Source organism: Hippopotamus amphibius, chromosome 6 (assembly GCF_030028045.1).
Source record: "Hippopotamus amphibius kiboko isolate mHipAmp2 chromosome 6, mHipAmp2.hap2, whole genome shotgun sequence".
NCBI lineage: Eukaryota > Metazoa > Chordata > Mammalia > Artiodactyla > Hippopotamidae > Hippopotamus > Hippopotamus amphibius.
In genome coordinates this window covers 119,863,782-120,840,423 of record NC_080191.1, presented here as the reverse complement: position 1 = coordinate 120,840,423, position 976,642 = coordinate 119,863,782, and the positions used below count along the sequence as shown (strand labels likewise).

The window sequence follows — 976,642 nt, the reverse complement described above, 5'->3', positions numbered from 1 at the left end:
AGAGGAGATGTGATGACGGAGGGAGAGAGGGAGAGAGGGAAAGGAAGAGAGGGAGGGAGGGATGGAGAGATTGAGAGACAGACAGACAGGCAGAGCGACACAGAGAGAGAGAGCGAGAGTGGGAGAGAGATTACATTGGAAGATGTTACACTGCTTGCTCTGGAAATGAACAAAGGGGCCATTAGCCCAGAAATGCAGGCGGCCGTTAGAAGCTGGAAAAAGCAAGGAGAAGGATTCCCTCTGGAGCCTCTGAAGGAATGGGGCTTGCCAACACCTTGACTTTAGCCGGGTGAAACCCATTTAGACTCTCTGACCTCCAAACCATATGATAATAAACCTGTATAGTGTATTTTTTCAAGACTTTTTTCGATATGGACCATTTTTTAAAAATTAATAAATTAATTAATTGGCTGCACTAGGTCTTCATTTGCTGTACCTCGGCTTTCTCTAGTTGCTCTTCGTTGAGGTGCGAGGGCTTCTCATTGCAGTGGCTTCTCTTGTTTCCCAGCACGGGCTCTAGGCGCGTGGGCTTCAGTAGTTGAGGCGCACAGGCTTAGTTGTTTCGTGGCATGTGGGATCTTCCTGGAGCAGGGATCGAACCCTTGTCCCCTGCATTGGCAGGTGGATTCTTAACCACTGCACCACCAGGGAAGCCCCTAATGTGGACCATTTTAAAAGTCTTTATTGAATTTGTTACAATATTGCTTCTGCGTTATGTTTTGGTTTTTTGGCTGCAAAGCCTGTGGGACCTTAGCTCCCCGACCAGGGATCGAACCTGGATCCCCCTGTATTGGAAGGTGGAGTCTTAACCACTGGACCACCAGGGAAGTCCCCAAACAGGTAGTTTTAAGCCATTGTTTGTGGTGCTTTGTTACAGAGGCAATAGAAAACCGATACTGGCCTGCTGTTTTCCCTCTCTTAGTATCCGTTAGCTCATTTCTAATAAGAGAAGAGAAGGTAGGCTAGGAATTGCTTTCCCTTAAGGTTGTTGTGTGGGTGAACGAAGTAGTGAATTTGCAGAGGTCGGGTAGGTGGGGAAGAGGAAGAAGGAAAAGGGGAAGGCCTGTGGCATCGGTACTCAGAACAGTGCTTATCACACTGCCGGTGATGAAGCCCCCCTCCCCCCTTTTAATAAATTTCAATCCATTGTGGATCAATACTTTTATAAAATACAATAAAAATGAATCATTAGAGAAAGATGAAATCAAAGACATACAAAAGCCAAGCCTCACTCTTTTATTATTACATTCAGCAGTCATCACATTCTTCTGGGTGATTGCTCTGAAAGTTTCTCTGCACTGACTCTCGTCTTCTGTCCTCGCGTCACTTTCTGTGGGCGGGGAACGGACGGTTTGGTGCCTGGTCCCGGCCCACACCTGAGCTGATTGTTACCTGGAGGTGAGTAGAAGTTGCAGCCGAGGCCTGGGGCAGTCAGACTGCCTTATGGATGAGGTGACGGCCAGGCTGAATTCTGAGGTATGAATAGGGATTTACTGGGAAGAAAAGAGCAAAAACAGAACAGGGGAAACAGCATGTTGAGAGGCACGGAGGCAGGCAGAGAAAGACCGATATCGTGATGTGGCTTATATGTGGAATCTTAAAAAAGAGATACAAATGAACTTATTTACAAAACAAAAATAGACCCACAGACATAGAGGACAAATTTGTGGTTACCAAAAGAGGGGGGGTAAAGTAGGAGGTTTGGATGAAGATATACACACTACTGTATATAAAATAGATAACCAACAAGGACCTACTGCTTAGCACAGGGAATTGTACTTAATATTTTGTAATAACGTATAAGGGAAAAGAATCTGAAAAAGAATACACTCACACACAATTAAATCCCTTTGCTGTACACCTGAAACGACCACAGAATTGCAAATCAACTATACTTCAGTTTAAAAAAATCTTAAAAAAGAGAGGCACGCAAGTGAGGAGTGCTTTGTATCTCAAATATGAATTTACCTGCTCGTGTCTTTGAAGGACAGCGGGCTGAAAGTTGACCGGTTCTTGTACCTTGATAAAGAGGAGATTACAACGTGGTATAGTGTTAATGATTAGGACATGACCTCTCAGCTTAAAATCTTTCAGAAGCATCCCCCTGACTTTGGGGTCAAGGGACAGCTCTCAGTGGAGCCCTAGCACTGCTCCTTGATCCAGCCTCACCTGCACCAGACCCTGTGCTCCAGGCCCACAGGACTCCCTGCCCATTCTTCCAGACGTGTCCTTCCCCAGCATGTATCATGCTGTTCCTCTGACGGGCATGCTCTTCTCCCTTCTCCTTGCCTGGCAAACACTACCTGTACACTTCCTCAGGAGAACTTCTCTTCCCTCCCAGCTTTGGTCTCGTTACAGGTTCCAGTGAGCGCCTAAGGCAGGATTTTGCCTGTCTCAGTGCTCAGTGAATATCTAGTGGTTGAATGAATTAACACACTGTATTTCTCTCTCCCCAGCAGGTACCACAGTTCCAAAGAAAACTTTTATGTACTTATCTGTTTAATGTTAATACTCCCACTAAACTGTAGCTATATGGAGTCAAAGATCATGTCTGTTTTGCCCTCCACAGTGCGTCGAACACAGTAGATGCTAAAATACACGTTGCATGGACATGTGAGTGATTGATTGAAAGGGTAAGTGATGGGAGTTGGGTGGGATTGATGGGGTAAACCCTACAGGAGGAGTTTGATAATCTTCTTTGGAGTTGCCTGTGATGGGGGACAACCATAGCTGACATGCAGAGGGCTCCCTCACCCCTCAAGTCTCCTGCTGCAGACAACGGTGAGACCCAGTGATCACAAGAAACAAAGGAACTTTTCAGATCATGAGCGGAATCGGTGAGTTGGTTACATTTTCTAGAAACAAACATTTTTTCCAATGTAAGCTACTTCTTCATGCTCAAAGATTTTATTGTAGGAATGTCTTGGACATTTTCTTCAGATAGCCATAGAACTGCCACATTTGATACGCTATGTTCCATAATAATAAGACAATAACCAGCAAGCAAACAAAACCCACAATAAAAAAACAGCAATAACAGCAACAAAACAGGGCTTCCCTGGTGGCTCAGTGGTTAAGAATCCACCTGCCACTGCAGGGGGCACGGGTTCGATCCCTGGTCCGGGAAGATCCCACATGTCGTGGAGCAACTAAGCCCGTGTGCCACAGCTACTGAGCCTATGCTCTAGAGCCCATGAGCCACAACTATTGAACCCACATGCTGCAACTACTGAAGCCCGTACCCCTAGAGCCTGTGCTCCGCAACAAGAGAAGCCACTGCAATAAGAAGCCCGAGCATCGCAACAAAGAGTAGCCCCTGCTCACCACAGCAAGAGAAAGCCCACGTGCAGCAATGAAGACCCAACTCAGCCGATAAATAAATAAACTTATATTAAAAAAAAAGCAACGAAACAACCAAAGGACTCAACTGTAAAAGCAGTTAATCAACCAGAAAACATCAGCAACTCCTAGGACACATGTAATGCAGAGGAGCTGGTTCTCACATATATTAATTGCTTTATATATATTAGTGGATGTGACTTTTCTTAGATGCAGATGGCGTTCCATGGTCTTCCTGACTTGGCAGGATCTGTGGCTTCTTGGAGCAGACGTAACAGCTGTTGGGTCCTTGGGGAGATGGGGCTGAGTTGGAATTGCAATTGTTCGATGTGCCTGGTGTGCTGCGACGTGCCATGATGGCTGTGAGGATGGAGGAGGACCACTTGGCCACCTCCCAAGGACCCCTCTGAAGCTGTCAGCTCTGGTTCTCCAGATGGAAATAGGTTTCCAGCCAAGGGTGCACAGTCATAGCCTCTTCCTCTGTTGGTGACAAGCATGGCTTCATTGGAGTGTGATTCCTCAGGCTCAGCAGGCAGGCTTCTCTTTTGACCCTCAGTGGTCTCTCAGGTAAGGTCAGCACTCAGCTGTGCCTGTTAAAGGCTCGCTGATGGGCTGTTCCCTGTGGACACCAGTTCATAGTCCTGGAGAGCAAAAATGTTGCTGTGGAAAGCAGCCAATAGGAGGGGAGTTGGGAGAGCTGGGACCTCATCCTAGATCTGTAATCACTCAGTTGAAGGTCTGAATGGAAGAAAAAGGGTGAGGAAGAGGGAACTCTTCCTGCCTGACTTTAAGTAAGACACTGCTTTTTTCCTGCCTTTGGACTTGAACTGAAACATCAGCTCTTGCTAGATATTGTCTGATGGCTTTTTTAAAAAAATGGTGGATTAATAGTCTATTTTTAAAAATTTTATTGGAGTATAGTTGATTTACAATGTTGTGTTAGTTTCAGGTTACAACAAAGTGATTCAGTTATACATATGCATATACCCATTCTTTTTCAGATTCTTTTCCCATATACGTTATTACAGAATACTAAGCAGAGTTCCCAGCGTGTCCTTGTTGGTTATCTATTTTATATATAGTAGTGTGTGTATGTTAGTCCCAAGTTCCTGATTCATCCCTCCCCCAAAGCCTGATGGTTTTTGGACTGGAACTTTCACCATGGGCTTTCCTGGTTCTCAGCTTTTCAGACTCAGACTGGAGCTATACCACTGGCTCTTCCAGGGCTCAGCTGGCCGATTAAAGATCTTGGGACTTGTCAGCCTCCAAATCATGAAAGCCAATTTCTAACTATAAATCCATGCCCCCCTCCCCCCGCTTCTACACACACACACACACACACACACACACACAGATGCACACAGTTGATTCTGTTTCTCTGGTGAACCTAATACAGCAGAGTTATAGAGTGATCAGCATGGTGATGGAAGTCTGAGTGCTCTGTCACAGAGTTTCCACCAAGACAGGAAATTGGGCCTTTGATCCCATTGCTTGGGACTCCTTGGGATCCCATGAACCCTCCCTAGCATCAGAGCAGGCCCCAGAATGGAAGCCTGGCCTGCCCTGCCCTGGCAAATTCCGTAGGGTCCAAAGTTTGAGGGGTATTGACAAATGCACAGAATTGTTTATTTAGCAAATGTACATCAAGCATCCTTTATGGGATGGATGTTGTTCCAGGAATACAGTCATGAAGAATGCAGATGTACAAGGCTCCCTTCTCATGGGGCCTTTGGTACAGCAGGGATGGGAGAGCAGGCAGTAAGGAAACAGTGATGTGTGAAGACATTAGGCATCTTGTTGGTTTCTTGAGGCAGTAACATTAGGTAAGAGGCACATTCCAAGCAGAGGGCAGAGCTAGGGCAAAGGTGGGTGCAGAAAGGGGGGTGATGGCGCTGGGCCTGGTGAGCATGACAGGGTGGTCTTTAGTGAGACTGGAGGTTCTGGGCTGGGCCCCAAAAGATAGGTCCAAAGGGCATGGAAAGGTGCTTAGACTTACTCTAAGTGGGAAGAAAATTCTTTGGAGAGTCTTGAGTAGGGGGCATTGTGATCTGGTTCATAATGGAATACAGCGTCCCTCTGTCACAGTTGTCCAGTTGAGAGCTGATGGTGGCCTGGACTGGGGTGGGGGCAGTGAGGAGGGACAGGCATGGGAGGTGGCGTATATTCTGGAGTTAGAAGAGAGAGGAATTGCAGATGCATTTTGGGGGGAGGGAACAAAAGGAGAAACGGTTTGGAGGAAGGTGCCAAGATTTACTAGGAAGTGGTAGTCTGGCCATCTCTGAGATCAGCAGAGGCCCCGGACTGGGGTCAGTGATGACATGCACCACAGAGAGGTCAAAGCCTGTCGGTTTTGGGCTGAGGCCTTTCCCGGCCCCTCCTTTCATCTCATCTGACCCCTGGGTTAACGTCCGCTAACCTCCCCCTTAGTTGCCCTCTCGGCTGGCCAGAGCCGCGCCTGGAAGCACCTCAGGTCACTAAGGAAACTCGGGGCTACTGTCTGTTTCTCTTGTCTTCAGGCCCACCTGCCATTCAGGGCACCCCTGCCTCCCAGGACAGGAACGCTCCTCAGTTCCTGGGCCTCTTGGGTGCTGGGCGGAGGTCACCGCCTGCCCCTGGGCGAGTGGGCATGGGTGGAGATCTCCCCACGGGACACGGTCTCCCCCCAGCAGGCCAGGCGCACACCTGTGCCCTGTTCATGCCTGCAAGGCCTTCCCCCTCTTCTGGAAACTAACCCTGCTCATCCTCAGAGTCTTTTCTGCCAGCCCCTCCCACCCCAGGTCTCTCCTCTAAGTCCCCACAGCCTCTTGGTTAAAGTGAATTGCCTCTTTACTTGAGGGCCATCCTTCCTGAGCTAGAGAATTCCTTCAGGGCAGGCACCATGTCTCACTTCTATTCCCAGCCGCCACTGCAGGGGGCTCCGTCCCTGTTTGGACCGAACAGCCAATGAATCCATCACTGGCTACAGCAACAGGAGGCTGGGGAGAGAAACCTGCCTCTTCCAGAGGTGTCTGATTTCCCTTCCACACACAACACAGCACACCAGCAGGACAATGATAACAGACTCCAGCTCTATCTTCGTTTTCTGATTAGGCAGACCTCATTCTGAATTCAGGTTACAAATGAGATGCCGTGATATTTTCTTAAATAAGAGACCCAAATTTGCTTGAACTTAGGCAATAAGCATTCTACTTTTCTGACCTGTTTGGCATTAGGTTCAAAGCAGAACACATCAGATGTTCTAGCATACAGGCTCAGTGTTGGGCTAAAATTCAAGCGTACTTATACTAATGGGAAAAGTCTGGAGGCTTTAATCATAGCTGGTGATTCAGCCTGATTGACAGTGTGTCCATTTTGTAAAGTCCCTGTTTTTCATGTAGAATGAAGGACTCTTTTTTCATTTTGCTCCTGTAATAGGAAATGTTCTCATTGTGGAGGGAAATCTCTACAAGCAGCCCATTAAATAGTAAAATGTTACTGCGGTGCCGGCGTGGAATTATCACCCACGGGAAGCATCCGTCCCCGAGGGGGACCATCCTGCAGGAGGTTTACCCAAATTGCCAAGCTGGGAGGCAATTTGTTCCTCATGTGGGGAGACATGCATTCAGCATCAATGTCTTTCCTCTCCCCACAATGAAACCTTGGTCTGGGCGTCAGCTCCGGAAACTCCACTCCATCTACTTCAAGTGAAAAAGGACTTGGTTGGAAGCATCTCGGGTGTGTTGCTGAATCCAGCCTCAGAGATAAAGCCAGGCAGCAGGACGAGAGCTGGCCCAAGCTGGTCCCAACCTGGGAGTCTTTACTCCGTGCCCCTTCTTCAGTTTCCTCTCTTTGTCCTTTTGTCTTGCTGTTGTCCAGCCTTCTCTGTTCCCCACTTCTCACGGTGGGACCACTACCAACTCCCAAATTTATGAGCTACACCCAGCTACCCAGAGAGAGTCTGACCCCTCTCCCAGATGCAGTGCCCTTTCCCTGGACCATCCACAGTGAGCAGGGGGTAGATTGCATTATCACGTGGAGCCTCTACTACAACCCTATGGATGGGATGGGAAGGGTCAATTCTGACCAAAGTCATAGTAGGAAGACCATCCAAGAGGTGTCCGTTACATTAAGAGCAACAGCCTAGGGTCACCCCACAGTGGATAAGAAGTTCAGGGGCTCCTGCAACGTTGGAATTCAAGTTCTGACAATGAGCCCTGTAAATATCTACTTATGAAAAAGGGGGTGTGATTCCATGTGAAACTGTGACGAGACCTAAGTCCCAGACACTTACCACCTCATTCTGAGAGCTTGTGCTGCTGATTTAGTCTTGGATGGGGGCCACTCCTCCCCACAGACATGGTTCCCTTTCCGTCCTCAGACTGGCTCCTCCTTACCTAACATCTGCAGCAAACCAGGAGCTCCCAGCCACACGATGAGGCTGCTGTCCTTCAAAAACACTCTTTCTGTACATGATCTCTCAGTCTGCCAACAGCCCCATCTTACAGATGTGGAGTTGAGGCTCACAGAGGTTGGGGCACTTGTGAAGGTCACATCTATAGGAAGAAGGGGGACTGGGACAGGCATTTGCATGTTTCTGGTTCTAAAACCTTTATCTCTTTTTTTTCCATTTAATTTTTATTTTATATTGGTGTATAGTTGATTTACAATGTTGTGTTAGTTTCAGGTGTACAGCAAAGTGATTTAGTTATGCTTATACATATATCTATTCTTTTCCATATTCTTTTCCCATATAGGTTATTACAGAATATTGAATAGAGTTTTCTGTGCTATACGGTAGGTCCTTGTTGATTCTCTATTTCATTAAAACCTTTATTTCATAGCACACACTGACAGCATCATCTACACAGCATCACACCTCAAGATCAGGTTGTTAACAAGGAGAAAACAGAGAAATGATGGACGAGAAAATAGACTCATAATGAGACAGGATGTAGAAAAGCATAGGTGGACCAGGTAGGATTCCTGGCCACTGGGACCTCAGATGGGCTTATAACCTATTCCATACCTTGTGGAAGGTCATGGTCCTCCTCTGGATGTTGTGAATTTCCAGGTCCTCTTGTCACCCAGGTTCTTGGGCCTGTGGGTGCTTTCTCCATGTGACCCACCCTTGCCCCAAACGTAGAAACGTTTCTTTTTTAGGTAATGCCCTGAGCCTACGTGAAACCTATTCACACAAAGTGTTCACTCATGTGCATGTAGGAATGTAATCCTTCCTTGAGGATTGGGAGGTGGTTAGAAGATGAGTTTCCAGCCAACCGTCCAGATAATCTAAGGTTTGACATAAGCCACTCCCATTCTTTCATTGTGTATGGTAAACACACCCAGGGACATTTCCAGGCCCTCCTCACCCCAGAGAGTCCCCTCACCTCTCACCATCTGCAGATATCCCCTCTCCCCTTTCCTACCCTCTCTTGAGTTTCAGAGAAAAACACACAGTTTTCCATTTTTTTATGCCAAGTAGCTGCCGGGTGCAAATCCTTCTCACTCTTCCCCGCCCCTTTCATAGTCCTTGGGTGGAACTAGGGCTTCTGTCCAAGGAAAGCCCCACTCCCCCGTCTGCCCCGGGGCTGCTGTCTGCATTCTCCCAGGTCCAGCCTTGTCTGTCCACCCGGGGCTGTAGCCACCCTTTACAGCGGCTTCCATCAGTTTCTGCTGTTGAAAGTCATTTTTCTCTGACAGCCCAGCACGAGCTCAGTCTTCCTGCCTGGAGCCTCCAGAAACGGCCATTCTTGAGGGAAGAGGGAAGGCTTTTCCTGCAGGTGGAGCAGCCAAGAACGAATGTGGCGTGGCGGCAGGACGGAGCACAGGTGCCCAAGGAGCAGTGGGGAGTGGGGCAGGGGGAGCGGTGGCTTGGGGGAGTGAGAGGGAAGCTGATGCCAGCTCTGCCAGCCTGGGAGAGGGCTCCGCGGTCTGTGTAGGAGGAACTGATGGCAGCAACAGACTTGTCTTTGTCTCTCTGGCCATGCATGGAAGGTCGGGGCTGGTCCTGAGAGATTTCCATGTCTCAGCCCTAAGCATAGTTCATAGAGGCAAATGGTAAGTATGTGCTGATGAATAAGTGCAGGAATAGGTTTTGTCAACTGTGAAAGGGATTTAAGGCAATAGGGAGTAGGCGGGTCCAAGGGACCATTTTATAGTCCCTGACATCCCAGTCTGCACACACCTGCTTCAAGGTCAGCTCTGGGCTGCAGAAAGGCAGTCCCTGCGGACCGTAGTTGATGGACTAATGAGGCTGACCAGGCTGCAAGCCCCTTGACGGAGGAGTTAGCTTGCCTTTGATTCCTTGTATTTCTACCCCTAGCACATACAAAACGTGCCCCAATGGAAACTCTTCCAGCTAGGGATCCTTATGGCCACAAGGTGGCGCCATTGTTCTGGCCAAAGACCACAGAGCCTGTGGGCAGGACCCCCTGGCTTGGAACTCTGAGTTGAATCCAAACTCCTCCAACCTGTCAGGCTCTAATCTCAACGCACTGATATATTCTAATCCCATAACAAGGGGATTAACAACACCACTGTAGCTAATTTGAATTGAGAAAATCTGTTTCAGAAAGTGAATTCCAAGATGCTTCCTTCTCTCAGCTGGCAGAGAAGGCAGGAGCAGTTTCTGCACAAGACTCTCGAATTCTTGCAGGCTGAGCTGCTCACACAGGTGCAGGTGCGCGGAGCCACGGTGCTCACTGCCTCCAGCCCCCGTGCGCCATCTTAGTGGCCGTCACACAGGCAGCTGGGGACAAATGGGGGAAGGGTCCCTGACCTAAATTCCCATCCCTCCTTCCCTCTGCACCAAGTTCTTGGCATTGATGCCCCTCTACTCTTCTCCATGTGTTCACATCCTATCCTCTCCTCAAGGTCCAGTTCCCAAAGAGACTCTTTGTACACCTCCTGCCCCGAGGACTAAGGCCTTCTCTGAATTCTGGAAGCGTTTCTGACTTGATGAGCACTGAGAAATTGGACTGGGATCCACCCTTTTCTCTACCTGTTTTTTTTTTTTTTAATTTATTAGTTATCTATTTTATACATATATATGTCAACCCCAATCTCCCAATTCATCCCATACCTGCTGTTTCTTGACTGCACATCGAGGTGGTGATTCCTCTGACACCACACTCCATACCTCAGGCTTGTTGTTTCCTGCACAGAGCAAGCACTTGGTCAATATTTGTGGATGTGGAAGAGTGAAGTAAAACATTGCTCCCATATTCAAGGAGCTGGGCAATGTTTAATAGCAAAACATAAAAAGAGAGTGCTAAGGGTCATTACTCTTGTTCTCCGATGGCTATAGATTATGATTTCAGATCGCAGTCTATAAACTAGCAGCGTGACGTTGTATTAACACTGTTATAAATAACGTTAAGAACAGGTGCATTTACTGAGTTCCTGATATACAGTAGTCACTGTGCTATGCCTTTTACGTATGTACTTCATTGAGTTTCCCCAACAATCTAGGAGGCATTATTTCCATTTCCACATGAGAAAAAGTAAGGTTCAGGAAGATTAAGCAACCCACTCAAGTTTCTAAGTTAGTGCTGACTGAGCTCTGTAGGGTTGACAGTGGGGTTGGAAAACTCAAGTCATTTTCCTGGACTCTTGTCCAGAGGGACCAGGTCCTGCAGTCCCTATGGGACTCACAGGGACTCATATGCTGGGGCCATGTGTGGCTACACGTAATCAGATCTGACTCTCAAAGGCCTCCCGGCCACAGAGAACATCGTGGCTGGAGGAGTGGCCTGGCGGAGGCCACAACAGTGCATCTCGGGACCTTGATCAAAGTGAATCCCTCAGTCTGTCCTTCAGTAAGAACCAGACAAGGCCCAAAGTATTTGCCCAGTAGAATACATGCAAAGAAGGTGTATCATTGACCACTTGGTATGATTTCGGGGTCACCTGACGTATCTGCCCCCAAATATCTCCCTCTCTGGCCTGTTATAGTGCCCCAAAAGTCACCATTCCTTCTTATTTCCTTTGCGTTTGAAATGTTTTTCAGTCTCTCAACATCCTCTATGATCCATCACACCTGGCAAGAGATGAGTTGAGAGCCACTTGGGAGGAGGATGGGTGCCTGGAAGTGACAGGGGCTGGGGACAGCTTTGGTTCCCTTGTGCTTTCATGGCCAGGGCTAAGGCCAGCGGGAAGGCCGCAGGTCACTGACTGGGCCCCTGTTAGGTAGGGAGAATCCCACTTTTGGATTTGGACCACAGGCAATTCCTTGGCGGTCCAGTGGCTAGGACTCTGCACTCTCACTGCTGAGGGCCTGGTTGGGGAACTAAGATCCCACAAGCCGTTTGTCACAGCCAAACAAGACAAAACAACACAAAACAAAACAACAACAAAAACAAAACAAAAAAACACCACGAACAAGAAAAGAAAGAAGTGATGCTTCTGGATTTGGACCACAGAGTCTTCGGGACCCTGCTTTTCAGCTGTTCCCGGTACCCTGGTTCCCAGAGGCTGCCCCTCCTGCCGCTGGAGTTCCAGATACGATGGTCTGTTAAGCAAGCAGAGCAGGGGTCGCTGGCGATGTGCGATGGAGGAGGCAAGACAAGTCTTCAGCAGAGTCTTCACTCGGCTGAAGAGGCCTCAATGGAAATGCATTTCCTGGGGGAAAGACGTCTCTGGCTTAACACTATTTCCTTCTTGGAAGAAAATCTAAAAGGGCCTCACTGGCTGCCTGCATGAGAGGAAGGAGGACCCCAGTTGGTCTCTGATGCTGGAAATTCCTTCTGCAGAGGATAAGGCCTTTTATCCTACTATTAAAAACTAGGCTCAGTCTGCAAGTCCACTGGCAGAGGAAATTCTGATACCCTTTTCCCTGGAGAGTCCACTGCTATGGAGGAAAGGAGGAGAGGACTGAGCACCTGGGGAGCACGGGCGGGTGGGGCAAGACAGGCTGGGGTATCAGGGATGTCTCCGCACTTGCTGATTTCATGAGTGTATTGTGGTTGGCCTCCTTACACAGGTCAAAAGTGTGTGCGTGTGACTGACTTGGCTTGACTATTTAGTAGTTTTCTGGGTTATTTTTCTAGAGTGGCTCCAAACTTGGTTGGCTTTGTTTGGCTTCAAAAAGTCTGCAAAGATATCCAGCCCTAATCCCTGGAATCTGTGAATGTCAATTTATATGGAAAAAAGGGATTCTGCAGATATGATTAAGTTTAGGATCTTAAGATGGGGAGATGACCCTGGATTATCTGGGTGGCCCCGATATGTAATCACGGGTTTTCTTAGAAGAGGAAGGGAGGGGAGACTTGGCTATAGACAAAGGGGAGAAGGTCATGTGACTGAAGCAGAGGGAGGCAGGTCAGAGTCAGAGAGATAAGATACTGGCTATGAAGATGGAGGAGGAGGGCTTCCCTGGTCGCGCTGTGGTTAAGAATCCGCCTGCCAATGCAGGGGACACGGGTTCGATCCCTGGCCCGGGAAGATCCCACATGCCAAGGAGCAACTAAGCCTGTACACTACAACTATTAAGCCCACATGCTGCAACTACTGAAGCCTGCATGCCTGGAGGCCGTGCTCTGCAACAAGAGAAGAAGCCACTGCGCTGAGAAGCCCACACACCACAATGAAGAGTAGTCCCTGCTGGCCACAACTAGGGAAAGCCTGCGCACAGCCATGAAGACTCAATGCAGCCAGCCAAAAATAAACTAAAAAAGAAGAAAATGATGGAGGAGGGGCCACGAGCCAAGGAACGCGGCTGTAGAAGAGACCAGAGCAGGGGTCCTCCCTAGAGTCTCTGCGGGGATACGTGGCCCTGCCAACACCTGAGTTTTGGCTAGTGAACTTATGGCCTCCAGAACTAATGGCTTTAAGCCACCAAGTTTGTTGGCGTTTTGCTACAGCGCCACAGGAAACTAATACATGGGCTGAGGTGGGAATTTTCATCCTTGGGATCCTGGCCCTTAAGGGGCTTCTGCTTTAGGAGGTGAGATGGATCCCGCAGGCATCTTCGGACACGAGCTGCAGCATATTGTTTCCCACTACCCCTAACAGCGGAGTGGAGTGGTGCTGGGGCTGGGGGGATGGGGTTAGGCTCAGAGACCCCAGTTCAAGGTTGGTGCCACCGTCTCTCATCTGATCGACTTTGAGAGTGTTACTTGAACTCTTGAATTCCAGTGGCAGAAAATGGAGCTGAGTGCAGGCTGTTGTGAACATGAAATGAACTAAGGGCTGCAATGGAGTTGTGGTGAGGTCAGTACCTGGTCCATTCATCTTTTTTTAAAAAAAATAAATTTATTTATTTATTGGCTGTGTTGGGTCTTCGTTGCTGCCCGTGGGCTTTCTCTAGTTGCAGCAAGCAGGAGCTGATTTTCGTTGTGGTGTGTGGGCTTCTCACTGTGATGGCTTTTCTTATTGCAGAAGGTAGGCTCTAGGTGCATGGGCTTCAGTAGTTGTGGCACACAGGCTCAATAGTTGTGGCTCACGAGCTCAATAGTTGTGGCTCACGGGCTCTAGAGTGCAGGCTCAGTAGTTGTGGTTCACAGGCTTAGTTGCTCCTCAACATGTGGGACCTTCCCGGACCAGGGATTGAACCCATGTCCCCTGCACTGGCAGGCAGATTCTTAACCACTGTGCCACCAGGGAAGCCCCTGGTCCGTTCATCTTAAATTCCTCATCCTTCTCCCCACAAATACATAAGGTATTGATGTTCTGAGTAACTGGGGAAGTGATTGTGAATTAGTAATAAGAAAATCTGAATTCTAGGCTTTTGGTAAAAAAACCCATGATTTTACAGATGGGGGAACTAAGGCTCAGAGAAACTCCTGGCTATATCTCTGGCCCTGCCAGCTGAGTGCTCCTTCCCACTAGTAAGATATGTTCCTTCCTACTTTGTCAGTCACCAAAGATGCAACTAGTTCTTTGGCCTTTAGCTCTCCTCCCTCCCACAGACACAGGTCAAAAAAGAAAAAAAAAAAGATTGTTCTTAAATGAGCCTTGCATGGGCTCTGCTGACATTGAAGTAGACTCGAAATTTTAGTGATGTAATCTACTGTAGCATAAGAAATAATGTCATCTAAATCAGACCCTGATGAGGCTGAAAAGGACAAATGCTTCATTTTCCTTGACTACAGTTGAGTTCTTCTATGTGGATAAAAAACCCTGAAGGATCCAAACTGGTGTGTGAAGTAGTGCACCCATGTCCAAGGGGGTGCGGGTGAGTGTGTGTGTCAGCTCCCATATGAGCTGGCGTGGGTACCATGCCCTCTGTTAGCTTGGACTAGGGGCCTCAGAAAGCAAAGCCCGAGGTAAGGGTTTGCATGCAGGTAGCTTCTTTTGGCAGGTGATTCCAGGGAACAGGAGTGGGGAACTCAGAGAAGTGAAACAGAGAAGGTGGGAAATTCAGCCCGAGGCTGTGTCATCAGGCTGGTCACTGCTGTGGACAGTGGGCTCAAGCCTGCTGGGGCCCTGGGTGGAGGGTCCAGGATGCACCTGGGGCTGGTTGCCCCTGAGGGGTGGGAGAGGCGGTCGTTGTCGGTGGTGTCAACAGCCTTCACCCATCTCACCTGGTTCTCGTTGCCAAGGTGCTGATCACGTGGCCACGTGGTGGTTCACAGGCAGGGGTGGGGTGTCTGGGGGCAGGAGGGAGACACACAGCTGGGGAGGCAGGTGTTTGCAGCTGGTGGCTGCCATAAGGGGGTCAGTGAAAGCGCAGGAAAAGAGGATGTGAGGTGAGGCTCAAACATGTGACACTTCCTTCTACCAGAATGTCCTTTTGTGTTGGTGTTGAAATCTCACTTCTTTCTTGTTATTAAAAGCATCTTCCATATCCCGCAAGTAGAAATCTGATGGATTTTGTCCAAGCTCAACAAACTATTTAGAACCTTTCTGAGCTAATTGACATATCAAGGGAGTGACATTGGGCAAGGATCTGGGATGTGTCATACCTTGTGCTAGAAGAAAGGATGAGGGGATGAATACAGCATGAGTTCCTGTCCTTCAGGAGGTACCATAGCTGAGGGGGTGGTGCTGACTTGTGACAACTGTTGGGGGTTAAAATCTCAGCTCCTCAACTGTTAGCTGTGGACCTGGGAGCCCCACACCACTTCTCTGACACTCAGTTTCCACACTGACCTGATGGAAATAACAATAACATCTCCAGAGGTAGGACATCAAAATTAAATGATGCAATGGAGGTAAACTGCTGAGCCCAGCCCCTGGCCCATTATACATACTTCAAATGGGGCTGATGAGAAGCTCGTTTGAAGTGGGAAGATACTGGTACATGGGTAATTCCTGTCCATGTGCTAAGTGTTGTCTACATTTTTTTTTTTTTGGAGTATAATTGATTTACACTGTTGTGCCAGTTGCTGCTGTACAACAAAGTGAGTCAGCTGTATTTATACATATATGCCCATATCCCCTCCCTCCCGTGATTCCTTCCCACCCTTCCTATCTCAGCCCTCTAAGTCATCACCCATCATGGAGTTGATCTCCCTGTGTTATGCAGCAGCTTGCCACTAGCTATTTTACATTTGGTGGTGTATGTATGTCAGTGCTACTCTCTCACTTCGTCCCAGGGTCCCCTTCACCCACCACCCCACGTCCTCCAGCCCGTTCTCTACATCTGCATCTTTACGTTGTCTACATTTGAGGGAAGTGGAGTGAGTAGTTCGTGAAGCCTATGCACAGATAAATTGTCGATATAATCGTACAAGAAAAGACGACATCACATGGAAGTTTTAACATAAAATTCAGTCAAGGCAGTCGAGAAACCATCAGAACAAGTAGCAGGTTCAGAAGTCTGAATGCTGAGATTATATGACGAGAAGTTACATGCGAGAAGATTCCAGAAAAGCAGACAGGCATACCATGTAATTAGATTGGAGGAGACGATGTTTTAAAGATGGCAATTCTCCTCAAATTGTGGCATAAACTCAGTACCTCACGTTCATTGTCAGTATGAGACTCGCTGCTACTTCACGATTGGAAAGGAGTTTGGCCATACCTACCCTATCACACCTTTGACCTAGCAATTCCATTTTTAGGAGTTTGTCCTCCAGCAATACTTAAACCAGCACGAACATGTCCAAGTTTCATGGCAATAGTTTGTGTTTGCAGAAAATTGGAAACTGTCTTACATTCTTCAGTAGGGGATGATTTTATGATGTTATGGAATGCGGTGTAACGGCAAGCACAGTCTGTGGGTATTGACAGGGAGCTTTGCTAAGACGGCGAGTCACGGGATGCTGGGCAGAGTATGGTTCCAACTGTGTGTAAATGAAAACGTGGGCCTGGGACGTCATTAATTTCCCTGGGAAGGGGGGAAGATTAAAGGGGGACTTAATTTTTTTCAAATGAAAGAATATTGTGTTTGTTAGTGTAAAAAAAAGGTGAAAAGGAGTCACAGACATATTTTCTTTATAAAATCGTCCCAGTACAGTTTTGATATATAATTGTTCCAAAATTTGACTCTTAAGTGACACTCCTAATTTTGTGAAAATAGCCTAGTCATCAAGTAAAAGCCTAAATGAGGCTATTCATTTCTACTTTTGTTGACTTACAGCTCAGTATTTAAAATATAGCTTTTCATCATGATCATTGAATATTGACTTTTCCATTTTCTTATACTTTTAGATTAATTTCCCTATTCATGTAAAAATCAATGGGGGACTTACTAAAGTTTTACGTTCTTTTTCATTCCTTGATTCCCCATAATTTTTTTCCTTTTTACATAAATCACACATGAATGCACTCTTGATTTTCACATTTCACTTTACAGCCCACTGTGCTGGTTGAATTTGTTACCTCTTAGGCCACGATGTCTGGGAGTCTTTGTCTTTGCTGACGAATCCTGCACTCAGACTTTGGGGCCTGGATGCAAACTGTCCTCATGGGCGGGCGATGGTCTCACATGTGCTTCATGGTGGGTGCTCAGGGGCTCCCTGGGTTCAGTCTTCCCATTTCTTTTTTTTTCTGGGCTTTCTCCGTTAGGGTCACACCCTCCTGGAGGTCCTGCCCGAAAACTTTGAGTCTTGTGCAACTGGGCAGGGAACTTAGAGCTTCCAGACTCTTCCATGGAGCCCCACAACACAAACAAGTCTCTTTTTCTTGGATCAACGGCATTTCCTAGCTGTCATGATATTAATGTCTTCTCCGGGAGGGGGGTGGCTGGAAAGAAAAGAAAGCCAAGGAAGGAAAAGCAAACCTCCTTATGCCACAGCAGTTGAGAATGTATAGAGGAGCAGGACTGTCAGATGGAAGAGGGGGATGGGTGGTCCAGGCAGAGAAGGTGGTCAGAGAGAAGGAACAATTTGGGGAGGGTGTGAACTTGCCAGGGCCCCCCTTCTCACCCCACCTGCATCTGCTTCATCAAAGGCCTGTCACGGACCTTGTCAAAGGGTGTAGATCTTGACCTCACAGAGTTTTTCTCTTTGCCTTAGTCCCTTCATCTATAAAATGAGGCTAATTGTAGTGTGTAGCTCATCGGATTATTGTGAGGATTTAATGAGTTAACATTTGTAAAGTGTTTAAAACAAAGTCTGGTGAGCCGTGAAGGCTGTGTAAATGTAGATAATATTATGATGAAAAATCTGTAGGTTTTAATGTTTTTTTCTTCTTTTTTTAAAAATTAAAAAAAATTTTCTTTTCTTTTTTCTTTTTTTTTTTTTTTGGCTTTTCATTACAGATGGGCTATCTGTTTTTAAATTTTCTTTAGAAAATTTTCTTTTCTGTTCAGGGACAGAGAAGAACCTGTCAGCTTTGCACATTTAAACAACAAAGTGGTTTTATTTCAGAAATGGTCCCTGTCATCCTGTCCTGGACAAAAGTTTTTTGGCATTTGCTTTTCTTTTTCTTTTCTTTTTTGGCAACACCGCGCGGCTTGCAGGATCCTAGTTCCCTGACCAGGCAGTGAAAGTTGTAACCACTGAGTTGTAACCACTGGACCACCAGGGAATTTCCAGCATTTGCTTTTTTTTTTTTTTTAATCTTTATTGGAGTGTAATTGCTTTACAGTATTGTGTTAGTTTCTGCTGTACAACAATGTGAATCAGTTATATGTATACATATATCCCCATATCCCCTCCCTCTTGAGCTTCCCTCCTATCCTCCCTATCCCACCCCTTTAGGTCTTCACAAAGCATCAAGCTGATCCCCCTGTGCTTTGTATTAGCTTCCCACTAGCCAATCTCTTTTACATTTGGTAGTGTGTATATGTCAATGCTACTCTCTCACTACATCCCAGCTTCCCCTCCTACCCTCCGGTATCCTCAAGTCGGTTCGCTATGTCTGTATCTCTATTCCTGCCCTGCCACTAGGTTCATCAGTACCATTTTTCTAGATTCCATATATAACAGCATTTGCTTTTCAGTTGGGTTCATCTGATCTGATAAAAGGTTGGACGGCCTCTGGGTACATGTTCTTTTTGCTGGCTTTTCCTCTTGTTGGAGAAGCCACGATGGCCCCATGGGATCTGTTGAGAAAACTTCGTATAGTACAGAGGGAAGCTATGCCTTAGGTCCAAAGTTCCCCGCAATGTCCAGCACCCTGCACGTGGGCCCTGAGGGGGCCTGGTAAGCAAATAAACAGGCTGCAGGCTGGGAGCTTTGATGTGTAACATTGCCGGATGGGAGCTTTGACGTGTAACATTGCTGATTGCCATAGTGTAAACACTCCTACTGTGGCTGATTTCAGAAGGCCAACATGAGGTCCCTGAACGTGGAGCTGGGAGGAGATGATGCTGGTGGTGTGAACCGGCTTGCAAACTGGTATGAGCCAGCTGGGGCTACCACCACCTGCTTGGGAAGGACATGGATGGAACAGAAGAACCCTTACTCCCATAGCAAAGGGGCTGGGGCTGGTAAGGTCGGGAATGTTCCGGTGAGGATTTCTTTCCAAGCAGGGAATGTTGGAGGAACCAGAAATGGATTAACATTGGCGAAGCATCTCCTGAGTACTTTCCGAGCTCTATGCTTTGTAGACATGATCTCATTTGATCTTTGTGATGACATTGTGAGTCAGCTAACGTCAACCCCATTTTCACAGGAGGAGACAGAGCCTCAGAGCTTTAAGTAACTTGCGCAAGGTGACGAAGTGGTAGAACAGGGATCGAAACAGTGCCGGTGAAAGCATAATGACTCCTGGGGTCGAAAACAGCAGAGAATAACACTAACGAAGAAAATATAGGTAATTCTCTATGGGTGAATCCATTTTCACTACACTCCGTCACTCTGACATAAAAATCATGGATTTAAGACTTGGGAGGAGGCTTTATTGAGTTTAACCCCTCATTAAACAGATAAGGAAATTGAGCTAGAATAGCCGAAATGGGGATAATACGAGCGCATGCGCAGCAGTAGTTCAGAAGGTGGCCTGTGCTCTTGGGAGGAAGCGGGAAGAGGCGATTTTACTTCCCCAGGGCCCTTCCACCCCCCACCCCCCACCCTCCAGGGCCAGAGGCAAGGGCATCCGTGCCCTAATTGGGGAAAAACAGAGTGATCCCTGGAAACAGGACTGTAAATAAGCCCAGAGGAGAATGTGCACCTTTTCTTCTCCGTGGGTTCAAACCCAAGGAGGGGGCACTGCTTGAGGATGCTGATGACTTCACACCCGCAGGCGACCATCCAGCTGGGCACTTGAGGAGGGCTGCCTTTGTGAACAGTCCCTGGCACTGTGATACTTTCTGGTTTGGCTGTCTCTTCTGTGCAGAGGGGGTGGAGAAATTTCTGACTCTCATCTTGCATTTCAGCCTTTGTTAGGGAGGAGCTGAGGGGAGACGTTTCAAACCTGCTGTTCATCCTGCTTTGATTTCCTCTGTGAGTGTGATAACTGAGCGCCTGGGTCAGATGGGGCCAGGTTGCTAGGGGAAGGGTCACCATGCCTTAGGCCTGCAGGCGTGCTTCCCCTGCCACGTCCTATGTCCAAGGACAGTGGGCTCTCTCTCTCTCTCCATGGCCCCGGGGCAGAGCCTGGTCAGTTTAAGGCCACACCATCTTTTCTCCACTCCAGACAGTTAAGAAGGTAAGATCATTCTACTGGTGGAAGCATAAAATAGGTGCTCAATTGAGATGAATAGATTAGTTCTTTTCCTACCATACTGCCTTTTGGGGGGTGTTGCATATACACCTATAAAATCTGCTATTGTGCTACCCACAGTTTATTCACTCATTCATTCCTTTCTTAAAAAAAATTTTATTGGAGTATAGTTGATTTACGATGTTGTGTTACTTTCTGCTGTAGAGCAAGTGAATCAGTTATGCATATACCCACTCCTTTTTAGATTCTTTTCCCATATAGGTCATTAAAGAGCATTGAGTAGAGTTCCTTGTGCTATACAGTAGGTCCTTATTAGTGATTCATTCATTCTTTTACGCATCGATCAACAGGTATTTATGTGCTGGGAGGGCTGAACTCCTAAAGATGTTGGCGACAGGGCTCTTCACTTTTCATCTTGCATCCCTGTAGGCTCTGACTCACACTTGGTTATAAGGGAGGACTTGGCCAAGACTTATGGCGTGTCCTGGCCTTCAGCATCGGGGGTCCCTTGGAGTTAACCAGTTCTCCTCAAACTCCTAGTTACAGGTCCTGATCACATGTACCTTCCCCCTTGCCTGCTGCAGGCATTAGATTGGACTGTGAATCCCTGGGATTTCAAAAGATTCAGGCTTCATGACCCAGCTCTGGCTCATGTCTATGAAAGTCAGGGAAACTTAGCAAAGCCAGTCAGCACAGCAGGCTGGGACACCCACGGAGAAACGGTGGCCCAGAGTGGCAGGGGGAGGAGGGAAGCTGGGGAGGAAAGGACCCAGAGCAAGACTGTCTCTGCTCCTGGCAAACCCCGGGTCTGGGCTAACACAGCACAAACGGGGCCGGTAAGCCAGCCTCAGGGATGGGCGGGCCTCACTCTCTGCGTGGGCAGAGCACGGAGCCAGGGGCTTTAGTGGATGGAGCTGGAGGTCATTTCCCTTTCCAGGGAAAGGGTGACCAGTCCATGTGGAAAGGAGAAGGGAATTATCAGCATGTGACGTTCTCAGTTTCTTGAGGCAGAACGGCCGGGACATGGTTGCCTGGGGAATCCTCACAGCCCCGGCTGATCTGAGGAGGGCCACAGGCTCAGAAGCCCGCTGTCCTGAGTTCAAGCGCTGGCCTGGCCACTCTGTGGTTTTATGATCTTGGATAAACACATAATGTCTCTCAGCCTCGTTTGCTTTCTCTTAAAAACGGGGGCAAGGACACCTATCTGGGGTTGGTGCAAGGACTCCATACGGTGACATTTTTGAAAGGCCTGGCACAGAGCAGGCACTTGATAGATACTGACCTTCCTCTTCCCATCCTTAATTTATTTATTTCTGTGGTCCCTGGTCTCTAAACATGGCACCCAGTAAGCAGGGCTTCCTGATGTTCACGTCTTGCCCAGGGCTGGCCTGGGAGTAGCTCTTGGCCTGCAGAAGGCAATAGGATTGATCCTGTGTGATTTCCAAGGCTAGGTTCCTAGAAGCTGAAGCTGTGCTGCTTCCCCTGGGTCTCCTGGAAGCCTTGCTCTTGGGGTGCGGCTTCTCAGAACCCAGCTGCTGCGATCATATGGAGAGGGCAAGGGGCGTTGCTCTGGTCCACAGCTCCTGCTGCACTCCTAGGCAGTCACCAGCATCGACTGCCAGCCATGTGAGTGAGCCGTCTTGGACCATCTTGGTCAAGCCTTCAGATGGCTCCAACCCCAGCCACTGCATGGAGACCCCAAGTGAGGGCCATTTAGTCAACTCGTCGAACCAAGAGAATGAATGAGTGAATGAACACACAAATAAGTAAGTAACTAAATAACCTTGGTGTGGTTTTGTTTGAAGCGCTGTGTTCTGCATTGGTTTGTTAAACAGTAACAGATAAGGGGAAGCATCTAGGGTTCCTGCTGTGTGGAAATTCCGTCGCGGCTGACTTGTGAGTTGGGGTGAGCTACCAGGCTCTCTGGAATTCCCCTTTTAGGATGCAAGGTCCATCTTCCCCTGAGTTTTACTGGGCTTAGTGTCCAGCATAGCCTGAAGCCTTAACCACGTGGGTGAGGGAAGGTCACGGGCAGAGAGGACAGCGGGGGATTCAACGTGGGGCCCAGAACGTGGTCCGAGTGTCCTGGCTCGGTTCTCAGGCTCAAAGAGGCCGCAGCTTCTGCATCATGAGTGCCCGCAGGGAGTCCAGCGCTTTCCAGCGGTGGTGTTACCTCATCTTCCCCAGAGCCCTGTGAAGCAGAGGTGATCACACCTGTTTTATAGATGGATAAAGAGAGGCTCAGAGATGGGAGACAGGACTTCACCCAAGGTCACAGAGCCAATGAGAGTGGAGTCAGGCTTCGTGTCCATTTCTGCCTGATTCTGAGAGCTGAGACTCAGAGCATTTTTCTGGGGGTACTTCTTCTCCTGTTCCGAGAGCTGCCCTCTGGCACCAGAGACCTAACACACACGTTTGGGTGGTGGAGGAGGGGCAGTTTCCCCTAAAGGGCTGTAATCAAGGCCTGCTGTCCATCCCCTCAGAGGCCTGTGGCTCCAGAGCCAGGTCAGGTGTCTCTCTCTGCTAAACTTCCAACCTGAGCGCGTGTTGTCATTCTCCCTGGAACCCCGAATGTCCCAGCAGGGCTGACCGGGGGCCACGCGTGGGCAGGTGCCTGTGGGGCAGCCGGGCGGGAGCGGTGCTGCTGCCTGGCTGTGCCAAGGTCTGTCCACTGCCTTTCCACACCACTGCTGCTGTCCCCAGGATCCCATGCCCATCCTGGGCCTCTTCACCCACAAGGGCAATGGACTTGGAGAGATTTGAACTGGGAAATGTCTGGGCACCTCTTCTCCCCAATATAGGAACTTACATTTCCCTACTAGTGGGCTCTCAGGGTGCCTGCTTTATCTTCCAGAAACTAATAAGATGTGCTTCAGCCCAAACAGCTTTCCATTTCAACCTATTATCAGATGGCCTGCCAGTCACTCCCTGCCTACCTGCCTAGCTTTCTGCGGAGGCGGCACCTCCTTTAAATTCCAGAACAAACTCAGTCTCCACAGTCAGACCTATGGGCTTGGTCAGACTCAGAAAAGCTGTTGGCCACTGTGGGCAGAGGGAAGATCCTGGCTCACCCAAGGGCAGAGGGGGCGCTGCCCATGCAAGGGGCTTTCATGGGGGGCGGGGAGCTGAGCGTTGCTACAGAACAACCCTTGATGGGGGGAGCATGGTCCAGGCACCACTTCCTTTCATTGTCATGACAGCCCGGTAAGGGGGGTATTATTATCTCTGTTTTTGGTCAGGAAATTGAAGCTCAGAGATGTTAAGTGATTAAGATTCCCTTCATTCATTCATTCATTCAATCAGTCAGTCAGCAACTCTTTACCCCCTCAGTTTGGGTTCCCCTGAAGCAGAGCCTGATGCAGGGGTTTGGGCCCATGCAATGTAGTGAGGGATGCTCTCAGGCAGTCTGGGGAGAGGGCTGAGCAAGCACATGGTCTCAGGTGTAGTCTCACCTTGGCCTGAGCCACTGCGGGGGCTCTGGAGCATAAGGAGCACCGCAGAGTTGCCTCACCTCAGACAAGGGGGCTGAGCTCCTGTACCCTTGTGTCAGCTGATCACTGCCCGAAGGGTGGTGATGCCACCTCCCAGTGTCCCTGGGTGAGACAGCTCCTGTCATCCCAAACTATTCTCTAGGGACGGTCACATGTGTAAGCTTGCAGCAGGAGCTGGTATAACTGACACTGTGTGGTGACCTACAGAGACTCAATTCATCCAAGAGGACCAGGGTCACTGTAGGGTGACCTCACTTTGCTCAGGACTGAAGTGTTCCCAGGCTGCAAGATATTCAGTGCTAAGACCTCGGCAGTCCGAGGCAGCCGGACACTAGTACTGCCCCCTTCCTGGTGGCAAAGGACTTCAAGTGGGGCACCGACCCTGTCTCCTGGATTGACTGAGGGTCGTGAAGTGTAAAAACCCTCCTTGGTAATGGGGAGGTAGTGGTCAATGGTGAATAGACATGGTCCCTGTCCTCAGGAGCCCAGAGTCTTGTTGGGGAGACCCACAAAAATGAGAATGGCTGCACTGAGTGGAAACAAGCACAGGGGACTCAGGGAAGGCGGGGTAGGGCCTTTGGAGGTGGACAGATAAGGTTTCCCAGAGCTGATACCCAGTATGAAGCTGAAAGATGAGAAGGGCTTAGCTAGGTGAAGAAGGTGGGAGAACAAAGGAAAGGTGATATCCTAATAATGGAAATTTCAGATGTAAAGAGAGAAACCCAACTCAACTACAGAAAAAATATGGGATATCCAAGCATGGACTTGGAGATGCTTCACGTATTAGTTACCTAATGTTGAGAAACAAATTTCCAACACTTAGTGACTAAAACAACAAACATTTATTATCTCGCAGTTTCTGAGGGTCAGGAATTTGGTAGTGGCTTAGGTGGGTGGTTCTAGTTCCAGGTTTCCTATGAGGTTGCAGACAAGACATTGGCTGGGGCATCCCCAGGCTTGAGTAGAGCTGAAAGGTCCACTCATGTGGTTGTGGACAAGCGCTCTCCGGCTGTTGGCAGGAGATTTGGGTTCCTCGCCACATGGGTCTTTCTTTAGGGCTGCTTGAGTGTCCTCTGACATGGCAGCTGGCTTCTCCCAGAGCAAGAGTTTCAACAGAAAACAAGATAGAAGCCACAATGCCTTTAAGATCTACCCTCAAAAGTCTCACCTTGTAAGTCCTACCACATTCTATATTATTAGAAGTGACTCACCAAATCTGGCCCACCCAAAATTCCCTAATTAAGCGCTACCTGTCAAAAGAAGAAGTGGCAAGTAATTTGTAGACATATTTTAAATTAATCACACCAGATCTGACTGGATTCAGAGATGCGAATGATGTCCCCCCCCCGCAACCTCTTTCATTCTTTCACTTCTGCTTCCTTTTCACCAAAACACATGTTAGAAATGCCTTGCCTACTCCTGTTAAACCCTTTCCCTCTGTTCCTCATTTATTCAATCAATGTTTATAAAGCATTTACACAAAGCAATGATGAAGCCAAAGGAATGAATTTCTAACAATAAGATATCAGGCATCGTGTCAGGTTGGTAGGGGAGATATTTTGGAGTAAGAAGCATAACTATCTCCTTGTTCCAGGCAGAAAACTATTTCATCCCATAATAATTAAATGTAAGGGATCATTGCTTTTCATATATTTTTCTTCTTCATTTTATCCTTACAGCACTTACTGGCTATGCCCTCCTACATGAGCACCAAGGCCCTGGCTGTATGAGTGTGACCATCAATGCACAGAGTTTAACACCAGTTACAGACTTGCAGAGCTGGGCCAAATAGCACCACCACCAACAGCAAGAATAGCAATTTCAGGCATTGGTCTAAGTGTTCTGCACATGTTATCTCATATGATTCTCACAATAGTTCCAAAAGGTAAGTACTGGTATTATTGTCATTTTGCAGCTGAGGAAACTGAGGCTCAAAGAAGTAGAGGCAGTTGTTCACAGTCACATGCTAGAACATGGTGGCTTTGAACCCAGGTAATGTAATTCCAACTGCTCTGCTCTCTGCACTCTGCTGAGCTGACTCTGGTTAACACACCACGGTCTAGGTCAACGACATGACCCTGTGGGTGGAGACTCACTTGCGTGGGTTGCATGTGGCTTCTCCATGTGTTCTATGAAAATGGAAGATGGATACTATTGTCAACTGCCGTACTGCCCCCCCACCCCCACCCCCAGGCCCCGGGAACATTTTGTTCTCCGTGAATCTCCATGCAAGGTCAGGGTTTCAACCACTGTCACTCCCCTGGGGAATATCTTAAAAGAAATAGCAAAGAAAAGCTTACCAAAAAAAAAAAAAAAAATACAGCATATTAGAACAGGAGAATATAGCATAAAGGTGTGCATTTTCTCTCTGCATCTTCATACAGGTACACTGCATTGAGAAGGGACTCTGAAAGTATACTTGAGCAGAATCCTGGGAAAGGCCAACCCAGGTGTGGTCATTAGGAATGCGGTTCTCTGATTTTCCTCTTTCTAGGGCATGGCAAGGTCAAAGCTGCACACACCTGCCCCTTTGAGGTCGGCTGTGGTCATGTGGCTTGCGTTGGCCTGTGGCATGTGAATGGATGCAACATGTCTCACTTCTGGGTGGAAGCTATCCCCCTCCCTCTGCCGCAGGGCCAGCCAGGAGGCAGACGGCGCTTGCTCTGTCAGCCCCGGTCTCACAGCCGCAGAGCCCAGCCGACCTGTGATAGGCACGCAGTGAGAGAGTTATGCTTTTATTAAGCCATTGATTTTGGAGTTGTTGGTTACCAGATGGTGATCTGGCATGTCATGACTGATACATCAAGTCTCTCTGTCCCTCTCCTGAAGGAACTACCCTAGGTCTCTGATTGAACTGGGTCTAAGGGACAGAGCATGCTTTGGAGACTGCTGTAGCTGGACCTGGGATGGACCCATTGCTGACCTCAAAGTCACAGTAACAAAAGTAGATTAAAAATGGGAGGTTGAAATGAGGATCGTAATGGCACTTGATAGCTGCAAGGACATTTAATTTTCCAAAGACTTTCTACATTGATTATACTTTTTGCCCAGAATAACAACAAAAACAATATGTGACAGATTCTGTTTTTCAGTATCTACCATCCCATTTGCTCTTCTGCAACGTGACCTTGCCCTTCCTCCAACACGAGATGAGGTTGATTTCCCAACCCTTGATTCTAGGCTGGACTTTGCGTACTTTGACCCATAGAATAAGTCCAGTGGAATTTGTGCTTTGCCAGCTCTGGGAGTAGATCTTAATTGACTGCATCTTGCCTGCTGTGTTTAGGCTCTGAGGTGAGGGACCATGTGGAGAAAGAAAGAGACAGAGAGGGAAAGATTAAGAAGTATTATCGTGCCAGGTATGTGAGTGAAAAACCATTGTGGAACTGGATTCTCCAGCCCCCGAGGCTCCAGTTGATGCCCTGTAGGGCTAAGATGAACCACCCTGCTGGATCCTTCCCCAGATCTGTGACCCATATCATCATGAGTAAAACAGATGGTTGTTTTTAGCCACTGTGTTCTGTGGTGGTGTGTTATGTAGCACTAGATAACCACAACATGAAAATAACCTGCAGGTAGCTAAGGCATGCCTTATTTTCTTATTTTAAAGATAAGAGGGACTTCCTTGGTGGTCCAGTGGTAAAGAATCCGCCTTTCAATGCAGGGGATGCAGGTTCGATCCCTGGTGGGGGAACTAAGTTCCCACATGCCATCGGGCAACTAAGCTCTCAACTACTGAGCTCGTGCGCCTCAGCTAGAGAGACTGCATGCTGCAACCTACGGCTCCCCCTTGCCCTGGAGCCCACGTGCGCCACAAGTAAAGAAGAGAAAACCCACATGCCACAACTAGAGAGAAGCCTGTGAGCCACAATGAAGAGCCCACACGCCACAATGAAAAGATCCCACGTGCCTCAATGAAGATCCCGAGTGCCACAACTAAGACCCGACGCAGGCAAAAAAATAAAAGGAAAAAATAAATAAAGATAAGAAAACTGATGCTCAATGACACTAGCTCCTTTGCTTGGGATCACAGAGCTCCTTGGTACCATAGGAAGGGCTAGAACTCATATCTTCTGATTATCAGCCTCGTTCAGGGTTTTTCCACAACAGAAGCCATCCTGGCATGTAGGATGCTTGGGGCATATCTTGCAAGAAGGTCTACATGAAAGGAAAATGCAGCCCAGAGATACTGATACTGACTTTTCACCTGGGGAGTCTGGGCCACTGACCAGACAAAATCCCCCATCTTTTGACTCCAGGGTCCAGTTCTCTGCCCTACACTCTTCTGATTTCTCTATTATTTGAAAGAAGAGGAGCCAAATTGCTTGAACAATTAAAATGTGTTTTGTTGCCTTTGTTTCTTGGTAATACCCTGTAAAAGCAAACGATCATTCTCGGGGGGATGTTAAATAAAAAGCTATAAAAGTATCTCATTGCCGCAGGCTGAACATTTGAAGGGAAATTTGCTGAGCGTGAGCTGTATTGTTGGAGCCAAGGGAACTGAGGAGAGAAGGCAGCGGTCTATTCCTACAGCTGGAGACCTCTGCCTGGCAGACAGCCTCGCTCAGACCCGTCCTTGGCCATTTATTTTCTCAAAATAGAAATAAAAATACAAATAGCTTGACATGCTTAATATATAAGATTTAATAATTATATAAATTATAATTTATAAATTATGTAGTTTATATAATGGTGTAACCATTTTATCCCGTGGTTTAAAGCCCCATTATTGTCTCCAATATGTTCTGTCACATCCTTCTCCATCCATAATGTTACCGCTAGAAGATTTTATAGCTTTCTGGTCTTCTTGGTCACAAGAACCCTGTTTTCAGGTGTTAAAAGGTTTAGTCAGTTCTAAATAAAAACCCTAATCTCACATCTCACTTCTGCCAGGTTAGAATGAGCCAAGCTGAGGGATCTCCAGTGGGAAAGGAAGGTGTGGTGATGTTGTCATGCTTCCTTGATGTCCTTCCATGTCCTTGCTGCTGGCTCCTGCTCCCATTACTTTCCCCCAAAGGTACACCCACAACCTGTTACTCCACCTGGCAGATGCTGCTTTTGAAAAAGATTCCATCAGACTGCCTCAAGCCCACTAACTCCTGTGTCCACTAGACACATGAGAACCTCATACATCCTTGTCCCACCAAATGGTGGCAGTGCAGCCACCAGCTCTGTCCCATCTCTCTTTGTCCTAACATTATGGACAGCTTTTGCCAGGCTCTGGCCTCATAATTTTCCAAGCATGAGTCTCTAGGCTCATGCATCACAATTCCCAGAGTAAATTATCAAGGTGTCTGAAGAACTCTCACCATTGTATCAGTTAGCTAGTGGTGCAATAATGCTATATAACAAACCATCCGCAAACTCAGCAACATGTAGCAATAAGCATTTATTTTCACAATACAAGTTTGCTTTGTCTGGCAGCTTAGCTTCAAGTGATGGTTCTAGGTGGTCTTGGCTCCTTGCTGCTGGTTGGGCTCAGATTTGTTCCATGGGTGTTCTTCAGGGCCAAAACCAAAGGGGGAGCAAATTCCCTGGAGAAACTAAACACAAGAGATGACAGAAATACAAGAGAACAAACCAAACCATGCATGCACACTTCACATCTCTGCTAATTACCATATCTGCTATTTCTCATTGGTCAGAACAAGTACCATGACAGTGCAAATCCAGAGGTGAGGAGGTAGGTATAAACAAGTTACCATGGGGTCAAAACAAGTCACATGATCAAGTCCAAAATCAATGGGGTGGGGAAGAACACTCCCATGGAGATGGTTGATTGGAGGGAATGTTTGCTCAATAGAAATCTAGTTTACCACAATCACTGAGATGGAATTTCATTTCTGCAACTCAGCTTCCAGTTGGAGAGCAAACTGCCAGCCTTCCTTCTTGCAAGCACCCTCAGCCTCTCCAAGGAGTTCTCCTCTTCCTCTCTTGAGTGGGGCGTACCTTCCCCTGCACAGCAGAGGCAGGAGACCAATTCTCTAATCCTACTTTATGTCCAATGAGCTCTCTTTGAATGACTCATCATCTCTGTTATAACCAGGATAGAGTAGTAGTTACTGGCTTGGTTTTGCTGTCTTTTAACAAAAGTCCTGCATGGATGTGTCTAGGGATTCTTTTTAGAATGGGTATAAACCTATCACCTTTTGTTCTCAGCTTTGGAGCTTCGACCAACCAGAAGAAAAGTCCAATTAACTCATTTCTTTCCACAGGATTATGCTATAATTCCTCTCAGATTATCTGTTTCTCACCCCCCCCCCCGCCCCACCAGCCTCAGCACCAATCAGTAGACACCTTTCCACTCCAACACATAAACTCTCATTCCTTTTAATGACCTTAGAGTATTTCGAAGTATGGAGATATCATTATTTAAATACCCAAGCTCTTAAATGATAGGTATTTATCTTGTTTTTATTGTTTTGTTATTTTGAACAGCTTTGCAATAAGTATTCCTGTCATGTATCTTTATACACTTGTTTATTTCCATGGAATATATTTCTAATAGTGGGATTGCTGAATTAGCAATAAACTCCAAAAATAATTTTTATTTTGTCATGGAGAAATTAAAACCTAACATAACATTTCCATACAACATTTCTTTACAACCAACATTGCTGGAGGCGTTACTCTTTTGCATTTTTGTAGACTGGCCATTCTGATGTGAAAGTGGAAAGTCCCAATGGTAAATCTGATTTAGAGTCAAGGAGATATAAGCAAGAAAAACACCTCCCTTTCCTTTCTCTAATTTTTTTTATGCATGCTGATCAGTAGTGCCAGGTTGAAGACATTCTGTCTTAAGACCAAAGGAGAGACCAGTCACTGGAGTTTCTGGTTCTTTTCAGGGTCTCCAGATCCTCTGCAGCAGCAGCATTTGGTGTCTTCTGAGCCAGACTAACATGCCGAATGCAGGAGTGACAAGGATGACTGTTCAAATAGTAAATAGCCACTTAATGGGATGGACAAGCTATAGATCATGATTGCATCCGGATTTCCTGAATTCATCATGTACACCATGGAACATAAACTCTTATACTGAATGGTAATAAAAGGTAATATCCCAGCATTTATTTTTCTGTCTTTGTTCTTTGTGTAATACTATTACTTTGTAATAACTTTAAAATGTTTTCAATTTATTTCTTTTCTGATTATCAGAGAAATATATTCTCTTTTGAAAGTAGAAGAAATGTGTAAAGATGCAGAAAAAGATTTACCCCATAACTCACCATTTAGAGGTTTATAGAAGAAATGTTGATGTTTTGGCCCTGATTAATACAAATATTACTGCTGAGTCTGCAAAAATGGAGTATCACCCCCTGGTGGAAGCTTCCTGAATTGCAGGTAATGCAGGTGATCAATCATTTACTAAGAAAGAAACGGAGAAAAGAAAGTGATAGATTTGTTCACCTTTATTTCAAGACAAACGCCCTTGGAAGATTCATTAAGAGCTGCAGAGAGGGGAGGGAAGAAGCACAGGCTTGGAATCAGAGGAGGAACACAGAGGTGATGGAGAGGCCTTCAAAAAAAATCTTCATTTATTCAACTCTCTTGCCTTAAGGCATCTCTGCTTGTTACTATTATTAGATTTCTTCATGTTTTCATTGGCTACAGTATAGTAAGTTGGAGACAGTGTAAACCTGCTGTTTTGATTCAGTAGCTCTTTGGGAGCAAATTGAAACATAGGCTTCCCACATCTGAAAATCAGGCAAAACTATTTAATCATTTTAACTTTAGTTTCCATGAATTTAAGAGAGCAAGATGAAAGAAAAAAGAACCAAAGACAAACAAACCAACCCAAACACAACCTTTCTCTTTGTGTATGAGAATCTAGGTGTGAGAACTGGCAAAGTGGCTGTGAGGAGAATCTGTGACTGGGGACCCTGGAACTGGGATTTATTTGCAGGAACTAAATAAAGGGGCATGAATCTCTCCCATTTAAACCGTGCTCTAAAAGGTTTCCACTTTAATTATATTAGTTGCCACAGGAGGCCCAATGCTCAGGCATTGCTAGGCAACCCTCTGTCATGGATGCTGATGCTGGGCTGGGGCTGGGGAAGGACAGCTGGACCGTAGCAGGGATTTCTGACCTTGTCAAGTTTGAGGGTGTCCCTAAATGTCAAGCTATTTCTGGTACCTCCCCAGGCTGGTGCTTGTGCTTTCAGAAGCTCTTTGTATTTTGCATTTGCCTATTGCCACAGCAGCATCAAGTTTGAAAAATGCAAGCTTGCTTGTGGAACAGATGCTGCTATTTTCTCAGGTTGTGCTCACTGCTCGGTGAGCACGCCGATTCCAGGGGCTCTTTAGTTGTTCTGTGGCCCAATACTGGGCCTTTCTGGGCCAGGAGACCTCAGTAAGTCATTCACAGCAGCGATGGTGACAGGGCTCCCAAGACTGTCCTGGGAAAAAGTGCAAAGAGGCCCTCTCACCCTCATCTCAGTGCAAAATTAAAGAGCTCAGAGACAGGCAAATTCTCCTGGATGCAAGGCCTTTGAACTCAGAGACCCTGGACTCCCACATGGCAGGGCACGAAGGTGGGATTAGGCACTTCTGGACTGCATTGAAATCCTGTACCAAATCTTGTGTGTATATGCTTTTTTTGCCAAAGTGTGTCATTTCTCCGGATTCTCAGAATCTAGGGATTTGGAAAAATTTCAGAAATGCTCTGCCTTAAAGGAGGCAGGTCTCATGAAGACACAGTTAAGTGGAATGATGACAATCGCATGGATTATTACTGCAATTGTAGCAGCAAATCCCAGTTACTGGGCATCTGCCCCAGGCCAGCACTGTGCTTGAGGCTGTGGGGATGTATTCTCCTTCTACACCCCGTGGTCCTCATGACTGTCTTTCCCAGTCTGTGTTTCTCTCCCCTTCTATGAAGTGAACTCCTGAGACTCAGAGAGTGTCAACACCCAACCGGGTCCTGCAGAGACAGAGTGGCAGAGACAGGACAGGGAACCAGGTCTGGTGACTCGATGCTGGTGCTTCTCTGGGGTATCACCCTGGGAGGTGACAATTGCTCAAATGAGGTGTCCTCCTGGGAATCCCTGCAAATGTGTGAGGGATTTCCCCTTCCCATCCTGGCTGTCCCTGGAGAGCTGGGAGGGAGACTTTGTTTTTGGAGTTAGCGTCAATCCTCTGAGAAAATCCACATGTCACAGGCAAGGTCTGAGGTGAGATCCCTTCAATAAGCAGGTGGATTCTTACCCGCAAACCCACAGAGCGCTGGACTGGTCCCAAGAGAAGGTGCCTCATTCACTTCTCGAAAGCTTAGCCATTCAATTTTGCCCATAGAAGACCTCAGCTGCTTTTTTTTTTTATTTTTTATTTTATTTTTTTTATTTTTATTTTTTAGGCACACGGGCTTAGGGCTTAGTTGCTCCGTGGCATGTGGGATCTTCCTGGAGCTGGGATCGAACCCATGACCTCTGCATTGTCAGGCAGATTCTTAACCACTGCGCCACCTAGGAAGCCCCTCAGCTGCTTTTAATATGGGAAGCAAACACTTGAGTTCGGGGCCCTAATGTCTGACACTGGACATCAGTGGCCCTTCTGTCACTGTCCTTTGTGGGGGACAGGCATCCAAAGCCTCTGCTGAGATGAGACAACAAGACAGGAGAAGAGCCTGTCTGGACTTGTCACAGGGTCCTGGTGGGTGTCTCTGGGTCCAGGCGAAGACCTGGGCCCCTCTTCCAGAGTCTCTTTCCCCGGGCCACCTGGTAGACTCCACTCACCCTCCATGCCATCCCTTGGGAATCACCAGCCTCCTCTGGGAGCCTTTCCCTACTCCCGGGGCATCTTTGCCCTCCTCCCACCACAACCTGCTCTGCCCTGCACGCACCGTGCCCTTATCACAGTGCCTCCCTCATCTCCGTGTCCCCAACATCTGCACTGAGCCTGGCACTTAGCAACAACTTGGTAGAGAGCTGCGGAGGGAAGCATGGTTTTCCAGCTGAGGAAGAGCTCCAATCTGAAGACAGTAAACAGTGAAGTGAAAGCATTTGTGAGTGGCAGGACCCCTGCTGCAACCAGAGGATCCAAGAGGGCGGTATGGATTCTGATCCAGACCCAGGAGCATCCCCAGGCCTCTCTCAACCTCTCACCTTTCAGCTTCATTTGCAGACTAGCTCTGCATGAGACAGGGTGCAGGGTGAAGGCAGGGCAGACCTCTCACCCATTACACGCTCCAGGGGAGGGCTGCATTCTGTCTTAACCTCTCTGTGCCACTTATAAGCTGTGTGACCTCGGGCAAGTTACTTAACCTCTCTGTGGCTCAGTTTTCTCACCAGTAAAAGGGAGATAATAGGGCCTACTTTATAGGGTTTTGTGAAAATTAAATGAGCCTGTACGTGGAGAATGCTTGGTACAGTGCCTGGAATAGAGAGTCGTTAAGTGTTAGCTCTTTCGGTTATAATTAGTATTATTATTTTCAGCTCAGCAACCTATTTATGCTCCCCATTAGTCACAGGATAAACTTAAAATTTGTTTTCCATTGACCCCTCTAATCTGGCCACAAATCCCCATCTAGGCTTATCACTCATTGAAGAGGAAAAATACATTCCTGTGTATTTTTCCTTCTCACACTTCTGGTCACCAAATGTGTGAGGGCTTTCCCACACGAAGCAACTCTCCATGACACCAGCTGGGTGTCCTTTAAATGACTTCAAATCTGACATTGTCTACTTGGAGTCAGCTTCAGATCGCACCAGTGAAGGGCTTGGTCCCACAAGACTGCCCCCACTCCAGACCCATCACAATCCCCAGGTCTTTGCCTGCATTTCTGAGCCACTGGCTAGACATCAGGTTCCCACAGCCCCTCCTTGGGTTTGATCATTTGCTAAAACAGCTCACAGAACTCAGGGAAACAATCATCTATGTTTACTAGTTTATTATATAGTAAAGGGGATCATAAGGATATAGATGAATAGCCAGATGAAGAGATACTGATACAATAGAAGAGGTCTGGGAGGGTCCCGAATCCAGGAGCTTCTGTCCCCTTGGAGTTGGGATGCATCACACTCCAAGCACACAGACGTATTCACTAGCCCGGAAGCTCCTAGAACATGTACTATTGGGATTTTTATGGGGCATCATCATGAAGGCATGACCCTCTGCCCTCTCTGGAAGATGGAGGTGTGGTGCTGAAAAGTTCCAAGCTTCCAATCATGGTTTGGTCTTTCTGGTGACCAACACCCATCTGAGGGCCGCCCAGGAGCCAACCCAGAGTCACCTCAATAGAACAAAAGATGCTCTCATCACTTAGGAAATTACAAGGGTTTTAGGAGCTCTGCTTCAGAAACTGGGGTCAAAGACTAAACATTAGAATGAAAAATCCTCCTAAGACCCCTATTTACAAGGGTTTTAGAAGCTCTGTGTCAGGAATGGAGGGCAGAGACCACTTTTTGTTTCACACTCATGCATTTGACACACTAGTCCAGCTTCTGCTCCTTTTTTTGTGCTGTTCTTTTACCTACTATGCCTACTTCTTGTTTCTCTGTTCCTTTAATTCCCTCCAACTTTCATGACCCCAGGGATGTTCCACGCCTTCCATGAAACCTGATCTGGACACAGAGCCCAGTGCCCAGACCAGGGGTGGCCTTGACTTTCTTCCACTGCTTCAGGTGTGGAAGCCCATGGAGGGCAGAGCCTCTTCTATATGCTTGTCCATTTGGCTGGTTCAGTACTTGGTCAAATTTTATGGAGTGAATTTGTTGTCTACTTTGGTGCTTGGAAAGAAACTGCCTATGCCTGGCTTTATTAAGATGAAAGACTCCCTTTACCTTGATTTTCTTAGAAGGCAAAAAGAAAAAAATCAAAGAAATAAATCCTGAAACATCTACAGTTTTATATACAAAGCATTATTTCTGAGCTAAATGATTTTTTTCCTAAAGGGAGATTTAGAAATTGTAGCTCCTGGTGGAATTAAAGGAATGAAAATGAAGTCATGTATAGATTCACAGCAGCTGAGGAACTCTGTTTGGGATTCTATTTTGCTAACTTCTACAATTCAGTTTAAAAAATTCAAGCTTCTGGGCCCAGTTCAGCTTTGCAGTAGCCTGTGTCCCTTGGGTCTTTTCCCCAAATTGCATTTTTTCCTAGATTCAGTCAATTATTGGCCTTGGAGTGTATTCATTTTTCTAAGAACTTCTACACAACCTGACTCTTCTGGTTGTTCACTGGCAAAGAGATCCTTTGATTTGAAAACAAAATGTCCTTACAGATCATTTGGAAACCAGGGTGACAGGGAAATGTCTCACCTCATCCCTTCCATCATGTCAGCCCCTCCCTTCCTCTCTGTCCCTTTCCTGTTGCAGAGCTGTGCCTCTTTTTACTTTATATTGGAGTATAGTTGATTTACAATGTTGTGTTAGTTTCAGGTGTATAGCAAAGTGATTCAGTTATATATGTATATATTCTTTTTCAGATTCTTTTCCTTATAGGTTATTACAAGGTATTGAATATAGTTCCCTATGCTACACAGTGGGTCCTTGTTGTTTATCTATTTTATTGATATATATATATATATATACCATACATATATATATAGTAGTTTGTATCTGCTTATCTCAAATTCCTAACTTATCCCCCCTTTTCCTCTTTGGTCACCATAAATTTGTTTTCTATGTCTGTGAGTCTGTTTGTTTTGTAAATAAGTTCATTTGTATCATTTTTTTTAAGATTTCACATATAAGTGATATCACGTGATATTTGTCTTTCTCTGACTAACTTATTTCACTTAGTATGATAATCTCTAGCTCCACCCATGTCGCTACAAAGGGCATTATTTTGTTCTTTTCTATGGCTGAGTAATATTCCATTCCATTAATAGTCCAGTAATATTCCATTACACACACGCATATAAACTACATTTTATGTGTGTGTGTGTGTGTGTGTGTGTACACATATAGAATTTCACTGACCTTGGAATGGATGACGTGGTTCAGATGCAGGGAATGTGGAGTCCTCGTGTGCATGTATGTGTGTGCACGTGTGTGCCTGTGAGCATGAGTGTGTGTATACTAGTGTATGTGTGTGTGTGCTGGTAACACAGCTGAGTGTGTGGGGCCAGGTGCTGCTGATCGTTTATACCAGGAAGACATGGCAGTGGGCAGGAACAGGGGTACTTGTGTGTAGCGGTGCTCCTGCCATTTGGGGGTTCATATTATCTCTTTGTTCCCTGCATATACCCCTTTATTTATCTTGGAGCGGAGCAACTGTTGAAATGATATCGATAAGTTAAATGATATCAACATTTCCCCACATACCCTGTTTCTCGTTGTCTCACAAAGAGAGATACATAGCACAGGGTAAACTCAGAGCTTAACAACTCAAATCAGTGAGCATTTTCTGAGGACCTGTTGTGCCCAGTTCCCCATTCCCTGCCTCCCTGCCCTTTTGCAAGCCATCCTTGGGGTGGCCTTTCCTCTGGCCTGTGCCTTATCCAATTCCTGCCTATTCCTCAAAGGCTAACTCTGGTCCTACTGCAGCTGGGAACCATCTTCCAACAACTCAGGTCACCATGTAGGGAGTCCCAAATGCTTGCCAGTCTGGGAAAGGGCTGTTCGTCACAGTCACACAGAGGCTTTTAGGAAACACCAGTGCCCAGGCCCCGTGCTATATAATCTGATCTGTGGCTCTGGGGTGAGCCCTGGGCATCTGTCTTTTTAAAAAACTCCATAGGTGATTCCAGTGCTCACTTGGGGAGGGGGTAGCTCTGGAGGCCAAGCGATAGATTCAATGCCCCGTTGTTTCCCAGTTGGCCTTGTGGTTAGGAAGCAACCTGAAGATGGGAACTAGCTTTATGTCTCTCTGGTCTCCCCTGCAGAGCCTAGCTGAGTTGGGGACAACTGGTGTCACTAGCATTCTAGCAAATCACAGAGTCACATCCACTGATGGTTCTTGAGTTTGCATCCCCATCCTATCCTTTGGGTCCTAGTCTTACATAAAACTGTGCCAGTTATTAAGCTGGTGTCTGTCAGCCCCTACCCTGCCTTTCTGGACTTAGTCTCTGATGCTGAGGCTGGGTCTGTGCAGACAGCATTTTCTTTTTTTTTTGCCAGCTGGCTCCATGGGGCTCTGCTACTAAGGGACACCAGAGGAAGACTGGATGCCTTGAAGGGCATAAAGAAAAGAGTTTCTTTCTGTCTTGCTCCCTCTTCCAGGTGGCATCACTTTAGCAATGGTCCTTCCCAGGCTGTGGCAGTTTAGCTGTTACTGTTGGTTTTCAGCTTTTTCTCCCACACTCCTAGCACTGGTCTCCTGGAACTCCCCCAGAGACACTAGCACCAGCCTGGCTGCGACCGTTGCTCAGAGATCTGGGTCCCAGCTCAGCAGGGCTCCTGCTCTGAGCCTCTGGTTCTGATAACCCCACTCTCTTCCCTTCTTTCCCCAGTCCTAGGGGTGGCAACAGCTCCTAGGGGTGATAGTTGCCGCCTCTGTGTTATCCCAGTGTCCCTTTTCTCTCCTGAGTCCTCCAACATCTATTGAACCCATTTCTATGTTCAGTTCTCTCTGTTAAAAGGACTGGTGCGGTTCCTGTTTTCCAGGCTGAATCAGGCTGCTACAATAACTAGTTGCTGCTATTTGATTCTGCTCACTAGTCCCTCAAGCATCTCTGTTCATCCCAGGCAGAACTTTGATGTTTCCCTGAAGCTGAAACTTGTCTATTCTTCCTTGTTTGGTCCTCCACCCAGTGCTTCATCCAGGATCTTCGACACCATCCTTGATTACTCTCTCCTGCTCACCCACACACACCCTATTGGTCAGAAAGGGCTCTTGATTCCACCTTGAATCTGTCCTCCTCCCAGCCCAGGGACTCATGTTTATGCTAATAGTCCTCCTGCCTTCTCTCTTGGCTCCCTGCAACTCACTACCCACACAGAACCGAAAGTACCACTACTGAAATATAAACAGGGTTGTAACATTGCCTGGCTTACAGCTTCCTGAGATGCATGGCCTCCGTGACGGCTCACAAGTTCTGTCATGGCCATTTACCTGCCCGTCTTTCCTCCTTGTTTCCTGCAATCCAGTCTCCGGGGCCGTGTTCCTATTTTTTTCCTGCCTCAGGGTCTTGGCACCTGCTGCCGCTCTCTCTGTAATGTCACAAGGCTGGTTCTTCTCCATTCTTAAGGAGACAGCTTTAAATTCACATCCTGGGGAGTCCTTCACAGACAGCCTCCGTCTTAGTCCATTTGGGTGGCTATAACAAAGTATCATAGCCTGGGTGTCTTATAACAACAGAAAAAATTTTTTAAGCTCTTTATTGGAGTATAATTGCTTTACACTGTTGTGCCAGTTTTTGCTGTACAACAAAGTGAATCAGCTGTATATAGAAATTTATTTCTCACAGTTATAGAGGCTGGAAGTCCAAGATAGGGTGCTAGCATAATCAGGTTCTGGTGAAGATGCTCTTCTGGAGTTTGGATGGCTGTCTTCTCATTGTGTCCTTAAGTGGTGGAAAGAGAGTGAGCTAGTTCTCTGGCTTCATCTTATAAAGGCACTAATCCCATTCTTGAGGGCCCCTCTCATGACCTAATTACCACCCAAAGCTCCACTTCCAAACACCATCACATTGGGGTTAGGGTTTCAACACACGAGTTTTGGAGGACACAAAATTCAGGCCATTGCACCCTCTTTAGAATTGATACCTCCCAGCTCCTTGCTCCTTTCCTCCCTGGCACTTTTCATCATTTCTAGTCATCTACATACTTATATCTTCATCTGTCTTTCTCATTAGACTGTAAAATATGTAGGGCAGGGACCATGCCTGTTGAATTCCCCACTGTGTTCTTTGCACCCAGGTCTCATTATAGATGTGTTAAATGAATGAATGAATTTAGAGTGAGTATTAAAAAAAAGAAAAACAGTAAGGAGAGGAAAAGTGCAAGAAAAGTGCCATTTTCTTAGCTAGCAACTGTACTAATATACTATAAGCTCTTTTCTTTCTTTTTAAAAAAAAATTTTTTATTTATTTATTGGCTGTATTCGGTCTTTGTTGCTGCGCACAGGCTTTCTCTAGTTGTGCCCAGCAGGGGCTACTCTTTGTTGTGGTGCGCGGGCTTCTCATTGCTGTGGCTTCTCTTGTTGTGGAGCACAGACTCTAGGCGTGCAGGCTTCAGTAGTTGTGGCACGTGGGCTCAATAGTTGTGGCTCATGGGCTCTGGAGCGCAGGCTCAGTAGTTGTGGCGCACGGGCTTAGCTGCTCCACGGCATGTGGGATCTTCCCGGACCAGGGATCAAACCTGTGTCCCCTGCATTGGCAGGAGGATTCTTAACCACTGTGCCACCAGGGAAGCCCTATAAGCTCTTTTCAAGTAGATACTGCCACTAATTATCTGTTCCTATAGCCATACACTGTTCTTTAAAGAAAAACTGATAGGGATGTTGAAATACATAGATATGCAGAGAGAGTAGAGTTCAACATAGTGGTGTATATTTATGAATCTCTTGGTTATATTTGGCATATATATATGTTCTACTATGCACATGCAGAATTACAAATCACTATATTGTATGCCTGTAACATGCAATATTGTACATTATACTTCAATTATACTTATACTTCATTATACTTCAAACACTTCCTCTAACAGTATTTTCCACTTTGTAACAGGCTTCTCTGTTATTACTCATTTGAATTTGACAACAATCCTAAGAAGCAGGGAAAGGAACATTATTCTTATTTTATTAAATATCAGTAAAATATCTAATCAAACCACATCATCATATAGACAAAAAAACTGACATCCAGGGTGACAGAGGACCTTGATCAAGGCCATATAGCAGGTTAGTAAGGTGCTGGTGTTACACCAGATCCTTGGCTCCCTTTTTATACCACAGGAAGGGGCCTGGGAGGGTGCCCTCTGTATGAGTCATAACCTCAGGGACCAAATGATGAGCAAACCTTTCTGCACCATTAAGAAATTTCATCTCGCATTTGGAAGAATAGTTCAGCTACCGGTTAAGTGGGCCTCTCAGCGAATCCCACTAACCGTCTTGGTTGCTGAGTGCAAGCTTACATGTTCCCTAGAGAGGCAAGATCGGGGTGCCGATGCTTATCTGATTCTGGCCATCCTTCTTGGTTCTGGGAGTAGGTGTGAGCATTGTAATGCTAAATTTGTGTCGTTCTATTTTTTTTAAGTTTAATTTCATTTTAGTTTATCAATAGTAAAATCCCCACTGACATGTCATTTAATTTGTTCCCTGTGCTAATGATGATTTTGAAGGCTTTTACAGAAATGATTACATGGTAATACCAAATCTGATGGTGGACTCAAGCCATCATTTATAGTAATAGGATCATAACGAAGCTCCCTGGGGTATTCCTTCTTGTAATACTGTTGGGGGGCAGGGCAGGAATCTGCTTGGCTTCATCTCACATTATTAAAAGATTGTCACTAGGGAACTTTCACAGAGAAAGGGCCTTTTCTGGCTCTGACGTTGAGCCTCTGGGCAAAATAATGGGTTGCAAAACCATGGTCCTCTGGGTGAAGCGAGATGGGCTGGCCACATCTGCCACAGGACAGCTCATGAAAAGGATGGGAATAGAGGAGGTGGAGACCACTGACCACTGGTCCCTTTCCACACCCACTCCCACTTCTGTGTGTAAACCCTCATGGTGCAAATTGACGTGTGGGGGGTGGGGTTCACAGGAGGGTCATTCTGTGTGCCTGCCTTGCAGCAGTAGTTCCTCTGTTCCTGGTACTAATGTACAGTGTGAATTTCACTGAGACAGCCACTGGGAAAGAATAAATGAGATGCTGTCTCTGCCCTAAGGACTGGGGGCCAATAAGGCATCTTGAGCATCACTGGCTGGAATAGATGTCTCTATGGGGGATGGTGTGGGGGAAAAGGGCTCTGGGTTTAGTGAGAACCCAGGGGAGGAAGGAGGTAGCATCCCCACTTAGACCACCTGGAGAATCAGCAAAGGCTTTCCAGAAGTGGTTGAGCTGGGTCTTGAAAGACTGGTGGTGTTTTCTAGGCAGCAATGGGGTGGAGTTCAGGAGCAGGTTGTTCCAGGCAGATAGGTCCTTGTCAAGCTTGGGGGCTTCACATTGTCTGAAGGGCCTGACCAAGTTCAGCAAGGCTGGAGCTGTTACAGGACTCTGCTATTCTTCCCTGCCTTACTTCAAAGAACCATAGGGGGGCCTCCCACCAGGCATTCTACTGCTCCTCCCTTGTGCTGGGCACCAGGAGGAGTGAGGAAAAGAGGGAGTACCCTCATTCTTTATGGTTCCGAGGCAGACCTCAGACCATGGAGCTAAAGTTATAGGAAGGCAAGTTCAGGCGCGGTAATGAGGAAGCACATTCTAACAATGTTGGCCTTCTCGTATTAAAATAGACTGCATAGTGAGAGAATGAGCTCCCCATCAGTCAGTGACCTTGCCCAAACACCGAGAGCTAGTTAGACCAGGGTCAGAATGAACACTCAGTGGGCTTGACTTCAAAGAGAGTGACCTTTTTTTTTTTTCAAAACCAACTTTGCCTCATATAAAACATCACAAAATTCTCAGCCAAAGGATTAGGCCTGAGCACATGGAAACATAGCGACTTGCTGACTGTTTTGTATTTTAGTTTCAATTTAATGAGCAAACAGCAAGCCATGACATCAGGCATTTCCTTTTATTAGCTCTTAGTAGACTCCTGCTGCAATGGCTCAGACGTCCCAGGAACATCGTCTACAACCTCATTGAAGAATGTGGTGAGAAAAATACATATACGTGTGTGTGTCTATATACGTCTATTTTGTGGTGCGTCTCTGAGGTTGCTGCCTGCTCTGCGGGGGCGCTCAGAAGCGTTTCTGGAGGGCAGTCTGGATATTCTTCAGCAGGCCCCACTTAGCTCGGTTCTTCCCACGCCCATCTGGTGTTACCACCTGCAATCAGAAGCAGAGAGCCGTGGCACCAGCTACAAGGGAAACAGCAGCTCCCAGGAGCCTGGCCCTGACTGCGGGCCAGATGCTACACACCATCTCATTAGCTCCTCTTGTCGACAACCACATGGGGCAGGTGCCACTAACCCCATTTTACAGATGAAAAAACTGAGGCTCCGAAGAACCAGGTAGCTTTCCCGAAGTCCCACAGCTAATACGTGGTGGGGTTGGGATTTCACAGACAAGGTCCCCCTTCTTTAAGGCAGCTCATAGGACTGAGTGCTGGTTACTGTGTTGCGGTTGTGACCCCAGGTGGGCTTCACCAGAGAGTAGCCCTGGGGGTCTGCCCCCCGCCCCTGGAAATTGCTTCTGTCACCGTTCTCATCATTTGTAAATGTCAGCGAGTGTGTTTAATTTTCTTGCCAGACTAAGCACCTTGAATAGGGTGTGGAGGCAATGACAGTCTTTCATCTCTGTAATCCCAGCATTGGTTATGGTACCGAGAAGTTTCTTAGACAAGTGAAAGAAAGGTGACTAGAGCCATAATTTGTGCATCTGCCAACTGTTTCTCTTTGATGCTGCATACTATCTCTGATCACTATGAATAGTCAGTGCTCCCTAGAAAAGGCAGCTTGCACGGGGTAGCAGGACCCTCTTAGAAGTCTCACCAGCTCCACTTAGATGTGGAGCTCCGTGCCTTACCTTGAAGGTGGTGGACTTCTCCACCACTCTGGTCTGGCATTGTTCCTGTCCCTTCCTAATACATGTTTACTGGGGAGGCACTTAGGGAGTGAGGCTGAGATCCAGGTCTGAGAGACAGCCCACAGGCTCAATGAGCTCTGTCTAGGTGAATCAGGACTCATGGGGCGGATGGGATGGGGGCGCAGCTTGGATGAGAAACAGCAGTGTTTGTACAAAGTCCAAAGTCTCTCTATATAAAGTTTTCATGTTTGTATTCAAAGGGAAAGGGCAAAAAATAGACACTATAAGCATTATGCTCTCTAGTTTTGCAAAATTTATTTTTAGTTTTAGAGAAAACAGAGCTTCATGCAATGTGAAGATCAAGATCACGTTACATGTATGATGTTCGATTATAAAAAGGGAAATAACACACAGAGACATCCCTGATAAGGTCGATATACGTGTGTAAGATATACACACGGAGCTATCAGGCAGCAATGAGGGAGGAATAACAATGTTGTGATGGGGTGGGAATTGACTCATAAAAATAAGGAATTTAAGTTCTGCCTTAAAGTATAGTCAGGATCTCCAGAGATAAAGACTTGAGTGTGACATGTGAATGGGACAGTGGAGATCGAGGTGTGTCTATGAACAAGAGGATACGATGGAACAGGACAGAAGAAACAGAGAACAGAAGTTGAGATACTAAAGAAATTGAAATGATAGTCGACAGTCCCTTCCCTGCCCAAAGGGCTCAGATGGTTTTCCAAATGAATTCTATCAAACTTTTAAGAAAGAGTTGTTCTAGAAAATAGGAAAAAAGCAATAGTGTCCTAGTTCATTTTATCAAGCTGGTAAAATACTGATTCGAGAACCAGATAAAACAATATAAGCGAAAAAATTATAGGTCTGGTTCATGTATGATCATAGATGCAATATTGCAAAACAAAATATAAACTAACTAAAATTAAGTATATTCAAAAAATAATACATCATGATCACATAGGGTTTACTCCAGGAATGCAAGTAGAGTTTAGCATTAGAAAAAGCAATGTAACTCACTGCATTAATGCCTAAAGGAGAAAAATCATATGATTTTCTCAAGTAACACAAAACCTTCATAAAGTTGCACAAGCTCTCAGAAATTTATAAGTAGAAAGAATTTTCCTTAACTTAATAAGGATTATATATCAAAAAAACTACCACTGAATTATACACTTCAAAAGGGTGGATTTTTTAGTAAGTGAATTGTATTTTAATAATACTTTTATAAAAAAATTAGAGTCAGAACACTGTTTAAAAAAGACTAAATCAAAAATCATCATAGCTCAATAGGGACACATTAAGATCAGGAATAAGACATGGATATTAACTCTCACAGCCACCATTTTTTGTAGGCCCAATGCCCTGGCCAAAGCTGTAAGGAAAGAAAGAAATCGAGGTTCAAGAATTGTAAGGAAAGAGATAAAATAAAACTATCATTATTTATAGATGACAGGGTCATATGCTTGACAAAAAAATCAACAGATAGACTCAGAATAATGAAACATTATTGAGATTTCTGGAATCAAGACTGATCTATAAACACAGTAGTTTTTATTCTAAACCAGCAATACATTAGAACGTATAATCAAATATAAAATGACATTAATAATATCAACTAAGTCTGTAAAATGTCTGGTTTAACCAGGAATATATAGTACCTCTATGGGAAGAATTTAAAAGCCATAGTAAAGCACATAGAAGATGATTTGAATAAAAATAGGCATATTACAAAAATATTGTCTCCAAATTAGAGACTCAGTGCCTCCCCAATCAAATTCTATCCGGATTTTTTAAAGGAATTCAATTTATTTGACAATTTTTACAAAATTCATATGAAGGAATATATTTCTGTAATTAGCTATATAAACCTTGAAAAAAGAAGGAAGGGTAATAGGCAGACTTACCACATAGCACAAAGCTGAGGTTAAACAACAATAAAACCAGTGTGGTATTGATGTAAGAACAGACAAACTGACCAATGGAATACAATAGAGAGCTCAGAGACACACCCCTAAATATATGGCAATTTAATACAAGATCAGAGTGGCACCTTTTTTGTATTCGAATGGAGAGGCTGATGATACTGGGAAAACTGGCCCACTAGATGGCCAAAAAAGTACATCTCTACCTAGCGCTACGTGCAAAGGTGAGCTCTGGGTGGATTAAAGTCCTAAATTTGAAAGGCAAAACTAAAGTTAATAAAAGAATATGTGGAAGATTACTTTTGTGATCTAAGCCATTTTAAGGACTTTTAAAATAAAACTTCAAAAGGTCAAACCATGAAAAAAATAACTGATGACTTTGATCACATCAAAATTGAAGATCTCTGCTGTTTCATGACGTACATGATGAACAAAGTTAATAGACAAATGTCAGAATGGAGAAGATATTAACAGTGTCTAAAATCGTCATCTAGAATGTTTAAGGTCATGCTGCAAATCACCTGGAAAAAGAAAAATGCTATAGAAAAATGGGCAAAGGATATTTAGCAGGCTATTTACAGAAGATGAAATCCTGAAAACTAACAAGCATATGAAATGAGATTTTAAACAATAAAGAGATGGCACTTTATACCTATTGGGCTAGCAAAATAGTAGAAGCTGGGTCACGCCAAATGTCAGTGGGGCTTTGGATATAGGAGCCCTCACTCATTCCTGATGCAAGTGTACATGCATGCAGTCAAGTCAAGCACGCACATACTCCACCTCCCAGCAAGTTCACTCCTTGTGTATGTCTGAGGGCAAAATTGTGTCCTCCCAAAATTTGTGTGTTGAAGTCCTATTCCCAGTACTTCAAAATGTGCCTTAGTCAGAGATAGGGCCTCTAAAGAGGTGATTCAGTTCAAATGAGGTCATTACGGAGCATCCTAATCCAATCTGACTTTTGTCCTTAAAAGAAGAGGAAGTTTGGACACACAGAGACACACTGGAGGTGCACTCGCCTGAGAAAAGGCCCCGTGAGGGCACAGGGAGAAGGCAGACACCTGCAAGCCAAGGAGAGTGGCCTCAGAAGAAACCAGACCCGCCAATACCTTGATCTTAGACTCCTGGCCTCCAGAACTGTGAGAAAATACATTTCTGTTGTTTAATCCACCTAGTGTGTAGCATTTTGATGTGGCAGCCCTAGCAAACGAATACAACGTTCCAGAGAAAGTCCCACACCCGCATCCCACCCACAAAATGTCATGAATGAGGCTGTTCACGGCGGCATTTTTGGAGGTCACCTGGGTGTCCATCCTGGCTGTACAGACAGGTAAAACGTGGTGAACAAATGCACACTGTAAAGGATGAGGCAGCATCAGGAGGAAGTGACTAAATGTGCCCAACAACATGGATGCATCATAAAAACACAGTGTTCAGGGAAAAAAAGGTAAGACACCACGTAAGTTATGTAACAGTACTATTTGTGCAAATTAATAACACATTCAGTACAAGACACATCATGTAAGAATAAATAAAAGCAACATGATACACATAAAAAAATTAGTATGGATATCTAGGGAAGAATGGTCACAAACGGGAACAAATACATAAACAAAAAGAGGGCCTTGCATAGACCAGTGTTAGTAAATGACTATGAATTGAGATGTCTGACTAATTCAGCCTCCTGAGTATGAGGTTAAAAATGACAGGTCCAGCTTGAGCCTAAATTATACCCACTCCAGGGTTCTAACCTATCTTCAGGGTGAGTAGGGAGGGACCAATAGGGTTCTATTTATGTGAAGGATCAAGGAGCCCTTTGGAAAAGAATGAATTCTAAGGAGATAGAGAATGCAAATCATTTTGATTTCATTTCAGGACATGGAGTCACTATGTGTATGTGGGTGGGGGTGCAGGTAGATTTGGGGTAGTTACTCTGAATGTGGACTAGTGTTGATCACTCAAATCGTCCTCTAACCCCAGGCCCTGCAGATATGTGTCTCAGTCTAAGGCAGAGCACCTGCAGTGGACACAGAAGAAAAACCAGAAGGGGGATTTCATGAACCCCTGGCAAGATGCCCAGGAAGGCCAGGCAGCTCTTCTCCGTGGCCTGAGTTCCAACCTGACTGTGGCCTAAGCAGGTAGGAAGCAGTACTGCAGATGCTCAGGGTATCTAGCAGGACCAATTCCTGAGCACACATGAGGCACAGTTGTGGGAGTGGGACCCAGTACAGACTGAGAAGGAATTCCAGAGGATGGCTGCAGGCAGGGGTTGGTGCATTTCCTGAGGAGCTATAGGGAAACACCCAAAACAGTACCAGTTTGTGACTATTCTGGGGCCTGAATGTTTATCTCCAAACCTTATGTATAACCTGGCACATCTGGTTTACATCAGATTGTGGTAGGTAGAATAACGGCCCCCCAAAGATGTCCATGTCCTAATGGCAGGAACTTCTGAATGTGTTATGTTACATACAAAGGGGGATAAAGGTCGCTAGTCAGCTGGCTTGAAGACAGGGGGAGATTATCCTGAATCATCAAGTGGATCGAATGTGATCACAATGTGAGTCCTTCAAAGTGGAAGCGAGAGGCAGAAGTGAACCAGAGAGATGATGGTGTAAGAAGCCTAACGTTACTGGCTTTGAATACGGAGGAAGAGGCCATGAATCATGGAATGTGGGCAGCTGCTTGAAACCGGAAAAAACAAGGAGATGAATTTTCCCCTAGAGCCTCCAGAAAGCACATAGCCCTGCTCACACCTTAGATTTCTGATCTCCAGAACTGGAAGTCAATAGCTAAATTTGTATTGTTGAAGCTACTAATTTGTTACAGCAGCAATAGGAAACCAATGCACAGGCGGAAAGTTAGATATTTCATGGGAAGACTTCCTGGAAGTTAACAGAGATTTGCGGTCAGAGGGAGACATTGAGGTGAGGAGACTATTTTCAAAAACGAGGGCAGTGGTCATCAGGTACACTTAGGACTAGAGGAAGAGCAGGAGGAGGAGCTGAGGTCACAGGGTACATGACTTGACTAAAAACACACTTCTCCATTCCTTCAAAAAAATACCAGTGAGGCTCTGGGATGTTAGCGGCTCTCAGCTGGGGCCTGGGGGCCAAGAAAGGTGAGTAAGGCCAGCATGATGCCTGTCCTCACTGACCTTGCTGCCCAGTGGACTTGGGGCTTGGACCCAGGTACACCTGCCCGAGTTCAATGCTCTTCCCAATGCCTGATCTTGCCTCGTAAAAAATAAAAGTCCTACTCTCACTGCTGTTGCTTTGACAACATTCTCCCAGAGTGTGATGCCAGGTCACCAAGGCTGAGCCCACCCTGCCCAGACTTTGCTACATCTGATTGTCTGATTATGGCGCAGGGGATGAAGAGCTTCTGCCTTGGGTGAGACCTAGGTTCCCACTCAACTCCTTGGAGTTGCACGAGGCCAGACACTTTCCCTCTCTGAGCCTTGGTTTCCTCCTCTGTAAAATGGGGGCAGTAATTCCCTGCCTTCTGAGAGGTTGAGAGGATCAGAGATAATGAAGGCACTGTATCCGACACCGAGTCAGCCTTCAATAAATGAGACCTTTAAAAAGCGTTAAAGTTCACTTTCTTGCTTCGTGTATTAGACTTCAAATAAAATCCCTTAAAAAAACAAGCCACAGACTATGAAAATCAAATATAAAAACTGTTATTTCACTTCCTTTACAAAAGGATGTATGATGGAAATATTGCCTTTTGGATAAGAAATGATGGTGCTGCCTCGTTACAGCATTTTAAAGGAAACCTTTCAGGATTACCTGCACAGAACTGATGCCAAAGGAAAAATATTTCGATTTTATAGGAAGGAGCTAAAGTCATTACTTTTATGAAGCTTTATAAATGTCATTCGAACACACCATCTTATTTTCATTTGCTATTGAAGCCTTTACTTATGCAAATCATGACAAATGTTAAGGAAAGCCGAGTTTCCCCTGGAATGCTAATATACTCACAAAGAGAGAGGAAGAATTACTTCTGAAGGAAAAATCTATATTGCAGCTCTGTGAGTGAGATGAAAATGAAGCTTGCAGAAAACCTCATTAATTAGTGCTCTGCTCATTTAGAAATTGTGTTAAAAAGCGAAGAAACTGGAATGAATTTCCTTCCCTTATAGGGGGCACGAATTCACCACATAAACACAACATCAGGGGGATTGTTATTTCTTGATTGATTGTAAAAAACACTTAACAGCTCTCAGCCATCTTATGGTACTTTGTATAAATTTTATTTATCAGTTTCTTTCTTCCCTCTTTAATTTAGACATTCTTTCATATATTCATTTGGTCACATTTTCTCTCATGTATTCATTCAATAACCATTAAGAACCTGCTGTATGCACAGTGCTGTGGTAAGCATTGTGGGAGAAAGAGAGATGAATTAGATGTGAATTTTGTTTTCGAGGAGTTCAGAGTTTAAGAGGGATGGCAAAATAGCTACCTGAGAAAGGCTGACACACTTCAGTCTCTCCACCCCTGTCCTTGTCCCAAGCATCTCAAAATGACTTAAGATCCATGAAAAAAACAATGAGTAACAGCACCGAGTGCCCCTCATGGGCAAGACATTTCTGAGGAATTTCTAGAAAATGAGAAGGCAGATGGAATTAGATTGTAGGAAAAATTCATAGGCAAAAGGACGTGCTGTCAAACACGGCAGCAGCTGTGGGTGTTCGTGCTCTGGAGAGAAGGCTATCCACAGAATTGGGCTGTGGGGCAACTGACGGACAGGGTACCTGGCTGGGGTCTAACAGGAGGAGCAGCCAGATGACTTTCTCATCCCACTTCCTGCCCATGTGAGTGTCTGACCTCTGTGCAGGGGGAGGGGAGGCACGCGGGTGCCGGACTCCAGAAGCAGAGCAGGGGGATGGAGCAGAGAGCCCCCACGCCAGTCCAGGACACTTGCTTCTAGTATATCGCCAGCAGCACAATCCTGCCCCACCCTACCTCCTGCTTCCCTCTGTCACCAGAGGCAGCAGCCCGTCAGATTCTCTTCTGCAGACATTTGACCAGAGCCCAAGAGCGTGTAGCTAGCTAGTCAGGTTGAGTTGGTCGTACAGAGCTTGGGCCAAGAACCTCCAAAACCACATGCAAGTTGAATTCAGGGGAGGAGAAATGACGGGCTAGCTGAAAATGGCGCAAATTAGAGAGAAGTAGAGATGGGAGGAGGGGCTGTGGGAGAGAGAGAGGGAGAGAATAGAGAGAGAGAGATTGATTGAGAGACTGAGAGAAACTCATCTGATGACTTTCCAGTTTTCTTGGGTATCAGATGTGTGTCTTGGCTGGAAATGGTCTCATGAGACTCCCCTCTCTCTGTACCATAAATTCCCCTTTTCAAAAGCTGAAATGAATGGATTTATTCTCTTTACTTCTAAAGAATCTCTGATTAAGACATAATCTACTCTGATTCCTAAGAACACCATCATGGTTGTACAGTAAGATAGCTCTAGGCAGTCTTAATATTTTCTTCCCTTTCTCCTTTGAATATCAATAAAATTATACCCATGAATGTATTGCCTTGGGGATATAAAGAAGAATCAGCCTTGCATCACAAAAAAGATAGGAATAATCTTGTCCCTTCCTGTTTTTGGAGTCCACCCAGGCTTACTGACTGGCTATTCCTTACCTTTCAGATAAACAACAAATGAATTTTTTTTGTATTGTAAGTATGTCCTAAATATTGCATGGGACATACTAATGCTAAAAATGTATTCATTGCATGTGTCCTGTATTTATATTGGTTAAATCTGACACCTTATCCTTGTTTTGAGTCACCACTGAGGCTAATACATCACTCTTTTTTTGTCCTTATCACACCACAATTATTTGTTTACTAGATCCTGAACTCCTTGAAGGCAAGAATTACATCTTATTTTCCTTGGAACCTCTACATCCTAACCCAATACCTGGAACAAATGTTTTCTGAATCAAAGCGACCTGACGATTCTCAGGCCTCCTTTGCAAAGTTGATTGAGGCTGGGGACCTTCTCTGTGCCCTTGAGTTAATGAGTTTTCTGGGAGTAGAGGGGGCTGTCATATGGTGGGTTCCATGATCTCACGATCATCCTAACAGAGCTGCATCCAAAGCTGATCAAGAACACCTGTGTGAGAAATAACGTGCACGGTACCTTGCAGATGTCACTCCACTGCCCAGGACCGTTATCGTTGATGGCTCTCACTTTAAACAGATACTCGGTGTTGGGGGTCAAGTTGTGCAGCTCCAGATTCTGCTGCATTATGTCCCGAATTTGTCCACAGAGCTCTGTCCGCACGTTGTTAGGAGGGGAATTAATGAGTTCGTAGAATTCCATCTCAAAAGAGTCCACGTCTTCTGTTGGGCATGTCCAGTAAACCTAGGAAGCAATGAACACGTCAGTGGGGTACCAGCACACGCCATTCACCTTTCTTTGCCGTGAAGATCTGTGTTGTTGACGCTCTGGCATGAGTTTAAGTGACTCATCCCTTCTAGCTGCTGAAGACTTTGAATTAGACCTTGTGCGACAGTCTTGGAAGGCTGCGTGATGAGTTCTGACATGAAGCTTGCAATGCGTTTCAAGAACAGAAGAATGCTCCTCTGGCTTCTGTTTCTGTCAGTCAACGTGGAGGTGACCTTGTTGTCCTGACACCACTAACTAGAGTGACTACCATTTATCGAACACCTATTGTGCATCAGATTCCGTGTCAGACATTGCCTGACTCATTTAGTCCTCACAACCCCCTGGGAGGGAGATTTTATTATCCCATTTTACAGTGGAGGCTCAGAAAGCTTACATTCAGCAATTCCAATGGAACCACAGACTACTGAAGTTGAAAAGTGCATCTATTTCAACTCTCTATTTCATGCACAAGGAAGTAGAGTCCCAAAGAGGTAAAATGACTAATCCAAGTAACAGAGAATATATGTTCACACTCAAAGCATAAAATGTCAACTCTTGGGAAGGGGTATGTTAACAAGTGTTGATTAGCATCAATTGTGCCTGGCATATAAATATTTTATAATAACTGTATTTTTAAACAGATATTGCATGCCTTATTTAAATTTTAATAAATTTAAATGTTATAGTGTATATAGTTAATTTATAATTACTCATAAGTATGTAAATTTTAAAATTTGTATAAATTTGTATAATTAATTTATAATTATTTTTATATATTTACACTTTTAAAATTGTACATTTATATGACTTAATAAAAATTAACATCTTTTCTAATTATCAAAACACTCATTTTAAATATGTACTTGGAAAATACATAACAATTATAAGAAAGAAAATAAACATCTCTTTTAATCCCACAATTCAGTTAATAATTCATTATATTTCTTTCCAATTTTGGAATACACACAAACACACAACTATATAAAATTTGGATTATATTGCTTTGATTCCTGCTTTCTTTCACTTATCACATTTTTAAAGAACTTTTATTGAGATGTAATTGACATACAATAAATTGCACATATTTAAAGTGTACAATATTACATTTTATATATGTCCCTACATCATTAAAAATTCAGTAAAGCACCACTTTAATAACTGCCCCATAAATGATATATTCCTTCTATAGTTGAACATTTAGGTTGCTTCTAATTCTACACGCTAATAAATAATGATGCATTGAACACTTCGGGGCATGAATCTTCATTGAACTTTTTTTTTTCTTCTTTTTTTTTTCCAAGACAATTTTTGGTATGCTTTAATCGACAGAATGGAAGTACACAAAAGAATTTCAAAATAAAATCTATGCATCCAAGAGGAAGATCTAGCAAGAAAGTACCCACACCTCACAATTAGAATCTGGTCAGATGGAAGAAGGCCAACATCTAAATCAAAGAGTGAGAAGGGAATGCCTGAGAGAGAGGAAGGGCCTTGGAATCTAATTATCAAGATATGCTCAGCTGATGTCTTCAACTTCCAGGCTCCCCAGGCCTTAGCTGGTGGTTTGGGACAAACATGGTATTTGGTCTCAGAAGAGCAACAGTAGCGATGGGCTGGAACAGGGAGGGAGCTGAGAAATCTGGGGAGAAGGTACATACTCTATGATAACCAGGACAGAGGTATGAAAACATGAGCACTAATGAGGCTCTGTGCCCCCTTCTGTCAGGTGCTAACCAAACCACAGCAACGTACTACGAAAAATGACTCGAGTTACTACTTTAGTGGAAGATCTGAAGTAGCTACAGGAAACTTCTGTGGAAAAGGTCCAGCTCATACAGAGAAAATACACATTCAAGCACTGGATTAACTATAGTGCCACATGCAGAGTTGGTGGAGGAAAGGAGTTCTTTCTGGGTGACTTGCAGAAGACCACCTTTTCTTCATGGAGAGGACCGAAGCATTCAGTTCTTTACAAAGTTCTGTTAGTCTTGATCTTGTCCTGTTTCGCCTTGTATTTGGAAGCATCCCTGGGTTCACTGCTGGGAATGCTCCAATCGTCAGCTTCAGGTGTGGTCTTGTAATGGCGCCACGCAGACTTATTAAAAACTGGAAGTCTCTCAAATGATTCACTTGAAGGAGCCTTCAAATAAATGACAGCATCAGTACCCACGCCTTCCATAGAATAGAGTTTTAGATCTCCTTGAAAATATCTAGCATACAGGCGAGAAATTGGCAAGCCATAACCAAATCCAGCCAGCGGGGCGGCTCTTGCAGGCTCCAGGCTAGGTCTCGGGGCAGTTGAATACATGTAGTTAAAAAGGCGATCTATTTTTCGTAGTGAGACCCCACCACCTAGGTCACTTATCTTAATGGATAAGTCTTTACCCAGAGTAACAAGAGTTTTAACAGCTGGGTAGCCTTCTTTCTATCTTCATATAGTTCAACTGTCGCTCTCATGGAGTTCTTGAACAACTCAAATAGCATGTGAAACAGATGTGAGGGCACATAAACTACCTGAATAGGTTTGTCTGGAGCTTTGGCATTGAATTCTTCAACTTCCAGCTCTGGAGCTACCAAATAATACTGTTCACACAGCATCTTAGCGGTTTCATATGCATCTTTCACAACATCAGCCACATTGCAGGTGGGATCAATGCTTCCTATGTGTTTGGGGTGTGCAGGATTGGTGTCACCTCCAAACAGAAGTGTGTGCTGGTTAATGAGCATACGGAAAGAGATGCGGTTGGTATAAAACCGGTCCAGAAAATACTGGATGTTACTACTAATGAACAGATCAAACCCAAACTTCTCCTTGTACTCGATCACTCCTTGGGCCATTGTAGGAACCACATCCTTGTGTCTATTTCTGACTTTAATTAGAACTTGTAGAAAGTTATCCAAGACCTGTGGATCTTCAGGGCTCTTATTTTCATATTCTATAAGCTCAAGAAAACTCTGCGTATACGAACTCTGAACCAATCCCACCGAGGGCGGTTAAGCAAGTTATCTGGCAGAAGGTTAACTTCTCTCATTGTGTTAGCCAGGCGCACAGGAAGCTCCTTTCGTAGGAACATATATGAAGTTTTCTCACACGCATTATCTCTCCCGAAGTCCAGGAACTGCTTGATGGAGAGCGGCGATGGCGAGAAGCGCCAGTAGCGCTCAATCTGTTTGGGCACCGGCTGCTTCAGCAGCCACCGGAACAGCCGCATCCTCGCCGGGGCAGCGCAGAGACCAGCCGAGACGCTCGGGCTGCCGCAAGGGCCGGTACAGCCGAGCCGCGCGGATCCGGTACGTTCGCCAAGCGCTCACCCCGGCCTCCGTCTCGGCCTCGGAGCCGCGGGTGCAGCCGCTGCACCAGCAGCAGCAGCAGCAGCTCGCGGGCCGCGGCAGGCCGCCCGCGGCTTCCCCAGGCCCCCCGCGGCTTCCCCAGGCCCCCATCATTGAACTTTTAATCATTTCCTTGGGAGCGATTTCTAGAAATAAAGTTGAGGTTTTATAAAAAAAACTCTTTAGGATTTTTAAGATACACAGTGACAAGTTACAAGACTAACTTAAAGAATATTCCCCATGCCAAAAGAGCACTGTTAGTCAACCATCACTTGAGAGAAATGCCAACGCAGATTTCGTCTTCTGCATTACTGAGCATGATGATTCCTGTGTGAATTACATCCCATGATCCTGAAACAAGGATCAGTGATATTTTTACATCAAATACTGCTATCTGGCGGTAGGTTTAGGTGTCCTATCTTGAGAGTCAATAACTTGACTGGATTTTTTTCTGTGTAAGCCCTTTCTTGAGCTCATCAAGGGACCATTTATAGGTGACATAGGGTGACTGTTCTCCAAACCCAAGTATACAGCAGATATCACCAGTTCTTCCCCTCTAGAGCAAGATACTGCCCACCTCCCAAGTGGTCTCTGTTGCATGGAGATGAGACCTAATGCCATCCCTGATATAATATCACATATACTGCAGGTTTTGCTGATCTAATATCATTTGGAAATACAGGTTCAGCTGCTCAGTTGTGGGTATCTGTTATGGGAAGGGCAGAGATACTTTTGCTGTGTCTGACGGCCCATGGGAGGATGTATTCTATATGTTCTACCTTGCAACCTAAGGTCATTCTTGGAGTCAATTATAAACACCAAAACATAGATTATGATGTCTCAGGAGAATAGAAAAGTAAGGCTTGGCCAGTGTCTTGCTTTCATTTTCTTGTTTTTAGACCCTTGATACTAAAGTGTGGTCTGTAGACTGGCAGCAATGCCAACATGTGGAAGTCTGTTAGAAGCGCGGAATCTCAGGTCCCACTGAGACCCACAGAAGCAGAATCTGCATGTTACAAGATCCCCAGGTGCATACTAATGTTTGAGAACCACTAGTGTAGGATTCAAGGATGCTAAAAGTCTTCATGGGTGTTCTCAGATCATGGGGACAAAAGATGGGCTCTGCCACATGGAAGCAGGCTGTGGGTTGGCTTGGGAGATATCCCTGTAGGGACCCCAAGAGGAGGCAAGATAGGCTCTGATAGAATATCTTTCTTCCTTCCTGGACTTTAATAAAACATTCTACAAACAATTCAATGTAGGGTCAGCTGGGTTTGAAAGGAAAATGAAGAGATGGGCCATGTGTTCATGTTAGGCCTAGAAGGTCAAAGAAGAGTCCTGTCCCCTGGAGCTGGGTGATGGCAGCTGTAGAGGTCTGTGAGAGAGCCACACCCCTCCCACCCCCCCAACGCCCGCCCCCCCCCCCCCCAAAAGCTGAATCTCAGGAGATAAGAATTAGAATTCCATTGGCGATTATCTTCCTAATCGTTCCAAATTATGAAGAGTCTGGATATTTTCTTTAGAAAAAGTATCAGTTTAGAGGAATCACAGCTGATAGACCCCTGGAATCTGCTTTTCTAATTCTCGTTTCTGCACTCCCTCTACTGCTACAGGCTTTCCTCTGGGAAATATTACTCTCTCCAAAAGTCTCTTCAAATTACTTTGTTTCCCAAATTGTGTTCTCTTTCAATAGAGAAGCTGCCTTTGAAGTGGAATTGGGGCTTTCAGATGTATTTCTGACTATGCGTTGAATACATTGTTTGGTTTAAGCCAATCTTGGACCGCTTAAGATTTCAGGAACTTATCCCTTTTGAATGGACTGACCACAAAGAGTCCAGAGGAACAGATTTGAGTCACTGGTCAAACAAGGAAGTGCAACATTTCCTGACTACCCTGCTCCATTCTATAGCTCACACCCTCCCATCTTCCCTATGGGTCCCAGAGCCTTTCTTACCTTGGCAGCTCTTGGATACACCAGAGTCTGGTAGATAACAATTGGGCCTGGAGTCTTCACAGAGCTATCATTGAACGAGTACCAGTTGTGGAAGCTGCTGCTGTTCTGCACAGGCTGGTTTTCTACCCCTGCACTCCAGTAAGTGTAGAGGCCATCTGTGGGCTTGGCAGGTGCAGCTGACTGGGCTCGCCCATAGGCCTCCAGACCCATCTTCGTCTTCTCACAGCCGGGGGCACTGAAGGACAATAAGGAGGAGCTTCGCTGGTATACCTGCTGGTTGCCGAAGCTGTGGGTACTGAAAGTGACCTTCCTGGCAATCATCATTTCTGAGTGCAGGGGGTAGGGGGATGGCAGGGAGTCCCCTGAGGAGCACACCTTCTTGGGTCCTGTGGGGAAGAGTTCGTGGATGGCATTGGAGAGCTCAGCAAAGTCCAAGGGCATGCAGTTCAAGGAATGCAGCCGGAGCTGTGGGTCGGGCCTGTAGGTGCTCTGGATGCCGTCCTCGATCTGGTCCACCAGAATCTTGGCCGACTGCAGGAACGCCACTTGGCCTGTCTCCTTCAGCGCTTCCTTGGAGTAGGCGATCAGGCCATCCATTTCATCCACTTTCTTGGTGGTGACGTACACGTATTTTTCAATCTCCTTCTGCCTGGACACTTCCAGGTTCTCTATCTGCTCCATGATGGTTTTCTCTTTCTCCTGGAGAATGCTGCGCAGCTTGAGGAATCCAGTTCTGATCTCTTTTCGCTTCACCTCCTTGTCAGCTTTAAAGCTGTTTTTCAAAATGTTGAATTCCATGAGGTCATTATCGATTTCATATCGGACTGCAAAACAACAAAGTGAGTTGCTTCAGTTAAATTTTTCATTTCTCCAGAAGTCAAAGCCAGTGGCAAACTGGAGCAAACTAACTTGCTCTCCAAAGAAGCGGGTGGGAAGGGAGGGAAACCACTTGTCGCAGGGCTGCTAGCCGCTAGCATAGGTTGATAAAGTGAATGTGGTTCCCTCCACACTCCCCTCTCTTCCTTCTTGTCTAATACTTCCCTCGGGCATAACAGCATCCTTTCCTGGCATCCTTCTATCTTGTAACAGTAATCCCTGTGACCTTGTGTCTCAAGGTGGAAGTTCAAGGCCACCCCTGATATTAGTTTGCACCAGATTTCCCTTGTCAGCAAGTTGGACTTGAGATGAGGTGATGTCACAAAGTGATGGGTTTTCCCTGTATGAAAGCTAAACTTTTGCAGGGGTGGGAGCAAGAACTAAATTTCTGACGATGACTTCTAAATATTGCCTTGTCTCATTCACCAAAACCCAGTCCTAGACAATAATGGCAAATCAGCAAAGTTCCCCTTCACTGTGGCTGCTCCTTGGCATGTCCTTTTTCTCTGCTGGGGATTTGACTCCCTTGGGTTCAGCTGGGCTTCCTCTCTTGCCTACCCCCCACTACCTTTCCAGAAAGGGTCTGCTGTTGCACTTCAAGGAAAACCAAGTTCATCCTGCAGCCTCTCACGTGGCATTTGGATTTTAGGTTTACCCAATCATTCAACAAACATTTATGGGACCTCTGTTCCATGTCACATGCTTTTCTAGGCTCTAGGATACAGATATGAGTATGAGAGGCCACTGATGCTCCAGCACGCATAAACCCAGTGACACTGCAGGTTGGAGAATGCCGGGGCAGGATGAATATGTCCCACCTCTGTGAAATGGCAACTTCATTGGCTTTATAGGGTTTTAGGCATTAGGCAGTAATTTCAAGACATGTCTACCTTCTGTGGCCTATTCTAAAGATAAGGTCCTCCCCATGAAAGGCTGACTCTGCAGTGAATTGCTGGGCTATAATCCTCTCTAAATTTTACTCAGTAGTAGGGGTGACCAGGTCTTGGTTCGTAACATAGCCCTGGGTCTACAGTAAGCTGGATCTCTGTGGGTGCCATTGTCACAATGATGTACATTAGAGTAAGAGAAACCCTAGGGTTCTGGCAGACCACAGGAACAGGACCACAGCTGTCTCGGTTACCACTGTGACTAGGGTGTGTAGAGGTGCTGGAAAGGTGTTTGTTGAGTGAAAGCCATTCTGTCCCGTTTCTTAACATCTTTGGGGTGAATGTCAGCAGTGTTGCTCTCTGGCCTACGTTCTGAAGTTCCCATTTCCTCTGCCTACCTCCTCCCACAACTGGCCCAGAAGGGGTGGAGAGGCCTACGGATAAGGGCTGAACAGGAGACCCTCAGGATGTGATTGCAGTGGTGCTGAGAAATGCTCCCTGCCCTCCCCACATGCAAGCCCTGCTGTGACTCAGGGCCGCTGAAATTCCACTTTATGCATTAATTCCTTTGACTCTTCAATAGTTACTCACTATTAGAAGACATTTGAATAGGAAATTCCTTGCTTTATCAGGGATTACTTAGGCATCTATAAAGCCGAGCCTGGAGAGGTAGGATAAAAATGTCTTAGATGAGGGGAAAGAGGGAACACCAGGAGAAGAGAAAAGAGAGAGGAGACCAGGAGCACAACCCCACCAAATGCCCCTTACAAATATGGAAGCTTTGCAAGATCTGGTCTTAGAACAAAGGCAGAAGATCTCTTTTAGGCAATATATTTAAAACTAGCTACTATTTATTAAATGTTTATTATAGATCCAACCCATACATTGTCATGTATCACACGTATGGATCATATCTATATATTATCATACGTTATGCACAACTTTCTAAGAGGAAGATATTGTTTCCATTTATAGATGAGGACACTAAAGCTCAGAGAGGTTAAATGACTGCCCAGTGTCACACAGCAAATACCTAGAAGGAACCAAGGCCTGTCCCTAATTCTATTTGTCTAACTCCAGAGCCTATGTTCTTAATTGCTCCAGTTGCCTTCTCGGGCCTCTGTGAGCACCAGAATCACCTAAGGAACTTAAAAAACAAACAAACAAACAAAAAAACCACTCTTCTCTTGGCCTCACCTGCTGAGTGAATCAGCCTGAGCTGGGGCTCGGGAATCTAGATGAGACAGTTTGCAGCTAATCTAACCCAGGGAAACTTCTGGAGATCTTGTTAAAAATGCAGATTCTGATGGGGTGGGGCGTGAGGTTCTGCATTTCTAACATGCTCCCAAGTGATGCCCATGCTGCTGGTCCTTGGACCACACTTTCAAGGCATTAAACTTCTGAGCTCCCTTTAAGCCAGTGATTCTCAACCTTGGTATCATATTAGAATTACATGGGAACTTTTAGAAAATCCTTATTGCTTAGCCTGTACCTCTATGGGGTCACGATATGGGCATAGGTTGTTAGTAAAACTCCTTACTGGTCCCAGTGAGCGTCTGGACATTAAAGCTTTCAACATCAACCCAAACTGGATTTTCTCTCCAGGGCCCAGAGCTTCTCAGAGTGTGTTCTCAGATCACCTCCTTTTAAATTACGTGGAGATCTGTTAAAATGTAGATTTATGGCACCTCCCCAGGAAGCGAATTGAGTCCTTAAGACTAAGTTTGAACCCTGATTAAAAAAAAAAATTTTTTAACATGGATGGATAGGCTAAATTCTTTACCTATATCTGAATGGATGTGCCACGAAGGTGGCCCTTTCCCAATGGCTGGGCTCCCTGGAGTTTGTACTGATGTCCCCTCATTGTCTGGCTTTCAGGTGTCCTGGACTTTGAGAAAATGATCCCAGGTTTCTCCTGTGTTAGAGACCCAAGTTTCCTGGGGTTGCATGAGGCCCAGAGCAGGCTACAGGCAGCAACCCCTTCCCTAAACTGAGGCTCCAGAGAATCCAGCCAAACTCAGGCCGTGGGTCAGACCTTAAGAAAACCTTCTGGAACCAATGGGGCTTCCATTGGCCTGGCAACATGGCTTTCTTTAATATAGGGGCTTCCCTGGTGCTGTTCCCAAGCTGAATAAATGTCAATTGAAAAACAATGTTCTAGGCATGGACCAATTGAGAAATCAATGTATTCCTGAAATATTCATGCTGATGAGAGGTCCTGGGGAACATATTTAGCAAAGTCTGTCTCTGACCCACTTCTATGTCCAATGAGACCTTCCTGTGCAGCTCAGGGGAAAGCTGCCCCCTTGTCAACTGTTCAGACATGTTTGTAGAGACACTGAAATATCTGACAGGGGAGAGGCGAGGTTGATTTGGTGCACGCTGGTCCCTTGACTCTAGGCCACCACTTAGGGAACTAGACCACAGGTGTGGTGGTGGTGGTTGCCATTGTTTTTCAGTCTCTCTATCTTCAGATGCTGGTCACTGTTTAGCAGACCAGGCTGTCAAATGAATGTTGTGGAATTAACATGGGCTTTGGAGTCAGAGAGACTCCATCTAGGGTCTGCCATCTATTAGGAGCCTTGTGTCAATTACTTCTTGGAATCCAAGTTGTCTTATCCTGGGAGGGAATTTTAATGCTTATACTGTAGGATTATTGAGAAGATTAGACGTAATTCTTCTAAAAGTCCTGTAAAGTAGGCCTCTGTTCAAGGAAGCTATTTCCAGGGGCAAAGAGCCTAAAAGGATCTCTGAGATCCTCATGTCGAACCTGGTGGATATACACCCATAAATTATGGAGCTCTTTGCTGAACCCTGTAAAATATCATTGTACTACGTTCCATCATGAAAACCTGAGTCAATTTCCCTTATAGAAACTATAACTATATTATATGTAGCCAATATAAAATAACCGTGAGCAGGCATGCAATGGAAAAGCAAGTCTTTGACTAGAACATTATTGGATATTTCTGGGTTTTCCCATTATTATGTATTTGCTACTAGTTCATTTACTTTGTTAATTGCAACTCGGGGGGGAATTTAAAATCGAGGTAACTCTCAATATCAACTTAATTCTTTTCCCCTTCAAATTGGGAAGATACTGAAGAAATCACTCTTTAGTGACAAAACACCTTAGAAAAGCTCACAGAACTTCAGGATACTACAGGATCAAACTCTTCGTTCTCCAAAGGGGAAAATGAAGCCCAAGGTTGTGAAAATTATAACCAAGATTACAGAATCTTTCTGCATTTATTATGTGCCAGATAGTTTTTGTGCATGCTTCAGGTAGAGTAACTCATTTAATCCTCGCAACCACCCAGTGAGGGAGTTACTCTATTGTAACAGGGAAAAATGAATCTGACTTCACATTACATCTACTCCTTTTGCTTTAACCTTTGTGCTTTGTTGACCTGTGCTTAGTCCTGCTGGCTCTGCACCTTTTATAAAAGAATGTTTCCTAGAGCCTGAAACATACAGGATACCCTGTTCTCAAGGCTCTGACCTTTAAAAGTCCATTGATATGATAAAGAGTTGCAGAACAGAGAATAACATTTGTTTTGTTGGAGGTTTACAGGAACATTGTGACCTGACCTCTGTGGAGAGCTACAAAAACAAAGGATACAGGCACCTTGCCCCACCCTCCCCCTTGCCTTTAAAAGTGCTTTGCTGAAACCCTTCCAAGAGTTTGGGGTTTTGTGGGGCAGGAGCCACCCTCTCCTTGCATGACCCTGCAATAAATCTTTCTCTGCACCAAACAGCCAACCTTTTGTCTGTTTGTTTGGCCTCACTGTGAGCTGGGCACAGGAACCTGCATTGGGTAACACTATCATCCCCATTTTATAGATCAGAAAACCAAGGCACAGGGCGGTTAAGTGGCTGGTGTAGGTAGTTGGCCAGCTGTAGATTCCAGGCCACTGACCTGCAGCCTGGCTCAGTGTCTCCCAGGGCTTAGACTGCCCCACCTGGTGGAGGTAAGGCTTTCTCTAAAGAGATCCTCCCAAATCACCTTCCCCGTCAGTTCTGAGCTAGGAGCGGTGGTGATAGAAGGGGACCAGGACCTGCTTTGAACTTGGCAATGGCGCTGAAGAGCGCCGCAGCCCTCTCGGAGCAGGCGTCGATGAGGCTGATGGTGTCGTGGCCGTTGTGGAAGGCGGTCTTGCAGAAGCTGCAGAGCAACTCGTTGTCGTTGCGGCAGTACTCGATGATGCGGCTGGACGGGTGGTGGATGCAGATCTTCTCGTCCTGGTCCTCGGTGCTGGTGTCCACGAACACGTGGTCCTGCATCGCCACGTCCGAGTGGAAGGTCTTGAGGCATTCGTTGCACAGGTTGAGGCGGCAGGTGATGCAGCGCTTGTAGGCGATGCGCTGGCTGCGGCAGACCTGGCAGACGATGGGCCCGCTGGAGCGGTCGAAGCGCCACTTGAGGTAGCCGTGCTGCTGCATGTAGCGCTTGGTGAGGCGGCCGCGCAGGTAGTTCTCGGGCAGCTGCATCTTGTGGCTGTACGGCATGCAGTGCGAGCGGCTGCACACGGGGCAGATGAGGATGAAGAAGTTCTCGGTGACCTCGGCGTGCTTCTGCAGCTGCCGCAGGCACTTCTCGCACAGGCTGTGGTGGCAGGGCAGCATGAAGGAGTGCAGGCGCAGCCGGCTGCAGATGGGGCACGACAGGTGGCTGACCAGGTTGCTGTTCGCGGGCATCATCTTCACCTCATCCAGCTGCGTGTCGCTGCTGCCGATGCGCAGGGCCGTCTTGGAGCTGCAAGGGGAAGCAAACGCGGGACTTCAGAGGATGGGCTCCGTTTTTCCATCTCGGAAGGAACCCGAGCATCACTGAGCCGCAAAGCGGTGTGACGGGGAGGAGCATAGGCTGTGCCGGGTTGCCGGGTTCTAAACCTGCCTCCACCATCGTGTAGCTGAGCAACCTCAGGTAAGTTAATTAATCTCCCTTTGCCTGTCTCCTCAAGATAAAATTAGTACTTACCTGATAAGAGTTTCTTGAGAAAATGAAAACTGAATTGAATACCTGCATGGCCTTGGAACGGTCCCTGGAACACAGTAAGGGCTATACAACTGCTTGTTGTTATTTTTGAGCAAGAGAAAAACAGCGCAGAGGGGCGTGCACTGTGAGCTGGGTCTTGGGGTTCTGTTGGCCGTGGATAACATCACAGAACACCCACAGCAGACAAGGCCATTCTGGGACTGTGATGGAGCAAAGTAAAACCAAGACTACTTGTTCATGTTTGAACTCAGACAAAAGCAAGAACATTGCCCAAACAGCAAAAATGATCAAACATCCCCTGTCTTGGTTTAAGGCAGTGACTGCTGCTTTTTCACCAGTTGCAACCTCTGGCTCAACTCTGTTCTTCTCACCTTCTAGGCAAGATTTATTAAGATACCCTATAAGAGATTTACCCCTGTGTCCTCATTTAACATGAGCCTAAATCCTCTAATAACTTTTGGATGCCTTCTTACCGAGACACCTCACACTTGCGGGTGGTGTGTCTCTCACTTGTTGCCATAGGCCAGTAAATCCAATCTCCTCCAACTACAGGTGTGTTCTTGGTGGGTTTTGCCTAGAGGGCACTGACAGCAGTATTATTATTGTGTGTGAGATGGAACACAGAAGAAGATGGGCAAAGTGTTCTTCCCAGGACACCAGGAGGTTAGTCCCCGAGCCAAGCCCAGAACTCATGTGTTTTGACCACCAGATCACAACTATGACACAAGGAGCTAGGCGCTAGGGGCAGGCTGCACATGGTGGGATGCACCACCTTAGAGTTGCAACTTCGAGATGTTTCTTCACTTCTCTCATCGTCAGTTTCCTCATCTGTAAATCAAAGCTCACAATCCTACTTCCTTCATGAGGATTTTAAAGTTTCCATGATATAATCTGTGATAAATGCTTAACTGCCTGGACAGAGTAAGCTTTCACTAAATGGCAATTGAAATGTCTCCCCTCTATTCCTAGCCAGCTCATGTCCACAGAAGAGGAAAACAATGGTCAAGTCCATGAAAAGGGTGTGCATCTACTGTGTGTGTGTGAGTGTGTGTGTGTGTTGACTCTTTATTTGTTTAATACCTGAGGCTGATTTCATGTATTGTAAGAACTACGGATGAAGTAAATGCATACTTGTAAAATTCCAGTGCATGTTTGAAGAAGCTACAATCAGGGCCAAAGCAGTTTCTGAAAATAAATGAATTAGACGTGGAGATGGAAGTATAAAAGGATACATAATTTGTGACTGTTCCTATCTCTTCTCTGTTTGTGTTAGTGATGCCTGGGGTGAAGTTTGACATTGTGGCTATGTTCTCCTTTACTTTTGCCTTCTTGCGGTCCCTGTGTGCCCCTGGCTCCTTCCCCATTCCCTTAACCAGGGACCCAGGTTTCAGAGCCCAGACAGTCAAGGTAGATGCCCAAACATGCTGGACTGGAGTGGCCCTGTGGTTACAAGTGCCCCTTAAGGAGACTCAGGCATCTGGAAAGCTCATTCCTTAGAGATTTGGATGCTGGTGTCCAAGCCTGGCAGCCTCCGTGTTCTCAGCCTTGTTCCTTCTGTGCTTTCCCAGTCTCTCTGCTTTCTCATGCTCAGGTTCTGAATGGGGTCACCTGGAGGGGGAGGGCAGATGTATACATGATAGCTGGATGGACTTCCCTAGTTTGAAAAGGTGAGACTCTGAGACTCAGGGTGTAATATAAAGGGAGACAGCGTGAGAAATTAGAAAGGATGGAGGGAGGAGGGTGTTGGGGAATGAGAAAGAGAGGGCAGGGTGAGGAAGCAGGTGTTAATGGCCCAGGGAGCTGGGTGGAGGTGAAAAGGAAATGAGAAAAAGAGATGAGTAAGGCAAAGAGGGATGAATGAGATCAGAGTGAGGCAGGATGAGGAAGATGCTGAGCAGGAAGTAATGATAAGGAACAGGGGAGGCAGTGGTTCAGACACCACGAGACAGAGGCCAGATGAAAGATAAGCCTCAGTGTGTCCAAGGCCAACCTCCTGACACTTGCAATAGCATCTCTGACCATCATCAGAAAGCCTTAGGCTTGGACTCAGGCATTCAGTGGTCATGATTCCATACCAAAACAGTCACCAAGCCCAGCAGCTTTGTCTGCTTGTTGAGATAACTGGCCTCTACTCCTCTGTGCAGCGACTGCCTCCTCCCAAATTTAGGCCTGTTCCCATCATATCACCTGGCAAGTCTCCTGGCGTCCCTTCTTGTTCCCTCCAGGCCATTCTGCACTTTAGCATCACCTGGGGGCAGGGGAGGCTTTTAAAATTCTGATGCCCAGGTGGTATCCCAGACCAATGAAATCAGAATGTCTGGGGGTGGGGCCAGTAGTTTTTAAAGACCCCAGGTCATTCTAATGCAAAACAAAGTTTGGCAGCTACTGGCCTAAGCATCTTGCAAAGCACCAGTGTCATCCCTCCCCTATTGAAATGGGCTTGGTGACTCTCCATCGCGGATGTGCAGAAAATGGGGCAGTTGAGAGGAGAGAGGGGTGTGGGACCTACTTTCTGCACCTTAGAACTTCTGCACTTGCATCTAGAACCCCTGGGTTCTCTATTCACACAAACACCGTGAGAGGTCCATGAGCCGAGAATAACCTATACTAAGCAGCTATTAAGTGCTGAACTGTGAAAGAGGTCATATTTGTCTCTTGAATTCACTGAACCTTTGCTCACAGAATTGTTTTTCCAGCCTTCAAAGGCTTCCAACCCACCTCTCATCTTTCTGCCTCTCCAAATGCTGAGCTTTGGTCTTTCCCTCTAAAAAGTCTGCCTCTGCTCCTCCAGACACCCCTCACGTGTGACCTAAAGAGACCACCTTGGTCAGAGCAGGAAGGAGATATGCAGTGCCTGACCCAGAGGGTTAATGCCTTGAGTGTGTAATTGAGACCCTCAGTGCCGTGACTTCTGGACAGGAACAAAGAGAAGGCTGGCAGGAGTTCGCGGCCATCTGGGGTGCTTACACGGGCCATAGGGGTCAAAAGCGGCCTGTGGAAATGACTGCTTTTCCAATGAGTGTAGCAGATACCAGGGGTTCAGAGGAAGAAGAGCAATTTATGTTTTTCTATCACATAATAGATTTCAAAGCATATTAATCCACATACCCCTTGAACTCACTGCAGGTATCTTACCCTCTGCTTTGCAGGACAGCATTTTAAAATGAAGCACACAGACTCAGTGTTGACATTCTGACTGCATCTTCCTAGCTGTGTGATCCTGGGCATCTTAACCTCTAAAAGGCTTAGTTTCCTCATTGGTGTGGGGGGCATGCGGTAAGGATTACCAGGGGTCACCCATACATGGCAAGTTGCTTTTGCACTAAGTATTAGCTATTGCTGTCTTGTATGGGTGAGAAAGATGGGGTTCAGGAGAGCTCAGCCCTCACTCATAGAGCTGAGGGAGCTTGGATTTGGAACTCAGGTCTATACTGGTTAGTGGCTGTTTAGGACACATACACTTAATTGCTACAAAATTCTTCCTCTTTTTTTTTTTTTTGCAGTTGAAGTAAATTTTATTGCTACATTTTGAAACACAAACAATATTTAAAATAATTAGCACCACTGAATATTTGTTTTTACTGTTACATTAACTGCAAAGCAGATTATTTATGGTATTTTTTAGCTCTTTTTTCCCCCTCTAGCTTTATTGAGATATAATTGACATACAGCACTATATGAGCTTGAGGTGTACAACATAATGATTTGATTTACAAACATCATAAAGTGATTATCACAGTAAGTTTAGTGAACATCCATCATCTCATATAGATACAAAATTAAAGAGAGAGAAAAAAATAATTTAAAATTAAACAATTTTCCTTGTGCCAAGAACTCAGGATTTATTTTCTTAACAACTTTCATATATAGCTGACAGCAGTGTTAATGATATATATCCTGTTGTACATTACATCCCTAGTAACTTATCTGTCTTATAACTGGAGGTCTGCACCTTTTGACTGCCTTCGCCCAATGCCCCTCCCCCACCCCCTGCCTCTGGAAACCGTAAATCTGATCTTTTCCTGTGAGTTTCTTTATTTGTTTGTTTTTGAAGTATAACTGACCCACGACACTATGTTAGTTCCTGTTACACAGCATAGTGATTTGATATTTCTAGACATTTCAAAATGATCACCGTGATGTCTAGTTACCATCTGCCACCATGCAATGACTATGTAACATATTTGTACCCGGACATATTGTAAGTGGTTAATTGCTACCACGTTTTGGGCCTCCCCTTTCCAGAAAAGGAGGTGGACTTGGGGTGGGGCTGCGGACCTGCCCTGTGCCCCCTCCCCACAGCTGGCAGGGGGCCCCCAGTTTCCCCGAGCCGCCGTGGCCCGCCTTGGGTGCGCGGCACTTACGAGGTGCGGATGCTACGGAGGCGGCCCCTGTGGAAAGTGATGGTGGCATTGCGGCAGCAGCGGCTCTCGTAGTAGTAGCACTGGAGGTTGCTGCTGGCCGTGCAGCAGCACTTGCAGTTGGGGTCATTGGCCCAGGAGCAGCAGCACCAGTGGCAGTTGGGGTTCTCGGAGCAGGTGCAGTGGCAGCACTGGCAGTTGCGCTCATCCTTGTAAGGGCAGGGAAAGCAGGTGCAGTTCCGCTCCGAGGTGAAGAGGAACTTGCAGCATAGACAGGAGCATAACCGGGGACAACATCTCTGCCATGTACAACATGGAGAGCAAACACACATGGCGGTCTCCATGGCGCCTACATGATTGCCACCCGCTCCCTGGAGCTCTTGCTGCCTCCTCTACCAGAATCCTGCTGTCAGTTCTCCGGTGGAGGGGTCCCTCCTCCCCCTGATGAGGCCTTCAGCTTGGAGGTTGCAAGAGGTTGGCTGTTGTGAGGGCTTCACAGGCGGTGTCCCTGCTGGGAAGCTCCTGGGCTGACATTTACATAGATCAGCCCCAGGCCATTTGCTTATGTCACAATCCCTGTCTCCCCCCCCCATATCTCACCACACAGGGTAGGAGGGAGGGTGGGATCTGGGGGGTAGTGGCAGGTGGGCTGACTGACACTCCCTGTTTCCAGAGGACCAGCTCCAGAGGAGTGTCTATGCAAAGAGCATCCTAGAGGTTTAGCTGTCCTGTATCACTTTCTGGGTTATTGGGTGGATTTCAGATGCTATTTCTCTTGGCTTGGTGCTTTTTCTGCAGCTTGGGCAAGTTGACTTTGGGGTATGTCTTCATGGGCTGAAAGGCCTGGGTATGATTCATTGGAAAATATAGACTGACATGATACTCCTCTCCTTGGGCTTTTTTTTTGCATTGATAGAACTCTTCATTTGATGAACAAAGTACAGTGCTTACAAATAATAATGCCATATATAAAGGGAATCAGCATTTGGAGAAAGAATTAAAGGAAAAAAGATATAGATTCTTTAAGGTGCTTCATTCAGTAGCCATTGAGTTTGTCAGTCACTGCATAGTCACTGCTGATTTTTATGAGGCTTCAGGCATAAGTCACTGTGAATATTTCTTGGCATTTTTTGTAGCCTTATGGGGTTTGGCTGAGACTCAGACTGTTTCCTATGCCCCTGCCCTCCTCCCCAGTCCCATCCCACTGTATCTCTTTCATCAAGAAGCTGGAACTCCAAATGAGACTCTTTATCTCTCTTTTAGTATATGCTCAGTATCTCTAGAAATGACCTTCTATTTTAGGAGAGAATTTTGCTTTCCACTTAATGCAGCTTGCAAAGATTAAAAGAGCAGAAATTTCATGATCATACCATATATATGGTATGAGCACTGTCTTATTTTTTTCCAAAACAGAAGTGGGAGCTGAATTTGGCTGCAGGAATTTATTGCATAATGTATTATCTGTCCCTATGATTATCACCTTTATAATAAGAAAGAACATTCACTGAGTGCTAACTGTTCGCGCCACGCTTTGATTTTAGATTCCTACAGATGAAAATTTTGGATCATAGGCTATGTGCTTTATATGTTTATGTATCTATTTATAATTACTAAATTGCTTAATTAAATGAATATGCCAGTTCATCCTGACAGCAGTGGTGTATGAGAGACACTTTCCTCCCCCATGTTTTCCCAAACTAAGTTTTATCAATATTCTTATCTATTCTCCAAGCACAGAGGTTTGAGTTTCACTCCTGAATTTATTTTCATCATTGGTCTGTGCAAGACTTCCTCTTTTAAGAAAAAAATAAAAAATTTTTAGTAGGATATAATTCATTGGCCATTAAACTCACTGTTTTAAAGTGAATAGTTCAGTGGTTTTTAATATATTCACAAGATTGTGTAACTATCACCATGATCTATTTCTAGAACATTTTCATTACCCCCCAAAAACACCCTGTAGTCATTAGCTGTCTTTCTCTATGCCCCATCCCCACAGCCTCTGGCAACTATTAATCTACTTTCTGTACCTATAGATTTGTCTATTCTGGACTTTACATGTAAATGGAATCATATAATATATGGTTGTTTGAATCTGGTTTCTTTCACTTAGCATAATGTTTTCAAGGTTCATGCATGTACCAGTATTTCCCATCTTTATGACTGAGTAATATTGTATTCATATACCTCATTTTGTTTATCGCTTATCAATTGCTGGATATTTGGATTGTTTCCAATTTTTGGCCAATATGAATAATGTTGCTGTGAATATTTGTGTACAAGTTTTTGTATGAACGTGTGCTTTCATTTCTCTTGAGTGTATACCTAGGAGTGGTATTGCTGGGTTATATGGTAACTGTGTTTAACTTTTTGAGGAAATGCCAAACTGTTCCCAAAACAGCTGCACCATTTTACATTTTTACATTCCCACCAACAATGTTATGAGGGTTACAATTCCTCTACATTCTTAGCAAAACTTGTTATTGTTTTTTGAAAATAATTATTATTATAGCCATCATGGTGGGTATGAAGTGGAATCTCATTGTGATTTAGACTTGAATTTCCCTGAATGACCTATGAGGTTGAGAACAGTTTGATGTGCTTATTGGTTATTTGTATACCGTCTTTGGAGAAATGTCTGTTCAAATCCTTTGCCCATTTGAAAATGAGTTGTATTTTTTATTGTTGAGCTGTAAGAGTTCTTTAAGTAATATAGATAGTACACCATTACCAGATATATGATTTGTAAATATTTTTTCCATTCTGTATTTATTTAGTCTTTTCACTTCTTTTCAGTGTCCTTTGTTTTGTTTTTTTTAAATTTTTATTGGCGTATAGTTGATTTACAATATTGTGTTAGCTTCAGGTGTACAGCAAATTCACAGTGCCCTTTGAAGCACAAAAGTTTTAATTTTTATGAAGTCTAATCTATCTATATTTTTGTTGTAATCATTTGCTCTTTTGGTGTCATTTAAGAAAGCTTTGCCTAATGCGAGATCATGAAGATTTACACCTATGTTCTCTCCTAATACTTTATAGTTTGTACTATTATACTTAGGTCTTAAATCCATTTTGAATTAATTTTTAAATTTGATTTGAGAAAATCAATTGACTGTAAATGTATAGTTTACTACTGGACTCTATTCTATTCCTCTGATCTTATGTCAACCACACTGTTTTGACACTGCAGCTTTGTAGTAAGTTTTAAAATTGGGAAATGTGAGCTCTCCACTTTTTTTTTTCTTGTAAAGAATTATCTTGGATATTCTGAGCCACAGGTATTTCAATATAAATTTTAGGATCAGCTCTTCTATTTTTTCACAAAAGGCCATTAGAATAGGGATTGCACTTAATCTGTATATCACTTTGGGGAGTATTGCTATCTTAACAATATTAAGTTTTCCAATCCATAAACACAAGCCGCTCTTGCATTTATTTAGTTCTTTTAAGATTTCTGTCAACGTTTTTTAGTTTTCAGTGTACAAATCTGGCACTTACGTGGTTAAGTTTATTCCTAAGTATATTTTTTGGATTCTACTGTAAAAAAAATTTTCTTAATTTTACTTTTGGATTGTTCATTGTTGGTGTATATATAATTGCTGGTGTATATATGACTGCTCATTGTTGGTGAAATATAACTGATTTTTCTACATTGGTCTTGTATCCTGCAATTTTGATGAATGCATCATTAGCTCTAATCTTTAAAAACTTTTTTTTTTTTACTTTTTAAACTTCATCTGTGAATAGAGATCCTTTTACATGATTTTTTTTGAATATGACACCAAAAGCATAGGCAACAAAAGCAAAAATAGATGAGTGGGATTACATCAAACTAAAAAGCTTCTGCACAGCAAATGAAACAATCAATCGAGTAAAGAGGCACACTGTGAAATGTGAGAAAATATTTGCAAACCATATATTTGATAAGGGGTTAATTTCTAAAATATAAGAAGAAACAACAAACTCATACAACTCAAGAACAAAAAAACCCCCAGATAATCCAACTAAAAAATGGGCCAAAGACCTGAATAAACTGTGGGAAGACATTCAGAAGTCTTTCTGAAACCTTGTAAATGTTACTAAAAGTAATTAAAGTATGTGGGCCGAGTGACTGGATGCAGAATGTCCTGCTTGAGCAGTGGAGGAGCTAAGGGTGCTGGGCGTGGAGACCATGGGGGCATAGGCTACCGTAGAAACAGAATATTGACCCTCTCTGGGGGCACAGCCCTTCTCACTTGCACACCTCATATCACCCTGTTTGGCCCTGGAGGATGGCTGGTTAGCCAGAGACGGGTAAGATTCCTCAGGGGAGGAACAACCTAAGACAGGCACAGTCGCAGAGGGGCCAACAGGGGTGGGGCACAGACCCCTAATCCTTCTGAGAGAGGTCTCCTGCCCCCAGGGCTGCTTTGCTCTCCACGCCCAGCTCAAATCTGCACCCTGCTCAGATCCACACCTGCTCAAATCGAACCCAGGAGGCAAACAAAGATCATTGCCCCAGTCATGTGAGGCCTTTGTGTGTTTATTTCAAAGATAGCCTTGTTTATGGGACTAAACTGGAAGTGTTAGACCCTTAGGCTATGCCAAGAACTCAATAAAAGCAGAGTGGGATCAATCAGCAAGGCTCTTGATCCTAGAGGTCTTGAGTCCCCCGGTCCCATCTTTCTCTTAAATCTGTGTCTGTGTTTTCTTTAAGCTTGCGGCACCCGTCACTCACCTCGAGTCACCGAGCTGCTCTCGGCAATAAACATCTTATTTTTCCAAAGAAGACATACAAACAGTTAACAGGTACATAAAAAGGTGCTTAGCATCACTAATCCTCAGGGAAATGCAAATGAAATCCACAATGAGACATGAGATTTAATTTGGGTCGCTATTGTCAAAAAGACAAGAGATAACAAGTGTTGTTGAGGATGTGGAGAAAAGGGGATCTTTGTGCAATGCTTGTGGGAATGTAAAATGATATAGCTGCTGTAGAAACAGTATGGCGGCTTCTCAAAAAATTAAAAATAGAACTAACATATGATCCAGAAATCCCGCTTCTGGTTACACAGCTCAAGGAAAATAAGTCAGTAACGAAGAGATGTCTGTGCTCCGGTGCTCACTGCAGCGTTTTTCCCAACAGTCAAGATTTGGAAACAATTTAAGTGTCCATTGGCAGATGAATGGAAAAGGAAAATGTGATACACACACTCACACCGGAATATTCAGTCATAAAAAAGGAGATCCTGCCATTTGTGTGACAACATGGATGAGGCTACAGGATATTGTGTTACATGAAGTGAGTCAGAGAAAGACAATTATCGTATGATCTCACTTATATGTGGAATCTGAAAAAAAAAAAAAAAAAGCCAAACTCATAGAAACAGAGAGTAGAATGGTGGTTTCCAGGGGTTGGGGGTGGGGGATATGGACAGATGTAGGTTAGGGAGTACAATTTCCATTTGTAAGATGTATAAGTTCTGGGGGTTTCATGTACAGCATGGTGACTATAGTTAATATTATATACTTGAGATTTAATGAAAGGGTAGATCTTAAGCATTCTCATCGTACCAAAGGTTATTAATTAACTTGATTGTAGTAATCATTTCACAGTTTATATGTACATCACGTCATCACGCTGTATACTTCAAATATATACAGTTTTACCTCTCAATTATTCCTCAGTAAAGTTGGGGAAAAAACAAAATCAACATACAAAAATCAGTGACCTTCCCATATGCAAACAAAAACAGAAGATGTAAAAGGAAAGACTACCCATTTACATTCACTAAAAAAAAACAAAAGCAAAAAACAAAGAAAGTACATAGGTATAAACTTGCCAGAAAAGTTCAAAAATCTGTATCAGGAAAGCTCTAAAACACCTTTGAAAGACTTAAATATAGACTTGAGCAAATGGAAATATGTACCATACTTATGGATAGAAAACAACATCGTAAAGATATCAGTCTCCCTAAATTAACACATTCAGTGCAATTCTAATAAAAATAGAATTTTTTTCTGAAGCAAAAATGTTTATTATAATGTTTATTTAAAGAACAAATAAGCAACAATAATCAGGAAAATTCTGATGGAGAATAGAAATAAAGGGCGTACTTGTACTAAACATTTAAAAAAATTTTAGTGCCTCTATAATTAAACAGTATTGGTGTTGGTGAAGAAATAGACTGACACTGAAAGAGAAATAGAAAAATCCAAACAGACCAATTGCATACGGAAATTTAAGATGTATGTAAAGGCAGCATCTCAGGTCAATGGGGAAAAGACAGGGTAAAGTATGTGGTTAGGCGGACTGGATAGTCTTCTGTAAAAAAATAAAATTGAATCCATTCTTCACAGTAAGATAGATGCTCAATGGATAAGAGGTTTAAATGTGGTGAAAAATTAAATTACATAAATAATAAAAGGAAACATGGATTAATTGTCATAACGAGAGTGGGGAAAACCTTCCTAATTATGACAGAAATGCAAAAGCAATAAAGGAAAAAGATTGATAAGTCTGATTACATAAATACAAATATTTTGAAGGATTGAAACAAAACACAAACAAAAAAATGAAACAAAACCCCCACGAAATTACCAAACCCACCCACCCATTAACAAAGTAGAAAGACAATGAAAAGTTGAAAACAATGGGTAACCTATGGGCAAAGATTTGATATCTTTAACATCGAAGGAGCTTCTAAAAATTTTAGGTGGCAAAGATCAAGTTTCCTTCAGAAAAATAAGCTAAAAATATGAAGTTTATAGAAAAAATGTTAATAGACGTCAATCAATATAAAGATTCTTACCTTTGTTCCTCATAAGTGAAATGCAAAATAAATCAACACTGAGATACAATTTTCCACCCATCAGACTACCAAAATTCCCCAAAATTGAAAACGCTCTCTCAGCAAAGCTCTCGATGAACAGAAGTGCTCATGCATTATTGGTGAGAGTGTTGTAAATGGCATAAACACCAGGGAGGGGAATTGGGCACAATTCTCAAAATATCATCTATGTGTTGACTCAGCAACTCCAGTTCTAAGACTTTCTCCCAAAGATATGCGGACAAAAATGCAATAAAGATTCGTTCATGGTGTTATTTATTACGGCACTACTGGTAATAGCACAAAACAAGAAACCATCCAAATGTCCGTCATCAGGAACTGATAAAATAAAGTAATCCACACAGTGGTGTCTAACGCCATTATAGAAAAGAAGGAGAAAGACCTCTGTTGACTGTTTCAAAATGATTTTTAAAATATGTTACTGAGTGCAAAAAGGTGTGGAAATGTGTTTAATATGCTACCATTCATCTCAGAGAATATCTTTTTTTTTTTTATTGGAGTATAATTGCTTTACAATGTTGTGTTAGTTTCCGCTGTAAAGCAAAGTGAATCAGCTATATATATACATATATCCTCTCCCTCTTGGAACCACCCGCCCACCCCTCCCCCCATTTCCCACCAATCTAGGTCTTCACATAGCTCCGAGCTGAGCTCCCTGTGCTATACAGCAGGTTCTCACTAGCTATTGTACACATGGTAGTGTATTTATGTCAAATCTAATCTCCCAGTTCATCCCACCCCCCGCTTCCCCTCCGCCCCGCATCCACATGTCTGTTCTCTACGTTTGCCTTTCTATTCCTGTCCTGCAAATAGGTTCATCTGTACCATTTTTATAGAGTCCACATATATGCATTAGTATACAATATTTGCTTTTCTCTTTCTGACTTACTTCACTCTTATGACAGACTCTAGGTCCATCCACATCTCTACAAATGACCCAATTTCATTTCTTTTTATGATTGAGTAATATTCCATGATATATATGTACCACATCAGAAAAAGTCTTAAGTTGTTGGTTTATCTTGACATTTGAGATAGAAGGATAAACCAAAAATTTAGATTTCTAAGGGAGTGCAAGAATAAGTTTGAGGGGGAAATATATCTTAATTTATAGCATTGATTTAGAAACCACTTAAATATTTTACATAATTGTAACACAAAATTAAACTAAAAAGAGCAATCCTAACACTTAAAGCAAAATCAAAAAAATGAGCCTGTGACTTGAGTTGGTGGCACAGCCATACAAAGAGGAATTTTAAGTTAGTTTAAAACACAGTAATTTCATTATACATCCACGGTGGGGTTTATCCCTAAGTAGAAACAAAACAAAACTAAGAGAAATCTTATGTTCTTTCAGTAATCATATTGTTGATGGTAGTGCTGGTATTGTTATTCTGAAAGGGTTGTGTGTGTATTTTTCAATAAAATAAACGAAGGATTTTGTTGATGTCATTAAGAATCACAATTTTTTGGCATGGGAGAAAGCATACAGAGGGATGACTGCTGAAGTTAAGAAAATCAGGGAGTCCTGATTTGAATTAAAAATATCAATATCAACTCATGATGTACTTTACCTGAAAAAAAATTCTTAACTCTGATCACCGAAAAGGCCCAGAAACCATGACTTACCCACTAATAAGGAACCCCCTTGTCTTCAAGACTGTGGTCTCTGAATTTCGGCACAACGAACCAGGGCTCTTTGGAGAAATGGGTGATCCCAGGTCTGGGGCAGGAAATGTACAAGACAGATGTGGGTTTGAATCTACATTTTACAGAACTTGACAGGTCCCCTTTGACACTAGTTCATTTAGCTTTGCTCGAGGATATAGAACAAGAAGAACAGCATGCCAGCAGGGCAGGGGCAGGTGTGACAGCTCAGGTTATAAAGGAATGAGACCAAATGAGTGGGTACAGTGATGGTGTAGTGCACTGTCCAGGTATCCTTGTTAAGACTGAGATACTCGTTCCTCTTGCTGTCTGGAGCGTTGGCTGTTCGTAGTCCACACCTGAATCTTCCTCTGGAAATTGCTTTCAGTGGAGGGGAACTGCCTTGCCCAAGATTACACCCCTATTCAGGGAGCAGTCCTGCCTAAATTGGGACCACTTTATAAGGGCCATCCCAGCTACTGAGGAAGTCCTATTGGATTGGCTGTGGTTTCCAGTTGCAACTATATTACAGTTTAGCTTTTCCCCCTGCACAATCCTGTTCCCCTCACTCCCCAAGAGCCCTCCCCAGTGAACCTCTTGGGCATAAATCTCCATCTCATAGTTTGTTTCTTGGGGAACCCGGCCCAAGTGACGGGTATAGGAGCCATTCTGGCTTATGAGCCCCACTTCCCATAATAACCAATATGTTTTATTTCCTCCCAGGGGAATAGCTTCCAGGGGTCCTAGCAAGGGATATGTACAGTTACAAGAATGCACTGTATTCAGAGAAGCTCAAACTGTGGATCCCCCCTAGGTATTGTATTTATCGTTAATTCATAGTCCTCCCAGGCCAGGTGTAGTTTACTAATTAGAAGTTATTTTGTAAGCAATGTTGCCTGGTAACACCACCTTTATTATGTTTCCAGGGGAACAGAACTAGGAGGTTAACTCAAGGTCATTTTTTCATAGAGAAAGAGAATGAGTTTGTTAACCCTTCGGTCACATTGAAAAACCCACGAATTCATAAAGATAACCTAAACGAAACAAAAATCCCAACAGCCCTCACTTAGAGGATGCTAGGAAACCTGGTAATAAAGGGAGAGAATTTATGTAGACTTTGTTGTATGAACTATGCTTCAGGATAATGAGTTGATAAGGGGAAGTTTCTCTTTATAGAAGTATCCCAGCTAGTAATTGAAGAGGGATGGAATTGAGGTACTATCCACTGCAACTCCTACTGAAAAGACAGTGGAGAATCTAGACAGTAAAACCAGGGACTGCTAATAGCGCCAGAGACCACCTAACATTGTGTGCCCTCTGATGGAAGTACACAGCCCTACCTATAAAGTATTGCAAAAAGTTCTCACTTGAATCTGACCAGACTTTGAGATCTAAGCACCAGTTGTGGAGGACAGTTGATATCACGGTGAAGCAGTCTGCAAAATGCAGATTGTGGAAAACTGTACGAGTGGCCTGGTTTCTTCAACAGTGATATTGCAAGGGAGACACACACACATACACAGATATAATGGGGAAAATTTAGAAATTAAAAGAGACCTAAGACACATATTAACCAATTGTAATTTTTGTCTTATTAAGATCCTGATTTGAACAAACTATAAAAATATTTGTTATTCATAATTCAGTTGAGGGATTTGAACACTGCCTGAGGATTGGATGATAGGAAGAAATGTGTAGTAATTTTTCAGGTTTGGTAATGGTGTTGTTATGTTATTTAAGAGAGTCCTCAACTTTTACAGATACAGACAGATACATTTATAGATTAAGTGATAAAATATCTATCCCCCCCCCCCAAATAATCTAGACTCAGGGGAAGGTCGCTAAGGGATTACATGAAACCAGATTGCTCATGACTTGATAATTGCTGAAGCTGTCCAGTAGGATTATGGCGGTTCATTATACTATTTCCATTACTTTTATATATTTGAAAATTTTCTTTATAACAGATAGAAGCATATATACATTTACTTTGTTAAAATTAATTTTTATTGGAGTATAGTTGCTTTACAATGTTGTGTTAGTTTCTACTGTACAGCAAAATGAATCAGCTATACATATACATATATCCTCTCTTTTTTGGATTTCCTTCCAATTTAGATCACCACAGTGCATTAAGTGGAGTTCCCTGTGCTGTACAGTAGGCTCTTATTAGTTATCTGTTTTATACATGGTATCATAGTATGGCAACAATCTCACTACTGGGCATATACCCAGAGAAAACCATAATCCAAAAAGATGCATGCACCTCAATGTCCATAGCAACACTATTTACAATAGCTAGGAGATGGAAGCAACCTAAATGTCCATCAACAGAGGAATGGATAAAGAAGATGTGGTACATATATACAATGGAATATTATTCAGCCATAAAAGGGAATGAAATTGGTCATTTGTAGAGACAAGGATGGACCTAGAGAGTGTCATACAGAGTGAAGTAAGTCAGAAAGAGAAAAGCAAATGTAATATAATAACACATATATGTGGAATCTAGAAAAATGGTATAGATGATCTTAGCTGCAAAGCAGAAATAGAGACACAGAGGTAGAGAACAAATGCATAGATACCAAGGGGTAAAGTGGTGGGGTGGGAGGAATTCAGAGACAGAGATTGACACATATACATTATTAATACTATGTATAAAATAGACAACTGATAGAAACACAGAGAACTCTACCTAACGTGCTATGATGACCTAAATGGGAGGAAAGTCCAAAAGGGAGAGGATATCTGTATGTGTGTGGCTGATTCATTTTGTTGTGCAGTGGAGGCTAACATAACATTGTAAAGCAACCATACTCCAATAAAATTTTTTTTTTAAAAAGTTGAAACAACCCACATGTCCACTGATGAGTGAATAAATAAAACAAGGTATATTTAAAAAAAATCCTGGAAGCAAATGGAATACCCAACAATGACATGGTTAAATAAATTGTGATACCATACAGTATTAGAAAGGATGATTTAGAGCCAAACCAGTTCACCTGGAAGTTTTGGAAATATTGCTGAATGAGAAAAGCAAGATGCGCACATGAATGTATTGATATAAGCCCTCATTAAAAAAAAAAGACAAAAACTTGACATGTGAATGTTTGTATGCTATGTGTATATGAGAGGGTGTCCAGAGGGGTGTTAACATGGGTTCCTTGGGGTCAGGGGAGTGGGAAAATGTTTTGGGTGGATGGTGGAGAGATGCAGCTGCTGAAAAACTCTGGTAAAAATAAGAGGAAGCTGTGATGTCCACTGGCAGGTTGAGCTCTACATCACGAGCATGAGCCATAGAGCTGCGTTCTGGTCCAGCTTTGCCCCTTACCAGTGGTGTCACCATGGAGAGTTCAGCACTGTTCATGGAGCGCTTCCTGTGTGCCCAGCTGGCCTAGGAGCTGTTGATACAGCAGTAAAGATGCTGTTCCTGCCCCTTGGAAGTTGCCGTGCTAATGTGGGAAGGAGAAAGGTCAACATGTATAAGTTGCAGAGGGTGCTGTGGGCTTATTGCTTAACTTTTATGAACCTCAGTTTCCTTATCCGTAAAATGGGATTACAACGTCTGCTTCACAGGGCTACTATGAGGTTTAAATATGTGCAACATGAATCTAACTGCACCTTCTTGGGCCACAGTTTTCTCACTGTAAGGCCCTAGCAATCTGCTGGTATTTTCTCCAGGGGTGGAAAGATGGACCCTGAGAGCCCATAAGGCAGGAGAGGGGTGTTGGTCAGGGAATGTCAGAGAGCTAAGACAGAAGAGTGAGGCAGAATTGTATGATGGTTTCTTTTTTTTTAATAAATAAGTAAATAAATTTTTTATTGGCTGGGTTGAGTCTTCATTGCTGCACGAGGGCTTTCTCTAGTTGTGGTGAGCGGGGGCTTCTCTTGTTGCAGAGCACGGGCTCTAGGCACGTGGGCTTCAGTAGTTGTGGCACACGGGCTTAGTTGCTCTGAGGCATGTGGGATCTTCCCTGACCAGGGCTCAAACCCATGTCCCCTGCATTGGCAGGCGGATTCTTAACCACTGCACCACCAGGGAAGTCCTATGATGGTTTCTTGAGAACACAGAAGAAAGGAGGCAAATGTGTGCACTTGTCCTTCACTTGAAAGCATTCACTTAATGCTTACTACCTTATACCTCAGTGAACAAAATAGACCAAGAGCTGTGTCCCTTCAGAGGTAATAATCCAAAAAGGGGAGCAGACGATAGACACTGAAAGGAATAAGGTAAATTCTGTGACGCATTAAATTTCCATGGAAAAGAGAACAAGGAGAACAGGGGAGTGTATTAGGTAGCTAGGGCTGCTGTAACAAAGTATCATAGACTGGGTGGCATAGACAACAGAAATGTATTGTCTCACAGGTCTGAAGGCCAGAGGTCTGTGATCAAGGCCATGGTCCCTCTGCAGACTGTAGGGAAGGATCTGTTGCAGGCACCTCTCCTAGCTTCTGGTAGTTCCCTGGCTTGTGGCAGCTTAACTTCATGCTTCACGTGGCATTCTCCCTTTGTGCATGTGTATCTCAATGTCCAAATTTTCCCTTTTTATAAGGACTCTAGTCATATTAGATTAGGTGCCTCCCTACTCCAGCATGATCTCATCTTAACTAATTACATTGACTCTGACCCTCTTTCCAAATAAGGTAACATTCGGAGTTGTTGGGGGTTGGGACTTCAACATATGAATTCATAGAACAGAAAGAGAGATTGAAGCGTACAAGGGGGTGGGCAGCCTGCAGTGTTAAATAGGGAAACTTGTTGCGAAGGGGACATTGGAGAGAAGATTTGAAGGAGGTAGGGAGTGAGCCATGTGGGTATCTGGAGAAGAGTGTCCCAGGTAGAGGGGACAAACCAGTACAAGTCGCCATGGCAGGAATGTGCTTGAGATTTTCCAGGAGCAGCAGGAAGGCAGTGTGACTGCAGCAGAGAGTATGCGGCCTGAACCAGGAGATGAAGTCAGATGGGATCAGGCCCAGATCATGTGGCCCTTGGAGGCCTGTGAAGGATGTTGGCTTTTACTTGGAGCGTAACTATCAGTGGTTCTAGGCAGAGTGGCTATGTTGATAGGACACTGTGCATGGATGGGGAAGTGGTTAGGAAGCTGTGGCTGTGACCCAGGTGGGAGATGACTGAGATAGGAGAGAGGGGAGAATTGCTGGAGCAACATCCTGAGTGGAGAAGGAGGGATGGGTCTGGTGTACAGGTAGAGAGATTGGCATGGTACCAGGCCTCCATAAACATGTATAATTTAAATACTTTTCCCTTACTGCATATTTAAAGAATCTAGCAAAGTACGTCGTGGACAGAAGATTCTCAGTAAAGATTAGTTTTTCTTTCTTCTCCCTTCCATCCCAGAGTCTGGCCTCCTCTGTGTCCACCCCACTGTTTTCCATTCCCCATCACTCATCTTGATCTCTATTGGTTCTTTAATCCTTAAAGAGTGTGAGCTGGCAATGGCTTAAAGAAATGTTTTGAATGGTTGTCTGATGAATCCTAGGTTTTGAAAACAGTGCCTTGGGACCCATGTGAAGGTGAAGAAAATCCTAAATGGGGGAATTCCCAGGTATTCCTGCCCATTCCCTCTTCCCCCCTCTATTCTCCACTTTATCCAGAAAATTCAATATCTATGGTTTGTATAGAGGAGCTCATTAAAGAGTTTCATTTAAAAGCAAGAAGATTTCTGTTTCTTAAAAATAACCCATTGTCTTAAAGCACTTCTCCTGTATGAGATATTTTAAAACCTTCTAACTCCAAAGAAATGAATCTCTAATGGTGGAATTTTAGATCATGGTTCTGCTTTTTTTTGCTACAAATAGACTTGTTTATTTCATCAAAGAATAATGATGATGGCAATGATAACTAATATTAATTGAAGGCTAAAGTTGCCCTCGTTTAGAGTCCTGCCTAGGAATTATAAAGAAAAAAGCTATTCATAGTCAAAGTCATAGATTCGTGAAGCCATTCATGCTGGAGCTTGGAGAGCTCTAACAATATTCTAGTTTAAACCTTCTCATTTTATTTACAAGTAACTGAGAGAAATGTTGACTTAGTCAAGGTCATCCTAGGACAACTGGGTCTAGAATCCAAGTGACCTACGTCCCAGGTCCCCAATTCACCCATTACATCCTGCTGGAAAGCAGGTGTCCTCAGACTAGGATAAGGAGTGCTATATCACAGCTGTTGAAACAAAGGGTAGACTGGAAATGAACGCTGAAGACATTTGATGTGACATTTACCGTCCCTGGGAGTTCAGGTTTATAAACTCCACCACATTTAAGAGCCTTTTAAAGTCTCTAATTGCTCATTTATCTGATGTTACAAAAACAGTCTCCACAGATACAAACTGGCAGGTAAATAGCTTGTTGAGAATTTATTCAAAGTGATAAACTAACATAATGCATCTTCTCTTGAGAGAGTTATCAAAAGCACAGGATTGTACCACGGTTTGTAGTAATATTTCTTCTGGAGTCATTATTGGCTGTGGCCTCCTAATTTTCTGGGGGAATATTTCATTTCTTGATCCACAAACTACTGCACTGTAAATAAACCTGCCAGTTCCCATGGGGACAAATGGATCAGAGCAACCTGGTGGAGGGTAAAGGAGATAATTTGGGGGTTTAGCCAGATCTAGGTGTGAGTTCTGCCTCTGCATCTCAGATCTGTCTTACTTGGAGTAAGCACGTGAGTTCTCAATGCCTCAATTTTCTCTTTGGTAACATGGAGGTTATAATATCTACCTCATAGGCTGGCTGTGGGAATTAAGGGAATGAAGGCTCTAGGGCATTCTGTGCCATGCCTGGCTGTAGTAGGTGCTAAACAGTGAACCACTCTATCGGGAGGCAGAAGAGAGATGTGACTTGAAAGCCAGGTGAAGGCCCTGGACCGGCAGCATCAGCACACTCCCGTCTGGGGGCTCTGGATTCAGTCTGATTGGGCTCACGTTTCAGTGTGGTTATGAATTAGCTATGTAGCTTTGGAGGAATTCACTTCCTCCAAGTTGCTGTTTGTTCATCTATGAAATGGGAAGAACAGCATAGGAGTACCCAATTTATGGGTCATTTATGCATCAATGAGATGCTGCAGAGTCTCTCTCACCATGTCTGGCATGTGAGAAATCACTACTAGGATTTTCTAGAGCCTGCTGTCCAGAAGCAGCAAGGCTGTGGTAAATAAAGCTAATAGATAGTTTGGGGTAAGGAAAGCTATTTCTGTGCACTTGCTTCAAACCAAGGTTTGATGCATCTTTGGTTTCCAGACCACAACCTACCACCTGTTTGTCTCGTTACTAAATCTTATTAGTGTTTAGCACACTTTGGAGGCAGAAGAGGGGAGGGGAGGAGACGGCTGGCAGCTGGCTCTAGCATATATTAAGAGAGTCATACCAGCAGGCCTGGAATAGACCTAGTGGTCATCTGCTGCAGCCCCTGTTGAATCAGCAACACTCCACCAACATCCTTGACTCATGTACCGTCAGCCTCTCCTTGTACTCCTCTGGTGTTGGGAAGCTTCTTCCGTCTGCCTGAGGAAACCTATTTCAGTTCAACTGGGGAGATCTCTAGTTGTTGGGGTGCTCTTAAGTTGAGTTAATATGTAGTAAGACTCAAGGAAACACAGTCCGTTTGGAACTGCTGTAGACTGAATGTTTGTGTTCCCACCAAAGTTCATGTGTTGAAACCTGATCTCCAGTGGGATGGTATTTGGAAATGGGGTCTTTGGGAGGCGATTAGGTCATGAGTAGTGGAGCCCTCACGAGTGGGATTAGTGCCCTTGAAAAAGAGACCTCAAAGAACTCTTTGCCCCTTCTGCTGTGTGAGGACACAGCAAAAGGACTGCTATTGATAAACCAGGAATGGGTCCTCATCAGATCCCAAATCTATGCCTTGATCTTGAACTTCCCAACCTCCAGAACTGTGACAGATAAATGTTTGTTGTTTAAGCCACTGTGTCTATGGCATTTTTGTTACAACAGTGTGCATGGACTAAGACAGGAACTATATCTCAGGGTTGGGAACAAGGTTCTTGAATGTATTGCTTTCTTCTTATGAAATCATTATGGTTGATTTTTATTCACTAATCTATTTGGGGGACATTTACACTCCCAAATGGTGAGACACATTTTTTTCTATGACACATTCACATGTTTAATTTGCCATAAAAGTTTTTTGAATTCCGCAGGAAAATAAGTAGTTTCTTGATTGGATTAAGTAAACAACCTATTTACTTTGTATTAGCTCCAACCTACACTCAAAACCTTAGATTCCTCTTGTGCTAATTATATGAAAGGGAACATTAGCCTTATAATTCATAGCCCTCATTTTTTGACAGTCCTGAGTTAGCGTAACAGTAACTGGTCAATGTCATTTACTTGAACAATCTGAATCCCTGCCAGACCTGCAAAACCTGTCTTTATTGGGTAGAAAGTGTTCAGTAGTTGGGTTCCAGGCATCAACACTGCCTGTAGCAACCAAATTTCGCCTAAATAGTTAGGATTAATCATCCCAGGCAGAAGAGTAATCCACTTCTTTGCCTGTTGGATCACTAGCACGCAGAGTTCAACTTGCCCAGCTCTCAGTCTTGACTTTCAATTTAAAGGAAGTATTGTTGTGTCATCCAGTGGCAAGTACAAGAGGGAAAGACTTGTAAAACTAGTAGACCCCAAAGGTATAGGGACAGCAAGTAAAAATTCTGCAAGTGGATTTTCAGGTGTAATAATGAGAAGGGCTACTCCTATTCTCACCTTGTGATTCTCAGACGCATGTACACTAGCTGTAGGGGAAACTACCATATATTGGATACAGGTTCAATAACATCCTTTAGGAGGGTACCCCAATCTTGCAAGATATTGTTTCCCAACTGGCTCTGTGCTGAGTGTTCAGCAGGCTGTTCTGTGATTCTATGCGTTCAGTTGCTTCTAGGTGACGGGGTAGGTGGTAGGATGGGTTGGAATTTCTTGAGTGTGAGCCACTGCTATACTTCTTTTGCCATGAAAATGAGTTATTTGGTCAGAAACCATGTTGTGAGGGCTAATGAGACAGTGAATAAACATTTAAGTTCACAGATGGCTGTGCGCTCTGTAGGGCTGCTCCGTACTCAGTAGAAGGACCTATTTCAGTGAAGGCACGTTGTTGCCCCTCTAGGATGGAAGGGCAGCACGGTAATCACTGTACCACCACGTGACTGGATGGCTCCCCAGGGAATGGTGCCACATTGGGCTTCCAGCATTGATCTCTGCTGTTGGCAGGTCACCACTTAGCAGTGGCTTAGGCGGGTTAGGATTGGTGGAGGTGGTCCATTTTGAGCTCACCTGTAGCCTCCATCCCTGTCACTATACTCAGGAGCCCGTTTAGCAAGCGCTAAGTGGCTGGGGAAAGAGGTTGACTGACATCAACAGATTCTATTTTGTCCCCCTGATTATAACAACCTCTTTTGAATGAGCAGTCAGACAGACACACATACCCAGACGTGCCATTTTTAGGGGTCCATCCACATACTTTCCGCCCAGACTTCCTGGTCACCAATTCTTTTCTTTCCAAACACTGACCTTATAGCCAAACCATTAGCCACTGCCTCTTTCTGTAAGGTGACTCACCAGGCTCCTTCCTGCCGGACCTAGAGTATTTGCAGCTATGTAGATACATTAATTCTTCAGTAGGTTGTCAGACTCTTTCATTCCGAGGGATGGTGTGATCAATTATCCATTGCCAAAAGTCCCACGGAGTCAAAACATTGATAGCCACCTTGTCTCAGTTTCCCAGCGTGCTGGTTACACCAGCCTTGTTTCTGGTGATTAATTTCTGCCACCTGGCCTCTCTGCTACTTCCAGATCCTATTATTTCCATTAAAAAAGTGGAGCCATTAAAATGGCAGGGGTATTGCACATCTTATGTTAAATTTATTCCTCAAGGAATAAGTTTGTTGACTGCGTTGTAACTGAAAATTTTAATTTCATTTTCCAATTGTTTTCTGCTGAACTTGATTTTAGTATATTGAATTTGTATGCTATGAACTTGCTAAATTCACTTATTAATCCTAATAATTTCATTGTAGATTTCTTAAGATTTTCTACACCATCATGTCATCTGTGCATAAATATGTTACTTTTTCCTTTTCATTTTTTTTTTCTTTCTTACCGCACTGGCTGAGACTTCCAGTACAATGCTGAACAGAGGTGGTGATAGTGGACATGCTTGCCTTCTTCCCATTCTTAGGGGGAAGGTATTCAATCTTTTACCCTTGAGAGTGACGTTGACTGTAGTTTTATTGCTGTTGACTGCAGTTTTTAAAATTATATTGCTTTTATAAGTTGCTTCTATTCCTAGTTTTAAAATTATTAATGGATTTATTTCATCAAATAATTTTCTGCTTTTATTGGGACAATCAGATGGTATTTTTAAAAAGTGTTCTCAATTCACGAATGAGACCATCTGTCTGTTGAGTTTTCATTGCAGGAAAATTTTTTTTTACTACAAATTCAGTGTCTCTCATAGTTACAGGACTATTCATACTATATATTAAATCTTCTCAGTTTTGGTAGGTTGTGTTTCTGAAGGAACTTATCTGTTTTTTCTAACTTGTTAAATATATTGGCATATTGTTCATAATCTCTTAGTTTTTAGTATTTACAAGATCTGTAATGATATTCATGCTTCAGTTTCTGAAATTGGTAATTTGTATTTGTCTCTTTTTTTCTTGTCATTCTTACAAGGGATTTTTAAATCTATTAATTAAAAAATGGCTTTATTGCTGTTATTTATTATTTTTCATTTTATTGATTTCCATTCTTATTTTTTTATTGTATCTTTCCTTCTAGTTGCTTTAGCTTAACTTGATCATCTTTTTCTAGCTTCTTAAGGAATCTTAGATTACTCATTTAAAACTTTCATTTCTAATAATAGCAACTGAAGCTGTAAACTACCCAATAATCACTTCTTCAGCTATATCCCATAAATGTTATCTTGTATTTTCATTATTATTCAGTTTTTAATATATCTAATTTTTCTTGTAATTTCCTAATTTCTTTTTTGACCTAAAAGTTATTAGAATTGTGCTGTTTAATTCATAATATTTAGGGTTTTTCTAGATATATATTGCTATAGATTCTAATTTTTTCTTCTTTTAGAAGACGATCATTTTTATTGGAAAACAATATCTGTCAGACTATAATCAAGATATAGATTCTAACGTAATTGTATTGACCACAATATGATTTCAATTTTTTGAAATGTCTTAAGCCTTATATGACCCAACATATGGTCTAGATTGGAAAGTATCCCATGTGCATTCTTCAGTTGCCTTATAAATATTAATTAATACAACGTGCTTGATAATATTCTTATCATTTGTATTTTTAGTGATTTTTTTTGACTTGTTTTTCCTTAAATTACTCAGAGAGGTGTGTTGTACTATGATCGTGTTTTATCTACTTATTTCTTTAGTTCTGTCAAATTTTGCTTCATTTTTTTAATTTTTATTTTTGGGGGGGTACACCAAGTTCAATCATCTGTTTTTATACACATATCCCCGTATTCCCTCCTTCCCTTGACTCCCCCCCGCCACCCTCCCTCGAGTCCCCCCCACCCTCCCCGTCCCAGTCCTCTAAGGCATCTTCCATCCTCGAGGAGTTGAACTCCCTTTGTTATACAACAACTTCCCACTGGCTATCTATTTAACAGTTGGTAGTATATATGTGTCTGTGCTACTCTCTCGCTTCGTCTCAGCTTCCCCTTCACCCTCCGCCCCCTCCCAAACCTCGAGTTCTCCAGTCCATTCTCTACACCTGCGTCCTTGTTCTTGTCACTGAGCTCATCAGTACCATTTTTAGATTCCATATGTGTGAGTTAGCATACAGTATTTGTCTTTCTCTTTCTGACTTACTTCACTCTGTATGACAGACTGTAGGTCTATCCACCTCATTATATATAGCTCCATCTCATCCCTTTTTATAGCTGAGTAATATTCCATTGTATATATATGCCACATCTTCTTTATCCATTCGTTTGTTGATGGGCATTTAGGTTGCTTCCATGTCCTGGCTATTGTAAATAGTGCTGCAATAAACATTAAATTTTGCTTCATTTTGAAAGCTCAGATATTAGGCACATACACATATATGATGGTTATTAGCTCCTAATGAATTCGTTCTTTTATCATAATAATAGCCCTCTTTTTTCCTGTAATAGGTATTTTTAAAGTATGATTCTGTCCTATATTAATTAACCACCAATGTTCAGTATTTGATGGAGTATCTTTTTGCTTTTAACTTATTTTTTCTTTATATTTAAAGTGCATCTCATGTTGACAGCTATAGTTGGTTCTTGCTTTTTTATTCAGTCTGACAACTTCTGACTTTTTTTAAATTGAATTATGTTGGTATATAATGTTATATAAATTACAGGTATACAATATAGTGATTCACAATTTTAAAGATTATGCTTATTTATAGTTATTATAAAATACTTGCTACATTCCCTGTGTTGTACAATGTATCCTTGTAGCTTATTTTATACCTAATAGTTTGTACCTCTTACTCCCCTACCCCTGTGTTGCCCCTCCCCCCTTGCCTCTCCCCACTGGTAACCACTAGTTTGTTCCCTATATTTTTGAGTCTGCTTCTTTTTTTCTTTAATAAATTTATTTATTTATTTATTGGCTGTGTTGGGTTTTCATTGCTGTGCACGAGCTTTCTCTGCTTGTGGTGAGCGGGGGCTACTCTTGGTTGTGGTGCATGGGCTTCTCATTGCGGTGGCTTCTCTTGTTGTGGATCATGGGTTCTAGGCAGGCGGGGCTTCGGTAGTTGTGGCATGTGGGCTCAGTAGTTGTGGCTCGAAGGCTCTAGAGCACAGGCTCAGTAGTTTCAGTGCACAGGCTTAGTAGCTCCGAGGCATGTGGGATCTTTCCGGCCCAGGGCCTGAACCCATGTCCCCTGCATTGGCAGGCAGATTCTTAACCACTGCACCATCAGGGGAGCCCCAATCTGCTTCTTTTTGTTATATCCACTAGTTTGTTGTATTTTCTTAGTCCATTTATATTTAATGCGATCATTGATATTGGATTTAATTATACTATCTTATTGTTTTCTATTTGCCCCATCTGTTGTTTTTATCCTTTGTTCTCTCTTTCTTGTCTTTTTTTGGGTTAATCAAATATTTTTTAGTATTATACTTATGTTCCTTAGTAAGATTATTATTATTGGGTCTATTTTATCCCCAGTCCTTTGTGCTATTCTTATAATATATATTATATTTACTTATGTTAAAAGCCTGCAAAACAGTTATAATTTTTGTTTTAAATTGTCATGTGTCTTTTAAAGGAGTTAAGATTTGTATTATATCTTTTATTACACACATCTTTGCTTCAGTTCTCTTCAGTCTTTTTGTGTAGGTTTGAATTTCTATCTAATATCAGTTCCTTTCAGTCTGAAGAATTCATTTAGCGTTTCTTGAAGTATTATTCTCATGACAACAGTTGTTCTCAATCTTAGTTTATCTAAAAATATCTTTATTCACTTTTGTTTTGGGGGAATATTTTCCACAGGCTATAGAATTCTGAATTTTTTCTTTCAGCACTTTACAGATGTCACTTCTTTGTACTTTGGTTTTGGTTATTTTTTAAAGAGAACTGGCCATTTTTCTAGTGTGTTGTTTTTCCCTTTATCTAGTCTTTTGTTTTCTGTGGCTGCTTTTGAGATTTTCACTTATCTTTGGACTTCAGCAGTTTGACCATGGCATGCCCAGCTCTGATTTTTTTCAGTATTTGTTTTGTTTTGGCTTCTCTGAGCTTCATGGATCTATAAGTTGAGGTAACCAAATATGAAAAAATTTCAGCCATCATATTTTCAGATATTCCTTTCTTCCCCATTGTCCATCTCCTCTCCTTCCGGTACTGCGATTGCTTGTTATTATCCCATAGGACACTGTGACCCTTTCATTAAAAAAAAAATTATTTGTTCTCCCTGCTCTTCGCATTGGAAAACTGATATTGATCTCTTTCAAGTTCAATGACTCTTTCTCTTCTGCTATTCCTAATTTGCTGTGAAGCCTATCCAGAAAATTTTCATGTCAGATATTATACTCTTTAGTTTTTAATTTTCGATTTGGTTCTTTTACATAGTTTCCATTTTCTCTGAAGAGGATCCTCCTCTGCCCATCTATTTTTATACTTATGTTTAAATGTTTGAAACTATAATAGTGGCTTTAAAGTCCTTATCTGATAATTCCAATGTCATCTCAGAGTCAGTTGATATTGACTGATTGTTTTTTTCTCAGCTGTGGCTCACATTTTCCTGTTTCCTCATATTGTCTAGTAAGATATAATTGTATACTGAACCTTATGGATGACACATGATTGAAACTCTAGATTTTCTTATCTCCCTCCCAAGATTGGTGATTTTTATTTTAGGAAGCAGTTTGGTTGGACTCAAGCTCCAAACTTTGTCCCTTCTATGAAGGGCAACAGCTGAAATATGCATTCAGTTCTTTCTGCCTTTTAACTGTTGCTTTCTGCCAAGGCTCTGGGTGTTTTCACCCATGCGTGTGTAATTCATGGGTCAGCTGAGGATTTGGGGAGGCTTTACATGCAGATTGTAGGCTTTACCTCGGTGGCCCCCTTGCTTTCCAGCCACCCTGGCAGCCATGAACTCCATCCTCTGAGGCCTTAAAGCTTCAGGACTGTGGATGTTTGCTTGACTTCTAGTCCCCCTTTGTATGGATTGGGGAAAGCCTGCGGATGAAAATCTGCACGAACCAATATCGAGTGCTGTCCCCTTTTATCAAGCTCCTCCAGTATCTGCCTGTTTTTGGTTGCTCTTTAATGCTTTCAGGTAGATTAGATTTTCCCCAAGTTTCTCCGAGTTTATAACTGATATCTGTGGGAAAGTTTATCTGATATAAGCTACTCTTGTTACAGAAGCAGTACCTGAAACTTTTAATTTTACTATAAAATATATACTTGCACACAAATTCACCAAGGTTCTGAGTACAGCCATGGCATTTTTTCTTCGAGTATGTATCTTTTTTTGAGTGTGTATGGCCATAGTTTCCAGTTTGGATTTCTTCAAGAGTAGAAGAGGAACTTAAAGACACTTGTAAAAGACAGGCTTGTCTTGGTGGTCTTAGGCTCAAACTGACAATTATACTCACCTGACTCCAGCAGGTACAGTTGACTTCAGCTTCGACCAGAGGATATAGGGCAGTAAATACAGCAGGACAGCATCTGGTATACTTTTTTAGTGGTGTTATCATAACAGTCAAAAGTCTATCTTTTTAGAGCTTTGAAGGACAGTTCAGGTACTACAAAGGAGACCAGAATTGTGGGTATGAAAGTGAGATTGTATTTTCCAATTGTGGACATAGTGTCTCCCATCATATATGCTCTTTTTAAAATGTGAACCTGTGAGTTCTTTCACCTAGTGGTAGAGAGTTTACCCCCTTTCTTTGGACCTACTTTAGAACAATTTTGGGGAAAAAATGAGGATTATCTGCCCCTGAAATACTTGCTAGAATTCGTTAGTAAAATCATCTGGGTGTAGTATTTTGGGCAGATGTGAGATCTGGATGGGGTAGCTCTTTGACATATTTTTTTAGCTTCTACCATGGTTTTCTCCTTAATTTGGCAGTTTTGGTAATTTATATTTTCTTTTAAAAAACATATATTCCCTTCATATTTTCAGAGTTACTAATACAGTGTTGGGCAAAATGTTTCTTATGTATCTTTGAATTTTTCTCTGCATATTTGTTTTCTTTATTCATTTCTAATTTTATAACTTTGCACTTTCTTGCATTCTTGATTAGGCTACCTAATGTATTAGTTGTGTTGATTTTGTCCTCTAAAGAACCTGATCTTAAAATCTTTAATTCTATTATTCGTTGATCATAAAATCATTGTTTTTCCTTGAACTTCTTTTTTTCTTTCCCTTTAAACTTTCTATGTTGAATGCTTATTTAATTTTTATTCATCCTTGTTTAATTTTGTATTTAAGTATTTAAGGTTATGAATTTCCCTGTGGGTACAATTTGAATGTATCCCAGTTTTAATTCGTGATGTTATTATTTTATTTTTTAGATATTTGACAGTTGTAATTTATCTATTATCTTTGACCCAATAGTTAATTAAGAGTGATGGTTTTCCCCTAATTTCCAAGTGTTTGGCGTTTCTGTGTTTCCGTTTGCTACTTATTTATTGTTTTATTGTATTGCAATCTTAGAATACAGTTTGTGTTATAACAGCATCTTGGAATTTATGCCTAAAGAATGGTAATTTTTATAAATGTACCATAGCAATCTGGAAAAACAAATTTAATCATATAGTTCATGTATTTTATAGCCTTATTTATTGTCATATACTTGATCTGTTGGGGGTCTAAAGAGATATATTAAAACCTTCTATTAGTTTTATATTTTTGTCAGATTCTCTTTGCATTTCCTGTGGTTTTACTTTACAAATGTTGATGCTTTGCTATTTGATTCCCAAGGATTCATGAGGGTATTATCTGCACTGTGGATGGTAGGCTTCATCGTTACAAAGTGACTTCTTCTGCCCTCACACAATGCTTTTGACCTTGAATTCAACTTTGTCTAATGGCTGAGTCACAATTTCTGCCTTGTTTCCATTCAGGCTTCTGCTCCAGGTTTCGAAGCTGGTTTGGGGACAGGAGAAGTGGTGTGGCTGCCCATCCCTTTCTCTCTGCCCTACCTGCATGGTTTCTCTGTGTGGTGGAAGAAGAGCCTCCCACAGAGGGCCCTGCTTCTCCCCTGGCTCACCCAAGCGCAACGTCTCCACCTCTCCTAGGTGAGAGCTCTTCAGGTCCCTTGCCCTGATCTTTTCAAGTTTCCTAAGCGCTGGGGATTCACTGGTGAATAAGACACAGACCCTGGGTCTTAAGGCCTCTCCCTTTAGTGGAGACATTCAGAGGGAGAAGTCACACTAGAGAATAGCAAGAGTTACAACTGATGCAGCCTCTGCTCTATGTAGGTGGATGCTGTAGGACTCAGACACCCCAATCCAGTCTTCCTGAGGGGGTCACAGGTGACATAGACTACACAGAAGATATCCAGGCAAATGGCAAGGAATATGTGGGCATTCAAGACAGAGAGAATGCGATGATCAAAGGCATGGAGATGGGTATTTATATACCTATGTCACAAAGAAGGTAGTTGAGCTTCAAAGGAGTGAAGTAATTAGTAACAGTTAGTAGGTAACAGAATCATGATTTTGAATCCAGGTCTCTCTGACTCCAAAGCCTGTGCTCTGCCCACTCGATTGTGCCACTTGCTCAAATGCCATTTTGCCCTCAGTGACGTCCCCTTTCCTCATCCTGTTCATGTATTTGTGTTCCTAATTATCACACTTTGGGGGAATTCCCTGGTGGTCCAGTGATTAGGACTCTGTGCTGTCACTGATGGTTGGGGAACTAAGATCCCACAAGCCATGTGGAGTGGCCAAAAAAAAAAAAAAAAGGAAAAGAAAAAGAAAAAAAAAAAGGAAAAAGACTAATTACTAATTATCACACTTTCTAGTGACAAAGTGACAAAGCTTTCACAAAGAAGAGCAAATGACGGACAACAGTTTCAAGTTTGAGCTATTGTCTCTCCAAAGAGATCTGTATTTTAATGAGATTAAAGTCAGAAGCTAAAAGAATGCAACTCCAGCAGTGCCATTCCATTCCTTGCTAAGAGAAAGGAGTCTTTCAGAGCCTGAGAAGCGTCACCCTGGAGCTGAACCAAAGGCTGGCCTCACTCTCAGCACCCCTCTTTCCTTTGCTTTCCTGTTCTCGTTATTCCTTTGCTCAGATGAATTCCCAGTTCCTTTGTACAAAAGAGTCCTAACCCATCTCTTCTGTGATTGAATCCCCACAAGAGCCCTGGCCCTCTGGGAGGAAGATGCTGAGAGGGGACACAGGCTTCAGTGGGTGAGAGCCAAGCTTTGTTCATTTTACAGTTTTCTAAAGCTGTTCCTGCTTACATATAGGTTCTTCCTTCATTTCCAGGTCTGTGAGGAGTCCTCTTTCTTGGAGCCCAGGGCCTTCCTAGTCTGAAAGGTGTTGTGAGTTGCCAAGGATGCTTAACTCACCAGCGTCAGGAGGAAGCCAGGCGCGGCAAGAGTTTCTCCATAAATTCATGCTGCCCTTTTTATGGCATACCCTCACACCCCTCTGAGGTGCGAGGCACTCTCAGGCCCTGAATCTGATTGTTCCCTGCTCCAGGGGTGCATCTGCAATGGGGAGATGGGAGTGATATCTACCAGGGTTGTGGGCCTTCCCCAGGCAATAGAAATTGATGAGATGCCAGACAAGAAATTCAGGCAAGGCTCTGTTGGGGCTCCTGCGGCTGTGGGAGGGAGCGAAAAAGTAACAGGTTCCCTTGCTTGATCCCCAAGGTGGGGAGAGCTGGTTGCTTAAATGGGTGAGGGTGGGGGTGTGTCCAGGGGCTGGGCTGAGGGCGTGGCTTAGGTGGTTTGCCCACCCCTTTGGTGGCGCTGAGTGCCGGGAGCGTGGGCAGTACCCTGCTTTTGCTCCTGCGTTTGCTTCTAGCTCCTCAGAAGTGGCATTGGGTTTTTTTTTTGGTCTTTTTGTATTTTGTTGTCCATAATTTGTCCCAACTGCACATGCACGCAGTTACTTTTAGTCCTTTATAGTTACTTTGTATTTTGTTACTTGAGGAGACGTTTGTCCAGGTGCAAGCACTGCAGCAAAGGGTCCCAGGTCCCAGGTCCCCAGCCTGTCTCAGGAGATGGGGGCCCTTCCCTTAAGGGGGAAGTTTATCTCTTCTCTTTTTCAGGGAGACAGGTGGCCTCATCAAGAGTCTGGACAGCGAGAGCCTTCTTCCACACAGACATGTTATTGTGTGGCTCAGCCTTTCTTGAGCTCTGCTCTTTCAACGTCGATAGGCAGTTGCATGTTTACACTGGAGATTCCGAATTCCAGTGATTCTTGTTTTGAAACCCAGGCATTTCCTAACACTTGACATGAATTATTCTGGACCTTCCTTCTGTGTCCATTCATTCAATCAGTCCAACAGACACCACACACACTATCTTGGGAGGAGTACGGCCAGGATGTGCTAGCTACTCTAGGAAATGTAGAAATGCAGGCTCTTTGTCACTCACTCAGTTTACACTTTTACCTTCACTGAATGTATTTTTCAAACTTAAAATCAGGGTACATGATGGGGCACTCAGGATTTTTTGTTTGGTTTGGTTTTGAAGTAAAAGAATACCCAATCAGGGACTTCCCTGGTGGTTCGGTGGGTAAGACTCTGCATTCCCAATGCAGGGGGCCTGGGTTCAATCCCTGGTGGGGGAACTAGATCCTGCACGCATGTCTCAACTAAGAGTCCGCATGTCGCAATGAAGAGATCCTGCGTGCCACAACAAAGATCCCACGTGCTGCAACTAAGACCTGGCACAGCCAAAATAAATCTAAATAAATAAATATTTTAAAAAAAGAATACCCAATCAAAACCTGCTTAAGCTGAAAAAAAGGAAATTTTGGCTTATTTAACTGAACCATCCAGGGTTACAGATGCTTTCAGGCACCGCTGGATTTAAAGATTCAAACAGTGTTATATCAGGACTCAGTTTCTCTCCACATCTCAGCTCTGCCTTTCTTTCTTGGCTGCAGTCTCAGATTCCATATGGTAACATGATGGTGGCAACAAATCTCAAACTCTTTCCTCCTTACAGTTTAAATCCAGAAATGAAGACACTTATCTCTCCCTGAGAAGCCCCGGCAGCATCTTATTGGCTCTTTCTGGTTGGGTCATGTGACCATTCCTAAGCCAATTGCTGTGGCCAGGGAAATGCAGTGTGCTGACTGGCTTAGATCCAAGTTATCTGTTCACCCCAGAGGTGGGCACGGGCTGAACCCATCAGGAGCACACGAACTGAGTATGGGAGGGGATGATTCCCTAGAGAAAGACAGGGAATAGTTACCAGCACGGCAAATGGATGGTAGGGGGCAAAAACTAGAGATATTCACCACACTTGATCTGACCAAGAATTTTTGAACTTCCAGACATAAAACCAGATTGAGAGAAGTAATGCGATGCTGCTGTATTGTCACTTCTGGAACATATTTTTTGTGCAATGACGAGCCTGTCACAGAATATCGGTGATTTATGGTCACTGAACTGTTACCTCAGTCCCTATGGTCCTTATAATTAGTTGGTAATATCTCCCATGGGAAACCAACAGAGAAAAAACAGTGTCTCACCCAGTCTAGATATTGTTGGTAATTTTAAGAGATATTGTTCTGAAAATCTATTTATTGTAAGTGCTGAGAAAAAGTCCTTAAAAAAAAAAGTGCTGAGAACCTATACATTGCTCTCAACATTTTCCAGAGAAGTGTGGAGTGCTCTGAAAGCCTGCCAACAGAATGTCAAGTCAGCCAGAGAAAGGAGGAGAAACCTTCGGAAAAGACTTTATTTTTTCCCATTAGCTTTCATTCCGTCTGAATCTGAACAGCTGACCTAAGGAAGGAAGCAGGAGAGAATAAAGGTATGAAAAGCCGAGTAAGCCCTTTAATGGTTTCAGTGGGAGAGATGCCACCTTCATTTTTGTAATTCTAAGGGCAGCACCTATAGTTTCAAAGACTTTGGAGTGTCTCTGCTTGCCGAGCAGAACTTTACAGTGCGAAAAAGAGACCTCAGCACGAGTTTTTTTGGGGGCATCTTTTATGAGTAAATTCAAGCTAACCAAGAGATTCCCCCAAAGCTCGTTAGATTTCCAAGAAGGCAAGCAAAATTATTAATCATGAAATACTCATTACTCTCATTGCATATATTTTAGAATGAACATGAAACAACGAATTTGTTCCAAGATAGTGATCTGATAGTTTTGGGGAGAGAGAACTGGACTGCATAGACCAGAAAGCAAGGCAGCGGAGGAATGGATACAGTTGAGTAGAAGCCATTCAATTCAGGAGCCTCCCCTAGAAACTTCCATTCCACTAGAGGAAGGTTCTCCCTGCTGGCGAGGGGAATTACTTGGGCAAACTCATTAAAGGCAAAACCATGGTAAGTTCCTAGAGAATCATAACCCCATAAACTTGAGGGGGCCTATCTCTTGGGGCCTTGGGTGGTAAAATCACTGGACTGGTTGGTTTTTGTTTTTCATTTTGTTTTTATAAATTAAATTAACATGATGTATTACTTTTTGGAAGGATTTTATGCCAAAAGGCCAGTGGTCATTCCTATGGTGCTGAGGTCTTCTAAAGGACAAGCCTAGGGACTTAGATGGCCAAGTAAAAAAATATTAGAAGCAGAAGATGCTAGTGGCTTATCTTATCTGATCTAGAGCTGTAAGGCTTAACTGGTAAGGTACCAGTTAAGTTTTATCTCTCCTTTCCGCCTTCTCTCATGTCTCATGTGCTTATATATAGAGGTCAGGACACCTTCTGCCTAGAAAGGGCCTCACCTAGAAAAGGGTGGTGGTGATGACCTGAGAAGGTCAGCTCTACTCTCGGTGTTAGAAATTCCTTTCCAGCTATTTTTGGGGTGGCTTCCTTTGAGAATACTGTTCCTTTCCTTTGGAGAGAGGTGAGATTCTGAAAGGAAACATCTCAGATGACTTGGGTTACAGCTGCCTGTCGCTCAGGTAACAGAACCCTCTACATGGTTCAGCCTAGTTTACAGAGTGGAGTTTGGGGCCATAGGCTCATAGTAACATATAAGGTGTCTCTGCAGGAGGTTATCCCTGGGATATATGACTCCTGGGATATACACAAGAAGGAGGGGGGGCTGAGACAGATGGCCATGAAAAAAATGGATCATGAATATTTGGTACCTTCGTTCCCATTCCAGACATGTTCAGCCTCTTTGCATCATTCATAACTACCCTAGGTGGAATTTAAACCCAAGTCGGTCTGACGCCAAACTTGTGCCCTTTTCCCTAAACTTTTGCCACTCAGGAGTAGGGCCATGAAGTCCGGGCAGAATTTAGCAAGGTAGAGGGGTGGGGAAAGAGGGTCCGGCGGAGGGCAGAGGAGCAAGAAAAGGCACAAGGATGAGAAGGCCCTGGGTGTGCAGGGGTGGAAGGTGGAAGGGTGATGGAGGAGGCCTTCGTTGCTGGGCCTGGAGGCCCATGGAGTAGTGGGAATGAAGAGTCATGGTGGAGAGATGGCGACCGGGAGGGGGCTCTGTCTTTGGGAAGCAGATGGATAGTCTGGGAGGTTTGAGGAGGCATGGGACACGGTAGTAGCAGAGTGTCAGGGGCAGGGGCCTGCTGGCCACTGTGGTCATCAGTGACCGAGCTCCCTAGACTCCTTTTCAGACAGGAAGCCCATCCACCGGGCTCCATTTCCATTACCTCCACAGAGGAGGCTGTGTGGTGGGCGCGTCCTGCTGCCTTAGGGACTTGTGGGCCCATGGCTGAGGAGCTGCAGCTCTCAGCCTGCCTACAGCACGGTCAGTTAGGGGAGGCTGAGAGTCCCAAGGCTCTCGGTGGATGTTCCAGAGTCCCCAGTACCAAGTTATGGCCAGATTTAGATGACTCGTAAATGTGGAAGAGATCCTGGAAGTAGAATACGGGGTGTAGAAATTTAAAATGGCTCCTTATTAGCTAGTCTGTCACAAATGAGCAAAGGCAGCCCCTGGAGGTAGGGCAGCATGCTGGATAAACAAATGAGGAACAGAGTTTCCGAGAAATAAACTGCCTCCACCTCGCTTACTTATCTTTGGCACTTTGGGACCAGTAGGGTAAGGATGCATTTGGTTTCCAAGTAATGGGGGAAGAAAACTGGTTAAAACAAATAGTGATTCACATGCCTGAAATGTCCAGAGGTAGAAAGGGCCGCCTTCAGGCTCAGTCTGACCAGGGTGCTGACTCCACTTCTCCGGCATTCTTTCTGCTCTGCCATCCTGTGGGTCAGCTGCATTCCCAGACTGGCTTGCCCTAGAGCTCAAGACAGCTGCAGCAGTTCTAGGCTTCACATCCACACACCACTCCATCCAGAGCAAACCATCTGAAGTCCCAAGTTTTATTCTAATTGGATCAGTTACTCTGGTGGAGGGGAGGGAGTTATGCTGATTGATTTAGGACATTTGGGGCTGATATCAGGAATGAGAGTGGTAGGTCAACCTCACTCAGACCCTGTGCCTGCTATACAATGGGGATGGTGAGGGATGTTGTGGGGGGGAGGGGGCAGCTGACGGTGTCCTCTCCAGGGCTGGTCACTTTCTCATCAGGGCGAAGGACAAGTGCATCCATTTTGTGGTGAGTGTGTGGAAGAGAAAAACAAACAAACAAACATGCTTATACCAAAAATACAAATCCAGGGCCACAGGTGGAATGGGTGTGGCATTGCACTGGAAATGCCATATAATTCACAACCCATCATTCTTTTTTGAAATTAATGAATTGCCTTATAAACATATAGTAGTTCTCAGAATTCATATTAGGTAGTTGGTCTAAATGTGGTATTTATAAATGAGCTGCTTGTTCAAGGTAAGCTATTATTTGAGTACGTAATGGTGTTTGCCAAGTAACTGAATACTTAAAGTGAGTAACAAAAATTTACTGGGAAAATGAAGTGTTTAAATAAATAACATTTTCTCTCTTTTTTTCCCCCACAAAAATATACCACTTCCAGCCAAGGCAATGGCTACAGAGTCATCTGCTCTATGACATTTCCATAGTCTTGTCATAGAAACAGATAGATAGATAGATGATAGATAGATAGATAGATAGATAGATGATAGATGATAGATAGATAAGTTGGCAGAAAACGTGAATTATCTCCCTTTGCCATGTTTTTTCCAAAGATTTTGACAGACATAGGCTTCCAGTTGCTTCCCTCTTGATGGGATGCAAAAAAATTGATGACATCTGTTTACCCACCCAAACTAGAGCATGGCGTCTCTCTATGTAAAATTCATTTGAAAACTAGTGTGTTTCATCGCACTCTCTCTCTGTCTTCATGGTGATCTGACTCATGTAGGGCAAGTCATTGCAATGGCCCCGGCAGAGGCAATAGAGGACACACAGTCCCTCACTCCTTCCTGGAAAGGAGAAACTCAGGATGGGCCTTTCCTGTCGGAGGTGTGGAGAGACTTCCTTCACATGTTCAAGGGAACCAAAATGAGAGGAGTTTGCAATGCTGTTGGATTTTTAAGCCCTTTTGGAATGTGCAAAAGTTTCATCGTTCCTGATGTTGGGATATAATTATCAACACCAGCAAAATAACACCTCTGAAGAGATAGGACTGAGCCATGTGCTGGAGCCAGAACAGTGCCAACAAATCACCTAGATGGTAAAGTTCAACGGTTTGTAGCTTTGGGTCTAGTCAAAGTCACAGCTGCCTTTTTTCTCATCTGTGGAAGGGCTCCGAGGAAGCACCTGGGATCCCAAATCTGTCCCCTACTAGTCTGTTTCAAGAGCTGAAATTGTATTTAAAACTGAACTTTTTTTTTTCGTCCGTTAAGACCCATGTCCCCAGGCTTTGTTGATCATATGCTTCAGCTCAAGGCATATTATCATCCCCTGTTTGGTGCACGGATCCTCTTTTACTTTATTTCCATTTCCCCCCTTTATCCCACAAGCCCGTTTCATTTCCCTTATCCTGTAGGAGCCCATTCCAGAATATTTATGTCCATCCATTCAATCCACCTTCCATGTGTTTATTCAGATAAGTCTGTTCCTAAAGATATATAATGCAGTGTTTGTTTTAATTTATGTCAGTGACTCTGTGCTATAGATCTCACTGTGTTGTTTACTTTTTCTACTCACTAGTTTTTTAGATTTACCCATGTTGCTGTATTAAAATCAAATCTATTACTTTCTCCTCCTGCATAGCGTTCTATCGCAGGCAAATCCCACAACTATTTATCCAGCAGGACAACGAGGTTGCATTCTTCTCTTTGCTATCACAAACAACACAGTGATAAACATTTTTGCATGTTTCTCTTGTACTTGGATTTGTGTAAGAGTTTCTTCCAGGTAAGCATCAAGATATAGGGCTGCTTCTTGTCACTCAGATCTTTGAGATTGCTCTCCAACACAGCAACACCAGTTATTCCTCCCAGCCAGGTGCTAGATTGTAATGGTTTAATTTATGTCAATAATTGGGTGTTTTATCATAGCATCAACTCTTGTATCCCACTGAAAGGGAAGCAACCAGAAGCCTGTGGCTATTGGGCTCGCTGGGTAAAACGTGGTGTTTTCTTATTTTAATGTGCAACTCTCTGATTACCAGTGAGATTGAGATATACTCATCAGCAATTTGGGGATCCTGTCTTGTGATTTTCCCACATCTTTTGTCTATATTTTTTTAGGTTTCTTACCTTTTTATCACTGATATGGTAAAGAAAATAAGGGAGAAGGGTATGTGTAAACTACCATTTGTTTAACCATTGTCCGATTGACATGTGGGTCATTTTCAGTTTGGGATAAAGCAGCAGCTTGGTTTATTATTTGAAATCTCTCAGTATAAGTCACCATAGTAGCAGACTAACACAGACAAAAATTTATTCCTCTTAATAGGTACAGAAAAAATATTTGACGGAATTACGACACATGATGAAAACAGTCGGAAATTTAGGAATAAATGGAATTTCCTAAACTTGATAGAGCATTTATGAAAAACCTGCAGTTGACATCATACTCAGTGGTGAAAGATCGAATGATTTCCCTCTAGTTTGGGAAACAAGGGCAGCATGACCACTCTTACCACCTCTTTTAACATTGTACTGGAAGTTATAGCCAGTGTGATAAGGCAGGAAAGAGAAATAAGAAGTACATAGATTGGCATAGAAGAAGTAAAACTGTTTATATTCACAGATGATATAATTATCTCCTTAGAAAATATTAATAAATCTATAAAAAAGCTATTAAACTACTAAATGATTTTATAGGCTTGCAGGACAGAAAGTCAATGTACACAAATAAATTGTACCTGTGTATACTAGCAACAAACACATCAGAATTGAAATTAAAAATACTATTTAAAATAGCATTGAAAACAGAATTATTTAGCGAAAATATAAACTATCTAGGGGAAATTTTTAAGATACACACAAAATCTGTATTACTGAATACATTTTTAGTATACTGAAAAATTATTGCTGGGAAAAAAATTAGAAGACTTAAGAGACTTCTAGTTTCTGGTTCTGCACGTAAGAAGCTTAGAAGTCATCATTATTCCATCCTAACAAGTAAAAAGCTGAACAGGCTGAAAAATCAACAACTCTTCTTGAATCTGAAAGAGAGGAGGGGAGACAAGGCAAACTGCTGCTCCTGAGATGCAAGAGAGGGGGGAATGCAGGGAGTCACGGCTCACTGGAGCAGAGACTCAGGAGAGGAAACTGCCAAGGGAACCAGTGCCTGGGGCAGGAAAACCTGAACCGTAATTGACTAATTGCTAGAGGCTCACTGTGGACAAGTATGACAGTTAAAATCTCTAGAAGAACACAGTCATAGGGGAAACCCCCAAAATCTCATGCTTTACCTCCAGGAGCTTGACCAGCTTCCCACAGTGAGTATCAGAGAAAATCCCCTTGTGCTTCCCAGAAGAGGAGGGGAAGGAACCATTCTCAAGTCTGCAGAGCACTCTGCTCTTCCTAACCACGCTTGCACTCAGGGGAAACTAGTTAACCAGAGCTTAACCTGCTGGGGGGTTTTCAGAGCCTAACTGACTTGGGGAAAGAAAATAAGCAAATCAGCCTAGTTCTAGCCCATCCTGTCCCGCCTAAGGGGAGAGAAAAAAACTGAGAAACTCTTATGACATTCATAGTCCGGAGATAATAGGCTCACTAAAAGACCGAGTCCTAGTTGTAGGACTATTGAACACTTCCTCTCCCCCACACCTTCCCATTACTTCACTAAAGGCCTATTTACTAGAGTTCCTTTTACCCCGTAAATCATGTCCAGCTATCAAGAAAAAAATCACAAGGCATACAAAAAGGCAAAGAACACAACTTGAAGAGACAGAGAAAGCATTAGAAGCAGGCATGGCAGGGATGTTGGAATTATCAGACCAAGAATTTAAAACCAGTGTGAGCAATATGCTAAGGGCCCTATGGACAAAGTGGACATCATTAGAGAACATGGGTGATGTATGCAGAGAGGTGGGAATCTTAAGGGAGAACCAAAAATAAATGCTGGAGATAAAAACCACTGTAACAGAAGTGAAGAATGCCTTTGATGGGCTTATTAGTAGACTGGACATGACTGAGGAAAGAATCTCTGAGCTAGAGGATTATAGCAATAGAATCCTTGAAAACTGAAAAGCAAAGAGATCAAAGACTGGAAAAAACAGAACAGAGCATCCGAGGACTGTGGGACAACTACAGAAGGATTAACATGCACGTAGTGGGAATACATGAAGGAGAATAAAGGAGGGAACAAAAGAGATATTTGAAACAATAATGACTAGAATAGCCCCCAGTTAACATCAGACACCAAACCACAGATCCAAGAAGCTCAGAGAACAAAATTACACATAAGCATATCGTTTTCAAACTATAGAAAGTAAGAGATAATAAAAAAAAATCCTGAAAGAAGCCAGAGGGGGGCAAATGTTATCTATAGAGGAACAAAGATAAGGAATTACTTCTAACTTCTCAGAAATCATGAAAGAAATAAGAGTGAAGAGAAATATTTAAAGTATTGAGAGACAGCCATAAAAAGGAATGAAACTGAGTTATTTGTAGTGAGGTGGATGGACCTAGAGTCTGTCATACAGAGCCAAGTAAGCCAGAAAGAGAAAAACAAATACTAACTCATATATATGGAATCTAAAAAATGGTACTGATGAATCCAGTGCCCAGTGACAGGGCTAGAATAAGGATGCAGATGTAGAGAATGGACTTGAGGACACGGTGGGTGGGGGGCTAAGGGGAAGCTGGGATGAAGTGAGAGAGTAGCTTTGACATATATACACTACCAAATGTAAAATATATAGCTAGTGGGAAGCTGCTGCATAACACAGGGAGATCAACTCTCTGATGGGTGATGACTTACAGGGGTGGGATTGGGAGCGTGGGAAGGAGTCAAGGGAGGGAGGGGATATGGGGATATATGTATAAATACAGCTGATTCACTTTGTTGTACAGCAAAAACTGGTGTAACAGTGTAAAGCAATTATATTCCAATAAAGAGCTTAAAAAAAAATAAAGTATTGAGAGAAAAACCTCACCATGTGAAGATTCTATTGATATATCCTCTAGCTCATGGTAGAATTTTGTACCATGAGAGGTTAGCTTTCAAAAGTGAAGGAGAAATTAAGACAAACAAAAATTTGTTTCTCACACAAGTAAAAATTAAGAGAATTTGTGGTCCGTAGTAGACCTACCTTGCAAGAAGTTCTTTATAGAAACAATACAGCTCAGTAACTTGGGTGTACATAAAGTAAGGAAGAGCACTGAAGAAGAAATACATGAAGGTAAAATAGAAACTTTTATTTTTCTTATTCTTAATTGATCAAATAGATAACAGTTTATTCAAAATAATACCAACAGTGTATTTGATTATGTATGCTAATGTATATAACTTATGTGTATATATATGCGTATGTATACTTTAAAAAGACATAAGAAATGGAGTAATATACTGTTTATCAACTTGAAGACTCAATATTGTTAAAATGTCAGTTCTCCTGAAATTGATCTATAGATCCAAAGCAACCCCAGTTGAGATCCTAGAAGGATGTATAGCTTCTTTAAGAAGCAGATGCTACAATTTTCCTAGAAATGCAAGGAACCTACAATAGCCAAAGCAACTTTTATAGAGCAGAATAACAAGGGAGGACACATAGTAACTCGCCACATAGAACTACAGTAATCAAGGTAGTTTGGATTTGGCATAAGGATAGAGATATAACTCAGTGGAATAGAATTAGAAGTCCAGAAATGGACCAATGTGTATATGGTCAATTGATTTTTAACAAAGGTGCAATGATAATTCAATGAAGGAAAGCTAGTCTTTTCAACAAATGGAGTGGAACCAATTAGATAGTCATATGGAGAAACAAACGAACCTTGATCCTACTCTCATACTATATGTAAAAATTAATCCCTAATGGAATGTGCTATAATATAAAAGCTAAAACTATAAATTTTCTAGGAGTAGATATAGGAGAAAATATTTATGATCTTGGCTGAGGTAAAGATTTCCCAGATAAAATACAAAAAGTAGAAACTATGAAAGAAAAAATTTGATAAATTGGACTTCATGAAAATTAAAACCTTTTGCCCTTTGGAAGCCCTGTTAAGAAAATAAAAATGCAAGTCTTAGACTGGGAGAAAATGTGTGTAAACCATGTATTAGATAAAGGACTTGTATCCAGAATATATAAAGAATCCTTAAAACTTAGCATTGAGAATCCAAAGAATCCAATTTTTAAAAAAATGGACAAAGATGACTCTTTACAAAAGAAGATATAGGTATGGCAAGTAAGCATTTGAAAAGACACTTAACATCATTTGTGAAAAAGGAAATTCAAATTAAAACCTCAATGAGATATCACTACACACAAATTAGCATAGCTGGATGAAGAAAAACTGATAATACCAAGTGTCAAACAGGATATAGAACAATTGGAACACATAAATTATGGGAGGGGGACTTCCCAGGTGGCACAGTGGTTAAGAATCAGCCTGCCAGTGCAGGGGACATAGGTTCGAGTCCTGGACAGGGAAGATTCCACATGCCACAGAGGAACTAAGCCTGTGCGCCACAACTACTGAGCCTGTGCTCTAGAGCCCTCGAGCCACAACTACTGAGCCCATGTGCCACGACTACTGAAGCCCACGTGCCTACAGCCCCTGCTCCACAACAGGAGAATCCACCACACTGAGAGGTCCACGCACCTCAACGAAGAGTAGCCTCCGCTCTCTGCAACTAGAGAAAGCCCTGCACAGCAATGAAGACCCAACGCAGCCAAAAATAGAAAGAAGAGAGAGAGAGAGAGAGAGAGAGAGAGAGAGAGAGAGAAAGAAAGAAAGAAAGAAAGAAAGAAAGAAAGAAAGAAAGAAAGAAAGAGAAAGAAATTTAAAAAATTATGGGAAAGGAAAGTTAAACATACATCTACCGTATGAGCCAGCCATTCCAATTCTAGATTTTTATCCTAGAGGAATGAAAACATATTCCACAAAAAGATTTGGACATAAAGTTCATAGCAGCTTTATTCAAAATCGACAAAAACTGAGAACAACGCAAAAGGCCCTTAACAGGTGAATGGATAAATTGTAATATATGCATGCGATGGAATTCTATTCAGCAATAAAAAGGAACAATCTGATGACAGATACAACAACGTTGCTGAATCTTAAAAGCATTGCATTAAATGAAAGAAGGCAGACTCCAAAGAACATATACTATATTCTTCCATTTTATGACATTCTAGAAAGAGCCAAACTGTAGTGACAGGATGCAGATCAGGGTGGCCTGAAGCCAGGAACTTTGAGGGATGCTAAAGGGAACTCTGCGGGATGATGAAAATATTGTGTACCTTGACTGTGGTGGTCGTTACAAGATGGTATACCTTTGTTGAAACTTATCTCATTGCACACTTAACACGGGTGACTTTTTCAAAGTTAGACTTTAATAAATCTGATTTTTCAAATTGTCATCGTGTTTGCTGTGTTGGTTGTCATGTTTTCATGTTGTTGGACAGTGGATCCGGCATCAGAGTGCTGGAGGGCCAAGGTTAGGGTGTGAGGGCAGTACTTTGAAGAAAGGGGAGCAGCCTAAGCTGCAAAGGAGTCCGTGGCTTTAGGGAAGTCACCTATTTCCTCTGGCACCGATGGGGTAATGTCACATTTCTTTCTGCTGGAGCCCCCATCAGCACCCTGGGATCCACCTGCGAATGCACAGCTGAGACTCGCCGCTTCTAGCTGTGGTGCAGGAGTAGTGGCCCAACAGGAGTTTAAGGAAGTGAAAGGAAAAATAACAACGTTGCTGTGGAGGGGAGAGAATAATGGTCTGAGAGGCAGGCCAGGGCAGTACTGGCTTCTCTGAGGTGGGCTTTTCCTCTGTTGATGGACTGACTGATTTGGCTGGGGCTGGCTGAGCACTTTCCTGGGCCCAGCCCTCTGTGATCCCACAGGGCTCCAGTGGGCACTCCCACGGGTCCCTCATTTCAAGGTTCTCACAGCCTAGGAGGAGAGGCAGACATGGGCATAGATAATCATGAGGCGTGTGGCAGGTGAGATGATAGAAAAACATATTCAGGGGAGCACAGGGGCTGGGACTCTTGTATCTCACCACTTTCACCTGTTAAATGTGGGTAATAATAATAGCAACCTCCCAAGAGCATTGTGAGAAATTAACAAAATATCTAAAAACATTTCCAAACCATCCATTACACAAGTTGTGTAGTGAAGCTGCCTTCACAGCAAGTTTCCGATCTCCACTAGGCCCCCCTGGCATCAGGCCCATCATTTCCAAGTGGAGCATGGCTTCTCTCTGAATAAACAAATCATAATAATAGCTACCAGGTGCTGTGCAAACATTATACAATTTAATCCTCATAAACATCACGCGGGATCTGATTGCATTAGCCCCATTTTACCCAGGAGAAAAGCAAGGTTCCTGAAAGTTATAGACCTGTCAAGTCACCCGGCCAGTGAGCTTTGGAGGGAGGGAAAGGCAGTTAGGAAGGCGGGAGACCGTGTTGTTGTTGTTGTTTTTCTCATATGTAGTTTTATCTTGTCTTGGCTGTCCTCATGTTGTTATCAAGAATCACAAACTCGGGACTTTCCTCGTGGTCCAGTGGCAAAGAATCCGCCTTCCAATACAGGGGACGCGGGTTCGATCCCTGACTGGGGAACTAAGATCCCACATGTTGTGGGGCAGCTGAGCCTCTGCGCCCCAGCTGGAGAGAGAAAACCCCGGTGCCGCAATGAAAGATCCTGCAACGGAGATTGCGCATGCCGCAACTAAGACCCGATGCAGCCAAAAATGCAAAAAAAATGAATCACAACCGCAGATGTTGTTAGGAGTCAGGTAGGTAGGTAATGTAGAAGAGGGGGAGGGCTGGGTGTCAGACTGCTTAGAGTGGAGCTGTGGGGAACATGCTTCATCTAAAGAGGTAGGAGCTTCTCGGCTCCAGCCAAGTTCTGCCGAGCAGGGGTGCCAGCTCTGTGTGGCCAGCTCCCCTGGTTTTCCAAGAGAAGCAGATATCTGAATTTAACAGTAGTCTTTAAAGTGAAATATCCTGATTTTTCATTTTTAGTTTGAAAATGCAGAACAATTTTGTGTAGACCTAGCTAAACACTTTGCGGGTTAGATGTCTCCCCAGATTTTGCAACATCTGGCCTATATAATTTTCTTTTAATCTAAGATTAAGAACCAAAAAGAATTTTGCCCTATGCTATATTTAAAGATCTGGAATAGTGTATTGAATTTTTTGGATGACTTGCTACTTGAAACGTTCTTGGCAGGTACATGAGTCAGAATTTTCCAGAGAAACAGAACCAATAATATATATATACATATATATGATTGAGAGATATATTTATTTTAAGGAATTAGTTCATGTGATTGTGGAGACCCAGGAAAGAGCCAAAGTTGCAGTTCAAGTCTGAAGGCCATCTGCTGCAGAATTCCTTCTTGCTTAGGGGAGGTCCGTCTTTTCGTTCCATGCAGGGCTTCAACCGATTGGATGAGGCCCACCACCCTGTGAAGGACATTGTGCTTTACTCAGAGCCTACTAATTTAAATGTTGATCTCATCCCCCCAAAAATCCTTTCACAGAAATATCCAGAATAATGTTTGGCCAAGTATCTGGGTGCTGTGGCCCAGCCAAGTTGACACATAAAATTAACCATCCCAGTTGGTAACATGGATAATGGAGAGGCAGTTTTGACAGGTAGGGCTGGGCTTCCTTTGGGGTCTGGAGCAATGATTATTCTGGGGCTGTGATCAGCTGTCACATTTGGGACTATGTTCTGTACAAGCTGTCTCTAGAACACAACCCAGAAAAACACCCAGGAAACTGGAAACAAGGACAGCCTGTCCTTCAGACTCAGCACCTTCAATACGATAACTTTCAAGGAAAAGGCTGAAGTCGGGCATTTGCTGCTACCTGGAACAACTCTGTTAATCAGTACAGACCTCAGGGCTAAAAGCCAGGAAGTTGAAGAAATTGAAGGCTAACACATCTGAGTCAGTGGGTGAAGATTTTAGCTGCCTGCAGGTCTGTTGGTCATGCTTTGGCCAATGGACAGAATGCCTTGATTTGCATGCATATTATAAACCAAAGAATCATTTATTGACTGATTCAGGCTTCAGATGGAAAAAGCAGCTGCCTCAGGGGCCGCGTGGTGTGGAAGCGTGGGTCACAGGGCCAGGTTTGGACCCAACCACTAGTGTTCAGAGTCTGAGGGGTGTCCCTGTGTACAGTGTGTAGGTGACTCTTGAAGATTAGGAACGAGGCCCTGTGCTGAGGCATTGGAGATCTAACTTCCAGCTCTGATCAGTTTCTCAGGTGTGGGGGTCGTGCTACAGCCACTCTGGCCCTCGGCATCCTCATCTCATAAATAGGAGCATTTCCTGAGCTTGTCTTGGTACATTTTTGGCTACATGCTCTCTGATGGTCTTTTCATTTATCAATAATTTTGTAATATTTTTTACAGAGTAAATAGATGGTAATTCGGTCTTTCCTCCAGCATGGTTGATCCAAATGTGCTTTTTAATGTTGATTGTTTTAAACACATTTCTTTCAGTTGAAGAATTTATTTTTGGGAACACCATGTAAATTTTTAGGGTTATTGTCACATTTGGGGAAACTTCAAGCTTTTTTTTCATGTATGTCTCATCTAATGACATATTTGCTTAAATACTTATGCATAACATCACAAAACTGGACAGTTTGGTCCTTTATGTAATTTCTGTATTCTTTGAGGCATCTTCTTCTACCTTGTCTTCTTTAATGTTTCAAAGAATTTTACCAAATCAAGTTGAATATCCTTAGAGGAAGTGACTAAAGCATCCTTAAAATTCTTAAAAATAAGAAAAAGAGAAAAAATAATGAAAATGAAAAAAATGCTTTAAAGGAGCTGCACAGACTCCATTAAATATGAAGAACTGCACATGTGATAAAATCCGCATCTACCACAGATGCACATTTAGGGGAATTGCCTACCTTGGTCAGCTGTGGCTTGCTTGATGGAGAAGCCACATAGCTGAACATTGCTCTGTGTTCCAGCCTGAATGCTTCAAAGCCTTCAGGAGATCAGTAGGGAATCCGGTTTCTGTGACTTAACACCTGCCCACCCTTTGGCTTTGACACTATAGAAATGGTATTAAGGGTGGGAGCAAGAAATAACTTGCAATAGGGTCCTGTATCCCTGACTTCTGGGTGGAAATGCTTCTCCTTGCCAACTGGTACACTTCTGTGTTATGGAAATTATGCACGCTGACTGAATATTTCTCTTTTCGCTTTGTACACTTGGAAGCTCCAATCAAACCATATGACCTTAGTAAATACGAAGGACTATGTGATGTACATTTTTAGGCTTTAAGGCTTCAATGCCTTATTCTAATGGCAGCTAATCAATTTCTCTTTTTTTGGTCTATTGTATACAGATATGAAAGGCACCACAAATCCTATTTAGAAAAGTAATAGAGGTATGAATAAGAGCAGGATGATGTTTTGGAGAGAGAATGGCTGACATGCAGTTGAGCAAGAGGGGCTAGGAATAAAAAAGCTGAAATGGGGAGGGGAATGGGTTTTGAATGTTGAAGAAATGTGGAAAGTGCAGTGGGGGAAGATTAGGAAGTTACAGACAGGATCAAGATTTGATAGGGTATTATTAGCCAAGACAGTGTGAAATCAGGGCAGTAAGGACAGCTCAGGGAGAAGGAGGGTCGCTCCCAGCAACACCCCAGGGCTGTTTAATTACCACATCTTATTTATATTTAGTTAGCAATCCTTTTTTTTTGTTTTTGTTCTGGGTATTTTAAGGATTTTTCTCTTTCTCTTTTTCACTATGATATGTCTACTTTTGGATTAATTTGTGTTTATCTACTTTGTATGTAGAGCAAATTTTAATTTGAGAACTTACGTCTCTTAAATCCTGGGAATGTTCTACTTTTATCTCTCAAATATTACTCCTTCATTCTCTTCCATGTCTCTTAACTGCTCTTTTTGATAATTATCTCTATTAGGTTATCCTCTGGGTCATTTCCTCTCAGAATTCTTTTTTTTTTTTCATTTTTTAAATTGCAGTTGATGCACAATATTATATTAGTTTCAGGTGTACAATATAGTGATTCAACATTTATATACATTATGTATTGATCACCGCAGTAAGTCTAGTAACCATCTGTCACCATACAAAGTTATTACAATATTATGGACTATATTTCCTATGCTGTTCATTCCATCCCCATGACATATATTTTACCTCTGAGTCAATTCTTATTGACCCAGTGTAGCATGTACTTCCTCTATTGCATTTATTTTAATAACTACATATTTGATATTCAAGATTTCTAATTAGCTTTTCAATGATTTACTATATTTTAACTTCTGCCTATCTCATCATTTCTATCTTTTTTATTGATGATATTTGTTGTCACTGAGGATCCTAGACATATTTATTTAAAGTTATTGTCAGACTGTCTAGAATTTTACTTTCCTCTGGGATGAATTTGTGTTTGATTATTTATTAGCTTATTTTGTTTTCTGTCTTCTATTGCATTTGGTTTCCTCATGTGTTTTGGAAGACTCATCATCATCAAGAGGGCAGTCTTGTCCCATCTCCCTGTCCAGACTACATTTCAGTTAGGATGCATTTGACTTCCTGTAAGAGGAAATCCAACCAAGTCTGGTTAAACCATATGACATTTATTACTTGCTTTAGAACTACAGAGGCTGGGTGGTCTGGGGTTCGTTGAGTGGTCCAGCATCAGGATTCCAGGTCATCTGCTTTTCCTCAATAGTTGCAAGATGCTGTGTCAGCTTCAGGCATCCTGTCTTTGCACAGTAACATCCCAGGTAAGATGGGAGATGCAGGCAGAAACTGGAAACTTTTTCCCATGAGTGCTTTATTTGGAACAAAATCTTTCCTAACAGCCCTGAGCAGTGAGCTGGTTGAGTCCCTCATCTGGTGTTCAACACATATACTGCCTATTCAGTCTGCAAGGATGAAACTCTCAGACATCCCAGACTAATCCAGAGCTTGGCGAGACAGCAGCTCTAGCTTCTACTCACCACTTTGGATTTCTCTTCCATTTCACATCAGTAGGCGTAGTCATCCTGATTTTGAACTTGGCTATGATTTTAGCAGTTTCCTTTTATATTTCGTCTGTCATTACTATGTGCTCAGATTGGAGGAAAGAAATTGGGTTTCAAATTATGTAATTAGAATGCTACATTGATCCAAGTCCCACTCTTCTTTCTGTTTTAAATTATGGAATGTGAGCACATGTTGGGTAAATGATCAAACTCACACAACTAATGGAGATAAAGTTTACTTGGTTTGCAGGATGTGGGCCGGAGTGGAAAGGAGAGGCCCAGCTTGTACAACGCTTCTGGGTGTGTGAGGCACAGGTGAAGCTTAGAACAAGACATAAGCAAACACCTGCCACAGGATACATACTTACCCAGAAAGGACACACCTGCTTATTCAGCCTGTTAACACTTGAGGGCAGAGTGTGAGCCCAGATGTACTTTCCATGTGAACCTGAACTAAAAATCAACCACCATAGCCAGAATTTTTGTTGCTTAAACCTGGAATTAGCTATGCTATGACGGTTGTGGAGAGTATCAATATTTCACATTAATTAATTTTCACATTAATTAACTGTAATGTGATTTACTATTTGGGTAGGATATCAACCTTTGACCCCTAAATCCTTTTTTCCTACCCAGTGGGACTTTATGTCTACTCCACAAGGCATGGGGTGAGGAGGGGGTTGGCAGGCACAGGGAATTGGAGGGTCTTTTCTGTAACTTTCCCACCTTTTTAAAAAAGAAGACATCTTTTTTAAGAAGAGGACTTTTTAAAAATTTTAATTTGATTGAAGTATAGTTGATTTATAATGTGCTAATTTCTGCTGTACAGCAAAGTGATTCAGATATATGTATATACACTTTCTTTTTAATATTCTTTGCCATTATGGTTTATCACAGGATATTGAATATAGTTCCCTGTGGACTTTGTTTTTGTTGTTTACCCATTCTTTTTTTTTTTTGGCCACACAGCATGCAGGATCTTAGTTCCCCAACCAGGGATCAAACCCGTGTCCCCTGCAGTGGACACGTGGAGTCCTGGACCACCAGGGAATTCCCTATCCATTCTATATATAATAATTTACACCTGCTAATCCCAAACTCCCAATCCATCACTCCTCTACCCCACCTCATGGGAGGACATCTTTTACAGATTAAGCTATAACACAGCAAGCAAATAACACTTTTAGTTTCCCTTGTACCTATTTGTTTATTAGACTGGCTGGACTGGTTTTGGAGCAGAGGTGGGTTGTTTCAAAGACTTTCTTTCAAAGGCTTTGTTTTCAGAACTCATTTTCTCCTCTTTCTCTCAAAGGAAAAAATGGTAGCTCTGTACAGTTTATTTACTAGCAGCTTTTTCCAGGGAATTGAAGTTCAGCACTTCAAAGGCTTTGTTTTCAGAATTTCTTTTTTCTTTCCACCATTTTTTTTCAAAGATAAAAAGTTAGATCTCTACAGTTTAGGAAAGAAGTTTTTCTAAGGGGATTTGAGGGCAGCTTCTTACAGGGCTGAAGCATACATTGCCACATTTCCCCCAGCTCCTAGTCTGCTGTGTTCAAGCAGAAAGGGGCTTCAGCCTGTGACTTTGGAGGGGGGCGGGATGGGGGCTGTAGCTGCCCTCTTATCAACCCTTCCTCCCCATCCGGGGTCCAGCTTTACAGCTGCTTAGCTTCTGGCTGCTTCTCAGGCCCCAACTCAACCTCTGGCCACATCCACCTTCATGTTCATGTCCACACGGGCCACTGGCCTAGTTTGGGACGGGCCAAGGACTGCCTCAACCCCACAGCTCCTCCGTGAGCTCCACAGCCCTCAGCATCCACACCCCACTTCCTCTCCCCATCAGCTGACGCTGCGCCTTAGAAGCCACCTCTGCAGGATCTGACTCTTTCTGATGCATTCACTTGTCACCAGAAGCGCTAAGGCTCTATCTCTGCAGCATCACACTCTCCCAGCCTTCGCATTTCCCTTGCCCACGTCTAAGGAGTTATTGTTGTGTGCAGCCACCCAGCTGCTGCCCCGGGGGAGGGGATGGTTGTGCTCATTGAGTGTAAACAATGGCTCTCACACAGATGGTGGGAAAAGCAAACCCATAGTTTACTTCGCTTTAAGGGTGTGGGTGCAGCGTGTAGGAAGTGGCCTGTCGGGGCCAGGCAAACGTGGGCGGGTGTTTCATAGCAGGAAGCCTGCTCTAGCCTAGGGCAGGGGTTGGTGAAATATAGCTCATGGGCTAAATTCAGCTTGCCACCTGTTCTCATAATTGACTGGACCACAGCCACAGTTGTTTGTTTACATATGTCTATCGCTACTTGCATGCCAAAGTTGGGTCGTTGCAACAGAGGTCATATGACCCACAGACCCCAACGTATTTACTATCTGACCTTTTGCATCAAAAGTGTGCCAGCCTCTGGTCTTCAGTCTCTTGAGGAGAAGAAACGTGAGGCTTCCAGCAAAGCCCTGAGAAATTCAAGAAGGCTTCCTGAAGGCTATCTGACACCCCTTGAAGTATCTGTTCTGGGTGTGTGAGATACGAGGGATGCTAAGCCATGTACCAAGGTAAATCTAAGTGAGTGTCACTTTGCCTGCGTATGACAGCCTTAGTGAGGTTCCTAGCTGATCTGTGCCCGTTAATCTGCTCCAAGGGATGCTATGCTCATTGGAAAGGACAGAACCAAAGATGATATTGTAACAAAAAAAGTATATTTGGGATTATTAACATCTTTGTGAAGGTTTTGGGGCGTTACATTATTTGCTTGGTGACACTTCATTAGACATAGCGAGGCCATAAACTCTTTGACCACTCATCCTAACCCATTTGTAGGAAATCAAACCCCCTTGCTGGCCCCAAGGTCAAGGAGCACAGCAGAGCTGTGGGCTGCCACAGTCTGAGACACAAAAAGCCACCACATTGGGAGAATGAGTGATGCCTTCCTCCTGGTCGGGTTTGTGCCACTCAGCCCCTGCCCTGGGGGAAACAGCTGAGGCAACACGGTGCACAAAACGTGTGGTTTATTTACCCTGGGGGACCACACATGTGGGAGCATCACCAGGTGTGCTGTACCTAAGCACTTCCTGAGCACGCAGATTCAGGATGTGATTTTTCCTTTACAACCCAAGACTATTCTCCACGACTGTGGTGTATCCATCAAATGACGGTAAAGAAAATTTACTTCAAGCTTGAAAATAAGGCAAAGATGTAAGATGTCCTTTTACTGCTAATAAGCTCAACCAAGGATTATTTGATTATTTATGAGAATGTCCCTGTGTTTGACCTTGCTATTTGCTATTTATTAGAGTCGAAACAGTGTAGAATTACATGTTGACTTGTAATTCTGTTTGATAGAGAATTGCTCCCCTCCCTCCCTCTGTAAAACAGTAACTAGTTTTACATCTGGCACAGAAACTTGTCTTTAAAAAATTTTTTTTCCCTTTCTTCCCTAGCAATTTCATTTCAGCATTCTTTTTTAAAAAGAGTTTTGCTGATGAACTATACAAACCCTGTTCCTCACATCCTCTTGTGAAGCAGCTATACCATTTTACTGGCCTGTAGTTAGGATGCAAGGTGTGCCCCAAGCCTGTAATTTCAAGCCCCTCCTCCCTTAATTGACTTTCACATCCCATTGGCCAAACCAAATCTCTTCAAACACAAAGGAGGTGGGAATGAATAATAGCTCAAGTATCTAACCTATTGGGATGGTTAGTTTCATGTGTCAACTTAATTGGGCCTGGGGATGTCCAGATAGCTGGTTCAACATTATTTCGGGATGTATCTGTCCATGAGGGTGTTTCTGGATGAGATTAGCATTTGAATTGGAGGCCTCAGTAAAGCAGGTGTCCCTCCCCAGTGTGGGTGAGTGCCATGCAATCTTCTGAGGGCCTGAATGGAACAAAAAGGCAGAGGAAGGGAGGGTACTCTCTGCCTGACTGAGGAGCTGAATGTCAGTCTTTGCCCTTGACACCCCTGGTTCTCAGGCTTTCAGGCTTAACTATAATCTATATCATCGGCTCTCATGCTTATGGGCTTTTGAACTATCTACCATTGGTCTTCCTGGCTTCTCCAGCTTGCAGATGGCAGATTGCGGGACTCCTCAGCCTCTGTTATCTCATGAGCCAATATCGCTTATTTATCTACCTGTCTAATCTATCTATCTATCTATCATCTATCTATCATCTATCATCTATCTATCATCTATCTATCTATCTATCTATCTATCTATCTATCTATCTATCATCTATCTATCATCTATCTATCTATCTATCTATCATCTATCTACCTACCTATCTCTCCATCTATCTATGCCTACATCAGTATTTAGATCTATATCTGTATCTATCTCTATATCTCTATGTATCTTCCACTGGTTCTATTTTTTTGGAGAACTCTAACTGATACACCTACCACAGTGGATAAACTGGGGCATTTCATTAGCAGGACTCACTGCAATGCACTCATTGTCAGATTCTTAGAACCAATCAAAATGATCATGTACTATAGAAAGTATAAAAGCATGCAAACTGAATGCTCAGCAAAAGTGCTGATTGCAAATTGCACCCCCATGAATGGGTATCACAGACTTGGTTGAGCCGATTGGAAATAATAAGTAAATTTAACCAATTCAAATATGGTAATGCCATAATCCTGCACTGGTATCACATATGAGATTTCTTTTCTTTTTTTTTTAAAGAATGCCACTTATCACAACTTTGTAGGTAAATGGAGCTGATACAACCATTTTCATAAAAGACTAAGGTTACACCCATTGCAATAATATCTAGAATGGAATAGAAAATTTGAATTAGAGCTGGGAGACTCCAGAGCCTAGGGGTCAAACCTGGCCCATCCCCAGTTTCATAAATAAAGTTTTATTGGAACACTGTCATGTGCATTCCTTTACGTGTGATCTTATGGCTGCTTTTGTGCTACAAGGCACAGTTGAATATTTGCAATATAGAGCCCACAAAATCGAAAATATTTACTTTTTGGCCCTTTATAGGAACTATTTGCTGACCTCTGATCTGGAATAACCCAGGTCTGATTTTTGCCTGCCTCTGGATACACCACAGTCCATAAACAGCAGGGTAACAGAGAGGGCAGCAGCGCAAGCATTGCTAACCCCCCAGCCCCAGAGAACCAGCGCCTCCTCGGAGCTGTGGGGACAGGAGTCTGTAAGTGGACGTGCTGAGAGCTTCTCCCTCCCTGCTCCTTTTCAGGCTTTCTAGAGCAAAGTTTTCTGAAGGGAAAAATGTTCTGGGTGTTACCATCCCTCAAAGATTGGAAAGATTTCCCTCTCTCATACACCTTGAGCTGAAAACAGGAGATATTTATTTGAAATGTGAAAACTTCCATTTGCAGTGGAAGCGACAGGCACATGCAGCGCCAGGCTGCTCTTTCCCCGCTGACATTGTCAGGATTAAAAATAGCCGTTCTGTTTGTCCTTCAGCCTTGTATTGAACTGGAGCCTCTGAGCCAAGTTCTCCTTAGCTTCACGCTTAATGAAGCATAATTTGTATTAATAGCAGCTATTAAATCTAGAGTGCTTAATAGGAATTTACAGAGGGGGCCCTGAGTCACCGAGCTCCTCAGATGTGGTCCCCAGAGAGCTGAGCTCAGGCCTGGATGCCGGTGGCGATGAACCTTGGGCCCGGTGAGGTGAGGCAGCTGTGGATGAGCAGGAGAGAAGCAGGGCTCAACCCTCTCATCGGCTTCAAGTTTTCTCAGGTCCCAGGTCCTGTACAGTGGTCCCTGAGTCAGGTACTGGCTACATTCCAGAAAAGGCAGTGTTGGGTGCTGGGGAACAAGTGGACTTGATGATTTTACAGACCGCATTCAGATTTGGGTTCTGCTGTGTGACCTGGATCTAGTCTCTGAACCTCTCTGAACCTCATGTTTGTTTTTTTTTTAACCTGAGAAATAGAGATAATTGAATGGGGATAATATAATATAATAGGAATTGCTATGAAGAATAATCAGGAAAGACAGATAGAAATGAACATTCGATGCTGGTTCTGTACCTCTGTTTTCCCATCCTTCTTTAAAACTATCCACATTTTAAATGTCCTATGGAAGGATTTCTGTAGAAAATGATTGTGGGAAGCAAAACAGCTCCTTTTCAGGCCTGCATTAGCAAACATTTCTTTACTTGCCCAGGCTTCCCTCCATTAACACACATTATGTTCATATTTCCACTGTTGTAAATCCCCTGCTCAAAGGTCTGTCCTCCCTCTCCACACCCCGCCCCCCCATGAACTCCTTAAAGGCAGTGGTAGAAGAAAACTGTCCTTCTCATCTTGGACTCTCCATTGCCTTAGCACAGGGTCTGGCACTAAGTCGGTGTGCAGTCGTGTGGCTGCTGCCATCACTGTCACTGTACAATTAAGAAAACAGTGTTAAACACAGGGTCTGTCTTTTATAATATTACTGCTTGCCTTTGGGCAAATCACTTAGTCCATCTGGGCCTCGATTTCCACATCTGTAAAATGGGGTTAATAATAATACAACTTCATAGGTTGTTAAGACAATTAACCATAAAAATAAAGCATTTAGGTTGGGCTTGTGACCTATAGTATTAATAGTTATTTTTACTAGAAGTGCCGTATAGTTATTTCTACCAGAAGAGAAGAAGCTGAGGAGCCTTCAATGCACAGCCTGTAGCTTTTTCTGACAATTGCACGCTCGGTGTGAGTGTCCTTTTCTGCCCTGGGCTGTGGGGTTGGTCTACATGGTGGAGGTCTGGCTCCAAGCACAGCTTCTACTCAGCACTTGGGTAGCAGTGAGAAAGCAGCAGAATGTGAACCTTCAAAGAAATGATGAAGTTGGCAACCTCCCTTTGGAAAGTACTGTTTGAGGCAAGTCATTGCAACCATGTTGCGGAGCCATTTAAACATGCCCAGGACAGAATGCTTTTAATGATCTACTAAAGCGCCTTTGCCCACCTCCCCACAAAACAAACCAACAAACAAACAAACAAACACTCTACGAAAGCGCTGAAGCAGGAGGATTCAGAACAGCCTTTGTCTAGGACTCAGGCAGCCACCAGGGAAACCTGGCTGTATGGGAGCCTGAACATCCTCATGGAGCGATCCTTTCCAAGGAGCTGGCGTTAGGACAGGAGGAGACTGCTCACTGTTCTGTTGTTTTAAAGAATAAGTTCACGAGCCTGTCTGTAACTGTCCACCGAGTGGGAATGAAGAGGAAAGTTAGAAACTTACACTCAGCTAAAGACAACTCCATGCTTGTTTTGCTTTTGTGAAATATGCTTGCTGCACCCAGAAAAACAGAAAAACAGGATGACCTAACAATCCAATGTAACTTTAAGATGTTTTGCTAAAAGATGGAACGTTCTGCACCTGCTCTTGTAAGTTTCTGTTTGGAAACGTCCATGCTCTGTAAACATGTGCACTATAAAAGTAAAGCTCACCCTGAACTCAGGGCCTAGAACTTTGGAGCGTTAGCTCGTCTGGTGCCGCCGGCTTAATAAACCTGAGTTCTCCAGCCCTCCGAGTGTGGTGCTTGGTTTCTTGAGGAACCGATTTCTGCAACAGGAACGCACAACAGGGGATTCTGTTTCGGGGGATTATCCATTTCTACGACATTGGCTTACCTGCATTGAGCCCACCACAGAAGTGGGGCTCTTTGCTGGACCATGTACATCCAAACCAGACTTCCCAGAACATTCGCTCATCTGTGGAGTGCAGGCGGCTTCTGCAGGGTGGATGACCTGGCAGGAGTTGAGGCACATCCCCCAGCTCCAGGTTACTTAGCCTTTGGGACAAGAAAGGACTATGTGTTTGCAGAGGAATAAACTGTGGAGTGACTTAGGGAGTCACAGGGGCAGGGTGATAATAATCCAGCAGGCTCACGAGCTTGCCCTTCTTTCCTTTGCTGAGCAAGTGCCGAGGTGCCAGGCACCAGCTGAGACAGTGGATATGAGACAGGCTGGGACCTAGGACCGAGGACCCTTTACTGCAGTGCTTGCACCAGGACAAATGTCTCTTTGAGCAACAGAAAACAAAGGAACTATAAGGCAGTGGTCCCCAAACTTTTTGGGACCAGGGACTGGTTTCATGGAAGACAATTTTTCCGCAGACGGGGGGGTGGGGGGGTGGGGGGAGAAGGAGGCGGGGCGGAGCAGGGGTGGGGTGGGGTAGGGATGATGGTTCAGGTGGTAATGTGAGTGATGGGGGAGCAGCAGATGTAGCTTTGCTTGCTCTAACAGGCCATGGACTGGTACAGGTCCATGACCCAGGGGTTGGAGACCCCTGCTATAAGGGACTGACAATAACCGCATGCGTGCTGCAGCATGAGTCCCAGTAGAGCCTTGCTTGAATTCCCCTCATCTGACCTCTTATCAATTTCTATTGATGAAAAAGCCCAAGGACCCAGGTCAGTAACACAGAAACTTGGAACCAACAAGTTTCCCCATCAGGGAGTGGATCCAGCTTTTGCTTGCTCTTTACTACGAAATTAGGTAAAAAGTGGATATTTATTTAGAATAAGAAAGAAATTGCATAAGACTTCTTATTTTTAAAAGCTGACAAAACCAGAAAAATAATATCGTGCTTGAATCAACAGTCAGACACAGCTCTATAATGCTTTTTACTAACAGATTTTGATAGCGTATTCTTTGATCATCTCTTCATGTGGCAACAATTTTATAATGTTATTTTCTAAGGAGGACAGAGATGATTCAGTCATTCCTTTTGCATTGTTTGTCAAAAATTGCTTTAGATTAGTGGCAGTTGAGGAAATTTTTTTTCATCCTCATGTATCAGAGTAACGGCATGTAAATGGGAGAATTGTAAATTTGGGGAAAAGTAATATCTCCAGTATATGGATTGTATATTCTATTTCTCTTGCTCTTTTGTTTCTTGTTTGGTAGCTTTCTGATTCTCATCATCTCTTTTATCTCTCCTGCTGTTTTGTTATCTATACATTTTAGATATCACGATTCCTTCCTTAACTTCCTCTGGACCATCACTTTTTTTGTCTTGTGTGATATAAGAGGTTTTGACATTTTGAAACCTCTGTTAGTCTTTCAGTTGATATTTTTGGCTTCCCCTGGGATAATTTCCTCCCCTCATATTTTATTTTTAGAGTGATCATTAATTCTGAAAAATTATACACAATTGATCTGTAATTAAGAATCACACAAAGGACATTCAGATCCACTTCTGAATGCCAGTACTTTGTATTTAACTGCATAATTGTGAAGTCAACTTACTTTTATACTCCATATATCGATTGCATAGGAGTTTGGCCAGACAAGTTTCTTCAGGTCATTTTCTTGCATCAGTGGTAATTTTTATGCAGTTCTATCTGAAACTTCCAGACTTTTTGGAGGACAATTGCATCAGCTACACTAAGCTGTGCCCTGATACATGGGGATGTTTAAGACATGCTATTTCCCACATAGACGTGTTCTCTGTTTGCATTATTGCTACAGCTTTGTGCCCTATAACACAAGAATCATGACAAAATTTACTATTACAGCCCATGCAAAAGAATTTTCAAATGTGTGCCAAGTTTATAGTTGTGTATACAGCGTTACTGATTGCAATCCTGAGAGGAGGGACAATTTTACCTGGGTGTGGATGAGGGCGGAAGCCTTTGCTTACAGTTGTTTTCTTCCTGTGATGATAAGAGTATACACATCTAGCTCTGGCTCCATGCATTTTAACTTTGTTTCTTTTTCACCTGCAGGTGCTGTGCAATGTGTTTATACTGTCATCCCATCTTTGGACCTTTGTACATGATGCTGGAGGAGTCGGCACATGTGGTCGGTAAGAGTATCCCACAGAAAAAAACTGTGTAGCACTTTTGTAAAACACCCCACTCAATCCAAATAAAACCTATCCCACACCCACTCCAGTGCCACCTACATGAAAGGAAATGACACAGGGGGGTCAGATGGAGAAAAACCGGCAGTGTTAACCCATTGTGTTTAACTCTCTTATTTCTGGCAAATCATGTGACCTTGAAGACACATTGTTGGGGCCCCTGGCAGAGCCTTGGGAAGGAGCTGGGCAAGTGAGGAGCCCTGAGGCTAGAGCATCCTTAGCTTCATGGAGAATCTACCTCTGTCCATCCATAGAGAGGGAGGGAGGAGGAGAGGTAGGCTAGTAGACAGGCTATGGCAGGATGACCTGATCATTCCATGTTAGAGGAAAGCACAGGGCAGTGGAGAAACAGAGAGGAGGGGACCTGGGTCACCGTGGGCAGCAGAGAAGTTGTCTTTGGGGAGATGGTGTCCAAGGTGAAATCCGAATGATAACCAGCATTTAGCCAGACGAATCAGTTGAAAGAGACGTTTCAGGTGGAGGGCACCACATGAGCAAGGGTCCAGAGATACGGATGTACATGGAGTCCAGGGATGCACAAGCAGCTTACACTGGAGCTCAGAGTGTCAGGAGAGGAGGGGACAGAAAAGAGGCTCAATAAAAAAGCAGGTTGAAGTCACAAAGGGCCTGGAGTACCATGCTAAGGGGACTCTACCCTGGGTGGTGGGGAGATGCTGAGAGAAGCCGGTGAGATTTGCATTTAGGAAGCTCACTTAAAGCAGTGTTGAAGTTGGATAGGAATGGGATAATTAAGACTGGGGCTGGTACAGTAGTATGGGTAAGCATAGCTTTGTGTGAGAAGAGCAGGTCCAAATGTTAGGAAAAAATGAGAAATAGATGAGAAAAAAGACTTTGGATGAGCGGGGATTTCCCGGGATGATGACCCACGTGTCTGAGCTGATGCGATGTTGGTAGAGGGGCAGAGGAAGAGAGGTAGGTCTTTAAGGGAAGGTTGATAAGCTGCTTGAGGTTCTTACAGGACCTCTCAGTGAAGATGTCCGGTGAATAGGCACCAGACGCATCCTCAGTGCTGAGCACCTGCCACAGCGGTGACTTTGGAAATCAGTGGAGCCACAAGCATGCACGAGGTCTTCAAAGGAGAGAGCATGGCACGGAATCGAGCACGTAGCACCAAGCCCTGAAACAGTAACACGGAAGGCAAAGAAGTGGAGGAATATGCGTCGGAGGTTATGAAGAAACGGTCAAAATGCAGGAGGAAGATCAGTCTCTAGGGAAATTTTCTTGAATTTGGTCATGAGCCTAGAACAGGATAGGATCAGACAGCGCTTCCAAGGAGCCCTTGGTGGCTGGGGGAGCCCCCAAAATGGCAAGCATGATTTCCATTTTACAATTCTAGGTAATTTTCTGTGTTGGCATCATCTGGTTATTGTACCAGTAATTTAAAGGAGAAAACAACTTCCATTTTCTTTTTCTTCAGGGGGACTCAAGGAAATACAAAACCAGAGGACTCTCAATATCTGAGGCAGACATCCATGCAATCAATAGAGAACATAGACAAACGATAATTGAGGTTTTGCCTAGAATTATCCTATGCCTTTCTATCCCCAAGCCTTAAAATGTAACCCTAGCTTTTGCATATACCTGTGTATTTACCAGTTAGGTTATTTAACTCTTATTATAGTTTTGTGCTGCATTCTACTTAGATGAATATAGTTATTCTACTCATTCTTTCAGTTAATTAGCCAGAATAATGCTATGTAGCTTAACACAACAAAGGTTTATTTCCCACTTGTACTTCACATCTACCACAGGTCAATGGGAGCTCTGCTCCACGTGGTTACTCAGGATCCAGGCTGGCAGAAAGTCTACCACCTCGAAGCTACACCATTTAGAACATTTGGCTTCTGTAGTCACTTTAGTAGGGAAGAAGAGAGCTACTTTGTCACGTCCTGGCTCTACAATGCTCTGTCCCAGAGGGACATGAACCACTTTGAGTCATAGCCCTGTGGCCAGGACTAGCCATGCAGCCCCATCTAACCGTATGGGGCTGGGAAATGGGGGGGAGTATATAGTGCTGGTACATGTCTCTGTTGTGCTCCGTATTGTATAAATCCAAAGCCCATTTACATCATAAAATATATACAAAACAATAATAAAATACTTTACAATTAATATTAGTGAGTATTGGTAAAAGGCTTTTATTGAAAATCTAAACAAACATAAATGGAAATGCATCTATGTCTGGTTTCATTGGAAGCAATTTACTTTTTAAAAACCCTGGTTATTTAGATGTTGGCATATTATCTGTAACATTACCACATTGACATTACATTTATATATTTTCCAATATTTATTTAATTGAGTAACTAGAATTTTTTTATTGTTGCTGTTTTTATATGAAAATAAGTATAGGAAATTCAGAAAATTATAGTCGTAAAAAACCTTGGCTATTTTGCCTTTGATATAAAACCTAATCTATGCATAATTTAAGCATGTCATGATATGTTTCCATCTTTGCTTCCTGTAGTAAGTGCCCAAATACTACAGAGATAAAACACACAGTCACTTATAGAGAATTTTCTTCTCATTCCAATTTATAGGGAAATTACTAGACTATGGAATATTAAATTTCCCAGTTTTATTATCCAACACTTTTTTTATTTGGAACTAAAAGTATTCAATACAGAGTTTCCAAGTTTGGAATTCCCAGTTATTTGGAGAAAATAAAGCTCATATGTAGGATTTTTTTTTTTGAAGAAAAGTCAGGCGATAGTTTTGTTGCAGAAATCGGTCCATCGAGAAACCAAGCCCCACACTCAGACAGTTGGAGAACTCAGGTTTATTAAGCCGGCGGCCCAGACAAGATAATGCTCCAAAATTCTGGGCCCTGAGCTGGGGGTGAGCTTTACTTTTATAGGGGTCAGTGCACATGGTTACAGTTAGCATTGGTAGATTGGTTACTTGGTTTACAAAGCACGGAAGTTGCTAAACAGAAACTTACAAGAGCAGGTGCAGAACATTCCATATTTAGCAAAACATTTTCTGGTTACATTTGATTGCTAGGTCATCCTGTTTTTGTTTTTCTTTTTCAGCGCAGCAAGCATATTTTACAAAAGCAGAAGCATATTTTACAAAAGCAGAACGAGCATTTCATTTCATATTTACATTTCCCAGCTTTGTTCCATAACATGTTTTAATTCCTTTTGAACTTGTTCATGTCAAGTCCAAAGCAAGTGTTCCTGAGCAGTGGGCAGGTCTGCCCTAAGTGGTCCATCTCCTGGTTCTGCCATCATCAACTGTTGCTTCCAAGGATGCATGTTGATCTGCATCCAATGGCAGAAGGGAAGGAGCCTACAGGACTGACTGTTCACAGCCAGTTTCTAAGGGCCAGGCTTGGAGCGACTGGCGTCACTTCCATGCACATGCCATTGGCTAGAACTTCATCTTAGGACCACACTAACTGGAGCCCTGTTGCCAGGAGGCAGCACTGTGAACTGCTTGCTAGGAAGAAGAGCAAAGGGGTTTGGGAAAGAGAGAGCTGGGCTCTGCCACACAGCTGATTGTGCTGGTCAGAAATTACCTTTTGGCAAATACTGATTGAGTCTGGCAATTCGAGGTTGGTGGGGCTCTATTTCCTTCCTCCACAATCTGCTGCAGAAGAACAACAGAAACACGTTCTAAACTCAATTCTGATCAAAGTACAAGAAGTCATGAAACAGCCACATGAGCTCCGCTTGTAAACAAAGTCCTCACTTTCTATCCTTAGTGACTACTATGAATGCCTTGAATGAAAGGTTCACTCTGGGGCAGACCCAGAGATGTTCAAGACATTCTGATGGCAGGACCTGCCAGCCGTAGAGCTGGGGGCTGGATGGAGTGCTCTGGAAAGTGGGGGCTCGCGGGGCCATTGAGCTCTAGACCTCAGTGTTGGTCTGAAGGAAGTGGGCTGCCATGCTTGCTTGCTTTCTTGTTTTAATACAAGGGCCATGGAGATCCAAGCCATCTTTGTAGGCAGCCACATATCCTGAACCACCCGTCACTTCATCAATTCAAGTTATTTTACAGTTATTAGTAAGAGTAGTAGTAGTACTAATTTAGACCTCAGGTGCACAAGGGCTGACTCAGTGCATCCTTCAGCTCATGTCATGCTGTCATCATTGGTCTCTGTTCAAGGCCCCATTCCCACTCGCAGAGGTAAGCCATGTAATATGTCCATGTGTGTTCTTCTATCTGTATGTGTTATTGAAAACATGTATGGTTTGTGTGCATTACATTATATTGATTCTATTGGGTTAGAGGTCTCATTCTGCTATTTTTTTTCTTCCGTTGTCACTGTTCTTAAATGATAAACCTATGTTGCTATGTGTGTTAGGTTGGATTTCCCAGGAAATAGACTGAGATAGGGATTAGTGTGAAGGAAGTTTGCTGGAAATGTTCTGTGCTTCAGGCTCAACCCCTGGGAGGAGGGGAGGGGCGAAGAGAGAGAAGCAGGACTGGGCAACGAGAGGAACTGACCTGTGATGCAGATGGTGGGGACCTCGTGTGGAGCTCTGGAGCTGGGAGCTGGCAAAGTTGCCCTGACTTAAGTCAACGGGCCCAGCCTCAAGGCATCAACCAGTTATTCGACCTGGGTTGCCCTGGAAGTATGGGTGGATGAGGGACTTGCTCGGGCTGAGAGCAATTTTCAGAGGGATGTGGGTAAGAGCATCAGGGGCCAACAGTTCCAGGGGCTGGAGGAATAACGCTTCTGTTCTGACAGAGGCCGGGGAGCATACTCTACTATCTGCTACTGTACACGTTGAATCCAGTCTGTTATTTCTAAGCCCTGCTTCACATTCCCATCACGTTTACTTGTATGTCTTCAGATGGCCTCAACTCCCTGGTACCGCAAATGATGTTGCAACAAACATCTGTATATACCAGGTGGATGCGAAAGAGCTCCCCTGGGGATTGTCAGATTGGAGTCCATGGTCCTGGGTGATGGTGCTGGTTGCCTGTGTTCCTACCAGCGGTGCACAAGGGTGTTTGGGCTCCACTGACTTAACGCTATCCAGCTCTCTAATTTTTGCCAATCCGATGAGTCTGTGATGTCTGAATTTGGTTTAAATTTGCATTTCTATCATTGCTAATGAGTTTGAGAATTTCTTTATATGCCTTTTAGCCCCTCGAGTTTCCTCTTGTTTGAATTATCTGTTCATATTCTTTGTCCATTTTCCTCTTGGGGCCTGAAAAATATTTCTGATCTCTCTTTAGCTGGTAAACAAACCTCCTGTATAGATTTTAATAATGACATCTAAAGAACTTAAGCAATCCTCTCTGGAGCATGGATTCTGTTCAGAATATTTCAATGTTAACTAACCATTCTCTCTCTCTCTTTCTCTCTCACATACACAATGTCTTTTATTATGAAGTATTGTTGAAGAAATTATCACTTTGATTATATAGCAGTTGTCTAGTTAATTTTCAACTGAGGATTTCTTTGGAGTGGCTGATACTCTGTGTGTGTGTGTGTGTGTGTGTGTGTGTGTGTGTGTTTAACCCTTACTGTTTTCTTTGTGTCTACTATTATTCCTTTTATATCTAAATTTACAAAAATTTACAATATTTTCTACCATTTTCTGGTTAAAACTCCCAACTTAGCATCAATTGAATCTATAAAGGAGCTGAAAGAGGTTGAAAGGCAGATTTTCTCACTTCTTCTCCCTCCCGCCCATCTCTCTTTGGTATATTGGTCAAAATAAGAGTCTTGGGATCCCTGGGTTCTATCATTATGGGGATGTTTTTAAGGTGCATGATTTTTGTCTAAAACAGAGTACCCAATTTGAGGGAAATGGCTTTCATCCCAGAAAACGTAAAGCCTTTCTAGCCACATGACGTGCACACAAGCCATGCCGCCATCCTGGGCGGGCACATCTTTGGACTTTTCTTTCATAGCTCACCTCCCACACGGGGGAGAAACACCCTCAGGCTGGTCTGCTTCAGCTTTCCCCAGGGGAAGTTTATGTCGGGGGAAGAATCCATTCACATCCATCTGTCTTGGGTTGAGATTTTCACTGTGTACAGACCAAATCCTCCCGGGGTCCTTCCTGCAGAAGCTGAGATTGCCTTCAAGATGGGCTGACAGTGCAGGCTGAGTGTCCCTCTACCCCCAGGAAAATTCAGATTTTCCACTCCAGCTAGCTCACAGTTCTGAAACTGGTACCTAGAGTTGATTTCCTCAGCTAGAAGTGGGTATTCTTCCACCTCATTGGTATCACCTTTGTCCTTGAGTCTGGACACCGTATTTCCTCTGGTATGGACGAGTGGAGGAAATCTGACAGTACAGCTGTTCTGTTGCAGGTATGATGGACACACCCCCAAGTTGCTCCTCTCTGAAAGGTCTCGCCAGAGTTTCCTGGTAGCAAGCAGTCTGTCCCACTGCCCCTCTGCCAAACCCAGTCCAAGCTGGAGGTACCTTCTCGTGGAAGAAGCATGCTTTCAGTTGTGTTTGGGTTAAAAATCTGCTAGCACCAGGCTTTCATGCTACCCTTCTGACTACTGTTGAGAGAGAGAGAGAGAGAGAACAGCAGAGGGTATTTTAAGTCAAAGTGCTCTCCTGCCAAGTGACAGAGTTGGCATATATTTGTCAAATGAAAAGTTACCTTATCATTGATTAACAGGAGGAAAATATACAATGTAGTTTTCAATTCTTTAAACATGTCATGTCTGAGAAGGCTTGGGGCTGCCCATCACCAGTGTTGCAGATAAATAGCTACATTTTTTCAGAAAACAGCCTGCTCCTTGAGATCACTTCAGGCTGCCCAGCTGCCTTACCCCATGCTTAGTTAAGTCTGATGGGCACACTGACGAGCTCTGGACTGCAGGATTCCACACAGGAAGGAGTGGCAGATGTGTATCTGTTACACGTAGGTGGTGGCCAGCTCACTATCTGTATCATGAGCTGTGCGCTTGGGGTTTCCTTTATCTTGAGGTTATGGAGGTCTCTTGGTAGGTGTTGAGCAGGCAAGTAGCATAATTTTAATTGACAAAATCTGAGCCCACGTGGATTAGAGTAGCCTCGTGCCTGCTCTACACACTCACTGACTCCCCATCACGTGGCTTATCCTGGCTGAGACACAGCATCTCAGGAGGTGGAGTCACAGGGAGTTTTTGGAGTGAAAGTCTTAGGGGAGAAAATGGAGAGAGGAAAGCAAGATGGGAATCCTTCCAGATCTGCAGCCCATCTCTGAACTCAAGCCTCAGTTCATTTGTGCTGGAGAAGGCGCTGCTGGGAGGTGTTTTTGGAAGCTAAGATTCTCTCGTCTTCCCGATGATTCTGTTCTTAAATATCTGCTGCTGCCTTCAGCTAGCTAGAGGGGGCTGTCTCGTTTGCAACTAGGAACCTTGACCAGTACACTTCCCTTTTCTCCCTCTTCTCTCAACTTAATCATCACCTCCTTAGGGAACTTTGGCTTTCTGATGTTGGCAATCCACCCTAGCACAGATGCCCATAGCTCCAGAGGTGCCGTTTTTGCAGTGTTCGAAAGTGCAATTATACCCTTATTTATGGGTTATTTAATAATTATTTCTGTCCTCCACTCGACTGGTCATCCAGTGAAGACAGAGGGCTGGTGCTGCTGGTATTCTGGTGCCTGGCTCACAGGAGGCACTGAGTAAGGACTTTGGGCAACGAATACACAAATGAATGAATGAAGATCCAAATTGCTCTCAGGATCGTCATAGATGCCAGGACACATAGATACCATCCCCAGCAGAGACCTTGGGGATGGCTTGCTGGTGTTACTGCTCTGGGAGAGGAGACCCATTTGCTCTTGTTTGTAAGTGTGTATTTCCACATAGTTTGCTCTCCTGTTGGTTTTTAGACTCTCTCTGGCTTACATAGTTTTTAGCACTCATTTTATTTTTGGAACTGTAGTTGTTTAACCAGGACTTCTCCGTTCCTATCTGCTGTTTGCTTTGGGACTGCTGGTAGCCCAAGGTGCTAAAAAGGAAAAGAGCGTTTGTCACTGGGCTCCGGCACTGCCACACTTTGCTTTCTCAAAGGCAACATTTCACTCTTTAAGGTGCTTATTTCCTAGCCGTTTGGACAGACGCTTGATTCAGCAGCCCAAGCGCGGTGTTCAAAAAATCACATCTGTGTGGGAATCTGGGCTCTGCTGAAGAGGAAAGTTAGAAACTTACACTCAGCTAAAAACAACTCCATGCTTGTTTTGCTTTTGTGAAATATGCTTGCTGCACCCAGAAAAACAGAAAAACAGGATGACCTAACAATCCAATGTAACTTTAAGATGTTTTGCTAAAAGATGGAATGTTCTGCACCTGCTCTTGTAAGTTTCTGTTTGGAAACTTCCATGCTCTGTAAACATGTGCACTATAAAAGTAAAGCTCACCCTGAGCTCGGGGCCCAGAACTTTGGAGCATTATCTCATCTGGGGCTGCCAGCTTAATAAACCTGAACTCTCCAACCCTCCGGGTGTGGTGCTTGGTTTCACGACAGACCAATTTCTGCAACACTGCCCCTCACCAGCTGTGTGACCTTGACAGGAGACCTGATCTCTCTGGAATCCAGTTCCTTCATATATAAAATGAGGATGAAGATGCTTTCCACATGGGGCTGCTGGAAGGATTAAGTTAGAAAATACCAGCGAAGTGCTGGTCCAAAGCAAAATACCAGCAAAGTCCCCTTGCCCCTTCCCCTCTTTCTGAAAACCTATTGAGGAGATAAAGTGGACGCCACCCATGGAGAGCGTTGTCCAGGCTGAACCCCAGAACCACCGAATGAATGAGTAAGTGAGTAGATGAAGGAAGGACTGAATGAAGGAGGGTGTGACCCACACCATATCTGACTAGGGAAGATCGGAGATCACAGCTGTGGTGTAATTATTCATTGACTGCCTAAAGGGCTGGAACTTGTGGCAGACTCTTAATGGAAATTATCTCATTTAATGATCACAAGAGTCCTTTAAGACCGGTACCATTATCAGCATTTTATACATGAGGGAATGAAAGCTCAGGGAGATTGTCACTCACAGAGGTACCATGACTAGTAAGTGGTATCATGAAAATGGAAGGCCCTAGATATGTACGTGTGCACCGAGGTATATTTGCAGGTATAGATATGCACGTGTGGTGTTTAACTTCATCCTGAGAAAATGGTAGGCCCTCATGACACGCTCGTGTACTTATTGGATGACTGTGAATTGTGGTAGTAATTAGAAGGGTAAAGGCAGATAACGTGAAGGGTAGAACAAGAATAGTGGTTGGAGAGTGCGGCCTGGAGGAAGGGAACTCAAGGTCAACTCACAGGGGGCTTCTGGGGCTGCCTTCCTGTCTTTTAGGGAAGAGAGACCTGGGCTGGAGACCCTAGGCAAGGTCAGAGGGCTGTGCTTGTGGATCCTGGCAGCCAAGATTGGGGGCCTGTGTCCAGCAAGGGTCCTGGCGAAGTTCACGGGCGTAGGTGGAAGTCCCTGCCATGTGACCAATGTCCGTGAGCACCCAGATGTTGTCCTCCTAAAGGTTTCCAGGTAGCTCTATGAATATAGAGCTTGCAGAACATAGGTACCTGCTTTTGGACAGCTATATGGGTAAAAAGCACCAGCTTGAGCCCGGGTGACCCTGAACTTTAGCATCGTCACCTCAGATTATGCACTTGGCTTCTCTGCACTTTGCAAATGGAGATATAAATCTAACTCTTGTGAGGTTAATATAAAATAAGGCATATGAAACACAGCATAATTCCAGGCACCTAGCTACAGCTTAACAAAATACTTATATTAATAATGATTCCCATGACAAAATTGGTTGGAATGGAAAATAGGAAAATATTTCTAAGCTGTAGTCCATTCAGCTTTATTTTAAGATTATTACAAAGGCCCAGAGAGGCTCTTTGGAAGATTTATCCCTTGATTTATTTTGCTAACATGGTCTGGTCCCAGTTGGGTGGGATTGACCCAGAGTGATTTTCAAGCTAGGCTGTTAACACGGTGACCAACCAGAGGAGAGGAAGAGATTTCCCAGGGATGCCGCGTGCTGCCCATGGTACCCAGCCTTGGAGGACAGCGTTGGGCCTTTCACCTTTTCCATTTCCCTTTGGCAGCCCAGCATGTCAGCGTGCGTGACACCAGCCAGCTCCAGCCTGTAGGTGTCACCCCTCTGCTGGACAGGGTGTCGCTGCCAACATCACGCTCCCATGCAGGCGCCCTCTATCAGCGGCAAGTCCTACATGCTTGGGCTCCACAACTTTTCTTGGCCATGAAAGTGCGCTGATTGAAGCTGAGGTATTCCCTTCATGCGCACGGTCAAGAGGATACAAACTGGAAATTTAAGACATGATTTTAAGTGGGCTGTTGGAGTAGATAGGCTTTGAGGGAAATAGAACAGGGTCTCAGAGGCGTCGTGCCTAGGATGAAATGAACTGCTTGGTTCGGGACAGTTCCCCTCGATGAGGCCCTAACAAAGGGGAGAACTGTGGGCTGGACTCCAGCTCCTTATCTCAGGATGAAGGCAACATTTCCCAAAGTGAATGCTGGCCAAGGATACTTTAGGAGGTCAAACATTCCACAGTCAAATCAGTTTGAGAAACCCTCTTTCCTATATTCTCTTCTAGATGATTCCCAATGCAGGTCCTGAAAATTCCTGGCCTTAGGTCATGGGTAAAGGTGCTCCCAGGTTTCTCTTGATACCTGGCCTGTAAACAGTGGTATGCGAGAGCTGCCTTGAAAAAGCTCACTGTTAGCATCTCTTCCCAATTCTGAGTTCAGTGATGTCACACTGGTGGCTTCAAATCACTCATGGTGGTAGTGTTCACACCATGGGAATCAACAAATGCTGCAAACTAGATCTCCTCCCCAAAACTGCTTGTTAGCCATCTGCCAGCGCATCACTGCCCCGAAACATGCTCGCCTCGGTCATGCCTTTGAATATCCACATGGCTAACCTTTGCTTCTCTCAGCTCTGTTCCTTCTGCCGCCCTTGCAGTGGCATTTGTGAGTAGCCATGATCCACAGGACCAAATAATCTGAATCAAGAGTGTTGTGATGATTTTGTTTTTCTCATGGGTTGGACTTAGACCGGATCCACACTAATATGGTCTAGAATAGAGGTCACAAAATGGTCCTGAAGTCAGCCTGCTAATCCACTTTTGGGAGTCCATACAGCATTTGTTAAAACAGGAATTTGTTGCCAAAATTTAAAATCTGAATTAAAGATTTCACATGAAAACCCGGGTTTCTGACTGTCTTGAAAGAGAAAATCAGAAGATCTGGCGATCATGGGCAACCATGCCCGCATTGAGACAGCCGGCTGGGGCTGAGGGGCACTTACCCCTCTGAACGTGCATGCATTTTTCTTTACACCGAAGGCCCCATCCAGGTAGCTGTGCTCACTTTGCTACCTGCTTTACCTCTGCAGGCATTCGAGTTTGGCTTAGAACACCAGTCCTGTGCCCTGGTCCTCCCACTGTCCACTTAGGGCACTTTATAATAATGCAGGCCACGCTCCAGGGTCCAGAGGATGGTAGGATCATATTCCACTGGGGAAGTCAAGGATGGCATGCCTGATCAATAGCCTTGGACCTTGGGAGTGGAACTTCCTATCAGAGATCAGATTTCCATGGTCTCGGGTATAGGAGGAAGGATGGCATTCCAGGTGGCAGACTAGCAGGAGCAAATGCATAGAGACAGAAATGTTCACCGTGTGCTTTGGGAATACCAAGACCTAGGATTCCTGCTGGGCCATTGGGTGATATAAGGGTGAAAGCGTGGGCTGGACCAGGTCATGGAGCACCTTGGATGTGAGGTTTAATTCAGTTCAGTTTCATACGTTTTCTCGGAGCCCTTTCTATGTCAGGTTCTCCACTAGAGCATAAACACAGATCTGATTGAGATGAAACCTCTGTTCAGGACTTTTATCCATAGTTTAGTCATTTATAAGTTGGTTTTTGTTGTAAGCTTTTGGCACGGACCCTCTCTCAGGTTTACCTGACATGAAGCCTTATATTCAAACCTGATAAATCAGGACTTTTTCGGGTTAAAGAGTCTAGCTCCTTTGCCCTGAGAGACGGGGGAATCCCTGGAGCTCCAGGGGCCTTGTATACCAAGGGTAAGTTCCTGTAGCCTGTCAGCCTGGGAGGTCACCTGTCAGCCTGGGAGGTCACCTCTCAGCGGAGCTTCAGTCTCACTCAGGCACAGAGTCAGAGAGGGAGGCTGGGAGGAGGCTGCTGTGGGGGCTGAGGCTGGGGGGGTGCTTTTGAAAGAGCTGAGAGGGAATAGATGTGGAGAGAAAATGAAGAGTCTGTTTATCAGACAGCGAGAACGTGGGTCCCATTGTTTCTGGTGGAAGGGAATGGTGAGAACTGTCAGGGCCCTGTACGCTGGGCTTCAGAGAAGCCCAAGGATAGGGGTGTGTGTGTGTGTGTGTGTGTGTGTGTGTGTGTGTGCGTATTATCCAGGTGAAGATGGAAGGACCCCCAAACAGACAAAGCCTTCTCAGGCTTCTTGCTGCCTCTCTGAGAAGTAATAGGGAAAATACAGTTCGATGGGATGAACACGCTGTCTTCACATCAGGCAGAAGAGACCCCCTTAGGCTGTGAACAGTCCATATTTGGGAGAAGATCATGATGGACTTCTTGGGATAGAAGGATGAGCGTGGGTTTGGGCAGGAGACCAGGGCATGAAGAAAACATGATGAAGTTGCTCATCAAAGAGAAGAAAAAGAGATTTTTTTTCTTTTAACTGCCGAGAAGGATGGGGGAGATGTGAGCAGGGGTAGGAAAGGAAGGGGAGGAGAGGACAGGAGGAGGGTAGCCAGAGGCGTTTAAAAAAATGACAACGCCTGTAGGTGGCATTTGCTGTGTCATGTGCAATACGAATCCCCTCCGTGACCCCAACAATTTCAAGAAAACTTTGTTTGACTTTTCCCTCCATTCTTCTGGAAGCAAAAAGCAAGACTTAACCCCTGAGTGAGCCCAATTTGAATTAGGAGGGAGAGGCCGCTGTACCTGCGACTCACATAAACCTGGGGAAGAGCTGTGGATCTCCACTGGCTTGGGTGGGGAGGCAGCCCATCTTTCAGTGGGCTTCAGGGACAAGGTGGCCCTGGGTGGCACCTGGGTGTAAGGGAAGGTCAGCAGGAAGGCGGGAGCAGGAAGGAACAGGCTTCGAGAGAGAGACAGCTGTGCTCAGCACCACCTGCCCTCTGCAATGCCCCCAGCTCCTCTGGGTCCCATCTTCTTCATCTTAATTAAGATCACACACATCAAGCTCAAGCTTTGTAGGTGCTCAGTAAATACCTTAGCACTGTCGTTGTATTGGTCTCCAGTACAATGCTGCCGAGTGCGGCTCTGGGGGTAAAAGGGTGTCCTGATGGAGCCCGGATAGGGGCCAATTTGCCATACCACCACCCCGCACGTCCCATGTCCCTCTCTTTCCCATGCGTGGATTTAGGACGGGGCCCCAGAGAATAGTGACCCAGACAAAGCTGCTCCTGCCATCTCATTTCATCAAATAGTCGAAAACGAAAACTCTCCGAGGTCATCTTTACTGTGAAATTCGAAAATCATATTTATTCACCAATTCACAGAAAGTGTCGTCCATGACCACCAACATGAATCAGTTTGTAGGCATTTACAAGCCAAGGCTGAAAATAAATATCTGTCTGTGTTGAATAGGCATTTAACAAATTACTTGGAAACGGCAAGAATTGTTGGAAATTTAAAGTTTGTGATTCAAACACGGGTAAGATCACAGTCATGGGAAGAAGCCCAGCAGATTCTTGCGACGGTTCTTATTTCTTTCTATATCTTTATATACATACAGATTCTCGGAGCCCCTCACTCTGTGTCAGCCTGGAGTGGACAGGACAGCTCAGTCAGGCAGGGGAGGGGTGCTGAGAGAGGGTGGGGGGATGAAAGGGCACTTCCTCTGATCCGCTGGGACTGGGCAACCTCGTTCACTGAGCAAGATGTTAGTGTGCGCTCCTAAAACTAGTTTCAATATTCTATAAACACGCACCGTCCTTCTAACGAGACAGGCCAGAGTTTGCCATGCATCACACTCATACCCACACAACAGTATATTTAGCAAATAAACACATTTTTTTAAATTGAAGGAATTCACTCTGAGGCAGCTGGAAGATCTAAGAATTCTGACATGTGTCAGGTACACACTGGCCCAGCCACGGAGATGTAGACAGCCACCGCAAGAGGCATTCTGGCCACACTGGCAGGAACTGCCCAGACAGTAACTGTGATCGAAGGTGATTCTAGAAAATGATGCTGCCGGTCCTGCCTCTGTCTGTAGTGTCAACACACAGAGGTTCTGAGGAGAGAAAGCTTACCAGACCTTTTCCTCACATGCTGTGGTTGGGCAGCTGGAAATAAAGCCATGCAAGGCTTCTAAATGGTGGTGGCATCTCTAGACAAGGGAGAAGAGAAGGGCTGAGAGAAGGAATCACGAGACCTTTCAGACTGGCTGAGTCCAGAACCTTTACATTTAGTTCCATAACTGAAGCTGGTGAAACTCAACAGCATTTTATTGAGTATTTCGGAAATGGCAGAGGCAGTAGGAGGGGAGCCCCTGGCCCCGTTCCCTGTAGAAAGAGCTTGCTGGGAGTTATGCAGATGTGGTTTAAGTGGCATCAACTCACTTAATGTAACATCCCATCACCGATCACTACCAGAGAGCCCAACAAGACCTGCAGCTGGCTAAACACGGTGGCAAATCTGGGAATCCACAAAAACCTTTCCTCAACCAGCTGTGATGATCTAGAGGAGGAGGTGGCCGACCTGCTTCTCTGCAGCTCTTTTAACTTGGGGTATAGTGACACTACTGAGTGTCTACCAAGTGGTGGCAAGCCGGACCTTCCACTTCTAAACACTTAGCAAACGCCTACTGTGTGCCAGGCACTGTTCCAGTGCTTGGAGAGCTAGAAGGAAACAACGATAAGAAAAAATCTAACATCCAAACCAGGGTTTCTAAGGAATTCAAAATGTGAACCATCGACATCGTTCTATATTTCACTTATTTCTGCATTACAGATATGTATATGACACTTATATTTAGCTGTCCTTAGCTACTTGTCTCTGAGAGTTTATATTTAATATATTAATTTTCCAAATGGATCTCCCACCAAATCATTCTGTCTCTCACCTTACCGACATTATAATGTCCATGCCAATAACATAACATGCCCACTCTAATTCCTACAGATTTCTTTGAAAACAACTGATTTCTACATGCAGTTTCTTTTTTAAACTCACCAACTGGTTTTTTTCAGTCTCCTCCTGAGCCTGTCCAGCTCAGGTCACCAACAACCCTTTCTGGAAGCAATGAGGTCAGGCTGGAAGCAATCAGGTGGATTGATCCGTCATGACTTGTTCAACGGACAACTGAAATCACCTTCAAACAGCTCTGACTTTGGAAGCAATTGATCTGATTGCCTCTGTGGTCACATGGCCAGACTCACCCATACTTGGCAGAAACCCAGATGTGGCTGGCTCCCAATCCAGAGCAGTCCTCTGGCTTCCCCGGGGAGGGGTGTCCCTGTTGTTGTCACTCCTGCTCAGCTTCACCTGTTCCCTCTCCAACTCTGAGTCACCTTACCCCTCAAAATCTCTTCTCTTGCATTTTGAATGATCAGTCCTGGGTACTGGTCTAGCTCGCTGACCTCCAAAATGCTTCTGCTTTATTTCCATCACCTGAAATTGACTAGTGAAGATGCGCACGACCTCTCCCAAATCCCATCCCCCAGCGGCTCCTCTGCAGCATGTCAAGGAGCTGAGGGGGGGAGGTCGGAGTGGGGGCTCCAGATTCTTGCATTCCGTATCCACCAGGACGGATGTACTTTTGTCTCTGGGGTGGATGTGCACATTATATTCATATCTGTGACCCCCAGGCACAGGCGGAGCCCCCCATCAGAGCTATTAATGAACCCTTTCCAAGGGCTGATGCCTCCTCAGCCCTTTCACTCCCTTTTCTACATCGGGGCTGGAGGATGTAGCTGAGACCCGCGGTCGATTCTCTGCTTCTGCAAATAGACACAACCTATGGGCTCATTTCTCTGATGGCTCTTCCTACTGGGGAAAAGAACCCTCCAATTTGTGTGTGTGTGCAATGCGTGTGTGCATGCGTGCGTGTGTGTGTCCCATTTCTGTTCTGAAATGCTCAGGAAAAAGGATCTTGACAGCAGAGATGCATTTTTGTCTCAAGATAAAAGCAAACAGACATTAGAGCCGACATGTTTCTGTTGCCTGTGATTAACACACACCGTCTGCATTTCGGCTCTTCTCATGTCTGTTGCCCTCTTTTCATTAGTCTGTTGGGGATTGTGCTTCATCTTGATGAATCTCCTCTGCAGTGAATCTGATAAAAGGGCCTGGAGAGCAGCACGGGGCTGGGGCATTAACGGAGTACGGCTTTCTCTCCTTGGTCGGGATGCTGCCCGTGACCTTCAAGGAGGAGCAAGTGGGCTCGTCAAGGCCCACCTACCCCTGCTCCTTGCCTAAGGGTTCCTATTACCGGTTATAGCTGGGAGGGGGCCCCTCTCCAAACAACCCCACTCTCTTTCCACTGGGGCAGCAGAAGTGTTGCCCTTCCTCTATCGCACGTCCATCCTCCTCCACCCAAATTTACAGAGTCCGAACGTGCACACGAAGAGAAAAGATGGCAGCGTCTTCCTCCACTGGAGCATCTTCATTTGTCAAACCCTAGGCATTCACGGAGGTTAAGTGATCTCTGGTGTTCCATTTACTTCAGCATTGATGGACTGCATGCTGTGGGCCAGGTGCCCTGCTAGACACCCAGGGTGTGGTGATAGACGAGTTCCTCTTCTTGCCTTGAGGGGGGGCCAGTGACAGCAGAGCAGGCAAGAGCTGGGGGCCATACTGGACTCACACATGTTTTCTAGTGCCCTGGTCAGGCACCCCATCAGGTGCTGAGGAGGCGAGGGCTGTGGTTTCTTTCACTCAGCTGAAAGCTCTCATGGCGTGGGCCCCTGATCCTGGAGATGTGTCCCCTCAGTGGTCCAGGGGTACCAGCTTCCCCTCGCTCCTCAGAATGGGAGGGACTAGCTGGGGTCAGCACACGATTCTTTCTCTTGTTTCTGGCAAATGTAAGTGGCTGGTATGTCCTGCGCAGTGACACACCGTGTGTGTCTCACCTGTATCCAGGCTTCCCAATGGACACTCCCTCTTATTCACTCACTCCACCCGGTGTCCTGACTGGGTCTGACCTCCTCACCCTCAGTCCACAACGTGTCCCTATGCTGCCTGCCAGCGAGAGCAAAGCCCACCCTGCTTCCAGAACCAGTGAAGCCCTCTCTGTCTGCTTTCTGCCATCCCACTCCATGTGCTTTTGTCCCACAGGAGCCTTTGTGATCAGTGACTAACCTCAGGAAAACACATAACATGGCCCTAAGGTTTTGGGCGAGAAATGTTTTATGAGAGAATTCACAGAGAGGCCAGGATGTGAAGAAAAGCTCTTCTGGATCTAAGCAACATGAAGAAATGCTTTACCGCTAATTCCCACCTTGGGTCAGGCTGGTTCTCCCCATGCTCTCTCCCCAGCACACAACTAGCCAGCCCTATTCGTGCTCGTTAGTACTTTCTAATCTGTTAGAGATGAGTTATTCCCAATATGATCTCAGTGGTCTCAGGAAATTGGGTGTTTAATCAGAAGACCTTTTCCAAGCTGGGCTGGAGAAACAGAGGTGTCCTGTGGGGCATTTGGGAGGACTTAGTGAGGAGCCGGCTGAGAGGACCAGGAATGAGTCTGATCCGGAGGGGACTAGGATTCCTAGGAACGAAACATCAGAGGCTGGATCTCCCAGGCCTTGTATCTGGACTGTTTCCCAGCCCATTTCTCTTCTGTGCTTCCACCCCAAGGCCCAGCACCTCAGTGCTCTGACTCCCAGAAATCCTCACACGAAGACAGATTCTGTACCCCACAGCTAGGTGTAAATGACTAACAGGGCACCAACTACTTCTTTCCAAAGGTTTGTGGACCTTCACAGAGTTTAAGCCGTAAATCGAAAAGCTAAATCAATCATTGGTGGACCTCAGGGATCTGGTCGATGGGGAAAAAGGGCATTGGTGTAGCCTGGCACCTTTGCAGGTCTTAGAAATTCAAGGGCCAAGACATCGTCTGTAGGGAAGGCTGCAGGTTCGTTTTTGGGTTTTGCTTTCTACTTTCAGTAAGATCCAGAATGGGTTACTGCCCTAAGAAAAGCCATTCATTCTCCACCCAGTTTTGTGCCTGCATGGTGACGCTGCGTGCTCTAGTCTTGTTACAAACGGAGCTAGGCTGCAGTCACCTGGCAGTGTCCTTAACTGACCCCGACCTACTCCTGTCAGGCCCTGGGTGGCTCCACCAGCTTAGAGGCTGTGTGGAGACCAGTTCTCCTGGTGATGCAGGGTCATTGCTGCAGTTTAATTGTTTCCCCTTAAAATACAGCTGTGGAGGAGGCTGCTCAGCTTATAGGAATCTGGACAGTGGCCTTCCTTGGGCTGGGTGGCCTCACTACAGCTTCTCCTGGGCTGTGCCTTTCTCTAGGATGAATGGGGCCAGACCAGCAGGAAGTGGCTCATGCCCCAGGGGAGGAGTGGAATGGGGACTAGGACCAGGGTTCCCTGAAACCACTGCTTCAGGGAGCGTGGGTTAGATCCTAGAGGGTCCAGGATGGGGGTGAGGTAGTCTGCTTTGGTCCCTTCTCATCACTACACAATTATATTTTTATCTTGTTAACAGTCACCTGCTCCCGGTGCCAGCTTAAATCCTTCTTCTTATCCTCTACATCAATGGTTTTCAAACCTTAGTTTGCTTCAGAATCAGAGAGCTCGTTAAAACACAGATGCTGGACCCCACCCCCAGTTTCTGGTTCAGCAGGTCTTGGGTGGGGCCCGAGAATTTGTATTTCTCATTTGTTCCCAGGTGATGCTGCTGCTGTGGTCCGAGGACACCTTGAGAACCTGGGATCCTCAGGATGGGGTGTGAACCCGCAGCGAGCCCTCCTGAGTTAGCCCTTCTTCCCTCTTCAGCTCCAACCCGGGCCGCCAAGGTTCTCCCTCACTCAGGCTGGTCCCTGCACCTGGTTACTCTTCCTAACTTCCGACATCTGGCTGCCTGCTGTTGGTACATGAGAACTTCCTTTGGCTGATTTCACTGAATCTTAGCCCTCAGCCATGTTATTTCTGCTCCGAAGTCAGTGTGACCAGCTTGCATCTACAGATGAACCGAGTCAGCCTGGGGTGGGATTAAGAAACACATAGGGAAGCACTGCCTGCTTCCCTAGAAAGTTCTCCATTTGGCCTCAGCAACGTGGCAGAGCTCCCAGAATCACAACTACCACCTGACTTAAGGCAGAGAACTGTCAACCCGAAACTTCTGTCCCCATAGTCCTGACTGCTCGTGGACAGCCTCTAACAGGGCAGAGGAAACATCCCAGCAGCTTGCAAGACCAGGAGATGCTCACGGACAGGACCATGTCTCATCCATCCTCCCTTCCCCATTCCTGGCACAGGGCCTGGCACAACACGGGCGCTGAGCAAGGGTTTGCCGAATTACATTGAACAAAGCTGCAAACATGGAATCCCATCTGTTCACTGATGCCATACGGGGGATGTCTGATTGCTTTATGAGGTGCTGGTAGAGGTAACACCGTCTGTCTCTTTCTGTCTTCCTGGGATAGTCAAGTTTGGCTTTTAACCCACTTCTTACCAAGTCAGCTAACTCTTCTTTCTGGTTGGTACTCAAAGGAAAACTAGAGCAAGATCTATAAAGCAAGTACAGAATAAATGTATAAAGTAAAGCAAATAAAGGCAGGGAAATGAAGGTGCTGGAGTAGACTTCAAAACTTTCATTACTCATTTCCTTTGCCTACAGCTGGACAATGGAAAGTGGTTACATGAAAATTAAATTGTGCCCAGGGCTTTGGCTTGTCAGCCTCGATAAATGTCTGATGCACACAGAGAATGGTGCAGCATCCGTAACCTGCCAGAGTACATGGCAGGAGGCTTTGGGGATCCCCCAAAGACCCCAGAATGATCTTCCTTGAAAAGCACCTACTTTGCACCAGTAAATTTTTTCAAAGGATTAGACCAGCTCTCTCACTTTTTTGTAAAACCGATTTGGTTAATTTAAATAAGGCAATGGTTAAGAAAAATGTCCGCTTTTTCTTCCTTTGGCTAATATTGAATCCCATAGCCAAGAAGAATGCTAATTTTGAAGTGTGCCGGACCTGGCTTTCTACTGATTATGTTGTATTGATTCAAACAGTCACAAGTCTTTAAGATCATTTTTAGAGCGATGGTTATGAGCAGGGCTGAATGGAAATCAGTCTGAGATAATGAACATTCCTGCTTAGAAATCATTACGGGCTGAGTCACTGGGGGAAGGCCCTGCGCCTGGGAGTTAGCCCTAAGCTCAGTGGGGTTCATGGTCAGCAGATTCCTGGACACAAGGCTTTCCGCTCTTGAGGAACGCTTGCGCACATTTGAGTCAATTCAACAAATAGTTTTTGGTCTTGGTCTTTGTTTTCCCCCGGAACATAGATTTTTAAAACAGCTTAATTAAGGACTGTGGCATTATTTGCTGTTCCTTTTGGAGGCCAAGACCACTGGGTAGTTGCTGGGAGGGCTTAGGAGTGTAATCTGCTTTCCCTTGGCAGATGGAAGGCTGCTTTCCGTGCCTGCATGGTCGGGGTGTGCAACCGGTGGCCCCTGGGCCAAATCTGGCCAGCTGCTAGCTTTTGTAAGGCTTGTGGGCTCAGAAAGGTTCTCCATCTTTAAATGCTTGAAAATAGAAATCAAAAGAGTAATAAAATTCTGTGACATGCAGTAATAATATGAATTCAAATTGCCTGCTTTTTTTTAGCATTCATAAATAAAGTTTTTTGGGAAATATAGCCACATCCATTCATTGAAGTATATTGTCCGTGGCTCGTTTCATGCTACCGTGGCAGGGTTGGATACTTGAAACAGAGACCACATGGCCTGCAAAGCCCCAAATATTTACTAACTGGCTCTTTACAGGTGAAGTTTGCCAATCCCTGTTGTATAGGAACAAAGGACATTGCTTTCCCTCTAGGAGCCTTCTCCCTGCCGGGACCAGGTCCGCCAGGCACACCCCTTGCTACAAGCAGAGATGTGTGAGCTAAGCCCTGCTTGATAGCGTGATTATGTACATTCAAGAAAGAGGTGGTGAAAGCAGAACCCACTGAAATCACATTTTTGGTAACCAGATGAATTGGGGCCTTGGTCATATTTATAGCATTTGATTAAAACTACTAGAATGTGCTTTTCGTATTCTGTAAGACAGATGGCCATCCAGTTGATTGCTTTACTCCACTAGGGCAACCCATTCTGTACTGACTACTTCCATCTCAACCTCCCCTTTCTCTTCCTCCCTGTCACCTGAGTCACGTGAGAGGTTTCAGCCTATGTATTTTCAGCCTCCAGAGAGCAGGATCTGGTCATCCACCTGGCAAGACAAGCACTAGTCTGGCCTGTGGCCACACTGGTTGGCTGTTCCTGCCGGTACGAATGCACATCTGCTGTTGCTGCTGTCTGGGTGAGAGGCCACAAGGTATCTGGCCACCTGGGCATATCTGGCCATTCCCAGATGCTGGCAGATGGAGCCTGGACAACGCTGGGCTGATGAATGGCATTTTCCACCTGTGGTTAGAATCCCTGTGAGAGGGCAAGTCGCACTGCTCACCACGCACCTGGACACTCCCTGAAGCTTCTGCTACTTTCATGTAATTGTCCCTTCTTGTTCTTGCCCATGGTACTGAGCAGGGCGCTGGGAGCATGATCAATGCCCACTGACCCAGCAGCATCATTTCTAGTGCCTTGTCCTCAGGCCTGGCATGTAGGGTGACCTCCTACGGCAAGAGTTGATAGAAAGAGCCCAGATTTGACCCTGTTGTTTCTGTACATATGAGTCCTGTCACAAATGAATCAACTCTGCTGCCCTGCCCAAGTGCTACTTTCACCTGCTCCCTTCCCCCCCACAAAACTCCCCAAACATATAATGGCTTCGTGTGCCCCAAACAGTTCACTCAGCTCACTCATTGGAGGCAGCGGTGGGGCACAAGGACCACCTTCCCCACCCCAGCCAAACCGGAAGACCTAGCAGAAGAAAGCACTCTCCCAGACTTAAATATTTTAAATCAAAATCCAATTCAAAAAGAATTGGCTTTAAACATTTAAATACAGTATTCATTTTACTGCCATAATTTTGGAAGAATTCTGTGAGCTCCTAAATGCCCGGCTAAAGAATCTCTTTTTATTTAACTAAGGGGATTGTGAGGATGAAAAATCCAAGATTTTCTGCTTGTCGATGTGCAGACACAGCCTGATAGAAAAGGGCTATTTGATTGGGAACATTCACAGAGGTGTCTATTTCCATTCAATGAATATAAAACCCCCAAACTTCTGCCAGCGTTTTTTCTAAGAAGGGAAAAATTAGAGCTTGGGTTGAGTTTGCGAATGTGTCCCTCTTCTTCCTGTGACTTCTCCTCTCCCTCCCTCTGCATTTCTCTCTTGTATGATTTCTATCCCTGACTGTTTCTCCTCTGCAACTATCAAGTCCTCTGAGGGAGGGCCTTTTCTTCTGCTTTCTCCCTTTCCCACAGCTGCTGGTAGAGAGCTCAGCACATAGTAGGTCCTCAGCAATGCCTCTTAGCTGCATGAATATGAATAAATAGAATCAGGGTGGTGGGCACATGGCCAGGAGGGGATGCTGGGAATCCCATCTTGTCTATGCCTCAGAATGACTCTGAACAAGATGCTGAATCTCTGAACCTCAGGTTACCCATCATGAAAATGGGTCTAACAACAGATGTTCCCATTACCTCACGGGGTTATTGTGAGGCTCAAAGGAGGGAACAGATGCAAAAAAAACACTTTAGGTGATGGTGATGGAAAAAGCTGCCTGAGGTGGTTTCCTCAAATCCGAAGATTGCAAAGACCTGTCATGGATCCTCACTGGGGGGAGGTCAGACTAAAGGACATTGATGGCGGTCCCCCTTCTTAAGCTTTCTCTGATTCGGTGACACAGGGAGTAGGATGAACAGATTCTGAACTTTCTTTTGAACCTCATACCCTGTGCCTAGGGACCAGCTCTCTGCCTGTGCCAAGACAATATGGGATGGGCTGGGGGATGGGGCGGGGGGGGAGGATGGGGACAGATCATACATACTGAGGACAAAAAAAGCCCAAGACGTTCAAAACAAAGATGTTCTCAGAGCCTCGTGGAAGTCCTCTAACAGCCCTAGTTTTTGCCTGCTATTCTCTTGGCCACAAAAGATCACAGACCAGTTACTATAACCACAATTTTCCAAAAGTGTCCATGTTAAGATGGAGATGGAAAAGATTTCCTTATTAAAAAAAGAAGAGAGAAAGAAATTAGGTTTTTGGATATATTTGCCCTCCACCTGAAGCATTGCTCCTTTTCTGAGAAGAAGAAAGAAGAAGCTGTTATTGTGGCAAATAGGCTTCTAATTTCTAACAGTTAAATCTCCACACTCTTACTTTAGACTCAGCGCAGTTCATGCTTGTTCCAAAACATCCAAGAGGAATGTATCTTCTCAAGAGACAAAACTGTGAACTAGGGCACGAGAGGCTCTGAGACTAGATGGTGAGAGCCTTGTCACCCTCGGGGCCGCCCTCTGGCTCTGGGAGAGCCCGGCCACCCCCCTCACCCAGCTCTGCCCAGCCATGGCATCTCCGCAGCCCTTCCTTCTGATCCCTGGCTGTAGGCGTGTCACAGCTGTCACCCAGGGCAGTGGCTGCGTGCAATGCTTCCTGGCCCCCTTGGTGTCATATGGTGGGACCCCCCCTAGCAGGGCAGCCGTGCGGGTCTCAGCGGCTGCCAGGAAGGCAGAATCTCAGGGAGCTTTGGCTGGAACCAGGCCCTGCTGTGGTCAAGGACCTATTCTTGGTTTCGGACTTTTCATGTAAGCGTCTGTGGCCTCAAAAAGGACAAAGAGAAAGGCTCTCCAAAATGGGAGAGTACGTGTGTGTGTCGGGGTGTGGGGAGCAGTGGGGCAGCCTAGCAAACCTTTCCCTGCAAACTCAGCTCCCCCTCGGTAAGGACGCTCCTTTGAAGTGCTGAGGACCTAGGCCTCCAGCGTGTGGAGTCGGACCCCCGCCGCCCGCCTGTAGGAAGCAACCTGGAGAGTCAGGTGAGGAGAGCCTGACCGTCTGTGTGGAGAGACCACGGAGTCAGGGCCCGCACAGTGGGTTGCAACCTAAGGGCCCTGGGGACGCGGAGCCTGGGTAGGGGAGCGATAGCGAAGGCTGACCTCCTCCCGTGCAGCGAAGAGGAAAGACAGAACCCACGGATCCGCCGGCAGGATCCTGGGTGAGCCCAGCGCAAGAGAAGTGGGGGCCACAGGACAAAGTCCACCCTGACGACCCCACGGAGGATGACCCTGGGCTTCCGGGAACCACCCTAGGTCTGGGACATGGGGCGTGCCCAAGGCATAAAGGGCGGATCCCAGGATGCCGGGGAAGGCCTGCTGGGACCTGTCATAGAAGTCAGAGGCGACATGTGATAGGCCGGGGCGTACATCAGGGTGGGGCTTACAAAAGGGACAGGAGGGTGGCGCGGAGCGGGCGCTAGTAGGGGAGGGTGGAGTCGTCCCACTCCAGCTGGGCTTGCCTGGCTCCACTCTGCCCGTGTCCGCCCCTGCCCGCCCCTCCCTCCTCCTCCTCCTCGTCGCTGCCCTCAGAGTCGCTGCTGCTGGAGCTAAGGTCTTCCTCTGCTTCTTCCTCCTCCTCCTCTTCCTCGGTCTCATCTTCCCCACGCCCTGGGGCTCCGTGTTTCTGGATGTCAGGGAGAGAAGGGAGACACTCATCAGGGATCAAACGGAAGCCACTTTGGAGCTTATGTTTCTCCCTCCATTAAGGAGACACTTAGGGCCCCTTGGAACTCCATCCCTTAATGCTAAACCCTTGGGCCGGGAGATAGGCTTTCTGGAGGGGAAGTCCTCTGGTGAAAGACCAGTCGGAGGGCTGAGGACAAAACAAAGACAAGAAACGGCAAACTCCAAGACACAAACTCAAGGTAAATTGTTGTGTTTTCAACACTGGACATTGAAGCCGATCCCATCCAGCATTCAGTGAGCCTTTCAGGCCAAGGTTTGTTTCCTGGAATTTCTGGAACCTGTCTATGTGGAACTTTCCAAGTCTTTAGTGGCTTGCTTCTCAATGAGAGAATGGCATTTAAGCTTGTACCCCTTCTCCAGGTGGGAAAATAATGTCTCTGGGCAGAAGGTTTTCAAAGCCAAGACACAGGTGTGCTGCCCCTCAAAAATACAGGACAAAGTTCTTGGTCCTCACTTTCCACGCCTGCCTCTCACCCCCTGACGTGTGTCCTCAAATTCTACCCTCCTCTTTTCCAGTCCCCTCCCCCTCCCCCCAGCTTTTCGGTGATTCCAGTCAAATCTTTCTGGATTTATGTTTTGAGTTGATGAACCAGCCATAAAAGATGTGAGCCCATGCTTGGCTACATCCTCTCTCTGGAGTGTTTTCTCTTCTACCTTTGCCTCCCCCAGATCCTACCCATTCTTCAAGGCCTCTCTTAGGTGCAAAGAAATCTCCCTTAGACACTCCAGCCCCAAAGTCTTGCCCTGCTCATGCTTTACGGACCACTGGCATCTCCAAGTCAGCCCTTGGTAAGCACACTCTGGCCGGGTACTCAGACTGCTCCAGGCATAATGATCTTGCCTCCCGTGCCCAAGGCTCAGCTCTTGGAGGGTGGAGATGCTGGGGCCCCCACAGTGGTGTGCCCAGCACTGCACCTACAGCGCACGCTGGGAGAAGCTGAGCTGCATCAGCGCTGGCTCTGAAACTGGAGCGTGGGGCCAGGTGAGGGGAAAGCTGGGGGCTGGCTGGGACACTTGTCATTCCTCAGTGGCTCCTCCCGACGGCCAGTGACCCCCTTGCTTTCCCCCTCCTGCCTTTCCCTCCACCCAGCACCCGTGGGCAGACCAAAGGGTACGATGGAAGTAGAATTTCTTGATAATCCTATGTCCAGATCAGGGGCATGTGGACGTGCAAGAGTGGATTCTGGGGGCTGATGACCCACTGGAAAGATAAGAACTTTAGAATCAGACAGCCATGGCTTTGAATACTGGTGCTGCCATTACCAGCTATGGGAGTTGGAGCACTTTACTTTCCCTCTCTGAGTTGGTCCTGCCGTGGCAAAGTGGGAGGGTGACTCCCACGTCACAGATTGCTGGGAAGATTACATGAGGTGATGTGTATTGAGGACCCTGTGCAGTTCTGGCCTGATGGGGGCTCAGTAGATGGCAGGTATTACCACTGGGTTTTTGTATTAACCTATTCTGAGCCTTTGAGTGAGCTCTGCAGGCAGATGAAGCAAAGCCATCTAATTTATACTGGTAGCTAACCAAAAATTCAATACTGAGTCCCTGAGAGTGAGTCAGCTCTGAGCTAAACACTACAGGGGAGGCCAGGGACAGACACCACAAGGCTGCTTGCCTTAAGAAATGTCTGGTTCTCTTTTTTGGGTGAGAGTGATTCACACATTTTTAAGCCGTGAATGCAGTTGATGGTTAAGTATGGTTCATTCAGGTCGAGAGGGCTGGAGGAGCCCAGAGAAGGGAAGGGTGGGTGGGGCTGGGCTAGCTGGGCAGGGCTTCCGGCAGAGCAAGGATGGAGCTGGGTGGAGGAGACGCATCCCGCTCCAAGCTCCCAGCCCCTGCGTGAGGATCACCTCCATGGGGTTGACCGTGATGGTGAGCGCAGAGTCGTCCCAGTCCATCTCGGCTTCCTTGGCAGCCTCGGCCTCCTGGGTGAAGTGCTGGTGGGCGATCCGGACCCGGTACACGCCCATGGCCACGACAAACACTAGCATGCACACGGAGATGATGGTGACCACCGTGGCGATGCTCGGGACCACTGGAATGAGGACGGAATTCGCGTGACGGGGTGAGCATAGGACTAGCTCACCGTTGGGGTGGAACACGATTGAAACATCCATGCGTAGGTTAAAATCTGCGCTCACTTCCCAGCTGGAGAACTCTGGGTCAGCACCTTACTCCATCTGGGCTTCACTCTTGTCATCTATACAACAGACTTAATCATTCCTACCCCGTGGGTAGTTGTGAGGAGTAAATGAAATCATCTACATGAATTTCCACAGAGGCACACAGTAGGTGTTCAATTAATGCACGTTCTCTTTGATCTCTTGCTTTTTCCCTCAAAGTACAGGGCAGCCCTCCTCCCCACTGCACCCCCACTGGCAAGAGCCAGGCACTGTGGAGTTGAGCCAGGATAGAAGTGCCCGCCAGACAGGAAGACAACATGGCACGTGCCAGAACAGAAGTAAGGGTAGGAGACTTTGCAATATGGTGCATGTGTGTGTGGTCAAGCATATGTGCAGGGTTCAGGAAAAGCCCCGCACAGCATGTAGCTTTGAGTTGGGCCTAAAAGGACTTGCAAAATTTTACCTTTGTATGACCATCTTTTATTATATATTGCCTATAACTTCTTGTGTACTTGACCGACCCCCTCCTGAGGCTGTGAGAACCTCAGAGCCTGGCCCATAGTGTCTCCATGGCTGGGCATCTCCTTCAGTTCTGGGCGCCTCTGGCTGCTGCATCCTAACTGTCTGTTGAGCGGATGGTCTTGAGTCACAACAACCACCTGGTGTCCTGAGTCCTCCCCGCCACGTGACCTACCTGAACTGCGCTGGATGCTAGTCTGGGACTCCGGATGGTGGATGGACTGGAGGAAGGGCGGCTGCATGATGAGGTGGTTGACGTGCTCCTTGTCTGAGACTCTGGCCTCATGGAGGACGCTGACCTGGGTAGAGCAGGGAGAGGTGCTGTGGACCGGGAGTGGCAGGTGGACCAGTGGCGGCAGGTCTCCTGAGTAAATGAGGGAATGAATGGGCGAGCCGGGGCTTCCCTCAAACCTGTAGGACTCACTCACCTCCAAGTTGAACTCATTGCTGGTGTAGCGCCCATTGAGTTCCGAGCACTTGATCCTGAACCGCCGGGCCTCCAGGGCAGCTGGACGCCAGTTGCGGTAGCGGATGTGACGCAGCACCTGCTCATAGCGGCTCATGGAGCCCACACCTGTGCCAAGAAACCACACCTGTCATAAGAAGGCAGAAGAGGAGATGCTGGGGAGACAGGCTGCAGCTGCCGGGGGTGTGGGTCTCCTGAATCCCGCCAGGGTAAGAGCTTGGGGTGTTTAGGGGCAGACAATATGCTGAAGCAGAGATTCGAAGGGGCCAATTAAACTGAAGCACAGAATTTCCACATAGATTGGGCTCTGACCGGAGTGTTTGGCCTCAATCTGCCAAATGTGGCTGTAATACTTGCTGAGATCAAACATGATAAGAGCAGGCATCCGCCTAATTCCTACAGAAGACTTCCCCAGGAGTGGAACGGGAGCTAGGTCCCCAGGATGCAGAAGCAGCACGCCAAAGGAGGGGCTGGAGGCCCACACTTTGAGGTCAAGAGTCCCCTCCTGACCCACCTCCACAGGAGATAGAGCTGCCACCACACTCATGACTCCCTGGATGAGGCCACTGGGAGGGGACCCCTGGGTGCGGGGCTGAGCACAGCCTTACCGTAGATGGAGTAGCCGGCCGTGGAGTTGGTGGCGTCCAGGTGTCGCTGGTGGAGCTCACTGTGGTTGAGCTCCAAGCACTCCTGTCTGGGGTCCAAGTCCCCTCCCAGCACTAAAATGTCACAGAAATCTAAGTTGTGAAGCATTTCCTCTAAAACTGCTGGTTTGGGGGCTGTGGGAAGACAGACACATGGAGAACACAGGGGTGAGCACAGCTCCGATGATGGCCGGGCACATCCCCTCCTCTTCCGTGATTGCACCCCAGGTTCAGACTGGGCCAGGAGCAGAGGCTGTAAGACCCCAAATATCACCTCCACTGCTCGGATGGATGTGCAGGCAGCCCCTGAGGCTGGGCGGCATGAATTTGTGTGAAGAGCAGAAACACAGTGGTCAGAAGATGTGAACTGGAATAGCAGTGCTGCCCCGGGAAGCCGTATAGTTACCCCTCAACTTCCTCATCCATAAAGAGGACAAGGGCAATGAGAGGACTGAAAACAGTGTCTGGCACAGAATAGGTGTTCAAGAAGGACTGGTCTCCTTTGGGACCAGAGATGAGTGCCCCTCCACCAGGCTCTCACAGCTCTCCCCGCATGGTCACGGTGTGTGTTTCTGTCTCTCGCAGCAGACGCTGAGCTTCTGAAGGGCAGAAGCACTTTGCGTGACTGACTCCTGTATCTGACCCAGGGGCTGGCATGGAGCAGTATTATGACACGTTGCTCAAGTGGAGCTGCACTGCTGATATAATTAAATAGTAAGTTGGTTAGTCTAGTTGGCAAGCTGTTGGTCAGCCTGGCTCTCCTTGCTTGATATTATGACCCCAAGTCTCCCAGAAGAGGGTCTGTGTATTTGAATGCTGGACAGGTTGGCAATCCTAAATTAAAATCCTACTTTAAAATAAAAGTATTTTATTAGTATTAGTATTTGTGGAGTCCTTGCTATATGCTAGGCACAGTGCAAAGGAAACCCTAACAGATAGATACTAGATGGGGTACTATTTTTTATTTATTTATTTTTTTGGGCTGCACTGGGTGTTCGTTGCTGTGCTTGGGCTTTCTCTAGTTGCAGTGAGTGGGGGCTACTCTTTGTTGCCGTGCACGGGCTCCTCGTTGCAGTGGCTTCTCTTGTGCAGCACCAGCTGTATGGGCTTCAGTAGTTGTGGCTCGCACGCTCTAGAGCACAGACTCAATAGTTGTGGTGCACTGGCTTAGTAGCTCCTCAGCATGTCGGATATTCCCGGGCCGGGGATCAAACCCATGTCCCCTGCATTGGCAGGTGGATTCTTAACCACTGCACCGCCAGAGAAGTCCCTACATGGGGTACTACTATTATTCCCATTTCACTGATGGGGGAATGGACAGTCTGTGGGAGGGCATGAATTGCCTGGGGTTACACAGACAGCAGGGGAGGAGCTGGGACAGCAACCATGACTTTCTGATTCCACAATTTGTGCAAGTCTCAACCCCTGGGCCAGTGGTCTTCAAATAGTTTTGATCTTGCAGGCTTTTATTGAAAATTTTGTGAACTGAGATCATTTAAATAAGTGTATTTACTCATTAAGCGGACTGGTGTATTTTTTGCATGATAAAACATTTATGAAAACAGAAATTTTAAAAGGATTCACAAAGGATGAGAGAGCTATTTTAAATAATTATTTTATTTTGTTTACTTTTTAAGGGATGCCAAAAATATTTTTTGCTCTCACTGGATATATGTTGTTATAAGGAATTTCGTATACTTAATTTTTAAATGCTTGCCAATCTCAACGGCTTCGTACATCGCTGGCAAAATCTAAACGCACATTAATATACACTTAACAAGGTCTGTCATTAATAATGGTGCACGTATAGCTCTCTTTCAAATGGCCTGTGGTTTCTGGGTCTTTTGGGAGCCATATTCTTGTCAGGTCAGCTTGGGTCATCCTAGCTCCTTCGACCCTCATCCTAGGTAGCAGGTGAGTTGACCCCACCATTTTCTCTTGTTCTCTTGTGCTTGCATTACGGGCAACACCTTCCATCGGCAGTTTCCCTGATTCCCACTGTGCTTAAGGGATTGTACTCGGTTCAGGGACGTATTGGCAAATCAGTTGTGGTGGCTGGGCCCTGGAGGAGCTCCTGGTCTGGTTTAATAAACAGATAGTCACCACTGAGGGCTCTCCAATGTGTGCGAGAGTGAGCGCTGGTGGTTGGAAGCGTACAGAGTGGTTGGGCGTGTACAGTACCAGTCTGGGGTCAGGGTGCTGGGGGGCTGCCTTCTGGAAGAGGTGTTGAAGGTAGAGATTTTTTTCAGCAACAATGGGGAATGGAACAGAGAGGGACCTTCCAGGCTGAGGGTAGAGCGTGAGCAGATGTGTAAGCTAACACAGAGGTGTGAGGGAGAGAGGGGTGTGCGCGTCGTTGGTACTGAAACAGCACAAAGAGTGAGTCAACGGGGGCAGAAGATGGTGATGGAGAGGGTCGGTGGTGGAGAGGGTCGGTGGTGGAGAGGGTCACTGGTGGCAAACGCCATTAGCCTCTTTGTTTACGGCACCCATAATAGTGATTTCTCTTACAACGATAAAAGTGAAATTTTAAAAGTACTAATAATAGCTCTCGGGCACTTGGCTGTGCGGTCTGCATGCACCTCTCATAAACACAAGGTGAAATGTAGATCCAGATAATTGCTTGGCCCTGCGTTGCCTGTAGGCTGATGTCAGCCCTCGCGAATCCAGATACTCTCAGCTACGGCCTGCAGCCACTGCAGTCAGAGGCCCTTCCTTTTTCTGTCTGATTTTAGCCACAAATGAGGGCAAGAGGGAACATCGCATGACCTAATGCTCTTTGGAGTGTAACTGGGAAACGGTCCTGCCCAGACAGGCGGTATAACATCATCTATTTTTGTGAGCTAAGAAGGTCTGAGCTGCCAGGCATCCCATTCGCTGGGGACCAGCGTGGTTTAAGGCAGTGGGTAATTAGGATTATTACAGAAGCAGCCCTTCAGGGACTCACGCCCACCGGCACTAGCACATCATTAGCAGCTGCTTTTGGAGGAGGAGAGGCAGAGTTGCAAATATTTGGAGGAGGCCACGAAAGATGGTTCTCAAACTCGTATCTCCCCTGAAGATCTGGGCCCCAGGTTTTCCTCCCGTCCTTCTTTATTCTTCCAGCCCTCTCTCCCCTCACCAGCCAAACATACTGTAGCTTCCAGTGCAACTCAGTGTTTCTTCCTGGCAGACAATTCAAATTCCTTTCACTGAACGGCCCTCCCAACAATGAAACTGTTGGAAAGAACAACTGGAAAGTTCCCTGAGAGTTGAGAGTGATATTACTAAAGGAGATTTTATGGTGTATATATATTAAGATGCAGCTCTATTGTTTTCTTCATGCTTCTTTAGCTTTTCTTCTCATTACCAGAATAATACATGCCTACTATAGAACACGTTGCAGTTGTAGGAAAGCGAAGGGGAACAGAAACAAATTGGTTCTTTTCCTGCTTCTCAGAGAATATCACTGTTAGCATTAGATATGTTTCCTTCTGGGCGTTTTTCTACCCATTTTTTTTTCTTGACTTAGTTGCAATCACTCTATGTGTAGATACTCTGTAATCTGCACCTTGCTTTTTTTTTTTTCACTTACCGTTTGGCATAAGCGCCTTCCCTCCAACATCATACCTCTTATATGGGGGTACTACAATTTGCTAAGCCATTCACGCCCCTCTGGTATTTATCTGCATTGTTTCCAGGCCTTTTTGTTCTGTTATAATAATAAATTTATAATAAATATTAAATATAAATTTATAATAATAAATTACCCTGCTATGGTGAACAATACCTCAGTTGTCCTGAAATGTGATTTGATGAGAATCATACTTCATGTGAGAATACAAGGTCCACGCCCCCCCCAGCCCAGTGTTCACCTGTGGTCTTCAAGTCACCAGCGGCCTCGGCTTTGGCGAAGGTGCTCACAATCTTGATGTCGGGGAAGAGGATCACCCCTCTGGCACTTTCAAACTGGGCGGCAGGTCTCCAGAAGCGGTCTGTGCCATGGAGGGTGATCTGAGGCTCGACGGCCTGCAGCACCATCACGTAGGCATCCACGTCGGGGATGCTGATACACACGTCTTCCCCAAAGCACCTGGGAAAACAGCAGTCACGGCAACTGAAGAACAAACCCTGGAATCATCCGGCATCCACCATGGACAAGGATACATGCTGCCACCTCTAGTCCTTGATGAGACATCCTGCTGCCTGAGAGCCTCTGAGGATGTCAACAGACATTCAAATTCAAAACCACATTATAGTCAAAACTACTAGCAATCTAGGGACTTGAAAAGATTAGCTCTTGGGAGAAATGGGAACTTTCTATACCAGCAACAAGTAACCATTAAACCTTTAATTATCCTTTAACAAAGTAATCAATGGCAACGTTAATTAGACAGCAACTATTTGTTATGTGCATAAGGATTTGGTAAACAAATTGTTGTCTCGCTGGTTAGTTACAGCCGTCTTACTAAGTGAGACCCCAGGGCTAAACTCCCCTGCCTGTCGGAGCAGTGTATATGTTCTCTGTCTACGAGGATATCATGCCAGTGGGGTCCCTGTTCCATGGGTGCCAGTGGACTGCTATTGGAACCACACTCCTTTTTTCCGATACACTCCCACAAGAGTATCTGGGAGCCAGAAGGGTGTGACAACAAGAGCAAAGCCTGGGAAGTGAGACGGACAAGGGTCCATGCCTGGCTCTGCCGCTCTTGGGCTGGGAGGCTCTGGGCAAAAAGCATGACTCTTGTGAACCTCAGTCTCTTCATCTATACAGTGGGGATAATAATAATTAATTACCTTATTGTAATAAGGCTTAAATGCAGATGATATTTAGACAGGAAGCTGTCCCAGAGCCTGCATCATGGTTGGAGCTCAGTAAATGTTGACAGATCTGATGCTCTCATCAGACCTCATCAGGCATGTGTGTCACTGGCACTCTCTGCTGGTCTTCTATGCCAAAGACCTAGGCTACATGGAGAACCCCAGGGTGTAGATGGATGCTCTGGGAATGATGGTTGAACCCCAGCTGGTGGCAGCCATCAACTTGCATCCCTTGACGAAGTTTCTAGGGGAAGGGTAGGCTGAGCCATTCCATTCTTTTCTCCAGGGTGGGCGAGGTATGGGAGTAGTGGTGGGCTCCAGCTCCTAGGTTTTCTGGACTTTGTGGCACCAGCCCTACCATTTACAGAGGACACCCCTCCCCTTGCCAGTTTATGGAAACCTGGTCCTAGAGCTGGAGACTAGCCAGTCTGGTCCCTCTTATTCATTACAGTGTGGAGCTGACCTGAAGGTGCCTGCTCCCCACCCCCAGCCTCCAGGGGTGCCCTTTAGTGTGGAGGTGGGAGCACTTTCTCCATTGCTATAACTGTTGAATGTAATTGCCATCTGTGGGCTTTATTCTGGCATCTGTCCAAGGACCCACAACATGGCAGTCAGCAAACCCATCTGTTCCTGTTTTTCTGGGTCCTTCTTCTGGATCCAGATGCCAGGTGACTCCCTTTCTGCTTCTCAGGAGTTTTTCTGGGGTCCCCTTCCTAGCTGCCTCCCAGGCAGCTGTTTGGCTGAGAAATGATTTGATAGGCCAGTAAGGATGTTATCTAAAGGTTTCCTTAATTTAACTCTGATCCCTGGGGACAAGAACTGTGCCTTCTCTTTCTCTTGCATACTCATGGTATTTAGGAGCTCTATTAAGGCTAGGTTGGTTAATTTAATTAAATTAATAAACATTTGTTAAGCATGATAATATACATAGAAAAATCCTAAAGATACTACCAAAATCTGTTAGAACTAATAAATGAATTCAGTAAGTTGCAGGATACAAAATTAATATACAGAAATCTGTTGCATTTCTGTACACTAATAGCAAGCTCTCAGAAAAAGAAATTTTAAAAAATCCCATTTACAATTGCATCAAAAAGAGTAAAATACCTAGGGATAAATCTAATCAAGGAGGTGGAAGACCTCTACTCAGAAAACTACAAGACATTGATGAAAGAAATTAAAAACATTACAAACAAATGGATAGATATACCATGCTCATGGATTGGAAGAATTAATATTATTAAAATGACCATAGCACTCAAGGTAATCTACAGATTCAATGCAATCTCTATCAAAATGCCAATGACATTTTTTCACCAAACTAGAACAAATAATTCTTAAATTTGTGCTAAACCATAAAAGATCTCAAATGGCCAAAATAATCTTGAGAAAGAAGAACAAAGCTGAAGATATCACACTTTCAGACTTCAGACTACACTACAAAGCTAGAGTAATTCAAACAGTATGGTACTGCACAAAAACAGACACATAGACCAGTGGAACAGAACAGAGAGCTCATAACTGAACCCATGCATATATGGTCAATTAATCAATGACAAAGAAGGCAAGAATATAAAATGAGGAAAAGACAGCTTCTTCAATAAATGGTGTTGGGAAAACTGGACAACTACATGCAAAAGAATCAAACTGGACTACTTTCTCACACCATACACAAAAGTAAATGCAAAATGACTAGGACCTGAAACCATAAAACTTCTAGAAGAAAACATAGGCAGTATGCTCTTTCACTTTGGTTTTAGCAATATTTTGTTGGATCTGTCTCCTCAGGCAATGGAAACAAAAGCAAAAATAAACACATGGGACTATATCCAACTAAAAAGCTTTTCCATGGCAAAGGAAACTATCAGCAATATAAAAAGGCCACCTAATGAGTGGGAGAAGATATTTGCAAATGATCTATATAGTAAGGGGTTAATATCCAAAATAAACAAAGAATTCATACAACTCAACAGCAAAAAAACAGATAACCCAATTAAAAGATGGGCAGAGGACCTAAATAGACATTTTTTCCAAAGAAGACATACAGATGGGCAACAGACACATGAAAAGATGTTTAACATCACTAATCATCAGGGAAATGTGAATCAAAACCACAACGAGGTACCACTGCTCCCCTGTCAGAATGGCAAATATCAAAATCAAAATAAATGTGTTGGCAAGGATGTAGAGGAAAGGAAACCTCTATGCACTATTGGTGGGAATGCAAATTGGTGCCACCAATATGGAAAACAGTATGGAGGTTCCTCAAAAAAGTAAAAAATAGAACTGCTGTATAATCTAGCAATTTCACTTTTGGGTCTTTACCCAAAGAAAATAAAAATGCTAATTTGATAAGATATATGCACACTAATGTTCATTGCAGCATTCTTTATATTAACCAAGATATGGAAGCAACCTAATTGTCCAAGTATACATGGATGGATAAAGAAGATGTGGTTTTATATATTTATGGTGTGTGTGTATATATATATATATATATACATATACACACATATATAATATATTTAAAAAATATATTTATATATATATTTTTATGTATCTATTTGTAATATACTATATATTTAATACATATACTAATACTGTAATAATAATAAATGGGTGTATATATATACACAATGGAATATGACTGTGATAAGAAAAAATAAAATCTTGAAATTTGCAACAACATGAGTAGATTTAGAGAGTGTTATGCTAAGTTAAATAAGTCAGACAGAAAAAGACTGTATGATTTCACTCATATGTGGAATCTAAAAAACAAAACAAAAACAGACTCAGAGATACAGAGAACAAACTGGTGGTTGCCAGAAGGGAGGGGGCTGGGGTGGGGTGAAATAGGTGAAGGAGATTAAGAGGTACACACCTCCAGTCATAAAACAAAAAATCCACAGGGATGTAACATACAGCATAAGGAATATGGTCAATAACATTGTAATAACGTTGTACAGGGACAGACGGTTACTAGACTTACCATGGTGATCATTCCATAGTGTATGCAAATGTCAGATCACTATACAGTACACCTGCAACTAGCATCATATTGTATGTCAAATATACTTCACTTGAGAAAAAAAACAGAAAGTAGAAGGAAAACACAAATTCATTGGGGCATCCTTATAGTGGCAGCAGAGAAGCTGCTAACAGCAGAAGAGAGGTGAATCCTGTTTTGCAAGAGAACATTCCCCAAGGACTATCCCTGTTGCCTTGGCTGGGCCCCAGGCTGCCCCGGGGTCCACTCACTGGACTTTGGAAGAGACTTTCAGGCGCCGCACACCCGCAGTGGGGAACTGCCTGGAGTTGATGTAGGAGACCTTCTGGAGCGCACGGTTGATGTTTCCAATGTCATCACCTTCCATCACCAGGACGGACTGCGAGGGGTTGAAATGATACTGGAAGACAGAAGGGGGTGTCACAGGAGAGAATGACCAAGCATGAACCCAGTCTTACAGAGACCCTTCATCTCCATGCAAAGGCCACTAAGGTCAGCACAGACATCCCCAGAGCATCTGCAAGTTCAGCAGCTGTGTGCACAGGTAACTATTTTAACCCTTCAAGCAATCTCTGCTGCCCCCGGTGAGCTTTGGCACCCTCCTCTGTAAGATTCTCCCTGGGATTATAAACTCCTGGTAATACCACCCAGAGCCACAGGATGAATTCTGAAATCCCAGGCATAGTGCTCTTTGTGGGCTTATGCTCTGAGCTACTATGGGTTCCTTTCCAGAAGCTTTCAGCTCTTAGACTGCGCACCCCCTCAACTGACAGCCCAGAAACCTGGGGCTTTGGTTCCGTTTGCTGTCTTGACTTTGGCCTTGAACTGGTCCTCCATTCACCCTGCACTGTGCTTTCTGACCCATGTTCCGTCTTTTTAGCGTCCCACCTTAAAATTCATTTTTAAGTTAACGGTCCTCCTTCTCTCTTAGATCTGATTCTTGATCTTGCCTTCTTGGTGTTAAACTCTGGTTTCCCATGAGTTTGAATCGCTTGCTGTTTACACACCTGCCAGTTGCCCTAGGTTTGTTATCTATCCATCCCATCCTGAGTCCCTGGTATCCCATACTTGGTGAAGGCCCAGAGGCTATGAGGCTCCCCACTGAGTCACTTCAGTCCTCAAACCAGAGGAACTAGATCCGGACTTCTGTCTCTCCTGTGGTGTCCCCAGCAGGTACCCTTCTTTGAATGGAGCAAGGACAACGGCTTTTGTACTGGTCTGAGTTACCGACCTTGACACAATTCTGAGTAAGAATTATTAGGAACTGCTCTCAGTAAGATGTCAGGAACTTATTTGTGGATTCAGATTTTGTATCCAATACTCGCGTCTTAGGAAAGGGAGACATGGATATATTTTTATGTAGCTACTTGCTAACAATTATTTATATTTTTGAATAGATAATATATCCACATGGTTCAAATACACACACACACACACACACACACACACACACACACAAAGTGAAAGTGTCCATCTTATTCCTATCTCCTATCCAACCAGTTTCCCCAACCCACAGGTGATCACTGTTCCATTAATTTCTTGGTGACAAATTACATTATTGTTCATAATTAGTTGTTTCCCCTCCCAGTGAGAGGCTTAAACAAGTCTGTCAACAGCCTTGATCATGTGATTTATGGTGCTCTTTCCTACAGGACATACATTTTTGTCCTGCTGCACTCAAAAGTGGTCATGTGACTTGCTTGGCCAACAAAAAGTGGGCAGAAGTATTGTTTGGTTTACACCTGGGTGGAAGATTTAACAGCCAGTTAACTCATGGTGCCAAGTCCCTTTCCCTCTGCCGTGAAACCTGCAAAGTTCCCCAATGGTCTATCAGCCTGGGTCTCACAGTGAGGTGGGTAGAGCTGCGGCCAATCTTTAATGGACATGAAGTGCACACAATAAAAATAATTGCTGTATAATCCACTGAAACTTTAAAGTCATTTGTTACTGCAGCATAACCTAGCCTATCTTGACAGTTATACTTAGGCATTTTATGAATATATAATCAATGAATATAGATTCCCATTTTTCTCCTTTCTTACACCAAAGGTAGCTTGTTACATACTATACTGTATTTGGCTTTTTTCACTTAGTTTGTGTCTTGGAGATCTTTTATTTTTTTTTAAAGTTGTATAATATTATTTAATATTAAATAAATCATTTAATCAGTCTCCTAATATGAACATTGGGTTATTTCCAGTCTTCTACTAATAATGACACAATGCATAATCTTCTATATATAACATTTCATAAGTGTGTAAATATATCTGTAGAATAAATCTCCACAAGTGAAATTGCTAGATCAAAGAGTATATGTAGCTTTAATTTTGACAAATGTTGCCAAATTTACCATTGCTAGTGATTATATCAATATACATTTCCTCTCACAGTGTATGAAGTTGCCTCTTTTCTCACAATCTCAATGTCATACTGTGGGACCTCTGCCGATCTGATAGGTGAAAAGTACTATCTTAGTGTAGTTTTATTTTGCATTACTCTTTCCATGAAGTAGATTGAGTATGTTTCCAAGGGTTTAAGGGAAAATCTATCTATATTAGTTTTTCTCTGACATGACTCTGATGTCTTCACAAGGGTTTCTCGTTCTGTGTCTGGACTCTATCAGGAGGTGGATGTCTCAGGAGTACTGTGATGCTGTTGTCCCGCATAGTAAGTTCCTTGCATGGTGGCCCCCAGCCAACTGATAGCTCAGTCTTTGTCTCTTTCAATTATCACCTGAGTGTTTCATTTTTTACCTCCTCCTTGAAGCCTCCCCAGCTTCCCAGCTTCCCTCCCTTAGGTTCCCACTGGGCTCCTATGGTGCTTATGAAATGGTAGTATAATTATTATAGTGCAGTGACCATGAGCTCACGGAGGACAGGGGCTCTCACTCTTATCCCCAAATCCCAGACTCTCGTCCTAGTGCCCTGGAAGCCCCTGTTAGATGAATGAGTGAGGGGTCTCCTGGCCCACATTTTACACAGCATCATTTCCTGTTACTCCCCAAAAGGACTTTTTTCAATCACTTGGCTTTTCAGTCAAGCCTTGGTGCAACTCATTATCGAGGCTCACCAAACCCTGTTCTCTCTTCCTTCCTGGGCTTCCTGGAGGTGGCGCTTGCAGCTGCCTTGAGCCGCCTGCAGACAGGCCATGTGACTGAATCTGGCCAATGGGATGTGAGGGGATGTGAGTGGGCACTCCGAGCTGAGCTTGGGAAGAGCCCTGCTGGACATGCCAGTCTTTTTCTTTTCTCTGTTCTCGTGGCCTATGGTGTTCCAGACAGAAACCCCACATCACTTCCCTGGCTTAGTGTGAGAGAAAAACAAACTTTTACGCACTAAGTGATAGAGCATTTGCTACTGCAATCGCTTGATTCATTGGAAGAATTCTGCCCTTCCTTCCCAGGTATGAGTCACGTCCCCAAGGCTATGTAGTACCTTTGAGAGGTCATGGGCTGTGTGGGCCACACCCTAGTTCCAGCACAAGCTACAGAGTACAGCTTGGGACTATTCACTTCCCCTTTCTGGACTTTATTTCCTTATTTAAAATAATGGGGATATTAATATCTACCTGTCTGGAGCTTAAATGAGACAATGTATATAAAGTATCTAGCACTTAAAAAGATGTTCAATCTATAACAGCTTTTATTATAACTCTTAATATTGTAATTATTACTGTGCTGGGTCTCTGCCTGTGCTGGTACCTCTGCCCTCACTATTCTTCTTTCCCTATGATCCAGTTTCCTTCTGTCCTCAAAGCGCCGAGCAGGGTCTCTCTGAGCTGTGATGTCTGTGTGTTCCCTGTGCTGGATTCGGGAGCCCCTAGGCATATGCACAGGTGATGCTACTGTAGGCCTCTGGTTGGCTTCTCTCTTGCTGGGCCTGACTCACTAGCTTAGCGTGCTCTGCCTTGGAGATGCTACGCACTGGTGAATCATCAATAGTTCTGAGTGTTTTACAGATCATCCATTTCTAATCTGAGCAGATTCAAGGTTATCCTTCTAAATATATCACTTCAGTTTCCATGTGTTTTCCGCTCCCTCCGTCCCTGCCAATCCCTGCTATAGCAGTCTTCTGGTGCTTTTGCTGTCTGTCTGTCTGCCTCCCCCAGCAGACTGTGAGCACTTTGAAGGCAGGGTCTACTGACTTTTTTAGAATCACCAGAGGGTCCAATACATGACAAGCATGAGACAAGATGATGTCCCCTGCAGAGAAGGCTGATCTCCAACCCTTGAATGAGGGCTGCACAGGAAAATCAAGCAGTTCTTCCAGAGGGATGGATTGGTAGCAACCTGTGGCATCAGCAGAGGGCATTCCCACTGCAGCCCCTAGGGCGAGGATGGCTTAGGGAAGGTGTTGGACCTCTAGTGAACACCCAAGTCTGTCTACCAGTGCATCCCAAAGACTGCCACAGGGCATGAGGTGGGCACTGGCCTAGCCATCAACACGGTTCTTGCATGATCAATTAAACCCTCCACTAGAGTAGGTTTTGCTTGTATGTTTGTGTTGTCTTTTGCGGCATAACTGAGGGTTGGTCTCTGGTTCTGTGGGACACAGGGTGGTACTGGCATTCCTGCAGGGGCAGGGGATGACTTTCTGGGGACCCAGCAAAAGGTGACAGCACTCACTCTCCCTGGAAAACTGGGCTGTAGCCACAGTGGTCCCTTTCTTTGAACCAAGAAGCAGTGAGACAGGTGGCCGTTGTAGAATGGTCAGCTGTCCTGGAGGGTCAGGTTGGGACATCAGTGAAGTCCCTGGCCTGTTCTTGGAAGACAGGCTGGCCATGGCCTTCCAGGCACCTCACCCTTCCCTTGGGCACCTGCCAGCTTCTCTGGGCTGAGCCAGATGAAGATTCACCACAATAGAGGCTCTTCTGTTGCAACTGTCACGCAGGCTTACTTTTCAAAAGAAGCTGGAGCAGCACCAAAGCCAAGTGCAAGGTCAGGCCAGCAGGAGAAGGGAACTGTGATTTATTGAGAGACTAGTTATCAGGTTTTCTAGAGGATATCTATATCTATATCTATATCATCTATATCTATATCCATATCTTTGTTATATTAGATATATATCAAATATATATGTAAAGATATATAAATATATATATGTTATTCAGTTCTTACAACACTTCAAAATAATATTAAGTCCATTTTACACATGAGGAAATTGGGGCTTAAAGGATTAAAGTACCTTTCCCAAGGTCACCTAGCTCATGAATACCCGTACTGTGCTTTGAACCCAGGAGAGTTTCGTCCCAAAGTTCTTGCTCTTTCCCACTCTTCCACACTAGAGATGACAAATTGGCAGGGATGATGCTATGAAAATCCTCAGGAATGTGGCGATTCCACAGTGTCTTGTATGCGTACATAACAGCAACCACCTCGGTCATGTAATGGAGAAATAGCCAGAAATATGCATGATCCAGGGGAAAACAAGTGAGAAGAGGAACCTGCGTGGGGCCCTGTGAGCAGACAGGACATTTCCTTAATCACGGGAGGCCCTTGCCTTTTTGGATCAGCCAGAGAGGAGGGAGGAGGCCAGGAGCCAGTAGAGAGAATACTAGTCATTATTCAAAAACGAAATGAGGGATAAAGGACGGAAGGCAAGTAGGAAGCAGTTTTAGTAATTTTTAAGAATGCCTTCTAATCTGAGTTGCTGGTGTGGAGGAAAGAGCCTAGACTTATTTTGGCCAAGTCCCTGAGCCCCAATCTCCTTATTTCTGAAATGGGGTCATAATATTTAATTTGTTGTGAGAAGTCGGGATAATGAACTTAAAATAGCCCCCAGTGGGTGCACCATAAGTCGTGTGTGTTATCATTAACTTCTCGTACAGTGATCTAGTTCTTGCCCGCTGAGCCCTAAGGATGAAAAAGGATGGTTCTGAGCAGGTGGTATTCTAAAAAGTCAGATTAACCTCCTCCACCCCCCACAGCTCTCTTCATTGAGCACTTCATCTTTCACAGGCTAGGACCACTATGTAGGAATTGCTATGGTTCTTAATTTATAATTCTAAGAATGTGTGGTTTTTAAGTCTGGCATCTTTGGTTTATTTGTTCTGTGGTGCTTGGAATCCTGAAACTGTGGCCCCATGGGATGGTCCAGAGCAGAGAAGATCCACGCAGAGGCAGGGAGCAAATCCAGAATCAGAGAGGGGACAGATTCTGGATCTGTTGGAGGACAGACTTCTGCATCACTGGCTTGACAAAACACCGAGGGAACATACGAACAGTAGATCAAGGGTCAACCCCGAACTCTGTCCGTGAGGATATCTGTGTGAAATGTGCCATGAGGGGCTTGCCTGGACCAGCGGCCGTGAAACTGACCAATGGACCTTGTGTGTTTCCTTCAATGACAGATGATTGGCTAATTGAGAGCCTGTGTGTGTGTTTCATGCATGTTAAACAATGTTCTGAAAAGTCATTCATGCTTTACCCTGCCTGTGTTCTCCTCCCATCTTCCCCCTCTGACCCAGGCTCCAGGGTGAGCATTCTGACCCCCAGATCAGAATATCCAGACCACGCTCCCTTGCATGGAGCCCTTCAATGGCTGCTTGTTGCCGACAGAAAAAAAAAGTACACACCAGATATTAACAAGGCCCCATGACACGGTCTCTGCCTACCTCTCTGGTCCCACTTTCCAGCTTTCCTCCTCCTGCAATTTGGGCACTTGTGACGCCGGCCTTCTGCCTAGAGTGACTGCCCTACCTTCCCCACCTCCACCCCTCCCCTGCCACTGCCTGCCTTTTTCCTGGTTGGCTCTTACTCATCCTAAACAATACGCTCAGACTTCACCTCCTCCGAGGAGCTTTCTCTCACTGCCCTTCCCCCGGGTTTGTTTTTTTGTTTGTTTGTTTTGCTTTGTTTTTTGTTTTTGTTTTTGTTTTTGTTTTTGCTATACAGTAGGTTCTCATTAGTTATCTATTTTATACACAGTATCAATAGTGCATACATATTAATCCCCGTCTCCTAATTCCTCCCACCCCTCCTTCCTCTGTTGGTATCCATACACTTGTTCTCAATGTCTGTGTCTCCATTTCTGCTTTGCAAATAAGATCATCTGTACCATTTTTCTAGATTCCACATATATGGGTTAATATACTGTATTTGTTTTTCTTTTTCTGATCTACTTCACTCTGTATGACAGTCTCTAGGTCCATTCACGTCTCTGCAAATGGTACTATTTCATTCCTTATGGTTCAGTAATATTCCATTGTATGTATGTACCACATCTTCTTTATCCATGCTTCCCCAGGTTCTGAAGCTCCGGGGCAGAACTGCCTGGGTTCACATCCTGGATTTGCTCATTACTCACTGTAGGATCCTTGGCAACGTTCCTTTCTCTTCCAGGCCTCCATTCCTCATGTGCAAAATGGGAATTTCATGGTACTTTTATAATCATGGGGTTAAACCCATAAAGCTTCGAGAGCAGTGCCCGGCACCTGGGAGCCCCTCAGTCACTGTCAGTGCTCGTAATCATTGGAGCAGTCACGGCACTGGATTACAGCCATCTGCCTGGGCCATTGAGTGCCCCAAAGACAATAAGCTTGGAACGTTCACTTTTGTGTCCCTCTACCTGGCCCAGAACCGAATTATATGTGTATGTGTCCATGCGGGTGCCCATGGAATGTTTGTTGAAGTGACTGCAATGTAAAGAAAAGCATGATGTGCCCAGATCACTGGTCCCTCCAAGGCTACCCTATGTCAGAGCCCCACAAGCAGTTGGCCACTGAGAGCATAAATGAAAGGGCTCTTTGTTGGGGGATGACTCCCTGTCCAGGGGAGGCAGACCTGGGGTGGGGAGGCAGGGCAGCTCCATGGGCAGCGCAGAGTGGGCACAGATGGGAGGTGGTAGGAAACCTATATTCTGATCACTCCTTCCTTTGGAAAACTCCATAGCTGGTGGGGCCTCATGGGGCTGTCCGGTGTCCCTAGGGGCAGAGGGTGAGCCACCCTGGCTCCCATAGAGGAGGCCGAGGGGCTGCCTGCTGTCACTGGGGTCCACTGTGATGGAGCAGGGGCTGAATTGATGTGTCCCCCGCTCCTTGCTCAGGACCCCGAGGCCCAGGGCTGGCGGGTACTCCTTGGTCAGGGTGAGGCCAGAACGATCCCTGCCGTCGTGGGGAATGGGGTGCTTGATGAGGACAGTCAGCCACATCCTGCCCTCCTCAGGAGGAGCTTTCCTCAAAATGTAGCTTGGATTCCCTTGGAACACTCTAGTTTTATTTAGTCGTATTTTGCATGGATGACGAAAATCATGAATCTGCTCATGTTCCCTCTGAGGACCAGACATTGCCTGGAGCCCAGTCTGGGCCTCAGCTTAATAACGTGAAGACCCAGTAACCTCTGTATTTGCTTTCTAATTCCACCCCTTTCTTTATAATTAGTATTTTCCATGGTCCAAACTTTTAATTCTACTTTGCTGTATTTCTGAAAAAGCATCCTTGCATGCTCCTTCAGTTCCTTTGGGCAAATAAACAACAAAGCAACCCACCAACTCAGGAAACAATGAAATATAACAGCTCCCTCCAGGTGGACACTGAACGTGTGCCTGCTTTTGTGCACTGAATTGATTACACTCAAAGGCTTCATCGAGGAATTTCAGGAAACGGCACCACGTCTGTCGTGCAGTCATGGTCACGAATCTCCTGGCCGTGGCGGCACCTCTGCCACGCGCATCATCTCTGTGTGATGCGGCAGGAAATGACTCGGCTTCCAGGAATGCACTGGTGCTCAGCAGCCCATGCCTCTCAAAGCATCGTCTTGCGGGGGGCAATGCTGGCTCCTTCCTTACCTTTATTCCCTGGCCCAGGCTTTCCAGGGAGTTGATATCCAGTCCTTCCTTGCAGGCCTGCAGGCAGGAAATCACTTTCTGACTGTCCATTTTGCCTGGGCGGATGGTGAGACTGGCCAGGCTGCCGTGGAAGAATTGAGCAAAGCGTGGCTTGGTGACTTCTCCTCCTGAAAGATAAAGAAGCATTGTTATTTGCCCTGTGGAGACTGCGTAGGAAACATCGCTTCAAGGCGCCATCTGGTCAGGGAACCAAGGACACAGTGGCTGCATCTCCTAAATCTGAGCTTTTCCTTCCAAGTGGTGAGCACAGAGTTCTGCAGCCAGAATCTCAAGAGGATGTTATTGGCCACCAAGACCTTGGCACACCTCCAAGCAGCACCTATTTAGGATTCTGGAATTCATGAATTTAAAATGCTTAGTTTCAGAGGCCATGGCATGTCTTATAAGAGAGAAGGGCCTATGAAGTAAATGTAGGAAAGAGGGGATCTATTAGTGATGAAAGCCATGCTGTGCACCAGGCTGTCTGCTGGGGACTTCACCCGAGTGAGCCTACAAAGAAGGGATCATTGTTTCCAACTGACAGATGAGGAACCCTGGGAATCAGAAAGGTTGAGGGACTTGCCCCAGGACACACAGCTAAATGCTGGAGCTGGTACTCTAGTCCTGGCCCATGTGACTGCAGAGCTGACATTTGCTCCCCTGTATTCACTCCATAGAGAAGCTGGCATGCAATTGAGGGGTCCTAGAAGCCCCATGTCCCTGGGCTCTGGCTCTCTCGCAGTGAGTTGATTTCACATCTGCTCAAATTCAGGCTCTTTGACATATACGGGCTTCGTTGATTCTGTTCTACCTCTGACCACCTTCTCATTGCCTACGAGTTCTTTACTATTCCCTCTGCTGATTATGCTGAGTCCTTATCTGAGCCAGGGCTGGCTCTTCAGCATGTGAAATTGTTCAACGCGGCTTGTGTTGCAAAGGCAGCCCGGAAGCTACCTCCTCCCATTTTCTCCCTCATTTTCCAAAATTCCTTAAAATAAAAGTGCCCCCTAAGGTCCAATGGAAGCCTTATCTCCCCCAGGAGGACCTCCCCACTGACTTCACTGAGCACAGACCCCTTCCATCCCTGGGCAGCCTACGTAAATGATCTTAGTCTTGATCTTACACTTCTGTTTGTTCAGAGAGGCAGCTGAACCTACAAGAAAGATAGATCTGGGTGGAACTCGAGGTGTGGCAATTCCCCAGGGAGGTTCTGTAGCCTCTCTGAGCCTCCACTTGCTTATAGGGGATATTGCTCGGTTTTGCCTCCTGGTTCTTCTGTGCTGTCTCAGCAGCGCCCCCATTGGTGTGCTCCATAAGAAACCTCCCTGTGAACAGCTTTCCCCAGAAGGTTCTGCCAGAGGAACACCACAGAGACTTCTCTGCCCATCAGTGAGCCACGCTGTCTCAGCAAAGTCTGGACCTCAGCCTGGGCTGCAGAGGGCTCTCCACCAGGTGCTCTTTCTCAGCCCTGGGGGGTGGGTATCCTGATATCTGTATTCCTATTGTATTCAGCGTTCTCCCTACTGGGCAGCCAATCCTTCATTATTCTAATAGTTTGTTATAGTTAATGATTTGTTACATTTCCTCGTTGAAATTACCGTGTGGTTTCTCTCTCCCGATTGGGTCCAGACTGATACACCCTCTAGGTTTGCACACATACCTTTGCTCACACCTGTTCCTCTCACACGGATACCACCTCCCAAACTGCTCAGATCAGGCAGATCCCACCAATTCCTCAAGGCCCCTTAAGCTCCCTGCCCACCTTGCCCTCTTCCTGTTCTGAGCCTGGAACACAAATAGTTCATTTTAATGCGCCCTCACAGCTCAGCATTGTTAGTTAATGTACCTGTGCTGTATGTCTTCAAGAGCCTATAAAGGGTGGCTCTCGACTTCGGCTACACATTTTAATCACTTGGGGATCTTTAAAAAGATAAACTGATCCTGGTGCGGGGTCCCACCCTCAGAAATTGTGACCTAACTGGTGTGGGGATTTTTTTTTTTAATTGAAGTATACTTGATTTACATCTTTATGTTAGTTTCAAGTATATAGCACAGCTCTCTCTCTCTCTCTCTCTATATATATATATACACACATATATATTCTTTATCAGGTTCTTCTCCCCTATAGGTTATCATAAAATATTGCAAAATATTGAGTATAGTAGAGGTCCCTGTGCTATACAGTGGGTCCTTGTTGGTTATCATTTTCTATATAGTAGTGTGTATATGTTAATCCCAACCTCCTAATTTATCCCTCACCCCGCTCTTTCTCCTCTGGTAACCGTAAGTTTGTTTTCTGTGTCTGTGAGTTTCTTTCTGTCTCGTAAGTTCATTTGTATCTTTTTTTTTTTTAGATTCTACATATAAGCGATATTATAATATGATATTTGTCTTTCTCTTACTTCACTTAGTATGATAATCTCTAGTTCCACTCATGTTGCTGCAAATGGCATTATATTTCATTCTCTTTTATGGCTGAGTAATATTCCGTTGTGTGTACGTACCACATCTACTTTATCCATTCTTCTATCTCCTTTGGGTGAATCAAACATGAAGTCAAGGTTAAGAACCATGAGGCTATACACTTCTTGAGGCTGGGCTTCTGCATACTCCTTAAGTGATCTCTCTCCTTTATGCCACTGCAGGCTTACTCTTGGCCCTCTTCATACACTGGTAGAATTGATTGTTTAAGTCTGTCTCCTGAATGTCAGGGAATACTCATGCATGAGTATGAAAACAATACTGTGCAGGTTTTAGGGGCTGAGGGCTGCCCCAGGCACTTTGCATGAGTTGGCTCATTTACACTCTCAACAACATGGGCCCCTGTCCCTGTGTCATTGGGCATCCTGTGCCCTCCCTGGCATACAGTGGACACTTCATAATTGTTTGCTAAGTGGAAGGAGATGGTCCAGCAGAGCAGTGGACCTGTGGTGTCTCTCCAGCATCCATCTCGCTCCTGCCCTCTTGCAACAGCAGCCCTGAGGTTTGGGGGGTTGACTCTAGTTCCAGGGATGGACTCTAGTCCAAGCTAATCACGTTATCCCATCTCCATTGCTCCAGGGACTGAATCAGGCGTGTACTTGGGACCCTCGTACCAAGATGAAGCCAATCAGCACCCAGCATCCAAAAAGCCACAGGGGTTGGTCCAAGGATAATCACGAGATCAAATTTAAGCCAATGAGATGAGTGCAGAAATTGACCAGCAGCCTCTGGGAAAAGAGCTTCCATCTTCTCTCTAGAAAGTTTCTGGAACCTACTCTTGCTCTCTTTCCCTGCAGATCATTATGTGAAGATAGAAGGCTGAGAGCAGCTGCAGCCAACCTACAAGCAGACCAGGGACAAACACGGCAATACCTGGAGGCAGCGAGCCAGGAGGGCACAGCAGGCTGAGCGAATCCTGAGCGGACCTCCTCCCTGCTTTACCACAGCGTGTCCTCAGCTGTGGGAGCCAATCATCTTTACAGCTTAAGTTGCTTTAACCCAGACCTTTGTTACTTGCCACCCAGAGCATCTTCACATTGGAAATGAAAGGTGAAGACATTATTGAAGTGTTCAGCCCACAGATTTGGCTTTGAGGGATGACCTGAGGTGGCCATGGCTTTGGGTACGGGGAGCCAAAGTGGGGTCTTTGGATTCAGGCCCTCGAAGCCCTCATGGATAAGGTGCTCCTCACAGCTATTAGCATGTCCCTGCCCTAGCAAAGGGACACTTCTGTTGACCTGCAGGAAGAAGGGTGTGAGCCTGGATCTGAATAGTAGGGCTACTACCCTCCAGGGCATCCAGGTGGTCATCTCTTCCCCGTCTTGTCCCCCACTTAGAGCAGCAGATCCAACAACAAGTCTCAATTACTGGGCACAAACTATGTGCCCAACACTATGTGAAGTCTGCAATGTACATCATCTTGTTGAAATGTTCATGAAACTCTTGGGAGGTAGGTACCCATTGTATAGACAGAGGAGCAAACTCGGGCTTCGAGAGGAGAAAGAGGCCAAGGCCACACGAGCAGGAATTAGTGAAATCTGGGCTTCTAGAGAGTGAGTACATCCATCCATGCTCTGGACCAGCTGGGCATCCTGGTGGTACTGGGCAGCCCCAGCCTAGAGTGTGGTTGAGAGAGAGCCGCGGTGCTCTGCCATCCAGGCCCCATCTGCTCACTCGGCAGCTCCATCCTTAAAGACCACACTCTGCGACTCTCCTGGATGCCAAGACATCTTCGTACATACTATTTTGGCTCAGCAAAACATCCACGTTTCCTATTTTTAACTCAAGAATCCCAGATCTGTGATGTACTCTATTTATTAATGACGCAGCTCCAGGAAAGCAATTCAATTAGCATTTTGCAATAGGAGGCCAGCAAAAATTGGAAATATGTTTGCACTCAGAGGTAGTTGTGAGGTAGGATTTAAAAAAAAATAATGGATACATTGAAAAATCTCTTTCTATTTAATACCTAGGGTGTCTGCACACACCACATGGCTCCCCTGCTACCATTTAGACATACGCATGCTCGTGAATTATTTTAAGAACAGAAAATAACCTGATTGCTAACACAAAGAACCTTCTCTAAATATTTGCAAACATGATTTTGGATTCCTGAGGCTAGATCTGCACACATTTTAAAAGTGTTTGCTGCTTGCCTCGCCTTCTGTTCGATTCAGTTGATTATAAGATTGGGACCGTGTTCTCCAGGAGCTCACGTTCAGTTGGGAGAATAAAGTATAGATACTGGAAAAGTAAAGTAAAATTATGAGTAAGTTTCCAGTACAGTAGATGTTCTAAGGCAGTGCACGGTTGATTTCCAAACACTTGATATAAATAATGCGTCCAACAGATCAGAGGGGAAAAATAATAGCCATGATTTATTATTGAGTCCTTAAAACATGGCAAATTCTTTCATATGCTATTTTATTTAATGATTAAGTGGCAAGATAGTACTTTTGAGATCGTAGCCTCTCTTATTCTTCATTTTTTTCTGAAGCCACAATTTTTTACTAAAAGACTTCTAAAATCAAATCTGGCCTTCTGGGCCGTAATAAAGAAATATTCATCAGGTGAATAAGAATATGCCTCTCTTCTGATTTCTCCCATCTTCTGCTCCACTTAGGTGCATCTCTGCCTTGTACTTATTGCCGCAAGGAGGGCTGTGATGGGGGAAGAGCAGATGGGGATTGAAGCTGAGTCTCTTCTTTGATTTCATCTGCAGAATCCTAAACCTTTAGGAGGGTAGGCAAGATGTGGGTATCTTCAACAGCTGGGGAAAAATAGAGGAAGAAAATCTGCCTTCCGCCCAGTCTAGGAAATGATACCCTAGACTGGGGGGTGGCAGGGAAGGGGTGGGGGGACAGGACGACAGAGATGTAGAATGAGGGCACCTGAGGCCCGCCACCTGGGCTGAGCGCTGAATCATGTGTGTGATGTTGGGAGGGAATGCCAGCCTGACACATCTGGACAGATGGACCACGGATGGTTTTACAGAGAGCATGAGAAGCAGCAGAGATTATTTCTGTGCCCCTAAGTAAGGCAAGGAACTACAGAGAGCACTGATGGCCCTGAAGGACCATTAATGACTGCGGCCCAAAGAGATGGGCATCATCTCAGTGAATACCTGCATGGAAAGATGGCCCTCTACACCCTAGCACCTTATGCAATACAGCCCCCTGAAGTCAGCTGGCACCCTACGGACCTGGGAGAATTCCAAATTTGCCAAAGTTAAATGTCCTCCACTCAGGTAGAAGAGGGGCTTGACGTGAAACTAAGTTGGATGTGGAAAAACTACTTTTTTCTTTGTGAGTCCAGATTCTTACCTGCTAAACTTACAACTCTTTCTACAAATGATGTTTTCAAAGCTAGGTAACTTGCCTAAGGCCCCACAGGCAGAAGTTAGTGAAACTGATTCAAACTCAAGTCTTGCTCCTCCCAAGCCTTTGACCTGCATGCTATATGATGTTTATGGCCATGAGGGTTCGAGCAGAACTTCTTGGAGGATGTCATGACTGGGCTGCTTCAGAAAGATGGGGACAGGTTGGGACTGACACAAGACTGGGGAAGAATGTCCAAGTACACTGGGTTCTGTAGACACTGAATGATTTCAGCAGCAACTCACAATGATTTGTGTCAAGTTTGCTGGGAAACACAGTTGTCTTGAAAAATAATAGCATTTGGCAAATGTGATTTAACGTAGCCTGTGTTATTCTGAGCTGGACTTTGCATTGGGAGTGAACTCTCCATCAGCTTTCTTTCCACTGAGAGTTGGGCCCACCCACTATTCACAGAGCTTTAGAATCAGTAATATTCACTTTCCTCTGAGTATGAGATCTGTGTTGTGTGGACGTAGTAAGTCTCTTCCCTTTGCAAAGTGTGTGCGGAATGCCGCTGTTTTTTTTTTTTTTTTTTTTTCCTGCTGTTACCCCACAGCTATTTAGCCTGAGAAACACATGGAAAGGAGTGGGGGCCACGCTCCCTCTTGCCTGAGTTGGCTGCTGCTCTGTGCATGGCTCGTGCATGGGGATGCTCCTCAATGAACATAATTTCACGGATGGTTGGATATCAATTTCGAGCAAGGCAAATGGTGAGACCGTCTGAAATCTTGCTTTCTCTCATTTCCTCATTTCAGTGATGGAGACACCCACGGAATGCAAAGACTAAGTGAAGTGTGTAATAGACCTCATAAGCTGCAGCTTTAAAGCTGTCCACACACATATATACACTGGAATATTACTCAGCCATAAAAAGGAATGAAATGGAGCTATTTGTACTGAGGTGGATGATGGACCTAGAGTCTGTCATACAGAGTGAAGTAAGCCAGAAAGAGAAAAACAAGTACCGTATGCTAACACATATATATGGAATCTAGAAAAATGGTACTGATGAACCTAGTGGCAGGGTAGGAATAGAGATGCAGACATAGAGAACGGACTTGAGGACACTGGGGGGAGAGGAAGCTGGGATATCGTGTGAGGGTAGCATTGACATATACACACTACCAAATGTGAAATAGATGGCTAGTAGGAAGCTACTACAGAGCACAGGGAGATCAGCTTGATGCTTTGTGAAGACCTAAAGGGGTGGGATAGGGAGGTTGGGAGGGAGGCTCAAGAGGGAGGGGATATGGGGATATATGTATACACGTGGCTGATTTACTTTGTTGTACAGCAGAAACTGACACAATACTGTGAAGCAATTACACTCCCATAAAGATTTTAAAAAAACCAAAAAAACTGTCCACACAATCCCAGGGGGTTGAACTCCAGCTGCAGGGACTTGTGGACAGGGGTGCTCTGCTTTCAGGGCTGGACTTAACACATTCTCAGTAGGCTTTCTCCATCCTTCGGTTTTTCTGTCTCCATCCCTTCAGCCTTTCCAGCAGACATTTCCATGGCATGTTCTAAGTGAGCGAAATATAGAACTTCTGGGATGACCCCAAAAGTCAGTACTCTGAGACTGGAGACCTAAATTCATGGAGTTGGAAAGGCCCTCATATATCACCCAGGATGGCCCCTCCACTCTCCAGGACCACAGAGGCAAGGCACTATCTTCAAAGACCGAGAGCAGATAAGCAGCAGCATTGAGGGTCTAGAATTCTCTTCTGACTCCAAACTCAGCCCTCCCGTTAAACCATAATGCCTGATGGGCCAGTTGTTACCTTTGGCCTTAGCCTGATTTTGTCTGATCTGTAGGAAAAATGCCCAGGGAGTTTGGACAAACTATTTGACCCCAGATTCCAGAAGCCTCTCATCTTCCTTACTTGGCTGTGAAATGCCATCTGACTTTACACATCCCTAGAAGCAGAGGTGGTGTAGCAGAGTAATTAACAGTGAGGGCTCCGGGTGGCACAGACCCGGGTGCAAATCCAGGCTCTGGTTGACCCTTCCCAAGGTCCTTATGTCTCTGAGTCTCAGTTTCCTCATCTGTACAATGGGGATGATAATCACACCCACGCCATAGGGTTGTTAAAGAGCAGACGAGTGAGAGCTGAGCACAGTGCAGGAACTCTAAACTGGCCACTAGTTCTGGTGACAGCGAGAACCAAGGAACTCTGAGATGAGATGATGTCATGTGAGTTTTCTATCTCTTTATTCAGTGGCTTCTTTCTTTTTTTTCTCCCTGCCCTGGTGTGTTTCTCAGAGAAGCTAAAATGATACTATTTTCGCTCTAAGATCCTTGTCAAATTTCCTAATTAACATAACTTTCAGAATAAGAGTCAAAGTTAAAATTGTAACTCAGTTATCCTGGGTTTCCACACATGAATCCCTGAATTTTAAAGCTGATTTCTTCTGTGTTGTCTTTAAACCAATATACCCTCATGTCAAACGAACTCCAGGTCCTAGGATCATCTTTTCTTGATTTTTTAATAAAAAGAGTGCAAAGAGACACCCTGTAAGTCATCCCTGTGTGTCAAACCATGAACCATACACCTTTGTCAAAACAGACTCAAAAATGGGATATAATTCAGTAAGCATTAATTATTGCCCTCCAGGACATGAAGTAGGAGGAAAGAGGAGGGGGGCAGCATCTTTGAGAGCAGATAGTCCTTGCCTTCTGCAAACTCACGTCCTAGAAGGGGATGGAGACCTGCATTAATAACTTCAATGAGGTGTTTCCCAAACGGTGCTCCAGGAACACTATTTCACAAAGAGTGAGTTCCATAGTGAAATAAGATTGAGAAACATAGGTTCAGTAATGTCAAACTGATTGCTTTCTTGGTGGGCTTTTGAGAGATTTGAATAAGCGAATGTGCACTGTGACTCTCCAGTGTGGTGCTGTGGGGATGGTTTATGTGATTTCCCAAACTTGACCTTGGCCTCCTTGTGGAACTCGTGGGACCTGAGCTTCATGAAGCTCTTGGGAAATGCCGCTTGAATGTAAGGCAGACTATGCTAGCACGTGCCTCTCTCCTAGCAGCAGAGACCCTCAGGGATGCAAAATAATTTCAACACAGACTTTATTAAGAGAATCTGTATTAAATTAGACCAAGCTTATTAAGTGACGGCATGTACTCCAAGTCTCTGCACTAATTTTAGTGTCTGGTAAAAAACTGACCTGAAAATGTACACCAGATCTCAGGACCACGTGTGGCTCCAATCCCTCTTTGTCTGAGGAACAGATGCTATTGATTACTGCAAACCTTAGGGTTATTTTTGCCTTTTTATTCCTTTTTTGGCAATTCATATTCTTTGCCTTGGCCCCCAAAGCCACAATGGGGGTTCTGTGTCCATCCCTTAACAGGCTCTAATTTTTAGAACCATCCCCTTCTTTATCTCCTGCTGCTTTATTTGTTAAGTATGGGGTAGGACTTAGCTAGACAAGAGCTAGGGTAGAAAGCCCTCCCCATCCACAACCAGGGGCAGGTGCCATTGTCGGGAACAGGCAAAGCTGCACGCTCTAGGAAGGTCAAGGTCCAAAGCACTTCAGGAGAGTCCCCAGGAGAGGCGGGGATGAGGTGGTCGCTGGGGACAGAGCCACAAGCAGGGAAGCCTATGATGAGCTCCACCAAGAGCAGATGCGGCTCAGGCAGAGGGAGGGATGATGTTTTCTGGGGTGCATGTCTAGAACTGTGCTTCTTCAAGCATGTTTAGCCATTTCATTAAAACAACCCTTGCGCTGATATCATACAAAATAGATAAAACAGAGATGCTCTGGTGGTCGTGTTGGGGGAGAGGTGCCCTGCAGTGTGACCTGCTGGGGCATCTCTCTGAAACTCCAGGGATTCCCTAAGTCCCTGATCTGACACATCAGCAGCCTTCCCGACTCACTCCCATGACAGCTGAGTTACAGGCCCTGGGTGGTTTGGTCCAGTGTAGAGGTCCAGGTGCAAAGCAGATATAATTATACAATTTTCATCATACGTGAATAGAACTTGAATTTTTGTTGTTAGAAGTGGATGAGTAGGGACTCTAAGGACACGGACACATTAATTAGTCTTTTAAACGAACTTCTCCCATGGTGTGACCCAGAGAGAGACAGGGACCTGGTATTTGTTTAAAAGCAGCAGTTTCTGAGTCAGTACAGACTGAGCTCGGCCAGGAGAGAGGGTCTGATTCCATCCTGAGAACACTGACAAGGAGCACAGAGGTGATGGCCAGGTGATGTGCAGCGGCCACACAGAGGAAGGAGGACTCTTTTGAGATGCAAGGACCATCCTGACTTCAAAAGCCCTTCTCTAGAATTAAAATATGCTGCCTGTTCTAGGCCATACTGGTGGCATTTCTTAAGTGTAAATGAAGTCTCAATTTTTTTTTTAATTGCTGGAAAAAAATACCAATGAAAATGAATTTCCACTGATTACTTTGGCCTTCACATTCGTGAACAGGACACACTAGGCTAATTGGGGCTGCAGAGCACTGCCCAGCCTCAGTGCTGGAGCCTGGTCCAGGGAGCACCCCGCAAGCAGCTGCTAGCACATTATATTCTATTCTCGTTGTTAAACCCCGATTGGAAATTTCACAACTGGGAACCAGTTCCCTTTCCAACCTCAAAAGTACCTGAAAAACTCCCCACAAGTACAGGCCCAAAAGGGTTTGTTCACACAGTGGGCTTATAATGTGTATATAAGTGGACTTCGGAAGGTTCAGAAACATGCCGAGATAAGGGCTGCATCATAGGCCATCAATTTCACAGTGCTTTTTTCTGTTGAAAGACCTTTTGATGTCTCTGTCCAAGACAAAGACATGGCCCCAGGGAACATGTAAATATCCACGAGAGTCCATGCTCCTAGCAAGGCAAGATGGTGTCCTATGGTCTGGTCTCAACTCCTTATCTCAGCCTCCTCGCCGCTCATTCTGGTCCATGCATGTTCTGGTGATAAGGCACCCTGGGCATGCTGACATCGAGCTTCTCTGCCATGCCATGTGCTGTTGCTGTCTTTATTTCCTTAGCGAACTCTTATTCATCCCATAAAGCCCAATTTTAAAGATTTTAAAGGATTTTTCTCCCATGCTGAAAATTCACCAATACATTATCATTCCTCTCAAAGAAGATACCCAAATCCTCTCCATGCCCAGAAGCCTGGATGATGAGGTTCATGTCTATACCACCATCTTCCAGTACTTGTCTTCTGACTGACTCTTCTCCAGCCTCAATGACCTTCTTTCTGACCTACAGATGGACCTGGGAAGGCAGGGTCTGTGTCTGAGGGTTTGTCCTGGGGAAGGGGAGAAGGTCAGTGCATTCAGGGAGTCATGGGGAAACCGGAATCACAGAGGCCAGGGTGTACCAAGGTCTTGAGGACAACCTGCCATATTGGGTTTAGGTGCAAGGAGCAGAGAAGGAGGTGGAGGAGGCGATGAGCAGATGTTTTCAAATTTACACATTCATTCGACTGAAACATGGCAAGCACACTCCATGCACCCAGCACCTAATCCTTATAATAAGGAGTAGGTATTACTCTAGATTAAAAAAAAAAATAGATGAGACTGCAGGGGCTCAAGGAATTTCGGGATTCTGCTGGGTCCACACAGCTAGTAAGTGGCAGGGCTGGAATTTGACTCAAACTCAATTTTTTATGACTCCTAAGCCTCAACCCTTTTTTTCTTGCTCTGTAGAGGGTTAATTGAAGTATATAGAAAGAGATTAGCAAAGGGAATGCAGAGTTTCTGTGGCTTTTTGATTCCAGAATTATCAGATATTTCAGAAGGTAAAGGTTTTATAGTATTTATATCAATACATATCAGTTCCTGCATTTTCCCTAACACATAATCACATCAACAAGATGACCAACCAGCAACAAGGGCAGCAAGCCACAGTAGAAGGAGAACAGGCTCTCAAGAGTTGGGGTCAGGCAGATTGATGGGGTGACCTTTGGTAAGCTACGTCAACTTTCAGACTCTCAGGTTCTTTATCCACAAGTGGGGACTTACTAGTGCTTTCTCACAGGACTATAAATATCCCATGTGCATAAAGGGCCTCCTTGCAACAGTGGCTCTTAAAATTTCCTCCAGGAAATGACATAAGGCACTCTCACTCACATTTAATCGGCAAAAGCAAGTCACATGGCCACACCTTACTCCAAAGAAGAATGGTCCTAACATCTATCTGAGAAGAGGACAGAAATACTTAAATACCCTAGTAGCCATTCTTTCCCCCACATTCTTATAAAATAAACATGTACTTTGGTTTGAAAAGCATTTTTGTGGAAAGCTTTTAAATAAATTGTAATCAGGTATAATATTGGAGCTTCTATTTATGGAGTGACAATGTCATATTCAGATGTGGCCTAGGGGGATATTGAAGAAGGAATCACCTCTCAGAGAATCAAGTCAAAGATCACAAAGAACATGTCCCACCCTAGGGTAGGGGCCCTTACAGCATCTGCCCAGAGGGATTTCAGAATTGCTGTGGACCAAAGACTGAAGTGTTTCTCTAATTATTCCTCTTACTTAGTGGAAGTGTTTTTTGATTATTCTGCCTCATTCCACTACTGTATCCTGTGTGTGTGTGTGTGTGTGTGTGTGTGTGTGTCTGCGTGTGTGTGTGTATGGAGAGGGTGCTGGTTGTGGTGGAAGCACATCCTTCTACTTGTTAGTGTATAGGTCTCCAGATCAAATGGAGCCACATCTGGGCCTGTTATAGAGCCTCCTATGCATCTCAGTCTGATGAAAAGATCATCAGGAATCACTCAGAGAACCTGTACATTGAACTTGGAGTCAGTAACAGGGGGAAATTTTGGGTTGTCTCATTTAGAAAAAGGTGGTTGTATTTTTAATGTGGGAAGGAAAGTCAAACAAATATTGTTGACTAAGTGAACAGACCATGGTGTCCATAAGTGTTATTTATACATTTTCAGTTTCCCTTCCAGACACATGGTAGATTTCACTTTCTGGCCTTGTTGGAGTTAGGTGTGGTCATGTGACTTGCTTTTGCTGGTAAATGATTGGTGTCATTTGCAGGCAGAAGCTTTAAGGGCTTGTGCATCATCCATCATGCTTTGTTTTTCTTCTTACTCAGTGTGCAGCAGTGTGGCTGCTCTGTCTGCTTGGGAAAAGCAGAGAGGAGCCCCCATTTTTTTGCAGTGAATATGAAGTGAGAATTATTTTAAGTAACTGAGAACTGGGGCTTGATTGTCACTGCAGCACAACTTAGCCTATTCTAACTGATCCAAAGACATCATCTTAATTCTTTATAAAATCATTTTTTATTTTGTTGGGACTGTTCTATCCAGTTGGCATGTAACTGGGAAACAGTGGTTTCAGCTGGCCTTATAGAGCCGAGGGCAGGCTAGGGTGACAGGGATCCAGATGTGGTCCCTGAGGGCCTCTAGGGAAGAGTCATGATGAGGACATGATTAGGGCCCCCTTATTTTGTGGGCAGCATCCAAGCTATTTTCCAAAATATCCACAGGCTGGCTGTGGTGTCCGGCTGGGGCCCTGAGCCACATGAGAGGGCCATTGCTCTAGCACAGCTGTGCTCAGTGACTTATGATTTCTGTGCAACCTCTGAATCGGTGTCTTGCTCTACTAATTAGTTTCACGGACTCTTGCCAGATGACGGAGTCTTCCTTTCCTGATATCCTGGGGAATTCTGCAATACTGAGGAAGCTCTTATCATGTTCTACTGAAATGTTTGAGAAGCTTTTTACTATCATGTAATGTACATCAAACTTCAAGTAGGCGACTTCCGCTCAAAAATACACTGTCCTACTCAGGCATAAAAAAGAATGAAATAATGCCATTTGCAGCAACATGGATGTACATAGAGATTATCAGACTAAGTGAAGTACGTCAGACAAAGACAAATATCTTATGATATTGCTTATATGTGGACTCTAAAAAGAAGAGATACAAATGAATTTATGTACAAAGTAGAAATAGACCCACAGACAAAGAAAACAAACTTACCTGTTACCAAAGGGGAAAGTGGGGGAAGGGATAAATTAGGAGGTTGGAATTAACATGTACACACTACTATATATAAAATAGATAAACAATAAAGACCAACTATATAGCACAGGGAACTCTACTCAATATTTTGTAATAACCTACAAGGGAAAAGAATCTGAAAATATCTATGATGTGTATATATACACTAATGAATCACTTTGCTGTACACCTGAAACTAACCCAACATTGTAAATCAACTATACTTTAAAAAAGAAGAATTTCTCCTGTTGCCTCATTCCTGCTTTGTTTCCTTTCTGGGTTTTGCATTCCTAGGGCTCTCAGGGCTGCACCATGTGCTCTTCTTTCCATCTTCTCTTACATGGAGCTGCCCAGGACTCATTTTTTTGTCCCAACCCAGAGGGGTCTATGTCTCCCCTAGAGGGAGCCTACTCTCTGAAGGTATATTCTTATACCATGGCCCACCTTTCCCCATAGCCCCCATGGCCAATGGTCAAGGTCACAAATCCTGGTAACTTTCAAAGAATCCATCAATATGAGTTTAAGTCATCTCAAAGTGCTAATCTGTTTATTTGGGGAGCATTTTACCTCCCCTCAGCTCTCTCATTGGTACTTCAAAACACCCCAGCTGTTAAGGGAGCAAAAACAAAGGTGCCAACAGATCTGTATGGGGAACAGAAAGGCTACATGCAAGCTTAGAGCGCTGGTTTTCCTGCTTCTAAAGAGGAGATCAGCCTGGGTGTGGGGACTGGAGGAGAGGAAGCAGCAGCAGAAGTGAGGAGAGGGCAGAGACCTTCGAGTGAGAAGACAGCAAGGAGCCTCTGTCCCTGGGGAACAGGGAAGGGGCTCAAAGCTGAGCTGAACTTGAGAGTCACCTCTCATGGCCTTGATCTGTATGGACAATCCACTCCCTGACATCCTGCATATTTGTGAGTTCCCGGAACAGAGGGTTGGGGTCTTGGACAACTTGATTGGGGACAAAAAGAGATCCTTGGCTCCTGACCAGTACAGTGATCAACAGAGCCAACTGGCAATTTTTTTAAAATAAATAAATAAATTTATTTATTTATTTATTTAATTTATTTATTGGCTGCGTTGGATCTTCGTTGCTGCACATGGGTTTTCTCTAGTTGCTGCAAGCGGGGGCTACTCTTCATTGTGGTGTGCAGATTCCTCATTGTAGTGGCTTCTCTTGTTGCGGAGCATGGGCCCTAGGTGAGTGGGCTTCAATAGTTGCGGCACGTGGGCTCAGTAGTTGTGGCTCACAGGCTCTAGAGCACAGGCTCAATAGTTGTGGTGCACGGGCTTAGTTGCTCTGTGGCATGTGGAATCTTCCCAGGGCAGGGCTCGAACCCGTGTCCCCTGCATTGGCAGATGGATTCTTTACCACTGCGCCACCTAGGAAGTCCCCAACTGGCAATTTTGATACAAGATTCCACATTCAGCCTTTTTCCTACACAGCCCCAATTGGAAACCAGATAAGGTTCCAGAACAATAAAAGTCATTAGCAGCTCAGAGGCAACCCTGAAATTGTTCATGTTGATCTAAAATCAAAATCTGGTCTCCAGTCAAGCATTTTATTATTACACAAGCTTAGTGCCTGGATTCATCCTTATTTTTATAAGTCCTGTTGTATTAGTAAGAGATAGTCAATTTTCCTGGCTGATTCTCATACCACTTGCTTTGCTCTTTTCCCTGTCAGTACCTTTCATGGACTATACACAGATGGGCCAAGAAGAAGGGCTGGACTTAGGGTTACCTTGCCAACAAGCGCCGACCGTAAGTTGCATGGCTATGTGAGATGGATGAATGGGCCAATCGTTGGTCACCAGGTATGGTTCATAAGTTGCTCCATCCATGTATAAGGTAACCACAGGAAACTCCACATTGATGACATAGTAATGCCATTCTTTGTCGCAAATCTGGTGGAAAGAAAGAGAAGTAACACTTAAAATTGAATATGCACTCAAACAGCAAACAGACTTTTATTCTAATTTGAAAGAGGAAGAAGAGATCTTTAGGTCAACAATATTTATTGCAAAGAACTCAATGAACATAATGGTTGATACACACTGAGGTTATAGAAACTCACGTCAAACATGATGGGGCAAACCATGGGGTAGAGGAACACCCGAGAATCCAATCATCAGGCAAATATTTGGCTATGGGCATATTATCTTGGTCACATATTTACCAGCTCTCTAGGCTGGCAAGTTCTTGGTGGACAGGTTGGGGTCCTGTATGAAATAAATTTGCTCTGTATGAAATTTTCCTTAGTTCTTCAAAAGAGAAAAAGTTCAATTGAAATTGTTTTTCTAAGATTGGGGATGGATGGAGCTATAAAAAGAAAGATGCTAGACTGGAAGTAGAAATGAAGATGAAAATAGAGAAGGGGCAGAGGAAGGGAAAGGGAAAGAAGAAAATAGAAGAGGAAAAAATTAGGAGTTAGAAAGGAGTAAGGGGAAGGCAATGAACATGGGAAGAGGAAGACGAATGAGTTTCAGAAGAATAGGAACCCCCACCCCAATTCCTTTGTCTCTATATTAAGGCTCGTCTGAGGAGCTGCTTTGGTCTCACGCTCCCTTCAACTCAAGCAAAATAAATTCTGAGACAGACAGTCCTCCCAAGAGGACTGTTTCATCCTTCCTTAGAGTCCCTGGGGAGTGGAGAAGGATGGCAAATGGGTCTTCCTGGCCGGACGTGGTGCACAGCACTCTTGCGCTCATGTTCCCCTCAGAACTTCTGCACCTAAGACCTAACCTTAACGCTTAGGTAGAGACATTGGGGCCCGAGATAAAGTCACCATTCCTGACCTCAAGATACTCAACTCCCACAGCACGATCCAAAATAGAAACCAACATGGCGCATCTTGGGAAAGGAGAGGAAGCACAAAAGGTGACAAGACTGGGGACTGGCGCCCCCTCCCTCTGATCCCCTAAGCAAGTGTCTTGGAAGTCAGGTTAGGCTCTCTCTCCTCTCCACGCCCTCTCCCTCAAATCCCTCTGCACCCTGTGGAGTCCACCTCGGAAACGTCTCTCATCTGCGTCCTCTGGTCTCCATGGCCCCTGCCATCTGTGGCAGCAGAGACAGATGAGTTCTGCATGAAGGTGACCCCAAGTGAGGGCATCAAAGTCCTCCCTACACCCCACTCTGGATTAAATGTGCTGTTTCTCATGAATAGATAACACCAATGGAGATGCTAAATGATCTTTTCCCTTTCATTTTGGAGTCAGATTTTTTCCCCTTAATGTTCTTTTTATACTGTCCTGTCTCATGTCTCAGAAAATTGCTCCTTTTGAAGTCCATTAACCTCATAAAGCCTGATGAATATTTTAGGGGCCTTTGGAAGGTAAGCAGGAGGGGTCCAGGCCGATGTCTCCCAAATCCTATCACACTTCACTGGGTGTACAGTTCTATACCTGCTACATCTCACTAGAGGTCCTGACTTGATTTACACCCACCTCCTGCTTGATGCCTGAGACCAGACCCTGGGCTGGGTGTGGGGGTCTTGGGGTGGGTCTCTGACCCAGGCGAGGTTGACCTAAGAGTGTAGATGTGGCACAAAGGAAGATCTGGAGACAGAGTCTAGGGGCAACGGAACAGTGGGGAACCAAGGAGAGTTTTGAATGAGGAAGTATCTTATCCAAGGAGGCCCAGTGCACCCTGGACTTGAGGTTTGCGATCAAGGATGGCCAGTTAAGAACATCCTGGGGATGGTCTCCGAGGCATCAGGAAACCTCTGACCAGTCCCGGGTGGGGAGGGACAAGGTGGCAATGCCGTGACCCTGTCCACACCCCATGCCCTTTGAAGTGTAGGCAGAACATGAGAGCCAGTCAGGCAGCACTGGGGGGCTCCCGTGCCCGGGCTGCCATCACCACCCTTCCAGTGGCCACCCTCTTGGGCCTGGCTGCCACGTTGAATCCCCATGCTGGCTGACTCTACAGCACGCTGTGTCTGTCGAACCTGAATGGAGGCTGGTCCTCTGGCCCGCTTTCTTTCACAACACTTACGGCATTTTTGTAGGACGATACAAAAAAATTCCAAGGAAGAAGTAAAACAAGTCCATAACTCAATAGGAGCAGCGACCCCTGTCAATGTTACAGTCTTCTCCTAGGCAGCCCCCTCCCCCAGCTTTTCTGAAATGCGCTCCAGGAACAGCAGCCCTTGTGATGACCTGTGTAAACACAGTGACGCTCAACACCAAGCCTTGGTTTCTGTTTTTGTTTTTTGATTTCCCATCATTAGCCTATCCAAGGCTCCCAGCAGCCTCCAAGTATACACCTGTAACAACGTCTCAACCTTTTTGGAAAACAGAACTTTTCTATTTATAGCATCCCTAGGCATATCCTGTGAAACAATGCTTGGGAAAGGGCTATTTGGATCACACTGTATATACAACGTGAAAGTTTGCTTGTTTCACTTAACATTGGTATTAAAACGTCTTTACCACCTTCATTTTAGGTGGCTGTAAAATACGGATATACTACATTATACTATACTATATATTATGCTGCATTATTCCTTCTTATCAGGTACTCATTGTGTACCAGCAATTATAAATGATATGATAATGAATTTCTTTTTGCATAAATATTTGTCTGTATATCTGATTATATCCTTGGAAGAGATTCCTGGAATGGGATTACTGGAATGGAATGGGCCAAACGTTGGAGGTATTTTTGAAGGCTCTTGACACATTGTTAAATTTTTCTCTGCAATAGTTTGTGCTTATCTGTAGTCCTGCCACAGTGTGAGATTGCTCGCGCATTGTACCTTTACCTCATTAAGTATTAAAAAAAAATAGAAAATCCTGGCAATTTGAAAGTGGGATATGTTTTATCTTATTTTAATATGGGTCACAAAAGGTGGCAAGATTTATATTTTTCCAAGGTCAGAAGGTAGGGCCTTCTGGGAGTGTGGAGCAGCCTGAGTGACTCAGAGGTAGGAAAGACTGGGAGCTTCCCCAGTGAGTTCCTAGCTGGGCCTCCAAACAGGCTTCCAGCCCAGACGAGGCTTGTGCCTGCAGACTTCTTGCACCAAGTAATCTATGAAGGCAGCTAGAGGAAACGCCTAATTAGGGTTTCATAAATGTGGACCTGCGGTCAGGAAGACATCTGCATTAGCCCTCTATTAGAACTGCAGAGACAAACTGTAACTGAAAAATGATCAAGCCAGAAGGCAGCAAAAATAAATGTGTCAAGGCAATGGCTCCACCACGAAAGAAGGAAATTAGGCAAAGTGACCATTCCTGGTGGGGGGAGAGAAGAACTTTAATTCCTGACTGTCTGTAAATCCCTGGGAAACCCAGCTGGCACCAGGCATGTCCGATGGCATCCCCTGAGATGATGCCCAAGTCCTCAGCTGGACCGAAGACACTGTGCCCTCTGGGAACCTGCAGGTGGTTCCCAAGGTGGCTGGGGGCAGCTGCTGTTTAGCTGGGGAATGAATCAGAGACAGAGGCCCAGGCACTAATGCTGAGGAGGGTGGGTAGCAGGGACAGTGCCAGGGAGGTCTGAGCTGGGAGCAGGCTGGTTCTCCAGGGTGAGCTGGGAACTGGGAAAGCCTCCCACGAGAGAGGAGGAGATCAGGCTGCCCACAAATTGGTCCAAATGTCCTTGAAAGGGCCACACTGGAAGTTCTTAGTTGCTTTTCCCAGGAAATCAGGTATTTTTGAATGCAGTTATTCAATGTGAGATACGTTTACCTATGAACCAACGTGCGAGGGAGTGTACTAGGGGCTGCTTGGGATGCAGCACTTAGCAGATATGTGCTTTGCTTTAAGATTTTCAATCTGGGGCGGGATGGTGGTGGTGGTGGTGGTTAGGTATCAAATACACAGAAGACTGAAATGCAATCGGAATTGAGATAAGTCTTACAGACCAGGTACAAAGCACTGTGAGATCCAGACTTCGGGCTGGGAGAAGGTGACATTTAGGGTGGCTAGAACTGTTAACATTCCACTAGGAATAGAAGGCAAGGAAAAAATTCCAGGAAAACGGAGCAGAAATCTTTTATTCCCTCATTCATCTGTCCTTTCTATTGGCAAAGAAGCTACTAGGTTTGGGGCAAATGGAGATTCACTCATTCACTCACTCCTACAGACATTTACTAAATGCATATCCTGCTTTGTGAAGAAAAGGAAGTACCTGTCCTCATGCAACTTCCAGTCCGGACACAGAATTGATAGGAAGGCTTAAAACAGATTTGTGCCAGGCACCAGGGTGACACAGTAGAGGCGGGTGGGCATCTGATTGCACGGGGAGGAGGGAAGGAGCACAGACACAGAGCTTGAGGGGGGTCACGTTGGTTTGGGAAAAGTGAGGAACGGGAGATGAGGCTGCAAGGAGAGCTTGGAACTGAGGCCCAAGGACTTGGACGGCTTTTCTTCTGTAAGAAACACGAGGTACGAACATTTGGGGGCTGCAGGAAGATGGTAGTCATAGCAACAGTCAGTCTTGGAACATGATTCTTAGTGTCAAAGCAGCTTTTCCTCTTTCTTGTTCTAGTTAATCCTCACTGCAGCCCTATAAAGCAGGAAGACCAGTTCTGTCTTAGGCAGAAAATTATCAGAAAATAAAGAGAAAGAAATGACATGGTTTCTAATCTCAAAGAGTTTCTACTGGAAGTTAAGTGAACCACACCCCCCACGGTGGGCTTCTGAGATCCACCTCTTATCTTTCCACTCCACACACAACCAGTGACTCAACTTTGCACGTTCACTGGCAAAGGAGCATCTTGAGCAGATACTTCTGTCCTGAGCGATGGACTCACATGTCATATTGCCCCTGAATGGTCCACTAGATCAGCAGTCCCCAACCTTTATGGCACCAGGGACCGGTTTTGTGGAAGACCGTTTTTCCACGGATGGGGTGGGGGGAGGATGGTTCGGGTGGTAACGCGAGTGACGGGGAGCAACGGGGGGCAGCAGAAGAAGCTTCGCTCACTCGCCCACCGCTCACCTCCTGCTGTGCGGCCCGGTTCCTAAAAGGTCGCGGACCGCTATCGGTCCACAGCCCGGGGGTTGGGGACCCCTGCACGAGACGTTCTACAGGCACGTGAAACTCACCATGGCCAAAACTGAGCTCTACAGCCCTGTGCTCCAGCCTCACCTGCTCCCTGTCCTGTGTTCCCTGCCTCAGCAAATGCTTCCTCATCCGATTTGTCACGCAGGACAGGACACTAGGCATTGCTTTTGACTTCCTCCCTCTGTCCCTCTCTCCAGCTAAGTTACTGCCAAGGTCTGATGACGCTTCTCTTGTCCACGCTCACCTCTCCACCCTCACTCCTACTCTGAACCTACCATACGTACTAGAGAGGGGAAAGGCTGAGAAAGCGTGTGTGGGACAGGCGGTGGCGAGATGGAATGCATTTCAGCAGGGGAAGGGTGAGAAAGCTTTGGTACGAGTGGGGGGCGGACAGAGTGAGGGGATGCCCTGGGGCTGAAGGCAGCCAGAGAGGGGGGATGAGCAGGGCAGCCGAGGAGGGGGCGGAGAGTCCACGCAGACTGAGCCTGGGGCTCATGGGTTGGGTATCACACGGGCTTTAAGAATTTCAGCGGAATCATGTTCTGGACTTTGGGAAAATACTTAAAGCTTCCTAATCCTCAACTCCTTCATCTGTAAAGTGAGGGTAATAATAATATGTACATCATAGGGTTATGGTGTGAATTGAGCTAAAATAAAGCACCTACAACGTTTAGAGCATATTTTCAATCTGAACAGACATGAAACTCCTTTCCTTTTCCAAACACATTGAGATGCTGCATAAACTATAACAGCAGCAATAACGAAATAGAACAAAAATAAGAGAATTAGAAAGGCCCAGCCTATCAGCGGGAATGAGGAATGACTCAGGTTCCCTGCACAAAGAAAACTCGAGTTGGCGTGTCTGCAGCCTGGGTCTTGGGACAACCACCAACATCAACCTAGGGATGTAGGGAGAAGCCAGCCAACCTCTCTGGCTCGCGTCTCCCCTGAGACGTTACACCCCTAAGCCCTCTCTGAGCGCGCACACTGGCTTCAAGTGTAAACAGCCCACATGGTGTGGAAATCCAGAATTCCGATGCTACTTTAAAAAATGCATCCTTGAAGTCTTTAGGCCTTTAGCAAAGACATACTCAGAACCTCTGGACAGACGTGCCCACAACCCAGGGCATGAGCAGGACAATTCCTGCCGGAGTTGAGCTCATAGTAAAAACTGATAAAACAAAGAGGGAACCATCCTCTGCATGTGTGAGAAAAAGCAGACAAAACAGATGATCAAACTCACATTCCAGCAACCAAAGAAAATGGAGCGGTTGGAAAGGGGAGAGGGGAAGGCAGGTTTGAAAAAGAACCAAAGAGAAATTCCAGAAATAAAAGACATAGTTGTTGAAATAAAAAAATAAAATCGAGAAAGCTGACAACAGAGTTAGTGAATTGGATGAGAGATGAGATCAGAGCAAAATGAAAAAAACTGATAAAGCAATTAAGAGAGATGGATTCTATGCAAGATAGAAGGATTCATTCTAGCCAACATCATGTCAGATGTGTGTGGCCGGAGGTGCGGCTGGTGGAGAGCAGTGGGGCTGGGATCCTGAGAAGCTTGTACATCTGCTAGGGAGTGTGTTACTTTATTTTACTGCCTTGGGTTCTAGAAAGCCATTCTTTATTGCAACAGCCTTACCACATGTTAGATTCAGATGACAGTGGACACAAAAGCTACATAATCTTCTGCCCCACAGGACATATTTGAAAGGTAGGTCAAAACTGAACTTTGGCTCCTGAAACAGAGAGCTATTGAACCAGGAAGGTGGAAACAATGCAAATTGGGTTCTCACTGAGGACTTGCAAGGCCATCTGGCCTCAGGCCACTGTTTTGGAACATTAGAAAGATGAGGTTATGGTTAGTGCCAAGATCAACCTCATGCCAAAGCAAAGATGCCACTCTTATTTGCAAATCTATTTAAGATTTCCCCAGGCAGTTGCCTGCACTTCTGAACTGGCAGGAAGAAGTTCAGTGGGTTTTCAGCGGCAGGTGTTTATGACAGCTCAGAAAGCACCCGCTGGGCCTTCTGTCAAAAAGCAATTGCTGACTCAGGGCAGCGGAGCACAGGGGAGCAGGAAACATGAAATGTTGCCCGTGTCAAAGAGACCACCCCCATTTGCAATTTGGTTGGGCAAATCCCCCAAACCATCCTGAAAGACTGGCCTCGTAATTTGTGCTTGGAGAGTGTAAATCGAGACTTGCTAGCACCCGGGATTTAAACTCATCCATGGGGAGAGAAAAATACCTTTATTATGCATCCGTGATGAACCTGATACCCTGGCACCATGCTATGATTTTTGCCTACATAATCAGTTTACTAGAGCAGCTGGTTTATTCTTTCCCACTACAACCCAGCATGACAACTTGGAAGATCCCTTAACTTCCAGGTCTTACTGATAGGCTTCATTTCCGTGTAATGAAAAAGCACACTTCAATTAGTCTCTCATCCAGGCCAAAGCTTCTCTTGCCCAGTCTGGCGCTGCTTGGCAAATTCTGCAAAGCCCCACAGAGGTGGGGCTGGCTGAGTTGATGTGGGCGCCAGAGGTTAGGGCAGAAATCCCGTTCTCAGTGAAGTGGGGATTGTGCATTCTGAGGGCTCTGTCTCTTGCAGGAGTGAGGAAGAGGGATGGGATCGGCCAGTGGAGATGCGGCCCCTCACTAGCCATTGCTCAGGAAAATGTTCTCTGCAGACCCTTTCAGGCTTCTTTTCCAACTGGGTTTTGTAAAACCCTGTCCTGTAAGATGTGGCATGAACAAATGGTGTCCAGGGACAAGAATGTTTTGGAATAGCTTCATTCAACACGGTAAAGCTGATATCTTGTTGCAAGATGACTCAGAGCAGTGGTTTTCAAAATGTGGTCCCTGGACAAGCAGCATCAGCATCACCTAGTGCTGTGAACTGAAGGTTTGTATCCCTTCAAAATGCATCTGTTGCAGAGAACAGACTTGAGGACACGGGGCGGGGGCAGCAGGGGGGTGCGAAGGGGAAGCTGGGATGAAGTGAGAGAGTGGCATTGACATATATACACTATCAAATATAAAATAGATAGCTATTGGGAAGCTGCTGCATAACACAGGGAGATCAACTTGATGATGGGTGATGACAGAGGGCTGGGATAGGGAGGGTGGGAAGGAGTCTTGGGAGGGAGGGGATATATGTATAAATACAGCTGATTCACTTTGTTTTACAGCAGAAACTGGCACAACAGTGGAAAGCAATAACACTCCAATAAAGAGCTTAAAAAAACGCATGTGTTGAAGGCTTAATCCCCAATGTGACGGTGTTTGAAGGTAAGGTCTCTGGGAGATAATTAGGTTTCAATGAGGTCATGAGGGTGGGGTCCCCATGGTGGAATTAGTACCCTTATTTGAGAGGAAGAAAGACCAGAGGCTCCTTCTTTTCTCTCTGTCACAAGAGACAGGGAGAAAGCCATCTGCCACCCAGGGAGTTGGCCTTCACCAGGAATCAAACCTGCAAGAACCTTGATCTTGGGCTTCCCAACCTCCAGAACGGTGAGAAAATAAATGTCTGTCGTCTAAACCACAGGTGTGTGGTAGTTTATTACAGCAGCCTGAGCTAAGACACTGAGGAGCTTCTTAGACATGCAAATTCTCAGGCCCCACCCCAGACCCACGGAACAGAAACTCAGGGAGTGGGGCCTGGCAGCCTGCGTTTCAACAGGCCCTCCAGGTGGTTCGGGTGGGCTAAGTTTGAGAACCTCTGCCTCAGAGAACTGCATATGCTAATGTGGGGGACAGAATAGTCAGTTTGCCAAATTTTCTGACCTCCTTTATTTTGTTTTCCTGTTGGGCACCTACGAACATCACCTGGAACAAAAGATCTCAGCAGACACATGCTGTGAGATTCACTCAGTTCATTCAACACAGACTGACCGAGTGCCCATTATGTCCCAGGCGCTCCTGGGCACTGGGGATGTGACAGTGAACAAAACAAGAAGATTCCTGCCAGTATTTCCCACTGTCCACCATATGCCACCGTCTCCAGCCGCCTCCCCAACAACCCCCATCCCTCCCGCCCCACCCAGAAGTTTTCGTACCTCTGATCACACATTTCTCCTGGTCTTCCACTTAAGCATTAGGACTCCCTTGTCTCCTCCCCGCCAAAAACAAAAAGCCTCTCCAGCCCGCCCAGCTTTCTCCCTCCTCCCTGGTTTTTGTTTCTGGGATGTACCATGGAATTCATCTGCAGGTATTTTCCTCCTGAATTTCCTGAACGGCTGACATCTGTCAGGGCCCTGGGGCTCTGATCGGAGCCTCGGAGGCACGGCCTGCCTGTTGTAGGTTGTAAGAGACCATGTACGGAGTGAGTTTAATATTTTAACAGGCCGGGGAGCACATGTCTTCAATTTGACAATTAGGATAGAGACTATTTCTCTTCTGGTGCTCTTTCCCTGGTCATAATCGACTGCACAGAGACCAAGCAGCTGGCTCGGCTCGAGAAAGGAACTATCTTGAAAGCAAGTCACTTTAGAATGGGGTTGAGGTGGTTAGAGTCTCATCCTATGGCTGTGACCCCTCCTGCAAAAGACTGTGAGCTTCTCAAGGTATGGTATAAGGGAAATGATGGCCATTTGACAGTTACTGAATGAATGAACGAACAAATGAATGATTATAGTAAAAGCCAGTGACAGTGGAACTGGTTCCTCTAGCAAAGGGTGACAAGAGTCCAGCTCAGGACACTGGAGCATGGTCGAGGGGATGAAGCCACATCTGTGTCAAACACTTGGAGTGCTGGCCACCTCACCAGGCTGGCAGCCCAAGAGGAAGGGTTGCAAAGGTCCAGCAGACATGGAGCTCTCTGGAGAGAAGGTGGGAGCCTCAGGGGGTGAAGGAAGGAGGGTGAAAGTCATCAGATATGGGTGAGTCCCAGTAAGAGCCTGGCCAGTGAAGGGTCCATGCTTATTGTTCAGGCCTCCCTGCAGCCTCTGGCTTCGATGCCCACCCTGGGGGCATTAGTACATCCTTGCAGTCCCACTGAGAGGCAGTGGCTTTGGAGTGAACCAGCTCGGGGGAAATTTCTGCTCTGCCCTCTTATCTGAACTGGGACCTGGGGCAAGTTCCTTAAATGTGCTGAGTGGCAGTTCCTTCATCTGCACAGAGGATGGAACACCCATGTTGCAGGAAGATTTGATTATGTATTCACGGATATTTATTGATAGCAATTATGGGTCAGGAATTATTCTAGGTGTTGAGTATAAAAAGTGAGCAAAAAATAGACACAGTGCCTTCCCTAAGGGAATAAGCAGAAAATAAAACGCTCCCATAAATAAATGTAACATTATATCTAAAAGAGATACTATAAAGGGGAGGTACCAGGTACCATATGAGCCCATAATTGGGAGGTTTACCTAGTTATAGAGGCCAGAAGTGATGGTGAAAGGAAGGAGGCAGGTGAGGGGACCAGTGGGGGTAAGAATGTTCCAGGCAGAGGGGACAGCGCAGGCAGTGGCCCTGTGGCTGGAGCACAGAGGGTGAGGGGAGCTCAGGATAGGGTGGGCAGAGAACCTAGCAGAGCAGGTGCCATGGAAGCATCTGCCTTTCTCCCAGCCCTGCTGCCCCCAGGTTAGCCTTCCTGTCTGCTCAGACTGGGCTCTGTGCTGCCCCAAACCTGTGGCGGTGGCCACTTCCCACATGATGCTCACTCCGCAGCCCAGTCCTAGGGAAGGGCTGTGGCAAGTTCAATGCTGAGGCTCTGCAGTCAGGCCTCCAGGGTTCAGATCCTCATTGGACCACTTCCTGGCTATGTCATAGCACAAAGTCACAGGTGACAGGCACGTCTCAACCCCTCTCTGTGCCTCAGTTTCTTCATCTATAAAATGGGAATGAGAACAATAGTAACCACCTCATGAGTCCCTCTTTTATATGACTTAGTGCACATAAGACACTTAGAACAGCGCCTGACCTGATGAGCGCTTAAGAAAGGGAGGGGTCACGGTTGGCGATTGCCTGCCCCACACTACCCTCAGCTGCTTCCATTGTTCCTGGCATGAGCCCTCCGCCCTCCCCGCATGTGGTCCAGGATGCGCCTAGCCCTCTTTTGCTGCCTCTCTGCCTACCCTGCCACCCAGGCTACTCTGTGCCAGCCCACGCCATCCCCGCCCACCTCCACCCTCCCAAGTCCCTCTCAACACTCAACGCACACCTGCAATCCCACATTTCCTAGTAGCTACATTAAACAACTAAAAAAGAAAAAAGCGAATTAACTTTAAGACTATGCTCTATTTACTCTGATACATCCATTTATCATTTCAACATGTAATCAATAGTAAAACTTAGTAAGATATTTTACATTATGTTTTTCTTACGAAGTCTTTGCCATCCATTGTGCGTGTCACACTAGCGGCACATCTCAGTTCAGACTAGCCACCTTTCAAGGGTTTGAGAGTCACACATGGCTAGTGGATATCCTATTGGTGAGGCCAGTCCTTGACTCTGAGATCCATGAGGGCAAGGACCATGTCTGTCTCCAGGTATGTGGTAGGTTCTTAGTAAATGCAGAATGCATGAGTGAAAGCATGGATGGATGGATAAACAGCTGTCAAGCTCTGCAGAGCTCCGTCTGCTTCACGCTGAGGCCTCTTGTTCTGTTACTGGGCACACAGCCTTTCAGCCATGATGGGGACCAAATCCTGGGTACCAGAAGCCCAATGACCTTTCTGAAAAGAAGGTGACTTGGAGGCCCAGCGAGCACCATAAGGAGGGACGTGGGAAGAAGGAGAGGTGGGTGGTGAAGATTCATACTGTGTCAAGGAGGACAAACCCCATCCTAGGGAGCCCTCAGCCTCCTGCCTTCAGGTAGAGAGGGAGGGATGGATGTTTGTGGGGAGCTGCAGAAGAGTAGGTGGGAGGGTCCCATGGAGCCTTTGACCAGCCTTCCAGCCCAAAGAATATCAGGGACTTGTTCAAGGTGAAAGAGCTTGTTAGTGGTGGGGCTGGAGTCCAGAACTCCTGTTTCCTGTCCTCAGGTGCCTCTGAATGTTATCTCTTGGCAAAGATGAAAATGAATCATAGACTCTTCGAAGGGGACCCCAGTATATTAAACAGGCTGCTGGGATGCAGCTAACTATTCAGTAATGTATTTGAAGAAAATTATTTTTTCATTCTGCCACTCAGAATATTGAGGCTGGCTATCCAGAAATGCACAGTTTGACTCTTCCTTGAAGGTTAAAACAAAACAAAACAAACAAAAAAAACCAGAGGCATCTCAGTGGATATCTTTAGAGAAACATAATTATAGTTTAGTTGACATATATCTTGGTGTAGGTGAATAAAACTCCCCTGAATAATTCAAATAATAAATTCTGCCCCTTTGGAAAATTGAGCTGATCTTGAATAGAATTGGTTAAGTGTTTCCATCTCCAAAGACACAGCACATGACAAGTCAGCCAGCACGTCCTGCATGTCAAATCTCACAGAGATTTCCTCATGTATTGGCTCCGTAAACCAGGTGCCATGTGGCTAACACGTCTCACCTTTGGCTACATACCCGCCTGGAGTGTATCTGTCAGCTCTCCGGCAGGGCAGCTGAGACAAGTGTGCCTTCCAAATGGAGCGGCTGAATCTCCAGCACAGATGCTCCACTGTGTGGGCTTCCCACACCGATCTTGCTCTGGTGGCCTCTGGAGTGCCTGATTATAATCACAGACTGTCCGTGGGCCTTGGTTGTGAGCATCACATGGCTGCTGCAGAAAAGATCCCTCCCGGCCATGCGTGGGTCCCCTGTTACCCCTGCACAGCGTTTTCTGTAGAGAAGCCTATTTGCATTTCACAGGGGCCTCCAGGGAAGGCATGTGAACAGGTTGCCTCTGCTTGGAATTCCACAGCAAAGACATTGGGTTCTTTGTATGAACTACAAGTCAGGCCATTAAGTTTGGGAGAATTTGTCGCAATCTTTAGGGAACAGTTGTGGTTTTAAATCCATGAACACATCCAAGATCTTAAGACCAGTCTGTTAGGGAGATTTGCCTTGTGGAATTTTCACACCTGGGTTTTAGTCTCTTACAAAACTTTGGGAACAGTTTAAGATCTGGCCATATCTCTTCTCCCTCCCCACTTCCTCTGCCCCCCTCCACCGCCACCGCTGCCAAAAAAAACAAAAAAAAACAAAAAAACACCCAAAGAAACACAAAAACCTGCCAGCACCAACCTTCCCTTGCTTTGGAAAGAAGGGGGGGTGGTGCTCTGACCAGCGCCAAGCCCAGGGTAGTCACTCAGTGTGGACTTCCAAGCACTGATGAGGTGCAAAGCACCTGCTGGGTCCAAGCTTGGGTCTGATTGTAGATGACAGAAAATACAAATGGCTCTCCACATCAACAGAGATAAGTGTAGCTCATTCATCCTGGCTTCTATCCAAGCTACACTGTTTAGGGACCAGGTTTTACAAAGTCTTCAAACAAGACTGGGAAGGTCTAAGCCCACGATTCTGTGTTAGCCTGTGTATTAGTTTGCTAGGGCTGCTACAATGAAGGATCACCCACTGGTCTTGTAAGACCAAGAACTATTGGTCTTACAGTTCTACGGGCTGAAAGTCTGAGATCAAGGGGTCTGCAGGGTTGGTCCTTCTGCAGGTTCTGAGGGAAGGTCTGCTCCATGCCTAGTGTCGGGTAGCCACGGGCCCTCCTGGGCTCACAGATGAATCCCTCCAATCCTCCATCTTCACATGGCCATGTTCTTATAAGGACACGGGTCATATTGGGTTGGGGGCCCACCCTGCTCCAGGATGACCTCATCTTAACTCATTGGCAATAACCTTTGCAAATAAGGTCATATTCTGAGGTATTGGAGGTTAGGACTTTAATATCTGTTTTGGAGGACCCAATTCAACCCATAACAGCCTTCTCTTATTCCTGCCATGTTCCCAATATGTAGGGCTGGGACCTAGAAAGTGCTCTAAGGCTGTGCCCAACAGTCCACCCTACCATGCCCCTGACAGGAACAGCAAAGTGGCCACATAGGTCACCACTGCTTTTTCGTATGAGGAAAGAAAATTCTTTGAATCCTGTGTAATAATGGTAAACTGTCAGATGTTACAGGTGTTCAGCAAATGTACATAACAGGAGAATCCCTAATCAAATAATTTAATCCCACTGAAAGGTCTGCACACTATATTCATTCATTCATCTATCCATTCATTCATTCATTCATCCATTCAATAAATATGCACGCAGCCTGCCATGTGCTTGGCACCCTGCCTCGTGTGGAAAAGGCTGAGGTCCTGCTCAGGGAGCCTGGAGCCTTGGCTCTGCCAGGCCAGGCCGCTGAGGTTCCCTCACTTGTGATGTGGCAGAAGTGGGGGAGATGCTCAGACTTAAAACCACTTCATAGGGCATTTATTCTTATGCCTGAATGTAAGATAATAAGATATATATATATATATATATATCTACCTCTGGTTCCTGATCTAAAATCCTTGTAAATAGGGATGCTGGGAGAATGTTTTGTTCTAATATTTAGTCTTTGACCCCAGTTCCTGACACAGATTTCCTAAGACCTTTGTGATTTCCTAAGTGATAAGAACATCTGACCCTAAGCTCCTAACCTCCTTGGAATTTCGTGTGTGATAGAAATGCCATTTGTTTTAATGAGGTGACTCTTGGTAGATGAGGGCCACTCACCAGAAAGGCCAAACCATGATTGGAAGCTTGGAACTTTCAGTCCTACCCATCATTCTATGGAGAGGAGAGAGAGGTTGGAAAAAAAGTGAATAATCTATCAATCCTACATGATGAAACCTCCATAAAAATCCCAACAGTACAGGGTTTGGAGAAATTCCAGGTTGCTGAACACATCTATGTACCAGGAGGGTAACACACCCCAATTTCACAGGGACAGAAGCTCCTGAGTTTGGGACCCTTCCAGACCTCACCCTATGTATCTCTTCATCTGGCTGTTCATCTGTATCCTTTATCTGTATATTTTATTATATGAAACTGATAAACATAAGTAAACGTTCCCCTGAATTCCGTGAACTGCTCTAGCAAATGATCAGATCCAAGGAGGGGGTCATGGGAAACCCCGATTTATAGCCAAGCTGGACAGAAGTGGTGGTAACCTGGGGACCTACGACTTTCGATTGGCATGTGAGGTGGGGGTAGTCTCATGTGACTGAGTCCTTAATCTCTGGGGTCTGTGCTAACTCCAGTTAGTGTCAGAATTGAATTGAATTGAACGGTAGTTCAGCCAACTGGTGTTGGAGAAAATTGCCTGGCATGGAAAACAGAAAATCACATCTGGTATCGGAAAAGTGTGGGTGAGTGTGGTATAGTGTGAGCGTAAAGGAGAAGCCCACAGGAGAGTTTCTCCTACGTACACTCAGGTTCTAAGGGAGTTTTTGAATTTATCAGGTAAGGGGAGGTTAAGTGCTGAGGCGACGGGGGGAAGGCCAAGGACGAGTGCTCTCCCAGGTCCTCATGGCCTGAAGGCTGCCTTACCTCTCCTGATGAAGGCAACTCTACCAGGATGCCATGTATGACCTTGGTCCTCCATCCCTGTGTGAGGGGGAAGTCCTCCTTACAAACCTGCTGATATAGCTGGCTCATGAAAAAGAATTTTTCCCTCTGTCCCAAACTCTTGGATAAACTTTTTCTTTTTCAGGAATTTCCTTAGTAAGTTGCATTTCTCACAAAATCCTGGGAGAAAGACATATTTAAGTAGCCCCCAGTTTGCAGGCAGAATAACAGCCCCCAAAGATGTCTATACCCTAATCCCTGAAATTCATGACTATGTTCCCTTACCTGGCAAAGGGACTTTTCAGAAGTGGCTAAATGAAAGATTTTGAGATGAGAAATTAGCCTGGATTATCCGGGGAGGGAGGCAAGAGAGTCAGAGGTGATGTGATGAAGCAGAGGCTGGTGTGGTATGACTACTGACTTTGAAGAAGGAGGAAGGGCCATGAATCAAGGAACGTGGGCAGCCTCTGGAAAGGGCAAGGAAGCCCACTCTCCCTTAGGGCTCTCAGAAAGAACACAGACCCGCCAATACCTTGATTTTAGCCTCAATTTCAGACTTCTCACCTTGAAACTGTAACATAACAAATTTGTGCTCTTTGAAGGTACTAACTGTGTGGTAACTTGTACAATAACAATAGGAAATGAACATACCCATCTCACCCACCTCATCATCCCTTCAAACACGCTGATTTCCTCATGGTCCTCTTTTGGTTCTAGGCTCTATTCTTGCACCCCACTTCCATCACATGCACCTCCTTCTCCTACTTCTCCCACCCTGGTTGGCCCACCCAGGCCAGCTCCCACTCCTCCACACCCCACTCCCCATACCCCTCTCCATCCCAACCCCAAGTCCTTCACTGATGCCAGGTACACTTGCTGTGACTCCTGAATGTCCTCAGTATTTTAAAGAGCGTTCCTCATTACGTGTAACTGATGGCCACTTTAGATAAACAGTCAAACAAGAATCCCACCTACCTAAAAACACTTAAATGGGTGAGGCTGGTCACATACAACACAGCTGGAGACCTGCCGAATCTCCCCAAAGCTAGGTTTCCCCATGAACTAAATGCTGTTTAATAGGGGCTCATTTTCCTGAAATGCTAACAGTCTTTGCGTTCAGAGGTGTGGAATTGGTTGGCCTTGGTTTCAGGCAATGCTAAGCATGAATGATGTGCTCTTCAAAACCTCTGAAATGTCTCCTCAGGGAAAGGCACCCTTAGGAGAAGGCTCCCACTTTGCCATCCTGTGATCCCCACTCATCAGTGGTGCTGTAAGTACCACCCTTTCTCATCTGCTTTGTGCCACTTGCTGGGCTAAGAATTTGGTACGCATTGCCTTATTCCGTTCTTCCAACAACTCTTGGAGGTGGTACTATTATTTTCCCCATTTGATAGATTCACAGAGGCTCAGAGAGGTTAAATAACTTGCCCAAGATCTCACAGTGAGTTTGTGTCCAGAGCCCAGCTGGAAAGCCTTGCTGAGCAAAGTGTGAGCCATCCATTGGCAGCAGCACCTGCTAGCAGCACAGGTGTGCCCTGGGAGCTGGTTAGAAAGAGGAATCTCAGCCCCCACCCCACCCCTCTGAATCAGAATTTGCATTCTAACAAGATCTCCTGGTAACGGGCCTGCACATTAAAACTGAGAAGCTCTGCTCTAAACCACCATGTGGCATTATTAAGAAAGAAAGAAAGAACAGGACTTCTCTGGTGGCGCAGTGGTTAAGAATCCACCTGCCAATTCAGGGGACACAGGTTTGAGCCCTGGGCTGGGAAGATTCCACATGGCGTGGAGCAACTAAGTCTGTGTGCCACAGCTACTCAACCTGCACTCTAGAGCCTGTGAGCCACAACTACTGAAGCCTGAGTGCCTAGAGCCCGTGCTCTGCAACAAGAGAAGCCACTGTAATGAGAAGCCTGTGCACTGCAACAAAGAGTAGCCCCTACTTGCTGCAAGTAGAGAAAAGCCCATGGGCAGCAACGAAGATGAAAGGAAGGAAGGAAGGAGGGAAGGAAGGAAGGAGAGAAGGAAGGAAGAAAAGAGAGAGAGAGAGAAAGAAAGTCCATTGTTGGATGTGAATTTGAATAGTGTGTCTGATAGGGGTTCCTGCAGGTCAAGCGGAAGTAGGCTCTGTGGGAGGCTGGAGGGCCATAGGAGAGGAGATGAGGCTTCTGGAAACATTCCATTTTAATCCCTAAGCACTGAGCTGCAGGGTGTCCCTCAGACTGGGCAGGGGAGCTGCTCCTACAGGTTTGCTGGAGGACTGACACCGCATGCTGGTCCTCGTGTGGTGGCTGCAGGCGGGTGACCTGCAAAGGGTGTTAGAGTGTCAGAGTGATGGGGACTGCTCTTGCAAACACCCCTATTCAGACCACGTCTTCAGTCCCTGAGCCTAAGGAAGAAGGGATGGCAATTCAGCTGAGCTAGTTAGTCAGAAGGAGAGAGAGAGAGCAGAAGAAAGCGGGAGACAGGAGGGGGTTGGGGGGAGGTGGGGGTGTGAGGGGTGTGTGGAGTGTGGGGAGGGGATGGGTTGCTTTGGTGAGGAGGTGCCTCATTTACCAGATGTGTTGAGTGCAGGGCTGGCTTTCTCAACAACCAGACTCACTCCATTAAGCAGGGTCAGGCGGTCTCCCCTCCCCCCAGCACTCACCTAGAAGTGAGAGGAACCAGGCTGGTACTCAATCACTATCATTACTGTCTTTAAACCCACTCATTTAGATCTCATTTATTTATTTATACCCACCTCATTCCTCATTGGATTTAGGATTAATTTGTATTAATAATAGATACTTAATAACCATCATTAATGGCAACGGCACTCAACATTTTCCATTAATGAAATAATACCTTATTATTTTCAAAGTACCACCATACTATCCCACATTCTCCTCAGAGTCCCTGGGAGGATGAATGGGTGGGTGTTATATGCGTTCAACAAATGAGAAAAGCACATGCCTGCAGAAGTACTGTGATTTCATCAGAGGCAGCTTATGGAGTTGGCGGTGGGCGGAGGGGTGGGGGTTGGTCTCCTGATTCTAGAAGGCACTGCTTCCTTGGTATTTCCTCCAACCCACTAAACACACATGAAAACCAACCCAGCAGTAACAACACAACACTAGCCCAACGCAGGCAAAAAAAGAGAGCAGACCACCCCACCCCGGCCCCCGACTCTGATTCAGGAACACTTTCCCCAGTTCCGCATCCTCTGAGTACAAGCCATGTTTTAGATTCACTGTGGACTCCTGCTTGAATGATTTGCTTTGGTTCCATGGTGGGATTGCCCGTATCTGTTAGAAAGTCTCTCTCCCTCACAGATAGGAGTGTATTCCTAATTTTCAAGTATACTTTTTTCTTTCTTTTTTTAATTGAAGTATAGTTGATTTACGATGTTGTATTAGTTTCAGGTGTATAGCAAAGTGATTCACATACATGTGTGTGCGCACGTGCACACGTGTATTCTTTCAGATTCTTTTCGATCATAAGTTATGACAAGATATTGAATATAGTTCCCTATGCTGTATAGTAGAACCTTGGTGGTTATCTATTTTATATACAGTAGTGTGTATATAATCCCCAACTCATTTACCCCTCCCCCTTCCCCTGTTGGTAACCATAAGTAAGTTTGTTTTCTATGTCTGTGAGTCTATTTCTGTTTTATAAATAAGTTCATTTGTATACTCAAACACACTTTTATTTTGTGGTCATCTGTATGTGTGTACATGCTGCTTGGTTTGTTTGCTCAATTCCCAGATATTTTCTGTGTCCTTAAATAATTACCAGCAAGACTGATTTGGGGACCAGCCTCTGATATTCAATGAGAAGAAATGCCTTCTTGTTATACTGAGTGGATGAAGAAGGAGATATTTACGTTCAGAATCCTTGGGCTCATAAGCTAACTCTGAATTCCTGAGCCCCCAGTTAGGGACCCCTAACTTGGACCTTCTTAGCTCCCTATGAAATGCCCTGATATCCACACCCTGCCCTCCCCTCAATGAGAATATTTTTACAGGGGTCTTAGGTATTTGTACTCCATGCAAGAGAAGAGGTGAACTTCAGGCACCTAGAGAGGCCAAACGGAGATTCTCCATGAGAAATGTTTAGAGATGGAGAGACTGTACCACCCACTACACAGAGGGCACGTCTGCCAGCAAGCAGAGCTGCTGGGCACCAAGACCAGCCCCTCCATCTCTAAATGCTGCCCCAGTATCCCAGGCCTTAGTGCAGCTTGTCACCCTGCTGGGTCTTTGTTTGTGGTGCTGCAGTTCTCAGGGCATCAGACCAGGAAAAGAAAGAAAAGAATGCCCAAGCAGAAGGTGTCCTCCCATGTGCTTGGCTGACCATTTAATTACAAGGTCCAATCAAGCTAATTACACTTTCGGGACCTTGAAGACATTAGGTAATTAAAGGCTGCCTCGCTGCTGAGTTCCAGAGAGATAGATGGTTTTCAGTGCAGTCAGTAGATGGGGCTGTGAGTCACACAGTGAAAAGGAAACCTTGAGACCAAGGCATCAGGAGAAAGAGAAGCATCTGGAGATGGCAAACTCTCCAAGGACTCAATATTGGCTTGACATTTGCAGAGTCAGAGAGGTAGTATATGAATTTTATTTTTCTAGCAAAAGCCATCATCATAGAAATCTGATTTTGTCATCGATTATATATGACTCAGCCACAGATGGTAGGAGCTGAGTTCTGTGAAAATTAAACAACATAAGCCAGTTCTAGGGCAGGGTTGGGCATAGAGTAAATGCTCAATAAATGGTTATTATTATTTCATAATCATTGTTAATTATTTGAGTTAGTGCAGAAACATTCATCAAGTGCTCAGTGTTGGGGACTCCAAGGAATGCTGTTCTTGCAGGTTCTTGGGATTTCCAATAACAACTGTAACCAAGGCTTAGAGGAAACACTTCAGGAAACCAAGCCTTACACTTGGCACGAGATGTGAGTTCAAGGCTACTTAGTTGTGTAGAGAGGTGGTGACAATGGTGAGTGGTTGCACCAATTCAGCCTCAAGCATCCACTTTAGCCACCCTTGGGGATGAAAGAGAAGGGCTGCCTTGAGGATATGACTCTTATTGGAGAGACTGGATCAGCACACAGCAAAGATTATTGGATTTTATTTATACCTCGGCCCATCCAAAAGAAGAGTGGATATGGCTTGTGAGGATAAAATCAATACAGGTTAAAAAATGTCAAGAAATAGGAAGAAGCCATAGAAAGGAAGATGTGGGAAGGAAGGTCTATCAGACACCTGTCTGGACCAAGGTCTCGGCACCATCTCTCTGTGGGAGGCGGGGAGGGGCATGGCCACACATTGGTTCCAGCTGCCACTGTGGCAACTATCTCTGCCCAGCTGCTGCCCAGTGATGGGTTTCTCAAGGGCACAGCCCAACGGCCCTCATCCTGCTGTGGGCTCCCTGGCCATCTCTGAGCCGTGAGCCACAGCAGGACTCACAACACCCAGACATTCAGGGGAGTGAACACTCTTGGCGCAAATGGGAGACAGGTGCCTGTGGACAAATTCTTTTCCCTTTCTCTCCTCACCTAAGACAGAGTAGTTAATTATTCATAGTTAATAAGTGCTTTGGAAGAGCCATCAGCTGAACTTGATCGCAAGCAGTGTCTAAGCTTAGTAACACACCCTCTTTTTTTCAGTTGTAATATTTTTTAAATTGAAGTATAGTTGATTTACAATGTTGTGTTAATTTCTTCTGTACAGCAAAGTGATTCAGTTATACATATATATACATTCTTTTTTTAAATATTCTTTTCCATTATGGTTTATCATAAGGTATTGAATATAGCTCCCTGTGCTATACAGTAGGACCTTGTTGTTTACCCATTCTGTGTATAAAGGCTTATGTCTGCTAACCCCAATCTCCCATCTCTCCCCCAACCACCTACTCCTTGACAACCACCAGTCTGTTCTCTATGTCTGTGAGTCTGTTTCTGTTTCATAGATAGGTTCATGTGTGTCATATTTTAGATCCCACGTATAAGTGGTATTGTATGAAAGCTGTCTTTCTCTTTCTGAGTTACTTCACTTAGTATGATAATCTCTAGTTGCATCCATGTTGCTGCAAATGGCTTTATTTCATTCTTTTTTATGGCTGAATAGTATTCCATTGCATATATGTACTCTATCCATCTATCCATCCATCTGTCCGTGGACATTTAGGTTGTTATCATGTCTTGGCTAGAACACACCCTCTTTATTTATTCCCTCATTCCTGCCTCACTCCCTTTTCCCTCACTGTCATCTCCCTGGGCTTACACTTCTTATTTTAAAGGAGAAACATACATTTTTGCCTTGGGCTTTGCTTTCTAGGGATTTGGGCTAAGATGGAAAGTTAAGATGATGCTTTGGAGGGAGTATATGTGGTTTGTCCCTAAATGTGTGCTGAAAGGATACACATTCTTTAGCAGGGGGGCTGCCAGTTTATTCTATACTTTACAGAAACCTATGCACAGAGGAAACCTGATGAGTTCTATTGCTATACCAGGCCCATGAAATGAAGAGGTAGATTTGTCAAAGAGAAGCAGAGCTCTTCCTTGTACTGAGTCTAGACAGAAATCTCTCTTGTGGCTTCTCAAAAGGAGACATTGTGCGGTGTAGGCATCACTGTCCCCAACCCCACCCTTTATTAATCTAATAATGAGTTTGGGGGGCTGGTTCTTATAACAGCCTTCAACGTGGTCTGAAAGTGGAACATCCAGGTAGACTCCATAAGAACACAGAGCTAGAAAGATAGGGTAGTGTGAGATTAACAACAAGGACTGTGAAGTGTCATGGACTTAGATGTGATTTCCAGTGCTGCCACTGACCACCTGTGTGAGCTGGGGCAAATTAAACTCCCTGAGTTTCAGTGTTCTTTATCCATAAGACAGGTCACAGTGAAGCCAAATAAGAGAATGCACAAAATGTGCTCAACACGACATTCAGCACACAGTGAGCAGTCAGGAGAAGTTGCTACTGATAAAAGTGTTCTGAGAGGGGCCCTGGGATGAAGCCTGGGTATGATGTGGTTCTCAGATGGTCTGTCTTAATTCAAGGGCTAAGTGTAGAGTATTTTGAGTTGTAGCTCTCATATTTTTTTCAAATAATCATACAAACAGCAATATATTTTAAGTTGTGACAAATGCTTTGAAGGAAGTGAGCGAGTTTTCATAGGAGACCTCTAGTCTGCGGGTTGGAGAAGGCTTGCTGAGAAAGCCTAGGGCCCTGCTTCCCTCCTCTGACCAGCATGATAGGCATGTGTGACTCACAGCTGTGGGTAAGGCCAGCCATCATGGATGGCTCTCTCTAGGAGGCAGTATGCTGTAGTGGAGAGGACACAGGTTTTTAGAGAGCTCAACTAAGGAGCACTGTGCCTTAGGACCAGCCACATCATTGCTCCGAGCCTCCGGTCTCCCATCTGTGAAATGGGGGCGATGGTTCTTCTTTGCAGACTGCTGTGATGATTAAAAGGATGAATGCAGGCAAAGCACCTAGGGCAGATCCCAGCACAGGGAAGCTCAGTAATGTTCAGTCCTGCAACCCCTCCTCCCTTTAGTTGAATTATAACCTGGTAATGTCATCCAGCTCCTGGGATGATAGGTCAGCAGTTTTGCCAAGTATTTCTTTGTGACCCCCACAGAACCTAGCTTAATGACTGGTATGAAGCAGGTATACGTAGTAGGTGCTGTTCACAACATATTTGACTGAAGAAGCAAACTTGTCACATTGCCCTTAGGTTCCATGACTAATGCTAGTTATAAAAACAGCACGACTGAGATTCCAAACAAACCCTGGAATGCATGTAAATGATTCTCCATCATCTAAATAATAACACAAATCTAATTAAAAACACTTTAAAGACATCCTTTCAAAGCCTCGCCCCATCCCTCTGTTCCTTTATCAGTCTCTCAGTTTGCTGATTAGAGTGTGATTTTTGCTGAAACCTCTGAATGGCAAATCACATGTTCATCCCAAAGTGTCAGAGGTAAAGCCATGCAAGAGAATAAGATAATTAAAGGCCAAGGAGGTAAACCCAGCTGGGAGTGCAATGGGAAAACGTAAGTGGGCTGATGATGGTCACAGACTTTTTTTTGTTTGTTTCTGGTTAAACCAAAGGTCTTCCCTATAAACTAGAACTGTGTTCTCCTGAAATATTAATCTAGGTCTTAAGTGAAAAAAAAAAGTCCATGGCTGATTGTAACAATTCAAACTGCTGGTGAGCGTCCTTGACAGAGATGAGTAAGGTTTATCAAACTCTTTGTGGAATATTCCTTACATGGTGGGAGCCCCCTACCTCCAGTGGGAGCAGAGTGTACCTACAGACTACTGACCTCTTCCCATCTATGGTCATTTTCACCCATCCATCCATCCACCCACCCACTCATCCATCCATCCATCCATCTGCCTACCCACCCACTCACCCATCCATCCATACATCTATCCATCCAGCCACCCACCCACCCATCTACCCACTCATCCATCCATCCATCCATCCATCCTTGCATTCAGCATATACTCCCTGAGCCACTGCTATGAGCCAGGCACTGCTTTAGTCCTGGGGGACACAGCAGGAAATAAGACAGATGAGATTCCTGCTCTCATGGAGAGAGATTACATAATTACATAAACAAATAGTTACAGAATATAAACCAGGGTTGTCCATATGGATATTCATGCAACCAAATGTCCTTGAGCGAAGTGCAAAAGGCCAAGATCGCCTGGTTGCCAAGGAAGTGTCTGTTTTTCCAAGAGGGCGAGCCCCATCTCTGATTTGGCCCTGCATTCCTAGTGCCTAGCATGAAACCCAGGACACAGTTCGCACTCAGGAAAAGTATGTTCAATGAAGAGACACTACTCTGGGGCCACTCAAGGGCAGGGACACTGTCTTACCTGCCTCTGCACAAAGCAGTCCGGATAGGTTTTCATTCATTCATTTTCTGAGACCCGTTCATTTCCCAAATATTGTACACATCTTTTAGTGAACATATGTATGTGTTTTTTCTGGGTAGAGTACTAGGAGTGAAACTTCTGGGACTACTAGGAGGGCTATTAGGAGATACTGCCAAACAGTTTTCCAAAGTGGTTGTACCAAGTTACATTCCTATAAGCAAACCACAAGAGTTCCAGTTGTTCTCCATGCCTGCCAAATCTTAGAATTGTCTTTTTTCTTGTCTTTCCTTTTTTTCTTAGCCATTCTGGTAGATGTTTAGAACAGCTCATTGGGGATTTAATTTGCATTTCCCTGATATCTAATAAAGTTGAGCCCCTTTTCAAGAGTTTACTGGACATTCGAATAACTAGTGAAGTGCTTGCTTGGGTGTTTTGAAGGTCCAGGATTTTTGTCTGCTTTGTTCACTGTGTATCGTCAGGGTCCAGAGTAACTCTTGTCATGTACTAGGTGCTCAAAGGAAGTATTTGTGAAATAAATGTGCATATTCACACACATTTTCTACTGTTGTTTTCTTAATATTTTTTCTTTTACGTCAACTCCCTTTTACTTAAACTGACTTAGAAAGTAATTTAATATCATCTCATAGCTCTGAAATCACAGTTGTAATGTGCAAGTTACACTTTCTTCTTACACATTAAAATAAACGGGTGACAAATTTTTAAAAATCCATTCATCTATTTCTGTTTTTTAAAATATTTATTTATTTATTTTGGCTGTGCTGGGTCTTAGTTGCCGCATGTGGGATCTTTTTACTTGCAGCATGCAGGCTTCTTAGTTGTGGCATGCAGACTCTTAGTTGCGGCATGCATGCGGGATCCAGTTCCCCAACCAGGGATCGAACCCAGCCCCACTGCGTTGCGAGCGCGGAGTCTTAGCCACTGGACCACAAGGGAAGTCCCTGTTGGTGAATTTCTAATTTCTCCCCCTTAATGCCACTGGTGATAGACTAATATCTCCCGAATTAAATGAGTTGATTCCATGAAATATTTCAGTGCTCTTATAGGTTGGCTATGACCAGCTTTCCTGTATACTAGTGGTATGTGAACCAAACCAGCAGAGCCAGGGCAAGGGTGAAATGGGCGCTCAGGAAACGTGTAGGTCAGGCAGTGGTGCTGCAGCCCCCATGACGTCTTTGGAAAAATGGCCGAAGCGAGGTAGCTGATTGGACAAAGGGCTGGAGGAGGGGGGCCAGATGGGTGAGCCACGTGGAGACATGGGAAGACAAATTAACACGACTCCGGGTGTGCTGTAAAGTATATTTTTCAAGATTTTAAGTGACCAATTGTGCTTTCCTCCATGGATAAAAAGCCTTAAGTCTATTAGGGACAAATGACTTGCAGGGGACTGAGACTGTGCTAAAATCTTATTACATGAACACGATTTAAATGTCCTGCCTCTCGCTCCCTAGATGAGCGGCCGTTAGATGAAATGCAGAAATGGAGCGGCCTCCGGCGATGAAGCGTAATGAGGAAGCCTTCTAGGAGTCCTTAATTGACCACATGTGCGCTTTCCCTGACATCACAGCGTGTAGGCCATGCTGTGGGACCTTTGTGAGGTGTGGGGTCTGCCCTCAGTGACTGAGCCGATGATGATACCAGTGTTCATTCCACGACACTGCCCAGTGAATAGACTGCCTTTACCCGAAAGGTGGCAAGTCACAGAGCCCTGCTCTCAGAAGCCAGGTCTGCTCAGAACATACTCCTAGGGAAAGTGCCACATTCTGAAGTGGTCCAGGGCGGTTCCGGCAGCGAGGATAAAGCCTTCTCTGTGGCTCGGCATTAGGGTTCTGGAATGAAAGTCAGTGGGAGCCCCTACTCTGTGGGGCAAATGATACCCTGGTATTGCCCATTAGCTGCTTCTTCTGGGAGTGAGTGTCTAACACACAGGCACCGAGGGCACTCACGTACATCCCTGGCTCCAGTAGGAAAGGATCCTTCCTTCATAAAATTTAAAAGCCCCTTTCCCACCTCTGTGGAGGTGGAGACATGCACAGAGAAGAAGTGATTGGAGGACTTCCCTGGCGGTCCAGTGGTTAAGACTCCATACTTCCAGTGCAGGGGGCACAGGTTTGATCCCTGGTTGGGGAAGTTCTGCACGCCATGGGGTGTGGCCATAAATAAATTAATGATTTTTTTTTTTTGAAAAAAGAAGTGACTGGTGTGGAGCCCATATTGTCCACAGAGCAGAGACCTACGTGGCCATGCCCCTTCAAATGGGCTGAGCAGTAGAAGGAAGCAAAGACTTAAGCCTTTCATGTCTTTAGCCTGCGCTGAATCAGTGCTTAAGCAAAGGTCAGAACCTCTGCAATGGTAACAGGAATTGAGAAGCCCCCAGGTAGCCTGTGATGCCCGTGGAAGGCTCTGGTCAGACTGATAAGGATGCAAAAAGCCTGGAGTCAGAAAGCTACGCAAGGCGCAAGGCATTGTATTGTTGTAAATGTTGTAAACGTATTACCACATCTAATCCTCCCAACCCTGTGGGGTGTTATTATAGTCCCATTTCTTACAGAAGGGGAAACTGAGACACACTGAACTTACTTTCTCAAGTTTAAATATGGCAGAGATGGGACTCAAACCCAGAAACTCAGGTTCAGAAATCTGTGCACTTAACCACTAAGCCAGGCTACCATCTACTGCCAAGCACACTAGAGGGCACAGCTTCTTGTTTTCATAAAGCCCAGAATTCCAGAATCCTCCTGGACAGACTCAAACTGGCTAAACCAAGACTCTGATCTCCATACGGGCAAAACAGAGTAAAAATAAGGACAAAGATAAAACAATGTAATTTATTGTCATCTAGCATGAACCAGGTGCTTTACGCACATATCTAAAGCTTATTAACCTATTTTTAAGATGAGGACACAGGGGCTTGGAGGGGTTAAGTAATATTCCTAAGTTCCCACTGCTACAGGGTAGCCATGGTACAATGTGAACCTGAGATTTTCTGTTCAAAATTCATGCTCTTGGGACTTCCCTGATGGTACAGTGGTTAGGACTCTGCGCTCCCAATGCAGGGGGCCAGGGTTCGATCCCTGGTTAGGGAACTAGAATGCCACATGCATGCCGCAACTAAGGAGCCTGCCTGCCGCAACCAAAGAAATAAATATTAAAAAAATAAATATTAAAAAAAAATCATGCTCTTGCTTCTATATGCTTTTTTCTGCCCTCATGAGGTTGTATATTTTCTCCAAGTATACCACGCACACATCTGTCCTTCCTCTGCCACGGGCATCTGAATGGTAAAGCATCACCTGTCACCTGGGAAAGGAGGCGCAGGCCCCTGGATGCCCCAGGCAAGCCTGGGCTGATTCACACGTGCCCCAGCAGCATACGTGTAACATACCCGTACCATGCTTGGTGCTCTTATTAAAACAAAAAAGCTGTATTATTTTGCTGTTTTACTTGGTAAAAATGACTTTTTAACTTTTATCATTTGTGTTTTTCTGTTGCCCATCCCATCAACTCCTGGCCTGACCAATCCCACAGACATACCAGCTCTACCTGTCAGGGAACCCAGACCCATGACTTCCCTGGCAGAAGAGTGTAGGTTTGGTTCAACTCTCCGCCCTTCTATTTACTGGCCAGTTTGACTGAGGACGAGTTGTTCTGTATACCCTGTCTAAGCCTCAGTTATCGTCCATCTGAGTAATGGGGCAATAATGCCTTGCAGGAATTAATGAGACACAGAGGAGAAGTGCAAGGCAGGGTGAACAGCCCAGCCTACGAGCAGCTTATCTGCACACATCCCCCCAGCGAGCCCACACTCGAGCTCCTCTGGAGTCAAGACAGAGTCACCATCACCCGTGTGTTCACACTGGGCCAGTGTGTGGTCGGCGTTGAGAGCTGTTAGGTCCTGTCCTTGTCATTCACTCCAAGCCTTCGGCTGCCTCCGAGGGCTGGCTCAGTCCCCCTCTCTGCCTGTCTTTTCCTCTGTCCTAGCTCTGATCATGGTAATCCAATGACCCTTCTCTCCCACTCAACTCTAAGCTCCTTCAGGGCCAGGCTGGAGCTTCACTCATTGCCATTGCACCTGGCAGTGTCTCCAGCCACAGCAGCCCTCCACCAACACATGCTGCTTCACTTTAAAGTTAGTTTTAAAATCACAGCATGAACTAAGATCTCAATAGCCACACAAAACAAGTGTAGAACCCAACGAACCATTAAAGAGTGAACATCCTTCCAGTCACTGTCCAGGCTGAGAAAGAACTTTACCAGCTCCCAGAAGCCCACCCTGGGCCCCACCCATCAGAACCCACTTCCCCCTCCTAAGAGGATACAGTGTCCTGACTTTTACAGTCTTCACTTCTACAGTTTTATCATTCAAATCCGTATCCCTAGACCCTGTGGTTTAGTTTTGTCCATTAAAAAAAACTAATTTGTTATGTTTTAAGGTCTTTTTTTTTCTTTTTTTCTTTTTTAAAATTATTTTTGGGGGGTACACCAAGTTCAATCATCTGTTTTTATACACATATCCCCATATTCCCTCCCTCCCTCAACTCCCCACCAAGGTCTTTTTTTTAATCTACAGATTCCTTCTCCATCACTTTCTTTTCCTCACAATTTATCTGTGGAAGAATGCAGGACATTGACCTGTGGAGTTTCCCAGTCTGGATTTTGTTAATTACACACTCACATGCAGCTCAAAATGCTGCTCTGTCCCAGTATTTCCTGCAAATTGGCAACTGGATCCAGGCTCATAGCGTTCATTTTCCACCCCAAACCTGGGATTAGCTATTTCTTCAAGAAAATCTAGTTTCTTTTGACACAAATGATATGCTAAGACCACAATTTGGATAATGAGAGCAGAAACCTACCAAAGTTCTGTTCACCAGATCAGCGCCTGGTATGGAGAAGCTGCTAAAAAAAAACATGTGTTAAATGAATTTAGAAGTAGGAGAGTGCTTATTCTACAGTTTATCATCTATCTATCTATCTATCTATCATCTATCTATCTACATATCCATGTATCTGCATATTGACATGTATGTATGTATGTACGTATATATATTATGGTGGGGCTGGCCCTATACCACATTTCCATGGATCAGATATTCTGCTGCCACTCCCTCACTGACCTTCCTTTACAGTCATTATATCATTTAATCCTCACAACCAAGCCCGAGGTGTTTACAGTTATCCTCCTTTCACAGAAGAGGAAACTGAGGCTCAGAGAGGTGAACTGACTCATCAGGATCACACAGCTAATAAAGGCCGCTCTCAACCACAAACTCGGGTCTCATAGACTCCAAAGCCTGTCTGCTTTTCACTGCTCCTTCATGAATATTGGCCCCTGAAATATGTTTGTTCCTTTTAAAATTTAATCTTGATTGAGATTTGTTATAAATGAGTGAGTGAACAAATGCCTGACTTCATGGGGCCGAGTGTAGACACAGCCGGGCTTTGCACTCTGCCCACAAAAGAATCGTTCTTTCCTCATTTTATTTTTGGTTCCCAATGTGACATATTTTTGCTAGGTATGGCAGAGGGATATTTTTAGAATTCTGGAATAAACCAGAAGGTATATTTTTGCTCTTGGCTTGTGAGGCTCATTTTATGCAAATGTTTACAGATACAAAAATAAGTGGATGGTATCTCCAAATTATTCAAGTCTCAGTTTACATGTATACCCCACTTATGGGCTCACTTTTTATCTGAGTCTAAATAATAGGCGTAAGAGTTTCTCTTTGCTTTGTGCCCACATAGCGAAAGCCTCATTGTCCCCTTATATTTGTGATGGTAATGAAACCTTTTGAGAAGGTTATGTTTGATGGAAGGGTACGTGGCCCTTTTAATAGAAGCAGAGCACACTATGAAAGTGATACCAAGCTCTGTTTCCAGGGAAACCTAAACAGAATGACAAAGGGTATTTGGTGTCTAATGTTTCATGCAATGTCATGAAGGCAGATATTAGACTTTCCTATTGGGACAGGAAAGAGTTCTCTTCTCCATGAGCACATGGGAAGTTACCATCTACCCACCAAAGAGAAGAAGGCAGTGAATCTACAGGGTCAAGCACAGGGGTGGCTCCAGCACTCTCCTGTCTTCAACTCGGACAACGGAGTCAAGACAGGATTAGGAAGAATAATACATCTCCTCTGGTAAAGAGGAGGGAAGGCCAAAATATGTACCTTTTATTTAGATTATAAGGACATTGACTGCAGAGCCTCCACTGGGCTGTTCTTAGAGGCTAGTTTGGCTCTTGGTGGCAAAATGGCCACAAGGTCTGGAGGTGAGAGATGAGGGTTTAAGGTAATACCATCCCTCCTGATGCAAATGAGGGATCATTTCTGAGACCTTTGAAGATACCCTAATTCATAAATACTATTATAATTTTCCCCTTTAAGTTCTAATTTATGGCTTAAAATCATTGCTTTTGCAGACCTCTTCACTTTATTCACTTTCATAACCAGCATAAACAATTTGGGAAATTGCTGTATAACAAAGGGAGATGAACTTGATGATGGGCGATGCCTTAGAAGGCCAGGACAGGGAGGGTGGGAGGAGTTGCCAGAGGGAGGGGATATGGGGATATATGTATAAATACAGCTGATTCACTTTGGTGTACCTCAAAAGCTGGTACAAGAGTGTAAAGCAATTATATTCCAAAAAGGAGCTAAAAAAAAAAAAAAAAGACCTAAGTTAAGGGAATTCCCTGGTGGTCTAGTGGTTAGGACTCTGTGCTTGCACTGCCAAGGACCTGGGTTCAATCCCTGGGCAGAGAACTAAGATCTCACAAGCTGTGTGGCATGGCCAAAAAATAAATAAATAAATAATAAATTTAAAAAAAGAAAAAAAAAACCAATTTGAACAAAGAGTGGTATTTCTGTTAAACGGGGAAAAAAGGACACTTACTCCATCCCAGGTATGCTGATTATCAGATGACATACATAGGCCTCTAGGCCCCTATGGTACACAGTTTTAAAATGCATCTAAGACTTGTTTTAATTAGGTATGGTAAGAAACACCAATGAAAGAAGAGGTTTTTATACTCATAGGTACCTACAAACAGGAGGCATTGCACACTGTGAAGGGCCACACAGGGAAGCACCAGAGTTGCTCAGGAGGCAGAGTGGGTGAGAGCAATAATTAGCTGAATAATTCCAGTGGGCTCTGGGCTGTAAGGACAGTCCTTATTTGTGCAGTATTTGGCCCTGGAATGACTTAGGGTTAGTGTATTGTGTCCTGGTCTGCAGGACCCCAGTCAAAGGGCAGGCAGGGTGTGAACTCAGGATTTATTGGCTTTCATAGCAAAGGTGTGCTGGCAGACAATTCATTTACTATTTTCCAGGAATAGTTAATTCTCCAGGAATGAATTAATTCTGGGAGAAGCACTTCCTTCCTGGGTCTGCAGGCCCCCAAATATCAAAGCATCAAAATATAGGGGAAAAAAGCCATGACTGATACACAAAGAGACAAGGTTGACACCACTGCTTGAAGCCATGAGAGCAGCAAATTCCACCTTGCTCTCTATCCATATGCTCCTAGGTCATTTTTCAAATCTCTTAAACTTACATCTGCTGGTTCTCTTGGTTACTTTCTGAAACCCAAACCTCAGAATTTTCTCTCTAGGCCCTTGACAATCCTGTTTCATGGCAAACAGACAAACCTACATTCTTAAATATTATGCCCAATTCCAAGTCAGGGTTGGGGGGGTAAGATTGGGCCCTCTTTTATCATTCACACCACCTCTTGAGCACTTTCCTTAAGCGTTGTCTAAAAATTCCAGGTTCTATTCCTCCACTCCTGTTGGGCCCATGCACATCAACTGTTCTTTGCTATTGTCACACCATTGCCCATTTGTTTGTCTGTTTCAAGAAACCTACAACATCCTGAGTTTCTATTTTTTCCTGAATATCCCTTCAAATCTCATGGTCTCTACTCTAAAGTAGGCCTTCTTTCATATGCATCTTTAGCTTACCATAGTATACTTAGAGCTAACATTATAACACTTTACATAAAATGTGAGAATCATGCAATAGTATAACTCCATTTCCCAGACTTATCATTTGTTCTACTGCGTTGATGTAATTTAAGTCTACCTACATTATATGCCCACAATACACTGTTGTAATTGTTGCAGTAAAAGTCATGGTCATTTAAAGAAATTAGGAGGGAAGGAAAGATGGTCTTTTATGTTCACTCACATATTTACCATTTCTAATTCTTTTATTTCCTTCTTATAGATTAGCTTTTCCATCTGATGCCATTTCCTTTCTATCTTGAAGACTTACTTTGTCATCCCATTGTCTTTTGGTCTCCATCATTTCCAGTAAAATGTTAGCTATAATTCGTATTGTTGTTCTATCATATGAAAAAAGAATATTTTTTTGTTTTGCTCTGAGTGCTTTCAAAATTTTCTCTTTATTTTTGGTTTTTAACAGGTTGAGGATGATGTGTTTAGGAGTGGTTTTTGTATTTATCCAGTTTGGAGCCTGCTTATCTTATTCAAACTTTAAAATGATGTTTTGCACCAAGTTTGGAAAATTTTTCGACCATTATGTTTCAATTAATTCTTTTATGCCCCATTCACTTATTCTTGTCCTTTGGTCCTTTTAAGACTTTTCTCTTTTCTCCTCTACTTTCTTTTCCTCTCTCCCTTTCCCTCTTACTGGCTCTAGAGTTTAAGAAATCTTTCTCCTCTCCCCTTCCCTCTTCATATTGCACAATTGCTTTTGATCTCCCTTCCAGTTCATTGACTCTCCTTCTGTCTCCAATCTTCTGCTAAATCTTTCTTTTTCATTTTAGATATTATATTCTCCACTTTCGATTTTACATTTCTGTATAGTTTCCATATCTTTGCTGGTATTCCATATCTGTTCATTCATTGTGACAATATTTACTTTTAGGCTTTTTAAAACATCTTAAAATGGCTGCTTTAAAATTGTTTTCTGAAAATTCCAATATCTGTGTCATCTCAGGGTCTATTTCTCTTGAATGAGTTTACTCTGGACCTTAGGTCACATTGTTTCCTGTTTCCTCACAAGTCTAATAATTTGTATTTCATACTGGGGACTGTGGATTGTACATATTAGAAACTCTGGATTCTTGTTATCTTTCTCTGAGATTGTTGATTCTTGTTTTTTGACTGGATGGTCACCTTGTACCTGTAGAGTTTAGTTTTATATTATATAAGGGTATTACTGTTTGGGTTTATCCTTAATCTTGGACAAGTCCCTTAATCCTGGCATATGATCTTTATGACTAATATATGTCTCTTCTGTCATTTCATTGGAAAACTCAGGTGTTTACCTAGTCCTTGTAACTTGGAGGAATTCCAAAATTTGTCTCATTTGAAGTAGGCAGTAACTAAAATCTTTGATCAGTTTTTTTCATTTTTTCTGCTATTGCTTTTCACTGGGTTTCCAAAGTCTCCTCTGTGTTTACTCAGTTCAAGGGTCAGCCAAGGATATGAGGGAAGTTTAATTCAGAGTTTGAGATCTTTCCCTGTATACCCTTCCTTTCTGGTATGAACTCCCTAAATTTCCTGGAATTCTGGCATTGATGAACTTCATTCTATAACACCTCAAGCTCAAAGAACTGTGGCTTGCTTTCTTTGTTCCTTCTTTCCTTCCTTCTTTCTTTTCATTCTTCTTTGTTTTTTTTTATTTTAATTCTTATTTTTAATAGCTTTATTAAATAGGTAAAATTCATTTTATATATCATAAAATTCACCCATTGTAATTGTACAATTCAATAATTTTTAATAAATTTATAGATTTGTGCAACAACTGTCACAATCTAGTTTTAGAACATTTCCATCACCCAAAAATGGCTGTGCTCATTTGCAGTTGACTTCTACTCTGACTTTGAGCCCTAGGCAACCACTGATCTATTTTCCATCTCAAAATCGCCTTTTGTGGACATTTCATGTAAATGACGTCATGGAATATCTAGCCTTTGTTGTCTAGTTTTTATCATTTAACATAATGTTTTTGAAATTCACCTATGTTGTGTAAATGAATATATTGTATATGTTGTTCCTTTTTATTGCCAAACAGCATTCCATGTACGGATATACAATAGGTTATTTATTCATTCACCTGTTAAAGGACATCTTGGCTTTGTTTTGTTTTTGGAAGCTTTTGATACTTACATAGCCAAACTGGTGCTTGTAGGTCTATGGACCAGTGTTTGGGAATCACAGTTTAGATCAGATTATGACATTCAGATAAGGACTCATTTTTTTAAATTTAAGAAGCATTTGTTGGACAGGTATTGTGTTAGACATGGTGTTAAAGGTTAAAGAGGTGAATAAGACATGACATCCCAGTAGTGAAAGAAAAGAACCGACAAACAAGTGTATAAAGTGTGAAAAATGGTGTGATTAAATTCTGGGGCCCCCATGGAGTTAAGGTCAGTTCTCTATGGGAGAGGGAATTACAGGAAAGTCTTTACCAAGGATGTGGGCCTTAAGTCTTGAAAGATGGTCTTGAAATATGATCGGGTAACTGGTCAGTCAGATAGTGAAAATAACTTGCCTTCCCATGACACATTCTGTTTTATTCTTAAAATCCACGCAGATAGGTGCACATATAGTGTTGTCCAACTGGTCTGTGCCTGGGAAATGTATGGAAGCAAATTATTCCTGCAAGTGCCTGCTGAGATTAATGAATGGAGAAATATGGTGAAAACTTGGCAGATACCCCATTCTGCCAAGCTATGTAGATACTTCTCCACAAGGTAAACACATAATGGAAAAGAATACAAAGAATTGGAGAATGTGGACTTGGTCCAACACCTTAGACAGATTACTTAATTTTTCAGAGCCTCCATTTCAGTATCTATAAAATGGAGTTAAGAAATAACTTCAAAAGTAACTGGGCAGCTTAGACTTAATGTATGCAAAACAATGAATTTAGGGATCAGCACACAATAGGCTCTCAAAAAATGCTAGTTTTCCTTCTTTCCCTCACATATAATGTTCTTGGCTGTTTGCCATTCTTGCACCTAAGGGCTACAAGAAGTTAATGCGACTACAAGGCTTATTTTTCTTTTGATTCTGATTTCTATTGTCTCAAGAAAGCTACTGTCTTCTGAGTAACCAAGGGATGCAGTAGCTGTTTCATAATGAGGCCTTGCTTCCTTCTAAATATGCACTAATTGTCAAGGTGATGGAGGAGCTTCATTATTTAAAAGCATAATTAAAGGGCACTTCCTTTAGCTAAACTAATGAGCAGAAAGTGCAGCAATATTTGCATGTTTAGACATTAAGGATGGAAAGAGATGACTCATAGGAGAATGGAAGGAAGCAGGGAAGGTAGGGGCAAATTAATCTCACTGCCCAGGGCCTCCAGGGTTATTGCTTTGCAAGATGTCCTTGGAGGAGTGGTCTTCTCTGGGAAGTCAGCTTCACTGGCTTCTCTGTTTTATGGGATGAACAGCCCACTCACCACTGTACCTCAGGAACAAACTGATCTTTACTTCAAAAGATGCTAAAACATGATTCCTGATAAGCTAAGCTTGGAATATATTTCTCGCTGGACATCCATGCCCTGTTCTAAACACTTAGGTATCAGCATGCATATTGATTCATTCTTGTCATCCTGTGTATTCACTAAGATTGTAAATTCTCCCAAGTCAACAATAGTGTCTTTTACCCTCTTGGTATATGTATGTCTTGAGGTCATATTCAAGGTTCTTCCATTTACTAGATAAGAGATGTGAAAGCACCCTACTATTTCTCCTGTTCTTCATCCTTAACCTGGGTATTTTGCCTAAACTAGATTTTGTTAGAATTAAAAGAAAGTGCCTGGCACAAAGTAAGAATGGAAGTAATGTTCAATCCAATTCTCCTTCTTACTATACAGTGACTTCATGGTGATCAGTGCCTCTGCCTCGTGTCTCTTCAATGAGGGTGTTAGCACCAGAATGTGCCATTTTATATTAGGTTTCAATTTTGGCAATTTCTTGTTTTCTATACTGTGGAAGTGACAGAGAGAAAAGATATCTTTCATGTAACAAATGCAGACGCTTGGGTTTGATGCCAAGGAGGAGTCTCCCTCCCCTCCCACTGGCACCTAATCCCCAAAGCAGTCTAGAAAAACAGGAGCAAGGCACAGCCAGTGGGGTGACTGAGTAAAAGCTGCTTCCATTGGGACCACCCCAAGGCTTGAGCATCTTATTACTGAAACGGTGATTTGACTTACTAAGCACTTATAATTGTGTTGACATTGTTTTCTTCTCTTTAACAGTAAAATGAGACTCTGGTTTTAAATATGTATTACAGGATGTCTACTGAAAAAAATGCATTTGTTGCCTCTGGGCAAACATACAGGCTAAGACACAAATAATGATTTCACGGGAGCAAAAGGAATTGCTGAGCAGATGCTCATCTGGGGAAAAAAGACCGGAGAGGAGCCAGGTCAGCCAGCAAAGGGAGAAAAGTATAGAATAATCAACATCTTTGATTTGTTTAAATTTACCAGTGGTATAGCCTTCCACTTCAAGATGGAATGAGAAAGTGGGAGAAGCCAGTGAGACTGCAGCAGAGAAGAGAATTAAAACCGAGCAGGACCCTATGGGACTTTCCTAGAACAGACTCCCCCCTCCCTACTCCCCACTCCCCCATCCTTTGCTTGCCTCTTGTCTGTAGAAAAACTTTAGCCTCTTGGGCCTTCCCTGAGTTCCAAAGAATAAATTTAATCAGAGAAGTGAGAAAATGCAGAAAGAAAGGAAAACAGTCGAGCAAGACAAAATAATAAATAGTTTAGCCATTAAACAAAGTCAAGGACCTTTAGTTCCTCCTCAGGAGCCATAGATAATATTCTAAGAAACGTCCTTTGAGAAGTTTTGCAGATACGGAAACCCCCACCAGTGGAAGAAGTTAACTGTATGTTGCCCACAAACACTCAGACCCCAGACAGGTTGGAACCAGAAAGTTAATGATGTTGACTCCGGATTACCTCACCACCAACCAATCAGGAGAATGTCCAAAAGCTGATCAAGCACCCCACAACCCTCCTCCCTCACCCTGTCTTTAAAAATCTTTCCTTGAAAGCCATCAGGGAATTTGGGTCTTTTAAGCACTGGCTGCCTGGACTCCTTGCTTGGAACCCTGCAATAAATGCTGCACTTTCCTTCACCACAACCCAGTGTCAGTAGATTGGCTTTACTGCTTTTGGGTAAATGGACCCAAGTTTGGTTTGGAAACGGAATGACATTTCTGCAGCTCTCAATTCACCAAGAGTTTGGATTCTTCCTTAGCACAGGCTCTTCAGAGTAAAAATTAAAGAAAATACTTTGAGTAATAATAGAAATCCAAGAAAGCCTTGAGAAACCAGCTCTTCAAGCAAATGGCTCAGGATGTATTGATGAGTAAGGCCAGGGAAACCCTCAATGGGTTTGTGAAGACTATGTCACCAGTATGACACAGATGGAATTATCTGTCATCAAAAGTGACTGTTGGTTAGGCTTGCAATCAGCTCCACTCACATCTGGCAGTACTCGTCTACATCTTGCTAAACTTCCCTTCCTTCCTTTCATTCACCTTACTTTGGTCTCTTGATAATTTCCTCCTTTGAGTCATGGTTCTGCCCCTGAAACTCTGCAGAAGTCCCTTTCTTTCCAATAATAATAGCAGTGGCTGTTTGCTAACTGCCCATCGTAGATCAAAACTCTACCGGTGCTAGCCAGGTGAACCAGAGCAGAATTCATTTGGGAGCTGGTCCTAGGGAGGAGGAAAGAGGAAGTGGGATAGTGAGTTAGGGACAGAGAACAAGCCAGTACAGGGGCCAATGTCAAGGTCATGGCTGTGGCAGGTGGGGTAGGGGAGCTCCTCAGAAGAATACGGGGGCTGCCCATAAGTGCTCCCCGTCTCCATACCTGGCTGCTCCCATGCCCTCTGGGTGATGGGTGCTCCCGTAGTGGTAAGGCTGCTGCTCCTGGACTGTGCTTCCAGGAGCCAGCAGGTTCCTCTCGCCTGGGAGCAAGCCCTGGGGCACAAAGCTGAGAGCCCAGTGAGGTGAGAACTGCAGGGGAGACCTTCTGGTGAAGCAGGATTCTGTGCTTCAGGGGAAGGACAGGTACTATCCAGAGGATCTCATTCATGTGTCTACTTTGTCAATTTTAAGCTTCCGGGTGAGGCTCTGTCAAGAGAAAGAGGATTTTCTAAGTTTGTTTTAGCATTTTTAGAACCAAGTATAAAGGACTCAGTGTTTCTTCCCTAGAGGCAGAGAAGTACCTTTCCCGCTTATCATGGCTGGTGAGGGGGCTGGCACCTTAGACTAAAGGAAGAATATGGTTTAGGGCAGAAGGAAAGGCTAAATCTGCTCCCTGGGAATCCTAGTCCAGAGGCTTGTGAGCAAGCAGGCTTGGTGAAAAGCAGAGCAGGCAGTGAATGGGGGATGTTAAAGGCAGTGCCTTTTCCTCCCTCCTTCCTCGGGCCACGCCTCCAAGGGGAGGGGCTCTGTAGAGACCCAGGGCAGAGGCACCACACACTGCGGGTACAGAAGAACCTGCCTGGAAATCTGGGCCCAGGGTCACCTCAATAAAGCGTGGGGAGATGGGCTCGTGCATGATGTATGTGTTTCCTATTGCTGTGATAAGAAATAACTTCAGCCTTTGTGTTAAAACAGCACAGATTTATTATTTTATAGTTTTGGAGGTCAGAAATCTGAATTAAGTCTCCCTGGGCTACAGTCAAGGTGTCGGCATGGCTGCGTTCCCTCTGGAGTCTGTAATGGACAATCTGTTTCTTTTCTTTTCTTTTTTTTTTTTTAAAGTGTGGCCACATACCTTGGCTCATGGCCTCACACCACTCTGACCTCTGCTTCCTGTCACATCTCTGACTCTAACCCTCTCGCCTCCCTCCTATAAGAACCCTTGTGGTTGCATTGGATCTTCTTGGCTAATCCAGGATCATCTTGCTAGTTCAAGATCTTTAATTTAAACACATCTGTAAAGACCCTATGCCAAAGGTAACATATTCACAGATTTCAGGGATTAGGAGGTGGACATCTTTGGGGCCATTATTCTGTCTACCACAGGTGGCTCACTGGGGACGCCGAGGAGCCCAGGTGAGGTGCTGTGGTGTGGAGGTAACCAGTGCCGCAGAAATGGGGCAGGATGAAAAGCTGGCAGGAAAGGAGCTTTAAGGTGGGAAGAACACGGCTCAGGCAATGGGTTGAAGTAGTGGATTTCCAGAATGTGGGCGCCCTCTCTAAAGGAAACAGAACAACTGGGCTCACTGTGTCAGCAGTCACCTTTCCAGAGAGCAGGAAATTCAGTCACTGAACAGTCCCAACCCAAGAGGACCAAGGGTGTCCTGTGTGGGTCTGAGGACCCTTCTCTGCCAACACCATGAAGTCACGGATGCCCCCTCTCCCCAAATGTCTAGAAGCTCTTAAAGATGGGAAGAGGCAAGGAGAGGGACTCTGAGAGAAGTGGGGCCTATCAGGGGCCCTTCTGCATTACAGAGAAATAAAGAAGTAAGAGGCACTGTATTTTTGGCTCTCCCCATGTCCTTATCCATTCAGAACAACCCTGAAAGTTGGCATCTTAGAAAAAGTTATTTGGGAGTCCAACAAAAGGAGAGGCAAAAGAGGTTGTGGACATTCTTCCTCCCCCTCTGTTTAGGACATATGTTCCTAAAGGAAAGCAGGTCTCACTGAAGGCCAGAGTACGGGGCAGGACAATGAGTGGAGTGGTGTCACTGCTTTAAAGGAAACACAGCTAATGCATCCAAGAGTTAGTCTTTAACTGTAGAATTGGAGCACAGACAATGCCCAGTTATTTTGCTCATGAAGATGACTGGTCTGGACTGGACTAACCATTCTACAATTAACTCCTTGGCACTTGGCTATAATAATGATTGAACTGACTCATTTGACTCCCACTGTAGCTGAAAGAGCAGATGTGAATAAACTGATTCTGTACCATTCTGACACTCTTTTCTCACCAAGAATAAAGGATTGTGCGTCTTCCAGGAGTTTTAAATTCCTATGCAAGTAGAATGGACCTAATGGGCAAAGGCATTGTCCTGACAAATGTGAGGATTTGGCTCAAACCCCGGCTCTGTCATTTGTTTCTGGGGGAACTTGGGCCTGTGACTTATTCTCTCCTTTATGCAGGAGGAAAGAAGACCATCTGTGTCTAAGCAACCCTGCCCCACTTACACCTGCCCTTTCCCTCTGGGTGTGGTGAGGGGCCACTGGGGACCAGACATGCCCCCTACTCCCCCTGATACTGGGAATCCAGCATTCTTCATGGGGGTGGGGCAGGGGGCTAGGACAGGAAGTGCTTAGAAAGGACAAGTGGGCCTCGTTGAAGAAGACGCAAACTTCTCAAATAGCCATGATATGGGGTGGTTTTCCTGTGTCCAAACGATAGTGGGGTTTTTTGGGGGGTTGTTTTTCTGTTTTGTTTTTATCAGTGACCAGCGTGTAAAGGTATGTACTACAGAACTTTTGTTTGGTCTGATGATATTTTTTGTTTGTTTGCTTTTTTGTTGTGTTTTTTTTTTTTTAATATCACATATTAAACTGACTGAGAAGTTTGTCTTTTTTTAAAAAAAATTTATTTGCTTATGTATTTGGCTGCACCAGGTCTTAGTTGTGGCACACGGGATTCTGACCAGGGATTGAACCCGGGCCCCCTGCATTGGGAGTGCAGAGTCTTAACTGCTGGACCACCAGGGAAGTCCCTGATGATATGTTTTAAATGAGAAAAAAGCAAATATTGGAAGCTTTCCTATGGAGGTCTGACTTCCCACTTCTGAATGGCAGGAAGTGCAGCACCAGGCCTGGATTCTTGTGTGGCCTGGAGCTGTGTGCTGGCTGAGTCTGAATAAGGACCACACTCAGCCAGCCAGGCATCTGCACTCACTTTGGCTGCTCCTCCTGCCCATAATCATTAGAGTTCAGAGCTCTTGCAGGAGAAAGCTTCCCAGCATCCCTAAACTGGGCGTAATCTGGGCAGCACCATGGGCTCCCAGGACAGGGTCGTTCGTAGCCTTCTTCTCTGCCCCGGTGCCTGCTACAAGTTCTGGCACAGAGAATGCGATAGCCAAGAGAATGGATCTCACCTCCGCTTCCTGTGATCCTTGCGATTTTTCAGAGATGCATCTTTTTCCCTTGTCTGACCCTGGGGCACCTGTCCTCTTATTGGTCTGTTAAGGCTGTCGCTCATGCTGTGTCTTCCAATAAGTGAACAGGCTGTAAAACATCAGCAGGTCTCCCTCCCAGCACCAGCAAGTCCAAAGGGAAGATCATGAGAATTCGTGATGCTGAGTCCATTGTAGCCAAATAACATGAAAGCCAGGAGGGGCTGCAAATGAATAAAGCTTTCCCATGTGAGCTGGCAGCAGGGCCTTCTTCTCCGCTCTTGTCTGGGTTTGCACATGACTAACTGCAGACATGAGGGATATGCATTAGCAGCTCATAAGTAAAAATCCCATTAAAATGACAGGCTCCTCATCGCTATGGTCCCTTTTCAAGAGGCATACTGGATTGTCGGGGCATTTCTTGGGCTTTTCTGGTAATGGATTTACCTGGTAGCCCGTGTACCCTAGCAAAGGCCTTCTGAGGTATAGGACAAAGGGCTGGGCTTTTTGGAAGCCCTGAGCTCCTCCGTGACAACTACCACACTCCCTGGGCACACACCTGAAGAGCTATGTGGAAGCTGGCCTGCCTATCATGTCCTGGTTTCTGTGCCAATAAGCAGCATCTGTCACATGCTTGATCTCCTGGCTGTGGAAGGAGAAGGGGGAGACCCTGATTCTAATGAAGCCCCTGCTACTGGCCCCATTGAATGGCCTGCTCTGGGTTACGTTTGCTTAAACGTGATACATTTTATGAACATCATACTAGCATTTGTCACATTTACATCCTCCAAATTCTCCATCTTCTATCGAAAAACCAAATGCTTTGATTCTGTCCCATTCTTTTGGGATAAATTACCAACTCAATAATATAATATAAAAAGCCTCTTGGCAGGCTTCTCTGGTGACTCAGTGGTTAAGAATCTGCCTGGCAATGCAGGGGACACAGGTTTCATTCCTGGCAAGATCCCACATGCCACTGAACAACTAAGCCTGTGCACCACAACTACTGATCCTGCGCTCTAGAGCCTGTGAGCTGCAACTACTGAGCCCACATGTCACAACTACTAAGCCCGTGTGCCTAGAGCCTTTGATCCTCAACAAGAAAAGCCACCACAATGAGAAGCCTGGGCACCGCAAAGAAGAGTAGCCCCCACTCTCTGCAACTAGAGAAAGCCTGCACACAGCAATGAAGACCCAACACAGCCAATAAAATAAATAAAAAAAAAAAGCCTCTTGGCATTTAATTCCCACCTGCTCCTCCAAACTGGGGTCCTAACACCTGTTGAAACTGTACCCAAGCCCCTGTGTCCCTGTCCTTTGAAGTAAAAGTTTTTGCTTTAGTCTCCCAGGCCTCCCTTGAGTCTTAAAAGAATCCCTAAAGTGGGCCAGGAATTTGAATACACACAATATGTTAGACTGGCTTAAAAGAGTTCATGATTAGGAAATGTGAAGATGCAAAAACAAAGAATAGCTGTTGGGCCTGGAAACTGGCAACAATTTAGACTATAAACCAGCCACATAGCAGAGTCACTGAACTCCCAGTTCCCTGAAAGATACAGATAAAACTCTGACACACATTCCTAAGTTGTTTTACAGGAAGCAGACCCCCACCAGGTGAAAACTGCTGACAAAGAGCATGTAGACCCCAGACTGGTTGAAACTAGAAGATTGGCAATGCCTGTAACTTCACCTTGATGCCAACCAGTCTGAAAATTGTGCATGAGCTGATCATGCACCCTGAGTGCCCCTCCCTCACACTGCCTTTAAAAACTCTTCCCTGAAAGCTATCAAAGTGTCCAGGTCTTTTGAACATGAGCTGCCCATTCTCCTTGCTTGGTGTCCTGCAATAAATGCTGTACTTTCCTTCACCATAACCCATGTCAGTAGATTGGTTTTACTGCACATAGGTGAGTGGAGCCAAGTCCAGGTTCCATAACACTGTCAACATCTTCCTCTTCCACCCTGTCCTTGTGCCCTGACACACAGACAGCTTACAGTTTCCTGAAGATGGTCCCCTCCTGCTCATTCCCTGACAGCTTAGCTACCTGGCTCCACACCTCTGGGCCCTCCCTCCCCTCCCAGTGGCTTTCCCAGAACTATGGCAGGTGCACTCAGAATGGGCTCCCACACTCCCCCCACCTGGGCCCCTGCCTTCCACCCCAGCACACATTGCATAGGATTGTACACTATCTGTTTATGTGTTTATTTGCCCCATTATTGTGGATACTTTCAGAGAGCAGAGACTTTAGTTTAGCTGCTAATCTCTGGTACACAGCACAGATCCTGGCACATAGTTTATGCTCAGAATAAATGAAGTCCCATCAGGTGGTAGAACATTTATTATGCTCTGGAATCCCTAAGATGGGCCAGGAATTTGAATACACACAATACGCTGGACTGGCTTGAGTCCTTTTTGGCCAAGGCCAGAAAGTTCTGTAATAGTTACAGAGCCACTGGTGGTAAATTCAGTGAGATCTTTGAAATAATATATCAAGATCAAAGCTGAACATTTGAGATCCACAGAGTTAAAAATGGCAAAATTTTAGAATTTTAAAATGTTCCATAAAAATGGATCAGAAGATCAATTAATCACCAGGAGGTTTTAAAAGATCTAGACTTTCCTTCTCTTCTTCCTTCTCTTCCTCCTTTCACTTCATCTCTCCTTTCTTTTGATCTCAACAGCTATTCATTGTTATGCAGATAATTACTGGGCACCAGCTGTGTGCTCAGGGCTACAATCTGCACTGAGAAATTTGGAGAAAGTAAGACCCAGTCTTGCCTTCTAGGGTCTCAGCACAAAGTGAACAGAGAGGCAGGACAAATGGCTAACTGAGGTACAGTAAGTATTGGGGTTGATTCTGCATGGAGTTTGGGGAGCACAGGGGACAGGCAAACTACTCAAGAGGTGACCCAGGATGGTTTCCTGGGGGAGGAGACTTTATCAGGTATACATAGTTTGGGCATCAAGTGATTTACTTCCAAGAAACTTCTGGTAAGTTTCTGTCTACATAGGGAGCTAAATAGAGGACAGAGAAATCTGGGCTGGTTTGTATATACTATTGGATTACTAGCATGAGTATGGTGGAGGTTTCCTGTATCCCACCCACTGTGGCTCCCTTCAGGGCGTGGGCAATTGTCCAAGTGAGCTGGGGCTTCTGATCATCAATAGGCAGCCTTTACATTTTTTAATGTTAATTTCTTGAGTAGAAGAATGCTATAGATTGAATTATGTCTTTGCAAAATTCATATGTTGAAACCCTAATCGCCAATATGGCTGTATTTGGAGATAGGGCCTTTAGGAGTAATGAAGGTTAAATGAGGTCATAAGGGTGGGGCCCTAACCCAATAGGGCTTGTGCTTTATAAGAAGAAGGAAAGGTACCCCAGCTGTCTCCACCATATGAGGACACAGTGAGGAGGCTGTTGTCTACAGCCAGGAAGAGGGCCCTCACAGGGGGATGAAATTGGCTGGCACATTGATCTTGGACTTCCCAGCCTCTAGAACTGTGAGAAATAAATGTCTGTTGTTTAAGCTACCCAGGCTGTGGTATTTGGTTATGGCAACCCAAACTGACTAAGACAAAGAAAACAGAGCTTGAGCAAAGTGAATATTTGACAGTTTCGCAGGGTTTCATCAAGGCTATAAACATTTTGAGTTTTGCATAATTCTGATCTCTAAATTAAAATTATTTTAAATTAAAAAATGAAAACATTTAAAATTTTAATTAGTAAGCTCACCAAAGTGGCAGCACAGCATATAGAAAAAGCAGGTCCTAGCCATGGTTTGCTGTATGACCTTGGGCAAGTTATTGGACTGTGGTCTCCTGCCTCATATTATCCACCTGGCAGGACTGGGCCAGAGATGAGAAGGAGTCACTCAAGCAGGGTGCCTGGCACTGAGCAGGCACCCATAAATGGTAATAAATGAGATCAGAGTAGTTTGGAAGGTATTCAGTGACTCTCAGCCTCTCCTTAAATTCGCCACTTTGAGAACAGATTTCAGAATTCCTAGAGTCACTATATCTTTTATCTATAGAACCAGAATTCCTTCCTCACCTGTTTTAAATTCCAAGCCCTGTGACTTCATTTGCCTGTATCAGTGCTTCTCAATTCCGTTTTAGGAAACGCTGCAGGGCATCTGTGATGATCTCAGCCAGTATAGCAATGTTTTTATTAAAACCCCTCATGCTATGGAATTTATTTTAATTCACCTCAATTCATATGATGTATTTATAAAAACATCCCATATAAGCCATATGGCATTTTAGAAGGTAGCAGAGAGGTTGCTGGGAAATCAAATAAACAATGTCAAGGTAACATAATTTCTGCAAGACCCAGAATTCCTAATTCAGAGGAACATATATTAACCCAAATGCCATATTTCCAAAACCCCGGGGTCCGGCAGGATGGGATTTATTGAGAATGGATTAGGCAGTTGCCACAGGGCTCCCTCAAACATCTTTCCCATCAGCCTGGCATCCTTGACCTTGTCATGGTGCCTGATGTTCCACCATTGAGATATTCCCTGAGGTTAATGAATGTCTCTTTTAAAGAGCATATGTCAGTACTTCTGTGTGGAGGAAGGGGTAGCGATCATCCCCATCTCGGTGGAAATGAGCTCCTTCGGGCTTGCTTCCCAGTGACACACTCTGAGATCAGCCCCACTGGGGGCCTGGGGCTTAAGTAGAAAAGAGAGAGAGTGGAGTAGACACAGATAACAGGGAAAGAGAACGGAAAGGATTTTGAAACGTTCAGTCCTAGACAAGGCGAGGCAAGTAGCACCCACAATGGGGTTTGGAGGGAGAAAAGAAGACTGAGGGCCCCAGAAGCTCCCAGAATATGGGTTGGGCAGAAAGAAAGCAAAAAAAGAGATGCAGTAGAATGAGCATCATTTCACCTGCTTCATTAAGCAGCCGCATTCTATGACCCTCTTCTCTGCCGACTGGCACTCTCCCTCTTGACAATGTAAAACCACTGAACAAAATTCACCGTCCCCCCTTCAAATCTAAGCAAAGGCAACTCTAGGCTTGCTGCACTGACACTTCTTCAGCGGCACGGCCACCCAGAGAAGTGCCACCTCCACAATCTCAGTGCTGCACAGCCCTTGGAAACAGACACTTCAAAGCTTTCGATTCCAACCAGACACTTCATTTGTCATTGACAAGTACGACAGAGCGGTCCTTGTGATCACAAGTCGTGAGGCTCTGGAGTGAGTCAGAGGTTTTCCCACTTCAGAAAAGAACATGTGCTGCTCGTAGGCCACTGTGTCACTGATGACTTCAAAGTCCTCAGGTCCCTGTTCTCAACCTGTGTCACCAAAAGCGCGGCTGCACCGTCACCCAAAAGAGAGCATCAAAGAGGAGACACGGAGCATTTATGACATAAAGATGTGCTAACAAAGATCAGAAACTGGGCCTCAGGATCAAGAGGATCAGCTTTCCAGGAGCTCCATGCGGAGCAAGTTGACAAGGTGCACACTGGCAGGTTCACTGATGGGTGCAGGTCCAAGCCGGGAAGTGTGGCCCTCCCCACCTCCGACTGGTCTTTAAGGCGGCAGTTTCTATCCTGACTTAAAGATGCTGTGTATCTCCCAGAGTTGATTTCCCCCCAAATCAGCAAGTGATCAGAACCGTGAGATGCCTACCCACTGCCACCATCCCTGGACCACACCAATCATCCCTGCATGGGGGTGGGGGGTGGGGTGGGGACGGGGGGCAGGTGAGAGGTGAGAGCCAAACCTGGTCCAGCTTCCAGTGGAACTCAGCAGGGCGGAAGGTGTCTGCCTGGTCGAAATCTTTGCGCAAGAGGAAGACAAGGCGGCAGTTGTGCACGTACAGTGCGTAGTGGTGCCGGTTCATTTCTGAAAAGCAGAAAGAGGATTTGAGGGGTGCCAGAATTCCTGTGCCAATCTCCACTCCATCACTTGGCGCACGTCAGAAAACAAAGAAACAGGCCTTCCGGTTTTCTATTTTACAACTGGGTCTAATAAATAGTTCTAGAACACACATAGCTGAGCTCTCTGAAATGAAAGAGGAATTGTCAGGAAAGCTCACAGCAAAACTTCTGCTGAGAAGCCATTTGGACTTTAAATACCAACCTAACTTACACTCAGACACTGAATCAGATCCTGGGTAAAATTATATAGGTTCACAAGCTCTTTTATTTTTATTTGTTTTGTACATGTACTTCTAGGAGTGTCAAGGGGTCTCTCTGACAATCCCATCGGCCACTCTGGGTTCCTTTAACACAGCTGGATTCTCCCAGGGTTCTGGGCTTTTATTTTATTTCATCAGGTTTGACAACAGTAACCACTGAGCATGTCTCTTTTCTTCCTAATCTGTGTGTAGTTAAGGAAAGCTGCCTCACTTTTAGTTGCTGGAAGGAAGGGACAGATTAATTTCCCAGCATTAGACATAGTTCTCTGAATTTCCAAAGCAATGAATAAATACCCCTTTCCCCATATACAGACAACAGATGGGACTTTCTCTCCCCTGATAAAAACTTCCTCTCCTACTTAAAAAAAAATTCATGTCATGGGTCCCAGACATGAAGTCCTATAGTCACAAGATAACAGCCACCGGGAGAGGAGGAGCTGTTCTTTGACCAATACTCAGAAAACTCACACCCAGTAGCCCAGACAGAAATCTAATATGATACACATGTTGCATAAATAGTGGTCGAATGAGCAGGTGATCAGATACAGCAGAAAAAGCATAGGTCTTAGATTCAGACAGACTTGGGTTGGAAATGTACCTCTACATGATGCTGGGAAAGTTATTTAACCTCTTAGAAGCTCAGTTTCCTTCACCGTATCATGGCAGGGATGCTGGATTATCCTAATGTATCATAAGAGTAGGATGTTGTGATTGATTCTTGTACATCCTGCACAAACTTTGCCCATGAGGTATGAGTGGGAGGAATCAACACCAATCCTGCTTCTAGGCATGGGCTCTGAGTTGGTTTCAGCCAAATAGGCTCATGAAAAGTCCCCAGCCACAGTGATTGGTTCAGGACTCAGGCCTGAGTTCAGCACTGAAGGCCATTCTCCTGGCCATGGGGCTTCTGTCTGGAAAGTGACTGAAGACAGGCCAGGGATTCTGGAGCTGCTCTGAGTGGTTCTAGGAAAGAACTCTCTCTCTCAGCAGAAAGCAAATAGAAGAGATGACCACCTTTCTCTCTAGAAGTTGCAGTCTTCAACTGGGAAGCTCGGAGCTGCTGCAGCCACATTTGCTAACATGAAATTGATACATATATGGTGGCAGATCTGAAACATTGCAGAGAAAAAGACCCAGGACCTTGATCACACTTTACCTGAAGCTGTCTAGCTCTGGCCACTTTTAGTTTTAAGAACTCTACACTCTTTATTATTTTGACTTTTTAATCATCTGATAGTTTGATCTGTATTTCCCGTTACTTGTAACTTAAAGCATCTTAATTGATCCAATGAGGAAATGTGTAAAGCATCTGTCCAGAACAGATGTTCAATGACTGTTAGTTATCATAAGGACTATTACACTGCCTTGTGACCATGGCAACATGACAAAGTAGTGTCAGATGCTGTTTGCACAAGAGCATTACCATTCTTCAGGATTCAACCAAAGGATGGAAGGAAGGAGAATGGTTAGTTGCCACGTGTGGCAGTATTGGCCAAGGCTAATGTTTGAGTGACCACTCTGCCTTTGCATTGATGAAACCCCTCAAGCCTGGTTATGGGGATTTTACTAAATATTTCTTGTCTCCCACACTATTGCCTAACTGATTTCTTGTAGTTTCTGTGGTTAACCATCAGGAAGATACAGAAAGACGATTTCTCCCCTTTAGTTTTATTTGGAGCCAGGAGATGTGGTGAAGAGGTGGACAAAGAACGAAAGGACAGACTTCACAGGAGGTTTAGAGCATCTCCTGGCCTCCCTCCAGAGGTTCCTCCCTCCCCTGCCCTCCATTAGCTGAATCCCTGAGGTCGCCACCCACACCAGGGTAACTGGTTCTTCAGTGGGCTGGTGACATGATACACTCAAGAAATCAGCTCCACTTCTTTTCCTGTCCTTCAGTGTTCTCCTGGCAGCTCCCCTCCCTCTCTTTGCCCAGGTCTCTGGCTGATCCTAAAGTCTTCTGGTCACTTTCAGATGTTGAAATAGTCTGGAAGGGTTCTCTCCAGATCAAACACCAGTGTCTCATCAGTTAAAAGATCTTCCCCTCTTCGCCACTCAGTCTTGCCCCATGGCTTGGTGGCCACCAGTGGGGAAAGGACGAGGAAGGTGTGTTCTTTTGCTCATCCTGTGCCACTGCCTCATTCCCCCAAACTTCTCCCAGCTCCAGTCATGATCAGGGGCAAGGGGAGGCAGATAAGAAGGAAAGATGTGGAGTCTCTTTAAAGAGGCAGTGGATTTTGCCATTTTCCTAGGAATGTCCAGTGTGCTTTGTCACATGCATGTCTATACATGGACTCCTTCATGGGTGCACTGGCTGGTTTTTGGAGAGGCTCTGCAGAGATTACCCATGGCCACGGAAGTGGGTTTGGGCCGTGGTAAAATATATTTCAGCCCTTTTCTCCTCCCACACCCCGACCCTCAACCCCCACACCCGCCATAAGAAAGGGCCCGTTAAAATCTTTACATAGGAATTGATCTGATAAGTGATGCAGTTCCATTCTGGATGGCTGGGACATTCATCCCAGCTTCAATCCCACCTTTGTTGGCTCCTACCTCCCTATTCCTGGTGTAAGTGATGCTTTTCATGATTCCTTTCATGACTTTCATGGCACCTTTCATGATTCCTCTGAGCTCCTGCCCTTCCTTGGTCACTTCACCCCTGTCCCCAAATCTGGTCCTTCTGCTTGATCCCCTCTTCCTGGCATGCAGCCCTTTTGGCTGTAGCCATGACCATTTCTCGATGTCCATTTGGTTCCCACGAATAAGAACAAAAACACCTGCATTCTGCCAAACTATAGTAGGGCAGCCCCTCCCCCTGCTGCCCCGCTCTCCTCACCCCACCACTGAGGCAGGCCCCATCAGCCTCGTGCCTTCAGACCCCCTGGGCAGGAATTAGGTCCAGCTTTCATGTACCCTAAACTCCTGGGACATGAGTCAAACTTCCCCAGAGCTCTCCTGGGCTCTGCTCCAGCACCAGCCTGGAGCAGATGTATGAGTGTTTGCAACTCAGCCAACAGGCAGCTGGGAGTGAGATTCCCACCTCCTTTCTACCTGAGACAACCTCGGTCCCTCTGAGTGCTTTTCTGGGTATCTCTGGAAGTGTGGGAGCGCCCCTTTCTTTCCCAGCAGCCTGGGGGACCATCCTAGTACTCTCTACCAGGCTGGCACCTCTGCCGCCATCACCTGGTGATTGCTGGACCAGGCTGGCCCCTCTCTCTTGGAAAGCACTGTATAAAAGTAGCTAGCACTGCAGGTGACACACATCATTCAGATGAAACTCAGAGCTAGCAAGAGGGCTGCACGCCAGGAAGACGGGATCCCACAGGAGGAACAGATGTACGTGGGGAGAGAAGTTTCTAAGAGAGGGCAGGAAAGTACCTGCTCACACCAGGAATGGAGAGATAAAGGCCAATAAAGGTGGGGTTGGAGGCAGCACAAGTGCCCCACGCAATATCCTGGCGGTGGAGCCGTTGCTGTGTATTCGGCTCACCTTGTTTCCTTTGCTCCTGGACGCACAGCTTAACTTATATCACTGCTTCTGCCATGGTTAGGCGGGGCCATGGGACCAAATTCTGGCCAAGAGTGTGAGTAGAAGTGAGGCACACCACTTTCTGGTCTAGCTGATAAAACCCTTCGCTGTTCACCCCTCTATTCTAACGTGCTGTTCTGTGATTCAGAATGGCAGCGACAAATGATGGAAGCACCTTGAGTCCCTGAATGTCTGGGCAAAGCTGAGCAGCCTCATACCCCAGCCGCACCTCAGGCCGCTGGACAATGGCAGGAGGAAAAACGAATGAAAGGGTATTAGTCACCAAGATGCTTCTTGTCGTTGGTGGTGAGGGTGATATTCTTTCTTTTTTAAAACTGCAATTAGCCCTTGATGACTAATCAATTCTGTTACCCAACTATTTATAAATTACTTCATGATAGTCCAGCATTGGGAAGTTTTACTCAGTGAACAAGGCAGAAACTCGTGCAGTTTTCACTAAGGGCAGCCTGGTAATTTACATCAACAGCCTTCCTAACATTTATATTCTTTGACTCGGTAATTCAACGTATGTTCAGGAAATAATCAGAAGTAACCAAACAGGTATATATAAGAATGCTTATTACATATTACAAGAATGCCTGTTACAGCATTGTTTTACTTGCATTTAAAAGGAGACAATCTAAATGTCTAACAAAAGGCAGCCAGTTAAATGAAGTATAATAAAGCCTCATAACTGTCATGCAATTCATATTTTTAAAGAATATTTTATCACACAGAGAAATGATCTGGATATATGTAATGTTATTTAAAAGGAACATAATGGTATCACATGTATTATAAAAAATAGATTGAAAATTCTAAGAACATTCTACATATACACAGAAATAAAAAAAAGATTTCCTTTTGTAGTGAAATATACTGTTATCAGAAAATACCTCCAATTATTAGAATTTTAGGTGACTTGTATATTCTTTTATACCTTTCTGTGATTTTTAGGTTGCCTACTATAAACACGTGTTGCTTTTATAACTTGAAAAAATTTTTCTGATATATAAAAGCCCTAATCAAGCTTTAATTTATTCCTGATAAGTTTTTATTTAGGGCAAGGAGATATTTTTTTTTAAGTCAGAGAAATTAGAGAAAAATCTTCCCCATCTTTTTTTGTGCCAACATTGATCTGATTTGCAAAGTGTTATTTTATACTGAGGCCAAAGCTGAGCAGCACCAGAACTTGCTGGTTGGAGGGGCTGAAATGCCTGTTAGGGGTGCTGCTCTGATGAAAGTGAGGCATCATCATCGAATGCAGAGTTTTCAGCCATGGCTGCACAAAAGAATCCCCCAGACTCTGACTTACTGAACTGGGGCGGGGCCCTGGCATCTGTGTACCAGGTCACCAGGTTATTCTAGCACATAGCAGGGTTGAGAGCCGCTGGTGCAGTAGCATGGACCTGAACATGGGCCAGAGGCGCTAGGGCTAAGCCTGTTTCTTTGGCAGTCATTTGTGCTATCCTAAGCCAGCTGCTCAACCTTTCATATTCTGCTTTCCTCCTGTGTGAGCCAGAAGGTCTATGTCTGTCAGACCTGCCTCCCAGGGGTATTGCATACATTTCAGAAAGGACTGTATGTGTGTGGCTGCGGACCCCAGCCTGGGCTGCTTTGCATGTGTGTGTATCCTCCTAAGCCATCGTCTCGTTGATGCTGACTCTGGATCTTGGTGGCGCATCCCCCCCAGGCACTGCAAAGATGGAGCCACAGGGTGACTCCTGGGGTCCTGGGCTGAGCTCTGAACCCAGTCCCAAACCCTAGTGCTACCTTCAGCAGGTCTGCGGGGTCCTTCCTATATGAAGGTCCAGGAAAACAAACCCTTGGCACTGGCTCTGACACAGATTTGCGTTACCACCAGGAAAAGCTGGGCAACTTCCTCTGTCTCAGTTTCTACATCCAGAAAATACGTTAATATTTACTGCACAGATTGACTGAAACAGGAAATATGGGGTCCTGGTAGTAGCATAATGTGGACTAAAACCAGAAATAATAACGATAATGGTCATAACAACGTCAGGTGAGTTAGTCGAGCCCAGATTTTATTACACGTTTACTGTCCCCATTTTTACCTATGGGAAAACTAAAGCTCAGTGAGATTAGCAGCTCCTAGATTTTCCTTAAGTAGTGGAAAAGCTGTGATGTGAACTTTGCCCAACAGCAGAGCTGAGCGTTCAGCTGTTCTTCTAGACTATCTTCTCACTGCAGTATCTGCTGTAGTGAGAATGTAGTTATCATTTATCTGGGGTATTTTAACAAGAATAGCATTTGAAATGGGAAATTGTGGAATTATAAGTTAAGATAGACATGACATTTTCATAAGATATCAGCGTATTGTGTGTGTGTTTGCAATGTGGGATGTGGTGACCAGAGCATGGGGTTGGAATTAATTGGATCTAAGCTTACATTTCTGATACTTACTGGCTGTATAAAGTGGGACAAGTTACTTAACCTCTCAGGGATGTTTCCTTACCTTAAAACAGGAAGCACAGTTAATGCTTTTGTAAAATTGTTTGTAGAGATGTGAGGCACTGTTTAGAACAGGAAGAGCTAACAGATTACACTTCCGGTGCATGAGGTACTGTTCTAATGTGCTATACATACATTGTCATTTAATCCTGATAAAAACCCTACAATACTAAAATGCCCATTTTATAGACTGGGAAAGTGAGGCACAGAGAGGTTAACCAACTTGCCCAAGGTCACAGCTGATAAGTGGTGGAGTGTTTTTAACCACCAAGCTGTGAACTACCTTACACAGGCTCAGCGTGCCGAAAAATGCCCAGCAAAGCTTAGCTGTCATTATTACGCACAGCAGGGATTTTCAAACTACTGGTGTAAATTAGCGGGACCTTTTCATTGAAAATAAACTTTTGGAAATCTGTCTGTATTTAACACAGTGAAGATGGAGCTGCTTTGCTTGAAGTAAGGATGAAGCCTCCCCCTCCCCCACCTCACACAGCAGCCCTAAGTTACTCCTGGGGAGGCTGGGATTCTGAAGAACCCAGTCTGGAAACCACCAGTTCCAGCTTTTTGACTCTTTCTGTCTGTACCCTGCCTCCCTTTCCTGGTCCTGTTCTACTCCAAGCCGAGGAAATCAGCAACCAGAAAACCAGAGACCAGAATATTTTCCCAGGGTGCCTGTCACACTCCCACATTTCTCCCATGCCCTTGGTGGCCGTGGCCGTGCTTGACCAGCTGGGACATAAGGGGAAGCTGCTGGGAGGGCTGGATGCCAGAGGCTCACCGGTTTTATCTGAGTTGCAGAGGATGGTTTCCTTCTCGGCTCTCACACCAGGACTGGGGCCGTGCTTCATCCACATGGTGATGGTGAACTGGTCTGTCAGGTTCTTGGGCACAACCCCATCAGGGATCTTGGCACCTTGCCTGCCATCAAACTTGAAGATCAGCTCGCTGCTGTCCACCAGAAGTCCTGCGGTCCAGTTGGTGGCAGCGCTGGGGGATGGCAAGAGGTCGATGATGCCAGAGGAGGCTCCTGCAGGCGATGGGGACAGAAAGAGCAAAGGGTCATTCCTCCCAGAGCGGGCATCCTCATTTTCTGTTTTCTGCTCCTCGGTCAGAATTAACTAATAGACATACCTACCCAGAGCTAGGTGCTCAGCCCTGAGCTAGGTGACTTGAGAAAAGAAGAGTTAAATGTCATCCTTGACCAAGTTGCTTATGGTCGGCTTGGGGAGGCATCCGTGACTTACAGACAAGAGTATTGCATGTGGGAAGACAGTGCAATTAACATTATAGAAGAAAAAAGTGCTGGAAGAATTTAGAGAAATGCAATTACCCTGGGGGTTTTGATAAGCAGACAAGGTTCCTGAAGAAGGCCAGGGTCTGGCTCAGATCAATAGACTCATTCATGCGCTCATCCATCCATTAACCTGTCAGCCATTTATTGAGCACCGGCCAGGCGCCAAGCTCCCTGCTGGATGCTGGCAAAGTAAAGGTGAATCAGCACAGTCCCTGACCTGGAGCTCAGACCGACAAATGGACAGATGCCTGGGATGCAGTGTGATCACAGCTGTGACGTGGAAAGTTCTAAGTTCTGATCTCACGAGAAGGAGTGTGAGTCACTTTGTCCTCACCACACTTTTTTCCAACCATTTGTTTAGGCCAAATGGTACAGCCGTTGAGAACACGGGTTCTGAAGTCAGCAGAACTTGAATGTGATGACTTGTGACAGCCCGGCTTGCTAGCCTTGTGACTGTGAGCACTGAATTCACCTTTCCGACTCTCTACCCCTTTCTCTGCCACCTGCCCTCCCAGGTGTTGTCCCAAGACACAAATCTGCCTCTGACATTCCCACGGCCTCAGGGATAAACAGGGCACATTAGCTATAACTCTGTCGTTATTCTTAGAGTTATTATTTCTGCTACACTATGATTCCAGGCTAAGGATAACCTGAGGCCGCGGAGTGTCAGAGGCAGATTTGTGTTTTGGGAGAAACACACCAAGGCTTTGTGGACGGTGGAGCTGACTGAGCTGGACAGGCTGGCCCAGAAGACAGGACGGCTGGGAGGGTAACTGGGCCCCCATGGATTTCTCGCTGAAGCCCAGGTACTGTCAGCAGTGTTCTCCATACCCTTACACTTCACAGAGGAGCAGGCCTCAGCTACTCAGGGGAGAAGGAGGGACAGGGGCTTCCTGACACCAGGGAAGAAGGCCCAGGGAGTCCAAGGTGTGCTGGGTGCAGGGGACAAAGGGTGTGGGGGCCCCCTCCTGGCACAGCACTGAGCAGGCAGCCGTAAATGGGTTTAATGGACAGTGGTTGTGTGTATTACCTGCCATTTGTCAGGGATCGTTGGACTTCTGAATCCTGTATATCAGAGCCTCATCTCACCTAGGGGCTGTGTTCCAGACTCAGCCACCACAAACATCTCCTACAGTTAAAATGACCCATGAAAATCCCTCAGGAAGGTGTCATATTGGAAACCAATGTACTTCTTTGATAACCTTTAACTCAGCCAGTTTTCCCTCCAGCCTTGGAACAGATGCCTATTGGTTTGCAGTTGAAGGTTGGCTGTGTGAAATATTTGTATCCTTAGAGCCAGACGCTCTGCTTAGCACTGTGAGGAGCTTGCGGTGGGAGAGGCCTTTGGGACCCGCAGTGTCTGAGATGTGGGAGGGTGGGAGGTGGGGGTGGAGATTCTGGTCTCTTAGTTCACGATCACCCTGTAGCTGTGCTGATCAAGAGGAGGTGTGGGCAGGATTGAATGCATTATTAACATGCATTTGTCTTGAGGCTTTTGCCTGGTAGCGTGCCTGACACATAGTAGGTGCTCCATTAATGTTTATAACTGCCTTTCCTTCTACCCAGTGCCTCCGCGAGACGCTTCTGGACACCACTGAATGCTCACATGAGCCTGTTCACCCAGCCTCTTGTCCATGCCCCACACCTCTCGTCAATATTACTCGTTCTCCTATAATCCTTGAGACTTATTTGATGTCCATTTTACTTAACTGATAAGCTAATTCACACTAATGTTTTAATGACTAACAAAGCCTTAAAGGTTATCACCCTCCACAGGTATTTGAAAGAAAGAAATCTATCAAGGTGGCAACAGGTAGAAGATTTGGGGGTGCTGGGGAGTGGGAGATACTTGGTCTTTGGACCAAGTTCATCTTCCTACAAGCCCTCAGAATCATGCAACCTGGCAACAGCTTCTCTGCCCCATGAGTAACTTGGCTCAGACATCAGGATTTGTGCAGCAGGATGACAGCCGGTGACTAGGGCACATACAGAATGTGTGGGTTTCTGAGATTTCAGGTGGCTGGGGAGACGCAGGCTGACCACGCAGGGTTCCTGACTTCTAGCTCGAGCCAGTGCAGCCAGCACAATCTAGCAGGGCACAGTACAGGGGTGCGTGTCTGGCGGCCGCCAAGGTCAGCTTCACCACCACACAGAGCCACAGGCCTGCGCACGGGGGAGCCAGGGCGCGGTTGACAGGGCTCAGAACTCCTTGAGGTTCCTTTTTGCCTGAAGACCTTCCTGTTGTTACAGAGCAAATGTTCCTGCAGAATTCATGCTGTAATTAACACCTTCGACTAGCAAAGGAGCTGATTGTAAATTTTCCCCCAAACAAGCCTGGATGTAGGGAGGGAAGTGCAGAGCAAGGACAAGTCGGGGTGATGGGGGAGAAGACAGAAAGAGAAGGTTAGGAGCAAAATTGGTTACGTCTTGCCAAAGGCCAGCCCTGGTCAGGGTTATTCTATACACGTATATTTAGGGAGATTTACTGTTCAGAGTTACAGACACTTATTCTTTTTTTTAATTGATGTATAGTTGATTTACAGTGTTATGTTAGTTTCAGCAGTACAGCAAAGTGACTCAGTTATACATATGTATACATTCTTTTTTTATATTCTTTTCCATTATGGTTGATCCCAGGATATTGAAAATAGTTCCTTGTGCTATACAGTAGGACCCTGTTGTTTATGCATTCGATATGAAATAGCTTACATCTGCTAAACCCAAACTCCCACTACATCCCTCCTCCACCCCCCTACTCCTTAGCAACTCCGAATCTGTTCTCTATGTCTGTGAGTTTGTTTCTGTTTTGTAGATATGTTCATTTGTGTTAGATTCCACATTTAAGTGATATCATATGGTATTTGTCTTTCTTTTTCTGACTTACTTTACTCAGTATGACAATCTCTAGTTGCATCCATGTTGCTGCAAATGGCATTATTTCATTCTTTTTTATGGCGGAGTAATATTCTATTGTATGTATGTACCACATCTTATTTATCCAGTCATCTGTTGATGGACATTTAGGTTGTTTCCATATCTTGGCTATTGTAAATAGTGCTGCTATGAACATAAGGGTGTATGTATCTTTTTGAATTACAATTTTGACAGAACTTTATTCTTATTTTCCTTGAAACATTTTATTGGGCACTAAGTGAGTACCAGACTTGAATTAAGTACTTCAATGCTTTTTCTGAGTGACTCATCTATGTGGTGAATACTATTACCATTCCAGTTTACAGATAAGAAACCCTAGGCTCAGTGAGCCCAGAATCAGAACCAGCTAGTGAAGGGACCCGTCAGCAGGGCTTGCCAGCCCCAAAGCCCACACTCCCGCTGCACCGCCAAAATCAACCTGGAGGAAGTTCTTGCAACCTCCTGCACATTTTTTAAAAATTGAAGTATAGTTGATTTACAATATTGTGTTAGTTTCAGGTGTACAAAGTGACTTGGTTACACACACACATATATATCCTTTTTTAGATTCTTTTCCATTATAGTTTATTACAAGATAGTAAATCTAGTTCCCTATGCTACACAGTAAAACCTTCTTGTTTATTTTATATAAGGTAGTGTGCATCTGTTAATCCCACACTCCCAACTTATCCCCACCCACCCCCAACCTCCTGCACATTTTACAAACATGGTAACTGAGGCCCAGAGAGGGGAAATGACTTGACCAGGATCACACAGCCACACAGTAGGCCAGAGGCAGGCCAAGCTCTCAGACATGCAGAAATATTCTTTCTACCACATAGCATAGTCCCGCCAAACCCAGCCCAGCTCCCAGGACCCCACCTCCCTGTACAGGTGGCTGTCTGCAGAGAGGCATGTGCCCTGGCCGGACCATCGATGTGGAGCCCCATGCCTTCCCTGGTGAGGGCAGCAGTGTGCCACCCTGCCCAACCCACAGATGTTGCCTCCCGGAAAGCATCAAGCTGCATGTCACCAGATGGTGCAGGCTTCCACAGACTTAACGGATTGCCTTTCATTTTTCAGTGCACTTAAATAAACTGAGTGAGATTTCCTTTCTCCTGCAGTTCTCTCTCCTCTCCCCGGGGGGAAATGGGATGCGTAACTCGCAAAGATGGCGCAGCATCGTCTGCACGTTAGTGTGTACTTAAGATATACTTCGTCCCCGGGACCCCCCAGGCTGCTGAGAGGTCACCCTGGCCTGGTGCACAGCATCTGCTGCCAGAGTGCAGGGGGCTTGCAACCAGACGAGAGGTCTGGTGTGAGGTCCCTGAGCCCTAGCAGGGTGGGGAAGGCTCTCTGAGCCAGCAAGTAGATAAAGACAGGGGTGAATTAGGCAGATTTCAGGACATGTGGTGGAGTAAGAGTCCACATGGAGCCCGGGCACAGTGGTCACCATCTGGACTTCTTAACTGCAGGCTTTACATGCTGCTCTGCGTGGCCTTGGTGAGGACAGAGTGTCCTTAGCGTTTCATGGTGGGCCTGTGGCCGTGGTGACAGACATGGCACCTTGGCCTGTCTCCTCGTGGTCCACTGTGGGGCACTGAAAGGGATGGGGAGGAGGGGAGAGTCTCAGGGGAGAGGAACCATTGTAATCCAGGACAGAAGCTTCATTCTAGAGTATTCTCACGCTTAGCAAGAGCAACTCCCTATTGCTTCATTAAATGCTTATGTAATGTCCAAGGTATGCCAGGCACTGTGCTGAGAATGCAGAAATGAACCAGACAGAGATGGGCTCTACCTCTAGTTACCCAGTAGAAAGTCCTTCAGTTTTGGTAGGTGGAAGAGTTCATGGACAGAGAGTCTCAGGGGAAGCCAGGGAGGCCCTCTTGACAAAGGCTGTACTTGAACTACATGATGATAGAAAGCATTCTGTTCTCAACATACTTTTCTGACCCACTGATAGCACTTGGCTGTGTGACTTGTTCTGATCAATGAAATGTGAGTGCAAGTGACGTGTATCTTAGGGCAGACGCTTTAAGAGCCAGTCCATGGTTCACCACATGTTTTTTACATCTGCCATGAGATCAACAATGTTCTAGATAGAGGCTCTTCTGTTAGCCTGCATTCCAGTGGGAAACCAACATAGAACAGAGCCACAGTCAACCCAAGAAGGATGTATGGTAGGAATGGAAAATAAACCTTTGTTATTTTAAGCCAATAGATTTTGGGATCATTTGTTACTGCAACATAACCTGCCCTATCCTGACTGCTAATCCACATAAGTGACTGACATCAGGGGCTACCATTCCCACTTCTCTATCTGTATACCTTTAGGATGGATGTGGAAGACTTTCTGATGTCTTTCTGGAGCTCACACCCTGTTGATCCTACCATCAGATGATCATTTCACCTCTGGAATCCTAGACAAGAGGTGTTCCTCAAAGACCTTAGAATCTCCAGGGGAAGCAAGCTGGGCTTTTGATGAGGATGGTCAGCAGGCTCTTGGGGGCAGGGCCTTGAATACCCAGTTGCTGACCAGCCTGGGCAAAGCCACTGCAGGCAAAAGCCTTCTCCCCAGAATAAGAGGGCATGCTAGATGGTAGCTGATTCATTGACCTCAAAGAAATCAGCATATCCAGAGAGAAGTCTACTGCCCACGGTCATCATGCATGAGTCAGTGTGTGCAGCCCTTACTCATGTGTGAGTAGTGATTTAATCAGATCCCCAACACGTGTGCATCAATTTTTCCTTAGAGTCAGAGGCCCACTTCAGCTCCCTGAGAATGGAAGCACTGGTTATGACTGGTGGACTTGTGCTGCCCCCCACCCCAGAAGCTCCAGCTCTTTAGGAGCATCTTGGAGGAACTGATGATGGCTCCCCATAGTTGGGCTATGCTGAGGGTGTAAAAGCCTCGAACCATGATTCTTAGTAAGGACAAGCTCTGTTAAGCTGCACGGTGTAGTAGAAAGCCATGGGCTGAACTTTTTTTACATGTGTCTCCCCCCCGCCAGGAGACTGAATTGTTAAGTGGTCTTATTAACTTCTAGATAACCTCATGAGTTTGAGCATTTGGACACAACAAATATTTGCTGAATTAATAAATTCATGCATGAATGAATGAATGGATGGATGGATGGATGGATTCTCTACAAAAACCTCTTGGGCTTACAAGTATATAAATCCTGAGAACAACCCACTGTCTGATGATCTGAACTGGTCTGATGGATCAATCCCCTGATTGAACTGCAGGCTCTCACTCTGCAGGCTTTCCTTCAACAGGACCCATCCTCAGAGCTCTTGACTCTACATACAAAACAGCTGATGCCAGGCGTTGTATGGGGAGGTGCTAGCCAGATGCCAGGAGGCTGTGAGTCCAGGGAGGAGCAGCCCTGGCCTTGGGGCCCTGAAGGACACGGGTGTCACAGACTGCTTTGCTGTTTATTGTAATATGCAGTGACTCAGGGGCATGGAAGCAGGCCTTTTCTTGGGCTCTGGCTAATGTCACATTTAATTTGGCCACAGTGCCTCACGGGGGCTTCACTGTGCATTTCATTCTCAAGGCAGTTCTGTGACACTTCACCCCGGGAAAGCCTGGGACTGAGATGGCAGAGCCCTTCATCTTGAATCTCTGAATTCAGAGCAAGTGATGAGCAGCTTGTCCAACTTCCCCGAGAGGCCTGGCTTCATGTAAAGGGAGGGTGGTGGGGGACCATGTTAGGCCAAGTCTGGTCCTACCACAAGTGAAAGGGACACAGGTGCAGGGCCCTGCATCGTTTTTGTTTCAAGGTGGAATGGACGTGGCTCAGTGCACAAACCGCAAGGAGCAATATGCCTGATGTCCGGTGCTCCCCTGGACACAAAGAGGCTATTTCTGGTGCTGCTGCACCTGCCAGATACTTTCCGACAGCAGCTTTGCCCAACTGTCGTCTGATGGCCCCTTAGGCAGGATTCCATCACTGCTCCTTGGGAAGCGATGTTTCAGGAGGAGGAAGCAGGTGGGCAGTGACCAAACCTCCACAAGATGCCTCTGGGGAGACACCCTTGCCTGGGCCACTGCACAACTACAGTGTCACAGAAGCAACACCAGAACTCAAAGGCACCAGGAAGCACAGAGGGCGGGCAACTATTGACTTTAGGGACCGGTTTGGAATGGTGAAGGAGAGAGATTCTAGCAGGAAGAAAACATGAACCAAAGCCTAGGGATGGGAATGAGCTGGGAACGGGGACAAATGGGGTGCCCTAGCCAAGAAGAGACAGGACACCTGGAAGAAACGGGTTATAACGATGGGTCAGAGGGATGGAGGTGGGTCCTTGGGAGGGTGGAGAGTCAGTCTAGAGCTGGGCACCCACACCCGGATATTGCACAGGTTCCTGTCATCACTGGCCCCTAAATCTGCCCTTGCCCCACATTTCTAGTTCTGGTTGGTGGCACGCGCATCCAGTCAGATGCTCACATTAGAATCGTCTAAGATTCCTTCCTTTTCACTGCTGACAGCTAATCAATGACTGACTCTTGCTGATTTTGCCTCCTACATCCGTCTTAAATTTATCCCTACCGCCACTCCCCCGGTTCAGAAATCTTTATCTCTTGCTTAGACTATGGCCATAACACCCTAATTGGTCTCCCTGTTTCCATCCAAAGTCAGTAAAGATTTGTAGAATGAAACATGCATGAACGCTGAGGCTTACAGTGTCATGGTAGCTCCCTGGCTGGGAAATCCCGCCAGCGACGTGTCTACCGTCCACTGAAAACGCAGAAGTGTTTGTCTTCAGAACCAAAGGTGCCCCATGGGAGTCAGGAATTACAACCCAGACCCTACTTTAGAAGCCACCCGCCCGCCTTTCCCTCACGTTTTGGAGAGCGCGTGGGGCCTGAGGAAGTGGACCCCAGCACAGATAGGCATCCATCTCATTCAGCTGCCTCTGCCCTTTCTTCCTGAACTCTCCCGCTCCGGATTCAGGAGTCAGGCTCCTAACCTGGGGGCGGGAGTGGCCCTGCCCGTCAGGCTCACTCAGGGTTCCCAGAAGCGCTTCCAGCGGGTGGCACTGCCGGGAAGGTCACCAGAAAGACACACAGACTTCTCTTAACAAAGGGTCGCTCCCAGCACCAGATAAGCGCGCATCTCAGGGGAACGTGCTTTCCCAACTGAATGAACCTGCCTTCCTGCCAGGCGAGGCTGGCAGCCCAGAAGGAATGAGCTACATTAACAACCAGATGCAATTTGGCTCTAAAGTTTCTTCCCTCAGAAAATCCTCCTCACGCTCCCTATCTGCTGGTCTCCCCCCAGCAACATTCAGCATCAAATCACCAGTGCGTGCCCTTGGGCCCATCTGATCTTTAACAAGCCGATTCTATCATCTCCTTCTAACCTGGAGGAGTTTAGGAAATGACCATCACCCGCGGTGGCGGGGGAGGGGGGTTGAGTTGACTTATAATTCAGGTGCGCGGGGAGCGAAATGGGATCTTCATTCACAGTAAGACGTCGTTGGAGCTGACCTCTTTGCATGTGGAGTGAAGGAGAGCACCGGAGGCAGTTTTCTCAGTACTGCGGGACCTTCATAGCCATTTTCACAAGAGCTGTTTGGAATACTGAGCTTGTGAGGTTTTCCCCAATCTCCTGCATCATTCTGGAAAAACCTGCCTTCCTGCAGGCCCTGCTTGCCAGCCTGGTGACATGATAAATGGGACATGGTGATACCCTAGCAGGGCGTACTTCACATTCGGTTCTCAAATTGTCACTTGGACCTTTGGTTGAGAGCTGTGTGGGTGAAGGGGTGTGTGTGTGTGTACCTGTGTGTGCATGTCTGTACCTGTGTGTGTGTCAATCTTGAGAGAGGAAAACGGCCCCAAAGAGAGTAGTGGAGGGGTCCCTGGGAGGGGATGCCGGCTACACTGTGTGTTCAGGAGCCTCCTTTTCCTTTGATGGAGAAGGAGTTACCCCCAAGTGTATGCCTCGTCTAAGAGTAAGCTCTTTCCTAAGCTGCCCACAGCCCAGCTGGAGAGTCCATGTGAGGGCCTGAATATGCTTGGCGTGACCAGGAAAAACTTGAAATATACGTGGTGGGGATGGAGGAGGCCCGTCAACCCACCCATGGTCTGGTTTACCAAGCACAGGGGACCATTCCCACCGTATTGAGTGTCTTATTCCACAGCTGACTTGAAAGGTTCACATTCCAGCTCCAGAGGCCTGGCCCAGTGTCACAGATACTGAGCCAAACAGCTCTTCATTCCCATAGACCTGCTTTCAAAGTCTGGCTCTGTCCCTTTCTATCTGTGTGAACTTGAACACGTCATTTTTCCTCTCTGGGCCTCAAAACGTCCATCTTTAAAACTGGATGAATAAGACCCCCCTCGGTGTGGATGGGGAGGTTAGGGTAGGGCATGTGAAGATTCTGGCAGGATGCACACTGCAGGTGCTCAAGAAAGCTAAGTAAGCTTCCTTGTGTAGAACCTCCGCCAGCCTGGCTCCTAGTTCTGGCCTGCTCCTTTCTTGGGGTGCCGTCTCTCAGCCTACGGACAGCAAGCCCTCTGTCCCCCACACTTGGACCCTTCACTGCCCCCACCTCCACTCCCACCCCATCTCTTCTTCTTGCACATGGGCAGCCAGGCCTGGCTCACTGGCACATGACCTGAGCAGTCGCACGGGGCCCCAACCTTGGTTTAATGCTTTGCTGTTGCTGCCTTAAAATTCTTAATAATTTTAGAAAAAGGATTCCACACTTTCATTTGCACTAATCCCTCAAGTTCTGTAACCGGTCCTGGAGAGGAGCCCCACCTCTCTCCAAGTGGCTGACACCACACCACCCTTCATGTTGGCCCCTAGGCAGGCACACCTCTGTAAAGCATCACAGCAGAAAGGAGCTGTGTTCCTTCAGGCCCTGTGCTCGGAGCTCTTAAATACATTGAGTCATGAATCCTTATTTTACTCATGAAGAATAGAGGCTTTGTCACATCGCTGGCCCACACCCATACACTTGGTACATGGTGGGATCTGATCAGGTAGGGCTGATGCTGAAAGCTATGCCCCCCAACCCTTTAACTGTAATAAATAAACAATATGCATCCAGGGATGACATATACCAATGCGATGGGGAGGGGCTGCTTCTTTCGCAATATAAGAAGATATGCTTTGTATGTATTGTTATCCAATTAAAAACTAATCCAAACAGGGAAACCTACCACATAATTTCTGAAGGGATTTCTCGGAGTAGGTCTCGCGGTCACAGCCCTTCCCGATGTAGTTGGTCTGCAGCTCCGTGGTGATCTGGATGGAGGACACGGCCCCGTCGCACGTCTCCAGGTGGATGCTGGGGAAGAGGGGCACGCTGCCCGAGCCGGGCTGGTACTCAATCCTCTTGGTCCAGTCTGAGCAAACAAGGAAAGGATGACGGTAAGTCAGGGACAGGCAGTTGCACTATAACACGTGTTTTGAAAATGTGAATTTGTTCCAACACTGTTGATATATTAGGAAACAGCTTGGGGATAATGGGAATTTCACATGTGCTTATGCAAGATTTCCTCCATGAGAAATACGAGGTATATGCAGAAACCTGCACCCAACTGAGCTGAGCTGAGCCACGTAGGAATGTACAAAACAGGCTCGGGCACCGACCTCAAACTTCTACACTTACTCCCTCCCCGTGTGTGAGGAGCCACACCCGCCCGCACCACAGTTACAATTTCCCATCCCGTTCAGGAAACCCTCTTCACAATAGTGCATCAGCAGCAACCTTTCCTGTGTCCCCTTCCGCAAGCAAACCTCAGGTCTCTTTGAGTACTACTTACTGTAGTACTTATCTACTTCCTAACCACGTAACCTGTGTAAAAATAAAACTGTGCTAATGTTTTCTCTTGTGTGCGTTTTTATGTGTCACTGATGACGTTTCTGAGCGTCGAGCCCCTCGCCTCATCTTCCCCATTTTGCCCAGCAAGGTGAGTTTTAGGAACATATACCTCTAGTCACAAGACAAAGGATAGCAAGGTGATTCAGGATTACATGAGGCCACAAGGTGAGGTGCAAGGATTCTTTCCTTTTCAGGGCCGTGACCTACTAAAGTAAGGCTGATGGTCTCATCCCTGCTTTTTAGTGGAAAAATGACTTGGAGACAATGAAGTATTGGAGAGGAACAAAATCACAATCAAAATGCACCACACAAAACAGAGCATCAACAAAAATAAACGCCGAGAGTGAGTGTACACATGAATTGATTGAAATAACAATAGCAGCCATTGAACGTCCAGCCCGGTCAAGGCCACGCTCACGGTGACGGGCAACAGCACTTGCTGACAATGACGCCTGCCTGAGAGGTCTGTGCAAGCCTGAGCCAGACTCATGGGTAGAAGTCTATATCTTTGAGGAGCGTGAGTTGTGGATACTATCAGTTTATGGATCTCAAACGCTTGCCTCATTGCTAGGTGGTATCCTTTTGCTGAAGTAGAAATAAAAATCTATGGCCTGCCTGCCCTCACCCTTGAGAAATTCAGAAAGCCCTGCATTTAGGGTCATTCAGCAGCCACCAAGGGGCTCCCCTAAAGCACCCCGTGGGCCACTGGCCGCCATCTCTAGGAAACCAGTGGCATGGAAGGGCTGGGCTGAGGGCCTCTGTCAGATGGCTTTGTTCAGCGAGCAAGCATTTGTTTGGGGTTCTTATGCACCTGGCTCTGCTTGGAGCAGCACGGATACAGCAGTGAAGGAGTTAGGAAGGGTCCCTGCCTAGAGAGAGAGGCAGACAATGAATACCATCCGTGCTGTCCTATCGGGGAGGGTAAGGGCTATGAAAGGAAAAGTGATGACGGAGAGGGATTTTTAGATGCGGAGAGCTCCTGTCTGAGCTGAGGTCTGAATGTCAAGGATGAATGCTCATGGGAAGCCTCCGAGAAGTTTGTTTGAAGTGGATGCAGCAATGATCTTGGCTTGACTCCATCAGGTCAGGAAGTTCTGGGCAGGTTAGGGAAGGCCTTCTAGCCTCAGGCACCTCATCAATGAAGTAGGGACCACAGTGTGGGGGTGAGGAAGGACCAGGTGCAACAATGTGGGCCTGGCATGCAGTAGGGCCCGATCCATGTTATTCCTGCCCCAGAGAGGAAGGGAGATGTTCATCCCCTCTGCACTACAACCCTGCAGCATTCTAGATAATGAGGTAGTTTGGGTTTAGCTCTGAATCCCCACATTAACCAGCCACACTTTAAGGGGTTTCTCTGAGCCATAAACAAAGATCGCACACCACGTTGTGAGGTTCATCACCAGGGAACTTGCCATGGGAGGATGTTTAGATGACAGCGACCACGGGTAAAAGAGAATATACCCAATTACATGTTTTTACTTAGAGCCCCCAGGAGCTGTGTCCTCTCCTGGAGGATGAGATCATGCAGCTGCTATAGCCCATGCTCTAGAGGCCCCAAGGTCAATCTAAAGGACAAATCACTGGTGGACAGAAGGGCTTTTTTCAGGTGTTTCTGAAAGTCACAGTGCTGTGAGCAGAGGTCCACACATGACCGTCTCGTCGCATCCGAGGTACAAAATATTTCATACCATTGTGCATTTGCTCATGCCATTTCTTCTGCATGCAGCTCTCTTTCTATTCTCTTCTGTCTGTGTACCCTTTCAGGATTTCTCCAGTCTGGGTAGAAACCCTCCGCTATGCTCTCACAGCATCTTCAACATTAGACTACGGCATTAGACTCCAAGCAGATGATTACTTGGAATCCCCATCGTGCTGCACAATGCCCAGCACAGAGCAGATGCTCACTAGACAGTGGTAGGAAGTGTGAATGGATTCTGTAGGATATCATCTTGGAATTATCCATTTGTGTGCCTGCCTCTTCCTGTAATGAGGAACTCTTTAAAGGCAGGAATTATGAGTTTATGTTTGATTCCCTCCACATCTAGCTCTGAGCACAGAAAATATTTGCTGGGTGGATCTGAGGAGCCCCAGAGACCTAACCTTGACTTTGGCCATGGCAGCCCTTCCTGAGCCTGTCTGTAGCTTCTCTGGTACTGCCTCTGTCTGCCCTTACCCTCAGTCCTAAAGAACCATCCATCCCAACACATGTTTGGTTCTCTTTGTTTTCAGCAAGGAAATTGGTCCAGAATTAATAATGGAGGAGTCTCTTCCCAATAACAAGACATGGTATCATGGAAAAGACCTCTTTCCTTCCCTTCCTCCCTCATCTCTCCCTGGATCCTCCTTTTCTTTAGAGATGCAGATTTAAAAAAAAGATGCAGGGGGACCTTCGTATGGCCTTACATCAGCAGTTCTTGAGTCTTTCCTCCTGCTAGTGGGTAAAAGATCCCCCATAACACCTCCTTCCAGAAGCCTCTTCTATTGGAGAAGCCCAAGACATCCTTGGTGTTGATTCCCTTTATTTTGTGGGGGCTGTGAGCATCTCTTTCTCATCTAGGTATTTTAGTGGTTATCTTTGTTGCAAAATTCCACCTCAAGTCCTTTTTAGAGGGAGTGTAAAGAAGCAAATAAATAATGAAGGAAAGTCAGTGGAGGTACAGTCCTAGCAAAGTTTTCATTCCCTTTGCCACCCCTGGTTGGGGGGGACAAGTCCCTCTCTGGAGAGAAATCAGGTACAAAAGAGCTTTAGGAACATCACATCTGCCAGTTGCTTTGGTGACCTCATGAGGCTTGTTTTTGAGGTTTTATGAAGAGCAGGTAAAATTGTAACTATACAGTAAAAGAAAGCAATGAAGCTTTCTGAGTGTAGCATCCTGGAGAGAGTGGGAAGCTCACACAAACATCTTTCGTTTTCCAAGGAGTTGGGGTGGGGATTAAGAGAGCAAAAGGCAAGTCATCAAATTCAGCCTTTGTCACAGGAAATATCTATTCATCTTCATTTTCTGGAGGGTAGAATGGCAGGATGGCTAAAATTATGACCTCTAAATTCAGGATGCCTGGGTCCAAATTCCAGCCCTCCCACTTCCTATCTGAACTCTGGGCAAACCACTTACCCACCCTGAGCCTCAAGAAAAGTAGCACCTACCGCCCAGGATCTGGGGATATTAAATGCAGAGCTGTCTCAGCCACAAACACAAGGAACCTATTCAACAGATACAGTATTGTTAAATAATCATTTATTCAATAACATTTATTGCAGGAAATAAGAGGACATACAATTATTAGTACCTGCAAGGTGCTAAGCACTTTTATGTCTGTTATTTCATTTAATCCTCCCAGCAACCCAGTAAGTGAGTGTTACCATCTTAATTGTGCAGATGGCAAAACTGTGGCTGAGAGTTGGTGTGACTTGCCCAAGGCCACAGGGCTCTTTTACAATAGCTCCTCCATGATTCTGAAGATTTGGTGGAACTGAGAATGGTGATTTTTACAGATTCATTTTTGAATATTCAATTTGCACTAGTATATTAAAAAAAAGATGATAATCTCTGATGCCGGTAAAGGATCAAGGAGTGTTGTCAGTTTCATCATTGCTTGACCTTGGGGGCAGTTTGTGGGGGCTGAGGGCTTGCTTTGATACCAAAGACTTGGAGTGATCTGGACTTGATTCTCATCTCTCCCAAATTCGGGTCATGTGACCTTTGCAAAGCAGTTGTCCTCTCTGGGCCTCCGGGGCCTTGTCTGTAGATTCAGGATAGTTACACCTCCTCGTGGGCTTGTCGTGAGCATTGAAGGCTAACGGCCCAACACAGTGACCTTCCTGCTGAAACCTCATTGTAGAAACATCCCACTCCCTGGTTCACAAGCTTCCTAAACTTCTCTGAGCCGTCCTGTTTGGAAACAAAATCTTTTCAATTTATAAGGGACCTAGAGACTATTTAATGAACTGTGGTTCCATTTTTTTCTCAAATGAAGAGAAAGGAAGTAGACCACCTGTTGTTTTAATAATCAGGCTTGATGACATCACAAATGTTCCTGAAAAGGTTAGCACTGGAATACCTTCAGGAATTAAATTCCTTCGTGGTGGATTACGGATTTAGAAACAGGTTGATTGTATTATAACTTTTGCTGAATTTGGGGAACATATATTTTCTCATCAGGAAAATATTAACCACGTGGAACTCTTTTATGAAACGCCTGGAAGTGGAAAAAAGCTAATCCAAAACCTCTGGAAAGCACAGACTTTGACAGCTCTTGTAATCCAAGACAATCAGGTCCATTGTTCCAATTCTGCACTCAGAGGTGACCCAGGTGGATGAAAGGGAAAGACACAGACGTGTCCAAATACTTTCTCTATCAGAGGAAGAAGCATCAGGTTTTCTAGGAAATTGCTGCATTCATACTAGGTAAGTGGCTGGATGTGGGCAGGCTGGGGAGTGGGAAGGATAGGAAAGGGGTCCTCCTGATTAGGGCTTGTTCAGGCAGCTGACACTCTAATCAGTCTCTGCAGGCATCAACCACCTGGCATCATTCCAGTCTTTCTTCTAAAGACGGGTGACTTTGATTTGGCGCCAAGGGACTTCCTTTCCTACTGGGAGAATCTAGGGAGGTACCTATGCTTAACAGCAAGCATCTTTATCTCCACTGGCATCCAGTGCGTCTGAGTTGGGGGTGAATGAAGAGGTAGAGATGGATTGGAGTGGTAAGTGGAGGTCAGATGATAGATGCTGGCTAAGAGGTTTGGGTTTTATCTTAGGCCCTGTGAAGAACCATAAATGGGTGTTTGGTGAGGGCATGAAGAATCCAGATTGTGCTTCAGATTCTACCACTCAGCAGCTGGCTGAGCCCTGGTGTTCATTTTCAGAACACTAGAACATTCCTGATTGCCACCTCTCCATCAACCCGCACAGAGGGTCACCTCTGACAGGGTCACACAGTGGGGAATTCACTTCACTTCAATTTAACTAAATTCAAGAGTGTTAACTCTGCAATTAGAGAGACTCAGCTCTGAACCATGACTCTGTCACTTTTTGGCTTTGTGTGGCCTTAGGTAAATCACTGAACCTCTCTGAGCTTTGTTTTTGCATCCATAGAATGATGACAACACAAGCTTACCTTGAGGAGTTGCTTTGGGAATTGGAGAAAAGCTATGCAAAGCACTAGGAACAGAGAGCTACTGCTACTACTACTATCATCAGTCTTGTATCATTCTTATCATTATTCTAGATGCCATGTGTTTCTTGAGCACCTACTGTGTGCCAGGCAGAGCCCTAGGCTTGGGAGGCAGAAAAGTGTGACTCACAACCCCTAACTGGATGGCGCTGGCGGTCAGGACAGTGGCAGCCACATAGCCAGCTTTAAGGCAGTCAGGGAGACAAAAAGCAGGTCCCAGAGAACAAAGAGGAAGAGGTAAGTTATGCCGACTGGGGTGATCAAAGGGGACTTCCTGGGGGAAGCGACCTGGGCTTTGTTTTAATACAGGTTGTATTATTATTTAAGTGTGATAAGGCCAACAGGTCAGGATATGATTGCCATTGAAAAGAGACTTTGTTATACTCACAAGTCCCAAAGAGAGGGGGCTCCACACCACTGGGGACGCATGGAGAAGCACCAGGGTCAGTCAGGAGGCAGAGGGAGAGGGGAAAACCATGGGCAAGAACCTTTATTATGTTTTCCATGGGAAGGAAGAGGCAACACAGGGTAAGCAGCCTTAGGAGCACCTAGTTTGTACAATTTCAGTGGCCTCTGGGGTGTAGGGGCTGTCCCTAGGTGTCTGGCACCTGGCCCTGGGGTGATTAGGGCAGGTGAATGTTGGCTGGAATGTGAGACCCTGATAAGAGGCGAGTGGGGATGTGGGTTCTGGGTTGGCTGTCTAGTGTTTGAAAAGCAAAAATTCCTTGCTCTCTCTAGGAATTAGCTAATTGAGAGGGGCAGTTCCTCTAGGCTGAGCAAGGCCCCAGTTGTCAAAGCATCAGGATGCAGGCAGGAGAAGGTGTGGCTAACACAGCACTATACAATGAGGGGCACTCGGGGGCAGAGAGGCCTTGGGGCTGTACAATGCCAATGGGTGCTATTTAGACGGAAAACAATGTGAATGGTGCCCCACTCAGGACTTAGAAAGTGTGGATAAATGTAAGGCCTCTAGGAGGCCTGGTGTGAGATGGGCCAGAAAGGAACTTTGGGGCCAGATTACAAGGGACTTAAGTGCTAAGCCAGGGAGGGGGCTTTTCTGTAAATGGGAGTGACAAGGCCGGCTTCTGAGACTCACCTTCTCTCTCCTCTCCCCACAGGGCACCTCGGGCGAATTCCCAGCCTGACCTTGGGTAGGGCTATGGTGACCCTTAGACAGCAGAGCACAGAGATGAGGGGTGAAGAGTCAGATGCCTGCCTCCTCTGCTTACCAGCTAGTGCTCCTTGGGCAGGACACACCCTGTGCCTCGATTTCCTTGTCTGTAAAATGGGGAAAAATTACAACTACATCTCATGGAGCTGGTGTGAAGATGAGGTAAGATCATACAAGTGGTAGAGCCAAGACTTGTGCCAGGCCCACGTGACTCCAAAACCCAACCCCCAAAAGGATTCCCAGCCTTTCTGCGTTCATTTTCTTTTAACATTTCCTTTACTGCTCTTGTGGGTCTATTACCGTGAGCTGGGACATTCAGCCAGAAGGAGGCAGGAGGCGATGAGGAGTCCAGTCCAGGCTCCAAGACCAGCTCACGCACAGAAAAGCCCTGTACTTGGGGTAACATTCTGCTGTTGTTGTCTTGAAAATCTTAGTAATTTTAAAGCAAAAGGCTTTTCATTCTCATTTTGAACTGGGGCCCACAAATTACATAGCTGCCTTTCTGGCTGAATAACCTCGGGAATGTTCCTTAATGTTTCAGAGCCTCAGTTTCTTTATCTATAGAATGGGAATATAAATTAACTACCCCAAAGGGAGGAGCCCAGGATTTAGGGTCAGACCCAGGTGTGAGTCCCAGCTCTGCCACTTTGTACCACACAATGGGGGCCAGCCAGTTTCTTCCCTGCCTGAGTTTACTAATGCAAACACTGGTGATCTTATCACCTATTTTAGAGCTGTTGATAGGGTTTATATCAGATAACAAATGCAAACCACTTAGCCTGAGCCTGACACATAAGAGGCACATCTATTTTTAAGCATTAAATTATGTGGCTTCTCCAATTAAAAACAATTACACGCAGGCACAATTTAAAAAAACAAACAAACCCAAAACCCCCAAACTCTCTGAACTCAATTACAAATATAAGGAATCCTCTCCCGCCCTTCATTACTGACTCCTTTCCATTTACTATACTTTATCTTCACAAGAGTATTTTACTACCTTTTAATTCTTACTGAAAAGAGAGATCTTCATTAACTACAAAAGAGGAGAAGGGAGAGAAAAAATACCCATGGTTCAGATCAGGGGGTACAACTCAGGTCAGCCCTCTGCCTGGTGCTCAGCCCCTGGCCCCTCTGTGGCTGGTCCTTCTCTTCCTCTAGCTCCCATCTCACACGTGACTTTGTAAGGAGGTCGTCTGGGTCTCACCTTGATGATGAACCCCCCCAACCTCCACCCAACTCCTGCCTGGCATTTCCCCCTCCCCAAGAATTATTTACTTATTTGTTTATCAACCATTCATGCTCTGGAGCATAACTTGTACAGGGCCTGGCACATATTAGGTGCTCAATAAATATCTATGAAATGAGTGAGTGGTTAGATGTATGAAAATCTACAGTCAGTCACACACACACACACACACACACACTGCAGTTTCATCAAAGGCGAAGAAGGCAATCATCTGGAACCCAGGGAGTCTGGACTGACATGCATTAAAATGGGAAGGATCCAAGATGTGATATGTGTGTGTGTGTGTGTGTGTGTATGTGTATACACATGCATACACCTCCGCCTGAGTTTGAGTGTCTGTAGACAAGTGTGTATGATGAAACTGCACTTACATATGATTCCAATTTTGCAACCTTCATGTATTTGCAACATTTATAATCCCCTGAGATGTCTCAATAAATGTCAAATGAAACAACTAGTAATTTGTCCTTAAATTTTGTCCTATCTGTGAAGTTCTTTCTAGTTTCCTAATGACAGAAGGGGTTTAATTTCATCCCAAATCATAACCATGATTAATGACTCCTCAGCCTGATCAAACCCTCATATCTTTTTTTTGTAAGCTCTCTATTGGAATATAATTGCTTTACATTCTGATACCAGTTTTTCAGGTACACCAAAATGAATCAGCTGTATTTATACATATATCCCCATATCCCCTCCCTCCCATGACTCCCTCCCACCCTCCCTGTCCTGGCCCTCTAAGGCATCATCCATCATCGAGTTGAACTCCCTTTGTTACACAGCAACTTCCCACTAGCTATCTATTTTACAGTTGGTAGTGTATATATGTCTGTGCTACTCTCTCACTTCATCCCAGCTTCCCCTTCGCCCCCCTCCCCCTTCAGTCCCGTGTCCTCCAGTCCATTCTCTGAATCTGCATCCTTATTCTTGCCCTGTCACTGGGTTCATCAGTACCATTTTTTTAGATTCCATATATATGAGTTAGCATATGGTATTTGTTTTTCTCTTTCTGGCTTACTTCACTCTGTATGACAGACTCTAGGTCTATCCACCTCATTACATATAACTCCATTTCATTCCTTTTTATGGCTGAGGAATATTCCATTGTATATATATGCCACATCTTCTTTATCCATTCATCTTTTGATGGGCATTTAGGTTGCTTCCATATCCTGGCTATTGGAAATAGTGCTGCAATGAACATTATGGTACATGTTTCTTTTTGGATTATGGTTTTCTTTGGGTATATGCCCAGGAGTGGGATGACTGGGTCATATGATAGTTCTATTTTTAGTTTTTTAAGGAACCACCAAACTGTTTTCCATAGTGGCTGTACCAACTTACATTCCCACCAACAGTGCAGGAGAGTTCCCTTTTCTCCACACCCTCTCCAACATTTATTGTTTCTAGATGTTTTAATGATGGCCATTCTGACTGGTGTGAGGTGATACCTCATTGTGGCTTTAACTTGCATTTCTCTGATGAGTAGTGATGTTGAGCATCTTTTCATGTGTTTGTTGGCCATCTGGATGTCTTCTTTGGAGAAATGTCTATTTAGGTCTTCCGCCCATTTGTGGATTGGGTTATTTGCTTTTTTGGTATTAAGCTGTATGAGCTGCTTGTATATTTTGGAGATTAATCCTTTGTCTGTTGCTTTGTTAGCAAGTATTTTCTCCCATTCCACGGGTTGTCTTCTTGTCTTGTTTATGGTTTCTTTTGCTGTGCAAAAGCTTTTAAGTTTCATGAGGTCCCATTTGTTTATTCTAGATTTTATTTTCATTATTCTAGAAGGTGGGCCAAAAAGGATCTTGCTTTGATGTATGTCGTAGAGTATTCTGCCTATGTTTTCCTCTAGGAGTTTGATAGTGTCTGGCCTTCCATGTAGGTCTTTAATCCATTTTGAGTTTATTTTTGTGTATGGTGTTAGGAAGTGTTCTAATTTCATTCTTCTACTTGTTGCTGTCCAATTTTCCCAACACCACTTATTGAAGAGGCTGTCTTTTTTCCATTGTATATTCTTGCCTCCTTTGTCAAAGATAAGTTGCCCATATGTGTGTGGGTTTACCTCCGGGTTCTCTATTCTGTTCCATTGGTCTTCCTTTCTGTTTTTGTGCCAGTACCATACTGTCTTGATCACTGTAGGCTTGTAGTATAGTTTGAAGTCAAGAAGCCTAATTCCACCAACTCCGTCTTTCCTTCTCAAGACTGTTTTGGCTATACAGGGTCTTTTGCATTTCCATACAAATTGTAAGATTTCTTGCTCTAGTTCTGTGAAAAATGCTGTTGGTAATTTGATAGGGGTTGCGTTGAATCTGTAAATTGCTTTGGGTAGGATATTCATTTTCACAATGTTGATTCTTCCAATCCAGGAACATGGTATGTCTCTCCATCTGTTTGTATCGTCTTTGATTTCTTTCATCAGTGTCTTATAGTTTTCTGCATACAGGTCTTTTGCCTGCTTAGGTAGGCTTATTCCTAGGTATTTTATTCTTTTGGTTGCAATGGTAAATGGGAGAGTTTCCTTAATTTCTCTTTCTGCTTTTTCGTTGTTAGTGTATAGGAATGCAAGAGATTTCTGTGCATTAATTTTGTATCCTGCTACTTTACTAAATTCATCGATTAGTGCTAGCAGTTTTCTAGTAGAGTCTTTAGAAACCCTTATATCTTCACCTGGGCAATTTCAGAGTCAGGCACATAGGTGGGCAATTTCAGACCTTATTCTGGGAGCACCTGGGAAACTTCAGACAGTTTCCTGGCTAAGGGCTTCTTGATGAAGCCTGAGGCTTCTATAGTATCCTCTTCCCTGGCCTGTCATTGTCAACCAGGAGAACTGCTGCTGCGAGGTAAGGACCATGTAAAGATGGCTTGTGATCTGACCAAACTGGAAACATAATCCAAGCCTGAAGCATTTCTGATTTTGTGGAGGGCAAGGGCAAGTTCTGGGACAATGCTACTCATTGTGGTCTACAGACTGGTGTGGCCTCGTAACTGCTTGCTGTAGGTCTACTGTAGAAATGCAGGGTAGCATTTGGAAACTTTAATAGCAATTTGACAGAGTAATTTTACATTTGTTGAATCTAATAATACTTTAAAAATTGGCCTATATTTTGAATCTTTTTGCTACTTATTTTATTTTTCTAGAAATTTGTCTCTATTATATTTTTGCAAAATCATACTCCATGATGACTGGGAAAAAACTGCTCCTTCACCACAGATGATTTGAGAAGTGCAGCAGGGAGGAACACATCTGACTCTGTATTAGATCTATTTCTTTTACTTTAACCTTTGTATTCTATTGCTTTTTCTTCCAGTTAAGAACGTTGCCTATAGCCTGAAATATACAGGATAGTGTGTTCTTAAGGCTCTGACCTTTAAGGACATAGCATTTTTCCATTCTTATGGTGATAAAAAGTTGCAAAACAGAGAATAACATTTGTCTTGTTGAAGGTTTACAGGAACATCTCAACCTAATCTACCTGGATAGCTGCAAGAACAAAAGATTCCAACACCAGGAACTTTGCAACAATGAACCATGCCCCTCCCTCACTTTGCCTTTAAAAGTGCTTTGCTGAAACCCTTCGAGGAGTTCACAAGTTTTTTGGACACGAGCTACCTGTCTCCTTGCATGGCCCTGCAATAAACCTTTCTCTGCTCCAAACTCCGTTTCAGTTTGTGTCAGACACTAGTGGCCTATCAGACGTACATTGTATACCTACTTTAATTATTATAAAAAATAGGGCACGTTGACCAGAAGTAAACAATGCCCATGTTAAAAATAAAGATTAAATGCCTCCCTTCCTGGGATACCAATACTGGTCCTCCTTTAATAATAAGACTCCCTTCCCAGGTGCCAAGGCCATACTGACTCGCTGTGTACATGCTGGTCTGTTCTTTTTGTTGAAACCTTGAAGAAATGTAACTTTGACTTGTTTAACATTCTTTGTTCTGACAAGATATGAAACTGTGCTGAAAACCCTGCTTCTCCAGAGCAATTTCTCAGAGTAATCTGGGCAGCTCATTTGGGCTCAAATAGAACTCTTTTCTATTCTTATGATTGATTGTTTATTGACTATTTTCATTGACACCCTCCTCCGGCGGAAGGAGTACACATCGCTGCCCCGGTGATTTGGGGGTTGGGCATGTGACTGGCTTTGCCCAGTAGACTAAACTATTCATTTATTTCTGTGACTATTTTCCATCTGAAACTCTCATCCCCCCACCCCCATTCCCATCTACCTTCACGAGTTTCACAAGAGGAGGGACTAGGTCTCTTTTAGTTACATTTTAAATTTCCGGTGCTTGATGCAGTTCCTGGAACATGGCAGGTTCTCACTAAATATCTAAGGAATGAACGACAAGGATGCTTCAAAGAAGGTGTTTGTGCCCAGGTCCTCGGCTCCGGAAATTCCCCTGGTCAGACTTTCCTCCCGCTGCATTCCTGTGGATTCTCCTGCTCCTTCCAGCCTCTCTGAATTGAAGATGCTGCTGCTGCTTGGCCAGGCTGGTTTGGGGTTCACTCTGTGTGCTGCTTCTCCAGGTCATTTGGATCTGCACACAGCCCTTGGGCAAGTTCTGCTCTGCCCCAATGCCTAGCACAGGCCCCCTGGACATTGCACCTCAATCTGGTCAGCCCCTGGCTGTCTGCATGCTATGAGGGGATCCTTTCACTTCAGCGTGGCTCTCTGATGCCCTTGTGAGTGGCTGAGTTTTCCAACAAGCCTCTGAGCTTGCTGATGTGGGCACCACGTTTTAAAGTCTGGGCCCTCCCCTTTCACCCTGGCTCCATGATGTCTGCGGTTGTCAGGGCAGCGGTCGATGCTGTCATCCAGGACCCCCACCCAAAGTTTGGTTGCTGCTTTCTCCCCAACCTTTTAATCCCCAAAGATCTTCATCTCACATGCTTCTCAGCTCCCAAACAGAAACACGTCCAGCAGAATAGATGCTGGAAAGGTGCAGAAACCAGGCAATTTAAGATCAGCCATTCTGGAAGACAGTTCTCCCAAGGAGGGAATCATTAACTCGACCAACCAGGGTACTTTCTCTTGGATTTGTAGAAACTCTTCTCTCTTATGTCCAATAAACATGAGCATTTTCCAGGCAATTTTCTTATCTTGGGACAAATGCACTATTGGTACAAGATGGAGTTGCTATTCTTCAAGAATCTTTACTTTTATAGCCTTGAAATGCATTTACAATGCAAGAGTATGGTTTTTCATGCACACATTTTCAGTCTTTTTGTAAAGACGGCTTATGTAAACTTTGCATGCTCCAGTCACGTAAATCTCTTTAATCAACAGATCAGTTGCACATGGTTGCAGAATTTATTTTTTTAAATAAAACGACCAGGACTTCAGGCAATATTAGAGGACTGCAGGACTTTTCATTTCACTGAGTGGCTTTCTAAAATTAGAACCAAATTATCATCTCTTTAGAAAATATGGCACAAATATGCAGACTCCATCAAATACACTGGCAACCTGAGAGTCCAAGTGCACAGGGGTGGGGAGAGGTGTCCCGCACACAGCTGAGGGCAGTGGAAGCCATCACAATTAGAGAGGTGGTTGGCCAAATGTATCTCAGGCTCAAAATGCCCATGCACTTTGCTTCAGATAATATACTCCTGAGAAAGTAATCCAAAATGCAGACAAAGACTTTTGCACAGATATTCACTGATGCACAGAAAAGAGAAGTGGAAGTAAGCTAAAGCCAGACACTCACACTGCCCTATCTGACTGCAAGGACCCTGTCAAGCATGTTTGACGTTTTTGGAGAGAATGTCACGCAGCTGCTGAGAGGATGGTGAGGTTTCCTGACGTGGGACAATACATGCGGCACAAAGTTAGGTGGGAAAAACACAAAGTTCAAATGACTGCATGAAAGGAGAAAAGTCTACTGTAATATTGAGAATACTGCATTCACTGGATCATGGGGAATTTTTATTGTAAGTGTTACCCTTTAAAAAATTATTTTCAAATGAGCATGAAACACTTTATTATTTAAAATATTTTACATTAAAAAGTCTCAGTGGGGACTTCCCTGGTGGTGTGCTGGCTAAGAATCCGCCTGCCAATGCAGGGGACACAGGTTCAATCCCTGGTCCGGGAAGATCCCACATGCCGGGGAGCAACTAAGCCCGTGCACCACAACTACTGAGCCTGCACTCTAGAGTCTGCGAGCCACAACTACTGAGCCTGTGTGCTGCAACTACTGACGTGTGCCTAGAGCCGGTGCTCTGCAACAAGAGAAGCCACCACAATGAGGAGCCCATGCACTGTAATGAAGAGTAGCCCCCACTTGCCACAACTAGAGAAGGCCCAGGCATAGCAACAAAGACCCAGTGCAGCCAAAAGATGAAATGAAATGAAATGAAATGAAATAAAAAAGTATCAAAACTTAAAAAAAAAAAAAAGTCACAGTAGCCCAGTTGCTGCCTATTACACAGAACTGGTAAAAGCTGCCTGAAAACCATCCTCTCCCTTGCCCACCTGGGCCGACAGACAACCTGCCTCTTCCCTTTGCCACAAAGAGCTCCTGCTGGCATCTCTGAGCGCTGCCTACACACTGGGTGGGTGCTTTGTCTTGCGTTGGGTAATGAGGGGTGTTATAAATCCATGGGGCTGAGAGCCTGAAGAGCAAAAGCCTTGGAGGCTGGGAGGGGGTGACGTGCTGTTACTATTTGCTTCTGGGCCTGGAGCCTGGAAGAAGGTGGGCGAGTCAGCCCGTGTGAGGCTGCCATTAGCCAGACCTCAGTGGGTGGACGGGCCCCTGCTCTTCGCCTGTGGGTGCTGTCTGTGTGCTGCTGGCTGCCCTCACCCAGGCCTGCAGAGTCTTGGGCCAGAGATAGACACTGGTGCTGGGAGACACAGAGGGGCCTCTGGTCTCCAGTAAATGCCTCATTGCTGAAACAAAACTAAACAACAACCCACTTGTCTTAAACTGGTTGAAAATGCGGTCATGTTTTACTGTTAATACTAACCCCCACCAACCAGGTTATCAGAAATTCGTCATCCTCAGAGTCTACTAGTTTCTAGAGGCCTCAGACAGTTCCCCACATTGGCCCACGGTCTGATAGGGCAGCTCCAGGTCCCCCAGGCCCCTGAGCTTCCACTTTGCCCTGGGCCCATGTGCCTGTGCCTACTGGTCCCGTGGGAGGCCTTGCCCAGGGAAATCAGCAGCCCGGCTGAGGGTACCAACGACAGATGCTCTGGCATCCAGGCACCCAGACCTCAGCGACTGAGGTTGGCTGGGCTCCATGGAAAGGGAGGGAGAAGGGACCCTCCCCGCTGAGACACACCACACTCCGTTGGGCCAGGTAAACACTGTTGTTACAACCACAGCCTTACAGAATCTCTTTGGAAAGTTCTGTCTACTTCATTCACCGTCCGCGTTGGAAATCTTGCTGTATGTCTCATGAAAACAAACAAGGAAACACACACTGCTTCATCCACCTCTGCAGAGTTTCTCCACACCCTTCCCTGAAACTCAAACTCTTGTCTCCCGTCAGTCATAGAGGAGGGGATGCTAAGTAGGACACGAACGTAAACCGACCGCTGGAAGGTGCAGCTGTTAAGCACCAAGCTCTCCTGACGGTACCCGCCCCCCCCCCCCCCCCCCCGCCCCTTCCCGTCACGGCCTCCATTCCCACCCCTCAGGGCACCTGGCGAATTGTACTGACCCCTCAATGCAGCTTCAGTGCCACCTCGTCTGGGAAGCCTTTCCAAAGGCCCAGGCACTTCTGCTCTCTGCTCTTCCAGCCCCTGGGTCCCCCTCACTGCTCTGACCTCCCTGGATGGGATCATCTATTCAGGATCTGGTCACCGGCTTGCCCTCACTCCACTACTCCAGCTCACAGCCTCAGGGCTCCCTGCCCACCTGGTGCAGGGTAGGCCCTGGGGGAAATTCCCTGAGTTGAAAGGAAGCTTTGAGAGCCTCTCTTTTGCGTGGGACCACGGTTGTCTGTATGTGTGGTTAGAGTGGGGTCAGTGCTCCGGGCCCCTGTCCTAGTATTTCTAGGGTCATGACACACTCCACAGTGTGAGTCCAGGGCTGACTGCTTTCCAGCCTGTCACTCAATCCCCCAAGAGCCATATGACAAGGATGCAGAGAGGAGGGGCCAAGTGTCTGGTTGATGTGCTGCTGATGATATCAGTGTCTAAGCTAATGGCACTCAGTAATGCAGAGCAAGGAGGAAAACATCATTTAATAGACTCTTGGCTGGGCCTCTTATGTGTGTTATCAGTCTGCCTGGCGTCTACCTGAGGAAGGAGGGCCATTTCGCGGATGGGACAACTGAGGCTGAGATGTGAAATGACCTGCCTAAGGTCACACCCCCAGCAAACGGCCCCAACAGGCTGGCCTAACTCCTAAACACACTTTAGATGCCTCTGTTTCCTCATCTGCCTGGTGCATCGCATGGAGCTGCTCCTGTAGGCCAGGCACAGTTCTACCTCAGGACAACCCTCTGAGACAGGTACTACTATTAGTCTCATTTTGCAGATACCACATCCGAGGGCTCAGAGAGGTAAGAGACTTGCTCAATGGCCCTGAACTAAGGCATGATGGAACCTGGATTTGAACCCAGATCTTTCTGGCTTTGGAGCCAGTTCTCTGAAGCCCTACCTTTTGCTGACTCCCTGCAGAGAGAAATTCAAGCAGCCTGCAAATATTTAAAAGAACTGTCCGTGGAAGAGGGAGTAGGTTGACTGTGTGTGGCTGCGGGGCAGACACGGGTCCCCGGAGAGATGGGGTGGAGTGTGGGATTCTGAGTCAGGAGACCTACACCAGCCATGGTTCCATCTCTCAGCATCTGGGTGTCCTTGGGCAAGCCTGTCCCCTTATCAGAGTCCAAGGGGTCATCCAAGAAGGCTAAGAGATGCCCTGCTATCCTGAACAAAAGCAAGCAACAGCGATGGGCTTGCGTGGCACGAGTGATACCTCCCCCTCACCCGCTACACTGCAAGCCACCGTCCTCTCTCATGGTGCCCTGCTGTCCAATGACACATTTTCCTTATAACATGAGAGAAGGGTTCTAACTGCAGGATTCTCCCAAGACAGCTTTCCTCCAATGGTCTCCCAAGGAGGCCAGTGTCCTCCTTTGCTTTGAGACACTGCAGCTGAATGGGCAGGAGCCCTGTGTCTGCAGGCAGGTGCGACTGGGGTTGCAGGCTGGTCCTGGATATCACCAGCTGGGTGGCAAGAGTCTCAACCTCCTAGTCCTTCTGCAAAATGGGAAAAGAGCTTTCCGTGTGTGGTGAAGAGTGAATACCCGAGTACCTGCATCACACTCACACAAGGCATGGCGCACAGGAAGTGCTCGGGCCGCGGTGGCTTTATTGTGGCTGAGTGCTGTTTGAGGGGAGTGCAGTCCACCCATGTTCCTCCCCCACAGGGCTGAGATTATGGACCCAGAAACCTCGGGACCCATTACTCCCCAGGCTCACACGGAGCCACGGGGGAGCCAGGCTTGCACGTGGGTACATTTATTCAGCACATCTTTAAGTGCATTAAGAAGCCACCGAGTAGGTAAATCAGCATCCTGCTCAGAGCCATTTGTTGCACCTTAAGGACTGACTGTGTCAGTGGTGTCACAACAGGTTGTTATTCACGGAGGAGGAGAGCCCCACAAAGCCTCTCTGGCAGCGCGGTTGCTCACCTGGCATATCAGAGCTAACTCAAGAATGGTGGTCCTGGGGTCATGCCCGCTGGAGTTAGTGGAATTCCAGTTACTGGGGTTAGGAGGAAATGCTCCATTCTGATTTTTAAAATTGGAATAAAAGGAACTAAACAGAGCTGCTGTTCCCTGAGCCCTGCTGTGTGTGGTTCTGAGGGCAGCGCTGCACCTGCAGCCTTTCATCCCATCCTCACAAGAAGGTATTGATGTCCCCGTTACACTTGGGGAAGCCAAACCAGCAGGAGTGACTTTCCTGAGATTGCAGACTGTGTTGGAGCTGAGCTGAGTCTGAGGTTTGGGTTCTCAGCCCCTGAGACTGTGCTTTTCCCTCCCCACCCCACGGTCTCCCTTTGGTTCCAGTCTTAAGCTCCAAAATCAAGGACGTGATGCTCAAGCCACACAGACTTATCCAACTCTATGGATTTCAGTGTGTGCGTATGCATGTGTGCTCATTTGTACGACAGTACCTATTTTGTCAATTTTGATCATAATATTATTTACATGGTGATTAAATTTTTCAAAGCATTTCCACACATACAGCCTCTTATGGTCTTCTTAACAATCCTACAAAATAACTGGGCCAAAGATTATGATTCTTAATTTACAGCTGAAAAAACCCAAGCTCAGCCAAGGAAGATGTTTTAGCAAAGCCTGAGGATCACGATGGAGCTAAGTGCTGATGGAGCCCTTCTTATCCCCATCCAGCTCCATCTTCATTGGTTTGTAACTGACTCCTGCATCCCTGTGCCCCCATCACCTTCCTGACTCCTGCATCCCTGCGCCCCCATCACCTTTCCCTGTGTTGGGTTCAAAGCTACACTTGGGAAAGGTGGGGGGAGGAATCAGAGGAAGAATGTGGGAGGAGTAAAAGGGGGAGGAGAGGAAGGTGGAGAATGGGGATACAAGGGAGTACAGAATTCTGATAAAGAGGAGAGTCAGGAGGGCAGGAGGAGACTGAAAGGAGAGCATAGGGGATGAAGTAGCTTAGCCCCTGGGTGAAACTCAAATAAAACCAGGTTCTGCTCTGATGAATGGAAGGGTAGATGGTGGGTAATTTTCATGCTCATATCTCTTATAGGAGAAGGTATATTCCTGCTCTGGTGTGAAAAGCTGAGCTTGGGCCTGATATCTTTGTGTTTGAAGCTTAACACCCAGGTCACAGGCTCATGCCGGGTTTTTCTGGCTTGTGAGATCGCCAGGGGCAACTTTAGTATGCAATAGCGGGACAGTCTGCAAGTGTGGGTTTATTTTCAAATGAGCTGTAACCTCAAGGGGACAGTGTGCTGGACCAGGCTCAACCAAGGAAATGTGAGTTGGACAAGGCAGGCAGAGGTGAGAGAAAGAATACCGGGCACTTTTTAGATGGAACCTATAATTGCTTCATTGAACCCTAGCTGCCCTTTCAAGGTAAGTCTCATTACCATTTTGGAGATAAGGTGAAAGGTTAAATATGTTCCCTAAGCACACACAGGTTGTGTCTCTTCTGAACAGCTTATTGAGATGCCCTTTTATAAAGCTGTTTACCTGGCCCCTTGGAAATTCCCAGCCTCCTTGTTCTATCCTCCTCCTTCCTCCTCATACCCCAGTCCCTCTGGGATAGACTGACATGAATGTGAATTCCATCTCTGCCATTTACCAGCTGTGAGGTTTGGGGCAAGTCCCTCAATCTCTCTTGGCCTAAGTTTTCCTCATCTGTAAAATGGGCTACAATTGTTTCTCTGTCCTCTGTGCAGTGAACCTTGCTTTGGACTTTTGTACTTTATTGCCTCTGTCTAGATGCGTCTATTTGTTGTTCCATTTTTTCCTAGGCTGTCCTAGGTACTCCAACAAACTACCTCTCACTAAGCTGTCATTAGATAATAATAGCTCCATGAAAGTGTCAACAAACATTTTCTGGAAAGGACCAGATAGTAAATATTTAGGCTTTGAGGGCTATCTGGTCCCCATGAAACTACTCAAAAACTGCCATGAGATAATATGTAAATGAATGAGTGTACCGTGTGCCAAAAAACTTATGGGCACTAAAATTTGTTTCATGTAATTTTCATGTGCCACAAAACATTATTCATCTTTTGATTTTTTTCAAGCATTTAAGATGTGCAAACCATTTTGTTGCTCACAGTTTCGCAAAAACAGGTTGACTAGATTTGGCGTGTGGGCTATACTTTGCTGAACCCTGGCTTGATAGTGACATTCAGCATTTGCAATTTAAGTGGAGATTATCCTGTTAAAGAAGAAAGCCACAGGTGCCAAATGGCGTCACTTGTGCTAAAGCCCATGATATCAAACCTAGATTTAATACCTGACCTAACCGCAGTTTCAACCTTCCCAAGAAATGTAATCTTAATCAGCCAGTCTGGGATTTTATTCTCAGCACCAACAAAGTAATCTGTCACATGGGTCCCTTTCATCCCCCCAAAGAAAGAAGAGGCAACCTGTAGGACAGACCCTTGCCCTCCGCCACCCCCCCAAAAGGTGATCCGGTCTGAAACAATTCTTTCTTCTTTTTCTTTTTTCTCTTTTTTGCTAATAGCCTCCTTGCCCTACACTCCTTCTATGAAAAGCCTCTGTTTTGTACAACTCTTTGGAGAACCTGTCTATTTACTAGATGAGATGCTGCCTGATTCATGAATTATTGAATAAAGTCAATTAGATCTTCAAATTTACTTGGTTGAATTCTTTTTTTTACCAGATTTGGTGACAGCAGTGGGATTAAAGCAAACTTCCAATGGCATTTGGGGACAACAGGAAACACACGTATGGTGTCCTGTGAATATTTTTTCTTCTCACTGTTTCCAAAGGCCATTGGTAAGTTCCTCTCACTTTGAGCTCCATTCACTTTGCTTTCAAGCTTCCAATATAATTGGCTTTCCTTTATAAGGCAGGTCAACTTGAGCTGCTAAATGATTCTGCCCAGAGCCAACTGAGCTGACAGATGATTCTGCCTGGAGCCAAGCCCTTAGCCTTTCAGAATGCAATTTCCAGGGTTTTTAGTAGAAAACCCCAGCCCTTGATTCTGTTCCCAGATTCCACATTGGGAACTGATGAAGGTTTAGTGTGCAATTCCCCATTTGCTTGGAATCCTTCCCCAGATTCCATGTTGGGAACGGTTGGTGGCAGCTGTAGTTCTCCTTTTTGTTTGGAATCAGTCCTCATTTCCTCAATCCTTGGGATTTGCTGGTTCAATCCTTTCCCCAAGGCTCCATGGAAGTTGTTGGTGGTGCATACAGGGCCTTCTTTTAGCCAGGATGCAGAAACATCTCCTGGTTACTGCCTATGTGTTAATGTGCACGTTTGTCTTCTTTGTGTAGATAAAGACTAATTGCTAATGACGTCCTTTACATCCAAAACTTGAGTGTGCCACTTCCGGCATACCTTCTTATTTTATGTCTGAGAACTGTGATTCCAGAAGCTGTAGGTGTTTACAAAAATGGCAAAATCTTGCTAAGGTTGTTCTATATCCTGAGATCTGGGCTTGGTAGCCATCAGGTTGGGGGTTCCAAAATATGGCCAAATAGAAATGTGAATTACACTCCATTTGTGGCTAAACAGAGCTGGATAGAAATATGGGTTAAACTCCATTTGTAGCCAGAGACCTACCAAACTGTTGTCAGCCCTTAGAGGAATTACAGTGGCCATTATGAGGAATAGACAGATCATTTAAAAAGAGTACATAGGGCTTCCTGGGTGGCACAGTGGTTAGGAATCTGCCTGCCAATGCAGGGGACATGGGTTTGATCCCTGCTCCAGGAAGATCCCACATGCCGTGGAGCAACTAAGCCTGTGTGCCACAACTATTGAGCCTGCACTTTAGAGCCCATGTGCCACAACTATTGAGCCCATGTGCTGCATGAAACTACTGAAGCCCATGCTCCTAGAGCCTGTGCTCAGCAACAAGAGAAGCTACCGCAACAAGGAGCCCGCGCACCACAACGAAGAGTAGCCCCCACTCATCGCACCTAAAAGAAAGCCCGCACACAGCAAAAAAAGACCCAACACAGCCAATAAAATAAATAAATAAATAAATAAATAAATAAATAAATACATTTATTAAAAAAAAAGAGTACATAAAAGCAAGGACTCCCAAATCATACAAACAGAATGGGATACCTATTTTAATAGGTATGTAGAAGTCTACAAAAGTGTTTGAAATTCCAAAATAGCTTCATTGAAGGACTTATTGCAAAAGCCTAATGAAAAAATTAAAGACATAAAAGGTACCTAAAACAAAAGCTACACCCAAATCTTTGGGGAATTGGAAACAACTGTCTTTGTCTTGAAAATCTCTGCAGGGCCAAAGGTGTGGCTCTCTAGAAATTCACAGTTCACCTGCCTTACAGGGAACTATATTGAAGACACAAAAGACCCCGAATAGCCAAAGCAATCTTGAGAAAAATAATGGAGCTGGAGGAATCAGACTCCCTGACTTCAGACTATACAACAAAGATACGGTAATCAAGACAATATGATACTGGCACAAAAACAGAAATATACATCAATGGAACAGGATAGAAAGCCCAGAGATTAACTCATGCACCTATGGTCAATTAATCTATGACAAAGGAGGCAAGGATGTACAATGGAGAAAAGACAGTCTCTTCAATAAGTGGTGCTAGGAAAACTGGATAGCTACATGTAAAGGAATGAAATTAGAACACTCCTTAATACCATACACAAAAATAAACTCAAAATGGATTAAAGACCTAAATGTAAGGCCAGACACTGTAAAACTCTTAGAGGAAAACATAGGAAGAACACTGTGACATAAATCACAGCAAGATCTTTTTTGACACACCTCCTAGAGTAATGGAAATAAAAATAAAAATAAACAAATGGAACCTAATTAAACTTAAAAGCTTTTGCACAGCAAAGGAAACTATAAATGAATGAAAAGTCAACCCTCAGAACGGGAGAAAATATTTGCAAATGAATCAACAGACAAAGGATTAATCTTGAAAATATATAAACAGTTTATCCAGCTCAATATAAAAAAAAAAACAACCGAAATCAAACAATGGGCAAAAGACCTAAACAGGCGTGTCTCCAAAGAAGACATACAGATGGCCAAGAGGCACATGAAAAGCTGCTCAACGTCATTAATTATTAGAGAAATGCAAATCAAAACTACAATGAGGTATCACCTCATACCGGTTAGAATGGGCATCATCAAAAAATCGACAAACAGTAAGTGCTGGAGAGGGTGTGGAGAAAAGGAAACCCTGTTGCACTGTTGGTGGGAATGTAAATTGATACAACCACTGTGGAGAACAGTATGGAGGTTCCTTAGAAAACTAAAAATAGAATTGAAACAGGAGGGAAGGGGGCAGGGCACAACCTTTAAGAGAATGACATAGCCTGAGGACATGACATAAACTGATTAGAACGAAATGGGATCAAGATGCTGGACAAGGATAAGTTGACTTCCAGGCCCCTTGACAGTTCCAAGGCTGACCATAAAGGTCAAAAAGTGGGTGGTGGCCCAATTCCTGGAAATCCCCACCCCTTCCTGAAATAGCTGGAATACTCTACCCACTCATTAGCCTATGAATTTACCCACCTTTACAAAAACTGACAACCCCCATACCCTGGTGCCTTTCTCACCTTCTGAGATGGCCCACACTCTGTCTGTGGAGTGTGTTTCTCTCTAAATAAATCTCTAAATAAACATCTAAACATCTTACCTATCACTTTGTCTCTCACTAAATTCTTTCTTTCATGAGACATCAAGAACCTGAGCTTCATTAAGTCCTGAAACCAGGTATGTGATCTCAGTTGGAAGATCTTGGGTTTTGGCCAGGTTTGAGTCCCAGCCTCATGGGCTCAAGTTCCAGCACATGGATTCAAGTTCCAATTTGAGATGCACGGTTTCAGAATTACCATATGACCCAGAAATCCCACTACTGGGCATATACCCAGAGAAAACTGTAACTCAAAAAGACACATGCACCCCAATGTTCATCACAGCACAATTTACAACAGCCAGGTCATGGAAGCAACCTAAATGTCCATTGACAGACAAATGGACAAAGAAGATATAGTACATATATACAATGGAATATTACTCAGCCATAAAAAGGAATGAAATTGAGTCATAGAATCATGGATGGACCTGGAAACTGTCATACAGAGTGAAGTAAGTCAGAAAGAGAAAAACAAATATATTAACACATATACGTGGAGTCTAGAAAAACGGGACAGATCAACCAGCCTGCAAGGCAGAAATAGAGACACAGATATAGAGAACAAACATACAGACACCAAGGAGGGAAAACTGGGGGGCGGGGGGAAGGGGGGAGAAGGGGTTGTGGTGGGATGAACTGGGAGATTGGGATTGCCATATATACATTAGTATGTAAAAACTAGATGACTAATAAAAAAATCAAGTTGTACACTTTAAATATGTGCAATTTATTGTATGTCAATTATATCTCAATAAAATTCTTCTTAAAAGGAAAAAATAAAAAAAATTTTTTAAAAACCCATAATGGAAAACAATATGAAAGAGAACATATATCTGAATCACTTTGCTGTACACCAGAAACTAACAACACTGTAAACCAGCTTCACTTCAATTAAAAATAATTAAGCAAAGAAACAAAACCCACGAAGTTCACCTGCCTTTTTTTTTTTTTTTTTGCCAATCCCCAAACCTCACCTAATCCTCTCAAAATGCTTACAAAAATCAGGACATTGGAAACAGAATTGTCCTTCACTTAACCTGTGCCTTTGTGATGTAAATTTCCTACTCCTATTTTTTTAGGACCAAAGAGCCATTCTTTGAGATGCAAACTTAATAGGGAAGTCTCACCAGAAGAAAAAGGAAAAAAAGAGAGAGAGGAGGTATTTGGAAATTGGGCTAACTAGAAATTGAGGCAGGAGACAGATGGGCCCCCAGGGCAAACAATCTGAGTTCATTCCCTGTGGACCGATACTCTGAGACAGGAATAACAGGTCAGTTGGGAGAGGAGGTTGGGCCCTGTCCAGATAGAAGATAAGAGACCACATATTCCTCATTCTCCAAGTCAGCAGATCTCTCCCGACTATAAATGCGCAGAAAGCCTCCTTGGAGGTCAAAAGGGAAGTGATGCCAGGTGGCCGAACCTACCCATAGACCTCTTCGATGGAATCCATCTTGGCTAAGAGATGCGCATGCACACGTGGGAAAATCCTGAGATACACCAAATATGAACTTTGAACCAGGCAAATCAAAATGATTGGTCAAAGGAAACACAGAAGAAATGCCCCATAAAAGTGATTCAAACTGCCACAAGGGTGAGACTCTCTTTCTGAGTCCACCTGTGTGTCTATCCACACGTAATCTGTCCTTTTTTTTCCTAATAAATACTTTACTTGTTTCACCACTTTCCGTCTTTGTGGGAATTCTTTTCTGCAAAGCTGTAGGGCCAGGGCCTTGTCACTGCCCACTGGTCTAGTGGCTAGGATTCAGTGCTCTCACCGCTGCTACCCGAACTCAATCACTGACGGAGAGCTGAAACTCCGCTTCAAGCCGCTGCGGGCCGAGGCCACCTGAGATCAGAAATCTTGCAAATCTTTCCCACTAATGTTAGTAACTATAAGCTCTGTTTGCAGCTGAATGTTTGTCTATATATGTATATGTATCAATAGAAAAGTTTTTCTACATTCAGATGGTATTGCCAAAATTAATTTGTAAAAGAGCTCTATTTAGTTGGTTTCATTTTAAAGTTCTCAGAAATATAACAGAAACTAACTCAAATACTTCTCAAGTTCACATGATTTAGGATAATCTTTAGTAAATTTAAGTTTCTTGGTTTAATTAAAACAGACATATCTTTCAAGGTTATTGACATTGAACATATTGCAGATAAACAACTTTTATTCTATTCAGATTTACTAGTCATATTCATGTTTCTCTCTTGCAAACTTTGTCAGCAAAAAATAAAATAACTTAAAATGATGGCTGATTTTGTCTAATGTCTCATGACATTTTTGTGGGTAATTTAAATATGATTGATGGCAGCAAATGTTTTGATAGATGTAAATGGGATAAGAATTTATACATAAACTTTTTAGCAACAATTATATGTTATAATGTATATACTTAAAAATAGCCTTTGAAATCTTTTTTGCTAACTTGAAACTTTTGAGTTTTCTTAAGTTAAATGATAGAAATGTGTTAAATATCTAGGTCATTTATAAATGAGAAAATTGTGAAACATTAATTACTGAACATAGGTTTATCTACTTTTGGATTCCTATTGTAAAGAAACTCAAGATAAATTTGATTCTATTAGTGATAGGGATAGAGTAGGATGGTTACACAGGTAGTTGTAGAAGTCTCAGTAGGGGGTTATAGGTAGAGAGAGAAACCTAGGGAACTTTGGGAGACCACTGTAAGTTAATGATTGCTAAAGAAAGCTATGGGAACATTGTGAAACGAAGTAGGCTTGCTTAACTATAAAGCCACAAATAAAAGCATGAGATAGGCCCCAGGTCATTAAGTGAAAGAAAAAAATGAGGCCTGCAATATGCTTATTGAGTTCAGCAAGATATCAGCAAGATGATCCTTAGGACCAAGGAGAGGAATTTAAGGGAACGGTGACATTCCAAAGTAGGAGACCCTCATTATACGGAAACCTGAGATGATTCAACAAATTTTAGTACAGGTTACCACCCTTCCACTGATTTGAATAAGTGCTATGACAGTCCTAGTTTGACCTCATAGGGTCAAACACTCTTCTGCCTGATACGAAGGAGGAGCTAGTGATGTAAGCCCTACATCTATTCAAAGAATGAGGAAGAAGGCGGTCCTTTCCTCCTCCCTCACTTTGCTTTGATTATAAAAATGTAGCCCGCTTAATCCTTGGGGCAGAGCTTCCTCGCCTGCCCGCTTACATCCCTCACAAGCATCCTATATTAATAAATCTAATTCTTGCCTGTCACTTTGCCTCTCGCTGAATTCCTTCTGCACTGAGACACTAAGAACCTGAGCCTCAGTGAGTTCAGACACTAGATGAGTGATTCTAATTAAAAGACCATGGGTTCAAGTCCCAATCTGAGTTTAGGCTGGGTTTGAGTCCCAGAACGTGGCTTCAAGTCCCAAACTGAGATGCACGGTTTCATTAGTAAACATGTTTTGTGTCACGCTGAAAGACTGTAATGTGAAGAAACACGTTTCTAGAAATTATGAAATGTATTCATAAATTTGTCAATTGAAAAAATATGCTTGTCTGACGTAGTTCACAATTGCTAACTTAGTTTTCACTAGAAATTAAGCTTTCTAAGAGTTAAGAATTCTAATTAAAATATGTAATTAAAGCTATTAGTAATAATAAGGGACACAACTTTACATGCAAGGAAAGTAGGATGTGTTTCTCAGTTGAGTGAAGAATTTGAGGTATGGAAATGTGTTCCTATTAAGGGAAATGAGAGTAATTTCGCCTAAACTAGAACTTCTGGTTATGAAGGACAAACTAAATGTATACAAAAAGTTGAAGTGACAGAGAAAAAGGACTTTTATATAATCCATCAAACTGGCTAAAATTGAATCGATATTATAAGGGTGTTAAAATATGCTTTAAAATCAGTACATGGTCAGGCCACTTAAGATGGCTGTTCTCTTGCTCTCTGGACACCCCCTGCCTGGACCAGTGCCTGCTTCACCTACACCCCGCTCACAAGGCTGACCTTCCTGCGTACTTGCCCCAGGCCCCAGCTAGTGACAGCTTATCAAAGGGGTGGTGAGGGGTGTGTCCTCTGATGGTTTCCCTGGTAACTAATGAGCCAACCTGACATCAATTTCCCCTATAACTGGCAATCTCCCCTTCCCCTGGGGAGCAAAGACTGCCACCATGTCCTGCCTGCCATCGCCCGCTGCACAGGGTGGGACGTCGCTGCAGGACATTGCTTCAGATGAGTAAGCTCCCCCATCTATTAAACCACTGGTGTCTCTGTTGCTGATTCCGGGCTCTTTCTTAGGTCTTGAAGCTGAGCAAGCACAGGCCTTAGGGGCCTGTGGGGGGCAGCCCAACAATCAGGAATATATTCATGTGAAACTAAAACCTGGTTTTCTTTCATCTGCTAAAATGACAAAGGAGATTCTCTCTCCACAAGCACTAAAAACCTGACTTACCCTGCATCGAGCAGTAAATGCAGGGAATAAATCCATCCCCTGGCTGGGAGTAAATACAAAAGAGATATAATCAGATCTCTCTCCTTAACTCTTGGAGACTTTGCAGATTCTGTTGCAAAAGCCCTAGCTGCCCAGCAAAGATCCTTAGACTCTCTGGTCAAGGTTGTTCTTAATAATAGAATAGCCTTCGGTTATCTTTCAGCTGAGCAAGATGACTGTGCTGTAGTCAACACCATCTGCTGTACCTGGATTGACACTTTAGGGAAGGTGAAAATCAGTTACATAGGATTACTGAACAAGCCACTTGGCTTAAGAGGGTGCCTGCTTCAATAGGGTCTTTCTTTGATTGGTTTGGGTCTTGGGGACCATGGCTCTGAAGTGCACTTGAGAATTAACATTGAGAATTATTCTGCTTATTATAATCATCATAATAACTCTAGTGTGTTGTATTCTCTAAAAAGCCTTAAATGCATGTTTGCAGTTGCTAACTACCAAGGAAATGACCTCGCTAAGACTGGAACATCAGCAAAAAAAATGAAGAGTATGATCAATTTAAGGATTATGGGCCTGGAACTGTGACCTGTGAATGTCACAGGGATTAAGCAAAGACATTGTGACCTATAGATACTACCCCAAGGATCAACAAAGCTGTGAGAACTGCAGAGCAATAGGTGAGAGTGGTGTTAATGCCTTAACTTTTGATCATATCTCTCAGTTAGGCTGAGAGTTTGACCAAAAGGGGGAACTGTTAAAGAGAAAACCACAGGCCCAAAAAGGGCACTACTTGTGCTAAAGCCCGTGATACCAAACCTAGATTTAATACCTGACCTGACAGCAGTTTTGACCTTCCTTAAGGATGTAATCCTTTCTTTCTTTCTCTCTTCCTTTCTTTTCCTTTCCTCCCTGTCGCCTTTCCTTCCTTCATTCCTTCTTCTCTTTCTCTCTTTTGAAGTATAGTTGATTTACAACATTATGTTAATTTCTGGTTCACAACATAGTCCAGAGATGTAATCTTAATTGGCCAGCCTGGAATTTTCTGGTCAGCACCAACGAGGTGATCTGTCATGGGGACCCTTTCCATCCCCCAAAGGAAGAAGAGGTAATCCGAATAACAGACCCTTGCCTTCCCCTCCAAAGAAGGTGACCTGGCCTGGAAGAATTCTTTCTTTTCTTTCACTAATAATTTCCTTGCCCCTCCTCCTTCAATAAAAACCCTCCATTTTGTACACCCCCTCCGGACACTGGTTGGGATGCTGCCCGATTCATGAATTGTTGAATAAAGCCAATTGGATCTTCACATTTACTACACTGAATTTTGTTTTTTAACAGTCCTTTAGAACAAAAAGTTAGTACCCCAATGGAGGTATCTAGGACCCCCTGGGAAGACAGTGAAGGGGGAACTGAGGGCAAGGAGACATCCTTTCTTCTGTGTTTCCGGCAATGCCATCATGTGTCAGCCTGCAACAAGGATGACATCACCATAAATCCTCCAATGGACACACCTCCACCTTCTGAGCCCTGCCTGTTTCTGTTTCTCTAAGCAAATCTGGGTACCTTCATCGGCTGATCACTCTATGATTCGAAATCAATGCCTCTCAAGAAGGAAAACCTAAGTCAGCTCTTTGTTGTACTTGATCAATAATTGATCTGAGTTTTGCAAGGGGCAGGGTGAAGCCAGCTGACCCCTGGGGCCTGGGTATTTTTCTCCTTGGCAGGGTGGCAGGCAAGTAGACAGCTGCAGAGGGGACGGACCATATACTTGACAAGGCTTAGCAGGGGTCTTTTCTACCCCAGACATGCCTGACTGCCAACCTTGTCCCCTAGCCTATGGGACCTCATGGGATTTGCCTGAAAATTTAACCTCTTTTTCTGATCAGTACTTTGAATTGGTTTTGGAATAAATACATGATTTTAGATACTTTTCCAGAAATGCTCTGCTTAGTACCCTCAGGAATAACGATCCTTTTCAGCTGGTCTCCCTGTCCAAATTTCTGCATCCCAGCCACCATCTATGTGGTTGGCCAGACAGTCCTTCTTCTCCAAGATCTCCCTCCACACTGCCTCTGGGCTTCCCACTGCCCTTGGGGTAACACAGGAGTTCTCCCTCTTGATCTGGTCCCCACTGGCCTGTCCAGTCTTCTCTCCCACGCCCTCGCCATATCATGCTCCCTTGCACATTCCTGACATCCACTCCCTAGTCTGGAACACTAGTCTTCTCTGTGCCAAAACTATCATCCTTCAAGATTGACCCCAGGTGCATCTCCCCCAGGGCCCATGCAAGGTTAAGTGTCTCTCCCTTGTGTCTCCAATGCTCCCTCCAGCAGAGCTTGTGTCCCCCATGTTGCCTTCTATACTATGAGTCCTGGTAGGTCTCTTTTCCTCTATATCTCCAGGCTTCAGCACACAGTGGGCCTTCACTAAAGGGTGAATGAATTCATACAGAATATCTCCTACTGTGTCATGCGTGTGTCAATTTCAGTTATCTCACAATACAAATAACTAAGGGAAAATTAATCTCAACCAGCAGTTTTCAGGCTGCTGTCTTTTCAACACAAAAATCTTAGACACACTTAAAAATACTTTCTGCATGACATTCTTACTCCAAGTGAAGGCCATAGACCAGGAATATGCAGATCTACCTAGACTTACTAAGTCAAAATCTGGATTTTACCCAGCCTTTCAGGTGCTTATGTGCACATTCAGATCTGAGAAACATTCCTCTAAAAGACACTCACCTCCTTCCTAACGAAGGCCTGATTTGTGGAAGGGTATAAACACTGAGACAGTTTGATACACCTGGAGATTTATTCAAGCCCGAAAGAAGGAGAAGAAATGGTTCATTATGTGGCTGAATCTCCTTTTCTTTCTATATTAAATAGGACACCTTACTGTGAAGGTAAAAGGAGCAGGAATTGAGCCCATGGGAGAAGCTCTAGGAACCGGTGAACTGATGCTGGGCAAGGTATAATTGGCTGCCGTGGGATGGTGCTCAAGGATGAGCAGGCAGATGAAGATGGGATTCTGTGGGGGCTGAAGTCGGGAAAGCTGATTTGATGTGAGAACTTCAGATCCAGAATGGCTGGATGTCTGGTCAGCATGCCTGGGAAAGAAAGGGCCAGCGGGAAAGTCTACAGTGATTCTCTTCAGAGGGAAGCTGTTTTGCATAAAGGGGACAGTGACAGATTGAACTTCAGGTCTCAGCTGGCAGGAGCAGGTAATAAATACAAAATCAGGCTTGCAACAATAAAAGGGAAAATGTCCTACGTGTTCGGCAGACAATGTTTTCAGCATGAAAGATACAAAAAGATGGGCCAAGGGATTATAAAGAACAATAAAGGAAGGGAAAAAGGAGAGATGGGTTTCTCAATGTAATGCTACATACCATAATGTAAAAACTAAACAAAACAAAGCCTCCAAGCCAGCAATTGAATTACAAATGCTCCTCTAGGACACAGTCTGTGGCCCCTGTAAGGGGTGGTAAGCAGTGCCCTCTCTGACTGTTACTGCCCCTATCACCCTGAGAGCCTCTGAGGGCACTGTATCCTCTGTTGTGCTCTGACCCACGGATGGATGCAGAAGTCCTCGGGCATGGGGATGGATAACCGCTTGGCAGGAGGCAAATGGACACTAAGAAGACTGCAAGTCCACATGCCTGGCATGAAAGGCACAAGCTCGTATTTAGCACGTGTGCTGCGGGCACACCTTTTCCCCAGTTCCTATTAGAATCGTCCATCTCCATGAATAAGAGCTGCTATAGGGATACTGTGAGTTCTCAGAGCTCAGGACAAAACACAGAGGTTCAGTTCTCCCCTCCACCCATACAGGTCTAGCTGATGCTTTGAGGACCCTCTTCTTCTCTGGGCAGCTGAGAATGGGAGTAACATTTGCTTAGGCAAATCTCCACCTACCCCTGCAGAGTGAGCTGACCCTTACCACCTACTCAGAATTATGATCTCAGAATATAGCAGAGAAGACAAAACTCACATAAGAGCAATATGCATGCACTTGGTACCCTGGGGTCATTTTCCAGATGCAAAGCCTTCCTCCCCTTGCTGCTAGCTGAGCCTCTGATAAGCCTGCCTCTGCCACTAGTGAGTGATGGTGGTAAGCAAGCTTTCAGGTGATGCTTAGGTGATGGACAGACAGTTCAGTGAGTGCCAGGGGCTGTGAGGAGTGTGGTTTTGCCTTCAGGGAGCCCATATCATTTCTGGGAGGACAAGGTTCGCCCACAGAAAAAAGCCAGAGGATGGAATACCATAGCCTGAGCAGATGATGCTTTAGCCAAGGTCTGAAGGGCAGGTGGCAGCAGACCCGGAGGGTGAGATGTCCTTCATGTACAGCTGGGAAAGGCCAGCCTTGCCTTGGGAAAGCTGCAGTCCTACATTCCTGGAAGGGGTTATTATGGTGAAAAACAGGGCCAATGCCCTAGGGCATCACTGGAGTGTGGGAGGAAGGGAGGGCTCTAGCTGCAAGCAGGTGGGGACTAAGGAGAAAACGGGGAGCGAGTTTGGAGAGGTCAGAGCTGTCCTGTCCCTCCAGGACAGCTCCCTGGGAGAAGCTGACTGCAGCAAGGGCCTGTGGTGGTGCTGATTGGGAGTGAGGGGTCCAGGGGAGACAGAAGGCTCTGAGCATGATGGATTGCTTTCAGTATGATGCAATCCCCTCCTGCCTGGAGGGAAATGACTTAGAACAGCTACAAGAATTTGCACTGTCAAACTGCGTTTGCTTGGTGACTCTTGTTGCTTGCAAGAAGCCGGCTCGGGGAGGAGCCTCTGCTCTCCTGGTCAATTACGCTTGGCACACGTCTGCAGAGCCCTCACTCACAGCTGGGTCTGAGGGGCTTGGGGATCATCGAGGCTCCTCACCCTCACATCCAAAATCTTGACTACCAGCCCTCCACTCCCCCGACCTCTGATCTCTCCAAACTCGCTCCCCATTTTCTCCCCAGTCCCCACCCCTTCCACAAGCCAGACCGGCTTCCTGACATTGTTCACTGCACCCTGAATGGCCTCCTGTCTCTTTGCTCCTCTCTTATTGTATACAGTGCAGCCTTCACCCTACTCCTGTTTCAGGAAGAGCCAGCCCTTTCCCCTAGGAACCCGATGGCCTCTCTCAGTGAGGGGCAGCCTGCTTCATCTGTGGTTAACAAAACAAACAAACAAAAAACAACCCAGTAAAACATGTCTCACTCCAGTTTGTTCTACAAAGCTGGGAGAGGGGGCTGGACGGGAGACACACACCTGGGACCGGTAGTTATGCTCTTCCCTAGAGAAAAGAGCACTTCCAGCTCCAACGCTGCATCCCTGGCCAGGAGTAGAAGAGATCAGCCCCAAGATGGGTCAGTCAGAGATGGCAGTTGCCATAGTGGAGGAGTATAGCGGATCAGTATGGTGGAAGGAGGGAAGATTTCTCTCTAGTTCTAGGGGCTGGGATAGGAATGTCAGGAAAGCACATTGACTGTCACCACACATATCTGAGACCCTGGACGACCTGTCTGTGATCTGAAAGTCTGCTGGGATGATGGCTGGGGAGACAGACCTAATGGCTGTCTACAGTGGGTGAGCTGGAGGGAGGAGGGGAGTGATGCAGAATCCAGCGTTGGCTTCTACCACCTAAGGCTGGCAGACTTAGGCAGGGAGCCACCATCAGGTAGTTGGTCCAGATGTTACATCTGCTTACATCGCTTTGCCTGGCACAGTGAACTGATGCCGGGAGGTGGTGCTTGCCTCTTGTCTTTGTTCCATGGAAAGGTACATTTTTAACCATTCATTCATCTGTTCAGCACTTGCTGATCACCTGCCTTGTGCCTGGCCCTGTGCTGGGCGCTGCAGATACACCAACAGATGGAGAGCGTCCTTGCCTTCTGGACCTCCCTGTCTAGAGCTGAAAACAGCCTTGTGCCCTGAGGTAGGGGCCCCACACATTCTTAACATGCAGAATGAAACATTATAAAAGTGTTTTACTTTGCATACATTTAACACTGACATTAAGTAGAAACTCCGTTAGGAAATTACATTTAAATATAGGTAACAAAAATGTGATTCCAAATCTGCAGGTGTCTCATTTATCAAAGACAAAAAAGATTGGACTCATTCCCCAGATACGGCTTTGTGTATTGCTTCCCTCACTTAAAAATCCCATTGTGAGCATGTCCCATGCTTAGAAACATTTTACATTCTTTCCAGGCTTTCTTTTCAAAAGCTAGACTTTCACTCGGGCCAGTTGTTATGTGTCAAAAGAAAACAAGGTGAGTTCTTCTTTATCTAAATAGCTTTCCATTCATTCATTCATCCAATGACCCTTCCTTCCTTCTTCCTTTCATCTTCTTTTTTTTTTTTTTGCTACACTGCGTGGCATGTGGGATCTTAGTTCCCCCACCAGGGATTGAACCCTTGCCCCCTGTATTGGGAGTGTGGTGTCCTAACCACTGGACCACCAGGGAAGTCCCTCTAATGACTATTTCTTGAGCACCTATCATTGGGGCCAGTCATGTGCTAAGCCTGAGAAATTCCACTGTGAATGAGACAGAATTCTGTCCTCAGGACCCTCAGGGTCTAGTGAATTACACTAAACCAGAGTTCAGGCCCCCTGAGGTCGGGAACACACAGTTTCCCATTCTGGCCTGTTCCTTTCTCTCTGTCTCTGGCTTGATCCTAAGTAGAGGGACACAGCAATGACTCTACTTTGTTCTTTATGTTTCATATGTCTTCGCTGTGCCTTCTATACTGAGCATTTCATCTTGTTTACTTTGTTCAAAGGCAAACGGCTCTGGCTCTCTCCAGAGGTGGATTTAATCACCCCTCCCATCTTTCTAGTTGCAAGATTAAGGAAGATAAAGTTGTGCAGGGGACGATCTGAGGGCAGTGACCCAGATGGGTGCTCAGATGTCCTTGCTTTGCACCATGAGATCCTGCCAGTCTGGCCTGCTGAATTGGATTAGGAATAAATGCCTGACTAAAAGGCAGTCATTCAAAGTCTGACCAGTGACCTATATGTGGTCTGGCATCAGCCTGCCTGGTAGGAACATGAATGACCAACACAGCTAATCACACCCTCTCTAGAGGACTTGAAGAATGAAAGATATAGAGAGAATATAACAGGAGCCCTGAAGCTTAAAGACATATAAAGGACAGGCAGCAGACAGAAGCCACAAGGCAGAGAAGTCCATGGAGCAACGTGGGTTATGAATAAGCAGAAGCCTGCAGCAGCAACAACACAGGAAGCAGAAACAGGAGAAGCTGAACAGCCAAAATGGTGGCACAGGGATAACTCCAGCATCCCTGCTCAGCCCCCGGAACTGTTGTTGCCACCACTAGAGCTCTTGCAATTCCATAAGCCATCCAATCCTCTGTGCCCTCCGACTCCGCAGCTAGCTTTCCCATCCTTATGTCCCCTTAGTTCACTGCTACCCCTGCATCCTCTAAGGGTAACCTGAACCTTCTGTCTTTGCATCCTAAAAGATCTAAACTAGCACCAAAATCCACCTCCATCTAAGGCCATTGCTTCTTCATTCCCAGAGCCAACACTTTAGAAACCCCCTAATCCAGCAGAGGCTGGATTCTGGATCTCCGATCTCTGCCTGTGCACCCTCTGTGCAAGCCCAAGACGCACGCAATCTCCCCCAGGTGCTGAGTGATGATCGGAATTTGAAATGCACCAGCTGGACTCCGCAACCCTTAGATAAAGTGAATAGGCTGGCTGGCCCTTTCTCCTGAGCACTGCGGGATAATTACTATTGACTGGAAGATGTCATGAGATTTGAGAAAGGGCACACTGGACAAACTGGGCGCATGAGTTAGGTGGGTTGCCTTGGACATTCTTGGCTGTAAAATGGGGATATTATATCACCCAGGAGTTGTGAGAATAAACAGGCTACTCTATTTCTTGCAGAAGAGTGCCTGCGCTTTACAAACTCCTCTAGCTATGCGTTGTATGACTAGAGGGCAGGTCTGGCACCTCCTATACTGTACACATGGTCAAGCTGCCTTCATCTGACAGGACTGACGAGAGCAGGCCCACCTTGCCAGCCAGGCTTGCAAACTGGCTTCACGTCCACCTGCACCAGGGTGTCCTGTGCTGCGGGCTTCTGTCCACAGTCGTAGGCGGTCACCAGGATCTCATACTGGCGTTGCCTGTCATAGCTCAGCTTCTCCGTGTTCCTGATGTTGCCTGAGGACACAGGACATTTAAAATCATTTCAGATCTAGTAAACCATGTAGCAGTTCTTCAAAATTCCTTCTGCCCTCCTCCAACCTTCACCAGAATAAAATGTCCCCTTCCCCTATCTCTTTGTAAAAACAAGGGCAAGTAGGGCGTTTGCTTCCACATGTGGCATGCTCGTGCCTTGGTGGAAGATTCTCAAGAACCACCGGCTGGAGCCACTCCTGCTGTGCGATGGAACTGCCGGGGAATTGTGCGCACACATCTGGAATCTAACTGGTGGTGTTAAGTACAGGATTGTCAGAAGACCACCCTAAACTGCGCCCATGTGGCTGTGTCCCTAATGTAGGGCATCGTGTGCTCATCTGATGTCAAGTCTCTGGGAAAAAGATGGAATTCAGAAACGTTCCGACACATATTTTTTAACATCTGGGCTCTTCGCCAGGAATGTCCACTGCCTCTTCTCACATTATTTTGCTACCAAATAGGAAGTAAAATCAATAAGAGAAAACGTGTGACCTCTCTTCTGAAAGCTACACAGAATAACAGATTCCTTGCCCTGGTGACAAAGACATTTTTCTTCTCCAAGAGAGACCAGACATTGTTTCTGAGCCATTTTTGTGTTTTTGCTCCTGTGGGTTTGATATTATGGTTCAGAAATAAATATTTGACAGTTAATGGGCAAACTTCCAATTGACTATTTTTGCTGAAATAAAATTTTGGTTTCAAAGAAACGAATCAAGGCCTGATATGCATTTAATACTTTTTACTTTTTGATTGCTAGAGATTAAAGTCTTCCTTTGTTGAGAATAATTTCATTTGGCTTTCTTTTTTTCTGATGGTGGAGCTGACAGCAAATTAGAACACAAATGATATCATCATTCTTGCCAGAAGCAAAATCAAGAAAATGGAAATTAAAAAACAAACAAATCAACAAGCAAATACATAAACATGGTGTGGCTGACTCAGGTGTATGTATGTGTGTGTGTGTGTATATATATTATATAACACATATATCTTATATATATAATTTTTATGTGTTTCCACCTTTGTTAAATTTTTTAAAAAATTTTATTGGAGTATAGTTGATTTATAATGTTGTGTTAATTTCTAGTGTACAGCAAAGTGACTCAGTTATACATGTATATATTATTTTTCATATTCTTTACCATTACAGTTTATCAGAGGATACTGAATATACTTCCCTGTGCTATATAGTAAGACCTTGTTGTTTATCCATCCTATATATACTAGCCTGCATCTGCTAATCCCAAACAACCCCCTTGGCAACCACAAGTCTGTTCTCTATGTGTGACTCAGGTATATTTTTATATTTCATCACAACTAAGGGGAAACTCCTTAATGAGCTTTCTTCCACTCCAACTGATGTATATTGTTCATGTGATTTCAGACAACAGGGACTCACTCAAGAAAATTCAGAAAATAAGAAAAGCCACACCATGTGTTACAGATAGGAAAAATTCATCCACCCATCACGCAATATGAGTAAAAGATTACTCAGCACAAGGCCATGAGCAGGTGCTACGAACATGAGCGTATGTGAGGGTGTGGAGGCAGAGGGGGTACGACGTCGCCCAAGACATTGGACCAAGAATTGGCATCATTTCTTCTGCTATCTGCTCTGGACTGTTTCTAAAAATGCACCTGCAGCCAGTGATTGGAAGTCAAGTTTCCTTTAACAAAGCCAGGAATCTCTGAATAAGAATGGACTTGCTGTATCTTTGGTCTTGTGGCCAGTGTTCAGAATCCCTTTCCTTTTTCTCCAAATATTTGTTTCCGTCTCAGCTAGGGGCCCGGCGGGTGCACATCTGGAACGGCTCAGTATGGGGTTGGTAACACTCTCTGTGGCTTCTGTTAACAAACTAGTTCATGGTTTTAGCCATCACAGGGGAGGACTTCTGCCGGGTGGAAGCCCTGTAATAGGACCCCGAGAAGTATGTTTCAGCAACATCAAATTGAATTTTGAACAAAAAGTTTTAACTTTCTCTTTCTTTAAAGTTAAATGGCTCTCAAAAGATACACCTCGTAGAACAGGAAGGCTCAGGGTTTACCGTCCGTGCGGCATTCAGCAGACCAAACACTATTGATTGTGGTAGAAAAATAAACACACGAGCCCGCAATCCTTGGCTCAATTTACCACAGCTCCACTTGGGTAAGAAGTCTTAATGAAACTGTCTGAGAAACTAATTTACTTTCTCCACCACCACCGACTTCACGCATGGGAGAATGGGTTTCAGAGCACTGGATTTGAAGCATTCGGTAAAAATGAGAGTATACTGCCGTCTATGGTTGTAGGGGAAGGGTCATGTTTGGCTAAGTCACACATTTAAACTTTTTTTGAAAGATCAGAAAAAGCCATCATTTTTGCTTCTGTGACAATTGTATTATTTCCCCCACATGTGAATGATTTCTCCTAGCAGTGCCTTCTCAGGAGACCTGAGTCCACAGTTAACCCGGGTGAGTACTGGTCCCTGGGCTTATTTCTCTGTTCCAAATGAACCTGGGAAGGTAACGCTCAAAGAACAATCAGTACCTACTATGTGTCACAGTGAAGGTATTTTTTAAGAACTCAGATGGGGTGAGGGATGCAATGAGACAAGTGCACTGACCTGCACCCTCCTTCTTTTGGCATTTAAACTGGAGTCGCCCTTTTGGAAAGCTATGCAGGCCAGTCACTTTGCAAGTGTTCATATCTTTTGGCCATGCAATTCCATGTCTAATGATTGACTCCAGGAAAATGATAAAAATTGCAGACAAAGGTGCAAATATGTTCATCTAAACATTACTTATTACATTGAAAAAGAGTAAAGAATTGGATGCCCAACAGTAAGAGACAAGCTAAGCCTGAGTCTTTGCTTAGATGGACTGCTGTTCACACTAAACGTGTTAATTATGAAGCGTTTTTATGGGTGCCAAAAAATCCACGTAATCGAATGTTAAGTGATAAAGGGAAGCTAAACAAAAGCAAGGAAAGCGTGGCCTTACTTTTGTTTAAGAACTTCATAGAAAAGGGGATGGTAAGGTGTCAGTAGCGGTTGTCTTCGGTGGGGTTACAGGTGACTTCCTTCTTCACATCTTTCTACGCTTCCCTAGTTTCCCACAAAGAGCATGTGTTTCTCTTCTATTCAGGTGGAAGAGAAGCGTTTTCACGTACTTGGAGAACAAACAGACTCGAGGACACACTGTGCTTGTAGGCGTCCAAGGCCCGTTACGCACCAGGGCAGCCTGCGGAGGGCTCGGTGGAGGCTGCGTGAGACCAACCCCTGCTTGGAAGGTAGAAAAGTCTGCCAAATGGAGACGGGTGTCATCGAGCGCCCCGCTGCTCCCTGGGCCGTCATTCCCACCCCTGCCCAGTAAGCTTGCTCTGTGCTGACACTCTGGTGAGCATCTTGTTTGCAGTGTATCTGCCCTCTTATACAGGCCCAGTATTTAATTCCATTTTACAATGAGGATCTGAGGCCAAGTTTAAGTAACTTTTCAAGGACCTCTCTCTCTCTCTCTCTCTCACACATACACACACAGGGCTGTGGGCATAGGATTAAGACACAACTTCGTATTTTTGAACTTAAATACCATTGCTATGCATCCCTGTCAAATACCACCGAGGACAGTAATAATATCACTGGTGACAAGGCTTTGGGACCAACACTCGGGGGACCTGACTCCAGTCTCCACTCTGCCACTGGGGTAGCAGGTGCTGTTAAGCCAGCTCTTTATGCTTTAGGAATCCGTTTTTTCATCAGTTCAACAGAAGTGAGGATCTAGGCCCTACCAATCTCAGAGAGACCAGCCAAGTGCTAGAAGATGGGTGGCTGGAAGTTGTCTGAAATGGACCCAGAACATCCTGAGAGAGAGGTAATCCCACCAACGCAGTTATTTGCCCATAATTTCGGCCTGTAAATCCTTGGGGAGTGAATAACCTCCATGTCTCGGTCACCCAGGTAAATATCTAATAATCACGACACCACGAATGGAACACTCTCTATATGCCAAGTACCCTGTGAACGTCATCCCCAGGCACTGCCTCTCCCCGAGGTCTCACCACCCCACCATGGGGCAGGGACTGTTACTGCCATGATTCTTCAGGGGAGGAATTCAAGGGAAGGGAGACTGAGGACCTCTGGCTGGAAGAGGTTGCGTCTTGCGTTAAGATGGGTCCAGCTGACTGCATGTAACGTCATCTATCCTCCCTGCTGCCCTGTCCCCCTGCTTTTCCCCTACAACCAAAGAGCCTGGCAGGTGGGGGGGCCAAGGAACCATCTCCCTAAAGGCCTAGGACCAGAAGGAGTGGACCCCAACTCAGCAGTACTTTTTCTAATGTGCATGCAAAGAACTTCTTCAAGGAGCTGGGAAGGTCGCTGAGGAGTGATGGATATAGGCCAACTGGGAAGCTCATTAGAATGGGAGCCGCTTCCGCATCCGCCCTTAGGTCCTGCCTTCATTACTTGAGAACTGCTTTTGTAAACCTCGCTGTTGGGGGCCCACGTTCCCTGGGAGCGCTGGCTCTCCTCTTCATCTCAGGTTGTAAACCAACGGTGGAGGCAGAGGCCTGGCAAAGGACCATTACTCACTTTTAATGAGACAGCTAGGGAAATAAATTGGCATATGTTAGGAAAATGGCTCATCAAGGTGAGTAATTATCTTCATGACTAGGGCATTTTACCCTCCGATAAAGGAATTTGCATCTCCTCTCTCCTGGGGCAGTGGCTCTCCAGAACTAAGGCAGGAGGCCAAGGGCAGCTTGACCACTCTTTCAAGATACCCTTCCCCCTATCCAGTGCAGCTCTTCAGCAAGGGCTTGTTACTCCCCAAGTTCCAAAGCTCTTGTGGACATAGACTGCACAGCTGATCATAGGGGACCAGAAACATACAAAGCAGGTGTTTCATATTTTGTAGAGTGGCGTGTGTGTGTGTGCGCGTGTGTGTGCGCGTGTGCATGTGTGTGTGTTGTGTGTCTGTGTGGCGGGAACAAGCCAGCCACTTCATAGGGCTTGTAGGAAAAGCAGTCAGGAGCAGTTCTACTAATTGAAATTACCTCCTTCTTAGTCCTGGACCAAACTTTAAAGTCCGGTATTGTCTCCTTTACTTTCTCATGCATTGATCCTGTGTCCCACACAATTAGCATCTAGTGATGTCCAGATGTATAATTCACACCGGCCATGTGTCTGAGCATCTTATAAGGAAACTTCCTTATTTCCATTTTGTCTGTTCTATGAATAGTGGTTTCATCTTCCAAGACAGGATCATAAACTCCTGGAGGCCAAGGATGAGGGTGTCTCCTTGGCATCCATGTCCTGTGGAATCTGCTGCAGTTCTCAGGATGCAGAAGACTCTGCCATAGGGTATGTTTCTCCCTGACCTCAACATCAAGAGGCACGGGAAGCACTGAAGATTTGTGAGATGGTGTTTTCCTCTAGGCATTGGCTACCAGGAGGCTCAGGGCTAACTCGCTGTCTAACCCTGGCTCACGGCATGCTTTGTGCACACCCTCACCCATGATGCTGCCTGACTTTCTACTTTTGATTTTGATTTTTTTTTCCCCTAGATAGTAAGCTCCATGTGGGCAGGCCCACTTCTGTTCTGACTTCCCCTCTATCCCTATTCTCGGTTCCCAGCACTGTGCCTGGCACTTAATAAACATTTACAGAGTGGATAAACTTTCTCATCTTTGAGCAGTTAAATCCTATCTGAAACAAAGTGAGGATAATAGACATATACCCACACACTCATGCTAATAATGAAACACTATACTTGGCAAATAATTATCATTTGATTAGTATCAAGTTATTGAGAATTACAGTTAAAGTGCGATGAGTTGATTGGGCCTCTGGCTGTGGTGTTTACACTGTGATGAGCTTTTGAATAATGGTGATGGGGAAATAAGCAAATAGCTTTCTAGGATTGTTTTCAGTTCAGTAAGGTTAGTTTGAGATGGAGTGTGGTGGGAGGGGTCTTTCATCCTCATTCGCACTGGGGTGGAACCTTGGCAAGAGCTTTAAAGATCCCTGAATGGATCTACAGCTTAGAAAGTGTTTCCAAAATCTCCACCTTCTCTTTTAGCGTCTCTTTGTCTGGGAGCAGATTGTCGTGGTGGGAGTAATGTTACAACTTGTTATGTAGGAAACTCAGATGTGGCTGAATCGATGGCATGGTTCACATCTGGATGACAGCAGAAAAATTCTACCAACCTGTCTTCAGTGCCCAAATGGATGGCATTGTGAGTTCCATAGACTATTCACTGAGGGGGTTTCTGAGGTGTCTTGGGGTGTCTTAGACCTGGCTGGGCTGTTAATTATGTAAGGTCATCCCTTCTAGGGCAGGGCTGAGTTCTGGGTTGCAGAGCCTAGATCAGGGATAGCAAGGGAGGCATCACCTGCCAAGCACTTGGCCTTCAGAGGGGCGGGGGGTGGAGCTGTTTCCCTGCTTCCATCCACTGGGGTCTTCTCAGGACACTCACCGTTTCTGTCGATGGCAAAAGGCACGTCAGTTGTGACGATTTCATAGTTGCAAATCTGGCTGTACTGGGGGGAGCAGTCCTCGTCGACGGCCTCCACCTGCAGGATGCTGTCGTAGATCTTGCCCTCTGTCACAACGGCCTTGTAGGCCGGCTCTTTGAAGGCGGGAGCAAACTCATTGACGTCCTTCACCTGGATATGGACCACAGCCCTAGGACCACAAGCAGGAAGGAAGAGATGGCGGTAAAGAAAGAATCACACCATCCTCCCACACCTCCCACAGGCACTGACACAGGTCCCAAGGTCACAAGAGTGCAAGAACCATACGACAGTCGGGGTGGCTGTTGTCTGAGTGCTCTTTCCTCCCTCTCATTGAGACCCCTCCACCTGTCGTCTCCCCGATCCTCTAGATGAATCTACCCCAGAGAGAGAACTCCCCTTCCTTGACCACCCTCGTTACCCAGCTTTAGGCAACACATTTCCTCTAGATCATCTGCCCATTCCCTCCCCTATTCATTTACTCCATCTAGTAAGAATTGAACCACTCTTACTCTGGGTTAGGCGCTGAGCTAAACTCTATTTGGGAGAAAGTTACAACCCAAAATGAAAAGTGCTGTGACAGAGAGAAGCACATGGCCTGACAGAAGTCCAGGGAGAGGTCCCAACTAGGTCTGCAGGGATGGGCTGGCTCACGGAAGGCTTCCCGGAGGAAGTGACAAGTGAACTCAGTCCTGATAACAAAACAGGAGTATCTTCATGTGCAGCAGAGGAGTAGAGTATTCTAGGGGCAGGAAGTGGCCCGTGCTGATGCCTGCAGGGACCTGGGGACCTGGCCGGCAATCAGGCAGCCTGGAGCAGCATGGCTACCACCAAGCATGCGTATCTAAAGAGCAGTGTGGGAACGGAGACAGGCAGGCAGGCGTGGGAGGGGTCCAGGGAGCTCCATCAGGTCACTCACTTGTGCGACTTCTTCCAGGCCGTCTCCCGGGGCCCCGCGCCGCAGTCATAGGCCTGGATGATGAACGTGTACTCCTTCTGCAGCTCACAGTCGATGGGGCTCCTGGCGCGGAGCCGGCCCTCTCCTGACGTCTTGTTGAGCACCACCGCCTCGAAGGGCAGCTCCTGGCCATGGATCTTGAATGCACAGATTTCCCCTGCAGAAGGATGGAGGGCAGAGAGTGGGGATCCTGATAACCGGACACAGCTTTTCGATTGGACCAGGTTTACGGACCCAAAACCTCCAGGCCATTTCCTCCACACAGATAATTGTCAAACTGGAAGCGGCCTTCAGACACCCAGACCCACATGTTCATTTCCTGGATGGTAAAATGAAATGCCCCCCATCCAGTGTACCTGGCAGAAAAAGTGGGGGTGGGAGTGGGCATCCTGCAGGGGAGCTGGCTGTTATCCCAGCTTGCCTAGCAGGTTTCTCCCTTGCCCCCTGCCCAGCATGAGATGAAGGAACTTGCCCACAGTCAAAAGACAAATGACTGCAGAGGAAAAGAGAAAAAGGGCAAAGTGTCCATTGTCTTTTGTTCTGTGACAACGTCCTCGATTCTTGAACGTGTGCTCTGTGAAGCAGTGCCCTGGGCATCCCTGGGGAGGGGAATACAGTCTCCCAGGTCCCACCTGGACCTCCTGAGTCAGGATCTGCATTTTTTTTTTTTTTTTTAGTATGTACATGATATCTTTTTTTAAACAATTTTTTAGAGTATAGCTGATTTACAATATTGTGTTAATTTCTGCTGTATAGCAAAGTGATTCAGTTATACACATATATACCTTCTTTTTTATATTCTCTCCCATATGGCTTATCACAGGATATTGAATATCGTTCTCGGTGTTACACAGTAGGACCTTGCTTATCCATCCTATATATAATAATTTGCAACTGCTAACTTAACAGGGGTCCACAGGTGATCTGCTTGCTCAATAAATGTGAGCGGCACTGTCCTGCCCTGTCCTTTACTCCTGGTTTAAGCACCCCATGTTGCTGCAGCCCTCTTTCCCCTCTCCCCTCCCCCTTCACATCTCTCACCCCCCACTTCTCTGTGGGGACAGGGACGCCACTCAGAGATGCCATTTTCTCTCTAAACAGCGGGGGTGAGTCTATGTGAGTTCCAGGATCCCCGAGGAGCCTGAAAAGCCACCTTCTTAAAGAGCCCACCATGTTGTGAAATGAATGTGTTTCTCTCCCTCAGCTGGATTTGTGTATATTGTAACTATTTCTCTGCATTAAGATCATAAGGCCATGAAAATATCTTCTTTATCTCAACTGATGGATATTTATTTCTTGAACCCCGACTGTAAGCCCTGTAGTACGTGTCCCGGAAAGTACTGAAGATGTGAGACATGTTCTCTTTCTGTGTTGAGGAGGCTTGCAGGCTTGTTGGGGAGTCGATGTGTAGATGTCCAGAAAGACCATTCATAGTGCAAAGGGGTGTGTGAACATCACGTTATGTGGGCAGCAAGGTGCTCTGCTAGGGGCTGCTGGGGTGTAAAACGCAGGCTTGAGCCCAGGGGCCTGAGTCACGTGCCAGGCTCACTACTTACCCACTGATTTAGACAAATCATGTTGACTCTCTGGGTTTCAACTATGTCACCTGTAAAAGGGCCCAGGAGATAACGTCGCAGGGAGAACATCTACCTGACGTGCTCCAACCCTGGTCTGAAATTGTCCCAGCTGCACTGCTGCGACCAGGGTGAGGTGCATACAGTCTACAATTTAAGGGGGTCCTCAGGCTCAGGGTGAGCAGGCACCTGCCCAGCTGTTAGGCACCGTGAGGAGGAGGGATAACGAGATTGCCTGCCTGCTCTGCGTCAGGCATCCTGCTTTGTACCTCCGCCCAGGTGATCTGGTTTAATCACCATCACAAGCCTGCAAGGCAGATGTTTTGTACCAATTTGTGCAAATTAACAACACAACAGAAAGGATCAGAGGTGTTATTACTTGCTCAAGGTCACAGAGCGAAAGTTGGTGTAAACCCCAGGCAGGGCTGAGTGCTCACTCCACGCCCTTTCTGCCTTGCTACACCACCTCCAAAGGCCGCGTACCTTCTAAGAGGACCACTGCGGGGACTGCATCCGGTAACATTCGACATTCCCGCTCAAGCCTCACTCAGGAGAGAAAGCCCCCATTTTACATACAGGAAGCGTGCCCTGATCTCTTACTAACCATGCTTTCTGAGATGGTCAATCAATACCAATTTTACCTTTAGGCTTTTGTTTTTTATTATTTCATCGATCCTCAATTTCATTATGAACACTCCATTTTCACTACATTCCCTCCTGGCCATTTCTCAAATGCAGTTGTGGAATCATGGACAAGGCAGACAGCTTGTGGGCCAGGCTCTAACAAGAAGGCTGGTTCTCATTCTGTCCCTGTCGCTCAGATCTGCACTGCCTCGCAAACAAGGCTACGTCCGCAGCCTTCAGGATGGGAGAATGGGTTTCATCCCATCCTCAAGTTTCCTTTCTGCTCTGAATTGGCCAGGGTTGAAGGGATAGACTTCTGACGTGCCTGCCTTGAGATTCTATCCCAAGATCAATGCCAATATGGGAATATTAGCAGTGAATGTGCCCAGACTGGTTCTGGGGTGTTCTCTGGAATGCCCAGCTACTGCCACGGTTCTAAAAACCCATCAGACCATTTCTCTTTGAAGAGTCCAATTACACCGAAAATAAATGAGGGTAATTTTCTTTTGGAGATATTTGATCGTAATCTAAAGTTGTTCTCAAGACTCAGAAATCCCGAACAGGAAGAAAGGAGAGGAAGGAGGAAAAGGCAAAGGAGGAGGGAGAAATGCAGACACAAGAGGAGGGTGAGATAAAGTAAACCTTGGGGCGACATATTTCCATTGAACTAAATTCAGCTCAGTTCAACTCAACAGAACCAGTAATTTTTAAGAACAGAGTAAGTGCGAGGCACTGCGCTGGGCCTGGAGACAGAAAAAAACAACTTGGAGACCTGAAGGCATAAAGATCCTCAAGTCCTCGGTACCTCCTAGAAGAGACGGTGACGTTCACATGGGCTGTGCCCACTCACTTAGTTTCTACCAGCTCAGACTGAGGTGGGACTTAGCCCCCTTTGACCGAACACTAGAATTCACGCCACCCTCATTTATCCCACCTGTTCATCTGACACTTGTGTTCCGGTCGCAAAAACATTCATTCATTTATTCATCTATTCACTCATCTCATGAATGTTTGCTAGGCACTATGTTCCCAGCACTGACGAAGCAATGATGAACAAAACCCACCCCCCAGTCCTGCCTATAAGCTGCTGGCAGTCCAGTGCACGTGGGAAGCAAGGAATCAGATAGTCACCCACCTTCATGCAGGATGGTGATGGTGATACCACACTGAAGGAGGGCTGCTTGGTGCTGAGAGTGTTCTGAACCGGGCCGGCCAGGCAGGAAGGTCTAAGCTAAGGATGTGCTGGCTGAGCTGAGATCACAGGAGGAGAAAGAGGGAGGCACTCAGGCCACGAGGGAGGGGACTGAGTTTTAGGCAGAGGGGGTAACACACAGTAGTGCCCTTCAGCAGGAAGGGACAAGGGACTGCAGAGACCTGTGTGGCCAGAGTAGAGGCAGCGGGGCAGGGCCGGCTTCATGGGTGTGGGACCTGAGCGGCACATGAGGGCCGTGTGTCTTAGAGGTCCCTGAGCTTGGTTGAAATCTCTGCTGTCACCATCTTGAAATTCTTCATAATTTTATCTTTGGTTTTGTAAATGAAGCCTGATGGGACAATGGAGCGTGTCCTGGGTGGAGGCCTTGGGTGTAATATGCATGCCTGCCTGTTCCTTGCTCCCTGTTCGTATCTAGCCTTCAGGATTTGCCATAAGCACAGCATCGCGGTGGACCCACGATGGTGGGGGTGGGCGGTGGGGAGGGGGCGGCGTTCAGAGGGACTCAGAGCCAGAACAAGGTAAGCATGTGACATCTATGACCGAGTAAGCCACTCAGCAGGGGGCTGACAGCTCCGAGAAGCTGCCCCTTCTGTTTGAACCAAAATTGTTTTGAACACAAAAAGAAGGCAAGCGAAGGAAGAACCTTGTCCTATCCTTTCTTACTGTTACTTCCCTGTAGTAGCCAATCACTCATGCTGAAAATGATGACAGAGGGGAAAAAGGAAAGACAAAACAATCCATTATTCCTTTTCTTTTCACACCATTCTTACTATCAGCAAGTCAAAGGTAGAGAATTTTGGTAGAAAGTGTGTATATGAGAAGAGTGGACTGTTTGTATAGCATTTACAATGCTCTGGTAAAGAATTAAATATATATGCATATCTGAGCTAGGACATGCAAATTCTGTAATTTTCAGAGATTCGGCACAGCAGTTAACTGCTCTTCTATTTGCATTTGAAACCGGCATTGCACAGTATAAAGATGAACGGTAAAATCTATGCTAATAATTAAAAATTTTAATTTTTCTTTACTTAGAATCACATCAAATAGCAAATTAAAAACACAGCAAGTTGAGAGAGAGAGAGACTGTGGAAGGAGTGTCCTGGGGTGGCGTCCTGAGGAGGAAGGATATTTAAAATTGCAGTTTCCAGCATCTGTGAGTGACCCATTGGGCTGTCTTGATCTTTTGTGAGGCCTGTAGCTAAATTTGTTCTTACTAATAAAGGACTGTAGTGGACAGTGATGTACAAGTAAAAGATCAGACCTAATGGTTTTCATATGAAAGGTATCACTTTTAAAACTTTGCTGTCCGATCTGCTTTCTTGGGTAGCAGATGTGATGTCCTAGGACCTGTGTGTGGGAGTGCAACGCACAGACACACACCACTTAGGACCATCAAGGGGCTCTGTGGGGAAATGGGGCCAGCAGCATGGGGCCATCTTGCAACGGCTGTGGCCTAAGGTGGCTGAACCGAGAGGCCCCTGGAGGGGCCAGACCAGAAGAGGAGCCCCCGCAGGGTCTGGGGGTGGGGGCGTGGCTCATGGCTCCAGCCCCTCATCACCTGCCTCTATCTCACAATTACCTTTCCTCTTCAGTAACGTGCCTCTGACATCCCAGCAGAAATTGGTGTAGTTGTCTCTTAAGTCCTCCCGTAAGATTCTGGGGGAAATGAATGAATGAATGAAATTGGTGAATGAATGAACGAAATTGATTTTTAGAAATGTATTTTGTTCCTACGCTTGAATACACCCAACAGATTGGGTTGATTCTATTTTTCAGGTGAGGAAACTGAGTCTCAAAGAGATTATGGTTGTTCACCCAAGGTCACTTTGATAGTAAGGAATGGATCAAGGACTGATGTCTAGACCCTTTGAATCTAAATCCTGTGCCCTTTATTCTTTCATGTTGCTTATCACTGGGTGGGTGTGATGTTCTAGGAGAGGGATTCTCAAAGTGTAATCTGTAGACCCCTTGGATGCTCAAGGTCGTTTCTGCTAGGTCCACAAAGTCAAAATCATCATCATATTAATACTAAGATGTTATTTGACTTTTTCCCTGTGTTGATATTTGCAATGATGGTATAAAACCAATGTTGAATAAAAGTGCTGTGCCTTAGTAGCACCTGACTGCATTCTATGTGACATACAGTCACCATAAAAATAAAGAAATAAGGCCAATTTCACTTAAGAATGATTTTAATGATGTGGTAAATATTACCAATTTTATTAAATCTCAATCCTTGAGTACCTGCATTTTCGGTGTGACAAAATGGAAAGTACACACAAAGCATCTTTGTAGAGCAAAGTATGCTGGTTTGCTTCCAGGAAAAACATTCGTAAGATTTAAGTTGAGTGGGAGCTAAACTAGGACATTTTTTTTAGGGGATGCTAATTTTACTTGAAAGAATGATTGACAGAAAAACCATGTTTATTCAAACTTAACTGTGTGGTAGACTGTTTTTTTTAAAGTAAGCCTGTCACTTCAAGGAAAAGAACTCATAGTAGTGGTTGCCAATGACAAAGCTGAGACTTCAGTTTGGGAAAATTTGTGTCTGCCACGGAGAGTGTGAAAATTTACCAACGCTTTAATACTTTTCTGATGAAATGAGTAGTGCTATTAATGAGTATGACTGTTTGATACTGTATAATGAAATATGTCAAATTTTGAAAGGTCTACTTAACCATAAATCAATATCTTCTAAATGACTAATGCATATTGTTATGCAGGATGTACAGGTGAAAGATTCATTCAAAGTGCAAAACGGACCCATGGATTTTAATGCAGCAGTGTATAATAAGCTCACTGATGTAATTTCAGATACTTTATGGTAGCTAAACTTTAAGAAACCATTGCTTATGGAGTTCTGGTGAGCATCAGAGAAGAATAGCTACAATTATCTGAAAAAGTGAAAATACCCCTGCCTTTCCCAACTTTATACCTAGGTGAGGCCATACTTTCTTCTTCACATACTTTGACCTAAACAACGTTACACAGCAGACTGAAGGCAGAGACGGCATGAGGATCTAGCTGGCCTCTATTGAGGCGGACATTGAAGAGGTTGCAAACGTGCAGGATGCCACTCTTTACACTAATTTTGTTTTGGAAAATGTATTTTTTGGCGTCAAATTATATTAACCTGTAAAGAGTTTACTATTGTGATTTTAAAATAAGTGAATAAATAAGCATATGAAAGTTTCTCAGTTTTAGTTTCTAATATAGTAAATATTGATGGATATAACCCACATAGACAAAAGCTTTTCAGGGTCATTAGCAATGTTTAAGAGCACAAAACGGTCATGAAACCAAAAAGCTTATAATTTACCAACCACAGTTTCCACCCAGATCGCAATTCCATATTCTATTCCTGAGACTTGAAACATGACCCACGACGTCTCAGAGAACTCCTAATCTCAGAGCAGCTCAATTTTCTCTGTGTCTCGTAGCTGGGGCATTTGTAGTGAGAGGAACCAGGCAGAGCTTGATGCCCACAGAGTGCTGGGGGCGGGGAACTTCATTTCCACACCCTCGTCCAAGCACTGATGGTAAACATCTGGCTCTGGAGACACAGAGGCTGGGCTCGAATCCTGCCTCTATTAACTACTTGTGTGGCCTTGGGCAAGTCATTTAACTCTCCAGGCCTGCTTTCTCATCTGTGAAGTGGGATGACATTTGCAATAGTTACTTCAAAGCATTCTTGGCTGTTGGAAGCATTAAATGAGTTAAGTGCTTAACAGTGCCTGGCATGAAGTAAGTACTACATAAGTGTCAGCTCTCATCACTGTTATTATGTTGTAGAAAAGCCACATACTTCTGGCTAACTCCCTGTTCCTGTTTGAGATTGGAAGAGGCCGAAGGTGGAGCTCATTTCACCATCAGAAATATTTTGAATGTGTGTCACGTGTGTCATTAAAAAACAGTTTAGGATTTCCTAGGTCGTGCAGTGGTAAAGAATCTGCCTGCCAATGCAGGGGACACGGGTTCGAGCCCTGCCCTGGGAAGATTCCACATGCCACGGAGCAACTAAGCCTGTGCGCCACAACTATTGAGCCTGTGTTCTAGAGCCCGTGAGCCACAACTACTGAGCCCATGTGCCACAACTATTGAAGCCCACGCGCCTTGGGCCCGTGTGCCACAACAAGCGAAGCCACTACAATGAGGAGTCTGCGCACCACAATGAAGAGTAGCCCCCGCTCGCAGCAACTAGAGAAAGCCCGTGTGCAGCAATGAAGACCAATAAATAAATAAAATAAATAAATAAATAAAATTTAAAAAAAACCCAAAAAACCATAAAACAGTCTAGCTCCTTGAAGTACCTTACACTTATCAGCCACAGCTTACACATCTTTCTTTTCCTGACTGTCGTTGGCCAGTGACTGCATCCTGCGAATCTGCAAACTTTCATCCAGGACCAGTATTATCTCGTGGTGAGAGTTTATTGAGGGGGTGGAGGATGTTGCGTGTCTGTCTGAGTTCTCTCGTCACAGTGACTGGAGGTTGTTAATGGTCTTCATTGGGCAAGAGTCAAGGGTGCTAAATGTCCTGCCTTGAGAAGGTCGGTCTTATACCACTGAGAACCATCTCACCTGAAATGGCCGTAGCATCCCCTTGAGAAATACGGTACCCTAAGCATGTAGCTAGAATTGTTGGAGCAAACACCAGGCCAGGTTCATGACCCCAGAGGATGGTACCATCTGCTCTCAGCTGCATGCGCTGTCGTCCCTGTACACACACTTGGCAGGTGGGGAACACTGACCATACCGCCGGAAGGTTGGGCGGAAGGGTTTCTCTACACCTATATACATGGAGTCAACTGTAGTCACTTTAGGTGTAATTGAATGGGAAAGGACAAATGCTAATCATGTCCAGAATATCAAATTAGGGCTAAACTGAGAAATCTATTCTTAAAAAGAAAAAAAAAGTCAATTTTAAACCCTCCCACTTCAGATTAAAAACTTGAAATTTCCAAAAGTAGAAAGCTAAAGGGAAAGGTTCACTGGAGTGTGCTTGAACTTGGCTGATCCCTCATGTGTCTGGATAGCAGGGAGATCTCTGACAGGCAGGTAGATGGCCTTGGTCTGGGTCCCAGTTCCCCTCTTCTCAGCGGTATGACCGTGGGTGCTTCCAGGTTCCTCTTTTTCACAACTAAGGATATAGCCATGCTTAATCCTGAAAGTACAGAGAGGCTGCAATGACACCCTAAATGTGAAAGAACTTTGGGACGTGAAAGGTCTATCTACTTTTTATTATTACAATTATAATAAATCCTGTCTGAAAGCCTGAAGTAGCCAGAAGCATATTGGCAACTTTGTTTCTATTAGAAAGCAAAGTGTATGGGGGTGGGGGAGGAGGATGTCACCATTTGCAGCTCACTGTCTACTTAGTATTGAGTGAAAATAAAACACTCTTTCATTTAAAAACTCATTTTCCTTTTCCTAAAGCTTTGTGCTGAGATCAAAATCCCCCTCCATTCGGAAGATTAATGCAGCAGTTATTTTGTTGCTGAAAAACAAATGAAGTTAATGCACTTTTCCTTCTTTGGCAATTCTGTTGAAAGAATAAATGATGTAGCAACTAATTTAGATGCTGAGAGATTTGGAGAGGTCCCCAGGGCTCAGCCAGTCACAATTGGGTCATGAAGAGCTTGAAGAGCTGTCCAGCAGCCATTTGGTCTGGCTGGTGCCTATGGTCTGGATGTGAAGGACTCCAGGTACAAAAATGTGCTGTAGTCATCATTCATACAGCAAATCTTCCCTTGGCATAAAAAATACAGTAAGAAGAAAATGAATAGTAATAATTTACAAAATACACTCTAGCTCACATTCATTGGGCATTTACAATGAGCCAGACACCTAGTTAAGGTTACAGTGAAAACAAGTGGCCTGCTTCACTCTATGTGCTGACCTGCCCCGCCAGGGGTGGGAGGTTTAGATGAACTGGAAACCACCTCTGTCTTAGGAGGCGGAGGCACAAAGAGGTGAGTGTGATAAAGTACCGCTGAGGCTGCAGTGGGTGTGTGTTCTGGGTGTTTGTGTCTGGAACACAAACGATGATAGATCAGTCAATCTTGCCCCTAAATACTTCCAGAAGCAGTCCTTGCTGTCAAGGACCCATCACTGAGGAATGCAGTAGCTGCAAGAAGGAAAGCGTTTCGGTCTAAACAACTCTGCTGAGATAAGACCCTGTCCTGTGAACACTACCATGTCTTTCTCTTTGCAATGGTGTTTCAGTGCTGCTTTTCCCAGCAGAAGGTAGTATAGGTTTACCTGCCTAAGAGTCAGGTAAATCTAGATTCAAACTCTGACGCTTCACTTGTCTTCTCTGAAACTTATAAAAAGTTAATCTTCCCCATACATTCATTTCCGCATTCATGAAATGGGAATGCAGCCATCTCCCTCCTAGGGCCACCATATTATAGTTAGAGTAATACTTTTTTTCTTTCTGAATCTGAGAATTTACTCTGGCATCAACTGGGTTGAGAGATTGGTGGAAAGCTATAGAATGGAATTCTCACCAAAGCTGGATGAGAAAGTCAGCAGAGAGCGATGGCAGGCCATATCACACGGGTTCTTTCCCAGTTTCACTGCCGTGATCTTGCCGGTGTTAGTGACTCCCAGCCCTCCTGCTGACCTCACTGGCTGATCCGGAGGTGTCCACAGTTCGGGTCAGGCGTGGACAGGTGGCAGGAGGAGGGAGGGAGCAAGAAGACCGCATTGACCAGGACAGCGACTGTGTTTCTAGTGGCTGGATTTTTAATATTTAACAAGAGAAGGTTTTAAACCCTGTGTCTCAAAAATTACTGTTCTGGATGCAATTACCACATGGGAGTAAATATTTTTCTTTCCCTTTCTTTCTTTCTTTCTTTCTTTCTTTCTTTCTTTCTTTCTTTCTTTCTTTCTTCTTTCTTTCTTTCTTCCTTTCTTTTAGAACTTTTATTGTGATACAATTGACATACAATAAGCTGTATATAGGGAATAAATACCTTTCTGACTGCCAAGCAGGAATGGGGACTGCCAAATAAAGCTACAGAATCTTGTTTAAAAATGAAGAGATCTTGTTTGCCCACAGCTGTTGGGTATAGGTGAGTCGGACCCACAACCATTACTCGGAATCTTATCTGAGAAGCTAACTCCCTCTTGGCCCTTAGGGAAAATAATGGATGTTGAATCACCCTGGAGAGTGAAAGAGTCCCATACAAATACAATGGCCCTTTACTCCTGTCCAATTGTCTCCATCGACAAAATTTTTGTAAGCATCTACTTCCTACTGGGAGGGAATCTTACTAGGTGCTGAGGTCCCCAGATGCCTAAGACTCTGTCCTTACTCTCCTGGGGCTCACAGTTGGGTTTCAGAAATAGAAGCTATGGCTTCCCTGGTGGCGAAGGGGTTAAGAATCCGCCTGCCAATTGCAGGGGACGTGGGTTTGAGCCCTGGTCTGGGGTGATCCCACATGTGGTGGAGCAACTAAGCCCGTGTACCACAACTACCGAGCCTATGCTCTAGAGCCCATGAGCCACAACTACTGAGCCCACATGCCACAATTGTTGAAGCCCACCTGCCTCGAGCCAGTGCTCAGCAACAAGAGAAGCCATCTCATTGAGAAGCCCACACATCACAACGAAGAGTAGCCCCCACTCAATGTAACTAGAAGCCCGCAGCAATGAAGACCCAATGCAACCTAAACAAACAAACAAACAAAGTGCCCAGTGGGCAACCTAAAAAAAAGAAAAAAAAAAAAAAAGAAATAGAAGCTATATATTGGACCAAATAATTAAAGGTATTTGAGGTTAATGAGTGCTAGTGAGTTCTTATTGTATAGGGGCTGAATATCGCAGCCTCCTTAATTAACCAGAGGAAGACTTAATATTCAAATAGAGTTGTTAGAATCATGCTGACAGCTAAAATCTTTGGAATCTATTCCTGTCCCCTTTTTCTCAGTGTCCAGACAGGGGGCTCACATATGGTCTCAAGATTGAATCAGAGGTTCAAACCCAGTTTTTTTTTTAATTTATATTTTTCCTCTACTTCATTCTGAGTTTTCCTCATCTACACTGTCTTTTGGACTTGAATAGACACAGGGTGAATGTTTCTCTTCAAAGACTGAATTGTTGAATGCTCTACTCTACACTTTTCAACGTGGAAGCCACCAGCCACAATGTGGCTCTCAAACACGTGACACGTGGCTGATGTGGCTGAGGAACTGGATTTTTAATTTAATTTTTATCATTTTAAATGTAAATTTATGGACAGATACTCCATACACTTACTGGGAAACATTTAAGTATGTTCCGATATGGATTTTAAAGATTTTTTAATGAAAAATAGAATGTAAAATTTCTCATGAATAATTTTCTATTTGCTAACATATCAAAATGACAATATTAGATATTTTGGGTTATATAATGTGTATTAGTAAAATCAATTTCACCTGTTTCTTTTTATTTTTTAAACGAGGCTACTAGAAAATGTACATTATATGTTTGGATTATGCTTCTGTTGGACACTGCTTCTCTACATTATTAATAATATACATCATTAAAGGCTAATTTTCCCATAAAAATAAATGTAAAGTAGGGAGATTCATTCTACACTAACTGTAGAGTTGTTTTGCTTTAATACTGATTTTTATTTCTTAGCATGATTCCTAATATTGAGGAGAATGCTCCCTCTTAAAAAACAGCCCATTTCGCCTTCTTCAGATGATAAAGCCAAAGTTAGCTCACGTTCTCACTGTTGTTGGCAAAGCCTTGATTTAGTACTGCCTCTTAATGATGGCTTGGATGGCATTGCTATAGTACAAAAAACATTTTGAAATTTGAATGACATTGAATATTTAAATAATAGCACAGTGGTCATTTATACAAATTCAGATGTGTGTACTGACAAATGGATTTTATTAATTACCAGCTAAGGTAGAAGTCTGTGGGCAATAGGATTCTACTTTATACTTAGTCACAGGAATTGAAAACTGTAATCCTTTATAAAGAAAAATTTTAGAAAAATTCAGATTCACACAAAATGTAATGCACTGTGCTCATTTCCCTGCAAATAAGAGGACAGAACACTTGTGATTGTAAAAGGTACAAGTAAAGGGACTTAAGGGGTTCTGCTTCTGATGAGGAGGAGAAGGCTTCTAACACACAGACTCTCTCACAATAACATCCATAATCCTGGGAAAATACCACTCCTCCCTTAAAAGAAAAAATACCGAAGGGTCTGGAAAGTGATTAAAAATCACCAGATTTTGGAGAGGAGTAGAAAATTGGAGGAAGCTACCAACACTGGGTGACTTTTCTGTTTTTAAATCATTTTTAAAAAATTGTGGTAAAATACATACAACAGAAAATTTAATATCTTAACCATTTTTCAGTGTGCATTTCCACATTACGAAGTACATTCATGAGTTTTCTGTTTTAATCCTTTGCCTTGAGGGCAGCTGTGGCCCTGGTGGAGCAGCGGAGCTGAAACTCTGATAGAAAGCTTCTTGTCTTTCTGGCTGGGTACACAGGACTGTGGGAATGGGAGGGAAGAATCTTAGAGAGGAGTGAGTCAGGGAAGGGGAAGCCCAAACTCTATGTTTAAACTCCACCCAAGTGTCTGGTTGGCCCCAGAATGATACATGTGGGGGGACAGACTGAAAACCATCTGTACTGAGATCTGAACTGCTGTCCACAGCAGGCAAGAGAGAGTTTACAGTTGGGGTTGAACTAAGTTAATTGCCCCCCAAACAAAACATCATCAATTTTGGTAGGGATATAACAATCCAGAATCTTCTAGAAATAACATTCAAAACATCCAAGATGCAATCCAAACTAACTTGACACGTGAACAGCCAGGAAAATGTGACCCTTTCTCAAAAACAGGGGCCAACCCCAAGATAACTCAGATACCTGTATTCTCAAACAAGAATACATTAAGTTCTCATAAGGTGTGTAAGGCTATAAAAGAAAATATTCTTGTAATGAATGAAGAGACAAACATAGAAAAAAGAATCAAGTACAAATTCTATAACAAAAAGAGATAATATTTGGAATAAAATATTCCCTGGATGGACTTCATGGCAGAAGGCAGATGACAGAAGGACAGGTCAGTGAATGCACGACGGATCAGTATTAAAGGAGCCAACCTGAAGAAAAGAGAGAACACAGATTGGAAGGAAAGAAACAGAGCTTTCGTGACCTGTGAGAAATTGGAAATAGAGAAGAAATGCTGAAGAAAAATATAACCTCAGGGCCCTGTGGGCTGCTATCAAAAAGTCTAATATTACAAGTAACCGGGGTCACAGGAAAGAGAGGAGAGGGAGAATGGGGCAAAAATAACATTCAAAGAAATAAGGGCTGAAAACTTTCCGCATTTGGTGAATGACATATATTTACATGTTGAAGAGGCCAAAAAATCCCAAAAGTTCTAAATACGAGTGAAGCCACACCTGTGCACGTCAAAGCCAAAGATAAAGAGGAAGTAGCCACAGAAGAATGGCATTATATGCAGGGGAACAATAGTTAAAATGTCTGTGAACTGATCACAAACCACGGAAACTAGAGGACAGCAGAACAACATCTTTAAAAAACTGGAGAAAAAAAAAAATCTATCGATCTCTAATTTTAGAGCAAGCAAAAATAACCTTCAAGAAAGAAAGTGAGATGAAGATATTTTAGTTCATCTCCACTGGACTAAGCCTACTAGGAATGCTGAAGGAATTTTTTTCTGGCAAAAGAGAAATAATATTGGAAACATGGGTCTTCAGGGATGAAGGAAGATCAATAGGAATTATAAGTATCTGAGGAAAACTAAAAGACTATTCTTTCCTCTTATTTGTTTAAAATGTGTATTTTAAAGTATTGCTTAAAGTAAAATTATAACCTCGTCTCTGGGGCTTATGTATAGATACAATACACATGATCACTGTAGCATAAAGGATGGCAGGAGAGGGCTGGTAAATGAACTGTACGGTTGCAGGTTTTCTGCAATTTTCACAAAGCTACAAAATATAATTCTAGGAAGACGTGAAAACTTATAGATATATATATAAAGAGCATGTAACCATTAAAAATGAACAAAACAATATAGCTAAAACCTCAGTAGATAAAGTGAAATTCTAAAGAATATTTTAAAAATCCCAAAGAAGGCAGGAAAAGGACAACAGAAAAACAAACATCAGAGGCTACCCAGAAGACAAATAATAAAATGGTAGATGTAACTTCAACTGTATCAATAATTACAGTAACCATTCCAATAAATAGAGGTTATCAGAATGGATAAAGACGCAAGACCCAGCTATGGGCGTGCTGTCTGTAAGAGATACACTCCAAATATGAAAACACAGATAGGTCAAAAGGGGTGGGTGGGGAAGAATCCGATACAAACAGTCAGCATAGGAGGCTGGAGCAGCTAAGTTTGTATCAGATGAAACGGATGGCAAACAGAGGTTATTGCTAAAGGAGGACATTTTATAACTGTGACGGGAAGAGATAGGGATCGTTAAAGCATATGCACCTAATTATAGATCCTCAAAACACAGGAAGTAAAAATGGACAGGATCAAATGGAGAAGCACACCATTCCACTACCACAGTAGGAGAATTTTAGTAACTGATAGAACAAGACAAAAAACAATCAGTAAAGTCATAGGTGATCTAAGCAACACTATCAACCACTTTGTCCCAGCTTATATTTATAGACCGTTACATCCAACTGCAGAAAACACATTCACTTCAACCCCACAAGTCATGTTCACAAAGTCCATAGGCTAGGCCATCAAGTGACCCCATCAAGGAAAAAGGCTGAAAGCCTAGAGTCTGTTCTCTGACCACAATGGGGTTGAATTGGAAACCATTAACGTTTAACAATAAGAGATCTAGAGAAACCCCAGATATTTGGAAATTGAACAATACAAATTTCAACAGTATGTGAACCAAAGAAGCAATTGAAAGGAATATTAGTAGGTAATTGGAACTGAAGATAATATAAAAACAATATATCAAAATGTGTGGGGATGCAGATAAATCTATGCTCAGAGGAAATTTATAGCTCTAAGTGCATGTATTATAAAAAAAAGATCTAATATCAAGAAGCTAGGAAGGAAGAGTAAGGTATAATTCAAAGTATATTTTAAAAACCCTATTGATTATTATCATACTTAAATCATGTTAAATAATTTGTAAATTTTATAAAAACATTTTCACACAAAGAAAACTCCAGGCCTGGATTGTTTCATTAATAATTCTATCATACATCCAAAGCAGAAATAATGATAATTATACATAATCTGTTTTTAGAAAATTAAGGAGGGAACATGTTTTCTTTCTAAGAGGCTGATGTTACCCCAATAATAAAACCTGACACATTACAAGCAAGGGAAATTATAGACCTCCGTCATGAACATAGACACAAAAATCCTTAACAATATACTAGCAAATTTCATCCAATTCTAAAAAAGGATTATGACTAAGTAGAATTTCTCCTAGAAATGCAAGATTCAGTCAATGTAATTCACCACATTAAAGGATAAAGGAGAAAAACCATACGGCAATTTCAATAGATATAAAGAAGAATTTGCCAAAATCCAACACCCATAGGTAATACAATCTCCCAGTAAACTAGAAACAGAGGAAACTTGTTCAAACTGTTAAAGGGCATCTATGATAAACATACAGTCATTACCAAACTAATGGTAAAATAACAAATCCTTTCTTCCTAAAATCAGGAACAAGGTAGCAGGCCTGTACTTGCCACTTAATAGTTCTTGAGTACTTATTTTGTGCCATGTACTGGGCCCGTTGCTTTAGAGCAACTTTTTGTGCAAGTAGAAATGAGAAAACTGAGCACAGAGAGGTTAAGAAACTTCCCCAATGTCACAGAGTAATCACAAGCCAACATTTACATTCAAATGCACCTGACTGCGGAGTTCACCTCTGATCACAATGGTCTTCTCAATAGTATAATAAGTATTATTACAGGAATCTAGAGGTGGGGGGAAGCCTCTGCTTCTGGCTTCTTCATGCTTTCCCCTCCCACAGTCCCAGAGGCAAAAATAACTGCTGACACTTTTCCACCAGGGATGAAGCAGACACCTGCTAAAAGGTACGTGGTTTCCAGGAGATGCTAGAGAGAGCTGCTGCCTGATTTACACCTCTCCATCAAAGACGCTGTGCTATCCATCAACAGCAATATTCACATTACTGTGGCATTTTCTATTCAAAGTGAGTCTAATTTGCTCATTTTCATTATTTAGAGGCAGTTAATTAAAAACCCAGCCGATATTTATTTTGCTCCCTTCACATCAGTAGTGATTTCTTGCTGCTGTGCTTTCACTGCATTACAGTTTTATGACTTGACATGGCCTATAGTGGGTTTCTTATGGTTGTGTCTCCCATTATTTTAATTTCAAGCAAGACATTAAACCACTGTAAGAATTCAGCTATTGCTGGTGAAGCATGAGGAACAACCGTGGTGCTTATCTTAATGAAAGAGCAGGCACTACTGTGTTATATATCAGTGAATGCACTCTCGTCCCTTCTACAAGGAGAACAGAGGGGTTTGGCTTTGGGGCAAGAAGAGGACTGACCACAAGTGTTTTACTGGCCAGAAAGTGATGAGCTTAATCCCAGTCCCACTCAGCTACTTCAGGATCACTTAATGATAGAGAAGGAATTGCTATGCAAAAAAGTGGCCCGTGTCAACGGTGATGTTTCTAACAAAGCTAATGTTTTATTTCTTGAGAGTCATGCTAATTTTGCAATTCACTCTGTAAAATATGTAAATGTGTTTAATTATGAAATAAATGTTGTTTATCCTTGCCTCTTTGAGTACAATTGGTATTCTGAGAAAACGTGTCATATTTATCTGGTGACTCCAAACCTGCCTGGCAAGGGCCAAGAGAAGCTCTGCTCTGAAGTTGCTGGTTGAAGGTTAAAATATCAGAAAGCCCAACAGCAGCTAATGCACGGGCTTTTTAATCTGGAAATCAAGAATTAGCAAAAAACACCCTAACAAGCAGGCTTTTTGTTGATGATATGCAAACGGGAACCTGTGGAAACAGAAAGGCTTGCAAGCTGCCTTTTTTGAGAAGCTAGTAAGCGGCTGATATTACCATCAGCAGCCTTTGTTCCTATGAAAAGGGGGCACCCTAGTTGCTCTTGGTCAGTTAACAAAGAACTCTCTGTTACATGTATCTACCGGGAGAACTCTCACATAAGCTTCAGAACCCAGTTTTAAGCTTTATCTCTTTTGAGGAGCCTGCTCCGGCTTCTCAAGTTGACACAGGCACTACCTCCTTGACGTTCCCCCATACCCCATGTTTCCCAGCCTCTCGGCACTTTTCCTCCTACATTGTCAATTGTTTCCACACATCTTTTCTTTCCCCTTTGGAGCTTCTGGAGGCAAGAATCTATACTTATCTCCCTGACTTTACTGCATAGCTTAAGGCCTGACTTAATACAGATGCTCAGGGAATGTTTATTGGATGTCCAAGTCTCAGTCAATTCAAAGGAAAATGGTATGATGGTTAAGAACAGAGTCTTTGGAATCAGGATAATTTGGCTTCAAGTAGCAACTCCAACATTTCTAACTCTGTGAACATGGCCAAAATGCATGAACTTCTCTAAACCTCAATCTTCTCACCCACACAACGGGAACAATAATGTTAGGGGAAACACAGATTGTAACCGCCCACTCTGGGCAGGCAGATTTGCATGGGAACTAACAAGTTACCACCAATCAGAAGAATACAAGAAAGGTCAAAAGGAAATGCCAGCCCACATGTCCTACCCACCTCCCAGAATTCTCTTCGCCAGAGTGCATCTGGGCTAAAAGGTGCACACGCCACCAGAAAGGACCCTAAGTCAGAGTGATCGGCCAGAGACAACCTGGAAACCCACCCCATCAACATAAAACCCGAGATTGCGAGCCACATGGCAGAGCAGTCCTTGTGGGTTCCTGTTCTCCGCCTGGGCGCACCTTCCCAATAAAGTCTCTTGCTTTGTCAGCACCTGTGTCTTCTCGGACAATTCATTTCCGAGTGTTAGACAAGAGTCCCCTCTAGGGGCCTTGGAAGGGGTCTCCCTTCCTGCAACAATAACAGAACCTACTATATTGGGCTATTATGAAGTGTAAAGCAACAAGGCAAAATGCAGAAAGCACTTTGCAGGATGGAGAAAGTGCACGGTAGGTGTTGGCAATTGCTTACATCAGTGGTGGCACCTTGGTACTGAAGCTAAAACTCATTTTCTTCTGATTTTGACCTCCCAGGAGAGAAAGAGCCTCAGAGAAGGTCACCATCTGGTGTCAGAAAGATCCCAGCAAGGCCATCACCAGGACTCCGGCTCCAGGTTTCTCTTTGCCAGTTGTCAAGCCCCTTCCTCTGTCACCTGCAGTACTTGTAGTAGTTTGTCAATGTCAGAGGTCTTGCTGTACAAGGAGGCAGCTTGGTGTGGAGTCTGAGCAGCAGAGCCAGGAAAACATGGGGTCAGATGTTCAAGGTCTGTTTAGTCCCTGCCCCAGACCCCAGTCTGTTTCTGGGGCTCTGTTCTGTGAACCATCTTTGGTGGGCTCCAGGTGCCAAGGCTCCTCTATTGCCTGAAGCTGTCTCTAAGCTTACCCTCTGGCTGGCTTCTTCTGAACTGGAAACACTGTTACATCCTTCCCAAATTTACTACTGGGCACGGGGCACTCTGCCTGCAGGAACTCTCACTTACTAACAATCACATTGCCAGCAGGTATTCGTCCCATTAGATAGATGAGTCAGTTGAGGCACAGAGCAATTGAATGACTTGTTCAAGGTCACTATGGGATCTGACCCCTTGTTTTCTTGGCTCTGCTGCTCCAACTCCACACCAAGCTGCCTCCTTGTACGGCAAGGCCTCTGACATTGACAAACTCCTGCAGGTATACGGGACCTCACATTTTCGCTTCTTGACAAGGTCTGCCCATAATCCATATCTTGCACTGAAGTTCCCAAATGTTTGGGTGGGGAACCCCAAAGGGGCAGAGGCATATTTTAAATGTTTAATTCAAGTTAAGGCAAGTGTCAGGAAAATCCATATTTCCAGCTGCAGAAGAAAGAGAAATGGCAGCCCAATCAATATTACAGAAGTATATGGACTCTTTTACTGTTCTATCAATTCTTGGAGCTAATAAGTCAGCATCTCAGGGGATAGCTTCATAGTTTAAAACCAAAGTTCAGAGTCTACTGCCTGTCAGGCGTGACTCCAGCTTTCATTCTGATCAAGGTGAGTGGGAGATGAAGGACCTTCTTACACAAGGACCAGACGACCCCAGGGCACCTCTCATCAAGACCAGGGCTGCTTGGCTGGTAACAAGCACCTCCGATGCAGCTGGCTAGTTCTTCATTTCCTTGTCATCAATAGTGCCTGCAAAGCTCCTACAGAAGGCGGGCAGATTAAAATGTTAAATCAAACTCAGAAGAGAAATTTGAAAATCAGCTTGAGGTTCCTGAAGAAAAGGCCGGGGAGGATAATTAAGACTCGTAACTCCCAGCTTCAGCTGCTTCATTTTCTAATTCTGGGCCAAAATAAAACCATCACTTTTCAAGGAATCGGACGGAGCAGGGATGCAATGGTAGGTCTGAGCCTGCTCCCCAGGCTGAGAGCCACCACGGTCAAGGCGTTCCAAGTTCATGGACAGGACGCGCACCCCAGTGAGCTAGCCGTTCGGCAGGCTGACTGGAAACAACTCTCTCATTTTCTTTTCATGTACCTTTTTTTTTTCCTGGCAACAGAAAGCCAATGCAAATAGGAAAGGTTGGCTGCTTCCAAGTTTACAGTAAATAACATGAAAGAGCTGTAGATTGCCTGGGCCCTTGGTGTCAGGAGCTAATGCATTCTAAATGTAACCCATTTCCAGCAGAACCAAACTCTGCTTTGACATTTTGCTTCACTGCGCATGGATATTTATACTATTGATACTTTGCTCTGGCTCTAATTTGTGATTCACAAGGACCAGCAATGCTAATAGGATGCTTCATTTGTCCCTTGGGCCAACATGGGATAAATTACAGCTTTGTGATCCATCTCACTGTACAGTAAATACCCCTGTGCTTCTTCGTACTTTCCATGCAAAACATATGTGGATGTAGTTCACTTTTTAAGCTACCGAGAAATAGAAAGAGAGATGGAATTCCTCCTTCTCTAGGTAGGGGCTATTTGTAGAAGACTCAGGAGAATTTAATTCCCTGGCTCCCAGCAGTGAAAGTCACATAATTATACCATCTCCAATGAAATCCAAAATTCTGCATACCCCAGGAAAATAAAATTGACAGAAGGAGTCATTTCTGCAGCTACTCAGAATTGCCTATGCTTTTCATTGATTAGGAAGTCTCCGTTGCACCTTTCTGCACAAAATTATCAGCCTTAGTTTTTCATCCTCCTCCTGCTTGGTGAATGGCATTGGGCCTAGAACTTCCATGATCAGCTTAAAGTTCAACTACTTACATCTTTTGTCATTTGTTACTCTGCCAGCCAATTATACTCATGCGTGGGATACTAGGAAGAGGTAATGAGCACCTGTTACAGTCCAGACATTGCAGGGGAGGCAAAAGCCCCCGTGTCCAAGCTGACATCTTCTTAGGAAGAGGAGCTGGATGCACACAGCAACACGAGATTTTAGACCAAAGAAAGATGCAGAGCTTTTACTCGAATGTTTCTCAACCTCTGTTTTCCAAGGATCATCTTCATGATTTTAGCTATAATCCACAAAGACATAACATTTTTGCTTGATTTTTTTTAACATCTTTATTGGATTATAATTGCTTTACAATGTTGTGTTAGTTTCTACTGTACAACAAAGTGAATCAGTTATGTTTGTACATATAACCCCTCCCTCTTGAGCCTCCCCCCCACCCCACCCCCACCCCGCACTGTTCCACCGCTCTAGGTCATCACAGAGCATTGAGCTTAGCTCCCTGTGCTATACAGCAGCTTCCCACTAGCTATTTTACACATGGTAGTGTATATCTGTCAATGCTGCTCTCTCACTATGTCCCAGCCTCCCCTCCCCCCCCAACCCCCATGTCCTTAGGTTCATTCTCTATGTCTGCGTCTCTATTCCTGCCCTGCCGCTAGGTTCAGCAGTACCATTTTTCCTAGATTCCATATATATGCATTAACTTACAGTATTTGTTTTTCTCTTTCTGTCTTAAATTTATTTTTAAAGAAGATTTTAACTATTACTACAGTTTGAAAAACAACACAATCATTCACAAAGAGAAGGCACTGTTCAGCTATGATTTCCAGTGTGACAGTGTTAGCCTCATAGTGAGGAACTAGACACGTGTCCACCTATTTAATATAGAGTCTGGTAAGTACAACAGAGACAAGCAAGGAGGGAGCAGTTAGCCAACTGTAAGGATAGGGGAAGGCTTCCTGGAGGAGGGGACGTCTAAGTTGGGCTGGAAGGATGATTAGGAGTTCATCAGGAAGACAAGAAAACCTTCCATATCCCCCGTGGTCTTCCTTGTGTCTCTGGAAGCAGCCAAGATGTGTTGGTGTAAATTTACCTGCGGTCCTCTCTGGAATAATGCAGACACAATAAATTACTGACTATCCAACATCGACATCAACATTGATTTGGACCAGCAGTTTTCAAACTGCTTAGGCAGTTGCTGTGACACCATCTGATTATTTCTTGGGTGAAACAACTCGAAAACATTGTCTGTTCTCACACACATCATCTCTCATTTGTTTTGATTGTTATGATTTATTTTAAAGACCACATTGTTGGCTACTCCCACTTTCTCCAGGTTCTGATCCTCTGCTAGAGTCAGAAGCCCCATCTCTCTAGCTTGCCACAGACGTCCCAGTTTTCAAAGTGCACCGAGTTTAATGATGCCTGGAGATTTGGTTGCAGTGACCTCCCTCCCTCAGCTGAAGAACCCATTTCCTGGTCACCTAATTGTCATACAGAGGAAATCCCCCAAAGCCTTTTAGTTGCATTGCCTTCATTTTTCCTCCTTAGGGCATAGAATCATCTCATTTCTCACAGAGCCTATGCGAAGCACACTTGAGGTTTACGCAAAGAATAACAGCCTCTGATCTTTCCTCTTTTTCTGATATCACTTCTTTGTGGCAGGGAGGTTTTCAGCAGCGTTATCCTAGCAATCTGAGCCCCACAAGGAATGAGGTAGAGCACAGCCCATGCATACAAAGAAAGATGGTGTTGGCTGCAGGGGTGCTTGTCAACTTTCACGAAAATGAACAGACTTCCTTGGAAAATCACATTTGATTAAATATCACTCAGCAGAAAGCAGAGACTAGGAGTCATTCATTTTCCCTCCATGATCAGCCTCCCTTGGTGTTATGGGCCCACATGTTATCTGGAGGAAACACTGGCTGTTTCCATCCATTAGAGACTCACGAAACAGTCCCCAGCACCTGCTGTAGGCAAGGCCCGAGCTAGGTGGGCAGTAACCCATGGAGAACAAACCTGGCAGGGACCCTGCAGTCTGGGGTCTGGCCTAATGGTGAAATTGAATCTCCTCGAAAACGAGTTCCTCTGCCAAATTTACGATTAACCTCCTTGTCCCTCTCTTCCTGTCCCCCACCTGTTTTCCTCAGGAATGAGGAGTATCACGTCAAAGAGGGGGACTGAAACCCAGCAAGACCCTGCGGGGCCTTCCTGGGGACAGACCCCCACCCCCCACTGCCATGTTCCCCGTCTCTCGTTTGTAGGAAAGGTTTAGTTTCCCAGGCCTTCCCCGAGTCTCAAAAGACTGGCTCAGGAGTCAGTGATTGAAAGCACATGAACATGTAGTAGCAAAAGAGAACAGTTGGGACAGGAGAACTGACAACAATTGAAACGATAGGTCAGCCATGTTGCAGAATCACAGAATCTTTAGGTCCTTCCTGAAGGACATAGAACACAGTGTCTGATGCACAATCTTGAGTTGTTTTTGTTTGTTTGTTTGCTTGTTTGTTTTTACAGAAATCAGACTGCCACCAGATGGAAACTGCTGACCACAGCACATAGACTCCAGACCGGTTAGAACCAGAAGGTTGATGATGGTGACTCCTGACACAGCACCTTGTTACCCCACCACGCACCAGTTAGAGAACTGTGCAGCACGTAATCACACAGCCTGAGACCCCCTCCGTTTTCCTTCTTTAGTCCTTAAAAACCTCACACCCTAGGCAGCCAGTAAAATGCACCTGAGACAAACTGAAGTTTCCCATCTTCCTGGCTGGCGCCTTCTTGTTCAATAAACTCCTTTCTGCTTTGGTTTGTTTGGTCTTACTGCGTGTCACGCACACGAACTTGTGTTCCACAACAATCAAAAAGGCAGGTATCAAACGAATAAGTACAAGACTGAAGATGTGGTTACGCATTGGGTTTAATGTTAGGGTGGGAATGGATAGGAAAATAACTGGGCGTGGGGGGATGGTGGGTGAGAAGAGAAGAAATTCTCTTAAATTCTCATTAAAGAATGAGAAGAAATTCGTCAGACAAATTGGGAAATTGGGAAGAGGGGTGGAGGGTAGATGCTTAGTACATTTGGGGTAGAAGAAACAGTAGTGCAAAGGCCCTGACACAGGAGTGTGCAGGCCTCCTCTTATGGACCCAAAAGGGAGTCTGAATACAGTGAGGGTGGGGTCAGTGGCAAGAGAAGAGTCAGAGAGGTGAGTATGGACATATCATGTTTTCTAACGCAAGGCTTTCTGACCCCAAATTTATTCTTTAAAGACCTCTTACTTTCTGTTACCCGGCAGGCCTTGTGGCAAAGTTGGCCTCTGTGAGGTTGTTTTAAAATGGCAAGTTCTGACTGTTCAATTCAACAATCTCTGGTGCGTTACCAGCCTTGTGTCTGGCTCTGTGGTCCTGCTGGGGACACTTGGTCAGCCTGGGAGGCTCCTGCTGGCCTGCCACCCTTGGAGCCCTGCAGCATGGAGTCAGAGCTGCAGTGTCAGCCTGCTTGGCTTGGCCAGGACTTGTCCCTGAATGCAGGAACTGCGTGGCCAGTAAGTACAGCTTGATAACAACACGAAGTACCACCTAGGATAAACCAGGCATCACGCTGTGTGCTTTACACACAGGACTTCATTTAGACCTTGCAATGACCTTGGCATTAGGTGCCTTTTTCACACCTATCACCTAGGAGGTGGCAGAGGTGAAGAGGCATTGGGTGATTTCCAAGGCTACACACAGTCCATGGCAGAGTCAGCCATAAAAATCATTGAGGGTTGAATTGGGTCCCCCTCAAAAAGCATGCTGAAGTCCTAACTTCAGAATGGGACTATATTTGTAACTAGGGTCTTTCCAGAGGTAATCAAGTTAAAATGAGGTCATTACAGTGGGCTCCAATTCGCTATGATGATGTCCTTATAAAAAGGGAGAAATTTGGAGGCAGAGACAGATATGCATGGAAGGAAGACGCCAACCATGTGACTGCAGTGATGCACCCACAAGCCAAGGAATGTGAGGACCGCCAGCAAACACCAGCAGCTGGAAGAGACAAAGAAGTCTCTTCCCCTAGAGCCTTCAGAGCCAGCATGCCCTGCTGACGCCGGATTTCAGATTTCCAGCCTCCAGAACGGTGAGACAGCAAGCTTCTCTTGTTTTTTGCCACCGAGCTTGTGGCATTTTGCTACGGCAGCCTTTGGAAACTAATATAGAAATCAAACACGAGGCTGATACCCTCTGCCTTCTGAACAGCAAAACCCACAAACACACTTTTGCTCAGCCGCTCTTCAAGTCCACTTGGTGCTGTGTGGGGGGCATGGAGATGCAGAGGGAGAGACGGTTCCAGAAGGACACGCAGTCCAGCCATGAACTGTCAAGTATGTGTCCCGTTCAGCTCCACTAGCCCCGTGGAGCACACAGTGCACTCGGGGTGGGTTTGTTAAATACATGAGGACCTGTGCGTCAGAGTCAGCCGCAGAAGCCCAGCCAAGGGGCACAGACAGGAGGTGTTTTGGTGGGGGGATGGGGCGGGAGGCTGGGGTCAGCAGGAAAAGCCCTCCAGAGTTGACTGATGTTGCTTAACTAGGCTTTGTGCCTCTGATTAGATTTCTTTCAAGAGGAAATGAAAATAATTCTTTCAGTGTTTCCAAAATTTGGAGGAATTACAGACTAAAAAAGAAATCAAGAACTTCAATAAAAGTGCTATAAATAAAACTGTTATTATTTCCTTGTTATGTGCTGTCCCTCAAGGTGGCCAATCTGATAAACATTCCAATTTCCACCTGGCTGCACAAGGCTTGGCATTCCCATGGATGCCTCCGTTGTTCTTCTCGGGAAATAGGGCCAGGCCGCCCTAGGGACCCTGCTCCCCCTCCACCAGGGCCCCATGACGCGCACTGATTCTGATGGGGTCGCCTGGCTCTGTGACAGGCACGTACTCCCAAGCGCTCCTCACAGACATCTCTGGCTGTTCTCAGAGTCCATCATTGTCAGAGTGGGCTCAGTGGTCAGGCACATAGACCGTTGTCAGGGCCGGGTCATTGAACAGACACAAGGCTCTCATTCCAGCACACAGAGCCCTGCTGGTGCCTGAAATTCCACCAGCAGAGTCCATTTCCTTAGGCTGGCATCTCTTGGTTTTATTTTTGTTTCATTTTCAATTTTTATCTTTAGGCTCAGTAGATAAAATTTAGAAATACAAAAGGGTAAAAAAAAAGATGGGCAATCCTACTTCAGGAAGCAATCGATAGTAACTTTTAGGGATATTGACTTCCAATCTTGTTTCGGTAAACTTTTTTCAAACAGTAGATCTCACACTTTATGTACAATTCTGTATCCTGTATCTTTGTTTCATATTATAGGAGCATTTCCCTAGCTTATTAAAGACTCCCTGCAGGCACTACTTTAATGGTCGCCTAATATTCCATTGTATGGGTAATGGCAAACATTTTTAACCTGTACTCAAATGGTTGAAATGTAGGTTGTTTCCAATTTCTTACAACCTTAAGTAGTACTGGGATAAACAGTTTAATATGTTTTAAAAATATCATTGGCACAATGATGGTGAATTCTAGGAAGTGGAAATACTGAGTCAAAGGGCATGAATATTTTAAAAGTTCCTGCTGTGTTTTGCTATTTTACTTAGAAATGCAGCCTCCCATTCCCCCTTCCCCAGGAAGAGAATGAATTTTATCACTAACATTCCACTATGCTAATGTCGATCTCCTAGGAAATGGAACCAGCCTTCCCATACGCTGGCTGAATGACTGTTTTATGGCCCCCAGGATGACTCAGCCAATGAGCTACGCTGAAGAGCCACTCTCCTCCTCTTCCCTGGGACTGGTCCCCTTGGGTACTCTGGGAACACATTCCTCTCAACATGCTCCGGAGATCAGAGATTGTCTGCTTGTTTTTCGGCCAGGCTGGTACCCAAGACGGTTAGCAAGAAACTGCAGGCTCCTGCCTGCTAAATGAGATGGTCTCAGCTCCCGCTGGCAGACACCCAGAGGCGACTCAAGGGGAAAGTGACTCATCTTTGCCTTTTCATTCCCCTAGAAAGCAGGGCCCTTTGGGGATTTTCAATTAGCACCTCTCCCTCTAGACAGTAGGGTGGGAATGGAGTGGAAGGGAGCAAAACGAGCTGTCGCAGGGGAAGCCCAGCTGTTAAACTAATGCTGACAGTCAGCAAAGACTGCTGAAGACATCAGGCCCCAAGCATATGTCAGTGGGTAGCAGGCAGGCTCAGGCTATGATTTAAGTCACACTGATTGCAATAAGAAGGGGGAGGAGGAAGGGTAATGCCATCTATAAGTGAGCATCTACTAGACATCAAACACTAGGTGTGACATTGCACGCATCTCAGCACACTTAATTCTGTCTATACTTTTGAGAGTTATTTTACCATATTTTAGAGAAAATGAAACTGGAGCTCAGGGAGGTTTTGTGACTCACTCAAGGCCACACAGCCAGTAAGTGACTCTCAGGCTTCAGACATAGTCTATGTGATTCCCATGCTCACGTACCTTCTGGGTACCAAAAGAAGCCCTTCCTGGTAGAGCCTCAAGGCCTCCCTGCTGCCTTCCTCACAGATTCCAATAAGTGAGAGTGTCCCAGTGCCAGTGAGAACATCTAGGTCTCAGGTCTCAGGTGTCTTACAGCTCCAATGATAGATAAGCACATTACAGTCCTTGTATTTCAAGCTCCACCTTTCCTAGTTCCAGCAGAGAACTCTCAGTCATTGGAAAGACTCTATAAAGTCGGGAAGGTTGCAGGCAGTGGCCTTGTACAGGTTGAGTGTGTACAGTGCCTGGAACATAGCAGATAATAGACACATACTGGTATTAGCTCCCTTTCTCCACTGGGGTCCGATGGCTCTGCAATTCATTCATCACGTATCTACTGAGCACCTACTATTTGCCGTCCAGAGTAATTCCCGTGAGGATCTGCTGCCAGGAGGAAGGAATAGGGGAACACTCACAGCAAGACATGCACTTTCCATTAGTGCACTTGGCAGGAATGTGTCAAGCTTTAAGACCTCATCAAGACATGTTGATAGAACGATCCCAAACCCAGCTCGTGCACCTGATGCTTACCTCCTAGGAGTCTTAGGGGAATAAGACTACAAATAACGTGATGGCTTATTTTCATTAAACAGAGACACTGCTCTCCTGTTGGCAAATCTTGCCAAATGTCCTGGGATTGTATAGTCAGACAAGATACCGGCTTTACAGCACAATTCTTCACAGGGATTTGTACAGCGATATGAAAGAACATCTTTTTTCCAGCATTTAAAAGCAAAATCCAGCTAGGCTTTACCTCTTCAGAGGGGGATTTGGAATTTTGGCCAGTTGCTTACTGGATTACTCAACTAAGTACTTTGAAAGTATTTGGTTGAATACTTAGTTGGATAAAGAAGAGATAGAGGGATGATGCAGATGGGGAGGGATCTTTGGGGTGGGGGGAGGTTGCAATGTTTCAGTGGGATCATTTGGAAGGAGAAAAGCATCTGGCCTCTCTCCCTTCCCTGTCCACCACTGGCCTTGGGTAAGGAACCTGCCTCCTGCAGCCTAGAGAGTGCAGCCTTGGGTACTACTGGCTTCCATCCTGATGGCTAAGCAGTGGAGGTGGAGCAAGAGCTGGAAGTCGGAAACTGAGCCAAGCTGAACGGCCCAACCAGAGCCTCTCTTCCTGGTATGTGGAATTGATTGACAGTGACTGAGTCAGTTTGATGGTAGTAGGTTCTGGACTACAAGGCATACAGACTTGAGCTGGGTGCTTGGGCTGGGCCTTGGGAAAGCAGATCTCAAGTGTTTAAAGTGGGCACACAAAACAGGAGTAGAGAGGAAGAAACAAGAAACCCCAGCGTGAGAGACAGACAGAGGAGGTAGTTGTTGATGACAATTTTCCATTTCTAATGAGGCTTGAATATCTTTACTGCACTTCATTTCTCTGCTATTTGCCTGTATCCTTTCAATAAGCCTTCACTGTATGGAGATAGCATGAGTGGGTTACTGTTTCTGGCCACTCAAGATGTCCTTTCTGAGACACCAGACAACCCTCACAATGGGTTGCTTCACAACTTTTCCTCAAACATGCCATTTGGTAATTAAAGAGCATACAAGACAATAAAGTAACAGTAGGCTATCAACAAAAAGATGAATCAAGGCAAAATCCATTTAAAACAGCATGAAAGGCAAATAACAAGGCTAAACTAAAAATGAACAACATAAAGATAAAGCTCAAAATAAAAGTTGACTATGATGAGAGAACTAGTAGATAAAATATAAGCCAGGGATAAAAGTACAAAGGAGATAAAAGAAAGTCATTAAATCCTACATCGGCTGAGAAAAATTAAAATACAAGAAACAAAAGAGCAAAGTGAACACAAAGAATGTAATCTACAAACCATAAAACTAGGATAATCAGGCAATAAAACAAAATGGATAAGAAGATAGAGCGCATTTGGCCCCAGCACACATGCCAAAGGCTTGAGTCTCCAGGAACAAAGACCATCAGGGCCTCTCCAGCCACATTAGTGGCAGCTGGGACACAGGCTCGAAATGTTCTCTGGCTAGAGGGCCCCAGGGTCAGAGAGCAGGACATCTGTCCTCTCCTTGTCCCTTTTCCCTCTCTCCTTCAATGTGTGCCTCATCCCTATGCCAGCCTCTTCAGGGCACCAGGGTGAAACCTGGGCCAGGGCAGCTGCCCTCCATGAGTCCTTCAAGTACATTTTGTGGGCAGTTGAGCACAGTGCCCATTCATACAGTCCACTAAAGAGTCCAGGTGTCAAGATTCGGAACCACTGGAGGTGGGGGGGTAGGAGACCCTTGTGCATTGTTGATGGGAATGTCAACTGGTGTAGCCACTATGGAAAACAGTACGGAGGTTTTCAAAAATGTAAAAATAGAATTTCCACACAAGCCAGCAATTTCACTTCTGACTCTTTTTATGAAGAAAACAAAAACATTCATTTGAAAATATATATGCACATCTGTGTTCTTTGCAGCATTATTTGCAATAGCCAGGATCTAGAAGGAACCTAAGTGTCCATTAATAGATGAATGGATAAAGATGTGTGTGTGTCTATATCTATATCTATATCATCTATATCTATATCTATATCACCTATATCTATATCTATATATCTATCACAGCATATTAGCCATAAAAAAGAACAAAATGTCACCATTTGCAACAGAATGGATGGACCTGAAGCACATTATGCTAAGTGAAATAAGTTAGAGAATGACAAATACCATATGATGTCACATAGAAAACAAATGAACAAACAAAACAGAGACAGACTCGATACAGAGAACAAACAGGTGGGTGCCAGAAGAGAAGAGGGGGGACGAGTGAAATAGGTGAGGAAGATTAAGAGGTACCAACTTCCAGCTGCAGAATAAATGAGTCACAGGGATGAAATACACAGTGTGAGGAATATAGTCAATAACTTCCTAATATCTTTGTTATTAGGTTTTTCATGGTGATTATTTTGTAAAGTATAGTATTGAATCACTATGCTGTGCACCTGGAACTAACATAGTGCTGTAGGTCAATTATACTTCAATGAAAAAAAAACAAGATTCAGAACTGCCACCCTGCTCCTAGATGGGCAAAGGGAGCTGGAAGGCTAAAGGCCTTGTCTGTTTGAAATTCTGCAAAATGCACAGATGGCTTTGGGTTGGGCTGGTGTGGCCAGAGGAAACCATCAGGGCAAAGAGTTGTCTGAGCAGCTGGCCTCCTTCTCCCAACGCTCACCAGGGTGCTGAGAAGGGTTGGACAGCCAATCTCAGTCCGGTGATACTGAGATATAGTCTGATGCTATCAAGGCATTATCAGGGAGCATCCCTGCACAGTCAAAGGGAACAGGCATCTGACTTTGAAAATTACTGGTTCCATTTATTTAATGAAGAGTTATTTAGGTTTTCCATTTCCATTTTCATAAATTTGAAAAGCTGTATTAAAAATTTATGTCAGTTGCATTTTCAAATTTATTGTCAGTCATGTTTAATACCATTTGATTATCATTTAACATCTTCTCTCCTCTCTTTTCATTCTTGCTATACATTTTGTCTTCTTTCTTTTTAGCTTGATCAACCTTAGCAGAGATTCATCAATTGTCAGTGTTTTCAAAGAACCAGCAAATCCAAAGAATAGGAATTAATGAAATAGCAAATAAACTTACAATAGAGAGGCTCTTCTGGGCAAAAAAGAAAAAGATATCTGTAAAACATAGCTAACAACATGGAGAGGAAGGCTAATGCTATGAGAGTGTTTAGTAGTGGGTCCTATCGGAGATCACTCTGAAGACACACCAGACAGGATGTGGTGCTTCAGGTGGGCTGTGAAAAATGACAGCATTTGCACAATCTGAGGAGGGAAGGAGGGGGAGAAGGAGGAGGAGGAGAAGGGGGAGGAGGAGGAGGAGGGGGAGGAGGGGGAGGAGGAAGAGGAGGAGGAGGGGGAGGAGGAAGGGGTGGGGGTGGAGGGGAAGGCCCAAGCAAAGGCATAGAACAGACAGGTTCAGTGACTTGGTTTCTTTCCTAGGATTTAAGGTCACAGAGTTACACAGCAGCTAAGGGCCAGATCGCAAAGGGCTGTGGTGTGAAGGCCAGTGGACAGGGGTTTGTGGCACAACCTGAAGTTAGTGGGCATTGAAGGTGTCTGGTGGATGAAGGATGCAGCCCTAGAGGAGGACCTCTCTGCAGAGGAGTGGAGGGAAAGCAGCCGGACAGGGAGACTGCTGGCAGGCCGTGGAGGCCATCCAGGCCCAGGATGGGGTCCAGCAGCGGGAAATCTGCAGAGAAGATGGAGAGAAGGGTCTAGAGCCCAAGCAATCGCGAAGGGAAAAGAGCTGGGGGCACATAAGATGTCCAGTCCATGAGGGAGGGCTCCAGAAAGTTCTGGCAGGGATGAATGACTCATTGTAGCACTCCAGTGATGACAGGGAGCCTCAGCCTCTTTGTTCTGACCCCTTTGCCTCTGGCAGATTGGGAAGACAGGCTCCACCTCGCTCTTCAAAGAGAAGACGATTACACCTCCCTAAGTTTCCCACTGTCAGAGCCTCACTTGTGACGGTGCATGTAGGTCAGAGTGATTGCTCCTTTGCCCTAAAATAGCGTTCTCTCTCTCCTGAGCCAACCGTCCTGATTGCCAGCACCCTGAGCACTTAAAGAGCTCTTCCCGCTAAAGACAGTTGCTCACCCTGGCTACACGGCCTGATGGCTCGAAACAAAAAAGGCTGCAGAGATTCCTTCTGAGCTGTTGGGCTCTGATTCTCCTGCTCGATGTGACAGCACATAAGGGAGCAGGACTCAGGATGGACCTTTTGTGGGAGCGCAGCGAAGCAGAAAGCTGATCATTTTCCATTTGTAAATGTAGTTGTTCACATTGGGCATGTTTTTATGCCCGGTGGTCACTCAAGGAGCAGTCGGGGGGAAGAGGTCATATTTCCCTGATGGCTGAGCTGAGCTTCTCCCAAGAATAAGGAACAACAGTCCTCAAAGTTTCAATGAGATTCTCTCTTACATTACCAGTGTTAAAGTAGTATTATGATCATGTTTGCTAGAGTATATTCTGCCTTTTTTTTAATGGATACTATACACACTCATAGTTCCTTTTACGGCTATAACCTATGTTTGGAAATTGCTGAGTTAGAACAGGTTTCTTAACTGCAAGGCTGCTCAGAAACTTTAATATGCTAATTTGTACTGAGGATTTCCAAGAGAACCAGTGTTCCCAAGACTACTCCTTCTTGGAACTGTCTTTTTGTAGAGCATCTCCCGCAACTAGAGCTTCATGGGGTACCTTTAGGGAAGACTGGATTTCATCCTGGAAACTATGGAAGCATTATGGCTTGAGACAAAGGCATGTGTGTTTAAGTGTGGAATTCCAGGCAAAACAGTAGTAAAATGAGTTCCTGTTCCTCCCTCCCCACTTTGGATTTCCTAGACTGGGGCCGTGCCCACCTGCTGCACACCTTTTTCCAGATTCACCCTATCCCCTTGCAGTCACTCCTTCTCCATCCAGACCCCCAATTACAGACTCTCCTGCCATGCAGCTATTACTAGGTTGGTCTCTCTGGCCACCCATGGTCCATCATGAAACATCAACGTATTCCAACATCCAGGAAGGGTGCAGTGGACATCATGGGTGTCCCTCTAGGGTTAGGGTTGGATGAAGAAAGCATGCCCACTTACTGGCAATGTCACTGTTTAATGTGAAGTCCTCTGACCACAGATTTGCTGAGCATATGCTACTCAGCCATTGTACCATAACTGGTTTGATGCAGAAACCCTGAAATTAACGAATACATGGTCCTAGGCGAGTCCTATAATCTCCCTGAGTTGCAGTTACTCAGCTGAAAGTAAAGATATAATTTTCTTCTCTGGCATTCTTTTGTTTTTGTTTTTGTTTTGTTTTGTTTTGTTTTTGATGTGGACCATTTTTAAAGTCTTTATTGAATTTGTTACAACATTGCTTCTGTTTTATGTTTTGGTTTTTTGGCCCTGAGGATGTGGGATCTTAGCTCCCAGAACAGGGATCGAACCTGCACCCCCTGTATTGGAAGGCGAAGTCTTAACCACTGAACTTCCAGGGAAGTCTCATCTGGCATTCTTTAGGAAGGATTACATTGGATGATGGACGTTAAGCCTCTAGTCTGAGCTTAGACTGAACTCAATATGCCTGGACATAGGTGGCCCACTGGAGGGCAGGCATTGGGATGATTTACAGGAAGGTTCCAGGGCAGCCACTTGGTGCCCCTGAGGAAAGAAAGCCAGGGTTGGAGTGTATTTGTTTGGTCATGTTGTTCCCCAAACTGAGTGGCTTAATCAACAGAAATTTATCATCTCACAGATCTGGAAGCTAGATGTCTGAGAGCAATGTGTTGGCAGAGTTGGTTTTTCCCATGAGTTGGGAGGGAGTATCTGTCCATGCCTCTCCCTGAGCTTTTGGTGATCTGCTGGCATCACCCCAATCTCCACCTTCACCTTCACAGGGTGTTCTTCCTGTGTGCATGTCCATGTCCAAATTTCCCCTTTTTATGAGGATACCAGTCACAATGGACTAGGGGTCCACATGCTGCAGGATGACCTCCTCTTAACTAATCATATTGGTAAAGACCCTATTCCCACATAAGGTCACATTCCAAGGTGCTAGGGCTTAGGACCTCAGTGAAAGAATTTTGGAGGGACACAATTCAACCCACAACAGGGAGGAATGTGGGCTGACCCAGGAAGTTCATACGAGATCTGGGAACTGCATAACTTTGCATGGTCTGCAGCCTGCAGTGTCATGAGCAGCCTCAATGTCCTGATCATGTATGTTGACAGTATGTTACTAGTTACTGGTGTGGAGGCCCCATTTGCACCAAAGACTAGTGAGGCCTAGGGAAACTAGCTTGTGTACAGAATGCCTGGCACGTGTCTGGTCCTTAGTCTACAACATCTCCTTGTCACCCACCCCCTAACTCCCTGTGTTTCAGCTGAGCACATTCTCCCCTTAATCCTCTGTAGATTTTCTTTTTTGGCAACCACCTTCCAGAGCTATGTCTTCCAGGCCCAGCCCACCCCTGATTTCAAAGATCAACCTACACGCTTCCTGTGGATGAAGCCCTCTGCTTCCAAAAGCCCTCTCAGATCCCTTCCTCCAGGGGTACCTGCCAGGACTCATAGAGGGCACGCTGTACCTGACCCCCTTTATCTTTTAGCAGCCTCGGCACCAGGGGAATTGCCAGGTGAAATATGTCACCTCTGAGAAGTGAGAAAATTCCGGCAGAAGGTGTTTGCCAGAAAGACAGCAAAAGGTGTTGTTTTCACTTAGCAGGTGTTTAAATTTTTATGAGACGCACAAACTTGTGGAAATCACAGACTTTCAGATGGGTGTTTGATATCGAGTCACCACGCTTTCCCAGCCAAGACGCTGGAGGTGGCGTGCTGTGTGTGTTTGGCTGGGTGGGGTGGCACTAGGGTTCTGATGGAAGGAATAGCGTGTGCTTACAGGTTAAGCATGGTCCCTGCTGGGAGCTAGGCCTCAGAAAAAGTCTTCAGCGCTCAGAAGTCAGTACATCTTTGAAATGTTGTATTTTTTTTTTCTGCAAGCTTGAAGGATTCTATTTTTTTTTTTTTTTTCACCTATGTGTCCTTTCCACGTAAGACTCCAGAATGCCCAGGGCGAGGGCATGCTGAGAAAATATGATTCTCTCAGGCCAGTAGAGTTATACTGAGGTCTCCTCCTTCCTCCTTCAAACCTGACACAACAACCATATTCTAGAACCACAAAATCAGGACCAAGCCGGGTCATAAGCGTTCTGTAGCAATTCCTTCTTTGCCTCCCTTCCTTCCACAAGTGTATACTGAGTATCTAACATATGCCAGGCACTGTGCTGGGGGAATACAAGGAAAGCACCAAGCTATCTTGGGTCTTTGGTCTGGTGGGGCAGGCAGAGCCCCCAAGCTTTCAACCCAAGACCGGACTTCAGTCCCATGATTATGGACCTTGAGAAGACAGACTTCCTTGGGACCAGTGATTCTCTACCTTGACGGCCCATGAAAATCACCAGGGGAGGTTTTAAATATGCTGGTTGCAGGCCTCCCCTGAGAGCAGCTGAATCAGACTGTGCATTCTAACGCACAGCCGGGGTTGGGAAGCTTGCCCTGGGCCACCCAAGGGTTCCTTTAGACAATCTGTACACACATCCTGTCCCCTATCACCCACCCTGGTTAGTTCCCATGACTGACAGGGGTGTTTCTGGACCAGACATGGAAATCAACCCTCCCTGGTATAGGGGACTCTCAGACTGAAGACGTGATCTCACAATCCTATGGCAGTAATCCTTATTCATTCCCAGAATAAATATGCAGTTTTACATTTTGACACACGATACACATTTGTAACAATAAATGACCCCCAGAAACAGCGGTTCCACTGGTTCTACCCATGGCGAGGCCTGTGTGTCCTTCTCCAGCCCTGATCCTCAAAAATCCACAATGGGGGATGTAGACTCCGGCAGAGAATACTAGGCTGGGTAACAGAAGTGAGTGAAGCAGGCTGAGTTAAGGGTGACAAGTGGTGGTGGGCGCTTGGCCATCGGAGTGCTGATGCCAGGTCCAGAGTGGGTGGGCTCTCATTTACTCTCACTGCTTGTGGTCAAGCAGAAATTGAGGACCCATGCTGGCATTTTTCGATGCTTTTGCAGATTTTTATGCGAAATCTCCCTATTTTTAAATACTAAAAGTCAATCATTTAAACAATATTAAAAACAAACAAGCAAAAAACATATTGGGCATTGCAAGTCAGATATGCCAACTGATCAGATTCGATTTCCAGACCAAAGAGACGTCAAGTGTATTGGCCAAGCAGGGCCCTATCCCCGTACAGACTTGCTGTGAGGGATCATCACAGGGATGATGGATGACGTTAGTGGCTCTAGAGGCAGGAAAGCCCCACAGGTGGCGTCCCTCTGCTCCTCTCCATGAAATGCAAGTATGAAGTTCATAAAGCTCCATGACACGAAAATCTCTCTCACTGACTCAGTATTGACTTACAATGACTGCTGAGGGATTTTACACAAGACAATTAAACAGGAAGCTGCAACAACTGAAGTGCCTAGCATCCAACTGATGCATTTGCTAATTACTCTTCCTCATCTCAACTACTGGTCTTAAGTGTTGCCGGGTAACAGTGCAGCCACAATCTAGCCAGAAATGTATTTGTTTACTTAAAAACTGCTACTGAACCTCTACTTAAGGTGGGTACTGTGACCCAGATGGCAAGTCCTTGCCCTCGGGGTCCACACTCTCCTAGAGCAGAAGAGTCAACCGTCAGTCAAACTGTCTCAGTGGCTGTGAGGGAGGCAAGCCAACCCTGGAAATCTGTACGGTAAACTGCACTCTTTTGTGGGTGAAGTGGTCCAGTATGTGGCTTACGTTTCATTAGAAGTCAATTATGGGCTCTCTGGATTCATCCTCCATGCCCTAGAGATTTAATGGACAAAACTCGATCTAGTGGGAGAAATTTGCAACATCTTTGTTCTAAAGAAATATTGAATCTTAGTTAATTTGTTTTCTAGGAACTCTAATAAGCACGGCAAATTTAATATTTTAAATGTCTTGAATGTATTTAAGAATGTCCAAGTGTTTAATAAAGGTCACATTGTATTTCATAAAAAAGGGAGTCATCCAACTTTCTCTCTAACTGCTTTCCAGATTGTTCTTTTCATTTAAAGCCCACACAGGAACACTGTAAGATAATCAATGAATGCTGAAGCTATAAAATAGAATTCTTGGGACTTCCCTGGTGGTCCAGCGGTAAAGAATCTGTCCTGCAATGCAGGGGACGCTGGCTCTATCCCTGGTCGGGGAGCTAAGATCCCACGTGCTGTGGGGCAACTAAGCCCACACGCCACATTACTGAGCCCGTGCGCCTCAACTAGAGAAGAGAAAACCCACAGGCCACAACTAGAGAGAAGCCCGTGTGCCACAATGAAAGATCTCGCGTGCTGCAACGAAGCCCCAACGCAGCCAAAAATAATAATAATTCTTAAATTTCCATAGTGAATGAACAGCTGGTGGCAGGCACTCTGGAGAGAGAGGGCAACTTCTCTGCTCTCTGACTACAGGCAAGACAGAGGCGGAGGGAGGCTGGAGGCGCAACGTAGAGACCTGGGTCTGCCTGGGCACCAGCACTGCTTTTTGACACCTCCCATGGACCATCTTGGGGGCCTTCAAGCCTAGGTAGAGACAAGGACTGGTTAAGAATGAATGGCAACTTGGAACCAGCAGGAGAGATGAGACTGTGGCCCTGACCCATTGAGGAATGGGGCCCCATTCAGGTCAAAGACTGTGTCCTCCCACAGGGTCTGGATGGCTCTGGGTCCCATCTGCCCTTCCCCCAACGCTGTCTCCTCCAGCCTGGATGGCCTCTGTCCTTCTGTTGGGTTTTTCCCACATTTTAGCCTCTCCTTATGGAATCACAGAGGATTCCACATCCTCCTCTGCATATCCCCCAAAGCCACCTACCTCTGAGGCCAGCTTCCATCCCATGGAGCCTTCTCCTCCAGGAAGTCCTCCCTGTCTACTTCAGCTCCCTTCTGGAAGCTCCTGCCCACAAGCATTTACTGACTGCCTACCACACACCACGGGCTTTATCTATAAATTAACCTCTTTCATTCTCACCGCAACCCAGCACAGAAGGTCTCCTTCACAGATGAGAACACAGAAGGTCAGAGACGTTCACCATGATATGTGGGGCCACCCAGCTACTAAGTGGTGGATGTGGGCTCTGACCTGGTAAGTGGACCTGGTAAGTGTCTTTCCCTTTCAGGAGAGGAGTCACTTGTTTTCTTTATGGTGCTTCCTTCAGTCTTTCCTTCAGGGACAGCTACACCATGTACAGAAAAAAATCTAAATTCTTTTTTAAAGCATTTTAAAAAATTTTGAGGGCATTTTAGAAGGATTTTTAAGGATTTTAAAGATCTTTAAGGATTCATTTTTAAGGATTCATTCTCTTTTAAAACTTCTTTTTTTTTTTTAATATCTTGATAAATGGAATTACCATCTACCAAGGGTTTTGATCCCGTATTTGAACCCGTGACAGGTTTAGTTTGGGGGCTCAGAGAACGTGCATTGAGAACGTGTATGAATGTATCTTTTTACATTTCACTAGTGGCCCATCTCCTCTCCATCTTGGGGAATGAGTTTCACATATTTACATTTTTCTACCTCAAATAGGCTTTCTCTGATTTGTTTTGCCAAAAATAATTACCTGGAAGGATCCAAAGCCCTCCATGGTTTAGATTTCAGAGTTGGGAAATTCTTAGATTCAGGATTCAGGAGGGTCTTAATTTCATTGTGATTCCCTCTTCACCCCAGTGATGCCACATGTAACCATGGCAACCTCCTCCTGTGCCCAGACAGGAGTAATGACAGCCCTGAGCACTCGCTACATCCAGGCCCTGCGCTCACAACTTACAGGCTTACCTAATTCATCAAACATCCTAGGGATAGTCACACCATTCCAGTCTGACAAATGAGGTTCCCAGCCATAACCAGTGCCACCCATTTACTAAGTGGAAGAGCCAGAAATGGGGTGAGAACGTCAGGAGCTTCACGTATTAAAAATTCTCTGCAGCCACAAACTTCCCAATTCAAAATATAAATAACACAAAACATTGACACAAAACCAATGCGGGTGGAGCTGGACTTGTCTCCCTTTTGTGTGTCCCCCTCCTTTGCTGATGCCCGAAGCACCGCTTAGTGTCCCAACTGGGTCACCCAGCGCTGGGTGAGAGGGCTGGAATCTGGGTGGTGGGCTCAGCATCCGTGTTCTTAACCACCAGGCCCACTGCCAGGCAGCCATGGTAAGCACTCCTTTGAGGGCAGATTGGCCTCGAGTATTTCTTCCTGGCTGCAGGTAGCTGTGCCAGTCATGTGAATTTGGCTTTGCCTTCCCTCCTACACACGCTGCCCAGGCCCCACCTGGTGCCGCTTCTGCTCTGGGTTGCTCATTGAGAGCACCCGGGTCAAACCCAGCTCTTAGATCATGGCATCTTCCACCTTTCCCAGGCGCCAGCTGGTCCCAGAGGACAGAAGGGAAAAAGCCAAATACAGTAGTTCCCACTTATCCGCAGTTTTAGTTACTTGTGGTCAACCATGATCTGAAAATGTTAAATGGAAAAATTCCAGAAATAAATAATTCAGATGTTTTAATTGTGCATGATGAAATCTCATGCTGTCCCACTCTGTCCGAGGTCTCCAACCACCAGCATTGTCTGCTCCAGACACCCAACCTTTGACACCATTGTGGCTCAGTGATTCAGGATCACCCAAAGCAGATGATCCTCTTTCTGACGCATCATCAGAGGGTCAGTAGTAGCCAAACGCTACATCACAGTGCCTACATCATTCACCTTACTTTATCTCATCATATAGGCATTTTATCATGTCACATCATCACAAGAAGAAGGGTGAGTACCGTATAGTAAGATATTTTGAGAGAGAGAGAGAGAGAGAGCACATTCATATAACTTTGATGACAGTATATCGTTAAAACTTTTCTATTTTATTGTTATTGTTATTAATCTCTTACTATACCTAATTTATAAATCAAACCTTACATATATTCTGTATTCAAGTCCTTTATCAAACGTGTGATTTGCAAGTATTTTCTCCAAGTCTGTGGCTTGTCTTTTCATATTTTCAATGGTGTCTTTTGAAGCACAAAGCTTTGTTAATTTTGATGAAGTCCAATTTATCTATTTTTTTTTTTATGGGTCATGCCTTTCATGTCATATCTAAGAATTCCTTGCCTTGTTTAAGTTCATGAAGATTTTCTCTTGTATTAGTCTAAAGGGTTATAGTTTTCTCTCTTACATTTAAGTTAATTAATGACTATTTTGAGCTAGTTTCAGTGTATGCTGTGAAGTGAGTGGCTACCCTCATCATTTTCCATGAGAATAGCCACCGATCCCAGCACCATTTGTTGAAAAGACTATCCCCTTTCGCACGGAATTACCATGGCATCTGTGTTGAAAAGTCACTTGATCGCAAGTGTAAGGGCTTATCTCTACACACTTATTCCTGTTCCATTGACCTATATTCCTACCCTCCCAGCCCAGTATTTTGATTACTGTAGATTTATAGTAAGTTTTGAAATCACAAAGTCTAAGTCTTCCAATTTTGTTTTTCCTTTTCAAATTGTTTTGGCTATTCTGGGTCCTTTGATCAGCTTGTCAATTTCTGCAAAAAAAAAAAGAAAAGCCTGCTAAGATTTTTATAGGGATTGCATTGAATATATAGATTCATTTGTGGAGAATTGTCACTGTAATAACAGTGAATCTCACAATCCATGAACTTGGATTTATTTAGCTATTTATTTAGTTATTTATTTAGCGATTTCTCAGTTTTTTCTCATCAATTTTTTAGATAATTTTCAGTGAACAAGTCTTGTACGTCTTTTGTTAAATTTGTTCCTGGATGTTTTATTATTTTTGATGCTATTTTGAATGGAATCATTTTCTTTATTTTTGTATTGTTCATTGCTAGTATATAAAATACAATTTTTTTTAATATTGATCTTGTATCTGTGACTTGCCAAACTCATTCATTAGTTCTAGCAGAATTTTATTGATTCTGTAGGATTTTCTACATCCAGTTTCATGTTGTCTGTGAATAAGGATGATTTTTACTTCTTCCTTTCCAATCTGAATGTCTTTAATATCTTTTTTTGTTGTTGTCTTATTTCACTGACTTAGAAACATCAATTCAATGTTGAATAGAGGTGTTGAGCGTGGACATTCTTACCTTGTTCCCAGTTTGTGGGGAAAGTGTTCAGTCTTTCACCACAAATATACATATCATTAAATATAATATTAGCTGTAGGTTTTTTTTTTTTTTTTTGTAAATTCTCTTTATTAGGTTGAAGAAGTTTCCCTATTTTTAGTTTGAGTGGACATTGAGTTTTTTCACATGCTTTTTCTGCATCTATTGAGATAACCATGTGGCTTTTGTTCTTGCCAATTTTTCCCATTCTAATAAGATGGTGTAGTATATTAATTGGTTTTTGGATGTTAATCCAGCCTTTGATTCCTGGGATAAATTCCACTTAGTCATGATGTATAATCTTTTTTATGTGTTGCTGGATTTGATTTGTCATATTATGAGAATTTTTGCATCTGTGTTCACGAGAGGAATTGGTCTGTAGTTTTCTTATGATGTCTTTGTCTAACTTTGGTATAATACTGGTATAACATAATAACATGAGGTGAGAAATGCTTCCTCCTTCTTTAGTTCCTGAAGAGTTTGTGAAGGACTGGTGTTATCTTCTTTAAATATGTGATTGGATTCACTAGTGAAAATCACTGGGCCTGGGTTTTCTTTGTGGGAAGATTTTAAATGACTAACATTATGTTTGTTTGCTAGGAGTCAATTCAGATCTTACATTTCTTTCTGAGTCAGTTTTAATTATTCATGTCTTTTTAGAGATTTTCTCCATCATTGAAGCTGTCTAATTTATTGACACAAACTTGTTCATAATATTCCCCCCATTTTTTGTTTGCCTTTGGTCAATTTCCAGAGACCAGAAATGGTTGTTATTTATAATATTTTTTTAGTTTTATTGTCCTTTAAATTTTAAAAATTATCATTTTTATTTTTTTATATATTTTTTAATTTTATTTATTTATTTATTATTTTTTGCAGGGTACACTAAGTTCAATCATCTGTTTTTATACATATATCCCCATATTCCCTCCCTCCCTCAACTCCCCCCCACCCTCCCCGCCCCAGTCCTCTAAGGCATCATCCATCCTCGAGTTGAACTCCCTTTGTTATACAGCAGCTTCCCACTGGCTATCTATTTTACAGTTGGTAGTATATATATGTCTGTGCTACTCTCTTGCTTCGTCTCAGCTTCCCCTTCACCCCCCGCCCCCCTAAACCTCGAGTTCTCCAGTCCATTCTCTGTATCTGCGTTCTTGTTCTTGTCTTGTCACTGAGTACATCAGTACCATTTCTAGATTCCATATATGTGAGTTAGCATACAATATTTGTCTTTCTCTTTCTGACTTACTTCACTCTGTGTGACAGACTCTAGGTCTATCCACCTCACTACATATAGCTCCATCTCATCCCTTTTTACAGCTGAGTAATATTCCATTGTGTATATATGCCACATCTTCTTTATCCATTCATTTGTTGATGGGCATTTAGGTTGCTTCCATGTCCTGGCTATTGGAAATAGTGCTGCAATGAACATTATGGTACAAGTTTCTTTTCGGATTATAGTTTTCTTTGGGTATATGCCCAGGAGTGGGATTACTGGATCATATGGAAGTTCTATTTGTAGTTTTTTAAGGAACCTCCAAATTGTTTTCCATAGTGGCTGTACCAACTTACAGTCCCACCAACAGTGCAGGAGAGTTCCCTTTTCTCCACACCCTCTCCAACATTTGTTGTTTCCAGATTTTGTGATGATGGCCATTCTGATTGGTGTGAGGTGATACCTCATTGTGGCTTTGACTTGCATTTCTCTGATGATTAGTGATGTTGAGCATCCTTTCATGTATTTGTTGGCCATCTGTATGTCTTCTTTGGAGAAATGTCTATTTAGGTCTTCTGCCCATTTGTGGATTGGGTTATTTGCTTTTTTGGTATGAAGCTTCATGAGCTGCTTGTATATTTTGGAGGTTAATCCTTTGTCCGTTGTTTCACAGGCAATTATTTTTTCCCATTCTGAGGGTTGCCTTTTAGTCTTGTTTATGGTTTCTTTCACTGTGCAAAAGCTTTTAAGTTTCAAGAGGTCCCATTTGTTTATTCTTGATTTTATTTCCATGATTCTAGGAAGTGGGTCCAAAAGGATCTTGCTTTGATGGATGTCATAGAGTGTTCTGCCTATGTTTTCCTCTAGGAGTTTGATAGTGTCTGGCCTTCCATGTAGGTCTTTAATCCATTTGGAGTTTATTTTTGTGTATGGTGTTAGGAAGTGTTCTAATTTCATTCTTTTACATGTAGCTCTCCAATTTACCCAGCACCACTTATTGAAGAGGCTGTCTTTTTTCCATTGTATATTTGTGCCTCCTTTGTCAAAGATAAGGTGCCCATATGTGTTTGGGCTTACTTCTGAGTTCTCTATTCTGTTCCATTGATCTTCCTTTCTATTTTTGTGCCAGTACCATACTGTCTTGATCACTATGGCCTTGTAGTATAGTTTGAAGTCAGGAAGCCTGATTCCACCAACTCCATTTTTCCTTCTCAAGATTGCTTTGGCTATTCGGGGTCTTTTGCGTTTCCATACAAATCGTAAGATTTCTTGCTCTAGTTCTGTGAAAAATGCCATTGGTAATTTGATCGGGATTGCATTGAATCTGTAAATTGCTTTGGGTAGGATAGTCATTTTCACGATGTTGATTCTTCCAATCCAGGAACATGATATGTCCCTCCATCTGTTTGTGTCGTCTTTGATTTCTTTCATCAGTGTCTTAAAGTTTTCTGCATACAGGTCTTTTGCCTCCTTAGGCAGATTTATTCCTAGGTATTTTATCCTTTTGGTTGCAATGGTGAATGGGAGAGTTTCCTTAATTTCTCTTTCTGCTCTTCCGTTGTTAGTGTATAGGAATGCAAGAGATTTCTGTGCATTAATTTTGTATCCTGCTACTTTACTAAACTCATCAATTAGTGCTAGCAGTTTTCTGGTAGAGTCTTTAGGGTTTTCTATATATAATATCATGTCATCTGCAAAGAGTGACAATTTTACTTCTTCTTTTCCAATTTGGATTCCTTTGATTTCTTTTTCTTCTCTGATTGCTGTGGCTAAAACTTCCAAAACTATGTTGAATAATAATGGTGAGAGTGGACACCCTTGTCTTGTTCCTGTTCTTAGAGGGAATTCTTCCAGTTTTTCCCCATTGAGAACAATGTTGGCTTCTGGTTTTTCATATATGGCTTTTATTATGTTGAGGTAATTTCTTTCTATGCCCATTTTCTGGAGAGTTTTATCATAAATGGATTTTGACCTTTGTCAAAAGCTTTTTCTGCATCTATTGAGATTATCATATGGTTTTTACCCTTCAATTTGTTGATATGATGTATCACATTGATTGATTTGCATATATTGAAGAATCCTTGCATTCCCAGGGATAAATCCCACTTCATCATGGTGTATGATTTTTTTAATGTGCTGTTGGATTCTGTTAGCTAGTATTTTGTTGAGGATTTTTGCATCTATATTCATCAGTGATATTGGTCTGAAATTTTCTTTTTTTGTGACATCTTTGCCTGGTTTTGTATTATTATTTATTTGTTTGTTTGTTTTGTTTATTATTGTCCTTTTTCAGGAGAGTATTTGCCAAGCTTCTCATTCCACTCTTCTCTTCTGGCTCTGATACTATATCCTTGTTTCTCAGCAAAAGACTTATTGTGGATGACTCGGTCAGACAGTTGGGTTTCTATTCAAATGACAACTCCTCTGAGAGGCTTTTCTTGGTCATTCTCCTCTCAAAAGCCTCTTCACCTTCCCCTTCCCCCGGGTACTTATGATCACATCAGTCAGCTTTAATGTATCATAGCGCTCATCACTATCTGAATTTATTCTACTTATTTGGTCAGTTTTCATTTATTTATTGTCTGTTTCCTGCCCTATGCTTCCCTCAAGCCTCTCTGCCAGAATATTAGTGCTGTGAAGGCAGAGGCTGCCCTCAATTCTATCAACAGCATCTCGGCACCTCGAGGGGCCTGATAACCATCTGGTGATGAATGAGGGAATGAAGACGGAAGAAAGGAAGGATTACAGGAGGAATAAGGCCTTGCTTTCCAGACCAGTGGTTTCCTCATCCTCTGCTCTTCCTTCCTAAATTTTACATGTGTTGAGGCCAACTTTCTGCCCAAGAGAGGAAGCAGACATTTATAAGACTCCTCTTTCAGTTACATTGAGGCCAACTTTCTGCCCAAGAGAGGAGGCAGACATTTATAAGACTCCTCTTTCAGTTACGTTGAGGCCAAGTGACTAGCTCTGGCCAGTAGAATGTAACTGCAAGTGAGCATATTACATCTTGACTGTCCTAACTCAGCAAGATAGATATTTAAAGATGAGGCTGCTGAGGGTCAGAGGTTAAGCAAGATGACCAGCCTCACTCAACTGATAAAAGGTGAAGCCAGCCTTCTTTTTAAACCTAGTTTAAAAGATTTGTCGTCTTTCTGTGTTTTCATTATTCCAGGCAACCTACGTGGGAGTAATTATGTCATTAAGTTATTATAAACAATTAACACCATAAATGGTTTATTGTGAGTTAGGCAGAGAATCAAAAGCCCCATTTCGTTTTCCTTTTACTTCCTTAATGTGAGTACACATAATGTTTAGCATCAGTGCAGCCCTGGCTAACTATCAAAATGATTTTTATGCTGACTTAATTAAAATTTAGGACAGAAGAGCTAGTTGAGTGTGGAAATGGTTTCATTATATGATGTTCAAGGTTTAAATTTAAGCCTTGTGTTTGAGCACTTCATGCTTTTGTTTGTTCACTAAATCACTCTCTCACCCACCAAACATTTTTTTTCTGGTTTGATTTCCTCTAACCTGCCTCTAGGAGATGAGGACACTTGGCCCCTGCCCTGAACGAGCTGAGTCCAGAGGCAGACAGGACAACAGGCTGCTTCACTTCATAGATACCAGCAAATGTCTCCTGCCTCTGCACTAATTCCCATGGCAGTGTTCGTGGCAGATGTGGTTGGGGGGCAGGGGTGGAGGTGGTGACTGCAGACTTGGAGATGACATCTTTGATTGACAGGATCTTTGCTCTTGGCATAGATGCCTGGATGTCAGAAGGTTTGGTTGCTGGCCTGCCTCGGAGGGCCATTTGGCTATGGCCTCCATGCTTCATTTTTTCTTGCCTCCTGGCTACTGCCTTGGTGTGTACCTGTGCGAGGAGCCCACCACTCCTGACCTCACTGCATCAATACCTACAAAACCAGGGGCTGGACTGAACCAGCCTTTCCCTCGCCAAGTGCACATCATCTGTGGCATTTAAAAACCACCCATGCTGTTATCTCACCCCCAGACTAACAAGATCAAACTACAGGAATTGGGGGATTGGAGTGATGGGGTAGGAGATGGTGGTATAGGATTGATACTTCTGAAAAAGCTCCCAGAGAGGACGGTCATGAACTGCCAGGATTGGAAACTAGAATAATATTAATCTAGAATAATCTCTAGGGTCCCTGACAGCTCTGTGCAGAGGTTCAAATATGCAAGACATGTTCCAAGAAAGGGTCACAGTCTCGAATCATTTCCATGGCCAAAAGGCATTCTTAATGCCTTGCCTTTCATATCACCTTGTGTTTTTCCAAGTGCTTTCATGTTCATTAAGGGAATGATCTTTAAATACTAATACTACAGCAAGATGGGTTATTTTAGGCATTTTTATAGGTGAAAAATTTTGTAGATGAAAATATCCCCCTCAGAAGGACACTTCCAAGTCTCTCCCAAGGTCACCAGTGATTGATATTTAGCCACATAGTAGGACCAGAATCCAGCCAGGCTTTGGACCCTCAGCCCAGAACCCCCTCCAGGAGCTCTCACTGTTCCTTAAGCCAGGAAGCTTCTGGAAAGTTTTTCCAAGGGGAGGTGGAAGGGGGTTTGCCAGGCTTCCCAGACTTCCCAGTGGAGGAGACCCCTTGATGGCCCACCTCCTGACACACAGCGTGGGGAGCCCCAGCCTGCCCAGCGGGCACTCCGCCAGCCCTCGGTCTGATGGAGGAGCAAAGACATCTTAAACCCGATGTGGATGTGGCGAGAGCAGTCTCCCTCGGTGTCAGCCTGGCTCATGCTGTAACAGGAAGAGACATTCTCTCTAGGGCACTTCATACTTAACCCCTTGCTATTGGCTAATGGGCTGTCAGAATCTATAAAAAAGCCTGCATTTCTGCCATGCAATCCAGAAATGCATCATACTTTCTTCACTATTAAGCAGCCGAGGCTGGTCAGCTCAGCACTGGATTTAATGGTTCAGACAAAGTCTGAGCCCCTGGAGCACCCTGGTGACCCTCGGCCGGGCTGGAAATGATGGCACCCAGATGCCCCCAAACCACAGTCCTCTGTGCTCTGTGTGAGACAGTCTGGGTCCCAAATATCCCTTTTCCTGAATCTCATCCTTAAAGCACATGGAGAAAATACAAAATGAGGTGGGTCACAGAGTCTCTGACCCCTGCAAGCAGCATCTCCTGCTGCCTCGTCTCTGCCTGGGCTCCGAGTCCCTGTCCGTGCTTGCCTCCCTCACGTAAATGGACCATCTTGGGTCAACAAGGCAAGTGCCAAGTGACAACAATAGTAAAAATCTCTATGCCACAGGGGCACATACCCAAGGCACTCAGCCCAGAGTGAGACCTGGAAAGCTTCCTGGAGGAGGTGTCCAAGCAGCAGGAGGAGCACATGGTGCTCCGTGATCTTTGGCGGGGATGGAACCATTAGCAGCTGTACGGTACCCTCCTGAATGGTACCCAGCTGTATGGCACCCTCCTAGCAAAGGCTTGCCCTGCTCCATGAGGTGCCCATGAACTTTCCTTCCATCTTTAGGAACTGCAGGTAAGTCATCTCATCTCATATCACAGCTGGCATCTGGGGATGGTGCCACAGGTCAGGCCTGAATAGGACCTGTAATTCTTATACTTGAGGGAGGTAGGGTGATTTTGTGCTTGGAGTCTTCTGGGCCACCCCCAGAACTGGGCTTCAGGAGTCTCTGGAGCTCTGTGCTCAGACCAGATCTGCTCTCTTTTAGGCCCTTCGGGGTTTTTGCCGGAAACTGCTGAGCCCTGAGAACATCTGGCTAAGTGTGTAGGAGGGCTGGCAAGGCCCTTTCTGGCTGCATTCACCTTCAGTCAAGGGCTGTCCTGATTGCAAGCAGCAGGCTTCCCGGGAGGCTGCAGCCATGGTCATTGAGATGCTGGTCCTTCACGCTCCAAAGAGGGGTGCCTGGCTTTCTGTCTACCGCTGGACTCCTGGAAAGCTTCTCTGCTGGGGTGGGAGGAGAGAGGAACACTCCAGATTGTGGTAGCCTCTCCCAGCAGAACTCCGTGGGTCTGTCCTCACATCTGTGTGTCTGGATGTGAGAGTAACTATGTCCGTGAGAAAAGGTGTCTGGAGTACGAGCTCATGGAGGTGGCTCTGATGTTGCTGGTCCAGGGACAGTGTTCAGACATGTGGGCTCAGTTCATCTTTCTGGCCCTTTCTGGCTGGGCAGTCTTCAACCGTCTGATGTTAATATCCCTTCGAGGGTAACCACTGCTGCCACTTTAGAAGATTCATGCCACCAAGTAAATTTAATTGGTAACATTTCAAGCAATTTAACAAAAACTAAGATCTGTTAGACACCCACTATATTCCTGCCTCTCTGCTAGGAACTTTAAAATAAAATATCTCATTTCATCTCTATTTTCCAGATTGATATGTAGGGAATGACTTGAGCAAGACCTCAGAGAAATGAATTTTATTAAGTGGTTGATCGGAGCTCCAAGCCTGGATCTGCTTTGCTTCATACTGATCGTGTGTCCTGGGACCATGTTCCTCTGTAAGCCTGTTTCCTTGTGGACTGAGACACCACATGTAACGTGGCTTACAGAGTAACTGGCACTCAGTTCCTAATCATTCTCAGTTTCCTTTCCCCTTTTCATTGTGTGAAATGATAACGTAAACAGTACAAAGTGTTTTCAAGTTTTCTTTGTAACGAAGAACAATTGCTTTCCTAGGTATTACTCAGGTCCATAGGGAAAAGCCCTCACTCTGGCTCGTAGGGAGTTCTGTCAGTTGCAGGAGCTTTGGGTCCAGGATATCTTCAGGGACCTGCATTGTGGGTCCACTCCCAAACTGTCTATTGGGGGTGATCTCTCGCTGAGCCAACTCCCAGCTCACTTTCTGTTTTCTGCTCCCTCTGATGAGGGTCTATGTCAATATTTGTCTTCCCTTTAAATTCCCATGCTTATTGATCTGTGGGTCCAAGGCTCTTTGGGCTGTGGGCCATAATCTCTTCTCTGGAGGAGCTCACGGTCAGTGGGAGAAACAGATGATCAGAATTCTGTGTGGCAAGTGCGGGAGGCCCAGGGACTGATGAGGGTGGGAGGGGCCCTATCATAGCCTGCAGGACCCAGGAAGACTTCTGGAAGGACATAATGATGTCTGAGCTGTGTCTTCACTAACATGTGTTTTATTAGATGCTCAAAAAATACTGATGGTCACCTTTTCATTCATTCTTATTCAAAGACAAAAGCTTACATTAATTTACAATTTTAGAAGGCGACAAACAGATGTTCACCTACCAGGAAAGAAGTGCAGCCTTGAGTGAAATAAACCTCTTCTTGTCCTGGACCCTCCATCTCCACTCCTCCTGGGAGTAGGAGGTGCTGCGAGTGGGAGACAGGAAGCAAGGCCCCTGCAGCCTGCCTTCTGTCACCTGCACCATACTCAGGGCTGGCCAGGCTACCTATCATGCCCCCAACCCACAGGGTACAGACAACACCCTCCTTATCCAGGACACTTTCTGGGCTGTGCCAACCCGCACTAAACGCTAAGGGTATTTTCTCATTTTAGCCTCACAACAGTCCTCTGTGGTTGATATTAATATTCCCATTTTACAGATCAAGAAAGAGAGGCCCAAAGACTCAAAACAAGCATGTGAAATAGCAGACAAATCCCCTGAGCCAAACTATTTATTCAGGAGAGTGAAAGCTCATATTTAAGTTTAAAGAAAAAAATAAGAAGTGCCAGTTTAAAATAAAAAAATGCCATTCTAAGACAGCAATTCCTATATCCACGCACAATTTAGTAGCAAAGCCCCTTCTTTCGGTAAAACACCTCAGACACACATTAGCTTATCTGCTCTTCTGATAACGTAATGGAGTTGGGTGTGCAGCCTCTCCTTACTAATTAACTCTGAATCTCGCAGGGATGGGCTGGGACCAGGCCTGTGTGTCCTCAGACACCTCTTAGAGGGCTAGAGCACATGATGGGGTCTGAAGAGATGCCCACCCCGAAGAGCATCTGCCAGTGAGCAGTACACCTGTGCAGTGGGCAGGCCTCCCCCTCCAGAAGTGCATCCTAGAAAAGCTAAGTATGAAGATGGAAAGGAAGATGTGCCAGAGGAACTGGTGAGAAAGCAAAGTCTCTCTTTGAGCCTCTCTTGCAGAAGAAAGTTAAAAGGGGTCACTTTATGTGCTTGATTCCCACCAACCACAGGCCACTCCAGATTCACCCCTCCCACATTAAAACACAACACACCTGTAGCCACAGGCTGGGGCTGCATGGCTTGGAAGTGGACCCTCACAGTGTCTCTGGAGATGCCCCAGGGGCCGGGGTGGGGTGGGGGACTCAAGGAGGATGCAGAATAGGCAGAAATCCTCTTCCCTTGACAGTGCCACCCAAAGTGCTAGGACACTGGCCTCTGTGGTCTGATTTGGGGGCAATCTCACATGGAATAACACGGAAATGAAGTTTATGTGTCACAAGTGTGGCAATGTGGTGGATACCATCGACTGACAAAGGCTGTAAAGTTTCTTTACAAAGTGCACATTTAACCACACAAAGTATGTAATCTTACAAAGCTAGGTACCCGAACACTCCGGGATGGAGGTCCAGCGTCCTCCTGTGGCCTAAAGCTCTGCCCTGATCTGTGCAACTAAGGGGGCGCCATCTTGTGGAGGCTGGACGGTGTCAAGCGTGAGACGCTCCATTGCCATCTTCAGGAGGTCTTTCCTGTTTCCAGTCTCACCTCCTCCACCTCTCCTCTCTCCTAGATATCAAGGCTATGTGCCCAGCTACTCTCCATATACAAGGAGCCATTGCAGAAGAAGCCAGCACGTTCCTGAGTGGCTGTGCGTGATGAATGAACGGGAGGCTGGTTGCCCAGGCTGACCGTTTTCCAATGGGCTCAGCCTTCAGACCTGCCTGAGATCCTCTCCTGTAGTTCAGAGTCTGCAGTGTGATGCGGACTCAGCACTTGGGGCTCTTCCTCTGCCTGGGATCACCAGGTAGCCTGCTAGTTTGAACCCAGGCAAAGATGGACAGCACTGTGTGGCATTTGTATCATTACTCTGACAGTATTACTATTTAGAAATGAAGAAAACATAAATGACCCTGAGTAAATCCTTTATCACTATTATTTATTATTATTTCATTGTGGCCATCTGAGTAAGCTTTAGAGCTGCTAACAGAGAGCAGATATTGCTAGCAGCCTGAGCCAGAGGAGGCTCCCAGAAAAGATGGACGTGGCTGAGGATGCCAGAAGGTTGGTGGGAGACATGAATTCCTCTGCTCTGAAGGAGATAACTGGGGCCAAATAGGAAAAAAAAAATCTAATAATAGGTACAATTTTAAAGAATGGCTTTGAGTAAGTGCGGGACATTGCTGACAGCGCCATAAGTGAGAGGGGCTGCTATATTTCTTAGAGAATCTCTTACGGCTTTAACGAATGGGTAGGAAACATTCTTAATTAGCACATGCGTTGTGGGAATGCAAATGCAGCTGCCAGGCCAGCAGCTTTGCTCAACGTACACTAACTGTATCCTTGTTTACAAGGTAATTGTCCCCAGAGCCCTGTCGTTTATGAATTGCTACAAGGGGTGGGGGGTAAGGAGATTCTTAATAGGAATTCCAGGAAAGCCTGTGGTTCTAAGCCCAGCTGGGTATTGAAGGGAGGGTTTGAGTTGGTCTTAGGACGAAGCCTCAAACACCAAAGACCTTAAATGGCAAGGAAGTACGCAATAGGACTTTCCATTATGTCTTCACAACAAAAGATTGTGGATTCAACTGTAGCCCTAGGACCTCCCTTTGGCTTTGATTAATAAAGAATATTAACGATGATTTTATAAAATTAAAACCTATCATTTGTTGAGTAATGGGACATGCATCATCTCTTTTAACTGTCACGGCAACCCTCTGGTCCAATAGTATCCTTATTTTTTTTTTTTTTTTTTTTTTCTTTTTTTATTTTGGTAGTATCCTTATTTATTTATTTATTTTTTAGAACTTTTATTGAGATATAATTGACATACAATAAGCTGCATATATTTAAAGCCCTTATTTTCTTTTAAGATTTTTTTGGATGCATTTTTGAGCATTTTTAAAGTCTTTATTGGATTTGTTACAATATTGCTTCTGTTTTATGTTCTGGTGTTTGGCTGCGAGTCATGTGGGATGTGAGCTCCCCAACCAGGGATCGAACCCGCATCCCCTGCATTAGAAGGCGAAGTCTTAACCACTGGACCGTGAGGGAAGTCCCTATCCTTATTTTTGAGGCAGGAAAACTGAGGTTTAGTATGATTCACTCAACCCTCGCAGGTCACTCTTTGGGATTAGAACCAGGTCTGGCTCACTTTCTTGTCCAGGTGTATTACTCAGGTACACTTGTTGCTACAGGTAAAACGATGACTGATTTCCTCCCTAAATTACCCAGCTTTATTGTTCTTCATGTAGCTGATACACCTATATCAGTGCTCCAGGAATTTTAACTTGTTTATAGTCCCCAAATACAATTTGTGAGCTCATGACCTATGCCTTTGTACTTACTGTTTCCTATACTTTAAACACATTAAGGAAAAAATACCAAAACTTGGAAATAAGTTATTAATGGTCATGTGATCCTTTAAGATCATGATGGAGCAGATTCTACAGCTTGTGGGCCAGCTAGCTAACCACTTGTCTTTATACATAAAGTTTTATTGAAACACAGCCACACCCATTTATTTAACTATTGTCTAGGGCAGTTTTTGTGCTGTGACAGCAGAACTGAGTAGTTACAATAGTTACAAAGTCTAAAATATTTACTCTCTGGGCCTTTATAAGTATAGTTTGCTGACCCCTACCCTAGGGGACTTGGCTGTGCTTTTCTTACTGCTTACTATTGATTAGGACCCAGATATTTTGTATTCTGTAAAGGTTGGAGGTTAACATACAGAACACATTAGTTTTCTGATGAGGAAGAGATGCTGGTAGAAAAGAATCTCTAAAGTTTTAAATTATAGTTTCATTGCCCTGCAGGAATTACCCAGCTTTGCATCTAATTTATCAATCTCTTCTCAGCATTCCTTTTTATTTCGTAGACTGTATAAAACCCCAGTTCTCATATTCTCTTTTATACTGATTTTGTCATCTTGCTGGTTCACTCATTGAAAAGTTAAATGAAACTCTGATACATCCTCTCTTCCACAACATCTCCTACCTTCCCCACCCCCACCCCGCCCCATATTGAGAAATGTCTTTTGGTAAGCTCTTTGATCCTCTTCTAATCATACTTCAATACTTAAGTGAGTTGTCTCCCTCTCTGGGCAGTCTTCCCTCATCCCATTCTGGTTACTGGCCCCTCTCTGTCCCTGGAGCATCCTGAGAATCCTTCCCCCAGCACTAATTCTCTTAGGTTGGGAGTGATGCAAAGGATGCTGGGCCAATAAGGACTAAGCTTTCTGTGGGGTCTGAGAGAAGAAACGGCCCAGGTGTTGGCAGGAGAGGGTCGGCAGAGATTGGTGTTAAGGGGTCCAGGGTTTGTGAAACACCTCATCAGCCTTTTGATAACTTTATTCAATGATATTCTCCATCTCGAGCAGCTCATCTCTCACTCTCCAGAAGTACCGAGAGCCCCAGGCTTTAGGAACCTGGAGTCCAAGGCAGAAATACTTGATTACTTGGATGAAGGAAGAAACCAAAATAAGTAGCGCATTCTGCACATACCATCTGCAAAAGGCTAACATGAACTTGAAAGCATCTTATGAAAATATCTGGGAGGACAGAACCCAAGAAGTTTCTAGTAAGCAAGGAGTAAATGAGTGAATGGAACAGAATCACACAGAGCACCCACTGTGATCACTTTGGGATGGCACTACGTCACTGATATGCTCATTACTTAACGTGTCCTTCATTGCATTACTTTTGGAAACTTAAAACATGTAGAGGGGCTCTCACAAGTCACACCCCATCCCTACCCTGCATCTTATCTTCTGCATTAGGTCTGGTCCCTCACTACTGGACTTTTCGGAACCCAACAGCTGTGACAAACCTTTGTGTTGAAGGTGGAAATCTGTATCTGGCTTTTCAGCGTCCGCATAATATCTGCATTTGCAAGTTAGTTTTACGTGAGTGAAACTCTTCTAGCTGTTATCATCTCCTGAGATTAGTGTGGATTTCTAGCAGGTAGTGTTCTTGGCATCGTTAAAGAAAGATTTGCTTTTCTGGAATGTAATCCTTTCAGCTTTCCAAAGTTATTATCTTTCTTCCTAAGCTGCCACCAAGCCAAGAGGGAGGACCTCACTTACGGTTGCAGCCAGCTCATTTCCCTGGGGGCAGCAGGGTGCCTGTGTGTAGGAAGCAGTTTGTTAGCCCTCAGCTAACTCACTCTTGGCTCTCCCCCCTAGACTTCTGACAAAGTTTCAAAAATTGTCACCGAAATGGCCCTCTCAGTCTCATGGGAGATGTCAATGAGGCGAGAGGCAGGCAGAGTCAGAGAAAGCTTCAGAGAGAGACACCAGGATGCAGAATGCTTGGCTTCTCCCCTGTTTGCAAGCCAGCCAGCGGCACAGAGTGATGGATGGGGAAACGTGTGGCCGCTCATTCCCCCTTAACCTGTGTATCTCTAGAGCCTTGTTAGAGAGGGAAACACACACAGAAGGAGAGCAAGCAAAGGGTACATGGGTACTTGTTGCTTCAACTCTGGGTCCTGTTGTCTTGCAATTAGATTCAAACACCTAGACTTTCAAATGTCTGAATGTACATTTCAAAGACATTTCAGTTTCAGAGATTTCAGATCTGAACACTCCTAGCCCTCAAGCCTCACTCACTACTGCAGCCATCCATAGATGGGACTCCCACTGGAATGCCATCTACTGTCTTCTTGGTGAATCTAAAGGATTACATAGAAAAACAACCAACAGATATTTCTTGAAGGAATAAATGAGTTATTCCTGTGGTGAAAGGATTTTCACTTCATAAAAGGGAACATGGGCTTTCCCCCACCATGTTAAATTCCTTCAGTGCATTCTAAAAGTAATTGGATTTGGACCCAATGGTAAAGTAGAAGGTATATTCATGGTACAGAGTGAGGAAAACACAGTCAGCCACACTAATGACAGATGGCCAGTCTAGGCAAAGTCACCGGGACCCTATTTGTGCCATAATAAGGAACAGGAAGAGGTGACCCAGAAGAGGGGTCTGCGAGAGCAGGTGGAGAGACTGGCTGGAATTCTGGGCTACAGAGAATTTACCTGTACGCACGTGCACCCCTGTGTGTGTGTGTGTGTGTGTGTGTGTGAATGTGTGATTGACACAGTGGAATCTTCAGGGAAGGAACTCCCTCCAGCACAGGTCAGACAGTAGCAGAGCTGACCTCATGTATTAGGCAGATTAGGCTATTAGATATGTGGTCTGGTGGTCTGACTCGGAGCATAATATAAAGGCCTTCTTGTATGAAATGAAGTCCCCCATCTGCTACTGTGGCCTACCTTCCTGCAACAGGGGTCTTTCAATCCTCAGAGAAATTTCAAACTCTGATTCTCAGAGAGAAAGAAAAACAGTGAAATTCATGCTGAGATGTAAATGGCTAATAGCACATCCTTTCTTGAGAGTGATGCCTGGTCGGCAGGAAAATTGCCCTGCTGACAGGGACACAGGGACAGAGGAGGGAGAAGGCAAGGCAACTGTAGACAGTCTTTGCTGATTGACCCTAAGTGGGGCCATGAATATAAAGGTGGTCAGAGAAAGGAAATGTCCTTTTAACTTGAAACAGATGTTTTAAAAGTTAAAAAACTTGGTCTGGGGCTCTAGTGCTCCAGAAAGGAAACTACAGTTCAGTTCAACCTATCCAAGCCTGTGGGATTAGACTGAATGATTTCATTTCTATCTGAGAGTCTCAAGCCAAAGAACTACAGCTACATCCCATTTTGGTAATGCTACCATTTCAAGAAGAACTTTTCCAAGGGCCAAAGCTTAACTTGACCACAACTGATTAACTTTGCAAATCTAGGAGACAGACCCAATACCCAACACCTGTGCCATGACTCCCCCTTTCTACCCAAGTGACAGTCAATGCTAATTCATCACTGCATCCTCTGTACTGAGTCAGTATGAAGCATCAGATCCTTCTCAACACAGCTCTTCAAGCTGCCAGAATTAATTGATTGGACTTGGCTCTTGGGTCAAAAGCAATGAAGAGGTTCCACATAAATTCTTCAAAGGTTCCATCTCTATGCTTTCTTCCCCAAAGAAGCAGTTCAGGGTAGATCATCCTAGTAGATATGCAGTTGGTCTATGATCATTTGATGAAAACTCACGTGAAAACAAGCACACACCACTGACCCCATTAATAACAATTCCTGAGAGGCAGATTGAAGGAAGCACTACCTGCAGATCATAAAAGTATATTGCTATGACTGCCTACTCTCTGTTGCTTTGAGAGGAGAAATGATTCACGGAGGTCTTATCTACACAGAGCTCCAGCCATGCCCAGCAAGAAAGAAGTGCTGTAGTCTGTGTTTTAGTGATTAATCAGATGTTTGCTTCACCAAAAGCAGAGGAACCATGATGAGAACCATTCTAGGTGGCTCGCCTTCATTCACTCTCTCATTTAGGACTCCAGGAAAATGACTGGAGCTCACCGATCTGGTGGACTCTGCAGTACCATCTTGTAAATATCCATCAAGCAAAACCACAGTGGGCTCAAGATTAAGCAAAAACCTCTTTGGGATCTCCAGCTGGCTCAGGTTCCATGTCATTGGAATGATTTAATCTCTCCTGTTCCACAAGGAGAAGTTCAACAGCAAAACATTTTTTGTGTTTATTTTGTTTTTTGGTCTATTAATAGGAGACTCCAAATAACACATTTTACTCAATGGTATTTTGTGAGAAAAGCATCAAGAAAATGACTCTGTAAACAATTTTTTTTCAAACTGTTTTCTCTGTTTTCTTAGGAGAAAACAGAATCTGGACCCCTTGAAAGAAAATAAAACAAAACTTTAGTAGAGCTGTGAAGTCCCTCCCAGGAGAGAAAAGTTGTAAAAAAGTTAAGGTTAGATAAGATATTCTTTCAGTGTTCACTATCTATGTATTAGAAGAAAATAAAAATATGGTGACCTAAGGGACTAGCACAGGGAAGTCTATGATACTAGGTAAGGCAGGTTAAGTGGATTGGTAGACAGAGGGTCCCAATTTACAACCATTATTTCAGATTCCGGATCATCTAATGAGGGCCACATGCATTTCACTCTCTATTCATTACCCGTAATCCTTACGGCCACGTTCAAGATTGTCATTATCTCATTTTTGCAGGTGAGCACCTTATGATGCTCAAACATAAAGTCACTGGCTAAGAGTCATTGGGGAAAGTGAGAGGTGACTGTACAAAGAGACTCAAATAAAGTTTTCAGCCCCAATTTTAGATAAGTAGGGATTGAAAATGGCTCAGTTCAGAGTTTCTGCATATTTGACTCTTGTTCCTAAATGTACTTAATTCTCATAATTCAATCCTACAAGCTTATTGAATAACTCCTCTGTGCAATGCTCTTATGCTAGAAGGGAAGGCTGCCCAGAAGATCAGAATGGGCAGAACTGAGAAGGTGGGCAGGCAAAGCACCGCCCAGAGCTGTGGACGCATAGAGCAGGTCGAATGGGAGCAACAAGCAGAGCAGGTCACTGAAGACAAGACAGAGGTGTTGGACACACCCTGTACCTATCCCCTAAGTTCTTGTATAGCTCCCTGTAGCCTGTCTCTAAATGAGAATACCCAGAAGAACTTGTTTGTGCTAATCTATGCAGGGTGGCTGCATGGTCTCGGGTACTATAAAATTCTAAACTTGAATAAACAATGCGGTATCTCATCTGATGAATTTTACGGCCAATTCAACTGGCATGGAAAAAACCCCATTGAGATGGCGAGACTCATCTGAACGTTTGCATGCCTAGGGGAATTAGAAATGACACAAGAAGAGATAGCAGGTCCCTGCCATCTCTCACATTCTGTGTATTGATTTGGAAAAGACTTTTGAATGTCTCTACTCACTTCTTTGGATGAAGAGCCAGCCTGAGAAGCCACGCGTGGTTTCAGAAAGCTGAGATGATGGGTTATTATATCTAAGAGTACCATATTGAACTGGCAAACACAGATAATTGAGTTACCTTCAGATTGATCATTCACAATGAAAGGCTTTGGATTTCTTTAAATGAGGAGCAGCTGTGACTTTCAAGTGCCACCTGGCAAACATAGAAATTCCCATTTCCAGCCCCATTCTGAAGAAGCTGAAGTGGGTTGAAAGCAGACTGTAAGTCTGTCCCCTCCACTCTCCTTACCACCTCTGGAAAATTCCAAACAGAGACAATGGCAGCCACACATGCTACTGCCTTTAACCACACGCATGGCCTTCTGCTCCACATTCCCAGCCCCACCCCCTTTACCAAAAAAATCAACACAGGACACCAATGACAAATTGATGACAGATTCTGCAGAAAACAGCCCATATCTACCTAATGACTCTTGGCCTCAAATCCTCCAAGCCTACTCCTTGGGGAGCAAACTGGCAGCTAATCAGACCTACTCCCCATCTAAGTCAGGATAGGAGGAACAAAATTCAAAACGGGCAAGTGAGGATCTGATGCCCTCCAGAACAGAACCTAAGCTGCACTATCTACACTGATTTCCCAGCCTCCACATGCCTCCAAAGCAGATGGCATTTGTTGGACACAGTTAGATGTGCCCAGACGGTTCAGACAGTTCATTCCAAATGCGGCCCACCCACTAGGAAATGTCGAAACCCCAGTTCTATCTGTGCTTCTTCCCCAGAGCTGTCAGTGTAGAGAGATCATGACCACCTCAACCAATGTCACAAACACAGCATGCCTTTGCTTTTCAAAACCTTTGAGCCTTTGCTGTACTCAGGGGAAAGAATGGTGACTCAGATGTGGTTCAACACTCATGGATGGGATGGTGGGGGTGATAGAGACCAAAAGATACATCCACTTGGTTCAGGATGTGCAGAATATTACGGGAACCCAGAGAAGAGTCCAGGAACCTAAGTGTGTTATCAGGGAAGGTGTCCCAGAGGAGGTGGCTCCTGCCTGGAATCTCAAAAGATGAGTCACAGAGTGGGTTAGTTTGACCTCCACAGGTAGAGTATTTCAGGTCCAGGGGATGGCATATGAAGGCCCAGAGGCAAGAAAGAGCATGACACTTGTAGAAGAAGTACTGGGTTTCATAGATTAGGTCACTACTCAGTAAATATTCAAGCACTCTCCTCCTGCATCTTAGGAGGAGTCTACTGGCATGCAGCTTGACTTTGGGCTGAGAATATGACTTGTTTTGGCCATTGGTATGTTAGTAGACATGACATGAGCAGAGGCTTCAAATATGCTTGTACAGTTAGATTTGCTCTCTGTGCTCTTGCCTTTTGCCATGAGAACAGGTCTTAGATAGCCTCAGGCCCAGTCATGAGATATGTGTAGAGCAACCTTAACCATATCTTAACCGAACTCAGCTTAAATCAGCCAAACTCCAGATGATGACAGACAACTAAGTAGTAAACAAATGCTTATTTTTGTATGCCAACAAGAGGTGGGGTGGCTTATTATGCAGCATTACCAAAAATATAGCAGACTGATACACCAGGCAAGGCAAAGAGTGGGAAGAGAGAAGGCTGGAGAAGAAAGAATATGCTCACCATAACCAACTGGAAATAAACACAGCAGATAAACAAAGGAAGCAAGAAGCAGCCCTGAGACTTGAGGGCAGGGTCTGCCTTCTTTTGGATGGTCATCCATGCCTGACACTCAGCATAAGTCTGAGCACACAGCAGTTAGTAAAGACAATTGAATGATCAAACCAGTGAGTCCTCGGCCAGGAAAAAACAATGGGCTGCACGTACATCAGCAATGCCAGACTACTTGCAGCTCCGGCTCAAAACTATCACAGGCAAAAATTTAGCTATGGCCGCAGCTGAGAAACTCTATCAAGTTAACAGAATATCATATGAACTTACTCAATGTAAGCAGGATTTGCATGAGGATTAAAGAGGAGTAAAACTTCATATTCTATTTCTATTTTGTCTAGATCTTCCATGCTTAAGAAAAATCTCAAAAGCCTCTAATATAGACAATACTGAGTATAATAAAATGCATGGTCACTGAGGTCAGAAACACTTATTCAGTAAACATTTATTAAGAACCCAATGTGTGCACTCTGGAAGACACAACACTCTTTAAGACAGTCTCTTAAATGCAAAGATTTGTGTGAAATCTTATTTCAAGTACATCAGTCCCCAAATTATTTATTGAGTTAACCTCACAGTAACCAATGCTGTGGTTTTACCTTAAAATGAGCTTTTTCAAGTTGAAATGGAGTTAGCTATTCTTAAGACCTATTCTTAGCATTCTCTAGAATTGAGAATCAAAAGGTTCTCAGAGCCACTGGAGATATTGAGAGGGAATAAACCAAACAAAACCCCAGTATCATCCTTTTTAGCTGACCTGCAGGGTAATTCCAACTCAAACTCTTTGATTATGGGGGAACCTCTGTGGTGAAATAAAGGAGAACAGAGGGTCTGAGAGAAGAGAGTCAGGAGTCAGGGCCCACAGGATGGGGTGGGGAAAACACACTCTTACAGAAATATAAAGTCAGAGAGGGCACAGGGGCAGAAGCGACAATAATATACCCCGCCCCTGTGCTCTTCATACAATGTGACTTTGACACCCCTCCCATCTGGGAGTGCTTCTGACCGCAGTGCAAGCTATGCCACGTGAGTTCCACAGCCTGGTCACAAAAGGCAAGACAGTTTCCACCTGGTTCTCTTTTGATGGTCGCCTTTGTAACTCCAAGATACCATGTAAGCATCTGAGTGCCCTGGGGCTGCCATGTTGTGAGGAAGCCCAGACCACACGGAGAGGTCACAAATAGATGTTTTGGCCTCAGTCCCAGCTTAGTTCCAGATGACAGCCAGCATCGACTGCCAGGCATGTGAATGAAGACAGCTTTGGATGATTCCAGGTTCTGAGGGTCAAGTTCCTCCTGGCCTTTGAATCTTCCTACTGAGGGCGTTAGACATCCAGTGCAGGGACAAGCCATCTCTGCTGTACCCCTTCTAACGTCCGCAGCATCCAGAAATGGTTGCTGCCTTATTGCACCAAGTTTGGGGTGCTTTGTTCCATGGCAGTAGATAACTGGAACAGGAACCATGACGGAGCCTGCCTCTCAGGTTTCAAACCCTTGTACCCTCTGCAGTTATTGATGAGCAAGTCATTTGACCTACACAGGCAGGAAGGGTCTGTATCTCCCAGACCTCAAGCAGAAACACAAGCATACCCAAGGGGTGTAAATGTGTTCCATTGTACAGCACCTAGACAGATACCCACCCCTTTACAACCGTGATTCTCAACAGAAGGTGATTTCCTCTCGGCTGATATTTGGCAATGTCTGAGGACATTTTTGATTGTCACAGCTTGGGGGAGTGGTGCTACTGTCCTCTTGTGGGTAGAAGCCAGGGACGCTGCTACATCCTAAATGCACAGGACCGTCCCCCACAACAAAGAATTATTCTGTGCACCATGTCAGTAGTGCCAAGGTTGAGAACCTCTGCAGGAGAAGACAGCAGCCACCCAGACCTGCGAAATCTGCAGAGAATGTTCCACATTCACAGAGGACTGCTGCCTGGGCCAGGAAGACAGGCCACGGCAAGGTATGAGCAAAGACTCTGTTCTTCTCTTTTAGGTGTTAAACAAACAAAGTGCAGTGCACAGGCCATCCAACCCCCCACAGGCCATCCAGCCCCCACAATGTCCTTTCTGAACCTTGCCTTCTGCACCAGGCTCCCTTTAAAGCAGAGCAATTGGCCATCTGGTCTCAGACGCACTCTGGAGAACTGTGTCTTTCACAAAACAAACAAACAAAACACAAGGATAGTAAATCTCCGGACAGTGTGGCTGCGGCAGGTGGGCAGGAAACAGGAACCATAGGAAAAGTGGTCTCATTTCAATGCATCACTCTCCCTTCTTTGACAAAAGGCCAAGGATGAGCGAGGAAATTGATACAATTTACTCGTTTATCCCACTGAGAATTGGACACAATGTGCCAGGCCTGGGGCGGCCTGGGGCAGGGAATGGGTGTTTCCATTGGCAGAGGTGTGGAGCAGGTTGCCTTCCAAGCTGCTGGGGTGTTTTCAGGTGGCTGGATAAGAACTCCTCCTTCAGCGAGATTTATGCCCTGCTTACCTCGGGCAGCAAGGAGAAAGTGTGACTGAAAGTCCCCTTCACTTTTACGGCGGGAACAAGGCTCCCAGCTGATTTATGGGACTTCTCACGCAGCACCACTGGAAGTTATGCTGCATGATACATTCTCCACGAAGCCAGCAGCAGGGGCCAAGGTCAGGGTCACACTCAGCAGGAACCGAGGCTGCAACCAGACCACTCCTTGCAGGGACTTCTGGAGGAGCCATATGCAATATTGTGAAAAGCGAGCCACAGCAACAAAGAAAGAAAGGACGAAAGTCTGATGCGTCTTTGTCAATTTTTTTTCCAAAATGAAAATATCTTTTTTCTCCCTGATTATCAAAGTAATTATTTTCACTGAAAGAAAAAAAAATAACTTCCAAAAACATGGAAAAATAAACAAAATAGTATAGTATGGAAAGAGGGGGGTGGGGATACAGCTATTATATTTACAGTGGAGAAACCTGACAAACACGGCCTCAGCCAGGTGATCAAGGTCAAATTCAACAGTGGCGAGTCAGGTTGACAGTATGTGCCCTTGACAAGATGTGATGAAAATGGCCCTTGACCTCTGTGAGCATCCCCAAAAGTCACAGCCGCAGACGAATCAGAGAAAACCATGAGACAAATCCCAATCAAAGGGCATTTTTCAATATATCTGATCAGTCTCCCTCAGAACTGTCAAGGTCACCAAAACCAAGGACAGTCTGAGAACCTGTCTCAGCCAAGAGCAGCCTGAGGAGACAGGATGACTGAATGTAATGTGGTGTGCTGGATGGGATCCTGGAACAAAAAAGGACATTAGGTTAAAAGTAAGAAAATCTAAAGTGTGGACTTTAGTTAATAAGAATCTATCAATATCGGTTCATTGTAACAAATGTACCATATTAATGTGAGATAATAATAAGGCAAACTGAGAGGGGGGTTTATGGGAATTCTCTGTACTATCATTTGAAAACTTTCTGTAAATCTAAAACTACTCTAAAAAATTAAGTTTATTAAAAAACAAAAAGGAAATGAGAATCCTCTGTAATTGCACCCTCCAGGCAAAACTACCATTAATACCATGCTTTAAAGCCTTGTCTTGGCATATACGACCTGCATATATATTTTTATTATTTTCATTTTATTTTATTTTTTTACAAAAAATAGGAATATTCTACAAGTTTTTAACCCTTTTTATTCATTCTGTGGCACTCATTTGCAAATCTAGTTAGCATAGATTATTACAATGTTCCATATGTAGGGAAGGTGAAATTCGTGTAAGAAGTGCGTTAGAATTCCTGGAAGTCAGGTCCACTTTACAAGGTAGCTTGGACAAAGATGCAATGCGTGCTTTAGGAAGACATCTGCTAGGCAAGTACTAGTTTCAACAAGACCATAGAGGAACACATCCGAGCTATAGCCAAGGGAGTAGGGGAGGGACCCTGATGTTTCACACACCACTCACTTCACAACCACCTTCTCTTTGAATTCTCACAGAAATCCTGCAAGGTCAATCTGCTTGTCCTCATTTTCAGGAAAGGAAACTCGGGGACACTTGTACCTTGCTCAAGGCCAGACAATTAGTAAGTCGTGGAGCCAGTGCCTGAAGCAAGTCCACCCCCCAAAATTGGGCTCTTTCTCCTGCATAATACAGTGCTGTCGCTTGGACCAGGTCTGACTTTCAGAGATGAGGAAACTGTGGCCAGATGGGTGTATGAGCAACTGCACTGCAGCTGCTGGAATAAAGCCCGTTAAGTAACATATGCCCCAAGCACTTGCCTTGCATAGTTTGAATACCTGAGTGGTCTAGGGGTTCTATTCTACTTGTGGGATCCACAGGGCACACGCAGTTCGGCTAAAGATGAAAACTTCTAAGCTCCATTTCCAGGCCCCGATGGCTCTGAGGAAGCACAATGCCAGGCTGAATGCAAAGACTTGTGGGCCCCAGTCCCAGGGATGTCATGTAGTAGGTCTAAGTTGTGACCTGGGAATTGGCATCTTTTTACAGTTCCCCAGGAGATGCTCACGCACAGCCGGATCTGGAAACCACTGAGTTGGATGGTCCCTTCTGGCTTTAAGATTCTAAGAGCAATTGATTAGCAAGCCAAATGCCTGTAATTACTCTTCACAAATCTCACTGTAATTCCAAAGGGCTCTTCTGGTCTTCTTAATACATTTTCCTTGGAGAATGGGGTGGTGGTGGGGGAGAGAGAGAGAGAGAAGGAAAGAGAGAGAGAAGCATAGTCAGCCAGCACAGAACATTGGTCATGGGGCCAGGGCTCTTCTTGGAATTTCAAAAAAGTACAAATAATCCAAATGGAAAAATCTTGAGATGCTTCAATCCAGCCCCTTATGGGACAGACAAGGTATCAATGTTCTGAGGGCCACATTCAAACCCGGACTGCCCTCCTCAAATCTACACACCGCTGTCCAAGAAGCGGACGGTGTGGTGCTGCTGGTCACGGCCACCGCATAGCATGACACATCCCCATTCCCTCCTAACAGAGCAGCATATGCGGGCCTGTCAAGTGGCCAGAACCCTCATCTCTGCTCCCACCTCATTAGCTAAGAAGAGCCCATAACGCCCCACTGTCTGTTTGGAAAAAGCAGACAAGACAAGCACTGTGCCCATCAGATTAAGAGAGCAGCTGGCCAGGCTGAGGATGGGGAGGACCTGGCATCTGTACACTGAGAACCTTCAGGCCACACTGCCCGCGTCTGTCCTACTAGGTATGTGTCCTCCCGGGTCTTGGATGGGAAAAGCCCCTCAGGATCTAGTGCCAGGCCTGTGAAGTAAAGGGCACTAGCCTTTGCATAATTATTACACATGCTTCTAGGGCCCAGCAAATATGAGCGCTCTCATGAGTTTGGGGTCACACCGTGCTGGCATTTCCGAGGGTGCGCTTACCGTGAAAAGCGCCTCTGACTGAGCGCCCCTAGGGGCCAGAAGTGGAACTGGACACGTTCCGTGCATTGCCACATTCCGTCCTGGCAGCCACTCTTATGGAAGTGATGTTACTATTGCTGCTTTATAGATGAGGCTCAGAGGAATTAAAATACTTGCTGCATGGGCAGAGCTGGGACTCACACCCAGGCATGAGCAGGGGCGGCTCCCGGAGGGCCTGTGACAGAGTTATGGATGCAGGTTTTATTCCAGGAGCTAGGGGGTCACAGACAGATCTGTGGCTCCAGGTTTGCATTGCAAATAGATTCCTCTGGCTGCTGTGTGGAGAAGAGAGTGGAGTGGGTGTGGATGGAGACCCATCACTACCTAGCTAAGAGGAGAGAGACAGCAGTTGGAGAAGTGGGAGGAAAACCAAGGTGCTCAATCTTGCCACCCTGAGGCCTGCAGATCAATGACCTTATCAGACAAAGTCATTTCCATGGAAACAAGAGGACGCTGTCTACCCATGTGTGGACCATGACTCTGCATCAGAATCACTACAGCTGCTCTGAAAATTCAGATTCCTGGGCTCCATCTCAGATTGGCTAAATCAGAAGCTCTGGGTGGTGGGGTGGGGGAGGGGGTTGGAATCTGCATTACCAAGAATTTCGAATTAAGGGCTTGGGCCCTGGAGTCGGAGTGCCTGAGTTTTCATACCAATTCCGTCACTTCAGTGAGTCCAGGAAAGTTACTTGCTGTCTGTAAAACAGGTTTCATGCTAGTATCTACCTTCTATGGAACCTATAAGGGTTATATCAGGTGATAAGGGTTAAATCAAGTAACAGTTCTAGGCCAAGAGTATGAGCTCAATTAGTGTCCAGCTACCTCTGGAAAGGATAATGCAAATGGTAGAGGCTCAGTCTCTGTTCCCCCACAGCAGAGACACTTTCTTCGCAGGCTGGTCCAGGGCTTAAGATCTCAGAGTGAAGAGAAGTCTATTCTCCATCTCAGATGAGGCTGCCCCACACCCTGAGTGTATCTACATCAGCTATGGCAGCCAACACATCCCTGGCTCCCATGCAGATTCTGACACAAAGGCAGCATCTCAGCAGTTACAGGTTGCTTGTGTTCCCCCAAAGATGGTAAAGTCCTAACTGCCAGTACCTGTGAATGTGACCTGATTTCGAAATAAAGTCTTTGCAGATGATCGACTTAAAATGAGGTCATTAGTGTGGGCCCTAGTCCAACATGACCATGTCCTTAATAAAAGGGGAAATTTGCACATAGAGTGAGATACGCACAGAGGGAAGATGATGTGAAGACACAGGGAGAATGCCATCTATAAAGCGAGGAACGCGTGAGGCCACCAGAAACCAGGGGAAAGACTTAGATTCTCCCACACAGCCCTGGGAGGAACTGACCTGCCAATGGCTTAATTTCAGGCTTCTAGCCTCTAGAACTAGAGGCGATAACTTTCTGTTGTTTATGCCATTTGGTTTGTGTTTGTTACAGCAGCCCTTGGACATTAACACATCTGCCAACACAGAATGGGCAGTAACTGGGCCCTAGAGTAGGGAGAGAGAGATGAATGTCAGCTCCCAAGAAGGAAGCCCTACGTTCCGGAATTTGGAGCCTGGATTTGGCCAGTTGAGCCCCAATGGGCAACAGCCCTTTTGGAGACAGTCATGTGGCTGCTGATTGGGAAGAGGTAGCTGCTCCGTGCTTTCCTCAACTGCTCATCTCCAGGGAGGTGGGGGAGGGCGAGTATTGCAAAGACCACTATCCCCTTCCTCGCTTGAGAAGCTGTGCGATTTGGTTCACGATGCTGGGGTGTACTCAGCAGCCCCAGAAGCCCATTGTCCAGTGAAAGCTGCCAAGGGACGCCTCCGGCAGCTGATTTTCTGCGGCACAGTTCACACAGAGCAGTGGCAAATGGCTCCACAAAGAACACACGAAAGGCCACCCTCCCCCACCCCCCGCCCCGCCCAGGACTTCAGCTTTTAATCCATTGTGAGCAGGTGGCTTTCAGCGAAATCTTGGCATGCCTGCGCTGGCTGACAGGCGTGAGGAAAGCTGGGGGCTGTGCGTGTGGCAGAGGGTCAGCTCCCAGCCTCACCTTGTTGGGCTGGGTGCAGGGGCTGGGGCTCTGTGCCTCCAAATCTGAGTCCTGAGCAGTGGGGGCGCTCTGCCACTCCACGGGGCTCGTCCATACCTCAGGGGATGCTCGGCAGAGGCCAGTCCACAGGCAGAGCCTGGAAACTAGAAAGAAAGGAAGGCCGAGGCCCCTGGAATGATACCCAACACCCTTCATACTCATCTCCAACTGCAGGCTCCTCTCATCTGCTTCCTCCCCTCCCCACCGGGCTCCAGAGAGGCTGAACAAGGGATTATTCCTGAATTCAAATCCTGTCTCCATCATGCACCAGTTTTGTGTGCTTGGATATGAGCCTGAGCCTCTGTTTCTACCTCTGTAAAATGGGGAGACAAATATCTATTCTTTCTGGTTATTGTAAGGATTATATGAGGTAAAATGTTCAAAGGGCCTCATGATGCCGAATGCGCAGTCAGCACGCAGGAGAAGCTATTACTGACCATCAGTAACTCATGTGTCAGTAACCGAATGCAACAGTAGTCAACCTACTAATAACTCTGCTGATTGACAACAGAATTATCAGAATCAAGACAGCAGTAATTGGCTCATTGGACCTCACTCCCCTGTTGCTTCCAAAGGCGCAATCGTGATACTAGAAAGGACGAAAGAGCAGTTTTCTGGTATCTAGTGTCTAGTTTAGCTTAGATTCTGGTGTGGCCTGGAGCCTCAGGTCTAAGGGAGGGGGAGGGGTTCTGAGAGCCATAAAGGTTGGAGACGAGTAGGCCATTCTAAGCCTCCTGCCCCTCACTGACCACACACACACACAGACACACACACACACACATCACACATCACACACGACACAAAGACACATGCAGAGTCATATCTGAGTCTTTTGCAAATTCATTTTCCCCCTCCGCCTGGAGGAATTGACTTCCCAAAGCTCATGGCCTCCATATTTTAGGTGTATGATTGAATTAATATCAGCATGCTAGGAATCAGCAGCCATCTGAGAAGATCTTTTTACATAATTCTATTCTCCCTCTGTCTTTATTACAAATAATGAGAACCAGTCAGAAATGCAGTCTTGAAGGCCTCTCATCTGATTTAGCCTGTCTTTAACTATCCTTGGGACTCTGGCTGTCTCAATCAGGGGCAACAAGACAGCAGGCTTCTGTCTTAGAGCACGGTGGACCCGGGCCTGCAGAGGAAGAGAGGGCCTCCGAACTCAATGGGACTTTCTCTGCCTTCCTCATCTTCTAAGCAAGGACACACGGCTCCGAGTTCCCTTGACAACTTCTTCCCACCTGCTGCCTGCCATAACTGATTTTTTTTAAGAATTAGAAGGTTGCACTGAAGTGTATATCTCTCTAACCACTACCTCCCTCATAGTTCTTAAAAGTTGAGTCCTCCATGCGTCTTGCTCCATTTCCTGCCATAGCCACCAAGTAAGTCACCAGGACGAAAGGACCTGGGTGGCCAGAGGCAGGCTGCCTATCACACCTGGATTTTAAGATCAGGATGCAAGTTATTATCCTCAGAGCAGGACACTCAACAACAGTCCCATTTACAGGCGGAAGATGCCCCAGGCTTCGAGTCTCTGCAAGGCAACTTGCAGCCAAAGAAATATCTGGACAGGGTCAGGAGCCAGTCACTCCTTCAAGAACCCCCCATGGCCACTCCTCTATTGGCCTTTATACCCTTATGAGCATAAGCAGCTCCGTTGGACACTCAGGCCCTGTGCCTGCCTGCCCACGAGGTAGCACCAAGTGGTAACAATGCCAGCACATCCCTGAGGCTCTGGGGTAAAGGAGAGGCTGACGTTCAGGGTCATCAGCCAGACTGCCGCCTTGGCTTTACACTTGCCTGCTGGTCGATTCCTACACTTTCCTGCCTACGTCTGTCTGTTGTTGACATTCAGCCCAAATTCAAGGCTCACCTCCCCTGCTGCCTGCTGGCTCCCCTTTAGCTTCTGCAAATGCCTTACGCATCCTGTAAGACTCCTCTTAAATTCTACCTCCTCTGTGAACCTTTCCGGATTCCTCTGGATGATGTAGTGATCTTTCTCTTGGCCTCCCATCCCTTCATTCCTTCACTGATCAGAACATATTGCAATTGCTTTTTTTTTTTTTGAAGCTCTTTATTGGAATATAATTGCTTTACACTCTTGTACCAGCTTTTGAGGTACACCAAAGTGAATCAGCTGTATTTATATATATATATCCCCCTATCTCCCCATATCCAGCAATTGCTTTTTGGTGGGCCTCCCCACGTGGCTCGGAGGTGCTCTACAGCAGGACCCTGGCCTCCCATTCATGCCTCCACAACTTGGCCCAGGGTCTGGCACAGAGCAGGGCTTCAGCAAATGTTATTGTGTGCACACTGAATGAACATAGAATAGTAAATGCATGAGTAACACGGAGCAGAAACTTGCAGTCGGGCAGTGACGAATGGGGCCACCAGGCTGTTCTTGCATTTTAATGTTTCAGAGCTGCTATACTTCCTCCACTTATTCAGGTCACATCCATGAGAATGAGTCATTTCTCAGCGGCTGGGGTGGATGACCAGGTTTGCTCACTCTACAAAGCCTTTCTGTAATGGGTGATAAGCAGTAACTTCAGATACTGCCTGCTCCCTTTGGGGTGGTACTTGGATGCTTTTTCCCAATGGACCTTTGTATGCAATGTCTCAATCAGGGCACCCTCCAGAGATAAGAGCACCTTCGTTTTGCAGATGAGGAAGCTGAAGCCCAAGAAGTTGAGCAGCTAGACTCAAGGGCACATGGCAAGCTAAGACAAAGCTGAAAGGAGGCTTCTACCCCTGCCTTCTTCTGTTACACCACCCGCAACTCCAGTCTGCCCGTCCTCGATCAAAGTGACGTATCCAGACATAAAATCCATGTGTAGTTTTTATTTTATCTGCTCTTAACAGTCTCAACAACAGGCTGACTGTGGAGCTGCAGGTACTTCCGGGGCCAGTGTTTCTGCCCTAACAACTGTGCAGACGGCCCAGTCTAGTGACCTCATCAACCACATCTCTGACTGTAAGCTCAGGCTTTCTTTGTCTTCCCCTCAGTAATACTCATAATAAAATTTCAAATGAACTCAGCAGAAAACAAAAATATTGTATGTCTCCTCTGTTAGTTGCTGTGATGAAACAGAATGAGTGAGGGGAAGATAGTGTGATAGGGTTCCTAAGTGGTAGCAGAGAATTCCACTGGGGTGAGCAGGCAAGGGACTGGATAGCGGAAAAGAGAAAAACAGGGATGGTGTGAGGAAAAATGTAGTCAGACCATGGGGCGGGGGCCCTGGAGAGAGCTTACCTGCAAGGCTAAGGCATTTGGTTTTTATGTCCTAGACAATGCAGAGCCATGGAATCATGGCATCTTATAATGTTAGAGCTGGGAGAACTCTCAGAAATGATCTGGTCCACTCATCCATTTTACTGATGGACACACTGAGGCCCAGGCAGGGAATGTGATTTTGGCAACAGTCAAAGGGCGAATTACTGACAAATTAAGTGCACAATCAGAGCTCTGATTCAGCAAGTCCTCACTGGCGCCGACATGGAAGTGGATTAACCTGTGGAGAGATGGATGAGTTGGATGACGCTATCACACATTGGCATAGAGCTCGTGTATTTACAGAAAGGAAGGCCAAGAGAAGTGGAAAGAGATGCCTAAAGGAGGCGCAGGTGGTTAGGAATGAGCCAACATCCAAGGAACTCCATCTGGGGTCATCCTCAGAGTCAGGCTCTGGGCCAGGCACTCTGCATTGTCTCTTTTTAAAAAAAAATTATTTATTTATTTATTTACTGTGTTGGGTCTTTATTGCTGCACAGGGGCTTTCTCTAGTTGGGCAAGTGGGGGTTATTCTTCACTGCAGTGCACGGGCCTCTCATTGTGATGGCTTCTCTTGTTGGGGAGCATGGGCTGTAGGTGTGCGGGCTTCAGTGGTTGTAGCACACAGGCTTAGTTGCTCCGAGGCATGTGGGATCTTCCTGGCCCAGAGATGGAACCCATGTACCCTGAATTGGCAGGGGTATTCTTAACCATTGAGCCACCAGGGAAGCCCTGTATTGTCTCTTTAATTGTCCGAACAGCCCAGTGAAGGATGGACCATGAACTCCCTTGAGATTTGAGGTTTATAGAAGATTGATAACTTGTTTGAGCTTGAACCTGGCTTTGAATAAAGGTCAGTACAACACAAAGACCTCAAGCTTTTCCTGCTCAACTGAGCCTGCCTAAATTTTACAAGGTCATGCTAAGATCTTGAGCAAACAGGGATTGGACCCCTCCTGCCAGCCCACTGCCAACCCCCTGTCTGCCTCTCTTCTTGCTCCTGTCTCATGCCTGTGTCCAGAAGAAGGGCAAGGAGGATTTGTCTATAGACTTTCTCACCAGAAAAGACAATGAAATTTCCCTAAGAGATGTGTAGACCAGAAAACCCAGTGTCCACTGTGTGAAAGGGACGGGTATCAACAGAGGTAATCACAGCCTCTGATCTTCAGGACTCAGCACCTTGCAAGTGGGGAAGACCAGGTCCACATCCATGACATTTCTCATCCACTCACTACGGCCAAGTGTTCATTCCAGCCCAATGAACCCCCACCCCCCATGCCTTCCCATTCAGGAACACAGGTAGATTTGGGGGGAGAATCAATTGAATTTCTACTATTTGCAAAATATAAGTAAGAGTGAAGCTCTTGTTGAGCACCTGGCGTGTCTCCCTGTTCCTTACAGCGTTGATTACTATAAGCACCTTACTGGGCTTATCCTGCAGTTCAGGGCCTAGCTTACCTCTGCTCATTGCAGTCCAGCCTCATCTCTCTCTTTTCTCTGCCTCCAAGTTTATACTCCAACAACACTGAACAGCTAGAGTCCCCTGTGGACATTTCTTGTCCCTTTGTCCTTGAACTTGCTATTCTCTCTTGGAATGTCCTCCACATCTCCCACCCTCCACCTTTACCTTGTGTGAAGACAGCTATCTGTCACTGCCTCTGCCCCAGGCTGGGAGAGGAATCCCTCATGCTCCCAGAGCCCCTGTGCATTTCTCTGTCACTGCACTCATCACCAATCTATCTCTGTCTGCTTGTTTGTCCCTCCCCAGGATAGGGGTTGGATCACTTCATATCTGAAGACCCAGAGCCAAGTATATTATTAGAAAACACTGAATACATTCTTGAAGAATAAGTGAACAAATAGATGACTTCTAATAAGTTTACAATAGTGAGCCAAGTGAGCTTGGAAGCTTACTAGAATGAGCAAAGACTTAAAGACAAACACTGGAGGACGTGGGAGTACCTTTTGGGAGAAAAGTGAGGGAGAAAGTCAGCATTAGCCAAGGGCAGATGCAGAAATAAAATGTCACACGGGGCCTGGGAGAGAGACTGGCTTGTTTTCAGTGTTAGGCTTGTGGATAAAAGTAGTCAGACCTAGGGCAGAACGCCAGGTGACTGAGGACCGCAGCTGGCCTATAAGATCCTTTGTGTGACATAGGAAAAGGTACCTTCTTGGTACAGATGCCAACCTGAAGCCACATGGCCTGGAGAATGAGTGGTCAGTATTCTGTTAAGAAACAGGAATCTTTTATTCTGCTGGATGCAGCCTAGCACTTGAGGGTGTGGCCTGGTGAGCAGGACAAGTGCCAAATTTCAAACACCTGTGTTAGGTGCCCTTGCACAATACCTGACCTGCACAGCTGTGGCCTGACCTTGACAGTCAGAGTATGATGTATAGAGAACAAGAAGCACAACTGAAGCCCAGTTCTTTTCATAGACCCTGACTTTGAGAGGTATTTGCTCTTTTTGTCAGTTTCCAAGCCTCAAAGTTCACTTCTTCCAGAAGTCCTTCCCATGTTTTCAGGCTGTGTCTTGACATGGGTGCTCCTGAAAGCAGAGCCTGAGACAAAGACTTGGACCAGGTAATTTCCTTGGGAGGTGTCTCAGGAAGGGGAAGTGAGAGGGCAAGGAAAATAGGACAAGGAACCTTGGAAAGGTGCAGAATTGGGCTAGTTACTGCTGTGGGCAAAATGGGGCTTGATCCTTCTGGGAAGCTATTGAGACTCGTGTAGAATGCACATGGAGATTGTCCCTTTGAAGGATAAGCAACTGAGATATGTATTATCCATGCCCATCATGGGACCCTAGGAAAGGCATCCTCTAGCCATGAACAATAAAGATGCAGGCACCCACCAGTACTTGGGGGTCAGGTGGGGTACTAAAGTCCATTCCTCCCTGAAGAGGGGAAGGAAAAGGCACCAGCTTGGCTCTGGCGCTTGTGTAACATTGAATTACTTACACTTAATATTTTATGGCAGACATAATGATATAAGCTTCATTCTTCAGCATCCATTAGAAATGAAGGAACATTTATATTTTAGTGGCACCCAGCCATAGATTTCCCCATGCCTGCTTTTCTGGGGCCATGCCATGAATACAGGAAGCAGATGAGAAACCATTGATCAGAGCTTGGATCTTAACCCCATAAATATGACCTGAAGTGCTTACACCTATAAAACCAAAGGAAGAGGCTGATTTTATGAGGTTGGGCTGAATTTCTTTTTTAATTCAAGGTATGTCACATGCATTTATAAGCCCAAATCACAATCCTTTTAGGGAAGGTTTGGAGATTGTCCTGTGAATACCGAGTACCTAGCCCAGAAAACAGACATGAGAAGGAGGACCCGAGGAGGGTCCTGGGCAGCAGACCCCTGGACCAGCCATTTCTGCCACATCAAGCAGAAAGTCATAAAGTCAAAAGATATAAAGGACAACTTACGCTCATTAGGATAACCACTATCAGCAAGACAAAACCAAACCAAACCCCAAACCCAGAAAATAAAAAGCGCTATGAGGATGTGGAGAAATTGAGACCCTTGTGTACTGTTGGTAGGAATGAAAAATTGTACAGCTGCTAGTCAGTCCTCAAAAAATTAAAAATCAAATTACCATACAATCCAGCAATTCCACTGCTGGGTATACACCAGAAATAATCAAAAACTGGGAATCAAAGGGACATTTGTATATTAACGATCATGGCAGCATCATTCACAATAGCCAAAAGGTAGGAGTAACCCACATGTTCATCAATGGATGAATGGATAAACAAAATGTGGTAGATACATACAATGGAATATTATTTGGCCTTAAACAAGAAGAAAATTCTGACACGTGATACAATGTAGATAAACCTTAGGAATGTTATGCTAAGTAAAATAAGCCAGTCACAAAAGAACAAAATTGCCTTATTACACTTACATCAGGTATCTAGAGTATTCAAAATCCTAGAGTCAGAGAGTAGAATGGTGTTTGCTTAGGGCTGGGAGAAGGAGGGAATGAGAAGTAATTGTTTAATGGGCACAGAGTTTCAGTTTTGCAAGATTAAGGGTTTTGGAGATGGATGGTGTGATGGCTGCACAGTGATGTGAATGTACTTAATGCCACTGAACTGTGCACTTAAAAATGGTTAAGACGGTAAATATTATGTTATGTATGTAAAAAGATAGATGTAGGAGGGGAGATCAGGATGGCCAAGTAGGAGGATGCAGAGCTCACCTCCCTGCATGAACACATCCAAAATAGATATACACGTGGAGCAATTCTTGCTGAAAACAAACTGGAAATTGGAAGAAAGTCTCTTCTACAACTAAGGCTGTAGAGAAAGATCTACAGGGAGTTGGGTAGTAAGGGAGAAGAAGTGATCAGGTCAGGACCTGGGGACCCTAGCAGGAGACACAGAGGAGAAGGGGCATATTACAGGCTTGGAGATCCTCCTTGAGGAGTGAAGGGTTCAAAGCATATACTGGGCACCCCAGCCATGGGGTCTGACACTGGGAAGATGAGTCCCCTGTGCTGGTTTGAAAACCAGTGGGTCTTACTGGATAGCTATAAGAAGCCAAGATTCTGCTCATAAAGAGTGTGCACACACACTGGCTTATTCCTGGAAATAAGGTGGAGGAAGCAGATTGAAAATGGCTTGGGGTTCTGGCCAGATTCCTGAGACTGTCCCAGCATGCACAGCAGCCAGCATTGGGTGCCTGCTCCAGCCCCTCTTGCTTTGGTTCAGCTCTGCATTAGGGAGAAGACTGCCACTGCCAAGGAGAGTGTGCACTTGGGGGGTCAGAACTAGCTTGGACCTGGCCCTGCATCCGAACAGGGTGAAGGCAGCTGTTGCTGGCAAGTGTGTGGAGGCAGAGCCTGGGGCTCTGACTGGCTTGCTGGGACCATACCAGCCAACTCCTCAGCCCACACTGGGTGTCCACTCCAGCTCCTCTTGCTTTGGCACTGCTCTCCACTAGGGTGAAGGTGCCATTGCTGGGGGTGGAGGAAGAGCACATAATTAGAGGCAATGGAACCAACTTGGATCTGACCCTCAGGGCTTCTGCTCCAGCACTTTGGATGTTGCCCCTGCCCCTGATAGGGTAGTGATAGTCACTGAGCATAGGAGAAGCCCTGGCCCACACCTCACATTAGTTCTAGCCACTCCATCTCCAACCCTACCTTTCACCAAGGTAGTAGCTGCCGGTATACCCAGAGGGAAGATGTGACCCATGCTCACTTCAAATCCAGGTCTCCCACCAAAGCTACTGCAGAGGGATAACCCCATATAAAGACACACCTTCAGGACCAAGATAGGTAACTGTTTCAGCTAATTTCATAAAGACAGAGAAAGGTAAATGAAATGAGAAGAAAAAAGTTTGTTTCCAATGAAAGAACAAGAAAAAACCTGAAAAAACAACTAATGAAACAGAGATATATAATTTATCAGATAAAGAATTCTTATTAGTAATAGGAATGCCAACTGAACTTGGGAAAAGAATAGATGAACACAGCAAAAATTTTAACAAAGAACTAGAAAATGTAAAAAAGAACCAGTCAAAACTGAAGAACCAACAATAACTGAAATGAAAACATAATAGAAGGAATTATCAGCAGACTGGTTGATAAAGCAGATGCACAAGAAATCTGCAAAATAGAATAATGGCAATCACCCACTCAGAACAGCAAAAAGAAAAACAAATTAAAGAAGAAAGAGTAGTTTAAGGGATCTCTGGGACAACATCAAGCATAACAAAATTTTCATTGTTGAGGTCCCAGAAGAAGAGCGAGAAAGAGATAGATAATGTATTTGATGAAACTATGGTTGAAAACTTCCTGAACCTCTTCTTCCTGAAGAAGAAAACAGATTTCCAAGTTCAGGAAGCACAGAGAGTCTCAAACAAGATGAATCCTAGAGATTCACACCAAGACATATCATAATGAAAATGGCAAAAGTTAAAGAGAGAACTTTAAAGCAGTAAGAGAAAAACAGTCACTTGCCCCCATAAGGCTATCAGCTGAATCTTCTGGAGAAACTCTGCAGGCCAGAAGGGAGTGTAATATATATTTAAAGTGCTGAAAGGGAAAAACTTACAACCTAGGAAATTCTAGGACACTCTACCCAGCAAGGTTAGCATTCAGAATTGAAGAAGACAAGAAGAACTTCTCAGACAAGCAAAAACTAAAAGAGTCCATCAATACTAAACTGACCTTAAAAGAAGTGTTAAAGGATCTTCTCTAAGTGGAAAAGAAAAGACTACAAGAAGAAGTAAGAATTTATAAGAATTGTCCAGCCTTAGAGGACTGGGGCAGGGAGGGTGGGGGGGACTCGGGGGGGGGGGGCGTCAAGGAAGGGAGGGAATATGGGGATATGTGTATAAAAACAGTTGATTGAACCTGGTGTACCCCCCCAAAAAAATAATAATAATAATAAAAAAAAAATCCAAAAAAAAAAAAAAAAAAAAGAATTGTCCACTAATAAAGGCAAATATATAGGAAAGCCTATGGATCAACCACTTAAATAGGCAAGTACAAAGATTAAAAATTGTAAAATCAATCATAACTACAATAAACAATTAAGGACAGACAAGAAGATGTAAAATATGACACCAAAAACAAAAAATGTGGAGGAGGGGAGTAAAAAATTTATATTTTATGTATATCTTTTAGAATGTGTTTGAACTTAAATGACTATTGGTTTAAAACAAATAGATACAGTTATAGGTCAACATGTATTAACCCCATGGTAACCACAAATCAAAAACCTACAATACATACACAAACTAGAGAGAAAGGAATACAAGCATACCACTAAAGAAAGTCATCAAACCACAAGAGAAGAAATTAAAAGAAGAAAAGAAGAGAGAAGAACTACAAAAACAATTGGGAAATAAATAACAAAATGCAATAAGTATATATCTGTCAATAATCACTTTAAATGTCAATAAACTAAATGCTCCAGCCAAGAGACATGGGGGATGATTAGATTAAAAACCAAGACCAATGTATATGCTGCCTACAACAGACTCATTTCAGATCTAAAGACACACACAGACTGAAAGTGAGGGGGTAGAAAAAGATGTTTCATGCAAATGGAAACTAAATGAAAGCTGAGGTAACAATACTCATATCAGATAAAGTAGACTTTAAAGCAAGATCCTTTTGGACCCACCTCCTAGAATCATGGAAATAAAATCAAGAATAAACAAATGGGACCTCATGAAACTTAAAAGCTTTTGCACAGTGAAAGAAACCATAAACAAGACAGGAAGGCAACCCTCAGAATGGGAAAAAATAATTGCCTATGAAACAACAGACAAAGGATTAACCTCCAAAATATACAAGCAGCTCATGAAGCTTAATACCAAAAAAGCAAATAACCCAATCCACAAATGGGCAGAAGACCTAAATAGACATTTCTCCAAAGAAGACATACAGATGGCCAACAAATACATGAAAAGATGCTCAACATCACTCATCATCAGAGAAATGCAAGTCAAAGCCACAATGAGGTATCATCTCACACCAATCAGAATGGCCATCATCACAAAATCTGGAAACAACAAATGTTGGAGAGGGTGTGGAGAAAAGGGAACTCTCCTGCACTGTTGGTGGGACTGTAAGTTGGTACAGCCACTATGGAAAACAATTTGGAGGTTCCTTAAAAAACTACAAATAGAACTAGCATATGATCCAGTAATCCCACTACTGGGCATATACCCAAAGAAAACCATAATCCCAAAAGAAAGACATACCATAATGTTCATTGCAGCACTATTTACAATAGCCAGGACATGGAAGCAACCTAAATGCCCATCAACAAATGAATGGATAAAGAAGATGTGGCATATATACACAATGGAATATTACTCAGCTATAAAAAGGGATGAGATGGAGCTATATGTAATGAGGTGGATAGAACTACAGTCTGTCATACAGAGTGAAGTAAGTCAGAAAGAGAAAGACAAATATTGTATGCTAACTCACATATACGGAATCTAAAAATGGTAATGATGAACTCAGTGACAAGAACAAGGACGCAGATACAGAGAATGGACTGGAGAACTCGAGGTTTGGGAGGGGGTGGGGGGTGAAGGGGAAGCTGAGACGAAGTGAGAGAGTAGCACAGACATATATATACTACCAACTGTAAAATAGATAGTCAGTGGGAAGTTGTTGTATAACAAAGGGAGTCCAACTCGAGGATGGAAGATGCCTTAGAGGACTGGGGCAGGGAGGGTTGGGGGACTCGAGGTGGGGGAGTCAAGGAAGGGAGGGAATACGAGGATATGTGTATAAAAACAGATGATTGAACTTGGTGTACCCCCAAAAAAATAATAATAAAAAAAAACACAGTCTATAACAAAAGACAAAGAAGAGTATTATATTACGATAAAGGGATCAATACAAAAAGAGGACATAACACTCATTAACGTATATACACCCAATATAGGAGTACCTAAATATAAAGCAAACATTAACAGTCATAAAGGGAGAAATTGACAATAATACAACAATAGTAGGTGACTTTAACACTTACATCAATGGAAAAATGATCCATACAGAAAATCAATAAGGAAAAAGTGGTTTTAAATGACATTTTAGACCAGAAGGACTTAATAGATATTCACAGGACATTGTATTCCAGAATAGCAGAGCACACATTCTTTTCATATGTACATGGAATGTTCTCCAGGATATATCAGATACTAGGCCACAAACCAAGTCTCAACATATTTAAGAGGATAGAAATTATATCAAGCATTTTTTCTGACCACAACATGAAACTAGAAACCAAGTACAGGAAGAAAACTCAGAAAAACACAAACAGTGGAGACCAAATAACATGCTACTAAAGAAAACAATGGGTTAATGAAAAAATATAGGGGGAATCAGAAAATACCTTAAGATAAATGAAAATAAAAACACAACTTTCCAAGGTCCATGGGACACAGCAAAAGCAGTTTTAAGAGGAAAATTTAAGTGATACAGGTTTATTTCAAGAAATAAGAAAAATCTCATATAACAACCTAACCCACCATATAAAGGATTTAGAAAAAGAACAAAAAAAGCCCAAAGTCAGCAGAAGGAAGGAAATAACAAAGATAAGAGAGGAAATAAATAAGAGACCAAAAAAGTCACTAGAAAATTTCAATGAAACCAAGATCTTTCAAGATATCCCATGTTCATGGATTGGAAGAATCAATATTGTCAAAATGTCCATGCTACCCAAAGCAATCTATTACATACTTAATGCAATCTCTATCAAAGTACTCATGACAAATAATCCTAAAATTTGTATGGAAACACAAAAGATCTGAATGGCCAAAGCGATCATGAGAAAAAAGAACAAAGCTGGAGTTATCATGCGCCCTGATTTCAGACTACACTACAAAGCTACAGTCATCAAACCAGTATGGTGCTGGCACAAAAACAGGCAAATAGATCAATGGAACAGAACAGAGAGCCCAGAAATAAACCCACATACATATGGTCAATTAATGAATGACAAAGGAGGCAAGAATATACAAGGGGGAAAAGACAGTCTCTTTAATAAGTGGTACTGGGAAAACTGGACAGCTACATGTAAAAGAATTAAATTAGAATATTTTCTCACATCATATACAAAAATAAACTCAAAGTGGATTAAAGGCCTCAATGTAAGACTGGAAACCATACAACTCCTAGAAGAAAACATAGGCAGGAAACTCTTTCACATAAGCTTGTAGCAATATTTTTTTTAGATCAGTCTCCTTGGAAGGAGGAAACAAAAGCAAAAATAAACAAATGGGATCTAATTAAACTTAAAGGCTTTTGCACAGGAAAGGAAACCACCAAAAAGATGAAAAGACAACCTACTGAATAAGAGAAAATATTTGCAAATGATACATCCTATGAATCCAAAATATGTAAACAGCTCATACAAATCAGTATCAAAAAACCCTCAAATAACCCAATTAAAAAGTAGGCAGAATACCTGAACAGACATTTTTCCAAAGAGGCCATACAGATGGTCAACAGGCACATGAACAGATGTACAACATTATACATTTGTACAACTGTCAGAAAAATGAAAATCAAAACCACAATGAGATATCTTCTCACATCTCTCAAAATGGCTGTTGTCAAAAATATCACAAATAACAAACGTTGACAAGGAAGGATATGGAGAAATAGAACTTTAGTACACTGTTGGTGAGAATGTAAACTGTGCAGCCATTACAGAAAATGGTATGGCGATTACTTAAAAAGCAAAAATAGAATTACCAACTGATCCAGCAATTCTACTCCTGGGTATGTATCCAAAGAAAACAAAAACACTAACTCATAAAGATATATGTACCCCAATGTTCATAGCAGCATTATTTACAATAGCCAAGATATGGAAGCAACCTAAGTGCCCATAAACAGATGAATGGATCAAGAGGACGTGGTGCACACACACACACACACACACACAAACACGCACAATGGAACATTACTCAGCCATAAAAAAGAGTCAAATTTTGCTATTTGCAGCAACATCAATGGACCTGGAGGGTATTATGCTTAGTGAAATAACTCAGACAGAGAAGACAAATACTGTGTGATATCACTTATAAGTGGAATCTAAAAAATAAAACAAACAAATATAACAAAACAGAAACAGACTCATAGATATAGAGAACAAACTAGTGGTTACCAGTGGAGAGAGGGAAGGGGAGAAGGGAAAGACAGGGATACAGGATTAAGAGGTACAAACTACTATGTAGAAAATAAATAAGATACAAGGGTATATCGTACAGCACAGGGAAAGTAGCCAATATTTTATAATAACTAACTTTAAAAGGAGGATAATCTATAAAAATATTCAATCACTATGTTTTATACCTGACTGATATAATTTTTATAAATCAATTCTATTTTAATAAAACATATATAAATAAATAAAAGATATAGATGATAGGAAGCCTTATAGATCTACTTCAACCCACTGATGATACAATTGCGAGAAACTGAGGCCCAAAGAGCAAAGGTAACTTCACTAAAATCACACAGCAAGTGGATGGAGGACCCAAAACTAGAATGTAGATCCTGCATCTCTCAGTCCAGTGCTCTTTCTACAATACCATGCTAACTCATTTCATTATAAAACTCTGTGCAAAGTGTCAATGAGTAGTTTATGGAACACTTACTACATGCCAGGCACTGTTCTTTACCAGTGCTAGCTTACTGAATATCACAATGACCCTGTGAGGAAATAACTACTATTATTTCAATTTTACACATGAGAAAACTGAGGCAGGGAGAGGTTAAATAACTTGTCCCAAGCCACCCAGAGACAGAGCCAGAGTTTGAACCTAGAGTATTTGACTCCAGATCCCATTGTTTCAACCACTCTACTGTCCCACCTTCTCATCAGAATTCATACTATCCCATGTTTCAAGGGAGCCTTCCAAATACAAACAATATAATGAACTGTTCTGTGAGGAAATGTCTCAGTTCTATTCTAACCATCATGTATATGTTGAGCTCCCTAAGGCTTCTAGCTTAGGCAAATGTAGGAAAAACGGAGGAGTTGAGAACTGTGGGAAAACAGGCAAAGATATGATCCCTCCCAAATTCCAGATGTTTTACAATCCAATGAGAGGTCACTGAAAGAAGAGTCTGTGTGGACTGGGAAGCTCAGTGAAACTTCTCTGTGGAGGGTCAATCTTCCCTGAGTTTTGAAGAAAGAATGGTACTTGGCTTAAAGGTATGGCCTATGTGCTGAATACGTGGTGTGCAGTCCCATCCTGGGAACCGTGTGGAAGATCAAAACACAGATGCCATTTATTTACTTTCCAGGATACCAAGAAATGTCTGTTTGTACTCATTGGGTTGGAAACAGGGTCCATCTCCTGGAACTTTCTAGTTTCGGGCTAGAGAAGACAACTAGTTTCTTTCTGAAGAAGTTAAAACAGTCACAAGCCCAGTGTGGGTGGAAAGAAGACACAATGAGTACCCAGAACAATTGATGAACCATCCTCGGGAAACCTGTGATTCCCACGGACTTCTGGGACCATCTCAGAGTATTGGGATTGAAGTACGATTGGGCTGAGGTGCTGGAACTCCAGGTCTCGCACCCCCACAATTTCACTAAACAAATGGGCCTGTGGCTAAATATGTCTGAAAACTATAGTAAGAAATTAACATGCTACACTGGATTCTCAGATCCCACAGTATCCTACGGATTGGCAAGTAAACTAACATTTATTGAGTGCATGGTACTAATTTCAATTAATCCTCACAGAAACACTAGGGGATAGGATTTAAGACCATGTCCACTTTATAGATTATGGTGAATGAAGGTAAAGTGACTTGCCCAAGATCGCACAGCTGTTTGTCAGTAGAGCCAGTACATGAGTAGAAAGCTGTCTGACTCCAATACCCATACTCTCTTGAGTACATGAAGCATCACGTCCAGAGTTTTTGCTGACTCCATCTTCTAAAGTTGGGGAGAAGTATGAGGGAGGTTTGGCTATGGAAGACCTACACCCCAAATGTGAGACCAGCAATGCACTGATCCTACATGAGTTCAAAGAGGCTTTCAGTTTTTCTCCTGCGTGAAGGTACTTCATAAGTTGCACCTGCTGCCCCAGCAACGGGGGCAGGGTGTGAGTGTCTGAGGTTATCCTCTCTGTTATTGTCCCTCTGGAGGGCAGAATAATGGCTATGTTGTGAAGAGCAATAAGAGCATTTGTTACCATAGTGAATGGTAGAGCATCAGATTTTGATTGGGTACGAGTAAGCCTGCCTTCAATTCTAAAAGTTCTCAGTTTTCCCCATAAGAATGAGTCCTGGCTCATTCAGGGATGACACAAGATAAACTCATCCTCTTTTTCTGCTGTGTGCTTTCTGGTATTGCTTTAATGATACTGACCCATTTGCCAAGAGCTATATACACAATTTCTTTAACGAGATGTATTTTTTGCTACACAATAGATAACCTTATTTGACTACATTTTTAGTTATTCTTCAGGGCAAACACTTTGTATTAATCTTAGCAATGACAGAATAAAGGTCATGTATAAAATATTTCACATCCAGAAAGTTGACCTTTCACTCTTAAAATTGATGTCTAAAGCAAATACAGTTGTAGAGAGCACTTTGGGAAAATGTCACACCAAATTGCACAGGTCAATGAGAGAGTTTTGTCTGAAGGTGCAGAGGCAAAAAGAGAGCTGCGGATTCTAACGAGGACCTGAGCTTTCATTCCTTTGGTCCTTCGTAACTGGCATAAAGTCATGGCATTCAGTACCACAGCCAGCACCATTGCATGTCCTGCCTGGATAAAACTGGCAGCTGATCAGAAAGGGTAGTGGAGAATTCTGTCTCTCAGGCTCTCGAGTCCTTGCCAAAATCTGCCATATGTAAACATGCAAACTTCTAAGTTTCTTAACTAATCAGGGCTGATTTTATTCTGAAAATGAAGAAAAGCTGGGATGATGAATTGATGTGTATGGAAAATGCTCAACACGTTCTAGTTTCCCTGTTCCTCAGTTCCATGGAAGATTTAGGTAATTCACAGCAACAACAAATGAGAACATGATCTCTGGAAGCTTCAGGAAAAAGACATGCATTGTTGAGAAGATCCTGCCTTTTGAAGCCTACTTCCTCCTCTTGTCTTGCCTCTCCAAATTCATATCTAGACACTTTCCTTATTAATAGTCAACTACTAATCTATGAGATGTTCTGACAGTCACGTAAAGCTTTATCTCCCAGAGGGAAAGCATTGTTTGGGGAATCTTATGAAATGAGAGGCTATTCAAGGGTCAAAGAGTAAAGCAATAATGGTGGCATTTCAGGTATGATGCCAAGCAGCAGGGGAGAGTTTGAATATGAAACATGGAGGGTGGAATTCTGACACACCCAGTGTTTGTTACAATGCATTAAAATGGTACTTCTTTCTATGGCTAACACTTCATTGTGGGGTAGGACTATAAGGAGGAAAAGTATACATTTGGCTTCTTAAAAGCTTTGATCCAGTAATAAGCTATGGATGAGGCATTTGGAGAAGGGGGTCGCTTTTCATAAGCAATTCACCCATCATGAAGTGAACTGCACTGTCCACTTAGACTTTAGACTTGTCTGGAAACCTCATCTCATGCTTTCTGATCCATTTCATCAAACTTCTTGTCTTGGAGGCAGCTTCAGCTCTTTAATCTCTTTGTAATCAAAAGAAATGTTTTGATAAAGATGCATGCCAATCCTCTTTAACTTGTCACAGATGTTAACTGTGGTTTCCCAAGTTTTCAGCATTTTCATGACACGTTTGCAGTCTCAGAAGGGTCTCCTAACCTGCATTTCTATGGTCACTGTCACCATAATATCACTTCTAGTTTATATAACCTGTTCTCAGGGCAAAGAGGTCCTCTCCCTCATCTCTCACTTGTTTCAATAAATCTGTTAAAAATGCATGAGATGCAGAGACTTTCCCACACAGTCTGGGCTGTCTTTTCACATTGGTTTTGACAGAATAGAGAGATATAAATATACATGCAGATCCATGCCAAGGAGGTATTCTCTGTGGTCAGGCTAAGCACCATTATTTTTTAAAATTCTTTTTCTCCCTTCCTGTTAAAAGAGTAAACAGGTGAATGGCATTTAGTACCACAGCCAGCACCACTGCATGTCCTGCCTGGATAAAACTGGCAGCTGATCAGAAAGGGTAGTGGAGAATTCTGTCTCTCAGGCTCTCGAGTCCTTGCCAAAATATGCCATATGTTAACATGCAAACTTCTAAGTTTCTTAACTAATCAGGGCTGATTTTATTCTGAAAATGAAGAAAATTTAGCAATTTTGAACACTGTAGTGGAAAAAAAAAAAGAAATCCAATCAATCAGCCTCCCATACCTTAGAAAAATCAGTCAATATTTTGGTCTGATTTCTTCTAGTGGATTTTTTCCTATACATATACTTTTATTTTATCAATGTATGTTTGCTTTCCTTAGTGGAAACAATATGGCGTATATGCATTTTTATCTTATGATACATTATAGAGAATTTTTATATGTCATCTCAAATCATTTTTAATACTTCAGAATTAGAGGTACATTATTGATTTTTAAACCATTCCTCTATTGTTAAGCAATTAAGTTGTTTCCTTTTCTTTCTTGCTTTTTGCAATTATGCCATAGTTGACAGCTTTCTCCATGAAGGATAAACATTATAAGTGTGATAGTTTTTAAATAACTGAGTGCTCCATTAACTGTTTTTAATTAGCAGCAACACTTTAGTGAAGGCCTAATGTGTGCATAGTCCTTGTCAAGGTGGTATGAGAGAGATTTGACAGTATGAGATCAGGTCCCTAACCTTAAGTGTTGTTCAAGGAGGGATGGCACAGCCTCTTATCTGGCTGTTCCTCAGAGAACTACCCATTTTCCTTATTGGTAGATTTCCTAGTCTATTGATATCAGGAGGACATCCCCTTTTGGGTATGGCCTGTGAACACTGTTAAGTGGGGGTGTGATGCTGGGAACGGTTGCAGCCATCTTTGAAGAAAAGCAACAAACCAGTCTCAGGATAGAAGTGAATTTGGATCTTTGGTGTTGTCACTGAGTTGGTACTCAGTTCAACCTGGTGCTGTCCTGATCCCTGACTTCTAATTATATGAGAAATAAATTTTTCTCTTTCTAGTTTTTTTTCTAGTTGAATTGGACTTTTTATTAATTGCTGAAACCATCCTAAATAATAGAGTAAAATCAGCACGTCATAATAATGGCTACCATTTATAAATTTATTGTACAGACTTTAATTGAACAGTAATTCTCTTCATTGAACAGATAAAGAGAATGAATCTCAGAGAAACTAAGCAACTTGGCCTAAATCACGGACCTGGGATTTGAATCCATATTTCTGTGAGTCTGCAGCCTTGTTGACAGGGAGATCAGAGAAGTGAAGAGTGTCAAGCATGTTGTTCATGAGGGTAAATAGGAAGCAGGTAGCTTCCTTAGCATCTGTGCCCTTTGTTGAAATGTGCATGTGTGGAACTTACTGCTTTACAAAATCTTTTTGCATCTATTAATTTTAGTCTCCCCCAGATATCTTGTGGAAGAGGAGACAGGTCCACAGAGGTCTAAGTGCCCTTGTCCCCACAGAGGTTTCAGTAGCTGTCATCAGAACCGGAAGCTAAGTTCCCCGACCAGTGGGCCAGACCTCCTCCACTAGAGCCCACTGCTGGGGAAGCCTGCTCGAGGGAAGAATCCCATCCTACTTGCTGGTTTCCTCTCTTTAGTCCCCACATTCAACATTCTTATTTTTTCAAGCACAGCATCTACCCTGTGGCGATGTTAACAAACATAATACATCAGAGAAAGAATTACAAATATTTATGGCTGTAATAACTTCCCACCCAAAAAAGGGGCAGGGATCAGATCATTAGAGAAAATCAGCCCAGCATGAAGTGTGCTTTTTATTTCTCCCTTCAGTTTTAATTCAGATATTGTACATGATTTTCTGGGAGTGAGAAACTTTGGGGCTGAGGGGCACGTGCTCACCAACTGGCTGGGCAAGATGCTACGTCACAGGTAATTATGCAGGAGATTGCGAGATTGATGTTGCTGGCAGGAAGTGTTGAAGGTGTTGGCAGAGGGGAGAGAGGTAGGCTGACGGGGCTTGAGCGTGAGTCTGGGCTGACCCTGGGCCCAAGGCTATGGAGGGTCCTGGGACACGTCCTTTCTAACCTCATCTTCAAGACCCCAGGCCCCCACTCTGGAAACAAGCTGTGCTCTGCCCAAGGTATACCCATACAGCCAGGGAAGCCACCCTATTCCATACTCATTTACCACAATCACTCACCATCAGGTACCTGGACATCCTTGCCCTTTACCCTTTGTAACCAAATTGTTGATTTCAGCTTCACACCTTCCAAAAGATAAGCAGGCACCCTGCGTTCTCCCAGTGTATCCTTTGTATGGGGCCATTTGGTGGAGTGTTGCTCTTGGCACCTAGTAGAAAAGACTTCAGAGACTTCTCTCTGTTGCCTCTGCTCCCTCCCATCAAACAAACAAGCAAACTAAGTAACCCAGTTTCTTAGGAAATGCGTTTACTTTCTGTTTCTGCCTTCTTGCATGTCTGCCATCTATTCTTGCATTTCTGGAATGGCTTAGGGCTATAATCACCTCCTCCCAAATGGCATTTTCCTACTTGACATGGTTCAGAGCTCCAGCTAATAATGAGATACTCATGAATCTGGTATAATCCAGAAGATACACAAATTGAACTCCTCTCAAATAAAAAGGTAGCATGGGCATTACTTATCTGAAGGTAGAGTCTGGTTGGCACCCACTTCTCAGGAACACTGCCAGACTGATGGTGTGGCCAGGCCTGAGGTGTCCACTCAATGCCAACAGTGTACCCTGGAGCATGTGATGCCTGCATCTAAAATCACCCATCAGGACCATGTCTTTTATCACGCCATCATTTTCCAGCAATCCTATCACACCCTCTTTCTCTCCTTTGAGAAAAGGTGATAGGGTTGTCACTTTCAGTTTTGGACCCATGCTGGGACTCCCTTTTCTGTGTTTCCTCTTACCTGGTTTCCCCATCCCCTACCTGGAAACTAAAAAAAGGGGTGAGTTCTGACATGGCCCCCCAATACCAGATCTGTGATGCTCTCCAAGTGGGAGGTTGTCCTGGCAACCCTGCTCCTCCGCCCATCCTCAGGATCTCCTGGCTGGCTTGGACTGTGCAGGGCTCCTGCAGGGAACCCAATAACAAGGGCTGTCAGAGCAACTGGGCAGAGGGAAGATGTGAAGCACCGTTGCCTGCGGTCAGACCCTGGACGTGCATCACACCTTGAGATGACACTTCACATGAGAACACATCTTACGGCAGGACAAAGACATTTGTTTAGGACACTGGAACACAGCGTTCAGACACTATTGAGAACGCACTTGCAATAAAGTATAAAAGCCATAAAGCAGTAGCGAAGTGTTTGCAGAGAGAGTGGCCTTTTCTCTGAGCGGAAGTGGCTCAGATGCCACTTCTCCAAAGCATCAGCGTAGTGCTGTGCCCGGGGCGTGTTTCAAAAGAGCAAGGCGATTATTATTTGAAGCAGAGACAGAAATTCCTAGAAGGTTTGTGCCTTTGCTCATTATTAAAGTGATCTACAATCATGCTAAGGTGCAAGCTTAGAACTTTCCAAGTGTCATCTCTTTATTCTGTGTGACAAACCTCGGTCATGGTACTTGTGCTGGACACTGTTGTTGGCTGCCTTCCCAGTATCCATGTCCTCACCCCCTTTCCTAATTAGATCCTGATTTGACGTGCAGGCAGCCCGGCCCCAGCCCTACAGGGGCAGCCTGATTACTTAAGAAGCAAATCAGTGCACGGTGTTCCTCTGGCCATTGTAGCTCGACTGGGAGGGGCCTCAAGGCCATGGCCCAGACAGACTGAGGATAAGGACACATGCAGCGTGGTTGGGGAACTGATTCTCTCTCTCGCTCTCCCACAGGGTGAGAACAGAGTGGCACACAGACCGACGTGCCACCAGTGGCTACCCTGTGCTCTCAGGGAACCGCCCTTAGCATGGCACCCATGCTCAGGACAGCAGAGCAGAGGGACAGGAGACCTGGGCCCCTGACACCATCACTGAGCTGCTGGATCTGTCCCCCCCCACCCCCACCTCCAGGCTTCCAGTAGTGGGAAACAAGACATCTCCTTAATTCCTGATTCAGGGTAAGGTGGAATTTCTCTTGCACTGAGGAAAGTCCTGAATGATGGAGGACTATTACTTTCTTCACTTTACTGATGAAGAAACTGAGGCTTAATTAGCTTTCCTAAGGTACTACAGCTAGTACACAGTGTAAAATCCAAGAATAATTTGACTCCAAATTCTAAACTCTTAATTACTGTTACATATAGGCTTTTATAATAATATGCAAAAATTTTATAGTTCACCTGTATTGAAAGGAAGAAAAATACATTGTCAATATTGTCCCCCAAGAACTCAGCATAAATTCTTTTGAAGGGAGGGTTGATTTTAAAAATTATTTTAAAGTTCAAATCTTCCACTTTACTCTTTCTTCCATTTCCATTTTGGCTAGGTACAGGGCAGCCATGCAATCTGTGTTTATTAAATGACACGCCTCAGCCCCCCAGTAGGGAACAGTGGCTCCAAGGAAAGGTGTCATGTCCCTGGACTCTTTCTTGCATCACAGTAATTTTCTGGAACTCCAGCACGTAGAGACATTCATGCCAGCATGAAGAAGCTAATCAGCTTTCAACAATAGCAACGCGTTCATCATTAATCACTAATATTTAGCTCACAGCCTGAGACCTGAGGGGCCCTCGTTAATCTCCTTGGAACGGGTGTTCCAGAGGGGCTCTTCAGTAACTGCTCTGGCCCGCTGGGTACCATGAGTCGGCTTCTGCAGAAACCCAGCATCCTGACACCATTCTTTGTTGGAAAACAGGGATTCCTGATTCACCTGCTCTGTCTCTGCTGAACCTGACCCCACCCTCTGTTCTCCCCACCACCCTGGGATTCATCTCACTGCTTAGCCTCTCAAGGCCCCTCTTTTCCCCTTCTTCCTGTCGGAAGGGATTGGGCGGTCACTGGCCCACAGGTCTGCCTCTGCCCAAGGTATCTGGGGTTTTCCTGGCTAGCACCATGCCTGCGAGACTTCCCAAGTGACGATGTAGCTCGCACAGGTGCTAAGAGCATGGCCTCTGGAGCCAGTCCACGAGGCTCCGTCACTCACAAGGTGAGAGACTTTGGAAAGGTCACTTCACTTCCCTGTGCCCTGCTGTCCTTCTCCGACATAGGAGTTGTAACAGTCCTTGCCCCATACGGCTGCTATGCGTTGTCCCGCAGCCGCACTCTGAGCTGCACAGCTCCGGGGGGCTCTGCTGTGTGCACAGCTTGCACAGTGGCCCTGACTTGCTCGTAGCAAGCAATTAATACATGTTTCCTGTTAGGTATTATTATTGCTATTATTATAACTTTTGTTGGCTAAATTCCCTGGGATCCTCCCTGTCATCCACGCCATCCCAGCTGGCCCCAAGCAGCTATGTCCTTACAGAAGGGGACAAGGGTGGGCAAGAGTCCCCCAGTGCTATGTTCAGCATAGATGTTACTGTAACAGTGTGTGTGGGGGGGTAGTTTCAGTCTCTAGAAGCCTTGATTACAAGAGGAACAAAATCGTGGGGCTTCCTAGGGAACTAACAAGCCTGGGATTAAATGTGCAAGAGGACAGAGCTGCATCTTTAATGTGAATTTTGGAGTTTCTCACTTCTCTAACAATTGGACAATGAGTCAGGTATCCTTAAGGAGCATTTATTTATTTATTTACTTAACTGAAGTATAGTTGATTTATAATATTGTGTTAGTTTCAGGTATACAGCAAAGAGATTAAGATATACATTCTTTTTCATATTCTTTTCCATTGTGGTTTATGATAGGATATTGACTATTTCTCTGTGCTATACAATAGGTCCTTATTGTTTATCTCTTTTATGTATAGCAGTTTGTATCTGCTAATCCCAAACTCCTAATTTATCCCACCCCCACCCCCTTTCTCCTTTGGTAACCACGAGTTTATTTTCTACATCTGTGAGTCTGTTTCTGTTTTGCAAATAAGTTCATTCTTAACAAGCCCTTTGAGTACTGGGGGAGCAAGTTATTACCCAAGACATCACCTGCTGTCTCAGCTGAGCCTCCTCATGTCCCTGAGAGAAAATCAAAGCAGAGAGATTTCTTATTTTGCATGTGAGGAAAAGGAAAACTCTGAAGACGCAGTGACTGCTGACACAGCTGAGCACTGGTGGGTCTGCTACTGGAACTGGGGGCCTGAGGCCACCGGGCTGCAGGACAGGCCTGGCTGGGAGGCTGCCAGCAGAGGTCTCTGGCCTCTGAAGCCTCACCCCTTAGTTCTGGTTGCATCAGAAAGCCATAAAGCTGCAGCTTCCAGCCACCGAGGTTACTTATTAGATGCGCCCTCCCAGAAGATTCCTTACACTTTACCACCTGCACTTTCCAAGGATGACACAACCCTGCTGATAATTGAACCATCTGGTCGACTCAACACTTCTTGGGTATAATTCATGGAGACTGTTTTCTTTGTTTGTTTGTTTATTTTCTTAAAGGCTCAGCTTCATTACAAAGAAGCATTGTTCCCAGAAGATCCGCTAATCGGGGAAATCACAGAAACTCTCAAATGGAAATGCCTCTAATAATTCACTTTGTTATGACTCTGACTAGCACTAAGAACTGATTTTCTTGATTTCCTCGTGTTATCCCTAAAGTGAGACAATTTTCCCATCAGCATGCTGACAGCCTGCTCCGCATTATTCCATGGCAGGCTTTATTTGCATTCCCAGTGAGTTTAAAACTTGGAGTAGTTTGATGAGATTAATATGAGGTGTCTCTTCAAAAGTTGAGTGGTATAACAATTTCGCAATGCCTCCGCTAACTATGTGAAATGAAATATTAACTTCACAAACGCAGTGACAGATTAGAATATCATTGGCCTCTAAGGCAATTACAGCTTCTGATCACACATCACCACCACCCCTGGGAAATGTGTAAGCCTCTCTGTCAATCATTCCTCAGTCAGCATTCAGTGAGCACGTGCTTTTGTCCCAAGCAGCTCTGGGAGACACGAGACACAGTCCTTGGCCTCAGGGAGCTGACATTCCAGCGGAACTAACTGATGATTAAAATGGTATGTGATTGAGACGCAAAATGGGTGACACAGACACCAAGATGTTGAGAAAAGAAGACAGTGTGGGTTGAAGAAGTGGATCCACAGAAAAAGTATTGAATCATTATAAGAGTACAGGCACCATTTACCAAACGCTACTGTGTCAGCACCACGCTAGGCGTCTGACATAGGCCGTTGAATTCAGACTTGATCACAGCTCTAGAAGTCTGAGGCTCACCCAAGCTCAAACAGCTGCCATTGTTGCAACTGGCATGTCCATGGTTCTTCTTCAGGACCTAAGATCTGGGGTCATGCGTCAAGCCAGGTGAGATCCCAGTCCTTGTGCTGCCCTCTAGAAAGGTCTTCTCTCCTTGACACCACTGCTCACCCGAACTGTAGTCATATGTTAACCTGTCTGTCCCTGGAATGGGCTGTGAAGCTCATAGCTGGGTTTCATGTATCACCACACCCTGGCCCCTCAACAGAGCCTGACACACAGCTGGAACTCAGCAAATGCCCGTGGAATGAGTGAGTCTAAAAACTTCCAGTTTCTCCAGAGCTGGGATAGATGTACACTCAACTTTATAAGCCCATTTTGCCTCTTTCTCTCTCCTCCAAGCTCCCCTCCTCCCTCGCCCATTGACTCAGTGAGATGGAAATCATCTTGGAGGCAGTGACCAAACATTCTACAATTTTTATCCCTCCTCCCCTCTACCCCAGACCCTGTACCACGCTGAGCCCAGAGCACAGGCTCTGGAAACTGACTTGGGTTGTGACCTTGATGAAACACATCAGCTCTGACTTGGGACTTTTGCTCAGACCGATGTGGCAGGTGGGTCCCCAGGAAGGCACGTTGCTAGGAGGAGCCTTCATACTTAGGAAAGAACCACTCCCTGGAGTTTCCCCCCAGGACACGGGAACCTTTTAATTGCCTTTTACTAATTGAAAGCCAGTTTGATAACTAAAGGACTTGAGCAAGGGAACAACGGAAGGTCTCACATTTGGCACACGGGGAAGGCAAAAAAGCCGCGGTAGTGAGTGTATAACAGCATCCACACGCACAAATAAACATTTTCATAATTTGCCTACTAATTAAAATAGCAAATACAATCAAATCCAATTAACGTGGATTGGTCTGTGGGGCTTTAAATCAGAGGAGCCTGGTTGATTGTTCTGGAGTCATTAACTAGGTCTGACGCGATTTCTTCCAAGCAAATCCTCTTGGCTTACGTCTTTCCCAATTATGAGATTCACAGCCGGCTGGGAAATCACAGGTGTCGTCCAGACCTGGACTTTGGCAGGGGCCTGTTTCAGAGCTTTCGTTCCCGGAGTTCAGGGAAGGCCTTTGAACCTGGTCGGTGCAGGTGGCAGTTCTGGGGTCTGAGGCAAGATCAGTGAGTGAACGTCAACCCCCTGGGTCTTCACCGCTTCCCTTATCAGCAGTGCTTTTTGCTGTCCACATCCTGCCCCCTCCAGGCAGCACCCACAACCTTCTGGGCCACTGTACTATTTCCTCGGCTTAGGCTGGAAAGCATGAAACGCTCCCAGCTAACCGAGATAAGCGGAAACTTGGTTCAAGCTCGGGTTCCCTGAAGGATATTTCTCGGGGCTTGCTTTGTGCTAGAGGGTGGTCATACGTGAGCAGGGGCCCCGCCCTAAGGAACACAGGTGTGTTTCCTTTGGGAAGACAGACATTTACAGAGGTAGTTACTCCAGCGCCCCCGGAGCCAGGCCTGGCACAAAACCAGGGAGTGGGCCTCCCGTAAGTAAAACAGGGAGGGGTGGGACTAACGGGGACCGAAAGCTCCTTCCTGACGGGGTGGCCACTGCTAACTGGTTTCCTGTCAGGGACCTGCACCCCAGTTCCTGGATGTTCTGGGTTTACTCAAAGGTTAGAAATCCAGAATGTTAAGCAAAAAATCCCTGTTAGTGTTGTTTGTTTAGTTTTTCTAAATTGGCTTATTAAAAAAACAAACACACACTGGAACATGGGAATACGGAAACGTGGGTCCCTGCCAGGTTTATGGAGATAAAGAGAGGAGCATCCAACTCCCCCATGTGGGTAGCCTCATGGGATCTCCAGGGGAACAGCCACATGGATTAGGTCTTGACAACAAGCAGCTCTTATCCAAATTGAGGGGAGGACAGGTAGGAAGCATAAGAAAGCACACGTGCAAAGTCATGGTTCAGAGGGATAACCTGATTCCTTCCCCGTCCCAGGGGTCTTTCAAGTGAACAGCCAACCCAGAAGCAATGCCAGGGCAGCAGCTAAGGGAAGCACCATGTCAGGGAGTCTAGGGTTTTTTGTATATCGTGAAAAAGTTCAGGGCTTTGAACTAAACTCATGAGATTTCCTTTTTACCCAAATCCCTCCCTAAGAGCTTGGCTTTCAGGATAACTATTTAATTTCTCAAATTAAAGGTGGAAGCAAGAAAAAAAAAACCCACTGCATGGTACAGTTGTAGGGATCCCATGAGACCATACTCAGGAAATGTCCAGGGCCTATCCCCTGCCGATGTATGCCCTGCAGGGTGGCCCAAAGCATTCCCTTTCTTTGAACTAGGCTGTCTGTACTGCATACTCTAATCCCTTGGCTCTGTGGGCACTCAAGGACTGGGATGGAGATGAGCCAAAGGGCAAAGGGGGCAACCCCAGAAGGTAGGGCCTGTTTCTGTTCCCACTTTGAGCTGCCCTGACATTCCCAAACTGGCAGAGGTAACTTCCCAAAGGCCTGAGGACCAATGGCAGAGAAAGTTGCAGGTGCATTTGCTGTGATTTGGAGATGGGGGCACTGTGTTTCCTGTTGCAAAGCCAGTGTGATGTCTGGACTCTTTACCAATGACACACTTCACACTGTGAGTACAGAAAGAGTCCCTGAGTAGCTGGTACTGATGTACTTGAAAGCCGTAAAAGCCTCCCTGTCAATCTCTGAGTCGTCCCACTCCTGGAATCATTATGCCCGTTTGCTACAACTTTATAACCCATTTGTGCTTCTTCTAAAGCGCTGACCGCAGCTGCTGCCTCCTCCAGGCGTTCTCGGCTCGCCTCTGCTCTCAGCCTCTCTCGGAGGTAATTTGTCATATAATTCAAAATGACACTGTGCGCCACTGAACTGCCATCTCTTCTGTGGAGTTTTCAGGAGGCTCCTCCCCCAGCAGAGAGGATTTGGCCTCCCCTTAGGGCACGGAGGTTACACTGGAGAGAGGAAGGAGCGAGGGACTTCAGAGTTAGAAAGCTCTGCATCCAGTAACCCAGGCCGATCTCTCTGAGCCTCAGTCTCCTTAGCTGTAAAAAGACATAATAGTCCTTCATTTACAGGGTTATTATGAAGATCAAGTGATGAGAAAGGTACTATGCATGGCATCTGACATACAAAGGGATTCACTGAAGGGCTGTAAAATGATTTGTTGCACTTGTCTTTCTGTCTCTTCTGCTAGGGGACAAGTTTCCAGATGGTGGTGACAGCTCCTGATTCATCCATCTTTATAACCCCAGCACCTAGCACCACAACTGGCACATGATTGGATTCACTCAATGTAATTGTCTGAACTTTTTTCCCCCAGAGGCCTTACATTGCTTCTTTCAAATGTTTTCTTTATGTTAAAAAAAATTAATAAATATACCAATAACACAAAAATAGAAATTGCCCGGGATTAGGGTGGAGACCTTTGGAGACAAGCTAACAAAGAATCCAATTTCCGGAAATGTCAACCCTTAAGAGGTTTTGCTCTCAATTTTTAAAACAAATGCAAATTCCCAGTGCTATTTCTCCCATGTATCCATTGTCAGGCTCTGAAACCAAGGCAAAACAAATCGTGGTCCTCTAAACACCCCCCCCACCCCCCCCACGCCCCTGCCATTTTTCCCTTGACCCCAATTAATTACAATTTCATTGTGGTTTTACAGAGTTCACGTCACTGCTGGCTGCAACTTGCTGACTTGTCCTGGCTCTTGACGAGGCTCACGTGAGAGGAGGAGGGACCCAGAAGATGGTCAATTTCCACTGTTCTCATTACAGTAAGTCCCTTACATAAGAACGCATTCCATTCTGAGATCGCGTTCATAAGTCCAATTTGTTTGTAAGTCCAATAAAATTAGCCTAGGTACCCAACTAACACAATCGGCTATAGAGGTACTGTACTGTAATAAGTTTACAACACTTTTCACACAAATAATACATAAAAACAAACACAAAAAAATAAACATTTTTAATCTTACAGCACAGTACCTTGAAAAGTACAGTAGTACCAGCTATATCACCACTGTTTTTAGCCTTGCTTCTGGACATGCTGGGCTTGAAATAAAGATACTGTACTATTGTTCTCTATACAGTATTGTACAGTAAAATACACAAACACACAATCACTTGTAGAGGATGCATGCACATGACAGTGTACGCCAGAAACATGAACTAACATGTGACTGGATATGAGAACACACGTTTGCATCTTTGAAAGTTCGCAACTTGAATGTTTGTATGTAGGTGACTTAGTGTATCTTAAAAGACAGCTTAGAATTGTCTTGCATGCTCCCAAGACAAAGCAATGGTCTCAACCCAGCTCATGGTTCAAACCCAACGGAAAGAGTTGCAGACTGAAGGGGATAACCGTGGCTGTCAAAACAGTTTCCTATTTCCCTGGGGGAAATGAAAGACAAAGAAGGAAAGTCAAACTCCTCACGTGCAATAATGAAAGAGCACGTCAAGGGCCCAGCACTGGAGAGAATCGCTGAGTGACAGCTCCTCAACCAGCCTGAGGGAGGAAGGTCACAGTGCCCAGAACACGTGGCCCCACCGGAAGGGAGGAAATCGTTTATTTCTGTGTAACTGGGATCCCAATTTGTAGAGTAATGCCCACCTAGCGATCTGAAACCAATTACTTGTTAGCAAAACTAGCACAGAGCAAACTAGCTACCAGCAGGAGATCTCAGATTCACGTCCTAATGAAACTCTTGGCCCTCTCATTAAAAATAAATGTCTACCTTGCTTCTAAGCATTTGGGGAAGACAGACACAGACTGTAGGGGAGAAAGGAAAGCCCTGTGGGTCTGGATGAACTGCAGAAAGCAGAACCGGGCTTAATTGGATTACCTCTAATTATGTGCCTTTGATGAGAATGGAGAACATTGGACGCACGTGTAGAGAAGTAACTGCAATAATCTTCATAATTAGAGATGCAACTTTAGATAAGGCTTTTCATTCCCTGAGTGGTTTGTTAGTACAAGGCTGCTCCTCCATATTCCATCCACAGAGCCCAGGATCTGGGCCCGTGCCTGGGGAGAAATCCCGGCCCACACTCACTAGCAAGTCACTTAACTCTCTGTGTCTTTTTTTCCTCATCAGCTGGATGCAAATGATTAAACTAGCACTTACCTCATAGGGTTCTAGTGGGGATTATAAGGGTTATTACATATAAAGCCCTTAGGATAGTGTCTAGAACATAAAGAAGTATTCATAAACCTTAGGTGTTGTTACTATTAATGCACACATCCACCGATCATCTATTTATTCAAACAGCATTTATTAGGTATATTCAATGTCCCCAGTTCTGGGCTAGACAAGTCTGGTTGCACCAACCTAATTCAGTGGCTTCCCACTAATCTTTTTCTTTTTCTTGAAGTATAGTTGATTTGCAATATTGTGTTAGTTTCAGGTGTACAGCAAAATGATTCCGTTTTATACACATACGTATATATATAACTGAATATATACATAATATGAATATTTATATTTATATATATTCTTTTTCAGATTCTTTTCCATTATAGGTTATTACAAGATATTGAATATAGTTCCCTGCGTTATACAGTAGGTCCTTGTTGGTTATCTATTTTATATATAGTAGTTTGCATCTGTTAATCCCAAACTCCTAATTTATCCCTCCTCCTTTACCTTTCCCCTTTGGGAACCATAAGTTTGTCTTCTAAGTCAGTGAGTCTATTTCTATTTTGTACATAAGTTCATTTGTATCATTTTTTAGATTCCACATGTAAATGATATCATATGATATTTGTCTTTGACTTACTTCACTTAGTATGATAATCTCTAGGTTCATGCATGTTGCTGCAAATGGCATTATTTCATTCTTTTTTATGATGAGTAGTATTCATATATATATATATACACACACACACATACACATACGATTTCTTTATCCATTTATCTGTCGATGGACATTACTTCCATGTCTTGGCTATTGTGAATAGCGCTGCTGTGAACATTGGGGTGCATACATCTTCTCAAATTAGGGTTTTCATCTTTTCCAGATATACGCCCAGGAGTGGGATAGCTGGGTCATACGTAGCTCTGTTTGTAAAATGAGGACTCTGTTGACCTGCAGCCACATCTTGCTCACCGGTTCCTCCCTGTCTCTGCTGTGGCAGCACCGGCCTCCCTCCAGGCTCTCACCAGCCATGCCCCCCACTCCCCAGGGCCTTTTCTCAAACTCTTCCCTCAGCCTGGGATGCTCCAGGAAGCAGAGTCTGTAACTGTTGTTGTTTGTTCTTGAACCCACAGCAATGAACATAGAGGCTGGTTTGTATCAGGTTCTCAATTAATAGCCATTGAACTAATGAATAATAAGTCAATGAATTAAAGACTAAAAATAACACATAAGACAGTGTAAGGCATGATGGTACTAGCTAACAATTATTTAGTGCTTGCTCTGTGATGGGCACCGTTCTAAATGCTTTTCTTGTATTATCTCATATTCATTCCAGCTTGAACAGCATGAAATAGAATAGCTGGAGAGCAATGCACTGGAATAGGACTGGGTAGGAAAGGAGATCCCAGCCTAAGTCAATAACGGAGGGAAAGCTGGAAACAGACTGCTAGAATCAGTGAGTTAACCCCATGGTAAGGGAGAGCAGCAGGCATGGCAGCAGCCCAGAAATGACCTCTCAATTGTGTTAGCAGACCCTGAGGAAGAACTCACCAAGGTGACCAAATCCTGAAATGAGGGCTGAAGGATGAGTAGGGAGTTCTACTTCCACAGGAAGTAAGTAGGGCCTTTCCAGAAAGAAGAACAGAAGCTACAAAAGCGTGAAGGCTCAGGAGAGGCTGGGAACCCAACCAGTATATGAAATGAGGCAGTGGAAATTCACCAGGCAGTGGTGGGAAAGGGGCTGGGGAGATGGGGGCAAGCCAGACCAGCCAGAGCCTGCATGCCAGCCTGTGTTCACAGAGGGCTTTAGAGTAAATGACCAGAGGTAGATTTCATAAACATATCTCTGGCTGAAGCACTGAGTTTAGATGGGATGGGACAAGGCAGGAGAGAGAAGAAAAGTTGGAAGACCTTTCTAGTAGCTCAAGGGACAGATCTTCAGACCTGAGCTCCTGCAGCTGTAGCAGTTAAGGGGAGGAAGGCCAAGTTAGAAGGAGATGGAGTTGGAGCAGGAGTGGAGGGAAAAAAACATGGACGGTTAGAACCCCAAGGCCAGACATTCCCTCTATTCCAGGTGATAGAGGAAGTTCAGGGCAGAGGGGCCCAGAAGGGTGACCATGCCACAAATAGCAACAGTCAGAAGCATCTGTCCTGCTCAAACTCCTAGGCTTCTGTCCTGGAAGAAAGGGGCATATGTGTTTGCATGTGCATGGTGGGAGGGGAAGGAGGCAAAACTCAGGCCTGAGAAAGTGGAAGGATGCAGACAAGTGCCAAAGCGGGATGCAGACATCCAGGGCATTGTCCCATAGTAAAGGAAAGAGCAGAGGGGCTGAGGAAAGACTTAGTCACTGGGGGATAATTCCTAGTAGGGCCCATGGGGGTGATTCTTGTAGCTGCCTGGTTCTTGCAGCTGTGACCTGAAACCCTTGACTGAATGCCCCAATTGCAGAGGGGCCCTAGTATGCCCAACATGTCTGCTGGCACCCCCAGGTCCTGCATCTTCTGGCCTGCCTACCTTGCCACCAGCTATGCCCTGCTTGGGAGAGGACCAGGCCTCTGGAATACTGTGGCATCTATGGTAAGACTAGTCCCAGAGCTTCACCTCATCCCACTCCACACCCAGAGCCCTCTGGGCCACCTACCTCCTTGCCCTCGTCAGGCACTCAGTGCCCAGGGTCTTTCTCACCTTCTCCTGTCTCAGATAGGAGCCAATTTACCAATGCAGACCACACTCCTGCTCAGGGCCTGCCAGGCCTGCATAATCTGGGGCCACCTCTCACCAGCCTCACATGGAACCACCCTCCCATGGAAGCAGCAGGTAGCCCAGACATCTTCCTGGTACCCATGTGTCCCGAGCATCTTGCCATCTCAGGCCCTTCACAGGTGTGTCTTTGGCTGGCTTGCCCCTACCTCCTACTCAGCCTTCAGCTTGGGCCTAAATGGGCCTTCCTCAGAGAGGCATTCCCTTGGACCCCACTTACATCCTCCTAGTACCCTGTACTTCTGCTTTGCCTCTCTTGTCAAGATTATAATTCAAATAATCAGTTGCTGAATCACGTACTTAGTGTTTGACTCTCTCACCTGACTCTAAGTTCTATGAGGGCAGGGACCAGGCTGGCCTAGTCACCGCTATATCCCTGGTACCTGAAATAGAGCCAAGCACACAGCATGTGCTCAATTAATACTTATTGAATAAACATGAATGAATAATGAATGCAACCATGGCTCAAAGATCACACAGCCAATAAAGGTTAAATCAGGATGCAAATCACCTATTCTGTATATGCTTTGGGCCAATCCAGTTAGGAACTAATTTTTAGTGGAGAATTTGCCTCTACCTCTATGTTATGCTGGTGCTTAGGGCAGCAGTGGGATGGGGGAGGGAGAGAAGGGATCTGACATGCATACTGATTTTCTGAGCATGCTGGATGCTTTAGCACAAAACTGGAGTGAAGATGATGCTTCTGAAATGTTAAACACTGTTTAATAATTTGGCGCCATGTGATGAGGGGTTTCTGTCAACACGGAACGTGCAGCACTCCAGCTGGCTGAGAAATGAGCACAGTGGTTTGAAAAATTCACCGGTTCCCTTGAGAAAGGCCGACTAATCTGACTTTAACACCTCACACAATGATTTGGAATTGCGTTCATTCACTGCAAAAATGTGCTTGCCAGAATTAACTAGGTAAGCTCTCCCAGAGGAGTTGCAGAAGCCTCCGTCAAGACCACATTTATCTATCAGAACTCAGCGTGTGTCCCGGGGGGGCTGCCAAGGATTGGTAACCATCCGGGTCGTTGATGGCGAGGCTACTGCGCGCCAGCCCTTCCCCCGCGTTTCCTTCCTCAGCGCTGAGCAGCGCTCTGTGATGGTGATCCTTATACCTGTGTTGTGGTGAGTTCTGACATCTAACAGGAGGGCAGGAAGAGGGGCAGACTTGATCTCATGGGGTAGGTCACAGTCGGTTCATTGGAGAGGATTGGGGAGATGTCCCACAGGGTGAGGGACTCTGAGTTACCCAGCGATGCTCACGCAGAAATAGCAGCAATGAAAAAATAAATTTAAAAAACAAAAACAAAGCAAAAATGGATCCCAGAACACCAGAAATCTTATGGGGATGAAACAAAGGGCCCTGAGTAGGTAGAAAACCACTTCTGCAACTGAGACATAAATTTGCTGGAAAAACCACATTCTGTGGGTGCTGAGACCAGAGGCTGAGAAGTAATAGGACTGTGGGTCTGGAGCAGGCGCAGTGACCCAGGGAAACCGAGCTCTCTAGGTAGAGCAAGAGTAGCACACAGGGGAGGAGGGGGCAAAAATGTGTGGGGCCAGCGTTCTTCTCATTACATTCATTTTCTCTCACTCGCAAATCCTGCAAATCAGATTCTGTGTTTTGCTTCCACTTGACAGAGGTAGAAACAGAGACAGAGTTTCAGCAATTTGCCCAAGGCCACAAAGAGGTGGAGTCTGGGTGAGTGGGCGATGGAGCCGGGAGCCATGGTCAGTAAAGCCTGAACAACTGCCGTCCTCTTAGAGGGGTCCTGCTGTGGGGAAGAACTGTATCTTCTGATGGGAGAAGTGGTGGTGAGTGCTTGTAACAAAGGGAAACAATCAGAACAGGAGGGATTCTCCATGGCACGTGGGTCATTGATCCAGAGTATTGATGAGCGCCGGCTGTGTGCGCGGAGCTGTCCTAGGCACTCTGCATTCATCACCAACACGATGGGAGTCCCGTGAAATCAGGGCAGTGCATGGAAAGCGTGCTGTGAGTCTATTTGTCAAGGGCAGTCTGGCAGAGACTGGGTCTTGAAAGATGAATAGGATCTGGATTTGTGTAGAAAGGAGGAGAACTTTCTGTGGTGGGGAGGAGCACAGCACGAGCAACTGATGGGGATGGGGATGCCTACAGCCTCTACCGCTCGCTCTTATTCGAAGCAGAGAGATGGACACTTCAAAGCATCATCCCCTCCCTGATTGTAAAAGTCACACAGGCTCACTGCAAAAATCCTTGGAAAGGCAGAAAAGTATAGAGAAAAAACTAAAAAGTCATCCGTCAGTTTATGGTGTCTATCCTGCCAGACAGGATAGACAAATTCTGCTCATTAAAACCAAACCAAACCAACCAACCAACCAACCAACAAAAAAAACAATGCATGGTCAGACTGCACATACAATCCCTTGGCTTGCTTTTCTTTTTTTTTACTTAACAAAATAATGGAATTATTTTGTTCTCCTAAAATATTTTTCAAGAATCTGGGTTCCCATGGCTACATGGTCTTGGTTTAGGGCCTCCTGTGTTCTTCTTTGGCCCCGTGAGCGTACTGCCCTGTGCTGGCTTCTGGAATGGTGAGGCTGGTTCACCAAGGCCTCCTTGACCTCCTCTTGGAGGCACTGCCTGAGGGCTCGGTCACCTCTCCCTGCGCCCTGCCATGCTCCCTTTCGCCTCTCCTTCTACAGTGTCTGGCCTAGCTTGGGGTGATGTAAAGGAAACAAGAGGAAGTGTTTACTTTCCCTTAGGAAAAGGGCCCCAAGATGCCTTCACCCCACCACACTTGCAAACACAGCAACTAAAGGATTTTAGAAGGTATTCTCTAGAGACAACAGAGTTAAAGGACTGTTTCATGTTTCTAGAAGTATTAAGAGATGTGATTTCTAATTCAACTCCTATTGGAAATGAGCATATCAGGCTACTACCATGAAGCCCCTTTTGACCCTGGCTTTTGTGGCGACAGCTTGAATCCATTTACAAGGTCCTCAGCATAGAGTGGAGAGGCTGCCCGTGATCAGTACCGGAAATGGGGAGGGAGGGGGCATCGCACAGGTGTGTGTGTGCGCGCGTACCTGTATGAGAAACAGCTCTTCTGATTCTGTCCTCCAGGGAGAAGCAGGCTATCATGCATCCCTTACCACTCACAGACGTGCAGGGCACCAGGCACTTGATGTAGATAATTTTTCTTTGGGTTTATAACAATAGGCATGGAAAGAACATTGTCAGCTTTTCTAACCTGAGGAGACAGAGAGCTTAGCCTCTTGCCCACCTATGCAGATGACACACCTACTAAGCGGTGGGGTGGGGTGGGGTAGGGACTCAGATCTGCCTGGATACAAAGCCCGCTTTCTCTCCAGGACACCCCCGGCCCCTGCGCTGGCTCAAGAAGGGTAGAGGTGTCCTCCATCTCCATCACCACGGCCCCAGAGAGCCAGCGGCAGCCTCCAAACCTCCAAGAGGGACTCAAGTCAGAGCTCCACCATGCACAAAGGACTCCATTTGGAACTGAACCCGGCATTTGGGAAGATTATTAGGGATGAAGAAAGAAACGAGAAGGGCTTTAAGGTTAGCCACAGTTATCAGAAAATTCAAAGACTTGAAGGTTCATATAGTTACAGTCTGGAGTCATTTAATCTTCTCCCTGTCAATTTCCGAGGCAACCACCTAGCTTGCATATATGCTTTTCTGAGTTTTACATACATTGGCCATTTAATCCATGCAAGTCCCCTAATAAGTAGGGTTTCTGATCACCATTTCAAAGATAAAGAAGAGGAGACTCAGAGAAAGAAGCAACTCACTTAGAATCAAAGAGAAAAAGTGGCAGGCACTGCTGTGGACTTCATTTCCCCCAAGATTCTGGATTCTCACGGTGCTAAGGCCATGAAGGTGACCCCATGCAAGCCCAGAGTGGGAATTTTGGTCGTGGCTGGTCTCCTCAAACATGCAGCCAGGGAGGGATGACACCTCCTAGGACACAGGGCAGTGTTCCCTCCTTTAGAACATCTGAGTTAGTGGAGCCAAGTTACAATGGCCAGCTGGGACTCTGAATGATCTTTCAGGCTCAAATTTGCTTTGACACCTTTTGCAGACATCTCTAGAGACCTACCCTGTCTGCCCCAATGGACTTTCAGCTGGATTCATTTTAAAATTTGGAAGTAAACTTGTTTTGTAACCTGTAGAAAGGTCTATGCTGGGAGGATATTATAATTACACTTGGAAAAAATCCTGGAAGGATTATTTAGAGATTATTCCTCTTTTATAAATGGAAAATCGTCCAAAAGAGCTAAAAGATTTGTCAAAGATGGCGAGGTTGGGCAATGGCAGAGCTGAGACCAGAGCCTGACCTTTCTTTTGGATCCAAGTCAGTGAAATACTAATTGAGCACCTACTGTGTACTCAGCCTCTTACCAGGCACATGGGAGAAAAAGAAGATGCCAATCTCTGAATGAAGGGGAGCACAGCTCATCTTCTCTGGTTCCCAAAGCCTAGTGGTAGGCTTGGCACCAAATACGCACTTAAGAAATACCTGCCGAATGAATGGCTGAACTCATGTATGCTCATACGCTCGTTTCCTCTTGTGAACATATAGAACCTAAACTGCCTACCTGAGGCCTGAATGCATCCAAGAAGGCCCCAGGCTTTCCTGTCATCATCCCCCCTGTGTTCATCTGCATCCCAAACAGGATCAGATGCCCTTCAACACTGCAGACTTGCTCTTGCTCTAGCCTCCCCTGCTGTGTGCACCGCAGGGCTGGGCAGAGCCTGGGGACTCAGCAATGGCTGAGGAATCACAGTGCTGTACCAGGTCTGGGACCTACAGCCTCACTAAGGCAGACACACCCTTGGCCCACAACAGAATGCCAGCATCCTCACTTGGAAACCTAGCCCGCTTGGTTCCACACTGGGCCACACCATGCCCCTACCATTCCCACCCCACCCCACCACCTAGCCTCCCATAGGGGAATACTCCCTTGTCTGCTCTACCTACCTGCCTTACCCCCTGCTGGATAGTGGGCCACACTCGGGGCACTCTTTCTGTACCTCCAACCACCCCAACACCTAGATTGGGGTTTTTCACAAGACAGTTACTTGATAAGCTTGTGTTAAACACAGAAAACAGTTTAGCCACATGTGTTTGGCTTGTTTTCAGCGAAGGTTTGCTGGCCTTTGAGGGTAAATGCTTTGAAGACCATATTTTTCGAAGAGCTCCTATGTGAAGCCAGAATTAATAAGCATCTAAATTACAAATCTCACCATGTAGAACAAATTGGATTTCTTTTCATTAACAGCAAGGAAGCAGAAAACAAGCCCAATCCCAAGGGAGCCAAATGAATACAGTTACTCACCATTTTCGCTGGCATTCTTTTTTTTCCATCTCTAAACCCATCTTTATTCAATTATGTGGCTCATAAATATGGCCCCTGTATGTCAGCACAGCTAACAAGTGGTCTCCAATGTCAGGGGCCTTCTGACAGCTCACCCAGCCTTGCACTGACAGAATCATGGCTCTGAGTATGGGATTCTTTTTCTTTCTTTGCCTTTGGAGAAAAAAAGAAAAAACTACAAAAGCTAGCAAAACCAACCAAGCCTTAAATGATCACAATGTTCCAAATATTAAGATGTGGGCCTAGTGGCTTTTTAATCAAATGAATGTTAATGCTGTTCTTTATAATAGCATAGAAACTCTGCTATTGATGGAAAACAAAGGCCGGTCCATGCACAGAATATTTTTAGGTATGCCTTCTTAAAAATGAATTCGCTTTAAAAACAGGCCTCTTTTGCAGAAATCTGAGAACCCTAATAGCAAAGGCTCTTCTCTGAAACAATTCCTGTAAGAGCTGGAGGAAATTTAACCTTTGTTCTGGGGTTGCGCTTGTACATTCCCCATTTGCCCTGCTGGGCAGGAGGTGGGGGTATCTTCCAGGAAAAGCATTTGGTGCCCTGCTTTGCAGAATGGAAGCCCAATGCCTAGCAAGTTAACCAGTCATACATCCTTGACCTTCTTGTCTCCAAAACAGAAATTCTCCAAGTGTAATCCAGGGACCCCTGGGGTTCCCTGTGACCTTTTGGAGGAAGAGCCCATGAACTCAAAACTATTTTCATAATTTCATGATGTTTTTGTCTTTTTCATGTTTAGTAACTCACGAATATACAGCGAAGTTTTACAAAAGCTATACCAGGTACAATATTACAACAGATGGAATGAAAAAGCAGCAATGAGAATTCTGCTATCTTCTATTAAGCTAGATCTTAAAGAGATTCGCCATCAGGTAAAACAATGCCACTCTTCTCACTGGATTCACTTTGTTTTGGACAATATAGTTATTTTTCAGAAAAGATGTTATTTGTGTTCACATCTAATGGGTTTATTATTGTTGAATGAATAAACATTTCTAAAATAGGTCACCTTTCATTATAATAAGGTAAGTGTTGATAGACAGAACCTACATAAGTTCCTAGTGGTCCTCAATAAGTTTTAAAAAGTGTAAAGAGGTCCCAAGACCAAAGAGCCTGAGTGGCCCCGTCCAGCGATCCCCCTCAATTCTGCATGGGCTCCTACCCTGATTCTACTCATCCTGCAGACCCATCTCCAACACCTCTCCTCTGGAAAGCCACTTCAGAGGCCCCACTCTCCAGGTGAGCCCAGGCTGGCCTCTATAATTACACTGATTACCCAGTATTGTATCCATAGATTTCCTTGTCTGTACCGCCCAGTGTCAACTCTATAAGACAGAGCTGGGGACTTTTCATTCTTGCATTCTTGGTACCCGGGGAGAATTTAGTAAATGCTGAAAGAAGGAAGAAAGGCAGAATGAAAGGAGGCAGGCACGATCGTCCTTACAGAGGTTTGGGTCTGAAGGATGTCAATTACCATCAAAGATCCAGTAAGGCCCATAAAAGTCTCAACTACAATATTTCCCTGAAGGCCTAATCTTTGCTCAGCCCTGTGTCAAGGTCTGGGTTTCTATATATTATGCATAAAGCTACACTGATGTATTTACTAAACTGCAGACTTGAGGACCCTACCTCCAGAGGTAAACAGCAAATCCCATAGAGCTGGTGAAAGGTGGAAGGATGGAAGGGAAGTTTGCTTTCAGGGCAACATCTCCCAGTGAGCAAGCCAAAACTAGTTTTCTGAGCAACGAGAGGAAACATTTGCAAGTTGTTCACAATTTGGAAGTTCTATCAAAAGGCAAGGCTGCACACAAAACCAACATCCTGTGTTGCATTCTTCTAACCATAAACAGACACCTTATTATCACAGGAGAGGAGAGAGAAAACTTTCCCTGAGAGCTTCAGCATGCAAATTCGCATCATTCATGCTAAATTCTATGTGGGTGAGTCAAAAATTATCCGCACTCTGGCTGTAGCATTTATTTTAATTAACTTTTAGAAAAGACAAACACATCATTTTTTGACATAATCTCTGCTTTTCAACACACTTTGTCCATCTGTCAACAAGCTTTTGCATTCCCTCATTAAAAAACATTTTAGGCTGAGCTGTGAGCCACAAATGCGCCGCTGTCTTCATTTCTTCATCAGAAGTGAATCTTCATCCTCGTAGGGCTGCTAACACTAGTGCGAACTTCCTTGAACTTCTCTATCCATGCATACACAGTTCTTCGCAACAAAACACCTTCTCTATCCATGCATACACACTTCTTCACAACAAAACACTTTCTCCATACTGCGCACAAAGTTTTTGATAAATAACCGCACCAGGTACACCCTCAGACCACAAAAAACAAATCACTGCACGCTGCCCTTCTTCTGTGCAAATCACAAGTGGAGCAACCATTTTTGCTTGCAGAGCAGTTACAAATGAACTGAAGTAACACATTCACACCTGCACAGCAGTAGCTGGAGAGACTGTAGCCTTGAACGGAAAGTGCTGATAAAACGGTGCAGCCAACAGAAGTTTTAATATAACTGGAGTGCGGATAATTTTTGACTCACCCTCATAGAATGGTACATGTCCATGCAAACTGAATTACAGGGAAACCACTAGTGTGAGAGAACACGGCCATGATCGACAGAGACAGACATCTCTGCAGCGCCTTTATGACTCAGTGAGGTGGGATGGAGGGCTGCTTGTAGTGCAGACAAAGCTCAGTGGCTGACACAAAAGACACAGTAAGAGAAGAGGAAGGGGCTCTGGACAGGCTGTGGACCTACACGCACCTCCCTCTACCTGGCTAAGGATCTTGCCACTTCTCTAATGAACAAGGATGGCAGGTAATACAAGTCCAACGTGATAGTTGGACTTAAGCATAAATTCTTTCTGCGAATTTGTATGCAGATACACGCATGCATGCATGCTATGATATGACAGTGGTTTAGTAAACAGACTAGAATTTATTACATAATGTAGTTTCATTCTCAACTAATCCTTCAAACAAACCTTTTGATCAAGGACTCCTGTAGGTTTGGCTAAGGAAGAGGGATGGGAAACGGGGGTGCCCATGTAATCACTCTACATCAGGATCTGGGGAGCAGGTGGCTGTCCAGGCGCACAGCCCCATCCAGGGATGTGGATGCCAGGACGGGGCCTGCTCCCATTCGGTCGGGTCATGTACTACAGTCGTTGGAAACTTTGTCTTGGAGTAATTTGGGAGGGCTTCCTGCAGGAGGAAGCACTCAGCACTGGGCAGTTAGGAACCAGTAGTGTTAGGCAGAGTGGAGGGGAAAAGTGGGCACCTCACCCCGTGGAGGGTTCAGGTGATAGAGAGGGTCTGAGGCCAAGGAGGAGGGGGAGGTTGGAGGCCAGCCTTGAACTGGGTGCTCACTGCCTCCACCACCTGGCAGGGCACTATTCAGAGAGTCTCTTTATTGTAAAGGGGCGACAGATATTTCTGTTCAGCCCATGCCTGGACCTCGCATCCCTCAGCCCAGCTTTTGCTCGGGCCTGAAGTACCTTCCTCACCTCTTCAAATCCCTTCATCCTCCTAGCCCAGCTCTGATGCCCCCAACTCTCCCCATTCTGCCCAGTTGGGTTTCTGCCCTCCTGCCTCCTCATGCCAACTGCAGGTTACTTGCGTTTCCCCTTAGGTCAGACTTCATAATCTGGTTCCTTGGGCGCTCATCCCTCCTTGTCCCCCTCCCACTGCTGCCCCACTGGACAGAGCATATACAGGAAGCACATTGTCCTCTGACTGCCTGATAAACATTTCATGAATGAATGAATGAACGAACAGCTGAATGAGTCTCCCCGTGTGATCCTAGACAACTGACCTTCCCACCCTGGGCTTTGTCCTCCCCATCTATGGAAACTGGCCATTGACTGTGGCCTCCCCAGTGGCAGGTAGGTGGGCGGCCAAGCGGAGCTTCTTGATTTCTCAGTGCTTCCTGCTTCCTCTGCACAGTCTGTTCCTAGTACAAATCCTCCTCACCTCACCAGACAGAGCACAAGCATCTTCTCCCCGCTGACCTCTTTGTAGCCCCTCTGTGTCCTCAGCATTTCTTATCACATGTACTGCAGCTATGAGTTTCTATGCCTGTCTCTTTCCCTAGACAGTGAGCTCCTTGAAGGTTCATGTAAATTACAGTTATTGGTATCATTACTATAGTTATTCGCTTCCATGTAATGGACACCACATTTGAGGCATTGTTTTAAAGATTTTACATAGGTGATGTCCTTAAATATTTACAACAGTCCAGTGAGCTAATATCTGCATTTTACAGGTGAACTATATTGTGCCCATTTTACAGAGGAGAAAAACTGAGGCTCAGAGATGTTAAGTGAATCCCAAGGTTATGTAGCATGTATATGGCAGGCCTGTCCAAATCAAAGCCAGAACTTTATCTTTTTATTTATTTATTTATTTATTATTTATTTATTTATTTATATTTATTTATTTATTAGCTCTTTATTGCAATATAATTGCTTTACACTGTTGTGCCAGCACTGTTGTACACTGTTGTGTACAACAAAGTGAGTCAGCTATATTTATACATACATCTCCATATCACCTCCCTCCCGCGACTCCTTCCCACTTTCCCTATCCCAGCCCTCTAAGTCATCAAAAGGCAGAACTTTAAATGACTGTTCTTTACATCAACCCACCTCTTATCATGAGGCCTAGCACATAGGAAATGCTTAGTAAATTGTAGGTAATAGGTGAATGAATGAATGACTATTAGGTTGAGCCATCATTATTAAGCTTGAAAACCCTACATATTATTCTCTATGTTCATAAAAAATGATTCCTATAAAGTCACATCGCTTCTTTGGGCCTCAGTTTCTAGTCACCAGTCATAAGGCTGTATGGTGGGGGTCAGCGAACTGTGGCCCCCAGGCCAAACTCAGCCCTGTGTCAGTTTTTGTGCAATCTGCAAGCTAAGAATGATTTCTATATTTTTAAATGTAAAATGTAAAAAAGAAAATAACATTGCAAAAAAAATGGTTGCTCAGTTTTGCTCTTTGGCCTGAAAAGCCTAACATATTTGTTTTCTGGCCCTTTACTGAAAAAAGTTTCCTGACCCCTGTTCTCTGTAGTAATTACTTCATAAGTTTATTGTGAGACTCGAGTAAATGTTATTGGAGGAAATCTTCTGCAAAGGAAGATGTAGTAGTAAAGACATTCCTATGAATAATACCTATGCGTATTAGGTATAGTTTCCAGGCCAGAGGTGGCCATCTCTCCCAAAGTCTTTGCATCTGTTTAAAAACAGCGGGCGTGAGAGTATCTCCCTCAACCCTCTGAGTGGCTGTGTGATTTCTGTGCAAGGTTGATTCTCAGCGCGGACACAGAGATCACTTCAAGGACTGAGGCTGGCTAACTAAATGCCAAACTGGCCAAAATACTTGACAAATGAACAAATCAAATTGGGTCCAAATGTTTCCTAATTAGTCAAAATATTAGTAAGAAGTTGATTACTCTAAATAATGTCCAGAGTGCTCTGCATAGAGGAGCAGCTGGAAGGTCTAAATTTTACCTGAAGGAGCTGGACACACCCAGGAGATAGCTCCAATGGTCCTGCCTTTGTCTGTCCCTCCGCCTGTCCGTCGGGCAGACTGACCACTACTGCTGGCTCCATCCCAGCTTGCTCCTGTCTCTCTCCTGAACCTCAGTTTCTAAATTTGAAAATGAACTCAAGTTACCTTTTCCTCTCTACCTAACAGGGTGGCTATGAGGAACCAATGGAAAAATGGATGTGACAGTATAGACTGTGCTAGGATCAGAGAGAATAAAACACAGTCCTCACAGGAGAGATGGTCAGAGCCAGAAACCATAAGGAAAATATTGGTAGGGTCGACTTTATTAATTCGACATTCAACTAATATTTATGAAGCTCCTATTACGTATCAGGCACACATAAAAATTCACAAACTTCTATAGGGAAAACAAACTTAAATGTCAAATAAATTTTAAAAATGTTTGCATTGTATATGACAGACAAAGGATTGGTATCATTGATTTATAAAGAGCTCTTTATAAACCGGTAAGAAAATGATGAACATCCCAATTAAATTACAAAATGGTGTGAATTACACAATCCATAAAAAATAGACCAAGCAACCCGCAAACATCTGCAAGGATGCTCAGCCTTACTAGTAATCAAAGAAATGCAAATTGAAATGACAATGGAATGTTATATTCCATTATAGCAATGAGGTAAGGAGTTAACGTGCCTGATGTGGGCAGAGGTGTGAGGGGATGGTGAGAATGCAAACTAGTTCAAACTTCCCAGAGGGCAACTTACTGGTACACACCAGCATCTTCAATCAACATATCCTGTCTCTACCAGCTTTCCGACAGGACGGTTTTTCGGGAACTGATACAGTGGTTCTAAAGATTCTAAAGATCATCTTCGAGAATAAATATGTAAGGACTGCCAGGGAGCTTCAGAACAGAAGGTCTTTCCAGATACTAAGATAGTTAAAAGTAGAAAGCTGTGAGTTTTAGGTACAAGAAAAAACAAATGGATCAGGCTAGGAGCATGGAAAATTCAAAAACAAATCCAGGTATAAAGGCTGCGTTGGAAATCAGGGAGGGAGGGGGTCAGAGATGACTATTCATCAGAGAAGGGTTGGAGCATTTGTACAACTCTTCAGGGAAAAAATAAAGCTATGGGACTTCCCTGGTAGTGCAGTGGTTAAAAATCCGCCTGACAATGCAAGGGAAATGGGCTCGATCCCTATTCTGGGAAGAGCCTACATGCTGCGGAGCAACTAAGCCCATGCACCACAACTACTGAGCCCACATGCCACAACTACTGAAGTAGAGTCTGTGCTCCACAACAGGAGTAGCCACTGCAATGATAAGCCTGTGCACCGCAAGGAAGAGTAACACCTGCTCTCTGCAACTAGAGAAAGCCCATGCCACAGCAACAAAGACCCAACGTGGCAAATAAATAAATAAGTAAATAAATTTATTTAAAAAAATAAAGCTAGATCTTTACATCACCCTTTAAACCAAAATAAATTTCAGATAGATCAAAGATTTTTATATAAATAACACAAGTACCTAAATATTGAACCAAAACATGGGTAAATCCTCTTGTAAGTTTTTAGAAGCCTTTCTGTAAAGGAAAAACTATGATACGTTTAAAAGCTGGGGGAATATTTTAACGTACATGATGGATAAAAGGGTAAAATCCCTAATATACAAACTGATCCCAAAGTCATGAGGAAAAGTTCAATACCCTTCCCCCTAAATGGACAAAGGAAACAGATAATTTACAGCAGAAATATAAATAGTCATCCTTGCTTATGATAAAATAAATATAAAGAAAAACAAGGTATCATTTTTTTTCCTAGAAAACTGGCAAAACAATATATTGGGTTGGCCAAAAAGTCCATTTGGGTTTTCTCCAGAAGATAGTATAGAAAATCCTGAACAAACTTTTTGGTCAATCCAATATGTAAAGCTATGTAGAGGGAGGGAAGGAGAGAGAAAATGAATGTTCACTGATGGCAGGGTTTGATATACTCACACATCGTGGGTAGGGATGAAAATTGGTCCCCAACTTCATGGAGTCCCTGCTTCCCCACTGGCTAAAAATGAAAATGACAATAGCTGCCTGCAAGTGCTATTACTAGTTGAAATATATGGTATGGAAAGTACTCTATAATTTTATAAAGCACAATCACACACCTTATTGTGTGCAGTTCTCCCAGCAACCCTGTAAGTGATAGATTGTTATTCTCACCCTCATTTGGCCATGATGAAATTGAACCTGAGAGAGGTTAAGTAACTTGCTTAATGTAACTTGACTAATAAAGGTTGGAAAATGGATTTACACCCAAGTCTTTGGACTCTGCATCTTTTATGGTTTTCTTCTCTGTGTAGCACTTATTCTAATAGGCGCTCAGGAATCCTGGGGTAAGTAGAGATGGATGCTGTAGCAGGTTGGTAGAAGTGTCAAACATTTCATTCTTCAACAACAATTTGTGGAGTCCGTGCACGGCCAGCACAATGTGAGATGCTCGGGACACACCTGTATTCAAGGCAGATGATGTTCCTGCACAATATGGGGCTCTATTATAGTGGGGCAGATAGAAAAGAAACTAACATCAATGGCATAGCTAACTGGGTGAATCAGAGACTGCCCGATTGAGGAGGAGATACATGTATTTGGGCTAAGATGCTCATAAAGGGAAGGAAGTAGCTGAAAGCTGCGAGATGGACAGAGCAACAGCATCCCAGGGAGGGAGCAGCAAGTGCAAAGACTCCGCTTGTTAGAGGAACAGAGAGAGGCCACAGGGTCTGAGTGTCCCGAGCAAAGACAAGATCAGCAGGAAAAGAACACTGGAGGCAGGCCTTCGACAGGCCCCGGGGGGTTTGCAGGTCATGGGGGAGGGGCTGGTTTTTCTCTTAAGGACATTGGAAAGTCTTCAAATTGAATTAGAGAGAAATATGATCTGGAATTTGCTTTAAGAAGACCCTCCAGCTTTGAATGGGGAATGTACTGAGGAGAGGCAAGAGCTGGAGCAGAGGTAGACCAGTGGGGAGGCTCATGGGGTCCTCCAGGTGGGGGACGATGTGGCCATGGTTGTGGATGGGCAGGGAGGACTCAGCGATGACTGAGTGTCTGAGTGGTTGGGAGCTTGTGTTTTAGATGGTGAGGACAGAGGGATGCCCTTATGAGGTGGGAGGAGGGGCAGAGCTCTGCTTTTGACATTGGATTCAAGGTGCCTGGGAGACAGTGGAGCAGAGATGACCAGTGAGCAGGGGAATATTCAGGCCTGGAGTTCACGGGAGGTCTGGCCTGGAGAGGGTGGACAGGTAAAAACAGTGCATCAAAGACTTTCCAAAATTTGGTGGCAGAAGAGGAGGCTGCAAAGGGACTGAGCAGGAACTTGTAGAAATACCATGGAATCCCAGAGTCCAAGGGAGAAGTGTTTCAAAAAGGAAGAGGGCAGTGGACATTGTTGAATTATGTTGAGATCCAGCAGGGAGCACATGGGAGCGTTCATCTGATTGAGCTTCGTATCATCTGCAGATGACCTTGACAAAAGGATTTCAGCTGCACATTAGGAAGGGAGGGCAGATTAGAAGGGAGTGAGGGGTAATAAAGTGAGAAGGCTGGGCAATGAGTACGGGTAACTTACTGGAGACTAATACCTGCTAACAAACAGTGAAATCTCATCTTGCACCAGGCCCTTTTCACGTGCCTCACACAGATTCACTGATTTGATGTTTCAACAAGCCTATGGGACAATTACTAATGACAGCCCCTTTTTATAGTTGGGGAAACTGGGGTGTAGAGAAATGAGCATTGCTTTGCTAGGAAGGGTGGTAGAGATCTTTGGGTGCAGCTGAAGGTGAAGAAAAAAAGAGGGATTTAATTTTTCCCTTTAATATCAGGTACTTGAGCCTGTTTGTATGCTGATGAGAGTGGTCCCTTAGCGAGGGGTATGAAAAAGGGTATCATTGCAGGTCAGCTGATGGATTGGCCCTGAGAGGAGGAAGGACTTACCTCCACTGAAGGGTGGGAAGGTGAGGGAACTGTCTTCTAATAGCTTCTACTTCACAATAAAGTATGGGGTGGGGTCCTCAGCTAGAGAAGTAGAAGCGAAAGGGGGTTTGAGGACAGAAGAAAAAGTGTGGATCAGATTCCTTACGCCTACACTTTGCATTATCTATGCCACACTCTCAAGTGGAGGGTGAGCCAGCACCCCACCAGCACCTCAACCAGGGAAGAGCCTTCCCTGCGTTACCTTGGCTGCGCTATGGTTGAGTGCGTTTGGGTCTGTTTCCCCCAATGGACCGGGAGCTTCTCAAAAGACACAGGGATGCCCCTTTCTTCCCTCCTCCTTCTCTTCATTTGCAACAATCTCTCCACCTGTCCCTCAACCTCATCTTAGAGGCCCCGCCTCCAAGAGGACTGAACTGGTCTTCTGTAGTCCAAATCAAAGAACTCCTTCCGGAGGGATGCTCTTCAGCACCTTGCAGGCTCCTTCTGCTATATTAGCGCTCCCAGTGATAGGAAGCTCCCTGAGTTCAGGACTCTGTTCTCTTAGCCACCTCTAAAGCTCTATTACCAGTCCCCCGAATCACCACCCAGGGCCGACTGCAGTGTCTGCCTCATGGGAATGGCTCAGTAAATGACTGCAAGATGAACTCAATCCCATCCCAAACCAGGCTCAAAAAAATTCATAAAATGGGAGTTTGGAGACAATTCCAGAATCTATCATTATCTTAAACATGCAAAAAGATAATGAAAGTCTTTTCCAGTGTCTATTAGCAAAATTAGAGCACCAAAGGGACTTCTGATCTTTATTTTTCCACCTTTTACATAAAGTCTGATTTTAAAAGCCTTGAAAATGTCTGTTCAGCATCCAGTAGTCTGGTCAAAGAGGCTTCGGAGACTATTATACATGCCTCTCAAGCCCTGTTTCTAACCTGAAAACACAATTTCGCCTGACTCAATATGAAAATTTGTCATCATTTAGCATATATGAGATCCTGATAAAATCCTATGCTTTGGGTCCTTAAATCTTGTCTGATGTGTAAGAAACTTATGTATGAGACTATTGACGGGGCTATATTTTTAGTTCATGAGCAAGTTGGCAGAGATGTGATTCTAGAAAGGCGACAATTGCTAAATTCTGTCATTATATAGGTGTGTCTTTTGGTGTATGCATGTGATCATTTCTTCATTCATTCATTCAAAAAATGTTAATTGTCATCTATGATGTGCCAGTCATTATCTGTTGAAGAAGGAAGGAAGCAAAGGTTTATTCAAGTGTTTGGCCTTGACTCTGAAGGCAGTGAGAAGGGACCGAAAGAGGACAGAGGCATGGTGCCACACCTGGAATTGTGCTATGGGATTAGGCTACGGTCCCCATAGGTACTGTTCCTTCAGCTTAAGTTTTTGGCCCATTGCAAACAGATATTAACTAGGTACCTGAGAAAAGACCTCAATTTCCAAAAATAGAACTCAATGTATGCCAACAAACTTAGAAATTGGATTCTGAACCAGGCTCTCTGGGTTTGAATCCCAGCACCTCTGTTTCCTAACTGTGTGACCCTGAACAAGTAACTGAATTGTTCTGTGCCTCAGTTTCCCCATCTATATAATGGGCATAATACCACAACTCATAGATTTCTGAAGATTAAAGGACTGAAGTACAGGTAAAGTCCTTAGAACCATGCCTGGCACACAGTGTGAACACATACTGGCTATCTTGGGGTTACTTTGTGTTGGGTCCTGTGGATACAAAGGGAATAACTATGGTCCCTCTCCTTAAGGAGCAACCACTAGAGATCCCAGAGGGCTTTAGCACAGTGTGCTCGGGGAAGTAATGCAATAGCAGCAACATTGACCCAGGGGAGGAAGAACAGGGTAGGGGAGGAGAGGTGCCTGGGGAGGCTGCAGGGGCCAGGGGAGGTGGGTGTGAAGGCTGGGTAGAAGGAATCCAGCTCACTCGGAGGCTGTGGAGAATGCTTGGCCTGGATTTTCCCCACTAATAGATTAATTCATTAGCGTCCAAGCCTAGTTCACAGTCATTTTCGTATAAATCCCTTGGAAGGTGCTAATGGGACCTTAAGCTGCATCGACGATGGCACTGAAAATGATAATTAGTCAGTGGTGTTGGTGGAAGCAGGAGCTGCTAACTGGAGCATAGTGAGAAGGAAAATCAAAACGATCGATCAGCATTTCCTCAATCCAATTTTAAAAACCTCAGAAATTATGTGCTGGACTGGGGAGGCTGAATGTCACGACAAAAATCAGGGAATCAAAGTATCCCAATCAACTGCGCTTTTTCTCAGCCAGCATGAAGACTCTTCCCAAAACATCCATGAAATGGTGTTCAGTGATTGCAATAGAATCTTCCTCCAAAGAGCTGGGTCTCTGGGAGGATTCCAGGGAGTTGGCGTGATCATCACTTCTTACCGCCAAGGGTCTTGGGTGAGAGCGGAAGGGCCAGGAGAATGAGTTGGCCATTCACTGATTTCAATGAACGTACTGAAGTAGAGACTTTTCCCTCCATCTCTTCCTCTCGTTCTCTCTCCCTCCTTCCTTCTTCCTTTTACCTTTCTTTCCACTCTCCTTTCTCATTTTCCTCAAATTTTCTATTTTCATGTGCATGTGTTCACAATTAAACGTTCAAAGAGTACAGTAGGGATATATCTGAAATGTAAGTTGCCCATACCTATCTCTGACTCTCCTGTTTCCTGTTCTGCTGATTGCTTTTCACACAAAGGTTATGCCTTTTCTATTGAGACGAGGAAATGATTAGCAATCAGTGGTTGAGTTCAAAATTTGAGCTAAGATCACCTTGCTAATCATCAGGTACGATCCTTCCCCATCCAAACCCGTTCTGAAAATAAGATGCCAATGCTTGGAGGTTGTGGAAGTGCTGTTTGGCTCACCAGTTCATCCCTCTCCTCCTGAGCACTGGGGAGGCTCTCAGATAGAGGATCCAGTTTGAGAGGCATAGATACAGTACATGGCATAGTCATATGGAGATCAGACCGGTCTGTGTTGGAATTCTGGCTCCACCCATTACTCATAAGCTGTGTGACCGTGAGTAAGTCACTGAACATCTCTGAGCCTCAGTTCAGAATTTGTGAAATGGGAATTTAATACCTACATCACTGGGCTGCTTGAGAGGATTGCATAAATTAACATTTATAAAGTATTCCTTTTTGCTTAAGGAAATATACTGTATTTTCTCCACTTCCACTGTTGTTATGGATAACCTTTTTTAAAAACAGCTTCAGTGAGATATTGGGTTGGCCAAAAGTTCATTCGGGTTTCCCCAACATCTCACGGAAAAACCCGAACAAACTTTTTGGCCAACCCACAATATGCTTGAAGTGTAAGAAACTGCACACATTTAAAGTGTACTTTCTGACCGTTTTTCGCATGCGTATGTAGTGTGAGACCATCACTGGAATCAAGATAACAAGCATTTGCATCAGCTCTCCACATTTCCTCATGTCCCTTCACAATTCACCCACCCGTCTGCTGCCATCCCAGCACCCACTGATCTGCTTTCTGTCTTCAGAGATGAGTTTTCATTTTCTAGAATTTTATATAAATGGTATAAATGGAATCATGCAGGATGTCCTCTTTTTTTTCTTTTTTTTTGCCTAGCTTCGTTGACTCAGTATATCAATGATTTTGAGATTCATCCTTGTTGTTGGGGTCTACCAATAATTCACATCTTTGTATTGCTGAATAATTTTTTACTAACTGCACTCTTTTAGCTATAAAGGCCATCTTAACAAATCACACAACATCCTGGAAAAATCAGGAAGCCAGAAAGACTTGATTGTCTCTGATTCTCAGAACTCTTTGCTTACTATTTTATTCTACTTTGACACCTGATGCCTATTACTCAGCTGGGCTGCTAAGGCCCTTCATTATCTGCTCCTTGGATTGAACCAATCTCTTTCCCCTCTGTTGACCAGTCTGATCCCTCACTCCAGCCAGGCTGGGACCCTCCCTGTTTCTAGGGTCTCTCCAGCATCCGTGCCCTGGTTATGCTGTTTCATAGCCAAGAACAGTCTCTTATCCCCTCGCCTCTAAAAAGTCTACCCATCCCGATGGCCTAGTGCCCGCCTTACCTCCTCCAGGACCCTGCTGCTTCCTCGGCTACCATTCAGCCCCTCTTCCCGGCTGAACTCAGCATGTAGAGAGGAGCAGACTCCTCCTTCCTCCAGTAGCAGCCTCCAATTGGTAGCTCCCTGCCAGGCTCTGAGCTGAGCCTGGGAATAGGGAGAGAGGCAAGATGGTTCCTGCCCTCAGAGGGCTCACAGTCTGAGACTGGGCAGAGAGGCAGACAAACACACCATTACGCCCAAGCGTAGACAGAATGTAGAGTCAGAGAGAGAGGCCATGCATACATCTGTCTGCCATGGGGAATTGGCCATGGACATCATCAAACCATTCTTTCCTCCCCAGTTTGTCAGGGACATCCTAGAGCAGGGAGCAAGCTTTGTGCCCCTCCTTTTCCCCTCTTCCAACCCAACATATCTATACAGGGCTGAACAGAGATGACAATTAATTGATTTGTGAAGGAGAAATGATCCAAAGAGTCTCTCCTTGAAAACATCACACCTAGCATGGAAAGGAATCCATCACCAGGTGGGAATCAAAGCCTCCGAGCAGAGCTCCCCACTAAGGTTCATTCCACAGGCCATCAGGATTGCCCCAGGCGAAACAGGACCTGGACAGGGAGATTACTTTGTTTACTGGGGATGCACTTCCAGATGCTGCTCAGAGGTTGGGGATGAAATCAAACCTCTTGCTCTGGAGACCACCTGCACCCTCTGCTGTTGGAGAAGCAGCTCATCTTAAAGCCGACACTAAAATTTCCCAGGCATCACAGACCACCCTGATTCTCACAGGCACTCTGAGGGATGAGTAGGACTGGGACTAAACTTCCCACTTGGCAAAGTCACTGAGCCACAAGTGGCCAAGGGCCAAGCTGCCTCCAACGAGGGTGATCAAACTGTCCCAGTTTTTCTGGGACTGTTCTGGGTTGAACACTGAAAGTCTTATGCTCTCAGTGCTGGGTGAACCAGTACGGTTAGTCCCTTCAGCTCCAACAAACATCCTCTGGCCCACCTTTACCCTGAGCCCCGGGAATCTGGAAATGTGGTCACCTGACCACTGGCATGGGCATCAAAAGCCCTCAGGCTGGCCATCAGCAATCTGTTTTAACAAGCCTTCCTGGAGCTCCTGGAGCACGCTTTGATTTGAGAACTATTGCTGTCGGCACATCTGTTGTAAATAGCCTCACGCAGGAGCATCCCTCAGCTCCTGCCTCAGCTACACCCCTCCCAGAGCCAGTACTTTGCCCCTGTGGCTGCTCTGATGCAGCAGTAGCTAGGAGAGGGGTACTTGCAGGAACCTCCTGCAAGCACACAAGCTGATGGATGAGTCCAGTGGGGTATAACACCCCCTGAGGCGACAGGAGACAGTCAGTGGGTAAATGACACCCTCTGCAACCCCTTGGGCTGGCAACGTGAAAGCATAGTCTGTACATAATCAATAAGAAAAAATAATTAAAATGCAATAAATGTAAGAAATCAGTTCCTTAATCTCACAGGCCACATTTCAGATGCCCACCAGTCACATGTGGCTCGTGGGTGCAACAGTGGACAACAAGAGAACACTCTCAGCATCAGGCATCACAGGAAGTACCCCTGGGCCCCAGGGTGCCCACAGTGGGACCACCTGGAGGGCGTTCCTTTGTATTGGCTTTTCTCCCCTTCCCTCTCACACTCTGCTTAGCCTCCTATCTTGTTGCCTGGAATCAGCAAGCCTTTGTCTCAGTTTTCTCCAGGCAGGGTGGGAGGTGGGGGTGGCGGGCCAGGACCGGCAGCTGTGAGGACGAAGCCCGTCCTGACTCCGGTCCTCCGCTGGCTCTGTCCATCCCTCTGTCCCTGGTGTCACGCTGAGCTGGCTGAGCTTGTGGAGGCTCTGTCACCAGCCCAGCAAACAGGCTGTTGACAGAGGGGGCCTTTATACTGAGAAATGTGACCTGAAACTTACTGGAGAACAAAGCCTTTGGCATGAACCATTTCAGACAGAGGTTTGCATTGACCTAGAGAGGATTTATGCTGCTAAAGCCTTTCTTTCCACAGAAAGTGGGCACCCGAGGCAGGTGCATGCAGGTGGGGTGGCTCATGAGGTCGGAGATCCACAGGGACAACAGGCATCCCTGATTTGAGAACCTGATCCCCGCGATCCCCTGCAGTGTGTGAGTAATGTGATTTTCTTAGAAAAAAAACTCACTCATATTTTCTTTAGGAATCCATCAATATTATATATGTGGCACAGCCCTACAACTGCTGTTACCTTAAAGACTGGTTAAGGGTAATGGCATCTTGACGTCTTTTCAATTCAGTTCAATTTGACAAGCATTTACTGAGAAATTATGGTGGGCCTAAGTATGGTGCTTTTTAGCCCAGCAGTAAATTAGCAGCCCAATCTATTCCTTCACTTAAAAAAAAATCTAACAGCATTTACATTTTAAAGTACATGTAATTCTTCATTTTGACAAAAACCCACCCGGTTTTCACACGTCATTACTGCATCTTTGGTAAAGGCTTGATTCCAATAATAAATATCTTGCTGCTTTCTTTTTAAAAGAAAAAAAGATCTGTTCTTTTGGATGACAATCTTATTTGATCAATAATTGCATCAACTCCTGCCAAAAGCACATACGAGCTGCCCAAGGTGAAATTTACCAGCTTCCAATTTTTAATTAGCCTGTATCTCCTTTAGAGTTGGAGCTTCTCTCAGAGAATTAGAGCAAAGTAACTCACTGAAGAAAGGCAAATCATGCAGAAAATGCCAATATCAATTTCCTAAATAAGTCATAACTTAAATGCAACCCACCCAGCTCCCAGCCCTAAGCTTTAAAGAAGGGAACAATCAAAGAAACTGATTCGGCAGGGAACATTATCAATTAATGGGAGAAGTTAAAAGGGAAAAAGAATGTATCACATAAATTGGAAAGACAAATTTCAACTGAGGCTTTCCATTTTCAGTCTGTGGAGGAGTGACTTTTCTGTTTGGACTCATCCACCTTTGCCTGTGACCGAGTGGCCCAGAACAAAGCAGAGTCCCTGATGTGGCCCGGGTTGGGGGGTTGCCCTAGAGCCAGGCAGGGGAAGCCCAGGTGCAAGTCTGGCTCTGCCATCTGGGAGAATCATGTCCATTTCCTTGAAGTTCTTATTTCTCCTCCAAAAAGTGAGGGTAATGCAATCAGCCCACTTACCCCAAAGGCTCACCGAAGAGACCAGACAAGATCTGGGGCAGAAAGTGAAGCGTGAATCAACTGTAAGGAAAGGTGGAAACTCTGCATGTGGGTGTGGGTACATGTACACATGTGTATATATACGGTGCACATGTGTGACTGTATGTGTGTACCAGTATCTGTGTATGCATGTGTGTAACCTAAAAAAGTACATAGACTTTGGCTCTCAGAAAAGTGGGAAGATGCATGGAAATGATAAACACCAACTTCCCGCTGATGAAATCTGGAAGATTTGCTCAGAGAGGGGCACATAGGACTTCATCTGAACTGGTAATGTTTTATTTCTTAGGCTGGGTAGTAGGAAAACATGGTTTAGCTGTACTAGTGTTTAGAAACTTCTGTACTATGAAATCCATCTATCTGTCTATCATCTATCTATCATCTATCTATCTATCTATCTATCTATCTATCTATCTATCATCTATCTATCTATCTATCATCTATCTCTATCTCTGTATCCATCTCTCTATCATCTATCATCTATCTAGCTAAAGAACAAAGGGATAAAAGCCTCCACTTGCAATAGGAAAATCGGAGGTCTGACACCATGACTTAGGAATTGCACCTCATCCCCAGCTGAGGATCCCTGTATGTCATTTCTGGGGGAGATGACAGCTCAGTTTTAGAGGAGAAAGTCATGTTGAGGGGTGATCATTACTTTCCCTCTGGAAACAGCAGCTCAAAGACTCTTTTGCAATGGAACCCATCCTCAGCTTGGTGATATTTTAAAGCAATACACACACAGGGAGAGAAGCGTAACTCTCTTTTAACTCAGGCCTAGTTGCAAAATTCAGTTCCTCTGACCATTAGCTCTGGGAACTTCAGCAAATCACCCCACCGCTCTGTAAGTTGGTTTCCTTGGTGTACACAGGATAAAAATACCCTTCCAAGCAGATGGAGATCACACATGGGGAGATGGGGGGAAAAAAGGAATTTTGGAAAAAAAATAAAAAGGTCACGGGCAAGGTTCTTTTGTCCATAGAGTGTTTTAAAAAACTGAATTAGTTGCCAATATTTTAAACTCGGGAGACTGCACAAGAAGCCCCAGTTCCCAGCTTCTTGGAGGGTCAGAAGTTCTTCCTCACCCAGCCCTCTTTCCGATGCCACAGAAGCCTGCAGTGCTGAGGGCACCACAAGCTCTCCAGCCCGCCCAGCCCCTGCAGGCACACTGCAGCCACTGTGCCACCTGTCTGCACCTGCGCACTCGAGGGTGAGGCTCTCTCTGTGATGTTTGGGGGAATGTGTGGGAAGGACCTAGCTCAGCAGTGCATCCCCACCATCCTTTGCCAACAAGGATATAGAGTTTCTGGCTGGTGTGTTTACTGCCTAAAGAATCCCAGTGCTGAGCTTTATTTCTCTGGGGTTGGCACAGCCAGTTGCCTGCCTCCTCTAGCAAGCAGCCCTGTCCCCACACCCCTGTCCTCTTTGGACCAGTTAGCCAATCTGATGCGGCAGCTTGTGCCTGGAGGGTCAATGGCTGAGAGGGGTAGGCAGTTCCCCTAAGGCTGGGCTTTCATTGGTTTCATGTCCTCTTTCCTGCTTGTGGTTCCCAGGCTCATCTCTGGCTGTCTCTTTGATAGTTTCTTTTCTAGTCTTGATCAGAGGGCTCCCTCTAGAATTCTCCACTTCTCACCCCCAACTTCAAAACTTGTGCTTCTAATCAGTTGTGGGTTGAGGAATCAGACTGCCAAGCTTTCAAAACCAAAGACCTTTTCATATAAAATCTCAACAAGTGGACTATGAATGGGGCCCTGGGAGCACTTCTCGGAGTACATTAATCAGGTAACAGGAAGTGGCCCCCCGCCATGTTTCTGGATTAAGAGATATGGGCAAAAGAGCGGTGATCGCAGAACCCCAAACCTGCTCCACCTGTAGTGAGCAGCTACCAAGATACATTTTCTCAGCATCAGTTGCCCTGAGGCTGATGTGATCAAGGTGAGCTTAATGTTTTTTGTTTGTTTGCTTTATTTTTTTCATTTCTGAAAGGTCCTCAAAGTCCAGGAACTCACTAGGGGCAGGAACACTCTCCCTTCCTGGTATCTTTCACTGTACCTGCCACCTTATTGGCGCTAAATCAATATTTGTTACAATGAAAAGAATTTGTTCCTATTATGTTCCAGTATTGGAGGCACCCATATGGGTTTATTTGAGAATCCACTCAAGAGCATTTACAAAGTTCCTACTCTATATGAAATGCTCTTTGAATAAGATTTTAAATATGTAACGATGCTGCCTCCCAACCATTTGTGAGGCTATATCCACCACACACATGGACTCACACTCACACTTCGACCTTGAGCCTTAAAACGGGCCTCAGGGAAACTTTAAACTGTGCTCTCCGTGGCATCCAGGACAGATACCGCTAGTCAATTACGTCAATCATGTCACCTGTTCTTACTGAGCTCAGATCCTACCTCAAGATCCTTCTCCATCACTCCCCCGGAAGACTCTACCAATTAAGCCTAATTGGCTTTTGAATGAATGAAAGTTATTTACCAATCGCAGATCAAGTTCAGTGTACCAAAGCCCTCGTTCTACCAAGACCGGGGCTGACCCCAGACATGTGAGGTCGCTAGCACCGATTCTCAAAATCCCCCCAACACAGCCCTGGCTCTCCTGCCCCCCAGTACACCTCACCTATGACCCCTAGGTGTGTCACATCTACATAAAGCAGCCTGCCTCCCCCTCCCCCCCCGCCAATGCATCACGGCGCACGGGGAGGTATCCCATCTCTATACCCGAAACAACTGAACAGAAATGCAAGTCTCTCCTGAGCTGTCTCAGGAGCTGTCCAAGGAGAGTTCATCCAGAATGCACAGCAAAGCATCTGAATAGTCTCTTTCTCTTTCTCAGTTCCTCACAGGCATGGAAGCTGTTTCTGTTACTGTCCTCACCCTCCTAGCTCAAAAATTGTCCTCTCACACTATAAAACTCCTTGAGGAAAACATAGGTGGAACACTTGATGATATACATCAAAGCAAGATCCTTTTTGACCCCACCTCTTAGAATAATGGAAATAAAATCAAGAATAAACAAATGGGACCTCATGAAACTTAAGAGCCCATAAACAAGACAAGACAACCCTCAGAATAGGAGAAAATACTTGCCAACGAAGCAACAGACAAAGGATTAATCTCCAAAATATACAAGCAGCTCATGCAGCTTAATCCCAAAAAAGCAAATAGCCCAATCCACAAATGGGTGGAAGACCTAAATAGACATTTCTCCAAAGAAGACATGCAGATGGCCAACAAACACATGAAAAGATGCTCAACATCACTAATCATTAGAGAAATTCAAGTCAAAGCCACAATGAGGTATCACCTCACACTAGTCAGAATGGTCATCATCACAAAATCTAGAAACAACAAATGTTGGAGAGGGTATGGAGAAAAGGGAATTCTCCTACATAGTTGGTGGGACTGTAAGTTGGTACAGCCACTATGGAAAACAGTTTGGAGGTTCCTTAAAAAACCAAAAGTGGAACTACCATATGACACAGTAATCCCACTACTGGGAATATACCCAGAGAAAACCATAATCCAAAAAGAAACACATACCATAATGTTCATTGCAGCACTATTTCCAATAGCCAGGACTTGGAAGCAACCTAAATGCCCATCAACAGATGAATGGATAAAGAAGATGTGGCACATATACACAATGGAATATTACTCAGCCATAAAAAGGAATGAAATGGAGTTATATGTAATGAGGTGGATAGACCTAGAGTCTGTCATACAGAGTGAAGTAAGCCAGAAAGAGAAAAACAAATACCGTATACTAACTCATATATACAGAATCTAAAAAAAAAAAAGAAAAAAATGGTACTGATGAACACAGTGACAAGACGAGAATAAGGATGCAGAGAATGGACTGGGGGACACGAGTTGGGGGGGGCGGGGGCTGAAGGGGAAGCTGGGACGAAGTGAGAGAGTAGCATAGACATATATATACTACCAACTGTAAAATAGATAGCCAGTCGGAAGTTGCTGTATAACAAAAGGAGATCAACATGATGATGGATAATGCCTTAGAGGGGCGGGACGGGGAGGGTGGGGGGGGGAGTCAAGGGAGGGAGGGAATATGGGGATATGTGTATAAATACAGCTGATTGACTTTGGTGTACCTCAAAAACTGGTACAAGAGTGTAAAGCAATTATATTCCAATAAAAAAAAAATTGTCCTCTCACTGGCCCCCTGCCTCTGGCCATCCCTTGTCCTTGTACCTTCTAGACATCTCCTACTCCTTCCATCAGTCATTTTATGCCTTTTTCAATGCAAATAAATCCAGCCCCTCAATTTTCCCACTTACCCATTACCATGATTCTGTACAAAGAAGCCCAGGGCCTGATATGACAGTCAGCATCCTACTCGTGGTCAGGGGACAGGGAAAAACGTGAATACGGAAATGGTAATATTTATTTCTTTTCTATATATTATTATGTAAGATTCAGGGATCTCAGGAAGTCACTAACTCTGCACATTCCTTTTTCCTTGCTAAAACTTCCCTTTATTTAAGAGAGGACATGAATATTTTAGTTTGATGCCCACACAATTCCCTTACTCCCTCCTCTGGTCCAGCCTTGTGCTGGGGCTGCAGACACAGAGGTGAATAGAGCAGGACCATGGCTCTGGGAGCAAACAGACTGCCTGGGGACTGGCAAGCCCAGGGCTGGGTTCACGGCCAGGGGTCGCGGCCAGGGGATGGCCTGCATTGCTCCAGCAAGGCCTCCTTGCCTCTGGGACAGGCCAAGAGGGCACTAATGGGTGTGGATCCCCCAGGGCAGTGTGAGGAAGGAGGTCTGATCAGCCCTTCAAGGCAGGACTATTTGCCATCTTTCCCTTCCTTTGGTCATTTGGCAGCAACGTTAACTGAGCATATACTGTGTACCAGGCATCTGCCAGGTGCTGGGGACACACGGCGCTGCTGGTCTTGAGAGGCTCATGTCCACTTCAGTTAAGTAGATATCATCTGCTCTCCCAAACTCACCAAGCTGGACCCGAGCAGAGACTGAGCTGCGTTGTTAAGTGATCAGGAAGGCAGGTCACTTTGGAGGCAGTGACTTGATTGGCAGAGCAAATCAGGGGTTTCCTGAGAGCACAGCCATCTGCCGATATCCATCATGAAGGCTCCATCCTTCTCTGTTTATTTCTCTACCCATCTCCTGGGAGGATGCCCTGAGCTGCCTCTTCTCAAAGAACCAGAGCCCGTGGCAGCTACAGCCCACAGGCTGGTCACCCAGCAGTGACCTGGCCACCGTCCCCGTGCCCTGAGCTTTGGTCCTGGGCCTGCAGCAGCCGGTGGGAGCTCTGTCTGAAGCCCTGGGCTCATCTCTGTCTTCCACAGTCAGAGGTCCCTCCAGTGGGCATCAAATAGGGGAGCCCTGCAGGGGACGAGCTCAGGGCACATAAAATGCCATCAAGATGAGCCTCGCAGATATAACACTGAGGGAAAGAAGCCAGACACAAGTGTCCCTGCTGTGTGATTCTATTTCTATAAAGACTGCAACAGGCAAAGCTGATCAATGGTGATAAAAGTCACAAGAGTGGTTACCCTGGGGCTGGGAGGCAAGAGAGGGCTTTCTGGGGTGCTGGAAAAGTTCCATATCTTTATCTGTACCGTAGCTACGTGCTTGTGTAGATATGGAAAACATAATCCTTCTGTGCTTGCGAGATTAGTGAACTTTATATAAATATTACCTCAACTGAAAAAAAAAAGCCTTTGGGGGCATCGGCAAAGAGGTCATTGTAAATATGCACAGATGAGCTCCCTGGAGTCAGCAGGTGGCCTGGCACTGCCCTGTGCCACGCTCTGCAGGGGCCCGGGACAGCATGACAGCACAGGGCTGATCCTTGCAGAGTTCAGGGACTGGCCGGGAGACAGCCACGTGCTTCTGGGAAAGGAGGCAGCTGCAGGCCAGTCCTAGAAGGGGCGTGGCGACTGGCCTGGAAGCAGGAGAGGCAGGCTTTGTGGGTGAGGGGCTGCGTGGCTGAGAGAAGTGGAGGGGCGGTGGGGGGTGGGGGGGGAGGTGTGGCATGAAGGCAAGGAGCGCGGGGAGGGAGGGCAGGGAGGGCAGGGAGAGCAGGGCCAGACCTCAGAGGAACACCTGTGAGTGCCTGGGTCTGCCCCCACTTATCTGGCCTTATTATTCAGGCCAAGACCCTCCAGGGATCTAGAGGATGATTTACTATAATCCAATTTAGAGCTGCCAGTCTTGCATACTAAGTAGATGCAGGAGCTCAGGGATAGGCCATCTCAGACCACCCAGATCACGCCCTCTGCCTTGTTTCAGCCTCTGCCTTATTTCAGGGGGCCACAGACTGGAGGGGCAGGGTGGGGGTTTCCAACAGGGCGGGCCTCAGACCTCATGTCTCCCAGCAGAGCAGCGAGAGCCTTGGCTGCTTGTTTAAGATGCAGGTTAATCCTTCCTCTGAAAGCACTGTTGTCACAACCAACAAAGAATTATTCCTTGTCTACATGTATTGTTTATTTCCTCTTTCATTAAAGCCTCACGGAACAAGAATATTCCTTCATTTCCATTTCTATTAATTGCCGTGTCTTTGAGCTGAATAATAAGGCTGGGTAATCAATAGCAATGATGGAACCACTGAACACAAACAATATCGCCTCCACCATCTCTCCCCCAGCATCCATCTGCTTTATTAAGTGGCAAACTATATTATTTAAAAAAAAAAAAAAGTGCACTCGTAGGGGAAACAAATCTACAAATAATTATTTAAAAAAATTAATCGGTGGTATAATTCAATTATGCAGCATGCAATGCAGAAAAGTTCTCTTAATTACAATGGAATTGAATAGAACATTCTTCAGCCTCAACCGTGTTATTTTTCAAGGTGAGCTGTTACTAACTCAATTCTAGGATGGCTTTCAATAGCCTCCCTCTGCAGCAGCCTTTGCAGAACTACTCAGAAGGGCGATGTCTCGGGCTGGATTCAGCTGGAGATGGATGGGGAATAAGCAGACGACTGGAGGCTGCAGGCTGGACACCCCTTGCCACCGGAACAAAGCCAGTCACCTGGGGGGAGGCAGCTTAGCGCCTCAGACCTGCCATTTGCCTCGTCGCCCCTGCCTTGCAGAGTTCCACACCTGAGACCATAGGTACTGGTAGCTGACCTTACTGATGCTTCTACCCACATCCTCCTGACCCCCATCTGAGTTCACCTGCAGCTCCATTGGACTGTTGGGTGTATGCTGATGGCTTTCTTACCTCTAGAACTTGCATCTCCCAGCTTCTCTGCCCGAGGGCTTTCCCCAGGGTCGTAATGGCTTGCTCAGCTGCTATTGGGGGCGGCCCAGGAGAGCTGATCCCCAGAGGCAACGCTCAACCGATGAGGGACTTGTGTCAATAAATACTCCAACCTCCCCACCCTTAGGTGCATGTTTGCATGATATCAGTGGCCGCCTTGGTCTGTAAGGGGCTGGGGGATTCCCATGCTCCATTCCCTGGCTGTCCTTCTTTCCGTCCCATGTCCCCTACCCCTGTACTTGAGCTTCCTGGGGTCACCCTCCCCCCCTGCCCCGATAAACCACCTCCTTCCTGTCTCAGTGGAAGCCCAGAGGTCGCATTCAGCTGCCAGGTGGTTCTCTTCCCTCTACTCCTGCTCTTTCTCTACTCCAGACCCTTGTGGGCTGAGTGTGGGCTGATGAGGTGAGCAAGACCAAGAAGGAAAGGCTGCCTGCCAGAAGTTGAGGGGAGTCCCGAGACTTCATTTGGGGCATGCCGAGGGGACACACATCCCACTGCATCCTCAGTGACCTGTGAATGGTTACGGTGCTGCCAGCTGGCTTGTTCTCCATATGCTAGGACCAGCTTGCACATTCCCTAGTGTTCCTGTGCCTATGGAGCTACACTGGGTGGGGAAGAGAGAGGTACATTCTTTGTTCTCTGGGTGGAATAGGAAAGGCAGGTCTCTGGTTTGTATCCAGGTTCTTTAACCAACCCATGTTACATCCCAGGCAGCCGAGCATCCCTTGTCTCTTGTCTCTAGTCCTCCGGTGCTGGCCGCTGCCTCAGCATCTTTGCTGATGTGTCCCCCTGCTCACATCCTCCCGTGGACTCTCCAACTCCTACCCTTCAAGAATGCCAGCGCATATCATCCAGGAAGCTCCCCTCCAATGGTCACAGCCACCCTGACCTCGATCTTTCTACAATTATCTGCACCACTTCCTGTGCACTCACTGCAGCTTGCGTGCTGTTCTGCCGTGCCCCCTGCTGGGGGTGAGTGCCAAGCGGGTAGAATCTGAGCACAGAAGTGTGAACTGCTGGGGACACACAGGGAGAGCTCAGACCTGCTGGGAGATCCATGGGCCATCATGGACATGAGTCAGATACCTCCTAAGGGGGCTCCTGAGAAGCAGACCCCGAGATGCAGGTTCTCGTGTAAGTTATTCATTAAGATGTCCTCCCAGGGGAGACCTATAAGGAAATAGGGTTGGCCAGACAGGGAAGGGAAGAAGTCAGGTGAGGATGCAATTTCAGGCAGAGTCCCATGGAGGGTGGCTTCACCCGGATCCTGCAGGGGTCTCTGGAGTGTAAGATACAGCTCAGAGTTGTCCTGACCTGAGGCAAGGGGGCTGGACTTTCACACCTCACTAGATAGTCACTGGTTCAGGGCACCCTGGGGGGAGATGCAAGCACCTCCATCTCTCTACCAACAGGCAAAGCACTCCCGGGACCCCAGAGGCAGCGCTCCAAAGAAGATATTCAGCGGCTGGCCACCCAGAGCGAAAGCCAAGGGAGGCCCCTGCGGCTCATGCTGGCTACCTGGGCACATGAGCCTCACACTCTACACACGTTGTTGCCTCATAAAGGCAAGTGTCTGAAACTTGCCCAGTTCCCAGCCTGAATTCTGAGCCCCAGCTCATCTTACCCCCTGTTCTGCGATCCATGCCCGTCCGTTGCCCTGTGACTCCCGACAGCTTTTCCTCGCTCCTCCCACCTGAGGAAACCGCTGGCTCACACGGAGCTCTGACTTGCCTCCTTAGAGACGAGCACGCTCCCCACCCCCTCCCGGAATCAGCTCCTTCCAGCAGCCCTGAGAACTGTCCACGCGGCGTCCCATCCCAGGACCTGGTGCAGACACGCCTGCCGGGTCTGCCCTGTCTCAGCATGCTGGCCGTCCCGGTGTTTCAGGACACGTGAACACAACAGTCTGCCCTTCTGTCCTGTTACTGTGTGAAGAGGAGGCCCATGCTTGGAAGTTTTACAAAGTAAGTAAGCCCTCATAGGGTCAGTTTACATGCGTGCTTACTATCCAGACGGGTTGACGGGACAGAGTTGGGGTCGCATCAGGTAGACTCTGGGGAGCTGTCCCAGCCTCCCTGACAAGCAGCTGAGCCTGTGCCTAACTTGTCCTCAGTCAGAGCTTTCATTGCTCAGGAGAAGCAGAGCCAAAGCCCCCATCCCCTGACGGTCCTTATCTGGGAAGAGAGCCTTGCATTCACCTGCATGGCCTCTTCTTGGCGCATGTACGGTTTGTGCTCTGACCCGCCCACGAGGGGCCTGTGGGAGGGCCCCAAAGGCCACGGAGCCCCATGTGTTCAGCTCAATGTCAACGAGCAAGTGCTGGGAGGACAGAGGTCCCCGAGGTGAAGTGTGCAGACTTCTGCTGGCGCTGACCCTGGAGGTGGGCGGGCCTGCACGGCAACCTTCGCTCAACACCTGTCACCTGAGCTCGCCGCCGGCTGCATGTCCATGGCATTGTGAGTTCAACCAGCAGACATCCTTTGAGGCTTTTTGAGCTGCTCCAGCCCTGCCTCCTTTAGGAATTAATCCAGATCCCCGCCTCCCAAAAGTCACAGGCGCTGACAGGGAGTGAGTGAGGTGGCTATATATCATACCTACAAAACACCTTCGTAATCAAAAGTATGAAAAAAAATGTATATATATGTACAACTGAATCACTCTGCTGTGTAGCAGAAACTAACACAACATTGTAAATCAATGATATTTCCATAAAAAAAAATTAAAAAAACCACCTTCCTACAACTAAACAGCATTTCAACGTTTGGTCAGGGCCAGCGCTCCATGACTCCACCACCAGCAGTCAGTAGAGGGGCGGGCTATCCTGAGGGACTGCTTCTGGGGCCGGCCTGGCCGGGGGTGCAGGGAAGCCAAGGGTGAGCATCAGTTGGGACCCGACGTCACACCAGGCCTGGGGCTCTGACACGATGGCGTGCACAGATCTTTCTCCTCTGCATCTTGATACTGTTAGCTGTATAATGTTTATACATTTATAAAAATATGAACCATTTTCTATGTGACATGGGAAAAATATGAATTTGGGAATCACCCTGAGGCCGCGTATACCGGTGAGGCTTCAGTTTCCTCAGCCGTAACGTTGCTGTGAAGGCTAGTGGAATGAACACGAGTACAGTATCTTGCAGCATCATGGGTGATCGATATTTTTAAGGAAAAGAGGGAAGTGAGTATATTTTCGAACCAGCAGGAATTCAGAGATGGGGAATCCGATTTCAAAGGCACATTGTTGAGGAAGTTTGCCCTCAAAAGGTAAGCTCAATTCCTTCATCTCGGGTGCTTTCTGTCTTCCCCTGAATATGTCACACATGACACGGGAGTGAGAGAGGTAAGGGGAAAATGGCGGTGGGGGTCTGAACCCCAAAAGAACTGGTTCCATGTGTGTAAGAGCTTTTCCTTCAAGGTTTTAAAATGAACCAAGACTGAAAGGAAGGCTGCCAATCACAATCTTCCTTAAACATGCTATGATTGTCCCATCTGGAGAGCAACACAATGAAATGCAAAATACTGAATATTACATTTTAAATAGTCGTTCCAATTATAATAATCACATTAATTGGCTACTGTGTTTCGGACACTGTGCACACCCCTTCCCATAAAAGATCTTATTTCTTTTCACACACCCTGTAAGATCTTAATTGCTGACTTTATACATGTCTTGCACATATTGATTAAATTGTCACTCCGCGTCTCATATCGGAGGGGAAGGAACCGAAGCCAGCAACATTAAACAACTTTCCCAAGATCTCTCAGCTAGACTCAGAGGAGCTGAGACGTGACTCTAGGTTTAACATGTTCAAAAACCTCTTAAGTTTTCCTTTCCCACATCACTCCACAGGATTTTATGGATCGCGGTATGAGCCAACAGGGTAGCTGCTTTAAACACCGTGCTATTATCATGACGAGCAGGAAAAGAAGGCTGGAGAATGCAGAGCTGGTCTCTGTCTGTACTTTTATTCTAGAAGCTGGATATTCACTGGTTTGAGTAAACACATTTCTTCTCAGCTGGGAACCCACACATTTGTGTGTCTGCATTACACCAACACACTTAGTTTGAATTTCACAAGCTTTTCTTCTTTGGAAACTAGTCAGGCCTTGCGAGCAGCTTCATGTACTATTAAATGGGCAGATCTTTAGATGAAGTCAACACTCAGCCTGCAGAGGAGGTGAGCAGACAGAAGCACCCCAGATAACCTGCCATGGGCCCTTTCCTGCCTGGACTTCGCTGGCATTTGGGTTTCTGCTGTCTGGGTGTCTGGGGCCCTGATGAGCAGAGGTGACCTCCGGGAGATTCGGGGATAAAGGATTACAGAATGCAATGGCGCTCTAAATCCATATGACTGGGGGCAATGATGCACCAGGCCATCAGCTGTTTGGTGAGCCAGGACAAAGTGATTACGCTGCTCCCCGGGAAGGAAATCACCCAGAGAGGCTGGCAAAGAATTATCTGGCATGAGGAGGTTAGGGAGTAATTTCTCGTAAATTATGACTTTGTTGCAAGGGTGCTAAATTGTTTCCATGCTAGGATGAGAGGTCAAAGGCAGACGCCTTACTGGGTCTGTCCAAGAGGAATGATGTCGGGGGAAGGAGCTGCAAGCCCTCCCTTGGGACCTCTCTGGACCGCACGTTCCAGAATTCTGCTATCGGAGCCAGGTGATGATGCATGTGGTTGCCAAGTAAAGTGAAGCTCCAACCATTCTGCGGGCCGTAATGAAATCATCTGGAAGTGCTGTGTCCCTGCAGCACTTGCCACCTCCTAGACCAGGGTTTCTAATCGCAGATCCACAGACCCACGAGGTGGACAAGGTGGATCCCTGCACCCTAGCACCCTGCCCCTCCTGCACCCATATAACCTGGCCTCGCAAGAGAAGATCCTGTTCTTTACGGTCCAATGTATGAATCGTTCGGGCGGGGACACTGGGGTTGACATGGAACTGACAGCGGATCACACACATTCTTCTGTTCTCCGATTTCGAATTCCATCCTCACAACCAGACTGCAGGTGCATCCTAAGCAAGGACCTTGTTTCATTTTGTCACAAGGGTGGCTGACACAGAAAGTGGGTGACTGCCATCTTCCGTTTAGCCTCCTCCCTCCTGTGAGCACCCCCAGGCAGGGTGGAGCCAGGTGCCCCTGGGCGTGAGTCCAGCTCCGGCACAAACTCTCACTCTTGACCTCCCTGAGTCTCCATCTCCTCCCCTGTGTCAGGAGGTCCCAAGTACTGCAGGTGAGTGAGCGAGGCAATGAACGAACAGTGCCTAGTAGAGACCACGTGGTTGTCCTCTCAGTAAATGGGAACCATCAATCCTCACTCACGAGGACATCTAAGCAGTCCCAGTATTTACTCTTCTCCAATTTCCTTGGCTTGTTCATCTGTGAAGATGGGCTTAATAACGTGCACCTCATATGTTGGCTCTGAGGCTTAATCGTGCCCCTGTCTGTAAAGATGGGGGCCCAGTAAGGAGCATTTGCTCGAGAAACCATCCTGCATTTCCTCCCCTTTGCTTTCCATCTTTCCATCTTCACCACTGTAAAGTCATCATATCCTCACAAAACTGCTCTGATATGTGTACAATTATTATTATCACCATTTTACAAGTGAGGAAACAGAGAGGTTAATTAACTTTTCTGAGATCACACAGCTACTGAATGATGGGGCTGGGATTTGAACTCAGGAGTAAGCCCCCTCTCTTAATACAACCCCAAGTTCCTATGGGGCCAGAGGCACCTGGAGACTCAGGTCAGGAGCTTCATGTCACCCGGCCCCAATTTCTTACAACACTTGGTTTGATTCCCCAGTGGTAATAGAATTGTGCTATGCACAGAATTGAACTCACTAATAATGAAAGCTTTTCCTTCCAGAAGGGTCCACTGTTTAATTACCTCCATGTCTGTGAACGAAGTGCAGGCAAGAGTGTCGATCATTAGATTCCTGTTAATTAATATGGAATTTAATCTTCTTTGATTGCAAACATTGATTGTTGCTGATCTTTCAGCCATCCCTGCCGGCGGGTCTGTATCTGAGCTCCAAAACACTCAGGCACCATGGTGCCAGGAGAAAGGTGAAATGAAACATTAAGCTGGGTTTATGGTCAATTTAATTAATGCAAATTTGCAGCTCGGTTCATTTGTCCCAATAATGCTTTCCAATCAAGCTATTGGGAACCAACGCTTCTTGACTGTTTATTTTCTGTGTCCTCTTAAAAAATCCTTTCTGCAAAAAACTAAGCAAGGGAGGGCCTAAAGGACACTGTTAAATTGTATGCAGTTCTACGACTCCATAGAAAACCTGCCTCTTGACTAAAACTCTGCAAACAAGGATAAGAGTCTCTCAGCAAGGAGAGCCTGTGAATTGGCAGGACTGATGGTGGAAGGTAGGTGTGAGTGTGAAGGAGAGATGGGGAGGGGAGGGAGGGAAAGAGAGAGAAGAAGAGAGAAGGAAGAAGAGGTAGTGAATATATCCACTAGCAGATTTATTAAAGATCTCCCTGGTCTGTTAATCAATAGGCAGACCTCTACTGAATAATAATATTTAACATCTGTGTAGATTCTTCCAGGGCCGAGGGCACCAGAACACACACTAACATACCCAACAATCAAGGTAGGTTTATTATTATTATGGTTTCCATCCTGCACATATAGACAATGAGACTCTGAGAGCTCAAGAGGGCTGTTTAAGGTTTCACAACATCAAAGTCAAGACACGGGCTGTGTGCTTCTAGCCCATTGCCATCAGGGTGCTGTGTACAGTTGTGCGGGTCACACACTGCACAAGGATGCCTGGGCACTCCCATGCTTCACAGGTTAAGTCAACACCATGGCTGGGTGTGGACTCAGCCAGAAGAATGGGACTCTTGCTGATTTTCACGATGACGCTTCTGCTTGCCAAGCCACATGCCTGTGGGTGGCATCTCTCCAGAAGAGGTACCATTCTCTGATGTGCCCCAGTGCCTCACGGAGCAGCTAGCGCAGCCTGCCCACCCCCTTGCCCATCAGATCTGTCCCAGCACCCGTAACACTACCATGTGCATATATTTCTCTACATGCCTTCCCTGAACTACGTAAGGGGTAGAACTGAGCTTTGCTCGCCTCTGTGGCCCCAGTGCCCAGCATGGGGTTGCTCCACCCCATGTATTAAAGGTTGGTTAAAGGGCTGAAGGAATAAATGCATGAAAGCATATCCAGCACCCCTTTCACTGCATATTCCTCGCCCAGCACTCTGCTGGGTGAGCCCCCTTCCTCTGAAGACCCAGAGCCCCCAGTGGCTCCCCATTGGGTCACAGGTCATTGTACTCTTACTAGACAGTCAGCTACGTGAGGGCAGCCACAGAGCATGCCGGGGAGCCTTTTCACCACCGAGCTCAAAGCTTGGCATCTCATAGTATTTCCTTCCCCATTCCTCTGCCTGCAATTCATTCCTTGTTTTTATGCAGTCTGTTTCTCAAGGACAAATGACACACGCATGTGACAGGAGCTAATGGATGTCAATGTGGATGTAATTTCATTTCACAGAATCAATCAGAGTCCAAGAAGAGCTACCCCTTCCAGGAATCCAGTCTTCTGTGCTGTTCTTCTGAAGCTTTTATTCACACTATTCTGTCCCTACGCTGGGACTTCAGAGCCAAACCAAAATTCTGCTGCCTACAAATCCGTGCAATGTGAAGTTGAGGTATCAAAAAGATGGCAAAGCCCTTCCTCAGGCCAGCTGAACTGGAAATCACGGAGATTTTCTCTTGTACATTCAAAGGCTTACCTGTCCACTGGCAGACCACCTGGACTTCTGCCTGAAGGCAGCAGCACAATGATTTTAAGCAGCTTGAACCTCGAGAATGTAGGTATGCTCCTGTCTAACAGAGGATGTGTCTGCACACCTTCAGCTTCTTTAGGTAATTGCTCTTGCTTGAGTCTTTCTGTTTCCACAAGGTTCAGCTTTTCTCCCTGATCTACAGTGCTCCCTCAATACCCATAGTGTTTCGTCTTGCTCTGAAATCCAGAAATATGCAGTAGACCTGGGGATTGGAACCTGTGGATGGAGATACTTAGGCCAGGGCAGAGACATCAGAGAACACTTACAGAGGGGCAACGTGGAGCTGGGTTTCTTCCAAATCTCATTTATCTAGATTTGCTCCTTAGGATGCATTCTCTTCATCCTCCTTGTTAAAGAAGGATCTGAGGCTTCTAGAGAGTGATAGATGCTCAGAAGAGCCTTGGCGGCTTGAAAGGGGGACCCAAGTGTTGTAACAGACAGGAAGATACACAATCTCCCCCAGTGACACACTCAACTTGATGCCCTGGGAGGAACCTGGTCCATCTTCCATCCTCCTAGGATTTCCCAGTATAGTTGGTTTCCAAATGTTGCAGCTCTACTCCAAGAAGGCAAAACATGGGTCTCACGTGTCCCAATTCTCTCCACCTGCACTCATGGTAGATATCGCTAATTGATCGCGATACTGTTCCCTACTGAGCCAGTTTCAGCCTTGGAATTCTTTCCAACACAGTGTTCCAGACAATCAGAGTTGGCACACAAAAAGCCACAGTTCTCCTCACGCTCTCCATAGAGCTAAAGACAAGTCATTGGTTCACATCCACAGCCAAGAGGGACAACCAGTGGACCTACGAGTTGGGTCTATTTAAGCTTACTGTGAAGGATGATCACTTGTTAGACTAATCAAATACCATATGGTGACCATCAGCTCCACACTACATTGTCAGAGCTTTAGTGCCTGGTCCAAACAAGATGGATGAAATGAAAATTTAGCAGTGGAAATCCAGACACATTTTCATTTATTCAGCCTCTACTCAAGGCAGAACAACCTACTTAAATCAAATGATGGGTTTAAGCAATCAATATGTAAACAGAATACCAATAGATACATCTTCAAATTGTTCTTGAGTAGCTGAGAATAGGAATTGCTCTTTAGGCATGCACACGTGTGGGCGAAGCCAGGCATTTCTTACACTTAAAGCAGAAGAAAGTTGGAAGACGCTCTCTTAGTTTTATAAGAACATCAAAAGTACTTTACATAAATGCACTCCATACTTTTTCAAGTTTGCTGTGGTTGTTTTGGATCTCTCTGTTGGGTGTGATTTCCAGTGTTAGTTGCTTTTCTCTCTTCTACCCATTTACACTTTTATTCGTTTTATTCATCTATAAGATGGAGAATTTAGGAGCATCTACTCAGGGAACCATATCTTCTCTGCGTTCCCTCTGAAGATTGGAAAAATTAAAGGACAAAGGGATCGGGGGGTCAGCAAACCAACACTGAGTGCAGAGAGAAGGACCCGTTGGTAGAATGATGGATGAAGTCCCCCTCAGCAATCCAGCACCCCTCTTTCTGGCATTAGGCTATTGAAGGGCATCAGATGAGGTACTGGAAGATTTGTTAAGAACACCCATGAGTCAAGTGGATCCGCCATAGCAGGCTGAGCAGAGGCAATGCAGTATTACTGTATCCGCTATGCCACCTAGCAAGGAGCCCAAGAACCCTAGAGCTTAGTTTGTTCCATGCGGAAGTGCTTTCTGAATGTATTGCTATGGTTCACAGGAGGGAAAACTCAGAGTAGCGCTGGTGCCGCTATCTGCCTCATTGTCCTGGGCCTCTAGCCCTGACCATCTCTTTGATGTGTATCATTCTTGCTGGCTGACACACTTCCCTCTTCAGGAGCTCTGTGTGGGAGTGGGAAGAATGAAGAAAATCGAGCCCTTACCTAAGAAAACTCAAAGCACCGATGCTTTTCCTTTTCTTCCAGATAAAACTGGCTTTTATTTCATATCGGCAGCAGGAGAATCACTCTTAAAAGTCAATGCTGAGGGAAAGTGCATTCAAACTGCACTTAATCACACTCAGTGGGCACAGGCTAGCCTGAGTCCTTGCCTTTTCTTGACTAAAGCTTGTTTTCTTGCAGGCTGGCCTCAAGGAGCCTCGGGTGGCCCACGTACAGCTGTGGTTTAGAACTTGACCCCCATGGAGACTGTGCAGTGCCCCAGAGTCTCTGAACCCCCTCTGCTCTGTTGAAAAGCTGTTAGTCCACAGTTTCTCTCTCCTACTGCTGTCTAAGCCTCTGGAGGTGACACTGGCCTAGGGCTCCCTCAGCCCCTGTGAGCACCCCCAGCAGGGAGCACCTTTAACCTGGACCTGTTTTTGTTTCCACATCCATCCCCTAACCAGGAAGGGAAGTGCAGAATTGTGGTTGAGGGCCTGAGTGTCTGTAGCTTCACTGTTTGGACCCAATTCTTGGCTCTGCCACGTGCTGTGTAAATTCAGGCAAGGTGCCTGACCTCAGGTGCCTCCTTTACAAAGTGACAATAATAACAGTACCTCCTCATAGACTCATCGTGGAGATTAAATGGACTACGATGGTGATGTACTACATGACAGCCAGCACACGCCCCCAGTACTCTGTAAGTGCTGGGGGTGGAAAGGTAGGGATCACAGACAATCAGCTTCTCGGGCGCAGGGCCCTGTCTAAGTCACCTCTGTAATCCTAGCATGTAGTCTGACACAGAGAAGGCCCTCAGCAAAGGTCTGCATGTGGAAGCAGGCCTGTATGCTTCCATCTCCCCCACTGGCCTAGTTCCTCATTAATAGGCCTTGTTCAATGAGAACCACCAGTTTTTCAGTTGCCCTAAAAATCCCTGATCAGGCCTCACTTTCTTCTCTCTGTCTGATGCTCCTGGGGTGCTTCCCTAACAGGCTAGAGATGGTCTCTTGCTGGCAGGTCAGAGGAAGGCAGTGCAAGGGAACCATCCTCAAAGGAAATCGTCACCAACTGTAGTTGATTCTTGTGACTGGCAGTATAGTTATAATAAATAAAGTCACCACAAACACTGAATTCGTGAATACTGAATCATTGTCCTTCGAGGGAAATACAGGATTAGGTTCCTGAGGTCCTCTGGTCATAACATTTTCATCAACTGATAAACATGTAAACTTGTTTTAGACCAGTTTCTATTTAAAGACACCGTACTTAATATATAACATTGATTCATTAACATTGAACTCATGGCCAACAGCAGCAGAACGCACACCTGAACAAAGCTCATCTGACACAAGTATTTTCTCCATAAGGCACATCACCACCAACTTGTGCTTAGGGACACTAGAGAGCATTTCAACGCTATGCTTGGAGGCCATTTTAAACAGCAAAATCACCAACAAAAAGCACAAACATGCAAAAAACACAGCACTCAATCGACCATGAAAAGGACACTTGTTAACAATGAGCTGAAACACAGAGGCAGAGGATCGCCTTGCTCCACCTCAGCTGGGAACTGCTGCATTAGGCGACTCAAATTTTTGCCACTTTGCACATACACACAGATGACCGTGAAGGCATTGTGAGTATTGATATTGGGATTGCAAACAATTTTCAGCAAGTAGGTGAACTTGAAAATATGCAATCCGCAAAAGATGAGGATGCATTGTGTATGATCGTGAAATATATAAAGAACATACTCAGTGTGGCATTTGTAACAAGTGCCTGTAAACTGCAGCTTCGAATGTTCTCAGACTATCAAGTTCAGCTTTAAATTTTCCTTCGGGGATGTTTTTCCTTCTTGAAACCATCAATGAATAGTTAATCTGAATGTTTCATTGTTTGAATAAGGGACAGAAAGATGTGTCTTTATTCTTCTCAAAGGCCACCCTCATCACTCACATACTGAGTCTGATCACCATTTGCCTTCATCCCAGGCATCAGCCCCTCTTGCTGCCACACTGTACATTTTTCATAATCTGCTAGATCATTTTCAAACACATACACATACACACACATTTTTCATACTTTGTTGGATCATTTCCAACTGCAAATAATCATGCACAGAAACACAGTCTATATAAACACAATTATCCTGCAAAGTGTTTACTATAATCTCCATTTTCTAAATTAAGAAACCAAGCCTCAGAGAGGTTAAGACACTTATTGAGGTCACACAGCTAATCGGGCAGAACAGGGCAACTCTAAACTCTATAATTTTTATAGTGTTATCCTAATCAGCTTGGGTGTATGGTTGACCTTGAGATGACTCCCAACATCAATGATAAGTAGCAGAGCAAGCTCTAAAGACATTCCGATGGCTAAGATAAGCTATAAAAGATACATGGAGCTAATGTACAGTTACCAAAGGGACTGACCCAAATGTGAGTCAGTAGTATGACACAGACATCACATTTACTGCCAAGGACACGTCCATGTGTGGCTTAGTGCCTCCCTACATAAACAGTCATGATGTTATAGGTATATCATGATTTTCATCAATGAGAAAGCCGATATTGTGATCTGGTTTTGAAAATAAAGATAATTATACACAAGACACTTCTCTTTTTTTATTAGTTTTTAAAATTTTAATTTTATTTATTTATTTTTATTGAAGTATATTTGATTCACAATGTCGTGCCAGTCTCTGCTGTACAGCAAAGTGACTCGGTTATACGTATATAGACATTCTTTTTTTTTTAAATATTCTTTTCCATTATGGTCTATCACAGGATATTGACTATAGTTCCCTGTGCTATACGGTAGGACCTTATGTAAACTGTTACATACAGGATGGGTAAACAACAGAAGACCCTTCTTAAGCACTTGTCCTCAGACAGCTTCCGGTAATCACATGGCAAATGTCAGAAGAATGGAAATTTCCAATATTTTGTTAAAACCCAAAGAGGTCTTGCACCCCATAGAAAACTCAAAGCTTAAAGTTATTAAGATGGAAGTTTCCACAAAAGACATTAAAGGAAAAACTAAAAAGATGAATAGGAAGGAAGTAATGGAATTTAACCATAAGTAGAAAAGTTCATCCTCGCCTCAGGTTTGAAAAGAATGCATATGACAGCAGCCAATGGGAAATGACAGATCTCCCATCAGAAACATGATTTTTCATTCTCACTGTGGTGCATTCACAGCTTTTCCAAGGATTTGACTAAAGAGAGCCAGAAGAGAAAAGGAAAAGACAAATGAATTGGAAATGACCTCATCCTATTATCTATGGCCACATGGAGGAAATAATGACTTCCCAAAGCAGGGCCATGGATTAGCTGTCAAATAAAAAACCTATGTATAAATACTTGACCTAAGCAGAAAGCATTAAAGTAATTCCAGCTACATACGTTTGTGAGGAAGTCACTTCCCTGGGTGAAATTAGCAAGTGGGTAGATAGAGGCCTCCACACTGGGCTTTCTTTTCCTAATCTCAAGGTCTGTTTAAATAATTTTACTAAAGGGAGCCTAACACAATCAAAGGAGGCTGAAAAGCTATGAACATGTGTAAAAGAGGAAATTAAAAATGTGATTAAGCACTGGGGAAAGTGCTCAATCAATAATGAAAGAATAACAAATTAAAAGATGAGATCATTTTGCAACAAACATAGGAAAAATTTATATAATAATAGTGCCAGCAGAATCTATGAAAGGGAGAACACCTGGATACTGTTAGTGGGAAAATAAAATGACAAATCTGAACAGAATACATGTGGAGAGTCTTAGAAATGTTTATATCCTTTGACCTAGCAATTTGTCTGTTGGGATTTCATTTTAAGGAAAGAATCTGAAATGGAGAGCGATATTTCGGCACAAAAGTGATGACTGTAATACTTTTTAAAATATTTATATTTCTATCTGCAAAGATTTGGAAACAACCTACATGCCCAACAGCGGGAAAATTGTTAATTAAATTGTGACACATGTATATGTCAGAACAGTTTGCAGCCATTTAAAAACACATTTTCAGGACATTTTTAATGTCATGGGAATATTTAATATACAGAAAAATAATCCTGTACATAGAATGTGATCTCACAGCAAACACACACACATGCGAGCACGTGCACCTGTGTGAGCACACACACACACACACACACACACACACACTGCCACACACAGAACACTGAGAAGAAATAGTCTGGAATACCAACAGTGTTTGCCACCCCTTGCCAGTGAGACTACCAGCGATTTTAATTTTCTTCTTTATAAACAACTGAGCAATTACGAATTTAAAACACAAGATGATACTCTCATGACACTTATGATCTATAGTAAATCTTTTCCATCCTTTCTCCAAGTAATATAAGACCTTCCTCATTACACAGGCAGACTGGGTTACTGTTGATTATGTCTTGTTCACTGGATCGTGCTTTTTCTACTTACTACCTAAACACTTTCTCTTATTAAATCATTTTAATCTCCTACGTGATCCCCAGAGACTTTTCCACTTGCAGCAGGCCCCAAAGACTATTTACGAAGCATACGCTCAATTCTTCTACAGCCTTTGCTTAGTTTGAAGCATGTTTGCTTTCAAAGTTTGAAACTGATCCTCTACACTCTTCTTCAACAGTTCCAGTGAGCACCGAACTCAGTTTCATGAATATGGTCATTTATTAAGCACCTACTATATTCTTTTCTACACTACACATACTGCTCTCGAAAACTTCCAGTGTTAAGCCTGTCACCCCATCCACACCTGGGAGTGTGATGTCCAGCTTCCACCACGTAGCATGGAATTAGGCAAAGAGTAAACACATGCCTGGTGTGTGCTTGCTTGGAAAGACATTCACTTCTCACATCAGAATGCAAATTAAAAATAAACAGTGGTTGTGGAGCACTCCTAACCACTTCTGAGCGCTGCCCAATTCCAATGTTTGCCCAAATAAACTCCTGAAAATTAAAAAAAAAAAAAAAAATAAACAGTGCATCACAAATGTCATGCAATGGCTCTGATGATATTTTAGTTAATGATGTTTCTTTGCCTATCTTTCTGTTGGACTGAATCAAACAGAAGTCTCAAACAATCACAAAATTTTCACCTGAGGACAGCCAAATTCAAAAGGGAAGTACTGCAAAGCCTTGAGAAACACTCCTTTCCTTGAATATCAGGTCCAGCATATGTTCTTCTAGGATGTAAAGCAGGGAAGACATAGAATGGAAATACCAACCCAAAACTCACTGTGAAGGATGCCAATGCAAATGGCCACTTCTGTGCTCCTGCTTGGGGCCAGCAGAGTGATGGCACTTTCCCATTTCATGTCACTCAATCTGTACAAATAACTCAGTGAGATCGATGTGATGATACTCTTCTTACAGAGCTCAGAGAGGTGAGGTGTCAGACTTCCACTCACGTGTTGCAACAAGTTGCAACTATTCAATACATATTTTTCTTTAGGAATTAGTCTGATAGTGAATTTAAAACACAGCATTTTTTAAAAATTATAGTTGATTTACAATGTGTTAATTACTGTTGTACGGCAGTGATTAAATTATACATATATACTATTTTTAAAATATTCTTTTCCATTACGGTTTATCATAAGATATTGAATATAGTTCTCTGTGCTACACAGTAGGACTTTGTTATCTATCCATTCTATATACAAAAGCTTACATCTGCTAAGCCCAACCTCCTACAACACCCCTCCCCCAACCCCCTCCCTCTTGGCAACCACCAATCTGTTCTCTACGTCTGAAAACACAGCATTCTTAAGGTTGCTTTTTGGAGAAGTGTGGCTCAAGATGATGTGTAAGGTCCACCTTCATCAAAAGGGCGGATAGCCATCTGCATTTTGAAAGGAGAGTCCCAGCGCCCAGGAGAGGACTGAGGAAAAGAGGCTGTTGTGGATATTTTCGGGGAAAGGTCTCTCTTGTCTTTAGCTGTCATACCCAGGGCTAACTTTGATGTAGAAAAAGCTTTGTCATTGCACATGACTCATATCAGCAAAATGTGGGGAAAGGGAATATTTGGGTTGGCAGAGATCTGAGTTGAATACACAGAAGTCAGCTTTCCAGATTCAGAATTTAAGGACCTTAAGTTTCCAAATGTCCTAAGTTATTTGGAGCCAATAATTCCTGTTCTTCAAGTGTGTGCTGGAGTTGAAAGAACAGGAGTCAGAACTTTGATTGTGTGGGCAGTTTCTGAGAACCAATAGGCACGGGGCCATGTGCGCTGAATATTTCTATGCCTCAGTTTTCTCACGATAAGCTAGAGATGATGGTCTCTGCTCTGCCTCATTTATAAGAACAACATTAGGACCACATGGGACATATCTGAAGGCTTCTCATAAACTCAAAAAAATCGCTACGTTCTTCAGCTATTTTAAATCACATCCTTTGCAATTTTATGAAGGACATGGATATGCTTCCCATAAAAATGAACCCACCTATACAAAAGCTGTACCCACAATTATTTCAGACAGTTCATGGAATTTCTGAAGCCACGATGAGTCCTAGATTGAGAAGCTCTCTTGTAAATTAGTTACGAGAAACTCTCATAAAATTCCTCCCCAAGGGCCCCAAGACCTCCTCACTCCTCTATGCAATAATTTTCTCTTCTTGCAGGAAGCCAAGATTATTTCCATCTCCTATATGAGGTTTGCGAGGGTCTGCGTCTCTTCTGAGATTTGTCACGTATTTGCAACAAGAGGTGAGAACATAGGACGTCTACAAATATCTTGTGAAGACTCATTCCTTATCTACTTTATGATTTCTAGAAAAGACTGGAGAGAGATGTACCTAAATTAAGTAAGGGACCCACAATTTCTGCCCCAAGGATAGTTCTAAAGGAGGCAGAACATGGCTCCCAGACTGCTGCGAGAAGTTACCCAACCGCCCCCAACAAAGGCCTGCCCATGGCTTTGAGCAGAACTGATAGGCTACCCCCATCACTAAGCATGGGGGCTCCGATTCCAGGAGTCACTCCATCAAAGACTCCTTCATCTGTCAGGGGGATGACATGGCAATGGAGGATGTCTGAAGGATGTGAGAAAAAAACAAATAAGCTCTGGGTGAGTCCCTGTCTCCCGGAGATACTTTCTGTCTCCTTGTAATGAAAGGAATTCAGCAAAGGTCTGTCCCAGGGAAGGGAGCCCTCCCTGATTCTGGCAGCTCTGGAAACTGTCCTTCCACTTCCTGCTCCTGCCTGTGTCCTCTCTCAGAGCACATGCCCTTCCCTGGGAGGAAAGGCTGGAAGGCCCCTGCTCAGACTCCCCCTGCCTGCACTGTGCTGTTTTGAGTTTTTTTAAGTGAGTTATAAAAGAGCAATTATACAGATTTGATTATGTAATGTCATAAACAAATGTAGCCGCTGCCCACACTAATTAGGGGCATCATTGCCTCGGGGGCCACATGCGCGGCACCCTTCAGCTCAGAGAAGCTGACGCCAGGTGTCCTGGGTATGGAGATAGCTCCTGCAGGTACCCCGCGGAGGTAACTCCCATGCTCCACCCGCCCAGCCACTGAAGGGCCTGGCAGTGACCACCGCGGAGCTCAAGGGCTGACCTTGAGCAGCCCCCATCTTAACACCTCATCTTGCCCATGACCAAGATTTGCTGACTCTCTCTTTGCAACTGTAACTTTGTGATCTCGAATCTGTCTTTTGCTTTCCATCCCTCTGCCTTGACCTTGGGTAGGGCTTCCCCTGTCCCTTGCCTGGTGTACCTAGACTATACAGGGAGTCAGAAGGATCCCGGTGATCAAACTCACACACGTGTAAACAGTCTTAGGCAGGAACGCACGTTTGGCCGACAGTGAGATAATTTAGGCTGGGGGCAGGAGAGATCCAGGGATTGATGTTATCTTAGCACGTTGACCTGGTCTCCCTGGTTCCCCAGGAGACACACAGCCGGCAGATCCAGCCATCACTGGTTTTCATAAAGTGGGCTGGGTCAAGGCTGATCCTCCCTCATAAAGTGGGCTGGGTCAAGGCTGATCCTCCCTCATAAAGTGGGCTGGGTCAAGGCTGATCCTCCCTCATAAAGTGGGCTGGGTCAAGGCTGATCCTCCCTCAGCTGCCCCTGTATCCCTTTAAATCTCTGAGCCTCAGCTGCCACTTCCCCGAACAACATGATCAGCTGGACAAAGCGCATCTGTACACCAGAGTTTCCTATCATGCACACCTCACAGAGCTCCTCCTTCCCGCGATCCTCTGCAGACGTGCTTCTCCACTTTTCACATAATCCCGATGACCCAGAGAGCTTGTCCAAATGCAGATCCTGATTCGAGGCAGGAGCTGAGGTCCCCCCAGGTGAGGCCCGTGCTGCTGGTCTGTGGACCACGCTTTGAGCAGTGAGAGTCTCTGAGGGCTAGCATGGGACTTCCGACAAAGGTAGACTGCTCACGTCTTTACACAGGATGGGATGTCAAGCCTCTGGCTTCATTCTAGAATCTGCTCCCTCTTTTCCCCATCTGTCCACTAAACCTGCCTGCTAATCTCGTCTCTGCTCTGCCTTCATCCATCCCTGCTCCCCTCAATTCACTTCCAAGGTTTTCTTTAGAAATAAAGCCCATGTCTTGCTGTGTCTCCCCCTTGCTTAACATTCTTCAGTGCCTCTCCACTGTGCTTAGAAACAAATTTCTTCATGTGGCATGTGTGGCTCGTTAGAACCTAGCCCTGTCTCCCCACTGCTGTCATTGTATCTTGAGCTGCCGCCAAAGCAAGCACACTGTGGTCCCAGGCGTGTCATGGCCGTCTGCCTCCAGGCTTTGAGTGGGGTGCCCTGCACTGAAACCCCCTCCTTCCCACCTCCTCCTTCTCCACCTGAGCAACTCTTACTCCTCCCAGACATGGCCCAGATTCCACTGTCTCAGAGTACTAGACCCGTGCCTTTGTATTGTCAGTTTATTTCTTTGTTTCCCTCATTTGACAGAGCTCCCTGAAGGTGGGAGCGGGGTGTCCTTTTCATCACGTACACAGTGTACTGTTGACAGCACAGATCATGGGCCTGGCTTAGAGAAGGAGCTCAGTAACTCTTGGGGGAAGGGAGGAAAGAAGGAAGGAAGGAAAAAGGTGAGGAAGGAAGGAAGGGAGGGATGGAGAGAGGGAAGGAGGGAGGGAGGTTGGGAGGGAGGAGGGAGGGAGGAGGAAGGTAGGAAAGAGGGAGGGAGGGAGGGAGCCAGTGGCTGCCCTTGGTGACTGTCTTCTCCCCTCTCCACCCTAGTCAAGAAACCAGGTGTCCATCACCAAGCTAAAGTAAAGATGCTGTCTCCAAATTTCATGAAACGTTTTTAGCTTTTCCTGCCAAAATTTTGAAGAAAGCAAATTAACTCTTCAGACTTTTAGTCACCAAACATTCATTTAACAACTAGGCAAACTACCAAAGTAGAGAAACAGATGCTAAATGAATAATATAGGCTAGGGCAAATTTTAATGGAAGAAGATACTTATGATTATTCTTTCTCAAAAATTTTTATAAATGTCAAACCCAATAGCCTGGCCCCAGAGGAGATGCCAAATTTTAATACTCAGAGCGATGAAGTTACCTTCCGGTAATGTCACTACCTCCTTCCTTCCTTCCTTCCTCCCTTCCTTCCTTCCTTCCTTCCTTCCTTCCACAGACAGTGCCTGAATGCCTACCAGGCTACACTCAGCGAAAGCCAGCCAGGAAGGATGTGGTGCTGGCACTCACAGAGGGGACCGCGCACCCACGTGTCGCCACAAGCGTGCAGCCCGCAGGAGTCACAGCCAACATATGCTTGGCACAAATGTCACAGCATGGACACATCTGCCACACGGGGAACCAGTCCGTGGGGAAAAGGCTCTTCTCGGAATTTAGCTGCTTAAGAAATCTTTTAGAATTCCATATTGTCAGTTCTGAGTTTATTAAAGGTCACCAAAAAGCAATATTCTTTTCCACTGAAAAACCAGGCTTTGAATTAACGTCTGCCTGAAACCACATTTCACATTAATGAAGACTATATTATGAAAATGGATTTTAATTTTAGTGTTTTACTATCAAGTTTGGGGAAAAGAGTGATTAATTAAAGAGAAGGCTTCCCTTTCTTTGCTCCCCCGGGTGGGTTTTCACACCCATTCGGCCTAATTATCCCTGGCTGGGGACCCATCCTGTTGCAGCTGGGCGCAGCCTGGCTCCCCCTGTGCTGAGAAAAGTCTGGCTGCAACCCCAGGGGCTGAGGCCCTTGCAGGGACAGCGGCTCCCACGCCACTCCAGGGAAGCCTGGCACAAACAGCATTACATCAAATGATTATGTAAATTGGACTTCTAAAATGTCATTAAAATAGATTTTTCTCATTTTTTTTACCCTATGAAAACTTCATGAACCATTAGCCCCAGCTGCCCCAAAAGACAGCCAAATAGCTGTGACTCTCAGCTGAAACCACAGAAATCTTCTGACATAGAAATCATCTCCAGCTTACTCTCAAATGATGGCCTCCCCTTCCACTGTCAGAGTTTGGCATATTCTTTGGAGGGCCCTGGAGGAGTATGGGCTTCTGGAAAGCAGAACCCTGGAGGTGTAAGAGAGAAGAGAACCAGATCCGGCTCACTCAGTGTTCCTAGATCCTGGTAGAGCGCAGGCACCAGTGAACTGCGCTAAGTGAACGCATGGTGGCTCAGACACGCTTGCTGCTGGCCCTGAATGTTTGCTTCTCAAATAATGTCTCTCTTCCCAGTAGTTGTCCATTGGTCTTATTTTGCTATATCCCACCACAGCACAGATTAGTCCCATGTTTCCAAGAAAAACTGAGGCGGAATTTTCACATAAGCCAACTGAGTTGATCTCTGAAAATGCGTTGCTGTTCACTTGATCCAGAGAACCCCACGAAATCATGTCAATCAAGAGGTTCAAATCTTTGTGTCCTCTTTACAAACACCCATGTAACTGCCCAGGCCATCAGGTTTGCATATCCAATAAATCATCAAGTATCTGAAAGATGTCACTCTATAGGAGCCATGGGTGACAATCTGTCCCTACAGTGGTGGAGGTGGCAGATGCATCCAGGTGAAACAGTGGGGCTGGACACAGGGTTGGTGATGCCCAAAGAGTGTGTTTTTGCTGCAGAGGCTTAAAAATGCAAGGAGTAATGATAAACTTAAAGGTTTATCATTAAGTTTAATGATAAACTTGGTTACTGAGCACATTCAAGTGGTCAAAGCTACTGTGTTTATAGAACTTGTGGTCAAATTGGCCCTACATGAGCTCTGCCTGCCACATTGAGATGATCCATATTAAAGAAGAACACATTTTCCCTAAACTCCAAGAGGAGGCTGCTTGGAAGAAAAAGATACCCCAGAAGAAACTGTAGGAACAAAATCTTATGGCTCAAGAATAAATTCAGCATAAAATAAAAGTAAAGAGAAGATGGAAGCAACCTAAATGCCCATCAACAAATGAATGGATAAAGAAGATGTGGCATATATACACAATGGAATATTACTCAGCTATAAAAAGGGATGAGATGGAGCTATATGTCATGAGGTGGATAGAACTACAATCTGTCATACAGAGTGAAGTAAGTCAGAAAGAGAAAGACAAATATTGTATGCTAACTCACATATACGGAATCTAAAAATGGTACTGATGCACTCAGTGACAAGAACAAGGACGCAGATACAGAGAATGGACTGGAGAACTCGAGGTATGGGAGAGGGCGGGGGGTGAAGGGGAAACTGAGAAGAAGCGAGAGAGTAGCACAGACATATATATACTACCAACTGTAAAATAGATAGTCAGTGGGAAGTTGTTGTATAACAAAGGGAGTCCAACTAGAGGATGGAAGATGCCTTAGAGGACTGGGGCAGGGAGGGTGGGGGGGATGCGGGGGGGGGAGTCAAGGAAGGGAGGGAATACAGGGATATGTGTATAAAAACAGATGATTGAACTTGGTGTACCACCCCAAAAAAATAAAAAATAAAAAAAAATAAAAAAATAAAAAAGTAAAGAGAAGATGTGTTTTTTTTTTTTAAATTAAGCAGGTACCTTTTGAAAGGGGTTCTTGCTGTTTCTTAAACTCACATGATTCTTGGCTGGCATCTGAGGTCACACTGCTGTCTTTCTGGGCTCTCCCTGCCAGCCACAGGCCACAGGCTGGGAAGCACGGCTGGGTTGGGACGGATGCTGCCAGCCTGTTGGCCTGCTGAGCAAGACTCTCTGGTGACTGTCCTAACTTAGGCCTTTCCAGGCCCCTCCCTAACACCTCTAACCTCCTGTACTCCCAAGTTCTCTTCGCTGGGACCCATGAGTTAAAGTACGAGTAGTTTCTAAGAACGGTGAGTGATGAGAATATCTAGAATTTAGCCTGTGATAGAGGAAAGGAAATAGGCTTTCATGCCAGACTACTTGGGGCACAAAGTAACTCTCCCTTTAGAAACCCCCTAGGCCTTAATCTCCTCATGTGTAAAATGGAGATACTAATGCCCTAAGGTTTGGGAGACAGAGTGGAAAAAATTCTGCAAAGTACCGATACTGTACCTGCGACATTATAGGTAGCCAATATGGAAGTCTTTGCTGTTATCCCCCTAGTCCAGGGTATGTCAGCTACTTAGACCAGAATCCATGCCCTTGACTCCCCCTGACCATTTCCTCCTGAGAGTTCCAGGCCCCAAAGTAACACGGCGCCTGAGAAGCCCTCTGCAGAGTATCTGCTCCACCCTCAGACTTGTCAGACTTCTCAGACTATAGGCTGGGCATGTCGACTAAATGTTCTTGTATGAGCGGCAGGGCAATTGCTCTGGCTAGAACATCTGTCTGTGTCAATATATCTTCACCCGAGCTCAGATCTTCAGCTGGACTTGTTTTGAGCAGAGATATAACTTTGGAGGCAGGACGGTCTATCTTGAGGCTCTGTCCGTTGAAGTGACATCTTAACAGAGGTAGGGCTTGACTTGCACAAGCTGGTTGGCATCTCAGCTCCTCTGTGGCTCCTGGAGTTGTAGGCATGTGCTTAGGAGAAGCGGGGTGGGGGAGTAGTGGGGAACTGTGGCTGGGAACAAGGGATCAAAGACCCCATGGGCAAACACTTCCCCACGCCCTCTCTTTCCACAGATACGGTGGTGGTTAATTTCATGTGTCATCTTGACTGGCTGCGGGGTACCCAGATTAAACATTATTTCTGGGTGTGTCTGTGAGCATATTTTTAGATGTGATGGGTATTTGAATTGGTGCAGGACTCAGTACCGTATATTGCCTTCCCCAGTGTGGGTGGGCCTCACCCAACCAACCCTTTAGGACCTGAGTAGACCAAAGTGCAGAGGAAGGATGAATTCATCTCTTTTTTCCTGCCTCACTGATTGAGCTGGGACATCTCCTCTCATCCTCTCCGACTCCTGAACTGGGATTTACACCACCAGCTCCTCTAGTTCTCAGGCCTTCAGACTTGGATTGAATTAAACCCCCAGCTTTCCTGAGTCTTCAGCTTGCAGACAGCATACTGCAAGATTTCTCAGCCTCCACAATTGCATGAACCAATTCACACACACACAAACACACACACACACACACACACACACACACACACACACACACTTATTTCTCTGGAGAATCTTGACCAATACAAACACTGAGCTAAAAAAGCATGAATTCCTATAGTGTCAGTGCTAAGTGGTCTCTTAGAAATCATCTGATCCACATCTGTCATTTCAAAATTGGCTAAATAGAGGCCCAAGGAGGGAAAGTGACTTGTCCAGGGTCACATAGTTACTTGGTGGGAGTGGGCAAACCGAGACTGAAACCTGACCGCCAAATCTGTGGAATGCGGCTCCTTCTATCTCCTGTGTGGAGACAAACAATTTATCATAAACTGATCTTCAAACGTATTACGGACGCCCTCACTTGGAGAAATCCTGTAAGGATTCCTTTTGTTCGTATGCAGATCCTGCACAGGTGTGAACAGGTGGATTTGCTGTGGCCAGACCTCAGCCCTGGAGGTGTGAGCTGACATCTGAGTGTCCCCAGTGCCTCAGCTCCTCCTTCACATCCTAGGGTTTCAGCCGTCCCTCTTCTGACTGCTGATGGATGTCGTCCAGGTACTATTGCTGGCAGTTCTCAGAGTGAGTCTCACATGTGCTCGAGAGCAGGCCACTTAATGCCTCACGGCCCGGCGGATGCCTGCTGCCCACAGCATTTCAGGAAAAGCCTTCGTCTCCTCTGCCTCTGCCCAAACTTGCCACCTTGTCCTCCTCCCCCAGGCTTGGGTTCGCTGCCTCTCTGCAGCCCAGCCACCGCTGCCTGCAGGAATCACACCAAGGTGCTTTGTTCCTGGCCTGTGGCACTTCCCCACAGGCCCTCCAGGGGCAGTACGGCTTGTGTTCCTTCGGTTTAACCTACACCCTATTTTTCTGTGGGATGTCAAATCAAATCCTTTGTTCTGCTGGAGAATGGACATCACCGCTTCTCAGCTCCTCTCAGACACCCACAGACAGGTCTTTGAAGTTCGCCTCTCACATGACCATCAGTTTGCACCCTCAGATGCCTGGGAGGTAGCGGGTATGAAATGTGCTGATGGCCGGAACCCCTACCACTCATATATCCTGTTTGATTAGAAAGGTGATCTCAGTCTTGGCAGCAAGTTAGAATCACCTTAGAGAGCTTCTAAGGCATCCCAACGCCTGGCCCCATCCAGGCTCAATTAAGTCAGTGTCTCTGCAGGTGTGGCCTGGGAGTCAGTGTCTGGAAGGCAGGGAGAGTGGGTCCTATGGGGGACTTGCTGGGCTGGGGTGGGGGGGACCTGCTGGCTGGGGGGTCTGCTCTGTGTCTTCACTTCCTGCCACAGGACAAAGGTTTTGTCTGGGGAGGGTTTGAGGGGTGGAGGTGTTTCACTGTCCATGTGCCCCATGGCCCTGCACACATTGAAATGCCTGCATTTCCCACTCAAATGATACCCACTAAAAAAAAAAAAAAAAGCAAGCATGCCAAAAACCATTAGGAGAGGAGAACGGCAGCAAAGGAAATAAATCACATTATTTTGTTTTACTTTAGAGACCCAGGTGTTCTGTGTTCTCATGCTTGTTTTTTAAATGAAAGAAATCTGTCTAATACACAGTTTTGACGTTGATTTCTTTTTAGGCTTGGGGGAAAAGCGGCTTAACACAAATATAGTTCCGCGTGCTATAAGGATGCCATGGCTTTCCAAAGGTCACCTCTCACCTGTAGGGTGACATGTAGGGGCATGAACCATCTAGTTTACCTGGAACTAAATAATTTCCCAGGATGCGGGACTTTTAGTGCTAAAACTGGGAAAGTTCCAAGAAAACCGAACAAGTCAGTCACCCTACCAAGAGTGAGGTCCTCATTGCTGAGTGGCTGGATTTTCAACGTGGCCACAAAGGAAACATGGGGTTAAAAATGAACCCTCGTGGGACTTCCCTGGTGGCGCAGTGGTTAAGAATCCGCCTGCCAACACAGGGGACATGGGTTTGAGCCCTAGTCCGGGACGATCCCACATGCCGAGGAGCAACGAAGCCCGTGAGCCACAACTACTGAGCCCTCGTGCTGCAACTACTGAAGCCCACGCACCTAGAGCCAGTGCTCCAAAACAAGCGAAGCCACCACACTAAGAAGCCCACTCACTGCAATGAAGAGTAACCCCTGCTCACCACAACTAGAGAAAGCCCGCGTGCAGCAACAAAGACCCAAAGCAACCATAAGTAAATAAATAAATAAATAATTTAAAAAAATAAAATAATATAGTTAAAAAAAAGGACCCTTGTGGGGCAGATGTCACTGACAGCCAAGTCATGACCCAAGGTCTATGTCAAGGACCTTTTATGATCGTCAATTCACTTTTCTGAAAATCAACCAAATTCTCAATGGCATTCATTCCTGGTTAGAAGGGGAAACTTCATAAGCCCATCATGGTGGATGTGTTCCTCACTCTACATTTTCTGGTATCATTTCATAACTACCACCACCAGGTATTTGGTGCCAAGAATCTTTTTTTTCTTTTTTTTGACCTTGCTGCACAGCTTGCAGAATCTTAGTTCTCTGACCAGGGATTGAACCTGGGTCCCGGTGGTGAAAGCACCAAGTCCTAATTCCAGGCACCAAAAATCTTGATGGTGATTTCATCAATTTTTCATAGTCCTCACAATAAATGAAAATAGCATTATTATTCCCATTTTAATAATCTTAGGATTGGATCCCAAGTCTACCTGAATCCACAGCCCACTCCCTGCTTACTACGTTTGCTGCCTCTCAGAAACAAGTAAGTTTCCCCCAGGACATAATCAGCCCCCCTAGATGGCTGCTAAGGAGCCCAAGACCCCCTTCTGGAACTCCCTGGACTCACCATCCTACCTGCCCAGATGTTACTCTCTGCCCAGCCCTTCCTTGGACTGATTTATTAGTCTAAGATTTCCCATGGTCACTGAGATTTCAATATAATAATAACAACAACAACAATAATAATATCATCGTCATACGAATACCACCACCAACAGCGTTAAGTGCATTTACTAGGTGCCAGGAATCTTGCAATGCATTTTATAATGTTTCACGAAATCCTCATCCTGTGAGGTGGGTATCATGGGCATTGTTCAGTTGAGGAAACCCAGGCTTAGAAAGATGAAATAAATCATTAAGGTGTGCACAGCTACCTAGTGGGTTTCAAATCCACATGTGTTCAGTTCCTCCCCTATCTCAGAAAGGTTGGGACAGGGAAAGGCATCTGGAATGATGTTTTGAACACATGGCAGTAAAAGTTCCCCAGTAGCAACTGCCCACTCAAAACTGCAATTATCAGCCAGGAATATCTTCTGATTGAAGGGGCAGGAGGTGCATTCAATTAACATTTCCTGCAAGGTCAAAATTCATGACTCTTCTGGGGAAAATAATAAAACGTCACCTTAATCATAATTAAAAATGATACTCAGCTTCCATCTGATAGGCATCTAAATCTATTTTAGTATTATTAGTGTGGAAACAGATTCTCCATCAGTGTCATTCCTGACTCATAAATAAACTAAAGTAAAAGCCAAATAAATTTTAAGTTGGAAGTATCAACGTAAATGCATTTTTACAAGTTGTCTTATTTACAGTCACAGATTCACAGTTTATTGATTGCAAGCTTAAAAAAAAAGCTACACATATCTGTACTGCATAATAAGAAGACTTGAAGAAAATAAGAATATTGCAGATTACACATGCCCTTAGTAGAGGCCATCAGCCACACGCTAGAGCAGGACCCACGCCCTGCAGCAGCCTCCCTCAGGAGAACGGCAATTAAGTAGGAGTTCACAAAGGGTGAGGGCACTGTCCAAAGCCACCACAGATCCCCAAAGTCAGGAAGGGTGGCACCTTCCCAAATCAGAGCAAGACCGTGTCCCTAAAGAGCTGCAGTGCCTCTAGAGAATGAAAGAAGTATGCACTGTGACCAAGGACATCCTCAACTCCAACACCTGCCAGTTGTTAGATTTTCTTTTTTGGAAGTTACTTGTCTCTGGCACCTGGCAATGTGTTTCCCTCAAGGTTTGGAAGCCCTGGACCAGTCCAGTGTACTGGACCCTCTCACTGCACTACCCTCCCGTCTCCTTGTCAACCTAGTCAACTCACTGTTATCCTGCCAAACCCACTTTAGTCAACACATGGGTAAAGCGTTAAATATTCCTTTTCCTTTGCAACCTCCAAGTCTCATACATCCATCATCTGTCCCACTTATCCACAGTTGGGCAATTTCTTTGTTTAAATGCCTGTCTCTCCATCCAGCCTTTGACTTCTTGGGAACGCAGCTGAGTTTCCTTCAGGTTGATATTCCGCATGCCCAGCACAGTGCCCGGCACAGAAGCAATTACCTACTCACTGCATTAGGTTAGAACAAAACTGATGGAATGTATTTTATCCCGGAACTTATGTCTATTTGACTTTCTCACAGGCATACTTTTATCAAGTTATTTATTCAACAGACACTCCCTAAATACCTACTGTGTCCTCAGCCTTGAGGACTAAAACCCAAGTACACAACCCCAGTCACCCCTGTAACCCGTGGTTGTCAAGTTAGGAGACAAATGATATGCACAGTAGGACAACTAGATAAGCGCTTCCCAAAGTGTGTTCTGAGAACTCAAGACACTCGGTGAGGAAGAGTATCCATGGTAAGGTCAGCGTGGGGACCCTTCCAGCCCTGCTTCCCAGGGAGCCACCCTGGACGTTAGCACAGCTCAGGTCTCAGCAGTCCTGCAGCAAGACACACCACTGTGTTTTTAAACCCTGACATTTCAAAATTTATTGGGCTATAGAACTTTTAAAAATATAAGATAAAATGAATGTTCTGTAGGAGCAAGTGTTACAGAGAAAAAAATCGCAGTTTACATCAACATAGATCCGTAAGCCTAATGAAACATAAATACAAATAAAAAAGGAAACTCCTTCCCTCTCCCAGAGTCTATAGTCCAAGTTCTCAGCACTCCCTGTAAAGGCTGAGACCATGGAACCCGTGGAGGCCCTGCACATATACAGTGAAGATCATTACCAGTGTGTCTCAGCCACACACAGCCCAAATGGGGCTCTTTCACTCTGTACTGACTTGGGGAACAAATAGGTATCCGCAGAGCATGCACTTCTTTGCAATCATTCACACATATGTACACATGTCCTCCATCTTCTCCACCCCATGTTCACCAAAACCTACCCCCATCCTTTAATCACAGACAGATGAAAGCATCATTACCCAGGATGCCTTGGGACATCAACACCCCTTCATGACCTACTTGTGGGAAGCACAGCACTAGCTGACTATTTACCCATCAATGGCTTTCCTTTTAAAGTCTGGATCAAAATACTGAGTCCCGGGCTTCCTAGGTGGCGCAGTGGTTAAGAATCTGCCTGACATTGCAAAATACTGAGTCCCATCATCAGCCTTTGGATAGTGAGCATCCCATCCTGACTTGGGAAATGAAGGCCAAAGCACACTGCTGTTCCTGTCCATTCCCTGTGGCCTTGTTGCATACGCCCCCCTTGTCGCTGCTACACTCCAACATGATGGGGATGGGCTGAGCTATGAGACCCGAGAAGCCCTCTGCCCCCAGAGTGTGTTTTGGAAAATGGAACTGATACAAATAGCAAATGTGCTTCTGAGGATCAGGGAAAGAAAAAAGTGCAGCAGGCTGCAGTGGCTAGGCAAGGGTTCTGGCAGAATCAGAGCTTAACAACGAGCTAGGGAGAAGAGAAAGAGGTGGGTGTTGATAAAAACAAGCACATAAAAAGTACAGACAACCCTGGCAGTGTATGTGTGCTCCTGTATGTGAGTCCAGAATGAGGGAGCCATGGGCCAGCCCAGTTCTTCATCTGGGAGGGGCGGTGGCATTGCAGTGGTCCTATGGAAGAGAATTACTTTGGGAAGGAGCACTTTTCCTCCACAGGCTGTTGGGCAGTGAGGACTCCATCAGGCCCCATCGCCCCTGTGAATGCCAGATATGGCAGCCTGGGGAATGGGAGTCATGTCCTCTCATAAAGCTCAGAATCCCATGAGCTCTCCCTGCTTGTAAGTTTCCCCGTGGGACGATGATGGCTGAGTGTCAAAACCCCTCAAGGTCCATAAAAACCTGGTAGTGCCCAGCCACATGGGAAGACACTGTGGGGGAGGCTGCGTCTCTATCTCGTGTAGGGAAAAGTTAACTTCTCCGGTCTCTGGGAGGTCAGAGCACAGAGAATGGATGTTTGGAATAAGGAGTGCCAAGCTCCAAAATGTAAAGTCAATTTGAGTAAAAAGTACTCTCAGAAGTTGGCCCATGGTAGACCCATGGCCGACCCATGGCCAATTTTACCAATATTATATTTCAAATGTTCTTAATCTTTCTGCTCATATTTCTGCTGAATATTTCTGTCTCATAGACAGATTTTCCTGGAAAATATTAAAGGTGCATTTAAAAATGACAAAATTTTTCTCAAGGAAACTTTCACTGATTCCTGGAAGAGGCCAGGTTCCCCCATTTTTATGTATTCATAATATATTATAAAGGTCCTCTCCTGTAGCATGTAAGGGAGCTGTATTAAATAGCATGTTTGCCTATTGAAGGCCTATCTTTCTTTCTGACGTCAGGACTGTCTGTCTTGTTCGCTGATCTATCCCCAGATCCTAGCACAGTTCCTGATCACAATAAGCACCCAATCAAGATTTGTTAAATGAATGAATGAAGGCATAGTCTAATACCCTGTGCCAGAAGAGCCTGGGACACTAGGATCAGGGTAAGATACCTGGAAGCAGTTACAGGACATTAATATCAAGATGAGAATTAAGTGCAGGATCAACTTCCTCCTCAGTCAGCTCTTAAATGTTTATTCTAACAAACAGATCAGAACAAGTGACATGGACCATGGAACACTGACTCCATTCTCCTCTCCCTTAACCATGACAGATACTAAAATTTAAGTTCTCACAGAACACTTACTTGCTAAAACTGGACACGGCCTGAGAATAGTTTACAACAGAGCACTCCCAGTGGTCACTGGGGCAATTGCTTGGAGATGACAGGAGATATAAAATTTATTTACCATCCTGAGCATAGATGACAGGGATGGTCAGGCACTATTTGACAAAATGGATATGTCACATCATAAGATGGCATTCTTTATATTCCCCCTTTTTTTTAAAAAGCATCTTGCTAAAAATATTGAGAAACAGAACACAGAATGATAATTTACAAATCATAATCTCTACAGCTGATTTCATGCATTACCATTTTTCGTGTTCTGTCACATTGTCAACAGTTATAATTCCCCATCTCCTGCAATGTCAGTACATTTCACCCTGATGATGGGGGACACATACCACTTCCCCCACTCTGAGGCTTCTAGATGATGGTCAGTATGTCATCTAAGAAGAGGAGTGTTCTTTGATGGAGAGGGTGAGTATAGAGGCAGGGAACCTAGTTGTGCCACAAAAAAACTTGGCCTCCTCTTCTATCCCAGCTTCAGAACAGCCCTTACTTATCCCCTGGTTAGTCTTTATTGCTTCAGTCTCTCAAAGCTGGCTCTCTAAAGCTCTCTATTCTGCTGCTTTTCTAGGAGCAAAGTTAAGGATCATCCACTATCAGCAAAGGCCCCAATTCTTGGCCCATAGGACATGTGTCAGTACACTGGCAGTATAAGTGAGATTCATGTGTGTATCATTTTACATCTGTATAAATGTTATCTTATCTGCCCTCCAACAAACCTGTCAAGTTGGTAATATTGCACCATCATTTTCAGATGAGGAAATGAGGTTGAGGGAGGATATGTAACTTAGCTAAGGTCTCATAGCTGGTAAACATTATAGCTCAGTGGGGTTCAAATCTTGTCTTTTTGTTTTTAAATCTCATTCTTTTCCCACAATGTCATGCAGTCTCTCATGCTTATTTTCTTTGTTTATGATAACTTTCTTTGTAAGTACTAGAATAAAAAGTGCAGGATATCCAGGTGCAATTAAGTTAGAGCAATGGCTGAGGCTGAGGCCAAGGCTTGGAGAAATGCCAAGGCCAGAGGTAAGTGCACAGATGGAATGCCTATGCCCAGGAAAGGAAGAAAGGTGACCTATTCTCTGACGTGAGATCTTACAAGATAGGAAATCTTTTGTTTCTTTAAAAATATTTATATATGTGTGTGTGTATATGTATACATACATACATGTATATGTATACACACACATATATATATACATATATATCTTTTCATGTCTTTTAAGATGCATTTTTTAAAATATTTTATCATCATTGAACTCACGATGAATCTTACAATCAGTGAATCAATGGCATCTCACAATTTCTGGCCAGGCTATAGTCATGCTGTAGTTTTCCTTGCCAGTATATACACATCAAAATTTGCAGAATGGCTTTTAGCACTTGGAGAAGTCCTGGATACAATAATGGAGCACTTTTTAAAAATGCTGCATGAACAATGCTCTAATGGCATGAAGAATAACATTGTATGGGAAAACTCTGGATTGGACAACTCTGAATGACAGGTGATTAGAAAATTCAGCCTGTAAATGTGAGGATAATTTGAAGGCTTCTCAACCATTTAATTTTACCTATATTATAATTTTAAAGTATGCAAGAGAGGGATAACAGTCTACTGTTTGTCTTAATACATCTTTTAATAAGCATAAAGTGATATTCTTTTCTAAGTATTAGGAAAACATGTGCCATAGTTTAGCTGGCAATGCTTTTCCTTTCTTAGTGGTACAAGTAATGGTGCATCTCACATTTGATGGTATGTTAGCATCAATAAATAGAGCTCAGGCTTCCTAGGTGGCACAGTGGTTGAGAATCTGCCTGCCAATGCAGGGGACACGGGTTCGATCCCTGCTCCAGGAGGATCCCACATGCTGCGGAGCAGCTGAGCCTGTGAGCCACAGCTGTTGAGCCCACATGCTGCAACTACTGAAGCCCACGTGCCTAGAGCCCATGCTCCACAACAAGAGAAGCCACAGCAATGAGGAGCCCACACACCACAATGAAGAGTAGCCCTCACTCACCGCAACTAAAAAGAAAGCCCGCACACAGCAAAAAAGACCCAACACAGCCAATAAAATAAATAAATTAATTAATTAATTAATTTAAAAAAATAAATAGAGCTCACATATGTATTGTGCATGTATTCATATGTGGGTGTGCCTAGTTTGCAACCTTGAAGAAAAATTGAGTTGCAGGTCTGGGCTGAATCAAAATTGTGAAGTTACCTCATTTTGCTTTTCACACCACCAACCACCCTGCCCCATCCTCACAGTTAGTATTTGGGGAGACTGGCAGCAAAAACTGCAATTATTGGGACTTCCCTGGTGGTGCAGTGGTTAAGAATCTGCCAGTGCAGGGGACGTGGGTTTGATCCCTGGTCCGGGAAGATCCTACACGCCATGGAGCAACTGGCCCATGTGCTACAACTACTGAGCTTATGCTCTAGAGCCCATGAACCCCTACTACTGAGCCAGTGCGCCATGACTACTGAGCCCGGGTGCTGCAACTACTAAAGCTAGTGCACTGTAGAGCCAGTACTCAGCACCAAGAGAAACCACCACAACAAGAAGCCTGTGCACCACAACAAAGAGTAGCCCCCGCTCACCACAACTAGAGAAAGCCCACACTCAGCAACGAAGACCCAATGAAGCCTTAATTAATTAATTAATCAAAAACAATTAATTAAAAAACCCTGCAATTATTAAGGCCTTCCTGCAACCCAAATGTGGCAAAGATTGCTGGGGTAGATGATGAGTGGCAAAGTACATTTGAGAAATGTATAGATTTTTTTTTTTCACTTTGATTTCTCTTTCCCCCCAGATGAATGTCTTCAATTCAGCTGGGTAATCTGACTTCCCTTTTAGATCTACATCCATTGTGCTTTACACCATAAATGCTGAATGAAAACTCTGGAATTCAAGTCCCTTCTTGCCTTAGTCATTCTATTATTTCAATGCATCACAAATTTCTTTGTAGCTGAACCCAAGGCTCTGAGGCATTCTTGAAACAGTCCTTTTAAAGCTGACATTTTTTAATCAACCCTAACTCATATTAAAATGGTTTTGACATGGTGTTCCGAGAAGGCACAGTGCTTAATAGCAAACACTTCTCGTGTATTAAGCAGGATTAGTCAGCCTAATTCTAAAAAGATGTCATAATGAGTATGCCGCAATAGATGTTTTAAAACTTGGGCCAAATTTACTTCTGTTTTTTTCCCCTTTTAACATCTTGGAACATGAAGGGAAAGTTCCACTTCTGAAAATGAAGAGAAATCTCTTATTACCAATTATAAACCACGATGCAAGGAAAATGGATGAGGTTCAGACTTTTATTTCTTTTTCCTAGTAGAAGTAAAATATATCAAAAATAGTTGCTTCTGGACAGTATAGATTTTTTTCCCACTCTGTGCAGAAAATGTTCTTAAAATAGAACACAGAGAACTTTACCTAGCTGAAAACCATGCATAATTCAGTGTAGAGACTGAACCATAATCTCTTTACTCTGGGTAAATGGTTTCTGCTCTGAAAACAGGAATTTTCCAGATAGTAGTGAAAAGTCAGATTATATTTTTCTTCAATACAAGAATCTGTCACAAATGGAGGCTCTGGCAATCTATCCCATGGACCCGAAGGGTCAAGAGAAATGTCTTCTGTCCTCAGATCTGAGACAGGATGCAAATACAGCATCGGGGCTGATGCTTGGAGAAGCACCTGAGTTTAGCTCCGAGCACATGGGTGAGCAGAGTGGGCCTGTCCCTTTAAATGCTGGCTGAGTTACGTGAAAACACACGCTGACTTCCTTCTTCTGTAATAGGGAAGTACCAAATTATCACTTGTAAAAATTTTGACTTGATTTACAGAAGTACTTTTGAGACAGTAGCGCCTCGAATTTAAGAACATGACTTAAAATATCTGGCTACTCCAATTGTTAACCACACAAGCTTGGGTGACTTACTCAACTTCTTCGTGCCTCAGTTTCACCACCTATAAAACAAGGATAAAAATAGTATCTAATAGGACTTCCACTTCCCACCATGATGGGATAAGAAGAACCTACTGCCTTAAAAAAACAGACCATTGGGAAAATGTATAAAACACTGGTTTTCATATATTGTACAACAGGCAACACAGCACAGTGATCTCTGAGAGAAGAAAAGTGTGAGAAAACTACCAAGGCTGAGGGAGGAACTACTGAAAAAAGCAGACAGAATAATCCCTGGAGCTAAGTGCTAGGAATAGTTTGTGTCCCCACCATCCATGGAGGAAAAACCTTGCAATGCAGGAGGCATGGACTAATGCCTCAGTAATGAGGACAAATTATTCCTAGGCTAGCAGCTGATCTGGTCCCACCTAATGAGGCTTAAAAGCAAGGCTTGAAAAACTAAAACTGATTCCAAGAAACTTAACTGCATTCCAGAATGAAGTCCGAAAATATTTAAAGGTATAAAAAAAATCCCACAACTCAACACCATAAAATTCACAATGTCCAGTATCCAATAAAAATTTACCAGGCACGCAAAGAAGCAGAAAAATATATGCAATATAAGGACAATAACCAGTTGTTAGAAACAGACCCAGAAGTGGCACAGCTGATAAAGTTAGTAGTCAAGGACTGCTAATACTTGTTTTAAAACAAATATTATAAATATATTTCATATGTTTAACAAGTAAAAGAAAAGAAAGCATGGGCAGATACGGAATGCTATGGAAAATTAGATAGATGATGGATAGATAGATAGATGGATATTACTCTTTACTACTATTTCCTTCTCATATCTGTGGTTTTTCTCTAAAAATTCATTTTCTCAGAATTTGCTTTTCCCAAGTATTTTAATCCTCTTCATTCCCTTCCTTCCAGCAAATGAAGTGTCTTCACCTTCTTTAGCTCAACTCAGAACACCTTGTATGAAGAGAAACCTCCCATTCGCTCATAGATTGGGAATGCATAAGTCTACATGCTAGAAGGAGCCTTAGGAATCCCAAGGATGGTCTGAGTTTTCCTCTTGGGGCCCCTACCTCTCCCAGTTCCACTGGCAAAACAGCTCTGGAGCCTGTTGGCACAGACCAGGTAGACAGCAAGGGCTCCTCACCAGGGCACAATAGAAAGGTAAGCCCAGCCCTCTGTCCGTCACAGCAAATTAGAAGATTAATTAAAACCACTCAGACCAACAGGTGGGTCCCCAGACCCACACAGCACTAGACACAGCCCCTGATTCATCACTTCCACTGTGTTCACTGAGTACGCATTTAAATGTCTCTCCAAACAGATGGATCCATTTCTGCTCCCAGCAGCACTTGGTCTCTCCTCCACCTTTCTTCTCAGAGGTGGAGGGTGGATGTTATATGCTAAGCTGGGAAGTCTGCAGGAAGGGGAGAGGGTAGAAAGAACTGGTGTGGTGTGGGACTGTCGGGGCCCCCATCTGGCCCTCAGAAGCCAATCACTGGGAACAGCACTGCTATCTGGGGCAATTCATATTAATCAGGTCATGCGCCCAGCTGTGTGCAGAGAGCCATGTGCTAAAAGCATGGAGGACAAAATGAATATATTTTGAGCCTATTATGTATGAGAAACATTTATTAAATTATATTTAATCCTCACAACAACCTTGAAAGATAAATATTCCTATTTTGTAGTTGACAAAATTGAGGCTCAGAGAGGTTGAGTGAGTTACACAGCTAAATAAAGCCTGAGAAGACAAGTCTCACATACAGAGCAGTTGTTTGTCCTCAGGCTGTATGAGCTCTGGGAAAGAGGACAGTGCTGTGGGTGGGGACCACAGTCCCAGGTGGCTTCCTGTAGGAAGTGGCACGGCTGCTGGTCTTTGAGAAACAGGCTGTGAGGCAGTTTGAGAGAATGTGAGCTTAGGGAAGCAGCATGATAAAGCAAAAGAGCAAGAATGATCAGGGCAGAGCAGAGGTCCATTGATGAGGACAGAGGCTGAATGACATCAGAATGGATGAAACAGGTGGAAGCCAGTTTTGATCTTCTCATATGGGCACTGAGAGATATGGACGATTTTATGCAGACAGGAACATTTTAGGGAATCTGGCTGTTCCTAGAGAGCTAAGCTATTCCCTTTGGGGAAAGAAACCCAAAATTCAGATCTCCTTGGAATTTCTTGCTATGGTACTAGAACCCAACTGAACAAGAGTATAAGAGCTGACATTTATTAAGCATTTTAAATAAACCAGCACTGCAATAAGAGTTTTCCATGTCCCATCTACTCTCCACTATAACCTTGGTAGCTGGGTGTTAATTTCATTGGGCACATTTCACAGAGGAAGAAACTGAGGCCGAGAGAGTTAAGTACCTTATTGGCTCCAGTTCACACCAGTTCACTGAGTGGTGAGCCAGCTGTAGGCACAGGCAGTGAGATTCCAGAGCCTATGCTCCACCTCCTCACAACTCAACGTGTGGGCTGCAGAGCAGGTGCAGGGCCTCACCCGGGAGCAGTAATACTTGTATTTGACGATCTTTTCCTTAATGAATATGAAAGTACTTAGAAAAACATAAAGCGTTATCACAGGGAAAGTATTAGGAATGCCTTTCAGCCATGGAAATTGGATTTAAGACCATGACCCTTTCTTGGATTATGCCTTGCATATTTAAATCTCAGCACAGAGCTGAATGGGCCCAGATGCTCTGGAGCAAAGCTCTAAAGCAGTCACCAGAAAACTTTTTTTTTTTTTTAAAGGGCCAGGGAGTAAATATACTAGGCTTTGCAGGTCATATGGTCCCTGTCATGACTACTCAACTCTGCCACTGTGGCATGAAATCAGTCATAAACAGCACATAAATGAACAAGGGTGGCTGAGTTCCAGTAAAACTTTATTTGCAAACACAGGTGGTGAGCTGAATTTGGCCCTCAGGCTATAGTTTGTCATCCCTGTTCTAAAGCAGCAAATATTACCCTCTGAAAGAGGGGCTATGGAAGGGAGGGGAAGGTAAGAAAAGATGCTTCAAACTGATCTGACTTTCTACTAGCCGCCTGGATGCAGGACAGTTCAATGGAGGCAAGAAATCTTTGCGTTCTGGGTGTCTGGGATGAACATTGCAACTACGAACAGAGTGAAGAAAAGTATTAGACGATTTATGGCAGGGAGACTTTCTGCCCCTTTATATCCAACTGTTGTTAGATGAGCTCTGTAGAGTAAAGGGAAATGTCAACTAACATCCATCAATTCTTTTTCATTCATCTCTACTGAATGATTGCCATACACCATGTAGTATAAATAAACACAGGATAAATTATGCAGTGTTCCTGTTCGTAGAGAGCTCATAACCCAATGGAGAGGAAGATGTAAACAGGTAGCCTACCAATATGGTGCACGCTAGCATGGAGATAGCCACAGGGCATGGCGTGAGCTTGGAGGAGGGCATCTTGCACACACTAGGAGAAAGGGATCACAGCAGCTTTCTGGAAGAAGGTAAGTCTCCACTGATACTTGAAAGCTTGGAGGATATAGAATCAACTAAGTGAACAAAGAGGAGGAGTGAACAACGTGCAAAGGCTAAAGGCAGGAGGAAGCATGGGAGGCTAGAGCAATCGGGAACAAGAGAATTAGTCTGCAGAGGGAATGGAGGGTAATGGGTGAGGGAGAATCTGGAACCAGATTATCAGAGACCTTTGTATCTTCTGAAGGAGGTGGGCTTAATTCTTAGGGCAATGGGGTGCATTGAAGCCTTTTAAATCAGAGAGAATTGATGCATGGATTTCTGTTTTAAGAATCTAGAGAAATTTTACTAAGGTTTCACTTTGGAAAACTGATGTACTGGGGGTGGGTGAGGGTGGGGTGCAATACAGAAGAAAGGCCAATCAGGAAGCTCTGGCAGTGACGGGGTCAGAGAGAGGGGGTAGTGTTAGAAGGAAGAATCATGGAAGGACTGACAAGAGCTTGGTGAGTGTTGAAATGTCAGTGGTGAGAGAGAGTTAAAGACACTCAAGTTTGTGGCTGAGTAACTGGGTGGGTGTTGGTGTCATTTATAGCAACATTCAGTACAGAAGGAAGATCAGGTTTGGAGGAGAGGTAGGGAGGTCAGCCTTTGACTCTGAGTGCCTGCGGAAGAGACTAGTGAAGATGCTGTGTAGGTAGGTAGGTAAATGGGATGAACTTAAGGGTGAGATCAGGGCAAGAGGTAGTGATTTGGAACATCAGCCTCTAGGTATTGTGATCAAAGGGATGGCAGAGAGGAGACCACACAAAGAGAGTATATAGAGTAAGAACAAAGGGCCTAGGAGGGATCCCAGGGGATAGACGGTCAGAGGAGGGAGACCATGAGGGAGAAGGGGGGGCACCCCTGATGAGAGAAGGAGGACCAGGAGAGAATGGCATAACATTATTGTCAAGAATGGTACAAGGATTATCTCCTGTAATATTTTCAACAGCCATATGGCTAGATCTGATTATTCTTATTTTGCATATAAGAGAACTGTGAATCAAAGGGGAAAAGTAATTGACTAAGTTTGCAGTGCCAGTAAGATTTGGAGGTGGGATTGAAACGTTTGTTTTTTAATTTGAAGCCTATGTACTTCTATCCTACAAGCTACATCACAGGTTTCAATAAGTAAATGAATGACATTTATTTGTATGTACTTTGCTCTAGACACTGTTATAAACATTTAAAATATATTCACTCATTCCACTCTCACAATAATCCAATGATATACAGTACCAATAATGCAGTCCCATTATTATCCTTATTTTTCAAGTGAGAGAACTGAGGCACAAATTTGTTTAAGACTACGCAGTTACAAAAACGCAGATCTGGGATTTGAACACAGGAAGTCTGGCTCTCAAGTCTGTGTACCTAACCACTACACTACACAACTTGAATTGATCTGAAACCTTTCATTCAGCAGAGGCTAATGGAGTGACTATCATATTCCAGGCATCATGTCCAATGTTGCAATTCAAAAATGTGCTAAAACATTACAAGTCCTACCCAAATAGATCTTATAGTCCAGTACCTCCTAGAAGTGATTCTCAATCATATTTAGAAAAGACAAACAATGAAGAGACAACAGAGTTGAGTGACAGAATGTGGAGGAAACTTGAACTGGGGACAGTTGAGAGAAATGAAGGCTTTTACTGAATACCTCAGTGTGGAGTACTTTTCTTGAACTGAGATAAGCTACAATGGGCAAATTAGTTTAAGGGCATAGTCGCTTAAGGATATTTCAGACTTGTCTTGACCTGAATTTGTCTTCCCTTGTGTTTTCCAGTGGAAGGTATTTTTGTGATGGTTAATTCACTGTTCATGAGACAATCTGCACTTTTTTAAAAAAATCATAAAGCTTTTTTCAATCTCCTTTTTATGATGGGAATAGACTTAGACATTTAGAATTTAGAGGGCAGGATGTATGGAATCATGGAGTTCATCCAGTGCTGTATGATTGGGAGGATATTAAAAACTCTGCAGCCAAGAAGGGAAAGAGTGTCTACTTTAGGTGGGAAGGACTCTTGGGTGACATCACCCAGGACAATGGGAGCTTCCCCCAAAAGAAGATAGAACCATTGTTTCTTCTTAATAATGGTCTCCTCTATCTCTGGATAATAGCTCTTTTCCCAATGCCCACCATGGGATTTCATTGCTATGGAGATGAGACAGGTCTGAATTAGGGGGGGATCTACAATAGATGTTTCATTGTGGAGACATAGAAGTTGACATTAAAAAATGAGAGAATTATTCCCTATTTATTAAAAGCCAAGTTTGAGCTATCTCATTGCCTTCAGGAACTGCCAGGCTGACCTGCCAGTGAAGTGTCCTGAGAACCTATAAAGCTCTTTGTCTTCATGCTATTATGGGAGACCCCAGGGAGACTACAGTATACTTAGGGGTGGTTTGGGAGAGATTTCGTCTGCAGATAACCAAAGGTGGCTTCTGAAATAGCTGTATTTACTCTTTGAGACATGCTTCAGGAACTGGACTAACTCCTCATTGAGGGTATTACAGGTAAGTTTAAAATGCCCATGGGTTTGACATTTCTTTGCACTTCGGCTAGCTGCCTATTGGACCACACAAGACTTCTATGTGTAACCTTCCCAGCAAATACATTTGCCTCATGTCAGTGCTGTCAGGATGCATTGTTTCATACATCAGAAATCAATGCCAAAACTACCCCTGCCCCTGCTCACTGAGGCCTGCTATTTCATCAGTGCCCCATCCATCCCTTTATCCATCCATCCCAGTCATCCAGGAAACACTGGAGGAGCTTTTACATTACTGGGCCTTACTCTGGGGGCAAGGAGATGAATCAGACACATCCTCCAAGCCGCTCACAGACTGTTAGAGAAGAATGATAAGACAGCAATAATTTCAATAGAGTGAGATAGATTCTATAATAGTTGTGTATCAAAAACAAAAAATAGGTTGAGCTCCTATCTTGTTCAGAGTGACCATCATGGGAGCAAGCACAAGTGCGAGAGAACTAGACAGCAGAAGTCTCTGTCCATGTCCCCACAGGGCAGAAAGAAATTCTTCATTGTTAGAGCTTTACCTCTCACAGAGCTAGAGCTTACTTTGCCTTTGTAAGAGAAGATCTTGATAAGGAGAAGCCTGGAAAGTTGGGTCTGGAGGAGCCCTGAAGGAACTTGTGGAGAAGGCAGGAGTGAGTACAGTATTTCCAGGCTTCCAGAGTGAGCATGGCAGCTTCCCCACTTCCTCCTTCACTTCCTTTCTTACCGCCTGAAAGATTTTTAGCTCTTTTGAATAACCACACAAGGAGCATCAATATGTTTTTTGCTTTGTCAACAGAAAACAACTTAAGATGCGAGGGAACAAGATGATGGAATGAGAACCCTCAGAGCCTCCTTTTCCCATGGAGACACTGATCCAGCAACGATACATGAATGAATTCCCTTTGTGAGAAAACCAGAAACCAGTTAAAAGGATCCTGCACCCCAAGTGAGTGCAAAACCTGCTGTTATAACTATAAAATGTTTTATGTATGCCCCATGGTAACTGCAAAGAAAACACCTATAGATGATACACAAAAGAAAATGAGAAAGGAATCAAAGCATGTCCACACAAAAAATCAACAAAATACAAAGGAAGATAGCAAGAGAGAAAAAAGAGGGACAAAATCGCTATAAGATAGACAGAAAGCAGGGAACAAAATGGCAATAGTAAGTCCTTCCATACCAGTAATTTCTTTAAATAAAAATAGTTTAAACTCCCTAATCAATAGTCATAGAGTGGCTGAATGGATTAAACAAAACAAAACAAAATTAGATTCAACTATATGCTGTCTACAAGAGACTCACTTTAGATTTAAGGACCCATATAATGAAAATGAAAGGAAGGAAAAAGATATTCCACATAAATGCCAACCAAAAGAGAGCAGGGATGGCCATATTTACATCAGATAAAATAGACTTTAAGTCAAAACTGTCACAAGAGATAAGAAGGACATTATATAATGATAAAAGGGCAATTCATCAAGAAGATATAACAATTATAAATATATATGAACCTAACATCAGAGGACCCAAATATATGAAACAAACACTGACAGAATTGAAGGAAGAAGTAGATAGTAATACAATAACAGTAGGAGACTTCAATACCCCATTTTCAATAATGAATAGAACATCCAGACAGAAGGTCAGTAAAGAAACAGCAGACTTGAACAATGCTATAGACCAAGTGGACTTAACAGACATGTGAAGAACATTCTGCACAGCAGAAGCAGAATACATATTCTTCTCAGGTGCACACAGGACATTTTCCAGGATATATTGTTTTAGATCACAAAAAAGTCTTAATAAATTTAAGAAGATTGAAATCATTTTCTGACTACAATGGAATAAAACTAGAAGTCAATATCAGAAGACTAAAAAATTCACAAATATGTGGAAATTAAACAACACTCTTGAACAACCAACGGGTCAAAGAAAAAATCAAAAGGGATATTAGAAAATATATTGAGGGATTTCCCTGGTGATGCAGTGCTTAGGAATCCACTTGCCAATGCAAGGGACACGGGTTTGATCTCTGGTCTGGGGAGATCCCACATGCCATGTAGCAACTAAACCCGTGTGCCACAACTACTGAACCTGTGCTCTAGAGCCTGCAAGCCACAAATACTGAGCCTGCAGGCTGCAACTACTGAAGCCCATGCGCCTAGAGCCTGTGCTCTGCAACAAGAGAAGCCACTGCAATTAGAAGCCTATGCACCACAACGAAGAGTAGCCCCTGTTCACCGCAACTAAAGAAAGCCTGCACGCAGCAACAACAACCCAACGCAGCCAATAAGTAAATACATAAATAAATAAATAAATAGAAAATATTTTGAGACAAATGAAAATAAAAACACAACATATGAAAACTTACAAGATGCAGCAAAAGCAGTAGCAATAGGGAAGGTTGTACTGGTAAACACCTACATTAAAAAAGAAGAAAAATCACAAATAAATAACATAAATTTACACCTCAAGAAACCAGAAAAAGGAGAACAAACTAAGCCCAAAGTTAGGAGAAAGAAGGAAATTATAGAGATTGGTGCAGAAATAAATGAAATAGAGAATAGAAAGTCAATAGAAAAAATCAATAAAACTGAGAGTTGGCATTTGAAAAAGATCAACAAAACTGACAAACCTTTAGTTAGACTAAGAAGAAAAGAGTAAAAACTCAAATAAATAAAATTGGAAAGAGGAGACATTTCAACTGATGCCACAGAAATAAAAAAAGAATTACTGCTATGAACAATTATACACCAAAAAAAAAAAAAAAGGATATCCTAGAAGAAGTGGATAAATTCATAGAAACATACAACCTACCAAGACTGAATTATGAACTAGAAAATACAAACAGACCTATGAGTAGTAGGAGACTGAACCAATAATAAAAACCCTCCAATAAAGAAAAGCCCAGTATGGCTTCACTGAAGAATTTTCCCAAGCATTTAAAGAAGAATTTATGCAAATATTTCTCAAATTTTTCCAAAAAATTGAAAAATAGAGAATACTTCCAAGCTCATTTTTTTGAGGCCACCATTATCCTGATACTAAAGTCAGACAAAGACACTACAAGAAAAGAACACTACAGGCCAATATCACTGATGAATATAAATGCAAAAATCCTCAACAATATACTAGCAAATTGAATTCAACAATATATTAAAAAGATCACACACCAAGCCCAAGAGGGATTTATCCCTGGGATGCAGGGATGTTTCAACATATGAAAATCAGTTGATGTGATACACCACTTTAACAGAAGGAAGGATAAAAAATCACATGACCATCTCAATAGAAGCAGGAAAAGCATTTGAAAAAATTCAACACCTTTTCATAATAAAATCCAGAACAACTAGGAATAGTAAGAAATTACCTCAGCATAATAAAGGTCATATATGAAAAGACCACAACTAACATCATGATCAAAGGCAAAAAACCTGAAAGCTTTTTCTCTAAGATAAGCAGCAAGAAAAGGATGCCCACTCTCACCACTTCTATTCAACAGAGTATTAGAAGTCCTAGCCAGGGCAAATAGGCAAGAAAACAACTAAAAGGCATACAGATCAGATAGGAAGAAGTAAAACTGTCCCTATTTGCAGACAACATGGTCTTAGATGTAGAAAATCCTAATTAATCCACACAAAAAAACTGTGAGAAGTAATAAACAAATTTAGTAAAGTTACAAGTTACAAAACCAACATGCAAAAATAACTTGTGTTTCCATACACTAACAACAAATTATCTGTAAATGAAATTAGGAAAACAATCCCATTTATAATAGCACCAAAAAGAATAAAATGCTTAGGAATTAACTGAGGAGGTGAAAGATTAGTACACTAAAAACTACAAGACATTGATGAGAGAAATTAAAGAAGACACAAACAAATGGAAAGACATCCTATGTTCATTCATTGGAAGACTTAATATTAAAATGTTCATACTATCCAAAGCAACCTAGTGATTCAATGCAATATCTGTTAAAATCCCAATGTTATTTTTTGCAGAACTAGGAAAAAATCCAAAAATTCATATAGAACCACAAAAGACCCTGAATAGCCACAATAATCTTAAGAAAGAAGAAAAAACTTGGAGACTTCAAACTTCCTGACTTCAAATTACTATAAACATTATAAAGCTACAGCAGGTATATGTGAAATAGAATAGAGAGCCCAGAAATAATCTATGCATATACAATCAAAAGATCTTTGACAAGGGTGCCAAGACTACACACTAGGGAAAGAATATTCTCTTCAACAAATGGTGCTGGGAAAACTGGATATCTACACGAACAAAAATTAAATTGGACCCTTATCTTACACCATAAACAAAAATCAACCCAAAATAGATTAAAGACTTAGGCAAGACCTGAAACTTAAAAAATTCCCAGAGGAAGATGTAGGGAATAGCTTCATAACATTGGTCTTCAGTGATTTCTCAGATACCACACCAAAAGCACAGGCAACAAAAGAAAAATTAGACAAGTGAGGCTACTTCAAACTAATTAGACAAGTGGGACTACCCCAAACTAAAAACCTTCTGTGTAGCAAAGGAAACAATCAGCAGAGTGAAAAGGGAAAAGGTAACCTATGGAAATGGGAGAAAGCATTTGCAAACTATATATCTGCTAAGGGGTTACCATCCAAAAAATATAAGGAATTCCAACAACTCAATAGCAAAAACCCAAATAACTTGAATAAGAAATAGGCAAAGGACTTGGATAGACATTTCTGCAAAGAAGACGAATGGCCAATAAATGCATGAAAATATGCTCAGCCTCACTCATCGTGAGGGAAATGCAAATCAAAACCACAATAGCTATCACTTTACACCTGTTATAATAGCTGCTATCAAAAAATCGGAAAAAAACAAACAACAAACAAAATAATAAGTGTTAGAAAGGATGTGGAGAAATTGGAACCCTTGTGCACTGTTGATGGGAATATAAAATGGTTCAGCTGCTATGGAAAATAGTATGGAGGATCCTCAAAATTTTCAAAATAGAACTACCATATGATCCAGCAATTCCACTTCTGGGTATTTACCCAAAGAATTGCAATCAGGATCGCCAAGAGATGTTTGCACCCCCCTGTTCACTGCAGCATTATTCACAATAGCTAAGAGGTGGAAATGACCTACTAATCTTCTTTCCCCACCCCCTCCTAATCCTGGCGACCACTGAGCTCTTCTCCATTTCAATAATTTTACAGTTCAAAAATGTTATATAAATGGAATCATGCAGTCGTAGCCTTTTGAGACTGACGATTTTTTTTTTTTTTTTCTTCACTCAGCATCCTGCTCTGGAGACTCAAGTAAATATCAACAGTTCACTCCCCATGTGGCATTTTCACACCTAGGGGAAGTTCTTCATGAGTTTATGTCAATATCAGTCAATAAAATCCCTTGCAATGTTATAAAAGGAAACATTCTCTAGAGTCTTTCCTTTTTTAAAACAACCACCTTCTGGAGGCTTTGACACTTTGTGGTATTGGCCACAAACATTTTGAAAAGTTTCCAATGTGATTTTTTTCATGTGAACTTAAAAAGGGAATCCAAGTGTCAGTGGCCACATTCATCTGGCATAAAATATTTGAACTTTATGCTGCACTAAAACAATAAATTGTCTCTGTAATAAGACATGGGCAATTAAACAAGCAAGAGAAACAATTCATGTAGCTTGAGTTGAACAGAAGCAGTGCAATTGAAGTAATGTAATCACACCCTAGGAACTCGAGGAGGGGGTGTGTGCCCAGGAGAGGTGACTGGTTTATGTTTCTTTATATAATGTATAAGGGAAGTGTAATTTAATTTGCAAGCAGCAATCTTTAGAAATCAATTAGGAGTTTATTCCAAAGAGGGCAAACACCAGTCAATGATTTACAGACTTCTCTACAAAAGGAGGGAAGTTTAGCATTTAGTTTAGTGCTCAAGTCTTGCCTTACACATCTCCACAGGACTGACATCGGGGGTGGGGTGGGGTGCAGGGGTGGAGAAGAATATGGTGGGACCACAAGGAGAGGTGTCCTTCTTTGCAAGTAGCCCCTTGCTTGGGCTCCTTGGTGGAAGAACAGACCCTGGTATTTCTCATTATACTGTAGACTTGCTTCCTCCGTCATCTCTAGTCAGCATTGTACTTCTTGCCTTTCTTAGAACATAGAACATAGGCAGTCAATCTAATAGGAATTAGCAAAAAAGGATTTCGTGGTCATGTGAGTTTGGGGAATGCTGGTTTAATCAAAGTTAAGCAGGCATCTTTACCGCAGGACTGCTCAAACCCTTTGATATGAAGCTGTACACAGGAGATCTACAGATTATTATAAGTAAGATTGTACAGTTCTGACTGATTATATCATTATAATCAGGATTTTTTTTTAAACTTATCTGTCCAGGGGACCTCATTTTCTTGTGAAGCCTTACACAGACAAAAGCACTCTGTTTCCCATGCTGAGGGGCCTTGATTCCTATCCGTGGGGCCTGTGTGCACATGGACGCAATAAACGCAAGAAGATACGCTCCACGCTGCGGGGCTTCCCATCATGCTCCTCGAGGTGTCTCCACTCCCTAGGACAGTGCCTGGCTCACAGTAAGTGCTTACTGAATGCAGGTTGAATGACTAAAAATAATTCTTATTGCTTGGGGAATTGTGCTGAACTTTTTTTTTAAGTATTATCTCATTTAACTCTCAAAACAATACAGAGAACTAGGTCTCATTGTTACTTGTTTCTACAGATGAAAAAACTGAGGGTTACAATGGTTCACTAATTTTCCCAAGGTCACCCAGATAGGAAGGGGCAGGCTGGGGCTTGAATCCAGATTATATGACTCTACAGCCCGTGCTGGTAACTGTTTCTCTACATGGCTTCTAGGAAGGAACAGCAACCTAGATAAATGAATCCAAAACCCATGCAGGCATCACTCACAGGAAGGGAACTAGCCCGAATGGCCCCACACAAACACCCACTCCTCTGAGCTAACTCATCCTTGGACGTGGCCTTCCAAAGTACTCAGAGATAACACACATTTCCAGAACCTTCCTGGTTGCAGAGGTTGCCGGTTCTCTTTAAAAGAGTCCACCCTGAACACTGAGGCATTTGGAATCAAACAGCCATAGCAACAGGGGTTAGGAGGCAGGGGATGAAGGCCTTGGAAGCAATAAATCAATCGCTGAGACTTCCAATCAGGAATTAGGAGTATTTATTTTCGCACAGTAGACAGAGGCCCAGGAGAGAGGGCTTCTCAACCTCTCAGTGTTGCTAGTACGTCTCTGTGACACCTCTACCCGCACTGTGGCAGTCAGGAAATAACAAGCCTGCCCAGGAAAGAAGATGTCGATAAGGTAAAAAGCCAGGTGCAGAGAGGCATTCTGAGGGTCCCTCTTTGGAAACAGGAAGTATGTCTCTCAGAAAGTGGGGAATCAGCACCCCAGAACCCAAGGGTCTCTTCTTTTTTTTTTTTTTGAAAGGGGAAAAATTTAAACTGTACTCTAGTGTAAACTCATAAGTGGAAGGCATATGTATTCTTTAATTATCATAAAAATGTCTTCTCTGTAATATGGAGGATTTAAACATGCCTTTACCCTCCTTTAAACTAATCAAATTTTGATATGTAAGTTTACATAATTTAGATGAAGTTCTCATTTGGAATTTTTTTTTTTTTTTTTTTTTTTTGCTTTTGCCTGGTCTCTCTGTTTTTATTTTTATTTTTTTTATTATTTTATTTTTTTTTGGGGGGGGTACACCAGGTTCAATCATCCGTTTTTATACACATATCCCCATATTCCCTCCCTTCCTTGACGCCCCCCCCTCGAGTCCCCCCCACCCTCCCTGCCCCAGTCCTCTAAGGCATCTTCCATCCTCGAGTTGGACTCCCTTTGTTATACAACAACTTCCCACTGACTATTTTACAGTTGGTAGTATATATATGTCTGTACTACTCTCCCGCTTCTTCTCAGTTTCCCCTTCACCCCCCGCCCCCTCCCATACCTCGAGTTCTCCAGTCCATTCCCTGTATCTGCTTCCCTGTTCTTGTCACTGAGTTCATCAGTACCATTTTTAGATTCCGTATATGTGAGTTAGCATACAATATTTGTCTTTCTCTTTCTGACTTACTTCACTCTGTATGACAGATTGTAGTTCTATCCACCTCATTACATATAGCTCCATCTCATCCCTTTTTATAGCTGAGTAATATTCCATTGTATATATATGCCACATCTTCTGTATCCATTCATTTGTTGATGGGCATTTAGGTTGCTTCCATGTCCTGGCTATTGTAAAGAGTGCTGCAATAAACATTATGGTACAAGTTTCTTTTGGGATTATGGTTTTCTTTGGGTATATGCCCAGGAGTGGGATTACTGGATCATATGGTAGTTCTATTTGTAGTTTTTTAAGGAACCTCCAAATTGTTTTCCATAGTGGCTGTACCAACTTACAGTCCCACCAACAGTGCAGGAGAGTTCCCTTTTCTCCACACCCTCTCCAACATTTGTTGTTTCCAGACTTTGTGATGATGGCCATTCTGATTGGTGTGAGGTGATACCTCATTGTGGCTTTGACTTGCATTTCTCTGATGATGAGTGATGTTGAGCATCTTTTCATGTGTTTGTTGGCCATCTGTATGCCAAGGGTCTCTTGAGCTCTGGCCAAAGGCTGGCCAAAGCCTGCAGAGGCCAGCCCCGAGGCTGGACGCTCAGTTTTGCTTGCTCCTGTGGATGACTTCTCCATGCATCTTGTGCTGTGAAGCCACCTTTGACAGAGGGCGAGAAGGCCATGTGGGTGAGTAGGACATTTCTTGGTCAACATGGCTGCCACTCAGCATAGGACAGTGGTCAAGAAGAAAGATTTTCAAGCCAGATTGCCCTGGCTTGATTCTTAACCCCGCCACTTTCTAAGTGTGTCTATTTTGAGAGAGTTATTTTATCTCTCTGGGCCTCAGTGTTCCCATCTCTACAGTTGGGATAAAAATAACAGCACCTCTTAAGATTACGGCAAGGGTTAAATGATAGAAAGGATATAAGGCATTTACATGGAAGGCCTGGGGTATGAGTATTTGCTGCCATCACTGCTACTCTGGGTCTGCAGTTTCTTATCCAAAATCTTTGAAGCCAAATGAGCAACAGAAGTTGGATATTTCTGGCATTTAGGAAGGTCACATGGTGCAATCAACTCCTTGCAGGACTGATGGCAAGACCTCACCAATCAAGCATGCTACTATTTCTGTAGCTAAATATAGAAACATTCACAATAACTGAGATAAATAAATATTATAGATACCTTTATATCATTTCAGTTGAATTTTTCCATCCAATGAGTTTTGGCATCAAACTTATGAAAAAACTCATTTTTCAGAGCCCTTTTGGATTTCAGATAAAGGCTGGCTGACTTGCCTCACTGGTACCCCTGCAGTAGTTGCCAGCCTCAAACTAGTGACAGTTCCTGATTAATAGCTGGCCCCCTGGACAGAGCGCTTCCTCTAAGTCACATGGGCAGCCAGATGCAGTCATGGACCAACATGGGGATTGGAGTGAAAAGCGGGTCAAGCAGCATCTTCTTCTCGAGGCTCTGAAGTTCAGAGACTTGCTGGCAGCTGAGTGAGGCTGGGTGGGAGTCACATCTGTGCACTCAGTAAACATTTATTATGGACCAACTGTGTGCCAGGCCCACTGCCAGGCCCGCTACCAGGCCCTGCCCAGCCAGGAGTCCACAGAGTCAGAACCAACCTGAGCTGACAGTGACGGAGTATTTGGAACCAGGCCAGGCACTGTGCTTTGCACTTGACCCACTCAGCAAACCAGATTCTTCCTTCTCTCCTTCCTGAGGCCACTGGAGGCTGCTCTGACCCTCTGACCCAAGCCCTAGAGTTCTAGCTCTTAAAGTCTGAGAAATAATCCCTGTGAGATTCTTCACGCTCCAGAAAGGAGCATTTATCCTCAGTTCATAAAAGTATCAAGCAGGGGTTAGTTGCCAGCCCTAAAATGAGTGGGGATGGGATGCATCTGCTCCCTGAAACTACACAAAAATGCCACCAAGATGTGGTCATTTTACAGCGGAAGACTGGAGGGATCAAGCCTTGCCTGTCCAGGACAACTTAATAGTCTTCTTGCCCAGGGCCACCTGGGGTCCTTAGGCTGTCATTTATGGTGAATAGAGGTCGGCAGGTGGGCTTATCTCCCGGGGCCTCCTGTGGATACCGGTGCTCGGTGCCCACTGAGCATTTTGTCCTCCCCTTCCAAGCATCTTCTTGTCATTCAAGACATTCTCTGAGTTCTAACTGCTAAGGAGAGCGTAAAAGGGGAAACCTGTGGGAGACACTGAAGGCTATCCTTGTGATCACAGTGGCCTCAAGACCAGCCCCATTTGGAGCTAGGTGTTCTCACATGCCATGCCATTGACTCTTAACTTCTGAAGTTTGTGCTACTTTGCCACATCACTCATAAAGAAAATGGGAAGTAGGGAAGTGAAGCAATGACCATGGTGGCCTAGGCTATGGTCCACATCTACCAAAGATCCAGTATTAGACAGGAGAGACAAACAGGCCCCTCTAAACTCAAACCCCATAGTACTGGAGGCAACACACACTGTTAAGATCAGAGAGACACACGAGGTACTGTCATAACAAAATGCTTGCTCAGCTAGAACCACCAACCTGGCTAAAGCCTTTTTCTCATGAAAAGAATGAGCCAACCTGAAGAGAGAGCACTGCTCACTCAAGAAACAAGCAGGGGAGAGGGTGACCCTTCCAAAATGTGCTGTCCAAGCCCTGTGAATGGTCTGCTCTTGGAGCGAAGATGGACACAGCAGAATTTCAAAATGAATAAAAATATTAAAATTGTGTGTTGCCTACCATTCTTTCCTCCTAATTCTGATCTTGGATACTCAACGGTTTGGTTATAATTTTTGCTTTTATAAGGAGAAAACTCACTAGTCAGGCAAACAAATGCTCGTCTTCTTTGTGACTGTATGTCTTGCTGGCCCTCTGGTTTTTACATCAGCCTAGCTGTGTCTAGGTAGCGTGGTGAGGCAGCCTTTTGATGCTGGATCAACTCCAGAGCACTGATAAATTCTAGTTTGTGGAGTTGCAGTGCCAGGGTCCCATCCTGGATGCCCTGAGAGTCTGGTAGGTGATGGGTCCTGGGTCTTGACACAAGTGCCAGCCAAACTTTAGCACAGTTCCTCACAAACCCCCAAAGGATGTGGATGTCACTGGAATCCCCAAGGTCTGCTGGCATCAGAATGAGACCCATAAGGGCTCATAAACTAGCCTGTCCTCCAGCTTCCCAGCGTGCTGCGTCTCAAGCATTTGCAAAACATTCTAATGGGATATTTAGTTCTTCGCTGCAGACATACTCCGAGGAGTGTCTAGAGTGATGACTGAGAATTAAAGTCATAGGCGAAGACATGAGGACAGCAATTGTGAGTTTACATTTATCATCCTTCTGAGTATGCACCACGTTTCAAGCTGTAAGAGCCCTCAAATGATATTATCAATTCATTCTTTCAATCATAGAAAACATTTTTTCAGCAACTAGTAAAGGCCTAACATTGTAGAGATACAAAGAATAAGACTTGGCCCTTGATTTCTGCTTAGAACGGGGTGGGACATTTGAAGTTAGACCCAGTACGGGACTGGGCTCATGTGTGTCCGGAGCCCGGCTAACTCCTCACCTGTCCCCTACTCTCCACCTGCTCCCAATCTGGTCTCCTTACAGTCCCAAACCCACAGTCCCACAGAGCCAGCGCCTCAGTTTACTTTCTGCCCTTCCTGGCCCCAGAGGGCAAACAGTGACCTCACCAGCTGGCCATGAGGACCCAAGGACATAGTGTAGGTGAACATGCTGGGCACGCAGAAGAAATATCCTCCTCCTTTCCTTCCCTGGATGGAAACTGCCTTGTCTCTATCACAGATCAGCACAAGATGATATTTAGTCTTGTTCCGTTCTCTTTCTCCTCTGAGTTCATGCACTGGCTTTTGCTTTCAGACTTTCAATTAGATGGAAAGCATTACGGGAGCAGATGCCAATTCTGCTCATGTATCTTCATGATGTATTTCTACTGAAGACATTTCTACTGAATTAAGTGGAGATGGCTCCTGGAGAATTTGCCTCTGAATGCACCCAGAATCTTCTTCATGAGTGATGGTGTTAATAGTGATAGACACAGGAGGGGCACTTGCTATGCTGCCCAGGCAAGGATGCTCGGTTCCAAAGCTAAAGACATCTAGACCAATTTAAGGCTCAAATTGGAAACTGTCTGTAAACTCAGGTGGAGTTTACAGATAGTTTCAGGTGGGAAACTGAGAGGCTCAGGTGGGAAGACGAGAGGCCAAATTCCACATGTGATCCTGATAATGTCCAGACTTCATTCTTCCAGGGAACCTGCACTCCCCACTCCCACCAGTGTTACAGGCTAGTGACCAAATACATCATGACATTGACATAGAGCATGATGAGCACAGTGAGAAGGTGGAAGGTGGGCCACCTCCACCAGGGGGCGCTGTGGGAAGCCTAGCCTGCTGGCCTCTGAGGACTCCCGTTAACAGGTGACATAGCATGGTCCCTGCCTGTGCGGATGCTTAAAGCTGAACTGATGCATTTGATTGTTTTCATCTGGGTGTTATTTTCCTGGTAGGGGAACCACGAGAGGCAGGATAGCATAGCATCGGGGGCCTGATGGCCTGGTTCTGCCACGTGCAGATGTTGACAATATACCTGAGCCCTCATGTTTCATTCCCCATCTATAAAACGAGGACAATAAAAGTGCCCACTGCCCAGGATTGCAGTGATGGGGAATGAATAAATATGGCCGAAGCTCTCGGAACAGTGTGGAGCACAAAACCCGCAACCCAATCAAAAAAGGGACAGAAGATCTAAATAGATATTTCTCCAGAGAAGACATACAGATGGCCAAAAAGTACATGAAAAGATGCTCAACATCACTAATTATTAGAGAAATGCAAATCAAAACTACAATGAGGTGTCACCTCACACTGCTCAGAATGGCCATCATCAAAAAGTCTACAAATGAGAAATGCTGGTGAGGGTGCGGAGAAAAGGGAACCCTCCTACACTGTCGGTGGGAATGTAAATTGGTACAGCCACTATGGAGAACAGCATGGGGTTCCTTAAAAAACCAAAAATAGAGTTATCATATGATCCAGCAATCTCACTCCTGGGCATATATCCGGAGAAAACCATAATTGAAAAAGATACACGCACCCCAGTGTTCACTGCAGCACCGTTTACAACAGCCAAGACATGGAAGCAACCTAAATATCCATCAACAGAGGAATGGATAAAGGTGTGGAACACATATACAATGGAATATTACTCAACCATAAAAAAGGATGAAATAATGCCATTTGCAGCAACATGGATGGACCTAGAGATTATCAAATAAGTGAAGTCAGACAGAAAGACATGATATGACTCATATGTGAAATCTAAAAAGAACACTATAAATGAACTTATTTACAAAACAGAAACAGACTCACAGACTTCGAAAACAAACTTATGGTTACCAAAGGAGAAATGTGGGGTGAGGAGGGATAAATTTGAAGTTTGGGATGAACCTACACATACTACTATGTATAAAATAGATAACCAACGATGACCTACTGTATAGCATGGGGAACTGTACTCGATATTCTGTAATAACCTACATGGGAAAAGAATCTGAAAAAGAATGGATATATGTATATGTACAACTGAATGACTTTGCTGTACACCTGAAACTAAGACAATATTGTAAATCAACTATACTCCAATACAAAATACAAATTTAAATTAAAAAATAAATAAATACAAAGTAAAATTTTCAGAAATGAAAAAAAAAACCCCTACACAAAGCCATAGGTGAGCGGCAGATGTGACAGGGATGATGCCGTCTCTTAGAACCATTCCCGTCTACCTGACTTGACACATTCCCAGGGTGGTGCCAAGGTCAGCCAGGAAGCTTGGAAGAAGCCAGGGCTATCAAGCAGGTGCTTTCTTCTCTTTTTTTAAAAAATCAATTTATTTATTTAATTTATCTATTGGTTGCATTGGGTCTTTGTTGCTGCATATGGGCTTTCTCTCGTTACGGCGAGTGGGGGCTATTCTTCATTGCAGTGTGGCTTCTCTCTGTGGTGGCTTCTCTTGTTGTGGAGCATGGGCTCTAGGCGCGCAGGCTTCAGTAGTTGTGGCACACAGGCTTAGCTGCTCCGCAGCATGTGGGATCTTCCCGGACCAGGGCTCTAACCTGTGTCCCCCGCAATGGCAGGAGAATTCTTAACCACTGTGCCACCAGGGAAGTCCCCAAGCAGGTGCTTTCTTGATACGTTGCTTTCCCAAGCGGATGTGCAGGAGCCCAGCTGCCCTGATGCCAGAGCTGAATCCACTGGCCTGTCTGGCAGGGCTGGGCGCTGCCCCTCCATCAAGGCACCACGGGGCTGCTTCCCACTGTATTTACCAGCCTCCAGGACACCAAGGTAGGACCTGCCGTGAATGAACAGTGAGCAGCATCCGCGACACATTAAAAAATACGTCAAGAAAGAGAACGCTGGAAACAAGATCGTGCCCAGATGAAAAGCCACCCTTGTTTTCTTAAGGCGCTCGGAATTCTCTGAATGAAGGAACTGTGGTTTGAAAGGTTACCTGCGGGAAATCTGGAGCTTTTAGAGCCCTGAGCTTTAATTACAGCTCACTCATGCACAACTAATGTGTGAGCCCAGAGGTCCCCTGCGTGCTCTCCGGGAAGGCAGGCCAGAGGACAGCTTTGATGGGACGAGAAACTCCTGCGTCCTTGGCATGCTTGCGAGTCCCCATGTGCTGCCGTTCCCTTTCCGACTCTTTAGGAGAGGCTGTACACTGCACTCTTCAGAGACGAACGCACCCAGTGACCTGAGTGTCCGTCATGCCTGCAATTCACGTACGATGGTTGCTGTGATGCTACCCCAGTGGGCCACAGTGTGGTTGGAGTTGATGCACTGGTGGTATTTTTTTAAATTCTCAATTATTAAAATTAAAAAAAAAAAAAAGGTCCATGCACCACCTACAATAATCCTGTGTATGAACCAAATGCTGCCAATTGGGTTTTCCAGCTGCACCCAGGTTGGGTCCTCCCTCCGTCACTCCATCACCTCTGCTCTTGTTGTTCAGTGAGATGGTTCAGATTACGGCACCATTTAATCCTGCCTCACATGACTGTGTTTGTGAAGGCTGTTTCTATATCCTCATCCCCCCGGGGACTCCACATACTCCGTTATTAGAAGCAAACTCAAGTCGTCATTTCCCTCAACAAATTCACACTATCTTTGCTTCAGGTGTCATGGGGTTTGGGCTATTTTGTAAAACTGTTACCCACCTTGAAAGGTTTCTGGGGAGAAAGCTCCTGTGGGCTAAATTTGGCCCAAAGACATGCTTGCTTGACCTGCTCAGTGTTTTAAAAAATGTGAACTGCTTGTTGATATGTAAAATTCAGGAGGTTTAGATGCATCAACTCAGGTTCCTTTCGAAAATCAGGAGAGCTAGCAATCTGGGCCAACAAGGCAACAATTGCTGTGTCCTGCTTTCCGTGAGAGCAGACCTTCTCCAGCTCACCATGACCCCAGGGCCCCTCTACCGTATACTCTGCCCTCTTGTTGAATTCACATCCTATTTGGTCCTGGGGTGGCATCTTTCCAACAAAAGAGGTAAGAACTAAATAAGGAGCAAAGGTTTATGAGTGCCCGGATTGCACTGAGAGCACCACCCCAGATCCCTAACAGCTTTGCAGCTAAGGGGATGCATGAGGTTGCATCTTTGTTTACATAGCATGGATGAATACAGGCAAAGAACTAGCAAGTTCAGTGACTCCAGAGTTTTGCTTCCAAATACTGGAATCTCTCAGCTAATAAGGGTGGCCATTTTTCTGACAAGAACTGGAAAATTTCTGCTGACAGAAGCTTAGTTACATAGACATTGTGTTTTTACAAAATAATAACTGTTATGTTTCTTATCAACATTTATTTAGTTTTGTTTTTATATCCTGAGTTCCAGCTCCTTGATGAGCTCCTGAAAAATGACCACAGGTCCTATTCCTGGTCATTGTCCTGCTGGAGCAGATGGAAAATGAGTCAGGTCTTCTATGCTGAGTCATTCATGAAGGCTCCGGGGAGGGTCTGGTTCACTCCAGGGCCATGCAAGTTGCTAATGTGCTTTGGAGCTAAAGCAGAACATAGTTTGCTTCCTTTCTGCCTTAGAGAACTTTTAAAATTTGAAGCATAATTTCCAAGCTTCCTCTGCGCTTGACATTTCTTAAATAGTTTCATTTTCTAGCCTAACCACAGTCCTCTTGCTTTCTAAGGCAAATATGGCTCTTTTTTCCCCACTCTAGAAGCAGCTGAGTGGGAGAAAACCAAAGGTGAAGGAAGGCTATCAGAAGAAATGTGTCATGTGCTACATACAAGTCCTAGGGCCAAAACCCTCTCTCAAGACACCAACCATTTCTATTCCTCCCAGATCTTGAAAAGGTAGAGAAAATATCATAATCATATTGTACAGCAAGAGTTCTTTTGCTTTTTGCATTTTCCTACTTTTTTATTTTTGTCATGTACAAAGTAATTAACAAAACTGTACTTTAATGGTGACTATTGAATGATAATCAGTTTTTTTTGGAGCTCAGCAAACTGTGGAGGAGGTGCCACTGTGGACTGAATGAGGATGAATTCTAACAGGAAAAGTCAGTTTGTGGGGCAGGTTACAAGTCTGCTCCGTGCACAGCCATCCTGAAGCAAAGTGGCTTAGTTTAGCATGTCAGATTATTTTTGATAGGAAAAAACATCCCCAGCCTTGGCGCAGAATTGCTTTTAGAAGAGTGAAATAACAACCCGTGCTTTTTAAAATAACCTTTTCTCTGAGGATATAGAAACCAAACTGGCGCATGTAACAGACCCTCAGCTTCAGCCAGAGCCAGCTTCTGGGGAATCGTGAAGTCAGACAACTCCAACTTGACATCCCCGCCTTTTCTCCATTTCCTGGAAGTTAAGAAATTGCTCCCTGGAGTCATACTGTTGGGATTCAAATCCTATTTACTAGCAGTGTGACCTTGGGCAAGTTACTTAACTTCTCTGGACCACAGTTCTTCATTTGTAAAATGTAATGACAGCATCTCCTGCATGGGTTTTTGTAGGATTAAATGAGTTAGTACATGTAAAGCCTTTAAACTAGAGTGTGGCACATGGTAAAGTCTTAAATGTGTCAAATTACCTATGAAGCAATCTTTCACTCCACTGTCAGTTGGCTTCCCAGGTTTCTTACCTGGTCTTGGATTCATTGTCTGGGCATATCCCTCCCACTTCACTCCCATTATCATCCAAATCTAATATCTGCATGGAACTTTGAAGTTTACAAAATGCTCTTACACTCTAAACCTCACATGCTCATTATATCCACCCTGGGTATCATCCCCACTCTGCCTGATTGTTTTGGACAACTTAACATCACTTTCTCTCCTCTGTGTGTAGTCCTGTATCACAGGCACAGAGTCCTAGAATTTCCTAGAATTCTAACCAGCAAGCAACAGGTTCCTATCTTTGTAAGAGCAGCAGCAGAGAGGCACGTGTGGCAGAGTTTGAAGGTGGAGGAGGAGCAGAGCCTTACTGCTCCTGACGCCATGGGGGATGGGCAACCATGCGGGCTTTCCAGCAGAGGGCAAATGGAAGGACTGATGCCAGGAGCATTGGGCATCCTTCTGCAAATCACCCCCACTGGTGCTGCAATTCCTGACTTCCTAAATGCTAATGGTGGCTTTCCCTTTCCTTTACCCCACAGCTTCTCTACAGACCGTATATCCTCTAATCCCCTCTACGAAATTCCTAGCTGTTGGAAACACCTAGAGTACTTGCCATTTTCCTGACCAAACCCAGACTGATATACATACTTTATATTAGGTAGTACACATTGAATATGTACTATATACCAAGCAGTTTTAAGCTTTTCATATGAAGTACTTATTAAATCTAACAATAATGCAGTTTGAAAAGCAGCATTATTATTCTTATTTTTCAAATTAAAAAAATGGGGCACAGAGAGGTTATGTTACTTGTGTGTGATTATTGCTAGGCTCTCCTGACTCTCTTAATTTACTGCATGTTTGCTCTGTGTCTGGCATTGTGCTAAACGCCTACATGAACAATGAGCCTCAGCTTTCCTGAGGCAACACAGGTAGTTAAGAGCCAAGCAGGGATTCCCACCCCTTCCCAACTCTGCATCCAATGTTTCTTTCTCTCAGACCTCTGATACCTCTTGCATGAAGACAACTATCATGGGGGTAAAGACAGATAAACTGTTATGGTTAAAGGGTGTCTGGCTAAGAACTAGTTCCCTGCCTCCTGTTCTATGTGCTCCTTACATTTTATGGAAGAAACTGTTTTATTCCAGAGAATGAGTCTGTAGTGGTGGGTCTGGAGGGCTGGGGAGAGTTTGTGATTGTCATAGAAAGAAGAAGTCAGGGGAGGTGGGGAAGGAGAGAGTGAGTGAAGAAAAGAGGAGGTGAATGGTGTAAGAGGAGTGAAGAGAAGAATAAAGGAAAAGGATGAAGCCTGAGGAGGAAGAGGGAGGGAGAAGTAAGGCAAAGTGATGGGCAGCTTTTCTGATCATCAAACCTAATGGTGGCACAAAAGAGCAAGAAAGAGGATTGTCCTACCTTCTATTTCTACCAGGGGATCCAGGTCCCTGTCATTGCAAATACTAAGTGCAGTTACTAAAATATTCATTCCTGTGCCCTAGATTTACATCATAATGCACAATCCATAAGTGTTAGTTATTTTGGTTGCTTGATAAAAATTTGATACATTCAGATTAACGCACATATAATAAATAGTCCAATTTTATTATGTTGTATAAAGACTTCCAAAATATATGGTGTCTGTGCTTTTCCAAAGTGTAAGGAAACAGATAAGGCTTCAGACAGTCAAAGAAAGATTGCTTTCATTAAATTATGCAGTTATTGAATTTCTCCCCGTATGCTGTACTCTCCCTAGTCTCAAAGCTGTCTGCCACATGAGCAATCCCTTGGGGTGGGAATTTTCCCTTGATCTCTGGATGTGATCCTTGAAAATAGCATTTAAATAATTGGGAAATTCTTTATTGAAGGCCTGCAAGCAGTGAGGATGTGTTAGAGAGAGGTCAGACGAACTGTAAGTATTGTGCCGAGCTCTTTGGAAGAGATCCGAGCTCTGACTCTAGTCCCTGGGATACCTTGAAGCTAAGGAATATTGATCACTGACTCTGTGCTGGGCACTTTGTAAACCCTTTCAAAGTGGGTAGGTGTGTTCATCCTTTTTTTAATATATAACAGATAAGAAAGCTGAGGCTTGGATAACATTATCTATCGTAGACTTACAGTAGCTATTCTGGGGATGCCTTATAGTCATGGTTCTTTATTTTAGATTAGAACAATAAACGAAGCTGCCAGGCCAATTGAACTTTCCAGATCACCAAATCTTGAATAGATTGGCTCAAGGATGGAAATTAATTTTGGACCTTCAACCTCCTCTCTGGGGTCTGTGTGTTCCCCCTGTTCTCATATTCTTTCAGTAAATCCTCTTCTGCTTCAGCCAGCAGAGTGCATTTCTGTTGCTTGCGACCAAAGCATTCTGACTGACAGAAAACAGAGTGGGATTTGAGCCCTGATATTCATGAAGCCAATCCTAACGCTTTGTGAAGGAAAGGAGACTCCTCCTCCTACTAATTCCACCAGGCGCCCTACATTCACATCACAAGGTCAGACCTTAGACTAGGTGAATGAGAGTAGACTAGACATTCTCCTGGACCAAACAGGGAAGAGAGGACACTGAGCACCAACAGCTACTCCCCAGGACAGCACTCCTGCCTGGTATTCTGGGCATCTCTGGACCTGCCTGCCTAAGCCCAGCCAGGTGCTCCCCTCACCACTTTACTCTGATAAGAATCAGTAGGCATTCCTAGTCTCCTTGGAACTGGCTTCCTCCACTGCTCACGCCAAGCCAAATGGCCTCGGAGAGGGATTACGCTCTGTCCCCTTTGCTCATTGGCATTTTCTAAGGGCACTCAGCATCCTCTTGTTGCCGCCTCCCCCTGCCCAGACCTGCATTCTAGGAGAAGAGGTCTCACTCAAGGTCATCCCAGTGCCCACTCCCAGAACAAAATCTACTCATCCTGCCTCCTCTGTCTTTGGGGCTTGACGTTATGCAGATCCCAGGTGACATTAATACAAGTGCAGGGGTGAGATGAAGGGAGAGGATAATTCCAAAGAGCCCAGGGCTGGTTAGGCTTTATCTAGTGTGCTGCATTCCCTCCTAAGAGTGACACTTTGAGAGAGGATTTTCCAAACTGGGTGCATTCAGAAGGCTGCCTGATGTTCATAGGGTCTAGAAAGCAAGTTGGCAGAGGATTTGGAAAAAAGATTAAGAAGAATTGTTAGTGGGAGACATGCAAGTTCCTACCACACATTCGGAGGGCAAGTGTGGGGGGGAGGAGGAGGAGGAGGAGGAGGTACACTTAGTGGTTGAGGTTCCAGAGGACAGAACTAAGAAAGAAGGGTGGGAATTAAAAAGGGGAAGATCTTGGTTTACTGTGGGAACAAACGTTCTAATTAGGGCTGCCTTCTTTGGTACCGAGAGTTCTGTCCTTTCAAGTAACTGAGCAAGAGTAGGAGATGTCCACACAGAGGTGCTACTGGAGGGACTCCAGGCTCTAGAAGAAACGATCTGATCATATGATCCCTGAAGTCCCTCTATCTTGAAGATTCCAGGATTACAATGTACTTAAATATTGATGGACAATAAAGGAGTAACTAAATAAACTGTTCTATGTTTGGAAATCTTGACAGCCTCTAAAAAGAATGCATCAGAGCTAAGGGTGCTGACACAAAACGAAATTTACAACATATTTTAAATTTGAAAAAGCAAGCTGCAAAGAGAGATTTCCACGTAATACTGTGCCTTTTGGAGGACAAGTGGGCACGTGAATACAAACATGCAAACACACACACTCATGTCAGGGAAAATAATACAAGGTATAGTTGAGGCATCTGGAACTGGGAATGATAGGTAAGAGGAGTTGAGACTCATTTGCAATGTTTCTCTTCTTTCTTCTTTTCATTTTTTTAAACAAGGAGAATATATTAATGTACTATTTCTGGTATTAAAAATGAAAGGAAAAGTGCTGATGGCTATGAGGTTATAAAAGTGAAAGGAAAAGTGCTGATGGCTATGAGGCTGTTTCTCCCACTTAGGGAATCTGAAGTTCAACCTGGATTGATGGTTGGTTGGTTCATTCACCCATCAATAGCCATAGAACGCCCCCTTGTGCACCAGCAGTGTAAGGAGACAGGGCATGGTGGGAAGACAGACCGAGTTGTACCCCTCCAGGAGCTTCTGGTAGAGAACCAGGAACTACAGCAGAGTGTGGAGAGCACACAGCCCAGGCAAGAGGCATCAGCATCAGCTTCCCAGAGCCTGAGGGCTGAGGCCTGGGGTAGGGGATCCCAGAGCAGCGATGGGGAGATGGGGGGTGTGGATAAGTATTCGTGGCATAAGCCACATTATGGGGCAAGTTCTAGAGGGGAGAGAGGAGCGGCCTATTTGAGGACATGAAATAAGTTTGTTATAGCTGCTGGGAGGCAAGTGAGACAGAGAGAAATGAAGCTAAAGAAATAGGCAGAATGCAGATCCTAGAGGGACTTATGGGTCATGTTTACGAGTTTAGACTTTAGCCTAAGTCAGCAGGGAGTCACGGAGGAATTATAAGCAGATGGGAGGTTGAGGGTGGAACTTCCAGCTCGCTAAAGGTGGTTTCCGGGCAGGGTGGCTCTGGGTGGTCCTCAGAACGCAGCACAAAAGCTTCCTACTTATGCCACAGTCTGGATTTCAAAGAGGTGCAACCGAATCAACTTGTCATTATCTGTACGCAGATTAATTGCTTTGTGGATTACCTGTGGCAGATGAAAAATGTTAACCTGTAACTGATTTTCCATTCTTGCACAGGACACTGATGGCTGCCTCTCTGTCATTAGTCACTAACTCCCCTAGGCCTGCAAACTCATTCTAACGCTGGATGGAGCCAAACCAAATCCAGAAGGAAAATCTCTGCCCAAAATGATTAAAATAATGCATAAGAAAGTCAAGTGTAAATGACTGCTCGTTCAGGGGAATGCCCACAGCAGGAACCCATCACATTCCTGAGGAATCAAATGTCTGTGGTTGATTCAGCGCAGCCACGTGGGAAGCAGGGGACAGGGAAGGGGCTTTGTCACTGGTGTCACTGCACTGCTGTACAGCGGAGTCCTGGCTGTGCACTAGATCCCTGACGTTTGGCTGGTCACTTAATCCCCGGGCAACAGTCTCTTCATCTGATATCTAATATGGATGATGTAGGGAAAATCAATGCAGATTTGGGGTTAGAAGTCAACAGGCATGCTGAGAATTGGAAATCAAGCACAGTCAAAATAAAACTTGAAAAATAAAACAACAAAACTGCACATCCTCTTTGAATTGTGAACCCCAGGCACTTGGAAGCCCAAAAGATTCCATATTTTTTCTTTTTCTTTCCCCATATTTTCCTGATTACTGGAGGTGAAGGTCTAGTTTGAAAGGCTGAGGGAAAGATGGTGAGGAGGATGAGGGGTAGGGGTTGTAGAGGTGAGATAAATGCAGGTTTCTCTCTCACGATCCACATCTGCTTTCATTCAAGTAAATTAAATGCGTATATGATGATTCCGCTCCATTGTACCACTGTAACTATTACAACTACCTAATTGTTTTTTGTTATGGATATATATATATATGAATTACCCAGCACATATTATGTGGTGTGGGGCCTCTTCTTCTGCCTATTGGTCATAGATAATTGAGAACAGATTGCTCATGCCTGCAAACCAATCATTCTAGAATGGATCTTAAAAAAACCAACTGAAAGTTTCTTTAAAATAATCTAAACTGAACTGCTGAATTGCTGAATTTATGGAGGAGGAAACTGAGGCCAGGGAGGGAACTGATGTACCAGAGCCACACTGCTGTTGAGTGACAGGTCTGGGACGAGGTCCCGACTCTACTGACCGTCAGATCTCTGATTCCACCACAAGAAGCCTCCACAGGAGCCTGGCTCTGTCCGTCCAGGGAATGAGGCAACCCTCTCCAACCCTAAGTCTATAAAACCTTTCTTAAAAGTCATGCTCATATTAATGTAGAGACCAGAGTCTCTGGTTACTGTTGAAGTACTTGGGAGTAGGAGTGGGGATATTATGAATTTGGAGACTTGAAGCTTCCTAGGAAGCTGAAGGGATGTTGCAGTATCCTTTATCCTTCACTTCATGGATGTCTAAGTATATTTTATAAACCCTCCTTGTCCCCAAATTCCATCCCAATTGTTGTAAATAGGTCTACTCTGCAGATTTCCATAAAAACCCTCCTCTCTTAAGCCCACTGCTTAGACAGGGCCCACTAATGTCTACTCAAGATAAAACATCCAGGCAAGTGGCATCCTCCCTGAGGAATGGGACAAAGACTGGTCAGGACACAGGTGGCTTCACTGTGATGAATTATCCAAGCAAAAGAGAAGCAGCTTGATGTCTTCTTGCACCTCTATGACCTCAGCTCAAGCTAGTGCATGATTTCCCTGAGAATGACAAGAGCAAAACTGAATATTTCTCTCAGACTTCAAGGGTCTGTACTCCAGGTGGGAATGCCTCTTTCCTGCTGGGCGTGTGTCATGTTGGTTGACTGGCTCCTTGTTGCCAAACACCTGCCTGAAAGTGTGTAATACTTCCAGATGTTTCTTAGCATCCAGCTGTACAGCATGCTCCAGCTACTGCTCCTTCTATCAATTTGAGCACCGCAGCTCTGGTTCTGGGGTCACATCCTCGCAAACACATTCTAATCACAGGTGTGGGGACTGGTGGATTCAGGAAGTGCGAGGGAAGGGCTTCAGTGTCAGTCAAACAGAAGCGCAAATCCTGATCCTCCACTGACACGACCAGCAAGTTCCTTTGCCCCGGTTCCTCATTTGTGAAACAGGAGCATGGTAGCAACCTCCCAGAGTCATTACACAGATGTGGTGATGCATATATGCTCCTAATAAAAGAGGGTGACATGGCAGGTATGCAGTGAAGAATGGATTTTTCTCAGAAGAGACAGGGAAGTTTCCATCTTGTTCACCGCTGTATCCCCAGCACCTAGCACATGGCAGGAGCTCAATAAATAAGAATAAGGGAGGGAATGAATGAGCACCTGAATGGTCTCTGATTTGCAGCCCTGTATGTACTTAGAAAGTCCTTGAACTCTATGTGAGAACCCGATTCATTAAGTCCCCAACTTATACTTAAAATGTTAGAACCACTTCAAAGTTGAACCACTGAAAAGCCCTCTTCCACCACCACTTGAACTAAGAGTTCACTGCCTGTCATCATGCTGGCCTCTTCATGCCACTTGTCCTCTCCAGCTTCTAGCCCACAGGAGAGAGTGGTGTGCAGGGGCCCTGCCACCCTCTCAACCATGAAATACCGGGGTGCTCTGCTCGTTCAGCCTGGGGAGCTGCAGGTTCAGACAGCAACACAGACATCGCTGCACTTCAACAGGTATCTACCTTCTGGAAGGGTCCCTCATTAGTAGAAGCTGATGCACTCTCCCTTGGTACCCCCCATGGACGTGTGTGCGAAGGCACAGCAAGGACCACGCCTTACAAAAGCACCCAAATCTGGCCCTGGCAGTTAACCTCCCACCAGAATTGAGAGGAAAGCGCTCTCTCTCACCAGCAACATGAAAAAGAAAAAGATCCATTAATGGCCACAAAAGCTCTGTGGCTGAAAGGAAGCAACCTGCTGACCTGAGAGTCCATTCAGCCCCCGACTCACCCCTGGTCCAGAATTGCAAAGTCAGTACCTACCCAAAGACTGAGCTATCTTTTTTCCTACTAAATGGTTCCTGGTTTGATAAGCAAAGTGCTGTTCTCCAAGCAATGCCCTCAACTCTCCATCCTGACCCCTGCTGACAACCACCAAGAGACACACATCATGGTTTTTACTCTATAGATAGTTGAAGTTCCTAAATTTCAAAAATCTGACAGCAAGAAATGGGAGTGGAGTAGATGAAATCACAGTGACATATTTTTCCTAAATAAATGGTTCTCATAGGAAGGTGCTGTGATGGTCACAAAGATCTGAAGAAACTTGGGGGCAGTTCAAACTGGGAATTGTTATTTTCTATCCATTGTATCTTTTCTGAGTATAAAATAACCAGAAAGTGGTGGTGGGTATTAATAATAATAGGTAAGGTTAATTGAACCCTTTCTATGTGCTACAAGCTCTTTACAAGTATTGATTCATTTTATTCTCCTAATTATGTGCTGAGAAGTAAAGAGAAGTTACACAGCTCGCTTGAAGTCACAGGGTCTGTAGTTGCAGAACTGGGTTAAAAGATAACAACTAATGTGAAAACCCAACAGAATTAATTAAAACAAGATGACTGAAATAAGAAGGATTACAACAAAACCCCAAAATGCAGGGTCATGATGAATATTTGTATTGGTGGCACACAAAAGCAAAATGAACACTGAAAAACTGACTTAGTGATGAAAAAAATAAAATAAGAAGATGTCTAAGAAGGCAGGTAAATGCCAAAGCAATACATGACAATATCAGAACACACAATATGCACAGAGGGCAGAGATTCTAAGCATTATCTGTATTTTGGGGAAACAGAATCAGTAAGCAAAAATATTGTAAATTTCTCTTGGCTAAAATGAAAAAAAAAGACAACAAAAAAAGCTAAAACAAAACAAAAAAGATTAATCATACTTGTAAGATTAAAAGACCTTATTGTACTCCATAGTCAGTGAAAAAAAAACTTTTCCTGGATACAGCCAGCTAAATTTACTAAATTACTTTTAAGACAATTAGTAAAATACTTTTACTCATAAGAAATTAAGTTAGAGCCTCACCAATCCTACATCAAAACAAATTTTACATACAGGTATCTCTGTATGTTTTTGAAAGTTTGCCTTACGTCACTTTGCTTTTTCGAAAGACTTACATTAGTACCTGTTTTTGTTAACTGAAAGAAATCTGAAGAGGATTTTCACTTTAAAAAAAAAAAAAAGGCAAGAATCAAAAATACCATCTAGTGTTTGTTTTTCAGGGAGCCTTTATGCACCTCAACCAGAATGACACTGCCAAGCTCTTTCCTAGGGAACTACACTCAGCACCTCAATATTAAGACACCATAACTTCGAACCGTGTCTATGAGCACCTGTGCTTTATCTTGATTTATTTTGTGCATCTGTTAGCGACGTATGTCCGATGATAATTGTTTTTTGCTTTGTGCCATTTCAGCTTGTGACAGGCTTCAAAGAGACACTCTGCCTTCAGATAGTGAGGGAAACGTGTAGTTTAAAGAGTTAATTTAAAAATGAGCCATGGATAACCTTGGGGAAAAAACTGTATTAGTATTGTTTGGATTTTTGGATGAAGAACCTTTTTTTTCTTTTTGCTTAGAGCAAGAAGTAATGGGGAAAAAAATCACAAAAGAAAACATCAATGGATTTGACTAATACAGTTTAAAATTTATATCCAAAACAACCTAATCAAAATTTAAAAGCACAAAAGAGTAATATTTCTTACAAAAAATATAGCAATGGGTTACTAGTAAAAAGAGGAAATTAGAGATAGATATTTTGCATTTTAATAGGGAAGCCATAATCATTTACAAATATATGAACATAAAACTTACAAAACAAAAAATATATATACCCGTTAACATTTTGGAAATGTTCACATTCCCCAGTAATCAACAAAATGCAAAATAAAACTACAGTTTTGCTTATTAAAGGGGCAAAACAGAGGAGAGAGCAGTTTGTTTCTTAATTGTTGGTAAGTCAATTCTTTTCTGGAAGCCAGTTCTGCGCTGGGTACCAACAATACTAATAGTGTATATATTTAACCCACCAATTCAACTCCGAGAAATGTATCCCATTCACCAAAAAACAAGTGCATCCAGGGGTATCCAGGAGGATTTCTCCAATCCCAGGATGCTCTATCTACTCTGTTCTAGATTATTTTTAAAACTACCGTCAATCTCAGTCTTCACAGGCGTTTTGACCTTCTGAATTTGTGGATCCTATTCCCAAATGTTATCTCATTTAATTTTTTAAACAACTTCCTGAGGAAGGCATTCTTATCATTATCCCCACTTAAAGACACTGGAAGATGAAAAGGGCAGGTCAATGTAGTCTGAGTTAAAGGTCACAGAAAGTTTTTTCTGCAGGCCGAAATCATGCTACTAAGACATGAAAATATAATGACAGAATGGGAAGCGTGGATCACCTAGACCAAATTCTTTCTCTTACAAATTAAACAATTGGCATTTAGAGAGGGGAAGGTTCATGGTGATTCTGCAACACTCTTTCTCTTGCACTAACTCATTGGAAAGCACAAACATTCCTGGGAAGGAGGGCATGCTCTCAAACTCTTTTCTATTTGTTAGATTATTAGTTAAAATGCAGGCGTCTTAGAAGTTGGAAATGGGACACATGATTGGTTAGTTGTGATGGAGAAATAGGAGGTTAAGGAAGCTCTGAAAAAAGGACTGGGAATCTCTCAACCTTCCACCCTTGCACAGGAGGTCTCTGGCCACACAGTGATCCTGGGGATGGGTAAAGAAGTAGGAACAGGAGAAAGAGAGAACCAATCCCAGTTACTCACTCTACTGCTCAGCAGGGCAGGCTCTGTATCTCCCGGGACTAGGAATTCCTGGTTCAAGTAGCTGTGTTGTAGACCCACATCTGCCATTTCAGCACAACCAGGTGCCTATTGGCCCCTGAGATTTCCCTGGAAGGACCCTGGACAGCATCCCACCAGCATTACAAAGAGAAAAACCCATCAGACCCTAAACAGAGATGCTAAAAGGGCAAGTACAAATGTCTCCCTGCGGAGTCCATGGGGACCCTCAAGGAGATTTTAAGCCTGATCTCAGCCTGTCTCCTCGGCTGCCCTGAATCCACTTGGTAGTACATTTATCAAATCCTTCATTATTTAAAAGAAGAAGCCCTGGAGAGTTGGTTTGGGGAGCTAATTCAGGTCTGGAAGATGAGTCAGGTTTGGCTTTTACTGTCAGGTATCCTCATATTTGATAAGAGCAGACGGATATTAACAAAGCCAGATCCCGCCTGGAGCACTTCAAGCTCACTTCCTGCTGGCTGGGGCAGCAATTCCTCCATCAGTTCCTTTAGGGATACTTTTCCAAATCCCCACCCTGCTGCTCATCCTTAGCCTCCGCCCAGCCTCTGCTCCCAAGCTGGGGAAGGCTGGCCCCATCCACAAGAGCCTGCCCTTGCCTCCAGGTCTCTGCCTCCTGCTGAGCCCAGGTCTCCACTCTGGGGAAGGGGAAGGTGTCCTGTGGGTTCCCTCCCTGCCTCCCTCAACGTCGCAACTCCACTACCGGTAACCCACACACCCACCCAGCCTCTCACCCTTCCCACCCCTGTGAACTGACTAATTTGGAGTTGTTTACAGCTATGGATCTCAGCAGCAGTATTTCCACAGGCAGTAATTTGTTACTAATAAAAGCAAATGTTCTGAAGTTTGTGAATGATTTCCTTTCTTTCTTTCTTTCTTTTTTTTTTTTTTTTAAGTGGGAGCAGATTCAAGGTTATATTGATGATAAACTCTCTACCCCTGTGCATTCTGGTGCATTTTCTTCAAGGACAGAAGAGGCGCTCCCAGCCCCCAGAGGCACAGTGCACACTCCACCCACCCCCTGGGCTAACCAGTGGGCATTGCTGGTTTGGAGCTCTGTGAGGCCTGGCTGCTTGCTTTGACGGGGGAGTAAGAGCTCCTTAGGGCAGGGACCTTGCCTTATTGTCCTCTGGGCTCCAGCCCCAGACAGGATACCTGCATACAGTAGGTGCTCAGTCATCATGGAGTGGCAGAAGGCGGTGCTTTGACTCATGAGCTCATGGATTAACAAAGACCTGCATGTGTAGAACATGGCTGTGTAGAGTCAAGTCTGAGTAGCAAGGACACCCAATCTTCAGTCTCTTCACCCCTCCTCTGTGGATTTCCTCACCTTATCAGCCTTCCAACCTCAGTTTAAAATATCTCTGATACTCCCATCTTTTTAGACCCAGGAGGTACCTGGAATCGCCTTTCTCTTAACCCCTGCTTCAAGGTTTGGCTAACCTGACCATATATCACATGCTTAGGTGCTTGGTGAGCACACCCTGCCTTTCTGTCTCCCTTGAGCACTCCTTGTGGCTGGACATAAGGTCTTCTGCCTCTGCATATAATCTCCCGTCCCAGCATCAAGGACGCAATGTGAGCTCCATAAACATTTGAACTGAGTTGAACCACACATAGGCATAATGAAAAATAAATGTAAAAAATGTAGTATTTGGGTGTCAAAGGGACCTCGGTTCAGATCCCAGCAAATCCCATCACAGGCTGTGTTATTTTGGGCAACTTACGTAACCTCTCCCTTTTTCTCATCTTTAAGATGCACATAATAATGTTTTCCCTGTCATAGTAGGGCAGAGGCCACATCTTATAGAAAATGCCTGCCCTTTTCCCACACACCTCCTAACTCTCCTACATCTCACCATATTCTGAGCCACTAAGAATCATTGGCAGGTCAATAATGCCGTGAGGTCCACCAATGCATTGTCATTAGAGGTCGCCAGTCCCTTTGCAAAGCCTCATAGAGCCAGAACAGGGGACAGGTAGGCCTGACCCGCCATGAGCACCACTGCAGCCTGGCTGCCTGTGGGGCAGTGACCAGGGTAATACGACCCCAGGCAACTGCAAGGACCTCAAGGTGGCTCGCGTTGCTCCTCAGGTAGGGGGAGAGGAACCCATCAGCACATCCAGTCCCTCCGGGAAGGACATCTGGACATACCTGGAGTGACAGGCTCCATATCACACTGTTACCCTTAGTTCCAGATCCTTCACCGCACTCCCAAGTTCTGCCCAGCTACTATGTTAAGTACAAGCAACCAGCCAAGGAATGTGCTTTTTTCCAAATTAACACCAAACCACACACACACGCAAATTATTCTGAGAGCTAATTCACCAGGAAGTTATGATGCGCCAGACACTGCTTTGTGTGTATTCATTCAGTAAGAAACCCCTCAAAGCTGGGGCACAGGTATTGTGATGACCTTCACTTATAGGTGAGGAGAGGGATGCACAGGGAGGGTCAGCAACCAGCCCAAGGCTAGAGAGAAAGAACAGGATGATAACCCATCAGCTCGCCTTCTCTGGGCCATCACGTCTTCTGGCAGGGTCCCAAAGAGCAAGAGTCCCCGCTTGTAGATCCCTGCCACACACCAGAAGCTATTTCAAATATTACAATTTCTGTCTTCTGGAGGGGCAATGGAAGATTTGAAAAGTTAAATGACTGACTCAAGATCACACAGGCAGAAGGTGATGAAGCAGGAATTTAAAGTCGAGCCTTTCTAACATGCCACACTGCATCCCAAAGGACGCTTTCCTTTGGAAAAGGGAGAGCAGAAGGAAAAGGGAGATCCGTGGAGATTCATATCCTCATAGGATGGTCCTGGCTGCCTCCTACTAACCAAGACCCGGAAGAGACTCCGTTGTCTCGTGTCTTTGCTCCTTCGCCAGCATCTGCCAATTAGGCAGAACCTGGGAGCTTATTTCCTTCCCATGTGAGGTTCAGGTTCCATGTTAAATAAAACCTTGGCAGTGTTTCCCTCTTCCACCTCCTCCTGCTCCTGCTCCTCCTCCTTCTCTTCCTCCTCTTCCTCCTCCCATTCTTCCTCCTGCTCCCCCTCCTCCCCCTCCCCCTTCTACCTCCTCCACCTGCTCCTCTTCCTCCGCTGTCTTTGAGCCTAAGGGTGTTCATTACCATCCCTGGAACCTCTCCAAGATAAGCACTGCCCGGAAAAGCCATTGTCTTGTCAGAAAAGTCCATTAAGGCTGTCAGGCTCCCTAACAAATCAATCAGGCACCAGGAGGTCTTTCAAAACGATATCATTTGCTATTCAGGCGGAAACAAATAACTCCCAGGTGAGCCGCAGGGGCACGGGCCATGGGCCAAACTGCGCTATGGTCTCAGGAAAAGAGCTGACATCTTCCACCAACAAATGGCATAGGGTGTGCTTATTTCTCCCGCATTAAAACAAAACAATCCTTTCCTTGACCCCCTCTTTCCCCATCAGCTAGTCCCTGAGTCTTTGTGGGTCTGGACTCACTATTACCAGTTTCTTTCCACCCGTTTTCTATTGCGTCAACTCCAATCAGACGTTCCTTCACCCTCCCCTGACAATGCCCTTCTCAAGGTCATCAAAGACCTCCCTGTTGCTGCATACAATGACCCTTTCCAGTCCTCACTCATCTTCCTTGACCTAGAAGCACCACGTGATCACTTTCTATCTTTGTCAGAGATACTAACTGTTGTAACAACCAATCCCCAAATCTCAGTGGCTGGAAATCATAAAGGCTTATTTCTTACCAGTGACACATTCCGAAGTGTGTGTGCATGTGTGTATGTGTGTGTGTGTTGGGGGAGGTACTGCTCCACACAGTCATCAGGGGACCAGATCCTCCCATCCACTCTCCCTGGAGGCCATGGTCCTCCACTGCTCTAAGAGAGCAGGAGGTTTTATGGGCCAGGCCTGGCGGTCGCATAATATCATTTCCACCCACATTTCACTACTCGGGACTCCGTCATGTGGCTGCACCTAATTTCAAGGGCAGGTGGGAAACACAGTCCAGTTTTGTGCCCAGGAACAAGAGGAACTTGTTTGGGAGCATCTCACTGTGCTCTATTCACACTTTCTCCACTTTATTTCCAGAAACTTTACTCTGTTGATTTTTTCATAGTGCATGGGCCATTTCTTCTCAGTCTTCTTTGCTTGTCCCATTTCTTCTTTCAAACATCTTAATATCCCATGGCTAAAAAGACTAGATATACCTACGATACTCAATTTATTTCCCCAGTCAGACCTTTCTCCCAAGCCTTAAACTTGAGTATCCAACTGCTTGCTTTACAGCTCCACTTGGATGCCAGAAGACATAGCAATGGAACATTCTAAGGCGAATGTCCCGTATTCCTTCCCAAACCCACTTCATCCACTGCCTTTCCCAACTCAGGCAATGGCACCTCCATCCTTCCACTTTGGGCTCAAAACCTCGGTGCCATCTCAGACTCCTTTATTTCTCTCATGTCTCAAGTATAACACATCAAGAAATCCTGCAAGCTCTACCTTCAAAATCTACCCATCAGAAAAAGTTAAAAAAAAAATAAATCCCACTATTTCTCACCTCCTGATAGAAGCCAGCAGCATTTCTGGCTGGATTACTGCACTGGCCTTCATGATACTGCCCATGTCCTCCTACAATCTACCCTCAGTGCAGCACCCGGAGAGGTCCTACCAGAGGTAAGTCAGTTCATGCCACTCCTCTGCTCCAAACCCTGCAATGGCTCCATTTCACACACACACACACACACACACACACACACACACACACACACACACAGAGCCAAAGTTCTCACCATTGTCCACAAGTCATGCTTGATCTTCCTCACCCCCATCACCTCTCTGACCTCCAACCTTTCCCTTAACAGTCAGGCAAGCTCTCAACTCCAGGCCTTTATACTGACAATTCCCTCTGCCTGAAACATAGCCAGTCCCACAACACACAGCACATCCCCTCCTTCCTTCAATATCATCCACACAGTGAGGCCACCTGCCGCTCCCAGTTCACCTCCCTGCTCTACCTTTTCAGGATTCTTTCCCTTTTCATTTTTTAAAAATCTAACCTACTATATATTTCCTTATTTGCTAAATCTGTTGTTTATTGTCTGGGTCTTGTTCTCACCTCTGCTAGGATGTGAACTTTACAAGGGCACAGGACTCCTTTTGGTCCACTGATTTGTATCCTAAGTTTCTAGAACAGAGCTGACCACATAGTAGGTGCTCAATAAATGTTTTTTGCATAAACAATTAGTATTTCACAGCACCAAAATGTATAGAGTATTCACAGTTACTCTTGAAGTGGCCAAAGTTTTGACTTCCCATGCCTCTGTTCCAGTCCTGCCAATCAAAAACCTTCCTAGGGACCTCCCTGGTGGTCCAGTGGGTAAGACTCTGTGCTCCCAGTGCAGGGGGCACAGGTTTGATCTGTGGTCGGGGAACTAGATCCCGCATGCATGCCACAACTAGGAGTTTTCATGCTGCAAATAAGAGATCCGCATGCTGCAACTAAAGATCCTACATGCCACAGTGAAGATCCCACGTGCTACAACTAAGACCTGGGGCAGCCAAAAACAAATAAATAAATAAATTTAACAACAACAACAACAAAACACCTTCCTAGCTCCCCACTGAGTACAAACTCCCAGGCTGACAGCGAACGTGCTCCACATTTTTGCCCCATTGCTCTTTCCTTGCTGTGGCTCCCACTTCCTCCATACACGAGGTCTGTGTGCCAGGCAAAGGGACCACCCACATCTTTCACCCCTGCATCTCTGCTCCTGGTTTCCCTTCTCCTTTTGAATGAAGCCTCTGGGACCCAGTTGTCTTTCAATGGCCATTTCAAGAATTACCTCTCATAATGAAGCAGAACTGAGACCACATCACTCTTTAAAGGCCACAGTGGACTTGAGGGCATCTCTCATGTCGGCTTCCTCGCTGAGTAAATGTTTAGAGGGCAGTGCCTTTGTTATATTCACCTCAAGCAACAAGGATAGGACTTTAAACTCATTTATCTCCCTTTGATTTAACAGACATTTTTGCTCTGTGCAAGGATGGGAGATCTAGAGGCAAGTAGGTCACCTTTCCCAACTTCAGGGTGGTCCCTGTTGGGAGAAGAGAGAGCTGGATGAACAAGCAGTTCCAAGGTCATATTGTCAAGGTCCCATAGAGGGAAGTATTGGGTGATAAGTCAATGGGATGTGAGGGAGGAGCTTGGAAGGCTTAGCAGGAGGAGGTGGCTGCCCAAGGCCTAAAGATGGGGTAGGTGTTGAAAAGAAGAGGCAGGTAGGGGAAGAGCAGGCATTCTAGGGTAGACACCAGTAACATTTATTCAATTCACTTAAATCTTTGAGAAATGTTCTGTCCATGATGCTCTTTCAAATATTTGAATATATTCATATAATGCCTTAATGAGATTGAAGAATAACTCAGAAGCCATAGACACACTTCATTTTTAAACAAATAACAAGATCTTGCATTTCAAAATAGCCTTTTTAACACTTTCAGATGCTCTCTTATTCATGATACATTTTGGTTTTTGTTTTCACTACTATCCTGTAGATTTAAGGAACATGGTAATACTCCATTTCAAGGATTTAGAAATAAACTTGGAAATGTTGCATGGCTTGCTAACATAGACAAGCTAATTGCTTAAAACATAGGTTCCCTGTCTTCCCCTCCTAAGACTTTCTGCTACATTTGGGGGTCATTACCTGGAGTCTAAGGATGGAGTGGTTTAGGGGCTCCATGAATCTCTTAATACTTATGTGAAGTTCTCCAAGCATTTTTCAGGACACTAAGTTCTCTATCTTTCATTAGTTGTCACAGGAACTGCTATTTTAAAATGTGTACAAACTACTGTACCATACCACAACCAAGGCTATTTGGAAAGAAGAAGGACATCTTGGCTTTCATGATTGACCTTGACCAAGGGCACACTTGGGACTGGTTTATACAGCTCCTGCCTAGAGTGATGCTCAAGATGCAGAAGCACGAGGCTACATGTAGAATACAGACTCCTCTGAGCTGAACTGCCTTCATGTCTGCACTAAGGGTCTCCCAGGAAGTTCATGGAAATAGCCACCAGCTGCTCCAATCCTAGCATAAATAATGCCCTTAAGCCAGAACTTGAACTCTATTTGTGCACAGTGTTTGGGTTCAGTGCCAGTAAACTTAAGAGATCTTTGCAATTTCTAATACCCTTTGTCTGATTTGGATGAAATGTCACTGAAGTCTAATTAAGTGCTTGCTAGAGGTGAACTCTGCTGGGTCCACCTGATGGCCAGGTACACGCCTTTAGTTTGTTCATCCCGGTGGGTCTTTGGAGAACAACTTTGGAGAACATCAGATTCACCTGTGGTGCTCGTTAGCCACCTAGCTGTCCAGAGCTCACCCAGGCCCACTGACCCCATCTCTGGGAAAGCCAGCTGCAGGTAGGTGTGGAGACGCTGGGATGGAAGGAGATAATTGAGAGAAAAGATGTCAGTGTGTCCCAATCATCCCTGGTGACAGTAACTACCTGGGCAGGGGCCTGAGGGGCTCCAAGTTTGAAAAGCACCCAGCTGATTGCAAGCACTGATCTGTTTGGTGGTTTTCAATTCTGGCTCTGTATCAGAATTGCCTAAAAAGTCTCAAGACAATTCTGATTCCCAGGTCCTCTTCAGACCTACTGAGTGGAATTCTTTAAAGATGAAACCCATGAATGTGATTTTTTTTTTTAGAGAAAATGTTTTTAATCTTACAGTACAGTACCTTGAAAAATACAATAGTACAGTACAACAACTGTCACACAGGGGCTGGCATTGCATGAACAGGCAAGGAGAGTTACTGATTGGAGTAGGGAGAGGAGGTGGGAGATGGTAGAGCTGGGAGATAGGAGAGCAATAGAAGATGGAGGGCAAGCTGCAGTTTCACTCATGCCTGACGTGGATGGCACAGGTTCTGGTCCATGACTGTGATTTTTAGATCAGTAAGTGATTCTGATGTTCAGGCAAGGGAATGGATGATTTTTAAATGAAGGGCTACTCTGACGAAGTAAGCCTGGACAGCCACAAAGACCACGTAACTTGTATCTGGTAGACGGATTTTCCACCTCTGGAGCTACCGCCCTTGTGGAGACTTGAGAGAAAGGGAGGGAGTTAGCATCTAGATGGAAGATGAGCAGATGAAAAATCCCTGCACGTGTGGATTCTAATCAGGTCTTGGAGAACCAGACCTGGGAACCAGAATCAGACCTAGCTGGGTGCTGACAGAGTCAGGCAAGCAATCTAAAGCCCTGTGTCTCTGTTTATTCATCTCTAAAGTGAGGATAATATTAACTTCAGCCTAATAAGATTGTTCAGAGCAGGAAGTGGGCACACTACCCACCATGGGCTAAATTCAACCAGCCTGGTTTATACAGCCCAGCAGGCTAAGAATGGCTCTTATATCCTTAATGGGTTACATTTTAAATGGTTATATTAAATACCTACCTAATAGCTTTGATGTTACCTTTTGACCTGCAAAGCCTAAAATATTTACTATTGGGTCCTGTAAGAAAGTTTGCTGACCCCTGGTTTGGAGGGTTAAATGAAATAATCAACGTGAAATGCCTGGCATATATCACACGTTATTTACAAAAACTTTCAGGATCTGAGAACACCCCCTGGCTGGCAGCCAGCAAGAAAGCAGGGATGTCGGTCCTACAGCCACAAGAAGTTGAATTCTGCCAACAACCAGGGAGCCTGGAGGAGAACCCCAGCTCCAGGTGAGAATGCAGCCCTGCTGACACCTTGGCTTCTGCTGGGTGAGACTCTGAGCAAAGGACCCAGCCACTCGGTGCCCAGTATGCTCTCGGAAACTGAGATTGTCGGCAGATGTTTGTTTTTGTTTTTGGCCATTGCATGGCTTGTGAGATCTTACTTCCCCAACCAGGGATTGAACCCAGGCCCTCAGCAGTGAAAGCACGGCATCCTAACCACTGGCCCACCAGGGAATTCCCAGATATTGTTTTAAGGCACTAAATGTGTGGCACTTTGTTAAGCAGAAAGTGAAAACTCAGACAAGCGTTCAGACACCAAAAAGCTGACTTTTCTCACCAGGAAAAGGCACTCTGACTACCCCTCACTCTCTGGAAGTCTCCTGCCTACTTTTCTCTGCCTTATCTTTCAGGATACCTGCCATCCATGGAGCCCCACCAACGATCCCTCACCCTCAGGGAGTTTGCAGTCCTTGCAGCCCTTGGGCGTGCCGCTCAGCTGGGCATGACTTCATCCGTTCCTCAGGGGTTCCCTGGACCAGGTGCAGGGGACGCTGGCACGAACAAGCAAGGGCTCCTGCCCTCAAGGAATCGCTAGTTCAGGTAGAGCAGGATATGGTAACACCTTCAGTGCAGCATACGTGGAGCAGGAGAGAGAACAGTGCTGGGTCTGTTACGCTCAGCAGTGCTCACTGAGACCTTCGTGTGCCTGCCACTCTTTCCAGCCCTGATGATGGGGAAGTAATTCAGCCTGCAAAAAGCTCATCCCCTCTTGTGACTCTGGCAGCCTAGCCTCACAGCCTCAGTGGCTACAGCAGTGTCATTCACCTCCAACCCAGCTCTAACATGCCCCCCCACCAAGACATTGCCAGGTCCTTGAAAGCAGCAACTGAATCGTGCCCATGCCTACATTCTACCCCATGACTCATAGAGAGCTGAGAATTTAATTGACCAATTCAATTCACCAATTCTCAAACGCCCTCTTCTCTAAAATTTAAGCAAATTCCTACCTGTTTTTCTTCCACTGACCTTCGCAAAAGCATTAGCAATGCATGTTAAATACACTGAAGGTCTGTTCTCCACAATTATAAAACCCTGAAGTTAAATCCTCATAAAATAAACACGAGTGAAATGATTGAAAGGTTTAATCCTTTGCCAAATGTGTGGGTTAATCTATGTGTACGTAAGTGTGTATGTGTTGGCAAAAAAGTAATTTTTTTGGCCTTTGAGTAATCTTTTCCTCTGACCTCCACTGCCCAGCTGGGCCAGCCCAGGAGAACAGATCCATGGCAAGGCTCATGCGGTCTGCCCAGGCTGAGGGCTCAGCTGTTCTTGTGGTTGCCAGAGTGTGTGTGTCAATAATACAAACAATCGTTGGTAGCCCAAATACCTGAGTCCCACGGCTAGCTGATCTGCCTTCCCCAAGGGCATCAACATACCATGAAATATGCAGCTGGGCCAGCCCATGGTGACCTAATCATTGGCTGGTCCAGAATGGGGCAACTTAATTATGGTAAGAAGTCAAAATTTAATAGGACCATCAACTAAGACCCAGATACAATGAGGTTAGGACATTTTTCTATTGCAAAATGCATGAAGCGTCCATGCTATATAATGTACTGAGGCCATCTAAAAATTCTCCCTACTTTTTCTTGAAGCCTCAGTACATTGGACAGGCATTTTTGAAACCACTTCAAGGGCCACAAATAAAATTCTCAAGTTTCTCAGGATCTGCAGGGTATGAAAGCTGGAAATACCTTAGAGATAATCCAATATAACAGTCTATCCTCTTGATTTAACACACAAGAAAACTGAGGCTCAAAAAGAGGAAGTAATTTTTCCAAAGTTACATTCTGAGCTAGACGCAGAATAGAAACTAAAACCGAGCCTCCTGACTTCCAGAGCAGGGTTTCTCAATCTGGACACTATTGATGCTTTAGGTCAGATGATTCTTTGGCCTGGGGAGCTGTTACATGTTTATTGTAGGATATTTTGCATCATCCTTGGTCTCTACCCACTAGATGCCACAGCAACCCTTCCCCCCATTAAGAAAACCAAAAAATATCTCTGAATGTTGTGGAGTGTCTCTCGGCGGGCTAAAATCACCCCAGTTAAGAACCAGTAACCTGACAAATGATGCCAGCTTATGTGAATTCTGACTCTAAGCTGTACCTGGCTGTATGATCTCAGCAAGTCGCTTAACCTTTCTAAGACTGAGTTTCTTTATCTCTAAAGTAAAAATAGTGCCAGCTTTACAAGTTCACATGATTGGTGAACGTAAATGAAGCTATGTATGTAAGTCTGTCAGTGAAGTGCCAAGCACACAGTAGGCAGGCAGTGGCTATTGTTTTTATGAGACATGATAGTTTGACATCAGTTTATTTCCAGCAAGCTCCTTCTCCTCTCTGCAATTTGCTGTAAATGCCACCGAACAATCATTTCCTAGTGGGGACAGCTACCTTGGCAGCAGTGAGCTGAGGCTGGGGCCTCCTCACATTTGGAGGAAAGGGAGGGTGCCTGCGAGTCGGGCAGGGTTGTATTTGCTGTGCAGGAAGACAAACTATGTGCTCTTTGTTTGTTTGTGTCGTGTCTTTAAGTTTCCTTATCTCCAGCTGCAGGATTCCGCAAAATAAAATTCAATTAGCATTTATCATCCTTTTCCTGGCTAAGTCAACTTCTTTTATTGCTGAAACTCATAAAAAAATGTGGAATTGCCAAAGAGCTCTGAAGATTTCAAGGTTTTGAGACAGAAAGGCCTGAGTGTAAGAGGGGAGAAGTAATTTTTTTCATAACAAAATAACCATGCTGTCATTGTGATCACAGATAATGTTCAGGTGTGAATATAAACAGATAGTTCAATGCTGGGGTTTTCGAACTTTGGCTTTACCACAAAATCTGTGTGTGCAGAAACATAATACTGTCCAATACGTGAAAGTGGGACAGGTTTTTCTGTTCAGGCTGCCTCTCTCTGTTTGCACCCCACCATGGGTGTTTATGCTGGTTGGGATTTCAGGGGACTTGAAGACACATAAGCGTCTTCAGAGTCAGGACTATTCATCTCATACCCACCCTAATGACCAAAAGGGGTCAAAGGAATTTGCGATGGTAACTTCTTTGGTTCATCCCTGTCTCCTTTCTACCCTGGAAATGGCAAGTATTACCCATTCCATTCTAGCCCTTGGTTTGACCAGGCAAGTGCATGCTGAGACAGCTGCTCTTGACCTTCACTCCCATCTCCAGGCCCTGTCCATGCAATGATAACTTATGCCCAAGCCCTACAACCTGTCAGCCCCTCTATTTCCTTGGCTTTCATTTGTGTGACTCTGGGTTTTTTCCCTAAACCACCATGAAGTTTGGGAAAGCTCTGCTATCTCTGACTGTGGCCAGATTCCAGGTCAGGACACCCTGATGTAGCTAGGAGGCACATTTTCTCTCTCTTTTGGCTGTCATTGGAGCCAGTAGGGATGCCTCCAGGTATTCCTCTTAGATAACAAGAAAGATGGCTTTGGATTCCTGAGGAAATCCACTAGGGTTAACCATCAGAAAGATGGTTCACCTAGGGAGCTGCCCATGGTCACATCTATTTCTGAAAACCTCTTCTCCATCATGATGTCCATTATAGGAGGGTATGTTTTGTTTGCTCACGTAAGCTCCATAGTGAGAAGCCTTTGACTGTCTCATTCACCACTGTAATTCACACGCAATAGACACTCAAAAACTTCTTATGAATGAATAAACAAACAAATGTAGGATAGGGCAAATATCCCTCTTTGGCAAACCTCTGAGTGTACCGAACCCACAATCCTTCATCCCTCACAGCCTGGTAGCTTAAATCAGAGGTCACAAGCTGGTGGCCTGGGGCAAAATTCAGCCAGCAGTGTTGTTTAATCAGTAGATTGTCCACACAGTGCTTTATAGATAAAACTGAATTATTTACTTCTGAAAAGTTTTGGAAATTTCATACAAAATTCTGGATTTCTGGCTTCTTTTGGAAGATGACAAGACCTGGTAGACTTGGGGTTACATTTATAGAAGAAAAACATTAGATTCTTTTCCTATTTTTCCCACTAAGCATCATTAAAAATTCTGGGTATATATAATATAGGAAGACTCTGAAAGTTGGAGAGAAGAAAGCAAACCAGTTAGGGAGCTCAGGACCCAAGAAATGCTATGATGGTGAGTTCCCTGGGTTTTCTTTTTGCCTCATATCTCCCAAGCTTGGAGCTGAAGAAGGCTGCAATTCAGAAATGCCAACAAGCGCAGCAAAAAGCAACAACAAAATCTCAAAAACAAAAGGTTGCTTTCTCTAGCTAAAGGACCAGAAAAAGCACTACCTAGCAAAACAGATAACTTTCATACAATTGCCACTCTATTCAGATAAATGCTACATAAAAAACCCTACCCATGCCAGAAAAGGCTGAGCAGGAATCCTAGACCTCGTCCCATGAGGCTGTAATAGGTACTCCAACATCCTGGCTGAAGTGTTGTCAGAAAAAGTCAAGTATGGAGCTGGGACTTTCATCTCCAACAGTCAGAAATAAGGACTATTCTACAGTGTCAGTGAAGACTAAGTGGGGAGACAGGGTGTCCACCCTCACCTGACAACAACGAGAAGCCCTCCCTGTTTCCCATTAGGGTAGTATCAGAAGAGGCTTAGGAAAGAGTCAGGACTTTCACTGTTGCTCAGCTGTAATGAGGCCATCTTCACTGCTGTATCACTGGAGACCATGTGGGAAAGTGGAATTCCCTCCCCAACCCAGCAGTAATGAGAAAGCCCCCTCAGGTGTCAATGAAAGCCAAGTAGAGAATCTAGACTCTTACCTCCAGTTGGCAGCAAGGACATGGTGCCCACCCTCCTCCCTTGCTCAGTGTCATAAAAAGCCAATGAAAAAAGATGGTATAAATAAGATCTAGAGTCTCAGAGAATAATATAAAAAGGTTCAGGTTTCAACAGAAAATCACTCATTATACCAAAAACTAACAAGATCTCAAGCTGAATGAAAAACAGAACATCAATAAATGGCACTGCTAAGATAAAGGACATATGAGAATGATCCGACAAAGATTTTAAAGCAGGCATGATAAAAAAAAAAAAAACAAAAAAAAAAAACACTTGAAGGGTCAGTTATAAACATGCATGATCAAAATAAAATAGAAAGCCTAAGCAAAAAATTAGAAAGCCTCAGTAAAGAAAGAGAAGATATAAAGAAGAACCAAAAGAAATTTCAGAAGGGGAGAGCACAATGACGTAAACAAAAAGCTCAGTGGATGGGCTTGTCGGCAGAATGGAGGAAGGAATCAGTTCACTAGAAGAGAGGAAAACAGAGATACCCAATCTGAGCAACAGGGGGAAAATAGAGAGTGAGAGAGAGAGAGCAGAGAAAGGAAGTTATAGAGCTTCAGGGATCCATGGCACTATACCAAAAGATCTAACATTCATGTTATTGGAGTTCTGGAAGAGAGGAAAAAGAGAGCAGTGGTGAAAAAAATATTCAAAAAAATAATAATAATGGCTGAAAACTCCTGTTTTGGACAAGGGACACAAATCTATAGATTTAAGAAGTTGAGTAAATGTCAAACAGGATAAACTCAAAGAAGTCCAATCCAAGGTGACAAAATTAAAATATAAGACAGAAAAAATATTGAAAGCAGCCAGTACAACACACCTATAGGGGGAAAGCAGTTAGAATGACAGAGGAATTTTAATCAGAAACCAAGGAAGTCAGAAGGAAGAAGTGCAATATTTATCAAGTGCTGAAAGAAAGTAATTGTCAACCTGGAATTTGATATTTAGCAAAAATATGCTTCAGGAAAGAAGGGGAAATCAAAACATTCCCAAAGGAAGGAAAACTAAGAGAACTGGTCATCAGAAGGCCTATTCTGAAAGGATGGCTAAAGAAGTTTTTAAACAAACAAAAAAAAGTGTAAAAGAAGGGAACATAGAACATCAGGAAAAAAGAAAGAACATGATAAACAAAAATATGGGTAAATATACTAGCCTTTCCTGAGTTTGCTAAATTATATTTGACAGATGAAGCAAAAATCATAACATTGTCTGATGTGATCTAAATGCATGTAAAAATATTTAAGACAATTATAAACAGGGGAGAGTAAAGAGACATAAATGGAGGTAAGGTTTCTATATGTTATTTGAACTGACAAAATAACAACACCAGTAGACACTAATAAATTATGTGTCTATACTAGCCAGAGCAATCACTAAAAAAAAGACTCAAAAAGATACACTCAAAACAGTATAGATGAATCAAAACGAATTCTGAAACATATTCAAGTAACTAACTGGAAGAGAGGACCAGGAAAACAGACATACAAAAAGACAGAGAGAGAACACAGAGAAAACAATAAATAAAATGGCAGACTTAAACCCTAAAAATGTCAACAATTACACTAAATGTAAATGGTATGAATATACCAATTAAAAGAAAAAGGTTGGGAGAGTAAATTAACCAAGAATCAATATATTGTCTATAGGAAACTTACTTCAAATATAATGAAAGAAGCAAACTGAAAGTAAAATAATAGAAAAATATATAGCATGCAAACATTAATCAAAGCAAAGCAAAGTGGCTATATTAATATCAGATAAAGTAAACTTAAGAACAAAAAAATTGCTAGAGACGGAGAGCGACACTTTATAATGATTAAGGGGGCAACCTGCCAAGAAGACATAGCAATTCTAAACTTGTATGCACTAGACAACAGAGCTGCAAAATATGTGAAGCAAAAACTGATAAAACTGAAAGGAAACATAGAGAAGTTCATAATTATAGTTGAAGCTTTCAACAGCCCTATCTCAACAATTGATGGAACTGGACAGAAAATCAGTTAGGATATAGAAAAAATCAACAACACTATCAACAAACAGGATCCAAATGACATTTTTAGAACACTTCATCTGACAACAGCAGAAATGTGTTCTTTTCAATTGCCCAGAGAACATATACAGAGATAGATCCTGAGCCATAAAACAAGCCTCAAAATTAAAAAAATAAAATAAAATCATACAAAGTATGCTCTCTGATCACAAAGGAATCAAAGTAGAAATCAACAACAGAAAGATAACAGAAAAATCTCCAAACATTTGGAAACTTAGCAACATATTTCTAAATAACTCATGGCTCAAAAAGGAGGTCTCAATGTAAATAAAACATACATTAAACTAAATAAAAATACAATACATCAAAATTTGTAAGGCACAAGTAAAGCAATGCTGAAAGGAAAATAGACAACATTTAATGCATACATTAGAAAAGAGAAAACATTGAAAATCAAGTCTGCAGTCTTACCTCAAAAGCCTAGCTAAAGAATAGCAAACTAAATCCAAACAAGTGGATGAAGGAAATGATAGAAACAAAATTAATGAAATAAAAAATAGAAAAATAGAGAAAAATTGAAATAAGGAGTTGGTTCTTCAAAAGAATCAATAAACTTGACAAACCTCTAGCAAGTCCAACAGAGAAAAAAGAGTAAAGACATAAATTTTCAATATCAAGAGTGAACTAGTATATATCATTACAGGTCCTTGCAGACATCAATAGATAAGAGAATACTAAAAACAACTCTACACACATACATCTGCAAACTTATATGAAATAGGCCAATTCCTTGAAAAACATAACCTATCATTACTCTGAAATAGATCATCTGAATAGCCTTATAACTAATAAAGAAATTTAATTTATAATTGTAAAACTCCCCAGAGAGCATTTTCACTGGAGGACACTACCAAACTTCTATAAAAGAATCACCACCAATGTTACACAATCTCTTCCACAAAATAAAAGGGAGGAAATATTTTCTGATTCATTTTATGAAGCTAGTATTACCCTGATACAAAACCAGATAATGGCAATACCAATGAAGATAATGACAGACTAATATCCCTCATCAATATGGGTGAAAAAATCCTGAATAAAATATTAGCAAATACAATTCAGCAACCTACAAGTAGAATTATACACTATGATTAAACAGGGTTTACTTTAGGGATGCAAGGTTGGTTTAATATATGAAAATCATTCAATGTTATCACCATATTAACAAACTAAAGAAAAAACACATTCATAACAATCAATACCAGAAAAAAAGGATTTGACAAAAATCAAAACCCATTTATGAAAAAACAAAAACTCTCAGAAACCTTGGAATAGAAATCTGCCTCAATTTGATAAGGAGAATCTACAAAACTCCTATAGGTTATATTATACTTATTGGTGAAAGAATGAATGCTTTCCCCTAAGATCTAAAATAAAGCAAGAAAATCTTCTCTCATTTCTAGTCAGTGCAGTAAGGCAATAAAAGGAAACAAAACTGTTCTAATTGCAGATGACATGATTGTCTATGTAGAAGTTCATCAAGGTTGTAGGACCTTGATGCATAAAACAAGCATAAAAAATATACAAAAGCAATTGCATTTCTATACATTGGCAATGAACATATGAACAACAAAATTAAAAATACAATACCATTTACAGTCACTATAAAAATGAAATATTTGGGTATAAATCTAACCAAACATGTGCAGGATTTATATGCCAGAAACTATACAACACTGATGAAGGAAATCAAAGGAAAGTGAAACAAATAGAGAAATATACCAGGTTCATGGATTGCAAGACCCAACTTGGTAAAGATGTCAATTTTCCCCAAATTGGTAAGCAAGTTTAACTCAATTCCTATCAAAATCTCAGCAGGATTTTTTGGTAGATGTAGACAAGATTATTCTAAAACTTATACAGAAAGTTAAAGGAACTGAAATAAGATAAACAATAAAAATAAACAGGGAATCATTTATTTACCCAATTTTAAGACTTACTACATACTTACAATGCTCAAGACCAAATAGTTTTGATGAAGCAATGGACATGCATATTAATGGAACAGAAGAGAGAACCCAGAAATAGACACACACAACCATGTCCACCTGATTTTTGACAAATGTACAAGAGCAATTCAATGGAGAAAGAAAACTTTTCAACAAGTGATTTGGAAGAAATTGTACATCCATGGGGGGAAAATTTCAACCAAAGTGTTTCATTTTATACAAAAATTAATTCATAATGAATTATGCATTTAGATATAAAATGTAAAACTATACAACTTTTAGGAAAACATGTCAGAGGGTATCTTTAGAATCTAGAGCTAGGCAAAGAGTTCTTAAGCTGGACACACAAAACACAATCCCTAGAATGAAAATTGGACTTCATGAAAATTTAAAACTTTTGCTCAGAGAAAGACCTTGTTAAGAGGATGAAAAGACAAGCTACACAGTGGGAGAAAATATTTACAAACCAGATATCTGACAAAGGACTAGTATTTAGAATATGTAAAGAGCTCTTAAAGCTCAATAGTAGAAACACAAACAATCCAATTAGAAAATGGACAAAAGACATGAAAAGACAATTCATGGAAGAAGACATACACACTACACATGGCAAATAAGGACAAGAAAAGATGTTCAATAGCATCAGCTATTAGAGAAATGCAAATTAAAAGCACAATGAAATAACACAACACACCTAACTGAATGACTATAATAACATAATAGTGATAACATCAAATGCCAGTGAGGTGCAGAGAAACTGAATCACTCATACACTGCTGGTGGGAAAATAAAATGGTGCAGCCACTCTGGAAGACAGCTTGGCAGTTTCTTAAAAAACTAAACATGCAATTGCCATACCACCAAGCAATTGTATTCCCTGACATTTATTCCAGAGAAGTGATGACTCACATTCACACAAAAATTTGTATACAAATGTTTATAGCAGCTTTATTCATAATAGCCTGAAACTGGAAGCAACCCAGATATCTTTCAGTGGGTGAAAGATTAAACAAACTGGTACATTTATCCCATCGAATACCACCTGGCAATGAAAAGGAAGGACTATTGATACAAGCAACTACCTGGATGGACTTCCAGAGAACAATGCTGAGTGAAAAAAAGCACCAACTCTAAAAGTTGCCTACTTTGTTATTCCACTATATAATATACTCAAAATGCAAAATTATTGAAATGGGAACAGAATCAGGGTTGCCAGGAGTTAAGGAGGGACTGGCTGGAGGAAGGTTGGTGTGGCTGTAAGAGGGCAACATGAAGGATCCTTGTGGTGATGGAAATGTTCTGTATCTTGACTATCAATGCCAATCTCCTGGTAGTGATATTGTATTATCTTTCCATGCAATTGTCACTGCGGGAAACTAGGTGAAGTGTACACAGGCTCTCTCTGTATTATTCCTTACAACTGCATGTAAAACTACCTTTACCTCAAAATAAAGAATTTAATTAAAAAAAAAAAAACTTAAAAAAAAATAGCCAGCACTGAGTAGCAGCTGCCTCTTCCCTTAGGTAATGTAATCCTCCACTAGGCACAAGGGGTCTCTCTGGATGATCACAGTTCCTTCTAGTCCAGATTCACCTGAGCCAGGTCTCTTCCTTCAGTGTTTCCATGGGTGTGGGTGTAGTGACCTGGTCAACACATCAGATGGGATGGCTTTTCTCCCAAGTACTCCAGAGGGCCACCAGGAGGCAGTTTTAGCCTCTGCAGTATATGACGTAGGCAGCATGATGAGACCCTATCCCTACTCCCATGCTTGTTTAGTAGTAGGTTGTAAGCCACTTGGTCCTTTCCACTCAAATCAGCAAATATTTACTGAGAATCTCTAAGCTGGATTGTGTGCCCAGACATAAGGATAAACAAGTCCACACCGGTATGAGGAGCAGACAATGAAAGACATTGCATGGAAAGTACAGCAGGATCTGGCTGAGCCCGGGAGCAAATCTGTCCAAAGCAATAAGAGAAGATGATAGGTCAGTTTATGCATATGATATAACATCACTCTGTCATTCATTCATTCCACAGACTTTCATTGAACACCTACTCAGTGCTAGCTGCCAGGAACACAAAATGGATTCCAGACACAGCTGCTCAAGACCAGTGAAGAGGCAGGCTCATGAACGTGATCACAGCCCAGTGTGGCAAGTGTTGTGGCAGAGGAGAGAACTGTGTGAGTTGGGGACCACGAGGATGCCGTTCAGAAGACAAAAGTCTGTTTCACATGATGCAGGAGTCCTGGTAGAGGGGTGGAGGTGTGATCATGATATGGGGCGTATGGAATTATACACGGCCCCTCTCACCACTCCCCTGCTATCTGGCTGCACACATCGGGTTGCATTTGGCTCAAGATCCTCTTTGTACATTAAGTTCAGACATTTCAAGTCATGTCTGATGGACTAGATGTGAGCATGAGAGGAGGGGTGAGTGGAGACACCCAGTGGAAACCAGACAGCAGGCAGGAATATCAAGAATATCTGAGCTTGTCAGAGAAAAGAGAAACGCTACAAATGAGAAAGAACTCAGACGGTAGAGGGTAGAATCAGCGGTGGAGACCTGAATGGAAGGTTATGGGCCACTGCACAGCGCTGGCCTGCACGAGAACCCATCCCACATACCTAGAGCTTGGGAGCACCCATCCATCTCTGGGAAGGGAGGCCAGAAAGAAGTGTAAACACTAAGGGTCCAAACAACACTTCTGTGGGAACCCTGAACAAGAGTGGCCCAGAAGAGGAGAAAGGCCATTTCCTCCCAGGCTGGGAGATAGGTGATGAGGGCGGGTGATGAAGCCCTATTAACGTGAGCCCATCAGCATCGTGGTGGACCCCTGAGGACAGCGTTGGAGAAACAAGCTTCCATAGGTGGGCAGTAATGGCGCACCCACAGGTGCAGGCTGAGATAGACTACACCCCAGATAGTATGGCCGGCCCAGGGCAGACACCACAGGCAATGGGGAATGGCACCAAGAAGGACGGCCCAAAGGTTGCCCAGGTGGAGGAACAGCAGAGGGCCAGGCAGCAGAGGGGCAGGCCGCTGTGAGTGTTATATCTGGCATCTTACCTCTTTAGGACTCTAAGAGAGAGACACAAAAAGGGAAATGGCCAAAGGGTGCTCTTGGACACTGGACTTGGGGCCAAAGAGTGTCATGTTTTCATCCTTGCAACCCTCAGCAAAATGGGCCAGGAGGGTGCTTTGCGGATATGCCTGTACTCTCCACATTGTTTTTTTCTCTTCCCTGACCCTGAAATGTTGCTATTAGTATCATTAATGTGCAGAAAGTACTCCTGCCACACTGGGATTCACCTTTCTACTAAAAAAAAGTACAAAGTACTGTATTTTAATAAAGTCCACAGCCACCCAAGCTGACCATTGCCAGGGATGTCATTTACCATGGCACTCAGCTGGAACTTAGATAAATAATAATAATTTTTTAAGTTTGTAGATCATATTGAACTTGGCTTAATAGGCCCTCTCTCCAAACCTCTGAAAGGATGGCTCATAAAAAACTAATTAGTTTATACAGACTGTCAAGGTTCATGGAGGACAGCTGGCCTTTGATGCCTCATCTGTGATTACAGGCAGCTACAAGATCATAAAATCAAGCTCTGAACTCACGCCAAGGTATTCAGTGATCTCACGCTGGACACTGCCAAAGCAGAACTGAACTACAAATGCCTGCCTGCACTCCTGTTCTTTGATTTGGAATCTCAAAACAAGCTAAGACATTTAGGACTTGCATTCATAGGCCCCTAATTCCTATTAAAGTAAAACCACTGGCCTTGCAAATCCATGTTCATAATTAATATTTGTGACGGGGTCTGATTCCAGGCCTATTCAATATGGCTACTGTCGTAAGCCGCAGAAATAGCTTCTAGAGAAGGGATTTGAATCAGTATTAACTTGTCTAAGCTTGGCTATTAAACAGTCCAATATGGACAGTTGGAGCTGGTTTTCAATTATCATTGATTTCACCATGGTGATCACTGGTTACGGCTTTTTAAGAGGATTTCTTCAGCATTTTCAAACTCTCAGTTCCTTCTTCTCCATGCTGTTTCCTAACTTTATTGGATTCTTTTCTCTCCTGTAGCTCAAACAATGCCTTGTGCCCTCAATATAACCAGGCTCCCATGGAGATGCCTGGCATACCATGTTTAAGCAATAGAACGTGATGGAGGAGAAATGAACAGTAGAATCTTTAAGATGAGATGGGCCATCTGAAACTTACCAAGGCAAAGATGCCACATGGCCTGCAACATGAGAGAAGTTAAAACCGACAACAGCAAAAGGCCACATGGCAGGGGACACACAGACAGACCGCTTTGGCAACATTGAGGGCCACTTTCAAGTGGACAAAGAAAGAAGACAATTAATAAGAAGAGAAAAGTAGAAGGATTTGTTACAGCTTAGAGAAAAAATTCAGGGCAAAGACCCCAAACTCATGGGCAGCAGAGAACCAGGGAAGCTCCTTATTCTCCCTTCAGCAGAACATTCCACCCTAGAAAGTGTGGCAGCAGAAGTGCTGTGTTCTCTTCTCAGCGAGGCCAGGGCTTTGTGGTCCAGGCTCCCGACACCCAAGGATGACGTAATGGCCCCTGTCTGTCCCAGTGGAGCTGAGATCTGCCTTCTGAGCTTCTTGGCCCTCAGCAGACAAGAGGGAGATGTAAAATGTGTGAAAGGGAAAAACTGGAGTGAATGCAGTGCCCGTGAAGGGATAACCAAGAAAGGACCCCATTATGCCCCCACCCCACATCAACCACTGTCAAGGCTGGCAACTACCAAGCTGGCAGAAGAGAACCAAGAAACAGAGAGGATCAACACTTTAATTCCAGAGCAATGGATACATCAGGCCTTTCTTTCCCCCACTGCCTGGAAAACCCCTCCAGCATCAGCAGAATCAGGAATATAGGTGTGGTCCAATAAACCTTGCTGCTTTGGGGGACTATAAATGGACCTTCTCATTGTCTCCCCCCCCCCAGCCCCCCCCGCCCCCCCAGCGATCACAAGCATCAACTTGATGAGATCTGGCTTATTTACTGGTTGTTGTGTCCTCACTCCTCAATTCTTTTTTCAGCTTTAAAATAACTTCTGTATTGTTCTCAAATCACATCTTGCCTACAGCTGGAAACCCTTAGATCACAGTCACTATAGTGAGGGAGAGACTCCGCCATAGGGATGGAGGCCTGAAGATGACAGAGATGGGACAGAGGACTCTGCCACAGGCTGCAGACAGGTGTGGGAGTCCTGTCCAGCCCTCACTTCTCCGCCTCATCTGAACCCTACCATCTGCTCGAAAATTGGGCAATCACAGATCACATCAGCAAAAACATTTGACAACACAGTCTCAATCTGTCACTGAAAATAGAACACATCTGTTCTTTTAACTCTCTATCTGTGAACTACAGCATAAACATAAAATCCTGACTCCTATGTTTATATAAGATAGGTATTTTAAGCAAAGTTTTTTAAATGGGAAAATCTTGTAAACAACTCAAATATACAAAACACAGTAGCATGGTTAAGTAAACCATGATATGGTTATATGATATATAATTATGCCTACACTTAAGTAGTATTTTTGAATATGTTTCAATCTGCTTGGAAAATGTTCTGTGAAAAGAAAAAAAAAACATAAAGACTCTGAACCATACATACTGTAATCCAAATTAATAAGAACTATGGGTCTAGACATGAATAAAAACAGTCTGGCAGGGTTTTATGAGTGTGGGTGTATTGTTTTATTCTTTATTCTTTTTAGTCATTTTCACATGTACTTGAATGAATAGATACTGGTCCACATCGTTCTGCTTCCTGTTTGTGCTAGATTCCAACCCTGTGAGGTCCAAGGCAATAGCCCACATTGTAGATTCTAGAGCTAAGTCTGAACCCGATTCTGTGCAGGGCCTGCTATGCTCTGACCTCTGGCTGAGGCCAAGTGCATACTCAGAAAGCAGGACGGGACACCAGCCTCTGGCCCTCAGGAATGACCCCCACACCAACCAACTTGGAATACAAAGGCACATCTACGGTAAGGCTGACATAGATGGCCCCTCTGCTGCCAGGACTAGAGATCAGAGAGCCGTGGGGGCGGGACAGACTGAAGATGCCTGTGTCCAGTGTGGGTGGTCCTGAGGTTGCTGGGTGGGGAAGTAAGGCCCAGACGTGGCTGTTTCGTGGTGTCCCATGTGGTACTCAGCCAAAGAGCTCTTTTTCATGGTTTTGGTCGCTGCCATAAACTATCTAAATACTTATTTATTGACATTTATCTTTAAATTGGGGTTTAAAAAACCTTCAATGAAATTATTGAAAAGGAAAAATGAAAAACCAGGAATACATGCCTCAAATAGAACATAACCTAAATAAAATACAACAGAATGTTATTAAAATTCTAGCATGATGCTGTTGCCTGTGGAGTGCTATGGAAAAGAGCTTGCTGCATCTTTGTGAAAAAAAAGAGATTAGCGAGTGTTTGAGAGATATTGAAGACATCCTGAGTCTCCCAAACAGCACCTTTCTCCTTGACATAATCAGGAAGATTCGAAAAAGAACTTAAAAGGGAATGACTCAGCATTGGATTCAACTTTATTTAACACTGTGTCCGGGTATCATGGAAATCTTCTACTGCCAGTGACATATGCCTCACATACTGGACAATTGGCAGAGGGGAAAGAAGTCTGGACTTGGAGTCTGAGGGTCTGGAATTGAGTGACAGGGTTGGTCTGTCCTTAGCTTGGTAACCTGGAACAGTTACTTAATTTCTCTAAGTCTCAATGTCCTTATTTGCAAAACAGAATCATAACAGCTGACATTCTACAGGGTTTGTGTGAGGCTGGGATATAATTTTGTGTGTATAGCAGCTGGCACAGATATGCGTGTGTGTACATGTGTGCATTTATAACAAAAGAACACACACCATTTGCAATTAATAGGTTACTCCACAGGGATAAACGACAGGTAGAATATAAGGACATTCATTTTCAACTAACATCTGCAAAGTTCCGTGTGATTCACTAACGACTTTCCCCTGCATTAGTTAACTGGTTGCCCCCACCCTGCCACGCAACCAAACAACCCAGGCAAACACAGCTTGATGGTGCAAGTGGGGGACTTTGCACCAAGCCTTTAGAACAAACTCCAAACTTGCTTTTCTCCTTTCCTTAACATCATCATCACAGCTTATGATCACCTCATTGTAATCGACCTAAAACGAGTAAAACGATCATGGCTTATTGATGATACGGAGAATCATTACTCTGACTGCTCTCATCACTACCATTGCTAGGATTATGAGAACTGTGATACACCGGACATCTCCTAGATGCCAGTGCGCTTGGCCCTTTGCGTTAGTATCTTATTTAATCCACATATTAACCCAGGAGTGGGTATTGTGTTTACCCCCATTTTAAATATATGGAAATTGCCCCTCAGAGGAGTTCGGTACATTATCCGAGACCATATAGCTGGTCCATGGTGCAGCCTAACTGTGAAACCATGTGTGTCTGGTCAGAGCCTGGGACTGTTCACAACCAGGATTCCTTTTGCACCATGAGACACCATCGCTGTACAACCCCCCAGGGAGGGTCTCTGCCCTCAGGTAGCCGTGGGGCCCAAAGCAAGAACAAGGGCTCTGGGTGGGTCCAAAGACAAGGAGGCAGATAGAGGGGCAGACACTGAGCAAGACAAGGAGGACCCATGGAGACAACCAGGGAGGAAAAAGCGCCTTCTGCTACAACCAGTTCATCAGACCAGGCCAAATCACGTCCCAGGCAATTTTCTGGGTAGCCTTCAGAGAGTCACCCAGGCTGAGAAGCCAGCCAATTATGCCTCATCATTCTCTGCATCCTGTCCTCAGAAAAGACAAGTCCAGACTGGCCCAATGTAGACAAATGAGCAGTTCTATTATCTCTGAAAGGCAATCTAATTCCCTTCAAATTTAAAAGTCTCTGCAGTTTCCTAACAGGCCTCAGTGGGGCTCATGTAGAAATTAATAAGTTCACGGTGGGTGTGCCCCGCTTGCTTTCATTATCAGGTTTTTTGCCATGCAGTGGACAGAATTTTCATTATGAGTCAAGGATTTTCCTGTACCTGATTCTCTAAGATCACGTCCACTGAGTTCAGACACGGGGTTGAGAACTGAGTCAGGTCTAATAGACTTGAGGGAGGTTTCATTGACTGGGAGGGAGCTCCTCTGCTAATCAGCTGGTGCAGGGATCAAACGGAAATATCACAGGGAAAGGGAACTCACAGAAAGGATGAAAGCCCCGACTCCCATCCCGGCCCCACAGCTGGCCTGCTCTGAGACACTGAGCAATCTTCTTGGGCTCCCTGTAAGTTAGTGACCCCTCTGTGAGAGGAGAAGAGGAAGGAGGAAGGATCATGAAAAGGAAACTCCAGTTTATGAAACCTACTATCTTATGAGTCATTGCAACATGCAAACTAGACATTCTTTAAATTTAATCAAAGCAACCACCCTGGAACATTTATGTATTTATTCCGCAGGTGAAAAGGGGGAGACTACTGTAATTGGTGGTTCCATCTTATTCCCATGAAACCACACCATTAGAATGAGACATACAGGGTCAGGGAATGAGAGATTTGTGTGAATGTGACAGTAAACAGACACAACTTTTCTGGAAAGCAATTTAACACATTTCAGAACTTTAAAATATTTGACCAATTAATTCTAATTCCTAAATCCACTCAAATGATAGACTCAGAAGTGTAGACACATATTGTAATAAAAAAGACTTGAAACAGACAAATTGCCCATCATCTCACACCAGGCAGAATGCCCATCATCTCACACCAGTCAGAATGGCCATCATCAAAAAGTCTACAAATAATAAATGCTGGAGATGGTGTGGAGAAAAGGGAACCCCTGTGTACTGTTGATGGGAATGTATTACCAGTTGGTGAACCCACCATGGAAAACGCTATGGAGGTTCCTCAAAAAAATTAAAAATTGAACTACCACATGATCCAGCAATCTCACTTCTGGGTATATATCCTAAGGAAATGAAATCAGGGTCTTGAAGAAATATCTGCACTCCCACGTTCATTGCAAGTATTGTTTACAATAGCCAATATATGGAAACTACCTGTCTGTCAATGGATGGATGAATGAAGAAGATATGTATAGACATTATTCAGCCATGAGAAAGAAGGAGATCCTGCCATTTGTGACAATTATGGATGGAGCTTGAGGGCAGTGTGCTAAGTGAAATAAGTCAGACAGAGAATGATAAATACTGTATGATATCACTTACATGTGGAATCCAAAAAAGCTGAACTCATACAAACAGAGAGTAGAATGGTGGTTAAAAGGGGTCGGGGGTGGGGAAATAGGGAGATGTCAGTCAAAGGGTACAGGCTTGGTGATTGATGGTGATTATAGTTAATAATATTGTATTATTGATGTATACTTGAAAATTGCTATGACAGTAGACCTTAAATACTCTCACCACAAAAAGAAGTGGTAATTATGTGAGGTGATGGATATGTTAGTTAACACTACGTGGTGGTAATCATTTTGCACCATATAAGTGTATCAAGGCAACACGTTGTATGCTGTAAACTTACGCAATGTTATATGTCAATTATATCTCAAGGAAGCTGGAAAAAATAAAAGAATGGTAAACTACAGAATATTCATTGAGTCAGAAGTGAAGTTGCAGCCATTTAATGAATTGCAGAAGAGTATTTAATGAAATGGTGTATGTTCATTAGTTTGGTAGGAAAAATAAGCATATGAAGTGTGAACAATTTTTGGATTAAAACAGAGTAGAAAAATGACTGGAAGGAAATACACTAAAATGTTAACAGAGGCTGTCCCTGGGTGAAAGAAGTTTTTATATTTTCTACGATAAACACATTATTGTCACAATCGGGAGATATACAATAAAAGCTATTTTATATCCCTGAATTTTGCATTTATTCACAAAATTCAATCTTGATTCTTATTTAAATGAATGATATTTTATGTAGGAAATTTTTCTTAAAAATTTTTTTAAAGGGGGGAATCTCAGGAGAAATAAGACAGAGCAAAAGTGATATGGATGGAACCATCCCCCCATAAGCTTACAGCTCATCTCATTGGCTAAGCTGGAAATAAAGACCACTGGGATGAGGGTGGAAAAACTGACACACAATACCAGAGCCGTTGATAAGGGGGGACCAGAAGCTGCAGTTGACTTTGAGAAGTGATGGAGCTGGCAGATATGAATTTTTCAATTTTATGAGAATGATAGGGATCTGAAATAAATCTCTAGTATTTTCTTTTTAAGAGAAATGTGTTAAAACAAACGCCTGCAGCATGGATGGATGGTTTGTGCCTCTGTCCTGTCTTAGAGCCGATAATAAATAACCCTGAGAAGAACAGCTTTGGCCATTCCAAAAAGCATCTTTACTTTTTACTCCTAAGAGCTTGGAAGATTATAGTTGGATGCATTAAGCTAGATTTTTTTAAATGCAGCTGCAAATATCAGGAGAAGTGTAGAGATTGTCTTCCGATGGAAATAACTGCTCAGGGCTTCGAAGAAACCTTAGTTTCAAGAGGTGTCAGAAAACCCGTGGTCATATCTGATGGTCCTAATTCAGCTTCAAGTTTAAAAGTACTGGATGGATTTAGAATTGAAGGAAATCCTTTGGTTAATCTTCAAGTGAAACAATTAATTGTCCTTGAGGCTGACAACCAAGGAAGGTAAGTAATTGTTTGTAAACCCAAACTTTCAAATACCAGATTTGTTTGAATTTTTTTTTCTTCCATTTTGGTCTTTACATTAGAGAGTTTATAACTTTACTGTAGAACAGCCTGTTCAACAACCTCAGCTTCCTGGTTCACTGTTGGATGAGAACAGGGCAACACTAAGGCAGATAGAATGAATAATCAGACACATTCCTCACCTTTTAACGTGTTAGCCTCACTGCACTACCATGACTTAACAGCATCCATTTACTTCCCATTTAATCCGTCATTCGTTTCCTCTCTTATGTCTCAAAGAGGGGTCACACACTTGAATGGAAAGATGAATAAGGGACCAGTGCATGCTCCGTCTAACGAGGGAAGCCGCAGCTCAGCTCTGCATTTCAGATCTGATTCATCAAGACAAACCGGAATCCTGCAGTTTTATGCAAAATTTCCCAACTGCTAAATGTTGTCTCTATTTCATTTTTTAAAGCACACAGTGTGTGCCAATCCAAACATTCGTATGACCCCAACATTTTTGCTAGTGTTTGTTCTAAACTCTTATTTCCAGGGTGTGAGAATTGCTGATTAACCACAATATAGTTATGTCCAAGAAGCGGATGAGCTGGAACATTCCCAGGCTGGCAAAGACGGTCTGGGGAGGGCACCTCATCTTTTGTGGAAAAGACCGCATGGGATTTACCCGGCCAAGTGGCGTTTGGTTGAGCTGGGACTTCTGAGGATGGCTGGAAGATGTATGGCAGTGTCCCAACTCTAAACAGCATGGAAGTCACAGTTAGGTACCCTTGGCAGTTATCACTCTACATAAAATAAAGATGAAGCCTTCTTCTGAGAGTCTAGAGTATCTCTCCCATGCTCTGCAAGAATGCTTATGGGTTTGTCTTCACATAAGGCTGAATTTCCCCATTTAACTCACCCCTCACTCCTTATTTTATAATATTCTGTAATGGAAAAAAGGCCTTCACAGAGCTTATCTCTTAGAAGTGCGAAAGAGCCAATTTTTTCCTGCCCAAGTAGCTCATAATGTAACAGACAAACTGTCAGAGAAAATAGACTTCATCATGGTGAAGACCTCAGCCTGGCACCCATCTATCATAAAGCAATCTTCTAGAAATCTTGAAAACCTTCATTAAATTTCCTGTCTTGCTCCTGACAGTTATAAAATGTTAGCAATATCACTCACGATGTAGGCATCCTCAGAAATTCTTTGTCCAACCCCTCCTCCTGCCATCACCCATCCCCTTTTCTTTGCCAAAATCTGTGGAAACATGAGACATAGCCATCTTCTTCACACACCCCTCCTGGGACCTGGCCCTTACAGGAGGTTAGAGGAGGAAGCTGGCTTGATGACTATGAGAAGCCTCTCTAGCCACAAGCTGCAAGGGCAAGATGGCTCTGCCTCCAGATTCCTCCTCCAAAAGCCACACCCATTTTGAAGCTCAGGGGCACGACCCTGTCCTACCCTTAGCAAATAACTCCCGATCCTTTTTTCTTTCCTTTTTCTCTTGTCAGTCTACCAAGTTATAAGTCTTCATCTGTTCACGATATGCGGGTAGAGGGGACAGTGCGTCACACATCTTTTCATGCCTATGGGTCATCTTTCTAGAAGGAAGATTACCCTACAGGCCTTGCTGGCCCAACTTTTCCAACTCCAGGGACCACTTAAGCAATATACCATCTCTCCGAAGAAGAAAATATAAGGATCTTGCATTGGAAGTGACACCAAGGAGAAAAACCATAAGGATATATAGAATCCACACCAAGAATCAGAAGCAGCATACAGCTTTGCAAGCACAAGTTGATTTGCGAGAGGCACAGGTAGTGACAAGACAAATAAAGCCCAAGCCTGGGCTTCGTGGAGGTTTCCCGACGCATCTCCCAAATGAGCGGAGCCCAACCCATCATCTCACCTGCAAAAGGAACCGGTGCATCTTTATCCAGGGCGACCAGCGGTGGGTCCAAAATGACCGTGTCGTTGTTCTCCGTTATGACCCCATGATACGAAGTCTCGATCCATGGTTTGTGCTTGTTCACTGGAAAACAATAGAAACAATAAAACAAAAAGATTGACTTTTAAGACCATCATTTGAATAACTGATCCATAATAATATTATGAATATTGCCAAAATCCCAAAATTTCTATTTCTAGATGCCCAGTATAGATATTTTAAAAAAATTGATCGAAAGCTTTAATTCTCAAATGCTACTATCTATTCATAGATTTTTCAGAGTTAAAGTCCATTATCAATCAACAAACTAGCAGATTACAATTGCGTGCTGGAATTTCTGACCTCAACATTATCCGATCCATCATTAGGAGCTGTTACTGAATTTTATATACGTATATATGGATAAGCACCAACAAATGTGTAAAGATACAACAAACATTTGAACATTTTCTGATCAAAGATTGAGTCTCTCTAAATGGTCTAAATTATATAGTATTTTAAGTTGCTTTTCAATAATTTGACCAGCTGAATGATATACTATATAATGTACAATTAATGCATTTAAAATACATATCAAATATATGTTACTAGTTGAGGTGTGTCCCCCTCAAAAAAACTGGATTGGGTTCCTAATCTCCAGTATCTTGGAATGTGACCTTACTTGAAGATAGCGTCTTTATAGAGGTAATCAAGTTAAAATGAGGTTATTCGGGTGGGCCTTAATCCAAAATGACTAGTATCCTTATAAAAGGGGAAATTTGGACACAGGGACAGATGCACACAGGGAGAACGCCATGTGAAGAGTGAAGCTGTGCTGCCACAAGCCAAGGAACTACCATAGTCTACAAGAGAGACCTTTAGAGCAAATATGTTCCTGCTGACAATTTGATTTCAGACTTTTGACCTCCAGAACTGTGAGACAATGAATTTCTGTTGTTCTAAGCCACCCAGTCTGTGGTACTTTGTTATGAGCAAGTGAATACAGGGTAAGTTAAAGTCGATCAGTATTAAGACTTGTACCCGGATTGGTGTAAGAGTCCAATGTGAGAATCTTATCCAGTGAATATCCTGTTTCTGCTAATTCCATCCCCTGGATTTGTCTCTGGCCCAGCTCTCTCATGTGAATAGCTGCCATGGCATCCTGACTTGTCTTCCAGTAAGAAGTCTTGTCCCACTCCAATCAATTCTTGACATTGGCATTGAGAGTGATCTTTCTAAAGTATTAATCTAATTCCTCAACTGGGAGCTCCTTGGCTTGTCCTTTTATCCCCGGAAGGAGTCTGGGTGCAGAGTAGCTGCTTTAGAAACAAAATAACAGATTAGAGGGAGCCCCAGAATAATCAAAGATGTCCTGATGCCAATCCTCACACCCCACTTCACAGTTTGAAAAGGTGTTATCACATATGTAATGTTTCCCCCAGCAACCTGAGAGATAGGTGTGATAATTATGAAAATGACAGAAACTACTTTCACAAGGTGTGACTTTCCAAGATGGCTACAGGGTTAATAACTAACGATTGTGCAAACCCAAAACTCTTTCCTACATCCTGATATCCAAAAAGTGTACACACACACACACACACACACACACACTCACATCATAATATATGTAATACACATTACACTATATAACCCACATTATAATATATAATATATAATATATAATATATAATATATAATATATAATATATAATATATAATATATAATATATAATATATAATATATAATATATACACAATGCATATTACATATTGTTTCAGTAGCCGTGGCGAAGCAAGAGCTTATAAAGATTTGAGAACAGCTCTGTTGCAGTGGCTCTGTCCCCTTCCTACTCCATTATGCTTTAAGTGGTCAGTTAAGAGCTGTTCCAGGATTGGTGATAGGCTCAACCTGGGCCACCGTTTTCCCTTTGTCACCCATTCCATAGCAACAGTGAACTCACTGAGGGGAAGTTTAGTGGGGCAGGGACATATTGCGTTACTATTCTCAGGTCTCAGCCTCTGAGACCTATTTCTGATGGCTGAATCAAGCCCAGGGCAGACAGCTCCTCTGCCTAGAGCAGGTCTTAATGGGACATCAGGTTTATCCATGCTCACGTGTTGGCATTCAAACCGATGCTTCGTTATGGACCCTGGAAGAATTACAGCCACTCTGGGTTGTCCCCACGCTCCTTTGCTCTTTTATTAGCCATCAACACAAATGCAGTGTAAATAATTTGCAACTGTTGGGAAAAATAATTAATCTTTTTTTTCCTTTAATTAAACCTAGGGGCCTATTCATTAGCAATGTGTACAGAAGATACACCAGGAGCTCACGCACTGTTTCAGATTCAGGTTCCACTTGGCTCAGTGGCAGACAATGGGATCTAGAGTCACAGTGGCTGGGCTGAAGCCCTGGTTTAGCCACTTCAGAGCTGATCCAGTGCAAGTCAGTTGGCCATTCAGCATCTCAACTCCCTCAGCTGTAAAATGGGGAAGATGACACCGCTCATAGGGTTGTCATGTCATTCAGATGTCCTGGGCTGGGCACATAGCCCCTGACCTTTCATTACCCCCCTTCTCTCTGGGCAGTGACAGTGTCTGCAGGAAAGGTGCTTTGCAGACCCTGAATTAAAGCGCTGAGATTTCTCCCTCATTAGTGAGGATTCTCCTCTCTATCCCTGCTACAGTTAGTTGAGTACCTACCACATATTAGGCATTGTACATACATTAATTAATCCTCACAACAACCCCTCTAGATGAGACTTCGTATCTTGTTGTGCAGGTGAGAGGGGTTTAAATGCTCCCATTTTGGAAAATAAGAAGGTTCACATTCCTAAAATTCCTTCATTTCTCTCCCACTATCTAACTTCCTTCAGATCTATCTCGACTTTTGCTTTGTCAAGGTTGATAAACATTTGTACTTTGATGAGTAACCCAAATGAAATCTTCTTTGCTTTGTGTATAGATCAAATCCTCAGGGTTGCAAACCAACAACTTAAGTTGACATTATTTTGACCATGAGGATACCATTCATGGCTGAGCCAAGTATTACACAAGGATTACTTTTCCTTCTTAGTGGTCCAACCAACATTCCAAGAACACCATTGCTTGTATTCAGACTAACTGGATTCTTAATTCATTCATTCCAGCAAATGGCTGAGTCATCCTCCATTTTAACTTGCATTATATTTGGAACCAGCCTCCTTCATTTTTTTTTAACTTTTTATTTTATATTGGAGTATAGTTGATTAACAATGTTGTGTTAGTTTCAAGTGTACAGCAAAGTGATTCAGTTATACATATACCTGTATCTGTTCTTTTTCAAATTCTTTTCCCATTTAGGTTGTTACATAGTAATATTGAGCAGAGTTCTGTGTGCTATATAGTAGTTCCTTGTTGGTTATCTATTTTTTTTTCCAGCTCCTTATTGGACTATAATTGCTTTACACTGTTGTGTCAGTTTCTGCTGTACAACAAAGTGAATCAGCTGTATTTATACATATATCCCCATATCCCCTCCCTCTTGAGCCTCCCTCCCACCCTCCCTATCCCACCCCTCTAGGAAGAATAAAGACTCAGACTAGAGAACAAGGGACTTGAGGACACGGTTTGTGTGTGTGTGTTTGGGGGGGGGGGGGCGGGGCTGAGACAAAGTGAGAGAGTAGCATTAACATATATACACTACCAAATGTAAATTACATAGCTAGTGGGAAGCTGCTGCATAACACAGGGAGATCAGCTGGATGATCTGATAGGTGGTTATCTATTTTAAATACAGCAGTGTGTACATGTATATCCCAAACGCCCTAACTATCCCTCCTCCCCCAACCCTTCTTCCCCCACCCCGTAACCATAAGTTCCTTCTCTAAGTCTGTGAGTCTGTTTCTGTTTTCTAAATAAATTTGTTTCATTCTTTTTAGATTCTGCATATAAGCAATTTCATATCATTTATTTTTTGTTTTCTGAATTTAATGATTGCCTTTTTATTTCTGTTGATTATTGAAACAAAGAACTTCTTCCCCACATCCCAACAATATTATAGTTTTTAATCTTTCCATCTATTGCTCATTCTTCATTTGTAAAATGGAGACACTTACTATATAGGAATATTGTGAAAACTGCGTGATCATTTAGGCAAATCTAGTACCCCTGACATGACTAAGCATTCAAATACTCTTAAGTCCCCCTAACTAGTCTCATACTTCTGAGTGGTTCAATTATAATTTTACGCTCTCAGAGGTATTTAGCCCACCTTCATTCATTTGGCAGATATCTATGGAGAGCTTAAAATGTGCAAAAACTGTCTAAACATTGGTGGTAAAATGGGAGAAAGTGTCCCTGAAAAAAGCATTTGACAAAATTCAATATCCACTCATAATTAAATCTATCAGCAAATGAGGAATAGAAGGAAATTTCCTCACTCAAATAAAGAACTTTTATAAAAACCTATAGCTAACACCATACTTAATGATTAAAAGAGTGAATGTTTTCCCACTCAGGTTCAAAATGAAAAAGTAAAGTTGTCTTTATTCTCAGAGAACATGTTTTCAGAATATGAAGCAGATTCTATAGAATCTACAAAAGTGCTACTAAAACTAATAAATAAGTTTAGGAAAGTCACAGTATAGAAAGTCAATCTATAAAAATAATTGTATTTCTATGTATTAGAAATAAACAATTGGAAATTTAAATTTAAAAATAAATAAATAAATAAATAAATGAATGAATATATTAATATAATAGCATCAAAAAGTGAAACATTTATGAATGACTTTCACAAAATATCTGCAAGATCTGTAAATTCTCTAAGATATCCTGAGAGAATTTAACGAAGACCTGGAGAGGTCTTAATGGAGAGATAGACAATGTTTGTGATTTGGTAGACTCGATATAGTTAAGATGTAAATTTTCCCCTAATTGATCTATAAGTGTCAATGCAACCCAAGTCAAAATAATAACAGAATTTTTTAAATGGTTAAGCTAATTCTAAAATTTATATGAAAAACAAAAAACAAAAACAAAAACCTGATATAGCCAAACAATTTTGGAAAAAAAAAAGAGCAAAGTTAGAGGACTTACACTACTTGATTTTAAGACTTATTATAAAGCTACTCTAATCAAGACAGTGTGATACTAGCATAAAGTTAGACATATAGATCAATAGAAAGAATGAAGAGTACAGAAATAGACACACATACATATGGTCAATTTCTGACAAAGTTTCCCAGATAATTCAGTGGGGGAAAAGACAGTCCTTTCATTAAATGTTGCTTTGAATATCCATATGCGAAAAAAAAAAAAATGAACTTCAATCCTACTACACATCATACACAAAAATTGTCTCTAAATAGATTAGGATCTTAAATGTAGGAGTTAGAATTACAAAACCTTTAAAAGAAAGTATAGGGGCTTCCTAGGTGGCGCAGTGGTTAAGAATCCGCCTGCCAATGCAGAGGTCACAGGTTCGATCCCAGCTCCAGGAAGATCCCACATGCCGTGGAGCAACTAAGCCCGTGTGCCAAAAAAAAAAAAAAAAAAAAAAAAAAAAAGTATAGGAAAACCCTCCTGAGTGTCCTTGGTTTAGACAAAGACTTATCAGAAGGAACAAAAACAAGTATGAATCATAAAAGATAAAATTGATTCATCAAACTTTACAAAAATTATAAATTTCTATTCTTGGAAAACAATTTTAAGAAAATATTTTTAAAATCACAGACTAGAAGAAATATTAAATAAGCATATCTCATGGACTTGTATCCAAAATTTGTAAAGAACTCTTATGACACAAAAATAAGACAAATAATATTTTTTAAAAAGGCAAAAATTTGAATGCATTTGTCACCAGAGTAAATATATGAACAGCAAATAAGAACAAGAAAAGATGTTCAACAGTAATAGTAATCAGAAATACATAAATTAAAGCCACTATTGAATATCATTAGAATGGTGAAAATAAGATTGACAATACCAAGTTCTGATGAAGATGTGAAGCAACAGAAATTCATCCATTGCTGGTAAGAATGTAAGATAATAGTCACTTTGGAAACAGTTTAGCAACTTCTTATAAAACGGCTCAGCAATTCCATTCCTAGGATTTACCCAAGAGAAATGAAAACATAAATTACACAAAAACCCTTGTAGGTAAATGTTCATAGACTCTTTTTTCAGAACAGTGCCAAAGTGGAAACTAAAATGGCCATCAACTAGTGAATGGATAAACAAATTGCAATATAACCGTACAATGAACACCTACTCAGCACTGAAAAGAAATCAACGACTGATCCATACAACAAAATGGATGAATCTCCAAAGAAAGAAGTCAGACACAAAAGACTACATGCTGTTTGATGCCATTCATATAACATTCTAGAAAATGCCGAAGTATAAGGATAGATAACAGATCAGTAATTGCTAGAGTCTGCTTGCAAAAGGGCACAGGGGAACTTTCTGGGATGATGGAACTGCTCTGTAGCTTGATTGTGGTGACGGTTACACCTCTACGTGCCTTTGTTGAAACTTACCAATCAGTACATTTAAAAAGAGTGAATTCTATTGTGTGTAAATTATACTTCAGTAAATGTGAGATAAAAACAAAGTCCTTATCCTCAAGGGACTCTCAAACTAGAAAGTGATCCATGATACCAGTATAGTAAGCGGTAGGTATGAAGAGGGAAAGCAGAGTGCTGTGGAAAGAGAGAGAAGAAACGCTCACCCTGTCACGGTAATCCAGGATCACCTCCTGCAGAAAGCAGACTAAGTCATGAGCAGTAAGAATTAAGCAGGGACACAGGATATTGAGGGTCCCAGGCACTGGTCAAAGCACCTGCTACACCATGGGGGGATTGTGAATAGTTACATTCGGTTGGAGACCATAGTTTGGAGGGCAAGGCCAGCCAAGAGGCTGGACAGATGGATATCATCTACATCACCCAGAGCTTATTGGCTTGTACAGAATCATCCAGGAACCACTTCCAAACTCTGGCTTCAAGAGACACTGGAGAACCATCTCCTTTGCAGAAAGAAGCAATAGGTATTGATGCTGGTGGCTTGGCAGTAATTTCCTATTTAATCTCTTCCCTTCCCTGACAAATGTTTTGCCTTTTTGTTCCAGTAGACCGAAGCCAGTCAGCACATGCTTTGCTCCATTTGGCTGTAACTTCAGAACTGACTTTTCATCAGTTCCTCACAAGATTATGTCCCCGATTGCTATACAACTCCTCTTGAGGCTGAATTCTGCCATATCATGCCCCCTTAGGAACTGCTTCCTGCCTCTATCTGGTCTGCTTTCCATGACGTTTCAGCATCTGGAAAATGCCTGCATCTTTGCACTCATATAGAGGAAATGCCAGTGTGATATTTCTGCTCCATTTATATAGGGAAGTGAGGTCTTGCCCCGCAATGCGCCTTTAACTAGAGTACAGATGCACCCTCAGAACATGCCTCAGCTCTCATCTCTCTGCTTCCACCTATGGAAAACTACATTGACACTCAATCCAAGCAGCAGAGCCAAGTGGCTGATGATTCACCCTTTGAATCTTTCTACTTACATCTTACAGTTGACCCTCTGGCCACTGCTACCTCCTTAATCCTCAGGATTCCAATACTTCTCCCTGGGTAAAAGTGAACTGTGAGTGAAAACATACCACACTGATTGCAAAATCCTCCAGTGAGGTTAACTACATCCTAGGAAACAGGTCACTCCAGTGACTGTCAGACTGTTCTCTTGCCTGGCCATGCTCAGTTTCCCCTTCTAACTCCATCCCCTGGTAGAATGGCCTAGACCAGGGCAGACATCTAACATCTGGGGGAATCCATGGGTGGAATAGCCTGGGCCAATTGGTTGGATCTTTAAACGTTCATTTAAGAGGCCAAAAAACTATAATGTGTTTGGCGATGGGCACTTGCGGTGAAAATTCATAAGGAATTGGGGCTGGCATTCACGCAGTAATCACCCAACCCAACATTTAGAGGCAGATGGAAAGCTATTAAAATCTGAGAAAGCTAATCAGCCAGGAGATAGAGGATTTGAGAGCCGACATAACAGAGAGAAGAGAAGCACCCCGAGCAGCTGCAGAAGATGTAGAGACGGCCCCCCACTCCCACTCTCCAGTCCTGGCCCTGCTCACCCTTCACTGACTTGCCAGGCTGCCGTAGGGTGTCTGAGGCTGCCAAGTGAACGCCTTTCAATAATTCTTCCCCCAACCATCATTTTTTTAAGTTTGTACTAGTTTGAGTGGGTGTCTGTTCTTGCAATAAAATGACTCCTAACTACAGTAATTGTCATAGCACTTCAAGAAGTATTTTTATTCCTTGCTTCAGAGTAACGGTGGGATGGGATCCGTGTCTAGGTGGAGGTAAGCCTGCGTGAGGGCAAATCTGGTCCTGTACTTCCTTGCCTACAATACATCAGCAGCTCTCCCGCTCTCCAACCACAAGGTCAGGGAAGCCACCCAAAGAGCCCGGCTCCCTCCATGATCCATGCCTTTACCCTCAGTGTGCTGTCTGCCCCTCTCCTCATACTCCTTTCTCCTGGCTCCTGACTCTCCATCCTGCCAGGTGCGGTGCCAGCCCCACCTCCTCCAGTGGTCCTCCTCTGAACCCCTGCTGACCCTGCACTGCCTGCTCTCAGGCTTAGGTCTGCTGCATTGCCATCAGCTGGTTCCTTGTCCCTGCTTCCCCCTCTTCAGGGAGAGGGAGCATCCTAGTCACAGTAATGTCCACAGGTCCTGACACAGTGCCCGGCACCTCGGTAAATGAGGTGAGTACACCTCTGCATTCCCAGCACCTCCAACGCCTGAAGCAATTAGCAGCACTTTGATTCCAATGAGCAGGTATTCCAACATCACCCAAATAGAAAGCGGGCATGTCACATAGGGTGACATTTGCCATCACTTAATTAGAGGCAATATATATCTCTTGCTAGAGGTACCAATTAGAGAGTTTTAAATGCAAATCCCATGTACGTGACTCACACATGCAAAGATTCACAGAAATGAGGGTTACATTACACCATTTCAATTGGGTTGAAAAAGCGTTTGAGGAAAAGACAGCTGAGTCACTAATCCTTACCTGCTTGATGGGTGCTTTCAGTGAGGGTGGACCAGTGCTTTCCTTCCTGTCCTTCCTCCTTTCCTTCTATACATCTATCCATACATTTATCCACCATTCCTATCTGTCATTTTGCATCCATAAATACTCAATTGCTTAGACTGTGGGTTCTCTCAAAGTCATTAACTAAATTGCCCCAGCCTGGGGATGAACCACATACCATTATCCCACTGGGTACTGGCATGTGGGTCAGGAGAAAGGGTAGCAAGAACTGTATACAGGGGAATCGTGTAATCTCACAGAAGTGAGATTTTTCAGTTGTCTCTACACACGCCATCCAGATAAAGCCAATTGCCCAAAGCTTGCCCTAAGACAGACCCTGAGACTGGGTGCAAGGGGTACTGGGCTTAATGTCATAGTTCTGACACTATGTAACCAACAAGGTATCTTAAGGTCTTTCAATCTTCCCAGACCTCTGCTCGCTCTCCTTTATAATACAGAGGTAATGCCAATCCAGCAGGGTTATTGGGAGTGTTGACTGAAAAAATATTCACAGTCTAAAAGTTGAGAGTTATGTTTTATTCGATGGGAATTTGTAGGACTTCAAGCCCAGAAGGCAGCATCTCAAGGAACCTTGGGAGAACTGCTCTGAGGAGGCAAGGGAGGAGCTAGGATATATACGAGTTTTGCAACAAAGGACAGGTAGTCAGAACATCAAAAGATGATTGTTAATTGAAGAAAACAAGATATCCCAAGTTAAGGATTTAGCGCTTTTCTATGTATGGGAAGATGCAAGAGTCTGGGCTCCCAGAAATCATTCCTTTGATATGCACCTCAGTCATCTGGGGCCAGTATTCTATGCTTTCACATCCTGAGTTTCCTCAGGGCTCACCTGCTCATGTTGGAGGGCTGCAGTCGCTGAGGACGGTCACACCCTTTGTTTATGGATACGACAGGCAATATTCCATTTATCCGGAGGAAGATAAAATGATACCCTAAGTTAGAGCTGACTCAGTTGCGATGAGCTCTTTAAATGTCCCCAGTAAAGGCCCTTTTGATTCTGAATCTCAACACCCACAGCCTGCGGTCAGGACTCACATGGGACCCAAAGTGCCCCAGATAGACAGGCCCAAGTTTCCCAATAAATCTACTGGTGGGCTGGGAAGATTAGATTAAGTCTGTGAAGAAGATTGGGAGCCACTCAGGAAAAAATCTTTTAGACTAGAAAGGGGGGAGGGGGAAAGACTGTGATGGTTTAATGTTTCCATTCAATTGCTAGAGCCAACTCATTTTTCCAGGCAAAATATCTTACCTACTGAACAATATTATTGGACTGAAGTGTGCACTAAATTGTTATATCTATAATTCCCCAAGATTGCTATTACTTCAATATCTCACCCTTCACTGCATTTTTAACATCTCTAACCCCTAAAACCAGCCCATAACTTACCCTGGAATTGACGCTACTAAATGTAATTGTCTACAACTCTTTCTGTAATTGCCATTGTTCAACCACAACCACTACATAACTCATCAGGAACGGCCACTCTAGAGGGCCTACTACGTGCCAGACTGTGATGTCATTAAATCCTCCCAACCGCCCCTGTGGGAGGGCTGCACGGGCTCCAGTTCACAGATGAGGGTAAGGAGGCTCAGGGAGCTTAAGGAAATCATACAAGGTCATGGTCCCTAATGGAAGAGCTGAGGTTCCCACCACACTGGGTCATTCCTCGCCCCCAACCAGAGGTCAATGCAGCAGCACATATTTGTTTCCATCCCCCGTGGGTCAAGCCTTGGACCGAGTGCTCTGAGGGGCCACAGAAGAGCCAAGACTGAACAGACCAGAGAACAGACAGAGTTTTCCAGGGAAATAGAACCAGTGGGAGACAGAGAGAGAGATATATACATGCACATACCTATACAGATATACACATACACGTACATATACATGTATAAGTGTGTGTGTAAGTCTGTATAAGGGAATTAGCTCACACACATGTGAGGGCTGGCAAATCTAAAATTCACAGGGCAGGCCTGCAGGCTGGAAGCTCAGGCAGGAGTTAATGATGCAGTCTTGAGGCAGAATTTCTTCTTTTCTCGGAAAACTCATTTTGCTCTGAAAGCCTTTCAACTGATTGGATGGGGCCCACCCACATCATTGAGGACCGTCTCCTTTGCTTAAAATCAATTGCCTGTTAACCACATCTCCAAAATGCCTTCATAGCAACAGCTAGATGAGTGTTTCATTGAATAACTAGATACTATAACCTAGCCAAGTGGACACATAAAACCAACCATCACACTCACCTAAGAATCTTTTAAAATGTTATATTCAAAATGAGTGAGAAGATTGGATGCGACAGTGCAAATTCCTTTTAACCTCAGACAGAGTCACCAGATTTGTATTTCTCTACTGGCAAACTAATAAGTAAAACCTTTGTGGCTTTTGCTATCAACTTTGTTCTAGAGGGCAGCAAAGGTGCCATACATTTTTATTGCAAATTTCATTTCATGCCTTCGATCCCAAGATGTTCAGAACCACGAAGGGCAGTTGTCTGGTTTACAGTATATTCACTGCAAAATGCTCACCTGCTTCTCAGTGCTTCAGAAGGAAAGCACTGGCAGGTCAATTTCACTTCTTATTTATGTGGACTATTATATGCATTTCTCCAGCTCCGTCTCCTTCCTGGGAAGTTGTGGGATATCAGAGGTAGAGGATAGGCAAGAAAAGCCTCCCCTCCACCACCACCAAACTCACAATCATCCTAAGGCCACTAGCCAAATGCCCTAGGTCACCCTCACGATCCGCCCCGAGTATCAGGGTATCACACAAAGTGGTTCCATTTGTATTCAGATTGAATCATCTGCACTCTCACCTGCTCAGCTCAGCTCAGCTCAGACCCCACAGATTCAGGGAGGCATTCTCTGACCCTGCCCTTCCTCTCCAACCCTAAAAACACCCCTCAGACTGAATTACCTTTCTCCTTGGCCTCCCACAGCCCCCTGCCTATCCTTAGACCATCAAGGACTAAACCAGGCTGTAAATACCGTTTTGTGTCTTTCCACTACCAGATGGTGGGGAAAGATGCTGGGTCTTTCATGCCTGTATCTCTAACCCTAGCACAACAGTTCTCAAAGTATGGCCCAGGAACCCTGAGGGGTCCCTGAGACTCTTGGAGTGGTTCACAAGGTCAAACTACTTTCATGAAAGTACTAAGGTTCTATTTGCTGTCTTTGTCCTCATTCTCTCTGGAGGAGTTTTCCAGAGGCTGAACAAGAGGTACCACGACAGAGTCCAGAAACAGATAGGAGAATTTAGTTGTCTTCTAATAAGTCAGACATTTGTAAAAATGTAAAACAATGGCACTCTCCTCATTTTTTTTACATTTTGGATAATATAGTTAATTTTAATAAAAAGTATGCTATATTTGTCGATATGTGATAGGTTTTTGAATTATTTTTAACTTATATGTATATAAGATTTTATATATATATCTTTATTAATTCAGTTAAAAATAATTTATATATATATAAGATTTTATTAGCTCTAATTACTAATGAAATAAATAGCAATGGGTATAACCCACAAAACCAAAGCTCGGGGGTTGTTAATGGTATTTAAGAATGTTAAAGTGTTCTTAGACCAAAAAGTTTGCTGTATGACCTGGCAACAGACTTAAAACATAGTATATGCTACTCATATAGGAATAAAGAGGAAAGGTGTGAGCAGAGAAACAGGGGAAAGAGAACAAAGAGACAGAGTTGAGGGAGGGAAGAAAGCATATCTAAAGTTGTCAAGCCCAGACTCACATAATCAATTCTTAGATTCAGCTTAGTTGGGGGAAAGTCCCTTAACATGGTGACAAGATCAGTTCTTTCTCTGGTTCTTATTGTAAAAGAAAAGCAACTGGTTGACTGAGTAGTTTGCACACCAATTGTTGCAATGCCATGTAGGTAACAGAGCCTCTGATTTTTCTGGAAAAAAGAAAGAGAAGCATCCTCTCCTGCTGTACAAACCTGAGTGCATGCTGTCAAGGGAATAATTGTCTGAAATCACAGTCCTTATATCACTAGCAACCTGGTTGGAGAAACCTCCACAAAAAGAAACAAACTCCACAAATCATTCCTGCAAAAGGCATCAAAGGTTAAAAGCATTATGATGAATTTCTGAAATAAATCTGGACTCTGAATTTTCAGAGTGTTTGGGAGGCAACCATTGTATCTCAACAGAGAAATCACGATCTTAGCAATTTTCGAGGGTAACTCCACTGCTGAAGGTGTCCATTTCTCCTAGAGGTAAATAGAACAGGTCTTTGGCAGTTGGAAGATGCTTAAGGTATCCTTCCCAAAAGAAACATGTGGGATCCCTGATCTGACAATTTCCAAGCACCCTGGGGTCTGGCTCGTGGCAGGTGCCCAACAAATGTGATTAAAAGATCAATAAATGAATATGCCCTTATTGCTTGTGTCAGTTATCTGCATAAAGACCCATGTAGCACTCCTCACGGAATCACCATTCTTCCCCAATTATAAATTCTCTTAACCAAGGTTTCTGGTTTGGACATAATTACTTCTGAATAATTTTGGTTGATCAAGAGAATGTTTGTTTCCACATACACCGACATTATTTCTGGGGATAACTGAACAAGGAGGAAATAAAGAAATAAAAACAAAGAGGATGCATGGACATATAGATAAAGGAAATTGGCAGAAGATAAACACCAGCCTAGAATAGTTCAGCATGGAATGAGAATTCTGTGGAATTCCATGGAATTGAGACAGTCCCAGGAGGAAAAGTAACCCCGACTCATGAAATCAGCTTGTCACAAGACATTTTGTGGGGAACAAGACATGCACATTATCTGTAACAAAGTACACAAATATACTAGCAATGAGCTGATTAAGAGTTGGAAAAGTCTACGAGATTCTTATGAGCATAGAATGATAAATAGAATTAATTGTGCAGAGCACATTATATTGAATTTAACATGGGTACCATGCTGTTGATAGTGTATTATTTGGTGTGCTGCATGTTAGTAAAAACAGAGATATTTATAAAAATGTTATATGTTAATTCTCAATATCATTTTCTCATATCCTTTTTTTAAAAAATGAGCATTGAATTTCTCAACAATGAAGCCCCCTCCCATTGTACATTTCCAAGAACTCAATCCACTTCACAAAGAACGCGGGCAAAACCTCCCCTGCTGCCCCACTGGCTTCTGGTAGGGTTAATACAGCCCTTGTCCCTTCTGATGTCAGCAAGGTATGCTGGTCCAAGAGGTCCTCCAAGAAGCAGATGCCAAGACCCAAGATGGGATTAAACGGCAATAATTTTACAAGGGAAAATGCAGATTGCACCCTGGTGCGAATGTAATCCCGGTGCAGGAGAAAGGAAGAGAAGGTTGAGTGAAAGCGTCTCATACTGTCAAGCAGTCTATGTGGGACTCTACAAAGCCAAAGCCCTTGGGCCTCCATCAAGCCAAAGTCAGCAATTAAGCAAACCCCATGTCTCCCAGGAGCCTTATGTCCCCCACGATCCCCACAATCCACAGGAACAGCCCGTGGAAGGCATGGCCTCAGAGCCCAGATATTTCAATTCCCAGACCCTGGTTTTGTGAGAAAGGAAGGGCAAGGATGTTCAGCTTTTGAATCTGGGTTACCTGCTCGTTTCTTAAAGATAAGTCCCTGCCCAGGTAAAATTTACCATCCCCATTCAGATGTTCAGGAAGTCCTCCCCTCTGGCTGCTGCTTGGGAACAGAAAGTAACTTTTGATTTCCTTCCCAGACTTGCTCCTCACCTCGGGGGCACCATCCCAGAAAATGGCACCAATATTGATGCTCAAGCGAAAACCTCAGGAGGCGCCTTGATTCCTGCCTTTTCCTAACCAGCAGTCCTTTCACATCCACGCACAGTCCATTAGCAGGTTCTGCCATTTCAGCACCAACAGAGTAGATAGAATGTGGAACCCCTCCTCCTTCTACCTGCCAAGATCCTTTTCCCAGCCAATGCCATTCCTTGCCTGAACCTCTGCAAGGACCCTCAAATTTGCCTTCCTGGTTCCACTCTTCTTACCTACAATCCTTTTTCCACAGAGCTTCCGGAGTGACGGTTTTAAAGAGAAAAACTGATCACAAAGCAGTGCAGGGCCATTTCTGTTTAAACCCTCTTAAGGTTGCCCACCACACAGAATAAAGTTCAGATTTCTTCCCATGGTCTATTAGGCCCACTCCGGACTCATCTCCCATCACTTTGCCTCCCCCACGATGCCCTGGCCACACTGGTCTCCTTTCCACTCCTCAGATTCAGCACACTGAGTCGCACTTGGGGCGCTTGCACTTAGCTGCTCCCACGGTGTGGAATGCCTCCCCTCCACAGCACGCTTCCCATCACTCTGCTCTCAGCTCAGACCTCAAAGAGCCCCGTCCTGATGACCTCATCCCAACTACCACTCCCTGCCCCCACGGCCCACCCTTTCGTCTTTGCATCACAAGGATCACACCGGAAGTCACCTTCTGTAAGTCTGGACTCTGTGATTGTCTGTCTGGCCCCTCTAGAAGGGATGCCTTGTCTGTTTTATCCATTGCTCTTTCTCCAGATGCTCGGTCAGTGAATACACTGGCACCCATCACAACTGTCAGTGAGGTCAGGGAAGTTTCTTTCTGACATGAGGCCCCCTCTTGTCAAGCCCTTCCTGGCTCGGCTCAGCTCCCTCTGGAAGCCCCATCCCCACACGGTGTTCTCTCCCACCTCCCGGCTGACATCCCAGCCCTCCGCTCGCCCTCCCCACTGCCCCCCAGGCACCATTGGTGGATGATGCTCGGACACTCTCCATCTCAAGGCTCTCATTTTCATCCAGAGAGAATCTGAGAACTCCAAAGGCCTTTTAACCTCCAAAGGCTGAGGCTCTCAGGGAAGGAATTCAGGGGCGAGGTAATGATTTTAAGAGTGACTTCTCTGATTCACCTGTTCCTTGATTTCCTTTTTGTGTTTGTTTATTTATTTATTTGGCTGTGCTGCACAGCTTGTGGGATCTTAGTTCCCGGACCAGGGACCGAACCCTACTCTGGGCAGTGGAAGTGCGGAGTCCTAACCACTGGACCACCAGGGAATTCCCTTGATTTTCTTTTTAACCCCTAATCCCAAATGCACACAGGTGCACGCAGCACTCATAGCTCTTTCCACAGCACCCAGTGCCTGAGCTGGCAGAGACCAGTTAGCAGGGCTCACCCCAGCGCTGAAGGGCGCAGGCCTGCTCCGCACGGCTGCTGGGGAGAATGCTGAAGCCCCAAGCCAGAGCTCTGGTCACATGCCCGCCACAGGTGGGTGGCTCCAGCCCTGAGGAGTCACACAGCTAAAGGCAGAGCATCCCTGTGCTTTTGTGTTGGATGATTTGTGTTTTTCACTGCCTGGCTGCCCTTGTCTTCCTTGTGCCAATGAGTGTACCTGCTCCTCCACCCCTGCATCTTTATGAAGCAGCCTCCATCTACATGGTCTGAGTGACAGGGTCCAGAAATGGAGCTGAGAGGAGCCATGCAAGTAACAAGGTGCCAGGATTCCCCCTCCCCTCTCAACAGTGGAGCCTGAAACCTCCTCTCTTCCTCTACAGGAGTTTAACAAGCCCCACACCATGCCCTGGCATGCAATTCTGAAATTCTCATAAACCAAGCTCTTGGAGATGCCACATCCACCAGGCAGGCACCCAAGCTCCACAGCCCATGTGGCCCCACTCCTAGGTGGATCAGGCTTCCTTTGGGGATGTTTGAGCTGCAGTTAGTGTCTGTGGTGACACTCTTTGGCTCCAGGACCTGTCCCCAGGGTTCGTACCTACCAGGCTCTCTTTCAGTATCTCTTGGGTTCATGAAGCATTTATGTCTTGCATATGTAGATTGCTTCTAACTCCACTGAGCATGGGGTGGGAGAAAATGGGATTCCCTACAGCACAAGGGAGGGGAACTAGCTATGAAGCACAGCTTTGTGATATGGTGGCTGCTTCATCCTGGGGGGTGAAAGAGACAGTAGATTCATCTCCCTGAAAATAACTTTCAAAATGGTTTCCACCCACACATAGGACTAGACTAATGGAATGTGAACACTGATTGCCCATGTATATGGTGGAAGCCACAAGTAACAGTTTCATTCCACAGATATTTATTTAATGAGTAACCATTGTGAGTGGGAGGGATGTGGTTGGTATTGGAGGTACAGCCCTAAGTAAGTACACTGGTAATTAAATTGGGATCCGTGCTGAGAAGGAGAAATACAGGATCCTATGAGGGTACATGTCAAGGGCAAGTGACCTATTTGATGTTGTTGGAGGGACCACTCTTCAAAAGTGACAGGTGAGCTGAGATCTGACAGCTGGGAAAGACAGAAGAACATTCCAAGTAGAGAGAATCACACTGGGGAAAATTCTAAGAGAGGCACAGCTGGTCCATTGTGGAAATTACAGAGACAATTGAGTGTGCTTAGGAAGATAAGGGCGGCTTCTTGGAGACACTCCCAATGACATAAGAAAATGAGAACAGGATTCAGAATTCTCGCTATGTGACTGGGCAGATCAGATGTAATTTTGTAGGAAATTCCGAGGAAGGGGCACTCAATAAGGACCTTCAGGAGGTGGCGGCTGGACCTCAGCTGGGTCTTGCATGATGAGCTGGGTAGACAGAGTGGCGCGGGAAGGTCAAAGCCCAGGATATCCTCCGCCAAGTCTCCCTTCTCTCTCATCTGCTAATTCATCTTTGACCGTATATGTTATATATAATGCCTCTCATAGAAATGTCTGCGGTGTGTCTGCTTTTCACCCCCACTACCTAGGCCAAACCCCAGCCTAGGCATCCTCCCTACTGTGGGCAGAGGGCCTATAAAATGCAGGTTGGACCACATTACCCCCAGCTCCCCTCCTTCTAGTAGCTCCCATTGCCTTGTAAAAAAAGATCGCACTCCCCAGCCTGGCTTCTCATTCTGTAATATCCACATGCCTCATACCTCTGCTCATTGCCTAATCCCCACCCCACCCCCAGCACCTTGAGCTACTTCCCATTTCCTGGGTGTACCTGCTCTCTCTCCAGCCCTGTCTGTAGCCCAGAGCCTCTCTCCCACCGGTTCCTAGGGTCTCTGGGGGATCCAGCCACTCTTCCTTCATGACCTTATTTCATAGACCAAGGGTATTCCCACACCCCACACGTCCCTACTGCAACCACTCATGTATCTCTTCCATACACACTTATAAGCAAACCCTCCTGAAGCTATTTATATCTGCAAATGACTTTCCCATAGAAGTGTACTGCTCCATCTGATCTTCTGAGGCCAAGCAGCTAAATGTTGCCCAGGCATTCACTGAGCACCTGCGGTGTTTCCAGGCCCATGTCAGCCACCAAGAGAGGCACAGGGGCAGGCATGGGCACTGATCGCAATCTAATGTCAATGACATCATCACCCGCAAGGAAGGCCTTTCTCATATGGTGCAAAAGCTGTCGTGTAAAACTAGATCCAGGTTGTATGTTTGACTCTGCTGTTGCCATTCCTGGGTTGTTATCACCCGTGTTTTCCATGGGTTGAGCACCTATCCTACGTGCTGGGGATGGTACCAGGCTGTGGCTGGTGGGTTTCCCTGGGAAGCAGACTCTAAAACAAAGTTTAGTGTGCAGGATAGTTTGTTAGCAGTGGCCTTGGGGTCACAGCTGCGGAAGAGAAGGAATGGAAGCAGGAAGGGCAGAGGGAGAAGTGATGCAGGCTCACTGACACCCAGTGATGCTCTAGAGCTTGAATGGCCCTTTCTGCGTTGTCCTAGGTTGAACTGAGATGCACAGGCCTTTACACTCTCACACTTATCAGTCACTGGATAGGGGCCACCCAAGGAAGAGATTTAACTTTGGGCAATGTGACTCTTAACAGCTGAGGCAGGGCCTGAAGGGGCTGATAGCTGGAAGGTGTTTCTACCAACAGTTCTCCCAACAGCTGGGGCAACTGGTACCTTACTGAAGAGGGGACTGGATGGCATATCACAGGGTTCACTACACAGTTTCTTTCCATATCTTACTTTGGAAACTCACGACAACCTAACTGGTAGATATCATTTCCATTTTACAGATGAGAAACTGAAGCATGGAGAGAGTATCCCTTGACCAAAGTTCCACAGTTGGATTTGAACTCAGTTCTGATATCACAGCTTATGCTTGTGTCACTGTGCAATGTTCATTCCTCCCAAGCAAATGGGTAGGGGCTCAAGGTGTGCTCCCTCCCCTACCACAGCCTGGGCTTGCCATAGACCAGGAGGACTTTCTCATCACTGAAATAACCAAGAGGATGAAGGCAGAAGCAGCACTTTTGGATCAGTCCAGGCACAAGTGGATTGAACCACTATGTCTATTCACCTGTACCTCTGTTGCTGGGATGGGGTCTCATTTAAGCTACATTAAGGACGCCAGAAGATGGTACCAAATCTAGGGCTCATGGATGAGGTTATTTAACTTAAACAAAAATACAGGAAGCCCAGTTAAATTTGAATTTCAGATAGACAAGAAATGATTAATTTAGTATCAGTATGTCCATGCAATATTTGGGACACATTTTTACTAGAAAGTCACTTGCTGCTTATCTGACACTCAAATTAATTGGGTGCCTTGTATTTTATCTGTCAAGCTTTCTCGTGGGTGAAGTGGAAGGCATGTATCCCTATCCTCAAGATGATTCCAGAGATACAAATGTTCCTCAGACCAAGCTCTTTACCTGTCTGCAATCCATCTTCCTGCACCCAAAGTTTTTCATTGCACAGTTGAAGCAAATGCACCCTTGGGACAAGGGACCCATGAGCTATACTTATTCACTCTCGAGGTATTACTGAGAGCAGGTTTTGGGGAATACACAAAAGAGTACAGGGTTAGGGAGGAGGGATGCCAGGAGAGGACATCCCTAAGGGGTGAATGGCTCAGGATGAAAGAAAAGGCTGATGTGGGGGGGAGGGGCAGCCTGGTGAAAAATGGGCAGCCTCCATTTTTCTCAGTCAGTCTGCCTAAGAGGGGGTTCCCAGTCTTCTAGGATTGCTCAGCAGGTTCCTGAGCTCTCCTGTCTCTGGCTTGGAGGAGAAGACTCTTTTCCCACCTCCACCATAAACCCCTCTGCCCCCTAGCAACCAGCTTCACCCAGGAACCCTGACTTGCTGCTTATACGCCAGCAAGAGTCCAGTGGCCTAGCGCCACTGCATCCACAACAGACCCAGGTATTGTAAACCCACTCAGAGTCTCCTGTCCTGTCATTGGCCTAGAACTCAATGTTTCTTAGACGCTCTGTGATAAGGAAGTGGTGTGTAGACCACCCAAAAGGCAGCGCAAGTGACAAGAAGGTCTTCCTTTTCTCCCAACTTTCCAGACAAGACATTCCCTTTTATTATCCAGAGATTCATAAAAATATATAAGTGAAGGCAGCAGCTTAAACAGTTGTCTTTTAGGAGTTTGGCACTAAATACGTGAAATGAATTCCCTCAGCCCTTGGACAAGAAGCCATTAGATACAGACTATTACTTGCGTTATCATTACATTAGAGGGTCATTATGAAAAATAAAAGTTCTAATCAGCATGAACATTTATAAAGTGCCAGGATGGGGAATACGCCAGGCTGGGCTGTCTCAAACATCCAGATGAACCACAGTGAGTAATGACTTTGAAAAAAAAGAGGTTGAACACAAAGAATCACTTTAACAAATCCCACTCAAAGGCGTCAGCAATTAAAGGCTTTAGGAAAAAGAGGGCGTCCAACACCCACCTCTCCAGCTAAGTGAGAGTTCTCTGAGTGCTCCTCGGTGGCCTGTGACAACACTCAGTGCCTTTATCCTCAGCCTCTGGCTGGAAGAAGCAGACCCTACGTGGTCCTCCCAGGGGTCCCTCAGAGGACCACAGCAGGTGGTAAGGAGCCGCTATGTGAGCCGTGTGATGGACGCTCCACCCCTCTTTAATCCCGTCCTTTCTCACTCATCTGTTTGTTTCTACTGTGATCCTCTTTATAAGTTCTAGATGATCCTGGAATGAGCTACATTTGTTGCCCCCAACACAGGGTGATTTTTAAGTGAGCAAGTTACCCCCTTGTCATGTTGCAGAGGACCCTGTCACATCCATGAGAAGTGTGGGTCAATCCCATGGGCCGACACTGGTGCAGGATTCCATGGGTTGGTCACCCCAGAGTGGCCAGAAACAGACTGAATGAGTGGGCAAGGAGCCACTGTGCAAGCAGTTGGGCCAAGGATCCAGTGGACACACTGAACCGTTCCTGGATGCAAGGGGTCTCCGAAGCAGGGGCCAGGGGACAGGAGGGTCGTCTTGGAAGGCTTTGCCTCAGGCTCCTTCCATCCTCCTCTGGGATGTGCTCCCTGACTTCCCAGGGGGAGCAGCTCCCTGCCCAGGGCACCCACTGAGTCCTGCATCGACTCCTATCTGAGTACATGGAAATAGTTTAGTTGAAATTCCCTGTTTCCATCTATCACACCCTGGCCTCCACTAGGGAAGGGGAGTATCAGATGCCCTAACTCATCCATCCCTTGGTCCATTCATTCATTCAATCATTAATTCACTCAAAAGATTGACAATCAACAAGTTCCTTTCATGGTGCCAGGTGTTTGCCTTGTCTCTGCACATCCAGCACAGGAAACAGAGTTTGGCACACACACAGGTGCTAAGTAAATGTTGATGAATAAGTGAACAGGTGCCTGAGGACTTGCCCTGCTAAGGGGGCTGCATTCCCAGGTGGCTCTATTGCTGGAGGGATGGAGGAGGCGATTGAGGATGATGTCACTGTGATTAAAGTCGGCTTCATGACTGACATACACATCCCAGCTGACCAGCAGCATCTCTCTTGCTGTTCCATCCCAGCATGCGAAAACTCTTTTACTCCCAGCACCATCACTCTTTGGGATTAAGATATTTTCTTCTGTGTGCTGCCAGTAAAATGTTTACTAGATTACTTTTGCCACTTTGCAGGTACAACACCAATGTCTTTCGAATTTTCGTTTCCCCCGATTGAACTTCCTCTGAATTACCTGCCTGCTTTATTTAGCAAAACCTCAAGGAGCTTTTTGAGGAGGAGACGTGCTGCCCGTTTGTCTCCTCAGCACTGCCTGCTCCACAAAGCCCTTTCATTTTACTTTCCTGGGCGCTGCGTCTCACCCCCTCGCTTTGTCTGAGCTATCTCGCCTTTCTGCTTTTCAGCACTATCCTAACAGTGCTCTGCCAAGCTTTTGCTATTTCTATAATATCCCTTTCCTCATAAAAACAAACTGTGTCACACGCTGCATATTAACTAAAGTTAAATTCCTCCTCCCTTGTTGTGTGTTCAGCAACTTTAGGGCATCCCAGTTATTGTAAGTTATTATATGTTCAATTGAACTTCTTAAATTCCACTTGTCTCCAGTTTTGTTTACTTTCTTTTCTGTAATGGAGTCTGTACCCCTTGGTATATAGTTTTCAACAGGCTCTCGGAGCCGGCGGGGATCACAGGGAATTATACCTCACCTGGGAGTGACAGGTGCTCTCAGGAGTCCTGGGGAAAGGTCTTCCCAGAGTCTGCCCCGTGGCTCCAAGCATTTTGGCACCACACGTCCAAGTCCCTCCAACCAATTCTCAGAAGCAAAGCAGGCTTCTTGTGGAAAAGCATTTTGAAATGCAGGCCATCGTAGAAGCGGACAAGCCACACACAGGCAATGGTTTTCATCGGACAGAATGTTCTGTAACGCCATCTGTCCCACATGGGTGGGATGTGTCACAAAGATCATTCTGTCAGCTCCAGGAATGATATTCTTTGAACCCAAGAAACCCTCCTGTGCTTGGAAGAGGCACTGGAATCTTGCCTGGAACTTGTTAAACTGCAGAAGGCTGAACAGAGCACGCAGACAAAGCTGGAAATGTGTTAGAATTTGCCACCAGGGCTCTTGGGCTGGAGGCTGGGGCAGCCCTGGGCAGGGTGCTGTTTGATGACGAGTCTCGGCTACTGGAAAGCAAAGCCGCATTTCTCACCACACACCAACATCTGCTCAGGCCGCTGAGAGAGATTTCTTCTAAGTAGTCCCCTGAGAGCCTATGTGCTTATTCCAGAGATTCATTCAGCCTTGCCGGAACCATTTGGATTGCTTCTTTCTGAGAACTGCCTTGAGAAGCTATGATCCTTCCAGCAAATGCTTTACACAGCCTGCATGTGCTGTGCAGAGCACCTGGCCCATGCCACTGATTTCTCCTAGAAACCCCACGCCTTTAGGAATCATTTTCTCTCATGTGGATCAGGAGACATTAGGTTCAGGGACACTGAGGATTTCTCTGTGGTTCCCCTGCTCCTAGGGACCAGGAAGGAAGGTGAAATTGAAACAGGAGGGAAGGGGGCAGGGCACAACCTCTGAAAGAAAGACATAGCTCTTGAAGATACCGACATAAACGGGTTAGAACCAACCAAGTCCAAGATGGCAGAAGACTCGACTTTCAGTAGACCTTGAGCCTCATTATACGCTCGCTGTTATACTTCAGCATTTAAATGACACACCCACAGGTGCCATGACAGTTTCGAGGCCAACCATCAAAGGTCAAAAAGTGGGCAGTGGCCCAATTCCTGGAAATCCCTGCCCCTTCCCCAAAATAGTTCTAATAATACTCTCACTCATTAGCCGATGATATTACCCAGCCTGTAAAACTAACCACCCCATATTTTGGGGCCTCTCGCCTTCTGAGGTGGCCCACATTCTGTCTGTGGAATGTGTTTCTCCTTTGGCGGCTCTCACTTTCTTTTTCTTTTTTTCCTTTAAGAACTTTTATTGAGATACAATTGACATACAAAAAACTGCATATATTTAAAGCATACAATTTGATATTTTTTTTTCTTATTAGTAATGTATGTATGGCAATCCCGATCTCCCAATTCATCCCCTCCCAACCCCCTACCCCCCACCCCCGACTTTCCCCACTTGGTGTCCATGTGTTTGTTCTCTACATCTGTGTCTCTAGCTCTGCCTTGCAAACCGGTTGATTTGTACCATTTTTCTATATTCCACATATATGTGTTAATATACGATATTTGTTCGCTCTCACTTTCTGAGACAACCCCATGCCCTGAGGCCGTTCTCACCTTTTGAAGCATGAGAAGGACCACACGCTGTCTATGGAATGCACATCTCTTTAAATAAATCCACTTCTTACCTATCACTTTGTCTCTCACTGAATTATTTCTGTGACAAGACATCAAGAACCTGAGCTTCATTAAGTCCTGAGACCAGGAGTGTGATCTTAATTAAAAGACAGTGGGTTCAGGTCCCAATCTGGGTTTAGCTGGGTTTGACTCCTGGCCCACGGGTTCAAGTTTCAATCTGAGTCGTGTGCTTTCAAAATCAAGGCTGTTTCATATCAGAGCCTGAACTCTTCCCACCTACCCGTGCTTCTCTTCAACTGTCTAGAGTTTTGAATAAATATTTACTGAGCTGACACCAAGTGCTGGATGCTGTCCTGGAGGCTGGGTTACAGAGATTTAGTAAAGCTCTGTCCTCTGATCTAAACAAAATCACAGTGTAGGGAACAATGCTATATTCCCAATTCTCAATTCTTCCAGGGTGACAAAACTGCCAAGGAGTGGAGATGGAGCAGCAAGGGTGCAGGGCCAGGAAACGATCCTCTTGGGGGGAAACTGGGCTTGTGGACCTCATTCATGAAAGATAGGAATTGAAGTGACTCTTCAAAGATGACAAGGAGTTATCAAGCCCCCAAAGAGAGAGAGGTTGTTTCAGGCAAAAAAAAAAAAGAAAAGAAAAAAAGAAAGAAAGAAAAAGAAAAAAAAAAAAAAAAAAGAAAAGTCACAGGCAAAGGCCCAGAGGCAGGTGAATGTACAGCCTGTTGGGTGAATAAAAATGGTTTAGTGTAATGCAAGGTAGTGTGGAGCTGGGGATGTAAAGAGAATCCCACTGCATCTTCTTTATCCACTGTTTTTCAGTATTAAAAAGGAAGGAAATCCTGCCATTTGTGACACACAAATGAACCTAGAGGACAGTATGCTAAGTGAAATAAGCCAGTTACAAAAGGACAAATAGTCTGCCTGATTCCACTTATGTGAAGTGTCTAAATTAGTCAAACTCATAAAAGGAGAAAATAGAATGTTGGTTGCCAAGGGCTGCAGGGATGGGGAATGAGGATTTGTTTTTCAGTGGGTAGAAAGTTTCCATTATGCACAATGAAGAATCTCTAGAACCAGAGACTGGTTACACAACATAGTACCAATAGTTAATAATACAGTATTGTGCACTTTAAAACATGTGGAGGATATATCTTGAGTTGAATGTTCTTACCAATAAACATCCACAAAAGAACATAGGGAAATTTTTGGAGGTGATAGATATATTAAGTACCTTGGTTGTGGTGATGGTATCATGAGTATGTGTATATGTCCAAACTCATCAGACATGTATGTTAAATGTGTGTGATTTTTCTGTATATCAATTATATCTCAATAAAACCAAACCAAACCACAAAAAGAGCCCAGCGTCACTAACTTCCCAGAACAAATAGCACTTTGAGTTTAATCTAGCCAACCTGAGCTGCACTGCTTTGGGATCTGGAGTTGTATGGACTCTGAAAACATTCTTCAAAAAAAAAAGGTGAAAAATTGTAAGTAGTTTCAATGTAATCAGGATAAGTGTGCCACCTCCTAAGGGGATGACTTTTAACATCAAACCTCATTCGGGGACCTGCTCACATTAATAGGAGTCATGTTTATCTCCACCCCTCATAATTTTTACCTGTTGTTGGAAAGACCTGGGAAAATGTCAGTTCTCCAGCAAGTCAGCCAGCAGCCCTGTTGACAATCATCCAATCCCCTAATCTCCAATTGGGCTGAATTTCCTGCCTTTCCTGTGAGTAGGGAGGCTCTTGCTAGCAAGACGGTTTCCCAAGTCTCAGCCTGAAAAGAATGGTCTTGAAGGCTTCTGCTAATTTTATCTGGCTGGAGCACTGGGAGCACGTCCAGCTCAAAAAGACATCTCTTAAGTTGTCAGTCATGATATCATTTGCCTTCACAGTGTTTAGTATCTACCAAGCAGAAGCAGACAGCCCGCACAAAGGCACTCTGGGAGAGAGATGGCAGACGTGCTAATTAGCACAGCACCCTCCACGCGCCTCCGTGAGTTAGGAAAGCTGGAATCATAACATGTCTTTCTGCTCAATTCCTTCAAAGATCTCCGTTGGAAGTTTGCTATGAGAGCATCCTAAATTCCCACACAAATCATTAGGCTTTCTGACCGGAGCCTGTCCTGCCTTGTGGAGTGATGTGCACGGCCAACGTGCAGAAACATCTTTCCCCAGATCACAGAACAGGGTGAAATACAGAGAGCTCTTCTAGGAGACGCTCTTCATCCAGGGCCCAGGAAGCCTAAGCAAGGCTGATTCTAGATTTAAACAGAAGTAATACTGAGAACCATTATAGTGAAAGGGAAGGGAAGGGAATACAATGAAAGACTTGGGTCTGCCTGGCAAAAAATATCTATATTCATATCTATGAAGGTTATAATCAGTCTAATGATGAGAATCATTATAACAGCTGCTGCTGTTTTGGGTTTGTAGACTATATGCCAGGCACTTGTTAGATGCTGTACACACATTATCTTAACTCACAGCAGCCCAATGGTCCTGTTGTGATGAGGGGATTATTATTTTTATCAGACAGATGAGAAAATGGGGCTCTGAGAGCTCACTGATTACAATTTTACCAAAAAGTAGAGGTGTGTCAAGTCCAGGTTGATCGGTTGCTTCTTATACTCGTAGAGTTTAAAGTTGCCTGCAACATCCCAACGCCCTTTCAAAGGCATCATCACCTGTGACTTCCCATGAGGTGGATGGGACAGGTACTATTCCCATCTTACAGCTAGGGTAGCTGAAGCGCAAAGAAATAAGGTACTTACTACCTGAGATCACAATGGGCTAAACCAGGATGCTACTTCCTGCCTCTCAGGACTTCTCTCCAGGTCAGACAAGGGCCCCAGAGCACTAGACCAGTCATTACTTGAGCAAGAATGTCCAGACACAAAGACAGAATGCTGGTAATTCTCAACACATGAAAGGGGGTTTGAAAATAAGAAGAAAAACTGTCACAGAAACCCAGGTGTATCACTTGGTCACTCATGACACTTCCTGTACTTTATGGAGCTGGAAACTGGGAGTCCCTGGCACCTGATATGAAGGGGCCTGGCTCGGGACAACTCCTCAGCTCCTGTCAGGGACATCCAACCCCCCCAGCCCCTAGAGTGGAGCCTTCTCACTGAGAGGTCCTCCCCAGCCTGGGCAGCCTGGATAGTCCTGTGGTCCTCCAGCCTCACCTCAGGTTGGGGACCCTCTGCAAGCAGTCTTCATGCTGTTAGGTGTCCCTTGCCCCCAGAAACTACCTCCATTCGCCCTGATGATATTCTCAACAAAACCATGAACTTCATCCTCAGTATATACTCACAGCAAGTAACAGGAGCCAAGCTGGGATTTTGCAAACACACAGCTGGATGCCAAGATTGACTGAAGGACGTATACCCTTTAACCTACCCACTTCCTTAGGCAAATCACAAATGACTCTATTAATCAGACAAATGAGGCAACCGAGTCCAACGCTTTAGAAACCGAGTCCCGTCTTGTTCTACCCCCGTGGAACAGCTCTGCTGTGTTTTGGTTTCTCCGTTAATCAGGGGAGGCAAGGTTGGAAACTTCTCAAGCACAGACATCATTTCGGGGGGTAAACACGGCTCTCGGGGCAACGGAACTCACCAGGAAGTCAAGAGACGGTCCACAGAGCATAGAGGCGGCTCGTCACCTTCGGGGGTGCGGGGGACGCCGCATCAGCTGCACACAGAGTATATGCTACGTGAGGGGCACTGGCCAAGTGTGAGCAGCCCTAGCGGTTGAGTTTCCAGGCAGCAGAAGCTGCCAGGAGCTGACGGACCCCACTTCCGCGACCGTGCGTGCGCTCTAGCCTGGAGACCACCTTCAGTAGACCCTGGGGGATTTGGTTAGCAGCTGTTCCCTGAACCACAGGCCAGTGGCTCTCCCACGTGTTATCACTGCTATTATTCCCCTAAGACAGGCAGCTTCCCAGAAACTCAACCACAGGGACTTCCATAAGACCCAGCATCAGCCATGCTTCCTCTAGAGCAGCCCTTGCGATGAGCTTGTCCCTGTCACCCCTGCTGTGCCTTCCCCTGGGGAGCTCCAGCATGGTCCCTGGCACCGTCCAGTTCTGCTGATGGCAAACAGGGTCCACCTGGTTAAAGCACAAGGCAGAGCATGACTGCACCTGACCGGGAGGGACCCCAGCATCAGGACTCCACTCAACAGGCAGGAGGCAGGATTGAGGACATAGTCCAAGGACCAGGCATTAAATTAGAGCAGAGACCCCACATCCTGAGGCTCACCCTGGAACAAAAGCCACCGTTGAAGCAGGGCCAGAACCTAGAACCCCATGTCCTTCAGGACACACTTTATCTCCTCCTCCTCCTCCAGGAGCCTTTCCTGGCATCTGCCACCCACAGCCCTCCCCACCCCGGAGCGGTTCTGCAGAAAGGAGCTTTTGGACCCTGGGTCACGGGCCGTCTCCTATTGCTACTGCTTTGCTGCATAGCTGGAGTGGGTCTCTGAGTCTTCTTCCTTGATGGAGACCACAAAAACTTTGAAGTGAGTTAGGGAGGGGTCTCCTGTCACTTCCATGGTGCCTGAGGCATGGTTGAGATCATTGTAGGAAGCCAATGATGGCCTATCAGGAGACACAGTGGTAGGTGAAGAGAGGCAGATTTGGGAGTTAGGCAGCCCTGAGTTCTAATCCTGACCCTGCTACCTAAAAGGTATGCCTCTTAACAAGTTATTTAGCTCTCTAAGCTCTCTGAAATGAGCAGGTCATGCCTACTCATGTAGTTTTGGGAGATTAGAGGTAAATAATAAAAGAACCTAGGACTTCCTAGGTGGCACAGTGGTTAAGAATCCGCCTGCCAATGCAGGGTACACGGGCTCGAGCCCTGCCCCAGGAAAGTACCACATGCCACGGAGCAACTAAGCCTGTGTGCCACAACTATTGAGGCTAAGCTCTAGAGCTCATGCACCACAACTATTGGGCATGTGTGCCACAACTACTGAAGCCTGCACGCCTAGAGCCTGTGCTCCACAAGAAGAGAGGCCACCAAAATGAGAAGCCCGCGTACCACAATGAAGAGTAGCCCCTGCTCGCCGCAACTAGAGAAAGCCCATGTGCAGCAATGCAGACCCAATGCAGCCAATAAATAAATAAATTTTTTTAAAAATCATCATTAAAAAATAAATAAAATAAAATAAAAGAACCTAGGCTGCCTAGACCAGGGGTTCTCAAAGTGTGAGCCCTGGACCGGCAGCAACAACATCACCTGAGAACTTGTTAAAAATGCGGATTCTTGATCCTACTTCAAATCCACTGAGTCAAAAACCCTGGGATTGTGCCTAGCATGTGTTTTAACAAGCCCTATGGGTGATTTTGATATACCTAAAGGTTTAAGGACTTTTGTAGGTACTCAGTAAACAGACTGTTCCCAGCCAGAGAGGAAGGAATGACCTTCATCTGTACTGACTTTCAGATACAGAGCTGAAGGAAGGAAGTGGCCAGTGGCCAGTGGCCAGACAGTCATGACATAATGGTGATCATTTGGGACAAGTCATTGGGTACAGGATGAGAGTATGGTTCTAATGACTTAAACATGAGTCAAGAGTACGTCCAACTCAATTGAATCAAATAAGAATTTGACTGGTTGCTGTTACACCGAGTAATGAACTCACCTTGAAAGCAGGCACTCAACACACACGGACAGACTCAGCCAGTTCAATACGGGCTGCTGCTTATATTTCTTTATATCTGCTTCCCCCAAAAGCAGAGGTTTTCATCCCTTGCTGCACATTAGAATCACTTGGGGAGTTTTGAAAAATCCCGATGCCCAGGCTGCACCGCAGACCACTTACATCAGCATCTCTGGGAGGGGGTGAGACCCAGGCATCACAGTTTTTAAAGCTCCCGAACTGATTGCACCGTGCAGCACAGGGTTACAAACTACTGAACCAGGCAGGTCAGCCTGCGATGCTGGTAACCTGCAGGCAGGCAGGAAGCAGAGGCCAGCTCCTTGCCTTCTTCATCCCCACCCCTCCATCCTCTTGGTCCCCACCCTCAGGTCACAGGCTCAGCCATTCTCACTGCAGAGCAGAAAGCCAGCTCATGAGTTGGAGAAGTCACTTGGACTTCACAAAAACCTTTGGAGAAAGGAAGGGCAAATGTTATTTCAGTTTTGTGAATAAAAAAAACAAAAACAAAAAAACACTGCCCCTGTGAGATTCTGAGATGCGTTAAGTACTTTGCCTGAGTTGTAGGGTAGTTAGAACTGAGCTGAGACTTGACCTCTGGCCATGGTCCTCTACATCCCAAGATTCTGCTTTATTGTGACATACTCTCTCCACCTTCTGCCTAGAAAGGGGCCATGTACTAAGTACCTACCACGTGGTAGGCACCTGACTCAGCCCTAATCCTTTGCAACCGTGCTGCCAGACGAGGTATGAGGATTCATATTGTATAAAGAGAAAACCCAAGTGCAGAAAAGTAATTAACTTGCCCAATGTCATACTGATAGTAAATGATGGAGCTGGGATTGGACCTAGTTCTTTTTGTTCTTAGTGCGCTTTCCATGTCTGGGAGAGAGGACATGAGAAATGCCAACACGGCCTCTCAAAATGGACTTTTAGTTGGAGCCATCACAACAGAGGAACTCAGAACCAGAAAGAGGCACATCTGATTTTCCAATTTTGCACATTCCTCCACCTTTTCTACAAGTCCAGGATGAACCAGGAACAGAGAAGGACCTCAGACGGCCACACTGACCTTGGTGAGAGTAGAGGGTAGTCCAGGGATTGAATGGTCCAAAGAGAAAGCCATTCAGAGCAAGTGTTCATGTGCTTCCAGGGCCTGCCAGGCTCCAGGAGAAGGTGTTGACATGGCTTCCAATGCCCCACAAGGTGGATTTGTCATTCAGAGTTGAGGTTCAGACTGAGGTTCCCATGTCTACCTGCTTCATTCAGCCTTGATCTCAGCACACCCTAGCCATGCTGCTTCAGGACATCTGGATGGTGGACCTTCCTCAGGTGAATCTGACCCAGGAAGGATGCTCCTCCCCAAGCACTGTCCCAGTGGCTGCATGGGGTCCCCATTTCCTGGACAAGGACCAGACAAAGGACCCAGCAAAGGACCCTGGCAAGCAGCACTGTGGGGGCAGCAAAGCTGGTTTCCTTTTGTGCCTGTCCCGGTCCCTTGTCACATAGCACTCTGTCCTCCCTTCAAGCACAGAGTCTAGGAAGAAATCTGTTATCTGCCTCTTTGGATATTGGCTATATTTACAACCCAAGCACTATTGTACTATGTTAGACTCTGGTCCCTGTGGAGAGATGTCAGGTCTCCGGAAACTAGGCAAAGGTAAGTAATTTAGGGGAAGGAGAGCTGCCGGATAGGGGACTCTTTACTGAAGAGCCTGTCACTTGCTGCACTGGCCACTGGTTTTGTGTCAGCATGTGCATACGTCCTGGGTATGTGTGTCCTTTCCTTAGGACTTCTATTAAGCAAGAAAATTAACAAACAAATAAAATGACAATAGAGAAAACAAAAGGATTTGGAATCACACAGATCTGGATTTGAATTCCAGCCCTGATCTGGCACAGCCCACACAATCCTTGATTCCTCACCTGCAGGGCAGGGGGCAGGGAAGCAGATTCTGTTCTACTGCAGTTGTCTGCCTCATGGGGCTGGGTGAGAACTCAGTGAGGAAAGACCGAGGCAGTGTTTTGTAAACGGCAAAGCTTTATGTAAATATTATTGTAGTCGTAATAACAGCTACCATTATTACATCTCTTTGTGATTTGCAAGTAGGCTATGCCGCACACATTCAAATCACATCATTGCTCCCCTTAACACATTACAATCCCTGCGCTAGGTACAGTCTTTGCTTATGGTCTAGGAGAAAGAGGTTCCCAGCCAGAGGACACTGAGTGGTGGGTGCTAAAGAAGTCAGAAGGGAAGACAGGGAGAGAATGCAGGTTCCAGGGGAGGGACACCTAACCTGACTGTGGTCCAGGAAGGCTTCAGGGAGGAGGTGACCCTTGAGCTTTGCCCAGAGCAATGTGGGTTGGGAGGCTGGGGATGGTGGGAACTTTCCAGCCAAGCAGAGAAAAAGCATGTACCATGAAACAGAGAAAAGAACAAGTGTACTATGTTTGGGACTTCAGTAATTTGATGTCTGCAAAGGACCCCAGCTCTTGCCTAAGTGATTTCATAACACTGGGTTCCTGAGCCCTGTTGAGGCTAGGACAGAAGGAGGATGATTTTCCCCTTGCCCCTGATTACAGAGCTAGCCCTCATCAATGATTCCTTCTTCAGAATAAATCGAGGCACCCCCAGTATCCAACCCAAATCCCGGCACATTATTGGTTCTCAATAAATATTTGTTGAATAAATGCATCTTCGATCTTCGATATAATCTAGAAGTAATAGGCTATGATTATGATAAAAATAACCACAGAGTATCAAGCAGGCCTACATTTTTATAGCCATATCATTTATAAACTGACTTCAGCTCTCTCTTCAGTGACCTGCCATATTTTCTGCTGCTCAATCTCCACAGTCCATATCTGATATTAAACCCCGCTACCCTGGCTCTATCCACCCACAACTCCTCCTCCTCCAAGTGCAGAATAAGAAGAGCAGTCATTCATCAACCACCTGCTCCCTGCCAGGAATTTGCTCACAGGGTTTCCTAAGTTTTCCCATCCAATTCTCCCAACAACCCTGCAGGGCAGTTAAGAGTCACCACATTTTACAGATGGATAAGATAAAGCTCAGAGAGGCAAAGTGATTTTCTCAAGTCACACAACTAGTTAAGAAAGAGTCACAGTTCCAGCTCAAGTCCTTTCACCCCCAAAACCTGTGTTTTTTGCCACATATGTGGTCAAGCTTTCACCTGGGCTAAAGTCAGGAGGTATGGCCATGGACCAAATAATAATAATAACAATAGCAACAGAAATAACTATTATATTTTCAGTGTCACATCTCTCACCGACAAAGCAAGGTACTGACTGTCATCTTAATCCATCAATTCTCTCGAGATAAATACCACTGTCACCATTTTACAGATGTGGATCTTGAAGTTCAAAAAGGCTAAGTGACTTTCTCTAAGGCACAGCTATTAAGTTGTGGCACTAATTCTGCCTAATTCTGCCTGTCCTCTTCCAACAATATCACTTTAGTGCCAGCTACAAACACAGCAGGACTTGAGGGGGAGGTCTGTCTATTTTCAATAGGAATCCGAGGGCTGGATGAGGAAGAGTGCTGTGTATTTTTAATTACTAGAGCACTGTTATCCTTCCAAGTCATTTCAGGGAAGCTGAGCTGATGGGATAATCAGCCTCACTCTATTGGATAAGCTCTGAAGGAAGTGTGCATGACATTGACCCTCACTCTGCCTTCCTGGATCTAAAACCTGCGAATCTTCTTAAGTCCAGGATAAACAATGACTTAGCCATATTAATGCTCCAAGATAGAGATGTAAATCTCCCAAGCGTATGCCTGCATTCACAGTGCTCTTGGGGCAAACAGAAGAAATATAACTTGGTTTGGGGTCATACAGTTTTAGAGATTAGGGCTTAAGCCAGATTCCTAAATTGGAGGGGTTCCGGACAGGAAGAGTCTCATGCAACACAGGCCATTTCTTTTACAAGCTGACATCAGCAAAAGCTTGAGATATAAACTGCACCAGATTAACACGTCCCTTTGTCAAAAAACCAAATCTTACTGTCCCACGTGCGATCGTGGGTGCTGGGCTATGGTTCTGCTCTCAGGGCAGGGTAAGACAGTGCCACAGGCTGTCCACATGGTTCTGTAATATCTGCTTTCATTTCCCCTCTTTCAGATGCTTTTCTTTGATGTTCCTAGAAGTTTAGGTGTTCATGAATTTCTCCTTCCCAAACGTATCTGTGTTTAGAGAATGTGAGACTGGAAACACATCATAAAGGACACATCAGATCCACCTCATTCTCCGTTCAGCTCCAGATTCCATCTCTGAGGATGGACACAAGGATGACATGGAGGAAAACTGTGATGGAAACTCTCCAGGGCTTCCCAAGTGTGTGCCCCCAAAGAGAGAGGGAGTGTGATTAGGGACATCAAAAAGCTTTCAGAATCAATAAGTTTGGGAAACTCCGAATGAAACAAAATTAAACAGGTATCTTCACTACGGATCTCAGAGTCTTTTATATGTACACAGGCATTGTATAACTCCAAGGGATGCCTATGATACCCGGTATAGCCCCAATGTATCTTTTGAAAAGCATCACCTTAGACTGTTGTTATTATGAGAGATACCCTTTTGGAAATGCCATTTTGGAAATGATGTCTAAACCTTTCTTGAACCTGTTTCTATTCGCAAAGTGATCACACCCTGGGGCAAGAAATTCCATGTGTTCTCCATTTTAAAATGTTCTTATATGCACCTTCCAACCTTCTTTTTGCACCTCAGCTTGGGAAACTGTTCACAAGCCATCATCTAGGGGTTTGCTGCATATATTTATGTATTTTGGAGCTTTTGATGAATATGATGTTCCCTGATGGATCAGTGGAATGACAGCCCCTGCATCTTGGGCACTAAGTGACAGCTATTCCCCTCCCCTCCCCTTCTTGCCCCAACCCAGCTCGGCACTGATGATCTGCAAAGCACAGTGTGTTATCTGGCGGTCTCTGTGCTGCACTGGGAGAGATCCACATAGACGATGTTCAGGGAGCGTCAAACTGTCTTCTCCTAAGCTGATGACTAAGTGATAACTCCCTCTGCCCAAAGAGACCTGATTGAAGACCTAAGCTTTCTCAGTTGTAGCACAGTCCAGATTTCTATGGAAACATTATTTTAAGGGGGAATGTCTTGAGCCCAGACCTTTTGGATGGTTTTATGAGCCCCATGCACGGTTGCTTTTCCCAAGGAGCCAGTTTTCTGGGATAGGTCTGGGACCCTCCTGACTCATGGAGAAGAGCCTTCTTATCTGATGTTTGCCAGAGAGCAGAGAACCATCCAAACAGGAGACAGACAGACTCAGGCTGTGAGAGCTGTGCAACTCTAGTGGAAAGACTTCTACATCCAGAAGGGAAACACCCAGCTCAGAGTACATGCACATAAGCAAAAGGGAAAAATAAAGGCATCTTCTGTGCTAAATTGAGGAAACTGAGATTCAAAGGCAGTGATGCTGTATCACAGGTAAGAGATGAGATGGGATTCCGAGATAAGTGAGAGCTTTAATTTCAAGTCAGTTGCTCTTTCCACTCTAACTGCAATCAGTTACCTAAGGGACATGGGTAGGGGGCTATCCCATCAAAGCTCTGACCTCCTGAGGTCCAGACTGCAGCCAGAAGTGTCCTTTTTCCTCCATGGTGGACTGTGGCTATTCTAGTAAGGACAGATACTATTTCTGCATTTCCAGGGAGAACACCCCATTTTTTCTATGCTGCACTGAATGCCCTGCATGGAGTACCTGGGTTGCTACCTCCCAGGCTTTTCCAGTAGTGTGTAATATGGTTGGCCTCCCAGTAACATCTGTGCGTGTTCCTGAACCTGGCAGTGAAAGTGGGCTCCTGGCTCTCCCACCTTTGACTCCTGCCCCTTTCCAGGAGTCAACCTTCAGATGTTCCGGGAGTGACCTGGGCCTTTCCAAACATAATCTTGGCTATGCTGCTACCCAGTCCCTAGTCATTGATTTACCAAGTGTCAGTTGCCCCCAGGTCTTTCTTGGAAATACCTTGGCCATAAACACAGTGGCTTAGGCATGGATCAAGACCTTGTCTGTGATTCCACTGAAGAATCAGAATTCTGTGAGGTTTCCAGGTTAACAGATAGATGCCTGCTTAATTAAGTGAACATCTTCAGAATGTACCCCATCTCCATTTTAAAATCCTTTAAAATAATGACAAAAATCTATCATTTTCCAAAGACATTGAACTTACCTTTCAATACAGTATCTCGAAATGGGAACTCCCTGGGAAGGACTAAGGGGTTTTGCTATCCCCACAGGGACATGGGTGCAATTACAAGGGACTAACCATTCTCTAGCTGTTGAGTTGAGTTGCTTTTGTAAGAACTGTTTGAAATGTCCTTTGCTGATCATGTATTTCAACTTTAAGAAATATAAAAATGTTTTAAAAGAGTTCACTTCACTGGAGCACCTGTTCTACGCTATACTTTCACATGTCATCTCATTCGATCCTCAAGGCACCCTATTGTACTCAACATCCAGCTAGGAAACTGCATTTCAGACACACTAAACGACTTCCCACAACTAGAGAGTGACAGAGCTGGGACTGGAAATTAGGTCCACCAAAGCGCAGGGTCCAGGCATTTTTCCTACCCTATGCCTCCTTTTCTGTACATTTCATAGCACAGGAGAATTATTTTCTCTTCTTTTCCTGCATGGGGAGAGAAAGTTGGTTTACAAAGCATTTTTAGATTTATGCATTCTAAGTCAGGTTACCTGTATTAGCTTGAAAAGCTAAGAAGGTAGGGACATATAGATCTACTTATTATTCAACTTTGAACACAGAAAAAAGAATTCTTTAAGTGCTACCAGTAAAAATCATAGAAATCAGAGGAAGGCATTTCCCCTTAAAGTGAGGTGTCTTTTACATTCCTTCCTCCTGTTAAACTTCAACCAACATGATGAGTTATGTGAGCCCGCCATGCAGAATAGCGATATGTATCATAATTGCAGCTCTCCATGTGAGCTATCTATCAGAAACCTTAATGTAATTGCCAGACTGAATCTTAATTCACCTCTGAGAGAAGCTTATTACTTTGGGGGTGTTGTATCACCTGCTTTTAAATCACACACAACTATAGCTGCAATGATCTATTTAGTCTTCAATGTTTTAAACATCGCTGCCTGTGTCTACATTAATTCCCCACCTGCCAGCTGGTTCAGACAAGACACTGGTCAACTGTAGGGCAATTTTAGGGCCCTCCCTGTGCTTTGTTCTTACCTCTGTCTTTCTCCTTCCAGTTCGTCCTCCCCTACACAAATGCCAGAGTGGGCTTCCTAAAATACAAAACCGCCTGGGCCACATCCTGAAGAAAAGACTTGAATGACTTCCCATCATCAATAGAATACAAGACCTCTCACCATCCAGCCATGACCTGCCCCTCTCCCCTCATCTCACATCTCTATCATCTTCAAGAGGAAGTAGAATTAAAGACAACACCGGAAAGAGTACAAATGAACTTATTTACAAAACAGAAGTAGAGTCACAGATGTGGAAAAAAGCTTATGGTTACCAGGGGATGGTGGGGGGAGGGATAAACTGGGAGATTGGGATTGACATATACACACTACTATATATAAAATAGGCAGCTAATAAGAACCTCCTGTATAGCACAAGGAACTCTGCTCAATACTCTGTAATGGCCTCTGTGGGAAAAGAATCTAAAAAAGAGTAGATATATGTATATGTATAACTGACTCACTTTTCTGTACATCTGAAACTAACACAACATTGTAAATCAAGCATATCCCAATAAAAATTAAAAAAAAAAAAAAAGACAACACTGGAAGTAGTTAACATTGGGCTAGAAATTGCCAAAGCTAGCCAGGCCTGCCTGTCGCCTCTAAGGGGCTGTGGATACTCTGGATGGGACCCACAAACTTGACAACCTGTCTTAGAATACAGAAGGAAAGGACAAAAAGGTAAAAGTCAAGACAGGGAAAATGATAACTATAGGTGACTATAATTATCAAACACATACGTAGCTCGTATTCCAGAAGAAAACACCAGTACACTGTACTCTATAGAAGCAACAAATAAAGATATAAAAAAAGAAAACAGTTGCTGAGCCAAAAAATGACCTAAGAGGATCATTGAATTAAAAAAAAAAAAAAATCCTTGAAGAATCTCACTCAGTAACCTGAGAAAATTTGGATTTGAAAAGACAAAATATAGTCTTATAAGTACCTGAGTCAAAAATTATGAAGTGAGTTTGCTGCCAAAGAGATAGAGTCAGATGTCCTCACACTTCTCCCTTGGTTCACTAACTGCCAGTCCCAGATTCTATCAAGTTGTGAGGGACAAAGTGGTTGTGACCCAACAGAGGAACAGAGGCCACATTGTCCTTCATGTATGAAGGAAGTGGAAAGATTACCTTTGGTCCATAAAGGCTCAGAAAGCCTTCCCCTGACGTGCACTTCCTGGAGGAGATGGTATCCACATATGTCTATGGGAATGAACTCAGTCCAATCAAACTGATGGGAAGTAAAATTAAGAGTTCAGGCATAGGGTATAAAAAGGACTGTCTGCGCTGAAAACAGTTAAAAACAGGATCCAAACATTGCTTTGAATCTGGCTACAAAATTGCAAATGCCAAAACTTCTTGAAAACAAAGAAACAAAATATAAAATCAGCATCTAGAAAAGCATTGCTCTCTCCAGCCTCCTGCAGGTTGGGTCAGCATCTTTCCTCCCAGCCCCTGTGCTTCCCTCTAGCACAGCCCTCATCTCAGCCCCACGCTTGTTTCATGTTTGTTTACGTTAGAAAGTGAGCCCCTAAGAGCAGGGGCTATTTTATTTGTGCCCTCCCCCCCTCATCTGCCCCACTATGTGGCATATTGTTTGTAATTGTGAATATTTGTTGAAGGAATGGATGAGAAAAAGCATGATGTCCCTTCATTATACCCCCGGGCAACCTTCCCTAGGGCATGATCTCTGATTCCTGACAGGGCTTCAGTGAGGGTTGCATGGCACGTGCATCTAATACCTCCTCTGAGCATCAGCAGAGCTTCTGCTAAAATATGCAGTGGGGTGCTCCTTACACGGTGAGTCTGTTATTGCCTCTCCTGCGAGGCAAGGGTGGAAACTGAGGCTCACAGGGGTTGTGTGACATTTCCAAGTGTACATAGTGAGGGATGCATGGGAGCTGACTCTGGCTTTGAAGTCCCCCCACCTCTATTTTCTTGCCCTGGCCCTCATCTGGAAACCTGTGTTAGAGACGATCACATGATGACACACAGGACTTTTATCTCCTGAATGTCAGCACGCCAAACCTGGCATCCGTCCTACCAGGCGCCTCGCTCAGGCTGTTCAGTATGCTGGGGAACTCATGTTCACTGTACATTAGGCAGCTGAGCGTACCAGGAGAACACGGCGTTCCCTTGATGAATGGCGTCCGGGTTGCATTTACATGAGAGCGGGCTTCCTAGGCGTGATAAGGGGCTGGGCGATGCATCACTTGCTGTGCCGGCGTGGGCAAGTCAGGAGTGATGAATGGGACTGTGAGACGAAGGGCTCGGAACAGAGCCGAGCTTCCACGTACCAGGCCCAGACCTGATTAGGGGTTCAGAACACCAACCCGCTCAAGACCCAGTCATTCCTATACCCCTCTGCTTGTCAACAATTGACTGAGCACCTTGTCTGAGCCAGTGCTCGCCAGATGCTGCAGATAGAGAAGGAAGGTGCGGTCCTTCCCTACCACCCAATAATGAGGGCATCGATTATTGAGCATTAACTGTGTACCAGACACTGCATGTGCTCCATCTCCTTGAATCTTCACCACTTCTCTATGATGTAGCTATAATCCTCCTTAAAAGAATGTAAAAACTAAGACCAAGAGGATGAATTAACCATCCCAAGTCATCTCAGCTAATTAGAGAAAAAAAAAAACCTGGGTTTGAACTCAGGTCCACTGACCCCCTAAGTCCTTGCTAGAAGTTATTCTGCAGAGATGCAGACAACAGTAGCTATGGACCATGTCAGACTTTATGCATGCTTTGTCTATCTTTATTCTCATGACAACTTCATGAGGTAGATATTATTTTCCCAATTTTTCAAATGAGGAAACCAGAGCTCAAAGAATTTAAGACATTTGACCAAGGACACACAGCTTGTTAAGAGGTTGGAAACTATATACTGGCATCACAGATTATTCCAAGAGTCTCACAGGGCTGCCAAGGGAGTGGCCAGGACAGGTGTTTACAGGCCTTTGGTCTATAAAGTGGGCACCTCTGAATAAACATTTTCACCAAATGCGACCCTTACACAATGGCACAAGTTACACCTTACAAAGTGGTAGGAATCTGGCTGTCACCATGGGGGAGCCTGGGGGATCTCTCTGTGCTAATTCTACTTCTTATATACCCGTAATTAGTTCAAAAGAAATGTTTTGTAAAATGTGATAGGAATCCATTCAATTTGACAAACAATACTCAAATTGGGATCGACTCTGTGCTGCTGTTAGGAGAGACTGACACGGCCACTCAGGTTCTAGGATCACAAGCTTTTAGATGTAAGATGCACCTTCCCTAAAGTGTGATGACTTCATGTTCTAACCCTAACTATGGAAATACCATCTACTCTTCCTGCTGAGAATTTAATTATGCATTGTGTCTGCGTTCCTGATTATCTCATGTGTTAATCTCACACAGTCCACTCAGCCCATCCCCTTTCCCCGACGAGGTCCCTGGGCTGGACATCTTCCACTTCCCCTCCAGAGGGACCTTCCTTTCTCTGTCCCCCTCTGTGCTCCGGGAGACAATGGACCACATAAGGGGGCCCCCCTGCCCACTCTCTTGCGGTCAGCTTCAGAAATGGGGGCTGCTGCAGGGACTGAGGCAGGGAGGGGAGAGGCTGGGGTATTTACTGCCCCGGCAATCTCCCCTTAGCTGCCTGAAACGTGGCCCAGTCCCTCCACCGAAAGGAAGGTCTCAGCTTTTAAGAGACTCTCCCTTCCCAGCCTTATTCTCAGGGTCAGTAATGAGTCCCTCCCCACGCTGGCGGTGGGGGGTGGGGTAGGGGATGGTCACGTGCCCCACCATGTCTAGACCAGGGTACCACACTATCTCTTGTTGTTCACAACATCCTGCCCACACTTTTGTAAATAATCCCTTGAGCAGCCTTTCTTCGAACTACCTAATTTGAATGCGCCATCTGTTTCCTGCCAGGATGCTATCTGATGCCATCTTCGAGAGCAGAAACCATATTTAATGCATCGTTTCATTACCTACAGTATCAACCACAGAGCAGAGTCAGGCCCACAGTGGGTGGGAATTACCTGATGGGATGGATATCTCCTTACTCACGCAAGAGCTGGACTTGTGGCAAATTTATTTAAATTGATTTTTTTTTTTTTTTTGCAAATGAAATTCTATTTTACTTGGGAGAGCTCAATGTTTCCTAATATGTTTTGGGGACACAGATCTCTTATGAAAAGCTGATGAAAGCTATAGACCTTTAATCTAGAAAAACATACAAATGCATGTTTTTGCAAATGTTTACATAAATTTTCAGGCAGTTCATAAACCACAGGCTAAGAACCTCTGTAATGTATCAGTTATTTATTAAAGCAAAGATCCTATTACAATGTATTTGCTTCTTAATTCTGACAGTCAATTTTAAATGCTTTGTTATTATTATTCTTATTATTCAAATGGGGATGGCACTTGGATTTACAAGTCAGTGTGGTATTTCCAGGATCTGGGAGAAAACACAAAAATTCTAGACTCATAAATGACAGAAGAGAAAAACAAGAACAGGAACACTTAGCCCTTACTCCGTGGCCAGCACTGTCCTAACTGCTTTGTGAATACTAACTCATTTAATGCTCATAATAACCCAATAGTCAGTCCTATTCTCCCCACCCCCCTCAGTCTCCTCAAGCCCTTGATATTAGCCTGGCTTTTTCCATTCATAAGGGTCAAGGAAATTACTTCTTGATTAGGAAATTAGACTCAGGAGGGATCTGAGAGTTTTGATTCCTGACAGCCCACTCACCCTACTTCCATAGCACTCTGTCCTCAGCACTGTCATTCCACTCAGCCGCCTGCATTATAGCCACCTGCTTGTGCACTACTCCTGCCGTCACATCAGATGTGTTCAACATCTTTCCCACGGTGATGCACTTGACCCAGAATATAGACTGCAGCATGTGAGTAACAATAATTAAACCCATAGTGTTTTGAAACCTTCCTATGTATAGGACTAACCCCATCCTAAGAGTTTTATAGGACATTACACTTTAGTCCTCAGGACAATTCTATCATTAGGAGTGTTTCTATTCCCTTGTTACAGATGAGGAAGCAGAGGCTTAGAGAGGTCAAGCAATTTGGACCAGGTCAAATGGCTACTAAGTACTGGACCTGGGATCTGAACCCTGGCAGGCTTCCCCAGATTATTAGTGCCTTTCAGGTTTGAGATGATACTAGGGAGTTACTCCCACATATACCAGCTTGCTGGCCCTAACATCACCCTGATTTCCCCACTCAAGAGTGTATCCTGGTATGCAAGGGAAGAAGAGTGACATTATCATGATAACCTTGAACCTGCTCTGAAGTTTTTGAATTCAACAATTTGCTAATTGCATTATTTTAACCATTGCCAGGAACACAGTACTTGCCCCTCTTGACAAACGCCAGCCTGCTTATGTATCTGCACACAATGTCAGGGATTCACTACATTGGGAAGGATCCAGATATGACCATTTCTGTGTCCCCAGCACAGCTGAGGCTCTCATCACTTAAATGAATGCATGCAAGTGTGCATGAATGAACAAAGTTGCAAAGGATGACACTCAAGTCTTAAAGGTCAGGTAATAAGAAAAAGATTTCAAAAGGATTGGAAGGAAAAGCAAGTGATGGAAAGACCATAGTAGCCTGTTCCTCCCCTTATGCCACCCAATGTTCCTTCCTGATCCTCTAACCTATCTGCCAGTCCCTGTGAAACTCAGAGAATATCGAAAGCAAATTCACCTCAATCTCTTTCCCAGGGTTCAGCTTTGGATAGTTCCTTCACCTCCTTATTCTAATGGAAACCCAGACATCCCTAGGGCATTCATACAGGACTTTCTAGTGGTAGAGGCTAATTTTTCAGCTCCGAGTCTGAAAGTGGAAATGTGCCTTTTGGATCCTTACTGCCACTTCTAAACCCTGTTACTACCTTCCTCATTCAAAACCATCAGCTCTTTTGTAGCATATAATCATACTGCTGTCATCTGCCAAGTTCCCAATCACCCCATGCCCTGCCACTCATCAATGACTTCAGACATGTCTCCCTGTCCTCATGTGGGGAGACTTGAACATCCATGGGAATGGTCTCTCCATAATCACGGCCTCTAGTTTATTGACCCAATTTTTTCCTCCTCCTACCTTGGGGACCCAGTCCTAAGGTCATACATCATCACCAACCACTGAACCAACTGCAAAATTTCTATCTATCATCCATTCCTGACCATCACCTCCCATCCCTCCTGCTCATTCACTCTGGCATAAATGCACTAACAATTATTTGACACCCCCCACACAGAGCCTTACATTGACCCTACTGACCCTGCCACTTTGTTGCTGTCAATCATGTCCCTGTGTCTTTATTTCCATCCTTATTCTGCTTAGAGTTCACTGTCCCCACTTTAATCCCTCCCTCACAAACCTGCCTAACTGCCTTGGCTCTCTCTCCTTCTTCCTCTCCTCCCTAATCCAATCCCAGTTAACCTAAGTACCCCCTTCTCAGGTCCTGCACCCACATAAATGTGTCTGGAGAAGATCAAGTAAACCGTTCTAGCTCAGCCTATTGTATATGAGTCCAAATTTCCAGTGAGTGGTCAGCACCATGGACAGCGCTACATTTTCCCCAGAAATTCACTGTCTCACTCCCCATCTGATTATTTCACACCTTCCTCTCTCTACTTAAAACTCCAACACTTTCTCCCTGCTCCTAACTCTCAGCTGTTAACTCTGCCTCATATTTCATAAAGAAAACATGAAATCAAGGAACGACCTCATATTCCTGCCCATAATTTCCCCACTCATTAGCATCTGTTCTCAGGTACTCTGCTTTCCCTCCTGCCACAGTAGAGAACTCACTGCCCTCACCTTCGGCCTTAGACATGTCCCTCTTGCCCACTCAAGGCCTTTGCTCCTGAAACTTCCCTCTCTCTCTCAAACAGTCAACTTCGTCCTCACCATAAACATGCCTTGACATAGACTCTCTGAAACATCCCCATCCTACAATTCCACTCCCCACTCCAGTCACTGCTCCATTTCCACGGCATGTTCATGCAACCTTTTTCAAAAGAGTTGACAACACTCATGGATTTCACTTCTTCCCCTTCATCCTCCCTCAACCCACTCCAATTGGGCTCCGTCCCCACCGCCCCACTGAGGCCGCTCCTCCATGGTCATGAGTCACCTCTGTCCTGCTAAATCTAATAGTCAGCTCCCGGGCCTCACCTTATTCAGCCTTGGAGAAGATCACACTGAATCATTGTGTACTGTAGGCCTCTACATCACCACACTCTCTGGGGCTTCCTCTTACCTCGTGGCTGCTGCCCCCTGTCTTCCTGATTGAGTCTCTTCTCTTGGACTCAGCGTTGGCCACAGGCTTGGTCTTTGGCCCTTCTCTCTATGTGCACTCATCTCCTGCATGTTCTCATCCTGCGGGAAACTTTACCTCCTATATGTTGATGATGCCACCATTTCATCCCCACACCCAAGTTTTCCCCTGAGCTTCAGACTTGAACATTCAACTGCCAGCTCTGCCAACATCTCCACTTGGATGTCCCATGGGCATCTCAACATGCTCAGAACTATACTCCTGATTGCCTCTCCCAAATCTGCTCCTTGCCCAGTCTTAGCCATCCCAGTTATTGGCACCACTATCCACTCAGCCGATCAGGCCAAACACTGGGGAGTCATCCTTAACTCCTCTTTTCATGCTGTTTTCCCATCTCATTTGTAAGTAAGGCCTGTGGCTCTACTCTCAAAAATTTCCACAAATTCATCCCTTTCTTACCATCTCCTACTTTTACCCGAGTGCAAGTCACTAGCATCCCTCGCGTGGGCTGCTGCAGTGGAGAGCATCTGACCTCTCCACATTCATCACCGTCCATTACAGTTTAGCCCCTCTGCAGCAGTCTGCTTACAGCCCTGGCAGCTTCGCATGGTGATATTAAATAAAGACCAGCTGTAATGAGGCCCTCACTGATCTGACCCCGGCTCTCCTCTCCATCTCATTCTCCACTCATCCCCAAATGTGAGCAACCATGCTAGGCTTATTTTTCAATACGCTGAACAAGTTTTTACCCAGGATGTTTGCATGTGCTGTTCCTTCTGCCTGGGATACTATTCCTTGTCTCTTTTCACAGCTGGTATCTTAGCATTTAGATTTCAGCTCAAGTGCCATCTCTTAGACAGGCTGTCCCTGACCACCTATTCCTGGTGGCTCTCTCCTTATTTATTTTCTATATAGCATTTAACAAACACTTATAATGCACTTACCATGCTCTGGGCACTGCTTTAAGTGTGCTACAAATATCAACACATTTAAACTTCATGCTAATCACATACTATTAGTCTTATTATTACCTCCCTTTTACAGATGAAGAAACTGAAGCACAGAGAAATTAAGTAACTTGCCCAAGGTCCTGTATCTGGCATATGTCAGGGCCAGGATTAGCATTCAGGTGAAGGCATTAGAGTGTATGTCTTCCAGGAGTCCTTCTTGGTGGGGGATAATCTTGAAGAGAGGTCATTAGCATAGGAGTAAAGTGATCTGATGTGCCCTAGGCTAGGAGTAGAAGGCGTTCTAAGACCCACTATGTGACCTTAAGGGAGCCCACCTCTCTCAGAGCATCCGTTTCTTTAACAGTGAAATAGGGACTTTGGACCTGATGACTTCATGGACCTTCCAACCATAACCATGATTGTTTGGCAGCCTTGACATAAATGGGCAGATGATCTGGAAGCTTAACTCAGGCGTGGCAGGTACTACTAGTACCACCACCACTATGCTTACTAATTCTACTTCCAATATGATGATGATGATGACATCTGAAACTTTTGGTTGAGTGAATGCCTCTTGCTGTGGCCCTTTGCTTCACAGGCTCATCTAATCCCCACAACTGCCCTTGAAGACTACCCTCACTTTATAGAAAAGATGAGCAAGACTCAGAGAGGTTAACAAAATCACCCAAAGTCACACAGCCAAGGACTCGTCAAGCCAGATTTTGAAGCAAGGCAAAGCTGACCGCTCTCTCCCCCCACCACCTTCCTCCAGCAGTTCCTACTGTTCTATTTATATTTACTCCTTAGCACGTATCACCCTCCTACCTACTGATTATGTTTTTGTTGTTGCTGTTGTCTCACTCTCCCAACTACAATATACCTGCACAAGGGCAGGGATCCTCGTTTACTATGCCCCCTGGCAACATCCCACGCATCCGACAACCGTGCCTGGCATGCCGGAGGCGCTCAGCAACGCACTGCCTGAGTGACTGACTTCCACCCAGGGCCCCTTCAGTGCCATGAGCCCCACCTGTGAGGCCCATGAACTGACTGGCTCTCCAACCTCCATGACAAGGATGGGCAAACTACCTCCCAGGGGCCATACCCAGCCTGTGGCCTGGCTTTGTACAGCCCACAAGCCAAGAATGGTATTTGCCTTTTTAACGAGTTGTAGAAGAAGAGAAAGAGGAAGAGGATGAAGAAGAAAAAGAGGAGAAGAAAAGGCAGCAGCAGCAACCAACAACAAGAAATACTGAATCACTGCATTGTGTCACAGGAACTAACACAGCGTTGTCGGTCGATTATTCTTCAAAGACAAACAAACAAACATAAGAAAGACATCAGATTTATGGTTACTGGAGGCAGGGGGGAGGTGCAGGGGGAATTGGAGGAAGGTGGTCAAAAGGTACAAACTTCCAGTTATAAGAAAAAAATAAGTATTAAGGATAGAATGTACAACATGATAAATATAACTAGCACTGCTGCGTGTTACACAGGAACGTTGTTAAGAGGGTAAATCCTAAGAGTTCTTATCACAAGGAAAATAATTTTTCTTCTGTTTCTCTAATTATATAACTATATGAGATGATGTATGTTCAGTAAATTTACTGTGGTCATCATTGAAGAAAAAGAATATGTGGCAGGTCATAAGAGCCAGAAAGCCTAAAACATCTGGGCTTTCCAGAAAAAGTGTGTGGACGCTGCTCTAGGAGACCGAGGTGACTGGTGGGTGTGCCCACCCCTCGGGGGTCCTCTGGAAGGCATGCTGTGCCCACTGCTTTGCACCCTTTCGACAGGCACTGTCCCCCCATGACCCCGAGCGGCACGTACTCCCTGTGCACCATTAATTCCTGTTTTCAGCCCACTGGGGAGCTAATGTGGTACAGGGCAGCGTGCTCAGGAGGGCTCTTCATGGGAATTTCCTAGGAATCCATTTCTTGGGAGTAAAGGCATTCCTTATTATCTAATAAAATAGTTATACTGTGAATCAGGAGTCTATGATTCAGCTAACGTGATCCCATTAGCAGTAACGGCCACTCCTTGACATTTGGTTTCTGTTGTGGACCCAACATTCTGCCCCTCACATCCATCCTCTGTGTTTTGCTGGCTTTGAAGTTAGGAAAGGCCATCCAGGCTTGCCTCCTCATAAATGCCAGCCCTGCACAGCTAATAGATTCACCTTGTTAAGGATGCATCGACAAGCTCGTTCAGCGGGGACAGGCGTCTATCGGCTGCAGAACCTGCGCTGAAGGCTGGCGCGCCCCCGTGGAAATCAGAATCATAGTCACACCTAAGCACCTCCGAGGGGTGCGTGAGAAGTGTCTGGTGCGGGACCACAGGGGAGAGAGCTATGGGGAGATGCCCCGTGCTTGGCTTTCCTCTGCCCCTGATTGGATGAAAACTACAATTAAGGACCCCCTATTGTGGTGGTGTTTTTTATTCCCTCTAAAGTTGGTGTAAACTTCAAACAGCAGACTTGTGTGTCTTCTCACCAATTCAGCTTCTCAGAAGGGAAGGTGAGATGAGCTGCAGGATTCCTGTGCTTGCCCACTCGTGCTGGCAGTGCCATCCTTGTCCGAAATGCCCAGGCCGCGCTCTTCCAGGGGTGATCTGCAGAGCTGGGCCTTCCCCTGCTGGGGACAGTCCTCCTCCCTGAGGAATTCTCCAGCCCCAAAGGGGAAGAGCACTCCCACAGGGAATGCTTCAAAGTCCAGAGAGGAAGCCCTGAAGGCACCCATTTTATTTACCAGCAAATCGAGGCTATAGGAGATTTCTACCACCCAGCACCATGTGGCAGCTGAGGTTCCAAAGGCAAGGCTCCCCCTGAGACACAGAATGCCTGCTGCCCATGCATTCCAGCAATCACTGCGCTCTATCATGGCTTATATGAACCCGTCATTTACTATGTGCTGGCTGGTTTACACCCACTACTTCACCGAATTGTGTCCTGTCTGGACATTTCACCTGCCTCTCTGGGGTAACAGAAGGGACCTTCCACTCCTCAATATCTAGTGCCAGACATACTTGCCCCACCTCTACACCCCTGAAGCCTGCTGTTCCCCACCTGTAACACAGAGCTGGCAACACCTCTGCCAGGGAAATGCTGACGATGTCGCAAGGCAGAGAAGGCAGATCCCTTGACCCAGAGTCTGCCCACAACTCCCATGACTGCTGGCTCCCCTGGAAAGGGGCTCGTTAAAGAGGTGGGTCTCTGGTTAGGGTAGGGAGGGGCAGCAGAGATCAGTTTTCTATAATCTACACTTATCACCGCCCCTTCTCCTTTTAGTGAAAATTTTACTGTCAACTGCATAGAGCCAATGCTACTGGCTCCTCAAAGAGCTTTCATAGTCATTGATTCATAGGAGGAGCAGAGCAGCTCTGGGACAGGAGGGGGAGGTGGGATTATGCCCATTTTACAAATAGAAAAATCAAAGACGTGAAATGACTTGCCCAAAGTCGCAAAGAGACCCCAGGGCACACAATGGTGCTTATTACTAATGACTGATTGACCCTGAGTTGACTTGATTCTGAGAGTCTGCTGAGTGGAGGCCTTGGAATCTTAGCACATCTTTTCTGCTCCCCATCCAGGGGGAAGCAGTGTGAGAGACAGGCAGTAGGAAAGGGAAAGAAGGCGAGTGTGACCTGTGGGAACTCTGAGCTATGACACCCCCACCTCCCCTTCCTGAGACAGCATCTGATCCCTTCTGGCCCCATAATTATCGGGGGTGGGGGGCTGGGTCCTATCTCTCCCTCCCTCACGCCTTTCCTGGCTCCCACCGGCCTGTTCCCACCAGCCTCTGGGGCTGCTTCTCCGCCTTTAGCCCCAGCACGTCTGCTCTGTGTCCCGGGAATGCAGGGGCACCACCGAAGCAACTGTTAGCAAAAGAAGTGATGATAAAAACTGCACCACAGCTTACAAAGCCTCTTCTCTATTCCAGACACGACACCTATTTCTGTTTTAGGAGAGAACACATTGTTCACACTCTAAAGATGAGGAACCCGAGCCTCGAAGAGGTTAAGTAACTCGCCAGTGTCTGAATTCAAACCCAGGACGATCTGAAATTGAAATTGAAGTTTGCATGTCCCCCATGCAAACTTCCCAACAGAACTCATCCTGAGGGCCACTACCCCTCCGTCCTTTTACCTAGCCTGACTTCCAAGACAGGGCTAGATTGTTCCACTGAATTACATCCATTTTGCCTCTTCTAACCACTGTCGACTCTGAGAGAAAACCCATGGTGTCCTCCCCAGGCCTCAGCGTTGCCAGGTCTTCCAGAGCATTCATCTTTGAAACAACCTCAGAAAGTCTCAGCAATGATGAGACCAAATGATGACTTACGGCTCTTCTCTGGAATTGGAAATTTTTTGCAAGTTTTTCCATCATTCTTCTTGCCCAGGTTGCCCATTCTTTTATTTATTTAGTTTTCATCTTTCAGTTCCAACACATGGCCTGTATTATTGAGCTCAGGCTGCCATAACAAGATTGGGTGGCTTAAATAACAGAAATGTATTTTCTGACAGTTCTGGAGGCTAGAAGTCCAGGATCAAGGTGTGGGCAGGTTTGGATTCTTCTGTGGCTTAGCTCCTTGGCTTTCAGATGGATGTCATTTTGCTGTATTCCCACATGGCCATTCCTCTGTCTGTGTCCTAATCTCCTCTTCTTATAAGGACAGCATTCACATTGGATTAGAGCCCACCCATATGAACTCATTTTACCTTAATCACCAATTTAAAGGCCAAATCTCCTAATAAAGTCAATGTCTGAGGTCCTGGGGCTTATGACTTCCACATATGAATTCGGGGGGACACAATTCAGTCCATAACATGGCCCAAGAAGCAGGCAGTTAGCAGTGGGACCTCCCGATAACAAGGTTGCCTAGAGGCAAAGAGACTGATTGCAAGGAGTATGGAACCCAGTTAGGAGACCAGAGTCTCCCAGCGTGACTCTGCCCTGAGCTCCCTTTGTGACTTTGGGCAAGTTGTTTCACCTCCCCGATTTTCCCATTTGTAACATGGGCACATCTCCACTTTCCCCTCCTGTCCCAGAGCTGCTCTGCTCAGCCTATAAATCTATGACTATGAAAGCTCTTTGAGGAGCCAGAAGCATTGGACCTCCGTAGTTGATAATAAAATCATCATTAAAAGGAGAAGGGGCAGTGAAAAGTGTGGTTTACAGAAAACTGGTCTCCGCTGCCTCTCCTTATCCTAAAAGGAGACCCACCTCTTCAATGAGCTCCTTTCCGGCTGAGCAAGCCATCATAGAAGTTGTCGTGGGCAGACTCTGGGTCAAGGGACCTGCCTGCTTTGCCTCATGACGTCATCATCATTTTCCTCTTGGAGATACTGCAAGCTCTGTGTTACAGGTGGGGAAAAGCAGGCTTCAGGGCCGTGGAGGTGCGGTGAGCACGCGGAACCCCAGCTGTCTGATTCTAAAGCCTTGTACCCTTGGCCCCATGCTGGACTGAGCCCTGGTTATGGCATTGAGGGCACTGAGCTGTGTAAGACACATCTCCACCTTCAAGAATGTCCCAGGCTGCAGAGGTCACTGTGATGTAACACCCAGTGCAGAAGAAAAGAAGTGGACCAAACAGAGGTTACTCTTCATCGTGCGGTGGCAGAGGGACACTCCCTGAGGGAGCAGGGACACCTGAACAGGGCTTTGAGGGCTGAGAAGAAAGCAGGCTGGGAAAGGCATTTCAGACACGGGAGCAGCGTGGTATACTGGGGACCATCCTAGCAACACTGTTCCCCTGCCTGTGTGGGAGTCTGGAGCAAGAGAAAGAGGGGGAGTCAGGAGTACAGGAGCAATGCCAGAAGATGGACCAAAAGCAAATAGCACCCGGTTCCAAAAGGGGCAAAATGGTAGATGCTGGAAAACTTGATAAAATCACTCCGTGCACTTGCCAGTGATATATTAAACAAGGGTGAGTGAGGACTTAGCAGAGGGTTCAGCCACAGCTACGAGCTACCAGAGTACAAACACACCATCCCAAACTCTCTTCTGATAGGGCAAGAGGTTGGAAGGAGTCAGTGTTTCCCAAGGCTCTGTCTGGTCCTCCAGGGATGAACTTAAGTGGTAAGGGGACCTAGTGATGAATGAGGCTGACTTACAAAGGGCTGGGATCAGAGTAAGGCAAAGTGAGGGCCTCCAAGGTGCAAAATTTAAGGAGGCGTTCCCTCTCGGCATTGGTGCAAGTGCAGGGCCATCCCTGGGACTGGGTGCCTCCTTAATTATGTGCCCAGGAGCTGCACTGACCTCACCCTACTTTTGGCCCTGCTGGAAGAGAGAAGGTCAGTCTCTTTTCAATTCAGGATCAAATCCTTCTGGTTGCTCTACGTCTCTAAACCTAGCTGCCCTCTCTCTGGCTTTGAGGGGGCCTCATGCTTACAGCATTCTCCAAGCCACAGTGTCTGGCTAGAATGTAATACTGTTGCTTTGATTTTACCATATTTACTTTTTCAGATATATCATGAGTGATATTAGTTTTCCATTCATGGAAAAATAGAAAGTTTCCTTGTGAAATACATTTGAGTTAAAAAACAAAAGTAAATTCCTCTGAAGGCAAGTGTTAAGTCAATAATAGAGCAGGGGATCTGAGGATGGGAAAACCTCATGAGGTGGGGATTGTGGGACTGAGGCTGGCAAACACCAGGAGTTCCCACTCAGCTAGTGCTCCAGAGGCAAGGAAAGCTCATGTCCCAGCATTAAGCACCAACACACCAGACACTCGGTCCCCTGAACCAGAAGCCACAACTGCCCAGACAGGGGAATGTAAGCTTTTGGACCAGCAATGACACTGGGTTTACATACCCCATGCAAACGATGCAGGAAGCTAGATGCTTCCGGAACTTCTCAGTATAACCACTGGGACCACTCTCAGTCACTTTAGCAAGACCCTCCACACAGAAGATTTCTGAGTAAACGTTGGAAGCTATTTTTTCTTTCATGAAGAGTGAGAGCCTCTGACCAGTGACTGTTCTCAATGAAAAGAACAATATGATGAGAACAGTGTCTTGGTAAAGGTGTCTTTAATATTTCCACCAACCTCTTGGGGAATGACACCTGGTGACCAAAGAGGGTATGGCTCTGGTGCCTTCCCTTGAAAAGAATCCCAAACACAAAGCCTTTTGTCCCAGGCTGCCCCACCGAGGTGCAGAGGTCAGAAGGGGACAAGCTGGTTTGGGAAGAAAAATCTAATCAGAAGCACGGATTTTTTTTTCTGCCTGCCCTTTGCAGATGACCTTCTGTTCACATTTCCCTGCTCTATCCCTGTGCCAATGGGAGTGAAGAATGAGCTCTCTTTCTAGCCTTGTGAGCAGAGGAAGGGGTGAGGTTCCAGGAAATATGTGACCCCTCAAAAAAGCAAGGGATGAGGCTGCCCAGCATTCAGGACTTTATACCTTTGAACACTGTAAACGCACATGCAGAGAAAAGCTGTATATGTTTTAGGGCAATGCCGTGCACCCCACTACAGAGTCCTGTAACTGGGAAAAAAGCTGTATATGTTTTAGGGCAATGCCGTGCACCCCACTACAGAGTCCTGTAACTGGGAAGACAAGGACAGAACCACACAGAATCACAGAAAGAAAATAAATAGACTCGAGGACCTACTGTATAGCTGAGGGAACTCTACTCAATATTTTGTAATAACCTATATGGGAAAAGAATCTGAAAAAGAATGGATTTATGTATATGTATAACTGAATCACTTTGTTGTACACCTGAAACTAAGACAACATTGTAAATCAACTGTACTCCAATATAAAATAAAAATTTTTTTTTAAAAATAAAAGAAATAGGTTGAGGGGCTGAAGAACGGGGTACAGTTCCCAGAACCGCCTCTCACTCGCTCACAGCATGTGATTTTGCATAAGGCTTGCAACTCTTAGAACCTCAGTTTCCTCAACTGCAAAATGGGCTGGTGCTTCCTTCCTTCTGGGAACAACTGATATCATCATTAGAAAGCATACTGGAAATGAAGATGTGTTGGCCAAACCAGCCAACATTTTTCTTATTTTAAAGAAGGAAAACAGATAGTATCCAGGCCCAGGAGTGGGTCTGGGAAATTCAAGGTGTAAGTCCCATCAGGGCAGGAGAGGGAAGACTGCAGCTGCTCTCACCGAAAGGGTTCCAGTGATGGCTCCTGGAAAAGCTGGCATCAGGCATCAGAGAATGTTAACCCCATTAATGATGAATAAACTGTGGGCAGAGGATGAAGGTCTTTGTGCAACCAGGATGGTGGAAACAATATCAACCCATTTGTTATTCATTCATTATTTTGGTTCATCCAACAAATGCTTGAGTGGCACACCTACTGTGTGCCAGGAACCAGGAATAGAAATGATAAATGTATGATATCCTGTCTCCAAGATCCTTAGAATCCTGTGGTGCTTTTTTTTTTTAGCGGTGAGTGGGAGCTACTCTTCGTTGTGGTGCGTGGGCTCCTCACTGCCGTGGCTTCTCTTGTTGCAGAGTACAGGCTCTAGGCACATGGGCTTCAGTAGTTGTGGCACATGGGCTCAATAGTTGTGGCTCACGGACTCTAGAGCACAGGCTCAATAGTTGTGGCACACGGGCTTAGTTGCTCCGCGGCAGGTGGGATCTTCCTGGAACAGGGATCGAACCCGTGTCCCCTGCATTGGCAGGCGGATTCTTAACCACTGCACTACCAAGGAAGCCCCCCATGGCCCTTTGAAGGAAGGCACTCACTTGAATGCACAAGCTCTGCTGTGGAAATGGGGCAGATCTTATTGTAAGAGTTTTTACCCCTTTGTCTAAGGCCATCTCTTTATTCTCCCAACACAAATGTATTGAGTAGCTTGGGCTGGGGATGCAGCTTTAGAGATTAACCTCATGCAGGTCTGTTCCCCAGAGCTTACAGGCTAGTGATGGACACAACAGAAGAGGGAGAAGACAGGGTGCTATGTGATGAGGGTCATGACAGATGCAGGGGACAGTGGGAGCACCATGGGGCAGACCTAACCCAGCCCACAGGTGAGGACAGATCTAGTGGGGAGTTTCCTTAGCAAAGAACCAACAGATGCAAAGTTCTAAAGGTGAGCAGTTCCGCAGAGCTGGGGAGGGGCAGGAAGAGTGGGGAGAACAGCTACTGAGTCGGGAACTCCTAAGGCAAGGAACAGTGACGTGAGATCTGCCAGGGAGGAGGTGTTTGGAGCCTTGTGGGCGGGCGCAAGGGATCTGGGCTTTACCCTGAAGGCCAGCAAGGAGACGTGGATGGACTGTAACTATCAACGTCTGCTCAGAGGCAGCCCTGAGTGACTGCAGGCCATCACAGGGCCCACGTTCACTGACCTTTCACAGTTATCCCATGCAGCTGGTGCCTTTCCAGGGTTATAAATAACTTCCCACATTTCCTGCCACTGTTTCATACATGACACACCCACCCACACCCACACATGCACATGTGCATGCACACACACTCAATTGCTTATTTTACTTTATTTATGTATTTATTTTTTGTGGCATGTGGCATGTGGGATCTTAGTTCCATGACCAGGGATCAAATCTGTGTCTCCTGCAGTAGAAGCACGGAGTCTTAACCACTGGACCAGTAGGGAAGTCCCCATTCATTTTATTTTTTAAATTAATCTTTTGGTTCAATCTGAGTCCTACACTACCACCAATGAGTGTCATAACTTTGCACAGTCTATCCATCCAACCACTCTCTGCCTTTCTGTTCTTATCTGCAAAACAGGAATGATCATGCCCAACTTAACCTGGAGGGTTATTATGAAGGGAAAGAAGATATTTTTCAGGAGCGCTTGAAAAATTTAGCCCCAGGTCAATGGAATTATGTGACTGAAACTCTCCCCCTCACAGCTCCATTCCCAGCTACGTGAAAGATGCAGCAGTGTGTGTTGGAATCAGGACACCAGAAAGGCACAGCCCCAAGAGGGGAGCTCAGGTGAGCAATGGGAGCTCCCCGGCAGCACTGATTGGGTGGCAGCTCCCACCAGTAGCTGAAGTGAAGACCTGAGAGCCGGTACCACTGAGGGAGACGGTCGGGGTGTGCACCCAGTCTGCAGGCTCTTGGTGGCTGGACCCCCAGGTTCACAGGGTCTCAATAGACCTCTGAGAAGCACAGCAGGCGTGCTGCTGGATATTCTGAATTTGATGTCAGTTGGCCCACTGGTGTGCTAAGAAGCCAGCCCTCCAGAAAACAAAAGCAAAAATCTCAATCTGTAGTGTTGGCCGATTTCCACAGAGTAAAATCGCCAAACTTGGCCAGTTTCAAGGCACTAGTGGTTTAAGAATTGTCTCTCAAAATTCCAGAATATTTAACAATTGGTTCCCCCAAGCTGGCCAAGCCAGCTCCAGCAGAGCACCGAGGCACCATCAGAAGGATGGAGTTGGCATCTCAAGGCCTCTTCAGAAAATTACCACCAACAGATTATGAGCCATTTTCTGTGATAGGCATTTGCACTTCACTTTGCTTAAATGAAAATCAGCCTCAAAGGGATTTTTTATGGTGTGTTTTTCTCCTGTTCTGTCTCCAAAGGCATGTTTGCAAAGAGAAACTTTCTGCCGAGCCTTTTCCATAGCATCAATAAGTGGGATCTTTCCAGAGTCCTAAAGGGCAGACCATCGCCTTTCTCTCACGGTGCTTGCTGAGTCAGACGTGCAATCTTAGCCCAAGTTCATCTCGCCTTTGCTTAGAACCCAGCACTTCCCCAGGTCTGTGTGCATCCATGAGAAGCTGAGGTGAGAGTGACTGCAGTCCTCAGGTTCAGCTGTATTTGACACAGGGATGATTAACTCTTTCCCACTTACTGAGTTTACAAAGGAAATTGTGCATAATATACAGTGTGTGGCTGTCTGCATCTCCACCACTTTCTCCTTGAGATTTCCCCATGAAGATACACTCCTGTGACTTATAAGCCTCCTTATTATTGCAGGTTTTAAAAATGTATATGTTACGCTAAGAAATTTAGGGGAAAAGTAATTATTTGGAGTGTGGTGAAACAAGACGCTTTTAATATTTGCTCCTCTTTCATGTTATCTCACTTCATCAGTGATTTCAAAAGCAAAATAAGCTTCAAAATACAGGTGTTCCTGAAATTGCTTAGAAAACAAGCTGTTAAAGGAAGCTTTCTCTTTTCTTTGCCATTCCTCATAGAACAGAGGTGAAAATCCCATCAAGATTGCGCTTTCTCTTCTTAAGCAGAAAATGAAAGCAGGTTCTATTTTGAAGAAAGACACTGGATTCAACAAACTAAAGAATTTTTTCCATTTCTTTCACTGGAGTTTTGAGCTGAGCCAGGCCAGTGACACTGGACATCTTTACTCCTATGCTTTGCACACACGTTTATGTTGTGAGGGTTAATTCACATAGGCCTTGGTGAGGATGTGAAGAAAAGGAACCCTTGCGTGCTATTGGTGGGAATGTAAATTGGTGCAGCCACTGTGGAAAACAGTATAGAGGTTCCTCAAAACACTGCCATACAACCCAGCAATCCCACTCCGGGTGTATATCAGGAAAAAAACAAAAACAGTAATTCAAAAAGCTACATGCACCCTAAAGTTCATAGCAGCACTATGTACAACTGCCAAGATATTGAGGCAACCTTAGTGCCCATAAACAGACGAATGGATAAAGAAGATGTGGTACATATATATAATGGAATACTACTCGGGCATAAAAAAGAATGAAATTTTGTCATTTGCAGCAACATGGATGGACTTGGAGGGTCCTATGCTAAGTGAAATAAGTCAGACAGAGGAAGACAAACACTGTATGATATCACTTATATGTGGAATCTAAAAAGTACAACAAACTAGCGAATACAACTAAAAAAGAAGCAGACTCACAGATATAGAGAACAAAGTAGTGGTGACCAGCGGGGAGAGGAAAGGGAGAAGGGGCAACGCAGGGGTAGGGGAGTAAGATATACAAGCTCTTAGGTATAAAGTCAGCTATAAGTACCTTTGTAAAATGCAGGGGATATAGCCAGGGAATATAGCCAATATTCTATAATAGCTATAAATGGGATATAACCTTTAAAAAATAGTGCATCACTATATTATGCACCTGTAACATATAATATTGTACAGCTATTATACTTCAATAAAAAAAGACACTTATTAAAAAAAGAGCACAGGCCTTGGGGTCAGACTTTGAGCTTGAAGCCCAATTTTGCAGCTGGTGAGCTGTGTGGCCTTGGATAAGTCACTTGCCCTCGCTAAACCGTAGTTTCCTCAGCTGTAGAGGAAGGTTCCAGGGATGTTCTAAGGATTAAATAAATGAGATGGCGCAATAAAGACCTTAGTTCAGTGGCCACTGGTGCAGAGCAGGCACTCCATATATGCTGCTGCTGCTGCTGTCTAGCTGCTCCAATAAATGTACCTTGTCTTTCAACTCTACTTTGACTGCTTGAAGGCATGGGTCATTTTTCCCATCTTGTAGATCCCAGGAGCAAACAGAGTATAGGTGCTAAGCAAGGTCTTGCAGACTGACGTGTTGTTGAATCAGGAGGTGGGGCAAGAAGAAAAAGAGCTGGGCCCAGGTAAGAAGGAAGCCCTGGTGGAAGGAAGAGGGTCTCTCCTCTGTGGGGGTGGTGGCACTTTGCCAAGCTGAGACATCCCAGACCTAAGCAGAAACCCTGTTCCTCCACCACGTGGCTTCAGACTTGTCTCAAGGTAGCCTCTGCTGAAGGGACCACCCCAGGTCACTGGTGACCCATGTTTCCACTAGGGAGGTCACCTCTCTGACTTGGCTAACAAACATGGGGTCTTTCTGAGCCACATCCATAAGCTCGTCACCATGGACTGGGGGGCATCTGTCAAGAGGAGATGAACAATGAAACACAATCTCAGATGGAGAGGGCAGGGCAAGAATTGGCACATGGAGCAGGACACGGACTGTGTCTATGGGGACAGGGGTCAATGTAAAGCATAAAAAGAGAGACGTCATCTCTGGGCACAGGACTACTTCAGACTGTCCAGTAGAATCATTGTCCCTCCTTGGAGCAGTGAGCTCAAAAAGAAAGCCCATGAGATGGGAAGCTAAGGCTTTAGTGTGTAGCTTCATCCCTGAGGACAATAGGAGAATGGGACTGAGGAGCCCCAGATCCCTCTGGAGCACAGTCAGAAACTGGACAATGGCTCTGTCCAACGAGCCTGCTTTCCTTTCCTGGGATCCAATTGTGCGTCCTATCCTGGTCTGGGGGTTAACAGGAGGGCAGGAGGAGAAGCCATCACCCAGCCCTGCAGAGGCTTACTGTCTGGCTGGGAAGCAGGGTTCGCAGGCAGGCAGCCAGGTTCATCCTAGAGGTTGAGGGGCAGCTGAGAAAGCTCAGGACTGAGAGTTAGAAAGTCAAGCCCGTACTCCCTGCATGATCGAGGTCAATGAACCTTGAGACACCTTGGCTTTCCTACACCTGCAGCAGAAACCATCACCACCATCCTTATCATCACTACCCTCCCCCCTTCCTCCTCCTCCTCCTCATCCCGGTGGTTGCAGCAACATATTTACCTTCCAAGGGAATTATTTTAGAACATTCATAGTTAGCTTTATTTTTATTTTTCTCTTATAGTAAAGAACAAATAAAAGCTTTTGAAAGAAGAGCAAAATGAAAAGTCCTGACCTTAGAATCAAAGTTCTCTCCTCTCTACAAAAGTGTAGAAATTAAATTTTTAATTCAATAACATGGTACCCCATCTTCTAATGCTTACATTTCCCTCTTTGCTTATTGCCAAGATACTACTGTGCGAATATGCTCTGAGGTTACTCTTGCAAAATGGACCATTCCCCGATCTTTCGCATTTCCTGTATTAACGTTCAGGAGTGGGCAGCTCCTTAAGGAAGATGTTGATCATCTTAACATCCATTTGGATTTCAAGAAGTTCATCCTGATTAATAAGCCCAAGGAAGCACTACCCATCTAAGTACCATGATATTCAAAATAAAAGGATTGAGAAAATACAAAGCAAAACCTGGATATTAAGGTGGGATTATTCTGATAGTTGCATATTTTAAGATGAGTGGTGATAGTGATGTGAAATTGCCAGCCCTTTAACATAAAGAAATATTTTAGCAAATCCAGGGCACAAAATTGGCATACACAAGTCTGAGAATCATGGTTCTGGGAAAGCCGATGAGGGTGAGCATGACAAGGGAGTTGGTGGATTGTGATCAAATGGTCAAGCTGGGAGGAAACTCTTCAATGCCTGCAGAGGAAAATGAGCCCCAGAGAAAAGCATGGCTTCCCTAGGTCCCTTGGGTGTTGACTGCAAAGCCAGAACTGGAGCATGGCCTCATGATGAGGCCACGTGAAACCCAAGTCTGCACCATCACTCTTGCTCTAGGCTGATCTTTGGGTTCCTGTCTCTGTGCTGCCTTAAAATTCTTCTCCTGGAAATAGAGGGCCTTTCCACTAACCTGGGAACTTCCTCGGTTCCCTCAGAATTCTCCCAGACGTTCTGAAGAGCTGCACAAATCACAGTGCTTTAATAGAACACAGCCACCATGTGGACTTCCCTAAAGTCCAATAGCCTTGGAAAGACCAAGGAGTAGTTTTTTCAGAAAAGGCTCATGCCCCTGCCACACTCATCACTGGCCTCCAGAGCCTGCAGGAAGGAGCCTGTCCACCCACTTCTACCTGAGCCAGAGCCAAATACCCCTTGGTCAGGCAGGGGCACTTCTCCCCATGAGAGCAAATCAAGGCTCCTCAGGGCATGGTCCAGCTAAGGCTTCCCCCAAGCACGAGTCCCAGACTTTTCCGGGAAGCAATCAGAGATGGCCTGCAGGTGATGTGATCTTTCTCAGAAACACCTGGATTTCTGGGACAGCAGAGAGCTCCTCCTGGGGCCAGCAAGCTCACACTAGGGAAGGGGCCATGGTGCAGGTGGTCTTCTCCTGTTCTATTTGGACAAGAAAGAGACAGGAGTCATTTCCATATGTAACATGATGAGACCCAAGAAAGATCCACATACCCAGAACTAACGCCCTTAGCTATGAACCACAGTGCCTGGGATTCTACCGCTGGAATTCCACCTGTCCCCACCTCTTGTGCTCAGATCTGGGCTTGAGCAAGAGCTGCCTGGCTTGAGCAAGTCACTGGACCCCTCTGAGGCACACTTTCCCCACCTTTAACATGGGACCATGATCCCCAGCTCATAGAGCTGTCTCCAGGATGAGAGAGCAGGAGGGGAGCTCTCCCTGGCACCCAGCAGGAGTACAGCGAACGCTGGTCCCTTCCTTTCCCTTTGGCTGCGGGGCTTCCCTTTCTGGGCGCATCCTCTAAAGTGAGTATGTCCAGAGTGGGAACTCAGTGAGTGTATTCAGATGCATGCTCCTTGCAAGAAGAGATGGGACTCCTAGCTATAGGAGCAGCACTGGGCCAGCAGGAGAGAGAAATGCCTGGAAAAGGGAGGCTGAAGAGAGGCAGGGGTATGGGGGAGGGGGTGTGTGGTGTAGCCCCACTGCCACTGTGGCAGCTGCCCAGGTCCATTGGCTCCTGGAATCCCTAAAGAGCTTTCTCCCTAAGGCTTGGGCAAGTATGATGGAGACTTTGATTCTTAAATAATTGCACAAAATATGGTATTAAGTACTGAGGTTTAAAACTTTAAAGAGCAAGCATAGTTTATGCCAAACACACTCCCATTTCCCCATGTGAGCTAAGACTGGAGGTTAGAAAAGGCCTGTGTAAACTCCCTGACTGGTTGATACGGTGGTTCTACCTGTAGGTGCATAATTACTCGATGAGTCAACACTAAAATTTCAGAAGATGATCCCATCTGGAGAATCCATTTCTATACCTTCTGCAAACTGGAAAGGAGCACCCACTGCCTAGAACACTACGCCCCCCACCTTTCTCGTGGGGCTCCCTTATCCGCCCTTTACTGCTCCAGCACCACGGTGGGATGGGAGCAGTGGGCTCGGCTCAGTTTGAGATCCCCTACTGCTACCAGCTGTCTCTCCTCAGGGATGCTCCCTAACTTTTTTGAACTTCCATTTTCTTAGCTATCAAACTAGGAGATGGGCACCTATGTCCCTGCAGTCTTGTGAAGATTCAAAGAATGAGGAGAAAAAAAAATCATTTCTTCAGTCTCCAGTAGAATAGTGAATTCTTTCTTCTTGGGGTAACAAGGGGAGCAGCCTTAGTGTTCTGGCTCCTGCATCCTTCCTTGGGCTCCACTCCAAGGTGAAGAGGGGAGGAACCAAACTCTACCCTGCCCTTGGACTGCAGCTGTGCAGCCTGAAAGGGGGCGCCACTGGCTAGAGAGAAGCAGGGAAGTTTCCTTCTACTGACAGGTTTATTTTTTTATGAGTTTTTATCATTATTATTACTATTATTTTTGATGTGGACCATTTTAAAAATCTTTATTGAATTTGTTACAATATCGCTTCTGTTTTATGTTTTGGATTTTTGGCCGCGAGGCATGTGAGAGCTTAGCTCCCCGACCAGGGATTGAACCCCCAAACCCTGCATTGGAAGACAAAATCTTCGTCAGGGAAGTCCCTGTTGGCGGGTTTAGATACAGCTGTACTGAAAATATTCCTGTCACCCTGGAGAGATGCGGGTGCAGATATCTGATCCAACAGTCCTTGCTTTAAGGACCAGGTGAGTCTGCACTCAAACGGGGGTGAAATGCCAGGGAATCCCTCTCCTGAAAACTGGCCCTACAAGACTCTTCCCTGGAGCTATTCTTGGATGTCACAGAACAACAGGGACATGGAGAGTTGCTCCTGTCTGAAGGAGGGAGAATTGGGAAGAGCTAGGGATGAGGGCGGATCCAGGGAAAGAGCCACCTCCTTGTGTCAGGGAAGACTCTGAAAGTGGAGAGTCAAAACCAAAGAGCCCAAAGGGCAGACTACTTTTGGGGAGCCAGGGCAGGACGTGGGGACCCTCCAAACAGACACCATCACTAAGGACCACATCATTGTGGAAGTTCCCTGTGGGCCATGCAGAAATTCTACTGTGTTCTTGTCTGTCTTTCCCCAGCTGTCTCAGCACTCAGTGAAAGAATCCATCCGAACTGCTAGTCCTCTCAAAGAGAATCTTTCTCATCAATGCCCGAAAGTGAGAATGTGTAAAAAAGGAAAATTGTCACATTATTAATTGAATCATCACTTACAAACTGAGTTCCCTCAAGAATGTTCCCCCTGCTTACAGCTTAAAAAGAGTGTTGGGAAAAATTACTCAACACTTGACCTAGCATAAAGTAGCACAGTTATAACACCATTTTTTAAAATTTTATTTTATTTATTTTTTGACTGCATTGGGTCTTCATTGCTGTGCGAGGGCTTTCTCTAGCTGTGGTGCATAGACTTCTCATTGTAGTGGCTTCTCTTGCTGTGGAGCACAGGCTCTAAGTGCATGAACTTCAGTAGTTGTGGCATGCAGGCTCAGTAGCTGTGTCTCATGGGCTCCAGAGTGCAGGCTCAGCAGTTGTGGCGCACTGGCTTAGCTGCTCCTTGGCATGTGGGATCCTCTCAGAACAGGGATCAAACCTGTGTCCCCTGCATTGGCAGGAGGATTCTTAACCACTGTGCCACCAGGGAAGTCCCTATCACACCATTTTTGTTATAAGATAAAATGAACATGCTTTTATACTTTTTAATTCTGTTTTTCATGACTGTTCTAAAAGTCTGTTCTGAAATTTTGCTGTCTTGCTTTTATGAAGATTCATTTTGTAAGTGGCCTTTCTTCTGTATATAAATTATGCGTAAAGAGCAAGGGCCTTGTGCACCCTCCACCATCATGTAGTGGTTTGGAGAGACTTAACTGACCTGCCCACTTCCTTGTGGGCCATCCTGGAGAGGGATCTTGTTTTCTACAATTCTAGGACGAAACTGGCATGTGGTGCTGTGAACAAGTGTCCCCTCAGGGAAAGAGGGAAGGACATGGGATGCTGGGACAACTGAGGCCAGACCTCCTACTCCTTCCCGTGTGTCAGGGAGGCTGTTGTCTGGGGTGGTAGGCAGTGGGCAGCCAGCCTGCAGGGTACAGGTGGAGAACCATGACATAATTCTAGGCTCACTCTGCCAGTGGGAAGAAAGCCCTTTTGGATCAAATCTGCCCCTTCTTGGGAGAATTTCAGCAGGCCCTGGGGAGGGTTCCTGGGATTGGCTCTCTGGAGGAGGCACATGCTAGGGACGATGTGGGTCCCAGGGGAGACCTCTCTCTGGAGCAGACATGGGCCCGGTCATCTGTCACTCAGAGAATCTGGCCATCTGCCAGGTGTGTTGCTCAGGGTTGGATTGTGTTAAAAGAGAGAACAGGGGGCTCTACAGACCTGACCTGACACAGTAAGGCAGCCTCAAATGCCTGCTTTACACATGCCATTTGAAAAGGCAGGAACCTCCCCTGGTCTTCCCCACGGAAGTGACTGCGTTCCGCAGGTGCTCTGCAGGTGACACCAGGCCTGCCACCTCGGCCCCCACAGACTGAGCAGGGGGCTGGGCTGTAACCAGTGAAGGAGATTGGATGCAGGCGCCACCACCTCTTAGGTCACCAAGCATGACTTGTGCACAAAGGGGACCTTCTGTGCTGCACGGCCCTAAGCAGACCCACAGCTGCCCTTTCTCAGGGGTGGTACAGATGCCAGGGGAGAAGGGGAAAGCAGGTCCTGTCCCAGGACTGGAGGTGCAATGCCAGGTGTCTATAAGGCCTGCTACATCTTCCAGTCTTGGGCTAGCGGGAGCCTAGGGTTCCAGGGGTCTGAGCAAACAGCATCCACACTGACTGCCTTTCCTGGGGAAAGCACCTGCCTCATGGAAGAAGCCTGGCACAGTGTAGATGCTTAGTAAGTGTCTGTCTGATGAATGACTATGAAATCTGCCTGGTATAGATGCCAGGAGTTGGCAGTCAGACCTTTCCCTGTGCTCTGAGGAGGGGAGAGGATTGAAGCTCCGTAGCTTGGGCAAAACATAATGTGTTCTCTCTTTCACTGAGGGACCCCAGGCCTAGAAGAGGAGGAACAGAGCTTACCATCCATGACTAGCTGTTACGAAAATCACCAAAATGTGTGTCATGTAGGGGCCCTTTAACTGTTTGGGTTGAGAGAGTTTCGAGCTGTCTTAGGATACAATGCCTTCATTCCAGGAACTCTGTTCGTGGTTGGGGCATGAACCTTGACAAAAACCGTTCAACCAGGGTCTGCCATGATCACGGTTATTAACAGGCACTGAGTGCACTTTGTCAGGAAATTTAGTACAACAGCTAAGTCAGAGGGATCAGAATATTTAACGATGATGCATCTTGAGAGGATGATGTAAAGAAATAAGCCTCTGAATAAACTTGGTACTTATCTCACTCATTCTTTTTTTTTTTTTTTTTTTTTGGCTGCGCTGGATCTTAGTTGCAGCATGCAGGATCTTCGTTGAGGCATGCAGGCATCTCTCTAGTTGTGGCATAGCGGTTTTCTCTTCTCTAGTTGCGGCGTGCGGGCTTCAGTGCACGTGGACTCTGTAGTCGTGGTGAGCATGCTCCAGAGTGAGCAGGCTCTCTAGTTGAGGCGCGTGAGCTCAGTTGCCTTGAGGAGGCACGCGGGATCTTAATTCCCTGACCAGGGATTGAACCCACGTCCCCTGCATTGTCATGTGGATTCTTTACCACTGGTCCACCAGGGAAGTCCCTATCTCTCTCATTCTTATCTGCTATTAGTCACTGCTTAACCTAAACCTGGAACTATCTCAAGACTTGAATAGAGCACTTCTTTCTAAGCTACCCCATGTCCTTGTCCTAGAATAAGATTTCCTTCCCTGTTACCACCAGAAATTCAGGTTTTGCCTTTTGTTTTCTGTTTCAGCAACACGGCTTCTGTTTTTTGTTTTTTGTTTTTTTTTTGTCCTGGCTTTAGGTTTTTCCTGAATTATGAACAGTGACTCTTTCTGGGGTTAATCAATGGGTATTTGGTATGAGCTAAAATTATTACATTTTTCACAGTTGCCGTGGCTGTAAAGTCAGACCAAAGAACTCCACTCTATGGTGAAGTCAGGAAGCTTGGGGTGGGAAGCAAGAAAAGTGGGGGCTCCTCTCAGCTGGATGTTGCTTAGTTGGCAGCAAAGAAAGAATCCTAGGTCTTTTCTCATATCTGTGCTGGGAATAGAACAGAAACGTTGGCTGCTGGCAGCTCTCACTTGGAGAAGAACAATGACGTTCCAAGTGTGGGTGGTACACTACAGAGTTTTTCTCTCTCTCTCCCATGCCCCTAGCTCCCTGCTCTGTAAAGAAGAGGAAAGAGGGACTGTCTCTGGAAGAATCGAGGTTATCCTTTGAAGGAGACCATTTGACCCTTATCACCTTTGGAGTCAGCAGGAGAAAGGATATCCTTACCAACCACATGAGAGTGAATTGTACGAGCTGGCAATGTTCTGATTAAAGCTGTACGATTCCTTCCATTCCAGCTAAAATGACCAGCCTTTACTGTGAACAAGTATCTCCTTGTTCCCTGATAAGAACAAGGTGAAGATAAAGTTCTAATCAGCTTCCGCAGTTCCCTTTACCGTCTCCATCCATCATGCTGCGGTTCCCTAGAGATCAGAACAGCACAGTTTTTCAAGGACTGGCAGGTGTTTTGTTTTCTACTGTTGCACAGCCCTGGTACTGTGAAGCTTTTTTTCTTGTTTTTATCTTCCCTCCCCAACTAGTTCAAAAACTCCTTGAGGGCCCAACTGGGACTGAGTACACAGTAGGTGCTCTACAAAGGCCTGTCCCATTGGGTGTGATTCTCTAAGACTGCAGCACAGCCATGGAAAACAAGAGGAAAGAATATCTACCACCACCACCACCACCACCCCTGGAATATTACTTTGTATTTTATTTTTGACAGTCTAGACATGGCTGAGCATATTTCCTGATTCAGACTTAATTTGATGTCTGGTGACTAGGATTCTGAGATCACAGCTAAGATGCTTTCTTCAAAAGGATCCTGAAAAATACATGAATGCGTGACTCACTTATCCACGCTGCTGATGGGAAGATAAATATGTAATTTCTAAATGATGCCACAAATGATGCCTGTGATGCTGAGACTGGAGGCACTATGGCAGGCGTGGGAAGTCGAGGGAAAATGGTGAATAGAAGCTTCCTGTCTCCCCTGAAAGCTCACTGTAGAGTGTGTGGCTGACTCTTCTCCACTCATAGCAGGCCAGCTGTGCACCGTTCATTCAGTTCTGCAGCAGAGGGTGCCGAAGGCAGTGTGAAAGGCAAGGCAGAAATTAACACTCCCTGGCTTAGCTAAACAGACAGCCCAGCATCTTGTCAAAAGGAGATTTCTCCAGGTGTTCCATCCAGCTGTTGTAACCCCATGGACTGAGCTAAAACTGATGCCTGGGCCCTGTGAGCATGGTCAGGCCCAGGGGAGGTCTGCCTTCAAAGGATTACGAAATCATAATGCCAGCTGCCACCTTTAACGGAGCATCTATTCTCTTTCAGGCAATGAACTACGTGATTATCATACTTTATTTCAAATGTTCACTACAAAAATAGACATTAATATCCCTATCTGACAGGTAAGGAACCTGAGGGTCAGAGGAATTGAGAAAATGATTTATCACACAGTATGTTTTAGACCTTAGGTTTGGGACCCCAACTTGACTCCAATGCTCTTTCAACCACTGGTCATTCTGTAAAAATTCCACCTACTGACTTTTGGTTTACTGCATATGCCTCAATCCTGAATCCCACCACTGGAGTTCTCTTTCCAAGGCACTTCCAGCACCACCTGGGTGGAGCTGAGGTTTCTGTTCTCCAGATCCTAATATCAGTATCATTAAGAACATGAAATAACAAAGGAGCCATCTGGGTCACGGAAAGACATTGGCTTCCAGTTGAGATTTTGTTGTCTACACAAGGAAATTACCTCCCACTTACAGGAAATCTTGCTAGGCGATGCACAGTTTGATTATTAAAGTTTCTACTTAGAGGCAAGAGTCTTTGCAATATGTCTCTTGATCTGTACCCTGCCCTGCTTTCCAAGGTCCTGAAGTAAGCTACTTGGTCACTACAGAGACCTCTTTGTGACGTGTGTGGTCTGGTTTGAAATGACCAACAAAAAGCAGTCCCCATGGAAACTTTGGATTGGCTGAAATGATACCTGAGCACAACAGTTTTTTTTGCCCTGAAATCATGGACTATTTGTCCTTGATGGTCCATGAGAGATTAGGCCAAGCTCCTTGGTATCACTTCTGCTTGGGTGTCACCAGCTCCGTCCCACATCCCCACATCCCTTTCTTAGATAACATGTTTCCAACACAGCCCTGGCCAAGGGGACAGCAGAGCATGTGACTATGGCCCTCCTAATTACAAATGATTGTCCCAAGGGTGGACAGGTGTTTGTAGGAAGCCCATCGACTGGCCAGTGACTTCTGTATAACATATGTGGTCTGGCTTGAAATAAGGTCCTGGAAAAATAGTGTCTTTCACCAAGAATTTCAACTAAGTCCGCAGTGAAGATATCAGAGAGCTGTGGACAGTAGGTATGAAAGACACTGTGGACCTAGAGTATGGCAGAGAGGGTTCATATTCACAAATGCCCACGTGCACCCCGTCCCAGCCTCCCTCACCATGGATGTGGAGCTGCACGAACTAGTTCTGGCCAATGGACTATGCACAGAACTGAGCAGTGTCACTTCTGGGCCAAAGCTATTAAAGCAGTTGTGACTTTTCCATCATTCTGCCCCTTTCCTTGGCCACATGTTCCAGATGGCACTATATACTATACGATGGAACTAGACTGAATCCCTGGACCATCCCCCAGGAGAAAGCACATGTACACTGGTGCGCCGGAATAGCTCGGCAAATGCAATGACGACCAATATTAATGTTAATACTACTACTACTGTTTGGTGATTGACTGATAACATGGCACCAAGGTCAGTCTGTGGCCAGCATGAGGTGGGGAAGTCCACTGGGGAGGGTGGGAGAGAGAAACTCACACTTATACCACTGAGTGCTTACTGCATACACCTCATTTGATTCTTGTAAATATCCTAATCATAAAGGAGATATGTTTCCCCATTTTAAAAATTAAAAAAAAAACAAAAAAATGGGCTGAGTGGCTCAGCGACACATGACTGGTAGTGGCAAACATCAGGAGGGAAACCCAGGCTTGACCCCTGCACATCTGATACCCTCTTCCTAACAGGTTCCCTACAATCTTGCCTTTCCCTTTGCCTGCACGAGGGCCTGCAGTAATGCATCCTGACCACAAGGGGCATCACAAAAGCTCCCAGCAAAGACGGTCTTGGCAGCCTCTGTAAGAGCACCAGGGACACAAGATGAGAGCAGAAGGTAATTGTAATCACACTTGGGCATTGGTGTCATCAGGAAGCATCACTTCAGGGTTTATGGTGGTCTTGCAACTCTCTATAGCGACCTAGTGGCCCAAAGATGCCTCTCCTATCTTGTTTGTAAGTCTCACAGCCCACCTCTGTTGTACGTAGCCAAGAAATCATCCCCAGCCCATGGATAGGACTGTGCCCATGTCCTCATGTTCACGCTGGACCCTCAGTGGTATAATGGGCCGTGTGGGAGGTTGCGTAATCCGAAATACATTTAAGAAAGAAAAGGAAAGGAAAACCTTCAGTGATGCAGATTCCTGTTTTCCTAGCACAAGGTCATGTTTTAAAGAGAATTTAAGAGAATCCCATAGTTTCTAGTCCTTCATCTTTAGAGTTTAAAAGCGAACATTGAAAGCAACACTTTAAATCACTTTCTTTTGCTTAAGGAAAAGCTGCCCACCTCGATCACTGCCGGAAGTAGTGGAGGATGAGGTGCACTGCCTTAGGGTGGCAGATGGTCATCTTAATACCTCAGTACAGTTGCAGACAGCCAGGGGCCTTGAGTGGGGAGCCACTGCCACGTCACGAGAGGGGAGGAGAGAAATAACAGAAAAAAGCCCTGTGTCGAGTCAAGAAGGGAAATGCGTTCACAGCAAAGCATGAGAGGAGACATCAGGGTAAACAAAGAGAGCTAGGGCTTTCTAAAAGAGAGTCCATGATAGCTGCATGGTTTAAAAATAAAAAGAGATGCAATATACAGAAGGTGGTGATGTGGGATTTTAGAAAGTTATTTGGTATTTGCATGCAAACATGTGTTTCTTTGGGAGACAGGAGGGAAGAATACTTTGTGTAACCTCCCAGGAGGAGGGGTCAAATCCAACACTGCCAGTCTTTAGACAAATCTCTGCAACATCTGATTATCAATTGTCAAAGGAATTAGGAATAAGAGAAGCATGCTACTGCATTGGGAATGTCTGCCCACAGGGTGGCCCAGAGCCCAGCGGACAGAAACCTCCCCAGTCTCCTCAATCCACCTTTGGTTCCTGTGTTCATCTCACCCCTTAACCTGAGACAGCCATTTTCTTCAGGGTTGGCAAATAGATGTCATCCAACTCTGCCAGCCCTAATTGAACCTGCAGCATCACACTGAGAGGAATTCATGATAGAAATGTTTTACATAGCTAAAAATGTGCATCTCTCACTGTCCCTTGCAGATAGGGCTGGCCAAGGGACTCGGTTCTGGCCAACGAGAGGAAAGCAGCAATCTGGTAGGTGCAGTGGGTTGAATACATCCTCGAAGATATGTCCACCTGGACCCTGTGAATGTGACCCTATTTGGAAAAGGGGTCTTTGCTGATGTAATTGAGTTAAGGATCTAGACATGAGACCATCCTGAATTAGCCAAGTGGGCCCTAAATCTAATGACAAGTGTCCTTACTAGAAAACACCGAGCAGAGGCACGTGCAGAGGAGGAAAAGGCCAGGTGAAGATGGAGTCAGAGGTGACAGTGATGCAGCCACAAGCTAAGGAATGCCTGGAGCCACCGGAAGCTGAAAGAGACAAGAAAGGCTTGTCCCCTGGAGCCTTGAGGGACCCCAGCCCTATGGACACCTTCATTTCAGATTTCTAGCCTCCAGGCTGTGAGAGAACAAATCTCAGTTTTTTTCAGCCAGCGAGTTGGTGGTAATTTGTAACAACAGCCCCAGGAAACTAATCTAGGGGGACTTCCAGCAGAGCTCCTTAAAAGCTAGCAGTTACTCTTTCACTCTTTTGTTCATTAAAATCTGCCCTAGGGGAGAAAGTTGCTATTGGATGAGACTGTCTGGGCCACATGTGGATGAGCAGTTCTTATGTCCTTCTCTGGGCTGTGTCATCTGGCTAATTGTCCCAATTTGTCCCTTACTTGGCTAGTTGTCCCAACAGCTGACTCAGTGCTTCAAGTGTTCACATATGATCTCACCTCTAAATATAGCTTGAACCTGTGGTTTAATCCTAGATTAATGATCTGATCTGGAAAGTGTTTGCTCTTTTCTTTTTGGCATGGCAGTCCAGTGAATTTCACCTCTCCCTCCTGCTCCTCAGTGGGTATTCAACTCCTAATGCTTTTGCATAATATAAAACAATAATAATTAATAATAATAATAATACTTTTAGGAGCATAGATAGCTCAGTAAGTTAGGGCCATCAAATAAGTTGTTTGGAAGCCAGATAGGAAAAAAACAAGGGACTTCACATGTACTATAAAACAGTAAACTACATCCAAAGAGGATTACATGTTTTTGAGTATTTTGTAATTGCCTCCAAAACCAGGGGAATGAATAAAATCTCCAGCCAAAAAAAAAAAAATTTAACACCTTCAAAATAGTAAATATGCAGTGTCTATACATTTCTAAACAAATGTATTTTGATTAAGTCATTAATGTCACTTTATAGCTCTTTCTCTCCCTCAGTCTTGCTGAAGGATCTAACATTAAGTTATTCAACAGTGACAGCTGGCGAGAAATCAGCTTTGAGATATCTCATTAAAAGTAATGCTGTGTTAGTAGCCAAATACTCGGAAATGTGAAATGTTAAAATTTAATGGTGCGGAAAAGGCTTATTCTAACTTTGCAGATTGTACCATCTTTGTGGAAGTTGGTAGAAAATATCAATTTGGATTGTGGCAGGCCAAGCGCGGTTGTACAAATGACGGGAGTTTGCAGAAGTCGATATCCACCAAGCTGCAATCCTTACTGTGGTTTGCTTCGTGGAGTTCTTGAAACCTCCCATTGGCTTTCACGGTTGCACAGAATAAAGTTTCCCATTGGTCTCTGCTTCTTCTCCCTACGCTCTTGGCCATTATTGGGCTTTAAGCTGAATAGGCAAATGTATTCAGTCTATATTATCTTCCCAGTGCTGTTTTCAGAAATAGTCCGCCCAATGTCTTATATCACTGCATTGTGCTACGCATTTAGGAAATTCATCTCTCTAAGAGGAATAGCAGGAAATAAAGTTTCATTGTGTTTTAGACAGAGAACAAAAATACGAGGACTCCTATCCAATGTAATTAAAGCTGCCCATTTGCATTTGGGGGAAATAATTACATTCTTTATCTCCTGATCTTAAATCACTTCCTGAAAACCTCCAACACCTGTGACAATGAACATGTACAACTCCACAGATTAGTCAATGAATCCCATCTGTAGACTTTAATAACAGCACCTTCCAGTCCTGTGATTGCCCTGGAATTGAGGATAGTTGGGAAGAGGAGGTATGTGTGGACTCTCTGGCCCATTCCGTCTATTTCTTTTCTAGAATTTGAAAGCACATGTGCAATTATGTATTGTTTTGAATAACTTGTGTGGTTTTACCTACATACAAGGCTGAGTCAGAAATCATCCACATTCTTGTTAAAACTTCTGTTGGCCTCACTGTCTTAGCATTTTCCGTTCAAGGCTACTGTGTCCCCAGTCACTGCTGTGCAGGTGTGAACGTGTTACATCAGTTCATTTGTAACTGCGGTGCAAGCAAAAATGGATGTCCCACTTGTGATTTGCACGAAAGAACAGTGTGCAGTGATTCGTTTTTTGTGATCTGAGGGTGTACCTGGTGCCTTTATTTATCGCAGACTTTGTACGCAGTATGGAGAAAGTGTTTTGTCACAAAAAAGTGTGTATGAATGGATAGAGAAGTTTAAGGAAGGTCGCACAAGTGTTAGCCATCAAGAAGGAGCCAGACACCCATCCACATCCATGGCTGATGACAACATGGAGCTTACACGTGAAATGATTCTGTCGAAAGAATGAGTAACAGTGGATTCTGTGGCAAATCATTTGCAAATCAGCCATGGCTCTGCCTATGAAATAATCCATGACAGACTTAGGTTTCAAAAAGTTTGTGCTGAAGCCTAAACTTCAGATTAAACGCAGAGGATTGCTATCAAGGGCGTTGTGGTCTTGCATGACAGTGCACGTCCGTACACTTCTGCCCACACTGTAGGCACTCTGCAAACACTTCGTTTTGAGGTGTTAAAGCATCCTCCCTATCGTCCTGATCTTGCTCCATTGGACTTTCACCCGTCTGGTCCCCTGAAAGCAGCCCTACGAGGATGAAGATTCACTTCTGATGAAGAAGTGAAGACAGTTCCTTCATGCTCGCAGCTCAGCCTAAAACATTTTTTAATGAGGGACTATGAAAGCTGTTGACAGATGGACAAAGTGTATTGAAAAGCAAGGAGATTGTGCTGAAAAAATGATGTATTTGTCTTTTCTAAAAGTTAATTAAAATAAATTATACAGCCAGAATGTGGATAATTTTTGTCTCAGCCTTGCCCATAGCACAGCAGACCAGTCCAGACGAGAGACCACAGATCCCTTTCATATTTCATACTGGCATGCCTCACCTCCTCAGTTTGACTGTAAACTACTCAAGAGCACACAGGAAGGGCTGAATACCATTAGCTGCTAGGATCATTATTATGATGGTGATTATCCCAAGAGAAATAGCAGCCCCTAAGTAAGGCTGGGCAAAGAAGCCCCTGAGCAGAAAAGCAGGAAGTCCAGACTGGACGGTTGGCACATCTCTCCAGTTTAAGGATGGAGTGAAGAGAGGAAAGGACTGCTGGGCTTGGAGACAGGAAGTCACCCAAACCACTCTGTAATGTTGGATACGTCACCCAAACCCAAAGTTTGGAGTGACTTTCACTGTACGTGCAGCTCTCTTCGTGCAATAAACCACCCAAACCTTCTGAGACTTGGCGTCTCCATGTAGACAGGGAAAGTAATAATAAAGTTGTTATTATTACATATGTAATATGTAATAGTGGTTGTTATTTATATTAGAAAAAATATACACAGACTCCCTGGCACATTATAGGTACTCAAAAAGTGTCCACTCATTTGAAATGATAAACCTATAATATATCCAGTATTAGGGCTGGGAGAAATTTCAAAGCTCGGCTGGTCCAAACTCTCATCTTATAAATGAAGAAAGCAAGGGCTCAGAGAAAGGAGTTGGACCACACAAGTTTACTCAGGGTTAATGACAGAGCAAAGGCTGTAGCCCCAGTGTCCTGCACCCAGACGCTGGCTCTATTTACCCCTGCCTACTGCCCCTCTCACTTCATGCTTCTTCAAACAGAACACCAAGTCCAAGAGGATTAGAACTGTCCCTTATCTTGTTTTACCCACAGCACAGCAGACCAGTCCAGACAAGAGACCACAGATCCCTTGTGAGGTGAATCAAGAGCCTGGGTCCACTGGCCAGTGTCCAGCATCGGCCATATCTGTCTCTGAGCATTTTCAAGGGAGGCTCGGATGGATCCGCACCTGCACCGAAGCACTTGCCAGCTAATGACATTGACTGATACGGTCCTGGGTCACGACTTAGAAGACCTCCCACAACCAATCATCACCAGAAGAAGCCATGGGAATGGGGACCAGTCATTCAGCAAAAGAGCAGAATACCAGGGATGTGTTCCTGCTCAAGACCCTCTCCCAGCCCCCAGCACCAATGTCTTTGTCTACCATCAGAGCTTCATCCCTTCCAGCTAAGACATTTATCCTCTGACACATCACAAGAGCTTTGGGGAGATGTAATGTCCTATAAGCCATTGATGTCAATTGGAATATCAGGAACCTTCCACTGGGAAAGCTGGGAAACTTTGAAGTAAAACACGATTTTCGTTAACACTGGCTTGAAAGGGAAATGGGCAGGAGTTAGAAGCAGAATTAGTTATGCCCTGAGCTATATGGGGAGCTGGGGACAGTAGGAAACCACGGAACACCAGAGGGAAAATAAGATTTCAGGAGCAGGAAGGCAGGAGCAAATATGATGCAGTCTGAGAACTCTGAAACTACATTTTGGAGGCATTTGGTAAAATCAAATGACTTTCCCTTAGAATCTATTTTCTGGGAAAGGCGCTTTTGTTTTTCTAAGAAGCTGACTAGTCACACAGCATCCTTAAATTTCCTTGTCTACCCATTGTGCTTTATCTCCTAGGAGAGCAGCTTGACACAACTGCACAAGCATTGGAAACAAGAGCCCATCGCAGACAAATCAACAGCAACCCACTCACCCAGTGTGGGTGCCAGCTTGTAGCTCAATTACTTCCAAGTCCTAAAGCTAATTTACAGGGTTTTGAGCGGCTGTCGCTGCCCTTGGAAAACACGTAGCACTAAAGAGGCACAGATGTTTGTCACTGATCACTGACACGGTCCCCCGCCCCAAGGTGTTCTCCTCCAGCCACTCACCCTTTGTCACCCATTTCTGCAGAAATCTGAGTATAGTGTGACCAATACTCAACCAGGACACCAGGCAACGTCTCTGAACACTTTCTGAGAATGGGGGGTGTTTGTAGCTGAAGTGAAGTACTATTAATAATCACGCCAAGGCTTGATGCTAATGATTGTATAAGGCAGAAAATGCATGTCCATCAGCTGACATTTTCAGCAATGGAATACTTGTAAACTGCCCGCCGGTTCTGCCCGTTCTCCAGTGGCACTGGGCTTCCACGTCCGCACACACTGTCCCTTTTAGCAGGAGATATGTAAGATCTAAAGAATTTTTCATGTTTGATGTTTGGCTTGAGGGCATCAGGGAGCATGATCAAGCACCCTGGAGCACACAAATAAGGGGCGGGGCCACGTGACAAGACAGTTTCAGAGACCATCCTCCCTGCGTGGTGGTAATTCATGGAGAACCCTCAAACCAAAAGGCAATGGTGCAAGTTCTATGTATTCCATTAATATTCTCTCCACCATGATTGCTCCCAATCCCAAATACCCTTAATATGTGAGCAGCTATGGTGTGGTGCTGCGAGGGTACAGAACTCAAACAGAAAAGGATAGAGAAATTGAGCTCATAAAATCTTTGTGAAAGTCTCTTGTAGGGTTGAGGACACCACCTGCCTCCCATGATACGGGGACCTCCTGCAGTCAATAAAACCTACTTAAGTTTCTAGAGTCCGTCTGGGTCTTAACTGAAGGTACTTCAAGGCCTCATAAGGGCATTGATAGTCCCATGGGTCCTGGCAATGACTCCGAAGTCCTAGCTGCAGTCAATCATTGATTTATTGGAGCATCATTCATGCAAAGTTAGTTTGCTACACATGAAACCTGCCACAAGGAAAAGACAGTATGCTCAGGAGACCTCAGAACATGGCCAATTTCCATATTCAAAGGGAGCTCCTCGACAGTGTAACTTGGGGACACAGAGCTTGTGGGGGGGGCGGGGCTTTTTTCTGCTTTTTCCCAATGTTTGTTGCCATTGCTGCCGCAGACTGACGGATATAGCATTCATGTTGCCCAGCACTCTAGCCGCTTAATTTAGACACTTATGATGTTGCCTTTCTAAATTAGAAAGAGTTTTGAGCGCCGAACAGTTCATTTGCTAACACGCTTTTCCTTTCTTCCCTACAGAGGTTCCCGAACCATTTGAAATGAAAATTCATTTCCTTGAATACATGAAATTGATGCTAATTAAAATGCCTGTGAGAGTTAAAGCAATCAGCCAGCCCCTGGAAAATAGAAGGTCAATTTTTATTTTTCAAAGGGCATGGAGAGAAATTAAAATACCCTCAATTCGAGTCGTAGGTTTCATAGAGTTTGAAGAGACTTTACAGCTCCTCTAGGAAAGTGAGAGAAAGGGCATGGGCTCTGAGGTCAGGCGGTCTCGGGCTTGTCTGCTTCTGCTTGAGTCTGTGACCTTGGACAAGGTCCTCCGCTCCCCATCCCACTGGATTAGGAAGAGGTTTTAGGTGTGACTGTTCAATTCATGCAGCTGGTGCTTCTGCTCTATCTTGGTGTTGGGGGTTGGGAGCTGGTGTTTCTCTGATAACAAGAACATTAGCAGTGGAAAATGCAGTCAAAGCTCTGTCAATTGTTTGAATTTCTCCTACGGAACAGATGGGCTGGTTTCAGAAGGAGCTACAGCCTCTCAGGCGTGAGGTCCTTTCCTGTGGATCGCCCCAGGCAGTGCCTCCAACACTTAAGCCCCTCATATTCCTGTCTCGGGTTCTTGCCCTATCTGGACACTATTTGTACTTTTATTTGCTCCTTGTTCTTACTGTTGACTTGAGTTTGAATCAAGCTCACTTTATTGAGTTATCCTTGTCTTAAGATATTATTACTTCTATCTGAGAAATGATTGGTTTGACATGTCATTGTATGTGTTTTAATATCCAATGAAATCAATGCAGAACTGTAAAGCCACGTTCACCCTGCACCATTCCAAATCCTTCTGCACGCTGCTCATTGGGAAGGACGTCTTGAGCGGAGAGTGAGAGTGGAAGAGCCCCATGGCTTCTTTCCAGCCCATCTTTAAAATGACTAGATCTGTGCCCCTCCCCCAGCCCCCGTGGACGCTGAGTCAGAGTGCACTCCGGGCTCCGCGGATGCTAAGTCATTGGCCTTGGGCGACACTGAGACTCAACACCCAAGGATGTGAAATGTGCACAATTCAGAGGGATGGGAGGGAACTCACCAGACTCCATGATTTGAGGATAAGAGGGAAGCAGGTGGGAAGGGGGCCAGGGGCCAGTGGGAGAGAGGTTAGAAGAAGAGACTGAAACCTGGCACGTGGGAAGGCAGAGAGGACACCTTCTGGCCAAGGCGGGTGTACGGCGGAGCTGGGGCCCCTCCTGGCTGGGGGCCTGGCACCATTACTTATTACCTCAACTGTCACTTAGTTGACTTTAAGTAGACTCTGGCTTTTACTTAGACGTAAGTAATAATAATATCTGTGAAATAATGGCTCAGGGAGTAACCGCAGGGGGCCGTGCCCCTGCATCCCTCCCCTGAGGAAGACTGGCTGGGCCGTGGTTGAGGGAGTCAGATAGCAGAATGGGCCTGTAGCCTGACCTTTATCCATTCTCCCTCTCTCTCTGCCTCTCTCTGATTTTCCCTCTGTCTCTCTGTCTCTCTCTCCAGTTCTGTAGCTCCCATCTGGACACCTTGGGTAACAAAGGGCTTAGATCCTCCCAGGAGTCCAGATGGTGTAGACACACCGTGGGGAAGGACAGACGGATCTGGTGGCCTCCAGAAGGGCAGAACGGCGCCCATCCACCCCTCAATCCTGATCCTTGGCCCCCTGACCAGGCTGTTCAGAGAGGAGGAGCCCCTGCTAAGAGGAACGTCCACCCACCAGGCAGCACCCAACTCACCCCTCCCCAGGTGACGGTCAGAGACACACTGTGGAGCCGAGTGGGGGTGGGGGTGGGGGGGTGTTGGTGGAGGCTCTCTCAGGATTATCTTTTCTCTGGTGCTCAGTCCCCTCTCTGTATCCCTGAGGACAGTAAGCACGGAGTGAGGTCGCAGTGAACAGAGCTTTCACTGTAAGTGCAAGCCCCTTGTGCAGCAGTGAACTTGTTTGAAGCCACAGAGGCTGGAATCAGACATAGGTCATCTGATTCTCAGTCCACAGCTCTCTGCAAAGTGACTTCCTCTCTGTCTCTGTCTTCCCAACCCTGCCAGCTTAGAGCACTTGCCCAGGATGGGACATCCTTGCGGCAAGGGGGGGGGGGGGGTGGAGGAGCGCCCGCTCTGCCTCCCAGCTCTGAGACCTCAGGCAAGACCCTCAGCCTCTTGAAGACTTGATTCCCCATGAGAAAAACAATGACACTTCCCTCTAAGGCTCCTGCCAGGAGGACAGGAATTGTAAACACCAAGCACATGCTAAGTGAACACCAGCTTCTCGCCGGGAACGACTCACTACTGCCTGCCCAGGGCTCGGAGCAAAACATGGCACTGGTGTCATCCTTATCCACGTATCAAGGTGCGTGGTCCTCCCGGCAGGATTACCCAGCTCGTCCAAATGTATGTTCCCAGGAGATGGTTCTGGGAAGATTCCTCGGGGAACGGGACAAGACCACGTCTCAGGTCTAAACATTTCTACACAAGGCCAGGAGGGCTGAAGGGCACACACGGCACTCTCAGGAGCCTCAAAGTCTCCTCCGTGACAAGGATGCTGAATCACTCCCCCTGCAGCCTCCACGGATCAGGGGGCAGGAGGGAAGCCCAGGGGGCGCTCTCTTTAAAAGTCCCGTGGGTGAAACGGCCAGGAAAAGGCCAGGCTGGAATAACTGCATCGCTATTTATTGAACCAGAATTTACTGAGCACCTACAATGTGCTGGGCACTGCCTGGGGACTGAGAACACCACGATGCGTGGAGGACTTCAGACAAAGCAACGGAAATCGCGGGACTGCGTGATGAGACACAAAGGTGAACAGGGGCTGTCGTTCCCATTTATAATACAACTTGAAGACACAAAGGAACGTTTAAACACATCATCAGCAGAACCTCTCATGGGATATTGTTCCTTTTGCATTTCTTTCTGAGACTTTGTGCTTGGCTCAGAGGAACCACAGAAGGGCTAGAGTCACGGATGGCCATGTGTGTTACATTTCAACAGCAAAAAGTGAAGAAAGTGTTTTCATTTACTGAGTGATTTAGGAAAACGATTTCATAGGGAAGTGCAGCAAGTCACCAGAAACATTTTTGAAATGTCTTCAAACTGTAAACAGATTTTGGAAATGAAATGCTCTCAGTTTCTTTCTCTGATTGTCACATACCGCCCAGGCAGGCCAGGGTATTTACCAGGAATTCCTTCCCCCAAGGACAGCCGGGAGCTGACACAGCCAGCAGGTGAAACAGGGGAAAACGTGTTCACTGGCGCAACTCCTGGGAAGCCAGCCTCCTGAGAGTAGAGTCAAGGAGTAGATTTCCTTTCCTAATTTAAATTTTTTTTTTTATTTTTGTTCTTTATTGAAGTATAGTTGATTTACAACGTTGTGTTAGTTTCTGGTGCACAGCAAAGTGATTCAAATATGTATACTTTTTCATAGTCTTTTTCATTATGGTTTATTACCAGATATTGAATATAGTATTCTTCTCTGTGCTATACAATAGGGTCTTGTTGTTTATCTATCTTATACATAGTAGTTTGTATCTGCTGATCCCAAACTCCTAATTTATCCCTCCATCCCCTTTTCCACTTTGGTAACCATAAATGTGTTCCCTATGTCTGTGAGTCTATTTCTGTTTTGTAAATAAGTTCATTTGTACTATTTTTTAGATTCCACATATAAGTGATATCATACGATATTTGTCTTTGTCTGACTTACTTCACTTAGTCTGATAATCTCAGGGTCCATCCATGTTGCTGCAAATGGCATTATTCATTCTTTTTTATGGCTGAGTAATATTCCATTGTGTGTGTGTGTGCGCGTGCATGTGTGTGTACCATATCTTCTTTTAGATTTCCTTTTGTCTAGATTCTGCACCACTTTTTTGAAACTAAAGAGCTTCTGTTTGGGTCATGTGATGGAGGTGGTTCTTCAACCCAGCCTGGCGGTGCTCTGGGTCTGTCTGGTCCCTTGTAGCCACTCTGCACACAGCCTACCTCATGCCCAGTGTTTATGGAGCACTAACTATCTATTGGGCACCATGCTGTACCTGGTGTTTGTCCACAGCAATCCCCACAACTGCCTCAGGGGATCACTGTCATCAACCCACCTTTAAAATCAAGAAACAGTGACTGACTCTGAGTCAAAAACTGGCCCAAGGCACCGCAGCTGGTGACAGAGCCCTACTCCACCCAGCCCACCACATCACACCAGGAGGAGCCTGGTGTCGCCAAGATTCTTCCACCAGCTTACCAGGCCTGCATCCTTCAATGCTCCCCACTGGGTCACACTCCCAGCCTGGCACGTGAGGTCCTCCAACGTCCCACCACAAAGCTCTGTTCCATCACTGCAACCAGCATCCTCTACTCCCCCACCTCCTTTCCTGTCTTTCTTACCCATATTATGTCCAGCCTTCCTCAGAGCCTGAATTTCCCCCTTCAGAATTCACCCTTTTCCCTAGGCTAAGTTTGCCCTGTCCTTCAAGGGTCACATTCATCCAGATGTCCTTCAGGAAGACTTCGCTGCTGGTCTAGCTTTCTCCTCCCACGAGAATTCACTGTTCCCCAGTTAAGGGCCTGTGTGTTTGTGCTGTGTCTCTGATAGGACTTAAGTCCTGAGAGCAAAGGTGTCAGAACTTGACCCCACTCTTCCCTCATATCTCCTATGCGAGACACCAGGAAGCATTTGACTTGCATTTGCTCATTCTTTGATAGTGTCCCTGTTTTTTCTCATTGATCCTGGATGGAGCAGATTGATGGAGACAAAGAAGCTGAAAAGGAAGACCACCAAAACGGAATGGCCTTGAAAACTCAGGGTTTCACCTCTCTCTCAGTGTCTTGGGTGTTTAGAGCCTGCTGAACAGATACATTCTGTTCTCCACTGGGCACATCAGAGGGCTTCCCTGGGACAGTGCCCTCCTGGAGATGCCACGGTTGGGCCTAAACTCTAGGGCCTGCACTAAGAGGAACCACCTAAGTACTTAACCAGAGCACTCAGAGACCACGAAGTCCAAGGTCAAATCTGAACCTTAGCTAAGAAGGGAAGCCAGAGGTCAACCCCAAAAGAGCAGAAGGACCACACTTGATTTCTGAAGGAGGCACGAAGCCACACATGAGAAAACAAACCTCAAGTAAGACTCCCAAGTGGTCTGAGCGAGTGGAACAGAAGGTGAGGGGGTAAGTGGGGACCAGGACTCAGTCAGCCTGTGTAACTTAGGCAGAATTATACATGAGTAGCCTCTATGCTAACGGGTCTCAGGAACATAGGACTAAACAGGCTGAGGAAACAGGAGAATGGGGCAAGCGCCAATGAAGTCCCGTTGGTGGGTCTTGCTTCAGAAAACGTACTGCAAGCTGTGATGGCCTCTCCAGCAGCGAACGACACATGACATTACCACGTCCGCTGTGGCAGGTCACATCATCCCAGTATTGAAGGTCTCCCCAGCACCTCAGAGACACTGGGGTGGAAGATTTGGGGTTGGGGGAGTGATAGGATGGGGCCAAATGACAGCTGCCATGGAGAGCTGGCTTCCTTTGTTTTCCTGCAGTTATAATTCTGTGAAGGTCAGTTCAAATTACCTTGAATGTCAGTGTGGACTTGGTGGATATAAACGTGAAATGGGGTGGAGGTGCGGGCTGAGCTGTATTCTAGATTAAAAATACAAGCCTTTCAGAAAACTGTCTCCTCCAACAAGTTATGGCGTGTCCAGGTGTCATGGAAAACTCAGCCTTGATCTCTGTATTCTGTACAAAAGAGTAAAGGAGACTCTGGATTAGAGACTGCGTCTGGAACTCATTGTCTGGCCATTATCAGAACAAATCCCATTCTCGGATAATGGACATCTGTTAAATCTCCCACTCTTAACAGAGAATGTTGCCTGTGGGACAGAGACGTTTATGACAGCACCATCTCTTCTGTGATAAAAGTGTTTTAAATCTCATTTTAACCAAGTAATTGTATTTGCATCTGGTTTTCTTAGGGGGGAAAGAATCCTGGGCCACAAAAAACCCAATGAATCCGAGATGGCAGAGCGTAATGAAGGGCTGATGAGGAACCAAACTCTCCTGTCTTCAGCCTTTCATCCAACCCATAGAGATCAGTAGCTCCAAACTCCTTAAAATCCAGACTCCTTAACTTGGACTCTGAGACCCATAGGGATATCATCTGAGTCTTGCCCCATGGTCCTGCCATCCTTGCAACTTACACTCTAGCCATGCCAACATTTTGAAGTTTCCAAATATTTCACACATTACCACGTCTCCCTGTCTTGCCGCCTACAAAGAACTTACCTTACCTGGTTAACTCAAAAATCACTTCTTCTGAGAAGCATTCAGTGGCTTTCTTCTTCCATCTCTAGTTGGGTTAGGTGTTTCTTTGGGGGACCCCACAGAAATTAATGATGGTCTCTATATAAGCCTCACCTTACTGTGCAGGGGTGTTTACTTTTTTATTTTCTGTGCTAAACTTTGAAAGTACATTCCTCAAACACATGGGTCTATCTTATTCACCTCTTTACCCACAACACAACGACCCAGCTCAGGGATGGCTGGTTGGATGAAGTCTAGGATGGGTAGAAGGGTGGACTCATCCTGAGAGGATGCTTCTGGCAGGTAGAAAAATGGACCCTTCCAATGGAGGACACTAAAAGACATCTATAAAGGCAGGGGATGTTATAAATTCACCTAAGGTATTAAAAATATAAACTCAGTTAAAGGCATGGCCACAATTTATAATTTTAATCATTAATTGGCTCATTTATGTGTTTCTTAACCATATGCCTATCTGGACTCAATCTCAGTGACCTGTCCCTTGACCTATTGAAGAAACTCAATGTAGCATCAGGGTCTTCTTTCTACCTCCTTCCCTTAAACTTAACAAAGGTAAAATCAGCAACTCCTATCTGCTTGGCCTTAAATGACACTGGTTCCTGATCTAGAACTTCACCACAGCTCCCAAATCCTGTCTCAGATATCAGCTGGAATCCTTGTCCCTCCACTTAAAAAATCTTCTCCACCAGACAAGAGGTCTTCAAACCACCTTTCACGTGAGCCATTGATATGGCTTTGAATTCCGATTCTGTCATTTGCCAGCCAAGCAATCTCCAGCAATATACTGAAGTTCCCTAAACCGTAGAGATATAGATGATCACAGTGCCGACCTAAAAAGGCTGTTGTTAGGAGTAAGCGAGACAATGAAAGAGAAGCTCTTAGAACTGTGTATGAGACACAGTGACATTTAATATGTCACCAGGATCTGTCAAAGACAGCTGTGCAATAACACAGGATAAGAGCAATGCCTAAAGAACAGGCAATGGTAAAAGTCTTGATTTTTAAGAAATGAGAAAGCATGAATCCAAAAATATATGTCATAAGATACACAGTGATGTCCAAAAAAAATTGCAGAAAACATCTTAAAGAGATTGTTTACAAGCCCTTAGAAAATAAAACAGTAATCCTGAGGACCCCACGTGGACATATTAATGACAAACAGACCAGGTTAACCTTAATTTTTTATTGGATTGATGGTCAGGGATATGCATCAATAATTACAATAATCTTTGCACTTATTCTGTGTCCAGGAACGATTCTAAGCATTTTACATATTCAATTCAATCCACAGGAAAGCCCGATGAGGTAGGTACTATCAGTAGCTTCAGTTTACAGATGACGACACTGAGGCACAGAAGGTTTAAATAATTTGCCTGAGATCATACACCTATAGGAAGCATCAGGGCTAGGATCTGAACTGAAGAAGTGCAGCTCCAGAGACTGTGTTCCATGCATTACACTAAACCCAGCAAACACACTACTACTCTGCTATCACATCCTCATAGCAGACATTGCTAATCAATCCCAGCATTCATTATCACTGAACAGAGATACAGTCTCAACATTCTTCTCAAGATAGTAATACTGCAGAGGGACCACACCTAATCTGTAGGCATAGTCACACCAGAGAAAATCCCTTTGCCATTCCTGACATTGGCATAACATGTCCAAATGTCCACAAGGTACTCAGCAAAGTCTATTATGATATTTTTATGAATGGGGGGGGTGGGGGTGGGCGGGAAGCCCCAAGGTAGATTTGCAGTTGATTGAACACATCTAAAACTTCATTCATCTCACTAATGGGTCAATGCTCATCTGAGGGGTTCTCTGGAAGTTACCCCAAATGATGTGTACTTTAGCTGGCTCTATGCAAGGTGATTGATCAAGGACTTGTACAAACGCCTAAGGCACAGGATCTGGAAAGCACACAACTGAGTCACAAAGGAGATCATAGTTCAAAACCTCCTCTGAGGCTACAAATTCTAGAGTGTCTGCAGGGGCCAAGTTTTCAATCTCTAGACTTAGTTCTATTAAGCCTACATCCACCCAGGCTTGTGTGACATCCTGGGGGCAGCAATGGAGGCAGGAGCACAAGAGGAAGCAGAGACGGCACGCTGAGAGCCAGGTGTATCAACGTGACAGCTGTGTCTCTCATCAGGTGGACCCCAGCACACAGCCACAGACCACTGGTCACGTCAACTCCCTGGGCAGAGTTCTTGACCCCAAAAGCACTTGGAGTCTCCTGAAGAGTGTGCGCAGAGCAGCCAACCCCTCCCCACTTCAAGGCCCAGTAGTCAGCACGGTGAGCAACGTCCCTAGTGCATCAAATATGAGCTCATACCACAGCCCTACCTGCATGGAGGTAATAAGGAAAGAAAGTGATCTCATGCTGGTCAGAAGGACCATGCCTGGAAGACAGTGATGCGTCCCAGTTGTTGGCAGGAAAATGCTCCTTGTGCAAAGAGGAGAACAAAATGCTTTGATCCACCATTTTTCTTTCACTGCAACAATGCAACAGCAACGACACCCATCTGTTTGTTGATTTCTTTTCTATGAGGCAGGAAATGAGGTGTCCACAGAGACTCTGGATGAAGAATGTACAACATTTGCCAACAGAATCAACCCTCAATTAACTGTACTGGTGGAGGGAGGCTGCAAGAATCCAAAATATCTGACAATCCTAGAAAAATTCTATTTCTCTTTGGAAATGGCGGGGGGCAGGGGTGGTGGGAAATGGTGATTCAGCCACACACTGAATGGAAACAAACTCATGGATTACCCAAACTGTATAATGCGCTCATACTCACACATACACACTTACATTCACACACGCGCGCGCACACACACACACACACATACACATACAAAGAGGTTGGTTGAGTCCTGATTCAAAGAGCAACAGGCTCCATTAGGAGGGTGCTGCATTTCCGTCAATGGAAGGGGGTAGGCAGGGATGGAAAACACTTACTGCAGATGTTGGAGGGGGGAATTCAAGGGTCTGATGGGAGGACTGCCTTTAGGCTTCCCCTAGAGTCTCTGCTTCTGGAACTTGCTCAAGTTCGGCAATAGACTATATCCTATGTCAGTGTGCCCTGCACTGTGTACTACATCAGAGAACCCTCGAATATTGTCTCCTTGAGCCTGTGAATTGGGTAAAATAATCACAAAACAGCAGCGTGTTCTATTACAGTTGCCTGTAGGCTTGGTTTCTGACAGACGCTGGCAGACTCTCGGCTACTGCAGGAAATTAGCTTTTGTCAAGCAGCTGGAATACGTATAAATACATATTCATCCACACACACACCTGCTCCTCACCTTAGTGAAAGCCCACGGATATTAAAGGACGTGCCAGAGCTCAGGCAGCTGGTTAAGGCCTTCACTGAACAGGAACCTCGTCTCCCCATTCCCCGCCAAGTACTCCAGCCACTTCCTTGAGCTGATAAGAAAGGAGGATGCCCTTATTTATTTAATATGTGGCCCCATACACATACTTCTCTGTCTTTTGGTCACAAACACAGGGTAGTGATGCTGCAAGCACGTGTTGGTGACTCTTGGAAGGCAGATAGGAGATGCACATGCACCCAGTTTGCCACAAGAAAGGCAAGAACACAGTAGAAATGCTGACTCCTTGGGATTTGCCTCCCATTCCTCTGGGGTCGTGCACAACATCAGGAAACATCTACAGTCCTAGAGGAAGAGAACCTGTTAGTTCTTTTTGGTAAGAACTTTCTAAAGGTAATGAAGACTCTCCTACCGATCTCTAGTTTATGGGTCACATCAAAAATAAAAGTATTGAGTTCATCTTTGATGATGGAATGCAGGCAGAGAATCAAAGTTCACATGGAAGGAAGGAAGGAAAGAAGGAAGGGAGAAAGAAAGAAATCACTGAGCTTAGGACACATGAATGCTGATATTCTTCCTTCTGTCCATCACCCATGGCTGTGCCCTACCCACACTAGAACTGGGTAGCATCTCTGTACTGAGTGAGGACTCCCGAGGACAGCTGGGCTAAAAACCCTACACTGAAAACACAGACTCGTCATGCACCACTCAACATAAGAACCAGGTTCTGTCCCTGAAAATACAAAGACACTCAGGATCAAGGGGTCCAAAGGTGATAAAAGTTCAGAGGGAAAAACCGTGGTTGGAGGGGAAAAGAAAGGCAGATATCTAGATATTTTTGAATGGCCAGGGTTACTGTTTGGGAATGTCTGGTTTTATTCTTTCAATCATTTGTTCATCCATCCATAATCTTTTCTGCCATTTATTTGATACAAATTAATCAAATAGCAACATAGAGGATTTACCACTGTGCCAGGTCCTGGGCATACAGTGGTGAACAAATTCGATCTCCTTTACCACAGAGCTTACAATCTTGAAAAGGGGACATAAAACAGTCAAATCATCACACAAGCAGATGAGTAAAAACTGTGATAAATGCTATGACAGAAGAATTCAAGGAGTCACAACTGCTTATAAAAATGACCCCAATATAGTATTCAGCAATCAAAGGATTCCATGGGGAAGTAACATTTCAGCTAAAATCCAGTGATGTTAGTAGTCCAAGGAAGAGGAAACAGCATGTGCAAAGGCCCTGGGGTATAAACACAGACACTGTCTATGGCCATACTGATTTGGAAAGCACGCACATTTTCTGCATGCTCCTGATGGCAAGCCCTGTGCCTGCTACTGAGACAAACACGGGGAATGTATAAAAGATACAGCCTGGATGTAAGTTCACTGCAACCCGGGAGCATGTTCAATTCTCCCTCCTATCTCCAGCACCTAACACAGCTCCTGGCAAAAGTCAAGCCCCAGAATGAGTAATACGTAGGAAACTATGATAGATAACGAGAAGGTTCATGGATGGGTTAAAACAATTGTAAGCAGTACAGGAAAGCAACAAAAGCCCCCCAGGAAGGGGATGGTAGCAAGGCTTGAAGGCACTCACACATGTGGGGTATGACAGGGACCAGGAAGCCACTTCTCTCCTTGGAGAGGGTTGTATAGAAGCATTAGAACTGTAGTGAGGGACTTGGAGAAGTAAACAGAGGTCAAGTCCTGGAGGACCTTAAAATCCAGGGTGAATCTAAGTCATTCTGATCCCAGAAATCAGGCAGAATGGAGACATACCATTTCAAGGATGAATTTCCCAGACTCTGCCTGCCATCTGCAAAGCAAAGCCTGGAAGCATGGCCCACCCCACAGTTTCTCCATAAGTAAATGCCAGTGCAAAAAGCAATGTGCCTTCCCATCATTCCCCCCGCCAGCCCTCCGGATACAGCACACAGCCCTCCGAAGTCAAGAAGTAGGAGAGTAGGAAGAAAAAAAAAAAAAAAAACCCAGACAGGAGAGAAGCCTAGAGCCCTCAAATAAGGTCAGAAGAAAGCTCACAGGAAAGGATTAACATTCCTGCACTACTCCCCAACCCTTGGGCACAGAACAATGCTCACAGTTCTCTCCCTGGACACCCACCTGCTGGGAGTCTGGACTGTACTTGCTCCACACCTGCTGCTTCAGTTGAGGTGTTTTGTCATTGCAGCACTCCTAGGAGGCTTGTTATCTACAAAGAGCTGGGAGGAACGTCCTACTGACACTAACCCCAGGCAGGTGGAGGGTGGTGAACAACAGAGGGTGTTACAGTTAGTTAAGTGAATCAACCAATAAGTAGTTATACTGGCATTTTATATAAAAATAATCGTAAGTAACTAAATCCAGAGGGGTTTAGCAACTTGTTGAAGGCCAAATAGCTATTAAGTTGCAGAGTCTGATAACCTACCTCCAAGCTCTCTTTGCTCTCTAGAGCAGAATGCTGGCTAATTCCAGGAGACCAAAATGAGCAAAGCTCTACATCTCACCGGACAGATTCCTGGAGTCTTCCTCTGAAGCGTCCAGAAGTGCTACTAAAGGAGGTAGGGGTGGCAGGATGCTGGGGCAGCTTGGAAAAAGGAAGGGGAAAGAAAGAAGTGGCTGAAAGGGGAGGACAGATGTCAGCTGGGGTCAGGGAAAGGGAGCTGAGGAATTTGCCAGTGTGACCTACCAGCTCCTGGGACTGTAGTGCAAGAGCCAGCAATTTCCTCTCCCCTTTCCCTACTAAATAAAATCAATGTCTCTGCCTCATGTCACAGTTTGCATTTTCAACCTGATTCATGGGGAAAGCATTGGCAGGTAATCTTTATCCATTTCTAGTGCTTAACTTTTCACGCAGAATACTAATGGCAAAGTTGAGAAAGGAGGAACATCAACCTTGGCACCAAGAAATTAATCTTTCAAAACAAAGGAACAAATGAAAGTTCCCCAAGCTTTCAGTACTTGCATATTCTCTATCTTTTCTTCATTATTTATTTTTAGTAGTATTTTGACATCTGTGAGGAATGTGCCGTAAGAGGTGGGCGGTGGGGGGGGGGACCCAAACTGACAAATGCCACCAGAAGATAAAACTCCCCACATTCAATGGGTCTTTACTCGAAAAGAACCATCACTTTCTCACACACCTTCACCTCTTGTCCTATCCTGCCATCAACAGAAACATCTTTTCTTTTGGAGATGCATTTTCCACAAAGAAATAGCATATTTATGACATCCCTAGAATCGCTGTGTATGTTGCGGGGTTGAGGACACGGAGGTCAGCCAGCCTCCATCTCCACTTCAGTGACTCTCTTTCATACACAGCATCCTCACAGCGCCAGAAATAAACCTGTGCTTTAGTAAACTTACTACATAGTAGGTATCGTTAGCCCTATTGTAGAGATGTGGGGGAAAGAGAATTAGGTGTCCCACAGCTGATAAGTGACAGAAGTAGACTGAAAGCTTCCCCATTCCTGAGCAGGACCCTGCGGAGCTCTCCTGGGTGCAAAAGCCTTCCCTTGTCTCCCATTTCTTGTTTGTAAGAAAAAGGCTTCAGCCTCTTAGACCTTCCCTGAGTTCCAAAGGGCAGATTCAAACAGTTACTCATTAGGGAAGTGAGGGAACGCAGAAATAAAGGAAAAGCGGTCAAGAAACAACAGTGCAGCCACAAAGCAGAGTCCTGGTTCCTCCTCAAGGGGTATACACACAATGTACACGTATACTGTGAGAGAGAACAGATGTCTGGTGATTCATTTCCAAGGAATGTAGTAAAGCAGTAAAAGTTTGCAGACGTGACCAAAGATTCATACCAAAAGTAATGGGCAGAGGTTCCCGCCGAAAGTAGCAGAACAAAGGGAGGCATGGTAACGGTCATGACATCATAGAGGAGGCCTAAGCCCTCCAATCAAATAGTAGTAGAGTACGCATTGTAACCTCATTGGTAGGTGACCTTCGGGAAAGCGTGTGAACCCTGTAGTACTCAGCCAGTGAGGAACCAGGGGAGGGACTTGCGAACTAGGGAATAAGAACGATGATTGTAATTTTTTCGTGTGTGCCTGTCCCAGACACCCGCTTTTGCAAGACCGTTATTAAGGTCGCTTTGCTGTGCCCCAAGCTTCCATGTCCTCTCTTTGGTAATTGGACAGGTGAATTTTGTTTCCCACATATACATACAATATATCTTTGAGTTCTTCTACGGGAACTAAGGCCCCTACCCAGGCTGAGCACAAGATTCCTGGAACACCAACCTGATACCGCCCCACCTACCCATCAGAAGAAAGTCGCATACCTTGCAGCCTGCGCCCCAGATTTTCCCTATAAAAACTCTTCCCCGAAAATCTTCAAGGAGTATGGGTCTTTTGTGCATGAGCCACCCACACTGCTTTGCCCTTGCAATAGACTATTCTCTGCTCCAAACTTCAACGTTTCAGTTTATTTGGCCTCACTGTGCATTGGGGCACACGAACTCGAGCTCAACAACAACTGCACTTATCCTTGTTACACACCTTGCAATCATCTTATTCTTGCGACAAACCTTGGATGTTGCCTCACTTGTGTGGATTCACAGAGCTCCAGCCCCTGGGGGAGCACCGATCTGAGGGTATCTGGAGTAGTGGCCTCATAGATGGGAGATGAGCAGACACAGCCAAGAATCAGCCATGGGGTGGGGTGGCGGTGGGAGTGGGCGGGGGGGGGGGAGGGGTGTGGAAGCCTATGAAGGGGGCAGAACTTTGGACAGGGTGGAAACAACCAGAGGGAAGCTGGGGTTGGGGAAGCTGAGGATACTAGTGGACCACAGGGGTCAGGGGCTGGGAGAGCTTTCGTCTTGATGAAAAAAGACCCATGGACCAGGGAAAGAAGATGGAGTTGGGATAAGCATGAGCCCAAACAGGACCCTGAATAGATGAGGCTGAGACCAACTGCAGCTCAAAGGAAAAGGCTGGGAGCTGCTACTTATCTTCCAATATTCATTCAAACATTTCCTTGGCACCCATGATGTGCCAACCTCCTACAGGAAGGTCCTGGAGGTTCAGAGGTGAACAGCACACAGTTTTTTGCAGTTTTGGAATTCACTCGAGAGATAAAGACTAGTGAAGAGATGAGTACAGTACAGTGAGTTACGTGCGGTTGTTGCAGGAAAGAAAGGTGCGGCATGAGGGGATGGTCACATCCCAGGTCTCAGGCGAGTCCTGGGATGGCCGCCAAGTGTGGTTTCTTGCCTTCCTGCAGGAAAGAATTCAAGAGCCAGCCACAGCAAAGTGAAAGCTTTATGCAGGGAGATACACATTCCATAGACAGAGTGTGGGCTATCTCCGAGAGGCAAGAGGGTATGGGGTTGTCCGTTTTTACAGGGTGGGTAATTTCATAGGTTAATGAGTGGGAGGAGTATTCCAACTATTTTGGGGAAGGGGTGGGGATTTCCAGGAACTGGGCCACTGCCCACTTTTGGGCCTTTTATGGTGGGCCTGGGAAGTGTCACAGTGCCCGTGGGTGTGTCATGTAGCATGCTAATGTATTACAATGAGCATATACTGAGGCTCAAGGTCTAGTGGAAGTCAATCATCTGCCGTCTTGGACCTAGTTGCTTTTAACCAGTTTCTGTCATGTCCTCAATGGCTATCATTCTTTTAAAGGTTGTGCCCTGCCCTCTTCCTGTCTCAGAGTGATGGCAGAGACCCAGCTGCTATAAGAGCCTATGGAAGGGCACCCACTGGTCCCGGGAGGGGAAGAAGGTTCAAGGAAGGTTTTCCAGGTACCAATATCCTCTCCCTTCCATGAGGCGGCAGGGGGATGAGACTGGAGCGTGAGCCCTGGCCTCACTCCAGTAGTACAACTGGAGTCTACATTAAATATTTTGTACTCAATCTCCTCATCTGTAAGATGTGGATAAAACACTTCACATCACTGAATTGTGAAAATAATGTATATGAATATGTCCCTACCAAATAATCAGAAGGAATCAAACTTATATGCACTGGACAATTTAAGAAGCTAAACATGAAAAACAATATATTCTTCCTCAGAATTCCTTATAGCTTTTTTTAAAAAAATAACCATTTGAACTTCATTTTTGGGGAAAAAAAATCAATCTCTATATAGGCTCATTCCCCTTTTCATCCACCCAGGTAATCTCTTCTCCAGTATCCATGATGGCTGACCCTCGGAGGCAGGAGGTAGATGGGCCCCTGGTGCAAACAGCTGGGGATCCATTCCCTGTGGACTGACACTCCAAGGACAATCGAGGGAGGAGGCTGGGCCCTGCCCAGACAGGAGATAAGAGAGCACACATTTCTCCCAGATTACACAGGCGCAGAAAAGCTCCTTGGAGGTCAAAAAGGGAGGGGGCACCAGTAAGTGATGCCAGGTACCCACAGACCTCTTCGGTAGACTCCATCTTGGCACACGCACACATGGGAGGATCCTGAGATACGCCAAATACGGACTCTGAACCAGGCAAGCTGAAATGATTGGCCAAAGGAAACCTGTAAGAAATGCCCCATAAAAGTGATTTAAACTGCCACGAGGGTGCAACTCTCTCTCTGAGCCCACCCGTGTGTCTATCCACATGTACTGTACTCTTTTTTCCTCCTAATAAACACTTTACTTGCTTCACTACTTTTCATCTTTGTGGGAATTCTTTTTTCTGCAAGGCCGAAGAGCCAGGGCCTTGTCACTGACCAGTGGTCTAGTGGCTAGGGTTTGGTGCTCTCACCACCACGACCCAACCTCATTCACTGGCTGGGAACTGAAACCCTGCTTCAAGCTCTGCAGGCCGAGGCCACCCGAGATCACTTCCACTTCTGCTTGGGTATTTCCAAGGCTTATTATTATCTTTTGGAGGAGCTTTCTATATCTTTTTGAGACTTGAGCTTGCTCCTTAAAATTGAGACTAATATGATTATTATTCATCAACAGACTCAAAAAGTCAAATACATCACACAATTCTTTCTTGGCCTGTGGCTGAGAGGCCATTGAACTGTGTGACTATAATGAAATATGATTCCCAAGATGGTGATGGCATCAGCAAACCAGAGCCATGGTTTATTTACTGAGTAGCTGTTTCCTACCAGGAGCTGTGTGAGACACCTTTACAGACACACATGATGCTAGTTGAACCTCATAACTACCCTGCCTAGGGAGATATACTTATCTCATTTTGCAGATGAAGTAACTGGCCAATGGCCATGCAGCTAATAACAGGCAGAACCAGGATGCAAAAACGGGTCTTTCTGACATCAAAGATCACACTCTCTCCCCACCCACCCCCAGCAGCCCCAAAGCTCCTCTGCCTGCACAGACATTCATTTCCCAGTTCTCCTTTTCAAAGACTATGAAAATTCCAGCTTTATTCAACCCAACATGGCTGCTGTGTCTACCAGAAAGTTGGATTTTTTCCCCTGAATTCTCATTTTCTCCAACTTATAAACTAAAAGGAAAAAGTATCAAGTTCATAACCAGTTCAATAAAAACCATCCCAGAAATAAACGACTGCATTTATTATCATCACTCTGCTAATACGATTGATTTTTTTTCCCCTGCACCATTTCCTGTTTCTTTGCTCTCTTTATAGACCACTAGCAGCAGGAAAACTCGCCATTAAGCCCACAGACAGCACTAATAGATCACCATGCTGTCACTCTCGCCCTCTTTTGTGATCAAGCATAATAATTCTAGGCTGTGGCACAGCTTTTCACCTATCAGTCATCAAGGCCCCCACTGGAGACAATATACTCATTACATAGAGTGCTCAAGCTGCGGTCAGCTTGCAATCCTGAATTGAAAATCACCTTTAATTTTCTAATGCTCCCAGCAATATATTGAATCACATTTGGTTCCATGTTGGCAAGAAATCAGTCAGTTTGGCCTCAACCATCTCCTCTAGACCTTAGTGACAAACACTATGCGTTGGACAACTCTAAATTCAAATGCCCAATTCTTTATTTTTTTAATTTTTTAATTTTTTAATTTTTTTGGGGGTACACCAGGTTCAATCAACTGTTTTTATACACATATCCCCGTATTCCCTCCCTTCCTTGACGCCCCCTCCTCGAGTCCCCCCCACCCTCCCTGCCCCAGTCCTCTAAGGCATCTTCCATCCTCGAGTTGGACTCCCTTTGTTATACAACAACTTCCCACTGACTATTTTACAGTTGGTAGTATATATATGTCTGTGCTACTCTCTCGCTTCTTCTCAGTTTCCCCTTCACCCCCCGCCCCCTCCCATACCTCGAGTTCTCCAGTCCATTCTCTGTATCTGCTTCCTTGTTCTTGTCACTGAGTTCATCAGTACCATTTTTAGATTCCGTATATGTGAGTTAGCATACAATATTTGTCCTTCTCTTTCTGACTTACTTCACTATGTATGACAGATTGTAGTTCTATCCACCTCATTACATATAGCTCCATCTCATCCCTTTTTATAGCTGAGTAATATTCCATTGTATATATATGCCACATCTTCTGTATCCATTCATTTGTTGATGGGCATTTCGGTTGCTTCCATGTCCTGGCTATTGTAAAGAGTGCTGCAATAAACATTATGGTACAAGTTTCTTTTGGGATTATGGTTTTCTTTGGGTATATGCCCAGGAGTGGGATGACTGGATAATATGGTAGTTCTATTTGTAGTTTTTTAAGGAACCTCCAAATTGTTTTCCATAGTGGCTGTACCAACTTACAGTCCCACCAACAGTGCAGGAGAGTTCCCTTTTCTCCACACCCTCTCCAACATTTGTCGTTTCCAGACTTTGTGATGATGGCCATTCTGATTGGTGTGAGGTGATACCTCATTGTGGCTTTGACTTGCATTTCTCAAATGCCCAATTCTTTAACCAAACAATCCAATAGCAGAAGCTAGTTTGGTGCCTCTGTTCTTACCACCTCGTTGAGAAAATAAGCCAAGCACAGATGAAAAGTCTATCATAGGCAAGCTGCTCTGAGCATCTCCTAACATTGATCCAAAGGAGGATGGAGGAGGAGGGGTAGGTTCCCCTTTTGTCTTCTGTCCTTCCTCTCCTCCCTTGCTACCGCAAATTAAGCTTCTCTATTGACCCTTTGCAGGGAATTTCTCCACCAATCCCAGGAACTTCTCACAGTAGATTCATTTCCCTCCAGTTTCAACCACTTCCCCTGAGATGGAGCTACAAGCTTTCATAATCACAATCAAATCTGGACTGGATCCCAGGAAAATCCACACGTAAATCATCAAACAGTTAAATTCCAGGAGAAGAGTAAATCAACCACTCCAAACACAGGCAGCTACAGCCAGGTGGACATCTGATATCAAATGAAAGGGCATGGGAAGAAAGGGCTGTGTGGGCAGTGGGTGGATGAGGATTCTAGAGCTGAGTATTTTCAAGCCATAAGATTTTAATGGTATTTTCTCTGCTCTCAATGAAGGGGATGCTGACAAAACCCCTCCCACTGCAGGCCCCACCAGCTGTGCAGGACAGGTGTTTTGTAGGAAGGCCCCACCAGCTGTGCAGGACAGGCCCTTCTGCTCAGGGCATTAGCAGGACCTATTTCCACTGAGAAGAGGGTGCCTCCCTGATCTCTTATATGTGAAAACTTCTGCATGGTACCAACAGAAACACAAATAACTGGTGCAACAGAAACACTGGTAGAACTCTTAGGCTCTTAAAGAACCTTGCTTTAAGGAAGGAACATTGACCAGGTGCTTACTGCTCACAGAAAGACAGAGAACCTGATAAGGTGTATGAGAGCTCTCTGATAGGAAACCAGTCAATCAGCCTGGGACGACCTGGAACAGATCAAAGGAGAGGACATCCTGCCAAAGAACGAAGGAAGAGTCAGCAGTTAGCAGAGAACTGCTAGCACAGAACAGGCCCAGAACACAGCTAGGACCAGGCACCCAGCTCTAGCCAGGACTATCTCAGAGAACTTCAGGCTGACGATGAGGGTTCCTTAGGCATCACATGCAGTTGATCAGAATGCACTTTTTACTTAAGTTTGCTTCTAATGTTTGATATGCTTTCCATTTCATTGAGAGGATTGGGCCTTTCCCAGTCATCTTTGTGATAGTCGTCCTTAAGTTCAGAGGTGGAAAATGCAATTCAAGCATTAACGCTGGGGAACCAGAGCAGAGAGGAGGGGTACCCAGCATCTCCGAAGAATGGTGCCTGGCTGGGCCTGGCTGGGCCTGGCTGGGTGGACAGAACATCACCCTGTGAAGCCACTCTGGGCAAGGCAGTGTTTGGAGCGATGAACCCACGGATGCAGAAACCGCAGCCTCCATTTCCATGGCATCCTCACCCTTCAAGTTGTCCTTGGTCAAGCCGGGAAGTCTAAGAGCTGCAAAAATACAGAAAACAATCTACACTGCGCAGTGTCAAATAAATCATGCAGGCATTCACTGCTGTTGAGTTCAAAGGAAGCACAAGGCGGTCAGGGAAGACTTCAGAGCGAAGCTGGGCCTGATAGGGCAGAGAAACTACTGAGCGGGCAGTCACGGGCTCTATAGCTCAAGTCCACGAAAGCGCCACAGGAATAGGGATGTCAATCTGTTTCTCTCGCTGAGGTTTCCCTGGTGCCGAGAAGAGCACCCAGAACAGAGTCGGCACTTAATAAATATTTACTAGGTGAATGAATGAAATAATATTTATCGAGCTCCCACTAGGTACTGGGGTTGTAAGGATTAATAAGAATCCTTCACTCCAGGGGCTTCTAGTTCACACAGAAGAGTAAGCAAATGATTCTTATTTAGAGTTTTAGGTGCTGTCATGAAGCTGTGCTCAGGACATGCATGACCATCAGGCCTGGAAATACTTACTCAGCTTGTCTGTTGTGTCCTGTATTGGGAGTAAAAGACATACAGAGCCCTCATGTTTGAACTATTGATACCTAGCAGGACCCTGTGTGGCTCCTGGGCACAAAAATCTTTCTGTATCCCACATTTCTTGATTACAGGAAATAGGCTTCATTCAGCCTCCATGATCTTCCCTGAGTTTCAATAGGCAGGTTCAAACAGTTGCTAATAAGAGAAGGGAGGAGATGCAGAGACAGAGGAGCATCAGTCAAAAGAAACCATAGTGCAGCTTTGGGGCAGGGTCCTGGTTCCCCCTCAAGGGATACACACAATATCTTTGAGCTGTTTTGCAGATACTGAAACCACCACCAAGTGGGAGAAGCAACATGCTGCCCACAGCACATAGACCCCACACCAGTTGGAAACAGAGAGTTGATGATGCTGACTTTATTACCTGACCACCAACCAATCAGAATTATGTCCAGGAGATGATCATGCCCTCTTTGAACCATTAATGTAAAACTCCTCACCACCCCCTCCAGGTCAGGACACACAGTTTTGAAGGCTGTGGTCCCCTTTGCCTGGCAAAGCAATAGAGCTATTCTTTCCTATTTCACCCAAAACGCTCTCTCCAAGATTTAATTTGGTATCGGGTACAGAGGTCAGATTCACTATGGGAGTGACAGCATAATGGGTTCATTTCTAGTGTGATGGTCTTAGGCAGTGCAGATCAAAAGCATTAGAAGGACAGCCCAGCATTGGACCCAACAGTTCTTCTAGGGATTTATCCCAGGGTTAGAAAGATTAAAGATGTGCATATCAAATTAACTCTAAGGTTGTTTATTGCAGCACTGTGTATAGCAGAAAGAAAAGAAAGAAAAAGAGCCCAACCAACAATATTGGTTAAATAAATTATGCTACCTTCAGACAGTGAAATACAATACAACCATTAACCACTATACCAGAATATTCATTGACACAGAAATATGTCTCCAATATATACTTACTTGAAAATGTAAGATTCAAAGAAAATGCATACGGTAAGATCCATGTTTTTACAAGTATGTTTTCCTTGAGAAACATTTGAAAAAATGTTCTCAAGAAAATTAAAGTGATTATCTGTAAACGATGAAATTATAGGGAGGTTATCCAGAGTGAACATGATTGCTTTTGTATAAGGAAAAAAATGTTATTTTAATAAAAAATGAACAGTCCTTCCCACGCCATACACACACTAAACAAACACCACAAATTAAACTGGCCCTCTAGCTCATGTCAAGTGAGTGAAGATTCTACGGCATTCAGGGCCATCTTCCCTGGATCCCAGCCCTGTGGCTGGGATCACCTGCCCCAAGGCTGCCCCAGTTCCTGGCCAATTATGAATTCAGCATTTAACTCCATCCTTTAAAGACTTTTAAAGAACTGATATCTGGCAGGTCAGATCCCTAACACTCAGAATATCTGGACCAGAATATCTGGACCATATCCTCTCTGCATCTCTCCTAAAAGAATTTATCCTCTCACTACTTCAAGCTCAAATGAACTCATTATAAAACAGAAGGCTCTAGAAACTCCCAAGTTTATTTATTATTTATTGATGATCTCTGAAAAGGACCTATGCAGAAGCAAATTCTCTCTTCAGCTGCCTTGAATAATTTGACAGCAAAGAGATTACCTCCAGGAGGGCAGAGAGAAAAACAGGCCGGGGGACAAGACAATAACGAAAACCCATGTGCCAAATAATGACCAGAGTCCTCATTTTTCTCCTCAATATTTGCTAAGGATGAGCTACGCGGGTGGACTTGTTTTATGATGGAATCATAAAGGAGCCGCTTGCCGGCAGGTCTGCCCATCAGGTGGGGTGTGGGAGGCAGGTGCTGACATCCATCGGCTGCTGAACTGACATGCCACTCACATCCCAAGGCAGGCCTTTCCCTCCAAGCTATTTTTGCATTTTTATAACTCATTTTTTGCTGCTCTGACTATAGAAGGCTTGCTCCTTCTTGTGGGTGGCTGAAATGAGGAGAGCTGGTGACCAGCACATGAGTTTGTCAAAAGTTACCCAGGCAGTCTGGAGGGAGCACTTTAATTAGTGAAAATGCGTGCAAGGCCAGAAGTAAAATGGTAACTGCAGAGCAGCAGAAGCTGGTATCCACCCGAGTGATGATGAAGTGGACCCCTCATCCCTCTGCCAACACTGAAGCCCTCACTTGTTCACGAACCCTTGACTGTGAACTGGAGATGAGACGGTGGCAGAACTAAGCTTTAGGACCAGGAAGAGCTGGGTTTCACTGGACTGCCTTCCTGTCGCTGTCCTCACAACTCCAACTCACGCATAATAGCTGTGAGACATCAGGGAAAGTCTTTAACCTCAATGTCTCCATCTGTGAATTGGAGACACTGACACTGCCTGGGCAGCGAGGGTGTAAGAAGCTGCGATAAAGAGCAAGCTCCTGCCCCAGGGTCAGGAGTGATAAATGGGAGGGTGTTTCTGCTTGGATGTTAGAGTACTAGCATTTAAGGAGAAATCAATCATCAAAAGATAAACTGAAAAAATTCCCCGCTTATTTGGAAATTAAGAAACACACTTCTAAACAATCCATGAGTCAAAAAAAAAAAAAATCATGATACAAACAGAAAATATTTCAAATTCAATGACATAAAAATATACCCACTAAAACATGCAGGATTCAGCTAAGGAGTATTTAGAGGAAAACATACAGCCATACATGAAGAAAGGACAAACATGAATAAGCTAAAACATCCATGTTCCTAAACTGGAAAAAGAGGAGTAAAATGAACCCAAAGAAAGCAGAAGAAAGAAAAAAAAAAAAAAAAAAAAAAACAGATTAAAGCCACTACTGATAAAATAATCAGCGTAACTTAGGATCAAGAAAGCCAATGGCAGGTTCTCTAAAAAGGCAAACAAAAATGATCAGCTTCTGGTGTGGCTGATAAAAAAAGGAGGAAATAACCAGCATCAGGATTACTAGTGGAGGCATTTTGCTGGATGTGACTGCTGCTCCCAGAGTAGACCTCTGCCACAGGATGCTGACGATGCAGGGGAGAGACAAGACGTGTCCATGAAATGTACCAGAAAGAGATCTGAAGCCAATGAGGTCTCCAGGTAGGAGGTTCAGAGGAAAGAGAGCCCCTGACAGGGAAGCCAGAGAAGCTACTCCAACAGGGGTGAGAGCAGAACCCCTGCTGTTTCTACAATGAGAGCTTTAATGCCAGAGACTCAAATGACCTGAAAGAAGACTGCATCTCACAGTGGCCATAAACGCAGGGAGTCAACTGGAACTGCAACTACCCAGCTTTGTGACCTTGTGCAAATTACTTAACCACTATGTGCCTCTATTTCTTCATCTGTAAAATGGGAGTAATAAGAGTACCTCCCTTACAGGTGTAACCCTCCCAGACTTCAGACAATGCTACAAAGCTACAGTAATCAAAACAGCATAGTATTGACACAAAAACACATATGAATCAATGGAACAAAACAGAGTGTCCAGAAATAAATCCACACACCTATGGTCAATCAATCTTTGACAAAGGAAATAAGAATATACAATGGGGAAAAGATAGTCTCTTCAGCAAATGGTGTTGGGAAAGCTGAACAGCCGCATGTAAATCAATGAAGTTAGAACACACCCTCACACCATACACAAAAATAAAATCAAAATGGCTTAAAAACTAAAATATAAGACACAACACCATAAAATTCCTAGAAGATAACATAGACAAAACATTCTCTGACATAAATTGTAGCAATATTTTCTTAGATCAGTCTCCCAAGGCAAAAGAAATAAAAGCAAAAATAAACAAACGAGACCTAATCAAACTTAGAAGATTTGCACAGCAAAGGAAACCATAAATGAAATGAAAAGACAATCTATGGTACAGGAGAAAATATTTGTAAACAATGCGACTGACTAGGGATTAATTTCCAAAATATATGAATAGCTCATACAGCTCAATATCTAAAAAACAACCCAATCAAAGAATGGGCAGAAGACCTAAATAGACATATCTCTGAAGAAGACATGCAGGTGGCCAAAAGGCACATGAGAAAATGCTCAATGTCACTAATTATTAGAGAAATGCAGATCAAAACCACAATACTTTGCTGTATACCTGAAACTAACACAATATTGTAAATCAACTGTAGTTCATGTTTTAAAAAAAAGCATACCTCCCTTACAAGGCTGTCATGAGCATTAGAAGAGGTTGATACCGAGTACATGCTCAGCTGCACTGAGTATTACTGTGAATATTATTATTGTTTTTATATCTCTAGGAACAGCTCAATGTACCAATTTGGGCAGGAAGGCAGAACTGCACTTCTGTGGACAGGCCCAGACACCCGGGGACCCCTTACCCTTCCATACCCTCAGCAGTCACCTATGAAGCACTGCCAATGTGCCAGGAACAGTGTCCACTTCCACCAGCTGGTCCAGGAGCTGCCCAGAGGGGAGGGGCAGCTTCGGTTACTGTCCAGGCCAATGCACACTCCCAACTGGGCCCCCTGTGCAACACCCTCCTGGGCGGGGGGTAGGCGAGATGAGGAAATGTCTCTCAGATACCAAAGGGCCAAAGAATCAAGACAAAAATGGGTGATAACAGCCCTGAGCAGAAGTGGGCAATTTTTTGAAAATACACATTTTACCTAAGGAGAATCAAAGGTCAAACGGCAGATGGAAAAACAAAACAAAACCAAGTTGTAGCTTTGACCTCAGTTTGTATGCCAAGAGCTTTGGGGCTGGTGTTCCCGGAGCCAAAAATGGAGGAGAGCCTCCCTGACCAGCCACTCCTGGCGGCAGCACCGGCACTTGGGCCTCCTCTCTCAAGGGCACACGGCCTGTGCCTTCCGAGAGCCTCCAGAGAGTGGGGCAAGGCAGGAGGGGACTGAGTTCACAGCTTTGCAGGCGAGTTCTGCCAGGCCCAAGGACCATAAATCCCAGAAATGGAAAATAGGAGTGAGAAATAAAACCCTTGGCTTCCAGCAAACTGCCAGCCACTTTCTTTGGGCCGTAAATAACCACAGTTAAACCAAGCATCCTTTGCACTTCTCGGCAGGGAAGTGCATGAAAACATCTGATGTAAAGATTTTAAATGCTTAAATGCTCTCTGCCAACATCTACTTAACTGCCCAGAGCTGTGTGGTCTAGATCTTTGAAGTGCAGCCTGGCATACTTCTCCCTCCACTGCCCCCGACCACTGTCTTGGGGGACCCTGATTGGTGGGGTGCTGGGTGGCATCAGAAGTGAGGAGAAGGGGTCAATTAGGCCTGGCAGAAGGAGGTGGGTGGCCCTAAGCTGTGGGGCCAGCTGCCCCAGTGCCAGCTCTGGCACTCACGATTCTGCAAGCCCCAAACCAGTCGGCTGGCAAGTAAGTGGCTGAGCCCAGATCCGAGCCCGTGTTGTCCTGGCTCCAAAGCTCAGGCACAAGTTCAACAGGCCTATCACAGGCTCCCGGTAAATCCATCCCAGGTAGTAACCATGACTATGACTTTGGAGCTGAAACTACTTTTTCTCCCCTCACCCCCTTCCTCCAGCTCCTTCTCTGTAACTCTCAGATTTCACCACATTACAGTAAGCCTGGCAGTCAGGAGCTCAGACTCTGGTGATTCTGCATTTTCATTTTGATGATATCTCTCAAATCAAGGAGTCAAAGCCATCTTTTGGACCATCTAGATGGCCATCTTCTAACCAAGAACTGCCCAAAGATGCAGCCCCATCGTTTGTGTTGCAGGGTCACTGCAGCTGAAGATCAGATGACATCATGACAGTTTGTGGAAATAAAGATTTCAAAGTAACTTGAAAAGAGAAAAGTGGTGGGGAAATCGAGTCCTCCGGGTAGACTAGGCAAAACCGTAACTCAAAACAGGCCGTGCACAGCAGTCTGTGCCTGCGCGCGTGTGCACCGCGCCTGGACTCATTAGTAATGAGCACGGCAGTAAATACCCCTGGAAGAATGTTTCTGGTCGCAGTTCCAGTAATAATTAGATTTATTACTATTTAACACACATTTCAATAAGCCAGGATGCTAACCTTATCTTCAAATAAACTGGATAGCTTCACAGGATTCCCAGCAACAGCTCATTAAAACTGGCATTTGAAGGTTTTGATTAATCATGTATCTGAATAGCCTGAACTAACAAGCGAAACTTAAATGTATTTATATAATTTAAAAGCCCATTTATGTAGTCAGGGCTTTTTTTTATTAGTATTATTGAACTGAAAGTATAGATTTTACATATAAAACCGAATCTGTATCTATACAACCCATTGTTAATAAGTCCACCCTTCAGTTTTAGGAGAATACAGGCATCTTATAAACTTAACAGTGTTAACTTGAATTTTATCAGTTTTGTATTTGTTTATATATAATTTATACTTTTTAATATTTACAGGATAATAAGAACTATAAACATATGAGGTTTATACTTAGTTCAATAGTTCCACATTTTAGAGAAACCTCATAATAAAAATAATTAGATTCGATAGAATAGGTTCCTGAGAATTTCTTTTTCCCTAAAATGGAATGGATATATTACTCAGGTTTGAGAAACACTGACACAATGAAACCTTAATGATGAGTATTTAGGTCATTTCCTGTTATCTTACTAATACAAATAATGTGCAATTAATCTCCTTTTCCAAGCCTCTTTGTGTGTTTGAGGATACCTGTAGGATAAATTTCTAAATGTGGCAACACAGGTCAAGGTGTAGATGAACTGAATTTACAATGTTTCTAAGAGCAGTCAAATTACCCTAGAGCGAGACTGCCATGGCTCTTTCCAAACTATGTATGCAAATGTCTGTTTCCACACACCCTTGACACTTTTTATATCTTTGCCAAGCTGCTACTCTGACAGGTAAATTAAGATACATTAGAGTTGTTGTAGTTTACACTTCAATCAGGGGAAGAATGAACATTTTTCCATATGTTTATTTGATATTTTTCATTTCTTTATTGTGTGTGTATGAACTGCCTGTTGATGCTCTTTGCTGATTAGATTGTTTTATTATTTTCTCGATGATTTGTTGGTACTCTTTGTTTACAACCTCTGTCTCTCATGGTGAGGATATTTTGTCTGGTTTTTCAAGTGTCTTTTGGCTTTGCTGTAGTAAATTTACTGGGCAGGCTTTAAAAAAAATTTTAAGTAAAATACATCAACTTTCTTTCTTTTGTACCATTGTTTCCTTTAAGCTTTTCAATGATTCCACTGATTATTATTAAATATTGTATTCATCTATAATTTATTTCATATACGGCATAAGCAAAGTATTGAGATTTTTTCTAGATATCAAAGTGTTTATTGAATAGTCCATCTTTTCCTGCTGATTTTAAATGTCATCTTATACTAGATGTAAGTTCTACCAATATTTGGACCTATTCCTGCACTTTTTCATAACATTGAACAATTTTCTATCCGTGTGCCAATACCAAACTGACTTAAGTAATGTGTATTTGTCAAACATGTTGAAATTTGGTAAAGCTAGTCTGCCCATATCCATCTTTTCTTATGTTTACATGGATATTTTCATGTGTTTAATTTTCTGGGTCAGAAGTCTGCAAACTTTTTCTTAAAGAGACAGTAAACACTGTAGGCTTTTTGTGGGCCATACAGTCTCTGTATAGTTACTAGTCGACTCTGCCTTTGCAGCTGGAAAGCAGCTACAGGTCATATGTAAACAAATTTTGAGTGTGGCTGTGTTCCAATAAAGCTTTATTTACAAAAACAGCAGTGGACTGGATTTCAGAGAGCCCTAGTTTGCCAGCCTCTGTTTTAAATGGACCCTAGTGTCATTTTTGAAAGTTTTCCCACCTAAGCAACCAAACCAGTTTTGGACTATTGGTTGGGACTGCTTAGAATTTCATGATTAACAGGGGAAGAATTTACATTTTTAAATGTTGACTCTTACCATACAAGAACACATTCTTACCTTCCATTTATTTACAGCTTCATTTTTGCTCTCAATAAGATCGTGAAGTTTTCCTCCTAGCTACTGCACATTTCTTGTTAAGTTTAATATGAGGTATTCTATCTGTTTTTATGTTTATTACTGAACATGAAATTATCTACACGCACTGACTTTTGTCCGACCCACTGATTCAACCCACTAGTTTAGTGCAAGGCTTATAACCAGAACTGTAGACTTTTCTGGGATTGATAGAGAAATCCCATGGCACCTAGATACTGTCACAAATGTTGCATGTTTTCCTGGAAAGAGTCTATAGCTTTCATCAGAATCTCAAGATCATCATCCATTCTCCTGCCCCAAATAAGAGATGCCCTGACTCAACGTGGGTAAAGGCCAGGGCTTTGGTATTGAAATGGAGCCCAAATATAGGTGCCCAGGAACATACTGGCTGTGGGGACAGGGAGAATGAGAGTCACCCACCTGCCCTGGCTCTCTGGGGATAGAAGTGATAGCCAGGTGTATGGAGCAGTTTCCTATCACTGTCCATGTGGGCAGTGCTGCCTGAAAGTCAAGGCATCCCAGAGGGCCTGGGGTCATCAACCTTGCCCACATCCAGCTTTCCTTGACTTTCAGGCTGAGATGTCCTCTTATCATAGATCCTCTATACCATGGCCAATCTCACCTCCTTCCCATGGACCTTTGCTCAGCCCAACTGCTTACTGGGACCATGAACTGTCTGTTACCAACTGTTCCCTAATCCCGTGCCAGGATCCTCCCCTGGCCCTCTGTTGGCCCTGTAGTCTATCCTCATGGAGAAAGCTAGCACAGATTAAAGAGTCCAACAAACCCAAGTTCAAATCTGGTTTTTGCCAATATACACTATAAGATAAGATGTGAATTTCTCTTAACCCAGCAAAGTAAAAGGCAACAGGCATACCTCCTAGCACAGCTCTAGAGACTGAAAGAGATAACATACAAGAGCTGAAACCACTCTTACTGCGGAGCGCGTTGTTCACCAACAGGATGGCCACAACTCACTTCTCATACAGTCAACTAACATCAATTGGGCTCAGCCTCTGCCTGTGAAACCTCTGGAGACTGTGAACTCTACCTTCCCCCCAGCAGGGCAGACTTTCCATGGGGGTCTCAGCAGCCTCTACTTAGGAGAGCTGTACCATAGCCCTGCCATTAACCTGATGTCTCCGTGCCATGATGTACTCAGGATGCCCCCCATTGGTATCACTCCCAATGAATGAGAGGCTTATGATCTGACATTGCAAAGAGTTGGCCTGAACTGAAAATGAGTATAGGACAATTCTAAGATCCAAAATTGGATCTCAGGCAAAATGTAAGGCAGGATTTAAACTTGAGTTTTCCTCTTGAAAGAGGAAGACTCTCTCACTGTCACTTCCCAAGCCTTGGTTCCCCTGTCTGCAAAATATGGATAAAAATAAGGGCAGCTAAATGTTAGTGGATACCTACTATGTGGCAGGAGATAATCCTTCTCCAAACCCTATGATAGAGATTCTGTTATCAGAGAGATGCACAGTGGTTAAGTCCCACGCTTAAAGTGGCAAAAATGAAATCTGAACCAGGTAATATGACTCTTAACTGCTATCATCTACATGCTGACCTCATTGGAGTGCTTTAAATCACATATAATTCATACATTCCCTGCTCTGGGTAGATGTTCAAAAAAATGATAGTTGTCCTTTTGTGAGGCAGACATTGGCCCTCACACCAGAAACTGGCCTCTTACCAACCGGCCATCACGTTGGGAATTGGCTAAATTTTCCAAAACTGTCCACTCCATCAGGAATTAGACATCCCATTAGAAGTTGTTCATCATCATGGGACTTCCCTGGTGGCGCAGTGGCTGAGAATCCACCTGCCAATTCAGGGGACACGGGTTTGATCCCTGGTCTGGGAAGATCTCACATGCCGCAGAGCAACTCAGCCCGTGCGCCACAACTACTGAAGCCTGTGCACCTAGGGCCTGTGTTCCGCAACAAGAGAAGCCACCACAACGAGAAGCCCACGCACTACAACGAAGAGTAGCCCCTGCTCTCTGCAACTAGAGAAAGCCCACAAGTAACAACAAAGACCCAACACAACCTAAAGATAAATTAATTTTTTAAAAAAGCTGGTTATCATCAGAAATTGGTCATTTCGTGAGGATGATTCAAAAAGGTCATGCTCCAGCTAAAGCCTGCCCAGGAAGCACAGTATCACAAGGTAGCCTTCAATTCAACAAATATGTATTATTCTTCAGTGGAAAGAGAAATGAAGCACACTGCTACCAAATGCATCTAAAATCCAAGGATTCAAGGATTCTTAAAGTTCATCTGGATGGGAAGAAGAACAAAGAGGCATAAACTCGAGGTAAACAGTCCACACGGAACTTGAGGGCAGCCTACCATTTGCCAGGCACTGTGCCAAGAAGCTCCCAGTGCCAGTGTATCTGGGCCTTAGCTCTGAAGGTGTTCCGAGGGAGATGATGACGATTCTGAGACCCAGAGTGGTTGAGTGAATTATCTGGATTCCTGGAGCTTATAAGAGCTAGTAAAAAGCACGTGGCCCCAGGCCCTTCCCTCCAAACCACAGGGCCACCCTCCACTTGGCTGTAATGGGTCCCCACAAAGATAGTGGCATATACCCAGGACAAACCCTGCCTCCTGCATAACTAAACAGAGGCAGGTCCTGCTCTGGACCAGACCCTTTGCCTCACTTTAAATCATCTCCCAACGAGTATCTGGATGTACATATCTGCCACTGTCATGGGCTTGGGAGTCCTAGAGATATAGAGCCGTGTCTGCGGTGCCCAGCACAGAGCCTGGAATAGAAACAAAGTCTCATACAAATAGTGTCCAGACTGTACAGACACAACCTCTGCCAAGAGGGTGGAGCTTTCATGTCAATCAGAGAGAAGGTAACATGCATCATTAATTTTTATCCTTTTTAAGGAGGCGGCAGGATGAGGTGAGGAGACTGGTTATTTCAAGAACTCCATTTCCCGAAGCCAATGAGGCAAAGATACCAACATCAAAACAATGGAAGCAGCCCCATGTCTCCCAGGAAAGTGTCCTTCCTCAAATGGACACCCACAGGGGAGCCCTTGTGATCAGGGGGGGATGACAGCACCTGTGATCCAGGCATTTAATCGTCAGGCATGCTCAAATTTACATCCCTTGTGGCTACGTGTGATCACTGGGAAATCATTCAACTTTCTGAGACTCTGTCTTTTCCTCTCTAAAATGAGCGTAATGCCTACTTTCCTGGATTCTCTGGAGGCTCAGATAAGATTGTTTATGTAACATGCTTGCGACAAAGAGGTTCTCAATGTGGCAGTTTCTTCCTCAGGACTGAAGCAGCAGCATCTACACAGACTGCAGAGACCCCAAGGGCGTTATCGGTCTGAAACTATGGGAAGCAGAGGAAGGCTGTGTATCGCACCACTCAACGCAGCAAGAATTCAATTAGGGGGTTAGGATGAACATATACACACTACTATGTATAAAACAGATAACCAACAAGGACCTACTGTATAGCACAGGGAACTATACTCAATATTTTGTAATAACCTGTAAGGGAAAAGAAGCTGAAAAAAATAGAAATATATGTATGTGTAACTGAATCACTTTGCTGTACACCTGAAACTACTTCAATAAAAATTAATTAATTAATTAGAAAAAAATTCGATAGCTGCAGAGAATGACAGCAATCACTTCTAAAAACAAACATTGAGAGGTAAGGAACCCAAGGCCATTCAGCCCCAACCATGTGCTGGCCCTGCGCTGGGAGCTTTACTCAATGATCTTCAGAACTGCCCTACAAGTCGGCGACTGTGTCCCTTGTTTAGAGAGAAGGAGGCTGAAGCCCAGTGAGCTTGTGTAGCATCACTGCATCCCTCTCTGAGCTAGTAAGACACCTTCCCGTTACCCTACATTATCTTGTTTAATCTATCATGGAGTCACACAGGCTGGGGGTGAGGGCAGGGTCAGGGGTCAAACCTCTCCTCCCCCAAGATTGATGAAATCCACTCCAGGCATCTCTTGCTCTGATTAAATTACAAGGATGATAAACTACCAAACTCTTTGACGTGGAAATGTGAGTGATAGGAGTTCTGCTGACAACTGGTCCAGGGTGGTTGTCACAGAAGGGAAAGAACGGTCACGCATCTGTAGGTGAAGGGCAATGAAGGTGATGCATTAGAAGGGGATCTGGAGGTCATAGTGGTCACAGATGAACAAAGATCAACAACCTACTGCTTTGGTTTAATGTACCAGAAGCCTAAGTAGAGGGTTGTTTCCCCCAAGGTAGCAAGGCTGTAAAATGGAAAGGGTCTGTCTTGACAATCATCAGCCTCACCTGTTTGTGCTTATTCCTTTCTGATGGAAACATTCCTGCACAAAAGTTTTGGTGCCTTTAGCCTTATTCACTTTCATGTCTAGTGTTTCTTCCAGGAAAGCATCTCCTAGAAATCGCCACAATTTTGTGTTAGTATACCTCCACCCGTCTTCTCTCAAAGGGTCATTTCCTCGCTTGGCCTTTTCTTTCATCATGGAACAAAAGTTTGGCACCTGCAAACAATATTTCAGGCATCGGAGAAAGACTAGAGAGACAGCCATCGGAAAAACACTAGGAGAGAAGCTGTGTAGCCTCCTTGCAGAAGTAGAAAGTGGGAGACAGCTTCTCCAGCTTCCCTTTGTTCCTGCAGACAAACAGGCTGCTATGGGGCTCCCAAGAGGCACCTGGAGAACAGGATGGAATATTTCAGAAAATATTCTTTCTGGGCTTGTGCCTACCTAAAAAATTGTAGGATGATGGAGTAGAAAGATCAGGGACCTTAGAATCAAGGTGTAAATCTCGTCTCTGCCACTTTCTAGCTGAAAGACCATTGGCAATTTATTTCATTCCTTCATTTACCCTCTGCTGAATGGGGATAATAACATTTGCATATCAGGTGGTGATGGTGAGCCTTTTGCGGGATAGTGAAAGTAAAATGGGTGGCAAATTATGGGAACTTGATAACCTTTCATTCGCTTTCTCTCACCACCATGGTTGAGCAGGTCATATGAGATTAATCCTTTCATGGGATAGTAAAAGCAGTCAATTAAGATCTAATATTCCCATGCAGCATTTTATCACTCATGGGTCTGGTGCCCCTCACTCCCAAGGCTGTATTTGCCAATACCGTGCTTTAAATGAATGAAGCAAAGCATCATGATGCATTTAATGGTCCTTGGGAATCGAGCCTTTAAAATCCCAACATCTTCTGACCTTCTGGTTCCAGAGAGACTCTATGGAGAGTCTGGGACACCCGTCGAGGTTGGATCGTGACTCAGAGAGAAAGAAGATTTGCGTCCCGGGGCATCTCCCTCTGCCTCCAGCCCTCTTGGCATCGCCTCTCAGGATAACATATTCAAGCCCATGGGAAGCACCTGAAGTCCTGAAGTTATCAATACAATGGTTTTGTAGGAATCCACTTCTTGACCATGACGAGGGTAGTCCTTTCCCTCAAGTTACTGTTAAAATTGCATCGGTACAAGTGCTCAAGCTTTTCAAAACACTTTCCCATTGACAGTCACAAAATTCAGCAGTGAGTAGGTGGTGAGGGTTATCTCCCAGGATGACCATGAAGATGAAGAAAGGCAGGGCCCAGACAGCCAGATCTGAGCTTCAAAAGTAGGACACTGCGGATTGGTTTCTAGGTCCAATCTGTTCCAGACCCCGGCTCACCTGCTCTTGCCTCCCACATAGCTGCCCTTGGCCTTGACCACCCGACTTCATTCTAATCTCCCTGTGCCTTTGACCACGTCCTGCTCATTGTCCTGACCCATCTATTCGTCTGCTCCAGTAAAACCCTGACTCAGTCTGTTTTGACCCTTCTCTGAAAATTCATCTGTTTTTTTCTTGATAATTCATTAAACACCATTTTAAATTGCTTCCATAGCTATTAGCCAAGTTAACTTTTTGAGTCAAATCTGATCATTTTCTCAGAATGCCGTACATTTCAGAAGCTTCCCAATATCTTAGTTTAGAGCTGTAGGTTGTATGCGCCTGTAATTTAATTTAATCTCTTCCAAAATCATGGCTATATTCCATTTCTCATCTTTAATCTTGTGTATTTGTGCTTCCTCCCTTATTTCCCTGATTATATCTAAGAAGAAGATGTCTATTTTACTGGTTTCTTCAAAGAATCAGCTTTTAGATTCGCTTATAAATTCTAATGTTTTTCTATTTTTCTAATACATTAATTTCTACCATATTTATGGTTTCTTGCTTCCTAATTTCCTCAGATTTCTCCTTTTTAACTTCTTCTGTTGAATGCTTTATGTATTTTCATTCTTTCTCATTGATTATTAAACATTTAAGGCTATGGATTTGCTTCTAAGTACAGCTTTAGTCACATTCCATAAGCTTTGCTATATAGTGCTGCTCTATGAATAGCTTGTAATTGTGGTTTTGATTTTCATTTGTACCCAAAAGTTGTTTAAGAAAGTTCTGTCTTTTCTTTCCATGTGATTAGGTTTTATTTTGCTTTGATTTTCGTAATAAGTGCTGCAACATGATTCTCCATCAGTAGGGAAGGCATGCTTATCCCACTTTTCAGAGAGGAAGAACCTGAAGCACGGTGAGGTTAAGCAACTAGCCTGAAGCCTCTGAGATAACAAGCAAGAAAACCAGAAATGAGAACCAAAACTTTTTGCATAAGAAGATAATCCGCAAGATCCTTATTCAGCGACAGGGAACACGCACAACCATCAGTGGACTTTTCTAGGGCTGGGGAGAGACATGAAGAGTTTTCAGCTAGAGGTAAGGCCTCTCACAGGGCATGGAGGGCCTCCCTCAGTGATGCTGAGAGGATACCTCCCAGAGTGCTGTGCGCCTTGCTCCCACTCCATCACTGGGCAGGGGGTAAGGTGGTGAATGGTGGCGCTCCACCTTCCAGACCAGATCTGGCGCAGCAGGAGCCAAAGCCCTGGAGGGTCCGAGTACACAAGCGCTCCAGATGCAAGACTTGCGGCACCCAAGGCCACCGCTCGACTTGCCCAAACGGGACCAGAGACCACATCACTCCAGGTGTGCTACCTCCTAACTGTGTTTGTTATTTAATCCTATGGAGTAGTTCTCAGCCCCCTTCACTGATAAAGAAACCAAAGCTCAGAGAGGTTAGGGAATGCATCCAGGGCACTTCCTCAAACAGTGCCAAGACAAGACAGGAGAACATGGTGGTGGTTGAGACATTCCTATTTCAGAGCAGGCTTCTGATGGGAGTTCAGCCGTGGTTTTGAACCTCTGTTTATGTATTTAACTTTAAGTGATTTATTTCCAACACTTCTTTCCTAAGATGAGGGGGGACTTTCCCCAGCCCTGGGGGCTATAGTGTTAGGGTGAGGCCCAGTACATGGCAGGTTCTCAGTGAATGTAGGGTTGGGGAGGTTCCTTCACCCCTTTCCCCTCTAGCTTGGGGCTCAAGCTGGAAGATCCATGGCCTACCTTTTGCAGAGTCTGACATCAGTAAAGTGCTAGGACTGGAAGAGCCCAGAGAGACCATGAAGTCCAGGGATTCACTACTGGGGTTCATGGGTACAATTCAGGGAGTTCCTAAAATTTAGATAGGAAACACACCTTTATCCTCACTAATATCAAGCAATTCAGGATTTCCTTCATTATCCGTGCAGGCAGCAGACCACAGCAGCCCTAGCTGTGGACCTAGGACCTAGGACTTTGTGACCAACAGGAATCACAGATGCTTGCATGGCACGTCACAGTTACCACAGACATCCCAGGATATCATTTACATCCATCACTACTTCAGAATTCGGATAGGTATTATACCCGCAGCTAGGTTTTGTCACTTAATGTGTTAATAAATAAACATGTGTATTACACTATCACAATTTATAAATCTTTTGATAGCTATTTCAATATAATTAGTTCCCTTTATAATCCAATGTATTTTACTAATTAAAAAACATGATTCTGAGAAGGGGTTTATATGTTTCGCCAGGCTACTACAGAGGCATATGGCACAAAAAAATGTTTAAGAACCCTGGTTATATTATTATTAGAGAAATGCAAATCAAAGCCACAATGAAGTATAACCTCACACCAGTCAGAATGGCCATCATAAAAAAGTCTACAAACAATAAATGCTGGAAAGGGTGTGGAGAAAGGCGAACCCTCCTACACTGTTGGTGGGAATGTAAATTGGTGCAGCCACTATAGACACGAGTATGGAGTTTCCTTAAAAAACTAAAAATAGAGCTACTCTAGATCCAACAATATGATTCCTGGGTATACACCCAGAAAAGATGAAAACTCTAATTCAAAAAGATATGCACCCCAATGTGTATAGCAGCACTATTTACAATAGCCAAGACATGGAAACAAGCCAAGTGTCCATCAGCAGACGATTGGTGTAAGAATCTGTGGTGTATATACAGAATGGAATATTACTCAGTCTTAATAAAGAATGAAATATTGCCTTTTGAAGCAACATGGATGGACCTAGAGAATACCTTACTAAGTAAAGTAAGTTAGACAAAGACAAAAATTATATGATATCACTTATATGTAGAATCTAAAAAAATAATACAAGTGAATCTATATACAAAACAGAAACATACTCACAGACAGAAAATAAACTTATGGTTACCAAAGGGGGAAAGGAGGAGGGAGGGATAAATTAGGAGTATGGGATTAACAGATACAAAGGACTATGCATAAGACAATTAAGCAACAAGGATTTACTGTATATCACAGGGAACTATATTCAATATCTTGTAAAACCTATAATGGAAAATAACCTGAAAAAATGATATATGTATATATAACCAAATCACTTTGCTGTATATCTGAAACTAACACAATATTGTAAATCAACTAAACTTCAATGCAAAAAAAAAAGATTGGTTATAGACAAGGAAATAGGCCCAGAGAGGAGAGGTGATCCACCCAAGGTCACACAGCAGAGTTGGGACCAGATTCCATCTTCCAACCTTGCTAGCATAGGATGAGTTTACAATAAGGAGGACATGGGGCTGGGGGGGGGAGGGTGTTTAGTCATATATAACTCATGACAGCTGTGGGAGGAAGGGTGAGGCTCAGCAAAAGAAAAGGGAAGACTGCACAGTCTGCAGTCCTGCCTGCTCAGCCACAGCAGCCCTCAAAGCAGCAATTACAAGTATTTATTATTTGTTTTCCTGAAGTCTGCTCACTTGGAACCAAGAAATAGATTAAATGATCCCTCAGTGACCACACGAGAGGGTGGTGGGACTTGATTTGTCTTTGCAATTAAAACCCACATCACATGCATGTGTTCTTTATCATTATATTTGAGCAGTTTAGGGAGAGAATATAATCCCTCAGTATAATACCACACAAGGGTGGGTGTGCTTGTCTGTAGACCAGGAAACCCTCCACTTGGAGAATGGTCCTTTCCCCCAATACCTGAGACTTGCTAAGGTCAGTAACTTGGAATCAGAAAGAAGGTGCTTCTCAAAGAAAAATGTTCCTGGGCTTGGGAGGCACTAAGTCCTTGCAAACTGGGTGCCTGGGGCTCCTGGCCCACACCCACCGTTCCCCTGGCCTTCCTTGAATGCCTGGCTCACCTTGCTCATGCTGAGCCCTCACTTGTCATCCCTCTCTACATTTCACTGCTACCACTATTCAACATCATCATCATCATCATTATTGTTGTTGTTATACGGGAGCAAGTCCTACGGCTTGAGGACTGCTAACGGGCAGGAACTCTCAGTCTGTAAGGGAAGCTCTTGCTTAAACAACCATTTTAAACACTGTGTGATCAATGTCGAGAGAGGTGAGCACAGGCTTCCAGGCACCTAGCCGAGTCTTGAACAAGCAGCATAGGCACCAAAGGAGTTTCAGGCAGAGGGAACAGCACGTGCAAAGGCACTGTGGCAAAAAAACAGCATGGCCCATTTAGTCCTTGGCAGGATTTTCCATCTGCCTGGTGCAGAATGCAACTATGTCATGTCCCAGTAGGCTACAACAGTCCGAATGGGATTTCTTGGAAAGGCGGACTTTATTCTGGTCTTAAAGGAAAGGTGGTGAGAGTACTCTTGGAGGGGGTTCCAGCCCAGAAGAGTGGTGCAGGGGACTTGCCACTTCCAGCTCTAGGAGAACACCTGCCCCAGATGTGGAAAGAAGCTGGGCTGGTGGGGCTTAGTGTAAGCCGAGTTCCCAGGTGCCGTGCACAGCCATGGAACCCCACCCCCCATCCCCGGGGCCATCTGGAGAGATCCCCTACCTATAAATTCAGGACCATCCTAAAGGGAGTGTGCAAGCTGACTCTCTGCAGGGAGCGTCTCATTTCCACGTGGTTACAGAGTGTGGGGGCCGACTGCATTTGTGGACCTGCGTTAGCCACTGGCTGGTGCTCCAGATAGAGGAAGCTGCCCTTTCACATGCATTTATCTGCCTGCCTTTTCATTCCTCTCCTTTGAAGGTTCAGCTACTGCATTGTTTACAAAACAGAATGTGAGCCAGAAAAGCTCACCTTGAGAAAATGATCAACATAACTATTTCCAAGTGAATTGAGAATGTTGGAGTCTTGGGGAAAAGCTTAGGATTCCCTCGGGGAATCCTGCTTCTTGGCTCCCAGGCAGAGTAACGGGTGTCTCCTCCTGTTCCCCTCTGCTCAGGACTTCTTTCTGCCAGAGCACTGGTCCAGTGTCAGTGTCCAGCTCTGGTCTGTTTCCTGCTCTCTTCTCTCTGCAGGTTGGAAATTCACTGAGGGCAGGGATCAAGGTCTTTCCAGGTTCTCTTAGCACAGACCTGGCCCTAAGAGATGCTCAGAAAATGTTGAAAGAGTGACAGGAATGGCACACCCTTGAAACTCAGGTCTGGAACTCTATATGTACGTCTGTGAAGCCCAAGTGTTTCCCTGTGTTGCTCACCACTGTGGGTAACCAGTTACCCGGGGCAACCACAAGCCTTGTTACCCCGGATCCCACAGAGGGCAGCCCACTGGCGATGCGCCCAGACTCTAAAGGGCTCACTCTTAACAGCCAGATGCGGAGCACTTCCTCTGGACCAGGCATCCCTGAGGCTTTATCACGTCAGTCATCCCATCTGGCCCTGCCACTGTGAGGTTCAGGTCACTCAGATAGGCAGGGTGTGGCAGAGGTGGGACCCCTGCGACCCAGGGGTTCCCCCATGTCTGGAAAAGCCGAGGCTGCCCTTACCTTGCCGAGTTCACTTCTAAGAGGACTTTGGGGATTATATCAAGGCAGCTCCTTGTCAATTTTGCAGGTTAGCAGTGGGACAGCCCTGGTTTTAGCTGTAAAAAGCCTTCCTCCCCGACCGCCATTCCTCCACCTCACACTGCCCCCCCAGCAATATCACACCTCACCCTCACTGCCAAGTTTATTCTATATCTGGAGGACTAGCCTTTCAGCTTGTACGTATATTACATCATTCCCTTGACGCTAGGCTATCTGCACAAATAAGGCGTAATGGTAGAAGAAAGAAGGATAACCACCCTTTACTGAACGCTTCCTATACGCCAAGAACCTTGCTGAGTTATCTATAAACATGTTATTTAGTTCTCCTAGCAGCCGTGGAGGGGTCTCATTTTCCTCAGTTTATGGATGAGGAAACCGAGGCCCAGCGAGATGAAGCACTTTGTTAACAGCCACAGAGCTGATCGGGCTGCCCGTGATGATGTTATTGTTAACCCCATCATTACGTGAAACCATTCAGATTCTGAATGAGCTCTTTCTGCATTGCTAAGCGTCTCTAGTTTTTGTTGTTTCAAATGTGTACTCTCTTCGGACATCTGGTTTTCTTAGTGAACTCAGTGCTCCTGTTGCAGTTGGGGAACTCGTAGCCTGAGGCTCCACAGAAGCAGCAGGGATGGGAAGACACAGGGCCAAGGAGCAGCCCCAACCAGCTGCCTCCAAGAGAGCAGCTTAAAAGGGCCAGTTCCTTCACTGCCCGGGCCTCAGTCTCTCACCTCAGATATGGAGATAATCATATCCATCCCACCATGCTTAGAGGAGGCCACCGGGAGGACTGGACATGATGGTAAGGGTGCAAGGGCTTGACACACAGGCCTGAGGAGGAGGCCGGGGTGAGGTCGTGTGGTTTCCTGGGACCCTCTCGTGTAGCTTTCACTAGTGCCCGGCTCTTATGTCCAGCAAGAGCACGTCTACATCCCTGTTCCTGGCACATGGCTGTGAGTCATCTATTCAGCATTGACCACACATTTTTGGATCCCCCATTGTGTCCCGGGCATCGTGCCAGGCCCTGGGGAGACGGCAGTGTACTAGCACTGAAGCCCTGCCCGTGTGGAGCTGCCGCTCCCAGGGCCCTGGTCATGGCTGTTCCAGGTACCTGGTGCATCTCTCTCCACTTGATGCTCACCTACGCAACACTGAGGGAGGAGCTGGTATTACAGCTAAGGAAACCCAGGCATGGAAGGTTAGGTAAGTTGCCCCAAGTTGCACAGGTGGGAAGCAGCAGAGCTGAGTTTGAACTCAGAGGTTTCTGGCGCCAGAGCTCACGCACCACTGTCACTCTCTGCCGCCACGTGTCTCTACCTGCTTTCCCTCTGACACCAAAACCTTTCACCTTTTCCTTCACAGCTTCTCCAGCTCTCTTTTCTGGTAGCCCCCTGCCCTTGGCCCAGGCCCTTGTCTGTCCTTCTGGAAGCACAGCAGCCTCCCTCTGGCCTTCCAGCCTCTGCCCAGCTCCCACTTAGCCTCTCTCACCTCCACTCTGTTCTGCCTCCCACCCCAGCTGAGTCCCACATAGTCCAGGTATAGAACCCTGGCTGCAAGGCCCACCAGGGTCTGCTCTAACATGCGTTTCTGCATTTCTCTTTCTACTTCCCCAATGCTCAGTTCACAAAAACTGTCCTTCAGGCCAGAGACCCTAAACTTTGGGGGAAATAACTGGCTTTTTTGAGAAGCTAACCAAAGTTATGCACCATCCTTCCCCCAGAAAATAAACATGTGTGAACACTTCCCAAAGTTAGCACATGCCTTCTACACTGTCAAGATGCCACCATGAAGATCCCGGGATAGACACATAAATCTTTTTTTTCTTAGTTTTTTTTTTTTTTTTTTTTTGATACAGACCAATTTTTTAAAAGTCTTTATTGAATGTGTTACAATATTGCTTCTGTTTTACATTGTGGTTTTTTGACCGCGAGGCATGTGGGATCTTAGCTCCTCGACCAGGGATTGAACCCACACCTCCTGCATTGGAAGGAGAAGGCCTTAACCACTGGACCACCAGGGAAGTCCCTAGCCACACGAATCTTATTACTGTTCCTCAGTTCCTTAAGCATGTGTCTCTCCATCTCCCTCTCAACATTTTCTCCCATCCCAGATGCTTCCTCCATTCCTCTCTTCCATCTAATGAAATCCTCGTGACCCATCAAAATCCAGCTCCAATGTTACTACACCAGACGAGAGCTCTCCCTTGATTCACCTCCAGCTGCCCTCACTGAATTTCAGTGCTCCCTGCCTGGAATTTGGGACCACACCTCATTTCTACCTGCTCCAATGGACCCCTCTAGGGCAAGGATGCTGGCTCAGCTGTCTCACAATCTTTCACCTCTTGCAGCACAGAGCTCTGTAGACAGCAGGCATATAGTGTCCATTTTTTGAAATACTGAAAACTGGAAGCAGCCATCCTTATTCCCAAATTGAAGATTCTAGGATGCTAATGAAATGGATGTTTCATCATCTCTGTCCCACTAATAAGGCCCTGCAGAGGGTGGACTTCTGGAAAATTTCACCAGACATTAGCCTAGGAAAATGATCTCTTGCCTTTTCCATTTGTTAGAAATATAAACATTTCAGACCCACTCATTACTGCAGTTCTTGAATTCCGACTTAAATCTCTATTTCTTTAGTAACGGTAACCTAGTTTGTAGGAATCTATGGCTTCAAAATAAGGTCAGATCCTGATAATTAGTTGTGATCCATATTTTGTATCTGATAGTTAGCTTATAGCTGCAGTGAAAATTGGGCCTTACATTTTTGGAAGGTGGAATATTTTAAGAAAGCAAGATATTCTTCCTGTGCTCTGATCTCTGCTTTGTTAAAAGGTTGTTAAAGTGAGAACTATAACACAGGAGAAAAATGAATACATTTGCTCCCAAGATGTAATTAAAACAGAATGCAAATATGACTAATGAGATGATTAACTTTTCTAGAAATATTATGCAAGAAAATCAATTCCTGGGATGTAACATTTCTATGCTAAAAAATTCAGTTTGATGGCATCAGTGACCAAAGGCATCTAGGAAGAAAAGACATTGCTGCTGTCAGGGAAGGCTGAGGAGGGCATGAAAAGTACCCATTTCTTTCTAGCTTGATCTGCTCAGCTATGAAACAGCTGCTGTTGCACATGCTCCCCTGTGGCTCCTGCATGTGTGCTGCTTCGAGCAATTCTTTTCAACATGGCACAGCTAGGATGGCATTAATTCAGGAGTCAGGGGTACTTGGTTCAAATTTCAACTGGTGTTTACAGCTAAGTGGCCTCAGATGGTCCATGCCATTGCTCTGGGCCTCGATTTCTTCCTCTGCGAAATGGAGACCGTGACCCCTGTCTCGAGTTATGAGGACTCCATGGGCCAATGCATGTAAAGTGCATGGTACGGAGATTAGCAGGCAGATGTGTTCAGGAGAAATTGCTATTGAAGCTGCAGAGTTGGGGGGAGGGCACAGAAACCCTCTGTTCCAGGAAGAGGCTCCAGCATGAGGTAGGGATTCTAGCAAGGTGGATTCAAGAGTCAGGATCCTGGGCCCTGCCCTGTCCTTCAAGTTCAAGCCAAGTGATCTTGGGCATTGGTGTCATGCTTTCAACATCTGTAAAGCAACAGCCATTTCCCTAAGTGATTTCCAAGGCACTGTTCTAGGAACGCAGCACTGTTCAGTGGTACAAAATAGTTCACATTTTTTCCCAAATAGTCTGATACTAAGTAGCCTGAATTTCTCCACATGTGATTCATTCTCCACTTATTTGGGTTTAGGGCCACAGCTTGGTGCCCATATTCACACTGCAGTTATACAGTCCAATTTGTAGCCCTTAAGGGCCTCTAAGTTCTGCAAACTCTTTCTCAGTCCTCATTCAGGAGCTGCACCCTATCTTTCCAACCCATGCCTGTGGGCATTGATTCAACCCACGTGCTCCATGAGTCAGGCTGAGGGTACAGAGCACGGTCCTGTCCTCAGGAACACTGGAGTTCAGGGGGGTGACAGAGCAGAGACAGACAAGGCCAACCCAGTGGGGCATGGTCTATGACAGAGAGTACACAGGGGCCCTGCAGGCAGGCTTAGGAAAGGCTTCCTGGAGGAGGTGATGCTCAAGCTGAGCCCTGATCATCCAACCAGACATTCATCCAACCAGCAGCCTGCAACTACTTATTGAGCACCTACTATGCAAGAGGCATTTTGCTCAATGCTGAGGCTGTAACACTGAATGTTACCATGTCACTTCCTACCTCAAGAATCCACAAGGCTGGGCATATATTTGGAGAAAACTCTAATTCAAAAAGGTACATGCACCCCAATGTTCATAGCAGCACTATTCACAATAGCTAAGACATGGAAGCCATGTAAATGTCCACTGACAGATGAATGGATAAAAAAGATGTGATGTATATACACAATGGAGTACTACTCAGTCATAAAAAAGAATAAAATAATGCTATTTGCAGCAACATGGATGGACCTAGGGATTGTTATACTAGTGAAGTAAGTCAGACAGAGAAAGACAAATACCATATGATATCACCTATATGTGGAATCTAAAATATGACACAAATGAACTTATTTACAAAACAGAAACAGACTCACAGACATAGAAAACAAATTTATGGTTATTAAAGGGGAGAGCCGGTAGAGGAAGGATAAATAAGGATTTGGGGACTAGCAGATACAAACTACTATATATGAAATAGGTAACCAACAAGGACCTACTGTATAGCACAGGGAACTCTATTCAATATCTTGTAATAAACCATAATGGAAAAGAATATGTATATGTATAACTGAATCACTTTGCTGTACACCAGAAACTAATGCAACATTGTAAATCAACTATACTTCAATGAAAAGAAAATTTTTTAAATAAATAAAAATTGCAAAATGAAGAAAAAAAGAATCCACAATGGCTCACTCTAGCCACTTACTCTCATTCTATACCCTTCTGCCCAACTGACACCACCTCCCCACTGTGGCCAGGCCCCCCACCCTTAGCAAGCAAGCATCTTTCTTCCCAGAATGCCCCTCCATTCTAGACTCCCTCTCCCCATCCAAATTCAGCCCAAAGCCATCGGCACCCTCCAGTTCAGCCTCTTCCCAGGCCTTCTCTTTATATCGATGTCAAGGGCCACCACGCACATCTGTTCCTGATGGGCCCGGCATGAGGGGCATCCCAGCTATTTCACTTCCGTGCATCTCATAGCACCACTCAGCTTCTTTGAGTGGGGACCTTTGTTTCCTTACTCTTTTATACTTCATCTTGCCAAGGACAACTCCAGACGCCAGGCAGACTGGGAGACTGATAAACAGGGCGCTGAAATGAAATGTTTCTTCCCACCCATTACCACCTTCCTAAGAGGAGCACTTGTGTTTTCTTGTCTGCGGTGTCAGAAGGAAAAAGGCATCATTTACTGAGTATCTACTACTTGCTGGGTACTGTGCTGGATGCTTTCATCTTACCCTTCTTTTTACACCCTCCACAAGCCTGCAGGCAAGCATTTTTACTTCCTCATTGCATATACAGAAACCAAGCTTTAAGGACATAGGTTAGGGATTTCCCTGGCAGTCCGGTGGTTAAGACTCTGTGCTACCATTGCAGGGGGCGCGGGTTCGATCCCCGGTCAGGGAACTAAGTTCGCACATGCCGCGCGGTGCAGCCAAAAGGTTAAAAAAAAAAAAAAAGAAAAGGAGGTAGGTTAACCTGCCCAGGGTGTCACCACTAGTCAGGGGCAAAACAGGGGTTTAAACACAGCTATGCGATTCTGAAATCTAAACTCTTCTTCCTCCACCAAGCTTTTCCTCACAAACACATGCCCTTTTCTACTTCCAAAGACCTGCTTAAATGCTGCAATCTGGAAAGATACACAGAACTTGTTTGCTATGTGATGGTGGCTCGGAATCAGGTGAAAATCCAAGGCCTCCTCAAGGGAGCGCAAAGCCCCTCTGAGCTAGGGTTTAAGCAAACAAGATAAGAAGAATAAGAAAATGGTTTCTGGACACTGCCATCCATCTCTGAGAAGCCTCAGATAGGAGGCAGCAGGTGATGAAGTGGAATGAAATTCTGAGAGAAAAAAAAGCTGAAAATGGAGGTTTACACATCACTGAGCTGCCTTCCTATCTAGAGGGAAAACCCAACATTAATAAAACAGAAAACCTTCAACAAAATCAAAGCCAATTTTTCTGTCAAGTTCAGAAACAACAGTCCATAAACCTATAGGCGTTTCCCAGGTGTGTTCCAGAAATAGCCGGGTTTCTAAGAAGTTGTGTGGAAATCAAATTCGGGGTGAGCTTAGTCCCTGTTACTCGTGTGAGGGTGAGCGGCCTCTGTGGCTGCAGGATGGAAGAGGAGTGTCTCTCGTGACATCAGCATTAAGTTTTCCTCCTAAGTGCCCTTCTCCCTCTCCTCCTCCCCAATCAGGGCATCCTTGATAGGGAGTCAACAGTAGTCAACAAACTCTTAATTGCCCAGGAAAGTGCTCAGTGAATCAACCTCTGCTAATAAATTTGTCCAAGAAGAACACACGCGTGCGCGCGCGCGCGCGCGCACACACACACACACACACACACACACACACACACACACACACAGTGCAGGGTCTCCTCCAGACAGATCCACTTGTACTCTGTTAGTCAAGAGGGGGCGCTTTTGTCTCCTCCCCTGGTACCAGATAAGGGCTTCTGGCAGAGGCAGCGGGCAGGTGGGTATCAGTGGTGTGAGAGGTGGTTACAGCAAAGTCTGTGGGTCAGACAGATCTAGTTTTGAAAATCACTCCCACCACTTACTGGCTGCACGGCCTTGGATTTGTGCATCTTACATTCCTTACTTGGCCCTTGGGGTGCAATCCCTTACCTCTCGTTATCCCTGATGCCTCTGCATCCGTTAAGGAGGGGAGAGTATGCCTATTTCTTGCCTTAAGGTGAGAACTAAAAATGATAGAGTAAAGTGCTTGGCCTTGGGAGGGCACTTGATAAATGCCTGGCCTCCTTGCTCTGCTCACCCTCCCCGAATCCGACTCATTCTTTTTTTTGGGGGGGGCGGGGTATAATTTTTATTAGGTATAGTTGATTTCCAACATTGTGCTAGTTTCAGGTGTACAGCAAAGTGAATCAGTTATACATACACACATATTCACTCTTTTTTAGATTCTTTTCCCATATAGGCCATTACAGAGTATTGAGTAGAGTTCCCTGTGCTATACAGTAGGTCCTTACTAGTTATCTATTTTATATATAGTAGTGTGTATATGTCAATCCCAATCTCCCAGTTCACCCCTCTCCCTCTTACTCCCTGGTAACCATAAGTTTATTTTCTACATAAAGGCCCAGCTCACCCTTACCTCCTCCAGGAAGCCTTCCCTGACTATACAGGTCCCCAAGGACCTCTCCCTCCCATGAGCTCTATGGTACTGTTGGTCACCACCAGCCCCTTGTGGTGACTCACTGCCTTGCCCTATGTGCTGGGAATTCCCAGCCAGACTGAGCTGACTGAGAACCAAGTATGGTCGCCCACTGGGGTCTGGCCCACGCCTCCTTCCACAGTCAGTAAATCTCTGTCTACAGACAAGGCATTCAATCACCCAAGAGGGATTTCCAACGATGGAGAGGTTCCTCATGTTCATTAACCCTGACTATGTCCAAACACTTGACAGTGATCATCTCATTCTATCCCATTACGTTCCTCTGAAACATGTATTATGGAGTCCATTTCACAGATAAAGAAACTGAGGCTTATGGAGGTAAGCTAGTTGTTTCCCCAAAGCCAAGAAGCTCAGAGGGGCAGGAATGGAGGCAGAACCATGAGGGAGGAAGGGAAGAAGGAAAGATGGGTGATGATGAGTAGGGCAGACGGAGGGACTCCTCCTGTTGAGCCCCTGTTGTGAGCAGCTCTGAGCTGGCCTCACATATGCCCCTTCCCTTAAGACTCCCCACCACACAAGGGAGGAAGGCACCTGACGGTCTTGGCACTGGCCACACACTTTTTGTTTATCTTGCCCAGTGAAAGCTAGTGAGAGAGTTACTGTGGCTCTGACCTCTGCCCCTGCCCAGCTGACCAGTCAGTTTATCCTCGATACAATCCAGTAACTCCAGAGAAGCAGAATTGGAAGTAGATTGCTTTCCTCTAATAAAATTTACAGTGTATACAAATTCAATTACATCATCATCTGCGCCAACAGTGGCTGAGGGGCCAAGGTCACTTACATACATCCATCACTGGGGTGCAGAGAGTTGGGGTGTGAAATTGCCTCCCACCCACAGGCCAGAGGATGGTAGAGGCACAGAGAGGGCACAGAGGGACTGCCAACTCAGATGGCTGGCACCCGGGGCAGGGCCCATCCTCCCTGCACCCAGGAATGACAGGGAGCCCACATGGATGCTCTGGGAGAACTGACTGCCAGCTCCACCCATAGGAGGGGTCCCTGCTCACTCCTGCAGACCCATGGTTGGGTGTGTTTTCCTGATGACAGCTATATCTGTTCCAACCGCATAGCCTGGGGGAGGGAGAAAAGACGTGCTATGCCAACACCCAAGGCATGCTACTTAATCCTCCCCAAATCCTCTTCGTGTAGAAGTGGGGCTGTCAGAGACCGAATGTAAGCTCAGAGAGGTTAGGTAACATGTCTAAGGCCACACAGCCTACAAACTGACATGCTGTGCTTGAAACCCAGGTTTGTTGAGCTCCAAGCCCACGCCAAGGATTTTCCAAACAGGAAGATGAAAAGGCTGCATTTCAAAAGAGAAGCTCAGGGAGGCCAATGCTTCCCTTAGGGGGTGTTCCAAACCCACTTCGTGGTGGTGGGAAATTCAGCTGGTTAGAAATAAATATTTTAAGCAAGTGCTTCCCCTGCCTAGCATGGGATTTTATAGTCTGGCAAGTCTAATGAACACAGACTTAAAAGAATGAACCTAGAACGCAGTAGGGAGCAGGTTTGGATTCCTGTGATAATTTGATACCAGAAATATTTGAAGAAAATCCTGGCCCTCGGCATAGGCTCAACCAGCCAGGCCTGGAGAGGGATAAACAGACTTCAGTTTTCTATCCACTGAGGGTCATTTGACCTCAAGTGAATCATTTAAATTCTCTGAACCTCAGTTTCCACTATGGTAGTGGTTCCGGAGTGTGGTCCCCAGACAAAAAGTATCAGCATCGCCTGGGAAATTCAAAGAGATGCACATTTTTTTTTTAAAGCTCTTTATTGGAATATAATTGCTTTACAGTCTTGTACCAGCTTATGAGGTACACCAAAGTGAATCAGCTGTATTTATACACATATCCCCACATTCCCTCCCCCCCGCGACTCTCCCCCACCCTCCTCGGCCCGGTCCTCTAAGGCATCACCCATCATCGAGTTGAGAGAGATGCATGTTTTCAGTCCCCACCCCAGACCTACTGCAGCAGCAAGTCTGGTGGTGGGGCCCCACGATCTGTGTTTCCAAGCTCTCCGGGGGTTCTGACGCAGCTGAAGAGCATCTCTGCTTGAAGGCTGTAGCCCTCACGCTGGGTACACACCAGAGTCACCTGGAGAGTATCCACAACAGTCCTGGAACCAAGGCTACACTCCAGACCAGTGACATCACCATCTCTGACGTAAACGAGGCAAGACCTGAGCCTCGATACTCTTTTGAAGCTTCCCTGGTGATGCCAGGTGCACTGTTCCCCAGAGATGTTCACACGGTCTTTGCAGGAAGTGGAGAGCCAGGTCTAAGAGTACAGATGGAGAAACACAGGTGTGTGAACAAGGCCTCCTCAGGGGCCCTGTGGCCCGCAGGTGGCCCACTGCTCCTCCCTCTGCCCCTGCCTGTCAGGCAGGGGCCAGCAAGCATGCAGGTGGGGTATGGATGAATGATGCGAGAGCTTTTAGGAAGACGCACAGCGGCCATGCTGAGGATGGATCGGGAACTGTAATGGGGCTTCATAAAAGTCTGTGATATTTCATCCAGGTCCAATTGTTTTTCATTCTTCAGAAAAAGTCCTGAAGGTCTGCAAACTTGTGCAAATTGCACAGGCCTAAGATTGATGGCTTCTCCCGACAGCCTCTCTCTGGAGAAATTTGCCATTTAAAGCCCAGTTCCACCAAAGACCTTGAAGCTGTTCACACTATCAGCTTGGCCTGGACTTTGAATGGGCATCAGAGGCTGTGCTTCTTGCCTCCCTTGGCCTTCGGTCCCAGCTAGGGAATACCAGAGGCTGTGCGGAATCCAAGACAGTTTCCGAAGGTCCCCCTGTGTGGGCTTTTCTTTCTTTGATTTTACTGAACCTTTGTCCCTGTTTACCCCTGCTTGGCCTTCAAACCCCCCAACAACAGTAAGAATAAGCATGACAAGGAAGCAGCCACCCATTGCCAGGTCCTTATCTCATCAAAAGCACGGGAGCCAGTGCCCCCCTCTGCTCCCTGCGGACCGGTTCTCTACCTCTCCTCCATGTCTGGGAGCCGGACGTCTACAATCTGCTTCATCCGTGCTCCTGTGCCCTCTGTTTGCGTGGGTTTAACGCCAGGAGAAAACAGAGATGGCAGGAGGAGAGAGAGGCTGGGGTGTTCATTGCTCCGTCTCCATCGGTCCCGGTGTGGTCCCTGCTCCCCTATAGAGGGTCTCAGCTCCTGCAGGCCAGCCTGTCTTCACAGCCGCAGCTCTGGGCAGGGCCCAGCGGCCGCCTCTGCTGACAGCTCTCCCCCGCCCCTGCAGCCGGGGCACTGACGGCCGCCCTGTTGCCTGGCCTGGGCGCTTCACTTTCCCCTAATGGAGCCATTCCTTTAACCCTACCCACACTTTGGGACCATGTGCGACTGCTGTGTCTGTAGGTCAAAAATGGCCAAATCACGGGCGATTCCATATGGTGCATCTAGTGAAGAGTCCCTTCCTTAACTCTCTTCACTTAATCCCTCCAGGTGGGCCTCTGTGTCCTGCTCAACCCACGCGGCAGGTCCGGGGAGATGCCATGAGCCTCCATGCACGGGTGAGAACAGAGCCTCAAAGGCCTTCGCTGACTCGTCCCAGGTCATCTAGTGTAAGACTGAGAAAATAATAAAGTCGAGAGTTGACTGTGCGTCAGTCACTGCGCTAACAGTTCAAACAGGTGATCTCATGTAATCCTCAAAACTCTGAGGTAGAGACTGTTATTCGACCCATTTTACCAATGGGTACGTTTAGGCCTTGGTGATTTAAGAGCAAGCAACTCCTTCTGGTGGAACTCAGCCAGGAGTGGGAGGGAAGGGAAGTTGGAGGAAGCACCCCCCAGAGGACAGCCCCCCAGGGCACAGGACAGGACAGAGAAGGTGGAGACGGGCCTGAAGGAACAGGAGGGGATTGACAAGCTCCTGCGCTTTGGGTTCAGATAAAAGGAGAGAGTGCATGGGCCCAGCGCTGGGTAGGTGGCCTCACTGCAGACCCTTCGTCACAGCCCGGTTGTAGCCTCAAGCCTCTTTGCTCCTTCTGCTGAGTTCCTTCCTGCTGTCCTGCACTACCTTCCACTCTCTTCATTCTGCCTGCTCCCTCCCACCAGAGGCCCCCAAGACTCTGCACATAACGCAGCTGTAGGAGGTGATGGAACCACAGGTGAGCGTGATTAAGCCTGGAGATGGCCAAGCGAGTGGCTCACTGTCCCAGGGTCACAAGGCCACCACTATCTCGAGGCTTTGCCCTGGGGCACAGCCCACTCTCCTTCCCATGAGTCTTTTTGTTTGTCTGGTTTTTTTGTTTGTTTGTTTGTTTGTTTTGTTTCTGTTGGGGGACCTCGCCTTGCAGCACGTGGAATCTTGGTTCCCCAACTTGGCACAGAATCCGTGCCCCCTGCGTTGGGAGCATGAAGTCTTAACCACTGGGCAACCGGAGAGGTCTTTTCAGTTCACATCCAGCCCCTGGGACCCCACTGTGCTCCTCCCAAAGCGATGCAGTTGACAGGAAGCTTTGGAGCCAGAGAGGCAATAGCCCAGCGCTGACATCTCCGGACTCCATGCCCCTCTGCATGCAGCATCCTCCCCTTCAGGGACGTGAGCCCCTACCCCCCGCCCCAGAGAGACAAAGAAGATGAAGTAAGACAGCAAAGGTAAAACATGTAGTCCCTACGAGCAGTGGATAAAGGGCTGGTTCTGGTCCCTCCTTCTGGAAATAATCATTCTAGTCTGGAGATTATAATTGCTGGTTTAAAAAGAGAGGCTAAAACTGTTTATCACACATTGATTTTATGCACCTGGGATTAGAAAACTTGCCTTAAAAGATGGTTTTCTTGGTTTTACTGTGAAATTTCAGGATTTCCTTGACAACAGCCTTCAGGAAGACAAAGAAGTCAGTCAAAGGCCACCCAGAGAGGGGTGAGTTAAAGGCGATTCATTCCTCTTCGGAGCTGGCCCTCTGCAGGGCCTGCAGATCTCTGTGTCCCTTCGTGCCTCGGCCAGAGTTAACTCCCTGCTCCCCGTGATGCTAGGTTCCTTTGATTGTTTCTCTGGCTCAAACTTGAGTTCCAGCCAGTGCCACCTGCATGGGCATCCCCAAGAGATGGTGTCCAGTGTGCAAGGACTGCACAGCGGGGGCTCACCAGTGCTGGCTAGAGAGGCGCAGCTGGCCCAACTAGGAAGGAACAAAGATGGTGAACCAGGTGGGGCCAGAGACCAGGAGATGAGAGTCTGGGTGAGCTGGAGCCGGGGAGCAGGATCTGAGTCTGGCCTTTGCCCCTGAGTGTGGGGGGGCTGAAGGGGCTGAGGCAGCTGGGTGGCTATGGCCTCAGTAGGAGTGGCTGCCGAGTTTGCTGGCTCCACCTCCAGCCTGCACTGAGGCCTTGAACACAGGACTGTCCCCAGAGGAGGGGCTCACACAGCCCCACCAGCTGGGGACAGAGGCACCAATGGGGACAGAGGAAAGGATCCTGAGCCTGAAGTCACTTTCCCCAAGATCACAGCCAGTTCTTCCACTCACTAGCTGTGTGACCCTAGGAAATCTATTGATATTTAACCTCTTTTTGCCTCCGTTTCCTTATTTGTACAATGCGGAGGCTCACAACAGTATCTATCTAATAGAGTAGTTGTGAGGAATAAGTTAATACACAGAAAGCATGGGGAACAGTGCTGGCGCCTGTGAGTGCTGCCTTGGGTCGGCCGTCATTCCTGTTAGCAGGATGCTGGCCACATCTGAGGGTCATTCTGTGTGCATTCAGGGCTTGAGGAAGCCTTCAGTCTCACCGCAGATCACCCCTGGGCTCTGGGCATGATGCCTGAAACTCCACTGCAGACCACTCGCTCTTGGATGCATTCATTCATTCAGTCAGTCATTTAACTCTGAACTTAGCTGGATTTCCCAAAGTATGTTCCATGTACAACCGCGGCATACAAGTTGACAGCAAGGGCTACTCTGGAGAGTGTTATTTTCATTTTAATAGCCATGTATATTTTTAATTTCCTCATATCCATATTTAAGGCAAGCTTTATCAGCTTTCCACTTAAATAAATAATGCTAATATTTCAGATAAATGTACATCCCTTTCGATCATGATTCTTAGCTTTATTCCCTCTCCCTCCTGTCTCCTCTCAGTCACCATGGGAACAATATCCTTCTGGTTAAATTTTTATATTTTATACTTCAGTTTTAATAGCCATGCTTTTATTTCCTTGTAACATTATTTAAGGCAAGCAATAATCATTTTCCATTTATAGGGGTGACATAGTTTCCTTCTTAAAGTAATTTCCATAAGAAGTGAGTTAGTTAAAAGAAAACATTATGTAAGTGAAAAGTCTAGGTGGAATATTACATGGCAGTCAGAAAGAATGAACCACTAATCTATATATCAACACAGAGAGATAAGCTGAAATGAAAAGAATGTTGTAAATTCAATGTACATTTCGTGGCACCGTTTACAGAAAACTTCAAATATACCCCAAAGATGACTACTGATATTTTTCATGACTACACGTATATAACTGTAAAGATACACGAAACTGACTCACAGGATGGTGTTTCCCATGGAAGGTGAAGGGGAAAGAGAAGAAGGACTATGGCCAAGATTGATGACCAAGGGGGACATAAATTATTAAAAATTTTAAATCCTTTTTTTAAAGGGAGACAAAGTGACTTGAAGGAACTATAACATGATGCTTAGCAATCTGGATGGAAGCAACATGGATGTTTAGGAAATATCCTTGCCTTTTCCTTTATTTTATAAATCTCTCAACATAAATAACATAGAGGGTATGCAGATGTGCAAAAAACCACCCAGAAGGGGCAGCTGGAAGTGGCAACACCAACCTTGGCAGGTTGCCAAGCTCCTAGGATGCAGAAATAACAGGTGATTCCTGGTTCTAATAGTGTCATACTCCAGTGGTAGATGCAGAAAGGAAACCGTCCCAAATCTGTGACAGAGGTGAGCCAAGAGAGGTCTTCTGGAGGATGTGACACCAGTGCTGTCGTTAAGAATTGAGTCTGGGACCCATCGACCGATAAACAGAAAAATAAAAGGTGGTACATCCACACAATGAAATGTTACTTGGCGATAAAAAGGAATGAAGTACTGAGACATCCCACAACACAGATGAACCTGAACGACATTGTGCCAAATGAAAGAAGCCAGACACAAAAGGCCACGGATTGTATGATTCGATTTTTATGAAATGGCCAGAACAGGCAAATGCATAAAGAAAGTAGATTAGTGATGGCAGGAGGCTGGGGGAGGGGGAGATTGGGGAAGTAGCAGAGGGGCTGTTCATAGGTACGGGGTTACTTTTTGGTTTCAAATGCATAATGAATCAAATGAACTTAACTGTGTACTGGCTGCTAATATTCATGGGGTTTTGTTGGTGAAAACGTTCTAAAGTTGACTGTGGTGATAGTTGCACAACATGGTGAATACACTAAAAATCACTTAATGGGGGAATTCTCTTTAAATGGGTGAATTCTATGACTTGTGAACTCTATTTCAATGAAGGCTTTTATATTAAAATAAAATAAAGACTCAGGACTAGGGTGTGATGGAGCAGGAGGAATCATGACTGAAAACAGCTCAGCCCATCTCCCTACTTCAGCAAAGGTTTCTCTCTCCCACTCTGCATAATCTATGCTGGGGATGCTGAGATACAGTGAAGACCAAGGCAGACAGGACTTCTGCCACTGTGCGGGTTGTTGCCTAGAGCAGCAATCGCTCTGATGATCTACAGTGACACAGAGATGCCTTAAAAACTTTGTAGGACATCGTCAGATCTGGAAGGTGGGGAAATACCATTCAGGCAGGGGGAATGACATGTACAAAAGTGTGGATATGAGAGAGGCTGAGGTTCTGCAAAGAGTTTGGGCAGGATGCAAGCGTTCAAAGGAGATGTCTATAAAGAGAAAGGCCAGGGGCAGAAGAGCCATGGACCCGCACGTGGTGAAAGCTCCGACAAGACCCGGCTTCCCATCTTTCCTCCTGAGCCACCTACCCCTCCCCACAACATGTAAAAGGAAAACTGCATTTCCTCCGGGACTGTCCTCTACAAAGATCTTTCTAAGATGGTGCTGAGTTCTTTTGTTGGCTCCAGACTTCCTGGACAAGACACCATAGCCTTCTTAGAATCTCCTTCTGCTGACCCTTCCGGTTTCTGGAAGATGAACTCTGTGTATATGAACCAGACAGTCCCTTGTGCAGAGTAGATGACCATCACAGCCAGGAGCTGGCTCTAAGTGGCCAAGTGACCCTCATAGACAGCACTTACACGGCCTTGGGAAGAGACTCTAAATAAACTTGCTTTGAGTCGGTTAATTAAAGTCACGACCACACCTTGTCTATCTCAAGATGATAAAAATGAACTGTTACGTCGCCCCACTGCTCTCTGGATTTAACGTGATAAATGGCAGGGGTGATATAGCGAATGGAGAGCTCACAGAAGCACAGGGGAGAGGTATCTCCAATCTTTATTACACTGCCTCTTCCCCATGCAGGCCGCCTGATTTCGAGGGTGCTTAGTTCCTTCATTTGTCACTGCTACTGGCAACAGGAGTTGGATGTCAAAGCCCCATTTTCTTCCCTCATCCCCCCATCCTGCTAGACATGACTGATTCACGGCTGGGCCTGCCTAACAGCCAGATCCCGCATTCTCCACCGTGTAATCATGAAAAATATTCTCTCCCCTTCCATGGGACTGTCACCCACACTGCATTATCAACAGCCTCCAAGGCAAGACTTTATTCTTTTCCTCTTGCCACCGGGTTCAAACGAAGTGAGAAGTAAAAGCACATTTCTGAAGAAGCGGTCCATTTTCTTTAATCTCTTCAAATTGCTTGGCCACTCGAACTTTCTTTTCGCCAATGGGAAAAGACACCAGCGCTGAATAAAACATTCAGGCCCCTGGCAGCATCTGGATAAGGTCGGATCAGATGCTTGGGGAGGAATACTAACACATGCAAGTGTGGGGACGTTAGTCACTGCTTCCTCTTTCCACCTCCCAGGCACAGAGGCAGCATATGAGAATGATACCAAGGGTGGAAATCTCCTCCCGTGTATAACACACCTTGTAACAGTTCTGTTGAATGAGTTGACTCTATTTAATGTATGCAATGCACGGTCTGGCACCTTGAAAAGGTTCAGGCTGTTCCTTTCTTTGCACATTGGCACCTAAGGGTGTTGACTAAAACTTCTACAATGTGTTTCTATAATAAATGGTACCCAGAAGTTAGGAAGCACACAGATTGAGGACTGCAGTCAGCTTCAGGGCCAGGACTGCTTCAGGTGTGCTCAGGAGGGCAACGCATAAGAAAGACACCAGAGGGGATGAGGAAGGGAAGGCATAGTTACCGAAAACTGACCAGGTGAGCTCAAAATCTCGTAAATTTAGAGCTCAGTAAGCAGTGGTAAGAAATGTTTAAGCTCACATACAATGCCTGGCTTATAGGAGACAAACAATGAATTTCTTTTGTACAAAGGGATATTGAACACTGGAGCTTTGATTTCTTAACAGAGCTTGAGATAAAAGAAGCAAAGTTTCAATTTATCTAACTCAAAATAACTTAGGCAGAGTCTAACATTTTTGACACTTTGAAGTTGTTAGCGTTGTCTTTTAACCTAGTTCACATTATTTATCTGTTCCTACTTATTTAATAAATTAAATACTATATAAAATACATATGCAGTTATTAATACTTCATATATTTTTACAAACACATATAATATACATCTACACATACGAAATGGAATTTTCCCCCAGAACTTGGAATCCCACTCCTCAAGTTGTTTTCAGCCCCACAAATTACCTGGTGGCAGGGGAGAGATACAGGGCATTGTTGCAGAGAAAGAAATCAATAGTATTTTTAAGATAGGCCCTAAATCTGAATTAGCTATAGGCATGTCATACATGGTTATAAACTAAAAAGTCTAATTTATTTACAAATAGTTCCTCACATTTTTAGTATTGTTAGTACTAATAACACAAGTATTAACGTGCAAAAGTTAGACGTATGAACTAGAAAGATTTGTGTGACTAGGAATAAAGAATTTGACCAAAAACCTAAGAGTGAACAATGGTGGAAGCAGGAGAGGAAACGCAAGTTGGCAAGATGCATCCAAAAGCCTAAGGCTCAAGGTCTCCACCCCTTGACCCAGAAATTCCGCATTCTAAGAATTCATCTTAAGGACATAATCAGAAATACACACGAAAGATTTATATTCAAATATGTTCACCACAGCCATATGTACAAAGGGAATAAATCGAATCAAAGTATTCAGGAAAAGGAAATGGATTAAATAAATTATGGTGCATGCAAGGGACAGACTTGCAGCCATTACACAATGAATGAATGAAGTTCCAAATCAAGACTAGCGCAGAAACCCTTAAGAGAAGAAGAGCAGTGAGTAGGAACCGTCCTCATCAGATATCTAGGGATAAGTGGCTCAGACTGTCAGGATCAATGAAGTTAAGTAAAGACAAACTCACTGGAATAGATCAGTTTGAACTCGCAATGTGTTCTCTCTAAAATAGGTTAAACCACGTGAAATTGCCAACATTGGATCACTTTAACCAATAACATGACAATTTCATATAACTTAACCAAATACATTTTCCCAAGCTCAAGCTAATGAAAAGACTAGAAAGAACAAAAAACCCAACAGCAATGGCACCCCTACTACCTAAAAAACATTTGCCAGTAAAAGGAACAAAGACTCCTTAGAGAAATGGCTAATTCTAGGTCTGGGACAGGAAATGAACAAGAGGGGCCATGGGTGAGAAAAACAAATATTGTACATTAACGCATATGTGTGGAATCTAGAAAAATGGTGCAGATGAGCTGGTTTGCAAGGCAGAAACAGAGACACAGAAGTAGAGAACAAACATATGGGCACCAAGATAGGAAGCGATGGTGGGATGAACTGGGAGATTGGGATTGACATATATACACTAATATGCATAAGATAGATAACTAATAAGAACCTGCTGTATAGTACAGGGAGCTCCACTTCACTTCACTATACAGTAGAAATTAACACAACATTGTAAAACAACTATACCCCAATTAAAAAAAAAAAGAAATGTAAAAAGAATAAAATGGCAACCCACAGATGGGAGAAAATTTTTAAAAATTTTTTTAAAAAGCTACTCTGGACACCACCCCCCCCACCAAAAAAAAAAAAAAAAAAAAAGAGGAGCCACGTGCAACCACCTGGATATTGCCAAGACAGAAAATAAGGATGTCATCAAAGACTATGGAATTGTGTCTCAGAGAACCCAGGCGCCAGCTTGAAGAGGCTTCCACTGACAACAGATAGGACAATATGAGTATCAATAATAATGTTAACTGAAACATTACTATCTAAATAATTACTGAAAAGCACATCAAATGTGCTTCAATCCATGTTTTCACAGAACACAGAACACACATTAGTTACCTTTGAGTAAGTAAGATCAAGGAATCAACTCCTTATTTTGAAATCTGCCAAACGGTTAATAAAGGGAAGTTTATCTTAGTAAAAGCATTTCAGCTAATAAGAGCAGAAGGAATGATAAACTTGGAATATCACTATTCCAGAAGCCCCAGTGAAATAATTACTTAGACAACAATCACTAATGACTACCAATGCCACGAAAGTAAGGACAATCAGATATTACATACCATCTGATGGAAATACGCTACACCACACGAGTTCATCTTGCCAAAACTTCAAATCAGAACCTAGCAAATTTCTAGAGCTAACTATCAATTTACAGGAAATACAGCAGAGAGGGGAACGTGTTATAAGGATACCACAGGGAAGTAATTTCAGACTGTGGGAAACTCTGCAGAAAAAATTAACATATAAACTGCAAGGGAAAAAAAGTGTGTGTGTGTGCGTGCGCGTGTACATGCACGCACACAGGCAGGGAGACTTAAATTTAAACACACTTCTGAGACATATCAGCCAGTTGCAATTTATGGACTTTATTTGGACCTTATTCAAACAAGCTGTAAAAATCTTTTATAAGCCAACTGGGGAAATTTGAATAGTGACTGAATGTTTCATGATAGTAAGGAATTACTATTAATTTTTAAGTGAGATGATGACCCTGTGGGTATGTATTTAATAAGATAAGCCCTTATCCTTTAGAGATCCAGGCTCACATATTGATAAAAGAAATGATATGATTGTTAAGAGCTCCTTCAAAATACCTCTGTGGCAGATGAATCAAAAGTGCTGAAACTGGGGAACCGGTACGTGAAGGTTTATAAGAGTGGTGTGGTTTTTGTCATAGCTGTTTGAAATTTTCCAGCCTCAAAAGTTTCCTAAAAATTTGAAAATAATAATTAAGATTGTTAAAATGTGCCTTAATGTATTCATTTTCAGAAAAAGGATGTTACAAAATTGCATGTACTGTGTGATTCCAATTTGGTATATAAATATACACATACAACACAAGAGAAAAGACTAAAATTATATACTTCAAAATGTAAACTGTAATTATCTTAGGGTTCAGGGATGATGTTAGAGTTCTACTTTCTTTATACATTTCTGTATTTTGTACTTCTTTATAGTTTTCACATGTTTTAATGCCAAAAAGATTATTGATCTTTACCTCTAACAGTGTACCTAATGTTCAAGAATTAGGTTAAATATACTCTCATCTGTAAATAAATACAATCTAAAATGTAGGTCAAAAGTAATGACAACAGGCTAAATGTTGGAAACATGCTGATGAGTGACAGGACGTCTTGCATTTTATCTGATGCTCAACCTCCTGTAAAAACAGCTTTGGCGTCCTCACTGAAATAAGAACAATGGCGGTGGGCAGAGCATTTGATGTGATTTGGACGTTAATACTACGTCCACTTAATGCACAAGGGGGAAGGAAAGGAGACTCTGAAAGTGAAAATCCACATATTTCCAAATATCTTGGTTGTGCTCAGATTTGGATTTTTTTTTAATTAATTTCTAGTGGAGCATAGTTGATTTACAATGTTGTGTTAGTTTCTGCTGTACATGAGAGTGAATCAGGTATACATATATACATATGCCCACTCTTTCTTAGATTCTTTTCCCATATAGGTCATTACAGAGTATTAAGTAGAGTTCCCCGTACTATACGGTAGGTTGGACTTTTTACTTTCATATCTGTATTATGATATGTACCCCAGGACATCATTAATCCCCACTTACTTCAATCAGACATATCAACAAGGAAAGGTACAGATGTACAGTGCCATCTGAATCTTCAGGGCAAAGACTTGACAAAGCCATGGGATTCTTCTAGACTTGAGCCCACCTGTCTCAGAGCTGGTTCTAATTAAAAGTAGCATAAATCATTCTATGGATTTGGGGCTGGGCTGGAAATGTTCTAGATACAAGCATGCCTCAGAGATACTGAGGGTTCAGTTCCAGACCACTGTAATCAAATGAATATCTCCATAAAGTGAATCATGTGAATCTTTTGGTTTCCCAGTGCATATAAAAGTTATATTTACACTATACTGAAGTCTATTAAGTGTGTCTAAAAAAACAATACCTTGATTAAAAATACTTTATTGCTAAAAAATGCTAACCATCATCGGAGCCTTCAGCAAGTTGCAGTACTAACATCCAAGATCACTGATCACAGATCACCATACAAGTATAATAACAATGAAAAATTTGAAATATTGAGAGAATTACTGAAAGGCGACACAGAGACATGAAGTGAGCAAATGCTGTTGGAAAAATGGCACTAATAGACTTGCTTGACTCAGAATTGTCGCAAACCTTCAATTTGTAAAAAGCAACCAAAAAAAACAATATCTGCGAAGTGCAATAAAGTGAAATGCAATAAAAAGAGGTCTGCCTGTAACAGAATGGAAACTGGTCTGAAAAGTGAAACAAAACATTAGTGGAATGTATGTGCTTGCCAGGGCTTCAGAAAATAAATGCTCAGCCACTCATTCACCAGATACTATCCAGCATCTAGTTGGTGTCAAATCCCAGACCGGGCCCTGGGAAACAAAATAGGCAAATGAAGCTGTCCCTGGCCCTGCAGAGCTCACAGTTTACTGAGAGAGACAGATTTTAATCAAATAAAACACAAATGTATAATTACAAGTGGTGATGAATGAACACCCTGAAAACAAAGAACAGGCTACTTTGTGAGCATAGGACAGGGGGCCTGGTCCAGCGCTGGTGCTCAGAGCAGGCTTTTCAGCTGAGATGTGAAAGATGTAAAAGCAGCACGTGGTATCCATGCAACCAGAGGTGAGTCGGGGGGAGAAGATGCACGAAGCAGAAAAGAGATGTCTTAAGGCAGTACTTTCCAGGGATGAAGAGGAAACAAGTATGACTGGACCTCAGGCAGGGAGCTCAGGATGAGGTTGGGGAGGCAGGTGGAGGGTGGTGGATCCTCTCATTTATCCACATAACAGCCCTGGAAGGCAGGTACTATTATCATCCAAGATGGAGTAATTTCCCACAGCTGGTAGGACTTAGAGCTGGGACTCAAACCCTGACTTCAAAGTCCACCCTCTCACCATGCTCTGTTTCCTCTATGTTCACAGGGCCGCTGTGTTGGGAATGACTGGTAGGGGTGGGGTGGGGTTGGAAGACCACCCAAAGGGCTCTCACAGTCATCTTTTTTACTATCACCCTGTATGGTTAACAAAAAGCTTGCACTGAAGAAAGACATTCCGACGAATGGGCCATCCTAGGTGCTTAGTGATTCCCTTGACAAGGTGCCACCAGGATCTCCAAGCCCCCTTCAGTCTTGGGATGAATCAAAATTCCAAAGGAGGTAGAGATTTGGTAAAAGTTCCTTAGCTGACATAGGCCATAGGACTAGCTAGAATCCTGGCTGGCCAGAATTTAAAACTCCACAAGGAAAGTGTTTTGGTTTTTGTTGTTGTTGTTTTTGTTTTGTTTTGTTTTTTCAGGAAAATTCCAATATATTTGATTAGGCAGAAAACAATGTCCCTGTGTGTTAATCATCCCTAAACCAGGGAAGTGTAGGCTCCCAGAAATTCCCATTAAAATTCCCATAAAGGCCACTAGGGGCATAAGAGGATCAAGAATGGGGCCCTCAAAGCCCAAGGTGTATGGATAGACTGTGTGTGTGGATAGATTGCTTCTTGCCCAGAACAGGATAACAATGCTTCAGTCCAAGCTACTACTGTAGACCCACCAGCTACTTGGGCTTTGCCTTATTAATGTGCCTAATGGCCACCCCGTGAAGTAGGCATTACAATTCCCACTCTGTGGATGAAAAATGTGCATTTGGATCTAGATTTATTTGACTTCAAGTCTCTCCCCCTAGGGTAAATGAATTATTGAGTGAAGAGGTTGCAGGAAAAAAAGTTGATTGATGTCAAATGAAAATCAAACTCCAAAAAAAAAAAAATCCCCCTGCCCTTCCTCCATGTTTCTCACTCTCTTGGACCTCCAGAGGCTGGATTTCCAGCTGAAAGATGCTCTGACGAAGGAGAGGAAGGCAGGTCAGGCTCCCCTAAATCTGCAAGCCTCCTGGGGTCACCATTTGCAGGCACACTACCCATGTGGAATGCCTTATGGCAGGACAGGGATCATTCCCAAGGAAACAGCACAGAGTACTTCTGTAGAGATGACAAGCCCCATTTCAAACTTTGATTTCAACTTGGCATTCAAGACTCCTGTGGCTTCTGGGATTCTTTTTTTCCTCTTTCTCTGACAGGATGGTGATATCCCAATTCTAGGTTAATGACTAAAATATGAGAATTCCCATTAGATTCTCCCCCATAGCACCTCCTTCTCCCCCACTGCTAGAGACAACCTCTATAAAAATCATTTGTTCCTTTCCATACTGCATTGACTCAGATTTAAGCATTCATTCAGTTGCCTCAGGCTGTCACCAAGAAAATTACTTATTAATTTCTATGCACTGCAAAGCCATCTCTAAAACAAATAGAGAGTTGACTTGAGATTGTCAGTGTTAACCTGCATGTGCCAGCTTTGTGCTTTCTGTCAGAGTCTCAAAATGTTTCTGATATAGAGTCATACACATTTGATCACATTTATAAAATGCAAATTTACTCAACATTAATTGAAAACGTTCATTGCTGAAGTCTTGAAAGTTTGCACCCTTTCAAGCTGTTAAAAGGCTAATGAGAGACATTTTCTTTCACATACAACTAATTATTTCTACCTCCTATCTAAAAAAAAATGACTCAGTAGATTAATAGGCTGTAGCCTTTTGATCTTCAGCCCTTTCAGAATATGAAGAGTGCTATGGACCTCTCCCTGGTAAAACCCAGCATTTCACCCAGTTACGCACATGCACACACAAAAAAAGGTAATTTTGCACAGACACAAAACACCATTTCAGATATTTCCCAGCTCACCTAAGATCCCAGGAACCCTGAAGAATATTCTGCCTCTGTTCTTTTCTCAGTCTGCTCAACTGTTCATTAAACTGATGGCTGCCTGTTTCATTAGTGGTATCGGTGCTGAGTGAAGGATGCTTGCAGAATGATAAGCGGTATTGGTGTTTTTTTCTCTGCACCCACTCTAAATTATCAGGTGTTTTGCATGCACTTTAAGAATGTGCTCATGACCTCTGGAGAGGACAGATAAATGCACCATTGCAATGTGTGTGTGTGTGGGGGGGGGGGGGGGGGCGGGAAAGTCATGCTTGGCATCCCAGGAAAATTACAGCAGAAGAGGAGGCTCTTCTCCAAAGCCCAGCAGCTGGCCCAAGGTGGGTGCTCAGTAAAGCTTCTTTGGGGACTTCCCTGGAAGTCCAGCGGTTGATATTCCATGCTCTGTAGGGGGCGCAGTTTCAATCCCTGGTTGGGGAACTAAGATTCCACATGCCATGTGGTGCAACCAAAAAGTAAAATAAATAAATACATAAATACATAAAATTAAAAAATAAAGCTGCTTTGGCTATCACTGTGAAGCCATTGTCTTCGAGAGCACAGAGGCGGATTCCTGCCTGGTCCCTGATGCGGTTAGGTTGACCCTGCTGCCATGCTATGTTCCTTTGGTCTACACAGGAGGTCTGTGCAGCACCAGTATTCCCTTAAGCTGTGTCCCAGAGCGTATCATAATTTTTATATGCTATCTACTATGTGCCAGGCCTCCTCTTTCTTTTTTAATATTGAAACAACTCTGTAAAGTAGGGGTCACAATTCCAATTTTACAAATAAAGAAACCAAGGCTCAGAGAGGTGAAGGCACTCATGCTGGCTTACTGGTTTGTAAGTGATGCAGCCAGATTCTACTGGATCTCTCTGACTCCAGTGTCCTCGCTTCCCCCCAAGGGACAGGATGCCTTTCCCATCTTAATAGCACTTTTGACTTTGCTCACACACCAACTCATTTCTCAAAGACAAACCCAGAGGGGTGTTTTGTTACCCTTGATTTGGTAAATGGGGAAATTGAGGGGCAATGAAACCAAGCGATTTGCCCAAGGTCATGCAGATGGCAAACACGGGATGTGGGGCTGGAAGCCAGGACCTGGGTCCTGGCCACCGCAGACACGGCAGCACTCCTAACGCCCAGCTGACAGGGAGCAGGAAGGCGTGCCCACACTTCTGCCACCCTGAACCTTCCGTGGACCACCCGGAAATGGCCCTGGAACCTAGGCTTGTTGGGAGCAAAGACAGAGCAGGAGAATAAGAATAAATTTGAGGGAGATTCATAAAAAGGCTACATGGGAAATATATTTTTCACAAATTAATTTTCCCCCGAGTACATTTATGGGCCTATTCTCCCCAGTAAGCCTGTTCATTTTGCACAGACATAATTTTCACAACAAGCCCCATGAAATATGTCCAGGGGAAGCACCCTCCTTTTATCTGGGGTAGGAAGAGAAGGGGGTCAAAGGGTCTCTCCCACTTATTTGTGTTTGCTCCGGGCTCAGAGTAGCATGCCCCAGTATCCTCTAGGCTAGAAAGTGCTAAGACAGCTGAGCAGTTTGAAGGTCCTGGAGTGTAACCTCCCCATTTTACAGAGGGGTCCTAAGGTCCAGAAAGACGAGGGACTTGCCCAAGGTCCCCAGTCAATTGTGCAGTGGCTGCTGGCACAGAGGGTAGAGACAGACTGCCTGGTTTGAATGCCAGCTTTGCTTCTCACTAACCATGTGACTTTGGATGGATAATTCAGGCTGAGCACAGAATTACTCGAAGACATAGGAATCTTCCCCAGCACATCTCAAATCATGCAAGCTGCCAGCCAATCGATTTCTTCCCAAGGCCAGCTTTGGATGATACCACCCCCATTGCATTGTAGCAGCACAGACTCAGCTCTAACAAACAGCTTCTGAGTCTATGTCCTCTCCATCACACCAAGTTCCAACTCACGTATGCCGTCCTTGTTGTCAAGAGATGCCTGGAATAAGGAAACTGCAAATATCTCTTGATCTTCAAACACATACCCTCAGATGCTCCTCCCAAACACAGAAGCATCTGAATGGATTTGGTTCCTGAAATTTGGAGAGCAAAGCATCGAGACCTTGGATAGCAAGGGATACCTGCCCTATCTCAAGACATTTATCCAAACGATTAATCTCTTCAACGGAGGCGGCAAGAGTTGCAGTAGTGAGGGACGCCTCCCTGGGAGCCTTCCTGGTGGCCGCCAGGACTTTAGACAGCCCACACCTCAACCACCCCAGGATTACGGCAGTTACGTTCCCCCCACCTGTTGGCAACTGTATGTTACTCTTCACTAGCAAACATCCAAGAATGAGCAAACAAGGCTCTTCTCACCTTCCTAGTCCAAGAATGCCTTCCCTCCATGTGCCACATGTAAAATTCAGTCTGATTGACAGCGAAACCAAACAGAAGCAAAGCACGACACTCCCACCCCGTTGGCTCCCTATGAATACCAGTCTTTTACCTGGATTTATTTGAGGCCCTTAAAAAACATCAGGCGTAGCCACTGAGGCCTTTGGCAGAAGGGCGTCCTAGCCTTTTGACATGGCGCTGTCAAGATGTTCCAAGATGAATAAAAGCTAGAAGAGGCAGTGTCAAGCTGATGTCTCTGCAACAGAAGGGCTGACATGAAAAAAGGAAGGAAACGCGCCCGCCATTCATCCAGGGCTCCACTTCCGTCAGCCTCATTTATGCCACAGAGCCCTTACCCTGTTTCTCTGATTGTAATATTATGTTCCACCGAGGGGATGTCAAGGCGGAAGGTGCCATTTAACTGCCGTTCGGGATCCTTGGAGAAAATGTTGGGAGAGCGTTTTTAATGAACGATTCCAAAAGTGCATTCAGGAGTTTAGATTTCAGTTACATCATCTCCAGTGAGGGGACAGGACCATTTTTCTTGTAAAAAGATGGAAGAGGGGTAGGAAAGAGCATTGAGTGTTAGGTACCTGACTCGTCCTGTGTCCTCCCACCCTGGGGCTCTTTCCTCAAAGGCAGGATGTGGGGGACAAGGTCTTCCCCGCCACTTCAGCCCCATGATCTCTGAGTCTTCCGCCTGTCTGGTGAGAGGAGACCTCCTGGACCCATGAGAAGACAGGGGAAATGGAGGCTGCAAGTGTGACCCGCACTCCTCACTTCTGTCTACTTCTTAGCTCCTTGATGATGCAGCTCTGCATGTACCCAGCTTTAAAGAGTCGATAGGGAGAAACGCAAATCAAAACGACAATGAGGTATCACCTCACATTGGTTAGAATGTCCATCATCAAAAAATCTACAAACAATAAATGCTGGAGAGGGTGTGGAGAAAAGGGAACCCTCCTACATCACTGGTGGGAATGTAAATTGGTGCAGCCACTGCGGAGAACAGTATGGAGGTTCCTTAAAAAACTAAAAATAGAGCTACCATATGTATGATCCAGCAATCCCACTCCTGGGCATATATCTGGAGAAAGCCATAATTTGAAAGGATACATGCACCCCAATGTTCATTGCAGCACTGTTTACAATAGCCAAGACATAGAAGCAACCTAAATATCCATCAATGGAGGAATGGATAAAGAAGATGTAGTATATATACAATGGAATATTACTCAGCCATAAAAAATGAAATAATGCCATTTGCAGCAACATGGACAAACCTAGAGATTATCATACTACATGAAGTAAGTCAGACAGAGAAAGACAAATGTCATATGATATCACTTATATGTAGAATCTAAAAAAATTGTACAAATGAACCTGTTTACAAAACAGAAATTGAGTCACAGATGTAGAAACCATACCTATGGTTACCAAGGGGGGAGGGATGAATTGGGAGATTGGGATTGACATATACACACTACTATATATAAAAGATAGCTAATAAGGACCTACTGTTTAGCACATGCAGCTCTACTTGATGCTCTGTAATGACCTGTCTGGGAATGGAGTCTAGAAGAGAGTGGATATATGTATATGTATGGCTGATTCGCATTGCTGTACAGCAGAAACTAACACAACACTGTAAATCCGCTACACTCCAATTAAAAAATTAATTTAAAAAGGAACAAAAAAAAAGAGAGAGAGAGAGAGAGTCATCATCTGGGAAAGAAGAAAGCACAGGGGCTCTGTGGGCAGCCATCCTGGGGCACGTATTCTACCTCTAATCAAAGGCCTAACACTAGGGAGGTGACCTAACTCTTCATTCCCATCTCTGTAATGGGTATAATATCTACTTCACAAGAGAATGATGTGACATGGGGTATGTCAAGCAGCTAGTACGTGCCCGGCACTTAGCAAGCCCTCCAGACAGGAAAGGATGACTTCACCGCGGTCCTGATGCTGCCCCCTCTCGGCGGTTTTGGCCAGCACACAGCTCCTGACAATTCTTGGTGCTGCCAAATGCAGTGATGGACAGTGTGTTCCATCACTGAACAAAAACAAGAAAATGCAGGGCGAAAGCGAAATACTAAGAGAACCAACTGAAGCTGTGACCTCTCAGAAGTAGCTTTGGCTTCTCTGAACTTGGCCTTTGGGAACTCTATCTGCTGTATTCTGGCAACTTCGAAATTCATTGAGGTCTCCAACCTGGGTCTTTGGAGATCTCAGTGTTAGACTAACCAGGTGATGCAGAGGGATCAGCAGATGGGGAGAAGAAATAAGGAGGAATCCTAGAAGCATCAAACGATAATGACCCCAACACCAGAGATGAAAATAACCCAAACGCAAAAGCTCTGGGGGAAATTTAATTTCAAAATTTACAATATTTAGACATCTGTAATACAGCATGTCTCATCTCTGTGTTTTGTATCTGTGCATCTCTTACATACAGATGTTCCCCCAGCCCAAATTCCCTACCGAATTCTTAATTCGAGTCAGATAGTTTGGGGAGGACTATTCTAAAGGCTTGGCAATCCTTCTAAGAGGACGACTTCAAATTTTGAACAATAAAGTTAAAAGTCAGCCTGTGGGGCACAGGCCTTCACATGTGGGCCTGACATCCTCATCGATGTTGTTTTCCCCGGCATCCTTTACAGATCTAAATTCAACTGTGAATGTTAAGAACACACACATACCATATGGACACCAGACTTTGAATCACAAAACTCATTATTTCTGCCATACTTAAAATGTAAAAATGCAGGGGAAAAAACAACAAAAGGGAGAATTCATTTCTCTCCAAAAATTAATGTTTCCTTCCTCCGTTTACTGCAGACCACCTCCACTCTCACTCCAGACAGATGGCGAGAAGCCTCTAGAAAAGCCTGAGAGAATGTACTGGAGTCTCAGAATGAGAATGTTCCAGATCCTGGGAGACTGGGGGGGAGGCAGAGAAAAGAGGACATGGAAACGAATTTAAGACAAAACAGCATGAATATGGAAGTGACCCACTGAACCCATTGCACAGTTTCAGAAGGAAAACCTCGGCATCCTGTACAGCCTGCCCCGTATGCATCAGCGGAGCTTTTTAAATGCAATACGGGAGCCCCACCACTCACTCTGCAGGGGCCGCGCGTTCTTAGCCATCGCTTCTGCGATGGCTAATTCTGTGTGTCAGCTTGACTGTACCCCAGGGTGCCCAGAGAGCTGGCAAAACATTATTTCTGAGTGTGTCTGGGAGGGTGTTTCCAGAAGAAATGAGCACTGAATCAGTGGGCTGAGAAGCCGTTTGCCCACCAGTGCGGGTGGGCATCCTTCACTCCACTGAGGGCCCGAATAGAACAAAAAAGGCAGAAGAGAAGGGATTTGTCCCTTCCTGCCTGGTTGCTGGAGCTGGGACATGGATCTTCTGCTCTCTGAGCTCCTGGTTCTCAGGGCTTCGGACTCAGACTCAATTATACCCCCGGCTTTCCTGGGTCCCCCGCTTGCAAATAGCAGCCTCCATATTTGTATGAGCCAATTTCTCAAAACAAATCTGTGTGTGTGTGTGTGTGTGTGTGTGTGTACACCTCCTGTTGGTTCTGTTTCTCTGGAGAACCCGGACTAATACGGCTTCTGAGACAGAAAACCCAGTTTGGAACAGTCTCATTTTCTCAAAATCTACCCCTTGGCTAAAGCCTTGCACCCCATCTGCCCTCTTTAAAGAGGCAGATCCAGGAGCAACCCCCCTCTACTCACTGAGATTCCAGGGCTGCAGGAACAAATTGCCACACACCAGGTGGCTTAGAAACTTATTCTCTCACAGTTTTAGAGGCCAGAAACTCCAAATCAAGGTGTCGTCAGAGCCATGTTCCTTCTGAAGGCACTAGGGAAGGGCCCTTCCCTGCTTCTTCCAGCTTCTGGGGACCTTCTTGGCTTTGGGCTGCCTCCCCTGCATCTCTGCATCCTCTTCTCATAAAGATGCTAGTGGTTTGAACGCAGTGACAGGGCAAGAATAAAGATGCAGATGTAGAGAATGGACTTGAAGACAATGGGGCGGGATGGGGGGGTCAAAGGGGAAGCTGGGATGAAGTGAAAGAGTAGCACTGAAATATATACACTACCAAATATGACTAGATAGCTAGTGGGAAGCTGTTGCATAACATAGGGAGATCAATTCGATGACGGGTGATGACCTAGAGGGCTGGGATAGGGAAGGTGGAAAGGAGTCGCAGGAAGGAGGGGATATGGGGATATATGTATAAATAGAGCTGATTCACTTTGTTGTATAGCAAAAACTGGCACAACAGTGTAAAGCCATTATATTCCAATAAAGAGCTTAACAAATATGCTAGTGGTTGGATTTAGGCCCCAATTTAACAGAGCAGAACCTCATCTTAACCAGTTACAACTGCAAAGAACCCATTTCCAAATAAGGCCACCTTCTGTGGTTCTAGTAGCAGTCAACTCACTACTGCGTCTAAGGCAAAGCTGTCTCTCCGGCTCCTCTACCCAGCCCGCGGGGTCAGGTGGGCTCTGACGAAGCCCCTAGGCTGACAACGGCAGAAGGACTGACACATTTTTTCAGGTTCTCCTGAAATACAGCTGAAGGGGACGTCTCACCACCAGCCCCGAAACGAACCCGTGATGCCACTGGCAACAGTCCCCAGAGCTCCGCGCAGTGAGGGGAGGTTATCCCGGCAGGTGCTGCACGATGAGGCCCCCGAGGCCACTGTCACACCTCCGGCTCAGGAACCTGGGGTCTCAGCCAGGAGGCAGGGAAGCGCCCCAGGCACCGGCAGCGTGGGGTGGGGAGGCCTCTGGAAGGGGGCCTCCCCTCCCCTCTGCGGGCCCCTGGTACCCATTTGTAACATAAAGAGCCAGCTCTGGACCCCAGACACTCCTGCAGGGGACAGTGAGCTAACAGAGACAGGAGGGCCTCGGGGACAGAGGTCCCACACTGAGCCCACCCAGCCCCGGAACGTCATCTTGCAGTAGGGGCTCAGGGCCCCGAGGGGCTGGCACTTCGACTCCAGCCACCCCCCTCTCCTGTCTTGGAGATCAATCCAAGAAGAAACAAGTGTCAGTTCCACTCCTCAAACCCCATAACACTCTGTGACACTGAGAGGAAGCAGAGGAAAGATGGCCCTTTATGGGAAGGCAAATTTTTTTGTCTGTTTCGTTTTTTTTTCCTGCCTTGGGACACATTTTGCACATACACACCTTGCACAGGACATAAAGGGCGCAGTGATGTATTTGCAAGCCCTTCCATACACTATTTATTTTACCTACTGAAATATCATTTCTGTCTGGGAAAGACATTGGGTATGGTTGGCTTTTATGCTCTCGGCACTTTTCCCCCTAACAAAACCCTTCCCTATAAATCTGCGGTCCACAGCCTGACTTCAGAAAACACTTTAATAGTTCCCAACTCCAACATTTTTCCATAGCAATAAATCCTCACGTCAAGAATACAGAAGTGCTGAGGCCTGAATTCATTCAAGAGAGTTCATCAACACCCCGCCCCTGGGATGAGGGACTCAATCTCCTGTCCCTCCTGAGGGGACGCAGGGTGAGGGGAGATGCCGCTGAGGAGGTAGACCTGCAAACACCACCCACCACTCCCCCTCTGGGAAGCAGGACTGGACTGCCTGGAAGGAGTGGGAGGGATGCCTTTCGCGGTTATCAATAGCAGCCATGGCCATTGTCCTTGATCCCGTGTAACTCCATGCAGGGTACCTCCTCTGTTCCCATGAGTGCCCAGCCCTGAGCCATCCATCATTTCTTTGCATGACCCGTGAGCTGCTTCCCTGCCCATCCCACACTCAGCTCGATCCTTATCCCGATAAAGCAAACCCAGCCTACGTAAGGACACCCCGCAAGACGGATATTATTGAAGATGTCAGAGAGGGGTGCATCACACATCACTCCAAACACGTCTTTTAAATCTTCTTCGGACATGTCTTCGGCCTCATGGCTCTCTCCTGCTTCTCCGGCTTTGCTGACGAATGACTTAACCCCTCCTCGACATCACCCACCGACCTTCATTAGGAGGTAGTGGGAGATCAGAAAGAACCATCTGTAATATTAAGGATAACAGCCCCCCTGTGTGGCTGTGCTATGTGTTTCACCTCCGGAATCTGAGGCTCAGACGAGACGCACAGCCTGCTGACGTCACAGAGCTGGAAAAGGCGCAGAGTCAGGAGCCGAACCCCAGCCTCCGCCTGACAAAGTAAACACCTGGAAAAAAGTGAATCCCCTTTCTGCACACTCACCATTGTTGTGGGTGTATTTTAAGGCCTACCACTGGATGCACATAACTTTAGTTTGGGTCAACATCCCCATGAATAAAATTTTGTTAATCGAAATTCTTATGTACCCAAGATAGTAAACGGAAACAAAATTAAAGTATTTGGGGAACAACATCGTGGTCACTTTCAAAGTTCCTGTTTACCGACAAATAATATGTAGCTGAAGGGAAAGAATTTGATAAACAGGAAAATTCCTGAGCAGGGAGATCCTAGACAAGGGACCAGCCCTGTGTGGTCCTTAATTTCTCACCTGCCAAATGCAAGCAGTTGACTATGGTTCCTTCCAGCTTTAAAATTCTTAGTCTAGTTCAAATAATTTTGTAAGTGATCACTAAAGTTTATTCTAAAGGGCCAAATCCCTGGCATTGGGTATATTCATTTAACAAAAATAGCAACGACTCTTTATTGAGCAGCAAATATGTGCCAGATGCTTTATATGTAGCATCTTGAGACTGAAAACAATCCTGCAAGATAAGAGTTATCATCCCCATTTTACAGATGACAAAACTGAGGCTCACAAAGTCCAAGTGGCAATCTCAAGGCCACAGAACTGAGATTTGAGTCTGTGCATCTCTACATGCAAAGTTTGTATATCTCTTTCACCCACAGGACCACCATGAGACTGAAAAGAAATAGTCCTACAGTGACAAGAAGTCCTCACACAGACCCAGCTTGTGAGGCGTAGGTACCATCCAGGCCCAGCCGTCTGTCTCAACCACAGGGTATCTTCTAGTGACTAACCATCCACTGGGGCCAGGCCCAGGCTGCCAGAGGGCTGTAGAAAACTCCTTTAACCCCTCAGTGATCTCCAGGGAAAAGAAAACCTCACTTCATGGGAAAAAAGACATGTAGCTGAGGTGGGCCCTGCCTGTGGTTCCATCCAGGTCTCCCTGGGGGAGGACAGCAAGTGCCCCAGACTGCCCACATGTGTGAGGGACAGACTCAGGGGAAGACAAAGGGTGGGCACCTGGGCAGGAGCCCCCCTGTGATGTGGAACACCCACATGTGGGACACCGCCACCTTCAAGCTCAGACTTTACACGTCTTCTTAGTAAATAGCCACAAAGTGTAGTAAGCGCTAAGGCTGCACCAGGAAGTGTGGGCCAAGAGCTTTGCATGGACTCCCTCGTTGAATCCGCACCTTCTACATAGTAGGTATCCTTACTTATCCCCATTTTGCAGATGAGGAAACTGAGTCCCAGACTGGCTATCCTCTACAGTGAGTGGAGCTGGGGTTCAAACCAGGCAGTCTGGCTTCAGAGGCTGAGAGGTTAACCTCTGCTGATGGCCCCCAACCCCCATCGTCCCCCACAGGACCCTCCATACTTCTGTGAATTGGGGAGGAGGGCAGCACTGAGGCCTAGAGCAGGGCCCAGAACCCCAGGTCTGGGGCCAGGTGGAGGCCACACCCAGGCTCAGCGATTCCAGCCTGAGCTCGCTTCCCTTAGGACAAGACCATGCCAAGAAGAGGCGGTGCCTGAGAAGAGCGGGGTAGGGGCAGGAGCGGTGAGACACACAGTGTCCAGGGAGAGCCTCCTGGTAAACAAGGAGTCAGAGCTCCCCTTGGGACCGCCTGCCACCACGAAGGCACCCTGGTGCCCAGCTCGAGCACCACCCGGGGCAGCAGATTCAGCTCATAGCACTAAAAGCTGTACCAGCAGGCTCCCCTGCCCCGTGAAGCCAGGGCTGGGATGCTGGGTGCAGGACAGCACCCCCTACATGGCTGATCTGTGCAGAGGTGCTGCATGCAGACCCAGGACTGGCTGAGGGAATGGGGGCTTGAGATGCTCCCCAGATGGGGAGGCCGGTGCCCCAGAGCATCAGGGACACAGAGCAGCTCCACATTCAGAGGACCATCCCATGTTCAATCATTTGACTTACTAAAAATATCTTACTCAGAAATGACTCTGAGCACTTTTTGCTGAGAGATCACACATGGACCAACACATCGGTCCAGGGGAAGCAACCCAACTGCCCGCAAGAGCTGATCAGCCCACGGCTGATCTCCCCAACCCTTACTTGTATTTGTACAGCTAAGGAGCCGGGTGGGACCGCAAGCAGCAGGGCGCGGAGCCCCCTAGGAGGAAGGTTGTGTGGACACAGTGAGGCAGACCAAGGAGTCAGCACTTTGTTAGTGTAGGAGGCACCTCTCACCTGCACACAGGGATGGCTCAGGGCTCTGCGGCCTGTGCTCCTGCCCAGCTCACCCAGCAGGCTGCCTGGCTCCTTCCAGAGTCACCTGGGAGAGTGAGGGCCACGCACGAACAGAGCAGTGGGGGTCTCCAGCACCTCTGTGCTTCTCTTATCTCAGGCATCCAGGCTGCACCCCAGCTACAGGTTCCACCCCATTCGCACTGCCTCCAAGGGACCCCTCTACCAGGGAGTAGACCTGGAGTTCCCAGTATAATCTTCCCCTTTCATGCATCAAGACAGCCTGACATGCACCACGTTCCCTCAGCATCTCTCCAGGCTACTTGTCTTCAGAAGCGTGGTACCTAGGTCCCAGCTCTGCCCGCTGCCTGGCTGGGTGCACTGTACTTTTGCTCTGGTTTCGTGTTTCTCCCCCAGAAGGGTGTTGCATGGCTTTTTTTCTTTTTTTTCAAATTTTTATTTTATACTGGAGTGTAGTTGATTAACAATGTCGTGTTAGTTTCAGGTGGACAGCAAAGTGATTCAGTTATACACATACACATATCTATTCTTTTTCAAATTCTTTTCCCATTTAGGTTATTACAGAATATTGAGCAGAGTCCCCTGTGCTGTACAGTAGGTCCTTGTTGGTTATTTTAAATATAGTAGTGTGTACATGTCAATCCCAAACTCCCAGTCTAGCCCTTCCCCACCTTTCCCTCCGGTAACCATAAGTTCATTCTCTAAGTCTGTGAGTCTGATATGAATGAACTTATTTACAAAACAGAAACAGTCTCAGACTTAGAGAATGAACCTTTTTTTATGGTTAACATTCAATGGCTCCACACTGTAATCCGAACTAATGTGTTAACAAGGGAGAATGGCTCCATCCTGGACATGAATGGGGGTCTTCTTGCCTTAAATCCCTAAGAAATGCACCCCTTATGGGTAGAACAGCAGGTACAGTGGCATGTGGGTGAGTAAAAGTGTTTGGACTTCATGGTGCTCCCTTAAATCATCCCAAAGTAGTTCCATGGACTCCCTTAGTGCTCCTGGAACACAAATTAAAAACTAGCCCCAATATACAGAGACACACTCACATACACGCACCCCACCCAGCCCTCATCAGAACATCAGGTACACACCCCCGACGGGGAATTTTCTAACAGAACAGGGCTTGCAGGTGTCTCAGAGCTAAGTGTAGAGTGAAATAAGCCTTGCTCCTGGCAGGATTGCAGGTAAACTGCATCACTGAGTCAGTCACCTGCGTGGACTTGGCTCTCCTGACCCGCTTTCAGCACATCATTGGCACATACCCACCCTTGGAATCCACTTCTTCTCAGGGCTCTGGGCTGAAGTTAAGCTCTTCTGGAAGCTTCCAATCTCTTCAGCCCACAGGAGCATTAATGAGCACAGGGGCAGTAACTCAGAGTACTTAAGAGCATGCAATAACATCATGGCACTTAAGAGGCAGGGGACTGTCTGCGTAGCTCAAAACGATGCTTCCCCCATGGAGAGAGACCCAGGGAAACCACGGCTCCAGGAAACACTTGGGGGCATCAGATGGGAGAAACTGGGAGCCCCACATCGTAAAAGTTATTATCTCGCAGGAGAGTAGTTTTTTCTCTGATTTGTATCTAAGTGCGGGGTGGAAAAGAGTGCTGGGTGGAGAAGGCAGCACACAAGCGTTTAAGTCATTTATAGTTTACATTTTTACGGCACAGCAGAGATCGGCATCCGTGTTCCATCTGCAATTAGAAGCTGGAGCAGGCTGCGAGGTCTCCGTGCAAATTGTGCCTGTTAAAGAGTCGACGCCACGCGATGATTGATCAACACCGAGGATTTATTCCCTGAGCCAACAGTGATTGGTACCTTTGCCATTCCCCGGGGTGATACATAACAATCTCGATAATGCACCCGGACAGATACATTTATAACCCCGGTGCCGGAGTCCCGCCTCAGAGGCTGGACAGCCTCGGGGAGGAGGGACGTGGCTCCCGCCCACAACAGAAAGCCCGGAGCCTGCTGGCCGTGGGCCTGCAGTCCTGGGGGTGGGGACACGGCCCACAGGGCACCCAGGGGGAGGACTCAAGCCAGAACCACTGCCTCCCTCCCCCCCTTGCAGCACTCTGAGCCTGTCTGCAGGCAGAGGGCCCTCACTCTCCTCATGTGTCAGTGGGGACAAGACAGCTGTCACGGGGGGAGGGGGGTGGCATCTGTGAAGTTAAGATCAGCTACTTGATGGCAGTTTTACAGAGATTCGATTATTCAAAAATGCATGTGTGCACGTGCATGAGGGTTCTACAAGAGTATACATGCTTGCACACGCACAGAAAGCCCCTCCCCTAGTCCCTCCTGCACAAGCAAGACACCGCCTCCCTCTAGCGTGGGGTCTCCTCAGAGTCTTTTTTTCATTTGTTTTATGTGGTTGGCACCAGAAGGTGTTTAACATCTTGGCTGAGTTCTGGTGGCAGGTATTGAATTCCCCCCTCAGCATTAACCCGCTCTTTGTGTTGAGGCCCTGGGTGAAGACCTAGGGCTGAGCAATGCCAGGTGAGGCTCTCCAGACAGGTGTCCCGTGGGAATGATGCAACACGGACAAGCTCGACACCCTCCACAGGGTTTCAACCCCCCTCACGTTGTGACATCTCCCAAATCTGTGCTCCCTGCGCATCTCTCTCAGGATAAGGGAGAACAACGTGACATGCCCTCCAGAAAATCCATCACCTCCCCCCACCTACAGCCCCAGCCTGATTCTTCTTCTCCTGTACCATCAGGCACCAGCATCCCCGGGGTACCCATGAACCAGACCCACCCTGGCTTTCCCCTTCATCCCTCGTGCAATGGGTTCTGATTCCTATCAGTACCTCTGGCGAAATATCTCCCCACTCCAGACCTACTCTCCATCTTCACTTCTGCCACCAAATTCATCATTTCCTACCAGGATAAGCACAGTGGCCCCCAAACCGCCAGACTCCCCACCCACAGTCTGACCCTCCTCAGCATCCTTCTAATATATAAATCCAATCCTGTCTTTTTTCTGCTTTAAACTCTTCGGTGACTCCCACCAAAATCAGAATGAAGCTCAAACTGCTTTGCCTGGGAATATGTCTGACAAACGTTTTTTTTCTCTAAAAGATCTGACTATGCCATCTGTTTCTCAGACTTCTCCAGAGAAACAGAACCAATATGGTGTGTGTGTGTGTGTGTGTATGTGTGTGTGTGTGTGTGTGTGTGCGCGCGTAGACAGAGAGATACATACATACATACATACATATAGATAGATAGTTGGATAGATAGATAGATGGATAGATGGATAGATAGAATTCGTTCATGGGATTATGGAGACTGGCAAGTCCAAAATCTGGAGGGTAGGGCAGCAGGCTGGAGCCCCAGTGAAGAACAAGTTCAAGTTGGCCATTTGCTGCAGAATTGCTTCTTGCTCGGTGGAGGTAGGTCTTTTGCTCTAGCCAGGCCTTCAACTGATTGGATGAGGCCCACCACACTCAGGAAGGCAATCTGCTTTACTTAAAGTCCAGCAACTTAAATGTTAATCTCATCAAAACACCTTTACAGAAACATCCAGAATAATGTTGGATCAAATATCTGGGCACTGTGGCCCCACCGAGTTGACACATAACATTAGCTATCACACAGTCTCTCTTCTATATTGATGGGTTGAGGTTTCAGGAAGCAAGCAGGACCGATCTTTCTCCTTCATGACCAGGGCAGAGTCCCCTGAGTGGCTCTACCCAGAGGAAACCAAACCTTCAAAGATGGAGAGACTCCCAGGATGTCTGATTGGACCCCTCATGAAGCAATGGGAAGAGAGGAGCCAGAGAGGCTCAAGGTCCCACAGACATGTAACAATCCTTTAATTGGGAAGGTGAGGCAGTCTGTATATCAATTCTGGAAGCATTTAAAATATGAGTAACATAAAAGAACCTGAAAGCTGAGGGTCCCATATGATGTGGTACTTATCACCGAGTACTCATCCTTACTCAGGGCTCAGTACCTACCCAGTACCAGACTCTGTGCTGTACACATGGCACAGTGGGGATGGGAGTTCCTGCCAGGCAGGGTAAGGGCAGCCGTCCATGGGAAGGGGGATGGTGGGGTAGCAGGACTTGCCCTGAAGCTGCATCTCCATCACCAACACACACTTTCTACCCAGGTGTCTCCTTATCTGGAGTGATGTGGGGTTGACGAAGGAACATTATGACAGGAATGAACCCCTACGACCCCTCCCCAGCTTGCAAGGGCCGCTGTTGACACACAAACAGGGGCTTCCCTGCAGAGGAAGAACACCAGGTGCAGATGGAAACAGCCATGCAGGTGGGAAGAGAGGAGCTCAGTCTTGAACCTGAGCTGACCCACAGACTATCCTCTTTCTTCTACCCATCCCGCTCCACGTTCTTGCCCAGAAGGCCACCAAAGTATACTGATTCTCTGTGACCCACAGCTCCCCAAAGGATCCTTCACGCTGCCCCAGGGCAGGCTGCAGCCCTAGAAAAGGGCACTCCTTTAACTGACTCCAATCAAACGCCTCCCAGCTTCTGTACAGGTTTCTTGTTACAGCCGAGCCCCCAACCCTCTCCCAGGAGAGGAACTTCCTTCAGCAAAGACTGCTATAAATACTACTGTTCCTGGAGGTACCGCCAAATGCGCCCCCCTCAGACTGAGCACTCAAGTAGGGAGGCCTCACGTCACGGCTGCAAGTGGGTTTTCATCTGGGGATTAGGCAACTGTGAATGGAAGCATCACGCCAGATTAGAAGCATCTTCCAGACACGTATGTGAAGTGACTACACTCGCTCAGCAGCTAAGATGGAATGTAAGGAAAGAAAGACGACTGTTTTTCTTTAAAAACGTGGGAAAAGGGGTGACCTGAGGTTATACTTTATAATCATAGATCGATGGCTCAGCCTCAAAAGCACAAACCACTCTATTCTATAGAGAAGAAAACAAACACAAAACCAAATATATATACTGTATATATATATATATAATATATATACTGTATATATACATATATAATATATATACCGGTTGGTCTGCAGAGGCACCAAGGTGAGCCCCTCCCGCCACAGTTGGGGTCCTTTGGGGAAAGCAATCTCTGGCATAGGCCTCGCGCTCATAAATACTCCAGAAATGAGGCAATAAGGCTGCTCCCAGGCCCCGGCACAGGCTCCCAAGGAGGGACACTTGCCCGTATCCCATGCAGATAGAAGGAAAGGCCTGACTCCGCCCTGTGGCCAGTCTCGCCTGTGCAGGTGGCCCCAACAATGAAGAACATCACATGGCAGGTCTCCTCCCCACTTTGCTGCCTCTGGAACGCCGCCCCCCTCTTCCATCCCGGGGAGGCGTCACTTCACACTGAATTCCAGGGGCTGACAGGGCTGCCCTCTCCGCTCCTGAGCCTGCACGGTGCCGTGAGTCTATATGGGCCTCTGCCGCGTGCACGGCCCTCCAGCTGTGCCTGGGAGCTGTGGGAGGACTAGATCCTGAAGCTCTTGGAAGACCCAAGCCCTGGTTCCCCTCCAAGCCTCTGCCCGTGCCACTGCCTACCTGGGCAGCCCTCCCCACTGCGGCCCCTGGATGATGACCCAAGTCCTCCAGGCCCCTTACATCATCAGCACACCTTCCCAGGCACCCTCCCTCCTAGGCGGATGTGGTGCCTGCTCTGCACCTCCCGGCACAGCTCTGCAGGTGTCAGGAGGGGAACTGAAAGGGAAAGTCCACCCTAATGGCACAAGAGGACAAGTGGCCGGAAAGGTGGCACAGCAGCCGAGAGCATCTTCTGCCTGGAGTCCTCCCTCCTGCCCAGCACAGCAGGGCAGACAGGTCAGATCAATGGGGCCTGGGCCCAGTTCCCAGTCTTGCTTTCTCAGCCATTTACTAACAGGCAAACCACACCCATCATGCCCAGAACTTCTGATCTTCCCAACCAAACATGTTCCTCCCACCGTGTTCCCTAGCTGGGTTGACAGAAATTCCATCCTTCCACTGCTCAGCCCCCAAACCTTGGAGTCCTCCTCACCCCTTTCTTCTCTCACAGCTCTCATCTCATCTGTCAGGAAATCCAATGACTTTGCCTGCAACATATACCCAGAATCTGGCTTTTTATCTTCCACAACCTGCACTGCTATGACCCGGTCCAAACCCCATCATCTCTTTCTCAGATCACTACAACATCCTCCTGAGGAGTCCTCTGGCTTTCCCTCCTCCTCCCATGTAGTCCATTGTCATCATACAGCTGGGGAAGGTGGTAATTCTCCACGGTATTTCCACACGTCTCCTGACAGTGTTTGTCCTGGACTGTCTTTTCGAGGATGTTTATAGAAACAGACTTGGAAGATATAGTATCTGCTTCCTGGACAGAGGGCAGGTTGTCTCCTGAACAAGTTAATAAAGATGTTGTCTTACTCCAGGACAAACTTGGGGCAGCTTTCCAATAGCCCCTCATAAGACTGTGAGTTCCTAAGCTCGGGGTTCCTCAGCTGTGACACAGACCTACTGTGTGCATGGCGTCCACCTGGGCTGCTCTGAATGGCCCTGGTAGAGCTAGGGGAGCAAGGGTAATGGTTGTGAACAAGAGGCAGGGCTGCTCTGCCTGCTGTCCTGTGAGTAATAAAATCCTTTATCTCTGACCAGGAGGCTCATGTCTGCCAACATCTATGACACTGCGGCAGGTGAATCTGTTAGCTTGGGAGCGGACCCTTCATGATTTTTGACACATAGCAGCCTGAACGCTCATTTGTTACCTAAATCAGGTCATGTTGCTCCTCTACTCAAACTCCTACAATGACCCTCATCTCACTCACAGAGGAAAATGCAAACTCCCTACAGTGGCCACAGGCCCTGCAGAAGCCCACTCCCCAGCCCCATCAGGCCTCTGAACTCATCTTCCCCATCCTTCACTCTCCTCTGGTCACAGTGGCCTCCTCACTGTCCCTCAGACACATACCAGGCACATGTCCTACTGTGGACTTTTTAAAAAATTAATTAATTAATTATTTTTGGCTGCGTTGGGTCTCTGTTGCTGTGCACGGGCTTTCTCTAGTTGTGGCAAGCAGGGGCTACTCTTCCTTGTGGTGTGCAGGCTTCTCATTGCAGTGGCTTCTCTTGTTGCAAAGCATGGGCTCTCGACATGTGGGCTTTAGTAGTTGCAGCATGTGGGCTCAGTAGTTGCGGCATGTGGGTCCTAGAGGGAGAGCGCTTCGGTAGTTGTGGCGTGTGGACTCAGTAGTTGTGACTCACGAGCTTAGTTGCTCCGTGGCATGTGGGATCTTCTGGGACCAGGGATGGAACTCGTGTCCCCTGCACTGGCAGATGGATTCTTAACCACTGCGCCACCAGGGAAGTCCCCCTACTGTGGACTTTATACCAGCTGTTCCATCGGCTGAATTCTCTTCTGCCTCATCCACGTGGCTCCCTCCCTCCCTCATCTCCTTCACATCTTTGCTCAATGTCAGCTTCTCACCGAGACCAATCCTGAACCGCTATTTAAAACTGCATCTTCCCTGCCTTCCCAGGCCCCCAGTGCTACCTCCCTAAGCCCTGGATCCCCAAATGGGCCACCTGCTCCCCACCTGCACAGGTCCCTCCCCAAGTGTGGCCTTCTTGGGTCAGTTTACCCAGTCTCACCAACACACTTGCCCCAGGCAAAACTGGCTTAGTCAAAATTCCACCCTTGACAATGCCTGATGGTACAGGAGGGCACCTGAGGTTCTCTCTGCTGTGGAAAGGGAAAGGGCACCAGGGACACGATAGCAGAGAGAAGGAAGCAACTCCCCACTCAGCAAAAGGGCAGAGTGCTGGCTGGTCCTTGAGGCTGGCAGAGGGAGTAAGGGGTGACTGGCACTGGCTGGTATAAACGTCTGCATCCTAGGAGCTGCAGAAATACTTGGGGAGGGAGACGTGTCCCAGGGCTGAGCTCCGGCCGGGCATCCGGAAGGAGACTATAGTGATTCAGGTGTTCCAGGCACATGTGGACCCTGTCCCCCAACCTCCAGCACAGGCTGGGGACATCTGCGGGACTCAGCTTATTTTTCCAACTGGTCCATTTTCTACAGCATCTCATACTCTTCCCAGTTACAGTTTTGAGTTTAGTGATGATAACAGGCCTGCTCTGCTATTTATGCTTCTGATTATTTTTAGTGTTTAGCAATTAAATTTTCTGAAATTAAAACTTTAGACCCAAGCATCAGATTGTCTGTAGTGTACCACGGTGTGTTCTTACATGCAGTTTATATATATTTGGGTTGCAAAAGCCTCAGAAAAAAAGACATTTCAATAGTTGGCACCCAAAGCCCTTGTTTCCATATCACCCACCCGTTTCCATGCACTTCTTTTCTATTCCCACACTCAGCGACGCCCTCCAGATCCCTGTGAGCCAAAACACAGAGCTGGGTGAAGTAACAAAGCCCTCATTCAAAGCCACTGGAACGTGGCTGCCTTTTCCCACCACCTCAGCACCTCCATGGGCTGAGTCCACGGACAGCACACCCCACGACTCTGCCCTCAGTCCTGGGGCCCGGAGCCACAGCCTCTTTTACTGTTTTCCCTCACCCAGAATGAGATTCGTCAATTGCAAGAAGGCTGCCTGGAGTAACGTGGTCTACCTCCTGACTCGGGGCCCACCATACCCCCCGTGATGCTCTCACAAGGCAGCTCCCCTCCCAGAGCCACACCATCCATCCACTGGACAGGCCCTCTTCCCTTGGCTCCACCATGATGTGCTGCCCTGACAGCCCCGAGCTTTTCTCCCTCCTGCCGCCTGGACCAGGTCAGCACTCTTTCCCTAATGGCCACATTCACCCATGGTTGTGCGGTTTTAATGGCCACCTTCATGCCTCTTATCTTTGGCCTCACCTCCAGGTTGCATTTCCAGGGCCAGCTCTGCTTCTGCGTAGATGCACCTTGGAATTTCAGACTCATCAGTTTCCCTCCAAAGTGCCTCCTGCCTCCCTCACTGAGTTAATTCAGCCTGCAGCTTCTCAGTCACCCGGGGTAAGCCCGTGGGATCAAGAGCACTGGCTGTCACTCACCCCACACCTTTTCTAACCCTTTGACTTGCCTCACTTACAGCAGAGGCTACAGAAACTAATGACTCGCCTTTCTTGCAGCTGGAGGTGGTCATGAGACACAGTTCTGTCCAGTGAGTTAGAAACAGATATTTGCTGGGGTGTCTGGGAAAGCTTTTACTTTCCTGAAAATATGGACCCATGCAGTTGGCTACCCCTTCTCCTTTCAGCTTCCTGGTCCCCCTATGTCCCCCCAACGCTGATGTGTATCTGGCTGCAGCATCAGCCCTGAGACTCTGGGGACAGCAAGTACAGGGCCAACAGTTGAAGGGAAGAAGAAAACACCAGGGACTTTGGTGGCATGGCTGATTGGTCCCTCAAGCTCTGGACAGCCTGCCTCCAGACAGCTTATCCTGCAAGAGAAAGGCATGTTTGCATTGTGTTTTCTGGGGCATCCTTACCGACCCACTTAGTTCATTCTTACCTCTCTTTCTCCGCTCCCGCCCCCGATCCCTTGCTGTCAGCAGACCTTCTCACTCAATTGCTCTCTCCCTTTTTTCTCTCTCTTCCTCCCTCCCATCCCTCGTTATTGTTTCTGGAAGTGCTTGCTTTCTGAGCATCCACTCTGGACAGGCTCTGTGCTGCGTACTGCTGAGGAAGCAGAAGGCATCCACATCCTCACTGCAGGGTGGCGCCCAGAGGTGACAGGCTAGGTTCCCCTGCACACCTTCTGCCGTGCTGAGCCTCGTCAAGTCTCCCATTGTGGTTCCCTCTGCCTTCTTCAATGGCTTCCTGCACTCCCCCAGCAAAAGCAGCATCTCAGGTTTCCTCCACTGATGGACTACGGTGACCCTCAGCTCCTCCAGAGGCGTATCTGGCTTCACTCTCTTGCTTAGGATGGTTTGGCATCCCAGAGCTGGGTTCCTCTCCCTTACAGCCCCTGCTCTCAGGCTACCCCCACTCCCCCGGCCACATGAACCTTGGGCTCAGCACTCATAACCCACCTGCCAGCCCCAGACAGTTATTCCTCCTGCAGGGACCCTGTGAAACTCTGGTGCAAGGGCAGCAGCGGCCAGGGAAAGGGGCCAGGGGTTTAGGAAGGACCAGGGTTACATGCCGGCACATCATCCAGCACCAAACAGTCCTGTGGGCGTCATCGGAAGGGCCAGGCCAGGCGGTAATGAGCGCTAAGTAAACATGCACTCTGTGCTAAGCTCTGGGCAGGGTGGCATCCGCGTATTAACTCTCTCTTTTTTTTATTGAAGTATAGTTAATTTACAATGTTTTGTTAGTTTCAGGTGTACAGAAAAGTGATTCAGATGTGTGTGTATATATATACACACATATATATGTGTGTTTGTATATATGTGTGTGTGTATATATATTCTCTTTCAGGTTCTTTTCCTTTATAGGTTATTACAAAACACTGAATATAGTTCCCTATGCTATACAGTAGGTCCTTGTTGTTTATCTATTTTCTATATAATAGTGTGTATCTGTTAATCCCAACGTCCTAATTTATCCCTACTCCCCTCTTTCCCTTTTGGTAACCATAAATTTATTTTCTATGTCTATGAGTCTATTTCTGTTTTATAAAGAAGTTTATTTGTATCATTTTTTTAGATTCCACATATAAGTGATATCATATGTTTGTCTTTCTCTGTCTGACTCACTTCACTTAGTATGATAATCTCCAGATACACCCATGTTGCTGCAAATGGCATTACTTCATTCTTCTTCATGGCTGAGTAATATTCAAAAAGTCTACAAATAATGAATGCTGCAGAGGGTGTAGAGAAAAGGGAACCCTCCTACATCATTGGTGGGAATGTAAATTGGTGCAGCCACTACGGAGAACAGCATGGAGGTTCCTTAAAAACTAAAAATTACTATATGAGTTACCACATGATCCAGCAATCCCACTCCTAGGTATATATCTGGAAAAGACAAACACTCTAATTCAAAAAGATACATGCACCCCAATGTTCATAGCAGCACTATTTACAATAGCCAAGATATGGAAGCAACCTAAGTGTCCGTCAACAGATGAATGGACAAAGAAGATGTGGTATATCATCTCATGTTTAAGTGCACAACTGGGATAGTTGTATAGAGAATGGATTCCAAGGCTCAGAGAGATTCAGCAGCGGATCTGAAGTCACACAGCAAATAATGGGCAGATCCGTGGTCTGAGGTAAAGAGAAATGGTGTTGGAGGAGCTGGTAGTATGCAGGTCAAGTTTGCAGGCAGGCACGTCCTGGAGCAGAGGATAGCTCCCTCCCTGTGCTCTGCCACTGGCTCCTCAGCTCTGTTGAGACACCTTTCCAAAACCAGGCACCCACAAATGCCAGCTGAGTAGCTGTAACAGACCTGACTCTAACACGGCCACACCACCAATCCAGGAATTATAGATCCCTGGCAGTGTTGCACCCTAACCAGCTGCCGTGTTACCAGCGCTGCAGCTCCAGCCCAGAGAGGGTCCCTGGGTCAGTCCAAGAGGGTCTGCAGAAGCAGCCTGCCTGCCAGGGCGGCTCAGGCTCTAACTGTGGGGAGATGGCCCTGGGAGGTGAGGAGGGGAGCTGATTTGCTGAGCGCAGACCACTCCTCCGGCTGACACCTCTGTAACATCTGGAACACGCAGGCCACTCAGCTGCACCTGTGGGGTAAAGGCAAAGGGATCTCCAAATCTACGATATGAAGAGCCCTCTTTTTTCAAACTGTCTTATGAACGCCAAAGTGACTTCATATCCACTGTTTCATCGGGTCCTGCCAACAATCAAGTCAGCATGGCTTTTCTCATTTTCTACATGAACGGCATCACAACAGCAGCAAACTAAGGCCCCGAGAGGTCGGATGTGCTAAGGACCACATGACACCTTTAGCGTCTGGTGGACGGTGATAACAGTCTACTTTATCATCCTGTCTTTCCTTCTGGTTTCCTGGGGGACCCCAGGGTCCAGAGGACCCCACCTCCTTGGGCACAACAGATGGTTCAGGGAGGGGCCTGGGACCGTAGTCAGGCCGCGCCGAATCCTCCATCCACATTTGATGGAACCCTCAGGAGCGAGCAAGACGTACATCTGGAGTGACTGAGCACCACCAGCCTCCCCAGAAGAGCACCTGCCAGAGAACAAGGCCAGGTTACAGGAAATGCAGGCCTAGAAATGGGAAGATGAATTTCTGGGAACCATCATGGCGCGCACAAATCCAGCCATGCCTGAAGCCCGTTCCACTCCTGGAACTTTCATGTGTGTAAGTCAATATCTTCTCATCTTAGGACTGAAAGAGTCTCTTACACCAACACAAAGAATAAGACCAAGGCCTCCTAACTGATGGCAGGGCACAGAAATCTCCCCAAAGACAGATGTGAAAATCAAAGAAAAGCATAAGACAACCGCAGACAGGTACTTTCACTTATTCAATGAACATTTGAATTCAAACAAGCACCATGCTAATTTGTTGGAAAGACAGCCCAGCAGGTAGGATCCCCGTTTTCAGGGATCTTAATGGAACAGGAGAAGTAGAGACACTATGGAAGAGTTGGGGGTGGCAGCTCTAATAATATAGAACTAATCTGATGGAGAGTCAGCAAAGACTCTCTGAGAACATCACATTTAAATTGAAACTGAAGGATGATCACAGGCAAACCTCATGAAGCAGAGTCTGGGCAGGTGCAACAGCACAGGCGACACCCCACTGCTGAGACAGCAATTTCATTAACAGTGACTCATGCATACTGGGGCATTTTTGTGGGGTAGGGGAAGCGGAATTCTACACCTTCTTTTATAATTTGAATGTAAATATATATGAAAATCTTTCCAAAATCATCAGACAAGCAAGCAAAGAAAAATTTACAAGGACCTTTGCTGCAACACTGTTTATAACAACAGAAACTCACAATAACTGAAATTTAAAAATAACAGAATATGTCGATATGCCGTTACAATTGAAAAATATTTTAAAAGGCAATGTAAACACACATTTATTGACTTGGAAAGATGCACCCATCTAGGAGAAATAAGTGGGTCTCAAAGACTATACATAGGATGATTTCATGTAGTGAGTACAAAATAGGAATTCAATAAATATTTACTGAATGAATGGCAAATAAATACCTCTGAACAGATAAACATCAAACAAAATGTTTACAGTCATTATTTCTGGGTGATGGGATTATTGGTGATTTTAAATTGTTTTCTACATCTACTTATCTGAACTATCTAATTTTTTTGTACCATGCACATGAATTACTTGCACAATAGAAAGGAATAAAAGAAATCTTTCCAAAGCAAGCAATGACTCAACAAGGTCAGTTTTAAGATTAAGACGTATAATTAGGAAATGGAATCTTAAGACAGAAAAGAAAATAGTGTGGCTGGATAAGCATAAGAGATAAGAAAATATTCCTTCTCTAAACTTTGGAGAGAAATAAACATTTCTTCACTGTCACAGCCAGAATTTGTTTAGCAGAAGTCCATGACATATTTCATATTTATACAGCTATCTGTAACACAGCACATTAGTTAAATATTAGTAAAGGAAAACACTTACACTGATGCAAAAATGAAGTCAACAGGCTTGTGTTTGTATGATTCCAACAAAATCATTTTTAAAAAAGTCTGTGTATGCCAAACATTTCAATATTTGGGCAAATCTGCAAACAAATGCCATGTGGATCAATTTCTGGGGTGAGTGATTGCATCGTCCATGTTTCCCCCAGATGTTTTAGCAGAATAGAGAATAGGGTCTTAGACAACCAAGCCAGTGGCTGGGCAGAATCACAGCCAGCTACACTGTCACCATCACTAATAATATGTGCTGGGCAAATAACACTACCCACTCTCTGATGTCCATTTGCAGCCAAATTATAATCCTCTGATTGTTCATATCATTGGGAAAATTTTGTTAACTTTGAAACTCTAGAGGTCCTGATGGAGGCAAAGCACTGGCTGTGATTCTGGCAGGTGAAAGCTGACAGCAGATGCTATGGAGTGCCTGCCAAATTGCAGGTTCTGGGCCCTGGGGACCCCTATAAATTGCAAGAGCAGCTGCCTGTATCTTACATGGCCTCCCAGGTCCCACAAATTTCTTGGGGTGCCTCACTCACTAGGCTGCACCTTCTCACTCGGAACAGCATGGAAGGAGCTCACAGGAGGCTGAAGATGTCAGGAGGGGCATACTGCAGGAACGGGAAGTGAGCTGAGCCTTGGAACACTAACCAAAGGGAAAAGGATGCCAGGGCGAAGGATGCCAGGGACATGGTACACCGGCCACTGCACAGACCCAGGTTGTAGCTTCTGGAACAGCTGGACAGCTCATAGCTGCTCCCTTAAAGAAGCATGGGATACTCATGGGCAAACATAAGGACTTGGGAAAGAAGAAGGGCCATCACCCCACAGAATCCTGCCCCCAACATTATTCGTCCTGTGCTGCAATGAGCTATTTACATGTGGTCATTCTCCACTGGAACATGAGCTCCTAAAGGTAAGATTGTATCCTACTAGGCTTAGCATCCTTGAGCCTGGCACAGTATCTGACCAAGAGTCTTCACTCAGTAACTATGGGCAGTTAAATGAGTAGATGAATGCCTAAAAATAAAAACTGCATCTCCCCCAAGGCTAGGTTCTAAGTCAGTACGTGCTATGAAAATCATGGATGGTCAGGCAGGTAGGGCTCTGTATGTGAGTCCTGGTGAGCAGAGGATGAAAGAAGATCTAGGAGGCTGCTAAGATAATTTGGGACAGCCTGAGGAAATGAGCCAGAAGCTGGATTAAAATTCCGCAGACAGTATATAGAACCAGCCAGCATCCTTCTTCCACTACTGGACAAGGTCACTGGTTCTTCTACTGAAGCTAGAAGAAGTGGTTACTGGCTCACAGAGAGTTACCATGGTGCACAGCCTCACATATGCACACATAAGTATGCAAACACCAGGGCACATTTAACATTGCAAGGTTCTCACACCATGGGGGGTACTTGGGAACCTTTCAACTTTTTCAACTTTTTCAACCTTTCAACTTTTCTTTCTCTCCTTTTCAAAATTGCTAGAAGCACAAATACATGAAGGAATTAAATTCACAGATGATGGGACTCAACTATACTCCTGTACTTGGATTACCATAAGCTCAAAAAGAAATGGGGATGAGATGGGATGGGATAGGAGGCATGGGATGGGAGCGGATGGGGATAGGAAAAAGGCTGCCCCCTTAGAGGGCAGCCCTGGCCAGCAGCCCCCATGAGTACCACTCATGCTGTGCTAACCACACCGGCTGCCAAAACACCTGCCTCTCCTGCTCCCCTGTGTCCTGCTTCCATACCCATCTAATCAGGCCCTGCCCTGAGCATACGCTCCTAACTATTCAGTCCCAGCTGAGGCCTGCATCCTTCTGGACACATCTACGTTTTTCTGAATGCTGTTTCTTCAGCAAGCCCAGCAGCTTGGGGAAACCATCCTGCAAGATGAAGAGTTCCCCACCCTATTCCATCTCATTTTCAGACTCCCTAGTGCATGATAGAGGAAGAGGGGCTTTGTGGTAGGCCAAGAAGGAATAAAAGGGCAGGAATGAGTATAGATGTGTAGTTACATATCACTACCAGTGCTGACCCGAGCCGTATTGGAGTCAAAAGGAAAAATCAGTAACACTGATCTTTTTTTTTTTAAATGCTGACATTTTCCTTTTTTTAAGTTCTTTATTGGAATATAATTGCTTTCACCTTTGCACCTGCTCCCAAGGTACACCAAAGTGAATCAGCTGAACCTATAGATATATCCCCATATCCCCTCCCTCCCGTGACTCCCTCCTGCCCTCCCTGTTCTGACCCTCTAAGGCATCACCCATCATCGAATTGATCTCCCTTTGTTATACAGCAACTTCCCACTAGCTATCTGTTTTACAGTTGGTAGTGTTTATATGTCTGATCTTATATGTATTTAAAATTTTGACATTTTCTTCATCATGAATTTTTGCATTAATTTTGATTTTCTAAAATGTTGCAATGAAATAGTATTAAGCTTTATTTCTGAGGTTTTGTGTGTGTGTGTTTGTGTGTGTGCCTCCTTAAATTTTACCCCTAAGATGGGTACCTCACTCATCTCACCCTAGTCCTTATGGATAGAGTTACTATTTATTATCAATTATATACCAGACACTGCACTTAAAAATTAAATATTAGCCTCACAATATTCCTATTAGTACTCAAGAACATTCCCATTTGACAAGTGGGGAAACTGAGGCACAAAAAGTTAACATCATAGAAAGAGTCACTCACCTAGGAAAAGGTAGTGAGGGCCCAAATTCAGGAGGCAATCAAGTGGACCACGCTTGATTAGAAAACACCAACCTACTGTTTATCTTATTCAGGGGAAAATGGCCTGGGGCAAGCATGGCGAGGCGCTCCACCACCAGCCAGAGAGATTGAAGTGGATCTCATGGTGCCTGCGGGGCCTGCAGAGGTTCCAGAGACTTGGAGACCAACCACTTCCATGAATATTTGCATATGAACTAAGGAAAAGCTTCCCAGCTAAAAGATCCACACACAAAGAAAGCCTGGTAGGTTTCTTAAAAACCAGGCTTTGAATTTTTCATAAGATTATTTTAGATTTGTGGGAGGAAGATCATTATAAAATCTGTGGCTGAAAGTCTTTTTCTAGTAATTGAAATTTTTCGGAGAGAAGAAAACAAAATATCTCACAAGAAAAATGTCTAATTTGAATTAAAGCCATCGGTCAGCCTTCTTTATCTGCTCATGAATACCACATTCTCATTAAGGCCCAGGGATCCAGGGAAACCCCACTGAGAAACCATGAAACCTCCAAGGGGACTGAACTGGGAGCTACTTTTCCGAGAATGTGTATGTTATATTGAATATCAGTATATCAACTCTGGCTTCTGAACCATGATTTTGCTAATGTTAGCAGTAGCGTGGATGAACTTAGATATTGCTAACTCTAGGCTAGATCAAGCGTACAACACTGCTCCAACTCAGCTGTCAACATCAGAGGCTGTGCGTTATCACCATCCTGGTACGTGTGGGTTGGCACCCCTACAACTCTGTTTATCATTCATTTCTTTTATCGTAGTTGTTTGCCAGCCACTTTGCCAATTGGTGATGACATTGGCAAAGGCCAAAAGTGGGGGGGAGCAGACCCACCAGGCCAAGATCTACTTCTTCTCCCACTTCATACATTCACTTTTCTCCCATCAGGTTTTCTCCAGCACTTATCAGCACACACCATTTAGCACATAATTAAATACAGTCCCATCTTGTTAAGAACTGAGAAACTTGTGTCTCCTCGGGTAGAATGTAGCTGTTCAGCAGCAGGAATTTTGTTTTACTTATTCACACAGCACGCAGTGTGGGATAAGCACATATTAGTTACTAGTTAGAAGGTTTACTGGGGCCAAAAGGAGACATAAAGGAAGGTAGGTGGGGCCCTGTGTGCCGGTCCTATTGGGCAGAGGGTGGGAGGTCTAGGAGCCTGGCAGGATGATTTGGACAGCCAGAGGAAATGTGGCCAGAGCCTGGATTAATACCAAAGACAGGGAGGGAGGCCAAGGTCACCACAGAGTAAGAACAGACAGGAAATACTGTGAACAGGGGAACCAATAATCACAACGCAAGTTGGGAGGATCTGGAGTGAGAAGGGGGCCAAAAACCAGCTCGTGTGTGTGATTTAGGACCAAGACTGTGCCTGACATGAGGGTATTGGGGGTCACCCTGATAGCCGAAGAATCATGGGACATTGTCCTCCTCAGAGCTTCCCTGCCAAGAACTACTGCCATCCCCATGCCAATGCCTGTAGGGCTTAGATTCTCTACCCTTGGGTTCCTGGGCCCCAGCTTAAGCTCTACCTTTCCCAGTTGTGGAGGTATCCAGGGCTGGCCAGTGGTTACCATTCTCTCTTCCCTAGCCTTCTCCAGTGGCCATAGGAGATGCGGGCTACCTGATATAATGGTACTCATTCATGAATCATACACTTTGGTTCCAATGGGCCAATAGAAGCGGCATGTTATATGGAGAACCTAACAGTGCCTGCTCTAGGATGGAGAAGAGTTTTAGATTTCAGTACTTTGCGCAGCACTCAATAAAACCACAGAGCCCCCACAAATAAATCCAGTAGGTCTTTCATGAACTGACCAAAGGCCACAACCAAATTATTACAAGAAGCCCTTCACACATAATTTTACTGTATTAGTTGGAGGGGCTAGAAACCAGCTCTTCCTGCCTAAAAATTTGTTTCTTCTTCCAATTCCTTAAGACCTCACTCCCCGATGAAGAGCTCCACTATGCTAGTGAATTACTGGAAGGCCATGAAGGCAAACTCAGTCCCTGAGGGGGCCCCAGCCGTAGAGAAAGTCTCTAAAGAAAGACTTCCCAAATCATTCTAAAGCTTCACCCTTCCTGCTGCCTCTATGAATGGCTCTTAGTGCTGATTGCTAGATGGGGTTTCCCAGTTGGGATCCAGATGGCTAGAGGTGGATTTACACTGACTTTTCCCACATCCCACCTCATCAATGTCTGCCCTCCCCGGGAGGGTTCTCCAGATGGCACCTGTCATAAATGGAAATCAAGGTCAGATTAGTCATCTGCTTACATTAAGAAAGCCACTTTCCAACTGATTGCCTATCTTCTCCTTTGTCTTTAATTATGTGAATAAACAAGAGGACTGCATATTAATGAAGGTACTTGCTTAATTACTTGGTGTAAGTGAAACTGCAGCTTTGTCTTTACAATGAGAAAAATTGCCTGACTATGGAAACTTCAAAGAGGTACTGAGCACTGACTGGTGTGTAATATATGTATGTATATGTTTTATTGGATTGAGGTCATCATTTTCTCACCTTATCTACCTGACAAAAAGAAAGGGGAGTCCTCCCTGGTAGAAAATATTAGAGCTTCTATAGTTTTATGTATTCAATGACCAGCATACAATAAAAAATTACAGGACATATGAAGAGGCAAGAAAATCTGACCAATAATCAAGGGAAGAAACATCATAGAAATAGAGCCACGTACTATCCCAATATTTGAGCTAGTAGATAAGGGCTTTAAAATAATTGTGATTAACATGTTGACAATAGAATAAAAGATTAACAAAATGAATGAAAAAAATAAAGAATTGCAACAGAAACTGGAATGTGTAAGAAAGAATTCTAAAAGGTATTTTAAAACTGAAATATGCAGTGTATCCAGTCAATGATTCATCGGGTATATTTAACAGCAAACTGGACACAGCAGAAGACAAGATGAGCAGATAGCCACACTAACGTACAGAGAGAAAAAAGAAGAGGGGAAAAAAACAGAAAAGAGTACAGGAGATACGTGGGAAACATCCACATGGTCTAACATAGCTGTAATTAAAGTTGTACTATGTTTTGACTTCGGACAGACCTGGGTTGCATCTTGTCCTCCTCTGAGGTTACTTACTGGGTCACTTACTGGATAAGTGAATGGTATGCTTGGTCAGTGACCTAGCTCCTTTGAGCTTCAGTTTCTGCATGTACAAAACAGGAACAAATAAGCCAACACTGGAGCCCTTTTTTAAGTGAGGCAGGAGGATAGTTTGAAGTATTTACCAGTATGCTTCTCCTAACCATGGCTTCCCCCAAATCAAGACACATGCCAACAGCTGCAAAACTGTGGAATAAACCCTTAATACAGAACTCTTAGGCTCACAAGCCCTTGGTCAGCGTGGAGGATAGAAAGAGAGGGATGTAGACTCATGGAGTGGCTCCTCCTGTCTCCCAGGCACAATGAGAGAGCACAAGATGGGAAAGTGAAGAAAGGAGAGATAAAGTAGGTCAGGGAAGAGCAAGAAACCCATGCTGCTCCACCAGAGCAAGTGCCATCCCTTCCCAGCACTCAGAGATCACACGAAAACAGCTCAGCTCTTAGGGATGCTTTCCATTGCCATTATCCAGTGATGACTGAGGTGGGACACTCTATAGACTCCAGTAAGAACAATGCTCATCTGGGCCCTGATGCTCTGCTAAGTCTCTTATCTGACCCTCGCCATTTGGTCAAACCCTGTTTTATGGATTGAGACATAGATAAAATGAGGCAATAATTCCAATATTCAGTAACAGTATTTGCAATTGTATTAATTATCAGTTATTATGCCTTTCTACATATTATTTCATTTATAGCTAGTGTTGAATGAATGTATAGTACATGCCAGGCACTGGTCTTAACATTTCAGATGTATATTAATTTCATTAATTCATTTATAGTTGATTGTATTCATTTATTAAACAACCTTCTAAGGTAAATACTAACTAAATCTCTTACCTAAGGTCACCTAGCTAACAAGGTTGTCAACTCTTCAATACTACCCAAGGGATGGGTACTATCTGGTGAGTGCCACTCTATGTTAGGAACCATTTATACTTGGGCTGACTGAATCCAAACAGCAATATCTGGGGCTCAGCCCCTCATCTGCAATGCAGTTGTGTTGTTAACCATAGCTACCCCTGCAGCACTGCTATGAAGCTTAAAGGAGATGATTATATAAAGTGCCCCTCAGAACCCATGATCAACATGTTGTCAACTCTCATTAGACATGCTGTCTCTCATCTTTCATTTGTGTGACAACAGAGAGCTCAGAAGAAAGGGAAGATCTGGATTTTTTTAAAGTTCCATGCATGTAATTCACACAGAAAATGAAAGTGACAAACACCTACTTTTGTTGTTGTGCTTTTTCCTATATTTAATGGAAGTGAAATAAATAACAAATGCGTCTGTCTCTGATTTGGTTTAGGGTTGTCAGCTACAGCACCAGAGTTTACCAGGATACATCAGAAACACTACCTTAGTACGTTCCATCCCTAACAGGCACGTCTAAGATCCATCTCAGGCACCCACAATAGCTGCCCTTCTCTGACCAAGCAGATAACAACAGGGGCCCCACTCAAGGCTCAGATTCCTCCTTAAAGAGCTGCACAGCTGGAGGAATGGCCCTGGGGCTCAAGGCAGGCAGGTATGGGATGCAGATTTATTCCCCATCCCCAGGTTCCCCAGGAGTCAGGATCAGAAAACTTGAGGGCACCTCGGGCCATCACCACAGAGACTGCCCCAAGTGGCTGATGCCTAGAGAGAGCTCCTCTCCAAAGGGCGGGCACATAGCCATGTGTGCCCCAGGCAGGGCAGGCCATGGGGACAGGCAAACATAATGAGGCTGTTGGAGGCTTCAGAACAAAAAAAGTCACAAAGTCCAGGGGGAAGACGAAAGCTGAGTCTGATGCTCCAGCTCTTCCCAACAGAGATAATCTCATTTGAAACTTGGCCTCAAGGTTTCCAGAAACCTATTTAGATCTGTATAGCCTCTGTGTGTCACTAGAATATAAGTCAGAACATCTGTTGAGGAAGTGGGGCTGCCAGCTTCTGAGACCACTCTGAGCCAGGGCAGGGCAGGGCTGGGCAGGTGGCGGGACCCTGATGGGAAGGGCTCCTGCAGTTCCCGAAGCTGAAGGGTGACAGTCAATGTCCTGGCCTGGCCACGATTCAGGGAAGTGAACTATTCTTTACTGCCCTCCCGTCCTGCACCATGTGCAAAACGCTGAGCTGCACACCTTACAGAACCTTCCCAGAGCCCTGCATTATGGATACTACTCTCCCCAGTTTCCATAAAGGAAACTGACACTAGGAGACATGAGGTCCCTGCTCCAGGCCTCCTAGTTGGTAGGTACAGCATGCAAAGCCAGGTCTGCATGATTCCTAAGATCAGGGAGCCTCATTTCCCGGCAGCATGCTCTGTTCTGATTATTGAGGTATCACCCAGAGCCACACAGCACCAGACACTCTACAGACCTGGTTTCATCTTAATTCTCACAATCCCCCTGGGAGCAGGAAAGAAAACTTTTTAAATGGATACCCACAGCATACAGAGTGAAATAAGTCAGAAAGAGAAAAACAAATATCATATATTAATGCATATATGCGGAATATAGAAAAATGGTGCAGATCAACCAGTTTGCAAGGCAGAAATAGAGACACAGATGTAGAGAACAAACATATGCACACCAAGTGGGGAAGCGGGGGAGGTTGGGGTGGGATGAGTTGGGAGATTTGGATTGCCATATATACATTACTAATAAGAAAAAAAATATCAAATTTTACACTTTAAATATATGTAGTTTATTGTATGTCAATTATATCTCAATAAAAGTTCTTAAAAAAAACACATACCCATAAATTATTTTTTTCTAATAGAAGACCATACAAACCTCTAACTGGCAAGAAGAAAGAAAGGGGCATTATTGTTTAAACATGTGCCCTGTAATTCCAGGGTCCTAAGAAAATGACCATCTCCAGGCCTCTCCCTCATAGAGAGGTATACCATATTCATGGAAAGGGAGTTTTCATCATTAGGGAGATGTCAGCATTCTCCAAAATGGCCTATAAATTTGATGCAATTCCATTCAAAACCAATAGCAAGTTTTTTTCAAGGGATTTGACAAACTGATTCTAAATGTATATTGAAGAGAAATAAGCAAAGCACAGCCCCCACTGCTTCTGCAGAAGAATACAGTGAAAGAACTTACCAGATATGAAGACTATACAGACTAAATATGGAGATGGGATTATTAAGATAGAAAGGTGTTGGTACAAGACTAGAAAAATGACCAATAAACCAGAACAGAGAGCCCAGGAAGAGACCCTCACATATATAGAACTTTAACATATGAAAGAGACAGCGGGATCATCACAAGGGAAAGGAGGTGGTAATTCAGTCCACGGAGCTATAAAATGTGATTCTCCATGTGTAAAAATTGAAACTGGATCTCTAACTATTGTTCACAAAAATCAACTGTGTGTGTGTGTGTTTAGCTATCTATCTTTCTATGTTTGGGACAGGAAAAGATTTCCTAAACAAGATTGAGAAAGTCCTACCAATCAAAGAAAAGATTGATACCTTTGATTTCAACAAAACTAAAAACTTTTGTTCATCAAAAGATGACTCAAAGAAAAAGGACAAGCTACAACCCAGAGAAGATGTCTGCGGAATAGACGACCAACAAAGGATTAGTACGAACATTATAAAAAGCACCTACAAAAAAAATAAGAAAAACACAAACAACTCAATAGGAAAATTAGCAACAGACATTACCAGGCATCTTCACAGAAGCAAAAACACTTATAGCCAATAACATATGAAGAAATGCTAAGCCTTAGTAGCTATCAAGAAATTGGAAATCAAAAAAAAAAAAAAAAAAAAAAGAAATTGGAAATCAAGATCACAAGATATTGTATGTTCATTCAACTGGAAAAATAAGAAGGCTGACAATATTCAGTGTTTGAGAAAATGCAGTTTAATGTGGCTATTTTACACATTGCCAGTAGGGATATAAAATGATACAAGTATTTTGAAAAGCAATCTGGCATCATCTTGTTAATTTCAACAGTCACCCACCCAAATGCCCATCAACAGCAGAATGGACAAATACATGTATATATTTCATACTGAAATATTAAACAGATACAGTAACATCTTAAAGTTGGCTGTAAAAAAAAAGTCTCAGAAGACAATATCCAGTAAGATACTTTTTTATAAAGTTCAATGCAAGTAACATCAGACAATTTGGGGTTTAGGAATCATGTATGATTTTTAAAACTTTTAAAAAAATAAACAAGGGAGTTTAATAAACTCAATCTTCAGAATCATGGTCACCACTCTGGGGTAAGGGAGGCATACAACTGGGGCAGGGGAGGAGCACACGTGTAGATGTAAGTTATTGGTGATATACAATTCTTCATTTGAGTTGCGAGTTCATATTATATTTTTAATAAACAAAAGAGGGCACTGATAATACTGTGTCATGAAAAGAGCTGTGATTAAGCCAATTCTGTATACCTGAGTTCCAATTTGAAAAATCTGGGACACACGTGCAATAGAATACTGGCGATTGCCAAACACTGTCATCGATAAAAAGTACCTATCTATTACCCACACTGCTGCAAACTGGAATCTGTAGCCAAAGGTTTTGCATCCCCCACTTTACACCTGAATTTACAGATTGCAGGTAGACTACTTTTCCTTGTCGTGCCCATGACAGACATCAATAATGGATCTTCTAAGACTTCAAATTCCTTCTTCACACAGTTCTCCCCATAGCCACTTGGGATGAAGCATGTTGGAAAAGTGGCACTGTCCTGTACAAAGAAGCCCAATCAGGATGTCAGAACTGCAGACAATTTGGAGAAGAAAAATTCAAAGGATCATAAACATGACCGAGGAGGAAAGTCAGCTGATGGAGCAAGATGCCAAGTCCATAAAACTGCCATGTGGCTCCCTGGTTGACAAAGCCCTCGGCACAAGCCCCTGCCTGCTTGGTTCCCGAGAGGAAGGGAAAATCAGGATAGACAACAGCATATTTAACTTGACACATGGGAAATATGCTATTCTGTGAGGTGTGGAGGCTGGAAATGAAAACCAATTTCCCAGAGAAATATCTCTGTTCATGGGTGACTGGGTCATTTTGGGTCCTGGAGGGAAAATTGGACGTTCAGAACACAGGAAAGAAATGTGATTCCTCTAATGCATCCCTGAATGCTCACTGCAAGCAGGACCTCAGCCTGGACAGATGGATGTCAAGGAAGACCCAAGGGCGTGGTGGATATCACCAGCTTTCATCTCTCCAAATGCCTCCAGAGATCCTCAAAGTCAGAACCACAGCTCAGAATAGGTACCCAGCAAATGTCGGAGAGACAAAGGTCAGGACACCAGTAATGCATGGTGTTCTTTTGGTTCAGAGCCAAAGTCTTTTGAGCCTAAGACCCAAGTCATTTAGGAAGGACATCAGGATTCTAAAGAAGGAAAGAAGGGGAATCATAAGGAGGGAACCGTCTCTCTCTTGTAAACTCCCTAGCGGCAAGGGAAACATTTCATAACTCTTATAACACCTTCACTTCCTAGCAGAGTATGGGGCAGAGTATATTCTCACTAAATGCTGTTGACTGCCTAATCAATTTTTCCAATCCAAAAGCCTCAAGTAAGCAACAAGAAATATGTAGGAAGGATGCATATCCTGGTGTTAATATCATATAAGCATTGAATAGGAGCAGAGGCTGGGGAGGGGCAGTTAGCAAGGGGGAGGCAAAGGGAACCTGCCTTCTCAAGTGTACTGCACCTTCTGTAAGGTTTGCTTACAGTCCAGGATCTCAACTAGGGCAGAATAATAAAAGCATTAAAGCCTCACAAAAAAATTGTCTCCCTGTAGGAATAATAAAAACAGAATGCCAGATGTGTGATTCATAGCAATAGGGTAAGCATGAGATCAGAAATTAAGAGATCTAAAGTAAGACACCACGTCTCAGTTTCCTCATCTGTCAAATTGTATAATACCTACCAAAGCAGTGTAAGGATCAAGTAATACGGATGTGAAAGTATGATGAAAAGTATGGAACATTATAGAAACACGAGGAAAGGTCACTGGCAGTTTCTAAGCCAACTCAAAGATAGGGCTGGGTAAAGGCAAGCTGAAACTTCCTGGAGGCAAATGCACTTCAGTGCAGGAAGACACAGCGCCCAAACCCAGGACCTGGCCGGTTTCAGGCATAGTGCAAAAGTTCTGGGTCTGCCTAAAGACCTGTGGGTGAGCTTTGCTTTTCATCCCTGACCCTAGCAGGTATGAAGGGCAGATGGGCCATCATCCCTTGGGACTGAGTCAAGCTAAGTCATCACTCTACTGGAAGACCTTCCCCTAGATCCCAGTGAAGATCTCACCACAGGTGTCACAGATCTCACACATTCCTGCAATGGGTCACAAGTCTCTTTGTGCAGCAGCCTGCTATTTACCATTCACTCGTCACACATTTTTGTCAGTTTCTCCCAACCCCACCAGGTCAGTATTTTTATGCCCATTTGACAGATGAGGAAACTAAGACTCAAATTGGTTGAAAATCATATAACTGGTTTATTGCAAAGTCAGGATTTAAACCAAGATACACTTGTTTACAAAGCCCACAATTTTGTCCACTGTTTGGGGAATTTGTGTTAATAAATGAATCAGTATGAATAAATTAATACTCAGGAAGGTGCAGACACAGTATATAAGTTTCTTTCTTTCTTTTTTTTTTTTTTTGGTGGGAGTGTGGGAGAGGCTGGAACAAACCCTTGGACAAAAGGCCCTTAAGGAGAGGCCATGTTGCGGGTTAAGGGGAGGTTTTGGTGCCTGTTTGCTCATTATCCACAGACCCAGGATTAGCTGGGCACTGGCATCACTCACCCCTCTTCTTCCCTGCAGGTCAGGAGAGGAAGCAGCAGTCATAGGAAGCAAAGGGCCCCCCACCCAGGATCCCTCAGTATAGAGGTCTGTGATGCAGGCTGATTTGGGACATGTGGCAGAGGCCACATGGATCAGAATCTTGGAACCAGTGTGTTCCAGAACCTCTGCAGGTAGAAACAAAAAGAGGAAGAGAGACCCCCAAGCCCAGAAGAAGGGTTTGGCTTAAATTACCCAAAAGAGGTATTCTTGGAAAAGGAGGAAAGATAGGGCTAGATCTCTCTATGGGAGCAAAAGAGAAAAAAGAAAGCCTGTGCCCAAGTGTTTCACCAGTTGTTGCTATCAACCCACCCCCAACTACACATACATCAGGAACTGTCACCCAATTAAGATCGTAGGTGCTGGCCAATCACCCCTCTTCCCTCATAGGGAAATTAAAGATGGGCTTGGGAAGAGAGACAGGATTATAAGAACATGAAACTGTTAACTCCCTGTTCAATCCAATAGGATCCAAGACAGGGGACCTAAAGGATATAAGTGCACCCTGAGACAGAGCAATGAGCTCTGTGGGAGAGGAGAAACAATGACTCTTTTACACCACATGTGATCTTGAGCCCTGATAGATGTTAGTGCCTGAATTTCCTCTCTCAAGTGGAGCTCATGTTATTACGGGCTACCACATGGAGAGAAGCTTGGAGTGTAAAGAAGAAAGCATAACTGAGAGATGGAGGAAGCCATGTCCTAATAATACTTACTGAGCACCTGGATTCAGCCATGCCTGAAGTCCACCCTTAGGCTCTTCATTGTGTGAAACTATAAATCCTTTGTCTGTTTGTTTGAGCCGGCTTGAGTTATATTTTCTAATATTTGCTCCTGAAATAATTCTGGCTCATATAAACATCACCACTTCCCCAGGGAGCTAACAGAGTATGGTACGCAGTGGACATTCTATAAATAAGCTAAATCTAACAACTCTGTGGCAGCCTACTCAAACCCTGGCCTTCAAAATTTCAACTGAACATTTCCCTATACCTTCTTGGGAAAAAGAAAATCCCCCTGTTCTACTTTGACTTCTGATCTCATTGCAACATCAATGATTCCTTGGGAATTGCTATGAAGAGAAGCTTATTGTCTTCTAACTTTTGGAAGAACACTTCTAATTAAGGCAATATTAAACAGTAATAACTGTCTTATAATTTTATGGCAATGCCTATGATCACATAAATAAGCATTTTATATCCAATTAGCATTTTATATTTATTCAATCCTAAAGCAATCTAGCATTTTTATTAATCAAATAAAATAGCATTTAATAGATATGGTTGTTTTAGCTTCTGAAATTAGCCACATATAAAACAGCAGTACATCCACTTATGCAATGTATTGCCCCAAAAGAACAATACGTGCTTGCCAGGATTTCCATCAACATGACACCCATATTTACCTAAACAAGCTAAAACCAACATTTTCCAAAATTCCATTATTTGCATAATACTCTCATGATTTCTGCCACAGCCATGTGCCACCTGTAGTAGTATTTACTTAAAATATTTCTTTAAATAGACCTATATTGTTCATTTAAATAATTTTATTTTAAAAAGGAAACTTTATATCATGAGTTTGATATGCTAGCTATGCTTTAAGACAGCTATTAACATAAAAAGTTTATCTCTATACCCATTTAAAGCCATTCTGCATGCCAGCAATGGTCGTCATGGTAACTTGGGGTAAATGTGAATTAAACCATTACAGTGAGACTTCCCAGGGCAACCTGTCTGGCATCTTCCTGAGCTCACCTGTGTCACACAGCAGTTACTTGTTTGGCTCTAATGCATCCGGATAGGGCATCCACACTGGACCTCCCCGTAGTGAGCCTTCTCCTCTTTATGAAGCATTCGTTATTTATCTATTGATAGACCAGGAACTTGGCAGTAAAATGTTAGGATCATCTTTTACATGGCGGGTGACCTCTTTGATTTTACAGGACAATTGCATTTTAAGTAAAGGGTGCATTTCTGAAGGTGTCAGACAATTTAAAACAGCCACATTTCCAGACCTACAGATAAATATGAAGTAAAGGGGATGAACCCTAGAGGCACATAAATCTGCAAACATTCTTTCATACTTTATTTTAAAACTGCTTTTTATTTTCTCAGCATGGTCATAACATTCCACGGAGGGGTCACCCTTATGTTACCATGCAACATATTATGGCAGTAGCCTGGCCTCTTGGTATTTTATCAGGCCCAAATCTATTGACATTCAGACGCAATTTTCAGGACAAACAATGCTTCTTAATGAACACAGGCACGATATTTATACCCCTAGAGGGTATAAAAAAAAAAAAAAAGGATTCCAATGATAATAACGTGAATGTTAAAGTATATAACAACACAATGGTTACCAAAAATGCCTCACAGCCTGCTAATGCATGCAAGCAACCAAAGGACCCCCAGAATGTGGACAAAGAATGGGGTATTTTTGCTACCAGGGTATTTTTGCTACCAGTTCAAGGGTGAGTGCAGTTTATAGTTCAGCCATCTGGCTTGGAAATCATGCAATTTGTAAGGAAAAAAAAATAGGCGCAGGCTAAATGATTTCCAAATTTGTGCATAAAGTGACACTTTCAAAACTTTTATATCACACTTTCAAATATGCGAATTCCACTGCACATGGATTACACTGTTGCTGGCAGTGTAATCTTCCTTTTAGAAGGCAGGAAATTGAGAAGAACTGTGGACTGCAGGGTGGGTGGGAAAAGAGAAGCTCTCTTTGGGGAAAAGGAGCTTGTCACTTGCCAGCACCCCAGATGCAGTAAAGGCTCAGTACAGAACTGGTGAATACAGGATCCCAACTGACTCTCACACCCCCTTTTTAGAGCTAAGGAATAGGAAAGCTCAAGGAGATTCTGGGATGCACTCACCTGTGCAGGTTCTGAGAACTCTGGTCCCCGGAGAAAGTAGCTTTTACTTCAGGGAGGGAGAAATGAGGACAGACAGAGCAAAGGGAGACTCAGAGGGTGGAGAGTGGGAGAGCTCTGTGACAGGCCACGTGGAGGTAAGGAGCACAAGCCTTGGGCAGAGGCATTCTACAAGTGGAGAGCGGAAAACCACGCAGGAGTGAAAACCCTCAAAAAGGCAAGGGGAGAGGAAAACTGCAGCCCCAGCTCATGGGAGAAGAGAGAGCAGAAGAGGAAAGGTGGGTCTATGATGGGATGTAGAAAAGCAGCATCCTAATCCTGTGGGGGAAAGGTGGGGCCCTTGGTGGCTGCAAAGTGCCTATGAGGCTCACACCACACTTGAGGCCAAGATGGGCAGAGGAGGAGGGCGCTGATAGGGGCTGCAACATCAGAGCTGAAGCCCCAGAGAGGCCCCGGACCCAACATTTTCACTGGTGTGACGTTGGCTGGCTATCGTTTCTGCCCTCAAAGGCCTCTATAAGGATGGACTGAATATCACAAGTCCAAGTGCTCCCCAAGCTGTAAATCAGATGAGAGGGGCTGCCCCAGGGTAGAGGGCTTGCCCTGCCCCTGCTGAGGACAGAGTGACTACGTAACCACCATGCAAATCCATCTGTGTTACAAGCCCAAAGCCGGGATTTTTATTCATATGAAAATCTCCACATGCAGGCAGGTTCCCACCAACCAGCAGCAGACTTCTATGTGCACAGGAATAATACTGAGTCCCCCTGTCCTCAAGCCCCTCCATGCTCTCCGATGACTGCTTGCAACTTTCTCTGCTTGAATATCCTCCCTGTGCCGCGACCCCACTATCATATCACCTTGACTCTCCAGGAAGCCTGCCGAACCCCGCAGGCAGGCCAGGACAGCTGCCTCTTCCCAGTGCTTCCACAGCTTAGTTTTCCCATGAACTACGAAATCCTTCGGGCAAAGATTACATCTTTTTTTTTTTTTCATTCTTAGAATACCTTTTTTTTTTTAATTGGAGTATAGTTTCTTTACAATACTGTGTTAGTTTCTACTGTACTGCAAAGTGAATGAGGTATACATACATCTCCTCTTTTTTGGATTTCCTTCACATTTTGGTTACCGCAGAGCACTGAGTAGAGTTCCCTGCTACAAAGTAGGTTCTTATCAGCTATTTTATACATAGTATCGATAGTGTATATGTGTCAATCCCAATCTTCCAATTCATCCCACCCCCCCCAAGACTAAGTCTTATTCATCCTTGTATCTCACGATTTAGCAGAGCAACCAGCACACAGTAGATGCTTAATAACCTTTTTTTGAAGGTTTTTTTAATTTTATTTTTATTTTTTAATATCTTCTTTATTGAAGTATAGTTGATTTACAAAGTTTCAGGTAAAATAAAAAAGTGACAGTTTTATATATATATGTGTATATATATATATGTATATATTCAGTTATATATTTTTTCTTTCAGATTCTTTTCCATTATAGGTTATTACAAGATATTGAATATAGTTCCCTATGCTATACAGTAGGTTCTGTTGTTTACCTATTTTATATATAGTAGTGCGTATCTGTGCTTAATAAACTTTTGAGAAGTGGAAACTCTCTATGTACTGATGCCCCACAAATACTATGGACCAAGGAGTCACCATATTTGGGGGTTCTTTTCATTATGTTGGAACTTTGCTCTCAGCACTGTACTTTACAATTCCACCCAGCTAAAGGTTGCCCATTTTTGTGAGGACTAGCATGACTTGTTTTTCTTTTTTTTTTCTTGTTTCTTTGTTATTTGTTTTTAATGCATGACATTTAAAGGGAGAGTCTAATTGGGACCCATAGGGGGAAGGAAAGTTTGTCACACCAACTGGTGGCTCTAAGTCAGTGCTTCCCTGAGAGGAAAACACAGGGCAGGGTGGTGAGGACAGGAGCTACAGTAGCTCCATCCCCCTCAGCAAATGCCTCTAGGTCCCCAAAGCAGCATTCCCATTAAGATGTCTTTAGAAAAGTGCCAGCTGTACAATGTTAATACAACTAGAAAAGCTGGAAGCAGGCTAGCACCAGCTTCCAAGTGCTAAGTTGGAATCTGGCCCATTCTCTGTGTCTGAGAAAAAAAAAAAATCAAGTATTTAGGTAAATACTAAAGTATACATTATAGACTACGAGTGCAGTACAAGTTCAGGAACAATTGCAGCTGCCACACAGGTAGGAGAGGTTTCCAAGGACAAAATCAAAAGCCACCTCTCTAATTAATTCCAGCTCCTGCAGCTTAGAGGCTGAACTCAGAGGTGTTTGGTGACTCATCTGCTGCACTCAAGGTGTGCAATTTGTTTTTCTGTGTGTGTGCCTGGCACCTCAACAAGCCTCGCCAGGAGGATCAAGGGCGCTGGAGGCAGGAAACCTGGAAACCTTCTACCACTGGAGGGGGATAGATTCCACTGCCAGCAATGATGTCTCCATGCTATTTGCTGCTGTGCAGAAAAATAGTATTAAGAAAGTGCTTTTCCTTTCCTATAATATCTCAGCTATCTATAAGATATAAGCTCCAACTATTCAATATAGTTTTGGAAGTCCTTGCCACAGCAATCAGAGAAGAAAAAGAAATAAAAGGAATCCAAGTTGCAAAAGAAGAAGTAAAACTGTCACTGTTCACAGACGACATGATACTATACATAGAAAATCCTAAAGATGCCTCCAGAAAACTACTCGAGCTAATCAATGAATTTGGTAAAGCTGCAGGATACAAAATTAACACACAGAAATCTCTTGCATTTCTATACACTAACAATGAAAGATCAGAAAGAGAAATGAAGGAGACAATCCCATTCACCATTGCAACAAAAAGAATAAAATACCTAGGAATAAACCTAACCAAGGAGGTAAAAGACCTGTACTCAGAAAACTATAAGACACTAATGAAAGAAATCAAAGATGACACAAACAGATGGAGGGACATACCATGTTCTTGGATTGGAAGAATCAACATTGTGAAAATGACTATATTACTGAAAGCAATTTACAGATTCAATGCAATCCTGATCAAATTACCAATGGCATTTTTCACAGAACTAGAACAAGAAATTTTACAGTTTGTATGGAAATGCAAAAGACCCCAAATAGCCAAAGCAATCTTGAGAAGGAAAGACAGAATTGGTGGAATCAGGTGTCCCAATTTCAGACTATACTACAAGGCTACAGTGATCAAGACAGTATGGTACTGGCACAAAAACAGAAATATAGATCAATGGAACAGGATAGAAAGCACAGAGATAAACTACAGTCAACTATTCTATGACAAAGGAGGCAAGGATATACAATGGAGAAAAGGCAGCCTCTTCAATGAGTGGTGCTGGGAAAACTGGACAGCTACATGTAAAAGAGTGAAATTAGAACACTCCTTAAGACCATACACAAAAATAAACTCAAAATGGATTAAAGACCTAAATGTAAGGCCAGACACTATAAAACTCCTAGAGCAAAACATAGGAAGAACACTCTTCGACGTAAATAACAGCAAGATCTTTTTTGATCCACCCCCTGGAATAATGGAAATAAAAACAAAAATAAATAAGTGGGACCTAATGAAACTTCAAAGCTTCTGCACAGCAAAGGAAACTATAAGTAAGACGAAAAGATAACTCTCAGAATGGGAGAAAATATTTGCAAATGAATCAACAGACAAAGGATTAATCTCCAAAATATATAAACAGTTTATCCAGCTCAATATCAAACAAACAACCCAATCAAAAAATGGGCAGAAGACCTAAATAGGCATTTCTCCAAAGAAGACATGTGGATGGCCAAGAGGCACATGAAAAGCTGCTCCACATCACTCATTATTAGAGAAATGCAAATCAAAACTACAATGAGGTATCACCACAGGCTGGTTAGAATGGGCATCATCAGGAAATCTACAAACAGTAAATGCTGGAGAGGGTGTGGAGAAAAGGGAATGCTCTTGCATTGCTGGTGGGAATGTAAATTGATACAGCCACTATGGAGAACAGTATGGAGGTTCCTTGCAAAACTAAAAATAGAAATACCATATGACCCAGCAATCCCACTACTGGGCATATACCCAGAGAACACCATAATTCAAAAAGACACACGCACTCCAATGTTCATTGCAGCACTATTTACAATAGCCAGGACATGGAAGCAACCTAAATGTCCATCAACAGATGAATGGATAAAGAAGGTGTGGTATGTATATACAATGGAATATGACTCAGCTGTAAAAAGCAATGAAACTGGAACCTTTTTAGAGGCATGGATGGACCTAGAGACTGTCCTACAGAGCGAAGTGAGTCAGAAAGAGAAAAACAAATATTGTATATTAACACATATATGTGGACTATAGAAAAATGGTACAAATCAACCTGTTTGCAAGGCAGAAATAGAGACACAGATGTAGAGAACAAACATATGGACACCAAGTGGGGAAAGCAGGGAGGGTTGGGGGAGGAATGAATTGGGAGATTGGGATACCAAATTGTACACTCTAAATATATGCAGTTTATTGTAAAAAATAAAAAATTTAAATTAAAAAAAAAAGAATTATATAAAGAAAGGAAAAAAAAAAGATATAAGCTCCAAACCAATGACATAATGGCAGGCAGCCCTTGGAAAGCAACCCTGAATGGTGAGAAAGGCAGGACTACATGGGCAGTTGAACTGAAATATGGGAATGATGAGCTTTGTTGGCTGGTTTTAGTGGTTGGTTCCACTTGCCTTGCCACCCAGTGTTTGCTGTTACTAGATAATGCCATAATTAGCATTTTAAATATAAGTTTATGCCCATGTCTCATATTCTTTCCTTAGGGTAAATTTCTATGGATTTAATTACTGAGTAAGGGGTATCAACACTTCAAGAATCAGTTAATACACTGTCAACGCAGCAGCAGTTTGTAAGGGCCCAGTCCTGGGCATGGCCATTGCTTAAGATCTTTCAAATGGTATAAGCAGAAAGGAAAAGGCAGTTGTACTTTCAGGTTGCTTTACTTGGATTATTAAAAATACTTGACTCCAAGAGCCAGAGGAACTAACATCACTGAAGGTGCCTTCTCTTCTTAGGATTGCTACACCAAGGGATATCTTTTAAACAGCGTCAAGCTGGATAGCAGGCAGGTATGATCTATCCTGAAGTCAAGGAGGGTACATAAGAAAAATCGCTGAGAATGATCAGATGTATCTTTTCAGGCAGATACCCAGCCCTCAAAGCAACACTGTTCTCAAGCATCTCTGCCATCTCCCAAATACGGTCCAGTAACACCAGATCCTGAGTGTGCAACGGATGCTGCTGACAAACCCAGCTCTCTGGTGTCCCGTGTTCTGGTGCCAGAGCTGCATTAATCCCGAGAGAATCACCTCTCCTTACAGCCAGGCAAGGACACATCAGCACTGACCTGCTGCTAAGGGCAGAGCGGAGCGCGCTCGGCAGCACAGGGGCATACAATTCCATAAAGAAAAGCAGGCTGGAGGAGACCCGCCCAGAGCAGCAGAGAAAGTATGTTAGGCTCTAAACGGTCTGGGCAACAGGGGAAGAGAAACCAGCCTCTACTGCTAGACTTGACGGAAAGCCACATGTGCTCCACAGACGGGGGCAGCAAGGGTGGACGATGCACAAACCCCTCCCCAGACTATGCTGGACCCCACGTCAAGTGACGGGGAGCCAGGGCTGGCAGCTGCCTACAGGAGTGTGGATGACCCAAGGTTGGATGCCCACCTCTGCCACTTACAGTGGCCAAGATCTGAGCCTCTTTGGACCCCAACGTACTCCCTCAAAGGGCTGGGGTGAAAAGTAAGGAGATAACACAGCACAATACCCAGAAACAGAGAGCCGTGTAATAAAGACATACCATAAAGGGTAGCTGTTCCATCAACAGAGGAATGGATAAAGAAGATGTGGCACATATATACAATGGAACATTACTCAGCCATAAAAAGGAATGAAATGGAGTTATCTGTAGTGAAGTGGATAGACCTAGAGACTGTCATACAGAGCAAAGTAAGCCAGAAAGAGAAAATCAAACACCGTATGCTAACTCGTATATATGGAATCTTAAAAAATGGTACTGATGAACCCAGTGACCAGGCAAGAATAAAGATGCAGATGCAGAGAATGGACTGGAGGACACAGGGTTGGCGGGGAGGGGGCGAAGGGGAAGCTGGGATGAAGTGAGAGAGTAGCATAGACATATATATACTACCAGCTGTAAAATAGATAGATAGTGGGAAGTTGCTGTATAACAAAGGGAGATCAACGCGATGATGGGTGATGCCTTGGAGGGCCAGGACAGGGAGGATGGGGGGAGTCGCGGGAGGAAGGGGATATGGGAATATATGTATAGGTGCAGCTGATTCACTTTGATGTACCTCGGGAGCTGGTGCAAAGGTGTAAAGCAATTATACTCCAATAAAGAGCTTTTAAAAAAAATAAAGGGTAGCTGTTATTTTTAATAATTACATAATGATTCACAACTAAAGCCTATATGCACAGTGTAACAACATTAAAATTTTCAATACATTCTGGAACCTGCTCCATAAAAATTCAGTTCCATTCCTAGAAACCTGGGCAAATCATGCAAAAGTGACTGTTTTTCCTCAATAATATCAGAAAGGAACACATGTTTGATCTACCTCCCAGGGTTAGGATGACATGAGAAGAGAGACGTCGAGGAGTTGGAGGGCTGAAGTGTTAAATGACACCAGGGTGATTTATTCCTGTCTACTACACTTGGACAATCAGACTTGAGGTTGCATTGTCCAATGTGCTAGCCACTAGCCACGTGCGGCTATCTTAATTTAAATTAATTAAAGGGGTGGGATAGGGAGGTTGGGAGGGAGGCTCCAGAGGGAGGGAATATGGGGATATATGTACACATATAGCTGATTCACTTTGTTGTACAGCAGAAACTAACACAATACTGTAAAGCAATTATACTCCAATAAAGATTTTTTAAAAAATTAAAGATTAAAAATTCAGTTCCTCAGTCGCACTAGTCACATTTCAAATGTGCATGTTGCTAGAAGCTGCCCTATTGAATGGCACAGATGTAGAATATTCCCTTCATCACAGGAAGTCCTATTGGACCTCAGTGCAGCTTAGATGACACAAACTGGACCTCAGGACAGCCAGGCCCCAAACACAGACCCCCAAAGGAATCTCAGAGCAACCAAGATTCCACTACCTTGTTTTCTTCAACTTTACCCCTAAATCACTATTTATTTATTTACTTATTATAAATTTCACCCCAGCTATTTATAATTGCTTTGTTTTCTTTTTTGTTTTTATTTATTTTTTTTTTAATTTATTTAATTTTTTATTTATTGGCTGCATTGGGTCTTTGCCGCTGCGCACAGGCTTTCACTGGTTGTGGTGAGCAGGGGCTACTCCTCATTGCAGTGCGTGGCCTTCTCATTGCGGTGGCTTCTCTTGTTGCAGAGCATGGGCTCTAGGCATGCAGCCTTCAGTAGTTGCAGCACACAGGCTCAACAGTTGTGGCTCACAGGCTCTAGAGGGCAGGCTCAGTAGTTACGGCACATGGGCTTAGTTTCTCCACAGCATGTGGGATCTTCCCAAACCAGGGCTTGAAGCCACGTCCCCTATATTGGCAGGAGGATTCTTAACCACTGCACCACCAGGGAAGCCCAGTCACTATATTTAAACAAACTATTTTTAGTGGCAGCTGTAGACGTCTTTGAGAAGCTGATGAAAGTAATGGATTCTCTCTCCAGGAAAAACAATGCACACGAGAACGTAAACACATCATCACACAAACACACAATTTTGCAAATGATGTCTGAGTTTCAGGAGGTACACACCCATGGACCCCTGATTAGAAATCTCAATCTAGAGAACAACACAGAAGGCCTGTTTATCAAATAGCTGGCTGATGTAAAGTTGGGAAGAATACCTAAGAGGTTTTATAAGAAATATAACTCAAAAGGCTCTATTTCTGTTCCATACCACTTTATTTGGGGTGTTCCTTCCTTTGTCTTTATTTAGACAGAAATGGTCAGCTCCTCACACTAAGTTCAGTCCACTCCATTCTGCGCTTGTGAGCCTCGTACATCTCAGCTGAGTTTGGATTTTAGGCAGAGTACAGCGGGCAGCCACTGGAGAGTTTTAAGCAGCAATGTGACATGATCTTATCTGTATTAAAAAAAAATCTCTTAAGTGGACAAGTGCCTGTGGATAATGAATTGTTGAGAGAGTGTGGAAATCAGAAGCAGGAGACCAAGTAACAGGTGATGTAGGTGAAGATGAGAGACAACAGTGACTTGTACTTGTTTGTGGCAGTGGAAACAGGGACAAGTGGGCAGACCTGGGACACATTCTGGAGACAAAGCTGGTGGCATTGTTGCTGGTTTGGATGTAACAGGTAAAGAAAAGTTTTTTGGCTGGAGTAAGCATGTGGTGCAAACATGAAAAGGAAAAGATTTGAGATTGGGGATGGAGAATAGGTGAACAAGAGTTCTGTTGACCTTTGAGATATTCGACTGGGACCCAAGCGGAAATATCAAGCAGAGAAATAGAGATGGAAGGCTGGAGTTGGAGATGTAGCTTTCGGAAATTTTCATGTCATGATTGTATTGAAGACGTCTCATCACGGAAGGGATGGGGTCTTCTAGGAGGTAGTACAGGGAGGGCTGAGAAGAGCACCTTGGACAGAGCCCAGGGAAATGCCAACATGAAAAGGTCAAAGGAGTTGGAAAGGGGAAAGGCAATCGCATGAAGGACCGTGGGAGGGAAGAGGAACGCAAAGTCTGGGGCCCCAGTAGGCAGTATTTCAGGAAGGAAGAGGTGGTCACCTGTCTTAAATCTGCTGTGAGGTCCAGTAACAGAAGAATGGAGAAGGGCCCACTGGAGTGGGCTGTAGATAGAGAACAGCCTCAATGGTACATGACTACAGAAACCAAATTGGAATGGAGTGAAGGGGAAATGGGAGCAGAGAAATCGATGAGATGCATCTCTTCTGTCTCTTTTGGTAGATGATGCTTTACTCTCTTGGAGCAGCATCTTTGATGATACTCCTTGTTTGTGAGGGGAGCTGACCACTGTAGCCTCCATAACCATGGATGGTCCTGGAGAATAGTTCCGGGGTAAGAACCCAGGCTTTGGGGTAAGATTAGAATGTATTAGTCTCCTCAGTTGCTGTGCAATAGGTAACCTGTCACCCCTCGTCTCCACTGCTTCCTCAAACACGTTTTCCTACCAGGTCCCTCCTGCTCCCTGCTCAACTCCCATGACGAGTATTTTTAGCCACATCATTGCCATCAATAACCATCATTTGGCTCATTAAAGAGATGGATCAATTTATGGAGTGACTCCAATGAGTTTTACTTTCGGTTCTGAGAGAGAACCTAGAGAGAGAAAAAGAAATGTAATGAAGGGAGACCATTTGGGGAGGTTGACTCAAATTACAAATGATTAAGAAATAATACTGCTTCATATATTCATTTTCAGGAGCATTAGACTGCTGGATTTTAATTTCATGTTATTACAAATATGCAACGTTAATAACATGCTATTGATTGGGTAAGATCCCATTTAAAATGTGAAGCATTTGATACAAAACGAAACAAGATACACAGTATCCTCTAAATAACCTGGGAGTTGACTGTAAAATATATTAAAAATTACATACTAAATTATTACAGTTTAATACTATAATGTAGCAAAAGTGGCATTTTGACTTGCCAAGAAATTTGACTCACAAATTTGAAGATTTAATAAAAATGAGCTCTACACATAAAATTCTATAATTTTAGAAATCCAAAGGATAATAGTCTTAGTAATATGCAATAATTTCTCCTATCCCTCAAGTTCATAATATAAGGGCATGTGGATTTTCGTGGCTGTAGGGTTAAAACAGGGGATTATTTCAAGGCCTTGGAATGAATATGTGAATCAAGTTATGACAGTGAATTAAGAAAAAAGCTCATTTCTCTCAGGAGTGCTTTCAGGCATATTTCTCCAGATGAGACCCACAGCTTAAAACCTCTTTCCTAATTAAGATTTTAATGTGGTTAGATTATATTAAATCAGATAAAACCCACCACCCCTCCCATCTTCTTTCTTTCAGTCTGCTCTTTTTGTAAACAGATTTCCACATGAGTGGCTGCTTATGAAAGGTAACACACACATAATCAAGTTTCCCTGATCAAAACATGCAGACAGAATATGCCATAACCAACCCCAAGTCCTTCCAGTAACATCAGGGGAAAAATACCAGATTAGAGGCAGACTTTACCTAGGAAAGAGCTCACCTCTGAGGTTTATATTGCTTGCTTTTGTTTCTGAAGTGTTTGTGATGCTTTAGAGTATTGTTTATTACAGAACCCATAGACATACATATTCTTCTTTGAACCAATACCTGGAATCTGCCTAATATCCACATTAGTCAATTTATCTCAATAGTGTCTGGTTATGTCTAGTTCCTATTAATTTTTATTGTCTTTAATGATTTTTTTCTCATATACCCTTGTTGTACGCACATTTCTTCTTCACAGGATGCAGCAAAATCTGGTTTTCAACTTTAGCTGTGATGTAAATACATCACAGGAGGATTTTAATACCAATTCAGTGAAACTACAGATGGATATCTACTCACAAACAGATTAGGTTCTGGATCTTGTCACCCAATGGTGGGGCAGGGTGGGCAAGTCTCTTTGCCTTGGTGCACAGCTTTTTCTCAGATCTATGAAAGCTTGTAAGTTGCAGTTGCTGAATAAAGAAGCCCCTCCAAGCACTGTTAAAGCACCTCCTAGCATTTCTAACTACAAACAATTATTTTTCAGCAGAAATTAAGCCCGTACAGAAGCATTTAAATACCACGGGTATTACATTCACTTAAGGAATTCATGAAAGTTTTATAACTAAAAAAAAATTTAAGATGTTTTAATATTACTATGATACACTGTCATTCAAAAGTATAAACATATTAAAAACTAATACCAAAAGACCTCTCTAAAGTGTAACTGGAGCATGTGATAAGTTCATTTGGCCCCTCATCATCTAAAAATAAATTAAAATAATAATAATACCCCAAAATACAAAAATGCAACCAAAAACAAACATACAAAGAGACAAGAAATTAGCAGTATATTTTAATTTGTTGATGAACACCTAATTTGGCTGGGAAAAGCTGCCCACGGTGTATTTGGCTTCTCCTTAGTAGGAAATAAATTATTATTGGCTAAATTAGCAAGGTCCTCATCACTCAGGCCTATTCTTCTTTGTTCTGCCAATAGAGGAAAGGAAATACACAAATCATGGCAACTCTCCCACCAGCCATGTTTGAATACTAAAGACAGATATTGACCAACAAGAGAGGGAGGAGCCAGGGTGCAGCAGCCTTGCAAACACACAGAATTATCTTCTCCACTTGTGAGTCCCAGTCTGGAAACCTACTTTTTCACCTGCTTACCTTGCAGCATGAGCCCAAGGGAGACATGGGCTCTCAGGGCCATTAAGTGGTCTAAAATCAGCCCGAATCACTGGGACGAGCAAAGATTCTCTCCCAAAAGGCAACCAACTTCTTTCACAAAGCAGGCAAATGTCTTTATGCAACTAATTGAAATTGATTTAGCAAATGCAGAGACACAATTTGGAAGCCTGGACTCTTTTTTGGTTCCTTTGATTTAGTCTGCCTAACCTCTTTCACCATTTAATTCTAATCATTAGATATAGCCAGAAAATTACGCTGGTAGGAATAGTCAGTGATCATTGATTAATGTCTGGTATTCCATTTGTTGAAGAAGAAAGTCCAGTTAATGGAAACCTAACATAGCCACCTTGAAGCATAGGCAATGATAAAAGTTACAGTGGAGGGGTGGGGAGGAGGTAGGGGGTGGGACTATACTTTCAAAGGGCATTAACACCCACATAGACCTATGATCTTTTCCATGGGTCACTCTTGCTCCTGCAAAGAGGCTAATTCCATCTGTATCTCTACTTCCTAGAACAGCACTAGGAACACAACAAGTGCTCAAAAATATTTGTTAAATATCACTATATGTTCACAAAGAGGTCAATCTGAGAGTGGGGGCTGCATCACTTCCATGCACACAGCCAAATCTTCGCAAAAAGTCAGTTGAGAGAATGACATTTTCCCAAAAGCTTGAGAGAAAAGAGATGTTGCCACTGAGATACATCAATAAAACTCTAATCTGTGCAGGTGACCCACAGACATTGATCGCTTTGATCTTCCCAATGAAACACACACATAAAGGTTTCTCGACAGCAGAGTACTCTCGGGTCCATTTTCTGCTCCACCCTCCATAATACCACACGACGTTCATTCCAGACATCCAGGCAAGAGTTACCAGTGGAAACTGAGAAGGCAGTACACTACATCCACAATGGCTGCCGGAGGTCGGTATGGGCTACTCCCTGTGGTCACATAACTCTCTGTGAGTATGACAAATTGAATACAGGGTAAAAGTCCAATGCCTCTATATCCTATAGTCCCTGGAAGTGCTCTGCCCACAGTGGGTTCACAATTCATTCACTGGGACAGTCAACAAATATCTACCAAGTGCCTACTGTGTGCTGCCACTCTTCCGGGGCTGTGGATATATCAGGGGATCAAGATGACAAATGCTCTCATGGAGATTATAGTTAAAGAGGAAGATAAATACATTTATAATATAGTGTAGAAATGGCAAGAGCTATGAAGAAATATAAAACAGGAGAAGGGGAAAGACAGTGATGTGGAGGAGAAGAGTTCCCATTTTACATATGACAGTTGTGGAAAGCCTATCTGATGAGCTTACATGGAAGCAGAGACGCATTGGATACCTGGGGGAAGAGTCTAGCAGAGAACCACAACGGCAAAGGCCCTGAGGCAGGAGCAAGCTTGAAGTGGTCAGGAAACTTAAGAAAGGCAGTATGGCTGAAGCATAGGGAGCTGGGGACAGAATGAAGGGAAAAGCAGCTGGACCAGTGGGTAGACATGCAGAACCTTGTTAATCACTGTGAGGGCTTTAGATTCTTCTCTGGGCAGCCCTGGAAGGTGTCTAAGTTTTAAGATTTCCTTTTTCCGACTGTAGGTCCAAGGTGGGAGCAGGGAAATGTCAGGAGCCTACTACAGTAATCCAGGGGAGGGATGATGATGGCCTGGACCACAGTGGTGACTGGATGGGTAAAGAAACAGACAGATCATGGATGCATTTTCAAAGCAGAACTCACAGGATTTCATGATGGATGGAATGTGGAGTGAGAGAAACAGACAAGAGCCAAAGAGGACTAAAAGATGGCTTGAACAAGTGGGTAAACGGAAACGCCATTTGATGGCAAGATGATGGTGATGATGGTGATGGTGATGGTGATGGTGATGATGATGGTGATGATGGTGACGATGGTGATGATGGTGACGATGGTGATGATGATGATGGTGATGATGGTGATGGTGATGATGATGGTGATGGTGATGATGGTGACAATGGTGATGATGGTGATGATGGTGACGATGGTGATGATGGTGATGATGATGGTGATGATGGTGGTGATGGTGATGATGATGGTGACGATGGTGATGATGGTGACAGTGGTGACAATGATGGGGATGATGGGGATGATATAGAATAAAGAATGAAGAGCTCATCTCGATTCTCCAAAGTTAAAAATTACTCCTCACAGAACTGAGCAAGAAACCCACATGGAGCTCTCTGTAGGAACCTGGTCTTCAGCTACTTGCATGATGAGAAAGCACTGAACCAGTTATTTTGAGTTCCATGAGCAAGGAAATGTAAATGACAAATGAAACAGAATTGCCCATGTTCACCCTGCGCACCTTAGAGAACAAGTGACAAACCTCCAGGGCTCCACTGTGCTGGCAGTGGGCAGCGGTCACTGCTAATGAGGCCCTCCCAGAGGTGGCAGGGAGACCTGGCAGTCACTACAGACTGGCCTGGAGCCCTGGTCACTTATCGTGGATCAGAGGCCACTGCTGGACAGACCTCAGAGGTCAGGGGATGGAGCTGCACAGCCCGCTGCCTTCGAAGTGGGTGTCCACATCCTGGGGCGTGCGCAGGGGGATCCACTAGGTATCATGTATCCATTTTTTTATATTTTCTTTCTTAAAAATGTGTGATTATTTTTTATCAAAGACCTGCATACACAGAGTTAAGAATCAAATGGTTCTACAGGGCTTGTTACAAAACAGCAGTTATCCTGCATCTTCCCTCTGCTCCATTTCCCACTTTCTAGAAGCAACTGCTTTCAACTATGTTTGCTGCTTCTTTACCTCCGTATCTCTAAATAAGTGTGTTTATGTTGCTACCTCATTACTCACCTCTAGGCATCACCTTTCCACTTTGGAAGAAAAGGATTTAGCTCTTGTTCTGTCTCCACTCTATACACGTACACATGGACACACACACACACACGCATGCACACACGCATAAACACACATGCAGGCACACATGCACATATAGACATACACGTGCGTGCACACACCAGCCCCAATCTTCCCAATGGAGTGGGCTATGCTGCATGCTGGTTAGCCCTACATTCACTGTTTACACAATTATGATTATGGAAATGCCACCCCCACCTAAATCATAAAGATACCTCACTTTTTTCCTTTTCTGTACAACATTCAGTATTTTCAAAACATAATGACTACCTTGATTTCTGACTTTCTTATTTTCTTCGCACTTCCTATAAGTTATTAAGCAGAATCTAAACCTGTAAACTTTAAGTTTATAAGCTCACTCTCTGGGACGCTCTGTGCCTCCTGCACTCAACATCAGGGAATTTTTAGTGAGAAACGAGATAGTAGCCCCAGAGCAACATTTCAAAAGCACATTCATATGTATCCCCTTAGAGAAAAGCTTTCCCCAGTAGTGTGGGAAAGGCCTGGCTGAGCAGCCAGCAGCAGCAGGAACTGGGTTTCATTGGACTCAAGTTTTTGGAACAATTGAATGGATGAGCTCAGAGGGTCCCTTGCTTTTTCTCTACGTCCTCACTCTGTTAAGATAAAATGTCCCTTTTGGTCTTCCCTCAACTTTGCACCAGCCCTTCCTCTGGTGTTTGATCTTAGCACAGTGTTCCCCAGAAAGTGATGCTGCTTCTGTTTGGGGCTCTTCCTCAGAACCAGCCCCTCCCACTGTCAAAAGGAGAACTATCAGCGCCCCCACCCCCCATGTCACCACATGTCACGGAAACAGGCCAGCAAGGGAAATATTCAGAACGCGCTGAGCAGAGAGCATGGGAAAATAACCTCGATTCCAAAGCTATATTTTTCTCAGCAGGTAAAGAATAAAAAATAATGTGATTGACCCCTTCCCTGGCCAGTACACAGAAGCAACTGCAGGTCTGTTCTGTGCCGGACAGTGGCTTTCCTGCAATGCCCAGGCTGCCTGGTCGGTGGCATGACTCCCAGCCTTCAGGCTAAACACACCTGGTTAAAAAGTCAGCACAAAGGAAGGAGGGTTCCCAAGAGGCTGCAAAGCCTGTGAAGTAGAACAATGTCCGTGGAGCTCGGTAATCCTGATGCCAGAATACTTAATCTAGCAGGTGCCTTGGAGATTCACAGGTGAGGGGGAAAAAAAAGGCACAGGTATAAAAATCCATACCAGTTGACACTGTTTATGGCTGACGCCATCATTTTGCTCAAGACCAATGTGGGATTCTGGAAGGAACAAGAGAAGAGAGGGCAGATGGTGAGTCTCAGGTCTTGCGGCAGCCGGGGCCCAAGGATGCTCGGCAAGACTGTCTCCGCTTACGGGGTTCTCCCCGCCAGGAGCTGATTTTCTCGGGGGTCCCTTCCTCCTTCGGTCCCTCTCCCATCCCTGTCCAAACCTCCAGTGGGCTTGCCAGCAGGGCTCTGAAGCACTGCCCAGCCCTTTGTTTAAGGAAATGTAGTGGGGATAAGAGATCAGTAGAGGATGCAGGAAGACAGGAGAAAACAGCAGGAATCACACCAACTCCCATTCTCACCTGCAAATCATGTCAGCGCTGCCAGGCAGGCCCTGGAGGGTGGGAGGTTTTGGCCTTTCTCTCCCACTGATTCCTATTTGCAAGTGGCTGCCGGTCCTTCCCAGGCCAGGGCCCAGGTGGTAAGTGGCTGGAGCAGGAAGAGGAGGCAGAAGGAGGGGGCGGGCGCTTCATTACTGGAGGTCTCCAAAGGAGCAGACTGCATACTTGCATTCTAGGAAGAATGTCTGCTGGGGAGGGTTGTAAGTCTCCAACTTGCCAATGCACATGCGGGCACACATATATCACATCGATAGACGCGTAGCCATACATGCACACCTCCGGAGTCGTCAACCCTTGGCATATTTAGCTCCCTTACACTGCAGATGTGGAAGAAGAGGCCTGGCAAGATGAGGTGACTTGTCCACAGCAGGCTGCGTGCTGGGCCAGGATGCAGGACCATCATTCTTTCTCCTGCCCCAGCCATCTGCCTGCTGGGTGAATCCATTACAGGCCTGCTGGTTGGCACACTGGGGTGGGGGTGGGCGGAAAAGGCGGGGACTTAGGCTCAGACAGACTCCATTGGACTCCTGGCTCTATCACCATTGGCTGAGTGGCCTTGGACAAGTTGTTGACGCCCCCCAAGCCTCAGTTTCCCCCATCTATGCACTGAGGAGAGGATTACCTGCTCCCTGCACTATTTCAAGATTCCACGTGTGCAGCGCCTGGCTCAGTGCCCCAAACACAGCAGCTGTTCCCTTAAGTGGCAGCTGTTAGTAATTCTCACCTTAATATTCACACTTGTGGCAAATTTGGATGGCTTGGCCCATCCTAACTGAGCCTTAATCTCTGGGTGGTCCCAGGGTAGTAGAACAGGCTTTTCCCAAGGTTTCCAGGCTGGTCTGCCAGCTCCGACGGCTCTGCAGAAATATTTAATGACAGTCTGGGATAAATTCTGAAAATCAATGATTTACACAGAGGGGGTCATGGTAATTCCTCAGCCTTTTGATTTGAACTCACTCCATGGCTCCGCAGAAAGTCAGTTTAATGCTCGCCTAAGCCTCAGGGTAGGGTATCCTACCCTGCATCCTAATAGCTGCCTCCTAACTGAGTCATGAGGATTATGCGGAGTCAGGTGTCCAAAGTCCTCAGCAAGCGCCTGACACCCTATAAGAGCTCCATGAAGACTTCTGGTCATGGCTGCACGTGCGCTGCGGCTGCTATCGCCATGACCGTGACCATGATCCAGCCGGCTCCCCGGGGACCAGAGAGAAGCATCTTCACATGTGATGCAGGGCCTTTTGATTCACTGAGGATGCACCCCCTGCAGAAAAGTGATGGGGGAATGACTCACTGGATGAGCACTCACAGAGCCCCACGCTTGGTCCGTCTGGCCTGGATGCAGGAACCCACACGTGACCAGGACCCAGTCCCTGGTCTTCATGACCTTGTGTTTTAAGAAGCCTGAAGCTTTTCACTCCTATCACCATGTGTCTAAGGGTCAGACATCACAGGTCCTTTCTTAGAAACAAGATCTTCTGAATCTTACTGTGTAATATCTCCATCAGCCCATTAGTCCTGATTCAGTTGACTGACCTCTACCCGTGGTCCGATTTCATACACTTGCAATTAATACTGGGAATAATCACATCACTCTTTGGTTCATGAACACGTAACGAGCACCCACTCTGCGCTCTCCAGAGCCAGCAGGACCATGACAGCTGCAGGTTCTGCCCTGAGCAAGTGCACAGTCAAGCACAGCCCGCCCCTCTGCCCATTCCAGTACCTGGCTCCCTCTGAGTTTCTTCCCCCCTGCCCCTGTTGCCAGCTGCTGCCTAGCAGACCTCCTGACCCCACCCCTGGCTTCTGCACCTCCTGCTCTTGAGGCTCTGCCTGTTCCCTCACCTCCCCCACTAGGGCTCCTGGAAGCTCCAGCTCTCCAGCCCCAGGGGTTAGGTGACCACTCCCAGCCTGTCTGTAAGGAAAGGACAGGCTTTTCAGGAGACCCAGTTCACCCAGAGTCTCAGCTTCCTCCTCTGCAGTGTGACTCAGGGTCCCAGGGATTCAATGAGATACAGCATGTGCTGGGCCCTGTGCTCAGACGAGGCAGCACCCCCACCTTCTCCTTACAGCCCCTCACTCCTGGGCCGGCTGAACCCCTGTGCCCAGCACACCTTCTGAGCACCCCCTCTTGAGCTCACCTCTCTAAGACAAATATCAGGGACCTCTGGATAGGACCAGAGGGCAGCCAGCAGGCAAACTCCCTCAGGCCTGCTCTCCCAGAATAAATTAGAGCAGGAGAAGTTGGGCTCGTGAGCAGAGAACCAGCAATTGATTTTATATATCATTTGGAAAGAGAAGAATATTATTGTACTCTGTTTCCCTATGGCTATTATCCCCACAAGAACTCATTTCTACCTCTTAACAGGGGTTTACCTGGACTGATGAATCGGTTAAAAACCTTCCTGCCCAATTTCAATTTATCCAGTGCAATATACGCTGCAAAACATTTAGCAAGAGTATAAATTCAGTCAGTGCAGGGTGCTGCTGTTCTTCCACGGAAACCCATTCTCTGCTTTGCAAGGCTCTGAGGAGATCACACAGCGACCTCCAGGGGAGCAGGGTCCACACAGCCTGGGTGTGTCACTTTCCCTGGAGCAGGGCAGCTGACAGTGTATCTGGTACCGTGTCTAGGTGTGGGCAGGAGTGCAGAGGGAGAGTCCTGTGGCTGAAGGTATCTTGGTTTCATCCAGGGGACCAGAAATTTGAGCCCCTGACCCATGGCTCCCATTCCCAAACCAGTTCTCACAGGATGGGCGGTGTCATCTTGAGGCCCCAAACCTGCAGCTTCACGCTGCTTTGCAAAGTTTCCCCAAAATGTTTACACTGAATAGCATTTTCTCAGGCTTACAAGCAGCTTGGCTTGGGTAGAGCCACAAAATTGGCCACTTGGGCAGGAAGAGCAAAGACTGGGTGTTGTGGATAATTCTGCATCTTCCTGCCCTGTCCTGGCACCTGACCACACTAATTCTAAGCTGAACTCTTCCTCCAGACATAACTACAGGTTCCATCCTTTCCCAGAAACCTGCCATGGGGCAATATCAGCTTTCTGGAAATGCCATATTTCCCAGCCAGGCAGGGCTCAGAACCCCAAGTTCTTGGCTTCCCTCTGCCCCAAGGCCTAATCTCAGGTGTCACAGGCTGACCGATGACCCCTTCCTCCTGAGGACAAGTTCTTGCCCCCACCCTGTTTCTCCCAACGCCACGCCTTTAGGTCAGACAGACCTCCCCTCCTGAAGCCATCATCTGAGATGAGCCCTTAAGTTCTCGGCTGAGTTTCTAAGTCCAGGCCACTATCCTGAGCCAGCAACCAAGGTGGCTGCAGCTGGAACTCAATGCTTGGGAGGCCCAGGCACCTGCCTGCTTCTCAGCCACATACATCCCTCCAAGCCAGTCACAGAGAGCAGGCTCCTCAGTGATGTGGACACCTGGCAGAGGTGTGGCATGGCTCTGGGTGGACCACACCCCGCCAGAGCCCACCGCAGGGCTGCAGCCTCTGACTCAAGGAACCCTGGCTTCAGGGCCCCACCCCAGGCATCCATCAGGAAAGTCAGCTCACAGCAAGCACCGAGTAAGTGTAGGTTCCTTTTCCCACCAGCCTGATCAAGAACCCCATTATCCAACATCTCACTCGTACATAAAGCTTTGCAGGAATCCTTTTTTTTTCCTCAAGGTAGAATAAAGGAGCAGTTGATTTCTAACAATAAAGACAGATGTGCAGACAAAATTCCTAGCAAAAAATACCAGATGGCCAGTTCCATTTTTTTAAGTCATTCATTCATTCATCCAGTTATCAGTTCAATAAATACTACTGAGAGCTAACTGAGGGCCAAGGCAGAAGAAAGCAGTGGTTCTATGATCCTCCCATTCTGTCCTGGAGGCAGTGGGGGGCACCTCTGGCATCGCTCCCAAATTCCCCATCATGCACCCCTTGCACTGTGGGAATTGTCGTGGTGTAATGGATGTTATTGACCGCAATTTGCTGAGAGCTGGCAATGGGCGGTGCCTTTTGCTAAGGGCTTTCATTGATAATCTCACAGAATCTTCATAAACCTTTGAGTAGCTGGGATTACCCTCATTTTACTGAGGACAAAGCTAGTGAGAAGCTCTGAGAAGGAGTTGGGTGGTGCTGTCAGCACCTCATGGAGCTGACCATGCAGCCCACTGTTGGGATCCACAGCCTGTGCTCCTTCCTCTCAACTAGACTTGGAAATTCAAATCCTAAGAGAGATGCTCACAGTCACATCATTACTTCCTTCCTCATGCAGCTCCTGCCTGCAGCCTGAGGGAAGAGCAGAGGACTGAAATGCTTTTAGGGGCCTGAAAGAATAATAAATGAGGACCTTCCAACTTGTACAACCTACATCCCTCAGGGCCCCATCAAGCCCTTTCCTCCAGGAAGCCTCTGTAGGCACAGTCTCTCTGACTCTCTTCAGCACCTAAGGTCAGGGATTCAGAGACTCTCAGAGGTTGCACTGGCAGATGGTGACACTGGAGCCCAGTGGGCCTCGATGGCTGATGTCGTACACAGATATGAAGCAGATCTGGGGCTGGGATCTGTGTCTCCTGTCCTCCTGGCTCCACTGCCTGCTGATGGAGGAAGCTCAGTCCTGCCCTGGCCGCTAACTGGGGCCTGGTCTGCACTCCACAGCCATGGGTGGGCTCAGAACCCAGAGCACCTACCTGCTTGTGAAGGCAGTGCTGCATCCCTGGGTGAGCCCAGCTCACCTGGACGGAGACCTCTTACTCCATTCAACAAGCCCTTCACTGGGTAACCCCTCCCCTTCCTTCAAGCCTGGCTGAGGCAACACCTCCTCCAGGAAGCCTGTGCTGCTTTCCATCCTACACTTCTCCCCAGTAGACAGTTCTCTCTCCATGGCCAGCTACTGGAGCTCATTCCTGTGCGTGTCTCCAGGCCCCAGCCCAGGGCCTGGTACAGAGGCGCACTCAATACACGATTGTTGAATAAATTTTGTTGAATACACTAGAAATGATACAACAGCCTCAGGCTCAAATAGATATTTCATTATCTGGTGAGGAATTAAAAGATGCCAACTCATCTTTAAAACAATTGACTGCTCTTTTATGAGGCTTCTCATCTTGTTCCCCTCCAGCCCTGCAGAGCACTGAGGTTCCTCAGCACCCCTCCTAATCAGAGGTATATTTATTCTATAAGCGTTTCATTTAATGGCACTGAGATTCCAAACCTTCCCTGGTCATTCCTTTCTCTGGCTTCAGGAAGGACTACTAATAGCTATTCAGTCCTGAGAAGAGCATGTGAATGCCAAGAAGAAAGCCTGATAATTCTAAACCATAATCTTCCCCTCAATTGATGTCTCAAGCCAAAAATTCACCATTAAAGGCAGCATTGAGTACCCAGGGTTTTACAGAGACCACTGGCCCTCCATCATGTTGCGTAGTGCATCTGACACGGGGCAAAGGGCAGGCGTACAATGGAGCTTGTCAACATTCTTTCAGCTTTTCCGGAAGCCGACTCCCAGCATTATGTTTCAGAGCTATTTCCAAAATGAGCATCCTCTCCCAGCCACTGGCCCATCATGACGGTGAAGAGAGAGGCTGCAACTCCCCTCAGAAACAACAGCATCAGCACCAGTCAACTCCTGACAAGTGCGATTGCAAGAGGCAGCCTCGGGGCGGGGGCGGGGGGGGGGGGGGGGCGGGCAGGGGGGGTTGCAAATCCTTCAGGTGCCTCCAGCAGAGCCAGAGGGGGGGCCCTCACAGCCAAGGGCAGCTATGTCCAGGATGAGCCTCACACGGCAGCTCACAGGCCACTGGCAACAAGTGTTGTCATCAAAATGGTCACCAGAGGTTATTGACACATCACACTGCTGTCACCAAGCACATACTGTTCCTATGTTTCAGACTTTAGAACTGGGCTTTGAGCGCCTGCCTGTTCAGGCCAGGGTGGGAGGTGCTGTGGAGGCTGCAACGTTGAATTATCATTGTAATGACCCCTGTTTATCGGCAGCACTTGGAGAGCACCCCGCACCAGATGCTTTACACACGCTGTAGCCTGCGGTGCCAGGAACTCTGGGCAAGAGGCGTTTTATCCGAGAGTGAGTTCTAACCTATCTGCTCAGGAAGGTTTCATCAGGGACTCTCAAACTGTGCTGCTCATCAGAATCATCTGAGGACCTTTTAGGATTCTGCTGCCCAGCCATGGTCCAGCCCAAATTATGGGATAATCTCTAAGAGTGGGATGCAGACCTCCTTTTTTGGAAGCCCTGCAGGTGACTCCAGAAATGGCCTAGTGACTGACTGAAGTTCCCACGGCTGGCTGTAGGGGGACAGGGTGACTTGGACTCAAATAGGTCCGATTCCAAAGTCAGTGTCCCATCCTAGGTCCCTGCCTTCAAGCTGTTCATAGACTCTATACGGGGAACAATGCCAGTCTACAGTGCTGCAGAAGAGAGTCAAGGCCACGATGTGGGTGCAAAGGGTTAGAGAGATCCTTGAATTGGGGGCAAGTAGATGCTGGTCTCTTTGGGAAAGTCTCCTGTGGAAGGGGCCCAGAGGTGCAGATCCATAGAGTGGTGGTGGGAGGTGGTACAGGTGGACTGTGCAACATGCATGATGCAGGGACGCAGGGGAGCAGAGCAGGCAGGACCCGAGGGAGCACAGTCACTCAGTTAGGTTGGGACTTAGAGGCCTAAAGAGAGAACAGGCAGAGGCAGGGCAGAAAGACAGGTGGGTGCAGGGAGGACATGATGATCTACGTGGTTGGCAACAGGAAGCCCCTGAAGATTCTCCAACGGCAGTGGAGATGCTCTTGAAAGAGTTATCTGGCTGCGGCACAGGGGAGGCACCCAAGGTCTACTGTAGAACAAGAAAATGACTGAGAGATCAGGTGGGTTGGGATGGAGTTCGACTAGGAGGAGGATGCAACCTTCCCAAAAATTAATAACTGACCCAGGCTAGAGCAGTGAGACTGGAAGGAGTGAGAGCCATCCAATGGCAGAATGGACAGGACTTGGCAGTGACTGGCAGTGCAGGAGGCCTTGCTTTTGGTAGCAGCTCTGACATTTACTAGTTAGGTGACCTTGGGCAAGTCACTTAACTCTCCATGCCTTGGTATCCAACTCTGATAAATGGTAATAATCAAATCCATCTCTGCCCATCTCACAGGCAGGCTGTGAGTCTCACATAAGAAAATGCATACGAACATATTTGGAGGAGTAAAAAAGCATTATAAACAAAGCCTCACACAATTTCATGATGGCTTTAATACTCTGCATGTTCTCTTTACTTTTCCAAGCACTTAAACTTGAAGGCTATGCTACCATATGAGAAAAAAATGTTAATAATGATCTCTTTTATAGCTCCAAGTTATGAACAAATAAAAAGAGTTTATGTCTTTTTTGCTGCTGCTAGAGAACAGACTTACCGACATGAATTTGAATTAAAATGTCAATAATTTTTCATTGGAGTTTCTTAAAATATATTTAATTTATTTTTACATTTTCCCTTATTTTATGCAGCAATATATTCTACGTATTGAGTTTCTGGGATACTTAAAGATCTGAACTAACCAGAACACAAAGTCATAAAAAAAGTTACCTTTTGTCTTTTTTTTTTCTTTGTTTTTTTTTTTTTTACCTTCTGTCTTTTGCTTAAGAAAAAGAGAAAAGAAGAGAGTTATCAGAGCTCTCAGAAGATGGTAGTCATGAGGGTCATAATGTTTATGCCAAGAGTCCTCAATGAATTATATTTCTTGAAACTTTGGTAACAGCCTAAAGGGACCACAGAAAAGAACAAGTTTGAAGATTAATCCTCTATTATCCCCAGAATTCCATTAACTAGTGTTCCACAGTTCCAAGGGACCCAGTCCTTGCAACTGTGGATTTTTAGTTAACTCTGACCTCCAGTTTACTTTGTGGCCTCTAGTTATTTCTTTGGTCCCCAAGGCCTCCAATGTGAGTGCTGAATTCTCCAAAGACCTCACACGTTCAAGAAGGCATACAATGTAGAGTGTCCCATTTAAGTTTCTCAACCTATTCTAAACCAAATAACCATTTATTAAGCTAATCATCATTTTGATTATACCACATATTTAATGAGGTTTGCTGCTATACAGATATACATGTGTGCACATATATATGTGTGTGTGTATGTATATATGTGTCTACACACATACATATACATACACAGATATATGTGTATATGTGTGATATATACATACACACACATCCTTATTTTATCTTCACAACAAACTGGAATTATTGTTGCTCACTTGCAGAAGAAGAGGGTCTATACTTGCCAAATGTCTCACAGCATGGATTTTGCGTTACAAAATTTTTCAGCAGACCCAACACTCTGCATTCACTCTCCCATTTCCAGAGAACCTGAATGTGAGACCATGGGACCTAAGAGGTGTGACTCATCTCATGTGGTTCTCTTCACTCCAACAGAACCAGCAGGACCACTTAGCAAACTGACCACTTGACAAATAGGTAGTGTCTGCATGCATGTTATCATGTGTAAATGTTAGTGAGATGTGTAAACACATGAAGCCATTTCATCATTTTTAAATAGCTCTTGGCCATAACTTCAAAACATCCAAGACACAATTGGAATATTTTATTCCTAGGAAACTGGGAGTTCTCATTTTTAGGCAAAGCATAAGTTGGCAACCACTTTTAATAACAAAACGGCTTTTCCTAAAGCAGGAGGGAAGATAGAAAGGCATCCACAGTTTTGGAAACAAAATTGTCCAAAGAAAGTATAGTTAGGCTCCCAGGGAATGTTTGGGGTTTTGTCCTGTAGCTACCTTGAGCCCCATATGACAAATTCCCTTGGCTTGTTCCTAAAGGACAAAAGTGGGTGACAGCCATGACCATTCTCTGGTGGTCCTTCCTTGGACACCTGGGTGTTGCTGAGTGCAGATGGAAGATGACAGTGTCCACTGCTGACAAGTGATCTGACCTCCATGCCCAGGAGCTCAGGTAGAGGCATAACCAACTGAAAAATTAATCACATCCTAATGGGTGTGATTTAAAAGCTTCCAAAGACAAGGTCACCTCACAGGTTGCTGTTGGACCGGTCATAGAGGAAGGCAGAGGAATGGCAGGAGGTCTCCCACCCACAAGATCCCTCAAAAGTAGCTCTTACTCCTTTGCTCCAGAATTCCATCCCATTCATCCATTATCCCTGCAGCTTGCAGCCAGTGCCTGACTCCTGCCATGATCAGAGGCAGATGGTCAGGAGGACTGGCCTGGAGACCAGCCCTGCCAAGGCCATTACCAGGGATAGTAGCAGTTATCAGGCTGAAGCTTAAGGAACTACAGCCTTCCTCCACCCTCAAGGCATTTACACACATCTGTGCCCCTACTCACTTTTCCTCTCCCGATTTATACTCCAGTTTCCCAGTGGGGACAGCCTGAGAGCCTGGCCGCATGGTGGGGGGCTGACCCCTCTGCCTCACGCTCACTGGAGCCCCTTCTTCTCAATCCCCCGCCTCTGGCAGGCCCCAAGCACAAACAGACCCAAAAAAAGATTGAGCCACAGGCCTGACACTGGACACCTTCCTTTCACTCATTCAGTCCATCAGCAAACACACGTGGACAGTCCCTTTGAGGATTGTGGTCATTGACCTCGATGATCCCATGCTCTAGTGGGAACTAGGCAAATTAATACAGAAACCATGAGAGTGCAGTGTGGTCTGTGCTCCAAGGGACAGCAGGGTTCTGTGCAAGCTCAGAGAGGAGGCTCCAACCCCAACCTGTAGCACCCTGGGAGGGCTTTCTGGAACAGGTGAGGCCTGGGCTGGTGAGCCTGAAAAGATGAATAGGAGTTAGCAGGCAATCTGAGTGGGGAGGGAACAAAGAGCCATCCCGCAGAGGAAACAGCATCAGCAAAGCAGGAGATAACAACAGTGATGATGTGTGTGCGGGAACGACAACACAGAGTCCAGCGTGAGGCTGGGGCTAGGTCATAAAGGAACATAGATGCAGTCAAGGAGCTTTGACTCCACTCTCGATATGATCAGAGTGGCTGAAGGGATTCAAAACAGAGCAGCATCCTGGGATCTGGGTTTGAGGATGATGTCTCTGGCTGCAGAGAAGATGATGGGTTATAGATCATGGGGAGAGAGCAGAGCTATGGCCTGAGTAGGTGGCTGCTGCAGTCACCCCAGGCAGGGTGATGCTGAGAATGGAATTTGGTGTCATCCCCACCCGCAGCCAAGACCTACTGGAATGGCAACACTGACCCCGCAGAGCCCAGGGGTCATTCCTCTGTCATTTGGTCACAGCGAGTCAGAGCCCAGGACACCCCTTCCACGAGCTGGTCCATTCCCCTGGTCCCGGCCTGAGTTCCTCCAGCACCTCCCTGTCCTCTGGGGGCCAGGGCTGATACAGCACCAGCACCCTCCAGAGGTAATAAGCAGCAGAACGCTAGCTCAGTGGCCCAACCACCAAACCACTGTCCAAGCGGTTGTCAGGGCAAGTTGATTCTGAAAGAGAGCAGCAAGAGAAGGGCACGGGTTTTACAGACAGTGAGCAGAAGGGCACGTGGCATAACACTTCAGGGGCATCCTAGGGCTTCAAGGGGACATGGGAGGCCGCTGGAGGATGCAGCAGGCTGTGAGAGCGCTCTGGACCCCCGGCCAGAGGGCGGGCAGGTCTCTGAATGGGAGAAACCTAGACTCTGACGTCTTACTTGGTTCTCAAGAGGGCTGGGCCAGCCCTGAGAAAGGAAAGTGTCTGGCTCCCTGTCTTGACCCCATACACCAGAGCTGGCCGCCCTGCCTCACATCTGGATGGAGCACTGCCCTGTACCTGCCCACCTTCCCCCTCCGCGCTCTCCAGAGCAGAGGCTCCGAGACCACGACCACAAGCCCAGGCCCCGGGTGTGGAGGGTGCTCTCCCCACCCCACACAAGAGAAGCAGACCAGCCTGGCTTCTGGCCAGAGCCGCACAGGACCCACGGCTCGCTCACAAGTCTCAATGCCCCCTTCTTGCCCCTCTGCCTGCCTTCCAGGCCAAGGTCATGAGAGGTATCACCCCAGATGCCAAGGCAGAGAGGTGGGTTCAGAAGGTGCCATTGCCAAAGGATCAATCACTGCCCACAACCAGACCTGGGCAAGTGATAGAGCCTTTCATTCATTCTTTTAAACAGCCTTTGAACAGAATTGCAGAAAAGCATTTTCTTTACCGAGTGACACTGTGTAAACTTGCCAGGGACCAAGTGAAGGTGGCACTAAAATCAAAAGCACGCGAAATGAAATCACTGAAGAAAAGTCTCAAAGTATAAAATATCAACCACGTTGCTGTTGTCTAAGGCCTGCCACCAAGATGAATGGAGGTGCCTGGGAGACACATCAGATGGCATTTGTTAACTCGCTCTTCTGAAGGACAAAGCAGGTCATTCCCGACAGAAGAGAAGGGAGGCGGCTGCCACAGGCCAGAAACGTGTGGCTGGGAGGCAGAATCAAATCTTCTGGAAACAGCAGGTTATAACATGGGCACAATGCATTTCTTGTTTGTTTAAATAAAAATGAAGAAAGAGAGAAGATGAAGCACCCTGGGAAAGGTTTGGGGCTGCAGAGCCTACAGGATTAGGGAGAAGACAAAAGTCTGCCCTTCAGTGCATGAGCCCAGGTCTCACTCCCTCTTCAGAAGGCATCCCGGCCCAGAAATGCAGACCATCCCTCCGACTCCACAGCCTCCGGAGCCCCTTCTGGGTGGCTTGGCCCTATGCTGCCTGCTTAAGGGCAGCAGCCCCTCCTCCCGGAAGCTTCCTCCTGCTCATCATTGAGCCCAAGCTCAGGTGTCACCTCCACACGAGCATCCTCTGGCTCTCCAGGTTGGTTAGAACCTGTGTTTGCACCATGCCCCATGACTTCCTTTCTCATCTTGCAATCATGCACTTTCTTAGATGCAATGGGCCCTTCTTCTGCCATACAAGACACCTCCCCTGACTCCCAGCACAGTCCAGACTGGATTATACGAGGATCGTTCTCCCCTTAGACCAGAAGACCCTTGAAAGCACTTCCTGCAGGGCTCCAGCCCTGAGACAGAGGACACTGTTAGCCCACGACCAGCACTGGGGTGAGCTGAGGCCGGACAGCGATGCTAAGGCCATGGTTCCTAAACTGTGTGCCGAGGCACCCCGGGGAGCCACCGCAACCTCACAGAGATGCCCCTGGATGCTTTAGATTTTCCAAGGGATATACAGTGATATACAGAGACACCAGCCAGGGGCCATGCAAACAACTGGCTCGAGGTAGCTCAGTTTCCACATTAGACGGCTGCCTTCCTCTCACGATGCCATCTTTGTGAGCTCTGGTTTTCAGGACTGTTGTGATAAAAGGGAAGAACTGTGTAAAAATCAATGTGGAACACCATGTGAAGATGGCAGTGTCGAGTGTGATTCTAAAGTCTGAGACATCATGCAGTGCCTCGTAGGCACTAAGATGTTAGAGCATAAATACTTATTAAATTTGGGGGACCGACTGATTTAATAAGCAGAACTGTTGGGTGACCAATCAATTTAATAAGCAGAACTTCTCTTGGCCTAGGGGCGCTGTAATTCCTGAGACAGAGGTCAAGGGTGCTAAGCGCTGAGGAATTTGGGGAAGCTCTGCCCTGATGATGTCATCCAAGCAGGCCTGCAAAGCTAGCCACTCCAGCAGCTGCTGAGCTGCTACCCTGTGCCAAGCCCTGCGCTCAGCATGGGCCTCCCAGACAGACTTCTCAAGGGTGAGTTCTGCTCCGGGCCCCCAGCCCAAGATGCTGTGCAGGAAGAGCTCCTTGACAAGCTGTGCTGAGAGACACACGCACCACAGCCATCATCCTTCCCACAGGCCAGAATGCAAAGCAGGAAGCAAAGGCCTTCTGGATCTGACTGCAGTTCACAAACAAAGAAACTAGCCCCAAACGGACGGTCCACAGAACTCAAATGAAGTCCTTACCAGATGCATCTGAAACTTCTCTCTTTAGGATCAATGTGGTGAGTGGCTCAGGGAAGACTCAGAGAAGAACGAGGACAGACTAGCACAGAGACACTCTCTGCCCATCTCCCTGGCTCCTAAGTAACCCCAGAGTTGCTGCGGTGCAAGGCCCCAAGACAGGCTATGTGAGAGCTGGCATCCTTGGGCTGCCACAGTGGGCGAAGGGGATGGTCCCAGCCAGCATCTCACTACATACTGTACTCCCAGGAAGAGGAGTGGAAGAGGGCTTTAGGCCCCTCCAGCCACAGCAAGCTCCTCGGCAGAGCACAGGGGTTTGTGTTTGCAGGACCAGGGGACTAACAGCGAGTGCCTCACACCACTAAGAGGACAAAAACGATCTCACCCTTTCTCTTGTCATTTCAAGGCCCATCCTAGTCCTTCAAAGAGGTGTGCACTCTGTCGACTCACTCCCATTAGCTGGGACCTTGGGAAGGTTTCCCCAAATCTCTGAGTCTCGGTTACTAACCAGAAAAATGAAGATAATTCTAACCCACATGTTTGTTATGAGAGTTTGATGTCATGGTGTATGGAGAGTTTCTCAAACAAGGAAATACATTTCCTCTCCTCTACTAATGCCCTCTGAAGCACACAATGTAACACTTTGTATTTTATCTCGTATTGCTTTCTCATGTGTACCATATGCTTCAAGAAGCCTTCTCTCACTGCCCAGAGTAGATAGGTTTGATCACTTGGTCCTCTGACGACTGATGATGCTTATTTTTCCCTTTATGTAAATTCATGCATTTATTTGTTCAACAATTATTTATTGAATGTCTCTCCCAGCCAAGAACAGCAAGCAAGAAAGGCCAGTGTGCTTTCACGGAGTTCCAGTCGTCCTGCAGGGTGGCTGCTTCCACAGCCCCACACTCACCACTTCCACTCCCTCCTTAATACTAGGAAGGGTATTGATTGTAGAAGAGGAAAAAGAAGTGATGTGACTGGCAGAGGACTAGCTCATTTCATCACAAAGTATTGTAAAGACAGAGAAAGTGGAATCCAAGCAGGAGACTCCAATCAAAGACCAGAAGGACATGAATGTATTCTTCTAGGGAAAGGGGAGGGATCTGGAGGTATCATGAGCAGAGAGAGGCCTACAGACAGTGTGAGAAGCAGGGGCTTAGAAACCACTTTGCGCACAGAGCATCCCTCTCAGTCACTCTCTGCTGAACAACTAAAAGAAAGACAGGAAGGGGGTCTCTGTCCCCCTCCTTACTCCCCCTCCTCCCTGACCTCAGCTTTGATCAGAGAATCAGTGTGATGTTCAATGAGCCAATTAAAATAATTTAATAATAATAACTATTATTATTATCACCATTATAATACATCAGTGTTTTGCCCTAAGAGGTAATTACTACTAACGAAAAGATGCCAGTTCGTTAAACATAAAACTACCGTACGACTCATCCATTCCATTCCTAGGTATTTACTCAAGAGAAAGTAAAGCTAAATTCACTAATGACTGGTTCATGAATGTTCATAACAGCTTTCTTGGGAAACAACCCAGATGTCCCTGGGGTGGATAAACTAATGTTGGTTCATCCATACAATAGAATACTATTCAGCAACAAAAAGTGATGAAGAGATGAACAGAATACATACAACAGATGCATCTCAAAATAATTATGCTGAGTAAAAACAGCCAGACAAAAACAAGAGTGGATCTTGTATAATTCCATTTATATAAAGTAGAAAATGCCAACTAAATGTAGAATGGTAGGGAGCAGAACAGCAGCTGTCTGTGCGATGGGAGGAAGGTGAGGAGGGGTAGCAGGGGAAAAGTACAGAAGGGCAGAAGGAAAATTTTGAAGGCGATAGATTTCTTCGTTATTTTGGTTGTGAGGATGGCTCCATGGGTGCATATATATGTCAAAACTTACCATACTGTACACTTGACATACGTGCAGTTTACTGCATGTTAATTTAAACCTGTTAAGAAAATGATAACAGAGGCTAGAGAAATAAAGGGATATAAATAGGAAGATAAACCATGGACTCCTCTTGGAAAGCAGTTTGGCAAAATGTATCAGGGACCTTAAAATGTCCTTATCCTTGCATAACTCGTCTAGAACTGTATCCTAAGGACATAGAAAGAGATACAAAATTTTCACTACAGAATTATTTAAAATGAAAAAAAAATAGAAACCACTAATACATCTCACAAAAATGTCTGCTCAAATAAATTACAGTGCACTCACATATTGAAATATTATGTAGCCATTAAAGGCAATGTTTATGAGCAGTTTTTAATAACCTGGAAAAATACTTATGTGATAATATTAAGTGGGAAAAAGTAAGATATAAATTGTTTATATGGTATGAATTAAATTATGTAAAAATATGCATGGAAATATCTCAGAAATACCTTGAGGATTTCTCTGAGTGCTGGGAAATATGATAGTTTCAATCTTTTAATGCAAATTTTTAAATGTTGTTACTATTTTTTATGCTTTTCCTTAATTTTCTATAAGAAGAATGTATTTTTTAATTATAAAATAAAATAATATTCAAGGAAATCCTCTAGTCTTTCCTGTTCCTTGAAAAAGCAAGCCCTGCTCTAAGGATAAGAACCAGATTGCATTTCTCTAATCCTTGCATCTGTGAAAATGTAGATGTGTCTTTACCGCAAATTGCCACACTGTTAACTTGAATCCATGTTCGTTCCCCTGCTTTTAGAAAACCTGGAGAACCAACCAAAGAACACCCTATGTTGTCACCTAATTTTACTCTCTATTTTGTTAAAGATCCACTTCTATCCACATTTTGAGTGTAAGCCCTTTGAAGGCAGAGGTGGGGCCTTTTCCTTTATTTCTACCTCCCCTGTCCTTCCCACCCCGCTGTGCCGTAACATGGAGGAAAGAAAGAGCTGAGAGGGCAGTGAAACACACACACACACACACACACACACACACACACACATGCACCATGATGACATAAATGAATAATAGTCACATCATGTTCTTATGCAGTCAAGGGATGTGGGGCAGAGAAATAACGGCCCCTCAGTGTTTAATCTTGTGATGCTGCATCTTTGTATCAGTCAGAGTCTAACCAGGAAAACAATGACTACTTTAGATACTTTAAAGAGAGGAAGTTTAATGCAAAGAATCAATTACCCAAGTGACGGGGAACAAGGAAGCTAAACAGCAAATGGCAAGACAGGAAGCCACCACCGCCCAGTGAGGAAGGGACAGAGGAGGCAGGGTCAACAGAGTCTCTAGGAGGTGGAGCCACTTGGCAGAAGCTGGCATCTTGGCAGGGGCAGGAGATGGGTGGCAGCAGTGATCGCCCGGGACAAGAAGCAGGGGGAGAAGCACTTCGGCTTCTCCCTTCCCCCTACTCTCCAGTCTCCACCAGGGCCTCCCACGGGTTGTACCAAGGGAGAGGCATCTGGCAAGGCATCTGGGGACCACAGGGCCCTCTCCTACAGAGCCCAGCAACAGGAGGGTAGGGACAGATCTGGCAGCAAACAGGCAAAGGAACGACACAGTCATTGACCACATTTCATCATCCTATCTATGGCACCATCCGTGACAAGACCCATCTTGATTTCAGAGATGATAACATTTGAAAGAACAATCGTAATCCTAGAATTGATGAAACGTGGTACACCTGTGCAGACACGACGGGATGATGCAATGCTTCGTGGAGTATCTATTTTCCCAGACATGTTGGGTTTCCTTTGCGTGACACTGTCATCTAATCCTGACTCTACAGGAACACACACTGATCCCTTAGAAGGAGCACAAGGTTGCCAGGTGTGTTTCTCTGCAGGTTCCCAGTAGTTCTCCCTTCCCCAATGCTCATTCCCCCTTCCCACCAGGTGGATCATGACCTCAAGCATATATATATACATATCATGTCTGCAAGTTCATCATGTCAACCTGGGCAGAATTCCAATGTATCTTATCCACGGATGCCCCATCACATTCTACAATGGATTTCAGTCTTTCGTACAGAAATGCATACTGTGCCAAAGGAGAAATGTAACGACTTAAGGCAGAGGAAGAGGCAACATGAACAGCAGAAAGATAAAGCTCGGAAAGAGTGAGCACACATCACTCGCTCCCAAACCTCCTGAACAAGTGCTGGAGGGGGGCCACATACCCCACGTGGCCCATAAGCCCTCCCAAGGGTGGGCCAGCAACATTCTCGGTCCTCCTTGACAGTCCCCACCCCCAGGCTCCTGGGAGACATCACCATGGAGCAAGGGTTCCAGTGGTCATTACCCTGTTCATCGGCAGCAATGCAACCAGACTCCGAGTCAGGCAGGAGCAGGTATTTGCTCTGACCAGCCTTCTACGTGACAACTGGCCCCGAGGCTCTCTGTGAAGGAGCGCGGGCAGCCTGGGCGCCCCGGCTAAGCCCTATTTCTGAACAGCCATGGCTGCCTCTGCAGCGTGGATCAATATCAAACAAGGGGTTCGCACTGGCAGGTGGGCAGTGGCTTCCTCGCAGGCAGTGACTTCGTGGGAAAAAAGAATCAGAAAAACAAGGGGAAATGCTTGCCTTTGAAGAGTTTGACACATGGGCTCCCGTGGTGATCCTGAGTGCCCGAGGATGTTTCCTGTGCGAGCCCAACACCCCCCAGCTCAGGGCAGTGAGGTTCAACACTAGAGAGGGAGGGGTTCCCCATTCTCTGCAGACCTTCAGAAAACAGGCGGGTCTCAGCTTGTGCCCGACAGGGCACACAGTCCCTGCTGACTCTGGCTCTTTCCCTGACATCGTGCGCCCTCCCTGGAACCCTCGGAGCCCCACTCTTGAAAGCATCTCATTGAATCCACATGTCATGCTGCCTTTGTCCACTCACCCAGTCAAAAGTTCGTGAGTTACCAGGTACTGAGGAACAGGGATGAATTAAGGGATGAGCCCTGCCCCTTTACAGCCCTCACTATCTGGTAGGCAAAACCCAGCTTTTCAAATTAAAAAAAAAAAAGTAAGGCTCTATTTGAGGTATGTACAGGTTAGAGTCAGGACACAATTGTGGGAGGAGAAAGGCAAAGTGTCCCAGAAAAGTCCCCAATGAGGAGACAATCTCTCTCCACGTGGAGGCGTGGGGAGGAGGTGAGAGCATCCCAGGTCCTTCAGGGGGAGGACATGCTGCTGCCTGGAGGGGGAATCACCTGGTTCCTTCCCTGAGCTCTAAGTGCCAGGCCCTGGCTGGAGATGAGGCTGGAGAGCTGGGCAGCCGCAAGGCACGGAAGGCCTCCCGGTCAGAGCAGCTATCACCCCCCTCATCACCTGTACCAGCGCTGACTCTCCAGTTACTTCAATGCCTGTGTTGCACTCCTGCCCAGAATCATTGTTGAATATTTTAATCTGTCAGCTTGTTGGTTTCCCCATCAATACGTAGATGATCTTGTGTCAGTACAACCGACAGCCCTCACTCAAGACTTCTCTATTCCAAACAGCCTGCTCAACCAGAAAGAGAAGCTGGAGGTGCGGGGTCAGGGCTGAAGCAGACCCAGCCTTGGTGAAGTGAAGCTTAGGAAGAGCAATGTTCCAGCCTGAGTAGTTCCTAAGGCAAAAGGACACTTAACAGCAAAAATAAATTATGTGTTTGTTTTTTTTTTAATTAAGATCTTCAGCTTTTCAGGGACTCTTATTACCGGTGATTGACAATCAGCATTGCACTCAGGTTTTTGACATGTAAATCCCACATCTATCCAGCAGCTTTAACTTGTCAGAGCCATTCACGGTATTCTTTGCAGGATTTCCTTTGTTTGCCTCACGGTTATTGCTTTTAACCTAAAACCAGGAAAAAAAGAGAGCCCATTCCGAATGGGACATCCCTTTAGTAGACCTTATGTGTTTCAATTTCAAAACCAATACTTCAACAGTAAATGAGAACAAAATTTCCTTTGCAGACTAGGCTATGAATAGCGATGCCTTCCCTGCTCTCAATCCACCGGAGCCCAGCTGGTGAGGCTCACATGACAAAGGATCGCCAGGCTGGACCCCTGGAAGTGATGGCAGCCTCTCCACCTGGCCCCGGTGCTATTTTCTGAGGGACTCCCATCCACACAGGAGGGGGATATAAGAGGAGACACACTCTTGCCCTCAGTGAGTACAGAGCAGAGTCAGGGGAAAGAATGAATGCACAATAAATAGAGAACAAAATATGGAAAGGTGTCACCAAGTGGGAGGCTGCCTACCAGAGTAAGGGCATGGACTCAGAAGCCACAGATCTGGCTTCAAGTCCCAATGCCATCACTTATGGACTTACTAAGAGCTCTCAGAGGCTCTGCTTCTTCAATTATAAAGTGGGGAACTTCTCAGACCTACCGCAAAGAGCCCCTGCAAGGATGAGCTGACCTGAGATGATGGGAGTAAAATCTCTAGAACAGGGGTAACTATGCTCAGGGTCTGATCACCTCGTCACCCTCCTCCCTCCAGCCTTTGGGGGAACGACTCATCTTTCCTCCAGAGTTCCCACGGTGCATGCTGACCCCCCTCAGAGCATGTGCTCCGGGCCTGCTGCCCAGGAAAAAAGTGTCTTCCATCCTCTCTCTCGGGGCATGAAAGAGTAGAGACCACTCTAGCTAAAGCCAAGGTCAGGGACATAGAGTCAAGAAGAAAATGCAAGTCATCATCTAGTGAGAGAAACCCCTGAGGTGAGCAGGGCCTGCTTCCAGATGGCTTAGGAGAGGGATGCAACGGGGTCCACAAGAGGCCGTGCAACTTCTATGGTAAGAAGTATGACTATCCTTCTTGCAGGGAGGAAGCTGAACCATGTGCAGCCTCTAGTCGGTAGCCCCAGCTGAGCCTAGTCCTTGAGTCATCCCAGTCCGGGCACTAGACACAGAGTGAAGAAACCTCCAGATGATCCCAACCAACCCCTGGTCATTCAAGACCACAGGCATCACAGAGCAGAGACAAGCTATCCTCCCCATCCTGCTGCCATCTAAGTTCCCAAGCCACAGGATCTATGAGCATAAGTCGGAATTAACATACACACACTACTGTATATAAAATAGATAACCAACAAGGACATACTACATAGCACAGGAAACTCTACTCAATATTCTATAATAACCTGAAAAAGAATACGTATATGTAATACTGAACCACTTTGCTGTACACCTGAAACTAACACAATATTGTAAATCAACTATACTCCAATAAAAAAAAATTTTTTAAATGATTGCTGCTCTATGTGGATTAGTTAAGGGGCTAGTTTGCTAGTTATCAACAGATAATCAGAATACCAACCTCTTCTATGCCCAGTTTTTTACGTCCCTGGGCTTACTTTATCTTCCCAATGGCATCTTGAGATGGGATTTAATATACCCATCGTAGTGATGAGAAATCTGACTCTCAGAAAAGTTACGCAGCTTTTCCAAGATCCCATTGCTTCTAAGTAGCATAATCAGGACCCACACACTGAATCGGGATTCACACACCACTCACACACCATGTATCTGTCAGCCACCCAGAAGTAAGAGAACTTTTTAAATAAATCAGGTGCTGTCCTCAGTACCTGAAATAGCTTATTTACATATACTTTATATGCTGCGAATAGTCACCTCTGAAATAAAGTCATTTGGCCATCAAAAAAATAAACAATACCAAATCGCATGCACTTGAGCTGGGCCATGTGACGGAAGCTAAGTGGATGGACTAATTCCCGTCAACCTGCTCAGCCGACAGTGGCTCAGGGCATCAAGTCTCTCAGAGAAAGGGCTGAATTTGTATCAATGAGATTTTTTTCACTGCCTTACCTAAAACGACAGAATGACCACAGTTGCTCGGATGCGTGGGCAAGCTGGGGTGGGTGGAGGGGAGAGATTTTCAGTTCTGCTGGCTGTTCCACATCCATGGAGGAAGCATCACAGACAGAATAACTGCTTTGCAAATTCACTTATAGGTGCCCTGGGAAAATGCTGAAAATAGACACTCGAGAAATCTGGCTGCGATCAGAGGCGCCAGATGTTGCCCCAGATGCATGGTGATGTGTGCTGCAGGCATCAGCCTAATTCAACTCATTTCCCCTGAGGGGGCGGGGACGGGCACCTACCTTAGCCCAGATCTTGGGGAAGGAGCTGGGGCAACCTCGCCCTCAAGAGGCCTCCTGAGTCCTAGGCCCCAAGGAACAGCCGCCCACCCCTGCCAGACCCAGGGTCACAGGGCTGCAGAGCCCTGCACAGAGCTCGCTGCAGGGAAGTCTTGTCACCCCGGGTGGCTGGGAAAGCGAGGCTAAGTGCCACACAGGAGCGCCCCAAGTTCAGCAAGGGGAAGCAGAGTCCTCCAAATGCCCCACGGGACCTCACAGCTGCCAAGCGAGACTGACTAAATGTGCAAAGGACTCCCAGCATTCAGATCTTCAAATAACAGATTTACTACAGAGAGCAACAGGAAAGTCCAGAGAGAACACACAAGTGCTCTCTATAAAATACCTCCTCTTGTTTGCTCCTTCTATCTATCTGGGTTCTCTGGGGAGCAGGCCCCACCTGAGACAAGGATTTGAGTGCAGGTGGTTTATCTGGAGGTGATCTCAGGAAAGACCAGTGGGGGAGGGGAGAAGTGACTCAGGAACAAAGGGTGGAAAGTGGACAAGTGGAGCCCAGACCTCGTGGGGACCCCTTGGGGATCATGTGAAAAGCTGTGATGTTCTCCCACCTGAGGGACAAGGGAGTGGGGGTATTGATCCACCAACTCCTGTCAGTCACTGGTGGAGGGCCACTCCTGGGGGTGTTAATTCCCTGGGTCTTCTGGCTCACACACAGGCAGAGAGGGGTCTCAAAGCCAGAGAGAGCCCACAGGCAAAGGGCCATTAGTGCTGGAAGTTGGGACTGAATCCATGAAAATGGCAGGAGCAGAGGGAATGTAGGCAGGGCACCCCAATGGCCACACAAATCGCCTTCCCACACACACCATCGTGGCTACTGACTAGTCTTTATCCAACTTGCATCTTATTGAGTCTGCTGACAATGTACGCTGGAGAGGGGGTTGAGACCTGCTGTAAGGCCAGCCTGGAGCTCACAGCCCCACTGGGGAGGAGGCCCCTAATTCTAAGCCACTGGTAGCAGGCTCCACCGAACTCAACAACTGTGCTACTCCTCCAGCCCAGCTGGATGGGATGAATTGGGAAAAGAGCCGGCCCCTCCCCATCCTGGACTGGCTATAGGTAGAATAGAAGGCCATCACGGACCTGGTTTTGTGACCACCCTCTGATGCAGGGAGGTCTTCTCCTGCACCTCCTGGAAAAACAAACAACAACAAAAACAACAAAGAGTAAACAGGCATGAGGGATCTTATTGCAGTGACAGAAATGTTTTAAAACTGATCGATGTTGACAGTTGCACCACTTGGTAAATTTATTTTAAAACATCACTGAAATGTACACTCGAAATAGGTGATTTACATGATATATAAAATTTGCCCCCATTAGTTACAAAAATAAAATTATTTTTAAAAAATTTTAAAAATTCAAAATAAAACCCCACAGTTCTCCACAAAACCATTGCATCCTAGGACTGCCTGAGTTTCACCCCGACCTAATCACTGCCTATGGGTGGCATATCAGGTTCTTGATAGAATCCATGTAGGGCATTTTTTTCCTTGGAGAGTAAGCTAAATGCTGAAATAAGAAACAGACGTCGAGAAGGTCTGAATCATCCTGAAACGCCCAAGAGATACTAGAACACCATGCCCTAGACATCTGTTTTACTCCCCAGATTTTGTTAGAAATACTTTTGTCTGGCTGTCAGAGTTATTTCATACAACCTCAGGCTTTTCCTGCCATGATTTTACTTTTCAAATTCAACTATTTCAGGTGACTCAGGATGTAAATTCCCCCACGAAGTTAAAAAAGATTCCATTTCTAAAGAATCCCTGAGGAACCAATGTGGGGAGGAAAAAAATTGGAGAAGGAAGCATGTTGGTAAGTTGAGTTGGAAGAGTGGGCGTGAGAACTCTCCCTTCCCAGCTGGGTCTGGGTGGGAGCTTGCAGCGAAAATGCTTTTAAATGCACAGCCCATCGTCCATTATAATTGAAAATATGGTGACGCATAAGAGATGATGTTGATTTTAGAATCCGAAAGTCAACCAGGTCTTCCCATTTCAGAAATACACACATCCCTTAGTGCCCTGAAGTTACTGTTGGGCAGAAATTTTTATAAACTCAACTCCAAGTCAAATATTACAGAACTACCAAATGTCACTGAACTACTTATTAAGGGGATATACCATTTCCCATTAAATCAAAATATTAAAATGCACTTTCATCTCAAAGTTACTGAAAATCTCTTTGGCAATCCAGCCTCTCTCTTAGGAGCGCCTTCAAGCTCAGGTGAAGGAAAGCAGAAAAAATAAACAGACACCTAGGGATTAATAAGAAAATAAAACCCCTCATCCCTCTAAATTATCAGTGAGAACACTGACAGAATTTTCCATTCAAAAGAACAGTGTTTTATCTCGGAAATATCAGTATTGACCATAATAAATAATCTAACCATTTTGTTAGCATTTAACCCACCTGGATATAAGCATGAAATGCTATTATTTTTGCCCCTGACAGTGCTGTCAATCTCCTCCCTCCCATTGGAGGCCAACTGCCTTAAAGAGACTCCAGCCCAATTCTACAGATTTTCATTCAATTACTAAGACTCAATCCAATTCATTTTTAAACTCCAGTCTGCTATCTGATCCACAAATCTTCTGCTTCCCCCACAAAGGCAAGGCATTCCAAAGTCTCCTGACGGAGGGGCCCAGTGTGGTCTTCTCTTGCCCCCTCCCCTCCACCCTACTCTTCTGCTGGTGGGGAAGAGAAGCAGGAGAAGGCAAAGAGGAAGACATGTCTCTATACTTAAAGCAAAGTATGGTCTCCCAAATATGTGGGAGTCAGTGCTACAGATGAAACAGGGAGCCCATGACTAAGCTTTTTCATTGACAGGAAAGTTACTTTACCTTAATTATACTGGAAGGATATACACTCCGGAAATGGCCCCCAGAATCATCAGCCTCAGAGATCCAAGGTCCTGAGCCATCTAGCTTCCCAGCCCACCAACCTGTGTCACCCCCAGCATGTCACCTGCTCCCAGCCTGGCTCTGTCTTAGGCAAAGCAGTGCTCCTCCCTTCCACTGGTCTATCCCCTTAAATGATGCTCCAGCACATGGTTGATGGGCTCAGTGAGGTCTTCCAACATGGCCTCTGGGAAGGCCTTGTTCTTCAGAAGGTCTTCTGGTGAAATGGGACAACCTCTTTCAGTTGTCCACCAGCTGGTGGCATTTTCCCCTTAGCCCCAAAAGTTCCCGAGAAAGACTACAGTTCCAGAAGCTGTCTACCCTCTAAGGCAATTTCACCTGTAAGCACATATGGGATCCAGCCTTGGTACCTCATAGAAGCGGGAATTTAGGAAACTGTGTGTGTGTGTGTGTGTGAACTTGTATTTGTGTGCGTGTGTTGGGGGTGTATCCTCCAGGCACCTCTCAGTCTGAACTTTCCCCACCACACCATCTAGAGTGCCATGGTTCTCTTCCTTGTCTTAATGGCACTGGAATGAGTCAGCTACATATTCTTTGTGTAGCTTTAATAAACCCCAATTTCTCAGGGATACAACCATCCTATGAATTGAGGCCAGTGTGTACTTTTTTTTTTTATAAATTTATTTATTTTATTTATTTTATTGGCTGTGTTGGGTCTTTTACTTTGTCTTGTTCAGAACTTCACCAGAAGAATGTCACCATTTCTTTTTTTTTTTTTTTGACATACAATAAACTGCATATATTTAAAGTGTACAATTTGATTTTTTTTCTTATTAGTAATGTATATATGGCAATCCCAGTCTCCCAATTCATCCCACCCCAACCTGCCTGCTTTCCCCACTTGGTGTCCATATGTTTGTTCTCTACAACTGTGTTTCTATTTCTGCCTTGCAAACCGGTTGATTTGTACCATTTTTCTATATTCCGCAGGTATGTGTTAATATATGATATTTGTTTTTCTCTTTCTGACTCACTTCACTCTGTATGACAGTCTCTAAGTCCATCCATGTCTCTACAAATGTCCCAATTTCATTCCTTTTTATGGCTTAGTAATAGTCCATTGTATATATGTACCACATCTTCTTTATCCATTCATCTGTTGATGGACATTTAGGTTGCTCCCATGTCCTGGTTATTGTAAATAGTGCTGCAATGAACATTGGAGTGCATGTGTCTTTTTGAATTATGGTGTTCTCTGGGTACATGTCTAGTAGTGGGATTGCTGGGTCATATGGTAACTCTATTTTTAGTTTTTCAAGGAACCTCCATGCTGTTCTCCATAGTGGCTGTACCAATTTACATTCCCACCAACAGTGCAAGAGGGTTCCCTTTTCTCCACACCCTCTCCAGCATTTACTGTTTGTAGATTTTCTGATGATGCCCATTCTAACCGGTATGAGGTGATACCTCATTGTAGTTTTGATTTGCATTTCTCTAATAATGAGTGATGTGGAGCAGCTTTTCATGTGCCTCTTGGCCATCCACATGTCTTCTTTGGAGAAATGCCTATTTAGGTCTTCTGTCCATTTTTTGATTGGGTTGTTTGTTTTTTTGATATTGAGCTGCATGAACTGTTTATATATTTTGGAGATTAATCTTTTGTCTGTTGATTCATTTGCAAATATTTTCTCCCAAGGAATGTCACCATTTCTTAACATCACATCACCCCAATACGGACCATAATATTTGACTTTCCAATAAAACACACCTGGATCTATCTGCATTTGTAGCTGAGGAATTCACAGTGAGCATCTATTTCACTACTTCCTCTAGTATAGTTCGGCACAAGCATTACATGTTATTTTATGATACATTATTTTCCTTTTAGTTTCTTTATATTTCAGTTAAGGCATTACTCTGATTTGTTAAATTATGTGTACAAGCAAGCAATCATATCAGTACATTTCATTTCAGGATAATAATGTGAAGACTACAAAATATTTGGTGTAAAAAAGAGCCATTGGTTCTGAAGCAATGCAAACCAGTGATCTAGTTTCATGCTCCTTTCTGCTTATTTCCCTAGGGCGCCCTGAGCCTTTGGTCAAACCCAGTTGGGTCCAAGCTCCAGTCTTCATAGATAGAGGGTAATGTTGTTCCCCCTTGAGCCAGAGTTGCAGGAAGAGGGCTCTGTCCTGTCCAGGCCCTTGCCCCAGCAGCATAATCTATACAAAAACTCCTGTCCCAAGGAGAAGGGAGACTTCCGCCCACATCCCCCTGCACAGCCTACACTCCCAGGGAGCGCCCCCAGGAGCTTCCTTTTCCAAAACCAGCCTCAGAACTGCTGGATTTGAGTGGGATGGGGATGGTGGTGTTTCCCTGTGCACTGTGTCAAAGTTTTAACACTCAGAGCTGAACCAGCACATCCTTAGGTCTGAAAGTAAATGTTTTGACTTTGAAGGATTCCCACTTGCTCATTCTTTTGTGGACTATGTACACAGCCTGGGAATCTCAGCACAGCCAGACATCAGCACCTCTTCCTGCTCGCCCGCTTCCCGAGCAGTGGGGGGTAGAAACGCTGAGGGATGGGGCCTCATCCCATGGGGCCATCTCACTCTATTGAGGACGAAGCTTTTCCAACTAAAAACCCCATCCTTGCCTCTCCATACACATGCATCTGGTGTCACCAACTGCAAATCACTTTTAGTGACCTGTTTGGAAAAGGAGGCAGTCTGGGGTTTAAGAGGATGCTGTCAGGAGCAGGCAGGATCCACCGAGAGACATGGGAGCGTGCGCTGGGCAGAGCGCTAGACCCACAGCAGCCGATGGTTTCAACTTAACTCTCATCAGCACAGTGACAGAAGATGTTCTCCCAGATAGGCGGTATTCAGTGCTACAGATTAAAGAGGGAGCTCATGACTAAGCTTCTTCATTGACGGGAAAGTTAATTTACATTAATTATCCTGGAAGGATATACACTCTGGAAATGGCCCCCAGAATCATCAGCCTCAGAGATCCAAGGCCCTGAGTCGACTAGCATCCCAGTCCCCAATCTGTCTCACCCCCAGACATGTCACCTGCCTCCCGCCTGGCTCCACCTCCCAGCCTTGAATGCACCAGCTCATGCCAATGACAGCCAGCACGCAGCCCGCGATGCTGACCTTCCCAACCAAATCCTCCTACTCCACCAGCCTACTCGGGTGGGCTAGCACTGGGAAGATGGGCAACGGGGACCCAGGGGGATGAAGGAGAAAGGTGAGCCAAGGGAAACTCCACCCAGGCCTGCATCCCCACAAGGCACCGAGCTGGGTTCTAGGGAACGCCAGGCCTCACTCACCCACCTACCCTGAGCTAGACCCTAAACGTCTCCAGACACAGGATGGGGGCATCACAGAGCCTGACCTCAAGGGTCAGACAGTTCAGTGAGGAGCAGGCAGGTGGGCAAGCTGGTAAGTGCCACCATGGAGGTCCCCATGGGAGCTGTGTAATGGAAGCAGGGGGCAGTGGTAAGAGCACCCCCTGGGGGTGCCCAGGGATGGAGCCCAGAAGTGGCACCAGGCTGGCAGGCAAGGCAAAGGCAGATGGGGCAGGGGCGGGGTGTGCACTGGCACAGAGGCACAGGAGGGCGCACGAGGCAGGGAACTGGGCTCCTTCCGAGGCTCAGACTGAAGCACGAGGAGGATGTGTGAGAGATGAGAGAAGATTCGCTCGTTCGCTCTTCAGGCACCGTGCTGGGTGCGGGGCTCTGCTCACACGAGCTTACCCTCTAGCCCAGGAACAGGCAGGCACCCACTAAAGGCCTTTGGAGACAAGCCAAGGAAAGTGGACGTTATCCTCAAAATGATAAAGCAGCACGGAGGAATTCTGAGCAGGGGGTGACAGACTGGGTGTGTATTTGAAAGAACCACCAAGGGCTGTGGAGAACTGGATTAAAGAGGAATCAGTCCACGAGCCAGAGGGACAGAGACGTACAGTCAGGCAAGGAGAATCCAAGTTACCAAGTGCTCTCTGGGCATCGAGGCCCCCCCGGCCTGAGCTGGCTGCAGTAGAAAGACAAGAGTCAGGGGTATAGACAGTGCCCGCCACAAGAAGCAAGGACCACAGACAAGAACAGCCCAGGACCCCGAAGAACACATTGAGAACAACAGACAGAGAAGGATCTGTGTTCTACAGACTGCTGAGTCAGGTGTGCTGGCCGCCTCTCAGGAGAAACCCTGCCCTGCCTGTAAGCAGATGTAATCACACTAGAGAACCAGGGGAGTCCTCGTGGCTAACGGAGGGGAGACACTGGGCTGGATGCCCGTATCCAGGCAGTGCTTCTGTGGTTGGGTCTGAGCACACCTGAGGCTCTTGCATCACAGTGGATGGCAACCCCCTCCCTTGCCTCTTAGGGTGCCTTCTTAGATGCTCAGGGGGCTTGGCTGGGGATTGGCAGGGCTCAGGGTCCCCAGAAATCAAGGCTGCCTTGGTTCTGGGGAGAGAGGATGTCCAAGTGCACGTCTTCACCCGCAGCCACGGAAGCCAACCATGCCAAGCACCAGGCTGTCTCCATGTCAGGAACCAAGAGGGAAAAGACATCGAGACCCACCAGAGCTGGCAGTCAGCATGGGCAGGAGCCCAGCTTTTTAAGATCTGTAGCTGCCACTGCCAGCTTTTAGATGACAGAAAGTGTGCCACATAGACTCATCCCCAGAGGGCTTCCACAATTTGGGCACAGGAGCTAAATCACTCTAATACAGTTTGAGCACCATGACAGAGACCCATCTGCCTCACGCATCCCCCACACCCTCCAGACAGCCTGCCACGCTGCCCCCAACGCCACCAGTGGGCGAATGCATATTAACCTTAGGGGTTGAGCAGTGCCCTCTCTTTCTAAATGTGCACATTACCAAATGAGATCATGCATCCTGTCCCATTACCTTAGTTTACAGGAAAGTCAGAGCGTTTCTCCACTGATAAGATGATATAAGTATAGAGCATTAGGGCATCATGTCTAGTAGACTTGAGACAGGGGCAGTGGCAGAGCCAAATTTCCTCTACCGGAGCCCATTTGGTTGGAAGTATGAACCATGTGACTTGTTTTGAAGCTGTGGCTGCATAGTGACCTCTCTGTCTTTAGTAAGATTAGGTGGTTCTGATCCACAGAAGTAGTAAAGTTTTCCACATTTCCCACTGGACTGAGAAAACAGATTGTAAGATTAGGATAACGGGACTTCCCTGGTGGTGCAGGGGTTAAGAATCCACCTGCCAATACAGGGGACACAGTTCGATCCCTGCTCCAGGAAGATCCCACATGCCTCAGAGCAACTAAGCCTGTGCACCACAACGACTGAGCCTGCACTCCAGAGCCCATGAGCCACAACTACTGAGCCCATGCACCCCAATTACTGAAGCCCACACACCTAGAGCCCATGCTCCGCAACAAGAAAAGCCACCGCAATAAGCCCACGCACCACAGCGAAGAGTAGCCCCCACTCGCCACAACTAGAGAAAAGCCCGTGTGCAGCAGCAAAGGCCCAACGCAGCCAAAAAAAAAAAAAAAAAAAAGATTAGGATGACGATGATTCTTATGGTGACTGGTAATATTTTCAGGAGTGGCTTGTGGCTTCCAGGGAGCAGCCAAACCCTACCTCCAAAAAGCAGTCCTTGGTGCCACCAAGGTTTTGAACAGAGAGATGGTGCAGAGACTCAGGGAACAGGAAGAGATATTGCAGGAGGGGGAAACCGTGGATGAGAAGGGTGCTGACGGTGACCCAACAATTCCATCAGCCCTTCCCTCCCTGCTCGTGGGCTCTGGGACAAGAAGGGGGACACATCTGGAAGCAAAACTCCAGGAAAACTCCATCTGCAAGCAAAGATTCTTGGCTGGTCTCTGACTTGAGTTCTTCCACATAAGAGGGCTACAATTTAATGACTGGAAGGTTGGGGTGGAGGAGAAGCAGTGGGGTTTTCAAGAGGAGAAAACTACGAGTGCAGTAAAAAAAAAAAAAAAAAAAAAAGGTTTATTCATGATCTCTAGTTGAAAGAAGAATAAATCGCTAACAAGTCTTAAATATAACTTTAAGATTAATATGCAATATACAACCACCTTGATGTTTCTGATGATGGTGCCATAAAGCCAAAATAACCTGTCTGCTTTGGGGAAAAAAGAAAAAAATAACCAATGGAAAGAAAGTGAAATCTAGGTCTTGAACATGAAATTCTTTTCAACTCTGATTGTAAATGATCTTAGCCTCCTTGCCTGCTCCAAATGACCACGCATCCCCCTACAAACAAAGAAAAACACACAAGAAAGGAAAAAATGAAGAGGAAGGAAGGAAGAAGGGAGGGAGGGAGGGAAGGAAGGAAGGAGACTCTTAAAATATATAAGCTGCAAACAATATTTTCTCTCATTCCCTAGCATTTCTATGAGTTTCCTGAGTGATGGCTTGTCTTTCAGTTCTTGGCTCTAAGTCCAGATTCTTCATCCCTCCCATACAGGGTCTGGAGGAGAGAATATGGAGCATTTTGCAGCAGATAAGTGTGCCAGGAAGTGCTGGCAAAGCACGATGAACTGAGATTCTAGGACTGGGGGAGTTTAAACTCTCCTTGCGTGAGGACCAGAGTAAGAGATTTTCTAAATTCAGAAGCAGAGAGAAGAATCCCCACACTCCAGCGTTGTTCTCCTACATTCTATTTCATGTCTAACCATTAGTGATGCATTCCTTTGGATTAACATTACCCTTAGTAGGTTTGGAACCACTAGCTCCAGGGCAGGTGGTTATTATCTGAAACACACTGCATTTCAAAGCGTTTGTGGAATATAGTGAAAATCTGCCCTAGGAGAGCACTTGTGAGTTTGAGAACTTGAAGGAGCAGAAAGAGTTGGAAAAATAAACATTCAGAACCTCAAATCACCAAACACACAGTCAATCAAGCTAAGGAAATACTTACAGAATCTCCTCCCCTGATTCTTCATAAGCTTTCATAATGCCAGCCCTGCTTCCTCTCCCCTCTGTGCAATCTCCAGGGATCAGTGACAGTAAGTCTTGCAAATAGCCAGGGCCCCCACAGGAGAGGGGCGGTCCTGGTGACAAGCTGTTGCAGAAGACCCAGATCCTCACTCAGGAAACTTCCCTTGAGAAGCAGGCTTTTAGCTGGATGGAGAGGGACTCCTCTTCTAGGACCTCACGCTCCATCCCAGCAGGTAAAGACACAGTGGTCTTGGCCCGCAACTCAGGCAGGCCAAGTAGAGACCCCAGATGAAGAGGTCGGCCCCATTCCCATCTCCCCGTCCCTCCTTCTTTCTTCTCCCGATAGCCCCCCAAGGTCTTATTCACCAGCCCACACTCAGCAACCAGAAGGTCAAGGGTAGGGACGTAAAGGAGGGGCAGTAGCTGGCTCAAAGGAAGATGCTCTTTGGATGCCCCAATGGGGCACTAAGTTCCCATCACCCACTTGGGGCTGCCCTGTCCACAGCCAGACCCAGGGTTGCTGGGGCACATTTTGTGAAATAAGGCAGAAGTTTCCTTCGAGCATTTGGCCTGAGCAGCAGGCAGAAGCATCTCTGGCTTGAGGTACGGAGTGACGTGCTAAGTGTTTCCTGACAGCACGAGAGCGCCTGAATACCTACCCGTGTTCTCAAGCTACAGAAGTCCAGCATAAACTGTACTGCTGCAGAGGAAATCATAAATAATGCATCTTAAGGTCGGGATTTCAATATTTTTGAAGGGTTTCATTTCTCCTTCCTTCCAACTTTGATATATGTACTTACTTAACAAGGGTCTGGGGAGGGTTAATTGAATTAATATATGTAAAGTGCTTGGAGTTTGAAGAGAAGACGCAACATAAATGGAAGTGTCACTAAAAAGGTTAATCTAATTTACATCTAACACTTTCGGTTCATGGTGTTAATGAACTATATCCTTTTAGAGAGTGATTAATTTATAGAAATGTGATTATTTTTCCTAATGCTATATATGGGTCAGCTTCTCCTCTTACTGTATCTAACTTTATAGGAGAATTCAGCATTTTATAAATTAAAATAATAAATCAAATACCCCTGTAACGGTTCTATTTCATTAATTACAAGGAGACGTGCATTAGATTAACATTTATCTGTGTTAATTAATTTGCTGCAATGCAGTTATCCATGCAAATTGGAAAACGACACATCAACGTGACATCATATTAACAGTTTTGACTGGTTCTTCCCTGAAAATTTATGGGCCTGCGACGGCTGCCTCCCTCCCATGACCATGGTGAACCCCCGCCACGTACCACATGCAGACTGTACTTCAAAGAACCAGCAAGAGCCTTAACGCTAAATTCAGACTTCTGAAAATATTATTAATTACATTGGTAAGATGGTAGAGAGACAGAAAGAGGTAGGGTTTTGTTTGGAGGGTTTGAGTCCTGAAGTCTCAAAACCAGTTTCTTGAATCTGATCTCCTTATTTTCTTAGGCACTTTATCCTTCCAAAGGGCATTCAGAGCCACCTGCACGTGGATACTCAGAACTCTCTGGAGTAGAGGAGGGAGGTACCGTCACGTCCTTTCTGCACAGGGAAAAGCAGATCCCAGTGGGCTGGGTGATGTGCCCCAGCCTCACACTAACCAGTGGAGCCAAATCACTTGACTCGGAGACCATGTCTTTCCTGCCTTCTCCACAGTGATTTCCTCGTCAGGCCTCTTTGAAGACTGCAGATTTGTTTAACTATGTAATACAACAGACATCACGGAAATGCAAAGCGGCAGAAGTCACAAAAATGATGTGGTTTTTTTTTCAAATGGGCAAAACTTAAGTCAAATTTCAGCCAATTAAGCATTTTGAGAAGCAATGAGAGTGGCATTTACAGCCTTTCTCAGGGAGAATTCCAACGGCATCCCCTGGACCTGACTCCCTCACACATCTTGGTGTCGAGTTCTCCTGACATCTGCAGAACTGAGTGTTTTCAACCTTTACAAAGTGAAGGCTGCTGCTGGTTTGGAAGGAGAATCAGTTAACTAAAGGGGAGAGGCCTGATGAGTGGTTCTTACTAGTGACTAAAGGCAGGGAATGGCCCTGATGGGGGGACGTGTGCATGGGCAGAGTCCTGAGGGACTCGCAGCCAGTGTGGGGGGCATCACCCCAGCATACAGTCACTCCCTCAACACTCAGCATTCACTCTGGACCTCGGACAGTGCTGGCACCAGTCACACAGAGGTGACTAGAATGCTTCCTCCTTGAGGGGCTCAGAGCCTGCCTGCAGAGACACGGGCAATAGGTACTTTGATGGGAGACACTAGAGGTGGTAAAATAAAGAGGGACAAGGCCCCCACCAGGAGCAGCCTTGCAACCCATGCAAAGAAATGAAGCATTCCCTGGGGAACTATCAGCAATCGGAGGTGGGGGGCACTTTTTAACCTTGGCCGGGCATCAGAAACACCTGAGAGCTTTAAACTAAATCCCAAGTCCTCGCCCAGAGCAACCACCTCTCTGCAGGGGGGTTCCAGGCATCTGTGTTATTTTTAAAACTCTCAAGTGGTTCCACTGGGCATCCAGGGTAGAGAGTCACTAACACAATGGATAAGAGGGTAGCCTCTGAAACTAGACTTTGTGCATTCAAATCCCAGCTCTGCTGTTTTGCTAGTTGGGTGAACTGGGTAAGTAGCTTAACCCTCCTGGCCTCAGTTTCCTTACCTATCAAATGGGGATAATAAGAGCACACACCTGTGACTGGAGGACTGGAGAAGTATTAATACCTATAAAGCACTCAGAACAGTGCCTGGCACACAGTGAAATCTTGACAGAAGATAGTACTTACTATCTGGAAATTGCTGGAAAGTTCACTGAGAGAAGAGGAGGAAGTGAGGGGAGAAACCATCAAAGGACTTTTATGTGAGGCTGGAGGGTTTAGATCTATCTTGAGAGGACTGGGGTTTGTCATCAGGGCTGAGGCTCTCTGCGTATCCTAGCTTCAGAGGAGACTTGGGTTGCAAGAGCATAGGCAGAAGTTCCCTATAGATATTTGGTGTCCAGGCCTTTGCCCTATGAATGCCTGAGCTTCTTGAAGGTGTGATGGTAGGGATGGGAGAGGTAGAAGGTGGGAGAAGGGCTGGTTTCCTCCAGGATAGGGACTGGTGGCCTGTCCCATCTCCCAGCCCCACAGCACCCTCAGGGCAATGGCAATGACGTGTGATAGGAGAATTGGACTTCAGTTGCTGGAACCCAGTGCAGCAAAGATTCTGCTGCCCTTGGAAGTAGAGAGTCAGCCGGGGACATCAAGAAGCCAGGCTGTTCAGACAATGAGCATCACAAGGGTAACCTGTGAGGGATGGAAACTTGAGGCAATTCCACGAGTGTTACATTATTCTCAAAACCCTGGGGCCTTAACAGACTGCAGCATGGATGGTGAAGGATGGAATTCATGATGACTGGGATGGAATTTCTTATATGCCTGGTGGGACTGGGGTTGATGCGACCCATCCTGGCAGCAGGGTGATGGATGGGATGAGGAGGGGGTGCTTTAATTCCCAAGAGATGCTGAATAAAGTGGTAGCAATGGGTATGGAAGGGAGTGGGAAGATTCTAGGTCGTTAGGGGTAGAATCAACTAGATGTGATGAAGGATGGGGTGTGATGAAAGAGGAGAGATGAGGATGCTGGAGGACTCTGGGGCCCTGGCTTGGGTGAGTGTGCAGATGCTGTATCTTTCATCCAAATAGGGGCCACAGAGTAAGCAGCAGATTCCTGGAAGGAAGATGAGAAGCTGGGTTGGCACACATGGGGCTCGTGGTATCCCAGGGCATCCTAGTGGGGACAGACAGCGCAAGTCTCTGAGCAGGGCTTAAGATGAGCTAGGAGAAGAGTTGGTCAGGGCCATCTCCGGAGGACTGATGGAAGCAGAAGACACTGATCTGGGGCAAAGTCCTGAGAAGGTACTGGAAACAAGTGTCTGAGGATTAGAAAACCACCAAGAAGTGGGAGAAGTGGCCCTCGGGTGACATCATCCAAGACATCACCTGCCTCCCTGGTGCCAGGATGAAACCAACTGCAAGCAGTCTGACCCATTGATCTAATTCCTTGCTCTGTTGCTGCATGCCCTGTGGTGTTCATTTACCAGCCTGTAAAATGGGTATTTGTGAGAAAAGACAATTGACGTATATAAAATCCTGCCACGACAGCAGAAGAAAAGGCAGCTTTACGAGCAGTCAGGTCACGTGCTACTCCGTCTATGCCATTTCTCCCCCTTCTCCTTGCCACACTCGCCTTTCAGCATCCCCTCCTCATTCTCCCCAGAGTCCAGGCTTCAGGTACATCTAATATACTTGAAAGTGTCTGTGGTAGCTTTTCTTAGCCGTGCCTGCTTGAAAAAAAAGGAGTTAGACGAGGGTCATGTTTAACCCGAATGAACGACTGCTGGGAGGTCTTCCTGGCACAGGAGACCCGTCCAATGGACCATGCAGTGCAGACAGCTGCCTTCTCTGCTTGAGGCCAAGCCTGACGGGAGGTGAAGAAGGCTTCCAGCTGCCTGGGTGAGAAGAAAAAGGCCGTGTTCACTCCTGATGGGAAAGTCAGAGAGTGAGGCTTCCAGAGAAACCGATTCTTCCAGCTATTTTTAAGGGAAACTCAAATGTTCTTGGACTGCCTTGGAATGTTCCAGGGCAGCAGAGCCTCTCTGTCCCCACTCGGAGCCTTCCTTGGGCTGAAAACACATCAACCTGCTAGGTAAGCCCATGTGATATGGGAAACCCATGTCTGCCACCCTGTTCTGGGTCTTAGAGACCACCCAGGGTTTCTAAGCTGTGGGACCTTGGCAAGTTACTTCCCTCCTCTGGGCCTCAGTTTCCTCCTCTGTAAAGATGGGCTAGTAATTCTACCTGCATCACAGGTAGATCAAACCAACCGGGGTTAAGATCAAAGCAACTGACACTTTCAAAATGCTTAATATAGTGCCTGGCACATAGTATGCGTTCAATAAACATTCACTCTTTTATTAGCTCTGTAACCTGTGTGCAGAACTATATTTGTCCAGGGCTGGGCTCCCTCCTCACTCCTGCCTGTGTACCAACATGGGCATTCTTACCTTGCACCTACCTGTGTTACCTGCCTCCTATCTACTTACCTAATGCCCATTCATCCATCAAGACTTCTTCCATTTTCTCCATAAATCTTTCCTGGCTTCTCCTATCCTTGCCAATTTCTCCCTTTCCTACAAGACTTCTTTTGGGTCTTTCATGCACAGTCATCTACCCTATTCCCAGAACCTATCAAGTTCTCCCACAGTTTGTGTCATATGTGATGTTGGCCCTAGACAGGGCTCTTTGCTATCTGAAATTTGTTTTAGCTTTTTGTTCCACTCACAGAGAATAACAGGAGACTGAGACATAGCTATTGGCTGATACAGATGAAAATGGACCTGATGCATGTTTGGGTTGGCCTCACTCTCACCCCAAACATCCTCCTCTGACCACTGCCACCTCCTGCCTTCTGCCTGTTGCTCCCCCAAAGCTGACAGCATGACTGATATAGATGAATGTTTGTGTCCTCCCAAAATTCACATGTTGAAACCCTACCCCACAATGCGATGGTATTAGGAGGCAGGGCCTTTGGGAGATCCTCTCCTTACAACCCAAATCCCAGCATATTAGGATTAGAAGAGGTCATGAGGGTGGGGCCCTCATGAATGGGATTAGTGCCCTCATAAGAGTCATGATAGAGCTTGCTTCCTCTCTCTGCATTCCACACATAAGGACATAATGAGAAGTCAGCAGTCTGCAACCCAGAAGAGAATTCTCACCACAACCTAATCATGCTGGCATGCTGATCTTGGACTTCCTTCCTTCAGAACCACAGAAATCAATTTCTGTTGTTTCTAAGCCACCTGACCTATGGTATTTTTGTTACAGCAGCCCCAGCTGATTAAGACGGCAAACTTCTGTTCAGTGCCAGTGTCTTTAGCTTAGTGTGCTTCCCCAGATCAGTCCTCTCATGGTCCATCCGCAAACCCACCATTCCAGTTTCCACAGGGTCCAATTAGTAGTGGGCTAGATAATAAATAATAAAATAATAATCTGTTTCAAGTTGTCATCTAGTTATCAGCACTTCAGTTACCCCCTTCCACATAAACATTCGGCCTCTCAGTGGTTGCCAACATCTTAAACAAACAAACAAAAAAGAATGCGTCTCTGCTTCCTGGGACAGCAAGGCTAGAAGGAGAGTGTTTACTGGTCAGGGGATTTCTCTTTACAACCCAAACCACACCAATAAAGCTCTTTCTCCAGAGGCCAGAATCCCACACCTTCGGCACTGGCACATAGAGATGCTTATTTATTTAGATAACACACATTGCTGAGTCCTTCCTCAGAGCTGGCCCTGCATTAAGTGCCAGGGCTTTTGAGATGAATGAGACAAGACGTGGGTCTGGCCTCAAAGGCATTGATAGACTAGTGAAAGAGGCAGGTGTTTTGACAATTCAAGCCAAATGTCTGTGTGCATGTATTTATATATGACTATGTCCACACGTATGCACATGTGGAGAGAGGCAGAGACAGAGGGAACAGAGTCTGAACAGAGGGAAGGTATGAAGAAAGCTACTGAACTGCCAAGAGGTCAGTCAGAAAGGGAGAATGTCACCAAATCTCAGATGCTAGAACCCAGTGTTTAAATGATCAGTAATTACAGTCACTGTGTACTTAGTGTTGTTTACATGCCATGAACTGTGCTAAGTGATTTCTAAACATGTTCCTGACAACCACTTAAGGTAGATCTTTGTATCCCAATTTTATAGATAAGGAAACTGAGGTTTAGAGGGATTAACTGATTTGCCCAGGATTATCTACCTGGGAAGCAGTAGGGCCAGGATTGGAACCCAGGTTCCTCTGACTACTGAGCCCAGATTTTCCTTCCTATAGGACAGGAGAAAACACCCAAAATGTCTGTGCCATGAAACAACAGCACTGCAATTGCAAATAAGTGGATTCACTAAGCCAATCATTACTGACTGCTCGGCTCATATCCGGAGGCCAGGCAGCAGGGTGGACTTGGAGATGCAGCGAGAATCAGGATGAGATTCCAGCTCTCAGGGCTCACAGGGCAGTGCTGGAGCCAAACAAGGAGCACAGGTACACCAGATGGAGAGCCACATCCTGGGGGACCAGCCTGGGGGACCAGTCAGGGAAGGCTCCTAGGGGAGGCCATGTCCAGGCCTGGCCATGTCTTGAGTAACAGAGGGAATTAGGCTGAGGAAGATGACTGTCTAGCCTGAAGACATAGTCCAAAGGGTCCAGGGCAGAAATGAGCACAACCTGGTCCAGGAACCACAGGTGCTTCGGGGTGAGTACAGATCGAAGTGCACCCTCTGATGCAGTGCTGAGGACTTTTTGTCATTTGTGCTTCAGTTGTTGGGGAAATAACTGCCACAGCCCCAGGAGACACATGCTACTTTCCCTGAGATGATATAGGACAATTCACCACACCACCTTAGCCCCTGCGGGAGGTTCTGTATGTGCACTTTGGAATATGCAAGGATGATTTCTGAATCTGTAAGAGGGAGGATGAGGCTGCTTCTTGAAGCAAGAACACAGATTTCCATGGATGAGAACAAGACTCACTCCCAACAGGTCCCTTGAAACAACAGCCCTGGACTCTCCTCCCGCTGTGTGCAGGGCCACAGTGGCTCTTGGGGATCTCAGAGGTACAGTCAGCTTCCTTGTGGTCACCAGACCTGCCTTTAAATCCAAAGGCGAGAACGTGCTATGAACAGTCAGGAGGCACTGGGCACAGGGAGCCTTCACACTCTCACCCCAGCGCCACATCCTGCACTGGTGGTCCTGGCAAGTCATTTGCCCTCTTTCAGATTTAGTTTCTTCCTCTGTGAAGTGGGCTACCAACACCAGCCCTGCATGGCTTGAAAAAATGAGAGACAGCTCAGGTAAAGGGATTAGCACAGGGCCTATTCTACACTAAGGAGAGGTTCCACAAACCACAATTATACCACCACTGCTACAATTCCGCTCTGTCTCCTCCCCCGCCCCCATTACCAAATGCTGCGCTTGCATGCCCTCTTCCCACCCCCATCTCCCTTGTCTGTGTCCCCATTGCATAGGACTATAACTGGCACAAACTCGACCTGCTGTCATTCTCTTAAAGTTTTCACATACAAATGTGACCTCCAGCCAAATCAAAGCTCTCAAAGCAAGGTAGTAGTGAGATGGGAATGGGGGTTGTTGGGTGGTAATCTTCTTATATTTGCTAAGACTCCTCCAGAGCACTGAGCCAGGCTCTGGGCACACAGGTGGGCAATACATCAGTTAATGCTGATGGTCTATATTCAAGTATTGTCCTGAACAACCAATGCCTGGATGTTGAGAACTGAAAAGGGTTTGTGTACCAGGTCCCTGGCACAAATCTTAAGAGGTTTATTGTATTGTCTATTTTCCCCTGGATAAGCCATATCTTTCTCTGCTCCAGAGGCTCCCTGGGTCCACAATACCTTCCTAACTTTGCTCATAAAGCATATACATAGGATCTGGTCCTTTCAAGGCATCCAGGAAGTGTTTGTCTTTTTTTGAATAACCAAGATACAGGAGAATAAAAGGGAGGGGTTATAATAACTGCCTGGCCACTGTATTATTTCTGAAGTCAGGAATACGTTTGCACTGAAAGTGCAAGTCTGTGAAAACCCCAAACAGTTCTCGGGGATTAGCTGCTCAATTCCCTACAGCAAGAAACAAGAAACACAAAGGCAGAACAAGTTGTGTGCCACATGCACACAAGCCGGGAGGACGCACTTCCAGACAGTTGTCCAGAGGGTGCATTCAAGTCTGCCAGGCAGCCCCACTACCATTTTTCCTCTACGCAGGAATGCAGAATTGTATGGAAAAAGAAAGCTATTTTTTTTGTTCAATCTTCTTTGCATGTCTTCTTGACTTTTCTCCTTTTTAGTGATGCGAATAATAATGACACGAACCTTAGAAAAGGCAAAGTCAGTGGTGGGATGCATCACATACGAAGCATACCTCCAGTATCTCAAATGTTCTTCAGAAATTATATGAAATTTGGAGAGGTAAAATGCACATGCATTGTAATAAGGAAAGTCAGCCCTGTAAATCCCAGCTAAAGTGTCATAGTAAATGTCTCTGTTTTGATCAAATATTACACATTTGTCTTAAAAAAAAAAAAAAAAAAATGCAGCTAACAGTGCCCTTTGCAGCCCCCCAGTGGTTGGAAAGGGAAAGAAGGAAGAACGCGGGGGGATTCACAAGGCAACTCTCACTCCGCAGGACCAATCAACTTTTTACTCCGGAGAGACAAATGGCTTGTTTTCATCACGAAATGAATACATTCTAAGTGGCGAAGATGAAAAGTGGTGGTTAAAATGCACAGAATTATTCATATATGCGTGAATCATTGAGAGCCTGGATTTTTTTTTTTTTTTCTTTTCTTTTCAATCTTTCTCTCTTATGTCTACCAAGTTTTCCACTCTGACCTGGGAACTCGGAAATGCATAAGCATGCCAGGTCTTCTTCCCAACCAAGTTTTTTTTCCCTTTCTTCACTAGCTGTGAACTCCCCTGTTTGTAGACATCTGCTCATACATACACCATTTGCTTTGCTACAAAGTGACAAAAAAAATGGAAAACATGTCATTTGCCTGTTTAACGAATTGTCTGTATTGGGGAAGGAGAGCAAAAGATTTGGAAATTCATTGTTTTTTATTCTGTTTTCACCAAAACAGTCTCTTGGAATGACCAGCGACTCCTTTACACATTTATTTACCGTTCCTACGTGCTTGAGATATTTTCATAATCAGTTTTCCTTTGTCTAACCCAAAAAGAAACTACTTCTCAAGGATGGGGGGGGCGGGGAATTGATGAAAAGAAATAGGAGGCCTGCTCATAAAACAATGTCACCAAAAACCACGTCACCGAGAAACGAAAAGATTACAGGATAAACAGAAACTCTTCTATTGTCAACTGTATCACTCTCAAGCTGCGGGAGAGGCATTCCCGAGGTCCCGAGGAGGCGAACTGTCTGCCTCGCACTCTCCCCACCCTCCAAGGGTAATTAAACATAGAATACATTCCTTCCTGGGCCACGGGTAAGCTACAGTTCAAAGCCAGCTTGCAAATCAGGTTGCCTCTAATAGGGAGCCTCTTTATCTACGGGAGCAAACTCCTACGTCCTCTGACGACTGTCAGTGACCACGCTCCTCGCCAAGCTGGTTACCGGGCAGATTTGGCCACAGCCATTAAACCAGGCGCACGCCCTCCTAGTCAAAGCGCAGAGAATCAACAAGTTACCGCTAAGCTGGGAGCTCCAGCCCACAACTTCCACTGCCTCTCCTGCGCCCACCTCCACCTCGCCCCGCCCTTCTCCTCCCTTGCCTCTCCCACCTCGGTCCAGCAAGCACGTGACCTTGCGTTTCAGTTCGCCCTCCAGGCGCCCCCACCCCAGCGCTCCTCCCCGCACGCCCAAGCGGGCGTCAAATTCCGCGGCTCGCCAGCCCACAGTCTCCAGACCGCGCCAGGCGTTCACCAGGCTCCTGCTTCCTCCTGCGCAGGAGGAGCGGGCAGGTCGAGAACTCCAAGCCAACAGGGCGGGGGTGGGGGGGGGGGGGTGGGGGGGGGAGGAGGTCACCAGAAGCACCATCGGAAAGGCTGTGGCGAGCGTTACAGCCCGCACTTCTTGCGGACTCCGCGGCCCACCCCGAGGGCGCGCGTTCCCAGGGGAGCCAGAGCCGCCCCGGGGGAGCCTGAGGCCAGCCAGGGAGGCCTTCCCTGGAGCCCACAAGTTTCCACCCCATCCCTGAGCTGGGAGAGGAGCTCTGCTCCCTCCTTTGAAGGCGCAGCCGCTGATTCCTCCCTCTGGGCTGGAGCAGACAACCTTCCTCTCCGCGCCGCGCCAGCGCCCAGCTCCCAGCTCCCAGCTCCAGCCTTTCCCGGGCCGGAACCTGCGACTCAACCACTACCCCAGCCCCGGCGCGGACAGCCCCCAAAGTTGTTCGGACTCCCCAGACCTCGCCTTCTCCTCGGTCCCTAGAACCAGACAGGGGTTGGGCCGGCGTCCGCAGGCGGAATCCCTGTGGTCCAGGGCGCAGGGCGCTCGCTTTGGGCATCCCGGGCGCACGGAGGCCGGGTAAACTGCGGCAAGGGAGGGTGTGCAAATCCAGCCTGAGCCGGGGTCCCCGCCGCTTGCACCCTCAAGCCCGCCCTGCCTCTCTCCTCGGAGACGAAGAAAGTTCCCCAGCACCCACCTTTAGCCGCGAGGAGGCGGCGCCGCCGGCTGCCCCCTCCGCCGCCGCTGCCGCTCCCCACGCCCAGCGCTAGCAGGAGCGGCACCCAGCACAGCCTCCCAGTCAGCATCTTCGCCGCCGCCGCCGCCTACGAGCTGCCGCCGCCGCCTACTGCCCGCGCCGGCTCTCGCCTCCCGGTGTCCGCCGGGCCGCGGGCCGCCTCGCCCTGCCTCTGGGTGCGCTCCGGGCGGCGCCGCGCTCGGCCTCCGGTGCCCGCCGCCGCACCGCTCGCCCGCCGGCAGCAGCCGCGCTCACTGGCGTGGACTCCGAGCGGCTCCGGCGCTCACCACGGGACGGCCCGTGACGTCACGGAGGGAGGGAGGCGGCTCCTGCATATTCATGAGACGCGGACACCGGCGGCGGCTTCTGCTCTCGCGGCCCCGCGGCCCCGACCCTCAACTTTGCTCCGCAGGCTTCAGGCTCCGGGGCCCTCCCGCTCCAGTCCTCCTGCTCCAGGCGGGACTCGGCTCCCAGACGACCCGGTGGGCTGCCGCGGGGAGCCCTCCGGCCCCGCGCCCTCGCTCTGGCTCTTAAATAACTGCTCGGGGATGGCTGGCTCCCTCAGAAGTGGTCCCCGGGAGTCTGAGCGTCGCCTGCGGGGACTCAGGGCATCTAGCCCCGCCACGCCCTTGGAGCTGACACCCGTGCGGAGGGGCGGGCGGGCGTTGCTGCGGGTATTGCCCTTGGCCGGGTCTCTGGACGTTCTGTGCCGCCTGGTCTGGGGAGGGCGCCAGGCACACGCTAGAGCTGGAAGGCGCCAGTGCAGCTCTTAGTTGCCTAGCCGGGTCCATCACCGCGGACCCGAAGGGCAATGGCCGGACTCCGCACCATCTTGGAGAGGCAGGGACAGCCACGGCTCTCCGAGGCTTATGGACCAGATCACAAAAGGCAAACTTGGGCCTCTGGGCCTGCTGAGGCTGCAGTCGGACAGAAACTTCCCTGCAGGATGGTACCCAGGCAAGAAGTTACCACCTTTTTCTTTCACTCCACGTATCTTAAGACCAGGCTACCTGACGTCATGCCCTGTAACACCTCGTGAGTAATTAATTGTCAGTTACCCTAGTGTAAGGGTCATGCACTCTTGACGACCCCCCACTACCCCCAAGCCATGCAGGGTTCATAAAGGTACTCTATAAACGTTAACTAATGGCTCAGAATAAATCCTTGATCATATTTGCATGCATATATGCAGTGCCAATATCACACACAGGTCAGGGTGCATACAGAATAGATAAGGACGTAGAGAAATCTGGAAAGAAACAAAAGTTAGTTGTTTATTCATTGATTCAGCCCATTTACTGAGCACCTAGACAGGTTATGTCACCCTGCCACTGGACACTAAATTAGACATTAGACCATCCAGAGACCAAGGAGAGTTGTCTGTCCCCTCCTCAAAGCCTTTGTTCCTGTCTGAGGAGGCAAAGAGGGCAGTAAAAGGCAATTACAATGCTTTGTAAGGGTTATGGTCCTGCACATTCTTTATGTTGCTAGATATGAGCCTATGCAAATCAATTAACAAAATGTATATGTTACAACGGTGTCTAAACAGCATCCTGTAATTAATAACAGTAGTTTGGGGTACTCAACAAAGCCATAAAATCCATTAACAGCCTTCATGCTGCTCAGCCACTCTGCACCTCCCTGGCAGCTCACCCAGAGCCTCTGCAGTTGTGCAGGTCGACTCTTCTGCATTTCCAGGAACCAAGAGGTGCTTGGGGGGCACCTGTGAATCATGATGGCTGCAGGAAGGCTTAGCCCAGGCAGGGCACTTCACCTGTAGTTCTCCTTTAACCCATACAACCCACATCTGTGCTGTTATTCTTTCACACAGGAGCAAATGGAGGCTCAGAGAAGTTAGGGAACTTCCTTGCCCAAGGTCAAAAGGTTAATAAATGCCTCAGGCCAACACCAGTCTCTTGCCTTTTTTCAGACTTGGTGTCAAGATCCAGAAACGATGGCATGGAGAAGGGGAAGGTGACCCAGGCAAAATCAAGGAAACCAGCAGATAGAGAAGAAATATGTTTGTCTCATTTTCTTCCATTTATGCTCCATCCAATTACATATCTGCCTCCTCTTCATTTTCTAATAAGTAGACTTACCTTGCTGACTTACCTGCACTGTCCCTTGATATCTTGCTATTGAGTTTCTTTAAGACCAACTGGTTAGTTCCAAAAATTTTACATGAAATTTCAAATGCAGACCAAATAATGAGAAAGAAGGAGAAATACAGCTGATTGGAAAGCATCCCCACCCCAGGTAGTAGATCACCAAAATAAACACTGCAGAGAAAGATACCAGGGGGCAGGCCAGTGACCACGAGGCACAGCGTTGCGAGCCCCCATCTCCTCCTCTACAAATGGGCATAATAACTATGCCTATTGTGAAAAATGAAGTGCACTAGTGATCCCCATTTGTTCATGCCCCCCTGAATTCATTCCCTTTGGATGTATTCTCCCACCTCAATGCAGAGCTTGGTCACATGACTTGCTTTGGCCAGTAGCACAGTAACATACATGTTTCCTCTTCCTCTCTTGGACCCCTGCCACCAAGGGGTGACCTGCAGGAGGGTGAGAGACCACATGGAGCGGAGCTGAGCTGTCCAGCCAGCCAAGGCCATCCTAGACCAGTCAGCACTAATTGACCCACAAGCTGAACACAGACACATGAGCAAGCCCAGCCAAGATCAGTCAATCCTGACCCACATCAGCACTGCCCAGCTGACTCATAAGAAAGAATACATGGTTGTTGCATTAAGCCACTATGTTTTGGGGTGGTTGATTCAGGAGCATTACACCTACTTCATAAGGTCATTACAAGAAGTAAATGAGAAAATATATGTGAAACACTCAATATGTTGCCTGGCACATAGTCAACATCCAATAAATGTAAAAATGTCTCCCTTTTATCCCTACCTCCTAAGTCTCTGAAATGCCAGACCCTGATTTGTGTCTTTTGAGAGAAAGGCACTAACATCCTGACTTAGAGGGGATGAAGGTGAGTAAGTTCAGCCCTGGGAGTTCTCAGGTCACAAGAGCCTTACGTCCACAACATCTGTATGGAGCACAGCTGTGCCCTCTGCCTGTGCTTGGATTGCACAGCATTGCAGATGCAGAAAGTGGGTAAAGCAACTTAACAGTTAATGTGCCCCGTTCACTTGGTGCCAGGCTTTGCCATGAGGATTTTGCAATCCATGCTTAGTTTAATCCTTACAACAACAAGTGTTATTTTCCCTATTTTATCCTAAGCAGGTTACTAAGAAAGTTTGAATAACTTAACTACATTTACCTAATTGTGCAGAGTATGAGTTCATGTCTGCCCAATTCCAAATTCCATCTTTCTCTCACACATCACAGTTTTGAGAGAGGCACGTAGGATAAGTAAGCAACAAAACGTAGTTTCACAAACTCATAGACATAGAGAACAGGCTGTGGTTGCCAAGAGGGAGGGAAGGATTGGGAGGTTGGGATTAGCAGATGCAAACTATTATATATAGACGAGATAAACAACAAGGTCCTACTATATAGCACAGGGAACTATATACAATATCCTGTGATAAACCGTAATGGAAAAGATTATGAAAAAGAATATATACACACACACACACATATATACATATATATACATATAAAGCCAAATCACTTTGCTGTACAGCAGAAATTAACACAACATTGTCAATCAACTATACTTTATTAAAATAATTTTTTTGAAAAAGTAGTTTCAAATCAGAAGAGGTCGCTTTGGGAGTTGGACTTTTTAAAAAAATCTTTATCCACCATCACTTCTGAATAAGGACGATTTAAATAACCAATTGTCACCAAAGCAGTGATGCAAGTCTCTGAGTTTGTTGAGGCTGCCCCCTTTGTTCTTGACTCACTATTCGGTCATGTACCTTTACAGACCTTGCTCAAAAAATGTTGAGTGGAATGATGGAAGGCTTTGGTCACTTTAAGCTCCAAGCCCAGGGCCCCACCTGGCAATGCAGTAATGAATCTCAGACAATTTATTTGGGTCAATAGTTTTTAATAAATAAATAACTCTCCTGTTTCAGAACATAGAATCTAACGGGAACAGGTCTGCCATAAAGACAGCCATTCCCTCTCATTTTCACCAGGGTCATTAATGCTGTGCCCAATTAAGCACCAAAACACAGCCCCTGAATAATTTAAACTGGCTAAATGAAGAAAATAAATAAATTATACCAGCTTATGGAAACATTTTTAAAAAGAAAATTAAACTTCAGCTCTCTACATGACCTAAATTGAATTGAACTAAAAATACTTAACTTTAAGCGTTGAAAACCTGATTCTTAAAGAACTGGAATCATTTATTAATCCCCTCCCCCATCTTGGCAGGCAAAACTGGGTCTACATGACCCACAAGCAATTGGACAAGTTACAGAATTTTCAACATCTCTCAGGTGTTTTAGCGCTAGTGCAGATGCTGCTGCTGCCAAAGGAGCTTTTTAAAGTTTAGGTATTTATCTTCAAGAGAAAGCAAGACAAGCTTGTTCACGACCAAATCCAGTTTATGTTCGGCAGTGTTTAGACATGAGTGTTCTATGCTTGGCGAGGCAGAGTGCCTGACTGAAAACAAAGATGTCATTGATTATAGCAAGGAATTATTCTGGTACACTCTCCTACACTTTCCTTGGACCTTTATACCCTGTGGTGTTTTGTTTTGTTTTTTTTTTTTAAAAAAGAAGCCATAAAATTCAGTGACACTTTTCCCACTGATGGATGGATCTATCTTTTCTCTCCTTGAATCTGAGCAGTCTTCTGATTGCTTCTACAGATAGAATTCGCCAGAAGCAATGCTCTGTGACTTCCTGGACTAGATCATGAGGGCAATGAAGCTTCTGCCTTGTTCACTGGGGTGCTTGCTTTTGTAGCCTAGAGCCTCCATTGGCAAAATCCAACAACCTGTGGCCGCCACGCTATGAAGATCCTAGACCATGTGAGGAGGCCACTTGTAGGTGCACTGACAGCCCCAGCTGAGTCCAACATTTGAGTCATTCCAGAATCTCCAGATAATTCCATTTCCTAGCTGCTGAGGCACCTCCAGCTGTTTGGATCTTCCCAGCTAAAGCCTCAGACATCATGAAACAGAGTCAAGCCATTCCCACTACACCCTGCCTGTATTCCTGACCCACAGAATCCACGAGTGTAACAAAATGGTTGTGAAACAGCACATAAAATATTGACCAACTTAAACTGGCTTTGCCTCCTTAAATAACTTGTTGATTAATCGAACCTTGAGTTATTTTATAGAGACAGCACTGTAAATGTGCAAGACAGGAACTCCTGTCTCCAGGATGACCCAAAACTAAGAATCGTCAGTCTGTGGAACTCAAAGAGTAGAAATGTTGCCACCAGAGCCCTTTATAAAGCAAGTCCTTCAATAAGGAAAATTCAGCTTCCAGCAGCCAAGTAGCTTGTACAGACTAATTCAAGACTAGCCAAACAGCTTCCAAGTTTGAAATTCCCCTAACTCCTTAAATTTCACCCCTGAACCCTGCATTAGGAAGACAGATTTGAGAGCCTTGTCTTCTGTCTCCTTGCTGGTCAATCTCTCAATCAACTTCTTTCCTTTCTCAAAAGCTGATACCATAGTATTGGCATCTATGCATGTCAGGCAGTGAGTCTTTGCTCGGTAACAGTTGTTTATTCCACTAAGTTGTGGGGCAGAGTAACTAGAACATACTTCTTCTAACTTGGTCTCTACAACAAAGACTGGAAAAAGAGAAATATGGTGAGGTAGGTCCTGTGTGTAAGGTGTAATTAGTCCCATTCTGTAGCTCAAGTGCTGAGACTTGTAGAGGCCAAGAAAAGGAACCAGTGGGGCCTAGTGAAAAGAGACTGATTTCTAGAATTAGACAAACCTAGGTTCCAAATCCAGCTCTCTCGTTTTCTAACTAACTATGACTCAAGGGAGCTGCTCTTACTCTGTTTGAACCTTAGTTTCCTCATCTATAAGTTGGGATGTAGTCTGTAACACGGTTGTTTTTAGGGTTAAATGAATTGTAAAGAGGTGAGTCCTTTCCCGGCTCAGTGGTAGAGATGTAGTAAATAAAACCATCGATAGTGATAGTGGGTACTCACCCAGGGCCACACCTGCTGTTGGGGGACTTTCTCCTGTCTCTTAGTCCAGTATTTGGTGTTGTCTACACAGGAAAGATGTGGACTCATGTGGACACATATGCGACAACACCAGCTCCAGCCCCACCAGTAGTTTTGCCAACACTGGCGCAAGAAGCACCAGCCCACAGGCCCTGCCCAGAACAGTTCAGATGTGCTGTGAGTATCCAAATCTACCTGCTCTGTCATTGCAGAGCTTTGTTCCACTAAGGGGGATGAGAATGGACCTGCCATTTATTGAGCACCTACTATGAGCCAGACATTATACACATTATCTCATTTGGTTCTCCAGCAGCTCTGAAAGGCAACTTAGTAGTCTCATTAGACACCTAGAGGAACTAAGTCTCAAAGAGATTAACTTTCACTGTGTGTTAGTCAGAGTTCTCCAGACATCAGACATCAGAGCTAATAAGGTGTGTATATATGTGTATAGATAGATAGATAGATAGATAGATAGATAGATAGATAGATATGACTATCCATGTCTATTTCTATCTCTATATCCATCAATGATAGATATATAGATAGATTCGGAGGGAGAGAGATTTATTATAAGGAATGGCCCATGCAATTACGGAGGTTGACAAGTCCCAACGTCTGGATACCCAGGAAAGCCAATGTGTAGTTTCAAATCCTAAGGCCTGAGAACCAAGAGAACTGATGGTGTATTTCCAGTCCAAAGGCTGGCAGCCTAGAAAGCCAAGAAGAGCTGATATCTCAGTTTGAGTCCAAAGGCAGGAAAAAGCCAGTGTTCCAAGTTCAAAGGCAGTCAGGCAGGAGGAATTCTCTCTTACCCTGGGAGGATCAGTCTTTTTGTTCTATGCAGACCTTCAACTGATTGGATGAGGACCACCTAGCTTAAGGAAGTCAATCTGCTTTATTCAGCCTACAGATACAAATGTTAATCTCATCCAGAAACACCCTCATGGAAACACTCAGTATGAACAAATGTCTGGGCACCTTATGGCCCAGTCAAGTTGAGACATAAAATTGACCATCACACACGGCTATAAATGAAGGAGCTGGGATTTGAACTGAGGTCTGTCTGCTACTGGAGTCATGTTTTCCCAGCTGAGTGAGACAATGTGTCCAGCCTTCACTGTGGTTGTAGGTGCAGGGTTTGGATAGATGCCAGGAGGGCTGCCCCGAGTCACACTGATGGTAATCCCAGCACAAGTTTTGCACAGCAGGCTTTGCCTTTCAGCACAATTTCCCAGGATCCAGTCCTGTCTCCCTGATGTCTAAATCACTAGTGGAAGTTCTTCTGGAGGATGTTCCTCCCTCCTTTCTCTCTCTAAGGGTTTGACTTGAGTCCAATGCCCTACATAGTCCTCTGCCCCCATCCTCTCCTACATGGTCTTCATACAACCAACTGCCTAACCATTAATACCCAGCCTTCCCCCACTGCTGAGATACTCTCCAAGGCTCCCCCTGACCTATAGCTGAAGGTTGAGGTTCCTTCACCAGGTTTCAACACCCTCACGAGCCTGACCTCCACTTTCATTGATAACTTGACTTTCTGTGACTCCATTACCTGTAAACTATGCTCCAGGCTGCTACCTTCACTGTCTGTCCAAAGGCACCATGACAACCCTGCTTCTGTACCTTTGCTCACACTGTATCTTCTACTGTTATGGGTTGAATTGCATCCCCCCCAAACTCGTATGTTGAAGTCCTATGCCAGCACCTCAGACTGTGATTATATTTGGGAGAAGGTCTTTAAGGAGGTAATTGAGTTAAAATGAAGTCATTAGGGTGGGTCCTAGCCCAATATGACTGGTGTCTTTATAAGAAAAGGAAATTTGGACCCACACATGGAAGACCATGTAAAGACAAGGGGAGAAGACAGTCATCTACAAGCCAGGGAGAGAGGCCTCAGAAGAAATCAACCTTGCCAACATCTTGATCTTGGACTTCTAGCCTCCAGTATTATGGGAAAATTAATTATAAGCCATTCAGTCTGTGTTGCTTTGTTATGGCAGTCCTAGCAAACCAATATACTGCCTAGAGTCTCTCCCTCCTCCCCACCTAACCATTCAGCCCTACCTTCAATAGGTGTCTTCTTCTAACTCCCAGCACCTGTTTATCTTAAAATTCTCAAGAGGCTTCTCATCACACTTAAAATAAAAGAAAAACATCTTAGTCTAACTCACAAAGCCCTACTTGATCTGCTTCTGCTTGCCTCTCAGACTGTTCTCTCCTTGTCCACTGGCCTTTGATCCAAGCTCTTCTCTGCTTTGGGTTGAACCAATTCCTGAAACTGTACTTCCCTCTGACCATCAGGTGACATTCAGGTCTCATCTTAAATGTCACCTCTCCAGAGAGGCCACCAAGTTCCTGTCTAACATTGCTCTCTTTAAATTCTCTGCAATCACTCTTTATTGATATTTTCTTGTGAATTTACCTGCTTATTTTTTCCCCTTGTCTCTTCCCTATAGAATACAGGTTTTAGGAGAAGAGAAGCTCATGTAGCTGGCACATGGGCATTAGATAGTTGCTTGTTGAATGAATGAATGAATGGTTTGCCTTCTCTGAACAGAACATTTTTCTGCATCTTTCTTTCTTGACTGTTTCACCGAACACCGTATTGCAAAACCACTTAAATATCCACTCTTCTTATAAAAATCTAGAACAAATATTTTCATGTAGCTTAAGCGTCCTGCTGGAAAATTAAAAAAAAAAAAAAATCTTACTGGTAGGGATAGTGGTAAAGAGTAAGAGAGTATCTTGATGGATGGGTGGTGAAAGTATTGTTTTCATTTTATAAGAGAGGTAATAGAAGCCAAGAGAGGTTACATTATTGGCTTAAAGTCACACAGCCTAGGCTAGATTCTAGTCTTGATTCCTGATCCATAGCTTCCTCTAGACCATGTCCAGTTACATAATGGGGATTAATAGGAGTACAAACATCAGTGCTTAAAATGCCTGGAGCCAAGCAAACTAGGAGCCAAGAGATGCCTTCCACACCAACAGCCCAATGGAGCGGTCCCTGTAAGAGAGAAGTGAGGGGGTAAACATTTCTTTGTTTTCCCGGTTCAGAGAAAGAGGCTACCCATGCCTGCTCTTTCTCTTTCATAGCCATCCAGGCTTGCTAGACTGCTCCAAGGAAATCATTTCACCCAAGTAATTTTAAAGTTTTATGTCTTTCATATTTCTCAATATTTAAGAAATTCTTTTCCAGGTTGGCATGGTAATGTGTAGTGAATCATGTATCCAAAGGGGACAGGATATATTATAGCACCTTCACATGATGTGCTACAGCATCTGGGAATGTCAAAAAGCGGTGTCGTGTGGTGGCACATGATAAACGGTATATATTTGCTGGCAGAGGAATTGAAGGACATTAAAAACCCAGTGCTTCCCCTAAATGGCAAAGTGTGGCTCCCTTCCTGCTTTCATCCATGAGCAACTGAATATTGAAAGCTGACTTTATTGTGAAAGATATCAAGCTATTTTTTGGATTTAGAGTTGGGGGATGAATACTTTTAAATCAGACTACTAAAATCCAAAGTAAATTCATTTTCCTAAAATTGGTCTAAAGGTTGATTTAATACTGCAGCTACCTAGGAGAGAGAGGGAGGGAGACAGAGAGGGTTTTTCAAAGAGCAAATGTGCAAACAATGATTAAGGATTTTGAAAATTTATGTAACATGATTCATATACATGAATATGAAACTTTGTACTTTACAAAGAGAGATTAGGCCTTATTTTAAACTTTTTATAGAAACGAATCAGATGCTGTTATCTTCGAAGTGTTTAAAACATGCCTCTAATTAATAAATTCTTTAAGTAGCCAAGCTGTTGTTGAGAAGTAAATATGAAACAAAGACACTTTCAGGCACCCAGTACTAGGTCACCAACAGGAAGGAAACTCTAAGATGGAAGAAGGAATAGTGAATAATAAAAACCACGGGGCTACATCTAAACAAGATATAAGCAATAAAACAACAAACAAAAAAGTTAAAATAATGAGTAATTTGAGTGGTATATAAACAAAATAGCAGTCAAATTTTGGGCAAAATGAGCATGAAAATTAGAGTAGAAAGCTTAGAATTAAAATATTCTTTGCTCACAAATATGCTGGTTAAAACTTAAGGGTAAACAGTCAAAGATAAGATATAGAACAAAAAACTTCCAAAAACTAAGGAAGAAAAGGGGATGAAAGAAAATGTGATCAAATAAATGACAGTAAGGGAATAAAAAAAAAAAAGCATAGAAAGGCAGATTTGTTAGAACAAAATAAATTGATATGATAAATCCAAATATACCATTACTAAATATGAAAGGACTAAACTTACCTATTAATAGAGACTCAAAATCAGGTGTTTTAAAAATGCTGCCATGAGCTGTTTACAAGTGAAACACCTAAAAAAAGTCGAAAATTAGAGTGTGTGTATTTATAGTTATATGTGTGTACTTAAAAGTAGGGAGGGTTCTCAAAAAACTAAAAATAGAACTACCATATGACCCAGCAATTCCACTCTTGGGTGTATATCTGAAAGAAACAAAAACACTAATTGGAAAAGGTACATGCACCCAAATGGTCATAGCAGCATTATTTACAATTGCCAAGATATGGAAGCAACCTGTCAACCAACAGATGAATGGATAAAGAAGATGTGGTACACACACACACACATACACACACACACACACAATGGAATACTACTCAGCCATAAAAAAGAATGAAACTTTGCCATTTGCAGCAGCATGGATGGACTTGGAGGGCATTATGCTAAGTGAAATAAGTCAGACACAGAAAGACAAATACTGTATGATATCATTTATATGTGGAATCTAAAAAATACAACAAACTAGTGAATAAAACAAAAAAGAAGCAGACTCGCAGATACAGAGAACCAGTGGCAAGAGGGAAAGGCAGAGGGGCAACATAGGGGTGGGGGGAAAAGGGTTATTATGAGATTATGTGAAGTCATATGTATGAAACTTTTGAAAATTGTAAAGCACTATAGAATTTAAAGAATCTTTCATTCAATTTTTAAAAAAGGTACTACTAAAAATAATGAGGATCATTACATAAAGATAAAATGTTAAATTTTCCAGGAAGATGTAATAGTTCTAATCTTCCATGTACTTAATAACATAATCTCAAAATATATAAAGCAAAAATTTTCAGAGTTACAAGAAGATTCATAAATGCACAATCAAAACATGCTAATGTACTTCATTTTGTAATTTGTAGGTCAAACATAAAATTTAGTAAGAATGGAGAAAATCTGAACAATACTATCAAAAATTCTGCTTTAATGGACAAAGCTAAAGCCAGCAATGAACAATTAAAAGAATACAATTTAATTTTCAAGTACAAATTGGATATTTACAAAGCAAATGTCAACAAATACTAAGAAATCTATATTGTGTAGACAATATTTTTATTACCATTATACTAAAATATAATTAATAACAAAAAATGTTCTTAAATTCTTACATCTTTAGAAATTAAGGGAAAAACCTTCTAAATGATTAATGGATCAAAGAGAAAATTAAAATTAAAAACATTCAGAAATTGAGAAATAGTGAAAATACTATATATTAACACTTAGAGAATGAAGCTAACATGGTATTTAGAAAGAATAGCCGTTAATGCTTATCCTGGAAAAGAAGAAAATCTGAAGATTTTTCAGTTGAGTATCCAACACAAAAAGAAAATGGACAGCAATAGAACTTAGGATTGTGTAAAGCAATAGACAGAGAAATGGAACGGCAGAGAGAGCCGAGAAATAGATCAACACATATAAAAAATTTAATATATGCTCAGAAGTCAGTGGGGGAAATGATGGACTATTCAATCAGTGGCAGTAAAAGAATTCCAGATTCTTTTCAGCCTTTCAGATGAAAGGCTTCATCTGAAAAATGCAAAATTATAAAATTTAAAAGAACGTTTAGGAAAATATTTTTTACAGCTTAAAAATAGGGAAGAATTTCCTAAGCACAAAACAAAAAGCACAAATCATGAAGAAAAGTATTGATGTATTCAGTACTTTGAAATTAGGAACTTCTGTTCATTAAAAGACACCATAAATAAAATGAAATGTGAAACCGTGGGATGAAGATTGATATTTGCAATCCTTATAAGTAACAGAGGATTGATATCAGAATATATGAGGAATTTCTACAAATCAATAAGAATAAACTAAGCAATTAAGAAACTAGGGGAAATTTATAAACTGGCAATTTATAGAAAAATAAACCTGAAAGGCAAAGGAACACACAAAAACGCTCAATATTACAGGTCATCCGGGAAATAGAAATTAAAAATGATAAAAAGATACTGCTATGATCTGAATGTTTGTGTGCTCCCCAAATTAGTATTGAAACCAAACCGCAAGTTGATGGTTTTAGGACTTGGGGTTTTGGGGAGATGGTTCGGTTATTATTAGGTGATTAGGCTCTGCCCTCATAATTGGGATTTGTGTCCTTAGAAAAGAGATCCTGTGCCCCTTTGGCCATGTGAAGATACAGTGAGACGATGGCAACCCAGCAGAAGGCCTTCACCCAACCATGCTGGCACCCTGATCTTGGACTTCCAGCCTCCAGAACTGGGAGAAATAAATTCCTGTTGTTTAGATGCTACCCAGATGTAGTAGTTTATTATAGCAGCCCAAATGGACTAAAACAGATACCATTTCACACTTACCAAATTAGAAAAGTTGTAGAAGTCTAATAAAGCCATACACTGGTGAGAATGAAGAGCAATGGTAATATTCATATACTGATAGAGGGAATGTAATTGGTATAAGCACATTAGAAAGCACTAGGCAGAATCTACTAAAACTAAATACACATACATACTCTATGATCCAGGTTAGTTTCATAAGGCCATTGTAACAAAGTACCACCAATTGGCTAGCTTGAAAAAAAAAAACAAATTTATTCTGTCACAATTCTGGAGGCTAGAATCTGAAATCATGGTGTCAGCTCTGCTGTGCTCTCTCTAAAGCTTTTAGGGGAAGATCTTTCCTTGCCTCTTCCAGTTTCTGGTAGATCTGTTCCTTGGCTGTGGCAGCATCACTCTAATCTCTGCCTCTGTCTTTACATCATCTTCTCCTTGTCTCTTGGTGTCTTCACATGGCTGTTTACTTATAAGGACACCAGTCATATTAGATTAGGAGCCCACCCTACTCCTGTATGACTTCATCTTAACTGAACTAATTATATCCTCAAGGACTATCTCCAAATAGGGTCAAATTCTGAGTACTGGGCGTAAGGGTGACTTTTGCAGGGAATATAATTCTACCCATAACACCTAGCCATCACTATTAGTTATATATTTTAAAAATATACACATGCACATGAAAATGTGTATGTATATGTTCATTGCAGCATTTTTCATAATTATGAAAACAGAAAAATATACATATCCTTCAACAGAAAATGTGTTCATCAATTGTGATATATTCAGGCACTGGAATATTAAATAGCAGTTTAAGTAGAAACGCGTATCAAATGGGAAAACCAAATATCATGATAAGAATAAAATACAAATTGCAAGTTTACATCTTCAACAATATGATAGATTAGATACTAAAAAAACAGACAAAACAGAAAAGTTTTAAATATACTGCTGAGCTGACACAAAAATAAGGATGTGAGCAGCAAAGCTGGCTCTGCCCTGGGTGATTTTGTCAGCCTTGTAGACCTTGAGTTTCACCTTTAATGTCTACCTGGCATGTGATGTTTAGAACCTAAAGTCTATATTCCACTTTAAGAGGCTACACCTTTACTATGAGATTGAGGAATAAACCTCACCACACAGAAAGGAATAGCAAGGACACCTGTCTGTCTAAACCCTAGCCCTGAGTAAATTAAAAAATATCTCTCCTGAGCATCCATAGATATAAACCAGCCCTTTCATGTGTTTGTGGTCTTAAAAAATTTTATCTGTGCGTTCCAAAACAAATTAAAGCAGAAAATTGAAATTAAAGTCCCAAGGTGGTAGCACCTATAGGTGGCAGAAAAAAAAAATGTATACACTGAGGAATAAAACTTTATGTATCCTTCAAAGAATTACCACAGGTAAAGTTTAGAGTAAAATAAACAGCACAAATTCAAAAACTACATATAGGTATATGATTCCAAACCAGCACACAGATAGCGAAAAAAACAAACACACCAAAACATCAGATATTGGAATTTAGAGACATAAAAACTCTAAACAAGCATGTTTAATATACCTAAAGAAATTTTTTAAAAGGATTGAAAAGAAGAGAGAAGAATCCATTTATGAATAACCAAGCAGATTTTGAAAAGAACAAAATACAGCTTTAGAAATAAAAATATGTGATTATCAAGATAAAAAACAAAATGAACAAATTAATCAACAAATTATAAGTCTCTGAAGAGGGAAATTTGGAACTGCAAAATAGGTGCAAATAATTACTCAAAATTCAGGCTGGAGAGATTATGAGTAAAAAATATAAAGGAAAGGTCAAAAGGCATAAGAAATTGATGAAGAATTCCAGCAGAGGCCAAGAGAGAAAAACGGAAGAGACAATATAAAAATAAGTAGTTTCGGAGAGCATTCCAGAATTGTTGAGTCACCAAGTCTCCAGTTCAGAAATTATAATAAAGTAACAAAAGGATAAATGCTTTTTAAAAATCCAAAACAAAATACACTAGAGTGAAACCTAAGAACACTACAGCCAAAGAGAGATTACCTACAAACAAAGAGCGATTTGATGCTGACCTTTCTGTAACAACAGTGGGAGCCAGGACACAAAATGCTGAAAGAAAAGTACTGTCAAAATTGTCTTTCAAGAATGAAAATAAAACAATGCCATTTTCAGACAAAAAAAAAATGAATTATCACCAAAATTACTCTCATTAACATAAATTACAAAGGAATAGGGAAATAATCCCAGATGGAAACTCTGAGTTACAAAAAGAAATGGTGTGGGAGGCAGAATAATGCCCCCAAAGATGTCCACATCCTAATCCTTGGAATCTGAAAATATGCTACCTTACAAGGCAGAGGAGAATTAAGGTAGCAGATGGAATTAAGGTTGCCAATCAGCTGATCTTAAAATGGGGAGATCACCCTGGATTATCTGAGCGGGCCCAATGCAATCACAATCATCCTTAAATATGGAAGAGGGAGGCAGAGAGGAGGTAAGAGAAATGACAGCATGAGAAAGACTTGGCCCAACATGCTGATATTGAACATGAAGAAAGAGAACCACCAGCCTGAGAACGTGGGCACATTTTAGAAGCTGGGAAGGGCAAGAAAATGGATTCTCCCTAGAGCTTCCAGATAGGAATGCATCTCTGCCAACACCTTGATGTGGGCCCACTGAGACCCATTTTGGACTTCTGAACTACAGGTCTGTAACTTAATAAAATTTGTATTGTTCTAAGCCACTAAGCTTGTGGAGTTTGTTACATCAGCAACAGGAAACTAATACAAGTGTAATACAGCTAATATAAAGGTATTGATAAACATCAGTTTAAATATAAACAAAAATGTACATTGTAAAGCAACAGGAGCAATGCCAAATTTGAAGGAAATAGGATAGGATTAAAATATTGGGCAATAATAGCATATATGTTTTTGAGAATATATTGGCTAGAATCCTGTCAGGAGATAGAATCCCCTCAGTGATTTGAACACAGAACATATATAAGGAATTATTATTTAATTATTTAATATAAGGAATTATTAACAGGGAATTGGAGTAATATGGAATTGGCTAGTGAGCATGAAAGAAAATTACAAAGAATACAGGAATCGCATATATAAGAAACAACCACTATCCCCTGGATAAGTTAGAGTGTAGAGTGCCCAAGGAAGAGTCTCCCACATCTTTCCCTGGACTGAGACCCAAACATCACTGGCAAGGACAAAGCTTGAATCACAGGACAGCAGAGAAGTCACTGAGGTGCAGCACTGGTGGGACCTACGAGGATCCATCCTCTGGGGTGACACCGGAGGCCACAATCAGGGAGATATCAAGCCTCAGAATTTGGGAGGTGCTAGAGGAAGCTGCTGGCAGAGGAGTACGTTCCAAATGAAGGAACAAGACAAAACCTCAGAAAAAGAAGTAAACAATGTTGAGATAAGTAATCTACCCAATAAAGAGTTCAAAGTTATGATCATAAAAATGCTCAATGAACTCAGAAGAAGAATGGATGAACACAGTGAGAATTTCAACAGAGTTAGAAAATATAAAGAAGAACAGAACAGAGTTGAAGAATAAAATGACTGAAATAAAAAATACACTAAAAGGAATCAACAATAGGTTAAATGAACCAGAGGAACGGAGCAGTGAACTGGAAGACAGAATAGTGGAAGTCACGCAAGCTGAACAGAAAAAAGAAAAAAGAATAAGGAGAGTTTAAGAGACCTCTGGAACAACATCAAGTTACTAACATTCATATTCTAGGGGTCCCAGAAGGAGAAGGGAGAAAGAAAGGGGCAGAAAATTTATTTGAAGAGAGAATAGCTTAAAAAAATCCCTAAGTTGGGGAAGGAAACAAACATCCAGGGCCAGGAAACACAGAGTTCCAAACAGGATGAATCCCAAAGAGGTCCACAAGAAGACACACTATAAATAAAATGGCAAGAATTAAAAAGATAAAGAAATAATCTTATAAGCAAGAGAAAGACAACTAGTTAGGTACAAGGAAACTCCCATAAGGCTATCAGCTGACTTTTCAGGCCAGAAGGAGTGACACCATATAGTCAAAGTGATGCAGAAAAAAACAAACAAACAAAAAAAAAAAAACCACCTAAAACCAAGAATACTCTACCGAGCAAGGCTATCATTGAGATTTGAAAGAGAGAACTAGAGTTTTACAGACTAGCAAAAGCTAAAAGAGTTCAGCATCACTAAACCAGCTTTACAAGAAATGTTAAAGGGACTTCTCTAAGCAAAAAAGAAAAGACCATAACTAGAAATATAAAAATTACAAAGCAAATCTCAATGGTAAAGTCAAACACACAGTAAAGGTAATATATCAGCTACTTATAAAGCTAGTAAGAAGGTTAAAAGACAAAAGTAATAAAATCATCTATTATCCATAAGCAGTTAAGGGATACACAAAACAAAAAAAAATATAAAGTATGATGTTAAAAACATTAAATGTTAGGAGGGGGTAGTAAAAATGCAGGGTTGTTAAAATATGTTTGAACTTAAGAGATCATCAACTCAGAATAATCATACACATACACACAAGTACATAGGTATATATATGTTTTTATTTATAAACCTCATGATTACCAAAAACCTATAATAGATATACAAACAAAAAACAAGAAAGGAATCCAAACATAACACTAAAGATAGTCCTCAAATCACAAAGGAAGAGAGGAAAAGAAGAAAGGAACAAAAAAGAACTACAAATACAGCCAAAAAACAATGAACAAAAGGGCAGTAAGTTCATACTATCAATAATTGATTTAAACATAAAAGAACTAAATTTTCCAATCAAAAGACATAGGGTGGCTGAATGGATGAAAAAAACAAAACCCATACATATATACTGCCTACAGGAGAATTACTTCAGACCTAAAAACACTCAGGGATTGAAAGTAAGGGATAGATGAAAGTGAAACAAAATAAGCATTCCATGCAAATGGAAACAAAAAGAAAGCTGGAGTAGCAATATGTATATCAGACAAAATAGACTTTTTTTAAAAAATTTGTATCTTTTTTTTGAGATTCCACATATAAGTGGCATCATATGATATTTGCCATTTATTTCTTTATTTATATCATTTCTTTTTCTTTTTCTTTTTTTTTTTTGGCCATTCCTTGCGACTTGTAGGATCTTAGTTCCCTGACCAGGGATTGAACCCAGGCCATTGCAGTGAAAGCACCGAGTCCTAACCACTGGACTGCCAGGGCATTCCTCAAAATAGACTTAAAACAAAGACTGGATAAAGAAGGACATTACTTAATGATAAAGAGATCAATCCAACAAGAAGTAACAATTGTAAATATATATGGACCCATTTAGGAGCACCTAAATACATAAAGCACATATTAACAAAGATAAAGGGAGAAATTAACAGTAGCATACTAACAGCAGGGGTTTTTAACACCTCATATACATCAATGGACAGACAACCAAATAGAATATCAATAAGAAAACATTGGCCTTAAATAGTAGATTAGGTCAGATGCACTTTATGTGTATATATAAAGCATTCCATACAAAATAGCAGAATACAAGTTCTTTTTAAGTGTACATGGAACATTCACCAAGACAGATCACTAGTTTGTGGCTAGGCCACAAAAGAAGTCTCAATAAATTTAAGATTGAAATCACATCAAGCATGTTTTTCAACCATAACGATATGAGACTAGAAATCCATGACGAGGAAAAAACCGGAGGGGGAAAAAAAACCCACAAACACGTGGCAGCTAGACAATATGCTACTAGGCAACCAATGGGTCATTGAAGAAATCAAAGAGGAAATTAAAAAATACCTGGAGACAAATAAAGAAGGAAACACAATGACCTAAAATCTATGGGACACAGCAAAGGCAGTTCTAAGAGGGAAGATTATAGTGATAAAACCCTACCTCAGGAAATAAGAAAATTCTCAAGTAAACAATCTAACCTTATACCTAAAGAAACTAGAAAAAGAACAAACAAAACCAAAAGCTAGTAGAAGGAAAGAAATAATAAATATCAGAGTGGTAATAATGAAATAGAGACTGGTAAGACAATAGAAAAAATCAATAAAACTAAGTGCTGGTACTTAGAATAGATGAACAAGATGATATACCATTAACCAGACTCATGAAGGAATAAAAAACAGAAATAGCCCAAATAAATACAGAAATGAAAGAGGAGGTGTTACTACACCACAGAAACACAAAAGATCATAAGAGATTACAATGAATGATTATATGCCAATACATTGGACAACCTAGAAAAAAAAAAGGATAAATTCCTGGAAACATATAATCTCCCAAGAGTGAATCAGAAAGAAATAGAATATATGAACAGACCAATTAACCAGTAATGAAATTGAATCAGTAATTTAAAAAGAAAAATCTCCCAACAAAAAAAGTCCAGGATCAGACAGCTTCACAGGTGAACTCTACCAAACATTTAAAGAAGATTTAAGGGACTTCCCTGGCAGTCCAGTGGTTAAGACTCCATGCTTCTAATGTGGGGGCAGGGGTTTGATCCCTGGCTAGGGAACTAAGATCCCTCATGCTGTGCAGTGCAGCCAAGAAAGAAAGAAAGAAAGAAAGACAGAAAGAGGAAGGAAGGAAGGAAGGAAGGAAGGAAGGAGGGAGGGAGGGAGGGAGGGAGGGAAAGAAAGAAAGAAAGAAAGAAAGAAAGAAAGAAAGAAAGAAAGAAAGAAAGAAAGGAAAGGAAGGAAGGAAGGAAGGAAGGAAGGAAGGAAGGAAGGAAGGAAGGAAGGAAGGAAGGAAGGAAGGAAAGAAAGAAAGAAAGAAAGAAAGAAAGAAAGAAAGAAAGAAAGAAAGAAAGAAAGAAAGGAAGGAAGGAAGGAAGGAAGGAAGGAAGGAAGGAAGGAAGGAAGGAAAAAGAAAGAAAGAAAGAAAGAAAGAAAGAAAGAAAGAAAGAAAGAAAGAAAGAAAGAAAGAAAGAAAAGAAAGGAAAGAAGGAAAGAGTTAAGACATTCTTCTCAAACTATTCTAAAAAACTGAAGAGAAAGGAATGCTTCTAAATTCTTTCTACAAGGCCAGCATCACCCCGATACCAAAACAAAAAGACACCACACACACAAAAAAGTATACTACAGCCCAATGTCCTTGATGAACAATAGATACAAAAATTTATAACAAAATATTACAAAACCAAATTCAACAATATATTAAAAGGGTTATACACCATGATCAAATGGGATTTATCCCAGAAACGCAAGAATGATTCAATATCTGCAAATCAATCAATGTGATATAACACAGTAACAAACAAATATAAAAATCATATGATCATTTCCATAGATGCAGAAAAAGCCTTTGGTAAAATTCAACATTCATTTTTTAAAATTTTTTATTTTTTTAATATTCATTCCTGTGTTTTGTTTTTTAGATTCCACATATAAGCGATAACTTAACAGTATTTGTCTTTATCTGTCTGACTTATTTCACTAAGCATAATACCCTCCACACCCATCCATGTTATTGCAAATGGCAAAATTTCATCTTTTTTATGGCTCAGTAGTGTTCTATATACTGTATATATGTGCCACATTTTCTTTATCCATTCATCTGTTGATGAGCACCTAGGTTGCTTCCATATCTTGGCTATTGTAAATAATGTTGCTATGAATCTGGGGGTGCACGTATCTTTTTGAATTAGCTTTTTTGTTTACTTCAGATATAAACCCAGGAGTGGAATTGATGGATGATACGGTAGTTCTCTCTTTAGTTTTTTGAGGAACCTCCATACTGTTTTCCATAGTAGCTGCACCAATTTACATTCCCAGCAATAGTGTATAACGGTTGCCTTTCCTCCACATCCTCGTCAACATTTGTTATTTATGGCCTTGATGGTAGCCATTCTGACAGGTGTAAGGTGATATCAACATTAATTTATGATAAAACTCTCAACATAATGGGTATAGAGGGAACAGACCTCAACATAATAAAAGTCATATATGACAGACCTACAGCCAATTTCATATTCGACTGTGGAAAGCTGAAAGCATTTCCTCTAAGATCAGGAATAAGAGAAGGATATCCACTCTTGTTACTTTTATTCAACAAAATATTGGAAGTCCTAGCTAAGCAACCAGATAAGAAAAAGAGATATAGAAATCCAAATTGGAAAGAAAGAAGTGAAACTGTCACTGTTTGCAAATGACATAATACTACACATAGAAAATCTTAAAGACACCACCAAAAAACTATTAGAACTAATAAATGAATTCAATAAGTTGCACATTATAAAATTAATATACAGAAATCTGTTGCATTTCTCTATACTAACAACAAACTACCAGAAAGAGAAATTAAGAAAACAATCCCGTTTTCAATTGCATCAAAAAAGAATAAAATACCTAGGAATAAGTCTAATCAAGGAGATAAAAGACTTGGAAAACTATAAGACATTGATTTAAATAAATTAACGATAACACAAACAATGGAAAGATGTACCATGATCATGAATTGGAAGAATTAATATTGTTAAAATGACTATTCTACCCAAGGCAATCTACAGATTCAATGCAACCTCTAAAAGCCAATAGCATTTTTCACAGAACTAGAGCAAATAATTTTAAAACTTGTATGGAACCACAGAAGACCCCAAATAGCCAAAACAAGCTTGAGAAAGAGGAACAAAGCTGGAGGTAGTTGCTCCCTGATTTCAATCTATGCTGCAAAGTTACAGTAACTAAACCATATGGTACTGGCACAAAAACAGACACATAGATCACTGGAACAGAAGAGACAGCCTAGAAATAAACCACACTTATATGGTCAATTAATCTACAATAAGGAGGCAAGAATATACAATGGGGGAAAGAGCCTCTTCTATAAATGATGTTGGAAAAACTGGACAGCTATATACAAAAGAATGAAAGTGGACTATTTTCTCATACCATATACAAAAATAAACTCAAAATGAATTAGAGACAAATATAAGACCTGAAACCATAAAACTCCTAGAAAACATAGGCAGTACACTCTTTAACATCAGTCTTAGCAATATTTTGGGGGATCTGTCCACTCAGGCAAGGAAAACAAAAGCAAAAATGAACAATTGGGACTATACCAAACTAAGAAGCTTTTGCACATCGAAGGAAATTATCAAGAAAATAAAAAGCAGCCTACTTAATGATAGAACATATTTGCAGATGAAATATCCATTAAGGGGTTAATATCCAAAATAAAGAACTCATATAACTCAATATCAAAAAGACAAACAACCTGATTAAAAAATGAGCAGAGGACCTGAACATTTTCCCAAAGACTACAGATGCCGAACAGACACATGAAAAGATGCTCGACATCACTGATCATCTAAAAAATGCAAATCAAAACCACAATGAGATATCACCTCATACCTGTCAGAATGGCTATCATCAAAAATATAATAAATAGCAAGTGCTGGTGAGGATGTGAAGAAAAGGGATCCCTCATGCATTTTTGGTGGAATTGTAAGTAGGTGCAGTCCTTATGAAAAACAGTATGGAGTTTCCTCAAAAAATTAAAAATAGAACTGTCATATTTCACTTCTGCATATTTACCTGAAGAAAACAAAAACACTAATTCAAAAAGATATACGCACACCAATGTTCATTGTAGCATTATTTACAATAGCCAAGATATGGAAGCAACCTAAGCGTTCATGGATAGACAGATGGATAAAGAAGATATGGTATATATATACAACGGGACACTACTCAGCCATAAGGCAAAATGAAACCTTGCCATTTGCGACAACATGGATGGCTCTAGAGGGTACTAAGCTAAGTGAAATAAGTCAGGCAGAGAAAGACAAGTATCATACGATCTCAGTTATGTATGGAATCTAAAAAACAAAACAAACAAACAAACAAAAGGAAAATAGACTAATAGATACGAGAACAAATGTGTGGTTGCCAGAAGGGAGGGGCGTAGAGGGAGTGGGTGAAATATGTAAAGGGGATTAAGAGGTACAAGCTTGCAATTATATAATAAATAAGTCACATGAATGTAATATACAGCATAAGGAAAGTGGTCAATAATATGGTAATAACTTTGTATGGGGACAAATTGTTACTAGACTTACTGTATGCAAATACCAACTCACTATGAAGTACACCTGAAACTAAGATACTTAACTGTATTTCAATTTAAAAAAAAAGAAATAAAATATTATTGAAATAGGCAAAACTCTGGCATGATTAACCCAGGAAACAAAGAGAGAAAACATACATAAACAATATTCAGAATGAAAAGGGGGGCAAAACCACAGATGCTGTAGACATTAAAAAGATAATAAGATGATATTATGAATTATTTATGCTGGTACATTTTAAAACTGGTGAAATAAATGAATTCTTAAATATCTGAAAGTTGTCTTCAAAATGTCAATGTTATGATAAATATATTTTTTAACAGGCTTGGGAATTAGTCTTGAGTACAGGAAACTAAGGAGAAATGAAAGTGCAACACGTGATATTTTCTTGGAGTCTAGCTCAATAAACATTTTTTTAAAAACCTATAAATGACACTATTTGGACATTAGGGGAAATATGAATATAGATTGTATATTACTTGAGAGTAATATCAATGGTAAATTACCCAAGAATGGTAGTAGGAAAACACTACATGGTGAAATATATCTACAACTAATTCTTAAATGGCACAGGAGAAAATGTGAGTATGTGTATATATGGTTATGTATGTGTCTGTGTGTGAGAGATAGATGGAGACAGTGAGAGAGAATAGGAAGCAGGAAAGCACAAATGTGCTGAACTGTTGTCAGTGAATCTACGTGAAGTATATGAATTCTCAGTGGGTATTGCAGACACTTTCAAAAGGTTTGAAAGGCTTCAGAATAATTTAAATACATGTAAACATTATATATAATACCAATATAATAAAAACACAGTTAAGAACATTGACTCAAACAATATAGGAAGCGATCCAGCAATTTAAATCTTTTCATAAAAAACTCTAGACTAACATTTTAATAAAGCTTTAAAGAACCCATGATTCCAATCTTAAATAAAATTTTCTAAATTATGGGTCTTCCCTGGCTGTCCAATTGATAAGACTCCGGCTTTCCAATGCAGGGGGACTGGGTTCGATCCCTGGTTTGGAACTAAGATCTCACATGCGACGTGGTATGGCCAAAAAAAAAAAAAAAAAAATTCTAAATATAGAAAAGGCAAGAATGTCTCCAAATTCCTTTGTGAGTTTACATCATCTTGATGACCAAACCTGACAAGAACAGTACAGAAAAATAGAAAATTACAAGATAAACCCCTTCGTGAATGTAGAAAAGAAAATTATCAAGCTGACCTAACAGAGTATTAAAAATTGGGGCTTATTTCAGTAATTCAAGGTTCATTTAATTTTAGAAAATAGAGTAATGTAATTCACACATTAACATATTTAAAGAAATAAATGGAATGCTAATTTAAAAGATGCAGAAAGGTATTTTTAAGATTCAATATATATTCATGATTTTTAAAAAGTCTCAGAAAACTATGAATAGATGGAAACTTCCTCATCTTTTAAAATGAATATATGTATATCTATATACATATTTCTATATGTGTATTATATATAAACCTATATTATATGTTATATAGTACTATTAATCTTGTGTTAAAAGTCATATTTAATTATTAAACTTTGTAAACTTTCCCTTCTGTGACTGCAAATAAGGCAAGGATGCTACTCTTACCCTTTTTGTCCAGTTTTGCACTGGAGGATTTAGTGAGCATGATTTATAAAGAAAGAAAGAAAGAATGAAGCTGAAGGTATAAAGATTGGGAGAAAAAAGGAAACAAGCTATTACTGTTTGCAGATTATAAAACTGTGAATGTGGAAAGTAAAAAACTCTGTAGAAAAATCATTAGAATCAATAAGAGCCTTTAGCAAGATTATGGGATACAGAAATAATATGTACAAAGCATTTGTCCTTCTATATATCAGCCACAATAATAAAAATTTAAAAATAGAAACATCAAAAAAAAAAAACCCAAAATAATTACAATAAAAGACCTCAGCAGAGAATATGATAAAACATTATCAAGAAACATTAAACAGACCTAAATAAATGTCGAGATAACAAGTTATGAGATCAAAAGTATTTTTTATTTTAAAGATGTTGTTTCTCTCCAAAATAGCATATCAATTCCATGTAATCCCAATAAGAACTCAAAAATGCTGAATAATATATCATTATATGTGTATATATCTATCTCACATTTTCTTTATCCATTCATCCATTGATGAACTCTTACATTGTTTCCAAATAATGTTACAATGAACAAGATACTGATATCAAGTCCTTCAGATATATACTCAGGAGTGGAATTGCTGGATCATATAGTGATTCAAGTTTTAATTTTGTTAAGATGTGGTATATACTATATATAATGAAGTATTACTCAGCCATGACAAAAAAGGAAATCCTGACATTTGCAACAACATGGATGGACCTTAAGGGCATTATGTAAGTGAGATAAGCCAGAGAAAGACAAACACTGTATGATATCACTTATATGTGGAATCTAAAAAAAGCCAGACTCATAAAGACAGAGTAGAATGGTGATTACCAGGGACAAGAGGTGGGGGAACTGGGAAGATGTTGTTTGAGGCTACAGACTTGCAACTAGTAGATAAATGAGTCTGTAGATCAAATGCACAGCATAGCAAGTATAGTCAACAATACTGTATTATAAACTTCAAAGTTGCCAAGAGACTAGATTTTAATTGTTCTCATTACAAAAAGGAAATGATAAATATGTGATGGGATAGAGATATTGGTTAACATTATGGTGGTAATCAGATTACAATATATAAATGTATCAAACCAACATGTTGTACACCTTAAGCTTACACAGTGTTATATATCCATTATATCTAAATTTAAAAATCCAAAGTATTACTTATCTGTTTGTTTTGTGGAGTTTTACAAGCTAATCTAAAATATATTCATAATTATATAAAGCCAAGAAAAACCAAGACATTTGCAGAACAGGTTGGTAGACCTTGCCTTACCTTGTATCAAGTTTATTACAAAGCTATAGTAATTAAGATAGAAACAAACAGTCCAGTGGAATAGAATAGAGTATAAAGAAACATACCCATGCAAATATGGGTAAAAAAATATTGGATACCAATAAGGACATAATGACTTTCCATAAATTGTACTGGGACACACCAAATCCAAGTGCATAAAAAAACCTACATGAAAGGCAAAATTATATTTAAAAGATAATGTAGGAGACTAGGTTCATGACCTTGGTGTAGAGGACTTTTTTTAAAACAATGCATAAGTACTAACCATAAAGGAAATGATTAATAAATGTGATTATATGAAATTAAAAGTATGTAGGAGACTTCCCTGGTGGCTCAGGTGGTTAAGAATCTACCTGCCAATGCAGGGGACATGGGTTTGAGCCCTGGTCTGGGAAGATCCCACATGCCTCAGAGCAACTAAGCCCATGCGCCACAACTACTGAGCCCACATGCCCCAACTAATAAAGCCCGTGCCTAGAGCCCATGCTCTGCAACAAGAGAAGCCACCAAAATGAGAAGCCCATGCACCACAACAAAGTGTAGCACCCACTCTCCCCAAGTAGAGAAAGCCTACACGCAGCAATGAAGACCCAACACAGCCAAAAATGAATGACTGAATTAATTAATTAATTTAAAGAGTATGTAGGGAATTCCCTGGCAGTCCAGTGGTTATGACTCCATGCTTTCATGGAGGGCTGGGGTTCAACCCCTGGTCAGGGAACTAAGGTCCTGCAAGCCACGTGGCTTGGCCTTAAAAAAAAAAAGTATGTATTCATCTAGTGCCATAAAGAGAGTGAAAAAAGGAGCCTCAACTGTGAGAAGATCTTTGTGGTATATCTCAGTGACTACGGTCCAGTATCCCGAATATATGTAGACCCTTGTTAATTTATGATGAGAATTATAACCACCAGATTGTCTTGATCATACCTAACACTGATGACCATGTGGAGCAACTGGGAACTATCTTATCCTGTTGGTGGGAGTGGAAAGTGTTACAACTCTTTGACAAACTGTTACATAATAAAGTTTAAGACATACATCCAGTGATCCAGGAGCACTGCTCCCAGTTTATCCTAGAGAAACTCTTGCACACATGGACCAGGAGAGTGTTTATTGCCATACTGTTTGTGATAGTTCCAAACTGGAAACAGCCCAAATGTCAATGCACAGTAGGAGGGATAAATAAATTGTGACATCGTCATTCAGTGGTATCAATAAGGCAATGAAAATGCGCAAACAACTGCTATACTCTCAAAAAACATGAGTAAATCCCCAAAATATCATGTTGAGCAAGAAAGGCCAACCACAACAGAATGGCTATATGCGGCATTATTCCATTCATATAAAATTTCAAACCTAGGCAAAAGGAAATTATACGTCTTATGAATTGATCCATATATAGCAAAACTACAAAGCAAAGCACAGAAACAATTGTGACAGAAACCAGGATTGGCTTCCCTTTGCAGCTATAAGTCCCCTGAGGCCAGGAGCCAAGTCTTTTCATCTTTATCTGTCTTCAGCATCTAGCAGTTGGCACTCAAGACATTTTTGTTTTCATTAGATTGTATGGTATCTACAGTATACGTTATTAAAGCGTAATTGCTAACCATCCTTGTGGTATAACCCCGTCTCCATTCCAGGCCACGAGTCCCAGACAGGACAATCACAAAACTGTCCCTGCTTTAGGTCACGACTCCCTCAGGCAGTGTTTGCCTAGCGTTCTTTCAATGGACATAAAAAAATAAAAATAAAATTTAAAAGGCCCACAGCATTTCCCCACAAGGCTCTCACATCACAAAGGGGAGGCAGGTGGGTGACAGTGACAGAAAAGTGTAGGACATGAAAGCATTGCTAATGATTAAATACGTTACATCTCTTGTGAAAATAAATTGCTTTTAATAGGGATCTTCCATCCTTTAGCCAGGCACTCCCCAAAGGAGGTTGGTGTGAGATAATTGGACAGGTGAGGAGGGATAAGAGAGACTTGCTGGTATCCCAAACCTTACCACTTCTATTATGTCTCCTGCTATTCAGTGCTTTTAGAAGAAAATGTGTTGATTTTGCCTACCTCTCACCCCCATCCCATGCCCCACCACTAGTTGGTATCTGTGGGAGAGGCTGGGAGCCTGTGCTGGATTTTGATAATGAGGGTAGGGGCCAGGAAGCCTGAGAAGGGGAGTAAGGGACATTCCCCCGTGGAAGCAGATGGTCCTCTGACAAGATACTACATCTTGCAAGGTGGACTTAGGACTCAAGAGGGGCAGCATCCCTAGAAGAGCCTGAAATTGAGGAGTTAGGTTGTGCTGGCCAGATTGGTAGATGCAGATGGCCTCTGGCTATGGGAGGTGGTCCTGGGACGCCAGATGGATTGAGCTGCCAGTTACTGTGTGTGTTTATTTCCCCAGTCTTATCCGAGAGCTTGTAGTGAAGTCTTGGTTAAATATGCCTGTCTGTTGCCAGGTGCTGCCCACAGGGAGATAAATAAAAAGCTGCAAGTCATTAGGATTTAGAAGGGGAGTGGCACCACCTGAGGCCACGGTGGTGATGGCAGCGGTGACTTGCCAGGAGTCCCCAAGGAGAAGCCGAGCATCAGAAGATAGGAATCAGGACTACTAACCCCAGCCTCCCCTCCCCAACCATGCCAGACCACAGTCAGGTTTTACGAAGGGAGTCAGCAGTTCTGCTTTGTCAGGGCAGCTGATTTGGGGCCAACTCAGGGTGGCAGAGGGACTCTGTTTCTCACTGGGAGTCTGCATTTCCCCAGGAAGCAGGAGGACCAGGAGGATGCTGGAGTAAGGTGCACAGTGGGTGATCACAAAACAGGACAGATGGGGCTTGTGAAAATCTGTCTTCCAAAAATATCTCAAAGGGCATTTGAGACAACTGTTGGTGACTCCCCAGGACACAGGTGTGGAGTGTTGTCTAAAAAGCCCACTGCTCTCTGAGGCCTAATTTGTCACTCTCAGATTGGGGAGCAAGTATGGGCATGTTCCTGATGTGGTCTCTGCCTTGTCACTTTCCAAGGGAGAGATTTCCCAAGTCCGGCAGTTCCCCCCTCCCCCCGACCCCCCACATTGTGTTTTCACAGCTGTGTGCTGTGTTGCTGTCACCAGTTCATGGAAGACAGACTTCCAGCACAGAACAAGCTGAGTCCCCGAATGAGGTTTTACAGGCAACAGGAAACAAACAACTTAGGTAGGGGACCTGGGGCAGGACCATTTACAACCCAGGCTGACTCAGAAGAGCACTTCCCCTCCAGACTCCAAGATTCTAGACCCCAGGGGCTAATGTCCTGGAATTGGGCTCAACATGTAATCGGGCTCAACATGTAATCAAGGCTATGAAAAAGGAGATCATCTTCGCCTGCCAGTTTTAATTAAATTGTCAGGAAATAATGATTAACTAGAGCCCAAGACAGTGTTAAAATACCTTAAAATACCAAGGAGAGCAGCCACATGCTATTCGGAGGTATGCTGCTGCTACAGCAGAAACAAAGGCTCCAGTCTCACATGTGGCTCCGGTCTACAGATCTGAGATTTCCTCCTGCCAGTTGGGTTTTCAATTCAAGAAAGGATTGCGAGGCATTGAAATTCCGGTTCTGGATTATTCCTGCAAGCTCTGCCTCTCCAACTACATCTCATCCAACTATAAAGTGGGGTCTTAGGGAAACAAATAGTCTTATAAATATGGAAATAGCCAAAGCAGCACATTATTTGGAGACATGTCATTGCAGTTTTGCTGAAACCCTTAGTTTATTTCCACCTGGGATTTTTGCAAAGGGAAGACAAGATTGGTGGGGAGTAGGTGGAAGCCTCTCCAGGCGCTGTTGAGACGAGAGAGGAATAGAATGGAGTGGGTGTTGAGAAAATCCATGAGGCGACTTTACTTATTCACGCCAAGACCTCTCCCTCCAGATCACCTCTACTCCTGGTAGAGTGGAGATGGCCCCTGCTGGTGAGAAAACTCCAAATCTTGCTTCTGGCCAAAGACTAAAGAGGAAAGTATGCTTCCATGGATGGGAAATGCACTGGAGAGAGGCACAGAATTTTCACTTTTAATAAAAGTAAAATTGGACTGCCATTGAGGGAAATGAAAATGGACTTCTGAAAAGAGATACATTTGGTATTTCTGCTCAATGGAACGTGGTCTGCTGGGTTTCATAGACCAGGACACATAGACTGTAAAAACTGATAACTCAAAGAGATGGGAATTCTGGACAAGCTGTACTCCTGTAACCTGGACAGGAAGCTCCAAATTAAACTGCTTAGATGCTGGCCATGCTTGAGAAGTGTCTGATTTGGCCATTTCTACCCAAGCCTTTGGTGATAGGTAGTTTGGAATCTACACTGTGCCTCTGTCCTCAGACCATGATGTGCTTTGCTGGCCATTGGATACCTCCACTTGCCAACTGCCTCCTGGCCTGGTCTGGTGGAGTACTCTTTGCCAAGTTCTAGGCTCTTTGCCCTCCCAATTGTGGAGTCCTGCCTGCCTTTGGGTCCAGTGCTCTACCCATGCCATTCAGCAGCTTGGAAATAAATGGAAGTCCACAAATCGGCAGTGTGAGCAGCTGGCCTCTTCCTCTACCCGCAGACGAGGTTATGGCTAATGTTGTTCACTGTAAAGGAAGCTAAAGATGACATATATTGAGAATCTTTACTCTTTGGGGAAATTATACCTCTTATTGCTTTTTTTAAAAAAAATTAAAATTAAGGAAACTGAATTACAAGTGTCTATTATAGGAAGTAGTAAGATGACCACTGATTAGATCTAAGACTTGCATCTCAGATTTTGCAGTCTTAGACTTATATCCACAAAACCCCCAAAAGAACTGTGTGCTCTCACAAAAGTTAATCCCTTTAGCCTTGAAATACTCACCATACACACACACACACACACACACACCCAGATATCCAAACCTTATAAAACCTAAGATTTGATTCTCTGATGTCAAAATAAACATGACTCAATCCTGCTTCTTAACAGATTGCCATGTGTGAAAATGGCTTCAATGGGAACAATCGAGGTATTATGATGACTTTTTTCTTGTATCAATCTTCTGGGTCTCATGGGGAGTTTACCCTCCCTAGACTCTAGGAGGCAGAGGCAGTGGACATCTCACACAAAACCCCCCTTCTGGGAATGGCTGGAACATCCGGCAGCAGGCTGGGCAGCAAATCACAGGTCTCTGCTGGCAGGATGGTTTTCAATTGAATTCAGCAAGTATTTATCGAGCTCCTTGCTGTGCCCCAGGCCTGAGCTAGGCTAAGCCGTACACAGGATGAAAGATGGAGAAACGCCTCCACCCGCCCTGCCCTGGGTCAGGGTGGACTGATGGCTCCAGCTGGAGAGCAGGGTGAGCCAGGCTGTGGGGAAAAGCGTCCTGACCTCAGCAAGGTCGGGCTTTGGGACATGTCAACCCTTAGGGTTTTTTTCCACACTATTCACCCAGAGTCCCCAGCAAGCTACATCGGAGACAGCACGGACGGAAAGGGCAATTGAGCACCTCCATTCCCAGTCCAGAGGCAGAGGGAAGAGGAAAGCGGAGACCTTGCTGGACGTGGTCTGTGGAGCAGTCAGGCTTACAGTCTGGAAGTAAGGTGGGGGGTGGGTTAAAAATGCATTCGGTTCCCGAGCTATTGAAGGCCAAGCAGGGCAAGACCCTGAATCCATCAACTTACCCATGTTTCATTTCCAGAGGGCAACTTCTCTGCAGTGATAATGGCCCCGGGGATCCCGGCTCTCTTCACTGTGGTCCTGGGTGATTTCATTTCTGATAAGGAACACAAACTCCAGGGTATGTGTGCTTGGGAATAAATTCTGGCTCTGATACGTCAACTTCTAAACCTCCATTTCCTCACCTATAAAGCAGGATAAGAGTAATAACACCTTCCTGATAGGGATGATGTGAAGCCCAAGGATGTCATTTAAGTAAGCAAAGGACCAGGCCCCAGGATTCAGTAATGTTGCCTATTGTTTCACATTTCTTCAGCAAATATGTATTAAGTGTCTACTAAGACTGTGTCAAGCCTTGTTCTTTAGACCTCACAGAAACAAAACCAACAGAATCACTGTCCTGTGGGAACGTATGAAGAGATGAGTGAAGAGAAAACAATTACAGTGCAGGGGGCAAGTGCTGTGAGAAAGGAAGCCAGGAGGCTATTGGAACATGAAGGAAGGTCCCCTGACCCAGCCTGAGGATGAGCCAGGCTTCTTGGAGAGTTCAATCCCCGGTTTGCCTTAAAAGGGAAATAGAACTGACTTGGTGTAGAGAAATATGGGGAATCAGAAGGGCATCTCAGAAAGGTATTATTGACAAACTCCCAGTAGACAGAGCCTATAGAGGCTGAATAGCTAAGAATCCTTGGCAGAAACCCAGGCCAGTGGTAACAAGGGCTGGACTGAGGGCAGTGGAGTCCAGAAATATTTAGGAAGTAAAATTGGCAGAACTCAGAGGTTGGTTGCATGTAGACTGTGGAGAGAGAAATCCAGACCAGGCTTCTAGTGTGGGAAGCTGAGTGGAGAGTGGTGCCAGTGTCTGAAACGGAACAAGCAGGAGAAGGGCAGGTTTGGGACAGCAGGGTGAGGGGCTTGGGTCTGGGGCAAGTTGGATCAGGCTGGCTTAAAGGTCCAGAGGTGGGACAGTCAGGAGGTAAAGCGAGGTGACCATGATGATGGGGGCTGCAGTGGGTGGCTGGGCAGACAGAGTACCCAAGCAGGCAGGGCTGCACTGGCCCCAGACAGGGCTGCTACAGCAATGGGAAGGCATCATGACTGTTCCACTGCTTGCAGATGGTCCATGAAGACACTGGTCCTCTCGCCTCCTACCCCTGCCCTCAAATGCATCCTCCTCCTCTCTGCCCCTGCAGACTGACCTCTCTAAAAGACTACATAAACCTGTTTACTCCCTTGCTTAATAATATTCAGTGGCTCCCCAGTGCCTTCACGATTCAAGCAAATCTCTACAGCATGGAGATTTTATAACTTTCTGTTCATATAGGGTCTGCATGGTTTTCAAACAACTCCACAGAAAAAGAAAAAAGTGTAATCAGCTACCTGTATATTTGGGAACAGGTAGAGATGGTTTCAGAACCCTTCAATATCTTCAGTCCCTCCGTCCCCTTGGGCAATACCTTAGTCCCCAATATTGCCAGGCACCCGTATACGCAGGATTTTCTGCCTCATGCAAGGCCTTCATGTTGTGGCCCCTGCAGCCATTCTCTCTCCCCTCCACCCCCTTCACACCCACTGCCATTTCTCAGGGAAGTGCACAGGAGCTGCAGATTCTGGTGCCATCCTTTCTGATATCAGACTTCCACACGTGCCTTTACTCTTTTCCTCTAACCCAATGCTCTTTCATCAACCCCGCCCCCCACACACACATTTTTTTTTTAACCAGACTAATTACTACTCATTATTTAAGAGTCATCTTGAAATTCACTTCCTTCAGCTTCTTCCAGAAATCTTCTCTGATTGAATCTTCAGGTCAAGTAGGTGTCTTCCCTCTCCACTCCCACACCTGGGCTTCCATACCTCCATCATATCACATCCCACACTGCTGTCCTTGCTTCCTCCTTCTCTAGATGGTGAGTTCCTTAAGGCCAGAGGCTGCATCCTGTCCATCTTTATATCACTACCCCATAGCACAGAGACCCAGCATGGAGTAGTGTTGACTGAAAACAAACGCACAGCCTAAAAGTTAAGAATTATGTTTTATTTGGTGGACTTTCTGAGGACTCAAGCCCTGAGGCAGCCTCTCAGATAGCTCTGAGGGACTGCTCCCGAGAGGACAGGGAGGAGCCAGGATACACAGGAGTTTTGCAACAAAAACCAGGTAGTTGGAACATCAAAGATTACTGTTAATTAAAGAAAACCAGACAACTCAAGTTAATGAATTTAGCGATTTTCTATGCATAGAAAGATGCAACAGTCTGGACTCATTGAAATGATTCCTTTGATTGGCACCGTAACTATCTCCGGCCAGTATCCTGTTTTTCTCCATCCTGAATTCCCCCAAGGTACACAGTTGGGGATGGCTACAGTAGCTGCTTGCTTGATGGCTGCAACATCCTTTGTTTAATGATATGGCAGACAACATTTTTCATCCACAGAGACATCCAGAATAGATGAACTCATTTCTCTAAAAACTCATGACTAAGTTTGTTTCCCTGTCATGAGGTTCATCTAGATGCCAGACAACTGCTCAACCCTTGTCTCCTCCAAACAGCAGTAGTATCCGTTTCTAAGCCTGAGGACTCATTACCACACAAGGGGTCCAACACTGTAGGAAGTATTGTTTTCTACAGGGTAGCAGAAACAGGATTATAAACTGGAGCAAGTAGTCTTTGGGGAGTGGCACCATTTAATTGTTTTATCTTGCCTTCTCCATTATTCCTAGAAGCTGGGGTGGGAAATGAATATTAGACATCCCCCAAAGAAAATACTTTCCTAACTTTCCTTTTAGACAGTGTCTACATGGTTTCTAAACTAGATGGGAACGTAGAAAGTAAGTCCCTTGCTCAGCTATCTTAAACTGGGTAGGGATGGCCTCAGAATCCCGCAGTGTTTTCAGCCCTTTCATTCTGGTGGGTGACATCCTGGCCCCATACAGCCCAATACTCCAGAGCATCCTTCCTGGCATTTTAGAACTACAGAAGAATCTTCGAGACCATGGAATCCTATAGTCTCATTACAAATATCAAAAAAGCAAATGCCCAGGCACACTTATAGGTACACGTGTACTCCATCTGATTAAGCGCACACCTAAAATATCGAGAAACTGGAAAGTATTTCAGGTCAAATAATTAAAAATGCACTCTTTTAAGGGTTTCGAGTATGAGGTCCCTCCCTCCAGAAGCTCAAAGTCTGGTGAGGAAGCAGATCATTTAAACAGGAAATCATAAGCAAACTACAGGAATTAGTGTAAGCACTGGCGGGGGTGGGCAGTTAACTCAGAACAGGAAAATCATCCCTAACCTCTTATAGATGGAAATCTGAGTTATGAGTTAGGTATGAGTTAGCCAGGTAAAGGGGGTGGGATGGGTGGGGAGCACAGTGTCCTAGACAAAATATACTGCATATACAACAGCCTGGAGGGAAGAAATCATGGCAAGTTGTGAAGATGGCAAATGCTTCAGAAGAACTGAACCTTGGATTTGGAGATAGGGTGGGGAACACTGAAAGAGGAAGCTGAAAAATGGGTCCTGCTTTTCTCCATCCTGAATTCCCCCAAGGTACGCAGTTGGAGGTGGCTACAGTGGCTGCTGGCTTGATGGCTACCAAATTGAAGTGCCTTGTATTGTATTCGTAAGGCATAATAGTGCTGAGTGATGTAGACCTTTCCCTGAGGTCAATGGGGAGAAATTGAAGGGGAGTGACATGAACATTCAAGCATTTTTAAGTGATCACTTCGCTTTGGCTGCACGGGAAGAAAGGACTTGAGAACCAATAGGAAGCCATAGCCAGACAAGAGAGGAGCTGAGAAGGGGCAGCAGGAATGGAGAAGGGGAGGGGGGAGAATTGAGAAATGTTTAAAAAGTAGACTTGAGGGCTCTTGGTTATTAATTGATGTGGGAGGTTAGGAACAGGAAGGAATCAAGGGTGATGTCAGGTTCTGGGTTGGTTGACTGGGTGATGCCATTTCTGTGAATGAAGAAGACCTAGGAGGAGGCATCTGAAAGGGGCCAGGACATAAGGAGAACTGTCATATATTGAGCACTTACTATATGCCAGGCATGAAGATCAATGCTTTTCATGTTATTACCTCATTTAATCCTTATTATAACATTATCAAGTAGGTAATACTATTATGAATAATTTACAAATAAGATACTGAGGCACAAAGATATTGAGTATTTTTTTTTCCAATATCTCACACCTCCTAAGAGACTGAGCTAAAATTCAGACATAGGATTGGGTAGAAATCAACTAGCCTTCTCATTTTGGAATGCTAAGTAGACATACAGATGGAGCTATCAAATAGGTAGCCAGAGTCTAGATTTCAGGAGAAGAGTCCATCCTGGTATCCTGGAGGTCAAGAGAAGAAATGTCTTCAAAGAAAGAGGGAGTGATTGACAGTGCAAATGCTACCAAGAGAAGAGCACCAAGATTTAGACTGGATTATTGGATTTGGGATCATGGAGGTCATGGATCCCAACAAGAATGGAATTAAGAAAGTGCAGAAGACAAAAGCTATTGTGGGTGGGCTCAAAAAAAAAATGGGAGGCGAGGTAGCGAAACAGTGACTATACACTGTTTCACAGAGTTTTGCTATGAAGGGAAACAAAGCAACAGGGCAGTAGAGAGGAATACAGAGTCAAGGGAGGTTTTGTGATTAAGATGGTGGCATGCTTGTATGCTAATGAGAATGGGTCAATAGGGAAAGGAACTTTGATATTTTAAGAAAGAATGGAAAGGTCTAGGAGGAAATCTGAGATTCAGGTGGAATGGCTGGCTTCAGACAGGTGCAAGAAGGGTGGCTCCATTGTCATAAGGGGAATGCCAGAGCATTAGGTGGCAAAAGGTTGGTGGAAACAGATTTCTTCTCATTTCTTCCATTTTATCAGTGAAAGAAGAAGCAAGATTACAAGCCGAGAGTATGGAGATGCTGGAAGTTTGAGAAAAGAGGAAAAGTGTGAAACATTGTCTAGATCTGGGGACCCATTTGAAATCTGTGATGATAAATTCAAAAAGAGCTGATGTTTTTCTCCAGCCACTTTTAGCTTCTGAGATGCAACTACAGAATGAGTAAAAGTTGGCTTTAACCAATAGGATTCAGATTTTTTCAGGAAAGTGCAATGAGAGGAACGAGAAGGTTGTATTCAAGAATAGTGGGACTTCCCTGGTGGCGCAGTGGTTAAGAATCTGCCTGCCAATGCAGGGGACACGTGTTTCAGCCCTGGTCCAGGAAGATCCTACATGCCACACCACAACTATGGAGCCTGTGCTCTAGAACCTGTGAGCCACAACTACTGAGCCCACGTGCCACAACTACTGAAGCCCGTGTGCCTAGAGCCCATGCTGCGCAACATGAGAAACCACTGCAATGAGAAGCCCGTGCACCACCACGAAGAGTAGCCCCTGCTCACCACAACTAGAGAAAGCCCATAGGCAGCATCAAAGACCCAACATAGCCAATAAATCAATAAATAGATAGATAAATATTTAAAAAAAGAATAAATAGTGATGAAATTTACATTTGAATATAAGGGAAACAGGGGTGATGGGTAGTGAAAATGTGGCTGGGGTCAATGTTAGAATCCCAGGGAGTCAAAGAACTGCTGGACTGAAAGGCACTAGAGGAAACAGATGGGAAAGTGACAGGGTTCAGAGTACTATGCTTTAGGTTAAGACTTTGAGGTTACAGTCATTACTCACGCGAAGGTCTTCGGTGTGCCCATGGGAGAGGGTGGTGAGGTGGAGTGGGGGACGATCTCATCGGAGATGAGGCAGTTAAGCAACTGAAAGGTCAAGGAGTTGGCTGCCTCATTCCACGGATGCCAAAGTCACCAAAAATGATGGCAGGAATAGTGCAGGAGAGAAATACAGGGAGCCAGGTATTCAAATCTTTGATGACTGGTATCTGAAGAAGAGTGAGAAGACAGTACATAATTGCAACAAACAGGGCTGGACAGTGGGCCATCAGATGATAGACAAGGGAAATCAGAAGAAGGAAGAACGGGTCATCAGGACATGGGGATCAGGAGCGAGGAGGACATCTACCTCAAGTCTAGGCTCTGAAGGAGAAAAGACAGCCTCCACTTGAGAAGCCTGCCGAGGAAGCCAGGTCCTTGGGGGAAAGTCAGCTGTCAGTGTGAGTCAGGAGGTGAAGGCACCAGTCACAGAAGAGGTCTCCCAGGGAGCTCGAGGGAGAGGGTCAGCTAGGGAATGTGGGCCACCCAGAGCTGTGTGGATGAGGGAGGAGACCCAGTGTCTGGGGTCCATAGTGATGAGATTAATCCTGATTGTCCCTTAGGACTGTGGTGTCACAAGTCTTCTTTGGGTCTACTGAACGTGAGGAGCCTGCAAGTCATTCAGGACACATTGATGTCCAGCGGCTAGTGGCAGCTACAGGTCAGAGCCAGAAAAGACAGCACCAAGCTAGAGATACAGACTTAAGAGTCGGCAGCCAGCAGATGACTGTTGAAGCCACAGGAATGTGTGAGACCATCCAAGGGTGGGGACACCGGGAAAGGAGAAGATGACCCAGCACAAAATTCCCTGCAAAGCCAACATTAAGAGATGACAGAGATTAGGAAAGTCACTCAGGAGACAGAAGGAAGGAGATGGAGCAAAACTCAAAAGCCGTGGGGCCACGGAGGCTGCCTGTGGCAGATGCTGCAGAGAGGTCAGCCGAGGTAAGGAAGGAAAACTTTCCATTGCATCTAGCCACAGTCACTGGTGCCCTTGGAGACAGCCATTGCAGAGGCTCCACGAAGGAAGAGGCTGGGCTGGAAATTCCCCCGCAGCCCCGCCCCGCCCCTGTGACATGTCCTTGCAGGAGCACCTTGAACAACCTTCTAGACCTCTCTGAATCTCCATTTAACCTGAAAATAGGGTTATTAATCCTAATCATAGGAAGTGTTGTGATTAAGTAAAATTAGGTAAAACAATGTGTGTGGCAAAAAGTTAAGTGTGCAATAAACAGTAATTATGGTAAACACGACAAAGAGTAGGTGTGCAATAAAGGTAATTACGGTAAACACCACACGAATTTATTGCTGCTGCTTGGCTATAAAGGATTTGAGAAATAAGATTGGAGCCCGAATGGGATGTGGGGTTCATAGATTTATTGTTGTTTCTTTAACTTGGAATAGATTCACCGGAGCATGTTTAGAGATGGAAAATATAGCTGTAGAAAGTGAAGAAAGCTGTCCCTTGTTGAAACGAACCCACGACCTTGGCTGCATCGGTTCCGTTATGAGGAACAGAGCTTACTAGAAAATTCTCACGTACGTTTGGAAAAGCCAGCAGGGTTCCCAGGAAGTATAGCTGTTCAGAAACCTCGGGAAATGCCATCCACAGCTTCAATAGGCCTTATCATTCCAGCTAGAATATGCTTTCTGGAATGAAATGTTGTTGATTACACAGCCAGGCTATGATTTTCTGATTTGTGCAACAATATCTCTCTGGGAGGAAGATAGATTGTCATGCACTGAATTCCAAATCCACTGCCTGATTTTGTCCACAGTACTGTAAATCTTGATGCGTTACCTGAAGGGAAACCTTCGGTTTCTAAAAAATGAATATTATAGAGCTTCCTATGACCAAGAGAGATGTGTACAGCAGGCATTAGCCGCATGGCATGGATTTTTGCCAGCCCCATTCAGGTGCTGAATAGAGAAAACGCAAATGCTGACTCTGACTAACTGTCACCCTGGGTCCAGTGGCCCCTCACCTTCAACAAACTCAATTACTGAAAGTCTGAATTAGCACCAGAAATAAATGAGGAGACGATGCTGCTCTTTAGCAAATAAAGTACAGAAGAGTTCATTACTCCGTCAGTGTCACTGGGGTATTTTTGGTCTAAAGGATCTGCAGGAGAACCATCTAAAATTCAGTCACCTCCCCAGGCCTGGGGAGAGAGGAAGGGTGGAGTCAGAAGACTACCAAGGCAGCTTACGATGGCAACTTGACCATAATTTTCAAATTTAACTCGGTTTACCTCCTCCAGGAAGTCCTCCCTGATATCCTTAGGTTTAGGGGATCTGCTCTGTGTTCCCATGGTCTCCAGTGATTAAACGCACAAAGCTCTTATTTAGTGAAGTTTCCAGAATGTCTCTACAAGAATGGGTTAATACACTTCAATCTGATGAGCAAAGGCCACTTGGAACAGTAGTTCCCTAGCCTTTTATAGAGGATTGAAGAAATACCTATTGTCCATGTCGACAGTTGTGAGGGAGGGGCCACTGGAAGATTAAGGAAAACCTTATCAATTGGCACATGCCTGCATTTCCTTTCTCTCTTTCTCTCTGTCTCCCTCCCTCCCTTCCATCCTTCCTTCCTTACTTCCTTCTTGGCTGCCTTGAGTCTTTGTTGCTGTTCAAGGTCATTCTCTAGTTGCAGCGAGTGGGGGCTACTCTTCATTGCAGTGCACGGGCTTCTCATTGTGGTGGCTTCTCTTGTTGCAGAGCACGGGCTCTAGGTACTCCGGCTTCAGTCTTTGTGGCTTGCGGGCTTAGCTGCTCCACAGCATGTGGGATCCTCCCAGCCCAGGGCTTGAACCCGTGTCCCCTGAATTCTCAGGGGGATTCTTATCCACTGTGCCACCAGGGAAGTTCCACGCCTGCATATTCTAAATACTCAGGAAGAGTTTGTTGAAATAATTTAATTGATGGAATGTTTTGTTTGTGGCCTGAATCACCTCTTGCCCCTTGGTTCTTTGAGCTCACTCCCCAGCCTGTATAGTTCCCTCCCTGCTGTGGTCCTTTGCCCACTGTTTTGAGAAGCTCTGGAGGAAGAGAGGTTGAATTAGTATCAATCAGAAAAGGCCTTAAAAAGACGTATGAGATTCTAAACTGGTCTCCAAGAAAAAGTGAAGATTTTTGAGAATAAAAGTGAGGGGAGAGCATTGTAAGTAGTAAAACAAGTCTGAGCACAGCTGGGAGAGGAGGTACTCAAGGTAAGTCTGATGTGACTGCAGCACGAGGTAGGAGAGAGAATGGACACAAACCTCAGACCATGTTCTGAGGAGTCTTGAGTGCAGCTCCAGGAACGTGAATATAATTTTAGCCACAGAAGATTCTGGAGCAGAGGATTCTTAGAAAAACTTGTTACTTACAAGACAGGATTGCCCGAATTTGCGTTAAAATGATAACTTTCTTAAGTAGCCATTGTTTAAATACTAAGCACTTTTAGGAATAATCACTTTTTCTTGAAATTGAGGCATGTGGTTCTCTTTCCTAGCTAGTATAAATAAGGTCACTTGACAAATTTGTAATTTGTCACACATCACACTGCACCAGGCCCTGTGAGGATACAAAGATGTGTGGAATCAGATTCCTGCCTTCCAGAAGCTTAACGCTCAGAGGAAAGATAAGGTGAGTATAATATAACAACACAAATATCCAGTGGAGTCTGACTCGTGTGGTGAGAGGCAGCAGAAACCTACTCACATTAGCTAGAACTGGTTACACACATAAGCCATGAAATAGTTCAAGGTAAGGATGCAGATGTGACTCAGGGGCCCAGGAAAGGGTAGAGCAGCTGGGGCCCCCCAAGGGCTGGCAGGAGAGACGGGGGGCAGCTCCCCCCTGCCCCCCAATCCTCCTCGTTCCTCTCCAGTGGCCAACACGCTGCAGCACACTCCACAACACTGCTTGAAATCAATGCCTTTCAGGCCCAAAGTAGGATTCCCAGGACAGGGAGCACAGCTGGCCTGACTTGGGTCAGGTGTCTGGCCTTGTCCCATCAGTTGTGGGGTAGAGACTGATCACGTGGTGTAACTAGGATCCCCCCTTCCCTGCGGCAGTGGGGTGGCACTCTGTCTGAATAGCAGGCAATTGGGAGGTAGACAGACACCCTCAAATATGCCTCCCTTGCCAGTGTAACCCTAGGAGCTCAGAGTGCAAGTGGTCTGGGGGTTCAGAGGAGGACAAAATCATTCCCAGCTGAGGGGTGCTTGGAACCCTCCTGCCCTCAAGGATCAAGGACCTCCAGGAGGGGTAGAACCCACTGGAAAGATAAACATCTACCAGGTGCAGCTTTATGTCTTCATGAGGGACTGAAATATTGTTCTGTTCACATGAAGTCTGCTAATTTCTGCAAATAAAGTAAAATTAAAAGAGGTGGAGATTTACATATACACACTACTATATATAAAATAGATAACTAATAAGGACCTACTGTATAGCACAGGAAACTCTACTCAATACTCTGTAACATTCTATATGGGGAAAGAATCTAAAAAAGAATGGATATATATGTATGTATAACTGATTCACTTTGCTGTACAGCAGAAACTAATACAACATGGTAAATCAATTATACTCCAATTAAAAAAAAAAGAGGTGGAAACCAGAAAATGACTTTAGCATTTATAGACTCAACACCAGGCTCTTTACATTCTTGGTCTGGGAGGAAGGATAAATGTCTTGAGGACAGAGTCGATCTAGCAGGCTTCATGGCACAAGGCGACCAGCTGTGGCACGGTCCTTGGAGATGACCACGGGTGCACATGAGCTGGAGGCAGGCAGGACCCCACAGGGGCAGCTGGGCTCTAAGGCCTTGGTAGGATGGGAGGGTCCACATTGGCAGACACTGCTCTGCCCAGGAGTGGTCCCAGCACAGGGGAGAAGGAGTTGAGTGTCAAGCACTGTCTCCACAGCCTGCAATTCCAAAAAGATGCAGCATGTTCTCATAGACCTGAAAGCACCTTAGAGGTTGCTCAGGGCTGGCACCTAGCAGCGACCGCAGGCATCCTCCAGTCCAAGCACAGGAACCAGCGGGGCCTGGAGGCAGGTCTTCAAGATTCTTCGTGGGGTGCTCCTCTACTACGGCCACTGCCTCCATGAGCCAGCCTTGCTGGAGCTGACCTTCTGCAGTGACACAGGTGCTTGGTGTCAGCAGGGATCAACATGCACGGGACGGGATGCTTGCTCTGGTCATGGCCATTCAGTCCTCATTCACCTTCACACTTTCCATCTTAGGGCTTCTTCCTTCATTACTTTTCTCCTTTCTTCCCTGCTTTACTTATTCATTCATCAAATACTCATTGTACTACTGCTATGTGTCAAGATAGATGGTCCCTCTCCTCATGGAGCTCTTAGGTGATGAGAGCAGAAAGAAACTCACACATGAAAGTAAATAGTCCAGTAAAGGTAAAGGTAAGTTCTGTGAAGGAACTCATCAAGGTACAGGTTACAAAGGAAAGGGGCAGGGTCTACTAAATGAGCCATCCCTCCAATCTCCCTGAGAAGGTGACACTTAGGTAAGACCTAAATGATAAGAAGCTGGCCATGGAAAGTTTCATTCCAGGCAGAGCCCAGCATGTGCAAAGGCCCTGTGGTTGCAAAGGCCCTGAGGTCAATGTGAGATTGGTGTATAGAGGTAGAGTCTAGCGACTGAGGGAGGGCCATGTGAGGTGAGAACAGAGAGGAACAGGGGCAGGTCATGGGGACATGGTAAGCCGTGGTAGGTGCTGGATTTTGTGCAAACATCCAGGAGTATGTTACCAGACAATTTAAATGTTAAGAAGAAACTTCCAGCAGCTGTGTGCAGAATGGATGAGAGAGAGCAAAGTGAACACAGGAAGATCAGTTAGGAGGCTGCTGTGGTGTCCCAGGTGAGAGAAGATGGTGTTAGATCAGGAGGAGGACCATGGAGATGGAGAAATGTGGACAGGTTAGAGACACAGCTACCCAGACAATGCTGTGTGCTGGTTGGCTGTAGGGGCTGAGGGGAAGGGAGGACTTAGAGGTGGCTTCTGGGCATCTGGGAAGGCAGGAAGATCTTGTGTTGTAGAGGGAACAACTAAGAGTTCCAATTTGGAAGGGTTAGGTGTGTCATGTCTTTGAATTTTATAGGTACAGTCAGATTTGTGCAAAACTGGAGTGCCAAGGAGAGCTGTGGGCTGAGTTATGCATTTAAGGGCAGGGAGAAGCCTCTCAAGTGAGCTTACATAAAGTGGATTTGTTGTGAGGATTCAGAGGAATCTCACCAAACCTGAGGGCACAAATTACAGGCAGGCCTCCCAGGAAGCTGCAGACAGCGAGCCCTGCAGACAGATGCCAGGAACCGGCAGGGTTTCTGCCTTTGTACCTTGATGGATGCCTATGGCCTTGGCGAGTCTGGGACTTCTGTCCATCTTTCTGTCCCTCTTTCTCTATGTGTGCCGTGTGCGTCTCTGCATTTTTCTCCACGTCTGTCTCTATTTGTGTCTGTGTGTCTGTCCCTCTGTCACTGAATATGTGGCTATGTGTGTGGGTGCAGCCCTCTCCCTGTGTTTTGCAACTCCAGGATTATTTCTCTCCTTTTCTCTCTTCATGTGCTTCTGTCTCTGTCTGTCTGCCTGTCTGTCTGTCTCTTAAACTGCCTCCTTTGACTTACTCGTTTCCTTCTCTCTCTGCTTCTATGTGCAAATGACCAAACATGCCTGCCCCCACGCGACGTTTACAATACTTCCTGACTTGCTTGCCCAACAGAGACTGACCACCAGCTCTGAATTCCAATTCTGAATTCCTGGGGGAGAGAATCTGATCAGCCCAGCATGGCTCAAGTGTTAATTTCTGATTCAATTCATCCGTGTCCGGGAAGGCTTGAAGCTGGAGCAGGGAAGTGTCAGGTGCTATAAAAGAGTGTGCTACTGAGAAACAGAGCGCCAAGGTCCTGGCCAATGGAAAAGAGAAAGAGGAAAAAAAAAGACTTTGAAAAAAAGATAAAATGCTCACTATTCGGAAGTATTATAAATATCTAACTAGAAACACTAGCAGAATCAAAGAGTATAGGAGAGCTGGACAAAATTGCTGAAGTAAAGGGCAATCTTAAAAACCAGTATCATTTCTTGACACCAGTGATAACCAATTAGCAAATTAATTTTTAAAAAGATACGGCTCACAATAGCCAGAAAGCCTAGAAAAGATATAAGAATAAATAAGATCTAGAGGGAGAAAAATTTTAAATTCTAATAAATAAAAATAGACATATATATGATCTGAATAAATGGAGATCCATTCCAAGGTCATGAATGGGACAATTTAATGTTATAAGAATATCAATTCTCCCCAAATTAGTATATAAATTAAAGGCAATTACAATCAATTTTCTAAACGGAGGGGTTTTTTTTCCACTTTTTAAATTTTTGGCTACATTGGGTCTCCTTGCTGCATGCAGGGGCTACTCTTCGTTGCAGTGTGTAGCCTTCTCATTGAGGTGGCTTCTCTTGTTGCGGAGCATGGGCTCTAGGCACATGGGCTTTGTTGCTCCGCAGTATGAGGGATCTTCCTGGAACAGGGATCGAACCCATGTCCCCTGCACTGGCAGGCAGATTCTTAACCACTGCACCACTAGGGAAGTCCCTAAATGAAAGCAACTTTATAGATTTACATGGAAACAGAAGACCTGACAGAATTCCCTCTGAGGCATCTGGGCCTTCACAAGCAGTACCTGTTGTCTGCTGGGGTCATGGCAAGAGGGCTGAAAACCTTGTGGAGCACCCTGAGGCTCACCAGTGCACTGCAGCAGCCTCTGTAAACTGGAGCACAGCAACAGGGCAGAGAGAGGTCTCCTAAGGCACAGAGACAGGGTGGGGAGTGGGAATGGAGGCCAACATGAGTGGCCCACAGCAGAGAGAGCTTCCATGGCTCAGAACGCTGGCAGTTGAGTGGCAAATTGTGGAAAGATATCCAGAGCCTTGGGCCCCCAGATCCCCATCCCTCCTAAAGGGAAGTCTTGATTCTACCCTCAAAATATGTAAAGCCAATGGAAAGTTGAATAAAATTAAAGGTGCAAGAAAGCCCCAGACTCAGTTCTCCTAGAGGTTAGATTGACTCAGCCCCCCACTAGCAGCCTGAGAGAAGGACCATGCCTTTTCCTGGAGGATAGAATGACTTACGTCAGTCTCTACTGCTCTTTTTCACACCATGGCTGCCATACAATTGTTAAAATTACAAGACATAAGAGCAATCAAGGTAATGTGATTCATGGTCAAGAGAGTACATAGCCAGACTCATTTATTTAAAAAGAAAGAAAGAAAGAAAGAAAGAAAGAAAGAAAGAAAGAAAGAAAGAAAGAAAGAAAGAAAGAAAGAAAGGAAGCAGAATACAAACAAACAAAAAACCTCTCGACAAACTAGGAACTGAAGATGTATTAGTTTCCTACTGCTGCTGTAACAAATGACTACAAACATAGTGCCTTAAAAACACAGATTTATTACCTCACAGTTCTGGAAACCAGAAGTGCAAAATGGGGTTTCGCTGGATTAAAATCCAGGTGTTGGAAGGGCTGAATTCCTTTCTGGAAGCTCTGAAGGATAATATGTTTACTCGTATTTTCCAGCTTTCAGAGGGCACCCACATTCTTTGGCTCAAAGCCAGAAATGTTAGATTGCTCTGATCACTTTTCTGCAGTTACATCCCCCTGTGGCTCTTCTTCTCTGCCTCCTTCTTCCTTTCCTAAGGACCCTTGTGATTACATTTGGTCCATCCAGATGATCCAGAATAACCTGCTATCTTAAGGTCAGATGACTGGCAACTTTAATTCCATCAGTAACATAGATTCCCTTTTGCCAAGTACCCAAATATATTTTCAGGTTCCTGGAATTAGGATGTGAACATCTCTAGGGGATCATTATTCTGCCTACCACAGAAGGGAACTTTCTTGATCTAATGTAAGGCATCTGTGAAAAAAATACAGTTAATGATTACATTTGATGGTGAAACATTGAACACTTTTTCCGAAGATTGGGAACAGTTCAAAGATTTCTCCTCTCACCAATTCTTTACAGCATTGTACTGAATATCCTACATACTTCAATAACGCAAGGAAAAAAGGCATAAAAATTGGAAAGGAAGAAGGAAAAGTGTCCTTATTTTAAGGTGACTGAATTTTCTACATAGAAAAATCTATGGACTCTCTGAAATTTAGAAAGTGACTTCAGCAGAGTTACAAGATATGAGATCAATATTCAAAAATTAATTGTATTTTTATACATATATATATTAGTTATGAACAGTTGGAAAATGATATTTTAAAAGACACCTATAATAGCAAGTAAATGAAATACCTAGGATGAAACTAGCAAAAGATAGGCAAGCCCTCTATACTGAAAGTTATACAACATTTTTGGGACAAATTAAGGACAATGCAAATAAGTGAAAAGATACACCACATTCATGGATTAGACTATCCAAGATTGATAAATTGTCCATTCTCTCAAAAATGAACTATAAATTTAATACAATCCCAATCAAAATCTCAAAAGAATTTTTTTAAAAAAAATTGAAAAGGTGATTCTAAAAATGTATATGGAAGTATAAAGGATTTAGAATAGCCAAAACAATTTTGAAAAATAACAAAATTGGAGAACTTACCCTATCTGTTTTCAAAACTTATTATACAGCTAAAGTGATCAAGACTGTCTGGTATTGGCATAAAACAAACAAGTAGATCAATGGAACAGAATAGTAAATCTAAAAATACACCCACATATGTATTGATTTTTGACCAAGGCACCAAAATAGTTCAATGGTGAAATAGGTCTTTTTAACAGGATGTGCTGTAACAACTTGATATCTTTGCAAGGGGAAAAGATATCTTGACCTTGATCTCCATCTCAATCCATACACACAAAAAATAATTTAAGAGAGATTTTAGATCTAAATGCAAAAGCTAGAAATATAAATTTTCTTGAATAAAATAAAACATATGATAATATCTTGTGATTATGAATGGGTACAGATTTTTAAATTAAAACTCAAAAGGAACTAATCATAAAGGAAAAAAAATGATAAATTAGGCTTCCACAAAATTAACATTTTTTGCTGATCGAAAGTAACCATTAAGAAAATGAAAAGGCAAGCCACAAACTGGAAAAATATTCATAATACATTTATCTGAAAAAGACTCATATCCAACAGGTTGAAGTGGGGAGGATGTGCTGAGGACTCCTACAAGTCAACAATGAAAAAAATAAATAATTCAAGAAGAAAAAAATGGGCAAAGGATGTGAAGAGTCACTTCACAAAAGATTAGCCAATAAGCACATGTAAAGGTGCTCAACATCATTAGTCATCAGGGAAATGCAAATTAAAATCACAATGAGATAAATTTCACGTCTACTAGTATAGCTTCTACCTAAAACTGATAACACCAAATATCAGTGAGGGTGTGGAGCAACTGGATATCTCAGACATTGTTGGTGGAGTGTAAAATGCTGTGATGATTTAGAAGGATAGTTTGGTAATGTCTTATAAAGTTAGACACAAGCCTACACTAAGACCCAGAAATTCTTCTCCTAAGTACCTACCAAAGAGAAATGAAAACCTATGTTTACAAAAAGACTTCGACAATGATAACAAGCTTTACATAATATATAAAAATCAGGACTGATCCAAATGTCTATCAAGAGACAAATGGAAAACGTCTACTCAGCAATAAAAAGGAATGAAATGCTAATACTTGCAACAACAGCAATGAATAAAAAAAAACTAGATATACAATACTGTGGGCTGTCTAATTCCATCTACATGAAGCTCTAAACCATGTAAAGCTAATGGTAATAGTAAACAGAAAATAACTATGGTTGGGGGTAGAATTAACAGAAGGGCATGGGGAAATTTTCTGGGGCAGTAAAAATATTCTATATATTAAGGCTGTCTTAGTTAATTCTGGACTTTTATTCTTCCATATAAATTATTGAGGTATACTATTACATGGAAAGATCCTAAGTATTCAGTTAAATTAATTTTAAAAGTTATATGTAAATATTGATGTATGTAAATTATGCCTCAATAATTCCTATGGAAGAATAAAAACCTATAGTTAAATAGGACAACCTTAATAAAGAAGTGTAGCAAGGAAAAACATGCTTTATCAGATAATAAAATAAACTATAAAGCCATAGTAATAAAACCAGTCTGGTATTGTTCTACAAACAGATTTTGGACCAATAGAATAGAATAGAGAGCCAAGACAAATTATCATACCTTTTGTGTGACAAAATAACACTATAAACCAAAGAAAATATTGGTTTAATAACAGTGTTGAAAAAAACTGGAACATAAGAAAAATAAAGCTGGATTCCTACTTAAATATAACTTTATTCCACGTAGATAAAAGATCTAAACATCTAGAATATTGTTTCAACATAGTAGTAGGAAAGCAATCCCTAAAAAATACTTCAAAAGCACAAACCACGCAGCAAAAATTATATGGATTTGATCATATCAAAATGAAGTATTTTTCAATTCAGTGAAAGACATTTTGGAAAGTTAGTAGACAACAAAATGAAAGCACATATTTGTGGCATTTAATATTAAAAAGGAATTTATTATTTAGAGTACACAAGAAACTCCTATAAGTCAAAAGGAATATACACAGCAACCCCATATTTAAAATGTTCAGGGGACTTCCCTGGTGACCCAGGGATTAAGGATTTCCCTGCCAATGCAAGGGACACAGTTTCAATCCCTGGTCCTGGAAGAGCCCACATGCCGCAGAGCAACTAAGCTCGTGCCCACAACTACTGAGCCTGTGCTCTAGAGCCCATGAGCCACAACTACTGAGCCTGTGTGCCACAACTACTGAAGCCCCTGTGCCTAGAGCCTGTGCAACAAGAGAAGCTATAACAATGAGAAGCCTATGCACCACACAGAGTAGCCCTCACTCACTGCAACTAGAGAAAGCCCGCATGCAGCAAGAAAACCCAATGCAGCCAGTAAATAAATTAATCAATTAGTTAAAAAAATAAAAAATAAAAAAATTAAAATGTTCAAAGATATGATTTAGCAACTTATAGGAAAGAAAACTCAAAATGCTCAAACTCATTATTAATCAGGGAAATGTTAATTAACAAAGAATCATCTCTTTATAGTTACCAGACTAGTAAAATTGGAAAACTGGAGAATGCTAAGTGCTGGAGGGGATTGGGGTATGGAAATTTCTGTGTACTGCTGATGGGAGGGGTACAGCCATTCTGGAAAGGTCCACTGAGTATTTGTTTAAATTAGATATTGAAATATCTATGACCCAGCCACCCTGCTTCTTGCGTATATATCTCAAGAAATTCTCACACAATCCAAGGTGTACAAGTATGAGGATGTTGAGTTGTTGCAGGGGGTTGGAAGAGTAGCTGGGTACATCATAGTGAATACACATCATGGCATACATATCAGTCATCAGTTGATCAATGGATCAAAATATGTACATGGCAACAAGGGTGGATCTGGAACACACGGAACTCAGTAAAATAAGAACAAGAACAAAAAATACGGTACAACACCATTTAGGTAAATTTAAAATACATGCACACAAGAAGACAATACGCCATTTGCAAAAGGCATTGCATTAAACAATTTAGAATGAATGATTGGCTGAAAGAAGAGGAGAATGGAGAATAAAGAAGAAAATAAAACAAGAGGGACCTTGCATGGACCATGGTGATTTGGGGTTACACACTGATGAAGAGAACTAACTCAAGCCTCTACACTTGCAGCTTAAAGCTAGTTGGAGGAATTCCTTCTCCAGGGAAGGACAATTACCTGGAAGGGAGAATGAGGGCTATGAAGTCAACAGGTTATTGAGAGCCCACAGTGAACCAAATGATCACAAAGGAAGTGTCTTCATCTTCAATTTTTTTAGAAGAAGTAATGAAGTTTAGGGTAACTAAACAACTTGTCCAAGGTCACAGTTTGTAAGAAGCAGTGCCAGATTTCAGACTCAGTATCAAAATGAGTCATCACTTGACTGTGACTGCCCTGGCCCAAGCTAACATGGTCACTCACCGGGACTGCAGCCCTAGCCTCCTCACCATTCTCCCTGCTGCCACCCACACCCCTATAGTCTACTCCACACAGCAGTCGGAGCATCTCTGTAAATCCCTGTAAATGTAAGTCAGATCATGTCACTTCCCAGCTCAGAACCCTGTCAGGCTGTCCCAGTCCCACATCATTTGGAATGACATCCACAATGCCTACATGTCCCACAAGCTCTGGGATGGCCTGGCCCCTGTGTGGGAAGACATTTGGGAACCTTTTTGAAACCTTGAAAATGTTGAAGTATGTGGGCCGAGCGATGGGATTCAGAATGTCCTGCTTGAGCAGTGGAGGAGCTGAGGGTGCGGGGCGTGGAAACTAATATCACCCTGTTTGGTCCTGAAGGATGGCTGGTTAGCCAAAGACGGGTAAGATTCCTCAGAGGAGGAACAACCTAAGACAGGCACAGCCGCAGAGGGGCCAACAGGGGTGGTGCATAGAGCCTTCCTTATATCACCGTGTTTGGCCCTGGAGGATGACTGGTTAGCCAGAGACGGGTAAGATTCCTCAAGGGAGGAACAACCTAAGACAGGCACAGTCGCAGAGGGGCCAACACGGGTGGGGCACAGACCCCCAATATCTGAGAGAGGTCTCCTGCCCCCAGGGCTGTTTTGCTCTCCACCCCCAGCTCAAATCCACACCTGCTCAGCTCGGACCCAGGAGGCAAACAAGGATCATTGCCTCAGTCATGTGAGGCCTTTGATTGTTTATGGGTGTAACCTGAGAATGTTAGCCCACAAACTCAATAAAAGCAACCTGGGATGAGTTAGCAGGGCTCTTGATCCGAGAGGTCTTGAGTCCCCTGGTCCCATCTTTCTCTTCAGTCTGTGTCTGTGTCTTCTTCAAGCTTGCGGCACCCGTCACTCACCTCGAGTCGCCGAGCTGGTCTCGGCACCCCTGCCTCTCTTTGCAGGCTCATCTCTGATCACTATCCATCTGGCTCTTTCACCTGATCATATTGGCCTTCTTGCTGCTTCTTAAACACTCCTAGGACATTCCAGCCTCAGGACTTGGCATTAGCCTTTTCCCTCATTCTCACATGGTATTATCCATCCCTTCACTCAGGTCCCTGCTCAAATATATACCTTCTAAGAAAGACCTTCCCTGACCACCTTAACTCTAACGCACCACCTTATACTCATCATTTTTAATGCTTTACTCTGCTTTGCTTCTACCATTTATCCCTACCTGACAACACATTATCTATATTTTTGTGGGTTGGTTTATCTCCCACATTAGGATGAGGGCATGCTACTAAGATACTGCTCTGAATCATGTGCTCTGTACAGTCCCTGGCCCAGGGAAAGCCCTCATCCAATGTATGTAGATGACTGTTTGGATGTCTGAGCCTAGACCCATGTCCTTTCCACTGTACAACTCACGGCTCCCAAATAGAGCTTGGGAAAGGGAGTATGGTAAAAATAGGAACAACAACAGAGGTCAAGGTAGCCCTTAACTAGGAAACAGGTGTGTGAGTCAGAGAGAGGAAATCCCAGAACCTAATGCAGCTGAACAAATTAGGGGCAGGAGGAGGAATCAGCAGGCATTGAGATTTTAGGATTTTAGCTTTTCTGATCTTTCTGCTTCCAAAAAAAATGAAAACCAAACTGACCAACCAGTTCCGCCACCCTTAGATCAATGCCTGAACTTGCTCTCATGAAACTTAGGGTAGAGAGATTTCACAACTGCCCTACAAAATCCCTTTCCCAAGTCTAATGACCATCACAATAAGAAATCCATCCTTATTACAGGCATTAATTTCTCTTGCTGCAATTTAATCACATTTCCTCCAAGAAATGTACTGTGTAATTGAGAAATAAATAAGGGGGTAAATTGCTATGGAAATCTAACATCATTTGCACAACTCAAATAAGAGATTTTCCCCTGGATTGGAATTATGTCTCTCTTGTTGATCCCAGCTAGCTCTCAGAATCTAGCTCTTAAGGCTGAGGTTGGCAATCAGCTTCCATGAAGATGCCGCTTAGTGTATGTCTTTCCTAAGAGACACTATTGACAGAACCATTAAAAGGAGAGATTCCTTGGTGGGAGGAGAGAAAACTCTTAAACAATTCATTGCCCTTCTGTTAAAAGCACAGTCACTATTCATTTTCACCCATATTCAATGATGTCCCTAGGAGCCCTGGAAGAACTCTGGCTTGGCTACAAAACCCATTCTGGTCTTCAAAAGGAGACCAGACTATTCTCCCTCCAGCACAACCTAAAATGCCATCTTCATGGATTCATTCCTTTTGAGTTAAGCATTGCCCTCTTCAGGTTCTGCACCTGAAATGTCAACAGCTGAAGATGAGAGAGACAAGTCCTTAATGTCTCAGTATAATGGGCATGTGTTGCTTCTGCTGCATTCTTCAACCATCCTTCTGAGAGCTGTACCCATGTCATACATGCATCTCAATTTTCTTGCAGAAACATCATCTGTTGTATCAGTTAGTTTTTGCTGTAATAATGCTGCAGAACAAACAATCACAAAACCCTGGTGTCCACAGAAATAAGCATTAGTTGCTCATCGTCTGGAATAGTGTAGTGTTATCTCATTCGGGCTTGCTCACACTTCTGGGACCACCTGGCTGTTTGCTATTCCAGGGCAATTGGAGTGATTTGACTTTGTTCCATGTGTCTCTCATATGCCTGGATATATTCTTCTGTTGTTGACAGAGGTGCACGAGAGAATGCAAAACATTCAAGGTCTCTTGAGGCCTTGGCTCAGAAATGGTACAATCGTACCAGCTGTTGAATAAATGCAAACTTAAAACAAATACAAGGTACCTTTTACACTTATCAACTGGAAAGATGCAACAAATATTGAGGCAAAGGGTTGATGAAATGGAATTGAATGTTCCCATACTTGGTAGAGAAAGAATCAACTTGTAAATTTCCCCATATGGAGACTTGGCAAGTGTTCTGTCCCTTTGATCTGGACAAAACACTTCTTGGGGTTTATCCTAAGCAACCAGAAAAGTGTACAAAGATCTGTGTACAAGTACATCTAGTACAATAGGCAAAAATCGGAGCAAGTTAAATGTCCAACATTAGGAGATGGTGAAACAAAGCACAAAACTTACATGCAATGGAATACCATATATTATATATTATATATATGGCATTATAAATGTCAAGAGATATTTACTCTGCAGTCCAGTATCACATGTTGAATGATTCTACTTTTGTTAAGAAAACACACATATGTAGATATATAGTCATTAAAAAAAAAAAGTTTAAAGGGAAGTACCAAAATGTTCATTAGAATTATTTATCTCTGGGTGGAGAATTATGAGATATTTTATTTCTTTTTGCTTGTCTGTATTTTCTCATATTTCTATAGCAGGCCTGTATAATTTACTTAACTTAAATTTTATTAAACTGTGTCTGGTTGTGCATTCTGCTGAAGATCTCTCTAGCTTGCAACTTTTTCCGGAATGTTTTGCCCACAGTGGACTCCAGACTCCCCTGTCCCCTCGACCTGGCCCTGATCACCAAGGCTGGCATCATAACCATAACCCTCTCCAGTTTCATTACTGCAGTGCGTTTATAACCCTGTAACCATCTAATTCAGGGGTAAGAACTGCAGTGCCAGTGGCCCCTGTCTCCCTAGTGCCACCTGGAGTGTGTAGCCTGGTGACAACACTTACTCCAGGGCTATGGTTCTGGCTGCGGGAAACTAACCCAGCTCCTTTCTGCAAGAAGCAAAGTACACTAGGTGAGGAGTGCCTTCCCAGCCCCAGAGCTGCCACTGACTCTACCTTGGGAACAAGAGTCCTGTACAGAATGCACCAAAGAGCTCATTACTCAAATATGCCCAGTGGCAAACCATTTGCAAAGCAAGCAAGCTATTTGTAGAGTGAATAATCACTCTAGCATTTGAGTTTCGCTCACAAGGAATGTTAACAGCACATTGTAAACATCATTCATGTTAATATTGTTTTTTCAATCCTTCATCTTCAGAATGAAACATTCCTTCATCTGTCCCTGATCCAAAATGTATATATACTTGAAAAAATGTATCTGGTTAGCAAATAATGTTTTTCAATTTGTATTCCAATGTCTGTGTTGGCTTTAATTTGGCCTTAAAGATTTGGCTGACCTTCCAAGACTGTGGGGTGACAGATTCTTTCAGAAACACAACTAGGATGAGCTGAGAGCAAAGATCAAATTTGAGTCTCATATGCTCTTCACTGAGATATCCCTGGAGGTGACTTGACCTCTTTCCTCCCTCTCCCTTCCATCTCTGTATGTTTAATCCACTCGACTGCTATTACAAAAATTCCACAGACAGATTAGCTCAAACAATGCACATTTATTTCTCATTATTCTCATGGCTGGGAAGTCCAAGGTCCAAGATCCAAGATCAAGGCAAGGAGGGGGAGAGGAACCCCCAGGGTCTATTTTGCAAGGGCATCAATCACTTTCAGGAAGGCTCTGCTCTCATGACCTAATCACTTCCCAAAAGCCCCACCTCTGCATATGATTACATTGAGAATTAGGTTTCAATATATGAATTCGGAGGGGACACAAACATTTAGTCTAAAGCATTGTACCTCTGTGCATGGAATTCAAGGGCCCTAGAGCCCCTGACTAATTTATGTTTTCTTGATCCATCAGTTTGTGACATCTGTATTAATATCTCCCACTAGGACTGGGGATTGTCTGTTTCTCCTTGTAATCCTGCCTATTTTTAGGCCTTGTTATTAGAAGCTTTAAGGTCATAATTATTATCTTGATGAATTACACCATTTGTCATGCAGCATCTTAACGCTTTCATCTTAAAATCTACTTTGTCTAATAGAACATCTTTTTGGGGGGGCTAGCATTTTCATGATATGCTATTTCCATCCCTTATTTTTAACCTTCCTATATTAATTTTATTTATGACTCTTAGAAGCAGCAGATAAATGGATTTTAAAACATCATTCTGATTTTTAGTCAACATGATAGTTCCTGCATTTTAATAGGTTAGTCGAATATGTTTACATCTGGTTTACTAATTTTTTAAATTATTTACCATGGTTTTCCTGTCAATTTTTTCTCTTTTCCAAACTTCTCTTTTTCCACTGATTTGACTACGTTTTACTTCTCTTAATCCCCCTTGTTTTCCTTTGTTGGTTTGATGGCTACCATGTCTGTTTCTATTATTTTAATGGTTGCTCAAAAAATTTAATACGTATCTTTAATTTATTTTATATATTTTCTAGCAAAGTCTAAAGTTTGGGGGTTTTCTATAGTACTTCCTTCCTCTAAACCACATGAAATCATCTTCATTGTTGATACTGTTTATTTTTTTCCTTTAAATCTTTATTGGAGTATAATTGCTTTACAATGTTGTGCCAGTTTCCACTGTACAAAAAAGTGAATCAGCTGTATTCATACATATATCCCCATCTCCCCTCCCTCTTGAGCCTTCCTCCTACCCTCCCTATCCTACTCCTCTAGGTCATCACCAAGCATCGAGTTGATCTCCCCGTGCTATGTAGCAGCTAGAAAGTAGCACTGGCATATATACACTACCGAATGTAAAATAGATGGCTAGTGGGAACTTGGTACTGTTTAGAATTTCACTTCTACCTCTGTTGAGGAGGTAGGAGAGAGGAAAAAAAATGAAGAAGAGGGTAAGCCCCTGACACTAAGGCATATTAATAATACTCATTCACATTTCTTTATTTTACACAATTAAAATCACTTTACTGTATAATTTATGATTTTTTAGAATATATGCTTATTGTGAAATATTGTCAAACAATGCAGAAAAGTATAAGGGGAAAATAAAAATCACCCAAAATATCTCTACCTTGAGATAACTAGATTTGGGTGATCATCCACTCATATCTCTTGATAAGCATATGTCCATTTTCATATATAACATTTTCATAAATGGATGTATATATTCCCTTTTAAAATCAAATGACTGGTTTCATTGAACTCTTTGAGTTTTGCTTACCTCTCTCTTATTCTAATACACACATCTTATATAGCCAATATATTAACAGCATACATAAATATCCTATCCTTTTTCCTGGTTCATTTAATCACAGGTTAACAAGAAGAAAGAAAGAGAAAGAAGAGAAAGAAAGAGTGAGAGAGAGAGAGAGAGAGAGAGAAAAGAGAGAGGGAGGGAGGAAGGGGGGATGGAGAAAGAGAGAGAGAAGATGGGCAAGCAGCTAAATATATAAAATTTCAGTCATTGTTTATTTTATAAAACTAAGATTATATTACTTACACTTCTCTAAAGTTTGCTTTTCCCACCTTATAATTCATCATGTAAATCCTCTGCAGTCAGTTCCAATAGACTTAACTCATTCTTTGTAGGCTTTTATTATGGAAATTTTCATAATACACAAAAAAAGTGAGAAAAGTATAATGAACCCTCATATATCCATCACCTAGCTTCAACAGTTATCAATACTTAGATTTTGCCAATCTTGTTTCATTAATCTTTCCTGTGGTAGGCAGAATAATGCCCCCCCTAAAGATTTTACATTCTATCCTCTAGAAATATGTTACCTTACAAGGCAAAAGGGATTTTGCATGTGTGATTAAGTACACTGAGATGAGGACATTTTCCTGAATTATCTAGGTGGGCCCAACCTAATCAAGTGAATCCTTAAAATCAGAGGATCTTTCTTGACTGTGTAGTTAGAGGAGATGTAACTAGGGAAGAATGACCAGAGAAATGCAACCTTGCTGGCTTTAAGATAGAGGTAGAGGGCCTTGAAACCAGGGCCTCTAGAAGCTGGAAAAGGCAAGGAAACAGATTCTCCCCTAGAGCAGGGGTCCCCAACCCGCAGGCCATGGACCAGTACTGGTCCACAGCCTGTTAGGAACCAGGCCACACAGCAGGAGGTGAGCAGCTGGCAAGCAAGTGAAGCCTCATCTGCTGCTCCCCATGGCTCCTCATCACTCACATTACAGCCTGAACATCACCCCCTACCCGGCCCCCACCCCAACCACAGCCCCATCCTAGAAAAATTGTCTTCCAAGAAACCGGTCCCCGATGCCAAGAAGATTAGAGACTGCCGCCCTAGAGCCTCTAGAAAGAAACAGCCCTGCCAACACATTGACTTTAGCCTCATGAGAACCATGTGTCAGACTGCTAACCTACAGAAGTGCAAGATAAGAAATGTGCGGGGATTTTTTTGGCTACTAAGTTTGTGACAATTTGTATGGCAACAATAAAAACCTAATACACCTCCCTTTCCCCTTCTCCCTTCCTCCTCCCTCCTTCCTTCCATTCTTCCTTTCTTTCTAGTGAGGGCTGCAATGATTTTTGTTGTTTGTTTTTTAGCAAATTACAAATATCATCGCATTTTACCTACAAATACTTCACCATGTATTTCCAACAGATGAGGATTTAAAAAATAATCACAATACCTGATCTATCTTATGAAATAAACGATTGTTGGCTATCATCCAATAATCTATGTTCAGATTTTCCTTTTTGTCTTTAAAAATAGTCTTTTTGTACTTGGTTTGTTTAATCAGGTTCTAAAGAAGGTCCTTAAGCTACATTTCATTGGTATTTCTCTCAAGTCACTTTTAATTCATAATAATTTCCTCTTCTTCCCTTTTAAAGGGGCCATTATTTATTTATTTATTTATTTAATTGGCTGTGTTGGGTCTTTTTTGCTGTGCGTGAGCTTTCTTTTCGTTGCGGATGAGTGGGGACTACTCTTCGTTGTGGTTCATTCATGGGTTCCTCATTGCGGTGGCTTCTCTTGTGGAGCACGGGCTGCACAACGGCTCAATAGTTGTGACATGGGCTCAGTAGTTGTGACATGGGCTCAATAGTTGTGGCACACGGGCTTAGTTGCTCTGTGGCATGTGGGATCTTCCCGGAGCAGGGATCGAACATGTGTCCCCTGCATTGGCAGGCAGATTCTAAACCACTGCACCACCTAGGAAGCCCTTAAACGGGCTGTTTTTTTTCAGCAAAGAACTGACAAGCATCCATCCCACTGACATTTCTTTGGTTAAACGACGTCATGTGGTCAAGCTTCACATTAATTGGGTGGAGAGGGGAGCAAATGATGGAGAATAATACAAGCTACCAGTGTGTCACTATCTGATGTGACAAAGAGAGTGGCAGCCTTCGCAGGCCAGTTCTGTGCTGGGGTCCTGGGAGTCACTCCTGGAAACTCAACCTACACCCTACCCCTGCAGCCCTCCCAACCATTGTGCACCTACCTCATCTCCTACCTGACGCACTTTCTCCTCAGGTTAGCTGTAACGGAGCTCTGCAGCCACAGTATGCATGCATCACGGTTTATTCATTCCACGTTGATAAGCAATCATTCTGTTTCCAGGGTTTTTAGAAAAAAAAAAAGGCAACTAAATATAATGCTGTAACAAAATCCTTTAAAACATATATTCGAATGCTATATCTTTATTCCTGTGGGATAGCCTTCTAGGTGTGGGATTACAGAGCCAGAGAATATAGATGGTTTTAATTATAATAATTATTTGCAAATTTCTTTATAATAAAAACTAAAATAATTATTTCAACTTTTTTCCTACATATTTACCGGGGGTATATATTTTAACTCTTTAATATTTTGTCATCTGATGGGTGACAAATGTTATTTTTCAGGTCCTTAAATTTGCATGTCTCTGACCACTAGTGAAGCTAGGTATTTTTTTTCTTTTTTCTTTTTTTTTTTTTTTTTACAGATTTATTAAGGTATAGATTACATGCCATAAGATTTACCTATTAGAACTGTACCATTGAATGATTTTTAGTAAATTTAAGAGTTGTACAACCAACAGCATAACCTAATTTTAAAACTTTCTCCTTTCTCCAAAAAAATCTCCTCATACCTGTTTGCAATCAATTTCTGCTCCTACCCCAGCTCCAGGCAATCACTGATCTGCTGTTGCTTTAGGTTTTCCCTTGGATGGCATTTTACATAAATGGAATCACGTATAATCTTTTGCGTCTGGCTTCTTTCACTTAGCATAATGTTCTTAAGGTTCATGCATGTGATGGCAGCCATTGGTGGTACTTTCCTTTTCATTGCTAAATACTATTCCCTTGTTTGCATATATCACATACTATTTATCCATTCACCAGATGATATACATTGGGATTGTTTCTCCTTTGGGCTATTGTAAATAATGCAGCTATGAAAATTTGTGTACAAGTCTTTGTGTGGACATGTATTTGCATTTCTCTTGGTTGGATATCTGAGTGGAATTGCAGATATGATAAATTTATGTTTAAGTTTTTAAAAAGTGCCAAACCTTTCCAAAGTGACTGTACCCATCTATTTTTCCAACAGCAATGTATTAGGATCTGTCTCTCCACAGCTTTTGATTAGAGCCATTCTAGTGGGTGTTTTTTTTTTTTTTTGGCACACGGGCTTAGTTGCTCCGCGGCATGTGGGATCTTCCTGGAGCTGGGATCGAACCCGTGACCTCTGCATTGACAGGCAGATTCTTAACCACTGCGCCACCTAGGAAGCCCTAGTGGGTGTTTTTAAATTTCACTTCCTTAATGATGAGTGATGTTGAGCACCTTTTCACGTGCTCATTAGCCATTCATGTATTTCCTCTGGTGAAATGTCTGCTCAAATCTTTTGCCTGTTTTTAAGTTTGGTTGCTTATCTTCTTATTATTGAGTTATAAGATTTCATATTTTAATAGAAATTATATATATATAAAAATATATATCAAATTTACATATATATAAAATATATATTTATATTAAAATGTATATAAATATATAATGTGATAAATATATAATAATATATAATATATCTAAATATATAATGTATATTATATATATAAATAAATATATTTATATATATTTTATATATACATAAAATTTACAAATATTCCTCCCTGCTGTGATTATGCTCCTGGTGTTCACACCCCATCCACCTTGGTAGAACCACTTGAGCAACCAAATTCAGAGGGAGGGAAATGAAGAATAAGAACAATCCCAGACAAGAATGCCACACACCCCCGGTTCATACCTGAAGCTCAGCAGGTTTTGCATGAATAAACACTTCTCAATATGTTGTTTGCCTCTGGTTAATTTCTAGATTTCTAAAATGTCTGTTTGGGCAATTTATTCCAATATTTTAATTGTATTTTGAGGAGAGGACTCACCAATCTCTTCACTCAATGCTGGAAGTTGCTAGGCAACCCTTTTTATGTTTATGATGCTTTGGGGTTGGGCTTCATTCTCAACAGCCCCAGCAAGTGCCAAGGTTGTGTTTTATTATCTCAACTTGGTATTGGGTCCTGCACCCATCCCTGAAACATTCCCAGTGGCCAGGGAAGTGCAACACTGTGATTGGCCAGGCCTGAGTGCCCCACCCACCCCCAGAGTCTGGGAGGGAATGAATTCCCACAGCACCTAGCCTGAGAGTGGAGAGGGCTGGTCCTATAAGCGTGAGCTGGGGTAATTTTTCCTTCAAAGAGGGCATGATGCTAGGTGGTGAGCATAGTCACCATTAACTACAGGCTCCCTTCAGAGTTGTGATTCCCAGGGTGAAGCAATTGCATCATGGGCCAGGGACCAACACCTACAATGTCTACCAGCTTCAGAGAGAAACTGCTTGACCACATGGCCTTGCTGAGTTCTGAATGATCCACACAGACAGAGCCTCCCACGACTCAGGCACAGAAATCTGGCTTCAGATGCGAGCAGATTTTAGTGCCCTCTAAGTTCTCCTCCAGCCTGAAGCCTCAGAACCTAGAGTTCTAAATTTCTCATTTGCTTTATATTGTATTTTTTCTCATGTTTCCTTTTAGTTTCTTGTGCCTTCTTTTCAGCAATGTTCTATTTAAACATCCTTTACCTCCCCATCCTAAAAACACTTCCCTGTTCTCATGTTTGTGTCTGGCATTCTCTGCCGTTCTGTCTCGCTCTCTTTCTCACTCTTTTTCCATTATCAACATCTATTTATCGAACACCCACAACAGTCAGGCAGCGGGCACAGCGACAAGGGTGCAAAAACAAAGATGTATTAGGTACAATCCCTTGCCTCAAGTTTACAATGTCTTTGCCAGAAAGAACCTATCATTCATGGTAAAGCTTAATGCAAAGATATAACATGTAAGGGCAACATGAGGGATGCTGACGGGGCCGCCTCTGCAGTCTCCCAAAGCTGGCCTTCCACACAGACAGCTTAGCTGAAAGCTTCTGTAACTACAAGAAGGCATCTAAGCCCCAGGATGCCTTACTCTTCCCAGGGCTTGAAATTCCTCACTTCATCTCTTAACACTTCTGAAAAATGCCCATAACTCGAGAATCACTAGGATGCTGGATGCCAGGCATTTATGATGGAAGATGAATTCATTCCAAAAGGTAGGCTGCTTCTTAAGATGGGCAGTATCAACTTAAATGCAAGAAGGCAGTTCTGATGTGGTAGGGGAGAGATACTGGAGCAGGGATCCATGTTGGGGAGGTGGGCTTGCATGGGGCTCCCCGAGGGCATCAGATGCCTATGATTCAGGATAAGGTGGTTACAGAGGAAGGATGAGGACTCAAAGCGGGAGGGAACCTCCAAGTGTTGATTCCATATACTTTGGTTCTGTGCCAAGGACCACTCAGAATTCCATACATCTACTATCCCTTGTTTAATTTTCTTCCTCCTTTCTTTTCTTTTCCCACTCAATTGCCAGTTGGTGGGCAGCAGTTTATATGTGATTTAGAGCTCAGTGACTTAGACAAGGCATTTTGACTTTTGTTGAAGTTTAAAAATGGCACAATCCCTGTGATCACTGGTTGCTAATGTCACAGGCTGGTGAGTAACTATAAAGAAAAGCAAAGTCTTCCATTCCATCATGGGCTCCTTGCCATCATAGTGAATTATCACAAGGGCAAGCCAAGTGCAGAAACACCCCCTTTGGGAGGGGAAAATGGAGAGGATTATTCATGCTATGGAAATTTTGAGAAACTGAAAAAATAGACCCTGGGAAAGGCGGGAATCACACAATAAGAAGGGAAAAAACACCATCTCACCTTTGAGTGTGAAATTAGTTTACCTTCGTTAAGACTTCAATCCCATGAAAACTATAAATATAGCATCCTGATTATTTAAGAGAAAAACGCTAATTTTCAAGTTTGTGCTATTTCTAGCCATTCCAATCTGCTGTGCAGGAAGTGTGAGAGTGCTGATAATTAAGGAACACTATGTTAGGCGATGATAACACACCGCCTCTGGATCCCAGCTCACGGTACCTTGTAAATGTGACAAAATCAGACTTGATACTGCTAAAATGTCAGGGCTACGGGTTAGCAATTCTCCTATTTCAATACAATTCAGTGCTGCTTAACTTTGCACTGCAGTCCTTGTGTCAGTGTTCCTTGTCATAGATAATGCGAATTCAAGATAATTATTACAAGGAGATACCAAAAAAGCCACACGCTGAAATCATTTACAAATCACTTCTCCCCACCCCCCCAACCCCCGCTTCATGTCACTGACCTGCATGAATTGCACAGTTCGTAGTCATGAGAAGGAGGGGGGGTCGATGGATCTCCTCGTGGCCTTCGAGACTCTGAAGCATCAGAAAACAAACTCATATTTGTTTCGCCCACCCATCCCTGGACCCCGCTGATGACCCCCTAGCAGCCACCCAAGCCCCAGCCTGGCTGTATTTCTAGATTCTTCCCCTTCTCATACCAATCTCACTAAATCCTATCAAGTTGACCTGCTTCTCCAATCTCAGGTTCTGTTTCAGATCTTCCCCATCTTCTGAAGTCACCTCCTGGGTCCAGGTCTGAGCCCTCCACCTGGCTGCCTGAGTGAGGTATCCAAAAAGGCAAATTTAACTACGCCTTGCTTGAAAACCCTGCAGTGGTCCCCTCTACCCCTAGGCTGAGGTTCTAGTTCTTTGGTGTGCCCACAACGGTGCTCAGTGATCTGCTCTGCCCATCCCTCTGACCAGGTGTCCCCCACCCCTGCTACCTGCACCTTGCACTTTCTGTCTAAACCAGAAATACCACACCATGGAGGGTTCCACACACCCCATGCTGCTCTGGCTGCATGCTTGCGTTCCTGCCGGCTTCATCCACCACATTCACCTGGAGAGCTACACTCATCCTATAAGACTGTGCAGAAGGCATGTCCTCCAGAAAGTCTTCCCCGAGCTCATGGAGAGGAATCAACGTGCTTTCCAGAGTTTCGCATCCCTCTATCTGTCCCATCATGTAGTTTGCCTTTCCTACAGCCCTGATAGCTGGGAGGTCCCTCAGGACTGGAGCTGGATCTCATTCATCTTCCTCGGCCCAGCACGGAACAGAAGCCCAGGGGTGTTGTAGATATCCTGTGTATTTTCTGAAATTTGAATCTGATTGTGGGTTTAGTTGTTACTGGTAAAGAATACACAAATTCAGATGCTGTGAGGGGGTAAAAACCACTTCCTTCAATCCCTCAATTCCTATATTAAAGGAGCAGTGATTGGATTGAAGTATTTAGGTCATAAAATTATAAAATCATGGACTGTATTTATCTATCTGCAATATATATTGTTCTGTGTTCTAGAACTTGCATAAAAATGTCATTCTTTATGTTTTGAGATGCATCTTGCTTTTCTCACTCAATAATGCATTTATATTGTAGATTTATCAATGTCGATACATTTAAGATCTAGCTCATTCATTTTCACTGCTGTGATATATTCCATTGTATGACGGTATCATGACATATATGTTCATGATTATTATACTTTCTTGCTGGAATATTTGAGCAATATGTAGGACTTCTTTTTATTTCTAATAATACTTTCTCCATTAGATTCAATTTTCTCTTATATTGGAAATGCCACGTAGCTTTCTTTCTTTTGATTTGTATTTGTAGGTGTAGCTTGCCCATCTCTTTATTTGCAAATATTCACTATGATTTTATATTAAGGATGCTTTAATGAAAAACAAAAAGCTTGATTTTTATTATTTGTAATCAGTCCATTGTTTTTTCTTTTGATAGGTGATTTTAAATTCATGAATGCTGATATAGATAGATCTAGTTATTATTACCTGGCAATTTTTTTATTTACTTGCTTCTTTCAGTTTCCTTTCTTGACTTTCTTGCCTTCTATTAAATTAATAAAATTTTCTTTATTTTTTCCTTTCTCCTCTTAACTGGTTAAAAAGCTATAGACTATTTTCTTTTTTACTTTATTTGTGTTTACTTTTTATTTTTTAATAAAAAAATTTATTGAGATACAATTCATATACCATTCACCTAATCAAAATGTACAATTCAGTGGTTTATAATATATTCATGGCATTGTGCATCACCTTAACATCCCAATACGCTTTAGAACGTTTCATCAGCCCAAAAAGGAGCCCATATCCATTAGCAGCTACTGCCCATTTCCCCAGACCCCTCCCTCCCAGCCCCAAGCAACCTCAATCTACTTTATGTCCCTATGCCATTTGCCTGTCCTGCACATTTCTTATAAATGGAGTCACACAATATGTGGTCTTTTGTGACTGGCCTCTTTTACTTAACATAATGTTTTCAAGGTTCATTGATGTTATAGCATGTCAATATTTCTTTTTATTGCCGGGTAATATTTCATTGTATGGATATGCCCGTTTTATTTATTCCTTGATCAATTGACAAACACTTGAATTGTTTCCACTTTGGGGCCATTATGAGTAATGTTGCTATAAACATTCGAGTACAAGTTATTGGGCAGATGTATGCTTTTATTCTGGGGTATCTCTAGAAGAGGAATTTCTAGATCACATGGTAAATCTATATTTACCCTGTTGAGGAACTGCTGAACTGTTTTCCTAAGTGGTATTTTACATTCCCACTAGCAGTGTACCAGAGCTCCAATTTCTCCACATTTTCGTAATATTTTTTACCCAACTTTTTGATTCTAGGCATCCTAGTGGGTATGAAGTTGTATCTCATTGTGATTTTGATTTGCATTTCTCTGATGGCTAATGTTGTTGAGCATATTTTCAAGTGCTTTTGGCCACTTGTGTACCTCCTTTGGAAAAATGTCTATTCATATCCTTTGCCCATTTTAAATTGGGTTATTTCTCTTTATATTATTGAGTTGTAGGAGTTTTTTGTATATACTCTAGATATAAAAGTCTTTTATCAAATACATAATTGACAAAAAATACTCCCCCTGTCTGTGGGTTGTCTTTCCATTTTCTTGATGGTATCCTTTGCAGGACAAAGGTTTTTAAGTTTGATGATTTTCAATTTATTTATTTTTCTCTTTTGCTGCTTATGCTTTTAGTGTCATACAAGGAAATATTGCCCAATTCAAGGTCATGAAGATTTATACCTGTGTTTTCTTCTTTTAATTTTTAAGATGCATACTTATGTCACCATTTCCTTTATTCTTTTTTTCTGAAAATCTATTCAACACACTTTAAAGTCTTTCCATGTCTCTTAGCTGATTTTTTCATTTTAATCTTTTTATGCTGTATTCTAAATTAATTCATGTCTGCTACCTTCCAATTTTTTCAATTTCCAATCTAAATTTGATTCCATTACTATTTTAATTTTAATATTCCATGTGTTTATTTTCCCAGAATTTCAAATTATTCTTTTTCATATCCACTGATTCTTTTTCATTTTGCCTATTTAATTTCATAAATGTCTATTTTATTCATGGGGGTCATTTCTTTCTCTTTGAGGATCCTAAATATGTCTTTTTAAAAGTAATGTTCACATTGTCATTTTTATTTCATCTGAAGTTGATTCAGCTCACAATTCTCCACCTTTCTTGGCATCAGATTTTCTCTTAGGTTTGGAAATTTTTATTTACAAGCTCACCTTGAGTAGGGATGTTTATTTTTTTCAACCTCTGTCTCTGAACTCAAGACACATGATACTTGCTCACAGTCCCTCTCCAATGGTGATATTTTGGATATTTCCAAACAGGCAGTAAATGTCAGCTTGGCTGGGACCTCCCTGGGCCTGCCTCCCTGGGCCTCACCTCCAGTGCAAAGCAGTTTTCATCAGCCATTGCTCCAAGCAGCAGGACTTTATATGCCATTTCTTTTTTTTTCCAAATGACAAGAGGCTCAGAGACATCGTGAAACTAACTCAAGGTCACACAGCTGATAAATTGTGAGACTGGGATTTAAATCTAGTTCTCTGGCTCCAAAGCCCAGTATGTTCTGTGGCTCTGAAGAAAGGTGGCAGCAAGTCACCTTCACACAGGCCCTAGGGTCCCAATGAGAGAAATACCCATGGCCTGAGGAAGCAGAGACCTGCCCCTGAGGGTGCTTTCAGGTAAATATTCATTAGTTTGAATGAATCACCTACAAACTGGTTGCCACTCCCTTGAGCAGCTTGATGTGCCCAGAAGGAGACTTTGGAGTGAGTGGGTGAGAGACACAAGTTCCAGTCCCAATTCTGCCACTTACTTTCAGGGTAACTTAGGTTATGTCACACCTCTGAGCCTATGCCCTTAGCTGTGAAGTAGGGACAATAGCATTATCTTCAGGTCATAAGAAGGATTCTGCAAGCAGACTCATAGAGTGGTACTCAGTCATGGTGCTTCAGGTTTTCCTTTCTGTGGACATGGTTCCGCGTAGGGGCCTGAGTATTACTGGGAGCACACTTCTCCTCCTCCTCTCCCTAGAATCTGAAAAAAGCACATGCCTGGAAAATCCAAGGCACAGCACATTAGACTTTAACACACTCCCTGCTATGAGATACATTTCCCTACTAATCAGGACCATGCGGGTGGGTAGGAGGGGGGAGTGAAACCGAGCAGGACACTGCAGGGCTCCTGGTCATGGAAGCCTTTCTGTGTCTCCCATTTCTTATTTGTAGGAAAAAGGTTTCAGCCTCCAAGACCTTCCCTGAGCTCCAAAGGGCAGATTCAAACAGTTGCTAATCAGTGAAGGGAGGGGATGCAGAGACAAGGGAGGAGCAAAGAACCATAGTGCAGCCTCAAGGGGAACACTAACAATATCTTTGAGCTCCTTAGAGAAGACCACCTGAGGCCAGATTAAAGGAACCAGGGAAGCATCTCAAGAGATTACCTGAGACCAGATTAAAGGAGTGCAGGTGCTGCACACACCCTAATCTTATCAGCAACTCCACCCTTGAACTGTTGCTATAAAACTCCTCACCAAATCCTCCCCTGTTGGGACACAGTTTTTGAGGCAGAAGCCCTCTGTCCCCCTTTGCTTGGAAAAGCAGTAGAGCTATTCTTTTCTACTTCATCCAAAACTCTGTCTCCCAAATTTGATTCGGTACAGAGGCCAAGTTTTCGGTATCGGTAACAGAGAAAGGCAAGACACATGACGGCCCCCGTTCTAGTCTTCATGAGAGAACATTTTCCCTTGATAACCTGGAATAGAACAGTGCCTCTGGGAGGCAGTAATTCTGGGTGACAGCTCCACAGGCTGATACAGACTGTGAAGCAAGTCTCAAGAGGATGCTTTTGTTTCAAAGAAAATGGGAGTAAATCAGAGACTTGGGATTTTCCCTGAATAATACATCTGAGCTTCAATTTTGAACACGCTTGGACACCAAAACCTCCTTGAAATAGGATTTATGCCTTGGGTGAGGCAAATATTTCTTAGATATCCCCCAAAGCACAGTCTAAAAGAGAAAAAAATAAATACATTGGACTTCATCAAGATAAAAACGTCTGTTGACATTGTTAATAGAATGAAAAGAAGCAAAGACTGGGAGAAAATATTTGCAAACCATGTCTCTGATAAAGGGCATGTATCTATAAGGTATAAAGGAAGAAGAAAATAAACAGTACAACTTTTTGAAGGGACAAAATACTTTAATAGGCATTTTGCAAAAAGATAAGCAAATGGCTGAAAAAACACATGAAAATGAACTCAACAGCATTTGTCACTGAGGAAATGCACGTCAAAAGCACCATGGAATACTACCACACATCTGTTAAAATAACTAAAATGAAATATATTCACTACGGTGTCAACTATAAATTGGCACTTGCCTTGCGCACTGTCTACCTCTGCTGCAATGATTACACCACACATGCTGCTGCCGCAGCTGACCTTCCACATCCCCTGAAGGGAATTGAGGGTGGAGCCCAGGAAGGAGGCTCTCCGTGCTTTGGAAAATAGGCAGAACAGGTCTTCAGATAGTTAGGTGTTTTCAGGGGCTGATTTTATGAGCCCAACCCTCGCATCTCCTCATATCTAGAAAAGCGCTAAATCCCTACATGGAGACATCTGCTCCTCGTGACGAGCAGAAAGCCCCTACAAAAAAAGGGTTTGATTCCATGTACTCCTCCTTTACCGAGAATACATGTATACTAATCTTCCCCCCTACCTCTTTGGAACAGTTTCTCAGAGCTATCTGGGATGCTGTCTCCCGGACTGCAGTCCTCATTTTGCCCCAAATAAACTCAACTCGCAACTCTCACATTGTGCTTTTTTTTTTTAGGTCGACAATGGCAAGTATTGGCAAAGAACTAGAAATTTCATACACTGCTGGTGAGAATGTAAATAGAAGACTCATTTTGGAAAACACTTTGGCAAGAATTCAGAATTACCATATGATCCAGCCATTGGACTCGTGGATTTATCCAAGAGAAAAGAAAGCATGTGATCCTCAATGTACATAGTAGCTTTATTTGTAATAGCCTCAAACTAGAAATGACCCAAATGCCTATCAACAGGTGACCAGATAACAAATTACCATATATCCATACAATGAAATACCACTTCACAATAAAATAGAACAAACTTTTGATACATGCAAATGGAAGACTCTCAAAATAGTTTTGCTGAGTGAAAGAAGCCATACAAAAAAAGAGTACATACTGTATGTCTCCATTTATATAAAACTCTAGTAAACGTAAATGAATGTGTAATGACAGAGTGTAGACTAGTGGTTGTCTGGAGCTGGGTGGGCAGGATGGAGCAGGACAAAACTGTTGGGGTTGATAGTGGTGGTGCTTTTGTGGGTGTGTACATGTGGCCAGGCTTACCAAAATTTTACACTTTAAATATATGCAGTTCATTGTACATCAATTATATCTCAATAAAGCCCTTAGGAGAAGAAAAAAGTAGGAGGACAAGGAGCCCTGTGTTCAGTGATTCTCAACTGTCAACCAGTCCCTCCAAGACACTAGCAAAAGTTCCAAAATATGGGAATATTTTCTCAAATTTGGAAATTCCTATTGGAAATTCAAGATCACATAGGGTCTTTCAGGGTCTTTATAAGTGTTTTTTACACTGAGCTGTTGCCCCAGCTTTTGGAGTTTTTGATGGAACTACCAGTCGTCTCCCCTCCATCTTTTTCCGGTCCTGCTCATTTTCCTAGTCACTTTGCTGCAGGCATAGCAAGTGTGGAGTCTCATCTTCCTGGTGCTCGTCATTGTAGACATGCCCAGCCCCTACTCCAGCCTGCTCCCTTCCAGTCCCTGACCCTGAAATCTTGTCTCTGCCTGCCATTCATGGCCTGCTCCTGCCCGCCAAGCTGCTAGATGCATTTGGCTTTTTTATCTCTACTCTATCCTCTTTCCTCTAACCCCCTAATCCTGGTCCCCTATGATGTCCTTGGCCCTAGCTGTGGTCATCCAGAATTCAAACACGGACCAGACATACCTGTCGCCTCCGCGTAGGGGTTGAGGGTGGAATTGTGGGGAGGTTGTTCAGATTCTCTTTGGCTGGATTGTTCTCTGACCTGCAGATACTATCACAGATTCCATCAGCAACGTGTAGACCATTTGCTTCCCCAGGTGGCTCAGAGCATCTCCACATAAACTCACCTGACCCCCCACCCCAGGCTGGGTTGGGTGCTCCTTTTCTCCTCTAGGATCCTATGTTTCCCTTTGTCATTCCACTTACTTGGTTTTCTTTGTATTTTCTTGCCTTTCCCCAATTCATATCCCTTTCCCAATACGGGAAACTCTGGAGAAAAGGAATTTGTGTCTTAAACATCTCCATATTCTCAGCACACAGCATAGATCCAGGCTCATAGGAGACAAACAGCTAAACAGTTCATTTAACTTAGAACAGTGATACCAGAAGGGCCTGAGCGGATAGGTCCTGGAGACCATCTGTTTGTTTCAGCTTCCATTACAAATGTGGTTCCTTGACTTTCGATTTTTTATCAGTGTGGTTTGCAAGGAAGCATTGACCCTGTTCTCTGATAAACTTTAAAGATTGTCTAAGGCTTAAAGACATATAAACACTAAAGAAGAATCAATTTATTCTTCCCAGATGAACGCAAGTCTGCTTTCCAAATATATTACATTTCTCAATCCTATCCAGCAACCAGAAAGCTATGTTAGTTACATTTGAAAAGAGAGATGGCCAAGATTGACCTCCCAAGTATCCGGCCAATCTACTTACCACGTGTGCCTGATGGGTCCTCCAAGCAGAAGAGCAAAATGATTACTCCAGGAAAGTTCACTGCTGAAAAATGCTGCTCCCCAGCTACTCTCCTGCCTGGGGAGTGGGCTAGAGAGGGGGAATCATCTGGGATCCCTCCTACCCCTCTAGTCCGAGGTCTATTCCAGAGGCCCAACCAATTGGCCTTTTCCTGCCCTGATCTCCTCTGGTTCTGGCTTGGATAATGTCCACTGAGCAGGAGGCATTCACAGACTTGTCTGACCACAGTGCCCCTAAGAGGTAGACAATGAATGCTGCCCATCTTTCCTCCCTTCCATTTCTGGTCCTAACCGCTTTATCCCATCCCACCTCCCTGGGCAAGAGGGTGATGGTCCCTGAAGGCCCTTGTTGTTAATGGGTTTTGCCCGGACCTGAGCTCATCAGCCCCGGGAATGGAGCTGGAGGCAGGGGCGAGGTCAACCGTGGGAGGGTGATTACAGTTACACATAAAGCAGGGTCATGGAGGAAATCTGAGAAATGGCCAGTCTCAACCTTTATTTCTGATGCCTTCTCTTACCACATTCCCTGCAGCAATAACTCAACAAGAAAGCAAAAATGACATGTACATGGGAGTAGCCCTGATGCCGAATCTTGAAGAGGAGCCAACACGGGTCTGAGGTTTCAGGTTCCATGGGACTGGATGGTGGTCAGTTTCCATTCTGTGGGACCTGCTTCAGTCACCTGGAGAATGTAGGATCCAGTGACAAGGGAAGAGGAGTCCTTTCTTGCCAAATCTGGGGTGAAGACATCTGACCACCCAGCAGGATGTGCAGGCCCAAGACGCTGAGCTGTGAGCTCCCAAAGGCACGGAGAGAGCAGCCACTGCCCTCAGCACTGAGAGAAAACCGTAGTCCTTCACGCCCTCTGCCTTGCCCTCCAATCCTCCAATCCACCACTGTTTGTGAGACCCTCAGGCTGACCTGCTCATGTGCTAGAGGGAGCCACAGCCACGGACATGGATGCGAAGTGAACGAGACCTCTTCCCAAGGAGAAGCTTCAGTGAAAGAAACTGAAGAAAAATTAAAGTTCATAGAAACTGCAGAAAACAACTAGAAAATAAAAAAGGAATTTGGGTAATTTAAAAAAATCTGAATTGAAAAATATAGTTGCAGAAATAAAAAACAGAACTGATTCAACTGAAAACTGAATTAGTAATCCAAAATATCAAGTAGAACGGTCTTACTACACAAGAGCAGAAAATACCAAAAAAAAAAAGGAGTGAAAAGAGTAAAAGACATTGAGGATAGATCCAGGAGACCTAAGATGCAAAATGCACAGTTTCAGAAAGAGATAAATGAACAGACCTAGGAGAAGCAAAAATGTAAAAAAAAAAAAAAAAAGGAAAAACTTTGAGTTGATAAAGACATAAATTTTTAAACAGGGATAATGAGAAAAAGCATACACAGTTGAGAAAATTTCTAAACTTTCAGGATAAAGAGATTTGCTTACAGGCTTCCAAACATGGCAAGAAGGTTCATTTCAAAGGCAAGAGAATCAGAGCACAACAGATTTCTCATCTGCAACTTTGGATGCTAGTAGACACTGGAACAATATATAGTTAGTTTTTTAAGAAAAGCATTGTGATCCAAGAATCTTACACTACCCAATAAAATATTCATATAGGAAGACAAAGATTTTTTTCAGCTTAAGAAGACTCATAATGAATGCCACCCAAGTATATTTCTAAGTAAATTACTTGAAGGAGTACTCTAATTTTTTTTTAATTAGAACAAAAAAATCTCAGGATAAAATATTCAAAGAGTAGGAGTTAGTAAAAAAAAAAAAATGTTAAGTCCCTATTCTGTTCCAGGATAGATTGGCAAACAAGACAGAGCTCTGCCCTGCAGAAGCTCCTAATCAGGTACTCAGTGTTGTAAAGATTTGGTGAGGTGATGTGGAGGAGAAGGGACTGATATGCTGGTGCTGCTTTGGCAGAGCTGGGGATGGCATTTGAGTTAAGAACTGAACGTAAGGAGGAGGTAACCTCACATACTTATAGAAGAAGAGCATTCTGAGCAAAAGAAATACAGTCTCTGTGAAGAAAAGAACCATGGTGTGTTTTGCTCATTCGGAAAGAATGAGTGGCTGGGCACCGGGTACCTGGGCAGGAAAGGAGGAAGAGAAGGTCAGGGAGGCAGTGTAGCAGAGACCACCAACTCACTGAAATCCAGATTCTCCTTATTTCAGGACACACTGCTAGATCAGTCCCCCAGCCTCCCGGGAAAGTGTGTGTGGCCATGAGAGTCCCAGAAGTGCAGTGTGAACAGAAGTGATACCCAATTCTGCTTCATAAAATCCACCCATATGCATCCTCCCTGCTTTTGTTTCCCCTTCCAACTAGTTAGAACTAAAATGATTCCTGGGGTGACTTTGAAAGAGAGACACAAGTTAAAGATGACAGCAACCTGTATCCCTGAACTTTACCAATCAGTGCTGGTATGAGCACATGAAACAAAAAATTTCCATGGTTTGAGCCATTGTTGAGTATTGGATAAATTTGTGTCAGCAGTTAGCACATTCTGACCACCACAGGCAGGCAGGATCTTGTGGGACCATAGTCCAGGGTTTAATTTTCTCTCTATAAGTGTCACGAGAAGGGCTAGGAGTATAATGGGAATGAGAGGGGAAAGAAGTTCAGGAAGGAAGTGACACCATAAAATTTAGACTCTAGGTTCTAAGTGCAAGGGTCAATCAAGAGGCCATTGCCATAGTCTTGGAGAGAGATCATTATGGCTTGGAGCGGAGCTTTGGAAACTGAGAAGCCATGATGTGATTCAATCAGGAGAAATTTTGGAGGTGAAGTTGATATTTTGAATGTGGGTTATGTGAGAAAGAGAAATAAGGGATGGTTCCTGAGTTTGAGGTAATTTACAAAGATGAGGACAACCACAGCAGAAAGCAAATTTGACGAATGGGAAATTCAGATTTCTGTTTGTTCCTGTTAAATCTGACATGTCTATTAGACATCCAAGGGAGATGTTAGATATAGGAATCTTGGGTTTTACGTGGTAGATGAGAGGCATCAGTGTCTGTTTTTCTGCAGCCTGTAACTGGGACCTCTCAGGGGAGAGTGCTGGTAGAGAAGAGCCCTGCATTTAGAGTTCTGCTGGCAAGGAGGAGCCAGCAGTAGAGACTGAGGAGCGCCACTGAGGTGGGAGAAAAGCCTGCAAAGTGTGGATTCCCAGGAACTTGATGAGATTTTTCCCAGCCATGTTCAACTGCACGGGTATAAGTGAGGAATAAGCAGGTCATCAGTTTTAAGCGATTCAGGGCTTTTCCAACCAAGTACTTAAGCAGAATGTGTAAGTTTCCTAGGGCTGCTGTAACAATATGGTGGCTTAAAGCAATAGAAATTTATTCTCTCACAGCTCCAGAGGTTAGAGGTCTGAAATTAAGGGGTTGGCAGGATTGCATCCTACTGGAGCCTCTGAAGGAGAATTCACTTTATGTCTCAATCTTAGTTTCTGGTGGCTGCCAGCAATCCTTGGCAATTTCTGGCTTCTTTTGGCCTGTGGAAACATCATTCCGATTTCTGCCTCCATCTTCTAACTCTATGTCTTTCTGTGTCTCTTTCCTCTTCTCTTTTAAATGGCATTTGTCAGTGGATTTAGATCCTGCCTTGATGCAGGATGATCTCCTTAATTATATCAGCAAAGATCCCTTTTTCCAAATAAGGTCACATTTAAAGATTCCAAGTGGGTGTACCTTTGGGGGCGAGCGGGGCACTATTCAACTCACTACAAGGTGCGAAGGGCAAGTGAGTTAAAAGGATTTGCAAGGGGACTATAGGGCTGAATCATGAAATCCAAGTTGGATGAAGAGGGAAAGGAGGATAGGAGAGGGTCGTGGGGAGATTAAAGACTGGTGAGACCAGAAAGGAGAGAGGTTGAGCAGGAGAACCAGAGAAGGGAGCTGGGGAGGTGGGGGTGAAAGGGGGGGATGACGTCACAATGGCAGGCAGATTTCAGTTATTGATGATGACAGAGTCTGGGGAATGGGCACCTGAGGGAGTGACTGTGGCGGCATCTGAGAACATTCCATTGGAGGAGAGGAGTACATGGGACTCAGAGAATGTTTGTGGGGTCACCAGTATGGGTGATGAAGCCCTCAGAATGGTGATGGGAGTGGAGAAGGGGATCAGTAAGCCAGGTACCAGAAGTATCAATGAGCGAGGGACAGGCAAGGGGTGAGGGTGGCAACTAGGACTGAGTAAGTGACAGTTATGGCTAAATCCAAATAGGTGAAGGTAAGAGATTAAAAGATATAGGATGTTCTACCAAAATAAAAGTTGAAAATCAAAATTCCAAAGGATTCCAATAAAACCCAGGAGTTGGTTGGGGGAGGAACAGAGACCATGATGAAATAAGCACATAATAAGAGCTCCATTTTGCTGTGGGATGTGCAGCTGGAACTGAATGTGACTACTGAAAAGTCTTCTCTTGGGAAATTGGGACAGTTAATATATTGATAGAGGAAAATGGATTTGAATATACTCTTCAAAATATGTATATACCCAGTGAAAAATGAAACATCTAGAAAGGCGTCCAAATCACCAGAAGCCAAAATAGTAACTAAAAATAAAAACTCTATCAATGAAGTAAAAAGTTAGTTAGGGAAAAAAAAACAAGAAAAAATAATACATAATAGCACAAAAAGCATGCAAAAAGATAAAGTAAGACCAAACATGTTTTGTTTTCAATTACGGCTACTGTATTTAATGTCCCTGTTAAAAATAATGATAAAAAATCATCAGGTAGTCATTAAAAATAATCATCGTGGTGATTATTTCATGGGTGTGCAATTGTGCATTTTAAATATGTATACTTTATTGCATATCAATTATACGTCAATAAAGCTGTATCTTAAAAAACAACAAAGACTCCAAGATGGGTGAAAAAGCAAATTCTAATTTTATGTTCTATGCATACATCTATAAAAAGGCAGAGAAAGGTTGGAAAGAGGGGTGGCAAGTGCAAACAGATAGAAACAGGAGATGGCAATATTTAATCATATTTTGAGGTTTTGAGGCTAAAACTATTGTAAAACAATATAGGTATATTTTAATGATAAAAGGTAAAATCCACAAAGATGTTCTACAAACAAAAAGCTTTAATTCACCAATAACATAACTTTAAATACATAAAGGACTAACTCCTAGAAATACAATATACAGGCAAATCCACAATCATATTAAGAAACTATAATACATCTTAATACACTTCTCTCAGAACTTATAAAATCTAGTAGAAATATGAAATAAATCTATAGAGGACTTGAATTACCACAAATGACAATACACACCTAGACATGAAACTTTTACTCAACAAACAGAAAATGTAGATTCTTTTCAAACACCTTAGAACGTTGCTTGTATATTAGAACATAAGGTAAACTGGCTATGTACAAAATAAATAGAAATCATAAAACTAGAAAATGTCAAGAAAACCTTAGCCCACAAAAGGTAAACAAACAAAAATCCACTTGCAAATTTTGAAGACTCTTTTTTAATGATCTTGAATTAAAGAAGAAATCAAAACTGGAATTTTATAGAAAAAAATGAGAAAGTTACATGTTAAAACCTTACGGGAATCAGCCAAATAGTGACATTTCGTAGAAAATGTGTAGCCTTGATGCTATATTTTAGGAAACTAGGAAATTTTTAAATAATGAACTAAACATCTACTTTAAGAAAATAAAAAGTATCCAGAATAAAACAAAATGAGATAGAAGGAAATAATAAAATTAAAAAGAGAAATTATTGAAATAGAAAATAAAAAGAAAACTCTATGGTCAAAAATAATGAAATAAAAAGTTTATTCTTGGGAAAAAGTTTCAGACAATGGAGAGGCTATGCCTTTGGCAAGAGAAAAGGCAGTAAATCCACTAGGAATGACCAAAAAAAGATAGAATTGCAAACAATAAGAAGGTTTTAAAAATTTTAAGACAATGCACTAATATTACTTAGAAAATCTAAATGAGGATGATTTCCTAGGAAAATATAAATTATGAAAATGACTCAAAAAGTAGAAAGCCTAAACAGTCCAATAAAACAGAAAAAGTTACGTCACCGAAGATGTCTCTAAAAAAATGCTTTTATGAGTGAGAAACATACGGAGGGTCCGCCCTGCAGCTCAGCGTTCCCGACCGAGATATCGATCCGCGGCTGAACGGAGGGTCCAGGAGCGGGAGTGTGGGAACCGGAGAGCTGGTTCAGGACTTAATATTCGTTTAATCCAATATTTGGACATTAGTCTGAGGCTTGGACAGTCTTCTATAAACACCTCTATTGCCAGGACAAGCAACCCCAAAAGTGTGGACAACCATGAGGAAACAAAGAAACACCATGCAGGCAAAGGAGCAGGGAAAAAACCCACAAGACCAAATAAATGAGGAGGAAATAGGAAAAATGCCTGAAAAAGAATTTAGAGTGATGATAGTAAAAATGATACAAAATCTCGATAACAAAATAGAGAAAGTACAAGAAACAGTTCATAAGAACTCAGAAAAACAAACAGCAATGGATAACAAAATAACTGAAATTAAAAATACTCTAGATGCTATAACCAGCAGAATGACTGAGGCAGAAGAACGAATAAGTGAGTTGGAAGATAGAATGGGGGAAATAAACGCCACAGAGCAGGAAAAAGAAAAAAGAATAAAAAGAATAGACGACAGTCTCAGAGACCTCAGTGATAACCTTAAACGTACCAACATTCGAATTATAGGCATCCCAGAAGAAGAAGAAAACAAGAAAGGGTCTGAGAAAATATTTGAAGAGGTTCTAGTGGAAAACTTCCCCAACATGGGAAAAGAAATAATTCACCAAGTCCAAGAAGCACAGAGAGTCCCATACAGAATAAACCCAAGGAGAAATACACCAAGACACATATTAATCAAACTAACGACAATTAAACACAAAGAAAAAATATTAAAAGCAGCAAGAGAAAAGCAACAAACAACATATAAGGGAAAACCCATCAGGATAACAGCTGACCTTTCTACAGAAACTCTGCAGGCCAGAAGGGAATGGCAGGATATACTGAAAGTCCTGAAAGAGAGAAACCTACAGCCAAGAATACTCTACCCAGCAAGAATCTCATTCAGATTTGAGGGAGAAATCAAAAGCTTTCCAGACAAGCAAAAGTTAAGAGAATTCAGCACCACCAAACCAGCCTTACAACAAGTGCTAAAGGAACTCCTCTAAGAAGGAAACACAAGAAAAGGAAAACACCTACAAATACAAACCCAAAACAATTCAGAAAATGGTAATTGGAACACACATGTCAATAATCACTTTAAATGTAAATGGATTAAATGCTCCAACCAAAAGACACAGACTGGCTGAATGGATACAAACACAAGACCCTTCTATATGCTGCCTACAAGAAACCCACTTCAGACCAAGGGATACATATAGACTGAAAGTGAAGGGATGGAAAAAGATATTCCATGCAAATGGAAGTCAAAAGAAAGCTGGAGTAGCAATACTCATATCAGACAAATTAGACTTGAAAGTAAAGACTATTACAAGAGACAAGGAAGGACACTACATAATGATCAAGGGATCCATCCAAGAAGAACAGATCACAATGGTAAATATCTATGCCCCCAATATAGGAGCACCTCAATACATAAGGCAAATGCTAACAGCTATAAAAGGGGACATCGACAGTAACACAATAATAGTGGGAGACTTGAACACCCCACTTACATCAATGGACAGATCATCCAAACAGAAAATAAATAAAGACACACAAGCTTTAAATGACACATTAGACCATCTCGACTTAACTGATATTTATAGGACATTCCATCCAAAAACGACAGACTACACTTTCTTCTCAAGTGCACATGGAACATTTTCCAGGATAGATCACATCTTGGGTCACAAATCAAACCTCGGCAAATTCAAGAAAATTGAAATCATATCAAGCATCTTCTCAGACCACAACGCCATGAGACTAGATATCAATTACAGGAAAAAAACTGCAAAAAATACAAACACATGGAGGCTAAACAATTCACTCTTAAACAACCAAGGAATCACTACAGAAATCAAAGAGGAAATCAAAAAATATCTAGAAACAAATGACAACGAAAACACAACAACCCAAAACCTATGGGACGCAGCAAAAGCAGTTCTAAGAGGGAAGTTTATAGCAATACAGTCCTACCTTAAGAAACAAGAAAATGATCGAATAAACAACCTAACCTTACACCTAAAACAACTAGAGAAAGAAGAACAAAGAAACCCCAAAGTGAGCAGAAGGAAAGAAATCATAAAGATCAGAGCAGAAATAAATGAAAAAGAAAGGAAAGAAACCATAAGAAAAATAAATAAAACTAAAAGCTGGTTCTTTGAGAAGATTAACAAAATTGATAAACCATTAGCCAGACTCATCAAGAAAAAAAGGGAGAAGATGCAAATCAACAGAATTAGAAATGAAAAAGGAGAAGTCACAACGGACACCTCAGAAATACAAAAGATCATGAGAGACTACTACAAGCAACTATATGCCAATCAACTGGATAACCTGGAAGAAATGGATACATTCTTAGAAAAATACAATCTTCCAAGACTGAACCAGGAAGAAATAGAAACCATGAACAGACCAATCACAAGTACGGAAATTGAGGCAGTGATTAAAAATCTCCCAACACACAAAAGCCCAGGACCAGATGGGTTCACGGGTGAATTCTATCAAACATTTTATGAAATTTGTGTACTATTTCATGGTAAATAAAACTGCATTGCAAATGTATTATTAAAAAAAATGCTTTTATGCAGAAGTAGAAATATAATGTTGTACACATGAAACCAATGTTACCTCAATAAAAAACAAAAACAAAAACAAACCCAGGATATTTTCTGTACCTTACAAAACAAAACAAAACAGCTTGGCACATTTATAATTCACAGTGCGGTGGAGGTTGTGTATTAATCTTGCTTGGCCACTTACTGGTTGTGTCACTTTAATATGGTGGCCAGCTTTAGCAAACAAAACTACAGTAAACCTAGTTAAATTTGAATTTCAGATAAACAGCAAGTAAGTTTTCTGTAAAGGATTCCCATTCATCTCTTGGTGCTTTTCCAACTTTAGATTCCGCCACCTGTGGCTTTGCTGGGGTGACTTTACTCTTTCAGCCTGTCTCATGTAAAACAGGCATTTAAAGAAGATAATAAATGTATGTAAGGGTCTATCATACCTCAGAGACTATTCCCTTTTTCTTCCACTGAAAGCACTGCTGTGGCAGTCAAGCCTTGGGTGGTTTTGCCTGCATGGGTTTTTCCCTGGGGCGAATTTTTATGTGTGCTCTCCTGTGGTGAGAAACAGTAATTAAGACAGAGAGAACCTTTGCCTGGTCTCTGCTTCTGTCTCGCTTGGTTGTACCATTTCCTTTGGTGGCCAGGTCTCAGAAACCAGACGGAGAATACTACCTGCTCCCCCAGATCACGTCCCCTCCCCTACGGGAGCCTTTCCCTTTGAGCCCACCTTAGCTCCTTAGCCAGGCCCTTCTCCTTCACCTGCACAGGTGCCCACACCTGGCCCCCTCATCTCCCTCCACTTCCAGCCCAGCCTCAGGCATTTCTGCAGGCGTGGAAAGGGTCTGCTTGGCCTCATCTCCATCTCTGGGCTGCAAAGCCCTTCAGCGGCTGCTCTGATGATGAAGTGTCCCTGCATCCTTAGCCCACATCTTCTCCTCCGCACACCGGCCCCTGCTTCTGCTCACTGGAGGGCATGGTATCCCATCCCAGCACTCCACTCCTTCCTCGGTGTCTTTTATTTATACTTTACAGTGGCTGCTAAATATTAAGCACTCTGCATTAAGGACTGTGGAAGGGAGAGCTTTATTTCTACATCAGCTGAGTTCCTACTATGTGCCTGACTCTAGGTTAAGCCTCTTGCCATGTACTTTTCTCATTTAATTCTTGGATAATGTTGTGAGAGAGGTGTCAGTATCTCCATCTTACAAATTCAAAAACACGGTTCAGGAGTTTAAGCGTCTTGTCCACGGTTACACAAAAGTCAGTGGCAGAGCTGGAATTTAAATTCAAGTCTCTTTGAATCTATGTCTATGACTCCATGTCTATGACTCCATCTTTTCCACGTCCCCACACTGATTGCCAGCTGTGGAAAATTTGCTTTAATAGATGTGTGTGTGTGTGTGTGGGTGTGTGTGTAAGATTTTTAAAATGCACCTAGATCTGAGTCAGTTCTGTTTTCTCCATCCTCCTGGTCTCCTTCCTGCTCTCATTTATGGGCTTATGGCTTTGCTTTCCTGTCTATTCAATCCCATGGTCAGCCAGCTCAGAAAGCAGACCACGAGCTAAGGAAAAGCAAGGTTGCCGCTGCCTTCGCTGTTGTGGTGAGATCGCAGAATACAAGCCTGAATCTCCAGGCAGTGTCTTGCCTGAAAGCACAGACCCTTAGTGAGTGGGAAGCAGCCAGGCTGGGATGCACCTCAGCCTTGCTCTCTGCTCTCTGCACCCGTCAGCCGCCAGGGTCGTGTGGGTATGCTGGCCGGACCCCGAGCCTGTCTCCTCTTTCATTTTACTTCTCTCCCCTCTTCCCTCCCCACTCTTTCTCTCTGAGTTGCTAGGGCTGCCATAACAAAGTGCCATGGACTAATTGGCTTCAACAACAAATCAATTTTTTCTCAATTCTGGGTGCTATAAGTCCAAGATCGAGGTGTTGGCAGGGTTGTTTCTTCTAAGGCCTCTCTCCTTGGCTTGTAGATGACTGTCTTCTCCCAGTGTCTTCACATGGTCTTCCCTCTGTGTGTTTGTCTCCTAATCTATTCTTATAAGGTCATTAAACCAGTCACATTGGGAAAGGGCCTATCATGGGGACTTAATCATTGAACTTAATCAGCTCTTTAAAGACCCTATCTCCAAACACAGTCACATTCTGGGGTGCTGGGGGTTAGGACTTTAGCATATGAATTTTAAAGGACAAAAGATAGCCCATAACACACACACACACACACACACACACACACACTCACTCACTCTCTCTCACTCTCTCAGATACACAAATACACACCTATTAATACCTGAGACTGAGGCTGTACCTGTCTCACTGGAGATTCCTGTCTCCCAGGTTTTCTCAGAAAGAGAAACTCAGTGTCTCAGCCACTTGCTCTTTATTACTAAGAAGGAGGAGCCACGGGTGTCAAGGGCTGGGAATGGAGTTTCCGTGAGTGCAGAGGGCTTGCAAAGGATGCTGGAGATTTCAGGGAGGACTCTTGGGCCCGGTGTATTTCTCACTTGTGAGCGTGAAAAAACTGAGAAGAACAAGGTAGGAGAACTGAGACTCATGGTTGAGCAGTTTCAAGAACTGGAGTCCTTGGTCACGTTCATAGAGTCTTCAAATCTTCGACAAGGGTAATTTTTCAAATTTGTGTTTTCATTTGAACGATCATGTAAGAACATTAACATAAGTACCTCCTGAAATATCAAGATGACCACCCAGATGCAAGGGCTGCCATTTCCGTGCCCACGTTGTGTTCATTTCTATCGTTGTGTTAGTGCCAAAGAACACTATTCTAAGTGCTCAGAGCCAAAGAGAAAAGAACATATTTGAATCTATGTATAAATATAATGTTTATGCAAAGTGAAGGCCAAATAATGGCACAGCACATGGTATAAATTGGAGTTTAAGTTATTTACTTGTTAGAAGAGAGAAAAGAGGAGAATTGAATCATCACATAGCACAGTTAAAAACCTGACGTTGGGAGGTAGTCACGTATCTTAAGCCATCACTCATTGTATTAAATGAACAATAACTAATGTTACTGGTTTTGTTTTTAATCAATATTTAAAAGTGGTTAAATTTGTTAACCAAATTTTTTCATTGGTTTAAATTTCTTAATTTGTTTTGATTTTTGCTTATATAGCCTATTGCTATAAGAATTTGAATCTAGCTTTATGTTTATACATATTTAAGAAATACATTAAAGTTCAGACTTACATTTCTAGTTAAGACGGAGTAGACGGATTAGATTGTATCAGACTAATTCTCTAGCTGAGAAAAATTGTAAGAAAAACTGGATAACAATCCAAAAAACAGCTGTTTGATGGCATCAGAGAATAAACAAAGTATCTAAGACTTGAGGGCAATGCTTTGTGGTGAGCCCTGGATTCAACAGTTTTTTATGCTTCAGTCATTTATCAATTCCTGGCTGGGAGCCTAGAGTCAGGGGAAAAAAAAAAAAAAAAAGCAGTGGTCCAAAGCATCCAGTAGTCTCACCAGGCTGGATAGACACAACTTGGAGTGCAAGCTACAAAGAAACCAGGACTTGAAACCCAAGATCCTGGAGAAAGAAGAACCACAGAGAGAGAAAGTTGACATTGAATCTGAATTTCCCCTTGAGTCATTTTATGATTTCCAAGCTACATGTTGGATGAGACACAGAGAAACCAAGTGCAAAGAAGTTGCTGAGACAATAAAAATCTAAGCATGGAATGCTGTAGCCTCATGGTGCTGGCAAGACAAAAATCGAAGTTTAGGGCCTGCCATGAGTAAGACCCTGGTAAATGCTCAGCACTTCAGCTGAGACCCTAGAAAAGCTATGCCTTAGGAATAAGGACAAACCAGAAGCAGTAAAGCCTCTACTCAATCAAGGTGATTTGCCATATCCTGTCTGCTTGCGAGAAGATGTATTCTCTTTCTGGTTCCAGCCTGGAGAGAGCAAGGTGGGGTGACATGGAGCTTCTCCCCCACAACCTGCTGAGCTCACATGTGTGGTGGGTGGGTGGGGCCCTGTGCCTTCTTTCCCCACCTGCAGGCCGCCAAGGTTGGCACCAACCCTGAGGATTCAACCCTGGCTTTGTGGCACATATAATACCCAATGTGGAGTGGGCGGTCCTTCTGGAGGTGGCCGATACCCTGCATCTGGTCAAGGTGCCCAAAGGGCCAATCCACAGTGTGACGAGATCACAGCGTGAAGAGAAATTTCAGAGGAAGATGCACTATGAACCACCAATGTGTTGGAGGAAACTCTGCCACGTCCAGAGCCTGGGCACCTGTTTGCCATCAGCGGCAATATCCTCAACATGCTGCTGACCGAGGAGGAACCTGAGACTCAGCTGTTCCAGGCACCAGGGTTTCGCTCTGTGACCATGTGTATCTTTGTTTTTATGTATCTTGTTTGCTGGTTGGATCATGTTCATCTCCAACCCTTGACCCAATGACACACCAAACACACATTTTCTTGAGCTCCATATCAATATATATATATTTTTTCCCATTAAAGGTTAAAAAAAAAAAAGGAAGAAGAAGAAGATGATGACAGATACATATTCTTCCCTGAAGGAAGAAAACGTCACGTCTCTAAAACTTTTTAAACACAATGTCCAGAGTTAGATAAAGAAAGTTACCAATCGTACGGAAACAAGACCAACCCAGTGAAATCCAAGAGAAAAATAGTCAATATCAATAGGCCCACTGGTGATCTGGATATTGAAGTTATTGATAACTTTAAAATAACTATATTATGTGCATGAATATATATACAAATAGAATATATAAATAGAATATAAATATAAGAATATATAAATATAGACCATTTTACCAGGGAATTATAATATTAAAAAAAAATCCAGTAGGAATCCTTTACCACTAACCTTTCTAAGCTAGTGTGGAGTCTAGAAACTAGGTCTTGTTTTTGATTCCTTCATCTTCCCCAGCCTATGACGACACCTCTGCTCCACTATCCACTGCTGCTGTCACTTCCCTAATTAAGGCCAACCTCATGTCTCACCTACACCCACACTCCATCCCACAGAATGAACTTTCTGTATTGTAAATCTGACCATTCCTCTTCATAAACTCATTCAATGGCTCCTCTCTTGTCTTCAGAATAAGCTCCAAGCCGCTTCCAGTATGCTAGCAGGCCATGCGTTACCTGACCCTGACCTTCCTCTCTAGTGTGTATGTTGCTTCTTCAACCCTCCAAACTCCAGCAAGCCCTTGTCCTTCAACTACAGTCAATTAATTTCAGTTACCGAATTCACTGTGCTTTCTCGACTTTCTGAAAAGTATATATACCATTTCTTTTTTGTGACACTTTTTTTCTCTTCACTTAGCAAATTTCTACCCACCCTTCAGAAACCTTGTCTTCCAAGAGGCTCTCTCTGATCCCTCAGGACCTCTTTAGCCCCCTCTCCTAAAATAACATGCTTTTGATCAGAGCGTTTATCATGCTGAATGGTAATTAAATATCTGCATGTGCATCTCCCCCTTCAGATTACAGATTCTTTGATGGCAGGAACCATGGCCCTCTGAGAGTCTGCACAGCAGCTCACATATTATAGGTAAGTCTGAGGATGGCACTGCAACCATCCCATTGATGGCACTGCAACCGGGGTCCTGAGAACAGAAGCTCAGAGTATTTTTAAAAGGGATTCAGCCCACCAATGAGCCCGCCCAGGACCCAAGTAATAACCTTGAGACTAGTTGTTTGTTTCCACCCACACGGGTCCCTGGGGTGAGATCCATCTCCATGGAGAGCTGGTAATTACAACCAAGCCCAGAGCCTCTGGAGCCCCACACCCCTTCACACCAATCCAAGGACAGCTAAACACCAGTGTTCCATTTCCAAAGCCCATGAAGGTCCTGAGTAAAAGGAACACACTCCCCAAGGGCCTGTCTTCAAATTACAGGCAAAGAGTAAACTAGCTGTTCTCTGGCTGCAACTGCTTTCCCAATGGTCTATAAACGTCTATATTCTTCCCCAAAGTGATCTTTTCTCTTAAAGCCTGTGCGCGTAATCAGCTCTGTCCTACCCACCAACTGGAGTAAGAAATGTGGGTTTAGAAAAGTTCATTCAGAGTGGTCATACAAGCATAAGGAGCAGCTAGTACTCTTCTGTGGTTGTCAGGCAGACCAGAATAGATGAGGCTGTTCTCCTCAATAGTGAATCAAAGATGGTCTTCAAGGCCCAGCTCTTAAAGCCCTCATACACTGATCCCTAGCACGGCCGTGTGCGGTGAGCATCTTCCCAGGTGGCAGCTTTAGAAACAGCTGAAATAGTAATAATACTAGTAAATAACAGCTACTAAAATTTTTATATGGCTTAGCTCTTTATCTTCACAATGAACCTCTAGAATGAGCCTTCATATCTCTACTTTGGCAGTAAGGAAAATGAAGCTGAGAGGCTCAGGACTTGTCTAAGGTCACACAGAGACATGCAGCCTGGATTCAAACTCAGAGGAATCTGACGGAGGCACATATCTGACGAGTATTTCCCCTGATGTGGAAATAGCTGTTCCAAGCACAAGTGGTCCTGTTCCTCTGGGGTGCTCTGCACTCCACTCGCAGACGACTTGCCTGAGAAGAGGAAAACACAATTTTGAATTCTAAGCTTATAAAACTAAACTAAAAAGAGTTGTAACGTCATAATAGGTCAAGGGTCGAAGCTGTTTTGACTCTAGGATACAGTCTGCCGAACAGGAATCTGTTTCTACCATTTTTAAGGTCTCTCTTTTCAAAAGCATCTCTGCTGTCTGGATGACATTTGTGCTGAGCAAACTCCCTCGTGTAAGGAGCACCAGGGCCCCCCTGAGACCAGTAAACCAAATGTTTGTGTGCCTGAAATCTCCTTCCAAGGAGCACAGGCCCTCATCCTCAGATTACACTTGATGGTGCAAGATAAAGTAAAACAGAAAGCTTCCTAATGATGACGCACTGCTTCCTGCTGCAGCCGTAAGGAACGAAAAGCTCACTGCTGCCTGATTCACAGGACAGCCAGCAGCAGCCCAAGTTCATTCCAAGGTAGAGACATTATTAACTCACGACCCAGCCTAGAAGCCAGGCAGCTATGAAACTGTTTCAGTTAAAAAACAAAAAAGAAAGAAAGAAAGAAGCCTCCAGAACATATTGCTGATAAAATGTTTACACTCAGTTTAACCAATTTTCTAGTAATGATGCTTTAAAAATGTGTTTCTCATGAATGGCTTTGCAATACTGAACGCAAATAAAGAAAAAATGAGTTTGGAACGACACAGATTACCTCTGCCCTGGAGCTGATGGTATCAGCATACTCCCCACCCCAGCCAAGCCCACAGGCATGGATTTGCCATGTGACTCCTGCCAGATCCTATAAATTGCATTTTGGCCACCTTGTCAAGTTACATGGTTACTGCTGGAAGGTTCCGTATAGCTGTAGGTGCTGTGGCAATAGACCAGACTCTTCTAACCAAAAAAAAAAAAAAATAGAAAATAACCAAAACATCCTAGGGATTTGGTAGTTGGCCATGTGCCGCACCATGGAAACGAGAGAAACTGAGGAAAGTGACATACCTCCCAGACCGACCTCGAAATGTTTGGCCTGGAATAAATCTGAAACAGAGAGAAATGCCAGTTTTGCATGAAGCAGCAGAGTTGTGATTTCAACCCAGAGAAATACAGCAGAACTGCAAAGCATGATGGGGCTAGATGCTAAAGTGAGAGCCAGGGCACACCTGAAACAGCCTTCCAGGCAGGACCCTGCAAACCCTAGGGAACACCTGTGTCTGTGAGGCTTTCTGTCCCCATAGACTCTGGACACACAGAAAGGAAAAAGCTCAGTTTCATGATCTATGATAACTCACACTCAATATTCCCAGGCAAGCGCCGTTACGCAAACTGCTCAGGCCTCAGCTGCTGGCCGGTGGACAGGGTGTGAAGGTAAAAAGGGTGACAGAGTAAGCAGGGAACTCTCATCAGGGTGCAGAGAACACAGCTGCTAGAATGAATGGAGAGTCAGGGCATTCGGTGGGGTGACCAACACGCCTCCGATAGCCCAGAACTTTCCCCATTTGAGCACTGAAAGTCCCCGTCCCAAGAAACCTCTTAGTCCCTGGCAAACCTTAGCATGAGGGCACCCCATGTAGAGAGAAGCAGCAGCTCAGCAGTCAGGCCTGAATTAAACCCAAGGCGAATCACGCAATGCTCGAGGGAGAGCTGCAAAGCCTCCTCAGAGGCTGTGCTCATGATGGATGTGGAGGGCTTGCAGAAACAAAACCCAACAGCTTGGCACTGAACGTCTGGAGGGAGAAAGTGGCTGTCTCCCAGCACAGGCAGCTCTGGAATACAGGGACACACAGTCGTGAATAGGAGCGGCTGCAGGAGGACCAGTCCAGGCTGGCGCACTGGTTCTCCAAAAATTCCTTGCAAGACTCAGAAATGGCAATCAGAGATCACCATATATCTCTTACAATTTGTGTATATGACAAGAGTATTTATTTCTTCTCTCTGTGTGTGGGCTGGACTCCATCATGTTCAATACATTTTTCTGTCCACCTCACAAAGATCTCAATTAAAGAGCCCTTCTGGGATCATGTCACACGTGAGCAGGCTTGGCCTGACCGTCACACGTGAGGAGGCTTGGCCTAACCATTGGAGTAACATTCTGGTTCAAATCCTGCTTTAATCTCCCCTGGTCTGTGCCCACCTCCACATCTCCTTTTACAGAGCTCTGTCTTGACAAGGGTCCTGCTGTCTCGGTGTATATCCTATTATGCAGATAGGATTTCACAGCCCAGGCAGAGTTGGGGTTCAGGCGGAGGCCAGGGATTGCTCATGCATCCGAGTTGAGAGTTTACACGTCATTCATTCCTGACAGAGGACATGATATAAAATTACCTTTAAAAAAAGACCTTGAACACCGTAAGAACTCTTGATGTTATTGTGTAAGGGACAAATATTATTAGCAATTAGTATCATTGTTAGAAATGACAACGGAGTTTGGTCCATTATTCCTCTCATCCCTTCTGCCCTTTTAGGCATTTTTCTTTCTTTCTTTTTTAAATCTTTTATTTTATTTTATTTTTTATTGGGGTATAGTTGTTTTACAACGTTGTATTAGTTTCTACTCTACAGCAAAGAGGAGTTCCCTGTGCTATACAGCATGTTCTTATTATTTATTATATGCATATTAGTGTATATATGTCAATCCCAGTCTCCCAATTCATCCCCCCACCTGCTTTCCCCCCTTGTGGAGAGGACACTTTTCTTCACTGCCCTTCTGTGACTTGAAGACCATGGGCTCTGAGAAGCTGAGCAGAGAGAACAGTGGTCTGAGCTGGGCTTCCAGAGGCCGACATCACCTAGTGACCCCTGCCCAAGTGGAGACTTTCAAATGCAAGTGCCCTAGTGACTGGGGGTTGGCCAGAGCAAGAACAGGAAAGGGTATGCAGGGCAGCTGTGTATGGCTGTTCAGGCTGTGCACTGCACAAAGCGCTCCCTGCCGGGACAGGTGGGAACTGCAGGCTAGCCCCAGCCCTGCTCATCAAGCATCCCATGGAAGCAAAAGGGGCACTTTTGTCTTTGCACAAATATGTCATCTACTCACCAACAGCTGTTCCTGTCAGGCCTTGCCTGCCCAGATGGGCATCCTTTCCAAATTCACAAAGAGGCACCTTGGGTTAGTCTGCTGTCTGTGAGCAGCACTCTGAAGGCTCCCACTCTGCTTCCTGGTCAACCTGGGTCCTTCTGAATGTTAGCGGCTCCCTTCCCCTTGGTGTGACACAGTCAGCAGATGGCAGGAGGAAGTCTCTTCTCTGCGGAAACAGGAGGCAGGTGGGATTGAGGTTCTGCCTTAACTTCACTCGGAGTTTGCCCACTTATTCAAATGGGCCAAACAGCCAAGTCTACGGTCAGCCCGGGGACATGTGTCCTCACAGGGGCGGAGGCCAGCAGAGGACCCACACCCTCACAGCTTCCGGCCATGCCACGCATCACTAACCTAGGGCCACGGGGTTGGGCAGTTCAGCTGTTCCCCCCCAGAGGCCTCCAAAATGGTCAGAACAGGGTATGAAATAAAATCGCTCCAAGTCCCCGCTGCACCCGAGGACGAAAATTCACCCTGATTATATTTCCCATCTCAGATGTCAAGCCACACTGTCTGATATAGCTCAGCAGAGGAAGCCCTACCACCAACACCACATGGTAGCGTAAAAATACCCCAAGGCGCAATTTAAAAATACCCTGAACCTGAGCTCTGGGGACACTCTCCATTATTAAATTCTAGCAGAGAAATCAGAGTTCAAAACTGGAGTTCCCATCCTTTTGCAAATTGAGATCCCAAGAGCTGAAAGACCTTTCCTCCCAGATTTGAATTCTCCAAGTCTCGGCCCACGGAGCTGCCCCAGCTGGAATCTGAGTGTCTCCTCCCTGAGCAGCTGCTTTATGCCTTGTCTACCCTGAACGGGTGTGTCTCTCAGCAACAAGGAGGTGGGATTTATCCAACCCCAAATCGTTGTGTGTCCCGCTTTTCAAAGAGTTTGAAAGTCAATAGGGCTCCTAAGAATATCCCAGCCCCAGCCCTACACCCACCAAATTTAGCCAAGCAACAAGATGTTCTCAGAACCCAGGATTCTGCTGCCAGCCAGGGGCTGTGGCAGATGCTTGGTGACATCTGGGGGAAAGGAGTTAGAGAAAACAAATGTGAGACATAGAAAGAAAATACTCTGGGTTTCAGACTCACTAGAATGGCCAGGAAGACTGGCCTGTGCTGCGGTGCAGCCCCTCCCTCCAGCTCTTCTTTGCGGTACCCCCTCCTCTGGATCCAGCCCATCTTTGTAAAACCTCTGAGTTCCCATTGCCCCTCGAGCCTTCTGTCCCTCGCAGTCCTGGGGCTGCTTCCCTTGATCCGTCCCGCCAGCCTCTTCCCTCCTGTGAGCAGAATCCTGCCCAAACAAGTGTGTGTAGCTCTGCTCTTCTCACACTCCCTCTCCTCTCTGGGCCGGTCTCCTGCCCTGCCCTGCCTTGTATTCCCTGCTGATTCTGCCTCCCTTGCAGGCCTCCGAAAGCTGTCTATTGGGGCCTTTTCCTTCTCCTTTTGCCTTTTGACTCAGCTGCAGAAATACCAGGAACTGAAGCTGCCATTAAGACGTCTGGAGAAGACCATCTCTTCCTCCCATAGGTTCCTTTCCAAAACCTCGCCTCACCTTAGCTCCCACAGTTTTCTTCCCGCTGCCCCCTTTCCTGCGGCAGTGGGATGGCCTCTGGGGTCTCATCTCCTTCTGAGGTTCCCTGACTCCTTCCAGGAGAAGTTTTAAAATGCATAACTTACCTCTTCAGTTTGCCCCTTTCCTTCTCCACCATGGGTAGGGCTAGTATTGTTTCTGGGTCCTGGTGCTTTCCTTTAATTTTCCAATTTCTTTGTTTTGGGGCCCTGGTGTTTGTGGTCCTGGCCTTCTCCTGAGTTGTCATGTATGGCCCCACATAGCAAGAGAAAGAGCCAGAGTCAGAGGCAAGAATATCCATTACCCAAACATACCCTGCCTGTCTTGGTCACCTCGTCTTTGAGAAGCGGAAGTCCATCAGGATGCACCTTCTCATCATTCATCCAACAATTATCTACGGGGGACCTTCTGTGTGCTAGGAACCATCCTGGATGCTAGGACATGGTAGTAAACAGTCCCGACCCAGGGCTCACACTCAGGAGACCAGTCCAACACCTAAGGTAGACCTGACTCAGCCATGATTTCCCTACCTGTCCCTCTTGTCTTCCCTTCCTACCTAACTCCACACGTTTTCTGACACATTTCTTGAAAATCTGTGCTAGCCCCCCCTTTCCCACTAGTGATAAGTACCTCACCTTGGAATTTGCTTTAATATCCTGGAATCATTCTCCCAGGGTCATAAACATTTTCTCTCCCAAATCTATGCAAACTCTCTTTAACCAATCCCAGTCTTCAAGCAGGGGTTCCCCAGCTGCTTTAAGCACAAACTCTTTCTAGGTAAAGCTTTCAATTCCTTTCTTAGGCATGAGATTTGTAATAATTTCATTTAAGTTTTTGACACCTCAATCTAAAAAAAAAAAAATGGTGTACCTTGTATATCTGAATCATATGCCTCTTTGTACACTCACAGATAAAAATCTTCTATTTCTCAAAGGAAAACCCCACATTTCAGGTCCCTGCATCCAGAATTCTAAGTGCCAGATACTGGACCAGGTGCTGGATATGTAAAGACTAATTACACCTAAGAAACTGAGGAGCACAGATATCCATTAGGGAAATAGAAACCACTCTCCGTATTTCAAGAGGGAGAGATTTGTTGCAAGAGATTCAATATTTGCAAAACTGATGGGGGACCCAGGGAAGTAATGATAATGGAAAGCTGATGCTGGCTTTCAGGAAATGAGGCAGTGAAAGAACGACCCAAAGCCTCCATCTGCCCACCCATGGATCTGCCATTCCCGGAAGTAAATGATGACTCGTCCTTTTCTTTTGACTTCCAAATCCCATGCACCAGACTCTGATTTGAAGAATTTAAATGAACTCTGCTGGCAAGGGAATCTGGGTAATGTAGTTTCCAGACTTCCAGCCTCTGCGATACAAGGACACGCTTAGAAAGCCAGGGAGGGTATTGAGTATCTGAGGACAATTGGTAGCGCAGTGCACTAGTTCTAACTAGAAGGGTCAAGAAAAGTCTCCTGCAGGGTGACATCAGTTGAGTCTTGGAATAAGAAAAGGTGGGTCCTCCAGAGGGAGTGGTGTGAGTAAAAACAGAATGGCAGAGCCTCCTAAGGAGTGTTAAGTTAATGAGTCCAATCAGGGACTTCCCTGGTGCCAGTGGCTAAGACTCCGTGCTCCCAGTGCAGAGGGCTGAGGTTCAGTCCCCAGTTAGAGAATTGGATCCCACATGCCCCATATCATATGATGTTTATCGTTCCATTTCTGAATTGCTTCACTTACTATGATTATCTCTAGGGCCATAGGTTGCTGCAAATGGTATTATTTCATTCTTTAATTTAAAAAAAAGAAAAGAAAAAAAATGAGTCCAATCAGAGCAAGGAGTGGTAGGAAATGGGGCTGGGTTGAGACCAGGAAGGTAAGCAGTCTCGGCTCCCAGGCCACAGTATGCCATGCTAGGGAGCCTGGACTTTATCCAACCAATAACAGAAAACCACTGGAGGACTTTTAAGGAAGGAAGTGACAATCAGGTGAGTATGTTTAAAAGATAACTTTGTTGGCGTTGAAGAAGTTTTGTGGAGGAAATACGGAGACCAATGAGAAAGCTTTGCTGTCATTCAAGTGCCTTACGATGGTGAACTTGAGCAGTGGCCATGGGGATGAGGACCAGGGTCTGGTTTGGGAGGAGGTACAGAGGTCAGGCTGAGTGATTCATGGACTGTGGGCCTGAGAGAGAGGGAAGAGTCAGCCAGGCTTCTGGTTTGGGTGATTAGAGGGTGCTGAGACCACTCACTGAAGCAGGAGCTTGGGAGACGGGTCGTGTTTAGGGGGTGGGGCGGGGATGGGGATTGCTGAGTTTGGTTCCGCTCAAGTTGAGTTTGAAGTGCCTGGGTGATGGAAAGGATATTAATACCAATAAGGTGTGCAGTGACATCCCACCAGCAGCCAGGTCCTTTGCTCAGTGCCAGGAGCACATGGCCATCCCTGTCTTGGAGGAGCTCTGAATTCAATCCACCCAGAGGAGCCTCAGCAATGGAAATCCTTGGGGAATATTTAAACTGCACTTGAGGCACGTGTTTTCCGTTCTACCATGTCTGCAAGTCAACGTCTACAATGCCTCTTCCCTAGAGACTTTCAAAAGCACGTTGGAAATGGGTCCTCGTTTCTCTTCCTCTGGGCCCCAAGGTGGGCTAGGAGTCACAGGAGGGGAGGAGAACGCTCTTCTGCCCTTTGATCTTGATGAAATCCCCAGCCTCTCTGAGTTCTAGTTTATCTATCAAACAAAATGAGTGGACCTAAGAAACATTTTTAACTAGACACAGGGCAATTTAAAGATGGGTAAGATAAGGCTGGAGTCTTGGACAGCCAGTCCTCTCTGTGTGGCTGGGCTGAGGGCTCACTGGGGCTGGAGTAGAAGCAAGGTTCTGCTGAGGCACTGGTGTGGACAAGGATGACCATTTGCCCCCGTTTTCCTAGGTTTTAGCTCTGAATTTCCTATGTACTGGAAGCCCCTCCACCCCAGACAACCCAGGACAACTGGTCACCTTCAGGGGACGACGTGCTTTTCCAGCCCTCCTCAAGGAGATTCCCCACGAGGATTGGGGAAGAGGTCTCAAGACATCTTGGAGCAATTCCAGCCAATCCCTCCAGACCTACCTACCAAACACCTGCCAACCAGGAGAGTGAAACGTCACCTAAACACGATCTATATCAAGTTCACTTTCTCAGGGAAAACCTGTTTGACTGTCTCATTCCTTGTGCAACATCACCCCCCCACCAACTCTTAATCTCCTCTCCCTCCCTTATTTTTAAAATTTATTCCATGACATTTTCCAGCGTCTGTCATAGTACGTAATGTATGTAATTACTGTGTTTATCATTCACTGTCTGTCTCACCTGCTAGAATGTAAACTCCTTGAGGGCAGGAATCATTCACGATGTTTGATTCTCTGTGTGTCACGTTTGCCTGGAACAACGTAAGCCCTCCGTCTACATTTGTGGAATGAATGAATGAGTTAAACATGCTCTCGATCTGTAGCATTTTAGACAGAACACGAACCTATCTTAACTTTTTTTCATTCAAATGAGACTAAGGAGACATTTGCATTATTTCATATTCAAAGCAACTGTTGACACATTTAATCTTGCTAAACTCGCCAAGTGTGGTGGCTTTCTTCTGCCAGCGGGTTACATAATCTTCCAGGCACACGTTTGAAACACCAAGCTAACCTTCGCGCACGGCAGCTGTGGAGTGGTAATTGCTAGGAGGAGTCTCTGAAGGGCTGGAGAAGGCAGGCCATCTGCCGACTAGCTGGGGACAGCCAGGGGCAAGGATGCAGGACCTCCTACCGGGCTTCATCCGTCAATTAGCTCTCCCCACGCAGCTGAGTGCCGGCTGCAGGCTTGGCTGGCCGGAGCCGCAGATGGAACAAAAAAGTCCCCGTTTAGGGATCCATCAGCTCACCTGTGCTGGAGCCCACACGGGACTGGGCGGATGTCAGCATCTCTCAGGGAAGTGGGCAGGAAGCCTTTTCCATACACCCATCCACAAGCCTGAGGAGAGGAAGGACTGAGATGTCCATGGGAGCGGTCAGGCTAGCATGGGGCTGCCTGGCTCCTTGACCACCCCATGCGGAGCCTTGTCCCTGGCCTTTGGGCACATGGGGATCTCGATGCCTGCAGTGCTTCTCGCCCTGAGGATGGCCTGGTGAGCATCCTTTCACTTTCAGATCTCTGCAAAGATCTCACCTCTTCCGTGTGATCTTTCCTGACCACCTGCCAACAGAATTAGTCAGTCTTTACCCTGAGCTACTTTAATAATAATAATAATAATAATAATAGCAGCAGCAGCTGCCGGCACTAGTCACCATGCCATGCCTTACATGTGGGGCTACCCTGCCTGCCTCTCATGCCTCTGTCTTCACTTGGTGGCAGGGTTTCTCCCCACTGGCTCTCATTCCTCTGGGTCTCGGCTCCCAGGAGACAGGATCTGCTCTTTGATTCCTCTCTGTAGGCTGGGCCCCAGCAGTGCTTGACATGTAGTAGGTGCTCAGAAAGCATTTCCTGAACTGAATAATAATATAGGTAAAGAGCTGGTATTGTGGCAGCTTGACCCAAATTGATCTCACTAATTAGGTTAATTAGGAGTATCTGGAAACGGTAATGGCCTTGAAACTGCATCTACCGAATCAACCTGCATTTTCTTGGTTTCCTGGGATGTTATGAATCTGTGAGAAGGGCCCAGCCTCACCAGGAAGAGGGATGCCAATGGCCACTGCAGCCCCAACTTCCTGAGGGTCCTCAGTGCCCTGTAATACCCAAGGCTGTGTGCAGAGTGGGAGTCGGGGGTCCAACGGCTACAAACCAGCTGGTGATTGGGTTGTAGATGTAAGTGAACGCAAGTGCCACTGAAAGAATGTCCCAGAAGAACTAGATCTGTGTGGGAACCCAGTTCAGGGCAGTAGGGACCCAAGCAGTGAGGACAAGAGTTCATGCTACTACATCAATGGCAGTTCTCCTTTCCCCACGTTTCCTTGTCACATGCCCTGTCCACAGGGCACCAAACCACCCATCTAAGAACTGAAGGATGTCACATAAGAGGTGACACCTCACAGTTAGCTCTGGGAACCATTTAATCCTTCCCGCTTAGATGCAAAGAATGCCAGAGAATCCTCCCCTCCTCTTGCTACCAAAAAAAATAACATCCAGGCTGGCCCAGCATTAGCACCACAAGAGGCCTGTATCCCAGGATGCTGGAAACACCGGAAGTGGCCTGGCAGGGAGGAGCTAGCTTACCCATGCTTGACCAGATCTCCTTGTCTCCTCTCTCTGGCGGCCAAGGTCTGGTTTCCCAGAGGAGTCAGAACAGAGGAGTGCAGATGGCACCTGCTGCTCTCATCTTAGGAGCCCATCTGCTCCCCCTGTAAGACATGTTCCTCCAGATATGGCTGGAGATGGACACCACTGCCCAGACAATAATGATTCTGATAATAATCATATTCATGTAGCATCTACCCTGTCCCAGGCACTGTTCTAAGCATTCTATATATAGGAACTCATTTAAACCTCACAACAACCCCTGAAGTATGCGTGTATTACTATACCCATTTTATAGATGAGGACACTGAGGTACAGAGAGGCTAAATATCTACAATGTCACCCAGGGGCCCTAGGAAGATACTCAACTCAGAATACCTCCTCCACTAATAGCCACTTTTACAATTAATACATTTCTTTGCAGAACAAAAATTAGAGCTTTTTTGCAATGAACTGTCTCTAGTAGGAAAAGCTTGGGGTAACCACTACATGGATGAGGGAACTGGTTAATACTTGAGGTTCATCAGTTCATTTCCTTTCCCACCATGCATCAGCTGTGTGACCCTGGGCAAGTTGCTGAACTTCTCTGAGCCTCAATTTCTCTTTATGTAAAACAGAGATAGAATTGAGTTGCCCAAGGATAAAATGAGACAATCCCTGTACAATGCTTAGTACACCTGAACATTCAGTAAATGTTGGCTGCTGTCATTTTTATGAATACTGGCATTATCTTATTGAGAATTTGTTTCTCTGTTCCTTTTCTCAGTGTCTCTAGCAGAAAGCAAAGTCTTGCCCTGGGATGGGAGAGAGGCAGTCTTAATGAGAGGTGAGTGCACAGAAATCATTTTGCCATCTCAGTTTCTGTAGGGAATGATATGAAACAGGGAATGAGAGAGGGGTCCCATGAGGACCCAGGTCCCACAGAAGAGGCACCAGAGCTGGATCCCACAGAACATGGTGGGATGGTTCAGACAGAGAAGCTTGGCCAGACGCAGAGGTGTGCAGTCGTGTCTGGGCTTTCTAAGCAATGGAAGCAACTTCAGCAGCTCCAGTGCTGCCAGCTTTTTGCTCCCAGACAAGCTGCAGATGCAGACAGAATTACCCCATCTCAGCAGCACCAGGGGCCTGAAACAGCGGTCGCAGGAAGAGAACTCTTCTCTGCTCCCACTTCCAGGGCTCAGGGGGATGTTTTTCTTTCCTTTGAGAAGAATGTTCTTCTAAGAGATAGTTGGGCCATGAGTCCAGAAAACAGGCAGAATTGCCCAGATGGCACTGTCTCTTCTGCTACCCGCCAGTTCGTGTATAATATAAGGTCCCCATGACTCATTTCTTTCTAGAATTATAAGCCAGGAACGGGGAGCGTGGTGACTAGGCACCCTGCTTACAATAATCACCTTCATTTTCCAGATAAGAAACCTCAGGCTCAAAGAAGCTAATATCTTGCCCAACATCCCATGTGGATCTTAGGGCTTTGTTTGTCTCTAAGGCACTTTCTTCCCCTCCAATACGGCACAGCACTCCACTTCTGGAGATGTTTACTTCCACGCTCCTTGCTTTTTTCAGGTACAGAGAACTAAATAAATGTGCTTTTCTTTTTTCTAGGGAATGCCATGAATTTGAGCTAAATTTAAAGATCACTATCTCTTATTCCAATTTCCTGATGCAGTTTCCTCCTTTGATGTACTTTCAGCAAGCTCTTAAAAATCTTTGTCTTAATTGCCCTAATGCATGTGTAAGCTGCCTCAGATTCCTATTGGGAATAGGTTTAGCATAAATAACAATTTTTAAATATTTACATTTAAACATAGTGTCTACATGGCCTCCTGATACAGAAAATGTGTGTTTGGGAAGTGAGTTGTTCTGATGAACAGAGTATTCTGACGGATGGAGAGATGGGCACGCCCTATTCACAAGTGGAGTAGGAGGCTGGCAGCTTGCGTGGTGTAATTTGAAGGGTGTCTAGAGGCTGGATGTGTGGGGGATGATACTTCCCCCACTCCTGCCTGACACCTGATAAACCACAGTGAGAGTTTCATTATCAAGCTAACCATTTTTCGTTACCTGTTAAACTTGAAATCCCTCAGGAAATGTGGAAGGTGGAAAGAAGGGTCCCACACAAGCCAGTTTCAGGCGTGGCCGCCTTGGTGCACCTCTGTTAATCAGATTGTCTCCCGGGTCAGGGGGCTTGGTTTACAGGGGATGGGGCCACCCTGAAAGCATCACCAAGGTACCCTGCCTGCGCCATGCCATCTGCCAGCACCACCCCAAGAGCACACCTTGTCTCCCTAATGCCGCAGTGTTAGTTCTCTCTTCTTGCCCCACCCCCCCGGCTGTCACCCTCCTGGTTCAGAACCCATGACTCAGGATGCCATTCCTGCCACCATCAAGTTGGTGACACTTGCCCTTCTCCCTCCCAATTTCATGATTCTGGGCCCATTTTTTCCATGCCTGCAGCTTTCCTGTCCCCCAGAGCCCTATGCCTGCCCTCAACCCTCCCCAGGAATGTCTCTCCCCTTCCCAAGCTGCTTCCCAGAGCTGTGGATCAGAGGGATTAGAAGACTTTTAATGGCCGGGACAGGGGGAGGAGGGGCACGAGGAAGTGACATTGATCATCTGTGGGACCACAGGGCTGTCTCTACCCCTCTTGGAGCCCCAGCAATACAAGGATCAAGTTGGATTTAGCATCTCTGAAGCCCTCCCAATCGATACATTCTCTGGTTTTCTAAAGTTACTGTAGTCAGGGCTGTGGTTCAGCTTGAAACACCCTAACAGTGCCCATCTCACTTCCCCAGACTACACAGGGCTGCATCCCACCCCCTGCTTCTGAATTCTGATGTGACAGCACACTGGAAGGGGGCTCATAGGGCCACCGAAACCCGGCTTTCAGGTATGTTGCCTGGAAACCCAAGCCCAGCTCCCTGTGGCTAATTCATCCACCAGCTGAAAAGCTACGTAGACTGAAGTTCTAGAACCATTAGTGCAGTAGGCTCCCAGAAAGCCCCTTGCAGCAGACAGCTGGGATCCTCATCCCCCTACTGGTACCTCATAGGAGGGAGTAGGGAGGGGTGGCCGGTATGAGAAGGAGGGGAAGAAGGGGCCTCCTCTGGTCCTGCTGCTCTAAACCATCACTCCACCTGCATCACCGGAGCAGCCCCCAGGCTCTGTTCCACACCTTTACCTAGCAGATGGACAACCTTCATGGACCCAGCCAATCTCTGCTCTCAAGAGATTAATTGTAAACAGATAATTATTTCGGCTCTGCCTCCATCAGGTGGAAGGCATGGAGCACGTTTCTTCTAGAGCTGCTTGCCAAGGGTTGGGTGGGTGCAGAGGAAGAGGGCTTTTCTTTCCAGGTCATTGCCTCCCTGCTAGGTGTCAAGCTCTTCTCTCCTCTCTGGCCTTGTGGAGATCAGAGTGTTACTGTGGGGTGGGTAGGATGGAGAAAAGCCTTAGGGCCCTGGAGGCATCACTCCTGCTAGTTCACCAACAATGACCTGCTGACTGACACTAAGGGGTGATCTCTTTGGCTGCATCTTAAAGGATAACCAGCATGGCTCCTCGGTTGGGGCAGTGTCTTCAGTTTATTCACAAAAAGCCCCATAGCTTCCCTGGGGTCACTGATGGCCCCATTCAGATAGGGCTCCAGGCTCGGGGTTCTTCTTGCTGACTTGGGGGCAGCTTCACAGGGCCTCCCCTTCAGAGTCTTCATCTAGTTTTAAGGGGTGTGTGTGTGTGTGTGTGTGTGTGTGTGTGTTGGCCTGAATAAGAAGCGGAATGAAACTTCACGGAACTACAAAGCTTGCCTTTTTGTGGGAGCCTGAATTTTGAATTCCAAAGCCAAGAATTTGACATCTCTGTTCCCTATTGTTCTCTGAGGCCCTCCTTCCCCAGTGCAATGTGATTCCAATTTGGTTGCTTGAATTGGGGAGAAAGCCTCAGGATACAAGCAAGTTAGAGTAGGATAGAGTTGATTAAAACAAAATGTTATTTTAACACACAATCCAATCTGAAGTTTTTATGCATAACTCACTACACTACCAGGCATGACTAGTTATTACAGAAACATTTACTGAGCATGTACTATATGCTTTATGCAGAGTAAAGTGTGAAGGTCTTGGGGCAACGGGGAGAGATGGCATAAAGATAAAGAAGACAATTTCTACTCTCAGACAATCTACTAAAGGCAATAAAATACACAGACATTACAATAATTCAAGACAGGATATAAAGGCAATAAGATAAATTATAGAGTGTTTGGTGGGGAATAAAGGCATAAAAGGAAGAACAGCTTAAATACAGTAGGGAAGACAGTCTGTTTCCTCACCTAGAAAACTCAGGCTAGTGCACTGAGCAGCCATAAAAATCAAGTGAGTTTGGGAAGGTGATTGGCTACAAGACCATACAACAACCAGGAGCTTCCTCTACACCAGCGATAGCCAATTACCAAGTGTCATGGGAGGAAATACCTACTTATGTCCACAACCAAACTCTAATACACCTAGCAATAATAAGTCTAACAAGAAATGTGCAAGACCTGCTTGAAGAAAGCTGTATAACTTTACCAAAGGACATGAAAAAGAATTGAGTAAATGGAGAGTTATCCCAAGTTGTTACGTAGAAAGATTCGCTAAGATGCAAAGATGACAATTCTCCTCAAATTAATTTGCTATTCAATATAGTCCAATCAAAAATCCAATAGATTTCTTTTTGAATCAGTAGATTTCATGTTTATCATAGAAAAGAAAATATGTAAAAACCACCAAGAAAAATGTTAAGGAAAAAGAGGAAGGAAAAAGAGAAGGAGGGAGAGGGGACCTTCTACACCATATAGTATAACATACTCTAAAGCTAAAGTAATGAAAGCAGTATGATATTCATGCAGGATTACATAGACAGATTAAATTGGGGAGAAAAAATATTCCAGAAGCACACCCCATATGTATGGAATTTAACATGTGATAAAGGACACATTTCATTAGCGGAAAGAATGAACTACTCCCAATGAATGACATTGTTCTTGAACCCATTCTTTTTCCCTTGAGAAAGACATTGTGTGGAGTAGGGAGACTCCTGGCTTGGGAGTCAGAGAAGCCTGGATTTGAATCCCAGTTCTGCCAGCTAAAGCTATATCACACTGAACATGTTTCTTCAACTCTCTGAGTTTTCTTTGAAAAATAGGGAAGTCAATTCCTGTCCATCTACATCATAGAATTGTGACGACAAATGAAACAATCTGTATATATAAACGGAGCTCGTGTGTTGTAATTCTCAGGATTCTAGGAATGAAGGCCCTGGGGTTAAACAAAATCAAACAAAAGCAGAACCAAAAAACCTTCATGCATCTAAAGCCTGAAATGTCAGCATTAGAACATCTTCCCTTATTTCTTGGTCTTGGTCCATGTTACAGTGTAAATTCCCTGAGAGGCTGTTTAAAGAAACTATCACCAACCATAGATATCTAGAGGAAGGAAATGCTCTGAGAGCAGGCTTAAATGACCAAGACAAGCATGAAATAATCAGCAGAGGACAAGCGCAGGGACAAAAAGCCTGTAAAGGCTGAAGAGCATCTTGACCAACTACCAAGGACTATAGCAGGTCAGCTGTTCAGCCTTCATGAAGAATACAGGTCATTGGCTTGTTTGCTCTCACACCCATTCCCTTCACTTTGCCTTCTCTGCTCAGTATGTACAAAACTGGGTTTCCCAGGCTCTCTTGCCAGCCACTCTCAGGTAGATTCAGCTAATGGGAGCCACTAGTAGAAGACTGGAAGGTGGGGAGAATGTTTTGCATCACCTCTGGTGGTATCTCAGCAAGGGAAAGCAGCAATGGCTGCTTTTCTCCTGTGACCCCAGCTCCAGAGACACAGACTCTTTCTTCTTTTATTGTCTCATTTCTCACTGTACAAGACCCCACTGATAGCAGTTACCTGTTGTTGCTAAACCCTGGGATTCCTCACTGTCCCATGGTTTGGCTTCTCAGCTCTTCTATTATTTGCACATCCAATTCCCTGTGTTAAATTCCTTTATTTGAAAGATCTTGAGTGGTTTCTGTTTTCCTGACTGATAGGTAGCATCTTGGAGAAAATATTAGATAATTATACTAGCATTAATACCAACAGTAATCTAAAATTTATTATTTACTTATTTATTTTATTGACTGTTGGGTCTTTGTTGCTGCACATGGGCTTTATCTAGTTGTGGCGAGATAGGGCTACTCTTCATTGTGGTGCTTCAGTAGCTGCGGCACATGGGCTCAATAGGTGTGGCACACGGGCTTAGTTGCTCTGCAGCATATGGTATCTTCCTGGGGCAGGGATCAAACCTGTGTCCCCTGCGTTGGCAGGCAGATTCTTAACCACTGCGCCACCTACGAAGTCCCTAAAACTTTTTGAGTACCTATCATTCCAAGCATTGTGGCTTGAGATTATTTTTCCCTCATGTCAGCTCCATGAGGTAAGCACATTTTTACCCTGATATTACAGATTATACAAATAGAGGCTCACATTCAAAACTGAAATCCTATCTCTCTGGAAATACTTCTTATTTGGGAGTGGACAGCTGATTCTGAAATAAAAGAGATCTTAGTTAACCCATAAAACCCTGTAGCCCATAATACTGTCTTTCATATTTCAGGAGGCTCTGTGGTGGCATGTATCCCCCTCCAAGCCCCCATGGTGTTAGACCCACCCTAAGTTACAACCCCCCTGGAGCCTCTGTGTGTGGGTGCAGACACCCTCTGGCTGCCTCAGCTGAAGTGGACATTGATTCTGGCAAGTGACTTTTTGTCCAGTCCCTTTCTGAGTAGGAAAGCATGACCGTGACCAGCAGACAGTCATCTTTCCTCTTCTAACAAACGTCTGTGTGGTGGCTTTGATGAAGAGGACTCAAGCTGACACCTCAGCCATTTCCACCCATGGAATCTTTTATCACTAGCCAGACCCTTTGCTGAAGGTTAGGCTGGTTGGGCCTTTTCCTTCCTGAATCTTGTCTTTTATCATTTTGCACAGAAAATAAGAGGTGTCATTCAGACTGCACAGAAAAGGCTGCAAATTGCTCTTCTTGTCCTAATGCTTCTCAAAAACATCATTTTCCCCATCACTCCCCTTCCCATCTCCCCTCCTTCCCCATCACCACCACCTATTATTTTAATATCCTCCCAAGGTAACAACATTGAAAACCCATGAAGGCTGACTTCTGAGAGGTCTTCTACCTGCCTCAGCTCTCTCTTTCCAATTCAAGGAAGGCACTTATTATTTCCCATGTCTCCTAGTGACACAGCTCCCCTCTTTATCACATCTTGAGATCGAGAGTTCTTGGACTCAACATGCAAAAATTCATCAGACTCTTTTCCTAATACATATGCCTGTCCTGTTCTAGAGAACTCCATGCCTTACCTGCTCAGTGGAAGCACTTAATTCACTTCATTTGATTAAACATAAAAAGATAGATGATGATAGAAAGATGATAAAAAGATGATAGATAGATGATAGATGATTAGATAGATAGATAGATAGATAGATAGATGATAGATAGATAGATAGATAGCTCATGTTCATGAGGACCACTTTCCTCCAGATTCCAGCTTTCAGATAATATAAAGAATCAACAGAACAATAGCAGGGTGTGCCTGGTTTTTTGTTTTGAATTTTTGTTTTGTTTTGTTTTCTGAGGGAAGGAGGTCCCCAATATGTTCTACAATTTGGTTTAACAACAAAAGACTAAGCAACCAAAAGTTCATCTGTTGTTCAGAACAGGCATCTCTTTTTTCCATTACCCTTGGGGGTCAATGGAAACTAGGTGTGGCTCTGGTTTATCATTCAGCTTCTTATAAACTAGAAGTCACTCATATCTGCTTTTTTTTAAAATTTTTATTTATTTATTTATTTATTTATTTATTTATTTATTAGCTGCGTTGTGTCTTTGTTGCTGTGTGGGCTTTCTGTAGTTGTGGAGAGCAGGGGCTACTCTTCATTGTGGTGTGCAGGCTTCTTATTGCTGTAGCTTCTCTTGTAGTGGAGCATGGGCTCTAGGCACGCAGGTTTCAGTAGTTGAGGCATGTGGGCTCAGCGGTTGTGATGCTCAGGCTTAGTTGCTCTGTGGCATGTGGGATCTTCCTGGACAAGGGCTTGAACCTGTGTCCCCTGCATTGGCAGGCAGATTCCTAACCACTGTGCAACCAGGGAAGCACACTCATATCTGCTTATAAGAGGATACAGTTGGAGAACAGACTCAGCTTTTACAGCTCTTCCTTTCTGGAGTTCTATTCACTTTTAGAAGCAATTAAGCAGAGCAATTTGAACAGTGTTAGCAATTACTTTAAACTAATGTAACTTCTTATCATGTCAAGGGATCTATTTTGTAAAGGAGGACAGTTGCCAGTGAGAAATCAGAAATGTAAGTCCATCTCTTACCATCAATCAATCCATCTCAATGTTCAGGTGTGAACTTAACTCCATGCTACGCCCTGGGATGGGGCACGAAGTGGCTGACCCAGCCCCTGTGCTCTCTGAATTTACAGTAAGTTTGGGGAGACGTGGTTAGTAAGGATCACACCTTGATCCTAAAATGTGCTCCCTTTAAAGTAGTCAGGAGGAGGACTCCCCTGGCAGTCCAGTGGTAAAGACTTCACCTTCCATAGCAAGGGGTGCGAGTTCAATCCCTGATCGGGGAGCTAAGATCCGACATGCCTCGTGGCCAAAAACCATTAAACAGAAGCAATACTGTAGCAAGTTCAATAAAGACTTTAAAAATGGTCCACATCAAAAAAATCTTAAAAAAAAAAAAAAAAGAAAATGGTCAGGAGGGCAGTTGGGCTCTGCTCATTGGGGTCACATTGACAGTGAGGCACCTGGAAGCCTCCTAGGAAATGCGGCAGAACACACAAGTTTGGTTGCAGGATAATAAGCTGCTTTGGTGCTAGGGGAGAGTTGGTGAGTAATTCTGAGTGTAACCTGACTCCTGAGTCTGGTTCCTGTCCTGGAGATAACTCACTCGGAAGCCTAGGTAGAGAGGGCTAAAAAATGGCAAGGTGTAAATTAAAGGAGTTCTACCATGTTCATTAGGACTCTTTGGTTGCAAGTAACAGAAACTCACCGAGGCTAGATTAAACAGAAAATGAGAACTTATTTTAAGGGTATGGGTCAGCTCTCAACACGCAAGGACCAGAATGCAACTGGAAACCAGAAAAGTCTATAACCAGAAGTGGAAAACTAGCAGGAGTCCAAGAGTACTGTTTCTCCATCTGTCTCCTCTGCTTCTCTCAGCTCATGGGGGACACCGTTTCTCAGAAAACTGTCGTTTAGCTACAACAGGGTAACCTAGAAGATGAGAAGCTGGCCATGGATGAGAGTAGGAGAAAATGCTACAGAAACACTGGGTCAAAGCTCTGATGAACTGCCCCTACCAATGGAAGTTTTCACTTATGTGATCCAGGAAAACCACTTTCTTTTATAATCCAGTTTATGTTGAATTTTTCATTAATTGTGATCCAAAATATCCTAACTAATACAGATCCTTGTCCCCCAAGAAATTTTATTATTTCCTTACATCTGGACAGCACCCGAAGTCAAAGAACTGATACAGCTTTTATCTCGTGTGTCCTCCCAAAGAGCATCTAGAAGCAGCTTGGCGACTCTCTCTTTGCTCATCTTGTGTTGAGGAGGAAGGAGGATTGAGTTTGTTTATTTTTTTAAATTATTATTATGGTGAAATATACATAACATGAAATTGACCATTTTGAAGTGGCATTAAGTATATTTACTTTGTTGTGCTTCCATCACTGCCATCCATCCCCAGAACGCTTTCATATTTCCCACATGAAACTGTACCCGTTAAACTAAAACTCCCCATTTGCCCCTCCGCCCAGCCCCTGGCAACCACCATTTCTACTTTCTATCTCCATGAATTTGACTACTCTAAGCACCACATATAAGTAGAATCATACAATACTTGTCTTTTTGTGACTGACCTCTTCCACTTAGCATACCGTCTTCAACGGCCATCTATGTTGCATCACATGTCAGGACTTCCTTCCTTTTAAAGACTGAATAACATTCCATTGTACATATATGCCACATTTGTTTATCTATTCATTTGTTAATATGCACTTGCTTTCCACCTTTTGGCTATTGTGAAAATGCTGCTATGAATATGGGTGTACAAATAGCAGTCTGAGTCCCTGCTTTCAAGTCTTTTGTGTATATACCCATAAGTGGAATTTCTGGGTCATATAGTACGTCTACGTTTAATTTTTTGTAGAACTGCCATACTGTACTTCACAGTAGCTGTACCATTCTACATTCCCACCAGCAGTGCACGAGGGTTCCAATTTCTCCACATCCTCTCCAACATGCATTTTGTTTTGCTTTGTTTTGTTTTATAATAGCTGTCTTAATGCATGTGAAGTGTGTATAATTTTTTCAACATCAACAGCCCACCCATCAACCAGGCACATGCACCTAGGAGATGTCACACCTTATGTATCAGTTGGTGAGATGCTATGGGAGCATGAAGGTAGGACCCCTAACTGAACATGGGTCAAGCAAATAGGAGTTGCTCAATAAATAATTGTTAAAAGAGTTAGTGGGTAAGCAGTAATTTGAAGTGACTGTCCCCCCCCCAGACCACCGCCAAGAAAAAAAACCCAGATGACTCTCCTGAGGGGTCAGGAAAGTAGAATGGGTGGGAGGCTAAAAGCAGGAGGCATAATGTGGCCACCAAAGTGAGGGATGAGGGTAAGAATAAGGGGTGAGGCCAAGCTCCCCAGAAAACTTTCTAAGACACCTGGTCCTGGCACCCCAATCCCCTCTGTACCCCTTTCCCTAGTGGTTGTCTTTGTCTATGTCTAGCACTCTCCTTTTGATTTTTTAAAGCCCTGTCTCCTGGAGTAGTACATTCTAATCAGAACATCAGTGACAGCCATGCTTTACACTAGCAATATGTGCCATTGTGAGTACTCAAACTGGGTGTCCCTTTTCAATCTCTGTCATCTCAAATACTGAGAAGTTTCATGTAGCATCAGGAACACTTCAAAGCAGCTGGAAGTTTTGCCTCAACAAACCCTTAAAAGCAATCAGATATTTCTCTAAAGCTTGTACAAACCACTTTGGTCTGGACATGAGGTTGGAAATATCCTGAGAAGCAGCCTCCTTCTAAAGCTTGCTTTTCCTCTTTCTAGGGAGGATGAAAATAGCAAACGAACAAAAATGCGACCTTGATGATGTGATTTTCTCCCCAATAAACAGACCAGGAAGAGGTTGGAGGCATTTTGTTTTCCTGTTTTCTGTGCTCTGCTCTGGAAACCCTGAATGCCACTTCCCTGACATTTCACTCCTCCCACCAGTTTCTTCCCCGAGTCACTGATGAGTCTTCATCCTTCTCTCCTCCCCTGGCCTCCGCCCTGCACACTCTGATCTACAACCCAGCCAGCAGCAGCCGGCGGCGGGGGGGGGGGGGGGGGGGGGGAGTCTCCCGGGGATATATGGACACCCCAGTTCCTACTCGGTGAGGAAAGGAAGGGCAAAGTGACCATGCACCCAAGGTCAGAGTATCCTAAATATCCAAAGAATTCCTGTTCTCTAAAATATACCTTTCTGGCCCAAGTGGTTTCACTAGAGACTCATACCAAACATTTTAGGAAGAAATAATATCAGTTACATTAATTCTTCCAGAAAATAGGAATGGCAGCAACAAAAGGGAAAAACTACTGATACATATAACAACACGGATGCATCTGAAATGCATTATGCTGAGTGAAAAAGCCAGGCACAAAAGGCCTCATGGTGTATGATCCAATTTATATGACATTCTGAAACAGACAAAATTATAGGGAGAGAGATAAGATCAGTGGTTTCCAGAGGCTGGAGGTGGGAGGAGGAGAATGGATGCAAAAAAGCACACAGGACCTTTTTGGGGTGCTGGAATTGTTCTATATATTGATAGTAGAGGTGGTTATGACTGTATACATTTGTCAAAATTGAGCTGTACACTTAAAATGGGTGGATTTCGCTGTATTAAATTATACCTAAAAAGTGTTGACTTAAAAAGAAAGAAAATCCTAGCTTTTGAAGCGTTAAATTTCAATTTATTTAAAACTAGCTTTAGAAAACACATTTGCATTTACTATTAAATGTATATGCGTGTAGGTGTATATATACACATATGTGTACACATGTATGTTCACATATACACATTTTTCTTCTTCTCGTGCTGTCACGTTACCATAGCATCCCCAATGCCAGGAATAAGAACAGCTTCTCCCCTGGGCTCCCTGTCTCTAGTTGCCCTTGCTCTCACCCATCTCCTTCATCTCAGCCAAGTGGGTCTTCCCCAAACTCAGCTTTGTGCATAGACACAGCAATAGTTCAGCCAAGGCCAGAGTTAGGTCCTGCCCTCAGGAAACACAGTTTGGCAGGCCCTGAGGGGTTCTATGCCACGGATAGGCAGTGGGCTTGTGAACTATGTTGTCCTTATAAAACAGCAGGGATACTTTGAGGATTCAGGTGAGAAAATGCATGTAAAGAGCTAAGCACCTAAGAAGACCCCAATGAATGTGAAAGATCACTGGTATTTTTATCAATATTTCTACTCTTTATTTCCTATCATAAGGCTCCATCTGGCTTTCCTGTTGTTAGGTACCGTTTGCTGGAAATAAACTAACCCTGTTCCAGTCATCTCCTCACCTGCAGACATGAGCAAAGGTTGGGAGCGAATCTAGGACCCTCGAGTGATAGTCAGTTAATTCTTCTGACATGAGTTCTGGTATCATCTCCACTTGTGTCTAGGTCCAGGAAATGCCAGCACTGGTCTTACAAGTTTCAATTATTCAGCAAGTATTTATTGAGCTCCTAAGATATGCCAAACATTCTTCCATGTACTGGGGATACAGCAGTGAACAAAACTCCCCGCCCCGTGGATCCTACTTTTTCATTCTAACCCAAAGCGACCTAATATAAAAGAGACACAGTCTTCACACCAACAGTCACATTGCTAAAAGAAGAGGTAAAGGGCTGTAGGATATCTCCTTACCTTTGACTTTAAAAGTTTTCCAATATGAGATAGAGAAGATCCTAAAAGTATAGAGGAGCAATGGGATAAAACTAAAGAATAACTTAACAACCTAAGAGCAGTAGATATGAGATTCTTACACAGGTACAACCTTCAAAATCCAACTCCAGACTTCAGGAGGGACATAGACAAGCTTTTTTAGTGTGCAGAAGAAAACATCAAACAAACAGGTAAAAGAACTCAAAACAATGTCCCAGGAGGAATAGATGGAGTTTAGCCCAGAACTGAAGGCTGTGGTATCTCCCCTCAAGTACCTGAAGGTCCAACTGTAGAAGAGGGGTGAGGATTGTTCTATATAACCCTAGGAAGTAGAAGCTACAGGGAGATGTCTTTGGCCTTAAAATGGAAAAGGAGCTCCTTACCATCATAGTAGTCTTAATATGGAAAGGGATACCTCAGTTTGGAGTGAGTTTCCTATCCCCGGAGGTGTTGAATTAGGGGCTATGAAATTACTTCTCAGGAAGGCTGCTTTACCTTGAGTGGGAGACTCATTAAACATCAACTTATTAGTATGCAGTGTGCATCTACCATGTTCTGAGCACATGATCCTGGCCCTCAAGGACCTCCAGGTCCAATGAAGGAGACACACAGTTACCCAACTCTGTGCGCAGTGATCAGTGTAGTGATGAAAGGAAGCACAGAGCTCGGAGAGCATAGCCCCTAACTAAGCATAGGGGTCAGGGAAAGCTTCCTGTAGGAGGTGACCTGAATTTCGTTTCAAATAATAAAAAGGAATTAAATAAGCAGTCAAGAGTCAGGAAAAGATTGAACTCAAAGTAGTGGTTTTCAGGCTTGCACCACAGACCCATAGGTCATCCACATAGACTTTTGAGGGGCTTCGTGGGGTTAGGACCATGTGGCTGGAGTTTCAGACACTTCCTCCACTTCAACAAAAGCAGGGAATTTTAATCTATTGTATATCTAGGGAGCCAACCTAAGATTTTCAACTAAATATTCTGCATCTAAAAACAAATCAAAAGACATTAAACCAGTAAACCATACACCAGAGTCTGTGCCTCCTAACTTGAGGCATGCTTCATGGAGCTTGTGTGTCCATATTGGAAGTATGGAGCCAGTTTATGATGGGGAGAGGCCCCATGGAGCCCCAAACTCAACCAGAGTCTCCTTGTTTCTGCCATTCAGCCGTTCTGGTGGGTGCTGGAATAATGCAGTGAAGTCAGGAGGAACTGATTTAATTTCTTCTTCCAGAGGGAGCCTGTGACTTTAGAAAAGAAACAAGGACCCAACTTATCCAAGGTGCTAAGCCGTGACATGGTTTTCTGAGCCCTCCCTTGCCACTCTGGCAGAGGGCGGGGAGGGGGGGATGTTTCAGCACCAAGGACAGTGCCAGAATATGTCTATGCTGGGTTGTTCACTCCAAGGAAGCAAGAGAATCTAGCTTAAGGCCCTCTACCCTTCCACTCATGTGAGAGTTGTGCCTGCATCTTTCCAGTTGATGAAAATCCCAGTTCTACACGTAGGCTTCTTCGGGGCCTCATCTTACCAGAAAATCAGACCGCCACACTTTAATCATTTCCCATCTAATTTGAACGATCTCCTTTGATTCAGAGGTATAATTAGCTGTAATGGCATGCTAAATATAAAGGTACACCACTCACCTCCAGGACATGACAAATGAAAAGAGAGCCGAGGGAGGGACCCTAATATTTTCTGTGTTCCCTACTAAATACTGATAAAGCAACCAATAAACCACAGTTGGGGGTGATGGGTTTTTGATAGTAAGGGGGGATTTTTGCAGAAGGAATCATTTCACAGGTCAAGGTGAAAGTTTACCCCCACCATTCAAGAAGCATAGGAGGGAAAGGACAAATTCTCCTTGATCATAAGGAGATAGTCAAGAGTAGGTGAGAAATCAGAGCCTGAGCCCGACTTTCCAGGACATAGGATGGTTGGCCAGAAGCAGAAGTATTGTACACCTGGCCTACCCCTTGGGGGAAGCATGTGTCCAAGGTTTGTCTTTGACCTTTACTTCCCCATCTCGTGAGGAGACACAGTGAAACAGTATGATGGGCGCTTGGATCTGGCCTTAAACATTCCTCAGTGCCCTAGCCACACTCTTGGCTGGTCACTTTAACTCCCCAAACCACAGTTTTTTCCTAAGTAAAATGAACATAATATCTCCCTTCCTCCAGGATCATTAGGAGGACAAAATGAGAAAAATGGTGTGAAAACATCCAGCACAGGGCTAGGTGCATAGTTGGTATCAGAAATATTACATTCTATCCTGCACACTTGGAAGACATTGTTTCTCTGCAGAGTGAATTGATACAGTTTCTAAGTGGGTTATTAATGACTGTCCAGAAAGCATAAGCCTCTCCCTCCATCTGCTGACTTTCTGCAAAGGCCGGCAGACAGGTTTGTGCCAGGTTCTCAGTCCAGTCTCATCTAAACCGGCCCTTGGCAGCATCAACTCCACATGCTCCAGCAAAGTCAGAAACAGGTCAGTAGGTTTTGCATAGGGGTCCAAGATATCTCTTCCAAATCACCAGTTTCTCAATTACAAAGGAAATGAGCCTGAAAAATGTCTATAGCTTAATCATTAAAGGTGCTTTAGCTGAGAACCAAAATCCATAGCTTTCCTGCCTTAACTAGAAAGTGATGGCTAAGCATTTACTACATTGAGTATTGGGCTTAGTGCATTCTGGAATGACTTGTATTAATTACCCACTCTGTGCCAAGCATGGCTCTTGCTGGCCTTGGGTCTTTGTCTGGTAGGATACCCCTTGTTCTTAGACTCATCTCAGGTGCCCCCTCCTCCAGGGAGCCGTCACTGCCTCAGGATGGCCTGGGGCCCCTTTCTGAGTCCTTCTTGTCTCCCACACCCAACCAAGCTCCCTAAGAACAGGACCTGAGCCTGATTTTTTGTGGTTCCAGTGCCTGGTACAAAGCCTGAGACAGTTCAGCTGCAGGAAGTTTGTTGGATGTTGAATGATCATGCCTGAGATCTCCTAGTTTAAAAAATTCCAGGGGTTATTAGTAGTTATTATATGAAAAAAGGTTTCTTTGTGGTCAATTGAGTTTGAGAAAAGGCAATGTTGGAGAAGTTTCTTTGTTACAGAATTCTGAGAACTGTATGATTTACTTAAAACATGCCCTGTGAATTCTAAGGACAACTAGCAGCTGGGCCTCCCAAACTTGCTTAAACTTGGAACGTTGAGGGAGATGAGGAGGGGGAGGTTAAGGATAGTGAGGGGGGATGTCAGGCGACTAGAGTTCTGTGGAACACACTTCAGAAAACACTATCCTACACTGGCTTGCGGGAGGTTGCATCTCATAAATGTGAGAATCTGAAAGAGGAAGCAAAGCATGCTGTCCCCTGGAAGATGGCATTTGGGGAGCTTGAAGAGACAAGCCGTGCATCCCAACCGTCCCTGCTCTGCTGGAATAACGAAACATGGGTCCTTCTGTCACAGGAGCCTGTAACCAGGGAGCTGGGTTTCTTCTGCCTGAGAGTCTGGGGTTTTATTTGCACCAGCTTCCCTGGAAATGCCAATTGAGAGCAACTGGCAAGTCTCCATCAACCACTGGACAGCCTAGTTGCCCTACAGTCTCCTTATCAGGAAAATGCTTCTGGAGGCATTTAAACCTTCTAAGAAACCTCCTTATCAGAAAAACACAAGGCTGTTCAGAGGGAATGTTTGGGAAGGGAAACTCAGGTGTGGAAGAATGGCCATGGTGTCTCTGCTGACATTCCTGCTATCTTGTCCATCTTCCCCACTAGACTCTGCACATCTCCCCTGTGGCCTTTTATTGCTTTTGGGCCACTTGCATTTGCATCCTCCAGGCAAAGCTCTACAGGGAAGCTGCTGATGGGCTCAGCTCACAATCATCCCCGTTGCTGGGCCAGCCCTTCATTTCCAGCCACCTCTGAGCTCTTGGCACCCTACAAACAGACCCCTCCTGGATCAAAGGCTGATCCCTGGTCCAATCAGCAACCCCCTGCCCCTCCCCCGCAGGAGGCAAAACACCACTTTGCTTCTTCCACCAGGGATAGGGCAGAGCCCCACTGGCTGAAGAAGGACTCTGGCCACTCAGACACCAAGCTGGACATGTCCAGGACAAATCCCTTCTGATAGCATTGCTGGCTGCACTGATGGGGTAATGCAGGCAGAGTCACTTCACTAGTCTGTCACAGCAACACAGAATGAAGCTACACATCTCAACCCTCTATCTGAAGACATCTGTATCTGCTCACACATGTAGAGTAGGGCTTAAGTACATGGACTTTGCAATGGACTACCTGGGTTGAACTGCCAGTTGACATTCTAGACCAAGGATGTAACTCAATCTTCTAATCTGCAAAATGGGGATAACAATTAACCTGATTCAATTGATCAACCACATGCAAAGCACTTGGAAACAGTGCCAGGCAATTAATGAACTAACTACTATCCCTACTCTCCTGGTAGGCAAATCTGAATGGAAAATCTCTGGTGTGTCCCCCCCACACAGGACTCAGCCTAAGGGGAGCAGGTGTTAAGTATTTGGAAACCACTTGATTGGTTAAAACAAAATCCAGAAAGCAAATGTTAGCCTACAGACACTGAGCCCTCATCTGACAAGACTTGTGGGTGCAGTGGGGTCAGTGGGCTTCTCTCTGGAAAGGAGGGTGGTCCACAGCACTTAAGAAAGGAAGAGCAAATGTCATTCTCCACCTGGGACTTTGCTTCCAGCAGCAGCATTCCTTGGCTTATCCCAGGCAGTGATATGTAATGGAAACATATTGTAATCATTGTGTCCAGTTGGCTCTACTTCCAAATATATCTTCTGACCACTTTTATCCTCCACTGACCCACCCTTGTCCTTCCTCCATCCTCTCTCATCTGGACCGTGGTCACCATCTCTCCTTTACTCACTCATTTCCTGCACAGTCAGCACCAGGGGGACCCTTGAGACACATTGATCAGATCAGATCTCTCCCTGCTGAAATCCTGCCTCGCCCCTCAAGGGTGGGGGACCAGGTCCCTGCCCCAGGTCTGTTGTTTTCTCTCCTGCTCTCTCCAGTCTCCCAGCCCCCTGCTGTGCGGCCCTTCACTTCATCATCAAGTTTCTCAGCCTCATGTGGCCCTGTACACACTACCCTCTGTCCAGAAGGCTCTCCCTACTCATCACCTGGATCTCCCTGGGCTTCTCTGGCACTCTCCGCAGGCGAGTTCTGACCCCCACTGCGTTCCTCTCTCCTGCCTCTGCCTTTCATTCTTAGCATGTATCATGAGTTATCTGGTATTTATTAATGTGATTAGGTGTCTACTGTGCACACCTCCCGGTACACTCTGAGCTCCTAAAACCATAGAGTATGTCTGTGCTGTTTCCCATTGTATCTTCTGTGCTGACCTCAGCTCAATAAATATTGGTTGAATGAATAAAACCGAATGTGATCTCTGAAATCAGAGGCAGCCAGCAGAAGCAGCCCCCTGGGCTCCAAGCACAGCAGCAAGGACCAACCCAAGCTCCCCAGAGTGGGTGGAGCTGGTTTGAGGGAAAATCTAATTTTATAGGAGTTATCGAGCTGCTTGGCACATAATGTGGCCCAAGAGGTCTTTGTGGAGGTGATATACTGGTGGTCTGAGGACCCAGTGACGTCCACAGACATGTTTTCTCCTGCCTGCAGTGTTAGCAACTAATTTTTTTTTTTTACTTTAATGTCCAGATTTCCAGAGAGTGGTGAAAATCTGGAAGATTCAGCAGCACCAAGACCACATTCCCACATGGTATAGCCCACTGGACCTATATTACCTACCCTCCCCAGGTGAGTATGAGCTCCCCACCCCCACTGCTGTGTCTCACCCACACCCACCCCACCCTCGGCTGCTTGGTCCACATAGGCATTGGAGTTTCGGACCTGGGGGCTGTCGTTACCGGAAGCACTGAGACATCACCGATGATGAGTGAGAGGCACAGAGGCCCTGGACAGCCTGCTCTCCAAATTGGACCTACAACTCCCCTGACGACATCCAGGTAGTATGATCTCTAAACCAGGGGTCAGGAGGCCCCCGGCTGCAGCTCTTCAAGAAGTGGGAACCCAGGACCTGGCCCTTCATCAATCAGTCTTCAGTTTCTCCATTTGATACACAAGACTACTGCCTTCACAGGGCAATAGCGCCCTGGCCCCGTCTCCACCCTGCCGTAGCGTGCCACACCACCCTACTTCCTGCTCATCACCTCCAGTTCGCTGTTCTGCCTCAGCAGGCCCTCACCTGTGTGCCCATCTTGCCATGACCCAAACCTTGCTCAGAGGAATGAGGCACTAATGTTAGGAAGGCAGGCAGCAGTATTGCCCCCCTGGCCTCCATACACAATGGTGTGGAGGAAGCTACCTTCTCCAGCCCTGAGCAGACCGGCCCGCTCTCCCTACTGGGCTCTCTGATGCTCCCTTGAGGCACTTCATTTACAGCTTGTGAATTCCAGGAAGACCCTAATTAAGCCAGCTCAGGTTAACTGGGTAACTCGAATCGAAAGAGCCCCATCCCCTGCCAGGGACTCCACTGCACATCCAAACCCCCATTCTCCATTTCCCTGCAATAGTGTTTTAATCCTTGCTGTCACCATGGCCTCATGATGGGACAGTGTGCTTTCCCAACACTCCACTCTGGGCTGAGCTGTGTGACTTGCTTTGGTCAAAGGCATGTTAGGAGAATTGAGGCTGGCAATGTGCTTGAGTGGTTGGTATTGACACCTTGTGTTTTTGCCATTGCCATGAGAAAAACATGCTGTGGCCAGCCACCGGTCCAAGTAGGAGGAAAGACATGTGACACTGACCCAGCCCAGCTAGATCAGCCAATTCACCACCCTGCTGACCTGCAGTTACGTGAGTGAGAATGAATGTTTGTTTTCTAAATGTGTTTGGGGTGGTTTGTTATACACGAAAGCTAGCTGATACACATTATCCTGTCACTGGATTTTTGAGCACTGCTCTGTGACCCAGCACTCCTCTCTTCCTTGCCTGCTCCTCATTCTGCTCTGGGTGGGCAGTGATTTTTGCAAGTCACAGATGTGGGAAACAGGGATGCCTGGGGGTGGTGCTGCAGTCCTGGCTGCCAGGGTCTATCTGCGAGCAGGAAGACTGGGAAGGACCATCTGAGCCCCAATCCTGCTGGCTTTTATAAGCATCTCTGATTTTGTGCTTGCATGGTCTTTCATTCCCACCTTCCTCCCTCCCTCCCTCTTTCTCTCTTTCCTTCTTAAGGAGTTTAGATTTTATTTTAAGGGCAATGCTATTGTAGACTTCTGGGATTTTTTTTAATCGAGGTATAATCGACATATGACATTATATTAGTTTCCGGTGTATAGCTTAATGATTTGATATGTTTATATGTTGCAAAAAGATGACCACAATGAGTCTAGTTAGCACCCATCACCTTACATAGTTACAATTTTTTTTTCTTGTGAAAACTCTTAAGATCTACTCTCATTTCAAATATGCAGCTATGAAGGGCTGTGCCAGTCACATTAAGGACCTTTACAGGCGGCGAAGTAGAGAGACGTGGAGTGCATCCCTCCCCACAGATGCATTGGGAATGCACGGAAGGACGCAGTAATTCTCACAGAGAACCAGCTGAAAACCAGCAGACGGCCTCGGACACCGGATGGGACTGCGGGGAGCCCGACATAGCCGGTAGGGAGGCATCTACGAGGGCTCAAAGAGGGTGAAGCGGCAGAGCTGTGGCAGACGGGAGGGATTGAGAAACATTCAGAGGGTCCGCAGCGCAGCTCAGCGTTCCCGGACCAAGACATCGATCCGCGGCTGAACGGAGGGTCCAGGAGCGGGAGTGTGGGAGCAGGAGAGCTGGTTCAGTGTGGGAAACATTGTTGCCGGTAGGGTGACGGACCGAGAGGACAGGAGGGAGGAGGCCCGCGGAGAGGAGTGCCCGTTCCTGAGAGCTGCCCGGCCATGATGGCGGCTGGAGGCTGCAGACTCACTGGCGGCTGGGAGGAGCCACGCGCATAGCCTCTCTCTCTCTTTCCGCGCCTCTGCAACAGGCAGTGAAGAGACGCCCTGCGGGCCACCTAAGGCGCTCAGGGATAACAAGTACCCTCAGGCACTCGGGTGGGGCTAGATTAAAACCCCTTGCAACGCCAGCAGCAGGGAGGCTGCCAAGAGAAAAAAAAATAGAAAGGAAAAGAAAAGAAAAAAACCCCCGAGAGAGGCCCAACTCTAAGACTTTCTGTTTACGCCTGAGCCACCGGCGCCCTCTGCAACAGGCACCTCCAAGCCTGGCTGAGACATCAGTGCGCCACTGCTCACTCCCTCCCAGGAGAAGGAGCCACTGTTGTACCCGCTACCTCCCCACACACCGACGCTTACAGACGAACAATAAAGGAACCTCTGCTGGTCACAGAATAACGCAAAAAAAACCCAAGGACAAGCAACCCCAAAAGTTTGGACAACCATGAGGAAACAAAGAAACACCATGCAGGCAAAGGAGCAAGAAAAAAACCCACAAGACCAAATAAATGAGGAGGAAATAGGAAAAATGCCTGAAAAGGAATTTAGAGTAATGATAGTAAAAATGATACAAAATCTCGATAACAAAATAGAGAAAGTACAAGAAACAGTTCATAAGAACTCAGAAAAACAAACAGCAATGGATAACAAAATAACTGAAATTAAAAATACTCTAGATGCTATAACCAGCAGAATGACTGAGGCAGAAGAACGAATAAGTGAGTTGGAAGATAGAATGGGGGAAATAACTGCCACAGAGCAGGAATAAGAAAAAATAATAAAAAGATTAGAAGACAGTCTCAGAGACCTCACTGATAACATTAAGCGTACCAACATTCAAATTATAGGCATCCCAGAAGAAGAAGAAAACAAGAAAGGGTCTGAGAAAATATTTGAAGAGGTTCTAGTGGAAAACTTCCCCAACATGGGAAAGGAAATAATTCACCAAGTCCAAGAAGCACAGAGAGTCCCATACAGAATAAACCCAAGGAGAAATACACCGAGACACATATTAATCAAACTAACGACAACTAAACACAAAGAAAAAATATTAAAAGCAGCAAGAGAAAAGCAACAAACAACATATAAGGGAAAACCCATCAGGATAACAGCTGACCTTTCCACAGAAACTCTGCAGGCCAGAAGGGAATGGCAGGATATCCTGAAAGTCCTGAAAGAGAGAAACCTACAGCCAAGACTACTCTACCCAGCAAGAATCTCATTCAGATTTGAGGGAGAAATCAAAAGCTTTCCAGACAAGCAAAAGTTAAGAGAATTCAGCACCACCAAACCAGCCTTACAACAACTGCTAAAGGAACTTCTCTAAGTAGGAAACACAAGAAAAGGAAAACACCTACAAATACAAACTCAAAACAATTAAGAAAATGGTAATTGGAACACACATGTCAATAATCACCTTAAATGTAAATGGATTAAATGCTCCAACCAAAAGACACAGACTGGCTGAATGGATACAAAAACAAGAGCCTTCTATATGCTGCCTACAAGAAACCCACTTCAGACCAAGGGATACATATAGACTGAAAGTTAAGGGATGGAAAAAGATATTCCATGCAAATGGAAGTCAAAAGAAAGCTGGAGTAGCAATACTCATATCAGACAAATTAGACTTGAAAGTAAAGACTATTACAAGAGACAAGGAAGGACACTACATAATGATCAAGGGATCCATCCAAGAAGAACATATCACAATGGTAAATATCTATGCCCCCAATATAGGAGCACCTCAATACATAAGGCAAATGCTAACAGCTATAAAAGGGGACATCGACAGTAACACAATAATGGTGGGAGACTTGAACACCCCGCTTACATCAATGGACAGATCATCCAAACAGAAAATAAATAAAGACACACAAGCTTTAAATGACACATTAGACCATCTCGACTTAATTGATATTTATAGGACATTCCATCCAAAAATGACAGAATACACGTTCTTCTCAAGTGCACACGGAACATTTTCCAGGATAGATCACATCTTGGGTCACAAATCAAACCTCAGCAAATTCAAGAAAATTGAAATCATATCAAGCATCTTCTCAGACCACAACGCCATGAGACTAGATATCAATTACAGGAAAAAAACTGCAAAAAATACAAATACATGGAGGCTAAACAATTCACTCCTAAACAACCAAGGAATCACTAAAGAAATCAAAGAGGAAATCAAAAAATATCTAGAAACAAATGACAACGAAAACACAACAACCCAAAACCTATGGGATACAGCAAAAGCAGTTCTAAGGGGGAAGTTTATAGCAATACAGTCCTACCTTAAGAAACAAGAAAATGATCGAATAAACAACCTAACCTTACACCTAAAACAACTAGAGAAAGAAGAACAAAGAAACCCTAAAGTGAGCAGAAGAAAAGAAATCATAAAGATCAGAGCAGAAATAAATGAAAAAGAAAGGAAAGAAACCATAAGAAAAATAAATAAAACTAAAAGCTGATTCTTTGAGAAGATTAACAAAATTGATAAACCATTAGCCAGACTCATCAAGAAAAAAAGGGAGAAGATGCAAATCAACAGAATTAGAAATGAAAAAGGAGAAGTCACAACGGACACCTCAGAAATACAAAAGATCATGAAAGACTACTACAAGCAACTATATGCCAATCAATTGGATAACCTGGGAGAAATGGATACATTCTTAGAAAAATAAAATCTTCCAAGACTGAACCAGGAAGAAATAGAAACCATGAACAGACCAATCACAAGTACGGAAATTGAGGCAGTGATTAAAAATCTCCCAACACACAAAAGCCCAGGACCAGATGGGTTCACAGGCGAATTCTATCAAACATTTCGAGAAGAGTTAACACCTATCCTTCTCAAACTCTTCCAAAATATTGCAGAAGGCGGAGCACTCCCAAACTCATTCTACGAGGCTACCATCACCCTGATACCAAAACCAGGCAAAGATGTCACAAAAAAAGAAAACTATAGACCAATATCACTGATGAATATAGATGCAAAAATCCTCAACAAAATACTAGCTAACAGACTGCAACAGCGCATTAAAAAAATCATACACCATGATCAAGTGGGGTTTATCCCTGGGATGCAAGGATTCTTCAATATATGCAAATCAATCAATGTGATACATCATATCAACAAATTGAAGGATAAAAACCATATGATCATTTCAATAGATGCAGAAAAAGCTTTTGACAAAGTTCAACATCCATTTATGATAAAAGCTCTCCAGAAAATGGGCATAGAAGGAAATTACCTCAACATAATAAAAGCCATATATGCAAAACCAAAAGCCAACATTGTTCTCAATGGAGAAAAACTGGAAGAATTCCCCCTAAAAACAGGAACAAGACAAGGGTGTCCACTCTCACCACTATTATTCAACATAGTTTTGGAAGTTTTAGCCACAGCAATCAGAGAAGAAAAAGAAATAAAAGGAATCCAAATTGGAAAAGAAGAAGTAAAATTGTCACTCTTTGCAGATGACATGATATTATATATAGAAAACCCTAAAGACTCTACCAGAAAACTGCTAGCACTAATTGATGAGTTTAGTAAAGTAGCAGGATACAAAATTAATGCACAGAAATCTCTTGCATTCCTATACACTAACAACGGAAGAGCAGAAAGAGAAATTAAGGAAACTCTCCCATTCACCATTGCAACCAAAAGAATAAAATACCTAGGAATAAACCTGCCTAAGGAGGCAAAAGATCTGTATGCAGAAAACTTTAAGACATTGATGAAAGAAATCAAAGACGACACAAACAGATGGAGGGACATACCATGTTCCTGGATTGGAAGAATCAACATCGTGAAAATGTCTGTACTACCCAAAGCAATTTACAGATTCAATGCAATCCCGATCAAATTACCAATGGCATTTTTCACAGAACTAGAGCAAGAAATCTTACGATTTGTATGGAAACGCAAAAGACCCCGAATAGCCAAAGCAATCTTGAGAAGGAAAAATGGAGTTGGTGGAATCAGGCTTCCTGACTTCAAATTATACTACAAGGCCATAGTGATCAAGACAGTATGGTACTGGCACAAAAATAGAAAGGAAGATCAATGGAATAGAATAGAGAACTCAGAAGTAAGCCCAAACACATATGGGCACTTTATCTTTGACAAAGGAGGCAAGAATATACAATGGAAAAAAGACAGCCTCTTCCATAAGTGGTGCTGGGAGAACTGGGCAGCAACATGCAAAAGAATGAAATTAGAACACTTCCTAACACCATACACAAAAGTAAACTCCAAATGGATTAAAGACCTGCATGTAAGGCCAGACACTATCAAACTCCTAGAGGAAAACATAGGCAGAACACTATATGACATCCATCAAAGCGCCATCCTTTTTGACCCACCTCCTAGAATCATGGAAATAAAATCAAGAATAAATGAATGGGACCTCATGAAACTTAAAAGCTTTTGCACAGCAAAAGAAACCATAAACAAGACTAAAAGGCAACCCTCAGAGTGGGAAAAAATAATTGCCTATGAAACAATGGACAAAGGATTAACCTCCAAAATATACAAGCAGCTCATGAAGCTTCATACCAAAAAAGCAAATAACCCAATCCACAAATGGGCAGAAGACCTAAATAGACATTTCTCCAAAGAAGACATACAGATGGCCAACAAACACATGAAAAGATGCTCCACATCACTAATCATCAGAGAAATGCAAGTCAAAGCCACAATGAGGTATCACCTCACACCAGTCAGAATGGCCATCATCACAAAGTCTGGAAACCACAAATGTTGGAGAGGGTGTGGAGAAAAAGGAACTCTCCTGCACTGTTGGTGGGACTGTAAATTGGTACAGCCACTATGGAAAACAATTTGGAGGTTCCTTAAAAAACTACAAATAGAACTAGCATATGATCCAGTAATCCCACTCCTGGGCATATACCCAAAGAAGACCATAATCCCAAAAGAAACTTGTACCATAATGTTTATTGCAGCACTATTTACAATAGCCAGGACATGGAAGCAACCTAAATGCCCATCAACAAATGAATGGATACAGAAGATGTGGCATATATATACAATGGAATATTACTCAGCTATAAAAAGGGGTGAGATGGAGCTATATGTAATGAGGTGGATAGAACTACAGTCTGTCATACAGAGTGAAGTAAGTCAGAAAGAGAAGGACAAATATTGTATGCTAACTCACATATACGGAATCTAAAAATGGTACTGTTGGACTCAGTGACCAGAACAAGGATGCAGATACAGAGAATGGACTGGAGAACTCGAGGTATGGGAGGGGGCGGGGGGTGAAGGGGAAACTGAGACGAAGCGAGAGAGTAACACAGACATATATATACTACCAACTGTAAAATAGTCAGTGGGAAGTTGTTGTATAACAAAGGGAGTCCAACTCAAGGATGGAAGATGCCTTTGAGGACTGGGGTGGGAGGGTGGGGGGGGCTTGGGGGGGGCGTCAAGGAAGGGAGGGAATATGGGGATATGTGTATAAAAACGGATGATTGAACCTGGTGTACCCCCCCCCAAAAAAATAAATAAATAAATAAAAAAAAAAAAAAAAAAAAGGACCTTTACAGTACTCCAGCATTTTCTAAATAAGAGGAAATCACTATTTAACATCTAAGCCTTTTTTTCTAGAATCTTTTCTATATTATATTGTTTGCACTTACCACAGCAAATTCTTCACTGTTAAAGTTTTTCTCTGTTTTCACATTTAAACAACTTTTGGGGGTTTGTGGATTTTTCTTGTGGCTCTTACATATCCCTAGGTATTTTATATATTATATATATATATATAATGAAAATTTGACATGCTACATGTTGGTAAGACACAAGCAAAGTATTACTGTAAATAAGTTACTTTCAAAATTAAAAAATATTTTATGTGACTTTGGCTAAAATAGAGAGAAAGAGAGAGTGAGTGAGAGACAGAGCATGTATTTTAAATAATCAATATAGTGTTATTAACTATAGTCATATGATGTATGTTACATCCCCAGGACTTATTCATCTTTAACTGGAAGTTTGTACCTTTTAATCCCCTTCAGCCATTTCACTCCCTTCCACACCCCACCTCTGACACACACCAATCTGTTCTCTGCATCTATGAGCTTGATTTTGGGTGGGGAGGTTGTTTGTTTTAGTCTTTTTGTTTTTGTTTTTGTTTTTAGATTCCACATATAAATGAGGTCATACGATATTTATCTTTCTCTGGATGACATTTCACTTAGCATAATGCCCTGGAGGTCCATCTGTGTTGTCAAAAACGACAAGATTTCATTCTTTCCTATGGCTGAACAACAGTCTATCTATACCACAACTTCTTTATCCATTCATCCATTGATAGACATCTAGGTTTTTTCTTTCCATAGCTTGGCTATTATAAATAATGCTGCAATGAACATGCGGGTGCATGCATCTTTTCCAATTAGTGATTTTATTTTCTTCAGATAAATACCTAGAAGTGGAATTGCTGATTCATATGGTAGTTCTATTAATTTTTCAAGGAACCTCTATACTGCTTTCCACAGTGGCTATACCGCTTTACATTCCACTAACAGTGCACAAGCGTTCCCTTTTTCCTACATCCTTGCCAACACTTGTAATTTCTTGTCTTTTTGGTAATAGCTAAATGTGAGGTGATAGCTCATTATGGTTTTGATTTGCATTTCCCTGATGATTAGTGATGCTGAGCATTTTTTCATGTACTACTTGTTGGCCATTTGTATGTCTTCTTTGGAAAAATGTCTATTCAGGTCCTCTGTTCATTTTTAAACCAGATTGTTTGTCTTTTTGCTATTGAGTTGTGTAAGTTCTTTATATATTTTGGATATTAACCCCTTATCAGGTATATGGTTTACAAATATTTCCTCCCATTCCATAAGTTGCCTTTTCATCTTGTTGATGGTTTCCTTTGCTATGCAGAAGCTTTTTGTTTTGATGTAGCATCACTTGTTTATTTTTGCCTTTGTTGTTTTTGCTTTCAGTATCTAAATCCAAAAAAATCATCACTAAGACTGATGTTAAAGAGCTTTACTGCCTATGTTTTCTTCCAGGAGTTTTATGGTTTCAGGTCTTACAGTTAACTCTTTAATCTATTTTGAATTAATTTTTGTGTATGGTATATGATAGTGGTCAAGTGTTATTTTTTTGCACCTGTCTGTCCAATTTTCCCAATGCCATTTATTTTCCTTTCCCCATTGTATATATTTGGTTCCTTTGCTGTAAATTAATTGACCTTACATGCATGGGTTTATTTCTGGGCTCTTTATTTTATTCCATTGATCTATGTGTCTGTTTTTATGCCAATACCATACTGTTTTAATTACTATAGCTTTGCAATATCATTTGAAATCAGGGAACTTAATGCCTCCAGCTTTGTTCTTTTTTCTCAAGACTGTTTCACCTATTTGGTGGTCTTTTGTGGTTCCATACAAATTTTAGGATTGTTTGTTCTATTTCTATGAAAAATGCCATTGGTATTTTGATAGGAATTGCATTGAATCTATAGATCGCTTTGGGTATTATGGACATTTTAACAGTATTAATTCTTCTAATTAATGGAATATTTTTCAATTTATTTGTGTCTTCTTCAGTTTCTTTCATGAATATCTCATAGTTTTTAGTGTATAAGTCTTTCACCTCATTGGTTAAATTTGTTCCTAGATGTTTTATTCTGTTTGATGCAATTGCAAATGACATTACTTTCTTATTTTCTCTTTCTGATAGCACATTATTAGTAAATAGAAATACAACAGGTTTCTGTATATTGATTTTGTATCCTACTACTTTACTGAATTCTCTGGTGGGGGGGGGGGGATGTACATGGTCTTTCTTCACCTCTCTTTTCTTTTTCCTTTGATGCCATGGGCAAAACTCAGAAAGCGATCACCTAACACCACTTATTTTATTGAGTAGATATAAAGCCATGGACCAACATCCTAGCTCCGTTATTTATCACATTGTGACCTGGTGCACAATACTCAAACTCTCTAGTTCATTATTTGTAAAATTGCCTAACAAAGACCTTGGGCAAGTTGTGCCTCTGTTTCCTTATCTATAATAGTCCCTGCTTCACAGCTTCACTCTGAGAACTAAGTGTTTTAATACAAATAAAATTCTTCAGAGAGTGTCTGACCAAAAGTAAGCTCTCAGTACTGTTGTGAGGACTTTTAAATTAGATAATACTTCTGAAAGAGCCCAAGATAGTGCTGAATACATGGTAGGTGCACAACAAAGTCTGTTTCTTCTCTCTCTCTCTCTCTTTCTCACCCTCCCTGCTTTCCAATGAACCCTGTAATAGGCTATAGACCCTAAGCATGCAAAGTCCAAACCATTAATAACTAGAGTCACTTTAATTAAGCCCCAATTAAAAGTTTTATACTCTATGGCCAGGGTTTGCCAGTTTTTATGTCTTCAATTCAACTACTTGGGCCTCAAAATACCTTCTAGGAAAATCATTGGGATATCCCAACAGCCCCTCAAAACCCATACACTCAAAGCAGACCCCTCTGCTACCCCATCCTGGGACCCCAATCTTAGTTAATGGCATTTCCATCTACCCAGACATCCAGAAAGAGGAGAAAACAAACAAACAAAAAACAAATCTTGACTTCACCTATCCTTCCCATCCCATATTCAATTAATGTCCAAGTCCTGTCACTTCTTAGATATGACACACATGTCCACCCACAGTCTCCAGGGAGATCCCCTTCAGCTCTAACATAGTTGACCACAGTCACCTCCTGGCTCATCTCCCTGTCTCCAAGCTTGCTCTCTCTCTATGACAACCAGAATGACCTTCCCAAATCACACATGAGCCCCTGTTGGCACTCCCCACCAGCTACAAAATATAGTCCAAGCTCTCACTGAGTATACAATCAATGTCTTCCTTAGACTGGCCTGATCTGCTTTTCCACCCATATGAACAGTACCTTTTGTTCCCAAAGTAAACTGCTTCTAGTTCCTCACCTAATCCATGCTGTGTCTCAACCCATAGCTTTCCTTATGCTGGTCCCCTTGTCTGGAATGCCCGTCATGGCAGCCAGCCCCCAAAGAGCCCCACTCCCCGACAATTATGTCCCCATGTGGTCTCCTCCCATATTGATTAAGGCTGACTTTTATAACCAATAGGATATTATAGAAATGACAGTAGGGGGATTTTGAGGCTATGTCACAAAGGACATTGCAGATTCTGACTCACTCTCTCTTGTATCACTCGTGGTGGGTGAAGCCACATTACAAGGACTCTCAAGCAACCTTGTGAAAAGGTATGCCTAGAAAGGGACAGAAGCCTCCTGCCAACAGCCATGTAAGGGACCCACCTTGGAAGCAGATCCTCGAGCCCCAGACAAAGGCTTTCAGAAGACTGCAGCCCCAGAAGGTGGGCATAGAGGGAACCTACCTCAATGTAATAAAGGCCATATATGACAAACCCACAGCAAACATCATTCTCAATGGTGAAAATTTGCAAGCATTCCCTCTAAGATCAGGAACAAGACAAGGATGTCCACTCTCGCCACTACTATTCAACATACTTTTGGAAGTCCTTGCCACAGCAATCAGAGAAGAAAAAGAAATAAAAGGAATCCAAATTGGAAAAGAAGAAGTAAAACTGTTACTGTTTGCAGATGATATGATACTATACATAGAAAATCCTAAAGATGCCACCAGAAAACTACTTGAGCTAATCAATGAATTTGGGAAAGTTGCAGGATACAAAATTAACACAGAAATCTCTTGCATTTCTATACACCAACAATGAAAGATCAGAAAGAGAAATTAAGGAAACAATCCTATTCACCATTACAACAAAAAGAATAAAATACCTCGGAAAAAACCTAACCAAGGAGGTAAAAGACCTGTACTCAGAAAACTACAAGACACTAATGAAAGAAATCAAAGAAGACACAAACAGATGGAGGGACATACCATGTTCTTGGATTGGAAGAATCAACATTGTGAAAATGACTATATTACTGAAAGCAATCTACAGATTCAATGCAATCCCTATCAAATTACCAATGGCATTTTTCACAGAACTAGAACAAGAAATTTTACGATTTGTATGGAAATGCAAAAGACCCTGAATAGCCAAAGCAATCTTGAGAAGGAAAGACGGAGTTGGTGGAATCAGGCTTCCCAACTTCAGGCTATACTACAAGGCTACAGTGATCAAGACAGTATGGTACTGGCACAAAAACAGAAATATAGATCAATGGAACAGAATAGAAAGCACAGAGATAAACTACTGTCAACTAATCTATGACAAAGGAGGCAAGGATATACAATGGAGAAAAGGCAGCCTCTTCAATAAGTGGTGCTGGGAAAATTGGACAGCTACATGTAAAAGAATGAAATTAGAACACTTCCTAACACCATTCACAAAAATAAACTCAAAATGGATTAAAGACCTAAATGTAAGCCCAGAGACTATAAAACTCCTAGAGCAAAACATAGGAAGAACACCCTTTGACATAAATCACAGCAAGATCTTTTTTGATCCACCCCCTAGAGTAATGCAAATAAAAACAAAAATCAATAAGTGGGACCTAATGAAACTTCAAAGCTTCTGCACAGCGAAGGAAACTATAAGCAAGATGAAAAGACAACTCTCAGAATGGGAAAAAATATTTGCAAATGAATCAACAGACAAAGGATTAATCTCCAAAATATATAAACAGTTTATCCAGCTCAATATCAAACAAACAACCCAATCCAAAAATGGGCAGAAGACCTAAATAGGCATTTCTCCAAAGAAGACATGTGGATGGCCAAGAGGCACATGAAAAGCTGCTCAACATCACTCATTATTAGAGACATGCAAATCAAAATGACAATGAGGTATCACCACACGCCGGTTAGAATGGGCATCATCAGAAAATCTACAAACAGTAAATGCTGGAGAGGGTGTGGAGAAAAGGGAACACTCTTGCATTGCTGGTGGGAATGTAAATTGATACAGCCACTATGGACAACAGCATGGAGGTTCCTTGAAAAACTAAAAATAGAACAACCATATGATCCAGCAATCCCACTACTGGGCATGTACCCAGAGAACACCATAATTCAAAAAGACACATGCACTCCAATGTTCATTGCAGCACTATTTACAATAGCCAGCACATGGAAGCAATCTAAATGTCCATCGACAGATGAATGGATAAAGAAGATGTGGTATATACATACAATGGAATATTACTCAGTTGTAAAAAGCAATGAAACTGGGACATTTTTAGAGACATGGATAGACCTAGAGACTGTCATACAGTGTGAAGTGAGTCAGAAAGAGAAAAATAAATATCGTATATTAACACATACATGTGGACTATAGAAAATGGTACAAATCAACCAGTTTGCAAGGCAGAAATAGAGACACAGATGTAGAGAACAAACATATGGACACCAATTGGGAAAGCGAGGAGGGTTTGGAGGGGAATGAATTGGGAGATTGGGATACCAAATTTTACACTCTAAATATATGCAGTTTATTGTAAAAAAAGAAAAAAATTAAAAATTAAAAAAAAAAAAGAAGACTGCAGCCCCAGCAGAGTCTTGACTGCAACCTCGCGAGAGGCCCCAAGCCAGAACGACCTATCTAAGCTGCTCCCAAATTCCTGACCCACAGAAACTGTAAGATCATAAATGTTCACTGCTGTCTTACTCCACTAAGTTTTGGGGTAATATGTTACCCAACCACAGATATCTAGTACATCCTTTTTCCTCTTTTCTGCCTGCCTGACTCTTAGGCATCCTTCAGGACTCTGGTCAGCCATGGGCTTCTGCAGGAAGCTATTCCTGGCTGTCCTTGAATGAATAGGCATCCACACTTGTCCTTGGAGCATATCTGCCAAACTGCAGTTTTCTTTTTATTTTTCTTTCTTCCCCACCAGAATTGGGTTCTTCAAAGAAGCGTCCAGACCTTGCTTTTATTCCCCTTCATTTTCCAACTTGTAGCAGATCATTCATTTGCCTCAATGAATAGATGGGTGGAGAAGCTCAGGTTAATGAAGGAGCCAGGAGTGGAATGAAAGTTTGTTTTTCCATGCCCAGTGGTCTCTCCCCTACCCGCAGTGGTTCTCTAGGACTCACATTCTCTTCTTTTTCAGCAAGGAAGTAGCTTTTGGAAAACTCTGCTTCTCTCTTTCTATTGTTATAGGGATTGCATTTGACCTCCCTCATTCAGAGAGATGTCAAGTGCAATCTACTTGACCCTAGGAGAAGCCCGTCCCCAGCACAGTTCCACCTGTGAGCCAGCCCTTTCCTTGTAACTTTGCTGACTTCTTTCCCTCTTCCTCACAACTCTTTTCTTCAGTAGCCACTGATGGGCCAGGGTGGGAGGACATTTTCACAGAAAACCTCCACCCCTCTGCTTGACTCTGAAATGACCCCTTAGCTCACCTTCTTCTGACTGCTGTGGCTTGAAGATGTAGATGAAAAGATGAGATGGCTGGATGCAGGAGAGAGCCCATCCTCAGGTGTGGAGTCCAAGTGTCTCACACAGGCATCCAGACAGAGCAGAGCCCCATGTTGGCTGTTGTTTGGGTCCTGGAGCCCCAGTAGACCTTGGGTGCTGTCTGATCCTCCCATAACTGGTGGAGACAACCTGCCCAGCATCAGTTAAGAAGACTTGCTAATCTCAATGCTCACAGGGAGGTTATTCAAAATGGGTGTTCATACATCTGGAAGGTGGGTCTGGAAGGAAACCACTTCTGTTTGCTTCTCCAGTGGTTTCCTCTCTGCACCCTCATGTTTTGGCTCTCGCAGCAGCCTCCTTGTTGGTCTTGGTCTTTGTTCTCACACCCCGCTCTTCTCCTAGCATCCAGAGAGATGTTGTTTCTAACCCTTCAATGGCCCACAATTGAAGCCCAAATTACTGATGACAAAGATAGAGCCACTGTAGTCTGGTTGGACTGATCTCTCCACCCACCTCTCCTGCTCCCCATTTCTAATCACCTCTTAACACTTACCTCTGCCCAGTGCCCTGATAACCCCCAAATTCCCTTCCTTCCCTGAGCTTCAGAGCCTATGTTTCTCCATGCTCTGCCTATGTCTAGCTGTAACAAATTACTACAAATTTAATGGATTAAACAATTCAAACTTTTTCTCTTACTGTTCTGGAGGTCAGAAGTCCTAAAATCAAGGTGTTGTCAGGGCTACATTTCTCCTGGAGGCTCTAGGGAAGAATCAGTTTCCTTGTTTTTTCTGGCTTCTAGTGGCCACCTGTATCCCTTGGCTTGCGGCCCCTTCCTCCATCTCCAAAGCCAGAAGCATACCATCTTCCAGTCTATTTCTCTCTGCTCCTGTCACCACATCACTTTTTCTGACTCTGATCTCACTGCCTCCCTCTTATCACCCTTATGGTTACATCAGTCCCACCCAGATAATCCAGGGTCATCTCCTCATATCAAGATCCTTAACCACACCTGCAAAGTTACTTTTGCAGATACAAACTAAAATATTCCCAGATTCCAGGCATTAAGATGTGACAATTTGAGGGATCATTTTTCTAATTACCACACAGCCCCAGTTCAAATTCTTCTATTCTCAGGAGACATCCATCCCAATTATTTTTGGTGCAGAAAAATGACTTGTCACTTTTCTTCTAGAACCGTACATTGCAGACATCTAATGGGTATGCTCCACTCCTATCCCCTTAGAGACAGCTGCTCCTTCTACTCAGACACCTTGAGGAGATCATGCAATCTAGCAGCAGCTGAGCACTCATTTTCCATTGGTACATTTACTCAGCATATACAGAGTGCTCTGGGCTGGACCCTGTTGCAACACTGGGATACAGAGATAAAAAAGACAGAGTTCCTACCCTTGAGTGGCTTATGATCTCCTTATTTTCCCTGTGTCTTGTTCATAGCTTTTTCCTGAGTCCAACCCCTGCCTGGTGTATGGCTCATGCTTGGTAAAGAGTCTGTTGAGCTGAAGTGATCTAGGATGTCACTCAGCAACATCATCCTCCTGTAAGTTCTCATTGCTGCTCTCTTCCTGCTCTCACCATCCTCTGTACAATTCATGGTTCATGGTCACAAGTGCCTCCCACTGGACTGGAGCCCCAGCTATGGCTGAGGGCACCTGGGCAGTGTGTGTGTGTGTGTGTGTGTGTGTGTGTGTGTGTGCTCGCTCTTTTGGTTGGAAGATTTTTAATCACAGTTTCAATTTCATTACTTGTGATTGGTCTGTTCATATTTTCTATTTCTTCCTAATTCAGTCTTGGAAGGTTATACCTTTCTAAGAATCTGTCCATTTCATCCAGGTTGTCCATTTTATTGGTGTATAGTTGCTTGCAGTAGTCTCTTATGGTGCTTTTTATTTCTGCAATGTCTGTTGTAACTTCTCCTGTTTCATTTCTAATTTTATTGATCTGAGTCCACTCCCTCTTTTTCTTGATGAGTCTTGCTAGAGGTTTATCAATTTTATTTATCTTCTCAAAGAACCAGCTTTTAGTTTTATTGATTTTTGCTATTGTTTTCTCTGTTTCTATTTCATTTATTTCTGCTCTGATCTTTATGATTTCTCTCCATCTACTAACTTTGGGTTTTGTTTGCTCTTCTTTCTCTAGTTTCTTTAGGTGTAAGGTTAGATTGTTTATTTGGGGTTTTTCTTGTTTCTTGAGGTAGGATTGTATTGCTATAAACTTCCCTCTTAGCATTGCTTTTGCTGCATCCCATAGGTTTTGGATCTTTGTGTTTTCATTGTCATTTGTCTCTAGATATTTTTTGATTTCCTCTCTGATTTCTTCAATGATCTCTTGGTTACTTAGTAGCATATTGTTTAGCCTCCATGTGTTTGTGATTTTTACAGTTTTTTTCCTGTAACTGATTTCTAATCTCATAGTGTTGTGGTCAGAAAAGATGTTTGATATGATTTCAACTTTCTTAAATTTACCAAGGCTTGATTTGTGACCCAAAATGTGATCTATCCTGGAGAATGTTCCATGTGCACTTGAGAAGAATGCGTAATCTGCTGTTTTTGGATGTAATGTCCTATAGATATCTATTAAATCCAGCTGGTTTATTGTGTCATTTAAAGCTTGTGTTTCCTTATTAATTTTCTGCATGGATGATCTGTCCATTGGTGTCAGTGGGGTGTTAAAGTCCCCCACTATTATTGTGTTCCTGTCAATTTCCTCTTTTATAGTTGTTAATATTTGCCTTATGTATTGAGGTGCTCCTCTATTGGGTGCATATATATTTATAATTGTTATCTCTTCTTCTTGGATGGATCCCTTGATCTTTATGTAGTGTCCTTTCTTGTCTCTTGTAACATTTTTTATTTTAAAGTCTATTTTATCTGATATGAGTGTTGCTACTCCACCTGTCTTTTGATTTCCATTTGCATAGAATATCTTTTCCCATCCCCTCACTTTCAGTCTGTATGTGTCTCTAGGTCTGAAGTGGGTCTCTTGTAGACAGCTTATATATGGGTCTTGTTTTTGTATCCATTCAGCCAGTCTGTGTCTTTTGGTTGGTGCATTTAGTCCATTTACATTCAAGGTAATTATTGATATGGATGTTCCTATTACCATTTTCTTAATTGTTTTGTCTTTCTTTTTGTAAGTCCTTTTCTTCTCTTATGTTTCCCTCTTAGAGAAGTTCCTTTAGCATTTGTTGTAGGGCTGGTTTGGTGGTGCTGAATTCTCTTAGCTGTTGCTTGTCTGTAAAGCTTTTGATTTCTCCATAAAATCTGAATGAGATCCTTGCTGGGTAGAGTATTCTTGGTTGTATGTTCTTCCCTTTCATCACTTTAATTACATCATGCCACTCCCTTCTGGCTTGCAGAGTTTCTGCTGAGAAATCAGCTGTTACCCTGATGGGAGTTCCCTTGTATGTTATTTGTCATTTTCCCCTTGTTGCTTTTAATAACTTTTCTCTGTTTTTAATTTTTGTCAATTTGACTGCTATGTGTCTTAGCATGTTTCTCCTTGGGTTTATCCTGCTTGTGACTCTCTGGGCTTCCTGGACTTGGGTAGCTATTTCCTTTCCCATGTTAGGAAGTTTTCAACTATAATCTCTTCCAATATTTTCTTGGGTCCTTTCTCTCTCTCTTCATCTCCTGGGACCCCTATAATGCTAATGTTGGTGCATTTAACGTTGTCCCAGAGGTCTCTTAGGCTGTCTTCAGTTCTTTTCATTCTTTTTTATTCTTTTCCGTATCAGTGATTTTTACCATCCTGTCTTCCAGGTCACTTATTCGCCCTTCTGCCTCAGTTAATCTGCTGTTGGTTCCTTCTAGTGTATTGTTCATTTCAGTTATTGTGTTGCATATCTCTGTTTGTTTGTCCTTTAATTCTTTTAGGTCTTTGTTGAACTTTTCTTGCATCTTTTCAATCTTTGCATCCAGTCTTTTTTCAAAGTCCTGGATCATCCCCATCATTATTCTGAATTCTTTTTTTGAAGGGTGCCTATCTCCTCTTCATTTAGTTGTTTTGGGGGTTTTATCTTGTCCCTTCATCTGATACAAAGTCCTCTGCATTTTCATTTTCTCTATCTTTCTGTGGCTGTGGTTTTCAGTTCCACAGAACAAAATACTGCTGATACTGCTTGATACTGCTGTCTGCCCTCTTGTGGAGGAAGCTATCTAAGAGGCTTGTGCATGCTTCCTGATGGGAGGGACTGATGGTGGGTAGGGCTGGGTGGGAGGAGGTCAGTAAAACTTTAATCTGATTTAGTGGTTGGAGCTCAGTAAAACTTTAATCTGCTTGTCTGCCAATGAGTGGGGCTGTGTTCCCACCTTGTTGGTTGTTTGACCTGAGGCTACCCAGCACTGGAGCTTACAGGCTCTTTGGTGGGGCTAATGGTGGACTCTGGGAGGGCTCACGCCAATGAGCACTTCTCAGAACCCCTGCTGCCAGTGTCCCTGTCCCCTTAGTGAGCCACAGCTGCCCCCACCTCTACAGGCAACCCTCCAACACTAGCAGGTATGTCTGGTTCAGTCTCCTTTGGGGTCATTGCTCCTTCCCCCTGGGTCCTGGTGAGCACACTATTTTTTGTGTGCCTTCCAAGAGTGGAGTCTCTGTTTCCCCCAGTCCTGTGGAGGTCCTGCAATCAAATCCCACTGGCTTTCAAAGTCTGATTCTCTGGGGATTCCTCCTTCCATTGCCAGACCCCCAGGTTGGGAAGCCTGACATGGGGCTCAGAACCCTCTCTTTAGAGGGTGGACTTCTGTGGTATAACTGTTCTCCAGTTTGTGAGTCTCCCACCCAGCAGTTATGGGATTTGATTTTAATGCAATGGCGCCCCTCCTACTGTCTCATTGCAGTTTCTCCTTTGTCTCTGGATGTTGGGTGTCCTTTTTGGTGAGTTCCAGTGTCTTTCTGTCAATGATTGTTCAGCAGTTATTTGTAATTCCGGTGCTCTTGCAAGAGGGAGTGAGCACACATCCTCCTACTCTGCCACCTTGAACCATGTCCTCCTGCTCACTCTACTGGGAGCCAGGTGTCTGATGGCTGGAGATCACTCTCCCACATGATGCTCCATGGTGAAATGACTGGGCCATTGTGCTATGTGACACAGATTCATAAATACTTGTTGCATAGAGCCAAGCGCCTGCCTGATCCTGCAGACACAGAAGGGACTCTGAATGCACTAAAGGAATGTGCTTCTGCAGCTAAAGTCACATTAAATATTTATGCCTGAGAAACTAGCGTTTTCTCCCACAGAGAAAGAAGTCAGGAGCAAACTCTAGAATAGCTCTATCATGAACAACAGCAACAAGTGTGGTACAAACAGCATCCACAGCCATGCTTTGGCAGTGGAGGGATTCAGAGCACCATTCATTGTTCAACAAATAACTGAGGGCCTGCTGCATGTGAGCACTGTTGTAGATTGGTATTAGATTGTGGACTGTGGACTGTAGATTGTAGATTGTGGACACAGGGGGATTGGTATTACCTTCTGGTAATAACTGACATTTTTTGATTGCTAACTATGTGTCAGACATTGTTCTAAGTGCTTTACCTATGTTAACTTCTCCTGGTCATCCAGGGACTGTTATTTTTAGTCCTGCTTTACAAAGGGGAAAACTTAGCACAGAACAATCAATTAACCTGCCCAAGATCACAAAGCTTCAGGGTGGATGAGTTGGGATTTGTCCCAGGCATCCCTATGCTCTGAATTGTACAGTGAACTGCTTCTTGGCTCTTTCTTCTCATGTTAGAGGTGGAGAATTTAGGAAAAAGTCTTAGCCTGCCAAGAGTTAGAGCATAGAGAGACAGACTCTTTGGCCTCCGGGATTTGGGATGTGGGGGGAAAGAAGTTGAAAGTAAGAAGGAAGTGGAAAAGGCATTAGGCCCCCTACTGCCCTCCATAAAGTCTGACATGCCATCATTAAAGGTTACATTTCTCTGGTCTGAACGTCTCTGTGGTCTTTGTTAAATAGCCTTAGTATGAATGAAACTAATGTCCTCTGAGCTTCTTCCACAGGCCAAGAAGGCAGAAGACACTTCATATAATATGTCTTATTTAATACTTATATCAACCCTTTAAGATCAATATACACAATTCACCAAAGGGTAAAATCAGGTTAGGCTACTGGATGAGGCAGGTTTCAAAGCCAGGCATGTGGAAAGCCCTGTCTCATACTCTTTGCAAGACCCACCCCTCCCTTTTTTGGCCTACAGCATCAATATTATTTAAAACATTCAATTCTTTTAACCCAAAAAATCTACTTCTAAAAATCTGTTCTTAGAAAACAGTCAGATGGGACTAAGAATGTTTATTGCAGTCTTATTTACAATAGCAAATTTTAAAAGTGAGGTGAGGGAATAACACAAACATCCAATAACAAAAAACTAATGAAATAAATGGTGGGACTCATTTAATAAAATCCAGGTAATACTTTCATTAAAGATATATTTAAACCTGTAGAATTGTTCCAGAAATATTAGGCAAATATAATCAAGTTTTGAAATAAATATGGAGGCCTGTATGCACGTATCTATGTGAGGTGGATCCATTGAAACTGCCATTTCGTAAACCAAAAATGATTGAATATTGGCAATTTCATGTAGTTCAAACTAATAGGAAAAAAAATCTGATGGATATACACCAAAATGCACATTGTGGGTGTCTTATTAGCACTTTGAAAAGGATTTTCACTGTTTGTGCTCTTTTACAGTTAAATTTCTTCCACAATGTGCAGGCATTGCTCTTGATCAGAAAAACCTATTAAAATAAATGTAAATAATTGGAAACATTAAGAGACTATTTGACATTTATTTTTAAGGCGTACGCTTAGTCTCTCAGATGTTATGGTCTGAGAATAGATTTTTTTTAATGATCCAGTTCCAGTAGTTAAACTGAGAACTCATGACAAAAAAAAAAATTGAACAATTGGGGAAACTGACTTGTGAAATGACTTTTTTTTTTTCTTTTGGAAACATTTGCGCTCTGAGCTATCAATCAGATTGTGTGCAACCTTTAAGGTAGTGAAATCACTGGAGCATCTTAAAACTGCATGAGGTGGATCTGGCGTCAGATTAAAAGCTAAACCCCTGCCTGTGAAGAACATGTAATGGCTGAATTAACTGCAAACCGGTTAATCTGGTGTGCCACAGGAATCTAAGAGTTCACGGCTGGGCTGATAAGCCAATGCATGTCTCCAGCAGAGATGGTCACAACACTTAGAAGTCAGAGCTTTGTATAAATTTCCCTTGAGAAGGTCAAACATTTACTAGCTTAAGCGAGACTTCAAACTGAGCCACAGGAAAGTGCAGCCAGAACTGGAGTCTTTGCTAGGAAAGCCAGGACAGTATACCTTAAACAATATACAGTAAACAGTAGCAGTAACGATTCTGATAGAAGGGAGGGAAATGGTTCCCCTCGACAATGGAACATCAAGGACACTCCAGTGAACAGTTTTGCTTGTTATGTGTACTTCGATATTGCAAATATATGGTCTTTAGCCAAGACGCTGAAGCCACTGTCCTCTTTTAACTCTTCATCTACAAGCTCCATTCCATGCTGGAGATTCCACGCTCCAGAGAAGGGTCCTCCAGAGCTCTGCTCTCTTCCTTGATTAGAATGGTTAGCTTTGGCTGTTGGTGTTTCTTACAGGTGTGGTGGGTTTTTAGAAAAGTATTTAGGGTCTTCTTTTGTTGATGGTGAGCTCCTCGGGGGAAGAAAACATTGTTGACACAATTCTATGCATGCTGCATAGTCACACATACTGGTAGGTAAAATAAGATAAAATTCAGAAAACATTAAGCTAATATGTTTTTCACCCTTTCCTGCATAAATCATGTTTCTCAGCCTCCAGCTAGCCATTATGTGGAAGAAAGGAAGGGAGCAGAAATGGCATATGGGAAACTCCCTTTACATAGGAACTGGAAGTTAGAAATCCCACGCTTAGTGAATGAGAGAAAGGGAAAGTGAAACAGCTAGAAGAAGCAGATGTGGGAGGCCTGTTCTGAACCTGCCCTCCAGGTGGGGGAGAGCTGTGCACAGGCTAAGGGGAAACTAAGGTCCAGGGGCTTTTGTCCTGCTTCCTGCTCAGGGCTCAGGAGGTCCCTCAGCCAACCTGGGGAACCCCACAATACATTCCAAGTAGCAGCTCAGAATAGCCACACAGAGGAAGCCCGAATTAGCATTCCCAATCATGCTCAGGGGCTGTGTGCAGAGAATAGACTCAGTGTGGCCAACGGAGGGAGTCAGACTCTATTTTCTGGACCATTCAGAAATTGTTGCTGTGCCTGTCAGCTTCTCCCAACTGGCCTTGGTTCTCAAGCCATGCCCATCTCATAGGTGCTTCTACTCACTTCTCCTCAGGCTGAATCTACACCCAGAATACCAAAGGGACACCCATTATCACCCTAGCTTTCCTGGTTATATCTACCTCATTCCTGGGGATGTCCTCCCACACAGCCACTGCTGGCAGGAGCCAGAGGACCAATAGCTCAAACTGGCTCCCCTCTGTCATCATCCCCATGGCCAGAGATCCAGCCCCACCTCCTGGGGAGTCTTTAAGCCACCTCAGGTGGTCACAGGTAGTTAGTTCCTATAGCAATCACCCCGATGGGAAGAGAAGCAAAACCACCCCATTCCCACACACACACACATCCTCTTGGTTGAGCCAAAATCGAAGTCAAGCATCCAGCTTACCATCCCTCCACCACTGCTGCAGGAACTGATTTTGCTCTCCAAATACTTATGGCTTGTGGGAGGTAATACAGCTGCCCTGCTTGAGCATGACTCCGAGAGCCTCAAGCCATGTCTGGTCTCAAAGCCTGTGACCAAGAAAGAAGGCTGCTCTGTCAAGAACAGGGACAGGGGCAGAACTTAAACCATCTTCCTTCCAGCCCCTGACACCTCTTAGGATTCACAGCCACTCTGCATGTGCATTTCATCCATCCATTCTGCAGGCATCAAATGAGCACTCCCCTCTGCCAGGCCTGTGCTCATTCATGGAGAGCAGGATAGGATGCAGACCCTTCCAGTAGCTAACCATCTGTAGTGGCTGAATAGTGGACCCCAAAAAGACGTGTGCATGTTCTGATTCCTGAAACCTGTTACTATTACCTTATATGGCAAAGATGTGATTAAGTTAAGGATCTCAAGAGGACAGATTATCCTGGATTATCTAGGTGGACCCTGAATTCAGTCATATGCATTCTTATAAGAGAGACACACAGGGGAAAAGACACAGAGGAGGAGGGAACGTGACCACAGAGGCAGAAATTAGAGTGACGTGGCAGAACATCTGGAGCCCCCAAAAGCTAGGAGGGGCAAGGAAAGATTCTCCCCTAGAGCTCTCAGAGGAAGTGTGGCCCTGAAACTTGATTTCAGAACTGTAAGGGGATACATTTTTGTAGTTTTAAGCCATCCGGTTTGTGGTCATTTATTTCAGCAGTCCCAGGAAACTAACACAGCACTTAATAAAGGAAATATCTCAGTTAGCTTTTTTAGGGGCAAATGAGGAACAGGGGTCTCTTCCCAGGCCTCTCTTCCCAAAGAGGATCCAGGAGTCCATCCTGAGGGCAGATATAGGAGAGTTTAAGACCAGTCCTGGTGGGTCAGTTTAATCTTCTATAGTATGAAGACTCTAGAGGGAAAGAATCCTCTCCCAGGCCTTGCCTTCCAAGCAGGGGCTCATAATTTTCTCCAAAATGTAGCTATAGAGAGAACAGTCCCAGTCTTGGACACTATTTATACCCTCTCCCCAAAGAGTCACCGGCCTGTGTGTTTTTTCATTGTAGAACATCTGGTGGAGGCAGTGAGTACCCACCTGTGTGGATGGACAGTTTCCAGCATGACACCAGGTGAGTCTCACACAAGGCTGCCTGTCTCTGGGAGGGCAGCGGCTCCGACCAGCAGGGCCCCAACCAACCCCAACCAGGGAAAAAGAACAGAGCACTGCAGCCCTAGTCATGACTTCTGAATGGGCGCTATCCTTGCCCTAGGGTCCATTTGAAGATTGAGCTTGTCTAATTTAGTTTAGACTGATGAATAGATCCTAAGACATTTCAGCCAACCAATGAGAGACTCCAGTGCTGGAATAGATTTCAATATTGTGCATCACATTGAGGAAGTGAGACGTTACAGCTCCAGGGCCAGGGCTACCTTATTTTTTTGGCAGCACCGTGCGGCCTGTGGGATCTTAGTTCCCCGACCAGGGATCGAACCCATGCCCCCCTGCAGTGGAAGTGTGGAGTCCTAACCACTGGACCACCAATGAAGTCCTGAGGGCTACCATATTGCCCATGGCTTTTAGACTTTCTTTTCTTTTCCCAACACTGTATTTTGTGTGAATAGAACTCTCTTGTGCAAGGTGAAGGTCCTATCTTGGACAGCCAGGGCAGCTCACTAAACTGATGGAAAACAGAATTGTCACTCTGGGTAAGACATAACACAGGGAAGGGCCACAGGGAGTAAGAGGGGTGCAAAGACCCAAGAATGGCTCCTGGTCAGCCAAGAAGGCAGGGGAAGATTTCTGGGAACAGGAAGACCTCAGCTGGGGCATGAAAACTGAACTGTTTGAGAGGAGGTTCTGCAGGATGTCTGGGTTCACCATCTCATTTCTCACTAGCTTCTGCCCGGAGTTGCTTGTGACTGCCCACAGTTTCTAAATAATGAAATTCCTACCACTGCTCACCCAGGAGCATGCTACATGACATTACCTGCGTAGGAAGCAGCTCAGTCACAAATCAATCTGTATACCCGGAAAGACCTGCACTGGGGATTTTTGATTTGAGAATGCGTATTAGGAACTTATGTTTACTTTCTGGGACCACAGTGTTAATAGACAGGCCATGTGTCCTCCAGCTGGCAGCCCCTGAGCCTCTCCTTACACGTTATTTCAGCTGTTGTAGAGCAGTATACATACTGCCCTGAGGTGCCCCCAAGGACCACCCAAGGCTTTCACAGAAGCCACATGGCCTCTACGTTAAGGCAGTCTATCCTGGATGTACTCCCTAAGCTTGGTGAAAATCAAACCTACCACTTTTATGTTTTGCAATAACAGATAAGCACAGGGAAACTTGGTTTCATTTATACAGATTCTGTCTGAGCATCAGGAATCGCCCGCCCCCCCACCATGGAATAGGAGAATTTCCACCACCAGGAGAGGGTTTACCCAAGGCCACCAGAGACAGCATGGTCAGCTCCAAGAGTTACATCTGCTATCCCAAGGACCCACCTTCAAAGCCGGGGAAGGAAAGGGTAGAAAGAGGAGAATGAACTTCCAGGTCACAGCCAAAGGTATGGGGAGGCAGAAAACAACAGGTGTGAGAAATAGGTCAGGGCAGACTCTTCAAAACTAAAGCTATGAAAGCTGAAAATGTGACTCAAGATACCAGATGGTTCAACAAAAATACCTGAAATACCTAATAAAAAATGTGTCAGTTTCAAAATATATGTATACCTGATTTAGGATGTTTATTGACAATTAACATTACCCAGTTTTACTTTGCACAACATCAGATGGCTTTTAACCATTCTCTGTTTCCCATTTTACTTAGAAAATATTAATCTAAAGAAAATAAAACAAATTGTAGTAGGAAGACCTGTATAATCTTCACCTATAATCAAGTTATATTTTTGTCACATAATTACATCACATTTACCCACCCTATCTCTCCAATAGTTTGGCTAAACTATTTAAAATAAGGTGCAGAGGGAGCATTTGAGATGGTAGCATAAGAAGATCCTGAACTCACCACCTCCCATGGAAAAAACAAACCCACAGCTGCATATGGAATAAATCTCTTTGAAAGGGACTTGAAAACTGGATAAAAAGAGTCTCCACAACAAAGGGTAAAAGGACAGCATTAAGACAGGTAAAAGAAACAGAGATACAGACTCACCAAGGGAAAAAACACACCCCAGTCATGGCAATCCAGTCAGGAAGGAACACAAATTTATGGCCCTTTTCCCTGAGGAGTGAGAGAAACGAGCTCCATGTCAGGCACCCCAACCTTTACATCCTGCACAGGAGAGATGAGCTCCCAAAACAGCTGGCTGTGAAAACCAATGGGGAATATGTCCAGAAAAATTTAAAAACACAGGGAAGAAACACAAAAAACCATTCTTAAAGGGTTTATGTGCAGAATCACTCAACCCAAAAAAACAGTGCAAAAACTCCAGATTGAAAGGCTCATAGACTATAGAAGTGGACCCACTTACTAACATTGAGGTGTCTGCCAGAGTGGCAGGAATAAGTTAGGATACTCCCCAGGGACTGAGACACTGGCGGGAGCCATTTTTGAAATCTCAGGCAACCATGCTAATGCAAGCACTGGTGGGTGCCATTCAGGAATTCCCTCTAATCTGTTAGTACCAGTGGACACACCCTGTTGACAGCCCCAGTACTCCTGTGCCTCCACTGGGACTCACAGCTGGACAGGTGATAACCCCACCCACCAGCACCTAGCAACAGCCATGACTGGGCCAGCAACTGTCTGGGGGCACGTTCTGCCCACCAGTGCACCACAGCAGCACACTGTAGCAGCAGCTGTGGCCCCCACCACAACAAGAGTGTGCAATGCAGCCCATATATTGGGGACTGCCATTGAATGCCTGGCTCTGATGCCTCCTGGGATTGTGTTTCTGAGCCCCACAGGACATCTACACACGCCACTCCCTCAAGACTGGGAGAAGTAGCTGACTTTAATACATAGGAAAAAGCACAGAGAATTAGGCAAAATGAGGAGACACAAGAGTATATTCCAATCAAAAGAACAAGACAAAACCTCAGAAAAAGACCTAAACAAAACAGAGATAAACAATCTACCCAGTAAAGAGTTCAAAACAATGGTTATAAAATGCTCACTGAACTTGGGACACAGTGAGAACTTCAACAGAGAAAAGGAAAATATAAGAAAATATCAAACAGAAGTTTTAATGGACCTGAAAAACACAGTAGAAGGATTCAACAGCAGATTGGATGAGGTAGAAGAACAAATCAGCAAGCTAGAAGACAAAGCAATGGAACTCACTCAGAGCAGCAAATTGAAAAAAGAATTTTAAAAAGGAAGAAAAAAACCTTAAGAGAACTTTGGGACAATATCAAGCAGAAGAACATTTGCATTACAGAAGTCCCAGAAGGAGAAGAGGGACATAAAGGTCCAGAAAAATTATTTGAAGAAATAGGGGCTATAAAGTTCCCTAATCTGGGGGAGGAAACAGACATTTAGGTCCAGGAATCCCAGAGAATTTTAAATAAGATGAATTCAAAGAGATACACTCCAAGACACAATGTAATTAAAATGGTCAAAGTTAAGGATAAAAAGAGAATCCGGAAAGAAGCAAGAGAAAAATAACATGTTATGTACAAGGGAAACCACATAATGCTATCAGCAGATTTTTTAGCAGAAACTTTACAAGCCAGAAAGGAGTGGCATGACATACTCTAAGTGCTGAAAGGAAAAAACTTACAGCAAAGAATTCTATACCCAATAAGGTTATCACTAACAATTTAAGGAGAGATTAAGAATTTCTCAGATAAGTAAAAGCTAAAGAAGTTCATCACCACTAAACTGGCTTTATAAGAAATGTTGAAGAGACTCCTTTCAGCTGAAAAGAAATGGCACTAATTAATAATAAGACACAGAAAAGTAAAAAATCTTACTGGAGAAGGTAAATATATAATAAAAGTTGTGGATCAATCACTTACAAAGCAAACATGAAGATTAAAAAATAAAAGTAGTAAAATTAACTAAATTACAGTGATTAGTTAAGAGGTACATGAAATAAAAAGCTGTAAAGTGTGTCATCAAAGCATAAAACATGAAGAGTAAAAAGATAAAACTTTGGAACATGTTCAAACTTAAGTTGCTATCAACTTAAACTGCTATTTACACAGGATGTTATATGTGAACCTCAGGGTAACCATAAGGAAAAAAACTTAGAGTAAGTACACAAAAGAAAACGAGAAGGAAATCTAAACATAGCACTAAAGAAAACCACCAAAACACAATAGAAAAGAGAAAAGAAGAAAGGAACAGAGAGAAGCCAGAAAACAATGAATAAAACAACAATAATTATATATCTATCAACAACTACTTTAAATGCAAATGGGCTAAATTCACCAATCAAAAGGCATAGAGTGGCTGAATGCATTAAAAAACAAGACCTAGCTATCTGTTGCCTACAAGAGAGTCACTTCAGAAGTAAAGACACAAATAGACTGAAAGTTAAGGGATATAAAAAGATATTCCATGCATATGTAAATGAAAAAAAAAACTGGAATGCCTACTCTCATATCAGACAAAATAGACTTTAAAACAAAGGCTGTAATAAAAGACAAAGAAGGGCAGTACATAATAATAAAGGGATCAATTCAGGAAGAAGGTACAACAATTGCAAAAGTATATGCACCCAACATAAGAGCACCAAGATATATAAAGTAAATGTTGAACTAAAGGGAGAAATTGAAAACAATATAATAATATTAGGGGACTTTAATACACCATTTACATCAAATAAATTTAATTGATATATATATATATATATATATATATATATATATAGAACATTCCATTCAAAAGCAGCAGAATACACATTCTTCTCAAGTGCATATGGAACATTGTCCAGGATAGATTACCTGTTAGGTCACAAAGCATGTCTCAATAAATTCAAGATTGAAATCATGTTAAGTATCTTATCTGAACACAATGGTATAAAACTAGAAATCAATCCCAAGGGGAAAAAATACAAAAAGATGGAGGTTAAACAACATGCCACTGAATAACCAATGGGTAATCAAAGAAATCAATGGTAAAATTAAAAGAAAAAATACCTAGAAACAAATGAGAACAGAAATGTCATACCAAAATCTATGGGATGAAGCAAAAGCAGTTCTGAGAGGGAAGTTCATAGCAATACAGTCCTACTTCGAGAAACAAGAAAATTTTCAAATAAGCAGTCTAACTTCACACCTAAAGGAAAAAATGAAACCTGAAATTAGCAGAAGGAAGGAAATAATAAAGACCAGAACAGAAATAAATGAGAGAGAGCATAAAACAATAAAAAGATCAATGAAACTAAAACCTGGTTCTTTGAAAGGATAAACAACATTGACAAGCTATTGGCTAAACTAACCAAGAAAAAAAGAGAGAGGGCTCAAATAAATAAAATTATAAATGAAAGAGGAGAAGTTACAACTGATGCCACATAAATACAAAGGACTACTACAAACAATTATACGTCAATAAATTGGACAACCTAGAAGAAATAGATGAATTCTAGAAACATACAATCTTCCAAAAATGAATCATAAAAAGCAGAAAATCTGAATAGACCAATTACTAACAAGGAGATTGAAACAGTAATATAAAATCTCCCAACAAATAAAACCCTAGGACCAGATGGCATCACTGATGAATTCTACAAAACATTCGAAGAAGATTTAATACCTATCCTTCCCAAACTCTTCCAACAGTTGAAGGGAAAGAAAACCTTCTAAGCATATTTTATGAAACCATCATTGATACCAAAACCAGACAAGGACACAACACACAAAAAAGAAAATTACAGGCCAATATTTCTAATGAGCATAGACGCAAAAATCCTCAACAAAATATTAGCAAACCAAATTCAACAATATACAAGAAGGATCATAAACCACAATCAAGTGGGACTTATTCCAGGGATGTGAAGATGGTCCAATATCCACAAATCAATCAATGTGATACACTACATTAACAAAGCAAAGGTAAAAATCACATAATCACCTCAATAAATGAAGAAAAACAATTTCACAAAATTCAACATCCATTAATGATAATAATAAAAAAAAAAAAACCCTCTCATCACAGTTGGTATAGAGGGAACATATCTCAATATAATAAAGGCCATTTATGACAAAACCATAGCTAACATCATACTCAATGGTGAATAACTGAAAGCCTTTCCTCTAAAATCAGGAACAAGACAAGGATGCTTACTCTTGCCACTTCTATTTAAAATAGCACTAGAAGTCCTAGCCTTAGCAATAGACAAGGAAAAAAATAAAAGCATCCAAATTGGAAAGGAAGAAGTAAAATTGTCACTATTTGCAGATGACATGATATGACATATAGAAAACCCTAAAGTCTCCACCAAAAAACTATTAGAACTAATAAATGAATTCAGTAAAGTTGCAGGACACAAAATTAGTATAAAAAAATCTGCTGCTTTTCTATACAATAATAACGAACTATCAGAAAGAAAAAGCAAGAAAACAATCTCGTTTATAATCACAACCAAAGAATAAAATAACTAGGAATAAAGTTAACCAGGGAGGTGAAAGACCTATGTGCTGAAAACTATAAAACGTTGATGAAAGAAATTGAAGCAAATACAAAGAAATGGAAAGATATCCTACATTCATGGATTGGAAAATTTAATATTGTTAAAATGTCCACCCTACCTAAAGCAGTCTACAGATTTAATGCAATTCCTATCAAAATACCCATGACATATTTCACAGAACTAGAACAAGTACTTCTAAAGTTTGTATGGAACCACAAAAGACCATGAATACCCAAATCAATCTGAAGAAAACAGAACAAAGCTGGAGGAATCACACTCCCCAACTTCAGAAAATACTACAAATCTATAGTAAGCAAAACAGTATGGTACTGGCACAAAACAGACACATAGATCCATGGAGCAAAACTGCAGATCCCAGAAATAAACCCACACACTTATGGTCAATTAATCTATGACAAAGGATACAAAAATATGCCATGGGAAAAGTTTCTTCAATATGTGGTGCTTGGAAAATTGGACAGCTACATGTAAAATAATTAAATTAGAACACTTTCTCATACCGTATGCAAAAATAAACTTGAAATGGATTAAAGACCTAAATGCAAGCCCAGAAACCATAAAACTAGAAGAAAACATAAGCGGTACACTCTTTGACATAAATTGTAGCAATATATTTTTTTTATCTATCTCCTCAGGCAAGAGAAACAAAACCCAAAATAAACAAATGGGACATAATTATACTTAAAAGTCTTTGCACAGTGAAGGAAACCATCAGCAAAATGCAAAGACAACCTACTGAGGGGGAGAAAAATTTGCAAATAATATATTTGATCATGGGTTAACCCAAAGTATATAAATAGCTCATACAATTCAATATTAAAAAAAAATTTTCTTAAAATGTGCAGAAGACGTAAGTAGACATTTCTCTAAAGAAGATACACAGAGGGCCAACAGGAACATGAAAAGATGTTCAACATCACTAATCATCAGGGAAATGTGAATCAAATCTACAATGAGATATCATCTCACACCTGTCAGAACAGCTATCATCAAAAAGACAACAAATAACAAATATTGGCAAGAATGTGGAGAAAAGGGAACACTTGTACACTGTTGGTAGGAATGTAAATTGATGCAGCCAGTATGGAACACAGCATGGAGGTCCCTCAAATTATTAAAAACAGAACTAACATATGATGCAGCAATTCCATTCCTGGGTATATATCCAAAGAAAACAAAAACACTAATTAGAAAAGATACATGTACCCCAATGTTCATAGCAGCATTATTTACAGTAGCCAAGATATGGAAGCTATGTAAGTGCCCATTAACAGATGAATGGACAAAGAAGATGTGGTACATATCTACACAATGGAATAGTGTGTAAAAAAGAATGAAATTTTACCTTTTGCAACAGCATGAATGGACCTGGAGGGAATTATGATTAGTGAAGTCAACCAAAAAGAGAAAGACAAATACTGTATGTTTTCATTTACATGTGAAATCTACAAATAAACAAATGAATATAACAACAGCAAAAAAAAAAAGGTGAGAATGAAATCCTGCCATTTGTGACAACATGGATGGACATTGAGGGTATCAGGCTAAGTGAAATAAGTCAGACAGAGAAAGATAATTACCATATGATTTCACTCATATGTGGATCTAAAAGAAAAGGAGGAGAAGGAGAGCAAACAAAATAAAACAAAAACAAAAAACAAACTCATAGATAGGAAACAGATCAGCTGTTGGAGGGAAAGGGGGTTGGGGTGGGAAAAATGAATAGGAGGTCAACTACGTGGAGATGGATGGTAACCAGACTTGTTCTGGTGATCACTCTGTAGGCTATAGATATTAAACTAAAATGCTATACACCTGAAATACAAATAAATTTTAAATAAAGGCACAGACATCAGGGAACTTCAACAACAAATACATGTCTATTATTTTAATTTTTTGAAAGACTTACATTTTATTACCAAAAGTCTATTTTTAAGGGGCACAAAACTCACTGATAAAGATTTCACACCAGGGTGTTGTGTTCTTCGGTGCACAAGTTATTGCCTAAAACTTTCCATGCGATGCAATCTAAAACAGGGCACAATCTTTTTATGCACGTTCTCTGCAGAAAGAACATGCCCAAGTGTCTACACTATCATGTCTTTAAGGAATGGTATTGTTGCAGAAAATAAACTGATCCCACGAGAAACTAAGCACAACACTCAGAGAGTTGGAGAACTCAGGTTTATTGAGCCGGCGGACCCAGACGAGCTAACGCTCCAAAATTCTGGGGCCCCGTTTCAGGGGAGTCTTCTCCTTATATAGGTTAAAACATACAGCTATAATTGGTACAAACTGATTGGCTACAAATCACTATAGGTCACGGGCAGTTACAGAGCGCGGGAGTTGCCATGGGTTACCCACATAGTAGGGGGTCCTAACAGGAACTTGTAGGAGCCAGACATTCCATTCCTATCAGGACTAAGGTCACAATTTGCATTCTCATATTGGTTGCAGGTTGACGTTAATGGTCACTTAACAAGTCTATGTGCAAAGGGTCTCAAACAAAGGCTTGGGGTGGGTGCCTGAGAGGGAAGACAGTCTTCCCTTATCTGATCACTCTTAGTCATTCATTTTACTGTTTAACTGAGAGTGGCGAGCAGGCCTTTGCAAGATAGAGGAGAGTAAGCAATTACAAGTATGGAAGTTTCAATTTCCTCATCAGTATGGACATCAGGTAGAATCATCTCAGCCCCTCCAAGATGCAGTGGGAGGACATGGTCAGAGAAGTGGGCAGTGGAGGAGGGGACAGGACAGCAGCCAGAACCCCCAGCAACCCACTTGTCCCCTCTGTGTGAGTGATGCCATGAGGACAAGGGTGCAGTAAGTGGATTCAGGGAGAACTGATTCAGAGACCGATTACAAAGACCCGAGAGGTGAGAAAACAGAGAAAGGCTGAACAGGCATGCGACACCCAGGATGCTGTTGTATTACTAAACAATTAGGCTAGAATCACTCCTTGAGTACTTACTCGGCCCCAAGGGCTGACTCCAGACCATCCACTCTCCAGCTCCCTTAATCCCCGCTACATCTCCTGAGGTGGGTTGTATTATCCTCATTTTGAGGACGAGCCAAAGTGCAGAAAATGTCCAAATTCACAGTAATTGTCAGGGTGCCATCTGATAGAAGCTATTCTCAAACCAGTGCGTGTCGGCTCACACATCCCACGACCAGGGGTTTGGGCCGGGCCACACCACAGGGCCAGGCCGGGGTGTTTAATCTTGCGTTCCTGCCCCCACCCCATAGCAGAGTTGGAGACCCACCGAGGGTGCAGGCAGGGGTCAGAAGGCCCGTCTCAGGACGGCCTGCCATGCCTACCTCTGGGGTCAGGAAAGGAGGAGCAGAGGACAAGGAAGGGCTGGGGGATCCAAGTCAGACCCTCAGGCCATATAAATATCTTCCTGCCAGGGGGCTGGTCACTTTCAGGACCCCTGTGCTGAGGCAGACAGGCAGCGTCTTCTCGTCGAGCAAAGACCGCTGGACGTGACCAGCTCCCTGGAAGCCCCAGGGAGTGTTCTAATCACTCCCAACCCCTGCCAGATCCCCAAGTCCAGCTCTGTGTTAGAAAGAAATGGCCATGGCTAAGACCCCAGCCTGGGCCTTCCCCCAGCTGCCACCACGTCTAAAGTTCTCTGAGGATTAGGAAGATGGGCTGCTCCTGCCCCGTCACGCCAGCCCTCTAGCTCAGCCCCGAGCCCTGTGCTGGCAGCCTCACGGAGCGGGAGGATTCGTTTTGCTGAAGTTAGAGACAAAGCAGCCCCAGCAGCTCCAGAGCCGCTTTCCCTAGGCCCAAGGCCAAGTAGTGACCTGCAGGGCCTTCTTACTCCCCCACCAGGCAGGGCCCTGGCCTAAACCAGGTACTCCGGGGCCCCCTGCGTGAGTGACCCCTCGTGTTGGTTCCTCCCTGGCTTTTCACAGGGAGGCAAAGAGAGGTGCGTACTCCTAAGCAGAGGGGACCCTGGGCTCCTCTGACCCCACTAGCCACACCAAAGAAGAGTGCCCAGAGAAGGTAGTTTCAAAAAGAGGACTTACTGCAGCTGAGAGAAAGCCTCTGAGAGTGAGAGAGAGAGAGAGAGAGAGAGAGAGAGATGTAACAAGCAAACAAGAGCTCTAAAAACCTGTGTCCATCACAGCAAAGCTCCACCCCTGGTACCTAAGTCCTTATCACCATCCTCTGCCTGGAGTGAGAGAGTGAGGGGACCTCACTGGCCTTGGCCTCTGGGGCCTGTCTGACCCTCTAAACTTTGCCCTCCTGCCCCTCTGCCTGCTCAGGGGATGGAGCCCCCTGTATCAGCCCCAGCTACCATAACAAAATACTACAGGCTGGGTGCTTCAAGAGCAGAAGTGTCTATTCCCACAGTTCTGGAGTCTGGAAGTCCAAGATCAAGGCGTTGGCAGTTTCGATTTTTCCTAAGGCCTCTCCTTGGCTCTTAAGTGACCGTCTTCCCTGCATCCTCACAGGGTCTTTTCTCCATGTGCACATACCCTGGTGTCTTTTCCTCTTATTATTAGGACACCAGTCCTGTAGGATTAGGACCTCACCTTTATGAACTCACTTAACCTTAATTGCCTCTTCAAAAGCCCTGTCTCCACACATAGTCACACTTGGGGTTAGGGCTTCAGCATGAATTTTGAGGGAACATAATTCAGTGCTTATCAGTTACATCTTTCCTGACTTACATCCTTCCCCATTCCCACCCTGCCCTGCCTTTTGATCCCAGCCGGGAGGTAATGCAGGGTTCAGGTCTCTGAATACATGCGCACACTCACGACCCATGCCCAGCTGCATGTGTAAGAGAAATAGCAGCCGGACTGTATCTGAGTCTCCTCCCTCTCGGGCATTTCTGTTCAAAGACTGAGGCTTCCCAAAGTTGGGTTTTTTTCTCTCCCCCCCCCCCTTAATTAAGGAGTGAGGCAAAAGGGTGCTTTCTCAAGTGTAATAACTGTTCTTAGTTAGTACCATCCAGCAAATGACTTCTTAAAGTGAGGACCAGAAAGCATTCAATTTTCTGGATATTTACTGTCATGTCTACAGCAACACAGCTGCCCCGAGCCTGTGATTCCCAAGGCTCAGGTTGCGATGGGAGGCGACGCCAGTCTCCCAGCACTGAGACCTCCAAAGGAAGAAAACAACTGTCTGTCCGTCTCAGGACTGGCAAGACCACAGCCATTCTCCCAGATGGTCCTGCGTGCATTCCAAGGGCGACTGATTCTCCAGACGCTGCCAGGCACAGCTGCCAGCTAGGAGAGCGGGGAGAAAGGCATCTGATCCGGTGCTGTGCGGAGCCCACACTCACCTCCGTCCAGGAAAATGCCCCGCAGGAAGCTCCGCCCCTGCTCCATCCCTGTCCTGAAAAGAAGTAAAACATTTCCTTGTAGGAGAAATCAGAGGTGGTGCATAGGAGACACAGCGTCAGGGTTTCTTCTGAGCAGGGAGGCTCTGGGTAGAGAAGAAAAGCTGAGCTCAGAAGTTAGACCGTGTGCCTGCCTGGAAACCCATGTCTCCTTGCTGCATTCCTGGATAGCTGATGGGAGACAGGGCGAGGTCTCATGGCATCTCTGCTTCAGGAATGAGGAGCCAGCGTCACCTCCTCTAGGTTGCTTATAACTATCTCCTTCCTCCTCTATGTGGCACAGAGCAAAAGCATTTTCTCCAGGGATCGAGAAAGGTCTGAAACCCCAGAATGCCTCAGCTATAGCCACAGCTCGGGGAGGAAGGACTGTCCACGGATGCTCTGAGAACCTGACAGGTAGTATTTCACCCTCAGGCTTACCAGAGCCACCTCCTGCCCAGTGGGCTCCAGGGAGGCTGTGGCGATGACAGCTCCCATCCTAGGAAAAGCACATCAGTGCCGTGCTGATCTTGCACCAACAGCAAACACCAGTATGCCTGCCCTCCACCCAGCATCCACTCCCCACAGTCATTCTCTACTCAGAGTGCTTCTGCAGCTTCTGTGGTGTGGCTGCCAAGGCCGTAGGAGATGTGAAGCCCACTTAGTCTACTCCAGGTACCAAGTTTTCCTCCATTGAAGCTCTCACCAACCAGGATACTCCAGCCCTTTTAGGCTTGTAGGGCCTGCTACACGCTCTTTCCTTTGCCTAGAAGGAAAGCCCTTCTCACCCCTTCATCCCCTGCTGACAGGCAAGCCCTTGTTTTGGGAACCCACTGTTTTAGGAACCCACTGGGAGCCTTTGAAGAGAAACACTGCTTTATCTATGTGTCTGCTCTCCGACACAGTGCCTAGCCTTGTGCCAGCTGAGGTTTTCTTAATAATCATTTGTTACATGAGCTAATATCGATCTATTAGTTTTCTATTGCTGCATTAACAAATTACTACAACCTGAGCAACTTAAAGTAACACACATGCATTACCTCACAGTGTCTGTGGCTCAGGAGCCTGGGCACAGCTTCAAAGGATCCTCTGCTCAGGGCCTCACACACCTGCAATCAAGGCATCAGCCCAGCTCTGTTCCCATCTGGAGCCATGGTCCTCCACTAAGCTCATGTGGTCAAGCAAAACTCAGTTCCTGTGGTTGTAGGACTGAGGGCCTCGGCTCCTAGAGGCTGCTTGCATGTCCCTGCTGGTTAGATAGCTAGCATCCTAGTGGCTCCCACCCTCACGACCAGCAGGAGAGCACCTCTCTCTCTCTGCTTGTCTCTCCCGGCCCCACCCCTCTTCCCGGCTAAGAAGGAATCTCACGTAACATAATGTGACCAGGGGAGGCATAGCCCAACACATTTGCTATATAATGTAACCTAATCAAGCAGGAAAGCTCCCATCACCTTTGCCATATTCTACTGGTTAGAAGTAAGACACAGGTTCCACCTGCACCCAAGGGGAAGGGATTGTCAAAGGCTTGACTCATTAGGGGTCACCTTGCGCAGGTCTGCCACAATCAAAAACTCAAAGTGACAAATCCTTAAAAAACAAAAAAAAGCTGACATTTATCGAGCTCTTACTGTGTGCCAGCCACTGTTCTGGCCCTCTCTAAGCATTATCCTGTGAATGAACGAAGTATGGAACCCAGTGAATGAACGAAGTATAGACAGAGCCTGGATACCATGATGTGGGAGAGGAGAATGGGAAAAGTGAAAAAGCAATGACTCCCCCCAAAAATATTCCATACCCCCCCCACTAGGTCACGCAGTGACTCAGCTCCAAGTCAGCTAATGCATCTGTCTTTGCACACACTTAGAACCAGGGTCCCCACTATGACAAAGCCCCATGTTGTGACCGAGGTCCCCTCTACCTGACTCAGGCTCTCTAGACCCCAAGTGCCAGCCGGTCTGGTGAGCAGAAGTGTGCCACCTAACCCTGGGCCCCATGCCCCCTTTCTATGTAGCTGTGGACAGTGGAGACCACTCCCTCCTTGGCCCTCTGTCCCCAAGTTCCTGGCTCCTCCTCTCTCTCTCCTTCTCTCCGGTTGGTCCTCTTTGGCCAGTCCCTGATTCTCGCTTGAGCCCAGTGATTCGCTTCCCTTCCAGGAGTGCCCTCCTCCGAAACCCCCTCCCCTATCCTCTGCCCCCTGCGGACATAGCTGACCCCACGGCTTCAGTCTCACCGTCCACCCATGACTCACACACCTGTCCCTCTACCCCAGCCTCCGCACGTTGCTTCAGGCCCACAGTTCCAGCAGCAATGTGGTGTAGCTCAGCATGGCAAATGGAATTCACCAGCTCTTCCCTGAGCTTTGCTCCTCATTCCCTAAGCTTCGCTCCTCCTACAGCCCCCTCCTGATTACCAAGCACAGCACTCTGGCTCTGCTCTCCCTCCCACATCCTCTCCCAGTGCCTCATCCCACTGATTCTACCTGTGTAACATTTCTCATCCTTCTCCCCACCTGTGTCCACACTTCATGATCTGTCCCAGTCCACCCTTGAGTGGCACATCTCGCCAGACCCCTCCCCTGGAACTCTGCCCTCTGGCTACACTGAGCCATTTTCAGTTTCCTAAAGGAATGATTTTTCTCTCCCCTCCAGGATTTCACCCTGTGTACCCCCTCTACCTGGTAAGTCTCCTTCTGTATACTCTTCTTTGACTAATTTCTATTTGCCTTTCAGGACTCCACTCAGATGCCACCTCATCCAGGAAGCCTCCTGGGACTTCTGCAGGCAGATGAGACTGCTCTGTTTGGGGCTCCCAAACCCCTTGTACTATCTCTGCCAGAGACAGAGATACTATCACACGGTGCATCTCCTGAATCCTCATCACGTGGTCCCAGCCTTATCTGTTCCCTCATCTGCTCTGTGAATTCCTTGAAGGCAGGGTCTCTGTGTCCCCAGGGCCCAGCCAGGGCCTGGCTCATAGTGAACAGCGACAAATGTGGGCTGGCAGTGGTAACAAGTGAGTCACCTGCCACTCGCCCACACCACCAGCTGTCACCTGTCCGTTTCGCCTGCACACCCACCCCCATCAGATTTGTTTTAAAACTGTGTCTGCTATTTCTGACCAGGGTCTGAAGCTACAACCCCTGCTTGCCTGAGTCCACTTCAAAGATACAGATATCACTGGGCTCCAAGGGTGTTGGCCATGGGGAATTTTCAGTAAGGGGCTGAATAAACAAAGCTTTCCTTCCCCACCCCCATCAGACACATATTCATCTGTTCTTCCTGGAATGTCTCCCTCTCTTTTCCAGCTACCTAACCCCTATCATCCTCCAAGATGCAAGTAAGCTGTTAACTCTGCCAGGAAGGCTTTCTTGATCCCCAGTCTGGACTGGGCACCCACCGCATGCTCACACAACCCACGTGGTCCCCTCTGTGACACACTTAGCCCCCTGTATTTCAATTTCCTAGTTACTCTTTGTCTCCCCCACTAGATAGGAGCTGCTCTGGGACCAGACAAGAGTATGCAAAACCCAGAGTGCTGGTCCGAGCAGCCTGAGCTCACCGCAAAGGGACCCCACTGAAGGAGTTGGAGCCGTGGGGTAGCGAAATGAAAGAGAAATAGATCTCCATTCTGGCTGCTTTTAACCACTCACTTGAATGGCTAAAAGAAAGATTCACTTGATGAACTCTGGTCCTGAAGATGCTTAAAAGATAAATATTTTTGAAACAGAGAAGCGACGCTTTCTAGGATTTGGAAAAATCAAAGCTTTTCTTTCAAGTCAGTTTAAAAGATTTATGAGGCCTGCTCCTTGCTGTGTCTCTGGGTAGATGTTCCCTACAAATGCACTAATGACTAGTAAAGAAACCTCACAGCGGCCATGGTAAGTATGGGCCACTAGAGTGTTACCTCATTGTGAGCCTTGGTGGGGGAGGTGCTGATTCCCAGGGTCATCACCCAGAATCGGCCCCATCAAAGCTTTGGTACAAGCCTTTACGAGCACCGTCTTGCTGTAAATAAACCCTGGGCTTGGAGTCCTGGAAGGGCTGGACATGGGCCTTTGGTGTGCTTGCGACCCCAGTGTCACCATCCGTTTGGATACAAGTGTCAGGAACCCACTCAAACTGCCTGAAGTACACAAAGGATTTTATGGGCTCACAAAACGTCAAAACCCAGCAGTACTTCTGCCTGCAGACCCAACCAGACTCAGGAGCTCAACCCAAGCCTACGGGCCCTCCATCCCACAGCAAAGCCTTCCTCTGTGCTGCCATTAACTCAGACTCCCTGCCAAATGCCCCCTCAGGAACTCCAAGCTTCCATCCTACCAGTCCAGCAGCCCTGGAAGAAAAGAGGAGCCCTGCTCCTGGGAGCTTCAGCACAAATTCCAGGGCTAATTCTGATTGGCCAGTTTGGGGTCATGTGATAACCCCCAAGGCAGGAAGGTTTAATTCATAGCCATGCTACCTTATAAAAGGAGAATGGGAACCAGGCCAGCAAAAGCATCAGAAGTCTAATGTGTTGGGCAGATCACTGTGCCTCCCTGGGACTTGGTTTCCTCACCTGTAACATAGATGATTGGCCTCATCTGGGAAATCTCTAAAATCCCTTAAAATGCCCAAAGAATGATATAAGCTGAAAGCTGAAAGAGATGTTTTTAAAAGTTTTGGGGACTCAGATCTGATGTTAACCTGGGTGTGTTCGGGTGTCAGAGAAGAGGTAGAGAGGTCAGGAGGGACAACCGTGCCCCTTCCAAGCCCCCCGGGAACCAAACCCAGCCTGGATGGTGATCTTTAGGGCCGAGTGGTACGCGGCTCCCTCCTTGCCTGCTGCCCAAGTACCCGTGGGCTCTGCCCCCTCCCAGGTACCGCTGGGCCGAGAGCAATGGTTCTCACTGGGGATGACTTTGCTCCCCTTCCCTCATCCCAAGAACTTCAGCAATGCTGGAGGCATTTTTGATTGTCAGGATATGGAAGGGAGGGGAGAGGGCTGCTGCTGGCATCTGGCAGGTAGAGGCAGAATATCCAGATATTTAGATATTTAGATGCTGCTAAATATCCTACAGTGCATTGGACAACCTCCCACAGCAAACAATTATCTGGCCCAACATGCCAACAGCACTGAGGCTGAGAAAGCCATGTCTAGAGGGAACAGTTCTGGGGTCCCTGCTGTGTTCACTTAGGCCTTCACTCTGTATAGCTAAGAATCAGTGTATTGAGTTACATGAAGTTGCCATCAAGGAAAGTGATGGCTGCAGTGTGGAGAATAGTTTGAAGATGAGGCAAGAGAGCCAGGGCAGGAAGGGCAGTGAGGAGGCAGCTGCCACAGCCCAGGGGAGAGCAGGGCCGGCTTCATGGGTGTGCAGCCTGCGCAGTCCCACAGGGCCCCACACTTAGAAAGGACCACACTTGGTTTACAGCTCTGCTGTCACTGTCTCAAAATTCTTAATAACTGTTGAACAAGGGGCCCTGCATTTTCATTTTGCAGTGGGTCTGAACCAGGACAGTGGCCATGAGAACAAAAGGGCCACCCTTCTCTTGGGGAAAGCACCACCCAGTTTTCTTGCTCCCCAGAGTCCTGGTCACAGACCAACAGCAGAGATTGGGGGTGCAGAGAACTGATTGCTGCCGGTCTAGTACAAAATAAGGTCACCTGATCTAAGGGGTCCAGAGACCAAAGAAATGCAGTTTTCCTCTAGCCAGGCTGGAACAATACTTCCAACCAAGAAGGGATGGTTCTTGTCCACCTGGCCTGCTTTGGAGAGAGAGAAAGAAAAGCAACCCATGCAGCACCTGAAAGCCATGAGGAGGCATTTGTGGGTCTAACATTGAGGAATAAGAACACATTTCTCCTCCAGAGGCCGTATGTAAGCCTACATGCTTCTGATGCTGGGCTGCAGCCCCAGAGCTGCTCCCTGAAGGCAGGCTGGAGGCCAAGACTGGGGTGGGCTCAACCATCTCAGATTTTCCAAGGGAGCCCACGGGGCAGTCATTTTGGGTGCATACTCCACAGTCAAGGGCATCCATGTGCCCATTCACTCCATCACTATTAGCCCTGTGACTCTGAGTCATTTACGTAACTTCTCTGAGCCCCTGTTTCTATCAAATGAAAAACCATTGGCACTGGCTACATGATGAGCTTGGTTAATCAAATGAAATGTTGTACCTGTGAGATCCTTAGCCAAGTGCCTGACCTGGAGAAAGTTATTTAACTACCCTAAGCCTTAATCTGCTCAGCCATGAAGTATGAAGTAGAAAGATAACATAGCCCCTATATTACTATGTTACCAGGAGGGTTAAAGCAGATGTTTCACAGGTTAAGTATCTGGTGTGTTTGTTTTGTTGTTCTCTGCTTGGGCTCTGAGACTCAGAACCACGTGCCCTGTGCCTGATCTCCACAATGAAGCTATGCCCTTGGGAGAATTCCACCTCCAGCCCTGACCCCCAAGGAAGCTGTGTCCCTCCATCTGTGCCTCCGTATGAGGAAACACATGGTCCCCTAGTATTTCCCTTGGTGATACCCAAAGCATACCCATATCGATACGCCTCTTCTTCATCATGCAATCCGCACGCCTGACTCCGTATCACCTGGGAGTTCACGTTTATGTGTGCACATGCACATTTACTTGGGTTAGGGAGAGACCTTCTTTAAGTGACCAAGAGGAGGTCACACAGATTCCCTGGAAGCTTCTGTCTCTGAAGATGACCCCTGAGGAAGCACGTGCTCTCTCCTCCTCTCCCACTCCCACAGCGACCAGCAGGATTTCCGACCGTTCCTTTTCTTATGGACATAGACCAGCTTAAATGTGTTTGTGAAACTCTGTGCTAAATAGTGTGAAATACCAAACGGCCCTCTGGCAGCTGCAGAGGTCATCGTTTAACTGAGACGGCATTTTTCAAATGCGCTCACGAGGGAGATAGGTAAAGACGTGACTTGCTGGCAAGAGAGAGACAGAGATGGAGGAGCAGCCTCGGGGCCCTCCCCCACCCCCCACCCCCCACCCAGTTCTTTCAGAGTCGCTTCTGCCCAGCCGTGAAGGAGTCCTGGAAAACCAGCTGGTGACGTCTCTGTCAATGATTTCAACCACAGCCGTGGGTTCTGAGCACCTACTATGTGCACTGGGCACCATGCCACCTCAAAATTGTCCTCGTTATATGTGATCCTTGTAACAGTGCCAGTGAAAAGTTGAGTGAAGCAGAAAGAACACAGGCTATGGAGGTGCACAGCCTGAGTTAGAGTTGCCACTCTGCCTTTACTACCTGGGGAACTTAGGTCACTGGAGCCTCTGAGACTCAGTTTCCTTGCCTATAGAACCAGGGAGTGGCACCTCCTTGGCTCCCAAGGTATGCTAAACCCTGGCTCTTATAGTTTACGGGAGCTGATTGTGCACTTTCCTTCCCAACTCTCAGTTCAGTGACGACACATTGACACGCTGAAATTAACCAAGGTCAAAATATTTACACCGCAGAAACTGGCAAACTACACATCGGGTTTTGCTCTTCTATTTTACTTTTTATCTTTTCACTTTTTTTGTTTTTTTTTAAATTGAAGTACAGTTGATTTAAAATGTGTTAGTTTCAGGTGTATAGCAAAGTGATTCAGTTGCATATATATAATATAGACATATATAGATATAATATATATATATATAAATTATTCTTTTTCAGATTCTTTTCCATTATAGGTTATCACAAGATATTGAGTAGAGTTTCCTGTGCTATGCAGTGGGTCCTTGTTGGTTATCTATTTTCTATATAGTAGTGTGTATATGTTCATCCCAACCTCCTAATTTATCCCTTCCCTCCCCTTTCCCCTTTGGTAACTGTAAGTTTGTTTTCCATGTCTGTGAGTCTTTCTGTTTTGTAAATGAGTTCATTTGTATCATATTTTAGATTCTACATATAAGTGATATCACATGATATTTGTATTTCTCTGACTGACTTATTTCACTCAGTATGATAATCTCTAGGTCCATCCATGTTGCTGCAAATGGCATTATTTCATTCTTTTTCATGGCTGAGTAACATTCCATTGTGTATATATACTCCATCTCCTTTATCCACTCATCTGTTGATGGACACTTAGGCTGCTTCCATGTCTTGTCTGTTGTATATAGTGCTGCCAAGAACATTAGGGTGCATGTATCTTTTCAAGTTAGAATTTTCTCTGGATATATGCCTAGGAGTGGGATTGCTGGGTCATAAGTCTTGCTCTTTTTAGAAAGCCAGTCGTTAACCACTAACCAGCATGCCACTGCCCACTTCATATGCACAGAGACTTAGAAAAATAATGTCTTTACAGCTCTTTGCACAGTTCCTGGAACATAATAAATGCTCAAAAGTTGATAACTATAATTATGACTCACATTTTCATATAATGCAACTGATACCCAGAGCAGTTGTAGAACCTGCCCTTGGCCACAGAACTGATACATGGTGGAGACTGTCTGGTTCTGTCTGGTACCACTGCTTTTCCTACTACTCTGCACAGCCCCTCAGACAAGATACAGTGGTGGTGGCAGAGACTGGATGCAACCGTGTTGACATACTTGGTGACTCCTGGAAGGAGAGGCAGGGGTGGGAGCAGGAAGAGAAGACTGGAGCAGGTCTGGAAGGATGATGGGACTCAGAGAGGCTAAGAAGCCTCTCTAGGCTGAGAATGAAGAGCTCAGAGGCACATGGATGGGAATGGGGTGGCCCCAGGGGCAGAGTGAGGGGGCCAAGGGGTCTTCCTCCCTCATGCAGCAAAGACTCAACCCAAGCCGAGCTCAGACCCTTCCCACTTCTCTCATTGTTGGCCAAGCTGTGGGGCCCACAGCAGTCTGCCCTTGGACTTGCACTGGCCTCTGTTTAGCAACGCTGTCCTCCTCCCAGCACTACAACGGGCTCAGCCTTCTCACAGTCTCTCAGACAAACAGCTCCAGTTGCTCTAAACTGATCCTCCATGTTCCATATTGCATTGTTCGGTTGCAATGTGTATAGGATTCAATAAAATGTTACCCAATTATACTTAAAGGTAAGTAGTAAAGTGTATCTTAAAGCCATCATGGTCATCAGTCATAGTAGCACATTTATGGAACATCATCGTCAGATTGTTAAATTCTCCCTGTGAGGTTGGTATCATTATGCCCACTTGACAGATGAGGAAAATTGAGGCTCAGATACAGTGACTTAATCAAGGAATCTCAGCTGGGAGGCGGCTGTGGCGGGACTCAAACCCAAGTCTGTCTGACAGCAAAGTTCCTGTTCTTCACACCCAGTCACTGGTTCTTTTTTCTGTGGGCTGTTTCACTCCACATTCTGCTTCCTGGTACCAGCCTCTGCCGTTGCTTTCCTCCAGGAAACCTGCAAAGAACCCAGAATACACGTGCTGATCAAATGCTGCTCAAACAATAGCTGCTTTTGGAAGTCACCCCAGGGTTGCAGAGTCACCCCAGCTTGAGACACTGCTGACAGGAGGAACAAATTACCTGTTCTGTGCACTGGGGGTGACTTAGTCTCAGTGAACCTGGAGGAGTGCGCTCCCAGATGTTGTCAGCTCCAAGCAGCACCCTGTGATTCAAAGATGCAGGCGAGCAAGGCAGCCCGGCCAGGGGCAGGTGTCCCAGGCTCTCTTCCGTAGAGCCACACCAGATAAACAATCCACTCCAGATAAACAATCAGAGGGAGAGGACTGAGAGATAATGAGCGGATGCCCACAGGCTCCTCCCGTTGCCAGGCAGCTGGGCTGAATGAAAAACCCACGTGTCTGGAATTGGGAGGTGGGTTTTCATCCTGACTGCTGATGCCCAGAGTGACCTTGAGCTAGGCACGTACCCACAGGTCTCAGGCTCCCCAGCTGTCAAGTGGGAAGAGTAAACACACCTGATCTACCTCTTGCAGCAACGCTGGGCATTTTACAGAGAGCTTTTCTCAACGCTCAGCTCTTTCAGGAAGCATCTTCCAGTTACTCCAGGCCAAATGCTGAAGAAGTTGCTCAAATATGCTGGTTAAAAATGTGCTAGATGATCGTTGTAGAAAATTTGGAAAATACGTAAAAGGAAAAAAACCTTAAAAGTACTCATAATCCCACCAGGCATAAATATGTATTTTTAACGTTTTGTTATCTATCATGTCATACATATATATAAATGAAGATAATTCTCTACAGTTTTGCATTTTCCATTTAATGCTATGTCAAAAGAATTTCATGTCACTAAATACTACCTATGAAAGCATCATTTTACATTCTGTAAAATAGTCCATTGTATGAGGGGGTGGATCTATTTCCCCCATTGTTGAACATTTAGAAGGCTTCCAATGCTTCAGTACTATAAATTGTATTGTACGAACATCTTGTTCATAAAGCTTTTTCTTCTCTACTTCTGATCATTCCCTTAGACAGGTTTCTAGAAATGAGGCCATCTGGTCAAAAGGTCACCGCATTTTGAAGGCTTGTGTGGCACACAGAAATGTCGCAGCAATGTTCATTCCCGTCAGCGGAGCGGGACAGGGCCAGGATCCCACAGCCTGTCCATCGTTTAATTATTTTCCTTTTGAAAAGTCTTGCTATTCTGACCCAGATATACAGGATTCTTATTGCTCCTTCATTTGAATTTTTAGAATTACTTGTTAGGTATTCTGCTCATTTTCTGAGTGGGTTTAATTCTGCTTTGCAGATTTGTTGTTTGTTTTCCATTGCAGAAATCTGTATGTCGCATCTAATCTCCTAAGAGACAAGGTCTCAGTCCACAGTGGTGTACTGAACCAAAATTCCTTGTCTAGCCCTCGTTTAAATGTTTCTGTATGTTCCTGTCACTTTCCTACCTTATTCCCACTCTCTTGTTGTTGTGCCTGGCTTCTTCTTCACTGACTCAAGATCGTAAAGGGGCCTCCAGGAGAGCATCACACATCAGGTCTGGCAGCCAGGATGGAGTGCTGTGATGGCTTCCAAGTCTTCCCCTCCCACGAGACTGTAAGCTACTTGAGAGGCTCTCTGTATTCTTGGCCCAAAGTAGGAACGTCCAACCCCAGACTCCAGCCAGAAGTACCACTTAGACGTGTATATCCCTCCTCCATTCCACTCCTGCCAACTCGTGAGCTGGGGGAGAAGGCCGAGAAGGGTTGCGCATGTGTGTGGCTCAAGCCATCCTCTGGGCTCTCTGGTGGGGCTTCCTGCCCTCCCGACACCTGTCCTTCTCCACACCCCGCAGTAAGATTTAACCCCACACAGGCAGGCTTATCCCCTGTGCCTGGTGCCAATGTTGGCCCAGTTTGGGGAAGATGAGGCGCAAGAAGGCCCCAGATGATCTCAGATGCAAAATGAACTCTCTCTGCCATCCCACCTTACCGTCCATAATACCAGTGTGTACGTCCCTCCCTAACTCCTATGCAACCTACGTCCGCTGGCCCAGAAGTCATCAAGAGGAGGAAAGAGAACTCTGGGCACCCCAGATGCTGCAACACCCACAAAGGTGGTTTAGTGCTGGTAAAGGCTGCACCTGTGGTCCTTCCATGCTTTTCTAGAACGAGGTGAGAGGATGCTGGAGTTAACAAAAAAATAATTTCTAAAATCCATGAAATTGACTTTTTCTCTCAGACCATCATTTCCCAAATCTGTTTCTAGAGTCTATGGGCTATGATTAGGGTACATGTGTAAAATACATTCCGTGACCAGTTTCTATCAGAGAAACATTGTGGAACAAATTAAATGGACTGTCATGCATAGGACTTCTCAGAGCCTTTAGTATACGCGTATACATTGCCCCTCTTCAAGAGGAGGTTAAGGAATGTGTTTCTCAAACATCTTAGACCTCTAAACCCTCTATCCGGAGACACCTTACAAGACTAGGGGTCTGCCCCATAGCTTTGGGCGACCGGAGCTATGCTGTCTCAGGGAGGCCTCTGCCAGATGTGTATGATATTTCCCTGGAGAAGGGGCTTCTTGTCAGAAGAGAAGCTCTGACTCAGTCTCTCCCTAAACCAATCTAAGTCCCCACATAGGATGTGGTACAAGTTTGCCTAGATAGTATAGAGAAGAGGTAGGCAAATTTTTTCTGTAAAGAGCTAGACTGTCAATGTTTTGGGTTTTACAGCCACATGGTATCTATTACAACTGCTCTGCTCTGCTGTCATAGCAGGAAAGCAGCCATAGACAATATGTAAACAAATGGGCACAGCCTTGTTCTAATAAAACTTTATTTACAAAACCAGATGGTGGGCCACCTTTGGCCCATGGGCCATAATTTTCTTTTTTTTTAAAGATGTTTATTGAGATATAATTGACATCCAATAAACTGCATATATTTCTTTAAGAACTTTTACTGAGATACAGTTAACATACAATAAACTGCATATATTTAAAGTGTACAATTTGATTTTTTTTGCTTATTAGTAACGTATATATGGCAATCCCAATATCCCAATTCACCCCACCCCAAGCCTCCCCCCACCCCGCCATTTTCCCCTCTTAGTGTCCATATGTTTGTTCTCCACATCTGTGTCTCTTGTTTCTGTACAATTTTTTGACCCTTGGTGCCAGGCACTCAGACCAGGGAAAAGGGCCTCAGGGTATTGAGTGTGAAGAAACAGGTTGGAAAGGACGAAGCCATGACAGCCCTCCAGAGGGTAACTCCCTCCCTGGTGAGGAGGCTTCCCACACAGCCCGCCACGGTTCAACGGATGGGGAAACGCCTTGTGCCCTCCCAGCTCTGAGGGCATCGCCAATACCCCAGTACCCCGTTCTGCCACCCTGGGATCATAAAAAGCCTCTGAAACTCAACAGCCCCGAGCGAAGCCACGTGAGGCCGGTGTGAAGTCCCCAGCATTCCTGGAGAAGTATATTTATGTAGGTGAACTGAGGGTCAGTGGCCTCGTCTGAACCGGGATACTAAGTTGGAGAGCAGCTGCTGCAGACCTCAGGGCAGGAGAGCCGGGCTGAATGTCTGCCCGCATTCCATCGTGCGGGTCCTCTCCTGGGCTGGCCACTGGGGAACGCACAGGGAATCCAAGGACTGTCAGCAATGCGAACGAACCCCAGAGCGGTGGGCCACTTGGGCTGAAAAGGCTTCAGAGACACCAAAACAAGCCCCATTCTCTGTAAGCTGGGTCCTCATCTTCCAACCCATGATGGAGAGAACCTCATAGCCTTGTCATTCAGAGCCAAGGGCTTTCTCAGCAGTGTGAGGGGGAGACGGGGAGGGATATGCCCCAGTTTAGAAAGTTTGACTCAGAAATATAGCAGTGGCTGACTACTGAGAACCTACTATACATCAGGCATCTTATTTACAACAGCACAGATTTTTATCTGCAGGGTCCATGTTACCCCATCTTACAGTAGAAAACTGCAGCTCAGAAAGCATATGTGAGTTGTCAAAGTTTACAGAGCTAGTGAGAGGGATGGAGCTGGGACCTGGGGCCAGATCTGTGTGACCCCATTGGTTACCCCAAGGTGCCAATCTTTTCTCCTTCCCTGGTCCTCTCCAGCTTCTAAACCTGACTACTCCTAGGTCTATGGTTCCTAGTTGGGTTGGGGATGCTCCCCACCTCCGTCTATTCCTACCTACAGCATCTAAGCCATGTCTGGCCTCTGAAAGGCTGGTAGTGGTGGTCTGATTTATGGTATGTGAGGTTTTCCCACGATCTGAGATTTTCCTGTTCAAACCTCACACACACCATGGTAAGAAGTGGTGGCAAACAAACCTCTGAGAGTCATCAGGGCGGCCTCTACCAAGTGGCAGGGCTCATAGCTCAGCATATCTGGGTGCGACTTATAATAACGAGAAACATTTCCTGTGTGTTCGCTGTACAATAATTTGCATACATTGTCAGATTTCATCTTCCCAATTACCCACTGACTTAGATACTATCATCATGCCCATTTTTACAGATGAGGAAACCGAGATTCAAAGAGGTTAAGTAATTGGCCCTGATCGCATATCTAACACAGCCTCCATGCCCTCACCACCGTCATTCTCCAAACCCACTTTTCTGCTAGCGTGTAACTTCAGTCCAGGCGATCCGGTTTCAGAGCCTGCAGATAGGGGGACACAAAGGACCTGGCTCCCCCAGAAATCAGCCCCATGCTCCTGCCCCAGAACTGGACACCCATCACTTCTTTAGGGGACCCCCACCTGAGCCCACTCATCAATGGCTTGTCCACGCTGAGAAACAGAGCTGATTGTGATAGCACACCCTGGATTTGCCCAGAAAGTCCAGATTCAAATGTTCTGCTCCAATTTTACCATGACTCCTAATTTATAACTCAGAAAATGCACAAAAGGGACCATATTGGGGGAAATAAGTAGGGTAACCTAAGAACTTGGGAGCGAGTTCTACACAGAGGAGGCTGTGGAAGGTTCAGGTTGGAAGATGCAGAAATATTGAACTTCCCGGGACATCTCCAGAATGAAAAGAGACTACAGTGCAAGTTGTCTAAGATGAGATGCTGCTGAAAGGCCCATGTGTGGGTTGACAAGGCCTTTTTCATTAACTCTTCCACAGACCCTGGCCCAGAACTAGCAACACGGGAGACTGACTAAATAGATCTTTTTTTTTTTTTTCCCTGATGGATGAAATTGAGTCGAGTTAGAATAAAATACAAAAATCATTGCTGTCTGGGATCCTGTGCCAGAAGCAGAGCCCTGAGATGGCGTCTTTATTGGGCTGTGCTCTCACGGGGAAGGGGAGTGAGGGAAGCACACAGGGCAGGGGAAGAGCTGATCAAGCTGTGGTCCCAGCTGGACCCCGGCTTCAGCCTGATCCCGCAGAGCACAAAGGAGCACTGATTGTTCCAGAGAGCCAGTCCCTCCTTGATCAAGGGGGCCAGCCTTTTGTATACCCTCCCCCCAAACCAAAGTCCGTGAGTCTTTGGTAGATAGTTCCTGGTGTGACCTCCTGGACAGGGTGGTTCCCTTTCAGCTGAAGGCAGTTCCCTGGAGAACAGGGGCTGTGACCCATGGGCAGCCAACCCTGGCAGTGCTGGTGGGATGGGTAAGGGTTAGTACCTGCCTGGTGAAGGGGAGCTTGGCAGGGCACCAACAGCATCCATCATGATTGTCCACGTTATAAATCAGGTTTGCAGGCCAGACCCAATTGGATGCCAAGCCCTTCACAGCTAACCACAGTCGGATAAAACGAAATCAAGTCCTTTCCACGTCCTCTTCAACAGGCTAATATTAAAGACCACTTGGTTAGGAAGCCCCCTAAGGAGCACAGGGCAACCCGGCATCTTGTCCTTGAGGAGCTTATCATCTATATAAGGAGTCAAGTGGTTAGATAAGAAAACGATCTACAAATAATATATCAAAATAAAAACATAGCTATGACCAGACAATATTTTGTTCCTGCGGATGGGCCTGAATAGGAAAGAAGAAACAAAACCCAAAAACTTCCTGAGCTGAAAGAAAGGGAAGAAGAATGTGTTTGAGCCAAGTCTGGGAACTTTTCGTGGAGAGTTCTCTGTAGGCCTGACCTGGAGGAGACCTTCAAGACCATCTGGCCAGGAATATAATTAGCAGACGAGAACCTCTCCATCAGCCACGGCGGCACCGCTAAGCACACATGGGATGCTTTTCAGCAGAGCCCAGAAGTGTACTGTTCCAAAGACAGCACAGCCAGTCAACCAAATGGCACAGAAAATGAAAACCGCCGGCAACAATAGAGGAGACGGCACGGCAAGTCCCATGATGAAGGCCTCATCCGGCGGGGTTAACAAGAAGGCCCAGACTAGAGGGCAAGGCCCTGTCTCCCCATCCGGGTCTTCCCCTGGCCCTGGACCGAGGCAGGCACTGGGGTCTCCTCCGTATGTATCATGTGCTGGGAGCTCCAGGTCCCCCTAGGATCCTTTCCTTTCTGCGCTGGAATTCTTCCTTCACAGAAACCAAGATCCTGAGCTGTCCCAGGACAGTTCTCAGGAGCCACGAAGGACCCTCCCTGAGGGCTGACAGCTCCCATCCCAGGACCACCCCGAGGGATGGCTGTGTCCCCACGGAGGAAGGGGTCCTTCCTTTCTGAGAGGATAGGGGTATGGAGTACGAAAGGAAGGACGACTCCGTCTGGCTCTGTCATATGGGATTGAAATCAGCTTAGGAGGTGGCGGATGTACCCCTCCCCTCTGTGGTGAGTGTGGACAGCTCATGGCTCAGGCCAACCCTCTCTCTAGAGGACTGCCCTCCGTCCAGGAGGCTATACCCCGCCCGCCTGGAGATCAGCGCACCAGTGTTCTTTGGGTAGTCCCCTGGATGGAGCCTAAGAGGAATTGACTCACTCAGGTTAACTTTGCAACCTCACATTTATTAAACCCACGGTTCTAAAACTTAGTCCTCTGCGGGCAGGTGATTGTACAAATCGACCCTCAAGCCTCCTGTACCAGGAGACTGAGGGATTGTAGAGAGAGCAAATGATCCAACCCCACACAAGAACATCTGCAAGACAGGACGGGCTGCCGTGCTTCCTCTGATAAAGACTCAGCTCCTACCCCATGGCCTTCCAGACCATTCCAGGTAGGGTCCCCATCTACCAACGGCATCCCACCCCACTCTCTTCTCCACTATCTGTGCTCCAGCTGCAAGGAACAGAAATGAACCATGCTTCTTCCCACCTCAGAGCCTTCACAGAAGCTGCAGGAAAAACTCAGACCCCACTCTCCACCCAATTAAATCCCACTTCATATCTCATTTCAGAAGTCCCGTCCTGAGAGCCTTCCCCTATACCCCCTGCCTGTACCAGACGTGACCCCACCCCGAAAAACTACACTGCATGATGATCACCCACTGCCCGCCTTCCCCTCTGGAATGTAAGCTGCCTGCAGGTGTCGACAGGGTCTGCTTTTGTTCACTGTCTTAGCCTGGTGCCCGGCACAAGGCAGGTGCCTGATAACAATTGTTTGGCCAACAGCCTTGCCACCACGCTGTTGTTCTTGCATGGCTGCAGCAGTCCTCCTCCCCAAATGTTTGCTGTGTGCCAGGCGTGGGCCAGGTTCTGGGCACAGCAGGACCAAGTGGTCATCTGGTGCACACCATCTAGCTCATATGGGGGTGTTCTCTTCTGGGCACCAAGATCTGTGGACATGACCTTTTCGGAATTTCAAAGGTTGAAACATGCTAACCTTTGAGTCTCACCCAGGGACAGGCGGGAACTTTCATTCTAAAGCAAGGTTACAATAGCCAGGACATGAAAGCAACCTAAATGTCCATCGACAGATGAATGGATAAAGAAGATGTGGCACATATATACAGTGGAATATTACTCAGCCATAAAAAGGAATGAAATTGAGTTATTTGTAGTGAGGTGGATGGACCTAGAGTCTGTCACACAGAGCAAAGTAAGTCAGAAAAAGAACAAATACCGTACGCTAACACATATATATGGAATCTAAAAAATGGTACTGATGAACCCAGTGGTAGAGGAAGAATAAAGATGCAGAGGTAGAGAACAGAATTGAGGACATGGGGGGGGGTGCGGTGGAGAAGGAGAAGCTGGAACAAAGTGAAAGAGTAGCATTGACATTTATATACTACCAAATGTAAAATAGATAGCTAGTGGGAAGCAACTGCCTAACACAGGGAGGTCAACCCGATGACTGCTGACGACCTAGAGAGGTGGGATAGGGAGGGTGGGAGGGATGCACAGGAGGGAGGCTCAGGAGGGAGGGGATATGGGGATATATGTGTAAATACAGCTGATTCGCTTTGTTGTACAGCGGAAATCGGCACAACAGTGTAAAGCTATTATACTCCGATAAAGATTGAAAAAAAAATTAAAAATTAAAAAAATAAAGCAAGGTCATGGATCCAGCCCACCATGATGTTCCCCCCTCTCCCTGGTCATAACACAGGCGGTTATGCTGCGAAGGTGGTGAGTAGGGGAGAACCAGCAGTTTGGTGAAATTCTCGTGTGCGCGCTCGCGCTCTCTCTCACTCTCTCCCCTCTCTCTCTCCCCTCTCTCTGTCAGGTTTGGACAAGGATTTGCTTAACACCTGCAGCCCATCCAACACCCAATGCTGAGAATTTTTTCCAAGCTGTTTCTTGCTTCACAATAGTTTGTTCTCATTTTAAGCTGCCCTAGACCTCCATCACCCACAAGGTAATTGTGGCATCCCACAGTGTGGTCCAGCCAAGTCATCTTACTATTGGGAGGCATCTAAATTTTAAATACACTCTAAAACCTCATCCTTCCTCATGTCACCCCATGGCTTTGGGCCGCCTGGTCTAAACAAGCTCAGTTCTTCTAGAACCAGAAATGAGGCATCACAGTTAAGTCTGAAATGGAGAAACAGAGGAAGCAGCGCCTCTCTCTCCACAGAGGCGTGAGGATGGGCGGCTGGGAAGGGGAGACTTGGCAGAGCCAGGGGTACTCTGGTGGATGTAGGTGTGCGAGCACCTCCCACCCTCCAGGATCATTCCCGGGGAAAAGCTGGCTGCTGAGGCTGCCGGGAGATAGATCCACAGCAGCTGAGGAATGTGAGAGTGGGTAGGGAGCCGGGCATCGGGCCAGGCTGTGAAGCCTTGGCCAAGGCTGACCTTCTGCGAAGGCAGAGGAGGTGGGGTAGGGGGGCCATGGGGCTCCCTCTTACCAAACACCTGTCTCTCTGGCCTGCCTCAGAGCCCCAAACCGCCCTTATGTACCCCTCTGGGTCAGGGCTCCCCGGGTCCTGATTCAGACATCATGGAGCCCACTGTGGAAAGTCATTATTTATTCTGGGAAACCAGTGATGCCTCACCCTGACTGCACAGTAGAAACACCTAGGGAGATTCTTAAAAATCCAGGACCCAGACCACAGACCATTGTATCAGCATCTCTGCACAGAGACTCAGGCATTAGTGTTTTAACTTCCACATGTTTCCAATGTGGGCTCAGGTGAGCACCCCTCCACCACCCTTTGGTGGGAATTAGCTTCTCAGGTAGGCCCAGACTGAGCGCAAGAGGACAGACACAGGTATGGAGGAAGTGCCATATTGATGTAGTTGAACGGTATCTTCATCTCCACACCGGACACAGGAGGAGATGTGTTCATTCTCAGGTCGTGATGGGGGGATCAGCCTTGGGGAAGTGAAGCTGCAGAGCCAAGCCAGTGGGACCCCAGAGACTTCATTCTTCTCAGGATTCTGCCCTGCCACCGGGGAGGGCTGACAGGGAACAGCAAGCAATTGGAGACACCTGGGGACACTGTAGCTCTCCTACTGCCGGGTGTGTGCAGTACAGGGGTGCTGCAGGGGGGATCTGGTCAGGCTGGACGTGGCACTTTTACGACCTAATGAACCAGCAGAGCAACAGCGTGTTTTCTGCCTCAGAAAAGTCATGATGTGTCTGGAAACGTCTCTCCGGGCACCCTGCGCATTTGTTGTGGGCAACTCTGACCACCACGACCGGCTTTTACACGGGCAGAGTAGGTGACCTCCTCAACTTTGTGAAAATGCCAGAGGCACGAGAAAGACCTCTAAACACCCCCACACCCGCCTTCCCCACTGTCCGAAATCCCACCACTAGGGCACCAGGACTTCTAGGTTAAACCCCTGGCTCCCAAGCTTTGCTGCACATTAGAAGCACTTGGGGACCTTTTAAAACTCCTGATCCTCAGGTCACAGTTAAATCAGCGTGTCTGGAGGTGGGAGTCAGGCGTCAGTAGTTTTTAAACGTCCCCAGGTGATTCCACGTGTGGCAAAGCTGGAGACCCACTGGGTCAGGCGTTGCTCTCTGCGAGCCCGTCATACAGTGCAGAGGGCGGCAGACACTCTACTGCCTCCCTGCCCCTCCCTGCCACTCCTACCCCATCCCGGGGCCCCAGTGGGATCCAGCTGGTCAGTTCTTTTCCCTCCTGCCCAGGAAGGCTGCTCACAACAGTTTTCTCCCTCATCACTGAGCCGGGACCAGCTCTGAAAAAAATTATCACTGTGCTGACATATATGTCTCTTTCTTCCCTCTTTTCTAAAGCATGGTTTTCAAACTTGAGCAAACATCAGAATCCCCTGGAGGGCTTCTTAAATCTAGATCCCTGGGCCCCACCCCCTAGAGTTTCTTTTTCTTTCTTTCTTTCTTTTTTTTTTTTTTTTAATTTTTATTGGAGCATAGTTGCTTTACAATGTTGTGTTTGTTTCTGCTATACAGCAAAGTGAATCAGTTACACATATATGTATATACCCTCTTCTTTAGATTTCTGTCCCACTTAGGTCACCACAGACCATTGAGTAGAGTTCCCTGTGCTAAACAGTATGTTCTCATTGGTTATCTATTTGATAGAGTTTCTGATTTCAGTGTGTCCTGGGCTGGAGCCTGAGAATATGCATTTCTGAAAATTCCCAGAGGATGCTGCTGCTGCTGGTCCTCCAGGGACCACACAGGGAGAACCACCGGCCAGAGGAAAGGAAGGGAAAGGGGGTCTCAAAAAAGTTAACGGAACAGTAGTTGGCAGGGGTTTGACACAGGAGACCCCCAGGGATGCTCAGAGAAATGCAAAATGATTCTTAATGAAAAGAAACCTCATCTCTCCAGCTCCTTGAAAACCCATGAGAAGAAGAGGCTGAAAGAAAGGCTCTGAGTAAGGGATGGCCAGTCAGGGCAGGTACAATTTGGCCATGGTTCATGGTTCTCTGTGGTAGGACACAGTGGGAGGCGGCCCATAGGATGTGAAGGTCTGAATTTTAGACCCCCTTGGTGCAGAGGAAAACGCCAGTGTAACTCTGGTCTTCCTGGCAGAGGACCTGTGTGAAGCAAGCTGTTGTTTCACTTCCCCTCTAAAGGCAGCGTCTCCCTTGTACCATCAGCTTCATCTTCTATCACTCAGAGAGGCAGCGATGAAATAGTGCTCAGAAAAATTACATTCCCAGCAATTTCAGAGCGTTCCTGGCTCATGAAGCATGCACATAATTGCTGTTTCATAAAAGTTTGATAAATGAGATGCAAAATATACAGCTACTTCCTCTGAACATGGTAAGGGGCCTTATTCCAGGGGTCATTTTAGATAATGAGAACCACAACTAATGAGTTCGATTAAAGGATTCATTAATGGTAGAGCATGTTTAGAAACTAAAGACAAGCATCTCATCCTGGGAGCACTGAGCAAGTCACATCAGCTCAAAGCCTGACTGGCCAGGGTTTCAGGGGCTTCTGGGCTCTGTTCAGTCAACTGTGACCTTTCTGGATGACCTTGGGCAAGTCCCAGACCCTTTCTCTGCCTCACTTTCCCCAGTGGGGGATAGAGAGAATCATATTTGCCCGATGTTTCTCAGACACTGGTTCCAGGCCTAGAGTTTGCTGTAAAACCGGTCCCTTGGGTTGGAGCCACAGGGAGCCCAGTGAGCTGCTCAGGACCCAGGTGGCAACAGGTGACTTTCCATCCAGATGCCTGGTTTCTGAACACAGTGGGAAGATAGAAGAGCTTCCATCTCAAATAACCATTTCAAACTTCCATAATGATGAAAAATGATGTAAGTGCACGTGTATTCAAATCCAGGTGGGGGTGTGCAAGTGCGTATGTGAGTGTGTGTTTCATGAGTGTTTCTGGTGCATGTGCATGAGTTTGTGAGAGTATGGACGTGAGTGGGTGGGTGTGTGAGTGTGTGTCTGTGTATACATGTATTAATAGGGATGTGAGTGTGTGGGGGAGTGTGTTCGGACGTGTGTGCATGTGTGTGTGCTAGTGTGTGAGTGTGGACAGGTAGAGTACCTATATGTATGTGCACACATGAGAGAGCGTGTGTGTGTGTGCATGTGAGCATACGTGTGAATGTAAGTCAGGGGCACGTATACATGTACCAGTTTTGGGGTGTTCTGCCTTTCACCCCCTCATAATGCTCTTGCCTCTCGCTGGTCTTTCCATTATCTCCTTGGCACTATCCTCACAGTAACCCCAAGAGTCAGTTCAGTAATGCAGGCTGAAAGACATGGAAACAACCTAAACGTCCATCAACAGAGGAATGGATAAAGAAGATGTGGTACATATATACCATGGAATGCTACTCAGCCATAAAAAAACGTGAAATTTGCAGCTACGTGGATGGACCTAGAGGTTGCCAAACCGAGTGGAGTAAGTCAGACAGAGAAAGACAAATATTATATGATATCACTTATATGTGGAATCTAAAATATGACACAAACGAACTTATCTACGAAACAGAAACAGACTCAAAGACATAGAGAACAAACTTATGGTTACCAAAGGGGAAAGGGGGTGGAGGAGGGATAAATTCGGAGTTTGGGGTTAGCAGATGCAAACTATTATATATAGAATGGATAAACAACAAGGTCCTACTGTATAGCGGCAGGGAACTATATTCCATATCCTCTGATAAACCATAATGGAAAAAAATATGGAAAAGAGTGTATGTATATGCATAACTGAGTCACTTTGCTGTATAGCAGAAATTAACACAACATTGTAAATCAACCATAGTTCAATCAAATAAACCAAAACCAAAAACAAAAACAAAAATAAAAAAACAAGAAGCAAAAAACAAACGCAGGCTGAGGTGTGTGTAGCAGTTTGTAACAAATCAAATCATTTAATGCAAAAGACTATAGCATTCTAATAGCACTGCTATGCCCAATCTGTTCATATGTTGTTGAAAGAAGAGCAGATTCTGCAGAGGCCAAGACAAGCTATGGCCCAGAACTGAAGACCCTGTCAGCTGGGAGAAGACAGAGAAGAGTTTTATATTTAGAAAAGGATCAATTGTTTTCAGGCCACCAACAGCTACATTATTAATGCGTAACCAATGAAAGGTTTCACTTAAAAGAATGCCCAAGTATTTTATGAAGACCCAAATATATTTGACCTGAGTCCATTCAAGATTTAACTATGAGATATAAACAGATGTTTTCAGCAGGATGAACTGAGGACATGTGACCGAAGGCATCCAATATTCTCCTTACATCCAAACAAGTGTTTGCAGACACTAACGGTCCTCACCACATCCAGGGTTTCCACAGGCCCTTACTGAAGGAGAAGTCAGCATCTGGGACTGAGACTGGACGGCTCATAAAGGAATATTCCAGGAAGTTGAGGAAAGATGTCCATGGGCTCAGAGGATGAAGGGAAACCCCCTCAGTTCCAACTTCCAACCTGGTGTCTGGATGTAGCAGATGCACAAAAAACTTCTCTAAATGAAGTGAACACGAGAATAGATGAATCAAGCAACCAACTAATGCTAAGGAAGAAAAACAATGAGTCCCTTCCTGGTTTACAGAACAATCTTTTATTAACATGACTCTTGTCAAATGATGTTTTTTTTAATCCTGAAGTCTGCATGACCCCCAGAAACAATAGGTTTTCCAGAAGAAATTCTAATAACAAAATAATGATTTTTAAATACCAATGTCTTTGCCAGCCAAAGGGACCAAGTGCTGTGAATAAGTCTGATGTGAAGTGTAAAGCACAAGAACCACTTATTGTTACAGTGACTGCTCATTGTAAAGATAACTAAAACATTTTGAAACAATTCAACTACTTTTTACTGAGCAACAAAGGTGCTAAAGGCTTGGCGGAGTTACCTACTGGAACGAGCAGACTCTTTCCTTACCGTAGATCTCCATGGGTCCTTACTCGGAACCTATTAACTAACACACAATCTGGGAGATCTGCACTGCAGGACACAGACTCATCACTTTAAGGTAGAAGGTCAATTGCTAGAGACAGGCAGAGTGGTACTGACCAGAAATGGTATCATACATAAAAAGGAAGGAGGAATAAGTCCATATACTACTATGGAGACATCTCTAGGATATGTTAGTGCAAAACGCAAGGTAGAGAAAATATGGAGTATGCTACCAATTATCTACAAGAGGAGGATTTGTAAATATATAAAACATATTTGCTTACATTGAAAGCAAATCAGAGCTGGATTTCTTTAAATATACCTTGCTTTATAGATTTAATTTTGGAACCATGTAAATATTTTACCTAACTATAAAATAAAATTGAAGTTTAGAAAAGTAATCCCTTAAAATCAAAAGCAAAATGAAATTAATGAACCTAACTCTGTACTCAGTTGATAGCACAATCACACAGAGGGATTATTCCATGAGATTTTAAAACACAGCAGTTTGACTCTACATCCATCCCTAGTGAAATTTATCTTTTGTCCTTAGACAAAAAGAACTGCAAAAAATTCTTAAGCCCACATTTAATTTTTAAATTATAATGTTCAATGGATTTGTACTGTTATTCTTAGATTATTGTGCATATGTTGTGCAATAGGCGAATGAGTAATTACCTGGTGACACTGAGGAATATTTGCAATATGAGAGAAAAAGCACAGAGACGTAAAATCAATGAGGGTAAATAAAATTCTATAATCCTAAACCAGAACTGGTAGCAGCAATATCAACTCCCAGTATATTTTATCTTAAATATATATACATTTAAATATTAAATACATATACATTTTTTCCTATCTCTGTCCACGAAAAAGCCCTAGAAACAAAAACGAAGCCAGCAACATGGAGCACCCCTCATGCCCATTTCCCAGTGAAAGAAACTAGGACTCCTTGGAGAAATGTTTGATTAAAGGTCTGGGGCAGAGATGAGTCTAGGACATCTTATAGGGAAACTATCAAAGTCTTGTAAGGTCAGGTCAAAAGGACCCAGGGGCAAACTCAAAAAGGCTCCTGCTGGCCAAGAGGAGGCAATTTGAACTTCAATAATGATAATAACTGGAGTAGATTCAAAGACATCAGAAAAGTTTCAGTCCATGCATTCACAAAAATCAAAAATAAACTAGTCATCATCGTAAGACACAAATGAACAACTAGTGATCTTAAAAACTGGTGAGGAGACAGGGAAGCAATCAAGCATTAACGTGCTTTCCCTAAATGAACTATCCCCCAGGATAACCACAGCGCTGAGGAAGAGAAGCATCTATTTGTAGACGTTTCCAGCTAATAAACAAAGACGGCATCGTAGGATTGGTGTACCGACATTTTGCCACTGCCAATGACCTAGCAGTGTCAGCAGCAAGCACCACAGTCACAAAGAGGCAGCCAGGCACGCATGCCTCCTGATGGAAGTACGCGGCATGCCCTGCGAAGCGGGCACCTAAGCTGAGCCTGAGCATATCAAGCCTCTAGATTTAACTACCAATTTACCGGAAATACGGGCAGCAGAGGAACCATTCAACTGTACCGCACAAATACAATCAGCAAGATCCACAGTGTGATAAACTTCCCAGGACAAGTGACCCAGACCAGCCTTTTCTAACAAGTAAATCTCAAGGGGAAAAATATAAGGAAACCTGTAAATTAAAAGAGACTGAAGAGTTCTATCAGACCATCCCAATGTATGTACCTTATTTGTATCATGAATCAAATAAACCATTAAAAATATGTATGGAACATTCAGGGAAATATGAGCACTGATTGGTTATTTGATAAGAAATTATTGCTGATTTTTTTGACATGATGATGGTATTGTGTCTATGATTGTTTTGAGTCTTTATCTTATAAAGATATAATCGGAAATATTTAGCAATGAAATGATACAATAGCTGAAATTCACTCTAAAATAACCTGGAGTGGAGTGGGAAGGGAGTGGGTAGAGAATATAAAGGAAAAAAGACTAGCTATGAATTGACACCTATTGACGCTAGATGGTGGATAAATGGGAGCTCATTATACTTTGTTCTCTACTTTTTTGTATATGTTTTAAATTTTCCGTAATGAAAAATACGAGAAAAAAGCAACTGACAGCCTTATAGTGACGAGAAACAAAAAGATAAATAAAACAACAAAAAAGCAACAAGCAGTAGGCAGTGTCTAAGAAGGCAAAGGCATGGAATAGATTGTAAAGACCCTTCTCAATAAAAGAAGGAACCAGAAAACCCACATAAGTTCCACCTAGCTGAAAAATTTCCTTTGCCAAAGACTTTAGCCCCTAACACCTGCCGTAAGTGGAGATTCACCAAATTTTTATTTACTACAAAAATGGTGCATATATATGTGGCATATACATATATACATACATATAGCATTTACGTGCGTGTGTGTGTGTGTACCCACACACATCACTCCCTAGGTCTTGAGTGGTTTCTTTACACATTCTCTAATTTTATGTTCCCAACATCTCTGTGAAGATGTGATTGTTCCTCTTATTTCACAGATAAGAATGCTGAGTCTCAGAGATGTTAATGACATCCAAGGCCACACCCCTGGTCAGGGCCGGCGCTGGGACCACAGACTGGGGCTCACCTCCCCTGCAGAGAGTTTGGGTTTCCCCCTCTCCGTGTTGGCTCCTCTCTGGGAAGGAGACCAATGGCCTTTGATGGGCCCAGCAGGTCTCTCCATTGGAGAAGTGACACCCTGCTCTCCAAAAGGGCACATCCCGCCTGAAACAGGATGACTTTCTCATGCCCAGGGCACCCCCTTTTTCATTCAGCATGTCATTGCTGTCCAACTTCATCTAATCACATTATTAATGTTGAAGGGTGTTTTCATTAGTGTTTGAGGCTTCATGCGCTTATTAGATAGAATACTTACTTGCAGGTGGCAGCTGCCAGCTCCGAAGGAGGGTTGTTGCAGCTGAACACACTTAACGTGGTACCGTGGGGCCTCGTTTCTGTGGTGGCAGGTGTGAGATGCCACGTGCTCTAAGCTAGTATCCCTCCTCCGGCCTTCACTCCTTGGAAAGAAAGGCTTCCCCTAGTTTAGTGGACATTGGAGCTGGATAATTTGCAGCAAGGGCAGCCAATTGACTCAGCCCCTTGATGCAGAGCGAAAGGCAAGGGCATCCGCTGAGAAGATTGGTGATGCTGTGTCACCCTACCTGCCCAGTGATGTGACACAGAGGTCCCATCAGGGCAGGAATTAGGGGCTTTGTGTGGCACGCGAGTCAGTCCCTTCATCCTCCAGACTTCACAGTCCCCATTGCAAAGACGAGGGTGATACTCCCACCAGACCTGAGGCTGTGGGAGCAGAGAAATCCACCCGTGCGTGTGTCCTGGGATGGCCGATGTCACCTCAACACCACCGCTCTCAGAGCAAGGGCTCTGGTAACAACAGCCTGCATTCAGCAAGTGGCGGCTGTGTGCTGGGCATGGACTTCCCCACAGTTCATCCTCACAGAGACCCTGTAGGAAGGTAACCCCATGATCCCCACGCACAGATGACGACACTGAGACACGGAAGGGAAGGGAATTGTCCGGTCACCCAACAAGCAGATGGCAGAGCTACGGTGAGACCCCGAGTCTTGCTGAAGCCAAAGCCACGCCCTTAACCTCTTGCTACCCTGCTTTTGTACCTTTGAATCCTGGAACAGGGGTAACACGTGCTAAATATCCAATCAACATTTTAAGCGAATAAATGAATAAAGAAATGAAAGAATGAGCGATTAGTAGCCCCCAGCCCCAGAGAGAATGATGTTCCTGCCGGTGGGGAAGTGAGTGCTCAGCCCAGTGCACTGAAATTGTGTCTTGTGTACTGCTGTGTTCGAGATGCCCAGGGTTTTGAAAACAGCATTTTTCTGCTTGTAATGGTAATAATACATGTTTGCAGTAGAAAATTAGGGAAGGGCAGAGAAGTGTAAAGAAGAAAATAAAACTCATCCATAATCCACCCCTGGAAAGGTAGGTGCTGCTGACATTTGAGCGTATTTCACCCCAGGGAAAGAGAAAAATCTTAAAGAGTCCAAGGCCTGAGGCAGACCTTGCTGTCGCCATGTGTCCTGATACACTCAAGGCAAGGGGTTCGGCAGAATTCCAATGCCCACCCCCCCACAACAACAACAATAATAACAATAAGCATTTCTATAGCATCTGACATATTGCAGATATTGTAAACATTTCACATATTTACTCATTTAACAGCAGGAGAAAGAGCCACTTTATAGGATAAGTTTCAAGATTTTTACAGCATCATAAAATTCAGCCAATAACCTTAAACTCTTCTCTCTTCCCTTTCCCTGTCACTCACAAGGAAAAAAAATCTTTTTCAAGTAATATATGAGCAATGACTTCTTAAGCACCTGCTTTTACCAAAAGAGCACTAGGCAACGCTCCTGATAAAGAGGGTCCCTTCCCCCCGCAGGCTCTTACTGGGTCATAAAGGAAATAGCATGGGTCCACTGAGCAGTAATGATCACTTTAGACCAGAAGCATCGGCAGTATCTGGGAACTTGTTTGAAATGCAAATTCTTCAGCCCCATCTCAGACCTGCTGAATCAGAAACGTTAGGTTGGGACACAGCAGGCTGTGGTTCAACACGCCCTCCGGGTGATATGACACGCACCAAGTTTAAGAACCTCTGCCTTAACATATTCTAGTCCTGGTCTTAAAGGGTTGTTGCCAAGCTCACCTGATGTCTGACTTGAGGGGAAAAAGCCACTGTGGCCTGGAGCAGTCAGGGAAGACTTTCTGGAGGAGGTGATCCTTACCTAGTGCTCAAAGACATTCTCTTTGGAAGGAGGAGAAATGGGAGATGAGGGAGCCCTGGCTGGGCTTTTGGACTCAGACAAGTGATGGACGCCTGGCCTTGCTGCATCTGGGACAGCACAGCCAGACCTAAGGAAATTGCTCACTCCATCACCTTCAGATTTCAGCCCTGTCATCACCAGTCAATAGCCGTCAATGGTGATTACTGTGAAGATGCAGGGAAATGCCGACTGGGCAAAAGAGAGTGAGGGGTATAGGCAGCAAGGAGGCCAGAGGTGGTGGGGAGGTGAGACCTGGAGCCCACAGGTGGGCCCTCATTGATCGTCCTGTCCCTGGGATCATGCCCCATGTCCTCTGTTACCACCAGGCCCCAGGACCCCATAGCCCCGAAAGATGACACCCAAGGACCCGAACTCAAGAGTCAGGATACCCATCAGTCCACGGCAGCATATCCATGGAGGATCTGTCATATGAACAGGCTTGGACTGCGGTGGGAGGTGGGCGGGTCACAAAACAGGCCCATGCTGGTCTTGCTGGTCCTGGGACTGGTTTCCCTCAGGTCCATTACTTCCTCTTCCCCCACTCCGCTCTGTAGGACAGAGGGGTCGACCCCTCCAGGCTGCTCTTTTCAAGCTCCGAGATCAGCTTGCTTCCAGCTGGCTCAGCCAATGTGGAAGGCAGGAGGAAGAGAGGAGCCTGGGTGTTTATCCCTGGCTCTCTCTGCTTCAGGGCCGTGACCAGCCATAGTCTCTGTGGTCCCAGCCCCCGTGCAGCCCCATCATGGGCTGGCAAGCATCTTCCCTTTGTCCCTACCCCCACCTTGCCAGCGCCTGCAGCTGCCACAGCTGCCAACAGTGTACATACCCAATTTGCTCCACCAAACTGCATGGTGTGGGCTCTCTTTCCCCTTCAGACCATCTGACCAAGTGCCACCTACCCTGGACACCTCTGCCAGCCTATCCTCCCACATTCAGAGCCTTCCTGAGGGTCTCAGTTCTCAGAAAGGCCCAGGTTCCTTAGCAGGCCCCAGATACCACCCCACCCCCCTCCAGCTTCGTCTCCTACTCTCCTCCAGGCAAGGAGAAAATCTTGCCAGTCTTAGCTGCATCTCATGCCGTAGGCCTTGCCCTTCTGAGTGCCTTATGCCGGCTGCTTCACCTTACCAGTCTTGACCTATCAGAGCCTACTTCCTTCAGAGCTCAGCATGAATGCCTCCTCCTTCAGGAAGCCTCCCTGCTTGCACACCCTCTCTCTCCTCTGATCTTGGAGGTCTCTTCTGCACCCTCCCCTGGCCTATCTCACCTACAACATTAGAACATGTAGTAGGGATGTGCCCAGGCCTGGTCCTCATCTCCGTAAGGGCAGGACAAAGGTATTCCAAGCCTCTTTCCCCATATCTCCCAGCACAGAACCTTCCACAGAATAGAGTCTTAACTGATAGCTTCCAGCTTTGCCACCTCTCCCATCCAGTGGTTGTTCTAAAATCATCATCTTAGCTGCCTGACCCTTCTGTAAACCCTGCAGCAACCCTCCTGCCCCCAGAATAGAGTCTGCACTCCTCAGCATGCCCTAGAGCCCCTCCTTAATGTGACTGGACCCGTGGTGGGTACCCCAGACCAGCTACTGACTGCTTCTTCTTCTTCCTACCTGGTCCCTGCCCTACCTGTCCCCTATCCCTGCTCAGCGCTGAACATTTAGGTGGCAGATAGCAAATCTATAATAAACAGAATGTGGTTCTTTAATGGATTTGCCAACCTGACCAAGTAAGTCCCATGGATTCCAGCAGTGCTTTAACATCCTTTCCAATTTGCTGCTGGTTTTTAAGAACATGGAGGAGAGATTGAGGTAGACCCAGACTTGAATCCAGGTCCCCCCACTCACCAGCCCTCACTTCTCCAAGCTCCATCTCCCCTTTCCTACAGTATGTGGGGGCCTCCCTCAAAGGACAGCAAAACCATCAGTAAGAGCATTCCTAGCATGCACTGACAGTGCCCAGGAAGCCCTGGGTCATATGTTTCCACTGCCCAAGCTACACATCCCACCTGAATCTCTTTGCCCTTAGGGGAGTTTGGGTCTATCCCTCCTGTAGGAAAACAGGTCCTTACCCCTGCATACTGCTGTGCTGGGGCTGGGGTCTCTGCTGCTCCCTCTCCCCTCCCTTTAAATCTTCCTGCTTTCTTCTTCCCCAAAAGCAGGAAGACAGTCAGCGCCCCGACCCGGTCCCACAGCTCAACAATAGGCTCATACCCTGCAGATTAGAGCACTGAGAGTGAAAAATGTAGTCCTGAAGGAGCAACTCAGGCATTCTAGAAGCATCCGTGCTTTGGGAAAATGCCCATAGCTTGACCCTCTGGGGTTCTGGTGCCTTCTCCCTATCTCCCCACTGGCCACTCAGCCCTGAGGGTAGAGGTCCCAGAGCACAGAACAGAAGCTCGATGATTTCTGTGAACCAAGTGGTGATGGAAATGAAGAGGTGTGGGGCATTGACCCGCCACCCCCACCGCCCAGAGGCTCAGAAGTGTCTCTGCAGCAGAAACCTCAATTCAGATCCACAAATATGCAGGGAGTGGCTACCACATGCCGGGAACTAGAGGAGCAGATACGGTGGGATTTTGAGAACAATATCTTTTCAAATCTGCATCCTGTGGTCCTCGCATAGTGTCTGTGCCTGCAGAGACTTGGGGAATTAAAGCGGAGAGAAAGGAAAAGAAGAAAGGAGGCAGCAGAGTTCCCTGTGTGTGCCAGGATCTGGGATCCAGAGACGGACAGGGAATGGTCCCTGGCCCTGCAGGACCTAGAGCTTGTGTGTGTGTGTATATCTATTTACATATATATGTAATAGACAACCAGCAAGGACCCACTGTAAGCACAGAGAACTATACTCAGCATTTTGTAATGACCTATAACGGAAAATCATCTGAAATATAGTATTTTTCAAGTGTACACCTTGCTGTACACCTGAAACTAACACGACATTGTAAATCAACTATACCTCAATGAAATTAAAAAATAATAACATAAAATTAAATTATTTATTAAAAAAAATTTTGGTGGGATGTCTTGGGTCTTCGTTGCTGCTAGCAGGCTTTCTCTAGTTGTGGTGAGTGAGAGTTACTCTTCATTGTGGTGCGCAGGCTTCTCAGTGCAGTGGCTTCTCTTGTTGCAGAGCATGGGCTCTAGGCATGTGGGCTTCAGCAGTTGTGGCATGTGGGCTCAGTAGTTGTGGCACACGGGCCCTAGGGCTTCAGTAGTTGCGGCGCAGGGGGTTAGTTGCTCCGTGGCATGTGGGATCTTCCTGGACCAGGGATTGAACCCAAGTCCCCTGCATTGGCAGGTGGATTCTTAACCACTGTGCCACCAGGGAAGTCCCTAAATTTTTTAAAACAGAAGAAAAGTGTTAGCAAGTGCCAACAGGGCTGTTAGCACAAACTGGCAGCTCTACTGCCCTTAGCTGTTTGTCACCTGCTGTCACATGCACGGCTTCCTACAATTGTCCCAATGATCCGCTCAGCCACCATTTGGCCACCCCTGATCAACAGCTTCTCATATTCTCCTTGTCCGTCCTTCCATACCCTTCCCTTATTCTTTACGTTCCTACCATTTCCTTATGCCCCTTGCTCTCAGCACATGACCTGTGTGTCCTGCTTCACACAAAAATGGAGACCTTCTAGCAAGCTTCCTTTGTAACCTCTCAAGCCGAGTTAGACGTTCTGGCTGCCATGAAGCCCTAGCATGAACGCCTGTTTATGGGGCTGCCTTTCCTGCTAGACTGGGAGTTCCTTGAGGGCCTGTCTTATTTATTTCCCACCCCCTGGGCCCAGCACATAATCTGGACCAGAGTAAATGCCTAGGAAATGTTTACTGAAAGAACGAGTGACTCATACTTATCGGGTAGGCGTTATTTTCTCCATTTAGTTAAGGGAAATCAGGTCAGAGAAATTAATCGAACTGTCCAAGGTTCCCCTTCTAGTGAAAAGCAGAACTAACCCCTAAACCCACCACTCCTGGTCCCAGGGTTGGCACTCTTCAGACCCTAAGATTGTCAAGAGAGGAGCTAACAAACGCCCCAAAGACGGGTGAGCCTTCCCACCCGGCCAAGAGGCTGCCACCCGCACCACTGCCCAAGGCGGCACAGACAGCCAAGATGGAGCCCCTGTGACGGCGGTGGCTGTAGAATTGATTCATCTACTCATTTCTGATCCATATGTGTGCTTCCCTGCCAGTCATCCGCAGACGAGGCTGGATGAGCGGTCGGCTCCTGGAGAAGCTGCGTGGGTGGAGCGTGGCCAACATATGGCTCCTATGCCTTCCTGTTTATGCATGTTGCTGTTTTCCCACGCTGTGTGCTGAGCCCGTATCTTCTGTTTGTTTGGAAGTTAGTATAATTAGTGAACTGGGCTTGACTTCTCTCTCTGTGCCAGCTCTTGGCTCACTTCTAACTGAATGGTTCCATTAGAGGCTTTCCGTGGGATGCGTATCAATACCATTGGCCCTTCCAGGGATGTTCCGACCGACTGCTACATACCACCCAGAGTGGGGGATGCCAAGTCAACAGCAGCAGAGAGGACAAGATGCCATGCTTTCCCTCACTCAACCTCTCTTTACGACCACGGTTGCCAGGACACAGGGTCCCTAAAAGGATGTTTTTAGGGTCCCTTCAGCACACACAGGGGGCAGTGCTTCACGTGATGCTGCCACCCCTTTGTTTAAAACCCCTCAAAGATCCCCCTGTCCTGCAGGGTCCTTCAGAAGCACCCTTCATCCAGATCCATGCCTTCCAGCCCTGCCCTTACACTTACCTCCACTCTCAGCTCCCCCGCGATGCTGAAGCACTGGCCATTGCAGTACTGCCCACCTGTGCTCTTGCTGCTTCCCACACCTGGAATGCCTTTCCTGCCAGGCCCCACAGGGGATCGTATGTGATACCGCATGTTGAGAACAATTATGTTACTGCCAAGTATGGTTTATTACACCCATTCCACAGGTGAAGAAACTGAGGTATAGAAAAGTTGAGTAACTTGTCCATGGTCACTCAGCTAGCAAGTGGCAGAGCTGGGATTTTGATCTAAGACATCTTTCACCACCAACTCTATGCTTTTAAAAATTTGATGCCTCCATACCGAACTCTCATCTCTCGGGATTCAGTTCCTGCTTCCCCTCCTCTCCGAGGTCTCTCCTGACTCCTGTTTACCCTGCCAGCAGCTCCTCTGTCTCCCTCCCCACCACCTCTCCAGGCAGACTACAAGCCGAGCACCTGAAATGTGGCACAGCCCTCGGTCTCTGTCGCCCCCCTGGACCAGGAGCTCCGCAGGTGGGGAAGGTCTCACAGCCTGCCAGTGTCCCTGGCACTTGTAAGATGCACAGACCCACTTATAGGGGATCACTGCATTGTTTCATTTTTTATTTTTATTTTTCAAGTTTAATTTTTTTTTAAGTTGTATACAATGTTGAAACGTTCCTTTGCAGTTCCAGTGACAACATATGGGCTTTATTCCTTGTGTTGTGCAATACGTCTCTGAGCCTATCTTAATAGTTTGTGCCTCCCACCCCTTCCCACTACATCGTTTTAAAATGAACTAACTAGTGGGTGACAAAGCCTATAAATGCAAAAGGCAGCAAGAACTGAAACATGTTCTCCCCAGAATGACACATCACACCTGACATGCTTTTGGAGTTTCCAGGCTTTCCACTCAAAATGCTAGCCACCTCCTCTTGGACAGTGTGTCTGCGCTACAGCCCTGCTCAGCTCGTGTGGCATGTCTGCCCCTGGCGGAGGCTGGCTGATGGCTGTCTTGGGCTCGTGGCTGGCCCGTGACTCTCAACCTCTCTTGTGGGAAGGTGTGGCCATGTGACTGACAAGTGGCCATGATATGCACTCTTCCCAGACTTCAAACACTTATTTAATACTGACCCTTATCGAGTGACTTTTACAGAAAATAGAGTCGAGTTCCCTGCCTCGTTCATCAGTGCCTACCTGCACGAGCTCTGCCCCTCTGGGGGAGGAGGTCTGTAACCCTCCTCTGTCCTGGCCCTCAAGCAGTTCCTTCACCTGCGAGCCAGACTCCCTGAGCTTCCTCCACCTCTACACAGAGATGTGGATTGGCACACACACTGAACGGGACGGAGGGACTCTTGCAAGTCCCCACTGGATATGCTGTGACACTGTCAGCCCCGAGTCAAAACAGTTTCCCCTTGCCCCACCCTGAGACGCCGTGGGCCACCCACCCAACTGGCCCTCTCTGTGGCCACACCCAGGCCCATCTGGGGGGCAAAGGGTGACAGCACAGCACGGGCCTCCTCCAAGCAATGCAAGCTGGTCACCACCCTGAGCAGGGCAGGGGTGGGAAGGGGAGGTCAGGCAGGGCCCAGGACACTAGGACAAAAGGAGCAGGCAGCTGAGATGCTGTCCCAGTAAAGCAGGGAGACAGCAGGAGGGGGACCACGTGTGAGCTGAGGGTCAGCCTTGGGTCCAGGCTTCATTGTCCCTTGCACCCATGCACCTCACTTAGAGAATGCAAGTTTAAAGATCGATTATTATGAATTTCAAGACAGCAACCCCAGAGCATTAAACCCCAAGTGTGGGACCCTTCTAATGCAGGGCCCTGTGTGACTGCACTGGTTGTGCACCCATGAAGCTGGCCTTGGGCTACATGGAAGGTCCGTAACCACGGGGTCTCTAGAGAGTCAAGACAATAAGAGCAGGGGAAACGGGTTATCAGAATGAACACCAGGAGGAGGTGAAAACTGACCTCACTGTGATGCCTGGGGAGACATGACTGGGCAGAGAGGAGGAGAGAGGCTATGGCAGCCCACCTCATGCTGGAGGTAGGAGAGGAAGAGCTTGGCCTTTGTTCTACATCCCTGATTTTCAAGGTGTGGTCCCCAGCCAAGCACCATCAGCATCCCCTGAGAACTTGTTAGAAATGGACACCCTCAGGTCTCACCCCAGGTCCCACTGAATCAGAAACTGTAGGGTGGGACCCAGAAACCTGCAGCACAATGAGCCCTCCGGGGGATGGCAGAAGCTCTGGTCGAGCCAGTAGTGTGTGCAGACCATGAACTCTCACGGTGATCCCAGAGGCAGGGAACCTACAACAGAGGCGGCACACAGCCGTGGCTCAGAGCAGACATTCTGGAACCAGACTGCTTGGGCTCGAGTCCCAGCTACGGGCCTAGCTGTGTGACCTTGGGAGACTCAGTTAACCTCTCTGTACCTCCGTTCCCATCTGTAAGGTGATGAGGATCCTACCTCATAGGGTTGTCCTGATGATGAAATGACTTGAAACGTGTAAGAGCACCTAGCACATAATAAGTGCTTGTTATGAGTCTGCTCATCAAAATAAAAAAATAATGATGGGAGTTAACATTGATCAGTTAACCCTGGCACACGGCTCTGCTTGTGATGATTTCATTTGATTCTTACACAGGTTGTTGCTTCTCTTCTCATCCTATTTTGCAATAAAGGAAGCTTGGGGAGTGAGTGCCCAAGGCCAACAGAAACTGAATTCTGGGTCCACTGCTTACTGGCTGCACGGTATTGAGCCTCACTTTGGTCCCCTCCAGAGAGGAAATGAAAGCATCTGCCTAATTAGGTTGCAGTGAGGATGAAACGAAGCTCTGAAATGAAGCTGGTACATAGTAGGCCCTTCTCACACGCTGGCTCTTTCACAGTAACATGTATTCTGGGACATTCTGTGGGCCCTGCTCACACTGAGGTGCGATGCTATTTGCAGGGTGAGGTTTCTCTACCGTTTCTCTCTGGCTCTTAATTGCCACATCTCTCTTGAAGCCCCACTAATAAGAGAGAAATCTCCCTCCCATCCTTTCCAAACCTTGCCCTTTGAAGCAACTTGGGATGGCAGGCCTGGGCTTTCCCTCTGTCTTGGCCATTTCTGCTGTTTTTCTCTTTGAAGAAGGTATATAAATATTCAGAGAACACTGGCATTTAGATGCCCTACAATTTAAGGATCTATTTAAAATTAAGCATGCTGAATAAAAGTCCTTTATGAGGTGTTCTAAACCCCTATAAAATACCATCGCCAGCACCTCGGAGAGCGGGTTATTTGCAGCTTCATAAACAGGGCTAGTTGTGGGTGTCTCAGCTGCACTTGGCTCTACCTCAGTTCCTTCTCATACGTGTGGATGGGACCCTTGGAATGCTGTTTACGAGCACGGCAGAAGGCACCAAGCCCAGCCTAAGACTGAGGATGCATTAAAGAACTATGTCCTGGGGCACGGGTAATCTCGAAGCAGAGGGGAAAAGCAAACTGAGACAGGGTTGAGGAAAACCAGCACATAAATCGCAAGGTCTGAAAGGTCCTTCCTCCTTTATACCTGCATATCTGCTTGTCTGGTGGCGAGAGCCTGGACAGTCTGGAAGCTTCCTTACGTTCCTCCTGCAGGGCCTCCTGTGGATGTGAGGGGCTGAGACACCTCACCCCAGTGGCTCTTAGGCCAACGCCTAGGAAGGGGCCTTTGGGCTGTCTCCAACAAAGCCTTTTCCCCTGCTTTCTCAGGTAAAATAAAGTTACAGTTCAAAGAGAGAACTACACATACATATTGTACCAATGTCCTTTCTTGATTTTTATGTTACACTACAGTGACATAAAATGTAACTATCGGGGGAAATTGAGTGAAGGGGACACAGGACCTCTCTGTACTGCCTTTGCAACTTCTTGTCAACCTATAATTATTGTTTTAAGTTAAAAAAAAATCAAAGGGCGACATTGTTTAGAAGAGTGCGTTCTAGGCTGCTTGGTGAATAGCTCATTGTGTGAGGGGGCTGTCACCATTTGCCCTAGGGAATGGTTTCCTGAAAGGGTTTGGGTGGTTTAGGTTTTTTTGTAAACTGATCCTTTTAATTTAAACTCCAGGACGGAAATTTGATTCACTAGACATTTGCTAAAATGTCTACTAAGTATCCTGCTCTATGCTAGACTGTTGAGTTTGGAATTTATTAATTATAGTAAACACCAACGTTACATTATAGAGAGTACTATGCTTCATACTCTACTAAGACCTATAAATCTTCACACAGGCTAGTCCCTTAGTCAGCACATAAAATTTTCATTGATTGGTTGGCTGATTTAATGCTGTTTTTCCTGTATAAGTCTTGACTAATTTCAATTCAATAAATGATTCCACAAATGCCTATTGAGCACCTATTATGTAAAGTCTGGGACTCAACAAACACCAATTAAACCAATTATGTGCTCAGTGCAGTGGAATTCAAGTAGGTGATGCTAATCCTGGCCAAACTGTACTACTCTTAGTAACGGCAGTCCCAGGGCCCTCTGCATGTTGTTCATTGCAACCACTCTGTGGGGTAGAGTCGTATCACCATCCCCATCCCCATTTCATAAATAAAGTAGAGAAGTGAAATAACTCACCCAAGGTCACACAGCGAGTGAGCAGTAGAGTTGGGATTCAGACCCATAGTATGGTTAGAGAGTCTTAGCTTTTTGACCTTACACTACACTGCCTCTTTCTAGGAGGCAGAACCAAAGTGTGTACAAAGGGCTATGGGATCACCTAGGCAGGAACAATTCACTCTAGGTTGAAAGATGAAGATCTCCCAGAGGAGGTGACATCAGAGCTGAGTTCTGAAGAGTTTGGTCAGTAGAGCTGGCGCTCTGAGGAAGTGAGTCACCTGAGTGACTGAGCAGTCACTCTGGTACCCTCCTTAGCTCTGTGTACCAAGCCCTGTTTCCCTTATCATTGCCTGGTAATGCCTGCATTTCAAAGCCCTAGGAACTCCGGTCCTATGGGACCAGATGTGTCCACCATCCATGCAGTCTGGCCCTTGCCTTGTGAGCTCTCCAGGAGAACTCGCTCTCACCATCTGAAAGTGCAGGTTTGTCTTCTACAGCTATCTAAGTTGCCTGTAGTTCTCTGGGTTGCAGTGGCATTTTGGTACCCAGACATGGCAAAGATACCTTTAAGTGCTTAGATAAGAATTTTTTACTGTGGAAAAAACTCCCACATAACATGAAATCTACCTTTTTAATCAATTTTTAAGTGTACAGCACAGTATTATTCACTATAGGCACATTGTACGGCAGATCTTTAGAACTCTTTCATCTTACGTGACTGAAATTCAGGTATGAATTTAAAGACACGGACTTGAATCCCAAGCAGTGGATTGGGCATTGTCCAAGATCCTAAAATACTAATACCAGAGCAGCAGCTTCTTCCTGAGTCATCAGAAAATGCTAGAACAGAAAGAGAACCTTAGCCAGTATTGTATTTGAGTATCTTATCAGTCCTGAAAATGAGATAGACATCAGAGAGATAAAAGCAGAAAGTGAAAGGTTACCCTTAAATAAAATAGGCTAGAAAAAAACGTACATGAGACCACTTTGGAAACTGCAGTGTTGAAAAGGTAGGTCACTTTTCCAAAGAGGACATGATGGCCCCAATCTAAAGAGCACTGGATAGGGAGTCCACTGCACTCTAGTCCAAATCACAGTTCTGCTCCTCAGATAGTAATACCTTCCATTCCAACCTCACAACGATCAAAAATAAAAATGAGATACTGCATGAGAAAGCACTTTGGTATCACAGAAGCATTAACACATAAGATATTGTTATTGCTAGTACAGTCATAAATAGTGCAGCAAGCATTGTCATGTTAGACAGATTTACACCTACCAAAGAAAAATCTCTTAGGGTTCTGATTCTCTCACAAATGCTATAGAGTAAAGCTCGGAGTCCTCTTTTTATGGAATCAGCCAAGCCTGTCAATAAAAGGAAGGCCAGCTTCCTTTCAAAGAACACTCATCCCTGATGTATCCCAAGTGAGAAGGAAGGACATTTGACAATAACCTAATGACAGAACAGGAAATTCACCTTCTCTTAGACAGATAATGAGGTTCAGAACATGTAGAGAGGTAACACGTCCAACCCTGTTAATGTGAACAGCAGGGCCCAGAGGTGATGCTGAGCAGCAGGTGATGTTATCCAACCCCAAGCTAAGAACACACTCGCATCACATCCAAGGGAGTCAAAACATGTTTATTCACTCTGCAAACACTGTGGAGTCCCTGCATTCCATGGTCTCTACCATCCAGTAACTTGTTGGAAAGAGAAAGGTTATGAAGCATCTTGAGCTTTCAACTGAGGACTTTAAATATCATCCTTAAAATTTGCCTGAAAAGTTTAAATAGAAGAATGAAAAGATCAGTTTTTAGAAAGATAGTGGGACTCCCATGGGACCTCAGCAAGAGAGAATAAATTCTAAACTAATAGGGGAAAGAGATGGAGAGGAAGGTACAGGTTCCAGAAGTCATTTGATAGGAGACTCTTGTCTGATAGGCTTAGGGAAGGGAGGGGAATTCTAGACTATCTAGATTCCTGGATTGGCATCTTGAGTTGACATTGGTGTCATTTATCAGGCTATTGAATACAGAGGGAGAAGGAGCAGGTTTGGGGAGGTGGGATGGTGAGGATGATGAATTCTATTGGGCATACGGTAAATTTGGAGGCCCTGGGGGCAGGAGCAGTCCTTGGTGGAGATAGATCTGGGATGCAGGCAGAGTTCTCGGCTGAACTGAGAGTTGTCAGTAAGTGGATGGTAGTTAAAATCAAGGGGTGGGAGCTTGGCTGGGCATCAGGTTGACAGTGAAGACACCACAGATCCAAGGTCAGATCCTTGGGGAAGCCAGGCTGTACTGAAGCAGAGAGGGTCTCATGGGAGACCAAGAAGAGCCAACCAAAGAAGTAGGAGGAAACCCAGGACAGAGTGATGTCAAGTGATGCGCTGCAGAGCCAGCATCCCCAGAGGTAGGATTTCAGTCAAATTTGCCCAGAATGAGAAACACCAGCCCTTCAAGTTCTAAAATTCCAAAAGGAATAAATAGTGGAGTGTTCCCTGAGTGCCAGCCTTTGCTGAAAATTCTGCTGAGGAACCGGAGAATCATAAGACACAACTCCTGCCCTCAGAGCACCTCAATCGAGGGTATGGACATTGAAAGCTGTGAGGAGTCAGAGAAGGTTCAGGGAACATGGCAGTACCTGGGAAGGCTTTGTGGAGGAGGGACTTGACATGAGAAAGGTGGAAAAAGGTTGGAACATAGACTGGGGAACCACGAAATAGAAAGAAAGACCAGAATGGAAAGGAACAAGGTCCCTGTGGGCTGCACCTTGCCTGGAATGCACACTGTGTGTTTACTTATTCTCCGTCTTGCAGCCAAATTAAACGACAGGCAATTCCTCTAAAACTCCAAGCTCTATCTGCTTGCAGCCTTTTGCATGTGCTGTGTCTGCTCCTTGGGCTGCCTTACACTCCTTCTACAAATGTGCATGCTGCCCCAGACTGGTCAACAGACGGTGAACTCCTTTAGGGCAGAAACTGTATCTGATCTATACATCTCTAGCTCAAACTAAATGCTATCAAACCCACACTATCACATTTGTGAACTAAATAAACGAATGCTAAGAAAGCAGCATGAAGTAGGCTGGAAGAGGCAGGGAAGTTTCTCTGAGAAGCAATGTGGCTTTTAACTGATTTACCAGGTGTTAGAGTTTAAATTGACTTCACATTATTCCAATGTGAGACCAACTGACAGATCAATAGATTTTACAGTGGCAATGTGAGACTTGAATTAGATTTGGAGAGAAACCAGCATCATCTCCAGATTAAGAATTTTTTTTTTTTTAGCCGATCAGCATTGTAACCACAAAAAGCATTTTAACCCAAAGCAGGCTGGGTGATCACTTCTGAAATATTGCAATATATCAGTAACAGATCCCTGGGAGCCTGGGAGCCTGACTTTATGGAAGGATAAATGTTTCTTTCTTTGACTTTTTAACATTCAGGGAGTACTTGGCTTGGGAGAATTGTGATTGACCAGTTGCCACTTCCTACTGTGCTGGGCTGAGCCCGCCCAGGTACCCAGACCCATACCAAGAGTGCTGATAAGGAATGGCTTCCGGGAGGCACCAGGCTCAGCACCATTTCTCCTTACCTCCTAGCTGGAATCACTCCTCCTTCTCCCACTCATCCCACCTCACTGCAGTGAAGAATGCAGGCTCTGCAGCCAGACAGCTGGGGTTCAACACTGTTTGCGACCCTTTCTAGCTAAGCGTTCCTGGAAAAGTCACTTAACTTTCCTGAGACTCAATTTCCTCATTTGTAAAGTGGAGATTATAATTCACCCACCTCACAGGGCAATTGTTCTCAGCTGGAAGCAATTTTGCCCCCACGGGGGCATTTCAGAGTGTCTGGAGATGGTTTTGATTGTCACGACTGGTGGCAAGTGCCATTGGCACCTAGTAGATAGAGGCCAGGAATGCTGCTAAACATCCTACAGGACATCCCACAACAAAGAATTATCCAGCCCAAACTGTCGACAGCACAGAGATGGAGAAACCCTGCTCACAGGGTTATTATGAAGTACTTGATACATGTCACCTCCTGCCCACCTCATCATCAAGATCCCATCATTTCCCTTGGGCTCTAGCTCCTTGTTCAAAATCCTCCCCTCATCTGTTCTTCTCCCCCATCACTGCCACAAAGATCCTGATGAAAGCCCACATCTCTTCACACCCAAGACCTTCGTCTACTCCCTAATTTATCTTCCTCAGTTCCCACTGCGCAGCAAACTGTGGACTCCTCACTGCCAGGGCTTGGTATTTTCCTCTATGTGTCTTCAGCACCAATTGCAATGCCTGGCATATGGTGGGTGCCAAGTAAATGTTTGGGGAACCAGCTTAAAATCCACTCCTTGCTGAACTACCAGATCTTCCGTTCCAATACTCCCACAGGCACTAACCCCCAAAAGATTGCTCAAAGATAAAATCTTAACCATCTCCCCCAAAGTCCCAACCTCCACTTGTAACTTCATTTCCCACCACCCTACATGAACTTTTCTTTCAGACCACTCAGCACATCTTATCTAGTCTTGTTTCTGTGTATTTGCTCAATCCATGTCCCCTACCTTGGTTCCAACTCTGTTCTTTTCACATAACCAAATTCTCTCCATCCTTCAAACCCAAACCCACACCCACCTCCTCCCAGAAGCTTTCCTGATGACCCCAGTCCATCAGCCGCTCTCTTTTTTTCTTTTTCTGCACATGGTCACCTTGGGTGTGATGCTTCTCTTTCTGAGACTCAGTTTCCTAATCTGTGAAGCAGGCATTGATGGAGTCATTTATGCAGCCCCAAATCCACAAACTTTCTCCAACCGAGTACTAAAGCTATGGGGAAATAAGACAAAGTTGGAGAAATAACTCTGCCATCTATATCCGTAGATGATATTAATATTATTTGAGTTTATCACCTAGCTTTTTCTTGAGTTTCTCTTGAGTTTTTCTTGATTTAAATTGTCCAATCCTTCCTCTCAAAGTAGAAGGAGAGATCATTTTATTTAATTATTTGGGGGGGGGGGGGCGGGAATCAAATAGTTATTAAAATCCCAGCCCCTTGTCTCCCTGTGCTCCTCAGCCCCAGGCTCTCAGAGTGGAAGGTTGACCATATGTTCCAATAAGCTTCACCCTCAGAAATTTTAGCTTCCATTAATAAATGTAATTGAGAGCAATGAAACATTTGGATCTCACTTTAGTAAGTCACAACGTAAATGAAGACTCTGGTTGGCAGGAGCCTCCTGGAAAAGGAGGCATCCCTTTCCGCTGCAGCCTGCTGTCTGGAGGAGGGACTCAGGATGGAGGATGAGACCTGCTGGGCACAGGTATAGACAGCCATCTGCAGAGGAGGTTTGAGGGGCCCTGAGAAGACCCCCATCCCCCCTGCATCTCTGCCGTCCATCTGGCACAGCGCCTGAAATCCCACTGGTAGGGGCTCAATTCGTGCCTACCCACATTTGGCTCCTCCCTCAAGGTTCACTCCTAACCCTACCTTTGAAACTAATCCTGTTCCTACTCTGGGAGAATGTAAGAAGGTTGAGTGGGGAGTAGAAAAAAATACCAGGAACTTTTGCATGCTTTGGAGAACCTGATGAAGTTGTCTTTTTTCATGGTAATAATTCAATCATTAATTTACAGTCACACACTCACTGAGAAAGCCCAGCCTCAAACCATCACAGCTGAAATGTAACGGAGGGAGGTAGAAAAGAGGTTCCTGTCCTTGGATCTTCTTATCTCATCTGGAAAGCAGCTCCGCAAGGGTAAAGCCGTCAGAGAGAAGTAAAGGAACAGCCTTGGTGCGGGGAGAGGCTGGCAGCTGCCACAAAATGTCTCCAAATGCCTGACCAAGGGGAGTGGTTCTTTCATTCACACAATTGGCAAACATGACGATGAGGATTTCAGTTCTCTGAGATCTGCTGTCCCCTAAATTCTCCGGGGTTCATCCACCGGTGTGGCTTTATGGAGGGCCGATGTGTACACCCTTGACCCAACAATCCCACGTCTAGATAGTTATCATACAGATACACATGTGGAAGGTGGCACACAGGCAGGCATATTTATGCCAACATTGTGGTAGCAAATGATTGGAAACAACCTACAAGTCCATCAAAATAGGATGGTTAAATAGACTATAGTACAGCTGCAAAAAGAGGTCATAATGGATACCTAAATCAAAAGCAATCAGCATGTTTTGTTAAATTAAGAAAGCAAGATGCATGGCAATGTGTGGGAGGAAATATTATTCTGAATATCTGTCTGTGTTTGTAAATGCACAATCCCCAGAAGCACACACAAGGAGCTGGTAACGGCAGTCAGATCTGGGAGAAAAACTGGGTGGAAGTGGAGGTAGAAGGATGGCTTACTCTTTTTTGTGTTTCCTATTTGTATCCTTTTGAATGTGTGCCAAGTGCATATTTGCAAAGAAAAAGTAACTTTACAGAAGGAAAGAAAAGCAAGGGTTTTGTATGAGGGTGTGAGTCCCAGCCCTTCCAACTACCAGCTGTATACCAGGGGTGGGCTCTCTAACCTTGCTGAGCTTTGGTTTCCGCAGTTTCCTGGCAGGGATAGTGTTATCTCCCACATCAGATTATCATGAGAATTAGAGGACACAGTGGTCCATGCTAGAGGCTCACTAAGTGGTACCTGCAGCTGCCAGCATCCATGTCACTGACATCACAGCAAGTGAAGAGCACCAAGTGTCAGCCAAAAGGCTGGATAGTGACTGCATCAGAAGATGGTCTTTCTCTCTCCTTGGTCACAGGCTGATCCCTAACACTGACCCTGACTGACCCTGACCTTGAACTCACTGTACTCCTAAATCCTGTTCAGATAACTCCCTAGTTATGACTCAAAGTGGAGCTTGCGGGAGAACCAAAAAAACGGTAGAGTCAGGCTAGTGGTGTGGCCGTGACAATCTTGGTTTAAAAGTTCTCCAGTAAAACTGCCCTCACTGCTGGCAAGAGTGTGAATTGGTCCAACACTTTACCAAACTGTTAGGCAGTATTGACTAAAGCTAAACATAAACATACCCTATAATCAACAATTCCATTTCTCAATATATACCCAACAGACATGAGTGCATATGTCCACAGAAAGACTTGCACAAGACTGTATGTGCATAACAGTTTTATTTATAATAGTCAAAAAATGACAACCACAAAAATGTCCATCATTAGAAGAATGGGTGAACAAATTGTGGTGTACTCATGCAACGAAATACCACCTGGCATTAAGAAAGAATAAACCACTTGTGCCCAACACAACATGAGCAAATCACACAGACATCAGTCATATTGAGTTTTTAAAAAACAGACACAAAAGCAAACATACTGTATGTATTCAACAACTGGTAAAATTTACCAATAGTGAAAGAAGTCAAAATAGTCCTTATCATGAGAGGGTAAGTACTGAGCAGGAAGGGGCACAAAGGAAACTTCTTGGGCGCTAGAAATGTTCACTATCTTGATCTAGGTGGTGTCACATGGGCATCCACATAGGTAAAAAAAAAAAAATCATCAAGCTGTGCCCTCAAGATTTGTGCATTCAATCCATTTTATGATGTGCATATTACATCTCAACTAAAAAGGAAAAAATGTAATTATAAAATAAAATACATCTCTCTTGTAAAGTTTTCCCGCTTGCCCCTGCTCTGACCCACCGTCACTGGCCAGAAAGTCCATCCCGTTATCTAAGTTGTCATCCTTCCTGTGCGGGACCCGGTGTCTCCCTATGGGCTCTGTTCAAATTGGTCCTGGAAAACATATCTACTGGAATGGCATCCTTCCTGAGCGGCCACCTTGTCCCTCGGTGTCTGGTCATGGCAGCCACATCCCTCCACCATGGGGACAACAGCTCCCAGTCCTCACGATTCCATGCACCCTGGCTTGGGCAGTCTTGGGCCGCGAGGAGCAGGTGAGCCGGCTGTTCTCCTTAAGGCTGCCCTGCTCAACAGGGCCTCTGCTCAGCGGAGAAGGGAAAATCCACCTGCAGCTTCAAGGAGAGGTCCTTTGTTATGTGTTTGGTGTCAAAGCCAGAGAGAAACAGATGGAAATCAGAATTGCTAATGCTCCAGGCTGAGGTCTTTGGGGGCTACTGGCTTCCACTCTAAGCTCCCTCTGCTGGTTCTTTAGAAAACGCATCTGCTTGGCCAGGATCTGTGCTCCAGACTGAACTGGCCGCAGCCAGGGTACTCCATGAGAGAAATCTCCTTTCACGTGTCCTCCTCCTTTCCCATCTCTTCCCTAGAGTCTGCAGGGTGAACATCACGGATCTCTCCATCAGTTTCACAGCAGGAAAGCCAGGCGGCCAAGGGAAGCAGGAGGGTGGCCTTGAGACAGGTGATTATTTTGGCATCCTCCCTGCCCCCAACACGTGCGCATGCGCGCGTACGCACACACATATGCACACATGCATGTTTCCTCAGGGAGAGACTGGGAATTTCACTCACAGAATACTTTTCCCCAAGAGTATGGAAAACCATCCAAATCCCACTGTCTGCCAAGCCCTGTTTTACCCAGACTTGAAGGGTACAGAAGAGGTGGCTTTGGAGGCCAGGGTTACAAGCTGCTTAAAATAAACGCATCTATTTCCATCTCTGGGCCCCCCTCCAGGGAATCTTGCCCCTTAGGAATTCTCAGGACTGTTTTTATCTGGAGAAAGCTAGGAGATTTGTGAACTATGCCCAACTGAACATAGGCCTCTGCTTTTGTTCTGACCTAGGGCTTCAGAATTCCCCCTGGTGTCATTAAAACCACTTGAGGTGTAATTATAGCTCTTTTGCCCACTGACCCCTGGGAGTGGGGGGTGCAGAGGCGAGATACAGAATGCGCTCTTTTTAGACTCTTCAGCTCTTTTCCAGTAACAGCTATTTAAAGCCCTGTCAAGCTAACCAATTGCTGCAATCTTGTCAGAAAGATGTCTGTCTTTTTATTTTCATCTTTCCAATTCCAAGACAAGATTGGATTTAGGTAAAACTTAGCTTTAAAGTCTTTATTGGATGTTTGAAGTGACGTAGAACATAGCAGCATAAATACACAGTGCAGCGCCTACCTCTGCGCTGGTTTCAATCTGGGCCAGTGTTTCCAGCACCGTCAGTATTGGAGAATGTTTTAGTTCAGATCCACAGAACCTGGTAGGACAACGTGTAAACATCATAATAGCCTGGACTCTGAGGCAATAGATTTGGGAACATCTGCTTGATTATTTTAAATGTTATCTGAGTAATAATCCGTGTCATTTGTCTAAAGCAGCTGGGCTTCCTATTGTATGCACTGGGACCACATGATGCATAAGAGTCACGTGGGTTCCACATTCCCAGGGGCTTCCCTGAACCATGCGTGATTCCCTTCCAGACTCCACTCAGCGCTATCGCCATCCTCTCCACTCAAGGAAGCATCTTACCAGGCAGGGAGGTGAGCGTGATGCTGTTATGAGGACAGCACATCTGCTCTAATCTGTTCAAAAAGTGAATCTGTCACAAATAATGATTTTTAGAGACAGACTGTGTTGAATCTTGGGCAGCCAGGAACCCTCCGGCCAAGTTCCTCCAGGATCCCTTCATACACATCGTCTACCTTGTCTGCCCTTCATCTCAAGGTTAGTACTGCTCAGCCCTGGTCCATTCAACAAGCTACTGGTAGCTGGGCAAAGAGAGCATGGTAGGCTCTACATTCAGGGTAGAAGCTGTGGCCCCAGGGCAGGGCAGGAACTGGCAAGAGGAGGCAGAGGAGGACCCTTGGTCAAAAGAGCCAGAGGAGGAAGGAACTGCTGTCTGGGACGCGGGCACTCCAAGAAGGGGATTAAGCAGGAGAGTGGATATTGACACCAGGTTATCAATAGTTGCTGGGCCCAGGAGAAAGAAGATTTGAGTGACCAAAGAAGTTTGGGAAATGTTTGATCAAAATTAAATGGGCTTTGGACTTCCCAGGTGGCGCGGTGGTAAAGAATCCGGCTGCCAATTCAGGGGACACGAGTTCGAGCCCTGCCCTGGGAAAATTCCACATGCCACAGAGCAACTAAGCCCGTGTGCCACAACTATTGAGCCTGTGCTCTAGAGCCCGTGAGCCACAACTACTTAGCCCATGTGTTGCAACTATTGAAGCCCACGCATCTAGGGCCAGTGCTCCACAACAAGAGAGGCCACTACAATGAGGAGCCTGCGCATCACAATGAAGAGCAGCCCCTGCTCTCAGCAGCTGGAGAAAGCCCATGTGCAGCAACGAGGACCCAGCACAGCCAATAAATAAATAACCAAATTTATAAAAAAAAAAAAATTAAATGGGCTTCTTTTCAGCTAGACTTCTAAGAAGACCCTTTAATATGAAAATGACAAGGGTTATAGTTTGTGGTACTTCTACAGCCTGTTAGATTTCAGTTTCCCTTTCTTTTATTTCCAGAGCAACTCAAAGGATTAATTCTTTGGGCAACTGGGTCAAGTTGCAAGGTATGTTTCCCAGAATCCCCTCCTCGCTTGGTTCCAAATTCAGGTTGGCTAAAAGTAGAACTTGCATGAGATTTGGGAAGTAGAAATGAAGCAGTAACCATTTCCCTCTGAAGGTTTCTGAGGTCAGAGAAGGTGACAGACCGACACATAGGAGCCTGATGGATTCCGACTTGCTTGTTTTCTATCACTCTGTGCCTAGCTCTTCTTCCCAGTTTCTAGCCCTAATCACCAACAGTGGCCCCAGGCTCACCACTAGATTCTTGGTAACCACAGAGGTGGAGGCTGGAGATGCAACAGCTTCCCATAGACCTCTCCGAGTGTTCTCCCTTCACATTTCCACGTCTGCAGCCTGACATGCCTGAATTCTCAGACTTTCCCTGCGAGACCCAACTTTCCATCCACATCAGATCAATAGGAAGATAGGAATATCCTCTAGCTTCCCCTCCCAGAGTATATTAGTTTGCTTGGGCTGCCTTAACCAAGTAGCACAAGTTGGATGACTTAACAGGAAGTTATTGCCTCACAGTTCTGGAAATTGGAAATCTGAGATCAACATTTCAGCCAGGCTGATTTCTTCTGAGGCTTCTCTCCTTGGCTTGTAGATGGTGATTTTTCTCTTTGTCCTCATATGGTCTTCCCCTGTGTGTTGTCTGTGTCCTACTCTTCTCTTCTTATGAGGACACCAATCATATTGGATTAGGGCCCACTCTAGTGGCCTCATTTACTTTTAATCAACTCTTTAAAGACCCCATCTCCTAACACAGTCATATTTTGAAGTGCTGGGGGTTAGGGCTTCAACATATGAATTTGGGGCAAGGGACATTGTTCAGCCCATAACACAGACCTTCTCTTCCCAGATCCTCCCACAATTGTGGGAAGTCTAGTTCTTGTTATAAACCCCTTTATTCCATGACATGCACAGTGGCTCCACTTCCCTAAGTCCTAATACAGAAAATGGTAGTAAAAGTGGGATGCTGCTATAAAAGAAAATGAAAACAAGAGGCCTTGGCTTTGGGACTGGATGGCAGCAGCTAAAGAAGTAGTGAGATCAAGGTGTGCCCCAACATACAACCTGCCTCCAGCCTGTAGAGAGACAGCAGAAGGCTCTGGCTAGGGGTGGGCTGGAGTCCCTCAGGGTCAGGGATTCAGCGATTACCCTGGACCAAGACTTCTGGAGCCCCCCTGCCAGCCCAGCCATGACTCACTGTGCCAACAGCTGAACCCAGAATCTGAAGAGGCAGCCCATGTCAAGGATGTCCAGCCTGGTCCTGTTGCCAAGCAGAGCACCAAATAGGAGCCCCCAACTCCAAGGAAACAGCCATCTTCTCCAGATAACAGACACACATGTGAAGCAATTAGAGAACCACTGAAGACCACCTATAATTAAGCATCTATGTGTATGCCACAGACAAGCACATCCCTCCTCTCCCCTACATTATGTTCCAGCCAAACGAAACCACTTACAGCTTCCTGAAATGTCAGGCTATTTCACGCCTCGGGGCCTTTGTTCTAATGCTCTCTCCCAGCCAGAAGCCCTGTCGGTGTAGCTGCCCAGAAAACATCTATTCATCTTTCAAGCATCACCTTTTCTATGAAGCTTTTCTCTTGCCTCCCCCCACCCCCGCCCCAGTGGCTGTCATTTCTTAAGCATTTGCCATGTGCCAGTAAATGTGCAAGGTACTTCATTTCATCGTCTTGATATCCCTGTGAATTAGGTATCCTTAGCCCCCCATTGACAGGTGCTAAAACTAAGGTTCTGAGAAATTAAGTGATTTGCCATGTTCACCCAGCTTATAGGCAGTGCAACTGGGCTTCAAATGCAAACCACTGTGATCTAAGTCTGGCTCTACACATACTCATACATGCAGTATAGGCAGGTCCTCTGAAGCCAGTTTTGAGCCAGAGACTAAGGTCATTCTGGGATCCTTATCAGCATCCTGCTGTGTATTACAACAGTCTGGAGGTCAGCAACCCCATCCGAGAGCAACCCTTTCTAAGCATGGCACCCAGTGGCATCCAGTTCCCTCCTGAACCTACTGGACAGAACACAAAAACGCCAGTCAGCATCGGAAAGGGCATTCTCCGCCAATGGGCAGCTCCTGCCTGTATGCATGGAAACGTTATAGGTGATCTAGGTGGTGCCACAGGCAATGGGAGAAAGAAAGATTGTTTAGTCAGTGGTGTTAGGAAACTGGATTGTCAGGAGGAGAAAAAGAAAGCCACGTCATTACTTCATGCCAAAGATTCTGGGTAGAATAAACACATAAGCATGGAAAGTAAAACCATAAACTTCACAGAAGAAAATATAGATGGATATCTATTATTAAATACCCCAAACACAAACCATAAGGCTAAAATAACACAAATAAGCGAGATATCACAACTTGATAGTCATGGGATTTAACAAGAGCACCATAGACAAAACTAACAGATCAATGACAGACTGCAAGAAGCAATATCTAATGTCAATAATGGATAAAAATCTACTCCAGACTCTACCAGGAACTCCAAGTCATCAAGAGAAAAGACAGGAAATCCAATTATTTTTAAGAGGCAAGGATATGAATCAAGGATGTGAATATATGAATTTACAGAAAATGAATGAGTTGATGTTCTTACTCCCTAGTAATCAAAGATATGCAAATTAAATCACAAATGAGACAGTGCTTCACAGCCACCAGAGTATCAGAAATTAGAAAAGTGGGTAATTCAAGTTCAGGTGAGGAAGTGAGGAGATAGGAACACTTGTGCACTGCTTGCTGGGAGTTTTAAGTTGGTACAGCTGTTTTGGAAAGCAGTTTAACAGAATTTAATAAAATTAGGGGTATTTATGTCATATGATCTGGCAGTTCCACTCCTGTTTGTACAACCCAGAGATTTTCCCACAGGTCTGATATGAGAACCAGTATGAGGATGTTTGCCAACAGTGTTATTATTTCTGATAGCAGGAAGTTAAACTTGGGGGTCCGCCACTGGAGGGATAATTAAGCAAAATGTGCTGGAGAATAAAATACCAGGCAGCAGTGAGAAGCTGTGGACTAGAAGCACATAAATCAACATGAATAGATCTTAAAAGCATAGATTTGAATGGAAAAAGTCAGAACCAGAACGGGTTTTACGGCACAATACTCTTTAAATCAATTAAAGCTAAGCACGCATAAAACAACTCCAGATATTTTACAAGGAGACATGCATATGTAAGATTTTTACATAAAACTCATTAGAGTAAGAGCTTATGGGGAGTCAGAGGGAGATGGGTGTGGAGATGAGAGATGGGGGAAATAAATGGATAAAAAGTAAACAAATAAACAGATCTAGATAGGGGCCCTGCATGGATGGATGGTGTTGGTGAGGTGTGAACCAAAGGGTGTGAGGAGCTGCTGAGGCCCGATCATAGGAGGAAAGAACACGGGAGGGAAAGCCCAGGAGCAAGAGAACCATTTCCCCAGTGACGGCCCTGGAGTAAACTGCCTGGCTTCTAACCCTAGTTCTGCTACTTGATAGATTTGACCTTGAGCAAGTGACTTCACTGGACTCTGCCTCAGTCTCTTCAGCTGTAAAATGGAAATACTAGTAGTCAAAGGATCTTGTGAATGAACGGTTAGACAGCATCGATGCCCAGCACCCATAAGTAGCAGGGGCTGAGAGGACAGTAGCCATGATCGTTTCTGTATCAATTCTGCCACGTACTTTAAAGGCCTAAAGTGACATGATGATGAGGATACACGCAGGGTCTTTTAATTAGCCATTGTACAGATCATGTCGTTTGGCCAGCAGGATATTCATTCCACCCTGGACATTGTCACTACTATCTACCTTCTCCCTAGATACCTCAGTGGCATCCACTGCTACGTCTTCTGTATCAGACGAGACCTGGGAAATGCTGCTGAGAGCTGGACAGGAGAATGGGGAGGGCGTGGCCCTGGGGTCAGAGACCTACCTGGTTTCTGGTCCTGGGTCTGCACTTACCGCATTCCTTGAGCTCTTTGTGTCTTGTTGTCTTCATCCATAAACACAGATAAAACTAGCATCCTCACAAAGTGGTTATGAGCGTGAAACATGATAATGGGCAGGAAGCTCCTAGAACATATTAAGTGCTTTGTAAATAATAGGAACTATTATCAGCCCCAGGGGATAGACGGGATCTTCTGGATAAGGTGAGAACACCTTAGCAAAGACCAAAAGAGGAAGGAATAGGAAAAGCCTACAAGGAGCCCTTAGTCCTACTCTAGTTACTAGCTAGGGGTGGGTGCTGGGCTTCCAGTGAAAGACCCTAGCGCTTAAAGGAGGGGGTCTGTTAGCAAAACAGAGCTCTGGGGACCAGCACCTGCTTCGTAGCTGAGCATGCTGGAAATTAGACCCTGTCAGGCCTCAAAAATGATTTTATTATTCTTATAAATGATTATTCTGCTTCCCTCGGGAACTCAAGAGAAGCTTATAAGAGAGAAACTCAGCTTCCCAATGACAGGGCTGTTTTCAAATCGGAGTTGGCATTTGCATCAATTTTGCTGAGGGGGAGCAATTCTTTTCTCCGGCTCCGACATGATGGAGTGGGATAAAAGAGTTTGGTTTCTTGCACGAGAGGAAAATACGTCTGAAACTGCAGCCTTGGGGAGAAGATGAAGGGTTGTTGGCTGTTGGCTCTACCAGCATGATGGGAGCGATGACTGTGATGAGAAACACGGTGTGGGGCTGATGAGGTCCAGCAGGACACAGTCAGCTGGCGACTTTCATGACAGGGCAGGTTCCCATCTGTTTTTGTTTTTAATTGCTTTAGAGTTTGTTCTGATTCTGCAGATTTGTCCTGCTGGTTCCCCCTCCAACCCTCTTGCCCCCAAGAAACCACCCCCCCCCCCGCCCCCGTTACAGACATGAGAAATCTTCCGAGGGCTCTTGTCTGCATTTGATGGTCCATGGCTTAGACACCTCTACTGTTCCCCATGACCTCAGGGTCACTTTAGATTTCCAAAACTCTTCCCTGCCTGCAGCCTACTTGTTCAAGAGTAACCCTACTTTGGTTGGATGTTATTCCTCCCTTGCCTTCAAGACCCTCCATGATCTTGTCTTTTTGACCTGGACTCCCCAGGGACTCATGGACCCTCTGCAGACCTCCCCTTCATTCCCATGGCCACACTTTTGCCCACCCTGAGATGCTCCCTCACTCCTTTTCACTTCTCATCAGCAACTCCATTCAGCCCAAGTTCACTAAGTTCCTGCCCCAAGGCCAGGCCAGAGAAGACAAAGGCAGAGCTTCTGCTCTCACAGAGCTAGTGAGGGGAGAGACAAGACACAGAGACTGGGAACTAACTTAGTGTGGTGGGCAAAATAGTAAGAGAGAGCACATGGCTCAGTGGCATGCCCAATAGAGGAATGGTCAGAGGAGGCCCAGGAGACCCTCTCTTAAATGCCAAACCTGGCTCCACCTACTGTCTCCAGGAAGCCTCCCCTGACCCTGCTAGCATGACCTCCTCCAGCATCATCTGAGCATCTGAGAGGCAGTCAGTGCAGGGGTTAAGAGCCCAGACTTTGAAGCCTGGCCGTCTGAGTTTTGAATCCCAGCTCTATCACATACTAGCTGTGTGACCTTGGGCTAGTTACTCAGCCTCTCTGAGACTTTGTTTCCTTATCTGTAAAAGGGAGGTAATATAGTGTGATTATAAGGATTAAATGATATAAATATGTAAACACTACTAAAACCATATCTGGCACAGTATTACTGCTGTTATTGTCTGGGGCCTTCATACTACACTGCCTGTGGGGATTCTCTCCCAGCCAGAGCTGCCCTAGAAACACTTGCAAGGTGGCATTCAGCAAGAGATTGATTTTCATATCATAGATACATACCTATTACCAGCACACTCTGTCTTTATTTCCATAATGACAACTCTTCTGTTGATCATAATCTAGCTCATTGCCTCACACACTATCCGTGGGCTCCCAAAGACTGCTAATAACATTACATCTTGATTGGCATTTTTAAAAATAATAGTAATAAAAGAAACTTCTGTCTTGAATGTCCAAGAATAGATTCTGCATAAGTCTTGCAACTTCAGGCCTGGGACAGAATTGGAAGAGGAAGTGATCATTTGTCGTCTTTCTTTATAGGCTGCATTTCTGGCATCACTTCGATGCTAAATGGGACTTTTTAAAAATAGTCTTCACAAGCATTTTGACAGACTCCAGAGACTGTAGCCCTGGAGAGTCAGCATGTGTGAAATCTGGCCCAGCCCTGGCCAAATGGCCAGTGACTGCGGGGGATATGACTGCTGGCAGCAGGGACACTGGCTTAAGAGGACCATTTGGGAGCATGGTACTGGTTTGACACTAAAACCCTAGATGTCTCCCTTCTACAGCTGACACTTACTCGCAGGAGCTGGAGGCAGGTTTAGCCAGTTAAGAAGTTGTTCCTCCCGCAATGGCCAACCCTCTGCTGGGAACAGTGAATGAACCCCTCGGGGACACACCCCAGGGCGATTTTTTTGGAGCCTTGTCTTTTCAGGATCAAGTCCAGGTCAAACCTAGAATGTCAGGGAATATAGGCTGAGTGCCTTCATATACAAGTGATGGGCCTGGAGGGAGGAGGGGTTGTGCAAAGAGGGAAGAGCCCAGACTGTGTCACTACAGCGTAGCCTCGTGGGGTGAAAGGAGCGGCGTCTGCACAGGCAGAGCCTCCTGGGTGCTGTCCTAGTCTCTGGGCACTCTGGCTCCTCATCTGTAAAGTGGAAATCATAATAATTGCCTTGTGGGGAGATAGTAAGGAATTACAGTGCTTGATGCTGAAAATATGGGAATGATTGCTATTATTATGATATCAGCAGGAGATAAGACCCTGTGGAGGCAGGGTAAGTGGGCACACACAAAGGTATTCTGGGGAGAATGACAGGGACCTGCTGCCAGCCACGATCCCAGCGTAGTCACTGCCTACTGCTGCAACATCCACCCAAATTGGCTCTAAGGATTGCTGACTGAGAGCCACAACTTTATACTTGCTATTGCCCCCAACTGTCCCTGAATCCTTCATCAGGTGTTGCTGCAAATTCCAGACACTCTGCTCTGCTCCTCTGTTCCCCCAGCCCCTAGTGCTTTCTTTTCCTTCTCCCCTTCCTCCTCCTCCTCCTCCTCCTCCCCATCTCCCTCCTATTCCCACCCTTTCTCCACTTCATCCCCATCCCCATCCCTTTCCTCCTTCTCCTGCTCCATCTGCTCTAATCACACTGCCCTGCATTCTCATCTTTTCTTCTTTTGTCCAGAGGGAAAGTAAAAAATCAAGTTGGGATTGGGGAGTAAACAGAAGGGAGCCGCCCCTGAACAACTTTTACTCAAGCAGCTGTGACCACCAGCAGAACGAGTGCCCAAGGCTGTGACCTAGGGGCTCCCATGTGGAAGCACACTGATGGAAAAAGACAGCAAGTTCCCGGACCCCAACCCAAATGATTACACATGGGAAAAAAATGATACTCAGAGAGGAAATGAGTAAACCCTTGAAAGCTTGTGGCAGAGCTAATATTCAGACCCCAATCAGGATCTTTCCCCTAAATTCCACCACATAGTGTCCAGGCATCTTTGAGACCTAACATCCAGCCCCTCTTTCACAGGTGGGCAGCTGAGTCCCAGGACCCAAGCTGCAGGTCAGGTATCAGCTGAGCTGGAATGAAAATGCAGGTCCCTAACGAAACTTCAAAGCTTCTGCACAGCAAAGGAAGCTATAAGCAAGATGAAAAGACAACTCTCAATCGAGGGGGGGGGCGTCAAGGAAGGGAGGGAATATGGGGATATGTGTATAAAAACAGTTGATTGAACCTGGTGTACCCCCCAAAAAAAAAAAAATAAAATAATAATAAAAAAAAAAAAAAAAAAAAAAAAAAAAAAAAAAAGAAAAGACAACTCTCAGAATGGGAGAAAATATTTGCAAATGAATCAACAGACAAAGGATTAATCTCCAAAATATATAAACAGTTTATCCAGCTCAATATCCAAAAAACAAACAACCCAATCAAAAAATGGGCAGAAGACCTAAATAGGCATTTCTCCAAAGAAGATATATGGATGGCCAAGAGACACATGAAAAGCTGCTCAACATCACTAATTATTAGAGACATGCAAATCAAAACGACAATGAGGTATCACCTCACACTGGTTAGAATGGGCATCATCAGAAAAGCTAATGCAAACAGTAAATGCTGGAGAGGGTGTGGAGAAAAGGGAACTCTCTTGCACTGTTGGTGGGAATGTAAACTGATACAGCCACAATGGAGAACAGTATGGAGGTTCCTTGCAAAACTAAAAATAGAACTACCATATGACCCAGGAATCCCACTACTGGGCATATACCCAGAGAACACCATAATTCGAAAAGGAACATGTACTCCAATGTTCATTGTAGCACTGTTTACAATAGCCAGCACATGGAAGCAACCTAAATGTCCATCAACAGATGAATGGATAAAAAAGATGTGGTACATATGAAGAATGGAATATTACTCAGCTGTAAAAAGCAATGAAACTGGGAGATTTGTAGAAACATGGATGGACCTAGAGACTGTCATACAGAGTGAAGTGAGTCAGAAAGAGAAAAACAAATATCGTATATTAACACATATAAGCAGAATATGGAAAAATGGTACAAATCAACCAATTTGCAAGGAGGAGATAGTGACTCAGATATAGAGAACAAACATATGGACATCAAGTGGGGAAAGCGGCGGTGGGGGGGGAGGGTTGGGGGGCAATGAATTGGGAGATTGGGATACCAAATAGTACACTCTAAATATATGCAGTTTATCGTATGTTAACTCTATCTCAATAAAAGTTCTTAAAAAAAAAAAAAAAGAAAACGCAGGTCCCTCCACTCCTCACAGTCTCCTTCTCTCTCCCCACCCACTCGCCTATCAGCTTTACAAAGACTAGAGAGGTATGAACAACTGCCACCCAAACACCCAAATGTTCTCTCTGTCTCTGTCTCTCTGTCTCTGTCTCTCTCTCTCTGGCTTGAATGCACATGCACACGGGCTGGCGCACACACACACACACACACACACACACACTCACACCTACCAGTTGTTGCTAATGGCAGGTGTGCAGGGGATTGTTTCTCTATTCCCTCTTTGCTTTTCAAGAGACATTTATCAATTTCTCAGTATTCACCAATCAACTGATGAACTCCCTGGTGCTCAGCACAGTGTCTACTCCAACTAGATAAGGCAGAAGGTATAAAATTCACCCTCAAGCAACTCACAACCTGGGTGGGAGAGACTGGCCTAACACTTAATGTGTGCCCAGGAGTATAGATGAACCCTTGCTGGGGTGAAGCCCCTGGGAGAATTCAGTGGGAGGGAGACCGTGGAGTCAGGGCAGGCTGCAGAGACATGCCCCATTAAGGCTTTTTTTTTTTTGACAGCTTTATTGAGATATAATTTATAGACTATACAATTCACCCACTTAAAGTGTACAATTTATTGGTTTTTAGCATATTCGCAGAGTTGTGCAAACATCACTACAATCAATTTTCCAGCATCTTCATCACTCCAGAGAGAAACCCCATATCCGCTAGCAGTCACTTGCTACTCCCCCTGCCACAGCCCTAGGTAAGCACTAGTCTACTTTCTGTCTCTATAAACTTTTCTGCTTTAGATGTTTCTTATATATGAAATCATACAATGTGTGGTCTTTGGTGACTGTCTTCTTTCACTTAGCATAATGTTCCATGTTGTAGCATCTATTAGTACTTCATTCCTTTTTATGGCCAAATAATATTCCATTGTATGGATATACCACATTTTGTTTACCCATTTATCAGCTGATGCACATTTGGGTCGTTTCCACTTTGGGCCTGTTATAAGTAAAGCTACTGTGAGCATTGAGTACGAGTTTTTGTATGGATATGTTTCCATTTGTCTTGGGGATACACCTAGAAGTAGAATTGCTAGGTCATATGGTAACACTACAGTTAACATTTTGAGTGACTGCCAGACAGTTTCTGAAGGGGCTGCACCACTTTATACTCTTACCTTACCAGCACATCCTTGCCAACACTTATTATCTGTCATTTTGATTCTAGCCATCCTTGTGGATGTGAAGCGGTGTCTCATTATGGTTTTGACTTGCATTTTCCTAATGGCTTATTATGTTGGACAACTTTTCATGTGCTTATTGATCATTTGCATATCTTCTTTGGGAAACTGTCTATTCATATTCTTTGCCCATTTTTAAATTAGGTTATTTGCCTGCTTGGATTTTAACCCTTTCTCTATTAAACAGACTGACTTTCAATTATGTTAGGATTAGTAAATATTTTAATCCAGTCAAATCTAGAAATACTCATTTTAAAATGTTTTTGACTTCCATGCCCCAAATTATATCATATTTTTCACATTTTCCCAAAGTTAAGATGGAAAAAACAGATATCATCAGACAGTCAGAGAGACAGACATGAACTGTTAGGAAGAGAAGTTTAAGCTTCTTTTCTGCAAATCAGAGCTTTTGAACTCCCATTTCTTTATTTTTTAATTTTTTTAAATTTTAAATTGAAGTTAGTTGATTTACAGTGTTGTGTTAGTTTCAGGCGTACAGCAAAGTGATTTACATATATATATATGTATATGTATATATATATATTCTTTTTCAGATTTGAACTCCCATTTCTTACCAGACGTGAGAGAGATCGATGCTGGCCATCTTTCTTACAGCCACGCAAGTAGAGTGGGAACCAGCCTGAGATGGAGAAGAAACACCCACCTTGGAGGCAGAGGCCCAACTTGGCCTAGAGGGAACAAATTTGGAAATGCCTCACACCTGGTGGGGGGCTCCTGTGCCCCCCAGTCCTCCACCCACCCACCTAGTCCCTCACACTGACACAGTCACCCAGCTGGCCTGAAGGAGGTCAGTGATGTATCCAAGAACAGATCACAGACTATGTCCTGTTCACATGATAAGCATCCTCTGAGCATCTGCCATGTGCCAGGTTCTGGACCGGGCACCACAATCTTCAGCAAAGCATTCCTTGACCTTATTTAATCACAGTCTGATGGGGAAAGAGGCAGTTTCTGCCACGTGATCCACACTTTTATTGAGCAAGGTTTGGGGGCACAGTGGGAGGGCTTGGCTCAACATGGATGTCCTGGGAGGCTTCCTGGAAGAGGAATCCCAGTCTGGCTCTTAATGATTTAATAAAAGTCATTCAGGCATCCCTGGCTCAGGATACAGCCAGTCCATACCCCAGGAGGAGGGAAAACTGCCGTGACTGCAAGTTCAAGTTTATTTGATCAATAAGGCTCAGAATAAGTGAACATCTGTACTCTTGATATTTTTTCTTCATTTAATAAGCCTTGGTCAAAGAAAAAGGACAAAACCCCTATCTACAAGAAATTTCCCAATTATAGGCAGTTTCTTTGCCTTCTCTGAATTCCATTGCATTCAACTCCAGATTTCAACAGATGTGCTTTATGTTCACAGATGGACTAGAGCTTTCTCAGAAGCAGGGACCATTTAGCAGGGACGAGACAGAGACCTCCCAGAGGTCAGACACTGCATCTTTTCTATCTGTGTCTGAATCCCCTGCTCTGAGAGCAGAGCGTGGCACACAGAGAGGGTTCCGTTAGCCCTGGCAGGTGCAGGGCAGCTTCTAGGCTTAGCTGAGTGGGACAAGCCTGGGCCCCGGGTCATAGACTCTTTAAAGACAAGTCCAGGTGTTACTCATTTGGAGGGGGTCCCTCCAATACTCGTTTTAGGTTCCCACCCACACAGAGCCTTGCCCAGTGCCCTGTACACAGTTGACATTCTATACATGGCTATTGAATGTAGCTGAAACCTTCCAAAAAATGAATACAACCATACTATTTTGACAGTGATGGCCTTCTTTTTAGATGACTTTGGGGGAGTAAATAAGAGTGCTCTGGGGAGGCTCTGCTCCTCCAAAATGGGCAGCCACCTGCTGCCTCCTTCCTGCCCCTACCCTGAGTTCTGGGCTGAGCTCTGCCAGGGGGCATCTAAGGGGCCAACTGAGCTCTCCCATGGGACAAGGGTTCCCGCTCCTCAGGGGAACTGGCCCAGCAGCTGTGATGGTTAACTGGGTTTAGGATGCTATCCTTCTGGCAAGGAGATTGCAGGACTGAAACTTAGGCACGGGGGCAGGTGAGAGAAGGGGGATGGATTTTTTTTTTTTTTTAACACATTAGCACTAGCGCTTTTGGCCAAACACAAAGCTCTACAAGAAAATTCTCTTTAAAACTTTTCAGCTGGAAGAGGGAGCACCAAACGATGGAAGGAGGTGAGCAAGTATCCATGAGTACAAATTGCTTTGGTCTCCACAGCACCAGGTAAAGCCAAGCAGAAATGGTTTAACTCAAGTGACATCATTAGTTGGGTTTTAGCAATGTGTTCATTCTTTTTCTTTGTTAATGTATATAAAATAATACAATGCATGGAATTAAGCAATACACAGTGCCATAAACTTTACGATGACAAACAGCGTCTCCTGACTTCAGAGGTGGCTGCACCCCGGAGCAACTGATGCTTGATCTTCACAGCCCTTCGTTTGGACGACCCCTCCTAAATCTTTGTCCCTAATTTTGTATTTGTCACTCTTTTTCCTAGACGTTCCCCAAATTGTGTACGTTTCAGGCACCACAACATCTGGATCTGTCCCCTGTCTGACCTCCTCACCATCCTTTATACTTCAGTCCTGCTCCTCCAAGGAAAAACATTCCAACCCTTCTGCATGTTTTTTTCCTGGTATGTATCTTCAGCTTATTAAATAAGACACTTATGGGACCAGCCCTTGCTCTGTTCTAGGCAATATCCATCAGCTTCTATTATAAAAGGTAAGGAGGGAGCCCTCTCCCCCTCCCACCCTCTCCCTCCGGCCCCTGCCATCCTATGACCTTTCCTCCCCATCTGCCCAATTGTATCACATCACAGTTTTTGGATAGATTACTGTAGAGTGTATATTTTTAGAACCATATAAATATGGTTCACAACTGAGCCAAATAGTGTACTGTTACTACATTTATTTTCTTCTACTTGTTTTCATTTTTCCTGAAGTTGAAATTGCCTTACCTTTTCCTTTGCTCGTTTTCTGGGCATCAATCACTAATTCATGCTAAACTTGGACACAGTTATAAAACAACTCTCATTACAGTTAAATATATGAGATAATCTCTACATTCCACTTTTTGTTTCTCTGGTGACACCACTCCTGAGCCTCTCCATCCTCCTGCTCCAGTCTGAAGAGTTGTTCTCCAGAGCAGCCGCACAGCTGTCACCCAGGACATCCTTTGTCATCAGCTGGACAATCCCTTCGCCTCTTTCTGTGATTGGCTCCTCCATCTCCTAGATGCCATGGTTTTTGTTTTGTTCTGTTTTTGTCTTCCTGGACTCCTTTTTTGTGGAGCACACCCTTCTAAAAAATGGGTGCACAAAAGGTTATTGTTTTATCCTTGACAGTTTGGCCATGCAGAGAATTCTAGACTAGAAAACATTTCCCCTAAGAATTTTGAAGAATTGCTCTTTATATGCTGGCATCCTGGGTTGCTGTTAAGAAGTCTGATGCCATTTTGATTCCCACTTATCTTTGTATGATTCATTTTCTTTCCCTCTCCCTTTCCCTCTCCCTCCCTCGCTCCCTCCCTCTCTCTCTGAACATTTTTAGGATTTTTGCTCCATCTCTGGTACTCTGGCCTTGGTGTGGGTCATTTTTCACCCATTGTGCTGGGCATGTGACAGGCCCTTTTGTCTTTGAAACTCAAGTTCTTCAGTCTGAGAAATGTACTTTTATGGTGTCTTTGATAATTTTCTCCACCAATCTTTTCTGCTCTCCCTTTCTGGAGCTCCTATTAGTTAGATTTAGACCTTGTAGACTGAGTCCATAATTTTCTTTTTCTTTTTGCTTTTCTTTTCCTCCTTCCTTTCTTCCCTCCTCCCCCCACCCTTCCTTCCTTCCTTCCTTCCTTCCTTCCTTCCTTCCTTTTCTCCATCCTGGAATATTTTTCCTGACTTCTGCATGGGGGTGATAAGCTAGGCGGTCAGCTCCCTTGTAGGAGCTAAGTGATGAAAGATGCTGGGCTCTCCCTAATCAAGTCCAAACTTTGACTTGATTCCTCTGTTTTCAATGCCATTCTCAGGGCCCCCTCTGCTCTGTGTCTCAAGTGCTGGTTTCAGGGACTCCCTGGTAGAGTTTCTTCAGAGCCATCCCCCATCACCAGCTAAAGACGAGGAGGTCTGGGGGGGTCTACTTGCTCCTTCCACAGACTCATGTTCTAACTACCTATCTCAAGTCTTACCCTTGTGTTTGGAGCTACCCGACCTCCCCATCCCTGAATCTTCTGGCTCTGGGTGGGAATCATCAGGCCCTCAGAGGCATCCCTGCTGCCGTCACATGCATTTCAGCATCACCCCCACCAGCACCCCATCGTCCCCATCTCATGGTTCTCTCTTCCCCACTGTCTTCTTTGCCCCTAATCTCTTTGTCTTGGCAGATTTATACCATTTCATTTCTGTTTTCTACCATTGTATTAGTGTCTCAGGAGGGAGTAGGGATAAATGTATGTGTGCAAACTATCCTGTTTACCTCCGAGTCTCTACTTTTATTTCTTCTTCTGTGTCAAGAATCGCAATTTTATACATACCAAACAGAACTGTGACTTGTATTTCACAATTTAATTTGCCAAATTTCTTACTTTTGACAGTTCTAACATATTTTCAAGAGCCTTAAAAACTTCTGGGAATTTCAAGAAAGTCTACATCCACCCCAATTCAACCTTTGTATGCTCTGCTTAGGATCCAGTCATCAAGTATTTAGGGGAGTTGACTGAATTATTATTACATTATTAAATTGGCTACTCAGGTCCCTGCAAGATCTAGGGGTGATGGCAGTGAACACACAAGGACAGGTTCTAGACAGGAGGGAAAGGAAGATGCCTTGAGGCAGCCTGGACAGGAGGTGGGAGAGAGAAAGGAGAGGGAGGGCCCGGAGGGACATGAGGGTTCCATCCATCTGTTGACACCCTAATTTCACTGTGCCAGTGGACCATTGGGTAGTCCAGCCACACCTATGGGACACAGGTGAGGCACCAAGTGGTGTTGAACTTGGCCTCTCCAACTTGACAGTGCAGGGACAAAGCGGGCCTTCACTCTTCAGAAAGATGTTAAAGGAGTGAAATGAGATGATAAATCTGAAAGCTCCTGGAAAATAAAAGGGCTATATAAATGCACAGTGTCATTACCGGATCTAGTGCGGCTCAGACAAGTTCAGCCCTAATTCATTGTAACATAATGGGGCAAGTACATTACAATAATCTATGGTGTAGATAGAAATGTCCCTTGCACATGGCAAATGTCTAGAGTGCCTGTGAAGAAATGCAGTGTCCATTAAGGAAATTAAAGCCCAGGGCATCCAAGGTTGATTCAGGAAGAGATGTGCTCCCTTCCTGAGGTCTCAGAGGATGTGCGTTATCATGGTGGCATCCCAAAATGGTGGGAGTCCGGGGCCTGAGTCTTCAGGTGGAGGCTAGCCCTCACGGACCCGTATCAGACTTTCTCTAAGTGAGAAATGGACTCCTGTGCTAAGCCACTGAGATTTGGGGATTTATTTGTTACCACAACATAGCTTAACCTGTCCTGATTAAGAAGCTTGAACTAAGTAGATGGCTGGTGAGGGCCTACTGTATAGCACTGGAAAAAAAAAAAAATGGAAAAGAAAAAAAAGAAAAAGAAGGTACAATCTGTTTGCAGGACATATCTTAAGTTAACCTTAAAAATGCATTCCCTTACACATTAGGAGCAGACAAATACTGTTCGATACCACTTACACAAGGAACCTAGAATAGTCAGATTCATAGAGTCAGAAAGTAGATGCCAGCGGCCAAGGGGTCGGGGTGCGGTGGGGTGGGGGAAGGGGGAGTCTGTGTTTGATGGGGTCAGAGTTTCCATTTAGGAAGGTGAAAAATTCGGGAGATGGATGATGGTGAGAGTGGCACAGCAGTGTGAATGTGCTGAGGGCCACTGAACTGTACAGTTAAGTGTGATTAAAGCAGTATGTTTTATACCATGCAACTTTTACCACAATAAAAAAAAATCTTTTTAATTAAAACAAAGAAGAGCTGCCGCCCCCATATGGGTGTCCAGGGAGATGTAGGGTGAGGAGGTGATGAGAAGACAGAGGGCTATGCAGATAGGAAGGCCCTTCCCTTGAGCCTGGAGGGAGAGCTAAGACCAGAAGTGGGCTCCTGGGTCAGGCTTCCTCAAGCATTCTGGGGAGAGTCCACAAGAAGTGGCGGGGCTGGAAACAATTCACCTCCCAGCTGTTACTCACCTTCCACGAGGAGTCCGCCACAGGGTGCCTTCCTCTGTCTCCTGCACCCCCACGTGGACGCCCCCGGGCACCTCTCACCCTGCTCTGGAACCCAGTCTCGTGGAGGCATGTTCCTGCCGCATCTGTTTCAAGGGGGCACATCAGCTGCAGTCTCCCTGATTACAGAGACCCCGCCCCTCCTCAGATGTGTGGGACCTCCTTTTAGAACTCACAGAACTGCACAGTCATCCAACCTTTAGTCTCTGCCAGGGAAGCAGGTGCAGGAAGGGTGGCCTCGTCTCACCAACCTTTCCAATTCCTGTTGAGACACAAGCACACCTCAGTTACTGCTAAAATCATAAACTGTGAGAACCAGAAATCCCTCAGACATCCTATATTTCAATAGCTCTTAATATGGGAGGGGGTCATGTGACCCTGTGAAGATCCAATGAAATCAGAAAAACACACATACTAGTGACAAGATGTTGAGTGTGGGTTTTTCCAATGGATTCGGGATTGTCCGCAAAGCCCCCTCAGACTCATGTGTACCCTACATTCTAAAATGAGTCCAAAGCAATTAGAGCCAGACGCCCCGACCCCAGGTAGAACCATACCTGCTACCTCCAGCCCCCAGCCACCCTGCGCTTTGCCAGTCTATCCATATTTTTTTTCAAATTGAGTTTTATTGATAACATCTCAGGCCCGAGCTGATGAGTGGAGACAGTCTGCTGGGCAGGCCCACCTGCAGACGCATGGGCACCATTGGTCTTAAGACCCCTTAGCCCCAGGGGCTCCTTGACGTGCCCTAAGAAAAGGGGGTACATCCCTATGTGGGTTGCAGGGATCCGGGGCAAGGCAGACTCAGGCCAGCACTAGCTTGACTCTGGAGGCCAGTTGCCCAGGAGGAACATCCCAAGGAGAATGGAGGTCAGCAGAGAAGAGGCTCACACGCCTTTGCTGAAGGCAGGCACGGGAGGGCTCCGAGAGATGACTGAGGCGCCTGCAAGAGGGGAAGCTGGCTTCCCACACCCCGGACAGGCTTGGTAGGCACGATCCTCACAGGCCCCGCTAGTGCTGGTGCTGGACAGAGGGGAGGTTGGTGATGAATCGGGGGGAAAACGTGACATGTGTTCCCTGCAGTTGAAGGTATATGTTTAAACGGAGACTACAGCCTGCTTCTCTGCTAGAAATTTCTGAAGGTGGGAGGCTGGCTGTAGCAGCCAACACCAGCAGAGTAAGTCAGGATTACGGTGTCAAGAGCCCATCACCACCACCACTACCACCACCCCCATGGGTGATCTGTGGCTGGCGCAGGAGAGGACCCCCTCCTCCTTTTGACCCCAAGAGGAGCACTGAGGTTAGAGGAGCACGTGGAAGCCATGGGTTGTCTAGGTGACCAGTGGCCCAGAAAGAGGCATTAGAAACATGGACTATGGATAAAATAAAGGAAATGCTGTTTTTCCCTTTCTAGAGAAGTCCTCAGCTATAGGGGACTTGAGCACTGCCCCCAAAGCCCACGATCACCATTAATGTGGGCCCTCCACCTTAGCCTCCAGCCAGAGTCAGCCCCCCACCAAACCTCAGCGAGGCCAGCAGCACCTGCCTCCCTCCAATGGCCCGTTATCGGGGGTGAGGGAAGACTTATGCTCCCTCTCTTTTTGCTCCTTGCCCTTGACCCTGGATCCAAGGGATACAGAAGAGCAGGTGTGTGCAAGGCAAACTCCACACCCCCGACTCTCAGTGACAGGCAGGGGAGCAAACCATAGCTCCCTCCCTTCTCCAAGTCCTGGAGTCCCAGTGTCTTAGTCTGTTTGGGCTGCTACAACATAGTACCACAGACTGGGTAGCTTATACACAACAGGAATTTATTTCTCACAGTTCTGGAGGCAGGAAGTCTGAGATCAGAGGGCCAGCATGGTTGGGTGAGGGCTTTCACCCAGGGTGTTGACTTCTCATTGTAACCTCATATGGTGGAAAGAGTGAGGGAGCTCTGTGGGGTCTCTTTTATAAGGAACTAATTTCATCCATGAAGGCTTCACCCTCATGACGTCAGAAGCTCCCCAAAGCCCCACCTCCTAATACCATCACCTCAGGGAGTTAGGATTTCAGCATATGATTCGGCGGGGCGGGGTACGAGCATTCAGACCGTAGCTCGTGGGTACAGTCTTCCCTGGGGGAGGAGAGCAGAGGAGCTCTAAATAGAGTCTCAGATTGAAACTTTAAACTGAACTCAACTTCTAATAGCAGCAAGTGACAGAAAAGTGATGTCATCTGCCCATGATGTTGCTAAAGAGAGAAAAGAAAGAGTCAACATACCCAGCTGAAGGCAATGATTAGAGAAAGATGAAATCATCTTGTGTCTGCCCCAAGGTAGTTAAGACCATTCAGTGAACCATACATGCATCCAAAATTTGGCATCTGATTTCAATGTGTATGTGAACAACCAAAGATTTTTTTAAGACATCCCACCCATTTTACAGATGAGTAAATCCAGAAAGGGGAGATGGTTTGTTCAAAGATATATAGTTCATAGCAGAACCTAGAGAAACTGGCAGCACGGACTCCTGACTGTGTTACGGGAACTGCCTTTGTCCGGTTTTCTCCTTAATCGTCCAGCTTGGGCTACAGCAGCAGTGCTCTGAATCCAAAACAATGAATAGCCTCCTGCGTCCCAGGACAGCCCAAGGCAGTGTGGAAGACAGGCATCCTCAGTGGAAGAGACGATCTCTCAGATGGTGCTTCGCATCCATTTGAGAATTTGAGACCCAGGAAGCCGGGCAGGAAGGCAAGCTGCGTGAGGCACTATTTTGCTTAAGCAAAGCCCTGTGTGTTTGAGAACACACACATCCGTATTCACACATGAGTTGATGAAAGGCCAAAACACACCAAAAATACAAAGATTGTTGGACGGTGTGCCACTTTGGAATACCCACCCTTAGGTGTCCCCTCCAGAATGGCTGACGGTTGAGGTTTAGGAGTTAACTGCCTCGAGAAACAGAGACACAGATGTAAGAGAACAAACATATGGACATCGGGGGGGAAGGGGTGGGGATGAACTGGGAGATTGGGACTGCCATATATACCTTACTAATAAGACAAAAAAATAAAATTGTACACTTTACATATATGCAGGTCATTGGATGTCAATGATATCTCAAAAAAGGTTCTTAAAAAAAAAAAAGAGTTAACTGCCGCAAGGTCTAATTAAAGGGAGAAATGGAAGAAAATGTGAATAATAAACACAAATCTCACAGGCACCTCCGCGGAAAGATGT

At 44.7% G+C, this 976,642-nt stretch overlaps 3 protein-coding genes across 3 annotated transcripts; all 3 read right to left on the bottom strand.

The window, feature by feature from the left end:
* Positions 1–42,585: 42,585 nt before the first annotated feature.
* On the bottom strand, positions 42,586–68,471 carry TRIM42 (tripartite motif containing 42). Its single transcript, XM_057739320.1, has 5 exons — positions 68,131–68,471; positions 62,826–63,523; positions 57,005–57,828; positions 51,472–51,696; positions 42,586–42,672 (listed from the first exon to the last, which is right to left on the bottom strand). The coding sequence occupies exons 1-5, from the start codon at positions 68,469–68,471 to the stop codon at positions 42,586–42,588; spliced, it is 2,175 nt and encodes a 724-aa protein (XP_057595303.1).
* Positions 53,622–54,952, bottom strand: LOC130855550 (pyruvate dehydrogenase (acetyl-transferring) kinase isozyme 3, mitochondrial-like). The gene is given in 3 exon segments (XM_057739321.1): positions 53,622–54,136; positions 54,139–54,713; positions 54,716–54,952. Coding segments are annotated over 3 exon segments (1,239 nt in total). The 5' UTR covers positions 54,933–54,952; the 3' UTR covers positions 53,622–53,689.
* A 78,445-nt stretch (positions 68,472–146,916) lies between the features above and the next one.
* CLSTN2 (calsyntenin 2) lies at positions 146,917–758,087 on the bottom strand. Its single transcript, XM_057738942.1, has 17 exons — positions 757,958–758,087; positions 520,486–520,608; positions 292,314–292,509; positions 291,358–291,566; positions 284,739–284,888; positions 248,682–248,867; positions 238,073–238,321; positions 230,880–231,001; positions 183,424–183,586; positions 167,794–167,960; positions 159,262–159,410; positions 155,058–155,275; positions 151,168–151,338; positions 150,522–150,667; positions 150,269–150,392; positions 149,302–149,486; positions 146,917–147,386 (listed from the first exon to the last, which is right to left on the bottom strand). Exons 1-17 carry the CDS (start codon positions 758,064–758,066, stop codon positions 147,180–147,182), a joined length of 2,874 nt encoding a protein of 957 aa, XP_057594925.1. The 5' UTR covers positions 758,067–758,087; the 3' UTR covers positions 146,917–147,179.
* Between the last annotated feature and the right edge of the window lie 218,555 nt (positions 758,088–976,642).

What these genes read in the sequence shown, in the direction of transcription:
- TRIM42 (XM_057739320.1), bottom strand. Translation starts at nt 68,471, where the DNA reads ATGGAGACCGCCATGTGTGTTTGCTCTCCATGTTGTACATGGCAGAGA. An exon ending in CTCCGTAGCATCCGCACCTC is followed by an intron (nt 63,524 to 68,130) that starts GTAAGTGCCGCG and finishes TTCCCCTTGCAG; the next exon opens with CTCCAAGACGGCCCTGCGCA. An exon ending in AGTGGAGTGACATCTGCAAG is followed by an intron (nt 42,673 to 51,471) that starts GTACCGTGCACG and finishes TTCTGATTGCAG; the next exon opens with GTGGTAACACCAGATGGGCG.
- CLSTN2 (XM_057738942.1), bottom strand. Translation starts at nt 758,066, where the DNA reads ATGCTGACTGGGAGGCTGTGCTGGGTGCCGCTCCTGCTAGCGCTGGGC. An exon ending in CCGCCTCCTCGCGGCTAAAG is followed by an intron (nt 520,609 to 757,957) that starts GTGGGTGCTGGG and finishes ATTGTTTTCCAG; the next exon opens with TGAACAAGCACAAACCATGG. An exon ending in CTGCAACTCAGATAAAACCG is followed by an intron (nt 231,002 to 238,072) that starts GTGAGCCTCTGG and finishes TCTGCTTTTCAG; the next exon opens with AAATGAACCGGCACCACTAC.